This window comes from Equus asinus, chromosome 3 (genome assembly GCF_041296235.1).
Source record: "Equus asinus isolate D_3611 breed Donkey chromosome 3, EquAss-T2T_v2, whole genome shotgun sequence".
Classification (NCBI taxonomy): domain Eukaryota; kingdom Metazoa; phylum Chordata; class Mammalia; order Perissodactyla; family Equidae; genus Equus; species Equus asinus.
This window is the reverse complement of record NC_091792.1, coordinates 120,852,024-122,005,456: the sequence shown is the minus strand read 5'-3', so window position 1 is coordinate 122,005,456 and position 1,153,433 is coordinate 120,852,024. Positions and strand designations below refer to the sequence as shown.

Below are 1,153,433 nucleotides of genomic sequence, written 5' to 3'. Positions count from 1 at the left end.
AACACTGACCTTATGGAAGAGAGAATAAGTGACCTAAAAGACAGAAATCTAGAAATGCTTCAGGTGGAGGAGGAAAGAGAACGAAGATTTTTAAACAATGAAGAAATTCTTCGGTAAATATCAGACTCAATTAGGAAAAGCAATGTAAGGGTTATAAGTATTCCAGAGAGAGAAGGGAGGGAGAAAGGAGCAGAGAGCTTGTTCAAAGAAATAATAGCTGACAACTTCCCAAACCTGGGAAAGAACTGAACTTACAAGTATATGAAGCCAATAGAACTCTTAATTACATCAATGCAAAAAGACCTCCAGGGCATATAATATTAAAACTGGCAAAAGTCAATGGCAAAAAAAAAACTATTAAGGGTAGCGAGGAAGAAGAAAATAACCTACAAAGGAACCGCTAACAGGCTTTCAGCGTATTTCTCATCAGAAACCTTACAGGCTGGGAGAGAATGGAATGATATATTCAAAATACTGAAAGACAAAAACTTTCAGCCAAGAATAGTCTATCCAGTGAAACTATCCTTCAGATGCAATGGAGAAATAAAAGGTTTCCCAGATAAACAAAAACTGAGGGAGTTCATCACCGCTAGGCCTACCTTACCAGAAATGTTGAAAAGAGCCCTTCCACCTAAAAACTAAAAAGAAAAGGTTTACAAAATGTAGAGCAAGAAGATAAATAGCAGATAGGATCAGAAAATTGCAGCTCTATATCAGAATATGTTACTAAACAATAACATAAAAGATAAAGGAAAGGAAAGCATGAAAAATAATCATAAATACTTCAATTTAGTCACAAACTCAAAACACAAAAAGAATAATTTGTGACAACAATATCTCAGAAGGGTAAGAGGAAAGGGATGAAAGCTGCTTTTGGTAATGGAGATAATATGCTATCAGAAAATGGACTATTTCATCAATAAGATCTTTTCTACAAACCTCATGGTAACCACTAAACAAAACCTCAGAGCAGATCCACAAATCATAAATAAAGAGAAACCTGAGAAAACCATCACAGAAAACCACCAAACTGAAATGGCAGTAGAAATAAAAGGGAAAGGAAACTATGGAAATGTAGAACAACTGGAAAACAAGAGACAAAATAGCAGTATTAAGCCCTCATACATCAACAATCACTCTAAATGTAAGTGGATTGAATTTTCCAATCAAAAGACAAAGGAGTGGCTGGATGAATTAAGAAACGAGACTCCATGGGGCTAGCCTGGTGGCACAGTGGTTGAGTATGCGAGCTCCACCTTGGTGGCCCAGAGTTTGTGGGTTCAGATCCTGGGCACAGACTTACACACTTCTCATTGGGCTATACTGTGGCGGGATCCCACATACTAAAAATAGAGGAAGATTGGCACAGATGTTAGCTCAGCAACAATCTTCCTCAAGCAAAAAGAAGAGGATTGGCAATGGATTTTAGCTCAGGGCCAATCTTCCTTACCAAAAAAAAAAAAAAAACCCTCAAACTCAAGACCCAACAATATGTTGCCTCCCGGAAATACATCTCAGCTCTAAAGGTAAACACAGGCTCAGAGTGAAGGGATGGAAGACAATACTCTAAGCAAATGGCAAGCCAAAGAAAGCTGGTGTTGCCATACTTATATCAGACAAAGCAGACTTCAAGATAAAAAAGACAATGAGTGACAAAGTGAGACAATATATAATGATAAAAGGGGCATTTCACCAAGAGGATATAACACTTATGAATTTATATGCACCTACCACCGGAGCACCAAAGTATGTAAAGCAACTATTAACAGACCTAAAGGGAGAAATTGACAACAACACAATAACTGTAGGGGAGGGACCTCAACACCCCACTCACATGAATGGACAGAGAAGCCAGACAAAAAGTCAACAAGGAAACAGCGACCTTAAATGAAATACTAGAACAGTTGGACTTAATAGACATATATAGAACATTCCATCCAAAAACAGCAGAATACACATTCTTCTCAAGTGCACATGGAGCATTCTCAAAGACAGACCATATGTTGGGAAACAAGGCAAACCTCAATAAATTTAAGAAGATTGAAATCATATCCAGCATCTTTTCCAACCACAATGCTATGAAACTAGAAACCAACTACAAAAAAAAAGGCCGGGAAAGTCACAAATATGTGGAGACTAAACAACATGCCACTGAACAACCATTGGATCAATGAAGAAATCAAAAGAAGAGACAGAAAATACCTGGAGACAAATGAAAATGAAAGAACAACATATCAATTCATAAGGGATGCAGCAAAAGTGGTACCAAGAGAGAAATTTATAGCATTACAGGCTTATCTCAACAAACAAGAAAAATCTCAAATAAGTAATCTTAAGCTACACCTAACAGAGCTAGAAAATGAACAACAAACAAAGGCCAAAGTAAGCAGAAGGAGGGAAAAAAATAAAATTAGAGCCAAAATAAATGAAATAGAGACTAAAAAACAAAATAGAAAGGATGAATGAAACAAAAGCTGGTTCTTTGAGAAGATAAATAAAATCGACAAACTCTTTGATAGACTCACTAAGAAGAGAAGAGAGAAGCCTCAAATAAATAAACTTAAAAATTAAAGAGGAGAAATTACAACAGATACCACAGAAATACAAAGGATTATAAGAGAATACCATGAAAAACTATACGCCAACAAACTGGATAACCTAGAGGAAATGGATAAATTCTTAGACTCATACGACCTCTCCAAACTGAATCAAGAAGAAATAGAGAATCTGAAAGAACAGTCACAAGTAAGGAAATTGAAACAGTAACCAAAAACCTCCAAAAAACAAAAGTCCAGGACCAGATGTCTTCTCTGGGGAATTCTACCAAACGTTCAAAGAAGAGTTAATACCAATCCTTCTCAAAGTATTTCAAAAAATTGAAGAAGATGAAATGCTTCCTAACTCATTCGATGAGGCCAACATTACCCTAAAACCAAAACCAGACAAGAGCAACATAAAGAAGGAAAACTCAAAAACAATATCTCTGATGAACATAGATGCAAAAATCCTCAACAAAATATTGGCAAATCAAATACAGCAATACATTAAAAGGATCACGCACCATGAGCAACAGGATTTATACCAGGGATGCAGAGGTGGTTCAACAACTGCAAATCAATAAATGTGATGCAACACATTAACAAAATGAGGAATAAAAATCACGTGATCATCTGAATAGGTGCAGAGAAAACATCTGACAAAATCCAACATCCATTTATGGTAAAAGCTCTCAATAAAATGGGAATAGAAGGAAAGTACCCCAACATAATAAAGACCATCTATGACAAAGCCACAGCCAACATTGTAATCAATGTGAAAAACTGAACGCCATCCCTTTGAGAACAGGAACAAGGTAAGGGTGCCCACTCTCACCAGTCCTATTCAATGTAGTACTGGAGGTTTTGGCCAGAGCAATTAGGCAAGAAAAAGAAATAAAAGGAATCCAAATTGTAAAAGAAGAAGTGAAACTCTTGCTGCTTGCAGATGACATGATTATATATGTAGAAAACCCTAAAGAATCCACAGGAAAGGAGTAGAAATAATCAACAACTACAGCAAAGTTGCTGCGTACAAAATCAACTTAGAAAAATCAGTTGCATTTCTATATGCTAATAATGAACAGCAGGAAGAGAACTCAAGAATACAATCCCATTTATAATTGCAACAAAAAGAATAAAATATCTAAGAATAAACTTAACTGAGGAGGTGATAGACTTATAAACTGAAAATTATAAGATATTATTGAAAGAGATCGAAGAAGCATAAATTAACAGAAAGATATTGCGTGCTCATAGACTGGAAGAATAAACATAGTTAAAATGTTCATACTACTAAAAGCAACCCACAGATTCAATGCAACCCAATCAGATTCCAAATGACATTCTTCACGGAAATAGAACAAAGAATTCTAAAATTTATATGGAACAACAAAAGAGCCTGAAGAGTCAAAGCAATCCTGAGAAAAAAGAACAAAGCTGCAGGCATCACAATCCCTGACTTCAAAATATACCACAAAGCTATAGTAATCAAAACAGCATGGTACTGGAATAAAACCACACATCTACAGACAGCTAATCTTTGACAAAAAAGCTGAGGACATACAGTGGAGAAAGGCAAGTCTCTTCAGTAAATGGTGTTGGGAAAACTGGACAGCCACATGCAAAAGAATGAAAGTAGACCATTATCTTTCGACATATACAAAAATTGACTCAAAATGGATAAAAGACTTGAAGGTGGGGCTGGCCCAGTGGCACAGCGATTGTTTGCACATTCTGCTTCGGCAGCCTGGGGTTCACCAGTTTGGATCCTGGATGCAGACATGGCACTGCTTGGCATGCCATGCTGTGGTAGGCATCCCACATATAAAGTAGAGGAAGATGGGCATGGATGTTAACTCAGGGCCAGTCTTCCTCAGTGAAAAGAGGAGGATTGGCAGCAGTTAGCTCAGGGCTAATCTTCCTCAAAAAAAATGAATACTTTAAGGTAAGACGTGAAACCATAAAACTCCTAGAAGAAAATACAAGCAATACACTCTTTGACATCTGTCTTAGAAGGATCTTTCCGAGTACCATGTCTCCTTGGGCAAAAGAAACAAAAGATAAAACAAACAAGTGGGACTTCATCAGACTAAAGTACTTCTGCAAGGCAAAGGAAACCAGGATCAAAACAAAAAGACAAACCACCAACTGGAAAAGAAAAATATTTGCAAATCATATATCCAGCAAGGGGTTAATCTCCAAAATATATAAAGAACACATACAACTCACCAACAAAAAACAAACAATGGGCAGAGGATATGAACAGACGTTTTCCAAAGAAGATATACAGATGGCCAACAGGCACATGAAAAGATGTCCAACATCACTAATCATCAGGGAAATGCAAATCAAAACTACAATGAGATATCACCTTACACAAGTCAGAATGGTTATAATTAAGAAGACAAAAAACAACAAATGTGGGAGAGGAGGTGGAGAAAAGAGAACCCTCACACACTGCTGGTGGGAATGCAAACTGGTGCAGCCACTATGGAAAACAGTGTGGCGATTTCTCACAATATTAAAACTAGTAATACCATACAACCCAGCTATCCCACTACTGTGTATTTGTCCAAAGAACTTGAAATCAACAATTTAAAAAGATTTATGCACCCTTATGTTCATTGCAGCATTACTCATAATAGACAAGATGTGGAAGCAACCCAAGTACCCACTTACTGATGAATGGATAAAGAAGATGTGGTTTATATATACAATGGAATACTACTCAGCCGTAAAAAGGACAAAATCCTGCCATTTGCAACAACATGGATGGACCTTGAAGGTATGATGTTAAGCAAAATAAGCCAGACAGAGAAAGACAAACACTGTATGACCTCACTCATTTGTGGAAGATAAACAAACACATGGATAAAGAGAAAAGATTAGTGGTTACCAGAAGGGAAGGGGTTGAGGAGAAGGCGAAAAGGGTAAAGGGGCACATATGTAAGGTGACGAGTAAAAACTAGACTATTGTGGTGAGTACGATGCAGTCTATACAGAAACTGATAAATGTACCCCTGAAATTATACAATGTTATAAACCAATATAACCTTAGTAAAATAATTTTTAAAAATATGTGGTGATAGAAATTACTGCATAGAGAAAAATTTCTTGTGTCCCAGGGTGAGTATGGATTCCAAACAACTTTATCCCTCCTATCAAGTTTAGAATGAATCCATTAAAAAAAAGAAAAAGTCTAAAATATCTATTTCATTATGTTTATTCAATCAAACTGTGTTTATTTCATTTTGAAAGGTTGAACTAAAAATAAAATAAGGGAGGGATGATTAGCAAATAGAACACTTAAACAGAGACTTGAACTATAGCAACTACCTAATGTGTGCATGCACGCACACATCCACACACATGCACAGACTCTCATGTGCACAGACACAATTCTACAAGGTGAACATAGTTTGGCCCTATCGGCACTCCTGCGTCTAAGGGACGGAAAGAAATTGGTGGTCGACCAGGAGCGACCTTGTATGAGATACCACATTGCTTGGCACAAAATCATACAGTCCTGGGTGAGGAAAGGTTATCCTGTGACCTTTTCTGCATAACAGAAGACTAGACTTGCTCTCATTGCCAGCTTCTGCCACTTAGCAGCAGTGAAATGAGAACAGCAATTTTGATCCCGTAGTAACAAGTGCCATCCATAAACAGTTTTATTGTTGTTCATTTTATTATTTCCATTATCATCATCATGGCAGTGGCCACCTGGAGGACTTTTAAATCCTATCCCCCTCTTGCAACTTGCAAGCACGGAGAAGAATTTCCTCATCAAACTTGTTTTTCTGTCTAATCTTGAAAAGGGAGCCTTCAAGAAAGCCTGAAAGAGAGAAGTTGGATAAATTGTCACCCCAGTGCCCCCTCCCCAACCTCCAAAATAAAGTCAAGCATGTGGATTTCAGGAAATCATATAAGAAATTGAGTTGGTTTAAGAATCTCATGTCTGTTCTCTATGATATGCTCCTATTTGCTATTTTTAAGATAACGTGGTGATTAGCAGCCAATACCTTTCCAGGAAGGTCCTATCAAGGGACTAGAGGAACAGAAGGGAGGGGCTTATACCACTTCTTGTTCAGTGGAAGCCCTTACAGGAGGTCGTAGTAGCTTGAAAGGAAAAGAGCAGAATGCCAGGGGTCTCAGGGGTAATGGTTAATAATCACAACCAACATTAACTAAGCACTTAATTAATGCAAATTAAGCATTTATTTTGAGGCCCTGGGATGAGAGCTCTACCTCCTTTGATCCAGGTACAATCACAAGCCCCATGTTACAGATGGAAACTGAGGCACGGAGAGGTTATATAAAGATGGTCTGTCTCCCAGCTGGTAAATGTCTAGATTTGAACCTGAGTTTGCCACTCTTCACCAGCCAGAGTGAGAGGTGACTGCCCACTCTGTCATGATTAATACCTCTGGAGCCCTGCTCACCTCTGGTACAAAGACACCATTATGTGTATCGCCTACCCATCATGCGACAACTATCGGCTTAGTTTGGGGTGACTACAATGGTGGATCAGGTTGGCACAGACCCATCATCAAGTGGGCATACAGAAAAAAAATTGCCATAGGACATGATCCATGTCACCCTGGGGAGTGACACACTCAGCTGAGCTGAGACCTGGAGTTACCACTGGCCAAGAAGTGCAAAGAGAATGCCAAGCAGATAGAAGAGCCTAGATGAATGTCTGGAGGCCAGAAGACATGGCCCTTTAGCAAGAGGTAAGAGTTCAGTGTGGCTGGAATGCAGGTCAAGGCCCACATCAGCTGTCTTAAGGGCCTTTGACTTCACCCTGACACCTGAAGAATCATGATGGATCTTAAGCATGAAAGGGTCTTGATCGGATTTGAGCTGTAGAAAAATTGTTCTGACCGCAGCATAGAAAACGTATTGGTTTTGGGGTCGTTGCTGACCAGAGGCAGAGGGGCTGTCAACACATATTTATCGAGTGCTTCTGATGTGTCCATCACCATTCGAGCACAGGGTTCTGTGGTAAGCAAGACAGCACAACCCTGCTCTCCTGGGACTCACATTCTAGTGGGAGAAGGAGAAAGTGGAAGTCCCTATACACAGAGAGGCCATGGTCACCTCCCTTCAGGCAAGAGGCAGATGATGTCTTCTCCTCTGCGCTTCTTAAATTCTCTGTAGGGAAAGATTGGACTTTTTTTCCAGTTCATCTCAGACCAATATGTGATCCTAACGGGCAGGATTAGTGCACCCTCACCCACATGCGACCCACCACTTGAGTGTGACAACACCCAAACCAGCCTCTGCTCCATTCCAGGAGACGAGTCCAATGGTTTTGCATGTAGATGTTACAGCAACGCCAAATTGCCACCAAGTTTTTAAAGCCTTACTCTCAATTACTCACAACTAGGGGGACATTGGGAGATAGAAGCAGCTCTGGAAGAAGGTTCCACATTAGAGATATTGATTTTAGGGGTAGCTGGTGGAATACAAGAGATGTCTGGACAAATGAGTATGAATTTTAACCCACAGACTCAGGCAGGAAGAACAGTACGTGTTGTCATTTCCATTAGTTCCTTCACATCAACTTAAATTTGATTCTGATTCACTGTCCCAGCATCTTCGATCAACTAATTTAGATGACAAAGCTCATTTCAACTGACTTACAGTGAAAAAGAAACAAATAATATTGCTAACTGAATTATTTTGGCACCCACTGAGTAAGAACATGATGGGGAAGGGAAATGGGGTGGAACAGACCTAGAAGCAGCATGATTCTTAGTATACACAGCATGGTGAACTGGGCCCTGCTGGGAGGAGACTGCATTTTCCCCAGAGGGCTTGACTCTCTGGGATAAGGTTGTGGTCTGAAATCTGAGCAGAATCCTGGTTTGTCTGCAGCAGGAAGCAGAGGTAGGCCATGGCTTTCTCACGTCGGGCAGCCAGCAGTGGGGAAGCTGTCTTAGTGGCCTTTCTTCTGCTCTTGCAGCCAAGTTCTGGCATCGGGGCTTGGCTCCAGGCTCTTCTGATGGCCTCCAGCTCTGGGGCAGTGCCTGGGGGTAACTGGCCGTCCTAGAGAAGCTCTAAACAGGCACTTCAGAGGCCTTTCTACCCTCAAGAGAACTTTTCTAACAAAGATGGCGACCAGTGGAAGAGGGAACACAACCTTCCACCTTGGCTTGTGGGGGTGCTGGGAAGACTGATCAGGGACTCTGCACTCCCTGCCTCCCCCTCCCCTTCCTCCTACCCCCTCACTACAGAATCTAGGAGAGCCAGTCTCCTCAGCGCTGTCACTGGGAGGTTGGGAAGGCCACAGGCCTTACCTCACTGTGGAAACGGGCCTCCCGTTATCCCAAATGCAGTGTGGGATGCAGTCACAGAGCAAGATGTACTAAGAGATTGAAAGAAGACCCCTACATCCTATTACTAGGCCAAACCACCAGTGGTGTACTTTCAGTTGATACTTTTACAAATCTAATTATCTTGTGGGAGCATAGTTACGACATACTGTATTTGTGTGTGTTTAAAAATAGCAATCTGCTAAATATAAACATGTTTTAAATATCACAGTTTCCATTTCTTTATTTTTTTTTTTTAACAAACTGAGAACCTCAAATAATAGAAGTTGTCTGACTCTGTCTCTCCTTCTAAGGCACTTTGCTCCTCCCTCACCCATCCACACCTAGGAACCTGGCTGTTCATTTCCTTATTTAAAAAAGAAGCAGCAATGATTTGCCCAGCAGGGGGCAGCAAGAAACAAAGAATGGGATACTCCATTTAGCTTCCCCAGCCCCAGACTTCGTCAGAAATCCTGGATTAGAAGGCTTTCAATTGGGAAGAGGGCAGTGGGGGAGCAGGGATGGAATCCAAACCACAGAACCCAAATTCATAAAGTTAAGTGAATGCAGACCTTGCTGGAACATGACCGAGGACAATAGCTAGACTGCCATTTTTTCGGAGCTCTATGAAAGAAGGTGGTTCAGTCAAAGAATTTTTAAAGAGAATCTGGCTCTCTGTGGTGACATCCACAAACTTGGTTAATGTGAATGTAGGAGCTATCCCATAGAAAAGACTAAAGAGTGTGGTTCCTTTTGAATAAAATCCTACAACCTATATTCACACCATTATGATTTGGAAACATGGGTCTCACAGGCTGGGAGTACCTGGGTGGCTGGCGTGTGTGGTACCCAGCACTGGGCCTCTTAGGTAGGACTCGCCTGATCAGGTGAGAAGAAATGTGAGATGCGGGAAAGAGGTTGGGGGCCAGTAGGTGTTGTGATCCAGGATTGAATCTCTCACTGGCCCTTGAAGTGTGTAAAAATGTGAACCATGATACAAAAAATGCTGGACCTGAAGGAAGAGTGTAAGGGGAAACAGAAAAGGAAATCACTGTGGTGGTTCTGCTTGGGAAATGTTTATTTGGAGGCCTAGGCTTTAAATGGTATAATTAAAAGTTCTGGGAGCAATAGTAAAGAACACATAGGTTTGAGTCCATTTCAGGGAATTTGTATTAGTTTCCTAGAGCTGCCATAACAAAGTACCACCAATGGAGTGGCTTATAACAACAGAAATTTATTCTCTCACAGTTCTGGAGGCTACAGGTCCTAAATAAAGTGTTGGCAGGGTCATGTTCCCTCTGAAGTCTCTGGGGAAGAATCCTTGCTTGTCTCTTCTGAGCTTCTGGTGGCTCCCAGCAATCCTTGGAGTTCCTTGGTTGCCAGTTGCATCACTCCAGTCTCTGCCTCCATCTTCAAACGGCCTTCTTCCCTGTGTATGTGTCTGTGTGTCTGAATCTCCGTCTCCTTTCACCCATAAAATAGACACCAGTCTTTGGATTTAGGGCCCACCCTAATTCAGCACAACCTCATTTTGATTAACTGATTACATCTGCAAAGACCCTATTTCCAAATAAGGTCACATTCTGAGGTTCTGGGTGGACAGGAGCTTTGGGGCGATATGATTCAACCCATCACAGACCCCAAATAGTAGTCATGTTGTGGCAAGAAAGCTGGACATGCTGTTCTCAAATCCTAGCTCGGCCTCCTCCTGTCCCTTAGTCTCCTAAACCTTGGCTTTCTCATTGGAAAAATGGTGTCAATGGTCTCCAATGGGATCATGAGATGGGTCAGAGATAATGTGTTCAATATAGTTGGTGCACAATAGTCTGGGAGGTGGCAGAGCTGCTGTGGATCTCCTCTCTCCCATTTACAGGCAGCCCCAAGGCACTTAGCCAGACCTTCCAGAGAGTTCCAGGCGTGCCCCCAACTGCTTTGCCCTAGACTTAACTCTCAGGAGCTTGGCTTACCCAATTTCAGCTTGTAATCTGATGTATTCATCTTTATTTATGAGCTGGTGTGTGTCTCCAATCAGGCGAGAAACATTTAAAGGGAATATCTCCTACTTAGATCCTGCTTCAGCTTCAGGCATCTCTGAGGCTGTTACAGACCAATGAGAGAAAAGGGGACATCCTCCTCTGGCATGCAGTGGTGACCACCTAACCTTGCTACTGGCGGGAACAGCTCTGGCTGTAGCAGGGCTTTGTTTTGGGAATCTGGAACAACTGACAGCCACAAATTCTGGGGAAAAAAGACAGCAGAGTTGTGCTTCAGGATTTTTATAGGAGTATTGCTTGTTTTATAGGAATATGGTTCTTACTTTGGGGCTGGTCCAGGCCTGGTGTTTGGCATAGCCCAGAGGCATGGTTTCTGCATCCAGCATGCACACCAGACTCACTGAGATAGCTAACTGCAAAGGTCATTTGATATTTGTATTCACTCATTTACTAGCCTAAAGTCTTTCTTGTTCTCTGTTGGATGGATTTGTTGATTCAAAAGGGGATTTTTCTTGGGCTGATAACCATGTTTTTTGTTTAATCAAGGAAAGATTTTTTTACATGCCCAAGATTTTTATAAGCCTGAGTTTTCTTGAGTGAGTCAGTGACAGCTCAGTGGAAATGCCTACCTTCCGCAGCCAGGTTGGCAGATCCCAACCAGATGGAAATAAACATTTTAGGGAAGTTCCTCTCCATGTCCCACTGCTTCAATACAGTTGCAAGAACATCTAACTCTCTGATCCTTAGAGCCTTCCAAGAACGGAACTTCATTGCAATGTGCTTTGATCTAGAAGTGTTCGATCAGATGGATTGACTTTGTCAAGGGTGTCCTACAGTTTCTTTCTTCAGAAGGATTGGCATCAGACCATATAACCTCATTTATCTGGTTATTCATTCACTCAACAAATACCCAGGCATCATGTGGTAGACAGCTTCTAAAATGTCTCCCTACCGTCTCCACCTCCTGGTACTGTGCACTTAAATATTCCCCTACACTCGAGTGTGGGCTGGGCCTAAGGACTTGCTGCTAACAAAAAGAACGCAGTAAAAGTGATGGAATATCCTACAAGATTGGATTACAAAAGACTGTAAGTTTTGTTCTTGTTCTCTGTCTCTGTCTCTTTGTCTCTATCTTTCTCAGGCCTCTTCTTCTTTGCTTTCTCTCATGAAATAAGTGGCCAGGTTGTAAGCGGCCTTATAGAGAGGGTCATGAGGCAAGAAACTGAATTCTGTGAACTATGTGAGTGAGCCCGGATGTGTGTCGTACTGCCGTCTGGCCTTGCGTTAACTGCAGCCCAGGTTGACATCATTGCAGCTTGTGAGAGACCTCAATTCAGAGGCCCCCACTAAGCCATGCCCAGATTTCTGACCCACAGAAACTGTGAGACAAGAAGTGTTGTTGTTTTAAACCACCAAGTTTTAGGGTAATTTGCTACACAGAAATAGACAACTAACACATACTTTACTGGCACTGAAGATATAAATTGAAAAAGAAATACTGATCTTTTTCTCAAGATAGGCAAACAACTTCCATAGGAAGTGGTAACTACCCTCATTGCATCTCTGTTCAAAATGCAGTGGTAATGTAATGAAAGTGTGGTTTGGCTTTTTAGCCTAAATATATAGGATTCATGAAACTGACCAAACATTAAAGTGACTTGGAAGGACTTTTAATTATGTGAGATATTTCTGACCACTTGGAAATGGCTCACTATGGACTGGAAAATATGCACACATTTCACAGGGAAATGTGTCTGGAGCTTGAAATAGAAATTATTTGATGATATCTGCCTCTGTGAAACTCATCTTTATTAATGGGACTGATTTAAACAAAATTAGAAAAGGAGGTAATAAGATCATCCCATCCATTCCATTTTTCTTACTTCATTTTTAATCACTATTGTATTTTTTGCTCTAGAGTATTTGCAATACATAGACTATAAATAAAGTATACAAACAATATTTATGCCAATAAGAATAGAAAGAATTTGAAGGAAACCTAAAGGAAAGCCTCTTGATAAAATTTTGGGCCGTGATGCTCTAACTCGAGATAGTGAACTGTAGGATCTGTTAGAAATTTCCTGCATTTCTGCTCTATCCATACCTATGTTCCCAAACTTAATTCCAGAAAATTAGCTTAATACCCAAATGGAGTGAAGATAGAAGATGAATATAAGAGACTCTGAGCTCTGGAGCTCGGGAGAAGGGTCTAGACTGGATGAGATCTCCAAGGGAGTGGTAGAGATAGAGAAGAAAAGAGATCCAAGGACTGATGGCTGGTTAACTCCAATGCTAGGAGGATTAGAAGAAAATGAGGAACTCACAAAGAAAACCGAGAAGATCAAGCTTAGCCCAGTCCAAAGGAGGCTCACTGGGAGAGGGAGAATGTTCATATTGACTCATGAAGATTGTGTCTTTGGTTCTATCTCTCCTCTCTCGATGTTCTCACCCTTAGTTATCTCATTTATTTCCATGACTATTACATATTCATCCCCACGAAAATGATTCCAAAATCTATGCCTTTATTGCTACCTTCTGGACATCTCTATCTGGAAATCTATACCCAAATGTAATCTCAATGCAACATGTCTCAATCCAACTGGCTTAAGTCTCCACACAGATGCCATCTTCTCCTGAGAGGGTTTCCTAGATCACCTTACCTAAAAGGCTCCTACCCTTTCCTCCAATCACTATCTCTTTAAATTCTTTTATTTTCAGTAATAGCACTTGCCAACACTGAACATTATGAGTCTATTTCTTTGTTAATTCTCTCTCTCCCACACTAGTCTATAAACCCCATGAGCGCACGGAATTAACCTCTTTGATTTTGTGTATCCTTAGCTCCTGAAATGGTCCCTGGGCATAGTAAAGGCTCAATAAAAACTTCCTGATTCAGATTTTTTGCAGCCTCTCATTACTGAATTTTTTAAATTAAACTTATTATTTTAAGGTAATTTTAGATTTACATGTAGCTGTAGGAAATAATACAGAAGGGATCCAGTGTACCTGTTACCTGGTTTCTCTCAGTGATAACATCTTCCAAAACCATAGTGCAATATCACAACCACAATATTGACATTGATACAATTAGGGCACAGAACATTTCCAACACCACAAGGATCCCTCGTGTGGCCCTTTCCCACCGACATCCACTTCCCTCTTGCCCCCACTCCCTCCTTAACCCCTGACAACCTCTAATCTGTTAATTTCCATATTTTGACATTTCAAGAATGTTATATAAATGGAATCGTATAGTATGTAACCTTTTGGGATTTGATTTTTTTCACTTAGCATAATTCTCTGGAAATTGATCCAGGCTGTTAAATATATCAAGAGTTCCTTCCAGTTTGTTTAACCACTCAACCACTGAAGGCAATCTAGGTTGTTTCTAGTTTTGGGCAATTACAAATGAAGTTGCTGCAAATATTCCCTATAAACATAAGTCTTCATTTCTCTGGAAATCAATGTCCAAGAGTGCAGTTGCTGGGCTGGATGGTAGTTGTGTATTTAGTTTTTTAAGTAACTGTCAGACTGTTTTCCAGAGTGGCCGTACCATCTTACATTCATACCAACTATGTATGAATGACTCAGTTTCTCCTCATCCTTACTAGCATTTTACATTTTCACTCTTTCTGACTTGAGTCCTTCTGATAGGTGTGTAGTGGTATCTCGCTGTGGTTTCACTTGCATTTCCCTAAAAGCTAATGACATTGAGCATCTTTTTACGTGTTTATTTTCCATCTGTATATCCACTTGGTGAAATGTCTGTTTAGGTCTTTTGTTCATTTCTTTTTTTTTTAAAGATTGGCACCTGGGCTAACAACTGTTGCCAATCTTTTTTTTTTCTGCTTTATCTCCCCAAACCCCCCCGTACATAGTTGTATATTTTAGTTGCAGGTCCTTCTAGTCGTGGGATGTAGGACACCGCCTCAATGTGGCCTGATGAGCGTTGCCATGTCGGCGCCCAGGATCCGAACCCTGGGCTGCCGCAGCGGAGCGCGCGAACTTAACCACTCGGCCACGGAGCCGGCCCCTTGTTCGTTTCTTAATTGGATATTTTTTTTACCATTGAGTTCTCAGAGTTCTTTATATATTCTAAATGCTAGCCTCTTGTTGGATAGATGGCTCGCAAATGTTTTCTCCCAGTTTGCAGTTTGTCTTTTCTTCCTCTTAACAGAGTCTCTCACAAAGTAAAAGTTTTTAAATTCAATTATGTCAAATTTATCAATTTTCCTTTGATGGATCATGTTTTTTGTGTTACGTCTAAGAACTCTTTGCATAGCCCTAGATCCTGAGGGTTTTATCTTTTGTTTATTTTTTCTAAAAGTTTTATAGTTTTACATTTAACTGTGTTTGGTAGAATTCTCAGTGCAACCATTTGTGCCTGGAGATTTCTTTTGGAGGAATTTTGAAATTGTAAATTCAATTTCTTTAATAGTTTTAGAGCTATTCAAATTATCGATTTCATATTGGGTGAGTTATGGTAGTTTATGTTTTTTGAGGGATTGGTCCTTTTCACCTTAGTTTATCAACTTAATGTCAACACAATGTCAAATTTATCAACAAACGTCAGATTTACGTGTGTAGAGATAGTCAGACTATTCCCTTTTTATCCTTTTGGTGTCTGCAGGGTCTGCCTGATATTCTCTGCTTTATTCCTGATGTTGGTAATTTGTGTCTTCTCTCTCTTTTTCTTTGTCAGTCTTGCTAAAGGTTTGTCAATTTTATTGATCTATTCTAAGACTCGACTCTTTCTTTCATTGATTTTCTCTATTTTTTTTGGTTTCAATTTCATTGGTGTCAGCTCTTATCTTTATTATTTCCTTCCTTCAACTTGCTTCAGGTTTAGTTTGCTCTTCTTTTCCTAGGTTCTTGAAATGGTAGCTTACATTATTTATTTGAGACTTTTTTCTTTTTTAGTGTGTGTATGTAGCGCTATAAATTTCAACACTGCTTAACTGTGTCCCACAAATTTTTTTTCCAGATTTATCGAGGTGAAATCAACAAATAAAAATTGTTTATTTATCAACTTGTTTATTTATTTAAGGTCTACAACGTAATGTTTTGATATACACATATATTGTGAAATAATCACCACAATGGAGCTAATTTAAATTTAAATCAAGCTAATTTAAATGTATCTTTCTTTTGTTGATTTCTAGTGTGATTCCTTTGTGGTCTGAGAACATGGTCTGCACACTCTGTATGGTTTCATTTCTTTTCAATTTGTTGAACTGTGTTCTATAGGCTGGGATGTGGTCTATCTTGGTATATATTCTGTGGGCACTTGAAAAGAATGGATACTCTGCTGTTGTTGGATAGAGTGTCCTATAGATGTTAATTAGATCTTATTGATTGCTGGTGTTGTTGAGTTCTTCTAAACCTTTGCTAATTTTATTCTATTTGTTCTAGCAATTGTAAGAGAGGGCATCAAAGTCACCAACTATAATCGTGAATTTGTCTATTTCTCCTTTCAGTTCTATCACTTTGCTTCACATATTTTGTACTTCTGTTGAATACACATTTAGGATTGCTATATTTTCTTCTTGGATTGGCCTTTTTATCTTTATATACTGTTCCTTTCTGTCTCTGGTAATTTTCTTTGCTCTGAAGTCTACTTTATCTGATATTAAAGTAGACACTCCTGCTTTCCTTTGACTAATGATCATATGATGTAACTTTTTCCATCCTTTTGCTTTCAACTGGCCTATGTGGTTATATTTGAAGTGAATGTCTTATAGACGGCATGGAGTTGAGTACTGTTTTACAATCCACTCTGCCAATCTCTGTCTTTTAATTGGCATATTTGGACGATTTCCATTTAATGTAATTATTGATGTTAATGCATGTGTGCCATTTTAATTTTTGTTTTATTTGGTATTTCTGCTTTTCATCCTTCTGTTTTCTTTTTCTTTCCTTTGTGTGCATTACTTGAACATCTTTTGAAATTGAAATAAATCCATTTTGATTTATCTATAGTATTTTTGAGCATAACTCCATACAGATTTTTTAGTGGTTGCTGTAAGTATAACTTTATGCATACAGAACAACACACTCTGCTGGTGCTGCCATTTTACCAGTTTGAATGAAATGTAGAAAGCTTACCTTCCTTTATGTCACTTTATCTTCCCCATTGATAATGTAATAATTATAAATATTTTCTCTGCATACATTTAGAACCATAGCAGGCAATGTTATCTCTTTTGGTTCCACCATCAACTATAATTTAGAAAACTCAAGAGGAGAAGGAAAGTCTATTGTATTTATTGATATTTTTGTTGTGTTCTTTCTTCCTTCTTGATGATCCAAGGTTTGTTTCTTTATTGTTTTCTTTCTGTATAGAGAACTTTAGTTAGCCATTCTTTTAGGGTAGGTTTGCTAGTGACATATTCTTAATTCCTTCATCTGAAAATGTTTTTATTTCTCCTTCATTCCTGAAGGATGTTTTCTTTCTTTCTTTCTTTCTTTCTTTCCTTTCTTTCTTTTTCTTTTTTCTTTCTTTCTTTCTTTTTTTTTTTTTTGGTGAGGAAGATTGGCCCTGAGCTAATATCTGTTTCCAATCTTCCTCTTTTTGATTGATGAAGACTATTGCTGAGCTAATGTTTGTGCCAAGCTTCCTCTATTTTATGTGGGATGCCACCACAGCATGGCTTGACAAGTGGTGCTAGGTCCATACCTGGGATCCAAACCTGCAAACCCCAGGCCACCAAAGCGGAGCGTGTGAACTTAACCACTACACCACTGGGCTGGCCCCAAGGATATTTTCATTGAAAATAAGATTCTGGGTTGACAATTCTTTTCTTTTAGCATTTGGAAAATGTACCACTGGCCTCCATGGTTTCTGATGAGAAATCCAATGTCATTCAATTTGTTCCCCCACTTTATGTAATGTTTTGTTTCTCTCTACTTTCAAGATATTTTTCTTTGTCTTTATTTTTCAGAAGGTTGATTGTGATGTGTCTTGGTTTGAATTCCTTTTTGGGATTCACCCAGCTTCTTGCATCTGTGGATTTAAATCTTTTGCCAAATTTAGGAAGTTTTCAGCTGTTATTCAAGTGCTTTTTAAGCTTTACCCTCTTTTTCCTCTCTTTTTGGGATTCTGATGACTTGAACGTTAGATCTTTTGTTATAGTCTGACTATCTTTAGTATAAGAAATGTCATTCTGATAAATTGCAGGAATGGCGTTTACCGTTTTTCTTACAGGCACTGCCTCCAGCATGTACGCTCTAAAAGAAATCCATGCCCACTGTGAATCCATTTCTCTCAGAAGGCAGTAACCTTCTGTTAGGGCTCCTGTAATTCTTTCTTTATTAAAGACAGGTTGAGGCTTCACAGAATTTAATAGGCTCTTTATCGCTGAAAGAAAATTTTATAAAGGAGATACGGAAAAGGCAAAATGAAGCTTGGGATAACGGAAATAATTTTTAGAGAAAAAGATCAAAGTGGTAAAAAGATTAAATATAATGCTTTGTTAAAAGGCTGGCTCTGAACATAATACTCCCTCAAAGAGGCTTGAAGAGAAATAAAATGGTATCAAAATTCCTAACGCAGCCTTCACAAGTGACGGCCGCTTGATTGACAGCTGGAAAGCCCTGCTACGGAAGCAGATTGAGCCTCCCTTATTGAAGGCAGGTGCTTGCAGCTAAACTGTTTATTAGTGTTTATAGAGACAGCCAAGTCCGTCACTTCTGTCAGCTCTGCTCCCCTCATTTGTGGGCTCACGCCTTGGCTGCCCAGCCAAACTAAATCCTGCTTGATTGACAGGTGCAGAGTCCAGTGACATTAGAACATCATCATTTGTTCCTGGGACAAACCTGAGCGTGCCCCCCAACCCCCAAAGTACCTCCAACGCCCCTGAACTACCCCATTAATGCTTTTCACACTGTGCTGATGCCCCTTCTTTCTGTTTCCTCGGATAGCTCTGTGCTCTGTGAGGTCTGATGAAAATCCCATCGTTTTTACTCAGCACGTGGGGCATGTGCTGACACATGGGGGCACCAAATAAATGTTTGTCTTATAAATGTTTAAATGAGCAAGAGCTCTCCGTAGGTGTTGGAAAAGATCTACCCCCTCCAAAGTCAACATCTCATTCATTCGTTTATTCCAGAAAGGTTTTACAAATTGTCTACTATGTCTCAGGTGAGGTGCTAGATACTCTAAGTACAAGAAAAAAAATACAATGTGATTTCCTTTCTGCCCAGGAGCTCCCAAGGAAATGCCATGTCTGACGTGTGCTCCCACATGTTGGCTAGGGCTCCCACATGTGTCCCTATACCAGGGGTTGGCAAATTATGGCTGGTGGGCCAAATATGGCCACTGCCATTTTTTGTAAATAAAATTTTGTTGGAATATAAGCACACTCATTCATTTATGTATTGTTTATAGCTCTTTTCACACTACAATGACCTGCAGAAGCCTAAAATATTTACTATCTGAACCTTTACAGAAAAATGTTGCCAACCCCTGCCCTAAATCATGAATTGAGGAGTGTCTGATATCCCCTCCCCTTATTTGGAAAGTCCTGCAGTGTCAAACAGGCACGGTCATGATTCCATCCTGTAGCCAACACTTACAGTCAAGACTATGGGGGGAAAATATTTAACTATAGACAAAATGTAAATATTTGTGCCCCCAAATCCCCAGATCACATATCAGTGTCAAGCAAAGTCCCTGATTTTGGGGGGGAATGTCTTCTAACTGCATTAAAACTCACAAAATGCAGACAGCCAAGGAGGGTCTGCAGTTAGCTCTCAGGATATTTGGTTCCATCATTTAGGGATGGGGAATGCTAGATGTTTAAGCCTGTGCAATGTACAGCTCATATCCCGTTGGCCTTGAGGTCGGAGCATGCGTGGCATGTTTGAGGGACAGTGAGGGTTTCAGTGAGGCTGGAGAGGGGTGAGTGAGAGGATGTAGTGGGAGATAAGATCAGACAGCTGGGAGGGGATGAGAGCGGGCCTCAGAAAAGAGCTGGGTTTGTACTCTGAGTGAGACAGGAGCCATTAGTGGGTTTTAAGCAGAGAGGTGATCGGATCTGATTTGTGTTTTGAGAGGGTCACTCTGGTTGACATGTGCGGACTAGACTGCAGCAGAGCAAGCGTGGAAGCAGGGCCATCAGTGAGGAGGCTGTTGGATGATCCAGGTGAGACATGATGGTGGCTGAGCCCAGGGAGCCGTGGTGGAGGTCTAAGTAGTGGTCAGAGTCTGCCCTTTGGAGATGGAGCCAATAGGATTTTCTGATGGCTGGAAAATAGGAAGAACAGAAGAGTCAAGGAAAGCTCTAAGCTTTTTGACCTGAATGACTGAAAGAATAGAATTGCCATTGATGGAGACGGGAAAGACTGGGGAAATCAGGTTTTCAGATGTGATAGTAAAAGTTCAAGTCAACATATGTTTGGTGTGCCTTAATGTTCCCAAACTTCATCCTCCTCCCTGGAATTACCCTCACTGTAAAACCAGGGCCTGTACATTCTAGTTTCTAGGTCTGTTCCACTCCCTTCCCTTCATTTACCTCCCACCCAGAGACGGCAATGTAGCATAGTGGTTCCAAGTCTGGACTCTAGAGCCAGAATTCTGCATTCAAATCCAGGTCTGCCATTTCCTAGCTGTGTGACCTTGGGAAAATTACTTACGTTCTCTGAACTTCAGTTCCCTTATTTGTCAAATAGAAAAAAAATAATAATTGCCTTCCTCTCATGAAAATTAAAAGGGATAGTATAGGTGAACCTGGCAAGTAAACAGTGAGTGCTGGCTCTCTGGCTATATCCCAGGTTTCTGTCTCCACAATGTTTCCAGTTTCCGGTGCCATATCAGGCCTGGGGTGTGAGGATGAGGCTCTTGGCAGGGAGGGAGACAATATGGGGCAGGTGAGGGCGGCAGGAGCCAGGAGCCAGTACGAGGATCTCGTCCACAAGAACGCACAGGGGGTTGGGTGCAGGTAGGACTGATGGAAGAGACCTGACCAGGTAGGTGAGTGACAGCAGGACTTAGCACCCTGCTATTTTTGGGAAATAAAGCATGATGCCTTGAAGCTGTAAGAAGGGCAAATGCAGAGGAGGAAGCCAGGAGCTGACATGAGGCAGGGCTGGGAGGAGAAGGCAGGGGATTGGTGGCTGAGCAAGTAATGCCTGGTGTCCAAGGACCAGGCGAGAAGTATTAAGATGCAGGCAGTGGCCTGCAAGGGCCTCCAGGAGGAAATGGTGGGGTTGCAGCAGAGCCTGGAGCACAGTCATGGAGACCAGGCACCCTCCGGAAGGTTCTCCTATGGCTGCGGCTCCTCAGCAGAGCTTGGGCTCTCGTGGGGAGTAGGTGAGAATAACAAAGTTATCCTCCAGACCATGCCCCAGACGTCCCCACCTGAGTGCTGTGCCCTGGATCCCTGCCCCTCGTGCCCACACGCAGCCCCTGGGCCTGAGCCTCTGCCTTTGTTTCAGGAAACTCTTCCACTGCCCAGCCCTGTGGTTAGCAAGGTTTATCCACCTCACCCCATGATGAGTGGTCAACCTCTCCAGCTCTGGAGTCTAATAGGCCTGGATTGCAACACCGGTGACTGCCCTGCTATAGAACAGAGTACCTCTCTCACACTTGCAAGCCTCAGTTTCCTGCTTTATTAAATGGGCATCCTAGTAGCACCTCCTTCTCAGCATTAGTTGTGAGGATTCCATGAGACTGAGCACTGAACCTGTCACATAGAGAGCGCTCCTGGGATGGCACCTATACTTAGGATTCCTGCCCAGCCTATTTTTCTCTGCTTGGTCACCAAGTGATTCACTCGTCACTCTCGTCATACAGAAAAAGATCAAGTGAGTCTTAATTTCCTTTTGTAGCTTAAAAACTGGATATGAATGCAATTCCATAAGGGGTTCATGCTTTTAGCAATCACATAAGAGGTTTCTCTGGAAAGACCTTTGAAAGATGGCCCTTGCTTCCTGAAAGAATTCCAGGGTGTTTGTTAAGAATCAGTCTCTGATTTTATAGTCACGTCTAGATATATGAGATGCAAAGCTCAGGATGCAGAAAAGGAAAACCCTCTGTCATCATTATGAGAGTTCACAGCGCCAGAGCAAAATAGTTTTGCTTCAGAAAATTTTAATCCAGGCAGCCTTGTTGTTAATTTTTCCTACATGTGCGGCCCACATGGCTACCTCACCAAAGGCCCTTTAATTCCTCTTAAGGAGATGCTGCCTCCATCGATTGTCCAGCTTCTCACCCTAAGGAGAAGTCTGCACAGAGTTCCTTGCAAGGTCTGTTCCTCGAGCTCCCATCCTGTTCTTCAAATTAGCAGAAGCATTTCTGCAAAGCAACAGAGTATTATGTAACAGGAGCTGCAAAGATGTCAGAAATTCTATTCCTAAGAATTTATTCTAAGGAAATGTTCATCGGAAAACGAAAACTATATGCAAGAAGATGCTTCCTGCAACATTACCTGAAAGGTAGTTAAAACATAAGAAGTAAACTAATTGTACAACAATGTGGGAATAGCTTAGTAAGATGGACTGTTGTGCAGACATTGAAATTTTTAAATATGAAGCCTTTGGAAACAAAGAAAATGTTTTTGATGTAATGTTAATGTTGCGTGAAATGGCAGAATACAAAGTAGACATTGCTTTGTGGTTGAAGTGTATAAAATGCTTACGTGTGGAGGAACATGATAGATAATGGGCAAAAATGAAACATTACTTGAGGGTGCTAGAAATCAAATCTGTCCCTTCAAAATATTTGTTGATGCTGTTGCTATGACAACTTTGGAACAAAAAAATGCTTAAAATAATTAAGTAGACCAAAGGCACCAAAGATGTGGACTCCCTAAGGCTGGGCGAAACGACACACTCACATACGCTGCTTACGAGGGAAAATTCCTCATCCGTTGCTTAGGCACGGGTTATAGATCGCCTGCTGACATTTGTCTTCTCACTTGAGGCAGGAAGCTACTGCCGCCTGGTAAATCTTCAATACATGACTCACAGACATCAAAGGTCCCAAACCTGCATCGCCAGAGCTAGAAACACTTGCAGCCTCCAACTGGAATTTTCCAATGATTGATTTCCTGTCCAGAGAAACTGGGTCTAAGTAAAAGAAAAAGTTTGACTTATATGCTTTCAGGAACCATATGGTTCATGCTCTTGAATAATCAGTCCTTGAAGCCAGGCTAGGCTTGTAAACAAATTCATTTTCCCTGCCCTGTAGCAATTCATTCATTCATTCATTCATTCACCAAGCCTTTATGAAACATCTTTCATGTGTCCAACATTTGCTCGGCATGAAGAATTAAAATGCGTAAGAAATAATCTTATCAAAGAGCTGAAAATCTAATTGGAAAAGACAGACACATCTTCAATTTTATATGGTGAGCTAAAGTCTTGCTTGCGTTGTCTGTGAAGAGAAGGGAGGAATTCCTGCCTCACAAAGTTAAGAGAGGATTTAGCGAGATGACGAGTGTAAGAAGCACCCAGGAAATAGATAATACTCAGAAAATATTTGTTTCTTTCTTATTGACATTGTGCATGGGACTGCTGCGGTCATTCTAACATGGAGGAAGAAGGGAATTCATGGCGCTTTGCTGATGATAGGCAGGGAAGGCTCCTCAGAAGCTGGGACACTCCTGCTGGGCATGGGAAGACGGGTGGGGTTTCTCCAAGGGGAAGAGAAGGGACAGGACCATTCCAGACAGAAGGAACTGGGTGCACAGGCACAGAGAGGGTGGGACCATGCTGCATGCATGCCCCTCGATGAATATTGCTCTATCGCACTTGACTAGCTGAGGGTTCAAATTTAGGTTACATTACTTTCAACATTCTGTGGAAATAAACGAAGACCAATCAAATGAGAACAAGCAAACTCTATTTATTCAGAGCTTGCTGTAGCAAGGGAGTCAGCCACCATCATTTACATTTTGGCCAAGACTCAAAGGCAGGCAGAGGAGTGGGAAAGCTTTATAAAGAGTGGGAAAAAGGGAAGGCTTCAGGCCTGTCCAGATTGGAGGCTGCTGGCATGGGGAGGCTGCAGGCAGGCTAACTAGAAGTGGGGCATCCTGTGTGATTGGTTAGGAGGGCATAATTGGCTTTCTCTGGTCTCATGTGCCGGGTGTGGACCTATGCATGGCTTATCAAGCCACACTGTGGGAGGCATCTCATATATAAAATAGAGGAAGATGGGCTCAGATGTTGGCTCAGGGCCAATCTTGCTCAGCAAAAGAGAGGAGGATTGGTGGTGTATGCTGGCTCAGGGCTAACCTTCCTAAAAAAAAAAACAAAGAAAATTAGAGAAGCTATCAGTTACTAATCAAATCCCACCATTTGGGGCTGATTGTTACAGGAGTCACTGTTTGGCTTTGTGGATTGTCACTAGAGATAGCCGTGTGACTTCCTACAAGTCTGGTTTACAGTAGGCTGGCTTCATGGGCTGGTTATTCTAAATAACGGGTTGGTTTCCTGGGCATGTGGCTGCAGGTTGTAGGTCAAGTTCTGCTCTTACATATGGTCTGGCCATTGTCCATTCGTATATTCAGTCTCTCAACTGAAATTAAATGTCCAAGGTCCCCCATCCCACTTAGAGAGAAAATGTCTTTCTTTCTTCCCTAGGATTCACATGAGGGCTCGCTCGTGTCCAAAGGACTAATTCTGAAGGCATGGAAGACACCCCACCTCATTCCAGCCCCCAAGCATGCTCTGTTGCCCTGGAACAGCTTCATTCCTTTGCACACAATTGTCACCAACCTCCTGGTGGTCCGGGAAGCATGGATCTTTCCTCTGGTCATTCCTGGTCCTGGGCTTGGAACCTGCCTGTGTTCTGTCTGAAGGCACATTTTGGCTTTTCCTGCTTCTCTGCTGGAGCCAAAACTCAGTTCACTCTTAGGAAGTAAACACTGGGTTATAATTGGCAGCAACTTTGATTACAATTTTGCAAAAGACAAATTTTTCTCAAAAATGGGTATTTCTTACATTTCCCTCTACCAAAAAAAAAAAAAGGAAATCATAACTTTTTCCCACCAAAATCACTCCTGTGAAAAGCTTGAAGAATACAGCTCAGACCTGTTGTTTTTCTAATAAGCTGACTTTGTGCAGGCATCAAACTTCGAAAAGTAAGAAGAAGGGGGAGTTAACATACCACTTAGACTGTCTCTCTGAAAATCAGATGTCTCCATTGTGCTCTTGGCTAATGCTGAACTGCACTCCATCGTTGGATGAATTCTCTGACAGGTGCTCAAAGTGATGATATTCTGGGCTGTTGATTAAGGAGTGATCCATATGTCTCAGATGCCAGATGTGCAGGAAGCAAAGTCAACAGTGAGTTGAGAAAATGTAGGAACCTGACTGATATTTTTCCCAGATGGCCTGCAGGGGCGTCTGCAAGCGAGTGAAGTCTTATTTTTTTATGGGTTAGGTCATAAAGCATGAAAGAGATCATTCTGGCTTGAAAAAATAAAAAGGGCATTCAAAAATCACTTTTAATCTACTTGGATCTCAGTCAGTTTGTTTTCAAAAGGTGACTTACCCTTCCATTTAAGAAAATAAATAGAAACTGAATGCCTACTAGGCTAGCTTTCAATTTGCTGTGGGAGACAAACATTTTAAAGGTAACCATGATATAAAATAGAGGGTAACTGTTAGGTATTGGCTCCTCCTCATTAACACTACTCTGAGCCAGGGCAGGGCTGTTGGCTGATGGAATAAGACTCTGTGGCTCAAAGGAGATCTGTCCTCAAATTACACATAGACCTACTATATGCAAAACACTATACTTAATTCTATGGTAGGTGATCCAAGAAAGGTGACATCTGTCTAAAGCAGTGGTTCTCAACTGGGCTGTTCTGCTTCCCAAGGGACTGCTAGCAATGTCTAGGGAGACATTTCCAGCTGTCACAACTTGGGAGGTGCTGCTGACATCTATTGGGTGGAGGCCAGGGATGCTGCTAAACTTCATATAATGCACAGGACAGCCCCGAGCCCAGAGAATGCTCTTGGCCCAAAATGTCAGTAGTGCTGAAGTGGAGAATCCCTGGTCTCGAGGGAGCTGTAGGCTCCATTCTCTGAGAAGCTGAAATTGCTGGTGAGGGAGGTGGCTCTGGGATGTATTGTCTCAAAGGGGGAGGCAGCCTGAGACTCCAAGTTGTAGCAGGAATTGGTGACGGGCTAGCGATTTCTCCCATCCTCTAGCGATTTCTCCCATCCTCCGCCTGGGCTCATCTTCCTGGAGTGCCCCATGTATCAATTCATCACTCCCTGGGCAGCCCATGACTCGTGGCCTTTGTATGTTAATTGCTCTGCCTGCATGTCCATATCTTCCTTTCTCTCTGGCAATTTCTGATCTATCCTTCAAGACTCTATTCAAATGCTAGACACCTGCTTTGTGACACCTTCCCCAGGCCCCTCCTCCCAGCCCACCCTACCCCTCCAAGCAGAGAAAATTCTGCCCCTCCTCGGCTTCCTACTATGGCACTCATCACTTACATTGTGATTATTTTATTGCATTTTAGGGCAGACTGAGCTCCTAAAAATTAGACGTGGAGCCTTTTCCATCTCTGTGTTCCTAAGACCTGGCATCATGTCTAGAACTTAGTGGGTGAGCAATAATTTTAAGGCAAATTACCCCTTTAAAAAGATCCCCAAGTACCATGCCTTTCCCACAGGGAACCCCAATTTCATAAAGAGAGAGAAACAGCTTTTGTTGTGGCTCAGGGAGAACATGTGCTGTCTGGGTTGTCTGGAAATCACCTAGCACAATGCCTGATGCATAGATTTTGTTAAATGAGCATTGTTTTCCTTCAGTTTCCCTTCAAAGCAGCCAGGGTAGCTCAGTGAGGTGCATGGTAGAGCTTTGGAGAATATGCGGGTGTGAAGGTCTCGCATCACACTGCTATCATGAAGGCTGATGATTGTCTTGAGCAAAGTATAATTCTGCCCAGTTCTTATCATTGCCTCTTGCCTCCATTCTGGGCAAAGGAGGCCAGATGAACGACCAGATCTATCTTTCTCTTCATCACACAGAGGTGCAGCTGAGAAGAGGCTGCCTCGTTAAGGACTGCATTCTCCATCCTCCTTGAATCGAACTGTGGGCAGCGCACTAGTTCTCACCAGTAGAATGAGAGCAGATGCGATGTGTGCGCTGTTGGCCCAAAGCTTTTAAGAAGAAGGTATGCCTCCTCCACACTCTCTTTCCTCTTCTGCTGGCTAGGTGCAGATACCAGGGAGGCCCTCTGGGATGGCAAAACCACAAGATAGGTAGAGCCTGGCTCCTTGGGTCACTGTATTAAGGATGGCCACAGCCAGAAACCTTGGACTATTATGCTAGTGTGAAATGAGCTATTATACCTTATATGTTTTAGGATCAATTTGTTACCATAGTTTATCCTACCTTAATCAATACACCGTGTTTTTATAATTAAAACAAATGGAGCAGCTTTCAAGGTAACAAACTGAACATAATGTTTCTCTCTTTTTCCTCTCATGATCCCATTAAAATGCTACTAAGGAAAAACAGACAGGACAGGAGGGGGCCCATCAGAGGATGGGAGATCTTAGCAAGTTCCCAGGGGAGAGGAAGCAGATGGAAGAATATTGACTAATGAAGCAGAGTGGATAATGCAGTGTCTAGTCCAGGCAGGCCCCATCAGGAGGAAGGCTGGAGTGTCTTCAGGGTTCTGCTTACTAGAGTCCAGAGGACACACCAGCCTTGGAAACTGCGTGTGGCACAACGGAGGGCAGGAGTGAGAAGCAAGGCAGAAAATACAAGGATTATTTAATGGTCAGTCTGTGAAACACAATGCCCACCAGAGACTCCCTCCCTAATTCTGTGCTCAAGACAACCAGCAGCCAGGCATTTGGCTCCCCAACCCCCACAAATATATAGAATGTTCTTCTCTAAAGAGACCACATAAGCTGCCTAGGAATAACCAGGACAGCTGGTACAAGTATGGTATCTTAGATAAAACTGTGCATTCTGTGTGGGGGGCGCCCGGCATAGGGACAGCTCCCTTCTTACCCTAAAGGGAAACCTGTCAGCCCACAAGCTCCACTCCCACACACAGAGCTCCAAGCCATCCTGTTTACTGATTTATATCTGAATGTAAATAAGTAATGAAGGATCCCCAGAAATTTGAAAACAAACTGAAAATGGCAGGAAATATCAGAGAAAGACTAAGGTAGGCAAACTCCTGAGGAAACAGAGAAACTTCCCAACAAAGTCTCTAATGATGGCACCAAAAAACTTAAAGATATAGCATCCATGAATAGGATGCTCTGAGAAAGGGACAATCAGAGAACAAGAATGGGATTTTGGAAATTAAAAATGTGGGGAGAAGAGACAAGTTAAATTTTAAAAACTGGGGAGAAGAGACAAATCTCTCATGCAGAAGAATTCCAAATAATTTATGTAGACACTCCACTCTCAAGGAGGGGGAACATAACTCGCCACTTCTTAGGTGTGGACGGCACGTAGTGACTTCCTTCCAAAGAACAGAGCATGCAAAGGGGAGAGAGCAGGGCCACTCTGCAGTGGAGGCACGTGGCAAACACCACCTCAGTCAGCGCGAAGGCCAACACCAACCGTCACAATCCTGTTGGTGGAATGTACCCTAGATGATGACAGGATGAAAATGGCGCTCTGCCTCTGCAGTCTTCCTCCCGATAGTCCTGAGTTTTGTCATGAGAAAAACATCAAAATCAAATGAAGTCCAATAGGGGGGCAGGAATCTAAAGAGATGCAATAAATAAATGTAATGTGGTGAAAAAAAAAAAAAAGGGACCGGCCCCATGGCCTAGTGGTTAACTTCACACACTCTGCTTTGGCAGCCCAGGGTTTTGCTGGTTCCAATCCCAGGTGCGGACATGGCGCCGCTCACTGGGTCATGCTGAGGCGGCATCCCACATGCCACCACTGGAAGGACCCACAACTAAAAATACACAGCTATGTACCGGGGGGTTTTGGGAGAAAAAGGAAAAATAAAATCTTAAAGAAAAAAATGTAATGTGGTATTCTGAATGGGATCCTGGAGAATTAAAAGGACATTAGGTAAAGCTAAGGAAATCTAAATAAACTATGAACTTTAGTGAATAATAGTGTATCAATATCGGTTCCTTAATTGTAAACAGTGTATCATACTAATGTAAGATGTTAATAATAGGGGAAACTAGGTGCAGGGTATATGAAAATTCTCTGTACTGTCTTTCCAATTTTTCTGCAAATCTAAAACTGTGGAAAAAAAGTCTATTAGAAAATGTGGTTACTGGAGCTGACCTGGTGGCATAGCAGTTGAGTTTGCGTGGTTCAGCAGCCCAGGGTTTGCAGGTTCTGATCTGGGGCGCAGACTTAGCACCACTCGTCAAGCCATGCTGTGGCGGCATCCCACATAAAATAGAGGAAGATTGGCACAGATGTTGGCTCAGTGACAATCTTCCTCAAGCAAAAAAAAAAGGAAGAGTGGCAACAGATGTTAACTCAGGGCCAATCTTCCTCACACACACACACAAAAAATGTGGTTACTGAATTTGAAAAGTCAAAAGACAAGTTGAAAGAGAAAGCTGAAGGGTTTTTCTAAACTGTGAAACAAGAAAACAAGAAAATGGGAGATAGTAGTAAAAAGGTAAGAGATATAAATGATTAACTTGGGTTCTAGAAAGAGAAAATAAGGAAAAATGGAAGGGAGGAAATTATCAAAGAAAGAGAACATTTATGAAATAAGACATGAGTCTTCAAAATAATAGTATCGAACAAATGCCAAGCAGGATTAACGAACAAATGATTATTAACTGTAAAGCTCAGATGTTGTATTGTTTGAAAATACCCAATTCTGCTATAAGAGAAAAGAAAACGAATGAGATGGATGAGACTCATAATCTGTCTTAAGTACGGATAAGTAGTAAGTAGAGCATACACATGTTAAACGTAGATAGAAGAAATAGAAGAGCCAAAAGGTAACTAAAATTCATGAGGCACTAAATGTATATAAGGCACCTGGATACTAAATATTCATGATCTATTGAATACACACCAGGCACCAAATACTCAAAATTCATTGAATATACATGAGACATGAAGCACTCAGTATTCAGAGACCTAATTCAGCCAAGCATTAGTGACGCCCATTCTGCCATCATGCCAGGATGCCCATGTGTCCTCTGCTTAAGAAACAATAAAAAACCCATGGCTACTGAGCAGGCTAATTGGCTAGCTATGGCTGTGCCCAGGACTCTTGTCCTACATCTCTCCAACAGAACAAGTCTGTGCCGTCGACCCTGGCCAGCTTCCATCTGTGGGCCCCCTTGCTTAAACACCATCCAGCTGTGGTCCTACTAACCCACCAGTGGGAAAGGCTGGTGTGGCGGAGAGAGAGAGAGATGACCCATATGCATCATGTACCCCAGGATCAGTAGCGTTCTTCTACTCTGCTTGCACATTATCCTAAGGGTTCACTTACCCAATCGCACTCCCTTACCTGCTTGCTGAATGCTTTCAACTGATTTAACAAACCATGTGCTCGAACGTTTTAATCTGCTCCGCGAGTCTTTCCTGTGACTGTGGAGTGAGGTGCTGATGCCACATCTGCCAGGAAGTATATTTGGAAGCTATGTGGCATCTAGACAATTTTCCACGTGACAATATCCAGACACACCACTGTGAAATTTTGGAACACTAAGGATGAAGAGAAAATTTTAATGCTTTGAGAAAGACAGAGTCTACTTTCAAAGAAACAAGAATTAGGCAAAAGACTTCTTATTGACAACACTTGAGACCAGAAGACAAATGAGCAACGCCTCCAAAGAACTGAAATAGAATTGTTTTCAAACTATAACTCTATACACCACCAAAATATCAGTAAAATGTGGATGCCTGATAAAGTGATTATCGGGTAGGCAAGGATTCTCAAAGCTTACCTTCCTCACACCCTCTGCCAGAAGCTACCTGAGGATGTGGTCTGGCCAAATGAAGGTGTTAAAAACAATCAGGAAGACATGGATATAGGAAACTGGAAAACCAAAGATGCAGGGATGCTTCCAGATATGGGATACAATGCACGAGGCTTAAAAATGCAATAAAGAAAAAAATAAAGGATAATTAGAAACAACAGGAAAAACTAAGTCTACTACAGCTGAAAAACATAATCAAGCAAACCATTTGACCCCGCCATGAACTATCTTTACATAGTCATGACAACGTAAGCACAACTTGCCAATTGTACAGTGAGAATCAACCTATAGACATGACTTAATTATGCTCACAGAGAGGAATCTAAATGTTTCAACCATGGTGATGTAAAGGAAAAACTACAAAGAATAAATGTGGGTAATAATTTCTAAAATTGGTACGTAGTATAGTCATACACTTAGTGACATGGAGGAACCATCAGAAGAATTAAGAATAGAAACTATTAAACAAATTACAAATATTTGTCTCTGGAGAGCTGATCTTGGGAAGATGTTGGCCAGGGGACTGTTGCTTTAGGTTCTAAGTCCTTGCGTATCACTTTTATAAAACCATGTGTTCACATTGCTTTGGTAAATACTTGTATGCTCCTCCCTCTAGGCTGGCACCAGGCACCTGCTTCAGCATCTTCGCTTTGCAACCAGCCATAAGGCCAGGAGCTGAGATATTAGTTATTTTCTCTCATACTAAGCAAGCTTTGGTTAAGTTTAAAAGTACAGCACAAAATAATTTTTTAGCAATCAGGGTCATTCACAGTTACGAATTCAGCCCGTATAGCCTGCAAAACCTTGGTTCCTACTGAGGGAAAAAGCCCCAAAAAATAAAATAGGAAAAAATGATCTTGGTTCAATCTGTTCATCATGCATCACTAGTTCTTTCCTCTCCTGAAAGTCCCCCTATACCTAACTCCATCACCTCCACTATCACACACACGCAAACACACTTATACAAACTCACACACACAACCACATAATTCACGGACATGCACACTCTCACACAACCCTACACACACATGCACACAAATTCTTGCTCAATCTGTTCATCCCTCTGAGACGTTTCGCATAGTCTCCCCTCCCCTGAATAGCTTCTTCAGCCACCACCTCCGTTATCACACACACACACTTGCACACACCTTTTACCCACCTGGCCAACTCCTCGTCATCATTCAACCATTCTTATGGCACCTGGCCCATGGTAGAGCCTCAAAAGAGCCTTTATTGAGTAAATGTGTCTGGGCGCGCCCCGGGTGTGGGTGTCTGCTTCCTCACTCCGACTGATCTCCTTCCAAGCAGAGACCATGTCTTTTTTGCCGTGACTCGATAGCAGAGTGATTTAAGGATTAATAGCAATAAATGAAATTTTGAATGCATTTATTAAATTGAAAAGTAGTGAATATTAAATACGGTTATGTAAATCAAAGAGTTTTTAAATTCAACAGAAATTCCATAAATGTTAATGTTTTAATCTACCATTAAATCACACAGTTTGGCTAAGTCGCTGTGTCTTAAGTCAACCTTAATACTTTTGAACTCGAAACAGTCTTTTCAAAAGTACCTCCACCATTTTTACACGCTGGAAGAATTTTATTTTCTCCATAATTTAAGCAGGGTGTATTGTTTGTTTGATGGTATAGGCCCAAGAAAAGAAATGCGGAGTCGCTAAGAACTTGAGATCTAGAGTTAGATTAGCTGTTCAAATTCTTCTAATTCAAATTCTGGTTTTTTTTTTCCCTGCTTTTTCTCTCCAAATCCCTCCAGTACATAGTTATATATTTCAGTTGTGGGTCCTTCTAGTTGTAGCATGTGGGACGCTGCTTCAGCATGGCCTAATGAGTGGCGCCATGTCTGCTCCCAGGATCGGAACCAGTGAAACCCTGTGCCAGTGAAGCGGAGTGCGCAAACTTAACCACTCGGCCACGGGGCCAGCCCCCCTAATTCAAATTCTTATCTTTGCCACATAATAACTGAGTGTTTGAGGGCCAATTACTTGACCTCTGTGTGCCTCAGTTTCCTCATCTTTTAAATGGGAATAACAATAATAAGACCTAATATAATTAATGAACAGATTAAATGAAATAGTGTATACATTAGTCTGCTGTGGCTGCCATACAAAATACCACCGAATGGGTAGCTTAAAGAACAGAAATCTGGGGCCGGCCCCAGGGCCGAGTCGTTTAGCTTGCACGCTCCGCTTCAGCGGCCCAGGGTTTTGCCAGTTTGAATCCTGGGCATGAACATGGCACCTCTCATCAAGCCATGCTGAGAAGGCATCCCACATGCCACAACTAGAAGGACCCACAACTAAAAATACACACTATGTACCAGGAGGCTTTGGGAGAAAAAGAAAAAATAAAATCTTAAAAAAAAAAAAGAACAGAAATCTATTTTCTCACAGTTCTGGAGACTGGAAGCGCAAGATCAAGGTGCTGGCAGGGTTGGTGTCTGATGAGAACTCTCCCCTTGGCTTGCAGATGGCCGCCTTCTCACTGTGTGCTCACGTGGCTTCCCTCACTGCGTGTGCTTGGAGGGAGAGAGAGTGTGCTCAGACTCTCTGGTGTTTCTTCTCACAAGGACACTAATCCTATAGGATCCAGGTCCCACTCCAGTGACCTCATTTAACCTTAATTACTTCCTTAGCGGCCCCAAATCCAAATGTAGCCACACTAGGGGTTAGGGCTGCAACATCTGAATTCCAGGAAGACACAAACATTCAGTTCCTAACAGTGCACGTAAGGCCCTTAGCAGAATACCTGTGTACAAGGGCAGTGCTGTTTACTGTTTTTGTAAGCCACTTTCTGTTTACGAGAAGAATCCGCTGGACCTCTCAGCTTCCATCCTGCAAATCTTTATTTTATGCCTAATTGTGTTGCTGGCTTAAATTTGACTCATAATCTGGACAAAAACAGTAGAAGTTAGAGTTAGGAGGCGAGTATAAATTGGGCAAGATGTTAATGGTGAGAGAAAGCCAGGAGCCACGACGAGGTAGCTGATCAGAGCAATGCAGAGAATTTGAAGAGAGATGAGAGATGGCGGAAAAGAAAGAGATGGCAGAGAAGGGGGTAGACAGTGAGAGAGACTGACAGACAGACAGAGAGGAGGACAGGCTATCTGTTGACCCAGCAGGGCCGTAAGAGCACCTCTCTCAGTGTTTTTCCATCATTCCTGGGCTTGGTGCAGCTTTATAGACTCAGAATCTTGATTTTGTCTTTGCTTCAAGAATGGCCACCTTTGGAAAGCAACTCCTAGTAAACCAGTCTGTGAAAATAAAAATAATTAATCATATAATCCATATATTTATTTTTAATAATAGACATATCATCCCAAAGTCATGAATGCCGGACACCACTCCCTTGGTACCTAGTATTGAAGTACTTGAGAAATAAAATCAGCCATCAGAGGATTCCTCTTGATAAGCAAAGCATCAGCTCAAAGAATGGTCTAGAAGCGTAATTCACAAGGGACCCATTATAAAAGTTTAGTCCTTACTGGCTTCCAGCATATCCAGAAGGTTCATATTGGGTTTTTCCTTTATTTTCCTGCTCACTGTCTCTCAAAGAACTAAAGCTTAGAAAACTAATCTCATTGAAAGTCAGCTTCAGTCTCCTAGAGGTAGGGCCAGATAGGCATTTAGAAAAGTCAGACTCCTAGCCAGAGACTTTTAAGGAAGTGGAAGGAATGAACATGGATTTGCATACATACTGCAGATTAAGCATTCTGCTGGGTGTTTGAAAGACTTCATGGTATTTAATCCTTACAATAGCATTTTATTTATCTAATTTTTATCTAATTTTCAGATAAGGAAATGAAGCTCAGAAGCATTCTTAATGACATGAGGAAGATCACACATCTGACCAGACTCTGAAGCAGACCTAAGTATGAAACAGCATTGTTGGAGATGTCTGAAGACAAAGACATGCCCACTGCCACCGTGAGAACTCAGTGGTTGGAGAATGTGAAGATGGAAGAGAATTATCCATATTCTAACAAATACTAGTAATCAGCAAATATTTAGTGTTAGTGTAGTCTTGACGTTTCTTATATTTGAACTCTGAGATGGAATGAAAGCCTCAGTGATTCGTCCCAAGGCAAAGGCAGTTATGACTTAAAGGTTATTAATAACGGAGGCTGCGTCCCTCTGGTGCGGTGAAGAGGGTTCAGCTGAATTGAAATAGAGGTCTTCCAATTAGAAGCCAATGCAACTCTTGACAAACATGATTAGTACAAGTGACGTTCGATAGAAGGAAAGATAATCTGAGATCGTGTGATGGCGAACATCTGGATTGGAAGGAATGGATGACTGGCTGAGCTGAATTGAACGTGTTTGGACAGCTGGATTATATCACACTTAGGGCAATGTCTTCTCACCACCCTTGCCCTGGCTTCCCACCAAACAAAAATAAGTGACTTCTCCCAGGCAGTCCCGGGTCACGTTTGCAATCTCCACTGGTGCACAGAGAATTGGGGCTGGAGGCTGTCACTGCATCAGGCGATCGACCTGCAGCCTGAGGCTCCCGGGGTTAAGCGGGAAGCTGAGAGCCTTCCAGTCCTGCTCTTGGCATTTACGAGACTTTGGAAATAAATATCTCTCTTGGTTTCTGAAAGGGCAAAGTCATGTCATCTTGCTGCTGTTCTATTTCTCTTTGCTCTCTGCTTAGGAAAGGAAACGAGGTCATCAGATCCAAAAGTATTTTCTTACTTTCAACAATTCAAGGTGGCTGTGTAAGGTGACATTTTGGAATGCCTTTGTTTTCCCTGAGGCTTCACTTGGGCAGTGACTATTTGTTTACCTTCCTCCAAGGCGAGGAAGTAAGAAGGAGACAAAAGATGTGATCCAGGTTCATACACAAGAATTTTCATTGCAGCTGTGTTCTTTTTTTTTGGTGAGGAAGATTGGCCCTGAGCTAACATCTGTGCCAATCTTCCTCTATCTTGTATGTGGGATGTTGTCACAGCATGGATTGATGAGCGGTATGCAGGTCCGTCCCTGGGATCCAAACCTGCAAACCCCAGGCCACTGAAGTGGAGTGCATGAACTGAACCACTATGCCACTGGGCCGGCCCCAGCAGTGTTCATTTTAATGAAAAAGTGGAAACAGAAAAAATGTCTAACAATAAGGGGTTGGTTAAATAGATCATGGAACATCCATAACTACAGATTTTGGAACTATTAAAAATTGTGCTTTTAAAGAAACACTTAATGGCATAGAAAAATGTTCATAGTAAAACATATCAATGTGTAAAGAAAAACAGGTCATCCCCAGTTTTGTTTAAGAAATACAATTAGGTATAATAATGAAAGAATATGGGGGCTAGCCCAGCTGTGTAGTGGTTAAGTTTGCATGTTCCACTTCAGTGGCCCGGGGTTCATTGGTTCCGATTCCGGGTGTGGACGTACACACCACTTAGCAAGCCAAGCTGTGGCAGTGTCCCACATACAAAATAGAGGAAGATGGGCATGGATGTTAGCTCAGGGCCAGTCTTCCTCAGCAAAAAGAGGAGGATGGGTGGCAGATGTTACCTCAGGGCTAATCTTCCTCAAAAAAAGAAAAACTAAAAATAATACCTATTTCTGTATGTTAAAGCGATGTAAGGAATTTCTTTATGTTGATTATTTGAGTGTTAAAATATGCCATAAAGAATGATTGTTTTGGCATCTGTTCACATGCTTTGGTACGTATTAATGTAGTACTTCATTCAGTCTTAGCATATCTGAGTAATACCATTTTGCTGGTAATTTTAAAGAATGTATTTACTCCAATATGGATTTAAATTTGTCAAAAAATTGTCTGAAATCTTCTTCAAAAATGCATTTTAAGATTGGGGTAGAGAGCAAAATGGCCCCAGTTCATCTTCCCTCCCCATATCCATGCCCTTTGCCAGGTAACTCTGCCATGTCCTCCCACCCTGACTCTAGGCCCAGCCACATGACTTCCTTAGACCAATGGGATGATAACAAATGTGATACAAGCAGGGTCTTGAACAGCCATCCCCATGAGAGCACACTCAGGCTACCTGCTGGAGATGAAGGGACAGGGCAGGAGAGCGGAAGTGGTCCACGCTGAGACCAGCCCAGGGCAGTGAACGGCCAGTCAACACCCCAGCAATGAAGCGAGCCCAGGCAGAATCTGCGGAGCCCCTTGCTGATCACTGAAGAGGTGTGAACAGTAAACACTTATTGTTAAATGCAGTTGAGATTTTGTGTGGTTGTGAGTTACCCAGCATTGTTGTAGCAATAGATAATTGATAGCATAACTAATAAATTTAAAAATATTGACCCTTTCAATTAACTCTTCTCTGAGACCATAATATTTTAAATTAAGAATATTTTCTCTCTGTAGATGCTGAGGTACTTACTAGTTTTGGAGCTAATTGTGGTCAAGAGGTCAAGGAACTGAGAGAGAAAAAGAACTTGGATACCACAAGCCTCATAAAGTGCCCACATGAACAAACAAATTGTCACAGGCAGGCTCCCGGAATGCCGTCTGGAAGTGATGGTGTGAATGAGGTGTTGTCATCTGTGGAAACATAAAAGTATATCTCTTTTCTTTTTTTGTTTTTAAAGATTTTATTTTTTCCTTTTTCTCCCCAAAGCCCCTCTGGTACATAGTTGTATATTCTTCATTGTGGGTCCTTCTAGTTGTGGTATGTGGGACGCTGCCTCAGCGTGGTTTGATGAGCAGTGCCATGTCCGCGCCCAGGACTCGAACCAATGAAACACTGGGCTGCCTGCAGCGGAGCGCACGAATTTAACCACTCGGCCACAGGGCCAGCCCCAGTATATCTCTTTTCTATCTGAAAAAACCCCAGAACCTTGACATATGCCTCCCACTTTATGTAGCTGATTTTTTACACTTTTAAGAATTTAATCATGTCTTTAATAGTAAGAAACTTTTTTTTCTCTGGGAAGTTGGTGGAAAGCCTAAGATAGGCCATCTTATGGCTTCCTCAACATTCCACAGATGTTGACATGAATATTATCATTTTTATCCTCACAACAGTCGTAACAGATAGGTAATCATAGCTGCCCTCTCGTAGAGACCTCAGGTTCCTAGAGGCTAGTGAGCCTGTACTCTGAGAGTCATCCCAAGTCCACACCTTGGCCTCCATCCCCACTGCTCCCGGGTAGTGTGAAGGATCTTTGGTGATTTGTGCGTGTGTGGCTTGTCCTCTTTGATTGTGCTCATAAGGTCTTCTATTCTTTGCTTAGTGTTACCTTTAGGTGACAAAGAACAGCCCTCAACAATTTGGTTGTTATTCTGCATCCAATTATTAAGCTGCCTTAGACGCTGGTCAGCACACACACATCTCAAGTAGGAGGGCAGCAAGCAAATGCCTAGTGCTAGGCCGGAATAACATCCAGAAAACCCACTGGATTCTTGGCACTAGGGTTTTCACACTCAGTATATACTTTTCTCTAAAGTGGTTGCTACTCAGGAACCGGGAAATGTCTTCTGGTTTGATGAATAGATATTAGCATCCTCAAGTAACATTTATCAAGTGCCTACACAAGCATGTGAGAACCGCAGTATTTGGTGTGCATGCAAATTAATTAGTGGCTTCAATGTTAATAACAAGTATGTGGGAGGACCTCAAAGGAGTTGCCAAATAAGCATCTGAAGCTGACTCGAGGGGAAGTCCTGTGGTTATAGGAGGTACTGAGCTGCTTCCTGTGCTCAGGGATAATTTTTACTCTCCCACGGGCACCCTTTAAAATACTCCAGAAGAAAAAAAAAATACTCCAGAAGCAAATGTCATGTCACAGAGTGGAATGCCTTCTGTTGATCCACACACCTCTACTAGGGGAATTTTATTCCTGCCTCTGAAAGTACCACACAGCTTGAGCGTGAGTCAGTGACATGACAGTCAGTCAGTGAGTCAGTGTTTAGGGACTATCTATGTGCCCAGATCTGTTTTCACAGAGGGTCCAGATTTCCCAGTTTTACCAAATAAGTAGGTGATCATGGGAGATTATTCACGGTGGTATGTGGATGGGGATCAAGGCGACAGATTTCTATTTCTACTTTTGCTAACTTGCTAGGTCTTGGGAGATGTGTCACATTTTACCTCTGTAAAATGAGGAAATGAGTTAGACTCCCTCTAGTTCAAAATAAATAAATATTAAAATTTTAAAAAACCCAAACCTCTGGAGCTTGAACGTTGATGTAGAAAATCTCTCAAGTGCAGTGTTTCTCAGTGTGAACCACCATAGCGAAGTCGAAATGAGAAAGAGGCTTTGTGATCCATCAGATCTACTATAAGCTGGAGGTGTGTCATTCCCAAGCCATTCTCTGCACTTGGTCACTGCCTGTTCCACTGTAGGGTTCATAGAAGTAGGAAGAAGCAAGTTGCAGGTTCCTCCCTGGAACCCGGTGCCTCCAACTCCACCGTAGACTCACCTTGGCTTTATGTCATGAGCCGACCTGTGCAGTCAGTTTACAAAGGAACCCGGGGGACACAGGCTCTTTTGTAGATCTAAGCTGCCTGCTGTCCAAGCAGAGTTTGGAGACATGAAAACTTATGTTCTTGAGTCATCATATCCCAATCAGTCTTCAGAGTCTATCTCCACTGTTACACTGGACACTAAGATTTAGCGCTACCCAGGTTTCAAGTATATGAAGAAGGAAGGGTATTTGCTAGGATTCGATTTGTCTAAAAGAGACAGAAAACCCAGAGAAACGTTGCTTAAAAAACTTGAAAGTTGACTTCTCTTAAAGATAAATGTAGATCTCCCATGTGCAGAAGAATGAACGCAGAAGGCCTGCAACTGTTCTCCTTAGAGAGGCTTGCTTGCAAGGTGAGCCCTCAGCTGGCATCTGGGACTTGGCTCTCGGGGTGTCCCGAGTCAACATTAGCTGATACTGGGGAATGATAGCAATCTCTACCACAGAATGCAACAAAATGGTGCAGGACTATTTTTTAGTTGAGATCAAGGATCCTATACTGCTGAGCCCCGGGCCTAGACTATCCTTCTGCCTTCCTCCTGAGGGTTTGGAATTTTGGTACATGCTAGGTAGGCAGACGGTGCCTAACATGATCTGCTCCCAACTGGGCACTGAGTCTCTAGTGGGCTACCCTGAGCAAAAACATCGTACACATTTTGCCACATTTTCATCGCTGGGGAAAGAGTGAATTCTGTGTGACCTCTCATGGGAGACAGAGAGCACAAGAAAGTCAGTACACGGATGCTTCTTTTTTCCTTTAGGGTCTGGCTGTGTATCCTTACTTGGTTGTTAGTGCCGTTGAGTCAATTCTGACTCTCAGCGACCCTGTTTACACAGAGCAGAACCCTGCCTGGTCTTTTTTCTCCATCCTCTCACCTTCCAGCGCTGTATCAGACAATGCTCCACTGCTATTCATAGGGTTTTCATAGCCAATTTTTCTGGAAGTGGGTGGCCAGGTCCTTCTTCCTAGTATGTCTTAGTCTGGAAGCTCTGCTGAAACTTGTCCACCATGGGTGACCCTGCTAGTATTTGAAATGCTGGTGGCATAGCTTTTAGCATTATAGCAACATGAAGCTGCGGTATGACAACCAAGAGACAGGTGGTGTGGTTCCCTGACTGGGAAACGAACCCAGGCCACAGTGGTGAGAGCACCAAATCTTAATCACTAGACCACCAGTATCCTTATTCCTTGGCTGCAGTCAATCTTAGTCATAAGTCATAACTATACACTGAGTCCTGTGAGTCCTTCTAGCAAATCTCCAAATGTAGCGTTGGTCTTGAGGAGCCCCGAACAGTTCAGGGCTGGTGGGGCAGCTCCACAACGATAGGGGCTCCTGCTACATTTGGTTTGCTGTCTTCAACAACCATCTGGGCCTCAAGGTCTCCATCTAACCAGCAGGAAGGAGGAAAGGAGCAAAGAACAACAGCGCTCTTTCTCCACCACTACTTAATTACAATTCCTGTTATAAAGGCAATGACATCTCATTTGCCAGGATTTAGTCAGATGGCCACCCTCAGCTGCAAAGGGGCCTGGGAAATGTCATTTGTTCTGGGCAGTCATGTGTCCAGCCAGCATCCTGGAGTTCTCTACTGGCACAGGAGAAAATGGATATTGGGAAACAACTAATGATTTCTGCCCCAGAAGGCAAGAAAATAGTAAGTTGTTTTTTTTTTTAACTGAGATCAAGTTAAGAAATTTTATACTAATAAGCAAAGTTAAACAGTTCGAAGCGTTACATCAATTTTAGGCTGGATCTTCTAAACAATGAAAAAGAGGTAGGCTTCTTGCCTATAAAAAGATTTATTCTGGGAAAAGGACCAGCTGCTAAATCATTTACAAGCTATTAAATGATTTACATGTGGATGGAATTGAGATTTCCTGGACATTGAGTCCCTACCACTTTTCTCACTCTCCTTCTCACCTCATTTTCTAAATATTTCTAAAAATAAAGTATTTTTACTGGAAATCTTTAGACCAAATGGAAAACTCAAGCCTATGATACTTGGTTCTCTATACATCTCATAAAACACCTAATACATGAGACTGTACCAGGCCATCATATTGTAACTCTTGTCCTCAAGAAATTTCCAACTTAGTGTATGACAATATTGAATATTATGACATGCTTTTATGCAAATGTATGACTACTATTCAGCCACAGATGCATGGGTTATTAACCTGGGTATTCGTGGATGGGCTCCATGGAGTCCTACGGACAGCCCTGAAATGTGGAAAATTATGTGTGAACATGCATTTTTCTGTAGATTTCATCAGCTGATCAAAGCTGATGATGAACCTTTTCATTCATGGTCTAATTTCTAATTCTCCAGGATGATAGATATGCTGTGATCCATTCACACTAACTTCCCAGTGTCCTAGAGAGTAATGGTGAGGAGGAATTCACTAGCCAGCCAGTCAGGGCCAGAGCTGTGGTGTCAACAAGAAGCAGATCAAAGCAGCAGGCGCTAGGGTGTTAGAACTCACGCGCTCAGTCTTAATTATAGAGCAGCTCTTCCAAGCAACACCTTTTCTTAGAACAAGTCTCTCCTAAACAACGTGTCTGACTTTCATTTAGGATGGCTGGCAGTCTCCTAGATCAGCAGTTGGTGCCACTCCAGGGACCTCATTTTCCGTATAAATCCCAAGCTTCTTCCACACAGGCCTCCCGCAGCAGTCTCATATCATAAGCGTGACTTCTGCTTATCCTGGTGAAAGCTACAATGGATTAGGGCAATTAAACAAAAATTCATAAGCCCAAATTCCAACAGGTAGTAGAGCACATCTTCTTGGGTATCCTTCAATAGCCAAGGTCGATGAGATCTGATAACAAGTAGTACAGTCAGTGTGTTCAGGAATAGGGTGAGGAAATTGGGTGATGAAACACTTTTGTTTGGCAGATTTCCTTCATTTGATTAGAAGGTTATGGGGCAATGTAATGGTGATCTGAGCCATTCTGCTCAGTGATGGGGAAGCAGACTTATTCTCTTGAGATTAGCAGTTTGGTTGCAAGAGTGATTACAGTCTCCTACCATTGGATGTTAAGTGTGTGCAGCGCGTGGTCTGACATCTGAAGGCTGAAGTAGACTTTTAAAGCAAAAGGACGTCCAGGATCACACCGTTTAGAGGTTAAGTCTAGTAATACTAGAAGGCAAATAGGCCTTTGTCAAGGGGCCTGTAAGTAGCAACCCATCGCAATTTGCGCTTTTCATATATCTGGAATGGGACAGCTCTGACACCCTAGGAAATTTTGACTAGTGCTCTTGCATTATGGAAATTATAATAGTTAGGGAGTAATGTAGGAGACAAAAAAACTATTGTGGGTCAAATAAGATAGAAATTTCTCTTTTACTAGCCCCCCAGAGGTAGGTGGTTATCCAAGCTCCACTCTACCAAAATGGTCCAGGGACCCAAGTTCTTTCTAACTTGTTGCTCCATTATATCAGGGAAGACCACCAGCACCATGTCCATGCTCCAGCCTACAGAAGGCAAAAGAAAGAAAGTGGGGGGCGGGGAATCTCCCTTTAAGGATGTGATGCCTAGGTAGCTCACAGTTACCTCCACTCACACTCTATTGGGGAAAACTAAATCACAAGGTCATGCCTAGCTACAAGGCAAGCTTACAGGTGTAATCCATAGCTGGGCGGCCATGTCCTCTGCTAAACTACTGGGGAGTGGGAGGGAGTCAGTTCTATTACTAGAAGGAAGAAAAGGAGGATGGATTCTGGGGAACAATGATCTGTCTCTGCCACAGTGTGGAGTCTCTTTTAAAGACTTAGCCAGAGGCAGTAGAGTGTAGTAGAAAGATCATGGGCTCTTGAATGAAACGGTCACCTCTCAATCCTGTGTCTCTCACTTAAGATGTGTATGATCTTGAACATATTACTCTACTTCAATGAATCGCAGTCTTCTTAACTATAAAACAGGAATAATAACACCACCTAACGCACAGGTCTACAAAGATTAAGTGATTATATGTCTGTAGTGTCTGGTACACAGAAAAACTCTGTATGAACATCTATATCATGGCTATGTGCTTTTACCAGGTTATGCAAGGAAGAAGATACAGAAAAGGTAAATGATCAAGGTTGCATTGACCTTGAAAATGGAAATGAGAAATGAGGTCCCTTTCCCTTATAAGAGTTCCATTTAGTCTGTGCCCTTAACTCGAGGGCACACTCATTTCTGAGAAGGAAACGAGACAAAATACTTCCCTTGTGTTAATGAGCCAGCAGATTTTCAGTCTAAGATGCTGCTAAATAATGGATTGAGAGCACCTGAGTTGATGTTACACTTAAAACTTCAGGTTTCACCAGGAGTTTTAAGAGTTTGAACTAAATATTTCTTCCTTCTCTGTGATATGCTTTATCGTCTCTCATTTTCAGAGTCCTGCTCTTAAGGCCCAGCTTACATGCTAACCCCTCCTCCTCCAAACCTTCCTTGTTCTCTCACAGACAGAATGAATTGCTTCTTCCGCTCTAGTTCCAAAACTGTGGCTTCTGCCCCCTTTCAAGCCCTCCCGCCCCTGGGACGACTGGTGGTCGGCAGGTTGGCATCCTCCAGAAGACTTTGAGCAACTTGAAGGCAAAGACCATATTTTACATCTTATTTATCATTGTCTCCCCTCTCCCTCTCCAGCCCCTAATACAAAACTTTACACATAACATATGAAAATAATCAACAGTGACTAAATTAATAAATGAAGGAATTCCTGCTCGGCCACTCCAGGCCAGTGACTGTATATTCTGAATAAAAAATTGAGACGTCATCTGATAAAGGAACATATCAAGGATAAAGAGCATATTGTTTTCAATCTTAACCGTCGTGGAGAAGATCTGAAACATTTGGCGCTGTTCACAAGTCATGCCTCTCTCAGTGAGTTAATACAGCTCTTAGTTTTGTTTGTCTTAAGTCACTTGACCTTGATGGCTTCTCATTCCTCTTGGCCCAATGCGGGTAATAATATTTGATCTGTCCACCACACAGGGTCGCTGTATGAGGAACAAATGAAATCATGATGTGGGTGAAACCCCTGTGGGAAATTCTAAATCACTGTAAGATCTGAGGTCATAGTTACAGAAGTAGCCTCCCATATCACGGGACGTAAAAGTTAAGCTCCCAATTTTGACCTTCTGGCCACAGAGCTCCATAATCCTTCATGGCACAGGTTCGTGTTTTTTTCTTGTCTTTGGAGCAGTGACCTCTCATTTTTCATAGCTAAGAAGACCCAAGACTTGGAGGCCACTTAGTAAACAATTCTGAGTTAGTCCAGTGAATGAAAAATTTCAATGAGCTGCTGCAGCCTCTCATTTTAGCCCATAGAGACTGGACCTGCTATTTCCTTTTTCTATCAGTTATAGACTTTCACCTTCTGCCCTGGAATGTATAATAATCTACCTTCTTGAAAGGAAATTCTGCAAAAATAAAGTCTCACTGAAGTGATGGATGAAGGCTACCCTCACTGTTAAGATGTTAGGTTTCCGCAAAAGCAGAGCAGATTGTAAATTTGAACCTTAACGGGGTCCGCATCAATCTAAGATATGGTCTAGTTGCCTCAGGCTACAATCTACTAACATTACAAAGAAAGTTTGATTAAGGACGTGGTTTTATGGTTTTAGAATTATGCCAAAGAGGAGGAAAGAAAGTACAAAATCCTCCAGGAAACAGGACAACTGGAAGATCAAAGGCTCTTGTCCTCAAAGTAAGCTTTTATTATTCACACAGTCCTTTTTGAAAAACCAGAAGGGTCCAGAGGAAGCACGGTGGATAAGTGATATCCGAGCACAGGAGGCCTTCTCTTGTGTCTGAGCAACACAGAAATACAAAAGAGTAATTCAGCAGGAGGATGTAGGATCGCTGCTGGTGGGGATGCTCCAATGCTAGGTAAGCCATGGGATGTGATGCATTTTTAATATTTTACTTTTTTTAGAGAAAGGTTTCTCAGCCTCAGCACTACTGATATTTTGAGCCAGAGAATTCTTTGTCATGGGAGGCTGTCTTGTGCATTGTAGGATGTTTAATAGCCTCCCTGGCCGCTACCCACCAGATGCCAGTGGCACCCCCAGTTGCAATGACCAAAAATGTCTCCAGACATTGTCAAATGTCTTCCTGGGGACAAAATAGCTGTCTCCCGCTGATTAGGAATCATCGTCCCAGAGCCTATGAGTACTGGGGGTCAGGGCTTAGCCCCCCAGCTCACGCTTACTGTAGAGAGAAGTTCAAAGCATGGTTCAAGAATGTAAAACTGTCCTGTAATTTTACCAGACATAAATAGAGTAGGCAAAGCTAGTGCAGAAGGCATGGACTCAGGAGGAGGGAAGGGCTGTTCTGGAAGGAACTATAGGTATAGCAGGTAAGGATGGAATTCTGTGGCAGAGTGGGCTGGGTTGGGGGAAGAGGGAAGGGCCAGTGGATGATGCTGCAGGGAAGTACCTGGGAAGGGAAGATGGGTTAGGTAAAGTCAGCTCAGATAGGATGAACCTGGTCAGCACCACAGGCCAAGGCAAGCAAGATTCAAGAATCCGGAGGGTGGGAGAACCCACACTAGTAGCAGCAGCCAATGAAACCAATTTCTGGCCCAGAAGCTGCGCTAAAACTGCACCTCGTGCCTCTAAGTCTGATGCACTTTTCACTGGTTGTCCTTTATAACTGCATCTCTATTACGCACTAAACACTTTATATAATGGTGTCCCCTCAGGATGGTTTGAGCTGCAATTATAGAGAACTCAATTTAAAAAGGCTTAAACAGTTAAGGCATTTATTATTTCAGATTACAAAAAAAATCCAGAGGTAAACTGTCTTCAGGTTTGGATAATTCTGTGGCCAAACAATGTCATTGGGCATTCAGGTTCTTCTTTCCTTTCTACTCTGCCATTCTTAGTGGATTGGCTTGTCCTTAGCTAATTCCCTTCAAGGCTCCAGAATGGCTGCCACCACTCCCAACATCACAACATAGAGGCAATAGCAGAAGGAATCACTTCTTGTATACCTCTGGCAAAAGGAAAGAAATCACTTTAATTGGTCTTCCTGGACTGGAGATGGAGCTCATCTACCTTGAGCTTGAGCCTAGAGAGGTTCTGCAGATCCTCAAACAAAATTGTGATTCATAAGCAAGGAAGAAATGGAGGACTACTATGAGTAGGCATCCAACGGTATCCGCTATGCGTGGATGCTGTAATTTCATCTAAATTTCACTACAATTCTGTGAGGGAGGTTTCATTATTAACTTCATTTTACAAATAAGGAATTTTGGTAAAATTAAATGCCTTGCCAAAGGTGGGGCAAATGGTGGGGTAATATTTCAAATATGTGGTTTGACTTCAGACCTCATGTTTCTTAAGAGTCATTCTATTGTCATCCATTCTGGCGACACTGGTTTCCCCCCACATACACACCACATTGTTTGTACTGAACTGGGCTACCGCTAGCACCCCGCCCCATTAGTTCCCACTAACAGGTCATACTTTCAAGGTCCTATTGAAGAACTTGTAAGTTTTCATGAGAGGTATGTGTGTAAACACAAAAGCAAATAGGAGAGTTTTTCCTTTCTTTTCTCTTTCTTTTTTCCTCTCTCCCTGCATCTCTCTTGACTTACTCTTTCATCCTCTTTAAACACCTAAGTGAATAAACAGAGACTTTATGAGGATATCACTTCTGTTGTTTTGAATCCCCACCCAGAAATCTGTGGAAATATCTCCGGGGCCACCCAAGAAACTGCCACCATTTCTCCAGTTACGAAAAGTTTGGTCATGATGTGTTAAAAAGAGTTTAAGTAAAAGGAAAACCCAAAAAACATATTCTGCCACAAATCATAGTAATTTAAAGTTCTAATGTCCCTGATATTATTTACCTATTTTAAAAGGAACTTCAATTCCTCTATGTTTAAAAAAAAAGACCAATTCACCAATTCACTGAGTTTACTTGCTTCTTTTAAGTACTTAAACAGGATACAACCTCGTTTCTTAGTATAAGTCCACCTTCTGGCAAATTACTAAGGTCTCTGAGCCTCATCTTTCCTATCTGAACACAAGGACAACGATGGCTACCCCTCTGGGCAAGGTCATGTTGAACGATAATGGAGCCAATGTGTATTGAGCATGTAGCACAGTCTGTGCCCATGTAGAAACTCAATTCACTTTAGTTCTCTCCACTCTTCTGCTTGCTAATAAGTTTTTTTGTTTTTAGTGCCATGGAGTCAATTCTGACTCCTAGCTACCCTGTGTACCACAGAGCATAAGCCTGTCCGGTCTTTTTGCGCCATCTTCTCACTTACAGCACTGTATCAGACAGTGCTCTGTATTATTCATAGGATTTTCATAACCAAGTTTTTTGGAAATGGGTGCCAGGTCCTTCTTCCTAGTCTGTCTTAGTCTGGAAGCTCTGCTGAAACTTGTTCACAGATGGGTGGTGTGGTTCCCCGACCAGGAAACAAACCTGGGCCACAGCGGAGAGTGCTGAATCTTAACTGCCAGACCATCAGGGCTGGCTGCTAATAAGTCAACCATCAGGAATTTCTTCCCCTTCAGGTCTACCCCTCCATCCTCCCCCTGATTTACAGCACAGTTTGGGAACACCAATTTTCATACTGCCATACTTCTTGAGAGCCTACACACATGCTGCTCCTTCTGCATGAAAGCTTCCCCCACCCACTCCCAAGTCTCTTTCTCTCAGATAACTCTTACTCATCCTCCACGTCTCGGCCTAAACATCACTTCCTCAAGAAGCCTCCTCTGATTGCCTCCTAGACTAGCCATGTCCTCCTGTTGAATCCTCTCTTGACACCACGTATTTCTCCTTTATAGTTCTTAATACTCTTGTGATCAAACTATCGGCATGATGAGTTGATTAATGCCTGTCTTTACCTCCAGACTAAAAGCTCTCTGAGTAAAGTTATATCCGTCTTGTTTACAGTTGTATCCAGAGCATACAGAATGCACTCAGAGAAGGATCAATTAAATGCATGAATGAGCTCCAAGTAGCGCCCTGTCCCTACCCGCCACCACCGCTTTAAGAAGTAAGCTTCACCTGAAAACACATGGGACCTCCCATAAAACTGCCTTGGACTGGGCAAGAGGGCCCCACGCTTTAAAGCATCCTGCTCTGGCCAGTGTCTGGCTGCATCCCTGCCCACTAAGTGAGGACTCTCTGGGCCGAGAGGACATGCCCCAGGAGTCTGTGCTCCCACGAATGCACTACGCCCAGTCTGTTTGCACCCCTAGACTGGAGAAGCAACCGTGGAGTGGCTGTTTGTGGGTATGTGGCTGGAGCTTGGAGAGAAAGCCTAGGGGGTGTGGGATGGGACTAACGGTGGGAGGAGAAGAGCAGCAGGCTGCAGGCAGCGGCTGGGGATTGATCTTCCTATGCTGCCATGTTCAAGCTCAGATCTCTGAGGAGCCCAGGAATTCTGAATTCAAACCTGGCCTTCTAGGTCTTCATAAAGGTATGTTTGTCAAGGTCAGAGGATATAACATTTTATTTAACAGTTTCAGTTGATTTATAACTTCTAAATGTTTAGATGTCAGGGATACAATACCTCCCTTTGTGCCTTGCCCAGGGCGCTGCAAAGATCTGGGGCAAGCCTGTCTCGCAGGGGGTGGAAACTTTCTGGATACCCCTCCCATCCCTCCGCGTTAATTCGGATCTTCCTCCTTAGGCGCCATGCCTGCTCAGACATCAGTTGGCAATGGCCCCCAAGGCCTCCCTTTGTTGATAGCTACCTTGGAGGCAAAGAGTCCGCTTTCTCAGGTCCCTCAGAGCCGGATTGCAGCGGCCAGTCTCCATCCTCCCTGAACCAGGTCTTCATCAGTAGCTAAAACCCTCCCTATGGCAGGGGGCTAGATTCAAAAGTGGGAGGAGGGGAGACACTACTCCAGTGAACACCCGGAGGCAGGAACCACTGCTCTGACTCCTCAGCTCCAAAGAGAGCTCCTGGGGTAGCTCAGGGCCTGACAGAGTCCTGCTGTCTTGCCTGGACACAAGCCAAAACAGCAAGACCTTATTTTTATAAATCGAACACCAATCACAGAGGAAAAATTCTATGAGACCATCTTCAACAATAAACGGAGGCGGTCACGGCTCGCTGCTGAACGGAAGTCTAGGAATGAAAATTGGGTTTGTGTGAAATGTATTGAATGTTAAATCCGCAGAGAAAATTTTATGCATGCAGTTAGGTCAGAGACCAAATTAACAAAACCGACACCAAGATGAGTTGCCTCTTAGCATTCTCAAGGTTTGTTAAATATTTTCTCCTAAACGCAGGCTGGTCCTGATGTGTTTAGAATGCAGAGGCCAAATCAAGAAATTCCTTGGCACGTGGCCACTTCTCTGTTACATTTTGGGAGTGCAAAGGTTAAGAACTTTACTTTTTCTGGCACTTAGTTTTATAGAAATTTCTAAAACTAGCCTGTAGCAGTCTCTCACTTACTTGAGAGTTAATTGGCTAAGTCGTGGATTACCTGGAATGCTGAAACAATAGCCAGGTCATCTATGACCTTCTGTCTTTGCAGGTAGAAACTTCTCTTCTGTTTCTCTGCCTTTGTCAGGATTTGGCTGCATTTAACAGGGAAAGAGAGAAAGGGAGATAAAGAAAGCCTCTACAGCCATACAGGAGCTGGGCTTTGCAGAAAATCACTGTCTTGGAGGATGAACGATTTTAGAAGTCCTCTTCCTGCTGGTGAAAGCTTAAGAGTTTAGAGATTTATTTTTTACCATCATGATAAGCTGTGTCATCAATGTGTCTTTATTTTGCTGAGCTTTAGCTATAAAACACTGAAATTAAGCCAAATGTCTGAATTCTTACTTTATCATTTTTTTCCCAAGAATCCAAGAACTTTAGAGCCAGCCCTGTTGGCCTGGTGGTTAAAGTTCAGTGCTCTCACCCCGTCGGCAGCCCAGGTTTCATTCCCAGTCGTGGAACCACACCATTTGTCTGTCAGTAGCCATGCTGTGGCAGTGGCTCACATAGGAGAACTAGAAAGACTTACAACTCTGATATACAATCAAGCACTGGGGCTTTGGGGAAAATAAGAAGAAAAGAAGAGGAAGATTGGCAACATATATTAGCTCACACAATCTTTCCCTGCAAAATAAATAAATAAATCCTCTCATTTAAAAAAAAAATCAAAAAACTTTATTTTCCTCTCCAGACAATGTGATTTTTAATTCTTTTGCTATTAAAAGAGTTCCACAGCTCTAGTTAATGTTATGCATGCTGAAGTACTTGAGGAGAAGGATACTGATGTCTGCAACTTCCTTTGAAATGCCTCAAAGAATAAGAAGGATTGCTGGATGAAAAGGGGATTGCCTAGATGCATAGAAAGTGATACATTTGGTATAGTAACATGTTAATTACAGAATCTAAGTGGTGAATATGTGGAAACTTCCTGTAAAATTCTTTCACATTTTCTATATTTTTTTAAACTTTCATAACAAAATGTTAAGTAAAACAAAAAAATAAAAAAGACTTCCATAAACTCCCTGACTGTGAGTAGTCCAACCATTCCCTCAGTCAAAACATTTGGGCTGCTATCATCCTCAGTCTCCATTGTGCAAATGACAAGAAAAACTCCTAAAGAATGTGCATACTTGTGTCTAGTTTAAGAGGATAAAGAAATGACATTTTGATTAGTTTTTTAATAGAGACATTAGAACATTTTTATTTTATAAAGTCAAACTGTATGGCCTTGATAGCCTTGAATGGTATCCTCAAAATTATAGTATCACATAATATCTTAAAAGAATTACTGTAGCAGTAAGGGTTCATATTCTATAGATAGTTGTTTTGTATTAGATAACCTGTATAGATTTCCAAGATGATAGTTTCAGTATTATGAATGCAGAGAAGTTATAGCCTACATTATTTCATTAATTTCTTTTTCCAATATCTGGACTGCTTTTAATCTTTTAAAGCTTACCTAAAAATTATGATTTGTAATCCTTTACAATTTCCTTTATTGAAATTTAAGCATTACATGTCCATGAAATGAAAGATGAAAATTTTATAGACAATCAATCTAACCACTATATATTTTTTATCCTATTAGCATTATTTTATCACCTCTCAACCTTAACTGTTCATAAAAATCTCAGTTTAACTGAGAATATAAAAGAGAACCATTTTCAATTCTCTACACACTTTTCAAGTACAACATAGACACAGAAAAACTAAAGATACCATGCTCCCCAAAATGAATTTCTATTTTGTTAAATGTATAGTTACTCAATAATTTTCCCCTTAAGACAGCCTCACACTAATTTAACTTCCTATTTAAAAGTTCAGTTAAAGAAAAAAAGCAGACTCTGAACAAATATAAAAGAATATATTTTCTTTGGCTTGAGATTATCAAGGTACAATTGATGTATTTCTAAAATAGCAAAAGCCATTTCTGCCTTCATTTTTTATGTTTCTTTTATTGGTTGAAAGACATTAGATTTATATTTGGGGATTTTGTCTGTTGGAGAGGAAATTACACCTAATTAAATATCTAATTAAGTTAGCCAAGAAGATTTACTTAAGATCAACTAAAACAATATGCTTATGTTCACAGTAGCTAGATCTTCATTAAGTGAGCAGCTGTATAGTATTCAGGAGTTTAAGAACTACTTCATATGAGGGTGGAAGCAAATCCAACATATATGTACATACACAATCACATGTGTATCCTGGGGTTCCCACGTGCATCTTGAGAAAGGGAGGAGTATGGTGCACTCAAGTTATGACACTAATAACATTTGTATACTGTGCAGATAAAATCTTTGATTACACAAAAAAATGATATAGCAAGAAAAGAGACATTGTATACCGCTCGTTCCATTTTTACAGCATGAAAGCAGTTCCATCAATTGTTTATTTTGCAGTAATTCTTATCAGTGATTTAGAATTTGTATGAGATCCATAAAAATGGCCTGCATTTGTTCTCATCGTTTAATTGGTTCTAACATATACTCGGCATGAAGTTCAGTTCCTCTGTCTGACATTCACTACTCAATGCAGATCTCTCTTGCTTTTTACATTGCCTTATGCATTCCAAGGAAATTTTACCGGAAAAGAATAGATGAAGCTAAAAGCACGAAGTGAGCTAACATGAGGACCACCAGGAACACAGCTGCTCTTCTGTACGTGATTAGAAGCACATCTTCAAACGGAAGGAGCACTTGGAGAGCGAATGATCTGTGAGTGTTATGCTGCCCAAGATGAGACCAGGGTAGTTTTTGTTTCTCCAAGTAAAAGGCCAAGGACTGTTGACCTCATGGGTTCAGGCACTGTGCATGTGGCCATTCAGGATCAGGTGAGGCTAAAACCACCCCAGTAACTTCTCTGAAGCCTCGAGGAGGCACACCACATTTATCCTTAAATGTGCAGAATCTTCGCCACAACATTTAGCATCACATCTCCAATAAAGTGGATGCTGCTGCAGGACTGGGCTGCAGCAGGAAGCTGTTGCTTATCTCTACAGCGGCTGAAATGGTGTTCCTGCTGGTCAGAGACATTCTGTTTGTGAGAAATTTCAAAGAGTTCAGCTGCTGGGGCAGAGCAATTCCTGCAGCCATTGCCTTTCAGGGCAGTGCTGTTTGCCGTTGCAAAATTTATCCCTTTACAAGGAAACAGCTTTTCAGAGTTGAAAACGTTCTCAAGTCATCTTACTTTGTGTATGTCTTCATCCAACAGTGGAAGTCTTATTTTTTTATTTAATTTTTAATTGAAGTTCTATAGGTTTATAACATCATAGAAATTTTAGGTGCATGTCATTATGTTTTGACTCCTGTGTAGGGTAGAGTGTGCTTAATCCATCACAGCCACTCAAACTTGATTTTCTCTATATGCCATCTTCATTTTACTCACTGACTTGAGAATCTTGTTTGTTTTTTAAAGATTGTCACCTGAGCTAACATCTGTTGCCAATCTTTTGTTTGTTTGTTTTCTTCTTCCCAAAGCCCCCCAGTACATAGTTGTGTATTCTAGTTGTAGGTCCTTCTGGCTCTGCTATGTGGGATGCCGCCTCAGCATGGCTTGATGAGCGGTCCCATGTCTGTGCCCAGGATCCAAACTGGTGAAACCGAGCTGCAGAATTGGAGCGTGCGAACTTAATCACTCCGCCAAGGGGCCAGCACCCTGACTTGAGAATCTCAACCCTGATTAAGATACAATCCCACTCCTTTCTGTTTTCTAACTCTCTCATCATGGCAGCTTTTTTCAGATTTGCTGCTTGTCATTTTTTATGTGAAAGCACTTAAAGCTGCAAAGGGACTCACAAATAATAAGAACCTGTGTCATTGGGAGATCACGTTGTTTGGTATCAGAAGAACTTGGATCAAGTCCAGTTCTGCCCTTTACCAACTGTGAGGTCTTGGGCAAGTTACTGAACCTCTCTGAACTGCAGCTTCTTCATCTGTAAAATAAGGATCCTTATATAAACCTCATATGATTGTTGTGAGGATTAAATCAGACATTACGTGTGTAGGGCCTGCCAGTACTAGGAACTCGAGAAACGGTAACTATTTTTATTGTTAGGGACAGTTTGCATTGTTGATGGTTCTTTAACCAATTCTGGTCAAAAGATACTCTCCTTTGCTTTGTGGTCTGGTTTCAGTGCTCACTGTAACAGTAATCATCAGACTTCAGTCAAGATAATTACAAACTGTGAATGAAAGCAGTCAGAAGCGTCTTGAAAATGAAGATCCATAAGGAATCTGTTTGCTTGTGTATTTTTGAGGATATGATTATGGCAGAAGGCAGTGACCCAAAGACCAGCAAAAAACATCTACCAGAGGGCTGACAATCCAGAATGAGAGAAATAAAATAGTTGTGGAAGCACAAAGGAGGGTATAAGAGGACAGTGACATATTCTAGCTTTGGCAGAAATTTTTTGAGTCCAGTTCCTCTTTTTTGATTGTATCTTGGACTCATTTATTTCTTTGTCCTCTGAAAAATCCTGATACCAATTCTTTTCTATTCATCAATCCTCATTGTAAGTTTAAAAGCTTGTCACTGCTTAGAATTTCTTTGTTGAAACTGAAGGAGCATTTTTAATAATTCAGGCTTCTTCAGAGCCTCTAATTATCTTTTTCCATTTACTAATCAATGGTCCTAACTGTTCTTTTTTTCTCATTTGCTATTGCCTTTCTCTCATCTGGCAGGTTATAACTTGCTTCAGCCTTTGCTTCTTGATTTTTGCTCCTTGCTAGCTGTCTTGTTTAGGAGCTTATAAAGCTTGCCTGGGACTTTTTAATTGCATTCTATTTGAACACAAATGGCTTCTGAACTTTTTATTCTTCACATTTCTGCAACGATAATAACTAATAGAGTCAAATTTAACTAAAGAAGAAGAATATCAAAAGTTCTCTCAAGCAGAACACAGAATAATGCAGCATTTCATTAGTTTTCAACACCCACACCAGAAATCTCACTTGCTGATAATTCTTTTCCATTCGTTGCTATTGCTCCTGCATTCACAATGTCTGCCATTATTTGAAAAGTGCCAAAATAAAGCAGTGATTCCTTCCACAGGGAAATGGAGGGCTGAAAATGAGCTGACAGCTAATAAAGGAAAAATACCAGCTGTACGGAATATTAGAATGCCACATCTCAAGTGTCTATGGCCTATATGAGTGCCTACTGTATACCTAGCAATGTACAAAAATGAAAATGAAATATGTCAAAAGCTCCTCCCTTCTCTATATCATCTCCTGCTTCCTTTCATTCTAAGCAACCAATTTTTATCCCAAATATTCTTTTTTGAAAAACATGAACCTTAAAAGCTCCCCAGGTTTGACTCTCCAGCCCACCAGAATATGTAGGTACAAAGAATCCTGATGGTCCAAGGGAGAGGACTGCCAGAGCCCCACCACGGCAAATGTAACACCACTCTGGTTTGTGAGGGTCCTTGCTGAAACAGCCCAGGAGCAGGACTGGATGGCGAAGGAAGATATGATGGAGCGCTTCTGTTTTGGCTGAGGAGTCTGGAAATCTGCTATAGAACTTGCTTATATGATTAATTACTTTTTTTTAAGGCTATTATCATGATAGTAGGCTGAGGAGTGGGCATTTGAAGACCTACATTAGCAAAGTGTTCTGAGCCACCATCTGAGTTTATTGCTGGCTTTTGTATTTCTAAGACTTTTAAGCTTTTGTAGTCAGCTAAGGAAAAATATATCTTAAAATGATAATGCTGTATCATAAATAAATTCCCAATAAAGATAATGAAAATAAATGTCTATGTAACTGACTGTCGAAAGCCAAACTAAGAGATTTTTTTTCTTCCCTACACGATAGAGTAATTCTTCTTGAACCAATCCTCCTGTTGAAAACAACTACAAAATTGAAAACGACACAGGAAACAACTCATTTCTTTGACTGTAGGAAGTGCAGAACCGTAATCCCTGGGTGAAGGGAAGCAAACGAGCGGAGCCCACAACTGGCCCAGCGCTTTCTGGACTGTGGCACAGGAGGTGGGACACTGATGGAGACTGGCCACCCAGAGAGCTGAGGGATGGGGACCAGACTTCAGAGGCTGAGCTGGCTGATGGGGCCCACCTGAGGTGCAGAGTACTGCCCGGTCCAGTCATGGCCTTCTAGAAGCAGCTTGCAAGGCAAGGTGTAAAGGCTAGACCTGAAACTCTAATGAGCAAAACTGGCTCCCCAGCGCCCTGCCTGCCAGGTTAGCCAGGGCTGGTCCAGCCTTCACCGCAGGTCAGCTTCTACTTTTACCCAGTACTCCTTCCTCTCCTGATGGAAGTGTTGATCACTGACGGACGTCTTTCATCCTCAGACTCCATCTCAGCATTTGCTTACGGAGACCCCAACCAGCCACACTGCTGAATTCTAACGTTTAAGGAGGAAATAATAGCAATCTTGTACAAACTCAAAAAATGGAGGAGGAGAGAACACTCCTAATCCATATAAGGTGGCCAGCAGACCCTGATACCGAAGTCTGACCGGGATGTTAGAACATCAATATCCTCAAAAACATAGATGTAAAATTCTTTTAAAAAATATAAAACAAACCCAACAATTTATAAAAAGGAGACTATGTCATGATAAACGGAGTTTATACGAGAAATGCAAGATACAATTAACATGTGAAAATCAATATATGTAAATTACCATATTAACAAAATAAAAGAGTTAAGTCGTATGATCATCTCAATAGATGCAGAAAAACCTTTTGACAAATTTCGGCATGCCTTCATGATTAAAAACTCTAAGCAAAATAGAAAGGAATGTCTTTAATCTGATAAAGAGCATCTATGAAAAAAATCTACAGATAAGATACTATTTAATAGTGAAGGAATAAATTCTTTCCTCCTAAGATCAGGAATAAAGCAAGGATGACTAATCTCATCACCTCTATTCAACATCATACTGGAAAGTCTAGCCAGTGCAATAAGGTAACAAAAAGAAATAACAGGCAGAATGTCTGGAAAGAAAGAGTTACAGCAATCTTTATTCACAGACCACATGATTATGTATAAAATCCTAATAAATGTATAGAAAATGTTAAAACTAGTGAATTTAATAAGGTTGTAAGATACAAGGTCAATATACTAAAATCAAATGTATTTATTCATACCAGCAACAAAAAAACTGGAAAATACATTTTAAAATAATGCCATTTATAATAAGAAAAAATACCAAAATATTTAAGGATAAATGTAATGAAAAAACACATTTCTCTGTATTGAAAACTGAGAAATTAAAGACTGAGATAACTAGAGAGTAATTCTATGTTCATAGATTGGGAGATTTGATTTTATGAAGATCTCATATTTTCCCAAATTGATCTACATATGGACTGAAAGGAATCCCAATCAGAATTCCAAAAAGCTTTTTTGTAATAATTAATAAGCTGATTATAAAATTTATTTAGAAATGCTAAGACCTAGAATAGCCAGAACAATCTTGCAAAGAAGATCAAAGTTTGGGGGCTTACTCTACTTGATTCCATGACTTAGCATAAAGCTATAGAAACCAAGACAATATGGTGTTCGTGAAAGGCTAGACAGATAGAGCAACGCAGTCAATCAGTATAGAGTCCAGAAATAGTCATATACGGCCAACTGATTTTGACTAAGTTGTCAAGGACATTCAGTGGAGAAATGATAACAGGTGGTGTTGGAATAACTAGCTATAGCACATGAAGGGGAAAAAATCTCAATATTTAACTCATACCATATAGAAAATTAATGTTAAGTGCATTATAGACCTAGGCATAGAAGCTAAAATCCTAAAACTTCTGAAAGAAAACATGTTAAGGAAATTTTCACAACCTTGGAATAGGAAAAAATTTCATATACAGGACACCAAAAACACAAACCATAACAGAAAAAAATTGATAAATTAGACTTGCATCAAAATTAAAACTTTCTTCTCTTTGAAAGACAACATTAAGGAAATAAAAAAGCAAGATGCACACTGGGAGAAAATAATTGCAAGATATATTCCTGACAAAAAACTTATTTAAAGAACTCAGTACTAAAAAAGGCAGACTGAAATTTCTTAAAGGGTAAAATATTTGAACAGGTACTTCAAAAGGAGATGGAAAATGGCCAGGCAGCAAAAGAAAAAATTCTCAACATGATTCAATCATTTGGAAAATGCAATCATGAGATACAAGTTCACATGCACTAAGATGGCTATAATTAAAAAGACAGCTAAAACAAGTGTGAATGAGGATGTGGAAAACTTGGAACCCTCATTGATAGTGGGAATGTAAAATGGCATAGCCACTGTGGAAAACAATTCAGTAGTTTCCCAAAATGTTAAACATAGAGTAACTCTCTGACCCAGTAATTATACTACTAGGTATATACCAAAGAGAACTAAAAACATATGTCTACACAAAAACTTGTACGAACATTCATAGCAGCATTATTCATAATAGCCAAATAATGGAAACAACTCAAATGTCTGTCAACTGATGAATGGATAAGTCAAATGTGATATATCCATACAATGAAATTCTGATACATGCTACAATGTGATGAACCTTGAAAGTATTATGCTAAGTGAAAGAAACCAGTCACAAAAAGACCACATATTGTAAGATTTCCATTTCTATGAAATGTCCAGAATAAGCAAATCCATATAGACAGAAAGCGGATTGGTGGTTGCCAGGGGTCAGGGATCAGGGGAAATTGGGAGTCACTGCTAATAGGTAAGAGACTTCCTTTTAGGGTGATGAAGATGTTGGTCTCAAATTATAGTGGTGATGGTTACACAACATTGTGAATATACTAACACCCACAGAATTGTACACTCAAAATGATCTTTATGTTGTGTGAATTATATCTCAAAAAAAGCTGGGGTTTTCAATAGCATAGAAATATAATTATTGGCACAAATCCCCCGAACACCTCAGTCATTATCAAACTACAGTTTCCATTAACTCTTTCCTAAAAACCATTGATTGACATAATTTTGGGTACAGAAAATACTGTCATTGTATGCACAGAAATGGTGATTCTTCTCAGGGTCTGTTCCACAGAGGCTAATAGTTTGCTCCTTCCACCCACACACAAGGGAGAATGGGGCATGGTGTTACTTACATAAACTCTGGCGCAGCAAGAGGTTAATTTATTTTTTAGCTTTGACAAATCAAATCCGGATTCTATTCTGCTTACTGCAGAGTGCTTACAGCATTTCTCTGTTCTAACACTTGTGTTTTTACTTGGTGATGTTGGCATTTGCTTGTGGAATTCAATCACCAATCCAGCTCCCAGACAGATTTTAAAGGATGTTCTGTTCCAGGGCTGACCATTAAAATAGCAAAATAAGTTTGTTTTCCACATCTTCCCATCATTTCAACCTAGGAAAAAATTTCATATAAAAAGTGAATTTTTATTTTACAGTTTCTATGGAGATTGCTCAAATAATAGGAGGCCTAAGGTCAACTGTACTTGAGAAGCAGTACATGACTATGCCCCTTAGTAAAATACAATGTATTTTCATCTGTAACGTGATCTGAAAGACAACGAAACACTCTGTGGAGAGAACATGAGATCGACTGTTAGAAGACTAGATCTAGTCCCCCATTTGTGGCTACCTAATTTGTGGGGGCCACAATGGTTCTGGAACATCTCCCATCTGTTACATTTAGGGACTAAATCAGTGGCTTTCAGTTCTTTTTTTAAACTGGTGTATTAGGATTCTCCAGAGAAACAGAACCAAAAGGATATATATATGTGTGTGTATATATATTTTTATCTACCTATCTATCTATCGATCTACCTATCCATCTATCTATCTATCAAGAGAGCTTTATTAAAAGGAATTGGACTCATCTGATTATGGAGGCTGAGAAGTCCCAAGATCTTCAGCCAGTGGGTGGAGACACAGGAGAGCCAATGGCGTATGGTCCAGTCTGAAAGCTGGGAGACTCCAGACCCAAGAAAAGCCAATGTTTCATTTGAGTTTGAAAGCAGAAGAAGACCAATGTCCCAGCTCAAAGCAGTCAATCAAGAAGAGTTCTGTCTTATTTGTCGGTAGATCAGCCTTTTTGCTTTATTCGGACCTTCAACTGCTTGGATGAGGCCCACCCACATTAGAGAGGGCAATTTGCTTTATTCAGTCAACCAATTAAAATGTTTATTTCATCCAAAAACACCTCCACAGACACATTCAGAATAATGTTTGACCAAATATCTGGGCACCCTGTAGTTCAGCCAAGTTGATACATAAAATTAATTGTCACAACTAGGTAAACATTTCTTCAAATAGTATCTGATGCAGGAGTCAACTATGTTAAATAAGTGAAGGAGATGCTGTACCTGTTGGAAGGTTTGTTGCAGGGTCACTCCCCTTCATCCTGTGATGATCCCAAGGGTGGATGCAGAGTAAGAGTTAGGCCAGCCACTTGCCCAAGTGCCAATCTCCTAAATTAAGTTCCTGCAGAAATAACTCCTTTGTGCCACAGAATTCTGAGAGGCCCTTCATGGAGAAAGATGGAAACATCTTTGTAAATAACGATGGCTTCTTTGACTGTGCTTTTTAAAACTTCTGTGATCTTGTAAAAGAAAATTTGCCTATGATAGGAGAGCTAGGAAAATTGTCTCAGAACATTTTTGTAGACAATATATTCATACCTGCCTCCACTAATACACTCATGAGTCTGTGAATCTGTAGCCAATCAAATGGAAGACATAAAGTCTTTCAGGAGCACCTGTATCCATGTCTAGAGGCTGGCCAGCTTGTGACTATTCTAATGCAGATGGACAGCCACAATAAAATGGATTTCAAGAATAAATATATCATTGAGTGAGACATTCTCTTCTGTAGTGAAAAAAGAGAATTTTCGGATAATTGAAACTACCTCAACTCAATGCAACTTAAGAAACACTTCCTGAGAAGCCACTATATAATATGTGCCGTGAAAGAGGAGGGGACAAAGAAGAATATCTGTGTCTTGGTCCCCAACTAGGTTAGCAATGCAGTAGTCTAGACTAGTCTAGGCTAGCCTGGCTAAAATACAAAGTACATTTCTTTTCAATTGTCCTTCACTTCTCATTATCTTAGATGGGGAATAGAGTCTTTCTGCAATTTGGTGAGGTTTTGCTACGTTTCAAAACAAGCCTAAATGAAGTGCATCCTTTTTCACATTGGCAGAATATATTGCAATAGCTCTTCTGGAGTTATAATAGTCTGTTATCCTCTTTTGCTTGCTCTGTGCAACCATGCTGTACTTTCATTGGGGACATGCAGGAAAACCTACAGAAATTCAGCAGCACTGATCTAATGTGGCTGTCGACTTCAATAGAGTTTGTTGTCTTAGTCACAGTAATTACGAAACAATAGCTTTTAACAATCCCAGTCGAGGCGGTCTCTTGCTTTGACCTTCTTGTTTCTGCCTGTTTCTTCATTGATAAGAAAGATAAATTAGGTTTACAGTTAAGCCAGAGCTCTGCTTCATTTAGAAAAGTCACATATCCCAGTCAAACCAAGAGCCTGATGTTTAATTGCAGAACTAAGAAGCCAAAGGGCTTACCATTCTAGGTTGCACCTCTGTAGTTTCCAGCTAACATTCATGCTGTGCCAAGGCGAGTCTAACTCTAGAAACATGGTTCCGGTGGAGATAGATTCCTTTGTGCTGCAGAATTCTGAGAGGTCCTCCGTGGAAAAGAAGAAAGTCTACATAGAAATATATTTTCTCTTGTTGGGACATTAACACCATGCATCTTCATATTCTCCATTAAGGTAAATAGTCCAAGTGTGGTCAAAACACAACTATGTAGTAAATTGGGTTATTTTGGTGGGTCAGTGATTCAGTCAATGAAATTAAATTTTCTTTCCAGAAGTGGCTTAGTTTATGATCTCATTGATCCCAACTCCTTCCTTTTCTCTCACCCTGCTGCCACTCCTCCACCTCCAACAATAAATCAAGTCATCAAAACCCTGAAAACTTACCCTCTCCCTAAAATTGATCAGCTCACACAAACAAGCACAGGCTTTCTCTTTATAATTTTACAATTTCTTATAAACATCCCATACACAAATGCTCTGATGTTTGTTCATCTAACTGAGAAAATCTTCAATATTTATTCCTAATAAATAAAGACCAAAAGAGAAGGAGGAGGAAAAGAGAGAGGGAGAAGAAAGAGGAAAGGAAGAAAATGAGGAGAAATGGGAGGGGAAGGAGGAAGAAGAGCAAAAGACGAGCAAGTCAGGTCTGAGAGGCCAGGCAGACTAGTGAAAATAACCTGCTGTTAATTCCTGTTTCTTCCGGGCTTCACAAGTTCACCCTTCACCATCTCTCAGCTCCCAGTGTAATCGTTCCTTTCACAGGGAACCTTTTCCTGACCTCCCAGCCGAGTCAAACCTCCTTCACAGGTTCCCACGTCACTATATACCTCTCTTTCCTATTCTCTAGGAGAGACTAGATGTTAGGTCACAAAACAAGTCTCAATAAACCTGGAAAGACTGATCTCATACAAAGGATCTTCTCCAATCACAATGGAATGAAATTCGAAATCAATAATGGAAGGACATATGGACTACCCCCTAATACGTGGAAATTAAACAACACATCCTTAAACAAAGGAGAAAACACAAGGGAAATTAGAAAATACTTCAAGATGAATGAAAAGCAAAACACAATATACCAGAACGTATGGGATGTGGTAAAAACAGTGTTTAGAGTGAAATTGATAACTGTAAACATGTATGTTAAAAAGAAGAGAAATATCTCAAATCTCTAACATAACTTTCTACCTTAAAGAACTAGAAAAAGAGGCGCAAACTAAACCCAGAGCAAGAAGAAGGAAGCCAGCAATAGAGATTAAAACTGAGATAAGCGAAATAGAAAAACAATAGGGAAGATTCATGAAATCCACAGCTGCTTTTTTGAAAATATCAACAAAATTTATAAACTTTTAGCTAGATTGATTAAGAAAATCCCAAGAGAACATTCAAATTACCAAAATCAGGAATAAAAGTGGGGATATTACTAATGACCTTACAGAAATAAAAAGGATTATAAGAGAATACTCTAAACAATTATACACCAAAAAATTAGATGACCTATGTGAAATAGACAAATTCTTAGAAACACACAAGCTACCCAAACGGACTCAAATAGAAATAGAAATCTGAATGGACCAATAACTAGTAAGAAGATTGAATCAGTCAGTAAAAAACTTCCATAAAGGAAAATTCAGGACCAGATGTCTTCGCTGGTGAATTTTATCAAAGATTTAAAGAAGAATTAACACAAATCCTTCTTAAAATCCTCAGAAAAATAGAGGAGGAGGAGGAAATACTTCCTAACTCATTTTATGAGGCCAGTATTACCTTGATACCAAACTAGACAAATATGTCACAAGGAAAAAAACCTACGGACCAATGTCTTTAAAAAACACCAATGATGGAGCTGGCCTGGTGGCATAGTGGATAAGTTCATGCACTCTGCTTTGGCAGCCTGAGGTTTGCAGGTTCAGATCCCAGGCAAGGTCTTACACACCACTCATCAAGCCATGCTGTGGCAGCACTCCTAAATAAAATAGAGGCAAATTGGCACAGATGTTAGCTCAGGGCAAATCTTCCTCAGCAAAAAAAAAAAAGAAAAGAAAAGAAAAAGAAAAAGAAAAAATCCTCACCAAAATATTAGCAAACCAAATCAAGGAGCAGCATATAAAAAGAATAACACACCATGACCAAGTAAGATTTATCACAAGAATGTATAGGTGATTTAACATATGAAAATAAATTAATGTAACACAACATTAGTAAAATGAAGGAAAATAACCACACGATCATCTCAAGTGATGTAGAAAAGGCATTTGACACAGTCCAATCTCCTATCATGATAAAAAACACTCAACAAAATAAGTACAGAGGGAATTCACCAATATGATTTAGGGGATCTATGAAGACCCATAGCTAGCATCATACTCAAAGGTGAAAGACTGAAAGTTTCCCCAATAAGATCAGGAACAAGACAAGGATACCCATTTTTGCCTTCTCTATTCAACATTCTACTGGAATTCTAGTCAGAGAAATTAGAGAAGATAAAGAAGTAATAAGCATGTAAACTCAAAGGGAGAAGTAAAATTCTCTCTCTCTGCAGATGACTTGACCTTGTATATAGAAAATCCTAAAAACAAAATCAACAAAAAAACTATTAGAGCTAATAAATGAATTCATCAAAGTTGCAGAACACAAGATTAGCATACAAAAATAAGCTGTATTTCTACATAATAGTGTGGGGAACTGGAATTGGCCACCCCAAGATATGTCTCTTTGGCATGAGGATTATTTGGGGCTGGTTACGTTTAAAAAACTGCAGACAGGAAAGAAATTCTGAAAAGTAGAGTTTACTTACCCCTGGTTAAGAGACATTTACACTGTAAAGGAAATCTCTGTCTGTAAAGGTGTCTCCCTCTCTGTACCAGGAAGGACGGATGACCTTATCTCTAGAAACTCTTATCAATGCAGAAGGCAAGGACTCAAGTCTGCATAAGAACATGACCCTTGTTTACTGTACTTGTCTGGTAAACTCCCATGATTGACACCCCCTCCACACCCAACATCCTCCTTTGCCTTTAGCTGAAGATGATATTTAAGGTGGTGGCTTCAGCCATTTTGGTGAGTTGCTTAGTTTGCCTGAGCCTCTCCCATGTATACATGTTATAAAGCTTTGTTTAATTTTCTCCTGTTATTCTGTCTCATGTGAATTTAATTCATCCTCCAGCCAGAAGAACCCAGAGTGGGTAGAGGAAGTGTCTTCCTCCCCTGCAATAGCAAAGAACAATCTGAAAATGAAATGAAGAAAACATTTCCATTTATAATAGCATCAAAAAGAATAAAATACTTAGAACTTGAATGTAAGACCTGAAACCATGAAACTTCTAAAAGAAAACATAGGCAGTATGCTGTTTGACACCAGTCTTAGCAGCATATTTTCAAATACCATGTCTGACCAGGCAAGGAAAACAAAAGAAAAAATGAACAAATGGGACTACATCAAACTAAAAAGCTTCTGCACAGCAAAGGAAACCATCAACAAAATGAAAAGACAACCTAACAATTGAGAGAAGATATTTGCAAACCATATACCAGATAAGAGGTTAGTATCCAAAATATACAAAGAACTCATAAGTCTCACCAAAAAAACACCCAATAAAAAATGGGCAAAAGATCTGAACAGAGATTTCTCCAAAGAAGATACGCAGATGGCCAACAGGCAAGTGAAAACAGGTTCAACATCATTAACTATCAGGGAAACGCAAATCAAAACTACAATGAGATATCACCTCACTCCAATCAGAATTACTATAATTAACAAGACAGGAAACAACAAGTGTTGGAGAGGATATGGAGAGAAGGGAACCCCCATATACTGCTGGTGGGAGTGCAAACTGGTGCAGCCACTATGGAAAACAGTATGGAGTATCCTCATAAAATTAACAATAGATCTACCATATGCTCCAGCTATTCCACTGCTGGGTGTTTAAACAAAGAACTTGGAAATACAAATGCATAAAGATACAAGCATCCCTATGTTCATTGCAGCATTATTCACAATAGCCAAGACCTGGAAGCAACCTAGGTACCCATCAAGGGATGAATGGATAAAGAAGATGTGGTATTTATACACAATGGAGTACTACTCAGCTATAAGAAATGATGAAATCCGACCATTTTGTGCCAACATGGATGGACCTTGAGGGTATTATGCGAAGCGAAATAAGTCAGAGGGAGAAAGTCAAATACCATATGATCTCACTCATAAGTAGAAGATAAAAATAAAGACAAACAAACACATGGCAACAGAGATTGGATTGGTGGTTACCAGAGGGGAAGGACGGAGGGAGGAGGGTGAAAGAGGTGATTAGGCTCACATGTGTGGTGATCGATTATAATTAGTTTTTGGGTGGTGAATATGATGTAATCTACACAGAATTTGCAATATATTATGATGTACATCTGAAAGTTATACAATGTTATAATCCAATGTCACTGCAATAAAAATAAAAATTAAAAAAAAAATACTTAGGACTAAATTTAACAAAGGAGGTGAAATCCTTGTACACTATAAACTCCAAAACACTGTTGAAAGAAATTAAAGAAAATCTAAATCAATGGAAAAACATAGGGGTAAATATTCATGACCTTGGATTTGGCAATGGATTCCTAGAAACAACACTAAAAGCATGAGGAACAAAAAGGAAATATGGATAAATTGGACTTCATCAAAATTTTAAACTTTCATGCATCAAGGGATACCATCAATAAAGTGGAAAGATAATCTACAGAATGGTAGAAAATACTTGCAAATCGTATATCTGGTGAGGGTCTAGGATTCAGAATATATAAAGAACACTTGCAACTCAAAAACAAAAGATAAACAGCCAACCATGGAAAATAGTTTGGCGGTTCCTCGAAGGGTTAAACATAGAGTTTGTATGACACAGTAGTTCCACTCCTGGGTGTATACCAAAGTGAATTTAAAACTTATGTCTAGGGAAGACTCGTACACTAATGTCCATAGCAGCGTTATTCACAATAGCCAAAAGGTGGAAACAACTCAAATTTTCACCAGTTAATGAATGGATAAAGGAAATGTCGTATATTTATGCAATGTTGTATTATTTGGTCACAAAAAGAAATGAATTTGTAATACATGCTACAACATAGATGAGCCTTGAAAACATTATGATAAGTAAAAGAAATCGTACACAAAAGGTCAAATATTGTGTGGTTCCATTTATATGAAATGTCAAGAATAGGCAAACTTATAATGACAGAAAGTAGATTAATAGTTGCCAGAGACTGGAGGAAGGGAGAAATGGGGATTGACTGTTTATTGGTAAAAGGTTTCTTTTGGGGGTGATGGAAATATTCAAGAAAATAGACAGTCGTAATGGTTGTACAACATTGTGAATATCCCAAAAACAACTGAATTGTATACTTTATTATTTTTTAATTAATTAATTCTTCTTTTGAGGAAGACTGGCCCTTAGCTAACATCCATGCCCACCTTCCTCTACTTTATATGTGGGACGCCTGCCACAGCATGACTTGACAAGCCATGTGTAGGTCTCCACCTGGGATCCAAACCAGTGAACCCTGGGCTGCTGAAGCAGAACATGTGAACTTAACTGCTGCACCACCAGGCTGGCCCCGAATTGTATACTTTAAAATGTTGGGGGATAAAGGTGATTATTGGCATGTTTCATGCTTAAATAAAATACTATCAAGCTGTAATAAAAATCAGTGAACTAGAAAACAGCAAAACAACAAATAAAATGAAAACAAAAAACTGATTTTTGAGAGGATCAAAAAAATCAACAAACCTTTAAGCCAGACTTAAGGAAAAAAGAGAGAAGACACAAATTATCAGGATCAAGAATGAGAAGGATGACATCATTATTAGTATTCTGTGTGAGAGAATATTGTGAACAACTTTATGCCAGTAAGTTCAACAAGTAAGATGAAATGGACTAATTCCTTAAGAGACACAAACTACTAAAGCTCACTTAAGAAGAAATAGGCAACCTAAATAGCCCTGTTTCTATTAAATAAATTGATTTCATAGTTGAACTTTCCCACAGGGAAAACTCCAGCCCAGATAGCCTTCTTGGGTAATTTTATCAAACAGTTAAGTAAGAAATAATACAAATTAAACAAACACTTTCAGAAAATTCATTCTTTGAGGCTAGTATTGCTCAGATACCGAAACCAGACAAAGACCTTACAAGAAAGAAAACTACAGAATAATTTCACTCCTAAACTTAGATGCAAAAATTCTTCAAAAAATTTTAGCAAGTCAAAGCTAACAATATATAAAAGAGTAATCTATAACCAAATAGAGCTTTTCCTAGTTATGTAAGGTTGTTTTAACATTTGAAAATTAATCAACGTAATTCGCTATATTAAGAGATTTGTGTGTGTATGTGTGTGTGTGAGAGAGAGAGAGAGATCATCTCAATAAATACAGAAAAAACATCTGATGGTATCAAACATTTATTCCTGGTAATGCCTCACAGTAACTTAGAGTAGAAGAAAATTTCCTCAACCTAAAAAGGAGCATCTGTAAAAGCTCTACAGCGAACAATATACTTAACGGTGAAAGACTGAATGCTTTGCCCCGAGATAGGGAACAAAGTAAGGATTGCATTCTTGATGCTTCTATTCAACATTGTATTGGGGTTTTAGCCAGTTCAATCAGGCAAGAAACATTAACTGAAGGCTTAAAATGGAGAAAGGAAGAAGTAAACCTATCTTTATTCACAGACGACCTGATGATCTACCTAGAAAATCCTATGGAATCAACAAAAAACTACTAAAGTGATACGAATAAGTGACCGTATGAAGACTGTAGGTTGTGAGACCAACATACGAAAACCAAGCATATTTCTTCACACTAGAAATAATCAAAATTGATATTTAAAAAAACAATGCTATTTCAACTTCTGTATAGACCACATTATGTTCACCACTAAAAGTCTAGTTGCCATCTGTCACCATACAAATGTGTACAGTGGAAACATAATGATGTACACAGGAAATTTATATAGTGTTATAAACCAATGTTACCTCAATTTACAAAAAAATACTATTTAAAATAATGTAAAAAAAGTGAAACATTTTGGGATAAACCTGAGAAAATATTTGCAAGGCATATAGACTGAAAACTCCAAACAGTGCTAAGAAAAATTAAATACCCAGACAAACAGAGGAATATACTATGTTCTTGGATCAGAAGACTCAATGTTGTTAAGATATCAATTCTCTGCAAATCAAGCTATAGATTCAACACAACTCCAATCAAAATCTCAGGAAGTTTTCTGTAGAAATTGACAAGCTAATTGAAAAATTCATGTGGAAATGCAAAAGACTTGGAATAGCCAAAACAGCTTTGAAACAGGAGAAGAAAGTTAAGGACTTAGACTACCTGATCTTAAGCCTTGTCATAAAGCTAAATGACTGAGACAGTGTGATATTGGCATGAAGACAGGAGAATAGATCAATAGAACAGAATAAAGAGTCCAGAAATAGACCTACTCATATGTGGTCAATTTATTGTCAACAAAGTTCTAAGGGCAAGTCAGTGGAGAAAAGATAGACTTTTCAACAAATGGTGCTGCAATGATTGTATGTCCATACACAAAACAATGAATTTCATAGCATACCTTACTTAAAAATTAACTCAAAATGGATCATAGACCTAAATATAAAATCTTGAACTGAAAAACTTCTAGAATAAAATATGAGAAAATTTTTGTAACTTTGAGTTACTCAGATATTTCTTATATATTACTCTAAAGCATGATACTAAGGAAAAAAATTGGATAAATTGGTCTTCTTCAAAATTAAGACTTCTTTTCTCTGAAAGGTATACTGTTAAGAAAATAAAAGACAAGCCACAGACTGGGAGAAAATATTTGCAAATGACATACCTGATTAAGGAGTTTTATCCAGAATTTTTTTTTAAACTCTCAAAACTCAAAATGAGAAAAACATCCCAATTAAAAATGGGCAAAATATTTGAACAGACACTTCAGCAAAGAAGATATATAAATGGAAAATAAAAATATGTTCAACATTATTAGTCATTCAATTAAACGACAATGAGATAACACATACCTGTTAGAATGGTCAAAATTGAACAGCCATTCAAAGCTGAGGATGTGGAGGAACTTGAACTCTCATACACTGCTGGTGGGACTGTAAAATGGTACAACTTTGTAAACCTCTTTGGCAGTTTCTTAAAATGTTATACATCCTGCATATGACCCAGACATTTCTCTCCCAGGTATTTATCAAAGAGAAATGAAAGAATGTGCCCATACAAAGACATATATACAAATGTTCATGACAGCTTTATTTGTAACAGCCAAAACCTGAAAACAATCCAAATGCGCATCAACAAGTGTCTTAGTCCATTCTTGCTGCTGTAACAAAATACCACAGGCTAAGTAGCTTATAAACTATCAAAATTGATTTCTCACAGCTCTGGAAGCTGAAGTCCAAGATCAGGGTGCCAGCATGCCTAGGTGAGGACCGTCTTATGGGTTGCAGACTTCTCATTGTATTCTTACACGTTGGAGGGCAAGCAAGCTCCCTGAGGCCTCTTTTATAATGGCACTAATCTCATTCATGTGGGCTCTAACCTCATGACCTAATTATTTCCCGAAGACCTCACCTCCCAATACCGTCAACTTGGGCCTTAGGTTTTCAACTTATGAATCTGCAGAGGACACAAACATTCAGACCATAGCAATAGATGAGTGGAGAAACAAATTATGCTATATTCATTCAATGGAAGGATACTCAACAATGAAAATGAATGAGCTTTTGATAGGTGCAAAATCACAGGTGAATCTTAAAATAATAGTGCTGTGAAAAAAGCCAGACAAAAAAGTGTACATACTCTATGATTCCATTTATAGAGAATACAAACTAAAATAGAGATCAGTGGTTGCCTAGAAATGAAGGAAGCAGGAAAGGGAGGGAGGAAGGGATTAAAAAGGAGCACAGGCGAACTTTTGGGAGCAATGGACATATTCATTAACTTGATTGGGATGATGGTTTCATAGATGCATTCATATGTCAAAATTTATCAAATTGTACACTTTAAACATGAGAGTTTATTGTATTTCAATTATAGCTTAATAAAGCCATTTAAAGAAATAACTACATATTCCAAAACAAATTAGTGAGAAAAGTGTCATTGCTTGACATTTTTGCACATCTGTTTTATGTCACACTTAATAAAAGACAGCTGGATTCTCATATTTGCTTGCTGCATTCAGTATGTCGCACTATGTTGTCTTAGTTCAAGTATATAAAGAAAATCCATCTCCACACAAATATATATTGTTGGAAAAGGGAGAAATATTTTAATAGCCTTTTCAGATAATTGTGGATACTCTTCCTTGATAGATCAAAATTTGACATGTGGTAGTTTCTTAAAGGTTAGTTGCAGTGTGGAATCTGAAACCAGATTAATAAATTTTTTGTACTGTAATATTAAAATCCTTTGGTCCATTTTAATACTTTGAATAGATGCTTTTCCGAGCATAGCTTTATAACAGCATGCATTGGTCATTTGGAAAATATTCGTTCACTGAGTCATGCAGAACTTTCAAATGTTGACGCATTTCATTATACATATATATATATTTCAATATTATACCACTAATCTTATCAAAAGCCTTTAAGTATTGGAAAGTATGGTCAAATTCACTGTGGTGGATACAAGTTTTCCAAAATCCTAATTTTCTCCTCAAAACTCAAAGTTTATAATTGGCAACAGATGCTATTGGCTGTTTTACTTGAAACGACAGCCTCATTTCATTTGTTTTCTAGGAAACGTCTGCCAAATATTCAACTTTAAACAATTGTAATTTCTATGTCAGTCATTTTTTAAAAAATGGTTTTCTCTAAGAAAAATAGCTAGTTCAGCTTGTAGCTCAGTCTCATAAGGGCTTTTCCTTGAACTAACCATTATATGTTGCTATGCAGCAAAAGTGTTTTATGCGTACTTCTCATTTCATCACGCCAAATATTAAAAAGTCATTTACTCAATGGTTGAGATTTAATATAGTTAGTTTTTACATCAAGAACATTCTTAAGTGAAACAGCGTCTGTTGCCAATTATAAATAATAATTCTTTTTCTATGAGTGCGCAGCGGTGAATGAGGCATTGGGTGCAATGCTACTACTGTGCAGTTTGGTGCCACTGCTTTAATTTGTGCTACATCAGCAGCAGCTTTACACACCATTGTTTTTGAACTATCACTCCAAACGTTAACGCAGTGAAAAAGGGTCTCTCAGACCCCCACGGGTCCAGAAAGCACACTTTAAGAACTGCTGCCCTAGCCTGAAAGTACAACTCTGTGCTTGACCCATATCACACTGCCTAGAAATCAGCGTGCCCTTAGCAAGATGAGCCCAGCTTGGAGAGTTCCACCTCATCCATCGCACAAGTATTTACTGAGTGCTTACTCTGGGCCACGTCCAAATCTAGCTGAGAATGGAGTGAATGAAACACAACCCTCGCTCCCTTAGATCTTATGTCCTAGAAGGGGGAGACAGACAACAAACAAACAAAAAGTAAATATTTAGGATGCCTGATGATGACGACAAGTGTTAGGGAGACAGGCAAACCCCGTTAGGAGATAGGGGGTGCCAGTGTAGGGGCTTTTTTCAATAGGGCTTTGGGAATAGGGGAAAGCCACATTGATAAGATATTTGAGTTAAAACATAAAAGAAATGAAAGAGTTAACTGTGCAGTAAATTCTTACAAAATAGAAGCATACACGTGGACATTGCAGTAAAGAATCAGGGAGTTATTATAATTCTCCAAAGAAGAAGGACCCATTCTGAAAACTGATGCAACCTTGCAAAGCAAATATCCACAAGCTTAAAATGAAAATTTAAAGATTGTCGCATTTGATGGAAAGAGCACTATTTTCATATGAAGCAATTATTAATGAGGAAGGCAGTTTTTAAAATTAATTTTTCCCTGTATTAAAGGTACAGCAATGAAGAGCATAAACAGGCACCTGCAGTTTCCTGTACTCCCTCTACAGGTTACAAGAACTGTCAGAGGAAACATACAAATGTTATTGCATAATTCATACTTAAAATTAAATTCAGACTGACAAGAAGCAGATTTGTATGAAGAGTTAAGTCTTTTTAGAAAAACTGTTCTGTGAGAATCAGCAGCTCTAAATGTACTAAGATTTATATTTTGAAATAATTTATCAAAATGTATCCCAGTGCTGTTACAAACTGTAAAATAATCTTCATAACTCCAGAAACAGTTGTGTCAGCAGAAAGAGCCTTCTCAAAATTAAAAATGATCAAAAATTATGTGCAATCTTGTATTTGCCGAGAGGAACTGAATCTCTCAATTATATCAATTAAAAATAAAATTGCTAAAATTATGTTTTAATGAACCAATAAATGAATTTGCAGAGAAGTGAGCCAGAAAAATTTGATGATCAAGATATCACATTAATAAAGTATTATGTTTCATATTGTGTAAAAATACGACAAAATTTTTTTCAATTTGCAAGTTTTTGTTGTTACTCATGTACTATTCTTACCCCTATTACATCTTATAAGTAATAAAATGTTTTCCATGGAAAAAGCTTTCTATTTTAGTCACTTCCACAGCACTTTCCCCCCACTTTTTTAAACAAAGGGCACATATCCGACAAGAAAGCCTGACAAAGCTTTCTCTGGGTCTCTAATCAGAAGTGCACTTCAGACTCTCCACATCGTCCACAAACCACAGGGCAGTCACTGGATCAGGACTCTAACTTCAGGTTTTTAAAATACGGATAAATTTTTTAAAAATACAGATATTGATTTGAGTATGGAGACTAAAAGAAACAAACCAGTTATCACACATAGTTTATTTAACTATGACCAAATTCATCTCAGAGTATGCATATCTTTTCTATGCAAAAGTAGTTTTACTCAAGACCAATATAAATGTCATTGACTGAGGTCGAAGTGTAATGAGGAAACATTCATAAGACCCATAGGTTCCAGCTGGAGTCTAAATGAGAGCCAGATATGTGTGGGCACATTTGGCAGATTGGTGGGGTGGGTCTGCCAAATGTTGACTGGCGGGAAGACTAAAGGCGTCTCAGGAGAACTCATCCTGGGAGAAGAAGATGCTGGATAAAACCAACTGTGCTCAATAAAACATCTATAGTGACTAGGGAGGAGAGTGGCTGGTTAGACCATGCTGATTGTACTTGGCTCCCTCTCCGATCCAGCCCCATAGCTGGGTAAACAGGGTTAAAGAGAGGAAAGTGAAAACTGTAATAGCTACTTGGCTAAAGTGTGTAATTGGAGGACAAGCAGGACTAGTCCAGGGCAGCTTTAACAGTGTGTGGCACCATGGAAGTACAGACACCCACACAGTGAGAGACAGTGGAGGGACATGCGTCTCCACGCACTCTCACCTTCCTTCAGTCCGATCTCCAACCAGCAGCCGGAGGAATCTTTAGAAAACAATCAAAGCAACAAGTTCTGCCTAAAACCTTTCGGATTGCTCCAAGGACATAAGATCTTGGGATGGAGAACAAGCTTAAGTCACAAACATATCCACTAAACTGCTATGCAGAAGACTGTGAGGGAAATTATTTTTACTCTTAGAAAAGATCAAGGAGAAGAGTGAAGAAGCAGGTGTCCAATCGCAAATTATCAGTAGAGTGCCCAACACCCACGGATGTTTGGTGTGAGGGCACGACCAAGGCAGGATGGGCGGCATCTGGTGTCCAGGATACAGGAGAGGCCGGAAGAACCTGAGTTTCCCTGGTATTTGATGGAAATCCCTAAGAGACCTTTGGACTTTCACATACCACAGAATGGGGGTGTTTAAAGAAATCTCTTCTAGATCTCAAGGAATAGGGAGTTCCTGGTTGACATCTGAGATAAGGTTGAATGAATGTGGGAATGAATGAGAGAGTTGAAGTTGTCAGTTACTGAAAAACTAGAGTGGAGGATTTCAGCATTCTATATACATCAGTACTCATAGAGTAGTCTAGAGAGTGATGTGTGATATCTGATACTCCAAAGTCTATCCATTTGACTAGAAATACTTCCTGATAATACTTTCATTCACTTGAGCACTAGATTTCTAGTTAGCACGAGCCTAAAACGTTGAGGTCAACCTTGTCTCCTCTCTTCCTCTCATACTCCACAACCAAGCTGTTAGTAAATCCCAATGAGTCTATCTTCAAAATGTATCTTGGACCCAACCTCTTCTCACCAATCCACTGCCTGCACTCGGTCCAAGCCACCATTGTCTCCTGCTGGATTACGGCAGTTGCCTCTTCACTGGTCTCCCACCTTCCACATTTGCCTCTCTTGGAATTGATCTCAACCCTTTTAAAAGTTGTTAGGTTGTGCCCCTCCTGCCCAAAACCCTCACCAGTGGTTTACACCTTGGCTGTTGTGAATAATGCTGCAATGAACATGGGAGTGCAGGTATCTCTTCCAGATAGTGATTTTGTTTCCTTTGAATATATATCTGGAAGTGGGATTGCTGGATCATATGGCAGTTCTATTTTTAATTTCTTGAGGAATCTCCATACTGTTTTCCACAGTGGCTGCACCAGTTGACATTGATAGATGTGTTAACTAACTCGATGGGGGAAATCCTTTCACAATGTATACGTATACCAAATCATCACATTGTGAGCTTTAAATGTCTTATAATTTTGTCTGTCAATTATACCTCAATAAAGCTAGAGGAAAAAACCTCACACACTTCTTATTTCTCTCAAAGTAAAAGTTACAGTCCTTACAATGGACTGCAAAACCCTACATGATCTGCCTGCCTGCCCCCGCCTGATCACCGTATCTCCTACTGTCGTCCCACTGCCCTCCTCTCCAGCCACCCTAGCTTCCTTGCTTTTCTTGTATGCACCTCAGGGCATTGCACCAGCCATTCCCTCTGCCTGGAACATTCTCCCCCCAAATAGCTGTGTGGCTTGCTCCCTCGCTTTCTTCAAGGCTCTGTTCAAATATCACTCTCTCAGTCAGCCTTCTCTGGCCACCCTTTACAACTGCGAAGCTGCCCCCTCCCGGAACACTTCCTCTTCCCCTCCCCTGCCTTATTTGTTTCCAACTGTAAATCACCATCTGGCATAAAAGGTATTTCACTTAATGGTTTCATTTGTTGTCTCTCTCTGCCCAATAGAGTGAAAGCTTCATGGGGGCGGGGATTTTTGTCTATTTTATCAGAAATGTATCCCAAGCCCCACTAAACAGTTCCTGACCCTGTAGTAGGTACTCAATAAATAGATGAGTAAATACATTGGTCATTCTAACTCTGATCTGAGGCCATGGCTACTTGCAAACGTCAATTTATTTACAACTCTCTTAACACCAACTCGATCCTGGCAGCTGACAGTGACAGGTGAAGTACATCACGCCTGGAAAAACACAGTCCATCGTCAGAAGCCCTAGAGGCATTGCTGGGGCAACAGAGATTCTGTTTTAGCTAGTTTGGACTCAACTGTTTCCTCTTATCATTCATAAATCTGGAGCAGAGACTGGCAGAGAACAAGTTGGCTCAGGCTGCGCAGCGGTTAAAAGGGGACCTTTAATAGGCCCCCCGAGAAGTCCAATGACCCTGTCCGAGAACCAGCTGGACTCTGGCAAAATCCCCAGAATTCTGGGAAGCCAGGCCTCAGCACAGGAAGCAATAATTCTCCTCTTCTGGGGCTGCTCACTGGCCTTTCCCCACAGAAAAGTTCTCCATGAACAGCAACAACCACTACGCCAAGACCAGACCAATGCCCCTGCATTGCTTGGGATATTGATGTTCATCGTCTCTTGGTTTTGAGATTAAAACCATGATATCTTACACTGGCTGTGCCTCTGTCCGTGAAACACAATAATTATAAGTCGTCTTTTCATGCTGCTTTCTGTGAGAATGGTCTCTGTAGGGGGACGTTCTACCATGGGTGAGGTGACCTTGCCTGCCCCGTCCAGGTGAGCCAATCCAATGCCCAGCCACTCTACTTTACTCTTACTCACCAAAGCAACAGAAAGAATCGTCCAGATAGAAACAAGATAGATTTCACCACCTGTTATGAGCTGAATTGTAACCCCTCAAAATTCATATGTTGAAGTCCCAAACCCAGTAACTCAGAACGTAACTGTATTTGGAGATAGGGTCTTTAAAGAGGTGACTGAGTTAAAAGGAGGCAATTAGGGTGAGGCAGTAATCCAACATGACTGACGTCCCTACAAGAAGAGGAAGGGTTAGGGCACGGAGGAATGACCATGTGAGGACAGAGCGAGCAGGCAGCCGTCTGCAAACCAAGGAGGGAGGTCTCGGAGGAAGCCTGCTGGCACCTCGATCTTGGACTTCCAGCCTTTAGAACTGTGAGAAAATAAATTTTTGATGTATAAGACCCCTAGTCTGTGGTATTTTATTATGAGAGCCCTAGCGAACGAATACACAAAATTACTTCTCACACTCTATCTCTGTTCCCCTCTGCCCTATCAACAAACCATGAAATGCTGGAAATTCTGAAGACGTGTGTGCCTTCCAATGCAAATGCAGTTCTGAACTGCCTGCTGCAAAGTTCTTGTAAATGCCTTTATAAATTACAGCCCACAAGGCAATTCCTATGGCAACGGTGAGACGGTTTTTAAAATAAGCTTCCATGGTATAACTTAGAGACAACCACAAAGTTGACTTGCAGGAAAAAGCAGACCAGAATCTTGCTCTTAATCTTGTGAGTATGCCAGAGTGGGTCAAAAACAAGAATACTGACTTTTGCCATTCAAGCTCATTGAAATATATAAACCAAATCCCAAATGTAATTACTTTACAGTGAGTTATCTTTTTCTGGTGGCTAAAGTACTGCTATTCCTCTCCGAGGCACTGCCTTCCCACTCACAAAATAGAGTCATGTGCCACGTAATGACGTTTCAACCACTACAGACCACATATATGATGGTAATCCCATAAGATTAGTACCATAGAGCCTAGGTGAGTAGCACGCTGCACCATCTAGGTTTGTGTGAGTACACTCTGTGATGTTCACACAACGAAGAAATTGCCTAACGAGACATTTCTCGGAATGTAAGCCCACCATTAAGGGCATGGCTGTACTATGGAAGACATATTGGCGACTTGGGATTGTGGAATCAGATCAAAGGAAGGTGGTGGATGCTTAGAGAGATGTTCTTCCAGGTCGTGGTCCCTGAGCCACCGGAGGCTCCTCCCAAGGCACGAGAAAACTGGTACCCTCCAGATTAGCATCTCTCTCCCCTGGGCAGGGTCAGGAACACACCGCCAACTTTGCGGGGTCCAAACTGGCTCTGCCCTTTTCTGTCCACCTAGTCTTTATCCAAAAAGGACGCAATTCAATTGATCAAACTTTTTCTAATGACAAATCACGTTCGGGTTGGAGTGTTAGCTGTTCCAAATTCTCTGAGCCCTCATTTACACAGCTTCTTGCTTCATTCTTGGAGACAGCAATCATTACTATCGTATGTGGATTTTATTAGATAAACACTGAGGGCAGCCATTTCTCCAGGTTTTAGGGAGCACATTACTGTGATCTCCTGAATGGACAATAATACCTGATTTTCAGTAGGAAAAAAATATATTCTCGGCACTCTTGTTTATTTTATCACCCTTCGGCAATTCCTGTGGCAGCAGCAGTCCTAGCAGAAGCTGCCCGTGGCTGCTCTTCAACTGTTTCATGCCCTCTCCTGTTTGTGTTCAGCTTTTGTGGCAAGTTCCTGTTATGGCACCTAACATCCCTCTTCAGTACATAGAGCAATAGAAGTAACAGAAACTCCAAGTGAGCTCATCAGAATTTGTTTGGTTGCAAGAAATACCCAAAGTCGCTTGAATAGAAATAGAACTTCTGGGGCCGGCCCGGTGGTGCAGCGGCTAAGTTCACATGTTTTGCTTCGTGACCCAGGGTTCATTGGTTCAGATCTCGGGTGTGCACATATGCACCGCTTGGCAAGCCATGCTGTGGCATGTGTCCCACATATAAAGTAGAGGAAGATGGGCAGAGATGTTAGCTCAGGGCCAGTCTTCCTCAGCAAAAAGAGGAGGATTGGTGGCAGACGTTAGCTCAGGGCTGATCTTCCTCAGGACAAAAAAAAAAAATAGAACTTCTTACAAAGATACACAACCTATGGGAAACTGAAGGGATTAGGCCCAAACCTCACCCAGGCAAAGCAGCTCCAATTTGCTGCAGCGTGCAGGGCGGGAGGAAGGGAGGGTTGTAAGAAGAACAGGAACTTTCCTAATACTGCGGCTGATTGAACACAGCCTCTGTGAGATCTTGTATAAAATGAACTTCAGAGTTACTTGGACATCTAAGGAGAAAAGAAAATTGTTAAAATATATCTTCATGGGACTACTTTTAAACTATAAAAAGCACTCTGTGTTGCCTCTGGGTGAGAGAGTTTTTGATAGCACAGATGCCCTCTGTTCATCTTCCCTGCTCTTTCTCAAAGGACGGTTGGAAGCTTGGTTACGTAGAGTCTCTTGCAGAGCTCTTTCAAGCAGACCTTCTCCCTCTCATCTGGAGTCTCATCCCCATTCCTCTTTGCGCCTCTCCTGCATTCTTTTCCCTCGCACGGTCTCTCGGTCAGCTACCTTTCTCAACCTACACCTGCTTTCTCAAGCTTAACTTGGTACGTGGCTTTGCAGTCCTTTATTTAGCCACAATACTTATCCTATATGATCTTTCAGTGCAAATTAGCAGGCTCTGTAAATCTCAGGTCAAAATACCAAGAAGGAGACCCTGACCAGTCGCAGGCCATCCAGCAGCTTCGTAGGTCTGGGCCAGGCGTCCACCCGCCGTGTAATCAGCAGTGACTAAAGATGGAAGGTGGCCACTTGCTAGCTGTATAGGATGAGGCACAAGAAGCCAGGAGGGGTTGGACGGGGCGCAGACAGATCCATGTGTCCTCTACTCCCAAGTGTCGTAGCTTTCCGTGAAAAACCAGCCGTGGCAGCCAGGGCTTCTGGTGCCAGTGCCAATTCTGATGCCACACGCCCTTGAATATTTACAGTGACTATGCTAAAAACAGAGTTTCTCCATCCAGAAATAGACCCATATATATGCTGTCACTCGATTAACCACAAAAGTGCCACTGTACTACAGTAAACAAGGATAGCCTTTTCAATAAATGTGCTGAAGCCATTGGATAATCATAGGGAGTGAGGGGTGTAAATAAACCTTGACCCCCACCTCATATCACTCTCAAAAATTCATTTGAGGTGTATCATAGTTAAAATGTGACGGGTAAGATGATAAATATTCTAGAAGATAAATAGGAGAATATTTTCTTGCCTTTGCATAGGCAAAGATTTCTTCAATGGCACACAAAAAAGCACCAACTATAAGAATAAAAAATTTTTTTTATAAATCTGGTCTCAATAAAATTAAGAACTTCCGTTTTTCACTATCAAGAAAGAAAACAGACAAGCCATAGAACGGAGGAAAATATTCGTAATAATACTGCAACAAAGGACTCATATCAAGAATATATAACGAATTCCTACAAATCAATAAGAAAAAGACAATTGGCTCAAAATAAAAATAGGCAAAAGAAACTCATTTCACATTTAAAAAAAAAAGTGGCCTATAAGCATATGAGAAGTTGGTCAACACTATTACTCACCAGGGAAATGCAAATTAAAACCACGAGTTACCACCACACACCCACCAGAATAGCTAAAATTAAAAAGACTGGGATACCAAACACTGGTGAGGGTATTGAATGACTAGAACTCTTATATATTGTTGACAAGAGCTCAGCCATCAGAACAGTGTTTGGCAATAACCACTAAAGTTAAACATACACCCACTCTATGAGCCAGCAATTCCACTCCTGGGTATATACCAAAGAAAAATGAGCGCTTGTGCCCACTAAAAGACATACGCCTGTGTGTTTCCAGCAGCTTTATTTATAATGACCCAATATTGAAAACAACCCAGATGTCCATCAACTGGAGAATGGATCAATTCTGATGTAGTCATATAATGGAACGCTACCCCCAATTTAAAAAAGAAAAATCTACCGATGCAAGCAACAACATGAATGAATCTCACAGACATACGGAGCAAAAGAAACTGACACAAAGGAGAAACACTGTGTGAGTCCATTGACATGAAGTCCATGAGGAGGCAAAATGAATGGATTGTGATAAAAATCAACATACAGTGGTGGTAAACTCTAGTGGGGGGCCAGGCATGGACAGAAAGGGGCATGAGGGAACTTTCTGAGGTGCTGTAGACTTTTACTTCCTGATCTGAGTGGTAGTTACATGAGAGTATACATGTGTAAAAACGTACTGAGCACTACACTTGTAATTGTGCATTTCGGGTTTTTAAATATGCACTTCCATTTTGCACCTCAGTAGAAAAGTAAATATATAAATCCTATGTAAAATGCTAAATGGTGGAAGCAACGATTCTCTGCATTTTTTCATCTTTTCTAGACTATGTTTGAAGTCATATGAAATAAGGGATTAGAAATTAATAGCATTGATACAGCAATGAATCCTGAATAGTCTCTAAAATAACCATAGCATCACAATATTTGAGATTTTTGAATCATTTTTCAAGAAATCCCTATATCCTCTCAAATGGAAATGGACAACGCTGTACCATTTTCAAGGTTCTGAGGGTCCTGAGTTTTCTCACAATCTAAGGTTTAGCTCTGACAATTCAACACACAGCACACTCTCTACCCTTCCATCATTCTGGAAATCAGTGAAGTTAGGAAAAGCAAAGCAAGGAAACAGTTCTTATCTTCTCCAATGAGAAAGAGGAAGACTGAATGGATTTCTATAAATAAGGAATAGAATGGAATTGTTGACACTATTTGCCGTGTAGGCAATGGCTTCTCTGGTGGGCAATGCAGCTGTCACACAAGTACTTCTCACCCTGGGCCTCTTGTTTGTTAGAAACAAGATGTTCCACTGGGAAGATAAATCTCAAGCAGTCCTCTGCTCCAGACAAAAGAGGCAAGAGAAGCAGCCACCCCTTCTAGACGGAAGGGGAGCAAAGGCAGTGTGTAGACATTGAGATGCACTCCAGGAAGCACGAGGTCTTATCAGAAGCAATGTGCGGAAAAGTAGAAATAAACTTGAGCAGATGGAAACACTTGGGTCTGAATGACAGCTTGCCCTCATCCTTAGTGCCCTCGTGCTGACCTCCCAGAAAATTAGACATGCACCTGAGGGAAAAGTCTGTATACGTTTCCCTAGCCATAATTTTTTATTTTAAAAAATACTATTAGACAAGAAAATAATAAAAGTAGCAGCATGATGGGATAGGAAGAACTTTCCAAATATTTCTTGAAGACCTGGTTCTGCCACGAATGGGTTATATGGCCGTGTGGGAGTCCCCCAACTTTTCTGAGCCTCAGGTTCCTCGTTTGCAAAATGGAGGGATTGAGCTGGACCATTTCTATGAGCCTTCCCCGCCCTAACATTAAATTGTGTTCCGTATTCTCTATTTAAACAACTTGGAAAATGTGTGATAAAGTTTTAGAAAGATTTTCATCAAATGTGGTTTAAAAAGAAAATTTGGGGGCCGACCCTGAGGCATACTGGTTAAGTTTGGCATACTCCACTTCAGTGGCCCAGGTTTGTGGGTTCAGATTCCAGGCGTGGACCTCAATGACTTGTCAGCCATGCTGTGGCAGGAACTCACATATAAAGTAGAGGAGGATTGGCACAGACGTTAGCTCAGGGCTAATTTTCCTCAAGCAAAAAAAGAGGAAGATTGGCAACAGATATTAGCTTAGGGCTAATCTTCCTCAGGAAAAAAAAAAGAAAATTTTGTCTTTAAAGGGGTGAGCTTCCAGGGTATGACATTTTACTCATCTGAGCATCTCCTCTGAGCTGGTTTCATTTTGGTACTTTTTTTCTCTGCATAAGGTTCTTCTAAATGCCACTTCCTCGATTATCATCAGCCTCAACTCAGAGTACCAATCAAATGTTTTATTTCTTTTTCCTGCATGGTCTCAGGAGCCCCAGATAGAATGCCACTGGAAGAATAATTGTTTTTATCTGTTCACGTAGACTGAGAAGGGGCCATAATGACAGCCCCAGCTACCTCCTTTTGGGTCCTGGAACATGAAAATATACCAGCAACATGGCGGGTGGGAGGGCTCTAAGATCAGCATCCCTACCAGAATTTCTCCCCTGGGCCTCCAAAGCAGACCCTGCAAAATCTGAAGACAGATATAAACATCACACCACACACAAAGGAGGCGGTGGATTTTTTTCTTCTTCATTTACAGTATGCTGGATCCTGAGTCTTTGCTACCCTAAAGTTTAGATCAAATCTGTAAAATGTCTCTGAAACAGAAACAACTTACAGTTCATAAATTCGATACAGAATGTGTTTAACTCTGGACCAACAAATTTCTGACACGAGGTGCATTTTTTTGAAAATGGAATTGCCTTTTCTGCTAAAAAGCGTGGCTGAAGATGGTATCACCAGCTGTACTTTCTCATTCAGGTGGCCAGGAAGACATTTGACACAAGTCCGCTAGGCTGAGTGAGTTAAAAATCCTCTCTTCATTGTAAAACTTTTTCTTTTATTTGGGAGCCAGCAGGAAGCATAAGGTAAAATGCTTTGAACACAGTTAACCTCGAAGATGGTGGTTTGGTCTCAGAGGCGAATGATCATAATCTTGAGCACAGCTCGTCAATACAAAGAAAGCATGGCAGCATCAGACACCACACCCTCTTCTTTCCTGACTTTTGTGCATGAGATACCCCGCTCTCACCTTTTTAACCTTTTCTTGCTTCTGGAATTTGTATCTAAAATCACCAACCACAGACACAAAAATAGCATTTTAAAAAATGTGATTCCCAAAACATGACCCATGGACAACAAGCATCAAAATACACTGGAGGGAATAGGGATGGGGGTAGGACATGCGGTCTTGGTTAAAACGCAGATTCCTGGGCCCAACCCCAGAGGGAGTAAGTCAAAATCTGTGGAAATGAGTCCTGACAATCACGCTTTTAAAAAATGTCCTGAGTGATTCTAAAATACAGTGAATTTGAGAACCACTTATAAAGCTTCACTGGCCTGAACGAAATTGAGGTTTCACTGTTCAATTTTAATAGCAGCTAAAAAAAAAAAAAAAAAAACCACAGAAAAGAGCCTTTAGAAAAGAAATTTAAATGACCATAGCTTTGATCCTATAATCCAGAGCATAATTTTTTTAAGTGCTTTTCAAGTGTACAAGACTCTCCTGGGGATCTTGTTAAAATGCAGATCCTGATTCAGTGGGTCTAGGGTGAGTCCCAATCTTCTGCAGTTCTGATAAGCTGGTGCTGCTGATCCATAGCCCACAGTTTGAGCAGGAAAAGTGTAGAGCTTTGAGAGCCACTCTGGCGTTCTGCATCTGTCTCATAAATAAGGGATCTGGTCTCTAGCATCCTGTTAACCAGGATATCCTCTTACTGACACGCCTGCATCTGAAACATTACGGTAATTCATTTGGGAACAACCCTTCAGGTGCTGGTAGTATTCTAGAAACAGTGATTAGAGTTTGGGAGCTATAAGTTTTGGCTTCGTGTCCCACTTTCACTACCTATTTCCTGTGTATGGCATTAGGAAGAATATTTAATAACCTGTGCCTCAGTTTCTTCATCTATGAAGTGGGTACACTACTAATGCCTAACCCTCTGAGTTGTTGGGAGAATCAGGTGAGGAGACAAAAAGTGAAAACACTCTGAACTGCTGAGGACAGTATCGACACGGGTGATCGAGAACGCAGGCTCTGAAGTTCGACAGAGACATCGCTTTCCAGCTGTGGGACTTTGGATGCATCCCACCATCTCTCTGGGCTTCAGTTTCCTCATTTGTGCAATAGACCTGTCTCTAGGAGTCGTTAAGAGAATTAAATCAGAGAATGTGCAACGCAAGTCACAAAATTGATATTTGTTAAATGTTAGTTAAGATAGTGTACATTACTTCTTGTTTCACTGCTACAAGTATTTTATTGCACTCCGATTTTTTATAGAAATATGGGCTACACTCATTAATCAGATCCATAAATCCTTGCTCCTAATGTGACAACCTTCCCTGGGTTTACCTAACAACTAAACCCAGTTAAAAGATGAATTTCCTGAAAAGGACCATTAAGAGGGATCAATGGTGGGTATTTGGGTAGCGAGGGGTATTATGGGCTGAATTGTGTTCCCTCAAAATTCATGTGTTGAAGTCCCAACCCTCAGTACCCGAGAATGTAATATATTTGGAGATGAGGTCTTTAAAGGAGGTGATTAAGTTAAAATGAGGCCATTAGGGTGGGGCCCTAATCCAATATGATCGGTGTCCTTATAAGAAGAGGAAGAGACACCAGAGGTGTATGCACAGAGGAAAGATGTGTGAAGACACAGCAAGAAGGCAGCCATCTGCAAGCCAAGGAGAGAGGCCTCAGGAGAAACCAATCCTGCTGACACCTTGATCTTGGACTTCCAGCCTCCGGAACTGTGAGAAAATAAATTGTGTTATTTAAGCCCCCACATCTGTAGTATTTTGTTACAGCAGCCCTCACAAACTGATGAGGGGTGGGGGAGGAAACCTTGGGGTAAAAGGAGCTTCTTTCACGCACAAACCACACTCCACAAACATGCTGCCATTTCCTAGGAGTGCCCCAAGTCCATATAACTTTGATTATAGACAATAAAAATACTTAATGAACAGCTAAAATGTGTCATTTTCATATTTTCACATGAGTAACTTTTCCTATGAACCACTTTATGAATCTGGAGGGAGAAGCTTTTGTCAGACTGCTGTGTGAATTTCCATTCATACTCTGGTCTCCTTCCCTCTAGTGCACGTGGGGCTCATGCATAGCAGCCACCCATGGGGATCGCCCTGTTATCCGCAGGCCTGGGGAACTGAGCAGCTTGATGAGTGGTGGGCAGAATAACGGCCCCTCAAAGGTGTCCACATCCTGATCCCTGGGACCTGTGAATATGGTAAAGGGCCCTTGCAAGTGGGATTAAATGAAGGATCCTGAGGTAGGGAGAGTATCCTGGATCAGCCAGGTGAGCCCAGTGTAACCACAGGCATCCTTATAAGAGGGAGGCAGTGGGTCAGAGTGAGGAGGAGGAGATGCAGGCGGCTTCTACAAGTTGATGAAGGCAAGGAAACAGATTCTTCCCCGAAGCCTCCGGAAGGAACACAACCCTGCCAGCACCTCAATTTTAGACTTCTTACCTCTGTATCTGTAAGAGAATAAATTTCTGTTGTTTTAAGCCACTAAGTCCATGGTTATTTGTTACGGCGGCTATAGGAAACAAGGAATTATCACTCTGGTTTGCAGAGGTGATGGTTCCCAAGAAGCAGGCTGTCTCTCCCCTGAGGGACAGTGAGTGAGCAGGGCTAAGAGACTCAGTGGGGAGCAGAGGGAGGGATGCAGCCTGGAGGAGTGGTGTTGGCCACCCCTGCCTGCTCACAACTGTCTCCCACAGAGCTGCGCAGTGCCAATCTTCTGCAGCTATCTGGGCGCCTCCCCTACCTGGGGCAAGTCTCAGCACCCCAGCCTTTCCTGCCCTGCTCAGGGCACAAGCAATCAGAACCATTCATGTAGGAACTGGAGCAAGGTCTTGGAGGCTCCAGACTGTAGGGGTCCTTCCCTTTTTGTTGCTGGATCCTGGGGGTCCTGCAGGAGGGGTCTGGGCAGCTGGGGGCAGCAGGAGGCAGCAGAAGGACACTGAGGGGGCCGGGGTAGTGACTATGGAAATATTTCAATGTTTTAGCATCTTTGACAGCCTCACTTATGCAACCTGCTGCTGATGCAGCCTGGCCACACTCCTCCTGAGGTTTTGTCCTTAGTCTCTCCCAGAGATGCAGGCCCAGCAGGTGGGCTATAGGGACAAGGCAGTTAGGGTGTCCAGCACAATGACACTCAAACTGGCAGCACACCAAGGCCTGGCAGCAAATTACAGCCCAGCCATGGGTCCAGAGTCAGACTCCAGTGTCTGAGAGGAGGAAATGGCAAGAGACAATTTAGTGGGGCCAGAATAGGAGACAGGGGAGCCAGAGAGGCCACAATCACTGAAAGAACTTCAGCATCACCAACCAGTTGGTAGCAGATCTGAAACCCACAGCTTCTCACACGGTGTGGTCCTGCTCCTCTAGGATGCCTGATTGCTCTTAGAAACAACAGTGATCAAGAACCACAAGCAAGAGATCCATGGTCCCTGGCCCAGAAACAAGGACGAAGAACCAGCACGGACAGCATCTGCCCACGCGCTGGCTATCTGTCTGTCTGCAGCTATCTGTCTGCAGCTGCACTTCCTGGCTAGAATGGAGACGATCCTTCTGCCTTCAGACCCTGGAGACGACATGCTGGAGAAGGTGTCCAGGGAATGCTGTGGGAGCAGGAGTGCTTTTAGCCTATGCAGCATTTAAGAACTCAGATCCCCACCTGTGTTTCCCCCAAAAAACCGTTTTTGGACTCTTTGAAAATAATTCATTAGTCTGATAAATGTCATCGGGGAAATTGTATTTAATGTGAGATAAACGCAGGACTAGAGGTATCCAGCAGCTTGAAGACTTACCACCCTGCTCTCGCCATCTCTGTCTTTCTTCTTGCTCTGTGCTCTCTCTCTGCATCTGTGTGTGTGTGTGTGTCTGTGTCTGTGTGTGTGTGTCCTTCCCCCTGCTCTCTGTTGCTGTCTCATTGTTTCTTTCACCGTCTTTGTCTGTCTGTCCGTCTTACTGGTTAACCATCTCTGTCAGTCTGTCTCTCTGTCTGTATGTCTCTCTGTGTCTCTATCTGCCTGTCTTTCTCTTTCTGCTTCTCACTCATTCTCTCTTTCTCATACTTGCTTTGAGTCATGCAAATCTAGAGAGCCCTGCTATTTGTAAAATATTCAGAACGATAATGCTTTTTCAATAGGAACAGACATTCAAAATGTCCAGCATCCATCTTTAATTTCTGTTTCCATTCATCCATACAATACACACACATATATGCACACGTATATCACCTTGACCCCTCTGTGATGCTCAGGGCCACATCGCCTCTGTGCCTTTGGGACTGGAGCTCTGCAGCTGTCTGCCAGGTCAGGAAGGCATCAGCCTTCTGAAAGGGGATGTACTGATAGCTGGCGAAGCTTCAATCCTTATGTCAGCTGCCTGTCTGTGGGCAACACCATTTTATTCATATCATGAAATGAACTATGAAGATTATTTGGATATTTGTGATTATTTCCAGATGGTCTCAGAACCTGCCTGGACAGATCAGCTGCACTCCCGCCACCCAAGGGAGCTTGCTTTTTGCCTTAAACTTGGAGGCCCCCAGAGAAATGTGCATTCTCCTAAATACGTATGGAGCACTTACGCTGGCGTCTTGGGGGTCATACCCTCTTCCCTCCTGCTCCGGAGTTTGGAGCTGTGGGACACGAGACGAGAGCTGGAGACCAGAATGCAGCCCCAGCACTGACGAAGTGCCTGGAGAACGAGGCTTTAGACTGTGCACAAGTGAGTGTGTCACGTCTGATCCCTGAGTTGGGCTGGGTCACCAATTACTGACAGTGCTCCCCAACCACAGACCCTGAGCCCAGAGCTTGTCCCCCTTAGCTTACCACATGCAGAGACAGACCAGAACACACCCCTCTGTGGCCTGGCTTGTTTCAAATGAGAGTCACTGAGGTGTTGAGCTCCTTTCTTCTCCCAGATTCCACCTCAAAGAACTCACTTCTCCTCCTGGGGAGGAGGGAGTGAGAACTGGGGAGAGAAGTGTTGCCCTAAATAAAGTCCCTCCACCTGGAAACACAAAGAGTGGAGAATACAGGTTCCCCCAACCTTTCTCAGCTTGGAACCTGCGCTAACCGTTTCTTTAGCAAGCATTAGCTCATATAATCCCTAAAGTAACCTTGTAAAGTAAGCCACATTTTATGAATGTGGAAACTGTAGCTCAGAGAGGTTAAGTAACTTGCCCAAGATCACACAGCCAATGAGTGGTAGCATTAGGAATTGAACCCAGGCAATCTGATGCCGGAGCAGACATGCTTAAACCACCCCATTGGACTGCCTCAGTCTATCAGTTTTCCTAACATCCCTGAAGAAAGAAAAACACAAAGATTATAGACTGAAAAGCAGAGTTGCACCCAGCTATTTCATCCTTAGAGAAACTCATGCACTGTGCACCAGGAGCTAGGTACCAGAAGGTTGAAAGCACCACTGTGAGTGAGAGCAAGACCTGGAAGCAGCCCAGATGTCCACTGATAGGGGAATGGATAGAGAAACAATGGTCTCGCCCAACAGTGGCATTATACAGTAGCAAAAGGGAAGGAGCCACAGTACACGAAAAGACGTGAATAAATCTCAAGAACACAATGGTGAGAAAAGCAAGTGAGAATAGACCTAAGTTTAAAAACATGGAGCCTAAGTCTAAAAACACGGAAAACTAAAATATCCACTATTTAGGGATAAAATCATAGGTGATAAGGCTATAAAGAAAAGCAAAGGCTTAATTAACACAGAATTCAGGAGAGTGGTCACTTCAGGGGGAATGGAGGGGATGCAATCGGGAGGACCACTCAGGAAGCTCTGGGCTTTGGGAATGAACTATTTCCCGGCCTGGGGTGTATATCCTTGTGTTGTGTTATCCTTAACATTGTACAGATATGTTTTATGCACTCTTGCATGTACAGTATGTTCCACAATAACTTTAAAAATTAAATCTTAAGAACTTTAATATTCAAAGAAGTCTGTGAATTAGCTCAAGTCCACAGTTCATGAAAGAACTAAGAACAAAACTCAATGTTCTGATGTATTTAGATTACAACTGTTACGGCAAATTCTCCCCTAGGTATGCCCAGATCAACATTAGCGCATGCAGTGGGAAACAGGAGCGGGTTCCTGGGCCTTGCAGAACACCAGCTGCAAATAGCCTCCGTCCTGGGGAGGCAGCGTTAAGCGTGCAGGCTCTAGAGACTGGCTTCGCTTGTAAAATGGGCCTAAAAATCACACATCGTTTAGGATTGGTATTTCTTAATGGTAGTACATATACAGCACTTGAACTAGTTTCTGTTACAAAGCAAAGACTCAATAGCTAACAACAATTATTACTGGCCTAGAGATGAAAAATCAGAAAACTCAACTTTCAGGGCATTAACAGAGTAGATGTTTTACACCTTTGAGGACTTTTGTGCTGAGAGTGGGATATGTTCTATGGTCTTTCTGAATTATGAAATTAGTGCACAGAGAAATCTGCATCCGCAGTCATTGAAAGACTTGGCTGCGGTTATGACACATTCAAGGAGTAGGATCTGGAAACCATGAGGTCTCGAGTTTTCACCTGTCAGAGGCTCTAGTTTAACTCGACTTCCACCCGCCTCCAGTCTCTTTTGCACCTGAATTTTCAGGGATTGAACTACTCTCATGTTCCCTCCCAAACTGAGGAGTCTCATAGGATCTTCTCACACTGGGGTCTTTATCCTTTTACCTAACTGGCCTGAGCCAGGGGCCTGCATAGGCTTGTTGATATTGTTGATAAGACAGAATTGGACAAGCAGATCTGTTCCCTCTCCAGGGCCCTTAACACACATCCCCCTATTCCTTAAACTCTGTCTTCACTTGGTTTCCAAGATGCCAGGACAGCAAGCTAGAGTTGGGTGAGAACAAAGGCTCTGAAGAAAGAGAAATCTCGGTCCAAATCCTAGGTCTGCCTCAGGCTAACAGTATGACTTTTGGCAAGTTCCTGACTCTATCTAAGCCTCTATTTCCACATGTGTAAAATGGGCATAATATCAATTTCGTAACAGTTTTGTTGTTATGAGAATCAAATCATATAACGCATAGAAATTATTTAGCATAGTATCAGACATATGGCAAGCATTCAGTAAAATGTTAAGTATTCTTACACTCCTCTCAGTTTTATCAGACTCTGAAACCACCCTGTAGGTTTCATTGCTTGGTTCCCCCTTCTCTGCCTGCACCCTAAATTTTGGGGTTCATTTTCTCCCCGCATTTTGCCCACTTCTCTGTGGAATCTCACCCAGTTCCATGACTTTCACTGCCACCTACCTTGCATGACACAGATGTTGATGCTGCTCAGAGCTCTCTGTCCAACCCTGATCACTTGTCCAATTTCTTGATTTATATTTCCAACTATTTACCATGTCACCTTAGATGTTCCAACCAGAACCCGCCATCATCCTCCTCTAATCCATTTCACCTCCAGTCTTCTCAAGCATGCTTAATGAGGTCAATCTCCCAAGGTAGAAGCCATGAAGACATCCACACCCCCTCCTACTCCCTCACCAAGCTCTGGGATTCAAAAATGTCTCCCAGCCCCAGCCTGTTGGTTCTGGTCCTCCTACCGCACCTAGATGAAGGAAACAGCCTTCCAGTCGATGCCTGTTTGCCCTCACACACTGACTCCCATATCCAGTCATCCTCTAGTCCTCATTCAATTTATCTTCCTCAAAAATGAACCAGGATTACAAAGACACTCTCAGAATGTGCGAGAAAGGGAACATCTTAACAAATATTTAACAGTAAAATATTGGAGGTATAAATATTAAATTCCAGACGTAAAAAAGATACCTAAGAATATTATTTAACATGGTTCTGCTTTTTATTATTTAACAAGGTTAAATCACCACTCCAGATAGAATGAGTTGCTCAATTATAGTTGCTCTGTCCTCCAGGCTCCAGGGAGACCTTGAAAGCCGCATGTTGAAGATGTCAGAGCCACAAGATGAAAAATCTCAAATTTCTGCTTGAATGAGACATCCACTCACCAGGAATGCCCACTGTGAACCTTATGTGAGGGAGTAATAACTTCTTTCATGTTTGAACCATTACACAGTCTTGAGTTTGTTTGTTACATGTTCTAGAATCGCCTTAACAAATATGTCCATCTTGATCATCATGAACCTATGGTTCCTATAGCAGGGCCTGGTGAGTAGCAGGAATTTACGCCCTCAGAACCCTTCATTTTACCAGAAAACAGAGCCTTGCATTTAAACAGCAGAGTAAGGGTCATGATTAACATGCAGGAGACAGACTCTGGCACCTTGCTGCGGGGTGTAGTTGTCACATTTCTGAAACACGAGAACACTACGAGGAGAAAGAAAATGTAAGGTATTTTTTCCCAATTCCAGTTCTCCTCAGATTTCACAAATCAGATCATCCAGATCCAGAATTACCTGAAGTTATTTCATTCAGAGGCAATAGATACCGGGGCACTTAGACACACCGAGAAGATTCCTCTTTACACAATCAGCGACAGCTATTTAAAGAGAATGAACATTGAGACTGCGTAGGTAGGGGTCAAAGCCTTAGGTTGGTGCTAAAGGACTAAATAAAAAGGCTGACTGAGTCGTGTGGCCCCAGAGTTGGCACTGTCCCAGCAGACAGTTGGGGGACCAGAAGCAGTAATGGGAAAAGGACAGTTGCCTGAGGTTACTTTCCAAATGCCTCCCACCCCACCCCACCTCTCCTCATTCCCGAAAAAGTTCTTCTTAAGGGCAGAGGCCCAGCACGCGGCATTTGCCACTGATGGTGCACAAGATGTGTGTGTTGTTATATATCGCCGTGACATACTTCTTTCTTTCTCAAGGTCTTTTGTGATTAAAGAAGCAAAATTATACCAGCTCTCCCCTACCCCATCTTTAACTCTCAACTAAAAAGAAAAGTAAGACTGGTCCTCTGTCCAAGTAGGGCAGGGGGTAACCTACCAAATGTGATCTGGGGCCAAGAGGATGAACAATAGGCAGGAAAACGTTGCTGGAGGTGGGAGTTGGAGGAAGTATGCAGACGTGTACGGGATAGGAGGAACTCACCACTCCCATCAACCCCTCATAAATGGTCATACTCAGGGTTATCCACTTCACTAAGCTTCTGGTCCATGAGCATAAATGACTACGTTCTGTGCCAGGTGACCCCACCCCCAGAGCCACAGCCAACTGAATTGGGGATGGATATCCAACCTAAGGGCAGCCAATTTAGGGTGGATCAGCAGCCTATGAGATAGCCTGGTGAGAAATCTCTGCCCTACAGAGATGATGATGATGAAGGCATCATATTCTTTTCCTCAAAAACATGAAATGGAGATAGGGAGAGAGTCAGTCCTTGGGAGCAAGAGAGGAAGATAGAAAAAACACAGAGAAAAGACAGGCAGGATTAGAAAAAACATTGAAGGGTCAAGATAAAGCAGAAATTATGAAAATGGAGTAAGCAGGAGCCAAGAGGAGGCAGAAGTCAAAATATATACCTAGTAGGGGGCTGGCCCCGTGGCCGAGTGGTTAAGTTCGCGCTCTCCGCTGCAGGCGGCCCAGTGTTTCATTGGTTCGAATCCTGGGCGCAGACATGGCACTGCTCATCAGACCACGCTGAGGCGGCGTCCCACATGCCACAACTGGAAGGACCCACAACGAAGAAGATACAACTATGTACTGGGGAGCTTTGGGGAGAAAAAGGAAAAAATAAAATCTTAAAAAAAAATATATATATATATATATACCTAGTAGAGAATGAAGTAGTTGTTTAGAGCATGTTAGAGACAAAGACAGAAAGGAGATGTGCCCCATAATGGTTGACCACTTGAAGATCAACACAACCCAGCCTCTGGGAGTTGGAGAAGACAGGATATGGGCAAGCAACAAGATAACTGGTCTCCAGGACAGCGTGGAAACTAACTGACATTCTGCATGCCATAGTTCATTCCGGACTCTGGGATGCTCTGCTGCCTTGCGGTTCTTATTCTTCTCTGGAGGTTGTGTGACTTTCCCTCGATTCTGAAGAGGCCTGGCAGCAAGCTTGAGATTCCTGTTTTCCTTGTTTCCGTGTATACACTAGCCATATCCACCTTACTTGAAGTAACACAGGTAAGTGTGTTCCTCTGTATTCTTTGCTACCAAGGAATGGAGCGTGTGTGTGTGTGTTTGTATAGTGTGTTGTGTGTTGGGAAGATGAGGTGAGAAGTCAAAAGATATAGAAGGCAGTGCAGCAGTGAGAGTTTGGGAGGACAGGGAGGTGACAGAGTAGAAGAGTCCTGTCACGGGAGAAACAGAAATGGACAAACTCACTTGGGCTTCCTCACACTTTTGTCTGGCACCAGGGCTGTGGCTTCCTGTGTCTCTCTGATTCCCTTTCTCTTAAATATACCACACACAGAGGGAATAGGGTACGTATCCCCTTTGTTTACATTGCTGATCCATTGATGTATTTACTCAGAAAGTTGGCTCATCTTCTTCTCAAGAAATGCTTTATGGACTGTATTGGTCAGGACTCCTGGTCGACAGGGGCAGAAGGCCAATTTGGGCTAACCTCTAAAGTCTGCTTCTCCTGGCTTCTCAGGCCCCTTCTCGAAGGCCTGCTGACTCTTTAAGGTTGGAGTCTTGAAGGAGCAGCTTCTACATTCACATCCTTGCAGCTTCACCCACCCAGACGACAGAGACCCTCAAAGCCAGTGCTGTGACCAGAAGGGTTCCCTCAGCTCCTGTCTGCATCGAATGGTAGACCCTTGGCAAGGGAGCGGGGCAGACCGGGCAGGCCCACTACAGGAGTTGTTGGGATCCCCCCACACCCCCTGGGTCTGCCACCTGAGCCACTGGCCTCCCTCACACCTATGACCAGCGCAGCAGCTGCCACTGCACAGGGCCACCCCACTGTAGACTCGCTCCCCCCTCTGCCCACTAGGAGGCAGCATCGCCCCCCCTTGCCCGCTAGGCCTCTCCACAGGCTCCGATTCCAGGCTTCCGACTCAGCAGGAACAGAGTCAGAAAAAAGATTTTATCTTCAGAAAACTCTATCATGCCTCACATGCCAAGAATCTCTAGGATTACCCTAGATTTCCCTCCTCCTTATAAGGCCTCAAATTTTAAAACAGAATCATAAAATCCTAAAGCCAGAGGAGGCTTTGGGATTACACCACAGCCAGCACTGTGGTTTACAGTAGAAGAAAGAGACCCACAGAGGCAAAGAGACTCAAATATATATTTCAATATTGGGTAACAAATGACGAAATCATCTAAACCATACATAAAAAGCAAACAAGGAGAGAGAAAATATCTGGATGAGGTATTGGTTATTAATTTCTGGAAGGCAAGACGAAACTTTTAATAGGAAAACAATTTATAAAAAATACCCAAGTAATCTTTAAAAAGAAACTCGTGTTCAAATGATTTGGACAAGCACTGCGCAATAGGAATATAATGTAAGCCACAAGCGTTAAGTCATAGATGTAATTTTAAAGTGGGCACTAGAAAATTTTTGAAAGGTAGAAAGAAACAGGTGAAATTAATTTTAATAATGCTTTAATGTTTAGCTCCTCTATCAAAGATATTGTCAATTCACGGTGTAATCAATAAAAAGTTATGAATGAGATCTTTCATTCTTTTTCTGTATGAAGTCTTTGAAATCTGAGGTGTATTCTAGCTTAGAGCATATCCCAGTTCCTACTGGCCACGCGTCCAGCGCTCGGTAGCCACGCCCAGCTAGCGGTTACTGTATCAGAATGTGCAGAAGTGAACAACCGGTTCATTCCAGACCTTGCAAAATCTTCAGGACGTGCTGCCCGGACATCAGTGCTCACCTAGAGCCCTCTGGGGAAATGTTTTATCCAAATAGAATATAATGGGCTGATAAAATTTGATCAAAAAGAGCTTCCTGTTTCAAAAGAACTTACTTTTAATGCCACCTCCCCTCCTCAGATAAACTCCAGAAGGAAGCATGATAATCGCATCATTATTCTTCTTACACAATGAGTGGAAGGGCACGCGCCGTCAGGTCAATGCCAAAGGGAGTGTGATGGAAGAGGCTGTCCAGCTCTCTCCCAGGGAGACCTCGCATGCCAGGACCCAGGAGGGTTTCATAAGATATCAGCAAGCCTGCTGAGAGCAAACGGATATTTTTTTCCCCAGTGCTGCAAACACCAAGAGACAATTTTCACGTATCCGCCCTTCTTTTCTGTAGGGGACGGTGGGAGAGGCAGGCTGTCATCACAGCGGTTAACTGAGGACACATGGAGCACACCGGGCAGACTGTTCCTTCTTGACAACAGCCAAAAAAGCGAAACAGCTTCCGGGATTTCAAGTCACTTTTAAGCACTCAGGAAAAGACAGCAGTTTCAAACTCAGCACCAAAATGGAGGACAGTCAAGGGCAACCTAGACAGCAGCAAGGAGGGGTGAAGAGCACCCCCAAGCCCTCCTTCCCAGGAAAGACGCAGGCGCGGGCCAGTGTCCATTTTAGGGAGTGGGTGTTTTGCACTCTGCTCTCCGCAGCAGCCTTTGAGATTTGTTCTGTTGTTGCCTGGCAAGTAGTTACAGGGCCAGCGTTCGAGCCCGGGGCTGCTGCTCTTCTGTCTTCCTTGTAGCCCCACAGGCTTGGCAGGGACCTCTGAGGTTGAGGGTTTCTCACTAAACAGTGAGCAGAGCTGCAAGCAGACCTTGACTTGGCTTCATCCTAACTGCATTAATAAAGTCAGCAACCACCCTAAAAGGAGACCAAGTCTTCCCTTTATGGTGGACTCCTCCTTCTGTGGAAGAATCTACGATGAGCGTTTTTGTCATTCTGAGCCTCTGAGGCTATCGTGCTAATAATAATGATTGACATTCACTGACCACTTACTGTATTCCCCACTGGTTCCCTGTAGTAACTCATCTGCTGTGCTTTCTAATGATAGTAATCCCAACCCTGCTCTAAGTGCTTCACCTGCTGTATGAGTGTGCGAGGGCTGCTTTGACAAGGCACCACAGACTGAGCAGATTAAACAACAGAAGTTTATTTTCTCACGGTTCTGGAGTATGGAAGTCCAAGATCAAGGGGTTGGCAGGCTTGGTTCCTCCTGAGGGTTTTGAGAGAGACTGGGTTCCATGCCTCTCCCCCAGCTTCTGGCGGTTTGCTGGCAGTCTTTGGCTTGCTGTAGCTTGTAGATGCATCACCTCGATCTCTGCCTTCGTCTTCACACGGCCTTTCACTGTGTGTGTCTGTGTCCAAACTCCCCCTTTTATAAGGACACCAGTCAGACTAGATTAGGGCCCACCCTAATGACTTCCTCTCAACTAGTTACATCTGCAATGACCCTTTTCCAATAAGGTCACCTTCTGAGGTACTGGGGGTTAGGACTTCAACATATCTTATTTGGCGTATATAATCCAACTCATAACATATACATTAACTCATTTAGTCTTCCCCAAAACCCTCTGAGGGTTTGATAACTTATCCCCAGTTTGCAGAGGAGGGCACCTGAAGCACAGAGAGAGGAAATGACTTGCCAAGGGCACGTGGTTGGCAAGTGGTGGAGCCGCCCCAGACCTGTCCAGCTGCAGCATCTGAAGAGCAGGTCAGCCGTACGACCCAGTGAGACCCGTATGGTTATTACCATCTCAGACTTATGCTTGAGGAAGCAAAAGTACACAGGGGTCACGAAACCCACCCAGGATTACACAGCTAGTCATTGGCAGGGCTGGAATTCGAACCCATTGCTATTTGGCTCCAGTATCTGAGCTGTTAACCACTGAGCTGTTAACCACTAAGCTATATGACTTCTCTAAAATAAAATAGTCTTCCCAGAATTCAGGAAAGCCTAGTTTGCCATTCTGCCCTCTCCAAGCCCTGCACAATGTTTTGGTGGTGTTGGTTATATATCATATTAGCCCTTGGGAGAGAGCGGTGCTGGTAATTTATACCAGTCGAACCAGGTGAGTATCAGGAAGTGGCAAAAGGACCAAAGAGGTTTGCAAGTGCTTGAGCCCCCTGGCCCAGCGCTGCCCTTAACCACCTCAGGCTCTGCATGGAAGCAGGAGGAGGATGGACAGGTAGAAGGGCCATTCTGGGCTGTTTTGGTTAAAATAAGAGCAGGGTGGGGAGTGAAAGGATTCAGGCTGTTAAAAGAAGGAGTCCAACAGATCCCACCTTATGCCTTCTTCATGACTGGAAGAAAGGGGGTCGCACCTTACTCTTTCATGAGGAAAAGGGGGAACCCGGCTCATGAGCCATCAGGCCAGTCTTGCTTTGAGCCATAGTGTAATGATTTTTCTCTCTGAAAAACGTAAATGAAGAGACACAGAAACTGGGAGTCGAGAGCTGAGTCTCATTAATGTCACAGCTGGGGTCCACTCGGTCCTCAGGACTGGCTGTTCAACTCCTCCTTGAATCTGAGAGAAATCGATTGAATTGCCTTCTCCCAACCCTGTTACTTGTTGTTATTGTTGATTAAGAGAGCTTAAGGTTTTTAATCAATACACTTAGTTTGAGCCCTGTATACTCATACAAGTAGTATCACTACCTTTTATTTCATTGATTCTAAAAGATCTCCCCCTGTTTGCCCAATTTAAAGAAGTTTCCTTTATTTCGTTCTTACAAACTAAGCACCATACTCCAAATAGCTGTGCCTAAAAGAAATCAATGTTATTTACAGCAATAGTGTAAAAGCTTCCTGAGGGTATCGATTTCATCTGTTTTGTTTACTTCTGTGTCCTGAGCATCTAGCAAAATGCCTATTACATTGTAGTAGTAATAATGAACAAATATTTTCTCCCATTTTATACAGGTGGTAACTTGCTATACATACTGTTCCGCATGTATTTTTTTAAACTTATATATTGGAGATTGTCAACAGTTACAGGGGCAGGAGACAGGACTCTTGTTTACTGGAAGAGTTTCAAGCAGAGAAAGCAACTGTCCATCCATGCCTTCACGTACTAATCCCAGCAAGCAGCCGTCACCCAGCATGAATGACACCTGCTGTGCAGGGCATGCCTGGTATGTGACAGAGCCCTCTGTGTGTTCTGTTTTTAAGTGAGATGACCCACACAATAGCCACCGTTTCCTAGTGCACAACATTCAAGATCCAGCTAAATTTTTATTTTATTTTATTTTATTTTATTTGAGGAAGATTAGCCCTGAGATAACATCCATGCCCATCTTCCTCTACCTTATATGTGGGACGCCTACCACAGCACAGCTTTTTGCCAAGCAGTGCCATATCTGCACCCAGGATCCAAACCGGCGAACCCCGGGCTGCCGAGAAGCAGACCGTGTGAACTTAACCACTGCGCCACAGGGCCAGCCCCTAAATTTTTATTTTTTTTAATGCTTTTTTTGTGGTGAGGAAGATTGGCCCCGCACTAATACCTATTGCCAATCTTCCTCTTTTTTTTTCCTCCCCAAAGCCCCAGCACATGGTTGCATATCCTAGTTGTAGGTCATTCTAGTTCTTCTAAGTGGGATGCCTCCACAGCATGGCTTGATGAGCAGTACATAGGTCCATGCCCAGGATCCGAACTGGCAAAACCCTGGCCGCCGAAACAGTGCACGTGAATTTAACCACTCAGCCATGGGGCCAGCCCCCAGCTAAATTTTTAAATGTCTGTTTTACCCTGTGGAATGTTTTTATCTTCCTATCAAGCTAAACACAAGTGACTTACACATTATAGGCACTCAAACATATAGGAGTGAACAAAAAGTTAAGGTGTGCTAAAAAATAAATAAATTTTTTTAAAGTGAATGTGATTAAACAACAATGAGATACTACTACACGCATATTAGAATGGCTGAAATCCAGAACACTGACAAGGCCAAATGCTGGTGAGGATGTGGAGCAACGGGAAATCTCATTATTTGCTGATAGGAATGCAAATGGTACAGGCACTGTGGGAGAGATCTTGGCAGTTTCTTAGAAAACTAAACATACTCTTACAATATAATCCAGTAATCATGCTCCTTAGTGTTTACCCAAAGGAGCTGAAAACTAATGTCCACACAAAAATCTGCACACGGATGTTTACAGCAGCTTTATTCATAATTGCTAAAACTTGGAAGCAAGCTAGATGTCCTTCAGTAGGTGAGTGGATAAGCAAACTGTGGTACCTCCAGACAATGGGATATTATTCATCACTAAAAAGAAATGAGCTATCATGCCATGAAAACACATGGAGGAAACTTAAATGCATATGACTAAATGAAAGAAGCCGATCTAAAAAGGCTACATAATGTATGATTCCACACGTATGACAGTCTGGAAAAGGCAACACTTTGGAGACCGTAGAAAGATCAGTGGTTGCCGGGGGGTTGTGGGGAGAGGGGTGGGTGGGAGGATGAATAGGCAGAACACAGAGGATTTTTAGGGCAGTAAACTCCTCTGTAGGATACTATAATGGTGAATATGTGTCATTATAAATGTGTCCAAACCTACAGAATTTATAACTATGAACTTTGGGTGACTATGATGTGTCCATGTAGGTTCATCAATTATAACAAATGAACCACTCTGGTGGGGGATGTTGATAATGGGGGAGGCTATGCATGTGTGGGGGCGGAGGGTATATGGGAAATCTCTGTACTTTCCATTCACTTTTTCTGTGAACCTAAAGCTGCCGTAAAAAAAATAAGGTCCTTTCAAAAAATTCAATACATTTTAATTTTTTAAATGAGGTAGCCTTTGGAATAGCCTTGAGGTTTGACGCAATAGGCTACTTGTAAAATCATTTAGGTGACTTGTCCCTAGTGTCTACCCATTTATCTACCTCATGACCTATGGCCAAACTTTTCTATCTGCATTTGGGTGTGTATCACTTCTATAAGAATCAGGTAATTCAAGAGTTCCATTCCCAGACTGCAGTGTCAAAAGTCTCACTTATGGCCAAGGCCATCTTGGTTACTTCCAAGTTTTGGCAATTATGGCTTTGTAGGATAAAAGTGGGATATAGACAGAAGTCTTGGAATCTAGAAGTTGTAACACTGTGAGATGAATGGGTCATCGCAGATCAAAGGGGTCCAGCCTCTTATCAGGGTTACTCTTATAAAGTAGACTTTAATTTCTTCAGAGCACTTACTCCACCTCCTGAAATTATCGTGTCCATTACTTTGTTCATTGATTCTCCATCTCCTCCTGCAGGAATGTATGCTCCACGAGAGCAGGGCCTGTATCTGTCTTGTTCACAGCGGTACCTCCACTGCCTAAAATAGTTCCTGGCATGTGGCAGATGCTCAATAGTTATTTGTTAAATACATGAATAAAAAAAGAGAAAGATGAAGGTGTCCTCGTGTTTAGGAGTCATTCGTTTTAGAAATGTTTCTGGAAATTATCTAAGAATGCTTTTTCCATACAAACAAGGGGTCACTGAGAAAGGAGCAGCCATCTGGGGCTCAGTGAAAAGTTACTCTTAAACTGTAAAGTTACAGGGGCCAGCTCTGTGGCCTAGTGGTTAAGTTTGGCATGCTCCAATTCAGCAGCCTAGGTTCATGGGTTTGAGTCCCAGGCACGGACCTACATCACTTCTCAGGCATGCTGTGGCAGCAGCTCACATATAAAGTAGAGAAAGCTTGGCACAGATGTTAGCTTGGGGCTAATTTTCCTCAGCAAAAAAAAAAAAAAAATATATATATATATATATATATATATATAAAGTTACAACCAAGTGTCAGTGGAGCTGGACTTCAGGTGTTTCCAATATTCTTTAGGCCTTCAATAACACTGTTCTCAAAGTCCTTCTGTCCACTACCCCATTTCAAAATCACATCCATATTTTCAGGATTTTATTATGCAGCACCCCTCTTCCAGGTACCAACATCTGGATTAGTTCTTAATTACCAAGTAAAATTTGACCTCAGAGTTTAGTTTGGCTTAAAACAATTGTGGTATATTGGGAAATATATATTTGGTCTTTGTCTCCAGTTCCTGGCATGTAGCTCCTAAAACCCTTGGAATCTCCAGAGTGTTAAGAGTGTCTTTTACATGCTAATGAGATGACTGGAGGCTGGGCATCCCTAGGTAGCTTCAGGATGGGGACTGGTCACTGGAAAGCCCAAGCCATGTTTAGAAGGTTGGGAATTTCAGATTCCCCCATTCCCACTCCCCTATTCACTCCCCAACCTCTACCCTGGCCTCTGGGGAGGGGAGAGGGGCTGGAGGTTGAGTTCAATCGCTAATGGCAAATGATTCAATCGATCATACCTGTGTAATGGAACCTTCACTAAAAGCCCTAAATAATGAGTTCAGAAAGCTTCTGGGCTGGTGAACACATCAAGGTGCTAGGAGCGGGGTGCTCCCAAAAACGAGACAGAAGCTTCACACACCACCGTCAGCCCCATACCTTGCCCTGTGCCCCTCTTTCATTTGGCTGTTCCTGAGTCGTAGTCTTTAAAATAAACTGGCAAACATAAGTAAAGCGTTTCCTGAGTTCTGTGAGCCACTCTAGCAAGTTATCAAACCTGAGAGGGTGTCGTAGGAATCTCTGACTTATAGCCAACTGGTCAGAAGCACAGGGGGCCCAGAACTTGTGACTGGCATCTGAAATGGGGGTAGTCTTCTGGGACTGAGTTCTTAACCTGTGGGGTCTTTGCTAACTCCAGGTAGTTAGTGTCAGAATTGAATTGAATTGTTGATCACCCAATTAGTATCCAGAGAATCAGAAAATTGGTTGTTGCTGTGGAAAACCCCCATACATTTGGTGTCAGAAGTGTCATGAGTAAAAACAGGTCAACGATAAACATATTAACTCATAGTTTCTGTGAGTAAAGAAATTGGGAACACCTTACCTGGATGGTTCTGGACTGGAGTCTTTCTGTGCGGTCACAATCAAGATGCCAGTCCAGACTGCCATCGTCTGAAGACTTGACTGGGCCTGGAAGATTCGCTTCCAAAATGGCTCATTCACATGGCTGCCAAATTGTTGCTGGTTCTTGGCAAGAGATCTCTGTAGAGATCTCTGTTCCTCACCACTTGAGCCTCTCCAGGGGACTGCTCGGGACATGATGGTTCCCTCCACAGCAAGTGCCCCAAGAAAGCAAGATGAAAGCTCTAATGTGTTTTATGTCCCAGCCTCATAAGTCACACCCCGTTATTTCCACAACGTCCTGTTGGTTACCCAGATTGGCCCCAGCGATGGCAGAAGGGAATTACAATACAAGAACATAAATAACATGGACAAGGATCTTTGGCAGCCATCTAGGAGGCTCAAACACAGTGTTCAAATGTATTTTTCAAATAAATGAATGAATTACTTAACTCCAAATCCTCTAAACACAGTCCATTCAGATCTAGCATTTGGCATGAGAGCTTAGGCTTCTGGCAGCATCAAACTTTTTATTGGCTTTCCTGTTTTCACTCTGGAGGAGCTCAAACAAACGATCTGCTTTCATTGTGCCTCAAGTCTTAAAATGGGAGTCGTAAAATCACCATGAAATTAAGTAACTTTAGAGCCATGAAGAATGTTCATTATTAAAACTCTCCCACAGGGCCAGTCCCAGGCAAAATTGTGAAGCTAGAGAAACTTGGCTTTTCTACCCCAATTCTGCAAATCTTCACCACCCTCCCCCCACCACTGTTGCTGAACATATGCAATATTCAGTTCAATAAACAAACATAAATTCTGCAAGTTGCTGTTACATACCTTGAGAAAGCATCAGTTGGAAATAGTAATACTGTATAAATGCACATTTCAGTAAATTCAATAAGGCCGCTTTTCCTTGACTGTGAAACACATCACTAAATCTCAGTTGACTATCTGTTGTTCATTTACAATTAGGAGTTGAGGTGTATGAAAATCCTTACCAACGGGAACGTTTGTTGTGGAAAGATAATCGCATTCTAGATCTCAACAAAGGGCAGGAAATTCCCGCACACCATCTCAAGCTCACCTGCAGAACACATTAACTGAGTGAAAGGATAGACAGAGTTTGCTTATTTATTCATTTAACAAATATTTTCTGAGCCAGGCATTGTTCTAGGTGCCAATCTACCCTCACTTCCGGTCTTTGCTCAAACATCATTTCAACGGAGCCTAGCCTGACCACTAGATTTAAAATCGCAATTTAAATTGCAGCCTTCCCATATCCCTTACTTGCTCTACACTTTCTTGCTTCATGACACATGTTATTTACTAACATACTATAATCTACATCTTTATTGCCTTTTATTTGTGTTTTTCTCTATCACTCTGACTCCATGTCAGAATTTCAGCTCCACCATGGCAAGAATCTTAGTCTGTTTGTTCACTGATACAGCGCCTGGCTCATAATAGGTTTTGAATAGTTGGTGAATTCACTGAATGAGTGCTTGGGGTACAAGAGTGAATAAAACAGACAAAATTCTCTGTCTTCTGCAAATCTCTCTCTCTCTCTCTCACTCTCTGTCTGTCTCTCTCTCTCTCCCCTCCTCGCCATCCATGCATAAGGTTGCTACTCACTGGGCTAAATCCCACTACGAGGCTGCACACCGTCCTGACCTTCCCATGTTTCCTGCACATGCCCCAGGCCATGTGTGCTCTCTCCTTTCCCGAGCAGCCTAAGTGCCTTCGCTGCAAAACCTAGATCCCCAGGCAGCTCCAGATTCCAAACTCACACTAGTGTTTATGAAAATAAAGTTTGCCCTCCAAATGTCAGCGTCCCAGAGCCCCAGTCATGGTTCCTGAACTTTCCACCTGACAGTAGCTCTAGGCTTATGGAAGAAAACCTATTTGTTCTTACTCTCAAATTGGTCAAAACAGGGTCACAGAGTTACACACTTTTGTCAATAAGGTTAAGATTACCACCCGCCCTTTTCCAAACTATGAAAAAGACAGTGCTCGTCACTCTCCAAAAGCCACATTAAAAGAAAGAACATGGCAATGACAGTTTAATAAAAAACAGGACATACCCAAAGGAAACATGCAGAGAATGACAACTGGAATTAAACAAGAGGGATGGACAGGCCAGATTAAAGATTCTTAGTGAACATCGTCAACAGCAAGAATGTTTAAACACAGGTTTAATTAAAGTGCATGCGAGCGGTAACCGGCTTAAGTAATATCAACAACCTTCCGACGTAAATGATTACGTTCGTGTACATGATACAGCTTAGACAGGACGAAGCACTCACATTTTAGTCAGAGGAACAGATGCGAAAGATACTAACTGTATCAAGATGGTAAATATTATAACAGAGGTGTATATAAGGCGCTGCAGCAAATTGGATTTTCCAGAAATGACCATGGCGATATTTTCAGTTCCACATGCTTTTCCAGAACCCCCATCAAGAGTTGGAGTCTATTTCCTCTTCAACCTGGGTGGGCTCATGACTGCTCTGACTAATACAGTATGGCAGAAGTCATGCTATGTGACTTCTCAGCTAGATAGTCTAGAGAATACAGCTTCCTCCTAGTTTTCTCTCTCTCTTTGGAGCCCTGAGCCATCTTGTATAAAGCCCAGCTACCTTGAAGTTACAATGCTGGAGATGCCCAAGGAGCCCCTGCTGTTCCTGCCCCCAGAAGTTTGGCCCTGCCCGTCAACCACCAGCCAAGTGCGTGACGAGCTATCAGGTGATCCCGGCCCAGCCTTCAGGTCTTCCAGCTGAGGCAGAGCCCAGCCGCCCCTGCTGCGCTGTGTTCAATTTCCAGACCCACAGAATTCGAGAACATAATAAATGGCTATTTTCACCACTGAGTTTGGGGTAGATTGTTACACGGACACAGTAACTAAAACAGCCTCTCTGGGAGCATAAATTCTTCACTCTACTTAGGGAAGTCAAATAAGATTGTCAAGAGCTGCAGATATTTGAGCTCAGTCCCAAAGGATGATGCATTGGAGTTCTCCAGACGAACAAATTCTTCCAGACACAGAATAGAATGTGCAAAATGCAGAAGCCCGAGAGCAAGGCCCAACCTGGGAACTGCCAGCAGTCAGGTACAGCTGGAGCACAGGTAGGTGTGGCAGAGGTAAGAGTTTCATTCATTCATTCTCTTATTCATTCATCCAATAAATATATATTGAGCCCTAATGTGCCTGGAACATGGCTTGTGTATGACTTAGGATTGCTTTTGGCTGCAAATCCCCTCCTCCAAAAAGAGTGGCTTAATCATTAAGGGCCTATTGTTTACTTACTGAGAAATTCAGAGGTGGACAGTCTCAGTAACGGTTTGCTGTCTCCAGCCAATCTCTTGCCACCTTTCTATTTCACCAATTCAAATGCTGACTTTTTATCTTGATGCCTCGTGGTCACAAGATGGCTGTAACAGCCGCGAGCATCACACCCACAGGTAGTCCTTTCATACCACACCCAAAGGCGTGGGGCAGAAGAACACCAGGGGTCTCCTCTTGTGTGTGCCCTCCTTTTATTAAAGAGGAAATTGACCAGGAGTGCAGGGTGGGAGATGGTTTCGATGGGACTAGGGCGGAGTCATGAAGGCTAGACTTTTCCAAAAAAATCCACCTTAGTTTCAAAACAGACATTGAAAGCTAAGTTTGAAGACCCTACTTCCTTATTATAGGATCTACAGAAAGATAAAAATTACTTTCTCCAGAATTCCTTTAAATTTAAATGTTTTATATAATCAGAGAAATAGAGTAAAGGCAGAGCGGCAGAAATAAATCTCTTGCGATTCAAAGAACTTTCCAGTGCGTTAAAAAAAGAACAAAGGAACTTTGTAACACAAAGGATCGTCGCACAGAGAATGCCGCCCCCCCTCCCGCACCAACAGCACAACTTTCCCCAGTTCTGGGGAGGAAAACGCGACTAATTTTTCACTGAACTGTCAAACCGCATTTTGTGTTCTCCAATGTAGTCCTGAGCTTGATAGATAGGAGGTGTTCAAACAAGAAATGGCTCTAGGACATTCTAAAATAATAATTAAGCCGCATACAAAATTGCTCTAGCTGAAAGGCTCTCTCAGCATTTTTCGGTGGATAAGAAATAGACATGATTACCCGAAGGCTTCTGAGCGTCAATATTCAACAGGCGCACTGAGAGTGTGACTCAACTAGAAGGGGAGACGAAACATAAAACTGAACTGGGCTATTCTACTAGGAAAAGTTGTCTTTTTGTGCAAAAATGAATCCAACTATTAGGTCTTGCTTTTCTCCCAAATGAATGTTCAATGAGATTTGAAGCATCTACAGGGATGAAAGGAAAATATGTAAGTGATCTGTGTATGGACTTTGGGAGGCTTTTGGCTATAGCTCATTTTTTGAGGTGGAAAGGGAGGTAGAGGATTCTAAGACACTGAATTCTCCCTTTGGTCTTCTCTGCGTCACTGAGCGGCCCCAGCCACGTGCGACCCCGGATGAAGTGAGAAATCCTCTAGGTGCAGCGACAGTGGGGCCTGAGCAAGACGAGAAAATACACATTTACCCAGCTGCCCTCTTGGTGCCCTGACTGAGCCACACTCTGCCGGTCCTCCGAACTCCGCAGCCGTTCCCTGGGTTCAAGCCACGCCCCTCGGAGCCACTGCCCAGTCCTGGTAGGTACATGTGAGAGAGTGACAAGCCTGGTTGGGAAATAAGACAGGGGGAGAGGGGAGTGACAGTGAAACTGCACCTCCCCTTCCTCCGCCACAGTCTATTCCTCCTTGCCCTCTCTCACACATACACACTAGGATGATGAATTTTATGTGCCAACTTGGCTAGACCACACTGCCCAAATATTTAGTCAAACATTGTTCCAGACCTTTCTGTGAAGGTATTTTTCAGATGAGATTAACATTTAAATCAGTAGGCTTTGAGTAAAAGGGATCACCCACCATAATGTGGGTGGGCCTCATTCAATCAGTTGAAGGCCTTAGTAGAACACAGATTGATCTCCCTTGAGGAAGAGGGAAGCTGCCAGCAGACTGTCTGTGGATTCAAGCTGCAACTCTTTCCTGGGTCTCCAGCCTGCCAGCCACCTTGCAGATTTTGGACTTGCCAGCCTCCACTGTTATATGAACCAATTCCTTAAAATCTTTCTCTCTCTCACCTGGCATGCTGGGGGAAGCAAGCAGCTATGCTGTGAGCAGTCCTGTGGAGAGGCCCATGAGGCAAAGAACTGATATCTCTAATTAACATCCAGCAAAGGTCTGAGACCTGACAAAGTCTGAGCCATGTGGATTAGCTTAGAAATGAGCATTCTGCAGCCTGCCATCAGTGACCTGCATAAGCCTAGAAGGAGACCCGATGCCAGTGAAGCCTTCATCAGCCCCAGCTGACAGCTTGACTGCACCATCGTGAGAGATCCTGGGTGAGAGGCCCTCAGCTGAGTAACACCCAAGTTCCTGACCCATAGAAACTATGAAACAAAGGATATTTGTTTTTTTAAGCTGCAAAGTTTTGGGGCGATTTGTTATACAGCAGTAGATAACTAATACATGGTTGATGAAAACACAACCATGCGGAGAGCAAAGGTAACAGCTAATAGGACTGAAGATAAGTATACCTTCAAACAGAAATTCTAATTTGGGGTATTGCAGTGAACATTTATTATACTTTTTAGCCACCAAATACCCTTTGAAAACTGTCCTCCATTTGAGGAATTTCCCACCTCTAGCTCCACCTCCCCTGGCAAAAGCCAGCCTCCTCTTTCCCAGCCTCCCTTTGCCGCTAAGCACAGGGATATGACCCAGACTTCATATTTATTTGCACCCATATGAACCTATGATTCGAAAGAGAGTAGCGTGGAACTGATTCTGGCAAGGGGGACTACGTGCCCTCGGCCTTTCCCAGGCAGGAGACAGAGTTCCCAGCACTAACATCACACCCGGCATCATGGTGAGAACTGCGCTGTCTCTGCTGGAGGCATCGGCGGCAGGTCTCCAGCGGGGCAATCTGACAGTGTCCATGGGCATTTTCCCCGCTATGAGTTTCCAAATCTTCTCTGCTCCTTCTGGAGATTCCGTTTGATTCAGAACCCTCTAACAGATCCCTTTCACGCATGCCTGCACCAGCCAGAGCAGAGTCTATTTTTTGCTACTAAGAACCTGAAGGAAGTCCAAGGCACTGTTAAGTTGGAGGCCTCAGTTCCTCACTGGCTGGTGATCAGAGTCTTCTCTGAGAGTCTCAGTCTATTTGAGTTTCTATAACAAAGTATCATAGACTGGGGGTTTAAATGACAAACATTAATTTCTCACAGCCCTGGAGGCTGGGAAGTCCAAGATCAAGCTCCCAACAGATGCAGCGTCTGGTGAGAGCCTGCTTCCCGGTTTAGAGAGGGCCGCCTTCTTGTTGTATTCTCACATGGCGGAGAGAACGGAAGAGAGAGAAATGGTATCTTGCGCTTCTTATAAGGGCACTAATCCATCATGGGGACACCTCATGACCTCATCTAAACCTAATCACCTTCCAAAGGCCCCACTTCCAAATAACATCCCCCTGGGGGTTAAGACTTCAACATGTGAACGCCGGGGTGGCGGGGGGGGGGGGGGGGGGGGGGGGGGGTTGGGGAGTGCGGAACTGGCACAAACATTCAGTCCCTAGCACAAAGGAAAGTTTTGTGCTTTTGTGAACAAAAAGACATATACTACTACAATGTTCACTGCAACCAGAGACTGGAAGAATAAACTGTGGCATGTTTACCAAATGGAACTATATACTGAGGTTTAAAGGAACGAAATATATGTGTATCAGCATAGATAAATCTGAAAAATATTATGGTGAATAAAAAATCGCAAGCCCTCTTGTCCCATTAAAAAACGTTTCAAATGTATGACGCAAAACTATTTTTGTTTATGGATACATACATAACAGCAACAATCTTAATATATGTGCTTTAAAGATACATACCAAGTCCAGGCAAACAGCCACCTCTGGGGAGAGAAGAGGGAGAATGGGATTAGGAAAGGGTCTCAGGGGAACCTCCATCTGTATATGTGGTGCTTTATTTCTTTCTTCCCCAGCTTTGTTGAGATATAATTGACATATAACATTGTGTAAGTTAAGGTGTACAACGCGATGATCTGATGCACATATTGTGCAGAATGATGAACACAGTAGGGTTGGTTAACACCTCCATTACTTCACATTATTACCGTTTCTTTTTTGTAGTGAGAACTTTAAGGTCTACTCTCTTAGCACCTTTCAAGTATATAATACAGTATTGTTAACTGTAGTCACCATGCTGGACATTAGATCCCCAGAACTTATTCACCTTATAACTGAAAGTTTGTACCCTTTGCCCAACATGTCCCCATTTCCCCCACCTCCCAGGCCTTGGCAACCACCGTTTTACTCTGTGCTTCTATGAGTCCAGATTTTTTAGATTCCACATATAAAGGATATCATACAGTATTTGTCTTTCTCTGTTTGACTTATTTCACTTGGCATAATGCCCTCAAGATTCATCCACATCATTGCAAATGGCAAGATTTCCTTCTTTCTTATGGATGAATAAAATTCATATACATATATATATATATATGTATATAAATCACATCTTCTTTATCCATTTATCCATTGACAGACACTTACGTTGTTTCCATATCTTGGCTATTGTGACTAAGGCTGCAACAAACATGGGAATACAGATATTCACAATCCTGATTTCATTTCCTTTGGATATATATCCAGAAATGGGATTGCTGAATCATATGGTAGTTCTGTTTTTAATTTTCTGAGGTACCTCCATACTCTTTCCACAGTGGCCGCACCAATTTACATTCCCACCAACAGTGCACAAGGGTTCCCTTTTCTCCACATCCTCTCCAGCACTTACCTCTTGTCTTTTTGATAATAGCCATCCTAACAGGTGTGAGGTGATATCTCATTGTAGTTTTGATTTGCACTTCTCTGATGATTAGTGATGTTGAGCATCTTTTCACGTACCTGTTGGTCATTTGTATGTCTTCTTTGGAAAAATGTCTATTCAGTTCCTCCACTCATTTTTAAATTGGACCGGTCAGTTTTTTTGTAATTGAGTTGTATGAGTTCCTTATATATTTTGGATAGTAACGCCATATCAGATTGTTTGCAAATGTTTTCTCCCATTTGGTAGGTTACCTTTTCATTTTCTTGGTTCTTTTACTGTGCAGAAGCTTTTTAGCTTGATGTAGTCCCACTTATTTATTTTTGCTTTTGTTGCTTGTGCTTTTGGTGTCATATACAAAAAAAATCATTGCCAAGACCAACGTCAAGGGCCTTTTTCCCCTGTTTTCTTCTAGGAGTTTTACCATTTCATGCCTTCTGTTTGTCTTCAATCTACTTTGAGTTAATTTTTGTGAATAGTGTGAGATAGGAGTCCAATTTCATTCTTATACCTGTGAATATCCAGTTTCCCCAGCACCATTTATTGAAAAGAATATCCTTTCCTCATTGAGTATTCTTGGATCCCTTGTCAAATATTAGTTGACCATATATGTGAGGGTTTATTTCTAGACTCTCTATTCTGTTCCATTGGTCTATGTGTATTTTTACCCTAGTACCAAAGTGTTTTGATTATGATAGCTTTGTAATTTAGTTTGAAATCAGGAAGCATGATGCCCCCAGCTTTGTTCTTTCTCAGGATTGTTTGGGCTATTCAGGGTATTTTGTCATTCCATATGAATTTTAGGATTGTTTTTTCTATATCTGTGAAAAATGCCATAGGAATCTTTATAGGAATGGCATTGAATCTATAGATGGCTTTGAACAGTAGGGACATTCTAACAATATTAATTTTTCTAATTGATGAACACAGAATACCTTTCCATTTGTTTGTGCTGTCTTCACTTTCTTTCATCAAAGTCTTATTGTTTTTAGGTTACAGATCTTTTGCCCCTCTGCTTAAATTTATTCTAAAGTATTTTTTTGTTTTTGATGCTATTGTGAATGGGATTATTTCCTTTATTTATTTTTCAGATGTTTTGTTGTTAGTCTACAGAAATGCAACTGATTTCTGTATGTTGATTTCGTATCCAGCAGCTTGACTGAATTCATTGATTAGTTCCAACGGTTTTTTGGTGGAGTCTTTAGGATTTTCTAGTTATAATACCATGTCATCTGTAGATGGAGACAGTTTTACTTCTTCCTTTCTGATTTGGATGCCTTTTATTTCCTTTTCTTGCTTAATTTCTCTTGCTAGGACTTCCATAGTATGTTGAATAGGAGTGGTGAGAGCGGGCACCCTTGTCTTGCTCCTGATCTTGGAGGAAAGGTTTTCAACCTGTCATCATTGAGTATATTAGCTGTGGGCTTGTCATATATGGTCTTTATTACGTTGAGGAACATTCTTCTATGCCCAATTTGTTGAGAGTTTTTACCATAAAAGTATGTTGTATTTTACCAAATATTTTTCTGCTTCTATTGAGATGATCATATGCTTTTTATCTTTAATTCTATTAACATTGTATATATCATTTATTCATTTGAATATGTTGAACCATCCTTGCATCCCAGGGGTAAATCCCACTTGATCATATATGATCCTTTTAATGTGCTGTTAAATTTGGTTTGCTAATATTTTGCTGAGAATTTTCACATCTACATACATCAAGGATATTGACCTGTAGTTTTCTATTCTTATAGTGTCCTTATCTGGCTTTAGTATTTATGTATCTTCCTCAAATGCTTCCAAGAAAAACACACACTATCCTACTGCCTTCACAGTAAATCTGCTCCAGGATATTGGTTATAAACTCAATTCTTGCTCTCTTGGCACCTTTTAAATGCACTTTACAATATCTGACATCAGCTTACACTGAGATTTGAAGTCTAGGGGAAGGAATAGCCAAGAATTTCTGAAAGAGGATCTGTTTGATTAAAAAACATCAAGTGTTGTGAACTGGAACCAGAAAAGGATTATTGTTGACATGGTGGCACAGTACATAAGCCTCGAGCTGAGGGTCTCGGAACAAGGAGGTCCGACCACTGTCCCTGGGTGTGTGCGAGTCTGAATACCTGCAGCGTTGCATTTAGACTCTAAATAGGCTCTGCATTTGCTCCATTCCAAGCATGAAAGCTTTATTTTCACTTTTTGTTGGTAATTGCATGCTAATCCACAGAGGTTGGTCAAAAATCAACCCCAGTGTACTTGAGTGGTCTCCTAATATTGATCGCTCCTCTTTACTTCGCTATCATCATCATCATCATCATCTTTCTCATTAGTAATAGTCACCATTGATTTTTTACTATGTGCCAGGTATGGGGCTAAAATATTTGTTTATCGTGTCATCCTTTTCTTCAAAACAACATAATGAGTTAGTTATTATTTTACCTCCACATTTTAAATTTTAAAACTGTGGCCCAGAATGATTAAAGAGCTAAAGTTATGCAGCCGGCAAATAGCACACCAAGACTCAGAGCCAGGTGAGATTCCTAAGCCCGAGCTTTTCACCATGACTCTCCCCAGGCTTGGCTCAGTCTCACCTCTGAGTGTTGGTCTGTGTCATCCTCTCACTTGGAATGGCCTTCTCCTCTGGACCTCTCATCCTTCAATATTTAAATCTCCCTTTCTCACTGAAGTCTTGTCTAATAGAGAACACATTAATCTCCCCCTTTGCTGAATTCCTTCTGGCACTTTCCATCTATGCCTTTCAACTTGGCACTCACCCATACACCAGGTGCCTTGATGTGGACACTGAGTGGGCTACACTCAACTGGTCCTCAGTCAGTGCTTCATTGGTTGTTTGATTGGTGGGTTGTCATGTCTATAATCGCCAGGCCTGGGCACTCTCTGTCATTTGGTCCCTACAGTGTCTGAGCCTATTGAGCATAAGTAGATCCTTAATTACAGCAGAATAAAGGCCAAGCAGTCACTATCAACTCTCTATTGGAGAAGACAAAATTTCACCGCCTTAAAACTGGACACTGCAGAGAAGGTGTAAGTCAGCACTGGACACCTCTCACAGCTCCCCTCCGGTCACCCATGCCACCAGCCCTGCCACTCCCACCCAAGGGTTCAGGGAAGAGGAGAGGTTTGTGGGAGCAGACAGTGTTGGCAATAGCAGTGTAACTGGGTGGCAGGGAGAGTGAAAGGGCACATCTAACCCTCTGTGAGTTTCTAATTCCCATTGTGGTTACTGGGCCACATGATCAGGCTACTCACAATTTTTAAAGGATGCCTAATAAACATGGTCTTATTTATTACTTGCTTTGGTAAAAAGGGAAGCATAGATTTTTTTTTTTTCTTTTTTTGGCCAATACATTTACATGGACTATTAGACTTAGAAGAAATCTCCCACACTCCCCCTTTTTCGCTGCCACTACCTTGGCCTGGCCATATTCTTGTCCTTTGGATCTCGGCTGAGAAGTAACTTCCTCTGTGAAGCCTTCCATAATCCCCTCCAGCATGTTAATTTTACTGCCGTGAATCATATTGTATGTACTTGTCTGTACACCCGTCTCTTTCCTTGAGGGCAAGATCTATGGCCTCCTCATTGTTCAATGCCTCGATCCCGACAGAATGCTGAGCACACGGTAGATCATTGTTGGATGAATGAGTCTGGCCCAGTCATTTATAATGCCCGAATATCATTTTATCATGTTTGCTTTACTTGGTGGGAACAAGGCACTCACAGCTCCCAAAGACAGCTTATTCAAGGTTTAGAGAGTTTTAGATGTGAGAAAAATAAGCCTTCCTTGAAATGGCTCACATCTGCCTTCGTGTAATTTCCGCCTGTTGGCCCCAGCCCTGCCTTCCTAAGCTTCACAGAATAAGCCCAATGACTCTTCATCAATGACTCCTTGAGTGTTTGGAGTCACATCCTCCCTTCCCAGACTGGGCAAATCATTTCCTCTTTGATCTTTAGATCAAGCGTCTGGATACTTATCAACACACATGAAGTATGTATTTTCCTGGTGAATGCCGTTTATAGGAAACCAAATAGATTTCAGACGTGAAAGAAGTAAGACTTTTCTCGAGGCCAGAATTGCACATTATTTTTCTTTATATCCACTGCCCAGCACTCAATAGACATTTGAATTAAACTGTTTTGGCTATTCTGTTGCTTTTATTACATAGAAGTGAAAAGATAAGCATGGCTTCACAAAGTCCTCCCTAACATCCTCCTGCCTCATCCCCATCCCAGACCTGTGGGAAAGAACTCATTGATCCTTCAGGTACTTCCACAGCTTTGTACAAACCTATTTAAAATACTGATCACAATGTATCGAGCGAAGTTTCTGTATGTGTCTATTTCCCCACTAGACAATGACCCCTTGAGGAGGGCAGGGTCTTCTTGTATCACAACACGTAGTTCAGCCCCAGGCACGTAATAGATATCTAATATATGTTGCAAGCAAGTGCAATATAATAGCTAAACTAAAAATACATTATTTGTACACAGGATTCCTTATCTTATCCATATTTAATAAAGGGATAAGTTTCTGTTTTGCTGGGACATTTTGGGGCAAGAAAAGATGACTGTACCCATATTGTACTGTTCAGAAGTTTTGGGAATATCTGAAGGGTATCCTTGCAGGCTTTCAGAAGAAAAGGTATGCTTTATGCTTCCACATAGTAAATTTGCAGAGCACATGATATGCCCTGACTTGACTTTGATCGCATGATTGCTTCATTGAGGGCACTCTGAAGTTCCAAAACATGATGCCTAGAGGGTGAAAATAACCCTTGCTCCTTCACGGCAACCACCGTGGAGAAACAGACATCTAAGCCAGTACTCCCCCACCGGGTGTCAAAGCCTTAGAGTCAACCCTTACGATGAAATATTTTTCTTTCTTGTTTTTAAATTAATCTCCATCGTCATGTTAATCTTCTTTAGGAACCTAATGGATTGGTGGGTTAGAAGCCAATACCCTTGACAGAATTATCCCAAGAGGTATCTTCATTAGCTCTTATGAAGTCGGAAATGTGTGTGCTGGGCATGGGAGCGACAGACACATCAGGGCGACTTCAGTTCAAACAGAACCAGAAGTTACTGGAATTTTGTTGAGATGCTCCCAAAGACAGACACTAAATCTACAAAACTGGAGTACAGATGAAGATTCCATGGCAATCGTCACTAGGAGTATAGTAAGAGAGAAGAGAGTTGGGAGCAACTGGTTGGCTTTATCTTGTGGATATTGCAAAGCATATAGCTTTTCCCTTTTGGAGTTGGCCATTGAAAGAATGAGGCAAATTAGTGGCCCACTCTTAGCAAGTGCGAGTTTACATTTTGTGCACAGCCTCTTTGCTGACGCGATTTTACGTCTCCACCTTATCTTTATGAGTCCTCATAAATTAGTTTGAGAACAGAGTGAGAAATAATGGAAACCCTGTGTGCCTGGGCTTGTGGACTGGTGGGCTTCTCTGGTGGGATATCACTAATTCTTTATGTGATTGGACTAGATACCACTAATTCTTTGCTCTTGGGCCAATTGGTTTTACCAGAGAGAAATCCTCTGATTTCCTGCTTAGGATAGAGAGGGATCTAAAGCCTCTTTTCCCTGTGTGAATGTGTTCTCAGAACCCACTGGGTAAAGGGAACCAGGAAGGAGCACATTCACTGCTCGGTTGGTGTCCTCCAGTGCTTTTGCCCTTAGTTGTCCCTTTACTAGATGTCGGTGATGGGGGTGGGGTGGTGGACTGAGGTAAACACGTCTTTTCAACGTACTTGATTAATCGCAAGTCCTCCCAGTGATGTCAGTGAGGGGTGGGCCCCCTGTAACTGATTGCATGAGCGGGAACGTCAAGTGGCCGTATGACCTGGAGAATACTCAGCTGAACTTTCTCTATTGGAAACAAAGCTGCTATTCTGAAGCTTACCTACAGTTCCTTGGACCCTATTAACCTAGTATTTTCTAGGGGACTTAAAGGATCTGTCATTCAGAGTTCCAGAACAGGACCGTACGCTGCATCTACCATTTAGGTTCTAAGCACTCCCAATTGCTTGGGAGTCCACAGTCTTTGGAATCACTGTTAGAGAGGTATGGGTACACGCCGGGACAGTCCTGGTCCATTTCCTCAAAATGGCCGCTCCAGATAAGATTATAGGCTGGGGTCCTGCTAGTGGTGTCTACTCTCCTTCTCTGTGATTATCATCTCTAGAGAGTCTTTCCAGTGTCCTCAGAGAGTGACAGCCTTCCAGGTGACCTCCAAGTAGATTCAAACCCAGAAAGGTTTGGGAGGCTTAGAGGATTTGTGGAGGTTTCCAGTTTTGTGGTGGGCACTGTTCTACATACCAGAGATACAGCAAAGAAGAAAATAGAAAAAAATTCCTGCCTTCATGGAGCTTACATTCTAGTGGGAATGAAATAGAGCTTAAATTTAAAGGCTGAAAGACCAATTTTAGGAAAAGCTTACCCACTCAATCTAACTTGGTAAGAAAAAGAAACACAAGTGATGTACTTAGGCTTCCAAATCTTAAGAAAACACAATGTCTTTATAAGCTCAAAAAGAGTGAAGGCAATGGCCACACGGGAGCAGAATGGCAGGTTACTGGGTCAGCAAGGAGTCAGCCATGTTCTCCGAGCCACAGTGAGGTCCCTGCCACATCCAGGGCAGAGCTGGTGATCTAACATTCTAATTTTTAATGTCTGCATTTTCTCTATTAGACACAGAATCACCTGTAAAGTGCTGAGGACAATGCTCAGAGGATAAATACTGACATTATAGCTTCTATAATGAGCAGTCCTCCTTTCTACCCTTTGTTGTTCAAGGCTGACAGTGTACCCATACATTCCCAGAAACACCCCTTTCTAAAACTTTGTGCCCCCCCCAAAACACTCGGATTTACGCTCTAGATAACATTTCTTATGTAACCCTCAGCAAAAATGTTGGGAAAATTGAGGTCTCCTTTTACTATTTAGGGTATTGAAGACTTCTTTTGTTATCTGAATGTAGAGCACGGGTTCAGGCAGGACCGGTGATATACATTTGCGGGTTTGGGGTCATCCAGTATCGATGCAATCTACTTCCATTAACAGGCCCTGTTCTCATTTTCTTTTGGGAATCCATCCTCCCCTATTCTTGTACCACTTAGTTCAGATGCACACCACTCCTAACCTTCCCCGACTCCATCACTGCCCAAAGCACCAGGGAGGGAACACCCCACCTCAGCCAAGCAGCCTTTCAAGCTCCTCTCCCACAGTGATTGGTCCGAGGTATCAACACATGTTTTAATCAGAGCTGGGAAACACAGTGAGACCTGTTATGGAAACAATAGGATAGAAGCAAGTGCTCTTTCCCAATGAGCTTGAACTTCAGACACTGGAAGATCCAGAACTACAGCCATCTTTGAACCAGGTGGGCACTGAGAAGAGAGCTGAAGTTGAGGGAATAGAGCTGAAAGGGTAAGAGAGAAAAGGAGAGACCAAGATATAAGGAAAGAGGGGAGAGAGGTTGGATGCCGGTGACATTCTTTGAACCCTAGATCCAGCTGTGCTAGGGCTCTATCCAGAGCTCTATCTCCATAGGCTTTTCAATGATGTGCAGCAATGTTCTGTCTTTTCTACTTAAGCCAATTGGCATTACATTTATCACACTTGCAAAGAAAGAAGCCTAGTTGATAAGCTGGTGCAGCTATCAGCACAGAGTAGGGGAGAAGGGGCACCTGGCCGACGTGACTTGGAGGAAAACAGGCCCAGCACGAGCAGACTTGATGGGAGAGACACGCAAGCAACAGAACTTCCTGGTCTTCTTCTGGGCACTGGGGCTGCTGAGAGCTTGGAAAGACTATAGAGCTGTTTGTGTCAAGTACCTCTGTGCCATATGTTTATAAATTTGGAGAGGACTTCCGATTTGAGTGATCGCAATTAGGAGAATAACAAACTGCCTAATAGGGTAGATTTCCTAGGTTCTCAGATTCCAGAAAAGGAATGATTCCCATAGGGTTCTAACATATGGATCCGTCAAAGGATCACCAGGTCAAGGGAAAGAACCCCGCTCCTGCATTCTAAACCAAGAAACTCTTTTTAAAGTGAAATACGAAGTAAACCACAGTCTTAATGAGTCAGGCTGCTACAGCAAAACACCACAGACTGCGGGGCTTAAACATCAGACATCTACGTCTCACAGTTCTGGAGGCTGGGAAGTCCCAGATCAGGGTGGGTGCATGGCTGCGTTGTGGTGAGGGCCCTCTTGCTGGCTTGCAGACGGCTGCCTTCTTGCTGTGTCCTCACTTGATGGAGAGAGAGGAGGCTCTGGCCCCTAACCTCTTCTTATAGGACACTAATCCCATGATGGGGGCTCACCCTCATGACCTCATCTGAACCTAATCACCTCCCAAAGGCCCCATCTCCTGACACCATCATGCTGGGGGTTAGGGCTTCCATATATGAATTTGGGGGGGACGCAAACATTCAGCCATTACAATCACCAAAATGCTGCAGATCTTCAGAGGACTCCTGACACATGGCAGCTACTGAAATTTCATGCTGCTACAAACCCCTTCTGGTTTTGCAGAGGCTGCTGCAGCGATTTTGACAGCTGGAGCTCCTGATGCTCTGTTTTGGCCTTTTGTGCCCAAAACCAATACATACACCCCTATTCTCCTGGAGTGAGCAGCTTTCCTCTTGTACTCTCCTTTAACTCCAAGCTTGGGCCCATTTTCTAAAATGGATATTCGGGGGCTGGCCCGGTGGCGCAGCAGTTAAGTTCGCACGTTACGCTTCGGCGGCCTGGGGTTTGCTGGTTCAGATCCCGGGTGTGGACATGGCACCGCTTGGCAAGCCATGCTGTGGCAGGCATCCCACATATAAAGTAGAGGAAGATGGGCATGGATGTTAGTTCAGGGCCAGTCTTCCTCAGCAAAAAGAGGAGGATTGGCAACAGATGTTAGCTCAGGGCTAATCTTCCTCGACATAAATAAATAAATTAAATTAAATGGATATGCCGTCCTTGGCTGCTGATCACAGTGACCTTTCAAGGGGGCTCAGCCAAGAGAGTAATCCTCTTTCATATGAAAGACCCCTGCTGTGAAAGCTTGACTTAAACCATATTCCACAAATCACACCCCCCCAGGAGAAACCTCCATTCTGAGGAGATGATTGCATTTTTTGTCTTTCAAGTAGAGCTCAAGCTCTTGTAAATTTTGTCAGGGATTCTCCATGGGATAATGAGATTTGGGAATAGGATTAATACCAGCATATGTATCCCCAAAGTTTCAAAGAACTGCAATTCTTTAAATCCTGTTTTTCATTTTGTTAGAAAATGAAGTTAAAGGGACAGCAAATTATTTGTTGGCTTGTTTGTTAATGAAAACAATATGGAACAAAAATTCCATCTTTGGTTAACTTGAACAAAGTATTCTTTACCCAACTCACATACCCTTAAATTCCAGGGTGTGATTTCTATGTGGTCTGAGCAAAAAAGTAAAATAAAATAAAAGGGAAGACAGTGAGGCAGCTCTCGTCATCTTCTCCATTACGATACACTTGCTATTGTAACAAATAACACTAATCTTAGTGACTTAACGTGAGACAATTTTATTTCTTGCTTATGCAAAGCTCAATTGGCTGTTGAGCAGACAGTCTGGGGGGCCACTGTCTTCTGGCTGAGCCTTGGGGTTGCCACTAGACGCTCTGCATCTGGCCAGCAGACGAGGGAAGGAGGCGGAACCAAGAGGAGCACACAGGAGGCTTTAGGGGTAGGCTGGAAGCGGTGAACAGCACTCACACTCCTCTGGCCAGACTCAGTCCCTACCAGCTGCAAAGGAGTCTGAGAAATGCAGTCCCACTCTGTCCCCAGGAAGAGGAGGGCACAGGTGTGGTGAGCCTCCAGCGGGTCTCTGCCACATCTGTTATGCCCATCACTCTAAGTCAGCACACTGGTTCTCTTCTCTCTGCCTTCTATGTAATACTTATCAAAACTACAGCCTTTGTATAATATTTTGCAGTTTCTAAAGCCCTTGCCTGTGCATTATTTCATTTAATCCTCCCAACTACTCTTAGAGAGAGCATTCATTAAGCTCCACTTTAAAGATGAGAAAATTGAGGCGAGAGTATATGAACAGCAGAGCTGGGTCTTGAACGCTGGTCTTGTGGCTTCAGTGGCTCTTCTTCCCCAGGGAGGCAGTGTGGTGAGATAGTCTATGGGACCTGGCTCTGGCACCAGACCGCCTGGCTGAAATCTGCCCTCAGCCACTAGTTGACCACACCATCCTGGGCACGTTGTTGGCCTCTCCCAGAGCCAGTCTACAACATGCGGAAGTTGTAAAATACCTCCCACATAGGACTGTCACGGGAAAGTTGGGTGGTGTGGTCCAAGGTGCCAGCAAAGCACCGTCCACCCACCACCAGCAAAACATCCTCAGTGATTCTCTAATGGCAGCCATGGGAAGAAGGCTAAGCAAAGCATCCAGACTCTTGAGGGGCCCCTGCTGAGAACTCCAGGGTTCTCCATTGGAGAATATTTTCACGAATTTCATTTTAATGTAGAGAAAAAGCGTTTCTGGCTGCATTCTCATTTTTCACCACCACAGAGGGCTGCCCTCTCGTCCTGTCACTTAGTGCAGGACCCATGGGGTCAGGATCCTCTCTCCGAGACCTTCATCAATTGCCAGGATGTGCTCAACCCAGAGAGGGAAGCTACAAAACTGAAACTGCTTCTGAGGGTCCGATGACGTGGACACATTCCCAGGGCCCCAGCCCAAGGCGGCCTTTGAGCTTGGGACCCACACACACTTTGACTGTTTCATTTCAACACCATGGGTAATTTCTAATTATACCGATACCACGCCAAGTTTCTTCAGACTCTGTAATTTACCAAGACATTTCTCATTTGATCCTTGCCCTACATTTCCCCCACGAGGGAGACATGAAAGATATCATTATTCTCCATTTCTAGGCTAGAAAACTGAACCTCACTTTAATGACTTTCCCAATGTTCTATGGTTATTAAAAAGGAAGGTCAGTACTAGAACCCTGCCAGGGTATAAAATGTCACTGCCTTTCTTACAGAGTCCCTCAGGAGCAGACCCTGAGACATGGATTTGAAGACAAGTAGTCAATTTTAGAGGCAATCCCAGGAAGTGGAGTGTAGGGCCTGGGCTTTGCTTGCGCAGCGGAAACCCCCAGGCCCACTGCAACCACGTGTCCTGCTGGCTCCTTTGTGGGAAGGCAGCCCAGCTACCAGGATTTCTAACGATCTGGGCCTGGCCAGCCCGGACCTCCCTTATCCCACATGAAGAACATTGCGTCTTACAGGGACACATAGATCCTTCATGTGAGCTACTCTTCCTGGGAACGTTGGTCATACCAAGGACAGCCCTTTGGCAAGCACGCAGCCTTTGTTCCTCTGCCTACTTAAGCACGCTTCTCTTGGGGGTTGGTTGGTCTCTTGGCACGATATCCCGCCATCCTAGCCCAGCTGGGCTTGTGGCGGAACATAGAGAAATGAGAGAAGAAAGGGAAGGAAGCCCACAAATTGTTATCCCTGTGGGCATCCTAGGCTCACCCTGCTGAGGAGCTCTGGGAGATAGTGTGAAACACGCCACCTGAGGGATAGTTACCCTCTACCCCCATCTGTCACTGGCTGAGGGACCCTCTCTGGGGCATTAAGTCCCTGGCCTATTCAGTTCACCTCATACCCAGGCTGAGAGCAAGCCTTCGTGTGGATAATGCCCGGGGCCTGCAGTAGGACACTTCTGACACGCGCCTGGATGGTGAAGATGAAGGGGATAAAGATGGGTCACCAACAGCATCTGCCATATGGGACCAGAGGCCTCCTACCAGTGTCCCCTCCTGCTGCCAACCTATTCCCACTGCCTCCTCTGCAGCAGGGCCCTGAGTGGAGATTATGACTCTCCCAAGGGCTGCACATGCTTCCTGAGAGGGAAGGGATTAGAAATAGCCTATGAGAGGGATGTGGACTAAAGATTGAATCCCGCTCTGCCGTTTCCTTGGGTAAATCCCCCTAACCTACTAGAGCCGATTTCCACACCCATAAAATAGGGACAATATACATTGCAGTGGACTGTTGCAGGGTTAAAAATGTAGAAACTAAAGCGCAAGCCCCATGACAGCAGGGACCATGCATGTCTTAATCACCAATATATTCCCAGCATTTAAGACAATGATTGGGAATGAATGAATGAATAAGTGGACAGAAGGAAGGAGAGAGAGAGAATGAAAGAGAGAGAGAGAGAAAGAGAGAGAGGGAGGAAGGAAGGAAAGAAAGGACAGACTGACAAACAAATGAAAATGTGAAACTGCCTAGCACAGTACCTGGTCCACTGAAGGCTCCCAAAAGTGTTAGTTCTTACCCTGCCTTCCGGTTTCCTGGCCCGGTGATATCCTACAACATCATAATAGCTGAATCAGGGAGAAAATGAAACCTTTAAGCACTGCTAAGTTTTGTTTCGTTTCTCAGGGGAACCAGGAAGGATAGAGTTAGAGAAGCGTTTCCCCAAAAAGAGGCTCCATGACTCTCTAGCCTGTGGTCTGTCAAGCATGGCGTGGACTCGCCTGCCCTCCTCCCACGGGCTCCATCCTGTCGTTCCTCCTCCTACTGCGACTGGCAGTTTGTCTGCCCAGGACCGCCAGGTGCGAAGGGCAGGGATGGAGCAAAAGCTGTACTTTGCTTGCTGCTTTCTGCACCTCTCCCCTTACATCCTGCCTGCTATGCACCATCTCTGCCTCCCCCTCCTCTCCCACCTCCCACCACACCCCAGCAATGTGCCCACGGGAGAGCTCGAATCCGATAGAATCTTCTACCCATGTTGGATCCCAGTGAACATTACTGTGAATGCTCATATATCATGAACCCGAAAGCCAGAAATATGCTGTGCACGTTGACGGTCATAACAACCGTGCTGAGACACCACAGGGCAATTCATTCATTCCACAACCTTTACTGAGCAACTGTTATGTACCAGGCCCTGTGCCTGGCTCAGGGGATAGAGTGGTGAACAAGGTCCAGTCAGTCCCTCTTCTCACGGAACTTGAAGCCTAGTGGGGGAGGCAGATGGTGAACAAGTAATCACCTAATAAACACATAGTTACAGAGTCACATGCGAGGTCAAGGAAATGTATAAAGTCCTATGAGAGCCTAGACTAGGGAGATGTCGCCTCACTGGGAAGTCTCACTGAGGAAGCGGCATTTGGTGTGTAGATGCTAACAAAGAGAAGAGGGACGAGAAGGAGAAAGGAACTGCCTGGAAAAACCCTTGAGGAAGGAAGAAACTCATCACATGCAGCAAAGACCGGAGGGCCCAGTGTGGCTGAGGCACAGTGAACGAGGAGGGGCAGGACCTTGGATGAAGCCTGAGAATTTCAATGGTTTTTCCCGAAGTCACACAGCCAGGACATTTGGGGACTAGACTGGATCCTCAGCTAGATGATGCAGGGAGTGTAGGTTCATGTCATTCATTCCATGGATGTGCATTGAGCACCTACTGTGTGCCATGCACCATTTTAGGCATTGAAATAAGGAGAGAAGAAAACAAAGTCTCTTCTTTCAAGGAATTTGATCTCTGTCCAAAGAGCCCTGGAGGCCCCATGGAAGCCTTCTGGGCAGGAGACAACATAATCAGACTGACGTGGTTACAAGACTGGGCTGCCCCAGCAGTCAAGGTGACAGCGAATGGTGGCCTGGACCGGAGAGTGACAGAGGGGATAGAAAGAAGAGGATAAACTCAAGAGATATTTAAGAGGCAACATTTATAGCACTGGGTGACTAACTGGACATAAGGGTGAGGGTGACGGGAACATCACGGGTAACGTCCGGGTCTCTGAGGATGCCTTCAGAGTCATCTAAGAATGAGTAGTTTATGTGCAATGTAGTTTGAATGTCTGGGTTCCTTAAAACCGTGGACACTGGTGTGGGACACAGTAGTCAACCAGAACTTGCCCTTTCCCCACGTACGTTTCATTTAGAATAAATAAAAGTTGTGTGTGTGAGGAGGAGGTGTTCTTTGTACTGGCCGAAGTAGAATGTCTAGGTCTACTTCTAATTTCTTCAGTTTCTGATAAAAAACCTTCAGAATGTCCTTTCTGATCATGAGGGTTACATTAGTTTCCCAGGGCTGCCATGACAAATTACCACAAACGCAGCAGGTTCAAACCACAGAACTGTGTTCTCTCACAGTTCCAGAGGCCAGAGTCAAGACGTTGGCAGGGTTGGCTCTTTCTTGAGGCTCTGAGAGAGAATCCATCCCACGGGCCCTTCTCCTGGTTTCTGGAGGTTGCTGGCAATCCTTGGTGCTCCCTGCCTTGCAGACACATCACTCCAGTCTCTACCTCAGACTTCACTGGCTTTCCCCTGTGTCTGTCTCTCCTTTTCTGTTTCTTATAGGGACTCGTCATTGGATTTAAGGCTCACCTTACATCCAGGATGATCTCATCTTAAGATGCTTAACCTGCTAAGACCCTGTTTCTAAATAAGTTCCCATTCACAGATACCAGAGGTTTAGGACGTGGACAAGTCTTTTGGGAGATACAGTTCAACACACTACAAGGGAGTGACCACCTAGATTAGAAAATACGATGGCAGGAAATAGATGTAGACAGATTTCTGGGTGTTAAGGATGTGCATAGAAATACACTAGTTTTCTCTTTGTTGCTAAACATTAATTACTATAGTCTTTTTGTTCTTCCCAAAATGCCGTGGAAGAGAGCAGAGGTTTCAGTAGACACATCCCACAGTTTATGTCTAAACAGAGGAAACAAGGATTTGTTTCATTGTGCGTGGTCTTGGAGATATACACAAATTCCTTCAAGCTAGGATTAATTCTTTAGTTTAAAGGTTGATAATCTATTTGCCAAAGAGTCAGAAAATAGCCAGAGATTAACAAACAGCTGTGGATGAATTAATTTTATTCCTGATCACGTGAATGAGAGCTGGAAATGTACCAGCAGGAAAAGCAAATAGATGAGTGGAAAATTCTGGCCATGTGCATCACACTTAAGTTGATCATTTTCAACTGATCCATTCCCCATGGCAAAGAATAATAATAACAGCCTAAAATATTGAGCGTTTACTTTGTGCTGCCAACCACTCTTCAAAGCACGCTACATGTATTATCTCACGTGATCCTCACAACAACCCTATGACAATTATCACACCCATGTTGCAGAAGGGAATATTGAGGCAACAAGCAGCTAACTATCTGCTCAAGGTCACAGTCAGTAAGAAGTAGAGAGACCAGGATTTGAACTCAGGCAGACATCAGAGCACTACTCCTAATCGGCATGCAATTTTTAAAGTCTTCTTTATTTTACAACTATATATGTAATAGTGGTTATTTTTTCCGCTAAAGACAAAAATGTTGGGTAAAAGCCTGCCAGTCTCTCCCAAGCACCCATACTTGTATTCGGCCTTCATCTTCCTGCCTTTCAAAATGATCATTTGACTGTATTTAATGTCTTTCTTTAGAAAATGATAGGTGTAAAAATGTTTCTTAGGGCTGGCAGTCCCTATTTGCATATCTAGCCAGAATATAAGGGACTCCAGGCATTGGGGCAAGGTCACATAAAGGACACCCTCCAAAATTAAAACCGAGAAAACCCAGATTGTGGATTTTGTTGGAAAAATTAAGAGTAGGAGAATAAATGTGTAGATTAAAAGAGACTTAAAAGACATACCAATTTTTGTCTTTTTTTTTTTTTTTTGGAGGAAGATTAGCCCTAAGCTAACATCTGCTGCCAATTTTCCTCTTTTTTGCTGAGGAAGACTGGCCCTGAGCTAACATCCATGCCCATCTTCCTCTACTTTATATGTGGGACACCTGCCACAGCATGGCTCAATAAGCAGTGTGGGTCCCGTGCCTGAGAACCGACATACCTGGGCCACTGAAGCGGAGCACGCAAACTTAACCACTGCACCACTGGGCTGGCCCCTGTGGGGTTTTGTGTGTGTGTGTGTGTGTGTGTGTGTGTGTGTGTGAGGAAGGTTAGCCCTGAACTAACATCTGTGCCCATCTTCCTCTATTTTACGTGGGACCCACCTCAGCATGGCTTGAGAAGCAGTGCTAGGTCTGTGCCCAGAATCTGACCCTGCGAACCCCAGGCTGCTGACGCAGGAGCACAGGAACTTAACCACTACGCAACCTGGCCAGCGCTGACATAACACTTCTTTTAATGATCAAGACTGAACAAAGCATAGTGTCCAAGGATGCACCCCGGGTAATAAACTATTTTTAAAAACACAAGAAAGTGATGGCAATAAAAATCAGCAGAGTAGTTACCTCTGGGAGGGAGGGGTGGTGATTAGGCCGGGGCACATGGAGGGGCTTCGGGGGGGTCGGTCTCGAAAAGTCCTATTTCTCATCTTGGATGGTTCGGCTTATAATACCCTATTAACCTAGTCATTGGCTTTGTGTGGTGCTGTATCTGTGTTTTATTTTACCTTAAACACATTTTTTTTAATTTGAGTAATTTAAGCATATTATTTACAAACACAGAGGTAAACACCAGGAGAAACGGCTAGAACAGTTGAGGGTGGTTACTTCTGGGGTTACTGGATTATGGGTAATGAACTCCTATATTTCACTGTAAATCTTTTGGTGATATTTGAGTTTCTTGATTAAAAATAAATTAATTTTTAAGATATAATTAACTTGGCATAGTAATCACTTATTTGCAGGACTGTCAAAAGGATTTAATGACAAATATAGAGCATCCAGCCCTGTGTCCAGCTCATAGTAGGTACTCAGTAAGTGGTTGCAACGATTACATTTATTCTTCCACGCCAAACCGTGGGATGGAGAAATGTGTCCATGAATCCCTAGCACTGCCTGGCACATAATATGTCCTCAATAAATAGCTACTTATTAAATGTGTAAGTGAATATAGGGGTTTATTTATAAAAATCAAAATATTTTCAACATACACCTCCTAGCAAATCCTTGCTAGTTCTAGCTATGAACCAGCAAGGAAATGCCATGTCGTATTAAGGCATCTGCAATTAGTATTACAGAGGTATTGAAGCAGGATCTGATTCAGAATATAGCCCCTCTGCCCCCAGAAGTGAGTGAATAGAAAAACAATATTAAACTCTAAATCACAAAACCACTAAGTGTACTAAAAGTTTCAAAGCTGCCTCCCCCTCCCCCACCCCCAAGTGTGGCTGGAATCGGAGACTTGTTTGCAAAGAGTGGAATTTGGAATGGGAAAAATAGTAAGTTTACAGTGGCGGAGGCTGCAGACACCCCTTAACCAAGGGACCGAGGTTAGTGGCGACACGGATAAGTCGTATTGATAGCACTCACCCGCCGACTGGGCGACTAGGAAGGCACCTCACCTCTTTCCCAAGATTCACAACCCCAATCTAATCACGAGGAAAGCATCAGGCAAACTGCAGCTGAAAGCCGTTCTGTAAAATATCTGATCAGTCCCCCTCAAAACCGTCAAGATCATGAAAAACATGGTAGTAATGATGCAGTAATCAATTCACGATGTGACGTATATTACATCATCACATGCACATCTTAAAAAAATAAAAATAAAAGTTTGTTGAATGAAAAACAAGGAAAAAATGTAAAACTGTCCCAGACCAGAGTAGACTAAGGAGACATCACAACCAAATGTGATGGAGTGTCCAGGATTGGATCCTGGGACAGGAAGACAACAGTAATGGAAAAACTGGGGAAATCTGAATAGAGTCTGGAGTTTAGTTAATAATAATGTACCAATCTTGGTTTCTTCGTTCTGACCCACGTACCAAAGTAACGTAAAATGTTCACATTAGGGCAAAAGGGATAGGAGGTTATACAGGAACTCTCTGAAATACCCTTGCAACTTTTCTGTAAATCTAAATTATTCTAAAATTAAAGTTCATTTTTTTAAATGCTGCCTCTTATTGCAAAACTCTTTAAAAAATAAAACCTAAACTTATCACATGGGAGAGGGGTTGTGCTTTAGAGGGTACCAAGTACCAGGTATGGTGTATCCTGCCTTTTGAGTAATCCAGCATTAAAAGAATGAGGCAAAGAAAATGAAAAGACAGGTGGCCTTAGGGAGGTAAACATCTTTTTAACCAAAATCACCTTGCAGTGACTTCCATTTCGAGGCAGTGGCAATTCCTTACTCTGTCTGCATAGCTGAACTCCTGCAACGTGCTGACCGGCCCATCGCAAGTAGACCAGAGTGGGCAAGAGCTTTCCAGGGACAGGGGTGACCGGTTCTAGGAAGTGGAAGAAGCCCAGTGTGGCCAGAGCGCAGTGAGAGGAAGGAGAACGGTAGGAGACACGCTCGAGAGAAGTGGGAGCAGGGTGTGCCCGGCCTTGCTGCCAGGGCGTGGGAAGGTTAATTCCATGAGATCTGACTTACATGGGTGACCTCCAGCCCCTGATGTGATGCTCTGAAAAGGAACCTACTAAAAATGAATCACCTGCCTTTACATGTAAGAAGAGCTCACATAAACCCAAATGCAGGAGTGTTCTATCAATGACTAGCCTGCACTGCAAAAATCCTAATGTTATGAAAGGCAAAGAAAGTCTGAGATGCAAAGAAGAGCTAAAGACGTGACACTCCCAAATGTCTGTTGGGAATTGGATCCTGGAAAACAAAAATTTTATAAAGGACATTCTGGTGACAATTGGCGACATTTAAATATGGACCATATATTAAATAATAGATTGCGTCATTGTCAGATTTCCTGAATTTGACATTGTCCTGTAGCTATTATGAAAGAGAATGCCCTTGTTCTTAGAGGATACAGACTGAAGGGCCCTGATGTCGCCAGCATACTCTCAAGTGGATCAGCAAAAACAACAATAAAAACAGTAACAGTAATAACAAGATATACATATGTAAAGAGATAAAGCAGATATGGCAAAATAGTACAGTCAGTAAATCCAGGTAAAGGGGATACAGGGGCTTATTATTCTATTCTTGCAAGTTTTCTGTAGTTTCAATTTTTCAAAATAAAAAGGTAAAAGAAATCCGTCAGGCTGCTGTGCCATGAATGGATTCTAAGTCTTACCCTTCAACTTCCAGATTTCTAAATTTTATCTCAAGAATAGCAGAATAAGAATACATTTTGCGGCATTCACAATTAAAATCATGTGCCTTTGGCAACAGTTACAAAACAGCCCCAAATCAAGGAAAAACATTTCAGCCAGAAGATAAGTTTCCGAATTGGACCAGTTAGAAATTCTAGACCTTGGTGAAAGCATAACAAGGGAAAAACACACATTATCAATGTTCAAGCCTCTTTTGGCTCTAGGATACTTGAAAGCGTTCCCAGCACCAGATGAGGAGAGACATCAAGGCCATTACACCATCTTCCAGCAATCATAAAATTATGTCTCCAATTATTGTCATTGGATGATGGTTCCAGTGTCTGCATATGTTAAACAAACATGAAACGGAAAAATCTCTTTTGGCATTCCTAGAAGCAAGCAGTTCTCAAGTTCAGTGTCAGCTCTTGTCCAAAGGACTTAATGAGTCCCTCTAATTTCCCCAAGTAGTTTCCTTGGACTAATGCAACATTTGCACGTGGCCACAGCTAACCCTTCTGAGGCTCCTAGTGTGAATCCTTCCTGCCCTAGGGGAAAAGTTTTCAGTTTAAAATGCTGCTTGCACAAAGGTATGTTGACAAAGATAGTCGCTGCAAGACTGCTTTTAATAGCAAAAAAAGAACCTAAAAGTTCTTTAAATAAGTTAGAGTACATCCATATTATGGAAATATTTGCAATGATTTTTTTAAAAATGAAGTAGCTCTGCTGTAGAAAAATCTTCAAGACTATTAAGTTGGAAAAAGAAAGCAAGTTGCAGAATAACATTTAATAACATTTATGTTTAAAAAAATCAGGGGCCAGCCCGGTGGCACAGCGGTTAAGTATGCACATTCCACTTTGGCGGCCTGGGGTTCGCCAGTTTGGATCCCGGGTACAGATATGGCACCGCTTGGCAAGCCATGCTGTGGTAGGCGTACCATATATAAAGTAGAAGAAGATGGGCACAGATGTTAGCTCAGGGCCAGTCTTCCTCAGCAAAAAAAGGAGGATTGGCAGCAGTTAGCTCAGGGCTAATCTTCCTCAAAAAAAAACAAAAAACTAAATACACAAGTACATGTTCATATATCTATGTGTATGTCTATGTGTGTTAATGCAAGAAAATGTCTGGAAGTCCTCTAGAAACTTCCATTAGTAGTTACCTCTGGGGAAGGAAATGGAGTTGGAGAAAAGCAAAGGAGAGCTCTCAGTTTTCACTCTATTTAACCAAATATTTTTGAGTTTTTAATTATAGTCACAATTAGCGTGTCACTAATTTTCAAAAAATATGTATGTATGTCAAACATACAAAAAATAAGTGGCAAAAACACTGTGAAGATTTTTCTTTTTCTACTATGTTTTCCAAATTGTGAACAATGAGCATTTAATAATTTTATTCAAAAATATACAAAGTGAGCTCTTTTGCTTTTTTTAATTAACTGCAACATTCCAGGGCTTAAACATTGTGATTCTTTAAGGTTTTACCCAGTCTAGAGTCACCTTTTTTTTTTTTTAATGCTTTTTGGTGAGGAAGATTGGCCCTGAGCTAACATCTGTCGCCAATCTTCCTCTCTCTCTCTTTTTTTTCCCTCCCCAAAGCCCCAGTATACAGCCATATATCCTAGTTGTAAGTCCTTCTAGTTCTTGTATGTGGGATGCCACCACAGCATGGCTTGATGAGCGGTGTGTAGGTCTACGTTCAGGATCCAAACCGGCAAACTCTGGGCTGCCTAAGTGGGGTACATGAACTTAACCACTACAGCACCAGCTGCCTCCCTACAAAGTGTTTTTAAAAAGAAAAAATGAACATGTTGTCTGACTCGAGCTAGGGAAAGCAAGGGTGTTTCTGAATAAAAGAGCCAGTAGGAGATCCCTAAATGGCTCAGGAATTGCCACATTGCTACCAATGGGGACCAGTTGGTTTGCTGGGATAATCTTCAGCGGATGGACAGGAAGTGAGAAGCCTTCACCGAGGGCCCTACTGACCGTCCGTTTAGGCCCAAGAGAGACTGCAGTGTCTGAGAGTCTGGGCCACTGCAAGCACAAGACTGCCCCTCACTGAGCCCCAGGGTTTATGCGCTCCAGGAAGGCCTGCAACCAGCAAGCCCTCTGTCCTTTAGCAAGTGCAGAAACAGCACTTGTGGAGAAAACGCTGACTTGATTAGACACCAGCAGCCTGAATGGCTCCCAGGGGGCAAAATTCTCCCAAAGCCACTTACAGGAGAAGTTTGTTCAAAGTGCAAGAAGGATGACTTGATGATCTCAGCTCTTCCTGCTCTCTGTCACTGGCTGGCCAAAACAGCACCCACCCGTGCCCGAGACTTCATCTATGGACTGTGTTGCCCTAAAGTAAACAAGATATTAAACAGCCAACTTTAGAACCAGGCCACAGTAGAGCCTGAACATGAGCCAGTGTCTCTCAGAGAGATGATCCTAACATTCAAAGAATAAAAGAATTAAGCTGAATGGTGTCGGCATACTCTCACTTCTTTTCTTACATTAATCCAGGCAATTTCTCTTATTCCCGTTTTAAATATGTGCTTCAGGGGAAGATTTGACTGTTACAAAATTATAGCTAATACTTTCTAAACACTTACGTTCCGGCATCGAATGTATTGAACGCACTGAACACAGTGGCAAGTGCTGTGTTATGTGCCTGACATACTTCATCTTATTGAACCCTCCCAACAGCTCTTAGATGTGGGTACTGTTATTACCATGCCCATTTCACAGGTAAGGAAACTGAGACTGACCAAGAACATGGCAGAGCCTATATTCTAATTTATGTTAATTTGGTTTCAAAGCCTGTGTGCTCTTAACTGCTGTGCTATTTGGTGCAAGATCTATTCTTCAGATGAACAAAAGCTTGGTTCTAAACCACCTCATGTTTTGTACCTGGAATCCGAACCAGGTACCAGAACAAAGAGCTCCAAAGACTCTCAACAAGCTTCAGGAGCCCCAGACCCAGTTTTCTCATCTCTAGTTAAGAATGATAATACAAGACTTAGCTCACCGAGTCGTTGTGAGAACCCAAGGAGGTAACTCGTGTAAAATGCTCAGCTCAGTCTCTCGCACATACGAACTGCTCAATGTGACAAAATGTGATAAAAATAGGTAATACTCGCAAAAGAGGACCAGAAAACATATCAGCTGGATTCGTTTACCAGTATAGACAGCAAACACCTCGCAGAAAGCAGGGTCAAAGTCATGGGATACTCAATGGGGAAGTCTTGATGGAAGGACTGAAGAAGACATGAGAATTAAGTCCACCTACTTGATGATTTTACTTGGGAGTGAACTCACCCTCCTTACGTCAGGGGAGGGAGCAGAGAGGAAGGAAGGGAGATGGGACCTAGGGGCCCAGGCAGACCAGGCTGTCTACCTTACCCTCCTTTCCCTTCCCTCTGAGTTAAAACTAGCTCAACGCTATTTGAAAGTTGCTTAGAGAGTAAATCTTAAAAATTCTCACCACAAAAAACCCAAAACATTGTAACTATGTGAGGTGACGGATGTGTTAACTAACCTTATTGTGATAATCATTTCACCATATATGCATATATCAAATTATTATGTTCTATATCCTAAACATGCCCAATGTCATATGTCTATTATATCTCACTAGAGCTGGAGAAAAATCAGCTCAATGCCATCTCTAAAGGAGGAAAAAGCCATGAATGGGCAGCATTAAAGGCTGAAAGATGTTTGGGTGAGGAAATAAAGGAAGCCTTACCTTTTTAACACCCGACTGGTGGTTTTCAAACTGTGTTCCACAGAACCCTGCTTCAGGGGTTCCACAGATGTTTTCATTAGGATTTCACTTTTTAAATATAACTTGGTTGAATAATCAACACACATTCTCAAGTGTGTTATAAATCAAATTTAAACTCATTGGAGACCCCCAACTAAGATAACTTGAGAGGTTAACTTATTTTTTTGAAGATTTCAAAAATAAAAGTTCCCCACTATCTTTCTTTATTGAAAAGAATACTGGATATTGCAAGACAGCTGTTTAAAAACAACCATAGACACAAAACAAATAAAACAGTATTTGCAACCATATGTCTGTGTGAATTTGGATTTTCTTAGTCCTAAGGGAGCAAAACAAAATTCAGATATAAACTGGCTCCTGGGACCAATAAAAGACTGAAACTTTCAAAATTTCATGTTGATCAAGTAGACTCATTGTTCCCATTAACTTATAAAAGTAACTAATAAAAGGAATGGATACCAATAAAGTGTCATATAAAATACTATATGCAAACATGGAGTAGTTCTACATAAGATTTTATTTTTCAAAGAGGCTGTTCTACTAAATGAAAAGTTTGAAAACCTCAGCCCTAGATCATTTGGACAATGAGGTACGGAGAGCGAGGTTCTATTCATAAGAGCCTCCGGGTTCTGTGGCACCCCTGATTGCTAAGACCGCCTCTTTCTCTTTCTCTGCCCAGACCCCTAAGCTGTGGACTCCTGACTGCAGGCACCAGGTGAAGAGGGAGATTCAGGGAGCCAAAATGGAGCTTGCATGGCTCTCCTGCTGCAAGGGTCCACCACATAGAATAGAGACCCTGCTTCACCACCGGGGCCACCTCCGCCAGTCCCTCCCTCCTAACTCTAGCTAATACCAACTTGGAAAGCAATGCAGGCGAGTCTTGCTAAGATCAGGGCTTCCAGTTCCTTATCTCAACTTTGGAAAGCTTGCCCTTTTGTCCAGGAACTTCCACCTGTCTCTGTCATTCTTTGATTTAATCATCCATTAGTGAAATCTGCTAATGACATGCTATAAGGAAAAATACCAACAGGAAAGAGTAGAAACAAATGGAAACATTGAGTCTGGCCCCACTTCTTTGGGAAAATTCCCGAAGTAAGGAGTAGATGGAAAGGTGAAAACCTAGAAGAGAAAGCATGTGAGACAGCTGTGAGCCATAGAATGTTTGACATTTGCATAAATATACATAAGACCATATTCTATATTAGTTAAAATATGCAATTATTTTCATATAATTTTCCAAATGTGATCACCCTCAAACACTGGAGCTTCAGTTTCCTTGTATTTCACATTATTTCACCATTAAACAAGTTAAGCCTACTTCAACCACAAAATCTATATCACAAAAATGTCTCCACATTTATGCAGAAATTTCAAGTTAGAGGAGTGACAGAATAAGTGGATAATCCCCTAGATTTGATTCATACTAACAACTCATATATTTATCCTTTATGCGTTTAGAGATTCCGAAGAGTTAGAGACTTGTTAGTTTGGTAACTTTCCAGGTCCATCTACAAATCCTACCAGTTGGAAACAAGATTGGCCAGAGTTAACTGTTGAAGCTGAGTCGTGGGTTCATGGAAGTTCAGTATTCTATCCTCTATTCTACCTTTGTACATGTTTAAAATTTCCCATGATAAAGTTTTTAAAAATAAAATCTATCTGCCTTCCCTGAAATCTATTTCAAAATAGATTCTATCAGTCCACTTCATCTAAGTCTTAGTGCAGCAGAAGTCACACGCTAACCAGCCAGGCTGAAGAATAACGCGTTCTTTCTCTCTGTTCCCTTCAGCTCCACTTTGCAAATTGTCTTTATTGAATTCTCACATTCCTATCATTCACTTATTCAGAGTTCCTGTTCTCAGATGTCACTATAGACTTTCTGTCCAAGACTTCATGTCTAATATCCATATATCAAAGTGGAGAAGAGAAAAATCCTGAGCCTAAAGTTCTATTATATATCCTATAGTTTGGGGTCAGCAGACATGATTACAAATAAATGCCTTGAGCAAAAATAATGTAGGACTGCTCCAAAATGCAAAAGAATTTTCTAAAACAATAGATGAAATTCTAGATTAGAAATTCTAAAACAATAAATGAGTGCTTACCCCATACCACTCTTGGGGAGGTCTTACAGTCTGTGCACAGAAGTCTATAGCTTGCAAAGAATTTTAGCCAAAAGATAAATAGCTGAAATCAAACAGTTTATTTGCCCTCGGGGAAGAGTGTAAGGATTAAAATGATGCTTTATCTCCTTAGCTGGCTTGCTGGGGGGTGCTCTCCCTCTCACTCCCAAAATAAGAAGGTGGCTCTTAGATCTTTGATTTAAACCCTTACATCAGTTTCTCAAAGATACCATTTTTCTTTCCTCCCTTCTTATTCTTTCTTTTCTTCCTCCTTTGTAATATTAACAAGCTAAACAGGAACAGCAGTCAACAGTCCTCGGCTCTCCTGTCTTAGGCTCCTCCACTCCACCCCTTGCCTGAGAATACGCATTGGTTTTCACTCAACCACCTCTTCTAGACACAAAGCTTCAGAGGTGAACAGGATTCTCTCTGTCTTCAAGGTCATTTTCCTTTCCTTTGACCCTGACAATCCCTCGTTCCATTGCCCCATCTTGCAGAAAGGTGAGGACCCGTTTAAATTAAGCCTTGGTTTGGATTCAAGATAACTGTTGTCAGGTTTGGGGTTTGTTTAACAAAAACCCGTGGACAAAAAAAAAAATGTATATAAAATAAAGGCAAGACGGATACAACAGTTTCTTTGAGAAAAATCGGGGTATTTTCAGGCCACTCCCAGTAGAGGGCGCTAGACTCTGCACTATGTCCTCTAACATCTCCGTGGACACCCGCCTTCCTGCCTCACTGCCCCTGACCCCAACCCAACCCTACCATTCGAAAAAGCTCTCTGGCATACATAACAAGACCCAGGCAGAACTGGGACCTTCTCTGTTGGATAAAATTGGGATTCCTGAGATAGATTTTGTACCCTCCCTGCAGATGGAGCTCAGGCCCCATCTTGCTGGTTTGAGACTGCCTCAAATCGGGGTTCTGACACTTAACTCAGGGCTCTAGAGACAGATGCACCTGAGGCTGAGAGACTCTAAGGGTAGGTGTGGAGGTGCCAGGAGTCTATAAATAATGAACAAATCCTGCTCATAATCACCTTATATGCCTATCATGTTTTCCAGAAGTTTCTACACATAATTGTGCTCTGACATCATTTTATAGGTTAGGAAAACCCGAGGTCTAGATTTATGCAAAGTTACTTGTGAGAAGCCTCCCTTGGCATCCAGCCCAACACCACCATCCCCTCTGGGCAGGAGTTCCTGCAGATCAATTAGACATCGGGACACTACCGACAACCTTGAATGTGTGTGGCTCTTTTTCCTTCTAGCCATGAGAACAGCAGATAAAGGTTGAGCCCAGGAAGTGGCTTATCTCGCAGTCTAGCACACTCTGCTGCCCATGCTCTCCAGCCAGACCACCAGGAACACAAGTGTGGTTGAACAAACTGTGATTAATGCTCACAGCAGCGAGAGACCACACGCCTTGGGGAAGCGTGGGCTTCTCAGGAAGAAGGTGTCAGAAAGAACTTACAGGATTGGAGCTTTGCTTTGGTAATTTGGAGGGAGGTTTAAGGAACAGGGTTTCCTTCTGGATGGGGTGCTGTCAGTAAGTGGGGATACTTCTTTAACTGTGTACCTTAATTAATCTCATCTAGGACAGATGAGAGCAAAGCTAACACTGTCACTGGTCAAGCAGCAGCAGTGAGATTTGGTGGGAGAGAGGGATGTTTGGTGTTTTGTGGTTTGCAACGACCTTGTTCTTGTCTGTGCTTAGATAAAATTATGAAGTTGTCTTGTTTATTGTCTCACTTGAACATGGTCACAGCATGACCTCGTCTGAGGTTGGTGTTCTGTGAGATGGTTTATGTCCAACCCAAAAATACCATGGCCCAGCTGTGAGCGCCAGGACAGCTGTCCTAGCTGTCTCAGGCTAGTTCCTGGCTGTGAGGGACCACTTTTCTTTTTCTCATCTCTCTTAGTCTTGTCTCTTATGCCTAGAAGATGTTGTGGGGATTAGATAAAACAAAACAGCATAACATAGTACCCCAGAACTTCTTAATTATTTAAGTAACTAGCTAGTCTGTGCTTTCCATTGTTTTGGCAATTGTGTCTTTATCTCCCTTGAGGACCTGTACAGAAGGGCCCCTTTGCCAAATACCAGTCAGCATCCTAACCTCAACATTATGTCCACCATCCGATTCAGGTGACAGACCTCTAACATCCTAGAACCACAGTCACAGTCGGGACTTGAACTCAGATCTTAGGCCTCCTGGTCCTTTGCTTTCCCCACGTGCTATGATGATGACACCAGCTAGACTGGCCTGCACTAGAACCTGGACTTGAGCCCAAGTCCAGCAGGGCTTTTTCACACTACTATTGAGTCTAAAATTCTCCTATCAGAGATCAAGGCCAGGGCAACAACAGAAAGGGCATCGAATCTGTAGGTTGTACATCAATCAGCGAAAGGCTGGGGGGATTGTGGGGTTCACTGGGGTCCCATCTAACCCTGCAGGGCACATGCACGGATGGGGCAGATGCTGCAACAAGACCCAAGGCTGGAGGCTAAGCAGTGATGTCAGAAGGGTCTTAACTTCTTCCAGCTCCAAGTTATACCCCTTATCCTTCTACATTCTGTAAAAATTCCCATCTGAGGGCAGATTCTGCAGTGAGCTTGTTCTTCATAAACCTTCACAGGCTCAGACGACATAGTTTAAAACACCAGGTCAATCAATGAACATCTAGCAACAGGGCTCCTCTCCATTCTACAGCTTTCACCTCTACTTCTGCTGAAGCCTCAAACACCCAAGTTGGCAACTACAACACACCTAGGCAATTTATACTTAGGTTTTGTTCTCTGGGCTTTGGGGTGCAGAGATAGGAAAATATGCAGAAGCAACTTCTTTTCAAAGAGGTTTCAAACACTCATTCTGGGAGTGGGAATGTGGGGGAGGCCAATAGAATGAGTCTCTTCTTCACACAGGTTTCATAATCCATTAAAAAATATTTTCTGGGGCCAGCTCAGTGGCGTAGTGGTTAAGCTTGTGCACTCTGCTTTGGCAGCCTGGAGTTTGCTGGTTCAGATCCTGGGCGCAGACCTACGCACCACTCATTAAGCCATGCTGTGGTGGCATCCCACATAGAACTAGAATGACTCACAACTAGGACATACAGCTGTGCCCCGGGCTTGGGGGAGGAGAAAGAAGGGGGAGGATTGGCACAGATGTTAGCTCAGTGCCAATCTTCCTCATCAAAAAAAAAAATCTATCCTACAGCATGGGAAACAGGCAATTCTCAACCTGGAGAAAAGCTCTTGAGTAAAGAGACTCAGCTGCTGCACGAGGTATGAGGGCTCACTCTTAAAATTTTTCTGGTGTTTATTTTCAGTTGTCTCAGCACAGAATGTTCTCTCAGGCAAGGTCAACTAGGAGAGACTCCAAAATACAAATACAGTTGAGTGGGACCACAGGAGGAGGACTTAAATATATAGAAATGGTGGCTCCAACTACCAAATTATTTTGTTTCCAGCCAAGTCAACTCGAAGTCTCAGTTTTCTTCTGAAAACCCCCTATGACTAAGAGGAGGTAAGAACAAAGTAGCATTTCAACCCACAGCTCAAGTGTCCAACCTTCCCAAGAGGAGTTTCTGTGGAATCCCACACACCTAAGACCACCCGTATAAAAACGCATCCACGTAACTTACAACAGGAAGATGACGCCTCCAAGATTGTTAATAAATACTTTATTATGAATCATCATGTGGGAAACGAGCACAAAATTAGGAATCGTTTTTACAAAATCTAATGTTGTTTCTGACTCTGGTGTCTCATAACCAAAACGAAGTAATTATTCATTTGTTTGTAAGCTACTAACGTGCTTTGTTCAAAGCACTATTAAAACATAAGGGAACACAAAAAAGGGAACACAGGTTGCTAAGCCAATAAAATTATCAGTCACATAGCTTAAGAGCTCTCATGCCCTGATTGATTTTGGTAAGTTTGGATAGTCTCTGATTATTGGATAATAATGTAAAGAGATTGTTTAGATATTTGATTCATAAAATCCACAGTTAAGACTTTCAATATTCTGGCTCTTTTGACATGAGAATTAAGAGGCAAATGCTCGAGTCCATTGCTGCAACGTAATGGATTTACACTTCATTTAAAAAATTTCTGTCCTCCCTACAAGGAGCTAAAAGGCAGGCTACGGCAACACGGAAGAGCGGGCGGGCAGGAAAGAGGGCTTCAAGAAGTGGATCCAAGACAAAAAGGAAGCGGCCTGCTTTATCTCACAGTGCCCACTGGAAGCAGAGCCATCTGCTCGGTAAGACCCAGGCCGAACATCAAACTCTGTGATGGTGATGAATTCCCTCCACACACGTTCTTCCCACAATCCAACAAATTTCTTTTCCACAGACTATTCTTCTGAGGCAAGAAACTAGCAGAGGGACCCTCTCTGCTTCACCTGTTTATCCCTAACCACTACCACAATCCCTAGCATATAACAGGTGCCAAATCTCTCCACCTGCGGCATCTCTAGGACAAGTCTCAGTGGTCTGTCTTTAGCACCATCCCCACAATCAAAATCCTCCCTCAGGAAAAAAAAAATGACTTAGCAAATATTTTTATCTTCCTATAAATACGAGGTAATGGAAATGGAAGGCTTCCTTCTCTGTTGAAGGTGTTAAGTATCAATGAACAGAGAGGGACGGACATTTGGAGAAATGGAGAACATTTCTCATTCCAGAAATTGTGTGCTGCTGGTGGTGACAGACCTCTCCTATAAACTCCACTTGACAGATGGACAAAATGAGGTCTAGAAAAGAAACCGTTTCCTGAGGTCTTCCCCTCCTACAGCCTTCAGGGGGGATATAAGCGACTTTCCCAAGGAGCCTCTGTTCCAGCTAAGTCAGGGTCAACAGAAGTGCCCCCAGAGAAGATGGAGGGAAACGGGGAGACCTAAAGGCACACTGCCTGACTCTTGGGCTGTGGGATTTTATTCCCATAATTGGGCCCAGACAAAAGTATTCAGATGACAATCTTGTGCCCACACACGGACCCCCCCGAAGTGACTGGGTGGGGAAAAAAAAACCCTTAGGCATGTTAACAGCAAGTTGAGTGTCAGCCCTGGGAGGCCACAATCTGAGACCACAGGACATGCACCTGCACCTGGCCCCCTGTTGGGAGTCCTCACAGCTCAGAAACCACTCAGCAGCCTGGGGATGGCTGTCCGTACCCCAGGGCCAGGACCGTACTCCTACTCCTACTTAGAAACCAGACGCCGACGGGATCGCAGCACTGGAAGCCACTTCCTCATTTTGGAAATGGATCTTCTATTTCATAACTGGTAGAAGAGATTTTATATGCCAAGGCCCAGCTAAGCAACTCATTGTGATGCCTAAGTTACCCACCCCTAATTTTTTTTTTTCACTGATACTCTCAATTTGCTATTCCCCAGATACAGGTTTCTGGATTAATCCTGTTGATCTTTTTCACTCAAAAAGTGGCAAGTTACCTCCAGAACACTGACTTTGTCAACCTTGACAGTAGTACTGTCTTTGCATGTTAACAATGACCAGAATGTTCCTTACATTCCACCGCTTCAAAACTAAGTATGGAACGATTACCTGGACATGAGACTTGCCAATGACTCCCATTTTATAAAAAGGATTTTAAGTCCATGTGTGTAACATTACTCGGATATAATTCCCTAGGAAGAGAATTCCTATTTTATTTATTTACTTTTTTGCAAACAATTTTAGAGGCAGGGTGTTAAACTGATTGAAATTTCACAAGATTGACATTATTGCTTAAAGTGCTTGAATTGGTTACATTAAAAAAATTAAGGTACAAATTATTTCAAATAAAAACTAAATTTTCTTTTTAGCAACACAGTCAAATGAATGCCACACAAATACAGTAACTATTTTGCTTATACAAAAATGGAAGCCAAAAATAAATTAATGTAATACTGGAAAACAGAAATTTAATAGGCAGAAAAGTAGGAAATAATTTTCCCCGACCCATGCCATTTACATGAGTTAATCACAATAGTGCTGATAAATGCCTTGACCATATAATAGCAAACGAGGGCAAAACATTTAGTGCACAACATTTCAATACATATGAATATACAAAGTTGATCAGAATGCAATGTTTAAAGATAAAACCCATCTGTAATAAAGCTACACTCCAATATCTAAAATAAGCCCTAAGCTCCAGTTAGAACACAGTTCATTGTTAGGCATGCCCATGAAATTAAGGGTACCCATGAAAATAAACACATAGGGACCATTTCTGTCATTTTTTTCCCCCATTTCATCTGAAATCCAAAATATATGAAGCCATAAAACCAAACATGACTGGCTTCCTATTCAAGCCAACACCTTTTCGTTTGTTCCTTGGCTCTCTTCAAACCAGTCCACTTTGTGGTGCCTCAGAAAGGAAAAGGCATCAACACAACAGGACTGATATCAGCATTTTACCGAAATTTACTTTTAAACAAATGACTTTTTAGCATACTGTACCATAATCAAGATGCTAAACTAGTAAGTAACCAATAAAGCAAACATTTCTTCTCTTTTTTAAGTGTAAAACACTTAACTTATTTTAAAACACCCAGCAGTTAAAAGAAATACAGCAGGCCTACTCACTCCTGCCAGAAAACGACACGCAAAAACCCTGGCCGTTTGAGGGAATATTGCTGCGCTCTTGTGCTATCACTGACCTCAGAAGGGTCTCACACATCCCAGCCATTCTCTGCTTTACACGATGAAGGAGGGATGAAAAATTAAAAAGTGTTTGCTACTGTCTTTACATAAAGTGAAATGATTGGCGGGGGGGGGGGGGGAAATGTAGCTGCCTAGTGTTTGTTTCATTTATTGAAGAGGAAGAGGGAAGAAACGACCAGATAACTCTGAAGTTTAAAAAACTGATGGAGGGTTGGTGGGTGAGTATGTTTTGGTCTTTTCCCCATCTTTTTTTCCTGCATGACACTTTAATGTCTTTGCATTATCTTTCATACTTATTTTTTTATTCCAAAAATCTATCCATGAATACTGAATTTTAACTGACCCTTTCTATTAAAAAGAATTATTTCAGTTAAGTCAGTGGGAAAAACTCTTTCTTTGTGCATCCAAAGGAAAAAGAAAATGTCCTGAATTTATGATTTAGCATTTAGATATTAATTCTACAGGCTTCCAATTGAAACTTTTTTTCCTAATAAATTAGCTTCAAGAGTCACTTCAAAGATAATTTTAATAGTTTTTTTAATTTCCAAATATATTAGAGATCAACCATCATTTTTTTAAACTTTGCAACCTGCAGTTAAATATATGGGTTATATATAGTACAAACAGTTCCCTATATCAATCACCCTCAGTTGGAAAGTGTCTCTCCTTAAACAGAATAAAAACTCACTTTCCAGGTAAGTGATTACTGCATATGTTTCATGGAGGAAAAAAAGACAAAGTATTTATAAATATGAATTCGCCTCTAAACAAGGCAAGGTATATTTTCGTCACTTGTATAAAACAATAACGTGAAGATCACCCTGTTTTTGTCTTCTCCAGTGAAAAGTAAAACATTTCACTTCAAGCATGAACGAATGAGCGTTGGCATGCTTATTTAAGTTCTGAGCAATAAACAGTTCAAGATATTTCAAAGATAAGAAATCCAGTTTTCATCTAGATAAAGTGCTATGCTCTTAATTGTTGCAAAATGGCCACTAACGTTTTCAATTTCAGTTTTAGTTCACATTATGCCAAATGTTTGCATGTTCATTCGCTGATTTACTAGGTAACAAAATAACATGTTCACAGTATATTATAGTGTATGGAAATCAACTGACCTCCCAAAGGAAGCCAAGAGCTAGACTCATAGTATTTGTAGGAAACCAAAAACCAGCTCAATGGCAAAACACCAAATTGACCCTTTTAATAAAAGGTACCAATATTCAATGATCTAATAAATACATATATAACAAAAGTGAAAAAAGTAAAAGTAACTATGGTGAGATGAGGTTCTTCCAAAAAACTCCATCTTGTCAAGCATCCTAGGAGTCTGAGCCAAAGAAACGCCGCCATTTTGTTCATTCCTCCACCTGCCCACTGACACTTCCTTTGACCCACCTTCACACCCAGCTAACTCCAGTATTCCTTCCAGGAAAGGTTCCATATTCGTCCTGGGACTTGCCAGTGCCTCAGTAAACAGGCTGAAATGTTAAAAAGTGAACAGTTGTACAACGTGGCTGATGGTAGTAAAGGTACAGTGCCTTTGTTCTTCCTGAAAAACAATGCTGCTGGTACTGACTGGCTAAGGAGAGCTGTGCTGCAGGCGTCACCGTGGTGTTTCAGTCCTGGGACCACAGACTGCGAAACACCAGCAGGATTGCAAAGATACCCTGGAAAGCTTAGCAGTGCCAGATAAAGGATAGATACAACTCACACAACCTGACAGAAAAAAAGTATCACTAAAAACAAACAGCATAGAGTTATTTTCCTGAAACTTGGTTTTGGTAGAAAGGTAAGAAAGGTAACTTTTCACTGTCCACAAAAGCCTCCTCCTCTTGGCTTTGCCTGCCCTGAGCTCCACACCTTCTGAGCCCCTGGAATTCTAACAGTGACGCGAGCACAGCCCCCGGGCAGATGCTGGCCACCACGAACAGCTTTTCTTCACCCTGTTCCACTGGGAGGATGATTTTAGCATCGAGGTTGCTCACGTTTAAACATTTTCACTTGCACAAACTTAAAGCTATAATTGCAGCCCTAAATGGGGAAGATCTATCCAATTTTTCTGTCCTTCGGTCAGAAGAGAGGCAGAGAAGCTAAAAATGGGTCGCAACGTTTCCAGGGGCAACTTAAAGGAATGCATTGAAAGGAGACCCCGGGAGCCATTTAGGAAGTTTAGCAAAGACCCCAAATAGACCGTAGACATTCGGAGGAAATGTCATTCTAATTCAGCCAGTGGCACAGCATTTACCCAATCCTAAAATTAGCAACTGTTGTTAATATAAATCTTACTACAATCTGATTGCAGTTAACTCTACTCAGACTAAAATAAGACCACAAGTAGTGCTGTATGTAAAAAAACAAGGGGAGAGTGTCTAACACAGCCAGACCACTGAGACTCAGGGTAATACCACTGGCGGGCTGCTGGGGAAGAAGAAAGTCTGCAGAGAAACCAGAGAATAGTGCTTTGAATATTTTCCCCCACTTGAGTTAGTCCCACGGTTCTTTAAGTTATTCTCTTGACTGATAGAATAAAATATATCCAGATTCTGAATTTTTTGATATATCTGATGTCAGGCCATAGAATTCTTCAATAGCTTGGGCATCTATTTTCTGCAATAAAAGAGAAATAAAACAATACAATTGTTCAACATGATTACTGGGAGAAGGAAAGAAAAACTAATGTAATGCACGAGAAAATGTAAGACACACTGTTATAAAATCACAACTGGGAATTTCAACAGCAAACAGATAATTCCACAGACTTGAAAGAGGGAGATGACTACATGAATTCCACATCGCTGGGGAAGAAAGCCACCCTCTAATTTATCAGCAACCATACGTGGGCACTCTTTGAAGAAGCCAGGACTTCTGTCTTCCAAACGGTAAACGGTCTTGGGAATAACCTTAATTCTCTCAGGCCATCAGAGTTCACTCCCTTCAGTGTTACCCTAGTGGGCTAAAATAGACCGTGTCTTTGTGTGTGCAATTCTCTCCAGCTAGCGTTCCTTTACAACAAAATCAACATATGGAAGACTTTAATGTAATATAAAGATTTCCAGGTCCAAGAGACTGGAAAAAAACATTTTTAAATAATAATCAATACAAGAAGAATTTGGTATAATGAAATAATTTTGATAGAACTTCAAAGTTTATTATTTGGTCTGTATCAGAGAGGGCTTTCGTCACAGTAGGAAACAGGAGTTACATATAATTTATGGTGGCATAGAGATCCCACGTGTGTGGCTGGTCAGTTAACGAGAACACAGCATTAGTAAGTCCATGCTCACATCCCTTTTCCTTTCCTATTGAGAATGGGGAGCGGCAGGGTTTAGTTCTGAAAGAAATCTAAGTTGTTTCCAAGTCAGATTATGGGAAAACAGGCCTAGTTTAGAAAATGTCCACACATACACATCCCCCCAAATTCTGTCTCTGCCCTACCACTAGTATAGGATCATCTGCATACCCACCTCTACAATGTCATCATCAAACAGAAGCCAGAAGCCATGACTTTTCACAATAGTAATATAATGCCCACGATTTGGACCACTGGAAAAGAGCAGACAAAAGCAAGTTACCACGTGAACACTTACTTCTTTTTTTGCCCCTCAAAACCCCAGTGCATGGTTGTGTATCCTAGCGGTAAGCTCTTCCAGTGCTTTTTTGTGAGCTGCCGCCACAGCGTGGCAACCAACAGGCAGGTGGTATGGTCCCGAGATGGGGAAACGAACCCAGGTGGCCGAAGCGGTGAGAGTGTGGAACTTTACCCACTAGGCCATCAGGGCTGGCTCCACACTTATTTCTTTACAAAACTCTAGGTAACTCTTTCTAAGCAGTGATTTCCCAGAAAAAACTCTATGATCAGGACAGAGAACTTGCTATAGGTCATGTCTGCGTCCACAATTGTTTGCCCACAATTTATGGAGGACAGCCAGGTGCCAGCTGTGCTGGGCACAACGGAATGCAACGATGAATAAAACATCTGTCTTCTAAGGACTCACAACCTAGGAGGGAAAACAGACGTTCAAATTCAACTAACATTAACAAGTAATTACTGTATACCTGTGATGTGTCAGACCCTATTCTGACTGGTCAGGCAAAAAAGCAGTGAACCAAACAAAGGCCCCACTTCCTTGGGGTGAGGGTTTGATAGGCAATAAACAAACTAAAATATAAGTATAATCCAAGTGGTGGTAAGGGCCATGAAGAAGAATAAAGCAGAGTAAGGGGATAGTGAGTGACACAGGGAAGGTACTATTTGACACGAAGGGGTGAAAGACGACCTCTCTGATAACATGAGATTTGAGCAGAAGGAAATTTCCCTGAAAGAAGGGAGGGTGGGAGGGGGGCCTGATAAGCCATGTGACTATGATGGGAGTTTCAGGAATAGGTAGTAGCAAGCACAAAGGTCTTAGGGGAGGGGGGTAGCTCTTGGTATGTCCATGGAACAGCAAGGAAGCCAGAGCCCAGTCAGCCAGGGGGCAGGGGGAGGGGGGTGCCAGACTGGCGGGGAATGGCATATTATCATGGTTAAGATTTTGGACTTTGCTATGCATGAGCCAGCCAGACCCTGAGGGATTGTGAGGAGTGACATGATCTGATTTCGTTTCAGAAAGATGTTAAACCATAACGTATAATAACAAGTAGAAAAATAAAAAGGTATATATTACACAGTATGGAAAAAAGGAGAAAGAGCAACTGAACCGCTGTTACCATGTAGTTATATTTGCACAAGTGAGGAGATTTTAATCCTAGATCTCGAGTTTTGTTTTGGTTTTTTTTCAATGCACCATTAAAGCTGAAAAGCCAAATTTCCCCTTTTTTGTTTGCTTTAAACGCGAGATGACCCACATGATGTGTCCTTGCCTTTCTCCAACCCCAGCCAACCCCTCTTTCCCCTCCCTCTGAGCTCCAGCCCATAGGTCTCCTTTTTTCACACACTCCACCCCTTCGCGTCTGGGGCCTCCACACTTGCCATGACTCCGCCTGAAACAATCCTCCCCTACTCTTCACATGTGTGGCCCATTTTACCCCTTAGGCCTCAGCTCAAGTATCACCTGGGCAGATAAGTCTTTGCCCATCACCTTCCCTGAAGACGTACCTCCCATTGCTCTCTCATCGCCCATTCCTTCCTCATAGCACTAATCAAAACCATAAATTATTTTGCAGTGGTTGGTTTGTTGCTGGCGGTGGCAGGCTGGTGTGTTTACTTGTTAATTATCTTTCCCACTAGATCCTAGGTTCACGGGGGGCAGGGCTCCTGTGTCTCGTTCACTGCCGTACTTTCAGATCCTGCCACAGAACCCAGGAAACAAGGGTTCAAAAAATACTTGCAGGAGAAATCAACGAAGGAGGCTGTGCATCCTCAGCAAATGTGGGCCAGGCCATGGAGGGGATGGGCTCGGCTTCCCGACCTCAGAGCTTCCCAGTGCCCACAGCCGAAGATACCTTATCCCAGCCCGTAGGCCAGCCCAGCCCCACTCTGTGTATGAGAACAATCCAGTCTCTAGTGGGAGGAATTTAAGGAATGCTAGTTAGTAACACGCGTGACCCAGCACCAACTCGCCCTCACTGACTGGGCTGCTCTGACCCCGTGCCCCTATTACAGAAACTGACGAATCCAGAACCCAACCCCCTACTCGTCCCCCAGCTCCCCTAAACGGGTCTCCGCCTTGCCTCACAGTGCTCCCAGGGATTAGAGATCCATACTGAAACCTGAGCACACCCTACACATCTGAGCACTTCTGCTTCCCCATCACCTGTCTACAACCCCTCCCACCCACCTCGGCCACGATGCCCTCCAGGTGCCAGGCTCTGCCTGCCCCCACACCTCCTCCTGACCCCTGCCGTGGGCTCCCACCCAGTGTTCACGGCTAGTTTCCAGATTGCTGGACCCCTGTGTCCTTTAAAAGAATAACTGATAGACTATCCTTCAGGGAAAAAACACAAAGCTGGCTTATACTGGCCGATAAATATAACTTCCTGAGAATGTAAGAAAACAGCTGGTGACAAAGTTAATATGCACAGGACAAAACACAGGTGGCTTCCGAGGTGAAGTTACAGTTTCTGACACCATCCACCCCAGGACAGGGCAAAAAATGAATGAGTCCTTTCCTCCACGTGGAACCACGCGTCCTCCTGGTAATGGTCTGTTCACCACAAGCGGGTCCAGGCAGAGGGAGAGGAAGACGCCTGCTCTGCGACAGGCCCCAACCCAGTACCCACGAGGGCAGGGGAAGCTGTGCTGTCTCAGGGACAGGACATACCCCATCCCACTCGAGCAGAGGATAACGAACAGGAATTTCCAATAGACTTTTCCATGCAGAGACCAAATAATGGAATAGAAAATATTTGCTCAAAGGACTGTCAGCAAAATGCTTTGCTTCTCCACGTCTGAGGGACTTCTTTCTCTTACCCTCTGTCTTCTGATTACGTACTTATTACAGAATGTTGGGGAAAGACTGAAAACTGCATAAAGAATATTTTTTAAGAGTACATATTTAATCAGTGAAGATGCCAAAAAATTATTAAATTTGACCTACTGCTTCCAGCCTTTATTCCTACATCTTAAAATACTTTTGAGATCATACTATACATGTCACCTGGCTTTGTGAAAATTACAATCATACATAAATATTTATTTCTCCATCTTATTTCAAACTCTTCCTAAGCACCACTTATATCCAACACAGATTTATTATTTTAATAAATAATTAAAATAAATGATTTTATTTTATTTTCTATGTGTACGTAGGGGTGTTTGGAATAATTTTGAGATGATAAATAAACAAGAGCTTGGAAGATTCCCCAAAGTACCATTATTACGGAGTCTCACAGCCCAGGAAGGGAGCCACTCGGCCTATTCAGCACAGGGAAAACCTCACACTTGTCATGGGCACCCGCTTCGCCGCCTGCCCTTACCTGCCGCAGTGAACCACCACCGCGACCAGGTCGTACATGCGGTCCAGGTTCACCGCATCGCTGGAGGTGTTGAAGAGCCGGAGTTCCAGGGGGAAGACCACTCGGTAGGACAGCTTGGTGTACCTGTGCAGCTGCTCCATGTACTTGAACCGCTTTAGGTGCAGGGCCAAAATCATGGGCAGCTTTTTGACTCTCATCCTAAGAAACCACGAAATAGAAATCAGTTGTACCCAGCACGTGTTAGGGAAATGGAATACACTGCTGCCTACACAAATAAAGAGCAGGAGGGGGCTAACAAGCTTCAAATCAGCAAATAACCAAACTACTTGCAAGAATAAAAGCATGCTTGCTTACGTAGCACTGACTTTCATCCTACATTCTTGGCTAACTGGGGCATAGGTAGCGAGAGAAGAGCATGACAGCTAGTTTCTGTTTGGTCAAAGGAGACATTCCAGAATTTTGTACCAATAAAAATATAATGTGTGATTGCTCTCTGTCACTGCCCTCTGCCTCCCAGGAAGGAACAATATTTGAACAATCACCCCGCCCACCCCTCACCCAGAGATAATGGAGACGAGGGGTAATAGCTTTTGAGAAAAGGAGGTTGGGGAGAGGACAAGCAGAAGGGCATGGGCTGGACTTGCAGGTTCTGAGGACTGGTACGGATGGGCAGACGCTGCACACCACCGGCCACCAGGAAGCCAAGCATGCTGGGCCCCTCTCACTCCTTGCTCTTGTGCTCTTGAGCAAGTCACTTCCCTTTTCCAGCTCTCAGTTTCCTCATTTACAAAACACAGGGGCTGGCTTAGGGCTACACTTCCCAAGCTGGGCTATTACAGCACTGGAGATGTTAATAGGTGGGGCGTTTCCATGGCCAAGTTTGGACATGGCTACTTTCTATTCTCAAGCTCCTCCCTGCTCTTTCACATGTGGAAGGTTCTGAGAAATCCCAGAGTAAAAGAACTGTTCTCTTTTGTTTGATGCAGCACTTCCCAAACTTACATAGACACAGAAAGCTTTTTTCACTAGATGACCATTAATACTCCTCAGTCAAAAGTCACAAAGACAACAGTTTATGTAGATAATTCTGCCAGAACAGAGGATCTTCCGGTTGCCCTCCAGGACCCCCGTTCTGTGAATGCCCTGAATTAGTGTAAATGCTGTTCAGTGTGCACCTATTTTAAATGCATGTTATTTGAAAGGGACAAATTTTAAGACAATATTTTGCAGGAATCTATTGAGGTAAAACCCTGTTCGTAAAAATAAGCAAAATAACCACATCAGCAGGAAGATAAGATTTATAGGGAACCGTGTATTTTACAGGAACATGCGCCATTTTAAGGTCTAAAACCTCCAGGGGGAAAAAAAATCCCAAAAAACAAAACCTCCAGCCTAGAACAGAAAACACCTCATGTCACACAGGAAGACCTGGGCCCCACCTTAGGCAGATTCAGAGTATGCGATGGGAGCAGAGGCGAGTGAGCTCCCCTGACCACTAACGAAAGGTAACTGCGTCCCAGCTCCATCCCGTCTGCCACACGACTAACCTTTCATAAGTTTGGATGCAGCAAGGAAAAACATGCATGTCTGGGGGCAAAGGGCTGGGACGCTGGGCAGAGAAATGATTTCAGCCTCGGCTCTAGACCCGAGGGTTTTAGACAGCAGTAATGAGAACCGTGAGTTACCCTGACCATGCCACAGCCGTGCGCCGGGCAAAGCCAACCCACAGGAAGGCTGCACAGGATAATCAAAATGTCAACTTTCTTGGCTTCTGGGGATAGATAACAGGGAATCACTGCTTCTCTCAGACTGTCCAAGAGTTGAAAGTGGCTCGTGCTGGTAAAAAGATGGGTAACCTTGGGTCCTAGTTCAATTCAGAGTGTGATAATTTCCTTATTGCCTCTCCACATAACTGATATTTAATTGATTTCCTTATGATTCCTTACTAAATGATTAATTTTTTTAACCTCTATGTCTTCTAAATAATAAGTTCCAATGCTTAAGCAATACTATCAATCTTATTGAGTGACCACTATGCATTACATACTATGCTAAGTTCTTTTTATAACTTGCCCTTATTCCCAAGAGGACAGAGATTATACTGATCACCACTTGTTTACCCAGCAGAGTACCTGGCACATACATAGTAGCACTTGATAAATATTCGTTGAATGAATGAATGAACGAACAGATAAACAAATGAGCAAACGATCAGATGAGTGCACAGCCTCTGAGGATGGCGTCCCTATCCCAGTTTTTCCAGTGAGGAAGGTGACTGACTCCCCAAGGCTACCCGGCTAGGAGCCCGTGGAACTGGGATTGAAAATCAGATCTGTCAGACGCCACAGTCTGGTTCCTTCTCAAGGCCCACGGCCGCCCTCCCGCACGACCCTTCACATACCTCTTCTGGGCCTCCTGTTTGCTGCAGCACGTTTCACAATAATACTTCTGTTCACTACACAGTGTCTCCGTGTTGCTGAAGTCTCTGCAGAGGAAAATATTTTCAACTTAAAAACAAGTCCAAAAGGCACTTGGTATACCACGTTCTAAGTCCTCGATTACCTGTAGGGTAATTTGTTTTTTTTTAAAGATTTTATTTTTTTCCTTTTTCTCCCCAAAGCCCCCTGGAACATAGTTGTATATTCTTCGTTGTGGGTCCCTCTAGTTGTGGCATGTGGGACACCGCCTCAGCGTGGTTCAACGAGCAGCGCCATGTCCGCGCCCAGGATTCGAACCGACGAAACACTGGGCCGCCTGCAGCAGAGCGCGCGAACCTAACCACTCGGCCACGGGGCCAGCCCCACCTGTAGGGTAATTTTTAAGCAAATGTGCAGAAAGAAGTAACGGCAAAAGAGCTTTCTTACGAGCCGGTGCTCCGATGCCATCAGCGCACATCCACAGGACCGGGTGACGAGCCCACCATGAGAGATTTTCAAGCACAGCTTTACTTAATGGACACAGCTAGATCTGAACTAGGGTTTGCAACCGAGCCAGGAAAAAGTCAGAGTTTAACAGAGAACAGCTGTACACTGGAGATTAAAAATTATCATAGAAAAATAGTAACTATAGTAAAAGCCCATCATTACACTATAAGTTGAGTCCAAAAAAATCAAAAAAAACGCGACGTGACATTATTGTCAGTTAATGAAAAATAGCGTGAATCAGGTGGTCTCCATTTTCAAAGAGCATAAATGTTAAGAAAGTGAAATTTAAACCACACACAACTGCCCTTATCTTGAACTAAGGAAGTCCCAAATTATCAGGAGACGACCACTTCCTACCAACCACCGGCGCTGCCCCGCTCCCCACCTCCCCGCACCCTGGAAGGTAAGAACTTGAGCCTGCTCCTTTTGAGAACAAATGCCACTGTGATGTTCTATCTGCATTCGCCTTGGGTGAGGTGTTACTGTACTACTTAGGGTTTTCATTTTTTAAATGTCATGGCTTTCCTTCTTTTCCAGTCACTGAGATTCCACTTAGCATTCCTGTCATACTGCTTCAAAGGCTGAAAGGAACATCCAGAATATAAGAATACCCTGGAGTCTCGAAAAGGTCTGTGACATTTCCTTATTCATAGGGAATGTCCCAGCATCGGAATGATCAGATTTTATTAAATAGAAAATGTTATTTTGACAGTGTTAATGACTCTACCACTTAAACAGAGCTTATCAAAATAAAATATAAATTGTCCTTTCATTAAATCTCAAACAATTACTGAGAGTACTCTGGGCTCCGTGCTGTGGATTCGCAGAGTACCTGCCCTCACACAGCTCACAGTCTAACAGACACATGCAAATGAGCCACTGACAACGTTTAGTGTTCAGTGCAGGTTAAACGTAAATCATTTCACACAATTGAGTCCCCTGCCTAAAAGCCACCAACGGTTCCTCAGTGCACTTTGGAATAAAATCCAAATTCACTGCCATGGCCGATAGGCCGTCCACCCCCATACCCCTGAATTCTCTTCTGACCCCATCTCCTTCACTCTGCTCTAGCCACACCAGCCAGGTTTCTCCTGTAGCCCCAGAGAGCTAGGCTCTCCCTGCCCCAGGGCATTTGCAGGTACTGTTTTCTCTGCCCTGATAGCTCCTTTCCAGATGCTTCCATGGCTGATTCCGCTGATTGTTCAGAGCTCAGCCTAAATGTTCCCTCTTTGGAGAGGACTTCCCTGGCCACTCTCCAACCTACTCTGCCCCATCCCGTTGCTGTCTTGTTTTCTTCTGAGCACTTAGCACTATCTAAAACCATCCTCCTAGTCATTCGACAACTTGCCTCCCCTCTCTGTGGGCAGTGACCCTGTCTCTCTCACTGCTAAAGCTCAGCACTGAGAACAGGCCCAACACATCATGGCATTTCACAGTGTGTGTTGGGTGACCAAACGAAGACAGAAGCAGGTGTACAAAGGCCAGGGGAAAGCACAGAGGAAGAAGAAATGAAGTTGAACTGGGGTAATTCAGGACATTTCCCCAAGGGATGATGTCCAAGTCAGGTTCTCAAGAGGGAAAGTGTAGCAGGTGGAGGGAATGCCACAGCACAGACGCATGGAGGCAAGGGACGGAGCACGCTTCTCAGAAGCTGGCGTGCACCATGTGGCTGAGCAGTCTCACTAACCAGACGCAACAAGGAAGAGACATAATCAGACAGTGCTTTTAAGAAACGCCACTTCTGGTAGCATTGGAGAGGAAGGACAGGAGGGGGTCGAAAGGCAAGGAAACAATTTAGAAGGCAATAATCCTCATGCCTCAGATTTCAAGTGCTTGGTGCATTATATAGACTCAAACTTCGCTGAATGAATACTGGCCAACTCTTCAATGGATAACTGATGTGAAATCTTTTCTTGGCCTGCACAGGATTTATTGGGGTGGAATGGAGGAATCACGGAGAAGGGGAGGTGCGTATGGGCCATGGTAGAGATTTACATCCTTGGAATGTCTACCACAGACAAACCTCTTTATCAACTAAAGAAGCAGAATAACTAAGGCAGACACAGCAACGAATAAGGAATTAAACACTTTCTACTCACTCTCATTTTTCAAAAAAAGTTTTTTGAAGTATTTGCAGACCCAGGTAGGTAGAAACACAGCAGAACTTAGTACCTAATTTAGACTTGATTTACAAACAGCCACCATCCTGCTCAGCACCAGCTGGCTCGAGCTCGCGCCGTGAGAGATAGGCTAATGCATTTAGGGCACCTGTGAGTTGAGAATTGGAAAATGAGGCTAGGAAAAGGGGACAACCCTGGCAGGAAACTCTGAGGCAGAGCAGGTCTGTCAGCTGATGCTGCACAGTTGTTGGAACAAAAGCAGACAACAAAGGTGGAAACCTTCCAAGGAGAAAGTCAAAGAGGAGAGAGACAGTAGAGAGATCTTTCCGACACTCGGGATAAATTACCAAAGCACGGGGGAGGCTGGTGGGAAGCACAAACGCTTTGTATTTCTTTAAAGAGAGTCATAGTGACAATAAAACACTGTTTAGAAATACACTTTGAGGGCCGGCCCAGTGGTGTACTGGTTAAGTTTGCACACTCCACTTCAGCAGCCCAGGGTTTATGGGTTTGGATCCTGGGCATGGACCTACACACTGCTCATCAAGCCATGCTGTGGCAGTGTCCCACGTACAAAATAGAGGAAGACTGGCACAGATGTTAGCTCAGGGCCAATCTTCCCCACACACACACACACACACACACAAATACACTTTGGGAACAAATCTAATATGAAATAAACGCCTCTTTAAGGAAAGAAAACTATAAAACCTCATGGAAATGTATATGAGAAAACTTGAAAAAAATGGAGAAAAACTATGTTCCTGGATGTATTGTAAAGACAGCTATCATGTCCAAGTTAATCTCTATATTTGATACATTTTTAATTAAAATCTTAACTTTTCCACTCAACACAAGAGTTCAAAAATTGATTTAAAAAAAAATTCTCAAGCAATGCTTCTTGATAATTTTCATGTCATGACCCACAGACAAAATGATCCCATAGAGAAGGGAGCTGGGGTAAACCAATGAGGCTGCTCCTATGGCTGGCCATGGGGCTCTGGCAGCTCCAGGCTCTGCCCAGCCTCCCAGGAGCCGAGGGATCAATAGACACCTGTACCCCATTTTCCAGGGCACACCAATTGGGAGGCTTTTTTGCAGAATCCACAGCAGTGGTTCACCTGGCTGCTCGTTAGAATCACCTGGGGAGCCTTAAAAACATTCTCAATGGCCCCCAGCCCTATAAATTACATGAGAATCTCTCCAGGTAGAACACAGGCATTACTGTTCTTACAGCTTCTCAGGTGGTTCCAATGTGCTGCCAGGGCTGTGCACCCAATGCTTTGCAAATATTAGCATGCATGTGAATCACGAGATCCCACCAACATTCAGATTCTGATTCATTCATTCATTCTTGGGGGAGACCTGAGATGCTGCTGTACTAATGAGACCACAGGTGACGTCAACGGTGCTACTCCATGGAACCCTGTTTGAGTAGCAAAGGCTTAGAGCAGCTGTTCTCAAATTCTGGTGGTATCAAAACCACCTGGAAAATTAAAACCTGAGGCCCAGGCTCACAGAAGTTGAAAGTGACCTGAACCTCGATTTTTACCAACTTCCCCAGGTGATTCTGATACACACCAAAGTTTAAGAACCGCTGACTAGAGTATTAAAGAAGACTGAAAAAAGAAATCTACAAGAAAAACTTATGTGTCAGACATTAGAAAATACCTATTATCAATAACCAAATCCGAAACACAGGTCAGAGAAGCAGAAGAGAGATAAGCATGTGGCAACAGACAGGGATGGATATGAACTTAGTACATAAAAGAAGTTTCTCAAAATAAGTAGAAAATGAAAGTTTTTAAAAAGAAGAGTAATTTTGGGGCTGGCCCTATGGTATAGTGGTTAAATTTGGTGTGCCATGGTGTAGTGGTTAAATTTGGTGCGCTCTGCTTCAGCGGCCCTGGTTCACAGGTGCAGATCCCAGGTGTGGACCTACACCACTCATCAGCCATGCTGTGGTGGCAACTCACATACAAAATAGAGGAAGACTGGCAGAGATGTCAGCTCAGGGCTAACCTTCCCCAAGCAAAAAAAGAGGAAGACTTGCAACAGATGTTAGCTCAGGGCAAATCTTCCTCAGCAGAAAAAAAAAGTAATTTTAAAAATAGAGCTTTGGAAGAATTAAAAGGCACTTTCCTCCTGTTGTCTAGCTAACCTCCCCAGCACTAGGAGGATGGGAATTTTTAATGAGAGGAAGGCAGAGGAAGAGGAAAGTGGGTTCAGAACATGGAGCACTTGAGAAGAAAGGTAAGTTTCTGTGAAGGAGCCACAACAAGAGACTAAGGCACTGAAATGGAAGACAAAACATACCAAAAAGGCCATGGAAGGATAATTAAGATAAACTACAGGTATTTTAAGGTTTTGCCTGAGGCCATCCCTGAACTTTACAAAAGAAAAACAATTCTCTAAGTATCCTCCTGTGATACAGCTGGCTCATCTTGCCTCAGACACAGCACTGAGATTTGAAATATTAGAATTATAGCTCAGCGACAACATGGACTTCATGGCTTCTCTAGACTCACATCCTGGATTTAACCACTATTCGTATTATCATTTCTCGGGGACAAAAGGTCAGTGAAAACACACTGTAATCGATCACATAAGCCCTTCTGGAAGGAGGCGGCAGAGATCTGGCATTTAAATCCCACGGTCTTCGCTTGATTTTTAACGTTTTTCATTATCAAAATAAAAGAAGGATAAAAATATCACATCAGAAGAGACAGGCAGACAGTGATGCTGAAGAAGAAAACTCAATTCTAATTTTAAAAATAAAACTTCAAGACTACAAATCAAATTAAACCATGAAATGGGCCAATAAAGATCATTCCTTTGATCATTCCTTCTCTTTTGTCTCAGACAGAAAAAGCTAATGGATCAGCTGGCTCATTTATTCCCTGGGCCTTTCTCCTGCACATGTTTCTTTTGCAATGTATTGGAAAGCTGCCACTCCCATCACAGACACCTGAATGGCAACCCTTGCCAGGCTTCTCTTTATTCATGCTGGGGAGGTGAGAGCTTAGGCATACATGAGGCCAGGTATCGGTAAGTCAGTTAAAGTCTAGTTTAAGGATGATGTAAAAAGGGGGTGGGGCGGGCACTTCAGGATTATCAGCCTGGACAGTCCAATCAGATGAAAATCCAATGTTACTTAAAAGGCATTCCAGGGTTACTTCATCACTCGCCCATCCCAGCTTTAACACCTCCAAATGCATCTAGCCTGCCTTCATCAGGTATGCATGACCAATAAACACATTTCTCCAGAAAAACAAATGGAAACCCAACTCTGGGTTACATTTCTTTATAATGAAGTTTCCCAAAGGTGGAAATTATAACTAGCCAGTTCGCCCTTTATCTGGTTGGTCTCAAAGCTCCGGCCACTGCGATCTGACCTTTTGAACAGCCCAGGAATTTCTCAGAAGGCAGGGGAAGCAGACAACTTCCCTACCTCCAAATTCTCCCCAACTCCCCTTCTCAAAAAAGAGGGATGAGCAAGTAATATCCTTCCTCTCATTCATTCTCTGTGATCACAAAACCTTGGGGAAATCAAAAACGGCTTCTTTTCACAGGAATATGAGGAACCCATGCCATAAACAACCATTCCGAAGAAAAAGAGGCCATCCTGGCCTAGAAAACACTTTGCAAACAAAGAGATAACAAGCTTGTCTTAGACACCTGGACCTAAGGCATTTGGAGACAAGACTGAAATGCCAAACCAACAGGACGTGCTGAGGTAACCAGGTTACTATCAGGGCAGAAGGCGGAGGGGACCTCGGACTCCTGGGAACTGGGAAAGCAACCAGCGCCCCCTACACGCACACACACAATCTGTCACACCCCGACGAACCCCGAAGCTCTTCCACGATGAAGTTTGGTGCCTTTGCCCTGAAAGATGACAGCCATCCATCACAGGAAGTCCCTTCAATCTAGTCTTCTAAAACTGATAAAAATCAACAGCGCCTTGTCCTAGCACTATAAAACGTCCCTGAGCTATGGCATCCTAAGAATGGGGAGGCCTGCCCTGAACACTTGGTCTACACTGGCATCCACACTACCAGGCACTCTCTAGGCCTGTTTAACTCCCTTCAAAGCACTGATCACTGTCTGTGGATGCCCACTAGGACATAAATGGTGCGAGAGCAGGGACCCTGTCTGATACTCACTCCTCTATCCCCAGTGTCCAGACAGGGCTGGGATAATTACAAGCACTCACAACCTCTTGTTGAAAGGAGGACGGGGAAGGGTGCGAGGAGGGGAAAGGGAATCATGTCTCTATATCAACTTCAGGCACATCATCAATGTGCAAGTCAATACACAAATATCAAGTAATCCTGGGCAGGTGTTGCTCTTACACTCTGGGCTCCTTGCCTTCTCTCAGCCCTAATGAGGGGGAATTTCTTTCCATAAATAATCTCCATAGAATGCCGAAAGATGGAGGAAGAGGCAACTCCCTCGTTGGGTCTCAGCTCAAAAGTGCATAGTTTTGAAAATAATAGATTAGCTTAGAAAAGGAAAGTAATGGTAGGCATCTGCAGCATTTATTAACTTAACCGTGTGATTGTGCGTACACACGTGATGGAGAAAGAGAGAGAGTTATGAAAGCCAAATGCGCACATCTGTATTAAAGATTAAAAACTTCTTTTTAAACGTAATGACTAATGACTTCCACTTGATCCTCTCTCTTCTCAGCAGGACTCGTCTCTAGATCACATATACTTATTTTTAATCTCTCTTGGGGAAGAAGAAATACAAAATAATAGGATTACATTGGTTTACCAGAAATGAAGATTATCTACTGAAGAAATACAGGATTTCCCCCCCCACTTATTTACTAGCCTGGTCAAAAGCTCAGGCACAATCAGAATTCATGAGGTTACCTTAGACAGTGGGTAATAGATGTATTCTGCTCCACATCCACAGAAAGGTCAAGAAAATCTTCATCTTTGCTACTAACCTGAAGCAAGAAAAGAAAAAAACATATTAGGCACAAAACACACAATAGACAGAGTAGACAGAACTTTGAACACCAGGGTAACCAAAAAACCATAACGCCAGAGTCGTATGTGGCTTTGTAAACAGTCATTCCTCAGTATCCACAGGGGACTGGTTCCGGGACCCCCATGGATACCCAAATCCACAGATGCTGAAGTGTATTGTATAGAATGATGTCGTATTTGCATATAACCTATGCACATCCTCCCCTATACTTTAAATCATCTCTAGGTTACTTACAATATCTAATACAATGTAATTGCTATGTAAATAGTTGTTATACTGTATCATTTAGGGAATAATGACAAGAAAAAAAAGTCTGTATATGTTCAGTACAGACTTTTCTATCTGCGGTTGGTTGACCCTGCTTAAGGGGAACCAGCAGATAAGGAGGACTGACTGTACTCACTGGCAACCAGAGTTACCTCAAAAACAACCCAATCTAGAGAAAATCCCAAATTCTCTATTGAACCTTCTCCCTGTGTCAGCTTTGACAAAGAGCTTTTGATAATTCAAACTCAACCACATTTCTCTCCCTTCTCCATTCACTTCCTCCATCGTTTCAAAGTAGAAAGTATCAGACAAACATCATATAGCCCAGAGCGGCAGAATGACAGAAATGGCAAATGGGCAAGAGACTTAGAAAACCTACTCATCAGATGACCACTCCTTCATTAAGTTGTTTGTACCTTCTACCAGGTCCTTGAAATCACTCCCTTTCTCTGGTGCCTCATCATCCAAACTGTCTGTGGAGCCAAGAAGCCTAATGGGTGATGAACTGGAGAGTCCCGCTGACCACACATAGAGCTGTCCTCCAGCCCAGGAGGTGGTCATCATTTGCAGAGGCCTGTGCTGTCTGCAATAACAATTGGACCTGTAGCTGGCCTGGAGCCTGGGCTCACACGGGCCCGCCATACTGGGGACGGCTCTCAGCAGGCCTGGGTCACTGGCCCCAGCAGTTTCTCAGCCCTCCACAGTTCACACCACACCAGTTTTGGGTCTTGTACTTACTGAAGCCACACAGAGGAAGTGCTTACATTCCAGCAGTGCACTGGCAAGCCTGGCATTTCACTGTCTTGGAGTGGGAGGGACAAACTAGCCCAGCAACTTCTCTGAGGTGCTCAATTAGCAGAAAAATGAAAATAATGCTTCTTTAAGTGTTAGAACTACCCCATGATTCAATACTCCACTGCTAGGAAATTATCTAAAGAAATACTCAGAGATGTAGACACGATCTGTTATAAGTACACATAAGAATGTGTGTTGAGACAGGCTGCCCAGCTCCACATCCTCTCTCTGTCACTTACAAAGTGGATGACTTTAGGTCAGTTACTTAGCCTCTCTGTACCTCAGTGTCTGCATCTGCAGAGTGGGGACAGTAAGAGTATCTATTTCAGAAGGTTGCTGTAAGGATGAAATGAGATGATACACATAAGGTGCTTTAAGAAGTATGGTGACAGACGGTAATTGGTCTTTCAGTGGTGAACATGATGCAGTCTATAGAGAAATCGAAATATAATGATGTACATCTGAAATTTATATATAATGTTATAAACCAATGTTACCTCAATTTAAAAAGAGAAGTAACCACTCAACAAATCGAAGAGGGGTAAACATTTTTAAATGGCCTAAAATGGTCAAAAAGTTGAGAATGTTTTACTGCACTGTGGGTACCACAGTAAATGAAAAGGTAGGCTATACAATTATATATAAGTTAATTCCAACTTTGCATGAAAAAGGCATGTATACATTTAAACACACACATGCCCTACTTCTATCACCTTGCTGTAAGTTTTTTATGGCACTTATTACTGCTGTGTAGAATGCATGAATGGCCCCAAATCTTCATCATTGCCTATACTGGCTTCTTTGCTGTATGACTTTTACAGATCCTCTCATCAAGAGGCATACATCCCAACCCCTGATTCTGAGTTAAGCCATGTAACTTGCTTTAGCCAATGGGAAGTTTGAAGACATGTTATAAGCAGAGGCTTGAACAAGCCCTGGTGAAATTGCTCTCTTGTACTTCTGTCATCACCATGAGAAGGAGAAGCCCAGGCTAGCCCACTGTTCCCAGGAAGAAGACAGGAGACCCATAGAGGAGAGCTGTTCTCACTAAGGTGCCCAGCCAAGCCCACTCAAGAACGCAATGCCCCTGTGACCTGCAGACACACAAGTGAGTCAGTGGAAATACAAATACACAAGTTCAGCCAAGTCCAGCCTAGATCAGACAGCCTTCAGCCAACCCAAAGTTGCATGAATTATAATAATAAGTAATAGCTGATTTAGTCTCAGAGTTTTGGGGTGGTTGGTTACAAAGCAATAGATAATTGATACAATTATTTAACATTATAATGTTTTATTTTTATTTGTTTATTGTCTACCTCTTCCTTACTAAAATGAAAGTTCAAAAGACTGGCTTCAGTAATGACTAAGACACTGGCATTTCAACACTCCTCCAGAAAACTATAAATTCAGGTAACTTCAAGAAATATCCAACTCAATTAGGAAAAGCAACCTAAGGATTATAGGTTTTCCAGAGGGAGAAAGGAGTAGAGAGCTTGCTCAAAGAAATAATAGCTGAGAACTTCCCAAACCTGGGGAAAGAAGTGGACTTAGAAATACATGAAGCCAATAAAACCCCTAATTACATCAATGCAAAAAGACCTTCTTCAAGGCATATAATAGTAAAATTGGCAAAATTCAATGACAAAGAAAAAATATTAAGGGCAGCAAGGAAGAAGAAAATAACCTACAAAGGAACTCCTATCAGGCTTTCAGCAAATTTCTCAGGAGAAACCTTACAGGATAAGAGAGAATAGAACGATACATCCAAAACATTGTAAGAGAAAAACTCTCAGCCAAGAATACTCTATCCAGCAAAACGACCCTTCAGATATGATGGAGAAATAAAAGCTTTCCCAGATAAACAAAGCTGACAGAGTTCACTGCCACTAGACCTCCCTTACAAGAAATGATGAAGGAAGCCCTTGGGCCTGAAACAAAAAGGCAAAGGACTACAAAGCTTTGAGCAAAGAGATAAGTAGATAGACAAAATCAGAAAATTGCAGCTCTCTATCAGAACAGGTTAGCAAACAATTATAACATAAAAGATAAAGGGAAGGAAAGCATTAAAAATAATTGTAAAAACTTTAATTTACTCACAAACTCATAACAAAAAAAAGAATAATTTTGTCACAGCAATAACCCAGAAGGGGATGAGGAAAGGGATGGAACTTGCTTAGGCTAATGTAAAAATGAGGCTATCAGAAAATGGATTATCTCATCTATGAGATCTTTTTTCAATTTTTATCTTTTGCTGAGGAAGATTTGCCCCAAGCTAACATCTGTGCCAGTCTTGCTCTATTCTGTATGTGGGTCACCACCACAGCACAGCCACTGCTGAGTGGTGTACATCTGCACCTGGGAACTGAACCCAGGCCGCTGAAGCACAGCACACTCAACTTAACCACTAGGCCACAGGGCTGGCCCCTTATCTATGCGACCCTTTATACAAACCTTGTGGTAACCAATAAACAAAAAATCAGGCTGAGCCACAAACTATAAATAAAGAGAAAACCATCACAGAAAACCACCAAACTGAAATGGCAGTCAGAAATACAAGGGAAAAGAAACAATGGACAGATAGAACAACGGGAAAACAAGAGATAAAATGGCAGTATTAAGTCCTCATATATCAATAATCACTCTAAATACAAATGTATTGAATTATCCAATCAAAAGACACAGAGCAGGTAGATGGATTAAAAAACAAGACCCAACAATATGCTACCTCCAGAAAACATACCTCAGGTCTAAAGACAAACAGGCTCAGAGTGAAGGGATGGAAGACAATACTCCAAGCAAAGAGCAAACAAAAGAAAGCAGGTGTTGCCATAAGACAAAGAAGACTTCAAGATAAAAAAGACAATGAGATAAAACAAGACAAAAAAGATAAAAAAAGACAATGAGCAACAAGGAGGGGTAGTATACAATGATAAAAGGGACATTCCACCAAGAGGACATAACACTTCTGCATGTATATGCACCTACCATGGAGTGCCAAAGTATATACATCAACTATTAACAGACCTAAAGGGAAACCGACAACAACACAATAATATTAGGAGACCTCAACACCTCACTTCCTTCAATGGGTCAATCATCCAGACAGAAAGTCAACAAGGAAACAGTGGCCTTAAACGAAACATTAGACCAGATGACCTTAACAGATTATATAGAGAGAGTATTCTATCCAAAAACAGAATACACGTTCTTCTCAAGTGCACATAGAACATTCTCAAAGATAGACCATATGTTGGGAAACAAGGCAAGCCTCAATAAATTTAAGAAGACTGAAATCATATCAAGTGTCTTTTCCAACCACAATGCTATGAAACTAGAAATCACCTAAAAGAAAAAAGCGGGGAAAGGCACAAATATGTGGAGATTAAACAACATGCTACTGAACAATCATTGGATCAATGAAGAAATCAAAGGAGAAATCAAAAAATACCTGGAGACAATGAAAAAGAAAACACAACATACCAACTCACATGAGATGTAGCAAAAGCGGTACTAAGAGGGAAACTTACAGCAATACAGGACTACCCCAACAAACAAGAAAAGTCTCAAATAAACAATCTTAAACTACACCTAACAGAATTATAAAAAGAAGAACAAACAAAGCCGAAAGTCAGCAGAAGGAGGTAAATAATTAAAATCAGAGCAAAAATAAATAAGAGATTTTAAAAAAAACAGGATCAATGAAACTAAGAGCTGGTTCTTTGAGAAGTTAAACAAAAATGACAAACCCTTAGACTGACTCACTAAGAAAAGAAGAGAGAAGGTGCAAATAAATAAAATTAAAAATGATAGAGGAGCAATTACAACGGATATCACAGAAATACAAAGGATTATAAGAGAAAACTATGAAAAACTATATGCCAACAAATTGGATAACCTAGAAGAAATGGATACCTTCTTAGGTTCATACAACCTCCAAAAACTGAATCAAGAAGAAACAGGGAATCTGAACAGACCAATCACAAGCAAAGAGACAGAAAGTCCAGGACCAGATGGCTTCTCTGGAGAATTCTACCAAACATTCAAAGAAGAGTTAATAACTTATCCTTCTCAAACTATTCCAAAAAACTCAATAAGATAGAATGCTTCCTAATTCATTCTATGAGGCCAACATCGCTCTGATCCCAAAGCCAGACAAGGATAAACCAAAGAAGGAAAATTACAGGCCAATATTGCTAATGAACATAGATACAAAAATCCTCAACAAAATATTGCCAAATCGAATACAGCAATACATTAAAAGGATCATACATTATGATCAAGTGGGATTTATACGAGGGATGCAGGGGTGGTTCAACATTTGCAAATCAATCAATGTGATACACCACATTAACAAAATGAGGAATAAAAATCACATGATCCTCTCAATAGAGGCACAGAAAGCATTTGACAAGATCCAACATGTATTTATGATAAAAACCCTCAATAAAATGGGAATAGAAGGAAAGTACCTCAACATAATACAGACCATATATGACAAACTCACAGCCAACATCATACTTAACAGAAAGCCATCCCTCTGAGAACAGGAACAACACAGTGGTGCCCAATCTGACCTTTCCTATCCAACATAGTACTGGAGGTTTTGGTCAGAGCAATTAGGCAAGAAAAAGAAATAGAAGGCATCCAAACTGAAAAGGAAGAAGTAAAACTCTCGCTGTTTGAAAATGACATGATTCTATATACAGAAAACCCTAAATCCACCAGAAAATTATTAGAAATAATCGATACCTATAGCAAAGTTTCAGGGTACAAAATCAACCTACAAAAGTCAATTGCTTGGGGCCGGCCCAGTGGCACAGTGGTTGAGTCTGCATGCTCTGCTTCAGCAGCCCAGAGTTCAGAGGTTCGGATCCTGGGCACACACCTACACACCGCTCATCAAGCCATGCTGTGGCAGCAGCCCACAAACAAATTAGAGGAAGATTGGCACAGATGTTAGCTCAGGGCAAATCTTCCTCAAGCAAAAAGAGGAAACTTGGCAATGGATGTTAGCTCAGGGCAAATCTTCCTCACCAAAAAAAAAATGAGTTGCTTTTCTATACACTAATAATGAACTAGCAGAAAGAGAAGTCAAGAATACAATCCTGGGCAGGCCCTGTGGCTGAGTGGTTAAGTTCACATGCTCCACTTCAGCAGCCCAGGGTTTCACCAGTTCGGATCCTGGGTGCGGACCTAGCACCAGTCATCAAGCCATGCTGAGGTGGCATCGCACATGGCAGACCCAGAAGGACCTACAACTAGAATATACAACTCTGTACCGGGGGGCTTTGGGGAGAAGAAATAAAAAAAAAAAAAAAAAAAGACTGAAAACAGATGTTAGCTCAGGGCCAATCTTCAAAAAACAAAAAAATCCCATTTACAATTACAACAAAAAAATAAAATATCCAGGAATAAATTTAACCAAGGAGGTGAAAGACCTACACAACAAAAACTATACAACATTTTTGAAAGAAATCGAAGAAGACATAAAAAAATGGAAAGATATTCTATGCTCATGGATTGCAAGAATAAACATAATTAAAACGTCCATATTACCTAAAGCAATCTACAGATTCAATGCAATCCCAATCAGAATCCCAATGACATTCTTCACAGAAACAGAAGAATCCTAAAATTTATCAACAAAAGACCCTAAATAGCTAAAGCAATCCTGAGAAAAAACAGTGAAACTGGAGGCATCACAATCCCTGACTTCAAAATATACTACAAAGCTACAGTAATCACAACAGCATGGTACTGGCACAAAAACCGTGTTCTGTGGACACACACATCCACGGAACAGAATTGAAAGCCCAGAAATAAAACCACACATCTACAGACAACTAATCTTCAACAAAGGAGCCAAGAACATACAATGGAGAAAAGAAAGTCTCTTCAATAAATGGTGTTGGGAAAACTGGACAGCCACATGCAAAAGAATGAACGTAGACTGTTATCTTACACCATACACAAAAATTAACTCAAAATGAATTAATGACTCGAATGTAAGACCTGAAACCATAAAACTCCTAGAAGAAACTATAGGCAGTACATTCTTTGACACTGGTCTTAGCAGCATCTTTCCAAATACCATGTCTACTCAAGGAAGGGAAAGAAAGGAAAAAATTAACAAATGGGACTGTATCAGACTAAAATGGTTCTGCAAGGCAAAGGAAACCACGAACAATATGAAAAGACAACCCACCAACTGAGAGTAAACATTTGCAAATCACATATCTGACAAGGGGTTAATTTCCAAAATATATAAAGAATACATATAACTCAACAACAAAAAAACAAAAAAGCCAATCAAAAAATGGGCAAAGGATATGGACATTTTTCCAAAGAAGATATACAGATAGCCAACAGACACATGAAAAATGTTCAACATCACTAATTATTAGGGAAATGCAAATCAAAACTACAATGAGATATCATCTTACACCTGTCAGAATGGCTATAAAGAACAAGACAAAAAAATAACAAATGTGGGAGAGGATGTGGAGAAATACACTGCTGGCAGGAATGCAAACTGGTGCAGCCACTATGAAAAAGAGTACAGAGATTTCTCAAAAAATTAAAAATAGAAATACCATATGATCTTGCTATCCCACTAGTGGGTATTTATCTGAAGAACATGAAATCAAAAATACAAAGAGATTTATGCAGCCCTATGTTCACTGCAGCATTATTCACAATAGCCAAGATGTAGAAGCAACCCAAGTGCCCATCAACTGATGATTGGATAAAGATGATGTGGTATATACATACAATGGAATACTACTCAGCTATAGAAAAAGACAAAATCGTCCCATTTGCAACAACATGGATGGACTCTGAGGGTATGATGTTAAGTGAAATAAGCCCAACAGAGAAAACTACCATATGATTTCACTCATATGTGGAAGACAGATAAACACATGGATAGAGAGGACAGATTAGTGGTTACCAGAGGGAAGAGGGTGGTGGGGTGGGCAAAAGGGGTAAAGGGGCGCATACGTATGGCAATGGATGAAACCTAGACTACTGGTGATGAGCATGATGTAGTCTATACAGAAACTGATATACAATAATGTAAACCCGAAATTACAAAATGTTATAAACCATTATGACCTCAATAAAATAATTTTTTTTAAAAGCCATAGGTAAAAATCAGATCCTAATTTATAGAGAAAAATGACACATTCAATACAACAGAATGATTCAGTTGGAAGCTGACCTGTCTTCAAAAACTAGGAAGGCCAGAAGACAGTGGAACACCTTTAATGTGCTAAAAGAAAAAAAGTATCAACATGGAATTCTTATATGCCATAAATTTATCTTTCGGGAAGGAAGGCAAAATAAAGACAATTCATTATTAACGGACTGGCACTGCAAGAAAGGTTAAAGGAAGTTCTTCAAGCCAAAGGGAGATGATACCTGATGGAAATGGAGATCTTCAAGAAAGAATGAAGAGCATCAAGAATGGTAATCATGACACTGTCCTGTGGGGTGTATAATATACATAAATGTAATACATATAACAACTATAGCTTAAAGGACAAAGTAAGGTGGGGGGGGGGAGGAACAGTCACCTAAGCAGGTATAAGCTTCCTCTATGTAATGTGAAATAGTGCCATCATTAACTGTAAGTAGACTGTGAAAGTAAAGAATGCATATTGTAATCTCTAGAGCAACCATGAAAAAACAACAGACACACAAAGATACACTAAGAGGAAAATTGAAATGGAATTGTAAATTAATAAATATATATATATACATACACACACACAATCCAAACAAAAAGCAGAAAAGCAGGAACAGAGGAACAAAAAACTGAAAAGGGAATAAACAGAAAACAAAATGAGAGCCCCAAACCTAACCATATCAATAAGTACATTAAACATTAATGGAATAAATACTTCAAATAAGACAAATTGCAGAATGAATTTTTAAAAAAGCAAGACCAGCTATATGCTGTCCACAATAGCTAAACTTTAAATATAAAGACACAGATATGTTGAAAGCAAATGGATGGAAAAAGATATACCATGCAAGGAGTTAACGTAAGTATGTAGTGAGCTATATTAATATCAGATAAAATAGATTTTAAGATGGAATTATGAGACATAAAAAGTGTATTTCCTAATAATTGGGTCAATGTACCAGAAAAACATAACAATAAAAAATATGGAAGGCCATCATAACAGAGCCCCCAAAATAGATGAAGCTAGAACACTATTCACCAATAAAAAAGAATGAACTACTGATACATACTACAACACAAACGAACACCAAAAACAGTATGTAAGTGAAAGAAATCAGACACAAAAGACCACATGTTCCATGATCCGATTTATATGAAATGTCCAGAAAAGGCAAATATCTAAAGACAGAAAGTAGATTAAGAGTGGCCCAGGGCTTCTACCAGGGATTAACTGCTGGATCCAAGGTATCCTACTAGTGTGATAGAAATGTCTTAAAACTAGGTTATGATGATAGTTGCACAACTCAGCAAATTACAAAAAAAAAAAATCACTGAATGGATGAATTTCATGGTATATAAATTATACCTCTCCAAAGCTAGTTTTTAAAAGTGAAAAACTCACAGAGCAAAAACTGACAGAATTAGAGGGAAATAAGACAATTCTACACAGTTGGATATTTTAACATCCCTTTCTTGGCAACTGATTAAAAAACAATGGAAAAAAATCAAAGACACAGAAGATCTGACTAACTATATCAACCACCATGACCTTCTGACAATTACAGAATACTGCACCAACAACTGCAAAATATACCTTCTTTTCAACTCAGAGGTTCTCAGCAAGGGAAATTTTGCCTTCCAAGGACATCTGGCAATGTCTGGTGACATTTTTCTTTCTCACATCTTGGGGTATGCTACTGGCATCTAACAGGTAGAAGTCAAGGATGCCACTAAACATCCTATACTGCAGAGAGTAGCACCCAGCAACAAAGAATTATCTGATCCTAAATGTTAACAGTTCCAAGGTTGAGAGACCCTGTTTTCAAATACATTTACCAGGTTAGACCATGTATGTGTTAGGACACAAAACATGTCACAATAAATTCAAAAAGATGGAAATCATACAGAATACATCCCCTAATCACAACAAAATTCAAAGTCAGTAATATTAAGATATCTACTTGGAAAATCCCAAATATTTGAAAATTAAACAGCATACTTCTAAGTAACATATGGAACAAAGGAAAAAAATTACAAGAAAAATTAGAAAATACTTTGAACTAATGAAAAAGAAAACATATCATAATTTGTGGAATGCAGCTAAAACAGTGCTTAAAGGGAAATTTATAGCTTTAAATGTATATATTAGTAAATAAAAGGGCAGGGACTATCTTTTCTGTTTTGTTGGGTTTTTTTTAAAGATTGGCACCTGAGTTAACAACTCTTGCCAAACCTTTTTTTTTCTTCTTCTTCTTCTCCTCCCCAAAGCCCCCCAGTACATAGTTGTATATTCTAGCTGTAGGCCCATCTGGTTGTGCTATATGGGATGCTGCCTCAGCATGGTTTGATGAGCAGTGCTAGGTCCGGCCCAGGATCTGAACGTGCAAAACCCTGGGCTGCCAAAGTGGAGCACGCAAACTTAACCACTCAGCCATGGGGGAGTCCCTATCTTTTCTGTTTTAACTGCTATGTTCCTAGTACCTAAAATAATGTCCAGCATTGAGTAGGTATCCAATAAATATTTACTAAATGAATGAATAAATAACTGAAGAGAAGACTAAACAAATGGAAAGACGGCTAAATGCCAATAGTGGCATCTGGGTGTCAGAATTTATGAATGATTTTCTTTTTATACATTCCTGTGTCTGATTTTTTAAAAAACAATCCACAGGTATTATATTTTTTAATTAGTAAAATGTGTGGTTTTTTTTTTTTTTTTTTTTTTTTTGGTGAGGAAGATTGGCCCTGAGCTAACATCCGTGCCAATCTTCCTCTATTTTGTATGTGGGATGCTGCCACAGCACAGCTTGATGAGTACTGTGTAGGTCCACTCTAGGATCCAAACCTGTGAACCCCGGGCCACTAAAGCGAAGCAGGTGAATTTCCTACTAACCACTGGGCTGGCCCCAGCAAAACTTTTTTTATATACTTAAACACCCCTTCTCTGGGAGAAAACAAAAGGATTATAGTCAACTGAAAAGATGCATAATTTAGATAGCTAGGATTGGGTTCTACCCAAGCTCTTATACTTGAAGGGGCAAAAACAAAGAAACATTGTGTCCTGTTGGATGCAAATCTTCTTTTCTACTTAATTGTTTCAGAGAAACAATTAGTTGATCTAATTAACTAACTGAAGAAAGCTACTGTAGCTTTCTCAATTCCCAACACACATTGCTTCCAGAATTAAGAGTGTGAGAAAGCACTGCTGGGGTGCATCCACCCTGCCGGGGATATCAAAACACACATCAGACCCTTCCATGTGGATTTTTCTCTCCCCCTGCCTCAGACTGACACAGTCAAAAGCAATGAATGATCAAGCAATTTTTTTTTCTTCTTTTCTTTCTCTCTTCCCAGAAAGCTGCCAGAAAATAAAACCATTTTCTTCCCCCACACAGGACCTCATTCTGTTCTAAGTGAAAATACAGCTTGTCTCCAAGGAAACGTATATATCACTAAGACTCCCAATACTCTCAGCAAGAACAGGCTACATCTTCTCCTCTCTTCTCCCCCAGTTCTGGCCATGGAGTCTCCCGAAAACCCCAGTTTAAAAAGGTAGAAGAGATTCTACTTGCTCTTCTTTTTAAAGCAATTAATTAAAAATCTATTAATAGAACATTGATATATGGGGCATACAGATAAATCATGAGCTTTGCTAAGTCTTCAGTAATTAAAATCCTATTCAAACATGCTTCTAAATCCCCACACTTCTTTCCCAGGCTTAGTAGAAACAGTGACCAGGTGGTAGCTCCACACTGCTCAGCCAGGAACTGAAAATGCGCTGACTTAGAGCAGTGCCAAAATGCGGGGCTGAGCAGAGTGGCAACTGCAGCCCACCTGAATGCCCGGGACTCAGAGCCTCCCCCTGCTGAGCGGGTGATCCCAACTGGTCACACCCCCCCATCCCAACTCCTCTCCTGTGAAGGGCTCAGAAGCTCTGCTGAACCAATTTTAACCTCTGCAGACAAAGCAAGGAGCCATACAACTGACACTTAACAAATCAATTCTGTAGACAATCAAACAGAGACAAAGGTGTCTTAGAGCCCTTGAGAAGCACTGAAAACCACAGGTTTGCAGAGTAAAAACTCAGTTTAGACGGAAAGGGGGAAAACCAACAACAACAACAAAATTAAGCTCCAAATGGCCTAGCAAATCTTATGAACTAAGCAAAGAACAAGCAAGGAGCGCTGAGGCTAGACTGGAAAATCTTCACGCCTCAATTCTAAAGTGCCTTGATGAAGGTTATCTGGGAAAGTCAGCCCTGAATTACCCTTAAAATAGTCTCTCCACGTCTGTTGCAGAATGAAACTGTTTGTCTCCATAAATCCCTCAGTTGACATTTGCGCTGCGATCACAAACAATACTTACAAAGGCTGAGAACCAGAAAAAAAATCATTGTTTTCTGAAAGCATGAAGGCTGCCACAAAGAGTTTTGCACAATTGGAGGAAGTGGCAGCTGAGGTGTCTACAATGGCAAGGCTCCCCCAGGGGCTAATTTGCCGCTCAGGATCTAGTGCAGTTTAACCCCACTGTGAGATCTCATAAAGGTAAGTCTTGGCAATTCCGAGGGAAGCACTATCTAAAGGCTTCTTGCCCTGGGCAGAGGACGTTACTCAAAGGGGGCCCCATATTTCTCATCCTGTAAAAAAAACCTTTAACATGAGGTCTTTGTTTACACTAAGCCCCCAATATTTTACTGTAACAAAAAAAAGGCTGCAGGCTATTTATTTTCTTAGAAAGTAGAGGGCTTTCTAACAATTAGAGCTTTCTAAAAATGGAATGCATCGCCTCGGGAGATTGAGTTCCCCATCTCTGGACGGGGTCCAGCAGATGCTGGTGACCAGCTGGCTAGGACATCACAGAAGGGACTTGGGCACTGTAGGGAAAGGATTAGATGACTCCTAGGACCCTGTCCAGCTAAAGGATCTAAGGAAATGGAGGTGATTATCCAAGTAACTCCAGAGAAAAACATTCCTGCCTCAGAGGATTAAAAAAAGTAGGTTTTTCAGACTGCACCATTCTCCATAAAGACACATCCACACGCTCTCATTCACTTCCACACACCAAGTATAAACAGTTGGAATCCCACTATAACAAACTCTATTGTATCATCCAGCAGCTTTGCAGGAATCTTTAGGCACAGGCTTCCCACCCATGGTAACCCTCCAGGAAATAACAGACTAGCGAACAGCTTCTGCAATACAAATACCTGAGGATGCAATACCGGCATTTGTTAGGATCCACTTACTTCTTCACAGACAAAAAAGGAACTACAAATGTGACTGAGCCTATCCTCTGAGCCCTCCTGAAAACCCACACAGAGTACCGCAAGATAGACTGGGTAAGCGTGTTAATTTCAAGGATAACCAAAAGGATTAGACCAGCTGTACCGTCTAGTGCAAATTTCTCGGCTAAATGTCAAAATGGGATGCCCCACTGTTCTGGTTCGGGTATCATAAGCTCACAGAGTACTCTGTACTTCTCCTTCCCAGGATTTTGCTGTCATAATTACAAAACTATTCATTTTGTTACTAATATCTGTCTTCCATGTAGAAAGGCAAGGCTCTCACTGTGTATATCTTTACGTAGTGAATGTGGGGGAAAAAAACCCATATTTATTGAATAAAATACTCATCCATACAGCCACTGTATTACCTGAAGTGAAGACATCTGAGAACAGTGGGTATAGACAAGAACGTGGAGACATGAGAATGTTCATACAGTGGGTGTGTAAAATGGTACAATCACTTTGGGAATTTGATATTTTCCAATGAAGTTAATGATAGCATACCATATGGCCTAACAAACCTACTTGTACGTATATATCCTACAGAAACCAGATTTATGTACACTAGATTATACGTATTAAAATGTTCACAGCAGCATTGTTCATAGTTGCCCAAAACTGGAAACAATCAAATATCCACCAACAGTACAACGGATTAGTGATTTGTGGTATATTCATGCAATGGAATACTATACGGCAATGAAAACGAACAAAGTAAAGCATCAAGCACTTGTTACACAAGTGACTCTCACAAGGGATCTTTAGCAAAAGAGAACATAAAAGAATACCTACTGTATGATTCCATTATACAAAGACCAAAAACATGCCAAAATGAACCATATATTTTAGGGATACAAAGATAGGTGGCAAGTTGTACCAAACATTCAAAGAATAGATAGATCAAAACTTATACAATCTCTTCCAAAGAAAAGAAAGAAATTGGAGGCTACTACCATACTTTTTAGCAAGAGAGTAACATGGAGGAGGGCAAGAGGAAAAGAAGACAATCCAGAAGGAACTTCTTGCAATAGCGTAGGTGAGACTGTCAATCAAGAGCTGACAGGCGACCTGAGCTGGGGTGGGAGCAGCGGGGACCTAGACAGGTAAATGGATTAAAGAGAGAGACAACAGACAGGACTTGGTGATGGAACAGATGCAAGAGAAAAGGTGAGGAGGGTATCACAGAATATTCTCTTATTAAAAGAGAGAAAGGGGGGTCCGGTCTGGTGGCATAGTGGTTAAGTTTACACGCTCCGCTTCAGTGCCCCAGGAGTCACAGGTTTGGATCACCAGTGCAGACCTACACACCGATCACCAAGTCATGCTGTGGCAGCATCCCACATACAAAAAAGAGAAAGATTGGCACAGATGTTAGCTCAGCAACAATCTTCCTCAAGCCAAAAGAGGAAGATTGGCAACAGATGTTAGCTCAGCGACAATCTTCCTCACAAAAGAAAAAAAAAGGAAGAAATTAATTAATTAAAAAAGAGAGAGAAAAAGAAAGACCGCAAATCTGCAAATTATAATATTTACAATATAGTCCTAATTTTGATGTTTGAAAGTACACAGTTATTCTAAAAATAAATGCAGTATCAAAAAGAATTAAAAAACTGCAATGGGTTAAAACACGTAAAATTTTAAAACTCACATGAGTTCATCAGAAAACACTAACACAAAAGAAGGAACCGAAGAGAGAGTGTCCTACAGGTTCTGGCATTGTCAGGAAAGTGGTAAAAAATGAATTAAGTCAAGGATGCCCATTGTAGTCTCTAGAGCAACCTCTGAAAGGATTAGAAAGTAACAGTATAAAGGTACAAAAAAAAAAGAAAAGAAAGATTTTGTTGATACAAAAGAAGGCAAGAGTGAAAAAGGAATATAAAATAGGTGGGTTAGAGAAAAACAAAGAGTAGGATGTAGGATGGTAGAAACACACTGCCGTTTACTATACGCGGTAACCACGAGAGGATGTTTCCAGAAATGTGGGAAATTCTACAAGACAAACAACCTAATTTCTTCAACAACTAAATTGCAAGGAAAAAACGAGACAGATGGTAGCCTGTAGATGAAGGCACAGACTGACCAAATGCAATGTACGGACCATGTTTGGATCCCAGTTTGAATTAACTAACTGCTAAAAAATATATGACATAATCAGAGAAACCTGAACACAAAGTGAATAATGATTCAAAGGAATTATTTTTAGGTGTGATAATGGTATTGTATTTATGTTTTTATTTACCAATGGTATTGTACTTATGTTTTCAAAAAAAACATGTCTTACCACTTACAGATATATAACAAGGTACTGAAAAAACAACAAATGAAATGATGTTATCTGGGGTTTGCTTAAAAATAGACCAGTTTGGTGAGGTGAGGAGAGGGCATGGAATCAGAAATGATCAAGATGGGCCAATGTGTTAACAGTCATTGATCCCAAGTAATACACATATGGGATTTATTATACTATTCTCTCTACTTCTGCATTCACTTGAATTTTCCTGGAATGTAAAATATAAAGGGAGGGGCCAGCCCTGTGGTCAAGTGGTTAAGTTCATAGGCTCCACTTCAGCGACCCAGGGTTTCTCTGGTTCAGATCCTGGACGTGGACCTAGCATCGCTCATCAAGCCATGCTGAGGCAGCATCCCACACAGCACAACCAGAAGGATCACAACTAGAATATATAACTATGTACTGGGGGGCTTTGGGGAGAAGAAGAAGGAGGACGAAAAAAAAAGAAGATTGGTAAAAGATGTTAGCTCAGGTGCCAATCTTCTAAAAAAAAAAAATATATATATATATATATATATATATATATATATATATAAAGGGACAGAAGGAGAAAGGGAGGGAGGAGAGATCTCTAGATAGATAAGTATGCGTAGAAAACGTTTGGGCAGGATATGTTTCAAAATGTTCAAGTGGTTATCGCTGAGCCAACATAATCACAAGTTTTAGAAAATGTTACAAATTTATCATCTCTGGGTAGGGAGATTATTGGTAACTTTTAGTCTCTTTTAGCTTAGTTATGTTCTCTAATTGTTTCTACAACGAAAGAAACGAGAATTTTGATCCAAAAATTGTTTAAAAGGACAAAGACTGCCAAAAAAACAAAAACCTCCCACTTAAATCCACATTTCTTAACCATTTCTGGGTCCCCCTCCCTTTGCAGAACCTGATGAAAGCTACCGTCTCTCTCCCCAGAAAAATGCACAACCCCAACAAAATTTTTCACACACTGTCAAGAAACTCAGAGACCCCTGATGAACCCATAGACCTTCTATGTTGTTAGCAGTTATAATAAATAATAAGAGGTGACAGTTATTGCTTACTCGCTGTGTGCCAAGTATGGTTCCAAGTGCTTTCCAGGTGTTAACTCATTTAATCCTCCTAGGACGCTATGAGAGAGGCGCTCTGATCATCACCAATTTACAGATGAGGAGCATGAGGACAGAGAGGCTGGATAATCTGCACAAGGTCCCACAGCTCCTGACTGAGTGAGTCAGCACACAAACCCAGCAGCCTGGGTAAAGAACAGGGCTTTTAAGCACCATTTTATGAGGCCCCTCATAGAGTTAAATCAAACATACCAAGCACATGTGATGTCCTGAATCGTGCTCTGGAGAACATGCCTTCAAAGTAAACCAACATGTCTACCTTCACTTGCTGAACTCATCCAAACACACAGGCTTGCCCAAGCCTCACAACAGCGCTGTAAGGGACTCGCCCAAACACCCAGCTAACTGCTGTAGCATCAGACATCAAACCTGTCTCCTGACTTCAAGTTCACCCTACCACAGCTGATTCCCTTGAAGTTGGGGTGATGGTCTGTTCTAAGTTGCACGTGATCTCCTTGTGACCAAAATCTTTTCAAGATGACTGGTGGAGGTCCAGCTCAACGGTCTACTTGTGGACTCTACTTGTGCCCATGGTGCAAAGCACTCCAGCTTTTGAGATTTGCCCTCATCACTCTACTTTAGCCAGCTGAGACATCTTGGATGTAAACATGCTTCTGAAAGTTTAAATGAAAGGTTCGTATACACAAATAGAATTGTCTGCAGATATGGACAACTGCTAGGTGCTGTAACACCACAGCGCACTCCCTCACAACACAGCCTGTACAAACATGCACAAGCACATTCCATGAACGCCCTCCGAATGCTTACAGTTTCACAGTTCAAGCACCGAGTTTCATTGGTGAGCGTTCCCTGAAATATCTCATGGACCCAGGTGAGTTCTGGCTTATTATTCTCCGCAGTTTCGTTCATGTTGCCATTTTTTAATTTTCCGTTTTGTTTTTCCTGTTTCTTCTCTTCCTGCAGGATGTCCGCAATAGTGTTTAGCAAATAATTTAAAAATTCGTGAGCATCCTGCTGCATGTAGTTATCAAAGAGATCTGGAAAGGAGAAGGTCATTATTTCAATCTCTGATTCCTGAAAAGCAAATGAAAATGCTTAATTTTACATGCCACACTTCAATTTTTATATTGAAAGAGTGGGCAGGTATGGAAAATATTCATCTTCAGTAGGTAAGTTTTAAAAGAATTTTTGTTCATTTCTATTTCCTACCACCCACCAAGGACTAAATTTGCCATATCTCCCTAAAGTCATCATGGCTAATAAAAAGCTACCAAAATTTTTTATTTGTTCCACAAAAAAAAAGAGAAAAATAACAGAAATTACTTGATAAGTTCCCTGATAAAATATCAATATTTAATAGTGACCACCGATGATCAATTATTCATTTTGTAATTTATCCAGAGTAACTGGGTCTCTTCCCAAAGATCATATGAAACCCTGGACCAGCCTCAAAACAGCTGGAACGGAACACATAAAGGAGATGGGAGATCTACGTGAGAACGTATCTATCTGATAGTGTTCTGAAACCAAATACACGTGATTCCAGAGCCTGTTGCTGTTCCCTGCCATGAGGACAGACAGTCAAGACACGAATGCAACAGTGAAACTTCATTATTAATCACGTTCACAACGAGACTTGGGAGTGCTCTGCGTTCTTCTCAGAGGGTTTTTATTCTGGTATGTATAAACTACAACCACGTTAAAAGACAGCAATCAAATTAAACGAGACTTTATAAAACAAACATCTGATTAACTGCAAGTCTGCAATCCAGGGGAACACAAGGTGCCATATCAAATATTTCTGTAGTCATAAAAATTACCAATGCAGAACTTCTGGAATAACCTAGTCTCTACCATCACTTCCCCCAAAAAGATCAAAACACCAGAAAAAAATCAGGTGACAGCAGGACATTTTTAACATATGAAGATATCAATTTAATATCCTTCAATTGTCTTAGGCAAATAAAAATCAGAGGTATTATTTTTAAAACAGCAGATGCTCTGATTAGATAACATGCATTTACTTTAATCACTTATGACCTGTTTATAAGATAGCACTATTTTATTCAATTATTGCATCAACCTAGTTATTCCTATCAGTGTCCTGCTCAGAAGGCTGTCTTGGGCAATTTTCCTCTTACAATGATCCCACCCAGAAAAATACTCCTCCTAATGTGGAGCAAACAAAAAGATCATTCCAAAATGGTATGATAAATCTGAATTTTTAAGCATATTTGTAATCCAGTTTTGTTTTATGCACACTGGGTGGAAAAAGAGAAATATCTTTTCTTTAAAAAAAAATGTTATTTCAGTAGTTGGCCATACTATTTTCCTTTCAAAAAAAAAAAGATTCATTTTGAGGATACACAGAACTCTCAATTCTCCTTATTTCAGACCCTTATACACATTCTCTCCACCCTACTCACCATTCTCTTTCCTCAGCCTCGAAATGAACTTCTTTGGTGGGATCACGCCAACCTTCTTCTTCTGCGTGGCAATGCTGTGGAAAAGGTCTGCCAGGCACGTCAACAAGTTTTCCTTCTTTTTTTGCTGGGCTTTATATGCCAACACATTCTCCCGGAACGGCCGGCAGAAGTACAAGGCCTGAAGCACGGAGTTACAGTAGCAAGTGTTTCCGAACTGCCAAAGGACAACAGGGATGGTTCAAATCACGGTCCGGGGACACGCCACCTCTGGAACAGGTGGGGAGAGGGAGAAGGCCATTCTCCAGGAACCGGCCCCAATTCCACTCTATCAATCAGAAACTAGCACACGTCAGAAAACTAGCACACCACTCTAAACACCAGTGACTATCGATCAACAGGGAAATGAAGACAAGTTTACCTGAGCTGGGGGCCCCTCTAGCCCATAAAGTCTCTAAAATGATAATACGCACTCTGCCTTGACAAAAAAAAACCTATTGAGGCCTTCCGGTGCTTAAAAAAGAGAGAGAAGAAAGAAATTGACATAATATGGAGGCCCAGAAAATCAGCTGGCGAAATAAAAGACACCACATTGCAACACATCAGAACTCCTAGGACAGGAAAAATAAAAATCCAAATCAGAAAGAAATCCAGGAACTAGGAACCCCATGCTCAGCAGAAACAGCCATAACTGAATGGGGCCTTCTTCTCATTTTTCTCTTTCAGGATTCTAGTGCCCCTGCCCACTGGCTTCAGACCACATCTCCTCGCTTACTCCAGAGCAATGGAGGCAAGAGGCACCGCCTAAGGTCATCCCACCAGCCTCCTAACTCCTAAATTACCCTCAATCTTGTTTCTGCCAGCGTGGCAATTGTCCCAACACAAGACCACGCAGTTCCTGGTCTCCTACAATCAGATCAGGGCCCAACAGTAATATTTCGTACCTCTCAGAAACCATGGGTACTCAGAGTTGAGTAAAGAGGGCAAACATCATTGTCTCGCTGGTTTTCAACTGACTATAAAACCTACTCCGTGGAAAAACACAGCTGAGACTATCACTTTAGAATTTTTCTTACACAGTAAAAGGAAAAGGAAAAGAATCTAAGGAAATAACAAGATTAACAGCAAAGATTACAAAACGCCATGTAGGATTAAAATAGAACATGTACATCCTCTCAGGATTGGCTGTTGGCTGGTGTGTCCTGCATCCAAGAGCGAGACAGATGCTCTGCCATCCTTAACATGACATTTCCACGTATGCTAAGATAGAACATTTCCTATTTTTACATATTTTCATCTACTTTGACACAATTATGTAATAGGAGACAAACCTTTTACAGAGAAGCTGGAACTTTCATGAATTATCATTCAAAGTAAACATAAATGAAGCTATTAATAAATTTACATCTCATAATCCTTCTACAAACTAGGAAATGGCCTAATTCTTTTCCTCCATGGTCTGCATTTGTATTTTTCCTAGCCAGGGCAGAATTTCCATGACTTGAATAACTGTCTTCATCAAGCTTAAGCAGAGGCCTGTGCACAATGGCTAAAAAAACTGTATTAAAATTAGAAGTCAGAATGTCATCAACACAATGCTCCATATTCCAGTACTCTGGCCTTCCTTCTTCCATTCTTTTCTCTTTTACTCAACGTCTCACTTTACCCAGACACCCTTCATTAACACTTGGCCCTGATCCAGTGGGCAATTCCTGGGAAAGAAAAGTAACTGACATTCACTGAGTGTCCACCATGTACCTCAGCCTCGTACCAGGGTCTTCAAATAGGAGCTCTCACTGATTCTTCACTATAACCCAAGAGAAAGAAACCCTTATGATCTCCATTTTACAGAGGAGGAAATGGAGGCTCAGAGAGGTCAGGAGGTCACACAGCTAGTGAACAGCACAGGCAGAACTCAGACTTAGGTCTGATTACTTGGAATCCAGTGTTCTTTCCAATATCACAGATGGCATTCACTCACAGAGAATTTTTCCAGCTTCTCCAGTGGAAATTACCACCTATCATACCTCGGCACTGACGGACTATACTCAGGGTAGTTGTTCCAGAAAACCAGGTGCTTGTGAGTTAACATTTGATGTCACTTAAAACCTCCACTCCAGAGGCCACCGGGTGGCACAGTGGTTAGGTTTGCATGCTCCGCTTCAGCAGTCCAGGATTCATGGGTTGGGATCCCAGGTGTGGACCTACACATCGCTCATCAAGCCACACTGTGGCAGCATCCCAATATAAACTCAAGGAAGACCAGCACAGGTGTTAGGTCAGGGACAATCTTCTTCAAGCAAAAAGAGGAAGAGTGACAACAGATGTTAGTTTAGGACCAATCTTCCTGACCAAAAAAACAAAAGACAAAAACAACCTCCAGCCCAGAGAGAGAGGATCAGGTAAGGAAGGAAAGCTCAGGAGGCCGGTGAGGAACACTGCCTTACTCCTTGCTCATATCAACTTATCCAGGATGCAGAGCCCTAAGTCTGGCCGTATACAAGCGAGCCATTGCTAAGCACAAGTGAAATGAGGCCAAGGAACTCTGAGATAAACTGGTCTCAGTATTTCCCCGACACCCTGCTCCTGCTTCAGGTCCCAGCACCGAGTTATACCGTTAAACAGGTCCTGGTGATGAGTTGGTAACACTTTCAGAACTCCGGGTGCACTGATGCATACTGAAACAAAGACTGCCTGAGGAGCTCAGCGAGATGACCAAGGGAGAACTTACAAAAGCAGATCTGGCCGCAAAGGCTAATACAATCACTGAAAGTTCTGTGTGCAAAGGAAATCCCTTAAAGCACAGGGGGTAAAAAATGGGAGTCTGACCCAATAATGCAGTCATTGTATCCTTTTATCTGGGACAACCCAGACTTTCAGAAACTGGCCTACACTTGCCCCTCCCCAACATCTGCCACTTCCATTAACTCAGGAGCGTGAACAATTCTTTAAAAATTGGAAATGATGAAAATGGCAGCGGAGGTGCTTCAAGCATTCTAACACATTGGATAAAAGTAATACATTTTGAAATACTTACGTTGACCAATCCGAAGTAGTGTTCATTGATCGGAAACTGCTCTGGACCAATGTCTTTTTCCAGAGCAGAGGCATTGGTGCCCTAAAAGAGAAAAAAAAAACACACACAAATTTTGTTGCGTGTAACAGAGACAAGAAAGTGGAATGATAACTTGACAAAGTCCACTATAGAGACAAGCAACTCCCCTGGTCGCCAAGGTGTTTGGTGATGGTTGTGCTGGACGAGCAGGCGTCAGAACCAAACCAGCAGATGAGTGAACAGTGTCAGCCTTATTCCTCTCCTCAGCCAACTTACTCATCCCCTCAAACCTGTTCTACCTGGGTTCAATCACCTCCCCTCAGGAAAGGAGGTTTGAGATAGGCAAACGAGCAAACCAACACCAAGAACTCCTGAATAAAACATTTTAAGCTCAGACAGTCGTGGCGGCGTTTAGCACACTTGGTGGCGTACAGAATCAGATCACCACTTTCCAAGTCACTTTCTTAATTCTGATAAAGATTTATTGTGTGCCCACTATGTGCCAGGCACTGTTCTAGGCTCTGACAATAGAACAGTAGACAAAACAGACGTGAATCCCTGCTCTTGCAGAGTTCACACGTCAGTGGACGAAGACAGCCTGAAAGAAACAGCAAGGACAGAAGGTGACAAGTGTGGTGGAGAAAAACAGAGTAGGAAATGAGAGTGAGGACTCTAGCGAGTAGGGGCTGGAGGAGAGGCATGGGGGAGGGGCAGAGGGTAGACAGTCACAGCTTTACTGAGAAAATGCAATGTCCAAGGGATACTGTGAATAACAAAGAAATACAATCTAAAACCTAACAATTCTCAAATGCATCAAATGAGTAAGCCACACGAACCCAAGTTTAACACTCCAATGTGGTAATAATAGTAACAGTTACTGGGTACTCCTACTATGTGCCAGGGACCATGCTATTTATTCTCACAGCTGTCCTATAAGGTAAGTACTGTTATAATCCCCATTTAACAGACAGGAGTTGAAGGCTCAGAAGGGTTAAGAATCTGCCCAAGGACCACAGTCAGTAAGTGGCAGAGCTGGGACTCGGACCCAGGAGTCAGACTCAGGAGCCCAAGGTCTTAACCAAATGCTCTGCGGAGCAGTCAGTCAAACAAAACCATTTACTGAGCCCCGCTAAGGGGGCCAAGTGCTCACAGGCAACAGCACACTGATTACCATTCCTCCCCAAGGCCTGGCCGAGTCTGCTAGGATTAGGAAAAGTGCCCAAAGTTTAGTCCGACAAGGTAAGCAGTTTTGGGGTGGGTAGGATCCAGCCCCACGTGTACCCGCGGCTCCACCATCATTCTACAACCATCTCGTGTTCTCAGGCCATCGTGGAAGACTCACAGCTCACGGAATCTCAAAGATTTGGGAGACAGGTATTTTAAAAAGAAAAAGAACCCGTTACGTTTTATAAAAAATAAATCTGCTGCTGCTACTTATTCTGGACTCCTATAATTAGCATTTGTCTCAGGAAGAAATGGCCAAAAAGTGGGCTGAGAACCAGTCAAAATGGTCTTGTGTCAACGAGCAAACATTAAATGCAAAATAACCCAATTCTAAGCAAACAGAACCACAGGAGAAACAACACGTTCCATCCCCTTATCACAATATAATATAATCCATTACACTGTTCCACCAATCGAAATTCCTTTACCCATCACCTGGGACTGAGTTCATTGGTCGTCTGTGTGCACAACAGTTTCATTATCTTTGGGGGGGGGGGTCGGGGAGGGGTTCATTGCCTTCACAATAATGCGACCCTTGTGTACAAGGCTGAATTTTTAAAATAATACTTATATTATAGCAGTATTTTAAGATATAGACAAAAATCACTAAAATTTTTCAATAAAGCTACATCTTAATCATAAATCAACATAAATAATGTGTATTAAATATACTCATAGCCATTTCTGAAGCAACATTAGAATATATGGCTTAGTGCCCAGGAGGAATGTCAGATATAAAAGTATAGCACATGGAGACAGATCTCATTAAATCTTTCTTTATGAGGTAGCCATATATGCAAGTTAATCCATGATTTTTGCTATTTGGGTATTCTTGCATTGAGTCTGCTTTTTTCTACCCGTCTTAATATTTTCCCATTGGAGGGGGAGTTGGCGGGGATAGGGCGGGGGGATTCATACTAAGGACAGCGACCCAGGCAGCAGTGATTAAGAGAATCACCCTGGACACAGGGACCCTGGAGGCAGTATGAGGGGAGCACCGATAATGCAGCATGGAGAAAGAAGAAAGTGAGCTAGCAGTATCTTCTGTGAGTTCTGGCTTCCTTGAGATCAACGCTTCCTCGCCAGCCTTCATTCTCTTGCATAACACCTGCATACACAAGGTCTGTCAGGGTCAGGAGAGGAGGTCAGCCGGGCCCTGGTCCTCAGTGCTGCTTCCAGACCACCACCCCTTCACCCTCTTGTCAAAACACCTGCCGTTCTGAGCCCGTGCCTCCTAGCGCTGAACATACCCCTTCCTTTCTCCTCGTCTTGGCTGACCCCCTCATTCACAGAAGGGCTACCTTTATACTCCATCTCCTGCCATCATCCTGGGTGGTTTCAATACCCATGTGGAGGAGCCTTCTCCCACCCTGCCCTCTCAGCAACTCGATGTCCTCTTTTCCAACTGTTTTTTATTCCACTCCACTTTGTTATATTCCACCCCACTTCAGCTATTCACTCCCAAAGATATATGCTGGATCTGGTCACCACCCTACAATCCACCCAGGCTCGGCTCTGCCTGCTGCTTCTTAAGCATCACAGCTACACTTAAACCTCGCCGGAACCTCTCACTCCTCTACCTTCTTATTCAGTTTAGAGTCTATGGATCATGACTCCAATTGCTCTTATAAACACCCTTTACCCTGTCCTTTGGTCATGCCGCATGGCAAAAAACTAACCCAGTAGGAACCAAATTATTCACCTTCTCTGAACATACATCCAGACAGATGTGAAATGCTGGTGGGAAAAAAGTCACAACCAAGCTGACTGGATTCACTAGAATTCACCAACTTCAAGTGGCCTTCAACACGTTCCACATTCCAACAATAATTCTGTACTGCATTCATTCTCCATGCCACAGTGACAATTTCCAACTTTCCCCAAGCTCCTCAAAATTTCAACATCTTTGCCCCTCTTGCTTTTCCCACTCAACAGAGGAAAGAAAAATTAAACTAGCAGAGAGGGACTCCCTTAATTTTGCACTCCCAAACCTTCAAACCTATGTGCCTCCCTCTGCTAAAGATGGAGATCTCTCTCTGGTCCAAGGCCAGTGTCCCCTCCACTGCTATATCCTTCCCATTAGAATTTAACGTGCTTAAGTGTCTCTCATATTAAAAATACATACATAGGGGCTGGCCCCGTGGCCGAGTGGTTAAGTTCGCGCGCTCCGCTGCAGGCAGCCCAGTGTTTCGTTAGTTCCAATCCTGGGCGCGGACATGGCACTGCTCATCAAACCACGCTGAGGCAGCGTCCCCACATGCCACAACTAGAAGAACCCACAATGAAGAATACACAACTATGTACCTGGGGGCTTTGTGGAGAAAAAATTAAAAAATAAAAAATCTTAAAAAAAAAAACACATACATACACACTCTGCCACACGTCTCCCCAGTTATCAGCCTGTTTATCATCTTCTCTTCACAGCTAAGCTTCTTTAAACAACTGCCTATTCTGAAATACTTACAAATGAATCTGATAATTTCTAAGATTTGTTTCAAATAATCTAGAGGGGAGAAGTGGGGGCTGGGGACAAAATTGTGTAGTTGAAGCTGAATGAGGGGTATGTGGGGCTCATTATACTATTCTGTTTATGTGTCGCTTAATGATGGGGATATGGTCTGAGAAATGCACTGTTAGGCAATTTCATTGCTGTGTGATCACAGAGTGTACTTATACAAACCTAGAGGATGCAGCCTACTACACACCTAGACTCTATGGTACCAATCTTATGAGACCACCATTGTATATGCGGTCCATCATTGACCGAAACGTTGTTACATGGTACATGACTATATGTGTAATGTATAGGAAGAATAACAGTCTCCCAAAGATGTCCAGGTCCTTAATCCCAGAACTTGTGACTGTATCACCTTACATGGCAAAGGAAAACTCAGGTTGTATATAGACTGAATTTGCTAATCAGCTGACCGTAAAATAGGGGGGTTGCCTTGGATTATCCAGTTGGGCCCAATGTAATCACCAGCATCCTTAAGAGCGGGAGACAGAAGCAGAACCACAGATCAGAGTGATGCAATGCGGGAAGGACTCAACTCGCCTTTGCTAACTTTGAAGATGGAGGAAGGGGCCAGGAGCCAACGAACACGGGCAGCCTGTAGAAACTTAAAAGGCAAGAAAACAGACTCTCCGCTAGAGCCTCCAGGGAGAACGCAGCCCTGCGCCGCCTTCATTTCAGCCCAGGGAGACCCATTTCTGATTTCTGACCTCCAGAACTGTAAGATAATAAATTTGTATTGTTTAAGCCACTAAATTAATGGTCATTTATTACAGCAGCAATAGGAAACTAATACGATATGTTTGAAGTTTTCCACAATATCCTTTAAGATTTGTCTCGACTTCCTCACCTCCAATCTCTCCCCAAAACAGACCCTTCTGGATTCTACTCCACTTCATTCCTGATGAGCCCCAACACCGCCAACTCCAGGGGGTGCTTCTAGCTGTTGGCTTTCTCTGGGCACTCCTCCCTCTCTGTTGGCTCCAGGCAATAACCATTCACATGGCTTCAATCAGCAGCTATGTGCCAACCATTGCCAACTCTTTACCTTCATCCCAGAAACCTCACTTCTGAGCTCACTCAGCCTGGATGAGGGCCCACATTCCCACCTGCTTGTCTCATAGGCCCTCAAAATCAATCTGCTCAAAACTAGACTTTCCCTTCCCCTCAAATCCAATCTTTTCCTAATGTTTCCCTCCTCTCGTCTCACGCCCAACATCCCCCTCTGCGCTCCACACCCATCCATCACAGCATCCTATGGATCCAGTCTCCATAAATCTCTCAAGTCCATTTGCTTCTCTTTCATCTCCTACCACCAGCATCTCACATCTGAAATACAACAGCCTCCTAAGTGGCCTCCAACATCCACCTACCCCACCTCTAACCTCACTGTCAACACAGCAGCAAAAGTGTTCTTTCTAAATATGAATTTGCTTTAAATCCTCCAGTGGTTTCCAGTACTGTCTCCAACATCACCCCTGGCCACTCACTCCCTCCTACACTTGACCTTCACAACGGCCTCTGTTCTAGTCCCCAAATACCTCAAGTTCCCTCCCACCCATCACCTGAACGCTCCTCCCCCACTGCTTCCCCTGGCTGTACCCTAGAGGCCTTCTCCAGGAACTCATCACTGACCACCCCTACACTCAGGTAGTCCTTGTGACAGACGGGGCCCCTCAAAGATGTCCACACCCTAATTCCTGAAACTTATGAGTATGTCACCTTACGTGGTGAAAGGGACTTTACAGGTATGATTAACTTAAGGATCTTGACTTGGAAAGATTATCCTGTAATATCTGGGTGGGCCCAGTGTCATCACACGGGTCCTTATGAGAGGGAGGCAAGAGTATCAGAGTCAGTGAGGAGATGGGACGACAGAAGCAGAGTTCAGAGAGATCTGAAGATGCTACACTGCTGGCTTTGAATGAAAGAAGGGGCCGTGAGCCAAGGAATACAGGCAGCTGCTAGAAACTGGAAAAGGCAAGGAAACACATTCTCTCCCCGAGCCCCTGGAAAGCTGCGCAGCCCTGCTGACACCTGGATTTTAGGACTACTGACACTCCAGGGCTCAAAAAGAATAAATGTGCATCATTTTAAGCCACTAAGCTTGTGGCAATTTTTTACAGCAGCAACAGGAAATTGATACACCCACAGAACACATAACCTCTACTCCCCACTCACGGCATCTCTATGGCCTCTATACCTAGCTGCAAAGAAGCTTGGTAAATGTGGTATTTACCTGAGCAGCCAGCATCAGCTAAAACTAGAAATGGAAGGATATGAGGGAACATCCAGCAGTCAATGTCTCAGATGGTCCTCACAACAAAGTTTGTAACAGAAAAAAGCAGAAATAACTTGAACTGGTTAAATAATTACAGGAATCCATATGATGGAATACCATGTAGCTATTTAAAAAAGTAAAGTTGCTCTATAGCTACTGCTATGAACACTTGTCCAAGATACAGTGAGAAGGAAACACATGTTAGAGAGTACCAATGTGCAGGACAATACTGGAACCGTCATTCATTCAACCAACAGCCACTGAGCCCTGCTTTGTGCCCAGCACTACTTGCATCTGAGGGACACAAGGTGAACAGAGCAGACCAGGCCTGCATTCAATGCCTACATTTTAACAGAGACCCCTTTAAGAATGAGAAATTATTGACACTAGTCACCAATGTCCAGGAGTAGGGCTGGAAGATAAGGAGGTCACTGAGGGGCTTTTCATTTTCTCTTCTCAACTGTTAGAATTTTTTACTATGAGTATATATTATTTTTGTCATTAAAAGTTTAATAAAAAGTTAGCAAACTAACATCCTGTAGACCAGTTATCAAAGGCCCACAGTACACACCTCAGCGCTGTATCGGCCATTTTTTTTCCCCCCAGTATGACCTCCCTTTGATTCTGGTCCCTTCCTCTCTCCTGGCCTTAGTTTCCTGGCTGAGAGGTGGGGTTGCCGACATCCAGCCTGCCTATCGCTCAGGGTGGCAAAGAATCAAGCAAAACAGGGAACAGGACCTGCACACTGTCAACTGCAAGGTGCATTACAATCCCGAGAGCCTGCGCTTCGACTGCTAGGCCCAGCACAGTGACACAAAGGGCAAAAGGGAGGGACTGAAAATAATCGTTCCATGACCAGATGCTGAACAAAAGTTACCTATGGCGGCAAATCACAGGGTCTGGAGGTATAGGAAACATAGAGTTCTTACTGCCATCAGTAAAAAATTTGGTAACCTTTGAAAAACAATGCACCACTTTATTAAAAGTAGAATCTGGGCTGGGACAAGTTCCAACAAGAAGACTGTAATGTTAGCTCTCCAAAGCACTTTCGAGAGCAATTCTGTGACTGCCGAGGGGTGCTACAAAAACACAAAACAAACAACAACAAGTCGGCAAGGATGCATCATAAATGCATAAGATGGGAATAGAAAGGCATTTCTCTTTAAAGCAATTTTAAAAGCAATTTATAAGGAAAACATGTTAGAATTTCTTCCTTTGAAGAGTGAGAAGGAGACAGATCTTGGCTCAGGGGGATGATATAATCAGAACGATGGCATTGCAACGTCTATAAAAACCAATGAGAACATTACAATAATATGGGGGAGCCTAAACAAAAAACCCAGAGACCAGGAAGGGTCCTTGGAGATCAGCTGGACCATTTCACAGATGAAAACACCAAGGCGCGGAGAAGTACACTTACCTGCCCAAGATCACCCCAAGGCGGCCCATTTTTCTGCATCCTAGGACAGGCAGCCTCTCTTTCAAGTTTATACAAAGTAGAGAAGGGACACAGGAAAGGCCAAAAATAACATGTAAGGATTTCTAAGTACCCAGACAATCAGTCATTAATTATAAACCAGGAATTAAAATATATGACAGCAGAGGTGAATGTTGTTACTAAAACCACATTTTTAGGTCTGTGTTCAAAAGGCTGTCTTACTTATCAAGTGTTTTCAAAGTACAAAAGGACATAAAGGGCTAGTTTTCAAAAAGACTAGTATTGCTAGACTTCTGATGACAAACGGTCATCCCTACAGCCTTACAGAGAGAGTGAAGCAAAATGAAGAGATGCAGCCCAAGATCTCAGGATGAGTCAGGAGCTGCTTGCCAGAACTCAAGGATGGTTAAGGAGGAATTAAGGCCAGTGGTTCCCCAGACATCATTGGTAGTAATCATAATAATAGATAACACATAAATAGCACTTACTGTGTCCAGTCCCTGCTCTAATACTTGATGTGTATTTTACTCATTTTCACCCTCATAATAACCCCACGAGGTGGATACCATTATTGTCCCCATTTTAAAGATGAGACAACTGAGACACAGAGAAGGTAAATAACTTTATCCAAGTTGACACAGCTACTAAGTAGTGGAACTGGGTTTGAACTCACATGATCTGGCTCTAGAGTGTGTGCTCCCAGCCACTACACAATAGTGACTCTCAAGGATGCAGAGTCCCCTCAGAATCTCAGAATTCCAGGAATTCAAGAACTGAAGAGACTGAAGGAGTCACAGAGTTGTACAGGTGAACAAATACCTGTGAGGGACCCCTCAAATATTCTAGAATGAGGAACACACATACCCTTTTCTGTAAAATCTCCACAGAATGCTGCAACCTACTTAAAGAAAATGTAAAATTGAAGTTGGAAGTCAGGAGAAACTTGAGATGTAGTCATGAGGAAAAGAGATTTTCTCCAAAATGGTTTCAAGGGTTGTGAATCTTTACTTAGCCAAACAGGAAAAGAAAATAATATTGTTTACAAAGGCAGAAAAACAGCATTGAAAAGCAAAAATGAGTTTTAAGGAGTAAACCATTTTACCCCTAATAAGGGAATAACGTATAATCTTACTCCCTTGACTTCTAAAGTTTTGGATACTGACAATAATATAACAAAAACAAGGGAACAGAGAAAGAGCCCACCAGAAGTATGCAAAACGATATGTGTTAATATATTAACACAGCTCATCTCTCAGTGCTGCGATTACGGCAGGGGAAGGGACACAGGCGAATGGTCATAAATTATACATCAGGAAAAAAATTACCAATACTTTTCATCCAAAGACAGCTGCAAAATCTCTCTTACACCTCCAAAAGACAGAAATGCAGATTGCAATTCTGAGCCTCCTGACTCAGAACTAGTGTAGCCAGTTCTCTGTTCCTCTTCCCCCTCGGCTCCTCTGGTTCCCGCCTCCTCACCGTCTGGCTTCAACGTCACTTCTTCAAAGCTACCTTTCCTGACCCTTCCCTCCCACAGAATCCTGTATGCAGCTTTATAAAATCTATCACAATTTGCAATAACACACTTATTTGTGATTATTAAACATGTTTTCTGAACACTGAACTACAGGTTGGCGAATGACAGTCTATGGGCCAAATCCGGCCCACCAACTATTTTCGTAAATAAAGTTTTATTGCAATACAGCCACAATCATTCACTTATTGTAGCTACTTTCACAAGACAATACCAGCATGGAGTACTTGTCACAGTCCACAAAGCCTAAAATATTTACAATCTAGCCCTTTACTTAAAAAGTTTGCCAATGCCTCCCCTAGACCATGAACTCTATAAAGACAGGGATTACATCTGATTGGTTTGCCAGGACCTAGCAGAGCATCTGGCATATAAAAGGCACTTAAATTTGCTGACTGACTAACTTGGGAAGCACGGGCAGGGTACGCGGTGTGTGCCACTTGTTGTTCAGAGAACTTTACGTCTATATACTCATTTAATCTTGTCCACTAATCCAAGGCAGATTATACTCATTATCCCCATTCTCCTTATGAAGACATGGAGGGAAGCTGCCCAAACTCACTCAGCCAGTAAAGGCAGAGCCACAACTCAAACCCAGGCCGTTCTGTTCCAGAGTCTGAGCTCCTGACCACAAGTCAGAGGAGATGAGCTTTTCATTCATACTTTTAGAAATTCCTTCGCTGTAGACATAGGGACTGGGCAGGGAGCCAGGACTGTTTCTGAGCATGCCTTCGTTGGCTGCTGGCTGTCACAAGTTACCCAACCACTGGGCACACAATACTCAGAGTGGTTGTGGATGCCAGCGCTGCTTAGACAGCAGACAGGTCACCCAGGCCCAGAGAGCAACGATGAGCAAAACTCTCCCTCCAGGGTAAATCACTAACGGGGACTTTCTACCCCCATTTTATAGGTGAGAGAAATGAGGTGAACGGAGATTAGGAAACTTGCCAAGGTCAAGGGTTCTATGAGGCAGAGGTCAGCCGTGAACTCACGATTTTAATACTATTACACTACAACCCCAACTGCCGGTCCAAGAGTGCTCACCCACCTCCCAGGCCTCTCCAGGCTTCCACAGTGCCAGCCACCCAAGGAAGGCAGTTGAAGGGCACTTGCATTCTGCACCATGAGAGCATGTCATTTCCATGCCTGGTATGATATTGGGTAGGAAGAAATAACTGGAAAAAACCTCAACAGGACTTCATTTAATGATCATAACATAGAAGTAACAATGTCTGCTACTGAAGAAAGACGACCCTGGGATACCTAATGGGCGTAAAGAACAGTGAGAGACTGTGGCTCGTAAAACAACTCTCCCCACGTCTAGAGACAGTTTAACAAAGTCCTCACACGAAGATAAAATTTCAACTCAAAAGCAGAACAAAGAATACTGGGCCTGTGTCTGTCTTCTGGCTGACAGTGGAGAAGGAGGAAATATTCACCCATAGTCAGTAAACTCAGTGAGCTAGAGGAACATCATTCCCAATCCAATGTTTTGCAAAGCCACCAAATGCCTCCTCCATTATGAGATCTCTTAAGCTCCTACTTTGCCCAAAAGTACCCCTCCCATCACTTCTCTGAAAAGCAGCACGGGGAGCACGGGATCCTGGCAAAGCCTCAGGTCAAAAAGACCAACTCTGCAAATTTGACTAATAGGGCGATTTCAAGCATTCCCCTCATCCCCTCTCTCTAGTTCAAGCTCGAGGTCGTCTTCCTCAGTAGAAATCCAGGACACCAGTATCCCCTCCTCACAGCGTGGGAGAACTGCCTGCGTGGGTTTGTGTGGCATCCCTGCCCTTGGGAACCAAGCCTTTCAGAATCAGTACAGTTGTGCGCCGCTTAACAACAGAGGTCCGTTTTGAGAAATGTGTCCATAGGTAATTTCATCACTGTGCAAACATCTTAAGAGTGTACTTACACAAACCTGAACGGTATAGCCTACTACACGCCTAGGCTCTATGGTACTAATCTTATGGGACCCCCATGGTACACACGGCCCGTCGTTGACCGAAACATCATGCAGCATGTGACTGTATCACACCACCAGAGATATTTTATTCTAATGTAACGAAAACATCCTGTAATATACTGATTGTAATGTATAAAGTATAAAAGTCTGTGCTGTCTTCTCCCATCCCCAAACTGGATGGCAATGGGAGAAGAGAGATGGAGCAAGGAGGTCTTTAGAACAATATTACTCAAAGTGTTAACACTGCCACGAGCTTGGTTCAGAAACCGTAAACGTGCATAACGAATGGATAGAGTAATTTTCTGTCATTTGGTAATAAAAAATTGGAGTTTGCATTTTATGTATCTTTGGGGTTTTTATTCCATTTTGCTAATAATTCTTTTTTATTGATTTTACAAAAATATCTGTCTGCAACAGATTGAAAATAAAAATAAAACTGGTTCTTCCCTACAGACTTTGAACATAAGTGCCAACAGCAAAACAGTTAAATGAAATTGAGCTTGTTTTCTTAAATGTGTGAATAGCTGCTCCAGCTCACTCCTAATAAGAGAAATGCAAACTAAAAATATACTAAGACACCATTTTTCCCCTGACTGGCAAAGATCAAAAGGTTTTTGGATAGCATACTGCTTTGGCAAGGCTGTGGGCAACAAGAGTTGCATATATTGCGGGTGGAGGGCAATTAGGCAAAACCCATTAAAGTTACAAATGCAAATCCATTTCTAGGAAGTCAGTGGACAGATATACTCCCACACATGCAAAATGACGTATGGACAAAATTGTTTCCTGCAGCCTTGTTTGTAAAAACCAAGGACTGAAAAACTACCTTCACACCCAACAGTGGGGGCCTGGTTAAGCGAATTCAATACATTCAAGCAACTGAATACTCTGCAGCCATAAAAAAATAAGGAGGATGCTCTTCAGATACTAGCACAGACCAACCTCCAAGAGACAAAAAGCAAGGGGCAGATCAGGACAGATTAGTATATGTACTATTTGTGTTTTTAAAAACTAGGGGAGAAATATAAACATGTTCGCTCGTATATGCAAAGATACCTCTGAATGGGAGCAAAAGAAACTGCAAATATTGACAAGAATTGGATGGTGGGTATATTTTCAACATACATCCTTTTGTACTATTTGAAATTTCTACCATGTGAACTCACATTACCTTTTCAAAAACTTTACTTAAAAATTTTTTTAAAAAAAAGAAAGGAAACTGAACTTAGCTACTTGGTGTATTTCTCAGTTAGGAATACCTAACTGTGTAAACCAATAAAACAAAAGGGTATGTTGCATGCTTATTAGATGACTAAAATTCTTTTACCACATGAGGCGCCCTCATTATCAGGAAAAGGAAAATCGCTGTATTGCGACTGATGATTTTGAAAGCACAGCCTAGCATCATCAGCACTGCGTCTTTCAATGTCATCTCGGTGGGAAATCACAGCTTCTTTCTCCTTTTGTCCGCTCCATGCATGTCACCTCCCTGGTCCTGGCTCTAATTGGAAGCCACAGCTAGATTACAACGTGCTTGCTCATCTCCTGAGCACTCACCACAGGAATGGTTCTTAACAATTAGACACCCAGAGAGGCCGAAGTCACCTGCCCAATGTCACGAGAGCTACAAAGTGGCAGGGTCAGGACTGGAACCCGGGACCTCGGATCCCTAGCTCAGGGCTCTTTCCACTACATCATTTGGACTCCTTTGCTACTGGGAAAAACAGGCACACTAGAAGAAAACAGTAATGGCCAGGCACTGGGCTAAGCATTACAAATAAAATGATCCCAGGGAAGCCACACACGGCCTCGGGAAGGTAAGTTCTCTTGTCACCCACGTTATGGATGAGAAGCAGAGTCTCTGAGAAGGTCGATAATGGCAAGCTCTCACACCCAACCAACAGCAGAGTGGACACTCCAACCAGATCACATCCACAGGCTACCCACCTCCCAGGGAAGCTCACCAACCCGTAATCTGCAAACCAGTAGCCAGTTATTTGAACCACCATAAGGAATCTCATCTGAGACCACGTCTCCCAAACTATGTGCTGTGAATCCTGGAAGGAGGCGCAATAATCTTAGGCAGCACAAGGATGAACATTTTTAACGTTAGCTACTATGTTTTTGAAATATATTAGAAAAGCACAGAGCCAGCCCTGGTGGTCTAGTGGTTAAGATTTGGTGCTCTCACCTCCATGGCCTGGGTTTGCTTCCCAGTCAGGGAACCACACCACCCATCTGTCAGCTGTCATACTGTGGTGGGTTGCATGTTGCCGTGATGCTGAAAGCTCTGCTCCAGTATTTCCAATACCAGAAGGGTCACCCATGGGAGACAGGTTTCAGTGCAGCCTGCAGACTAGACTGACTAGGAAGGGAGAGGGACCTGGCCACCCACCTCCAGAAAAAAATGGCATGAAAATCGCCCGAATAGCAGCAGAGCATTGTCTGATACAGCCCAGAAGGGGAGAGGATGGCGCAGAAAGACGGGGCAGGGTTCCGCTCTGCTGTACACAGGGTCACCAGGAGTCGGAACTCACTCAACAGCACTCACAACAAAGAAAAGCATATAACTAGCTCATCAAACCCATTACTTCACAGACATCTTAGCACGGAATGAGGCCAAGTTAAAAGAAGGTGAACAGATCTTAAAAAAGCTACTAAATAAATAAGTTCAGGTGGTTCACAGATATAATGAAAATCATAAAGGACAACAAACTGATATTTGAGATCACTGGTCTAAGGAACTGGATCCATTCCATGGTTTTTCTCTAGAGGAAGAAAAGCTTGGGAAAAACAGATATCCACCCCCCCCCACCCCCCAGCATACAATACACACTCGTTTTGAATGTCACTTTATTTTTACTTATTTTATTTTTATCTGCCCTCCCCTCTTCACACCACACTGCCTCTCTCAGAGAATGAGGCAGGACCCCAGTTACTAAAGCATCCTGAAACCTTGCATTTAAATGGCAGCCTCCTGTGCTGGCTTAACCTTCAGTTGACTACAAGCCCAGTTTACACTGAAAAGCTCCAACTGCACCTATAGTGGATCAATTAATGCTGAATAATTATTTTGAGAATCCCCCTCTCACTTTAAGAAGTGTCTGACTTGGGAAATAAATTGGAGGCTCCCCACTAACCTGCCACCAGCTCTAATGCAAAGCTGATTGGGAGTGAGTTGTGGGCCTCTCTCTAGCCCTGTTCCTCCCCACACGACAGAAACAGTGAGAAGGGACCCCCCACTTCCCCAGCACCTGCAGTCAGAACCACAGCATGAAGGGAATTCTGCCTCACTCTTGCCCAACCTCCTTCCCCAATCCCACTCCTCCCAAGACGCCCACGAAATGCAGAGAGCAGGTCAAAATGAAAGCAGAATTCCACTGCATCTTGTAATACCAACAGCTCTGTGCTTTGAGCAAACTGAAGGAAAATATTAATTCACTAAAAGTGTGAGAATAACTATGAAAAGTAACATGCGTGAGAGCATCACAGCTCACAAAATGCTTCCCGTAGGCAGGATGTCCTTTGATTCTCCCAAAAAAAGCTGTGAGGAAGGTATTTCGTCGTCTGCCTTCCTGTGTTGCAAAGAGATGAGGAACCAGGCTGAGATTTACCAAGCAGGATTCCAAATCCCAAACCCCACTGCTTTCGAGCTGTATGGAAGAAAGAAATTGTTTTCCTTTTTCCCCTAGGGCCTTGCTCCTCTAAGTGTGCTCCCCAAACCAGGAGCATCTGGTCACCTAAGAGGTTGCTAAAAATGCAAAATCTCAGCCCCACTCCAGACCTATGGGAATCAGAATCTGCCAGATCCCCAGATAATTCCTGTGGACATGAAAATGTGAGGGGCACTGCTTTCCTGCAAGGCAATTCTTCCATTCTACCGAGCTACATCTCTTCATTCATTTATCTCATAATCATCTACTGAGCATCCAGCAAATGTGTGCCAGGCACTGTGCTGAATGCTGGGAAATCAACAGAGGATGAGGTAACTATAGCACCTGCCCTCACCGAGTTGCCAGTCTAACACGGTGGTTTCTCAACCTTGGATGCTCATCGGAATCAGCTGCAGGAATTAAAAAAAAAAAAATTGCAGGTGCACCAAACCCACTCCAGACCTACCTATACCCACCCCGCCGCACAGTCAGAAACTCTGAGACTGGGGCCCTAGAAGCTGCATATCAAAAAAGCTCCAATTCATGCAACCACTTTGGAGAGCAATCTGACAATACCTAGTAAAGCTGCAAACAGGCACAGCCTAAGATCAGCACTTCAGGTTCCAGGAGTAGCTCCCGGAGAAATGGAGGCACGTGTACAAAGACAACAGGAACAAGAGCATTCACTGCAACACAATTTCCCAACTGGAAACTACCTAATTGTCCCTAAATAAGGGAATGAATAGGTAAACAATGGTTAAGTCAAAAAATTCTGTTCAAGAACAGTTAGAATAAGTCAACTAGGTCTCTATGTGTCAAGATATTCTCAGGTATAATTGTTGAGTAAAAAAAGATAGTTGCAAAAGGCTACATATTTGTACACACACAGAAAGAGTGATATACTACTTATGGATATAAATATGCACGTGAACACCATACCAACTTCAGGAAAATGGCTGATTCTGGGAGGAGGGGAGAGGAAAAAGACAGGGGTGGTTAGTGGTTTTTTAAGGTATTATGTCTAAAAAAAGATCTTAACCAAATATGACTAAATTTTAATTATCTGTTAAATCTGAAGGGTAAACATTTGGGTACATAGCATATACTAAATTACATTCTTCCTTCCAAACTTTTTTGGATATTAATGTTTTATTATTTATTTAATTTTTTTTTTGAGGAAGATCAGCCCTGAGCTAACATCTGCTGCCAATCCTCCTCTTTTTGCTGAGGAAGACTGGCCCTGAGCTAACATCCATGCCCATCTTTCTGCACTTTATATGTGGGACGCCTACCACAGCATGGCATGCCAAGTGGTGCCATGTCCGTACCCGAGATCCGAACCAGCAAACCCGGGGCTGCCAAAGAGGAATGTGCGCATTTAACCACTGAGCCACTGGGCCAGCCCCCAGATTTAATTATTTTTTTAAATTTCTTTTAAAAGCTTCACAGGTGATATGATATATAGCCAGGGTTGGCAATCCCTGTTCTGGGAGAATAAAGTAATAAAAAACTAGCTACTTAACATCAAGAAACCCATCTACAGAATGGCAATGATCTATAGCTCTTGAAGTTAAATTACTACCTTAAATAATTTTACATAGATTTTAAAAAACTTTCGTAGGGCAGATAATTTCTGTAAGCAATATTTTTTTAGGAGGCCAAGGTTATTACCCAAGGAAAGCAATATTTCTCAAAGTGTGGTCCTCAGGTCACCTGTAACACAATGAGGAGGGAGTGGGAAGGAGGAAGGAGTACTTATTAAAATGCAGATTCCAGGGCCCCACCTTAAACCTACTTAATCAAAATTTCTGGGGGCAGAACCTCAGAATCTGAATTTTTAATAAGAGAATGCACATGTGGGCACAATTCTTTGGTACACTGAAAAACCACTAAAGTATAACATATTTTTTAAGTTACATTTTTAAAACCATACATGTCTGTGTTCAATAAGGTGACATTCGTCCTACTCTGAAAATTAAAGTGCTGGGAATGTTTTCTAAATATTTGAGATAGAAATTCTACAAGTACATTCAAGCAGATCCTGACAAAAACTGGTTTCCTGCATACTGTATCTAACCCGAAGGACAAAGGAATGTATTTTAGGAAGAACAACATAATTTCACATTGCCTTTCTACAAGAACTTCAAAAAGCAACTGGGTAAACAGGAAAACTCCACAAGTCCAGCCTTGTTGCTGTTCTCACCGGAAGAGGCCCCAGACATGATTTTCACCAAAGCCAAGTTCAATTAAGCAAAGCTGGAACAATGCAAGTTGCCTGCCTAGCACAGTAACACATCCTAAATTTACTCTCAACACTCAAGATATCTTCCCGATTCCAGTCTATAATCTTTTTGCCCCAAGTCTTGATTTGTTTCACCTTATCATTTCTTCATCCTATATCTTCCATTCCATCCTCATCTTTCTTGACTTTTTCTTTGGTCTCCCTGATTTTCCCCTTCATTGTCCTTTTCTCTATTTCCAGACAAAACCACTGCAATCCTGACTTTCAAGCCCTGGAAAACGGCTCCAGAGCCCCTGAATAAAAGCCCAGCACAATAAACACATGAAAAGATGTTCAGGAGCCAGCCCTGATGGCCTAGATAAAGTTCAGCACACTCTGCTTTGGCGGCCCAGGTTCAGTTCCTGGGCACAAAACCACCTCACTCGCTTGTCAGTAGCCATGTTGCAGTGGCGGCTCACACAGAAGAACCAGAAAAACTTACAACTATATGCAACTATGTACTGGGGCTTTGCGGGGGGGGGGGGGGGGGGGGGGGAGGTGCGTGGGGGGGGGAGATATTGGCAACAGATGTTAGCTTAGGGTGACTCTTCCCCTGCAAAAAAAAAAAAAGAAGATGTTCATCCTCACTAGTAAATAAGAAAGTGCAAATTTTAAACCACAAAGATACCATTTCACACCCATCTGATTGGTAAAACATCAAGTCTAACAATATCAGGCGTCTGTGAGCATGTGGAGCAACTAGAACTCCAGACGCTGCTGGCTGGAATGCAAACTGGCACAGCTGTTTTGGAGAGCAATCTGGCAATATATTAGACGGGCAGGAGGAAGCCTGGCCCTACAAGCAGAAGAGTGAAGCTTCCCAAACCAACAGGGTTTCCCACACCCACCCTCTTAAAACCACCCATAGCAAATAGTCATTCTCAGAATTGTGGTAAAATTCCACGTAGAGGATTTACGACATCCCTAAAATTCTAACCAACAATCCCGGAACTGAAACATTCCCAAAAAGCCTTTAGTGCCAGGCTTGATTGCTGATCCAGAATTGATTTGTCTCAAGACAGTGTTCGTCGGTTCACGTTCCGGCAGTCTTTTTCTCTCAAAAGATCAGTAAGACCTTTCAAACCCTTAGACTAGCATTTGGTTTCACCACAATTGAGAGTTTATTATAAGAAGTTGCTTAAAAATATTTAGGCCAGAAGAGTTAACTAGACTAAAAGACATCATCTTTTACAACTCTTCCAGTCAGTTTACTTTGGGCTGGCTCCACGGGTAGGCCAGAGATAAAAGTGCCAAGAGATATCTTTCTGATGATATTGCAGAACTCAATACCATCATAAAACCTCAACCCATTCAAATTAACCAGACAGACCAAGCTGGAGAAAAGAGACATGTGAACCAGAGAAATTTCTCTTAATTGCTACGAGAATCAAAACTGAAAATCGCTTTCCATTACAACCCAAACATATCAAAACTCCACATTAGCAAAAAATAAATAAATACGTTTTATTGTATGGGTGAACCGGAACACATAAAGTTGCTATCCAGAAAATGGTATTACAATCTTTAATTCTAACTACATTTTAGCATTCAACTTTGTGTTCCCCTAGGATTCCAAGAAAAACAGAGAAGAATCTGCAGACCTAATTGTCAGGTCCTGACCCCAAACAAACTCCTACATATTAGACCTGACAGGCCCAAAGAACAGAATTTTCCTTTAAACATTAACCCACCACCGCACCTCAGGCTGCAATTTCTGAAATCGGACAATGATCAGGGCAGACCCTCACATGTGACTGTAACTTCTCCTAGCTGATACGCTAAACTAAACGGACAGGCTCCAATTATTTGTGAAGGAGAAGCATGAGTAACAGTGATAGAGGAGAGGTAAATTATCGCTCCCTCGAAATTATGAGATGTGCATATTGTCTAATAATTTTTTAAAAAATCTTCCAATTATTCTCAAAATACTTGCCTCAGGTAAGTAAGTGACTTACCAAGATAAAATGATCCATATGAAAATCCTCCAGCTTTGTTTCAAATGTTTACTAACTTTTCTTCCCTTCATATCAAGGTGACCTCATTTATTGAAAAGGATTCAAAGCCAGCACTCACAATGCTGTCTGGTGATACCTGGGGTTGTTCAGTGGATACTAAAATGTACGTTCGGCACAGTTGGAAATAAGATAGGTACTCAAATCCTTGCTACCCAATTAACAGGTATAGATTTTTATAAATACTCTAAGAAATACTACTAAGAAGCTTTCTACGACCAAAAAATATATATCAGTTTTACAAGTTGAGAAAAACTAAGGTCCCAAGAAATACAACAATTTATCAAAAAGGTACCATTAGACTCATGCTTAACTGGAGAGACGCCCAATGGTACAGATTCCAGTTCTAAGTTACACTGACTATAATCATAGTCTCATATAAAATAAAAAATAGCCACCCTTCGGTCAAACACAAATTATATTAATGTCCTGCTGCGTTCATCCATCTTCCCACTGTACCTGCAATTCTGTTCAACCTGTTTCCGTGTAGACAGCACACTGCGCACTATATTGAAATTGTTTCATCTTTACCAATGTTATGCCCACAAGATAAGAAACCACTGAGCTCCTTGGGGATATGGACCCACCTCATTCATTTATGAAGCACCTGCACATAGAATGTGCCAACACTAACATAACAGGTCCTCAACAGATGGCCATTTATGGGAACTAAAATGTAATCTATTTGACACACGGCATTTCCTCTGTGGTACATCTTACAGCACTATTAACAAATGAACTTAAGATTAGATAATTTAGAACAATTTGCATTGCTACAAGTCACATTTCTAGAGGGTACACTTGGTTTCTCCTAACAGATGCTTCCTCTTTAGAAAATTCCTCAAGCTCTTTAAACAGAAAACTTACCCAAAAAGAACCCTTCCATTTGTAGGGCCATAAAAATATGCAGGAAGTTTAATCCATTGTTCTGGACAAAAATCAGAAGATTATCAACAAGGTACATTTCCTCGTGCTTGGTAGCAAGTGCATTTTAAAAATTACAACACACCAGCCAAACAAGCTTTACTATCTCTGAACTAGACATGATGTATGGCTAAGGTGACATGCCCTGGGCGAGGTGATCAAGATTCACTATGGCAGGAATTTACATGGAAGTAAAATTAAAACAAATGGGAACTAGCATTAAACTTTCAATGGGCGATAAAACTTCAGTGGGGAAGGAGACAAGTGAGGGGATTGAGTATTTATTTTCCAAGACCCTCTATATGTAAAACCAGCACAAGAAGTGTGAAGGAAAGAGAAAGTGTTTAGCCCTCAATCACATAAAGGATTTGCTACAAGTTTCGTTTCTGCTCTGTTGGGTCCTTTCTTGTCTGGTAGATGAAACAAATCCACTTTTCAATGCTAGGTCTTGGTTTGTTCAAGTCTTACCTAGAAGAACGATATCTTGTAAGACCCTTTCTGGACACACATCAGCCTGTTTAAAATATGCCAGTTGACCTGCTTAAAAAAACATGCAATCACCACTTGCTCTTACAACTACTCAAACCAGTTGGGATCAAATGGAGTTAGGAGTGGGAAGGATCAATCAGAGCCTCAGAGAGATGCTAAACAGTAAGGAGAGACCTGCAGAAGACCTACCTGGAAACAATTCATCATCGAGCGAAGAGTCTAAAGAGACGTCCAATGAAAACTTACGTATGATCAGGTGAAAAGACTGCCGTCTTCTCATTACCAAGCCTTTTCACTTGGGAAGTGAGACTGGGAGGGACAGGGATGACCTGAGCTGCTTTTAAAAGGGGCGGGGTTAAGACTTCCCATCCCACCCTTGTATACTGCCCTTGGGCTTGGTTTGCATAATGGAACATGTGGGTTGTTTATATCAGTGGCTGCTTCCGTCAGATCCAAGAAGGTATAATCTCCATTGTCCTTTAAACAACTGAAAGTGACATAATAATGAGAAAGATGATGTTGATAACAGCTAACACTCACTGAGTACTTGCTAAGTACTAGGCTCAATAACTCATTTAATATAGCAGTCCTAGGAGGTGGGAACTATTATCATCTCCCTTTCATAGATAAGGGAAGAGAGAAACCTGTTCAAGGACAAAAAGCTAGTATATGCTAGAACCAGGACTTGAACCCAGGAAGTCTGACTTTAGAGCCCAAACCCTTGATCACTTGCTCAAGACACAGTGGTCCCAATAGCAACACAAAACTCTCTACTTACGAATGACTAGTTCCTCATCTCACCCGGGTGATGATCCTAAATTTGGTACCTTTTTAGAGATTCCAAATGAGGAGTCAACTCTCCAGACACAGTACTGGCCTGCTCTTCTCACATGCTCCCTGCAGCCTGCCTCCCTGGCTGAGTTTTACTGGAAACAGGTTGTGACATTCTGCCAGGTGTACCAAGAAGCCCCAGCTGCACTGAGGGCAGGGGAAAAAAACCTGGAGGCTGACTTCCTCCTGGGACACACTGGCTCTCAGGTTTCCAGCCTGCTTCAATCCAGAGAGGTGTCACCACACACAAGGAGGACAGGAATGACACCAAGGGCTGGCACCAAGGGCTGGAACCATGCTTCACAGCCCTGTAAGCCTGAGGCCACCCCAGCAGGCAAGAAAGAATGAGAGCTGCTGTGGTTTCACAGTTCCCCTCAGGAGTTGGTCACACCAGAGAGAGAAACCGAGAGGAAAGGCATCCCCTTTTCACTGCACCCAGCAACATTAATGCCACTCGACAGGCAGGGGCAGGAGACGCCACTCTGCCTAGAGAAGGAAGGAAAAGAGAGGAAATGGAAACGCTCAGGAGCTACCCACCACATCTAAGTGATCCTGTGCCAATATCTTTGCAGCTATCACTACTCTGGGAAAACCCCCACAGCAGTGGCCACATCTCACAGTGCTGAAAACTGAAGCCAGCACCGGTGGGCTTCTCTCCCACCCCTGAGCTAACACATGGCTCCTTAAGGCTCCTTTGCCATGTGTTAATCTTGCAACAGAATGTGGGAAAGATTTAAAAAGCTGTCTGGTGGGGGAAGGGCACCCAGAAGATCACCTGACCCCCAGGCTTGTCAATCAGGCCTCCTCAGATTCCCTGGAGGGGCCTGTATTATTAGCTTCAAGGGAGGTTCCCCGAAACTGGCATTAAAGAGCACAGCACATACTCCAGCTGGGAGGAGGGGAGCTATAGAGGGGGTGACCCTGGAGAGCTAAGGCAAAGCACATTTGCTCTCACCCTGCACAGGAGGGCAGTGCCTTACTCCAGGAGGTAAGCTGTGCTCCCCAAGGCTCTGATAAGTGTGGGTGCCAGCAGGGTGCACCCTGGGGACCCAAGGGCTGGAGGCTGTTCCTGCAGAAACTAAAAAGGAAGAGAATGCAATGGGAGAAACCCAAGTGACCACCACGTCATGACCCAGTCCCCCATCAGAGCCCAGCGATGTCCCCTTGCTGTGTCCACGCCCACCAGCCTCAGCCGGGTCTACAATGGACCAGGCAGGATAACCCTGGAAGCCTCCTCCACGCCCACAGCCAGCCTGCCCTTCGGGTCTCCAAATGTGACTGCCATATAACCTTGTGCCTCTTTCACAGATGGGGAAACTGAGGCATCGAAAACAAATTACCCTGCTTTCCCAAACCTGGTAGAAGTTCACTTCTGTAACCACGATTTTGCACTTTTTTAGAGCTTTAGTACATTTCAAATTTCTCCAGATACACCGATTGGCTTTGCAAAGTGAATTTTAAAGACAGTTTAAGGAGTGAACTCAAAATGAGATGAGGGCGGTCAGAGCGTCCGGCAGGGCTTTATCTCCCGCAAGCACAGGATGGGTGCTCCCCGCGCCAGCTTATCTCCCAGCCCCCTCCCCCGGGACGTCCGGGTTCGGCCTCCACCTCCCCCCAAAACGCTCCCACCGCCACCCGAGGGCGGAGCAGAGCTGTGCGGCCCGGGGTCCGGGGCTGAGCGGGGGCGGGGGGCGGGGGTCACGGGGCCCCTCCCCCGGCTGCTGGGGCTGCGGCCGGCCCGCCCAGCCGGGGGCCGGGAACTTCTGGCCGCCCGCACGGCCAGCCGCCCCCTCGCCCGCGCCCCCGCCCCGCGCCGGGAGTGTGTGCGGCTCGGGTTTCCCTTTCTTCGCCTCGCCCGCCTCGGGCGCGACCCCTGCAGCGGCGGCGGCCACTCACCATATTACAGATGGAGGCGATGTTTCGGACAGTCATTAGTCTAAAGGTTGCAGCGATCCCGCACCGCCATCTTTATAAGGTGAAAACAGGACTGTCCATGGTGGAGCGCTCGCGCGGAGGCCAGGCGGCGGCGGCGGCGGCGGCGGCGGGGAGGCGGCCTGGGGTCCGGCTGGCAGTTTGGCCGAGAGAGGGAGGCCGGGAGGGAGGAGGCGGAGGCGGGAGGGCGGGGACGCGGGGAGGGCGGGCGGGAGAGCGGAGGGCGGGGAGTGGCGGAGCGAGGGAGCCTGGGCCGCGGCCGGCGGCGTCGGGAGGAGGGGCGGCCCGAGCGCGCCGCGTGCAGCCCGCTCCCCTCGCCCCGCGCCCCGAGCGCTCTGCTGCGCGCCCGCCCCCGGCCCCGGCCCCGGCCGCAGCCTGGGCGGCCCCTCCACCCTCGCCTGCCCGCCCGCGCCGCCGGCTCGGCCCTTTCCTTTCCGTTGTCTTTCCTGCTGCTCTCTGCTGGGCCGGCATGCGGGGCCAGGCCTTCGCTCGCGCGGCTGCCGCAGCCGCCCCGCCGCCCCCCGCGCAGACCCCAAGCGCCGGCGACCGCCTGGGGGCCCGGGGCGCCTCCGGGGAGCCCGCGGCCGCTCCCGGCGTGCAGCGCCCACCGGCGGCAGAGCGCGGCCTGGGGAGGCGGGCGCCGGGGCCGCTCTCGGTCTTCACTTTCTCTTCCTTCTTGCCGCCTGTCTCCCGCGCCCCGGGGGTTTCTTTTTTGGCGAGGAGAGAAGGCAAGGGATAGAGGTGACTACGTCCGACTTTTCGTTTCTCCCCGGGGTTCCAGCCAGATGGCACCGGCGGGGACCCGAGAAGTAAATGAGGTCAGGACAGGGAGCGTCAGGAGGCCGCCGCCTGGGGAAGGGCGCCGGCAGGGGGAGGAATCTGGGTCTGGGCGGGGGCCGGGAGCGGCGCGCTCGGGCAGTTGGTGGCATTAGCAGGTACAGAGGAGAAGTCTCGGTTCTGGGCGAGGACCAGGGACTGTCCAAGGAGCGATTTGAATCTGGAAAGAACGAGAACCAAACTTCTCCGCATTCTCAGGAAAAACATACCTCTCTCAGGAGCACCCAGCCTCTCCACGTTTTTCAGAGGGTGTTGTATCGGCGCACACACATTTCCTGCGTAAAAGGTGGCTTCTGGCTCAGAACGCGAATGTACACCACTTTGCAGATGTGTTCGTGTGAAACAATTCTACCTACAAGGTCGCAGTTCACTGCTTTCAACAGAAAAGTTGAACAAGTGAAACGCGTGATAATTCTTAAAACCAATCTATTTGATGATAAATTGAATTAGAAAAGAAATTAATGTAATTGACGATAGCTTTGATCTAACCAAGGGTAACATACTGGGGAAAATCACGCTTCCGCTCCTTCATTATCTGTGTAGGGTGATGCATGTAAGATTTGGCAAACGGTGATTGCTAATCTCCCTGGGACCTGGGTAGAAATGAAAGAAGACCAACAACTGACTAAACTTTAGTGGGGTCATGTTGGCCCTGTGTACTTCAGTGGATTTAAGAAGTAAGTTCTTGCTTGTGCTAAGCCATTCTACACGTTATTTCAAATAGACCCTGATGATGATGGTAGCCAACTTCGATTTCTTCCCATTGTCAGTCATAACGTTCTTTACATTCATAATCTTCAGTCACCACCGTAACTATCAGGTGATAGAGGCTATTATCATCACCTTTTGCAGATCAGTAAAATAAGGCTTAGAGGATCAATTATCTTACTTCGATCCTGTTACTCACATTCTGTAAGTGAAGCTGGTGTGCTCACCTGGCTGAGCACCCTGGGAGAGGAGGAGAAGACAGCAGAACATCCAAACTATGACCAGTTGGGCAACTGAGGCCTAGAAAGGTTGAAAGACTGCAGGAAGGTCACAAAACAAATTCAAGAACAACCTCAAGGCCAAAACTCAGGCCTCGGGACTCAGTTTCACAGACATTCCACTATAAAGGCATTAATCCAAAGCCTTCAATGATAGGGAAATTTTATGCCATAATAGAGTTCAGTATTTCCGCTAACATTGGCACAGTGGATTACCAAATCCCCCGGATTAAAAACGTCACTGACATAACGAAAATTGAACGTCATCTGATTACTGAGCGCTATATCTGCAAGTTAAAAGGATTTTTGCATGCCTTTTAACGGCCTATAGGCTAAAACTGAAGTGTTCAATAGAGACAGACATCCAGATTGAAACTCAGGCAGCGAGTTACATACAGAACAAATCAATTGAACACAGCGGATCTTGTCAGACTCGTGAATAATTAAGTATTTTTACACTATCACAAGGTTGGTATTCACAGGTCTAAATTGGAACAGGCATCAACTGAAGCAGAATAATCCCAACCCCAGCTTCACTCAAGGAGGAAACGTTATTTGGAGGTGATAAGAGGTAAAATCAAGAAAATGTCGAGAGAACTGAGGAAAAGTGTTTCACATACAGGAGCAGGCTGGTTTAAAGGTACAGAGTTAGAACTGGGAAAAGTAGGCAAATGGAAGGATGGGATATAGGCTAGCACTAAAGAGCCTAAATGAATTTGGGGAAGGCTGTCAGTCCAGGTAGAATGCCCCTTGCTGCACAAAGTGTGGTCCATGAACCAGCAGCATCAGCGTCACCTGGGAGCCTGTGAGAAGTACAGATTCTCAGGTCCCTTCCCAGAACTTCGTAAATGAGACTGCATAAAGGAGGAGCACCGCCCCCGCCAGCCACTTGTGGTAGCATTGTCTGTGTTTGCCTGCCCAGCATATATTCCCCTTCCTGCAATAACAGCTCCCAGATTCTGCTTTGGGGAGCTTTCCCTCTCCTGTTCTAAGGCTCAGTTGTGGCTGACCCCTGGCTCAGAGGAGGGTACATAATCCAGGCTGGCCAATGAGAGCGCCTCATGGCCCAGCCACAGTGTTTGGTTCAGCCAGGAGGCTGTAATATAAGCTGAGCCAATGAGAGTCAGCCCTAGGTCTTTGAGGAAAGAAATACAGTAGTCCCCTCTTATTTCCCCCTTAGCCCATTTCCAGTTTCCAAGGTTTCAGTTATCCGCTGTCAACCACAGCCTGAAAATATCAAATGGAAATTCCAGAAATATGTTTAAAACTCAGAAGTTTTAAATTGCACGCCTTCTCAGGAGTGTGATGAAACGTGCTGTCCCGCTCCATGCCACCTGGGATGTGAGTCATCCCTTTTTCCAGGGTATCCACTACTATAAGGCTACCCGCCCATTAGTCACTTAGCCATTTTGGTTATGAGATGTGTGTCGAGGTATCACAGTGCTTGTGTTCAAGTAACCCTTATTTTACTTAATAATGGTCCCAAAGTGCAAGAACATTGATGCTGGCAATTTGAATATGCCAAAGAGAAGTTATTGTTGTTAATCTCTTACTGTGCCTAATTTATAAATGAAACTTTATCGTAGGTCTGTGTATAGGAAAAAAGATAGTATACGTAGGGTTCGGTACTATCCCCATTCACAATATTTCAGGCATCTGCTGGGGGTCGTGGAATGTATTCCCTGCTGAGAAGAGGGGACTGCTGTACTCCCTGAGTTTGCTGAGCTGATGGGTTAAAATCTAGAGCTGACATCTTTTCACTGCTTGAGAATAAAGCCAACACAGAAAAATGGAGCTGAGGAAGTGAAGAGAGAGCCTAACAACATCCTTTATACACTTGCAACCAGATCTATATCCCAGACTTTTTGGCAACTCAAGTCAGTGAAGTCTTTGTTTTCTTTGGCCAGTTCAAATTGCAGGTCTGCTACTCACAGCTGAAAGAATCCTAATAACCAGTGTCTCCCTGTCCCCAAAATTCATTAGGTTCCTTCTGAATTCATAACGTTTCCTTTTCCTGTCTTCTCTACTCATTAAACCCATCTTTCGAGGTCTGCCTCCTCCATGAGGTCTTCCCAGATTGCTTCCCTCCCCCCCCCATCAATGAACTTCTATATCCAGGTGGTTTCATGCTCTCCCTTCTGTTGTTACTAGTTTTGTGTCTGTCCCCCTCCTGCTTCCCCTCTTTGCTTAGTTAACACTGCTCAGCCTTCAGTTGACCTGAGCCGACATGAGATGTTCTTGTTACTTTTTTTTTTTTTGAGGAAGATTAGCCCTGAGCTAACTACTGCCAGTCCTTCTCTTTTTGCTGAGGAAGACTGGCCCTGAGCTAACATCCATGCTCATCTTCCTCTACTTCATATGTGGGACGCCAACCACAGCATGGCATGCCAAGCGGTACCATATCTGCACCGGGATCCAAACTGGTGAACCCCAGGCCACCGTGAAGCGGAACATGTGAACTTAACTGCGGCGCCACCAGGCCAGCCCCACGTGTTCTTATAGCACCATCCATCTTCCTTCATTGGCCTTATATTTGTAAATGTGTTTAGGCCATGCAGCACGCAGTGTGGAGGCAGTAGAGTGGGTGGTTAAAAAATGAACCCTGGGGGTCCTGCCCAGCAGTGTAGTGGTTAAGTTTCCACGCTCTGCTTCAGTGACGCAGGGTTCGCAGGTTCAGATCCCAGGCGCAGACATAGCACTGCTCGTCAGGCCACATTGTGGCAGCATCCCACATAAAATAGAGGAAGATTGGCACAAAGGTTAGCTCAGGGACAATCTTCCTCACACACACACACAAAGTATAAAAGAAAAAAATGAACCCTGGATGCAGACTGCCTGGACTTGCTGTGTGACCTTAGGCAAGTTTCTTAACCTCTCTGTGCTGCATTTTCTGTTATCTATAAAATGCAGATAATGAGAGTACCCCTCAGAGAGTGATTGTGTTTATGTAAGGTACTAAAAATATGTGTGGCACATACTAATCAGATAAGTGATCACTGCTATTATTATCATGCATGTCATTATTTGATTAATGAGTGCTTCCCAACCCTCATCAGACGTGAAGAGACAGGTCTGTTTTTACTCACCATTTTACACTTAAAGAAAGACAATACCTTGTCCATAGGAGGAGCCAAGAGATCAAATATTATTTGGACAATTGCCTCTCTCCAAGTGGCCAGGAAGGTCCTGGAGGGAGGGGGCCTTGTCTTGTGCATTTTAAAAATCTCATCCGGTCCCAGGCACGGTGCCTGGCACATTCCTTCCTTTCCTATTTTCCTCAGTGCCAAATAGGTTATTACAACTCTTTTGATATGCAAATGCTGGTAAAGGTTTAGCTGTCTGGGGGGAAACATTTTGCTGGCCATAGACTTGAGTTTGAAACCAAACTAGTTTCTGTGGATTGTATTTCAATTCTGTGAGGAACTTGATGACAGCCTTTTTCCTTTTTCATCATGTATCGAACAAATATTTATTAAAAACATCCTTTGTGCCGGGTGCTACTGGTGATGCTAGGATGAGAGAAGACGGTCACCATGCTGGCACTGCTCCATGCCTCTTGCAGTGTTCACTGGCATTGTTTACGAATGTCTTTGCTACTTTTTGCATGCAATTAGTACAAAACAAGGATAAGCTAACTTGGGAGTGAGCATCAAATTAGAGTTCCTCCACCAGGAAACTGCATCTAAGACCATGAGTGTGTTTATAGGTGATTCCCTAAGCCTTTGGAACAATTGGCTTAGTTTTTGTTGTTTGTTAAAGATTGGCCCTAAGCTAACATCTGTTGTCAATCTCTTTTCTTCTTCTTCTCCCCAAAGCCCCCCAGTACATAGTTGTATATTTTAGTTGCAGATCCTTCTAGTTCTGCTATGTGGGACACCACCTCAGCATGGCATGATGAGCAGTGCTAGGTCCGTGCCCAGGATCCAAACTGGCGAAACCCTGGGCTGCTGAAGAGGAGCCTGCGAACTTAACCACTCGGCCACGGGGCCAGCCCCACAATTGGTTTGTTTTGAAGTGCCGGCTGAACTGGCACTGAAGCCTTTTTAAGTTAGGTTAGAACCTGATTAGCTTCTTATTTGCTGATTTGTTTTGATTAACTGAGAGAAGTGATTGCTCTAGCTGGCTACCGAATGGGGAGAGAGGGTTGAAGGAGAGCAGAAGAGCTCTAGGTGAGGCCGGTGAGAAATCTGCGGTGACTGTCCCTGCGTTGTCGGTAGCCAGGTTAGGGAAGGAGTAGCAATGGAAAAAGAGAGAAGTGGACAGATTGAAGACTTTTTTTTGAAGGTAGTCAAGTGAATTTGGTGATTGACCGGGATGAGGGACAAGAATGAGTCAAAGATAAGTCCCTAGTTTCTGATGAGAATGAAAAGGAATGTCATTTTTGACAACAGGGAATGTTGAAGGAGAAGGTTCAGCTGGAGGTGGTTGGGAAGAAGCGAGTTTGGTTTCAGAGGTGTTGAGTTTGAGAGAAGCGTGCAACACTGACTAGTTATATCAAGTACAAGTCTGGGGCTCAGAAGAAATGTCTCGACTGGAGATGAATCTAAGAGTAGTTGATAGATGGAAGATCACGGAGGACATGCAGTTATGGATGAAATTGCCTGGGGAGAGTGTATAGAGTGAAAATAGACAAGGGGAGAGTCGAGAAGAGCTCCCCCATGCCAGGATCAGATGGAGGAAGAGGAGCCAAAGAAAACTAACAGAGCTTCTCAAGTGGTAGAAGAAAAGCAAACAAACAAACAAACGTGTAGCATCGCAAAAGCCAGAGCATTTCAGGATGGGGGGAGTAGTCAAATGTATCAAATACAGGGGAGATCAAGAAGATACGTAATAATAACAATATTCAATTCTTTTTTTTTTTTAAAGATTGGCACCTGAACTAACAACTGTTGCCAATCTTCTTTTTTTTTTCTTTCTCACCGGAGTCCCCCAGTACATAGTTGTACATTCTAGTTGTAGGCCCTTCTGGTTGTGCTATGTGGGATGCCACCTCAGCATGGCCTGATGAGTGGTGCCATGTCCGGGCCCGGGATCCAAACTGGGTAAACCCTGAGTCGCTGAAGCGGAGCATGCGAACCTAACCACTCGGCCACGGGGCCGGCCTGACAACATTCAATTCCTGAGCAAGACTTTAAGATGCATTTAATCCTTCTGACAACCCTGTGAGGAAGGCAATATTGTAATCCCCATTTTAGAGAAGAGAAAACTGAGACTCAGAGAGTTTACGGAATTTGCCAGATTCATGTAAGCGTTACCTCACCAGAGCCTGTTACTCAAGAGTCCTTTGAGTTCTGTTGAGGGCAATTTGCATGGACCGGTTAGGATAGAATAGATACTACAATGGGTGGATAAGGGGAAGGGAGGTGGGAAGACAGACTAAAGGTGTTCAGCTTTGAAGGGAAGGGGAGAGAGTAGTAGACAATTGAGGAGCTTAACAATCCCTGCCATGACTGGCTCTCTGCCTGGCTTGCAAGGACCTCCTAGCCTGGCTCTGCCTCACCTCTTCCAACTTTTAAAGCAAACATATCACTCTCACTTCATGCTTCCGGGCCTGCGGGCTCACAACTCTCCCCACCCTCAGCCCATTATTCTTCCGTCTATTTCAAGTCCACTCATTCCTCAAAACTCAGTTCAGACCTTATTTCCAGAGGAAGTCTTCTCAGTCTCATCTTCCTTGGTAAGTTTTTATCAAAGGTCACTTTTCCTATTTCTTTAGAAACCTGAAATGCCTGGCACGATGCTGAGTTCACACTCTCAGATACCTAGCAGGTAATTATTTTACCTGACACGCTTGGCTCACTTGATCAGAACCATTTTACTCACCTTCCTGGTTTCCTGGTAGTTTTCTCTTTCCTCCAAGTTCTGATCTGAATTATACAGAACTGACAGTCCTTGTGGGAATAGGGAGGGTGGGGTTTAGGACGTAAGTGCATGATAAGGAAGTTGAAGCAAAGAGGCTTCCCTAGAAATGAGATTTTCTAGAGAGATTTGGTCATCAAATAAGGAGAGATCTGCAGCCAAAGGGAGGCAAGGGAATCAATGAAAGGGTCTGATCATTTTATTTGTCCCTTTGACCATGATTATTAGTGTGGGGAGACCCTGAGTATGTCTGTCATCAAAAGGTGAGGGGCCAGTGAACCTAGCAGTGAGGCCTGGGGGTAGTTATTAGAAGGGTAGGGGGATAGGTCAAGGGCACAGGAGCATTGGAAAGGAGGAAGTTCATCCATTAGACTGAGGAAATTAACATGAAATAGCCTCCATCTTCTCAGTAAAGTAGGCAGGACTGTAAGCTCCGTCACTCCCAAGGGGTTTTGACTGCTTTGTTCACTGCCATATCCCTCAGAATAGTGAGACACATAGTAACTGCTCAATAAATATTGTTTAAGTGGGGGTATGATTGAAAATAAGTGATTGAGGTGCCGGACTGGTGGCACAGCGGTTAAGTTTGCGCGCTCCGCTTTGTCAGCCTGGGGGTCTGGCAGTTTGGATCCCCAGTGCGGACATGGTGCCTCTTGTCAAGCCATGCTGTGGTAGGCGTCCCACATATAAAGTAGAGGAAGATGGTCACGGATGTCAGCTCAGGGCCAGTCTTCCTCAACAAAAAGAGGAGGATTAGTAGCAGATGTTAGCTCAGGGCTAATCTTCCTCAAAAAAAAAGAAAAGAAAAGTGATTGAAAGAGGATAAGACGGGAAGAACTCTGTAAGTGTAGAGTCTAGGATCTCTAGGGTAAGGTGAATAGTTCTATAGCCTGATCAGATTTAGGACAGGCTTTCTTTGGGGGTATTTACATTCCTTCCCTGTCCATAAACACTATTTAAAATAAAGGAAAATTATGTCTTTTCACCAGATTATACCCTCGCATCCTCCCAGCCCATGTGTGATCACTTCCATAGCTTTAACAACCCCAACACCACCGCCACCTGGTGGGAGGGCAAGGATTCACAAGTGGCACCTTGGAATGACATTTCCCTCGGGAGGCTGCACCTATTATGCTCCTCTTTGGGCCTGCCCTTCTAGAAAGCTGGCAACTGTGTGATCCATCGGAAAGAAGGTAAGACTGTCCTGAACTCTGGCTGTACAGCTTTGACCCCAGTCAGTGGTTAGGGTTCTACTCTTCCATTTCTTCACGGAAAATAGAGTCAGACGGCCAGAGCAAGGGTGACATTGACAGAACCACATAAGCATCCTCCTCCTAGTGGTAGCCGTGACGTTATGTGCTTGTAAAGCACTATACACATACGAGTCATTACTTACTGTCACCAGTGGCCAAAAAGAGGTAGGCTTCAGGAACTGACTGGCTTAGAATAATCAGTTCAATAATCATTCAATAAGCCTTTCAAGACCTACATGAACTAGGTAAATGGATCCAAAGGCTTCAGGAGTACTAATTGATTCCAGTTATTACAAATGGTTTATGCTGTTTTTGATGGCATTCTGGTTCATTTGGAACCCTTGTATCAATGATACTATAGATGTTTCCATGTTAGGCACACTATACTCATTGCTATCTGGACTTTTTTAAAAAATAAAAAGGGCAGGGCCTGGCCCTGTGGCATAGTGGTTAAGTTTGGTGTGCTCCACTTCACCGGCCCGGGTTCGTGGGTTCAGATCCTGGACATGGACCCACACCACTCGTCAGCCACGCTGTGGTGGCAACCACATATAAAGTGGAGGAAGATTGGCACAGATGTTAGCTCAGGGCTAATCTTCCTTAAGCAAAAAGAGAGGAAGATTGTCAACAGATGTTAGCTCAGAGTGAATCTTCCTCAGCAAAAAAATTAAAAAGAGGGCAATTCAAGATAGCTTATATATCTTTTTTGAGGGGGATGATGGTAATTATGAGCCATTTGGTCCAAGTCAGTGTTATAAAATAACGAGTTTCAGCAACTGCGATTACTGATTCCTATAGGTTATTACAACTTTTTAAAGAGCTGCTGTTATTATGACTAAGCACAAAGCACAGATTTTTTCTATGTTTTTTAATATTTTTAATTGAAACATACATTCAGGAAAGTGCATAAATCTTAAGTGAATTGTCACAACACAGAAACACTGTGCAGCCATCACCCAGGAGGAATAGAACATTAACAGCATCCCTGAAGCCCTCATGCTCCTGCCCATCACTGACCTCTCTTCCCCAAAGGCAACCCCTATCCCAGTGTTAGTTATAGAGTTCTGACACTGTAGTTCAGTTGTGCCTGGTTTTTTTGTTTGTGTGTGTTTGTATAAATAAAGTCATGCAGTGTGTAACTCTTTTTTTGCCTGGCTTCTTTTGCTCGATATTATGTTTTGTTTTTTTTTAAAGATTGGCACCTAGGCTAACAACTATTGCCAATCTTCTTTTTTTTTTTTCTTAAGGATTGGCACCTGGGCTAACAACTGTTGCCAATCTTTTTTTTTTTTTTCCTGCTTTATTTCCCAAACCCCCCCATACATAGTTGTATATCTTAGTTGCAGGTCCTTCTAGTTGTGGGATGTGGGACGCCGCTTCAACGTGGCCCAACGAGCAGTGCCATGTCCGTGCCCAGGATCTGAACCCTGGGCCACCGCAGCAGAGCGCTCCAACTTAACCACTCGGCCACGGAGCCGGCCCCTCGATATTATGTTTTTGAGATCCAGCCATGTTGCTCAGAAAACTGTAGTTCATTGGTTTTCATTGCTGTATAGTATTCCATTGTATGAAGATGTCACAATCTATTTACAAATTCAACCCTGACAGATATTTGGGTTGTTTCTAGCTTGAAGCTATTACCAAAAATGCTTCTATGAATGTTCTTGAATGTGTCCTTTGGTGTACGTATGCACACATTTGTGCTGGGCATATACTTAGGCATAAGTTGCTGGGTCGTAGGGTATGCATATGTTCAACTTGGGGAGATAATGCCAAACAGATTTTTAAAGTGGTCATGCTAACTTATACTCCGACTAGCAGAGAGTCAGAGTTCCAGTTGCTCCACATTCTCCCTATCTCTCCATACTTAGTATTATCAGGCTTTTTAACTTTAGCCATTTTGATGAGTATGTATAGAGACAGTTCTATTTCATCGTGGTATTAAAGTACTGTATTTTAATAAACAACTAATTATGTTTCCTTTTATAGTAGAACAAAGAGAACCATATATGACTTCATAATGCTCATTAAAATATTTTTAGTAATCCATATCATCCTATTTCCTTTTAGGCCCATTTTGATGATCAGTCTATGTCCCAACTAATACAAAAACAATAACATACATATGTGACAAGTCCATCTGAACCATCTAGCAAACAGAAGTATTCATCTAATGGCTCCTCAAAACAAAACAAGATAAATGAATAGTCAACGACTATAAGCAATAACAGAAAAACAACCAGCTTTTAAAAAATGAAATGTAAACTGTAGTATAATTGAATTTATAGTTAGATTCATCTAATTCAACCAACTTGGAGCCAAGAGAGGTTAAATGATTAAGATCCTTACCAGTTGCAGACAGAGCCAGAACTAGAATTCTAGTCCATACACCCTTAGCCTTTTATAGGATACCCAGAATTATATTCAGCATACTTTCTTAAGTCTAAAATTTCTCTTTAAACCTAATTTAGTTTCCAAAGTTCAGATTAATTTTGTAACTGCACTTAGTTAACCATGAAAGATCACTGTGTCCATATGTTGTAATTATATAGCCATGCTTCCTCTCTCTAATTAGAAGACAACTTGACACTGAAATCCAGTCCAACAGAACATGCTATCTCTCTATCACTCTTCAGAAAGACAAAAGCTGTCTGTCTACATTCTCACTACCTTCTTTTCCAGCAAGCCAAGGCTTAGAGTTTTATAAAGCGATCCATGTAAATACTCAGCTCTGTTTTCCTCTGAGGACTCAAGAAGGGGCTAGCTCTGTAATGCGATAGCTTTCTTGTGGGAAGATGTCACCACTGGCCCGTAATCAATAGAGCATGAGCTTTGAGTTATGGCTCTGCACTGATCCATGTACATTCATCCAGAGCTGCGAGGTGACAAATGGCACACAACTGCAAGCGTCTAGCCTCTAGCCACTGACCAAAATATAACTAATTTATTCCTATAAGGTTTCTGGTTTGAGTCTCTGCTAACAGCATCAGCAAACCAGCTATAGACTCTCACTTCCACTCATCTTGATCTGGGAAATACAAGTTCTCTTCTAATTCATGTGGTATTAATTTAAGGTACTGTATCCCCTAAATCAAAAGCCCCAAAACAGTGGCCTGCAGATGTATTTAGTTTAATAATCACTGTGTTTAAAATCTATTTGAATTAATGCCAACATTTGAAATCTAATCAGTTCACATAAAAATTCAGATTATCAGCTCCTCTTGAAACATCAAAAGCTGTAGTCGTTCAGGGTCCACATTCCTGGTGACGGCCAAGAGAAGCCGAATAGAGTGGCCTCCTTCAGTGGGGACGTGTCTCCCTAACTCACCATGCTCCTCTCCAGACCTCTTCACTCTTAGGCTGCTTTCCTGGCCCCCACAGGCACTTGAGTTTATGACTCCTGTCCTAAGCAAATCGTCTGAAGGCTAGGTTTCTGCCTGGAGGCAACAATGCCAGGACACTGGCAGCAACTTGAAGAATCTCAAAACAGGCTGCATATAATTCTGGTCCCCTGCAGGGCCCTGCTGGATTGCCCAATCCTGTCCTTTGCCATGCCTTTTATATGGGCTGGATACTGGCATCCAGAGAGCTCCATTGGCATACAGTCGGGAGCTGCATTAATCCAGGGAGATCTGGGACTTCCTTTATGCCCCAGGAACCTGACTCCCATTCCCTCTTCCCAAGTACACGGGCAGAAAATCACGGAGAAACGTAGTTCAGCTTTCTCTAATCTGCAAAAAAATTCAATTGAAGAGATCTGCAAGTTTGGCTCTTCTTTTAAGCGTATGTATTTTTTTCCCTGTGAGTCAGTGCATTCAACAATGCTATTTAAAATTGGATAAATAAAGGCAAATGAAATTATAAAAATGGATCATCACTTTTATGGAAAGCCAACTAAACCAATGTTTTGCTCAACATGTCAAGCATTAGGGGACTTTAATGAAATATTGAAAGTGAGTTCCCCAGAGGAGATGAGCAATTCAAAAATAGAATGTATGAGAACAGTGCTAATTGATACTTCAAATACGAATGGCACTCCGTATCCTTATGGATGAGGAAGCGTGTTATCTGATGAGATGACACAAATCACGCAATGGGAGTCTCTGGGGCCCAGTGGACAGCAGCTGTGCAGGATCTGAGGCTGTGGATGTTAACAACACTGCTCCCTGGGAATCCACAGGAGAGATTCGTTCCCTGCCATGTAGAACCATGTTGTACAGGATTTACTGTTGTGAAAGTTTCCCAGAGTTCTGATAACAATGGGTAGTCAGAACCTAGATTATCTGAACCGAGATAGAACACTGCACGGAATGCAGCACTGCACAGCACTGCTCTTGTCTGTTGGGCCCTCCATGAAGGAGCTAATTTATCCACCCTCCCTTCTGTTGAACCATCAGTGGGTAATCTCATGAGCTTATTTTGGAATAACTGCTCAGGTGTGTATCCACTTGGTGGCTTGTCCCCAGGCTCTGATAAGGTCGTCTCTTAAGGCTGCCCACTCCCTAGCTATTTTAGAATCCCTCGTGGAGTTTGTAAGAAATGCAGATTCCAGGGCTTACTCCCAAAGACTCTGACCCAGAAGGTCCTGGTGGGGACCAGGAATTTACGTATTACCCAAGGCTCCAGGGGATTCTGATGTATATGGTCTGTGGCCATCCTTTGAGCAATGCTATCTCAGAAGGCTGATGCCAACATTTCCTGATTCCGTCTCCAGCATCAATTTTAAAGACGTACTTTTGATGAAATGTAAAACATAAAAATCCTGAATTCATAAGAATATGAGACCTCTCTGGCATTATCGGAGGTTGCGTAACTCTGGAATTTGCAACAAAAAGGCAAATAAAAAGAATTTATTGTACCTTTCCTGTATGAACCGTCTTTCAAGGTAACCAAATAGTATTTGAGGAAAAGTTGTTCTTTATAGAAATATAGCTAATAAATGCAGAAGGAATGGTTTTTTTAAATTTCTAATTACTATTTTACAGCTACTAATGGAATAAAGAGTATAATGAATGAACATAAGTGGACACTAAAGCCTGTTAGTGAAAGGGTGTGGCTAACTTTATGATGGAGGCATCCAACTGACACCACCTGAATTCACTGATGAAGCCTAGAGAAATGGGACAGCTGTGCCAGCACGTGCCTTGTGATGTGATGCACCAGGAAGTATGAAGTTTTCTTGCCCCAAAAAATTCAACCTGAATCTCATCAAGCCACTTTATGGGACATACAGGGGATCAAGAAACAAGTAAAATGACACTGAGGGGGAGGCAATAAGACAAATCCAGAATGTGGGTCATTTTACAGGACAAATTACCCAATTTCTACAGCAAATCAGTAGTCAGGGAAGGGAGGAAGATGGTATAAAAGAGAAGAGACTTACGGACATAGCCAAATGCTGTGTGGGGCTCTTGTTTGGATTCTGATTATAAGAAACCACCTGTAAAAAGACGGCTTTGAGACCATCAGGGAAGTCCGAACATGGACCTGGTGTTAGATGATAATTTAAAATTATTGTTAGGTATGAATAATAGCATTTAGTTATTTTTAAAACATTTTTGTCAATTAGAAATGCATACTAAAATTTTTACAGGTGATATGACACAATGTCTGGAATTTTCTGGAAAATGCTTGAGCAAAAAGAAAGGTAGGTGGACAGATGAAATGAGATTGGCAGGGCTGGCCCGATGGTGCAGCGGTTAAGTGCACATGTTCCGCTTCTCTGCGGCCTGGGGTTCGCTGGTTCGGATCCTGGGTGCGGACGTGGCACTGCTTGGCAAAAAGCTATGCTGTGGTAGACGTCCCACATATAAAGTGGAGGAAGATGGGCACGGATGTTAGCTCAGGACCAGTCTTCCTCAGCAAAAAGAGGAGGATTGGCAATAGTTAGCTCAGGGCTAATCTTCCTCAAAAAAAAAAAGAAAAGAAATGAGATTGGTAACATATTGCTAATTGCTGAAGCCTGATGCTGGGCGTGCAGAGCTTTACAATATTCTCCTTATTTGGGGGTATGCTTGAAATTTTCCAGAATAAGAAGTCTTTTAAAATATACTTTTGCTGTAGACACTCACCCCTTACAAGTCAGGCTAATGAGTTCCAGAAGTTGAAGTTTTTATTACTCAAGAAGCAGGAAGTCGAGGTTCTTATACTCAGGAAGTAAACATTCTCTTCCCCTGATAAGGCCCCTATAAACACCCCTGGAAGGGCATTGAAAGTCAAAACTCAGTTTTCATTATTCTGAAATCCATTTTTTCTCTCATAGCCTGAAAAAAGCACCGGTGGTTTTTTCCTCAGCCACGTTACTCTCTTCTATAAGAGCTTAATAAGACACACGGAGAAAATGGATCTCCATTTGCAGATTTTGCTGCTTGAGAACCATTAAAAGACCCTTAAGAGCATCACTCATCTATTAAGTGAAAGGGAACTCTTAACATTAAATTAGGGGAAAACAACTCTTTCATACTAGGAGGTTTTGCTGTTTAAAATACACTATTTAGATAATGAAAAAGATAATGAAAAAATATTGAAGCAAAAATGGTTGTACTTTGTTGTAGCATATTTCTAGAGGAACAGGAGAGCTCTCTTAGAAAATCTACACCTTACTTTGTTCTTCATCACCTAAAAGAAATGGCTTCAGATTAAAATTTCCTGAATCAAAAAGTACTTTTATTAATCTGAGAGCATTTATAAATTGTGAGGTCAGTACTGTAAAAGTCTGTGCAATGATTTAATTCTTAGAGGCTATTTGGCTTTCATTACCTTTAAAGCTGAAGTTGGCTATTTCACTCACTCCAGGATGGCTAATTAACATCCACAACACAATTCTCTTGGCCGTCATTCCTTCAAATGTCTATCTCCAACCCAGAAGACATCAGCCAGGATATTAGCTTAGGCCCTTTTTAGTAATTCTATAAATAATATTTCAACTTTATGTTTAAAAAATAAGTCAGTAACCTACCAGTTGCTTTTGTGGCTTTCCTGGGAAATGTCAAGTGCCATTAAAATCAAGATTTAAGGGGCCGGCCTGGTGGTGCAGTGGTTAAGTGCACATGTTCTGCTTCTCGGTGGCCCAGAGTTCACCAGTTTGGATCCCGGGTGCAGACATGGCACCGCTTGGCAAAAGCCATGCTGTGGTAGGTGTCCCACATATAAAGTAGAGGAAGATGGGCACGGATGTGAGCTCAGGGCCAGTCTTCCTCAGCAAAAAGAGAAGGATTGGCAGTAGTTAGCTCAGGACTAAACTTCCTCAAAAAAAAAAAAAAATCAAGAGTTAAGGATACCTAGCAGAGTTTCTCAAAGTGTATTTTGGGAATACAGTCATGCATCACTTAAAGGGGATACTTCCTGAGAAATGTGTCATTAGGTGATTTCGTCATTGTGAGAACATCATAGAATGCACAGAAGGGGAACAAAATGTGCCACCCCAAAATGTGTCTCTTTAACTTGAGGATTATTTTAGGCTATTTTTAAGAAACAAAAGACTCAAAGTTTTTCTTGTTACTGTTACCTCCCCCTTAACTGCCTAAAACAATGCATATAAAAAACCTGTCTCAGGAAGGGAGCTATCACCTTAGCATAACATGAACTAGGTGGTAGACAGGGAGGAACCTAGAGACACCTGTGTGTTGGGCTGCCTTCTATGTTGTTCTGTTTCCGTGTGGCCAAACACTTGTTTTCCAAACGTTTGCTCCTTTTCACATACCTGTGAATTGCCTTCCTTCCCTTTGAAGTCCCTGACCCTCCCTGCCCAGAGCAGCTTTTGTCTTTAGCTGAGGATGGTATTTAATGCTGAGGGCTTCCATCATTTTGGTGAGTTACTCAGTGTTCCTGCGTTTCTCCCGTGTATGCATGTTATTAAACTTTTGTTTGTTTTTTCTCCTGTTAATCTGTCTCATGCCAATCTGATTCATAGACCAGCCAGAAGAACCTAGAAGGGTAGAGGAAAATTCCTCCCCTACAGGACTTGCACAAACCTAGATGGTATAGCCTACTACACACCCAGGCTGTATGGTACTAAGCTTATGGGACCACCATCATACATGCAGTCTGTCATTGACTGAAAGGTCATTACGTGGCACATGACTGTTTCTGCATCAGAATCAACTGGTGCATTAAAAATGCAGGTTCCTGGTCCCCCCTCAAGTCTACTAAATCAGACTCTGTATTGATGGGGCCTAGAATTCTACACCTTTTGCAAGCATGCCAGCTAGTTCTTCCTCACACTAAAGTTTGACCACCAAGTTTTCAAGAATGTGAAGTTTCTCTCAAGTCTATGAGAAAAAGAGAGGATACAGAAAAGGGTTGAAAAGCATCAGGAGGAAGCAATCAGTCAGCATGTGGAACACCCTACAGGACAGCTGACCTGTTTTCTTCAAAAAGTCAAAGGCATGCCCACCAGCTGATAGTTAAGCACAATTCAGTATATCCAATCGATGAAATATTATTCAGCCATAAAAGGAAGTCCAGCATTGCATAGCACTACTCTTGTTTGTTGGACCTTGAAAACGTTATGCTAAGTAAAAAAAAGCCAGACACAAAAGACCACATCTTGTGTAATTCCATTTACATGAAATGTCTAGAATAGGCAAATCCATAGAGATAGAAAGTAAATTAGTGGTTGCCAGGAGGATGTGGGGAGGAGGATGGGAGAGTGACTGTTAATGGGTCAGAGTTTCTCTTTGACGTGATGAAAATGTCCTGGAACTAAATAATGGCAATGATTGTACAACTCTATGAATATACTAAAACCCACTGAATTGCACAATTTAAAAGAGTGAATTTTATGGTATCTGAATTATATCTCAAAAATTGTTATTTAAAAAGTTAACAGCATTGGGGAAAAAGAGGAGGGCATTTTGTTGGAGACTAAAAAAGGCTTAAAAGAAATTTAGAGATAACTGAATAGAATGAGTAAACTTCATTTGCATCTTGATTCAAGCAAACTGTAAAATAGACGTTTTTAGACAATGGGGAAGTTGAATATGGATTTGGAATTATTGTTTCTTTTCTTAGCAATCATCCTGGCATTGTTGTCAGGTACGATTATATCTTTTGAGATGAATACTGAAATATTTAGGGGTGAGATAACATGATATCTGGGGTTTTCTTTAAAATACTTTGACAAAAGGAGATAGATGGAACAAATATGCAAAATAAATGTTTTTGGTTGATGGTTTGACTGGAAGATAAATATGCAGGGACTTGTTGAATTCTGTCTGTGCAGATTTGGAAATTTTCATGATAAAAAGTTAAGAATAAAGGAACTCAGAGTTTCTAGATTATCTTAATTTGTTTCGATTCCAAAAATTTCAGTTGTACCTCAAGAGTTAGGGTGAGATTGAAGGGCAAATGCTAGAGGCAGGTCCTTACTTTTTAACTTCTCAGCAGGAAAAGTTCAGAGGGAGAATTTAGAACACATCCATTAACTCCGAGAAATTAATGGACAGATTCGAAAGGCATTGGGCTCAAAGTTTCTTGATCATTTTAAAAAAAAGAGAAAAACTATTCAAATGCTTTCCTCAAAAGCCACTTTAAGTTCTAAGAGGATGAAATTACTAACTAAATATTCAGTTGGTACTTCTAATTACACATCAAAATAAGTTTGTTCTTTGATGTGTTGTGTTAGACTTAGCATTTTATCGTGGAGGGCTTCCGATCTGATATATTGCTTCAGAACCTAATTTTACTCTTAGAATCTTGTTAAGAGAGATTTAGTTGCCTTAAAAATCTACTACTGTACACACACACACACACACACACACATATATATATTTATTATTAGGACTTTCCCACATTGGAAAACAAAAAAAGTGGATTAAAAGAAAGTCTCAGGGGCCGGCCCCATGGCTGAGTGGTTAAGTTTGCGCGCTCCACTTGGGCAGCCCAGGTTTTTCCCAATTCGGATCCTGGGTGCGGACAAGGCATCGCTCATCAAGCCATGCTGAAGCATTGTCCCACATGCCACAACTAGAAGGACCCACTACTAAAAATACACAACTATGTACCCAGGGCTTTGGGGAGAAAAAGGAATAATAAAATAAATAAATAAATCTTTAAAAGAAAGTCTGAGGAAGATATTGGGATTCATGTGTTTCTGTGCAAGACAGTAAAAAAGAAGAGGAACGTATGATGTATATTCCATCCCAAAGAGAGTGGAGAAAAGCAAGTTGCACTGTTCTCAGATCACTTCCCGCAGCCTTTTTTTTTTTTTCTGCGTTTTCTCCCCAAATCCCCCCAGTATGTAGTTGTATATTTTAGTTGTAGGTCCTTCTAGTTGTGGCACATGGGACGCTGCCTCAGCATGGCTTGATGAGCAGTGCCATGTCCACGCCCAGGATCCTAACTGGCGAAACCCTGGACCAACGAAGCAGAGCACACGAACTTAACCCCTTGGCCATGGGGCCAGCCCCACGTCCAGCAGCCTTTTTGTCCAAAGGGCTTGGTGGCCCCAGAGAGTGCAGGCAATCAGTCGTTTTTATGTTTGAGTCTGTGGATCTTGGGGAACCCTTCTGCAGGTTGACCCATCATTTCTGAGTATCTAAAGCAATCATTTCACATAGGGGAGATGTCTGGGCCTCAGAACCAAGCTACCCCACCACCCATCCCCCAAATTGGGCTCAGACCATCTGCCCACTTTTGGTAACTGGATCAATCTCCTAGTGACCTATCAGGTCACTTATAATCCTGTCTGCTCTTACCAAGCTCTTCCTACAGCCAAGCTCATGTTGTTGGATCCCAGGCCCTGCTCTCTGCTCCTGGTCCTAGAGTCAGGCAGAAAGAACACTGCATCAAGAATTCAAACGCTGGAGACCAATTCGCCCCTCTAGCTGGGTTTCAGCACTCTGTTGGTACATCTTCTTGGGCAAGTTATTTAACTTCTCTGGGTCTTAGTTTCCACATCTATAAACGAAGATCATATTACATATTTCTCAGTGACAGTATGAGGAGTGATGTTACTATCAGGACTGAATGAGACAACATATCTCAGAAACAGTGCCTGGCACATAATAATGGGTGTGCAATAAAAGCTGGCCGTTATCCTGATGATTCAAGAAGAAGGCCTTGTGTTACAAACATGGGGTTTCCTCCTTAGCTATGCCGTACTAGGGATGTTACTAAAGGAGAGCCAAAGCTTTCCCATTCTAAAGCATCCGAGCAGCAGAAGTGGATTTATCAAGAAGCTACTGAAAAGTAAAGTTTAGCTTTCACACTCTTTATCTGCTTGGGCCCCATCCAGGGCCTGGGAGCGGCTCTAGCAATGTGCTCACATGATTGTATATTTTTGTAAAGTGCATAAAAGGTGATTGTGCAATCTTTTTCTTAAGAAGGACCACCCAAATTGTCTAAGCTTTGGGCCTCACCAAGTCTGGCTCCCCCTGATATCCAAGTCATTACATCTCTGGAGCCACCATTACATGGAGAAATGGGGGCTGACAGTAGACAGATTGATCAATGGATATAGACTTATCAATATGATCATATACATCAAAAAGGCTGATTTAAAACACTAGGTTTGGGGGCTGGCCCCTTGGCTGAGTGGTTAAGTTCCCGCGCTCTGCTTCGGTGGCCTGGGGTTTCGAATCCTGGGCACGGACATGGCGCCAATGGTCAGGCCATGCTGAGGCAGCGTTCCACATGCCACAACCGGAAGGGCCCACAACTAAAAATACACAACTATGTACCGGGGGGCTTTGGGAGAAAAAGGAAAAATAAAAAAAAAAAAATCTTAAAAAAAACCCACTAGGTTTTTCATTCACTTAGATGAGCCACCTTTGGTCTAAAATAAAGAATATAAATTTTCTTCTGATCTGTCTTTGGAGTTGTATTAATGCTTGCATACTACCCTTAAAATGGAGCTGTCTCACCAAAAAATGCTTCCTTCATGTTGCTGTTTAATCAAATTTCACAATATCCTGTTATTTTTGCAGATCAGTTGTTGTGCTGGATGTTTTGGCCCCAGGCTATGTTGCCTCCTCTGTTCATGCTGGTGGCTTTTTGTGGCCTTGCCCTGTAGCTGGAGCCCACTGGCTTCCACCGCTGAGCCCACTAAGCTCTGCAGAAATTGCATCCCACAGCTCAGCAAAACCCATTTCACTATGAATTTAAAATAACCTTGGGGGCCAGGCCCGTGGCTGAGTGGTTGAGTTCGCACGCTCTGCTTCAGTGGCCCAGGGTTTCGCTGGTTTGGATCCTGGGCACATACATGGCACCGCTCATCAAGCCATGCTGTGGCGGCATCCCGCATGCCACAGCTGGAAGGACCCACAAGTAAAAAATACACAACTAGGTACCAGGGGCCTTTGGGAGAAAAAGGAAAAAAAATAAAATCTTTAAAAAAGTAAAAAATAAAATAACCTCTATAGGTGGTTGTCACATTTTTTTCAGTGAGGAAAAAAATGCCAAAACAGAAAAGAATGAAATGCAACAGCCAATTTACAAAAACATTGGTTCCTAATTGAGCATTTGGTAGAACAAGTCATTGCTGCTTAGAGCCAAATAAGATGCCACCCCAGTCACCAAGGTGCCCAAATGCCTCTGCAGATGCCTCAGTGATTCTAAGTGACCCTCTCAGTACACCTAACACCCGCCTCAGTCTCCAGCCATCGAGAGGAACCCAGGCTGGGGGTGGAGAGCAGGCTACCATCACTGTGTTCGGATCACACCTACTGGGGCCTGAGGGCAGACACAGGAGAGAACAGAGACGGCATCACAAGGGAGATCATTCTGGTTTCTTCTGCTGGCTTCAGGTCAGGTGTTACCAATGCCCAGGCCACTGCCAGCCCATAATAACGGGGCATACAGACAAGACTGCGTCTCCAACTGAGGGAGGTGTCAGCTCTCCTTTCTGAAAAGTGCTGTACTTTATTCTGACACCATGTTCTTGCAACTATTTATAGAAGGGTAAAATAGCCTTTCCTTTGTTTTCTGTAATGAAAATGATTATTTTATTTTCTGATTAAAAATAATATATGCTCATTTTGAAGGATTTGAATGATACCTCAAAAACATATATTCAATAAAAAGAAAAAAAGACACACGAAGTCCCACCACCTTGAGAGAACCACCACTAACATTTTAGTAACCATCTTTCCATGTACACACACACACTAGATACATAGATACATGTACAGACATATATAGATAGACAGATATAGATATACATGGATACTTGGGAGTACAAGTTACATGTGGTTTTATCACAGACATTTTCTCTCTCCCTCTCACTCCTCCCCACCCACCCCCTTCATCCTCTGCCCTCCAGATAACCATATTAAGAATATGTTGTGATTGTAGATACTGAGTCTTAACGGATAAATAGGAGTTCGGGAGCAAAGGAGGGGAGGTGACAGGCAGTCCAGACAAGGACAACAGCACATGCAAAGGCAATGAAGCAAGAGCACTGTGTGCAGTGCATACAAATCACCTGGGGATCTGGTTGAAATGCAGATTCTGAATCAGCAGATCCAGGATGATGCCTGAGATTCTGCATTTCTCACAAGCTTTCAGGTGATGTCCATGCAGCTGGACCACACTTTGTGGTCTAAACTGCTGTGCTGTCAATAAGTATCTACCAGCTGTGTAGGACTATTTAAATTTAACTTAGGTAAAAGTAAATACAATTTAAAAATCAGTTCCTCTGTTGTCCTAGTCACATTTCAAGTAGCCAGTAGTCACATGCGGCTACCATATTCCATCATTGCAGAGAGCTGTGTTGAACAGTGCTGGACAGAGCATTCATGGCACTGCAAATAGTTCAGCATGGCTGGATCATAATAGGGATGTGAGGGGGCAGGGGGAAGGCAACAAGATAGGGGATCTGTCTTGTTCCTGGTGGCAGTGAAGAGCCATTTAAGGATTTCCAATGGAGATGACAACCGTGTGGAGGATATATTAGGGGACGGAAGACTGGAGGCGGGGGCTAAGTAGAGGCTGCTGCAGTGGACCAGAAAGTAGATGATGTGAGCCAGAACTGAAGTACAGACGGGGTGGAAAGAAGAGGGAGGATTCACAGGATGGTCAATAGGAAGAACCAACTGAATAAAAGGAGGTGAGGAAACAGAAGGCTGAGAATGGGAAGTGGAGGCAGAGAGAGGACATCATTTGGGCTGAGTCTTGGACAACTGGGCTCAGGAACTGTTATTCATCAAGGCAGAGGACACAAAAAAGTGTGGAGTTGGAAGAAGGGAATGGACTCTGTTTGGGACAAGCTGATTTTGCCATGTCTCTGGGTCATCCAGATGAGGACAAGCCTGTAGCTATATGGTACCTGAAGCCTGGGAGAGTGGTCTAGGCTGAAGGATCATCTGCATGGGAGGCGGGGTCGGGTGGAGGAAAGCAGACAGGCTGGGAGTCCAGGATTGGAATCCTAGCCCTGCCGTGAGTGGTATAGTTTGGGAAAGTCACTCAGCCTTTCTTGGTCTGTTTATAATCTTTAAAGTGATGATAATGTTATTTTTATGTAAAGAACTAAATACTATGACTGGTTGATAAGTGCTCATTCAATGTTACTAATAATATTCTCATTATCTCCCCTGCAGAACTGTTTTATGAATTAGAGATAATGTGTGAAGTTTTCCGATACTGAAGTTGGTCAGCAAGAGTGTTCAGAGTAAAAAGGGAAGAGAGTTGAGAAAGAATTGTTGCCAGAACTAACTTGAAGGGTAGGACAGAGAGTAAGAAGGAAGGGCCACAGATGGAGGAGGAAAACCAGGGAGGAGTGGAGATTCAGAAACCAGAGGGAAGGAGGAATCAAGGAGGGAGTGGTCAGTTCTGTCAAATGTCACAGAGAGGCTGGGTAAGATAAGGACCATGGATATGGTCACAAGGAAGTCACTGGTGACCTTGGAGGGCACAGTATCAGGGAAATAGGGCACCTATGCTGAGCTGAGGGGTGAACAGAGCAGAGGCAATGGAGACCTGTATACACATAGTATTTTCTGAAGGTTTGTTAGTAAGGGGGAGAGTGTGGTATCTGGGGACTAGGGGACATTTGATGGAAGGAAGGCTTACTCAGGTTGAGAGAAAGAGAGAGTATATACACACAGAGAAGCTAAAAGCCAGAGGGAGGAAGTGAGGGAAGAGATAGACAGAAAAAATATATAAACGAAAAGCTTGGGAGCTCTCCTGCCCAACAGGACTGTGAACAGGTCTCCTGTGCCTTCCTACCTGGATCCCTGTTCCTCTACGTCAAAGTGAATTCTCTCAAATTGGACAGACTAATTTCTCTCGAACAATCAGGCCCGGTAATAAAGCCAATTGATTCCATTTCCTTTAAACTGAATTACAAGCATTTTTAATACCAAATAGAAATTATCTTGAACTTAACTCAAAAGCAGTTATACAGTGAGTTTATTTTGCTCCATCACCTCTGTATTTAATTTTAATATATATATATATATATATATATATGTTTAAAGTTGAGAAGACATTTCTCCTCTAAGCCAAAGGAATGGTTTTACCATTTCAAATGAACGGCAGTTGCCATCTTCATTGAATTGAGATATTTGGCCAGAGGTGTGAAGCCCCCAGATTGAGCTGGATTTCTCCTGAGTTGAAGTTAAACACTATTATAATTCTTTCATAACCTCTTTCCATTTTTATCACCTGATTTGGGAGGAAGAGATGCTGCACACTGTTCTCAACCCACAGTAGGTTTCCACTTAATCCTAAGATATACTTCTCTCTTCTGAGAGTCTTCCCATGTAACTTGTCCATGTTCATTGACATAGTTAACGGAAAAGTAATACTCTCAGCTATCAAAAGGGGCTATAAAAGAAATGGATTTAAAGCTAGAGATACGTTTGGAAGACTCTGAATCAGACTGGTGAACGGACAGCAAACTGGTGCTCCCTCTGTCACTTTAACCCATTTTACCATCATCTTATGAATATCTGTAAAGCAGCAGGTGACTGCTAGGTTTTATTGATAACTTTTATTCCATTTCTTCTCATCACCAAAACCATCTTAATCACATCCTAAACCATGCCCTACATAAGATCCTACGATTCCCCTGTTAAAACGGCTGGAACAGCTTTCCGTCCTTCTTAGCATTAAATACAAACTCCACCAGGGCCTCCTTCACTGATGGTATGGCCCAGAGCGCCCCTCATCTCAGGCTGCTCTGCTCCTACCTTCCTAAGTTCCATTTACACTTTTGGGTCCTTAAACAAGTCAAGCGCTTTCGTGTTCCACCTCTGGGCTCTACCGCAAGCTGTTCTTTGTGCTGTGGACCCCCAACCGCACCCGAGATGCCTGTCTTGATCAGCTAGTGAAATGGAGGCTGTTTGTCCGTCTCCCTTCCCTCCCTCACCGGGGTAGAGGCAGCGTAGGACGTATAGTGTTTTGAGGGAACGCTGGGTTGAAATCCCGGATCCACCACTTGCTAGCTGCCCTGTGACCTGGAAAAGTTACTCAACGTGTCTGTTTCCCTACTTACAACATCGGGATGATAAAAGATATTTTGAGGATTAAATTTGTTAACAGATGGTAAACTCTTAGAACAGTAATATAAGTTCTCGTTTTAGCATATACTCCCATTTTATTCCACTTACTTGTTTGCCAAGTTTGAGCAGTCACCTAGGGAAGGATTGTGCCCCCCACCCCCGGGCTGATTACGGTCTCCTTATTGAACACGTTAAAAGAATGAAGAGAGCACGAGGAAGAGGCTGGTCCTCCTGATTTAGGAGGGGCCGTGGGTGAGCTTTTTGAAAGACACATGGTCCTGGCTTTTTCTTACCCTTAGGTTTAGCAGGACAGGCTCTAAACAGATAACGGACTAGCATAGTGGTAAAAAAGGGAGTCTCTGTGTCGTGGCCTGGCCCTGGGGTAACGGCCGGGGCCTCCCCAGGAGAGTCCCGGGGAAGGCACATTGTCCTCACAGAACCAGATCAACGGGGATCTAGGCCTGGGAGGGGCCAGGACTCCCGGAGGTTCCAGGAAGGATGCTCCGCGCAGGTTTGAGTGTCTTCCCGCCACGGAAAGAGCCAAAAGCACCGGGGCAGGCGAGGACCGCGGGCACCAATAGCCGGCCGTCCCGCCCCCGTCCGTCCCTCCCCGGGGATTGGCTGCCCCGCCCGCGCCGCCTCCCCTGTCTCCGCGCCGCGCGCCCGGCGCCGGCCTCTTAGTCTCGCTGACCAGGGCGGTGAGTGGCTCGGGGTTCCGGCTCCTCGTGGCGGGTGGGTACCCGGCCGGCCCGGGTGTGGCTGGGCTCGTCCCGCGTCCCCTCGAGCTTTGCCCGCCCGGAGCTCCGCTGCTCCCGGCGGCCAGGACGGAGGGGTAGAGCAGCCCTCGGCGGCCCGGGGGGCGGGCGGCCGTGCCCGTCCAGAGGCCGCGCGAGGCACAGACGCCGCGGGGCGCCGTCCGGAGGAGGCTTCCCGGTGGGCAGCCCCGGCCGCGGTAACAGCTTTGCGCTTTGCTTCCCCAGGGCGCAGCCGCGGCTACTTGGTAGCGGGTTCGGGGCCCGGCCGCGCCTGCGGCGGCGAGAGCCATTCTGGACCGACCTCGGGCCTGCGGAGGTTGTGTGCGGCGTCTGCGGGGTGCAGCGGCCTCAGTTCTGAGCGCAGGTAGGTCCCTGTCCTTGAGCGAAGTGAAGTGGCCCAGGCCCCGAGCACGTGGCCAGTGGCGACCGGAGGGTGCCCGGGCGCGTGATTGCGGCAGGGGCCTGAATCCGGCTCTGCCTTAACGTGGAGGAAATTTACGTTCACGGGCTCCACCCGCACAACAGCTGCTTCTAGTGGGTTGTCAGAATTGTTAAAGAAACTGCTGAGATCCATGGGATACTGACGAAGCAGGAGCGCAGGAAACCGTGGGGAACCCTGTAAAAACCCACATGGCCCTTTCCTGTGCCCTTTTAAGGTTGACGCAGTGCCTTAAGAGGCTAACACAGAAGGGCAAAGTAAGTCTCCATAAAACCCTGAGAGGAGATTGTCAGACTCCTCTTTGGATCCTGTCTGGAGTCACAGCTGAACCACAAGAAAATTCCTTCCAGTTTAAGCACCTTTGTGATATTTTTATACAGTTAATAGCAAAGTGATCGATTTAAACTTAACCTTAGCTTCGATGGTACATTCAAGCACGCTTTTTAAACTCCTATGGGGATACCGTATGGTGTTTTCAAATAGAGAAGGGAATTTGGATACTTTGTCTTTTTTCTATCTGCTTAAAAGTTACTTAAAACTTTTCTTTCTTTTTATAGGTTGAAAACTACAGGTACGGCCATTGAAGCTGGAATGCTCTGGTACTGGTATTTTCACTGACTTAGATCAACTATTGCTGTACAGTTTACAATACACAGGGGTCTCTGAAATTGTCAGATATTCTTACATAACTTGTAGCAGCCATGTGTCCATGTAGTCACTGGGGTTAGAGCAGTAGGACAATGCTGGTGGTGAGAGGGCCGTGTAGCAGAAGCTTTATTTTGTTCTTTTAATTCTCACAACTCTATGAAGTTGATACTATTTTCTCATTTTACAGATGAAGCAACAGGTCAGATAGTGACTCAAGGTCCTATCACATATGCATAGCTCTGAACAAGGAGCCTCATAGGTAACTGTCTGGCTGTATGACCTCTGAAAAATCACTTATCTTTCTTGGGATTTAGTGTCCTTGGGATTAGACCAGTTTTGGAGGGAAACACCACAGTAGAGCTATTAAGAATATAAGCTTTTCATAATATTTAGTTCTGTTACACCTCCAGAAGTTACCCAAAATTTGGCATAAAGGGAGCATCTGTCAGCATGTTAGGTGTTTTTGATGAATGTAGCATAATGAGCTGTAAAAGGATTTAAAGAACACAATGGTGCTAGGTTAGAATGTGAAGGTTTTGGAGGTGATGGGGAAAGTTTCCATGTGGGAAGAAATGTGATAGTGTAGCGAGATGAACAACCCAGTATGTGCTAGAAGGAGTTCTTCCTGTTGACCAGCTCTGAATGTCTGCAAATACCTCATTTTCCAGAAGTCTTAAATAAAGATATTTAATATTCACCTTGGAGTCATAATGCTTATTTCATAATATTTTTCTAGCTAAACTTCATTTCCTTTTCTTTCTATTTTTCTAATTATTTTTCTATTTTTTATTTTTCTATTCTATGTTTGTTGAGGAAGATTTGCCCTGAGCTAACATCTGTGCCAGTCGTCCTCTATTTTTTTATGTGGGTCACCACCACAGCATGACTGATGAGTGATGTAGGGCCATACCCAGGATCCAAACCCATGAACCTGGGCTGCTGAAGCAGAGTGCACCAAACTTAACCACTTTGCCACACGGCCAGCCCCTAAACTTCATTTCTTTTATATTCCATATTGTACTGTAAAATCCAGCCTCATAACTTTAGGTAATTTAATTAATATGTTAGAAGGCCATAATTGTGAGGGGTGGGGGAAAGGATGGGAAACAGGAAGTAGTGCATGTATGTGGACTTAGAATTTCAGATAGGACTGGCCAGGGAAGGACTGAGCACAGAAGACATGAAGGAGATGCCATGGTTACATAGATGGGTGAAGAGCGTTTCAGGCAGAGGGAGAGCAAGTGCTAATGCCCTGAGGAGGGATGTGTTTAAAGGTTTAGGGAAAGGCTAAGTGAAACCTTAGAGTGAGCATTTCATGACAGCTTGTATGCAGGGCTAAGGTGGATGTTCAGACCGTTCTAAAATGTCAAGTTGCCTTCTGGCCTCTCAGACTGCTGAATGCTCTAATTTTACCTCGAATGCTCCCTACCACCCATATGCTTCCCACTCCTACCCAACTTTCCTGTGACCTTATGGCCCCCCGCCATAAGTGCTCCTGTCCTGGATTTCTATGGCACCCTGTGATGGCCTTATACTTAGAAGTACATGTGCAGTTGCTTGTATACTTGTCTGACTGCCCCTGCCCCTACATTCTGCAACCTCTGGACTGTTACAGGTAGAGTCCATCTTGGTTCCCACCATATTCCTAGGGTCTAGTTGAGTGCCTGGCATGTTATAGGTCCTCAAATACTTAACTTAGCCCCAAACCCATCATGACTATAGTATAAGGAGCAGTATCATTTATAATTAAGCTTAATATCAATAACTGGTAGTGAGTTGAATTATATTTGACATTCAGGTGAGTGGCTTACAGCTACCTGTTCTTAGCAGCATAGTATTAAAAGCCTAGGTTAAATCCCCTCCCTTCTTTATCTGTAAACTGGTATTCATAGTTATTAAAGTTGAGTTTATACATGGTACATCTAACTACCTGGTGAGTAGTAAGCACTCAGTAAATGTCATTCATTGGTAGTACCATAGGATCATTTTTATAATATTGTATAATCATTGTAATATTATAACAAAATGACAATACTGGTATTTAGTGTTTATATACTAGCAAAATGCTGGCTTTAGTGTCCATCCAATAAGCAATAGAGCACCTCCTATGGGCCAGGTACTATTCTAGGTATTGTGAACACCTCAGTGAACACAGCAGACAAAAATCAGTGGATATGGTTGCAGTCGGTCCATTGATCAAGGCCTCCCGTGTAAGGGCCCCAGAGTCCTCCTTAGCAGAGTGCTGTGACTAGTCGGCAATGGGGCGGGGAGGGGTAATGAGGGGGCAAAAGGCCTATATGAGCTGCCGTCCAATGCTGAGTAGGTGAAGGGGAAGAAAAATGGAGAGGAAATAGGCCTAACGCCTTAACAGCCTATAGTAAGTGTCCTGGCAGAACAAGGAGTGCATAAGATGCCACATCAACAGTGCTCCTGTGCAACTGAAAACAGGCCATGAGAATGACAATGTTTTCTAGTTACTGTCAAGATGAAAGATGTGAAACTACAAGTGTGAAAGTCTGGCTGAAGACACTAGCAAATAGTTTCCAGGAGTAACCACTGGTTTCACAGGTAGCTCCATTCCACTGAGTCCTAGAGGAGGTTCTTTGCCCCTTGAAGCGTCTGCCACAGATCCTCCTCCCGCTACCGACTTCAGGACTTGAAGTGCAGCCTGTTTACACCTTGGTTTTCCAGATAATTTTTTTTGGTAAAAAGGATTTTGGCTAAAAAGTTTGAAGTCCACTAGACTAAATGATAGATGAAAGATGTGAGCAGTTTTATACACAGAGGGTGGGAAAAACAAGGATTTTTTTTTTTTTAAAGATGCTTCAGAATACAGTATTTAGAACTACAGAGATACCAGAACCACATTGTCTAATATGACACATGGGGCTATTTAAATTTAAATCAAAACTAAATAAAATTAAAATTTCAGCTCCTCAGTTGCATCAGCCACGTTTCAAGTGCTCAATAGCCACGTGGGGCTGGGGGCTACTCTACACATTTCCATTACTGCTGAGAGTTTTTATTGGCAGTACTGTTCTAGAGATTATTTGGTACAACCACCTTGTTTTACAGAAGAAAAACCTGTCAAAACCTAGAGAGATGGTGTAGCAGGCTGAATAATGGCCCCCAAGAATATCAGGTCCTAATCTTGAACCTGTCAACGTTACCTCATTGGAAAAAGACAGGGTTAGGCTAAGGATCTTGAGATGGAGCGATTATCCTGGATAGCCTCTGTGGGCCCTCAGCCCAATCACAGGCGCCTTTATAAGAGGGAGGCAGAAGGTGATTCCATGCACAAAGGAGGAGGCCACAAGAGGACGAAGCAGAGAGATCTGGTGTTGGCCTTGAAGGCTGGAATGACACGACCTCAAGCTGAGGAATGCTGGCAGCCACCAGAAGCTGGAAGAGGCGAGGAACAGATCCCAGCCTCCTAGGAAGAATATACTAGAATGACCCAGTGGAACTGATTTCTGACTTCTTGCCTCCACAATTGTGAGAGAATACATTTCTGTTGTTTAAGCCACCAAGTTTTCAGTAATTGGTTACGGAAGCCTCAGGTAACTAACACAGATGGAAAGCTTAAGATCACAATACAGCTGGAGTCAGCACTCACCACACCAACTCCACAGTTTTTATAAGTGCCTTATGGGTAGATCTTATCTATTCGTTAGTCAATTTAAAACATTTCAGAGGTATAGCAATGAAGCTAAAATTTATTTAGATTGAAATCATGAGAGACATGAGCATGTGGCTAAAATTTGGAGGATTAGCAAATACCTCATAATAAAACACAGATTATCAAAACTAGTAAGAAATCAATTTATGGTTTACTGGAATGTCATGTACATATACTTGTAATAAATTTCATTACACAGTACAAAACACCATCCAAAGTTCACATAAAAATTCAGTCATGGAAATAAGACAATAGGAAAAACAGTCTAATTATCATAATTTTTGCCTTGTGGGCCATACAGCTTTGGCCAGCAGTGTCCCAGAGGTACAGACCATTAAAATGAGATGATTTTTCCATAAACAACCTCAATTAGTTTTGGCTCATGTTCCATGAAATGTAAACTTGAATTTCTGGGAGGCTTTAAAAAAGAAAAAGTAATGGTATAACTAATGAAACCAGTCTTCTCAGGGTCACTGCCACAGGGCTCTGACTTCAGTCCCGCGTGCTGTAGTTGTGGTGTATCTAGCTTGCAACAATACCAATACTGAGCGATTGTAGCTTCATCCTAGGGATTGGGAAGGAAACAAGGGCAAAGAACCTGAGTTTCTGAATGAGAAGTTCATACTCGTTGAACTCAAAATTTATTCTTTTGGGAAGGAACAGCACACGACTCGACTGGTTCCTTAACTAAAACGCTCATGTTAATGGACAAAATAGTCAGAAATTCTTTTCTGTGCATTATTTTCTAGGTTTATCAAAATTTCTTTCGTGTGAAACCATTTTTCACCTATTACTTCTGCAGAAGAATGCCATATCTATATCACTCTGACATGAATTACCAATGCTTTTTTATTAATGTCTCAGCAAAACTACCAATTGACTTGACCATAATGTACTTGAAGCTATTTGTGGCCTCATGAATATTCAAGGTCATGCCTTCCCTTTGATGAATGCTTATTAGAGCTGATGCTTAGAATATGACCAATATGCTCAGTCAGTAGTACAACACGGAAAATGTGAAGGTCAAAACTCAGTGGTTGCCGCCCAAAAAAAAGATTGGCAAGGGGGCAGGCCCTGTCGCCCAGTGGTTAAGTTTGCGCGCTCTGCTTCGGCGGCCCAGGATTTTACAGGTTCTGATACTGGGCATGGACATGGCACCGTTCATCAGGCCATGCTGAGGCAGCATCCCACATGCCACAACTAGAAGGACCCACAACTAAGAATACACAACTATGTACTGGGGGGGCTTTGGAGAGAAGAAGAAGAAGGAAAAAAGAAAGAAGACTGGCAACAGATGTTAGCTCAGGTGCCAATCTTTGAAAAAAAAAAAACTCAGTCCGTTCTTGTTGAGAAGATTGTGTGTTGTTGTTTACTTGTTGCTATTTGCAGGAATGCCTTTCGAAACTCTGCTCAGCCTATGGAATGTCATTCTCCTGATGAAAGAACTTAAGATCAAAACTAAGCCCTATTTGTCTACCCTTCATCCCAAATTCCAGACCTGAACAGTTTACATACAAAAATCTGTTTAAAATTGAAATTTAGATTACATAAAGAATAGAAGGCTTTGTGAGCTTCTGACCAAAATCAGGTCCTGATTTTTTGAGGGGGGGGGGGGAGTAGAAGGGGAGAGTGTACTTTTCCATAAACCATTCCTTACAACTTCATCTATTTCTTTCTCGCTGACAGCCTTGAATATCTGTTTCCAACAACTGAACAATCTCCATCAACAAAAAGAAGTTTCATTATTACAAGTGACTATTTCTGCCTAAAAGTGGCCACTCTCTCATTCTTTTTTGAGATGTTTCCATATAGAATAACATTGATCTCTAGCTCCCTGTTTAGGGTTTCACTCCTAGCCTGCCGCTAACCTACTGATTGTTCAAACGAGCTCACCGTGAAGAAATAAAGTAGAAATGCTTCCATGTTGAGTCTCTCCTTCTGAGGTAACAGTTTGCTAGATTCCTCCTAATAAACTTCCAGCTCCATGCTCTCTCCTTTGTCACACTCAGCTCTGCAGCTTCCACTCTGCTTAAATCACGTACCTACAAAGCTGAAGGAAAATGGTTGAAGAAGCCCAGCTCATTTTAGATTCAGCCTGAAGTTTCTCCAAGACCAATGAAACAAAACTGTTGGATTGTGCCTTGGATATGCACCCCAGAGGCAGGTTCCTGCGCAGCTCTCTTTTGGTTTAACCTCTACAGGATCATCAACCACAATAGTAGGAGACATATTCTCGCCAGAAACTTTCCGCAAGTTTTCTTTCAGAATGAGTCTGTTTCTTCGTCTAAATTTAACTTTTCAGCCATTTTTCTTACCATTATGCGGCTATCTGAGCAAACCAAATTTCTGACCCTCTCAATGTTTTCATGTGTGCCGTGGGTGACTGGCCGGCCACTTCGAGCATCATCGTGGATATCATTTCCACCTTCTTTAAACCTTCTATGCCAGTCAAAAACTCTTGCTCTTGACATTATTTCTTCACCATAAGCTACTTTTAACTTTTCAAGTGTCTCACTTGCAGATTTACTTAACTCTACACAAAGTTTAATATGAATTCTTTGCTCTCAATAATGGTCACTCATTTTTATGATGAAAAAAGAAATAATTCTGTTCTCATCTACTCACAAATTTAGCTGGCAGCCTTGAAGCATGGTTGTGGCTAGCTGAAACATGTTATAACATATCCTGGCAACAATCACTCCTCTGATTTCACAAACCACACATGAAAAATTAGTCAAAATTACAATGGAAGATTGCAAACGATCTTTGAAGAAGTTGATCAAGCCTTCAGCGTCATACCATCTCAGCCTGAATACCTTCTATTTTCCCATCTACAGAAGGGGAGAAAATAAATCAGCATCTTCTCACTTGTCAAATGGATAGGAAATTGACACTTAAAATACATTAACTGGGGGCCAACCCAGTTGTGCAGAGGTTAAGTTGACACACTCTGCTCCAGTGGCCCAGGGTTCACTGGTTCAGATCCCTGGCATGGAGCTACACACTGCATATCAAGCCACGCTGTGGCAGGTGTCCCATATATAAAGTAGAGGAAGACGGCCACGGATGTTAACTCAGGGCTAATCTTCCTTAAAGGAAAAAAATGCATTAACTGTCTGCAGAGAGCATTTACCTCCCAAAAAGAACCCAAGATAAAAATTCAACCTAATAACATTATATAAGCTGCCACTTGTCTTGGCTGTTTATTTAGAATATTTAGAATGAGCTAGTTTGAAATTATGGTTTTTCTGATGTTGATTGATAGGCAGGCTCAAATGTAAAATACCAAAATAGTTTATTTCCAACTATATAGCAATATATATGCTGACATCTCCAGTCTGTACAATATGTGTTGTCAGGTCCCTAGGAATTCTAACACATAAGTATTATTACCCATATTCATCCTGCAAATACTACCGAGTATAGTCAGAGTTTAAAACAAACATACATACATTGAAAAACAGAATCTTGTAAGCTTCGAACACAAATTTCTCTCAGTTCTCAGATCAAAGTTTGAAAAGGTTTTCACAAATTACAGTTGTACAATGCAGATACTAGAATTAAAATGAGGTTTTCCAATGATTGGTTGTGACTTTATTGATGAGTTTTGGTTTTTGCTTTTAATTGTGGTGAAATATGCATAAAATTTATCCTTTTAACCATTTTTAAGTGTACAATTTAGTGGCATTCATTACATTCAAATGTTGTGCAACCATCACATTTCCAGAACTTTTCCATCATCCCAAACAGAGATTCTGTACCCATTAAACTGGAATTCTTCGTTCTTCCCTCTCTCTAGTCCCTGGTAACCTCTACTCTTCTTTTCTGTCTCTATGAATTTGACTACACTAATTATCTCATGTAAGTGGAATCATACAGTATTTGTCCTTGTGTCTGGCTTATTCCACTTATAATGTTTTTAAGGTTCACCTATGTTGTAGCAGGTAGTATTCATTCCTTTTAAAAGCTAACTAATATCCCACTGTGTATATATACACCACATTCTGTTTATACATTCATCTTTAGATGGACATTTGGGTTGTTTCCACATTTTGGCTATTGGGAATAATGTTGCTATGAACCTTGGTGTACAAGTGACTTGAGTCCCTGCTTTCAATTCTTCTGGGTATACATGATAAGTGGAATTGCTGGATCATATGGTAACTTTATGTTTAACTTTCTGAAGAGCTACCAAACTCTTTGCCAAAGTGGTTACACTATTTTACATTCCCACCAGCAATGCACAAGGGTTTCAATTTCTCCATATCCTCATCAATACTTGTTATTCTCCACAAAACTTTACAACGGTACCTGAAGATTCAGACATCTGCTGGGTTAAATATTCTCTTCTCAATCCCCATTGACTTTTTTTTTTTTTGGAAAGCAGTGCTTTCCCTTCAGTGACAACATAGACTCAGGCTGAGAACTTTTAGCATTAAGTATAAAGTACCTTAAGATAATTTTGTGTTGTTTGACAAGCGCAAGAACTCAATACATATTGACATGCTCCTTTACTGGTGGAATCTGCATTACCCTTTTGGGAGGTGAATAGAGTTGCTTTAAGTGTCTGCATTAGAAACGAACTTCAAAATATAAAGGCGACCCTAACCCTACTTGAACTATCTGTAAATTAGCAGAAAAAGAACGAGCCAGAAACAGGCTGGGGCAACAGGAACCGACCATTTGGGTAAGGCGGTTAATCCCTATGAGCACTCTATCATACTGTACTGCATGCACCAAAAATGTTTTAACGACAGAATCACAAGTTCACCCACTATTTTTAATTCAAATATCCCATTCAAGGCTGCAAACCCTTCAACAGAGTGTTAGCACCTGCCAGGGCCTAATCGGGCGCGCTTTACTACCCGGGTTTCTCCTGCCAAGCGGCGGCCTGGGCGCTCGGACGGCCCTCTCCGCACCTGCGGATGAGCCGGAGGGGAGCGCGCTGGGGGCCCGAGCTCGGGCCGCGCCTCATCTCGGCCTCGGCACGGCGGGCCCGGGCTCTAGGAAAGGCAGCTCCCTGCCTGCGGCTCGTCAATGCCCCCGCCGCGTCCACCGCCCCTCGGCACCCCGCGACAACCCCGGGCTCAAGGTCGGGAGGCGGCGAGGGCGCCACAAGTCCGAGGCCGCCACAAGTCCGAGGCCACGGAGGCGGGGAGACAACCCCTTAGCAGCGGGACCAAAGACCGCAGGACGACCACACCCTCGCGAGAGTTCTGACCCGCGCCCACAGGCCGGCAGAACCCTGGGAGACGCGTGTGCCAATCACCGGATGGGGCGGTCTTGGGCAAAACCAATTGGTTGAACACGAGAAAACTCGCGTCCCATTGGCTTCTTTTCCGGCCCCAACTGAATCCTGGCCCCCTTCAGTGTCCCGCCTCTCAGCTGAGAGGATGTGGAGGAAGAGGGGAAACGCCTGTCCCTGCCTTTAGTTCCTGGTTCTGGAGCTTGGGCCGCCTGAGTAGAGTCCTAACTTTTCACCCGTGGCATGTTAGGACCATGTCACACTCAGATCCTGTCATGTTCTGCCTCAATCCTAACCTCGGGCTTCTCCCCTGTGTCCCACACTGACCCAGTCCCAGGCAGGGAGGTGATTTTACCGGTGCTTGGGAGAAGGCAGGCTTCCATGGACCTTGCCAAATTAAGATATTTCTCTTAAAGCTTTCTAATCTTAATACCTTGTATCTTGCTCTGCATAGTGTGCAATGAGCATTGATTTTTTTTTTGTAACAATACTAAACCCACTGTGCCTTCTCATTAAATCATCAAAATAGCCCCAGTGAAGTATATGTTGTTATTCCAATTTTTCAAGTGAAGAAACGAAGGCACAGAGGGATTTAGTGACTTGCCCAAGTTCTGTCTGCTTGCCCTCTAAACATCAACTATACTCTGTCCTTTTCATCCCTATTGCCCTACTTTAATTCAGGCTTTCATAGATGCTTGCCTAAATTCCTTCCACAAACAGTCCTTTAGCTCCTCTCCTTGCTATCCTCTACAAAGCCGAGGATTAATCTTCCTAATGCAAATCTGATCATATCCCTCAAATCCTTCTCAAGTCTCTCAAACGTAAAATCCTCTGTCGTCCATTATTGCCCATAGGTTCTGGCAGAGGCTGCTTTTTATTGGAATATTACATACTTACAGATAAGTACACAAATCATGAATACACAACCTGCTGAAATTCATGAATGGATCGCACCAGCAACCAGCTCAAGAAACAGAACATAACCAGCATCCCAGAAGTGTTTTCTTCTAGTCACTAACCACTCCCCTCCAACCAAGAGTTACCCACTATCCTTAGAATAGTAAGTAATAAGTAGAGTAGTATCATTGTGTTTGTACATTGTATAAATGGAACCATTGCAGCATGTTCCCTTTTGTGTCTGGTTTCTTTAACTGACTATTGTGTTTATTAGTTCATCCGTATGTTGATTTTAGTTATAGTTTATTCATGAGAATGCTGTGTTGCATTCCATTGTGTGAATATACCACAATTTTTTTGTTAATAGGCATTGGAATAGTCTACATTTTGGAACTATTAAAAATATTGCTGCCATGATCATTCTAATACATGTCTTTTGATGAACATGAGGAATGATGAATGAATTTTGTTGGGTATATACCTAGAAATGGAATTGTTGGGTCATGGGTTGTACCATGTTCAAATTTAGTAGATATTTTAAAACAGTTTTTCAAGGTGTCTGCACCAATTTACACTCCTGTCAGCAAAATATGACTGTTAAGTTGTTTCACATTCTCATCAACGCTTGGTATTTTCCATCTTTTTTCATTTTGGATGTTTTGGTGGGTGATAATTGGGTCTCATGATTTTAATTTGCATTTTCCTGATGATTAATGAAGTTGAGCACCTTTTCAAATGTTTATTGGTTATTTAGAAATAACTTTATGAGATGTCTGTTAAAATTTTTGCCCATTTTTCTGAGTTGTTTATTTGTATTTTTTCTAATGTTTGATTATAAAGTTTCAAATATTTAGCAAAGTTTAAAGAATTTTACAGTAAACAAACATAAACCTACCACATAGATTCTACCTTTAACATTTTATAAAACTTGCTTTATTACATTTCCATCCTTTCCTTTATCCATCTTAATGTTGTTGCATTTCAAAGTAAATTGCAGATAGAAATATACGTCCTTTAAATACTTTGGGATGTATATCACTAACTAGAATTCAATATTTAAGGTTTCTTTTGATGTAAAACTTACATGAAATGAAATACACACACGTTCAGTGTACATTTGCTGAGTTTTGAGCAAGTGAGTTTTGAGTTCTAGGCCCCCTCTCAGACAGTCTTCATTTCTGCTTTTTCCCACTCTAGATTAGCTTCGTCTGTTTCAAAATTTCATATAACTAGAATCATACAGTATGTACTCTTTCATGTAAGACTGCTTTCACTCAGCGTACTGTATTTCTAATTCATCCGTGTTGTTTCATGTGTGAGCAATCATTTCTTTTTATTTCTGAGTAGTATTCCATTGGATAAGTATACCAGTTTATCCATTATGAGAGGATTTTTTTGGTATGCATCCTTTGTCAGCTGTATGTGTTGCAAATATCTTCTCCCATCCTGGATTTCTTTTCATTCTTTCAATGGTGTCTTTTGAGGAAAAAATTTCTTAATTTTAATATTCCAATTTATCAATTTTTATGGTGTTTTCTGGTTTTATTTAAGAAATTTCTGCCTACTCCAGGTTATTACAATTCCTCCCATCTTCCTCTAACAGCTTTACTGTTTTAGTTTGCCTATTTAGAACTGCAATCCATTTGGAGTTGACTCTTGTAAATGGTGAGATATAGAGGTGGGTCCAGATACCATTCTTTCCACATGGATAGTGAATTAATGCCACATATTAATTTAAAAGATCACTTTCCTCCATTTGCAGTTGTCATAAAGCAGGTGACCATATATATGTGGACCTATTTCCCAACTCTATTCTGTTCAATAGCTTGGTTTTGTTCATCTTTGCACCAGTATCACCTGGTCTTCATTACTATAGCTTTACAATTACCCTTGATAGAGTATCAGTGAACTTAATTTTTAATTTAATTAAATTTGAATATAGATAGCCATGTGGCTAGTGACGACCAAATTGGACAGCACAGACGTAGAACATTTGCGTCCTCACAGGAAGTTCTGTTGACAGCACTGCTTTACAAGCCATCTGGAGGCCAATACCAGATACTTCATTTCACAGCTACAGGCCATCTTGAGTTTATTGCTGGGCTGCTCTTCAAAAATCTCTCTGTAAATACTCTTTTTAGAAATTCAAAACACATCTTCCCATCAATAGATAAGACACCCAGTTCTTTTGACCTTGCACTTTTAGCAATGAAAATATTATTTCAGGTGTGGGAGACATTTCCTCTGATCAGATACCATAAAATATGTATCCCCAAGTCATAGGAAAAGATTCCTATTGTAGTAGCATTACCTGTAGTTGATTATCTGCTCTGGTCCAAGGTCACACATAACAGTTCTCTTTCAGGGGGCTTTCCTGGGCTGTCACTGCCTGTGTTTGAGAGAGTTGCCCTCAAGCCTGCGATCAGAGATCTGAGGCACACATGGCTCCTGTGCATAAGGCATTCCTCAAACTGCATTGTCCTGTTTATTCCATCAGGGACATTGAAGTCTTGTGACTGTAAAATGATACATGTGCATTTATTATGTTCTTCGGGTGTTACTTTAAATTCGATGTATTTATTTCTCCCCACAATACTTGCATTTAATAATTATTTCTTTTCCAATGTCTTGTGTATTATAATACCGTGATGGCTATTTTAATTTATCATCAATTTTCGGACTTGAGTATAGCCCAGGGCTTTATTTATCTAAATTTTGCATTGAGGCAAGGAGTATTTATTTAAAGATTTTTATTTTTCCTTTTCCTCCCCAAAGCCCCCTGGTACATAGTTGTATATATTTTTTTTAGTTGTGGGTCCTTCTAGTTGTGGCATGTGGGACGCCTCCTCAGCATGGCTTGATGAGCAGTGCCATGTCTGCGCCCAGGATTCGAACCGACAAAACCCTAGGGCACCTCAGCGGAGCATGTGAACTTAACCACTCGGCCACGGGGCCAGCCTTCTCAATAAGTATTTATTGAGCACTTTCTCTGTGAGATGCCCTGGGCTAGGCCCTGGAGAAAGACTATGACAAATGACAGATAAGAGTTACCACGGACCATCTACTGTAGCCCAAGCACGGCAACTGTTATTTTTAATGATCATAACAACAGTGCAAGGTAGATATTGTCACTTCACTTTTCAGATGATAAAACTTCAGTTTAGAGGGCCAAATTCCTGTAGCTAATAAGTGCTGGAGCTGAGATTTAAGCTATAAATCTCCTCTCCCCCCCACCCCATGAGACTTAGACTTAAAAGGGGCTTTGTTTCCTCTCAAGGAACATTTCATCTAGTAGAGGAGGAAAAAACATACAACCACCACAACCCCCGGCAGAACAGACATCCCAAAACGCAGAGGGAAAGCAAGTACACAACAAATGAAAGCGGCAATGAATCCTGCCTCCAGGTCTGTAGGATGTAACATTTGAAGCCAATTTGTGGGAAGTAAGGCAGATTGCCCTAGTAACTTGGTCTTGTAAACATCTCCTGAAATCCCTTCTCCTCCATGAAGTTCCTTCTGGAATGATCTGAGGAGAAGCAACAACTTTCCCTCTCCTCAATCCTTAGCCAGGCTTTTCTCTGACCCTACTTCTAAGAGGAGGCATTGCTAAAGAGTGGTCAGTGTCCTCTTCAGGAGTACAACTCTCCAATGAGCACCTCGGAGCCAGAATCTGTTCCTATTTGGCTGCGTTGAGACACCCTCCAGAGTAAACATCCGCGTTAATGTGAAAGAAGCACCTGCAAGGGTGGGCCCTTTAAGAAGACCCTGAATGTGAATGAGATGGCCGGATCTCTAGCTGCTGTCTTGGACCATAAGGATAAGGACCATATCCTAGGTGTTATGGGTTGAATTTTGTCCCCCTCCCCAAATTCTATGTTGAAATTCTCACCCCATTACCTCAGAATGTGAGCTTATTTGGAATGTGATGTTATAGGGTCATTGCAGATGTAACTAGTTAAGATGAGGTCACACTGAAGTACAGCGAGCCCCTAATCCAGTATGACTGGTGTCCTTATAAAAAGGGGACATTTGGACACAGAGACACACACAGGGAGATCACTGCAATATAAATAGGAAGATGAAGGCAGAGATGCTTCTACAAGCCAGGAACACCCAAGATGGCCGGGAAACCACCAGAAACTAGGGGAGAAGCCTGGAAGAGAGCCATCCTTACAGGCCTCAGAAAGAACCAAACTTGTCGACTCCTTCATCTCAGACTTCTAGCCTCCAGAACTGTAAGACAATAAATTTCGATTTAAGCCACACCAGTGTGTGGTACTTTGTTACGGCACCCCTAGCAAATGACAATACTAAGGATGACAGAGAAATGAGGCAGAAGGAATCGGAGCCCCTCAGAACTTTCTGGAGGCACAACTTCCTCATCAGCCTTGGTCCTGATAAAGATAAAAATCTGCCCTGTTTAAGGCCCTGTGATATTGTGATTTATAATAGGAAATATATATTTGATCTTCATCCTGTTTCTGGCACGGAGCTCCTAAAACCATTGAAATTTCTTAAATGATGAGAGCAATATAGGTGTCTCTTGTTATGTTAATGAGGTGACTTTTGGAAGCACCTAAGGATAGGGGCTGGTTGCCAGAGGACCCAACCATGAGATTAAAGGGTTGGAACTTTTTTAGTTCTTTCCCCATCTGGGGAGGAGAGAGGGGCTGGAGGTTGAATCAATCACCAATGGCCAATGATTTAATCAATCACACCTATGTAATGAAGCCTCCAAAACAACCCAAAAGAATGTTGTTCGGTGAGCTTCCAGACTGGTGAATGTGTGGAGACATGGGGAGAATGATGCCCTCAGAATGTGCATGGAAGCTCCACACCCCTACTTCATACCTTGCCCTATGCATCTCTTCCATCTGGCTGTTCTTGAGTTATATCCTTTAATAATAAACCAGTAATCTAGTAAGTAAAATGTTTCTCTGAGGTTTGTGAGCTGCTCTACCAAATTAATCAAACTCAAGGAGGGGGTCGTAGGAACCTCTGATTTATAGCCAGTTGGTCAGAAGCACAGGTGACAACCTGGAATTGTGACTGGCATCTGAAGTGGGGGGTGGGGAGTGGGGGGTGGGTAGTCTTGTGGGACTGAGTCCTTAACCTGTGGGATCTGATGCTATTTCCAGGTAGAAAGTGTCAGAATTGCACTGAATCATAGGACAGCCAGCTGGTGCCCAGGAATTGCTTGAATGTGTGTGGGAAACCCCTACATGTCTTAATGGGTGATCAGAACCCTAGGCACTATTACTGGGCCTCTGTTAGTTGCATTCAAACCAATCCTGACACTAAGGAAAAAGGCCAGACTCCTTATCATGGTGTACTAGGCCCATCGAGATTTGGCCCCTGCCTTTTTTCTGCCTTCCCCCTTTTGACCCCACAGAGTCAGTCATATAGCACTGCTTTAGTCCCAAAGTCCTCCCTTAACCTCTTTCTTCTGTCCATGCTTCTCCTTCTGCCAACAATATCTTTCTTACCCTTTTCTCTCTGCCTGTGTTCTTTCTCACCCTTCTTTGCCTGGCCACCTCTTACCTTAGGAATTCCTCCAGAATTCCTTCCCTGACCTCACCAGGATCATCTTCTGATCTCATGCTCCCAGTGCTTACCGCTATCACAATGTTTATTAACTACATTGTAGATTGTGAACTACTTTTGGAGTTCAGTGCCTGGTCCATCATAAATACTCATTAAATCTTTGCTCAACAGTGAAAGATGACTAGGGGTTTTCCTCAGCCCATCTATGAGAAAATGTGTTCTGAATTTCTATAAAAAGATCTACATAGTTTCTTTTTGAAGAGCAGCCCAACAATAAATTCAAGATGGCCTGTAGCTATGAAATGAGGCATTGGAATTGGCTTCTCGATGTCTTCTAAAGCGATGCTGTCTATAGAACTTCCTGTGAGGATGGAAAGGTTCTATATCTGTACTGCCCAATATGGTAACCACTAGCCACATGTCCATTTAAATTTAATTAAATTAAAAATTCAGTTCCTCAGTATGATAGGTTGAATAATGGTCTCCAAAGAGATCCACATCCTAATTTCCAGAATTTGTGAATTTTACCTTATATGGCAAAAGGGACTTTGCATATGTGATTAAACTAAGGATAATGAGATGGAGAAATTGTCCTGGATTTTTGAGTGGGCCTTAAATGTAATTACAGATGTTCCTATAAGGAAACAGACAGAGAACAGGACAGAACAGAAGAAGAAGACAATGTGACAACTGAGGCAAGATGCTATGCTGCTGGCTTTGAAAATGGAGGGAGGGGGCCTCCAGCCAAGGAATGCATGGAATGAAGCTCTAGAAGCTGGGAAAAGCAAAGAAACAGCCTGTTCCTCAGAGCTCCCAGAGCAAGTGTAGTCCTGAGGACACCTCGGTGTTGGCCCAGTCAAACTGATTGCAAAGTCTGACTTCCAGAACTGAAAGACAATAAATGCATGTGGTTTTAAGCCACCAAGTCTGTGTAACTTGTTACAGCAGCCATAGGAAATTAATACATTCAGTGCCACTAGCCACATTTCAAGAGCACACTTCTTGACAGTGCAATTCTAGAATCCTCTGCTAGGTGAAGAAGCATTTGTAGTAGATCTCGTAGACTCCACACCTTTCAGAATTTCAAAATTCTGAATATTAATAACTTGCTACTTGCATCCAATATGAATTTATGATACAATTATTTTGCATAGAAAAACCAAGCCAAGAAAGCGCATCTATCTTCTGCTATCGCAGACCATCAGGGACCACAGTAAATCCAAGCCTTTCTTTGACATCATGATCCATTTCTTTCAAACAGTCAAGACAGTTTATAAATGGTCTCATTTTTCTCATGAAAATTGATACCAAAGAGAGATGTTTCAGTTCAATTCATCTTTCTCTTTGGAACACTAGAAACATTATCAAGTCAGATACAAATTATACTGCTCTTGATAAATGTTGCACGTAATAGAAGTAGTGATTCCGATGTCTCAGTTTTGTTTGGGGCGGGTGTGCAGTCCAGGCAGGAGCATAGCAAAGGTGTGAGTATGACAGAGACCCACATCTGATCTTTGCTTCAAAAGGTTCCACACACAACAGTCTTCACAGCAGTGCCCTGCAGATTCTAGTTTCATGCCTCTAGCTGTCTGCACACGCGGGAAGGTTTCATAACAGCCAAAGATAGTTAGGAAAGTAAAAGAGCTACCTTCTTTGAAAACAGTATGGGGAAAAAACAATCACTAAACGAGCTCTATTAAGGCAATTACTAAACTACCCTGTATTATATTCCTTATCATCAACACTCTCAAACTAGTTGGAGAATGTGGCTCATTGCCTACGACTGGCAACTTTTTTGTGTGACTTTTTTAATTGTTCTAAAATATACAAAATACAAAATTTACTATTTTAACCATTTTTAGGTGCATAATTCACTGGCATTAAGAACATTCACAATGTTGTGCAACCATCACCACTATTCGGAAGTTTTCATTTTCAGAAATTTTTCATCACCCCAAACTGAAACTCTGTACCCATCAAACAATAACTCCCCATTCCCTCTCCTCTCGGCCCTGGTAACCTCTATTTGACTTTCTGTCTCTATGAATTTGACTATTCTAGGAACCTCATATGAGTAGGATCATGCACTATTTGTCCTTTTGTGTATGGCTTATTTCACTCAGCATATTTTCAGGGTCCATGCCGCATTGTAGCATCTACCAGAATTTCATTCATTTTTAAGGTTGAATAATATTCCATTAGCCACCCATGGTGGTCTAGTGGTTAAGATTTGGCGCTCCAACTGCCGTGGCCCAGGTTCATTTCCCAATCAGGGAACCACACTACCCATATGTCAGTTGCCGTACTGTGGCAGCTGTGTGTTGCCGCGATGCTGAAAGCTATGCCACAGGTATTTCAAACACCACCAGGGTCATCCATGGTGGGCAGGTTTTAGCGGAGCCTCCAGAGTAGGAAGGAAGACGTAGCCATCCACTTTCAAAAAAATTGGCCAGGAAACCCCTGAAGATAGTAGCAGAGCACTGTGTGATATAGCCCAGGAGGTGGGACGATGGTGCAAAAAGACCAGGCAGGGTTCAGCTCACTGTACTTAGGGTTGCTAGGAGTCCAAATCAACTTGGCCTTTACAACAAAATTTTCCATTGTATGCATATACCACATTTTGTTTATCCACTCACATGCATCAGTGGACACTGAGTTGTTTCCATCTTTTGGCTATTGTGAATAATGCTGCTATGAACATCGGTATACACAGTGGCATATTTTACTAGTAGGCTATATAAACCTATTAACAAGAATTTGCACAGTATAAGAAACAGGTCTTCCCTAAATTACTGTTTATAAAAATTGACCATACATTAGGAATACCTGGGGTGTTTAAAAAAATTCCCCGTGCCCATGCTGCACCCCAGACCAATTACATCAGATTACCTGGGAGTGGGGCCCCAGCACTTTAATTTTTGACTCCTATAATCTTTCCAACTCTATGAGGTAGGCACTGTTATTATCTCCATTTTACAAATGGATAAACTAAGGCACAGAAAGGTTAAATAACTTCCCAAGTTCTCACAGCTACTAAGGGTGGAAGCCAGGATTAGCACCATCAGCCTGCTCTACAGGCCATTCTCTGAAGCACTAACCAATATGTTTTATAACTAAACGAATAAGTATCTTTTATTATTTTAAGTATTTTATATTTTTGCAGCTGCTTTAAATTGAATCTCTTATTTTTCAGCTGGTTATCACTGCTTATACAAGCATCCTATTGACTTTTTTTTTTTTTTTTTTTATTAATGTTATGATGGATTACAAGCTTGTGAAATTTCAGTTGTACATTTTTGTTAGTCATGTTGTGGGTACACCACTTCCCCCTCCGTGCCCTCCCCCCACCCCCCCTTTTCCCTGGTAACCACCGATCAGATCTCCTTCTCAATATACTAATTTCCACCTATGAGTGGAGTCATATAGAGTTCGTCTTTCTCTGACTGACTTATTTCGCTTAACATAATGCCCTCGAGGTCCATCCACATTGTTGTGAATGGGCCAATTTCGTCTTTTTTTATGGCTGAGTAGTATTCCATTGTGTATATATACCACATCTTCTTTATCCAGTCATCAGTTTCTGGGCATGTAGGCTGGTTCCACGTCTTGGCTATTGTAAATAATGCTGCGATGAACATAGGGGTGCAACGGACTCTTGAGATATCTGATATCAGGTTCTTAGGATAGATACCCAGTAATGGGATGGCTGGGTCATAGGGTATTTCTATTTTTAACTTTTTGAGAAATCTCCATACTGTTTTCCATAGTGGCTGTACCAGTTTGCATTCCCACCAACAGTGTATGAGGGTTCCTCTTTCTCCACAACCTCTCCAACATTTGTCGTTCTTGGTTTTGGATGTTTTTGCCAATCTAACGGGGGTAAGGTGATATCTTAGTGTAGTTTTGATTTGCATTTCCCTGATGATTAGCGATGATGAACATCTTTTCATGTGTCTATTGGCCATATTCATATCTTCTTTTGAGAAATGTCTGTTCATGTCCTCTGCCCATTTTTTGATCGGGTTGTTTGTTTTTTTGTTGTTAAGCAGTGTGAGTTCTTTGTATATTATGGAGATTAACCCTTTGTCGGATAAGTGGCTTGTAAATATTTTTTCCCAATTAGTGAGCTGTTTTTTTGTTTCAATTCTGTTTTCCCTTGCCTTGAAGAAGCTCTTTAGTCTGATGAAGTCCCATTTGTTTATTCTTTCTATTGTTTCCCTCAACTGAGGAGTTACAGTGTCCGAAAAGATTCTTTTGAAACTGATGTCAAAGAGTGTACTGCCTATGTTCTCTTCCAAAAGACTTATTGTCTCAGGCCTAATCTTTAGGTCTTTGATCCATTTTGAGTTTATTTTGGTGTGTGGTGAAAAAGAATGGTCGATTTTCAATCTTTTGCATGTGGCTGTCCAGTTTTCCCAGCACCATTTGTTGAAGAGACTTTCTTTTCTCCATTGTAGGCCCTCTGCTCCTTTGTCGAAGATTAGCTGTCCATAGATGTGTGGTTTTATCTCTGGGCTTTCAATTCTGTTCCATTGATCTGTGCACCTGTTTTTGTACCAGTACCATGCTGTTTTGATCACTGTAGCTTTGTAGTATGTTTTGAAATCAGGGATTGTGATTCCGCCGGCTTTGTTTTTCTTGCTCAAGATTGCTTTAGCAATTCGTGGTCTTTTGTTCCCCCATATGAATTTTAGGATTGTTTGTTGAATTTCTGTGAAGAATGTTCTTGGGATTCTGATTGGGATAGCATTGAATCTGTATATTGCTTTGGGTAGTATGGACATTTTAACTATGTTTATTCTTCCAATCCATGTGCAAGGAATGTCTTTCCATCTCTTTATGTCATCATCAATTTCTTTCAAGAAAGTCTTGTAGTTTTCATTGTATAGATCCTTCACTTCCTTGGTTAAGTTTATCCCAAGGTATTTTATTCTTTTCGTTGCGATTGTGAATGGGATAGAGTTCTTGAGTTCTTTTTCTGTTAGTTTATTGTTAGTGTATAGAAATGCTACTGATTTATGCACGTTAATTTTATACCCTGCTACTTTGCTGTAGTTGTTGATTATTTCTAATAGTTTTTCTGTGGATTCTTTGGGGTTTTCTATGTATAAGATCATGTCGTCTGCAAACAACGCGAGTTTTACTTCTTCGTTACCTATTTGGATTCCTTTTATTTTTTTTTCCTGCCGAATTGCTCTGGCCAGCACCTCCAGTACTATGTTGAATAGGAGTGGTGAAAGTGGGCACCCTTGTCTTGTTCCTGTCCTCAGAGGGATGGCTTTCAGCTTTTGTCCATTGAGTATGATGTTGGCTGTGGGTCTATCATATATGGCCTTTATTATGTTGAGGTACTTTCCTTCTATACCCATTTTACTGAGGGTTTTTATCATAAATGGGTGTTGGATCTTGTCGAATGCTTTCTCTGCGTCTATTTTATCTTTTTCCATTAACCTATTTTTACATCTCCAGGAATTTTTTTTACCTGAGTCCTTTGGATTTTCTAGGAATATCAACTGCATTACCTGCAAGTAATGGTGCTTTTCTCTTTTCATGTATAACTACATTAGCATGAAATTTCCAAAGCAATATTAAATAATTGTGTTAGTGGGAGTTAATTTTTAGACCTGAAATTAAAGAAAATGTGTCTAGAGTTTCATTATTACATCTAATTGCATGAAAGTTTATTTTTATATATTTAAATATATTCTTCTTGTCTCTGATAGGAGCAAGGCCGGGCCAGCCCAGAGCCAGAGCAGTTAAGTTCGCACGTTCAGCTTCGACAGCCCGGGGTTTGCTGGTTCGGATCCCAGATGTGGACATGGCACCGCTTGGCAAGCCACGCTGTGGCAGGCATCCCACATATAAAGTAGAGGAAGATGGGCACAGATGTGAGCTCAGGGCCAGTCTTCCTCAACAAAAAGGGGAGGATTGCCAGCAGATGTTAGCTCAGGGCTAATCTTCCTCAAAAAAAAAAAAAATTAAAGTGCTGAGATCAGTTCCTGCCTCTTCGTAAGTCCCATTTCAGTGCTAGCTTTTAACTTTATTACTGGGAGTCTTTTGAAAAAGGAATTGTATAAATGGAGAGCTATAGCATACTCTTCTCTTTTTGTTTGTTTCAGGGGTATTTTCATTTTTTTATTGTGGTAACTGGTTTATAACATTATATAAATTTCAGGTGTACATCATTATATTTTGATTCCTGTGTAGATTACATCATGTTCACCACCCAAAGACTAATTACAATCCATCACCACACACATGACCCCTATCATCCCTTTTACCCTCCTCTCTCCCCACTTCCCCGCTGGTAACCGCCAATCCAAATCAACTCTCTGTCTCTGTGTGATTGATTGTTGTAGTTTTAACCTTCTATTTATGAATGACTTTCTCCCTCTGACTTATTTCACTTAGCAGAATACCCTCAAGGTCCATCCCTGTTGTCACCAATGGCCAGATTTCATCAATTTTTTATGGCTGAGCAGTATTCCATTGTATATATATACCACATCTAGCATATTCTTTTGTTTTTTTAAGATTGGCTCTGAGCTAATAACTGTTGCCCCTCTTCTTTTTTCTTCTTCTTCTCCCCAAAGCCCCCTAGTACATTAGTCATTGAACTGCCCCATGCTGGATCCCACCTACGCCTTTGTACCAGCTGTGTCCTCTGCCCAGAATGCTCTTCACGAGGCTGGGTCCTTCTTGTCCTTTAGATCTCACCTGAAATGTTTTTTCCTCCAAGAAACCTTATCTGAGTCCCCACTTTAAAGTAATAATAAAAACTAACACTTATTAAGTGTTTTTCTGTATGTTGGGCACTTTCTGACACTTTACACGCAAATCTCATATGATCTCATAAGAACCCAATGAGATAAATTCTTTTATCCCCTTTTATAGTAAGGAAACTGAATCCCAGCAAAGGTATGTAAAAATCCCAATATACTGTCAGAAAGTAGCTTATCCAAGACTTCACTTAATTGCTCTGCTGCCTATACGGTACCCTGCTGGCTACTCACAATCACATCACTCTTTTTTTTTTTTTGAGGAAGATTAGCCCTGAGCTAACATCTGCTGGCAATCCTCCTCTTTTTGCTGAGGAAGACTGGCCCTGAGCTCACACCTGTGCCCATCTTCCTCTACTTTATATGTGGGACGCCTACCACAGCATGACTTTTCAAGCAGTGCCATGTCGGCACCGAGGATCCCAACTAGTGAACCCTGGGCCACCAAAGCGGAACGTGTGCACTTAACCGCTGGGCCACCCGGCCGGCGCCTCACATCACTCTTTTTATTTCACTATAGCATTTTTCAAAGTGTGATTTTTTGGTTTGTGTAGTGTCTTCTTCTCTTGATAGAATGCAAACCTTACATCTGTCTGGTTCACTGGTGTGTGTCCAGAACCGAGAATGTTGGCTAGCACATGGAAAGTACTCAACTAATGTTTGTTGCATGAGTGGATGAGTAAATAAGTGAATAATTAAGAAATCAACTTGATAAAAACGAGCAGGATTACAAAAGAACAAAAGGATCACTTTCATTCTCATTCCAGGGTTCCTACTCCCTTTAACGCCCGCGCTCTCTGATGGCTCCAGCTCTCACTATCCCTCATTCGTTCTAGTGGAAAGGGGAACACTGGGTAGCGAATGTGCCAGAAGTGCTTCTTCAGATCGGGAGCTCAGATAAGGGAAGCCTCTTAAGACAATATCTGAACTGAGACCTCAGCGACAAGAACTCGAGCTACTGACGCTGGGGACAGGGTGAGCACTGCAGGCTGAGGGAGCAACTGGAGCAAAGGTCCCAAGACAAGATTAGAGCATCTCATCACATGGGGCCTCACAGGCCAGGGGAAGAGTGTAGATTTTATTCTTATTGGGGTTGAAGCCCTGGAGTCGTTTCAGCGAGGGATAATGTGAAATATATCTATGCCTCCTGTGCCTAAAGCACAAAGGATGAACTTTAGGGGGACAGTTTAGACGCAGCACAGTTAAGAGGGCAGTGCAGCAGGCCCAGTGCAGCAGGCCAGGCTAGAGCAAACAGTGGTTTGAACTAGACTGATGCTGACAGGCGTTTGGATTACATCATGGCAACTGAGCTGAAAGAACCTGCTGATGGGCTGATGGATTGCACGTGTTGGGCAGAAGGAACGGGAAAGAAAGGAACAGTGGAAGGCCATCTGACTTTTGGCACGAGCACTGGCTGGGTAGTGTCATTATTTACTAAGGAAGGAAAACAGAAGGCTGAGCAGGTTTGGGCAGAGAACTGAGCATTAAGCTTTGGCCATGCTGAAGTCGACATGCCTATGAAACATGCAAGTGGCGATGACAAATAAGTACGAATACATGAGTTTAGGGTTGAGTGGAGAAATCGCAGTTGGAGATACAGATGTGGGAATCATCAGCACATAGATACTATTTAAATCCACAGGGCCTGGATTAGGACACTGGTGGGGTTATTATGCAGACAGAGAGTAGCAGGGGGCCTAGAACCAGCCCCAGAACATGCCAACATTGAGAGATGAAACAGAGGAGAACCTGGCCAAGGAGTACCTAGTAGAGGAGGAAAAAAACCAGGAGTGTGTATTAGTCAGGGTTCTCCAGAGAAATGGAACCAATAGGAGATTTTATACTTATATATTTTTATATATGTATTTAAAATATATTTTAATAATGTATATAAAATATGTATTTTAATATACATATACCTAATACATATCTATATATTAATACATAATATTGACAATTTATATCAATATTAATCTAATATATATATCTTTATACACACACAGAGATTTTATTATAAGGAACTGGCACACATGATTAAAGAGACTGGCAAGCCCCAAGATCTGCATGGTGAGTTGGCAAACAGGAGACCCAAGAGAGCGAAAGGAGTAGTTCCCATCTGAAGACCAGCAGACTCAAGACCAAGGAAGAGCTGGTGTTTAAGTTCAAGTCTTAAGGTGGGGAAAGAAGTGAATGTCCCAGTTTGAAGGCAGTTGGGCAGGAGGCATTCTCTTATTCGTGGGAGAGTCAGTCTTTTTGTTCTATTTAGGCCTTCGACTGATTGTGAGGCCCACCCACATTAGGGAGCAAAATCTGCTTTAGTCAGTCTATTGGTTTAAGTGTTAATCTTATTACCCAAAACAGAAACATCCAGAATAATGTTTGACCAAATGTCTGGGCAACCCAAGGCCCAGTCAAGTTGACACACAAAATTAACCATCACAGCCTGATTGAAGAAGGTCTTTGGAAAGAGGGAGTGGCCAACTATTAAGCATGGCACTGAGAAATCTGTCAAGAACCCGGAAGGACCATTAATTTGGCAGGATGGAGGTCATCAGTGTCCTTGAGGAGAACAGTCTCACTGGTGAACAGAAGCTTCAATGGAGAGGGGTGAAGGAAGAATGTGAGGTGTAGACATTGATAGATTCAAGGTCACTTCATTGAAACTGAGGGATGGCAGAGTGTAGGTACCAACAGGGGTAGATTGGTGAGAAGATAACAGACTGCCTGTCTAATCGCTTCTACTTCTCAATGTAGTATGAGGCGAGGTCATCAGATGAGATTGGATGTGTGTGAGGGGGGAGTATAAGACTATTCTGAGGAAAAAGGAGAAGTATGACAGTCATTTAGGAGAGTAGAAACTATAGAATTATCAGGCAATGTATGGTGCCAATCTTGGATTTGTGACCGTAAACCCAACGTGAGACCTGGCAGCACATTTAGGTATTACATTTCAGCAATGCTCTAGTGCAGGTGCAAGCCGGGAGTAGGTGGGCAGCGGGAGTTCAACTAGAGTGGGCACCTGGCCACGTGAGTAAAGCCGAGGGGAAAAAAGGTAAGAGATAAAAGAATGTTAGCAATATTGAATTTTATTATAAGCTAAGATTCTTTGAATATCTTTGTAGAAATTCTTTATTAGAAAGACAGAAGGTATGAAAAAGGTAATTTCCTTAAGATACACTCCCAGTGAAATTACTCAGCCAAAGAGAATGAAGTTTTAAATGTCCCATTATACATGGCCCAATTGCTTCAGTCTTTCTGAAGGACAGTTTAATGTGACCACAATACAGAAGAAACCCATTTTTTTCTTTTTTCTTTTTTTTTAAAGACTGGCACCTGAGCTAACAACTGTGATCAATCTTTTTTTTTTTTTCCTACTGTTTCTCCCCAAATCCCCCCAGTATATAGTTGTATATTTTAGTTGTGAGTGCCTCTGGTTCTGCTATGTGGGACGTCACCTCAGCATGGCCTGAAGAGCGGTGCCAGTTCCACGCCCAGGATCTGAACCAGCGAAACCCTGGGCCACCGAAGTGCAGCACGGGAACTTAACCACTCGGCCACGGGGCCGGCCCCAGAAGAAACCCATTTTTAAAAAACTAGGTTTGATCATACACATATATGTATGTTTCTCTGAGGCTTTAACATGTTTTAAAACCTTTTTATTCTGAATTATAGATTCACAGGAAGTTGCAAAGATAATACAGAGAGATTCCACGTACTCCTCACCTGGAGTCCCCAGTGGAGGTAACTATGGAACAATACTAAAAGCAGAAAGTTGACATTGCTGTGTGTGTGCCAGGGTTCCATAGATTCTATGTGTCATCATGTGCAGACTCATGTAACCACCATCACAATCAATATAAAGAATTATTGGGGCCAGCCCTGGGGCCGAGTTAGCACATAGCACAACCAGAAGGGCCTACTAGAATATACAACTATGTACTGGGGACCTTTGGGAAGAAGAAGAAGAAAAAGATTGGCAGCAGTTGTTAGCTCAGGTGCCAATCTTCAAAAAAAAAAGAATTTCTATGTCACCACAAAGATCTCCCTCAGAAATGAATGATTAAATCCTAAGGTATGGAGTTTAGAAAATTGAGAAAATCCACAATTTCCCGTAACAATTTTTATTATACACATTTCCCCCAGTTGTAATTTACTATACATCATGATTTTCTATTGAATGGGCATTTTCTTTTCTTACCCTTTGGTTTTGCAGATCTCTAGATTTGAAAGTCATATGCTGCAGAACTGTTCTAAGGTAATCATGCAATTGCTCCTCCTGAAATATTCCTTTGCAGTAGTACTGACTGCTGGTTGATTGCTACACTTACATACTCTATTTTCTTTAAAGTCACAGTGTAATGATCAGAAGAATAAAAACTATCTGTTCTCCAGTAGTCCATCTATGTAACGTGAAAGTTGAGTGAGGAACTTATCCCATTTCCTTTCAGTGATTTTGATACCAGCTCAATACAAAGTTGACATAAGGGAAGCCATATTGTAGAAAAGAAACCATATTGCAACTTTAAATGACCTCTAACTAGCCCAAACAGCTCTGTAGATTTTGTGGCTCCTCCCAGCTGCTTTAAGATGATAACTTTGTTCTTTTGAGTTCCTTGGGAATGTGATGACACCCCGGGCACAGAGCCTATACTGATAGCCATCATCAATGACAACTGAAAGATTAGGGTATGTGGTTGCTCCCATTCTGATGCATATCCAGTAAAACAAAGGACTATCAGGAACTGGGACCAGATGTCGGCCCCACCCAGAAACCAGCCACCTCCCCCACATGGAGACCAGCCGGATATATAACTGGCCTGTAGTCTGTTCTGGGAGATGGTTCTTTTGAACACGAGTCAGCCATCTTCCCTCTTGCTAGCAAGCTGTAATAAAGTCCCTTCTCTCCTACCACCTTGCCTCCTGACCATTGGCATATCTTGCAGTGAGCAGACGAGCCCCCTTTCGGTAACAATTTAAGTGGTTTTTTTGCTCACTTCCATTTTGTACCAGATTATCTAGATTCCAATGATGGATAAACTCTTAAATAGGTTTATATATACATAGATATATATAAAATATATTTCATTGTTTCAGAAAAACATAAAAATTTTAAATATCAATTCTTGCAGGATATTTTCCTGACAAGGTATAAATTGTCTTTTTATAAAAGTAAAACTAGGAGCAGATCTAACTTTTGAATACATTGTTTTGCTTTGATACTGTAAAGCTAAAGACAAAAATGCAAACACCGTATTCTAGTTGGTTAATTTGTTTCTCATAGGAGTACAGGTTAGCAATTCTGTAACAACTTTACGTGACTAGTTTACACATAGAGTTTAGCAAATAAGTAATTTCTAGATAACAGGAGACAGGTTTCTCATTGTCAGAGAAAGAAGTTACAAACAAGCAAGGGCGGAGGTGAGGTTAGAATGAACCCTGTGGTGCCAAGCGGGAGATGTGAGTATGAACTCATTTATTGTAATATGTCTAGATATATATGGATTAATATACAGATATATTTCCTAGCTTTGTCCACCAAGGGAGCCTAGCAGTGATAGTAGCAGTAGCAATGAGGACATCTGATGCCCAGATCTTGGTTTCCAAATAATATTATCAGTACAAGGAACCATGGTTCCTTGGAAAAATGACTGGTTCTAGGGCTAGACAGGAAAAATACAAGATGAGGCTGGAGCATCTTGAAGTACCAGAAAGGAAGGAATTGTTAAAAACAAAACAAAGGATGGGAGTAAGTCAAAAGGACGCAGGAGCCAACTTCAAAGAGCTCTCAGAGGCCAAAGCTGGGAGAATTTGAGGAACAGTATAAATGACGGTATTAGATAACCACCAAAGATCAATGAATAAACACCCATGAGTTCATACTGATAGAAATGACTGAAATAACAAATCTTCCTTACAGTAGAATTCCAATTAATAAACGTAGAAGCAGGAAATCACCATGAAAACATGACAATAATAATTACAACAGGCAAGATCCACTGGTGAATACTAAAATTTTGTGAGTTAAACTTTAATACAAGATATTTTGCATAACAATACTTCAGTTTTGATGTTTTTAATTCATTAAGCCAAAACTTCTAAAATGGCATCAATTTGCAAACAAAAACACTTAAAAACAATGTCTTTTGGAGAGGTATTTTAATTCTATTTGTAGGTTCAGGTGTTCAACTCATTCATCACTATAACAAACATCATTCAAAGGCTCACTCTTAATTCTAACAGAATTGATTACAATGGCCCTTCTCTTGTGGCATCTTTCATTGAGTCTTGGTAAATGTTGATAAATAATTCAATGAATTGCTAAAACGTCTGATAAGCCTTCTGAGCTGGCTAATAAACTCTTTTGGCAACCAATGTATCTTGTGCTCCATTCGTTGCACAATGATGAAAAGAGGATTTTTTTCCTTCAAAATAATTTAATTTTCAAATAATAAATGCCTGTGTGTCCATCATTAGTAATTTTGCTATTTTCTATGACTTTTCATCCTACAAACCTTACATATGGAAGCAGGAAAGCTTCATATCCTTTAACCCAATATTGTGTGGCTTAACACATCTTGAAATCACTCGTGCCAGTTGACAAAATAAGACTCTACCTTCCAATAGACATTTTCTAACATTCCAATGACTGTACTCTCATTTCACAACTGTTCCCCTTAACTTTGTTAGCACTTGACATCGTGAAATAAGGGCTAAATAAGTACATTTGCATATATGTATGAGGTTTATAATGTACTTGAACACTTGAAAAGGGAAACAAAGTAAGCCATGATAAGAACTCCAAGTGGTATAATCAACTTTACTCAAGTGTTTTTTAAAATTTACACCTAACAGCCAATGCCAAGGTTCAAAATAGCCAGATACTCTTCTTGGCTATAAGTGAACTCATTCTTACACTAAGTTAAGCAACACCCAAGGTCAGCTGTGAGGGCTTTACGTGCATTAATTAATCCTCACTGCACCCTCTTCATTGTGATTCAATACGCCTGTCCTTGTGGCACTTACATTCTAGCAGGGAACAGACAATAGGTACACAAGTGAACAAATAATCTAGTTTGTCTCAAACCCCTTTAACGGTGACCTTTGAACACGGAATCCACGGGCCAGCAGCTATCAACATTCTCCTGAAATTCATTCATTCATAAACTCTTAATCATTATTACAGTCAAAAAGGCCACTGAGTAAGCAGTCCTGGCCCTACCCACCCTTTACTGTCTATCTCCATTTTACAGAAAATGGAGATTGTGTCAAGAATCTAGATCCCTTTCCCCAAGTGCTTATAACACTTCTGCCACTCTAATACAGTACCCTGAATGCCTCCTCTACCTCATGACCCACACACCACAAACACATAGCACTGAAAGATGCATGCTTATCTTTTAATGGCTTCTCTTGTTTCAAGGCAAGAGTTTAGCTACACTTTGCTTAACAGGCACAGGAAAGGAACAGATGTAGGACTTCTCAGGAGCCTTCTTATTACGTGCTGTACCACTGGAATAGTTTTTTCTTATCTTTGACAACATTATGAACAATAAACCCACCTCTAAAGACGTACCCAGAATACTGTGTGTGTGTGTAACCTGAAATAATTATTTCCTCCATGTGAATAAGTTGTCCACTTGCTATAATGTTCACCAGTTTGATTATATTCAACTTTTAAAGGTGGGGGGGGAGTCTCATTGCCCACCTTCCTTATATGTAATCACTTTCATTAGCTTCTGGCTTATGCTTCCTGAATTGCCTATTTGCAAAATTGATTAAATATGTGTATGATACATACATATTTTCTTATTTTCTCTGCTTTATGAAAGGTAGCACACTAGACACCCTTGTCTGCATCTTGCTCTTGTTTTCGGGAATGGTAAAATCTTTAACAAGGTACCTACCCTTTGAGTTTATGCATCTGTAAAATGGGGAGAACACTGTGTGAGGATTAAACAGAAAAACATAAGGAACTCACCACAGGACCAGGCAGTGACATGTCCAATACAATAAATGCTACCTCTCCGCTGTTGCTACACTGTTCCTGCTGCCGCCCATGGTGGTTAAGAAGGCTACAACTCACTACAAAGCCCCTTTAGACCGCAGATTACACGCCCAGAGGAAATCAGGAGAGCACAGCCCATCATCCCAGCTTAGATGGCTTATAGCTCTCTCCCTAAGGCAAATAAAGTTTTCAGTCACTTATTAAACACACAGGGTGACTACCCAAAGTTTATTGTTTGAGACAAATTTAAAAGGATTCCCAGAAAGCCCGTGTACATGTACAGTAGATTCTTCCAACTTCAAACAAAGTCAAGGTTTCCAAACTTCGTTATGTGTTTGAACACTCTAGTGTATCCGGAGAAGTCTAGAAAGTGTCATTGGGAGGAAAACTTTGCCTCTACCAACTTAGGTTCAAGTGGTTGAGGGCCTGCGTGCTAACAGACATATTAATAGGAGAAAAGTTTATTATATATGTATGCAGGAGCACGCTATAAGGAGTAGCTCTCTGAAGTGCAGAGATAAGATTTTATACAACAGCTTAATGGGATGGGTGAGGAGGGTGTTAAGGCTGCAGTGGGAAAGTATGGAAGGTTCTGATAGGATGTATTTACACAATTCCCTGGGAGGTCCTGATGCAAAGTCAGGCTCCACCCTTACAGAGGTCCCCTTGGAGAGGGTTATGGCAGCTGAATTCTCAGAAAGGCCTGCTTTACTCATCAAAGGGAATGCAGGAAGGCTTTTTTCTGCAGCTGCTGTTTGTTCACCTATTGTCAGTTTAAAATAGTCTTTATGCCATCCTGGGTGTTAGTCCCTTCATTTCCCTGTTTGAAACGAAGTTTCACAGGTAAAAAACTGGGTCGATTGCTGTGGACAGATTTGGGTTAGAAGTCGGGAGGTAAGAGATCTGCAAAAGGAAACAACGACACAGATTCGAACAAGGATGAGAAAGCAGAAAAGAACAAATCCAAACACACAGCCCCATATCCCAATGAACGAGTCTCCCACTCCCGAGAACGGACCAGTCCAATTAAAGGACTGTGCTTCGTTCATTTGACACAGAATGTTGACATGTTCTTTTACATGGTTCACAAGAGACATTACATCTCCTGTCTTATTTACACAGAAGCGGCATTGTTTGCCAATGAGTGCACACGGTCTTCCTTGTTGGGCAGCCGGGGTACGCAGGAGATGAGGGTTTTGGAGTACAGTGGCTCATCTGGTAAATCCTGATTGGCGTGCTTCCAAGGTCTGCCCAGTGGCAGCGAATCCTTGCTCCATTACCTAATATGGAGATGTTTGAAATTGCTTCTTCTAGATCTGAAGTTCCTAAACTTGGAAAAAGGGTCCTTATTGAATTGGTCTTGAGATGCATGAGTGGATGGTCTCTGATGTCTCATTGGGTGCGTCTAATTGGTGCTTGAAGAAGCCCAGGTCTGGAATCTGGCTAGCATTTCAAGGGGTGAGAGAAGGTGCCAGGTATCCAGGTCCACAACGTCTGACCCTTTAGGTGGGAACCCTTTATATACTTTATTGCCACATAAAGAGACCAGCATTGTTCACAGACAAGGTCAGAGTGGAAGAAGTGATCCACCAGGTTGGGGTCCGGTGTCCATTGTGACCTTTGTCATTCGTCGTAGTGGCATCTGCACATCTTCATTCCCCACGAGCCTCTGTCAGGTTGTGAAATACCTTTGATTTGACTTTGGCAGTTATAGAGGCAGGTGTCATTACCTGACCAAGTCACTCCAGAATTTTGGTCTACCTACTTGTAGTCCTGGGTATTGGGCAGACCAACCAGGGGAATAGCTGAGCTGTTCCAGCTGCCATTTATGCTGCCTGTGAGCCAGGAATACTGTCCAGTGACTAGGCAACATTTGCATCATAATAATCCATATAAATGGACTCATTTATAACATCTACAGAGGGTTTGAAGGTGCCATTTGTGGAATCAAACCATAGTGTTGATGACAGTATTGTTCTGGTATGTTACCTAGGAAGGGTCCAGTGCCATTTTTATTTTCAACGCAAAGAGAAAAATTTCTCTCCAATAGCCTCACCTGAGTAAAGGATAGACCTTGAGCTTCCACAGGGGTTTCCCAATGCAAATCACTCTAGCATAGGAGGAATGAGAGTGATTTTGTCCTCCTGCTTGTGGATACCATTCCCTTTCACACATCCATTGTCCAGAACGGGTTCACCAGGTACTTGCAATGTCAGGAACAAAAACTAGTTCAGGTCTTTGTGTGTTATCTAGATCTTGACATAACCAGCAATCAGATTGATTAGTTAAGGTGGCCAGGGTTTGAAAGACCAGTGTGAGTGGGTGTGGGGGTTCTGCTAGAATTGTTGAAAAAACAGCAAGTGTTAGTTGAAGCAAGACACAGTCAGAAAGGGAGTCCATAGTGGAGGAACATGGGGAGAATAGGTTAATACAAACAATCTCTAGCCAATCTTTCTGTAAATAAAAGAGGAAGAGTTTTGTTTAAATTTCTAGGTCAGAGAATTTTCCAGGTCAGGGAGAGTAGAGGTACCAAGGGAAGATAAATGGAGACAAAATTCTTGATCCAAGATCTTGGGTAAAGCTGTCTACTTAATGGTGTTGTCTGGTTCTGGAGTTTGAGTGGTTCTGGTAAGCCTCAGTTTGAGGTCACTCATAGGGATGGCCTTCTAATTGCCACGGAGTGACAATCTGGATGTAGCTTGGTGTGTTTCGCATGAATCCAAGAGGACTTTTGATGACAGTATAGATGATTAGCTGTACTTTCTAAGACCTCTCCCAGGGAGGTGACAATGCATGTTTCCTTCTAAAAACTTTGATCTACCATCTCCTGGTGGAAAGGGATGGCAAGGTTTGTCAGTCAGTGAAGACCATGCTTTCTTCACCTGTTGACAATACGCTCCAAGTATAATAGTTCTTTTCTATAACTAGTCATAGTATTGAATTGTTCACTCAAGTGCCCATAATGCTCATCCAGTCCAGGAATGGAAGGTTTACAGATGCCAACAGACACATGGTGACCAAAAACTATTTCAAAAGGGGTCATTTTGGAGTATTCTGCATCTGTAGAAGGACCAAGGATAATGCTTTTGACCACTTAAGTCTAGTTTCCCAAAAGATTTTTTCCTAGGGTTCTTTTTATTTCTAGATTTTTACATTTCACTTGCCCTGAGGATTGGGGATGGTAGAGGGTGTAAAATTTTAATGAATCTCCCAGAATCTTTGCAAGCGACTTATTTCTGCTATAAAGTGAGCTCTTTGGTCTGACTAAATTCATAAAGGGATGCCAAAAGAAGGAATAATCTAAGTTATTAGTTTATTTACAACTGCTGTGGCATCAGCATGTCTAGTTGGATAGCACAGTCCATCCACTAAATATGCAGACAATAACCCAACAGTGAGAATCACCCAAGACTGGAGGTAAACCTATGAAGTCCATGGGGAGTGCCATAAATGGCAGTGTGGGTCTTGAAGCACTCCTTGAGGTACACTGGTTACCTCCAGAAACTCAGTGAGATTGACAGGTAGTGCACTGGAAAACAATTTGGTCAGAAATGCTGTGGATGCCAGGGGAGAACCAAATGTCTTTTCCCTGCTTGATCATTCCGCTTGCACATGTTCCATTTGATGGGAGACTAGTACCAGCCAAAAGGTCAAAGGAAAAGGGGCTAAAGGAAGTCCATTTGGTCCAATGTATAATCCATCTGATAAATGCTTGGCACCCTTTTGTAGCTATTTCTTTTTCAGGTTGTGGGGCACTTGCCTGATGGCTAGTAATACACAGTCAGGGATAAGGGGAGGCACGCAAGCTGGGTGGGGAAAGGATGGGATGGGGACCCACTCTCAGCTGCCCTTTAGCAGCTTTGTTAGCCTTATCATTTCCTATAGATATTGTGCCATGTTTCCTCGGTATGTGTTGGGCAGTGAACTCTACCAATTTCAGTACGAAGACAACCATCCTGTAACAGGGAAGCAATGATATGCCCATTGGTGACAGAAGCACCTGCAGAGGTCAAGAATCTGTGGAACTTCCAAAGAGTGCCAACAGCATGAGAGCCAAAGGCAGATCTAGTCAGTGCAAACATTGGTAGTTTTCTCTTTTGCCAATGTATAAGCTTTAGTAAGAGCGATGAGTTTGGCAACTTGGGCTGATTTTATAGTGGACAAAAGTGTGCTGCAAGTGTTTCATGTGGAGAAACTACAGCCAAGTCAGTTTCCCTGACTGGCTCATTAACAAGAGCCATCACAGACTAGAGCAAGTCTGAATGGCTAAAGGAAGCATCTAAGAGGTCTTTTTGTGGTTTAGAAAGCATCTCTATGGTTGTAAGGCAACTACAGAGAATAGAGTAGGGTTGTTTATCATCGGAATGGGTAATAGCGTAGCTGTGTTTGGAGTTTTAGGAGTACAAGATGACGGAGGGGTTGGTTGACAGGGCCTGTTCATAGGTGGTGTGTCTTTCAGCAGAGAGGTGCCATTGTATAGACTTGTAAGAGAGCTGACACAGCATGCAGAATACAAAGGTGAAAGGGGAAACTTGTGTAAGGGCACTGGTTTGTTAATCGAGGTGGCAGCTGAGGCACAGCACATAGGCATTGAGGCAGGCTTGAAGTCACAGGGTCCAACTGATGAGAAATATTCTACGGGATGCTTCTGAAAGGAAAAGACTTGCCCTAGAATCCCTGCAGCTATCCCAGTATTTTCACGGCAATATAGGTTACAAGGTTTGTCAAAACTGGGTAATCTGAGGGCTGGGGGGAGCACGGGTGGACAACGCTAGTTTCAATGCTTCAGAGGAGGCCCATGCCTCAGCAGAGGGTTCTGTGGTTGTATTTGGGAGGGCACATAAAAGTTTGGCAAGGGCAGCAAAATGGGAATCCATTGGTGGCAGTAGCCAGCTACTCACAAAGATCTGTATAATCATTCATCTTTGGGAGAGGGAGGGACAAAATTGATTCAAGGCGTTTTGGGGGAGGTTTTGAGTACCTGGAAATAGTTGATGGTCTGAGTCGGAAACTGCTATTTCTGCCCAGTGAAGTTGGGCTCTGGAAGCTTCACGACCTCTGTCAGCCAGTGCCTTCAGACGTTCTCAACTTACAGTCTTTAAGTCATTCTAGTGGGTTGTTCCTGCCCTCAGTGACAAATACCAACACCTTACCTCAATGTACCACCAATGCTAAGGTTAAGTTTGAATTCATCACTTGTGCTGAGCTGTGTAGAAAATATCACAAAGATGCTTAAACTGGAAGGAATTTTCTTGTGGTTCAGCTGTGACTCCAGACAGGATCCAATGAGGAGTCTGACAATCTCCTCTCAGGGTTTTATGGAGACTTGCTTTGCCCGTCTGTTTTAGCCTCTTAAGGCACTGCGTCAACCTTAAAAGGGCACAGGAAAGGGCCATGTGGGTTTTTACAGAGTTCCCCACGGTTTCCTGCGCGCCTGCTTCGTCAATATCCCATGGATCTCAGCAGTTTCTTTAACAATTCTGACAACCCACTAGAAGCAGCTGTTGTGCTGGTGGAGCCCGTGAACGTAAATTTTCCCCACGTTAAGGCAGAGCCGGATTTAGGCCCCTGCCGCAATCACGCGCCGGGGAAACCCTCCGGTCGCCACTGGCCACGCGCTCAGGGCCTGGGCCGTGTCATTTCGCTCAAGGACCGAGACCTACCTGCGCTCAGAACTGAGGCCGCTGCACCCCGCAGACGCCGCACACAACCTCCGCAGGCCCGAGGTCGGTCCAGGATGGCTCTCGCCGCCGCAGGCGCGGCCGGGCCCCGAACCCGCTACCAAGTAGCCGCGGCTGCGCCCTGGGGAAGCAAAGCGCAAAGCTGTTACCGCGGCCGGGGCTGCCCACCGGGAAGCCTCCTCCGGACGGCGCCCCGCGGCGTCTGTGCCTCGCGCGGCCTCTGGACGGGCACGGCCGCCCGCCCCCCGGGCCGCCGAGGGCTGCTCTACCCCTCCGTCCTGGCCGCCGGGAGCAGCGGAGCTCCGGGCGGGCAAAGCTCGAGGGGACGCGGGGCGAGCCCAGCCACACCCGGGCCGGCCGGGCGCCCCCCTGGCGTGAGGAGCCGGAGCTCCGAGCCACACTCACCACCCACCTCCGCGGGAGAGAAGGGTCCACAGCCCATGGAAACATAGCAGACTAGGCTAGGCAGGAGGCGGGCCGCGGGGCGGGCTGCCAGTCCCCGGGACGGCAGGGGCGGGGGCGGGGCGGGAGGAGGGCCGCAGGGCGGACAACCAATCACAGGGAAGGCTGGGGCGGTGCGGGGTGGGAGGAGGGCCGCCGGGAGGGCTGTCAATCCCCGGGGGGCGGGGCCAAAGGAGGGCTGCTGGGTAGGCAACCAATCACCGGGAAGACTGGGGCGGGGACGGGGCGGAGAGGGGCGGGCCCGGCCATAGGCGCCCAAGGGCTTACAGCTCGGGTTTTTCTGGTTAATTGCTGCAGCAAGAGGACTAGCCGGCCGTGTGCAGAGCGTCCTTTTTTGACCCTCAGGGAGCCCGGGCGGGAAAAGAGCGTCCCTCAGGAGGGCCTTGGCCCTCGTGGATCTGGTTCTCTCAGGCCAGCGTTCCTTCGACGGGGACTCTCCTGGCGGGTTCCTAGCCGTTACCCTTTCCTCAGCTCGGCTCCTGGACCATGGCTCTGGGTCACACAGCCTCCTGGGCAGCTCTTTCGTATGCCACATTTTTATTCACTTTTGAGAGCCTATGCGCCATGCACCCTTCTAATCCCTGAATGGACGAAACAAAGCCCTTAGATTGACATTCTAGTGGAGAACAGAAATCAAGATGTAAGTATAAAATATGTCTTAGGGTGATAAATGCTAAGGAGAAAAACAGAAGTATTTATTACAACTTGAAAAACTAAAGGTAGCAAATAGTCATTCCTGTGAAGAAATGCCCCTTCTAACGCTAAGAAACAAAGAAACAACTCATCATGACTGGGGTTACTGTGCTGCTTTGGAAAATATATTTCACTGCAGAAATGACTAAATATGATAAAAGGCTCTTTACCAGGAGTGATGGCTGGTTGGCTCTCTGCACACCAGAGTAGTGTCCTATCTTGGTCTGTATTTGATAATGCAGAGGAGACCAAGATGGACAAGGGCCATCACTCTGGGGTACAGGACACATGTCCTGGTGGCAGTCACATGTGAGAGGATACACATCAAGAAGACTAATGGTCGTGGGGATGGGATAGTGGTCTTCACGCCCTTCAGCTTCCTAGGCCTGTGGCCTATTTTATCCTTCCCACTGTTTCGTCAGCTGGAGCGGACACCCCTACCCAGCAGTGCCACTCCCACCCCTCCCGTCTGGGCTCCAGTCCCACTGAACTCCTCAGCCCTCCCCAGGCTATTCTTTATTTTTTGTATCCTGCTTCTTTACTGACTTCCTCTCTCTGTCTTTTGCTCTTCTGTCTGGCTCAAGATATGGGTTTAACCACCATTCATAATACCCTTTGCTAATTTGACCCACTACCCAATCTCTAACTATGTTTATTTCATTGATTTCTCTTTTCCTCCCTCTCCCTTTTAAATTAAATTTACATTTTTTCCCCAAACTATTTTTACCTAGTAAAATATGTATGTTCCACAGTACAGTTGAGTACGGCCAGGGGTGAGGGGAACAGAGATTGTGAAATAAAGTAGAAAGAGAGAAATGGTCAATCCTTGGGAGCCATAGCCTCATGTTGGTGTGTGTATATTCATTTATAGAACCCATATGTATTGAGAACCTACCATATGCCAAGCACTGGGGTAGACCTGGAGGTAAATAGATAATGAGGAAGAAACCCAAAACGTGGACTTTGCCCTTGTGGAATCTTTAGTCTAGTGCGTAAAACAGACATTAATACGAGACTCATATGAAAAATGTAAAAGTTTCACTTAATAAGAGACTGAAAGACTCAGCTGGAGGTTGAGGATGAGTTTGTGAGGCAAAGAGGAGCTTGGGGTATCACTCAGGTAGAGGGAAGAGTGTGTGCAGAAGTGTGCTCCAGGAAGGAGCTCAGCGTATTCATGGAAATGCAGGAAGCCTGCTGTGACTTCTGCACAAAAAGCCAAGGGTGGGGATAGAGACAGATGCAGGATATGGCATGATAGAAACTGGGCTGCAGGGAGAGATGTGATGGGGGATGCTGGTGGCTGCCAGACCATGCCAGACCTTGTAGACCATGTTAAAATGTCCATAAATGATGCTCATTAATAATGTGTTGTATAAAGGCATGTCAACAAAAAGTTGATGTTTGCGACGCTGGCATATGTTCAGGTCAGCATGTTAACTATAATAAGAGCTAACCTTTGTTGCACGCTTCCTCCATGCTCTGTGCACTTTTAACTGCTCTACATAGATTTTCTCATTTAATCCTTTCAGCTACCTACTGAATACAGTAGGCACATTGAATTTTGTCATTTTGCTCTCTTGGATCCCTGAATTGCAAATATTTTGTGAGAGCTACTCTGTTCCAGTCTGATAGTATAAATGGCTAGTGAACATATCAGTAATTCTAAGCACATCCAAATAGTGTAGCAGCTAGTGACTCAAGTCTGTCCTTCCTTACCACCTCCCCACCCCCAACACACACTTATACACAAATGTACAAACTTAGGAAAAGAAACTGAAATCAGAGCTGCAATGGCCACATGGTGGACACAGGATGGCAGCACGGAATTCTCAATTTCTGTAACTTTGAAGGTGCTTTTCCTTAAAAGTCGTTGTGGGATTTAATTGAGAACCCTTTAAAACCCAGAATTATGTTAAGGTAGCCATATTAGAAGTTGCATGTTGACTGGCTGAACCCAAACACTGGTGCTTGCTGTCCTATAATGTTTGATTATATTGGATTTTAAATATTGGTTTTTCTTAAAAAACGTTCTTTAAAATGATTACATGTTATCTATTATGCTTAGCATCCAGTGTATTCCATGAAATTACTATATAAATTATATTTGGTTGGTTAGTTAAACTAATTAGCATAAGGTATCCAATTGAAAGTGCAGCCAAAACAATTTAATTCTATTAGGGAAAATTGAGTGAAGAGATGGACCTGCTGCTTCTGTAGCGCAATTTAAATGAGACTGCTTGAGCTGAGTCCTGTTCTACATCAAAAAAAGAACACAAATCCCTTCAGGTTCTATTTCTGGCTTTACCACAGCTTTGCTATTATACCCAGAGCCAGATGGAACCTGTTACTTTTTTTCCATCTGCAAAATGTAGGCAATGCTTTTAGCCTTTTTCACAGGAGTGGCAGGATTAATGTGTGCCACAAATGACCTTGACCTGTTTTGTAACTGCAAATGCATTTTTATTGCCATATTTTCATGAAAAGTGAAAATCTGCTAGTTTTTTTGTGATGAGTTAATATTAGGCTAAAATGCTAAAGTCTGGAATATGTACTTTATCAGCTGCTCTTTAAAATTCCAGTTTCCAAATTTAAACAAAGGGAGAACAAGGTAAATTTTTCAAGTGATAATCAAAACAGTAGGAAGGAAGTGAAAGGGTTGCCTTATAAATTGAGATCTATTTGGTTTTTCAAAACTGCACTCTTTATTTTCAATAAGATTAGTAAGAGTATCTGAAATACATCATTAAAGGCTATGTTGAATGAGGCTGACTTGCTGGAAAAAACAATGTCAAAAGTGTCAGGATGTGGTCTCCCTGGGAGTTTACATGTCAGGCCAGTTGAGAAGTTTGTGACAATGTGCTTTAGAGCAATTGTTGATCACTCTGAGATCTTTCCGTCAATCCCAGTACTGATGCCGTGGGCCTGGGACTGATGGTGCAAGATGTAAGAAAACACTCTTAAATGTAGTGATTTTTCAGGACTCCAGCTAGTTGGAAGATTCTCTTATCCATCCTGAGTGACTGTGCTTATCTCCATCACGGTGGGAGAGTTCAGTCCTAATTTCAGCAATTAGCTCAGACACACATTGGGATTTACTTGCTTTTGAAAGAGAGAATCCAGGTCAGAATCACAGGCATGAAATCAATTACTTCAAAATATTGAGCTCGTTCGTGAGAAATGTTCAGTTCCCCACTCATATAGATGCCAAGTAGAGGTATTTCCGGTAGGATAACGTTGCTGGTGTCGCTGCTCACTTCCCCACTGTTTCCCAGGGAAGGAGGAGCTTCTTTGGGGAGTTAGAAGAAAGAACTGAGCAGGAAGGTGCAGTCTCTTCCTACTTCCAGGCTTTTGATGCCTGCTAACCTGCCAGTGCTTATGTGAATACTGTTTTCTGCAACTGAGTCTGTCTAACATACTTGCCTCGTGCCTCTGGCCATGCTGATATTAATGTTTGTTATCTGGACTCTGGGGTGAATTTTACTTAAAGAATGGAGGCAATTCCTATTCATGAAATTCTCCCAAATCAACTCTCACCTCATTTCAGTAACTCAGAGGGGAAATCACCCCTTTGCTATGTGCCGGAATTCACATAAAATTGGAAATAACGAATGTTCTATTTTCTGCTCTTGCTCACATTCTCTGTACTCTTCATGGCAGTGGCTGTAGAAGTGCAGAGTGAATGCAAAAAGTGTAACCTTTTTACATTTGACTGTTTCTGCGGTTGGTTTAACTAAGACTGTGAGCTCCGTGAAGCCGTATCCTAGATCCAGCACAGTAGCTGACATGTATTTGAGAGTCAACACATATTTGTTGACTGAATGAGTTATTAAATTTAGAGTATTTTAATTGAAGATGTTTAAAAACCATTTTGAGGTATTTCATAATGCCCTTAATCAAATTCTAGTAGCATAGTAAGTTTACTTATAGGTGATCTAATCCATCCTGGGGGTCTTACCACACGCATTTTGGGACAGACTCATCATGGAGGCCGTGGGTGTGCAGAACTGAGGAAGCTTTTAAGCAATTATCACACACATGAGGGCACCACCACATCAGCCTGGACTTCACGTAAACACATGATACATAAATACAGAATCCCAGCCAAACTCTTCCAGATGGGAAGAGTTAGAAGGATAGAGTCCGTCCTGGACGCTGATTACAAGGAAAGTGATCGCAGCTCTCTGGGGCCTGAAGCTCCAGCCTGGGTCCTGTAACAGCTGTCATATTATTGTCTGCCTCACCTTTAGCCTGTACCTAATGAGCCCCTTTCTACTACGTGTACTTCCTCTGTACTTCCACAGCGCATACTCCAACTGCGCATCCTTGCTCCAGTTGACCTAAGCCCAAGCGTCCTCCCTCTCCTTTCCTAGACGCCTGGGACTCTCATTTTCAGCCACATGTGTGAAAGGTGGTCTGCACTTCCATTTATCACTTGATTCGACACCAGGCACTAAGTAAGCACCCACTGTGTATTGGGCATTGGGCTATGTGCCTGGGAGACAAAGATGATCCAAACATGGTCCTGGCTCCCTAAGAGCTCATGGATGATGACCACACAGTAAGTGCTGTGGTCGAGGTAGCACTGAGCACTGTGGGAGACAGAAGCGAAGGCGTCAAACCAGCCTGGGAAGCGTGCCAGGGGCAAGGCCTCCATCTTCAGGTCGCCGTGTCCCAGACGAGATGGAAGTGGAGGTGGCATTGAGAATTTCCAACAAGCCCCAGACTCGCAAGGCTTTGTGAAGCTGAGCATGTGCTCAGGAGAAGAGGGTTAGTTAGACGTGGACTCTGGAGAGGAAGGAAAGGGAAGTTCTGCAGACATTACAGAAAATGTCAGGTGTTTAGATTTTTGGGCTTAGAGGACTTGCCCCTCTTTGTGATGGAACCTTGTCGGCACCCTTTTAAAATCGGTGTTAGAGAATCAAAGCTAAGAGATAAAAAAGGGTCCATTTACTAAAATTCTCTTATAATACATTAGGAAAAAATTGTGTACGTGTGCTGTAGGTGTTTTTACTACCATTTTAGAGGAGGTTTATGGTTTCCTAACGAGCTTCACTCAGTATAGGAGACATACTTGTGTAGACAAGCTGAGGAAAAAGCCTGATTGACATTGATCTCAAAGGTGTTGCTGGGAAGGTTTTTTTGTTTGGTTGTCTTTGAAGTGAAGATCAGAGGTGATTCCTTGTCACCCACAAAACTTTGATGTTTTCCTGCACTACCGCTCACAGCCAGGATAGGATGTAAACACCAACATCCACAGGCAACGTCCACAATACTTTTATGACTAGGAGAGAAATTTGTTAAGGAAAATATAATTTGTTACTGCTCAGTGTGACTTTGAAATGTTCCTGGGCATCCTGGAGGGAAGCCAAGTTCTAGAACAGAAGCATTAACATTCATTGACAAACAAAGTCTATGTAAAAACCAGTTTAACTGACTGCAAATGAATGTATCAAAGTGGCAGAGAAAGGACTTGCTTTAGGGTAGTTGGAGTGGGAGGGAGTTAGGCTGTGAGTCTGGCTGCTGGGTATACTGGCCTAGGACTGAGGTTTTGGAGCTGGACAGGCTCAGCTTTGGATCCTGGCTCTGTTATTTACTAGCTGTGTGCCCTTGAGCAAATTACATCCTCTCAGCTTCCTCATAAACAAAAAGGGGGTAATAATATTGTTGTTAGTATTATGTGCAATTACATAGTTAAGGCGCCTAATATATAAGTACATGCTCAAAATGGTAGATATATTGATCTTGAGCAAAATAATCATTTCACAACATTTTAACTCTGAAGTCTTAAAGAATATAGCCTTAAATATATAGTCTTAAAGAACATAAATAAAAAGAATTTTATTTCTTTCTTTCTTTATTTATTTATTGCTGAGGAAGAGTCACCCTGAGCTAACATCCATGCCAATCTTCCTCTGTTTTTCAGTATGTGGGCTGCCAGCACAGCATGGCCACTAACAGAGCTGTGTAGGTCTGTGCCCCAGCTCTTCCTGGTATGATATTGGCTTATGTCTTTCAATCATTGTCATAGAAGGCTGAAGATGCCAGGCATGACTCATCAAAGGATATGGATGAGACCCGGTAGAGAACCTGAGGACCAATTATTCCCACATACACAACTAAGATTATTCCATATATTGCATTAACAAAGGCATCGGTGATTTCTGGTTATTTCTGGCTTACAAATATTATTCTTTCCTTAATTATAACCTGGTATATGTATATATGGGAAGTGAAAGTAGTGCTTATACTTTAATCAACAGAATGGTCCTCCAATCTCTGAGAATGTCCTACTATGCCTTAAAGCTTCAGGGGAAAAGAATAGGGGATTCAAAAAGGAAGAAACGCCCTGTCTGGCCCACTGGAACAACCACATCCATCTACACATCCATCCGTCCATGCATCCATGCATCCATCCATGCATCCATGCATCCATCCATCCATCCATCCATCCACTACTATGTTTTAAGCACTAGGGACACAGTGTTAAGAAGATGACTGCCCTCATAGAGTCTGCAGTCTATGGATCACTAGGGTCGCTGATTTGCCAGCCACTTTGTCCTCACATCAGAGCAAAAGAAGAACATTCTATCCCCAAAGAAGTTCATTCTAGAAAATTTGGAAAATATACAAATAAATTAAGAAAATGATAATCATCTTTAATCTGTTTCCTAGAGCTAATCACCATTAACATTTTGGTGTATTTCTTTAAGGTCTTCTGTGTTTCTGTGTGTGTCTAACAAGAGTGAAGTCATGAAGTACATAATTTTATGTCTTGTTTTATGACTCACTTAACATTACATCATGAGCAGTTTCCTATTCTATTAAGAATTTTTAAAAATATGACTTTTAGTCTTGGTTGGTGTTCCAGCCTATGGGTCTATTAAATTAATTGTTACTGAACATTTAGACTGTTCTTTTTTTCCCTTATTTTTTACTATTATAATTATACTAAAATAACATCTCCAAACAGAAAGTTTTGCCCAAATCTCCTTGGGGTTTTTCCTTAGATTTCTGGAAGTGTAATTTATGGATCAATGGATATGAAATATCAATGCAAATAATCCATACTCTATAAATAAAATTTGGGGTGAGTTTATTATGAGCTAGGTCTGAGGACTATAGGCTGGGGGGACTTCCTTCCCCAAGGAAGGAAGCACACCCAACAAGTGGGATGTACAGAGTGGCTATATACCTTCTTGAAACAAGGAGCATACATCACATATGACGGGAATATCCATTTTACAACAATCACCAGATTGCTTTGCGAGCACAGCAGGTCAGTGGTCACAAGGTGAGCACAGCAGGTCAATATTTAATCCTTAGTTTCCAGGAAGAGATGCTTATCCTTAAGGAAATTTTGATATGGGAGGAAGCTACATCCCCATCTTTAAGGGCGCATTCCTTGTCTTTGGGACATAGTAACTGTTTAAAGCAGATGTACAACGCATGCTCAACAGGCCACATCAGGCTCTTTTGGAGAAACAAGGTCAGGCCAAATTAGTTTTAAACCAAATGGCCTCCTCATATCCTCCAGTATCTCCTATCACTTTACATTTATTTATCAGAAAGTTTTGTAGCTTTTGCCAAATCACTTTCCAGAATAGAAAAGATTCCATCCTAGAACATCTGGAAAATTAAAAAAATAGTTCAGCTCAGTGTTTGCTATCATGGATGTCAATCACAATGCCATATTTGGCTGAACAATTTTATCTCTTTATAGGTCAATGTTGGGACACAACTTTTTAAATTATAGGTTTGAGAGGGTGACTTTGAGTGAGCCGTACTGAAAACAGAGGACATTTTTGGTATTTTTCTCTTTTTTCCCCTTGTCTTTCAGCTCACTTTCTTTTTTTTTTTTTTTTGAGGAAGACTAGCCCTGAGCTAACATCTACTGCCAATCCTCCTCTTTTTTTTGCTGAGGAAGACTGGCCCTGAGCTAACATCCATGCCCATGTTCCTTTTCCTTATATGTGGGATGCCTACCACAACATGGCTTGCCAAGTAGTGCCATGTCTGCACCCGGGATCTGAACTTTGCATTCCAGTGTTTGAATACATTGAACCCCTGGGCTGCTGAAGTGGACAGTGTGAACCCAACTGCTGTGCCACCGGGCCGGCCCCTCAGCTCACTTTCTTTATTCTCTCTCCTACGCTTTTAATTCACAGCCTTTCAACCTCCCCACCTGCCCTGCCCCCAATACCTCCACCTATGCTGTTAATCTGTGGTAACAGCCTGGTATGGATCTCTCCAAGTTTTTCCTCATGCTCATGTAATCAGATACACATTTATGTGCACACACATGTAAACAGACACACACAATCTTATTATTTTACAGAAATGATATCTCATTATACTTACTTCCACATAAAAGAAAGAAAAAAGAAAGTTGTGCTCTTGGTGGTGAGTTCAGCAGTGGTCGTTGCTGGAAGTTGAGCGCAGAGATACTGCTCCAGCCTTTCAATAATAGGTGCTTTTTAAGCACGTAACAGCTGGTATTAAATACCTTTCTAATTAAAACAGCTAGAGTAATAGCTCTTTCCTTCACCTGAATTCTGACCTTATTCAAGTGCCCTCCCTCCAAATTTCATCATTAATGTACGTCATTGCTCTTAAAACTTCTTGCAAGTCTGATGGATATAAAGTGATATCTTGGTATTGTTTAATTTTTTATATGAGTCTAAGCATATTTTCTTTTTTTTTTATCTTTGCTGTTTGTGTGAATTGCTTATTCATTTCCTTTGCCATTTTCCTTTTGGGTTGTTTACCTTTATCTTATCCATCTTAAGAGCTCTTAATGTATTTTAAATTGTCTTTGTCTATCATTCATAATTCCAACCTTCAACCCCCAAATGTATTGTTTTTTAATAGTAAATAATTCCTAACCCCTTCTAAGTACTTTCCTGATTACAGGGGCAGGAAAGAGAAAAACCATATTTCTCAGACTCTCTTGCAGCTAGGAATCAGATGTGAATTAGCTTGTACATTGGTATGCACTCATGCAAGATCTGGAAGCCAGAAGTGAGATGGAAGCCATTTTCTTTGGCTATTTTGCTGGAAAGGAAGTTTGGAGAAACATGAATATTTGTGACCTGACTTTGCATTCCAGTGTTTGATCACCAGCTTCCTGATTGTGAGAGCTGGGGAGGCAGTAATGGTAGCAGCAATAATTTTCTGATGTCTAGATTGCAATTTTGTTGACGTACCCTTGAAATTGGTCATATAGTGGCAGCCACCTGACTTCTGGTCCTCTGGCCCTCTTAATACTTTTTGTAAACACCTAATTCCCTGTATTAAATCCTTCTCTTCTTAAATACCTAGGGCGGTTCATGTTTCCTGCACTGTATCCTGACTGATAGACTTTATTTAAGATATCTTTGATAGTTTAAAATTTTTATATAGCAATATGTGTACCATTTTTATTTTATAGCTTATGAGACTGTTGACTTGGTTAAGAAACATCCATGACCCTAGATTATACACAGAGTCTCCTAGATTGTCTTTTAAGGTATTCATGATTTAATTTTCTATGTTTAAGTTTTTTACCATATAAGTTTCAGATCAAATTTTACTTTTTTAGATGGTGTTATGAATTGTGTCCACCCCAAATTCGTATATTGAAGCCCTAATCCCCAATGTGACTGTATTTGGAAATAGGGCCTTTAAAGAGGTAATTAAGGTTAAGTGAAGTCACAAGTGTGGGTCCCAAACCAACATGACTTGCATCTTTGTGAGAAGAGGAAGAAATTCCTGGGATCTGTGTGCACAGAGAAAAGGCCGTGTTGAGGACACCTGCAGGCCAGGGAGAGAAGCCTCTGGAGAAATCAACCCCGCTGACAGCTTGGTCTTGGACTTCCAGCCTGCAGAACTGGGAGAAAACACATTTCTGTTGTTTAAGCCACCTGGTCTGTGATATTCTGTTGTGGCAGCCCTAGCAAAATGATACAGGTGGACAGGTGATTGTATCAGTATTATTTATTACTTAATCACTTTTCTTTCATTGAATTGAAATGCCACTTTATCATGTATAAATGTCTATATGTATAGGGACCAATTTATGGATTCTCTGGTTTATTTTTCTGTTTGTTTATTGCTGTGTCTATACCACACTGCTTAGATTATATTGGTTTTATGGTAAGTTTTGCTATTGGGTAAGACTAATCCCCCCTCTCTGTTCTTCTTTCTTCCCCCACTCCCATGGGTTACTCCTTGAAAAGGGTAATTTTCTCAGAGTGACACACGTACACAGCTTGACAAACCAAATAGTACGATAAAGTTTGTAACTAAAAAAGGAGCCCCCATTCTACTCTCAGTGGGATGCTGGGAAAGGTTTAACAACTGGCTCTCTGATTTGTAGAGTTTTCTGTTTCAATGGTGTAACTACTCCCAGCATAACTGATTTCAAGGGCCCGTTGTGATGTCGCTGAACAGGGAATTGGGAAGTAATGTGCCCAACTGGCTTTTCAACCTAGAACAAGTCAGCTCTAGCACACCACTGTCCATTCCTGAGTTCTTCTTCTGGGATACTTTTTAGCTGTTTTTCTGGTACTTACATCCATATCTTTAAAGATTTTATTTTTCCTTTTTCTCCCACAGCCCCCCGGTACATAGTTGTGTATTTTTAGTTGTGGGTCCTTCTAGTTGTGGGATGTGGGATGCCGCCTCAGTGTGGCTTGATGAGCGGTGCCATGTCTGCACCCAGGATCCGAACTGGTGAAACCCTGGGCCGCCGAAGCAGAGCGCGTGAGCTTAACCACTCGGCCACGGGGCCAGCCCCAACATCCATATCTTTAAGTAGTATGCTTACCTGTCTGTTTCCTGGTGTGTAAAGTTTAGGCATTATCTGTTGATATCCTATGATGGAGGATAGGATGTCATCAAATACATTTTCTATCCCCATGCTCTCACTTCCTCTCCCAGTAAAGTTCTATCACAATTTTTATTTAAATGAATATTCAGTGTTTATTTTATTATAATTACCTATATACCCAATTACATACCTAATTATAATGTGATTATTATGATTATATCCTACTTGATGAGCTAAGTAATTTACCATGATAAAATTTCCCTTATTATACATTTTTCTAAACTTTTTTCTGATGGCTAAGTTTTCTAATTCTCTATCCTGTTTCTCCCAAATTCTCCAAGAGTAAAACCTGTGGTAAAGCTGGGACCCCTTAAAGGATGAAATTCAGTGAAAATGTAGACTAATCTGCTTGAGGCTGGCATTTGAGGCTATGAGGAAAACTATTTGTTTCTATCACTATTCTGGGTAGAAAAAATAAAAAATTATTTCACATGAAAATTTACATAGCCCCCCAACACGTGGATGTAAATTTGTATTACCAGTGCAGTCAGGGAAAACCAGAAGCACAGAACTTATATTATGCTGGTCACAATTTGCAAATGCCTCCTGGCATGTGGCCAAGACAATTGCAAAGCCACTCTAGAGGAAAGCATGGGACCATCCAATTCCGGCCACTCAGGGTTCCCTGAAGATCAAGTGCAAACAAATGGAGGCTCACAATGAAACATTATCCAGCACGAGAAATGACTCATCATGAATGAAAGTCAGCAAAAATGCTCGCAAAACATTAGGTCCCTCAGGATGAAAGATATTGGAATTATTATCAACAGAAAATAAACTATGCATAAATGTTTAAAGAAATAAAAGATTTGAGTAAAAAATTGAGAAAGGAACAGAAAACTTAAAAAATTAAAATTAAAAATGTATGTATATGTTCTAAGGAAAGAATTTGCAATGAAGGTTTAGGGAAATCTTTGTGGTGGAGGTGATTTTTGAACTGGGAATTATAGAAAATGTGTCCACTTTCCTTATTACTTTTAATTCCCCTTAATTACCAAATGCTTCCTGAAATCTTTTCTCTCGCACTGTCAGGAAGGCTTCCTACGGTGATGAGGAGAAAAGAGCCTCCCTATGGTATTCGGAGTCCTGTACGGGCATGGCTGTCTTTGGGAGTTTCTTCTTTGCCTGTTGAGGTTTTCATTCAGTACTCTACTGTTTTAACCATTATAGGTTCATGGTCCATCTTCACATCTCGAAGAGTGATTCTCTCATCTATCCCAGAGTTGTCTTGGCTCTTCTTAAACATTTATTCTTTCATATTAGTATTAGAATCAGCTTGTCAAATTCCCTAGAAAATCTTGTTAGGAATTGGGTTGGGATGGCACTGAATGTATATGAGGAGAACTGAAATCCGTGGAACAATTTTATAACTGATGATTTGATAAAAGTTGCCTATGAAAACCATTTGAGCATGGTGCCTTTTGGGAGGAGGGAGAAGTTTAAAAAATTTCTTTTTTATTAGTTCTGGTAGATTAAAAAAAATTCTTTTTTGCTGTCTAGGATGTGAGCTACATTCTTGTTTGGGGAATTCCCTATTGTATCAGTCTTGGCCAAAGGCAGGACCTGTCTTCCATTATAACATTTGAAATGATCAAACATACACTTTCTTCTGCCCTCTAGCATCTAGAATATGGGAATATGCTGTAGGCTCAGCTAATGGGAACTACCTGCCTAGGATCTTAAGTCTGGAGCAAATCAGCAAAGAATCAAGGACATTATAGAGAGTTTTTTTTTTCTTTTTCTTTTTTTTAAAGATTGGCACCTGAGCTAACAACTGTTGCCAATCTGTTTTTTTTTGTGCTTTTTCTCCCCAAATCCCCCCAGTACATAGTTGTATATTTTTAGTTGTGGGTCCTGGTTGTGGCATGTGGGATGCCGCCTCAGCGTGGCCTGATGAGTGGTGCCATGTCCTCGCCCAGGATCGGAACTCATGAAACCCTGGGCTGCGGCAGCAGAGCATGAGAACTTAAGCACTCGGCCATGGGGCCAGCCCCATACAGATAGTTTTTGCATGTGGCAATGGTATGAGAAATAGCATCAAATGTCTAGGAACAACATTGTCTAGTGGTATCATGGAGTCCTTTCCAATTACAGCATGCTTTTGACTTTGGATCTTTTGGTTTCAATTCATTGCTGTATTGATTGAGCTAATATTTTATTTTGGCTATTGCAGGTATGTTCATAAGTGAGATTGACTAGCAAAACTTTTCTTGTACTATCTTTTTTTCAGTTTTTGTAATAAACCAAGATCATTTTCTGTTGCTTGAACATAGGAACCATGGTTAACACAGTGTTCTCTTCAGATCTTCTTTTTCATATTGAATACATTTTAGTATTTCGTATTTTCCTAGAAAATTATCCCGTTTCATACAAGTTTTCAATTTTATTGGCATGGAATATTCTTTGTCATAGAATACTCTGTTTCCTTCTCTAGTGCATCTGCAGTTATGATTTTCTTTTCTGCCCTAATATTTCTTATTTATGCTTTTTAAAAATCAGTGTGGCCAGAGGTCCATTTCTTTTATTGGTCTTTTCAAAGAACAAGCTTTGGGTTTTGCTGATCCTCTCCCCTGTTTGTCTTCTATTTTGTAAATTTCTTGGCCTGGACTGGACGCCTCGCTTCTTGCTGTAACCGTACAATAGCTCCCAAAGCTTTCCTGGTATCTGTTGATAGACAAAGGGTTTAGTAGATTTCTGGCTCCTAGATTCAGGCAGGGAGCCCAGTTCCAGCTTTCTGCCAAGTGTAGGGTCCATTGATCTGATGCTCAGCCCATTAATGGCATTAAAATCTCGACTCCTAAACCACTAATCCAGTCTCTGCCTTTCTGCTGGCTGCATGAATATAGTCCCTGCTTATCTCTGTGGCCATGAGTTGCTTCTTCATTTTTATCTCTTGGAGATACTCTTTTCTTATTTTTGAGCACGAATTTGTGTTTTAATTTTTTTTCCCCCAAAACAGTTCATCTTTTCTACTTTTTAAAAGTAGATCAAGATTCTGGTTTCTTCTGTCATCTTGACTAGAAGTCACCCATTTGTGTGTGTGTGTGTTGCTAAAACTTCAAATTTTCACCTTTGCTCTCGTTTTTCAGAATTAGCTTGATAAAAAATTTATTCCTTAGTCCTGAAGAGAAAATAGATATTAACTGTGGTTAGCATCGTCTTAGCAACCCCCAGCTGCCCCACAATTACCCCCCAGACAGAGGTCCTTCTATCAGAGATGAGGGAATGCCTCTGACCAGTGTCTCCATTGACTCTGAGAGAGGACGGCTGACATCTGCTCTGGGGGAAGTGTGAGGGTTTCCCGGTAAAGGAATGTCCTTGATGACCATCTGACTCAAAAGTGGTTGTCACAAAGAGGATTAATGCAGTGAGAGTGTCCCCACTCTCCTTGTTCCCTTCTCCTGCCCTTGTCTTGCCTTTGTCAGCTCAACTTCTCTCCTCCCTCGCTTCAAGAAGGGTCCTATCTTGGCTTGCTGACTTCCAGGCCTTTGAGAATTAACATGGAGAGCATGGGTACAAGTGACAGGGCAGGAGAGGAGGGAGGAAAGAGAAAAGAAAATAAGGCTTCCAAGGGAGACATCAAGATTCCAAAGCAGTGTCAGAATGTGAGCAAATAGGAGCCCTGAGATGATAAGGAAGAGTTGCTGTAGGATATAAATCAGCTTCTTTTATTGATCTTTGAAAATACAGTTAATGACTACGATTACTTTTAAGTACTTTCTGGTTTCCAGACTCTTTTCTTCAAATGTGCTTAATGTTCAGTTTATCAATATGAGCCCCAACTGACATCCAGGTTACGCTTCGATAACCAACTCCTTTGTTTGCTTGGGTCATAGACCCTTATCTGTGACTGGTTGAGTTTATTCTCCTTCTCACCCAGGGGGAACTTCCCAGGATTTTCTCTGGGGGGGAGAGGGAAACACCTTTAAGGAGCTGAGAGTAGACTGACTTCTCTTTACTTGGGTAACACTTTTCATTCTTAACTTGAGCTGGATTTTCCAGGGCTCAAGAATTCTAAATACTATAGTTGAGTATTGTTGAGTAATTCTTGAAATATAGTTTATCAGTGTCATGAGACTATTCAGAATTTATATTTCATTGTTTCTTTATTTATGTATATGTGACATTGATTCCTAATTATCCCCAATATCATTGTCTTCTTTTTCCTTAATAATAAAGTTTCCAGTGTTTTAGCTGCGCACACAGTCCAGAATAAAGACCACATTTCCAAGCCTCCTTTGCAGCTTGGTGTGTCCCTGTGACAAAGGAATTTAAGTGGAAGTTGTATGTTGTCCTTCTAAAAAAAAAGTCTTTAAAAGGAGAGCACATCTTTCTTTAGGTCTTCCTATCTTTCTGCTGGTTGATGTGTAGACACAAAGATTGGAGCCTAGCAGACAACATGGACCCTGGAGGACATAGCCTCATGTTGAGGATGGTGGATAAATGGGATAGAAGTCTGGATCCTTAATGATTGTAGAGTCACACTATTATCCTGGCCTGCTTCCCACTGACATCTTGCATATGTAAGAAGAGAAATACACTTCTGTCTTTTAAGCCACTGTTATTTGGGTCTTCTGTCTCATACAGCCAAAGCTAGTCCAAAATGATATACGTACCAGGCAGGCAACCATATATTGTTTGACAAGCCAAAAAAATCACACTTTAATTTTGTTTATTATGTACATTCTTGAGTCGTTGAAAACCCCAAAGAACATGGCATCATAGTTGTAGATTATGTAGACTATAATTTATGGTCCATAATTGTAGACTATAATTGGATAACTACTTAAGAGTATAAGCTGCAAAGAAGCCAAGGTCATTATTGCCAAAACAACAAGAGAGTCCATTCTCCTAATAGAAACTTGATTTTGTTCAGGTATCTACCTTCCCCTTTCCGACACAGCCCAGGGGACGCTGGCCCCACCCCAGCTCTAGGGAAGGCCTCGTGATCTAAGTGTTATCCCATATTTCTCATCAGAATTTGGTTCAGGAATGGCTCTACGACCCATGTTGGGCTTCTCAGACACTAGAAGCAGTTCAAGAGCTTCTGGGGGAAGTTCTTTCTCATTCGCTTGGAGACCTTCTGAAAGCTCCTCTTTCCCACTTGCCCTGGCGGTTGCTGTTCACATCCAAGGCTGGCACTGCTGTAGCCATCTGGCTATCAGCTTGAAGAGGAAGCCAACGCAGAGGAAGGCACAGCCAGTTACATCACAAGCACATGGAATCACAGCCATTGGATTCAGATGATCCTGAAGTGGGTTCAACCTCTGGACTTCCAGTGAAGTGAGCCAGTCAATCTCCCTGTTTTTTAAGGAAGATTGAATTGGATTTTCTATGACTTGCAATTAAAAGCATTTTGAGCCGATATAGACACATGGCGGAAATAAGCCCTCAACTAGGAGCAGAATACTTGGTTCTCCCTCCAGCCCACCACCAATTGGCTGTGTGACCTTAAGCAAGTCACTTCACTTCTCTGGAACTTACCTTCCTCATCTGAAAAAGTGAACCTTTTGGACAAGATCAGTGGTCCTCAGCCATGGGTGGTTCTGCTCCCGTATGAGATGTTTGGAAAAATGTGGGATGTTTCTCATTACCACAATAACTGTGGAGACACTACTGACATTTACCAGGCAGAGGACAGGGATGCAAACTGTCTACAATGCTTGGGATGATCCCATGCAATGAAAACTTGTCTCACCCCAAATCACTAGATATTCCTCTTATCTCTAACTGCTCTTACGACTCTTGGGTCACTTATTCAACTTATCCTAATTTCTGCTTTCTCACTCTTTACAATCTGCTGGCCTCCATTCGGCTGCCTAGATAGAGCCTTTATATCAGTGATTCTCAGTTTTGTTCCCAAGGACAATATGCACCAGGATCACCTTAGGGAATTGCTAAAAATTCAGATTCATGGGTCCCACCTGAGACCTGAGTCAGCATCAAGATCCCCAGGTGACACGCTGCAGTCTGTAATGTGCTTTACCTGTTTGTGCATCTTCCTAGGCCATAAAATACCAACAGTATAAAAGTTTTCTTATAAAACTTTTATAAATCGTAGATACAGGGAACAGATTGGTGTTGTCAGCAGCAGGGGGTGGCAGGGTGGGCGAAATGGGTGAAAGTGATCAAAAGGTATAAACTTCCGGTTATAAGATGAATAAGTCCTGGGGATATAATATACAGCACGGTGATTATATATTTGAAAGTTGTTAAAAGAGTAGATCTTAAAAGTTCTCATCACAAGAAAAAGAATTGTAGCTATGTGGTGTTGGATGTTAACTAGACTTATTGTGGTGATCATTTCATAATATATACATACATCGAATTACTATGTTGTGTACCTGAAACTAATACAATGTTATATGTCAATTATATCTCAATAAAAAAACCTTATAAGTCTTATAAAATAATTTATAAGATTTTAAAAATGAGGTCATCACCCATTTGGGTATTTGAGTTCTTTACATAAATTATTTCTCTAACCCTCACAGAAACCTATAAAATAAGTAACTATCTTCATTTATAGATTAAAAAAATTGAAGTTCCTATCCCCATTTTACAGGTTAAGGAAAGAGCTGCCTTATCTTTATAAGCTAGCAAATGTAGGGGTGGGAGTTGAGCCCAGATTTGCTTCACCCCAAAACCTGAACCCACTCCATCATACTACACAGTCTCATGCTGTTCTCTGTCTTTGTGATATTGGCTCCAAGTAAACACACCAGAAAACTCCCCTGGCTGCTACTTGCAACTGTTCACACAAATGATGTACATCTAAAATACATGTGGCAGATGTGTGATTCAATATACTATTAATGAAAAAAAACCCAGGTTATAAAACAGTATGTACAAAATGATTGCAGGGAGGCATTACAGAATATATATATATATAGTTGCCAATCTTCCTCCTTCCCCCGCCCCCAAATCCCCAGTACATAGTTGCATATTCTAGCTGTAAGTTCTTCTAGTTCTTCTGTGAGAGCCATGGCCACAGCATGGCTACTGACAGAAGAGTGGTGTGGTTCTGTGCCCAGATCCAAACCAGGGCTGCCGAAGCAGAGCACGCTGAACTTTAACAGCTAGGCCATCAGGGCTGACTCAGAATATATTTTTCAAAGTAACTACATTGCACAAGTGTGGCAGAGATGGCTGCTAACACTCATGTTTCCCCTTCCTTAGAGTTTTCACTTAGACACAGCTGCCCAATGAGGAACTACCTTTCCCAGCCTCCTTTGTATCCAGATCAGGACACACGGCTAATTCTCACCAGTGGGATGTGGACAGAAGTGATGTGTCATTTCTGGCTTTGGGCTTTTAAGAAATGGGGTGTGCCTTTTTAATACTCCCCTCTACCATCCGTTAGCCAGGTGCAGAAGACTCCAAGGAAAGAGAGGCTATTGGACCCACACCTTGGAAGGAGCCCGGGTCCCTGAATGATCATGAGGAGGGACGGCCCTGGCTGAGCAAGACACCTACACTGAACTATTACACGAGCAGGAAATAAACTTCTGTTGTGCTATGGCATGGAAATTTGGGTTTTATTTGTTATAGCATCCTGCCTAATTCAAGAAATAGTGTTACTGTATCTAATACAAGTTACACAAACCAATAAATAATTATAATTTTTATTTTCTTCTTTTTATACATGTGTGATTTTAAAAAAACATGACATTTGGTGGGATTCAAAGTTCTAGTTATAGCAACGAGCATCCTCACTGCTTTTGACCTCTCAAAACTCGTATCATATAAAGGATATTGTAGAATCCGTGGAGGAAGGAGTAAAAAGCTGGTAGATTGACTAGCTACCTCTGAACATTTCCTTTCATATGGAATCTGATCATATATAGAAAGTCATCCAAACAGCCTTGAATTAGTAGTACACCAGAAGGACAAAGAGGTATCAAAGATTCGGGAACCACCTACCGAAAAGTTTGCTTTTCCTTGAGTTGAGTGGCATTTTATACATAATAAGTATGAATAAACACGGGACAACAGGTTGCAAAGTGCTTTTAAGGGCATAAAAAAGAATGGACAAGAGATTTGCCTTTCTCTTATCATGATACCTTGAATAAATAAAGGAGGCTGAATTTAATAGCTAGCTGACTAGAAGAATCACAGGTTTTTTGAAAAGCTGAGTGGTGCCTTGTGTTTAATTTCCAGTCAGTTATGCTGCAGTGTCTTAGCCAATGACTCATAATGAGTTGCAGTAACATAATCCAAAGGTAATAAAAAGCAAAACTGATTTAACCATGAGGCTTGATAAGAACCCTGCAGAGTACATGTCAGCCACAATGTGGAAGGGTTTTAATAGGTTTAAGATTTCATCAGACATCAAAAAGAAGATGAGAGAAAGGTTTATAATTGCTTGAGGTAACAGAAGAAATCAAAATAGTTAATTGCTGACAATGAGAATTAAATCCCCAAATGAAAATTGGGTGATAGAGTTTAGCTCTAAATATAAGGGAATATTTATTTTCATGGACAATATCGAGGTAAAATGGCAATGGCATTTTGCTTCTCAGGGTTCCATGATTACCGTATTCTTTCCTTTAGCGAGGGTTTCCATGAAGATGGAAAGAGACCTTTGTGGACAGAGGCTTGATTTCAAATAGATTATTCACACTGCCTGGCTATGTCTCCACGAAACCAAAAGATCTAGATAAGGAGTATAAAGCTTTAAAAATGCCAAATGATGCCAAGGTTTCTGATGTTTCCAAATTATCCAAGTGTTTGTACAGATGCTGCCAAATATGTTGATGTAGATGTTGGCTGTTTAGTTGACAAAACTCAGATAAGTACTGGGACTTTTTATTTTTAGGACAACTATTTTTAGCATGAGTTTCTATTAATGTTTAATGATGGATGATAGAGTAACTGCTTCAAATTCCTGCCCCCAGGAGGAGCCCACATATTCAGGGAAGCCTTTGGAAAGATGCTTCTCACTTCCAGCTTCTTCTGTTACCCGTGTCACTTGAAATCCAATAAGTCCTCTAAAAATTCCTGAGTTATTCCAAAGAGGAAGACATATCAAAGATATGGAGAACCTGATAAAATGACTTCATGGGCAGCCTAGTGTTCAATAAGTACATGAGAAAATGTGGCAATTGGAAGAGAATGTTCACAGACCCATTTTACCAGGTCTGCCGCCTACCAACACCCGAAGCCACATCTTCATATTGGTGAATTTCCTATGCTCTTGTCTAAAACCAACTCTTCTGCTTTGCACTAGAGCCCATCCACTCTTGCCTACTCAAGATGTTCCAACAGTTCTCTCTCCTACATCAGAAGGTTTTCTCTCTCTCTTCAGGACCCTTCCCATAAGCATAAACACATGCCATTGTTTCTCCCATTATTTACCACACACACACACACTGCATGTTCTTTTGACTATACATCCTTAGCTAGCTACTGCCACATTAATTTTAGAGCAAAAATCCTCAAAGATTTGTCGGTACTCACTGTCTCCAAGTGTTCTCCCATTTTTTCTTAAACCTGCTCTGATGAGGCATGTGTTCTGCCCAGTCCCTCAAATCTGCTCTCATCAGGCGAGGCTGCTGAGTCTATATAAATCCATCAGTTCTCAGGCCTCTTCTCAACCTGACTTCTTAGCTGCATTTGGCACGTTGGCTCACTCCCTCATCCTTGATCCTCTTTCTTCTTCACTCGGCTTCTAGGACGTCAGCCTCGCCTAGTTTTCTGCCTATCTCGGTGCTTGCCTCTTCTCAGTCTTCTTTGCTATTTCTTCCTCTTCCTCCAATCTTTTCAAGTTGGAATACCCACAGGTTCAGTCACTGACCTCTTTCTGTAAATGCATTTTCTTGGAGATTTTATTTAATCTCGTAGCTTTGAAAAAATACCGTGCTCATTCCAATGACTACTGAATTTACATCTTCATTCTCGTCCTCTCTCCTGAATTCCAGAAGTTCATCCATCCAACTGGCTTCTCAATATCTCCACTTGGATGTCTCATAGACTCCTCAAACTTGCCACTTTCCAAACTCAACCATCTCAGTTAAAGGCAACTCCCTCCTTTCAGGCGCTCACGTCAAAAGCCAAGGAATAAATCCTTGACTGTTATTCCTCTCATACCCCACATCTGATTCACAACCCACAGGAAATACTCCTGGTGCTACCTTCAAAACATGACCAGAATCTGACCATTTTGGGCCCCCTTCACTGCTTCCACCCTGGTCAGAGTCACCATTGCCTCTCACTGCAGAGGCCCCTTACCACGCTCCCTATTTCTACTCTTGACCCTTATGGTCTATTCTCAACACGGCAGCCAGAGTGATTTTTACAAAATGTAAGCCACATCTGTTCCTCCCCTGCTCAGAACCCTGCCATAGCTCCTCACGCCATGCCCCACACAATCTGCTCCCTGGCCCTCTGCAAGGCCCACGAGATCTGCACCTGTCACCTCTCTGATGTCACCCCCGCTCTCCCCTCATGCCCTTGGCTCCAGCCATGCTGCCCTGCTGCTTCCTCTGAGGCTCCAGGCCCGCTCCTGCTTACAGCCATTATCTGCTTGCTAACTCTCTCACCACCTCAAGTCTTTGCTCAGCTGGCACCTTCTCACTGGCGCCTATTCTGATTACCCTTCTTAAAATTCCAAACTGAGCATCTCGAATTCCTGAAAATCCTTACTCTGCTCTGCCTTTTCTTTTTCCGTAGCACACTCATCACCTTCTAATATACTGGACAACTACTTGTATTTCATATCTATTATTTTTTGTCTGTCTCCTCCCTCCCCCCACTATAATGTGAGGTCCATGGGGACAAGATCTTCATCTGTTTGTTCACTGGTGCACCCCAAGTGCCAAGAACAGAGCCTGGCACACGGAGGGCTCTCAATAAATATTTGTAGAGCAGCTTGAATGAATGAGTAGAAGAATCTGGTTGTAGGAGTCTCCTGATGGTGATGTGCTGTTAGCAGCCCTAAGCACTTTATCTCACTTAATCCTCAAAACAGCCACATGACAGACAGACTTTTATTCCCCCCATTTTTCAGATGAGAAGTCGGAGCCACAGAACATTTCTGTAATTTGCCCAAGATCACCTGACTGGAGGGTGGCAGAGCCAAGATTTGAATCCAGAGTCTGAATGTTCAACTTCCCCACTATTCTTATACATTCCTGGAGTGAGTATTCTTTGGTATAGCTGTTCTAAGGGGAATTCAGCCTCCTATATGAACAGCTTTACAAATGTTCATACCCTTTATTTCAGAGAACTAATCATGGATGTGCACAAAGGCCTATCTATACCATTGTTAGTAATAACAAACAAGCAAACAAGAAAACCAGGAAAGAACCCAAGTGACGTAGAGTAGGGAACTGATTTTTTAAAAATCTGGCACATTATACAATGGAAAACTATATAGCCAATGATAATGACTGTATCAGAAACACATAAGGATGTGGAAAAACCTTCCCACCATATGTTAGGTAGAAACACAAAGACAAGAAAGCAGGATACAAAATTGTATACACATCATGGTTCTCTAATTTCTAAAAATTACATTATTTATTTATTTATTTGTCTATTTTTTGGTGAGGAAGATTCACCCTGAGCTAACATCCGTTGCCAGTCTTCCTCTGTTTTGTATGTGGGATGCCTCCACAGCATGACTGTGGAGTGGAGTAGGTCCACGCCTGGGATCTGAACCCATGAACCCGGGTTGCCAAAGTGGAGCACGTGGAACTCTAACCATTCAGCCACAGGGCCAGCCCCTAAAAATTACATTTTTTATGCACAAAAAAAGACTGGAATGATAATACCAAAATGTTAATAATCGTTCTCCCTAATGGTGTGATTATGGCTGATTTTTATTTTCTCTGTAAATTTCTGTGTAACTTTTTATAATAAGAAAAAGTTATTTTTAAAAGGAATCTCTGTCTCAACATTAAAATATGCTTTTCTATTTACATGATACATTAATAAATTTATGACAAAGTCAAACCTATCGGAATAGCTGAAATGAAAGACTGGATCCCTGTGACATACCCACTAGGTTCTAAGAAGTTAGAATGTTACAACTGTGTTTCACATACGCAAGACTAAAACAGTTTCATTGTACTGCACTCTCCTTATCTAGATAAACCATACTGAACGTTTCATTTAAGCACACTGGATTTTCAGCGTTTTAATAAGGTTTAGTTTTTCTTTTCCTTTCTTTTGGTGATATCCCCCAAATAGACATTACATTCTATCTCTTTGGAGCACTTGGATCTCTTAATTGAAGAGAAGTATCTCATTCCAGAGCACAAAGCACCTCGATAAGTTGTTTCAAGAACATTGCAAATAAAACATATTTAGACTGCGTCATCACATTAAGAAATCACTGTATTAAAACACATTCCTCAGCAATTACTTACATATAAACTTTCTCTTTTAACTGCGTTCCTGGAGAATTATCTTCTTTAAAGCTCTTTTTGGAAAACTTCACTCTTTTTTTTCTGATTACAACCTGTTTTAAGAGCTCTCAGAAACTTATATAGTGCAGGGAAGTACCGTCGGGTTTCTTGACATGAAAAATAAGAACAATGCCAGATTGATTAGTTAACTCACTAAACAGTGAAGGAAAAGGACACTTTTAGGTTTGCTCATGCAACTACTTGAAAGATTCAAAAAGGTTAATGTTCCTAGATTAGTGGTTATGCAATTTCAAGTGACTTTTTAAATATATAATTCTTGAAGCTCAGATAGAATTCTAGCATTCTTGTGGGTTTAAAGATGAAATGTTTAAAAGGATTGGGAATGAATTTATTAAAAGAGTGGCTGCAGAAGAGCTGACAGAAGGTGCCACACTGGAGGAGAACACACACACACACATGCATGTGCGCACACACACCCAAGTATTCACCCGGCCCCGACAGCAAACTAAGCTCAGTTCTGAGAATTTGACTCTGAGCCAATGCCTGCCCCAGGGAGTGAGTTTAGCACAGGTCGACACAGTCTGAGAGGGGAGCAGCCATTGAAGCAAGAACATAAGAGCCAGCAACCTCGAAACTGGAGACGATGGCTTCAGACCTGAATTCCATGTCGGGAATATAGGATCTAAATGGATGGAGAGGTGCGTTGTTTTCTAGAGTATCACAGGGATAAGAGGAGAAAAGTAACTAATACGTGAAAAATCTAATGGACAAGCGATTATCAGCAAAATGCCTGGCTGGAGCTGGAAGCCTGGGGGCCACCTACCACAGCTGTTTTCACTCACACACTCTTAGCACAGTCTTGCCTTGTCCTGCACTGTCCTTGTCACCTCAGGCTCACCCTCCTCCAACCCTCCTGCAGCACAGAAATGCCTTCCTTGAAGATGGCTCTCACCTGGTGACAGGAGTGGGCAGTGGGGCCAGCCCATCTGGTTTCCTAATCCCACAAAGGAAGGAAAGGCCCACCAGTGTCCCCTCAGAGCCCACTGCCCACAACCCACACTGTCGGGTATTTTTGCCTTTGACTCTGGTATCATCACATCCATTTTTCTCCCAGGGAGAGAGTCTTATCTTAGGTCTCTCGGCTAAGAAGTAGCAGCAGCACGATTTAACATCAGTTCTGCTTTTCTCCAAAACTCAGGTGCTTTTAATCACACCATAAAGCCCATCAGAGTGCTAGTCCTAAACGTAAAGGTTCAAAACTTTTTCACGAAATGTAGGTTTTAGACCCTTAACAAGTGGGGGCAAGAATTTCTGACAGAAGCTGGTTTTGAAACTCTGGTGCTTAGGCTTCCTTTTCTTTCTCCCTCTGTGTTCATTCACTCGTTCCCCTCTCTGGTCTTTCTCCCTTTAGCTTTTCCTTCTTCTAATCTTAAGGGCAGGCGTTAGCCCCACCTGATATCCTGCCTTCCCTCTCTGGCGTAGACAACTGACGTTTTCTCCACCGCATGTTGCGCACAGCTTCAAAGCAAGTCCCCTCGCCACACTCTTTCTATCCAGGCTGGTGCACCAATCCCATGCTTCATAGATGCATGGATGTGCCAGGTCCATGTTCTTGTGCATCTATTAAATACCGTCTGAATATCCAGAACACCGTGCCTCTCAGGAAGCCAGGCCAGGAGCCCCGGCTGCCCCCACCATTCCTGCAGTGCCCTTTCTGGATCTTACTTTCCTCCAATGGGTTGGAATCCCAGGCTTTTCATTTTCTCTACCCCTGTGTGAAGAAAAGAGAAAGAATGTTCAGCAGCTAGGTGGATGCAGGACAGGGACCCTTCCATGTAAAGCCCCCGAAGAACAACTGAAAATTGAACACATGCCTTAATTGTCTTCAGTTTCAAGCCTTGTGTTTTCCAATAAGAAAATGTTCTCCATGGAAACAATTGTTCTGGGGATAAAAGACGAGGTCATATGAAGGTTATATATGGTCCTATAAAAAGTCATATAAAAGACGAGGTTATGAAGGTCATAGCAGGCCCGTGGTGAGGAAGTGTGAGCGGAAGAATGACTGGCCTGGTTCACACCAGGGGCCCCGGCTCTCCAGATGGGGGTAGGGACAGGGGCAGGTATGAGCGTGGCCTCTGTCCTCCTCTGGACGCTTATGTGAGGCTGCCTTTTGCTCCAAAATCTGCTGTAACCTGAAATGAAACACCTGAGCCATAAAACAGATGGGCTGAGATTCAGGAAGGCCCACTCAGACGTCCTTACCAATGGTGAGCAGAGGTCTGTTTGTAAATAGATTAGGAGGATCAGACTGGTGGATCAAAGGTGGGTAGTTATAAAGCAGTAATATTTGCGTGTGTGTGTGTGTGTGTGAGAGAGAGAGAGAGAGAGAGAAGCTTGTATACTATTTCAGACACATTCAAGTGTATTTGAATAAGAGACATCAGGCTCAGCTCAGGTGTTGCCTCCTCCAGGAAGCCTTCCCTGACTGCTTCTGGCATGGCCTGCAGGGTGGGTTAGGCCTTCCTCCCACATATGCGGTAACCACTCAGCATACCCAGCAGTACCTTCACTCAGTATACTCCCGAGCTTGTGAACTCCTTGAGGACCAGGACTGTGTCTTTTTTGTCTCTACAACACCCACACTCAGTCGAGGGCCTGGCACATAGTAGGCCTTCAAGCCCTGTGCATGGCATTGGAAGTGAGACTTCTTAAGATTTAGGCAGTTGGAGGCAGGGTAATTAGCAGTTTACCTTCAAGGGCTATGGAGCCAGACTTCCTGAGACAGAGCCTACCATCAGCCGGTAGTAACTGTGGGCTCTTGGGCCTCGATTTTCTCATCTGTGAAATGGAGGTGTGACTGGCACCTGCCTCTTTGGACTGGTGTGTGTTGAACAAGATAATCTTACTCTATTATTAGGTAGAGGGAGCTTTCCAGAATAGGAACAAATGAACTCTAGTCCTGCCCCGACTTTTCCTCTAACCCGGGTCTTAGAGACCAACTCATCCTAAACCCTGCCTCCCTCAGTGTGACGTGTGAACGCAGCCGGCTCTCCTGGAAACGGCATCTGGTCATGTCTCTCAAGAGTCTGGGCTCTGTGACCAGGGGCCCATGACTGCTGTCTGCTCAGGGAGCAGGTCACTTTAACTTTGGCATTTCCCAGGAAGCCGATGACATCAGCCTGGTTCTGTCCACTTACGGGCAGTGGACATCAGCCCCCTTCTACGCACTTAAGCACTTCTCGCTGGTTGCCGTCTTACAGGATGACCATCGGAAATTTGGAGTGGTGTTTATTTCCTTGGTGCTTCCAAAGCTCTAGATAGTTCACAGATTGCGTATTTCTTGGAATTAACATCCTCCCTAAAAGGATTGCTCACTCCTACCCGCTGCTAAGCCCTTTTATTATTATTACCCTACTAGCTCCCATAATGCTGTTATTAGATGGGCGGGATAGCCTCCTTTTTGTGGATCAGGAATCCAAGACCCAAACGGGAGTCTCAAGGTCACGCAGAGAGCAGCGGTGTGTGCTGGAGGGTACGGTAGGACTCAGGATCCTTCACGAGGAAAACTGTGTCCAGTTTTACAACACGTTTTGGCAGTGTAAGAAATACTCCCTTCCTTAAAACCTTTCAGGACTGTAGCACAGAGTACTGTTTATCCATTCTCCCCTCCTTCCTCAGTAATAAGGCATCTGTGTTTTAACTAGGCACATGAGCACCTGGAATAAAGACTGCATTCTCCAGCCTCCCTAGCAGGTGGTGTGGCTACATGATTCAGTTCTGGCCAGTGAGGGTAAGTGAAAATGACACGGACTCTGATAGGGAGAAAAACGTATCCTCTTTCCTCCTTTTTGTTGACTGCCATGTGGATGTGTTGGCTGGAGCTCAAGCAGCCATCCTGAACCATGAGGGAGGGGTAAACTGTATTCTGAAGATGGAATATGGAAGGTGCTGGTCCCTGATACTAGAGACAAGCATCCTACCCTCTGATGGATTATGTAAAACGTAGCTCATGTGAGGGAGAGAGATATTTCTGCCTTGTTTAATCCATTATTATTTTAGGTTCCTGTCACCTACAGCTGAATCTAACCTAAACAAAACAAGTGGTTTTCTATTGCATTGAGAAAAAAAAATCCTAGATACTCAATGAGGACTGCCAGGCCCTACATGACCCAGGCCTGGCTTATTTCCTCAACCTCTTTTTGCACCCATCTTCCTCTTTCTCCCTATATTTTAACCCCACTCTCCTTCTTTCTCACATGCTGCTCCTTCTGCTTGGAATGCTATTCAGTTGGATAACTCCTGCTCACCACTGGGATCTCAGTCTATGTGTGCCATTTTCCGAGAGGCATTCCTTGACCAAGCTCCATTTATTCTTTTCCTTTCCCATTGTTCTTTTCCATCACAGTGCCTAGCTTTTCACTGTGGAAATATATATTTTACTGCATGGTTATTTGTGTAATGTCTGTCTTGCCTGCTAGATGTTAGCTCTGAGGACTGAGGGGCCCTCAACACTGTATACCCTGCCCGTACACAGTGCCTACTTGCGGCAGGCCAGAGTTTCCAAGGATGGCGGCAACAGTATTTCCTGTCCCACATGCCCTTCTGCCGGGTGACTTGATACTCTCCCATCAAGAGGTAGAGTCTGTTTCTCCACCTCCCTGAATCTGGATAGGCACTGTGACAGCTTTCACTCCTAGAATGTGACAGAAATGACGCTATACGTGTCCTTGGTGTGGCCCTTAACAGGCCTGGCAGCTTCTGCTTTCTACCTTTGGAAGGCAGTTGCCATGTAAGAAGGGGTAGTAGCCTGAAGCCAACATACTGTGCGAAGCCCAATCCCGGTGGAGAAGGCCTGGAGGATGTAACCCCACGTGAAGAGGCAGGGGCCATCCTCAGAGCATCGAGGCTCCTGCTGCGGGAGGGAGCCATCTTGGTCATCCAGCCCGGACGAGCCTTCGGATGACTGCAGGCCCAGCCACCAGCTGATTGCCACCTGTGAGACTCAGAGCAAGACCTCCCCGCTGAGCCCAGCCCAAGAACAAATTTATAAGAAGTAATAATAAATAGTTGTTAAAAGCCGTTCTGTTTTGGGCGGTTTGTTATGCAGCATAGAAAATGTGAACACTGGCACAGAGCAAGTGGTTGGTAAATATTTGTTGAACGAATGATGGATAGATTCTATTCTTTTCTTTCTTTGCTGGAACATGGAGGTCCACAGTAATTCTGAGACAGACCTAGAACCAGAACATCTTCCAGGGTGGAGCTCTGGCTCTGGGCCGTGCTTCCTGGAGGCCTGTGATTAAATCCTTGCAAGACAAATGCAATATGACGGCTTCTCCTGCAGGCGTGGATCCAGGAGTTGAGGATACAACATGGGAGAAGAGACTGGGGGAGTCAGCAGGTAGTCCTTGGCCTCTTTGCTCTGTGGCATGCGCCATCGTTAAACCACCATGCACACAGCTAAAACAGCTGAACAAAGAGTGAGATGGGCAGGAAGTGAGGACGTTCTTGAGATGCAAAACGATGGAGGTGAGATACAATGTCGATCACAGCCACGGCTATCTCTGGGCAGTGGCGTTACAGGTTAATTAAAAATATTTTCTTCCTTTTCCTCATCTGCATTTTCTAAACACCTTTCAAAGCATGTCTTACTGTTTTACTAAAAATAAGAAATAGGGCCAGCCCCATGGCCCAGTGGTGAAGTTCATGCTCTCTGCTTCAGCGGCTCAGCGTTTCATGGGTTTGGATCTGGGCGTGGACCTAGCACTGCTCATCAAGCCAAGCTGAGGTGGCGTCCCACAGAACAGAACTAGAAGGACCCACAACTAGGATATACATCTATCTACTGGGGAGCTTTAGGGAGAAGAAGGAAAAAAAAGAAAAAAAAAAAAGAAACATTTTTATTTAAAGACTTTAGTTGTGCTGTGAACTTTGCAGAAGGCAAAAACAACCCAACCAAACTGAAATAGACAAAACAACCAAACGAAAACCCGGGCTCCAAAATTGCATTCTCAGCAGCCAGTCACTTTTTTCTTTTTTTCTTTTTTTTTTGGTCTCAAAGGCCATTATTTCAGGAAATATAGAAATAAGCATATCGCAAAGTATCTTATAAATGATAAATGAGAGTGAGCATCAGAATGGGGTGACAAGTGGGTGGCAGCATCTGGAAACCAGGTGCAGAGCTTGCCCCCATCTTTATTTTTCTGTGGAATATTCGGCTTGGGCCATCGATGCCCAATCCAGCAGCATCCTAGACTCATCAAACCCTCTGATTTATAATTATCCAGGATTAGCTTGCCCTTTGGAACCTATTTTTGGTCATTATGCTCATTTGTGTGATTAATTATACCTTATCAAGAGACCAAGATATATTCTCTGAAAGCAAAACCTTTCCAGATTTGGGGGGAGTAATTTCCAGCTCTTCCAGCTCCAGAACCGTTTAACACTGAGTCACCAGCAGAGAATCACTGCTCCCAATGTGGGCAGCTCAGGATTTGGAAATCTGCTGAGGAAAAAGAAATTAAAACTAGAAAAAGGAGCTTGGGAATAACTCTGCCTTTTCAGTTGGTGTCTCCCAGAGTTCTCCTAAGGGCGCGTTCCTGACTGTTTCATCTCGTTTCATTCCTCAGGCATTTATTGACTCCTGCTTGAATGTCAGGAGCTGTTTGGGCCACTGGCTCCCCATGACACGTGTCATTCATTCACTCATCAATTCATTCAGTACGAATTTAGTGAGCACTTGATATGCACCAAGCATCGCTCTAGTCTACATTCCTGTGTTATATCAATGAACAAAACAGACATAAATCCCTGTCCTGGTCAAAAATTACAATAAAAGTTACACACAAGAAAATGATATTGTGTGTTAGAAGGTGGCAAGAACTATGGAAAATAAGAAAACAGAAACAGAGTAAGGGGAATCAGGAGGATGGTGGTGGTGTGTGTGTGTGAGTGCAATTTTGCAGTTGTTAAATAGAGTAATGTAGTGGGTTGAATAATGGCCCCCAAAAAGATATATCTGAATTCTAACCTCTGGAACCTATGAAGGTAACCATATTTGGAAAAAGGGTCTTCACAGATGCAATTCAGTTAATGGTCCTGTATTAGCCAGGATTCTCCAGAGAAACAGAACCAATAGGATATATCTATATCTATAACTCTATCTATCTAGATATATACAAGAGGAGACATATTGTAGGAATTGACTTATGCAGTCTTGGAGGCCAAGAAGTTCCACAATCTGCTGTCTGGAAGCTGGAGAACCAGGAAAGCTGGTGGTATAATTCAGTCGGAGTCTGAAGGCCTGAGAATCTGGGGGCTGATGGAGTAAGTCCTGATCTGAGTCCAAAAGCCCAAGAACCAGGAGCGCCGATGTTCAAGGGCAGGAGAAGACAGACATGTCTCTGCTGAAGCAGAGAGAAAGCAAATTCACCTGCCTCTACCCTTTTGTTCTATTTGGGATCTCAATGGATGGGACGATGCCCACCTGTAATGTGGAGGGCCATCTGCTTTACCCAGTCTACCAATTCAAATGCGAATCTCTTCCGGAAACACCCTCACAGACACACTCAGAAACGATGTTTTACCGGCTATCTGGACATCCCTCAGTCCAGTCAAGTTGACACAAAAAATTAACCATCACAGGTCTTGAGATGAGATCATCCTAGATTATCCAGGTGGGCCCTAAATCCGATGACGGGTGTACTTAGAAGAGAAAAGGCAGAGGAAGGTTTGAGACACAGGCACAGGTAAAAAGTCGATGACAGAGACTGGCAAGTCAAGGAATACTTGCAGCCACCAGAAGCTGGAAGAAGAAAGGACGGCTTCCCCCCTAGAGACTGTGGAGTATGGCTGTGTCATCACCTTGACTTCGGGCTTCTGGCCCCCACGCTGTTAGAAAATAAATGTCTCTTGTGTTTTAAGCCACCAGTTTGTGGTAATTTGTGTTTGTAGTCCTAGGAGCAAACACAAACGGTCAGAGTAGGTTTCATGGAAAAGTGACATTTGAGTGAAGTCTTAAGGAGATGGGGAGATGAGATGTGTGAGTATCTAGGGGGAGAGCTGTTTGTGTATAGGGAATGGCCCACTCTCAGGGCAGTGTGCCTGGTGTGTGTGGAATGACACAGCCTCCGCCTGTGTGGCTGAAGCAGGAGGGGTGAAAGGGAGGGGAGTAAGAGAAGACAAGGACAGGGAAGTAACAGAGGGACCAAAGGAGGCTGACAGAACATGCAGGGCCTCTGAGGGTGTTTTAAAACCTTTGGAATAATGGTGCATGTGGAATTAACCATCAAAACACCACTACTGAGCATCTGTTACATGACTAGTACTGTGGCGGGTTCTTCATGTACTTGATCTCAGCTATTCCTCACAAAGACTTCATGAGGAAGGTTGCATTCCCTTAACTTCATGTATGGGAAGTTCTGCATTATCTACACACAGTTGCATAATTAGAGAGTAGTGGAGCTGAACCCCAGAGCCAGTCTCCTCTGCCCCAAAGCCCACACTCTTCCTACCCATCACACAGTCTTGCAAGCACATGCACCATAAGGGATGAGAAGGGAACTTCCTCAATCTAATAAAGGACATCTACAAAAAAGCTACAGCTGGCATGGTACTTAATGACGAAACACTGAATACTTTCCCCTCAGGATTAAGAACAAGGCAAGGTTTTCCAGATTCTGTATTCTTGTTCAACATCATATTGAAAGTCCTAGCCAGTGCAATAAGGCAAGAAAGAGAAATGAAGGCAAACAGATTGGAAAGGAAGAAATAAAGCTGTCCCTGGTTGTAAATTACATGAAAATCCAAGGAATCTGTTTTTTTTTTTTTGAGGAAGATTAGCCCTGAGCTAACTGCTGCCAATCCTCCTCTTTTTGCTGAGGAAGACTGGCCCTGAGCTAACATCCGTCCTCATCTTCCTCTACTTTATATGTGAGATGCCTACCACAGCATGGCATGCCAAGTGGTGCCATGGCTGCACCCGGGATCCGAACCGGCAAACCCTGGGCTGCCGAGAAGTGGAACGTGTGCACTTAACTGCTGCGCCACCAGGCCAGCCCCCAAGGAATCTGATTTTTAAAAAAATTTCAAGAACTAATAAGTGAGTTTGGTAAGGTTGTAGGATGCAAAGTCAGCACACAAAATTCAATTGTATTTCTACATGCTAGCAATGAACAACTGGACACCAAAACTTTTTAAAAAAATATCACTTATAATGGTTACCCGAAAAATTAAATACTTAGGTATAAATCTAACAAGACATATATAAGGTCTGTATGAACACTAATGGATGAAAAAAAATCAAAGAAGACCTAAGTAAATGGATTGGAAGACTCAACACAGTAAAAATGTCAGTTTTTCTCAGATCGATTTAATGCTGTTCCAATCAGAATCCTAACAGAATTTTCAAAAAATATATAGATAAGCTGACTTTAAACTTTATATGGAAAATCAAAGAACTAGAACAGTCAAAACAATTTTGAAAAAAAATAAATTTGGAGGAATTATACTATACAATTTAAAGACTTATTCTAAAGTCTATAATCATCAAAGCAGTGAAGCAATTAGCAATGGGTCTATTAATAAAGTGATAGACACATAAATTAATAGGACAGAATAGAAAGTCTAGAAATAGATGCACACAAATATGGCCAATTGATTTTTTGCAAAGGTAATTCAATGGAGAAAGGATAGTCTTTCAACAAATGGGGTTTGGACAATAGGACATATATATGCAAAAGAAAAAGACAGAGAAAACAGAAAAAGCAGAATAAAACGAAATTCACCCTAACTCTCACAGCTTATACAAAAATTAACTCAAAATGGTTCATAAATGTTAAGGTAAAACATAAAGTTAGACTTCAGTGGAGTGGAGTCATAGAACAAACTGGAAATTGGGTCCTTTCACGTCACTACATTAAAAAAAAGAAAAGAAAATTTACCCCCTTTAATTTGGAAGAACAAAAGGAAGTGAAAGAAAGGAAAAAATGCCAGGAAAGAAACTGGTGAATGACATGGAGGAATGTGGTCTGGGGATCTGCTAGGGAACACGAACTCTGCAGAATAGCAGTGTACTGACAGACAGACAGACAGCCTTTGAACCCAGGCTCATTCACTCGTTTGTTCATTTGTTCAGACATTGATCGAGCCCCTCTTGTATCTGAGATGCTAAGTATACAACAGTGAACAAACTAGACACCATCTTCTTCTGTACCTCATGAAGATTACGCTGAAGCACGGGAAACAGGCTTGAAACTAATAACCTAAAACACTAATAATTATGTAACAACAACTAGTGACGAGTGTTATGAAAGAAAACAGGGCATCCTGCTATGAAAGAGAAGAAAAAAGACCTACTTTAGGCTGGGTGGGGGTCAAGGCAGGTCTTTCTGAGAAGGAGTCAGAGAAGGATGAGTAGGAAGAAGCCAGGACAAGATGGATGGGGATGGGGCTGCACGTAGCAAGAGCCTTCATAGAGGGCTCAGGTGGAAGGAACCAGTTGAACATGAGGGACAGGAAGGAGGCCCTGGTGGATGGTGGAGGGGGAAGGGAGGGTGCGGCATGAGATACGACTGGAGAGGATATTGACGGGCTTTTATCCAAGGGAGTGACGTGATTCAACACACAATTCAAAAGATGATCCTGGCTACGTATGAAAAGTGGTCTGCTGGTAGAGAGGAAGGCAGGGGAAATAGCTGGAAAGTCTTTACAGTGGTCCATAGTGGCCTTATTGGTGGGATGTCAGTGGAGATGGAGAAAAGTGAACAGGTCTGAGAGATATTTTGGAAGTAGTAGTGTGAACTATATGAAATTTTCAATATTTGCCTAATTTTTACTTGCAAAAGTGGCACTTTCCTATGATGTGGCCTAATAGAATTGGCAGGACTTGGTAATGGACTGGATTTGGAGGATGAAGAAACGGAAGACGTCAAGAATGACCTCCATGTTTCTGGCTTTAGTGACAGAGTATGTGGAAGCGCCCTTTATTGAGATGGGGAGGAGGGACGGGGGTGGAGTTATGGGCTCGGGTGGAAGAAGTTCAGTTTACAGACGTGAGGGTGGAGACACCTGTGTGATCTCCGGAGAGAGACACCAGTGTGGCAGTTGGATCTATGATTTGGGAGCTCAGGAGAATTCCAGCTAAGGTACGTATGTAGGGTTCAGCATATTAGATGATAACTAAAAACATGGAAGTAGATAAGCTCTAGGAGAAAGTTCAGAATGGGAAGAGCAGAGGGCCCAGGAGCTCCAACCTTTAGAGGTTGGGTATAGGAGGAGCAGCAAGAAAAGGAAGGAGTCAGAGACACAGGAGGAAAACCAGGAGAGTGTGGTGTCAGGGAGGCCAAGAGAGGAGCAGTGTGAACCCGGGAGAGAGTGGTCGATTGTGTTGAATGCTATTGAGGGGTCTCACGAGATGAGATAATGATCATGTATAGTTTAAAATCCAAGCTGAGAAAATATGTCAGCTACTTTTTCCAGTGAGCAATTTCAAAAACAGATTTCACTGTACATAAAAAATAGAATCAGTAACACCACAGACAGGAAGCATTACAATTGGTGTTGACGGGTCTAATAACACGAACACTTACCTCATATTTGTTCTGTGCCAGGCACTGTTCTAAGTATTTATATATTCACTCATGTAAGCCTCACAACCACCTCGGAGATGGGCAGGCTTACCCCTGTTTACGAATGGGGCAAGGGTAAATAACGCCCCAATCACAGGGCTAGTGTGAGGGGCCTGGGGCTGGATCCGGGCATTCTGGCCCTGAGCTTAGTGCTCATAAGTATAACACTCTCATTAAGGCTTGGCAGATTCCTCAACAAACGTGAAAGCTGTTTGAAAAGAATTACAGTGTCACAGTCGGAAGAGCCAAGATGGCGCCGTGAGTAGTCCTCTTTGTCTCTCGCCCTTCGAGTCTACAATTATTTGGACACTTATCGCTTGACAAAGGATATCCAGACAGCATCTCAGGACGTCTGAGACACCCACGCGACTATACATCGGAAGGCGGATGGACTTTCCTCCGGGAGGATGTGGAAATAGGTGAAAACTCTCCGACCCCGACGGGAAGCCTAGTACCCGCAAGCGGCTTTCTTCCAACGGACGCCCCCAGAGGATCCACACACATCTAGGGCAGGAGCGAGAACACAACAGAGGAGCGACGGTGGAAACAGGTGACCAGAACCCTACCTAAACCCCCTGCAATTACTCCTAAACGCAGAGGGAAACTTTGGAGTTGCACACCTGAGCCCGCGGGGAGAGTCTCTCCCCGCCATTGGCGGGGAGACCCAGCCTGGTGCTCGGGGCGCCCGGAGGGTCCCAGAGAGAGACACGGAGGGCACGGAGATCTCCCAGCTGCCGTTGCCCGCCCCGTGGGACTAGGGATTGCCGGAGATCTCGGAGAGGACCGGGGCCGGGGGAACTTTCAAAGGCCGGTTCTGCGACCCGGAGGGGAAGCGCCGGAGCTCCGCCCGGGCAGCAGACAAGGCTCTCTGTCTGCCGTTAGCAGAGGGGCCACGCTGAGCATTCACGGCTCCGGGAGAGGCCCGGAGAGAATCCCAGAGGGCGGGGCGACCCCCAGCTGCCGTTGCCCGCCCCGTGGGGCTAGGGATTGCCAGAGATCTCAGAGAGGACCGGGGCCGGGGGAACTTTCAAAGGCCGGTCCTGCGACCCGGAGGGGAAGCGCCGGAGCTCCGCCAGGCAGCAGACAAAACTCTCTGTCTGCCATTAGCAGAGGGGCCACGCCCAGCATTCAGGGCTCCCGGCAGAGGCCCGGAGAGAAGCCCTGAGGGCGGGGCGACCCCCAGCTGCTGTTGCCCGCCCCGTGGGACTAGGGATTGCCGGAGATCTCGGAGAGGACCGGGGCCGGGGGAACTTTCAAAGGCCGGTTCTGCGACCCTGAGGGGAAGCGCCGGAGCTCCGCCCGGGCAGCAGACAAAACTCTCTGTCTGCCGTTAGCAGAGGGGCCACGCTGAACATTCACGGCTCCGGGAGAGGCCCGGAGAGAATCCCAGAGGGCGGGGCGACCCCCAGCTGCCGTTGCCCACCCCGTGAGGCTAGGGATTGCCGGAGATCTCAGAGAGGACTGGGGCTGGAGAGAGTTCCAGAGACCCAGCTTAGTAGCCTAGGGGGAAACCCTACAGGCTCACAGCAGCCTTAGGGAAAGCCTCTGCACAGCACCAGTAGAAGACACCCAGCCGCCAGCCACAAGGCTGGAAGACCCCAGGGCAAAAGCAGCATAGCTAGGTGTACTAACCACAGACTGTAGAAGATACCAATAGCTCTCCTGCAACCCATAGAGGACAAGTGAGATTTGGTGGGTGCCGACAGCAACGGAGCGACAAATATAAGTGATCCCAACCCTGGCCGCTGGAAAAGCCCATAACACCGTTGCAGACCCCAAGGAGAGAGCACATCTAGGTGGGCTGCAACAGTAGGCACCTGCAGCCTGAAGCCCCCCTGTGACGGCCCCCACGGCAGAGGAGGGAATCCAAAGGGCCACTGTGGCTACGAAGAGGGGCCCAGGCCCAGTTAGCAACTACGGACAGGGTTCCTGGTTGGTGAAGTATAAACAGCTGCTCCCCCCACCGCAGCAGCTGAAACAAGTGAAAGGAGCAACTAAACTCTATCTCCATGCGGAGGCACAAATCAACAACATCAAGCAATATGAAAAAATACATTAAATCTCCAGAACAGAAAGAAAGCAACAAATACACAGAAAACAATCCCAAAGAAAATGAGATATATAACCTAAATGACGATGACTTCAAAACAGCCATCATTAAGATTCTCAATGAGTTAAGAGAGAATTCTGACCGACAACTCAACGAGTTCAGGAGCTATGTCACAAAAGAGTTTGATATGATAAAGAAGAACCAAACAGAAATATTGGAAATGAAGAACACAATAGAGGAGATTAAGAAAAATCTAGATGCTCTGAACAGTAGGGCCGATAATATGGAGGAAAGAATTAGCAATTTGGAAGATGGCAATATAGAATTGTTGCAGGCAGAGGAGGAGAGAGAAGCAAGACTTAAAAGAAATGAAGAAACTCTCCGAGAATTATCAGACACAATTAGGAGATGCAACGTAAGGATTATAGGTATACCAGAGGGAGAAGAGAAGGAGAAAGGGGCAGAAAACCTATTCAAAGAAATAATGGCTGAGAACTTCCCAAATCTGATGAGGGAGATGGATCTTCATGTGACAGAAGCCAATAGATCTCCAAAGTTTATCAATGCAAGAAGACCAACTCCACGGCATATAGTAGTGAAGCTAGCAAAAGTCAACGACAAGGAGAAAATATTAAGGACAGCCAGGCAAAAGAAACTAACCTACAAAGGAAACCCCATCAGGCTATCAGCAGATTTCTCAGCAGAAACTTTACAGGCTAGAAGAGAGTGGAATGATATATTCAAAAATCTGAAGGACAAAAATCTACAGCCGAGAATTCTCTACCCAGCGAAAATATCCTTCAAATACGATGGAGAAATAAAAACTTTCCCAGATAAACAAAAATTAAGGGAGTTCATTGCCACAAAACCTCCTCTTCAGGAAATCCTCAGGAAAACCCTCATTCCTGAAAAATCCAAAAAAGGAAAGGGGCTACAAAACCAAGAGCAGAGGAGATAAGTAGAAGGACAACAACAGAGAGTAGCAGCTCTACATCAGAACAGATTAAACCATGGGACGAGAAACAAAGGAAACTGAAGAAAACCGGAAAACAAGACACAAAATGGGAGTGGTAGGCCCCCACGTCTCAATAATCACTCTAAATGTAAATGGACTGAACTCCCCAATCAAAAGACACAGAGTGGCAGGATGGATCAAAGAACAAGATCCAACAATATGCTGCCTCCAGGAAACACACCTCAGCCCCAAAGACAAACACAGACTCAGAGTGAAGGGATGGAGAACAATACTCCAAGCTAATAATGAACAAAAGAAAGCAGGTGTCGCTATACTAATATCAGACAAGGTAGATTTCAAAGCAAAACAGATAAAGAAAGATAAAGAGGGACAGTATATAATGATAAAAGGGACTCTCCACCAAGAAGACATAACACTTATAAATATATACGCACCCAACACAGGAGCACCAAAATTTGTAAAGCAACTCTTAATAGAACTAAAAGAAGACATCAACAACAATACAATAATAGTAGGGGACCTCAACACACCATTAACACCAATGGACAGAACATCCAGACAGAAAATCAACAAGGAAATAATAGAATTAAATGAAAAATTAGACCAGATGGACTTAATAGATATATATAGAACACTTCATCCAAAAACAGCAGGTTACACATTCTTCTCAAGTGCACATGGAACATTCTCAAGGATTGACCATATTTTGGGAACCAAAGCAAACATCAATAAATACAAGAGAGTTGAAATAATATCAAGCATCTTTTCTGATCATAACGCTATTAAACTAGAAATCAACTACAAGAAAAAAGCAGAGAAAGGTGCAAAAATGTGGAGACTAAACAACACGCTTCTCAACAAACAATGGATCATTGAAGAAATTAAAGAAGAAATCAAATATTATCTGGAGACAAATGAAAATGAGAACACGACATACCAAATCATTTGGGATGCAGCAAAAGCAGTCCTAAGAGGGAAATTCATCGCAATACAGGCTCACCTCACTAAACAAGAAAAAGGTCACGTAAGCAACCTCAAACGACACCTAACGGAACTAGAAAAAGAAGAACAAACAAAGCCCAGAGTCAGTAGAAGGAGGGAAATAATAAAAATAAGAGCAGAAATAAATGATATTGAAACAAAAAAGACAATAGAAAGGATCAATGAAACAAAGAGTTGGTTCTTCGAAAGAATTAACAAAATTGACAAACCCCTAGCCAGACTCACCAAGAAAAGAAGAGAGAAAGCGCAAATTAATAAAATCAGGAATGACAGAGGAGAAATCACAACAGATACCAATGAAATACAAGAGATCATAAGAGAATACTATGAAAAACTATATGCCAACAAATTGAACAACTTGGAAGAAATGGACAAATTCCTAGACTCCTACAATCTCCCCAAACTGAATCAGGAAGAAATGGAGAATCTGAATAGACCAATCACAAGTAAGGAAATAGAAACGGTAATCAAAAACCTCCCCAAAAACAAGAGTCCAGGACCAGACGGCTTCTCTGGAGAATTCTACCAAACATTCAAAGAAGACTTAATACCTATTCTCCTCAAACTGTTCCAGAAAATTGAGAAAGATGGAGAACTCCCTAACACATTCTATGAAGCCAACATCACTCTGTTCCCCAAACCTGACAAGGACAACACAAAGAAGGAGAACTACAGGCCGATATCACTGATGAACATAGATGCAAAAATCCTCAACAAAATTTTGGCAAACCGATTACAGCAATACATCAAAAAGATTATACACCAGGATCAAGTGGGATTTATACCAGGGACACAGGGATGGTTCAACATCCGCAAGTCAATCAACGTGATACACTACATCAACAAAATGAAAAACAAAAACCACATGATCATCTCAATAGACGCAGAGAAAGCATTCGACAAGATCCAACACCCATTTATGATAAAAACCCTCAGTAAAATGGGTATAGAAGGAAAGTACCTCAACATAATAAAGGCCATATATGATAGACCCACAGCCAACATCATACTCAATGGACAAAAGCTGAAAGCCATCCCTCTGAGGACAGGAACAAGACAAGGGTGCCCACTTTCACCACTCCTATTCAACATAGTACTGGAGGTGCTGGCCAGAGCAATTCGGCAGGAAAAAAAAATAAAAGGAATCCAAATAGGTAACGAAGAAGTAAAACTCGCGTTGTTTGCAGACGACATGATCTTATACATAGAAAACCCCAAAGAATCCACAGAAAAACTATTAGAAATAATCAACAACTACAGCAAAGTAGCAGGGTATAAAATTAACGTGCATAAATCAGTAGCATTTCTATACACTAACAATAAACTAACAGAAAAAGAACTCAAGAACTCTATCCCATTCACAATCGCAACGAAAAGAATAAAATACCTTGGGATAAACTTAACCAAGGAAGTGAAGGATGTATACAATGAAAACTACAAGACTTTCTTGAAAGAAATAGGCGATGACATAAAGAGATGGAAAAACATTCCTTGCACATGGATTGGAAGAATAAACATAGTTAAAATGTCCATACTACCTAAAGCAATATACAGATTCAATGCTATCCCAATCAGAATCCCAAGAACATTCTTCACAGAAATTGAACAAACAATCCTAAAATTCATATGGGGGAACAAAAGACCACGAATTGCTAAAGCAATCCTGAGCAAGAAAAACAAAGCCGGCGGAATCACAATCCCCGATTTCAAAACATACTACAAAGCTACAGTGATCAAAACAGCATGGTACTGGTACAAAAACAGGTCCACAGATCAATGGAACAGAATTGAAAGCCCAGAGATAAAACCACACATCTATGGACAGCTAATCTTCGACAAAGGAGCAGAGGGCCTACAATGGAGAAAAGAAAGTCTCTTCAACAAATGGTGCTGGGAAAACTGGACAGCCACATGCAAAAGATTGAAAATTGACCATTCTTTTTCACCACACACCAAAATAAACTCAAAATGGATCAAAGACCTAAAGATTAGGCCTGAGACAATAAGTCTTTTGGAAGAGAATATAGGCAGTACACTCTTTGACATCAGTTTCAAAAGAATCTTTTCGGACACTGTAACTCCTCAGTTGAGGGAAACAATAGAAAGAATAAACAAATGGGACTTCATCAGACTAAAGAGCTTCTTCAAGGCAAGGGAAAACAGAATTGAAACAAAAAAACAGCTCACTAATTGGGAAAAAATATTTACAAGCCACTTATCCGACAAAGGGTTAATCTCCATAATATACAAAGAACTCACACTGCTTAACAACAAAAAAACAAACAACCCGATCAAAAAATGGGCAGAGGACATGAACAGACATTTCTCAAAAGAAGATATGAATATGGCCAATAGACACATGAAAAGATGTTCATCATCGCTAATCATCAGGGAAATGCAAATCAAAACTACACTAAGATATCACCTTACACCCGTTAGATTGGCAAAAACATCCAAAACCAAGAACGACAAATGTTGGAGAGGTTGTGGAGAAAGAGGAACCCTCATGCACTGTTGGTGGGAATGCAAACTGGTACAGCCACTATGGAAAACAGTATGGAGATTTCTCAAAAAGTTAAAAATAGAAATACCCTATGACCCAGCCATCCCATTACTGGGTATCTATCCTAAGAACCTGATATCAGATATCTCAAGAGTCCGTTGCACCCCTATGTTCATCGCAGCATTATTTACAATAGCCAAGACATGGAACCAGCCTACATGCCCAGAAACTGATGATTGGATAAAGAAGATGTGGTATATATACACAATGGAATACTACTCAGCCATAAAAAAAGACGAAATTGGCCCATTCACAACAATGTGGATGGACCTCGAGGGCATTATGTTAAGTGAAATAAGTCAGTCAGAGAAAGACGAACTCTATATGACTCCACTCATAGGTGGAAATTAGTATATTGAGAAGGAGATCTGATCGGTGGTTACCAGGGAAAAGGAGGGGTGGGGGGAGGGTACGGAGGGGGAAGTGGTGTACCCACAACATGACTAACAAAAATGTACAACTGAAATTTCACAAGCTTGTAATCCATCATAACATTAATAAAAAAAAAAAAAAAAGAACAATTCTCTTCAACAGGATCAAAGACAGAAAGAGCATTTTAGGCTGAAAACTGTTCTATCATTCTCACTAATAAAAGTTATTTTAGAAATTCAAAAAAAAAAAAAAAAGAATTACAGTGTCACAGTTGATGCATACAGACAGCTGCCAAAGGTGAATTCATTTTCAGTTTTAAGTTTTAGTGCATTTCCGTGTGTGTGTGTGATGTAACTTCTCTAATCCTGAGCAGATCTGTTGCCACACGTGGCAGATTGTTTCCAAGATGGTTAGAAAAATATCTCCCATCCAGTGTGCCTTTGCTTCTCCTCCGTCAAGAGTGGAGTCTAGGGCCGGCCCGGTGGTGCAGCGGTTAAGTGTGCATGTTCTGCTTCTTGGCAGCCTGGGGTTCGCTGGTTGGGATCCCGGGTGAGGACATGGCACCGCTTGGCAAACCATGCTGTGGTAGGCGTCCCACATATAAAGTGGAGGAAGATGGGCACGGATGTTAGCTCAGGGCCAGTCTTCCTCAGCAAAAGGAGGAGGATTGACAGCAGATGTTAGCTCAGGGCTAATCTTCCTAAAAAAAAAAAAAAGGAAGAGTCTATTTCCCTCCCCTTGGATCTGGGCCCTCCTCTGTGACTTGCTCCAGCCAGTTAGACTATGGTGGAAATGATGTTCTGGAACTTCCAAGCCCAGGCCGTCAGATGCTTTTTGCTTCTGCTTTCACTGGGGGGAAGCAGCCTCCACATAGAGAAGTGAGGCTATTCTGCTGGAGGGACAGGACGCCTGGAGAGAGAGGCCCTGGAGGACAAGACAGAATGAATCCAGGGAGGCCACAGGGGAAGTCCGAGCTCGTAGGTAGTAGCGAGGCCCCAGACAGAGGGGTGAGGCTGTCCTGGATCTGACAGCCCTGCTGAACTCTTAGGGAAATGCAGCCGCAGGAGTGAACCAGCCAACACCATGTGAAGTAGAGTCTTCACTGAGCCCTGCCCGAATTCCTGACCCACGGAGTCAAGAGCAATAATAAATGGTGGTTCTTTTAAGCCACTGAGTGCTGGGTGATCTGTTATGCAGCAACACCTAACCGGTCAAGTCCATCTGCATCCTCGCTCTCTGTTCCTGGGGAATACCTGAGGTCCAGGTAGAGCCATTTACTTTGAGTCACAAATTTACAGAAGTCCTGGAAGGCCTGGGCTAGACCCTCTCTCTGTCTCCATTTGGCTTCATGGACCCAATAAAGGAGATCCAGCTCTGTTAACAGCTACTTCTCTGACATGAAAATATCAGTGGATTTCTTTGGATGGTGTAGTTATAGGTAATTTCCTGCATTTCTCAATTTTTCCGGAATTAGCAAAAATTGCTTCAATAATGTAGAAAGAGATGCTATGGCTCTCTTCCACACTATGGCAACTACTATTGGTAGGCTGCAGAGCGGCCATCCCCAATCCTTTTCTTCTTTCCCATTGGGCCTTAAAGAGCCAGGTCCTCATTTTTCTAGTCTCCCTTGCAGGTAGAGATGATCTTGTGACCAAATACGATCCAATAAGATACAAAGGTAAGTCTGAGGGGCTTCTGGGCAAGAATTTTCCTTTCCAGACCAAAAAAAAAAAGAAGAGCTACACAGGAGACCTCTTTCTTGCTCTCCTCCCTCTGCTCCCTAACTTTGGATGTGGTCACCTAACTTGGTGATGTCTGGAGCTCCTGCAGCCATCTTGTAACCATAAGGCAATAAATCCACAGTTGGAAAAAAGTCTGCTCCAAAAAAAAAAAAATGGAACAGAAGGATGGAAAGCACCTGGCTTCTTGATAGCATGATTAGTTGCTGAACCAATTGGGAGACTTCCTATCTGTTCACTATTTGTTATCTAATTGACAAATATAATTATGGCTTAAACCACTGTTAGTTTTTTTTTTTTTTACTTACAGCTGAAAGCATTCCTAGCTGATGCAATAACCCTGTGGGTATTTAACACTCCCTTACTAGTACTCAGTTTTCCCATGTGGCTAAATGCAATTTCTCCCTTTGTAAATTAATCCTTTTCTCTCTTGCTTTGTCTCAGTGGAAACAAAGACTTGCTGGTAACCAATCTTTGCCTAATTAAACCTTTTAGATATGTAATAGCTCTTGTTAAGAGTTAATCTTTAGTTACCCCACAATCCAGTTTGTGGGACCCATTTGCCTACCTTTAGCTGTGATGGTGGTAATGTCACTACCTGGTGGCTTTGGCAGTAGTGGATAGGTGGCATGTGTCCTGCTGCTTTCCTTCTTAGCCTCACTGAGCAGCACAGCATCATGCCCTCACCAGCCACTACACCCCCCACACAGGAAGGCACCCTCAGGAAGGGCGAGGTCTGCCCAAGTCTGCCAGAAGCAAAGATAAAGGAAAACTCAGGTCAATCTCAGCCACAACGACCTAAACTAGTTTTCTGTTTTTATTTTAACTTTGTATTATGGCAATTTGAAACATATACAAAAATAGACTATACAAACATACACATACACAAAGATAAATGTATACAAAAAATAGAACAGTGTTACAAACCTCTGTGTACCTAGCACTCAGCTTCAACAATTAATAATTTGTGACTTTCTTTTTTATGCTGTCCTCCTGCCCACTTAACTACCTCTCATATTATTTTGAAGCAAATCCCAGACATTGTATCATTTTATCTATATGCATTTCAGTATGCATCTCTAAAAGCTAACAATTCTTTTAAAAGTATAACCACAATATTAATAGCACACAAAAATAATTCGTTAATATCATCATTATTCAATGTTCAAATTTCCACTAATTATCTTTTAAAAATTGGTTGTATATAATTTTTTTTAAAGATTTTATTTTTCCTTTTTCTCCCAAAGCCCCCCGGTATGTAGTTGTGCATTTTTAGTTGTGGCTCCTTCCAGTTGTGGCATGTGGGACGCCACCTCAGCATGGCTTGACGAATGGTGCCATGTGCGTGCCCAGGATTCGAACTGGTGAAACCCTGTGCCACTAAAGCGGCACACACGAACTTAACCACTTGGCCATAGTGCCGGCCCCTCATTTTTTTAGTTGACAGAAAAGTAGCACATACTCAATGAAGAACTTTTGCAAAATATAAAAAAACACATAGAAGAAAATTTCTACTCACTCATCATCCCCAGAGCTGACTCCAGTCTATATGGTGCCATGTATGATTAGAAAAAGATGGACCTTCCCAGCAGACACAGCCCAGTGCCAGGATGGCAGCCACTGCTTGTTCTCTGGGGCAGACGCCCTGGAGCCTTGCACGTACTGGGCTGTTGCATGTTCACAGCACTGAGTGTTTCATCAATGTTTACATTTTGGAGTACAGCCTTCCAGATTTTCTATGGATATACACACAATTTTTACGTAATTCTTTTCATACTGTACATTCTGTTTTCTAAGCAGTTTTTTTAACTTAACAGCAGACCATAAACATTTTCCCATGTCATTGAATTTGCTTCCAAAGCATGACTTTCTGTGGCTGCCTTGGGGGGCATTGCACGGCTGTGCCACCACTCGTTTAAGCAGCGGCCAATTGTTTAGACCTATGGTCCTTAGAGTCCGGTGCCTGTCTTTGGGAGGTAAAACACAGGCAAAAACATCGTGTCCTTCTTGGGAGGAACATTAGAACATGCATGGGAGTTTCTGCACACGCATTGCATGATCATGAGGTTTCATTTGGTTCCACCCATGAGTTTGGGAAGAAAGCAAAGGTATGGTTCCACTTAACTCAACTCACGCCTTGTGGGGCAGGGTGAACTATCCGTTGGCATGTTTAGATTCCCAGAGCGGTTCCACAGTAAACAAGAGACTTCAGTGAAGAGCAGTGAGGCAAGGAAATAGAACATATCTATTAGGACAGTCACTCTCAAAGTTACACAACCAGGAAATTTGGGCTTGGGCAACCAGCCGCAGCCAATGTGTGAGGTTGACAGAAGGCAGCGGGCATGAGGGTTCTCTCAGACCAGTGTTGCTGGGTGTTAGAAACCCAGCCATAACTGATTTCAAGCCACCAACTAATGCCTTGTAAGAGGCATCATTACAGACTGAAGGCATGGGGCAATGGATTCTTGGAGAAATCAGCAGCTCATAATCTCCATCTCTTGAGAATTAAGATAAACATTAAGGTTAATTGCAAAGCATCCATTTGTCCAAACCCAAGGCCCACAGTCAGCCCTAAGCCACAGTATTTTCTTTTCTTTTCTTTGAGGAAGATTAGCCCTGAGCTAACCACTGCCAGTCCTCCTCTTTCTGCTGAGGAAGCCTGGCCCTGAGCTAACATCCGTGCCCATCTTCCTGTACTTTATATGTGGGAATACTTCCACAGCATAGGGTACCAAGTGGTGCCATGTCCACACCTGGGATCTGAACCGGCGAGCCCCGGGCCACCGAGTGGAACCTGCGCGCTTAACCACTGCGCCACTGGGCCATCCCCATAAGCCACAGTATTTTCTACACCAGCTCTTATCTTCCTTATGGAATCCACTGAATCAAATGACTCAGTTTAACGGAGTCATTGCGACAGGGTGAGGTCAGAGGGCAGATGTAAACCAGGAATTCCTAACCCCAGAGGCCACTCCCATGGGTCATAGAGTTTGGTAAGTACTTCAAAATCCCTGAGATGGGAAGGCCACTTAAATGGAAATGATCAGAATTACGTAGGTCAGCCTAAAGAAGGATTAAGAGGAAAAGTCCCTCTGATTTTACATCGACTCATAAATTCAAGTTTAAAAATTGATAAGGAGTCCATATCATTGAGCCTTGGTAAAGGGCATTTCTCAGGAAAAGAGGAGGCGCAGAGCGTCGGGCCTTCCTCAAAGATGAATTGCACACTGCAATGACCTGGTAGGTATTCTGAAATCCCAAACCCACAATTAGCCCTCTCTCATTGCTTCCAAGGAACTGCATTTTCATGCAGAATTTCACCCGGTTCTTGCATCAGAAGCTCTTTTAGGGGTACGTTGGCTTCCTGGGGCTGCGGTAACAAAGCACCATTAAGTGGATGACTGAAGACAGCAGAAACTTACTCTCTCACAGCTCTGGATCCCGGAAGTCTGAAATCAAGATGTTGGCAGGGCCGTGCTCCTTCCGAAGCCTCAAGGGGAGGACTCTTCCTTGCCTCTTGCAGGGTCGGGTGGCTTCATCCAGGTGTTCCTTGGTTTGTGACTGTGATTAGAATTAGAATTCTAATCTTTGCCTCATCTTCACACGGCTATCTTTCCTCTGTGTGTCTGTCTGTGTCCACATTTCCCCCCCTTCATAGGAAGCCAGTCATACTGGATTAGGGTCCGCCCTAATGACTTCATCTCAGCTCGATTGCGTCTATTTCCAAATAAGCTCGCATTCGTAGGCACGAGGGGTTGGGACTTCAACATATCTTTCTGGGGACACGATTCAAGCTACAACAGATGAAATGTCAAAGGTCTGGGATTATAGATCCAGCTTCATCGTCAACTGCTGTGAGATCCTGAGCAAATCATTTACCATTCCTGGGCTCCAGGTGTCCTCAACTGTCCCCACAGGTACCCTTGTGGCCTGCAGATTCAGTGCAGTTTGAACAAGAGCCTAATTTATTTCACATTAGCCAAAGAGAATAGACTCACGTGGTAAGGCTCTGCCAGGGTGGGAGCAGCCTCACAGCTCTGGGAGGCAATGCCAGGACCTGGCTGGAGGGGCTGTGTTCCTACCATGGCAGATCCAGGACAGTGGATGGGAATGAAGGGCACAGGAGCCCTCCAGCAGTCCCTGGCAAGGCATCTTGTGGTGCCAGCTGCCAGGCCCTTAAGTAAAGAGCAGCAGCCAAGTTGCCATGCTCCTTTGCCCAGGTGCCACAGGCTGCCAGCCCCTGGGATAGCAGTCACGTCATCAGCCCTGGAGCCCAAGGAGCACAGTCAATGGATCTTGGCTTCCAAAGCTTCCCATAAAACCAGCACCAACAGGTGAGACCCGCCCAGCTCAGACAAGCCAGTGCGATGAATTCCAACTACATGTGCCTCCCCTTAGCCCAGCTTAAATATTTAGACAGCCACGGTGCGTGTGTGCTCCATATGCGAGGCTGTGAGTGGGTGAGAGGGTTTTAGCTGGAGGTGAGGCTGAAGGAAGCTGACATGTTATTGAATGGAGGGCTGCAGAGGCGAAGCCGGGCAGCTACACATTCCAGGAATGCGGATGTAGTGCTCTCAGTGTGTATCTGAGGCTGACAGGGTTTGACAGTCTCCATCTGGGAACAATAACCCGCCAGCAGCAGGCCAGGCTGTGCAGAGGGCTGCTCTGACCCCCCACTCTGCCCTTCTTCTTTCCCTCCGTGCCCTGGGCTCCGAGTGAGATGGGGAGCTGTGGGAAGGGGACCGTCCCTCCTTACTCTGCCGGCCCTGGGCTGCAGGCAGGAGTCCTGGAGCAGCCAGGCCTGGGGGGCCAGCTCACCGAATGCTTGCAATTCCAGGAGCAGCGGGCTGAGGACAGAATCCATTTTCCCCCACTCTGGGAGACCTGGATGGAATGCTCTGGGGGGAGGCAATTTGGGATGCCAACTGATCACCCAGCCGGCTGCACGGCTGCATGGGGCGGCAGCGAGGCCTGGGGGCGGCCATGGGTTTACGTCACATTTAATACCTTGGCCTTTCTTTGTGTGAATGGGGGAGGGGGCTTTCCTCTGTGAAGTTCAAAGCACCGTTCACAAACTTCCTCTGCTAATCCTCACTCTGATCTGAATTTTGTTGTGTAACTAAACTGATTACAAGAATTTGGTGAACAGACTTCCTCATGCTTTGCCCCCGCGGGTTCACCAGCCTGGGGGCGAGACAGGGAAGTGGGAGAAGGTAGGTTAGGGCATAGACAATGTTGGAGTGAGAAGGAGACTAGGGGCCACATCACACAGCCCAGCATAGTCCTGGTTATTTTTTTGGTAAGGAAGAGTGGCCCTGAGCTAACATCTGTTGCCAATGTTCCTCTTTTCGCTTGAGGAAGATTGGTGCTGAGCTGACATTCATGTCAATCTTCCTCACCTTTATGTGGGATGCCGCCTCAGCATGGCTTGACCAGTGGTGCTAGGTCTATGCCAGGGATCCGGGCCTGCAAACCCTGGGCCACTGAGGCGGAGCATGCCAGCAGGCCGGCCCCCATAGTCCCAGTTTAAACATGTAAGGCTGAGGGGAGCGGACATGGGAAGATGTGTAGGACTTCAAGATCTCTTTCCTGGTCCCAGAAGGACATTTGTGACTACCTCCCGGGTATCTCCAGAGGCCGTTCGGACACAATGTGCCCAGAACTGAACTCAGTGTCGCCCTTCACCCTACTCTCTCCCTGCAGTACTGCCCTCAGACCTGCTGTCCCAGGCCCTCTGCCCTGGGGGCACTTGGAACCTCCTCTCTTGCTGCTTTTGGCTCTGCTCCTTCTCACAGGACATGGCCACCCCGAGCTCTCGCCATCCCTCAACAATACTTACGTTCCAAGACTCCAGAATTCCCCGCCCAGGCAGCTCGGAGCTTCTTCCAGGGTCTGGCCATCCTCTGGGGGGCACACTCCACTGCAGGCACAGGGGCAGCTGTTTGTCGGGAGGGCGGCGTGCGGGGAGCTGGGCTGTGCAGACCAGAGTGTCCACAAGCCTGACTCCTCATGGTGCAGGTGGAGGGGCAGGCTTTGGCTGCAGGTCCTGGCCTGTCCCTCTGTGTTATCCAGCCCCAGGACATACCACCATCCAGAGTTTCTGAAGCCAGAAACCTACCAGTGTGTTTGAATCCCTTCTCCCATCCCAAACAGATCCTCCTCATCAACCAGCTTCTCTCGATGCCACCTCCAGGATGGCTCTTGCATGCGTCCCTTTCTCTCCATCCAAATGGCCTCTGCCTCTCTTCTGTTCTCCTGGTTGAAGCAACAGCCTCATCGCTGGTTTCCCTGCTCCACACCTGCCCCTCTCCTGTTCATTCTCTGCCCTGTGGCCAGAGGGGTCTTTCATCCTCTGATCTTGTGAATTTCTGTTATTCACAATTTAAATAACCTCCGCTTGAACTTCAGCTCCCAACTTGGAGCTCATCCCTGTGGAAGCCTTCTGTGACACTCCTGGATAGGGTCAAGGACCCTGCTGACGAACTGCCAGGGGGCCTCATACTTGGCCCCCAGCACCTCCGCACCATGCATTATAAGTGCCTGTGAATTTTCTACAAGCCCCACGAGACTGCGAGTGCCATGAAGATAGTGACATCACACGTGTTGGTTCTTGGGTTTAAACAATGCCTTGGGCAGCGTAGATATTTAACAAATATTTGTGGAAATTTGAAAATATTTGTTGAATGAATAAAAGATCCAGGCAGATGGCGTCATTGCCAAGACTAAGACCTAGGTCTTCTAGTCAGAACCAGACTTACGAGTGTACCTGCTGGGTAACTTCTCAGACCACCAGTTTTTGAAGAGAGTTTCAACATTGCTGTTAAGCTAAAGTATCCTTGGAAACATACCGACATGGAGCAAACTCTGTGTACTGGAATTCCTCTGTGGGAGAGTATAGTTAGAACATGGTTGGAAGAAATCTTTTGACATTCCCTGAGGAATATTCGAGTAACAAGTAAATACAGTGTTCTATGAAGCTTTTGTGCTAAGTGTCTGTGCAAATTTGGGGCCAGAGCAGAATTGTTCAGGACAGTAAAACAGAGGCTGTGCCACTACTAGCAGTCCTCATTCTCTGCTTTTTCTCAAACAACTCTCAGTGTCTCCATATGTAACAGAACCTCCCCTCTGCAGTGAGGAGCGGCTGTGTGGCTGAGCTCTGGCTATTGAGATATAAGCAGAATTGTTGTATGGGACTTCTGGGAAGGTTCTGTGAAAGGTAGAGTGTGTGCACGCTCTTTTTACCCTTCCTTGGTTCCTCCTTCTCGTTGCCTGGACTGTGAATGTAATGACTGGAGCCTCAGCAGCCATCTTGGATCATGAGGCAAACATGAAGGATAAAAGCAATGAACTAGGATAGTGAAGCAGAAAGCTACAAGGAGCCTGGGTCCCTGATGAGTTTGTGGAGCCATCGTAGAAGCCCTCCAGACTTCTTTTACGTGCGAGAGAAGTAAACCTCTTGTTGAAGGTACTACGGTTAGGTCTCTGATGCTAGCAACTAAATAATGTTTTTAGTTGAGTCAGGGGCCAGATGACTAGCTTGCCTGGTATGCTCTATGCCTCAGTTGGGTATGCTCCTGGCCCTTAGCCCATAACTCTCCTCACTCTTCCTTCCTCTTCCCGTGTTGGCACAGCTTCAGGCACCCAATGATTCCTGTGGGCTGCCCATGAGCAATTCCGTCCCAACTTGGCAAGTTACACCCAGTCTCAGGGAATGCATTTGATGTGGCAGGAGATGGAATGCCAACAGTTATCAGTAGGGGAAATTCAAACATGAGCAAGACCCTACAAATTCTGTAAATGGATAGACTTTCTCAGAAGTTTGGGCCTTTCCCTTTGTTATGGAACCTGTTTCCTGGAATAAATTGACGAAATGTGATTGTTTTCTTGAAATCGTAGGCACATAGGATAGGATGTTCAGAGCACTTTGCACAGCTCTTCCTGGGATCCAGGGTGCAAGAGAGAAGGGGAGGGGCTGGAGAAATTATTCTTCCGGTGGGAAAGGGAGACAGGGAGGAGGTACGATGGTGGACTTGCCCGCTCCAGGCTCCCTCACCACCCAGGTGGACCACCTCTCCTACCACTGCTGACAGTGCCCTCGTATCCCTGTAAACGCTCCTCATCAGTTGCTGTGCCTCTTGAATGTGCAGTTGTGGCATTTTTCTGGATCTCAGAACCTGGAACAGAGTGCTATTCACCGACTGCTGTGGGATGTGTGCGAGCTCCTAAGAGGGCAGGAGCCCAAGGGCTTTGAGAAGTGCACTGACTTGCCCAAAATCACAAAGCTGATTGCCACAGAGTCAATTCAATAACAACAATGACAACAACAGTAATAATAGCAACTAAGAAATATATTATTAGTATAACATAACTTATTTGTGACATTCTTCTTTGTACTTGACCCATTTCAACTCCTTTAATCCTCAGAACAACCTCATGGGGCATTCAGGTCCCCATTTCATAGATGAGGGGACTGAGGCATGAGCAGGTGAGACATATTCCCAAAGGCACACTGCTGGTTCACGGCAGGGCCCCTCAATCCCACGTTCTTTCTACCACAGCACAAGGGCCTTAATAAGGGTCTCCAAACTAGTTTTCGAAAAGGCACTGCTTTTCCTTGTGTCTTCCTGTGATGGTGTGCCTCCATCTGCAATGTGACCAGAAGAGAGAGGCTTTCAGGACAGACTGGAGTCACACACAGTGTCGGGGGACAGGGCACCAGCGGCAGAGAAAGCTTTGCTGCCTCCCCTCCTCCCTGCTCTGTGCTGGTCTTCTTCTGGGGCAGGGAGGGCCTTGATGGACAGCTCGGCAAGTGACATTCCCAAGGGATGGTATGAGCAGATGACCTTTGAGCAGCTACACCTATGGACGGGTGAACCTGTAAACACCAGATGCACTGATAAAAAGCTGGGGCCTTATTTTCACAGTCAGGATCCTGTCTGAAATGTGCAGCAGGGCTTGTGTGTGAAGCTTGACCGACAGCAGGTCTGTGCAGACTCATTTACAAAACCTAATTTCAGCTATCGACCGCCTACTTTCTCTCTCTTGAAATTGTAGGTTTTTGATGTAAGTATTGTTACAATCTGAATATCTCTTTATTTATGATTCTGAAACATAATCTGATGCTCCAAGGATGTGGGCTTCTGGGGATTGGGGACACTTCCTGTGACATTTCCACAGGTGAGTATTCTGGGACATGAAAGTAGGCTGGCCTAGGCCATTAGGGAGACACTCCTATGTCCGGCAGGGGCGGGGGGGGGCCCAAGCTCAGCTGTGCGTCATTTCACAAACATAATTGGACCCCTCTCTTTTTTATCTCTACTCACTCCCTGTATGACCTCACAGCTTTGAGTGACATCTCTTCACCTACGATTCCCACATTTATATCCAACTGTCTGCTCCACTTGGATGTTCAATGGACATCACAGACTTTTCATGTCCAAATTGAACTTCCAATCACCCCCTTGGAAAAAAAAGCCTCACCCACAGCTTCTTCATCTCAGTTAATGGAAACCATCTTTCAAGATTTCAGGCCAAAAGCCTTGGAGCCATCTTTGACTTCTCTCTCTCTTTCATACCCAACATTCAGACTCTCAGAAAATCCTACTGGTTTGACTTTTGAAATATTTCCAGAATTTGACCACTCTTACCATCCTCCTTGCCATGGCCTTTGTCCAAGTCACCCTCTCTTCTCACTTGGATTATTGCATTCACCTCCTAATTGGCCTCCCAGCTTCCACTCGTGGCTTCTTCCCTCTACACTCAACGTGGCAGCCATGTTGAATGAATTTGTTAAAACAAAAGTGAGATCGTGTCAATCCTCTGCTCAGAATCTTCCAGTGGCTTCTTAACCCACAGAAGAAAGCCACAGTCCTTGCTAGGATCCCCAAGCGCCCTATGATTTGCCCCGCTCCCTCCCTGTTACATGGCAGACCTCATCCTCTGTTCCCATCCCCAACGCTGTCCACTCCAGCTCCTTACCTCTCCTAGAGCGCCAGGACCACCACCACATCAGAGCCCTCACAGTGACATCCCCCTTCCTGAAACTCTGCCCCACACACCCTCCCCGCCTTGGCCACACAACCAGCTCCCTCACTTGCTTTAGGTCCTTTCTCAGTGAGGGCTTCCTGCCCATCCTCTCTAGAACATTACCTTCCACCAGCACTTCATCTCCCCTTCTCCCTGAGGTAGGCACTTGTCGCTCCTCCCAGCTTCTTCTCCTGACCAAGGCACCCACCCAAGCTGCTGTGAATGTCGGCTGCCAATGGTTCCTCCATGTCCTGCTTCTCTGGAGAATGGCCCTCAACCCAAAGGCGCTGGCTTGGCTGGGAGGTTGCGGCCTCTCCCTCACCCACCCCAGGGCAGCCCACATCCAGGAAATGCCCTCACGGAAAGCAGTAGTAAGCCTTTGCTATTATTGAAACTGAAGAACATATATGGACCAGAAACCTAGCCCAGGTTGGTAACTAGCTCACTGACTAGTCAACAATGGAGAACCTCCAAGATCTGTGCCCTATCTGAATTGTCTGGTTCCGCTTCTCCAGCCCTTTAGTCACTCCTGGCTGATAGCAGTGAGGCTTTGCTAGAACATGACCCTAAGACACCTCCCTGGAAATTGTTCTAGAATTAACTTTTTGAATGAGTTAGGCAATGGCTCTCAGCTTGCTTTGACATGGTTACAACCCAGAAAAAAAACCTTTTCCCTTTGCCTGGGGCCATTTCTATCTCTATCACACATTCTGATCACTCACCCCAACAAGGAAGAAAGCCTCACCTGAATACCTTCCACCTCTTACCTTTCCTCACGGACCTAGTTTTCAAGTCCTACCTGGATGCAGATGAATAGATTTCTCGTGCTTACCTTATCATCTGACAGAGAGCGGACCAGGCAGACTGCAGGATGCAGCTAGTCACATGAGGACCTGACAGATGCCTTAGGACAAACAAGAGAGTGATTTGGGTTCCTGGGAAATCACCCGAGATAGGGGAGAGCAGACCACTGGGATCAGAAGGCACCTTTCATGGGCTGGAGTAAAGAATGAGAAAGTGGGCATCGTTTGTGGGCAAGAGAGTGAGCAGTTCAAGACTCCCGGCCTGATCAACGTGCTCGGGATTCATGCAAGTCCTGGCACCCACAGAGGTCTGAGGACTCACGCATTTATTCTCTCCACACATTCACTGAGCGCCTACTGTATAGCAGGCACTGTTCTAGCTACTGAGGATGCAGCCATGGACAAAGCAGACTGGCTGCCCTCCTGGGTGGACATCTTAGTGTGAGAGATGGACAAAGTTAAATATATGGTATGTTAGGTGAACACTAAGAAGAAAAAACAACAGAAAAGTCTTCGGTTGTGTTCCTTAGAAGCAGGTGTGTGAGACTGTGGGATTCGGTGCAGGCTATATTTTGGTTTTCGGGGAGAGCTCTCACATGACAGGGAGTGAAGGGGAAAAGGTCAAACAAGAGTGTGGTCTTAGGTCTAATCCACAAGAGACTCTGGAGAATTCAGATAACACTGCAGAATTGTCCCCACCTGGAGGCATGGGAGCTAGCCTTCTGTGTCCCCATATCTTTCAATCATTGGCTGTGGGCTGCCCTGGGGTGGGTGAGGGAGAGGCCGCAACCTCCCAGCGAAGCCAGCACCTTTGGGTTGAAGGCCATTCTCCAGAGAAGCAGGACATGGAGGAACCATTGGCAGCCGACATTCACAGCAGCTTGGGTGGGTGCCTTGGTCAGGAGAAGAAGCTGGGAGGAGCGACAAGTGCCTACCTCAGGGAGAAGGGGAGATGAAGTGCTGGTGGAAGGTAATGTTCTAGAGAGGATGGGCAGGAAGCCCTCACTGAGAAAGGACCTAAAGCAAGTGAGGGAGCTGGTTGTGTGGCCAAGGCGGGGAGGGTGTGTGGGGCAGAGTTTCAGGAAGGGGGATGTCACTGTGAGGGCTCTGATGTGGTGGTGGTCCTGGCGCTCTAGGAGAGGTAAGGAGCTGGAGTGGACAGCGTTGGGGATGGGAACAGAGGATGAGGTCTGCCATGTAACAGGGAGGGAGCGGGGCAAATCATAGGGTGCTTGGGGATCCTAGCAAGGACTATGGCTTTCTTCTGGGGGTTAAGACGCCATTAGGGCCTGGTTCTCCTGGCTTTTTATCAATGTTATGAGCAATAACATCCTTCAATAAATTTTCTTGAGTTAAGCACAAACTCTGGAGTGACACATCTGGATCCAAATCCCAGTTCCACCGCTGGCTAGTTCTGCCATCTTGGGCAAGCTGCTTAAGGTCTCTGTACCTCTACTTCCTCCTCTGGGAGAATGTGTATAGTAATAGGACCTACCAGTACCGACCTTATAGGACTGTTGGCAGTTAATACATATCAAGTTGATATGTATCAAGCACACACAACAGGTCAGCCTGATTCAACTTGAGTGGGGACTGTGAAGGGTGGGAATACCAGAAGGCGAGCCTCATTGGGACCATCTTGGAAACCAGTTAGCACGTTCCTCACAAGAGAACCGGTGTGTGGTTAGGAAGGGGGAATAGATGCCACAGAGCCCCATATCCACGTTTCCTACGAGTAAAATGGGCCAAGTCTAGTATTGACCTCACAGGGTTGTCCGGAGAATGAATGCTGAGCTGGATCCTTGGCCCCTGTGAGCAATACACAGACGTTAGCTGCTGTTGTATTTGTTTTCTATAGTTATCGAATTGCTCGTCACTTTCTGGCCTAAAAAAATGTACCCAGTCAGGTTTCTCCCCTGCTTTTGCCCTAATTGGCATTTGCGTTGTTCACTCCTCATTGACTCCTGATCACTCTGCTCTTAGCACCGCCCGTGGCCAGCCGTGGTCGCTGTTCTCTCCCGCTGTTTCCCATCAACCCCCGCCCCCGCCTCACCTCCTCTTTCCTAAGACTGTGGGAGCTACTCCCTGCTGCCTTGTGTTTTCTCTCTTTCAATCTTTCCCTCTATTCAATTTCTCATCTTCCCCTTTATTATTTCTCCCCAGGACTAACTGGTTTAACTGTCACCTGGAATTTCTATCTGTACCGGTTGTTAACAGCTCTTGGAAAGGAGGAAGGCTCAAAGTCTTCCCTGCCACTCTCAGTAGATGCAGAAGGTGGGCTGACTCGTGAAAAGCGTAATAATCGTTACTATCATCTCTAACAGGAATACATTGTTTGATGATTTACAAAATAATTTCATATTTATCAAGAGGCAAAATCCTGTCCTGGGAATGGGGTAAAATCTGTTAAATTCTCAACTCCTGCGGAAGCTGCCTGAAGCTGAGCTCTCGGAAGTCCAACCCTAGGGGCTAGGTCATCTCCTAGACCTGACGGAGCCTGCAGTGAGTACAGGGCTTCTGGGCCTGGATCTGAAATCCTGAATGCTCTCCTCAGACAATCCATTGCTTGCAAGACGGGCAGTGCACCATGATTCATTCATTCAATTATTTTTAACATATTTTAAAGAATCTACTATGAATCACTTCCTCTGCTGGGTGCTGGGGATACAATAAGGAATGAGGCCAACTCTATCCCGCCCTCCTGGAGCTCAGAGTTTGCAGGGCTGGGGGTGTGGTGGGGGGAAGTGAAAGAGATATTAAACTAATTATTACACAAATATTTCCTTCTGTGGTTTCATTCTGGTTGTTGCAGAAGGAAGAGCACAGAATGCGAGGGGAACGTCGTACAGAATATCTGACCGTGTCACTCTGCCCCGAGTTGCCCTCCCCTGTTTTGCTCTCTGTGCCAGGCCTGACGCCTGCAGGCTGCATGCCAGGAGGAGGCTGGAGGGCGGGGTGAAGGGAGAAAATTTAAGATGTTTCTGTTCCCTTTCCCTCCCTGTCTGGGTGGTATCTTCTCCGTGGTTCCTCTGAGGCTCCTGCTCCCACCAGACAGGCCTGCTCTGGTGATGGCTCCTGCCTGGGGCCTCCTGCCTCGGCTCTGGTTCTTACCATCTCCTTGCTTTGTTTCTCCAGCCTTCTGGTGGTAGCAGCTTCCTGCTTTGCCAATTTCCGGATTGTCCCACCATCCCCGCTTCTCAGCTCTAGCATCACTTGTGCAACAAATTCCTTGGAAAACATGCCCTGTTTAAAATCCAGAGTGGTTTTGTTTGCCTCACTGGATGCGGACTGATGTAATTACTCTTTGTATTTTCAACCCCAACTATGGCATGTGCTGTAGTCCTGCTCGTGACATGGAGCTGGGCTGTGACTTTCGCGTAAATGGTGCCTGGCTGTGTCCTGTCTTAGGTCACTGTAAAAATATGCAGCCCGGGGCTGTAGGCAGGAATGGTCGACAGCCCTGAACAGAAAGCACTCAACTGGGCTGGGGACAGGGAGAGCAACGTTGATTTCCTCACTTTTGAGATGAGGAACCTATCCTAGAACCTCAGGTTTCCTGACTCCGAGTCCATTTCCTTTTAGAACCCTCCTGTCTCCTCCAGAGTGCCACCCACTGCCCAAGCCGATGCAGTCATTCCACACACACCCCAGGATCACCTGGCTTCATCACTACTCAAGCCAGAATTACTTGTCTGCACCCCTATAATCCATAACTTCCACCCCAGAAGTGCCGTGGTTTTCATGGTGTCCTGGGGTGAGGGGACAAAAGGTGGACTGTTACTTAGAACAGAAGTCCCAAGTCCATGGGATCTGCTAGCAGCATGGTCAGAAAGTGAGTCAGGACTGAGGATCCGGAAGGAAGGGCGTGAAGTTCCCAGGTGTGATTCTCTTGTCTCAGAGCCCCAGACCCTCCCAGTCAAGTGCCCCACTCCCCGAGGCAGCAGCAGGTTTAAAATCTACCAATACATTCTCTTGTCCTGAAGTGGCTGCTGGAGCCCAAAGGAGGATGAGGACCAGTCAGCATTTCCCTCCAGAAACAAATGTTTCTCTCATCCAGCTCTTTGCACAGAAAGCCTGACCTCCTCAGAAATGGCAGCCAGAAAAATCTGCACTCCTCGTAATCCTACAAGTTCCCACTAATCAGATGTCTAGACAAGAATGGTCCCGGCCCCCTTTCCTGTTTGCAAATCTGCCTTGACAAGTCGTATCCTCCTGACAACGCCATTAAAATGTTCTTTATTTGCTCTGTGGGCCTTCTGAGACTTGGTTGCTGGAAACACTATCAGTTTCTGGATCAGCTCGCTTCTCTTGAAATCAGGCTCTGATATTCCTCTGCTTAAATTTCGTTCTCTTGAGAGGAGCTCTATTAACAGGCAATTAGTACTGCTTTGAGTATAAGTAGAGGACTGTGGGGTTTGTGGCCAGATGGCCTGCGAGCCGAACTTGACTCGGGGTTACTGTGACTTTGGAGAGAATGCCTTCTCACTGTGGCCCAGACTGGTTTAGACAACACAATGTGTTCCTTTAATGCAGTGAGGAAAACCATGGAGAAAGGGGTTTCAATTTCCATCCATCCCTTTGAGACCCGGAGAGGGCCTCATTTAATTTCTCCCCCTTGGGATGCTAATGCCATGGAGGCTTAAAGCAAGATCTGATTTATATATTTTAAAATCAGCAATAGAATAACGGGATCCAAAGGTTGCCAGAGAACAGATCCCCAGCTTCTCATGTGAACTTAACCTGGACACCAGGTTCATGGTCTTCACCATCCCATCTCCCTCTAAACCCCACCCAACTCTCCCCTTACTCACTGAGAGCTGGACCTGGCAATCCTGGGCCCAGGGATGGTGTCACCCTCACGGTCACAGATGGCTGCAACAACTTCCCTTGTCTTTTTAAAAAATAGTGTCTTTAATAGTCTTGAAAAGCAGTACAGGCTTATGGCATTTGGAGCCTCTCTGCTCGGGGTCTGATGCCAGCTCTACCCTCACTGGAGGGGTCACCTCTCTGTCCCTCAGTTTCCTCATCTGTAAAATGGTCATAATAAGAGTTCCTACCTTGCAGGGTGTGGTGGAGATTAAAAGAGTTTAAACACAGGAAGTGCGTCCAACAGAATCTGGTCTGCAAGACGTGTCAAATCAGTGTTAGCAACAGTAAAAATAATTTTTAAAAAGTTTTAAAAGTCAAACATGGTAAATGGGTATATAGTGAAAAGCAAATTTTCTTTTGACCTCTGATCTGCAGACTCCTGGTTTCCTCCTCCAGAAACAACCACCATGAACGGTTTATTGGTTGCCAAACAAGAGAGATTCACAGCATATTGACGTGTAGATATAGATATTTATATAGATGCACAGTGGAGAGAGAGAAAGCTATAGATACAGATGACTCTCAGTTAAAAAATAAACAGTAGATATTAAACACTGGTCTGTATTTTTTTTTAAAAGTGTACAATAAAAAGATCTGTTGTCAATCAAGAAACAATCAAAAGATTGTTCCTGATCAATTCCTGTAGATCCGGCTCATTCTTAACAGCTCTATGGGCGCCTCTGTCTGGAGGCGTGGGGATCCATTCGACCAGGCTCCCGCGGGAGGTGGGGCGTGGGGGTGCATTTGGGTTGTTTCATCCCATTTGCTTGATTGCTTTGGCTTCTCCCTGTGGCTCTTTCCTTCCCTCCTCCCAGCTAAAGGGGAGCACCCTTCCTGAGCCTCTTCATGAGGAAGTTGAAGCAGACCCTCCCCTCTCCTCAAATGATCAGGGCTCCAGTTAACCCCAGAAGTGACCCAGGCAGCTTCTGGCAGCAGCTCCGTCTCCAGGTTGCCGCCCTAAAGTCCACGAGAAAGGAACTCGAACACCTGGGTCTTGTCGGACTCCAAAAAGTTGGTTGACTTTTACAATGGATTGTTTTCAAGAAAGCAGCCCAGGAAGATATGCTTTGGATGTATAAAGAGTTGTCGATTATAGACAGCTTATAGCCTGCACATGTATTTGCACATCAAACTTGTTTTTCTGGTTTTTGGGAACCTGAAGTACAAGCCATTAAACTTGCACAGCCATTTATCTCACTTTCTGGTTTAGTTGTTTTGGTTTTTTTTTCAGTTGTTCTAAAAGAACGTTTAATTTTAGCATCGCAATAATGACAGCTCTGGGAAATAGTCTCCCTCCCACCCCAACAGGCTTTGAAATGCAGTAACTTCAGGTATAAATAGCCATTGGCATGTCAGAGTATTGTCCAAAGATTAAATAATAAGGCCAGAAGGAAAAATTATGTCTCCATTTCTCTCTAGAATGGGAAACATCTTTTTCTGAAAGTGAAGCCTTGAGGCAAAATTTTGGTTGTTGGTAAATTTGTTGGAAATAACCAAAAGGTCATCTGGGAGGCAGCTCTGTAATAAGCGAAGGTCAAGGTTTGCAGTGAGGTGGGCCTGCATTTGAACTTAGTAGCTGTGTCCTTTGGTGATTTGACCTCCGTGAACCTCAGAGACCTCGACTTTGACACTGCAATGAGGTAAAAGAAGGATCAAGTGGGAGAGATGAGAAGCACTGGAAATGAGCCTGGCAGGCAGCCGGCGCTCAGTAAATATTCATCACTTAAAGTGCCTGACGTCACTCTGTTTCTAAGCCCTGGGAGGCACGGGGATGATAGAAAAGACTGGCAGCCTTCCTGGTTTCTCTTTCCTTTTTCATTGTGTTTCCGTGGGATGGGAGCGAGGGAGGCAGGGCCCCCGCCCTCACAAAGGGCCAGTGTCTGTGGGCTCTGGGACATCTGGGAGGCCCATTAGGCCGAAATGGGGCCCCGCCAAGTTTTCATACGGTTTTCATATCACCAGGCTTGTTTTGACTTACATGAGCTTTCTCCCCACAATCCCTCTGTGACTCGGGAGAAAGGAAGTACGGGATGCACACAGAGAGGCAGCCGAGGGCACAAGGAAGGAAACCGCCTCCTGGGCCTGTGCAGTGACCATCTCCTCACTCTCCTTTCCAGCCTTCCAGCCTCTGGCCTGTGTTGGCTTCCCAAGGACTCAGTCATGTCTGCTGTTTCCTCCCAGAGGAGGACGAGTGGGGAAATTTGGCAGGCTAACAAAAGCCTTTAGCAGTGTCTGGTCTGGCCGAGGTGGCGGTTCTTGGGCTCTGAGGGGCCCACATGGGCTGGCCCCTCCATCAGCTGCCCTTTGGCAATTGCTCCCCAGGTCAGTTCCAACTCAGTCAATTGATTGTCCAGAAATACAGGTGGGTCCAGCAAACCAGGCCTTTTCCTAGGTGCTGTGTAAATGTCATGGGTTCTGGATATAGCTTATGAGTGCTGTGTGGTAACAATAAGAATGATAATAATTAATTCAACAAATATTTATTGAGCTCCAACTATGTACCTGGCATTGTACTAGTTCTGAACAAAACAAATAACAGCTCAGTTTTATTGTGTCAGCACCGGTACAAAGCACTTCTCATATCTTATCTTAATTAGCCTGCTCATTAGCCTCATAAAGTAGATATTGTTATTAGTCTCATTCTTCAGATGAAGAAACCAAGCCTCAGAAAGATAAAGCAAGTCGCCTAAAATAAAATCACTAGAATGGAAGCCACAGGTAGGGTGGTGGGCAAAACAAACTAAGGCCAGGACCCTGACAATTGTGGGGTGATCATGACTGCCTACCGTGGATGGCCTGAAATGTCCACCCCAAGACTTCGGTTATGTGCTGCCATATCTGCTCTTAACCAATGCTTGATAAAGTCCCTTCCAGCTCTGAAATCCCGATTATAAACATAGTGTCCTGCTTGACCCCCAGCTCTTCACTGTCTAACCCATACGGCCAGGCCCAGCTTGACCCCATTCCTCTGCTTTCACCTCCACCTCAAACTGGAGGCTTTCCCCAGGTTAAGCGAGGGAGAGGGACTCTCAGCCCTGGGCAACACCCCCTCGGCCCGGGGGAGCCTGGCGTCACCTCATCTTGCAACCACTTCTAATTCCTGAGCCCTCACCTTGTTTGGAGATGAAGCCTCCATTTCCGCCATGACCACCCCTTCCCTCCACGGTCCTCCTCCTCTAAGGCCCTGTCCTGCTGCTCTGTCTGGGGCTGGGGTTCCTCCTGAACCAGGCTCCTGCTGGCAGTTTGCTAATAGGGATCGGGAAGAAAGGAGGGAGGTTTTGAAGCTCTGCTATGTGGAGAAAAGCTTCCCATTAATGATCCAATTGGGTCAGTTTGGCGGGAAATGGAAGGATCACACCCGTAGGAGTTCAGGCCTGAGGTCTGGATATCGAAATGTTGAAGTCAGAGCTGCAGAGGCTCCTCGCTGGAGCTTTGAAGTTGGAGGTGACCAATGGGAGCCTGGGGAGCTGTTGTGAACAATGGGGAATGTTCGCCAACTGTGAGCTATTGGAAGAGGCAAACATGAAGCACTCCAGGGACATTGTGTTTGTCACGATGCTACTGTGCGAGAAGTAGAAGGAGCCACATGTGCAAGGCCACAGAAGGTGGATGGAAACCCTCTGGGAGAGCCAAGGAGGCCTGTCTCAAGAGAAGACTCTCAGAGGCCTGCTGACCTGCACAGAAGGTCTTTGGTTAAGGAAGACACTGAAGAACCCCTCTCGGGAGGTTCTGTTGAGCAGTATGAAAAGATCAAAGTAATTAAAGTCGTGAGAGAGAGACGTAATTTTGGTAACCTTCAGTGACTGTGATTCTGTGGATCCAATGATTGTTCAGAAATACCACGCTGTGAATTGCCACGGAAGTACCATGGCTGTGAAGTGAGGGGAGTGTTGTCTGATGGAGAGTAGGCCAATGCTTCATCTAGCCCAAGGTGGACTCTTTGGTGGTGCCCGAGATTTGGTTTTGATGGAATCCACTTTATTGACAGTCAAACCTTCAGTGGTTTTGGTGGCAGACGTGGCGGAGATGGGATATGGTGGTGATGGAGAAGGTTGAATGGATGTCGGAATTATGGAGGTGGCAGAGGCCACAACGCCTTTGGCAATTACAATTCATCTTTAAATTTTGTTTCAGGACAGGACCAAAATGTTGGAGGCAGAAACCATAGCTTTTATAGTCGTGAAGGTCATTCTTCTGGCAAACCACAAGACCAAGGTGGCTCTGGTGGCTTCAGGCCACGGTGGTAGCTAGCGTGGGGGCAGGAGATTTTAATCAGCCCTGGCAGGAAGTCAATGCTGGGAAACAAAGCTTGGTGAGGATAGCAGGAGAAGTGACAGCGAGGCTGTGCTTCAGTCAGTGCTGATGGCCATCCGACATGCACTGTGGGGCAGCCAGGGTCCCTTCTGATGAGCTACTCTGATTGCTCAGATTTTGTGCCATAAGACTGATAAATATTGCCAATATCACTCCTAGTTAAAACAGATCTGTGAGCTCAACCAAGCAGTACTGGGCCTCCTCAGCCAAATTTTACAGTGTGCCCCTTCGGGTCCAGGCCTCTGAAAGCAACCCTAAGGACTCCTCTGGCAGGGCCTTTCCTCCTGTTGGACCCCAAGTCCTACAGGGTCCCCAAACAGCCTGGGTTCAGAAGTCACAGGATCAGGGGACACTGGAGTCATGAGGAGACCTTAGAAACGCTCTAATCCGACAGTCGTATTTTACAGAAGGGAAAAGTGCAGTATACAGAGGGGGAGGGACCCGTCCAAGGTTACCACGCTAGTCAGTGGAACCAGAATCGATGTCTCCACACTCTGATCTCTATCATCCCAGTTTATCTCTGTGTTGTTTTATTGGTTATTACTTCACTCCTCATTGAAACCAGAGGCTGGACCAGTTGGGATCGTACTCAGCAGCAGTCACTTAAAATGAGAGAACATTTGTTACTATTTACCTAAAGAAAGTCTGGAAGGAGATGCTTTCATTCTTTTTTCATAGACTCAAAGCTATCCACAAAGAACCAGCCTTCTGCATTACCACCAAGTTGGCTTTTCATCCTTGTGCTTGCTGTCTTACGATCACAAGATGGTTGCCACAGCTCCAGGAATTTTGTCTTCATACCAATGTCCCAAACAGAAAAGAATGGGGTGGGGGGACAAAACTATATTTCTTTTCAGCTACCTAGAAGGTGATTCCCAAAAGCTCCCTTAGAAGACTTGCCCTTATAGCTCATTGGCCACTTCTTGTGGCAAGAGAGCCTGGGGAAATAAATATCTAGCTGGGGAAAATGGGATGGTTATAGTTGGCTTAGATCAATCAGGATGTATGCTTTGGAGCTGGGCACATTTCCACCCAGAACAAAATAGGATCTTGTTGGTTAGGAAGAAAGGAGAGTGGGAAGAAAGGACGGTGGGAAGAAAGGATGGTGGGGCAAGGGGCTGGCTTCCCGAGGCAAGCTACAGAGTCTGCCACAGGGGCCATTCAGCATGGTGGAGGGAATGTAGACTTTGGGTTCAAATCCTGGCTCTACTGTTTACCAGCTGGGTGACTGTGGCTAAGTTCCTTAGCTCCTTTAGGACTCATTTTTATAACTTTAAAATGCAAGTAATGTAAATAATGTATTATTGTCTGACACAGTAGGGGCTCAGTAAATTGTGGCTATTACTATTACTGCTAATAATCCATCAAGTACTTTCTCATAAATTCAAGTATTCACATCCTCGCCAGTCTTTGAGGCAGGCAGTATACAGTGACTCCTTACACGAACCTGTCTGATCTCAGGGGGAGCAGGTGGTAGAGGTGGAACTTAGATCTGGAGATATGAACATCTCCACCCCCCTTGCCGCCCCACAGCGTATTGATTGTCCAGTGCCTGTGGGCCAGCCATCGGTGATGAAAGCCCTTTCAGAAATCCCATCTAAATTCTATTTTTCCGTCTTCCAGAGAGACACTAAATGCAAGCAAGAGAAGCAGAAAACTCCCTGAGGCCCCCTGGGCAGCATACCCCGGCCCAGGCAGGCCCCGTTCTATTTCAGTATCCTGAGCCTGGACCCACATGAGTCAAGATCCCAGAAGAGATTGTTCATTTATACACGGTGGGGAACATGAGTTGGAGATCTGCTCTTCTACTCACCTGGCATTCATTTCCCATTTAGAACCAACCTGTTCTCACTCCTGATCCAACCAATGAGGGGCTGACCTCATCTGCTCTGCTCCAGGGCTGGGCCCGTGATCTGGACCTGACCAATCAGCATTTTCTATCCTCTTGGCCAAGATGATTGACTTTGGGTTGAGCATGTAACCCAAGCCAGGCCAATGAGACTCAATTTTGGAACTTTTGCAGGAGTTAGTGGGAAGGAGGTCTTCTCTCCTGAGAGTTGCTAGCTGTACGGCTGGTGGAAGCCTGGAGCTTCCAGGGACAACCACCTGGCCAGAGCCTGCCTGGGAAGGAAGACAGGCAAAAAAGGAGAAACAGGTCTGAGACCTACGGCCCTACAGATATTGTTGGAACCTACAAACCCAGCGGTGCCCGAACCCACCAAATCTACCTTTGGATTTTCCAATTACACAAGCCCAGAGATTCCATTTTGATCCTTAAGCCAGTTTGAATTGAGTTTCTGTCATTTTTTCTGCAGTGTCCAGACTAATTTGAGAAGGGAGATTCTTTTCCTGTCCTCCCTGGATACGATGAAAACCACTCCAGCCAGCCTTGCCGTTCCTCTGCTCCTTACTGAGACCAGTCCTGCTCTCTTAGCTAAAGGCATGGTGGATTGTTCTTCAGCAGTAAAGGGTGACACCATGATTGACCCCATCTCCAACAATGACCCAAGAATTGAGGGATTTCAGTTTGAGTAGGAGACAGCCGTGAGCAGAGGCTCTCTAGGGAAAGACTCGGAGTCTTTATTGCTTCGCTGACTCGGGCTTTCTAGGGAAATTGCTTTTCATACTTTTAAGCAGTTAGACATCTGCTGTGACATTATATAAGTAAGATGGCTTACTGCTATACACGCCATCAACATGACATTAATGTCGACTTCCTCAAAGCATCCCTGTGCTCACTGGGTACCAGGCTTGTGACTATTGGCTCATGTTCAGCAAATCACGCAGCTGATGAGAAGGAAAAGTAGAAGTTTTGCAGAAATTAGGACAATTTTTACTGACTTCACCTTTCTCACTCAAGTGTTTAATGAGGTAGAGAGAAAGGTGCCATCACAGGTTTGAAATTATTCTCCGCCACCAGCCTTCCAGGGGGAGTAAAGCCCTTTATCTATTCCACAGCACAGGCTTGAGAATCAAGCCATTCAGGTGTCTGACTGGTTTGTCTCCAGAGGGGCTGGTCCTGTTTGTACTCATTCTGATCTTTCACTGTAGAAGGAAGCAACCCACCTGGGGACTTTGTAGAGGATACTTGATGATCTGGCATCTGTCTGTAAATGCGCTTTCATTCTCACCTCTCTCTCTTCGGGACCTCTCTGCATTCAGCTTTCTTCATGTCTATTCTAAATGGGAGGACAAGAAAGTGGGCACAGATGAGCACTGGTCCAGTCCCTGGGGTCCAGCAGGCTTGGCTTTGGGGCCCTGTGCATGCATATCTTGCCCTTTTGTCTTTCTATGCTCTTCCAACCTCCAACCTTGGCTGGCTGGCTGTTCCTATTCTTGGACTCACCCCTGACCCTATATTCATCCACACCTACAACAGTGCCTGACATACAGTAGGCATGCAATCCAGTCCACCCTGATGCACAGCTCCAAAGGCATGGTTCATATTTACTCTACATGGTGCTCCAGGGGTGCTGTTTATATAGCAAACAATGTGAATGGGACCCCCTGGAACTGCGCAACTCAGTGACTGCACTCCATATATTTTGTTGATGAATAGATGAATGAATGAATGAAATCGTTGCTGGTCATGCTTTGGCTTCTCTCTTTGGACACACAGGGTTCTCCCTCTTACTAGTTTGCCTTTAAATTCTGTTCATAAATACTGACTGGATTATAGCCTCTGGATTAATTCTGTTCCCATGTCTAACTGCTTTCCATTTAGGCCATTTGACTGCTTACTCTAACTTCTGGACAAGTTCTGCTCAAGCCATAAATCACTTAGTTTTCTGGCCCTCATCATCCTCCTTCTCCAGTTGTGTGGCCACCCTTTATCCCACCTGCCCTTTCTCTCTTTACTCCTGCTTGATCCTGCATGTGGACTTCTGCTCCTGGAACTGAGTCAAGGCACCAGGATCAGCGGTGTTAGCTTCTATGTTTTTTTGTGGGAAAACAAATGTCAGAAGTAGACCATAATTCAAAGCAATCATTAGATCGTGGTCCATTTCTGACATTAGCCATGGTCACAATGTTTCTTCTCCCTTTGGTCCCTCAAATCCTTTGGTTTGAACAGATTCTGGAGAGCACCTCTCTTGCCAACGGGCTCCATCCAGAAGGGGATGCTGGCTACTGCGAGAGCGCCTCGTGCATGTTGGAACCATGGGGTTCCCCACTGAGTTTGAGCACTAACAAGTACCAAGACTCAAGTCTAAGTGCCTTGCCTTCCAGCTTCCAAATGCTTCCCCAATCTGGTAACATCTGACTCATCCCATACGAGATCTCACTCCATCATAACACAATTCCTTCTGTCAGTGCAGCCCCTCCCCCCCAGCTACATGATGCCACATTCTTTCCTCCTTCAAACGCACCCTCTCATGCAAATCTCACTCCTCCTTCAAGGTCTAGCTCAACTTCCAGCTCCTCCAAGAAGCCTCCTACGACCACTCCAGCCCTATTGGTTTTCCTCTTTCTCCTTAAGTACAATTTGATGCGATCTTTATGCATCATAATTTATCATGCATTTTTTCCTCTGTAGATCCTGCCTTCCTAACTAGACTATGCATTCCTTGGGGGCAGGGATCATGTCAGATTATTTCAGTGACCTTCACATGGCCTCACACACACATAGTGATTTAAACAAATAAACTTGACCAACCCTACTTCATAGCTGAATACCCAGTATTTCTGGAGTATCTTATTCTTTTTTTTTCTTTGACATTTGGAAAAGCACTAACTTTTTCAACTTTTCAGCATCACGTTGATGAGGACAATTGAAGGTAAGCATGTTTGCCAGGGAAGTAGAACGAACTTTATGTCCAAGACTGAAATAGAATCTTCTGCTGCAAACCCCTGCCAGAGCCTGTTACGTATACACGATCATCACATGGGCAGAACACACAAAGCAGTTGAAGGTTCTGTGGACGATTAAATGCTTAAGTGGAGCTGTGGCATTTGTCAACAGCCACCAGTGTTCAACAAATGTGCTGCTGGTCATGAGTGCTGGGCCTATTGTGAAGCATTATTCCTACTCTGAATGGGGCTGGCGTTATGTAATAGAAGGACAGAAGGTGGAAAAGGCAAAACACCGAGAAATAGATGAATGCCACTTTTCCTTATTTTAAGCACCTTGCAGAATACCTTGCTTATGATTGGAGTTAAATTGAATTCTACTCCACAGACTCCATTCTGAGTGGTTTCTTTTTCAGGCCTTGAGACTTCTGGGCAAAATGAAGAGGTGGTTAAACTGAATGCTTAAGTTAAATTCAAGGAATGGTATTTTTTCTTCCTCCCCCTCTGGGAATAGGCTGAAAGTCTTGGTTTTGGCATTGCTTTTCCAGGTAACCAGTCCTTAACCTTCTATGCTCTGGCCATAAATCAACACATGTAACATCCTGGTCAAATCACAGTCCTGTAGCTGTGACCCACACAGCTCCCGGGGGGACATGCTCTTGCCCTGGTGGGTTAGATGAGAAGTCATTTTTAACACCTGCAACCTCTACCACACACACACACTCACACACACACACACACACACACACACACACAGCTCGGGACTCCAGTCTCCTTCCCAACCTGCTGCCCTCTTCATCCTTGCATTTCATACATTCCATTCCAAGTACAAACCTCCTCCACCTGCAAGTTGCATAAAAGTTGAAAAGGGGAGATAAAGGCTGAGCATAACGGAGAGTTGGCCTGGGTAGCTGGCTGAGAAGCATGTTGTGAGTTGTGGGGCTCTGGAGCCTGGGTTCAACTTTCCCACCTGTGTCATCTTGAGCAAACTGCCTAACTTTTCTGGGCCTGGATTCCAGATCTGTAAACAGGGATGGCAACAGTATTAGCCTTGTCTTGTGGGTTTGTGGTGACAATTAAATGAGTCAATATGTATGGAGCACTTGGAACAGTGCCTGGGACAGGATATGTGCTTAATCAGTGTGAATTATCCTCATAAGGGAAGGCACATAAGCCCCCTAAGGGCCAGGATAATACCCACATGAGATAGCAAACAACAGAAAGCTGTATCTGCTGGAAAAGAAAGCTGGAATCTGCTCTGTTCATTTATTTTATTCAGCAACTGTTTATTGAGACCTAGTATGTGCCAGGCACCTGCTAGACACAGAGAATACAAAGGTGGAAAATATTGTGCAGTCCTTGCCCTTGTGAGATTCAGTCCATCTATAGACTGTCTTAGCGTGAGCTGCCCAGCCACTGGACGCCAGGTGTGCAGCACAGCGGTTGGCCCACAGGCAGGCTCTGGGAATTATTCACATTACTCTCCTTCAGGTTGACTCCTCATGGACATCCTTGATTCACTTCTCACTTAGATTCTAGAATCAGCTACTCATTAAAATCCTAGATCAACTCACCCTCTTGGCTCTCTGAGGTGCCACCCTCCTTTCTCTGCTTCTGCTTGCCTAGATAGAATGTCGCTGCCTGAACCACACACTGCTCTCTGTCAGCTGGTCCTTCAATTCTCTGAGGTATTTTTAGTGGATGTAACCTGCCCGTTCTGTTCTCTTCAAGCCTTCCCGACCACCACCCTGCCATTTCCTAGTCCTATCCCCCATTCTGGGCCGTTGACCTTAATTCTACTTCCCTGAGACCCAAGCTGGCCATCAGCACCACTCTCCATCTTCCTCACCTCACAATCACCCCAGATTGCAAACCCACCCTCTTCGTCCGTCTACTGGCATCAGTGGAGAGTGAGCTAAGACTGAGCCAGAGACTGGAGCAGCCCCAGAGCCTGTCTCACCCCCAAAGCCAATCTCCACCTGTATTCTCATCCCCCGACCCCCACCTCCAGTCCTGACTCCCCAGTCATCCATTTCCACAGTTCTAGCTTCCTCAGGCTCTCTCCACTGCCTCCTTTCTCAGTGCATTTAAAATGCACAGATTCATTCATTTTTTCACAAATGCCTATAATGGCTAATATGTGCTAAGCACTCTTCTAGGTTTTGGAGACAGAGCAGTGAAGAAAATGAAGTCTGCTCTTCATGGAGCTTACTCTAGTGTGGAGAGGTGGACAATAGACAAACAAATAATGTGGCATGTCAAACGGTGAAGAATACAACAAGCTTGAAGCGAACATCCAAGGAGCGCTGGGCGTGGAGGTGACTGGGGAGGAAGGATGGAGGGAACAAGGGAGGCAGGCCATGCCTTGGAAGGGGCCTCCTGTGGGTCAGGCTGTTTCATAATGGTGAGGGAGAAGTTGCCAAGGGTCTTGATCAATTTGTTGAGAAACTCCGTGAGCCTGCTGCTGCCTGGTACAACCGTCTGGATATTGTTCCCCACCATGTTCTTGGGGGTGTGCTGTAACTGCAGGGAGCCGGCCTGCATTCTGCCCCCAAATCACTGTGGGTCTGGTTGATAATGCAGCGCAATAACTTGTCCAAAGACTTGATTCCATCTCTTGCCTGCGGATAGGGAGCAGAGGAATGCCTTAGCTCTCTCCTCTACTGTGTGTTTTGGCAAATAAACACAAGAGAGGTTTCGGCGTGGTCTTTGCAGCCTATCTCCTCATCTGGGCCCAGGTAAGGAAGAATTTGGGGAAGGAGCTGACTGAGGTATAAATACATTACTTCCCAACAACTGATTCAAGGACAACCCAGGCTGGAAAAATAACTGTTTCATTCTCATAATGCACATTAAACTTTTATAATTTACAGGGCATTAAACTTTTATAACTTACAGGGCACTTTCATATGCCTAATCTCATTGGATATTCAGCATACCATGTGGCACAAAATCTGTTGTAATTTATTTATCATTGAGCTAAATATATTTTCCAGTTACACATTCCTTGCAAAAAAATTAAGGTATTTTTTTGTTGTTGTTTGCTTTTACAGCCAGTTAAGAATTGTCTTAAACTACTGGAGTTTTCTACTCTTGAAAAACTTAAGGTTCTCTAGTGGATAACGTTACATTTCAAGAGAATTAATAACGGGCTTCACACAACATTCCCAGCAGAGATGCTCCGGCACGCCAACCTTCATGTTCCTCGTGCTTGGAATGCGTGATTCCTCTAGAGCTTCCTTGGGCTGTGTGCAACTTCTATTTTGGGGCTAAGTTGTTTCTTTATATAGAAACCTTGTCAAATCAAGTGAGTACATGAGTCATCGGTGCATTTCCTAAAAATCATCGCATCAAATTTTTCTCATCTGTTATCCATTTTCTTTCTTAATCAGAAGGAAAATGCATTAACAGTGCAAATATTTGGTGAAAATCCTAAACTTTCATAGACTACTGTTAGAATGAAAATGTTTTTTGGTGGTGACTGAATTTCCTACTTGTTTAAGAAACAATCACATCGCCATTTGCATTTTCACCAACTAAGTAACTTGGGGCTCCACTTCTCTAATTCATTCTATGACCTGTGGTATTTTAGACACTACTGAATGGCCTGAGACAGCGGTGCTAATTAGGGCTTAGAAAGTATGTGATGGTTACTGTAATTTTGAGAGCCAGATAAAGCAATGAGAATCAGTGGCTTTGGCTCCAAGCAGGACTTAATTCCTCTTAATTCCACTGTCCATGTGATTTGGAGAATTAGGAAAGTGAAGCTTGTTTCTTCCTCATAACATACGCGGATATTTATGAAGAGTTCAGGTTTCCTTTGAGCTTCGTTCATCATGCCAAGGAGCTGAGGCTGTGGGGAGAGGCTTTGCCTTCTGTGCAAAGACAAACAAGGATGCCTAAAGTTTCCTTAGGTGACCTTTCAGGCACCCCTAGGGGAAGTTAGAGGGCAAATATTAGGTGTGTCCAATCTGCTTAGGAATTTGAAACCAAAGGTTCTGTTAAACAATTGGTCAATTGTCTGAATCTTTCTGAACCTTTTCTGCTTATGCATGTCCCCTGCTCACAATATCTTGTCAAGTATCCCAAGAGCACTCACTCATGGGAAATCAAGGCTGATACTTATTTTTCTCTACTCCTTTGTCTTCTGTACAGACAATGGGGTGGAGAGAGAAGAGGCAGATGGCCATGCTTGTAAGATTCTTCCACCTGAGAAAAGACAGAGAAAATGATCTGAAAGAACATTAGCATTGTCTAGTTGCAATATTGTTAGACCTTTCACCTAACTAAGGGAACTCCTAACAATGGCGTTATTAATGCAGTATGTCAGTTCTAATGTTCCATGTTCTAAAAGGCTTTAGGAAAACGGGCCCTGTGAGTTTTCCTACTCTCCATGAAAACACACTAGTTGTTCCAAGTGATGTTTAAAACTTGAATTTATTCTGAGTTATTGTCATCAGATTGCTGATCCAAAATGTGTTCTATGTTCCCAGAAAAATGACTTGGGCTATTAAGAGTCAAATCACTGAGAGGAGAAGGAAATCTCAGATTTTGCCCTCAGTGAAAAAAGAGATATGTTTCCACCCTTTCTTTCACCTTCAGTTTGTAAATTACATTGAGATAGAGAAAGAGGATGGAGGAAACCTTCCAGAATAAGACAGATAAAATCTGATAGAGTAGCAAGGGAATATAATTGTAGAACACTAGTCCTTCTTTCTCTGAGTGTGGAAAGGGGGAATTGTGGGCCATTTGCTACCATAGAGACCAGCCAAGGTATGTGGGAGGGGGAGGGAAGGCCCGTTGGAGGAACTGAAGGATCTTACTTTTTTCAAAGTTAAAGTGTCCTAGTCAATAGGTGAGCTTTCTGATGGCAACAGGTGTGTGTGCGTGTGTATATCCTTTTCATCTAATTGAGTTCCAATCTGTTGTCTCTCCTATTTTGCTTTTTGAACCTGGAGAGTCTGTCTTTCAGTCCAGCCTCAACTAAAAGGAAGATTGACAATTAAAAAAAAACAAACCACCGAGCGCCCACTGTGTAGCAGTCACAGTTCTCTTCAGTGGGATGCATGGAACTGCCAGGCATCTAACGCATGTGGCAGGGCCACTGGATGAAAACCCTCTATTATGCTTAGCTATATCTGCCCCTATTTCCGTACCCAGATCTCTTAGGAAATGAGCAGCTCTCAATGAATTCTCTCCCCTCTTTAATCTAAAGGCTGTTTCTGAGCCACAGTTCTCTTTAATTTTTAAAATGAAATGTTAAAAATGCTATTACAAGTTGTCCTCGACACAGACGCAGGAGATACACCTCCTGGTTTGCTGTTCCTTTACAATTCCATGTCACAGGCAACCGCCTGTCCTTTCCACTTGTCAGTCCTCTCTCTAGTCCTTTCCAAACGACCATGGAAGGCAAAGGAGCAATGGACCATGTGTTTGGAAAGCTGGTGAGTATGCCAACATCTGTGTTTCTAGAAGGAGGCCATAGGAGAAAAGATCCGCTCAGTGTGAATGTGCTGCTGCGCATGGTGGGGAGTTCCCATCCCTGGAGGGATTCTAGATTAGGTTGGACAATCTCTTAGCAGGGGTGTTGTAAGACGGAGCTGGACTAGATGCCCTATAATACATGTATATTTTTAATAGACCATTTTTTTTAGGGCAGTTTTAGAGTCACAGCAAAATTGAGCAGAAGGTACAGATTTCTCATATAGCCCCTGCCCTCACATACGCCCAGCTTCCCCCACTATCAACATCCCCCACAAGAGTGGTATATTTGTTACAATTGACAAACCTACATTGACACACATCACTATCACCCAAATCCCGTCGTTCACATGAGGGCTCACTCTTGGTGTTGTACATTCTGTGGGTTTGGACAAAAGCATAATGACATGTATCGACTAGAATAGTATCATACAGAGTAGTTTCACTGCCCTAAAAATCCTCTGTACTTTATCTGTTCATCCTTCCATCCCTCCTCCCACTGGACCACTGACCTTTTGACTGTCTTCTTAGTCTTGCCTTTTCCAGAATGTCATATCGTTGGAATTATACAGTTTGTAGTCTTTTCAGATTGGCTTCTTTCACTTGGTAATTTTCACGTAAGTTTCCTCCATGTCTTTTTGTGGCTTGATAGTCCATTTCTTTTTAGTGCTGAATCTTTCGCTGTCTGGATGTACTAATATCCTTTTCCATCATGTGGGTGTTTTTTAGAGATTGCAGGCTAGCACTGATAGGGTGCCCACCAAGGTGAAATAAAAGGAAGGGACAGCCTGACAGCTGTGATTTCCAGTGAAGGAACAATGGCTGAGCTTCAGAGCTCTGAACGGGGGATGTTGCTGATGCCTGGGGTCGGTCTCAGGGTGGCTTGTGCAGAGGCCATGACTCCACACAAACAGGATGCAAGAGGGCTTGTTCAGTACAACTGAAACATCCAACTCAAACCGGCTTAATCTCAAAAGCGACCGTGTTGACTCCCACAAGTGGGGATTTCAAGTGCTAAGTCTGGATTTTGAGGCATGGCTGAATTCAGGGCTGGAAAAGGTGCCTCAGGGTCCTGGTCCTGTCTGCCTCTTGACTTTGCTTTCTTCTGGGTTGGTTTCATTCTGAGGCAGATGCCCTCACGAGGTGGCCAGGGTGGCCACCTGGAGCTCCAGGCTCACCTTCTACCAGCTGATTAACACCAGTGCAAATGAAGCATCTCTATTCCTGGCAAATGAACTCTCGTGAGGTATTTCACTGGTCCAGCCTAAATGAATCCCTGTGGCTTATTGGTACCCACCCCTGGACTTAGGGATTGGTATCACCCCATTACTATCACCCAAGTAATATGAGAGCGGGGCAGGGGAAGTTTCCAAAGGAAAACTGGGGCACTCTTACTAAAGAATGGGAAAGGATTCTGAGCAAGTGAAATCAATAGATGTTGCCTGTGGCAGACTATAGGACAACAGTTCAAAAAAACAGAGGGATGTTGATACATATTACACAAAAGCAACAAAAATAATAGTAGAACAGTGGTCTCAAAGCAATCAATGAAAAAGAACCTGATTATACTTTTCTTTTTTTTTTTAAAGATTTTATTTTTTTCCTTTTTCTCACCAAAGCCCCCCAGTACATAGTTGTATATTCTTCATTGTGGGTCCTTCTAGTTGTGGCACGTGGGAGGGCCGCCTCAGCGTGGTTTGATGAGCAGTGCCATGTCCGCGCCCAGGATTCGAACCAACGAAACACTGGGCCGCCTGCAGCGGAGTGCGCGAACTTAACCACTCGGCCACAGGGCCAGCCCCAGTGATTATACTGTTTTATAATTGAAAATTAAATGTCTGGTGGGGCCCAATCTCTCCTTTTCTGGGCCTTTATGTTCTCTGGGATGCTGGAGAAGTGTGGAGGAAATGGTCGGTTCACCTTCAACTTGCTTTCCGTTTCTAGTGCGTCTTCGTTATGTCAAGACTAGAAACTAAACATGCTTCTCAGACTCCCTTGCAGCTAGGGTAAAAGGATACAAATTCATTTCATTAACTGGACACACTCAGATAAGATTTGCAAGGCAGAAACAGAAAGGATGCCATCTTTCTGTGGCTTCGTTGCCTTCTGCTGCCAGGCTCCATTGTGGAGACACTTGGCTTTTCTGCCACATCCGGTCTCTAATTTTGTGGGTTTCAAGAGACCATAGCAATGGCAGCAGTGGAGGCCTCCTGAGTCCCTGTCTTCTTGATTCTGGAAGAGGTAGCAGCTCCCTGGATGTGCCAGTTCTACAGCTCTGGGAGTCATTTCCACAAGCCTAGCCCAGAGCCCACCACTCCAGCACTTCTGACAATGTTGGATTCAGGTTAATTCCTGCATTAAATAATTTTCTGCTTAAAATAGCTAAAGAAGTGTCTGTTTTCTGGATCTACACAGGCAGAGTTGACAAAAGTCTCAAAAAAGAAAAAAAGTCTGGTTCTTGCCTAAGGCTGGGATAGTCAGAGGGGGTGATTTGGGAGCAACCGCTGGTGGCGTGGGGAGAGAAGCTCATGGAGCTTCTATGGGGCATGGTCCCATGGAGGAAGGGAGGACTACCCAACATCTGGGGCTTATTTTGTTGATACATGTGCCCCTCCTTAGAAATCACTGGAGGTCTTCTGTTCCTTGAATTCATTCTCTCAAGATGAGACCTTTGCTTTCATTCACTCAATCTTTCATTCACAGTCCACAAATATTTACTGACCACCTACTGTTTACCAGCAAATGCTATTTCCTCTGGAAACGAAGTCACCTCAGTCCACCCTCCCCACCTCTGAGGCCCCTGCCTCATACTTGCACATACATGTGCATGCATGCACATGCAAACACATATGCACACACTCATGCCTGTACACAACACACAAGCTTTTCAACCACTTTTTCACATTCTTCTTTGACTCCCACAATCCGGGTTATTAGTTTTACCATATAATCCTATAGCTCCTGAATTTCCCCTATCAAAGCATTTTCTCACAGTGTGTTGAAATCACTCATTCATTTCTCTGTCTTCCATACTAAATGTAACTTCAGTGATGGCAAAGACTGCGTCTGTCTTGTTTACCAGTGGTAGATTCAGGACCCATCATAGTGCCTGGTATACCCAGGGCCCAGACATTCAATAAATATTTATTGATGTATTCTGGTATCCTAAAGGCTTCCAGAAACTGGATTGTCTCTGGAAACCCTCAGATCAAAGATCAGCTCTAAAGATCAAAGGATGTGATAGAAACTCTGGGTGCTGAGGCAAAATTGGAACTTGGCAAAACATTTCTCTCTTTCCTCCCTGAGTTTCTCATATTTTAGCCTCCCACCCTTGTCTCTTTTAGCTCCACCAAAGAAAAAAATAAGGAGAGAGAGAGCATTTCACGTTGTAGCATTGCATTATAAGAGACATCTCATTGTGAACATCCTGGCTATTTTCTGTTATGCATCCTTTTCAGATTTTGGCTCCATTCCTTACAGGACGTGTGACCTTGGAGGAATTTTCAACCTGAGACTTTGTTTCATATTCCTAAGTGGAAGCATGGTGAATTATAGATGGCCACAAATTCTTTGACACTCTTCCTATCTAAAGGTGGAATCTATGTCTCTGCCACTTGCCCTTTAACCTGGGTGGGCTCTGTGACTGACCAATGGAATATAGCAGAAGGGATGTTGTGCCAATTTCCATGCATGGGTCTTAAGAGATTGGCAGCTTCCACTTCCTGTCTTAGAATACTCACTCCAAGGGAAGCCACCTGCCATGCTGTGAGGGAGCCTGAGCTAACCAAATGGAGAGGCCAGATAGAGAGAGATGCTAGCTAGTCTCAGGCTCCCAGCCATTCCAGCTGAAATGTAGACACGTGTGTGAAGAAGTCATCTTGGATGTCTAGCCAGATGGGGTGTCAGATGATTCTAGCCCCAGCTGTCATCTGACTGCAACAACATGAGAGAGCCCAAGCAAGAGCCACTCAGCTGAGCACAGTCAACCCACAGAACTGTGAGCCACTAAGGTTTGTAGTGGTTTACTAAGCAGTGAGAGAAAACTGCAACAAGAAGCAATGATAATATCTACCTCCTGGCCTGTTATGAGGGTAAAATGAGATTTTTGTATGCTAAATCCCTAGTCCACAGCCTGGAATAAACAATTCTTCAGTATATATCAATTCTCCTGCCCCTTCTTTTTCCTTTTTGTTAATTCTGTGACTTCCCAAGAAGGGGTAATTCTCAGTGTCATCATCTAAGGTGGAGTGGGGTGGAGATGGGCTGTTTGCTAGATGTTTGGAACTGGAAGAGCTCCCCTTTATTTCCTCCAATGTTCTCCGGTTTCTCTCTTTTCTGTCTTCTTTAAAGGACAGCCAGATCATTTAGACCCAAAATAAAAATACCAAATTCAGCCTTTGTGTTTCAGACACAAAAATCATAGGCTTGGTGCAGGCTCACAGGAATGAAAAATCGAGCCTGAGAAGCTAAAATGATTCAAAGCAAAATTCTGCCTGACAACTTTTCTCACATCTGGGTGTGAGTGTGTGTGTATTTGTGTGTGTGTAAAAGGCAGTTAAAGAAAAGACTTTAGACTATGTAATTATTTTACCATGTAAGCATGATAGAATTACAGGCTTTTTTGGGGGGGGGGTGTTAAAAGTACATGGTTACCTGTAATTACAGTCTTGCTAAGTTCGATTTCATAGTAGACAGAAATTCAAGTTTGACTTAAACCACGCAGAAAGACATGGTGCATATTGGAAATGCTCTTTTTCCTTCTTACTCAAATGGCTGAATTAATTTTGTTCTAGTGGTCTCCCTTGAAGTCAACCTTTTACCATGTTTACTGCTAAGGTTGTGTGTCTTGCTAATTATGTTGCTCATTCAAGAAGATTTGCTACCACGGCAGTTTGAGATGATCTTTCTATTTCCGCCTTGAATTCCTGCCAACACCTAAATGGTGATAAGCAAGAGGGTTCACCTCAGAGTCTGAGCGGGTCAGCATCATAAATTCTGTCAAATACCTGTCAATTAGATGGAGGATGGAAGGTGCCGTTAAACTGGATGCCTGACACATGTAGATAAGGGAATTAGTTTATTTTATTTTTACATTTCAACCTTTAATATGAGTGTGGACACAAAGCCACAGTGTTTGTTGTCCTATGACCACAGGATAAAAGCCTCTGGAACATTTGGGGGCCCCCAAGGTTCGAAGGGTGAGGAGAGTAGGGAGTGGGGTAGGGGGATGGGGAGAGGTCAGCCTGAGTGTCTGCTGACATTGTGCAGTTTCAGCTACAGAATGTCGCCTGGATGAGGAACCGAGCCTACCGTGGAAGTCGCCTTTCCCTGATGAGATGTAACTTAGGGCCGGAGCTTGGATTTTATGGGAGCAAGCACACATCTTCCTTGGCATCAAGTCACTTAACCAACCTTGCCCTTCCTTATGATTAGAGACTAAGCGCGGACTCTGGTTTCTGCCTCCCAATCCAGTGGGTATCCGGAGACAGAGAGGTAACTGTTACTTTCCATTCCACAGCTCTTGGAGGAGGTGTGACTGTGTGAGGCGCTAGAAAGCTTGTTCTATAATTACTTCTTGATTTGCCTCTGGGTGTGCTGCATCTGCACCCGACCGTCTGTGCGTTCACGTGAGCTTGTCAGAGGAGGAGCGATCCATCGCGCCGCCGCCAAGAGTCAGAGAACGTGGGTCTAAAACAAGACGGGTGACACTATTTTGCCCCAAAGTCAAATGTCCCGTTTCCGGTGGGTGAGTATGGGGTCTTCGTTACTGATTACCATTGTAGCCAAATCTATAATCCAAGATGCCACCCCGGATGCACCCAAGTTAGTGCAATCACGCCCCAAATTAAAGAGACAGGCTCCAAGCAGGACGGGCGACCCCGAGCACTCACACCCGGAGGCCCTGGCCTCCCGGGGCAGGTTCCCTGAGGGTGGGCAGGGACCCGGCCGCAGGTCAGTCGGCCGCAGGGAGTGGGCGGGGACAGATGCCCGGGAACTGCTCTCGGGCGCCCGGGCTGCGCGCACCGGGGCGGGGTGGCAGGGGACGGGCCTCCCCCACGCCCGCCCCCAGGCCCAGCCCCGCTTTTTGGAACCCGAGGCGGCCCCAACTCCGCAGCCACAGCATCTGCCTCGTGCCCGCGCGGCGGGATCCCGGCCGACTGCTCTGCCCGGCCGCCGGCTCCTGCCCACCCGTGGCCCCACTCGAGCCCGCTGCCCCATTTTCCCCGCAGCTCACAGGGGACCGCACTGGCTCCGGCGCCCACAGGGGCGCGGCGCGCGCAGAGTGGCGCCGGAGGCGGGGCCTCGCGCAGGGCGCCTGGGGATTGGCTGCAGGAGGCAGGGGGCGGGGCCGGCACCGGAGAAAACGGCGCGCGCGCAGCCGGGTGCCGTCCCAACCCCGAGCCTGAGCCCGCCGGAGCCTGCGCCGCGCCCGCCCGCCGCTGCGCCTTTCACCGCGGAGCCCCGGCCCGGTCCTCCCGCCCGCTCCTGCGCAGCGCGAGCCTCTTCCCGCCCCCCAGCTCCCGTCCCGCGCGGTGCAGCCCCGGCTGGAGCGGCGATGCGCCTTATTCAGAACATGTGTACCATCGCTGAGTACCCCACTCCGGGCAGCGCCGCCGCCGCCGATTGCTGCTTGGGGGCGGCGGGCCGCCGTCTGGTCAAGATCGCCGTGGTTGGGGCCAGCGGCGTGGGCAAGACCGGTGAGTCCTCGCGCGCGGGGCAGAAGCCGCTTATCTCCGGGGCTGGACGTGGGCGGCCCCCGCTGGGAGTTGAGGATAAAGGAGCCGCTGGGGGGCGGGGAGACGAGCTGCAGCTGGACCGCTCACCCTCTCCGGTTGATCCGCTGCCCCTCGGGAGGGACCTCAGCCATCATCGCTTCCTACCCTCTCCCTCATCAGATGAGGGAAACTGGGATCCTGAACGGCCGGGGACCCTCCCGGCACCACCGGCCCAACTGGGATTAGAATTTGGGGGTTCTGGAGCCTCTGGCAGTGCCTCACATCGAAAGGAGAGTTAGTGAACGTAGCCCCTCCTGGAGATCTTTAAGGTTAGGAAAGACATTTGTCTGCGGGAAGGCTTAGGTGTGGCTCAGCCCGCCTCACAGGAGCAGGGTGGGCCAAATGACCTTTCCAGCTGGACACAGCCATAATTCACAGTGCCTTCCATGCCTTCTAGCCCCCTCTCCGTTGTGTCTGGAAGAAGGGTCAAGGAGCTGCGGGGTAGGAATTTTACTTGGTGGCCGGCTGGCTTTCTCTGGGAGAGTTGTTTTCCAGGCTGGGGGTGGGGTGGAGACCCATGAAACTTCTTGTGCCAGGGTTCACCCTCTTTGCTTTATCTTTTCGACCTGCAGCTCTGGTGGTCCGGTTCCTTACCAAACGATTCATTGGTGACTACGAACGAAATGCAGGTGAGGAAATGGCATTTGAGGAAAATACTGTCAGCTTGCACAAGGACCGCTGTTCCCATTTTTCAGTCTCCCAGGCTCCAGAGTGACAGTCTGAGCATCAGGACCCTGCCACTTCCAACTTTGCTCACCCCCTCCGGTGCTCTCTCCTTCCCATAACTGCCATCTGGCCTCATTCCATTCCAAGCCCATTCATCATTTTATCAAGTGCCTGAAAGTATTCCCCTTGGTATGTTTTAACTATAGGGACCCCAGTTGGAAGCACCCTTTGTACTCAAGAGCCTCTCCCTTGAAAACACTCCTGCAAAAGTCATAAAAAAAAAAAAAGAAGATGGCCAGCTCCTCCCCCAATGTGTTGCCCTCTCTGCTGGCTGCCTTTCAGAGGTGACCTTTTAAAGCAAAGGCCAAAGGAGAGCAGTTGTAAACCTAAAGTTCTCTTTTCTTAACAAACAAAAATAACGAGATGGTAGAATTTTAGGAAGAGAGTTCCTGAATAAATGAGGATACTATTTCAATCCCTATGATTAAGAATAGCCAGTGAGAAGGCTTAAGGGCTTTCTACCTATGCTCTGTTAGCTAATTGCTTAATTCCTTAGACCATATGAAGTTACCTACAGGGGATTCTTTGAAATGCGCTGTATAAACCATCCCAAGATAAGGCATGGCAGCCTTCTGCTGTGATATAGAGCTGGCTCTCATTATGTCATATTTTTATTTCAATGCTAATGTCATCTATGCATTTACTAACAGTATTTGCCTATCAGGCCATTATATCTAATAGCTAAAATATAAATTTATGTCAAAGAGCAATAAAGTGCTAAAATAAAATAGACAGAAATCCCACGCATGCTGACCCAGAAAATTTGCTTCAAGGAAATCCTCTAAATAGGGAAGTTTAAAATTAGACAAATCAGTTTCCAAAAACTTTCAAACTTTGCCCTGGTTTTAATAAATCCATGAACACGAGGTTAAATATACAGTTGTTTAAAAAGAAATCTGAAATAAGCCCGTGAACTAGGATAAACTAGAGCTTATTTTTGTGCATCGGTTCAGGTTATATTTTCTAAGTTAAAAAAAAAATCCCACAGTGTTTTAAAAGTTGTACGAGAAGGATGAACATAATCTTTTTTTCCCCCCCTTGATAGGTAATCTTTATACCAGACAAGTCCAAATAGAAGGTGAAACCCTGGCTATTCAGGTTCAAGACACTCCAGGTGTTCAGGTGAGAAGCTCTGAGGTGTGGGACTCCGTCAGTGGGGACCTGCATGGCGGTGGAATTGTTCAGTTCTTCTCAAAGGACCTCATGCTGAAGGAGGAGAGAGATCGGGGGAGTCAGATCTAGGCTTTTAGGTGTTGTTTGACCCTTCGCTTGTATCTGGCTGTTGGTCAGTCTTAGCCTGGCTTAATTTGGGAGATTTGGCTAAGAGGCAGAAATTTTCTGTTAGGAGGATTCCACCCAGCAGGAAGGACCAAACCAAACACACTTGGAATTGGCAGACTTCCCTGGCTGTGGTTAAAAAGGTCAGGTTTTACATTTGTGTTCGCGGCATTAAAAATCAAACATCTAGGGACAGTCTCCAAATACTTGGAGTCACTTTTATGTTGCAGAAAGTTTCTCTGCAGACAAAAGAGCCATGCTGGTGTGTGCGTGTGGTTTTTTCCCCTCTTGGACTGGGCAGTTATCCAGGTTTAAATGCTTCCAGCTCCTATCTTTACTTCCCCAGACTTACTGTCTAGCCAGTTAATTTCCCATTTTGTGCAACTACAAAGTCTCTCAGCGTGGAGTTCTCTGCAGGTCAATTTTCCACTTGAGTGTGGTGAGCTGCACTGTTATTTATTCCAACTCCGTGCAGCTGGATCAACATATTGTCAAGAAAGCTGAAGTGTGTGGGGATATAACTTGTTTATGGCCCGCAACCTGGCGTTACTGTGAAGGGCTCTTTTGAATTCTCTATCCAGCGAAGCCAGGGCTCTTTTTGGTACTCACCCTTCCCCTTGACGTCACCCCTGTCTTCCAGGTCCACGAGAACGGCTTGAGCTGCAACGAGCAGCTGAATAGGTGCATTCGCTGGGCTGACGCCGTGGTGATCGTTTTCTCCATCACTGACCACAAGAGCTATGAACTCATCGGCCAGCTCCACCAGCACATCCAGCAGCTACACCTGGGCACCCGGCTGCCTGTGGTGGTCGTGGCCAACAAGGCTGACCTGTTGCACATCAAGCAGGTGGACCCTCAGCTCGGACTGCAGCTGGCCAGCATGCTGGGCTGCTCCTTCTATGAAGTGTCGGTCAGTGAAAATTACAACGACGTCTACAACGCTTTCCACGTCCTGTGCAAAGAAGTGAGTCACAAACAGCAGCCCAGCAGCACGCCAGAGAAGCGAAGAACCTCCCTCATCCCCAGGCCCAAGTCGCCCAACATGCAGGACCTGAAGAGGAGGTTCAAGCAAGCGCTCTCGGCCAAAGTGAGGACTGTCACCTCCGTGTGAAGCAGGGGTGCTCAAGGGGGTTGGCCTTCCTGGAAAGAGGGCCTGAGGTTCTTCCGGGGCGGGAATGTTGAATGCTGCCAGTGATTCATGGTTCCAGAAGGGGCTGGAGCAGAGGGGCCAGGAGGGCCTACGGGACTGCTGCAGAAAAGGAAGCGTTGTTCTGAGCAGGGGGACAGAATTGATGAGGCTTGAAGGAGCCCACCGAGCCACACTCTGCATATGTGAAATAGACTCTTTTTCTCTGCAGTGGGGAGCGGGCATAATCGCGGTGGATTTGGTTCTTAAGTACCTTGTAAATGATGGTCGGTTGTAGTTTTGCCAAATATATTGATGTGATTTACAATGGGAATGAAAGAACAGATTCAGCTCTCACAGGCTTTCCTTTTTTTTTTTTTTTTCCACTTCTTTCTTTTTTTATCCCCCCAAGAGGAAGAATTGCTTTTCTCTTACAAGTATGATTTGCATCTCTGGAACACTATTCCTTACAGAATGCCTTCCTAACTTGAAGGATACCCAGTTTTTTTTTAAAGAACAAAGAGGAAAATACTAGCCCTCCCCCCACCCCCCCAAAAAAAGGTGGAGTTCATGGGCTGAGTGCTGTGTCGATGGAGCTCTGCAAGGGTCCCTGGCCTCGGGAGGGTGCCCCTACCTCCTGACGCAGGATGAGTCGGCTTCATTGGGCCTGTGTTGGGTGGTTGAGAACTCAACTCTTCAGCCCCAGACTTTGAGTAATTGCGAGACTGTATAATTTTTTTTAAACTCTTGCATCAGGTACAGAAAAAAAAGTGTCCAATGATTTTGGTGTGATTTTTGTAAACGGCTCACACAATGACGTCGGGTTGCGTCCTAGGCCCGGCCGAGTGGTGGCTGTGAGTGGCTAAAACGAGAGAACACTCTCTTGCAGCAAGTGAACAGATGCAGGGGCCGCCGCCAATTCCCCTACATGGATGCACTTTAAAAGCCACTCGTGCTTTGACTTAAACTGTAATTAATTTATTTTATGTACAATAAATCTCATTTTAAAAGAGCAGGTGTCTGACTTGGTCGTTCTTGAAATGTTGGCCTTCTGTCCCTCAGACAAAGTGTTACTCAGCATTTCATTTCTCGGGCATGTTGAGTCAGGCGTTGTGTCTGCCCAGGGTTATCTCTTAAGTCTCGCAGCAAACCAGTGAGGAGCATTCTGTTATTGTCCCCGTTTTACAGATGAGGAAACAGGCTTACAAGCAAGTTAAATATCTCGTTAGAGGCTGCATCCTGTGAGTATTGTAATTTGCTGCTTTATATGCAAAGTAGCATATCTGCTGTTTATTTCCTTCGTGATCCTCCAGGTAAACCTAAGACCAATGTCTGGCTCTAAGCTTTGTGCTGTTAAGAGATTTCTCAGCCAAGCCTTACAGATCATGCTTCTGCACAAGGTGACTCCTTCTCCATGCATGCTGTATTTGGCAAACCTCTTCTTTGGGTGTGCTGCTTTCAAAAAGTGCCCTTTATCCTCATCGTAGAAGCTCTTAGCCGTTGATCTGGGGCTGTTCAGGAGTCCCTGCCATGTAGCTCCTGCCACAAGGGTATGTGTGAAAACCGCCAGGCTCCCCGTCCACTTCCATCTGGGCCTGGGAGATCTTTCATGCAAGCTAAGTGAGTCACCAACTTTACCGGCAGATAATCACACCTTCTAGTTGACTGGTGCTTTCAAACATCTGATCTTCAGTCCGAAGGCTAACCCTGTGAGGAGGGTGGGAGAGGTAATCCTACCATTTCACAGGGGAGAAAAACGCTCTGAGCTGTGAGTGACGTCCTTCAGGTCACAGAAAGGACCTGAATCAATGTCTTCTACGTTCAACGTTCTTATTCCTTTATAATATTTCATATAGAAGATCCTGCGGTATATGTGGGGCTGCAGGACCAAGGGAAGCAGCCAAAATGTGTAGCTAGTAAGGGCCTCCTGTGTGGCGCTAGACTTACAAATCTGTTTTCCCAGAGCAAATTTCCTGCCTGCTCTTGACAGGGCTTCTGGTGACGTCCCAAATGCTGCATCTATGCAGGGCACTGTTCTACACTTCAAGCCTAACCCAACCTCTGAGACGCGGGTGTGTGTTGGGGACAGGGAGGGAAATGGTGCTAATATGACTTTCTAAAAACATCTCAATTCAAAGGCAGTGACAGGTATCTGACTAGATTCTGCTCACTTTTATTTAATTATTTTTTCGGTGAGGAAGGTTGGCCCTGAGCTAACATCCATGCCCATCTTCCTCTATTTTGTATGTGGGATGCCACCAGAGCATGGCTTGATGAGCAGTGTATGGTCCGCACCCGGGATCCGAACCTGCGAACCCCAGACCACTGAAGCAGAGTGCACAAACCTAACCACTATGCACTGGGCCAGCCCTGCTCGCTTTTATTTTTCATTCTTTGTGGTTGTATGAACAATGTCCAGTGAGTGAGAGGTTAATCTTTATATACTTAACAGTGGTCTCCTACCCATGTTCTGGAATTGAAGATAAAGGTGCCGAGCAGGGCGTCCGTGTGTTCCGGGCCTACTGCGGCCTTCCCTGCTCCTTGCCGCCTGCTCAAGGGCCTGCAGGCCTCTCCTGCTCCCTTGTGAGCCGTACCTCCGACCACCTGGCCCCTCATGGTTGCCCCACATTTCCCCTGGGCTGGACTCAGTTTCTCTTACTTCACCTTAGAAGTTGGGGCCGGGAGGAATCTCAGAGCTCTAGTCCATCCTGGGGGATAAAGTGATTTCTTCTAGGCTGCTCTGGGAGAGAGCGAGTCCCGGCTGGAGACCACCCAAGTCCCAGTGCTGTGCTGTCTCAGGCTGACTTATTTATAGTTTTAGAAGACACCGTGTTTTCTTCTATTCTCATGAATTTAGCTTCATGTTTCATTACTTTCACGAATCTCTTTCATCATTAGTGTCTCTTAATCCCTGTTTGCTTTTAAATTTCTGAACCACAACCATATGGCCCTGAGGCACAGCCCTCTCCCACCTAGGGAGGGGACACTCCTCTGCCACCTGGGTAAGGGGAAGGAGGGACGTGGGGGAGATGGCAGGGGAGCGGAGAAAGGAGAGGAATTACAATTTATTGAGCATTTAGTGTGCCCGATTATAAATGTTCTCCTTTAATCTTTCGAAGAATCCTGGGAGGAAGGTAGTACGCCATTTCCATTCTAAAGATGAGAAAACTGAAGCTCAGACAGATTCAATTACCCGCTTAGGGCCACATAGGTAGTAATAATTGCTGTTTCTGTTGATAGGAAACCCATGTGCTGGGCACTGTGTGAGATGCTTGAAGTAATTTGTGTTCTCCACACCAACCCCACAATCCATCTTTAGTGCCTTCTACAGATCGGAGAAGGGAGGCTCAGCAGAATTAAGTAGCTGGTCCAGCTTCTAAGAGGCAATTTAGGACTCCACCCCAAGTCAGTCTGATGCCACAGCCTAAACCCCGGGCAGCCGGCCCACCACTTCCCAGCACTGACTCCTCAAGCAAAGCCCCCCCTTGGAGCTCTCCTCTTGTCTTTTGGCCCTCCCTGCCCTGGCCCATGTTCCCTGTCCTGCTTTCCTCAGGCTCCCTGTTGCTGCAGTGGGTTTGTGGCTCCTCCCTGGCCCCAGGCCCTCCTGGCTGCCAGGGCCACATCTGCTGTTGCCATCAGCTGGCTGTTCACTGGCCTCCAGTCCCAGCTCAGTAATAAAGACATCCAGGCAGGGGCGGGGGCCCAGCACAGCTCCAGCCCGTCTGCCTCAGAACCGGATCCTTGTCTGTAGTGATGTCTGGCTTTCGAGTTTCCTCTCTGGCACAAATCAAAACCATTCGGAACACTCTGTAGCCTCCTGGCACTGTGTGCTATGTGCCCAGATGGCTAAACCATCCGGGCCCCTGGGCTCCTCGCCCCGCGGGCGTTCACACGGCGCCCCATCAGCGCATCGCCTGCCCAGCCAGCGCCGAGCCCCAGGTTTAGGAGCTATGGGCGTGTTTATAGTGAGCCCCTCGGTCTGGTGAACTGGGATTTCAACGTTCATCCTGCACCCCAAGAGAGAGAAAGCAAATGTGTTTTCTGGACAAACGAACAAGCTTGTGGGCAAATCCCTCCCAATGGGTAGCTGGGTAACTCCTGGTTCTGCCTCTGCTCTTTTGGGGAAAGGGGGGCTGCTGTAAGTCAGGACAGGGCCCTTGGGGAGTGGCCAGAAGGAATTAGAGGGCTTTATTTATCATATGAAGTAACCCAGGAAAACTGGTGTTTTCTTCACTCCTTTAGAATCTATAAAAAGAAGTTTTCAGAAAGTTCTTCTTGTCCTCATTACTCTCCTATTTTGGTGAAAAGAGAACAAGATTAGGGTTGTTACTGATTGTGGCAAGATTCCAGCCACCAACCCTCATGCTCCCTTCTCAAATACCCTCCATCATCTGTTTTTGTCTTTTTAAAATCCTTTTAAAATAGAGATGGAGTTTCTTAATGTTTCTTGGGAAGGGCCTGCAGACAACATTTGTAATACTGGATTATTTGTTGTTGAGATTCCGCTTCTGGTAACCAGGGTAACATAAATAATAGTGGTGTTGGGGGGATCTTGATGGAATTCTTTGTTATTGGGATAACATTGAAATGGAGGGGGTCGTGGTATAAACAGAGCCATTTCCATAGGCCCTGGTCCTCTGGGGACAACGGCTGGCTGACGCAGCTCCCCAGCACTTCCAAACACTTAGCTTTGCCCGCTATGTTTGCTGGGAAGTGAATTCCAGAAAGAGGGTTTACAAAGGCAGAAGTCAATTGCTATGAAGTATTTACACCTCCATCGATTGTGTTTATGAAGAGTGGCCTGTGCGGTCGTTGGCAGAAGGTTTGCATTTGTATGTGCTTGTTTTGGCTCGGGCCAGCCAATTTAGGCAGTAAACACTCAGACCCAGGCCCGAAAGAGGAGAAACCAGCACCGCCACTCAGTTCAGCCTTCGTGTGGCTGACATCCGGGAGGGAGAAAGTCCCCTTAGAATTAGTACATTTGGATGAAGTCCAAATGGTAAATTAGGGAGTCAGTCTCAGAATCCACACAACTACTTGGTGGTAACATTAATGATGGAGAAGGTTCTATGAGAGACAGAGGGCCCTGCATGCACAATCATCAGACATTCGCTACCAAGAATGGTGATTCTTACATGTACTTAGCCTCTCACCATGTGCCATGTTTTAAGTGCTTTACACATATTAATTCTTTTAATTCTCACAACTCAATGCAGCAGGTCCTACCATTGTCCAATCTCATATCAACTGAGACTTGGAAAAATGAACTACTCTGTGGAAGAGGTGGGACTGGAACCCAAGCCATCCGATTGGGTTCCAGGCCCCACTCCTGGCTTCTGTCTTGGAAATATGTGGGACCATGGTGTCATTCCTCCCCTGTTCTCTCATCTCCTTGTGGACCCCAGGAAGGCCTCCATATTTTCTCTTCATTTGACATTATTCTTCTGTTGATACTTTATGGTTTTGTGAGGTGACTTCCTTGGTGTCCTCAAGCAGTAAAAACTCACCTTCCTTGGTGTCCGGTGCTGGCTGCTGTGTTTGGGATGGCTTCCCTCCATAGCTACCCTCTCCTGAGGCGGGCACCATCCCTTACTGTCTCTGTTCACAGGTGGAGGCAGGGCTTGGAGAGAGCCACACGGCTGGGAGCGACAGAGTGGAGACGTAAACCCAGGGAAGCCTGTGGCGCTCTGTCCTACCCGCTGCCCCTTCACAGGGGGCAGAAGCGTGATCTGATCCTCAGCCATCCCCTCCCACCCCTGGGCAATGAGCACAGGGAGCTGGCGATCCCGGAGAGGTCTCAGGATGCTCTGCCAAGGGGCCAGTGTGCCACTTCCCGGACCCCCTTTCTCCCTGTCTGGTGAGGGCCCTTGTGGGATTTATACCAGGTGTCCTTTATGCTCCTGCTTTTCATTCAAGGGACAGTGTTCTGTCCTGTGGCTCCTACCTTCTTATTCAAACCAACTCGGGTCCCCACAAACTTCTTCCGGCTTGCCTTTTCTGCAAAGCCTTCTACTACCCGATTGCCTGCTTAGCTCAGTTCCTCCAACCAGGGACCAGAGAGATGGGAAAAGACGATTGTAAACCAAACTTTTGACACTTCCTGCCACCACTCAGAGACTGCCTTTGGCCACATTTAAATACTACGGTCATACGTCACTTAACGACGGGGATACGTTCTGAGAAATGCATTGTTAGGCGATTTCGTTGCTGTGCGAACATCACAGTGTACTTGTACAAATCTAGAAAGTAGCCATATACTAATGTGGTATATTAGTACCATATAGCCTACACACCTAGGCTACATGGTACTAATCCTATGGGGCCACTGTTGTACATGTGGTCTGTCATTGACCGAAATGTCGTATGTGGCACATGACTGTGTTGAGAACATCTTCGGGACATAGGAACTGCTCCCTGGTAACATTTGCAATCAGGAACTTCCTTTATCATTTCAGTTTAGAAGCTTTTGAATATTCTTTTTTAAAATAAAAAAATAAACTTGTAAAAATACGTTAAATCCACAAAAATAATACACAAATCCATGTTAGCTGTGAAATAAATTCAAACAACACAGAAGTACATCAAGGGTGAGACTTCCCCTTTCCTTCCATTCTACACTCCTTCCCAGAGGGAACCACTTGTTAGCAGTTTGGTTTTTACATTTCCAGAAAGTTTCCTTTGCATGTGAACATATGGTTTAAAACTTAACCTTGAGCGGATGCTCACACAGGGCCCAAGCGTCAGAGAAGCCCCAGGTGCTCCTCGGGGGGAGCCGTGGAGTCAGGGATGCATCTGGCTTGCTCCTACGGTGGCCTGGAATGTGCGCTCAATATTTGGAATGAATGAATGATTGAATGAAGGAATGAATGCAGATTTGAGACACATAACTGGGTACTTTATTTTATTTTAGAAAATAGTGATGCCTGTTTTTGTTATCATTCCTTTTGGACTATTGTCATTTTCTTCCTTCCTCAGATTGAAACTTCTAGATGAGAGGAATGAAAGAAGCATCTGATGTCTCCAGTATTTCAGCACCGTGCAAGAGCTGGTGTTAGGTGGAAAACACACTTGGACAAAAAAAGAGAACATTGGTGTCTATAAAATCTGCTTTGACTATGTCTCAGAATGATTTCCAACTTCACAGTTTTTCATAAAATGACAATGTTTCATAAAATGACTAAAATCAGAGACCTGTGAGTCTTTTGGCTTACATTTTATTTCCTCTACCTGTTTAATCCACACTAGAAACTGTTTTTCAGCTTTATCTCTTTATTACAAACATCTTTTAGAGATGCTAGAGATTTCCATCAATCACACACCTACAAATGTTCCAAGCGGTTACTTTTGCCAGCGTTCTTATATAATTTTACTAGGTGAATCTAGGTTTTTCTGCTATGGCCAGAAGGAAAAGTTAGATTTACAGAAAGAAAGCTTTATATTTCAATAGAAATGCTAAATTAAAAAAGTCACAGGCTTTGGGGTTCCGATCTACACTCCCTGGGACCAGATATCTTTACTGGGGCCTTTCTTCAGGAAGGGAGGAAGACTCTTATGGGCAGAGACAGCCTCCAATCAACCTCTCTCCCACTGCCATTCCAAGTAGGCTGGCGGCCCGGGCCGTGGAACAAGCTAGAACAATGCAGCCTTTGTTGTGGCTGCCGATTTACAGCGCAGGCAGACGGCCGGCCCAGCTCAGCCACCACCCCTCCCTGCCTCACTTTCCAGAAATGTCTCAGATAAAGACAGAAACAAAGCCTCCGATCCTATTTGTAATGTTGCCTCCTCAGTTATATAATCTTAAGAAAAACCAAACTTTTCCTCACACTCATAATTCTAAAGCATGTCTAGTTTCTTCTTGAGCAACTGCAGATCAAAAGGCTTGTAATCTACCAACACTTACCAGCAGGCTTGATTTAGAATTAATGAACCTGAAGGTGGAATCAGGAAGATCACAAACAGAGGGTTAAGGATAAATGGGAATTATCACGAATTAGGCCAGCTGAAAGGCAGTTTGAGGCCTTTAGGAAAATGAAATTAAGAACTGCAGCAATCCAAGCAAAGAACTTTGCTGCAGGGTTATCAAACCCGTAGGGCAGAAATCAGTCATATCCACACTGGTAACAAGGATGCTGGCTTTGGAGGCACATCTTGAATGGCGACAGGCAGCGGTATTGGTATTTCCAGCTCAGGTAGGTCTCATCTTCTTAGCGGACGCTCAGAAGCCAAGGTCCGGATGCAGCCGGTCAGTTGCAAATAACAGCTCAGGAATGTTAAGTGGCTTCAGGAGTCGTGTGGACAGCACAATTACCTAACAACAGGAGGGGGCAAACACACAGCAGACAATTAGGGGAGCCAATTTCAGATTATTAGATGAGGAGAAAGAAACTGCAACAATTTCTTTGTGGGGAGGCACGGAATGGGGCACTGTGCAGACAAAGGCAGAAGGCGGCAGCTTGACTGTCATCGGATGCTAGTGTTCTGGGTGGGGGGGTGCACAGTCTGGGGTGGCCTGTGGGACAGCGGGGCTGTGTCTACTGAATCTTTAACCAGTGGGCACTGAGAATGGCCAAGCCCAGCCACCACGCTGCTGCTAAATTGAATTTGATCATACCATCGCTTTGCGATCCAGTAATGTGACCTCAATATCAAGGTTTCCTCCTCCGGTAGGGAGCACACGAAGGCACACTCAAGAGGTAGATGTTGTTGTGGGTGATGATGATGATGACTGTATTAATTTCCTAGATCCAAAAACTGGGTGGCTTAAATAACAGAAATTTCTTGTCTCATAGTTCTGGAGGCCAGACGTCTAAGATCAGGTGCTGGCTCCTTCTAAGGGCTGTGAGGGAGAATCTGTTCCATGCTTCCCTCTTAGCTTCCGTGTGTCTCCACATCGTCTTCCCTCTATGTGTCCAAATTCCCCCTTTTTATACTGGATTAGAGCTCACTCTATTGACCTCATCTTAATTTGATCATCTGAAAGACCCCGAGGTCACATTCACAGGTACTAGGGGTTCGAATTTCAACATCTTTTGGGGAAGGGGTCACAATTCAGCCCATAACAAACATGACAATAATGATGATATCAGCTAAGATTTGTTAGTTCTCATGATGTGTCAGGCCCTGAGGATGATCTCATTTAATATCCATTTAATCTTCATAACAACCTTATAAAATAGGTATATATATATCACACTTATTTCACAGATAAGGAAAATAAAGTACAAAAGGTGAAGTAACTTGTCCAGGACACACAGGAAACAGTTGAGTCAGGAGTGCAACCCAGGCAGGCTGGCTCCAGCATCCCAGCGCCTGTCTGGTCACTTCTCTATCATCAAGGGCTCCAGGCAAGGCTGCCTTACTCCCCCAGTCCACATGGACCTTTGGGCCACTCCGGCCTGGCCTTCTGGGGACCTTCCTGCTTCCCTCAGTCTAGACCTTTCCTCTGGGGCAGACTGGTCTCTGCGGGACTCGGAGAGCTTGTTTCCCAGGGCCGGGCTGGGGCTGTGGGTGCTTTGTAAGAGCTGGTAAGGTTCTGCACAGGCAGGTACCGTACACCCGCTAGATGAGGGGTGCCTATGGGAATGGGGAAGGAGGTCCTAGAGTCAGAACCCCAGCCCAGCACCTGAGCGAAGGGGATTGCACGGCCGGCAGCAGGCCTGGCTGTGCCTCCTGGGAGCGTGCGGGTTGGCACTGCACACTTCACTATCTCCCCTTCCCGCCCCCACAGTTGTCCCAGGTGTAACCAAGCCACTGAAGTCACCAATTCCCACTTCCTAGCTTACTGGTCAAAAACAGAGTCTACTCTAATGTGGAGGAAAAGCAGATGGGGCCGAAGTCAAGGAAGGGGGGGGGGGGGAAGAAAGCATTTTATAATTTTTTTGTGTTTTTTGTTAAAGAAATGAGGGTTATTAAAAAACTTTCTGTTTAAAACAAAACTTAGTCTTTGCAAGCAGATATTTTACTTTTTCTTGAAAGAGAATTGTCTTAAAAAATATATGGTTAATGTCAGCCAAATCATATTTTTGGCAGACAAAAATACACTGAAATCTGTGCTCACATTTTTCCTTGAAAGCCATGTGATGAGAGTCTGAGGGCAGTGAGTGACTATTAGCATCGCCTGAGCACCCACACACGGTGTAGACACCACTTGACTATGTGGCTCTGAGGAGGGTCTCTGCTCACTGCTCAGGGCCTTCCACGCCAAGCCCAACAGGCGGTTAAGAATGGCGGCTCCTAGGCTAGCTCACTCATCAGACCCCCACAGAGCCCAGCGCCACCTCTGATGGGCTATGTGTCCTGGGGAAAGTCACCTCCCTTGGAGCCTCACTCTATCTGTCCCAGAAGGAAAACAGCAGCCCGGAGCTCGGAGGGTTGTGGCAAGGATGCCATAAGGTCGCGTGCGTAGAGCGCGGGAGGTACCCAGCAAGTGTGAACTGCTATTTTATTGTGGTTTTGTGATTGGGTCATAGGCCTCCCTTGGAGTCTTATGACAGCTAAGAACTCCCTAGAAAAATATACATATGTTTGTACACACAAGATTTTGAATGCAGTTTTAGGTGAGGTTTGTGGACAACTAGGATTCCTAGACCACAAGTTAAGAAACCCTTATTCAGATACTTTAAAAAGCGCACGCATAAAGACACAAATCCTTTGCACACTCTCTGGCAGCAGACTCTTATGCGGTGGTAGAGGTCAGTGTAGCCACGGTGCCAAAGGCTCCCCTCCTGCCCTCGTGACCTGCCAGTCCCCACCACCACTGCCTGCCCCTGTGGAACTTAGTTCCAACGCCAAGACGGCAGATGCCTCTCTGGCTGAGGTGAGGGCAAGTGCAAGGGCTAGAGCGAGTCTCTCGGGATGCTTGTCTTGTTGGCAGCATTAAGGAACTTGGAGAGAAAGGCTCTAGGCTCAGTTGATGTCGAAACGTCTAGAGCAGCGGTAACCGAGCCTAAAGAATCCATCACTCTCGGGCTGTGTGTTGGCCTTCCAGCCACTGCTGACAGAGACTGTGGGTTCGGTCACCTCCACTGAGCTGGAACCAAAGACCGGGCCCCTCACAGCTAGCCAAGCAGGTGTTTAGACAGCATGAGGGCTGCACCAGAGGGTGTCTGGGGCCTACTGTGTGGGGGGTTGAAAAGAAACAGATGGAAAGCAAAGGCAGCATGTGAAGTCACGTAGGGGGTCTTTGAGGAGAGAAGAAAGCGGAGACCAGGGACTCTTGCCGGACAGTATAGTGGTTAAGAGCAGAGGTTCAGGAGTGTCCAATGTGAGTTGGATCCCAGCTGGGCCACTTGCCCAACAGGTGAGCCTGGAGACATTGCTTAATCACCCTGAGCCTCAGTTTCCTCATCTGTAAAGTGGGGATAGTGATGCCCACCTCACATGATTATTGTGAAGATCAAATGTGAACATATATGAACATATCTAGCACAGTGGCAGGCTCTAGAGGGGCTTAAAATGGGACCCGCCATTGTCATCTTCCTCATCATCACCATCCTCACTATCCTCATCCTCCGCTGCACTCCCTCTATTCAGCACGTGGCAGTCCCTGGGGCCAAAGCAGCCGAGGCAGAGCTGCCAGAGCCACCTTCCCCAAGTGTAACTCTGACGGTCTTACACATGGGCTTAAACCCCGACCGCCTCCTCTCCGCTCTTTGAGAGCCCAGCCCTCTTAGAGAGCATTCCAGGACTTGAGAATCTGATGGCTGCTCAGCACTCCACACCCCACCTCCTTCACCATCAGTTCCACATTCCAGCCACCCTAAACTATTTGCAGATTCACAATCGGAACTTTAAGGATGCTTCTTTATCTGGAACAGAGTGAGTTCCCCCACTCTGCCTGAAGACCTCTCAGTTGTCATCCTTAACAATCTGCCCATGTATCACCACCTCCAGGAAGCCTTCCCAGACCATCCCTCCCTGAAGCCTGAGTGTGTTCCCGTGGCTATTGGTATCACACTGTATTGATTCCTTAACTGAGTCCTCTAATTATTTCCTAACACAGTGCCTGATATATTAGCATGTCCTTGATACAGTGAGTTCATGAATGATTCAGTGAATGAACAAAACAGTAAGACAATGAAGGAGGCAGTGAGTTTAGCAATGGTCAGCAGGAAGTTTTTCACATTGAAGACTCTAGTAAAAGCTTAAATAGCTCTGGATAAATTTGTTTCAAATGAATTCAACTAAAAATCTATTTATTTAAAATTCCTATTCTGAAGAACCAGCCGGATTGCCCTACGAACATTTCGTTTACAGTGTCACAGTTGCTGCTCCTTGAGCATTTTCACACCTTAGGCATCGTTTGGGTGTCAGTCTGCTTTGGAGCATTTTCAGACTTCTTTAGTCCATTCAACTAAGGGCACTTCTGAATTATTTGTCTAAAACAGGGCTTAAAATTCTAAAAAATTAGCGAAATAGGGGAAAAAAGGTACTCAAAGATGAAACAGAAAATGCTTAAAAGACTCTGAAATTGGCCTGTGAGACCTGAAATTTAAATTTTATCAATAGTCATCAAACGTGCGATATTAGGCAAACTGAGCATTAGAGAATTTCCTTTGGAGAACTGGCTTTTCCCCAAGCAACTGAAGTCCCTGATGAAGATTTCTATCTGTGAGACAGGGACAGAGCACACCAGAGTCCCCAAGAGCCTCTGATCCAGGCCCCTAATGCAGCCTTCGGGGCTCCACCCTGGCATGTACCGCGGCTGGCAGAGCGACGCTTAGTGTGTCCTCAGCCCGCGCGGGGCTCCTACAGGAGCCGTCCAGCCTGAGCGACCCCACCCTCCCGCTTCCTTTCCATTCTCCAGGCCGTTGCTATGATTTGTAGGTGCCAGCATCTTCCTGCCCTATTTCTGCTGAGCCCAGAGGAAGCAGGGCAGTCCAGGATTTACATTCCACAGCCCTCTGATCTCTAACATTGTGGATGGAAAGGAGCAGGAGATAAAAACGGGTTTTCTCCCTTTTTCTTTTAAACTTGGAGATTCTTCCCAGTAAAAATAACTCACATATGCACAGGCGCCAACCTGCGTATTCATCCATTTGATGAATGGGTTTTTGAGCACATAACATATTCCAGGCACTGCCCCGCCTCCACTTGCACAGGTGCTGCATGCACACACACACATTCACACACCTGTGGTAAACAGAAAAGGTTGTATTGTTAAACCAGTGGGACAGTGGACTAATTAAATGGACATGATCGAGCTTTCTGGAAAACTCACTGTCAACTGTTTGACCTGCTGTCCAATACTGTGATCTGTACTTTTTCTAAAGTTTCAATTTCAAATTATAAGTCTCTGAGCTAACTCAGGTAAAAAGAAAAATTTAAAACCCCATCCACATCTTCCTTAGAGGAAGAAAGTTCAGAATAAAATAAGTCTAGACCCAAAAAAAAAAAAACCAACTTGACTTCTCTCCTTGGGGCTTCTCACCAATTTTAGAATAACCTGGAGCCAAGTTTTAGAGCCAAGATTTAGGTATCCTTGAACCCCTAAAGTTGTGAAAAATTGTGTGCATATTTCTGGGTCTTTTCTTCCTATTACACTCTTACTAAATATTCAGCTCCAGAAATGCAGAACCACATGAAAGTGGGAGCAGGCAACGTGCATGTGCCAATGAAGAGCAGTGCATGGCAGGGTCAGCTCGCCCACTTGGTCTTCCTCTGTTTCCTGAGCTGGCCTTTCCCTGTTTTTTCTGGGAGGGTCCCTCCCTGTTATTTTCCTCCCACAATCCCAGGCTTCTGCTGTCTCCTGGCAGAATTCAGCTGCCACCACCCAGCTACAGAATTCAGCCTGCAGAGAGCTGTCTGGGCATGGAGCCCCACCAGGCAGCAAGCGAGTGAGACAGAGGCAGGGGCCAGGAACATGCGCTCCAGAGCAAGGGGAAGGCTGCACAGCCTCGTGGTTGTGGCTGTTTGGGGTGGGGTGGGGAGAGCTGCCTCTCTGACCCCTTTTTTGTAGTCAGGAAAGGGGCCTTCTCCAACTGCCCACTTTCTCTCATGAGCACGTCTACCAACAACCATGGGCAGAGAGCAGAGAAAAGACACCCATTTGAGAGTATGACAACAGTCCTGTGGGAAGCAGGAGTGAATGTGGTTTCTGGATTCCACTGTTTCATGCTATCCTTGTCACTTTTTATGAAAGAGAATTCCTTTCTAGATGTGCCTTAAATAGATTCTATTAGTTTCCTGTGAAGAGCTGACCTCTGAATGCCTTTCACGTCTCTGCCCACAAGACTTCTCCAGGAGGAGCCTGTGCCATCTGAAGGAACCTCTCCCTCCACTTATTCCCACCACAGCACCTGTGCAGGTTCCTGGGACACTTATCTCTGGCTGGAGTTCTTGTGTTTAATGTCAGTTCCATGAAAGCAGGAATGTGCCTGGCTTGGTCACCACTCTATCCTCGGCACAAAGAACAGGGCTTGGCACAGAGTAGACGCTCAGGGAATGTTCACTGAATAATCAGCTCATCCAAGGTAATAGCCATGGTTGTAAGTTCCTGTCTTTGGGTCCCAAAAGCACCCACATAGATAGACTCAAGACAATATGGGTTAATAGCAACTGACACAAGAGACAAAGTGGTTTCAGTTGTCCACAATCTCAGAATGAATCAACAGGTTGGTGTAGTCTCCAGAAAAGCTACTTTAATCTTATGCTGCAATAATAAAAGTAAAGTTTCTAGTGTTCAATATCTGACATTCAATGAATAATCATGATACCCAGCACCAAACCCTGTTTGAGGTTCTGAGAATAACATAGTAAAAAAGCACAAAGTCCTGCAGCTGGAGGGGAGTAAGCAAGCAGAAGAGTGGTGGGAAAAGGCCAGGTGAGGTCGTGTGGGGCCTTGTAGGCCTGGTGGGGATGACAAGAAGGTGGCCCCAATGTCTCTGCACTGATCGGTCCACACCAAGGGATGGCTCTCAGTTCCAAATGATTCCCACTGTCGCTACGTACTATCCAGCGAACCCACAGCCAAGGGAGCGGGTTTGGCAGAATCAGCGGAGAAAGAAGACCCTGTTGAGCTTGACTCTGTTCTGGCACGGTGAAGAGACATGAGAGGTGTAGGACGAGTGGGGGAAGGAGAAACAAGCCGGGGCTGAGGAGAGCCACCATGATAGGGCCCTCGCGTTCATGTCAAGGTGGAGGGCAGCTGTAGGAGCTGAGGAGACTCAGTTTGGAGAACAGCAGACCTGGGAAGGACATGTGGAAGAGGGATGAGCCTGATCTGCTTGGAAACTCTGTGTGGCCCAAGAGCTAGAACCAGCACGGATGGGCGAGAGCTCCCAGAAGGCGGATTTGGACTCGTCTAGAGGAGACTGCCACACCAGTGAAGCCCTCCAAGACTCAAGCAGTGGGAGGGCAAATCCCCATCACTGGAGACGTGCGAGTGTAGACCGGATAGTAAAGACAGAATATATATATCAGGTATGCGTATTATCACTGTTTAGTTTGACGATCAAGTCAGAGTTACTCTCTTGGTTGCCAGCACGTCTTTGAGGGTCTGTTGGTGCATAGAACCCACCCCTTCAATTAGTTCACCCGAGTCTTCCAGTGGAAGTCTGAGTCTAAGCAGATAATGGAACTCGCATGCACGCCATTTCCTGTGTAGCCAGAGCAGCAAGGCCTACCTTCCACCGCACACAGCAGGAAGCTGGGCCTGTCTCAGATCTGGGCAGTCAGCTGCAGGCCAGGGCAGCTGCGAGGCTGCTGAGGTCTGAGGAAGGAGCCCCGCCTCAGCAGGTGTCACTCCAGCAAACACCCAGGTAATCCACCTCCTTTCAAAACCGTGGAGATGAAGGGCACTCTGATAAATCACTCCTCTTCTGAATCCTCCGAGGGCCTGTTAACTCTTCAGGGGGACTTTTTGCACAAAGGACAAGTAGCAGTCAAGGCTGCTCCTTAAGCCCGAAATTCTTTGCGAAGTTCTCTCTGCAGATGACTGAGCACAGGGTCAGATTGCATCAAAGCCACTGCAGATTCCAGGGCTCTGTTGTCAAACTCAGGTCACACGACTTTGAAAATGTCTGCATTTTATCCTTTTAGAGTGAGGATTAACATGTCTGTCAGGCTGTTACAACCATCACTGTTCTGAAGAGCTAAGAATGTTAGGGGCAGTGAGAAGTGTGCCCTCCAATAAAAATTAAAAAAAATGTCTTGCTCAAAAAGGCAATCACTCACTAAACAGATTCTTAACACTGCTGACAGAGAGGGTGTTCAATAAGGCAGAACTCACCACTTTATTAGAAATTTCACCAGCTATGACCATGACAGGTGATGGTAACAGTAGAAATGGTCACGGCCAATGACTGGTCACTTCCCTGCTCAAGAACCTCCTGTAGCTCCCTAGATACTGGGCCCCATTCCTCAGGAGGGTGTCTGGAGACCAACAGGGCCCAGGCCTCTCTGCTTCACCAGGTGGCCCAGCCACTCCACCACCAAGCCAGCTCTCCTGCAGTCAGCGGTCAGACTGCTCCTGCCATGTGCTAGGCCTGGGAAGCCCCGGCCTTTGTCCTCAAGGAATTCATGTTTGCGTGAGGATACTATGCCAGCAAACAGGAAGCAGTCAGAGTTCAGATTTGGGATGCCAGCAGAGATGCAGGAAGGGCCTGACACAGCAGGCAGGACTTGACAGAAGGCCAGAATGGGGGCTCCCTTGGCTGGCTGAGTGGACATATCCAGTAGTAGGTGGAGGCGGGAGACAAAGGCCCCAGCAGCCCCGCAGCCAGGCCTGGGCTGGAATACCACCCGGGCTCTGTGCAGCTGTGTGGACAGCGCCCTGCATGGGCCAGCGTCCTACCTGAAGCACTGCACTTGTGTCTGTTTTGCTTCCTCCAAACCATAGGAAGTTCTCAGCTGCAAGCAGAGGCGGCAAAAGCTGAAGATAAGGCCCCAGGGGCAAGTCTTGACGGAAGGGTGATGAGGTGAGAGGCAATGGGAAGATGTCCCAGGCTCCCTGTCCTCTGGCGGGACAATTCTGAGGCATGTAATACTTGGCTCCTCGGGGCCCCCAGAAGACAGAGCCTCAGTCACCCAAGTGGTAACCAGCCCAACGATGCCCTCTTCTCTGGCTTTTCTCCCTCCACCGCCTCTCTTTTCTGATTCCCTCACCTCTGCTCCTTGGGATCACCTCCCAGGTAAACTACCTGCTCTCACATCCCTGTCTCAGGGCCTGTTTTGGGGAACCCACGAAGGCGAGGATTTTCAGCCATCCTGAGTTACAGGCCCTGCTTCGCCCGCCAGGCGAGAGCTTCCAGAAGCAGGCAGCTCCTCCTCCTGAGGTCTCTCTCCTGGTCTCCTCCGCCTCATGCCAGGAGCCACAGCCCCTCCTGCAGAGCAGGGTGGTGACTGCTCAGAAACGGTCACTAATAACCATAGCCACCAATTACTGAGGGCTGTGTGCCAGGCGCTGTGTTGAGAAGCACATTCTCTCCCCTGATCTAAGACTCAGCCACCCCAGCCCCAGTTCCTAAGCAAGAAAACTGAGATCTCACATTTCCTCTCGCAGATCACCTGGCTAGTAACAAGCAGGGGTAAGAGTTGAACCAGGCCTGTAACATCAAGGGGTCTGTGTTCTTAACCATTGGTCCACTTATTCCGAGAGCGAGATGAGACCTGGTGGGTCTATAGAGGAGAAAGATTCTTCACTTGTCATTGTCTTGACAATGCCCCTCCCAAACTCCTCCAGCTCTGTCCTCTAACTGTCACAGTGGGGTGGTGGTCCCCGGGAGTCACCCTCAATTATCTGGAGCCTGGAAAGCAGTGAAAACTCTTGAGTAATTAAGTGCTGATGGGACACCAGAGAATATATGCCTTTCAGGAATAGGGACAATAGGATCTTAGCCCTTGAAGCCCAGAGGCAGGAGAGGACTGTAAAAGGGGAGCTCTTCTCCCTCCACCCCCCCAGGAGGAGGGCAGACAGATGGAGAATGTGACATGGGCAGGACCAGGTGGGGGAGGAGGGAGGCAGGGTGGAGATGAGGAGGCAGGATGGAGATGGGGAGCACTGAGAAGCCCATGAAGGGCCCTCGCCCGCCCTTCCCACTCTTGCCTCAGGATTCTTATTCACCGAGGACTCAGTACCTGGGTTCCTGGCTTCAGCGACGGCACAAGGTCTTTGATCATTTTGGCTTCAGAGACTGTGACCCCACCCACTACGAAGAAGATCAGGAGAGGGTGGTCGCTGGGATGAGGCCGGCTCACCTGCAAAACAGACACCCGCCATTGTCAGACAGATGGCATCATGCAGGGCACTGTGCAGCTGGGCACCATCTCCACTGCACCTCCACGGGGACCCCAGGGCTGCTATCCCCATAATGCAGGTGAGATACATAACCTTTACAGAGACCAGGATTTGTTAGGGATAAGATGTGGTAGCGGTTTATGGATCCATTGACGAGGAAAATGCATAACATGTCACCTTATTACATCCCTTTAAATAAATATTCTATTGAAAGAAAAGTTAAAGGAGTAGGGGCTATTAAATCAGAAGAGAAGGCTAAGGGGCAACTATATCTTCCTTACCAGCCTTCAGGTCTCAGCAGAAACGTGCCCCTTCTTTGTTACATAGCTCCGTTTATTTCCCTCAAAGCACTTGCCACAGCCTGTGCTTATCATATTTGTTTGTTTGTTTGCTTCCTTGTTGGCTGTCTCCCCTACTAGAACATAAGCTCGATGAGGCGGGGATCTCATCTGCCTGGTTCGCTGCTGAATTCCCAGCTCACCTAGTGTGGTTTCTGGCACATAGTAGGTACTCAAGAAATGTCTGTGGACTGGATAAATAGTCAAAGTCCTAGGGAAGAGGAGGGAGTAAAAAAGATGCAAGAGACTAGGCCTACCCTCGAGGAGCTTACAGTCTTGCCCAGACTTCATGCCTTCACCTTCTGCACACCAGCCTTAGCTGAGGGCCTACTGTGTGTGGAGTGTTCTACTAGAGGCTGTGGAGAATTCCTCCTGATACTTTATGATTGCACCAATGAAGCAAAGAATACTGTAAACTAAAATGAGAATGACTCACAGTACCCCTCAGGAAATGCAAAATGAACAAATGTTGACTTACTGGCTAACTAAAGGGGACAGGAGGGGGTTCCTGAAGACACTGTGTTTTGAGCTCTAGCTGGAAGCCAGAGTTGGTTTGGTGAGGAGAGGGCAGGCAAAGTGGTGTGAGCTACGTTCTGGAGGCAAGCAGTCACCGGCTGGGTGGAGGAGGCTGGAGGCCCCGCCAGGACAGAGCAAGCATGGAGTCACTACAGGAAGGATGTTGGCAACTGCACCCATGGCCACTGGAGCCAGAGGTGGGAGAAACAGGCTTGACTCCAGCAACACGAGGGTAGGTGAGTGTATGCACTCATTCACACTAATGCACAAACCACCTTCTGGCCGTGGACAGTTCCCAGGAACAGTGGGGTGGGGCAGCAGGCCGAGAAGAAGCCCTTTCTCTTACCTCTGCTCCAACTCCTTTCGCAACTGTGTTCTTTTGGCTTCCTTGCCTGAATATACCCACTTTTCAACATCTTATTTTAAAAACATTTAAAAAGGTAATACATTAAGTGTTTCCAGTTACATAAATTACTCCTTGGCTACTAGAGAGGAAACTCAGAGTGGAAAGGAAGGAAGGAAGGGGGAGCAGGGAGACAGGGAGAGAGGAGGAGAGAGAGAGACAGAGAGAGAGAGAGAAAGAAAGAAAGAAAAAGAGAGAAAGATCTAAACTTTTTCAAAATGGGTGGTGGTGAATAATGGAAAAAGTTACAAAACTTCTTTTTTTAATAAGATTTTATTTTTTTTTCCTTTTACTCCCCAAAGACCCCCGTACATAGCTGTATATTTTACGTATGGGTCCTTCTAGTTGTGGCACGTGGGACGCTGCCTCAGCGTGGTTTAATGAGCAGTGCCATGTGCGCGCCCAGGATTTGAACTGACAAAACACTGGGCCGCCTGCAGTGGAGTACGTGAACTTAACCACTCGGCCACGGGGCCAGCCCCCAAATTTTTGATCTTCAGCAAAAGAGCCTTGACTCCTCGCCCTCCTCTAGCTTCCTGCCCTGTAACTCTCCTACCCTTGACTGCATTTGTTGACTGCTTGCTTCCACTCCACGTACCATACAGCCATGACAATCTTGCTTTGGTCTCACTATCCCCCTGGATTTTGTCTCACTGAAGTCAACAATGGCCAGGACACTTCTTTGTCTCCATTTCACTGGTCATTTCTAGGGCATTTGTCACCATTGATGACACCCTTCTTGGCTACCACAATAACTTTTTTGTTGTTCCTTCTATCTTCCTGATGGTTTTTTCTCAAATTTCTTTATAGGTTCCCTTCTTGGTCTGCCCCTTTAAGAGTTGATGCTACTGAGGGCTCCATTTGGCCCCTTGCTCTTCTCGCTTGACACATCATCTCTGAAGGACCTCATATCCCTTCATCTACTCACCTACTCACATGCCTTCAAGAATCTTTTATATACTTCCCAAATCTATGTCTTTAGCTCAAACATCTCTATTGAGTTCCTGTGGACATCTGTACCCGGATGCCTCTCAGGATCCTTAAACCCAACAGGTTTCAAATTTGATGCATGATCTTCTCCTCAAGTCTATTCCTTCTCTTGACTTTCTAAGAGCATCACCACCTTCACAGTCACCTGAGAGTCATCTTAGACTTTGCTGTCTCTTTCCTCTCTCAGACCAAGTCCTGTTAATTCTGTCCCTTCATATTTTATTGATCTCTCCTTTATTCCCACTGTCCCTGTTCTGGTCAGGCTCTCATTTCTTCTTCAGCAGGTTACTGCCACTGCCTTCTACTTTGTGTCTGTGTCCCTGGTCTGGCCATCCCCCATCCATTCTCCTCATTCCTGCCTGAGTAAGCTCTCTAAAATGCAAGTATTTATTATTGAGCAGTATACTAAATATTTTTGTGCACCATCTTATTCAATTCTTGAAAATCCTTAGGAGGAAAACACAATCATTGATGTATTTTGCAGATGAAGAAATTGAAGTTTACACATGGTAACTAAATCACCCAGGGACCAAACTCCAGAGGCTACACTCTTAAACAGCCCTCCACTCCATCACATGCTCACTTTCTCCCTGGAGAGTCTCCTAGCTCTGAGGATAAAGCTCAGATTCCTTAAGTGAGTATATAAGGCTCTCCTACTGTGGCTCTGCTGTATGCCTCTATTTTCACCTCCTCTACACACACTGTTTGCTGGAGCCATTCATAATGACTTGAGCCAGGCCTTAATGCATGGTATTTGTTTTTCTGGAATGTTTTGCTCACCATATGACATTTTATTGAATATACACACTGAAAAGTACATTTATCACAAGTGTTCAGCTCAATTTATTTTCACAAAGTAAACAAACCTGTGTGACCAGCACCCAGGACAGAAAGAAGCAGAAAGCCAGTACCCTGGAGTCCTTCTCATGCCCTGCTCCTGTCACTACATGGCCAACTGTGACTACCATCTTGACTGCAAAGACTCGACATTATACTTTGCTTCTTTCACTCAAATATATGCCTTGGAGACTTTCCATATTAGTAGGAAAGATCTGCAGCCTGCAGGAATTTGTTGGGACCATACCAGTGGGTTTTGGCACCTGTCTATGTCCACGACATTGCAGTTGGAGTATTGTCTGCATCATGTTGTTTTATGTAGCATACATAGTTTCCTGTGCATAAAGTACTTTTGCTTCCCCTTCTTTACCTCCTTCCCTCTTACTGGCTTTAAAAAGCATCCTCTTCTCTAAAAGGTTCTCCTTGATCATCTTTCAACTCCTGCGCCATGACCCAAATCTGATAGATGCTCTGCCCTGGCCTTGTCAAACGGGACTGCTACCTTGATATACCTGCCTGTCTCTTCTCCTAGAGAGCAAGCTACTGGAGGTAGGGACTGACCATCTTTATCTTGGTATTTTTGGCTCTGATCTTAGACCTAGTTTACGGTAAACTTTCAGCAAGTGTTGCATGAATAAAATGAATGAATGAATGAATGAATGAGATCCACAGGGTAAATGGAAATGCCCTTCTTTTCTTTGAGATCTTTTAGAAACTCTCTCTGCTTTATGTCTGGTTCTTCCCGGCTGAGTAAGTACCAGCCCTACAAACTATTGTTTCTCACGTAATCCTGGGACAGAAATACAACTGGCTCCAGAATTTAAGCGGTACAGTATGTTCCCAAAGACATATGCTTTCCATAAGAGAGTCTGGACTCTGAAGTACATTGCGAGAATCTTGGAAGGATGTATTGAAAGATGAAAAGGAAAAACGTCATGAACAGCAACAACAAAGAACAATACCCTGCAGCTAAGGAGCTGAGGGAATGTTGGTTTTGGTACAAATAAACGGGTCCTGTTAATGCATGTTGCTGTTTGCTATTTTGGTTTCTGTTTAGATTTAAGTTTTGATACCAGACTTTCCTTTTAGATCCTGTCAGGTCGGCAGGCTATTGGGAAATGGAGTCTTTTCAGTCTCTTCCATCAGAATAACACATTCCTTATAATCAGCCACACACGGCTGAGTCCCGTTTGTATGCGAGCTCAGGGTGTAAGGTTCTTTAAAGATGAGATGTAAGAATCATTGCTGCCATCGCAAATGCACAGATTAATACAGCACATCAGACTCACTCTCTTTCTTCACTTTCCAAACCTTCGCAGGCTGTGATTTTAAGACAGCAGTTCTGGTCAGAGAAGACAGTTTCTCTCCACCACCCATCCCAGCCTTTGAAGCAGAGGCTGCCAAAACCTCCGTAGCTGTGGGCCCTGAGAGCGCTCTTTGATGTCCTGATTGGTTTCCATGAGAAGGGTTTCAGCTGCTTCCGGTTTCTCTGGAGGTCTCTAGGAGTTCTGGGAATCCTGCTGCTGATTCTCCTCCACCCAGTTTCTCTTTCTGTGTGACTCACTTGTCCCCAGCACGGGCAAGGGTCAGGTCCCCATTTTCCGATGACGGGCAGGAAAGGTCAGGTCCCCAGTCTCCAACAATGGGCAGCAAAGTGCAACAGGAGCTTTGGCCTGAAGGGCAGGAGGCCCTGAGAACAGCCATGCTGCCTTGGAAGATGACTTGGTAATGGCTTTTCTCCCAGCAGGAATTAGTAAGAGCACTGCCACTGCCACGGGACACTTCAGGTCTAGCACTGTGCTTTTCACTCATCCATTCAGCCATTCAACAATTATTTATTGAGCAACTACTGTGGGCCAGACACTGCTCCAGGCATCAGGGATTCAGCGGTGAATGGACCAGAGAGGAATCCCTGCTGTCATAGCACTTATATTTCAGTCGGGGAGAAGGACACAATAAAGAAGCGAATGGCAAGGGGGGAAGGTGGTAAGTGCTATGGAGGAAAATAAAGTGGGGGGTAGGGCAAGCATTGCTTCCTGCATCCTTAGAAGCCACGCCCTAGGCGGAGGCTCCACTTTACAGACAGAGACCGTGAGGCTGAAGGGGTGACGAAGCTTGTCCAAAGTCTGCCAATCAGTGAGCTGCAGGGTTGAGATTAAAGCCTGTCTCTCTCACTGCAGGGTGAGATGCATTCCACACCCCCATTTATAAACAGATCCCTCCAACTGAAAGCACTTTTACTAGCTTTCATCTCCTAAAACTCTGTACTTTTAGTTCTTTAGCAACATCAGCCAATTACCAGCATCCTCATGGGACTCACTCATTTAATCACATTACAAAAGGTTTCCATGCTGCCAGAGGTTTCTGCTGTTTGGCTTGACCTCCTTGCCACATTTGCTCCAGTGGATGGCTTCCTCTTCTGGAAACTTCCCCCCATGCCCTCCACTTTCTAAGCCCTCTCAGTTTCTCTCCTTCCTCCCTGGACTCTTAGCGGGCTCCTCTTGCTCCATCTGCTCCATTACACGCTGCCTTCTTGACTGCTTGGGCCTCTGACCCCTGCTCTTGTCCCAATCCGCTTTCCTGGGTGACCCCATCCCCGTCCACGGTTCATGCCTCATACATGGCAGTAGCCGTAGATTGCTACTGTCGGCCCAGGCTCTGTTGAGCTACAAAGCTAAATCCTAAAATGCAAGTTTTCTTCTTCTCCGTTCCTGTTTCCCAGCCAGAGAGAATGTTAACAGCGTCCATCCAGTCATCTGAGTCCAGGCAAATGACCCTAGACAACATCCTCTCATTCATTTCCTCATACAGTCAGTACCCAGTCCTGCCCTCCTCTCGTCCTACCTGAGCTCGCACTCTCATCTTCTCACCTTCCCTCTCCAACCTGATGCCCGTCCAGCCTCATATTCCCCTCTTTCACTGCTGCCAGGGCGATCTTCACAAATTATAAACTGGTTATATATCCCTAAAAAACATTCAATGGCACCTCTTTCTTTTTGGTCAAATTTCAATCCTCTAGCCCTTTGTGATAAGCTTCTGCTTATCTCTCTGTCTTCATTTTGCTTCACCCGCTACATGCTACTCTTAGCTCCAGCCATTTGGAACTGCCTGTAATTCCTTCGATGTACCATGGCATTTCGTCACTTTGTTCCTAACTCCTACTGCTCTGACAACGTTCAAGTCCTCTGGGAAGCTTTCTCTGACTCTCTGATTGAGCTCCTCCTTCTCTGTGCCCTCATATCCCATCTGGCACACCATTTATCTCTCCTCCCTGCAATCCTCAATTTTCTTGTCTGTCTCCCTAATAAACTGTAAGCTGCACAACGTAAGCTAGCCAAGGCAGGTAGGGTATCTTGTTTGTCTCTATAGTTTCCTTACCTACAACAGGGAGGAGCACACGAAAGAAGCTCTCAATAATTGCTCACAGGCAGACAAAGTCCATAGACTGCCAAAACCAAGTTTTTGTTTAATAATTCCTACCAAAGTCCATCTCACTAGAACTTATGGATCATATTTAGCTAATCTTAGACAAAAATCAAACCCTACCTCATCGTATGGGGCATAATTAAGAAGAGAATATAAACAATGATTATAAATAGTGCTGCAAATAGAAATTCCGGAACGTGTCCTGATTTAATCAACAAAAGCAAATGCCAAGAGGTTTTCCTCTCGTCAGAAATGCCATTAAGTATAAGGGACCTAAGCCAACAGTTCATCTCTCTGAGTCTCGCTTTTCTTATGTAAACAATGAGGAGCCGGACTAGATGCCTCTGCAGGTGTCTGTCCAGCCCACATGTGAACAGTCTCCCCTACGCCTGTGGTCATGGGTGGGCTCCTGGCACCGTGTAGTTACAGTGTGATTCTGCTCGGCAACCACGGTTGTATGGTCCAAGAATGGATCCCTGACCCAGGCTGGGCCAACTCAGGACCCTTCCCTGGGAATTAAGACTCCATCTAGGACAGACGAGGCTCAATCGAAGCTGAGCGTTCAAGAAGAACCAAAGGCTGTGGCAGAGCTCCCCAGCCCTTCACTCAGCTCGTCTGTATTGAGTGCCTACACTATGCTGCCCACTGTTCTTGGCATCCTCTGCAGGCCAGAGGGAGCCTCAAAGAACTGTCTGGTTTCCTGACTGCTTCCATTTCTCAGGCCCAATCCTTCCTGAGGCCGACCACATTGCTGCCCTTGGGCTTCCTGAGACACCCGTTGGCCCTCACAATTAATAATCCTTTCTTTGATTAAATTAGCACAATTTGTTGGCATCTTAATTGCAACTGAAAGAGTTTCAGCTATCATCGCCTCCGATGATACCACCACCGGCGGTTCAGGGCCTGCCCAAGCAGTTGTTCATCTCTCCTTGTGCAACTTTTTCTCCGGCTCCCTAAGGCAATGGCGCTCTCACGTCAACTCAAATAGAGGGCCTAGAGGCAAGCATTCCATCTCTTGGAGTCTTTTTCATAAATCTTTTATATTTTTTCCAATTAAGCATGGCCATATAAGAAATGGAACAAAAAAACTTCTCAGAAAATACACATAAAAGGAGTTAAAAGGGCCTCACGCAATTTCGTTAGATAAAACCCACCCTTCTCATGCCAATTCCAGCAGAGAAAGCATCTTGACAAATCATGTCCTTTAGTCAAAACAAGTTGGGGTCCAAACACATGGAGCAGATATAAAATACATTATTTTCAGGAGACTGAAATCCAAACCACAAATTCCAGAAACGCATTTTAAAAGTGCTGCCTATTAGACATGCTAGTTTTAAATTAAATTAACGTTATAGGGAGAGGGGTAAGGTATGTTTCGATTTATTTATTAGATCACTATCCATCTTTCCTCTAAGGACATCAAGGTGCTCCATGCACAAGCATCTGGAGAGAAGACTTGGCTGTTTGAAGAATGTCAGCTTCTGCCAAAGCTGCTTATCCCCAGTTTGATACCCCTCCCCCCACCCCAGGGCACTGCCCTTGGAAGCTGACAGCTTTATGTGGCTAAACACAAAATCTATCCTCTGGTTGAGGAGTGCACTGAGCTGATTGGAAACACTTTCTCAGAACCGCAGGAAGAATGATCTCGTGGGCACGCTCGCTCTTCTCCCCAGCTTGTCTGCTTTACCTTACAGGGCTGGAGGGAGCGAACTTGAGAGAGCAAAGTCCTGCGGCTCCGCTTCTTGTCACTCAGGAAGTGTTTTTGCTTTTTTTTTGAGATCATATTATTAAAAAAGATGGTGGGCAAATAGAAGGCAGGCCTTTCATTACCAAAGCCTTTCATGGCTCACTTATTTTGAATCTAGGTCAGATGCATAAGTGAATTTTCTGTCCTTTAGATTGGAAGGAAAACTCTTAGAATCGGCCCAACACTGTCCGTGATGGGCTAGACAGCCAAACGGATATTTAGGTGGAGGGCAGACTGTATTTTCCAAAAGTGGCCACAACAATATTTTCTGCTCCTCGTGCTCTTGCTCCTTGTTCAAGAGGAGGAAAGTATGTCCCCTCCCCTTGAACTTGAGCGGGCATTTGTGACCGCCTCAACAAATAAAGCACCCTGGGAGGGATGCTGTGTGACTTTTAAGGCTTCCACCTGGCTCTCTCTCTGACTGAAGATCTTATCTCTCTGATGCTTCCCCTTGGAACCAGCCACCATGCCGTGAGGAAGCCCTGGCCACATGGAGAGGCCTGTGTGGAAAGGAACTGAGTCCTTCGGCTCCCAGGCCGAGCTGAGCTAGCAGCTGACGGTCGGCATCAACTTGCTGATCACGCGAGTGCGCATTCTTGGCGGTGAACCCCTCCCTGTTGAGTTCGGCTCAGAGTACAGACTCATGAACAAAGTAAATGACCAATATTATTTTAAGCCAGTGTTTTGGGACAGCTTCGTATGCGGTAATAGATAATCAGAACGGGCTGGGGGGATGAAAGCCCTCTCTGGACGGTCTGAGTCATACAGGAAAGCATGCTACAGCAATGTAAAGAAAGTGATTTTAACAAGCTGCAGGATGATGCGCGTGAGGTTCTGACTCGAGTAAGGGCAAAATCCAGCTGCTTTGACTTCCCTCTCACCAAGGATTTGCTTGATGATGAAAATCTTAGACACACAGGTATGTTTCCTAACTTTCACCGTCTGCGGACATTCACGTAAATAAGATTGATTCTGTGATCCACTTCCAAGTGTCTGGGGCGGAGGCCTCCGTTCCCTACAGCTCCGAGGCTGAGAGGGGCAGCAGCCGCCATGAGCACTTGCTCTCTCCCAGCACATGGAGACCGTGCTTCTGGAGTGTTCCTGGCAGAGCCAGGGCGGGGTTGTTTTGGGCTTCTGCCTCTGTGTCCTGGGTGGCCAGAATCTAGTCCTGCTGGCTTCTATTCCCTTGAACCATCTTGTCGTGGCACAAATACAGAATTTCACCAGCTCCCTACAGCTTGCCCTAGGAGGGGCAGTCTACAGCCCCCAAGACTGAGGAGATCAACACGTTGGACTCAGGGTGGAGAAGAAAAAGGTCTAGAAAAACACATCGCAGCCTTATAAGGATGGCTTGCCATAGGCACAACAAAAAGAACACTCAGAACTCCATGTGTCTCTGGCAAGAGCAAATCAGTAGTGAAATATGAAATGCTTAGGTGTCTATCCTCCTCTAGGGGATTCACCTGTTCACTCAGCAGTTAGTCTGAATGTACCAAAAACCCAATCAGTGGCTATGGACAGGGATACAAAGATACTCAGGGGGGTTCTTTTCTCGAGAGTCAGTCTGGTTGGGATCACAAACTCATAAAAATAAGAACAGCAAATACTTATGTAGCACTTACTGTAGGCCAGGCACTGTTCTGGGTGCTCTGTATTGTTGAAAAGAAAGAACAGGCCCCAAATGGAGTCACTTGCGCTAAGCCCCACATCAGCAAACCAAGACTTAACTCCTAACCTAAGTGCAGTTCCCACCTTCCCCAGGAATGAGATCTTAACCGGTCAGTCTGGAGTTTCCTGGTCCGTGCTAGTGAAGTCATGCACCTGACAGCCCCCTTTCATCCTCCAAAGGAAGGTGACCTTGTCTGAAATAATCCTTTGTTCTCTTTAGGACTTCCTTGTCCCACCTACTCTCTGCCTGTAAAAACCTGCCCCTTTCTGTAGCTCTTTGGAGCTCCTTTCTGCCTGCTAGAAGGGATGCTGCCCAACTCATCACGTGCTGAATAAAGCCAATTAGAGCTTCAGATTTACTCAGGTGAATTTTCTTTTGTAACGGCATATATTGAGTCCTTTAATTCTCATAACAACCCTATAAGTGGATACTATTATTATCCCCATTTCACAGATGAGGAAACTTAGGCAAAACTTAGGCACAGAGAGCTTAAATGATGTGCCCAAGGTCACACAGCTAGGGAGTGGTAGAGCTCAAGTCCTAACCCAGACAGTCTGACTCTGCATGTGTTAGCACTACTCTCTGTTGCCCCTTGTAAGTAAACATTCTAAGCAGTAGAATGAAGTGACTGCTGTTAGACAGCATAAACTAGGTGGACTTCTATTATTTACAAAACCAAACAAAAAATTAGAGATGTTAAGCAGAAAAGCGATCCTCAAGTCTGCCCTGGTAACACTCGTCTTGCTATCTAACCAATCTGGTAAGACATTTCTCCTCTTGACTCCTTTGAGTTCTCACACTACAAAATCAGCCCCTCTGCTTCTGTTCTGTTCTCCAGAGAGACAAAGTTGGAAGAGACAGATTCCACGCTGTCTGTTTGGACAGAAGACATCGCCAGGCTTCTTTGACAGAGGCGGCAGCCGGCCGGCGTCCGTCTCCCCCCCACATCAAGGCTGGGCGGCGAGTGGGAGTGGCTGGGCTGCTGCCTCTTCGGGGTTACATAACGACAAAACAATGACCAGCCTCATGTAGCTTAGTGGCCACTGGAAAGGAGGGTCAAGGACTCCTTTGAGGGTCACTGGAGCTGACTGATGGAGCTGCTATCTTCTGTCCCTTATGAAGTTGCTGAAACGTAGCTTTTGGTTTAAGGGCAATTAAGTTAGACAAACCAATGACTTGAAGCCATGCTGCTTTCTGAATGAGCGTTCTAACAGGTCCACTGTGACCACCCTCTCAACCTTTAATGAGTGTCTACGGTCTGTAAGGCCTACAGCGGTGCCAAGCGCTGAGGATGCAGAAAAGAGTAAGAACTAGATCAGCTCTCATTTTCAAAGCCAGAGTGTTCACATTCTTTGCTTTTTTTTTTTTTTTTTGAGGAAGATTAGCCCTGAGCTAACATCTACTGCCAATCCTCCTCTTTTTACTGAGGAAGACTGGCCCTGAGCTAATAACATCCGTGCCCATCTTCTTCTACTTTATATGTGGGACGCCTACCACAGCATGGCTTGCCAAGTGGTGCCATGTCTGCACCCAGGATCCAAACTGGCGAACCCTGGGCTGCTGAAGTGGAACGTGTGCACTTAACTGCTGCACCACTGGGCCGGCCCCTCACATTCTTTTGACTGTGACCCATAGCAAGAAATACATTGAAATCACACAGGTGTATATGTGTGTAACTGGGTTGTTTCATTCCACCTTGGTAGATGCAGTTTCACCTTGCTAGGCTGTTCTATTCTTTTTCATTAAAAATTGCTGATTATAATCTATTGAATTGATATCCTGATCCACTAACGTGCAGATCAAATTGTGCAGTTAGTATCTTTTTCCATACTAGTGTTTCTAACACGTATAATTACAAAACAACGTATAAGTGCAGCCACAGAAGCGTGTGCGAAAGGTATAGGGCCCTGAGGAAGACACGTGGGGCCTCGAGAATCCCTTCCTATGTTCTTTCTATTACCTGCTGTGGGGTATCCACATCACATCCTGTGGGAAGGTCTGCTGGCTCTATTTCCAGACACATCTCTCGCTGGCTTCCCAATCCACCTTCCTCCCCTGCAAAGTCTACAGATACTGCTTCTGGGTGACTTAAGCCAACGTCGTCTGTGGTACCATCTGTGAGTCCAAAGACAGGGCAGGGACAGACTAGCAGCTCAGCTCCCCTTCCAGCTCTCAAACTCTCCCATTTGTACGACAGTACCCTAAGCACAGGAAGGATGTCTTTATTTCATCAGGCTCTGTCTTTTTGTTTCTTTGGGGCTCAGCACCAGTGGGTCTTGAGTGAGAAGTGGGGGAAGCAGATCCCAGAGGCAAAGACCAGGGCAGTAAGTGGCAAGAAAGCAATGACTGTTGGTTGCTCATACAGAATGAAGATGCAATGCGTAGAGGCAACTCAATGCCAGTGCACCAATTTCTTCTCCTGGGTGGGGTGGTGCACTGCCGACGAGTCCTGGGGTGAAGTCCCAGAAAAACAGGCAGGGTACCAGCAGATGAGCCCTGAGAGAGCTCCCTCACGTTGGCTGTCCTGACGACCAGTCCAGGGTGGATTTTATTCATGAGCTGTGTAGATGCTCGAAAGGGAAAGCATCTGTGCTAATGAGTAATCATGAAGAAAAGAATTAATGACATATGACTATTTAACTTCCAAGAAAATGCCTGGTAGCACCTGGAGCTAAGAAATGTGGCGAAGAGCATGGGCTTTGGAATAAGACTGACCTGGGGACAAATCCTGGTGTCCCACTTCCTGCATGCTCTTTGCAAACACCTGAGAATAGAGGAAAGGATGACCCAATCCCAGCCTTCCGGAAGTTCACATCTACTGCTTGACCTTTCTGGGCCTCGATTTCCTCACGGGTAAAGCAGGGGTAATGGTAGACCCATCTCCTAGGGTTGTTGTGAGGTTTAATATGAGAATGGCTGACTCCATGGCACACACTGACCTCAGGTGAGCTGAATAACTTGGGTAGTGAGAAGCAATGGAAAACAGCACCAGGGAGACCAGTAATGGCCACGGCCATGTGAGACTCCCCCGTGCACCTTGCATCCTCCTCTCTCCATCGGCTTTAATGCAGACTGGCACACTCTCCTGATGGCTTCACCCCCATCTCGAAGACGTAGTTCTTTAGGAAATCACAGTTCCTAAAAGCCCTACTGGCCCTTTCTCTTTATGTTTATTTCCAATTTTGTTCAAACCCTGAACACATGGCCCAGAGCTGACATTCCTTGCTGAGTTCTATGGAATGGTAGGAAGAGCTAGCCACTGAGGCCCCTGTAGAAACAGAACAAAAGGGCTCTCCTTCAGGGTGCTGGGGAGGGGGAGGGCTCTGCGGCCAGCCCCCAAAGACTCTCCTCACCCCCTGCAGTCAGATGAGATGCCCCTGGCAACTGAGAGCAGAGGCCTCGCAGCTGGGCACTAAGGAATGGATTCCTACAGCTGACGGGAGAGACAAATTCCTCTTTCTTAAACCCATTACTTGGAAACCTCCCTTTGAGATCAGTCTCAAGGGGCCAGAGCATTTCTTCACCAGCCCAAACTCTGTGGGGTTGAATGGAGAGAAACATGGCAGTCTGGGCTGCTCCAGGACAGTGCCAGACTTCTTCCTAGGCAAAGTCCACTCTCGGACAGTCATGCTTCTGACCATGGGAGGAACTGCAGAAAACACTCTGCATAGTTTAAAAGGGTCATTTTAAAGTCTGATGTGTCATGATTCGTGAAACAGTGTTGGACAATGCAAGTGGATAGTCCTCTCACAACAGAGGCCTTGACAGTCGCCCAGTCTGTTAGCATGTTGAAGGCACTGTGAAGTCTGGCAGCAAAGAAGCAATTTAACTTGCTGTTTAATCCAGTGTTTCTCAAACATATTTGGTCACAGGACCCTTTTGATAAGAAACAGTTCTTTCTATGGAACATGACAAAGAGTGAGTCAGGGCCTCCTCTCGCCTACACCACAGCTCTCCGCAAATTAGAAACACGTGCAGTGAGCAGAGACACGCGAGTCCGAGCTTCCACTCACACCCTTGGCCAGACCACGAATGCAGCAGCCGGACCGGGAAAGCACACACGGCCTGTGGGGTCATCCTCAGACCTCAGTGATCAGGGCCTGAAATCCAGGCTTGTTATTTCAGTCTTTCTTTAGGGCTAAGTCCAAGCTTGTGAATGAAGGAAAAGGGTGCTCAAGTGGAGAAGGAGGGAGACCACATCCAGCCTAGAAGTTTCTATACAAACTAGCCATCAGGAAGGGCTGGACAACCCTGGGCTTACATTCAACACAGGAGCCCCTGAACACTTAGGAGAAATTGATCTGTGCTACGTTATTAAAAAAAAAAAAAAGAGGGGAAAAATACAGCAGCCACGTGTTGCAACAGAAGTTGATGATAAGTGGGTCCATCAGGAAGAAGACCAGCATGTCCACTCCGGCCAGTTTACTGCTTAGTTTAGAGTCTAATTGTCTGGCTTCTATCCTCTGGCTTTTGGAATGGACTGGTTTTCCTGGAATATACATTTACTGAACTTTGAAAGGCCAGATCTTCTGTGTAGATTAATTCCTGATTTCAAAGATGCTTTGAAGCTGGCAAAACATTCTGTTATTTCCAAGAGTTATTACAACTGCAATCCTGGCAGAGGCTGAGAAGTCAGCCTGTAATCTTGTTTATATCCTTTTAAATTTAGAAACTTTACAGTGGGTTAAAAATAGACCATATTTGCATACTTTTCCTCCTTTCATCTTGCAAAGGCTGTTCAACAATTTTCACCTACCCTAAATATTAGCCAGAGAAATTCCAGAACTTATCACCTGGGAGTCTGCTGGGCCAAAACAAAAGTCATTTTCAAATGGGCTTTGGGGTGATGCTAGTCATATTACTGAGCGGAGTTACTTATTGCCCTACATAATAAGCTCTAGAATTAAGAGCAAAGGACTATCACTAAGATCTATGAATAGTACATGGATTCATGTTAGGTGAAAATGTGGGCCACGAGGGGAAGTTTTCAATGGTGCTATCCCGGAGGGCTTGTGTCCTTACATACTGACCAGGAAAAATCATAGTGCTTAGGTCAAAAGAAACTGTATGAGGCTGGAAGGCCACGCTGCTTATACCCGAAAAGTCAATAAAGATTGCACCTGATTTCAGAAGAGCCAAAATACCGGAGGTTGTCTTCCATGGTACTTGCCAGGGTTAATGGGGTGCCATCATTTTCATGCCCAGCAAAGAGAGCATTACACTCAGGATGCCCTTTTCACAGTTACTTTACCTTCATGAACATGCTAAATCCAGTTTTAAGGAGATCAGTGAGGCCTGAAGACATGTGTTCAATATCAACTGGATCTGGCTTCTCAGGATGAAATATTTCCTCCACAACCTGCTTCAGCAATGGCTTATAGGAGGCCTGCAAAGACAAAATATTGTGCTGTAAGTAAAAGGGTTTGTTTGGTTGGTCTGGAGAGAGGATAGCTTTGTCTGCACCAAATGAAGCAAAACAAGTTTATTTTGATACTAAGCAATGGCTATGATTTTGTGTGTGTGAAATGACAATTATAACAACATTGGTTTTTTGGGTAAATTTTCACCCCAATACTCTCGCACAATTTTTTGTTTCTCATACTTCCTTCTACAAGCAAATGTCTCTTACTGGAGCTATAACCATAGTACGACTAGTTTTTCAATCTAAACTTAAAGAGACAATTTTATGTATGAAGTATACTGAAAAGCAAAGTATTATCATTTGATATAGACATAAAGATGGTCTCCAGTTTTTCCTAAACATTCTTAGAATTATGCTCCCCTCTGCTAGGAACTTGAATATTTTCTTACAATGTTGCTATCCAAGCCCAAAGCAATCCCTCCTTCGTCTACGGAGGTCAACTCCAAGCATGACTTGGCCAGAATCAGAGGCCAAGATGCCGAAAAGGAATCTGACCAAAGTCAGGGCTTAGAGAAAGCAGGGCACATGGTACTATAAGAATTTCAAAAGAATTAAGCTGATATCAAATTGCAAGAACTACAGTTTGTAAATGGTGCTATCCATATTTAGGCAATATTTGGAGGCCGCTGCCTCTGACAAGTTTCTGAGCATATTCCCCCACCTCTCTCCTTGGTTCTCCTTACAACCAAGCTCTTCCTCTCTTCTTCCCTTCCCATCAGTTGGACTACCTTCCTCTGCCAGCCCTGCTGCTGCCTCTGCTGCTCACGTTCCACACGGTACCCGAGTCAGGAGCGTGAAGGGTGAAGGAAGAAGGAATGTCTTTCTCAACACACTCTCCATTACCCCAATATATCTGTTTAATCTCTATCATAGGCTCAGAACAGCTAGGTTCTGACCGAGCTCAGTTGAGATGTCTTGAACTCTGCTTCTCTCTTTGCATTGGCCAAATCTGGGACCTGCCTCTAGAAAGTATTGAGGATATTTGGTGTCCTGACTTCATCTTGTTTTTCTTACAGTCATTTTTTACTCTTATTTTCCCTTTATTCTAATTTTCTTACTTAAAATATCTTAGAAATAAAGCAGGGTATAAACCATCAAAATCATAAACAATCATTTAGCTAGAATGTAACTGGTGCATTTATCAGGGATAAAAAGCAGGGAGAGATAGCAGCTGTTCAGCTGAGGGTGCAGCCCTCTGATGTTTATTAGTCAAACAGACCACTGCAGGCCCAGAGGTCTCACAGGTGAACGCTCATGAAACGGAAGGCCTGGTGAGGAACACCGATAAGACAGAAATTAAAAAAAAAAAAGGAAAAATTATGAGTGAATCTTCCTCATAATAAAGCTATACCAAGATAGATTTTTAAAATTTATCATACAGGAAAAAACCCAAAGATTTGAAAACACACTCTTTTGATGAGGCCATGGGGAGACAGACACTCTCATATATTGCTGGTGGGAGCATAAATTGTTACAATCAATGTGGAGAGCAATTTGGCAATACCCATCAAAATTACAAATGCATTTGACCTAGCAATTCCATTTCTAGGAATTTATCCTTTAAATATGCTAATATATGCAAATGAGACCCATAAAAGGCTGTTTATTGTTTGTAATAGCAAAAGATTGGAAACAATTCAAGTGCCCATCAATAGGGAGCTATTTAATAAATAGGATACATCCACAGGAGGCAATGATATGAGAGTCAAGAGGGAAACTGTGTTGATACAGCAAAACAAGGTGTAGAATAAAGTATGTGAAAAAAGCAAGGAATAGTGGGTATGATGGGCTGGCATTTGTGTAGAATGTGTCAAAGGGGATATGGAAGTTTATATTTGCTGAAATATGCAAAAAAATAAACTCTGATGTGATATACAGGGACTGCCATAAGCAGTGATCATGGAGTGGGGGACCAGACAATGGACAAAGGTGAGAGGAACACCTTTCAATGTACTGTTTTTTATTTATTTATTTATTTATTTTTTAAAAGATTTTATTTTTCCTTTTTCTCCCAAAGCCCCCCAGGACGTAGTTGTGTATTTTCAGTTGTGGGTCCTTCTAGTTGTGGCATGTGGGATGCTGCCTCAGCATGGCTTGATCAGTAGTGCCATGTTCGTGCCCAGGATTCGAACGTGCAAAACCCTGGACCACTGAAGTGGAGCGCTTGAACTTAACCACTCAGCCACGGGGCCAGCCCCAGTGTGCTGCTTTTTGAAAAAATATAGTTAAAACACCACTACAAACAGCAAGATTTTTTTTTTTTTTTGGTGCAGAAGATTGGCCCTGAGCTTACATCTGTTGCCAATCTTTTTCTTTTTGCTTGAGGAAGACTGTCCCTGACCCAACATCTATGCCAGTCTTCCTCTATTTTACACATGGGACGCCAGCTCAGCATGGCCTAATGAGTGGTGCGTAGGTCCACGCCCAGGATGAGAACCTGCAAACCCTGGGCTGCTGAAGCGGAGCACGCACACTTAACCACTATGCTACCAGGCTGGCCCCTGATCTTTTTTTTTACTTGTTAAAAATTAATAAATTATCTATGCACGAAAGAGATTGGAGTAAAGCATACCAAAATGTTAACTAGGATTATCTCTAGGTTCTGGGAGTAGAGGACATTATTTTTTCTTTTTTCAAATTTTCCAAAATTAACAGGTATACTTCTGGAAACATAAAATAATCCAATAAATATTTTCGATGATAAAAAAAAAGGTGATGGAATGTGGAATGGCCTCTGAATTCTACAAAACCTCTTCCCTGAATAAATTGTCTGGAGGGCCCTCCTATCATGTCAGCCTTTCTGAACATTTAATCTCTTAAACAAACTTTAAACTGCTCCTCAAGGAGAAGTCCTTTGACCAACACTATGCATTATCATCAAATATTCATCTACTTCTTCCTTAGTAACAGAATCCAATCTTTACTCAGGCACATCGGCTAAAAGACTCCATCCTTCGGTGTTCCTTGCAGCTGGGCACGACCACGTAACTAAGTTCTGGACAATGAGATGTAAGTAGAAGGGGAGTGGGACTTTTTTTTTAAAGCCTCCTTTTTTAAAAGGGAAGGGTATGCTTTCCTCCCCTTTCTCTGTTTTGCTGCCTGGAACATAGAGGTGATGCCTGGAGCTCCAGCAGCCACTGTGGAAGACAGGGCCATTCTTTAGAGCTGCTGGAGCAGAGGGCTGGAAGAAACCTTGGCAGGCAATGACTGGTGGGACCACCATAACCATAACAGGGACAGACTAAATCAGGACCCACTTTACATGACAATACAAAACCTTGTATGTTTAAGCCATTATTTTTCAGATCTCTGCTACTTGCAACTGAATGAATGAAATTCTAACTGATACAAAGCACGAAGGGAATATAAAGAAATAAAAGGCCATTCCTTCCTTCCAGCTTACAGTTGTTTTATTAGCCTATATACAGTTATATAGAATAACTTGAAGCAGACCACAGAGAAATACACATAGGTTTTCATGTTTAAGAGAGGAGAGAGTATGCCCCCCAACCTACAAAAGACAAAAACAGTTGTTGCTCTCCACAGGGTGCACCTTCTGCAAGAAAAGCAAGAGTAGTGATTCTGACAAGAGCTCAGACACAGGAACAAGGTGGTTCTGGAATCCAGCTAAAACCCACACTCAGTGCCTCCCCTGTGCAAGGCACAGTGTACCAGTGGTCATAGGATTGTTCTCAGGGTTCCAGCAGCCCCAGTGTAGACTGAGGAGACAGGGAAAAGAGGAAGTGTGGAGGGGTTAGGGATCTCGCTCTCCCCCTTGCCCCACTTTCAGCTAAGCTCTGGGGAATGAAGCGCCCAAGAGGAAATGCCCACTGAGCAGGGGTTCCCCTTGGGCGGTGCGCAGAGATTTGCAAGTGCTATTCCCTTAACACCTTCATTCTTTTTTTTTTTAAGGATTGGCACCTGAGCAAACATCTGTTGCCCATCTTCTTTTTTCCTTCTTCTCCCCACAGCCCCCCAGTACAAAGTTGTATATTCTAGTTGTGAATGCCTCTAGTTGTGGCATGTGGGATGCGGCCTCAGCACGGCCTGATGAGTGGTGTCATGTCCATGCCCAGGATCCGAACTGGCGAAACCCTGGGTCACCGAAGCGGAGCGCTAGAACCCAACCACTCGGCCACGGGGCCAGCCCCCAACACCTTCATTCTTGGGACTTTATGATCATTGCACATTATTGAGGAAGGTTGTACATCCTTTTGATTTTATTTTACTTTTAAGGTATTTAGGTAATATTTAGAATGAGAAAAGAAACCACAATTTAAATACAGAAAAGTAACAGATAACAAACACATCACATAATCCAGAAAAATAACGTAAATGCTTTTATTAATTAACTGCCTGACACACCTCTGTAATACTCATTTCTTGGCTACATTCTCTCTGATTTTGTTTTCATATGACAGCAATTTTGAAATATCATTTTCTATAGAGAGATGTGATAACTATTAAGCTATTGTCTCTCAACTCCAAACCCTGCCTTCTGTACTCAGTTCTGTGATGCTGGCCTGGGTCTCTGCAAACCATTGGTGCTCTGCCATCTGGGTCTGATAGAGTCTGCCAATAGCAGGTCCTAAAGGGAGAGGGGAAGGCAGGAACAGCAAGCAGGAACCGGCCGCTCCCTGTTGATTTGCTGTCCCTGCCAGCATCCCCCCAGCAATGCCCCTGACCACTTGAACCTATCCCTTCTCTGGACTTTTAAGTCATAGGATCCAATAAATTACCTGTCTTGTTTTAGCCAGTTTGGGTTTTTTCTATTTTCGCTTGTAGCCAAAAGTACATTAAATGATATAAGGATTATTTTTAATTTAGAGATAGGTTTTCCCACTTAAATATTATATAGAAAAGACCTCTAAATTCTTTATTAAACTAGCTCAGCACAGAACAACCAAATAACACTGTCTCTTTAAAGAGCACGATTTGGGAAAAGACATCCTCAGGTCCAAAGCAGTACTGGTCTCGTGACTCCTCAGCAAACACATTTCTTAGTTTTTCCATTTAGGGTTTTAATAACGGGAACCTTTGGCTCCTTCCTCTCAGCCACTTACTTGGATTGCTTTGTCCCCCAGATCATGTCACTGAAGTCTGATTGGAATGAACTGCTTTGGCAGTGGCTTCTTGGATGACAAACCTCTGACAGTCACGGAATTCTCTCTTCAGCCAGAAGCTGCCCACTTCTCAGAAAGGACCATGAAGAAGGTGGTGACAGGGGAGACAGATGTCTTCCCCAAGTGCCCTGCTCAGAATTTTCTCATACTTTGAGGAAGGGTCAGAGGGGAGATTAGTCGTGTAGTCTGCCTCAATATTAAGAGGGCTAGCCACAGCAATTTAACTTTCCTAATCAAACATTCTCTGCCAGTTCCCCTTTTAGGGGGTAAAGGAGAGGAACTAAAAACAGACAAATTCATTCATTTATTTCTCGCTTATGTCACATCCTATGTATGTTGGCAGAAGGGGGTCTGTGCCCTAGACAACCATTCAGACACCCAGTTCCTGCCACTGAGTGGCTCCCGCACTCCCTAGGGCACTGGAATCCCACATTGAGGCCTGTACATCTCATCCGCAGATGATGAAAGAGAGAGTATGAAGGATTTCCAGAGAGATTTTAGAGGCTCAGCCTGAAAGTGATCTGTATCACTTCCACCCATAGTTCATTGCTCAGAATTAGTCACAAACCTATATTTACCTGCAAGGGAATCTGGAAAATGTGATTAACTATGCCCAGCAGGAAAAGGAAATGGAGTTTGGGGAACATATAGCATTTTGCTTCTGCCACAGACACACTATAAAGTCTGAATTGAAACATTAATATAATTATTTCCTTAACAACTGGTAAGTTGCATGTCGTAGGCAGAGGATTATTAAGCCCTTTTCCCTTCTGCATAAGAATTTGACCCTTAGTTAACTTTCTAGCTCTGTTTCCCTGGAAACCTGATAAGGGAAGAATGTCAAACTCTAGCCAGGCAAGATTGCTTATGATAAAAAGAACCCCTGCTTAGTAAATTGCATTAGACTGGGCCAACTATAAAACACTGAATAGAAAGCCGGAGCCTTGGGCTCCTCTGAGTATGATGACTCTTGCGTCAATGGGCACGTCCCTCGGAGGGACACTGGAACTATACCTGTGGTGTTGTTCCAGAGAAACTGGCTCTTATAGGACATGAGGTTTTCAAGCCAGGGGATTCCTGCTCTCCTCCTCCCACCATGTGAGTCTAGTTCCCTCACTCCTGAGCTGTCACCTCAGGGCAAAACTCAGTAGCTCCTGGATAGCTATGTGGACTGCTTCATGGAGAGTCACAAAGACTACTCCAGAGAAGAAAAATGCCTGCTGCTCGCCGATGATGAGCTATGTTCCTGTCCTGGGCAAACTGGTGCCAAGTGGGGGCTATGACCACAGAGCCAACTTATCCATTAGGTACAGACACACAGCGCCTAGGGCCAACAAGACTCTTAGGGACTCGTGAAAATGTATTAATTTCTTCTAAAATCAAAAGGAAAAAATGAACTTTCAGGTCAAAGATAATGTTTTGATCTGTAATATTAATATATTTGTCTCCACACCAATTCACTTGTACAATATAATTTTTAACATTTTTATTTTTAGAGAAGAAAGGGCCCATGAAACCAAAAGTATGTAGAGCCATGAACATCATAACGTGGCTTCTATGACAGTGTCATGAGCTAGCCTGAAGGTTTGGCAGAGCCTAACAAGACCCCTGATGGGTGTTACACATGAAACAGCTGAAGTTTCAAAAACATCGATCTTATACCAGAAACTCTTCTTTTTTTTTTTTTCTTTATATTGTCAGTATCTCTTCCAGAAAAAACTTGGCCTTTAAAAATACCATATTTTCTATCATAATCTTAATTAAAAAAAAGAAAAATACCATATTTAATCAAAAAATGAAAAATAAAATATTTGCATCTATGTCTCTGGTTACTCTTTTGTGGTGGAGATAATGTGTGATCAAGTCTAGAAGACTCTTTAATTGACCTGATTCTAGCTCTTGAAGAAAGGTATTGCGTATAGCAGCAGTTTCTGACATTACACATAAGTCAGAGACAATTTTGAGAAGCTAGTCTAACTCCAACATCTTCTTGAACTTGGTGCACCTTCAAAGATGGCCTAAGACGTCAGTGTCCAAGGAAACCTGAGTTGTTGCCACAACCACATCCCCGTCAATTGGCACTGCAGACCTTGGCTTTGCTGGTTGGTGTTGGTACAGCCAGGGACTCTCTCTGTCTTGCTGCTGAGGATGCCTCTCCCTTTATTGAAAAATTGACTGTAAACAACCAACTTCCCAGGAAAACTAGACTTGTGGAGAGGGTATTCATTTTATTTCAATCCACGACTGTATAGAAAAACATCTGTTCAAAACTGCTCGTGGCTTTGATTATTTCATGGCTTATTTATTTTTTGCTATTCTGTCTGATTTTTCTCTCCTTTCATCTTCTTAAAAGAAATGATTTGTTCTGCAGATTAAAAAGTGGTTCATTTGTTTGTCTTTTCATCCATCTATCCATCCATCTATCCATCCATCCATCCAACCATCCTTTAAACCAGAAGCAGATGACTTTTTAAAATTTTGAGTGTAGTCCCTTCAACTTCAACATGAGGAGAACAAAGCCCAAAGCTATTAACTAATCCACCTGCATTCACACAGGCAGTCACAAATAGACTACAGGACAGACCAAGTTTCCTGGCCCTCAGTTTAGTCCTATCTCACGTTGGTTATTTCAGGAAGAAGCCTACTAGATCTGGGGTTGGGTAGATAGAATCAGGAGGGAGAGCAGAGCTCAGCACTTGGAAAAGAACAGCTGGTGGCCAGGACTTGGGATTGTTGACAAAGAGACTGGACCTACAGACTGTTCAGAGAGCCATATTTCACCAGGCACAAGATGAATCAAGCCTCCTTGGGCAATGCTGGTTCTAAATGCTCTTGTTCATCATGCCAGAGGCACAGAAGACAGTCAGCATCTGTGGGAAGTTTTCTCCAGCTCAGCACAGCACTTTGAGACTTCTGCCAAAGCAAGTCATGCAAGAGCCATACCATATTTTGTCTGAAAGTGCTCATAAGCTTCTTCTGCTGAGACATCTGCCTAATATCCTCCCGATGCTTCAGCTGAAGAACAGCAGCACATCAAACACTGTGGCATTTAGGAAGGAGGTTAAGCCTTCCATTAACTGGAACTGTTCTTACTTGAACATTTACAGTAAGAAACGAAAGCATAAGAAGACTAACTGCACAGGCAAAACTGGGGGCTTAGGTTTCCAGTCAACAGAGTTACGAACAAACACAACCTTTCCAAACAAATGGGAGTCAGCAATAAACTCTTGCCGTACACAGCAGCTAACAGGACAATCAGCCTAAGAATGACTCCCTTTCTGTGTAGCCCATCTCCTAGCAAAGGAAAAGACAAAATGCCACAAAAGAGGGCAGAGAGAAGGCTTATTTTGTCCTTTATTATGACTGTTATAGCAAATGCTTACACAGTGCATCTGTGTGTCAGCTCCTGTCCTAAGGGCTTTATATGTGTTAACTCATCTAATCATTAAAGCATTTTTATGAGGGAGCTACTATTATTAGCTTCTTACAGAGGAGAAACTAGGCACGGAAAGGTGAAGTGACTTGCCTAAGTTCACACAGTTAGTAGGTGACAGAGTTCAGCTATGAACCCAAATGCTGCTCTTAACCCCCTCTCACTAAGAAATGCCCTTCTGGATTAGACCTACAGTTCAGGATCCATCCATCCATCCATCCATCCACCTGCCCACCCACCCACTGACCCACTAGGTGGCAAGCATTGAGCTAGGCTCTGCAGGTACCATGGTGAGCAAACACAGGTGCTGTCTCCAGCTTTGATGGTATGTTCTTGAAGATAAGAGCTTTAGTGGCAGCCTCATGGTCCCCATCGTGCCCACTCTCCTGACTGTGGCAGACGTACTGGTTCCCTTGGAGGGTCAGGAGTGTGTGGCGATGTTCTGGGCTCATTTCCAGAGATCCAGTCTAGATCCCACTCCTCCAGCTTTTCCAGAGATTTTATAAGTACTTAACTCCTTGTATGAAATCATGTTCTTCTTAAAATGACAAGAGTGGTGTCTGCTTTCTGCTTGTGAGCTGTGACTGACACATTTTCCTAAAGGGCTAAAGGATGAAGGTTAAATAAGAGGTGACTCTAGTGCTAGCAGGGGAAACATGTGTGGATCTGAAAGCCAACTCTTATGCATTGGAGCAGGAGAGAAGTGCACTGGGAGAGAAGCTGGGGCTGGCAGGGGCCTCAAGATCCAGGGGAGATAGCCCAGATACACAGCACTGGTCAGAGCTGGAACAAGAACCCAGGGCCAGACCAGGCCTAGTGCTTTCCTGGGGACCCCAGGACATCTCAACTAGATTCTGCGTAGAAACAGCATGGAGCTAGATAGAAAGCACAAATTTTTTCCTGGGGCCACAGGGCTAAGGAACAAACTGGGAGATGGGCAGAAAGTTGCCTAGCCAAGACCCATCTTCAGAACTAGACACAGCTGGACTCTGATTCTAGCCTGGACATCTGTCCTTTCCTAATTACACACATTTTGTGTCCCAACAAATCCTCTGATATATGAAAAAGATATATGCATTCAATATATGCATGCAATATGTGTATTGCATTCAAGATGCACCCAACAAATATTTATTAAGCATCCACTGTGTGCAAGATACCACTCTAGGCACCGAGGATATGGTAGTGAGCAAACCAGATCAAAATCCTGTCCTCACAGGGCTTACATCTGTGAATAAAAACTTCTTTAAAGTAAAAAAATATTGAAAAGCCCAAACAGGTAAAAATTACCCACAATCCCATAAAAACTCTTTATATAGAGAGCAAGAAGTCAGAGGTCCTCCTGTCCATCCAACCTACCCTGTCCTCGAAAAGGTAGCTATTATAAATTTTTCCTATATTTTTAAAGACTTATTAAATATACATACCCATATACTTTTCATTTTATTTTTAACAAAAATAGAATAACGCTTTACAAAATGATCTAAACAGGTAGGTGAAAACCTAATAGATTGTGAACCTCTGTTTCAGTCTGAGTTTTCCAAGAAGCAGAGCCTGAGACAAGGATTCAAATATAGTCCCTGCTAAGCACATTTAGGTCTGCCCCATCCATTTTAATGGTTGCATGGCATGTCACTGTGTGTATCATTATTTATTTAATCCCCTGATGATACACACATCTTCCTTGCCTTGACCCCACTTCCCACTCATTGACATTTAGGATTTTTGGTGAATGTGTTGATATTATTGACTCACTGTAAGGGGAGTATACACAACAGGGAAAGTTGATTTTCCAAAGGCCATGGCTGCACGACAGGGTTCTGAGGTCTGGAGAAATGACAGTGTTGGCAGTAGGGAGATAAAATTTAGGAAACTTATCATTGTCCTTATCATGCCCAAGATTTATAGCTAGTACATGTTTATGTGAAGTTGGCCAAGTTAGTCACCATTATGATCATAAAACTGAAAAGACCTCATTACTTTAGTGGTTTATTTTCCCTTTGCCAACTTTGGGAGTCACTTGCTTCTTGACATTCTTTGGTCTAAATTTCATCATATATTACCAGGTCTATCATGTCTTACTAGAACTTGTCCATTCTGCCATATTTAAGATTGGTGATCTTATTAGTAACAGAACTACATACGGTTGATTATCTGAGTGATTTCATCCGTATTTTGTGGTAGCGGTGTTCTCAGATCATTGAACAAAGAAGGATGGGAATTTATGTCACTAGGTTGAGTGCCAGTTTCTAAGATTTTTCATATCTTGGTCGCTGATTTCAGATGGCTATCGGCACCATCAATGAATATTTCTAGAGCCTCCATGAGAACAGGGTATAGTGGGAAAGGAGGTTTTGTGTTGGCAGCAAAGACCTGGCATCTGGCCCTGGCCACCTGTGTGCCTGTGGCAAGTCGCTGTGGCCTTCCTGGATCTGGGGATAATAATACGTCTCTGGCTTACTTGTTGTGAGGATCAAAGGAAAAACCAGATGTAGGCGTTCTCTTTGAGGATCAGCTACTTTATGAGTATATGGGAGGAAGAACCTGGATTTTGCTAGGCTGCAGTGGGTAACCTTAGCTCTTGGCTACACTCCCACCTGAAAGAGTCAGCACCCTGAAGTTCAACCCCTCACTATATCATAGACCCCACTCATGGCACATTCAACCCTCCAAAGAGCCTTAGCAAATTGAATGTATTTTACCCAAGATTTCATGGGGAGACGGAGAAGATTTCTTCATGCACTCCACAGCAAAACCTAATGAGCTTTTCCATCAGAAACATCTGTCCTTCCTTGAAAGCTCATCTTTGGCCACCAGCAGCATGAGTTCTGTCACCATCCTTGTCCAAGAGAGACTGTCCAGCCTTGATGGCTCCAGCCTTTCTTCACTCCTGAAGCTTTCCTTTGGGTCTTTCTATGGCTCCTCCCCTGCTGAGTTTTTGCAGAGCAATTACCTCTGTAATCTTAGATTCTTATACCATCTTCCTACTCAGTGGTCAAAATATCCTCACAAAATTTCCCTAGTCTCCTTAGAAACTGGCAGGGGAATTTTAAATAAAAAATGTTTTTTTCTGTCACAGACTCCTTTTTTCCTGCCCATAATATTATTAGGTAATTTTAGTATTCTAACTGTTCCAAATGTTCATGGACTGCTTAGATCCAGAAACTTGGGCATTATCTAAGGCCAGCCCCTCACCTGACACCTGTAGTAACGGGGGCCCAAAGAAGTGAAGGGACTTGCCTAGGGTTACAGAATAGGTCTGTGACAGTTATAAAGCAGTGGCCAAACCCCAGTCCAGCGCTCATCTCACTGCATCAGACCTGTGGTGCAAATGAATCAAGAAGCTTTCGGATTCAGGGGAACCCATAACTCTGAACTGGAAGGGGACTGGCGTTCATTTAGAACAAATCCCTCAGTTTAGAGGTTAAAATGGAAACTCTTCTTGTAGTCTCTGAACCCTAAAAATACAACACAGATTAGATGGTTACTTTAAAACGTGAGTACTTGCCTGGTGGGTATGATTTCCAGGAACATACACAGACTTAAATTGCTTCATGAGATTCCGAGCTCCAGCAACATCCCGAAGCGAAGTAAAGAGTTCGTCCACGGCAATTTTGGATTTGTGAAACGTCAGGTTAATTGAAGAGTCACAGCCTGAAACAATCCAGAGAGATTTTCTCTGGTGAACAAATCTTTAAATTCAGTTTTAATCATGACAGCTTGAGCTCGATGTAACGCAGTTGGGGTTTTTTAACCCTACTTTTTCCTGGCTGCTCACCAACTGGGCTGTTTCAACCATCCTTGAGGGGCAATGAAACACACTGAGTATGAATGCCTCTGACAGAAGTAGAACTCAGAATTGCCTGGGATCCAGCCACTGGCTTCAAGCCCTAGACTGCAGAAGTTTCACAGAAAGAAAGCTCCCCAGGGTCTCCTACCCTCAGAACACAACTTTAGGAAAATACGAGGAGACACAAGGAAAAATACAGGAGGGTGCTGCGATGAATCTCTCTCGCTTGAATCCCACCAACAGGTTCCATAAAAAAGAACAGCGAGAACGAGAGAGATTATAGACTTTCTCCAGTAACAGAACTGGCTGGGATGGGCATCTGTCTAATGTGCTAACAAAGCATATGGTCTATTTCAAAAGGCAGCCGTTCAAAGCCGAAAAAACACAAAGGGGGCCCCATAAGAAGACTGTTCTCGGCAATGATTCTATTTCTTTTTGAAACTTATAATAGATGGATTTATTCTCTATCTTGTTAAAAGCTCATTCAACAGAGAAATGATCATGGATGTCAGGAGCTAAACAAAAACGAGAAAGATTCAAGATGAGTATATTTGACTGTCTTAAATATTGCAGAGACATTAGCTCATTACTCCTCACATCACCCTTAGAGAGAGGAGCTATTCTTTCCTCCATTTTAAGGATGAGGGAACCAAGGCGCAGAGAGGTTAAGGAACACTCCTGCCAGCAGACCCTGTCAGTGCTCTGCCCTATCTGCTCAGTCACCCTGGACATCACCTGTAGGTTTGGGGAACAGTTCCTGCGTACTCTGACTCCTACCTCAAGTACCTGCATGTCTCTCTATCTCTCTGTTTCTCCATCTCTGTCTCCCTCTCTTCCTGTCTCAGGGCTCTCTGGTTGTACAAACATGCCTGGCCTTTTGTGGGGCAGGCTGGAAGTGCTGGGAAGTCAGCACTCGTGGGAACAACACAGCTTTCACATCCCTTAGGGGATAATTCTGAATTGTGGCCTTCATAGCCTTTCTGAGGGGCCCCAGCAGGACTGAGCCCCAGCTGCCCACCGCAGTTACTCACTCGTTAATGCCCCCTTTCTTGGCTTTCCTTCCTTCTCTGTCTCACTTCCCCCCTTCCTGACTGTGCTTCCTGGGACAGCTTTCCAAATACAGCATTTGCACCCACATCCTTGTCTCAGGACACCAGAGCTTCCACAGTGATTTGAACACAGGCAGCCTGGATCCAGAGCCTGCATTCCTTTTTTTTTGGAAGAGTGTTATTGAGATAGAATTCATATACCATACAATTAACTAAATTAAAGTGTACAATTCAATAGCTTTTACTGTGTTCATGTAATTACACAACCATCATCACCACAATCAATTTCAGAAGACTTTTATCACCTCAACAAGAAACTCCATACTCATTAACTGTCACTCTCCTTTCCCCCTACCCTCAGTCCCAGGCACCACTGATCTACTTTCTGTCTCTATGGATTTACCTATCCTGGACATTTCATGTAAATCAGAATCATAGAATATATGATTTTTTGTGACCAGCTTCTTTCACTTAGCATAATGTTTTCAGGATTCATCCAAGTTGTAGCATGTGTCAGTACTTCACTCGTCTTTATTGCTGACTAATACTCACTGTATGGATGTACCACATTTTGTATATCCATTCATCAGTTGATGGACATTTGGCTGGTTTCTGCATTTTGGCTATTATGACTAATGCTGCTAGTTACGCATGTAGAGTAGTCCCCCTTATCTGTGGAGGATATGTTCTAAGACCCCCAGTGGATGCCTGAAACTGGGATAGTACTGAGCCCTAAATATACTATAGTTTTTCCTGTACATACATACCTGTGATAAAGTTTAATTTATAAATTAGGCACAGTAAGAGATTAGCAACAATCACTAATAATAAAATAGAACAATTATAACAATATACTGTAATAAAAGTTATGTGAATGTGGTCTCTCTCTCTTTCATTTAATATTTTCAGACCACAGTTGTTTGTGGGTAACTAAAACTGTGGAAAGTGAAATCGCAGATAAGCGAGGACTACTGTACACATTCTTGTGTGGACATACAGTTTTGTTTCTCTTGGCTATATATCTAGGAGTAGAATTGCTGGGTATTATGGCAACTCTGGGTTTAACCTTTTGCGGAGCCACCAGGCTGTTTTCCAAAGTGAGTGTACCATTTCACACTTCCACCAGCAGTGTAAGAGGGTTGCGATTTCTCCCCATCCTAATAATGCTTATTATCTATCTCCTTGATTGTAGCTATCCTAGCGGGTGTGAAGTGAGAAGACACTGTTGATTTTAATAAAGAGAGAAAATGTTTTTAGGGAGTAGAGGTAGACCAAACAAGCCTAACCTAAATGGACTGTATCTATAGTACACAGGGACAACCAAAGGGACAGTGCAGCAGACACGGTGGGGTGGCATGTGAGTAGATGAGCGCATACCCTTAATTACTGAGGGACATTGTACAGAACAACTCTTAAGGGGAGGGCAAAAATTCTGAACTGTTTATACTCACAACACTTCTGACACCAAATATGTGGGATTTTTCCCCACCTCAACCAATTCTCTAACTCTCCAGACACCAACTGAATGTCCTCCAATTCACTTCAATTCTGACACTGACTACACAGAGTTAGTGCAGACTCCATAGTTTAAGGGGTCAATTTCACAAGACTGCTCCAACTTCAGACACCAGTAAGCCTGCTCCCACTTCAGATGCCACTTGCAAATCCCAGGTTGCCACCTGCACTCCTGACCAACCAGCCATAAATCAAGGGTTCCCTTGACCCCTTCCTAAGGTTCAATAACTTGCTAGAATGACTCACACAACTCATAAAGCACTTTACTTACTATTACCAGTGTAATACAAGAGATGGGACTCAGGATCAGTCAAATGGCAGACATGCAGAGGGCAAGGTATGGGGGAAGGAGCAGCGAGCTTCCATGCTCTCTTCAGGGGCTCCACCTTCCTGGTACCTTGATGTGTTCACCACCCAGAAGCTCTTTGAACCCTATTGTCTAGGAGTGTTTATAGAAGTTTCATTCCATAGGCATGATTGATTAAATTATTGGCCACTGGTGATTAACTCAACTTCCAGCCCCTCTCTCCTCTTTGGAGGTTGGAAGGTGGGGCTGAAAGTTCCAACCCTCTAAACATGCCTTGGTTTTTCTGGTGACCAGCCCCGATGTGAAGCTATCTGGGGGCCTCCAGCCACCACTCATTCTATTAGCACACAAGACACTCTCATCACTCTGGAAATTTCAAGGGTTTTAAGAGCTGTATGTGTTCAGGAACTGGGGACAAAGACCAATATATATATATTTCTTACTGTATCATAAAAATTCTCTGCCCAGTCTTTGTCTCCTGGTTTCTAGAAATGCCCAATTCATTGCCAAGCTTTGTGGAAGGGAGAAAAGGTGTTGTTTTCTGAGGAGGATGTCCGTAACTTCCTCCTGATTCTTAAAGAGCTTCATAACCAGCAAAAGTTGAGATCAACACGTACAAAGCATCTACTGATGCCACACCATGCTCAGTCCCCACACTGCAGCTCTAGCTGACCCACATCAGCCCGTGCTTTAGTCAATCATCAACCAGAAGAAACCCTGGAAGGCTATAGCCTCTTACTCATTCACGTGGCTTCTTTCCTTAAACTCTCAGGCTGAGCCATTTACAATAGAGGAAATTATATCAATTATATGTGAATATATATATTACGTAATATTCTTTCAAATAAAAAAAGGCATGGAAATATTATTAGTTCTAATACCATGCATGGTATTTCGATTCCTCTAATTCAGTTAATAGGCTAAAATTTTTTACTTAAGTAATTCATTTTCTATAGAACAGAAAGACTCATACAAATTTTCATATTAGTTCTATTTCAATTTTTTGGTAAGTGAGGAATATGACATTCATCCATTAGGCTGAGTGGAACAGAACTGTCTACGGCATTATAGATTGCCGAAAATTATAGATTATACATGGAAATTGTGGATTATACATTGGAATTAATTAAGCAAAGGCTGTGTAATTGCAAAGAGTTAGAACAACTGTGAAGCAGATTATTTGACAGAAGTGTTTACAGATTACTGGTAAATTGAACTCAAACAAACCCAACAGAAAATAAGACTGTCAAAGAAATTGTTGGAAGGAAAATAACAAAATCCTAAATTCACAAATAAAGTAAAACTTTTCTGAAAAATAGTCAGTTATCTCTATTGTTCAAACGAACTGGCCAAGGGCAACTTCTGTCCAAACCATCAGCTCTTTCCAACGTGGCTGTCATCCTCAGAGCAAGTGTCCTCAAGGTACATGTTTCTAGGACACCAGACCCAAGGGGCTCATTTTTATCAGTCTCTGAGCATTTTTTAAAATTACATGAAACTTCACCAAAAGCAGGATTTACATTCATTCACCCAAACCCTATAATGAAAGTTACACACACACACACTTTAGAAATGTGACCCAGAGACGATAAACGACTTGTGCAAGATCACATCGCCATCCCTGGCAAAGTCAGGGTTCAAAACGTCCCTCTGTCACAGATCTGAGTCCTCCGTGTACACTGCCTCCTGCCATTTGGAATCTCCTCTGTGAATGCAGTTCATTCTGAATTCTGCAATTAGTAGCTAAAGGAGAAGCGGGTGCAAAAGCTATGACATGGGACGAATTCTTTTCTGTGATAATAGTAATAGCTATAATCACTGAATGCTCTCTTATAGAACCACTTATGCCAGGCAATATTCTAAGAAGTTTATACATATTAGCTCATTGAATCTCCACAGAAAGCCAATGAGGTATGTACCATTACCATTGCCACTTCGCATATGGGGAAACCGAGCCACAGAGAAGGTAAGTAATATGAGGTCCCTCAACTAGTAAATACTCAGGCTAAGATTCAAACCCTTGCAGTCTAACTCCAAAGACGGTCCTATTCGCCACTCCACTCTGCTGTCTTTCACATGTGCTAAGACCACATACGTAAAAGATCAAAATACACAATTCACCCTTAACATTGAAGAAATGCTTTTAAAATGGAGTGAGTGGCAAGTGCCTTTCTTCTTGGGAAGACCTGGGCCTGTCTCTGGGGGGAGGCCCTAATGGTGTGGTTTGCAGCTAGACCCCGGGCCCATCTCTTGTGGCCACACAAAGTGTGGGGTCTCACAGGCCTGGCTGCACACTCTGCTTTGGATCTCTGCTGGGTGAGGCACTGTATTCAGTTACTTCTAATAAGCCTCTGACAGCCTGTTCCATTAAGTTGGCTTCTGAGATAACAGCGTTTTGTAAGGCAACTCTAAGTGTACAATTCCAGTCAATTCTCATTTAATCCACTTAGTTAAATAGATAATAAGCCAGAAGCTGATCCTAGCCTTTAGCCAAGCCCAATCTGTACACTTCAGTTGCTTACTTCTTGATAAGGGAGGCCCCCTGTCCCCCAGGGCACTCCTGTGTTCTTCTAAAAAGGGGGATGACTCATGCCCCTGCAATTTCTTTCTCTGGGGGGCTTGGGGAATTCTTGGGCAAGGGTCCAGTTACTCCTTTAGGCAACAAAACAGGGCTCCTGTGTCCATGCTACCCTCCCTCCATTCCTTCTCACCCGTCTCCACTTACTGAAGTCCCTTTACTGCCACAGAGTGAGAACAGTGCTTTCCATGGCTCTGTACACAGCAGGGACCCACACTTCCAGTAACAACAAAGTTAAAATGGAGAGAAGGCTGACTAGCTTGACGAGCCTCCTGGGACGGCTGAAATGAAGCTGTACTCCCTACTCCAGTCTGCCTAGTTCTGCCGTTCTGCTTGGTTCTCTCCGGGAGCAGGCTTGAATCTTTCTGGTGCTTGGGGAACCTTTTCAAAAGAACCTGGTCTCCAGAAAATGGACTATATTATACACAAGATTCTAAATACAAATTTCAGGGTAGCCACTAAACTAAAAAACAGAACAGAGACACAAAACATAAATAAGGAAAAATCTAAGAAACCCAGCATAAGAAATTGCAGAAGTCAATGGGTAGGCTAAAACACACAGGACGAGAAACAAAGGTAATGCAGGAAAACCGGATAATGAGTGACAGAATGACAGCATTAAGCCCTCATGCATCAACAATCACCCTCAATGTAACCAGATTGAACTCTCCAATAAAAAGACACAGAGTGGCAAAATGGATTAAAGAACAAGATCCAACAATTTGTTGCCTCCAAGAAACACACCTCAGCTCCAAGGACACAGGCTCAGAGTGAAGGGGTGGAAGACAATACTTCAAGCTAGTAGCAAACAAAAGAAAGCAGGTGTCTCAATACTTATATCAGACAAAACGGATTTCAAAATAAGGCAGGTAAAGAGAGACATAGAGGGACAATATATAATGATCAAAGGGACACTTCATCAAGAAGAAATAACGCTTATAAATATCTAGGCACCCAACACAGGAGCACTAAAGTTCATAAAGCAACTATTAACAGACCTAAAGGAAGATGTTAAAAACAACACAATAATAGTAGGGGACCTCAACACCCCACTCACATCAATGGACAGATCATCCAGACAGAAAATCAACAAGGAAATAGTGGAGCTAAACGAAAAACTAAAACAATTGGACTTAATAGATATATATAGATCACTTCATCCAAAAACAGCAGAATACACATTCTTCTCAAGTGCGCATGGAACATTCTCAAGGATAGACCATACGTTGGGAAACAAGGCAAGCCTCTACAAATTTAAAAAAATTGAAATAATAACAAGCATCTTCTCCAATCATAATGCTACAAGGCTAGAAATTAATCACAAGAAAAAAGCTGAGAAAGGCACAAGGATGTGGAGACTAAACAATATGCTATTGAACAAGCAATGGATCACTGAAGAAATTAAAGAAGAAATCAAAAAATACCTGGAGACAAATAAAAATGATAGCATGCCATACCAACTCATATGGGATACAGCAAAAGCTGTATTAAGAGGGAAATTCATCACAATACAGACATATCTTAACAAACAAGAAAAATCCCAAATAAGCAATCTTAAACTACACCAAACCGAATTAGAGAAAGAAGAACAAACAAAGCCCCAAGTCAGCAGAAGGAAAGAAATAATAAAAATCAGAGCAGAAATAAATGCTATTGAAACAAAGAAGGCAGTAGAAAGGATCAATGAAACAAAGAGCTGGTTCTTTAAGAAGATAAATAAAATTGACAAACCCCTAGCCAGACTTACAAAGAAAAAAAGGGAGAAAGCTCAAATAAACAAAATCAGTAATGAAAGAGGAGAAATAACAACAGACTATGCAGAAATACAACGGATTATAAGAGAATACTATGAAAAACTATATGCCAACAAAATGGATAACCTAGAGGAAATGGATAAATTCTTGGACTCCTACAATCTCCCAAAGCTCACTCAAGAAAAAGCAGACAATATGAACAGACCAATCACAAGGAAAGAGATTGAAATGGCAATCAAAAGCATCCCAAAGCATAAAACCCCAGGACCAGATGGCATTCCTGGGGAATTCTACCAAACTTTCAGAGAAGATTTAATACCTATCCTTTTCAAGCTATTCCAAAAAATTAGGGAAGATGGAACACTTCCTAACACATTCTACGTGGCCAACATCACACTGATACCAAAGCCTGACAAGCACAGTACAAAAAAAGAGAACTACAGGCCAATATCGCTGATGAACATAGATGCAAAAATTCTAAACAAAATTTTGGCAACCAGAATTCAGCAATTCATCAAAAGGATCATACGTCATGATCAAGTGGGATTCATACCAGGGACACAGGCATGGTTCAACATCCACAAATCAAACAACGTGATACACCACATCAACAAACTGAGGAATAAAAACCACATGATCATCTCAATAGATGCAGAGAAAGCATTTGACAAGATCCAACAGCCATTTATGATAAAAACTCTGAACAAAATGGGCATAGAAGGGAACTACCTCAACATAATAAAGGCCATATATGACAAACCCACAGCCAACATCATACTCAATGGGCAAAAACTGAGCGCCGTCCCCCTGAAAACAGGAACGAGACAAGGATGCCCTCTATCACCACTCTTATTTAACATAGTACTGGAGGTCCTGGCCAGAGCAATCAGGCAAGAAAAAGGAATAAAAGGAATCCAAATAGGGAGGGAAGAAGTGAAACTCTTGCTGTTTGCAGACGACATGATCTTATATATAGAAAACCCCAAAGAATCCATTGGAAAACTTTTAGAAGTAATCAACAACTACAGCAAAGTTGCAGGGTATAAAATCAATTTGCATAAATCAGTAGCATTTCTATGCTCTAATAATGAACTAACAGAAAAAGAACTCAAGAACACAATACCATTCACAATCACTACAAAAAGAATAAAATACCTCGGAGTGAATTTAACTAAGGAAGTGAAAGACCTATACCATGAAAATTACAAGGCCTTTCTGAAAGAAATGGACGACGACATAAAGAGATGGAAAGACATTCCATGTACATGGATTGGAAAAATAAACATAGTTAAAATGTCTATTCTACCTAAAGCAATCTACAGATTCAACGCTATCCCAATCAGAATCCCAATGACATCCTTTACAGAATTAGAACAAAGAATCCTAAAATTCATATGGGGCAACAAACGACCCCGAATTGCTAAAGCAATCCTGAGAAAAAAGAACAAAACGGGAGGCATCACAATCCCCAACTTCAAAACATACTAGAAAGCTGCAGTAATCAAAACAGCATGGTACTGGTACAAAAACAGGTGAACAGATCAATGGAACGGAATTGAAAGTCCAGAAATAAAACCACACATCTATGGACAGCTTATCTTCGACAAAGGAGCTGAGGGCATACAATGGAGAAAAGAAAGTTTTTTCAACAAATGGTGCTAGGAAAACTGGAAAGCCACATGTAAAAGAATAAAAATTGACCATTCTTTCTCACCATTCACCAAAATAAACTCAAAATGGATCAAAGACCTAAAGGTGAGACCTGAAACCATAAGCCTTCTAGAAGAAAATGTAGGCAGTACACTCTTTGACATCAGTATTAAAAGGATCTTTTCAGACACCATGTCTTCTCAGAAAAGGGAAACAATAGAAAGAATAAACAAATGGGACTTCATCAGACTAAAGAGCTTCTTCAAGGCAAATGAAAACAGGATTGAAACAAAAAAACAACCCAATAACTGGGAAAAAATATTTACAAATCTTACATCTGACAAAGGCTTAATATCTATAATATATAAAGAACTCACACAACTCAACAACAAAAAAATCAAACAACCCGATCAAAAAATGGGCAGGAGACATGAAAAGACATTTCTCCAAAGAAGATATACGGATGGCCAATAGGCACATGAAAAGATGTTTCTCATCGCTGATCATCAGGGGAATGCAAATCAAAACTACACTAAGATATCACCTTACACCCATTAGAATGACAAAAATATCTAAAACTAGCAGTAACAAATGTTGGAGAGGTTGTGGAGAAAAAGGAACCCTCATACACTGCTGGTGGGAATGCAAACTGGTGCAGCCACTATGGAAAACAGTATGGAGATTCCTCAAAAAATTAAAAATAGAACTACCATACGACCCAGGTATCCCACTACTGGGTATCTATCCAAAGAGCTTGAAGGTCAGCAATTCCAAAAGTCCTATGCATCCCAATGTTTATTGCAGCATTATTTATAATAGCCAAGACATGGAAGCAACCTAAGTGCCCATCAACAGATGATTGGCTAAAGAAGATGTGGTATATATATACAATGGAATACTACTCAGCCATAAAACAGAACAAAAGTGTCCCACTTGCAACAACATGGATGGACCTTGAGGGAATTATGTTAAGTGAAATAAGCCAGATAGAGAAGGACAATCTCTGTATGACTCCACTCATATGAGGAATTTAAAAATGTAGACAGAGAGAACAAATTAGTGGCTACCAGGGGAAGGGGGGGTGTGGGGTGGGCACAAAGGATGAAGGGGTGCACCTACAACACGACTGACAAACAATAATGTACAACTGAAATTTCACAAGATTGTAACCTATCATTAACATAAGAAAAATTTTTAAAAAAAGAACAAAGGACAAGAAATGTTGTCAAGGATGTAGAGAAAAGGGAACCCTGTACACTGTTAATGAGAATGTAAATTGAGAAAAAAAAAAAAAGAACCTGGTCTCCAGAAGTTTGGTTTTATTCCTTAGGTATTTGGGAAAATGAAGTATCCTGTATCAGGAGGCTGCAGTGTTCAAGGCCTCAGTCTGAATCAGAGCTGAAGTACCTCTCACCTAAGGCCTTCCAAATACACACACACACGCATGCACACACACTTAAGCAGGTCAAACAGAAAGCATGTCAGCTGTATGACTGGTTAAGCTAGGGGGCAGGAGGAGGGCATGGCTAGAATAGGATTTGAAATGTATCCCTATTTAGTGATATTGTTCTCCTCACAGTTCTAAATGCCCCTCACATCTGCTTGGGAAGAGCTAGGGTCAAAAACGTCATTTGAACCTGGTCAAGAGGCCCTTTTCTCATCTGGACCCAGGGTATCCAAGGCTGGCCTCCTCTTCCTTTTATTGGCCCAGAGGTTGAGAAGCTCAGGCCCACTCTCCAGTCTGCATCTCTGCTCTCCTGCCTCTTGGCACACCCCTGGCGGCAGGGGGCCCACCTCTACGGGCTCCTGGGGCAGTTAGAGAAAAGGTCGGCCCGGGAGTGTGACTCGGCCAGAGCACTGGAGTCGTGACCTCCCTTATCCATCCAGCAGCCTGACAATGCCTTTTCTCTCTTTTCAAACTGTGGTTTTAATAATGGAGTCTTTTCTCATGGCTCTCAATGAATGTTTGGCAAATAGAAACAAAGCCAAACAAAATAAAAAACCACATAAACCTTAGCAAGTGGCGTCACATCTGAAGCCTTTTAGTGAGGCTGATGCATAAGACTACTTGTGAGCAGGGCAGTCCTGCAGGTATATGAGTGACACCGCAGAAGCCTCCTTTCCCAAATGCGCTTGGGACCGGCAGGTGAAGGGAAGTCATTCAAAGAGGGGGAGCATGAAAAATTCCTCTCTTTCTCACACGTATACATATGTGTGTGTGTGTGCATATAAATATAATTTTGTTTAAAATTAAAACAAATGTCTGTTTATTCACTAATTTTTTGAAGAAAGGCCAAGGTCTTTTCTCTGAGTATTGTCTGCTGATTAGAGTTCTTTTTTTTAAAAAGAATGTTATGTGCTCTGTAGAATTTCCAATTTTAGTCCATTTAAAGCAGAACAAGAAGTTACAGACACCTGTAGCACAATGTGAGAGTAGAATTCTTTTAGATTTTAATGCTTTTTTTCCTTCAATCTTTTACAAGGGCCTTGTTCACATCTAATTCAAAAGCACTTTTAAAATGACTCATCTTTATTGAGTCTTTCAAAAGCGTTCAATTTGGTTTCCACTGAAACAATTTTCTTTTTGAATTCATATTCCATCAGTATGTGAGAACATTTAATTAAAGTTTGCAACTTAATAACAAATACAACCGGCAGAAGCAGGTTTGGGAACAAACATAACTGACCCTTGGGAACCACACAGCTCCAGCAGGCAGAGCAGATGTGCGGGCACATGGAGACGCCTCAGAGCTGGGAGCAGTCAGCGTTTCAAATGGGTCATGCTATTTATAGCGGGATTGCAGAACGTCAGTTATTCTGGTGAAGGGGTCATATGGAGGCTGTTGAGAACACATGAATTATACATACATATAATTTATATTCATTATATTATATAGCATATATAAATGAAAAAATATATACATGTTTCTGTGGTTCTATATTTATACTACTCAGGCAATTGTATTTGTGTCATAAATCTAATGTTTAACAACCGAGTGTGACTTTTAAGTTCCTGTCATGTAAAAAAGTCATAATCTGGGTTGTCAGACTTCAGGTCTTATCGGGCTGATTTCCCCTTTCATTGTAGAGTCCTTGCCTTCCACCACATGGCAGGGGCCCCTCAGCAGGTGTGGAGATAATGACAGAAATATGCTTGCATAAGTGTGTTAGTGAGGCTGGCCTAACAAAGAAAATGAGAGCTAGAAATATCCAGGTGAGGCCACAAAGGGCCCACAACAGAGCCCACAGAGGCTGGCCACTTCCCGAAGTCCCTCCATCAGTGTCCTCTCGGGCTCCCAGCCCACACTGACTCCAAGGGCCCTTGGTTCACTGTATGCTTCTCAGTGTCCTGTGGCCCACAGTTATCCCTCAAACGACAAAGAGGGAAAGGAGAGGAGGGGCAGCAACAAGCTCCAGTGGGAGTCGCACTCTCCTTGGTTCACCAATGATCTCTAGCACAGTAGGGCGTGCCCACTAAATATTTCTTAAATAAATGAATGGGGAAAATAGACGTAAGAGGAAAGAGAGTTGAATCAGACCAAATATGCTGTAAAGCAACAGCACAGATTTTCCTGAGCAGCTGATAAATGATCTCTGCAGGAGGTTTCAAACAAAGAGCTCCCAGGTGGTTCTGAGTTATTGCAGCCACATGTGTGAGCGGATCAACTCCCAAAAAGCCTGCTTGAGAAGAGCAGCCTCACTTGGCTGCATGAACTCTGTTTGTCTGTTTAATAAGCAAAACTAAACTCTACACGGTTTAGTTTTTACATCCCTATGAGATAAAACTGTTTTAAAAAGAAAGAATTCTAAATACTAACTTTCAAGAAGTGGTTACGTCTGGCAGGGGGAAAGCAAAGGGACAGGACAGGTCATGGTGTTTATTATATAATTATGCTTTATAACATATGCATCATATAATCTTTTAAATGTATCAGCTATCATCTTAAAAAATAAAACGAAAACCAACCCCACTACTTTTTAAGCCTCCAGCAAATTCAGCTTTTTAAAACAGGTGAAAAAAGGAATAAATGACAGCTGAAATCTATTATTATTAGGCAGGTTCGGGATGTGCGGTGGACATGGAAGGACTTGTACAGTCACGAGAGAATGTGACTGCTCAGAATTCTAGGCCCCGTTCTGAGGCTTTTTGTGAGAAAACACGCAGTGGGGAAGCCTGAAGGAAGGAAAATCATCAGGAATATGCTTTGGGACCGGCACTTTTAAGGGCAGGCTGCAAGGTCAAGTTGCCAATAAGGCCTAGAAGGCAGGATGCAGGTAGTGGGATGAGTAGCCCCTTGTTTCTGAACGTCCAGGCTGCTTCAGGAAGGCCCAAGGAGACAGGAAAACAGATAATCCTGGATCATTGCAGAAACAAGGAAACAGCCCCAACTATTTCACAGCATTTCCTCTAAGATTCCTCTGAAAAATCTCTCTAAAGCAGCTTTTCTGACTGCCTTAACTATTCTAACACAGTTTCTTTATCTTAAGCTTTTATGTGGTTAAATAAGTGAGGCACTGAGGACTTTATAAACACTGTCAGACTACCGTATCGTATTAAATTACACAATTTCGTATGTTGGTTGTTATGTGATGCTATTAAATCACTCTAAATCACCTTAGACAAAGAGATCCTGAAGTTCGGCAGAGTAACTGAAATACCATGTTTAAGGCTATTTAAGAAGGTAGGCATCGCTTTTTGATTGGTTACCTAATTTCCTATTATCACCATGGGAAAATCTGATCTCTCTCATATCATTTGGACTTTGGGCCCCTTTTCTAGGAATGCAACCTGCCGCTAGTGGGAGGGATGGCCACATAGCCACTGACGCCAGAGCTCACGGTCACAAACCTTCCCATGCCCATGGAGGGCAGCACAAGGCTCCTGAGGGTACCACAGACGTGTTCTCGAACCCGGCATATCTCACTACTGGTGCTTCCAACAAGGTGGTTGTTTTCACTCTGTTAAATTGATTCTAGTGAATTACGAACTTGCCATTGATACTATAAGAAGTCCCCTTTCAAAGCATGTTGATGTTTCTGGTGGTTCTGAATAGCGCAAAAATCTTTGCTGGACTCCCGGAGCTGATTTGAGAGATTATATGCATCTGCTTGCTTTCAAAAGCCGTCAGGTGGCAGAGCACCTGGGAGCCACGCTGCACCTTACAGACACCGTGACAGGTGACTACAGCTGACCTCATCAACCGAACGAGGAGAAAACAAGGCTACATCGCATGCAGGGAAAGGCGTCGCCACAACGTGCCCACAATTTGAGCACAGTTGGCAGTTTTTACGTTATTTGCTTGCTTCTTGTTTGTTCTTTTTGGGGTGCTATGAAAGCTGAAGCAGCAACAAAGATAAGAAAACAGCATGGATGTACACTTATGGTGGGGAAAATTGGACCTGCTACTTTGATTTCTTTTGAGTTGAGAAAAGACCGTCATCAGTGGCCTTGAGCAGGGAGGAGAATTCCCCCAGTGCACAGCTTCAGAACCAGTGAGCCCGTCCCGCATTCGGAGAGAGGGACCTGGAAGCCCAGAGGATCCTTCCACGGATAAGCCTTCCCAGTCCTGCTAGAGGCTGATCCCGTCCACCCTCCAGGAAGCGTGCCTGGTGTGCCACCACCTGCATCCACCCCCGTACCTTGCTATCCTCCACACTCTGTGCCTCCCTATACTCCAGGGTCGAGATGTGCATTTGTGTTGTGGGTGGGGAGGATCTCCCTGATGCAGCGGCAGCGAAGGCCCAGAGCTCCCCCAAGAAGACCACCTGGAAGGCTTCCTGGAGGTGCAGGTCAAGAAGAAAGCTGTGAAGGACCATATCAAGGTGCACTATTTCTGCTCCCTCCAAATCTTAGCCCAGATCTATAGTCTTGTTGCTGGTTTTAAAAATAGTACCAAAGGTTCATTTCCCATGAAAGGTTTTTAAGAGAGAAGGTTGTACTTTGTTTTAGAAACGCCAATAAAATCGAGAGTGTGGGAATAATATGGTGTCATTTCTGGCTGTGATGTGTCACTGGGAAATACTTTCTCATCCAAGTTACATTGAATAACATCAGTCAGGGTTTGGGTTGCTGCTAATTACAGAAATCTGTGCTATAGCTAATTGTCCATTTGTAGAAAAGGATGAAATCAGAATTCAAATCACGGCACATTTAAAAGCCTTTCAAATTACTGTCTGGCCTTCCCCTGCCTCTTGTTCTCACTGTCAGTGAGGAGTTTTTAAAAATCTAACAGTCTTTTCTTTTCCAGCATGTTTCTTAAACTCCAGCCTCTCTGAGCCTGTTATCAGGAGATTTGTAAGTATCAAGAAACAATAGTGTCTTTTTATTTATATTTTTGGGGATGGCTAGGTGGTTAACAAAATGAGATCATTTTCTGATCTATTTGAGAAAAAGGAGAGAATAAAAGGGAAGCTTATTGGCCTAAAGTTTCTTTCATTCCTTTTGTTTCTTAAAAGAATAGAAGAGCAAAGAGTTTATTTTTCTTCCAGTAGCAGACAGATCAAATGAGAGCCCCCTCTTCCCTCCCCTGACACACACAAAAATCACTCTCTGCCTCATTCTAAGGTTCCACTGCACCTGTTGTTGTAAATCTCCATTGAACCCAGCCAGCATCGTACGCTTGAAATTTAAGCCCCAGCTAAATGAGGCCTCTTATCTATCATTTCTCTGTATTTTCTTTTGCAGGCAGCGTGGATCGGTGTGTAGGTTAGCCATGCCTGATTCAGAGATGGGATGAAGTCCAGAGAGGGTTGCCAAGGGGCCCATGGCATGGAGGACAAAGGTGAAAATACCACCATTCTCCTTATCTCTTTTTGAGGCAAAGAAGAGCCTTGAGCGTGGACCCCAGAAACAAATGCAGGGATCTCAGGAAGGCCTGTAGCAGACGCCTGCCTCCTGCAACTCAGGACTCAAGTCACATTTGAGTCAGAGGTGGAGTCTGGAAGGGGCAGGAGAGAAGGCAGTTGCTCTCGCTGCTTCCCTGGCCCTGAGGATGGAGCCAGGCTTCCTACTGGGGTGGAGAGGGCCACTCTCTGCAGCCTTCTGGGCTGTCCCAAGGCCAGTGCAGTCTTGGGTCCTGCAGAGTCTCTCCCTCATCCCCTTCGGCCTCTGATGGAGATAGCACAGATGAATCACATGTCCACAGGGGGACTTAAACTCTGTTGACAAAAATGAATTATCACCAAGTCTTAAGGTCTCTAGGCTTTCATCTGCTTCTGGGGAGGGACATTCTTAAGCCCACAGCTGTTTCCACAGTCACTCTATGTCCACCACGTGTCCTGGAGGGTGAGCAAGGGGACCCTGGGCTCAGAGCCGGAACTCTCTCCCCCTGAAGGATGGGCATGGGGAGGGTTAGAACCGTGAGCTACAGCCAGCTCTGTGATCTGAAGGCAGAATACACACTTAACAGTGGAGCAAGGTCTTAGCTTCTTGTTTTTCTGAAAGGGCAAGGGAGTTGAAAGTGAGTTTAGAAATAAAAACCCCAAAACAATTTCTTTTGGGCCTCCAACCAGGGAAAGAAAAAACCTCCCACGCAGATCATCCAGGTTGGTAACACCTGAATTCTCTCTTCACATGCCAGCCTACAGCTGCCTTCACTTCTGCACCAAGTGCTCGCCTCCCTCTAGGTGAAAAAAATGGTGCTCAGGACCAGGTTTCACAAACAGTTAAGTTGCCACGAAGGTATAATTGTGAGCTCATAAAATGACCAGTTCTCAGAACTGCAACGGGTTTGGCGCCTCATGCGGGGCCGGGCATCCAGGAGGTGGTCGGTAAATGGCACGTGTGGCTAGATCCAAAACGTGTAATTCTTCTGAAAAAACAAACAAACGAGCTCTATGGAGAACTGTTGCTGTGGCTTCAGGCCTTCATATTTCCAGAGGCAGCCGTGGCAGTCCGGTTTGTTGGATGTAAAAAGTCTCAGGGCTGGGTCCAGGCAGGAGACCTCTGGAAGCAGCAACTCCTTGAAACGGCCACTCCAGGGACTTCTACAAAGCCACGCCGAGGCACACCAGCAAGCGCTGAGCTCCCGCTCGCTGTGTGCTGAGCACGTTACATGTCCTGACTCGGTCCACTCTGCAGAATTTACGTTAAGAAAGGGTTGGAGAAATGTACAAGGATATAAGTTCTAAGGATGGTCACAGTCACATTGTTTATAATAATGAAAAATTGGAACAAAACACCCATCAATAGGATAAAGATTGATGTGTTTGATCTATTATTTAGTGATAAAAGAAGATAGCCATGGTAGATTAAGTGACAAGAGTAGGTTGCTGAACACTAGGTATAGTATGTATGCTATAGAGTATATATACTATCATGTCTATCTACATGTGTACACTCACACACTCACACAAAGTATATAAATGTATATGTGTACACATACACACGTCTAGGTATTTTCATATACACAAATAACACAAACTTAATAGTCATTATTCATTTAAAACACCACTGTACAATAGAACTTTCTGCAATGATGGAAATGTTCTATATCTGTGTTGTCCAATATGGTAGCACTAGCTACATATGGCTACTGAGCACTTGAGTGTGGCTGGTGTGTCTGGGGAATCTCAATTTTAAATTGCATTTACTTTTAATTAATAGCCATAAGTAGCTAGCGTCTACTATATTGGACAGCACAGCTTTAGAATGTAAGCCCAATGAGGACAAAGATCTTTGTCTTAATTATTGATGTACCGGAACCTCCTAAAGTTGTGTTTGTGCCCGGCACATGGTGGGTGTGCAATCAATAGTTGTTGAATGAAACAATTACCTGTTAAGGGTTTTTACCTGTGGAATTATGGGAGCCTTCTACTTTCTACTTTATGTACTTCTGTATCGTTTTGATTTTTTAAATTAGCATGTAATTTAAGTTTTAAATTAGAACAATAAAGATATTCCAATTTTGAAAAGCAATACACATCAATCTCATCCTTTTCTTCTTCTTGGCTGCCCAAACTACTGCTCCACTTGGCTGGTGGGGAGGAAGGCTGGCCCCCGGGCGGCCGTGTAATTTACTCCTGGCTCCCTGGACCGACTTTCCCCAAATGAACATGACCGGGTGCCGCGGTTCCAACACTTGACCTCACCCCACCCCGGTCCTTGATTCATGGCAGAAATCGTACGTTCAGTTTCATTTTTCACCCTTCCATGTGGTCTTCAGGGCTTCCAAATTTCTGAACAAGGTCAACAGCAGAGTCTATATTTCTAGTGGGGAACAAAACCTGACAGAAAAGACTGACTCTGCCATTAAATTTGGGGTCAGGCACATTCTTTGTTATTTACAGGGCTGGCCACAGCTCTGATTTACACAACCTTTCTAAGTCAGTGAGCATCTTAGAATAAGACCCTAAGGTACCTCTTCTCTCTCCCTGGGCACTGTCAAGTCCTCCTGCTTTCCTGAGCCCCACCAACACCCACTCAGTTCTCTCCACAAGCCTTGGTGAATGCCACTGCCTGTCTTCCGAAGTCAGGCTGGCCCCTAAGCTCACGTCCCATCTGTTCTTCAAAGTCTCACTCTAGAAGCTGATTCCAGACCACTCCACTCCTCCACCTCCTTCAGGTCACACACGCTGTCTGCTAGATCCGTGCTTCCCAAACTTCAGCTGTTTATCTCCACTTCTGCCACTTCCACGTACCCCCTGTTAAATTATTAACTTAGTCTTTTCTCGTAAGTTAACTGTAAGTCAAGTCATTTATTTATTAGTTCTATTAAGCTGATCTGATGTGCTAATATTTACTTATTTTAACACGCATCAGAAAAACCCTAACTGAAGATAGGTAATGCTCATTGGCGCACCCTGCACTCCTGTCGCAGCCTGACAGTGGAGCGCACGTGCCCTTCATGCGGGCGTGCTCTCGTGGGGGGCTGTGGATGCTCTTCTGATGCAATGTCAGCAGCATGGGGCTTTTCACAAGAAGCTCACATGCCACTCAGAGGCAGCGCCCTCTCTCCCTTCTGTTCCTCACCACAGCACCTGTGCCCAGCACCGCCCAGGGACAATTTAGAGTCAGCCAACTGCAATGAGGGGGCTCTTAGGTGCTGGCAACTGTGCTGATGACAAGTCTGCGGAGTAGGTGCTGTTATACTCATTTTCCAGATGACAACGTGGAAGCTGCGATGGCTTGAAGAAGGCTGGCTTAACGAATAACTAACTCCTTTAAGGGAAACAGCATCCTAACCCCAGGAGTCCACGGAGGCAGGTGCCTCCCTTGCAATACAATTCTGGTTTCCCAGGTCGTCTTCATGAGCACACAACCCTGAAATGCACCTTTATTCAGACTGCTTTGCTCTGGACCAGCCTCATGGAGCCTGTGACCTTGTTACGGGGCTGTGATCAGGCCCCTGCCTCCCCCTTGCCCATGGGGTTCCAGCCACTCTGGCCTTCTCTCGTTCCTAGAAGGCCCCAAGCTCAGAGCCTTTGCCCGTTTTCTTCCCTCTATCTGTTCTAGTCTTTACAATATATTAGGTCTCAGCTTAAATGCCACCTCCTCAGAGAGGCCTTTTGTGATCACCCCATCTAAATTAGGTTGCCTTTCAGTCTCTCTTAAAGCACTCTATCAACATTTGTAAATACATGTAAATTTATTTCCTTTTTTGTTTTCCCTCCCTTCTGTCCTTCCCATCAATACATACTTATTGAATGCTAGCTACTTGCGAGGCACTGAGCATACAATGTTTGCTCTCATGGAGCCTACCTTTCAGTGGGAGAAAATAAATATATACGTAAATATGCAAGTGAACAAGTCATAATGTGTCATTAGAGATAAACGCTCAGAAGAAGATAGAGATAGGAGCTATTTTAGAAATGGTTGAGAAGGGCTTCTTGGAGGAAGTGGCATTTTAGCACAGACCTTTCTGAAGTGACTAGGCAAGCACTGCAGATACCTAGGAAAGTGCTTTCTAGGCATAGGGGCAGCAAGTACAAAGGCCCTGAGGCAGGAATGTGCCTAGGGGCTTTCGGGAGAGCAAGGAGACTGAGTGGCTGAAGTGGAGTATGGAGGAGAAAAGGGGAGCAGGGGAAGTTAGAGAAAGGAAAGGTCAGAAAGGTAGGCAGAGGCAGATCGTGTGGGGCCTTGTACAGAGTCCACGGCAGGAGGCGGAAGAGGGAGCCCATGCAGATGAAGGAGATTGGGAAGGAAGACACAGCCACCAGCCCAGATAGCTTCCTGTGCTGATGAGTGGGTATTTGTGTAATGTGTGGGCCGGGGAGAGAAGCAGGCCATCTGGAAGGGGCTGCTGGCTGGGGGAGAGAGCACACAAGCTTTGAGTGGCATGTGCCCAAACATTTTCAATGTTACCCCCTGCCTTCCTGACAGTAAGAGCACAGTGAAACTGAGTGGGGCAGACAGCCACAGTAAATAGCACGACAGCCATCCACACTGCCGTAGGAGGAAGCTGGCACGTTGGCACGGCTTCATCGTCACCAGCCTTGCTGTAAGAGGCTCGATGTGGCACAGCCAGAGTCACCAGCTGAGGGTGTGAAGGGTAGTTGGTGAAGCCTGAGATCAGCATCACTGCCAGAGCGTGTGTGAGAGAGTTGGCAGGCGGGGTTGGGTAGGAATGAAAACCCTCAGTCAGTGAGGCCGGGGACTGGCTCTGACCTGAAAATTCAAGGCTGGTCAAGGTAGACTTAGGAGGAGGAAGTTCTCTTATTATTCCAAGAAAGGAATCAAGGATTAGGCTGGCTTTCACATTTCACAAGGGTAGAGCCCATTCACTGATTCACTCAGCAAATATTTACTGAGTGCCCGACATAAGGCACTGTTCTAAGCATGGGATACCATAGCAAACAAACAAAAATTTCTGCCCGGTCAAACTTTCTTTGCATTTCGGCACTGTATCTAAAAATGATGATAATAGTTCACATTTATTGAGCACTTACAATGTGCCAAGTACTACTGCAAGTACTTTATATGTATTAGTTCATTTACTCAGAACTATCCTGTGCGGTAGCTGCTGTCATCATCCCATTTCACAGATGAGAAAAATGAGGCACAGAGAGGTTGATTAACTTGCCCAAGGCCACACAGCCAACTAACGGCAGAACCATAATTTGAACCCAGGCAGTCAGGACCCAGAGCCCAGACTCTTCAATGTTACATTTTTACCACAGCAGGAAATCAATAAACAAATGAGTGATTAGGATAAAAAGTATAGCAGAAACACAGTAAAATAGTGCAAATTTAAGTAAATAGCTATGAGAAGGGTCAGTTTAAATTATGCCAAGGTTAACTTCTAGGTTATCTGGAAAGAAACACACTTTTATTACTGCAGGTGTATGCTGATACGAGGGCCAATCCAGTCGTCGGCAGACTCCTAAAAGGCAGGGCCTTGGCAGCCTGTGGTGATGAATATTTAAGACTGGACTGCACCTCCAGCGCCCCACAGCTAATAATTACAGTTAATATCCTTAAATAACTTGTGCTCTCGAGAGGGCCGTACACTCACCATTACAGTCTCTCTGATCTTACTCGTGGGCTCAACAGGGCTCCTTCTCAATCTAGGTCGAAGTAACTTAGGATTTCATTGTAGCTTAAGGTCCCCTCATCTTAAACACCGCTGAGGTCATCACTGGTGTCCAGCAACACCGCAGTTCTCTTTCTGGTGTGTGGTGGGATTGCACGCCTCCCTGAGTGAGGGGGGACCATGGGCTTTACTTCGGGCAGTAAAAAATGAGTGGCAGTGACATGTGCCACTTCTGAGTGGAAGCCTTGAAAAGCCAGGATGCAACTTACCCCCGTCCTTCCAGCTATCTCGGTGATAACAGAAGGCTACACGGAGAGGAAGCCTGTGGCTGGCTGGCGGGGTCCCCACGGACCCAAGGTGGATACACGGCACAGACAAGAAACTAACCATTGTTGTTTTAAGCCACTGGGATTCTGGGGTTGTTTGTTTTTAGCCTATCCTAACTGATACAAACACCAACCCTCCAAATTCTGGGTGAAAAAGAGGAAAATGAATAAAGAATTGATACAGCCAATTAGAAGGGAAATGAAAACAAGCACTGACCATTACTATATTTTAGATATCTACAAGTTATCACCTAATCTTCTTGGCAACACCGAGAAATGTATTACCTCCATTTTACAGACGTGGAAACTGAAGTTCAGAGATGGAAAGGGACTTAGCCAAGGTTTTATAGGTAGTAAGTGACAGAGATGAGTTTCAAATTCAAGTCTGTCTAAATCTTGTGATCCTGCTATGCTGTCTACAAAAAGCACACACAACTAGATTACTCTAAGAGCCAAACCTAGGAACTCTAGGTGGGAAAGGCATTTGGTCATTCAGTCATTCACCAAACACGAGCAGCATGTGTGCTGGGTGTGTGTCAGGCACTGCAATAGGATCCTCCGAGTGACTAAGATAGTTATGGCCCCTGCCCCTGAGGAGCTGACACTCTAGTGTCGGTCACAGACAGGTGAGTGGCAGTTTCAGTGCGGTGGAATAAGAGTTATTTGGCTCGGGGAAGGCTCTGGGGGACTTGGGAGTACACTCAAAGCCGTGGAAGGAAAAAGACAGCAGAGAAGGGAAAGCTGGAAAAGCAAACGGGATATAATGGCAAAATAAAGACGTGTCATTAACGTAATTCTCATTCTGCTCAGATCTGCACACATTTGGTAAGAATATGCCATACACCTCACCCTGGCACATAGCATGATGGTGGCATGCTGCCACTGGCTGATGACAACAAGGGCACCCATGAATGTCAGGAGGGGTGCCTCCGCCCTGCTGGTAACAGCAGCCCCCAGCCCAGCTGGCTCAGGAATTCAAACCAGGGCAGGGAGCACACATTCCTGGGGCAGCTGGCACCCCACCTACAGAGGACTGGGGGCAATTTGCTCACAGGGAAGCCTGCTCAGCTGTGACTCTTTGTCATACTCACCAGACCTTGTACAGTGCCTGTATGCAACAGTCACTCAACCAACGTTGATGGTCACCTGAAGGAGGATGAACAGCAGCAGTGGAGGTGGAAAGGCTTCTAAGGAAGCCTGGAGGCCTGTGAGCACCAACACATCTGAGACCCTTGACGACCAGTAATGGACCTCGGAATGGCCCAGGCTGCTTCTGATTACACTTAGCATGCAGGTCTGAAGTCTGAGCTTTAGGAGACCCCTCCCATTTGGAAATGAAGAAATAAATGGCTCTCCTGGGTGGAAAGGTCTCTGGGTAGGGGTCACTAGGCCACATCCAGGCCCATGGGGTCTGGGGAGAGAATCGAGTCCTCTGTTGGAAGTTCATGGTATAGTTTGTGTCTCTGAGCAGTTTAACAATCCAGCCTCACAAGGGTTAACGCCTCAAGGAGGAGATTAGAAGATGATCGGACAGGACTCTTGCAACCTGGAGATTCTAAGTGCAGCTAGAAAGGGGCACATGGCTGCCATAGTGAGAAACATGAATCACTGCTCCTATGGGTTTAAATTTCAGAAGGGATCCTTGCTGTCCCTAAGCCATGTAATCTCTGAGGGCTCACACAGGGGCCAGTCTGTCCTGAGGCAATGGGCAAGGGGCTTCTTGTTTTAGGACCAAGGGTTAATGAGGGGAAGATACAAACTGATAGGAAGTTGGGAGGGAAGGGCGTTTCCAGTGGTGGAAAGATATGCTGCCCTAAGGGAGTAGGAACAAGCATTGGTCTATTGGGGATGGGGTGTGGGGGTGTGGTCAAGACCTTCAGGCACACTCTTCCCTCTGGTAGAAAGGTCCTTCCGGACCCTGTGCCTGGTGAAGTCTCCTTTTCCTTGCTGTACTGGCTCAGAGGTCACCTTTCCCCTGCTATCTCGCTTGATGCTCCCTGGCCCTAGAGAGCAGCTTTGCAGCTGAGGTGCTGAAACCCTCTCTCCAAGCCCAGGAGTGACATTGCTAAATGCTGGCCCTTTTTCCTGCATACGCGGGAAGCGCCTTCCATCCCTTCTTAGCACAGCTCCAGAAAGCCACTTCCAGCTGACTGAATTAAATCAATACATATTTATGGAGTATCGACTATGCAGTAGGCATGGTTTCAAGGAGACGCACCTACGAAAAGCAACAGCGTTCCTGCTTCACAGATCTTACATTCTAGTCGAGGAGACGGACAGTAATCAAATAGACATACAGGCAAAAGTTAGAATATAATCAGTGCTATGAATTAAACAAAGCAGCGCCTGGCAGATGGGGGGCCTGCTTTTCTGACATCTCTTTCAGCTTCCTTTGGTGGGTCTTTCTGCACAGCAGAGGTTGGAAAACTAAACACCCCACTCCTTGGACTTCTTGCCCAGGAGCTTAGATGCTCTGGCACAGCGGTCTCAAAGATCCCAGAAATACTGTATTAGACCACCATCCCACTGTGTCGACCCTACCATTTCCATCACTGGACAAGGAGCTTCTGGAAGTCAGGCACTCACATTGGGTTACTTATTTGACACATAGAAGGCACACACAAATGCTCGTGAATAAATGGCTCCATCTGACACAGACCACCCAGCTTAAACAGAAGGCCTGCCCTGTGGGAAGTTCAGAAAGTTAAGTCATGAGAACAAATTACCCACTGGATGGTGAATGCTAGGAGCCATGTTAACACTATATATTAAAGAGAAGCTACTGCTGGTTCTTCAGCAGGGGTGAGAGCTTGATGAAAACGGTATGTGAGAGGGAACAGTTTTCTAGTGTCTCTGTGGGAAAGGACTAGAGTGCGCAGAAAGTGGAGGTGAAGGGTTAAAATATTGACTCTAGATGGTAGAAAGGAGATAGCCAAAGAAAAAGGAAAGTCAAGGGCAAAAGCTGCTATCTCACTAAGGGACAGGACGTGATGGGCCAGGGGGCATGATGGAGAAGCTGGCAAGAGTAGGTTAGTCTGAAAGAAGTTGAGTTCTGATTCCAGTGCTGATATTATCTGAGAGGAGCTGGGAGTTGATCTGGAGATCAGATCAATTTAGTTACCACACAATATAATGAAATGAGAGCCTAAACATAAAAGCTCCAGGATGGCAAAATGTCACTGGTGACCATCTTGGCTAGAGAACCTGACTTAGGAAAGGTGGAATCATGTGGCTGTTAGGAGAATGGGCTCCCAGACCAGGGAGACTGGTGTGATTCCTAGTTTTGCCAAGAACTAGCTGTGTGGGCCTGGACAAGTTACCTGACTTCTCTGGGCTTCATCAGTTAAATATGGATGATAATAGTACCTCCTTCAGAGGGTTGTTGGGGGGAGTAAATGAGTTAGTATATTGAAAGTTCTTGAAACAGTGCCTGGCATGTGGTGAAAGGTAGCTATTATTAACGTTATCTTTTGGTGGTACTCTCACTGAGCAGCATCTCAGGGTGAGGATATGGAAGGCAGAGGGGCTAAAGTCCAAAGAGAAAGCATTTGCTCTAATGAACACTGCTTAAACAAGTGGGCCAGTGGCCTGGCCTTGGAAATATTTTAGCTATCCTGAGAATTTTGATATGAGAATATTCCTCATCAAAATGGGATTTGCCTACATAACATGGTCTATGGATAGCTAAACATATGACCTATATAAATAAAATAAATAAAAGGGAAAAGCCGAAAAATAAAAAAAGCATTAAGCAGAAGGGCATTTGGCATTATTTGAATTTGATGTTACTCTGCTGCTATTAAAGAAAATCTTCTAAAACGGTAAAAAGTAATTAAAACAAAACAAAGGTGTGGGAGTAGCCCAATGATCAGGATGGCGTGCCTAATACAAGAAGGCAAGCTGCAGCCCCCAGCTTTGCTGGCGTTAGCGACCAACAGCATGTCTTATGGAATGTGCTGAATTCTAAATGTCTCATATTAAAGTGACCGTGTCAGTCACTCACAGTTTTCAAAATCCCTGTTGAAGATAGGCATTGGGCTTACCCGTTATGTAAACCCAAACCTGGCATAAGAGGGCTGACACGAAGAGAAAACCTGAGCTCACCTTGCAACGGCTCTGTATGATCCATCTCGGCTTCCTTCTTCTTTCCCAACCCTTCAGTGAGCTGAAAATAGAACCCCTAGGGAGGGGTCAATTCAGACACATGGTACATCTTTATTTTTAGCCCACTGAGAACATTTTATTTACCAAACAATATAATGAAATGAGAGCTTAAACATAAAAGCTCCAGAATGTCAAAATGTCAACGGTACAGACAATTACTCAGCAGATAAACGCTTAGAAATTGACAAGGATGAGATGTACTAAAAATATTCTCAATGGACTTTATTGAGTGATATAGAACACTTGTAATTTTAAACACATTCTGTCTCTTTTAGTTGTGTCTGGATAATAGAATTAAGTATAAGACCTCTCAATACTTATTTATGTCAATTAAGACCAAGACTGAGAATTCTTTTATTTTTTAAAAGACATATTACCACTTATCTCATTTTTAAAAAGATTTCCATACTGGAACAATGTTATTGAATTCAACACCCAGAAGGTCACTGGTTGCAGGAGAGGACATTGAAAATGATAATTGCTTTAAAACAACCATGTCTTGGAAACTTTAAGCTCCCTCTCATGCCCCGAGTAGCTGGGATCTAAGAGTAGAACCTTGACAAACAGGGCTAAATACTAAAGGAAGAGACCGTAAGGCAAAAAAGAATAATACCAAATTATACTCTCTCACTCCTTCAGAGTTCACGCCAGAGAACCCTGCGACACTGTAAACAAAGAGATGTTATGACTCTTCCATAAAAGAGAATCTAATTGCCTACACTGTTGTTCTAATGACACATTTATCATCTAAACTTGCTCTCGATGACATCATTGGCTGGCCTCTCTTCTCATGCGTCTTAACTGACATCACAGATGGGCTATTTCAACTTTCGAATCTGGTTTTAAATACATTTCAGTTGATTGGTTAGGCACCGTTGCCTAATGCTTGAACACACACATCCCTCTGAGCAGAGCTGTAGGTGGGTGAGGTGACCTCCGGGTCAACTGCTGGACAGGGAAAGCTGTCCTCCTGCTCATGGCCCTTCCTGCAGTTACTCAAGGTCTTTGAGCTACTTCAAGGTAATCAAACCTTGCGTCTACCCTAAGTGCAGATATTTCTTGACCACCTCCTCCCTCCTGAGCCCCATTCCCTCGAGGCCTGTTTACTCCTGTCAACTAGCTAACCTCACAGAAGAATCATAGAACATTAGAGCTGACAGGGTCCATGGAGGCCACCCAGTGCTCTCATGGTACAGACTAACTCCTTTCTGTTAGTGTAGGTCTCTTTGCAAAGGGTCAGTGCTTAACCCGCAGGGACTTGTTTTCCTAAAGAAGTTTCCAGTCATCAATTTATACCAGTAGGAAAAATATTTTCCAGAAGCCACTGTCTCCTCGCCTCTCATCATGTAATGGTCACCACTTTTTCCCCAGCATGTAGCACAAAGCTGGTTGCCATAGTAGCCACTTGTTCTGCCTTCAAATTGGGCTCTGGAGGCATTACTGACTTGAGGCATATTTACAGTGGACCTAAACATGAGCATATAAGCAGATAAAGGGTTCCTCTGTGTGTGTGTATGTGTATGAATTTATTAATATGACAATTCTTTTTTTTTTTTTGAGGAAGATTGGCCCTGAGCTAACAGCTGTTGCCAATCTCTCTCTCTCTTTTTTTTAATCCCCAAAGCCCCAGGACATAGTTGTTTACTCTAATTGTAGGTCATTCTAATTCTTCTATGTGGGATGCCTCCACAGCATGGCCTGATGAGTGGTGCATAGGTCCACACCCAGGATCCGAACCGGCAAACCCTGGGCCGCCAAAGTGGAGTACGTGAACTTAACCACTCGGCCACAGGGTTGGCCCCTCTGATAATTCTTAAAAGGCATTAAATATTAAATCTCATTAAATCAAAATACATTATAGTTTTTTTCCTTCACTATTACTTGCAAACATTTTCAAGCTTGATAATGTCAAGTATTGGTGGTAATGCACAGGGTTGGTGGAAATGTAGATTAGTATAGTAATTTTTAAGGGGAATATAGTGGTATCTAACTAAAATTACAAATATGCAGGCCCTTTGACCCAGTGACTCTACTTTTAGGAATCTACCCTAGAAATAATCTTACTTAGGTACAAAAAGTATACAGAATGGTGGTCATTATGCATAAGACTGTTATTGAGAATAATTAGAAACAATTATTTAATACTTGTATCTATGGATAATGATTAAATTAATAACATGGAATAACATGCAGCTATTAAAAATAGAACAAGGTAGATCTCTATGTCGAGCCCTGGAAAAAACTCTAAGATCTATTAAGTGGAAAAAGCAAGTTGTAGAACAATTTGCAGACTATAATATGATATATGCTTTAGAAAGCCCTGTATACTTCTAGGTAGACCTGGGTACATACATCTGTATGTGAGCCCTTAGAAAACAGTGTGGAAGATTACAGTCATGTGCCACATAATGATGTTTTGATCAACAATGGACCACATATACAACGGTGGTCCCATAAGATTAGTCCCACATAGCCTAGGTGTGTAGTAGGCTATACCGCCTAGGTGTGTGTAAGAATGCTCTGTGATGTTCACGTGATGACACAATCTCCTAATGATGTGCTTCTTAGAACGTATCCCTGTCATTACGTGATGCATGACTGTATATCCAACCTGAGGATGAGGGTTACTTACGGAAAGAGGAGTGGAGTTAGAAAAGGGAGACATCAAGAGGAATTTGTGCTTTTATCTGTAGTGTTTAAATTTTGTTCAGTGAGACTATATTCATATAATACGAGTGTTATGAATTTTATTTAATTATACATTTAACTTCCCTTCTTTTAGAGAACTAAAAGCCTCGCCCAGAAAAATCTAGTTGCCTCCTATGTCTATAGCCCGAGCCCCTACTTAAGATTTTCTTCCCCAAACCCTCTTCCCTCGCAACACATACACGTGGAATTTAGCCCTAATCATCCCGGATCCTTGTCATGGAAATAATTATGAGGCTGTAACACTGACCTTTTCATTAATGTTTCTTTTTTCATCAACTCTTAGTGTTAATCCATGGGAAACAAGTTGTGCTTCTGCTAGAGCCAAGGGCAAAAAACACAAATCCAACAAACACCACTACCAACAAACCAAACCAAGGGGACAGAATTCCTTATCAATAAAAGTTACAGCTCCCACTAGAACATGGCCTTCTCACAGGCTTCAGGAATAAGATATTCCTGGGCATACTTCCCAAGAAATGTAAAACAACACAAGTTTCGAATGGAATGATTCTTTTACTGACTTTAAATTTAACTCTCTTTTTTTCTCCAATGTTCCTCTTATAGAAAAACTCATGAAAATTGTAATATTCTTTCCTTTTTGTTCAAGAAGAAATAATGACTTAGGGATTTATGCATCAAACATTTTTTTTGTCTTATTCCTCTCTCACTCTTAAATTAACTGGATTTTAAAAGTAAATGCTGCATCCTTTTATTTTATTTTAACAGTATGCATTTATTTTTTTGATGAGGAAGATTGGCCCTGAGCTAACATCTGTTGCCAATCTTCCTCTTTTTTTCTCCTCAAAGCCCCAGTACCTACTTGTAAGTCCTTCTAGTTCTTCTATATGGGATGCTGCCACAGCATGGCTTTATGAGCAGTGTGTAGGTCTGTGCCCAGGATCCCAACTGGTGAACCCTGGGCTGCCGAAGCCGAGCACGTGAACTTAACCACTTGGCCACGGGGCCGGCCTCCTGCTGCATCCTTTTAAATCATCTTCTAGATCTTATAGTTTAAGGAGAAAATAAAAGCCTATGAGTTTGGAATGATTAAATAGTGGAAAAGTGAAATAGGGTAATTTTAAGAAGTTGAGAGAATAGACGCTTGCTTCGAAAGCACAGAAAATTGTCATAGATGGCTAATACAGAATCTTTTGGAGTGGCTCCAGGTGATCTATACTTTTAGTGCCACAGTTGGTTCTGATGGTCAGTCAGGTATGTTTTCCTTCTTGGTATAAAATGCATCTTTTAAAACAGTCACTATCACCCATGGGTACCATAGGTCTATCTCAGAACGATTGCAAAAATATCCTTAAAATTTCATAGCAAAATATTTAAAAATTTTCCATTTAAAAAATAAATATATTCTGGGTCCAGCCTGGTGACATAGTGGTTAAGTTTGCACACTCCGCTTCAGCGGCCCGGGGTTCATGGGTTCAGATCCCAGGCATGGATTACACACTACTCATCAAGCCAAGCTGTGGTGCCATCCCACATACGAAACAGAGGAAGACTGCCACAGATGGTAGCTCAGGGCTAATCTTCCTCACACACACACACACACACACACACACACAAAATAAACAGATAAATAAATAAATATATTCCAGTGAGTACTTTTAGGATAGGGAATGCCATGTTTCAAAATTACCAGAGGCTAGAGTATTCCAACTCTAAAAAGCTTGGGAATATCTGCCCCCTTTACTTCTCCTAAAAATCACGTTTGACATATAAATCTCAAATTCATTATTCCTTCTTGAACAAAGAGAAAGGAGTATGACGATTCTCATGATAATTGGAACTAAAGATGATTTACCATGACGGTGACTATGATTAAAGTCATGAGCAATCCCCACAGTTTTTATCCTCCCACTCAAAAATATTATATATGCTTCTGTACTTTAACATAATACAGCTACTTATTTTATTTTCTTGAACATCTTAAGAGTTAAAAGAAATAGGCACTCCTCCTTTAAAGATCCCTACTTCACAGTATCAAAGCCTTCCAGAATGAAGGATTAGCGTTATTACTCTTCAGAATTCAGAGATTATTTTTCTTTGCATCTTAGGTACTTATGGTAGGAAAGCTGGGAGGAACAGGAAAGTACTTATCAGAGAAGGGTAATAATCTTTGGAATGAAATTGGCTGGGATGTGTCAAACTCAGCAGGCTTGAGGACACTATTCTTGCTTTCCCATTATTCTATTTTGAATCTCTTGTCTCGCTGGCAGAGTTTCCAGCCTGTGAGACTGCCCACTGCACCCCCGTGTATGTGAGCGCTGTCACGCAGCCCACCCAGGAACCCAGCTAAAGAGCGGAGTGGGCCCTTGCACTGTTCTTACATGTTCTCTTCTCCCTGATTACATATATTTGATCACTGAGCTAGAAAAACATCTTGGTGAATTGCACTGCAATAATCATTTCCCACCTGGCTCACCATCGAGGAAAAGATCTCTTGTAGCGCACCCAAAGTTCAGTCAAGGATGGCCATTTGGAAATTGCTCTCCATTCACAGGGAAACTGCCAGACAGAAGCCAGGCATCGTTTTATTATTCAGAGTGAGCGCTGGCCTTTATACCACTTGTGGCAGATCAAACTCAAGTTCCATTAGGGGTTAAGATTGTAAAAATGTAAATTCTCTCCAAATTAATCTGTTAATTCAGTACACTTACAATGAAAATCACAAAAGTGAGGGAGATGTATGCGTGTGTGAAATTTAACAATTTGATTCTAAAACTTCTATAGGAGAACAAAGGGTTAAGAATAACCAAGGCAAATTTGAAGACGAATAAGGGTCATTATACATGTATAGTAATTAAGACAGTGTGGTCTTGGCACAGGAATAGAGAGAGGAATGAAACAGAGAGCCTGTAAAAAGTTCCACGCATGTACAGAAACTTGATATACGATCAAGATGATGCCGAAATTCAGTGGGGAAAGGATGAACTACTCAAGTGGTGTTTGGACATAATCAGTATAAAATTTGATCCTTATATCAGAATTTATATGGAAAAATAATTCTGGGGTATTAAAGACCAAAAGTTTTAGAAAAATTGAAAGATACCATAAAAAAGTGAAAACACAAAACTTACGCTAATATATTTGTAACACATAAATCCAACAAAGTTTATGTAGACAAATGAAGAAATCAGTAGAAAAAAGACAATCAAGTAGAAAAAGAGACAAAGAATATGAACAGGCAAATCACAGAAGAAATCAGGAGAACTGTGGAAAATATGCACATATATGCAACTTTACACATAATCAGGGAAATGAGAGGGACACAGATTTAAAAGTCTGATACCCCCCAGGTCCGTCAGGGATACGGCGGAGGCCGGGAGCCTGAGGTGAGAGAGTGTAGTTGGGAAATGAGACCCAAATGAAAGGCCACCAAGGGCCTGGAACACAGCAAGTCTCCGTGGATGTGCTTTCTTTCCTCTTCCATCTCACTGGAGCATGGTTCTTAAGGAGCACAGCCACAGCTTCCCCAGCACCCTCAAAGGGTCCGTCGCCCCTAAAACCCTGAGGAGTCACCACGGGGCAGCTGCAGCACCGCACAACAAACGAGGGCTTTGGAATCAGGGGACCTGGACCTACTGTGGACCTCTGGACAGCTTCTTCAACTCTGAGTCTCAGTTTCCTCTTTTGTAAAGAGAGAGAACTAAACCTTAACGTGATCTTGAAGATGTGCAAGGGCTGTGAAAGTGCAACGTAAGCTGTGCTGAACTACACAGATGCCAGTCAGTGCTGACAGCCCACCGCCCGTGGCGCTGCGCCAAGTCTCTTCACTGTGTTACTGTGTACTTCACAGATGGAAATATCCTCATCCTTCCCAACTCCTACTTCTATGTACAAAGCTATGACCCTAGAGGATGCAGCCACCAGCATAAGTAACCAACAGGAGAAAATGCTGGATCCATTCTTTTTCCTGCCAGTGTGTAACCTTCATGGGGGTGGACAGGCTAGATTTAAAACAATGGGCGGGTGGATTCTTTCTGTGTCTATTTCCAGGGTTGTAATGTATATTCTCGTTCTCCCACATCCTGCCTTCTCTTTTCTTCTCTCTACACAGGCATTTTTAATACTAATTTATTAAAAGCAGACATTTTAAGACATAGCTTAAAAAGACTCTCTTGCATCACACAGGCTGAGTTAAAATCCTGCGCATAAAGGCTTCTGGAGGAGAAACACAGGACAAACAGCCGGATTTGACTTTGATAGATGTTGCTGAGCCAACAACTCTCTGTGGGACCTGAGGCAAAGCCACACGACCTCTTTGGGACTCCGTGTTCTCATCGTAAGTTCTTATAGCATACTAAAATACCCTCAGAACACTAGTTTACTATATATACACATGTTTATTTTTTATATTTAATACTTATATTTATATGTTTATATTTTAACAGTGGGATCTTTTCCAATATGTACATCACGAAAATTTGGTTCAGGGTTCAGAGCCGAGGAACCCCGGGCCTGCCCAGGGCTCTTTATGGATGCACTGCATTCATCTCCAACAACCATTTGTGGCTTCAGCTGTTGCCAAAAAGCAGCCACTTTCCCTTTTGATGTCTGAGACCCATTACTTTCATTTTTTACTTAACCAACAGGTGTTTCCAGACTCTTTTCTTTATGGGCTGTCTTCCCTCAGGGTTCTGGGCAGACAGAGTTTCTCCTACAAGATGACGGAGAGGCACAGAGAAATAAATTTCCCCTGGTCCACTAACTCTACTGTTGGAACTACAGTCTGTTGTGACCACCCTGAAGCCTTGACCTTTCCTGCTTCTTGGAAGATATGGGATATGTGGGTGAACCACAAGGGCCGGGCCTGAATGTTCCAAGGAAACAATGACAGTGCAGATCTTTCATCCTTTGATTTAGGGCCTAAATATACCAGGCCTGGACCACCAAAATGTCAGGGTGGGCAAGATGTCTTTGAACCTTGGTGCAGAATCCAGGAGAGCGGAGGGCAGTCCAGCTTCTGGGGAGAGAGTGTCATGCCAGGCAGGCGAGGCCTGGCATTGCAGCAGGCCTCTCAAATGCGCTCAGTAGAGCTGACTGTGCGTCTGCGCTGGGCAGAAGTGGTGGACCGATAGCCTCAACAATACATCAGGACACCCAACAGCACAGTAGACACTAGTGGACGGGGTATCGGACAAAATGAAGAAGCCCCTAAACTAAATCTGGGGACAAAATAAGAAGTAGGTTACCCTGAGAGTGGCACTAGTGTGGCAAGATAATATTTTTAAATATTAATGGATTTCACATACATGTATAAAATCACATTTCTTTTGACCCTACAACCCATCTCCTCTCAGTCAGTCAGACGTTGAGTTCTGAACGTTAGGTCCTGAGGATACTCAAGGGATTGAAAGAGGCAGAGGGAGGCTTCGTGCTCCCCAAACTAGAGAAAGGTCCCTGGGTCAGAGGTGGGGTGGTGGTGTGTAGGGGTGGAGCGGAAGGAGAGTAGAGCTGATGGGGAAGCAAAGAATAAACGAATGTTATAGATTCCTAAGAAAAGGGTGAGCCACTCTCTATCCATCTCTGCAACAAAGCCTTGGGGGCAAGTGAGAGAACCCTCAGACATGTTTGTAGGCTTATAGAACAAAGGACATCTATGCTTCACCTCTTGAATGAGCCCAGGAAAGCAGAAGACCCAGAGCAGAAATGGCTGTGTCACATGTCAGATGAGGTCACAGAGTTTTCCATGGCCCAGAGTGGCATGGCTGTAGAGGAAGCCTCGAACAGACTCTCAGAGTTCCCTGGGCCCTTGCTCAAGGGCAGCAGAAAGCTTCTTTTGGCCTAATAGAGCTCAAAGAGACTTGGAGAGCGAATGTGAGCTGGGCTCAAAGAGAACTTCCAAACAACCACCCACCAGGGCTTTGTGGACTGACAGTGCCGATCCAGTGGGATGAAGGATGTCACTGGGATATCCTCAGGGATAGATATCACCTGTGGAACAGGCACCAACTCCTCATAGCCTGGGCCCCCGGAACTTAGACATAACTCTGGAAAAGGGGGATGAGGGACAAGGAGTTGCCAGACAGTGAGTTTCCACCACCCTGGGGAATAGGAGCACAATGTATAAATTAAGAGAGAGGAATAAATTTTTAAGTTGCGTCTGTTATATACCTAAATGTTTATCCTGAGATTAGTTCCCACTACACTGGTAAAAATCAACTCATAATAGGTGAGTCTAACTTATTACTAACCCACCTAGGGGGTGCTTTTGTTTAATTAATTCATTCATGCCTCCCCACCCTCCTTCCCTCTCTCCCTCCCTGACTTATCAAACAGCCAGGTATTCTCTAAGCACCAGCAATGTTGTTGTTGTTTTTTTCCCCCCAAATCCCATATACCTGTTTTCTACCCTCAAGATTTAGTAATTTAGCTGGGAGGGGGAGAGGAAAGGAAGGGCAGAAACAGAGACACTGACACCTAACTCTAACACACTATGGTAGGGTCTATCGTGGTGGTGCATACTAAGTGGTCTAGGAATACAGAGGAGAGCTTGCTCATCTGAGACTGGGAGGTCTTTGAAAACTAGCAACTCCTATCTAGCCAGTCAGTACCCTTAGGAAAACTAGCTTATGATCATAAATTTGTAATCTACTTAGTTATATGGACAATGTTGGGGGATGGATTATGGAAGAGACATCATCTACATATTGAATATCCATGTGATCCATCTCACTTTCCAGCCCCATAGGCAGTTAGGAGAAGCCATGACTAGTTCTTGCCAATAGGCTGTAAGAAGGGATACCTACCCCAGGAGCTTGCACGACTCTCCAGCTCAGCTCTGCTCTTTCCCTACCATTGCGTGGGCAGAGACCTCTGATTCCAGGTGGTGTAACGTCAAGATGTCTGAGCCTCCATCAGTCTGGGTCTTCAAGGAAATGTGTGAAACAGAGAACCCACTGAGCCACACTGATGTATAATATGAGCAACAAATAAGTTCTTAACTGAATTAAGTCCTTGAACTTTTGGGCTTATTTTGTTACTGCAGCATAATGTAGAAGATCCTGACTAATGGGGATAATGATAATGGATTAAAAGCAGGAGGTGGATTATTAAAATGCACTTCAACACTGTTCAGAGGAGAAGGTGCTCTGCCCCCAGGTGACTTGTACTTTGAGAACAACCTCCTGAAAGAGATGGTGGAGCAACAGGTAGTAGTGTGGTATCTGTGTGTAGGAACAGTACCTAGTGATGGGTTCAGATACCGGGTTGGGAAAAAGAAGCCTGAAATGGGGGCAGAAGAGAGGAGGAAAGCAGAAAAGCCACACTTCTGCTTTCTGTCTGTCTGTCTGTCTGTCTGTCTAGTAGAGGCCAAAAGCCACTCCCTACCAACATCCTTTTCCACCCCCTACCCTAGACGGTCCCATGTGGGGCCCAGACAGTAACACATCACAGTCAGGGATCTCTCTAGGGGGCAATCTAAAGGTAGCTGCTCTCCTCTCTGCAGCCCCCTCAAGTCTACCGCAAGGGAGTAAATACCTTTGAAAGGTAACAACTCCTATAAGAGAAACAAAGCAAATCAGCTAAACAAAGCCAGTTTCACTTCACTCTGGAATAAAGCTTATCCCCGCACCCCCCACATCAAACATAGACTTTAAAATGTTTCCATTATTACTGCAACAATTTTAAAATATCATTTGAAATAAGTAGTAACCACAGATGAGCAGCACCTAGGTGAACTGAGCATCAGGGAGCAGCTGTTCAGACTGCTGGAAGCATTTTTCATTCCTGATACGTACCTCAAGATTCAGTGTGGGACAAGAAGGTTGATAGGTTTACAATCTGTTAGTGATAAGGAGACGCATGTTGGAAACAGGTCCCCTAGAAAAACGATAATCGTTTCATTCCCTGAAACATTACTTAAATTCTCCCCTGCTTTCCCCCAGATAAAAATAGAAATCTTTATGTGACCTAAGTATTCCCTGGGAAAGTCACCGAATAGCAGGGAACTGATGACAAAATGACAACTGGCATCTTGAAATCTAGTAAATGTATTTTTTTAGTAGCTGTAGAATAGCAGAAAAGTGTTTACAACTTTACTGTGTCCCATAGGACTAGCAACTCACTCTGCTGGTTAGGTCGGATATAAAGGCCTGTTGGAAAAGGAACAACACGACAAACATCGGCAACAACAACTACAACAACAGCTGCGTTATCTGAGCACTTGTAAAGCGCCAGGCCCTGGGCTCCACCCCTCACCTCCTCAATCCTCACAAGGACCCCTTGAGGGAGTTATTGTTATAACTGTCCCCATCTGGCAAATGAAAACCTCTAAAAGCAGTCATTTCACTACAATAGTTTCAACGATAGAGTAGTAAAGAATGTGCACCCAGCTTAGTTTGTTTTACACCCTGTAGACCTGGCGTCAGTTTATACCAATGACTGTGAGTTGGAGTCACAGGACAGCCAGCCTGGAGTAGAAGAGAAAGGAAGGAAGGACCCTCTAGCATGTCTGCCACGTAAGGAAGTTCTCAGGCTGCACTGGACACCCATCCTGCTAGGTATAAGTACCTCCCATCTAAAAATAAAGAAACAGAAGCTCCAGGAGTTTAGGTCACCTCACCAAAGTCACACAGCCCTAAGCAGTGGAGCAGGGGCTGGGGGGCAGGGGCGGGGGGTTCAAGCACGGCTTCAACATGCCTTGTGAGTTGTGGGGAGAGCCTCATATGGAATCCTGGCCACTGCTTGTCTGTAGATGGGCATCACATTTGTGACCTGGCAAAGTCCTTTCCACTATCAGAGCATCAGTTTCCTCCTCCAGGAGATAGGGATTGTGAGGGAGGAATGAGAAGATGAATACCAACAGGCTTTGTAAGCTCTCAGGAGCTGTGCAGTGTGAGGACATGAGTGGAAGAGTAGGAGGGTGGCAGTAAAACACCAAATAAAGATAAAATCCTCAAGTAGGTAATTACTAATGGATTTATATTAGAGTTTACCCAGAAAAACAACTTCCTCCAAGCCAACAACAATACCAGGATATCCAAAAGCTGAAAAGGCTGGGCAGGAATATCTGATGAATAATAACAGTGACAGACTACAGTGATGGACACATGAGCACTGTTGACTACTTGAGGGTTTGGCAAAACATTTTGTAGTGTAGTGGTTAAGGCCACTGATTCCCATGCTAGGCTGTCTGGGTTCAAATCCCAGTTCTGCCACCTACTGGCTGTGTGACCATGGGCGAGCTCCCTTACCTCTGTGCTTTTGGTCCCTCATCGCAGATGCGGACACTCCAAGTACCTATGCAGTGGGCTTGGTGTGAGGACTATAAGCATGAACACCTGAGGAGAGCCTGGCATAGCACACTGCTGTCTCAGTGCCTCCACCCTCCCTCTTCCCCCATGCCTTCTACTCCTGTCCATTCTCCTCCATTCTCGATGGTTAACCAGCTTTCTGCCACCATCAGCTACACTTCAGTGGCAGGTGTCCAGGGCAGCTGGCTATGGTCCTGCTCCTCTGGAAACTTAAAGTTATCACCTAAACTTGAAAAATTTAGTTGAACCAAATGAAACTGCTGTTATGGTAGGTCAGATATGGGCGAAAATCAGCAATTTCATATATTTCAACCTAATATGCATGGGCAAAGCAGATCCAAGGCTCAGAAAAGCAGCAAAAAAAAAAAAAAAAAAAAAAAAGGAACAAGCAGTCTAGCAAAAATCATAAAAGGAGAGTCTGAAAAAAATGTAAATAAAATAACCATGGCTTACACAGCTGCATCAGTATCAAAGAAATGCATAAATTAAGTCCAGGATCTAATCATGTCCTTTAAGCACAAACATTAGCTCAAGAGGCAGGCAGGTTTGCACATGTACATATCTGACTAAGAAGTGGGAAGAGGAGGTAATTTTTTAGGGCCATAATAGAGACACGGAGGGGCTCTCTCCTCTCCCAAAGAGCCAGCTCCTATCCGCATGGCCGCACGCTCCTTTTTCATCTGCTGCTTCTCTTCCCTGCTCCTTTGGACCCACTAAAGAGAACCTCAACCCTCCTTCTTCCCCCACCCCTTCTACTCCTGACGTCAAAGGCTTCTCCCACGCTGTACCCTTGTCTCCAGACTTCCTCACTCCATCTATTGGCTACTTTCCTCCCACCCTCAAGGGTCACCTTCCATCCCCTCTCTCCCACAAAGGCAGCCCTGTTTAGGAGGAAGAGGAGGGCAGATCCATGGCCAGGCTTTCCACAGCAGGCAGCTGGTGTTCAAGGATTTTCCCTTTGTACTTGTGTTGGACAGGAGGGCCGAGGGCGGTGGGTTTTAGCACAAGCAAGAGGTCTTGCCAGCACCTTTCTCTTCCTGCACACTGCTGGTCTTCTTTCTGCCAGTTTTGCCAAGGCCATCTCCCAGAAGCAAAATATATGACGATAATATAAGACACCAGATCCCACAGGCTCCATGTGAAACAACTATCATTATTATAGCTAATATTTATTACGTGATTACTAATGTGAACCTATGCTAAGCCATTTATGTCTTTTAGAACATTTACTCCTCACAACAGCCCTATAAAACAAGTGCTATTATTATCCCTATTTTTCATATGTGGGAACTGAGCCACAGAAGGGTTGTGATTTGATTAAGGGGCCACCATTGGTAGGTGACAGAACTGGGAGTCCAACCAGGCAGCTGGATTCCAGAGCCCCTGCTCTTAGCCTTACTCTAAATACCACCGAGAATCAGTCTCATTTTGCCATAACCTTGCAGGACGTTCATAAAAAGACTCTGGCAGCAGATTCTACCTCAGGATTTGGAACAGAAAACATTACATACTTACATACACAGAAATAGAAAAACATGCTTTTCCATGATGGTACTCTGGGACAAAGTCAGTTGTCAACCATAATTATTTGGGGCTGAGAAAAATATTCTTTATACTGCCTGAAATAGAATGCTGTATTCAAGGGAAAGGCAGCTATTTGGCTATGGGCACACTTCCTCAGGACAGAAGATAGTCAATTATATTAACCTGGTGTCCACAATAGGTTGAGGTACCTATTGCTGTGGTCAGCTACACTATGGGAACTTCCGATTTGTTGGTAAAGTGAAGGCTATAGCAGGTCCCAATCTTCCTCCTGGCCTCAAGGTCTCTGAAATGTCAAATAAATTGGAATAAATTTCTCCACAGCCAGAGCTCTAAGTCTGGAAGAAGCCCAAGATCGCCTTTATGAGCTCAAAGAACTGTCATCCCTGGAAACAGTGGCTGTCTCCCCAGCAGCATGTCAGAATCACCTGTCACACTTGGAAGGAAAGTCTCCTTCCCCTTGGAGATTGGAAGAGAAGAGGCCGCTGAGGGGTCAGCAAAGAGGGCAATGACTTCATAACAGAGGTCAAAGGGACTACATTAGATAGGACTCTTGATCACAAATGACAGAAATCCAACTTAAATTATCTAAAGGCAAAGAGGGGAATTTATTGGCTCAAGTAACCAAGCTGAAGGAAGGGCAGGTGGCCAGCTGGGTCCTGGGACAGTGAAACCCACCAGGACAGTGGAACACACCCACCATGCCCTTTCTGTGTCTTGTCTCTTCTTCTCTCTGATGAGCAGCTTAATTCTTCTGCAGACTGATGTCTTCCATGAAGCATGAAAATGTGGTTGCCAGCAGCTGTCATGAGTACATCTTCCTAGCTTCATGGCTAAGGAGGTAGGCTCTTCCTTTCATTTCAATTGGTAAAGTCCTAGACAAGAAATCCACTGGCCCAGTTGTGTGGCCAACAAGGTGAGGAACTGTGATAGAAAGCCCTCACTAAACTCAAATGGAAGAAGAGGAAGAGGAGTTCCTCATGAAGGAGCCTCAAAAGGAGGACAGGTGTGAGGCAGGCAAAACCACAGATGTCCACCAAAGGATCTTGCTGTCATGGGCCCTCGGGCCTCTGCAGTACTGCAGGGAGCAGCCCCAGGGGGAGCAGCCAGAAGGGTGGCCAAGGGAGAAGTGATAAAGGGGACAGAGTTGCTGAAATTGTGGCAAAATTGTACTGGAGTCAGAATGAAACATTTCTTCACACGCTAGGTCCTTGATGTTTCAGGGGACTCATGCAGCCTGGGAGACTAAAATCCCATTAAGGAGGAGGGCAAGTGGATCAGAGACACCCCACAATTCCAGAAACCATCCTGGGCTTCAAATGCAAGTATTGCCATTCCAGAGGAGTGGGATGCAACCATAATATGCCAGGAGGGTTGGAAAAAGTAAGAGACCCATCTGGGCTCAGCACCTCCACCTGTGCAGTGCAGAGGCCACTCTGACAGCCAGCCTGGGAAGCATACCACCTGGGGCTGCATGCGCTGGGTGTGCCATTCTATTGACAGAAATAACTCTGGCACACCGCATAAACATCAGATGAACATGAAAGCCGCAACATCTGGAGAACTGTCACCATCTGCCACTCTAAGAGGAACACTGAAAGAATCAGCAGGATAGGAGCAGTATGGGGTCTGAGTTAAAAAAAAAAAAGCGTCGGCAGCTGCTGCCAGCTCTCAGTTGCTGAGAACAGCAGCGGTTCTTCCTGACGTGGTGGTTTATGGGCTCTCACAAATCCCAGCTGACCCCTCACAAAGGCTGAGGCCCACATACCAAGCGGCTCCAATGGCGTCGCTCACCCAGCACGTTTACGAGGCTTTGCTCCTCTCTCTGCCGCAGCCTCACAATGGCAAGCGCACACCAGGTCCCACAGCCAGAAAAAGGAGGAAGGAGCGATGGAGGCCACTCCTGGATATCTCAGCAAAAGTATTCTCCTTGTGCCTGGCTTCTTTGACTCAATCCTCATTTGATTGAGACTTCAACAGAGACAAGAGACGAGACTTCAAGACGCAGCTTTAAGGGCTGGGCCAGGTGCTCCAGGTTTAGACAAAAACCCAAATCCGGTAGACATATGTGCTTACATCACCAAAGTTATACTCATATTTTCACTTGTTAATATAAATCTAACTTAACTGGCCCAAGCAGGACTTAGGCAGGGCTGTTTTTTATTAACTGGGTGCTTGTTGCTGTTTTTACAAGGACACCATGAAACCTGACAGACGGCTTCCTTGTGTGGTTGAACAGTAAACGTGATTGTTAGGATCCCAGTTGCCATCTCCAGGCACTCCTTGGAACACAAGTTCTTTGTCCATGAGAAATAAAGTCAGACACAAAGGAAAAAAGGGTCATTCTCTCCTATTGCATCAAATTTGTTCCTTTAAACTAAAAAGGGCTATTTTCGCTCCCCAAGGTGGGGAGGAAAAACAATGACACTCTTGGGTGCAATTAGAAAATATGCCCATGCATAAACATTTGATCCTGGTCTTTATTACAAGGTTATGAACCTGTGCTTACATGTTGAACTCTGACTGGGCTGTGAGGCCCTTTTGTTAATATCATAAGGCAGGTACTACCTGTTTATTTCTGGTCAGGAAAGGAATTAACTAAGCTCTTATCCCAGCTCTGTCTCCAATCAGGTACTTTTCTCACTTAGTAATTGAGGAGGGGAGGGTGCTGGACAGATGTTTGCTGAGGTTCCTTTCAACACTAACTTTCTACAGCACGGCAACGTTTTCTATGTGCTCCAGAAGGTCACATTACTGACTTTTCATTAGTGTTTCATCCTCTACCCCCAACAACTGCTTTTGTCTGCTACCATCTGATCCATCATCTCCGTGACAGACTACCTCCCTCACAGCCACCCAGAGCAAAAGAAAGCTCCCAGATGGGCGGCCTAACTTGGGGACAGTGGAGTCCTCGGTCAGTCACCCACTGACAGAACTGCAGGAGGAAACAAGCAGCTAGAGCTGAGGAAAGCTGTACAGCTCTGGAGAACCTCTCTTGTTTCCCAGAGACCCCTTGCCAGTCCATCCTAAATGGCCCTTATACCTTCTGGCAAGCTCTGCAGATAAATACAGTTTAGTCAGGGAAATAATTTACCATAAATAATAACAATAAGCTGAAAATAATACTTGAGCATTAACCTGAACTTATTATGTATTAGGCATTATGCAAAGTGCTTTTTACATGTATTATCATACATAATCCTCCCAATGACCCTTGGAAATAGATGACACTATGACTCCTGCTTTACAAGTAAGGAACTAAGGCTTAGAGAGGTAAAGTCTATAATGGCAGTGTGATGCCCAGCAGGTCATGTCACAACTACTGGCTGAAGTTTCTTCATGCCTAAAAGCAGAAAGATGGCCTGGGTCAGTATTTCCCATAGTGTGGCGTACAGACCACACTCACCAATCACCTGGGGTGCTTGTTAAAATGCAAATTCCTGGTGTCACCCCAAATCTACAACATCAGAATCCCTGTGGGGGTAAGGCCCAGGAATTTGTTTAACAAGAACCCCAGGTGATTCTTTTTTTTTAGGTATGCTTTTTTTGGTGAGGAAGATTGGCCCTGAGCTAACATCTGTGCCAATCTTCCTCTTTTTTTTTTCTGCCCAAAGCCCCAGTACATAGTTGTGTATCCTAGTTGTAAGTCCTTCTAGTTCTTCCATGTGGGACGCTGCCATAACACAGCTTGATGAGCGTGAACTGGCGAACCCCGGGCCACCAACGTGAAGGACCGGAACTTAACTGCTATGCCACCAGGCCGGCCCCACATGACTCTTAAGCATATTAAAGTCTGAGAACTCCAGGGATATGACTCCCAAATCCCACTCAGCTCTATTATAATGGCCTGTGCTTTCCTTTTGTTAGCAATTCTTCAAGAATGCAAGCTTTCCTCTTTCATTGGACCCAAAGTTAACCCCAAAATGCCATGAACATCTTCTTTAGATCAGCTTTATACAACACAAGATCTTATTACATATACGACACAGGCAAATTCTTCATTCTCTAAAATGTTTAAACCAGACCAAACAAATTCCTCCCATTTAGAAGGAATGCAAAAACAAGATGACATGATCTTAGCTAAAAGAATTTTCTTAAAGTTATTTTACAAATAGAAGTCAATAAACATATGGAACTAGTTACTGAGAAAATGGTCACTGGATCAGAGAACATTGACAGTACATGAGAGAGAGAGAGAGGGAGGGAGGGGGGAGACGGAGAGGAACGGAGGGGTAGACAGGGAGAGAGAGGAGCGAGGGGAGAGAGGTGTTTCTACATTGAAATAACACACACACATGCATATTAGATCATACACATAGAAGAAAACAGGTAAAATTAGGCTGTAAGTGAAGTGTGAGGGCAAATAGGCCTTATTTTCACTGAGAACAAGTAGGTCTTGTCACCTTAGGCCATGGGCTTGACTTTTTCTCCTAATTCATGTCCTTATTTCCCTGAAAAATGCCCCTCTTACCCCTTTGTCTTCATTCTTTCCTCTAATTTGCCTTTTGGTCTATTTATTTTTGTCCTTTCCTGCTGAAACTAAGGTCAGAGCGCCAAAATAGCCTGCACTTGGTGCACCTTGTAATTTCATCATCTCTCTGCTCAGCATGTAATGATGCAAATCCCCTTAGCTGAGGCCTCAACCCTGGCCACCAAGATGGCCAAATGCCTGCGTCAATCATGCGGCCACCAGGCCCAGGGGCTGCCTGCTGATACGGTTCCTGGACACACACATCTGCTTTTCCCATGCACCTTATCCCTCTTTCTGACACACACACGCACACTAATATTAGCAAAAGCCACCACCACAACAAAAGTTTATTAAGTATCAATTGTGCGAAGCATAGCCCTAGATGCAATGAGGAAAACCAAGATGGAAAGATGCATGAGATGTGGTCTCTGCCTTTGAAGACCTTAGCACCTAGTTATAGAGACTTGGAACACTCCAGAAAGAAAGTAGTTCAGGGGTCACAGTGAGTAGACTGGTTATAAAATGGTCTCCTGGGGGACATAGGACCTGAGCTGGGCCTTGGGAGAGAAGCTGAGGCGAGTTGGCAGAGCATTACCAGTTCATTCTTTTTGGTTTTTTAAAAAATTTTTTGAGGAAGATTAGCCCTGAGCTAACTACTGCCAATCCTCCTCTTTTTGCTGAGGAAGATTGTCCCTGAGTTAACATCAATCCCCATCTTACTCTACTTTATATGTGGGATGCCTGCCACAGCATGGCTTGATAAGCAGTGCGTAGGTCCATGCCCCGGATCCAAACAGGAGAATCCTGGGCTGCTGAAGTGGAATGTGTGAACTTAACCACTGCACCACCAGGCTGGCCCCAATTCCTGCTTCTTTTGATCACAGTACCCTAATTTTCCTTAAATTTGCCCTTAGCTCTTCTGATTCAGGTGGGGCTGAACTTGACCTTGCTAACCAAAGCACCCTATCCACCTGGCCACTGCAAGGGTTCAGAATGGGTACATGATCCAGATCAGTCCAACAAGACTTGATCCTGAGACTTCTGCAGGAACCATGGGTAAACAGAAGCTCTACTTTCTCCATGGTTATTTGCTCAGAGGATATAATCCTGGAGCTATGTGGCCAATTTACTACCGTGTGGAGGGGGTGACATGAGATTGAAACCGACAGAGGAGAGGAGAACCAAGAAGACAGACTCCTGAGGATGGACATCGAGGAAACCAGCTCTGTCCCTGGACTGTTTACTTAACATGAGCTAGTTTAGTTTTTGTTTTTTAAAGCTAGTTTTGTTGATTAGCAGTCATTTGTAACTTGGAGGTAGAAATGTGCAGGAGTGTTCATGGAATATTGGGAAAACCAGCCTCACTAGTTGATGTTGGTGAAAGACCAGCTGGAAGGGTAAATCAGGGCCAGAGTTTGCAGGAAACAGGAGGGGCAGATGAATGCAAAGCTAGGGAACAGGAACTTTCTATTCTATGGGGAAGAGAAGCCACTGATGACTTAGGAGAAGGGAATACTGATGCAAGAGGAAATGTTTTAGTAAGGGGTCACGCATGAAATAGGAGGGAGAACAAGACGAATTCCCTGGTTTCTTCCAACCTTGAGATGGTGTGTAGATGGCAGTAGCTGGTGATAGTCTGCAGCATGGCTTAGACGGGGGAGACTGGAAACATGTTCACAAGGCAGTGTCGCCTCCAGTGTGATGATGGGAATGAGGAAGGGAGGCTTGGAGGGACACGGTAAAAGAACTAGTCACTTTGGTGACTAGCTGTGGAAGGCAAAGGAAAGAGAAGGCAGACAATATTGAGTGTCTGCACCTCTGAGTTGGGAGGATGGTGGTTCCACTAATGGAAAGTAGAGGTGAAGCTGGTTTGAAAGGGGGATGAATTCTTCTCGCTGAGGCTTAAGAGGGCAGCATTTGAAGAAGTGGGACTGGAGTTCAAAAAGGGCCATGGTACTCCCTCAACCTCTCTGTATAGGGCTGGTTAAGATGGCCTCCGAGGTCATGGCCAATTCCACAGCTCCCTGATTCCAGGAGGGAGGTCACGGTTGCAAATGCAGATTTGGGAGTGAAGGAAACTCACAGTTCTTAGTGACCTCACAGGGCCCCTAGCACAAGCTCCAACCCAACCAGGAATCTCTTTTCCAGAAATTCTGACAGATGGCCATTCAACTAGAATAGTTTTCACTCCTGGCACCTTACAAACTCTTCAGGCCATCAACTTTGTCGCCAGGTAACTTTAATATAAAATGGTTCCTTTTATTAAGCTGAAATAGACTTCCCTATAAATTCAATCCATAGGTTGTAATGTTCCCCTCTAAAGGTGACGCAGTTAAGAAGAGCATACTCGGCTGAAGAGTGGGATGGCAGAGGTAATTTCCCTTGGTCACACTCTCAATAAGTGCCTGTCCTCCCATCTACTTTTTCTTTTTTAAGTAATATGTTAAAATGGCAGTTGTGTTACGACTGTGATGAAAACAGTGTAGGGGAAACAGCCCGACCACGAGATAGAGAAAGAAAGCAGTCAAAAGTCGAACATTCTTGCCTCTTCCTCCTCCATCTCCTTTAATCAGTGGGAGGAAACTTGCCTCATCCCAGGCTGGCTTCCCAGATGATGGAATTTGGCTGTCTCTGAAACAAAGTATAATCTCTTTTACCCAGAACAGCCTACCCAATATTTCATTATCATGGTCGTTGTGAATCTTTCTTTCCCAAATTAATTATCTCCACGGATGACATAGCTGAAGTTCTAAGCTTGGATGAGATCCCAAAAGGAGAGAGAACAGAAAGAAGGGCCAAGGCCTGAAATTCACATAAAAGTGACTTGTTTATATACAAGCTCATTGATTTCCTTCTTTCTCCTCCCCCAGCACAACACACACATACTGGCTTTGTTTAAATCAAGAAGTTACTAAACAAACATGGGTTTGAGCAAGTTTAAATCTCCAAAATGCTCTGTTGGTTACTAAAGCATTTTAATTACCCTGTATTAAAAAGAACAAATGTATTTTCCTAAGTTTGCAACTTATTATCAGAAATGCCCTGGTCACTAATCAAGAAAAAATTTACAAGTGAGGTTACTATTGGCATCATATGAGATCATCTGCTTTCTGATTGAAAAAAGACAATATTTCTCTCCATCATTATTTTTGCTGCTGTTTTCTTCTGATGCAAACAAGGTCAGAGAAGCAACAGAAATATTTGGGGTCACTCACCCTACTGCTTTAAAAATATTTACATATACTTAATTCTTTTGCATTGAGAATTTGTGGTAAAGTCCTTGAACTGCCTTCTCTTCCCCATTTCTTGGAGCCAGGTTCTAAACGCACTCTGTCTTTCTGAGAATACCCATGACCTTGACTTTGCATTTTGTTTTCATGATTTCCCCCACCTACAATGATTGTTATCCTAAATCAAACTACTTCAGATAAAAGTATCTAAGATACAGTTACAAAGTCAACTGTGTTCAAAAGTCTCTCCATCAAATGAACTAAATTCTCTCTCTTCTAACCTTGATTATCTATTTGGTTTTCTCAGGAACAGGGGAAAAGAATTTCTCTGAGATAGGTATCTCTTCTGTAAACTCAATGAGCAGCCGACTGTTTCTCTCTCAGCCTCAGTTCTGCCCTCCACAAGATATGGTATTGATAAGAACAGAAGGAGTGGGCAGAGAAAATTTTGCTTTCTGATTCTTAAGTTAGATAAGACAAGAAGTAATAACTATGGAACTTTAAAGTTCCATGCTGTGTAGTTAACTGAATGGTTAATCAAATATATGGAAATCAAAAGATGCATAAGAAAAACATGGGAGTGAAGGATTAGTCACACATTTGTCCTTCCCAAATTATGTTATTCTCTTGTGATTAATTGGGAGAAAGACTAACACAAAGATTTATTGAATTATTTCCATTGAAAAGCTCAACAATGGGTTAATTAAAAGCAACACATCTTTCCCTAAAGCAAACCACTTAGCAATGTTCTGGGCACCAATTTTAGAAATGGAAAGCTTCCAACCTGTTATGTTCCAAGACTTTTCAGTTAATTAGTGCAGAGAAATTATTTTTATCTACGCATCATGTAAAGATTCAAAACCTAGGTCAGGAATTTTTCTGCCTATTGTTAGTTGTTTAAGTTCTGGACTGGCTGAAGGCAGAGGAGTTCAGTAGAAGGGTGAAGATGTCTGCATCACCAGATCAGATCCCATACAGTGTTCAGCCATTAGTAGTGACCACTAATTGTTTTAGCCAACAGGTCCAAATGTTTCAAGATACTAAAGAGAGACACTTTGCTATACTAGGAGGAGCCTCACACTTTCCTAAAACAAATGCCTCTTCCAGTGGCTCCTGGAACATCCTGGTTATCTCCATCCATGTTTCCAGACACATTCTGTGAGAGTTGCAACTGAGTGGCTTGAGTTTTCATTTCACTGAGTGAATAATTCAGGCCGAACAATATCGGTTTGCAATGTGAAGACAATATACTCAAGTACTACAATCCACCTTATATTGCAAAGAAAATATTGATCTGGGAGGATTTAGGGGAAAAAACGGACTCAGAGTCAGAAGGGATCCTTGAATCTTTTAATCCCATCGAATGTAGTTGGTTGCCTGACCTTTACTGCAGTGCCTCTAATGATGGGCCAGCACAAAACAGGATAGTCTGAGAAAAGCATTTTAAATAAAATAACAACCATGTTAATGTAGTCTGTAACTTAGAAAACTGTATCAGTTTAGATCCCATCCCACAACGGAAGAAGCCTCACAGAAGCTGTGGATAGTTACAAAGACTACATTAATTACATGATTCCTGACCTCAAAGGCAGAATATATGGTAGTAAGTAGATGCGTTAAAAAAAAAAAAAACTCACATAGTAACCAAAGCTGCACAAAGATACACACACACATGAGTGTTGATGCCATTTATTCCATGTTGTGACCATTCACTCAAAAAGCGTTTATTGAACACCTATATGTGCCATAACCATCATGACTGGTGGAGGCTGAGATGGAGAATATTAGAGTCTCATATGAACCATTCTCACATCCTGGTGCATGTCTGCCTTTTTTTGGGTGACATATTGAAAGTACCCCAATAAATGAAGTGGACTATGAAAGCTCAAAAATATGAGGGGGTCTAATATTGACATTTTTCATAGCATATTACTGATTTTGAAGATTTCTTCACTTATGGCATAAATGTTATTTCCTGATTTTCTGCCTCAGCCCAGGGCCCTTGGTCCTTCTGGCAGCCCCATCCTGATGCCCACTTTCCTCCAGCTGCTGAGTGCATGTTCCCTTTATTCTGTCCCCGTCACACTAGGCCTACATCATTTCCCCATCATTCTGCCCACACAGTGACATGTGTTCCTGCGTCCCCCGCAGCTTCCACACCCTCTTCCTATGTTGTTTGGTCAGAATCTGTGCATGCCCAATTTTTATAGCACTGTGCAGATATTTAAAATGATGCCAATACTGCTGACAATTTGGCACCCAGAGCGGGTAGAGCAGGGCACACGTTCTGGAAAAAGGACTGTTCTGTGCCCACTTCTACTCTTCCATGCCTCCTCTAGCATTTCCTTCTGTAGCCAGGGTGTCTGGCTGGGTCAGGCCTTGAGGCAAACACCTCACCACTGTATATGATTTGATTTCATTTGGTTTAACAGTTGTTATAGAAGGAGCTTAGTTATAGTTATGGTAAGAAGATCATAGTTTGACTCCTTCCTCTATCACTTATTACTCAAATGATTTGATTCTAGTTTCTTCATATAATACTCCATGGTAGTAATACTACGAGTTATTAAGAGGATTAAAACAACATGGGTAGACACGCCAAACACAGAACTTCATGGGTGCTAAAAATGTGTTGAACTTAGATCTGATTCATAAAATCTTTCTAGGAACTTTTAGGGACGAGAATTTAAAATAGTAAATCTTATTAAAAAATGACATCTGATTTACAATATCAGCTTGACAGTTCAGTCCTGACATGCTACTTAGACCGCCAGACCACCAGGATGCTGGGGCCAATGCTTCATGCCCTATACCATTCTGTCCGTTCCTAATTGCTTGCTTTTTGTTTTGCTTTAAGTAAACGTCTAAGGATTCAGATTTAGTAATCTTCCCTCTTTGGAATTTAAAACACCCTCAATTGATTATATGTGTGTTTTCATGTTTTTCTCCTACATGTGTGGGATCAGTGTGAGCATGGGTCCACCTGATGACCTGAACCGTTTCCCAGAAGTGTCAACGGTCATCTGCTCAGCTGCTGCTGTGATCAAGCTTCTGATCCCTTAAGTCCTTTCCTCCTTCCTACGTTACCCTCCAAACCACATTTACAATCTCTGCTTTCAGACGCATAATGGTCTCTCCAGCAATCTCAACTACCCCTTAATCTAGCCAGAGCAGCTCACTATCTGGTTCTTCCCGTCTTCTACAGCTATTTTTAAAAAACAAACTTTATTTTGTAGAATAGTTTTAGATTTACAAAAAAATTGTGAAGGTAATACAGAGATTTCTCATATACCCTTGAACCTAGCTTCCCTATTATTTACATCTTCCATTAGTATGACGCATTTGTTACTATTATTGAACCAAAATTGATACATTTTATAATTGAAGTCCATATTTTATACAGACTTCCTTAGTTTTTTAAAAATTGTGGCATAATATACATAACATAAAATTTACCATTTTAACCATTTTTAAGTGTACAGCTGAATGGCATTAAGTACATTCATATTGTTGTGCAACCAGAACTCTTTTCATCTTGCAAAACTGAAACTTTGTGCCCATTAAACAATAACTCTCCATTCTTCCCTCCCCTCAGCCCTTGGCAACAACCACTCCACTTTCTCTCTCTATGAATTTGACTATGCTACGTATGTCATAGAAGTGCAATTATACGGTATTTGTTCTTTTGTGACAGCTTTATTTCACTCAGCATAATGTCTTCAAGGTTCATCCATGCTGTCCATCTTCTGCATCTTCAACCAACTTCAAAAAGGTATGTTCCTACACACTCCAGATCTTTCCACCATGGCTTCACTCTACTTTCTGATTCTCCACTATGGAGTTGGCCCTCTTCTACAGGGAACCCCAGCTTGGCTTTATTTCTGGAATCTTGTCCTAAATCCCATTTAGCATCTGGGACCTAGAACCCCTCCTAGAACTAACATTTTTAAAGCACTTACTACAAGGCAGTCTTTGTTTTAAGCCATATACACATATTATATAATATGTATAATATATACATATACATATACAATATGTATCATAGCAAAATACATAAACCGTCTTGTTTAATCTTCACACCACCCTCGTAAGGTAGGTACTATCATCAATCCCATTTTACAGATCAGGAAACTCAAGCATAGGGAGATTAACTAATGTGCCAAAGGAATACAGTTGACAAATGGCAGTCCCAGAACTAGAAGCCAGGCAACCTCCACGTCCTGTCATGTCTTTTAGTTCCTACAGGTCCTGGCTTTCCTTCCATGGGGGAAGCAGTTCAGCTCTCTGGACTCCTAAGATGTCCACAAATGGACTCATTTCCTCATAAACCTGTAGCTGCTGCTGATTCCTGTCAGAACCTCTCTCCATTACCTTGTTTGCCAGTTGGGTCCTGGTGGTAGCGGTGTTTTCCTGAGCAAAGCGGAGCTTCTGAGGCCCTCTGGCCCTGGGGACCACCCGACTCTGGAGCCTATGCCTCGTGCCCTGCTCTGTCGATTCTGTCCCCTCCCCTTCGCTATCTCACTCCCATCGGCGCTGAGTTGCTTCCCACTTCCAATATAACTTCAGCCAGATCCTCTCAGCCATTAATTTTTCAGTTAAACATAATTATTTGACTACAGGCCAGGTGGCTCTAGTCTCTCACTGACATTTTACTTTATAATCTGGAAGATTGGCAATACACAATGATTCAATTCAAAAGCCACAGTGGTGCTTTGACCTGGATTAACAGAGGAAATTTTATAATTGGCAAATGCCATTGCCTTCACAGGAGCAGCACAACCTTCAGTGTACTCTCATTTCATGTCTAAAGTCATCTCTGTTCTCACCTGGACACAACTACTGTGTGCTGGGCACTGGGTGAGGGCTGACAGTACAGGTTACTGTCATTCAGGTGTGCAGAGAGGGCTGTTGCTGGACATTTTAAATGCTGGGCACAAAAGGCACTCTTAGAAAAAGGCACACAGTCAGGCTGCAGCAGGAAGGGGACGAGGTACTTATGACAACAACCTGAGTTTAAATGGCAGCAAATCAGAGCATGCAGGCACGTTTGGTTGTATTGCTGAGCTGGGCTGTGTTAGTGTCTGATTTTCCAATCTGTGGCCACAGGGCAAACAGGTGCTCAGTAGTGTCAGTACGTGCATGCGTGTGTGTTCAGCATTTGTGCATCTGGCTGGCATGGAAGATAGATACTATCATAAATTCTTTACCACAAAAGAGGAAGACTGCACAGAGGTGGTCAGGAACCTAGCTACAGGAAAGTGGGTGTGACAAGACCTCTGATTTACTTCCATTACTGCAAGACAGAATTGGAACATGGTGGGGAGGAAACTGCTGGTGTAGGGCTTGGTAGCAGACTGTGCGTGTGTGTGTGTGTGTGTGTGTGTGAGTGTGTGAGTGCAAGAGGCAGCCAAAGGCTACTTGGGGATGGTTCAATAGAGCACATTCAGATATAGATTCTAAACTCACATATGAACGCATCGCTTCTGGCTAAATATGTAACAGCAGGAAAACAGTTTAGTAAATTACAGTTCACGGTAGAATAAAATACAGTTACAGAAGTCATAAGGGGTGTTCTCGAATATTCCATTTCTTGTCCTTCCAGGCACATGGTAGATGCACAACTTCATCTCCTAAGTTGGCTTGACTATGTCACTCGCCTCGGCCCCTGGAAAGTTGCTGAGGTACTGGGTGTTACTTCCAGGCAGAGTTTTAAGGGCCTGTCTGTAATATGCTATTTCCCCTTCTGCCTCAGTGATTATGAAAGTGTGTGTCATGATGGGGCTGGATCCCTCGGGTCTGAGCCTGAGTGACTATGAAAAGCAGAGCCCTCTGCTGACCTGAGTTAGAGATGCACAGTGAGTGAGATGGGAACCTGAGTTGTATTAAGGCCCTGGGTTCGGGGGACTGTGTTACTGGACTTACTCTACTGACCAATAAGAGCTGCAAGCATATTATGGGAAACATACACAGGTTGAGCCTGGAATGGAAGACAACATGCAAAAATGAAAATCATTGTTAGTTTTTCTAAAAGGGGCAGTTTCCTTTAATACGGGTTACATTTTTTTCACTATAAAAATGTTCAAAAAGGATAGAAAGCTCAAGGAATATGAAAGAAAACAATTAGCTGTTTCTAACATTCTGTTCTTACACAAATTTGGATTTATAGCAGAAGGCTTTATAAAAGAAAGCACAGGGAATAAACTTCAGCTATTCTGCCGAAGGGTGGTACTGTATTTAAATTAAGCAACCTGTACCTAGCAGGTTTTTTTTTTTTCCTTTTTCTCCCCAAAGCCCCCCGGTACATAGTTGTATATTCTTCATTGTGGGTCCTTCTAGCCATGGCACGTGGGACGCCACCCCAGCGTGGTCCGATGAGCAGTGCCATGTCTGCGCCCAGGACTCGAACCAACGAAACACTGGACTGCCTGCAGCGGAGCGCAAGAACTTAACCACTCGGCCACGGGGCCAGCCCCTGTACCTAGCAGTTTTAATAAATCGAATTTGTTAGAGGAGCCATTTCTCTTGTCCAGAGTCAAGTAGAAAATTAGTTCCTCCTTTGAAGTCATAGGAAATTTTGTTGTCCCCTCACCCCCAGCTTTCTCTTTAAGCAGAAGTATCATCTCCAAACTCAGATCTCTCTCTCCTAGGGCTTCACCTGCTCCTGAAATACTGAGAAGTCTGGTAGAGGGAAGAGGGGCTGCAGCACAAACCAGAAATACTGTCGACACAAATAATCTATAATCAATCTATAAATCAAAATTGGGGTGAGTTTATTATGAGCCGGGTCTGAGGACTATAGCCCAGGGCCTTTCTTCCCCAAGGAAGGAAGGGCATCAAAGAAGTGAGGTGTACAGAGTGGTGATATACCATCTTGAAACAAAGAGTATACATCACATATGCCAGGACTATCTCCTTTACTACCGTCATGAGATGCTTAGCTGGCACAGCAGGTCAGTGGTCACAAGGTGAGCACAGCAGGTCGGTAATTGATTCTTAGTTTCCAGGAAGAGATGATCATCCTTAAAGAAATGCCAATATGGAGGGAAGTTACATCCCCATCTTTAAGGGCATCATTCTTGGCTTTGGGACATAGTAACTGTTTAAAGCAGATGTACAATGCATGCTCAACAGGCCACGTGAGGCCCTTTTGGAAAATAAGTCAGGCCAAATTAGTTTTAAACCAGATGCCTTCCTTATATACTCCAATATCCTATTGCTTTTCATTTATTTATCAGTACAAAGCCTGATGAGCTATGCAGAAAGTAGGCTCAGTGAAGTCAGATTGCCAAGAGAGCCCTGGCCTTGAAGGAGCTCACATTACTAGTGAGCCAAACACCTACAATGTGTGACAATCTGCCACTTTACTGACGTGTGGATATGAATACCTTGGGCAGATGGCAGGTGTGGGAGCTCCACTCATAGGAAGTGAGCCCAGCCAGCTGCCTGCATCTACACCTCATCCCAGCCTTACTGTTTGCTCATGCTGAGAGGGATTACAGAGCTGAGATTCTGGCACAGAGTCTGGGAACAGGCAGCCTGGATGTGAATCCTCCTTCTACCACTTCCTAGCTGGGTAATCTTGGGTGAGTTATTTAACCTCTCTGTGCTTTAGTTTTCTCATCTTAAAAATGGAGGTAATAATAGCACCTATCTCAAAGGTTGTTGGAGGATTAAGAGAGTCATATATGTAAAGCTTTCAGGATGGAGCCTCACACGGTGAGCACTGTGTCAGTTATTATCTCATTGCTGTTATTACTCTTACGGAAGTCATTGGAACTCCCTTGAGATGGCAACTTTTACTTCGAACAACTGGCCCACTGGAGAGTTAACTCCTCATACTGCCTCTGGCAGTGAAGAAAAGCATAAGGAGTTGTGCATAACTGACAATTCTTGGTAGAAATTACAGTATCTTTGTGTAATATTCATAGCATCATTAAAGTTCTGAAAGGGCCACGTATACTCGACTGCACTTTACGAGAGAAAGTACGTACTACTATATCATCATTTATGAACCTGAACATTGGCTAATGCTTAGGACATAGTTCTGAAGAATAGTAAGGGTCTACCATATTCTACCCAAAAATAGAGAGGGTCGGCAGTCACACTCCTTCACAAGGTTGAGGAGGTGAGAACTTGGGGGAAGAGTGACAATCGTTACTAGCAGAGCATAGCTACAGCAGCAGAGGGTGCATTTGGATCTCCTGAGATCTCCGGGCCAGACCATGGGCCAGAAAAAAGATACAGGCATCTGGCAAGGAAGGACTGAACAAGAGGGCATCACGTTTCCTTCTACATGACTCCATTCAGTTAAAGATGGAAAGCTCTGGGGACTTGCCTGGTGTTGTAGTAGTAAGTTCGCACGTTCTGCTTTGGTGGCCTGGGGTTCGCTGGTTCAAATCCTGGGTGCAGACCTACGCACCATGTGTCAAGCCATGCTGTGGCAGGCGTCCCACATAAAATAGAGGAAGATGGGCACAAATGTTGGCTCAGGGCCAGTCTTCCTCAGCAAAAAGAGGAGGATTGGTGGCAGATGTTATCAGGGCTAATATTCCTCAAAAAAAAAAAAAGAAAGAAAAAGATGGAAAGCTTCTGAGGCAGATACCGTTCAGGAATAAAGACTGGACTGGTTGGTTTCTCTTGTGTTGTAGCTCCTGGGAGGCTGAACATACAATAACAAGGAAAACTGATAAGAGTTTAGTAGAAGAGTTAGTAGACTGACACAGCCTCACTCATTGTTCAGGATGTAAGTAAGGAATTCTGAAGCCAGGGCTATCCTGTCAACGAATTCTGACAGCCTAAGGAGGAGGAACAGACTACGGCAGATGAGAAAAACCCTGCAAGGCTTTTAAAATTTTTTTAAATTCATCTTAATTTGTTTTTATTCCTAAGATGTGCTTTTTTAGTAAGGAAGATTGGCCCTGAGCTAACATCTGTTGCCAATCTTCCTGGTTTTTTTCTCCCAAAGCCCCAGTCCATAGTTGTATATCCTAGTTGTAGGTCCTTCTAGTTCTTCTATGTGGGACGCAGCCTCAGTATGGCTTGATGAGCGATGTGTAGGTCCACACCCAGGATCGGAAATGGCGAACCCTGGGCCGCTGAAGAGGAGCATACAAACTTAACCACTACGCCACCGGGCCGGCCGGTGAAAGGTTTTTGATGTGTTGTTGGTCAGAAGCCTGGAGTCATGCATAGCACTGAAAGGGGTTTGATTTCAAAGTAAGATTCAGGGTGATTTCTTTACTTGCTTATTTTCTGTCTGTGCCCAATAGATTTGTGCTCCAAGAACAGAGACCTACACAAAAGAGTCAGTTTTGTTCACTGCTGTGTCTCCGGTTCTTAGAGCAGTGCTTGGCACATAGAGAGTGCTCAGTCATTACTTGTAGAAAGGAGAAGGAAGGAATGAAAGGAGCATTGTGGAGAGGGCAGCAGGGTAAAGCAAATGGTCATCATAACTGAGGAAGAGCTGAATCAGGAGCCTCAAGGCCAATGGGCCCAACATAGAAGTTTGTTCCAGAAGTTGCAAAGGGTCAAGCCTGAGACAACACTGGAAGTCACCCCCAGAGCAAGAGAGTGTGCTCATGGCCCAGACAGAATTCCTCTGGATGCCTGGCCACTGCTCTCCCTGGTGCTGTTCCTATTCTCACGGCCGACAGGCACTTCTAACACACATTCCAACCAGTCCCTGGGAGTAAGGTTCAAGTTATGTATTAGTCTAAGCCCAGCTTTCTCACGTGTAAAGCAGAAGTAATATATCTTTCATGGCGGTTGTGAGGATTAAGTACAATAATGTACATAAAGTACATAGCACAGCACTTATATATGACTAGGACTCAACAAATGGTAGCTATTATTATCATTATTATTATTATAGGAGTATCAAATCATATAGATGGCTTGTCTCTTTAATGTTTGTTTTTAGATTTTTTCCCTAATTATTGGATGCTTTTTATGATTAGTTGTTTTGAAAAATAAAAGGGTATATTTTACTTTAAAACAAACAAAAATGAAAAAAGGAAGGGGCCGTGGATAAAGGATAAGCAGAGTGACATCAACCTCAGGTAAAATGTGTGCTTTATAGAGTGGACCCTCAATAACTCTTTGGTTCTGGCCCCCTAGGAATAAAGCTGCACTTAAAGTGCGGCAGAGTTGAAAGGTACCACGCTAAGGTAAAGCAGGGGCAAAATAACCCCACCCCCAAAATGTGTTGCAGCTACTGTGAGCTATTAAACAAGAACTCTGTTTTTCTTTGAAAGTAGTTAATAGTCAGGTAAAATATAAAAAGATACTTTGGGACTCAAAAGGGGCTAAGGAAGTCACCCTGCAGCCCTGCACCTGCCTGCTCCCGGGGGATGCAGACTTCTCCCAAACTGATGGGTGTGAACAATATACCAGGTGCGCAGGCTTGCCAGGCGCTGAGGCAGTGACACAACCCATACTCTTTTCTATCTCTACTATTTGCAGGCTGTTCTGAGGTTGTCTTTACAAAAGGATACACATGCATATTTTTTTCCTTCTGTGTCATTACGGCTCCACACTCACATGTCCCATGATGAGGTGCTTTAAACATACACGAACCAAATGAGGAACTTTCCTATGACCACTAGGAGACTTCATCTGTACATACCACATCTCACTTACAAGATGCCTTGGGTGATTGAAATCATTAATTCAGAAATAACAGGGTCAGTTTTGCCAGACAGAAGACTGCTATAAAAGAAAATTGGAACAGGATTCTGACATTCGTCCTGGCAATGAACCTCACTGCGGTATGTTGTTGAGAACATAGTTAATCCCAATTATTTACATTCATAAAAGGAAGAGACACACTTAGAAAAAAATCGCTAATGTAAAATCAAGGTCATTTTCCCTTTGGAAAGAAGTTAGAGACACATATTCAGAAACACACAATAATCTGAGTTGATTCCCATACGGCACGTCTCCCCTCAGCACATCTTCTCAGGCCAGAAACCTGGCAGTTGATCAAGACTGCTCCCACTCCCTTATGGTCCTTACCATTCAATCGCTAATTCCTAAATCTACATCACAGCCCTCTCTTATCTGCTTCCCTCATTTAGGTTTTCATCATTTCTGGATCGATTCTCATCTTGTTTTTGTTTTTGTTTTTGAGGAAGATTAGCCCTGAGCTAACATCTGCTGCCAATCCTCCTCTTTTTTGCTGAGGAAGCCTGGCTCTGAGCTAACATCCGTGCCCATCTTCCTCTACTTTATACATGGGACACCTACCACAGTATGACGTGCCAAGCGGTGCCATGTCCACACCTGGGATCCAAACCGGTGAAGCCCGGGCCACCGAGAAGCAGAACTTGCGAACTTAACCGCTGCGCCACTGGGCCGGCCCCTGGATTACTTCTCATCTTATTCTGTTCAGAGCTGTGGCCTAGCACAGGTCCCAGTGGCACATTTATATTGACTACAAAGCAATGGTGTCCCCTGCAGTTGGCAATATGGCAGTCCTGCCCTCTTAGTCACCTTTTAAAATGTAAATATGGTTATATTGTTCCATTTCTTAAAATCTTAAAAATTAATGATAATGATGTTGAAGATGATAACAGCAGGTACATGCCATGTGCTAAGCTAACTAAATATTTTGCGTGTCTTAATTTGTTTAGTTTTCATGACAACCCAATTAGTCCCATTTTAAAGATTATTCCCATTTTACAGATGATGAAAGGAGGTGCAGAGGTGTTGGGTAACTTGCCCAAGGTTACAGAGCTTTAATGTCTCCTTTTCACTTGGAGGTAGAATAATATAGTGATTCATAGAAGGGATGAAGAGATGGCAGACCCGGGGTGGAATCTTAATTGCATCGGATTACATGAGTTATTTACATTATATTACATGAGTGGCATTGTGAGGTCTCAATAAGTTAGCTAGTATCATTGTTCTTATAAGTATTTCAGGATACAGTTCAAACTTTATGGAATATATGCAGGTCATACCAGGCCCTTCATGACATGGTGCCTGCCTCTTTCCCCAGCTTTATCTCTGGCCAAAGACATTCTAGAACCCTGGCTGTTCCCCAAAGGACACTGGCAATGCATGTTTGTCTGAATATCTTACTTCCCTTCTTCAAATACTGCCTTCTTCATTGGCAGGAAAATACTATTTATCCATCACACTTTGTCTGATCCCTCCATGCTGAGACAAGCGCTTTGTTGCCCCAGAACCCACCTTCTTATATTATTTTAGCAGATCTCTACCACAACTTGTTTGCATCTGGGTCTGCATGCTGGGCTGTGAGCCCCTTGAGAGCTGGGCCCAGGATCCACTTACTGTAGTCTGGTATGTGGCAGGTGGCTGGCATCTAGTAGATACTCAACAAAGTTTGCAGAACTGGATTGAATTGGTGTGGGGTTGGCTCAGTTTATAAATAAACGTATTTCAAGAATTCATCTTCACTTTCTGTAGTATACTGGTTTAGGAACATATTATAATTTATTATCTGCTATAGGCAATGGAACAAAGGAAATTTGGCCCAGAATTCTGATTTGGGTGCCTGACAATAGGAAATTGGAAACCTGACAATACTGTCCTGTTGATGAGAATAGTATAAACCTTGAAAATGCATTTTTAATAAAAGATGGTTAGAATGCCAATTTAGATACGTACCTGCATATAACTGGTGCATTCAAATAGAACCTGGTGAGAGAGAAGTAAATTTCCTTTCTAAGGATTAAGTCTCCTGCCCTGCTGTAATTTTAGGCTTTAAGGGTTCTCATATGGTATAAACATCCCTCTATTAATTGAAAACATTGCTGGTTAACATATACATCTCAATTTCAAAGCATTTTATATTCCTGTACTATACTTGGAAAATATTTTCCAAAGGGCATGTGGCTAACCTCTCATATTATTTCAGGATCAGTGCTTGGTAGAGGGTTATTAAAAGATAAATTCAAGAGGACTTCTGTCTTTTCAAAGGAAACGGGAAGGTCACTGCTGCACAAGGATCCAGCTTCTTCTTTTACAGAAGAGAAAACTCAGACCCAGAATTTGAGTGACTTCCTCAAATCACACGGCCTTCAGGCAGAGGCAGCGTCATGTGGGAAGGTCCTGAGTCAGAAAGAACTGGGAATGGGTGCAGGGTAAGGCAGGGGATGGGCAGGGCTTGGTGGGCCACCATAAGGGGTTTGGATGGCATTCCAAGTTCAGTGAGCAGCAGTTGAAGGGTTTCATGCTGAAGAATGTTAGGATCTGATCCGTGTTTTCAAACATAAAGACCACACTGCTGCTGGGAGGAGAAAGACCAGCTGAAGGCCCTTGAAGCCATGCAGATGTGAGATGGTGGGGGCCTAGGTGAGGGTGTGACAGTGCTGTTGGAAAGAAGGGAATGGGTGGAGATATATTCTAGAATTGGAATCAAGAAGACTCGTGGGAGGTAAGGAAGAAGGAGGGATCAGGGACGACTCTTAGGGTGGATAGGGGTACTATTTACGGGAAGAAATAAGGGCTAGGAACCAAGAATTCAGCTCTGGACATGTAGTAAAGGGAGGCTTGAAGTGGAAACAGTGCAATAGATGTGAATCAATTCGTGTCTGGCACAGAGTAAGTGTGGTGGCAGTGACGTTGTTTTTATTACTGCCATTTTCACCACCACCCCAGTGGGGTTACTAAGGCCAAGAGGGAAATAGATCAGAATTACGATGTAGTTTGTACAAGGGCTGGTTTGACTACAAGGTGAGTGACAAACACATTTATTGGTAAATTGATGCAAATGTCTTGAATGTTCAGTATAAATTGGCATGCACGGAAATGACATTGATTTTGAGGACTCTCCTGTTTGACTAGTCTGAGGCTTGGTTTGGATTATAGCCATTAATGATGACGAAGCTTGTACAAAATTTGTTACTGAATTTTCCCACTCCTCCAAAGTAAACAGCTTTAATTTATAATAAATAGTTTATCAGTATAAATCCTGCATTCCCGTTTGATAACTTATTGGAGGTTATTTATCCATTCTCTAAAAATGGATACATTTACAATATAGTTCAAAAGTGTCTTTCACTGTCAGCAGAAACTGAACATCAACTTAGGAGAATATACCTTTATTTTGTTTTGCAGCATCATGATTTTTAGCGAGCTATGTGCTCTGACACTCCTCTACTGCTCTCTACTGTTCAAAATTATTCAGCAGCCAGCTCAGCTTGCACACACAGTAATCCACCAGGGAAGAGTAGCAACCTTTACTTTCTCTATACTTCATCCCAATTTATTTTAGGGAGATTTACATGGCAGAAATATTCAAAATAATAATCCATGTGGGGCAACAAATTTTTTTTAGAAAAATCCATTTTCAAGGATTTCCATGGGGCACTATTTATGATCATTATTCCCTATTCTCTTTTAGACAAGGTATTTTTATTGAGTTCCAGTGTGAACTACTTTACTATAAAGGCTTTTGACAATGTTATGGTTCAACCTACACAAGGTATGCTTCAAAGTCTTTAACATAAGACCTGGATGCTTGTCAGACAAGAGTCTACAAAAGTTCACAAGTATAGGGACAAAAGGGCATGATAACTCTGCTCAGCCATTTAAGGGCACCTGATCCTACAAAACCACATTCAGATGTTGAATATTTACATTTGTCATTTTCAATGGCTACAGAACTGGCTTTAAAGGCAGATACAACTAAAACCACTGTACAGCAGAGATTTGCAATAAGCAATATTTATGACTCTTTCTGTGTTACATGTCCTAAAGGGGGAAAAAGCTGTATTTTAAAGCAGCCAAAATAACTTTAAAACCACAGACGTATGTGTGTATGTGCGCATGCAAACGTTCAAAGGGGATGTATTCACTTCAGCTTCGTGCAGACTTATCTCAAATACCAAGATCTAATTTAAACGGCCTGAACAACCTCCATTTTCCAGACAATTGCTATTTATCTTTATCCACAGAATAAAGTGGCCTGTAGAGGGTCTGTCCTCAGTTCCAGGAATTGAGGGCTCAGTTTCCATGGCTCTTTCAATTTGTCAATTCTAATTTACAGCACTCATCCACATCATGAAAATGGTGACCTCTGCTGGGAAAAGTCAAGAGGAACTGGAGTCACCAGTCCTCTCCTTGTCTCTGATTTTGTTCTAGGACCCAAAAGATGGAAAAAGAAATATTCATATTTGCTTCAGGAGTAAATCTGGTACCTAGCTGTCAGTAAACAGGCCCTCATTCAGACTGATGCTCTGATCTTGTCCATCCTGAGAATTTAGACTGTTTTGTTGGACATCCGTTTCCCTGAGAGAAAGCCTCACTCCAAATATTGACTCCACAAAGCTTTTTGACTGAATAAATAGGGTTATCGGTTTACTACTTCTCTGCAAAGCAGCTGGAGTGACCAGTGTGCATGAAGGAGAGTGTAGGGGAAGCGTGCACCTTTCAAAAGACACGTCTCAGACCCACTCATTGTTGCTTCTGCCACCTTCCCAAACAGGAAGCCGGTGAAATAGGTTGTAAATATGACCCTAGTTGGTGAGTTACGCCAAAGGTATTTCTGGTGAAACTCTAACTTTGGGAGAGGCAGAGGCTGTGTTGGATATACTTGTATTGAAACAAAAGGGAGGAACACATATAACATAAAAATCATTGACCTAGCAAGGTGAAGAATTTGAGCATTGGTTTGTCTCTAAGAGCCCCTCTAAGTGCTGGTCTATAACATGATGACGTCAACACACGTCACAAAGCCACTGTTGTCAATGGTGTCCTGCAAACATTGCTATGAGGATCCAATGTGCTGTTAATTCTTTATCAGGGAAACAAAAGAGCCACAAAGTGATTGACACTGGAATAAAACTCTTTACAATGGGACTAGACTCATTAAAGAGCTTACAAAGGTTTAAGTTGCTGTGAAACTATGGTCTCTTGGGGGCACATATGACGTAAGAGTGAGCATTATATAACAGAATGAAAGGAAAATTGCTTGTCAACTGTGAATCCTAAACAGATCTAAGTACTTCTTCTTGTTGAATCATCAATGACAAACCCTTAGGTCAGCAGAGGACTAAAACTCTTTTATCATCCTGATATAGAGGGAGGGGGCACCCAGAGCCACATGTAATGTGTAACCTCAGGTTCTCAATACTTAATGTTGAGTCCTCCTTCCCCATCGGCTGTCCTGGACTTTCCAAATTGCTTTAAAGAAATGCAGCTGGATTTTGTACCCTTCCTAATCGTGTAGCAGACAGGAAAAATGATTTTGCTCACTTGCCTACACCTTTTATAAGCTAAAGTGTGAAGGAACTATCAAAACCTTCTGAAACCTATTAAGCTGAATTCTGTCGCCAGTAACACATTTATAGCTTTTTAAAAAAGCTATGGGGAATTTTCAGCAGGACATGTGTATTTAAAAACACAACTCACTCATTTAATTGGAAGCCATACAGCCAAGCCTCAGACAATTTAGTTTTAAAATTTCTCTTGGGGTTTTGAGGGTATTGATCATAAAATACTTATTTAATATTGTTCGACTGTGTGCCTGCTCCCTGGCATTAGGGGTAATCCTCACCCTGCTCTGACTCTGGAGAGCTGAACATAATATTCAGCATGTGTTTGTGAAAACAAATGAACATATTCAGCATTTTCAGAGCACAGTTTAGGACATTTCTACTGCAGCAAAGTCATTTTAGTTATGTCCAATAAATATTTATTTCATTTGGCATGGTACTTAGCTCCATATTTTATTAATTAGTCTTATGTTTCATCCTAAATACTAAAATAGAAGTCTTTCAAGTTACTGAGGATCCCAAATGCATTTATAATGGAATGCTAATATCGTCCTTGTGACTGTGGGGATTTCGGTGTTGATAAATTCGAGGGTGTTTTGGAGTAATGTCTAGTGCCTTATAGCAGTATTTTACAAAACCATGGCAGTTTTATTCTATTAAGAAATCACACCCCCAAAGGCGTCTGGAAAACTTCCTTCAGAAGATTTCAAAATGCCAGATGCAAATATTTTTGCATTTAAAAAAAAACTTCAGGAACACAAACATCAAGTGTTTGTGATTTTAGAAGACCCAAATATCTGTCTGGAATTCTGGGTCAGAGTTAGCAGGTTAGTGTCGAGTTAGGTTTTAAAAAGTTTCTCCAAATATGTAACAGACGACACTCTGCAATTCCAGCTATGTTCACCCATTCTAGAACAAAGCCCTAAACACACTCGGGAATTTCCAATCAGGTCAGAAAAACACCAGAGAGAGTGAGTTGGGGCTGGGATTTTTAAAAACGCTGAAGACATCGCCAAGAAACCATTTGTCATTAGACACCGAGTGGGCAGAAGTGCATACAACTCCTCCCACTGCTCTGCCTTTGCTCGTGTCCCTGCCTGACATCAGGCGCGGTGCACAGGCGAGCCAGCCTGCTCTGGCCGCCTCCCTGGGATGTGGTAGGTATCTCAGGCTGGAAGCTGAACCTCATTTCCTCCCTCCAGAGCTGACCCTCTGTGCACCCTGGAGGAGATCCCACCTTGCCCTCTCCCTCTCCCTTCCCTGGGCAATTTAGAGAGGAAAAATGAAAAAGTTTTCTTACAGCTGCTGATCGTATGAAAGGTTTTTAAACTTCTTGTGCCTTCCACTTTGTGTATCCAGGGAAAGCTTGATGATGTGAATCCACTTCTGCAATTTTGTGGCTAATAATGATGGCTCAAGTTCAAGCATGACTCTGAGTGTGCGGTATGAGTTAACAAGTATTCTCTCAGCAACGACTGCATGCTGGGTAGTGCAGGGAATGCCAAGAGAAGTCAGTCACCATTCCTCATCTCAAGAAGCTTGGGCTCTAGTTGTGGGATTATAAAAATACCTAATTCAAATTTTAAAATTTCTAAACTGCAAGGCAGAATTCAGTATTAGTGATGAGAGGTTAAAAAAAAAAACCCATGTGAAACTGCCAACATTTGAACATTTTTTAATCTATAAAATCGGAATTTCATATGGCTCAACCTAATACTTTTTGATAATTTGGAGCTTGATACATGATATTTTGAAACTTAGTTGCAAACAACAATGGTTTGAAAGGATTTTAAAAAGAATGATTATGTATCACTTCTTCTCTCCCTTCATTTTATTACATTTGTATTTCTAAAATAAAGAAAAGCAAACTCTCATTTTCAAACGGCCATCCCTATGTTCACAAATCTTTCTCTTTAAGACAATATTTTTCCACATCTTGCTCTTCCTCTCAAAATCTCCAGAGCACAGATTTCTACAGTTTCTCTTTAAACAGAGCTCATGGCAAGGTGAGCCATCTCACCTGAGGAGGGAACCGATCAGAATGGAGGACCCGCAAACTGCCGGCATCACCGGTGCCCCTTGTAAACTGGAATAATTGATAAGTTCTTCACCAAGCCAGCTCCAAGCAAAAGTGTTTCTGCTCAGATTCACTTATTCCTATCTTTTCATTTGCTTGAGTTATTCTTTGTGCTTTCTACACCGTTAACTGAGAAGGTGGTGGCACACACAACTACCCGCCCTCCATAACAAGAAAACAGCAAAACACCAGGATGCAATTCCCTCTCATCAAGCTGACCAACTGCAAGAGCTGGAATAGCACTTCTCCGCATCGAAGGAACTGCAAGTGAGAGACCGCCAGCGATGGGGCCATCTCCAAAGACCTGAGCAGAGTGCACACGTAAGACAAAGAGCCACGTTGAGGCATCTGCCAAGGCCGGAGAGCATGATGCCAGCTCATTGCAGCGTCAGAAAGGTAAGACTTTCCTGCCCCTCTCTCCTGTCCCATCTCTCCAAACTCCAGCCTCGCAGGGGTAGGAAATGGCAGCTTATCAGCCTCAGGAGGAGGAGGAGGAGAAACCCTGCCTGAGGGAAGAGAGAGGCAGCCGGTCACACCTCCCTCCTTCAACTGAGCAGGCAGAAGCTGGGAGAGAGAACATGCCTCAAAATGAGTCAAGTTCGAAGTTTTGACTATGACATGGGGTTGGACATACAGATTATTAAATTGAGACTGTTTGCGACTCATCAAGGAGACCAGAAAAAGTTATGGACTTGCCCAAATATTCGTCCAGGGATAGGAGAAGAACTAGGCCCCACTGAATCATCTAAAGCCACACTAAGAAACAAAGTGAGCTTGCTTTATGATCTGACATCGTGAGCCATGCTGATCCAATGTACTAGTTACATAATTTAGAAGGCCTGTCTGTCTGTCCTGGGGCTCTAGAAAGGATTGAAGTCCACATGATCAAGTCTAGGAGGGAAGGGCGGCTGCTGATTCTCAGGTTGTTCAACATAAAAAAATCAGGCTTCAACTTATGTAACATTTGTTTTATAGTTTGGTTTCCACTTATCTCACTACCTTAACCTTAAGGTAGAGATTGACATCTTCTGAGGGATGCCAAACCTCCATTCTCATAGCATTTCCTGAAGGCTGTGGCTGAATCTACTCCATTTCTGCATTTATTTCCATTTAGGTAAACTGACCTGGAGGCAATAAAGGAATACATTTCCCTTTACTATGTAATAAATCCACTCCAGCATGCTTTTCATGTGTTTATTTTCCTTCTCTTCCTTGACGTAATCTTGCCGCCCTAAACCCCCACTTTTTTGCTAATGCAATGAGACTTTTTCTTGACTATAAAGATGTGTATTACTATTTTCTGTTGCGTGAAAATAATAGCTAAAATTTATTGACCCTCTACCGGTTCCAAATGCTTTATATATTTTCTCTCTAACCATTACGATAATCCTGGGGAAAAGATAGCAGCATCCCTGACAGACAGAAGGAGGAAATGGAGCCTCAGAGAGGCCAAGTTGGTTGCCCCAGTTTATAAAGTTAAACATCAGGGAGCTGGGACTCTCCCCCGAATGTGTCCAGTCCCTAGGTCCATTTGCTTCCGGAGGATGAACAAAGTGGGCAATCATTGTAAGAATGGAACGGGAAACGTGGCTGATGTTCCGAGTTCTGAGAAGGGCTGGTGGACTATTTGGTTAGTCTTTTCATCTCTTTTGGTGGAATAAAAACCAGGCTACATCCATCTGCTTATCTTAAAGGGATATTATGAGGCAGATATGCCGCTATTGATAAAGCACACTAAGGCGAGGTGATATGAATAGTACTATTAACAGTATAACTTCAGTTATGTTTTTATCTACACTATAATTTCCTTTATAGCATTATATTGTATCATATCATATATTATTTCAGCATTTGAAATGCTATAACTTAAGAGTTCAACTTACAATAAAGACACTCTATAATTCTTAGTGTGTTCATTTTAAATATAATGCAAAAAAAAAAGGATAAAACTGCCATGGAATGCTTACAGTAGTGACTTCAGAGGAGCTCATTAATTTCTATCAGGCAAAACTTGTGCTTTGTTTATATAACATAGATGTGATCTAATGTATGTTTTCCATTTCTGCATTGAATTATATTCATCCTGAGTTCCTTCTTCCATTTCTTGTATTCTACTTTCTTCCCAAACTGCCTGATGCCTCTTGTTTGTTCAAAATTCAGCCCTTTCTGTTGGCTGACTGATGACTCCTCTTTCCTGTACCTTCCCTCCCCCCACCCTCGCGATGCCCACTTCCTGCCCTCTCTGCATGTTCGTCCAGCTGTTTGCCTCCCTTTATGTTTTCCTTCTCTGACCCCCCTCCTCTGTCTTCACTGTGAACATTCTGGCATCATCTCCCTCCTTCCCTCTCTCCCCCTCATCCTTCATGTCTCCTTCAACTTTTCCTCATTATTGCTGCATTTATAAATAGCCTCCAAGTAATCTATCATTTATCCAAACTCTCTCAGATAATCTCTTGACTCATCTCACAGACAGTAGTTAACTACAGCAGGAAAATTTACCATGCTCATTTATTATCCTCTTAGAAGGAGTGCTGAAAAGAGACATCGTACCTGATTCAGAGGCTCCTGAAGGAGGAATTGGTGATAGTTAATAAGACAGCTGTCTTCTTATGTCTGAGGATAACTGTAAATATGTTTCTAAAGGGACAAAGCTGCTGCAAAACTATATAAGGCTCTGAATGATAGTAATCCCTGTATGCCCAATGTGTGTCACTAGTCTTGTTTCATCATTACAATTAATAATGACTTCTTATTGTGCACCTACCATGTGCCAGCCCTGTTGTAACCATTTAAAGTGAATTATCTAATTCAGGGCTCTTCACACAGTTGTGCAGTTTGTGTGCTGCATTGAGGAGTCCAGTAGAAGGGAGAGCTGAGGCTGCTTGTCAAATCATAGGCAGAGGCTATCATTACTTCATTTTTCAGATGAAGAAACTGAGGCACAGATAGGTCGAGTAACTTGCCCAAGTGGAAGAACCACATAAATTACAATGTTAATTTTGACAAATGTATAACCTGTCATCCTGTATACTGTTCCCTTGCTAGACCATAAACAAATTGATCCTGTCCTCACTATGTAGGCACTATGTCTACCTCGTTCATTCTTATAGCTACTATATTTGGAATGAATGAAAAAATGAATGAAAAAATAAAGGGTAAATGTCATGAAACACTGAAAGGGTTGGTTTTTCCAACAAAAGAGACTTACAGTGATCTTGAAGAAAATGTCCACTGTTTTAAGCAGCAGTCTAATGCTAAGTTAAGCATTAGTTTAGGTCTTAAGCATCAGTTCCACCTTCACTTCCATCAGAACAGGGCTGAGGTGGTAGGGGAGGGTGTGGGAGAGCCTAGACAAAGCCACCTGAAGACTTGGCTGCAGGGAACAATATAAGGCAGGCCCCTCCTGTGCAGAATCAGGTCATCATGCTGATTAGAGGTAGAGAGTGGGCTGGAGGAGGGAGAGAGGTCCAGTAAGGGGTATTGGAGGACATCCTGGGGGGCTGAGTAGATCTGGCCTGCAGGAAACCTTGTTAACAGGCAATATACGGAGATACAGGGAAGAGACGGTTGGTGTCCAGTGTGCTTGGGGAGAAGCAAGTTTCATAACAATGGCAACCATGCATTAACGAATGACTCAGGCCCTGTGTGTTGTAGGTATTATTTCATCTTCACCAAAACCTGTGGGACTGGAATTATGGAAATTCTTCCCATTTCAAGATAAGGAAATTGAAGTTAAGTAAGTTGTCCAGGTTTTAAAGACAGTAAAGGCAGACTCTGGATTCATTCTCAGATCTGCTGATTTCAAAGTCCACACTCTTGCTCTTCTACCTTAGGAGGAGAGAGTGGGGTTCAGAAGGAGACCTTGTAGGATCAGGGTTCGAGAGGAGAGCCCCTACCACCAAGAGGACGAGAAAGGTTGGAAGAGGATGGAAGGTTCCTGAGCCCAGAGGATTAGGAAAATTACACAGGTTTTTGAGGACGAACTCAGCCTAGGGGAAGAAGATTGGCACCCAGAGACAAAACTTTGGTTAAGGTCAGGGGAGAGGAGTTGATCACCAGAGACTGATTAGGAGCCTGGTTACTACTGTCACAGCACATATCTGAGCAGAACCAGCCTCAAGGTCACTTGGCGTGGCTCCACCCAACTGCCAAGTGAGGGAAATGCCTTTAATTCTCTCTGGTTCTGGAACCTGGGGTGGAGTTGTAGCTCTGGAAAAGGGGTCCTGTGCAGGCAGGAAGTCATTCTAGCATTAAAATGTTGAGTTCAGATTATTCTATGTGCCAATATTTGTCCCGAAGCTATCTCAAATCCTTTTGGAATGAAGTGGGGTATAAATTTAAAAAACGTATGTCTGTACAGTGGATACATTTCCCCAAGCAACCTTAAAAAGTGTGTGTGTTTTTCTTAAGTATGTTTCTTTTCTTTAATTGGATCTTTTATTTATGTGCTGCAACTAAATCATCAAAATTCTTTTGGTGGCTCACGAGGATGCATGTCTAAAAGCAGCTCTGTGTTTTGGCCTCAAGTGTGTTTATAGGCTCCACGTAATCTTTTACATATGTTGTTTCTCTCCTCAAAATGACTGCTTCTAGAAAACTGCAGAAAGAAAGACAGTGGAAAAGGGCTGGCACACGTGGGTCGTTTGGTGAAAACAGCATGCCATGCCACACGACCTGGGGAAAAGTCAGCAATATTGCTGGATTCCACCCCAAGTTTCTAAACTGCAATGATCAAAATGGCCATAAAATTAATTGAAATCACTTTTACTCTCCAGGACAGGTACTATTCTTTTGATACTGAAATTATTCACAGACTGCTTTGTACCTGACAACAAATACCCTCAGAAAACGAGCTGGAGACAGAAGAAAGTATGGGAGATAATGGGTGTTGTCAAAAAGATGACTGGTGGCCCAAACTGCAGGTCTGCTGGCAGTGCCACGGGGAGGGGCTGAGAGCACAGGTGTGCCTTGCCTGGCCCCTTTATCCGTCCTCCCTGTCCCGAGGCTGGCCCGACTTTGGACAACTGGGTTTGGAGGGGGCAGGACTGGAGGCCACTCCAGTCTAAAGGGGCACCCTCAGACTGAATGGTTGAGGGAGAGATGACAAATATCCTGAGGACTGTGGATCACAGTGGGGTATACCTGAGGGAGCCCAGGTATTCTGGACAAGTTTTGGATAGACTATGACCAAACTTAGAGGATCCCTATTTTTTCTGCAGATTGCTTTGTTACTTTACTTTTCCGCAAAGTCCTAATATTTCACTAACATCTTACACAGCCTCTGACCACCCTGAAATTATGAGGGGAAGTAGAAAGAACAGGGGACTTGGAGCCAGAGAACTGGATTCTACTTCTGGCTCTGCTAGTACTGACGTTCAGCGAGTTAATTAAACTCTCTGGCACCAGCGTCCTTATCTGTCAAGGGCGGAGGATGGACTGCAAGACCCAGTGTTCAGTGAGGAACTTGGAGATCATCTGGCCCATTCGACAAAGGGACCCCTCTTGAGAGATGAGTAAACTGAAGCATCAAACGGCCACGTGCTCCCCTGGAATCTCAGGGGGTGGGGCCTGCTCTCCAGTTCCAGAGCTCTCCCCCTTCCTCCACCCCACTCTACATGGACACCACACTGTCGCCAAGTGAAGTCCTGTCTGCCTGGGAGATCCCACAGAGCGACGAAGACTGACATCGTTTCTGCTCTCGCTCTTGACAGTGAAAAGGCACTCACTCATTAACACTAGGAAAGAATGAGAGTATCTGCATAACATAAAGTACATTTATCATCATCATCATCAATGTTATAAGAAAAAAACCTACAAATACTTATTGTGTTAATGATACCACTAACATCTGTTGCTGGAGAAGAAGTGACGTACCTCTAAATAATATCTACTATAAGAAAAGAAGCAAATTGATGCCACAGAATAACTATTGTGTTTACTTCTGTCTCCCCTTCTAGATTCAGTTTCTTAAGAGCGAGAACTGAGTCATTTCTGTTTGAGAAGCACTCAGCATCATGCCTGGGCCTGGTGAAACAATGAGAAAGTTAATCGATCCTTGCGTTCTGTGCATTCCACTGCTGTGTGGTCTCTCACACACTCCGTCAGAGGCTGCCCCCTTGCCTCTGCTCCAGAACCCAGTGAGGCAGGAGAGTCGGTAGCTAACTGTGAGGCCCTGGTGGTGGCAGACAAAGACTGGTCCTGCTGATGGCAGGAAAGACACTGAGTTGGGGTTTCTCTCCACCCCACACATAACCAAAGTGGCACTCTGATCCCTTTTGACCACTGCTCTGTGCCTCAACAATATTAAACAGATGACTGAAGTACTGGTACTGCCTTTTGAATCACTTTCTTCCCCAATCTCTGGTTAAAGGAGAATAAGTCCCAAATAAAAGGTCACTTCGGATTGCAGAAGCACTTATTCACACATTTACAACTCTGAGTCAGACAGGGACCAGGCTTATTATTTGAATTTTTAAATGCTGAAGCAGACAGAGGAGCCCACAAGGTCATGCTGACATTCCAAACCTCTCTTCGCTATTAGGACCCACTGTCTCCCGGGGCTGGAGCAAAAAGATCTTGGGGATCTGATGCACAGACGATAACAGAGCAATGATAAAAGTCCTCCAGCTGGAGCTGACTGCCCTGAGCGTCACTGGAGCCTCCATCCCATTTCCTGTGCCGCCCATACTGGAAACACATTGGAGTTATTCTCCCTTTTAAAAACGCTGTTTTATGTTTCAGCTTTCAAGATGTCCTAGTTTCTGCATCACAGCATCTTCACAAACTAACTCGATGTGTTTCATGTTCGTCTGGAAAAAGCCCTCCCCTCCTGCCCTCCTAAGGAACGAGGGAAGACGCTGGCTTAGGGGATAAGGAGCTATAGGGGTGTATGGGGTTTGGGGTGAGAACAGGGAGAACAAAATGAAATTCTGACTAATTTGGCCCATCTCATCTCAGAAAACCAGAACCCTATGAATTATTTATGATTCTCCTGACCCCCACTGCAATGCAGATTGTGGTTCTTGCCAAGAACAAATTAGGCTGTCTGCATCTGTTACTCTTCCCAATCAAGCAACCTCCTTGAGTGAGGAAAGAGAAAGGTCAGCAGCCAGGACAAAGAATCAGCCCAAGAGAAGGAGAAGATAAGGCTGCATTCCAGGGCTTCTATTGGAAAAGCTGCTCTTTGGAAGCACAGGCAAATCTCCTTTCAAAACCTAGAATGAGCAATTGGTTGCATTTGTGTGTCTAAAAAACTGAGAATAGCAGTGTCATAGGGCACACGTCAAATGTTTAACTTTTATTTTGCTTCAGGGGCATGCATGACTTCCCGCCAGCTATTGATTAGGTTTGGCTCAGGGGACCATGACCTTCTTCCCCCAAACCAAGGGCTTCTCCATGCTGTACTGCTGGAGATATTCAGGCTGGACCCCTCTAAGCCCACTCGGGAACTTTCCCTATGCCCTTGCCTGAGTACAGCACGTTGCTATTGTTGGCTCCATATGGAGCTTTTGAAGGGAGCTCCAGGCTCCCCTCCTCCCACTCAACCCCCAAAAGAGGGGCTCTCTGGAGAGAAATCAAGGCATAAAAGAGCTTCGGGAAAACACAGGTGGGCCCTGACAGTAGGGGCAACTGGAACTTTCCATTATAGGAATAAAAAGGCGAAAATCCTTTTGTGGTGCGTTCTCTCGTCCTTCCCAGGAGCAGGAGCAGAGAGAGAAGCCTTATGCCTATGTGGGGCTCACCTGCAGTAGAACCGGGCAAGGAGGTTGAGGGGACCATGCAGGCAAGTGCTGATCTCACCTTCAGAGGAAAGCTGAGATGGCCTTTTCATCCCCCCCACCTGCTGGGCGTATGGCTCCGGGAAAAGAGGCTCCTTCACCTCCCTGGGAAATAGGCCATAAGCAAAAACAGACACAGAGATTCCTGCATGGGGTAACTGACTCCCCAGTGTAGACGGTCCGATAGGAATTGCAGCCAAGCCCAACTATTTTGGAGGAGAATGCCTTTGCCCAGAGGGTCTTCTATGAGATTTGGGATTCCGAAATTTGGGATGCTGGTAAATTCTCTTTTCAAGAGAGACACAATTAAGAGTTAAGACGTTGTCTTGATGTGACCATTAATCAAAAGTAGTAATAAAGTTATTTTTCTTATATTCTTCCTTGTTGGATGATCTAATTCTTTCAAACACCTGGTAGAATATTGGTATAAATCCAAGGGACTTTTGAGTTGATGAAACTCAACCCCTTTATTTTACAGATGAGCAAATTAGGATCCAGAGAGATTATCTAGCCAGATCACATTGCTAGTTAGTAGTGAAACTGGGACCAGTGCACAAAGAAAGCTACAGTTATTAGCAAGGGCTGGGATCATCAAAAAACATTTAACACTGAAGAGGGAAAGTCTTAGCAATCATTCATCAGCTATTTAGCAAGGCCCTCTCTGTGCCAGGCGCTGTGGGGTGCACTGTGGAGTAAGACAGATACAGCCTCTGATCTCGCAGATGTAAAGTATTGTAATGTTTCCGAATGATGGGAAAATGGAAGCAAGGCTAGTTTTATTTTAAGAAAGAATTATCTGGGGTGTTCCTTTGATCACTTCATGTCATGAGAAAGTTGTAGTTATCATGGCAAAATCACACTCAGCTCCCAGAGTCTCTCAGCCATAAGTGATTATCACTCTCTCCTTCATTCTCAAAGGCATATTTCCATATTCAAAATGAAAGAGAATATTAATTTCAAAAGACCTATCTCAACTTTCCTAGTGCCTACCCCTTTACCTTCAGCCAAAGAAATAACCGTAGGTGGGGAATTCCTTTCTAGCTGGATCCCACAAAAGGGAGACAGATATTCACTGATTGCTGACATGAGCAAAAGAGTCACAAATGTGCCATGAATTTATTTTTGATTATGCAATAAATGAAAATCTAGAGTGATGTTTCAAAATACTATTTGAAACGTCTTCCAGTAATAATAATATTGACATGGGAAGCTATTAAATACTGTTTAACCTAAACTCATTCTGGGCACTGTAACCCATCCCAACAGTCCCTGAGTCATAGGACTGGAGAAAACATGTTATGAAGACATTCTCATCTGAAGCAAAAAGCACCTTATCCTCTTCTGTAAATCCAACCATATATGCGCTTTCTACAATTTCCCTCTGAAATTTAATTTGAGGGCAGCTTGAGTAAGCAATAAAGGGATGATCATGGAATCAATTTTTTTTTTTTAAAGATTTTATTTTTTTCCTTTTTTCTCCCCAAAGCCCCTCTGGTACATAGTTGTATATTCTTCGTTGTGGGTCCTTCTAGTTGTGGTATGTGGGACGCTGCCTCAGCGTGGTTTGATGAGCAGTGCCATGTCCGCGCCCAGGATTCGAACCAACGAAACACTGGGCCGCCTGCAGCGGAGCGCGCGAACTTAACCACTCGGCCACGGGGCCGGCCCCTCATGGAATCAATTTTTAAAGAATCGAATGATTACTACTTTCAAAAACATAAGATGGCCATTCAAAGTTGACAAGAGTGTCGGCAAGTAAAATCCATGAGGACCTACTGAATTGACAGGGACTACACATAACCATCATCTCAAGCGCTTGTGCCCTAAAACCTTGCTTACACTAATTGTTTTGAATCCCTCATTTCAAAGAACAAAGAAAAATTCAGCCCATCACTAGCATGAATTAGCACAATTCAAAAATTAATAGAGTGTGAATTAACTCACTTGTATTCCATTTAATAACTCGCATCACATTGCAGGATGCTTCTATTCCTCCTGTCCAGAGGCAGAGCACTCCTAAAATGTCTGGGCGGAGGGAGGCAACACCAATCTGAAGGAATTGTGGGAGATCTATTCACCAGATAAGGCCATTATTTTTCTTTGCTTTGGTTTCTACCTTGACAAAATATTTGTGAAAACAAACTAAGACTCATATTCTGTATTCAACACAGCTGACTTTATACATAGACATGTGTCTGACAGTCAGAAAACATCTTTCCCTCTGGACCCTGGGAGCAGGGGGAACATCATGCTGTATGTCGAAGAGGTCAGGTTTCTCCTGCTAACCCCTACCACATACTGTAACACTGCGCTCTGGTCTGTCTCAAAGGGAACGTGGGAAGCCTCAGGGTGAACCCTGGTGGCCTCACTGAAGCCCTTCATGCTCTGCCCTTTGCATACCCACTCAGCTTTACCTCCCACTACTCTCTAATTTCCATTCATAACTGTGGCCAGTTCTCAACTTTCTCCCCTCAGAGGGCCTTTGCGTATGCCATTCCCCCTACCCAGAACATTCTTTTCTCTATCCTCTTCATTCGGCTAACTCCTACTTATCTGTTGAGTTCAGTTTAGATGTCACTTCTTCCTGGAAAGCCTTCCATGGACTTCTGGTCTTATTAAATTTTGAACACAGCTGAATCCACTGAAAAGATCTGAACCAGAGTTTGCAGCAACTGGTCCCACAGACATTGCGCTAAACAACTACATTGTTAATAGTGTGCCACCTAGACCACCAGTCACTGATTTTGACTCACTCTGGGGAAGCCCAAGAGGCGCCAGGGCTGTGCGGGAAACCATGCACCATTCTTTCTCCCACGAGGGGAACTGATATTTTGCAGTGCATGCAAACCAACAGACTAGAAAGGGGTTTTATTTCTTAAAGTTTGGCATACTCAGATGTCAGGAAAATTAAAAAGCCTCTTTTCTCTCTGCAAGGTAAGTCATACTTCGTGTAACATTCTGGCTGAGAACAGCTGGGTTATGTTTCCAATTGTCCCCCTCGCCATTTGTTAGGCCCGTTTCCCCTCATCTGTTATATCTGGCTTTCACCTGTGGGAATCAAAGACCGCCTACGCCAAAGACGCCAGTAGAAATTTTACGATGAACCTGGCATTTGGACAATAATAAGGGGGAGCACTAAGGGAATACCGCAGTCATTTTTGCCTCTAAGTCCCTTACACGTTGAGCAAAAGAGAAATTAATTTCACCTAAGGCATCAGAAATACAGATAAATTGTCTTGACTGATTTTATTGTCCTCTACAACTGGCAGAGTCTCCCTTTCATATCCTCACTCCTTTGACCTTCTGCCTTATACTTCATGTCCACGTCTATAATGTCATTCTTCTTTTAAAGATTGGCACCTGAGCTAACATCTGTTGCCAATCTTCCTTTTTTTCATTCTTCTCCCTGAAGCCCCCCAGTACATAGTTGTATATTCTAGTTGTAGGTCCTTCTGGTTGTGCTATGTGGGATGCCACCTCAGCATGGCTTACTGAACGGTGCCATGTCCACACCTGGGATCTGAACTGGTAGAACCCCGAGTGGCTGAAGCGGAATGTGTGCACTTAACCACTCAGCCACGGGGCTGGCCCCTATAATGTCATTCTTGGGTTAACTATGACATTCCTGAAATCACCTGAAGAAGACGACGCATCTGCTGTGTCATGATCAACGTGACTCTGAGTCAGCTCACTGTGGAGAGTGTAAAAAGGTGTCAAAGGTGAATTCTTTGGTGTTCTCTCTGGTCCCTCCTGGACTGTTCCTGGTAGTGAGGGAGTGTCAGCCTCAGAGATTCTTGGACACTCTGTACCCTCCTCTAGGCAGCATGTCACAAATGGTCTCTTTACCTGTGTGCTCCACACAAGCAGAGAGTACTTCAGGGCTCCATTTTTCAAATCTTTACAGTCTCCTTCAGCATCAGGCTCCCAGCACAGTGCTCAGGGCACAGCAGAGGCTCCCTAAATGTTGGGAATGTTGGGGGAGACGGGACCTGTGACTTCACATGCTTTCACAGGGTGTTCCCTTTGGTACCAGTCAGAGGAGAGCACAGGATGGGAAAGGCTGGAAGAAATGCCTGGAAGACCTATTAGGCAGACAGGTGATAAATACTTGAGTTCTGTCAGAGGTCACAAACATTTTGCCTCCAATATCTAAAAACTCAAAAGATTTCATATACAAATAGGCATTTCCATCTTCTCTTGAAAAATTCAATCTTACAACTGGCCTCACCCTAACTCGGCAGCAATCGGCTGGAGCAGAACAGCAGCTCTCCCTTTAGACGGGACACGGTCCCCGACCGTCCACCTTTTGAGTTCATAACTACCTGTGGCTCCTGAAGCATTTGTGTGTACCCTGTTCTCCTGGAGGACAGATTAGAGGCCCAGCCAGATTGTGCACGGGGGCGGGGGCAAGGGGAACCAGAAGCTGAATCCTGAGTCCTGAAGTTCCCAGGACAGAGCACTGAGCATCACAACATCCAGAATCCTGGCCTGTCCTCCAGGCCAGCCTGCTGCCCCCATCCTGGCTGTCTGCATCCTTTGGGCAGCATCAGTAGATTCGTCCAGCAGAGAGAAGGAAGGGTCCTTGGATGGGAAGGGCAACTGGTTGTTGCAGGACTGTTACACTAACATAGTAACCACTCAGCACAGGTTTGTTGAATGATATCTATCTCCTCATTTACTAAAACAGACCCAGATATGTACATTGAATCATATTCTCATTGGCTTTCTTTACATTTAATTTCTTTACATTGGCTTTCTTTACATTACATTACATTACATTCTTTACTGTTCTACACTGGGACAATACCTGTAAGATTTAATAAAATCACACACAGAGTGAAAGAGAATTCTAGATCCTATCCCTGAAGACATATTTCTCCATGAGTTGCATGGTTGAAGGTGTTAAAAGTCAAAGTGCATAAATGCTAAACAGGAAAAGTTCCACTGGTAACTAGGTCCCAAGAATCTAATCAGGCCAATCCTCTAGTTCGAAACTTCAGCAGCTCCACGCTGCTTCCAGAATAAAGCCATTGCTTTGACATATAAAGCCTTTTTTGACAGTCACACACACAGACACACACGCTCTGAGCACACCGCTACTCAACAACTTGGAGTGCCCTGAATGCCATGTCCTCCAACACCTCATGCCATGTCTGCCTGGAAAACTGTACTCAATCATCAAGACCCCCTCCTCTGGGAGACTACCCCTGACTTCAAGGGCAGACGTAGGTGGTGCTGGGCCCCACGGTGCTTTGTTGATCTGCTTTGGCCTTGGAGCCCTTTGAGGACAGGGCTGTGTTCTCATCTTCTTAAACTCCCAGGGCTTGGCATCCTGCTTAGCCCATAGTGAGAACTTAATACATATTTATTTTATGAACAAACTTTGCAATGTCTTTAAGGTTCCAAGAACAATGGAAAATGGAAAAATGAAAATAATTCTCCCTCCCTTTATTTCTTATGCCTGTGAACTGACTGTAACTCTGAAACTGCATTTCAACTCCAACACTGAAAGTGTCCAATAATCTACATTGTATCAGTTACAAATACTGTAAAAAAGGATCTTCAGGTTATTTATACTAATTTTCCCATGTAGTAAACGAATACCATAACTGCAAATGTTCACATATTTAGTACCTATAGTCTAGTATCACAGACATTCATAATATGAGAGATTACACAGTAGAACAACCACACTCCCTGCCTCCTTTGTTGACAGATGAGGAAACTGAAGCCTCAACAACATGTCCAAGGTCATGCCTCTAGTTGATGGCAGAAGTGAGACTAGAGTCAAGCCCATTGAGTATTGATCTAGAAGGATCTAGAATTCTCCTAGCATCACAGTCATTAATTAAGAACAATACATTAAGTGTTACAGTAAATGCTATGACGTTGGCTGCTTTCTTTGCGAAAAATACTAGCATTTTTGATACTCCTCAAATACAGTCTTGCAATATAGTAATCAAAGCTAACTGCAGTTGTGTAGTACGGTGCATCTTCCTTCTTAAAGACTAAGTTTGCTGAAGGGTTGTTTAGCGTTCATGCCTTTTGGGAGGAAGGAGCACGCGGCAGCCATGGAGCAGTAGAGATCTCCCTCAAAGGGCTGTTCTACAGGGATCACTCGTGTCTGTAAACTGTTGCCCTTTCTACCAGGACAGTCAAGAGAGTGCACAGTGGAACGGGGATTAACCCTAATTACCCTGAAGAGTTGACACCAAAGGCACCCTACTTCCTGTCTTTTACTGAATTGTTTTTCCATTATTTTATTACTCTTCCTCTATTTATTTGGCTTAACTAGATGGTTTGCTTGATTTGCAATGGAGAAAAAAGATGAAAATTTGACTTTTATTTACTAGTATAGGAGTTTCTGCTGTTGCACTAAGACCTTGCTTATCTTTATTACAATAATTAAATCAGTTTTCCAGATAAAGGGTAAACTAGTTAAATTATTATTTTAGTAATTTAACCTTTTAATAGTGAAACAGGTATGAAGGACAATACAAAATGGTGAAGTGTAATTCAAACTTAAATAACTTACTTAAATACCCCCATTGACTTTAAATTCATATATATTTATGTGTGCAGGCATGTGTACGCGTAGGCATATTCACAGAGGGGAGGGAGCCTGCATTTATTGAGCACCAAGCACTGTGCTAGATACTTTACAAACAACATTTCACTTAATCTTCCTAGCAAATTTTGAGAAATGAATTATTATGCTATTTTACAGATGAGGAAACTGAGGGTCTAAGAGTTTTGTAACTGGCCCAGGTTCACATAAGTAATAAGCTGTAAAGCTTAGATTTGAATCTAAGGAATCTAACTCTGAAGCCAATGTTCTTTCCACTGTATGCTATTGAGTGGTCTTGCAGTTAATGAGACCATGGAATAATCTGACAGCTCAGTTGGGCTGTCAAGAAGGGGAGGAGGGGAAGAGGGAGCCCAGGATTACATGGTACAACAAAGGCAGCATCCAAGCAGGGGCAGGCACCAAGAGAGGCCATTTGTGAGAAGTCCACGGTTAAGGGGAGGATGCGGGGAGAACCTTGTGGGCAGAATAACAAAGAATTATTACTCTCCCCCTTTCTCTCCATAAAGGCTTTAAGTGGTACTAGCTGGATTTCCAAGTCAAGCAGGGAGCCAAAGGTGAGGACATGTCAGAGAACGCAGATTTGCCTGCTGGGCTTAGAAGGCAGGGAGGGGATGTAACAACCAGACAGCACCAACGCTGCTTGTCTGACAGAGCACCGGGCAGTGTAACTTTCCCTCCTGTTAACAGCAACAACTACGACTATGGTTACTATCACCACCATCGCCAATCTTGTGTTTATTCAACATCTGATTCAATCCAACTTATATTTCTTGGTACCTCCTTTGGCCCTGATATGGTTCTAGACAATGGGTCTAAGGGTGCAGGCAAAGAAAAGACAATCCCTGCCTTCTGGAGCTCCAGATCTGTAAACAATTGTATAAACAACAGGTCCCTACTATATCTTAAGGTCTACAAGAACAGAGATCTTGTCTCTCTCCCACTCCCCTCCCTTCCTTTTTTCCTTCATACCACATGCCAGGCACTGTTCTTGGTACTGGGAATACAGCAATAAACAAGAGAGAGATCTCTGTCCTTATGAGCATATGTTCTAGAGCTGTGCTGTTCAATACAGTAGTCACTAGCCTCATGTAACTCTTTAAATGTAAATTTAAATTAATAAAATTACACATTTAGTTCTTTGGTTGCACTAGCCACATCTCAAGTGCTCAACAGTCACATGTGGCTAGTGTCTACCAGTGGACAGTGCAGATATAGAACATTTCCATCATCACTGAAAGTTCTATTAGACAGCACTGTTTTGGAGTCTTATTTTGGTTACAGCTTTAGAGTCTAGTACTATGCCTGGCACATAGTAGGTGCTATTAAATAGTCATTAAATGTTAAAGTAGTGTGATAAGTACAACTGTAAACATACATCCCAGAACAGAAATAGCACAGAAGAGGAAATATTTTACATAGTAGGATGGGGTCAAGGAATACCTCCCAGAGGAGCGAGGAATTGGTGATAGGACTTGAAATATATTAAACGTTTTGATATACATTTGGTCAACAAAGGCAGCTTGCTACAATTCTAAGGGAAGAATGGAAGCGGATTCCTTCCAAAGTTAAATGACAACTTTAATGACAGCACTGGTCAGCTGCTTCTTGGATGGGAGAGGCTGAAACGTGGGGGAAGAGGAAAAGGGCACAATAACAGCTTTCAAACTCCTGAGGAATTCTCATTAGGAGGAAGTAAACAAAAAGCATGCCCTCCCTATTTTAGGAAATAAACAGTTTGCAATAAATGCCTGAAATAGTCCTGGTTCTTCAGTATTACTATGCTCTTCAAAATGAATGCTCTGGGAGGCCTCCCTTTTAATCTGCAAATATGCCGGTCAGAGCCTTCTATAAAAAGAAGCAGTACTTAGGTGTCCATTCCTTAGCCACAAAAGGACACTGAATAACAACATACACACGGTATGTGGTCAGTGATGGAGACCTCTGGGGTCTGATTCAGAAGCGCTCTGGTCAGGAGCTGTCCGATCCAGTGGGCATCTCAGCTACAGGAGAACCAGAAGATTGGAGAGTGTGGAGAGGAGACGTAAACAAGCACCCTGTGGAGGCCTGTCAGGCCGACTTCAATTACCAATGTCTGTCTGCTTACCAGAGAAGCAGAGAGGCAATCTGGTTATATCTTGCATGAAGGTGACCTGGTGGCTGGCCAGACACCCACTGTCATTGTCATCAGAATAATTCCCATAACTAACACTTAAGATAGCTCTTACTCAATGCCAGACATTGTTTAATTCATTTCATTCCTATAATAACCCTACCAGATGGATATTATTATGATTCCTTTTGACAAATGGAGGAAATAAGGCACAGGGAGGTTAAGTAACTTACCCAAGGTCACACAACTAACTAATAAGTGGTACAGCTGGAATTTGAAAGCATTGATCATGTGTCAAGTGTGGTTGGAGGGGCCAAAGAGGGGCAGGGTGGTGGGAGAGTCAACACTTGCTTATACTGTTGCTAGAAGCTTTCCGAGGTGAAGCCCCTTCCTGACACCCTAGTGTACCACTGGAAGTGAGGAGGGTAGAGAGTCAGGGAAACTGCTCACTGTTGACAGTATTTTCAGCGCTGAAGTATCCACCACTCCCCTCCCCCCCTTTTTTTTCCCTGAAAGCTCAGTGCTCTTGGGAGAGACGGGGATTTCTACTCTTGACTTTGGTCATGACTCCCTTCCCTAAATCCATGGAGGCCAAGGTAAGAGATGTTGAATAGATCTGCAAATACTGTATTTTTCCACGAAGTCCCAAGGGGAGTGAACAAGAGTGACCCACTACAGCTTAGCTCTGCTGATGGGAAAGCCCCTGGCTTGCTGCTGGAGGTCAGGCATCTGACCCTGCTTAGCAAGGACCAAGAGCACCAATCATGGCCACCTCTGTGCCCCACCTACTTACAGTTTTTCCTACTCACAAGGAAGAGTGTGTGAGGTCCCCCTCTCCTTGTACATAAACTGAAGCGACAGCTGCCAGCATCATCAGCTCTTCAGGTTCCTTTATCGGCAGGTATGCCCATTACACCTTTACAAATACAGCAGCCCCCATCTTAGGAAAGGTGATCCATTTTCTTAAATTGGTGTCTATTTCTTGAAGTCCTTTGGTGCCATAAAGAAGAGTCAAACTATAATAAGATGAAATAATAAACTTGCAATCAAAGAGACCCAAATTGTACCCCATTGAAAAAATAAGGCTTATGTGCTCTTAACATGACTGGACCAAGCTTCTTGGCCGTGCTTTACAGTAACACTCAGATTCTACTGAAACCTTCCAAATTTTGTATGCCTTCACAAATGTAAAAGGCATCATCCCCAACATGGCATTCTGCTGTGTACTCCACAGTGACACTCGCCTTTGAATAAGCACCAATGCGTGTCATGCACTCCACCCCACACTCCGGGAGAAAAGAGGGGGCCAGAGCTCTGTGTGCTCCTGGCAAAACCTTCCTCTTCCCCCATCCCTGCCTCTCCATTAACACACACAGTCTCACCGCCACAGTCTGCCTGGGAGACCATCGGGACTAACCTTAACCTGTCCTGCACCCCTTTTTACTTCTCTCACCCAAGGCTCCCAGTCATTCCTCGTCACTCCTGCTCCCAATATGGCTCAGCACGTCACTCCTCTGCCTCCATTCCCTGCTGCCCAACTTTCAAATCTCTGTGCCTTCTGGAACTCATGCCCATTAGCAGCAAGATCCTCTGTATTCCCAACTTCTTGAAACTTCCCTTCACCTTCTTGCTCCTCCCCAAAGCAGGCTGTCCGCTGGCCCACAGCCCTCTCAAGCAGTGGTGGTTTTCTCTCCCACAAACTTCATGCCACTGGGTCTAGGGGTGAAGTAGATATTTTTCTTTAGTTGGCAGCAGTAACTATATTGCCATCAGCAGCCATGTTTTAGGAATATGTATAGATTTTACTTGTTAGGCTTCACAGGCAAATTGTTTTAAGGGATTAACCCAGTCCAAGTGCAAGAAGGCCTCCCAAGTCCTTGCTGAGTTACTCAAGTTGCCTTACTTAGTTAACTTAGCGAACTTGAGCAAAGTGGATTCTTTAAATCCACTTATCAAGTACAACCTATACTGAGCTAGGTGTTAAAAGAAGTTTAAAATATAGACTCTACCCTCCTCAAACCTTATCTAGCTGGGGAAACAGGAGTTCATGTGGGAAATGACTCAGGGCACGTGAGTGGTTTCCAAAAGGTCATACGTAAAAATCAACTTCATGCAGGGGTCCCAGGCTCAGTGCTCCAAAAGTTGGGAAGGAGCATGAGTGCAGGACCAGGCTGGGCAGAGACCCTGGCCAGCTGGAGAGCACACCCCAACCTGAACAGGGCAGCTCCTACTTACCTCTGGCTAACTGCTGCCATGGCCTGTGGGTTCTGATAGTCAGATAGTCCATTTTTTTTTTTTTTTTTTCCTTTTTCTCCCCAAAGCCCTCCGGTACATAGTTGTGTATTCTTCATTGTGGGTTCCTCTAGTTGTGGCATGTGGGACGCTGCCTCAGCGTGGTCTGACGAGCAGTGCCATGTCCGCGCCCAGGATTCGAACCGACGAAACACTGGGCCGCCTGCAGCGGAGCGCGCGAACTTAACCACTCGGCCACGGGGCCAGCCCCAGATAGTCCATTTTTTAAAGAGGCACTAGAAATGCAGATTTAAAAGTGAAATCTGAGTTTTAAATGATAACTGGTAACTCAAAAATTTAAAAACACTGATAGAGGTAGCTTAGTGTAGTGTTAAGAGCATGGATTCTGGAGCTATACTGCCTAGGTTCAAATCCTAGCTCCAGAATTTACTATTGGTGTATCCCCGGGCAAGCTACCTAACTTCTCTGTGTCAGCATCCATATTTGTAAAATGGAGATAATGATAGTACCCACTTCCTAACTCTATAACTAGCTTAATAGTGCCTGGAAGAACTCCATGGAAGTTTGATAACTGGCCAACAGTAGCCAATCAGGTTGCCAATGGGAAGCTTCTACTCCTTAGTCATCCTTCCTGCACACCCACGAAACATCAGCTCTAAGTATGAAGAGCCTCAGTCTTAGGGAACTTAAGTCAGTGTACAAGAGAGCATTTTTAGGTGCTTATGAGTGGGAGATGGTGTAAGAGCTAGGAGATCTCAAGAAGAGATTCATGTGGAATGAAGAAGCTTCTTGAAGGAGAACCCGAGCTGGGCTCTACTCTACAGCGCTATTGGTTAGACAGCAAAAAAGAGAAGGTTACAGGAAGGTGGGTATTTCAGTCAGAGCCTCTGCAGGAAACAGATGACAATGACACACTGAAACTAGGTAATTTGAGGAGAGTTTACTAAAAGGGCTATTTACAAAGAAGTGGGCAGGGCTTAAGAAAACTAACAAGCAGAGATACAGTACTCCAGGGCTAGTAACAACAGAGGCCGCGCCCAGGCCTGAAGAGGCCAGGAAAGGAGGCAGTGTCCTGAACACAAGAAAGGAGCCCTATGGAGGGGGTGGCCTGACAAGAGGTGGGGGGATAAATACCCAAATCTCATTCTCCTCCTAAAATCTACAGCAGATGCCTCTCCATTAACTGAGCCCAAGCAGAAGCCATAGGAAAGGGAACTCATTGGTATAGTCTATACACCATGACCACCCCCGCCCCCATTCCCCTTCTCCCTCCCCATCCCTGCACAAAACAGAGTGGAGAAGAGAGGGGAGTGGAAAATGTCCAGCACAACGGGGAAGATGAAGCAAAAGGAACAGAGGCTAAAATGTCCTGGAGAGCAAGAAAGCTATTCTAAGCCTTTGTTTTTCAACCTAACATATTCATTTACTCTCCCTAAAGTCCAATAAATAACAGGAAAACATTCTGCAATGTTGGAAGGACACTGTGGCTATACATACATGCTCAGCGAGGTGGGGAAGTGAGAGAAAGGAGGAAGAGTCAGCCAGTGGCTCAGAGGATGGAAAGGTGAATGTATAGAACACGTTTCAAAGTAGTGAAAGGTTTCTAGGGAAAAATCATGCACACAAGTCTACAAAACTGTTGAATCTGAATGGTTAGCCAGGTTTTTGGAGACAAGCTATAGAAAGCAGCTGATACTGTCTTAATGGACATGAAGTCAAACTTTAAATAATGGAATGTGACTGGCCAAAAAGTCCAAGAGAAGTGTTTTCCAACTGTCACTATCCTGCAGAACTATGGGCTTGATTCAGCCAAAACTTAAATGAGTTGCCTCCTTGTACTTTCTCTTTTGATGGTGTGTCTTATGTCCTGATAGAACAATCTAGGCCCTGACATGGAGTCTTGGTCTCAACAGCAGCTTCCTAAAGCACTGTGTGGACTACAATGGCTTTCCTTTGGATTGGGAGCCTCACCTCCCAATTACCTTTGATAAACCTGCCATGGTCTATAAGTAGCTATAAACTCCTACTCCTTGCAAACTATGCTTTTCTTCCTCTATTGGCTCTCAAAGTAACAAATTTCACATTGTCAGGGAGCACTTCCTGTCTTTGGGACTAACTTCCTTCCGGAGACCTTAAAGATCTTGGATTGCAGTCTCCCCAGTAGCATTTTGAAAAGTCCTCATAGGTACTAAGTGAACAAAGGATTTGATGGTCAAATGAGTTTGGGAAATACTGGTTGAGATGCACAAAAGTTAAAAAGGCTTCCCTTAAGGATGAACTTCTGAGAGCTTTTAATTTCAAATGCAAATGATTGAATAGTGAATCTACTGGAAGATACGGAATGCAGAGATTTTCAAATTGACTTGGCTAAATAATACTTTCTTTCAGCAAGCAGCTTGCAGGACAGGTGTGCTGCTGAACACACTTTGGAATGTGGATTAGAAAAAATGAAACGATCCAAAGAAGGGAAATGTCTTACTCAAGGCTTTCCAAGTGATTATGGCTCTCTCCTGCTTCTATTAGTACTGAGATTTAGTGTTGACCTCATACGTAACCTTCTTTTCATAGACATAACTAGTCTGAACCTCCATTTCTGCAGGCTGAAGAATCTCAACCTTTTTGTTTTTTCCTAATATGGCATGAGTCCTCTCTCACCATCACCCCTTGCTCCTCTTTATCATTTTAATTGCATTTCTCTGAACCTTTGCCCAATTCTAAACTATCTTTCTTGAGGAACAAGGCCAGGAACAGCATACACATTCCAGGTAGGAACACAGGATGGCTCTGTACATGTTTTCAGTCTGGTTTCTTGTAACTTTCCCAAGGACCCAACATTGCATTGGCCCTCTGGCCCACGGGAGCTCAGTGTGCTTTCTGGGGCTGCACTGACAGCTTGGAGCACATCATCTTCTAAGTCAAGGGCTTATGTTTCATTTCCTGCCCTAGATTAGGCTCCAGACCATCTATCCCACCTCATATCTCCCACAGCGTCCAGCCTCCCACATGATTACTGAATCCCAAAGAGTCTTGCATTTGCTTTGCCGAGTTGATATTTTAGAATTTTCTTCCTTAATTATTATCCTCCTCTTGCTCCAAAGAAATCACATTCACTACATTTCCATAGCTTTGCAGGATCTTCTTGATGTTTAGCCCCAACATTTAACTTTAGAACTATGCCAAATTTACAGTTATTTTCTCTAAGCGACTTAAAAAGATTTTCTATAGACTGTTTCTTAGGGCCTCATACCGCTTCTTCTAGATACAACAGAGATTTATATCCAGTTAGAAGATTGCCTTTAAAACAAACGATGGCTTTTACACAATAGGAAAGATGCTGGCAATTAAAAGAACAAGAGCCAAGCAAACAGGTTTGTGTTTTAGATGCAGACACACTGAGTTCTGCCGAACATCAAGCCTGGACTGGGGAAACCAGCTGCTTCTTACGCTACAGCAATGAGGACAGAACATTCCTGGCAGGAAGCCCTGTCCTTGGGGGCAAGTTGCCTTTAAATTATACCTCCCAGTACCCGGCATAGTTCTGGGCTCAGAGTAGATGCTCAGTAAACATTTTTTAAAGGAATAAATGATTGAATAAAGGAATGAACAAGTGAACAAAGGAACATTCTGGAAAAGGAACATCTTAGGGGTGGTATTGGTCTCAGCTCCCAAGCGGAAGTTTTCAGTTCTCTGTTCCTTTTCCCATTCCTTGGGATCCAGTCCCTCCAACACATCCTCTGTACTCGGAGGACATTCTTCAGATGCTCAAACAGTGGGAGGTAGTCTAGTCAGTCCTGCCTTAAGATAATGAAAATTTAAAATTCCCCCACTTCTTTTGTTCTAAGAAGAATTAAGGCTGTAAAAGCATTAACAGCAAACTCTTAAAAATTCCTTTAGGAAATAAAGGTGACATTTGTTTCTACAGAGTACCTTGAAAAAGCATTCAGTTCAAATACTGTTCTAAAGAACTAAATATGTCTAATTTCATATTTTACATTTGGACTCTATTTTTCTCCTCTAAAAAAGGAAAAAAGACAGCAGAATATTGTGGTGGTTAGTTCATGGAACAATTGTTACTATACTGTATCTATTTCCATGAGGATTTTGTTATGGGGCTGTGCTCACAACAGACCCTTCTTTCTAAATCTCTGTGCACTTTATGAATTTCACTCCATTTTAGCTTTTTTTCCCCCAAAGAAGTCACTCAGGCTCCTTTAATAATACCAGTAAACAGCTCCAGCCTTCCACAGCTGCAGCGCTTTACCGTCCTGGGAGATTTCAACATTACAATTCATGCTTCCAATCAAAACAGGGACAGAGCTGACATGATTTACCGAGGAGAAGGACTTGATTAGGGACCAGCACACTACCAAGCAAATATTAAACAACTACAGGGAATTTTTAATATGCAATGCTCCCTCTGTTCACAACAAAAATAAGCCAGAAATGATTTCCTGTGCTACAGCTAAGTGAAATGGAAGCTTGTTTTCAAGGTTCCCTGTGTGTTGAGCACATTTCAGCAAAGCAGCCTTCACCTATGAGAGGCACCGGCTCCTTAAACAACTCCATCCTTCTCATTTCAAATGGAAACCAGCTGTACTTCTAAACTGTAACAAGAACACCTATGCAGAAGGTCAAAACTGGGCTGCAGGACACCTCACTGCGAAATGCATCATGCCTCTTTATCCGGATTACAGTTTGTCTGTGGTGAATTGTCAGTGACAACCTGTGGCTCGGAATTCAATTCCTTGATGCTTTCAGAGCATTATTATTTCTTCCTCTCTGGAAGTATAAATAAGCACATAATATACTATGAATTGGGGGCTAAAATAGACATTGATTTGGAGGAAGAGGATTCTGGAAGGACAAATCTGGGGATTTTCCATTGAGAATAAGTAATTTTGAAAAATAAATTTTTTTCTTTAATGGCTTAACTCCTTCTCTGGGATGATTTAGAGAACACCTCATTTGCCTCCATTCTCTGCCCCTAGATTTCCAAAACAACGGCAGAAAAGATCCTGGCAGAAGTCAAAGGGTCAATGGCTCCTAAATAGCTTCCAGGCTTAAGCATGCACCTTCAACAAGGAGAAGAGTCCAGCCTTGCTGTAATGAGCCACCCCTCGACAAGAGATTTCCATCCGTAAAATTGAACAACTGCACGTTTAGCGCTATGAACTGCATGACTTACAAATCTCAAGGGGGTAAGTCTGAAAATGGGAAGGGCTGGGATATCTTATTAGCATAAAATCACACCCCTAGCAAAGGCAGCAGGGGTGGACGCAGAGACAGCCCTCTGATCCTGCTCCTGTGGACTGTCTTCCGTGATGTGCTCCTTAATTCCAGAAGAACCCAGGCCTATTTGTCTGGCCTGGGGGCAACCCTGATGGACTTTTTGATACAGTTCTTAAAATTAAAAAAAGAACATTCTCTCAATCTCTCTCTTTCTCTTTGTTTCTTTGTTCATGTAGGATAAAGTTCGTGCCCTTCCAGCCCTCCTTCATTTTCGTAGCTTTTCAGAAGAGAGCAACGACGACCTCTGGTTTGCTCACAAGCTCGTTCCAGCCAGTGGGCAAAAAACCCATCTGCATTTATGGAGTTAATTGACATCTATTAATTTTGCTCAGATTCTCTGTCCTCCTTCCACCTCCCTGTCCGCTGCTTTTTCTTTTTTTTTTTGAGAGAAAGCTAATGAAAACCATGTTTATGTGCTCAAAGGCACAGAGGAAATTCATTACTCTGAGGAATAGCGCACTCCACAAGTGAAATGAAAGTAATCTTATTTATGACAGGAAGGGGCCCTAGCTAGACTGAACTCCACCACATTCAGACTGTTCCACAAAAGAAGCTGCAGAGCGCCCGCACCAATTCCAAATGGCGGCCTCGCTGACAACACATACATTTGCAGTTCTGTGTTTGAAAACTGTGAAGCCCCAGGAAAACAACCATCTAATAGAGACAAGGCAAAAAACCTGCTTAGAAGGGACCATTCTTCCTTCACACCTTCCAGTACCTTCCTGGGACTCCTTGTTACTAAATCTAAAAAAGACACTTCATCAAATCATTTGTCCATGACATTTATCAAGTACTGGCCTGTAAATACAGCTACAATACAACACTAGTTTCATGGCCCAATTCTCTTATTATAAGGGCTTTTCACTGTAGATTCATGAACCATTTACCATGTAAATAAATAATGAAACTGTTTCAATAACATGTTTTCACAATAAATGTCCACTTGTGCCCTTGTAGACAATTCTCCTTTTCCTTTTGGAAATTCCATCAACGGAAAGTATATTTCTCATTTAACTATTGGTTTTTTTTCACCCACATATTTTTTTCTCATTCATTTAGTTAGTACCAAAGATCATTTAGGTTTATGTACTGGGGGTTGTTGGGGAGACGGTCTCTTCACTTTTTCTTCTAAACTATTCATGAGTACTCTACAAAATGTTAATAAACATTATGTGGAGTTTTGGCAGTAATAAGAAGGTTTTATAGTATTTACCATGTGGCTTCCTAGAACAACTTTTGTTGGAAAGTCCTCTGAGATCAGGCCCACCCCCTCATACACAGATGAGGAAACAGGCTCAAGGGCAGATCCTAGACTGTATATCTTCCTTTTTATTTTAAAAATATACTTTCCTATACTCCAAGAAACTTCCCGCGTTAACCACTGAAGGAAAGGATATCGCTTGGATTCTATGTAGTGAGAGGTTTTATAACCCACTCATCTATAGGAGAAGGGCTTGTCTCTTCTTCCAGTGCAAAATGACAAGTGTCAACGAAAAAATACATTATCTTCTGAAGGCACACACAGAGACGCAACACCAGAGAGCCACTGGGAATTAATTAACTAATTTGATCAACACATCTTTATTAAGTCTTGAGGTGCCAAGCAAGTGCTAGGCTCTGGAGAAAAATAGACACGCGTTCTTTACCTCGTAGCTCACAGGTGTGTAGGGGAGACAGGCAGGTAAACAGGTGAATCTGTTCACATGATGGTAGGCGCTATGGTGGGGAAACACGCAGCACTGTGAGAGAGAGGAGGCTCCTCCGGGATGAAGGGAGGGGTTGGTCTGGAGACAAGTGGCAGTGACTGTTCCAGGCAGAAGGAATAACTGGAGAAGAAAGTTTCAGAGTTTTTGGAAAGTCAAAGTCAGTGGTCCGCACTGGAGGGGAGGTAAGAAAGGGATTATGGTCAGAGGCTACAATTTTTATTGGCCACACTTAAAATCCAAGCATTCCTTCCTTGTCTTGCCCAAATTAAAGGTTTTTAAGGGTGGTATGTAACATTATTTGCCTAGCTATTTTCCCCTGTAATCCAAGACACTGTTCTTAGTTTGGCTTTGCAATACACAAAGGTGTTTCCACTGACCTTAGAAAGGCCTTGAATTCAATTCATCCAGCACTTACCAAGCACCTCACAGGCACTACTCTCTCCACTGAGCTGCCTCAGCCCCTTGTGTGTATAAACCTCGATTGGAGCGCAGATGACACCGCATGAGGGCTCCCCCAGCCTCCCCCTGAGGTCCAGAGAGGACTGTCTTATCGACTTCTGTAGTCTGAGCACAACGCCAAACACACAGTAGGAGACCAATACGTGTGCTGAATGATACATGTGTTTGGTGGGATATAGTTCAATTCTCAAAACACAGTTAAAACGCACCTTTTTTTTTTTTAAAGTGCTTTCTACATAGCATGTTTCAGTGCAGATGGTAAGTGGACAATCAAAAAATGCTTAGGGGTCCCTATTCTCTGAATACTACCATAACTCAGCATTCCCTGCTATTAGGGTACATGGGACTATTTTTGCAAAGAGCTTAAAGTATGCACTAGAAGATTTTCCTGGGTGTAGTACCAGGTGGCAGATGTTTTGAATAAAAAGTAGACATTACAAGCTAATGATTTAGCAAAACAAACCAAAAGCCAGCAAGTCAGGAGGGAGAAGAGGAACTATGTCAAAATGTCCAGCTTTATTACAGGGTCTACTGTTTGCTACCTCAGTTTCTCATTAAGCAAAGCTCACTATATTTAAGGCAATTTTCAAAGAGTAAGTAGAGAAAAACATGGCAATGAAGACTAACCATATACTCGGAGGGTCAGGACACAGGCTGAGATTGTGACTTTATGCCTCTGACCTACCACTGTTGATCCTGAAACACCTATCATTCACCCAGAATGAGGACCTACTAAGGGCCAGGCAGCATGCTGTGCATTGGGAATACAGAGGTGAGGAACACCACAGCTCTGCCTTGAAGGAATTTATAACCTCGTAAGGGATACAGAAAAGTAAGTTTAAACAAAAGAACTACAACTAACCCAACCTTTGGAGGAAGCAGCATGAGAGTCAGGCAGCCTTCCCAGGAGAAGTGAAATCTCTCAGTGGATGTTGTCAATCATTGGGTGGTTCAGATAAGATTTGGAAAACTGATCAGCACGTGTCTTCCATCTCTACTAGAAGAACACCTCAAGTAGAGTGCCAGCTAGCACTGGCTTATCTTCCAAGATGGTAACACAGCTCTGTGAGCTCTCAGAAGCTTTGTATTCATCCTATGCTGCTAAATAATATAATTTATGAAAATATATTTTGCCTTTAAAAACTTATTAAGGGGGGATGGAAAGCAAACTGGTAAAGAGTTTGTATACTTTCATTTTCCTTCTGTAGTAACTTGTTCATGCCACAAAGAGGCGCTGTGGGTTAAAGAATGATGGGCTTCTCTCTCCCACTCTGTAGTCTTTCTATTCTCTAGGAGGGGCTTTCAGAGAGCAAAGTGAGTTTATCTAACATCAGGAAGGCTAGCAGCTCTTGCAGGGAGGCAGATATTTGTCCAGCACAAAGTACAGATGTGTTTCACTGAAGTTCCAAAATAAATCTTATTTATGCAGAAAGAATTACATGAAGGCGGAGACTCCTTCTTAAAAGGGGGCTTCTATTACTAAAAGTAACCATTTTCCCCCTGATCCCCTCCGGGGGTGTCGGGGGATAAATAAATAAAACAAACAAAATGAAAACATTAAACAATAACAACAAAAACCAACAGAAACCCTCACAAAATAAAACAAAGCTCTCAGAATAATGAGAACATTTTTGAAAAGGACACACTGCTGGAAGCAGCTCTGATAATATTCCCCTTGGCGTTGGTTTTGGATGATCCTGTTCAAATAGGAATCTGTCTTAACCTTCATCCTGAACTCGTCAATAATCCAATGTTTGTAACATTACAGTTAGTTGCCATGGAAAGAAATCTGATGTCACAAATTTAGCTTTTTAGTTACCATCCTGGATCATATAGGAGCAGAGAGCGTGAAAATCCTATCTGTCCTGCAGTAACATTTTCATTTTTTAGGAGGTCAAGTAGATTAAGAAATACTAGACAAACTGTATACTGTTACAATATGAATCTTTACAAAGTCTTCAAAATCTTTATGTAGATTTTCAAAAATACAGTACTTCACTGTGCAAAATTTTTATCTAGCTAACTCTTGAGCTCTTTAGCCATGAGTGAGTATTCGAAATCTTCTTTGCACCAGACAAAATAAACGAATCGTGTTAGAGATGAGTAAGAGGTTCTAATTAGAAGATAGGTGAAAGAAAATGTATACTTACCACTTTCTGGAACATTTAGTTTTAAGTTGGGTTTGTACGGATTTTTTTTTAAGTCTCTTAGGGAACCTGAAAAACCATGAATCTTTCCCAAGGTGGTATTTCAGGACATTCAAAAATGCTCAAAATCTATGCTCCCTCCTGCTTCCATCCCCATTCCCTTCCCTAAAGGAGAGAAGAAGCAAAAGTGCTTGCATAATAGGCATGTTTGGGTGGGCACCATTGACTAATTATAACACAATAGGCTATTTTCTGCTTCCTAAAAATAAGGAGGGCAATTATCCAGGGGGAGGGGTGGTTATGCAATGGTACCACATGGACCACACTTCACCCACTGGAAACAAACATGGAAAACACTTCAATCACATATACAAACACAAGGAGAGAGAGGAGGACTAAAAACTAGTTAAATAAAAACATGCTGTGTGAAACAGTGAAGGAACTCATCCAAATTTCTGATGATGATGAAGATGATGCTGTTTTATAACCATAGTATTTAACATGAAAGATGAAATAGTAAGTATTATATGGGTTTTACAAACCTCAATAAAATTATTAAAAACTATTTGCCCAAACTTTCTTTTAAAGTTAACTACCAGTTAGATTTCATTAGAAAACAGACTTAAAAATATCCAACGTTAATAAGATTAAGTTCCTTTACAATTAATTTTTGGAAAGAATAAAGAGCAATTTGTTGTAGTATAAAGAGCCCTGGTTTGGGACTCAGGAGACAGAATGTGAGGTCAGCTCTATAACCCATTATTCTGTGTCCGGGGCAGGTCACTCTGCCTCACTGGTGGGTTTTATTTGTAAATGAAGGAGTTGGACCACAAGACTTCTGAGGCCTTTTCCAGCTCTATCAGTCCAGGATTTTAATTCTTATAACCAAACTCTTAGAGTTGTAATGAGTCAAGATTGGCAAAGAAAATCAGCCAAGGTCTATAGGTTGAAGACTGAAGAGGTAGCTGGCTAAAGGGAGATTTCAAAAATAAATTTTATACATTGGTGCTTTTCTCAAGTTACTGATAAATCATGGCCCACGTGGCCATATCAATTCTTATTCCTCCTACCTTTCTTTATTCAGTCTCCCACCCTCCCAGACCATTACTTCAAACCCTCTCCACTTCTCAACCCACCAATGCTTTCTCCCCCAACCTCACTGCTGGCTGGCGGCCTGGCTTCCTACTTCACCAAGAAGCAGAAGCCATCAAATGAGGCCTTCCAAGCATTCCCACCTCCCATCTTCCATGCTCTGCACCTGTGCCAGCGGTACTCTGACTTTCCTCCTGATTCAGTGGATAAACCGCCTGTGCTGCCAATGAAAACTGAAGTCAAATCATGGCCTTTCTCTGCTTAAGACCCTCCATGACCCCCTTCTCATGCAGAGCCAAAGCCAAAGTCTCTACCAAGGCCCACTAGGTCCTACCTGCTCTGCTCTCTGCCACCTCTCCTCCCACCCCGACTCGTTCATTCCACCTTCCTGGTTGTTTTTCTTGGAATAGACCAAGCAAGCCATTGCTTCAAGACCTGCTATTCCCTCTACCTATTATGTCATTCCCCCAAATATGGAAAAGGCTGACAGCCTTGCTCGCTTCAGGTCAGTTCAAATATCTCCCTTTCAGGGAGGCCTCTCCTGACATCCCATACAAAACACCGCACCCAAATCCCAATTTGTACTCTCCCTGCCCCCTTTCCCTGCTCTATTTTTCTCCCAAGCTATTATCAGCATGTGATATACTACATATTTATTTATTGTCTTCCCACACCAGAATGTAAGTTCCACGATGGCATAGATTCGCTGGATTTATTCACAGTTCTAATCCCAGGGCATGTAATATGGCCAGACACTCACATTTATTGAATGATTTAATTGATTTCTGTGACACTGTTAAGTGTTTAAGAAAAAGCTGGTGAAATTTGGATACTGTTACAGAATAAACCAAGCATTATAAACTAAAATAAACTGTTATAAATCTATTGTTCGTAGATTACTAAAATGGAAAGGGAAATAAGTAGAACGCGTACACCCAGAGAAAGGTAAATCTAAATCTTACAGCGCTCCAATATTGCTCCAAATAACATGAGATCCGAAATAAGGCAAAAATGCAATGCTCCTGACAAGCATTGCTCCTGACGGCAATAATCCAATATTCTCACACTTCAGAGGCCAATTTCCTTCTGGTGATTTCTCCCCGATTCCTCCTGAGTGGACAGAATCACTCAAGTCAGAGTGATTTATATTCAGTCAATCAATTCTCTGTTAGCAGGAAAACTCCACTGGGCCCATGATGTGCAGTTTTCACGCTTGGAGTTGCCTTTATTGCTAGACACACACTTCTGGGGAAGAGACCCAGCATATCGACTCTGGAGACCAAACAGAACCCTCCCAAAGGATGCTTAGGACGTATAAATATAACAAAACTCATACCAGCCTGACTTTGCTCATTAAAAACTATGTAATGCATGCACTCATGCTGAACACATCTTAGATTGTGTCCCTTCTTATTAGCCTTTAGACTAAGGGCAGCCATAAAAAGGTTTTTGTCATAGCCTCTTACACAGTATGTACTCAAGATGGCCAATTATTAAGCATAGCAGCCAATAAAGCTGAAGAAGTAATAACTCCACTGAATGTTCCAATTCGCACTTGATGAGTAGAGAAGGATACTCGATGAGGAAATGATTTTGGTCAGACAGGCTCTCTCATAACCAGATGATAGGAATAAACTGCAGCAAATTTCCTGGGGTACAATGTCACTCACAGTCATCAGGAGACTTAAAAAGGATTGTAGCCTTTGACCCAGTAATTCCATTTCTATGACTTTATCCTAAGGAAGTAATCAAAGATAAGGACAAAGATTTATGCACAAGCATGTTCAAAATCCGGAAACAACTGAAATGTCCCAAAATAGGACATGCTTAAATAAATAATAGTAGATCTTAGAATATAATGCAACTGTTAAAGGTATGTTTTTGAAAATAACTTGGGAAGTACTCCTGATATAAAGGTTAATTTGTATTTAAGCCTTAATTATATAAGTATTTGTATATTTATATATACAAATGCTTATGAGTTGAAAGAAATTACCGAAATATTTACAGTGATTATCTCTAGGTGAGGGGATTAAAGTTGATCTAAAATTTTTAGCTTCAGAATTTTCCACCATAAACAGATATTACTTAATTTTGATAAATACCATTGGTCTGATTATAAAATGACATTTATTATTTCATCATCAGGAGAAGAAATAAGGAGTAAGAGTCCCACTTGGATTTAAGGGATTGGAGAATCTTGACACTTGATAAATATGTATCATATTAATGTTGCTGAAATTCTCTCATTCTATCAGACATATCATTCTTATAAAAACTCACATCCAAACAGACAATATACAAAGTTATCAGCTGTGCTACTCGGCTCCCCGACCCCATCTTCCCAGCGGGTTCTCTGGTGGTCACTCATTGATTTAATTTAGATTAATATGGTAGGTCTTAGGTGGTTACTCTGCTTTGGATCCCAAGCAATGCTAATTATTATCATAAAGGACAAGCGACTCAGGAGGTTTAAAGTTCATGCACAGAGACCTCCGTCTCCATTTCTGCTATTGGCTCACCAAATTACAAGAGTCTGGTGAGCTAATATGCAAGATTCCAAACACAAAGGTCAACGCTGGGCTACTGACCTGCCTGACCCCATCTTGGAGCCAAGAACTGCAATGCAATTTTTCCTCCCACGCCAAAACCATTAGCAACCAGCTCATCTTGGTTGATTCTTTTCATTTACAACTATTTTTGAATAGATAATAGTTCTTCCAGTGCCCACACACTAAATTAGCATGTCATTTTGTGACTTTTCTTCACAGCAAAGGCCTTTAATGTGTTTGTAACACTACTATATTTGCTAATGTTAATTCACATTAATTAGATGGCATTCTCTTTCATATGGTCTAGAGTGGATCTGAAAAGCCAGTTTATACACGTCTTGTGAGTTAATGGGTCACTGTTTCAGAACAACCTTGTGATAGACAAACTAGTCAGCGCCTTGTCCAGTTGATTTTTAGAAATAATTTCCAGAGAACCTAGAAAGGGCAGACACAGGGAGAGGTTAGGAAACCGTCAGTTCTATTCTTGTTTTTCTACTTCCCTGTCCAGTCAGTCACCAAATCCAGATAATTCCCATCCAAATAGCTCTGGTGTTTGTATCCTCCAGTCCACTCCCTCTACTCTATGCCTAGAACCAGGTTTCCTAAGAGATGAGTTCAGATCTCCGAGACTGGATAGCTGTTCCCCAGAACGCTTTCCTCTTCTTCCTGGGCACACAGCTACCCTGTTTCCCAGCCTCCATTGTAGGTAGGAAGGGCCAAGTGACTGCCTGTGGGTACAAGTGACATGTGCCACTGCCATGCCTGGCCCATAAAGACCTCCCAGATGTGGTCCTAGTAAGCAGGCATTGAAGAAGATGGAGCCTGGGTGTCTAGGTTACTGCTCAGGTGAGAGCTAGGCATGAATACCTGTCTCTGCCCTTTGATGAAAAGTTGAGGTGGAGGGTCTTAATGCCAGGGTAGATGGTTTGGCTTTTGCCTGAATCAAAATTTTGTCCCAGACATCTCTCCCTCCAGAATTGTTCCTGTAGCCACCTCATCATCTCTCCTTAAACTGTCCAAGCCGACATCGACGTGATACACTAAAAAAACTCTTACATTCTTTTAGAAATAATTTCTACCACCACTAGCAAATACATCACTTAGATGATGAAATACCAATAATGTGAAATTTTCAATTAAAGCAGAACCCCATTTTAGAATCACAAGCATGAACTTATTGGGCCATTCAGTTGATGACAGAACTGTCCGATGTGTGAGGTCAATTTTAAATGATATTGAATGATTTCAAATATCCTGTTGGTTTTCAACAATAAAAAAATCTCAGCTGTTTTTAAAAATTGTCTTTAAAAGGATATCCTAAAATCCCAATACTGAACCTCCTATTCCTAACTTTTTAAAAAAGTGAAAACGGTAATTAACTAATTCTTTTTTTATAATGGCAACTTTCAACATATATTATTCCTGTAGATTTTGTTTAAAATTAACAGAGATTACTAACTTTTTCTAAACTCACAAATCACTCCCTGAATGGAAATATGCTGTATGGTATGAACTTTAAAAGACACGGTCCCATTCTCCTTTGAAGAGTTTACTGTCTGGTGGGAGAGAGAGAAATGCAAATAAATAATGGTGATACAATGCAGTATAAAATAAGTTCTCCAGGGGCACATAGAAGGTGAGAGTGTTGGGAAAAGCTCCTTAGAGAAGGTGACATTTGAGATCTGTCAGAATTTGAAGATGCTGGGGGAGAGGAAAGGAAGCAAGATGATGGGGAAAAACATTTTAGACCTTTTTGACTAGACTTTTCTTTTCCAGTAAATTTCTTTTACATACTTAAGCAAAATCTTGTTTTGTTCACATAAAGTAAACAGTGCTGACAGATGAACAAGGTAGTTGTTCCTCTGTAGTGCCTCTAGCCTTGGCCCTAGAGACCATAAGACAGAACCCAGGTGACACTCTATGATGACTGGTGCCAAGCCAGCAGATGGAAAACATTACTGGGCCAATTCTACTCCAATGACTGGATGCCAGCATCCCAGTGTGAAAAATGAAGAGGGGCCACAGGTCCATGTATCATAGAGCATGATGGTTAATGCCACTGGGGATGTTCTCAAGTGATTTGTGGTGGTGTCGAAAACCCTTCTCCTACTATAGTTTCTTCTTCTTTAAGCTTTGGGGCTAGGAAAAATATTATCTCTAGTAGGGTGGGGAAGGAAGTTGGACAGCAAAAGGATGTCAAATGCAAGTTAACTACTGAGAGATGCATATAAAAAGGAATAAATATTGAAAAATGTTATTTTCTCTTCCTGGGGGCCTGAATTCTTTAAATTGATAGTGGCAAGGAATAAGAGCATAGTATCTGCCTATCTTCTCTACCCATAAGTTAGCCCTGAATGCATGCCTGAGCCAACATGACCAGGACCTCTGAGGCCATTGGAGGCTGGTTATAATCAGTGTTCTGAGTATTCTTCCCAATTTGTTTGGTTTTCTGGGAAATTTGTATGTCTGTATCTATAGTGTCACAAAGAGCTACTTATCTTTTTCCATCTAGCAAGTTGGAGGTCAGAAAATACCTAATTTGGGGAATGGTATAAATAGAGAAAGGTTAAGAGACCTGGTTTTGAATCCCAGATCTGTGTGACCTTGGCAAGTTTAAACTTTTTCCTGATCTCTAAAGAGGGGATTAATTCCTGCCAAACTACCTCACAGGGTAATTTAGAGATCAAAATAGAAAACAGATAGCACTTTAGATGCTGACTGGTCAGCCAAAAAAAAATGCAAGAAGAGCTAAATTTTTCTTCTTAATGTTACGTAACAACCGCAAAATAATAATTATAAACTGTATGTGTGTAAAGATTTGGACATTTTTATTCACTGCCTTAGCACCAGTGCCTGGCACAAAGCTGGAGTGGGAGAATTATTTATTGTATAAATGAAAGACAGGGGCCAGGTAAAGAGACAGATTAAGCAGTATTTCTACACGCCTTCTGAAAACTACCCAAAAGGCGAAAGAAAGACACAGTAAACCTCTTTAGTACATCACAGACAATTGGTTTAATTTACGGTGCACGTGGGTAGTTGTGTTTTCTTGAGACCTTTGTGCAGAGGAGAGCCCCATAAATATTTAGACTCATGGGTACAGGGGTCTGAAGGTAGAATTAGACTCCAGGGAGGAAGAAATCCTTCCCTGTGATACCACATCTAATTTTAAACTCCTAGTTCCCTTCTCTCCTCCTCCATCCTTCCTTCTGATCTGAATTTGTTCCCCCAAAGATGAGTTTTGCTGAGATAAGGAGTTGAAATCTGCAGCTGTGACTCCAATTCAATGAATTCTTGACTCTAACACTGCACTTGGGAAAATTAGGACACTAGCTCCCCAAGACATACTTTGGGAAAAGGAATTACAGACCCATGTGAACCTGGCCCTAAAAATACTGGTGTGGCTACAGGAGGTTCCAGAAATGCTGGAGACTTAGCCTCTGCTTAGAAGGTGGAGTCTGGGTGGGCAGAATGCTCTGACATCATTCCCCTTCCCCAGATTCTAACTAAATTCACTCTTTTCTTTGGTTGCTAGGAAGCTCTATGCCAAATCTAGACCAATCTCAACTATATAGGACTCTAAGGCTTTTGTTTTATATTTTATAATTACATCAGTGATTTTCTTTATCTTACCTTTAGCTTCATTTTATTTTCTATTCTTATTTTCTCTTTGTCCTGTCATTACCACTATTTTTATAGTATGCTTCTCTGGAAGCCACTTTGAATCTCTTTCGGCATAACATTAACAAATGCAACTCCACGTGCCCGTCCAGGAGGTTTCCAGAGTGAAAGCTGTTGTGTGTGAGCTCTGTCGCCACTGGCTGTGGCATATTCTTACCACGTGAAGTTAATCACTCAAGGGAAGACTTCGTCCCCAACATTGAAAACACCTCTCTGTTTTGGGGGGAGACTGCGGGTGGTAGGGGGAAGCTCTGCTGATGACAGGTCAGAGTTCTAGAGACGCTGTTGTTCAAGTGAATCTGAGGCTGACTTGGAACGTAAACTCCACAGTCAGCAGCAGCTCTGCTCTTGGGCATCTGGAAACAACCAACCAATGGAAACCTCCTGTTTTCAAGATGTCTGCTTTCATTAAATACTATGGCTGTGTTTCTAAAACCTAATGGCAAAGTCCTAGCCATCAAAAGGAAACCTGAAGACTTCAAGTTTCACTTACGTCCCCAATATGAAGGATTCTGGGCTAAATTTTGGCTCCAGAAAAGTTCTCTAAAGAGGTGATGGATGGCTCAATTCTTTTCTTATTCAACTCAAACATGCTAACAAACTCTGAAAACCAAAGGCTTTATCTAGCTTGTTGCAAGTAATTTGGTTAACAGGATTTAAAACCTTGTTTAAAAAATGCCATGATTGAATTGGAGGAATATATTGAAGAAAAAGATGGGGAATGGGAAGAAGTTGGAGGAAAAGTCACATAAAGTAGCTAATTAATAAATATGTGATGAGTAAATGGCTGAATGAGTAAGTGGTAGGCTAAGACACCACCAGTTCTTTATAAACTCTTGGTTTGGGCTGTTTTGAAGACTGGCTAGCCAATGCCAAATTGGGACCATTACTTTCTGCCAAAATTTTAAAAAATAAAATATTCCATTTTTTCCCTAGCATTCATTGATAACATTTTTATTAAAAGGTTCTTTTTAATGCCTATAGCCATATCCTTTTCCTTCAGCTACTCCAAGTAAGGTTCTTAGCTGACCCATGAAATGATGTTACTGCAAAAGGGCTCCAGTATCCCTTTGCCTCTGTCCTGTAACCATTTCAGTAACCATACATTAGCCCAGATTATCCTAGGCTCAAGCAGTTTGAAGAAGGCAGTCCTTGGTAACCCAAGGCATTAATACGGCTTTTAAAATTGTGAGGGTTTCTTCCCCCCCCGCCTCGGAATATCAGCTGAGGCTCTGTGAGTATCCAGTACATTTGGCCCACTGGTTACACTGCACATTATCTATTCACAGCCGAACAGGGCACGTGTGATTGATCCAACCTGTGAGCATCTCCACAGCCCTGCTGCAAGCTTCTATTATTACAGTTAGGAGTAAAAGGAATGGAATGAAAAGAAGAAGGAGGGTGGAATAGAGGGGCAGGTGGCGTGGCCCTTCTGGGTGGCCACCTCTTAAACAGAAATCTACACTTGCTCATTTAAATACCACACTAAGTTTTTCAAATTCTCAAATCACATTTATACACTTAAAAAGATCTTTATTTCCAAGTTGTCCTGCATGAAGCACAGATGGGATATCCATTTTGCAACAAAATTAGAAAATGAGCACTAAAGCAAACATTTCTGTTAATCCACAAAAACATTTTTTAGTTTAATTGATGCCAAACAGCACTGATATTTCCAAACCAAGAAATGTATCAAAGAGAACTGAACATTCTCTGCGTTGCTAACGGAGAATGCCTAGTAAGTACAATTAGCGATGACCCAACAGGAGGAAGACAGCTCCTTCCCAATTCCCAACATTTTAGTCAAAGCACAAGCTTTCACTTCTAAAACCTTCTCAGCACATTCTATTGTGTATCATGCCTCCTACCCCGCTCCCCAATTATCCAAGGTCATTGTATTTCCATTATACTTGCTGAAGTCTTGAGTTTAAAAAAAAGGAATTAAAAAACCTAATGAATTCGTGGAGGATAAACTACCACACTGTGAGCTTCCTGAAGACAAGGACCATGTCTCTTTAGTCACCTCTGATGGCCCACGTGGCCTGCTGCTGTGCCCCACAGGAGTTAGGAAATTTAGTAACCGGAGTCCTCTCATTTAGTTCATGGTTTAATTTTTAAATAAAAGTTTGTCCAAAATCTAACCTTCGTTAAATACATGTGTGAAACTTACTTGCTTTGCACAAGGACAATTTTGTATATTAAAAGTTTCAAGAAATCTTTTTACTTAGACTGACTTATGCTCTTAAAACCTACTTGAATTAACATAGATGGTATAAACAATTAAAATTTTTCATTTTCTTCTTTCCCCTTCTCAACAAAATTCCATAAATTTTTTTTTAAAGTAAACTATCATTACCCAAACAAAACAAAACAAAACCCTCCAAATTCTTTGTGTTGAATTGTTGTTACACTAGGAGTTTTTTTCCATACTGCTTAAGTTGCTCCTCAGTTCCCCTCAGAGATGCTGGGAACGCTCTGCCTTCAGAAATAGAATATTCCAGTTGTAAAGAACCTTTTGAGAAAATCTAGTCCAGGTCCTTCATTTGCAGAAAAGGAAAACTTGCCCAGACCCTACTGATAATTAGACACATAACAAAGCCCCACAGGGGCAGGAACTAACATTGAGTTTCCAATGTCTAGCATAGTGCCTGATACACAGTAGATATTCAATAGATATTTGTTGGATAAACAGATGACCTCGCAGGAGCTAAAAATGCCATCTCTGAGTTCCCTGTCCAGTCCTTCTACACCACTATGGACAAGCCATAAGACCAGTTTTGCACTGATACACTAAATGGGAAATAAGGACATCTGGACCCATGTTGGACTTGGGCATCTCTAGGGCTGAATTAGTCTCTTGCCAACGGGGAGACCAGGAAAAAGTTACAGTGAGAATCCTACAAATCCGTCCTGGCTTACCATCATATTGCTATTTCCTAACCTCTAATTTTTAGGCAATCACTCCAGGAGCCAGGTCCTTCTGGATGTCTGAACCACTCCATAACTTCTACGCAACCAGAGTAGTAGCAACTGCTTCTTCAAGGTCACTAGAATAGGACGTGGTCCAGGGCACTAGAAGAAACTTCTTAATGAAATGCAAACTTTCCAATTTAAACCATTTTAAAAAAAAAGGAAAAAGTAAGGAATGGAGAAAGTGGTTACTAAACTTTTCCAGATTTTTCCTACTAGTAAAAGTGTAAAGTTATAACTTCTCTAACCAAATGAGATGTTACTCTTTTGAAACAGCAATGTATTAACTGTCACTCTAACGACCTGACAGAAGTAATACACACCAAAATAACAGATCCTTTTAAGTTCCTATTGACTATAGTAGCAGCCAAGAGGACCCGTCTCTGAGCCAGCCTCATCCAGAACCACGCGCTTGTTTGCCTGGAGCGTTTCTAAGCTCGACAGCTCTGCAATCACATCCCCTTAGCCTTGCCCAATTCTCCCATCCTTCCAGGCCGTGTTTGTCTGCCTCCTTCCCGGGCCTGCTCAGTCCCTCAGACTACATTCTCCAAGAGTGTCTGAGGCACTGTTTATGCAGCTATCTATAGGAAAGAACTGCTCCAGCTCTGCACTGTCTCGGGCAGTGACCTTGGGAAAACGGGCCAGCCTGCATAGCGCTGGTTTCCTGATGGGCCTGGAGAAGGCGATTAGAAAGGTCCCTCCCAGCCTCCAGTGTCTATAATTCCACACACTCTTTGCATTTGTCACTTTGGCAGTTCTTTAAATTCTTCATCTGGAAATCTCGGGATGATTTCCAGAAGAGTATAAACAATTAATACACATATATTTAATGAAAAATATGTACATTTTTGGCTAATTCAGATGCTATTATTTTTTCTTTGTAGGATAGACTAGTGGTAGTAAGTATTAAAGTTTAAAAAAAATGAGAGAAAATGCTTAAAATTGCATATATTAACTTCTTTTTCAGGGAGCCAATTAGACAAAAGACTGCCACTATTTTATTTTATTGGTAAAAAAATACGAGTGCACCTTGGTAAAACTTGGTTTTGTAGAATTTTTTGTGAATGGTACTATATGTTCTTACAAAAGTTCTGCAGATATGTATTCTCTGTCCAACTAAATTATCAGGGAGGGACTGTGTCACATTCCTTCATAACATGGCTCATCACTACCTATTTGATATGGATGGAAGGAAAGAAGGATTGGAAGAAAGGAAAAAAGAAGTAGAAGAAAGAAAGATCTTCCCCAGGGTTCTAAGTTTTACCTGGTCAAGCATTTTACGGGTTAAATATAAGGGGGAGCGCCTGCCTGGCTCTTTTCAAGTTTGCAGAACTAATTTTTTTCCTGAATTCTTCTACCACACAGTTGATTCACTTACTTGATGAAATGTCCTCAGGGCTTCTGAGGGTTAGGTAGGCCGGTGTATAGTAAGGTAGTGAACTGGAGATGAGAGACAGGTAGGAGGGGGGTTATTCTCTGAACCATTTCATTGATAAATGCATATTACACATATTTTATATCTTGCTTTGGGATCCTGTTGGTTGAAAGCAAAAAAATGGCAGTCTCTAATACTCTGTTTCAATACAAGAAGACAGTCAAGCTTTTAGTAATAAAAAGATTCTATTATTTTGGGCTTAAACAAATATCAAATGTTTTTGAGTTATAAAATTTCCCTTCAGATGGGGGGTGTGTGTGTGCACATACACACATGCGTTTGAGTGTAAAGGACAATCATTCTGTAATGTCACACTTTCCCTATTAGGAAGAATCTGGAAAAGTTTAACACCAATTTTCAGCTCTGAAAAAAACCTACCAAAAATATATAAACCAAAGGATGCATACATTGTTTTTTCATTAACTTGGTTCTTCACTTTGTCCAACTCTGCCTTAAACAATGCAAGTTTTTATGACCGGAGTTTAACCATAAAATACACTCACTTTGACTTCATTAAGCTATAAACAAGTGCATGGTCTAATTGGGATTTGGTAACTTCATTTCTTGGGATAAATTTAGCAGCAATATGGTAGACCTTTACAATTCATAACTCTAGAGCAGAATAAAGTATCTAAAAATACATCCACACAATATGATTAATTAATTTTGATAAGTGTGCAAAGGCAGTACAATGGACAATAGATAAACTTTTCAATGAATGGTACTGAAACTATTGGACATTCATAAGAAAAAAATGAACATCAACCAATACCTTGCATCTTATATGAAAACTAACTCTAAATGAATCATAGATCTGAAGGTAAGAACTAAAACCATAAAACTTCTAGAAGAAAACATGGGAGAAAATCATTGAGGTCTTAGGTTAGGCAAAGATTTAGATATGACACCAAAATCATAATCCATTTAAAAGTCATAAATTGGACATCATCAAAATTTAAAGCTTCTGATCTGTAAAAGACACAGTTTGAAAAGACAAACACGATCTTGGAGAAACATTTGCAAAACAACATATGATAAAGAACTTGTATCCAGAAAATACAATCAATTCTCAAAACTCATTAATAAGAAAAGAATCCAATGAAAAAATGGGAAAAGATTTGAAAAGACACTTTACCTAAGAAGACATATGAATGGCAAATAAGCACATGAAAAGATATCCAATATCCTTAGTCACTAGGGAAATGCAAATTAAAACCACAATAAGACACCACTGCATACCTATCAGAATGGTTCAAAAAACAAAAACTGAAGATAGCAAGTGCTGGTGACAGTACACAAAAGTGGAACCCTCACACATTGCCGGTGGGAGTGCAAAATGGTACAGGCACTTTAGAAACAATCTGGTAGTTTCTTATAAAGCTAAACATATTCTTATCATGTGACCCCGTGATCTCATTCCTGGGCATTTACCCAAATGAAATTAAAGCTTACATTTACACAATAACCTATACATGAATATTTATAATGCCTTTACTCATAATTTCAAAAACTGGAAACAACTCAAATGTCCTTCAGCTGGCAAATTGATAAACAAACTGGCATGCCCACACAATGGAAGACTACTCAACAATAAAAATAAATGATGTGCTGATATATACAACTGTGATGGATCTCACACACGTTATAAGTGGAAGAAGCCATATGCAAAAGGCTACCTCCTGTATGACTCCATTTTTATGACATTCTGGAAAGAGCAAGATTCTAGGAACAGAGAACAGATCAGTAATTGCCAAGGGCTGGTGGTGAAGAAACGGGTTGACTACCAAGGGAGAGTACGGGAAAACTTTAGAGTGATGGAACAGTTCTCTATCTTAATTGTGATGGTGGTTACATGACTATTCATTCATCAAAACTCACAGAACTTTACACCAAAAATAGTGAATTTTTCATTTGTAAATTGAAAAGTGAATAAACAATTAAGATCCCATGTAAATGTCCATCAATAGAGGACGGTCCAAATAAATTAAGGGCCACTTCACAAAGGAATAAAATATTCATGTAAAAAAAGAATGAGGTAGGTTTGTACATAATAGCAAGAAAAGACATCTAGGAGAGAAAAGCAAGTTATAGAAGTGCAGACATACGGTGATTCCATTTTAATGAATACATGCATATGTTAGCATGTATGTTAGTGTATGTATGTGTATGTTAGCAACTCTACAGAAAAAAAACTATGGAGAAATATTCCCCCAAATAGCAAAAGAGATATCTTTTGGAAATTGGATGATAAAGGATTTTCATTTTCTATAATATCCATATTATAATAATGCATGGAGTTTTTAAACATTTTTTTCATAATACAAAATTATAAAGATATAAAATCTTATGTCTTGGCTAAAGACGTGCATGTATTTTCCCATAAAAGTACAGAATCTAAGTGATTTCCTGCCAGGCACTTAAAAAATAGGTTTTAGCAATAATTTGAAATGGAAGATTGATTCTGAGTTTGGAGTCAGATTTGAAGGTAAGATTGGCAGTTTCCCCTTGAGCCAGCATTTGTGTTGCCAATCAGAAACTTCCTGCCAGGGCTGAAAGAAGGTTTCATGTAATGAAGAAGGCAAACCAATATAAGACACATCCTATAAGCAGGGGTGCATGTAAAAGCAAAGCTTTTTACAGCTTCTAAACTTTAAGTCTTTTTAAACACTTGTGTTTTCTTGGATCTGAAGTTGTCTTTTCACAGAAAAATGCCTAATCACTTTAAAAGCACATATATCTGTTCCAGGCCAGAAAACTTATCTTGGCCACGCAAGGCAATAAAATCTATGATAAACATGAAATGAATATAATGTCACAGTTCAACCAAACTCTGGGAAATATAGATCTTGGATACTTTCATGGAACGTTCCAATTCTACGTAAGCCAGAATATGGAAGTTTTTCTTAAGATTTCATTCAGCGAAAATAAAATGGCAGTATTATGGATTTTTTTTTTAATGTTGGCCAATGTTAGGCTTTAAGTGTAACATTTTTTGAAAATTAATTGGAAACACAAATTTACTCTTCAAGAGTCACATGGTTCCAAGAATTTTCCTTAATAAAAACAGCACGTTGAAGAGATACTTCTGAAAAGAAAAATGAATACAAGTCTAGAAAAATACCTGTTTTCTGCTTTACTGAGCTATTTACTGGCATTCACTGGAATCCAATAAGAGAACTGTGTAGGTGTAGCCGTGGCTGCTCCACGCCCAGCCCTGGGGTTGGCACATCATTTGATGAGTCTGAAGAGGATCCCACAGCCCGAGGAGTCTGCCAAAACGAAGCCACCTTTCCTTGGCCCGTCCTCAACTGTAAAGGAAACTGAATTTTTTTGGACACGGCTTTTTCAGATTGATAGTTGGGCTCCTGGATATTTCCTTACAGATGTTCATATGTTCACAGAAGAGCTTGTTTTAAACAGCTTTCATTTGAAAACAGTCTGGTTTTAATGAGAGTGGGTTTGAATAGAAAGTTTTACGTAGCAATCATGCCTTACATCTGAAGCCTCTGTATCTTCTCCATTAGGAGTTTCATTCTAAGTACAAAAGGAGAAGGAGAAAGAACATAGAAAATAAAACACCAAGTTGTTGGAAAATATATATATTTATAGCATTTTAATGCTGACAAAAATACTCCTTCCAACAGAATTTGTATTCTGAGATTTCCTTCTATGTTACCAGAGATTTTCTCTCATTGCACCCTCAGTGGTAGTTTGGTTGCTCTAGTCTCCTCCTTCAGAATTCTGAAAAGCTCTTCCATACTTTCACTTTCCATTTCATTAAAGAGGAAGAGTGACTGATTCTTCCTTAGTGGGGAGCCCATTTGAAATCAGAGATTGGCTCTAAGGCCATGATGTAAAACATATACTACAGGTGTTTGGGGCTGGCCCCGTGGCCGAGTGGTTAAGTTCGCGCGCTCCGCTGCAGGTGGCCCAGTGTTTCGTTGGTTCGAATCCTGGGCGCGGACATGGCACTGCTCATCAAACCACGCTGAGGCGGCGTCCCACATGCCACAACTAGAAGGACCCACAACGAAGAATATACAACTATGTACCGGGGGGCTTTGGGGAGAAAAATGAAAAATAAACTCTTAAAAAAAAAAGCAAAACATATACTATAGGTGCTCAATAAATGTTCATTCTCCCTTTCTTTCTCACCCTTTGCTCTTCACTCTCTCATTTCCAATCCAGGTTGCCTATCTGATTATCAGATTATCAAAATAAGAGCTTTAAAACACCAATTTAATCAGGTAACTTCCTTGCTCAAAATTTTCCAGTGGCTCCCAACTGCCCACAAAATGTAATTTAAACTTCTCTTCCTGGCATTCAAGGCTCTCAATAATATAACTCCAATATACTTTAAAATTCTCTAGCACATTTTTAAGTCAAATTTCTAGTGGACCAGTCTTCTCACTGATTCCTGTCTTGAAATGGCAGGCCCTAAGCAAATCCTTCATGATCCTCAAGTTCAAGCATATCTTTTGCAGGAGGACTGGCTGCCCTACTCTTGCTTCTGCTAGATCACAAGAGCCATAGTAATAGCTGCCACGTAATTGGTGCCTCCTTCACATCATGCACTTCCTATATGTTATCTCACTTCATGATCATAACAACTTATAAAGGAGGCATTTTGATCCCTATTTTACAGAAGAGGAAACTGGAGCTCAGTGACATTGACTTAAGACCATGTTGCTGTTACAGAATGGTGAAAACAGGATTCTCTCCTAAGACTATCTGACCCTAGAACCACTGCTCTTTCCCTGTCTCTGTGCTGCCTTCATCTCTCTTCTTCTCTGAACCTTGACCAGATTTATCTTTGGCATCACTTATTTGACACTTAATCTCATTCTGTCTTGAATGGCTAATTACATGGTTCACTTGTGCTTATCTTCCCAGTGTAGCTGTTAGAGGGCAATGATTTCACACTCCTAACAAACCACCTCCACCAGCATCTAGCACAGTGCTCTGGACACAGCAACGATGCAGTGGGTGAGTATGGTCTGAAAACCTACACGTAAATTCTACATACATATCCCTTTCTGAACTGGATTCTCCCTGCTTCCTATTTCTGTTAATAGCACTGCTACTCTTTGCTGAGTTAATGTTATCAAATGAAGAATATATCTTTACATCTTTAGCCCATGTAACTACTAAAGAGTATGACTCATAAAGGATATGAAAAGGGAGGTGAGCTTGACTCTAACATCATTTGTCTAGCATTAATGAAAAAATAGAGTTAAGTAAATTATCTGAAGAAGGATCTTTATTTATAAACAATCCACATTGGAATTTGATATTTTTTCTCTAATCACACCTCAATTTCATAAGATGGGGTTCATTCAAACCAAAATTTAATTTCCTACAATGTAAGAAAGATGAAACAATTTGAGATTCTATAACGTTTCATTATGGAAGCTAGCTAGTGTGAAAAATAGAAATCATGTAGCTGTGTTTAACATAGATACTTTGCCCTGACTACTTTGGCTGAAAATTTCCTTAAAATGCTCTAAATTGTGCAATGATAAATGTTTCGATCCCTTGGGTTTCCTATCTTTTCTGCAAACCAGAGCCACATTAAGTTCTTACAATGCACACTTCTTACTCATTGCCTCCTAGTAGCAGGTTCATTATGGAAGTTTCGGCACTGCCAACAAGCATTGTGCTTTTCTAACGGATCATATCTTACTGATGAATTTTGTAAGGAATCTTTTACCAAGAGTGAAAATGATAACTAATTTTCAAAATGAAAGCTGAAAGATTTTAAACTTTTTGATATTTTTTTTGTGAATGAGATAAACCCTTGCTGAACCTAAATAATTGCTCAGGTTTTAGATGTTTATTCATTTCCCTTATTTGGTGAAAAAAAAAAACAAAACAAAAAGAGAAAACCACAGGGACTATTCAGTCTATAAATCTGCTACTAGACATATGCTGTGAGTATTTTCATAAGGACTTTTATTATGTGGTCTTTAAGCATCGTATCCACGCCAGCTTGGTGGACTGGAATATAAAACACATCTTTTAGAAAAAGCTATTATTGAGTCAATAACATGCTAATTAAAAGGGCCTGTGCAACCATCTGTGGGATCCCCAATAGCAGACGCTTGTTTCCAGAACCCTCAGTGCTGCTGTATCTTATGTTGTCTCTAACAGCTTTATGGATGCCTGAAACGTTCTCACTGATGATGATGGGAACAAAGGTGTTGGTGACCCTGGTGGATTCATAAAGTATGTTTTACACTTAACAGGGATTCACAATTGTTGCACATAACTTGGTAGACTTAAAGAGTTTCTACGGAGTCAAGTTGTTCCAATGACAATTCTATGCAGCATAAATCAACACCACGTTACATTTACCTATTTACAACACTCGTACACAGAAAAACAGCATTGAAATCAGGAGATGAGATGTTCTGTATGAGTAGCTAAGTGAATAACTTGTGCACCCCAGTTTAGTCCTTTGGGAGGTGTAAGAATTTAGTTTTGCAAGATACATATTGGGTGAAGATGAGAGGAACACAGAGAATGAGCCACATTGCCTCTGGCTTTGAAAATGAAAGATATCATTTTGTACATGTGGTTTTGGGGTGGTTTGATGTAGCTCTTAAGAAATGCACAAATTATTGCTTTAAAAACTGTGCTTTACTATTTCACTGGTAATAAATTACTTGGAACTGGTGGTGCCAAAATACTTGAGTTTTGTTCTTGTCAAGTATTCTGTAGCACAGCTCTATTCCATAGGCCTTACTCAGCTCTTCATTTCCATCATCTGCTGTCCTCAGGAGTTTCCTTGTTTCTTTATTTGTCCTCTTTTCAGTACAATAGCATGGAGCACAAAACAGTCCACTTTGTTAAGATAAGCTGAGAGATCAATAGGCTATGCCAAAATATAAAATGTCTCAAATATACTTAGAGCCAAGACCTGGTCTCATGGGTCTAATCAAGGCAGAGCTGGACAGTGCTTCCATGACTTCCAGGCCATTTGGTAATTGATAATCCTGATGTGATTTACAAAGCTGGTCTTGGTTGGACTGTTACATGATTTTCTTCATTCTGTACATACCATGGCAGTGGAATTGCCACCAGTTCCCCAACCCAAATCTGGAAGTATATGAAATCATTGCTCTGGTTTCAACACCCTGATATTACAGACATTTTTTTCTACGCAGAAAGTATACACAGAAATAAATGTATAAGGCTTCTCCTAAAGACAAACAAACTCAACTGAGATCTGAGAACACTGGGCTCTGATTCCCATATGGCCACAATCAGCTAGAGCTAAGCAAGTGTGCCCAGACCCTATCGTATAACTCAGGTCCCCTTTCACATTTCCATCACCTGTCTGGTCCCTGTGAGCATCTGAGTTTGCAATCTATGTAGAATTTGAGTAAGATATGTTGTACAAGGTCTTTAATACTCTTATGCTTTCCATATTTGTATAAATCAAACCCAACCTGGCTTTTACCAAGGTATATGCCTAATTTTAGCATGCCGTTGAATGCATAAATGTGTTTGAGAGTTGATGGGGATAGAGCAGAGGAAAAGTGCTAAGATTAGTAGAAGAATCAAGCTCTTGTCTTCGTTCCTTTAGGCTCCTTTCCAGGCCTCAGTTTCCAAAGAGTCTGTAAGTGTCTGATTTATGTCATTAAAAAAATAATGAGGTCCAGAAAAACCAAAATGCATATTTATATGTGTTACATATCAACTGGAGTTCACCAAAGCAACAAAACGTGCCACTTAGATAACAGAGTTAGTGCTAATATTTAGTTGAAGAGTATTCTCATTTTCAAGGCAAGTCACTTAAAAAAATAATAATAATAACCATTTGTTTACCTATGTGTATCAGTGTTTTGGCAATATTTTGCAATTTGAGCAGAAATTGCTGCTGCTCAACAATACTGACGTGCTCCTTTCTATTTCCCAGTCCTGCTTAAGTTTGGTTGGCCACCTGACTAATTCTGACCAATAGGAGTAAATAATTTGTGTAATCTCCAGGCTAGTATGCTTAAGTGTGCTTCTCCCTTCTTCACTCTCTCCCTTCCTCCCCGCTCGCTTTACCCCATTTTCCTGCCTCAAGGATAAGTCAGCAGAGCCTCAAGGTGAAAGTGCTTTGGTCCCTAAGCCACTAATTAGAGGGGAGTTGCCTGACCCATGTCAGATTTTGATGTGAGGGAGAAATAAACTTCTGTTATATTACACTGCAATTTCAGGATCTATTTGCAATGTCAGTGTAACTTAGCTTGTAACATAACAACCAACATAGGATAGACAAACAAATTGGATGCCAAAGCTCATATAAGACTGCAAGTGTCATCCATAACCCATAATTTCAAATTTTTTTATTTATCAAAATGGCTTAATTCATTATAAGCATCATATTAAGCTTATATTAAACTTAGGAATTTTTAAAGGCCTCATTGCTGTTACCATTTTTGTAATACTTTTACATATTTTAACTTATAAAATATATTTATACTAATAAAACACTAATATATTCTGTTTCAGATATTAAAGCTCAATGCAAAATTTATGTGGAATAAAAAGGATCTCACTTCTAAAAGTGTTGGAAAATCACTAGTCTAGATGATAGCAAAGGTTCCATAAAATAATAAGACTCAACAATAAGTTCAGTACTTATCTCTGCACAACAAAAGCAAAACCACTGCCTCAAAACAACAAAGAAGTAGAAACCATATCTATGAAAGTCATGCTATTTCATTGATTTCACATTCTGCCAGATGTAACAGATAGTAAGAATTACCAGGAGCTGTAGGAAATCTCAAGAGAATGGATTAATTCTGTTATTCTTTTACTTAGTTTTTAGAAAAGGAACATGAGGCTATTAGTAATAGAAGTCACAATATGGACCTAAAACACATGGACCTAAAACATGTGGCCACAGTTCCATGTCTCAATGCCACACATCGGGATTGTGATACTGTCTGTATTAATCTATTTCTGAGTAATAAATTACCTTAAAAATTAGAGGCTTAAACAATAATAAATATTCATTATCTCACAATTTCTGTGGATCAGGAATTCAAGAGTGGCTTAGCCGGGGGGTTCTGGTGCTGCAGGCTCTGCTTCCAAGATAGCCCATTCACATTGCTGGCAAGTTGGTGCTGAGTGTGGCAGGAGGCTTCACATGGAGAGGAGGACCTCCCCATGTGGCCCTCTCTCATGACTGAGTGTCCTCACAGTGTGATGGCTGGCTTCCTCAAGAGAGAGTGATCCAAGAGAGAACAAGGTGGAAACCACAGTATCTTTTATGACTTAGCCTTGGAAGACACTCTGTCATTTCTGCAATATCCTATTGGTTATGCAGGTCTGCCCTTTTCAGTGTGGGAGGAAACTACACAAGGGTGTGAATATCAGGAAGTGAGAACCACTGGGCACCATCCTCAAGGCTGGCTACCACACAGTTCTCTCCAAAGCAGAAAGTCTTATCCAGAATTAAACACGTAAAGCAGACAACTGTTCAAACTGTTTATCTTTTGGGAGTGAAATGTCTCTCCAAATACGTTCACCTTAATCATGCTTTTCAAAAAAACGTCATATTTGGGGGAAAACACTGTAGAATTTTAAGGAAAACTTGCATATTCACAAAGGGACAGGTTGGCCTCTGAATAATAGACTTTCCACTGGAAAATGTGCAGTTAAAAGGAACCAGAAAAATCTGTTAACATAGTAAGTCTGTTATTAATCTTCTTATGTACTCATATCCAATTAAAACAAAGAAACTTTTCAGCTTGGCTCAACATATCATGTACTTTGCCTTTCTCAATCCATTAGCAAAAAAGGAAGTATGTATTGGACTTTCTGGAAATTGGAACTTTAAGGCAGGATCTAAATATCACGATAAATAAATAAAATAATGTGTTCAGGAAAACATATATGGAAAAATTCTAGTACAAGACAAAATATTCTCTGGGAAAACGACCCTACTTATTAAACTACTTTCCTCTCTGTTTTTTCCCCAACCAATTTTTTTTCCAGCTGAACATGACCATTTTATCCTAATTTCCTCGATTTATGCAAATATCAGATTTCCAAATGTAGCAACCTAATGGAGCCCCCAAATCACTCTGAGCTGACTGCCTTTCTTGGAGCAGCCTCTTGCAGCCTCTTCCTGGGACTAGGGGATCGCCATCCAAATGTTATTTCTTGGAGCAAGGTTGGGCTGAATCTTCACAACTTGAAGTACAAGGACTTATTCTGTCTTTGGGACAGAGAAACCAGAAAGCACCTGGATTTTATATGTTAGAACAATAATAGAGCCATGGGCACTATTTCAAAAAATAAATACCACCTCACCATTCCTAACCATGGCAGTGGGCTTAGCTATCAACAGAAAAATCAATTTTTATTATAAATTAATCAACTTCCTATTAAAGAAAACAGGGGTGAGAGGGAAGGAGGCTAGGAAAACATCTCTGTAGAGCTCTGCTTCAAAATGCTAAAGGCAAGTGCAGGTCAGATGGAACCAGGAAAAGCACTGTGCGGAATCAGATGAAGGCCGCATCAGTGCAGAATGAAGGAAAAGTGAGGCTTCGAGCCAAAAAGAGGCTGGAAACAGATGGCAGCAAAATTAAAGCATCTGATTAGTCTGGAGATCTTAGGTGGCTGTCAAGTAACAAATATAAATGAATTAGGGAGACTTGACACATAAGAAGCCGTGTTGAAAAAAGAAACCAGTCATACTTAAATAAATAATTGTTGGCTATGTTGCTGTGAAATTTCATGCATTTGTAAAGAAAGATGAATTAAACTGAAGAAATAGAAAATGAAAAAATAATAATTATCTGGGAGAAAATTTTTAGGTAATTATAACAAAACACTAGGGTTAGAGGGGGGAAGATGTTAAAGTGTGCTAGAGGTGTTATCTTGTTGAATAAAAAAAGCAATTTGCAAAATTGTATTACTTTTAATACAGTGTTACTTTTAATATTGTTCCATTTTTGTGTATACAAAATATATAAATATATACTGCATAGAAAAAGCTTTGTTAGCACACACAGCAGAGTTTTGAAGTGGTAACATTGGGAACATCTGTGTACTTCCGTATTACTTAAATTTTTCAAAATGAGCTCTTTTCAAAAAATATCCCTTTTTTGTTTTTTTTCTGAGGAAGATTTGCCCTAAGCTAACATCTGCTGCAAATCTTCCTCTAGCTTGTATGTGGGCCACCACCACAGCATGGCCACTGACCAGCGGTGTAGGTCTGCACCCAGGAACTGAACCTGGGCTGCTGAAGTGGACTGTGCCAAATTTAACCACTAGGCCACTGGGGCTGGCAGGAAAACATACCCTTTTTTAAATAAAAACTTTAAACAATAGTAAATTTCTCAAAATACGGAATCTCTTATTTTTTGACAATATGCTGACCATATGCTTCCTGCATCTTGTACGTAAAACATTCACAGTTAATGTTAGGCTTGTGGCAGCCCTAGAGCTCACTGTGACCTCCCTTTAAGAACTGGCCTTTGAGCTGCAAGGAGTGCAGTTAGTGGACAGCCTTCAGTTGTTTCCCATTGGCATCCTCCTGGCGTCTGAGCCAAGGCCAAGGCCACACTCCACTAGGCAGTATCAGCCAATGACTGAGGACGCTGAAGGCATGGTCACCTAGGGCCTGGTCAGTTCCTCCTAGAAATCTCCTCTGACAATCTTTGCTTCCAAATTCCTCCTGGGTGGGTCACGCCTTTGTCAGACCTGCGTCCTGGTCTGAGGCTCTTCCTTCCTTAGTCTTGCCTCTGCCTCCTTTCCTTTCACAGTTGTCAGATCTACATATTAACCAAAAGCTTTCTCTGCTCAGTCCTGCTTTCTCCCTGTGTTATCTTTCAAACCCACTACCCCACAAAGCTCTGGCACTTCTAACTCTTTCTCAGCACCTGCTTCTTGGAGGACCCAACCAACACAGATATCTTTGGGGATTTTATACACTTTTCAAGCCCTCTTCTTTTTTCTGAGAACTTCTCTCTCTACTTCCACTCCATAATCCCTTGCCAAGCCTTGTTTTTATTATATGGCTTCATCCTGACATTATTGGCTGTGTCGGGAGCAGACACATGAACCAAGCTACACCAACCGTTATTGTAACCTGTAATGAATTCTTCCCAGTCTCCCTTTGTCTTGTGCGTGCTAGCTCAAGGAGATTTCTGTTACTTGTAACCACAATTCTTAATGAATACAGTCAATGACTGTGTCTCTCACTTCCCATATACTTGTGCATTAGGCTTTATCTTACCGAGGTTCCTGAGAGCAAGCCAAAAAGAAAACACTACTTTCCCAGTGATTTCCATCATAAAATGACAAGTTTATACCTTTAAAAGGTTTGATTCCAAGAAATGAGGACAGCATGATGTTACACTGATAAGCACTGATTTTGAGTCTGGAGACCCAGTTACAAATTCCAGCTTTGCCACTAACTGGTTATGTGTCGCTGCGCAAGCCACTTTACTTTTCTGGGGCTTGGTTTTGTGCTTTACAAAGCGTGGGGACTGTAGACTAATTTATTTCTAAAGTCCCTTCCAACTCAGTAATTCAATAATGTGCCTAGTACTGTTTCTCCAGAGACTATGACAGTATCTGGCCCATAATACATGCTCAATAAATATTTTCTGAATTGAATAAATTAATAAGTAATTATGAATTTTAAGGATATTTTTGCAACTTTAGAAGCAGGTAAATAAAACATTTAATCTTGTGGGCAAAAGGAATACGACTTTTCTGTCTTCCAAATTTTCTGTAGTTTCTGGAATTTTGTTTTCTCCCCTCTCCAGCTCAGGCCTCTCATCCAATATTTTAGCTCCTCTTGCAAGCACCCTTGTCCCTGTCACAAACTTCTCCTGCTGGATCTGGACTCGAGTTAAGCCTCTTCTCCTATCCTCCTGTCCTACCTCAGGTTTGCTGAGCAAGTGACATGAAAAGCACCATGCCATAATAATGTGGATTGCACTCATTTGTTTATTGTCGTCTCTCCCAGCTGGAATGTAGCTCCATGAGGACATGGATCTTTGTCTGTTTTGTCCACTGCTGTATCTTCAGTGCTTAGGACAGTGTACTGCACTTGGTAGGTACCTAATAAATATCCGTTGATTGAATGAATGAGTGAATGAATGAATAGTAATTCCAAACATGGGTTTCTTCTTCAGAAAAGCTATTTGGGCTGGAGATTTAAATGTGAGAATTTTGAAAAGGGCATTGGGAGTGCCAGGAGAGGGGAGGGGGCATTTGTAATTTTAAATAGGGTAGGAGACATTCCAGCAAAGACCCGTAACAGATGAGGGAAGGAGCCATTCTTTCACTCACTAGGGTCCTGGGTCCCCTGTTTTGGCTTGAACACAGTCCAAAACAACAGCAGTAACAACAACCCCTACCTGAGGCAGACCCAACAGCAAGTGCAAAGGCCCTGAGGCAGAAGCAGTGTTGGCCTGTTTGAGGACACTATGGAGGCCTGTGTAGCTAAAGTAGAGTGAGCAAGGTAAGAATAGCAGGAGGTGAGGTCAGAGGAAACACAGCAGTTGGGGCTCATAGGCCACTGGGGAGACTTTGGCTTTTAGTGTGGTGAGGAGCCACTGAAGGATCTTCTAAGAAGAACGACATGGTCGGAATTACGTTTTTCATGGACAATTGTGGCTGCTGTGATAAGAAGAGATTGCAGCAGAGCAGAAGCAGGGGCAGGGGGACCAGTTTGGAGATAACATAATTAGGCCTGTTAGACAAACGTCCCACGGTCCTTCCAAAGCTATTTATTAGCCCATGTCGAACCCTCGGTGTCCTTCCCAGGCTCGTTACTTTCACCTTGCCGTCCAATCTTCAAAAGTAGTAATGATTGGCCCCTAGTTGCCCAATCTAGAAAGCTTCTTCTTTTACAACTCGCCCAGATCCTGCTGACTCTCCCGCTTAAGCACCTTTGGAAGCTGTCACCTCCTCTCATCCCACCTCAATGGCTCAGCTATCCCTGGCCTGAACCATGACTGTACCCTCCTAACAGGCGTCCTTGTTTCCAGTTTTGCCTCTCAGAAGAGTAATTTTTTCAAGATCCAAATGTGATCACATTACTTCTCAGCTTCTATGATTCCTCGCTGCTTAAAGAATAAAACTATCCTGCTTTGCAGGATATACAAGGCCGCTCACGAAGTAGCTTTTGCCTAGCCGTTCAGGTTCGGCACTCACTAGCTGCTCTCGTGTATCCCGTCATCTAACCTGAGTAGAAAAGTGGTTCAAAATACTCTAACCACAGAAACTGGGATTTAGTGGGTCTCGGATTTCATTTCCCCTGCTCCCTCTTCACCTCCTTCTTTTTAGCTTTACAAAGCTCCCTCGGTGATTCAATGCAGTCAAGATGAGAGTGACTAGTTGCCACATTATATGCTTACAGTTCTGTCCCCATCCTAGACAGAGTTCATTAGGAGGCAAGAATATTTCTTATTGTCATTTTTTCCCCATCCTATGCCAGCACATAAGTTGTATCCACCTAACTCCCCACCCCAACTCCTACCCCGATTCCTCCCAAAAGAAAACCTGCCTTGGGTCTGGAGTGACCTGCATTAACTCATAGTCGTCTTAGTACAAAACTATGCTACTAAAAATAAGCAAAGCTACTGCAATAGAAAATTCAACTGACGAGTCTGCCTTTGTAGTCAGTGGACAACAGCAGGAGAAGAGCGATGCTATTCCCAGTGCCAAAGTGTGTGCCCCAGTATATCACGGAAAAGAGGTGAGTTTCACAAACACTCAGGTTACCTGGAGAAGAATTCAGGCACAGTTATGGCATTTTACTTTTTCCTTTGTAATAGATTTTACTAAAATTGTTGCTTTGACTGCATGTACTCTACTGGGATTTATATGTGTTTTATAGTATGGCTTTTTAGTTATTAACATTCAGTGACATATAGTAGTGGTATCTGCTTTTCTAACCCCATAAGTACGGTACGGGCATCTCATTTATCAGTGCAATTTGGGTTTTGTTGCCTGCCAACACATTTCCTGTTAGATAAGTAATCTAGCTTTAAAAGTGTAATTTTGAGGGTTAGTAACATATTACCAGATATCTAGAACTTGAGATTTCATACACTATACAAATATATCATATATATGAATGTCTTTTCTCACTCTTTGTATAATAAAACATACTTAAAATTTTATTTTGCACAAAGTTTCTTTATAAAATTAGATTGCAGCTTATATATCTACATTTCTTACATTCTGCCAAATAAGCAGAATGTAGCTAAGCTTTGTGGGCTTAGCGCACACTCCTGGCATCTATACAGCAGGTACACTTACTGAGTGAAAAACGCTCATGGAATGACTGAATGAATTAATCTATCCCCTAATTAGTCACATATTTTGGAAAATAAAAAAGTCTATGGCTATCTCAACATAAGTCCCTATCAACTAAGAAAATCTATAATATGCCTTGAAATGCTCATCATAGGTTAATTCTCTCATAGTTATAATCTAACTTCTTAAGATATAAAAGTTCACTGACTGTCCATAAAACAAAAAAATCATAGCTTGGGTCAGGCCCTGCGGCGTAGTGGTTAAGTTCACGCGCTCCGCTTCAGCGGCCCAGAGTTCGGTGGTTCAGGTCCCAGGTGCAGACATACTTGCCACTCACCAAGCCATGCTGTGGCAGCATCCCACATAAAGTAGAGGAAGACTGGCACAGATGTTAGCTCAGCAACGACCTCCCTCAAGCAAAAAAGAGGAAGATTGGCAACAGATGTTAGCTCAGGGCCAATCTTCCTCACCAAAACAAAACAAAAAAACCCCCATAGCTTTGTAGGGCTGGAAAGTCTCCCAGAGATCATTTAACCGACTATCCCATTTTAAAGATGAGGAAACCAAAAGATCAGAGAGGTCACTTAACTATCCAAGTTCACACAGCTACTAAGGGGCAAAAGTGGGAAAAGAATCAGCTCTCTATATTTTCAATTTAATTTTTATTTCTATTGTATTACGAGGTGGACAAATCTATACTGAAAACTCCTTTCAAAACAAATCTTCAGTACCTATAATAGTAGAGTCAGCAATGGCATGGATGATTTTAAATTATATATCATTTTTTAAAGAGCATATAAATATACTCTTGTGATATCCAGAAGATCATAAAATAACAAGTCCTGGAAAACAATATTTCAAAATGAGCTGGAAAGTTCTGATTTTAATGGTACCTGGCCCTCCCACTTTAACAATGCTATGTGTTCTTGCAATGATGTGTATGGTAATTATTTCCCCAAGTTTTGATTTCATTTTTCATATTCGACAAATGTTTATTGAATGTCTACTAAATTTCAAGAATTGTTCTAAGACTTGAGGAGAGCAGATTAAAAAAAAAGACAAATTTCTTCCTCCCATGGAGCTTACTGTCTAGTGCTTTTTGCAAAGTAAGAGCCACCCAATATGAATGTATCATTACACCTCTCCTCTGTTATTCTCAAAAGAGAAAACACAGTACTCTTTCAAGCATCTTCTTTATAGGTTATGTTTCCTCTTGACCCTTAACTATCTGCTCCCCACTATATGCTTTCCCCTGTACACATTCATACACACTCACAGGCATACGCACGCACACGCTCCTGCCAGGGGACTGATAGGTTACACCTTCTCACAATTTTAAAAATCAGAATGACTAAAATCTTCTCCTATATTAGGCTTTGTGGTTCTACTTTAGGTTGTTTACATCCAAAGAAAGCTATGAAAGACACTCCTTTCTTTCAAGAGCCCCACAGAATGTTTTACTATTTTGTCTCCTTAGAGAAATGAGGTTGAAACCTCTGAAATGGGTACCCAAGACAGGTAACCCCCTAGATTTAAACTGATAACATTTTGAAGAGGTGTCTAATTCTTCTGGACATGTGACAGCTCCCAGCCCAGACTGGCCTCCTGCTCTGAATGGCTGAATTCAAAGTAGTGTGGCACTGGCTGGCGATCACTGAATGTGGCCCAGGCATTCAGCCAGTGCGTAAGATCCAGTGGCTTCTGGGGCAAGGTGGCTTAAAATTCCTTGAATTAAGTACTCTAATTAAAACATAGTGGCTCACTTTAATCTTTGTGGTATTATCTTAACCTAAAAAAATAAAAAGAAACCATCATAACATTAATCTTGGGGACTACTTTTAGCTTGCAGAGTGAACCAGATGAGCAGTTGACTGAGAATTAATATCCCAAAGATATATGAGAATATATGAGAACATATCCCAAAGAACGAGACCAAAGAGTAGAGTAACTGCTTTTAACCCAGTTTGGTTTATTTATCCCAAGAGACTTCACATGTTTATTTCCATGTGGAAAGGGACTTTATTGCTAGAAACAGATTTCAACCTTTGTGAGTCTGGAATTTACCAGCGAGGGCAAGAGCACATCTATGATACCAAGAACGTCTGTCCAGCATTGCCATTAGAGCTCTTGTGCTATGGAACTCTATCCGGCGTACTCATAATCTTAATGGAGGTGGATGCTGATGAGGAATGCACAGTGACCTGGATGCAGATTATTGGTAGCGACAGTAACAACAGCAATAACAACACTTGCATAGTGCATACCATATGTCACGCATGTGCTATGCATTTTTCATAGCCTGTATTAACTTATTCAATCCTCGGGACAGACCAAAGTGGTAGGTTACAGAGGTTCAGTAACTTGTGCAAGCTCACACAGAGGAACTGGGATTCAAATACAGGCAGTCTGACTTCCTGGTGCTTTAAACCACTATGTGTCACTGCCATTAGCCACCCCCCTTACCAAGTGATAGGATGACGTATAAGAGTAAGAAGAGAGGCAGCAGGGCATGGTGGCTGGAAGGAATGTGTCAGTTAGAATTGTGGGATCTCGCCAGGCCCTTCCCTTGCGCCCAGCCATCTAATCTGAGTCTGCGTTGATCTTCCTATAAAACTTCTAATAATGGTATCTGCTCTTACTACCTCATGTCAGAAAATTATACAAAATACTTTAGGAAAAAGGCCATAAAAATGTTTCTTTAGAAAAGTAGAATATAAAAATTGTCTATTAAAAGTATATAAAAATACAGAGGCAAAATCTGTTTTTCAGTGGAAGGATTATGGGTTCTTTCTTTGGTTGCTAATTTTATTTTAGGTCATGTTAATTTTCTTCTTTTGGCTTTTCAGCATTTAAAAATTTCTTCAATTAACATGTATTCATTCATATGTTCATTGACTCAGCCAACAAATATTTATTTACTCTTGCTATAGGCCAGACACTCTATTGAGGTTAAAAAGAAAAAAGAAAAAGTAATGGAAGATACTTTGATATATGTACGCAAGTCCACAAACACTCTAACTGAAGTGCAAAGGTAAAAATTGTTGTATAATGAAGGGAAGGAATTTTTTTCCTTTAAAACTCTAGCTTTCATATTGTTTCTATGTCTACTTTTTAAATCAGAAAATTAAAAAAGTCTTAAAAAGACCTCTGAGTACTTAAGAGAAACAAGATCTTATGGGGGATAGCTTATCCCCCAATAATGCTGGACAAATGAGGTGTTGATTAGACATTTTCAAAATGGCAGACGGGGCCATCAAGGGCACTGCTTTCTACCAGCTCCAGATTAAGTGGCGGCAAACCTTGCCAGCAACAGTCTGGCTAAATAGCTAACGTGATTAACTGAATCAAGACAGACAGTAGAGGCCATGAGGAATATTTCAAGATGACAAAGACCTCAGAATTGGAGCATGTTATTCTGCTTCAATAATACAGATAACATCTCAATGTCTGGAACTGAAAAGTACAGCCCTTCCCTTGGAGCCTGATAGTTTTACATATAGTGGTAGGAGGCTATGAAGGAAGAACAGAAACCAGGAAAAAGCCACTCAGATAATGCACCTGATTGCCGACACCATCTCTGACCTCGCTCCAATCCATTCTCCACACTGAGGGCAGCGTTTCATAAAACACAGATACGATCATGATACTCCTAGGCTGAAAATCCTTCAATGGCTTCCCACTGCTTTATTTCCCCAAATCTTCTATTTGGAGGGCTCACCAGGCCCTGGATCATCTGGCTCCTGTCTCCTCATTCTCTGTGGGCTTCAGCCATGCTTCCTTGAGTTCCTTGAAATCCAGTGTCCCTTCTTGCTCCCTCTGAAACCTGCTCATTTCTTCCGTCTATCCACTTCCTGCCTTCTGTCTGGTGGCAGTGTAACTGTCTCTGCCCTGGAGACGCCCTCCCTGAGCGCCTCTTGATGAGGTCAGGTCTCTCTTGGTAGCTAGTCTCTCATAACATCATGCTATTTTCCTACATAGTGCTTATTACAATGTTATAAGTAAATACCCATTTGTGTGATTGTTTTATTTCTCTGCCTGTCTTGGCTAAACTGCAAGCTCCATGAGGCAGAGACCACATCTGTCTCCTCCCCACTGTGTCCCCAGTGCCTGGCACAATGCAGTACTTATGACACTTAGCGGATAAAAGAACGAATAAAAGCGACAGAAGTTCTAACACATTTTCTATCATTGCAGCAGACTGGCTAGATGCCGGCTCCTTACGTCTTTTCTTCCTGGTACTCAGGAGAACATTGATCCGCCTACCTTCCTTCCAGCCGGGTTCTAGGGCATATGACTCTGCTCTGGCCAATGAAATGTGTGCAGAAGTTATTTTTGCCCCTTCCAGGACTAGCAACAGAATGCTGCACACAATCTTATAGACCACTCTTTCCCCCAGCAGTGTGGCTGGAAGCTAAAGACTCAGAGACAGTGGGAGCACCCAGGGGAAGGAGCCCAGGTCCCTGAGATGCCTCTTAGAGGAAGACCACCTCAACTATTCTGGGCTTGGTTTGAGTGAGAAAATAAAACTTTACTAAGTGAAGCCACTTTGATTTCTTTTTTTTAATTACAATGGCTAGGGTTAATTACTCTGATTAATATAATTGCTTATGTCATTAACTTGTTTCTCAGCCTGAATACAGAGTAAAGCTAATGACATTGAAGTAGACTAGTGATGTATCAAAGTGTTAATTCCTGCGAAGTTAAAATCCTGAGGTTTAATAACATTAAAAGAAGACTTCAATTAAAGAAGAAAGTAAGAATTTTAAAATTAGTTCTGCTGAGTACTTCCCCCCATATCCTATTCAAGGGAAGGAAGTTCAGAAAGTTTAGGATGCAAGGAAAACATGCAGACCTGAACATGTTAAAAATGAGATGAGGCCATCAAAGAATAATGACTAGTCCCTCAATTACAGCTAATTTTCCTATAGGGCCCAAATCTGTGGGTCAGATATTCAGCATTAGGCTCCCTTTCTTTCCAAAAAAATGCAGCAGGGAATCTAATTGTTTTAAAAATGCAAAACAGATCACATCACGCCCCTTCTTAAATTATTTCAAAGGCCTGACATTGCTTTCATAATAAAATACAAAATCCTGGGGCCGGCCTGGTGGCATAGTGGTTAAGTTTGCATGCTCCATTTTGCTAGCCCAGGGTTCACAGGTTCAGATCCTGGGCATGGACCTAGCACCACTCATCAAGCCACAGTGTGGTGGCATCCCACATAAAGAAGAGGAATATTGGCACAGATCTTAGCTCAGCGACAATCTTCCTCAAGCAAAAAGAGGAAGATTGGCAACAGATGTTAGTTCAGGGCCAATCTTCTTCACACAAAAAAAGATAAAAATATAAAATCCTTAAAAGGCAACAAGCCCTCACATGATTGAATCACTGTCCACATTTCCAGCTCCAGCTCTGCCACTCTCCCCGATTCCCTCTTCATTACAGATACACCAACTTTCTTTTAGTTTCTGGAACTTTGAGGATTTCCTCCCACCTTAAGGCCTTTAGTTATGCTGTTCCCCCCTCCTTTCTCCTGCTAACTCCTGCTCATCCTTCAGTACTCAGACCAACTGTCACTTTAAGGAAGCATTCCTCAACCCTCCAGATTAGGGCAGAATCTTGATTGATGGCTCATTACAAACTTCTTGTCACATGTCCCAATGTCTGGTACCTTGTAAGTTCTCAATAATCATTTGTTAATTGATGAGGTGAAGGGTCACAGGAGGCAGTGAAGTGTAAAAAGGACATAAAGACTTTAAACCCTTGAGCTAATCTTCACTTAAGATATTTGGGATCTTAAATGTCCCAGCTACTGACAGATCCTTGGTCCTTCAGGTGGGACAGTGGGACGGCCTCAACTTAAAGCCAAAATGGTAATCGAGACTTATACAATGAGCGTTTTGTTAAGAGGGCAGAAATGAAAGTGGAAAAGGAGTCCATTCTTGGTGTACTTTCAGGTAATTTTAGGTCAACAATTGAAAAATAGTAGTCACAAGTGATTGCAGAGGTATTTTCATACAATGCAATACTACAGAGCATTCAAAAAGGAACAGGTGACTGCTACAGGCAACAACATGATCTCACAGGCAAGATGTTGAATAAAAGAAGCTAGACACAAAACAGCACATACTACATGAATCCAGTTATACAAAGCTCAAAACTGGCAAAATTAATATATGGTGATAGAGATCAGAATGGTGGTTACCTCTGGGGGCACTGATGGCAGGACATACGTGGGAGCTGCTGGAAATATTATAGATACATGTAGGTGCACACGTAGGAAAAATTCATTAGGCCGTGGACTTGGGATTTGTGCACTTTACTGTATGTACGTGGTACTTTAATGAAAAAGAAAACAGGAACTTCGTTGGTGAAAACCTTGCAATGGCTCTATCACAGTCTCTAGGATAAAGTGTACATTCCTCAGACAGACAAAGATGTTTGCAATCTAGCCTTTGCAGACGCTCTCGTCTCAACTCCCAATGCTCCACACTTGCACAATATACTCCAGTCACATGCTTCTCCCTGAAATTCTCTAAACATGGCACTCCATTGCTCACCTCCATGCTTTTGCATCTGCTGTTCTCTCTGCTAGAGAGGAATCGGCTCACTGTCCGCCTGACCCCCTCATAGGCATCAGGGAATAGCTCCACCCTGCCCCCTTGGTAAAGACTCCCTAGCTCCCCGGGGCCGAGTCAGGAGCATCTTCTCCTTGGTCCCCCATGTATTTTTCATCTCTCCTATAATTTATGACAATTATCACTCTGTATTTTAGTTGACTTTTTACATGTCTGCTTCCCTCACGAAATTTAAGGCTCCTCGAGGGCAAGAATCATGTATTAATCAGCTCTGTATCCTTACTTCCTGCGTGGTGGCTATCACATAGAATATGGTGCCTGATAACTATTTGCTGAAATTGAATTGAAAAATACACAGTAAGACATATATCAGGTAGCAAAGAACAAGAGGACATTTTAACTAATGTTATTTTAAAGAAACTAAAACCCTTTAGACTATAAGGAGCCAGAGATGAGTGAAATAAAGAATCAAAATGAATAGTTTAGTCATCAAAAAAGAGGTCTTTTTTTTAGAAGTCCAACTTTAAAAAGTTAAACTTAACAGATTGAGGGGAGAGAAGTGGCAATGATGATAATTTAGGGGTTTGTGTTTGTGGGTGTAGGGCATGACTTAGGTCAGGATATTCAGAGTAATAGCAGTAATAATACCTAATTGCAGTATCTAACATTCATTGAATGCTTACTATCTACTAGGCAATTTGTATTCATTATCTATTTTATCTTCAAAGCAACCCCTTGAAGGTTTGTTATTAATCTCCATTTTACATATTAGGAAACTGATGATCCAAGAGGGTAAGTAGCTTGCTGGAGGTCACACAGACAGGATGTGGCAGAGTTCAGATTCTAACCCAGGACTATGAGGCTCCAGAGCCTGTGGCAGTGGGATTGTGATCAATGACACTCTCAAAAGTGCATCTCAGAAGCCCACATCACAGCAGGGTGATAGGCAGAAAAGTGACACGGCCTCTCTCCCCTGTATCCACTTGTAGCATTTAAACATCCACAGCTGGAGACCTACCCTTGGGAAAGAAAGTCTGGGAGTCCCAGAGGTATGGAAAGTAACCTAAAAATAGGCCCCATTACAAAACCACATATGAAACTGTGTGGCAATTTCCTGTAAGGTATTCATCCCAGTACCTACTAGGATAAAACAGAACCACCCTAGAGGAACCCACAAGAAGACATAGCTGAAGAAATGGTTACTGGTGTCCACGTGCCAAAAAGGAAAAAAAGGAGAGAGAGAAAAGGAAATACTAGGACTCACCAGAATCTTAGGACGGACACATGGCTCCTGCAATAACCCACAACAAACATTATACTAAATGCCCTGACAAGCCAAATGCCATTTGGTTTATTTTGGGCAAATCTTGGGCACAGTATATTTAGTGTGGCTTCCTAGGGTTCTGGGTATTGGAGTATGTGCCCATTTACTTGGCCTTTCTGCCAACTGGCTGCAATGAAAATGACCTTTCTGGCCACAGCAGACCACCATCAGAATAACCACCAGCCTCTTAGAGACTCTTAATGTGGTTCATTCCTTGTCCCGGTACTTAATTGCAAAGGAAGGGTAATAAAATGCCCCCAAACGGACATGTGGATCCCTGGCACCTTTAGCAAATTATGTTGCCAGAGTTTTTTTAATATGTTATTCCTCAAGGTACCTTCCAAAACCAACATTTCCAGGGTGTCCTGCTATTCTACAATATAGCTAAAAAAAATTTCTTTTCAGGTCATAGGGGAAGGCAAACAGACACATTCTTTACATTGATAGGCCTAGAAAAATAACAATGCACTGTCTGTATTACACAATGGGGCCTTGTATTTTTACAGCTAAGCTGCATTAAAGTACAGCCAGTGGACCTAGACTAAATCAATTTAATGACCTCAGGTGAGGACCCAGGGGATGTCCATTCTTAGGGCAAATCCCAACCATTCAGCCTCAGCTAGAGTTTAGCATTGGGCCCCATCAATGTCTCTAAAATGTTAATGTGAAATGTATGTTTTGGCCCTCAAAGAAATGACAGCTCCTGGACTTAAGGAAAGGAAAAATAGTAGATTTCATAGGAAAGTGCTGCTTCTGTTTTATCCACAACAAAGGGACTTACATTTAATATTTTTTCTAAATATTATTTAATTACATTGCAGAATCATATGTGAAATACAATTTGAACAATAACAAGTAGGGTGAACTATCAGGACCCCTTCCTAGAGACAGGATTTTCCATCATATATTGTGTGTTTCTTTCTAATTATTCAGCTTCTCTAGTAAAGAATTATTATTAGTCACTAATAATTTACATTTCTATACTTTCCTCCACCTCCTCCAGTTTTAGATTCTTGTGGTATGCTAAAACACAGTGATGAAAGGAAGAGAAGAGTAGCGGTAGTAATAGAGGAATAGGGGAGACCAAGGGATGGAGAAGGAAGAGAAAGAATGAGGATGTGGAAGGAGATACTGGGAAAAGGAGGAAAGTTGAGTACAGCTGATAAAGACAAAAGTATCAGGGACTGGGAGCTTGCTCATTAAAGCAGAGAGAAGGTACGTGCCATTCAAGGCTGGGAGGGAGGGTAACTAGAGACCCCCACATTAGTTTTTCAATGTGGTCAAGCATAAAAATAGAGTCATCTATACCTTGTGCTGTTAGCAGCCAAAAAGTAAAGTTATCAACACTAATGTTGAGCAGCTAAAAGGCAATGCAGAGACTTTCAGGAACTTGACCCCAGCTTACAGGGTGGAGACAGTTTAGAGGGCAGAAAAGTACTTGGCACTCTCAGGACAAGCCATCTCCCGAATTCAGGCAAAGGGAATCTCTCCCTCATCCTCAGCACCTGATTTCCCCGTGTAACTAACACTATCAGAGAATCTGGCCCTTCAACAGGCAGTCAAAGTTATTACTAACTTAGTTAATTACAGATATGATTAACAGTCTACTTTAAATAACAATGTGAAGACAGAGATGGTGCTATTAAATAGATTATTGAAATAATAAGAGTTCTATTTCATTTATAAGTAGTCCTTTACTAGTATGTTTTGATGTACTTGTGGGGGGCAGAGCAGGAGATTAATTTATTTTAAGAAAAGATCTGAATTAATGTTGTATTTAGTAAAACAAAAATAATACTTGATTTAAATATACAAGGTAGTCAGACAGGCCAGTTGACTGTGTCTTCAGTTCAAATACATATAATATCCCAGGGAAAATGGTTATTTTAAAGACACACAGAATTTCAGGAACAAAGTCCATATAGCAGTGGATGGGCTGCACATTGGAGTCACCCAGAGAGCTTTAAAAATTGTTATTCCCAGGCCACACCCCAGGCCAATGACATCAGAATCTCTGGAGGTAGGATCAGGCACCAATAGTTTTAAAACTCATCAGGTGATTCTAATTTGCAAAGTTCAAAACTACTGTCAAAAAGAAAAGCAAGATCAGGCCTGCCCAGTGGTGTAGTGGTTAATTTTGCACGCTCCGCTTCAGTGGCCTGGGGTTTGCAGGATCCAATCCCAGGCACGGACCTACACACCGCTCATCAAGCCATGCTGTGGTGGCATCCCACATACAAAACAGATGAAGACTGGCACAGATGTTAGCTCAGGGACAATCTTCTTTAAGCAAAAAGAGGAAGACTGGCAACAGATGCTAGCTCAGGGCCAATCTTCCTCACCAAAAGAAAAAATAAAATAAAATAAAAAAGAAAAGCAAGATCACCCCTAACATACTGCCCTTAACTGAATCTTTTGCTTGGATCTTTGAGTTTTTATCCTTTATCAACTGCTTAAGAAACAACAGTTGAGAGTTTATATCCTCTTGTCCACCAAGCCTCCAAAACTGGCAATAAGGCAGTGAACAAGGTACTAACCCATAATGACAAGAAAACAGGACAGGAGATGACCTTGACGCAAGACGAAAAGAAACTTTTGGAAGAGGGAAAGCACATGGTGAGAAAACCATTGAGTAGCATGCCACTCAGCCATGGCACCTCAGAAACAGGAATTGGGGTACCAGGAACCGCTGTAGGCCAGGTGTACAGTGGAGGCAGGTGGTAGAAGAGGTTGAACATTTGTACCAGGAGAAGTTTAGACCGTCAGATTTCTTCCCCAGATCAACCCCAGCTATTTGACTGATCTCTCCCTTGCCTCCAAGGAAACAGGAAGTTAATCTTGGATAAAATGAATTAGAGAGAGATTCCCCAAACCAGGAACACCAGAAACAGCAAAGAGTGAGGCTAAGGCAAGGAAAACAGGGAGATTCTGTGAAATACTAGAAAGTGATACTTACCTGGCCCGTCTTTCCCCAAGCAGCTCCCTGAATGCTGGCAGTGAGGCTTAAACCTGCAGGAGGCGACTGAAAGGGAGTTCTTGACCTTTCTTATTGTGCCACAGGCACCTCTGGCAGTCTGGTGAAACCCACAGAACCATTACCAGAATGATATTTTTGAATTTATAAAATAGAATACATAAGATTGCTAAGTTAAATATACTAAAATACAATTCCCAAAATAGAAGAAAATTGTTATATTAATATATGTTTCTTTATTGCCATATAAAATAATAAGATCTAGTGTTGGGTCCAAAACTGTTGTATTTCAAATTATTGATGAGCATAAATAATCCCTAAGGATATCTGCAACCATAATAATGTGATAAGAAAATATCTTTTTTTTTTTTGAGGAAGATTAGTCCTGAGCTAACATCTGTTGCCGATCCTCCTCTTTTTGCTGAGGAAGACTGGCCCTCAGCTAACATCGTGCCCATCTTCCTCTACTTTCTATGTAATACGCCTACCACAGCATGGCGTGCCAAGCAGTGCCATGTCCGCAACTGGGATCTGAACTGGCAAACCCCAGGCCGCCAAAGCGGAATGTGAGCAATTAAATGCTGTGCCATTGGGCCGGCCCCAGAAAATATCTTGATTGTTGTTGGTAAAAAAGTTATAAATACTGTTAATACTATTGTGACTTGTGGGCTACATTCATAATTGAAATAACGGCTAATTTCAGCTAGAGGTTACCTTAGAAAAAAATGTAAATTTCTTTTCCCATCCAAGGTTATGAGAGACTGCAGACCTAAGAATTTAGACTGTAGATCTCAGACTTTAGACCTAAGAAGCCCTGGGCTGGAAGACTTCTCCCTAGAAAACTGGACCAACCTGAGGGAAAAGGCCACAGATAATGCTTTTTAGGGGCAGGGGCCTGCAGGCTAGCCCTCCAGTTAGTGAGGCCCCCCAGGCTCAAACAGCATTCCTACCATGTACAGAACATCCAGTGGCCCCTCCAGTGCCCTACTCTTAAATATGAATAGGGTCACCAGACGTCTAAGAGAAGCTCCAACATGAAAGACAGAGATCAAAACAAATAGAATAAAGAAATTCAGACGATATACAAATAATGCCGGGAATTACCAAAATTATAAGCAACGCCTGTAGAGAGAAGAGAAGATATGACATCAATGAAGCAAGAACAGGATGCCTTAAAAGGAAACACTCAGGGAGCAAGAAAGAGTTCTCATAAATTCAAACTGATAGAAGAAATCATTTGAAAAAACCAAGAGAAGGGATGAAAGAGAAAGTTGAAGAAATCTTATAGCAAGAACAAAAAGAAAAATGAGGTGGAAAATAGGAGAGAAAGAAAAAAGAAAACTCAAAGAATCATTCCAGAAAGTCCAATATATGAACAATAGTATAGAAAAAAGGAGAAAAGTACCAAAGAAAGAATATAAGAACATTTCTCAGAATGAAGGACATGAGTTTCCAGATTGTTGCCAAAGGATAATACAGCTTATTGGATAAAAACAGAATTCCCTAAACAATACTAAGAAAGATGTTTTTCACTCAATTGAATTGACTGGTCTTTTTTATTCATTTGTGTTAATATTTCCAGAATAGAGTGAAAGCATACACAGCTTTGGCAAAATGTCTAAAGTCACAGTCAATGCCGCCAGATGTCATTCACCTACTATTTAGTAAATTATTCAAATAGTTAGCAACAATTGCAAAATATTTGCCACTATTAAAGAATTCCTAGGCTATCTTGTCCAGCATTCACTTGCTGAGCAGATGGAGCAAAATGAAAACCTGGGGTACTTCTGGAGGTGGGTGGGAGGTGAGTGGAGGAGTGGGGAGCAGATAGTGTCTAGTAGACAGTAGCAGACAGAAAACGGGTGGAAACAAGGGAAAATAAAAACGTTGCCTTTGCTCAAGAAAGCCAGTCAATATCCGATCAGCCTTAATTCCTCCTTGCAGGGAGATGCAGCTGAGCATCGACAGGTAAATGGAGGACACTGCCCGGCTTTGAGACCACTAGATCACTCTGGGACCTATAGCTCCACCTTCTTTTAGCCCACATCTGGGATCTTACCCACCACCTGTTTGGGGATTTATCTCCTCAAACAAATATACAAGCAAACAAAGCTGTGAATAAAGTATCTTTTGTTTGGTCACAACGGTATAATAGATGTTTTAGAATACTTGTGTAAATGAAAGTAATAATAATTATTATTATCAATTGAACTCTTACTATATGCTAGGCCTTGTGCTGGTTAAATCCTCCCACAGCTGCGAAAGGGAGGTGTCATTAGCCCCATTTTGCAGATGAAGAAACCGAGAAAAGGACAGAGCGACCATTTAGAACTACCATGGGACTGGCATGATAACATCATGTCTCATTTAATCGCCAAAGCAACCATATGAGATAGACATTTTTACCCACCTGAGAAATGAGGAGACTGAGGTTCAGAGACATGAAATATCCGAGGCCCCGTAAGGACAAACTGGTAGAGTCGGGTATGGAGTCTCCTTCTGTCTGACTTCAGAGCCCGATCACTTAGCACCAACTTAAACAAATACTTACAACAGAATCCAGTTTAAGATTAGTAATAAACTCTATTTTGCAAATGCTTTCGGGTAAAATTTTCTTCCTCCCCTTTTTCTTGAGTAAGGTTAGCCCTGAGCTAACACCCATGTCCATCTTCCTCTACTTTATATGTGGAACACCTGCCACAGCATGGCTTGACAAGTGATGTGGAGGTGAGTGCTTGGGATACGAACTGGCGAACCCTGGGCCACCGAAGTGGAACATGCGAACTTAACAGCTATGCCACCAGGCTGGCCGCACTTTTCTCTCCTTTTTTCCTGGCTGTGGCTCAGAAAAGGTAATCTGCAGGCCCTTTTTTCTATATAGACAAGTTTCAAAAACTGATTCATTGCAGTGTAGCTCAATTCAAGACTCCTTGACATGGCAGGAGGTTGACTGAGATGACTTCAGTAACTCTCAGAACAAATTTACTACTCCTTGTGATTTTGCAATCGGAAATTTTATGCAATAAGAAATCCTCAGATCTACAGTAACTAGATTTATAAAGCAAATTCTTCCTTCTTTTTAATTGATAATCTTTCCATTTTAAGTGGGAAGAACAGAATCTCACAACAAAAGGGTTCTTGGGCTCACTTTGTCTAATTTTCTCTTTTGTTTACAAATAGGGCCACTGAAGTCCAGAAAAATGATTCCTTCAAATAAGCCAAAACATTTTTTTTTCCTACTTAAACCAAGACAATATGCCGTGCTCATTGGATGTGGAATTAATGAAGAACAGAAAAAGATAAAAAAAAAAAAATTAAAAGATGTAGAATTAGGTCAGAGTGCCAAGGAACCAGAGGCCAGTTAAGTCCACTTCCTCTCTGAAAAAGACATTGTGCTTTGTATTATTCCATAGTTATCACAGGGCTACCGGGGAGGGCCACTGGGCCCAGCCTCTGATCCACGAAGGACCTCAAAATGTGGATGTGTGGCATGATATGTTATTGACCTTTTTCATTCTCATTCTCTCATGAGTGCACAGTGGCTACCTGACTTATGATGCAAAAGGAGATGGGAGAATCCACCTGTCTTCTATGGAGGAAGACATCCAAGAAATTTGCAAAAATTTAAAACAATGGCACTCATTACATATATGTATTTTTTGTTTTTGAAAGTATAGTTATTTTTTTATAGATATGTCACCATGTTAACATGTAATAGATTTATTATTACCAGGTTTAATTTCTAATAGATAAAACTTATATAAACAAAAGCTCTTTGGGATTTCTCAATTATTTATGAGTGTAAATAAGTCCTGAAGACCATAAAGTTCAAAACCGCTGCTTTACTGGGTCACAAGCCACAGAGTGAACTGTGAATTCAGAATTTATCCTGTAACTATTTCGTGAGTAGCAAAAATACACTCATTATATTTTTGGTTAAAAGCATTAATCAGTGCTTTTATATAAATAGCATATAATAGAAATATCCAGTGGAGAAATATAAATATTTGAAACATGCCATAACTTTTATAAGCCTGTTTTGACATTTCTCTATTTGAAATGTGCCAAGAGCTTAACAAACATCAAACCTTTCACAAGTTCTAAAGAAACTCTGGTTCTGAAACTTGAGTTCTGAAGAAACTCATTAGTGAAGAAAACACAAAACTGAACTCTTACGTTCTGGCATTGCCAATACTAATGGCTAATACTTATTGAGCTCTTACTCTGTGCCAGGCCCATCTCTAAGTGCTTTCCACTTATTCTCTCACTGAGTCCTCACAACAATACTAGAGGATGCTTGTCCAAGGTCGGACTTCTGGTAAGAGGGAGAGCCAGGTGGTCTGTCTCCAGGGTCCTTGCTCCAAACTGCTGAGTGACCACTATGACTTCTCCAGGCCACTCCTGTCCTAGGAACCTTCCTCTCCCACTTGCCAGAATAGAAGGCATTTGGAATGCAAATGAGGAGACAGGGTATACAAATCAAAAAGGCTTTTAAGAGTGTGATGGGATGTGGAGGAGAGTCCATGATTCTGCCTTCTGTTGCCTTTACATTGTGGGTTCCTTTAGGGCAGAGTTCTGCTTACTGCAGTTATGTTATTCATTCATTTGGAAAATAATACCCTATGTGTGAGGTGCTTCAGGGCTGGGAGATCAGACGGTAGTTTTTAAGGACTTTTTCCCTGGGGAGGTGTGTCACAGGAAATTCTCATAAAGGCAATATGTCCCCTATTTCCATTATGCAAATCTGATTGCCTCACTCAGTCCTCCTTCAGCACTTTAACAGGAAACGTGATACTAGTAGACAAGTTGGTACAAGAGAAACAATAAGTCACTTTTCGTAAAACCACAGTTGGACAGAGGAGTGAGACAGCCAGCTGGCCTGATATTATTATATCCAGATGTGGTGCAAATCTTCAGTCCAGGGAGGTAGCAAGATGCCGTTAGGTGATTTAAAAATATATATTATTATTATTATTGTAATTATAAAATATAATACATAATAATCATAGTAGTAGTAGTAGTCCCTCATGGAAGAGTTATCTTTGCTTCCATCAGCCCTTTCTGTGTAGACAACAGCTGAGTTGGAAATCTTCCTCTGCATTTCTGCTCAAACTCAAATCTTAGTTAGAGAACCAAACAAAGAATTATAGGTATTTTTGCTTAAGTATCACAACATGCATACCTAGTAGCAAAAATATTATTTCCAGTCAGTTGGGGAACTCAGGAATGGGAAGAATGGCATTCTCACTGATAACCAAAATCAGGAACTCTTCCTACCTGTGTTTTTAGAAATTTACTCAAATATTACGACCTTTATCCCTCCATGATATGCGTGTAAAATTATGACTCAGTGGCGACACACAGAAAAAGAAAGTGTTTTCACTTCAAGTGCGAGGAGATGAACTATCCCGGGAACATTTGCTTCTGAGTCCCCTCCAGGGATCGAGTCTCTTGAGTAACAAGACTGGTATCATTACATGGAACCCCTATGATTTAATAGATGTGCAGTGCTATGAAAACACTATTACAAATGCGAAATGTCCTTGCCTACCAGAAAGAAGAATCATTATCTATTAATTTCCTGAGTTCTTTTCACATTGAGATGACAAAATGGAAGCTTCATTTACAAAAATATATGTTCATACTTAAAATATGTAAGATAAAGTCCTGCATATAATAATAGGAGCTTAAAATATGCTTATTAATAACATGGTAAGGATTAATTTAGCAATTTCATCTTCTTCACAAGTGGAAATAGCATTTGGAATAATGTTTTTCTTAGACTTTATTCATAATTTATTTATGAACACTAATTTTATGACTTTCAGTTTTAAATGGTTAAAACTGTATAATCTATCTCTATTTTACAAGTTCTAATACAAACAACCCAGAGTAATTATTCTCTATGCAATTTAACCCCCAATGTAACAATTCTCCAAATCTAATAAGAGAAGCATAGTTCCTTAGAGAAAAGATACCATAAATACATTTAAAACAATAATTCCCATTTTATAAAGAGATAAAAAGGGAAGGAAGGAGAGGGGTCTGATTTCACTTTCATAAATTCATTTAATGATCCTAAGGAACAAATACTACTTTCCCCTTTAAGAGAGAAGGAAAGTAGAGCTCAGAGAGGTGAAGTTAGTTGCCCAAAGTCTCAAACCCAACAAACAGGGAAGTTAGGATTCAAACCCAAATCTGTCTGACTCTAGGACAATACTGCTTATCTCTCACTAAACGAGAAAAATGAAACACCATTCTATAACTTGAATAAGATTCACTGTTATTTAATGAAAGTGCCCAGAATTTACTCAAGAGCTTTTCATCTTAAACAACTTTCTTAATCACTAAAATTAGATTTAATTGATTAAATTAACCCTCTAGGACCACCCCAGATGAATATAACCAGCTCTTGGAAAAGGCTGCCTCTGGCAAATTCTATGCTTATCAGAATTTTATTTAGCTAAACTCAAGGCATCAGTTTTCTAGTCTGGATTTTCTGTCATTTGTGGCTAATTTTGAGGCAAATTGCAGTCTCAAACTCCATTTTCCTTCTTCCCTTAAGAAGTTTGTTCTTTATTTAAATCATCAGTGTTATCTCCAGTTTACCTTCATTCTTTTGGCAATAGCTCCCAACGCATCCATTTTTCATCACACATCTGAATGCAGCAGGAAAGCTGCTATTAAAGAATCTTCTAACAATATCCTGGTGATGCAAATGATCTTGCTGAAATTGTAAATCGATAGAGGGGTTTATTATTTGGGCAAAAGTCCTGAAGACATAATATGACAATAAGACATAAGACATTTATGTCTTATTTTCAAAACTACAAGCAACATTATTTACTTTCTAAACCAATCTTGGGAAACTCTGATGACAATCCAGGAGAAAGTTCTAGATCATTGAAGGTCTTTGAAAGCAGACGTGAGACAGTAAGGCACAATGGTTGAAAGTGAAGGCTTTGTTGCTGAATAAGCTCACTTTCAGAAGATACCCTAATGCAATGAACTGTGACATTATCTACACGGAAAAATAAACAATCACAGTCTTAAAATATGCTCCTACGACGTTTCAATTCTAGCCCCACTACTATTTATGACACCTTGGGTAAGTTTCTTAACTTACTTGGGCTTCAATTTCCTCATTTGAAACATAGACATAAAAAAGGCACTGATTTCCTAGGGTTCAATGTGATAATCCAGGTAAAGTAGTTCGTTTAGTGCTTGGCACATAGAAAGTGCTCAGTAAATTATAATTTATAATTAAAAATATTATAAATATTTTCTTTTGGGCCATCTATAATTTTCCATTAGGATAAGTGCTTCTAGAAGCTTACTATGTAAGTATGCTCCTTTTAGAAAATAGCCAATTAGATTTTCCAATAGTTACAGAAGGCAAAAAAGGGGGAAAATGCAATCAGAAAAATATAGAGAAAGGGAGGGGAGAGAACTCTAGTCATGGCAGCAAATACCTTGAGAGTAGCAGGGACATTTTCAACAGAAGATCATCTCAGTAGAATAATTATTACACAAATGACAAGCATGTAACTAGCAGTGGGCATAGATTGCTTATACCAGTTAGCACAATAAATTCAATATGGCTCTTTAAGAAGATTTATATCATATATAAATTAATTTAGGGATATGGGCCAGGGAAGCAACCTGGTGAAAAGGATAACAGACACAAACTTTGGTCTAAAAATGAAAGGGAAATCTGGAAAGAAAATGAATACCTCTACTGTAAGAACACCTATAATATAAATAATGTCAGCTGTCAGATGAGGAGAAAGCATGGAAAAATCTCTTCAATCCTGCTGAGAAACCATCCTAGCAAACCATCAATAATACTCTGGTTCATCCAATAGATGTTATTATTTTTCTTAAACTAGGCTTCATCATATTAAAAGACATTAACTGTTATTCTGCTTTTATATTAATAATATCACATTTCAAAATACGTTATAGTATCTTTTAGATCGACATTATTCAAAAACATTACCATCTATTCCAAATTTTTTTGGCTTAAAAAATAATTTTATAATAATTTTCTCTCTTTCCATTTAATTTCTGATACCATATCTTACTGAAAGAGAGTTTTGTTTCTTTCTAACTTAAAAAAATTAAATACACATAATGCTTCCTGTTGCTATTCCACTATCATACTATACATTTTGTCATTTTTCAACAGTTTTTAACACAAGCACAGTACAATCCTATGCATTGGAGAAATGAATAAATTCGCTGACTGAAGGTTAAAAAAGAAAATGATCTACTGAGCCCTCGAATAACACCATATGTTTTTCATCCATTTTCTTGCTACTGTATTCACTGAACAGCTCTTACAAGAATAAAACCTTAAGGAACATGAACTTATGGCAAGACCAGACAGAATATTCTGGAACCATGCTTTGAAGTAAAATCATTCCCTTAACATCAGGAGATTTAATACTACCATTTCACCATGAAAATAATCACAGATGAATGTTCTGACCAGGACTAATTGTCTTTGAAGTTCTCTAAATTCGAGCATTAAAAACAGTGCTTGACAAAACTCTTTACCTTATCAAAAAATTGCAAAGAAAACAACTTGAGGGCAAGACTCAATCTAATTTGGCTTGTATCTAAAATCAAAGCTGCAACGTTAAGCAAAATTAAAAAGTGTATGAGAATCATATGATTAAGACAACCTAAATTTGAGAGCCTGACCTTTGGTGCTTATTTTACAGTTATCACGGTGATGAAATAACTGTTGGCTGACAGCAGCCATTTAGCAAACAAAATCAGAATAATCAATACGTGTGCTCTTTCCTTGTGATCGTTGTGTGACATGTGTTCAAATTCTGTACCAGAAAGTGCAGCTGTAAAAACAAATTTTATAGCTGAAGCAAAGCACAAAAAATGAATATCATAGGTTCAGAAGAAAATTCACTTGCACCTGGATGAGTCCTTTGGGGTGTTCAGGAGTCGGAACATTAAAAACTGAAGGCTTTTCTCAGTGCTCTAGTAGCCCCCATCCAAACAACAAAATTAGACAGAGCTTCAGCACACCCTGTTCCTTTTGTCTGGAAAACCCTTCCCTCTCCCTGCCTTGTTCATTCAACTCACCCTTCAGATCTCAGCTGAAGTGTTACTTCCTTGAGGATGTCTTTCCCAACTTCCCCGATTCGCCCTCCTATAATAAGTGTAACTTTCTTCCATATCACTTGTCACAGCTGCAAATTTACATTTCTATGTGTGGTTATTTGGTCATTTCTCTCCCATTAGACTGTAAGCCTCACGAGGCAAAGAGGTCATGAATGCTTGTTCTCATCATTATAGCCCCAGAACATAGCATAGAGCTGGGCACAGAGTAGATATCTAAAGCATGTTTATGGAGTGATGAAAGGGAAGGGAAGACCTAATTATAGGTAGCTACTACTGGTTGGTTAGGTAATGATGACTAGAATTCTACCCCAAGCCAAGCACAGGATAGTGGTATTCCCCTCACCAATCTTACTTGGTTCTCTTCTACCTTCTTCTCTCTTCTTTCTCCCATAGCCTCATGCTACAGGGAACATGGAGGCTGACATACAGGACTGGGATGGAGATCTCAATCCTACATATCTTGGTCTTCTAGCTCCTGTACTCATCTCAAACATGCTTTACTCATCCTGGACCTCACACCTTGCTTTTTGGTCAATATGGTCAGTATTCATACTTCCATTTCAATAAGGGGTTTCTAGAGGCAAGATCTTAACCAAAAGAGTAGTTTTAATGGCACTGTAGCAACCTTTTGGAACGATGTGTGTGTTGAACTGATTTCTCAATGAAGCCACTGATGATAGGACCTTGAGGACGGGGATCATCACTAACTCTTACAGGAATCCATGGGGTAAATAACATGTATCGGCCTATGACTAGGAGTGGGAGGGAGCTGATAGAGTTTGGAGTTCAAGAGGCCAAGAGGGGTCGACCAGAGAGAGAAATCCACAAGGTCAGGTCCTAACAGTCTTCAGAGTACTCAGTGAGCCCTTACTGCTTTCTAGACTACAGCCAGAAACATCCTGCTCATAAACACTGCCCTATAGCTTGTGAAAACTGAAGTATTAATGAAAAACGTGCTTTACGACATAACACGTGATGGTGAGAAAAAAGATGGCCAAGCAGCGCAAGTGTAAAGGGGCTTTTTAAATTTTAATTAATAGATTTTATTTTTAGAGAAGTTTTAAGTTTAGAGGAAAATCGAGTGGAAAATACAGAGTTCTTGTATTACCCCTGCCCTCCCTCCACAGTTTCTAAAGTGTCTTTTTTAAAATATAAATTTAACTGCCAAAAATAAAATGCTTTAAAATCTGCCCCCTTTGTTTCATGTTAATTGGTAAATTTACTAATTAACTTATTTTAAACGACTTTTCAGTTTAGTTCAGAAGTAGAAAAGTTAACAAATATTGATGAAAGAAAGAAAAGGAGAAAAAAGAAGAAAGAAAAACTTAAACATAATCCTCTCACTCAAAGATACAAAAAGCATATTGGTGTATACCTTTCTACACATTTTCCTGTGTATGTATTTTTAATTTTTTTAAAAAAACTGGGATAACATTCCACATATTATTTTGGTTAAAGAGATGATAGTTATCCATACAATGGGATATCCTGGCCATCTTCGCACTTTATTATATATTCTTCAACATTATTTTTAATGGTAGCATAATATTCCGTTTTATGGATAATCATTTCTCTATTTAACCAATGCCTCCTAGCTTTGGACATTCAATATTTATTTGTGAAATTAGAAGCATCTATTTTCCCAAATTCACTCTTTTATACATCTTTAAAGAACGGCAATTTGTTGGGTGGGAAAACCAATGCAGTGAAACACTAGACAATTTATTTTCATCTTTATACAAGATACTAGTGTTGGCAAGGCAGGAGAGAAGAAAAGCTCTTCCTATGACCCTTGTTTAAGTTTAGACGGATGTGCGCGGTCCAAGGCCAGCAAAGTGATAAATAGGTTTTGGCAGCTCATTCTCCCTACCTTGACTAGTATTACAGTGTGTCATTGCAGTGGATCATTTAGAACAGGAAGCCAAAGACACTGTGTGGTGTTCTCCCAGGGCAAATTCACAGATATCTCATAGAAGGCTTTGGCAAGATTCTCAGTACGCACAGAGAAGCATAGAAAGTGGCTTTATTTTTAAGGCTCAGATTCAGCTGAAGGATCCGCTAGAGAATCCAGAGAAGGGAATGCCTGGGCTTGAGTTAAAATAGCTGGTTTATTCTCGCTTTCACAGTGCACAAAAGCTTTACTGATTTGCCCAGCAGTCATCTGCTAATCTCACACCTTGAGATAAGCAAAACACACACACATCCTCATTAACATTGAGTCAGCGACTCTGAAGGAAGGATATCCAGGAGACTGAATTTCTACTTCACATTGAGCTACTATATTTTCATATCTCATTGCAATTCAGTGTAGCTATCAGCCCAAGAAAGGCAAGGCAAAGAAGCTTCTTCAACAAAAGCTGCAATATATCAAATTTACTGTGAAATTTCCTAAATGCTAGGCTTCAAAATCGCAGTAGTCAGTCATGGCTATAAAAATTTACCTTCTAAGTGAATGTTTTATTTTTAAAAATAGAGCTCTGTGGTGAAAAAAAAGCTACTTTTGTTTATCCATTTTATTATGACTAACTTTTCTCCAAAATGAGAGAAGCTTACTAGTCTTTTTTTCCTAGTAATAAAAGTAATGCAGCACAATACTACAAAAATACATACAATCTAGAAAGGAATACTTCAGAAAGTAAAGATCACCTTTAATCCCATCATCCAAAGACAGAGGCTATTAAATAGTTGGCTGAGGCTTAAATATTTTTAAAAACATACATTAGACATACTTGCTTTGTATTCTTCCTTCCCACTTTAACAACAGAAATATATATATTTCTGTGTCACTGAATTTTACTTTTTACAGCTACATAATTAACAATTTTTAGTACTTAAAAAAATCCTGACATATTTTTACTTTGACAATTAAATTAGTAAGACTTTTTTTGATCATGTGTTTAATGTTGACATCTGACTTGTTTCTAAAGAAAGAAACTTCTAAGTAGACATTAATTAAAATAACTAACCCATCCATTTACAGCTACAAATTTCTGCATAAGCAAAGACTATGCACAATAAAAACAGAAATAAAACCATTAAAATGTCTAAAACTTGTTTGCTTTCTTAGAGTTGGTTTTATCAGTTGTTTACTTTTGAAACGGATTAAATTAGAATTTTTGACATTTTATGTGTTGCTCAACATGTGTTACTTAAAATGAGTTAAAAAAATCAGATGATTTGTACAAAGCAAAAGTATTAAAAGCAAAAACTTTAATAAGAAAGATGTTCACTAGGCTTTATTAATTTGAAATTAAATTATGGAAAGCAAAAGTCGATTAATTCTCAAAAAGAATCTTAATTAGTATTAAAAGTGATGAAAGAAGAAAAGGGTATAAATAAAATTTTAAATTGCTTAAGAATCTTTTAAGTAATACATCATAGGCAGAATGCATGAAAAAGAAGTCACTGACCTATGTAAAGTGACTGATTTATGAGGGTAAATTAAAATAATAAGCCATCATTATCAAATGGCATCTATGCTGTGTATGCAAAGCACCAAGTCTACGTTTATTGATTGACTATTTCCTACTCTCCTGCTCGCAGAACAAATAGAAGCTGATGTAGAAAGATATCCTTAATCTATAGGTTCATATAATAAAATGGCTGATTGCACTTTGGAACAGTGTTTTTTTTTAATGTTTATAAATTATAATGCATCTCTTTAAGATTCTGATGAACGCTATCTATTCTCTCCCCATATGAAATATATATCCATATGATTGTAGACATACATGATTCTCCCATTAGACACTCTTACTTCTTGCTTAGTAACGGAACTGCCAGAATAAAGACTACATTTCTTAGTTGCTCTTTTAGCTAGGTGTGACCAAGTGACTGAGTTCTGGTCAATAAGATATAAGCATAAGCATCATGTCAACTTCCAGGAAGTATTCTTAAAGGCAGGGATCATGAACTTCTTCCACTCCCTCTTCCCTTTCATCTTTATTGCTGGCTTGAATGCTTAAGCTGTCATTTTGGACTATGAGTGTAGCCACAGGACCAGGAACAGAATTTGCCAACCCCAAATATGCCTCTTTGGTATAAGAATTATTTTAGGCTGATTATTTTTAACAAAGAGCAGACACGGGGAAAGCTCTGAAAACCAAGCAGAAGTTGCCTATTAGTAAGGGAAATTTACATTTATAAGAGAAATCTCCATTTGTAAGAGTACCTTTCCCTCTGAGCCAGGAAGGAGATCCCTATAAACTCTTCTCAATAGAGAAGGCAATGACTTCAATCTACACAACTTTACCCTTGTTTACTGTGCTGACCTCATCTTAACGACAGAATGTTAAAATTATTCCTCAGGGGATGGGAGCCAGCCAGGAGCATGAGCAGAAGAGAAACTTTTGATGTGCCAATTGAAACTCATCCTGCTGATGCTTCTGCATACCAGCCTGCCCTCCCTGATCCCTTAAACCCTACCCCATACTCGGGATCAGTGAGACAGAGTTCAGAGCTTTTCCTTCTGTCTCCTTACCAGTCAACTGTGTAATAAACTGCTTCTTTCCTCAAAGACTGGTGTATCATGGTATTGGCTTCTGCGTGCATCAGCTGTTAGGGAGCCCTTGCTCGGTAACATGAGGAGAAAACCAGAGGCTTAGTAAAGCAAACAGCAAGAGGGAAGGAGCCTGGGTGCTGATGATTATGGATCTGCCATACTTGTGCTGGATGTCTTATCTCTGGAGTTTGTATAGTTTGAGAGGGAAATGAACTCATATTTTGTTGAGCCACAGTTACTTGGTGTTCTGTCACTCACAACTGAACCTAATATTAACCGATACAGGTATAAACACAAGTTTGCAGATAATTTCGGGGGAGAGGGGTCCATGGAACCCAAATTAAGAATATCACTTTAGAAATATATATATAATACAATGATAACCATTTAATATTCGTACACTGTAGTTATCAGATTTTTTCCACATCCATTATCTTTCTTGATCTTCACAATCTGCCTCTGAAGTAAATATTGTTTTTAATACTGTCAGTTTATAGACTAAAAAACAAAGAAAGAAAGAAACCCCACAAAACTGACTTAAAAGCAAAAACAAACACAAAACTGAGGCTCGGTATATCTTTTGCTCAAAGTTAATAATAGAATGAAAACTATAACCAAGGGTAATGATTCCAAACCCCACGCCCTTATCACTGTTCCAATGACTGTAGTACATGTACAGGCATCTCCTACTTTTGTGAAAAATCATTCTTAAAAACATATTAAAGGGCTGGCCCAGTGGCACAGTGGTTAAGTTCACATGTTCTACTTTGGCAGCCCAGGGTTCACCAGTTTGGATCCTGGGTGTAGACCTACACACCACTTATCAAGCCATGCTGTGGCAGCATCCCACATATAAAGTAGAGGAAGATGGGCACGGATGTTAGCTCAGGACCAGTCTTCCTCAGCAAAAAAGAGGAGGATTGGCAGCAGATGTTAGCCCAGGGCTAAGCTTCCTCAAAAAGGAAATTAAGGACCCACAACTAAAATATACAACTATATACTGGGGGGATTTGGGGAGAAAAAGCAGACCAAAAAAATGTACAAATTTAAATATAGAAAACCATAAAGAAATAATCAAAAACTACAGCAAAGTTGCAAGTTACAAAATCAATTTACAAAAATTAGTTGTATTTCTATACACTAACAACAAACTAGCAGAAAGAGAAATCAAGAATACAATTCCATTTGCAATTACAAAAAAAGAACAAAATATCCAGGAATGAACTTAACCAAAGAGGTAAAAGACTTATACACTGAAAACTCTAAGATATTATGGAAAGAAATTGAAGAAGACATAGAGAAATGGAAAGACAGTCCATGCTCATGGGTCAGAAGAATAAACATAGTCAAAATATCCATACTACCTAAAGCAATCTACAGATTCAATGCAATCCCAATCAGAATCCCAATGACATTCTTCACAGAAATAGAACAAAGAATCCTATAGTTTATATGGAACAACAAAAGACCCTGAATAGCCAAAGCAATCCCAAGAAAAAGAACAAAGTTGGAGATACCATAATCCCTCACATCAAAATATACCACAAAGCTATAGTAATCAAAACAGCATGACCCAAACAGACACACAGATCAATGGAACAGAATGGAAAGCCCAGAAATAAAACCACGCATCTATGGACAGCTAATCTTTGACAAAGGAGCCAGGAACAAACAATAGAGAAAGGAAAGTCTCTTCAATGAATGCTGTTGGGAAAACTAGACAGCCATATGCAAAAGAATGAAAGTAGACCATTATCTTGCACCATACACAAAAATTAACTCAAAATGGATTAAAGACTTGAATGTAAGACCTGAAACCGTAAAACTCTCAGAAGAAAATATAGGCAGTATACTATTTGAAATTAGTCTTAGCAGCATCTTTTCAAATACCATGTCTGCTTGGGCAAGAGAAACAAAAGAAAAAGTTAACAAATGGGACTACATCAAACTAAAAAGCTTCTGCAAAGCAAAGGAAACCATGAACAAAATGAAAAGACAACCCACCAACTGAGAGAAAATATTTGCAAATCATTTATCTGACAAGGGGTTGATCTCTAAAATATATAAAGAACTCATACAACTCAACAACAAAAAAACAAACAACCCGATCAATAAATGGGCAGAGGATACAAGCAGACATTTTTCTAAAGAAGATATACAGACGGCCAATAGGCACATGAAACGATGTTCAACATCACTAATTATTAGGGAAATGCAAATCAAAACTACAATGAGATATCACCTTATATCAGCTAGAATGGCTATAATTGCCAAGACAAAAAAACAACAAATGTTGGAGAGGATGTGGTGAAAAAGGAACCCTCATACACTGCTGGTGGAAGTACAAACTGGTGCAGCTACTATGGAAAACAGTATGGAGATTTCTCAAAAAATTAAACATAGAAATACCATATGATCCTGCTCTCCTACTACTGGATATTTATCCAAAAAACTTGAAATCAATGATCCAAAGAGATTTATGCACCCCTATGTTCATTGCAGTATTATTCACAATAGCCAAGATGTGGAAGCAACCCAAGTACCCTTCTGCAGATGAATGGATAAAGAAGATGTGGTGTACATATACACAAGGGAATACTACTCAGCCATAAAAAAGACAAAACTGTCCCATTTGCGACAACATAGATGGAGTTTGAGGGTATGATGTTAAGTGAAATAAGCCAGGCAGAGAATGATAAATATTTCATGATTTCACTCATATGTGGAAGATAAAATACACACGGATAAAGACAACTGATTAGTAGTTACCAGAGGGGAAGGGGATTGCGGGGTAGGCAAAAGGGGTTAAGGGGCACAAATGTACAGTGATGGACAAAAATTAGACTACTAGCAGTGAGCACAATAAGTCTATTCAGAAGTTGATAAATAATACTGTACACTTGAAATTACACAATGTTGTAAACCATTATGATCTCAATAAAATTACCGGAAAAAAAAATAAAACTGTTCAACTTTGTAATGAAAAAAAAAAGTTAAATATATATGACTTAAGAGTAAGGGTTATGTTTTAAAAGGAAGATTCTATTTCCATGTAACTAAACAAAATTTTAGACATTATAAAGTTCTTAATTATATTAAAATCATTTCTACTTTTTTTAGCACCAGATAGTAATACAATTTGCATATGATTATTTAAAATATAAAAAGCAAAAGAAAAATGTCCTTATTTAATGTGCAATACTTCACTAACACCATTGCCCCCCTTTCTTTGGGTGACAGATCTTTTCTCAGTGGTATATAACCCAAGGCAGGCCAACCCAGGTGTTCCCAGAACAACATTATAAATGGAGCTGGTGGGACAACATTTCTTCTCTAGTGGGTGAATTGTTAGGACACAGATACTTAAAGAAAAACTTCACATGCAATAGAAGATCATCATCCACATTTAAGAAGAGGCTGAGACAAGAGACAAGAGACAAGAGATAAGCGATAGAGAGGGAGAAAATCCTGCCAGCAATCCAGACCCTGGTTTTAGTCCCTGAGATGTCCAGGCTGCCCTGACTTCTATAGTCTTTTACTGGACTGAATCTCCTCCTAACAAAACCATCTTCTTTGTGAGGTTGGCCTGAGTTGAGTTTCTCTTACTTGCCACCTAAAGAATACTGACTAATAAAAACATTAAACATAAGATTGTAGATTAAATTCCTAAGTGTTCATACCTGCACTCATTCAACATTTATTAGACACCTACTATATTCCAGGCACTGGGCTAGGAGCTGGGGATATGGTGGCAAACCAAACAGACATGGTGCCTGACCTTATGGAGACGAAGAGTTTTAAGGATGAAATAGGCACAAACTAACTGACTGATAAAAGAGTGATTTTAATAATGAGAATTGGGACTTGCTGATGGGAATTTTGTGGTGCTAGCTCTGTGATCTTAACCTTCTCTAAAATTTTGTCACGAACATGTTGAGCCTTCTTTTCGTGGCAAAGGATTCTATAGCCGGCCACATCCCTATCAACATGCCATGATTCTGTGAACTTCTTCAGCATTTGAAACACTAGAGTGATAGTTTCAATCCATATTTTTAGAGCCCTCCCTCACTATATCACTACATCTTCAATGGCATTTTTCCAGCATTTTGTATCTTATTTTTTTTTTTTCTTTAACACGTGAACATGCAGGTGATCAGCTTACGGATAATGCCTAATTGAGCCTATACATTTACTATTTTTAGTGCTCCCAATCATTTCCAATTTGCCTCAATAAAAATTCATTCATTCATTTTTTTCATTTATTCAACAAACGTATTGAGAGCCTATTATGTGTCATAGTCTTTTAGGTGCCAAGAATAAAGCAGGGAACAAAAGAGAGAAAATCCCCAGTTCTCAAAGATTTTATAGTCTATTAAATTCTAGTAGCAATCTCACTAACAGCAAAACTTTCATTTTCCCATTGCTCATTAATTTTTATAAATATGAATAAAATAGAATAAAATATTCAAATAATTGTCAAAACATGGCTGAACAAATATGACGACATTGTCAAAACAGGATTCCTCAGTATGAGACACACCATCAAGAGTTAGAGATCTTTATCAACTAAAATACGAATCCAATTACAAAATTTTCTTTAAGGATTTGAGTTCATATTGTACAAAAATGCAGATTTACGGCAATTCCACTTTGAGGATCTATCCTAGAAATAGTGCAAGTACATTGAATATATGTACAAGAATGTTAATATAGCATTGTTAGTAATGGCAAAAAAACCCCCCGGAAATCTCTTGAGTTTCTGTCAATAAGGAAGGCTGTGGCCATGTGACTAAATTCTGGGACATGGGAAAACAAAGGTAATGTTTGTAACTTCTGGCTGTGGCCATTAAAGGGAAGGGCCATGCCTTCCCCTGCCCTGTGTCCTTTCTAACTGGCTAGAATGTGATGTGCTAAGCCATCCTGCACCATAAGAATGAAAGCAACACCCCAGGAATGCCAGAGAAATGAACTGGAAGGAGCCTGGGTCCCTAACATGCTGGAGCTGCCATCCAACCCTGACTGCTCTTGCCTGAACTTGAAAGAGAAGTTTCTGTGATAGTTTAAGCCACTATTAGAGAAATCAAACCTATATTCCCATTAATACATAGAGAACAGAATATTTCGCAGCAATTTTTAAGAATGAGTTAGATCCATGTCTATTTATTGGAGGATGTCCTTGACATATTAGGAAATTAAGTGATAAATAATGAACCCAACTTTTGTAAAGAAAATAAGATAAAAACACTAAAGCCTATATATGAGTATAAATGTTCATATGACCATAGAAAAAAGTGTGGAAAGATACCCTGATTAATGCAGGAGCAGTAGGAATTTGAGAGAGGGGGTGGTAGAGGCCAATATTACTTCTAATTATCTCACATTACTTTTGTAATGAAAAAAAATACAGGTGTATAAAACTCAAAGACCAATTATATAAGCTAAATATTCAGACTAAACTGTGGCTGAGACTTACATTGTTCCAAATAGCAGAATAAAAACCATTAGAGTTGGAAAGACTTCTGTGATCTCATTTCAATAAGCTTCTTTTTTTACTTTTTATTATGGGAAATTTCAAACCTATATAAAACTAGAAAGAATAGTATAATAAAATCCCTGACACAGCTTCAACAATTATAACTCATGGTCCATCTATTTCATCCCCAGCCACCCCCTTTCAAATTATTTTTAAGTTAAATCCCTGATATCATACGAGTTCATCTACAAATATTTCAGTACATATCCTTAAAAGATAAGGACTTATAAAAACACAACCAAAATACCATTATCATACCTAAGAAAACGAAAAATAATTTCTTATAAGCTGATTAAGTAGAAACCAATGAAGGTTAGAGACTTAGTTGCTGGCCAAAACCACAATAAAGCTCTATAGGGCTTTAATCCAGAAAGGCTTCAATCATTCATATCACTTTGATTACAAGTTAATGTTAATGAAGCCCTTATTAATGAAGGCCAGATTCTGTGAAATATACTGTATGGTCAAACATTATCTCATTTGATCCCCTCAAGAGCCACATGAGGTACACATTATTTTTGCAGGACTGAGATGCTGCAGATAGAATGCTTGAGAATTACATGAGACATTATATAGAGCGGGTTTAGCCCAGGACCTGGCACAGAGAAACCACTCAACACATAGTAATTTTTTGTATTAGGTGGATCCGAGGCCAACTAATTGATGACTGGGCTGAGTTAGATTCTTTCTTAGGAATTAGAAATTGAAATGCAAAGATTGAGTTAGTTAGCTTTGGGGAAGTGAAGTATAAGATTGTGTGGAATATAGCCAAAGAGTTCTACATGGCACATCAAAGTTCTGTGTTGACTAAGCTGATGGAAAAGTAGAAACCAAGGGAAGAGCAGAAGATGCTGGTCTGCTGGGAAGAGGACAGACAGGTGTGCACAGAGAAGTAAGACAAGAGATTGTCAGAGCAAGACTGTCTGAATAAAATTGAATATTCGAAGATGTTTTAGCTCTTCTTAAGGTTGGCTGTACTTCCTGCAACTAGATTCCATAACATTTCCCATTTTTCCTTATAATCAGTCCCCTTTTAACTTAGTCTAGTTTGGATGGGTTTCTGCTTCTTGCTACAAATTCTTTCTTCTCTTATTAATAGTAATGTTACTACAACTGCTCTCTATCACTGTTTTGTATCTTAGTACATGTAGCACAGTATCTACAACACAGGACACGCACAATGAATGCCTATTCAGGACTTAGGCTTCTCATTGCTTCTGCTAAATATTCAGACACAAGAGCAATGAAAATTCACCTCTGAGGTGACTACCATTGCCTTCCTTAATGGTGTTATGGTCAGATCTGTACCAGGGGGTCCCTTTCAGGCAAATCAGTCAGGCATAGAAGATCGGGCTGCATTTTCTGGTGATCATCAGAGCACCACTGTAGAGAGGGACATTTGCTTCAAAAATTACATGTGAATCATATTGTAATTAATGGGGTTATATTTTCCCTTAAAATCTCCGAGAGACTTTTGCTGACAAAAACCAAAATAACACCAGTTATTTCCTTCTGATCGTGTTGTACATTCTTACTGTATGGTGCAGTCATTTCTTAAACATTTGTAAATGGAATTATCTCTATTGACTCTTTAACACTTTGCCACTTATTCTCATAGTCAAGTGATAATAGTCTGAATGTAAGTGTGGGAGAGTATATAATCACCCCCTACTTTATATGCTTTTAATGTTTCTGCTTTTACCTATTAGAGTTCCTTAAAGTAGGGCACACTTGTGTTTCTACAACAGACATGACTGAAATATACGTGTTTTTTTTCCCTCTGGAAATGTACAAAGCTCTGACTTATTCACTTTCTACTGTTTAGATAAAGCTAATTTTATGGGTCTAATAAGGTTGATGGGGTCCCTATAATTTACCTGAGCCATGATTAGCCCCCAGCAGTAAATACCATCAGAATGAGGCTAGCATACCAAGCATTCCAAACCCTCACCCTCTGAACATTACGTTTGGATTGTCCCTCTGAAAATGAGATCAAGATGCTGAAAATAAAGATAGAAAACATTATTTTCCCTGCCAAAAGACTTGTAGACATGAGCAGGCAAAATGACATAAATGTGCAGGCATCGTTTACAAAAAACAATAAGGGAAAGAGGTTTTTTTTTAAAGATTTTTTTTTTCCTTTTTCTCCCCAAAGCCCCCCAGTACATAGTTGTATATTCTTCGTTGTGGGTCCTTCTAGTTGTGGCATATGGGACGCTGCCTCAGCGTGGTCTGATGAGCAGTGCCATGTCCGTGCCCAGGATTCGAACCAATGAAACGATGGGCCGCCTGCAACGGAGTGTGCGAACTTAACCACTCGGCCACGGGGCCAGCCCCCGGTAAGAGATTTTATAGCAAAAGGTATAATTTCTTACTGGCATTTAATGAAATCTGAGACTAGAAATGGTTGTTCTCTTCAGTCTTAATTTTCATGCAATAGAAGAAAAAGTTTCTATCATAGTTAAAACTTTTCACTTGAACATGTGGGCTGGTTACTCCACCCCTTTTTAATCTTTTTCAAATAAATCTTTTATACACAAAAACAGTCAGTTATTTTCTTTTGGCTAAAAAAAAAAAATCCAATCTTATATAGTAGGTGTTCTCTACAGCATCAAGGTTGATGAAAACCATACCCTTGAACAGGAAGTTCAAAAGACAGCATGGCAGGCCAGAGCCGACCCATCTGCTATGGAAACACGTTACCGTCCTTCAAGGGCCAAAACCACTGACAAGAACACACCATTATTTATGAAAAGCCTCTGCTCCCTGGCTCTGGTCAGACTCCTTCCTAAGCCGCTGCTGGGCTGAGTGAGTCTGCTGATATATGGCTGGCGTTGAGTCCTCATAACTGTCAGGAGCAGAGGTGCTAGTGAAATATTAAGAGGAAAATGAGGTGGCCAGACCAATCAGTGGCAAAAGAAGTAACTTAAAAAGCTGTGAGGAAAAAAGGACCTGCCAACTCTAAGCATTTACATATAATTCTCCATCAAATTTGATGAAGCTTTAAGCGGTGACAATGCTGCTCCTCAGCAGCATTTCTTCTCTATGTTGGCCCAGAGCAGGCTGCCAGAACACTTGGGTTAATCCAATGGGGCTTCTTTCCCCTATTCGCCTTTTTTTGATTCTTCATTCAGCAGCAGTGTAGAACCTAAAGACAATAGGCTTGGTAGTTACCCTAGTTTAAATGCACCAGAAGATATTTCACATATTGCTCAAATCTTGCCAAGGAAAGCTCTAAGAGTACACTTCAGCTATAACACTGATATTGTTCTAGCATCCAGTGGCATCATCATGGAGCATGCACTGTATTTTCTTCCTACAAGGAAGAACTTTCCTTTGTTCTTCTGAGGAAACCTATCTTTGGGGTATACATATGTAGGTAATCAGCCCAAGTGTGACCACATTTAATTTCCACACAATTTTAAGATCTCACATTATGACAGTAAAAATAGCAACATAAAAATAGAAGTTTTTCACAAGTAGTTATTTCAATAGGAATCAGATGAGTGCTTTCAAAACTTTATTAATATGATTCCTTTCAGTGCTTGACTGTGTTTAACAGGTCATATTTCAGTTTTAAGATCTAATTTTCACTCCTCCTTTTCTCACATCCACAGGTTTTCTGAACAAATCTCAGCAAACTCCAGTAATATTTATATCCCAGTTTGACAAATGCTCAATCGTCTCCATGATATTAAATGCTTATTCTAACTTTCCTGGACTCATGAACATTTATTTCTCAAAAGTCATCTAGTCCAATTATCCCATGTCAAGAATGAGGCATGGAAGAATTAAGTAACCCGCACAAGGTCACATAATCAGCTGTTGTTATCAGTTGACTGGATTTTAGATCTGAAACATATACCAGTTTTCTATGTGATATATTTTAAGTCTCCATTTTCAGGCCAAAATTCTACATGAAAGCTTGCATTGGTCAGGTTCAGCCAAGTACACTGTGATCATTGTTAAACTCCAGCATGTCTAGGAGCATCATAAGATCAAGATCATCACCACTGGAACCATCATAAGACTTTGCTGATTTTTCTAAATCCTTTGCATGGTCAATAGGAACTAGCTATTGGTTAAATTATGGGAGCCTTTTTTGAGCACTTTCGTCTTGTACTATGATAGACCAATTGCCTTATTAGTTTTATTTTACAAACAAGGAACTGAGACTCGAGAAGTTAGGTACTTGCTTGGGATCACAAAGCAGTAAGTGGTGGAATGGAATTCTACAACCAGGTCTTTATATCCCCTAAGCTCATATTCTTTCTACTACACTAAATTGCCTGTAGTTTCAATTTACCTTTTTTTAGTAGCAAATAATTCAAATTACTAAAGCAATCATAGGTCAGAATTCTATTTTAGTTCTAGAAATGGAAAGAGAACAGCTATAATTAATTAATTTGAGCAATTTGTGGCAAAGCCTGATTTTAAAGATTCCATTTTAACAAAGAGACAATCAACAATTTAAAAACTTATTTAAACTTTTTTTTATTTGGGTGAGAAAATATTCCCAAGGTTTCAATTTTTACTCTGTGCATTGTGTACTTCTCTAAACAATAGGGTCTAAATTGGAAGTCCTACTTTCTATAGCAAATCAAGAAGCATTTCCTTGGCACTTACTCTATGTGCTGGTAATGTTCTAAGCAGTTTTCATACATAATTTCACTTAATTATGATGATGCTGCACCTGCTATTGTTAGCCCCACATTACAGATAAGAATCCTAAGGTCCAGAGAGGTTAAATAACTTGCCCCAAATCACGAGCTAGTATGCAGTGGAATCAGAATACGAACTCATGTGGTCTGAGTCCAGCATCCACGGTCTTATTCACAATGCTGTATTGCCTAATATAATAAAACAATCAGGGGCTGGCCCAGTGGCATAGCAGTTAAGTTCGCACATTCCGCTTTGGTGGCCCGGGGTTTGCCGGTTCGGATCCCACGTGCGGACATGGCACTGCTTGGCAAGCCATGCTGTGGTAGGTGCCCCACATAGAAAGTAGAGGAAGATGGGCATGGATGCTAGCTCAGGGCCAGTCTTCCTCAGCAAAAAGAGGAGGATTGGCAGTGGATGTTAGCTCAGGGCTAATCTTCCTCAAAAAACAAAATAAAATAAAATAAAACAATCTATCTAATGGCTATAACCCATTCTTTTACTTGTGCTTACTGAGTTAATATGGAAAACAGAATGAGGTATAAATTAAGGACAAACACTGCATTATCTTGGGTCTGAAATGAGTTTTTCATGGGACATCTTGCAATTAGGCCACGTGGTACCATCACTGGCTATAATGCCTCTGCAAAGGTAGCTAGGCAGATACAGCACTGAGAATTTATTGACTTCTCGTGGCTGTCCTTGCTCTCTAAAAGCTATTCCCCTTTCACCAGGAGGGGTCTGAACAGCACTGGAAAGAAAGTGGGAGAGCAGAGATTGTCCAGTGCCTGTACTCATCCAAATACTCCAAGGATTTTTAACAACAAGAAACTGAAAAGAGTAGTCTAAGTACCCAATAATTACAGTTATATGGTTCCTGGCACAGCGATTATTAGGCTCTTACTACATGCTTCCTCTCCACTCACATTGTGCTTTACAACCTGGACTTACTATCCAGTTTCAGATCCTCAACCAACAGCATGAGAAAGTCACTCTCTCCATTACAAATCACCACTGAGCTAAGACCCTAGGGGGTGTTTAATGACTAGATGGCATATACAGATACATATCTGTGCTATATAGAAAACATATATAAGAAGATTTATATACACAAATATACATTTTAATACATCCATGAAGAAATTCCTTTTTTCACTCTGGGAATAGTTAGGTATTCCTGTTGTATAAAACATAAAGACAGATGGTTAGTATTAATGTATTTGTTTAAAGGTAATGCCAGTAAAGCTTTGCCCTTGTAAAGGGAAACCATCACACAGAACCCAGTGTTCTAATAATGAAAACACCCCCTGCCTCTCTACTGCCCTTGACAACTGCTTCTTAGCCTAAGTATGTTCTGAGTCTTCGTTTCATGTTTATATTTTTAAGAAGTATAGCCATTTGTAATTACCAGGTTCACTCTGTGTTTAGGGGTAAAACAAACATTTCGTAAACGGTGGATTAACAATATCCTCCCAATCTCCACTCAGGAATCCAAGACCTTCTGGTTCCAAAGCCTTAGAGTAGATACTTGGGCAAAAGTTTACCTCTGTTGTATTATAGGATTCTATAGTATAATTAGAGTACGTTATAGCAGTTTTTAAAAAATATATTAAAGTATGGTCTATAACAGAAACATTGAAGACTTTATACTCAAAGTTTGAAATCAAAATATCATATGTAGAAACAGGAATTTTTAAATGCCTGACTTTTAAGTTTCCACCTACTCCTTCAAATGGCCCAACGTGACAGAAGGGGATAGGAAGAAGGTAGGACAACTGAGAGGCCTTTCTCCCTCTCATCCATAAAAAAAGGAGGGAAATCACTCTTAGTACTCATAATATAAAAAGGCAGGGAGGGGGTGTGGGAAGCCTTCATTTAACCTCTGAGAACTATTTTTTATGCAATTAGGAGATATGTCAACAACCGGGTTTCAAAGCCTCAAAATAAACATACTGCTGGGGTTGCACTGGCAATGACACGTTAATATAAATAGCCCTTTAGGGAATAGCCAAGTTAATCTTGCACGGCTAACCACTCTAGAAAGGCATTAAAAACAAACATACATCATACAAAACTGCCATATTTCATCAAATCCAAGGCACTATCAATTGTAAGATACATCCCAAAGATGTTAAAATGTGACAGAAAAATGGGCGTCTTAGAGTAGATGAAATACGTTAAGTATCTGATAGTTCCAGCTTCAGAGGTTATCCACTACATTATTTCAATTAGTTGTTGCAAACTGCAATCTACCTCCTAATGCCCCATAAATGCAACACATGGTTAAATCTATACTTGACCACACTTGAAGCAGAATTTCAGGCAATTATCTCAGTCTGTGGGTTAACAAAGTTTAGGTGATTCCTGTATAATCTATGCTCCATATCCTGGGAGGGATGTTTGCTGTCATAAACAACTTTTATGTCTTACGACTTCTTCATAAGACCTCAAGGGGAAAATCACAACTCTGGATGATTATTATATTTCCATATCAAGATGATTCTTAAGCTGTTAATTGATTTTTTATAGGGTTTTTTTTTGCTGATTTTTAAAAGTTGAGACATAGTTCACATACCATAAAATTCACCATTTTGAAGCATGCAACTGAGTGGATTTTAGTATGGTCACGAGGTTGTGCAACCGTCACCGCTATCTGATTCCAGAACATTTTCATCACCCCATAAAGAAACCCAGACCCATTAGCAGCCATTCCCTATCCTCTTCTCTCCTCCCTCTTCCCCACTCCACCAGCCTCTGGCAACCAGTAATCTACTTTCCGTCTCTACAGATTTGCCTATCCTGGATATTTCGTATAAATGGAATCATACAATATGTGGTCTTTTGTGTCTGCCTTCTTTCATTTAGCATAGGGTTTTCAAGGTTTGTCCAGGTTGTAGCATGTGTCAGTGCTTCATCTATTTTTATTACTAAATAATATTCCATTGTATGGATATTTCATTAAACCATTCATCAGCTGATGGGTTCATAATACTTTGGGCTATTATGAGTAATATTACTATGAACATTCATGTACAAGTTTTTGTGTGAATATATGTCCTCAATTCTCTTGGGTATAGGAGTGGAATTGCTGGGTCCACTCCTATTCTCCAATTCTGTGGTTTGTATTTTCACTTTCTTGATAGGATCCTTTGAATCAAAAAGATTTTTAATTTTGATAAAGTCCAATTGTACTAATTTATACAATTAGGAGATATGCCAACAATTAGGTTTCTGGTTTGACTTATTTCTCTGTTTAATTCTATAGTTGCAAAACAGACAATATCTATAAAGAGGATAAACAAAGATTTCATAGTCAGAAGACACCAAATTCATTTTGCCATGAGACATTTATAATAAAATAATTGTTTTTCCATACAAGTTAGGGCAAAATTACTTGACAAGACATTAAAATAAATCTGAGCCATTCCTTTGACAATGAATAGATGTTAGGACCATCTCTAGGTGGTCTCTCTGCTTGTAGAATTTCCATATTTTTTAAATGTTTTGGAACCTATATCTGGACTAACTCCTAATATTATTAATTCACAGGACATCTTTGCTTGCCATAATTTCTAAAGATGTGGAATTACACAAACATATTTCCCCTGTGACATTTCAAAACATGCTCAACCATTAAAACAGAATTAATTTTAAAGACATCTGTGCCAAGATGGATGATATATTTGCTTCTTCTACAGAGAGCCACAATGGCCAGAACTTCACTTTGGTAATAATAAAATATGCTATGGTGACTTCCAAGCACTGTATAGTTTTGCAATGAAAAACAAGCTGGAGAAGGTTTGAAGGTTTGTCAGAAACTGCAACGTCTGGGTGGCAAGTGGGATTTCACCAGGCCCAAAGGACATTGCGAAACCCTCTTCCCAGCCATCTGTTGCTTTGTATCTGCAGTTCTACTGGAAGCCAGTCAAAAAGAGGATAACAAGTGAAAACTATTTTGGCAACAAAACAAAAAATAAGAAACCCAAAACAAACATATCCCCACAAACAGAGTTTGTGTTGAATTCTAATCATACATGGCAACAATTTTCGAAAATGCACATGCTAAACTCACTGAAAATTCCAGAAGAGATAGAATGAAGAATGAAAGGAAACCAGGAGGGGACACCTCTCAGGAAGCAACTTGTCTGATTGGTTGTGTTTCCTTATAAACCAGAAGCTCCTTGAGGGCAGAAACGAAGTTTTCTTCACTCTGTATTCCTAGAACCTCAGTGATGGCTGAGAGAGATAATATGTTAAGAGAGAGTGTAGGAAAGGGTCAGAAGATTCAGATAGGAAAGAAAAGAGCTTGAATGAAACTATCTACAGTGTGTGATTTGGGATGAGGAAAGAATACCAACCACAGAAGAGGTATTCTAGAGTGAGGTCTTTAATAACCATTCATTCACTTATTTAGCAAATATTTGCAGAAAACCTACTATGGGTACTATCTTAGGTGCTGCGTATACAGCTATACACAAAATGGACCAAATCCTGGCCCTGATGGAGCTTACCATTCAAAGCTAATATTTATGGAGCACTGACATGGGCCAAGCATTGTATCCAGAGCTTTGTATCTCCTTTGATCTTCACAGCAATCCTATGGGATAAGCTGTTACTGTTATTCTCAGCTTACAGATAAGATAATTGAGGTTTAGATTAAGGGACTTCCCTAGGTCCAGGATACAGTGACTCAAACACAGATCTGTGTAACACTGAACCTCTAACCTTCACTGCTGCACAATCATCACAGATTTGTCATGTGACTCAAAGACCACAATCTTATAACTGCTACGTCATGCTGTTTAATTTTAGATGGCAATTATACAAAAGAGTGTTATACCATCTTATCCTACATTATACCCTTATAGTCATTCACAGATGTGAGAGAAAGCCTCAAGATTTGTTTAAATCCATGGACTGTGTCTCTGATGATTATTGAAAAGAGAGAGGAGTGAGTTAGGAGATACAAAGGTAAAAGAGATGTTCATAATGGGAAAGAATAATACTACGAATTTTTCTGAGATGGAAGAGAGCTATCTCCCATTAGGGACAAAGAACTGACTCTCAGCATCTAGGGAAAAGAGGAAAATAGGCAAATGAGATATTTGGCAAACTGTGCTAGGGAGGTGTGTAAGTTTCAAAGTTATTATTACCAAAAGATTGAGAATGTAAAAAACTGAAAAAAACCATTTGAGTATAGGCAGGCATACCTCAGAGATATTACAATTCAGTCCCAGACCACCACAATAAAGCAAATATCTCAATAAAGTGAGCCACATGAATTTTGTGGTTTCCCAGTGCATATAAAAATTATGTTTATACTATACTGTAGTCTACTAAATTTGCAATAGCATTATGACTAAAAAACAATGTACATACCTTAATTAAAAAATACTTTATTATTGAGTGACGTCAGCATCACGGCAGAGTGAGCCCTTCCCTTAGACTTTTCTCCCAAGATTCAACTTAAAGGACATTCATAAACCAACAGAGGACATTCACACAACACAAAAGACATCTGAGAGACCCACACAGCCATACATCAGAAGGTGGAGGTGCTGGAGGCCCCAGAGGAAGTGGAAGGAAGGAAGGAAGGGGATCTCCTTCCCTCCCAATAGCAGTGACTTAGCACACAGGACTGCATGCAGCTCTGAGAAAAGAGGAAGGAGGGGTGGCTCTCTGTGGGAACACCTTTGCTCTCCGAGTTCCCTCACAGCCTGTGGGAAAGCCCCACACAGAGGTGGCTAAGCTATTGCAGGGGTGTCTTCATCAAGCGAGCAGATAACCAGGGCAGAGTGTGAATGCCCCCAGAATCACGCAGTTGAAAGAAAGTGTCCCTCCCTCTGCCCAGCACTCCAGCTTAGCCGGTCAGCCAGAGCACCCATGAATAGGTTATAAAAGCAGCAGCTGTGAGCAAGTGAACTGGCAAGTGCAGATGGGACCTGTTAACATAGATTACAAAGGACAGGAACAGACGTCTGGAGTTGAAGCAGGCTCAGAATACACAGCTCCTGAGCCCTCCTCAGTGGTGGCAGGTGGAATATGAGACCAGGTATTATCACTATGTGAAGGCACAAATCCACACCATCAAATACTATGAAGAAATATATTAATACTTCAGACCAGAATGAAAATGACAAACACCCAGAAATCAATCCTGAAGACACAGAAAGTTATAATCTAAATGACAGAAAATTCAAAATAGCTATCATAAAAAAAACTCAACAAGTTACAAGAAAATACATACAGACAGTTGAATGAAGTCAGGAACAAAATTAATGAACAGAGGGAATTCTTCACGAAAGAGAATGAAACTGTAAAGAAAAACCAATCAGAAATGTTGGAGAGGAAAAACACAATGGATGAGATAAAGAAAAATCTGGACTCCCTGAAAAACAGAGCTGATATTATGTAGGATAGAATTAGCAGTCTGGAGGACAGACATATAGAAATGCCTCAGTGGAGGAGAAGAGAGAAATAAGACTAAAAAGAAATGAAGAAATTCTCTGAGAAATTTCCAACTCAATTAGGAAATGCAACATAAGGATTATAGGTTTTCAAGAGGGAGAAGAGGAGAATGTAGCAAAAAGTTTGTGCAAAGAAATAGCTGAGAACTTCCCAAACCTGGGAAAGGAGCTAGAAATACAAGTTAAAAAAGCTAATGAAACTCCTAATTATATCAATGTAAAGAAACCTTCTCTAAGGCATATAGTAGTAAAGCTGGCAAAAGCCAATGACAAAGGAAAAATACTAAGAGCAGCAAGGCAGAAGAAAATAACTTCCAAAGGAACCCTCATCAGATTTTCAGTTGATTTCTCAGCAGAAACCTTCTAGGCTAGGAGAGGGTGGAATGTTATATTCAAAATTCTGAAAGACAAAAACTGTCAGCTAAGAATATTCTATCCAGTGAAAATACCCTTCAGATACAATGCAGAAATAAAAACTTTCCCTGATAAACAAAAGCTAAGGGAGTTCATTGCCACAAGACCCCCATTATGAGAAATGCTCAAGAAGTCCCTCATACCTGAAAAAAAAGAGAAAGGGTTTACAAAGCCTTGAGCAAGGAGATAAACAGGCAGAAAATAATCAGAAAATTGCAGCTCTCTATGAGAACAGGTTAGCAAACAATTATAACATTAAAGAGAAGGAAAACATCAAAAATAAATATAATCTTATCATTTTAACCACAAACTCACAACACAAGATGGAATAGGTTGTGACAAGAATAACTTAGAAGGGGAAGGGGAATGGGATGGAATCAGCTTAGTTTAAGGAAATAAGAAGTTATCAGAAAATGGACTATCTCATCTATAAGATTTTTAATACAAACTTCATGGTAAATACTAAACAAATAATCAGAACAGAGACACAACTGATAAATTAAGGGAAAAATGAGAAAACTATCATAGAGAACTACCAAACTGAATTGGTAGTCTGAAATACACAGGATGAGAAACAAGGGAAATACAGAGCAACTGGAAAACAAGTGATAAAATGGCAGCATTAAGCCCTCATATATCAATAATCACTGTAACTGTAAATGGATTGAATTCTTCAATCAAAAGACACAGAGTGGATGGATGATTTAAAAAACAAGACCCAACAATATGTTACCTCCAGGAAACACATCTCAGCTCTAAAGACAAACACAGGCTCAGAGTGAAGGGATGGAAGATGATACTCCAAGCTAATGGCAAACAAAAGAAAGCAGGTGTTGCCATAGTTCTATCAGACAAAGTAGACTTCAAGATAAAACAGGCAATGAGAGGCAAAGAGGGGCAGTAAATAATGATAAAAGGTACACTCCACCAAGAGGACATAACACTTGCATCCAACACAGGAGCACCAAAGTACATAAAGCAACTATTAACAAACCTAAAAGGAGATATTAACAACAACACCATAACAGCAGGGGACCTTAGCACCCCACTTACATCAATGGATAGATCATCTAGACAGAAAGTCAACAAAGAAATAGTGGATTTAAATGAAAAACTAGACCAGATGGACTTAATAGATATATAGAGAACATTTCATTCCAAAACAGCAGAATACACATTCTTCTCAAGTGCACACGGAACATTCTCAAGACTAGACCATATGTTGGGAAACAAGGCAAGCCTCAATAAATTTAAGAAGATTGAAATCATATCAAGCATCTTTTCTGACCATAATGCTATGAAACTAGAAATCAACTACAAGAAAAAAACTGGGGGGCTGGCCTCGTGGAATAGTGGTTAAGCTCGTGTCCTCCACTTTGGTGGCCCAGGGTTCACAGGTTTGGATCCTGGGCTCAGACCTAGCCACTGCTTGTCAAGCCATGCTGTGGCAGCATCCCACATAAAATAAAGACTGATGCAGATGTTAGGTCAGCAACAATCTTCCTCAAGCAAAAAGAGGAAGATTGGCAGCAGGTGGTAGCTCAGGGCCAATCTTCCTCACAAAAAAATAAACAAAGAAAGAAAAAAGAAAAAAGCTGGGAAAGTGACAAATATGTGGAGATTAAGCAACACACTACTGAACAATGAACGGATCATTGAAAAAAATTAAAGGAGAAATAAAAAAAATCTGGAGACAAATGAAAATTAAAATACACCATGCTGACTCATATGGGATGCAGTAAAAGTGGTCCTAAGAGGGAAACTCAACAATACAGGCCCACCTCAACAAACAAGAAAAATCTCTAATAAGCAATCTTAAACTACACCTAACAGAATTAGATAATAAGAACAAACAAAGCCCAAAGTCAGCAGAAGGAGAGAAATAATAAAAATTACAGCAGAAATAAATGAAATTGAAACAAAAAAAAAACAGTAGAAAGGATCAGTGAAACAAAGAGCTGGTTCTTTGAGAAGATAAACAAAATTGACAAACCCTTAGCCAGACTCACTAAGGAAAAAAGAGAAGGCTCAAATAAATAAAATTAGAAACAAAAAAGGAGAAATTACTTGTTGCTTTTCCCTTAAAAATCATTCTTTTAGTTTATATTCTACTGGGATATAAAAACTCTACCCATAGACTCTATCATTTTCTACCACACCCTACCAGTTATTTATTTATTATTTTTGTTATTTATTGTCTGTCTCCTCCAGTTGAATTGTCTGCTCTATGGGGGAAAAGGATCGTTGTCTGCTTTGTTCACTGATGTATCCCAAGCGTTCAAAAACCATCTACGTGAATGAATACAAGTAGCAGTACTATTGCTCCTGTCACTTCTACCACCACCATTAAGGTCAGAAATATAAAAGTAGGAAACAATTACAAGTCTTCACCATTTTCCCAAATCACTAAAGTCAGTCACAGGACTGTTTCAGCAATGTCTTCTTTCCACATGGGATCACAAAACTTCTCAAAACTGAGGGTTGAAATCGAACTCAGAGTTGAAGAAGAGTCAGTTATCGTTACGTTCCTCTTATCTGGTGCCCACTGAACACACAATCATTAGCCATTTCCCTCATTAAATGTCCCCTACCTGGTGTTATCTATTGAGGGTTTTTGTTCCTTAACAAGAAAAAGTATCTATGGGTAAGAGCTCTGTAAATGTTTATTAAGCACTGGACAAGACACTGAATTGGGGGCTGGCCTGGTGGTGTAGTGGTTAAGTTCGCATGCTCTGCTTTGGCGGCTCAGGGTTTGCAGGTTCAGATTCTGGGAGCAGATCTACGCACCACTCCTCAAGCCATGCTGAGATGGCATCCCACATACAAAATAAAGGAAGATTGGCACAGATGTTAGTGCAGCAACAGTCTTCCTCAAGCTAAAAGAGGAAGATTGGCAACAGATGTTAGCTCAGGGCAAATCTTACACCAAAAAAAGGACACTGAATTGAACCTTATTCCAGTTCAGTAGACATGGAAAGTATAAAGGAAAAACTAGTTTAGAAGTACCACAAATACCAATAAATGATGGTACAAACAAATTAAAAAGGAAATCAAAATGGGTATCAGGGAGCTGGTGGAGAAAATGATAATAACAGTCCTCTTCCATCTGTCATGTCGGTAACCAGAACTCTTAGCCTTCACTTCTGCTAAGTGGTTACTTCTGTGGTGGTTAAGAGCCCAGGAATTAAACTACCAATACTAACTACCTGGATGAGCTTGGACAAGTTATTTAACTTGCCTCAGTTTCCTCATTTGTTCAATGCAGGATAATAATAGCAAGCCCTTAAGAGGGCTCCTGTGAAGAATAAATACATTGTTTGGAACAGAGCCTGCACAGAAATATACAATAAATATTACATATTATCATTATTTGTTACATTCTCAAAGTACTAGCATTCCCAGTGATGGCCCTGAGTTATTAACAATCAGAAATACTATCACAGTTGTGAAAGACTAAGTAAATTATACAAATAAATTAGTAAATGTGTGCATATGCATGCACATTTACGTGGAAAGAGAAATAGTTTCCTTTTTGAATATTTAATTGGTTATAATAACCATTTTTTACTCATGCTAGACAGCAAAATTTAATTGCCTTCATTAAATCAGGTGTTGAAAGGTCATTAGAACTACATTACAAATTCCTATTGTTAAAAAGATGCTTTACTAGGCATTCTGACAAAGCGTCCTGTGAGAATAAGATTTGGATGAGGGATGAATAGATGAGGTTGAATGAACAAACACACAAGGTTCCCTGTGGAATGGTATATGACCTCAGCCCAAACCCCGCAAGTATCAAGAGATTATAGAAACTGAACTTCTGGTTTTATTTCAGCATTATTCTGGGTCCTGCAAATTTTTCTTTTTCAGTATTTTCTAGTATCTATCTTTTCTAGTGAGTGTAAAGTATACCAATGTTGAAAGAAATTTGTAAAAAGTGGTTTGTAAGTTCTATTAACATCTCATGACTATGCAAATATTCAGAAGTTAGCATAAATAATCACCACCACCCTCAAACTGTGTTGCAGAATGAATCACGCACAACCACAGCTGTGAGATTAAGTATAGAAAAGACAGATGTCCACTTCTGCTCAACTTCAAATGCCTCAGTGGAGACAGAGAAATGTCAAACACAAAGTTTACACTGAAGGACTGCAGCTCCCATGGACTGGGGGAAACTACCAATATGTGCTGTATGGTAAAATACTTAACACACTTCACCCCTCATGCACTATAAAAAGGACTGGCTTGCCGAAACTCAGGACTAGGGGCTTTATGGGGCTGCACTAGTCATGCCTGTGTTGTACAGACACCCAGCCTAACAGCTGCACTTCCAAATGCTGGCGTTCCAACAAGACCTGGTGCGGATCTCTGGGTCTGTTCTTTTCGTTGACAGTGGTTACAGTATTCCTATTGCACTGATCCAAAGAACAACTCACAGAGCTTCGAGGATGATATTCCCCCCTTGATAATGGTCGGTCTTCTCAATTCTGGACGGTGAGGGTTCCCATGGATCCTGGTCTACAGTACATGTGTAAAGTTTTAAAATTATCTGCTGACATAGAGGAAGTTACTCATGGAAGAGTTATCTTTGACGTGTAGCACACAGTCTAGCTGTGCTGAGAGAGCTGTTTGAAGGGAAAAAAATGTGTTAAGCAGTGCTTTTAAACAGAAATTTAAAAACACTGGTTGAAGTCGAAAAGATATAATGGTAGAGAAAACTCCATTTACGATAACAATGAAAGAGATAAAATACTTAGAAATAAACTTAACAAGAAAAGTTTAAAACTAAGATGAAAAACACTGTTGTAAAACACTCCTGTGAAACACAACTGTAAACTTGAACAAATGGAAAGATATCCCTGATTCTTGGTGAGGATATCTCAAAATATCCAAAAGATGCCTGTGCTCTCTAAGTCAATTTACAAATTTTGTGAAATCCCCCCAAAAATACCAATAAGCCTTTTTTTCTTAAAATAAACAAGTGGACCTTACTAAATACTAAAGTTCATATGGAAAAATAACCACACAAGATTATCTAAGAAAAACAATAAAACAGAAGAGCTCTGGGGGAGGAATAGCCAAATGAAATATTAAAACCTACTACAAAGTCTCTATAACTAAAATGATGTGATCTTGGAGCATGGACAGACCAACGAAACAACAGCAAGTCCAGAAAGACAGCTGACCACAGATGGAAATTAGTATTTGATACAGGTACATCTCAGAAAGAGGGGCAAAAGTGCACTATTTAATCAATGGTGTTGGAACAATTGGATAACCGTTTGAAAAATGACAAAATTTGATCCATTCCTTATGCCATCCATAAGCACAAACTCCAGACTGATAAGATAATTAAAAAATAAAACTATACTAATTTTCTAAATGGATGACTTCCTCTATAACCCAAGGGTAAAAAAGGCTTTCTAACTATCACTCAAAATCCAGATGGAATAAAAGATTGATACATTTGACTATCAAAAAAAAATTGCATGGCAAAAAACACTGTACACAAAGTCAAAAGGCAACAAATTAGAAGAAAATATTTGCAAAGGTACCCTAGATAAAGAAGTAATGGCCCTGATTTATAAACAATTTTTAAAACTTGATTAAAAAAAGAGAGAAAAGATACTATAGAAAAAATGTACAAAAGACATGAATAAAAAATTCCCATAAAAGATATAAATGACATTAATATGACAAGATGTTCAACTTCACTTGAAAGAGAAATGCATATTGAAATACCCTTTCTCACCCATCAGATTGCCAAAAAATCGAAAGCTTGACAATACAGTCAGCTGTGAGGCTGAAGGAAAACAGGCCCTCTCCTACATGGCTGGTGGGAAGGCAAGAGGGTACGACCCTGTTGAAGGGAATCTGGCAATGTCTAACAAAACTGCGCATTTATCAGCAATACCATGACTTCAATGACACAGCTAGGAATTTACCTCAATCATATATCTCCAACACATATGCACAGGGTTATTCATTGCATTATTATTTGTAATCACGAAACATTGAAAACCATCTAAACTTCCTAACTAGGATATAATTGAATAAAGTATGGCATATTTACACAATGAAGTAGTAGGCAAATGTAATAAAAAACAAGAAAGCTCTCTATGAACTGATACAAAATAATTTCCAAGATTCATTGTTAAGTAAAAAAAGAACAGTACAAAAGAGTATATATAGTATGCTGCCTTTTGTACAAAAAAAAGAGGAAAATAAAAAACCACAAATTTCCCTGCTTGTTTTAGCAAAAGGAGACATAGGAAAAATAAATCAAAAACCAATGAAATTGGTTACCTACAAAGGGCTAAATGAGGTGGGAGGGGCACACATGGGATGGGATGGAGGAGGGAGTAACATTTCTGAATATACCTTTTGTATAGTTTTAAATTTGAAAGAATGTTAATATTGCATATATTTAAAAATACAACTAAATTAATAAGCATAGGAGAGAACCCTAAAGTTGAATGCAAACAGAAATAAATAAATGATCCCAACTGAATAACAGAACCACATGGGGGTGGGGAGGAGAGGGGCAGGCTAGTGAAGAACTGATCCAAGGAACTTTAGAACACAATGCTTTGATAAAAACCCTCAGTCTAGGAAAAAAAAACTGCAAGTAAATCTTGAATTATTGTTAGTAGGCTTCTTTTTAGCAGTAGTATGAGTACAGCAAGTCTGAAACTACTCTTCCATTTTGTTTGTGTACTATAGGATTAGGTGAGTGGAGTAAATGTGTGGACACTCCTGGGAGCCAGGGCTCTCAGGGTGAAAAAGTGAATTACAGTATGGAACAGGCAAAGGCAAGGAGAACCCTGAGAGGTTAGTGTAGAAGGGCAGGTATGATTCCATATGTATATATTTTTTCTAGTAAATAAATGATTCTAATACATGCATGCATTTGTATGTACATGTGTTTTTATATATACATACATATAAAATTTACTTATCTTCTAAAATTGTCTAGAAGCAATGACATCCCAGTAACAAGGAGTATCCCTAGTGCCTAGATCTTGGTTTCTATATATACCACTCTCCAGTGAAAGGAGCCAGGAAAGTTTGAAAAAATGGTGGATAACAGGGATGAGGCAAAAAAGCCGTAAGATGAGCCTAGAACATCTTGTTGTGCCAGAAAGTAAGGAAGTACCCCCAAATAATGGGGCATGTTAAACGCATACGGGAGTCAGCTTGAAGAGGCAACTACTTGCCAAACTACTTTGCCAACTACTGCCAAAACAGTAGGTGAAGTATGCAACTACTGTACCAAATTTTGGTACAACTGGGTACCAAAATTAATGAATTATAACACATCGAATAGGAATCCATGAGTCCATACTGATAACAAGTAGATAAATATACACAGCAGATAGCTGGGGAGAAGGGAGAGCTTTTCCTTCTAGTAGGATGGCAGCTGATAAGTGGAGACAGTGGTGGAGTGGAAAATTACCCTTTTGCAACCATCACTGTAAGATCTGTTTGGGCAAAAATCAATGGGTGAAAGTCTGGTAAGGAGCAGGATATCTATGGTCTCAAAGCAAATGATAAATTGCTTATTAGTTGCAAGAGAAAAGATAGTAATTATATTATAGGAAGAAATCAGACAATACCTTTACTAGGAGATCAAAATTAACATCACAAGGGCTGGTCTGGTGGCATACTGGTTAAGTTCACGCACTGGGCTTTGATGGCTTGGGTTCATGACTTCAGATCCTGGGTGCAGACCTACACCACCAATCATCAAGCCATGCTGTGGCAGTGTCCCACATATAAAACAGAGGAATGTTGGCTCAGGGACAATCTTCCTCACCAAAAAAAAAAAAAAAAAAAAAATTAACATCACAATTAAAGAGGAATGGATCGGAATATGCTGTGTGCCTGAGAAGTCTACAAATTCACTTACGTAGTATTCTGGTGTGGGGAGGGTTGTGTAAACTGAATCAAAACAACTAAATAAACAGATGGAGGATGGTGGGAGCCAGTTTTCTAACTGCTGGTGTGGAAGTGTACAGATAAATAAGGGGATGAGAGTAGAACGACCCATGTGGCAGTGGATTAGAGATGGAGACATCAGTATAAATTCATGTTTAGCTTAATCTGAATACAGATGGTTTCATATGGAAATATTTATAAATATGTATTATGTATTTACATGGGTGTGTATACATACATATATTTCCTTGCTCTGTCAGCTGAGAGGCTGGAGAAGAGCAATGACATCCCAGGAGCAAAAAGTTTATCTAGCACCAGATCTTGGTTTCTAATACCATTCTCCAGTGAAAGGAACCAGGGTTCCTGGAAGAAAAGCTGATTCTAGTGCTAGGGCAGGAAATACATAAGGTGAGTGTGGATCATTTTATAGTGCCAGAAAGTCAAAAAAGTGCTCAAAAAAACCAAACAAAAATCTCATAAGGCTGGGGAATATATCAAGGGGACACAGGAGCCAACTGAAAGAGCTCCAAATGGGCCAAACTGGAACAATTTGAGCAACCAAAAAATGAAGTAGTACTGGATTATAATCCAAAGTATAAAACAAATACCCATTGGTCTATACTGATATAAATCTAAATAAAGAAAGAAATGGAAGAGAAGAGAAAATTTCTTGTGAAGAATTCCAAATAATTTATGTAGATACTTTGCCCTCAAGGAAGTAGAGCAAAATTCCCCACTCCTACACATAGGACTTCCTTGCAAAGAGTGGGAAAGGGTGGGAAAAAAATAACAGTGGAGAAACCTAACAAATCCTACCTCAGCCAGGTGGTCAAGGTCAACATCACGTTGATAGTATGTATCCTGGATGTTCTGTGATGAAACAGCATTTTACCTTTGTGGTCTTCCTCCTCAAAGCCCATAATGCCAGTCCAATCATGAGAAAAACTTCAGAAATTCCCAATTAAGGGACATCTTGCAAAATACCTGAACAGTTCTCCTTAAGACTATTAAGGTCATCAAAAATATGGAAAGTCTGAGAAACTGTCACTGCCAAGAGAAACCTAAGGAGACACGATGACTAAATGTAATATGGTATCCTGGATGGGATCCTGGAACAGAAAAAGCAAATTGCAACAGTGCTAATTTTAATTTTTAAATTAAATTTAAATTTTTCCATATTTATAAAACTAAAATTTTTCACATTTAAAATTTTTCATATTCAAATACATTAATTTGAGTTTCTGATTTGTGTTATCTGAAATCTTATCACTGGTTTTACTTCAAGACCACTCTGTTTCACAGCTTATCATGTTCAAAAATCAATGCTGTGGCAGTTACCAGAGGGGAAGCAGGTGGGAGGAGGGTGATGGGGGTAAAAGGGCACATATGTATGGTGATGGATGGAAACTAGACTTTTGGTGGTGAACACAATGCATTCTATACAGAAGTTGAAATATAATGATATGCACTTGAAATTTATATATTGTTATAAACCAATGTGACCTCAATAAAATAAACTAAAAAAATTAAATTAAATTAAAAAAGAAAACAGAAATCAATGTCATATAAAGATTTAGATAAAACATCATTTGTTCTTCTATTCTTGAATGTGTTAGGAACTAATTGTGTACTTAGCACCATGATGAGTACATCTGGGAAAGTGAAAGCAGCATGAAGAATGAGCTTCTCATTGTCAAAGAGAAGGGACTACAGAGATCCGCAGGGGGTTAGTCTAAGATAAATTGTACCTGAAATGACCACAACAAGTGAAAGTCATTCAGAACTGGTTGACAGAGGCTGAGAGGGCCTCACAGACTGGTGGATACTCAGCTAGGCCTGAAATTCTGATGTCAGTAGAAAGTATGGAAAGGAGTTTTATGGAAGGCTTTGAGAGTCTACATTATGAATCACTTTGTTATATTGCCCTGCAATAAATGTCACTCAAAAAATGACTGATGACCAAGTGAATGGAAGAAAGAAAAAGGGAACATAGAATGAAAGAAAGGAGGGAAGGGGGAAGAAAGGAATCAGTATGTACCAAAATCTCTAAGGTACTTTAACCAACCCTAAAATATCAAGCCTCTAGCCTTAATATAAAAATTAATTTAAATGGAAGCATTTACATAAGATTCTCAACTTTGGCTTTAATATCACATCGGTATAAACTGGCCTGGGATTTTCTGTGCTCTGGTAGGGCTCAGGATCCCAAGCCTATAAGGTGGGTAGATAACAATAAAGTCCTGGCATCTGCCATCAAAGGGTCTGCAAGCTCCATCTGGGTCAAGTAGGAGCCCTGAAAATTTGCACTGTAGGCTCTCTAGCCCTTTCTCCATTACAGAGACATAAAAGGTTCTCAATACCTTCTATTGCGGTGATGTGACATGGTACGTAAGGGTACAAGTTTTGGAATCAAGTCAGGTTTGAATCCCTGGTGTGCCACTCATTAGCAAAGCTTTGGTATTTCTCCAAGCTTTTGTTTTCTCACAGAGAAAATGGAGATGATAGCAGATTCCTTGGGGGATCTTGGAGGATTATCAATCTATCCAAGCCCTGCTTCTCCCACCCACCCACCCACCTCTGTCCATTGTTACTGCCTAAATCAAGCTCTAGCCTGTACTACGACAATAGCTTCCTCACTGGCCTATCCTTATTCATTCTCCATCTCCCTCCCATCCCAACCATTCTCCACATCAGCCACAAGACCCCATCTAAAGTACAAATCTGATTATTAGCTCCACCCCAAACCTCTGGTTGGCTTCCCATAGCTCTTAGGATAAACCCCAAATCCTTAAACTAGCTTACAAGGCCTTGTATAATTCTGCTTACTCTCATTACTTCAGTCACATTTGCCATCCCATCCACTTCCCAACTCCAATCCCTTCGTCTTTGCTTCAGAATTCAACGCAAACATCATCTCCTAAGAAAACCTTCCCTGACCTCAAAATCTGCCTGGTAGATCTCAGTGTTGCTCCCCAAATATTTCTGGGTTTCCTTCTTCTAGGCACACAATAGGTCTGCACTTTTCCTAGCCCCTGTAAGTTAGGAAATAGAATCCAGGCCATGCTGGCTCCTCTTGAGTCCATGTGTCCTGGCCTGAGGAAAGCAGAACACAAGAGCACAGTTCAACTTAGCACTTCCTGTGATGTATCTCACCAGCCCCAGAGCAGCTTTGAGGAAGAGAGTCTAGACTCCTGCATGACTCACCCAAGAATGCCAATCAGGTAGAGAAGGCTTGTCCTCATAGATGCCTTTGGGTAGGCAAGCCTGGGCTCAAGATCTGCCTCTGCTGCCTCCCAACTCGGTGTCCTTGGGAATTTCTTAACCTCTGATCCTCAGGTTCCTCATCCGCATGGTGCATGATGGGAGGGTGTGGTGTGCATAGCATCTACCTCAGAGGTGTGAGGTGATTAAAAAAGAGTAAAGCATTCTATACAAGGCCAAGCACCTAAGAGGCCTTTCCTTGCTACGTTCTTCCCACGCCACCGCCTGCTGTCTTTCTTCTTTATTTGCAGGTATAGAAGGGGAGGCTGCTGGTGTGCAGGCAGACTAGGAGTTTTGTGTACATTGGAGAAAGAACTCTTGTCAAGCTTTACAAAGTCTGGTAACGTTCAACAGCAAGTCCGCCAACCTTGGTTTGTATTTCTGTTAAAGCTCCTTTTACACATTTCTTTACACGTACAAAGACCACAGGTAACTTTATATAAATGGGATCATAGCAAAGGGTTTCTTCAAACAGCAAGAACACAGTCATCAGGTCTAGTTTTCCATCCAACTGGACTGACAGAGACAGTTAATAAATAAAACATAAAGACAAGGTGGCCCTTTCAAGGAAAAATCTTAGATTATTCTTTTTCTTAGAGAAAAATTTCCAGAAAGAAGACATCGGACTTCCATTTCAGTCAGTTGCACTCAATTCACCAAACAACTCCAGATTTATTGTGTATTTACTGTATACCAGGTACTTTGCAGCATGAGTGTGACATAAACATGAGTAATAAGTAATACTGCCACTAAAATAAAGCTCTTTCAGGGGAGGGGCTTTCTTTTGTTCATCTCTGTGTCCCCAGAAGCCACTCCTGCCTGGCACATAGTAGGCACTCAGTAAGCAGGTGATGACTGATGAAGTGACCAGCTTGAGCAGCTCACGGTCTACCAGGAGTTAAAGTAAACAGTCATTTCGGTAACTGCATTTCTCCATCTATGAGGAGTTAGTGATTAGATCAAGAGGTTTCAAGTAAAATCTGAAATAAGATATGATCACAAAGAGAGAGCTAATTCAAATATTTCTATCAGAAAAAAGTATTTAGAAAATGCTTTGATGACATAGGATCTTATAATTTGAATGAGTAGAATTTTCTTCCAGGTTCAGTCTGGAGTCAGGCATGATAACAGTGACAGCAATAATGGGAGTACACTATTTCCTGAGTGCTTACTACGGGCAGGCCAAGCATTAATCCTCCACGCACTATGTAAGGATAGTAGAGTTGGCCCTCCATATCCTTGGTTCTATGTCCACAGATTCAACCAACTGTGGATGGAAGGGCCCATGATGGTTGTGTCTGTACTGAACCTGTACAGACTTTTTTTTTGCCTATTCCCTAAATGATACAATATAACAACTATTTACATAGCAATTACATTGTATTATGTATTATAAGTAATCTAGAGATAATTTAAAGTATACGGGATGTGTGTAGGTTATATGAAAATACTGCACCACTTATATAAGGGACTTGAGCATCCAGGGATTTTAGTATTCACTGCGGTCCTGGAACCAATCTCCCGGAATACCGAGGGACGATTATACTTGCAATACTCAGCTTCACAGGGGAAGAAGTGGACAGATAAGAACTAGCCAAGGTCACAGGCCTAACGGGCCAGGACTCTTTCAATTCTGATTCTCAAAGACTTCCTTTCATACATGCCCCCCGCTTTTTTAACCACCACCCTACATTTATTTCCTCTTACAATCTGCAAGGTATCCACATTTTTGTCTCTCATGGAAGGCTTTTGTTTCAGTGCTATTCGTATCACATGGGGTTCAAAAGTCACTTTGGAAACCAACTATAACTGATAGAATTCACTTCTCTTGGTATAGACCTGAAAGGAATCTTCAAGTAACTAAAAAGAAAAGGCCCGACAGGAACATTTACTTTATAACACTGCCTCCTGAAATAGAGTTTCTGTCCCAAGTAAGTATGAGGGTGGACCAGAGGCAGGGAGGGTAATAAAGTCAGTTTAAAAATCCTGTGGTTTGATGGCTAAGAGAAAAACAGCTCCTTAAGGTTAACATCCACTGTTAACCTTGTGAGGACTGCCAGTGTTTGGGACAGGCACGTCTTACCCCTGAAATATGCTTTCATTTCAGAACTTTCCAAACCCCTAAAGAGTGCTGTAATCCCCTGTGGAAAACAGATAAATTGAGGTATTCCAACCACACAGATGGAATCCAGACCGCCAGGGCCAATCAGCAGTGACATCATACCACATTCCAAAGCTGGCCTTCACCGTAAGGGGCTCACCCCGAAACCAGAGCCTTATTTCCTTCAGTAATCAGGGTGAGAGAGTGTTGGGTTTTATGGATTTACTGTGAGAAGATAATTACCTTCCCTCACACAGACCTCATCTGCCTTTCATAACCAGGAAAGCAATGGGCCCCTTGCATGTGTAGCTAAAAGGTTCTTGTTTTATCAAATCAAACTTGATCACTCATTAAAGGGAAAAATAAAAAGTATCCAATACTTTAACAGTCTGGTGACAAAAGGACTTTTTAATTCTCAAAGTACTAAATGCATTTAAGACAAAACTAAATCACAAGAGTTCTTAGTGGCTACATTCTTATAATTTAAGATAGAAATTACTGTGGCTGTCACCACCACCAAAACAGCAGCTATTTACTGGGCACTCACAATATGCCAGGCACTGTTCTAACAATACTATGATGTAGATGCTACTGGGATACCCACTTTGCAGACGAGGAAATTAAGACACAGAAACAATACATAACTTGCAGGTTCACATGAATAAGCAGCAGAACCAGGATTCCAACTCAGGCAATCTGTGGGACCCTTGTCCCAAACCGCCGTGAAAGTGGCGTTGATAATTTCTATTTGGCCTGGTAGGGCAGACCCCGGGTATTACTAACAAAACAAGGGCTCATGGCTCACACCAAAGGTCTCTGAGACCCAGAGGTGACAGAGAAATGGTGTAGAGTCCCTGTTTCATCACCCACACTGGGAGAATAGATGGTATCAGGTGAGAGAGACTATCAGACCCAACTGAACCCAAGAGGACTTTTTGCTTGGATGAGAAGAAAGAAAATTTATTGAAATTTTATAAGGTCACTAAAGTTTAATGTCCCCAAAAGAGGTTCCGTGTAAAGGGGCCAAATTATCCCATCACAAAATAAAAATAAAGTCCTATATTCCATGGAAACTGAAAAATTGCTGGCTGTCATCTAAGCTCTGTGTGTATTTAAAGAGAGCCATTAATAGTCCCAAACTGCCCACCAATGTCTCTTCTTCCAGCCAAACAAATGACCAGAGTCACAAGCCCCCAGGACTGCTAGTCGCAGATTCAGTCATTCAGCGAATGTTTGCCAAGTGGCTACCACGTGCCACAGCCTGTGCTTGCTACATTTCTGGGCCTCCAAGAACACTCATAAATGTGTGGATGTCGAGTTCCTATTTACAAAAAAGTGATGCCATGATAAGCAAACCATTTCCCAATTGATCAGAACTGCTGCTCGTTCAGCTCTTTCACTCCACTAACACGACAGTGACGGTAAAGCAGAGGCCACAGTGCTCTGCGTCCAGGGCCTGAAGGTCATACAAGAGAATGAAGCAAAGGATACAGACTAGGGCCAGCTGGAGACCACAGGCCCCTTCTAAGGGGCAGCCAGGACTCAGCTTCAACCCATTCCTGCCATTCTTTACATTTTACAAAGAGAAATATCTACCGCCCCCCAAAAAATCCAGCTGTTTATGTGAAGTCTCTCTATTGTTCTACTTTGCCTTCCAGTTGAAAGTTTTCACAAACACTGAGTAGGGCAAACAAAACAGAGCCACAGAACAGCTAAGCCTTGCTGGTTATGAGTCTGCAATCTAGTTTGCCCCTGAAGAATAGAAGGAAAGAGGCAGCCTGACTCGGGAGAGTGTGTGATGGGCAGTTCCTTCAGGTCCCTTCCAAGTCCACAAAAGAACCGACTCTGTGAGTTACTGGCAGAGCTTGACCTGGTCACCATCAGACTGGGGTCCTAAAAAGACAAGGTACGGAGAGCAGCAGCAAGGTATGTAATCTTGACTCCCTTCACGGAAGAAAGTGACGCCCCAGCCAGCCCTGCCTGCGTATTGTTTAACGTTACATAAACACAACTAATTGGTTATGACTGGTACAGTGATTAGAGATGCATTAGCAATCTGATTTTTTTAAAAGCAGACATTAATCAAGAATACTAATATAAGCAGCTACCAAGATGGCTCTCATTTTTCTTGTCTTCTTTTCCAAAATGTGTTGTTGTTTTTAATATTTCAGCTGCCGTCATGACATCATATTATCCATTTAAACCAGGTTCTGACCTAATGAGATCACCTCAGGAATAACTTCCCAAGACTCACTTACTTTGGTGCCAAACAAAAAAAAAAATCTAAAGGGAAAAAAAATCCTGGACTCTGACTTCTGACCCTGACATGCTGACAAGCTCCAGCTCACTCACCACGGAAGCGGAGGAAGAGTCCCAGCACAAACCCTGACCTGGCAGGAACCTCAGCTGCTAAATGGAACAGGAATAGTGTCACAATAAACAATGAGAAGTAAACAGAATAAACAGGTGGGAAGGAGTGGCTGGAGACACTCAGTCCGGAATTAGTAGGTAACATGGCACAGAGAGAAGAACTCTGGCTTTGGCCCCAGATGGACCTAGGTTGGAATTCCAGCACCTTCACTTAATAGCTGTGTGATGGGCACTGACAGACATGGCCAGCAAGCTGACAAGTGAGTGCCTGTAAGAAGTGATGTTCATTAACATCTGAGACTCTGCCAACTGACCCACCCCAAGTGGACAACGCCCACCCCATCTGATGACCCAGGACCTTGTTTAAGTGCTCCAGTAGAGAGGAAAAGTTGGTAGATAGCTCCAGTGAGGTGACGTCTCAAAGAAAGCCCCTTCCCATGCCTGATCCAGGGGGCTCCAGAAAAAACGCACTGCTCCGGTTCTGTACATCCTAGAACTGACCCCTCAGCTGTCTGACTCAGTAGGGCTGGAGTAGGACCTGCAAAGCTATGTGTTGAACAACTCTCTCAAGTGATTCTGCCACAGCTGGTTTGCAGAACAGTGCTTGGAAAACACTCTAGAGAAGAAATCAAATGGATCTTCACAGGCACATCTGCAGTAATAGCAGTCTAAGAATTCCTATCCAGGGGAGCAGGAGACCAAAGGCTCTGTGTGCCCCAGTGACGAGCCTATTGGAATAGAATACTGCTAGGTAGGACTTTGTCCTATTAAAAGGCCCAACATCTTAATGTACCATTTGCACATGAGCCCAGTGAGATAGAGCATTCCACAAGATGGTTTTAGTGCTATGTCTAGACATTTTTGGTGTAGAATAAACGTGAATACGTATTAGTGCTGGTTGGAGTGCTAGGAACATGGGACAAAGTATTTGAGAAGGAGAGAGACCAACTCTTCGTCTCAGATAGGCAAATGCACTGGTGTCTGATAATCCAACTTCACATGGTTGGACCAATGAAAGCTGAGGGTCAGGTGATTACAACCCAACCTACAACATTTTCTTCAGAGAAACGAAGTACAAGAAAGTAAGTTCTTCTTGACTATGCATGGGTTAAATGTTCTTTTCTTACAAAGTTCAAAGAAAATATTTCAGTTCCAAATATGCATGTGTGAAAGAAAAATGAGAGAGTCAATTCCTAGATGAACAAAATGGCTTTGGAGAAGAATATCTAGATTTACTACCAAGAAGATGATATATTGTTTACACTATTTGGCTTATCAGGAATAGAAGAAAAAGTTTTCTCCAATACAGCAAAAAGAGTTTTATAAAGCAAGAAGATTTTACAGAAAATAGTAATCATTATCAAATACTTTTCTCGCCACCTAAACATCTCAGAACCAGCTTTAGACCCCAAAGGGGGAGCTGTCATTCTAGCCTCCATCCAGTTTGAACCAAGTCTAGAAAGAGAGAGAAGTAAAAAGCACATCATGAAAATGTCCGAACCAGTATTTATCCCTTTCTTCATTCAGCACCACAATTTTAGAATGGGAGCTAGGAATGCAAAGGTGAGTAATGTATGGTCACTGCCCTCAAGGAGCTTAACGTAATAGAAGACATAACAACCAACAACGTAGCTAAATACAGCTGAGTTCTATATGCAGCAACTCCATGAGATGGGTGCTATTATTTCCCCATTTTAAAGATGGAGTAGTGGAGATAGAGATTAAGTAACTTGTCCAAGCTCACCAAGTAGGAAGAACACACATGTACAAATATCAACTAGATGAGGCAACACAAATACAAGTGCCCTAGAATTGTCACAAGTCAGTACTGAGGCACAGGCATCACTTGGGCTGGGATGGCTAGAGAAGGAATAAGAAAGGCAATGACATTTGAGCTGCATCTTAAAGAATAGGTGGGAGTTTTACAGGTAAGAATGGGGGGCAGAGGATGTATTTCAGGCATAGGAAATGGTATTAAAATATAGCACAGTTGGAAAATTATTGTAGAGATGGAAAGAAAATTATTTAAACCCTAAGGAAATAAAACAGAAAGGTTCTTAAATATATAATTTACCTGGATCTAAAGCCTTTCTCACTCTCAATCTTCTTCACTAGCATTTTGTGATTTTCCCATTCATGGTGGGCAAAAAAAAGTTATCACATATTTGCCAGTATGTATGAAAAAAGCAAAAGCTGCGCAGGCTAGTCAACTCCTGCTGTTGAGAAGCTACACTTAAAAGCCAGGATGCACGCTCATGTTTCTATCAATGGGCTCACGTGCCTGATGAGGGGGTTCCAGGTTACATAAAAGCAGACAGATACACCAGGCTGGGAGCAAACACCCTCCTCCACTTTATATTAAGCATTATATACTCTAAGCATTTTCCTTATCAATGAGTACCTAATATAATGCTGTAAATTTAGGAATGCTAATTTCATGATTGACTCCCTTGGATTGACTCCTGATTACTAGACCGGGGGTGGAAGAGGGAGCGGGCAGCAGATGTGGTGCAAGAAGAAGCTGTTTTAGAAAACATTTCAGGGGCCAGCCTGTGGCTGAGTGGTTAAGTTCGTGCGCCCGCTTTGGTGGCACAGGGTTTCACTGGTTTGGATTCTGGGCGGGGACATAGCGCGGCTCCTCAGGCCATGTTGAGTGGCATCCCACACAGCACAACCAGAAGGACCCACAACTAAAATATACAACCAGGTATTGGGTGGCTTCGGGGAGAAGAAGAAGAAGAAAAAAAAGATTGGCAACAGATGTTAGCTCAGGTGTTGATCTTAAAAAAAAAAAGAATATTTCTGGAGAAATGGTTCTGTCCAGGTTGGGAGGGTTTGGGAGAGCAGCCAGAAAGAACTACAGAAGCTGGCTGAGGAGAGAGGTGCTAAAAAACATTAGCTAAGAGGCCACAGCTGGATAGTCCTGACAGGTATTCTTACTGTCAATGCTAAAGGGAAGGGAAACGTGCTGAGGAGGTTTGAGGGAAAACTGGAGAGATTAAGTTAAAACTAAGGGATATCTTAGCATCGAAAAGAGACACTCTCCCCTTAAAAGTAAACCCCATGAGGGCTGGCTTGGTGGCGCAGTGGTTAAGTGTGCATGTTCCCCTTCAGCAGCCCAGGGTTCACCAGTTTGGATCCCGGGTGTGGACACGGCACCTCTTGGCAAGCCATGCTGTGGTAGGCGCCCCACATGTAAAGCGGAGGAAGACGGGCATGAATGTTAGCTCAGGGCCAGTCTTCCTCAGGAAAAAGAGGAGGATTGGCAGCAGATGTTAGCTCAGGGCTAATCTTCCTCAAAAAAAAAAAAAAGTAAACCCCATGACAACACACACCTTGCCCACCCTATCTACTACTGCACTTCTGGTTCTCCGCACCACCTTAGATGCACAGTTGTTCCTCCATAATTAAAGGGGGAATGAAGAAAGGAAAGAAGAGAGAAGGGAAAGAGGGGAAAGAACAGGCAATTTAAAAAGCCAGATTGTATTAGGTTATGTCACACTGGTTTTCAAATCATGGTATATACACAGGATTTATTTTCCTTCATAAAACTGGTGCTTTGAAGCCTCCATACACTGGGACAAGTGATGTGCCCATCTAAAGACAGAGTATGGTCTGTGTGGATGAGAAAGCAGGATTCCCAAGAACCACCATTTTGAGAGGAGACCTCCTGCTCCCCGGGGTTCCTTCCACAGGCCAGAGAACTTCCACAGAAGTTCTTTCCACAGCATTTGTTTAGCCTGTTTCATCCTTGTTACATTCAGGTTGTAGAAGAATTGTCAGAGGACCGGAGGTTTAAAAGTTAGGGTAAAAAATATTTTGCGTCCCAGGTGTGGCTGAATGGCATGCTTAGTACCTGGCCAGGAAAACAAGAGGAGAGGATGAAAGTGAAGGAGGGCAAAGCAAAAAAAGGTGAAAAAAATAAAGAGATATGGGGAAAGAAACAGCTAATTTAACCAAAAACCTCCAGAAGTTAAAATCTGGTAGCATAAAAATATTGAAACACAAAACGACAGTTCCATTAATGGCTGATATAATTTGTTTTCACTGCATGAAATATTTTCTTTACTATATCTCAAACAATGGGATTTCAAAACTCTCATTTATAGGTCGTGGTTTCCTTTGCTGTTCTGTTCTCTTCTTCAGCCAATCTTTCTATTCTCCAAAGCTGAGGTCCTCTGGTAAAGCGGTAACATATTTGCCATGTTGCAGAGTGTCAGATGAAATACTGGAGCTGAGTAAGCGCTTCTTTCTTATTGCTTCATTCATTCAATAAATACTTACTAAGAGCCTTCCATGTGCCCCCAAGCACAATGAATGCTTGAGATACAATGGTGAGCAAAACTGATGGAGTTTATTGTCTGGGAGGGAAAGGAGACATTGATCAAGTTATCACACAAATATATAATAAACTGTTCACTTTAGACACATAATGTGAGGGCGGCCACTGAGCTAGTACGGAGACTCAGAGGAGGTTGACCCCAGGAATCTGTTCTGAAGTGAGCTCTGAAGATGTTAACTGGGCTGGGGTGGGGAGTTAGCTGGAGGGAACTGCTTGTGCAAGGACCTCAAGTCTGGAGGGAGTGTGATAGAGTCAAGGAACTGAAAATCCTGTGACTGGAATGAAGGGTAGGAAAGAATAAAACAAACTCCAGAGTGAGAAGGTGATCATACAAAAATGACAGTCCACTGCTCGAACAGTCCAGTGCACAGGGTGTGTCATTTTGGTCCAGACACAGGGGACGTTGTGGGTGTAGCACACTTGTTGGTAACGGTTTCCAGCTCCTCCCTCCCCCTAGAGAGTGATGACCCAGATTTTTTTTCAGCCTGATCATGTCCATTTTTGCTATTATATTATTTTAAGCAAAATACTGATTTTTTTCACTGCCAAATTATAAAACAAGAGCCATGTCCTTAAAAAAAGCCAATCGCAAAGCCAATACATGTGTGTTCCCAGAATTTCTCCCCTGATTCTTCACATGTTGCATCTGAATTTAAAATACATATAGGCATAAATTGGCTCAAGAGAGAACTGCAAAGATAATAACAATAAGGAAGTAATTAGAGGTTTGATATTTTGCTGTTTATTTGCATATACCCTACCCAAAGTTTCCAACAAATATACCCCGGTGGCTTTTGTTTTATTCTAAACTCTGTGTATAGCTGCCCTGATTTATAACAGCTTCAACACTTCCATTCTAATATCTGGAAGGGCTGCTGCTCTGAAATGCTATAATCATTCCAAAGTCAAAAGCCATTAACTCCCCATTTCTAAAATAAAAGGCTGTACTCATCTCAGATGATGTCATTTTGTCTGGGCTTCCACGTTCTCAAGGAGAACAACTTGAAATAATCAAGAATATAGTGTGCAAACCCCCAAGGTGACTAGTTTTTGATTTCTCCAATAGAAGTGTGAGATTAGGAGGGAGGAAGGAAGAAGGGGGATGATAAACAAGAGATTAAAGTTTAATAATAAAGATAGAATTACAGAATAAATTGCTACCTTGAAATCTGTTTCTGGCAAAAATTTTAAGTATTCTAAGTTTTTTAATAAATTAAAACATGTGCTTCACTTCTTGGACATCAAAGAAATGTCCAAAATACCAAGAACTCTAACGAAATTGTTATTCTTTACTTGCTGCATGGTTTCTGTACACTGACAGAAAGGGTGTGCATTCCCAGTTAGGAAGTATCCAACCACATTTTAACTATGAAGAAACCCTTCTTGGCCAAAGAACAAATTCTTTGCAAGTTGGTGATCTGTATAGAAAAGAAATTCCAAATCCTGTATCACTGTATGAAAAGAAGAGATCAGATTTAACTGTTTTTTCTTCACCACCATGAGAAAAATAAGGAAGTAAAGAGTCCAATTATTTTAGAGTATAGTTTGGACAAAACCACAGCTTCTAAAATTAAACCCCTAAACCATTTGCATGTTGGAAAATGTAAATTGTTAATGAACACTGCACCATATCGGTTTCCTGTTCCAGATGGCTCTCTGTCAGGTTGGCAACAACTCAAGAGCCTGACGAAGGGGTGCAGGCATATGTCTTGTGTTTAAAATGAAAGAAAAAAAAGGAGAAGGGGCTTCATTTTATAAACACTTCAGTGAAAATTACCATTCCGTTTGGGACCAATTCAGTCCAGGTGCTAAAGACAGAATAAACAGACACCACATGAAGGCAGAAAAAGTCAGGCTTCTATGGGAATTACATTCTTGGTTACATTTAAGACTAAATTTCAAAATACAAATCAATATCACCATGGTTATACACATATGTTCTCCTTCTTGTTTTTTAAATATTAATCTGCTATTCTTACATAATAAACTAATATAAGTCAAAGCCTAGAGCCTGTTGTGTCTCTTTAACTCGCTTCTGCTGCAATTTTAGGCTGAACTGCTTGTACTTGAATGTTTTTCCTCCTCCCTAAGGTCCTAAAGATCCTCCTTTGGGGCTTAGGGAATCCTCCGTTATATTTTGATTAAGGGTAGTATTACTTTTGAGGGATAATGTCTCCTAGAACTTGGGACACAGATTCAGCACAACTTTCTTTCCAATGTTAGTTTTAAAAACCTTATGTTGACAATTTACCCGTGCCTTCTTTATTCTAGGTACCATGACCTTAATAGATAAACTGCAAAACACATTTAAAACAAAATCCTACCTGATACCTTCACTTGGGAAGTATATATGGAATCTGAATTTCTACTTATCAATAGATCATCAAATACACATCAAAATGCTAACAGTAGTTTTCTCTGGTAGTGGGTTTATAGGTAATTTTTAATTTTATTCTGTGTTTGTTGAGCAAAAGATCTTTCAAGTATTCTACAATGAGCGACTGTGGTTTCTGCAATCAGGAAAAAAATCCAATTATAAATATATTAAGGAACATATAACATGAATGGAGCTTTACAGTTCATCCAAATGACAATCTCTACCCTTTTAAAGCTTATAGTCAAAGAACCATACAGAACTACACGGCTCTGCATGACAGGCACAGCTGCTGCTACCTGAGTGTTGACGGGTCATCACATGTGAAAGCCGTTTTAGTTCTCAGAATTACTGTAGTTGATAGTTGCTCTCATGCTGTTTTCTAAGACAGTAGTGAAAATTCCAGACAATTCTTTTTAGGTATGCAAATACTTACTCTTGAAGCAATTATTCAGGTGTCAAGGACATCTTCATCCATTTACAGATAAATACAGAGGGAAGACAAGATAGCTGCATTTTTTAAATACAAAGATATAAAACTGATTTATTATGAATGTTCTCAAGATGCACATGTCTAGCTTTTGTACATCAGTACTCCTTTATTCGTGACATCACTCGAACCTCTGTTCTAAGTGGCACTGATGGACTGTCAGTCCCAGCTCACTGTCCATTTCTGCAAATGCCTGCCCCTCCCTCCAGGCCCCCAACACAGTTACGGCCACATGATTCTCCTTGGCCAAAGGGGACCCAATTCCCCTGGCAACAGTGACTGAAAGTCAGTTAGCTTTGAATCCCAGGATTGATCTACAACCCTTGGAAGAAAAAAGGTCTTTTTTCCCTGGGTTGCTACTCTGAAATGACATAAGCCAGGAATGGCTAGGACAGATGAGAGACCACACAGAGGCAGTTGTAACAGGAAAGAATAAGTCCAATATTTAGAAGGAAGATAAGCTTAAAAAGTGGAGGGGCCAGCCTCTGGCCTGGTGGTTAAGTTCAGTGAACTCCGCATCAGTGGCCCAAGTTCAGTTCCTGGGCACAGACTACACCACTCATTGGCAACCATGTTGTGGCGGTGACCCATGTAGAAAATAGAGGAAGACTGGCACAGATGTTAGCTCAGGGCAAATCTTCCTCAGCGAAAAATAAATAAATAAAAGTAAAGGGTGCAGAGAGTTCTGATCACACTGTTGGAGCCACTGCCCCAACTCTACTAAACACAGCTCAGTCTCTGGACTTCCTATGTGAGCAAATACGAAAGGCAAAGACCAACTAGGAAAACATAGTAGCAAAATATATGACTAGGTATTAATAATCTTAATAATGTAAGTGCTCCAATTTTAAGTCATTAAGAACAAAATGAACAATTTAGTAGAGAAAAAGGAAAAGATAATAAGCAGGAAATTCACAAAAGATGAAATACAAATGGCAAATATCTGTTTTTCATCAGTACTCAATAAAATGAAATTTATATCTGGTCTCCACCATGTTCTTTACATCTCCAAATTTTCTACACTGAGAAAGTATGACCATAATAGTGGAGGAAAAATCTGAAAGTACCGATATTAAAATAAAAAATTAAATATAAGAATGTTAGCCTGGCATCAGTAGGCAGGATGTGGGTAGGTGTGGAGTCAGTGATGTGAGAGAAGGCCATGAGTGAACACGTTCCTGGGAGTGAGGGAGCATCTTTGGTGAGATGTAAACAGCATCTCAGAGGAAATAGAGATGGGCTGCAGGGACTGGCCAACTGCTGCAGGGGGTGAAGCTGAGTCAATGACTCCATTGCTTCCCTCCTGAGATGATAGAAGCATCCTGAAAAAGACAAAATGGAATGGAGGAGGAGCTGAATTAGAAGTAGAGAAGGGAATATACTGATTCAGATAAAAGTAAAAGCATATGAAGCTAGAACCATAGAATGATAAAGAAAGAAGAGACCTTAGATTTGCCTAATGACTCTCTCTCTCATTTTTTTTTTTTTTTTTTTTGTTGAGGAAGATGGGCCCTGAGCTAACTTCTGTGCCAATCTTCTATTTCATATGTTGGATGCTGCCACAACATGGCTTGTTGAGTGGTGTGTAGGTCTGCGCCTGGGATCCGCACCCACAAACCCCAGGCTGCTGCAGCAGAGTGCACAAACTTAACAACTATATCACCAGGCTGGCCCCCATAAGACTCTCATTTTATGATGAGAATCCTCAGTCAAAAGCAAGCTAAGTGACCTACTTTCAGGTTACACATCTACATGTATATTTAGGAGTGAAAATTAGGCCCCCCTGCGCTGTGCTCTTTTGACCACACCACCCCTTCTCTTCTCTGATTGATGTGTTCAAGAAAACTACTATTGTATTCCATGCATTCCATGTCTTCTTTCTTCATGATTGAGAAATTTATACCACATCCAATGTGCAGTTAATAAGAATCAGCAATAATTAATCTCTTTCTGTCACATACTATTATCATTACATACACATATTATTACTACTGGCATCATGGGCAGACAGAAAAATTAGTGATATAGACAGTATGTCTCATGCATTTGTGCACATATAAATATCAACACAAGAACATCCATTCCAGTGTCTTGGTTAAGAATGATCATTTTTACGATGCGGCACGGAAAAATTAAGTACTTGACAAAGCAATTTGTAGTGATTACTCGATATGTTAGCAAAATTACTTAACTAGTTAGCTACCTTAATAGGCAGCTCTAAATATCTTCCTACACAGCTTGTGGTATATTTTAAATATGAACTAAACATTTTAAACTTCACTTGATATAGCTGTTTTGTAATATGTGCTGTGGTTAACTATTTTAATATGTTGGACAGTAAAACTAAATGTAACAGTTCCAACATTTCTCATGGGAGTGATTTAGGGCAGACATATGTTCTTCATCAGAGTTTCCAGCAGAAATCTTAGAAACCAAGAGGAAAAAGAGATCCTAGTATACCAAATAGTGTTGCAAACCATTATGGAAAACAAGAGTCTTTAAAGCTACTTTTTGTTTTGTTTTATTTTGGCAGCCCTGAAACAAGAAATCTGAAACACTAGAAATGAAGGTGTATTCCTTAATGAAAAGTCTAATATTGGAATGCCACAATCACTGAGAATCCATAAATTAGAACCCAGAGATGAGGCAGAATCCTTTCTGAGACAAATTTTCCCCTACATCTAGAAGTCCTCCTTCAGCCAAGTGGGTGGATTCTACAGTCGTGGTTTTGTACACTGTCACCTACTATAATGAGCTTAAGTTTTCATTCAAGTGTGGGGAGCATGAAGGCTGGCGATGAAATTTTAGGATCACCCTTCCAGTTACCACAGCAACATTCTTGTCATTGCCAAGCCAGGAGGGATGCTCAAGGTCTAAGGAAGAAATTCTCAAGGGAAAGATTTTTGAAATCTTGAAAACTGTTCTTCAATTGGAGTAGCGCCCTTAGGGGCAGAAATCTGCAGAAATGCATATTCTGAAGTTGGATGAATTACTGAGGGAAAGCTGTGAGATGAGGAAAGAATGCAGAGGTGAGAGAGCAAAGGAAGCGTAAGAGGAGAAATTCTTATTAGGTCCTCATCTTTTACAATTCTCTGTTTGGAAGTACTTCATATTTTACTAGGAAGACTAACTTTCTACAAGGCTGGAAAAAGTACTTGGCCAACTATGAAAAATGCATTGTTTGAAAGACATACCTCTCCTAACATAATAAACAAGATGTCTATGCCTAGTGCTAATGGAGATGAAAGTTTTCATAATAAAGTGGCAGCCATGAATAGCGATAATAATTTTATATGGTCTATGTTTACCTGAACTTTTCAAAAGAGGAAAGCTGTCATAAACAAATCATTGCAAATAGATTTTTACTGCTGGTTGTAGAACGTGGCTTTGTTTCGCTACAGATAAGGGCACATATAAGTTTTCCATTGGAAAGTAGACCTGAAAGTACTATGAGCTGCCTTCCACAACCCACTGAAAAACAAATTCTCAACTCCTCTCTCATTCGAAGTTGATGAGACTCTCCTCTGCTAGACTGACATCAGGGAATGCAAGTGAACCCCAGTTGAGAGCTCATCAGACTACGCTTACCTTCCCTGTGTCCTTAAGAACAGTGCTTTCCAAACTGGACCTGCCTCTTCCTCATTTGTTTTATGCAATTGATCTTAAACAGAGCAACGGACAAGTGAGAAAGAATAAAGAAGAAAAAACTTAGGACAAGATCCCTTAAAATCAAAACTTTAAAAAAGTTGAAGATGATTTAAAAAATCACAGTCCATCATGAAGATAATTTATCCAAATCAATGTGAAGTTCTGATTATTCCAGTCAGAGTGACAGGAAGCCTGCCATTATTTTATGCCAAAGTTTTGGGAATTACATAGCAAAGGAAGCAAAACCCAGATCTAGCTAGAAAAATACCATCTTCACAGAATTTGAGGAGAACTTATATACCATCCCTTCCACAAAACTTACTCTTCACATTTTAATATTGTAAAGTCCTAAAATGTCTTAGAACTCAATTAGTACAATTCCTACCAACGCCTAAGTCCCAGGGTCAGTTCCCTGAGTTGGGAACCTCATTTCATGGGGATGAGTCAGACTTTCTGGCTGGCTTTGTTTTCCCGAGATGTCTTCCTTATATTAAACCCAAAACTACTCCTCAGCATTTTCCGTCCAATAGGCAGAGTTCTGTGAGAAGTCTACTTCCACTTAGATGGTATCTTTACAGAAGCTATTTGAAAGGAAAACCTAAGCTACCTCAATGGTAAACTTATGCCAGAATAAAATGTAAACAAATGTGATTTTTTTTTCTTTTAGTTTAAAGAAGTTGAAAAAGGAGTTTCCTCGGTCCCTTCCTTTGCTCTCTGACAGAACTATAGTGTATCGTTTCATCCACCTGCAGATCTTTCAGATTTCTCGGAAGTTCTAGAGTTAGAGATTCAAAAGCTTTCCTCTGTAATCAAGACCTGAGGCAGTATGACGTGTAAAGACTGCAACCTGGAAGCCCACAGGCTGAATTCCGCCCTTCAATAAGATTTCTTTGACCCATACAGTGTTTTAGAAAATGAGCCAATTTCTTAAACTTGGATAATTTCAAATTAAAAAAAAAATCAGATTTCTGATTTCTTGAGAGATTGGCAATATCAGACTCATGCTCTCCTGGCAACAATTAGAGGATCTCCAGTTAGATAGAGTCCCATCACTCCCTATTGCCCCCTTTATTAAGACTGGATATCCTTTGCTAATCACCATTGCATTTTCACTGTCATTTTTCCAAAACCTAAACTACTTTACTTAATTATATTATTTGCTGGTCCCTGAAGCATTTGAATTTGACACTCCTATTGTAACCCATGGTTTCAAACTTTTTTAAAGTATGAGGTTAAAACACAATTATGCTTTGGTATCTGTTAATTGAAAGATACAAAGGAAAAAATTCTATAACTTCAGTAATATCTTTAAATGAATTCATGTTTTATAAATCACAGGAGCATCTATAAATATTTGTATATTTATATGTGAAGAGTAATAGTGTATGGATGACAAATAAAGCACACATGGAGCAGTGAATCTTTTGCTCTAAGCCCTACACTTTCCCAGGGATCCATGACACAAAGGTTGGGAATCACTAGTCTAGTAAAAAGAATTCTGGACTGGGCATCAGGAGACACAGTCTCTAGTCCCATCCTTGCATTGAACAGGCTATTGGTTGATGATTTGAGGCAAGTCAGTCAACCTTTTGGGACCTTGATTTTCCCATGTGCAAAGTGAATAGATTAGATAATTGTTGAGAATATTTCCATCTTTAAAACATAACAATATATACCTTATGAGTCCCTATACCTATCATAAAAACCCAGGCAACTATAGAACCTCCCCAAAGTGTACCCAGATCTTACTTAAAGACAAAAGGTTTATCAGGAAGGGAATTGCAGTGGAAAAAAAATGGAAACACAGACTCTACTATTTCAACATTTAGATACAATTTTGTATTCTCCCTCCCAAAACATGTTTGAAAAATTAGCAGTATATTTGTGAATAAATTATCTCAAAGAGAACACAACATTACAGATATATTTCATTCCAGCTCAGATATTTGGGGTATATTTTTTAAACATGTAAGTTTATGGGCTCAAACTTTTCCAATCAAAGGACATTTTGTGTATGAAAGTGCTTTAAACACCATAGCATTATCTAGGATTACTGGATACTATAATGCTGCTATTTCCTGGTATTTCCCCAATCCTTGTCTATAGAGGATTCTATTTGGTCAGACCCAATACAGTAACTTGAAATTCTTTGTTCACAGATGTCATTTAACACAGAGTTATCATAGCACACAAATTCACACATTTTGGGTGCGTAATTATATTTGGTACAATATTATGTTGTTTGTAGTGTTTTCTATGTTTGGTCTCTAAAATGACTGTAAGCTCTTTGAGGAGAGATGTTGCCTGATGATGATAAGAGTGATGACAACAATAACAATAATGATAAAAATAATGATGATGACATAGATAACATATACTGATAACACATTGTGACTCGGATCTGTGCCAAGCATTTCAACTATTTTTTTCTCATGAGTTTGGTACTATTACAATCCCCATTTTACTTACGAGAAAACTGAGAATCATTGAAGTTAAATGACTTACTGAAGACCACACAACTACTGAGATCCAGAGTCAGAACCAGAACCCAGATTCACCTGACTCCAAATCCTGTGCTCAGAGCCTTTACACTCTACTCCACTGTCCCCAAGGTTTCTATGCTTAGAGAGCTTAAGATAATGTTAGGTATGTAGACATGTTCAATAAACATTGACAAGTTGAAAATATCTGGATACTAGCACACAATAGTGCATTATTTCAGTATATGCTATAAAAGAAAGTTCAATATTATAACTGTAAAATTAAAGCACCCAAGGCATCACTCCACCTCATAGTATATTATCTTGCCTTAGAATAGCCTCTGTCAGGGAAGCCTATAATGATAATTGCAGCAAATACAAGTTTCTTACCTAATGTCCATTCTCACCTTCTTTCTTCTCACAGAACCCTGACCTTGTTCATAACAAATACATACCCAGTTAAAAATACTCATCTGATTCTCTGGTATCCAGAGGTGGTCATGAAACCCAGTACTAGCCAACGATACAAGACTTCTGGGTACGACTTACAGAAAAGCTATTGTTTTCCTAATATAAAAAATGGCAGACTTTGCTGGTATATCCTTTTACTTTCATCCTTCCTCCCTTCTTCCCTGAAACATGGACACAACACATAAAGGAGGAGCGCCACCCCATAACCACAAGGACAAAACCACACCTTCAGGAAGAGGGGAAGAAAGAAGCCAGAAAGAGCATGAGTTCTGCTGCTTGTTTCTGAGCTGTCTGTTGAGAAACATAAATCCCTATTTATTAATATAATCTGGTAAATTTTCCATTACATATATCCAGGTGCAATTCTAGTGCAATTTTACAGTAATTGATAATTCTAAATTATCAACATTAAGTAAAATAAGAGTCTAATTAATGTAAATTACAGTGTCTATGGTATTATCACGGCTCTATCTTGAACCATTGAATTTTTAGATACTTTGAATCATTCATTCCCTAGCTTTGCACTAAACTCTATTGACCTTTTCTTTAAAGATACTATAAAAATTCAGGGAAATAAATCGATGAGTAATATAACAATTATTTATCAAAGAGAAATTTTTCCAAAATAGGTATGGGTGTCAAAAATCACATGCAAGTTTTATTTTTCTTTGTTTCCTGATTCTAGAGCCTTTTGACCAACAAACCTTAGTCCACTGATTTGCCCCTAATAGGTTACAGGTGTGCCAAGCTGCTTCCCCACTTCAGTTCACAGGTCAACCGCGTAGTGTCTGGAGCAGCCAGAGCTCCCAGGGCTGGTTGCCTCTGACCACAGCGGTCCTGTCCACTTACCTCAGTATACTATGCAAACACTCTCACTGTCTATGCGTAGCACAATGTGAAAAAGGTTGGGAAGCACTACCCTATGTGACAACTAGATGCTATCAAAATAATAACAGCAATGCAAAAAAAATTACCTGTTTACAATACTGTATGGACGAAAAGTTAGCTCACACATACAATATCATTTTATTCTCAGCAAATCATGAGTGTTCAATATGGCACACTCATGTTTATTATCACGGTTCAAAGACGGGTGATTTTCCCACTAACACACACTGCTAAGAAATGGCAAAACCAGGTCTTTTGAATCAAGGATTTCTGCTTTTAAGCCCTATGCTTTTGCTGAATACACCTCCCAGTACGACGACATTCCAAGTTTGCACAGATCTTTAAAATTAGCGTTTTGATTTCATTCTCTAAAGAAAGTTCAAATGGTTTTACTTTGTATTCTCTTGTGACTGCCATGCAAACACTAACATATATGGAAACTGATACTCTCTTTGAACTTAGCAAGACTGAGAAAGCACAACACGAATCGACATATTTAGGCCGTACCAATTTTCTTTTTACAGCTCCCATCCCCGACACTCAGAGAGCCAACCCTTGTTATTTTGTGTGAGCAGAAGAGAGGTTTTGCCCATCACTCTCTCCAGAAGTATCTATTAAAAAGAAAATAGTATGCTGCCATTTGCCATGCTTAAGAGTTATTTTGTTTTGCCAATCACAATTTCTCATTGTCCTTTCCATAAAAGGGAAAAATAGGGAGAGAAATGAAAGAAATTGTCAAAAGTAAATTACATACTTAGCATATAAAAGGAAATATGAATTTTAAACACAGGGCAATTATTGTCAAGAGATATTATTGAAATTTTAAAAATTTAAGTTTGCTACTCCTGTTTTAGAAAGATAGAAAACCAAAAGATTTCAATGGCTGGAAATTATATTTTAATTTCTTTATAGCAATGCAGAAACAAAGAGGACACATGCTAAAAAAATAGTGAGGTGTAGGAAAACATCTGCAAGTAGCTATTATAGACAGATTAAAAAGAATAGGCAATATCTAAAATAGTAACCAAATATTAATTTTCTCTTCAGAAAATAAGAACATGATTGAATGGTTGAGCACGCATCGCATAAAATACGTGTAAGCAAGCATAAGTTTACAGAATATAATTAACGCAATGGTTATGGAAATGTGCTTGTGGCCAGTTTAGAATCTCATGCTTAAAGACATGGGATCCAGATCCAGAACACCTGGGTTCAAATCCTGGCTCTATCATTTAGCATTTGGGTGATGAGAACATGCTTAAGTTTTCAGTACAGAAAAACTGTTGCTCTCTTGATCCTATCAACAGTTAAGATGGTAAAACTACAGCATTATATAAAAAGGAGAATTCTAATATTGATTAATTTCTTGTTTTACTTTTTAACCAAATTTTCATCAACCACAAAATTTGCACAAGGCATAAAATAAATTCTGCCACTGAGTAACAAGTAAGCCAAGACTATGAATTGGAATAACATAAGTGAAACACCGTGGGCAAGTTCATGGTAACAGTTGGACTAACCTACTTCCACCACAGGCTAAGGACATTTGGAAAGTAATTAAATTCTTCCAATACATACTGGGATATCCCATGCTATTCCACAAGATGGAGTTACCACTGCCCAACACTGTCCAATTACTTTTTATCCCAAGATGCAAATTAAACATTCTCCTCAGTGGCTAACTGTAAACATAAACCCTACTTCCCAGGACATTTGACTTTAAAACATACTTAATAAAGGGAATGTCCATACTGGCCAAGTGAGTCTATCTTCAGAAATAAAGTCTTTTTGGTGTCCACACAGGTTGATCAATGCATGTGTGTTCAGGGTAAGTTCACTTATGTCAGATTTAAGCAGCACATCTTCTCCACCATGTTTAAACTGTACATCCAAAGTTAATCTAGGTAGGAATGCACACTTATTATTACAAAATAAAATGTGATTAAAATTTTAAAATTTCCACAAATTTTTAACTTTCAACTGCTAAACTTACAAATTTTCCTAATATAAATATGAATGTACAGAAGTGTTTTTAAATGTGAAGTCACATTTTAATAGCAAGAAAAAGCAATATCCTGAGCAATCATAAACAGAGAAACTAATAAAGACTGAAATGCTAGGTCAATAAACACCTTGACTAAATATTAAATGAATACTCTAACGGCATGACTTCAATTCCCAAAATAATATAGTAACATACTAATGTTACAGAAAAGCTATCCAAATAACCTCAGCTAAACACACTGTCTTTGTTGTCTGTTTCTGAAAGTATGCATTGGAAGAATAACTTTCAATTAAATTCTCCTAGTGTTCAAATTTACTTCTAAGCACTGTAGAAACCGTGGTAAACCTAAGTCAATATTCATTTATAGCCAAACAGACACATTGATCACACATAGTACTGTTCCTAAATGAAATGGGAACAAATTCTACAAGTTTTCCTTAAGTAGATTTTAAGTTGGCAAACAGGTTCTATACTAAGCAAGGAAATGTTTCATTTCTATGGAAACTTCATTCTGTTTCCACTTCATCAGGGTTTCACTTTCTACAACCAAACATAGGAAAGGTCAGCGGGGGCACAAAGGAGGTACACGTGCATGGGACACTCAGGTTGACAGCCACACAGCCTGCTTCTGAGCCATCTGGATATTGTCCCCAGAGAGGCACAATAGGCGACAGGAGGGAAAGCTGGAAGATGTAGAGTCTGTCTCGGTTAAGCCTTCCTGAACGGAGAGGTCTACACGTGCCCATTCATGAATGAAGGGAAACTTGGTAGGTTTTTAAAGTACTTAAGTTTTATGCGTAAGTCTTAATAACTTCTCCCTCTCAAAGTGACCCAGACTCAGTCCATACTAATGGAAATAAGCTTTAAACAACATGTGCATGACAATATTGAATTTGATGCAGAATAACACAAATGACTATCTCTATGAGTCATATCACAGTTCTGACTAGAAGTGAAAACAGCTAGATTTTATGAGATTTCATTATATATTTCCGCCAAAATAGCATAGCCTACTTTACTGGGATATTTGGATATTATTTTGGATACTACCAATTAATTCAGAATCAAAGTGAAATATGGGAAGTCAAAATAGAAAACTACTCTTGAAAGTGGCAATTTTCAATCCTATAACATTATGTAACATCTTAGGGAACCTTTTTAAAGTTTGGAATGACAGTCTCAGAGGGAATATGTCAACAGAACCCATTTGAATAGGAGGCACTACTCTTTATTTTTCCTTAAAGATATTATGCCTTATGAGTATTTTGCTATTTTACAAGGCTTATACTCTAAGGAATATGAATTCTGACATGCAACTAGAATGCCACTTCACTACCACAACTGGAAAAAAAGAATACCGCCATGAAAACCTCCAATCCCAAAGGCTGACTAGCATTCATCAGGCCTCATGAAATTCCAAACAGCTCCAGTGAAGATGGTTGCCTCCTCCTCCTGAAATAGCCTTTACTTTTAAACCTGTTTTCCGTATCAGTGACGTTTATCTTTGTTAAACACTCACCTGTGATTTTTTGCAGCAAAGGTGACAGTTCAGACTCCTCACAAAATACCTGAGCCAATGTTTTCTTCACGTTTTCTTCAGCTTCACCCAGGTTTTTGTCCGCTGTGAACTCTCCACTGACAGAATAAATATATATCAGCAGGATCAACAGCTCTTCAGGGCGGTAGTCATCCTTGGTCCTCTGGTGTGAAGGCTTAATCATGGGTAGCAGCTGACTCAACACAACAGACATTGTCGACTCCCCAACGCTCTGAAAGAAAAGGCGGGAATATGAAAATATGTCGATCTTGTGCAAAGACATAATTTATGCACTACGTCAGTCCAAAGATAGCTTGCAAACAAGTCTGTGATGTTCACTGACTAGATCACTTGTTATTTGTTTCTTGTCCTAGAGAGAACACTGCCAGAGGTTGAGCATTAGAGTATTTTTTTGAAAGATCTAATTTATGAAACTGCTAGTCAAGTTGTAGACCCTTTTTTATTATCTTACATGTTGCTTAAACAAATAAGACAACTCTACTTTTAAAAATAAAAATATAAGTACTTCACACACTACAAATTTTAAATAAAAATTATATATTTGTAAAGTAATATGATTAAAAATAAAAACATGCCAGCATCTATACATCCAAATGAATGCTGACACTCCTTCAGAGAAATTACCTTGAATTTTATAGCATATTCTTTTTAATATTCTCTTTATTGGCAAACATTAGTCAAAATAAGTTTTCTTTATAACAACAAAAAATTTTCTGCTACTCTGGTAACTAGAATAGGGGATCAAACTGGTAATGTCACTTAGGGTTCAAGATATCTTTGGGTGAGCCTAAAGGTAATTCACCTTAAAATTTTCAAAACTTTTTGCTTTTAGGTCTTCCACCAATTTCTCGAGCGACATTTAGCAGAGATTTCAAAATGCCTTGCATGCGATAACAGTATTGCATTACTGGAGTAACTGCATGACTTCCAAGGAACTAAACACATTTCTAGTACAAGTTCTGAGATTTTTGGTGAGTAGATAAATCCCCATTTTAAATAATGTGATTTAATTTCATCTATAATATAAAATAATCCTATAAAATAAAACTCAACTATCTGCATTAAAATCAGGAGCCAAATGATCACAACTTGCAACTTTCACATCGTTCATTCAGAAGTGCTCATTGAGCATCTACCATGTTCTGGGTACCATTCTGGGTCTGGGGATACAGCAGTGAACAAAATACATCCCTGCTCTCAGAGACCTTATGCACTAGTTTGGGGAAATAGACAATTAAAAAGCTAAAGAAGTAAAATACATAGTATATTAGATGGTGGTAAGTCCTATGGAGAAAAACAAAGCAGGAAAGGAAGACAGGGCTTTAGGGTGTGCATGTGTGTGGATATGCACAATTTTAAAGAGAAAAAGCCATTTTAAGAAGGGAGTACTGGAATAAAGAAAGACCTATAGAAACTATTCTTCTGAAAGAAGTTGATAGCAAGCAGCTGAATGTGATTCTATATTGGGAGGACTATCCAAAACGAGCTTTTCTAGTCAAGTCATTTCTACACCTGGAAAAATTTGGATATATCATCTCAAGGTTAAAGTTCACAGTTACATTATTTGGTACACAAAAAACAGCTGTTACCATTTATTTCCACTAAAGATCTTGGATGTTCACAATGTACCACGCAAAATAAAATGGTAAGTCTTTGGAAAAAATAAGGTACAAATGGAAAAGAACAGAACAGAGATTTTGCTGTTACACAGTGACAAGACGTGATTTACCCAGTATAAACACACCCACTTCTCAAAGGAAATGGCTGAAAGGTTTGAAGGCATCCTAGAACTGTCCTATAGCTTCAGGAGTCTCTTGAGAGGAACCTTCAAGTGTTCTTTCTTTGCTTTACAGGCTGCCAAGAGCAATTTAAAAGAAAGGAGCTGTGTGGTTGGCCTGTTAAAGGAGGGACCGTGGGGGCTGCAGCTTTCATTTTTACTCTTTACCCTATTGCCAACTCCTTGGATGACATTAAGCAGACTCTTTCATTGCTCTATATCCCATTTCTAAAATGCAAGTGTACACATCAAGTGTCTATCTTATAGGAGCCCTATGATTCTCTCCCCAGAGCAAAAGGATTGTTTTAAAAGATAGTTATAAAAAATAAAACAGGGTCGGATAATATCATCATAATCATTTGAAAAGATTCACTCCCAAACGTCTGGTCATCAAAGCATCATTTTTTGAGTTGTCAATCTAAGATATGTGGCTAGAGAGCAAAATCCCTCATTAGTGACAGTAGCAGACTTCTGCTAGTTAGGTAATACATGTGCATATCAATTTCTAAAATTACATTCTAATCTGCTTAAACCATCCCAAGAAGTAAATACTTTAGTTGAATTCAAAGTCAAGAATATTGATCAGTCTTAAAGAGGCATGAGAGCTCAGTGGAAACAAAGAGACTCCATTTTAAAAAGCCAGATTCCAAACCTGATTGTTCCACTGACTAGTGCCTTAATCTCTTAGAATATCAGTAAACTTCTTAGGATCTCTTCATCTCTAAAATGACACGATATGACTACTAGAAGATGACTGAGTTCTTAAGTCATATTTATGCCAAGGTCTCCATTTTCACTTTCTTCTCCCTTTCCCTTTTTTTTATGTCACCATTGATGGTAGAAGTCCGCAAATTACATTCTCATTGTTGGCTACACAAAATATAAATGATCAAAATAGAAAAGCTTTACTGTAGAAACAAATGTAGATATGGAAATATTGTAGATACTGTACAAAAGGGCTGATATACATACACATATTTCATAACTCTGACCACTGAGAGCATCTAGAAGCAGTGACACCCCAGTAGCAATGAGCACACCCAGTGGTCAGATCTTAGTTTCTAACATCATTCTCAAATATAAGGAACCAGGGATCCTTGGAGAAATGGCTGATTCTAGGGATGGGCCAGGGAAAATACAAGAGGAATCTGGAAGATCTTGTAATGCCAGAAAGTAAGGAAGTCCTTAAAAAAACAAAAGGATGGGGGCATGTCAAAAGGATACAAGAGAAAATTGGAAGACCTCCTAGTGGCCAAAGCTGGAACATCTGAGCAACAAAATAAATAAAGTAGCAATGGATTATAACCCAAAGTACTAAATAAATGCGTATCACTCCATACTGATATAAATAAGTGATTGCATTAAAAAAATAAATAAATGTAGGAGAAGAAACAAATCTTCCTTACATAAGAATTCCAAATAACTTATGTTGATACTCCCCCCTCCAGGAGATGGAGGTTAATCACTCCACTTCCTGAGTGTGGACTGCATGTAGTGACTTGCTTCTAAAATATTGTGTGTGGAAAGGGGAGGGAGGAGTGACTTTACCTTAGCCAGAAGATCAAGGTTAACAACATCAGCCCATCAATGGCAAAGGGAGGCAGAGGGATCGTCTGGCAAGGATGAAGCAGAGGGAATCCCATGCCACCTTAGTTTAGAAGGTGAACTAGACCTTTCTAGTGCTATACATAAAAGCATGACCCCAGACTGGATGTATATCCATTTTCTGTTCTTCTCTGCTCTTAGAATGAAATTTCAACAAGAAGGAAGGAAAATATCAGTGCCACTCTAGATTGAAACCTTTTTAAAGGCAAAAGAAAGAATCTGAGGAGGATTAATAATGAAGATATGAGAGTAAGACTACAGACCTGAGTACTGGTTATACCACTTACTAACTGTGTGACCTTGGGCAAGTTATCTAACCACTCCAAGTCTCAGTTTCCTCATCTGTAAAATGGAAATAATGCCACAAATACCTGAATATTAAGAAATTCCATAGGCACTCATTTTTATAATATTGGGACACTGCTTAAACTACCTTGTGATTTAAAATAGAACAATCCCCACAATGGGACAGTCTTTGTAAAGACTCAAACATAACAGGATGCCCTCTTTCCTGAGGGCTAATTTTGGAGAAAACACTTTAATTAGAGGATGTACAACAATAGATTTTGCTTCATAAGGTTGTTTTAAAGATTTAATAATAGAAGTAAATCACAGGAATAAATTTAACCAAAGAGGTGAAAGACCTGTACACTGAAAACTATAAAACATTGTTGAAAGAAATAGAAGACACAAAGAAATGGAAAGATATTCTATGCTCATGGATTGGAAGAATTAACATAGTTAAAATGTCCATACTTCCCAAAGCAATCTATAGATTCAATGCAATCTTTATCAAAGTCCCAATGACATTTTTCACAGAAACAGAACAAAGAATCCCAAAATTTATAGGGAATAACAAAAGACTCCAAATAGCCAAAGCAATCTTGAGAAAAAAGAAAAAAGCTGAAGGTATCACACTCCCTGATTTCAAAATATACTACAAAGCCATAGCAATCAAAACAGCATGGTACTGGCACAAAAACAGAAACACAGATCAATGGAACAGAATTAAGAGTCCAGAAATAAACCCACACATCGATGGACAGCTAAATTTCAACACGGGAGCCAAGAACATACAATGGAGAAAGGAAAGTCTCTTCAATAAACAGTGCTGGGAAAACTGGGCAGCCACATGCAAAAGAATGAAAGTAAGGCCATTATCTTACACCATACACAAAAATTAACTCAAAATGGATTAAAGGCTTGAATTTAAGACATTAAACCATAAAACTTCTAGAAGAAAACATAGGCGGTATGCTCTTTGACGTTGGTCTTAGCAGCAACTTTTTAAATACCATGTCTCACCAGGCAAGGGAAACAAAAGAAAAAATAAACAAATGGGACTACATCAAACTAAAAAGCTCCTGCAAAGCAAAGGAAACCATCAATGAAATGAAAAGATATTTGCAAACCATATATCTGACAAGGGATTAATATCCAAAATATATAAAGAACTCATACAACTAAACAATGAAGAAACTAACAACCCAACTAAAAAGTGGGCAAAGGATCTGAACAGACATTTTTCCAAAGAAGATAAACAGATGGCCAATAGGCACATGAAAAGTGTTCAACATCGCTAATTATTAGGGAAATGCAAATCAAAAGTACAATGAGATATCACCTCACACCCATCAGAATGGTTATAATTAACAAGACAAAAAGTAACAAGTGTTGGAGAAGATGTGGAGAAAAGGGAACCCTCATACACTGCTGGTGGGAGTGCAAACTGGTGGAGCCACTATGGACAACAGTATGGAGATTCCTCAAAAGATTAAGACTAGATCTACCACATGATCCAGCTATTCCGCTTCTGGGTATTTATCCAAAGAACGCTAAAAAACGAATGTGTAAAGATATGTGCACCCCTATGTTCATTACAGCATTATTCACAATAACCAAGACTTGGAAACAACCTAAGTGCCTATCAAGGGATGAATGGATAAAGAAGATGTGGTATATATACACAATGGAATACTACTTAGCCATAAAAAAGATAAAATCTTGCCATTTGTGACAACATGGATGGAGCTTGTGGGTATATGCTAAGCAAAATAAGCTAGAGGGAGAAAGTCAAATACCACAGGATCTCAGTCATAAGTAGAAGATTAAAAACAACAACAACAACAAACAAACACATAGATACAGAGAGTAGATTGGTGGTTGCCAGAGGGGAAAGGTGGGGAGGGAGGAGGGCAAAAGAGGTGTCAGGGCACATGTGTGGTGATGGATGGTAATTACTCTTTGGGTAGTAAACATGATGTAGTCTATACAGAAACTGAAATATAATCATGTACACCTGAAATTTATATAATGTTATAAACCAATGTTACCTCAATTAAAAAAAATGTTAAAGGCCAAAAAAAAAAAAAAAGAAAAAAAGAAGTAAATCACACACAGTGCCTGGCACATAGCCTCTCCATGGACTCCTTTCTTACCCAGCAGAAGTGATTAAGATGACAGGTAAGGGAATGAAATACCTTCTAGGAATAGGAAGTGAGCAGTCTCAGAGGAGGGAGGGGCAGCCTACAAATGCTGGATGGGAAACCACACCTTGGAACTTAACTGCAAAGTTCGTCAAAGGGTAAAGGCAATATAAACGTTATTAAACACTGCCGTTGAAAAGCACACACAGAGCAAACCACAACCAAAGGGAAAAAAATGGCTTCTTTATAAAGTACCAGGGATTGAATTTCTCATTCATTTTGATATAAATGGGCCTACTAGTAGGAGGTGGAAGACTGGAGCTGTGTCTGGAGTGACAAAACCTTTTTTTTTATTCCACAGTCTGGGACTCCTGTTATGTTTGAATGAGTCCCCAGTAACTCCATACAAAAGCCCCTCTGTAAAATGTATGTTGTCTTTAGAAAAGCCAACTTTTGGGCTGACTTAAAGCACCTCTGCAAAGACAGAGTCAGTTTCTGTGCTGGCTACCTTTGCAGGCATAAGGAGCAAACAGGTCATCTTCCGTGGGGTGCAGTGCAGGCTGGGCTGGCTTCATACCTGCTACTCTGTGGTGCAGAGCCCGCAGACACTCAGTGCCACTCTAAGACACTCTATGGCGTTGCTGGAGAACCCATCTCTGCGATTCCTTCAAGCTTCAGCAAAGTCAGGCTCACGGGATGCTGCCAGTGGAGGCCTGAGGCAGTGCCTAAGGCCCTTCTGCCCCAAAACATCACCTGCCATCCTTGCATTAATACTTGCCTCGGGCTGGCCCGGTGGTGCAGTGGTTAAGTACGCACGTTCCGCTTCAGTGGCCCGGGGTTCGCCAGTTCAGATCCCAGGTGCAGACATGGCACCGTATGGCACGCCATGCTGTGGTAGGCGTCCCACATATAAGGTAGAGGAAGATGGGCATGGACATTAGCTCAGGGCCAGTCTTCCTCAGAAAAAAGAGGAGGACAGGCAGATGTTAGTTCAGAGCTAATCTTCCTCGGAAAAAAAACCCAGAAAACTTGCCTCAAGGCCTTAAATTCCCATCATCAAAGCACTTTGCTTCTTTCGGGAATGGGCTTCTTCTTATGTCCCAGGCAAAATGCAAAAATGTAACTTGGTCTGTGTAAGGATAATTCATTGATGCACTTATGCATTTATCACCACATATTTATTGTGTACATACGATATGCCTGGCACTTTGCTATACTCTGAGCATACAAACAAAAAAGCAAGACACGAGATTCAAGGAGCTTACAGGTGAGTGGGGGTAGGAGTAAACAGTCATGACAACGCAGTAAGTACGTGCTTTAGTGAGGTATTCACTTTGGAAACACAGCAGAGAAACACCTAAATCCTGGAAGAGGTGGTACTTCAATTGAGTCAATCAATCAACATCTATTTTCAGGGAAGAGTATGCTCATCTCAGAAATGAGCAAGGGAATAGGATCTTTCCTTCAATCCTCCAACAAATATTTAATGCACACTTACTAAGAGTGTATGGTACGCAGAATAACGGCCCCTAAAAAAGATCCACACTCTCCTCCCTAGAACTGTAAATATGCTACCTTCGAGGGCAAACGAGACTTTGCAGATGCGTTAAGTTACAGATCTTGAGATGGGGAGATCACCCTGCATTATCTGGGAGGGCCCAGTCTAATCACATAAGTTCTTAAAGAAGAGGACCTTTCCTGGCTCTAGTCAGAGAGAGATGAAATGATGAAGGGTCAGAGAGAAGCAGTGCTGCTGGGTTGGAAGATGGAGGAAGGGAGCCACAAGCCAAGGAATGCAGGGGGCCTCTGGACTGGAAAAGGCAGGGAGACAGATGTTCCCCTAGAGCCTCCAAGAAGGAATGCAGTGCTGATGCCAACACCTTGATTTTAGTCCAGTGAGACCAGGGTCGGACTTCTGATCTACACAATTGTAAGATAGTAAATTTATGTTGTTTTAAGCCACTAAGTTTGTGGCGATTTGCTACAGCAGCAACAGAAATTAATACAAGTGGTTTGTGTGAGGTCGGACATGAGAAACCGCATCAGGGCCCACAATCCAGGCAGAGAACCTGGTACATTGTAGGGCTCTGTAAATACTTGCCAAATGACTAAATGAATGAGCAAAAGCAAAGATGAATAGGTTCTTCCGTGGGCCTGTTCCATCTGTACCACTAAGGAGCCAGTGAGCGTCTTCAGGGATATCACAGAAAGGGAAGGCATGGAGACATACTGAATTTAAAATTTGCTACTCAATATTTTCGCTTAGAACTAGTCAGTCCCAAACCATGCAATCTCATATAAGCCAATATTCATTGAGTCCAGAATAACCATATAAGACAGGTTTTTCAAAGTGTAGTCCATAGATCTGAGATTCCAGAGACCTTTTCAAGAGGTCAAAATTATTTTTATAATAATACATTCTTTTATTCTCAAAGAATAGGACATTCTTTGCCTTTTTCACTGTGTTGCCATTGTACTAATAGTGCAAAAATAATGGTGAGTAAGATTGCTGGTACCTTAACAGATCAAGGAGAGTGGCTCCAAACTGTGCTAACAGTGATCACATTCTTTACCACTATGCTATGAACTCACAGTTGGATTTTTTTCTTTTTGGTGATGAAGATTGGCCGTGAGCTAACACCTGTTGCCAATCTTCCTCTTTTTGCTTGAGGGAGATTGTTGCTGAGCTAACATCTATGCCAATCTTCCTCTGTTTTGTATGTGAGACACCACCACAGCTTGATGAGCTGTGTGCAGGTCCACACCAGGGATGCAAATCTGCAAGCCCCAGGCTGCCAAAGCAGAGTGTGCAAACTTTACTACTCCACCGGGCCGGCCCCAGGAATTTTTAAAAAGTCAGTTTTACTTAAGAATGCCTTTGATGAAGCAGTAAAAATTATTAATCTTACAAAATCTCAACTCTTAAATAAATGTCTCTCTAATATTTTGTGTAATAAAATAGGAACTATGCACAAAGCTCTCAGCTGTATACTAAAGTACAACGGTTATCTTGAGGAAAAACATATGTGCAGTTATTTGAGTTGTGAGCTGAACTAATTGTTTCTCTCACGTAAAACCATTGTTACTTGAAAGAAGGACAGAGAATTTCTGATTATTAAGACTTGGATATTTGGCAAACATTTCCTCAAAAATGAACAAAGTGATCCTGTTCCTTCAAGGAAATCAATTGACATGTTTATTACCAATGATAAAATTCTGGCTTTTAAGCAAAAATTCCAATTTTGGAAAACTTGTATCTGCCACTGCCAGATTCTCTGTACATAAAGATTTTTCTAATGACATTAAAATGTGATTATTTTGGATTGCATAATGAACTGTGTCAACATTTGGAAGATCTACATAACTCAGTGAGCCAATATTTTCAAATGACCGACGGATGATGTAAGAAAATCAGGCATAGGCAAAAGATCCATTCAAAATAGAAGAAAGACGAGTGGATTTTAACGTAAAAGAGTACAAAAAGCTTATTGGAATGGTTTCCAATTCAATATTACAACTTTCCTTTAAGAAATCAGTACCTGCAGAGTCTAGGTATGGGATCAAGAAAGAATATCTGCAAACATCTGAAAACGCTATCAAAATATTCCTCCCTTTTCCAACTATGTATCTTCACGAGGCTGGATTTTCTTCACTACTTCAACCAAAACAACATATGGCAGCATACTGAATGAGCAGGCAAATACGGGAATCCAGCTGTTTTCTATTCAGTAAGACATCAAAGAGATTTGCAAAAATATAAACCAATGCCATGCTCACTTATTTTTTTGCTTTGGAAAGAGAGTTATTTTTCATAACATGTTACTTATGTTAGCTTGTAACAGGTTTGTTAATATTTTCCAAGAAATTGATAAATGAATATTTTCCATTTTTCTCAGTTTTAATTTCTAATACAGTAAATACCAATATTTATCGATTTAAGAATGTCACATCCTAGCAAGAAAACTCATTATTTTCTACCCTCTTTTCCCCTTCTCACGGCTAAAATGCAGATAAAATGGTGGTAGGATAGCTTCAACTGTATTCTTTGAGAGGAAGGTAATGCAACATGGTTTCCCTAAATCAGAGCCTCTCAAAATTTAATGCGCGTGTGGATTACCTGGGGCTCTTGTTAAATGCAGGTGTTGATTCATTAGGTTTGGGACAGGGCCTGAAGATTCTGCAGGTCTAACAAGTTCTCAGGTGATACCAATGCTGCCGGTCCATGGACCATGTTTTGAGTGGCATCTGGACTGAAGCACCCAACAATTTCTAGACTGCAGTATGTATGGGAAATACACTGTCCTGTTTGAGTCACTGTATTTGTGGATTGCTTTGGTATCTCACCTTAATCTGAATACTAACTAATATAGCTCATACATCTCTATCTCCAGCCAAATTTCTCTCCTTTGCTCCCTACCCACACAGTGAACTGCCTATTGGACTTTGTGTATCTCATCTGCAAATTTAACTCAACATGTCTAAAACTGAAATCAAGATTTTTACCCCCAAATCTGCTCTTTAGTCCATAAACCTTCTACTATTTTGTGGTACCATTATTCTCCCAGTTGACCAAGACAGAAACTTGGACTCTACCACAGCTTTCCCTTGTCCCTGCCACATCAAATCAGCCACCAAGTCCTGAGGATTTTATATCTCCATCTCCTCTTCTCTACTCCTTCCTCTACCACCGAAGTTGCAACTACCGTTATCTCTAGCCATGATTTATCTCATTCTAAACCAAAACTTTGATCTCTTTAAAATTATTTCATGGTTTCTACTGCCTTCAAGATAAAGGCTTTACGTGACATATGCATTTCTTTACCTTCATAGCCCCAATTAACTGTTCAGCCTCATCCATCATGAATCCTCTCCCTACAGGCTACATTTCAGCTTTGTTGAACTACTTGCATTTGCCTTTGTGCTTTTGTGCATGCTTATCTCTCTGCCTGGAATGTTTTTTTCTCTCTTTTCCACCTGGTCTCACAATTCAACTCAAGCATTATCTCCTCTGACTCTCCCCAGATGTGTTAAATGTGTCTACTTTGTGATTCCTGAGAAGCCTGTATTTTTCACTACCATGGCTCTTATCACCCTGAATTTAATTGTTTATTCATGTCTAGCTTCCTTCTAAGACTGAAAAATCCTTGATCTTATTCCTAATGGTATTTTCAGCCCCCAGCTCGTCCTTTGAACAGAGTATCAAAAGTATATTTATCTCTATAATGAAGGAGTTGACCTCAGAAAAAGAAAAGAGAAATGGACATTTACAGATATATAATTATATATTATCCCATTTAATCCTCATGATTACCCTGTAACATAGGTATTATTATTTCAGAGGAATAAACTGAGGTTGAGAAAGGCAACTTGTCAAGGACATCAGCTGGTGAATGGTTGAGCTAGGATCAAACTCAAGACGGTCTTTCTCCAAAATCTACATCTGATCCACTACACATTTCCTCTCCAGGGCTTCCCAGTCAGAGGCAACCAGAGTTTGCGGGAAAGGGGAATCCAGCCCCTTGAGACGGTATGATACCATGATTCTGACTAGGACAAATCATCAAGGGAACCCAGCAGATGAGCTAAATCAGATAAAAGCAAGAGCAGCTATAGGCCAACTTAACATATCAGAGGAGATCTACTAACTTACAGCTCTTTAGAGTCCCCTGGTGTGGTAGATGACTAGCCCCAAAACCTCATTCAAGGTTAAAAACCTCTGGTGGAGGGATATATAGAATTATGGCAGAACTTCCCATCCAGGATGTCATCATGCCATGTTTACACTCCTACCCCAAGCCCAAGTGACAGCCAGATGGGGCCTAGAGCAGTCAGTGCCACTGGTCCGGTTCTACGTAGCTAGCAACCCAGTATGTCCTGTAAAAACAGCATAGTTTTCCATTGTAGCTATAACCACGCGAAAAAAAGATGGGATGTGCTGAAGAGATATGCACAAAAAAGAATCAGATACTGAAGTCATCAAAGAGGGTGGAAATGGTCTCCTGGAGCTGCTGATTTAAAGACAGTAGATTGGCACTATGGCATGCACTTCAGATGAGAAGAAGCAGGAAGAGGATGGTAGATCAACGATGTGGAAGTCATATAGACAGGCTCAGCTCCCTTTGCACAGGAAGTGGGAAGGTGGTAAGACACAAGGCAGAGAAGGGTAGAGATCATTCAGGGCCACATAGCCCATTGTTAGAACCTTTGCCTTTCTTCCAGGATGAAAGGAGTTTTGAGCAGAGGAATGATATAATTGGATTTATGTTTTAAAAGGCTATCACTCAGGCTGCGGTGAAGAGAACAGACTACGGAGGAGCAAGAGAAGAAGCAGGGAGACAAGCAATTTCACTAATCCAAGCGAGAAACAATGGGGCTTGACTGAAGCAGGCACATCGGAGGTAGTGTGAACTGGTGGAATTTGGAAATATTTTGAAGCTAAAGCCAGCACAGTTTGCTGATGGATTGGATGCAGAGTGTGAGAGAAAGAAAACAGTCTCGAATTATTCCAAGGTTTTTGGATGGAGGCTCAAAGCAGGAGGTGGTGGTTCAAAGATCATGGAGATGGCAGAATTGGAGAGCAATGTAAGAATGGGATGCATGTAAATATTTCAGGAAGGGGGATGTCTAAGCTCAGAACAGTGAGAAAGGGGACCAGAATGAATGGAAAGATTCTGGAGAGAGCAAAACAATGGTTAGATAGTTAGAAGAATGTATCAACAAGATTTAATAGTGAGAGCAAGCAGATGTGAAGTAACACAGAGGGACTCATCTCAAAGTATGAATGTGTTTCCTAAAATTCATCCTTCTAAGGGGCACTTGGAACTCACTGGCCTTCTGCATCTGTGGGCAAATGATTCCCTGGCACTGAGAAATGGTGAAGTCCTCAGTGGAAGTGAACACAGATTCTACAAACTTTCTCTCCTGCTAAAAGTGCCATTAGAGAAAAACTGTGATATAGTCACACGATGGAATACTACAGTACAACTAAAAAGAATAATCTATAATTTCACAAAATAACGATACGGATGAACCTCACAAATATAATGTTGAATGAAAGGAGACATAGAAAAAGAACATATATGATTCCATTTATATAAAATACAAAAATCAGGGAAAATTAATCTATGTTTTTAGAAGTCCCTACCGCTTAGAAGGAGGGCGTAGGAGGGAGGCGGCAGAAAGTAGGTTTCCAGGGTAGCTGGTAATAGTTTGTCTCTTGACCTGGGTGCTGATTACAAAGATGTCTTCAGTTATTAAAAATTCATTGAGCTGTACTTTTCCTTATTATATTTTACTTCAATGAAAAACTTTTCAAAATGCCATTGTACCAGGCCACATTTCCTGTGTCCTGGGAACAACAGAGCTATCTACTTAGAGTTCTTATTACAGATTAGCATGAACAGGAAAATAGAAGAAGCTTACAGAATCTATCAAATAATCTAATTTTTTATTTGGCTACACTTAGCTTCAGCTATAGGTAAAGACTAGGGCCTTGATTTCAGAGAAAGAAAAAACAACTTTCAATGGCTGTCCAATTTAAAACACACACGTTTTAGAGGGAATAGAAACTTTTTTTGTAATGTTTTTTCCTCCTCTCTCGGGAAATGATGTTACTCCGTGCTTCAAACAGAACTGCCAAGTTTAAGAGGCTGTTTTCTGTAAACAGGCCAGCTGGGCCATAAGTTGCATGAAATGAGGGACAAGCTACTTCAGAGCAGAACAGAACGCCACGGGGAGTTGGGAAGTGTGCATCCAAAAAAATCTCCAGCCATTTGTCTTTATCTGGCCACCTTTAATGATTTAAGAGCTCTTTTTGCCATGTTATCATCAATCAATTACTACGATTGAGCAGACTCTAAAAACTGGAGTTTTTAAAACGCAACTATCCGTGACCTAGATTTCCTGCTGGTTCTGTTGGCCCCAGGTTAGGCCAGTTTGTCTATCATCAAGGGAGCCAATAAAAATAATAAAAACAGGTCAACGCTGGGCTTTCCAAAGCCCGTATAAAAATATTCACACTCCTCCCATCAGCGCCAACTCAACGTGCCCACTCTTTGAGATCTCAGTAAATTCTACTCTAATAACAAAATATTCCATAGAATGTATACATTATCTAAAAACCCACCTTTTTCCCCCCTTCCTTCTGTGCTTGCCTGCTTTCCTTTTAATCTAGCTAAGCAACAATTTCACAACTCTTAGCAGGCAACTCAAATGATGTCATTTTGCTGAGTTCAGCAAAGGAACTACATTTTGGCAAACCAGGGGATATATGAGAAGATGAAATGTAAATTTTAGCTATCTTAATGGAGAATGTGATACTGCACTTCCAAGCCTGTGATAGAATTTGACTTCCAGGATCCACAGAGCAAAGACTACTGAATGGGGAGGAGAAGATAAAGGTGGTAGAGGCACCAGCAAAGCAGGCCAGCTTAACGGTTGTCTGTGAAAACCAGACTAGTTTTCTTAAGTCTTATTTCAACACTTTTCGTATCACTTGACAGGAAATAAGAAGGAGAAGGGCGCTGCAGCGTCCAAGGCCTCAAGCTCCCTTATGAGAGTGGCCAGCAATGCAGAAATTCTATTCAGTAACAAAGCACCGTTCCTTGCACCCATGACCTGCCTGCAAAAACCTGTGAGCCCAGTGGAGCCGGGACAAGGCCCCAGGGCCCTCTCTCCTAGAAGGATCCCAGCCAGAATCTCAGCATGCTGGGCCATCTTATTTGGAAGCAATTCTGCAACACTCTCTGTTCCAGATGGGAAGTTTGAACAAACTCTAGAAAAGGCCTGGGTGCCAGACTGGGGACCCAAAGGCATAATCATGAAGGCAGCGATTCGCCTTTAGTGGTCTCCACTTTCCTTTCTCTGACTTTGCCCCTCCTTTGACCCCACCAAGTACTCAGAACTCACTGGCTTCTTCCTAGCACCAGTACAGGGGCCATTCCTTCTCTAAGAAATGAATGGATGGGTGGCTGAACTCTTCTAAGAGAAGTCCACATTGTAAAAGAGGAGAAGGGGGGCAGAATCTAAGATCTTAATGAGTGACTGGGACTAGAAATGGGATAGAAGGCATGCTACTTTAGGCAGCAGGGAAGAGCTCTAAGATGTGGACAGTTGAGTTGAAACCTGAATCATGGGCCAGAACCCTCTCATCAGCTCAATGAATTTCCACCATGGAAAGACCTACAAAAGAGCCTTCCAAACAGACGGAACAGCAAGTGCAAAGGCCCTAATATGGGAACAGCATGGAGTAAGATGACCTGAAGTGGTCATGAAGTGAGATGACCTTTTAATGGTTAAATTTCTGGTTCAGTGGTAGTTGGGCAGTAATCTGGCATAGAAAGCCTTTCTGGGGCTTCCCTCCCTTCCTGCAGTTTGCTCCAGCCACAATGGTCACCATTCAGTTCCTCAGTTACTCCATGCTGTTCCCATATTAGGGCCTTTGCACTTGCTGTTCCGTCTGTTTGGAGGGCTCTTTTGTAGGTCTTTCCATGGTGGAAATTCATTGAGCTGATGAGAGGGTTCTGGCCCATGATTCAGGTTTCAACTCAACTGTCCACATCTTAGAGCTCTTCCCTGCTGCCTAAAGTAGCATGCCTTCTATCCCATTTCTAGTCCCAGTCACTCATTAAGCCATTATATGATCTTCATAGCCTTTATCACTGTCTGAAATTATCTTAAGTACACATATAGTTGCAAAGGTGGTCAATAAGTATTTGTTAGCTAAATGAATAAACTCCCTCAGCTTGACCTTTCAAGAGTCAGATCTATCTGTAAACATTTTGAATGAAAGAATCAGTGTTGGACAAGTGCTGTGAAGTACTTTTTACTTAGGAAATGAGAGTGATTGTTCTAGGCCTGCACTGTCCAACATGGCAGCTACTAACCACATGTAGCTGGTAAGTACTTGAAATATGGCTAGTTCAAATTGAGCTGTATTGTAAGTGAAAAAATATACTAGATTTTGAAGATTTACTGGGGAAAAAAAGTAATGTATCTCATAATTTCTTGTTTCTTATTGAAATAATATTTTGTATATATTTTATTAAACATATTGTTAACATTAATTTCACCCATATTTTTTAATGTAGCTATTTAAAGATTTAAATTATGTGGCTTACATTGTGGCTCATATTTTATTTCTATTGGACAGTGCTGCTCTAGAGTCTAGCACTTTCACTGAACCTCCAAGTTCAAAACTAGCACCAGCTATTGAACATTTATCGAGTTGGATATAATATATATATATATATATAAACATTTAATTTTAATCCCTAAAAGTGAGATATTATTTTCCTTATTTTACTGATAAGGAAACCAAAGTTTGGAGATGGACTAAATTGTCCAGAATAGAAAATCAAGCATGCAGACCATCCAGACGACAGAACAACGAGCCCTCAAAGATGTCCAGGTCCTAATCCCCAGAACCTACAACCACGTTACCTTATATAGCAAAAGGATGTTGAGATGGGGAGATTATCTTGGATTATTCATATGGGGCCAATGTAACCATGAGGGTTCTTAGAAGAGGGAAGCAAGTGAGTCAAAGTTAGAGCAAAGATATGTGACAAGAGAGGCAGAGGTTGGAGTGACACACTTTGAAGATGGAGAAAGAGGCCACAAGCCAAGGAATGCAGGCAGCCTCTAGAAGGTGGAAAAGGCAGGGTACTGTTTTCCTTCCTGGAGACTTCAGAAAAAATGCAGCTCTGCCAACACCTTGATTTTAGCTCTGCAAGTGCCATTTCAACTTCCGACCTCTAGAACTGTAAGATAATAAATTTGTGTTATTTTAAGCCACTGACTTTGTGCTAATTTGCTACAGCAGCAATAGGAAACCAATACAGAAAACAATTACCATTGTAGAGTCAGGGAATTTGGAAGCTAGGAAGCATTCTGGATTGCAGCCATGGTCCAGGACTAATAGTCAGGAAATAACAATAATGATCATAATTATGATTTTAGATTACAAATTCATCCTCACTTCAAAAAAAACTTACCTAATGAGTCCATTTTAGCAATAAAAAATACAGCATGTTTATGTGATATTTTAAAAAAGACTTTATCTTTTAAGAGCAGTTTTAGGTTTACAACTAAATTGATAGGAAGGTACAGATATTTCCCATGTGCTCCCTGCCACCACACATGCATGGCCTTCCCATTATCAACATCACTTACCAGACTGGTACTTTTTTGTTTTTAACCAAGGATGAACCTACATTGACACATCATAATTACCCAAAGTCCACAGTTTACCTTAGGATTCACTCTTGGTGGTGTACATTCTGTGGGTTCGGACAAAAGTATAACGACATGTATCCATCATTGTAATATCATATAGAGTATTTTCACTGCCCTAAAAATGCTCTCTGCTCTGCCTAGTCATTTATTGCCAAACTCCTTATCCCTGGCAACCACTGATCTTTTTTTTTAAAGATTGGCACCTGAGCTGACATCTGTTGCCAATCTTTTTTTTTTTTCTTTTCTTCTTCTTCTTCCTCTCCCCAAAGCCCCCCAGTACATAGCTGTATATTCTAGTTGTGAGTGCCTCTGGTTGTGCTATGTGGGATGCCGCCTCAGCATGGCTTGATGAGCAGTGCCATGTCCGCGCCCAGGATCCAAACCAGCAAAACCCTGGGCTGCCGAAGTGGAGCGTTTGAACTTAACCACTCAGCCACGGGGCGGGCCCCCGATCTTTTTATTGTCTCTCTAGGTTTGCCTTTCACACAATGTCATATAATTGGAATCACACAGTATGCAGCCTTTTCATCTGGCTTGAAGATGCTAGCTGGACCACAGATTATATTCTGAGGATCAGAAGATAATGTAATATCAAAGATGCCCACAAAGGAAGAATCTCCACATACTGGATTCTTTATAATCTAGGTCCACATAACAAGATGAAGAATTTAGTGGCATTTGGGAAAAGGGGGCTGGGGGACGAAGAGGAGGAATAGAAGAGCTGTGATTTCGTAAAACACTAAGCCAATGCTTTTACCCCATGTAAGAAGATGAGTATATTCTACTACTAACCATCTCTTCCTCTGAAAAACCGTCCTAACCTGCTCTAATAACAAGCCCTTTGCTTAGAATTCCTCATTCTCCCTCTTCTCTACCTGGTAATTCCCCCTTATTCTTTAATAACCAATTTACACATCCCCTCCTCTGTGAAGTCTTCCCAGACTGATCAGATCCTCAGCATCACAGGCATAGATGCTCCCCCCTACACATCCCCATAATTTCTATCTTCTTCTACACTAGCGCTTAGCCCACTGCACTGTAATTATTTTTGTACATGATTTTCCCATTTGGCTACCATGTCCAGGGCACGTGTTTCATTCATTTGTCGGTTACCATCTCATGGTAACTGATCCAGCTGAACTTGAACAATAATGGGGAAACAAAGCTAACTTATGGATAACCAACCAAATTTTGAGCAGGAACACTGACATGAACAAAGTATAAATAACTAGTCAAAAAATTCCAGCCCTAAAACACAGTCACATTTCAATATATCCAGCTGGTCAGTTGCTCCTAGGCATTTCCAGATGCTACTTAATAAACGGGTCCATATCTGTAATCTGGTAAGCGAACCAAAACACTTGACTTGGGTTTCAATTTTATTTAAAAACCGTGTAAAAATACCTGGTAATCTAGGATAAAGACAGTGCTAAATGTTAAGTTTTGCATTGATTATACTGGCCACCAAAACCAGGAAGAGAGAGCAACAGTTCTTTCCTCATATGGGACTAATCTCTGTAACTTACAGTGTTTTCCCCACGAAAGCATGTCATTCAAAATTCTCAAAATTATTATGCCACATGTTTTGTTTTCTTAACAACAGAGATTATTGAGGGGCTATAATTAAAAGTGGACTGCAGCGTCTTGGAGTAATACTAGGCTATACACTATAATAAGGCCTCTTGCTACAATAATACACAGTGACGTTACAATCAGATATGTGATAATAACCTTACTTTTTAGTTCATTGTTGGCTTGTAAGAAAGTAAGAAAAATCTGTACAGGCAAAAAAACTAAAACACAGACCGAACCATGAGCTGAAACCAGTCTTTGGATAATAAACCAACAGAAAGCTGGGGCTGCCTTGGGGAAACTACTGACTTCTGCATTGGTATCCAGAAATTTGGCCTTGGGTCCCCTTCAAGGAGGGCGAGTTGAACCTGAGACTCCTATGTTAATTCAGAACACTGAAGTGGGCTAATGCTGTCGCAGATTGATAGTGTCCCTAGTGACCCCTAGCTCCAAAGGAGGAGCCTGGCCAAATCATCTCTGAAGGAACGTACCCCTGATTTAGGTCTGTAGAATTACCAAAGATTATTCTACCAGATTTGAGCTCATAACCAAAAACTACAAACCACACAAGGAAGCAAGCCATCAATGAGTCAGCAGACGCACCATACAGCAGATTCAGATCCCAGTGACTTCAAGAGTAGAATTATCAATTTAAAAATATCAACTGATTAAAATATATATATATATATATAAACTGATTATATATGAAATGTTCAAAGAAATAAAAGATGAAAATAACTAACATGGGAATAATAGACTATTAAAAATAACCTGAAGTTTGAAACCAGGAACAAAATGAAAACACAACCTGCTAACCGGGAGAGAATATTTGCAAATTATATATCTGACAAGGGGTTAATCCCCAAAATATATAAAGAACTCACACAACTCAACAACAAAACAAACAACCCAATCAAAAAATAGGCAGAGGATATGAACAGACATTTTTCCAAAGAAGATATACAAATGGCCAATGGGCACATGAAAAGATGTTCAACATCACTAATCATCAGGGAAATGTAAATCAAAACTACACTACGATATAACCTCACACCCATTAGAATGGCTATAATTATCAACACAAAAAATAACAAACGTTGGAGAGGATGTAGAGAAAAGGGAACCCTCACAAACTGCTGGTGGAAATGCAAACTGGTGCAGCCACTATGGAAAATAGTATGGAGATTTCTCAAAAAATTACAAATAGAAATATCACACAGTTAGGCTATCCCACTCCTGGGTATTTATCGAAAGAACTTGAAATAAACAATTCAAAGAGACTTAGGCATTCCTATGTTCATTACAGCATTATTCACAATAGCCAAGAAGTGGAAGCAACCCAAGTGCCCAATGACTGATAATTAGATAAAGAAGATGTGGTATGTATATACAATGGAATACTACTCAGCCATAAAAAAGAAAAAATTGTCCCATTTGCAACAACATGGATGGACCTTGATGGTATTATGTTAAGTGAAATTAGCCAGACAGAGAAAGACAGACTGCATGATTTCACACACATGTGGAAGATAAACTACCACATGGACAAAGAGAACAGATTAGTGATTGCTAGGGTAAGGGAGGTTGGGGGGTGCACATAAGGGGTGAAGGGGCACATATATACGGTGACTGATAAATAATAACATACAACCAAAATTTCACAATGTTATAAACTATTATGATCTCAATAAAACAATTAAAAAATAACCTGATATTTATTTTTTTAATAATAAAACAGCTGTTTTTTGTTTTTCAGTTTTTTAACTTTTTTATTATTAATTTTTATTGAGGTAGCATTGGTTTATCACATTATATAAATTTCAGGTGTACATCATTATATTTTGATTTCTGCGTAGATCACATCACTCTCACCACCCAAAGACTAATTACAATCCATCACCATACACATGTGCCTAATCACCCCTTTCGCTCCCTTCCTTCCCCACTTCTCCTTTGGTAACCACCAATCCAATCTCTGTCTCAAGGAGAAGCCTTCCGTGCTTCTCCTTTGGTAACCACCAATCCAATCTCCATCTCTATGTGTTTGTTTGTTGCTGTTTTTATCTTCTATTTATGAGTGAGCTCAAATGGTATTTGACTTTCTCCCTCTGACTTATTTCGCCTAGCATAACACCTCAAATTCCATCCATGTTGTCACCAATGGCCAGATTTCATCCTTTTTTATGGCTGAGGTGTATTCCATTGTGTATATACACCACATCTTCTTTCTTCATTCATCCTTTGATGGACTCCTTGGTGCTTCCAAGTCTTGGCTATTGTGAATAATGCTGCAGTGAATACAGGGGTGCATACATCTTTACACATTCGTGTTTTCATGTTCTTTGGATAAATACCCAGGAGTGGAACAGCTGGATCGTATGGTAGTTCTGTTCTTAATTTCTTAGGGAATCTCCATACTGTTTTCCATAGTGGCTGCACCAGTTTACACTCCTGCTAGCAGAGTATGAGTGTTCCCTTTTCTCCACGTCCTCTCCAAGACTTGTTATTTTTACTCTTCTTAAATATAGCCATTCTGATGGGCGTGAGGTGATATCTCATTGTAGTTTTGATTTGCATTTCCCTGATAATTAGTGACAATGAACATCTTTCCATGTGCCTGTCAGCCATCTGACATATACCTTCTTCGGAGAAATGTCTGTTCCAATCTTTTGCCCATTTTTTAATTGGATTGTTAATTTTCTTGTTGTTGAGATGTATGAGTTCTTATCAGATGTATGGTTTGCAAATATCTTCTCCCAGGTGTTAGGCTGTCTTTTCGTTTTGTTGATGGTTTCCTTTGCTATGCAGAAGCTTTTTAGTTTAATGTAGCCCCATTTGTCCATTTTTTCTTTTGTTTCCTTTGCCCAGTCAGATATGGTATTTGAAAATATGCTGCTAAGATCCATGTCAAAGAGCATACTGCCTATGTTTTCTTTTAAAAGTTTTATGGTTTCATGTCATACATTCAAGTCTTTAATCCACTTTGAGCTAATGTTTGTGTATGGTGTAAGATAATGGTCTACTTTCATTCTTTTTATTTTTTTTGAGGAAGATTAGCCCTGAGCTAACTACTGCCAATCCTCCTCTTTTTGCTGAGGAAGACTGGCCCTGAGCTAACATCCATGCCCATCTTCCTCTACTTTATACGTGGGACACCTACCACAGCATGGCTTTTGCTAAGCGGTGCCATGTCTGCACTCAGGATCCGAACCAGTGTACCTCAAGCTGCTGAGAAGCAGAACATGTGAACTTAACTGCTGTGCCACCGGGCCAGCCCCTACTTTCATTCTTTTGCATGTGGCTGTCCAGTTTTACCAACATCATTTATTGAAGAGACTTTCCTTTCTCCATTGTATGTTCTTGGCTCCCTTGTTGAAATTTAGCTGCCCATAGATGTGTGGGTTTATTTCTGGGTTCTCGATTCTGTTCCATCGATCTGTGTGTCTTTTTTGGAGCCAGTACCATGCTGTTTTGATTACTATAGCTTTGAGGTATATTTTGAAATCAGGGAGTGTAGTACCTCCAGCTTTTTTCTTCTTTCTCAGGATTTCTTAGGCTATTTGGGGTCTTTTGTTGTTACATATAAATTTTAGGATTCTTTGTTCTATTTCTGTGAAAAATGTTGTTGGAACTTTGATAGGGATTGTACTGAATCTGTAGATTGCTTTAGGAAGTATGTATATTTTAACTATGTTAATTCTTCCAGTCCAAGAGCACAGAATATCTTTCCATTTCTTTGTGTCTTCCTTGATTTCTTTCAACAATGTTTCATAGTTTTCAGTGTACAGGTCTTTTACCTCCTTGGTTAAGTTTATTCCTAGGTATTTTATTCTTTATGTTGCAACTGTAAATGGGATTGCATTAGCAATTTCTCTTTCTGCTGCTTCGTTGTTAGTGTATAGAAAAACAACTGATTTTTGTATGTTGATTTTGCATCATGCAACTTTACCATATTCATTTATTATTTCTAAAAGTTTTTGGTGGATTCTTTAGGGTTTTCTATATAAAATCATGTCATTGTCAAATAGGGACAGTTTCACTTCTTCCTTTCCAATTTGGATCCTTTTTATTTCTTTTTCTTGCCTGATCGCTCTGGCCAGGACTTCCAATACTATGTTAAATAAGAGTGGTGACAGTGGGCATCCTTGTCTGGTTCCTGTTCTTAGAGGGATAGCTTTCAGTTTTTCTCCTTTGAGAATGATATTAGCTGTGGGTTTGTCATATATGGCCTTTATTATGTTGAGATAATTTCCTTCTACACTCATTTGATTCAGAGTTTTTATCACAAATGGATGCTGTATCTTGCCCAATGCTTTCTCTGCATCTACTGTGATTATCATGTGATTTTTTATTCTTCATTTTGTTAATGTGGTGTATCATGTTCCTTGCTTTGTGGATGTTGAACCATCCCTGCATCCCTGGAATAAATCCCACTTGATCATGGTGTATGATCTTTTTAGTGTATTGTTGTATTTGACTTGCTAGTATTTTGTTGAGGATTTTTGCATCGATGTTCATCAGTGATATTGGCCTGTAATTTTCTTTTTTTGTGTTGTCCTTGCCTGGTTCTGGTATCAGGGTAATGTTGGCTTTGTAGAATGAGTTAGGAAGTTTACCCTCTTCTTCAATTTTTTGGAAGAGTTTGAGAAAGATAGGTATTAAGTCTTCTTTGAATGTTTGGTAGAATTCACCAGGGAAGCCATCTGGTCCTGATTTTAATTTGGGGGAGGTTTTTTTTTATTACTGTTCTAGTCTCCTTACTGGTGATTGGTCTAGTCAAATACTCTGTTTCTTCTTGATTCAGTTTTGCAAGTTGTATGATTCTAAGAATTTATCTGTTTCTGTTAGATTATTCAATTTGTTGGTGTATAGCTTTTTGTAGTATTATCTTATAATCTTTTGTATTTCTGAGGTGTCCATTGTAATTTCTCCTCTTTTATTGCTGATTTTATTTATTTGAGCCTTCTCTCCTTTTTTCTTGGTGAGTCTAGCTAAAAGTTTGTCCATTTTGTTTATCTTTTCAAAAAACCAGCTCTTAGTTTCATTGATTTTTTAAAGATTTTATTTTCTTTCTTTTTCTCCCCAAAGCTCCCTGGTACATAGCTGTGTATATTTAGTTATGGGTCCTTCCAGTTGTGGCATGTGGGATGCCACCTCAGCACGGCTTGATGAGTGGTGCCATGTCCACGCCCAGGATTCAAACAACTGAAACCCTGGGCTGCTGAAGCAGAGCACACGAACTTAACCACTTGGCCACAGGGCCAGCCTCATCATTGATTTTTTTTCTATTGTTTTTTCAGTCTCTATTTCATTTACTTCTGCTCTGATTTTTATTACTTCCTTCCTTTTACTAACTTTGGGCTTTGTTTGTTCTTCTTTTTCCAGTTCCTTTAGGTGCACTGTTAGATTGTTTATTTGAGATTTTTCTTGTTTGTTGAGGTAGGCTTGTATTGCTATAAACTTCCCTCTTAGAACCGCTTTTGCTGAATGTCATAAATTTTGGCATGTCATATTTTCATTTGTCTCCAGGTATTTTTTTTATTTCTCCTTTGATCTCCTCATTGACCCAAGCATTGTTCAGTAGCATTTTGTTTAATCTTGACATATTTGTGGCTTTTCTGATTTTCTTCCTGAAGTTGATTTCTAGTTTCATACTGTTGTGGTCAGAAAAGATGCTTGGTATTAGTTCAATCTTCTTAAACTTATTGAGACTTGTTTTGTGGCCTAATACGTGATCTATCTTGGAGAATGTTCCACGTGCATTTGGAAAGAATATGTATTCTGCAGTTTGGGGATGGAATGTTCTGTGTATATCTACTAAGTCCATCTGGTCTAATGTGTCATTTAAGGCCAATATTTCCTTATTGATCTTCTGTTTGGATGATCTATACATTGGTGTAAGGGGAGTGTTACAGTCCCCTACTATTATCGTTTTGCTAAAACACAGTTTTTAAAGCAAAAAAACGTAATATTTGAAATTCAAAACTCAAATGGTGGCTTCAAATACTGAAGAGAAAAATATCATATAGAGGATAAATCTGGAGATATTACCAAAACTATGGCAAAGAAAGAAAAGAAAAAAAATATGAAAAGAGGGTTGCATTAGAAGATCTACAACATGTTTAATTGGAGTCCCAGAATGAAAAAAATAGAGTAGACATAATACTAGAAGAGATAATATATGAGAACTTTCCAGAACTGAAGAAAAACATAAATCCACAAAGGAAATACAACGTATATCAAACAGGGAAAATGGAAAGAAATCCAGAATTAGACATTGTAACATTATAACAAAATTAGAAAGAATACAAACAGAGACACATATACATAAATTTGAAAAGCAGCCAAAGAAAAATGGATCACATTCAAAGGAATTGACATTACAGTGACTGCAGATGTCTCAATAGCAACAATAAAAGCTGGATAGAGTAGAATAAATAATAACATCAAAGTCCTGAGTACTCGTCATCTTTGTGCACTTAGCTCCTATTATATTGCCAAGCATATCCTAAAGAGTTCAGAAAACGCTGGTTGAATAAATCAACTCTATTCTCCATTCTCACTCCAATTAAATGATTAAATTAGTCACTAGGAAGAATAAAATGAGACTCACAGTACTGAAATCTGAAATTGGCTTATTTCCTCATTTTGTTAGAGTCTTCAGGTGGAGGAATACAACAATAAATTCACCACAAAGTGAAAAACATCTGTTAATATGAAACAGTGAGTCCCACACCCCCACCTCTCACCGTTGTTCTCAGTCAAGAGAAATGCCTTTTATTCAGTACAGTTGGCATGGAATGTTTTTGTTTATAGTAAAGATTCATATCATCCAGGCAAATGTTGCTGCCTATGCAGTACAGCATAGACGACTGCTTTGGATGTTTTCGTGACAGATCATTGCACCATATTGACTAGAGAAAGTCTTACTCAGCTCCAATTTCAGTTTACTTTGGGGTTGCATATTCTGCTGACTGCAGATAAAACTTTCTTTCCAACAATGGCTGCATATTTTAGCTATCCCCATAGAATGCCACAGGAATTTGAATTGAAATTTAGGAACTCATAAGGTACCTAACAAATAGCAAACACTTCAAATTGCTTTTGGAGCTAATAACTTTCCACTTAAGTAAAAACCAAATATTATTAGTACAGAAATAAATTTTCTTTCATAAAACAAAGCCATGTAATGTGACATATTTTAGCTTAGTTTGAATTTCCTGTTTTTAGAGACTAGGATATTGGATGTGCAAATTCACTTGAGACAAAATCGTAATATTTTCCAAACTATTCAAATATAAACCAAAAAAATCCTACTAAATTTAAAATTTCATTTGCACATGGAGTGAGGCTAAATAATTGTTTTAATCTGCAAGTAATTCAGTGAGTTTATACAATAACTATGTTCTTATGAAATCTCTCCATTTTCTTCAGCATTCATTGTAGACTGAAATTAACTCCTAAGTTAATTGAAATACTACCATGAATCAGATTTATATTTGCTATTAGTTTACTTATGCCTTGTTTCTTTTTTTTTCTGAAAAAAGATTTAAAATGAAAAAAGAGCACTGACTGACTTAGAACACTTTGGCATCTTTCAATTTGCCTCCATAGAATATTTTATCAGACTACAGGCCATGATAGTTTTAGACATTGAGGAGCACTTAACTAGCAAGTAAGACAATTGCCACTTTCAGCGACTTTGGATATGTCAGTTAGTCTCTCCTCATCTATAAAATGGAAGCTCTACACAAGACAACTTCAAAGGTTCCTGGTTTCAGCTTTACAATCCCATAATACATGTGGCATCTTTACATATTCCAAGCCCCTGGCTTCCTTACCTATTCATTATGAATTTATCACCAAGGCTGTGAATTTATAACCACAGTGATGGTATTTTGCCCATCTCATTTTTAATATCTCTCTACCCTCCACATAATAGTCCACTTTCAATTATTTCTACCTATTCAAATGATATTTTTCTACTTTATTTTACAGAGCAGGCACATTCAATTGGGAAAGAGCTCTCAATGTTGAAGTTAATGATGGAATGCACCATAATAAAAATGTATCATTGAATACTTACATTTAAATTACATAACGATGTCTACCTATAAAAAACTTCTTCCAAAAGTCTGCAACTTAAAGCATAAATAGAATATACTTCATCAAGTCCAAAAATATGACAAAGATTTTTAAATTAGTAGTGCTTAAAAATACAGATAACACCCAATGGAAATTTATTTTTGTGAACTGGTAGAATATAATACATAGTTGAAATATGTTACTCAAACACTCTGTAAGCCTCTTGGAGCTCTCTGGGAGTGAACTGATGAGACACCTTAGGGAGGAAATGGGACTGTTACCTTGGCCAGCAGACCAGTGAGCCAACCCAGAAATGCTCTCCCTCCCACCACACCCCATCTTGCCTCTGCTTCGTACCATAAGCTTAGAGGGGGGACCTGAATAGGGGGAAAGTAACAATTACCATGCTAAGCAAATGGGTGTCCAAGGGACAAAGGCTTCTAGACCACTGTCCTGACTGCTCCATGAGGAGGCGTCCAGCTGAGTGGATCAGACAGAAACAGTTTTCAAACATATTGGCATAAATGAAATCAAATGTACTTCCTCCTCTTCCATTTCTTCTTCTCTTTTTTGTTAGCTTTCCCTCCCTCCTCTTCTTTTTCTTCATCTACTCATTCTGACATTTATCTAACAAATGTGTGTCCAGGCACTGTGCGCTAGATAGAAGGGATATGTCAGCACATGAACAACAAGATCCATCTCCTTACATAGCTCAGAGTCCAATGGGGCATAGTAACATATGAACAGACAATTACAATACAGAGGGTTTGTCTGAAGACAGCAAATAGCATTCCTGGTGTTATGGTAGAATATATTTGGGGCACCCAATCCAGAATTGGAGATCAGGTAAAGTTTCCCAGAGAAAGTAAAGACCATGAAAAATCTGAAGGAAAGACAAAGAGTGGACTAGGAGAGGGGAAAGGGGATTAAGAATTCTTTTTGGAAGTCAAAGTAAATTGAGGGAAAAAAACCCTTAAGAAATGAAAATGAACATTTTAACAGGATTATAACAAGAACATGCCCAAACTTTGGGATTCTTATGGAATCTTCCATCTCCCTCACATCTTGGCTATTAGGATGATGGAGACTACTTAGGGTATAAGACGACACCTTTAAGAACAAATTTGAACTAGTTTCCATTTCTACATCCACAGGTGGACTGAGAGTACAAAAGGCTGCCTGCTTTTGGCTTCATATCTGCATGCACTGACACACAGAACAGTTAATCCAAGCAAGTGTAGCAGTTAATCCAAGGAAGGACAATGATGTAGCCAATTCCATCAGCATTACCTGATGTAACAAATGCCATTGAAAAATTATAAAATGAGCTAAGAAAAGTAATTTACGCCAGAGAAACGTCCCATCGGAATATGTAATTGATTTCACTGACTTTCAGTACTGCAACTAGTAATAAGAACCATCTTAGCAGAGCTTGTTTCTTGTGCCCCAATATTCAATTCCCTTACTTCATTTAGGAATACGACCACCCCTTTTAACTTGGTACATGGCCACCCAGAAAAAAGACTACATTTTCCAGCCTCCCTTGCCATGTAACTAAGTAACATGCCATGAAACATTGCGAGATATGGCCATGTAACCAAGGTCTGACCAATGAAATGGTGAGCTCTGCAGATAGGTACAATTTCTGGGTCATGATCTTAAAGGGAACATGTTGCATGCACCACTTCCTCTCTGTCCCTATTTTTGATTTGTGGAATAAGAAAATGCCTGCAAGAGTTAGAGATGCTATTTGGGACCACAAAATGGAAATATGTACAGCAAAACAACCAAATTGAGGATGCCTGGGCCCCCAGCACAAGAAGCTGTCTTACTAGCCCTAGACCATTGATGGATATTTTTACATGAGAGAGAATGAAATTTCTATCCTGCTTAGGTCTACTACATTTTAGAGTCTTTTTATTTTAGCAGCCTAAGATGTATCCTAACTAACTGAATCATATTTGCCCTGTGTATCCAAAGGGCTTTCCAGATGGCTGGTGTGCTACCCCTAAGCAAACCTTTGGCAACAGGGTACTCAACTCATCAATACCTCACTTTTGTACATATTATTTACCTCATGCCAAATGGCAATAGTGCTAAGCAGAAATTACAACCTTTGTTTGTTATCGTGAGTCCTTGCAGATGCTTGGGAGCTTATTACTTGCTCTCATATATCCTAGACACCTGTGAAACAATCTTTATAGCAGCTATAGGAGATTAACTTTCCTGATGAGCAAGTATTCTCTCTGTAGATGGATTTATTGTGATGAATTTGACTCACCTCTTGCTAGGAAAAAGAGCATTTAAAACAAATCGAATGAAATATAAAAAGGCCGTACAAACAGGAGGCAGTGAACATTACCAATAGCTAATTGACTCTCATACACTATAGAATGGTAAGAGAGAAAAATATTCTTCACTTACTTCAGGCCACAGGGGCTGACTCAGCAGAACACACAACCCAAAGGAATAATGGACAGTAAGGAAATTCTCCAGAAATGATAATCTTTTGCAATATTAAGTTGAAAACAAGTAATCTATATAGGAACCATACCTCAAAACATCTTATCTTACACTCTTAAGTAGTAGAGAACCACAGCAATTTTGATCTAGAATAATATTTTACATTAGCAAACCAACAGCCCAGCATCCTTGAAAATCCTGGTCTGAGCAGGACACAAACACTTTAGATATACTACAGAAGCAGTTGCCAACTACTTTGAATTATAATACATTTTATCTCTATTTGTTTGATTTCAAGTGGTACTTCATTATGCAAAATGCTTTCACAAATTAAAATAAGTTTTTGAGATTTTAAGATTTCAGTTGACCTGGTAGAGAAAGGGGGAAAAACTTCCCTGGAAGATGCAGGGACTCTGTTAGGCTCTATGGATACCAGGAAGACAACATTATCCCCGACCTCTAATAGTTCAAAGTCTAACGAGGAAACAGAGAGACAGATCCTCAAACCCAACCACAATGCAGTGCGGTACTTGCCCTAACAGGTGTCGTATAAAGTGCTATGTGGGAACACAGAGGAGGGATCAATTCTGACTAGAGAAGACTGGAAATACTCACAGAGGAGGAGACACGGAGGATGAGCCTTTTTACAGAGCATCTTTAAGAATGAATGATTCGTACTGTGAGGCCAAGGAGGTTCTCAACCTGAATGATACTGTCCCTCTCGGGGGCATCTGGAAATGGGAGTAGGGTGTTTTGGGTTGACACAATAACTGAGGAGCACCAATTTAGTGTGGGTGGTGGAAATATCCTTCAGTGCCCAAGGCAGTCCTATGCAACAAAGAACTGTGCGGGCCAAAATGTCAATTGCATCTCTACTGGAGGAGAGGGTAAGTGAAAGCATGTAGTGGGATAAAAGACTACAAGGGTGAAAGTGTCTTCAGAAAGGCTTTTATAATTTTCCCTCCCTTTTCTCCCAATATGCAGCTTTTACTTCAGGGCAGTACCATATGGCTGTATATTGTACATCTAAGGGGATACAATTAAAATCATAGACATCGTAGATTTGTATATTGATTATGACAATTTTCCAGCAGAAGCAGTGGAGGGTCTTGAGGAAGGAGAACCTTTTCTTATTCCTATAGAGGTACCATATGGGCTGGTGGTAGTCCTGTGTTTTTTCTCTCCAACTCTGCACACGTACAAGGATGGTTGGTTCTAGTGGGGAAGGAAGTGATGGTTCTGATAGGTATGGATAGAAAGAAGAGAAGAATAAGGGAGATGGTCTGGTTTCTCATTGTGTCCCACTCAAGTGTTCCATAAACATTAAAGATCATTAAGAGCTGCAACTAGCCTTTGGTCCATCTACACGGATCTTCTGACAGTGGCCTGCCCTCAAAGTCCTGAGGGCTGGCTTCTGTTCTCAAGGTAAAATGGAGAAGGGCTTAGCAGTCACCGTCCATTTGACCTGGTCCTGATGCTTAGCAGTCACTGTCCATTTGACCTAGTCCTGATGCCAGGTTTCAGACTGCTGTACAGTTCTGCTCCCAAGATTCCATTCTGGGTTTCAAGCTTCCTGCTTCCTAATCTCTGATGCTGACGATTATTCCCTCACTGGGGCCCACCTCCAGTTGGGAGAGTCCTCCAAGTACCCAAGCCACTTCACCCAAGAGCACACATATTAAAGTTTTTTTTTTAAATTCTATTCATTGTCTGAATTAGTGAATTACTCCCAATACATTATTTTAAGCTACTGTTTTAGTTATTAAGAGTAATATAAAGTGCACACACACACACACACACACACAACTGTTTGAAGACATTTAGATTTAACTGTGATTACAATCTATGAGTGATATCATCAGACTCATAGTTAAACAGATGTCTAAGGTTAATTTGTAAAAGATAAACAATTTTCAAAATAAAAGCATGATATATAAAAGTTAATAAAACTGGTTCCAAGTTAATTAAATTTCTTTTCCTTCAGAAATAGCCTGCTTTCCTCCAAATGCAACATGAATAGCTTTGTGAAAGTCAGGTAGAAAATCATGAAACATATAAACCAGCAGCTACTGACACACACAAAAAAAAATCAAGAAGGATACTCTAAGATATAAACAAAAATCTACAAGGTAGGACTTATTCTACAATCAGCATTTTTTAAGATTTTGCTCAGTCTTCATGATTGATCATGAAGACAATGCTTAACAATGACTCCGCTCTTAACTGCATGCCCGGCACTGTTCCACACACTTCCCGTGAACTAACTCACTTCATCTTTACAACAGCCCTGCGACGGTTCTGTTCTCATCCCCATCTTATAGCAGAGTCTTTCCTTGATTTAAATTTTACTTCCTCACAAGTCCTTCCCTAATTACTTCTGCCTCCCTCACCAATTCAAATTATGTATTTTCTACCTCTCGCTTTCCCACTATTTTATGTGTCTCTCTTTCATAGGACTTACTATAATTCACCTCAAAGTTCTTTATGTACGTTTCTCCATTACCTCACAAGTTTCTGGAGAGGTAGACTTGGCTTATTCATTTTTTATGCCTACAGTGATTAACGGAGATTCTTGCTCAAAGGACATGTCCAGCAAATATTTGTTGAACTAACACCAGCATTAATAGGAGAAAAAAGAAGAAACGAATTTAGCAGCAGCTTTAAAAACAAAGAAAGAATCATGAATAAAAAGCAACAAACAATTATTCTCTATGTCTACATGAAAGAAGCAAAGAGATCCAGAGATTATCGAATAAAAAAATTTAATTAAATAATCGGTAAACAATAAACCATAATTATACTTAAAGAAAATACAGATGAATGTTACCTAACCTTGAGAGGTGGAAGGTATTTCTAAATATGACACCAAAAACAAAATCAAACAAGAGAGGAATTAAATAAATGGTCAAGAGAGCCAGCTCTGAGTCAGGCTGCCTGGACTTAGTTCCCAAGTCGCCATTTGTGGAGTCAATTTCTTCACTGTAAAATGGGGTGATGATAACACCTGTCTCATAGAGTTCATGGGGTGCAATAAATGAGACAATGCCTGTAAACTCCTTACCACAATGCCTGACAAAATGTCTTCCATAAAAGGTTAAAAACAAACCAAAGAAAGAAAGGACAGACAGGTTTCACTGCATAAAAATAGCCTTTGTATCTAAAAAAATACCCATAAATAAATATCAAACCACAAACCAGAAGAAAAAAGATGGATATCCTAAGTATATGAAGAGCTTTTACAAATTAACAAGAAGATGAAAATCCCAACAGGAAAAAAATAGAAAAGCAGAATTGAGCATTTCACAAAATATGAACAAATACAATGAAATGACCAAACATGAAAAAACAAGCACCTTAATTAATCAATTAGAAGGTGTTAGTTAAAATGAGACGTGTAAATTTGCTTATTAAATCAGCAATATTGATAATGATATGAAGCAATGGGCATGCTTATAGAGCTTTATGGAGAGTTTAAATTGACATATTCTAGAGGGCATTTTGCCAATTAGCATCAAAAGCCTTCAAATGTGCATCTCTTTTGATCTAGAAAATCCAGGTATTTACACCAAGGACATAATCACTGATATGCAGAAATATATAAATTGCAGCCTTGCTTATAAGAGTGAAAAATTGGACATGACCTAGTGATTCAACAACAAGAATAGTTGGTAAATTACAATGCCTTTGCAACACAGTGAATACTGTGATCTCATGGAAGATATTTAATGCCACAAATAAAAAAACAAAAGGTAGAACAGCATTATCACATGATTCCATTTCCGTTAGAAAGCAACAATAACAGAATGTGCATGTGTGTGTGTGTGTGTCTACACATAACAAAGATACAAAAGGAAATATACCAAAATGCTAACCTTGATTATCTCTAGACAATGAAATTATAGGCGACTCTGGAAAGCTATTATATGGTCTACATTTTTATGATAAATAAATTTTTATAATTAAGAAAAGAATAAAAATTATCTTGTCCAAAAGAAAAAGATAAACATTAGGAGACAGTCCTGCCCCATCAGTCAGATACCCCGATATTGGAACACATCTTCAGTGGTAGCTGCACTGTGCTCCTCAGAAGAGGTATACAATAATGAGCATCAGCCACAGGTGCTATGGTATATAGGCAGTTCAAGTGGTTCAATCAAAAAGTTCAATTAAATACCAAAACAAGGGAACATCATATGCTTAATGGTTAAGTGGCATTAGGAAAAACAAAATCTAAGCAGTACTGGATAAAGCTAAGACCTTAATCTCGTGCTTACTCAGCAGCAAAAATAAAAAACCATAACAAATATTAATTACGGAAGATTTAGTGATCTGTATGGTTCTAGTTCTAGAAACAGTTTCAGAGTATGTTTATCTATGGTGTAACTCATTGCTTTCTGCAAATTTAAAGGGACCACTTAGCTGACAGTTAAATGCTCCGTCAGAGCTAAGGGGAAAAAATGCTGTTCAACCACTTTGGATATAGGCAAAAGGAGAAAATCCTCATGTTTCAAAAATGGTGTGTGTTTGGGTGTGTGTGTGTGTTTAGTGGCTTCCCAACTTCATAATGAAGCCAGTCTGAATACAAATACACTGAGCTCCATCCTCCCCACAAGGCATGGAGGGAGCAGCCACAGCACTGTATCACTAGAACTAGATTGTATGTTGATTCGTTCTTACAACTATTACTGAACAAAGATCCCAAGAGTTAAGAGTAGAGCCAAGGTATTATAGTGTTGAGAGCAGCCTATTGACTTGTGCCTTTTTTTTTAAAAAAAGATTTTATTTTTCCTTTTTCTACCCAAAGAGCCCCTGGTACCTAGTTGTATATTTTTAGTTGTGGGTCCTTCTAGTTGTGGCATGTGGGACACCGCCTCAGCATGGCTTGATGAATGGTGGTGCCATGTCTGTGCCCATGATCCGAACCGGCGAAACCCTGGGCCACCGAAGCGGAGTGCCCAAAATTAACCACTCAGCCACGGGGCTGGGCCTGACTTGTGCCTTTTGTGTGTGTGTGTGTGTGTGTGTGTGTGAGGAAGATTGGCCCTGAGCTAACATTGGTTGCCAATCTTCCTCTTTTTGCTTGAGGAAGACGAATGTCTCCGAGCTAACATCTGTGCCAATTCTCCCCTATTTTGTGTGTGGGACACCATCACAGCATGGCTTAATGAGTGATATATAGGTCTGTGCCCGGAATCTGAACCCACAAACCCCAGCCGCTGAAGCGGAGCATGTGAACTTAACCACTATGCCACCAGGTAAGCCCCAACTCAGGCCTTTTTAAAACTAATGAGAGAATAGATCCAATAGAAGATTCTTAATTACATCTAGTAAAATAAATCTTGAATACAAAATACTAAAAAAGAAAAGAGGACTAACTAAATAATTGCTTAAATTGCTATCCATTTTCTACCTTAGGTGTGGTGGTCACTTGTTTTTTCCCGCCCAGCATCTACTGCTTCTCTGGTTAACGGTACCCAGTTTTCCTTTGGGGAACTACCTCTCACATTTTGGCTCATATGGTGGAATTGAGCTCATTTCCTAACTTCAGGAATTGAAGAGTAACCCAGGAGTGGTTATGCAATATATTCATTCCCCTGGACAGAGTGAACATTCAGCAGCCACATGCCCCAAGCCAGGCCCATTGGGGGTTGGAGGGTGGGGGAGGGAAGCACAAACATTCAGTCCATAACATGACCTAAATTGCTTTTAGATACACACACAAAACAAACAGACTGGAGGAGGGTATTCTATGTTACCTCCAAACACATCTGTGTAACTGTCATTGTCCTAGAATCCATCACTAGAATGTTGGCTATATCCTTAAGTGCATATCACAGCTTACCCCAAAGCCTCATCCAGTGCTTGGCACATAATGTCATTCCATAAATATTTGCTGAAAAATAATACACAAATTAACTAATCCTTCAAGCACTTATTTTCAATACAAACGAAGCAAGATGAATGCTACAATAAAGGTAGTATTGTACAGCTGTTGTATTAGAAACACGACATGAAAATACAGAGCAGGGGTCTAATTCTGTATGGGAAACTAGAGAGTCTGGAGTCACATTCTAACACTTAATTAATCTGAACCCTTCCTGATAGAGTCAACCTATTTCCTCATCTTCTCTTTAGCTCTACCTTCAACAGGCACAAAATACTTTAATAATGAAAAATAATCTCTGATCACTGGCCTCTTCTATTTAACTAACTGGAGAAATAGCTCTGAAATTTTAGTGGAGACAGATGGTTGTTGGGGGGGGGGGCATTGAGTATGTGTCCTTGTCACAGCCTGCAAGGCCTACAAGACCCGTATGACCTCATTTCCTCCCCTGCCTGCTTTGCTCCAGCACATGGGCCTCCTTGCTTTTCTTTGAAAACATCTGGCCCCTCTCCCCTCAGTGTCTTTGCTTTTGCTGGAACCTCTGCAAAAGGTTGGATGATCTACATGGCTCACCCCCTTATCTCTCTTCAGGTCTTTGCTTAAATATCACCTTCTTGGTGAGGGCTTCTTGACAATTCTGCCTACAATTATAAACTTCTGCATCACCATAGCGTTCATCACCTTTTAATACACTACACGATTTACTTAGTTATTTTCTTTATCATCTCTCTCTCCACACTAGAAAATAAACTCCATGAAAGCGGAGATTTCCATATGTTGTTTTGTTCTCTGTGGAACGCCCAAAGCCAGGGAAATAATCGATGCTGAATAAATGAATGAAAGAATACGAAACAATAAAACCACAACTGAATTATTAAGTGCCCTAATTCAAATTAAATTAAATATAAATATTTTCCAATCCAATAAACTATAGCAGGTTATATCTATGAACTCTTCCAGAAGTTTAAACCAGAGACTTGCTATAAATATTTTTTAAACCAGAGTTTCTATAAAAAGGTCCCTGACATTATAGAAATTAAGACATATAAAATTATGTTATAACGAAATACGTTATCATAGAAAAACTATACTAATAACCAAAAAGTTTAAGGTATGCATTTACTTTGCTTTAGATCTAGAACAACATTACATATAAAAGGTAAGCAATATTTGCTAGCAGAAAAATCAAGTTTTGAAAATATTCATAAATTTGTTTTTCTTAGATACGTCAAACATCACCATGGCCATGTGGCCTCTGAACAGAAATAAATAAGGCACTATCATAGAAAACAACAGAGATACACTTTGTAACTCCAAAAAGGGATTTCGATAGGAAAATCAGAAAATACCAATTAGAAAAGAGTTTCTTGGATGCAACAAGGTCCCATGTCTACTGCCTATAATCTCCTGTGTCCCCTTCATGGTCTCCTTTCCAGTCGAGACATCCCTGGCAGACGGAAAAGTAAGCTCAGCCCCTGGGTGGCCTCAGTCCTGGCTGCCTCTAAATGCCTAAACAGGGGAACAGTAATATTTATGTCCTAAGCTGCAGGTCCTGGAAGTCAAATGTTTCATTTAGCAAGATGGCTATTTGAAAATTAGGAAATTTCCCACTAAAAAATTGAAAGTTCCAACTTTTCTTAAAAATCTGCAAATTCAGGGGCCAGCCCCGTAACCAAGCGGTTAAAGTTCCATGCACTTTGCTTCAGTGGTCCCGGTTTGCAGGTTTGGATCCCCAGTGTGGACCTACTCCACTCATCAGCGATGCTGTGGAGGCATCCCACAAAGTAGAGGAAGATTGGCACAGATGTTAGCTCAGGGACAATCTTCCTCAAGGAAAAAAAGAGGAGGATTACCCAGGGATGTTAGCTTAGGGTGAATCTTGCTCACCAAAAAAAAAAAAAAAAAAAAACCTCTGCAAGTTCATGCAACACTGAGGCTGAACTGCCAAATAAATAGGATCTAAAGAGTCATGGCCCCCTTGAGACTGGGGACCTGCTCTCAGGGTCACTACTGTCCCTACAACTCCCTATTGTCTTCCACCTCGTTTATATTACCTGCCCAGCCCCTGACGAGTTTGAAAGCCTGCTCTACATGGTCCGTCACAGTTCTTTCTTGCTTTTACACATAAACCTGATTTAAACCCTGCTGCAGAGTAAAGTGAACTCAAGGTCAGAGCAGTGAACTGCAGTCCTTCTACCACTAACTGTGTGACCCTGTGCAAGTCACTCTTCTCGCTCCTCCTTGTCTATGAAATGGGGATAATGACTTCCCCCATCTTTCTCATAGAGTTGCTGTGATGACCAAATGGGATAAGGATGTAGAAGTGCTCTACAGAGAAGAAGCGTCACCATATAGTAAACGTTAATCTTGGCATTCTTGTTGTTAGTGCCATGGAGTTGATTCCGATCCTAGCGACACTGTGTACAGAAGAGTAAAACCCTGCCCAGTCTTTAGGTGACATCCTCTCACCTTCCAGTGCTGTATCAGACAACGCTCCAGCTGCTATTCACAGGGTTTTCATGGCCAATTTTTTCAGAAGTGGGTGGCCAGGTCCTTCTTCCTAGTCTGTCAGTCTGGAAGCTCCACTGAAACCTGTATACCATGGGTGACACTGCTGGTACTTGAAATACCGGTGGCATAGCTTTCAGTATCGCCACAACACCGTACGACACGGCCACCAGAATATGACAACTGACAGATGAGTGGTGTGGTTCCCTGAGCAGGAAATGGACGCAGGTCACAGCGGTGAGAGCATCAAATCTTAACCACTAGACCACCAGGGCTGGCTAATCTTTGGATAGGATAGCACATTTTTAAAATATTATAAAACAACATCATATATGAATCTTTAAGGGTGGTACACTACAAGAGCTTGATTTTCTATTCACAGTTAATGGTACAAAAGAAATTATTAAGCCTAAGACTATACATGCAAATATATATATATTGAAAACCATCTCCTTAGAACTTATAAGCATAAATAAAATCTAACTTGTCAGATTGCTAAACTGGGAAATGACTAAATTTCCTGAGAACTAAAGATAAGTTTAAGGTCAAATAAGTTTAGCCAAGTATGGTTTTCAGGAACAATATATATGACCAAAAGAGTCTATCTAGGAATGACAATGTAAGAAATGAGCAAAAATACTCTGCAATGGTAACTAAGGCAAATGCTGATAAAAAGTATGTAATGAGCTAGGATTATCAACCACCTCCAAAAAGAACATAACAGGATCTCATAAGTGGTTAACCAGCTTTAAGATTCCAGACAGTCAAGGTTGCTGTGATTATCTGTTACAGAGAAACAGACCTACAGAGTACAAGTATATTCTGGTAACGGTAACAAAAAGGCGAAGATAATCTAAGAAGTCCTTGAGGCATCATGTCACTACATCCATCACTTAAATCTATGGACTTCAGTAATTTAGGATTGAAAATTAATCAAAATGGTACACAGGTCATTGGTCAGGTTTATTTAGTCATCGAAAAAGCTGGCCTAATTAACCAGATTATAAAAAATGTCTTCTCTGGAAACCTTCACCTTACCAACAAAAGGAAGTTTTGAGACTAAACAAAATCAAGAGCAGTTACTTATATGCTGTAATTCTACTTAATTTTTCAGCTCCTTGCATAAGGGGAAAAAGGTAAGTACAATGGAGTACATAAAGGGATGTTTTTTTCTTCTCTCTCTTTTTTTTAAAAAGTAGAACCTTGAGTGTTCTTTTGTTTCTATTACTGTTGTTTTTTAAAAAATTTATTCTTATGAACACGGTTCACAAGAATCAATTCACGCAGTACAGAATGGTTTATAGTGGAAAAAACCCGCCTGCCTCACCCCTTCCAAGCCTGATCCTACTTCTCACAGAAAACCACTTCTAGTTGATTTTTGGTTTTGATTTCTCTGGGGATCACCATCAAGTCATCAAATAATGTATTATAATTACACCACTTTTTTTGTAAATCACTTTTTACACGTTATCTATTGACTTCCCACTATGAAAGTGTAAAATTAAGCTCACTTGTATCCCTACCCTACATCCCCAGAATAGACACCATCCATTTATATCACACAGTGATTTCTCTATTGATTACCTTCTCCATTTTAAATACCATAAATACAATAATTACACCTTTGTTTCTTCTTCCATCAACTATAGACCGTAGCTCTTATCTCACAAGGAAACATACTAATGAGTAGGGTTCTCTCTTGTCCCTCCTCTAACTTCTACCATTATGTTAGTTTATCCCTTCAGGATTTTCCTTCTTTTGGTCAACTCTTACTCCAATTATGTAAAGTAAGAAGAAATTCACTATTACCTATCACAACCTCTTTAGAACTTAAAACTTAAATTATTTCTAGTGATGTATTTGTGCCTTACTTTTCTTGAAGACTAACTGCTATGCATTTTGAAAATCCATTCTAATAACTCACACATTATGTTTTTCATATTACAGGTGAACATTAAGTCAAATTTCTCAAAAAACTAAATTTTACTCAACCAAAGAGGTAGTAGTTGTAAGCAATTAAGCCTTCAGCTTTAGGTCAATTTATCTTTGAAACTAGAGGCCTTCCAAGTAGAATTCTAATGACCATTAGAAAATATTACAGATTTAGGAAACTTAATTGATTAGAAGGGTAGATCACAGACTAGCTGCAGGTTAACACGATCATCCTTTATCTTATTCCTTCTGCACAGAGTCCCAGACTCCCTTGACCAAAGAGTTCTTTTCATCACTACCTTTCATCCTCTGGCACAAGTCCCCTGTGTCCCTTCTGCCTCCATGCGAGTCCACAACACAAATGAGTTTATTATCATGTTCAGGGCCACTCATCCGAGCATTATGGCTATAGGTATAGATATAGCTGCTGACACAAAGTCCATGGATCTAAACTGGACAGGCTTTGGCATTAATAGGATTACAAGTTTGATATGTGATATGCAAACTCCAAGTGTCTTTAAAAACAAGAAAAATCAATGTGTATCATGTAGTGGTTCAGCAGGCTAAGAGCACAGCTCTAGAGTCAGAATGCGTGGTATCAATGACCAGCTCTGCCACCACCAGTGGTGTGACCCTAGCATATGACCCAAGCCTCTGTATCCTGGGTTCCTCATTTAAGAAATCGAGTTGTTGCAAAGATGAAAAATAATGATACATGTAAAGCCTTTAGCATGGTGCATGGCATATGATAAGAGCTTAACAAATGAGACCCACTAAAGTCATCATTTCATTACTACTACTATTGTTATTATATTATTGGCCAGAGAGCCTTGACTTTACCATTTTTTTTTATGTTGGATCTAATCACATCTTACATTTTTGAACACCTGGTGAAGTCAAATGAACACTCTTCCTTTTCAGAAATCTGCCTGTATCTCTAACTGCAGTCATGACTAATAGGCCTGGTGGGCAAATAGCCCAAGGTGGCCCTCCTGGGCTGAGCCCCCTGAGATGTTAACCCCTGCACTCCTGCAGGTCTGGTTTCATGTTATGTCCTTCAAATGCTTTCACCATGTCACTTCTTACAGTCAGTTCTGATTTTTAAAGTGCATTTAAATAACCTTACATTTGGAATCAGCTATAAATGCTAAAAACAGATGTGCTACCTTCCAGGCAGACTGAAGAAAAACTGATTCAGTACTACCTGGATTGTGACTAAAGCCCATCACATAGTAGCTACTATTAACAAGCCTAAAGAGGGGCCAGCCCACCTGTGGCCTAGTGGTTAAGTTCAGCATGCTCCACTTTGGCAGCCTGGGTTTGGTTCCCGGTCAGGGACCTACGCCACTCAGACCTACACCAGTCCTCGGTGGCCATGCTGAGGCAGCAACCCACATATAAAGTAGAGAAAGACTGGCACAGATGTTAGCTCTGGGCGAGTCTTCCTCAGCAAAACAAAAGCCTAAAGAAAAAAGAAAATGTGGTCTCAGTGCCCTGTTAGACATATTTGAGGCAAAGGAAAGTACGTTTCTATGGCAATTTCCAAGATATGAAAAATGAGATAAAAACAAGTGAGACGAAAACAGAAATTTAGCTCATGGAGCTCAAATCACCATATGTGAAATATCAAATAAATAGCTACTCTAATCTCAAATGGTAATCTTTCCTTGCAGCCTTTCTCATTTTATTGGACCAAATATTCCAAGCCTCATCTGTGTTCTATTACAAGCTTAAAGACAACATGATATCTACGATAGTGTTTACATATAAAAATCATTTTAAATCAGGAAGTGATATAAATTGACTTCCAGATTCCCCTACCCCAAGACTTTATATAATTATATTGTCTTTTTAAAAATCCTGAAACGACAATTTTCTTCTTTGGCACAGAGTTTCTTGGCTCCACTTTTGATGCCAACATAGTCTCATCATGAAAATAAATTAAAAGTAGGTGGTCTGGTTTGTCTTCACAATGCTACGTTTTAATCAGGCAAAGCAGTGAAAATGATGATTGTCGAATTGCTGGCGTGTCTTCAAACAACAGTGCAAGCTGTCCATTTTATTCACAGTGAAAAAGCTCTTCAAGAGATTTCGATAAAGGTTTCCCTCCTACTTGCAGTGCACATTTGTAATGTTTATATAAGTGGGGGATATAAATCTTTCTCCAATGAACCCCACGGTTTTTCAAGCAGACTTCTTGTTATAAACTGCCTGTTTCCGTTTTGCCTGCCTAAGCAAGCCAGGCGAAGCCCGTCTGCGAGAGACTGGAGCTAATTTAACGTGCTGTAGGGTTTAAGCCCCCAGCCTCTGCGCCTTTACAGGGAGAGTCTACACAGTGGATTACTGCTGACTTTCACAGTGATTCATACGATAAGTGGCTTTTGATTTGTTTTTTAATGTCAGAAAATAGGCACTGGCAAAAGAAATGTCATCAAAAATCATTTTGTTAAAGCAATACCCATTAAAAAGAAAAAAAATCCCTCAACTTTTCAAAAGAATAAAAAAATAAAAGGCAGTCTAAATCTTATGCATGCCAAAGGCTTGTTCACAGGAATTTGCAGATTTACTCAATGCAAAAGAACACAAAGTTGTTTACAGAGAGTTAGATTTAAGCCTGGCTGAACTCCAGATATGATTGGTTGAATTGATATACTTTACCGCAAGACTCGTTCCTATTATTACAAATACCAAAGCCACACTGAAGATAGACAAAAGCATCATTCTTTATCCAGCCTCAAAGATACCCTGTGTGCTTTTCTCAAAGATGCAAAATTCCTTGAAACCAACACTAATTAAAACAAAAACACATGCACAAAACCCAGAGTAAGATCCATCATCCCAAAGTCTGTCAGGGGAGGAAAGTTTCCTCTGTTTAACTCAAAGGCACAGAGCAGCAAAGATATTAATTCAAAAGAAAACAAACTGAGAAACAAAAGTATATATTGTACTATTATTCTAGATTTCTGCATTTAAGGGGCTGAACCATTTATCAGAACACGCTTTTAAAACGCCAAATGTAATAAGATAGACTCGTCCCAGTCATCTGATAGTTTCTCTTTTTCCTTCATGCTCCTTTGAAAGGGCTAAGCAAACTCTGACAGTAGGGGGCAGTATTGTAACATCATGCTCAAACTTGAAAGACTCAAGGCCCGACCAAAGGAAGAAAAAGGACCATTATTCTCCGTTAAGATTTGACCATGTTGGCATAATTATCCTAATTTACTACAAAATTTTAGATTTCTTTTTCCCTGACATCTAAGTTGCTTTTTAACCACCTACCTAGAATATTAAGATGCTTTAAATGACACAAAAGCAAATGCTTTTTATAAAAAGCCTACCCAAATATCTGAGACATGGTGATTGCTATTTAGCAGTGGAAGAAGAACCTTTTATTGAATGTCATATTTCAATAGCATAAAGACTTCTCCAATTGCAAATATCCAGATGTTCTTTATTGTAAATATAATATCACATTGGAAGATGGTAAAAAAAAAAATCAATGACTTTCATCTTGGTCTAAAATGAAATGCAGAGCTGGTTTATAAACACAAGTCAACATGACCCATGTTAATTGATGTTAATTTCAAAAATATGGGGTAAGAAAATATTTATAAGCACAAAAATGTATTCATATTTTCCAGAAATAAACTTTCTTTCCATTTGCTTAGGATGGCTCTTGGCTGGCCTGCTAGGAAATATGGAAACTGAAACTGTTTGTACTGAATGTTTGGCTTCCAATGACTTACACTGTTTTGGGAGTTTGCAGAAGGAAAAAGTAAATTCTTTACTAGGTCCCAAAGAATAAAACCTATAGCTTACAGAATGAGAATTTTTGCTTTTTTTAATGATGTTATGGTAATACATATGGCTTTCTCTAAATTCTGAAAATTTCAGTGATTGAAACTTTTATTTAATACGCAAAAGCCTTAAAGTCACTAAACAAAACAATAACTATTATTTGACTTTAAAAGAATCAAGCCTCATACAATCTTAACAAGTGTTTACATTTACTTTCGTGTTTAAAACTCAAAGGTTTGTTTGCTTGCTTGTTTTGAGAATAGGGTGTTATAGATGCAAACAAGGATGTTTTTTCTACTCTAAGAATTCTACTGAAAAATTAAATACTGAAACTATTCCTGGGGCCGGCGCCGTGGCTGAGCGGTTAAGTTCGCGCGCTCCGCTTCGGTGACCCAGGGTTTCGCCAGTTCGAATCCTGGCGCAGACAGGGCACCGCTCATCAAGCCATGCTGAGGTGGTGTCCCACATGCCACAACTAGAAGAACCCACAACTAAAAATACACAACTATGTACCAGGGGGCTTTGGGAGAAAAAGGAAAAAAAATATATATTCCTTTATAGACATATAAGCTAACATTTTAAAATTTACAAAAAGAGATCCTATAAAAACAAAAACATTGGTGAGACATAGTAAGAAGCCAGCAAGAATTCATGCAATCATGTTTAAATGCTATAAATTTTAAATTTCAGTACTTCAAGTTATGTTATAGTTTATTCCTGACTCTTTCTCTACTCTTCTGTTTCCACATAAGTTGTTTTGGAGTTGGAGCTGTTTTGGTTTTATGTTGTGAGTGTGTGAGTGTGTGAGTGTGTGCGCGCATTTACATGACCCTACAAGACTCTACTATGTATGCTTCTTGGAGAATGGTCTGCCCCATGCCTTTTCATCAAGGTTTTCTCAATTGTTATGAGTCTCTTTTTTCAAGACTTAACAGAAAAACCAGGCCTATAATTACCACCAAATTTTCCTCAAATTGAACTAAAAAGTGTACACTTGAGTTGCCAGTTGGGACATAATTCTTCATAATTATTGTATAAAAGAGCCTGTGACAGTTGCAACAAAGTAATTGGCTGATGGAAGAGCACCAGGTATGCATTTCCCTGAAACATCTGTTTGAACCTCTGGGTCATCTGAAGAGTTTGTAAAATGGTCCATCTTCTAATTAGTTTCTCACTAGCCAAAATATCACTGCCAAAGTTACTTTAAATAGTATGCAGGGGCCAAGGTTCTTCTGTAGCAAAGCTGACGTAACCACTCAGTTCCTCCAAAGGCAAGCACTATTTCATCTCCAAAGGCTGGCATTTGTGACTGAGAAGGGGGCAGCATTTTTCTTCTAATAATAATGTATATTCCTTATTATTTAAGACATTTCTCTGTTACCTAAAGTCAAAAAGCATCCTGACATACCATACAAATGTTTACTTACTTTCTTGCCTCCCTTCCTTCTTTACATACCTATTGAATGAGTGAGGAGCTGACCCAGAAACAACAGGGAATAAGCTTTGTGTTGTTTGGTATAACAAGAAATACATTTGCTCTGTCTCAGGTTCCTGGCACAGAGCTCCAAAACCCTTGGAATTTCCGGAGTGACAAGAGTGTCTTTTGTTATTCATAACAAGCCCCTTTTGATGATCACACCTGAGTTTATACTAATGAGGTGACTTAGGGTGGCGCCCCTAGATAGCCTCAGGATGGCAGTAGTTGAAACTTTCTGCCCTGCCCACAGTCCTATAGGGAGGGGAGGGGGGCTGGAGATTGAGCTCTCGAAAAACTCCAGAACAAGATTTGATGGGCTTCTGGATTGGTGAACACATTAACTTGCTAGGAGGGTGGTCCTTCGGAGAGGGTATGGAAGCTTCATGTGCCCCTAGCCCCCATACTTTGCCCTATTCATCTCTTCCACTTGGCTGTTCTTGTGTTGAATCCTTTGTAATAAACCAGTAAATGTAAATAAAGTGTTTTCATGAGTTCTACAAACCATTCTAGCAAATTACTGAACCTGAGAAGGGGGTCATGGGAATCTCTGATTTATAGCTAGTCGTCAGAAGTATGGGTGGCCCAGAACTTGCAACTGGCCTGTGAAGTAGGGGTAGTCTGTGGTGACAAATAAAAATGCCAAGTAATAGGATATATTGGAGAATATGAGGAAGCCATTTGGTGTAAACCTAATTCGGCCTGACCTTGTCTTTCCAAAAGGGCCTGACCGAGGCCATTGAGCATGCATTGTATATCTGCTTTAGATATTCCCTATGGCAAGAACAAAGGCCCTTGAGATAAAGGTGCAACTTCCCTCCCCCTCCCAACATTGGCATTTCTTTAAGGATTAAGCATCTTTCCTTAGGCTAGAAACTGATTGCTGTGCTCACCTGTGACCACCCAGCTCAAGACAATACACTTGCCTCCTGCTACAACCTCCGAGATAGCAGACCCACTACCTGCTGTGTCCATCAAGCGCTGTGCTGACAGGGCAATCTTGTGACTATTGTGCGAGGGACATTTCAATCATATGTGAAACGTCCTGTATGGGGATATATAACCACTCTGTATACCTCACTTCCTTGGTGCCCTTTCTTCCTTAGATTGGTTATGGATTATTTTCATGGACAGTGGGACTGAGTCCCTTAACTTGGGAGGTCTGATACTAACTCCAGGTAGATAGTGTCAGACCTGAATTGAGTTATTGGACACTCAGCTGGTGTGTGGAGAATTGCAGAATTGGTTGGTGTGAGAAAACATGCTCAGTTATATTTCCAAAGCCCAGATGGGTTGAAGAACAAACTTTCTCCCTCACGACCACTGACAGAATATATTCTGAGCATACTATCAGCTTGGACTACCATAATAAAATGCCATATACTGGATTACTTAAACAATGGAAATTTTAGGGGCTGGCCCGATAGCATAGCGGTTAAGTTCTCACGTTCTGCGTCGGTGGCCTGGGGTTCGCCAGTTTGGATCCCAGGTGCAGACATGGCACCGTATGGCACGCCATGCTGTGGTAGGCGTCCCACATATAAAGTAGAGGAAGATGGGCATGGATGTTAGCTCAGGGCCAGTCTTCCTCAGCAAAAAGAGGAGGATTGGCAGCAGATGTTAGCTCAGGGCTGATCTTCCTCAAAAAAAAAAAAAAAAGGAGAAAAACAATGGAAATTTATTTTCTCACAGTTCTGAAGGTTGGAAGTCCAAGATCAGAGTGCCATGATGGTTGGATTTTGGTGAGGGCTTTCTTTCTGACTTGCAGGCATCTGCCTTCTCACTATGCCCTTAAATGGCAGAGAGAAAGAGAGCAAGCTCTCTGGTGTCTCTTCTTATAAGGGCCCTAATCCCATTCTGAGGGCCCCACCCTCATGACCTCACCTAAACCTGATTATCTGTCACAGGCCCCACCTCCAAATATCATCACATTGGGGGTTAGAGGGCTCAACATATGAATTTTGGGAAGACACAATTCAGTTCATAGTACTGAGATTGTTGGACAAAATCAGAAATATAGCTTGTAGTCACATAATAATATTTCTGTCCATGGGTGGCTGACTATTCTGCACCTGAACCCTTCGAACTAGAATATAAGAAACTGAGTCAACCCTAGAGTCATTTTAATAGAGGTTCATCTTAATTTCTACCTGGCAACTCTTCCTGCTCCTCTTCTTACCCCTCCACCTCTAAACCCATCCTCAACAAAAAACTCATTGTACAACATAAAAAGTATTATGAATATGAATCTCTGAAAACTTTGAGCTGTTAAAGTGGATTACAAATTTAAAAAAGTACTACAGCATCCTGATATAATCAGATTTGAAAGCAAAATGTAAGCACTGTTTCTGTGACTAATAACAGAGTATTTTCTCTACTTAAGGTGAAAGCAATAATCTATTTCTGGAAAGAAGATTGAAGCTTCCTGTTTGGAGAGTCAGGAAATAGGATAAGCACTCTGTTAATAAATGAAAGGAGTTTTTCTTCATGAAGTAGTGAGTCTCTGGTTTTGGCAAAATGTGTTCAGATCAAATCCTGACTATATATTTACCGTTGAAGGATATACGTGGATAAAAGTACATTCTGTTTTAAGGGCATAAATTTAATCCATACTATGACCTGTGTAGCTTCTAACAGACTCAATTTCATAATACACACTCAATGAATTCACTTCAGTCATTTCATCTCTGAGCACATTTAAATTTTCTCTTATAATTCATCAGAGACATATAAATCCATTCTCAAAATCAAAAGTTGAAAATTTTAGTAAAATTGGAGTATTTGCTGGAAAATATAGTTGCTATTAACATTTATAAATAATAGGAACACAGATCTTAAAAAAAGGAAGTATGAGGGCCAGCCCTGTGGCATAGTGGTTAAAGTTCCACACTCCACTTCAGTGGCCTGGGTTCATGGGTTTGGATCTCAGGTGCAGGCCTACACCACTCACCAGCCATGCTGTGGTGGGGACCCACATATAAAATGGAGGAAGACTGTCACAGATGTTAGCTCAGGGCTAATCTTCCTCAAGCAAAAAAAAAAGAAGAAGGTTGGCAACAGATGGTAGTTCAGGGATAATCTTACTCAGCAAAAAAAAAAAGATGGAATTATGGTCAAATATTCCCTTTAGTTTGTATTTGACTCTAGTGAGATCAGGGAAGTGTAACTGAAGATTTATAAGATTTTCAATTTTAGAAAGAACAAACGAATTCAGGGTTAAGATGGCAGATTAACATCTAAATATGCTACCTCCCAAAACCGTACTAAAATTATCAAAAAAAGAAAGGAAAAAAATGTTTTTGTTTTTTGTTTTTTAATAAACAAACTCCATAAATACAAAGAACACTGGAGAGAAAATAACAGCAACAAAAATTTAGAAGCTTGAACAGCAACGCGTAAGTGTTAAAGGATTTAGGAGAACAAAGAAAGCCAAATCCTAACTGGTGGAAAACTGAGAAGCAAACCCGTTTATACTACAGAATCCATCAAAGTCTCTGGAAATGGCAGTAAGAGGCTCCTCTGAAGCTGAGGAGGAACTGGGGTACCTTAATAAAAAGTACGAAGAAATTGTTTGAGAAGTTGCTGGATCTCTAAGTCCTCTCCTACACCCAACATCCCCTGGTAACTGCCTCTCCCTCACCTTGGCAGCAGACAGGAGGTTTATTCTTTGAAAAGAGTAAAACAGAGGATTTGGGTCTAGGGATTGACTGCAAAGATGTGGGAATTAATTGAATGTACACCAAAGGCTAGATGATGACACTAGCCACCTGCTATGGGCTGAATGTTTGTGTCCCCCACAAAATTCATTTGTTGAAATCCTAACTTCAAAACATAATGGTATTAGGAGGTGGGACTGTTGGGAGGTGCTTAAATCATGAGAGCGGAGCCCTTATGAATGGGCTTAGTACTCCAGAGAGAGCCCTAGCCCCTTTCTCCTTGTGAGGACACAGTGAGAAGGCACTGGCTATGAACCAGGAAGAGGGCATTCACCAAAACATAACCATTCTGGCACCTTGATCTTGGATTTCCCAGCCTCCATAACTGAGAGAAACAAATTTCTGTTGTTTATAAGCTACCCAGTCTGTGTCATGTTCTTTTTTTTTTTAAAAGATTGGCACCTGAACTAACATCTGTTGCCAATCTTATTTTTTCTTCTTCTTCTTCTCCCCAAAGACCCCCACCCCAGCACATAGTTGTATACTCTAGTTGTAGGTCCTTCTGGTTCTTCTACGTGGGATGCCACCTCAGCATGGTGATGAGTAGTGCTAGGTCCACACCCAGGATCCAAACTGGTGAAACCCTGGGCTGTTGAGGTGGAGCATACAAGCATAACCACTTGGCCATGGGGCTGGCCCCTGTGGCATTTTCTTATAGCAGTCCAAATGGACTAAGACACCACCTTGTCTTCTACACGTCTTTCAGAAGATACATCTAGACTTTTTCCATTCCATGTAGGAAATCAGAAGGGCACTCTTTGGGGTAATATTTCTAGCTCAGGAGAAAAGACCTAACACTGATTCTGATGGTTTATCGGAAACAACTCACCTGAACCCCTATAGTAAACCTCAAATCCACAAGCCTACCACAGGTTCAGCATGTCCAATGAGCTTTTTAGACATCTACTCTTAATCCTTATAACCAGGAATTATTCAACATGTAAGGAAAGCTTCTAACTAGAAGATGGAGGAAAAAAAATACTCAAAAAAAAGGCAATGTGGACAAACCACACAGGCAGAAGATATTGTATCCATAAAACAAGAACAAAACGCTATTTAAAAAATAATAATAATATACAGAGTACACATATATGCACAAACAAACACACTCACAAAGAACTCTTCAAATTAAAAATACAACAGCAAAAATGAAAAACATGACAAAAAGATTGGAAGATAAAGTTGAGGATCCTCCCAGCAGAAGACTGAAAAAGGAAACAAATAAAAGAGTAAAAAAAAAAGATTAAAAAATAGAAGACCAGTTAAAGCCTTCTAGGAGGATCAATATCCAAATAATAGGAATCCCAGAAAGAGAAAATGGAGAAAGGGAATCACCAAAAAAACAGAAACAAAAAGAAAACAAGAAAATTTCCCAGAGCTGAGGAATATGCAGTTCCATACCTAAAGAATACCCAGCAAAATTGATCCATGGCATGGCACATGATTGTGAAATTTCAGAATACTGGTAATAAGGATAAAATCCTATACACTGCCATAGAGGGAAAAAAATTGTTACACAGTATCAGGAATCAGAACAGGTTCAGAAATCTCAAAAGGAACACTAGAAGCAAGAAAACAATAAAGCAATGTCTTCAAAATTCCAAAAGAAAATTACTTCTAAGCTGGAACTATATACTTAGTCAAAATATCAATACAATAGGAGTGTAGCAGACAGGCATTTTCAGCTCTTCAAGTCTCAAAAGATATATCCCCTATGTCCTCTTTCTCAGGAAATTACTAGACAATGTCCTCTACAAAAACAGGGAAAAAATTAAAAGAGAAGGCATGGGATTGAGACAAACAGGAGATTCAACACAGGGAAGAAGAAGAGGGTATCTGTCAATGGTGAAGAAAGAACTCAGGATCACAACTGTACATCAGGCATATAAGATAAGCAGTCCACACCAGACTAGTATGACTCAGGAGGCAGGCATGTTGAAGGCTATCATCACCATGTACTTTGCCTGACAAAAATACGGGAGGATGTGCTCCACCAATCAAGGGAGTAAACCAAGAAAGATAAAGAAACGAGATCCAAGAAAAATCGACTCCATCCCAGAAGAAAAGGAAATGAACATAAAATGATGACAGCGAACAATGATGATGCTCAGGATGAGAACCGGGCATATTCAGATAGAAAGAGAATGGAAGCTTAAAAACAAAAAACAAAAACAGAACTGCTTGAAATCCTAACTCTGATGTAATTAATCCTGAGGAAAATTATAGAACCAAAAGAAAAGGCTATTGAAAGATGTACAAAAAATTAGTAATAGGTACAAATCAAACTTAACAAATGAAAAAAATCAAGTAGTTATTTATTAACTCTAGAAAAACAAAAAACAAAAAAGTAAACATAATCACAGTATATGACAAGGCTCATCTGTAAACAACATTTGCCTAGGCATTATTAACACTAATTATTAACACCAGCTCCCAAAACGCAGCTCAAATTTCAGTTACCTTGATACATTAACTGTGAACAACTGTATAAAGTACAAACTTCACTGTTAGCTCTTCAGTCCACAGATCACTACGTAAATAACAGATGTGCATTATAATCAGTGACCAGTGATATTACTTCTTTCAAAGTCTGTCAGTGATTGGCCACTGCACATCTGTTATTCGGTTCACACACGGACAGCAAAGTGTGTAGCTGTGTTGCTTCCTTGTCCCAGGGATGAACTCATATGGTATTTTACAAAAATTATAACTGAAAGTGAAATTTGCCCAAAAAGATGAAAGTGCGGCAAATAAAAAGTGATAACCCTAGAAGTGAAATTGAAATAGAGTGCAAATATAATTATAGAAGAAATAACTGACGGTAAGAACGTTGGCATTGCTGCCATTCAACAGATTCTACATACGCAGCCAGAGGACCTTAATGAAGGCGAACTTCTCCACATAAATGGGGAAAGTGGTCATGACAAGAAGGATGGAGACGTTTCAGAGGAAGTGATACAGGCAAAAAACTTCACATTAAAGGAACTCTCAGAGATATTCATGACATTGAAATTGCAAAGGACAAAATGTTGGAAGTGGATCCAAACTTAGAAAGGAATATGACAGTTCACCACTGCACAGGAAAGATGCTTGCTCCACGTTGTAAGTGACACAAGGCAAGCAATGTTCCAACTACTTTTGATAAATTTTTCACCAAAAAAAGAAAAACTCACTTTAATTCTCAATGTTTCTAATGTTTTAAATTACAATGTGCTAAATAAATATTAATTTCCCTTTACATAACCAAAAGTAAACAAGTTTTTAATGTTCTGACAAAAAATTTTTGAAGGTCATGGGACAATCAAAACTTTTCCCATTGATTATTAAACTTGCTTTACACAGCTTTGATCACTTTTTACAGTTATTTTTACTGTCCCATACTACTGTGCAAAGTGAGGACTGTTTGTATTTGAATTTTTTTTTTTTAGGAAGATTAGCCCTGAGCTAACATCTGCCACCAATCCTCCTCTTTTTGCCGAGGAAGATTGGCCCTGAGCTAACATCCATGCCCATCTTCCTCCATTTTATATGTAAGACACCCACCACAGCATGGCTTAATAAGTGGTGCGTAGGTCTGTGCCTGGGATTCGAATTGGTGAAGCCTGGGCCACGGAAGCAGAGCATGCAAACTTAACAACTATGCCACCAGGCCGGCCCCTATATTTAATTTTTTTTTTTTTTTTTTAAAGATTTTATTTTTTCCTTTTTCTCCCCAAAGCCCCCCCCCCCCCCCCCCGGTACATAGTTGTATATTCTTCGCTGTGGGTCCCTCCAGCTGTGGTATGTGGGACGCCACCTCAGCGTGGCTTGATGAGCAGTGTCATGTCCGCGCCCAGGATTCGAACCAACGAAACACTGGGCCACCTGCAGCGGAGTGCGCGAACCTAACCACTCGGCCACGGGGCCAGCCCCTATATTTAATATTTTTAAAAAATTATATGCATATATTACTTTGCTAAAAGTTAATTAACAAAGAAATGATAACTATACCTGTTCCTTGAATAAAGGTGGAAGATCAGTTAAGAAACAGATTCAGGAACCAAAGAACAGTCCTTGGTTCATGGTAAATGTGTGACAGTATTATATTCAAATAAAGTGCTATTGTATACATTACCTTATTTTTTCTCCAAACAACTGTGTGAGACATGTGCAATTATTTTCTTTCTGCAAATTAAAAAACAGCCTCAGAGAAGTTAAAGTAACTTGCCCAGAATCACACAGCTAGCAAGTGGTGAAAGGCATGTGAAGCCAGGTTCTGGGATTCCAAAAGACTTGCTCTTTCCACATCATTTCCTTTCTACAACTTTAATTCATTGGTTCTTTTTTTTTTTTAATGACTTTATTTTTCCTTTTTCTCCCCCAAGCCCCCCAGTACGCAGCTGTATATTTTTAGTTGTGGGTCCTTCCGGTTGTGCTATGTGGGACGCTGCCTCAGCACGGCCTGACGAGTGGTGCCATGTCCACGCCCAGGATCTGAACCAGCGAAATCCTGGGCCGCCAAAGCAGAGCACGCAAACTTAACTACTTGGCCATGGGGCCGGCCCTATTCATTGGTTCTTAATCATCTTTCTTTGCAACCCTTAAAGTTTTTGAAACTAGCTAGAAGTATCCAGAAAATTTCTAATAGATAAAATAAAAGATATAAGGGGCCGGCCTTGTACATGTACACCTAGTGCCTAGCACTGAACCTGGCAAAGCTTGAGACTTCATACATTTTTTGCTAAAAAAAGAACTATGAAGGGAGGAGCAAACGATAAAAAAAAGAGTGTTTATATTTCACATTTTTCAAATCGTTGTTTGGACAAAACCAACAATCCTTAATGTGCAGAAAACGTCAAACAAATAACAGAAGTATCTGGATCATGGACCAACAAAAACGTGGCTGAGTAGTCTGAAAAGGCAACACTAGAAAATGTTAAGTAATTATATCAAGAAATGATCACTTCTTACATATATTATGTGCTAAAATTAAAACTTAACATGGGAAACAATAAACTAGTTTATCAGTGAAGTAATAACTAGGTACTGCAGATATATCCACAATGGTTCTACAAACATTTATTGAATAATTCAGTATACATTACACACATTCCTGCAAGTGATTTCTCTTAATAATCAGAACAATCCTGTGACATTGCTATTATAATCGCCCCACTTCCCCCTTTTCCTTACAGAAAAGGAAAGCATGGCTCAGCAAAACTAGGTCACCTATCCAAGGTCCCCAAAGCTGGGTTTGTGGCAGAGCCAGTGTGCACACCCAGTTTCTGACTCCTAGCATGTTCCACGCTGCACCAAGGCTGCCAGGGCTGTAGGAGCAACCTCACTTGTCAATCAAAGCCATATCCAAGGGCCAGCCCGGTGGCACAGTGGTTAAGTTCACACATTCTGCTTCGGTGGCCTGGGGTTCACCAGTTGGGATCCTGGGTGTGGACATGGAAACACTTGTCGAGCCATGCTGTGGCAGGCATCCCACATATAAAGTAGAGGAAGATGGGCATGGATGTTAGCTCAGGGCCAGTCTTCCTCAGGAAAAAGAGGAGGATTGGTAGCAGATGTTAGCTCAGGGCTGATCTTCCTCCAAAAAAAAAAAAAAACAAAAGCTATATCCACCTGACACAATCTCAAAGAAATGGAGGGATATACATTTTTAGAATGAAGCACAGGAACAACTGGAAAAATCTTACAAATTAAGTATCTTATCAAAAACACATCGCAAGTTAAATGATGAATTGAGTGGGTAACGTTCCTGTGATCTTTGCCAAAAAAAGATTCCAGTGGAATAGACTAGCTCCCAGAAGCTTGGCCCTTTGCGAGTCTGCTTGCCTTAAGCAATTAAAGGACTCTCAGAAAGAGGTTATTAAAATGTGTTCTACTGAGGCAATTCAAATTGGCAACGGTAATGGATCCAATATTTGAATTTCCAACAAACTTTTAATATGAATTCCCTGCTCCTATGCACAGATTTAGGGTGGAGGTTAGCATGACCAACCCTCTCAGTTTTCTGGGCCTGAGGGAGATCTCAAGACTCAGTATGTTCAGAGCTAAAACCGGGAAAGTCCTTGGCACACTGGTGTGAGTTGGTCATCCTATGGAGCCTGCATGACAACAGGGGATGCACACCCAAAAATACATTGCCTTCCTGCTCTCACTCTCCAAGGCCAAAGTCTATATAGATACGAACATAGTATCAAGAATCCAAAAGCTTAATGCTTGATGCATCCTACCATGTCCTTGACCAAGTTAGATAAGAAAATATTCTAGATGAGGGGGTGACAGCCAGCACCTTCAAATAACTTCAGACTTTGGTTAATATCTGTACCCAGTGCACCCTTTGAGAACCAGAAGCTGAGGTGGGAAATTGTGGTGACTCTCTTCAAAGACGCACTGGAGGCACAAAACTAATGGTCACTTCCTCTCAGAATATAAGAATGTCCATTTAATTGTTCCTCCCTCTATTGCTAATAGTGGAGTCAGAAATATTTTATAATGAACAAAATTTCACCACATGGCCTCTGCTCCTTTCACTCCTGGATGCCGGCCCTCACTATGCGTTCAACTAATAAGCTTCCAGGGAATATCTACTATTGTCAGACACTGACTGTGTTGAAACTAGGAAAAAGATGACATGACACAGTCTCTGTCCTCAAGAAACTACACTACAAAGAAGCGACAGATTAGTGTTCATAGATCCCTTATATTTTTTTGCAAGTGACTTTAAGATCTTACTCCATGTTTTAAAAATACAAAATTGGAAATAGTAGATGATTCATTTTGAGTAGAGTTTAAGTAAAAAAAGAGGATGAAGAACTCCAATCAGCAAACACTTCCTAAAAAGGAAAGACCTGGCACTACACCAAATGTTGGTGAATGAATGGATATACTTTATATATTGTAAGTTAAAAAATGCTGACTTGTGTATGCATCTTTTTTGATTCTCTCTTTTAAACTGTTTTTTTTTAACTAATCAATCGTCTTCTGGCCCTGATCACCATGGATAAGACTTCAGTTATAGTTTTAATTTCAGAAAGTGGATTTGCTCGTTCTCAATTAACTCTTTTGTTATTTTCATAATATCTTGAGTTGAACTTTTCCAGGATTGACATCTGTACTAGGTAGACTTTATTTGACTCTAATGCTTAAGATTCTAGTCTCTAAACTGTGGGCAGCTAGGAGAATGGCGGGGTGGGGCTGGGGAGACGAACAGGCTGAAGTCTTGATACTAAGAGGCTACACAGGGCTTGACACAAGAGTGTGACTGGAAAGATTTGTTTAGGCCAATAGTTCTCAAACTGTGGTCAGGGGACCCTAGGGAACCTTTTCAGGGGGGCCACAAGGTCAAAATTATTTTCATAATAATAGTAAGACATTATTTGCCTTTTTTCACTCTCATTCTCTCAGGAGCCTTCAGTGAAGTTTTCCAGAAGCTATATAATGTATGATATGACAACAGATTGAATGCAGAAGCAGATACAAGAATCCAGCTGTCTTCTATTAAGCCAGACATTTTAAAGAGATTTGCAAAATGTAAAACAATGACACTCTTCTCACTAAATGTTTCTGTTTTGAAAAATATAGCTATTTTTCATAAAAAGTGTATTATTTATATTAATATGCAATGGGTTTATTATTGTTATTTTTAATGAGTTAAGTTTTTTTTTTAATTTCTCAGTTTTACTGTCTAAGATGGTTAATATCAATCCAAACAAAAACTCTTTGGGGTCGATAATAATGTTCAAGAATGTAAAGGGCTTCTATGACCAAAAAGTTTGAGATCCACGGGTTTAAACCACATACTGAAAAGTCAAAAATGCCAATGAAAGAGTTTGAATTTTAGGCTTAATGAGGCTATTTTCTATTTTACAACTTCATCTTCACTTTTCCTTCCCTTCTTCAGTTGCCTTGTAATATTGGATGGATGGTATACTCCCAAGCTAATTTCCTCCAGCTGAATTTTAAATTACTCAGGCCTGGCACCTCTGTTCCTTCTGCTGGGAAAAACATTCCAGAACTTACTAGAATTCATTGCTGGAAAACATTCTCCTCCCTTCAAAATCAAATGCTCCTTTCCTTCCCCTAAGTTGGTAAAGCTAACCACATATCATGGCTTAAAAAGCACCAGGACTTGCAAGAGTCAAAATAATATGAAATGCGGGAAGTAATGTTTAGGTTGGTGTGTTCAGTGCACCCAAGTTGAGACAACCATGATGAGGAGCAATTACCTTGTCAGGAGGTATTTGCCCAGCTTACTTCCCAAATCAACAACACAGTCCAGGACAGGCTGGAGAGACTATCCAAATCAAAAGAAAGCAAAAAACTATTCGTACATGAACAGAGGATAAAACACAATAAAGTAAGGATATGGTGAGAGAGAGAGTGTGTGTGTGCATATATGTATGCGTGTGTATATGCATTGGGGGAGGAGGAGGGGAAGGAGATGAGGAATTATGGACAAATGACTAATATTAATTAAGGTACAGGAGAACTGTTCATACTACACATGGAGTTTTATAGTAGTTTTTTTTTTTTTTTTTCCTTTTTCTCCCCAAAGCCCCCCAGTACATAGTTGTGTATTCTTCGTTGTGGGTTCTTCTAGTTGTGGCATGTGGGACGCTGCCTCAGCGTGGTCTGATGAGCAGTGCCATGTCCGCGCCCAGGATTCGAACTAACGAAACACTGGGCCGCCTGCAGCAGAGCGCGCGAACTTAACCACTCGGCCACGGGGCCAGCCCCTATAGTAGTTATTTTTATACAATTGCTACATGGGATCATTTGTTCTCTTGAAATGAAGGCAGTTTTTCAAAGGAATCCAATTGAACCATTCAAATTCTGCTTCACAAGTGAACCTTAACTCATTTGCAAGGATTACATCAATAATTTTTTTAACCAGAACATTCTACTTTTTCTATCTTGTTAGCACATACAGCTGATTTTAAAAAAATTCTCTACTAGGTACAGGTGGACAGTGGGTCAAGGAAAAGATTCAGCCTATATGTATCAGTATGGCTGTTCCAGTCGTAAAAATATTGAAACACTTACCTAGTAATGATAAATGAAGTGTGTGTAAACACATATGGTACACATAAATACTGTCTAGCAATGAGGATTATACTAGTATTATTCAGTAGGCTTAGTGTAAAAAGCACTACCTTTTTACAAAGTTTACTATCTAAAGACAACCCAATTGCATATAAGATTTTAGATCTAAATATGTCTAGCATAAACATAAAGAGATGATGAGTAAAGATAGAACTCAAGTTCACTATCCTTTTATGTTTTATTGCTGCAGGTGTATAGGAAAAAAATTCCTCGTGGAGATGCACAGTGCCAAAACAAAAACTTCAAAACTTTCTTTGGAATAGAATAAGAAAAAAAACCACCTCTGACTTCATTCATTTCTCTTCAGGGACCTGACTTCTGATACAAAGAGGAGGCCAAAATTAAAACCAGAGTGAGTGGGACCCCCAAAGGCTTTGGTTTTAATTTCACTCAGGCCCTGTAAAAAAAAAGTTCTTTTGTTACGACTCTTAAGAGTTCATAACAAAAACTTCAAGCCAATTCAAGCTAAAAGAAAATTCAAGAATTAAGATGTATAAGCAAATAACAAAGCATATAAGAGAATCAGTGGAATTCTGATTCAAAGAGTTCTTAAAATTTTTCCATTGATCCAACTAATAATGCTGTATTTATTTTTCAATGCTTAACAGTATTTTAAGACATGCTAAGATCAAAATACCAAATGATAATAATAATGGTTACTACCACCACCACTACTACCAGAGCCTACAAGCCCTCAAAATCTGCCCCCACCCTCCTCACCGCACCTCTCTGAGCTCATCCCCTCACTCTCTGACACTCACACCCCAGCAGTGGTCTTCAATCTGCCTCAGGGTTTTTGCCCTTCCTGCTGCCTCTGCCTAGAACGCTCTCTCCCTACATGGCCTCATGGCTAACTCTCTCTCTTCATTCAGGTCTCCACTCAAATGTCACTTCTTCAGAAATGTCCAACCCTGACTACATGCTATATGATGGCTTCTTCCACCCCCACTGCTTATTAATCCCCATGACCAAGATGTATTTTTCATCATAGCACTTATCACCAATAGTGATACTCAAATTATTTAAGAGCTAATACAGCAAGGGCATCGATCACTGGAGCAGATGCTGTCGACAACCTGATCAGTTTATCAGCTTATTATCATACATGCTTTATGCATTTGCTTATATATTTGTTTGTTTATTGTCTGTTTCCTTAACTAGAATGTAAGTTCTATGAGGGAAGGGACTCTGTAATAGTCACGGCTCTAGTCCTTCCACATGGAAGATGATTATTAGTCATATAGTAGGCACTCAATAGTCATTTGTTGAAATAAGTAATTGAATACTTTGTATCTGTGTGTTATCTGGGTATCTATGTGTTAATATATTCTAACAATTTATCAGAAATGCAAAGAATTTTCTTATATGATATATGGTCAGGTATTGAGTTATTCAAAGACCACATGCATAATTTTACAGCATTAGATATAATAAAGCAGTTAATCATAACACCTTACTAACCATAATTTAAGATCTTTGATGATTCAGAGGTCAGTTACAAGGCTTCACATATATAACAAGAGTCCCAAAGACTCCACCCAGTTCTGACTGATGCTACTGTTGAGAGTCTAGGGAAGGGGAGATCTCTCTAAGAAAATAAATATGCCCTACTCAAATAAAAAACTTGAAACTCTAATTTAAAGTACATACAGGAGTATCTGAAATGTTATCTCCTCTTTCCTTTTACTAAAGCAAAACAGAATTTCCCATGCAGGAAGTGGTAGAAATGAATCTCAGCTGTATCCTGATGCTTATTTTAATCATAATCATGATACTTATTTTAATTGATAAAATACTGGCAAATAAGGAGGTAATGGTAGTACCAGTAACAGCAGGAGAGTGGTAGCAGGAGTAACAGTAGTAACCGCAATGGTCAAATCTATCTTTTGAGTACCCATGACCTAGCAGGCATTGTGCCTAACGCAGTGTATGCATTATTTCTAATGCCAGAACCACCCAATAACCACCCCAGTAACACAAATGAGGAAAAAGAGGTTTAGAAAGATCAAGAAACTCTCCTTGGAGACTTGAGAGTAAGGTGATATTGATCATTACAGAATCTCCTCAAGGAAGGGGCCAGCCCAGTGGCGCAGCGGTTAAATTCGCATGTTCCGCTTTGCAGCCCATGGTTCGCCGATTTGGATCCCGGGTGCAGACACGGCACCACTCATCAAGCCACGCTGTGGCAGGCGTCCCATATATAAAGTAGAGGAAGATGGGACAGATGTTAGCTCAGGGCCAGTCTTCCTCAGCAAAAAGAGGAAGATTGGCAGCAGATGTTGGTTCAGGGCTGATCTTCCTCAAAAAAAAGAGAATCTCCTCAAGAAAAAGAGAGAAGAAAATGACTGATGAAGAAACTAAGAAGCAAAAGATTTAAAGATTGAAAATCAGGTCTCTTGACTCCCATTCACCAGAGTCTTTGTCTATTGAGACTGAATTACCCCGTGCTTTCTTAATTTCACCAAGATCTTGCCTCATGATAAAAATTGTAAAATTAAATTAAAACCCTACTCAATCCAAATCTTATGAGTTAAAAAGCCCTTGCTAGAAACTATCTGTTCTTGACAATACTACCACAGTTTGGAATGTTTATGCCTCTGCAGCTCTAACGCCTTTTCCAACAGTGATTTATGATATGAATTCCCATCTAACGGACACTGTCCAGATTTTGGATACAATTTTTAGAATATGATCGCATTGATCACTTGCTTGGTTTCTAACTTATTAGTCATATGAACGTCAAATCAAGACTATTGTGCCAGAAAAGAAAAATTAAGTTAAGATTAAAATGGTATCAGCAGGAGACAAATTAGAGGAAAGCAGAGCAGAATTAATATTGCTGGAAGACGGTGATGAGGACCTGAGAAATAGGGAAAACCCAGCAGCTCTACTGGGGCTGGCAACATTTTCAGTCCTTGAACACCATCAGCACCACGGGAGGCTACAAGAAGAGGCAGCAGAGGAACAAAACAAAAAAACTATGTTTAGGAACACATGGGACTGATTCTGTTCGTTATGTCCCTTTGTTCCTGGTACCTGACATTACTTGCAAAGAGTCAAATTTCAGGATCACCGAGTTTCCTGACCACATTGTTTTCCCATTAGGCTTATTACTAAAACTGCTTTTCACAACATCAGTTAACACTTTGGAAATCTGTTCCTATACAACAAGCTTAACTGGATTATGTCTTTCCCTTTTTCTCCACTTTTTTTCTTTAATACAGGAAAAACTACAAATTTGAATCATGTTCTAAAACGGTGAATGACTCAATGAGTTAAGAAGAGGATAAAAAGCTTGGTGTTGAAACACAGAATCCTGACTTGTGTCACCAACACAATATTGCACATGTATGTGCTCCAAGATTCTTCTCGAAGCTTTGATGGAAGAAATTATTTTTAAATGATTGTAAAGCATACCAATATGAGTGGTTGCCAAAAAGCTTAACTTCATTTTTATCCATGGGACAGTGGATTATCTATGATAAATTTAAAAAATATTAAGTGATAAACATTTGCTAATACTATCTTGAACTTACTTTTTTATTTGACGTTTTTATTTGGTTTAATAACTTACTGATATAACTACTTCAATGACAGCTCTGGAGAAAAAAAGACTTGGATGTTCAACACAAATTAAATTTATTAAAATTAGAAGAGCTTTTTCCAAATAGCATTTTCCCCCTATAATATTGATTCCGAATGACTTGCCCAGTACAATAAGTCACTACTAGTTCTGGTTACCATATTTAATCATGATTTCAGAGATATGCCAAAATATCAAAGGGATATCCTTCCAAGTAATATGCTGGAAGAAAAGAACTGGTGCCAAAAAGTTTAAAGCCCTGATTTGTATTGTGTCTTATTTAATTACTGTTATCTTTGAAACGTAATATAATTTCAGCTTTATGCATTTAACTTGGGACCCAGATATTTGTAGACTGAGCAGTAGCAGATTCTACAGAAATGTATTTATGCAGTACCTCAAAGGAAATTTTGTTTTTCCCCCCCAAAAGAGCATGGACTGGTCACCAGATGTGGAGGCCATATGGCACATGAACATGAGAGCCCTGGGACAATAAGAATGAAGCTAATAAGCCCAATAGGCAGGAACAACCACTCTGAGATGATGCACAAATGTTTGGTTCTGTTGACTTTCTGAAAAAAAAGACATATATATATATATAATTTTATTTTTAAACCTAGAAATACAGCTTGGCCAGTCATTTTCTCCAACTCTTTATTTTTTTGGTTTGAAAGGAAATTTATCCATGCATAGTTTATCACTTGGTCTGAATTCTGTCCTTTTCATATGCAATTCATGTTGAAGTTCAAGAAAACTGAATCAGGAACAGATAGTAAGATTGCTTTAACTCATGAACAGATAAATCTTGTTTGCTATAACTCTCAAGGAACTGTTACAGCTAATCAGTCACTTAGACCTATATATTCTGTTTCTGGATTATCTCTTGAATTTAATCCTTCCTCCCAATGCCTCAGCCCTTTCTCCACAAACGTGCATCTTCTATTTGAATGCTGCCACGTAACAGATCCTGCAGAATGCCGTGCACTATCAGAACTCTGCGTCTTTGAACACACGGCTCCCGCTATGTGAGGGCCTTTCCCACCCTTCCCTAACTGTAAATTCCCATCATACTTCAAAACATAGTTTAAGTATCAACTGCTCATGAAATCTTTTGGCTTGCCCAAGCAAAATCATATCTTTTTTTAATGCCCTTTTTAATGAGCCATTGCAGATAAACCCACCAATAATATAGTTCTGTTCTTATGAGAAAGAAAGATAACACTGAGGGCAGCTGACATTTATAGAGGACTCTATTTATGCCAGACACTGTGTTAAGTACTTTATGCGAATTATCTCATTCAAGGTTATTAACTTAATATATAAAGAGCTCTTACAAATGTACAAAAAGTAATACATTTGCATTATAGAGTTGGCAGAAACACAGAAAATAAAAATCACCCAATCCGATTGAGGTAGACTAAAAAGGTCACAAATTCTTTGCTTCTCCTCCCCTTAACAAGTGGAGTCTAAATTTTTCCCCCTGATTCTGGGCTGCTCAATAGAAGTGATGTCCTAGGACTTCCAAAGCTAGGTCATAAGAATAAAAAGTTTTGCAGCTTCCACCAGTTCCCCTGGAACACTTTCTCTGGGAGACCTACGCCCCACGTCAGAAGTCTGACTACCCTGAGACTGCCATGCTGGAGAGGCCATGTGTAGGCACCGCAACTGAGCTCATCCTTCCAGGTGGTTCCTCCAAGGCCCAGACATGTAACTGAAGGAATCTTGGATCCTCTAGATCAGCCCCTCTACCAGCTGCACACCACAAAGTCACCTCACTAGCTGCCATGTGGAGCTGAAGAATTGCCCAGCTCTGCTTGAATTCCTGCCACACAAAATTGTGAGCTATAATAAAATGCTTGCTTTAAGCCACTAAGTTTTGTGGTAATTTGCTGTGCAGCAATAATAGATAACTGGAAAATCTGCTACTACAGAAAATTGTGATAAAAATTTTGGTGTATTTTTCCATCATTTTTTCTAATTTTTGTCTACATACCTAACATCCCTCTACTTTCTTCATCTTTTTTTAGTGTTAACAGAGTTGGATTCATACGATATATGCAATTTATTTATCATATCCTCACAAATAAACTCTTTTTCCATGAACATTACATGATTAATATTTCCTCACCCCATTAAAAATATTCTTCAGTAACTTGATTTTCAATGACTACATACTGCATTCCATCATTCTCCTATCATGGAACATTTAGGTTACTCCTAATTTTTCATTATTATAAATAAAACTTTAATGAACATCTTTCAAAGTAAATCATATCAGCATTTCTGATTATGTTCTTAATAGTAATTACCAGAAGTAAAGTTACCAGGAAGGGTATAAACCTTTTTAAGGATCTCATCGTAAATTGCAAAAGTGCTTTGACAAAATTCACTCTCCCTATCATAATGTGCCTTAATGAGCACGTCATTTAGCTCTACCCAACACTAAATTATCATTTGCTAATCTTTGCTAATTTGAAGTGGTAAATTGCTTCTCAGTGTAGTTTGAGTTTGTATTTTTTTATTACTAGGAAAACTGAACATTTTTTCTTACGCTTATTAGCTACTATTATTTATTCATCAGTGAAATGGCAGGCCACATTTTATTTTACGATTTTTTTCTGTTGAATAATTATGGTTTTTTTATCCATATGAATGGATTCTTTACATGTCATGTATATCAATCTTTGTCTTTATAGCAATACTTTTCCTATTTTGTTTGCCTTTTATAGAGGTTTTGACTTCTTAACACCTTATGTAAAATTTTTAAAGGTAATAATAATAATGGCTAACATTTATTGTGTTTTCTATGTGAGTGGCAAAAGGCCGTTACTTTACATACATTTTTGTATTCACAAATTTTTGTATTCTAACGACTTAGTGAGTTTGCTATTATTATTCTCTCTTCCAATTTATAGATGAGGAAGCTGAGGCTTAATGAGGTCAACAATTTCCCACAAGATCACTTAGGAAGTGTCAGGGACAAAATCCAGATCCAGGACCGTCTGATTTTAAAGTCCTTTCTCTTAACCGCTAAGCTATACTGTGACCATACCTGTGACTGTCCCCCTTTGTGATTAATCCTATGGCTTCTATGTTTAGAATGTTCTTCTCTATTCCACAATAAACATATGCTTACCAATATTTTTTAGTAGCTTTCTTTGATTTTTAATTTACCCTTTAAATTTAACCATCTCCCTATTGTTGTTGTCCATTTACTAAATATTCTTCCTTTTCCCACTGGTGTATGGTACTGCCTTTACTAAATATACTACATTTATTAAATGTATTAAATTACTAAAATATTCCTGCATGTTTCTGACTATTTTGCAGCAGTACTACATTATTAATAATTATTGTTGATGGCAGGTATAGTGGTTATTACTGAATTAAAAAGGTAAATAGAAAAAAACCTACTGTAAAACATAGATAAGCATTGTTGATGTATAATTGATATATATATTGATATTGTATATTGATAAGTATCATAATGTGGGTTAATTAGACTAGTCTTTCACTCAACATTATTATTTTCCAGTTTTTAACTGGCCACTTTTTAGAATAACTTAAATTCTTAAAAGAAATCATTCACTGGAATTCTGATTGACATTGCATTAAACTCATAACTTGAGAGGAAATTTTTACTGAACACCTACTATGTGCCAGGTGGAAAAACAGCAGTAAACAAGACAGATGAGGCCCTTATCTTCAGAGAAATGATGAGATACAAAAAAACTAGGTAATAAAAAGAGAGGGCAATTAGTGCAAGATAATGAGAAACACCCAGGAAAGGCAGCTAATTTGGACTTGAAGGATGAGAGAAGGCATGCTGAATAGGGGGAGAAAGTGATCCACTGAAAGAAAACAGCATGTGCAAAGACATCGAGGACAACGAAATAATCAGATTTGCATATTAAGATCACTGTGGCTAAGTGTCTCATTACAACAGTCACCTCTATCACCAGAAACCAACCAACCTACGAAAACCTCTTTATCACTAACTAAATTATTTTATCATTCCTTGTACAGTTGTCAGGTGATTACATTTTTCTGTGGGTTATTAACCCCCAGTTGAAAAAGGAAGCCCCCATGGAGGTACGTTTTAGGGATCTCCTAGCTATTAAGAATGACCTGGATCTTCCCGTGTCCTTTTACCATTTCGTCTCCTGAGGAAGAATATGGAGCATGAGGCTGCCAGAATGGAAGGACAGCTGGTATGGGTGACCTCTGCGAACACCTCTTCAGTCCTTTGTGTTGAGCATTCCTTGTCCTTCAATAATAAAATTGTTTCTTATCACCACTCAATAATTTTGTATAAAAGAGCACCAATTGTAATTTCAGCCATGGAAAGATGACAAAATTAAGGGCAGTTTGAGAAAACAGCATTGTATATGAGGGACAACAATATAATTTTTAAATAAAGAGGTTCAAAAAAAACCAAATCGTCTATTGCCTTGATTATGTTTCCCCTCAAAGCAAACAATAAAATTTGTCTGTGTGCATGATGTTTAGAAAGAAATCTAGGTCTTAAACAGACCCAAACAAGCTGTCTGTAGAGAGGATTTGCCATAGTGGGGAACTTACAATGAAGACTGCTGAAGTACTTCCCAACAGTGAGAATCTATGCTTCGTACATACAAACATGGCTGAGATTTCTAAAGTAAATGCAAACAATACAAAGTCTTTGCCAGAACTCAAAAACTGTGTTTGTTGTTTGGCTCAAACTTAATTGCACTAGAACATCCAGCCTTTGGAGCGTGCACTGAGAAGCCTAAGTCCTCTATTCCTATATGCATTACTCATCATTTGCAATATATGGCTGAAAAGCAGCAAATAAAATAAATTAGACGTACTGGAGGGGCTTGCTCCTTAAAAAAAATGCCATGGTGTATTATTTATTCATAAAGGAAAAACAAAGAATCATTTCTGTAAATCACCAGGCTGACTTTACTTATATTTTCTGGTAAATTGATGTACAGATGACTTTCTTATAAATAGGCAGAGTGGCACTTCTTATATCAGACCCGTAGTTTGACAAAGACATGTATTTAGCCTGTACTTTCAAATGAGCCTTTCAAGGCAGTGTAGCATAATTTTTGAGAGCACATTTTGAGGTCAGGTGGAGCCAGGATCGAATCCAGGCTCTGCCAGTTATATGTAACCTTAGGCAGATACTTAACTTCTTCAAGCTTCTGTTTCCTCGTCTGTAAAACAGTTTCTAGAATTGTAAGCTTTGAATAAGACAATACATGCAAAGCACTTAAGCCTGGTCTCTGGCACTCAGCAAGAGCCCAGTGGTGGTGAATGAGGTGGTAGTGAGGATCAATTATCTTATAATCTCAGTAAAAACATCTTGTATAAACTTCAGAATGATTTCCCAGAGTGAAAGGTGAAAAGGAGAGTGGTTTGGAAAAGAAAGATGATAAGAGGTTTTGACAAGATTCGTAGATTTGACAAGATTAAACCAAGTTATAGACATGATCAGCTGCCCCCTTCTCCTCTATGACTTTTCACAACAAAATTACCTCTCTTATACAGGTTTGATGAAGATCAATTTGAGATTAAATCAGATGAAATTGTCTCACTAATTGTGAAAAGGACTACACATTCACTGAACCAATACGTACTGTGTGCTTCTTATATGCCAGGCATATCCCAAGTGAAAGGAAAGCACGGATAAATAACTTATAAGATGCTAGTCGGTATTAGTGTAGCTGTGGCAGAGGGAGATGGACACAAATAACTGTAAGCCATGCTTTAACTGGTACATATTATTATGGGTGCATGCACAAAGGGCCATAGCATACTAAAAAAGAAACCATTCATGTGCTAAGACATATATTCTTTATCACTTGAAAACTAGTTTTTAAAAAACAACTCTTAACATCTAATAGAGTGCTTTACACCCAACAGATGCTCAAAATTTGTGCTAACTGCAGTCCTTATTTACCTGTTTATTTTGTCTCTATATTCTACATAATGTAAGCTCCACAATAGAAGACACCTTATTTTTCCAGTTTACTGATGCAGCCTCAGTGCCAAAGAACAGTGTCTGTTGTCTAATAGTGCTCAATAAATATTTGCTGGTTGGATGGATGGACTTTATGTGCTGGCCACATAAGAAATCAACTCCATTTGGAGGTCATTTCATTAGCACTGCTAGAAAAGCAAAATGCCTTCGCTTCTAAACTTTGGTCTATATTTTCCTTTATCTTTTTTTACTCTATTCTCTTGTCATGCTAAGGAGAAACACACTGAATTAGTCCTTTTCCCAATCAGTACACAAATTATTCGCAAGGAGAATTTAAATCAGGTGAGTGCCATCAGGAACTATTCTGGTCAGTAGAGAAAAGTGCTGATGCCATATGTCTTGTTTAGTGTATTTATCATATTTAAATAGGCAGCTCTCCTTTAAAGAGTTATATTTATGGGATTACTGCTAATATACCTTTTTCTTTTCTCTTTCTCATTCAGACTATGATATTAAAAAGAAATATCTACAGAGGCAAAAGAAAACAAATCCATGTGAGGGGATGGACTATAATTAGTTTTCGGGTGGTGAACATGACGTATTCTACACAGAATTCGAACTACATTATGATGTACATCCGAAAATAAATAAGTGAAAAAAAATTATAGAAAACAAATCCATCAAACAAAAGTTACCTAAAAAATCAATTAACTAACAATATTACATATATGAAAGTTTCACGTAATCTTCTTCCTATTCACAAAACACCTTGATGTACTCTGCATGTATAAATTTTTTATTGTTTTCACATTTTACAATGTTTTTCTACCAAAACTAAAGTTAAAGAATACAAAGTTTAAAAGTATGGGTATCAGTAAGTGTTAATAACCAGGAATGCCAAACTCAAATTTTTCCAATTTCATTTCCTCATTTTTTCTATTTAAAAATCATGAATTCAAAATGTTGCAAGGAAAACAAACTTCAAACACTTACTAATACATCAAACAAAACAGCAATACTAAACAAAACAACTCACCAAAAAAGAGACCATTCCAACTCTACATGGACAAAGTACAAAAAGGAATCTTTTGTACTTTTCTGTCAAACCACAATAAAGATTTTTTTTTTTAATCACATGAGTGGATAATAACTGAATTAGCTCCATGTGGCAGGGTGGTAATCTATCAATTTTTAACATATATTTTCCTCTTCAATAGGCTTTTTGGCAATTCTGTTTTGCTCATTTGCTACTTTTTTAAGAGGTCAAAATTTAGGAGGTTAAAAAAAATTAGTTCCTGCATACTGTGTGAGAAAAAACTCCTGTTAAAAACATACGGTACAACCAAAACGTAAGTGCCCAGCTGTGGATTTTTTTTCTGCATAAATATGAAATGACATAAATCACTCTAGAAGAAGTGTTTCCATAATATTTGCAAAATGACACTGCAACACTATCACGCAAGTTACAAGCTAGAACTTCCCTACTGGAAAACACTGAAGAAAGAGAGTACTGAGGAAGGCCACAGACACTGCTCCTCCCAAAAAATGTCTCTCTTTAGGAAATTTGGATCATTTTATGTTCATCACTTCAAGCATCTACACATTCTGGAGAAAAAGAGACAGACAGGCTGATCAGCTTCCATTCAGCACTATTCCACTCTGCACTGAGTCCCTTAACTCAGAAGTAAAGACCAAGGGTGACCAAGGGGGATACCAAGGCACAGACACGCAGTCAAGATGCTCAGGTAAACCAGGCTGGGCCAAATACTCATGGTGTCCCTCGCCAGAAAGAAAGTTGAGATCCTGAACAAATATTTCTCCTACTTTTTAGGATTAGAGGCCTCTGGCCAAAAAAGAAAAAACTCCTAACAAATAATTCATCCTACCTAGGCCTTTGAGACTGGTAAAAAATAGAAAATGAAGGCGAAATACACACCCAGGCCCAAGCCTGCCATATAGTCTCCGGTACCCACTAACGTCAAGCTAACCTCTAGCACCCTCGGAATCCTTAAGTCAGAAGTGAAGTGGTGAGGTCTTCTAGATATTCACTCGGCCTAGGCATAGGCTTCCTTTAAAAAGACCTGCTATGAGCCGACCCGGTGGCGCAGCGGTTAAGTTTGCACGTTTCGCTTTAGCGGCCCAGGGTTTGCTGGTTCAGATCCCGGCGTGGACGTCGCACTGCTTGGCAAGCCATGCTGTGGTAGGCGCCCTACATATAAAGTAGAGGAAGATGGGCACAGATGTCAGCTCAGGGCCAGTCTTCCTCAGCAAAAAGAGGAGGATTGGCAGCAGATATTAGCTCAGGGGTACTTTTCCTCAAAGAAAAAAAGAAAGACCTGCCATTAAGTTCTACACAAGATTCCTGTAAATGGGCATAAGCAAGACTTGATTTCTTCAAGGCTGGCTAACATTAAAAAAAATAAAACATCAATTAGACAGCATTATTTCCTTCTATTCTTAGGGACTCAGATGTTTAAAAAAGAAAAAAATAATCCCAGCAACCATGGGGGAGGCCAGCGTACTACACACAACTAGAGGGAGTGGCTCAGGACAGAAGATTCAGTCATTGCAGGGAAGTACAAACCATTATTATTTCCCTTTTGGTCAAGCAAACCAGAATGGTTGTATTCTTCTTGTTTTTCACAAAATCAAGATCTACCCAGATGTGCCTTCGGCTACTGGCATAGAGTCTGTATTTGAAACTTTTTTGGTAGACCCACAAAACACTAGAACCAAAATTGTTAGCCTTGAACTTACTTTGCCTGATTACTAACTCTGGCTTCCAGCTGGAATAACATATGATATCACGGCTTCCAAGGCAAGCCCAGTTTAAAAGCAATAGTTTACTTAGCATATATATTCGACTCTCACTTTCCAATCAGATGCTTGGCACAAATTCACATAACTCCAAAACCTGGCAATGTGCCCTCCCTGGGCAAAGACCAAGAAGTTCATGGGTGTTTTTTTCTATTTTTCATTCGTGTCTCTCTTTTATTATTCAATAACAATAATAATGTGATAGTGAAGAAGAATAACAATAAAATAAAATATTCTGCAGAAGAAAAGTGAAATTGAGATAACTATCCTTAGGAAGAAAAGTGTAAGTCTCATAAGGTTTCAATAAAAGGCTTGTTGAGGAGTAAAACTCAAGACGAAAATCTAACCTGGATGCCAAATTTATAGATATATCAAGGAAAAACAAATTAGTAGGAAATGTTGCATTTTCATGATCTCAGTACTCAGAGATGAGGTTATCAAATTAATGCATTTAAATTGAACACTTAAACAACGGGTTATATAGACCCTATTGTATTTAGAAAGCTTTTTTATCCTAATGCCTGAATAAGCATGAGTGGAATATAAGAAGAAAGCGGCCAACAGTCATTTTGATGCCTTGCCCCAGGACAAATATTCCGGCAATAAATAGTAGAGAAGGGCTTGGCCTCATTATCAGACAGATCTGGTTTTAACCTGGCTCTAACACTTACTAGCAGTAGAACCATAGTCAAATTCATAACTTGCCCCACCTCTGCTACAGACTTGAAGGCTCTCAAGTCTGAATCAGCAGTTGAAGAAATTTTTTATAAATGTATTTATAAATTGGATGAGAATCTAGGACTTATTTTTCTCACAGAGGCAATACTATAAATTGCAGTACCTAGGTATTCGACCAGCCTAGAAAATCCTACTTCATCTGTATCCTTGAAAGTGCCACAGATGGTACTAATGTACTGATATCTAATCCACATTACAAAATAAACTGTTTGTACATCCAAGAAACATTTATGTGTTTTGGTTTTACAACTTCACCTTCTAGCAGGCAGTATGTGCTCAATAGATCGTTCTTACACAGATTGGAATAGAATACTTTCTTTTGGAAAAGGCTCTTCAGCTTTTTCCCTCCATCTGGAAGTGACACCGCTCTTGGCAAATAACTAAAGGGCAGAGGCTTCCCTGGAGAAGAGAGAAAGTAATGAATAGATAATTTATATTTCTGAGAACTAGTAAAGCTTATTCTATCTATAGATGAGATGGTATCTCCCCAGGTGTTCTGAATTGGGGGAAAAAAAGGAGTGGAGGTCTTTTGAATTAATAAAAGACTCTAATCACATGAGACTCGAAGGACTAATATGTTAGGCTACTCAGGGCTCTTTGTTCCAAATGTCCTTAATCTGGGACTTTTTTCCATAAATTTCCCTGGAAAAATTTAAAACTCTAATAATGTAGTGTTGCATTGAAATAAGTTAAATCTCATATAGTATTTCCAAATATCCCATAATCTAGTGATTAAGAACATAAGTATCAAGACAATTCATCATTTTGATTACTTTCCCATGAGATCATAAATGATCAGAATTACAAGGCTTAGAGCAGAAACTTCTGTGATGAAAACTGAAGTAAAAGATGATCACATTAATTACAATGTTTGGCTGCTATCACAAAGACTCAAAATTATAGTGGCTTAAACAAGATAGGAATGTATTTCTCCCTCACATGAAGAACCAGGTGGTCCAGGGCTGGTATGTGTTTACGCCATCTTCAGCAAACTGACTATGTTCTTCCATCTTTTTGTTCAGACATCTTGAACACACAGCTTTCTCTCATAATTCAAGTCAGCCACGCCCATTTTTGCCATCCTGGCTGCATTTCAGCACACAGAAAGGGGAAAAGGAAAGGTACCTACCTACCCATTTAGTGCACAGCCTGAAAGTGGCCCACATCACTTCTACTGGTGTCTCATTTGCCAGAACCTGGCCACATCTAGCTGCAAGGGTAACTGGGAAGCGTAGTCATTATTTTGCGTGGCCATGTGCTATGTAAAAAGATGAGACTAGCTGGTGAAAACATTAAGAAGCCTCTTCCCTAAAGGCCATAACAAGATGTCCCTTTTGACTGTGATAAATCACTCAAATATTTATCCATTTATTGCAGGCACCAATCTGTGGAAAGCAAACTCCATATTTACAATAAACTTCTCAAATTCCCCTGGGCAGGCAGTTAAACCTGCTATTGCAACTGTGAAAATGAAGGTTCTGCTTCTGGGACATACTCACGAGTAAGGTCAACAATGTCCCCAGGCTCACTTATCTTACCTAGCAGAGGGAGACAATAACTATGTAAACAAAATAATGTCAGAAAATGAGAAGCAAATATAAAATAAAACGACACCAAAAACTGCTCAGGGAAGGCTTCCTTAAGGAAACGGCATTTTAAGTTTTGATCTGCACCAGCCATGAGAAGCGTTCAGAAAAGAACAGTCTAGATAATCAGAAAGACTAGCAATTGCTAGAGCCCCAAGGTTCTCTGTTTGTCAGAATCAAAGGTGCTTCAGCTCTAGCCTTCTTTATGTAGGCCTGCTGTGCAGAAGAAGAGCAGTGTGTGCGAGTGTGTGCATGCACACACGTGTGTGCACAGGTGCGCTCAGGAAGGGGAGATCTATAACACTAACACGGAAGTAAAACATAACAGCCAAGAATAATGTGGAATACTCCAAAACCAAGAGAAAAAGGGCCTGGAGCAGTCTATAGAGAAAGAAGGAGAAACAAAGCAAATGGTTAAAGAAGGTGAGGGACAGCACAGCTTTTGTATTAAAAAATTATTTGTCTTCACTTGCTCTAAATAGTGCTTCTTGGTGTATATGTTTCTCAAATAAAGTTAACTTACTACAGGTACATTTTTCTAACTAAATTTCAGTTCAGAATGAGCAATCGACAGCTACGAATAAAATGTCTTACATGTTTTTAATCAAAATGAGTTATATATAAAACAGGTAAAAAAAATAAGCAAATTTAATCATTAACCATTAACTATTTGTACATTAGTATTGCTTTAAAACACTAATGATGAGTTTATTTTAATTAGGATAATCTGTCATGATGTTTAACAATTTAACGGCACTGTTTTTACATTTAAAATATTTCGCAATTCATATTTCACTAGGGACCCAACTGAGTCAACACATTCTTGAGCTACCCAGGAATCCACTCATAAAAATCTTAACCTAAGACCTCATGGTGCCAGCCTAAGAGGTCATCCCCAAAGCATCTATCCTTTGGTCCTAGAGCAGACTGGGAGAAAGCCGAGAATCACTAAAGTAATCATGATATATTCACAGCATACTCCACTAGTCACAAACTTCCTGAAAAAAAGATCACCGCCTTAACTTATGAAAGGTGCTACAGTGAGCTGAATACCCCAAGTAACAAACCTTTTGTCATACTTATGGCTGGTGATGGCAAGGGGTCACTCAAATGCCACTTATTTGTCCAAATGGCTTTGCCAACACAGCAAAGTCAGGAAGACATCAAGTCAGACCCAAAGTTTGGGGGAATTTTCACCCACTTTCCACTTTCAAAACCCCATTTCCTTGACTCTAAGACACAAGCAAGAAAAAAAAAATACGGCAATTAAACTAAAAAATGCCATTGATTTCAGGATGCATCCCAATTTCTGAAGTGTTAAAATGTGAAAAAATGGGCATCTTAGAATCAATGAGAAATGGTAGTATTCTTCTAGCCAAATCTGTCCCTTTTGTTTTCAGGATGGAAAATGACTATTTTCAGCTCAATCATCAAAAAAGAAAGTTTGCCTCTGTATTTTGTCATCATCTCCCTGATTCCAACCTCTTTTTGTATACAACTGCTTAATACAAAAGTCTAAAGAGGTAACTGATAAATCTCCATCTAACCCTTCTCCAAAAATATTTAAGACATTTCAATCAAAACAACTGCTGATTACTGTAGGGCTCTCCAAGGACACTACCAAAAAATAGCACCCCTCTTCCCAGGCATGGTTCTGAACAAGCTGAGAAATAAAGCAGAGTTAATAAAGACATAGTCCAAATATCACTTTTATTAATGATAAAGGTCAGACTGGGTGGTGGAATGTTAAATCTGTTAGCCAAGTTGGCTTGCTCATATGGAAATCCAGAATCAGGCAGCCCTCTCCTCCAGGTCACAGGGAAGCCCTGACCAAGGCAGGCCTCCCATAGAGAAGCAAGGCAGAACGCCTGCTGCCAGCTTGCGCTAAAGAACAGGAAAAGTGGAGAAAGAAGAGGAGGCTGCCACTCAATAAGGGCTGATCCTGATTCTGAAAGAGCTGAGCATCACCATACTCTGAGCAGGCAGGGTCCCTCCCAAAAGGAGCAGAGGCAGAGTCGAACCCATTCAATCACCCCAAATTTGTCAACCAGATAAAACACCCCTCTCCCTACGAGAAGGAGTAAACTGTCAGAGAGATTAAGAATGTGCCTAGGAAAACCCCTCCTCATGGGAATCAGGAGTGGGAGAAGTGGTTCTTATCTAATACTTGCCTTTGTAGTTATTTTGAGGCAATATTGTGAAAAACACTGTGATATAATAAGAAATATATATTTGATCTCTGCCCCAGTTCCTAGCACATAGCTCCTAAAATCCTTGTAATTTCCTGAGCAACAGAGGTACTAGGAGCACCTTTTATTTTAATATTTGTTCTTTGAGCCCAGTTCCTGGTACACACAACTCCTAAATCCCTTAGAATTTCCTGGGTGATGGCAGCATCTTTTGTTCTATTGAGGTGACTCTTGGTGGGCTTCCAGAAAGCTCCTGGATGGGGGCTGGTCACCAGAAAGACCAAGCCAGGAGTAAAAGCTTGGAAATTTCAGCCTCACCCCCAATCCTCCAAGGAAGGAGAGAGGGGCTAGAGATTGACTTAATAATTGCTCATACCTAGAAGATGAAGCTTCCATAAAAATCCCCAAAGTAGAGAGTTCAGAAAGTTCTTGGGTTGGTAAACACATCTACAGGTTGGGAGGGTGATGCACCCAACTCCACGGGGACAGAAATTCCTGCATTAGGGAGCCTTCTGGACCTCACTCTACGTACCTCTCAATCTGGCTGTCCATCTGTATCCTTTGTAATATCCTTTACAATAAACTGGCAAACAAATGTTTCCCTGAGTTTTGTGAGCCATTATAGTAAATTATCAAACCTGAGGAATGAGGTCATGGGAGCCCCGATTTATAGTTGGTTGATCAGAAGTATGAGAGGCCCAGACTTGCAACTGGTTTCTAAAGTGGGGGGCAGTCTTGTGGGACTGAGCCCATAACCTGTGGTGTCTGTGCTAACTCCATGTGGTTAGTGTCATAATTGAATTGCAGGACATCCAGTTGGTGTTTAGAAAGTTGGAGAATTGGCTGGTGTGGGAAAAACCCCTACACATTTCGTGTTAGAAGTTTTGTGAGTAGAGTGAAAAAGAAACAAGAGGTTTTCTTTTAAACATGCTCCACAATTTTCCTTCTCAGGACAAATCCTATGAAAAATCTCATTAATCTGTAAACAACACTCAGGTCTGACTTGGAGGATCACCTTTTTCCACCTCTTCCTTACTCTTTATCCAAAAGATATCACCAGCACTTTTGCAAGTGACAAATCATTATAAAACAGGACCTCCCAAATGCTGGTGAAATTAGGAATGGAGCTAAAATGAGCCATTATATTTCTAAGCCTAGCCATATGGCTTGGGACCTAATAGAAGCACCAGAGGAGTGAGAAGATAAAACCCACCAATTTGTTATAAGGCAAGCAGACATACTATTATTTAGTTTAGGTAAACTTGATATGTTATAGCTGAGAGATTCTGAAATTTAGTATATCATAAAAAAACTAATCCTGCCTATTAAAAACTACTTTGACAACTAAAAAAATAGTATGTCTACTTTTCATTGCAAAGATAGATAAAATTTAAAACTAAAGCAACATTTACCTGGGTTATCTTAAGCGGCTTTATGACTCATTTATATTTTATTTCAAAATCATTTTCCAAGTTGGATTTTTTAAATTAGAAATGTAGATTCTGCCTAAAGAAATAACTGGAGATAGATATTACATATATATTTATAAGTACGTTTTTTAGGAAGTATAAACACAGCTGCTTCCTCTACTACATAGCTTGCTATTGTTTTATAACCACAATAAATTACGGTCAATAAAAGTTTTTCTTTGTGAATTAGCATAAAAACATCAGATATACATTGCAGAAACAATGGGATTTAAATCTAGTTTTAAAGAAAAATACTATCAAACATTATCAAACGTAAGATAAAAAGACAGTAACATTTTTCTAAGCAAAAGTCTCATCTTTCCTTAGTAAAATTTAATTTAGAAAAACAAAAGCTTGGTGAAAATATATTAAAGGCACTACTTGGATAAAATAAATTGGCATTTGTAATATTTTTGGCTTAGCAAAAAGAATAAATAATAATAACTACCATTTATTGAGCACCTACTATATGTTGACCATTATACTTAGTGACATACATACATAATCTCATTCAATCCTGACAACAACATTTAGACGAGGAAACTGAATCAAACTTTCTTACTAGACTACAAAAAAAGAACTCTTCAGAGGCAACTACCAAATTAAGTGAATCTGTACACTGATTAAAAAAAGCTGGCCAGTGCCATAGCAGTTAAGTTAGTGTGCTGCGCTTCGGCGGCCCGGGGTTCACGAGTTCGGATCCTGGGCACAGACCTATGTACCACTTACCAAGCCATGCTGTAGCAGGTGTCCCACATATAAAATAGAGGAAGATGCCCATGGATGCTAGCTCAGGGCCAACCTTCCTCAACAAAAGGAAGAGGATTGGCGGCAGATGTTAGCTCAGGGCTAACCATTCCGCCCCCACCCCCCAAAAAAGCAAAGCTACTTTTACAAGTGAATGCATTCCTTAATAGAATCATAACTGTATCCACATTCAGGTTAAACTTGTTCTTTTCTACATTTTAAACTTGAGACAGAAACAGAATTATTTGCTAATTAGCACACATGTACTGAATACCTAAAACACAGACTGTGATATTGGACCTTGGAGATGAGGGAGAGAAAAAGGAGTTGAGAAGATGCTTTATCTCCCTTGGTTTTTAAAAACATATTCACTGTTAATAAACGTTAGGTTTTTCTGAACAATACTCAAAAAAGTTTTGTTTTAAGCACATAGCATTCTCTTTCTGTTATTTTCCAGAGCCTGAGTCAAACACAAGTCTTAGGAATAGTACTCAGATCTGTTGCTGACTAGTCATAAAATCGCCAAAACCATTGAGCCAAGAGATGGCAGTAAGTAGAAGAAATGCAGTAACCTATGTTTAATTATAGGTTTCCAAGATCAATTTCCTTTTCTCAACCAAGGTTGTCTACAATGCTACTTAGGCCATAAAGTCAACATTGAGGTTACAGTGATGGAGGCCTGGTAAAGGGTGGTGGAAATGAGTCTCCAAAGAAATAAACAACTCTCCATGCAGGCTGAGATTTGTATCTAGGTGGCTCTCAAGCCCTTTGGAAAAAGCTAGAAGTTGCCCTCATGCTCAAAATAAACTCAGATGGTCTACTTTCAAACCAAAGTCTGTAAAAGGGATAGCTACAGTATATTATGACTTGTTACACTAATGGCTGAGTGTATACTATATAAAATAAGCATGTTCATAAACAAAGAGCAATTATGATGGCCAGTTTATAAGTTTGCTTCTGCTAAACTCTGACTTCTAAGGACCCAGAAATGGCTAAGAACACAGTGCTAGCCAGGGTATGTGCAATTATGATAAAAATAGGGTTTTAGTATTATAAATGCTTACCTTTTTTTTGCTCTAAAATATTACTTTATTTTTTATTGAAGGATAACTGACATACAATATTATATTAGTTTCAAGTGTACAACACAACGATTTGATATTTTTACATATTACGAAATGATCACCATGCTAAGTCTAGTTACCATCTATCGCCATACAGTGCTCTTACAATATTACTGACTCTATCTCCTAAGCTGTACATTAGATCTCCGTGACTTATTTCTTTCTTTTCCCCAGGCTTTTTAATCCTTTTCTACTTGCTGAAAGAACCACACCATTAATGTGGTCACATCTGTGTCAATCTAATATGAAACAAGATTCCAAAAATTAATTATAAATGTAAGACGGTTTAGAATTAACACTGTGTCAAGATTCTTCAGAAAACTCTAGTGAGTTGAAGGATTATCATTCTTGGGGAAAAAACTGCTGTGCCTTGTTTTGAAGCACTTTTATTAGATTTTGGAGCCAGGGGCTCACTTTAGAGGACATCGGTGTTGGGCAGCAGAGGTTGAGGAGGTGGTCCACGCAGTAGGGCAGATGGGAAGGAAGGCGGTTGTAGCAGGGACCTAGAGCAAGTTATCAGAACCCAAAGGAGTGAAAAGAGTATCTATGGTGAGAGGCAATGGCAGCCAGTGCAGGGTGTCAGAGCCAAAAGAGAGGGAGGAGGGCACCTTCGCATAGTGGGTGGTAGAGCCTAGCACGGGTTGTTGGAACCCAAGGGGGCAGAGAGGACATCCACATGGATGCAGGAGGGAGTGAGAGTCCATTGTAGGGTTTCAGAGTCTGAGCAAGGTGAGGGGGTGTCCAAACGGCTATCAAGGCTCCTGTGGGGGGCCGGGGGTACAGCATCTATGTAAGGTGGGGAGGGGTGGAGGGAGGGAAGAGGGGAATGAAGCAGCAACCCTACATGGGTGGTCAGAACCAAAGGAGGCGAGAAGGGGAGCCATGTGAAAGTTGGGGCAGCAATATCCCAAGACAGAGTGTCAGAGCCTGAGCAGGGAGGTGAGAGCATTCAAACAGGCAAGTGGCAATGGCAGTACTCTGATAAGGGATGTCAGAGCCTGCAGAGTGAAGAGGGCACCTGTGCCATGGGAGCAGCAATGGAAGTTGGCATGGGGTGGCTGGAGCCTGAGAGGGGTGAGGAAAGCACGAAAGAGGCGGAGGCAGAGGCAGCAAGGTGCAAGATGTCAGAGCTCAAGCAAGGTGAGAAGGGCATCTGCATGGAGAGGTTTCAACAGGGGCGTCTTTGTGTGACGTGAAAGAAAACATCTATGTGGGCGTGGGCGTGGGCTTGGCCATGGCCCGGAGCATGAAGACAGAGCCCAGGTGAGGCGAGGAAGGCATCCTGAGAGAAGCAGCAGCTCTCATGGAAGATTGGTCACGTACAAATGGCTTTATGAAGTCATTAAATACGTGGAGGGTAATGGGAGACAGGTTCCTCACTGTCAGAGAAGGGAGTTAGAAATAAGGAAAAGGAGAAAACTAGAATGGACCCTGTGGTATTAGATTAGAATTATGACAATAGTATCAACTCATGATTTTTAATAAAGAGATATTGGTATAGGTATAGGTGATACAGATAGATATAGATACAGAAAAAATATAAGGAATAATTGATAAATCCACAATCGTGGTAAGAAATTTTAAAAATTCTACCAGAAGCTAATAAGTGAGATAAAGAATTAAGGAAATTATAGCTTTGAATCATCCAATTATTAATAATTATTTATATTATAATAATATATATTTTATTATATATAATATGTAAGTATTATATATAATTATTATAAGCTAAGAGACATTTATGGAACCCTAGAGACAACAATTAGAGAATAAACATTCTTTCTGAGCACATATGGAACATTTATAAAAATGAATCACATATAAAGGAAGTCTCATAAATAAGGAAATTATATCACTCAAAACACATTCTCTAACCACAATCTAATAATCAATTCAAAATAAAAGTTTTTTAAAAGACCTCATACATTTATAAACTTAAAAAATATTGTGCAGTCTAAGTAATAAACCAAATGAAAAATCATAATAGGAATTGTGAAATATTTGAATTGAATAACAAGAAAAACAATCAAAACTTTTCATCTAAGCTACAGCAGTATTTAGAGGGAAATTCACAATCTTAAATACATTATTTGAAAATACGAATTTAGAAAAAAGAACAGAATAAAACCAAAAAATATAAAAGGAAGGAAATAATAAAGATAGGAACAAAAATTAATGAAGTACAAAACAAAGAGCACAAATGAGTATTTCAAAACAAGAAAAATAAAACATTCTTTGGAATGACCAAAATCAATACAAGAGTGAATGCAATAAAAATACTAGGCATTAAAAAAAGGGAACATAACTATATATTCAAATGAGATTTAAAAATTTTAAGAGATTTCTATGAATAAATTTATGCCAATTTGAAAATATAGATGAGGGTCTGGCCCCGTGGCCGAGTGGTTAAGTTCGCACGCTCCGCTGCAGGCGGCCCAGTGTTTCATTGGTTCAAATCCTGGGCGCGGACATGGCACTGCTCATCAAACCACGCTGAGGCAGCGTCCCACATGCCACAACTAGAAGGACCCACAGTGAAGAATATACAACTAGGTACTGGGGGGCTTTGGGGAGAAAAAGGAAAAAAAAAAATCTTTTAAAAAAAAAAGAAAATATAGATGAATGGATAATTTAAGGTAATATAAACTACCAAAATAACCTCAAGAAGAAATAGAAGAATTAGATAGATCTATAAACATTAAGTAATTAAATTGGAAGTAAAAATCTAAATCTAACTACAGCAAAGCAACAGGTCCAAATAATTCTTCAGGCATATTTTACTTTATTTTTCAAAGATTGACACCTGAGCTAACATCTGTTGCCAATCTTCTTTTCTTTTTTTCTTCTTCTCCTCAAAGCCCCCCAGTACTCAGTCATATTTCTAGTTGTGAGTCCCTCTGGTTGTGCTATGTGGCACGCTGTCTCAGCATGGCCTGATGAGCAGTGACGTGTCAGCGCCCAGAATCCGAACCAGCAAAACCCCGGCCGGCCAAGCGGAGCGTGCGAATTTAACCACTCGGCCATGGGCCCGCCCCAGGCATATTTTACTTTTAAGCAGCTGATAATTCCTCTCTTATACAAACAGCTCCAGAGAATACAAAAACAAACACTCTAACTGATTTTATCAAACTACTATAACCTTAGTTTTAAAACCAGACAATGGCAGCACAATAAAGAAAAATTATATGCTAATCTCACCTATGAGCATAAATGCAAACAGCTAAATAAAATATTAGCAAACTAAATCTAGCAATGTGTGTATGTGTGTGTGTGTAGGATCAAGTTGAACTTATCCCGGGTATGCAGTAATGACTATTTACCATTAAAAAAATTATAAATAAAATTCACCACGTTAACAATTAAGGCAGAATAAAAACTACATAGTCATCCAAAAACTTCAGAATCTGCATTAAATAAAGTTCAATACTCATGAATTATAAAAGCACTAACTCAGCAAACCAGGATTAGGAAGGAACTTCCCTAGCCTGATTAAAAACAAAACAAAACCTCAGCAAACATAATAGTTAACAGTAAAATTTTAGAACATTTTCTTTAAAGTCAGGAATAAAATGAAGATGCCTATTTTTATTGCCTCTTTTGAACAGTGTCCTAGTACGCCTGGTCAGCACACTAAAAAAGAAAGTGCTATCAAGTGTGGAAAGGAAGAAACAAATATAAATACAAATGCAAGGTTGTTGGACATGTGACCACTATTCAAAAGTCAAGAGTATTCCTATATGCCAGCAATAAATAATTAGAAAATTGAATTTTCAAAAATTCAATTCACAATGGCATTAAAATCTTTAAAGTACCCACAAATAAACCTAATAAGTCTCTTTTATGATAAATGCATAAAACTAGACATATTTATTTTTAAAACACTGTGGCATTAATTCTGTGATAGATAAAGTGACCAGTGGAACAGACTAGAAACTGAGAAATAAACCCACTTTTATATGGGATCTTAGTATATTACATATCAGTAGGAAAAGGATAAATTTCTTTTGGCTCCAAATAACAGAAAACCAACTAAAATAATTTAAACAACGGGAAGAATTATCATCTCACAAAACAGGATATTTCAGGCAAGGTTCAAAGTCATCAAGTTCATCACCCAGTTCTGTCTGTCTTCCTCCGGATCTCAGTGAGCCCCCTTCCTTATCACAAAATGCTCAAGGTGTCAAACATACAAAAAGAGGCAGAAAAAGGAGACTGTATCTTCATTATGTATCTTCTTTCAGGGCAAAAGAAAATCTTTCCTAGAAACACGTCCAGCAAACCTTCCTTTGCCTGTCTTTGGCAGGAACTGCTAAACCAATCATTCGGTGGAAAAACAAGAATACCAATATAGTCTGACACCAGTCAGGATTTGCCTGAATCACGTGAGAAAAGAACAGACACTGGAACAAAACTGGTGTCATGTCAACATGAGAAAGAGGGAAATGACTGCTGGATAAGTAAGCTACAGTTCAATGGAGTAGTTCACAAATGGTGTGGGGAGACTAGACTATCCATATGGAAGAAAAGAAAATTAGATCCTAATAATATCATAAACAAAAACAAATTCCAGGTGGATTGAAAATTCAAATGTCAAAAGTAAAAGTTAATTTTTAGTAGAAAAAATAAAACAGTATATTTAGAAATTAGGGGTAGAAAAGGATTTCCAGTATAAAATATAAATAAGCACACATAATAAAGGACAATATTAATTAACTAGACTCCATTAAAATTTAAAACTTTTATACAATAAAATATACAGGAATTAAAGTTAAAAGACAAACCACAGCCTGGGAGAAGTACTTGCATGATATAAGACAGTTTCTTCTGTTACCCAATAGATATAAATGGGCAAAGTATAAGAATGAGCAATGGACAGAAGAGAAAAATTGAATAGCCAGCAAATACTATAAAAGATGCTCAGCCTCATCAGTAGAAAGAGAATTACAAATTTATACAAAGAGCTAGCAATGACTCACTATAAAAAAATGTTTGATACTAGTGAGTGCTGGACAACATGCTGGGAAACAGTCATCGATTCCTAGCAGAAAGGTCAACTAGTTCAACTTCTTTGGTGATCACTTTGGTGATATTTAGCAAAGTCAACAATATGCATGGTCAACAATCTAACAATCCTCTCCAAGGTATATATCCTAGAGAAACTCTTTCACGTGTGTACCAGAAAACATGTTCCAGAATACACACACACTCATACACACAAATATGGAACAGTCTAATTATACATCAATATGGATTGGATAAATAAATTGTATATTCACACAGTCAAATAGTACAGTCTAGTTTAAATGAATGAACTAGATCCATATACGTCAAAGCATCTCAGAATGTTGAAAGAAAAAGCAGGTTGTTTAGGGATATTTATGATGTTATATCACTTACATTAAAAGTAAATCCATAGGACAATACTCTGTATTATTTTTGGAAAAGTAAATATTTAATAAAATATAGAAAAAAGGAATAGAGCTTGTGATTACTCCTGGGAAAGGAAAAAGGAGAAAAGGGGAAGCATGAAAATGTCCCACCCCACATACAAATCTCTTCATAAAAACTACAAATGGAGTTTGCCTCCCTTCATCTTTTACTGAGCATCATTTTAAGTCATATGCTATATGTTGTTTAAGGATTAGAGACTAGTTAGTGTCAGAAGAAATGTAAATAGCAGTTATATTCTACAGGAAAAGTAGCAAGGATTGAATAAAGATGCTAGGAAGATCAAGAAAGATCCAAATGGCATAAAATTGAAAAGAGGTTTTCAAAGTTTAGTCAAATGCTCAAAAAACAGTATTGAGTGAGAAGCCAAAGATGTCACTGTCAAAAAATAAGTAAATAAGGTATGGAAAAAGTTTCTACTTGAATTTGAATTTGGGGGCAGGTAGAGAATATACTATAGGGCATATGTCAACAACATCATTTATTACTAAGACTACAATAAATATCAAAGTTTTTCCCTGGAAGTGAAAATTTTAGTTATTAATATCCCAAGAAGCTCCCAGAGCAACATACCTGGAGAAGGAGCCTTTCAAAAGCCAGAAAGTTGTCCCACTTGGCAGTGTGCGGGTGTTTCAGAGTTTGAACTGTGGCCAGCCCAAGCTGGAGGAGACCACAGTGATTCACTAGAGCTTTGAGGTTGTTCTTGAAGAGCTGAATATAGGTCGTGAGCTGCCCCGGAGTGACTCTCCCTGGAGAAACAAATAATGTATCAATATACCCTCTTCTGGGAGTGGTAAAAATAATGACAAGAATGCTATTAAAAATACTACTGCCTTGGGGCCGGCCCAATGGTGTAGTGATTAAGTTCACTTGCATGCTCCGTTTTGGATCCCGGGCACAGACCTACACACCGCCTGTCAAGCCATGCTGTGGTGGCCTCCCACATACAAAATAGAGGCAGATTGGCACAGATGTTAGCTCAGAGCCAATCTCCCTCACCAAAAAATAAAAAGTACTACTCCTTTATATTGGCACAGACCTTCCGAGCTGACTGCAAGCTTTCCTAAGCTACTGTGATTCTTACAACAACATGGTGACAACAGCAAAGTTGAAACTATTGCCTGCATTTTGCAAGTAAAGAAACAGGTGTTAAGTGATCTGGCCAAGGCCTTATTGCTAGGAGAATTCATTTTATAATTCTGCAATACCCCACAAATAAGTTCTCAAATAAATTCACACAAGTAAATATTTGTTGAGCTCGACATGGAAGCTCTCCAAAACACATGATACAGCAATCTAGGAAGCAAAAAGACAAGATTTCTAATTGTGTGCATATGTATTTAAAGCAAAAGGAGAGGGGGCCAGCCCCAGGGGCCGAGTGGTGAAGCTCGTGTGCTCCGCTTCAGTGGCCCAGGGTTTTGCTGGTTCGGATCCTGGGTGCAGACATGGCACCACTCATCAAGCTATGCTGAGGCAGCATCTCACATAGCACAACCAGAGGGACCTACAACTAGAATATACAACTATGTACTGGGGGGCTTTGAGGAGAAGAAGAAGGAAAAAAAAAAAAAGAAGATTGGCAACAGATGTTAGATTAGGTGCCAATCTTTAACAACGAAAAAAAGATAAAATAAAGTAAAAGGAGAAACCTGTCAAGACTATAGCTGAAACTTTATCACTGACATCAGTGGGTTCATGACAATACTCATGAGGATAAAAGCTGGCTGTTACGTGGAACAAAATTGTATGGAGAACTGGAGTGGCAAAAACACTAGAAGATGAGATATCAGAAGGAAGGGTTTAGTATGAGTGACTCAGCACATTCACTACAATTGTCCTCTAGATCTAGAACAAGAGACCCCACCTCATAAAAGACTAGAGATTGTACCCAAAAACATCCCACAAACAAAAAAACACCTGTTGAAGATTCACTCCTTCCCAGCCTCTAAGTCCAACTTTTGCCTAGAGCAGTCCTTCAGTTTAGTCAATTCCCACTCTCCAGGCTGGCAAATTTCATTCCTGCCATTCATCAGTGCTATAAACAAAACTCCTAAACACCACAGATTCTCCCCATTGAGTGAGAAGGCAATGCGGCCAAATAAGTCGTGTAAATCTTTCCTACACATCTTATCCACACTGTGTTTGTGGGTTGCCTGAAATTCAAGTTTGTACATATATACCTAAATGCACAGTCATGTGCCTAGGTCCTGCCTCACAGAGAAATCCAAGTTTGTCAATATTTGGCAAGTAAACCACCTGTATTTATTTAGCACTTTACAGTTTACACAGTGCAGACATGCCCTCTTCTGATTCTCATAGCAGCTCCATGGGACAGCAAACAAGGCCTGTGCTGCATCGATTAGACCCACCTGAGGCACTGAGAGTTCAGTGTATTACATGGTGCTAAATGGTAGAGATCACTTAATAAATGATTTTTGCTACAGATCGTAATACACAAAATAAAGACCTTGCCACAGAAATTTATGAGCCTGCAACATATTCTATCTATCTTTTCATTACATTTTTCGAAGAGATCAAGAATTTTGAAGTTCCTTATAGCCAGTTTATCAGGGTGACCATCTAAAAAGAATAAGAATAGTGGGAATGACAAGTAGGTAGGTGAGTCCCTTGGTAAAACTTGGTTCATTCCTGATTCTCAAAGCAGCAAGCTAACGATTTGCTTACTTAAGTATTCATAGAGAAGAGCCTCATTAACTCTTTGTTTGCTTTTGAATCAGGGTTATCCAGGTATAATTTACATACAGTAAAATTCACCCTTTTCAGGCGTACAGTTCTATGAATTCTGACAAATGCATATGGGTGGGTAAGCACTATCACAATCAAAATATAGAACATTTCTATCATTCCAAAAAGGTCCCCTTCTTTGTAGTCAACTCTCTTTGCCCAAGCCCTGTCACCGTGAACACTTATGTTTACTGGATTTCTGTCCCACAGTTTTGCCTTTCCACAATGTTCTATAAATGGAATCATACAGTATGGAGCGTTTTGAGTGGGGCTTCTTTCAATTTGGCATAATGTACTTGATATTCATCCATGTTATTGCCTGTATTAATAGTTTGCTCCCTCTTCTTGCTGAGTAATGTTCTGTTGTATGAGTGTGCCATAGTTTATTTAGCCATTTATTTAGCCATTCACCAGTTAATGATCATGTATGTTTAACTTTAAGAAACTAGCAAACTGATTTCCAAAGTGAGCTGTTCCATCTGCAACATATGAGAGTTCTATTGCCTCACATTCTCATCAGCACTTGGCGTTGCCAATTATTTTTATTTGATCCATTCTAATAGGTGCATAGCAATTGCATTGTAGTTTTAATTTGTATTTTTCTTATGACTAATGATGTTGATCATTTTTTCTTGTGCTTATTTGCCATTCTATATATTTTTTGGTGAAGTGTCTGTTCAAATTGCTTGCCCATTTTTTATTAGATTGTTTATTTCCTGATTATCAAATTGTGAGCATCAACTTTCATTAATTCATTTATTCAACATATATTTCTGTGCCAGGCACTGTTCTTGTTGCTAGGAATAAACCCATGAACAAATCAGACAAAAATCTCTGTCCTCACAGCCAATAAATAGACAAATGACTCCATGATGTTCTAATTAATTCAGTCATTTCTCTCTTAGGGGATGGGGACCTTTTGTGCAAATGGTTAACATTTTTACTCAATGACATCTTCTGACACCTATTAAATATCAATATTAAGTAAGTGAAAACAAAATTTCATACAAAACGGTTTCAAATCTGAGACTGCCATGAGCTTCATTTATTTGCTTACACATTGTACTGCTGGTGATCGGCAAAGTGGTTCCTCACACAGAGCGTAGTCTATCAAGAGAGATATTCATTAAACACCTATACAAATAATTACTTAATCATGATTGTCATAATACTGCTAAAGAAAAATACAAAATGTCCGGAAAATGTGAAAGGCTCTATATGATGCAAAACTGCCTACCTCTCTAGCTCTGTCTCCTCAACTCAAGGAGGAGAAGTAAACAGGCTCAAAATACATACAATCCATTTGTAATATAACTGCCTTTTAGAGAAACCACAAGAAATGGAAATCATCAGAAAGTTGATTTAGATTTCTCTTGTAATAACCATAGATCAATTTAAAAGTGTATCTTCAATTCAAAAACATAGTTGAACTTTTTAATCAGTTAGTATTTCCTAGCTCAATCTCATACTTAGTTACCATATTTACATACTGCCACCTTCCCACAAAAGGCACTTGATCCAAAGGAACAAACGGGTGTATTTTATAACAGGAAATGCCAACAAAACACTACACTTGTGAATTTAGCAATTTTTCACCCTTGCTGCTCCATTCTGTTCCCTCTGTACATCTTTTTTCTTACACAGACATGCCAGTAACACTTCACTAGATACATCTCGAGAGCAGATTTTTTTAATCCATAACATGCTAATTGGAATTAATAAAAGAGTACTTCACACAGACGCTTCAAAATATAGACTAGCAACATTTAAAAAATTTTAAACTTAATCAAACCCTACATAAAATAAGTCAAAATCACTGACTATCAAAAATGCTACAGTGAGACTAATGACTTAAGAAAGCTTCTCAGTTCATATCAACTAAAACAGCAAGCAACTAGAACGAGGGGTAGAAAAAGTAATAGATGAAACATTTATTCATATCTTACATTACAAAAAAAAAAAAAACTTGTCAGGCAGATTTACATGGTGATTTAAAAATGTCAACCCAGAAGGCTTTGCAACACATTCTTTAAAGCCGTAAAAACAAGGGTTACTTTATATGAAGACTGCATAAGATATAGCAACTTTTTGAAAAGTGACAATTTTGAAATTTGAAAAATGGTTTTCAAGTAAGAAAAGCTATTAGGCTTTCTTTTTCCTTTTTGTATGTCTTAACAAAGAAACAGCCTTCTGATTTTAACTTAGCTAAGAGAAAAACACAAAACTTTATCAACCATCAATTCTCTCTATACTTTAAAACATTAAAATAGAATTGTCTCTTGGGGGCAAGGGTACCAGATTTGGAAAGCAAAATGATTTAGTATTTTAATATTATCTGTGATCCTTACAAGAGTAATTCAATTGTATTATGGAATCTATTTGTCCATTTGCTACATATCTATTTGATAAGTAACTTTCTCAATCTGTTTCATGGCTTGTTAAAATATATTTAAAATATCTACACATATATGACTTTTGTTGATATTCTTAAAATAAAGAGGACTCTGCCAGTGCTATGTTTGATTTAATCCCAAAATTGTGTCTTAATGGTAGAAAGCAACCACCATCAGAAATTTTGTCTAAAACATCATATTTAGCTACTAAATATCTTTAAAAAAAAAACATAATATAAGAAATAATAACTGTCATTGCATGCTTTTTATTCATCATTTTCCTGAAAACCGAGTGTGTGAAATTTGAATAACCAAACATGTGTTTTAGGATTTGACTCCCAGAAATCAAATGTCAGCATTTCATTTGTCTCCTTTTCAATCATTTCTCTAAGATAATAAAGGCAAAGTATATTAAAATATTTAAATATAATATGTTCTGCTAAAACTCTGGTTTATTAGCTCACACACAATTGACAAACAGGAATAATTTCAATATTACACAAAAATCACATCTGTTTGTTATTTTTCCTCATTATTTTAATATTTTGTGCCACCAAATAACAGGAGCTGAACACAAAGTAAACAAACACAGCCGAACACCACAAGCCACAAGAGGAAGTGAGCACTGTATGTAGCACCCACACAGCCCTGGTTCTTCCTCTTGGCTCTGCTCCGCCACGTGTCCTGTCTAGGAAGTGCTTCCTGTTGAGTCTCCCTGATGTTCAGTGCATTTTGCCTTTGCCTCCATAACTAAACGGACTCAACTCCTCTTCACATCCTCTTCCAGTGAGCTACCTTCAACTCTTTTCTTCACATAAAGTCCTACATATGCTGTAACATTTCTTTATTTATAGGAATTTACCATCTTCTTTTTACCTTCTTCAATAATTTTATTTTTAATTTTTTACTAATTAATTTTAGATTTGCAGAAAAGTTGCAAAAATGTTAGCATTCTCCTTATACCCTTCACTTAGGATTGCTTTGGCTTTTTGGGATCTTTTGTAGTTCCACACAAATTTTAGGATGTTCTATTTTTGTGGAAAATGCCATTGGAATCTCGATAGGGATTGCATTGAATCTATAGATGGTTTTGGGAAGTATGGACATTTTAACATTATCAAGTCTTCCAATCCATCTTTCCATTTGTTTGTGTCTTCTTCCATTTCTTTCATCAAAGTCTTGTAATTTTCAGTGTACAGATCTTTCACATTGGTTAAACTTATTCCTAAGTATTTTATTGTTTTTGATGCTATTGTGAATGAAATTGTTTTATTTGTTTTAAAGATATTTTGTTGTTAGTGGATAAAAACACAACTTATTTCTGTATGTTGATTTTGTATCCTGCAACTTTACTGAATTTGTTGATTAGTTCTAACAGTTTTTTGGTGGAGTCTTTAGGATTGTCTATATACAAGATCACGTCATCTGCAAATAAAGACAATTTTACTTCTCCCTTTCTGATTTGGATGCCTTTTCTTTATTTTTCTTGCCTAATTGTTCTGGTTAGAACTTCCAGTGCTGTGTTTAATAGGAGTGGTTGGAGTGGGCACCCTTGTCTTGTTCCTGATTTTAGAAGACAAGCTTTCAACCTTTCACCATTGAGTATGATGTTAGCTGTGGGCTTGTCATAAATGACCTTTGTTATGTTGAGGTATATTCTTTTTTTTTTTTTTGGAAGATTGGCCCTGAGCTAACATCTGTTGCCAATCTTCCTCCATATCTTTTTAAGTGTGCTAATATTTTTATCCAGATTCTCTTTTTTGTTAGTGTTCTGATTATAAATTTGCATAGATTTTTGAATGGACTTCTGCTAATGATGTTTTTGTATGATGAGCCCTGATGCCTAGTATGTGATTTTGCAAAACAAGTTTTCCAGGAATGCATATATGTGATAATAAAAACACCCATGGCAATATACAGACAAAGGTCGTGGCTCTACTAAAATTAAACTATTGGTTGGTAGGCAGCACCATCACGGAAAATTTCAAATGTTAATTCAACAGCTGACAGAGAACAGCCAGAATCTTGTGTATGAAAGATAGTTTAGGAGGTTTGTAAATTATGTACAAAAGGCTCACAGGGTGGACTGAGCACACAGGTTTACACCCTCTCCTCATTCCGTCAGAATGACAGAAAGGAAGAAAAAGGGATAGGAATACACAGCAACAAAGGGATCGTGAGATAGTCCATAAGCTGATAAAGGAATCCAAGCACTTTCGCCTCTATCTGTTGGTTATCTTTGTAACTTACATTATATAGTTAAACTTTCTTTTTGTTGTCAACTTCAGATGGTACCCTATGGCTTCTCATGTGTTAAGAAGAAGATATTAGCCCCCCCTACACTCCCCTTCACTTATTTCCCCTTTCATCTTTCAAATCATCTGGATTTTTATTTTCACCTGGTCAAGATAGATAGTGTTTATATTTTGTTCTATAACCATGATTTGATCTTATGTACTTTTTCTATAGTTTGATTTGAAAAGTTCAAAATCAATCAATACTGTTTGTGTCATTAGGAACTATACAACTATTAATGACAGAGCGAAACTGTGTGCTAAGATTACATTGCCTTATGTATAATATGCTCCTGGAATCCTCAATGGCCTTTTTTCTTTTGGCATTACCTGCCTTAATCAAAGCTTTAAAGTCTTCTAGTCTCAAATACACTGTTTCATCTTCGGAGTTTTTTTTTTTCTTCTCTGAATGCTTTACTACCAAACCCCTTCATTCTCCAGTTCCATCACAGGTGGATTGTTCTCTAGGCCTTTCTGCATAGCCAGTAGCCTGGAACTCCTTTTATTGCTTTCTACTCTTGGAAGACTGGTTTGTTAAACCCCTGATTTTTCTTTCTTGCTATACTGCCTTGTTTTGCTGGACATCCTCAAGTAACTTCCTCAGAAGAGGTGTGCAGAAAGCAAAGGTTTTTTTTTAATGTCTGAAAAGGCTTTCTCTTGACCTCAAAGTTGCATAATAGTTTATCTGGGTCTAGAATTCTATGTTGAAAAGAATGCCTTGCTTCATTATCTCCTGGCTCAGGGTTGGTGATGAGGATTGACTGCTATGCTTATCCTTGCTCCTTAGTAGGTGAGCTTCTTTTTCCTTTCATTCTCTTGTATTCTTAAGGATTCATAGTGATTATATCTAGTTTAGAGGTTTTCTATTCTTCCAACTTGCTTCTCAGGAAGGCCATTCAATTTAACCATGCCTTTCTTCCTATCCTCTGCCTTTTCTCTCTTTCTGAAACCTCCAATAGTTCCAAGACCTCCTAGATTGTTTCTCTATATCATTTATCTTTTCTGTCATCTTTTTAATGCCCTGTTCTTTCTATATGTTAGATTTCCTTGATTTATCTTTAAACTTTGGCTGAATTTTATTTTCACAATAATATCCTTATTTCCAAGACACCTTTTTTTAAATAACAGCTTTATTAAGATAAAGCCATAAAATTCACCAAGTGTACAATTCAAGTGGGTTTTAGTATATTCACAGAATTGTGCAGTCATCATCACTATATAATTTCAGAATATTTTCATCACCCAAAGGAAAAAGCCCATACACAAATTTCCTCATTATAAAAAGATACACAGCTATAAATGCACACATATTAGAATATATGCTGAATGAAATTTTCAGTTGGAGACATAACTGTACTTAGTTATCCCAGGATACTGGGAAACAACAGAAAGGAGAACTTTGTGTATATGTGTGTGTGTGTGAGGAAGATTTGCCCTGAGCTAACATCTGTGCCAACTTCCTCTACTTTATATGTGAGATGCCTCCACAGCATGGCTGATGAGTGGAGCAGGTCTGCACTCGGGATCTGAAGATATAAACTGGTGCTGCCAAAGCGGAGTGCACAGAACTTTAACCACTTGGCCATGGGGCCAGCCTCCGAACTCTGACTTTTTCATATAATAATACCATAATCATTTTTTATCATAGTTTTTAAAGAAACTTTAATTGAAGTATAAATTCCTGGAAGGTAAAAGAGGAATGGAAGAGTACTAAATGATGGAGCAACACAAACCATAAAAATAAACCTCTTACTTATCCTCAGCTGCCCAAAAAGGCTTTGCCTAGAATATGTGAAAGGGCACTGCAGCAAAGAGGGAGCTACCTGCCTAGAAGGTATGAGCAATTCTAGACTCAGAAGCCTCAGGTATAAGGGAGGTGAAAAGTGAGGAGCACAACATAAAGTAAAGCATACAAATCTCAAGGGTACAGTTTAATTAATTCTTACATATGCATCTATCCATGTAACCACCACCCAGATCGAGGTATAGAATATGTCCAGCACTCTGGAAGACTCCCTCCCATACTTACCTGGTAAATAATCCCCCAAAGGTAAACCATCACTTTTATCTCTATCACCACAGATCATTTTTTTCCTGCTTTTGAACTTCATACAAATGGAATTATACATATGTACTCTTTTGTGTCTAGCTTCTTTTGTTCAACATTACCTAAAATCTCAATTTCTTTTACTGCGTTTTATTGTTCTATACGACTACATCAGTTTCTTTAACCACTCTGCTTTGAGGGCTATTTAGGTTGTAAAGTTTGGGGCCATTATAAATAATGATGCTATGAATACTCTAATAGCCTTTGGTGGATGTAAGCACTCATTTCCACTGGATATGTGCCCAGCTGTGAAACTGCCGGGTGGATGTATACTCAGCTTTTAGTCAATACTGTCCAACAGTTTTCCATCTCTGTATCACTCTCCAAACATTTTAAATTAAATTTGATTGAATTTAACATAATGTAAAAACTATTATGTAATGTTTAAAATGAGGCACAATTGTATGATTAAGTTTCCTTCATGGTATTTTATGCTAGGTAGCCAAAATCCTAACGAGAGCGAGAGAAAAAATCACAATGGAAACCATATTGCCATTCTATCAGTATGCACCTTATTCTTATTTCTGTCATTATTTGGTTACCTGTTTATTTACTTACTTTCTTACCTAGTTACATAGAAAAAGGCTTGGAAGGCAAGATACTAATTTAGGAACAAAGGTTATGTTGAAGAGCAAGATGGTGAGGAGAGGGGATGTACATCCACTTTTTATTTTAGATACATTATGATGTGAATTTTCTAGAAGCATGTGCTAGTATTACTTTTTAAATAGTGTCTTGGTTCTGAAATAAAATCATGTCTGTCTCCTGTAGAATGAACAGACATGTATTTTTCTCTGGGAAATGTGAGTTTATGACTACCACTCACTTGTACAAGGGACAAAGCATTGCCTTTCAACAGATACAGAAATAGAAGAGTAATAATAACTGCCTGCTTCCCACCTCTACTGAGGTCAAAGGTCAAAGAAATATGGTTAACATGCAGGTGGAGAGACGTAAGTCAGACATGAGAAAAAAATTTCACGATCATGATGAGTATTAGACATTGAAACAAGTTATTAAAAGGGGAATAGGGAAGACATTGTAAATCTTTGCCCGTGGGGATCTGAAGGGCAGTATATACAGACATCTGTATAGTGAAACTTGGATAAAACCCAGCTGGGAATTGATGTCCATTTTTATAACACCATAAATACTGACAAAGGTTTTCTGGGATATCCTTTAAATAGTGTATGTTTCTTGTTACATAGATTTTTGAGCTCTATAACATTACAAAGACAGAATAAGAAACTAATGTGAAAAGAGCATTTTAATTATATGAATCAATTCAATCAAATGGGTCCAACATTCAGAAATTTATTGCAAGGTATGTTTTCAGGAAAGTATAGAATAAGGTATAACTGCTGAAGGCCCAGGGGTCACAAATAGAAAATAAACAGCTCTCTCTGAAAGTTATACAAAACAATGAAGGATGAAACCACCAGAAATGTTTATGGTTTGGTTTTCTTTGGAAAGGCAGATTTCCTGAGGCTAACTGCATCAACGATTATAAACTCAGCAGAGAGCATGGAAGGGAACAGATAGACTACCCCTGTTATCCAGGGGCCAGATTACCAGGCTGCCAGGGAAGGAGTATTTCCTTGGTGGGTCCACTCTCCTTGGAAAGGAATTTCTGCTCTTAGGGGAGCTTCTAAGTAAAGAGACTCCCATCCTGCAGCCATAGGCCTTCTCGCATCATTCTCGCCGGGTTTTTAACTCCTAGCCCATATTCTCATGTTGAAGATCGCTTATGTTGAGAAAACATAAAGATTAATGAGAGGAAGAGAAGGAAAAAGAGGAAGAAGAGATGGAGAGAAAAAGAAGAAAAAGAAGATGCATCAATTTAAGTTAAAGATATAGAGCCAGAGCATAGATGCTTGAAGAAGGGACATTAGAAATTCAGATGCCCATTTTTTAGATGAGGAAATAGAGAAACAGAGGCAACTCAAGTTCTGTTTTAGGTGATGGAGTGTAAGAGGGAAGCATTATGGCTTTCAGGCATTATTAATTATTAATTCAATGAAAACTCCTCCTGTCACTTTTTCTAGAGTCTCTATCTTCTTCATACTTCTAAATGAATATATTCCTTAGGGCTCTGCCTTCAAACCTCTTCTCATTCATTCTACCTTCTCCCTCTGGATGATCAACTTATATTATATTTCCTTTAGAAATTCATTACTTAAATCAACATAATCACTAGGTAACTAAATCCTCGATCTCTACTTTCACTTCTGGAAACCATTACTTTAGTCACAAGATGATCAGGGAACAAATCCTACAGACAGAGTAATCCCACCCCTAGATCTGGAAGAGTACTCTTCGTATGCAGTTGCACGACCATTGGTCACTATGTTTATAACGTATTTTATCTGTCCAGGAGACAATTGCACCATGCTATACCCTCCTTTTAGAGAACAGCTTGAATTTCACAAACACAATGTTTCAAATAGATCACCTCATCTAATTGTCAAATTAGCAGGTAGTAGAATCCTCATTTTGCAGATAAACAGATTCAGAAAAGTTAAATGATTTGTTCATCTGAAGACAAGATAATATTTTATATGTTTCCTATCCCCTACAAGGAACTAATACATAGTATGTACACATAATAAATATCTTTTAAATGTATAAACAATTGTCTATTACCTCTAGATCAGGAAAATGTCTAGAAAAAATTTCAGTGAGCTTTCCCTCCTTCTATTTTGGTACTCAACTATGATTCCAGCAATCTCTAAGAAATTGTGCCAACCTTGTACCCCACAGAATATAGCATTCTTTTAAAGAATGGTTCTTAAAGATGTTCCACAGACCCTTGGGTCCCTGAGACACTTTTAGGTAGTCAAAAATCTTAAAACTATTATGATAATAATTCTAGATATTACTTGATTTTGTTACTGTGTTGTATTCACCCATGATACAAAACCAATGGTGGGTGAAAGTGTTGTTGCCTTAGTACCAATACAGGCTGTGGACCAAATTATACAAGTAGTCAGTTTCACTTCAGAATAGCCACGATGAAACTGTAAATCTTATTAATTTTTATCAAATCTCAACCCTTAAGAAATTCTGTGTAGGGGCCGTCCCCGTGGCCGAGTGGTTAAGTTCGCGTGCTCTGCTTCGGCGGCCCAGGGTTTTGCAAGTTCGAATTCTGGGCGCAGACATGGCACCGCTCATCAAGCCACACTGAGGCGGCGTCCCACATGCCACAACTAGGAGGACCCACAACTAAAAATGCACAACTATGTACCGGAGGGCTTTGGGGAGAAAAAGGAAAAATAAAAATAATAATAATACTAAAAAATCTTTTAAAAAAAGGAAACTCTGTGTAAAGAAACTAGATATCCTGGGTAAAGAAATGGGAAATATACAAAAACACCTGTGGTGCATACTGAAGTACAATGATTGTCTTAAGGAAAAGTACTGGTATGATTATTTGTGTTGTGAACTGAACTAGCCACTGTTTTCATGGCACACAATTTTTACTGGAAGAGACAACTATAAAACTAGGTTCTTTATACATTTTTCCAGGCTATCACTTCAAGAAAACAACTGACAGTTTGTACAGTCAATGACAAAAGTCAAGTTTTCATGTGAAAATTATAATTTTGGAGAACTTGTACTGCCCCTATATCTTTACATTCCCAATAATTAAAAATTTTCTAATGATACCAGTAGGGATATCAACAAATGTGGTTTTGTTATATTGTATTATATGTGTTAACATTTGGAAGATCTGCATAATTTAGTGAACCAATATTTTCCAAGTTAGTAATGCACAATGGTATAAAATAATGTGTGAGTAAAAGATCCATTCAAAGTGCAAGAGAGACCCCTGGGTTTTAATGTTAACAGAGTAAGGAAAATTCAATGATATGGTTTCATACTCCAAATTGTAATTAAACTATAAGAAATTACCTCTTGTAAAATTGGTGTAGTATCACTGAAGACTACCTACAATTTTCTGAAAAGGTATTAAAATACTCCTCTATTTTCCAACTACGTATCTTTGTAAGGCCAGTTTATCCTTATATGCTTCATCCAAAATACTATATCACAACAGACTGAATGAAGAAGCAGATGTGAGAATACAACTGTCTTCTATTAAACCAGAGACATGCAAAAATATAAACGGGTGCCACTCTACATTATTTTGTTTTAGAAAATATAGTTATTTTTCATAAAAATATGTTACTCATGTTTACCTGTAATAGGTCTGTCATATTTTATATTACTTAATAAATAATTATTTTAAAGTGTTTCCCTGCTTTAATTTCTAACATAATATTTTCTATCTATCTATCAATAGATATAATCCACATAAACAAAAGCTTGTGGGGTCATCAACAATTTTTAAGAATGTAAAGAGGTTCTGAGACCAAAAAGTTCGAGAACTAATGATCCAAAGCAATGTCACTTTGGATTCCATAGGAGAGTGATAGAAAAAAACATTCATTAAATAAATATATAACAAATCACAACTGATAGTATTAGTTCAAGAACTTATTTATTCATTTTATAAACATTTATTGCATATAGAATAAGTTCAAGGTCCTATGTTAGGTTTGGAGGATACGAAGAAGCATAGATAAAAGTTCTCAGCCCCAACTGCTCAGGGTCTGCTGTAATACCAGTATGAACAAAAAACAGTGCTGATAGGAATATAAGATGTCATCTATTAGAGAGGATAGTAGGGGATGAAAGATATGTTGGAAAAAATGTTGAAAGAGAATTTTAAAAGCCAGGAGACTGAACAATAGGAAATGAGCATTCTACTTTTGGAGCAGGGAATAGAAGTAGCATGAGGCTTCAAGCAATCATTAACTGAATACTTATGTGCAAGGTTAACACAAATAACAAAAATATCTACAGTCTTCTAGGAAACTAGAAGTAAGGAAGAGAAGGTATAAAACAATTATCAGAAAGAGAAAGATAATCAGAAGATCAGAGTGACATGAAGACCAAGGGAAAAGAACCCAAGAAAGAAGACGTGATCAGATGCTATAGAGATGTCAAGAGGAATAAGAAAAATCAGAAAGGAAATGTGTAAATAGAAATATTAATGCATATAACTAAAAGTAGAAACACTCATTATCCCTCTATTACTCATCCACACTCATCAGGCAATCCATAAATTCAACCATGTACAAAGCCACCCACTATGTACCAAGTCAAGCAGCCAATGAAGAACATGACATAGACAATATCTAACAAGGTTTTGGACCCACATACATTAACTATATTGCACTGTGGTAAGTGTTAAGAAAGCAACAAGAAACAGAGCTGTGGGTCCTTAGAAGCAAGAGCAATCAATTCAGCCTGCTGAGGAGGGGGTAGGAAGAAAAGAACAAGGGAATTAGATGTGGTTCCACAGAGAAAGTGACATCTGTATTAGATCATGAAAAATAAGATGGGTTTTGACAGGAAAGGTGTGTGTGCGCGTGCACAAGTGCGTGCGTTGGAAAGTGAGTGGTTATATTAGTCAAGGTCCCGGCAAGAAAGAGATTGCACACTCAAACAGGGAAAATAAAGTGGGCTTAATGAGCGGACTCTTTTACAAGAGTGTAGGCTAAGGGAAATCATGAGTGTTAAAGAAAACCAACAAGGAAAGCGTAGAGGGATTGGGTCCTGATAGGGAAGAAGCCAGGCCAACAATACCCTAACCATACTCTCCTCTCACCCTCTAAATCCCTGCCCATGCCTCCCATTGGCCACACCCAACTGAGAGGCCAAGGACAGGAAAGTCTCTTGAGGCAGCCCATAATGGTTAGGCTCCAGAAGCAGAGGTAGAGAAGGGGGAAATGGATCTGGAGGGACAATCAAATGAGAATACTTCAGGCAAAGACAACAAAGACCCGGATCTGCAGAAGTTCATGCTGAGGAAGGGGGAGTAGGGAGGGAAAGCAACAGGATTAGATGGATGAAGCATGAGGCTAGAAGGCAGAAAGACTTTTATAAATAGCATGCTAAGAAATTTGGATACTATCATGAGGCAATGGGGAAGCATCAAAGGGTTTTAAGCAGAGGAATGGCACAATCATATCTGTGTTTACAGCTCTGTAACTCTGCTACCCTCCCACCCCAGTTAGTTTGGCTCCTCTATCTAGAAAGAGGCCTGATACAGCAGTCAGACAGACCCAGGTTTGTATCCCGGCTTACTTGCTGTAAGACTGTACCAGCCAGGGCCCAGGCAGAAGGCAGAAAATAGACCAGTTATTTGAACAGAGAAAATTTAACATACGGAATTAACTGGGTAACTGAAAGGTTAAAAAGAGCCCTCCAAGGTATTATGTACATAGCCACCGCTGGAAGCAGCTACCACCAGTAGGCTGGAGGAAACAAAGCGAAGAGGTCGGAATTATCAAAACTTCGAAACTTAGGGACTTGTGAACTGAAACTCAGACTTCTGAGAATAGAGCACTATTCAGCTGGGCTGGTACCTCTGAGGAGGGGGTACCATGGAGCTGGTTCTGCAAGTGTTGGAAAAACTACAAACTGGATTCAGCTGCTACCAGAAGAAGGACCTGCCACTGCTGGGGTGAAGTATTGTCAGCCTGACACTCACAGGCAGAAGGAAAGTCCACAGGAAGCAGACAGGAAGGGACAAGTTGCCTCATCCCCTTCCAGCCTTGCATTCTCCCTCTAGCACCCCTCATTAGCATAGTCTAACAGGGAGCCAGCTGGAAGAGCAGAAATGCAGCCTGCAGACTCCCAGCCCTAGCATTACAGAGCAGAAGGGGAGATTTAGATCTGAGAGACAATAACTTAACAGCACAGCGATCCTGGAAAAGAAACGTAACCTTTTCGGGTCTCGGTTTTCCAGGTTTGTGAAACAAGAATAAAAACAGAATACCAAATTCACAAGATTATTGGGAGTATTACATGAAACAGACTATGTAAAACTTCTGTTATGGTACCTGAAACAAAGTAGCTATTCAATAAAAGTCAATTCCCTTCCCCATTCCCCAAATTGTGGTAATATTACAACGATATATGAGAGTTAATAATCAGTGTATGTGCCCTATGAAGCATCCAGATTTTTGTCATCTTTCATAAATTACTGTATATCACATTGTATGTTGGTCCTATTAGGTTTTAAAGTATCCTTTTTGCAAAGTTTGACAATCTCCCTACCCATTTCCCTCTCTCTTTCTCTGTCTCTCTCTCTCTCTCACACACAAATACACACACACATTCCCCTTAATCCCAGACAAAATTCTCCATAATGAAGGCAAAAGATATAAATGTGATAAAAACATAGCTGTTATCCAGCCAGAATTGAATGAACTCAGGTACCCTCAATGATGTTAAAAAAAGTATATATCAAATGATTTTTTAGAGTGTTTTGATTAATTCCTGTCTTTCAAAGCCAGTATTGCTAAGTAGTAAAAGCAGGAAATGATATTAGTGGCATTGGTGGGAAGCAGAAGTCACTCATCTTGTCTGGGGCTTCATTAAGAGAAGTATAGTGTCCAAAAAGAGGTGAAGAACAAGAGACCTTTGTTCGGCTCTGGACATTTTAGGAGGGATATTAACAAACTGGAGCTTTGCCAGTGGCTCAGAACTAGAGGCAACTGTGATGACAAAATGTAGGAATGGCTTGTCTTTTCATAAAATTTTGTAAGAACTCATCACATTTACTTTGGAGAAGAGAAAATGGTGGTGAGGATATGGGGCTGAGACTACGGTGCCCCAGAACTAGGAGAGTAAGTTAAGAAGTTTCTCAATGTAATGGATCAGAGCATCTGGAAATGTAGCACAAGAGATTTTTCTACAAAAGTATGAGCACAGAGATTTGGTAATAGCAAATACAGTCAAGGTGATTTGAGGGGTGAACCGAGTCAGGGGAGAGGTAATAGAATGTAATCATAACTAGGCTGAAAATGAAAAACTATTCTGAATTCTACGTAAAGAAAGATGTGTTATCAAAAGGGTTAGAAAAGGACAAGAGAAATGGAGAGAATGGATCAGTCCATTTCCCAGAAAGAAAGGGGAACATTAGCTAACTTGATTTGTTTGCTTTGATTTCACTCTCATTAAACAACCTTCTCAGAATTTGGTTTCCCACAAAGACTTTCCCACAGACAGAATACAACCGCAGCACACCAACTCCAGTTTGCTTAATAGTCATAATCTTCACTCTTCTCAGAGCTTTCTTTCTCCTTCAAAATTCCAGGAAATAGACATTTTTCCCATCTTGTATGGATGAAGAAATTGAAGTCTGGCTAATCAGTGACGGAACTGTGATTCACCTCCAGATATAATTGAGTTTGCATTCCATCACGGGGGACCCCAAAGTCACAGGAAACACAGAGAGATGTACGAGAAAGCGGCAATAGTCTAGAAGTAAATGCTGCAAAGAAGTCAAGAAGAATGAGGACTGAGGAGAAGGCCCTTATGTTTAGTGGTCTAGGGGACTTTTCAGTAAAAAGTGTCAGAAGCCAGACTGTATCAATTAATAAGAAAGAAAATAATAAAGACACAGAGGCATCAAGCACCAAATACTCTTTCAAGAAATCTGGCTGCAAAAGGAAGGACAGTGTCATAAAGACATCTGTTTCACTTCAACTGTAATGGTATCTCTCTGCCACCCATTAAATACTGGGGACATGTCCCTTCTGCAGAGAGCTCTAGGATGAGCCGGGAAGATCCGCCACCACAGTGGCACTCCAGAGAAACAGTTCTCCGTAAAATGTAGAAACTGAGATGGGCATTTTCTATTCATTTCCTCTGTAAGTGGACATTTGGGATCCAAAAAGTAAGTTTCTTGGAGTCTATTTACTTTTTACTTTCAGAATACATTTTTCATTATGAAAGCCAGTGGGAAAAATACAATCCAGTTTACAATGTTTTAAAAATCACTTTTCTGGAACACATCTATTTCATTAACTGACAATTTAATAACAAGCTCTAGGAAAGATGGCATATGTTGATGTGAAATGATAAAATGAATTTTTTCTTTGTTTTAGCAATTAAACTTTTTCCTTTAAGAGAATGATATATATTTCTCGTGAAGCTCTAATGTTTTAATAGGAACTTACCTTGTGCTGAGTTTAAGATCTGAGGTTTCAATGATGGGAGCCCTCTCAGTGAATTTAAATATAAGAGAGTCCTAAATCCAGAATTAACATTTCAGTTTAATGTCTCAAAAGTACTAGAAGCCTCTATCACAGTCAGAAAAATTTATACTTAATAGAATTTACAGCAGGGGTTGGGAAAACAGTGCATAGTTTAAAGTATATTTCATAGTTTTAAATGCTGCTAGAAAAAGCATTCCAGCCATCTAGGATTCCAGAGCATGATTTTTTTTTTTTAATGATAAGCTATATGATAAGGAGTTTTCAAATACCAATGTTTTACTATGTTTAAGTTCCAGATCTTTTCTTTACTTTCATGGTTATGTATCTGTTGGTAAATGGAAATGAGACACATGAGAAATTCTGACTAGTGATATGAAGCAGAAGTGGGTAGCTGCACCGTTATCTTTTACTCAATTGTAGTTGGCACATGGATAGAGTGTGACTTGGGCCAACCATTTTCGTCCTTCTTACAACAAAAGTCTGCTAACAATTGTCTGTTTCTTTCCTTCTTTTTTCTCTCCTCACTCTCCCCTACATCTAGAGTTTTGAGATAAAGCAAACCATTTTATCTAAGTTTTTTTTTGGTTGACGGAAAACTCAAACATTTAAATTTGAATTCTTTATGAAGTTACCCGTCTTTTTTTAAAATTTATTTCTGGCTCTGATTATTTTTAAAAGATACAGCTCCTTAGAAAAGTAAAGTATGTTGATCTTTCAAGAGTTCTGCATTGAGCAATAAAAACTGATTTATGCTCTGTGATAGCATCATAAAGTTATATCACTGAAACGCAATATAAATTAACCTTATCACCAAGACCCTTGGTGCCTTCCTACTTTTCTTGACTCACAATATGAATTAGTTCTTGTTACAACATAATTATGGATGAGGAACTCTGTAAAGTAAATATATTTGTTCTTAATGTGTATCTAGAACTGTGGAAAGAATAAAGAAAGAAAAAGAGAGAGAAAAGGAAGGGTGGGAGGAAGGAAAGAAAGATGGAAGGAAGGAAGGTAGGGAGGGAGGGAGGGAGAAAGAAAGGAAATTAGAAACTAGAATTAACAGTCAAATACCGGTATGGTCTCATAGTAGCAACTTTATTTCTACTCCAAAACAATACACAGGACTCCTGGCATTGGTTGTTAGAATTAGGATGATTTTATAAATACAGAGCATATGCTCTCACATCAGAATGTCTGGATTTGAATTCCAGTCCTACCGCTTATCAGATGTATGGCCTTGAGCAACTTAATTTTTCTCCATTCCAGTTTCCTTATCTGAAAACTGAGAACTAATGGTACCTATCGCTCAGAATTACTGTGAGGATTAAATAAGATAACACATGTAAAGAGTTAGAAGAAAATCTGGCACATTATAAGTACTTAATAAATGTAAGCTACGTTCACTTTTCTTGTCATCATTTTGTTCCTTAAAACCCTCATATATAATCACCTAATACACTGAAAGTCATGATTTTTTTTCATATTATGACCCTGTAAGTTTTTCTCTTCTAGGTTCATCTACGTGCTTTTACTTCCAAAATTCTGTTCTTCTATTTCAACTTGATAGTTTGATTTTCATACTCATAAGTAATCAAGAACTTGGGCTAGGAATCTCAGCAAGGAAAAATTTTCCCATCCAGTATAATGTATTAATATTTCTTGGATACTTAAGAGCAGACATAAGGGAAAAAACTTATTTTTAAAATAGAGAAATAAACTTTTGCAAGTTTCCAGAAATAAATTCTACCTATTAACCAGATTCAATATCAATATTTAAATATTTCTGTATTAAAAATAGAAATACTATATGATCCATCTATCCCACTACTGGGTATTTATCCAAAGAATACAAAATCAACAATTCAAAGAGATTTATGCACACCTATGTTCATTGCAGCATTATTCACAATAGCCAAGACGTGGAACCAACCAAAGTGCCCATCAATGGATGAATAAAGAAGATGTGGTATATATATGCAATGGAATGCTACTCAGCCATTAAAAAAGACAAAATTGCCCTGTTTGTGACAACATGGATGGACCTTGAGGGTATTATGCTAAGCAAAATAAGCCAGACAGAGAAAGACAAACAGTGTATGATCTCACTCATGTGGAAGATAAACACATGGATAAGGAGAACAGATTGGTGGTTACCAGAGGGAAGGGAGGTGGCGGGAGGACAGCAGGGGTAAAGGGGCATATATGTATGGTGATAGATAAAAACTAGACTATTGGTGGTGAACACGATGCAGTCTATACAGAAACCAATATATAATAATGTATACCTGAAATTTACACAATGTTATTAGCCAATATGACCTCAATAAAATAATTAAAAACAAAATAAATATTTCTATATTAATAAAATTACTTAATTAAAAAAAACAAAAAAGTAAAACACCAGATTCCTTTTCTAAAATCAAAACATTAAATCTCTGACTTTTTAATCAAAATAAAAAAGCCATTTAAAACTTAAATTCTATTGCAGCCAGATTCTTCTAATACTGAAGACAAAGCTAAATGTGAAAAAAAACAAGAAATGAGAAAAATGAAATACGTGATATCCTGGTGAAGAAGGGATAACACTTATGTGACTGGACAACTAGCAGACCACTCTAAGGCTAAGGGGCCAGGCCAGAACATGTCCAACTGTTAAATTGTTTTGTCAGTACAGTAGTTCATTCATTAATTCAAAACCAATAAGACATCTTTCATCCACAGTAAAGGGGGGAGGGGGAAGAAAGGGCAGAGGTAGAACAGAATGAAGGGGAGGTGGTCCAGATAATTTTCATAGTTCTGGATAAAATAAAGAAACTGAAAGAATTACTCTTTGTAAGCAAGGACTCTCCTAGAGTTCCCAAAGTTGAGTCTAAGAAAAAGGGTCATTGTTGAGCCCTGAGGGCAGTGTGTACATATTCCTTCCATATTCTTTCCACAATTTACAAAAGTCTTCAATACTTCTATCTAGATGCCATGATGGCTAGGTTGGCCCACAGTTCAGAGCAGGCTCAAATAAACTTCCTCAGGGCCTACGGTCACTCTCGGTCCCAGGCGAAGTGAATAAACTTACCCATACTCATCTTGATTGGCAGGTTTTCTCTGCTTGCTGCTTCCACTAGATGTCTCCGGACTTCCATCACTGCTTCCTTGTGCTTGGTGTTCAGTAACGCTTCCCACAGGGCTTTGCCTGCCATGTCACTGCAATAAAACCACCAAAAGAGCTTTAGAATAAATTTCTACTGGCTAATGGAAAGAGTGGAAAGCAAAATAATTTCTTAAATATCTTCTTTTGAGCACTAATGTAGTCTCCTACTGACAGACTCTAAGTATTTAAGTAAAGAATATCTAATCCATTTTAATCAGCACAAAATATTGAGAAATTAAGGAGACAATGAAATTAAGTCCCCCCAACCCCGGCAAAAAAAGAGAAGAAAAGCTATGAGAAGTGTAGGGAAACTGTATGATAATTTTTTTTGAGATTTTTGCATTTAAAAGTATTTCAGAGTATAATTCAACATTGCTAGAGTAAAATATAAATGGTATATAAGCCAAAATTAAATACATGTCTAAAGGTGATTTATCAGTGATTATAAGCATATCAATTTGAGATAATATACTTGTGCGGGAAACACAAAGCAATCAGCAATGAGAATCCTGTTCAAAAATTACTCAATAGAAATCCTAATGAGTAGCTTTCCTAATGAATGAAAATCAAGAATTAGGCTAAGTAACCGTGGCCTTAAGTAGCCCACTTTGGGCCTTAGGTTGTAAGGATGGCACTTACTGAAGGCTTTACAATTAACTATTGATAACGGCATGAAGCACTGCATTATGCAGGGTCTCATCTGGGCTCACTTCTCCAACAGACCTCTGTCTCACCAAACATGCCATGTCCAAATTATAAATGAGTACAGTGTTCTTTCCGGAAGATCTCTGCATGTAGCCAAGTATACACATTTGTGGTAACATTTTAAAAACTGAGTATAAAGGGACAATGATGACTTCTGTCCCTTTCTAAGGACATTTTCCCTCTACTTACAGCCCCCTAACACCTCCTCCTATCCAGTTAGCAATAGTTTGAAAATGAATGTAGTTTTTAAAATTTAGTGTTAAAAGTTGTATCTAATAAGATACTAAGTTAGCTTTAAAAGTTATACCTAATAAGGTATATCTTTCAAGTTTGAATTTGATTTGGAATAATGGAATGATGTATTTCAGAACTGAGTCTAATATCTGGCATATAATAATCTTTTATTAAATAGTAGTGTTTTTATTATCATCTATTTTTTTCTAAGTGAACTAACACCACTGCTCAACATATTCTACTGGTTTTGATCTCATCAAACTGTCATCATTATAACTCAGCATCTAATACTCTAAGTTTAATTTAAGCGAGCAGGTAAACTACATGCCAAGCCCTACCCCTGGGGGTTGGGATATAGATCAAAACAAGGCACAAGCTTTCAACGACTTACAGTCCAGAAGAAGAGGCAGACAAGTAAGCAAAGAAAGTATCCAAAAAAGTGTGATAAGAGGCAGATGAAAGTTTGCATCGATTTCTCTGGTAGCACAGAGCAGGGGCTCTAATCCTGGCTGGGGGGACAGGGACTTAGAATGATTTCTACTGGAAATGACAAGCAAGTACACAGATATGTAAGCTCCACAAGCAGCCAAAAGAAGTTATAACTCAATCTGGAAAGGAGAATGGTATAGAAAATCTTCAAGGAAGATATAAAATCTTCATCACAAAACAAGAAGAAGGACGTTTCAGAATGTGCAAAGTGCCAGGTACATGATACTAAGGAGTTCTCTTGTGCTCCATGCTGAGGTGCAACGGGAGGGGCAGTAGCCATAAGGGCAAAAGAAGGCGAGTGACTCTACAGGGCCCTGCATTCCTTGCCAAGGCTTGTCGACTTCAGTCTGTAGGTGACGGACCCCAAGGAGCATGTGATTGATTTCACATTCTGAGAAGAGCAGCACAGCTTAGCAGTTATGAACAGCGCCTTTATTATCATTCAAAACTAGGTCTATTTGCACTGGGGCTTTGGGAAAGTTACTTAATTTCTCTAAAGCTCTGAAAGCAATGGAGAACCAATGAAGAATTCTGAACAGGGAAGTCACACTCCCAGTTTCCCAAATGTATGGTCCACAATAGTTCCCTACTTATATTCTCCAAAGCACCTCTCCCCAAACCACAGGGTTTCTCACATACTCTCAGCTCTACACAGCTTACTGCCCTCCTCTTTTCCGTGAGAATAATACAGTGTCACCAAGATCACAGTAGGTTAGGTAATGCTGTGGTTGCCCCATCAGATTAGTGTGGTAGTTAAAATGTGGGCTCTGGGGTCAAATAAATCTGGGTTCAAACTCTGACCATTCACTCTTCACCCACAGCAGCTCCACAGCCTCTGATCTTCCTCAGGTACTCCAAGCACAGGAAGCTCTTCTCCTCCTCTGCCAGGAATGCTGTTCCTACAAATACCCCTCTCTTCAGATGTCTGCTGCAATGTCACCTTATCAAGAGGTCCCCTTACTACTCTGTATAAAAGAGTGACGATAGCCCATCCCAGAACCCTATCCCGGCACTCCCTTTCCCCCTTACTGGGCTTTACTGTTTACATAATCCTTATTACCATCTGACTTCCATGTTTCCATGTTTATCTGTCGTCTATCCCCCTCATAAAAGGTAAGGTCCTTTGAAAGCAGGGATTTTGTTTAACTCATTGCTAACCCCCACTACCTAGAACAGTGCTAGGCTCATGGTAGGTCTACTCAATAAATATTGAATAAATGAATGAATGATGCTTGCTAGTTGTGTAACCTTGTGCGCGTAACTAATCCCCTCTTTTCCTCTGTTTCCTCGTCTGAGAGATGGAGATAATAATAGCGACGACCTCACAGGGCTGTTGTAATGGTTAAATAAGATAAGGCACACACAGTACTTTCCTGATTCACAATAAACGTGGGTAGTTGTATGGTCATTGTAGTGGTTGTTACTACTATTATTATTGCTATGAATGATATTGTCTCAAAATTCAATGTGTTCGAGGGTAATATATTAGACAAATTCACTTACTTAATTACATTGACTATTTTTTTCATACAATCCTGATTTGCTCACATATACTAAAGTCACTTGGGGCTTGTACTCTCTGGCACTGTTTTCTATTAAAACATTTTAGAAGAAATACAGAGTTTTCATGATCTCTAACATTAATGCAGAGTCAGGTAGTGTTTGCTTGAAAATTGTTCTGTTGATATAAACAATTCTAATTGTCTAGATACATGTGACAGTTTCTAATGTCTACTTCCTGTCCAAAACAGTTTCCTAAACACACCATACTAAACCCCACATCATACATGGTCATTTTAAGCTTACCAAGTTAACATTCATGAACTAATTATGGTTCCCTGAATTGGCACTAAAGAAGATCAAGAAGATGGAAATCATACTCACTGGCAGCTCTGCTGTGCTGCACCCCATCTTCACCAAGTCACTCTGCTACTGCTGTGTGGTGGCTTACATCTGTAAACCTGTGTACACTGCCTTTCTCTAATATGCTCGTAAAAGTTGATCCAACAGACATTTCACACTATTGAAGTTTCACATGAAATCAATTCCTGACGTCAAATTTTATGAATCGAGAAAAGTGAATTGAAATCCACACTATAATCATAATAGTGTATTTTTTTGTAATTCTTTATCCTCTCCAACTGTACTAATTCTCTATTTTCTCATGAGGGAATTAGCAATACACAGAGGCTATCACAACAGGGCCAGTCCAATAGTTTAGTGGTAGGCAGTACTAAAGACTAGGAGAATCATGGATTCTGGTACCAAACTACCAAGGGTTCTGGTTCTGCCTTGCTAGCTCTATGTCACTAGGAGAGTTACTGAACCTCTCTGTACATATTTCTCCTCTGTTCACTGGGGATGGTAACAGCACATATTCAGTAGGTTATTATGACAACCAAATGTGCTAATATATCTGAAGCACCTAGAACAATACCTGGCACATCGTAAGTGCTCAATGAACATAGCAGCAGCAGTAGTAGTAGTAATAACAAATCAAAGCCCAGAATTTTCTCATAGGATATAGAAGGAAGCCCGTTCTAGAAGTACATTATAGTCTTTTCCCTCTACTTGCACAGACATATGGATAACCAGTGCCAGTAGCTTCATTTTCTAATAGGAAAAGGTCAACAATACATTATGCAGAATTCACAATGATACACTTTGGAACACTCTGAAAACTCCAACTCAAGCAAACTCCCCAAATATGACAAGTTGAAGTAAATAATTTTGACTTTCAGGAATAAAATAAGAAACTTTTCTATATATTACTTAGAGATTTACACCTATAGGAAGTAAGGGTTTTCCTTATAAAGGTTTTTAAGCAATGACTTCTGTGCTAGCTTCTTACCTGATTAATTTAATTATATTGAAATTCTATAGACTGCACACAATAGGACATTTTAAAACTAAAATTCTTATTTTTATGAGGAGTTCAGATTCCATAAATATTTCCAGACTGACTTGCAAAGTGGATATGCAACTTTGGGGGTAGAAGTGAACATTAGAAAGAATATTAAATTAACCATCTTCACATCTTCAGCAGGACGCTGCCTAATCCAACATAAACAGATGAAAATCTCTTTTTAGTTTTTGAAGCCACCTAAAGAAAATTTTGCAATATGCCTGAGAAAAACACTATAGCTTCAAACAAATCAAACTGCTATTAGATCATATTTATACCTAATCTAAACCCTTTGTGCTCTACTGTAAATCTACTTCATCTTGCTTAGTCTTCTCTCTCAAATTCAGGAACAGCTGGATAATATCTTTTTAATAATCAGGTCCACTGAAAAACGGTTTATTTCTTTTTCTTCATGGCCAACTTAGGAAAGATTTTTGAAAGGTAAATAAAATATAATATTCAAAAATGCTTTAAAATACCACCACTACTTTCTATTTTAGAAGCATTTCAGAACTTAAAAAACAACTTCTTACATGAGCCATTATCACTGTCCCAATTTAAAGAGCCTCAGAGCAGTCAAATGACTGACTAAAGTACAGTCAACCTATAAATGACAGAAACAGGACTCAGACCCAGGGAACTGGCTTCAGAGCCCAGGAATCTTTCTACTATACCATGCCATGCTTGTATTATGCAAACCATCAAAGAGAACCAATTATTCAGGATGTCAATTATTTTAAACTCCTCACGTTAGTTTTCTTATCCTTAATAGGTTCTCTATTCTCCCTTTAAGTTCAGTTCACATATGGGCCCACAAAGGATAGAATGAAATAAAGTAAAAAGTGAAGTCGATCCACGTTAGCTCACGAAGCAGGTAAAGTTTGCTCTCAGGATTTTTCACTTTTTGTTTTAAACAATATCATACTATTCCCTTTGTAGGTCACCATTAGCCATTGACAGTCACTTTACTACACAATGCCAATCATTTCCCACTTGTATTCAACCTTCTTCTTTAAATGTTTCCCTCTAAGAAGACTTTGCTGAATTTTAAATCATGCTACATATATATCATTTATACAACTGAAAAGTCAAAAAACTAAAGTCTAAATTGCCCTGAGGTATAATTCCCAATTTAGCTCTTATTTGATGTTCATTATATCCTTGGGAAAGAGAGAGAGAGAAATAGCCTCCAGCTATTTTATCACTTACAAAACTGAGACAAAATGAAGCCACTTGCCTACCATATCATTAATAATAAAGGAGGCAAGGTTTAGAGCTCAGGGCCACCACTGAAAGTGCCGTGGTCTGCTTCTTCAACCTTGGGCAATTCAGTTAGTCTTTCTGATGCTTTACATCCCCTTAAAGTATGATTAATGTTATTATTTTAATTTATTGAGAACTCAATATGTCATAGGCAATATGACTATATTATCTCATTGAATAACAACCCTCCAGCTTAAGTATCATTGCTCTATTTCAAAAGTGAGAAAGCTGATTCTTAAAGAGAGAAAATAATTTGTCCTAATCACATAGCCAATAAATGAGAATTTGAACCCAGGTCTCTGTGAACTCCAAAATCCATCTACCAACCATGATTCTATGGTACTCTGTAAAATAAAAGGCTCAAACTAGAAGGCTAACTTCTGAGATTCCTTGGATCCTTAACAAGCTATATTTTATTTGCTTTCCATTATGCCCTGGTGCTCCAAGTTCACATGTACAAATTTGATTAACTTTGCAACACTCCGTAAAAGATGGGGGAATATCCCATGTTGTTATCTTTTTTATTAAAGCCATTTTTTTTACAAGTCCAGTGATAGTAATAAAAAGAGTTAACAAAAGAGTATTCCTAACAGATTGTAGAATATATTAAATAATGTTCTACCCCTTTCTCTGTTTTTAAAGTGAAGTTTTCCAATGACATAAACTTTATTCCACTGTAGCTACTAAAACACAATTTTATTTCAGTAGATTCTTTGAAATATACGATATAAAACTCCTAGAATATTTGCCCTATGAAAAGATCCATTCTATTACTATGAAATGTAGTTTCGATATTGTCAGTAACTGCATAAAATGTCAAATATGCACAAAATTTAGGCCCTTTTTAAATAAACTGATTATCTTGTATCCTTAAAAATCACACTATTATGACAAATTGTCATGTTTAAAGAAAACTAAAGGCTAACAATATACACATAATAATGGCTTACTAGAATATACACATAATAATAATCTGCTAGAATCTTTTTTAAGTCTCAGGAGATTCCGTACATGAAGACGTGGTCCTTTCAGTTAATTCCTTGCTCTTTATTCACCAGAATTACTCAACTGTAAATGAAATCTTAGAAGCTGCCTTGGTTTGGCATGTATGAAATGTCAAATGCAGTCTGCTAGAAACTAACAGGAAATATTCATCACCAAATAAAATATAAAGAAGACAGCATTAATTTTTAAAAGGTGGCTGAATGTTGAATCATGGTGCTACTTCAATCAAGTGGAAGCATGCAATTAAGAGACTGAGGGTGAAATGTGACTGCTCACCATTATCTTGTAACTAAACTCAGAGAAAATGGTTTCTTCATGGCGTGCACGGGAAGTTAAGCTTACTCACAGGATTTGCAATAACAGTCATAGTGTTCCAACAGAAATACAATGACAACAAATAAAACCAAACAAACATTTTCAACTAATTTTAAAAAGAGAGCAATCTGAGTCATAGTTTAGCACAGCAGGGAATAATGGCTTCCATCAGCGGCGAGCTTAATGAGCTCAGAAGGTAGGTTTGTTAATTAAATTATTCACAGAGGTTTCAAGAGTCATCTTTCCTCTTGACTACTTTTTAGAACAATTACTTCATCTTTAACAAAATTATCCACTAACCTTCATCTCAATAGAAGAGAAAGCAGCTAAACACAGAAGGATGTTGAAGTAGACCCTTGGCACCATAAAGCAGTCCTTCCTTCCTTCTTTCTTTCAGAATATAGGCACTTCCTGCGGGCTGGGCACTCAGCGAGGTGCTGCAGCCACAGCTGTGAGCAGCCTCCCTGCCCTCATGGAGTTAGCAATCTGGCAGGGAAGCTAGAACTGAGCATGCTCCTGCGGAGGTGACAAAAGCAGAGAATGGGAGCTCTGGGAGAGTGTAACACCTAACCTGGTCTGGGTGTGAGGGTGGAGGTCAGAGGGTGGCTGAGGATATGACAGTGGAACCTGAAAAATGAGTAGGACTTAGCCAGTTGAAGAACAGAGTAAGGGTAATCTAAGCAGGAATCGCATCATGGGCAGGGTCCTGAGAAGAGAACTTGAGAGCTTTCCCAGGAAATGAAAAGAAGTATGAATGGCGCATAAAGATCTAGTTTGACACTGTCCTCAGCTTATGTCAAATCATCCAAGGCCTGGTAACCCACATTAAGGATTGTAGACTTTTTTCCAAGGGTAACAGAAGGGTCTTCAGCAACAGACTGACCCAATCAGATTTGCATTATTAAAAGATGGCTCTGGAGGCCAGCCAAGGGGTGCAGCGGGTAAGTTTGCATGTTCTGCTTCAGCGGCCCGGGATTCACTCGTTCGGATCCCAGTGCAGACCTAGGCACTGCTTGACAAGCCATGCTGTGGCAGGCGTCACACATATAAAGTAGAGGAAGATGGGCACGGATGTTAGTTCAGGGCCAGTCTTCCTAAGCAAAAAGAGGAGGATTGGCAGCAGATGTTAGCTCAGGGCTAATCTCCTTCAAAAAACAAAAGAAAGAAAGATCACTCTGGCCTCTCTGTAGAGAACGGATTCAAGTTTAAGGACTGAGTGTGAGGCTACTGCACAGTCCAAGCAAGAATTGATGATGGCTTGGACTAGAGTGACTTCCTAAAGCTATCACATCATATCATTCCCTGCTCAAACCCCTTTCACGCTTCCTACTACCATTACACTGAAATCTAAGTTCCCTATTTTGGGCAACAGGCTTATATAAACTTTAGTGCGTTCCTATATCTACAACTTCATCTCTCAATCTCTCAGCTTCATCCATTTGGCCTCAGCCACACTGGCCTGATTTCAGCCCCTTGAGTGGGTCAAGTGTGTTCCCAACTCAGGGCTTTGCATTTGCTATTCCCTTTGCCTGGAACCGTCTTTCTCCAGATGTTCTTTGATTAGGTCTCATCCATTCAACAAATATTTATTGAGCACCTACCAAATGCCAGTTCTGTTCTAGGTACCATTCAAGGCTTCCTTCCTTGACCACTCTAGCTATTCCAAATCCCACTTAGCCTATTTTATTTTATTTATATTTGTCACTAACTCAAATTATGTATTATTAAATAGAATTTATTTCAGTAAATTGGGAAGGAAGTGGTCACAGAGCATTAAGGACAAAAGTATTTTGGCTTTATCAGAATGTCAGCATCCTGGGCCCATGGGTGCATTGCACTCAGGCCACCAACACCCCATGGGCCATGAACTGTGCTAGGCACCAAAGGTGCAATAGTGTACAAGGGTGAACAAGTCAGGCACAGACCTTCTCTCAGGAAGCTTCCAAAGTCTAGTTGGAGAGAAAAGACACTAAACAACTAATTTTAAGATAATGTACTATGAGCTGTTATATGACATAAAATGTATGATCTATAGAAGCAAATATAAAAGTGGAGGTGGAGAGAAGGAAAGAGCAACATGTAAGATGGCCCGAAGGTCGGAGAGCAAGACATGAGGACCTGAAAGAAGTTTAGCGTAGCTGCAACCAAGAGTAAGAGCACACTGGAGGGAAGAGAAGGAGGGAGCAGGAAAAGATGAAGGCTGAAAAAATAAGCAGGGAGTAGATCTAGGAAGGCTTTCTAAAATAAGTTAAAAGTTTTAGTCTTTACCCAAATGACAATGGAGAGCCACTAAAGGATTTTACCAGGGGAGGGTTAGAATCAGATTTACTATTACTTGCACAGCTGAATAAATGTATGTACGAATAACCAGTTTTACAAAAATAACCCCCCAAAATGGACTTTAAAACATACAATTTAAAAGATACAATTTAACTTTTAAATATTATGCAACTATGTGAATATAATCCATTCATTTCTTCCTATTGAAGGCTCTTATGTTGGGTTTTGTTCCTGTATTCAAAAAACATGAGTGCCCACTACACATCAGCCCCTCTTCTTGGGGCTGGGGATACAGCAGTGAACAAAACAGAATAAAACCACTGCCCTATGTGATTCATGTTCTGCAGTTTATTTTCTGAACATAGCACATGGAAATCATAAAGTAGGAAGAATTAGAACCGAAGGTTCCTTAGAAATTATCTAGTGTACTTCTCTTTTACAGAAAAGAAAACTGTGACTATGAGAAATTAAGTACCTTGTTCAAGGTCATAAAGTTTCGGTGGAAAAGCCACTGTACTACCAAATGACTAGGAAACAAAAACTGCACAGAAGTTGCTCAAGGACACTAAAAAAAAAAAACCCACATCAACAGAAACAGTCTCTGACCGTTCAATAACTGAAAGAAGATTGTTTTAATGAGTTTTTGTATCCACTGTCACGTTTGTTAAAGAATGTTCCCATAACAATCAATACATTCTTGAAAAAGATAAGATCACTTCAAAGATGTTAAACTCAAATATCACATTGGCATACATTTCAGGGAAGAAGCAGAGGAGCATTGGAAAAAATATGAACCCTGATGCAGCTCCTTCCTTGAGCAAGTCACTTGTATCTACCCCTCAAGTCTCATTGATACTATCTCTCAAACTATGGGAAAGTGATTGTTATTAATTTGCTCAACAAGAAGAAAGCACCATACAAATTTAATTTGTATTGTTCTATCTGAGGAAAAGCTGTCATTTTAAAACCATGAATAAATGCATTGTCTGTTACAAACTTTTAATTAGCATAACAATCTTGTTGGGAATTATATACTCTTGGATTGATATTCAAAAACCAAAAATGTCCTAAAAAATGCATGCTCTTTTTGTATCAACGTGTATAGCTAATAGAAAATCTATCTGTGTGGTTGGTTCCAGATTAAAAATGTACTAGAATGTCTTTAACAATGCAGAAATAACAACCATGTGTTAAGGGAAACTAAATAAAATCCAGGATAAAAAACTGTTTAATTTCAGGATAAACAATTGCACGCAAGCTTTATAATGTTCAGAATAAAAAAAGAACAACCTCCATCTGATACGTAATCAAAGTTTCATCTCCTTCCAAGGAATACTCTAGTTCATCATGTCTTCCTTCGAGATGATGGCTTCGTTCAGCACTGTAACAGGCTGGTGAAACCTCTTAAAAAATGGACCAGAACATAACATACAAACTGTGTAACCATCATATAAAATAATTGGGGTAACTGAACTTCATCCCAGTACAGATAAACACTTTTTATTCCTACTGTCCACCAGCTCATTAATGATAATATCAACACAATTAATTATCAACACAAATTTATTCATAATTTCTTCCTAGCAAACAATAAAACATAGGAGAGACTGTTTTTCATATGGATTCCCAATGTACAAACAGATTAACACAATATGAGGATTTTAAATCACTAACACAATTAGATTACTTAAAAACCAAACACACATCCCCTCTATGCACATTTTTCTGATTCTGAACGATTACTTTGAGTTCCTGTAGATTGCTTCCACGACCCATTCCAAAGGCCAGCCCTTGCTCCACTGGGGAACTCTACTCTAGGCTGGATTACATCTGTGTGTTTTGGCTTGAATTCAAGACTTGGAAAGTTAAGGATTAGTTCATGTGTCAAACTCTAAGATAAAGAGTTAGTGACAGTTTTATAGAGGCTCTTAGAAGCAAACTCATCTGTTTGCTTTATCCCTTCTGTCACTCTACTCCATGAAGAACAGTCCTTTCAAAATCAGCATAGCCTATTGTTCTATTATTATACAGTGATTCCAGAATCTATTACTCTATTCACCATGAGTGACACCATTGTATCTATACACACATAAGTGTGAAGTCAAAGACACTAAATTGGGAAAACTTGATTTGTTAAAATTATTATCGTATTGTTTTATTCTTCAGTGGTTTTCATTTTGGTTCAGGTGGAATATGGATTTATGTTGCTCCTATTATTTACCATCTTAACTCCCATATATTTTGTTAAGGGGTTTTGTACTATATCCCTCAGCACCTTAAAAATACAGAACAGTGTTTAAGTGTTAATAGGGACACAACTCTGAGAAGGGAAGAATATACAATAGTTCTTTCTATAAGAGGGGTTTAGGGGCTGTATTCTGTTTATGGGTAGAAAACAGAACTTGTCTCAAAGTTGCATTTGCACAGCAAACACTATTTTTACTTATAAGGATGAGGTAGAGTTTCTCATAAAACTGAGTTATTCATTTAAAGTGTTTTCAATACTGTAAGATAAAGAATCTTCTGTGTGTGTGTTGTGTGGCAACACTACAGGACCTCACTTGACTAATAAAGAGTAGGGAGCTCTATGTTGTTGTTTAATTTTTCTGCTCCATGAAATCCAAAAATCTGGGAACCACTTCTCAAAGCTCCATACCTAAGGAACAAAGTAAAAAGGAATCTTCAGGTTTTCCTCTAGATTTTTGAAGCCAAAATTTACCTGTTAATAAAGGAAACAGGAATTCAGAGTAAAAATCTAAAGTACACACATTGCGAATGTCCCCCATAAGGAACAGGATAGTACAGAAGGTGTTGAACAACTAGCACTCACATACATTCAACCTTCTGACCTGGAAGCACACCGTGCCCTGATAAATGTCTTCAATACTGTTTTAAGGTGTTCTTAGGATTTGTTTTAATCATGTATGGTAAGACATGCAGACATGGAAATGACTGCCACAGAGAATGCCGGTTTTATATTCACAGATTCCTAGAAACAAGAGGCATGGCACACCAGATAGGGCAACACAGTGGTCGGTCAGGAGGCAGAGGGAGTGAGGGGAAAATGTGGGCCCAAGTCTTTATTGTGCTTCTCATGGGAAAGCAGGGAAAGCAGGCTAAGCAGGCTTAGGATTGGCTAGTTTGAATAATTTCAGTGTTCTGAAGGCACTATGCAAGGCAACTGACTTATTTTTATCTCCTTTGATTCTTACCACGCTAAGTGGCCAGGATTATTATAACATCACTTCCAGATGAGAAGGCTGAGGTTCAGGGAACATAAGCAACAGTAACACTTCACTTCAAAAATATTTGTCAACAGTCTTTTTGTTTAAATCAGTTTGCCCAGTTCCTTTCAGGTTACTGAAAGTGCATGACTGCTAATTCTCCCCCAAAATCAATCCTGGAGGAACAGAAGAAGGAAAATACCAAGATATCAAAAAGCCTATGAGAAAATAGCAAACCGTGACAAAGCTGAGTTTATGCCAAGAATGCCAGAATGATTCAGTATGTGACTACCTATCAGTGCAATCTGCCACACTAAAATGAAAAGAGCAAAACCACATGATCTTCTTAATAGATTCAGGAAAGATATTTCACAGATTTCAACACTCATTCATGATCTTAAAAAAATTCTTAATAAATTAGGAAAAGAAATAAACTTCATTAACCTGACAAAGATATCTACAAAAAGCCTACAGCAAATATCATTCTAGATGAGGAAATATTAGAAATATTCCCTTTGAAATCAGAAATAAGACAAAGATGGCCACAATCATCACTCCTATTTAATACCATATGCAACAAGACAAAAAAGAGAAGTTATCCTCTCATTCCTAGAAGATATATAGTCTTGCTATCAGTTGTCAAAAACCAAGATCCAATTTCGTAAAAAATCGAAACAACTTAAAATGTCATGAAATGCATGAAATGAATATCCTAAAACACAGTTTCCTAAAGATGCAGTTTACAAGATTTTCACAGGTCTACAGATGATCACCTCTAGTTTTCATTAATCTGTATTTATTTTAATATAAATCAGAAAAATTAGCTAGTATATCAAACCCATGACTATACAACTACCCAGATATTCTTTCTTTTTTTTTTTTTTTTGTGAGGAAGATTGTCCCTGAGCTAACATCCGTACCCATCTTCCTCTATTTTGTATCTGGGATGCCACCACAGCATGGCTTGATGAGCAGTGGGTAGGTGCCCAGAATCCGAACTGGTGAACCCTGGCAGCAGAAGCAGAACATAAGAACTTAACCACTACGCTATCAGGCTGGCCCCAAATATTATTTCTTAAAATAAGGCTAAAAGCAGGTACTACTTATTTAGGTTTAAAGAACAACCAAACAAAACCTTCCTTCCCTCAAAATTTAGTTCAAATAACAAGAAAAAAAGTCCTTTCTTCCTTCATAATTTAGTCCAAACAGCACTAGGTGGTGCCTAAAAAGGGAGGTGTCCTGATGGAGCAGCAGAGTCCAAGTGATGAGCAGACAGACAGCATCCTAGCCTGGAGTGCCAGAGCCTGAGACAAGTGAGCAGGTACCTTCATGAGAGGGTTGGAAGACAGATGTAGGGTACAGCTATCTAAGCACAAAGAGGCATCTGTGTGAAAGGCTCAAGGGGGCCTCGTGGGAATGTCAGAGCACAAACCAGTGTGAGGAGGACTTCCTGGTAGTATGGGGGGATATGGGAGGTGGCAGCAGTCTGACCAAGGAAGGCAGTGCCCAAGTAGGAAGAGAAAGGTATCCATGTAGGAATGGGTAGCAGCAACCTTGCTTAGGGTGTCAAAGGCTGAGTGGAGTGAGCAGGCACCCACATCACGAGCGTGGTGCACAGTGGCATTAGCAGCGCAAAGCAGGTGTCCAAACTGAGTGTGGTGAGGAGGGGTGTCATGCAAGGATGGACCAACCCAGAGTATCAGAGGTTGAATGGTATAAAGGAGTCTCCATGCAGAGGGTAGGGCCAGGGCACTATGGGTTTTGGAGACCAGGAGGGATGAAGACAGCATCCACATGGAGGAGGAGGAAGGAGCAGCAATGGTGATAGGAGATTGGCTAAATAGAAGGAATTGAGCAAGAAAGTAAATATATTGAGGGATAATAGGAGCCAGGTTACTCGCTGTTCAAGAAGGGAGCTACAAATATGGAAAGGGAAAAACCAAGAATGAATTCTTCTAATGCTGGCTTGGAACTGGAAGTATTAGTGTGAACTTATGGTTTTCAATATACAGAGAGAGCAGCATAAAAATAAAGATCAATGTGAATATGTGTGTATAGTTCCTTAGCTGTGTCCACTGAGAGAATCTGGGACCAGTGACACCCCAAATGCAGCAAGCACACTGAGAGCCCAGATCTGGGTTTCTAAATATCATTCTCCACTAAAAGGCACTAGAACTCCTTAGAGAAATGACTGATTTTAGGTCCATGTAGGAAAAATACCAAGATAAACCTGAAATACCTTGTACTAGAAAGTAAGGAAGTGCTCAAAGAATAACGGTGATATATCAGAAAGTCACAGAAGCCAGGGGCTCTCACTAGCCAAATATGGGACAATTTTAACATCAAAATAAATAGTGAAAAAAAATGAATTATAATCCATTGAATAAAATATGAATCCATGAGGTCATGCTGATATACATAAAGAAAGAAATGTGAAGGAGACAAAGCTATATCTTGCCATAAAATACCAATTAATAAATGTGGAAATGATGGAATTAGAAAAATCACAACTTTCAGCAATCACAGTAACAGATCAGCCAAGAAATATGAAGAGGTGCTAAAGCAGTGGATTCAAGTTTGACAAGGAAAGGATATTACATAATCTCAAAATCTCTCCTTTAACCAAGGATCAAAATTACCATTGTAAGTGGAAAAACTTAAATTGTGTGCCACCTGATAGGATGCAATCGAAAGAACACAGTATCACTTGTGTGATATTCTTGTCAATAATGCATAACCTGAATCTAACCTTGAGGAAATATGAGACAAACCTAAATTGAGAGACATTTTGCAAAATAACTGGCCTGTACTTTTCAAAAGTGTCAAGGTCAAGAATGTCAAGGAAAGACTGAGGAACCATCAAAGATTAAAGTAGACTAAAGGGACATGACAAATGCAGGCAATGTGTCATTCTGACCAATATCCTTTTGCTTTCACAAAGGATACTATTGAGATAAGTGGCAAAACTTGTGGAATAGACGGTAGTAGTATATTAGTCTTAATTTTGTGATTGTGATTATGTTGGAGAACATCCCTTTGAGAGAAATACACGCTAAAGTATTTAGCAGTCATGGGCATAGGCATATTATCCTCAAAGTGTTCAAGGACGAGAAAAAAATTCTTGTCCTATTCTTGTAACTTTTTTGTATGTTTGTAATCACTTGAAAAAAAATTTTTTTTATTAATGTTATGATAGATTACAACCTTGTGAGATTTCAGTTGTACATTTTTGTTAGTCATGTTGTGGGTACACCACTTCCCGCTTTGTGCCCTCCCCCCACCCCCCCTTTTCCCTGGTAACCACTGATCAGATCTCCTTATCAATATACTAACTTCCACCTATGAGTGGACTCATATAGAGTTCGTCTTTCTCTGACTGGCTTATTTCTCTTAACATAATACCCTCGAGGTCCATGCACGTTGTTGTGAACGGGCCAATTTTGTCTTTTTTTATGGCTGAGTAGTATTCCATTGTGTATATATACCACATCTTCTTTATCCAATCATCAGTTTCTGGGCATGTAGGTTGGTTCCACGTCTTGGCTATTGTAAATAATGCTGCGATGAACATAGGGGTGCAACGGACTCTTGAGATTTCTGATTTCAGGTTCTTAGGATAGATACCCAGTAATGGGATGGCTGGGTCATAGGGTATTTCTATTTTTAACTTTTTGAGAAATCTCCATACTGTTTTCCATAGTGGCTGTACCAGTTTGCATTCCCACCAACAGTGTATGAGGGTTCCTTTTTCTCCACAACCTCTCCAACATTTGTCGCTCTTGGTTTTGGATGTTTTTGCCAATCTAACGGGGGTAAGGTGATATCTTAGTGTAGTTTTGATTTGCATTTCCCTGATGATTAGCGATGATGAACATCTTTTCATGTGTCTCTTGGCCATATTCATATCTTCTTTTGAGAAATGTCTGTTCATACCTCTGCCCATTTTTTGATCGGGTTGTTTGTTTTTTTGTTGTTAAGCAGTGTGAGTTCTTTGTATATTATGGAGATTAACCCTTTGTCAGATAAGTGGCTTGTAAATATTTTTTCCCAATTAGTGAGCTGTTTTTTTGTTTCCATCCTGTTTTCCCTTGCCTTGAAGAAGCTCTTTAGTCTGATGAAGTCCCATTTGTTTATTCTTTCTATTGTTTCCCTCAACTGAGGAGTTATAGTGTCCGAAAAGATTCTTTTGAAACTGATGTCAAAGAGTGTACTGCCTATATTCTCTTCCAAAAGACTTATTGTCTCAGGCCTAATCTTTAGGTCTTTGATCCATTTTGAGTTTATTTTGGTGTGTGGTGAAAAAGAATGGTCAATTTTCAATCTTTTGCATGTGGCTGTCCAGTTTTCCCAGCACCATTTGTTGAAGAGACTTTCTTTTCTCCATTATAGGCCCTCTGCTCCTTTGTCGAAGATTAGCTGTCCATAGATGTGTGGTTTTATCTCTGGGCTTTCAATTCTGTTCCATTGATCTGTGGACCTGTTTTTGTACCAGTACCATGCTGTTTTGATCACTGTAGCTTTGTAGTATGTTTTGAAATCGGGGATTGTGATTCCACCGGCTTTGTTTTTCTTGCTCAGGATTGCTTTAGCAATTCGCGGTCTTTTGTTGCCCCATATGAATTTTAGGATTGTTTGATCAATTTCTGTGAAGAATGTTCTTGGGATTCTGATTGGGATAGCATTGAATCTGTAGATTGCTTTAGGTAGTATGGACATTTTAACTATGTTTATTCTTCCAATCCATGTGCATGGAATGTCTTTCCATCTCTTTATGTCATCGTCAATATCTTTCAAGAAAGTCTTGTAGTTTTCATTGTATAGATCCTTCACTTCCTTGGTTAAGTTTATCCCAAGGTATTTTATTCTTTTCGTTGCGATTGTGAATGGGATTGAGTTCTTGAGTTCTTTTTCTGTTAGTTCATTGTTAGTGTATAGAAATGCTACTGATTTATGCACGTTAATTTTATACCCTGCTACTTTGCTGTAGTTGATTATTTCTAATAGTTTTTCTGTGGATTCTTTGGGGTTTTCTATATATAAGATCATGTCATCTGCAAACAGCGAGAGTTTTACTTCTTCGTTACCTATTTGGATTCCTTTTATTTCTTTTTCCTGCTGAATTGCTCTGGCCAGCACCTCCAGTACTATGTTGAATAGGAGTGGTGAAAGTGGGCACCCTTGTCTTGTTCCTGTCCTCAGAGGGATGGCTTTCAGTTTTTGTCCATTGAGTATGATGTTGGCTGTGGGTCTGTCATATATGGCCTTTATTATGTTGAGGTACTTTCCTTCTATACCCATTTTATTGAGGGTTTTTATCATAAATGGGTGTTGGATCTTGTCGAATGCTTTCTCTGCATCTATTGAGATGATCATGTGGTTTTTGTTTTTCATTTTGTTGATGTAGTGTATCACGTTGATTGACTTGCGGATGTTGAACCATCCCTGTGTCCCTGGTATAAATCCCACTTGATCATGGTGTATAATCTTTTTGATGTATTGCTGTATTCGGTTTGCCAAAATTTTGTTGAGGATTTTTGCATCTATGTTCATCAGTGATATCGGCCTGTAGTTCTCCTTCTTTGTGTTGTCCTTGTCAGGTTTGGGGATCAGAGTGATGTTGGCTTCATAGAATGTGTTAGGGAGTTCTCCATCTTTCTCAATTTTCTGGAACAGTTTGAGGAGAATAGGTATTAAGTCTTCTTTGAATGTTTGGTAGAATTCTCCAGAGAAGCCGTCTGATCCTGGACTCTTATTTTTGGTGAGGTTTTTGATTACCGTTTCTATTTCCTTACTTGTGATTGGCCTATTCAGATTCTCCATTTCTTCCTGATTCAGTTTGGGGAGATTGTAGGAGTCTAGGAATTTGTCCATTTCTTCCAGGTTGTTCAATTTGTTGGCATATAGTTTTTCATAGTATTCTCTTATGATCTCTTGTATTTCATTGGTATCTGTTGTGATTTCTCCTCTCTCATTCCTAATTTTATTTATTTGCGATTTCTCTCTTCTTTTCTTGGTGAGTCTGGCTAAGGGTTTGTCAATTTTGTTAATTCTTTCGAAGAACCAACTCTTTGTTTCATTGATCCTTTCTATTGTCTTTTTTGTTTCAATATCATTTATTTCTGCTCTTATTTTTATTATTTCCCTCCTTCTACTGACTCTGGGCTTTGTTTGTTATTCTTTTTCTAGTTCTGTTAGGTGTCGTTTGAGGTTGCTTATGTGAGCTTTTTCTTGTTTAGTGAGGTGAGCCTGTATTGCGATGAATTTCCCTCTTAGGACTGCTTTTGCTGCATCCGAAATGGTTTGGTATGTCGTGTTCTCATTTTCATTTGTCTCCAGATAATATTTGATTTCTTCTTTAATTTCTTCAATGATCCATTGTTTGTTCAGAAGCGTGTTGTTTAGTCTCCACATTTTTGCACCTTTCTCTGCTTTTTTCTTGTAGTTGATTTCTAGTTTAATAGCATTATGATCAGAAAAGATGCTTGATATTATTTCAACTCTCTTGTATTTATTGATGTTTGCTTTGGTTCCCAAAATATGGTCAATCCTTGAGAATGTTCCATGTGCACTTGAGAAGAATGTGTAACCTGCTGTTTTTGGATGAAGTGTTCTATATATATCTATTAAGTCCACCTGGTCTAATTTTTCATTTAATTCTATTATTTCCTTGTTGATTTTCTGTCTGGATGTTCTGTCCATTGGTGTTAATGGTGTGTTGAGGTCCCCTACTATTATTGTATTGTTGTTGATGTCTTCTGTTAGTTCTATTAAGAGTTGCTTTACAAATTTTGGTGCTGCTGTGTTGGGTGCATATATATCTATAAGTGTTATGTCTTCTTGGTGGAGAGTCCCTTTTATCATTATATACTGTCCCTCTTTGTCTTTCTTTATCTGTTTTGCTTTGAAATCTACCTTGTCTGATATTAGTATAGCGACACCTGCTTTCTTTTGTTCATTATTAGCTTGGAGTATTGTTCTCCATCCCTTCACTCTGAGTCTGTGTTTGTCTTTGGGGCTGAGGTGTGTTTCCTGGAGGCAGCATATTGTTGGGTCTTGTTCTTTGATCCATCCTGCCACTCTGTGTCTTCTGATTGGGGAGTTCAATCCATTTACATTTAGAGTGATTATTGAGATGTGGGGGCCTACCACTACCATTTTGTGTCTTGTTTTCCGGTTTTCTTCAATTTCCTTTGTTTCTCGTCCCATGGTTTAATCTGTTCTGATGAAGAGCTGCTACTCTCTGTTGTTGTCCTTCTACTTATCTCCTCTGCTCTTGGTTTTGTAGCCTCTTTCCTTTTTTGGATTTTTCAGGAATGAGGGTTTTCCTGAGGATTTCCTGAAGAGGAGGTTTTGTGGCAATGAACTCCCTTAATTTTTGTTTATCTGGGAAAGTTTTTATTTCTCCATTGTATTTGAAGGATATTTTCGCTGGGTAGAGAATTCTCGGCTGTAGATTTTTGTCCTTCAGATTTTTGAATATATCATGCCACTCTCTTCTAGCCTGTGAAGTTTCTGCTGAGAAATCTGCTGATAGCCTGACAGGGTTCCTTTGTAGGTTAGTTTCTTTTGCCTGGCTGTTCTTAGTATTTTCTCCTTGTCGTTGACTTTTGCTAGCTTCACTACTATATGCCGTGGAGTTGGTCTTCTTGCATTGATAAAGTTTGGAGATCTATTGGCTTCTGTCACCTGAAGATCCATCTCTCTCACCAGATTTGGGAAGTTCTCAGCCATTATTTCTTGGAATAGGCTTTCTGCCCCTTTCTCCTTCTCTTCTCCCTCTGGTATACCTATAATCCTTACGTTGCATCTCCTAATTGTGTCTGATAATTCTCGGAGAGTTTCTTCATTTCTTTTTAGTCTTGCTTCTCTCTCCTCCTCTGCCTGCAGCAATTCTATATTGCCATCTTCCAAATTGCTAATTCTTTCCTCCATATTATTGGCCCTACTGTTCAGAGCATCTAGATTTTTCTTAATCTCCTATATTGTGTTCTTCATTTCCAATATTTCTGTTTGGTTCTTCTTTATCGTATCAAACTCTTTTGTGACATAGCTCCTGAACTCGTTGAGTTGTCGGTCAGAATTCTCTCTTAACTCATTGAGTATTTTAATGATCGCTGTTTTGAAGTCATCATCATTTAGGTTATATATCTCATTTTCTTTGGGATTGTTTTCTGTGTATTTGTTATTTTCTTTCTGTTCTGGAGATTTAATGTATTTTTTCATATTGCTTGATGTTTTTGATTTGTGCCTCTGCATAGAGATAGAGTTTAGTTGCTCCTTTCACTTGTTTCAGCTGCTGCGGTGGGGGAGCCGCTGTTTATACTGCACCAACCAGGAACCCTGTCCGCAGTTGCTAGCTGGGCCTGGGCCCCTCCTCGTAGTCACAGTGGTCCTTTGGATTCCCTCCTCTGCCGTGGGGGCCGTCACAGGGGGGCTTCAGGCTGCTGGTGCCTACTGTTGCAGCCCACCTAGACGTGCTCCCTCCTTGGGGTCTGCAACGGTGTCATGGGCTTTTCCAGCGGCCAGGGGTGGGATCACTTATATTTGTTGCTCCGTCGCTGTCGGCACCCACAAAATCTCACTTGTCCACTGTGGGTCGCAGGAGAGCTATTGGCATCTTCTACAGTCTGTGGTTAGTTCACCTAGCTATGCTACTTTTGTCCCGGGGTCTTCCAGCCTTGTGGCTGCCGGATGGGTGCTTTCTACTAGTGCTGTGCAGAGGCTTTCCCTGAGGCTGCTGTGAGCCTGTAGGGTTTCCCCCTAGGCTACGGAGCTGGGTCACTGGAACTCCCCCCAGCCCCAGTCCTGTTCCCCAGGAACTTGGGGAGCCCTTTGCCCTGTCTTGGGGGATAGCCGAAGATCCTGATTTCAGTGGTAGCTGGTCAGCTGCTGCCCTGCCTGATATTCTCCTCTCCGGGACCCTCCTGGTATTGTGGATGCTGGGCGTAGCCCCTCCGCTAATAGCAGACAGAGAGTTTTGTCTGCTGCCCGGGCAGAACTCTGGAGCTTCCACTCTGGGGCACGGAGCGGGCCTCTGGAGCTTCACCCTGTCCCAGTCCTCTCCAAGATCTCCGGTAATCCCTAGCCCCACGGGGCAGGCAACAGCAGCTGGAGGTCACTTCGCCCTCTGGGATTCTCTCCGGGACTTTCCCAGAGTTGAATGCTGGGCGTGGCCCCTCTGCTAATGGCAGACAGAGAGTTTTCTCTGCTGCCTGGGCAGAACTCTGGACCTTCCCCTCCGGGGCGCAGAGCCGGCCTCTGGAGCTTCCCCCAGCCCCAGTCTGCTCGGAGATCTCTGGCAATCCCTAGCCCCACCGTGCAGGCAGTGGCAGCCGGGGTACCTCCGTACCCTCAGCGACTCTCTCTGGGACCCTCCAGGCGCCGCGAACACCAGGCGGGATCTCCCCGCCAATGGCAGGGAGAGACTCTCCCCACGGGCCCAGGTGTGCAACTCCAAAGTTTCCCTCTGCGTTTAGGAGTAATTGCGGGGGGTTTAGGTAGGGTTCTGGTCACCTGTTTCCACCGTCGCTCCTCTGTTGTGTGCTCGCTCCTGCCCTAGATGTGTGTTGATCTTCTGGGGGCGTCCATTGGAAGAAAGCTGCTTGCGGGTACTAGGCTGTTCGGTCAGGGTCGGAGAGTTTTCATCTATTTCCATATCCTCCCGGAGGAAAGTCTGTCCGCCTTCCGATGTATAGTCGCGTGGGTCTCTCAGACGTCCTGAGATGCTGTCTGGATATCCTTTGTTAAGCGATAAGTGTCCAAATAATTGTAGACTCGAAGGGGGAGAGACAAAGAGGACTACTCACGGCGCCATCTTGGATCCCCCCCTCTCATCACTTGAAAATTTTTTAAAAACTGGTATCAATCAGTTCAAAGAAAAATATCAAGTAGCTAAAAGCTAAAAGTCCAGTATATGAATAAGATGTTCTACAGTTAACAAAGTTTGAAAACACTGTTCTAAGTAAATGCAAGAAGAAAACTCAGTAATACCAATCACCTAAATGTTCACCACCCTTCTCCTAAGTTAAAAATTATGTTGGGTGCTGCTGAAACAATTTAATTCAAAATGCTCACAGTAATCTCTTTGTATAAAATATAGGCTCTGAGGACCTGTGGCTCCTTCCTTGGGGAGCCTGACATTTTTTAAAGGACGGGGATCTTTGAAACAAAGGAAATCCTAAATTATAAGTAAAGCCAAACTGTACAATACGTAAAGCCCTCAGAAACTCTTACACTGTGCACCTCACAGAAAAGGAGAAATACAGTCACAGACTAGTGTTGGGCAATAACAGATTTTGGCTGTATTCTGAAAATCTCTTTACTCATTCCATCATTAATATGGTCCATAAAGCAATTATCAAAATTGAATTCTAACATTGGAAAAGCCATAATTAAAATACTTATGCAATGTAGTACTTAGTGATAAAATCCCAGGGGAAAAAAAGGTAAGGATAATCCTGGCAGAAAAAGAAAGTGATATTATTTCACATATAAAGTGTGGCCTTCTACAAATAAAATATAAATATAGAGGCAACTTTCAGTGTAAAAGAAAAAAGAGGAGTTCTGTAATCAGAACCTGAGCTCAAAATCCAGGGCAATCTCTTTGCTAGTTCCACAACCTTTAACAAGTTAACTAATTTCTAAGAGCTCCAGTTTTTCGCTTTCTGCAATAAAAATAATGATACTCACTTCAAGGATTGTTTGGGTGATTAAATTAAGAACATAAGTAATCCCTGATGCATTTTAAGCCCTTATGAAGTACTCTTTTCTCTCCCACACAAGAAGATAAAAATCTCAGGTTATGAAAAAATATATAGAGATCTAAATTCTTGGGTCAATGCTTTTGCCAAAGAGTATAATTTAGTAGTCAGTTACGAAAATGGGCAAAATGTTAGTTAAGAGAAAGGTCTTGCACAAGATATATCCCTAGAAAATACTAGATAAACTGAGTCATTAAGTAGACACTGAATATTCTAAATTGATATTACTGTGGGAAAAATAATTTGGAATTATAAATGGAGATAATCATAATTTCTTAAAAACTCAGAAACAGTGAGGGTAATGCATTCAATCCATTAATGTTCCTGCCCTCTATGAGTTTATAGTTTATCAGTAAGAACAATCATTAACAACTTATGGAAGATTACTAGAAAAAACATTGCTTTCAATTATTTTTCAACTTTTTAAATATTTTTCCACAATAAAAATAATTTTGGTGAGGAAGATTGACCCTGAGCTAACATCTCTAGCTAATCTTCCTCTTTTTTGTTTTTTCTCCCCAAAGCCCCAGTCCATAGTTGTGTATCCTAGTTGTAAGTCCTTCTAGTTCCTCTATGTGGGATGTCGTCACAGCACGGCTCAATGAGCTGTGTGTAGGTCCGCACCCAGGATTCAAACCAGCGAACCCTGGGCCGCTGAAGCGGAGGGTGCGCACTTAACCACTTGGCCACAGGGCTGGCCCCGAAAATAATTTTATTATTTTTTTCTGAATATGTAAATAATATATGCTATTTTTGAAGAATTCAGAAAATACATAAAAATAAAGGGAAATAAAAGTCACCTGAAATTCAACCATCTTGAGATTTTATTACCTGATGTATCAATCAGAATAGAGTAGGTTAAAGTGGGGTAATAAATAACTCCAAAAATCTCAGTAGCTTATAACAACAAAAGTGTATTTCCTACTTGTATCTTAGATTTACTAAGAATTGGTTGGGTTCTGCTCCGCCTCATATTCATTCCAGAATCCAGGCTGAACATGGCTAGTTGTTGAGGTTAAGAGAGAAGAGATGTGTCAACCACACGTTGTCTCTTAAAGCATGGCTTCAGCCTATATATATTGGCCTGAGCGTGCAATACTGCCAGGCCTTGGTTGCAGGTTGGGGATGTCTTCCCCAGAAGGAAAGGAGGGAAGCTGAAATATTTGGAAAAGAAGTTTATACTCTACCAAACTTGACTTTGTATTAAAGAACTGAATGTGAGGTTATTTAAGGATATCTCACAGCCACTTACATCATTCAATTATTTTTTCAATGACATAAAATATATGTAACAGAAAATTAACCATTTTGAAGTGTACAATTCAGTGGCATTTATTACACTCACACTGTTCTACGATTACCTCTATCTTGTTCCAAACATCTTTATCACCCCAAATGGAAACTTCATACTCATTTAGCAGTCTTTCCCTCTGCCTGCCTCCACCCACTCTGACAACCACTATTTTGCTTCCTGTCTCAACAGACTTATCTATTCTGGATATTTCACATGAATGGAATCATGCAATATGTGACCTTTTGTGTCTGGCTTCTTTCACTCAGCAAAACGTTTTTGAGGTTCCTCTACATTGTAGTATCTATCAGTACTTCATTCCTTTTTATAGCTGAATAATATTTTATTGTATGGATATATACAAATTTTGTTTATCTGTTTATCTTGTGATGAACATTTGTTGTTCCACCTTTTGGCTATTGGGAATAATGCTGCTACAAATATTCAAGTAAAAGTTTTTGTTTGAATGCCTGTTTTCAATTCTTTTGTGAATATACCTAGGAATGTTACTGCTGGATCATACATTAATTCTACAGGTTAAGTTTTGAGGAACTCCCAAACTGTTTTTCACAGCTGCTGCACCATTTTATATTCCTACCAGCAATGTATGAGGACTACAATTTTTCCATAATAAGTACATGAAAAAGTGGTTAGTATCATTAATCATCGTGGAAATGCAAATTCAAACCCCAATGAGGTATCACTTCACAACCCCCAAGAATGACTAAAATCAAAACAAGGGATGTATTAGTCTGCTGGGGCTGTTGTAACAGAATACCACAGACTAGGTGGCCTACACAACACAAACTTATATATTCATTTTTTTATTTTTTTATTTTTTTAAAGATTGGCACCTGAGCTAACAACTGTGGCCAATCTTTTTTTTCTTTTTTTCCTGCTTTATCTCCCCAAACTCCCCTTGGTACACAGTTGTATATCTTAGTTGCAGGTCCTTCTAGTTGTGGCATGTGGGACGCTGCCTCAGCGTGGCCTGATGAGCGGTGCCATGTCCACGCCCAGGATCCAAACCAGCAAAACCCTAGGCCGCCACAGTGGAGCGTGCGAACTTAACCACTTGGCCACGGGGCTGGCCCCAGATATTTATTTTCTCACAGTTCTGGAGGCTAGAAGTCCAAGATCAACATGTCAGCAAGTCTGGTTTATTCTGAGGCCTCTCTCCCTGGCTTGCAGATGCACACCTTGCTGTGCCTTCACAAGGCCTTTTCTCTGTGTCTGGTGTCTTTCTGTATGTCGTAATCTTCTCCTCTTATAAGAACACCAATCACATTGGATTAAAGCCCATCCTAAGGAACTCATTTTAACTTAATTAGCTCTTTAAAGGCCTTATCTCCAAATATAGTCACATTCTGAGGCACTGGGGATCAGAGCTTCAACATATGAATATTGTGGAGGACACAATTCAGTCCATAACAATGGACAATATCAAACATTGGCAAGAATGTGGATCAACCAGAACTCACATGCATTGTTGGTGAGAGAGCAAAATAGTACAATCACTTTAGAAAAACATCTGGCAGTTTCTTTTAAAACTAAACAGAAACAATCCTTTGACATAGCAATTCCACTAAAATGAAACTATAACCCAGCAATTTCACTGAAAGGAAAGAGAAATGACAGTACATCTCCCCAAAAACACTTGTTCAAGAATGTTCACAATCATTTTATTCATAATAGTAAAAAACTGGAAACAGACTAGGTTTCTATAAACAGCAAAATAGCTAGGCAAACTGTGCTATATTCGTGTAATGGAATAGCACAATTCAGTATTAAAAAGGGATAAAAACAATACGGTGAATCTCAAAATATTATGATTAGTAAAAGAAGCCTGATGCAAAAGAGTACATACTATATGATTCCATTTGTGCATTTCACAGTTTTATAAACTTTGCTCCAATAATAAAATCCATCCAGATGGGCCCAACATAATCATAACAGTCCTTACAAGAGGGACACAAGGGGAGTCAGAGTCAGAGGAAAAGGCAATGTGAAATATAAGTTCAGATTAGAATGATGTGGCTACATGCCAAGGAATGACAGGGCAGCCTCTAGAATCCAGAAGAAGCAAGGAATAGAACTTACCCTGTAGTTGCCAGAAGTAACCAGCCCTGCTAACAGTCTGACTTTAGGTCTATAAGACTTATTCTAGACTCCTGACCTCCAGAACACTAAGAGAACACATTTATATTGTTTCAAGCCTCTAAGTTTGTGGTAGTTTGCTACAGCAGCAATAGGAAACTCATCTCTATCATTGGCATCCCAGAAGAAGAGAAGAAAGTGGGTAGGGATAAAAATTACTGGAAGAAATAATGGCTGAAAACTTCCCAAATTTGCATAAGACATACACCTATAGATACAATAAGCTGAGTAAATCCCAAACAGAGTAAACCCAAAGAAATCCACAACAAGATACATCATAGTTGAACTTCTGAAAACTGAAGACAAAGAAAAATCTTGAAAGCAACAACAGATAAATGATACCCTATGTATAGAGGAAAAATAATTCAAATGACAGTGGATTTCTCATCAGAAATCATGGAGGCCAAAAGAAAATGGCACAACACATTTCAAGTGTTGAAAGAAGAAAATGGTTAACCCAAATACTATATCCAGTGCAAATATCATTTAAATATGAGGGGAAATAAAAATATTCTCAGATGAAAGAAAGCTATGAGATTTTGTCACCAGCAAACCTATTCTAAAAGAATGACTAAACAAAATTCTCTAAAAAGAAAACAAATAAAAAAAGAAATCTTGAAACGGAAGGAAGGAAGGGAGAAAGAAAGAAGGAAACAACACGGTAAGCAAAACTATAGGTAAATACAATCAACATTCCTTCTTCTCTTGAGTTTTTTAAACCATGTTTGATGGTGGGAGCAAAAATTATAACACTGTCTAATGTGTTTCTAATTGTATGTAGAGGAAATATTTAAGATGATTATATTAAGTGTGGGAAGGTAAAGGGAAATAATGGGAGGTAAGCTTTCTGCATTTCACTTAATTAGGTAAAATGACACCACCAGTAGATTGTGATGAGCTATGTATATATAAAATGTAGTAACTAGTGCAACCACTGAAAAAGTTATACAAAGAGTTATACTCAAAAACGCTGTAAATTGAATACACAAACCAAATGGAATTCTAAAAAAATGTTCAAGTGACTGCCAGGAAGACTAGTTAAAAAAGAAACAGAGAAATGAAAAACAAACAAACAGAAAATAAAAGCTAAAATGGCAGACTCAAGCCCTAACAGATTAATAATTCCATTAAATGTAAATAGTCTAAAGACACAAATTAAAGACAGAGATTGGCAGATTGGATTAAAAAACACGACTCAAACATGTGCTTTCCATAACAATTCACATCAAATATAATGATATTGCAGGTTGGAAGTGAAAAAATGTATCATGGGGCTGTCCCTGTGGCTTAGGAGTTAAGTTTGGAAGGCTCTTCTTTGGTGGCCCAGGTTCGTGGGTTCAGATCCTGGGCATGGACATATACCACTCATCAACCATGCTGTGGTGGCAATACACATATAAATTAGAGGAAGACTGGCACAGATGTTAGCTCAGGGCTAATCTTCCTCAAGCAACAACAAGAAGATTGGCAACAGATTTTAGCTCAAGGCTAATCTTCCTCAGCAAAAAAAAAAATTATATATATATATATATATATATATATACACACACACACATATATATATATCATGCAAAAATTAAGCAAAGGAAAGCAGGATTGGCTGTATTAATATCAGATAAAGTATACTTCAAAGCAAAGAAAATTACCAAAAATAGTGAGGGACACTATATAATGAAAAAAACATCAATGTATCAAGAAGACCGAGCAGTCTGAAAGGGTATGCACCAAATAACAAAGCTAAAAAATCTGAGAAACAAAAACTGATAGAACTGAAAGAAAAACTAGACTAATTCACAATTATAGTTGGAGATTTCATCGCCCCCCTCAACAATAGATATAAAAACTAGACAAAATCAGCAAGCATATATAAGAACTCAACAATACCATAAACCAAAAGAACATAATCAACAATTATAGAACACTCCAACCAATGATAGCATTATACACATTCTTTTCAACTGTTCACGGAACACATATAAAGATAGATCATATCCTGGGCCATAAGGCAAACCTCAACAAATTTAAAATAGTTGAAATCATGCAGAGTGTGTTCTCCAACCACAATGGAAACAAACTCAAAATTAATAACAGAAATATAACATGAAAAATCTCCAAACATATGGAAACTAAACCACACACTTCTAAATAATCCATCAGCCAAAGAGAAAATCTCAAGAGATATCATAAAATAGATTAAACATAATAAAAATAATCCATCAATGTAATCCACCACATTAACAGGTTAAAGAAGAAAAATCACATGATTATATCAATCGATGCAGAAAAACCTTTGACAAAATTCAACACCTATTCATGAAAAAAACTCTCAGAGAAACAGAAATGAAGGGACACCTCCTCAGTAAATAAAGAGTATCTTCAAAAAAATCCCTACAGAGAGCATTATTCTTAATGGTGAAATACTGAATGCTTTCCCCCTAAGATTTGGAACAAGGCTAAGATGTCTCTTATCATTCTTATTCAACATAATGCTGGAAATACTAGTCAGAGCAATAAGACTTAAAAGGAAATAAAAGACACACAGGTCATATAGAAATAACTAAAACTGTCCCTATTTACAGATGACATGATTATCCACACATAAAATTCCAAGGAATCTAACAGAAAAACTCCTAGAACTAATAAGTAAATTAGCAAGGTTGAAGACTACAGATTAATATACAAAAATCAATTGTATTTCCACATACTATCAATAAACATGTGGACACAGATATTAAAGTTACAGTAACATTTATAATTGCTCAAAAAATGAAATACTTAATGTGTAAATCCAACAAAATGCATAGAGGACTTGTATGCTGAAAAGTATAAAACATTGATAAAAAAAACCAAAGATAATCTAAATAAATGAAGACATACACGAAGTTTATGGGTGCAAGATTCAACATAGGAAAGAAGTCAATTCTCCCCAAATTGATACATGTTTAATGCAATTTCGATCAAAATCCCAGCAATATTTTTTTGTAGATACAGATAAGATTATTGTAAATTTTATATAGAAAGGCAAAGGAACTAAAACAGCAAAAACAATTTTGAAAAAGAAGTTAAAATAAGAAGAATCAGTCCACGTGACTTTGAGACATTGTATAGCTATAGTAATCAAGACTGTGTGGTATTGGTAGAAGGATAGACATACATATTGATGGAACAAAATAGAGAACCCAGAAATAGGTCCAAGCAAATATGATCAACTGATTTTTTTCAAAGGTATTAAAGCAATTCAATAAAGGGAAAATAAAAGGTCCTGGAGCAATTGGACATGCATAGGCAAGGGCAAAAAAAAGAATTTGGACCTGTCTTACATCTTGTAAAAAAATTAACTCAAAATTAATCACAGATTTAAATGCAAAATATAAAACTATAAGACTTTTAGACAAAAATCATAGAAAATCAGAATCTAGGGTTAGGTAGAATTGTTAAATTTGATGCCAAAAGCACAACCCATAAAAGGAAAAAGCAATAATTTCACCAAAATTAAAAACCTTTTGTTTTGTGAAAAGGCCCTGTTAAGAGCATGAAAGACAAATTACAGACTAGGAGAAACATCTGCAAATCACTTATCTGACAAAGGCTTATATAAACCCAACAATCAAAATTCCAATTAGAAAATAGGCAAAAGATGTGAAGAGACATATATCTAAAGGAATACACAGATGGAAAATAAATACAGGAAAAGATGTTCAACATCATTAGCCATTAGGGAAACACAAACTAACACCACAATGAGTTAGTTATCTTTGAACAACTAGTCCTTTCCCTAGGCTGGAATGTTCTAGCCCCAGGTACCCACGAGGCTTGCAATTTGCTTCACTGAAGTCTCTGCTTGAAAGACCATTTCCTCAGAAAGGCCTTTTCTCTCTCCTCTATACTCCTCACCATCCCAAATTCCTAATCACTCTTGATTCCCTTACCCAGCTTTAGTTACTTCAGAGCATCTATCCCCAGCTAACATTGTATATTCACTTGTTTTTCTGTTTGCTGTCTGTCTCTCCCATTAAAATAAGTTCCATGAGGGCAGAGATTTTGTCTTCCACAAGCACCTGGCACACAGTAGTCAATTAATAAAGATTTTGGATAAATAAATTACAATACATATGTACATTGTTGGAGGGTTCACTTCTATATTTCCACCCATGTTTTACCCAAATAGACTTTCTGGATTTCAGACCTCACCTGTCTCGAGCCACAAAAAAGCTTTTTTTCACTGTTAAAACCATCTCCTCATTCTGTTTTTAATTTCTTCTCCTTCAAGCTTTGCTAGAAGGACACCTACACCCTGTTGATCCCAGCCACTCCCCCACCAGTCATTATCCCAGGGTGTCATTATTATTAGAAGGCAGAGGTAAAAGAAAAGCAAGGAAAAAGGCCCTCGGGCAAGAATACCAGCAGACATTAGAGGAGAAAAGCTGAAACCAGAGCTGTGGGACAATCCTGGCATGCTCTTGAATACACTCTGGTCTATACAACATAAGCTTGAGAAGCACCCCAATAAAGGTTGTGGTTGATTAACTCCCCAGGAGTTAGATTTTTGGACTTGTTGACTTTTACTTGGCAGTAAATATCAACATAATTAGGAACTTGTCATTTAAATGTAATGAGTCTTTCCATCCATCCTTTTCCATTTTAGCTAACTTCAGAGTTCCTGGCTTTGTTTAAAGGAGCCATAGTTTGCATTTAAATTATGGATCCCACAGCCACAATGACCCAGAGTTCAGTCTTCTCACAACACAGAGACCACAAAACCATTTTAAATTTTTCAATATGAAAAAGATTTTGGGGATTGCCTGCGCGTTCCTTAACTAATACATACCATGCCAGAGTTGTAATATGTGAGCAATTACAGAACAATTATTTCTACCTTCAAGCCTTCTCTTCCTAATATGCATTTTAAAAAGGAGAATTCTGAAAAATATAACTATTAAACATAATTCTTCATCAAGAAATAGAACTTAAATGTCTCTGGCATACTAAATTATTTAATTTTTAGCGGACACTTTTATCCCTTCACTTTCAGAAAAGGACCCTAATTTATTTCACCCCACTATCCACAAATTCTTAATTATCTTTTCTAAACCCATAACTGAGACCAGATGATCTTTAGAATTCTTTTAGAAAGTTAAATATAGCAAGCTGTATGCTGAGAAGTAAGCCTTTCTTCTCCTCAATTTGCAATGTTTACATGAAAAGTAAAAAAAATGCCATTTTGCAGGGAGGTCCAAGCAGGGAAGAGGAGATGCCCACAGCGTGTACTGTGCTGGCTCTCCACCTCTAAGTCAACACTAAATATATAGTTACTTAATGTTTCCATCCAAGTTTAATAATTCTATCTGTAGGTAAATTTAAAATCAAAGTAGCACCTTTGATTTTGCTCTAAGAAAAATTACCTTTCTTCCCTCTAAAAATGTTATTGTCTCTTTAATAGTGATATTTAATTGGTATTTGGAAACAAAGGAAAGAAGGAACAAATTTATCACTATTTAGCGGTGATTTAACAATTTTTGACTTTGAGATTCCAGTTAGTGACTTAACATACATCATTACCAGGTTACTTAACAGTGTGAAAGTTAACAAAAAATTGGCTCATTGGTATTTAGGTTGAAACCACTGTTGCATTTGTCTCTTATCTATAAGATCTACTCTATTCCATTGCTCTATAGTTTAGGAAGAAAACATTCCATCTCCAATGTAAAAACTAACAAGAAATCTGGACTTAAAATATTGCTTTTTATAAACCAAAGTACCGTAATTTCTGAATTCCTTGGTTTATTTATACATCCATTCAACTAAGCATGTGTTGAGTTGGTATGGTATAGTAGAAAAGAAATGTGCTTTCAAATTAAAAAATAATTTTTCTTAAACCAAGCTCATAGATACAGAGAATAGATTGGTGGCTGCCAGAGGTGGGGGTGGGCGAAATGTACTAAGGTAGTGAAAAGATACAAATTTCCAGTTATAAAATAAATAAGTCATGGGGATGCAATGTACAGCATGGTGCCTGTAGTTAGTAATACTGTATTGCATACTTGGAAAGTGCTAAGAGAGTAGATCTTAAAAGTTCTCATTTGAATTTTTTTAACTATGTGTGGTGACAGATGTTAACTAGACTTATTGTGGTGATAATTCACAATGTATACAAATATCAAATCATCATGTTGTACACCGAAACTACTGTAATGTTATATGTAAATTATACCTCAATAATACAGAAGGAAAGAAAACATCTATTTTTAAGGACCTGATTCAATCACTTAGGGCAAGTCACTTAAGTCTCTTTCTCTCAACTTCTATAAAAACAGAAAAAGAACAATAGAGACCTTGTAGAGTTGCTTTTAGAATTAAGTGAAATAAGGCATTTTAAACCATCTAGCCCAATGCCTGACAAAATTCAGGCACTCAATGCTACCTGCCTTCCTTCTCACTGACCTAGGCAATAGGTGCATTTGGGGAAAAGTATTTAGAAAATTCCTATTAGTCTGCAGGAACTTAATGGAATAAATTTTATATATATATATATAAATATAATAAAACCAATCGACAAGACTAGACAGTGACTTAAGTGCTAAAATGAAGTAGATAAGGTTTTTCATGGATTTATGTCGTCATTTTTATACTTGGTCTCAAATCTACTAAGATTTATGTCATTTGTTCATTTTACTATTCAACTTACTAGCACTTCCTAAGAGTGCCAAGCATAGTTACTATCTTTAAGGAATTTACAGTCTAGTAGGGATGACAGACATGTAACAAGTAATTACAGGGTAGTTTTTTCACGTTTTGATAGAAGTTTTAGAGTAAAGAATGGTTCACTGGGGAAGGAAGACGATGTGGGGGGAGAAGCTTCGTAGAGGTTCCAAAGTAAGAGACAGCAACTTTCCTTCATAGGAGCACAGAATCCTATCTTAAACTAGCTTAAGGAAGTAAAGTTTTTATTTAAATCTAATTTCTATTTATTTTTAATAGGAAATACATTCACATGATTGAAAATTCCAAACACACAAATTGATATATGTAGTAAGACATCTCCCTCTTTCTTCACCTTCATTCATCTCACCAACGTCTCAGTATATGTCCAGCCACCCAGCACCCCTTTACAGAGGCTGCCAACGTCATAAGTTCTGTACACGTTTTTCCAGATATATGTAATGCATGACAAGCAAATGTGAATACATATTTCACAAACACCTTGCTTTTTTCAGTTGAAGTATGTAATTGAGCTCATTGTCTATCAGTATATAAACAACTTCTTCATTCTTCATTCTATTTTAATAGCTGAATATTATTCCATTGTATGAGTGTACCACAATTTACTGAACTGATAGACATTGAAGCTATTTCTAGTCCTGTTATTACAAATCCTGTAGTGATTAATGAATGTATATATCATTCTACACGTGTGCAAATTACATCCATGAAATAAAGTCCTAAAAGTAGAATTGCTGGGTCAATTTTGCTAACGCAATGAGAATGTTTCAAATATTCAATAGAGTCTAGACATCCCCAAAATAACCTCTCCTACACTCTGATTTGGCTTCACCCTCTCTATCTTAGTCCAGCACGCCACTCCACTAATGGATCCTGCCCTGGCAGCATCCATTGCCATGTACTCCCTCAACAAATATCTCTGGAGTGCCAGGCACTGTTCTAGGCACTGGGGACATAGCAGCGAATAAAAGAGACAAATATCCCTCCTCTCCTGGAACTCTTTACTGGGGAGTTTTCTCCACGGCTCTCTGGAAGAGGGAGAGACAAGAATACAACATAAACAATTATATTAGAAAGAGGTAGGTGCTAAGGAGAAAAACAATAAAGTCAGGAAAGGAAATATGAAGTGCTGAGTGGACAGAAAAGGCCTAACTAAGAAGGAAGAAAGACCCAGAGGAAGAAAGGAAATGCAAGGCAAGCGTATATCTACAGGAAGAACAATCTAGGCAGGAGGAACTTCAAGAGCTAAAGCCCTGTGGCAGGACAATGAGAGCCCTACTGGAGGAACAGAAAAGAGGTTAATGTGGCTGGAAAGGAATGAGTAAGGAGGAAAGAATAAGAGATGAGGTCACAGAGAAACCAGGAAGCCAGCTGGTACATGGTCCCATAGGTTATTGTAAGGCCTTTGGCTTTCACTGTGAGGCATATGGGGAGCAATGAGAGAAGTGGGTCCTGGACCAAGCAGAACCTGCAGCACTATGGGTGCTGGGTTAGATCAGAGCCAGAGGCACCAAGCACAGACGTAGTAAATGCAGGTAGGGGGGCATCAGGTGAAAGGTGCTCAAGGAACTAAAAGAGTAATAGATTAGGGAGAGTGGAACTGAGGCAGAGAATAAAAACCCGCTTCAACAGAAGGAAAACATAAGAACTGAAAAGATTCTGCCTCCTTCCTGTATAAAATATTCCACATAATCCAGGGACCAATGGATAGGCACTAGAAAGTCATGTTATAATGCATTTAAGTTATCGATTTCTTATTTGCATTGGCAGTAACTTCAATTGCCATCATTGCAAACAGCCTTTTAGAAAAATTATAATAGCAATCAATTTTGATTGTCAAGGCTTATTAAAGACTTGCTTTTTAAAAGATTATTCCATTGCATGCACATTATTTATTGCCAAGCAACCATCTGTTTTGCATTTTAGTACTAACTTTTTTATCCTCATATGCATTTCACTGAGAAGTTTCTGGGGAGTGGTTTTGGAGGTAGTAGTGGTTGTTTTTATTTTGATGGAAGGACAGTATATGCTAGGAAAGCTGTAATTTATTTCCACTCCTCTTTTGGAGAGAAATTAATCAGTACAATTCTCTTAGTCTTCCAAGCAATTGTAAAGAAACACCATTTTTCTCTGAATTATTGCTTTTGACCTTTATTTGCTTATAATTTTCTCACCACCTATCTCTTCATCGTCTGCAACCTGACTTCCAGTCTTGCTATTTCACCAAACCTGCTCTCATCAAAGCTTTCTTCTTTATTCAGATCCTTCTAGAACTCATCACTGCCTTTGACATATATGACCACACTCTCATACTCAGATGGCACTCAAAGCTCATATCCCATAACAATACTTGTAGTGAGAGGAAAAGGCCTCACTGAAAACGAAGACCGGGAGGGGGCAATATATATAAATGAACTCAGCCATAAGTGCCCAGAGGCAGAGCTGAGTCACAGCAGGAGCTCAGTTAGGAAGAATTTTTATCTAAACCCAAGAGACTTAGAAGTCATTTAGGCCAATGACCTCATTTTATAGATGAAATAATGAAGTACAGAAAATGTGTCAGTTAGGACGGCTTTGGTTGCAAGTAATAGAAAACAGCAACTCAATTTGGCTTCAACAATAAGGAACTATCCTCGCCTACATCATATAAGGTCCAGACACAGGATCCCATAGCTGCTTTTCCATGGCCCCTTGACCACGTCACCTGCATGTGTTAGCTCCATGTGAGCAAAAATGGCTGCAGTAGTTTTAGTACTTATATCAGAGCCCTGGGAGCTAGGGGAGGAGAGTAGGAGGAAGGGGAAAGTGTGTCTCTTTCTTGACTCTCCTCTCAGAAGCAAAAAGACCTGCTCAAGAAGCCCTAAGAAGACTTTCTCTCCTGCCACCTCCCCATTTCTGAAACAATCACTGGCAAGGGAAATGGGATTCCAAGACTGGTTTGATTCAAGCCTTGGACTAAGCTTGGGGTAGAATAAGTGCTTAAGGAGTCAAGGTTAAATAAATTGGCCATAATCAAAATAGTACTCGTAAATCTAAGAGACATCTTGATTCCTACACTTGTCTGACTACACTTCTCAGAATTCGCTTTTCCTGCTCATTAATGATGAATTCAATTCTTCTCTCTTTTTGCAGACTTCTCTGGGGAGCACACTTGTTCTCTTTGTAATTATCTTAGGCTTCTGTGGAAGCGGCATAGAGTAATGGTAAGCACTGACTTTAAAGCCAGACTCTCTGGGTTCAAATACAGACCCCACCACTTCTAGCTGTGTGTCACCTTAGGTGTGTTATCTAACCTCCTTCCTCATCTATAAAAGCGGATGAGAATAGAACCCACCTCAGAGAGATGTTGTGAGAATTAAATAAGTTACTGTATATAACGTGATCAGAACCATGCCTATTACACAATAAGCCCTCATAAGTGTGTGCTGTTATTATTAAGAGGCATCTACTGTTATTGCCTGTACAGCATCCCTTCCTTCTTCTTTTGATAAATGTTTCAGTTTTCCTTTAAAGAACTACCCCTCCCCAATGCTATATGATCTTGGCACAATTCTTAGTCAGTATGAACTGCCCCCAACCCCCACTGGGCAAAGGGTGGGCATAAGGCCCAAATTAGGCCAATCTTACCTTTTCCCCCGCAATCTGAATCTTAAACTGAATGACTCAGGAAGAAAACAATTAAAATGCAGTCTCTCGGATGTCAAGGCCTTGAAGAGGCTTTTCCCGAGTTCGTGCCCCCTAGACCCCTGGAACTGGTTGTCCTTTCCAAAATCTGATTAACAGTTCTTCCTTGATCCTGTTAGCTTTCCAATCCCCTTTAACAAATTCCTTTTTCACTGAAATTAACCAAAATTGACTTCTGTTGTTTGTGTAACCACTATGTTAAACAAATAGAACTCCCCAAATTAAACCAAGAAGTAACTTTATTTTTGTCTCTCATTGTCTCTTTAAACCTATTCATGAGCCTAGCTTTTCTCAGGCCCCTGCGTAGATGATATGGAAGTTAAGATAGGAACTCTGAAGTCAAATATTCTGGGCTCAAATTCTAGTTCCACCTCCTGCTAACTACATTACTTAATGTCTCTTTGCCTCAGTTTCCCTAACTGTAAAATGGGGGAATAACAACGCCTACTTCGTTAGGTTGTTTAAAATTTAAATGACTTCCCAAAGGTAAAATGCCTGGAAATGTGTGGGGCACAGAATAAGTCCTGAAAAATGTTAATAGAGCTGATGGCAGTAGTGGTCCCATGAGGTTGTCTTTCTTCCTCACAACGCATCATATCACGCCCTGACCATTCTTGTTTCCATATCTATGCTCATGCTAGCCCTTTCTCCTTTCCGAAATCCTTCAAGACACAATTAATTCAAGCACCAAGACTTCCATAAGGCCCACATTGATCTACAAAGACCACACTGACCTGATACTTTATTTGTAAAATTCATAATCTGTAGCACACACGAGTCTCGACTTCATATAATTTCCATTGTTTTTTAATTGTACTTGTGTGTAAATCATGACTACTCTAACAAGAAATTATTCCTTGAAGGCAAGAATGATGTTTTATATTCTTTTATGTCCCTCATATTACTTAGTTCAGAGTAAGAATCACAGTGAATCCTTAATAATAACTTTTTTTTTTTTTCGAGGAAGACTGGCCCTGAGTTAACATCCGTGCCCATCTTCCTCTAGTTTATACGTGGGACGCCTACCACAGCATGGTTTGCCAAGCAGTACCATGTCCGCACCCGGGATCCGAACTGACGAACCCTGGGCCGCCGAAGCAGAACGTGTGAACTTAACTGCTGTGCCACCAGGCCGGCCCTTTAATAATAACTTTTGAATAGACTTTGAACAGTTAAAAGCATTTCCAATCACAATTACTTCTGAGTTTGTATAGCTGCAAGCCCTCAGGCCTTTTTTTAGTATATATGTTGCCAAAGTGAGCACATGGCCTACATTTTTGTTGCGTGTATGAGCATACAAAAAAGACAGGGTACAGAACTTTCTGTTCCCTTCCCACACTGGCCCATACATAATGGCATTCAATAAATGTTATTAACTATCTATAAAAAAGCTGAAAACTTCAGGAGCTGAAAATTAATTCCAAATATGATAAGAAACTGTTACTGTTTAGATTTGAAACTATAATGCCAAAAGGTCCTGTTTTGTTTAAAAATAGAACACATGCAGATAAGGGAAAGAGATACTCTTAGACACTTTTCCCCTTCTAACACATGATTTTTCTCATAAGAATTGTTGATGAAGTATAAAGCAGAGAAGACAACTCTTGTATCCTTTTATTGTCGTGTCTCTGGAGAAATGTTCTTTTATTTTTGAAATAACATAAAGTACACCATCTTCTTTCTCTGTTTTCTCCAAGCATGTGAAAACATATACATAGAAATAAGAACTTCTCCCATTGAGGACCAAGAGCATATCATGTACGTAGAAAAAGATGTGCTATTTCATAGCTTCGTGGGCTGTTATTTAACCATGGGAAAAAGTCCACTGGGAAAAAGAAACTGAGTAAGCCTGGACTCAATTCCATGTGAAACAGTCTGTGAAACAGAGATGCATAAATTGAGTCTCTTAACTGATCCAGAGAACAAGCTTAGATTATATCTAAATGACACCTCTATGAAATTTCATACTTTTTGACTTATTGTTGTTTAATGGATATGGTTATTTCAAAGCTAAGAAAAAAACGCTTTTTTCTAAATGCTATCCACTGTGAATTTTTTCAACCAGACCAACTCTTTATTGTTTCCTTTCTACAGGAACACTCAATCTAGGAGAGAGAGAAAAGGGAGGAGGGAGAGGAATGAGTGGACAAAAACACTACATATCTTACCTGGATTGCGCGAGACAGCCTGGTGCTACCGCATTCCAATTCTCCTCCTCGGTGTGGAGTGCAGTGAGCTCTACCATGTTAACCATCACATCGTTGGTGTGGCCTGGAAGCTGAGGAAGCACTGAGAGCATCTTCTCTACCAAGTTGTCTCCATGATGTCCAACCGCTCCTGTTTAAGCAGACAAGAAAATATAAACTCACAAAACAGGAGGCAAAAGAAGCTGGACTAATGTTTTATAATGGCCCTTCTATCAAGAATAACATACATTTTTAGTTTCTTTTACACAAATCAATAACAGAAACCTAGTATTTTGCCCTGTGTATCACTAATCAAACTCACCAGTGCCTAGCCAGTGTGTGCCTTGTGTGTTGGACTTAATGCTCCTTGACGGCAGGCACTGTGTCTGCTCTGGTTACTACTAATTCCCAGCACCTGGCACAGTGGCTACGTATGGTTGGATCAATAAATATTTAATGAATAAATAAATAAATTATCAGCATATAGTCAGCCATGGAAATAGTGTCATAGGATGATACTATCCTGAAATTTTAGAGCCAAATTTTATTTTACTGATGAAGATATAAGACCCAGAAGGGCTTAGAAACCTGACCAGGAATAGCAGATCTCCCCTCTGTTAGAACCTTATCTTCATAATGGCAACTGCCTATCTAGACCTCCCTTGACCCACCATATCTAGCAGGTCACTTGGCAGGTAGTAAGCTCTCACTAAATATTTGCTAGATGAAGGAAAGAATAAATGAATGAATGGTAACAGTTTGCAGTGATAGAAGCATTTATAGAATGCTTTCTGTGTACCAGGCACTGTTCTAGGCGCTTCACATGTACTAAATCTTTTAATAACAAATGAATTCATGATCTCAAATTGAAATTCAAGACCAACAACACAATTTAACACTTTTTCCATGAAATCAAGTTACCTTTCCAAAAGCCATCATTGCTTGGAAGACCTCATTCCAACAACGAGCGGGGACTTGGCACATCTACTTGTTTTGATCCCACTCATGTCAAATCAATTAACATTTTGCTTCCTAATGTCTCCCTATTTCTACCTCTCTTTGTTTTTTGCCATGTCAAATTAATTGGACAGAAGAACTGGGTAGAAAAGACCAAACCAGGAATCCAAGGAATCATCATCATCACTATCATCACCTTCATCACAATAGCTAATATTTATTGAGAGCTTATGATGTCCCAGGTATTAAGTTCCATACTGCCCATTTATTATCCACTTAATTCTTACAACAGCTCTAATAGGTAGGAATCATTACGGTCACTTATGGAGTAGAAGATTCAGTTAGGTAAGTTGCTCAAGATTACATAACTTATAAATTATAGAGCAAGAATTCAAACTTGGGGAAGACAAGTCCAAAAACCACACTGTTTATTAAAAAAAAAAATCAGGCCCATAAAAGTGACTTAAGACAGAGCCAGCATGAGTGCTTCTAAGGTGACTTCTGATGTTAAAGAAAAGAATTTTTGTTCTACCAGTAGAATATTCATTTATTAGGCCTAGAGAGAACCACATCTTATTTATGTTGTCTATGGTTTATGATTCTCTTTCCAGCAGTCAGATTACGAGCTGCTCCTTCAATACTTGCTGAATGAATGCCTAGTGACTATAAGTGGCCCTCACATCCAGGGGGGGTCACAAGTCTCTAAGTGAATTATACCTTTAAATTAAGCCCCAGGGGCCGGTCTGGTGGTGCAGTGGTTAAGTTCGCACGTTTGGCTTCTCGGTGGCCTGGGGTTTGCTGGTTCGGATCCCGGGTGCGGACATGGCACCGCTTGGCACACCATGCTGTGGTAGGCGTCCCACATATAAAGTAGAGGAAGACGGGCATGATGTTAGCTCAGGGCCAGGCTTCCCCAGCAAAAAGAGGAGGACTGGCAGTAGTTAGCTCAGGGCTAATCTTCCTCAAAAAAAGTTTTTAGTAAGTAAGGAGGGAACTAGTGGAGAGAGAGAAATTCATGATGCCATGAGGTAATCCTAGTATCTCCATTTGGGGCTCCCATCACTACAATCTCCACCCATCACTACAATCACTCTTCTTTGAACTTGGTGCCCAAATTCTGAGCCCTGCACCAGGTTATTCTTATTTTCGACTGCCATTCACAGACACAAACCAGAAACGTGGTCCGTGTGTGCTGCCTTCCTTTCCTAACTTCTTTAGCCCCTACAATATGGCTGCTGCTCATTCCTCCCTATGCCACACTCAGGGGTCTTGGGCAAGTCTCAGTTCATTAAACCCTCTGCAAATTGAAACGGTTGGCTAATCCAGTCCTCTTGAAACTCTCTGAATATGAGAAGTCAAGATATAACATACTTATTTTTTCTTAAAGTTTAATAACTAATAGCTATTTTTACAGAACCAAAGTACCATGTATATGCCTAAAATATTATATACTAACCTCCTAAATGTTCAAAAGGAGAGGAATAGTTTTTTTTTAAATTATGGTAAATTTATTGAAGCAATTTTCAAATTGTGATTTTTGTTTTCTTCTATTTATTTACAGATTCTAAACTTTCTATGGTGAACATATATTCCTGCATAATAAGAATAAAAAATATATTATAAACACACACACACACATACAAATATCCCAAAATTTTTTTTCTTTTTATAAAGATTTTATTTTTTTCCCTTTTCCTCCCCAAAGCCCCCGGGTACATAGTTGTATATTCTTAGTTGTGGGTCCTTCTAGTTGTGGCATCGTTGTGGGTCCTTCTAGTTGTGGCATGTGGGACGCTGCCTCAGCGTGGTTTGATGAGCAGTGCCATGTCCACAGCCAGGATTCGAACCAACGAAACACTGGGCTGCCTGCAGCGGAGCTGCGAACTTAACCACTCAGCCACGGGGCCAGCCCCCAAATATCCAGAAATTTTAACAAGGGTTATCTTTGGATGGTAGGCTTTTCGTTGATATAAATTCTACCTAAACTTCATTTTTTCCCAGTGTTTTCTACAGGGATCACACGGAACTTACCTAATTAGAAAAATAATTTACATCCAATCAGAAAATATTTAAAATATTACATCAGAGAATTAACAAAAGGCCAAATTTACATGACCAGGATTACTCAGCTTCTTAGATTTAGTCAAAAGGATGTGTATGTCTAACATGCTTGATAACGAAGGATAAAGCACGGGCTTTCAACCAATTGTCCTGCTCTTCTGTGAATACAGTTTCTCACATGCCTGGCTTTAGAGGGTTCAATATTCATCTTTAAAATTTAATTAGTGCTATTTACATGACTCAAACACAGACTAAGCATTTGGGGCCTCTCAGTGTCACAATAACTTCAGATTCTTCTTTTATAAAATGAATAAAATACCAAGATTTGTATCACACAAATTTTCAGAGAGCTTAATTTTTCCTTTATTACAGAAATTTAAAAATATTATTTAAGAAGCTCAGGAGTGGAAGTCAACCAGAACCCAGTTACTTCTTCCCTGTCCAACTGTTAATGTGGCCAACAGCAATGTGGTCTAGTCTGGCCAGAGAATGGTTTATTTCCCAGTGCCATCTTTTCCAAGTGGGGTGTCAGAAAAAGAAATTGGAGACGTGGGCTCTAGTGGTCCTAACCTCTGCCAGTTCCTTGTGTAACCTGAGGCAGCTTCCATAAATGTGGTGCTATTTTACTAAGCTAAAAACTTAGAGCTGGTCCAACTGACACCTAAATATCTTTGAACCTCAGGATTTGAGATCTTAAGTTAAGCCAATTGCTTCAAGGGCTAAACTTTTTTAGTTAACAGCACCAGAAAAATACCATTCCTGTATGATCCTGTAGATTAGATGTGATGTACATGCCAGTATCATCATCATAAGGCAAGAAACATCTATACTTGCCTCTACTAAACGAAATAGAGTGAGAAGCAAGAATTGAGGCACCTTCACAAGAGCTCAGTCACACTGGAGTAGGGCTCAAAAGATAAAAATGCAGCAGCAGCCTTCTCTACATTTCACAAACAGGCTATTTTTGGGCCGTACGTATTGTCCCTTTGTGTTGAGATAGGGCTACCGGACTCAGAATTCACATATGCAAAAACTCACGTCCTTTCTGATTCGCCATCATTCATTCCCAAGAATCTGTGACTGCCTTTCATTATTTTGAAATGTTCCAGTATTTGATCACATTTCTGTCTTATAAGAACGGAATATTTCTTTATTACTCCTGATGTTTCCTTCCATGTAGAGGGACAACAGTTAGCATAACACTCGTGAACATGCTTTACCTCCTTCCATCAATCGCTTTTCCCCGGGCTGTCAGGTTCTACTCTACTCTTCCTAGGATAGGTTCTGCCCTCCAGAAAAGGGAAAAAGACTTGCTCTGGTCCAAGCCTGCTGCTGAGTGGGTAAACTTTTGAACTCTGGGATTTGGTTTAGGAAGCTCACTTGTCCATACATACAAGCCACATTCTTTAATGCTCATAATGTTTATTATTTATCCATAATAAAACTAGTATTTTGGCCTCCGCCTGCCAACTCTTTATCTCATATTCAATTGATTCAGATTGTGGATGAGGAAAGGACTGTTAGTTATTAGATCCTCTCTAATACTACCATTTCTAACACTACCTATTGTTGCCTCACATCAGTCAAATCTAGCATAAAGGAGATGTATTACAGTGGATACTGCATACCAGTCAAAAGCCTACTTAAGTTTGCCATATACCAGGTAGGACTTTGGGTTATGGGGGTAGGAGAATTACAACACAGCACATACACAAGTTTATTCAATAAGCAAATTTCCCCACACAGTAATTTTAGATAAGAGAATCACATGATATTCATTATATTGCCCCTAACTTGAATCTTCTCCTACATTCCATATATCAGGGAATGGATTCTGAAATTGCCCAAGCTAGAAAACTTGGCATGTCTTCAAATCTTTCCCGTAATACTCTACCATTCTATCAGTCACCACTCTATGAATTCTCTCACTTAAATATCAACTACTCTTCTCTTCATCCTTCCTATTATTGACTCAATATAAATTCACACAATTTCTCACCTAGATATTATAACAACCCCCTGATCAATCCCCTAGCCTCCAATATGTCTTGCCTTTATCTCAGGGAGCCCATGGCTCCTAGGCTGGGCTCTTCCATGGATGGATGGGAGGGTTAAATTTGATAAGAAATACTGTAAGCTTATGCTTTTTTCTAGACAATCCATAACTTTTAACAATTGCTCAAAAAAGTTTCTTAATTTCAAAACAGTTAAGAATCACTGCACACCCCACAGTAGGAATTAGAGTCGAGTCAACAGATATCAACGTTATTCCTTTCTATACCCTTTACGGACACAGCCTGACCAGTGCGCAAATTAACAAACTGTGCTACATCTATACACCTGAATATTACTCATAAATAAAAAGGAATGAACAACTGATAGAAGCAACAACATGGATAAATCTCAACTGTATTACACTAAGTGAAAGAGGGCACTCAAAAGGCTATATACACAGATGATTGCATTTATGACATTTTTTTTTTTTTTGAGGAAGATTAGCCCTGAGCTAACATCTGCTGCCAATCCTCCTCTTTTTGCTGAGGAAGACTGGCCCTGAGCTGACATCCATGCCCATCTTCCTCTACTTTATAAGTGGGACGCCTGCCACAGCATGGCTTGCCTAGTGATGCCATGTCCACACCCGGGATCTGAACCGGCAAACCCCGGGCCACCGAAGCAGAACATGGGAACTTAACCGCTGCATCGCCCTATGTTACATTCTTGAAAAGGCAAAACTCGACGGACAGGAAATGGATTCATGATTGCCAGGAACTGAGGGTGAGATTGCAAGAGGCACAAAGAAACTTTTTGAAGTGTTGGAATTGTTCCTATATCTTGACTGTGGTGGTGGTTACATGACTATATGTTGCTGGACAAAACTACACACTTTATTATAAAAATGAATATTACTATATGTAAGTTATACTTTAATAAACTTGACTAGAAAAAAAAGCAAGCAAAACAACAACGACAACAACAACAACAAAATCCACCCCATTAGAGCCTGACTCACACCGTGGTTTCCGCTTCGGAATCAACAGATCCATCTATCACACTGTCCACCAGAGAACTCTTTCAACAGGAAATCTGCACATGCATTTTGTCTGCCTAAAAACTTGCTATGGCTCCTCACTGAGCATGAAATTTAAGGCCTTTTGCCTCAACCACCTTCCTCATCATCGTCATCATCCTTCCTTCCTATCTCTTACCATTCGCTCAGTCCTTCATTCCAACCCCCATGTACCTTACGTTCCAATAAAAAATTATCTAAAAAGAACTCCCAGAACAACCTATGTTCCTTCTTACATCTTTGCACCCATGGGGAGCTTTTAAAAGGATACTGATTCTAGCCTCTGCCCAGACCCCTTTTTAAAAATCAGAAAAAGGAAAAAAAAAATCTTTAAAAATCAGACTTTCTGGGGGCCAGCCCGGTGGCGCAGCAGTTAAGTTTGCACGTTCTGCTTCGGTGGCCCGGGGTTCACCAGCCCGGATCCTGGGTGGGGACATGGCACTGCTTGGCAAGCCATGCTGTGGTAGGCATCCCACATATAAAGTAGAGGAAGATGGGCATGGATGTTAGCTCAGGGCCAGTCTTCCTCAGCAAAAAGAGGAGGATTGGCGACAGATGTTAGCTCAGGGCTAATCTTCCTTAAAAAAAAAGACTTTCTGGGGTGGTTCAAATGTGAAACCAAGTTGAGAACCACTGGCCTAGGAATGGCTACCCCTTAAATGAGTATTTTGTACCTAAACCCTATGAAGGCACATATCATTCATACTCCAATTAGCTGAGCTTTCTGCTTCTTCATTAGACTGTGAGTTCCTCATAAACCAGAGCTTTGACTGTTTGATCTTTGTATCAGCACTTCTCAAACTTTACTGCATATTCAAATCACCTGGGGATCTTGTTAAAACACAGATTCTGATTCACAAATTTGGGGTTAGGCCTGAGATTGTGCGTTTTTAATTCACTTCCAGTTGAGCTTGAAGCTATCAGTCCCCAGGAGTCACTGAGTAGGGAGGTTTTATGTCACTATCACCTAGCACAGAGGCTGCACACAAAAGTTGCTCAAAAAATATTTATGAAATGAATAGAGATCACCCAAACCATTCTTTATACTCTCCTAAGTAACTAAAATTGTAGTGATCTTGCAGGATCATACAGGAGGAATCTTTCACTTCATTTTTTTTTCTCTAGGTATGACAGAATATAGTTCCTGACAAATAGTTAATTCTAACCAACTCTCATTTCCTTTAATGGTGGGTACGAGGTCAAGTAATAGAATTCTTCTGGGTTATATGTGTGGCAAATTATTCTTGCATTTATGATTTTAGTCTTATACCTGGGGGGAAAATTACCTTTAAAAGAATAAAACATTAAACCATTTTAAATGCATATCATTAATTAATAAAAAAATAATAAACATTTTTCCAGTGCTGACTATGTAGCAGGCATTGTTCTGGAAACTAGATGTGTTAACTTAATTTACCCTCTCAACCACTCTTTGAGTGGGTACTCTTATTATCCTCATTTTACAGATCAGGAAACTGAGACCCTTCAGTTAGGCAACTGGCCCAAGGACTCATCACTAGGAAGGGGCAGAGATAAGACTACTGTAACTAACCACTCATGCCTACTACACAACCTAGATAGTAGCAGCAGCTACCACATATTGAGGCTCTACCTCCATTCCTCACTCCTCACATACACGATTCTGTGTAACATAAATCTGATCATGTCACATCACAGCTCACAACCCTCCAACTTTCCCATCAGACTTTGGCTTTTACTTGAAGTCCTTACTTTACTCTACAATGCATTTCCTCTGCTTGTCTCTTCAACTTCACCTCCTATCACTGGCCCTCATTGTTTGGAGGGCAAGCTGAAGGGAGCCACACTGGCCTCCTACTGTTCCTCAAACATGTCAAACATATTCCCACCTGAGATCCTTTGCACTTGTCATTCCCTAGGTCTTATACGTTCCTTTTTTTTTTTTTTTTTTTTTTTTAGGAAGTTAGCCCTGAGCTAACATCTGCTGTTGCTGAGGAAGACTGACCCTGAGCTAACATCCATGCCCATCTTTCTCTACTTTATATGTGGGACACCTGCCACAGCATGGCTTGACAAGCAGTGTGTAGGTCCACACCTGGGATCCAAACCTGTGAACCCCGGGCCACTGAAGTGGAACGTGAGAACTTCACCGCTACACCACTGGGCTGGCCCCTAGGTCTTATATGTTCTGCTTCTTTTTCTTTCAGTCTCCACTCAAATGTCACATCCTCAGAGAGGCCTTCCCTAGCTAGGCTATCTAAAATGGAAATCCTCACTTTTTAATCTCTTACCCACCATATTAATTACATATTGAACGAACGAATGGATGGATGATTTTATATCTTCCCAACAGCCCTTTAAGGTTGCTATTTTCCCCTGTTTACAAATAAGAAAGCCCTCAAAAGGTTCAATGAGGATCAAACAGCAAGTAAGTCACAAAGCTAGGACTTGAAGTTATTATACTGCTCCAGATCTAAGACCAGTAATCTAGTCGGAGCCTTATATGGCTTCTCAATTATGTCTCATACCTATGTTTACTTTAAACAGTATCCTCTGAACTCTAAAATGAAGATATTAGTTGGTACTTCGCTTTTTGTGGAAAATCAGATAGGGGTAGAAAGGATAAATCACTTTTCTGAACACTAAGGCAGCACCAGAGTCCAACAACTATGCTTAGACTCTGAAGCTGCTCGCTTCTGGACACAACATCAGCACTACCTCTACTATCCAGGACAAGGGTTCTCAAACTTTTTTCCATAGCCGCACATATGAGAGAGGTTATGAGCACAGGCTCTGGAGCAAACTGCCAAGGTTCAAACCCTGACTGTGCCACTTACCAGCTGTGTGATCTTGGATGAGTTACTTAACTCTCCAAGCCTCAGTCTCCTCATCTGCAAAATGAGAATAATTATAATACTTACCTCAAAAAAGTACTGTGAAAATTAAAGGAGTTTATATATGTAGAGTGCTGAGAAAAGTAGTGTGCTCTCAAATTTTAGCCATTATTAATAGTTTCACATTTCAATACTTTAACAAATAATGTGGGGGCCAGCCCCGTGGCCAAGTGGTTAAGTTCGTGCACTCTGCTTCAGCGGTCCAGGGTTTCACCGGTTTGGATCCTGGGCACAGAAGTGGCACGGCTCATCAGGCCACGCCGAGGTAGTATCCCACATGCCACAACTAGGAGGACCCACAACTAAAATATACAACTATGTACTGGGGCGATTTGAGGAGAAAAAGCAGGAAAAAAAAAAGATTGGCAACAGTTGTTAGGCAGGTGCCAATCTTTAAAAAAAAAAATAATAATAATAATATGTAACCACATTTTAAAGCAAATATAAATGCAACAGTGTATCATAATCCCAGAATTAAGAACCATCCATTGGATTGGAAGTTAATCTTTAATTGAATGGATTTAATTTAAAAGTTTACATGAAACTAAAATTCAGAAGAATTGAACCAAGAGAGGAAATTTAATTCCCAGAGTTACTGCCATCTCCTATCTTTCAATTTTGAGCTTGAATACCACTAGCAAAGTATACTAGTTGATCTTAAGAGCCAGAAAAGAATGGAAGGGAAACAAGATTCAAACCTTTTAGAGAATCATAAATCATGTCTACCTTTTTGTTTTTAAAGATTGGCACCTGAACTAACATCTGCTGCCAACCTTTTTTTTTTTCTCCCCAAAGCCCCCCAGTACACAGTTGCACACCCCAATTGTAGGTCCTTCTGGTTGTGCCATATCTATCTTTTTAAGTGTCCCTCAAAACAAATCAGAAGGCAGAACAATCCATAGAACGTTGTACTTAAATTTCCTATGCAAATGTGCCTGAAGCACTCTGCAGGGGCCCAAGCTTCTGGGCGGTCTAGACATGGTGAAAGTAAGTTGAAATCACAGCACACACATCAGTGGTCATTTGCTTCTCAAACAACTACAACAAACTTCTATATTTTTAAGTCCTGAGGGCTTATCAACTGCTTCAGGAGAGGAAAGAACTTGTCTGTCTTGTTCACCACTGTTTCCCTCACTGGGACAATGCTCGGCACACAGTAGGTACTCAATAAATGTTTACCGAAAAAACAAACCAACTGTTAGACAAAGTGATAGTACTTTCAGCAAAGACGATAACAAAAAGATGAGAAAGAAACTTGTCTATATCCTAAGCACAATGTTACTGTCGAATATTTATGAAATATTGGAAGTTATTTTTGGTAGTGCCAATTTTACCTCGAAGAAGAGATGAAGTATATAAATCTTCCAATGGTAAATCACCAAGAATGGTATCCAAAATATTTAACAACATACATTAAGGTATATGTATACAAAGTAAAATCTAAATCAAAAACTAAAAAATGTGTTTCCTTTTGGTCTCTATATTAAAACTGCTGTCAAGTAATTTAAATTGAAATTCAAATCATTCAAGTCATTCCATTCATTTCCAAATCACCTTTGATTTTTAGAAATTATTGGTGTAATCTTTTGTATGCTGCACATATCAACTGGCTCAACAATGCCCCAATCTAAGCCACAATTTGATGTAAGAAACCACACCAAACCCTTGTAACAACTACTCCATTAACTTTATAGTCATGAGCTCCCCAGCTCCTTATGCTTGTTGCATCCAGGACAGATCTGCAAAAAACTTTGAGCATGGTGATCAGGTATGCTCCTAGATGCCAGAGCCTGGACCAAGGACAGAGAGCACTCACGCCAACAATAATGCCACCAACACCACCTACCCTACCACCCCATTCAATTTTGTTTGGGCCACGCTGGAGCAGAAGACAAATGCTGTATCTCCACAACTATCAGTACCGCCATGAACTTCCACCACTGCCTCAGTACACTCAGCACCTCCAGGCCCTATCACTGACCTCCACTGGGCAACAGCATTAGGCGGCTTGTGGTTTCAATAAGTATAAGATTTCTCTTTACTCACTAGTATAGAAGGATTTTAATGTGTAAAAAACTGGTTTGACAATACAGCTATGTACCAACTGAAAATCAACCCTGAATATCACTAATACGGCATCATAACACTATGTTGAAACATCTTTGACACAAATGAACTATTAAGCTGATCATTGGAAGATAGTTTGGATGATTACCCAAAAGATAGCCATTAAAAAGACTTAAATTTCTAAGTTATTAGGACCACAGTAACAAACTAGTCCCAGTTAGAATCTATCCTCCAAAATCTACCCTCTATCGGCCAGCAATAATTTTGATCCCTTCTGAAGGAGAATATGTCATAATTTTAAAATGGAAAGTAGGTCATAGACCATTTCTTGGGTACATGATGCCAGAGGTGATTGGGTTCAGAGGGGACCACAAATCAAACTTGGCTCTATGCACCAGCAGATAGGTAAATATGTTGGGTCCCAGAGATACTCCCTTATCCCACCCACTCTGCCTTCTCTTTTTTGTGTGTGTGTGTGTTTTTTTTTTTTTGAGGAAGATTAGCCCTGAGCTAACTACTGCCAACCCTCCTCTTTTTGCTGAGGAAGACTGGCCCTGAGCTAACATCCGTGCCCATCTTCTACAGCATGGCTTACCAAGCAGTGCCATGTCCCCACCTGGTATCCGGGCTGGTGAACCCTGGGCCACCGAAGCGGAACGTGCAAACTTAACTGCTGCACCACCGGGCTGGCCCCCATTAGGTACTTTTTAATCCCCTAAGAGTTCTGGGATGTTACAATCATTACTCATATTTAAATCACAGTGACAGACTGGAAACCTGGTTTTTCCAATTACATAATTAAGCTTACATTTCAGCATTACCATTTAGCTTACTTTCTATTTTATGAACTGAAAATTAATCTTATAAGGCCAAAAACACAAATACACTTTACTGTGGTTTTTATAATTTCATTCAGCTTTTTTTCTGACCTAGTAAAAAGAACTCTTACCAATGTCAGTTTCCTGATTATTCTCCCTGAACTTGGGTGTGGCCAGCCTTTACTACTAGCAGCATTATATCTACCTAATTAGAGAACAACAAAGTTGACTTTTGAAAATAAATGCACACATCAAGTACCAGAAAGTGTTTTTCCTTCACTTATTTTAAGAGTTACATTTGTTCCTTATGTGTATAAATAAATATATTACTATAATTTGATATTATCTACCCAGTCTTCAACAGAATGAGAGCTAAGAATCAATCAACAAACATTTGCAATTATTTTCTACAATTCTATTTAATCTCATTTTCTGGTGGTGTTTAAGTTCAGCCTCATTTATTAATGCTCATTTAAAGAAATCTAAAACTCAACTAAGTGTTGTACAGTTTCCTTACACTAGGTCATCTGTTAACACCTCTCCAATATATTAGAACCCTCTTACGAAGGGTTGTTGTGAATATTGGCATCTGCACATTTCTAAAAGGTTCCCAGGTGGACAGTTCTCCTGGATGTCAACATAATTCCATTTTTCCAGTCTCTTGGGCTAGATGCAGTTGTATAAGAAGGCAGTGCATGTTGAAGATGTATTTACCCATTACAGCATTTAACAAATTGATTGTAATTGCTAATTTGCTATTGCTAATGACTAATTTACCTCTAGACTATGAACTCTGTGAAATCAGGGACTGTGTCCATCTAGTGCATCTTTGTGTCCTCAACCTGACACACAGTGAGAGGTCAATAAAATATGCTGAATCAATGAAAGTCCCACCTTGGAGAATGATTATGAAGATCTCCACAGCAATCCCACTTACCGGTGAGATCCAGAGTTCTGTCCACAAAGACCACCGATGCCCTGCCTGCGGCAGTCTTCCTCCTGTTCTTGGCAGGGGCATAATTGGCCAGATCTGCGGCGATGATCCGACTGAGGGAACCTACAGCAAAACACTCCTCCCGTACCCCTAAATGCTCGCACAGAGAACTGAGGCCTGACACCAGGCACCTGATCTGCAGTAGCAGCTCAGGGGGCAGGGCAGTGGCATCCACCTCACCCAGGCTTCCCAGCCTCCTCTTGTCCGGCCGGGCACTGTTAAGGAGATGCACATCCCGGGGTAGCAGTGGAAAAAGGGAAGCAAAGGCTGGAGTCAAGGCAAGGTGGGGAGCAGCAGGGGCGAGCAACAACGGGACGTGCAGCACCTCAGCGGTGTAGTTCATGTTGCCCATCCACTCACACAGCTTCTCCTCCAGTTGCTCGAAGACCGGCTGCTGCCCCTCTAGCTCGGCCGCTGCCGCCGCCGGCACGTGATTAGCCGTGAGATGGACAGCGTGGTTCACGGCGGTGACCACCACACAATACTGGAAGTGACTGCGGCAGATGATGTCCCGTAGCGTCTCCACGGTACGGCCTTTCAGCAGGCAGCTCAGCACAAACACCGCCTTGGGCTGCTCGGCTCCGCCACCAACTGCGGTGGGCTCGAACTCCCGCAGGTGACACGCAGGACCCCCCACCGCCTCCAAGAGCCGCGTGGATCCGCAGCCCCAGTGCAGGCTCTCGGCGCAGGCAGCGTCCAGGTAGACCAGGGCCCGTTTCACTTTGGCCAGCACCTGCTCCCAGCCTTGGTGGGTAAAGGACAACACACCCGGGTCGCTCATAGTTGGGAATTCGCAAGCGCGGGCACTCAATTGCAGGAACTTCTTTCAGAACTCACAGCTTCCGGGAATTGGGCTCCCTGAGACTTTGACAGTCAACACAGTACACGTGGTGCCGCCTCCGACTCATCTATTGACCGCGCACGGTGATGACGTCAACGAGCGTGATTGGCTAGCGAGAAGACCGGGCTCCTGGAAGGATGCTGAAGACTGGGAAGCAGAAGTGGGCAGGGCTCCCTGGCTCTGGGGTACCTTGAAAGTTCGGGGAGTTGAGAAGGAGCTGCCTAGGAAATAGCCGAACTGCGTTCTTTTCCCCTCCCAGTCTTCTGAGATTACCTTTCCCTGCCCCTGTGAATCCGAAGTTTTATATCTTCCTTGGATATGAACACATCTCTTTAAAAATACAGCCACTTACCCCATCTAAACGTAGAGTAGCCAGAGAAGATAAAACAACCAACTGTAATGTTTTGTAGTTTATAGATTGCCGTCACATACGTTATTGCACACAGGCCTCATAACAAACCTACTGGTTTCATTTTCACTTTCTCCACCTTCCCTCATTTGTCTCATTGTCACCAAATCTTTTTTTTTTTTTTTGAGGAAGGTTAGCCCTGAGCTAACTACTGTCAATCCTCCTCTCTTTGCTGAGGAAGACTGGACCTGAGCTAACATCCATGTCCATCTTCCTCAACTTTATATGTGAGACGCCTACCACAGCATGGCTTTTGCCAAGCAGTGTCATGTCCGCACCTGGGATCTGAACAGGCGAACCCAGGGCCACCAAGAAGCCGAACACGCAAACTTAACCGCTGTGCCACCAGGCCGGCCCCCTCATTGTCACCAAATCTTGATCTGCTTCAAAAATCCTGGAATCCAGCCCCATCTCCTCATCCTTGCTGTCACAGCCTTAACCCACCATCATCAATCACCTGGACAATTGCAATGATCTCCCATCATTTCCCAGTTTTCCATCTCTTCCCTCTCCAGTTCAGTTTTCTTCCTAATAAACTAAGCTGGTCCTACTATTTTCCTGATTCAAAGCCTGTCCTGGCCCAATTGACTAGAGGACACAGCCAGATTCCTTCAATTGCCACCAAAACCGTTCATAATTTCTCAATTTTCTCCAGCTACTTCCAGCCTGGAACATTATATACCTACACAATGAAGTCAACAGATTGAGCCCTGAATGTTTCATGGGTTCCATTCATTCAACCATGATTTATTAAGCATTTACTAAGTATACACTGTGCTAGGCTCCAAAGATACAATGATTAATAAAATAAATTTCCTGATCTACAAAGAATTTACACCTGGTAAACTCCTACCAAAAATAATCATTCTAATGATACCTTCCATGTGAGAGTTTTCCTAACTCACTATCACCAGTACCATCACTCTCTCCTCTCCCTCATCCCCTCAACACACAACAGTTGATACCTCTGCTAAGTACTTGCCATATCATGGGGTAAGTCTTAACATACCTGTTTTCCTTAAGATACCTGTTCTGCTAGATTGTGCACTACAGGTCTGGTATCCCCAACACTAGAAAATAATACATATTTAATAAATGTTCATTGAATAAATGTTCAATTCATATCCATATAATAAATAATATAGTCAACCAACTCTTAATGGAAATGTACAATATTCAAGACACTGTTGGACATTGAGGAGATAAAGAGAAATAAGCAACAGCCCTGCCTTCAAAAGAATCTGAAATAAAAGTACTGCCACATGTACAGCAAGCAACTGCAACAAAATGTAGCAAAAGCAGTGACTTTTTTTAATGTATAAGAATTACAAAGGAAGAAAAATAAATTCTGACTTGGTGAGGGGAAAAGGGAAGTGGTCAAAAGAAGTTTCATATAGGACATGAGTTTTGAGTTGCCTTGAAAGAAAGTCAGGTGTTCACCAGGTGGACAGGATGGGGAGGAGCATTCCTGGCAGTCCTGGCAGAGAGTGCAGCACGAACAAAGCCATAGACGCATGAAACCGTACAATGTGTTCTCTAGAATTACAGTTTAGTATAGCTGGAGTGCACTGCATGAAGAGAGACCCAAGAAGAAATAGGAGCTAGGAACTAGAAAAGAAGGGAGTAGATCAGGATGAATCTTATTTTCGATTCTAAACAGTAGAAGCCAATGGGGAACTATTAAAGTATTTTGAGGAGTAGAAAAAATTTGTCCACATCTGGAGTTGATAAAAGAAAAGATCCTAGTAAGACATAGGGCAGGGAGAGCGGTTAGGAAACAGTGACAGCAACCACTAGGGCCAGATTAGATAAGGATACCAATAAAGGGGATGGGCAGTGAGGGGTGTCTAAGGAGATGTCATGAAGATAGAGCCAAAAAATCTAATGAAGGGATTGACAGAGAGTGAGGCAGAGAGAGTAGTTCAGGTTAATGCCCAGTTTTCTGCCTGAGTGACTGGTAAATGGCAGTCACTGAGATTTGGAAAACCAAAAGAGAAGCGGACTGGGGGGAAAATATACTGAGTTCAGTTGGAACATGTATTTATTTGTTTGTCTGTTTTTCTAATTGTGACAAAAGACAGATATAAAATTTACCATCTTAACCATTTTTAAGTGTACATTCAGTAGCATTAAGTATTTTCACAATGTCCTGCAACGGATCTCCAGAACTTTTTCATCTTGCAAAACTGAAACTCTATATCCATTAGACAACAACAATTCCCCTCCCCCTGGCAACCATCATTCTACTTTCTGTTTCCATGAGTTGACTATTCTAGATATCACATATAATTGAACTCATACAATATTTGTCTTTTTGTAACTGGTTTATTTCACTTAGCATAATATTCTCAAGGTTCATCCATGTTACATGCGTCAGAATTTTCTTCCTTCCATTTCTTGCCCTTAGATATTATGGCAGAGTCAAATGAATTCCTGCCAAAATTACATGCTTAAGATCACCAGATTTACCTTATTTAAATGTAATTTTTACTTCTCTGCTCAAAACAGCCAGCGGTTATTTCCCATTCTTCGTAAAATCAAGCATATCTCCCTTCGCTTTATTTCAAAGTCCTCCATATGCATGATCAACACTTAACTTAAGGATTTACTAAGCACATTCCGTGTGCTTGACATTGTAAGAGAGGATCTGGTGAATAGTGATATAAATAAATTTTGTTCTCACCCTTAAAGAGTGTACGGTCTATATAACAGTATAGATGTGAACAGGAGATGATAAAATTTTCCAGAAATAACTAGTAATATAAAATTTAGTGTTAAAATATGTCAGAGTACAGAGGAAGATGGATACTTGGGGCTTAATTCCTCATGGAAGTCTCTAGAGAGGAAGAAAAGCTATACACACATGCAGTTATTCAGATTGTTCACAGAACGAAAGGTCTAAACCATAACACACCACCCACTTGCCTCTCACTTGTCAAATGATTTGACATTTGAAACCTCATTTTAGCTCTGTTATCCTCCCAAGAAGTGGGTATGAAATGTTATTTTAATATATCAATTTACTGGTGAGGAAACTGAGGAACATTGAGATTTAAGGGACGTGTTTAAAGTTGGCAGCAAATAGCACAGTTGAGCCTAAATGCCCTATCTGTTCAAAACACATTTATGAATACTTGCGACTTCGTATCTACTAGATACTGAGGGAGGCACTCTTATTTGATCTTTACGTCTTTGTCATTATTTTAATCGTCATCTACCAAGCATTCCCTTTCAGTACTTCTCAGAGATAGATATATTAAAACTGATGCTTTGTTGTTTTTTCACCGAGAACCAACAGATCACAAAAAATCCCCACTCTTTAAATATTTGAACATAATACAAATATAATCAAAATATATGAAGTATTGTAATTTGATAAGGTCATAACTTTATTAAATATCTTCGAACTACCTGTCTTTGAAGTCTCTTCTGGTGAGGAGAGAGATGAAGACTCCTTTAACTAAGGACGCTTATCCACACAAGGAACTCAGTTGGAAGCAAGAAGGAAGAGGCATTTTAAAAGTGGTTATTAGTGATTTATGGGCTTCTCTGCTTGCGGAAATCTTCATTTTCAAAGCTTAGCTCAAATGCTACCTCCATAATGAAGGCAATTCTGATGCATCAATTATTATTCATCAGTTCTTCAGTTAAGTAATGCCTTGAAAGAAGCTCATTTCAGGCACCTGAAAGGAGAAAGAGGCTGCTCAGCAATAGGCAAGTGGTTCTCCCATGAAACCACCAAAGTTCATTATAGACTCATGGAATGACAAACAGAAAGATAAATAGAACTATAAGTGATTACCTTATGATACTTCCAAGTAGAATGTAAAATCTTCATTCCATTAGTGTCAGTAAAGGCCAAGAAGATCTAATAAGTAGTCAGCACCATACAGGGAACGAGAGTGACATATGAAAAAATGCCGTGTTTGAGGGAGGACTCGGTCTAATGACGAATCTTAGGAAAACAGATACGTAGTCAAATAATTACTATATGATATGATAGGTACGTGTCACAGAAGCAGCACAGGGTCTAGAAGAGAGTGATTAGGTCTGCCCTAGTCACCCCCAATAACTCTGACCTCATCTATATCCTCTTTCTCCCTCACTCCACTCCAGCTATCTTTTGGGTTCCTTGAACACACTAAGTATGCTTCTGCCTCAGGACCTTTGCATTTCCTGTTCCCTCAGTCTGATTGGACTTCACCTAGAAATCCACAGGGCTTCATTTTTCTCTTCATTCATGTCTTTACTCTTATATCACCTTATGAGAGTAGCTTTCCCTGACCACATGATACAAAATTGCGCCCTCTCCCTCTTCACCACTCTGCTCTGAGTTCTCCCATCCTGCTTACTCTTCTTTGCAATCTTTACCACCACTTGACATATTAGACATTTATGTTTATTGGCTATCTTCCTCATTAGAATGAAAGCTTCATGAGAGGAGGACTTTGTTTTTGTTTTACTCACTGCCAAATCTACATAGCCTAGAACAGTTCCTGACACTGGTGGACACTCCAGAAATAAAATTTGAATTTATTTATTGAATAAATAAAGGGAGGAGATGAAGAAGAATTTAGGAAAGATTTCACACAGCTGATTACAACTCAACAGAGTTCAGAAGGATGCAAGATGGGGCTGGCCCAGCGGCATAGTGGTTATGTTCCCTGGGCTCTGCTTCCACGGCCCAGGGTTTGCAGGTTCTGATCCTGGGTGTGGACCTAGCACCACTCCTCAGGCCACCTTGTGGCAGCATCCCAAATAAAGTAGAAGAAGATTGGCACAGATGTTAGCTCAGGGTCAATCTTCCTGACACACACAAAAAAAGGAAAGATGCAAAGGATTATCCTAAACACATAAGGGAGACTGGGAATAACAGGTACAGGAGTGTTCAAAGGTAAGGGGGATTAAAACCATATGATTTGTTTAAATAACATGAAATGCAAAAAAAAAAAAAGAAAGAACATGAGATTCTGTGGTATTGTTGGGATGAAAACACTTTGATTTTGCTCCTCTTATAGCATATCCACCTTTTCTCTTGCAGAAGAATTAATTGTTTACCACTCTTCTGTCTTTCTAAATAAATTGAGAGCTCCTTAACGGCAGGAACTGTTTTCCTCATATCTTTATTTTCCAAGTTCTTCAACAGCAGATATTCAGTAGTTGTCAAATAAATGAAAGAACAATATTTTATTAGAAAGCAAGTAACCCCACTGATTAATTTTTAAAACTAAAATGCCTTTCTTTCTGTTTAAAAGGGAGTGTCCTGTTTCAAAACGTTAGTACTGAAAGGGACGTCAGAGATCATTTGATTCAGCTTTCCTATTTTATAGATGAGAAAACTGAAACATAGGGAGGTTGATTACCTGAGGTCATGCGACTAGGTAGTTATAGTTACGAACCAGTTTTGACTCATCATACGTCATCTTCTTCAAAGATGTGTTCTCAAAAGTGGCCAGAAAATTTGGCATTATCTACTAAAATAAAACTGCCCCTACTTCTATGATCTATCTTGGAGAAACACTTGTATAATTCTGCAAGAAGTCATTTATAAGGATCTTCATTGCAGTTTTTGTGTGTGTGTTAAAGTTAAAAGTTAAAAGCAATCTAAATGTACGTCAATAGGGAAACAGCCATAATCGCTTTATGAGAACCACGCTATGGATATTATGAAGCACTTAAAAATGGACATCGTTTGATATATACCAACATGGAAAGGATCTCGAAGACACTGTTGAGTTAAAAAAAAAATTGCTGAATGATATACACAGTACTGTACCCTTTAACACTCGTTAACCTCAGGTTTTCCCAATCAACACAAAACTCACCTGAAGTAAATGTATAGAAAATTGCAGAATAATGCACACCAAACAAGTAACGAGAGCTACCTCTGGAAAGCGGAGTAGTGGATAACGTGGTCTCTGACCTTAACTGTAATGCTTTGTTTTGCTTTTAAAAATTAATTTTTCAAGAAAGTGGCCATGAATTGATTTCCTCCCTACTTAATGAGAAACAGGGAACTGAATGGTAACGATTCTGTATCACGGCTGATACAACATGTAAAGAATGAAATAAGGCCTTTCGGACGATTCAAAAACAGAAAAAAAGGTTAACAAGAGACAACAAGGATAGAACGGAACAATGAAGTACTCGCCGGCAAAGGCAATACGCGTTATTAGCGGGAAGGTTGGGGGAGGGGAACCCTAGCTAACGCAGAACGCCGGGGAAGAAAGCCACGCTGAACAAGCAAACCAGGCTTCCATAGGGGCGGGGCCAACTACGGTGCGCATGCGCAACTAGGTTCAGGTGGCCGCCGCCGCGGAAGGAAAACCACCTAGAGACGCCGCGCCGCTTGGGTGCCTCTGCGCGTGCGCAGGCAGACCGGGCCTGGAGTCTTCTCCTTTGCCGCCACTGCCGCCGCGGCCGACTCCCCTGGATTTGAGTCTCGCGCTTTCCTCGTTCGCTTGCCGGCGGGTTTGCGCCTCTCTCGCGCCTCCGGGCAGCGAGGCTGGGGACGGGGTAGGAGAGGGCTATTGAACGCCGCCTTTAAGTGGTGCTCGGGGCGGCCATGTCGGCCGGCGAGGTCGAGCGCCTAGTGTCGGAGCTGAGCGGCGGGACCGGAGGGGATGAGGAGGAAGAGTGGCTCTATGGCGGTACGGAACTTCCTGTCCCTTCTCTCTCTCCCGGGTTCTCTCAGGCCTTCCCTGCCGGCCTGCAAACGGCTGGCGTCCCTGGCCCCTCACGCCGCGGCCTGGGGCCTCTCGTCGGGCGCCGGATCCGGCCTGACCTAGGCCGAGCACGGCGTGCGCGTCCCCCGCCCCTCGGGCTCCTCGCGCGGCCCCCGCCCCCGACGCGCACCCACCCGCGGCGGCTGGCCGGGCCCCAGCCCCCCGCCTCCCCGCCTCCCGGGCGGGCGGCTCGGCCTCGCCTCCGCCCATCCCTCGTGTTTCCTATATCGATTCTGAGCTGTGTTGGTTTGTCTGTTGCCCCTTGGCTGTAGGATGCCCTTCCTGTCCCTTTTTTCCCCGAAACAGTCATTCTGTAATAATAGCTAAATAAAGTTGATGCTGTAAAACTAACGTCTTGTTTCTTGATGGTCAGTTTGTGTGGAATGCACCTGCAAGGGTACCTCCTTGTCTGAAAGTCGTTCTTTAAAAATAATTAATTGAGAGAGAGAGAGAGAAAGAGATGGAATACATTATGGCCCATAAAGAAAACCCCGAATGTCTCCTGTATTAAGGTGAAATTTTTCTTTTTTAAGAGACTGCTCTTTAACCCACATCGTCGAAGTACCTCATGTCCCTTAGACTAAGGGTTTTCATCTTGTGTATTTCTTTTTCTCAAAATAAACGTAGTGCATTTTGTACTTCCCTTTTGAAAGGGACTTGTTTGACATCTGGTTTTAACTTCAGGTCACAGTCCCTTCTTGTCACTGATACTAGACTTGAAAATTAATGTTTGTGCCTTGCTTAAAATATATATTCGTGATGTCTTTAGAATAGTATAGTAAAAGTACGCATTTGGGCACCATGCAGCTCCTTGATGATGTGACTTTGACAAACTTTAGTTTTGATAAACTTGTAAAATAAGTTCGTTTTCTTTGGTGGCAAGATTTAGCGTTACTAATACTCTCTGAAATGTAAATGTGTAGGATATCTTTTGCAAAGATCTAGAAATCTTTAATACCTCTTAAAGTAAGCTTATTTTTATAGAAGTAAAGTCTGATTTTTTTTTTTTTTCATAAAAGACATCTTGTTAAGTCATTTATAAGGTGATCTAACTTTGGATGTGCTTATAGGCCCATGGGACGTGCATGTGCACAGTGATTTGGCAAAGGACCTAGGTTAGTGCTTGTGATGATCACTTCAGATTTTCATAATACTGGTTTCTTTAAGAATGGTTTGTTTGTAATTTTATTTATTTATTTATGTGTTTTTTTTTGGTAGATGAAAATGAAGTTGAAAGGCCAGAAGAAGAAAATGCCAGGTTAGTGAAATTTCTTGTTGGTGCTTATTGTGTGATACATTGGTTCCTATTAAATTGTCAGAATTATTTCTTTATAATCATTGGCTTGATTACAACATTTTGACTGAAGATTGGAAGACGTTGGATCCTTTAGAGTTTATTTCTATTTCAGGACCTAATCTTATGTTAATTCTGGTTTATTTGCTAGTAGCTTAGGGGACAAAGTTTTTGAAGCAAGGATTTGAATATTTTTCACTGTTAAGTGACTTTTTACACTTAAGTGGGCTCACTAGTATACAGTACAACCATTAGACTACTTAGAAAAAGTTTTAACTTAAAAGAAATTTTGTTTCAATAATAATCCTTTAACTGCTTTTACAATGAATATTTTTGATGGTGCAGTGCACTTTAGTTATAATTTCAATGTTTGTATTTATTTAAATTCCAAGTGGAATTAATAAATTTGTTGTAAGATTGATTCTCTGTTAGATTACTAGAAAGGTATGAATATCATTTACAGAACATATACAAGGAGCCAGAAACTTATTCTAAATTTTTTTTTCTTTAAATTGGCACCTGAGCTAACAACTGTTGCCAATCTTTTTTTGCTTTTTCTCCCCAACCCCCCCCCCCCCCCAGTACATAGTTGTGTATTTTAGTTGTAGGTCCTTCTGGTTGTGCTATGTGGGACGCCGCCTCAGCATGGATTACTGAACGGTGCCATGTCTGTGCCCAGGATCTGAACCGGCAAAATCCTGGGCTGCCAAAGCGGAGTGTGCGAACTTAACCACTCCCGCCACGGGGCTGGCCCCCTGCCAATCTTTCTTTTTTTTTAATTCTAAATTTTTGAACAACTTATGCATACAAGTACATGGATATGCTGACCAGGTGCCTTAGTGTAGTATAAGTGGGGAGGAGTAGTTAAAAAAAGAGCTTTTAAAGAATATTGTGTTTAAAAAGTGGAGGAAATACCACCTCACACCTTCTAGGATGGCTGTAATAAAAAAAAAACTGATAGTAACAGGTGTTGGTAAGGATGTGGAGAAATTGGAACCCTCATACACTGATGATAGGAATGTAAAATGGTGCAGCTACTTTGGAAAGCAGTCTGGCAGTTCCTCAGAAGGTTAAACAGAGCACACGACGCAGGAATTCTAGATATATACCTTAGAGAAATAAAAATACATCTGCCCAAAAACTTGTACATGAATGTTCATAGCAGCATTATTTGTAATAGCTAAAAAATGGAAATAACCCAAGTGTCCATCAAATAATGAATAGAGAGAGAAAATGTGGTATATCCATACAATAGAATACTATTTGACAGTATAACAAAGTACTGATGTGAGTTATAAAATGGATGAATCTTGAAAACATGCTAACTGAAGCCAATCGCAAAAGACTATAGTATGATTCTATTTTTATTAAATGTACAGAATAGGTAAATCCATAGAGACAGAAAGTAGTGGTTGCCAGGACTGAGGACAGAGGAAAATGGGGAGTGACTACTAATATATAAAGTTTCCTTTATATATTAGTGATGAAATAGGGGTGATGAAAATGTTCTGAAATTAAATAGTTGTGATGGTTTCACTATTCTGTAAACATACTAAAAACCAGTTACACACTTCAAATGAGTGGATTGTGTGGTATGTGAATTATATCTCAAAACTGTTCTTTAAAAAATTGAATGGAGGGAAGAAGTGAGAAGTGGACATAGGAATAGCTTAGAGGATACTGAAATTAGAGTATTCTTCCTCACTTAAAAATATCCCCTATATTGGAAGACATTTTTTTGTTTCACTCATTATTATATCATCTGAAAATTTTTTTTAAATTTTTATTGAGGTTATGATAGTTTACAGCCTTGTGAAATTTCACTTGTACATTATTGTTTGTCAGTCGTGTTGTAGGTGCACTACTTCACCCTTTGTGCCCACCCCCCAACCCCCCTTTCCCCTGGTAACCACAAATCTGTTCTCTTTGTCTACATGTTTAACTTGCACATCTGAGTGGAGTCATACAGAGATTGTCTTTCTCTATCTGGCTTATTTCACTTAACATAATTCCCTCAAGGTCCATCCATGGTGTTGTGAATGGGACGATTTTATCCTTTTTTATGGCTGAGTAGTATTCCATTTGTGTGTGTGTGTGTGTGTGTGTGTGTGTGTGTGTGTGTGTGTGTGTGTGTGTGTGTATACACCATATCTTCTTTATCTGATCATCAGTTGATGGACACTTTGTTGCTTCCACATCTTGGCTATTGTAAATAGTGCTGCAATGAACATAGGGGTGCATGGGTCTCTTTGAATTGCTGATTTCAAGTTCTTTGGATAGATACCCAGTAGTGGGATGGCTGGGTCTTATGTTATTTCCATTTGTAATTTTTTCAGAAATCTCCATACTGTTTTCCATAGTGGCTGCACCAGTTTGCATTCCCACCAGCAGTGTATGGGGGTTCCTTTTTCTCCACAACCTCGCCAACATTTGTTACTTTTTGTTTTGGTTATTTTTGTCATTCTAACGGGTGTAAGGTGATATCTTATTGTAATTTTGGTTTGCATTTCTCTGATGATCAGTGATGATGAACATCTTTTCATGTGCCTATTAGCCGTCTGTATATCTTTGGAGAAATGTCTGTTCATATCTCCTGCCCATTTTTTGATTGGGTTGTTTGATTTTTTTGTTGTTGAGTTGTATGAGTTCTTTATATATTATGGAGATTAATCCTTTGTCAGATGAATGACTTGCAAATATTTTTTCCCAATTAGTGGGTGGTCTTTTTGTTTCAATCCTGTTTTCCCTTGCCTTGAAGCAGCTCTTTAGTCTGATGAAGTCCCATTTGTTTATCCTGTCTATTGTTTCCCTTGTCTGAGAAGACATGGTATCCGAAAAGATTCTTTTAATACTGATGTCAAAGAGTGTACTGCCTATATTTTCTTCTAGAAGACTTATGGTTTTAGGTCTTAACTTTAGGTCTTTGATCCATTTTGAGTTTATTTTGGTGAATGGTGAGAAAGAATGGTCGATTTTCATTCTTTTACATATGGCTTTCCGGTTTTCCCAGCACCATTTGTTGAAAAGACTTTCTTTTCTCCATTGTATGCCCTCAACTCTTTTGTCAAAGATTAGCTGTCCATAGATGTGTGGTTTTATTTCTGGGCTTTCAATTCTGTTCCATTGATCTGTGCACCTGTTTTTGTACCAGTACCATGCTGTTTTGATTGCTGTAGCTTTGTAGTATGTTTTGAAGTCAGGGATTGTGATGCCTCCAGCTTTGTTCTTTTTTCTCAGGATTGCTTTAGCAATTCGGGGTCTTTTGTTGCTCCATATGAATTTTAGGATTCTTTGTTCTGTTTCTGTAAAGAATGTCCTTGGGATTCTGATTGGGATTGTGTTGAATCTGTAGATTGCTTTAGGTAGTATGGACATTTTAACTGTTTATTCTTCCAATCCATGTACATGGAATGTCTTTCCATCTCTTTATGTCACCATCCATTTCTTTTGGGAAAGTCTTGTAGTTTTCATTGTATAGGTCTTTCACTTCCTTAGTTAAATTCACCCCAAGGTATTTTATTCTTTTTGTTGGAATTGTGAATGGTATTGTGTTCTTGAGTTCTTTTTCTGTTAATTTGTTATTAGAGTATAGAAATGCTACTGCTTTCTGAAAGTTGATTTTATACTCTGCCACTTTGCTGTAGTTGTTGATTACTTCTAAAAGTTTTCCAATGGATTCTTTAGGGTTTTCTATATATAAGATCATGTCGTCTGCAAACAGCAAGTTTCACTTCTTCCCTCCCTATTTGGATTCCTTTTATTCCTTTTTCTTGCCTAATTGCTCTGGCCAAAACCTCCAGTACTACACTGAATAAGAGTGGGGACAGAGGGCATCCTTGTCTCATTCCTGTTTTCAGGGGGATGGCGCTCAGCTTTTGCCCATTGAGTATGATGTTGGCAGTGGGTTTGTCATATGTGGCCATTATTATGTTGAGGTAATTTCCTTCTGTCCCCATTTTGTTCAGAGTTTTTATCATAAATGGCTGTTGGATCTTGTCAGATGTTTTCTCTGCATCTGTTGAGATGATCATATGGTTTTTATTCCTCAGTTTGTTGATGTGGTGTATCACGTTGATTGATTTGCGGATGTCGAACCATCCCTCTGTCCCTGGTATGAATCCCACTTGATCATGATGTATGATCCTTTTGATGTATTGCTGAATTCGGGTTGCCAAAATTTTGTTGAGAATTTTTGCATTTATGTCATCTGAAATTTTATCATTTAGTTTTGAAATTTATATATCCAACCTAGTTTCTAACCCTAATCTCAGTTAACCACAGAGTTGGGATGTGTAGTTTATAATTATGAAAGTAATTATTTCTTTATACTGCATTTTTCAGTTGGTCAAGAAATTAATTGATAACGGTACAGATTCACAATCAAATACACGTTGTTTACGAGCTAATCTTTATTCCATTAATTTCTGTTTGTATCAGTAGTTGGCTACAATTCTCGAAACTTATTTTCTGATTGAGCATTCTTTGATTTTAATTCCTCAATACACAGCTTGGTTAAATTTATTGAAGAGAAGCCTTCTGCTTTCCTTGAGCATCACTGACAAAATATCTTTATATTCCTTATTAAAACTTTACTTGGAGAGCTAATAAGTTTATTTTGTCCTATGGTAAAGATCTATCCTTAAAATTTTATTTTTCTAGAAGTCTATAAGTTTATCATGTTTTCTAACATTTTAATGGTGATAGAGAATTAAAAATCTATTGGGGAAGAGTCCTCTGCGAAACCTGTGTTATAGTATCCAGCTTGGTACATCCTTGCATTGCCCTAACTGAGCTGAGTCTTTACTATTAGAGTTTTCCCCAGCTTCTTTGTGACTGGGTTAATTGTTAAAATCTCTTCTTTTTTTAACCATTGCATTAAACTGTCTCCAGTTTGTCATGTTTTGTCTATGCAAATTTTGGCTAAACATATGCTTTGTGACGTAAAAAGCTAGCTGAACTTGTTTCTAGCTACCTAGAAGCTTATTTAAGCAGGAGGTAAATATACTGAAGAATTATAGTTGTGTATTTATCATCTTGGGTCAAACAGTAGAACACTGAAAATGTAACAGATACATTTTTGGGTTTTGTCCTTCATTTTGCTTTATTTGGGGATTGTATTATAAAGTACCACTGTAGAGATTGAACTGACTTATACAGAAACTGCTTGATAGAAAGGGAAGTTTAGAAGAAATTAGCAAAAATCTAATAAAAAGAGCTTTGAACTATATCAACATCTGGACATTTTTCTTTGAAATGCTGCTAAATAATTGTGAGTTAGTTGCTTTATACTTCAATTTCCTTATCTATAAAATGAGGTTAAAGGTTAATTCCCACCATTGAAATTATAATTATTAAAAATATAAGGGGGCCGGCCCGGTGGCACAGCCATTAAGTTCACACATTCTGCTTCGGCAGCCTGGAGTTCTCTGGTTTGGATCCCCGCTGTGGATCTACACACCATTTGTCAAGCCATGCTGTGGCAGGCATCCCACATATAAAGTAGAAGAAGATGGGCACAGATGTTAGTTCAGGGCCAATCTTCCTTAGAGGGGGAAAAAATATATAAGACACCAATTACACTGTAGTACTAAAAGTTTTATTTGATGGTTAATGGCCATATGCTTGAGTCTCATGTGAGAATAAAAATATTTTATTGTTATATATCAATTTTGTTGTAACAGGGCAAATTCAGTTATTAACTGGCCTTAAAAAAGTAGTTTTTTAATGCATCAAAATTAGGTCTGGAGCTCCTTATTGGTATCAAATTGGAAGGCAGTCTTACATTAAGATAAGTTTTAAATCTTCTTTTAGTATTTCTTATACAACAAAGAACATTCCACAAGAAACAGAAAACCAGGAAGAAGCATGCATGTTAACTGAATATAGAAAGACAATGTGATCATACCACAAATCTGAGTTCCTTGGAAACTGTGTGTTACATCATCCTTGGCAGTTACAGTAGTACCTGGCACATAGTGGATGTTCCATGAAGATTTAGGATAAGTAAAATTAATTAAGTGTGATGCATGTTTTAAAAATGTAAAAGAACTCAAATTATATACTACTGTCAAATTTCAAATTTGATATTAATAAATTGTGGAGGCAATTCCATTCTACTTGCAATGTTGAGTATGTGTTTTTATGCAAGGCATTATGAATAGTGGAATAAGACAGGCAGTTTTTATCATTTTCTACCAGGCAGTGGAGACAACACTTTTAGGAAACTATCAGGCATAGCTTAAAAATACTAGTATACTCTATCTGTACTTCTGAAAAGTAATACCAGACATGTGCGCTTATTTTTGTTTGTAGTGCTAATCCTCCATCTGGAATTGAGGATGAAACTGCTGAAAACGGCGTACCTAAACCGGTAACATAAGGCTTTGAAATCCAGTTACTTCCCTGTTTCAAATCTTTCCCATTCGCTTAGGAGGAAAACCAAAAGTTAACATGACTTTCAGTCTTTCATGATCTGGCCCTGTCTTCTATCTTCTACCTTATCTGGTGCCATCAAAATCATAGCGATAAGGAGAAGAAATCGTGGGAAGAGACTTCAGATGAAATAGACCATGTGCACAGGCTTGATGTTCATTGCTTTCAAGGAAATGAATGGTGGCAGATCAACCAAATAGTGAGCCTGATTTTCAAAGCAAATATTGACTCCCACAACCCAAGTTTGATTGTCATAGATTTTTAGCACATTTTTTAAACGTAAGTGACATCTGACCTCATGCTTGTTAAAAGTGGTGTTTTGGGGAGTTGAACATGTAATTGGTCCTATGTTTATTTTAATATTCTAATCCTGCAAAAAGGGAATTGTTATTTTGTGAGCTTGAACTTCTGTACAGAAAAGTATTTTTGCCTAGATAATCTACTTTTTTTATTTGCTATTATGTGACTAAGCACAAAATAGCCTTTTAGAGCCAAAATAAAACCTTCATAAATGGCCCTACTTTTACTCATAGAAACGAACTATTCCCTCAACTGTTTGCATGCAGGGCATCTTCTGGGTATAAATGAAGGCCAGGAATAAGTGAGCTGCTCCTTTACTATTTGCTGGTTTTTAACCATAACGCCACGATTCTTGCAATTAATTGTTTTCCTCTTAACCGTTGTATTCTTTTTGCCAAGAACTCCTCAAATACTTATTTTTCATAATTTTGTCCTCTGGATATCTTATCTTAGTCCATTGCTTTAGATGCTTTTTGCAAGAGGAGCAGTTATAAATAATAGGAAAAATGTACCTGAGGTGTGGGGCTGGCCTGGTGGCATAGTGGTTAAGTTCACACACTCTGCTTAGGCAGCCTGAGCTTCACGGGTTTGGATCCTGGGCGCAGACCTACGCACTGCTTGTCAAGCCTTGCTGTGGCAGGTGTCTAAAATAGAGGAAGATGAGCACAGATGTTAGCTCAGGGCCAATCGTCCTCAGCAAAAGGAGGAGGATTGGAGGCCAATGTTAGCTCAGGGCTAATCTTCCTCAAAATTAAAAAAAAAAATAACCTGAGACGTTATTTACAAAAAGATAATCCTGATAAAAGGTGTTATTTCACATTCTTACCCCTTTTTATCATGTAAAACATCAAAGTTGTAAATGAGTTGAAATAGGTAGCAATACTATGAGCTTGTAACTCTTTTCTCTAAAACTAGCTAAAAAAACACAAAATGGTTACTTTTTTAGTTATTTGTATGAGATATTGAAATGGATTATTGAATATATTTTATAATTGTTTATGTTGGTTTAGAAAGTGACCGAGACTGAAGATGATAGTGATAGTGACAGTGATGATGATGAGGATGATGTTCATGTCACTATAGGAGACATTAAAACGGGAGCACCACAGTATGGGTAAGTTATTTTTAACTAATGATTATGTGCCTAAATCAAAGGTACTGTGCTTATATCAAACCATTAGTAGTTTATTCTATTGTCTTTACATTTTTCTATCTTACCGTGATATGAAAGAACGCTTTTAAAATTTCACCATGAGTTTCTAAGAGAGTGGATCTTTAAAAGTTCTCATCACAAGAAAAAAAAGTTCATAACTATGTGGTGATGGGTGTTAATTCTTGTAATCATTTTTCAATTTATACATACATCAAATCATTATGTTGTACCCCTAAAATTAATACAATGTTATATGTCAGTTATATCTCATGATAAAAAGGGATGTGACCTTGGAAATATTTCTTTCCTAAAGATAATTAGGTAAAGTTACATGAAAGCAGCAGTTTTTGATTTCTAAAGTTAACGTGTTTTTATAAATGAATTGAGTACTACAAATTCTTTACTTAGAAAACTGTAGATTGCAGTTTTCATCTGTATTGTCCTTCCATTTTATTGCTTATCCAAACCTGAGGTTAGATTTTTAATTTTTTGTCCAGTAAAAATAATATCAAAAGTATTTCCTATTGCTCCTCATAGTGTATTTTTCAAGTTGTTAATTATCCTGTAGGCTTTTTAGACCAATATGTTATCTGAAGTTTTGTAGTCCATAAAACTGATCAAGTGAATGGACTGTCATTGACTCACTGAGCACATAAAGAATCTTACAGAAAGTTTGGAAGGGAATGTATTAAGGTACAAATTGTGATTTTGTTATGGTGGTAGAATAAGAGTCAATATTTTTTCCATGTTTTTCAGATTGGATATATAATGTGGTAGTTGTGCATTGGGAACATAAACTTTTCATTAATTGTGCTATAGTTCATTAAGTTGCCTTATCTGGAATCAACCAATATTTACATAAATACTTTTGAATATTTTATTTTTTCAGTAGAGCCATTTTTTCAAAAGTTATTTATTTCAGGAAGCTTAAAGGTAATCAGTATTTGTTGTAGTCAGTTTTGCATTATAATAATGACTGCCTATGTAATTTTAAAACCCCAGCAACTTTTCAGGGAGCAGGGTTGAAAAAAGACTAAATTATTCATGTAAAGGTACATAACTCTTCATGTTCTCCTCATCCTCACTTAAGTAATTAGTATTGGGCTTATAATACAACACTAGTAGGCCTTTATGCTAATAGGCCTTTACCATCTACATTATGCAAAAGAAACACTTTAATGTAACGCTGTAATAATCATTGCATGTATAATAAATGCTGTTACATAAAGTTATTTACAAATATAGAACAGTTAAGGCAAATAGTGACTTTTTTAATTATTAATACAACCAGTTTTTGGTGGGAATTGCATGCAAATATTACATGCACAGACTCCCATAGTACTTTATCTGAAGTTTATTTCTTATAGCAATTTCTAGTTTGATGAATTGTAGTTATGTTTGGATGAGTTTATCGCCTTTAGACTTAAGAGTAGAAAGCATAGTTTATGAATTTTCTTATTCCTCACATTGCCTTACATGTAGTAAGTATTCAGTAAATGTTTATTGACTAAACAGACTGCATGTTAAAAACCCAATCATCTTTGAACGGTTTTCCTCAATATTTGACTAGGAAAATTTTCAAATATTCAGAAAAGTTAAAGGAATTGATATGCGAACACCCATTTATCTGTCACCGAGAATATACAATTTACATTTTGCTATGTTTGCTTTATCACATATATATAAATACCATCTATCCATGCCTTTATTTATCAATCCGTGTATTTTTTATGTGTTTTTTAATGCATTTCAAAGTAAGTTACAGATCTTTCTAAAGGGTATAAAGCTTATTTAACCTTGATATCTCAAAATGTATCCTTTGAAAACTGAAAGAAAGCCAGTGAGAAAATAAAATTTGATGAATGTTTACTTTGTGCACAGCATTTTCAGAAGTAAATTTAAAGAGCAAGTTGTGTTCAGGGAACAATAGTGAATTGGTTTATTGTAAGCTGTTAGGAAGTACGAAATAGCATTTTTTTAGGTAACATACTTTTGTCAGAAAATTCATCTTATCTATAAGTAAGCTATGAAGAAAAGCAAATCTTAGAGTAGGAATAATTTGTATAGAGAGGTGGTTTCTTAGCTGTATCTTTGAGATTTATTTATCCATCCACTCAGTAAATACTTTTTAAAGACTGTTTGTCTGGAACTGTATTAATTGATGATGGGAATATGAAAAATAATAAAACAGTCCTTATTTACCAGAAGTAAGAGGAAAACAGACGTGAGGAAATACTTTGAGTGTAGTATAAGTGCTAGAATGGAAACATGTACAAAGCGATTTGAAAGCTTTAAGAGAGTTGCTAGAAGTTGACAGGTGTCGAAGAGAACATCCCAGAGGAGGTAAGATTGAACTTCTTTGGATAATTCTTAAGATAGAAGGAAGAGGACTGATGATTCAGGCAGAGGGCGCTACTTAGATGTAGTGGAAGCATGGCTAGGAGGAACCACATGACTGGAGGATAAGGTAGATGAGAAAGGATGATTGAAACCACTTAAGGAGGGAGTTAAGACTTTTTACAATGTCATCACAGAACCTTCGAAGATTTAGGCAGGTCAGATTATTTGAAAAGGTAACTAACAGCAGTAGTTGAGATGCACTAGATAGAAATTAGTAGATTTAAAGTAATTGTCCACATGAGATGGTAATCCAACCTAAGCCAGCAGCAGTAGAGGGATGGAGGGGAAAATAAGATATATTTGAGTGAATAATAACTAGAAATAACATGGGTAACTGGTTGGTTGCAGATGGAGAGGGAGATAAAGGACTCAATGACTTAAAGGTTTCTAGAGCAGTTTATTGAGTACGTAAGTATGTTACTATGCATGGATAATGTGGAAGGAGCAAGTTAGAATAAATTTTTTTGATGCATATATTTTGAAGTTCCATTAGACACCCAAGTATGTAAGATCTAGCACCTAGAGAAGTCTGAGACCTTGTGGGGGTCTATTGGACAGTATCAGATTTGCTTAAGTACAATTTTCCAGATAGGTAACCTTCTCTACAGACAATGCAAAGGCTTGGTGGCTTTAAAAAGGAAATGTGATGTTTAAAAGGCAGAATGAGGAAGGGAGAGTGGCTAAGTGGGAAACAAAGAAGTTCATTTATTGAACTCATGGCTAAGCCTTTCATAAATACTGTTTTATCCTTTAGCAGTCCTGTAAGACCGTTTAGAGAAATTCCTTGATTTTTGTACAGTTGATTTTCAAACGGCTAGAACTTTTGTATATCATGTATAGATACCCCAAAAATGCCTTTGCTGTGATGTATTTAGATTGTTCAAGGGTAAGCATCATGGGACAGGAACCATATTTGTCTAGCTCCTCATTCTCTCTCGTTAGCCTAGAACTCTGTCTCATGTGTTTTTGGTGCTGAAGCAGTTATTAAATGAATTAATTAGTCAGTGAGATGATTAAACATTTCAAGTTGGTAATGATAGTGCTGCTTGACAGTAACCGTTCAATTTGTGCTGTTTCATACTTTTACAGTTATAGCAATGGCCCATTATACAATTATTTGAATATTTTATTACATTTATCCTTTTTTTAAGCAGAAAACAGAAAAATGATAGGTCTAATGTAAGTGAATAACCTAAGTCTCATAAATTTAGTACATTGGCGACAAAAGATGGAAGTCATTAGGCAGATCAAAAACAATGAATCTTTACAAGTCCAGTTGATGAAACTTGTGAGGGTAAGGAACCAAATGAAATAACAACGTAAGGTGAGAAATATATCACTGAAAACGTTGTCCATAACTTGAGGTCTTGCTAATATCTTTTTGCTCTGTGAGAATCAAGCCTTCTTCCTTACCCACTCCCCTGTATCTCCTTCTCCCTAATCTCTGTGATAATGTTTAAGTCTATTTTGGTTAGTATATTTGATGTTCTTACTCATATACGAGATTGCATTCTGTAGAAAAGTAAGGAACTGTCTATAAATGCATATTACAGAAAATTTGTACAAGGTCCATGGAGCCTTAAATAACTTGGCCAAGGTTACATAACTAATAATAGAGAAAAATTGTATTTGAAACTCGGTCTCTCTGACTCCAGATTTTGTTTTTTTTCTCTACCACATGTGTATTACGCTACATTAAAAAAAAATATAGCTCACTTTTTTCAAATGTGTACATTCATGTAAACACAACCCACATCAAGATAGGGAACATTACTACCATTTTAGAAACTTCCGTCTTGTTTCCTCTCAGTCATTAACCACCAACCGCCACCAAACACTGTTCTGCCTTCACCCTGTATTTATTTTTGAATTTCATGTAAATGAATTCATGTTATGGACACAAGTACTCCATGGGTATTTGAAAGAGGATTTATCAACCATATCAAATGGAGGAAGTACTAAAAGGAGATCACTGGATTTGGGAACAAGGTAGAGAAATTTCATTCTTGCAGGATTTTTGTATGTTGAATAACTAGGAGACAAGGAAATGAAGACAAGACATTAATTATTCTTCCCTTCCCAGCCAAATTTCTTGTAAAGTTTGTTACAATGGGATATTGAGTTAGTGGCAGGTAGGGTTTTGAGATGGAAAACAGGTCAGACTTCTGAAAACTACTTGTTTTTATCTTTTATTGAGCAAGTGACAGATCTTTAGAATTAGTTTAAAACATTTTCTAAAATGTGTGAGCCAGTGTCAGTCTATCCACTTACTATGTGGGTATAATTTATTTGTACACATTGAATATATTGCTGTTGTTAAGTTTCTCAGGATAATTTTTATTATTTTGCGTTTAGGAGTTATGGTACAGCACCTGTAAATCTTAACATCAAGACAGGAGGAAGAGTTTATGGAACTACAGGTAAAATTTGTATTAGCTGTTACAGCTCAACCAAAAAGAGCAATTTTTGACCATATATCAGGGAGATGGGCGAACTTTTTCTGGGCTACATCATAAGTATTTTAGGCTGTGTAGGCCACATAGGGTTCCTGTCACTTGATTTGTTTGGGGTTTTTTTTTTTACTTGTTTGTTTTGTAACCTTTTTTTTTTTTTTTTTTAAAGATTTTATTTTTTTTATTTTTTTTTCCTTTTTCTCCCCAAAGCCCCCCGGTACACAGTTGTATACTCTTCGTTGTGGGTCCCTCTAGTTGTGGCATGTGGGACGCTGCCTCAGCGTGGTCTGATGAGCAGTGCCATGTCCGCGCCCAGGATTCGAACCAACGAAACACTGGGCCGCCTGCAGCAGAGCGCGCGAACTTAACCACTCGGCCACGGGGCCAGCCCCTGTTTTGTAACCTTTTAAAAGGTAAAAACCTGTCTTAGCTGACAGGCTGGACAAAAACAGTGATTTAAAATATGAAAGTTAGCAACTTTTTATTGGTGCAGAAATCCCTTATTCTAAGTAACATTAGTATCCCTAATCTCTCTATCCAGTTTGTCTTACAGCTACACCATAAAGTTTGACCTCACCTTTTATTTATGGTAAACATTAATGATTTGTTTGGAACCATTGCCATATTTAGTGCTAGCAATAGTAAAAAGGTGTCAGTGTTTTCTGTTTGTCTATGGTATCTCTCAGCTTTTTGTTGCTGTAGCTCCTTCACCATTTTGCAATTTTATAAAATAGGAACAAAAGTCAAAGGGGTAGACCTTGATGCACCCGGAAGCATTAATGGAGTTCCACTCTTGGAGGTGGATTTGGATTCTTTTGAAGATAAACCATGGCGTAAACCTGGTAAGATTATCGTGGATTATATCAATTTCGAAAGATTTTTAATATAAACAGTCATTAGAAAAGTATTTTTCAGCATCAATTTAGAATATTATTTTTTTAATGTTATTTTTGTTGTCTTAAACACATGATGAGTAATAATGACCTGTATTATTAAATCTTACTGGTGGCCTAGCATTATATAAAAGTAGATTTGCATATTGTTTTATTATGATGTCATTTCTAAAGGAAATAATTTGGTCAAAGATTTTTATAGTCCCGTTTTATGATGGTAATTGGGAGAGCTGGTAAGATTAGAAGGACTGATAAGACTAACAGAACTCTAAATTTATATTTTTATAGTTTGTTATATTTTATATGCTGCATGAAAATAGAATTGAAATACTTGTACACTAAAAATGTGTTTTGTCTTTAGGTGCTGATCTTTCTGATTATTTTAATTATGGGTTTAATGAAGATACCTGGAAAGCTTACTGTGAAAAACAAAAGAGGATACGGATGGGACTTGAAGTTATACCAGTTACCTCTACTACAAATAAAATTACGGTAATTAGTAAACATTCCAAAATATCCCAGCCTGTTCTACTGTCCCAATTTTACTCCCCAAATAAATCACTTTTTCCCTATAAAGGTGGTTAAATGCTATATGATAGTTTAAAAATTCCATTCTTTTTACTATGTTTGTTTTTTCCCTTCCTTCCCTTTCAGAGTTTCATATTAATGATTATCTGATGTTCTTAGTTTCAAGTCACAGACTAGCTCCAGCTAGTTTGTCTTTATATGGCCTATCAATTAAAAATTATGTGGTATCTTAATGGGGAATATGTTATTTAACTTAGGCCGAAGACTGTACTATGGAAGTTACACCAGGTGCAGAGATCCAAGATGGCAGATTCAATCTTTTTAAGGTGAATTTTAGTAAATTATCCTTGGTTGCTCTCATTTTTTGTTCTTGAGTCTGCTCCCATACCACTACTCAAGGGATGAAATTAAAGTGGAAATAGCTATCTTTTTTCCAAACCTTCAGCTTCCTGGTGACTTACAAATTTGCTGATTGTTGTATCTTCACTTTTGCAAGCATGTGGATTTATACTCTATTTTACTAACAAATGCTGAGTAAAACTGTTCTTGCTTTGTGTCGTGATTTTATTTTGAGTCATAGTATGTGTTTGTTTGTAGGGTATAAAAGTTCGTACCAACAGACTAAACTCTATTGTGGATCATGCTGTAATCTTTATCAGAATTGGAGACTTATTTTTCCTAGTTTTCTTTTAAATGATAAGGAAGATGGCATACTGCTTATTATCTGTGTGACACAACACATTGGTGTAATGTCTCTTGTGGTTTAAGGTATCTGAAGAATCTTAGGCAGTCTTTGAGGGTCTCTAAGAAAGACTCAGCAGAACAGGATAAAGCCAATGGTTTTTTAAATGAATACTTAAAAGGAGTAGGTTTAGTGAGGGACTTGCAGATTGACACTACCACTTGGGTATCAAGTCTTTCTTCTGGCTTCTCCATTCCATATGATCACACACCTGGTCCAAAGAACAGTATTATATTTTTACATAGCAGCCTACAAACTTGTCTCAAAACCTGATTTGTACTCTTCTTCGTTTCCCTTAATTCTTGTGTTGAGTGACACTGGGATGAAGACTGGGAGTGGCTTTTGGATTGGGTTGTATACTCAGGGAACTTTTGTGGGCAGGAGCTTTTCTGTGCCCCTTTTGGGACTGCAGCCCTGTCCACCAAAATACTGCCTTATGCAATGCATGTGCTATATCCGCAGATGTAGCCGCTCTGCTGGACACAGTTCTGTATAGAGAACTTAATTTTAATTTACATCCTTCTTTGGGTAAGTATTTGGTTCTTGTTCTGCTGTAAATATTTTGAAAGTGTGTGATGATGTCTATCCTATTTTAAATCGTCCTCAGGTTCTTTTTGGTGATATCTGTGTAGTTAGGCATTGAATATATTGTATACATGATTATAATGAATAGATAGAAAAGTTTTCTTGATGATGAAATAGTTAGTTTGCAGGGTTGCTTTTTATTTTATTCTAACGGGAATGAGAACTCCTTTTGTAAACTACCACCTCCTGTATACTTCATCTGTTTGCAGTAGACTTCTAAAACTAAAGAATAAAAAAACTGCTAGGGGCTGGTCTCTTATTAAAGGTAGCCATCATGAATGAGTTTTTTATCAAAAAATTGTTTTGAGCTTTCTTGTGGTTATATGAGAAGTCATTGTTCTCTTCTGCTTATTTGATTCTGAATGAATACGGACTTGAATTTGACAAATGTAGTTCAATGGTTTTTCTTGCCTTGATAACATGCTTAAATATTACTCATCCAGTTAGGAATACTGATTTGGGAACAGGGTATTTTAATAATGTGTGTGGCTCACATGTTTTCTTTATGGATATTGTGGTCTGAGGATATATTTTATTGGTAATGTTCAAAATCTGCAACCAGGGGTGTGTAGGAGCATTTGACTGTTTCAGGCTCAGTTTGATTTATATTGAATTTTGGAAAAGTTTCTGTTACCTTAAATAAATTTAAGAAATATGCTTGTTTGGATTTCTGTGGGATTATCTTTCTTTGAAAAAGTATTAGTTGTCTGTTACTATCTATTCTGCAACTCTGGCAAATACAAAACAATTCTAAAGATGTAATTGGTATCCAAAATAAGCAGAGGTAAATTTCTTAGATATTAAGTGCCGAAATGTATATTTTAGACAAAATGCTATAGAAAGGGTAAAAATGAGAGAGTTGATTAGAAATTACTTTGGGATTAGAAAGTACATTGGGTGCTATATATAGGTCCTTTCTATTTCTGTTTTTAATTTTGATTTCATTTTATTTTAATTTTTGGTGGGGGGAAGAGATGATTAGCCCTAAGCTAACATCCGCCACCAATCCTCCTCTTATTTTTTTGCTGAGGACGATTGGCCCTGAGCTAACATCCATGCCCATCTTCCTCTACTTTGTATGTGAGACACCTGCCACAGCATGGCTTGATAAGCCGTGCAGAGGTCCACATCTGGGATCCGAATTAGTGAACCCTGGGCTGTCGAAGCCGAGTGTGTGAACTTAACCACCGTGCCACTGGGCTGGCCCTGGTCCTTCCTATTTCTGTGTCTTTAAACAAAAAAGCCTAAAATGGGATGCAGTAGTAGAGAAGCGTATGCTATTTTAATCAAAGCCTTGAGAGTGTGGAGAAGAGAAGAAAAAGTGTTACAGATTTAGGAAATGGCTTGGGCAAAGAAACTCATGTTTTAACTGAGTAAAAGTGGATGAGCATATTATTTAAAAAATTAGCCTTATTGGATCAGAGTTCTTTTTGGAAAGGAGTAGGAGATGGCTATGGAGTGTGTGGTTCAATTCTAGAAAGCGTAGAAACACGGAAGATGAGTTGGAGGAGTTGTTGCCTATTTGTGAGCAGGAAAGTGACTTAGAGGTAACAGTGTTCTGGCAGCAGTGTATGGTGTGGTTGGAAAAAGAAAGTCCAAGCTCTTACCCATTTATCTACCACTTGAACTAGAATTATTAGGATTGGTGACAAACAGATAGAATGAAAAAACTTCCCCAATTTTTTGATATAGCTGAGCACCTCCAGTGTGCCCAGCACTGTGCTAGATGCTGTAGTAAGATAGAATCTCTTTATTCAAGAGTGACGTGTATGTATGAACTAACCACAACATAAGGTTATGTTGGTGGTACTGACAAAGTGCAGTAGGGAGTTCAGAGGAGATAGTTGATTACCCTACATTGTGGGGTCTAGAAGGATTCAAATGGAAGGTGATAATTGAAATATGAGCTCGTATTCATTAGTAGGAGAGAGGGGAGTAAAGGACATTGTAGGCAGAGAGAGCAGTCTGAGCAAAACCAGATAGCATGAAAGGAGAGCTGGGGTGGATAAGAGATGTTAGAGGAGAGAAGCCTGAAAATGGTAGAAATGGGGCCGCGATGAGAAAGACCTTAATTGTAAACTAGCCTGCAGATATTTGTGTAGGCAATAGGAAGCCATTTGAAAGTTCTTGAACAGGAGAATAGCATTAACAAATCTGGTTTTTAGAGAAAAAAACTGGCACTAGAGTAAGCTATATATTGTAAGGAGGAGAAAAGGGACTCAGAGGCCAGATGGGAGTTATTGCTCTGCTGTAGAAATGAGATGAATGAGGACCCAAACTTGTACTAGTGAATGAAAAAAGGAACAGATTTAAGAATCATAATTCAAGTTCTTTTCATATCTATGGCAAAGATTTTTTTTCATCCTTAGTCAAGTGAGAGACAAGCAACTTGTCCGCCTCTTTAAAATTACTTCTTACTTTTCATGAAGTAAATTTTCAAACATACTAACAAGTAAATAGAATAGTACAAATGAACCCCTGTGTGTTTATTATAGTACCTCAATGATTATTAACATTTTGACATTCTTAAGTCTTTTATATACTTCAATATGAATAAAGTTTTTTTGTTTCATTTTTTGGGTTTTTTTGTTTTAACAAAATGAAAAGAGATGAGTGAAGTTCGACAGGTAGAAAAATAAAGTCACTCAATTGAGTGCAAAAAACAATGTGTAATTGTATAATTTGAGGTGAGTGGCAAGAGAGGAGTGACTATAGTAGGAATGCGTAAGATGCATGTGTAAGAAAAATTTGACCATAACTTTCTCTTAAAATATTTTTGTTTATACATGCACACACATGTGTGCACACATGCATAGATGATTTTATTTTCCTCTCTGAAAGTATGTATGAGCTTTTGTCACCAGCGTTCTGAAATTGCATGATTATGTGTCTTTGTCTGTCATGATCCATTGTACCAGGTATTCATTTGTACCCTCTTAATCTGGAAGCACGGATCCTTCACTTGTGTGACCTTTTTTCCTATTTTTTTTTTTTTTTTTACTACTTCTCTGCTGCTTCTGTCTTCTGGACCTCCTATTCAAATATTGGATTTCTTATTTGGTCCTTTAATTTTCTTATCTTCTCTCTCTTATTTTTCATCTCTTTGTCTTCCATTATCTGAGTGATTTCTTCACCCTTAGAACCTTTCTATTCATTTTTTCATTTCTGTTATATTTTTAATATCCAAGAAGATTTTTCTTCTGTGTTTACCTGTAGTATTCTATTCGTGTTCATGCATGCAGTAATAGAATATTTTTTCTCCTGTATCTCTCAAAAGATATTCATATTAATGGTAGCTTGTTTGTTTCTTTTCCTGCATAGTCTATTTTCTTTAAGTTGATTTTTAAGTTTGTTGTTTTTGCCTTCTGACTTGGGCTTTTCTCAAATGTTTGTCAATCCTTGGCCATTCACTCATGAGAGAGGGGGCCACCAAAGAGTGATTGGAAGGTCTGTGCATGTGAATGAAATTTGCTGACTAGGTCTTACTGTAGGACTAAGCTTTTTTCACAGTCCCTGATGTTAGTATGTTTAGGTTGTTTTGCTTTTTGTTTTTTCTTTTTGTGGTAATCTGATTTTTCAGAGAAGACATTCTGGTATCCTGCCTAGATGGTTTATACTTGGCTGATTCAAATGTTCTGGGAGAAAGTTGTCAGTTAGAACCTTTGGGGTCCTGTTCTGAAAATCACTAAGTTTTTGCTTTGGCGTTGCTGACTTAGGATTCAGGTCTCTTTGGTCTGGTCAGTCAGTTACTATTTTTTCACGTGCTTTCAAAGTCTTAAATTTTGCTACTTTCCCAGTCTTTTTTTTCTTGTGGGTTGAAAGAAAATTGTGATAATTTATGTGGTTTTCTACTTTTTCTTTTTCACCATAACATTTGGTAAATGATTTCCTAGGTTATTAAAGTTTTTTGATAAATAACTCTTTAGGGGCCATCCTCGTGGCCGAGTGGTTAAGTTCGCCCGCTCCGCTGCAGGTGGCCCAGTGTTTCGTCAGTTCCAATCCTGGGCACAGACATGGCACCGCTCATCGAGCCACCCTGAGGTGGTGTCCCACATGCCACAACTAGAAGGACCCACAACTAAGAATATACAACTGTACCAGGGGGCTTTGGGCAGAAAAAAGGAAAAAAATAAAAAAAAAATCTTAAAAAAAAATAAATAACACTTTAAATAGTTCCATTATCTATTATTTGAGTGTACTACAATTTACTTAACAAATTTCTTTTTAGATATTGTTTTGTTTGTAATACTAATCTTTCATAAATAATGCTGTAAGGGGCAGCTGAAAGAAATTGCGCAAAATTAAGTTTGGTACAATGGTAGCATAATTTGGGTAAATATTTAGCTTCTCAAGTTACAGACTTCAGTCAACTTTCATTTGGTTATGTAAGATCTGACATGAATTTGTTTTTAAAAATCAGTCATGGTGTCTTATAGTTATTTCTTAAAATATTATGTGAAAATATAGTCTGATTATGCCCTGGTTAAATAAATTTTGAGTCTCTATAATCCTGAGTGCAACATCTAAAGACAAGTGGATAATGATAATGCAGAGTGATTAGGAGGGTTGCAGAAAATGGTGAAATGCATTTTGTGAATTCTGTGATATAATGAGTATATTATGAAGAAATTAAAGAGAAAAGAAAACTAAGTTAGGAAACACAATCACTTTTTATATGTTTGTCTTCCTGTGATGTACTTCCTGACAGTACTTTATATATACTGTCTTCCTGATACCTTTTCGTACTTTCCCCCGTTGTAAATACTCTCATCTATGCTCTATTCCCTCTTTCTTTTTCCCCCCCTTCCACTTCTCTTCTCCAACTCTCCGTTCCTCTTTTCTTTTCTTTCTTTCTTTCTTTTTTTTTTTTTTTTTGGTGAGGAAGATTGGCCCTGAGCTAATATCTTTTGCCAGTCTTCCTCTATTTTGTATGTGGAACAATGCCACAGCATGGCTTGATGAGTGGTGTGTAGGTCCACGTCCAGGGTATGAACCTGTGAACCCCAGGCTGCTGTAGTGGAGTGTGCAGATTTAACCACTGTGCCACCAGGCTGGCCCCTTCCCTCTTCCAGTTTTTAATTGAGCATTGACTATGCTGGGAAATATTTCAGGTTTGGGTGGGAGGGGAGGTCAGCATTATAGACAGAGACTCTGTGTTCTTAGAGTTTATCTGACTTAATGGGAAAGATAAGTATTAATTAGATAATCATGTCAAAAATTACGTAGTTATTAACTCCATGTCCTATGAAAGACTTTGAAGATGTGACATTTAAGCTGAGTGCCAAAGTCAATCAAATAACAGATATATATTGAGCACTTATTGCGTGCCAAGCACTGTTTGTGGGTACTTGGGATACAGTTTGAACTACATAATCCATGTTTTCAAAGATCCTATGTTATAGTGGCAGAGAGACAATAAACATACAGCAAAATAAGATAACTTCAGATAATGATACTAGTGAGAAATTCTATGAAGAAAATACAAAATGATAATGTGATAGATTGTTTGGGAGTGGTCAGGGAGGGCCACTCCAAGGAGATATCTGAACAATACTTGAATGATTAGGAGGAAGTAGCCATGAGAAGATCTCGGGAGAGAATATTCCAAGAAGAAGGAACATCTAGTGCAAAAGACCTCATGAAGGAGGAACTTATATGTTAAAAAGAACAAGAAAGAAGGCCATCGTGACTGGGCTTAGTAAAGATGAGTTGGGGAGGAGTAGAGGAAAACAAAGGCGGAGAGGTAGGCAGGGCTCATACCATGTAAATCCTTGTAGGCCATGATAAGAAGTTTAGTTTTTTTTTCTTTTTGCATTGAGAAGCTATTAGAGAATTTTGAACAGGGGAGAGACATGAGTTGATTTGCACTTTTAATAAGATTGCTTTGGTTGTGTACAGAGAATAGATTTTTCAGAGCTAAGACCAAAGCAGAGAGACAAGTTAATTTAGCAGTTGAGATGTGGTAGTGGGTTTGACCTGGGTTTTAGGAGTGAACATAATAGTAAGTAATTGAATTTAGTATATATTGTAAAGGTAAAGTTGACAATTGGATGCTCATATGTATTGCATACTTCTAGGATTTTTTTTTCTTGAACAACTGGGTAGATGATGGTGCCATTTACTTATATGGGAAAGACTTGGAGAGGATCAGATCGGGGGATAGTGGGAAATCAGTAGCTTTGTTTTGGCCATGGTAAGTTTAAGATGCTTATTAGACATATAAGAAGTTGGATATATGGGGCGGCCCTGTGGCTGAGTGGTTAAGCTCACCCGCTCCACTGCGGCCGCCCAGAGTTTTGCCGGTTCGAATCCTGGGTGTGCACATGGCATCGCTCATCAAGCCATGCTGAGATGGTGTCCCACATGCCACAGCTAGAAGGACCCACAACTAAGAATATACAACTATGTGCCAGGGGGTTTTGAGGAGAAGGAAAAAAATAAAATCTTGAATAATCCCTCATTAAAGAAAAAAAATGTTGGATACAAGTTACTGGGGCTCAGGGGAACAGTCGAGAATGTAGTGTCAACTTGGAGTATTCCTGACATCCCCAGGATGAGTAATACATTTATTTTTCTCTGTTCTCATAGCATCTTTTATCCCATAGATTTTTTCCTAGCTTTTATTGTTTTGCTCTGTTAGTTGTGTGACTGTCTTTTCCCACAGTCTGGAATTTTGTTGTATTTCTCTCTGTAATCTCAGCTTCTGGTACATCATAGATATTTAATAAATGTTTGATGAATGAATCATTTTTATTTCCCCTCTCATTACATTCTGTTAGTTTTACCTGTGAAGTGTCTATCAAATACGTTTCTTTCTGTCCTCATTGTCTTAGTGCTCATCCTCATCATTCCTCATTAGGATCAGTGCTTTTTAAATGGATTTTTTTTAAGCACTGGAACTCATTTTCAAGTAAAATGCCAATGTTAAACCGTAATTACATGAACGCACCAATTAGAGATTGGGTTCAGCAGTGTAAATAAGAGAGCTGACTATAGTGGTTCAAATATATAAATAAGGGTTTCTTTTTCTCACATAATGATTATTTGAGAGGTAGGTGGTTTCTGGAATTGACTAAGTGGTTTGAATATATCAGAGTCAAGGTGTCTGAGATTTTCTTGGCCTTTGTCTCAAGAGGAAGGAGAGTATTGCTAAATTTAGACTGACCAGGGCAGTAGAATTTAAATAGAGCATACAGTATGGTGTGATATATTATTCAAGGGTAGGGTAACTTGAACTTAGTTTGTTTAAATTTTGTAAATTAAGATGATTTTATGGTAAGAAGGTGAGTATAAAAGCAAAAGAGCATAAAGAAGATATTTCACCAGTCTGAAGTTGTATAACTGGATCACACTCAAAGGATCTGATAGGAGCAGAAAGGATGGGCAAATGTGGGAGAAATTATGTAGTAAGGAGATAACTGGTTTAAAAGTGAATATAAAAAAGAGAGAAGAGGTATTAAGGAGACAGATGACTGACTTCAAGTTTCTAGGTGTACTGAACTGGCAGGAGGGTGGTACTGTTGATGATGATGGGAAAATGGGAGAAATGGTATGGAAGTGCAGGAGCGGATTATTGACATTGCATTAATAGCAAATCATAGTCTGAATAGAAAATGGTCGGAATGGCTAAAATGGCCACTGGTGGTTTTCTTAGATAAGGGTGGTAAACATAAAGGGAAAATCTTCAAGGCCTTCCTTGAACTCTGAAACACGGAGTCATTCCCAAGTAGCTTGGACTTATTTGTGGTGATCTGAGAGAATTTATGAAAGTTGTATAGAGTTACAGTTTATTGAGCTTTTAAGTGACGTTAATATGAACTTTTTTTTAATAGTTGGGAACATTTTGATCCCATAATCCATCTTTGGTGCCTTTCACCTAATGATAATCTGAAATAGGTTAATTTTACTAAATAATCAGCAATGAAACATTCTTCATATTTAATTTCAAATCAAATGTTACAAATTTATTTTAACGTCTTCAGTGTATTATGTTTGACTGTCCTATTAAACAAGCTAATAACCTTTTTTTTTTAAGGTACAGCAGGGAAGAACTGGAAATTCAGAGAAGGAAACAGCACTTCCATCTACAAAAGCTGAATTTACTTCTCCTCCTTCTTTGTTCAAGACTGGGCTCCCACCAAGCAGGTTAGTTAGAGAATTATAACTCAATTTACTGCAGGCACTGGCATCTTCACCTTGTAGTAGTACTATATGAATATAAAAGCTCTCAATGTTCTACCAGAAAACTGGAACATTCTACTTTGTTTTAGTACAAAAATGAATTCTTTGTGAAAAACTCTTCTGTGTGCTGTTCCATCTAAAAAAACTCTAAACAAGCAAGAATGAGGCATGATACATAGTTACATATACAATGGAGATGATAATCTTACGTTCATAAGAAGTGGTGGCAACAGTGAACTTGCTATTTTCTGTACTTATTATTCTCACATAAAGAATTACTGAACTTCCTAAGTCGAGATTTATTGGCCTAAAAGTGTTGCCGATTTTAGTAGAAGAGATGGTGGAAATTTTAGCCTGGAAAGGCTTTCAAATTAAAATGATTTTCTTTTCTTTCTTAGATTCGTTGTGATAATTCCTAACTTTGAGTTTCACAAGGTACCAATTGTAAGAGGCAAATATGCTGGCAATGTCCTTTTAACTTAAATATGACAGATGGTTAACCTGTTACCAGGAAAACGGTAAAGGATAAGCTAAGACTAGGGAAATTTGATGTCAGCAGTTTAATCTTGGGTTAGATAAAGATGTCTTAAATCAGTTATTTCTCTGGGCCTGAAACAAGTCTGATCCAGCTAATGTTAGTTCTCAGCCCCATCAGTTACCTGTGTGTTACTTGTTTAAATTTATTTTATATACTTTTCTGGTTTTGTTATTCTGCAATTTTGAATTGTTGTAAGAGATTATATTTCATAATATACAAATGCAGGAAGAGACCTTATGTGAGCATGTAGTTTAACCCTAAGATAAGGTTTTTGAAACTTTCAGCCAGAATTAAATGTTACAAAGCCATCTTGGATTTTGACTCTCTCTCCTCCTTTTGACAATTACTAGTCATGGACATTTCCAAATATTAAACTAAATGCAATCTCATAAAATGTTTGTTTAAGAAGTTATGATAGCTCAGGAATATTGATCCTTTTAATATGTAGTATTCTTTTGGTTTTTTCATGTTTTAAAAGAGGTCAACTTTCATTCATTGAGTTAATGGTCTACTACAGTATGGAGTGATGTTAAGAGCTTGGACTATAGAGCCAGACTTCTGGGGTTCAGATTCTGGCTTTGCTACTTACTAGCTGTGTGTCCTTGGGCAAATTCTCTGATCTTGTTATTTTTTCATTTCCTTATCTGTAAAATATGGTAGTAATACTTTCCTTATAGGGTAGTTGTATATATTAAATGGATTAATTTTTGTAAAGTGTTTTAGAACAGTAGTACATACATAGTAAATACTCTATAGAAGTTTGCTATTATCATAATTCAGCCAATTAAACTATTTAAAAATCAGTAGTTTTTCTGTACTTTGCCTTGCCCCCCCCTTTCTATTTTTGGAACCTGGGCTAGATTATGTGGGGCATGGTGTCATTATTAGGGATTTGGCTTTTCCCATAAGTGAAATAAATGAGGAGTCACTGTCAGATGTTGAGCAAAGGAATGAAATTATCTGCTTTAGATTTTTAAAGTCTCAATTTCACTCTTTTATTAAGATCAGACTACAGAGGGGTTAAGGAAAGAAATGGTAAGCCAGCTAGGAAGTTGTAGCAATTATCTAGGCAAGAGATAATGGTAACTGACCAGGGTGGTAGTGGTGCTGATGTGAGAAGTAGTCAGATACTGGATACATTTCAAAAGATGTAAAAGATCTTTTACATTTTTTATATCTGAAATGAGAAAGAGACTACAGGAGGAGTGATTTTTGAAGGGAGAAGACCAAGAGTTTAGGACATAATGAGATTGAGATGCCTTTTAGACATACAAGTAGAAAATTTGTATAGGAGGTAGATATATAGATCTGTAGTAAAGGGGAAAGGTATGGACTGGAGATGTAAATGTGGGAGTGCTCAGTGTTTAAATAGTATTTAAATGAACTTATGAAACTGAATTCAATTGTAAAAGAGAGAAGTGTTGATAGAGAAGTGGTGAGAGGCCAGAGCCCTGGGGCAGTCCCTTGCAGGTCAGAAAAATAAAGATGAACCAGTAAGAGACCAGTAGAGAAGAATGACTAGTGAGATAGGAGGAAAACCCAGTGTGTATTTTCAAAAGGATGATTTCAAAGAAGGAGGAATGATTAACTATCAAATAATACAGATTCATTCGCCCAGAAGAAGAGAAATGACCTTTTGATCTTAAAATACAAAGGTCCTTGGTGATCCTGACCAATTCATTTTCAGTGGTATAAGGTGAAGATGAAAAAAAACCTTTCTGGAGCCAGCCCTGATGGTCTAGTCGTTAAAGTTAATGCTCTCACTGTGTTGGTGGCCCCGATTCGTTTCCGGATCGCGGAGCCACACCACCTGTCTGTCAGTTGCCATGCTGTGGCAGCGGCTCACATAGAAGAACTAGAAGGACTTACAACTAGGATACACAAACATGTGCTGGGGCTTTGGGGAGAAAAAACAAAAGAGGAAGATTGGCAACAGATGTTAGCTTAGGACAAATCTTTTCCCTGCAAAAAAAAGAGAGACTTTTTGGAATGGATTCAAGAGAGAATGGGAGGAGAGGAATTAGAATGAGAAAATATGGACAATTTTTTGGAGGATTTTTTTTCTTTTGACGGGGCGGAGAAATGGGACAGTATCTGGAGGCATATGTGGGGTCAGGAGAAGGTCTTTTCAAAATGAAAGAAATTACAGCATGTTTATATACTTATCAGAATGAGTTACTGGAGGGGAAAACTGATGATGCAAAAAGTGGGAAGGGACAGTTGTTAGAGCAATGTCCTTAAGTCAGAGGGGATGGGACGTAATATGCAAGTGGAGGAGTTAGCCTTGAAGGAGCATGGACAATTCACTCATAGTAGTAGGAGGGAAGGCAGGACATGGTAAGGGTTGATGGGTGGGTAGGTAGTGGTGGGGGGAACAACCAAAATTTCTTTTCTGATTGCTTTAATTTTTCCCAGCAGCATAGGATGCAGGCTTATTTGGTGAAATTGAGGATAGTGGAAGGGGGTGTTAAATGTTTGAGAAGAGAGGAGAAGGTCTGATAGAGTCATTTAGGGGTGTGTGGATAAACTAGGGGAAAGAAGTAGGATTGCTAGGCAGTACCTGGAGGGAAATGTGGAGTCAAGAAAGGGCTTTCTTTCGACATGGGAAAAATTACAGCATTTTTATATGCTGATAGGAATGAGTTAATAGAGTGAAAAATTGATGACATGGGAAGAGAGAGTGTACATTTCCAACTTTTCTTGAGGTTAATGGCTGTTGGTTTAAAGTGAGACAAATCAGCTTGATTGGGTCTGTTTCTCTTGCTCTTATTCATGTCATCTTGTGTTCGTGAAGAGTATCTGGAATTGGATTTAACAGGTTGAGGTTACATGAGACAAATATGACAGGGATTGAGGGGCAAGGAAGATGAAAATGTACTTGAGGAAGTGATTATAATGATGGACCATGGATTTAAGGAGAGATCGGAGGATAGTGGTGGGTAAGGGACAGTACAAAGGAGGTAAAGAAATGATAGAAAAATTAGCAGATCCATCACTACTACTAAAAAAAGAGTGGGTAATTACCACCACAACCTGTAGAAACATACGCAGCATGCCAGTACTGTTGCTTTTGGATATAAAGAACTGTACCCATTGCTCATTAGGAAAGTAAGTTTGTTTTCTGGATTCATCTTTGCTTTATCCAAAGGATTCTTTTCAGTCATTGTGAAATATTTCCTTAAATAAATACTTGTGTTTTTTCTCTTTTATTCTTTGTTTTTATGAAGATTGGAGAGACATCTTTGAAAGTAAATTTCATTGACTTTAGGGAGAAGACAGTAATGCCATTTAAGAAATAAGAGAGACTGAACCCGAAATATTTAGCAGTAATAAGCTGTACTACTGACCTAACCACTGTATTTCCATTGTTTAAAATCTTTGATTGCCTTATTAGGATATAGATGGCTCTTGATATCTTTGCACAGAACCTTTTTTTAGTGATTTTTTTGTTGTTTATTAGTGGAAGTTCTGGGTTTCTAACTTTCTGTACTGCCCAGCAAATTGACATACTCAAGTAAATTGTTAATATTTAATATATCATAATGTTTTGATCTTTAAAAGTTTTTATATTATGTCATGAATGTACAACTCAAAGAATTTTCACAAACTGAGCACAACCATGTAACTAGTACATAGATCAATAAACAGAACATTACCATTACTCCTAGAAACCCCTGTTGTGCCCCCTTTATTTGTTGTTTTAATTTTAATTTTTTATTTTGATAAAAATTCAAACTTATATAGAGTTGCAAGAAAAGTGTAAGGAGTGTCTAAATACTCTTCACCTGGATTCACCAGTTAATAACATTTTGCTATATTTGCTTTATAATTTCTCAAAAGTATTTTTTTTCTGAAACATTTGAATGTTAATTGTAGACATGTCCCTTTACCTCTAAATACTTCAGCATGTATTTCCTAAGAACAAGGTCATTCTGTTACATAATCTTAGGACACAATTATCAAGGTTAGAAAATCTAATGATGAATCAGTAGTTTAATATACAAGCCATAAATTTTGCCAGTTATTTCAATAATATCTTTTATGGTAGTTCTTTTCTTTCCTCCTTGATTTAGGATTCAGTCCAGATCATTTATAACGATTAACTCTCTTATCTCTTTGTTCTTCTTTAATCTGGGACAGCTTCTTAGACATTATTTGTATTTGTTGACATTGAATTTTGAAGAGTACAAAATTTATTTTGTAAATCTGTTTGTTTTGTAAATCATCCCTCAGTCTAAGTTTGCCTGATGTTCCCTGGTTATTAGATTCAGGTTTTGCTTCTTGGGCAGAATACTGTGTAACTGATGTTATGTCCTTCTCAGTTCATCGCCTGGAGGTACATGATGTCAGTTTATTCTGTAATTAGTGATAACTTTAATCACTTAGTTGTGGTGGTGTTCTTTGGGTTTCTGCACTGCAAAGTTACTGTTTTTCTCCTTTGTATTTAATAAGTAATCTCTGAGGAGACTGTGTAAATATCTTTTTTCCCTTTGAACTTTCCAAGAATTTTAGTATCGATTGATGATTGTTGCTTTAAACAGTTATTACTATAATAGCTGCAAAATAGTGATTATCTGACTGTTATTCCTCTTAGATTTATTAGTTGGCATTCTACTTTAAAAATGAGCTTTCTCACCTCCCCCACTTACTTATTTATTATCAGCTACGCTCATTAAATTTTATTTTTTGTGGGAAAGAGAGAGTGTGTGTGTGTGGCTTATAAGTAATGGCTTATTTGTATATATGGTATATAAACTACATGTATATGATTTATATATACTGTAATTCATATGGATGCTCAAATTGTTCCAGATTTGGTCTGTGGGAGCCTCTTCAGACTGGCTCTTCTGATCTTTTGATATGTCCTCATCACTTTTTTTGAGGATCTCTTTACTTTCTGGCATTACCGGATGTTCCAGGCTTATCTTGTGCTTTCCCTGCCCCTTCCCTAGAAGCAGCCATTTCTTTAAGGCACCTTGATTCCTTTTGGTGGGAAATGATAGTTAGAAACCAAGATCTCAGCACTAGTTATGCTCATTGCTATTGGGGTGTTACTGTTTCTGGGCCTTTTCAGCACCCAGAGCTAGGAAAAACAAGCTATTTCAATATGAAATAACCATATGTATGTTCCTTATAAAATTTTAACCATGCAGTCATCCATCATGTTTCTTTTACTTCCAATTTGACATTCCCGGGTTCTACTTCCCTTTCCCTATTCCATATTACATCTCCCTTTTTCCAGCAGTGAGAATCAGTTCCCAACAATTTCATATATTCATGAGTATATTTACTCATTTGCTTAATCCTAAAATACACACAAAATAGATTAGAACTTCTGCACCCATCATTACAAAAAATAAACCTGTTAAATAGAGTTCATTTCTTCTTTCTTACATACTGAAGGTATATAGTGAGAATATTGTGTTCAACAGTTTCCTTCAGAGTGGTAATATTAATCATTTAAAATATAATTTGATTCATTATTTCCGTGTGTATTCAGTATTAATGTTTCTTTTCCTCCATGCTTATTGACTTAATTATTTTGTGCATATATAAAACATTTAACATAGTTCCAAAGGTAAGACTAGTCAAAAGTATACTCAGATTTGTCACTCTTTCCCATATTTCTTACTCCTGTCGGTAACCAATTTCATTTCATCTAGTTTCTGGTTTATTCTTCCTGTGTTTCTTTTACATAAATAAGCAGATACATAAACATATTTTTTCTGTTGCTTTGAAAGAGGGTCGTCTTAGGCCCGTAAAGTATTAGCAAGAGTATAAGTAATTGAACTTTTTATGGAGTATGTATGTCACCAGGGGTAAAATAACTTTCTTTAGAATTTTATTTTGAAAGAGTTAAATTATTTTGAAATGGAATTTTTGTAATATATATAAATATAATGAAATACATATGTAGTGTAGGTTTTTATGAAGCACATCAGAGTGTTACTGTTAACTGGTTACACTAACAATACTTATGCCTGTTATTGAGGAATATAGGGAAAGAAATGCCAAAATTTCAAATAAGATTTGGTGAAACTGCACAAATTAATGTTATTAATTCATAAAAGCACAGAAATTTATTTCTTGATAATATAACTTAAAGTAAACCCTTGGTTCTTTTCTCATTTCTACATTTTGACATCATACTGTCTATGTTGAGAAATATTTCTAAAAATAAAGTTAAGAAAATCTTAACTTAACCACCTATATTTCAATACCACTAGCAGTCTTAGTACCACAGCAAACAGTTTATGTGACTTGAAAAGATTGATCCTGTAGGAACATGCTAAAGGACTTTAGAAAAAGCATGTCAGGGAAAAAAAAAAACAGAACAAGGGGGGTCAGAGACAACAATATGTAAGAAAAAACATAGAAAATTTATCTCACCAGAAACAGCACCTCTTCTCAGTCTCAGACAAGTACTGCCTCCAGAAAAGCCAGTTCAAGCGTTGGGAAGTGGCAGGATCGATATGGGAGGGCCGAATCACCCGATCTAAGGTAAGGCTATTTTTAAACATTGGATACTCCCTGATGTTTAGATCATCAGTGTTGTTTGATCTCATTAGTAAGATAATACATTTTGATTAGACTGTACCATATTTTTACCCCCTAAATTATGCTTTTTCAATATGGAATTGAGGGTTTTTAATTTACCTTATGAATCAGGCCTTATCACTTCATGTCTTGCCTCTCTCTGGCTTTTTTATATGTTATATTATAAATTGCATGGAACCATGCTGAGTGTTCACTAAGTGTTTTTCCCCCCTTGCTGCAGGTTTAATTTTTCTTTCTCATATCACACCTTATTCAAAAATCCCTGAGTGCTTTTCACTATTTGTTGAATAAAGTTTAGCCTTCCGAGCCAGTATTTGGGACCTGTAAAATCATACTCCACTGAATCTTTCCAGTCTTTATATCCAGCTAGTGTTTAAACCTGCCATTCCATCAGGTGGGTCTGTCAGCTTCCTAGGAAGTACTATTCCCCTTATTGTTGCTATGCTTTTACTCATGATCTACTCTCCATAGACTTTTGGTTTGTGTTCTGAATCTTAGATTTACAAAGCATACGACCTTGGATGGGTATTGTAAACTCTCTGAGCCTATGAAGTGGGAATAACAATTTCTACCCTAAGAGATGTGATGAGAAGCAAACGTTAGATCATGAAAGTACATTGCCAACAGAAATCAATCTGAGCAATTAATTATGCTTTGCTTGACTTAGAAATATAGACTAAAGTACTTTCCTAATTTACAATTTGGATTTTTAAACAATGATGGTGTATTGGGGGTGGGGTATATTTTATTTATTTTTGTTGTTACAGAATTTTAAGCTTTTTTTCTTGGGCAGCTTGATACTATATTGCTGTGCTTTTCATTATTTTCATTTACAAACTTTTATATATATAAATTATCAGATATCTTTGATCATAACAACTGAAAGAAAAAGGAAGGAAAAACTATCAAAATGTTATTTTCTTAGATTTTCGTTTCTTTGGGGTCTTCATTATAATTCCCCATGAGTAGTAAGAATTTCTAGTCAACTTGTTTTAATAGGATTTCTTGTTAGGAGCAAATAAACTTAGTCGTTCTGAAAAGAGTGTGTTTATCTCGAAGTGAACAATATTTTCACTTTTTAAAGAATATCCAAACTGTAAGTATAGTCACTGATGCAGATAGAAATATATTTTCTTTATTATCTACATTCTTAGAAGAACATCAGTTGCATGTGTTGCTTTTTAACAAGTTTATAGAATGAAAATTTGTATACCTTCTATTATTTTAAAAGTACTCATTGGCATTTTTTCACATGTATTATATGATTGATTGATCTTAGTTTTTAAAACTAAAATTCTCCTTGAAGAACCAATGGAAATTTTGAAAGTGTTATTTTAAATAAAGAAAAGTTAGATCTGACAAGTGTGGAGTCTCTGAATCTTTTTATGTTTAATATTTTAGTGGAACCCAAAAGTTTAATAGCCATGCTAATAATAATTCTGTATAGTGATTAGCTTGGTTATCATAGCACTTAGGGCATAGAGAAACACTTGGATTTATATTTAACCTGGCCAGCAATGTGGACAGCCTATTTACTGATCCCAAAAGAGCAAGACAATAAGAGCTTTCATTTTCACCCTGCTACTATTGATAGTGAATCAGTAGCCTCTTTTTTTTTTTTTTTAAAGATTTTATTTTTCCTTTTTGTCCCAAAGCCCCCCGGTCCATAGTTACTTTTAGTTGTGGGTCCTTCTAGTTGTGGAAGTGGGATGCCGCCCCAGCATGGCTCGATGAGCAGTGCCATGTCCATGCCCAGCATTCGAACTGGCGAAACCCTGGGCTGCCAAAGCAGAGCACACGAATTGAACCACTCTGCCATGGGGCCAGCCCCAGTAGCCATTTTTGTATATAAAGAATACCTACTTTCCTAAATTTAGAGCAGTTTCATGGCATAAGTACTGGATTTAGATATTAGGTTTGGTTTTGTGTCTGTGTGACTGTAGGATAGTTCCCTAAAATCTCTAGGCCTCTCTTTCCACATTTGTAAAATGACAGGGCTTGACCTTGTTACCTGGAAGGCTTTTTTAATCCTGATTATTTTCTGGCTAGTGCCTGGTTTACATGGAAAAGGAGAGATCCAAGAAATTAGGGAATTTGCCCAAATTTATGGCTAATCAAGAAGTAAAGCCATGGCCAGAATCCCTGGTTTTCTGCCTTTTAATACCTGCAGTTCAGGACAATTGACTTTCATAAGCAAAGGCATCGAAATACTTAAAATCGGTTATTTTTAATGTAATTTTAAGCTTTATATTTGTTTCTTTAGTTACTATTTTAACATCTGAAATTCCTTTTTTAATCAATCATTTGATTTAGAATTTTTACTTAAAATAGTTATGCTTTTGATGTAATAGTTTGTTTCTTGAAATAAGATGGCTAGTTTATAGGCAAAATAGTAGTTCTCATATCTGAAAATGATACATCTCAGTTCTTGAACTATATAATTCGCCCCACCCCCCTCCCGCTCCCACAAACAATGCTTTGGAAACACAGAAAACTCTCCATTCTGACTTTGTGATTAGTCTCAGGGCATATAGATATTAGGAAATTTCACACTGTATTTTCAGTATTTTGTGCTTTTCAAAATTAAAAGAAAAACCCTCTAGATAAAAGCTACTTTTATCTTTTTAAATGATGTATGTGTGTATATGTACACATACATACACATGCTTTCTTATAAGATAGAAAATGAGATTCCAGCTCTTGTAATTAATGTAACTGAGAAATGTGGAGTTTTTGAAACATTGCTTAAGTGTCTTTGTAAAGAGCACTTAAACAATGGTTGAGATCCTTTTCATAAGTTAGTATATTTGGAGACTCAGACTTTTTATCTCACACTTGTTCCTCTTAATTAATGTGTTTTTCAAATTTTCTTTAATACTACTCTTTAAGCTAACTATATGTATATAATAATGGCATTTTATTGGTGTAAGTTTGTTTTATAAATTCAAATTTCTAACTCTTGTAAACCCAATTAAGAATAATGAAGCAGTTTTAATGAACACATAAAATTGAAATTGGCAACAGTATGATTATTATAATCTTATCCTAGTGTCCAGTTTATTTCTGTGTTTTGTTTTCATTTTATAATATCAAATTCTGCTTCTCTTAGGTAATTAGTTCCAAATTCTAGGTGGTTTTATTAAGCTTGTTTTCCAATATGAGAATGGTTTGTAACTGATTCAGACTCTTGAAACACAGGTAGAATAGTAAAATTGCTTTTCAATACAGAATCACTAAAATATTAAAATCTACTTGCATTTATTATAACAGACAAACATAAAACTTACAGTAAAACTGGATGGTAAATGAACATTAAATCTAAAATTGACCTCTTTTTCTCACTCTACTTACTATTATGTCTCGATGAAGTAATGTACTGAAAAGATGCCACCTGTGCTTTCATGGCGTTTGAACACTCTTGAATGTGTGTTGTATTGTGTAGCTTGTAAGATTTTATGCGATTAGACATACTGAAGGCCTTTATTTTTAAAAAATTCCCTGTAGAATGGTATCTCTTCCTATCAATGATAGATTTCAAAAATGAAATTAAACGTAAATATGGCAGGTAAAGCTTTATTCCAAGCTCTACACAAAAGTGAGTAAACTTGGCTGCCCTAATGGACATATTATGTCCTCCAGTGAGTCAGATTTTAACGTATTTCATCTTTAAGCATTCAGGGTTTTTTGTTTGTTTTTAATATTGCTTAAAAGGTAACGACAGTTTTAAAATTCAGGCCCCCAAAAATTTAGCATGGGAAACACTCTTATAAAAGAACAGGGGAGGGTCTTGGAGTTGATCATAACGGAGCCTGAATTCTGGTGCTGGCGCTTTACTTCACAAAAGAGCCTCTTTCCACATCGATGAAAATGAAACTAATTGGTACCTTCCTTGCAACGTACTTGTGGCTTAAGTAATTTCTAAATTTGTGAAAGCACCTATTGCAGGGCATCCAGTAAGTGTTAGTTCCCTTTAAATCTTTGCTTCCATCGTAGGCTTTATCAGTCTCTTTAAATGTAGTACTGAAAGAAAATAAATTACATGTCCTGAAGACAGTTTTAAATACTGTGGTTTTTATTTTGGACATATATTACTTTTCTAGACAGGATTATAAACTATGTATACACTGTAGAGAAAATTATTCTTGTGCTTGTGAAGCTAAAACAAGTATAGAAGCAGTACTGTGTGAGTCCACAAAACTCAAAAGATAATATAAAAATCTGTATGTAATGAATGACATCCTTACCTTAATTATCAGACCTTGATAGATATGACTTTATATTTATTGAGTACTAAGGAGTTAAATATTAATTTTTATCAACTACTTTAAATTCTTTCTAGAGGAGACCAAAATGTGAGTCTTTTCCTTAGGCATGCCATTAGTTGTAGTCCTCACCTTTGGCTTTGTATTGGAATATGTGGGGAGCTTCAAAAAATTATTAACGCTAAGGCCCAGGAGACTGATTTAAATGGTCTGGTGTGCACTCTGAGCATTGGGATTCTTGAAAGCTTCCCACATGGTTCTGATGTTCAGGCAAAGTTGAGAACCACTGATTTTAGAGACTTGGATTCTGGCTTGGCATAAAGATTAAAATCAAATGTTAACTGAGCACCTTGGAATTTGAAGTAAAATGATAGATTTGGCTGTAATGAGAACTGACATTTGCTTAGTATTTCACACCTCACAGAGTCCTTCCATATGTGTGATTGTCATTTAGTTTATATTCTCCTCTTCTTTGAAAATCTTTTTGTTGGTAATCACTGTCAAAGGTGGATCATGCTTTTTCTGTTGGCAGACTGGTAGATAGTATATTTGCCAAATTGGAATCCTGCACATAATATTTTCCCCACATCCTTTCTCTGCTCATGTTCTTCCCTCCATCTAAAACGTCCTCTCTTCCCATCCTCTGTGGCTAAATCATTCCCCGTGTCTTTCAAGGCTCACCTCTTTCCTAAAGTCGCTTAAAAGATGTTGCCCCAGTTTCCGTACAGAATTGTTACAGCTGTCTATTGAGCATCTATTGAGCATGTATTGACCCGAGTTAGACAGTCCTACCAAGTGCTTCTGTCTTTATCTTGGGAATATGAAATAGCCATATTCTGGGTGGCTGTTTCTTAAAGAATATACCCTTGAACCATCTGCTATCCAATTCTTACTAAGAAGCTCTGTTGTGAGGCAATAACATTCATAGCAAGGGTATGTGAGTCATTCATTCTTTTAGAATAATGGTTCTGAACTTTCTTTGAAGCAGTAACCCCTTTGAAAATTTGCTGCATCCTGTAGACTCTTGCTTGAATGATCCATGTATATACATAACGTATATTTAGGTTCAGGGACCTCCTGATCCCTCTTGTTTCCCATGTTAAGAATGCTTGCTGAAAAGCACAGTTAAATCCTTAGGTTAAGCCTGACCACTGAGAGAGCTGTATGCTCAGACCACATTGTTTGGCTTCCCCTGATTAAACTACTTTTACTGAGTTAATTGTTGTTATGCTTCACCTGGTATTGAGGAACATTTTGAGAAACAGCTCTATGAAGTTCACCTTTGTTTTCACTGTGGTAATACTGGAAACTTTGTCCCTATTTCAGTGTTTTTCAAAGCATGAGATTGCAGTACAATTAGTAGAGTATGATTTCAGTTTGGTGGTCTCCACTACCGAATATTTCTTGGTTTTGTCCTGTTTATTTTTTTCCTGTGTTATGGTTAAATATTAGTAAAATCAGATTTGATTTCAATGTTACTCTTTCTCCTTTATGGTAAGTGTAAGTAAATATTGTTTCATGAAACTTTCCTTTCAGTTTTTTATATAATGTGTGTATACTGGATTGCTGTGCAAATGTGTTTCTTCAAGAACTTTGTTTTGTGGTCAGAAAAATTTAAGAACTGTTGTACTCTATCATACTTCCTATGAAGATGGAGTCAAATGAGAACTTTTTTCTCTTTATTCTCATCTGTAAAATGGAAATAATAATAGTTGCTACTTCCTAGGGTTATTATGAGAGTAAATATGTAGAGTGCTTAGAACAGTGCTTTCCTAGCACATGGTAGGTGCTCAAGAAATGCTAGCTATTATTATTACCAGAAAAAGCAGTCTTCAGAGCTAATGCTTTGTTTTTATCTTATGTACATTAAAGACTTTTGTTATTAATAATATCCATTATTTTGGCTGTTAAAAAATAAGAAGCTCAGAGATAAATTTGTGTCTAAAGATTACTAACTAACCTTTAGTCTCTCTTCCCTTGGCTGATTTTGTCACTTTTAAAATTTCTGTTGTATCTCTGTAAACTGCCCTCATACCCTTTCTGGAACATCAGAAGCATCAAAATATGACATTTTAATTTTAATTTACTTCCCTTATAATTTCAGAGATGTTTTCATATTTATCTGTGCCAGGAAGAAAGGTAGAAGCTCCTGTGAACATTCACTGCCTATGCTAAAATGTGGATTAATGACACTGTAGACATACGCTGTGGTTAGTTTCTGTCTTTTTCAGCTTTTTAGTAAGTGGTTGAGTCTAATGTAGAGAAGAGTCTCGATAGCTGCAATAGCTGTCTGCCTTACTGAACAAATTTGTGAGTCCAGTTAAAACCGTGCTCTGGAAATCCAAGTACTGTGTGTGGTGTATGTACAGTAGATCCTCACAGTGAAGCCCTCTGCTCAATCTTCTTATGCATTGAAATAAAAAGTGGTACATCACAAACTTTCAGAATAATACGATTCAATATTGTTTTCCATAATGTGGTAAGAATAGTATTGGATTGTTTAATTATTCATCTGTGATAAATATGTGCTCTTTTGTTACTTTGGTACGTATTTATGTATCTGTCATAAAAATATTTCTGAACAGAATGGTAAGCTTCACATTTCTGATTAAGGCAAATCAATTTGGTAAAGATACCTGGGCAAGGAGGTGTTACTATTATGGAAATGTAAGGAATTGCAATTTTCTGGACTCCCTCTAGCATATATGTTTGTTAAGGCTAATTTTTCATTTGTATGTTTTTAGAAGCATAGTATTTCCCATTTTGAATCTTTAGTGATTAAATAATCCATTTAAAGCTGGAAAAAAGTAGACTTTTCTGACCATATTTAAGATAAACTTTAGGAAGTGTGTCCCAGAATTTTTGAAAGCAGACGTTCTTAGAAATCCATGGTTAACGGTTGTAGAAATCTTTCCTCTCAGCACAAAAATTATATATCTAGATTTAATATATGGTAGCTTTAACAGTTTGGAGAATTTGCAATCCAAATTGCAAATCCAAATAAATTTGTGAGAATCTGTTCTTGATGGGAATAAATTTAAAAAGATGGAGGGGGAGAATCCAGTGATAGGGAATAGAAAAGAGTGGAAAAGGAAATAGTTGAGTAGAAATAAAGATTTTTACAATGAAGTCTAGGTAACGATAAATAGTGAGGGAAATCCTGGTCTCAGAATATACACCTTTATCTGTTAGCATGTTGGAATCTGAGATGTGTGTATATATCAGAAGGCTGACGGCATGTACTTTAATATGAAATTATAGTGGCCATAGCTTTGTAATTATTTTAAGTTTTAGGGAAGAAATTGGAGTAATATTTGTTTTGTGTCAGAGGTATTTGGCTTTTTCTAATGAGTGAATGTAGGGATAATTTCCCAGCTGTATTGAAGGGTACAAGTTAAGTAAAATCACTCTTGGTCTTTGGGATCATGAGGGAAACTAGGAAATCAGTGTCTCAGATACCAAATCAGAAATGCTTGAACCTTTTTTTTGTATTAAAATTAAAGAGAACAGAAATCTTAAGTGGGCTAGATGGTAAGTAGGAATTGACTATGTAGTTGAAGACATTTCAGATGCCATTATATACTTTTTATAGGGCAGTCTTTGTTTTGTTTTTATGAGCATAAAATTATTTATGGGGCTTTTCAAGGTTCATTTGAGACAAACTTGCACCAATTCTTCATTTCTAGAAGTCTTAAATTTCTCAAAGACCAATTATCTTGCTAGAAGGCAGCATGGCTCAAGGGAAGGGTCTGTGGGCTTTGGAATCAGAGACTTAGATCTAAAAGTTTTGGCATTTAATTTTTACTGAGATCCGTGACATCACTCTGGGCCCTAGCTTTATCATCTTTAATGAGTATACGTAATTGTTTAAGTTGAGGGTTATCATAAGGGTTAGTTATAATATGTAGGCATTCAACAGATGGAAGCTGCTGTTATTAGTCATTTTAGGAACCTAACTGTGTTGACTGTGGAAGGCTCTATGGTATTTAGATTGTTTTACTTTTATAAAGTTTTAATAAAGGCAGAGTTGTTGAGAACTGAGATATAAAGGAAGGGAAATTCATCTAATTTGCCTCCATTTTTCATTGCCTATTCTGACAAGTGACCTCTGTGTCTTGTTAAGTATATAAACTTTTATGAAGTCCTTAACTACACTAAATGGTTTTAACATTATTTTGATTTTGATTTTTCTGTGAAGTTTGAAGCATTATTTTGTGGTAGACTATTTTCTATCTACTCATATACTTAAATTTTAATGGATTGATTGTAAGTACAGTTAGAGGTGGGACAGACATTTAAATATTTGAGATTTCCAACTAAAGGCAAGTTATCAGAAATGGAAAACTGGTTCTCTTTTTGTGCTTTCTAAATAGCTCAGAATAAATCACTAAGGACAACATCCTGTGTGAATCAAAATGAGCCTTGTTTCTTTTCAAGCCTTTTTGGGGAATTTTAAAAGTTTCGTAATAGAACTGTGATAGGTGTTACAATTATAGTGGCCAAAAAATTTTATTTTCATTTGTTTAACAGCATTTGCTATCTGATTCAATTTCACAAAGATAAATTCAGTCTTACAAAATAGTAAATTGTAGAAGATAACCTATAAAAATACTTAAGATTTAACATTATGGTCATTGTTGAGTGTGTTGGTTCCATCTTATTAGTAAAACTGAGTGTTTATTACAGTGCAAAGTAACAAGATCTGACTAACTCTGAAGTTTTTTCAATGTGTGTTGTGATCCGATTTTATTTTAAAGTACATTGCAAAGGGTTTAAGATTTTATTTCTCATCTAATATTTTTTATTATTTTTCAAACATCTAATTAGATGAAACTAAATTGATTCCATTTTTATGTTGCAGGAGATTACCTGGGGCAATTGATGTTATTGGTCAGACTATAACTATCAGCCGAGTAGAAGGAAGGCGACGGGCAAATGAAAACAGCAACATACAGGTTTAGTATTTTAAAAATTATTTTTTTAACTGAAGGATTATATTCATGTTCTAATTTAATTTATTCAGTACATATTCATAGTGCTATGCTATGTGTTAGGTGCTTTAGGTGCTACAAAGATTAAAAATGTGGAATTGATCACCCTTTTATTGCAAAAGCTGTTCCATTTAGAATTTATGACCTTTGGATCTTTTTTAGTAAGATTTCTTTTTCCTTGCTATCAACATATAATATATAGGTTCATTGGACAAAAAAAGAAAATATGGGAAAAGTTCAAAAAAGAAAATAAAACTGCCTATAATTCTGCCATAGAAAGATAGCCACTCTTAACATTCTGGTACATCTCTTCCTTGTCACTAAGCAATATTGGGATACTACTATTACTTTTTTTTTTTTTTTTTAAGATTTTATTTTTTCCTTTTTCTCCCCAAAGCCCCCCGGTACATAGTTGTGTATTCTTCGTTGTGGGTTTTTCTAGTTGTGGCATGTGGGACGCCGCCTCAGCGTGGTCTGATGAGCAGTGCCATGTCCGCGCCCAGGATTCGAACCAACGAAACACTGGGCCGCCTGCAGCGGAGCGTGCGAACTTAACCACTCGGCCACGGGGCCAGCCCCACTACTATTACTATTTTTATGTGTATCCTTTTTTTAATTTAAAATCATCATTTGCATTTTCCCATATTCATAAAAATATGATTTAAAATCTTATGGTAGGTTCACTGTATAGATATACCATAATTTATTTAATGTGACATTTCAGGGGGAAATATGTTTCCTTTGTTTTCAAGTGAAAAAATGAAAGGAGAGGAATTATTAATAACTTGAATAATTCAAGTTAGAACTATAGTAACTGTGACTTTCAGCCAATAGCTTGACCACACTTTTTTTCATTATTTCCTTTTTCTGAGTACTTTAAAAAATATCCTAAGTGTTTAGTTTCTTATTACCTTTAATAAATTAATCATATAAAATGTTCTTTTCAGCATCATGAAAGGTAAATCATTTTTAAAATGGAAGATAGTCCTTTCTTTCCCTCCACCATTGAAATGCCATGATTTCTTAAAATAATTCTGTTCCCTACTTTAAAAGTAGCTTATCACCATAAGCCTTAGAACATTACTATACTTAAATGTAGGAAAAGTTAACAAAAGGAGGGATTATATGTTTAAATGATATGCTTTAGCCAGCAAGGATTTGAGAAGTATAAATTAAATATACAACATTATGTTGCCTATTTCTATGTTTCCCAAATCTGTTTGCACATCAGAATCCCTCAGGGAGCTTGTCAAAAATCCAGATTTCTAGGTGCCTCTCTTCTGTGGGTTTGGTGCCTGTCCCTTAGCTGTTCATACAAATCAGTATTTTGTAAGCACTTTTACTTTTCAAGTATAAACCCCTTTCTTAAAGTTACAAGGCTCACGTGAAAAAGTTATTTATATATCAGCTGCCTGTTATTTGTACCCTGTTGATGAATGCCTTACAGGCTCTTACTTTGCAACCTGGTGACAGGCCCTGGTACAAGGACTATCTGGCTCCGTTGCCGTGTTAATTTCTTAATGCTGGTATCTATGACTAATGATTACATTGCCTTAATTTTAATAGTTTAACTTTGGTTGGATAGCAAAGATAATACTCATTACATTATATATATATAAAGTATATAACTGTCTCTTGTTTAGAATGTTTTTATCACTTAATTATTTCTTACTAAGAATTTTTTCGTAATGATTCAGTTATTTTTTCTAGCCTTTGAATATGAACATTTTAAAAAATGTGAGTGTATACTCATATCTGTATATATACACACATATCACACACATAGAAAAATTATTCCCACCTCCCCAAAGTATGTATATGTGAATAAACCTTGTTACTTCGTTTTTTAGATTAAGTGAAATTAATTTACTGAGTTTAATCTTAGATAAGAACATTATTCATCTTTTTAATTAACTGTACTCTGATTTTAGGTCCTTTCTGAAAGATCTGCTACTGAAGTAGACAACAATTTTAGCAAACCGCCTCCATTTTTCCCTCCAGGAGCTCCTCCCACCCACCTTCCACCTCCTCCGTTTCTTCCACCTCCTCCAACTGTCAGCACTGCTCCACCTCTGATTCCACCACCAGGTAAATAGTAAATAAGACATTTGATTTTGAAAGGAAAATAACCTGTGAGTGTTTCTTTTATTTTGAATTTAACAATTAAAATATATATTTGAAAATAACATCTTCATTGATTGCATTGAATTAAGAGTAATAGATAGGAAATTTATTATGTCTTAGTAGATTCACACTGAAACATAAATACATGTCTTGCTTGTTTAGCATAGCAGAATCAATATACCAAAATAGAGAAGAATATACAGATACTGAAATTGTGATCCAAACATATCTTAGTGATCCCCAAACTAAAGTTGCTAATTGTATATGTATAAATCCATACTAAATTGTAAACCATGTTAACTTGTTTTGCAAAAAATTTGAAAGATACTTTTAGAATTGGAGTAGGTCAGAAAAATTGTAGTTTGTGAAGAAATTGAAATGAAAATCTCAGTCTTGTCATCTTGTTTCTTTGTATACTGATTTCCTTTTAGGAGACTGCTTCTGGGTGCCAGGTACCTGGTATTTACCTCTTTTAAACAAGACAGAAAACTAATGTAAATTTTTATCAGATTTTTAGCCACTTTTGATCATTTATTGAAAACTAGATAAGTGGCAGTAGAAAAAAATTCACAAATAATCCCCAAATTTTATACTTTATACATTTTATCCAGTAGTCTTTGTTATTTTATTCCCAGTGAACTTTCAATATTTATCCCTTTAACCAATATTTAATGAAACTAAGAAGATTGACTGAGATAGTAATTACTTTCTTCCTAGGAAGAATGCCAGTAATAAATGATAAAAATTAGCTGCTGGTCCTAATCAGAGCTACATATGTGACATATGTTAAGATTTGCTTTCTATTAATAAAATCAGTTTATACTAAAGAGGCATGTCTACTCATTGACTTTGCATTTGCAAGAGTGCTGTCTTTATTTTAAGGTACCAGTTGTGCTGAGAGTACAGAGGCAAATAAAGGGGCAAATATATGAATAGTCCTTCCCTATAGTAATCGTCCTTGGGCTCTAAATGTCAGCTGTTGCTTCGGCCCTACAGCCACAACTCCCTTGATTCCCTTGCCTTGCTACCTCTACCTTCAAAAAGAATAAGAAATTTATTATGAAAAATGACTGGCTTTAAAGAATCTGTTGTCTCAAAAATAGAGGAATGAGAAGACTGGATAGATTGGAGGTGCTTACTCCAGATAACATTATTTTTAAAGTTCAGTGCGTTTCTTGTTCCAACAATAACTTTCTTGTTCTGAAGCACAAACTATTCAGAAGTTGTGATTGGATCCAGGGTTCTTGGGTCTTTAATATGACGAGAATTAACTAAATGAAAAGGGAAAGTAGTGAGGACTTAGTGATGCATCGGGTCCTCTGAAAAAGATAAAAATGTAGAAATAGTTAATATTGAACATAGTTGATTTAATGAGATTAAAAGATTATCAGTGTATGTGATAATAGGCCTTATGCTAGATTGCTTTGTATTCGTAAACTTTAGTAGGTACTAAAGGTGATTTAAAAGAATTTTCATATTTACTAGCAAATATAGTATATCCTCAGATGGCTAACATTTTTTATAGTTGCTATCTGTTTACCATACTATCTGTTTATTAAAGTAAGTGAGAGAGAAGTGGAATGAAGTAATGATGGAAAAGTAAATACCTCACTGGTATAAGAATATATTTAGAAGTTCTATAGGATATTGCTGATAGGCAGTGTCATTATCTGGAAGTATGCTTTTTTCCAAAATGATACAGTTACTCCATGTCTTTGCCATATAACCTCTGTTTATAAGGAGAACAGATCTTTTAATAATGCTTAGATTATCTATGGTATTATATTGTGGAGTACCACTGATTATTTTTCTGTGGCTTAAGCTGTTTATTTAATGTTAGTTTTCAGCTACGTGTTTTCTGTATTTTAAATACCTGTCTAGATTTCCTTTGATGCTTATTCTTAGATTACATTTCCATGCCGACCTGTCAGCATTTAAGGAATACAAATTCAGATGAATTCTAATTCTGGTTTAAGCAGTAGCCAACTGTCGTATATTTGCTGTTGGGGCGGGGAGAGATACCAATTCATATTAAAACCAAATATTTATAAGTTGAGACTATCCGAGTTACTTCTTATTTTGACTAGATTGTGGGCTGTTGGAGAGAGCATGGGCTGTGTATTTCCATCTGTGTTTCCCCACAGTGCTAATCACAATGTCTTGTGTATACTTGACATTCCCTAAATATGTTAACAGCATATTTATGCATCCATAACACCAGAAGGATTTTCAGATTGACAGTTGGTACAGTCACACAGGCACTTATCAATCAGAATGGGCGCTGGCTTTAAACAACAGCGCGGCTGCATAGGTGTATATCAGTTGAATGTAGGCCTTGATTAAAGCCACATTTTCAGTTACCGTTTACCACAGAACCACATAATTATGATATGTTCTGTAGGTTTCTGTAATTTAGATCAGCTTAAGAATCATAAGCAGGTAACAAAAGAGAACTAGCTAAGGAGTCTTAGTATCACCTTAAAAAGTACTCCATTTTTCTTAGGGAAACCTTGGGTTTTCTTTTTGCTTTCTTGAGAAATACTAAAAGGAAAAGGAAAAAAATCTTTTGAGAATTACTTTAAACATATTTTAATGTTGCCTTTGTTAACATTAGCTTTCAAATGCATAAGTTTTTAAGACTATAGTCCTGTATATGGCAGGACAAATACAGTAATGATACATTATGCCCATATTTTGGGGTGCTACCAGTTTTTTCATAAATAGGGTAACCATACATCCAACTGTTTGCCTGGAACAGTCCTACTTTTTATAGGACTTTTTGTCCCAGCTTGATCATTATTATTCTCTCTCAGAAATGCCCTGGTTTGGAGGATAAAATTTATAGTCACCTCTTAGAGGGTTACAGACATGGCTCCTTGCATAAATAGATAGCTACTCTATAGCAATAGGGAGGTGATGGAGACAGCTTTCATTCAGGGGACTTTTATTGTCAGATAGTTCACAGGAGAAGTGTATTGCCTCCTCTCCTCGAGCACACGTCTACAAACATACGTGAAACCTTGTTAGTAACAGAGGACAAAGTACTCTGGCCACAATTGATTTGTATGAAGAGTAGAGATTGTGTATTGGAGACTACAACAAACGTGTAAGGGACCTCTGGTCCTAACTGTCGTGACTTTTGGAGTAGCTTTTTAAAATGGATAAGTATTTAATGTGGTTCCTTGCCACTGTACTTACAGTAGCTTGAAAACAGCAGTTATTCAAGATCCTCCTTAATTTTCAGAAAATCTGGTCTGTTAATTTCATTTTCTAGTGAACTAGAGAATAGCTTCTATTGTATTAAATTTTTTCAGAAATATATTAATATGGTTTCATGCTTTCATTGAGTAATAGAAATAATAGCTAATAATACTTAATATTTATTGAATGCCTATTCTTGAAGGCACTGTTCTGAGCACATTTCTTGTATTAACTCAGTTTGATTCTTGACAATATCTGAAATAGATATTCCAATTTTACAGATGAGGAAACTGGGGCTTAAGGAGTTTAAGTAATAGCTAAAAAGTAGCAGAACCAGAATCCTAACTGCAGGCAGTTTTGCTTAAAAGCCTATTTTATTAACTATGTTGAAGCAAGAAAGCTCTATTATTGGATTATGTAAGTTTACCCTGATAACATGTCTTAAAGTTTTTGTTTGTTCATTTGTTTGTTTTTTTAAGTATTTCCCTGGTGTTGAGGTGCATGCATATATATTTGTGGATAGGAAAGTTAGGGAGGTTGTAAAGAGCAGGAATCAGATTAAAAGAAAAAAAAAAAATCCGGTTAACAGAGGTTTTACTATTTGCCTGATTTGTGTTAAGAAGTCTGTGTTTACTGAATAAACCAGTTAAGAAATACTTGTTTATTGGAAGAAAAATTGTAGAAGTGGAAGGATTGATGTTATAGAGTAGTGGATTTTGTGTGTTTTTTTTATTGTGGTCAAATATAATATTTATCATTTTAATCATTTGTAAGTATGCAATTCAGTGGCATTAAATACATTCATAATGTTGTGTAACCATCACTATGATCTATACCTGAAACTTTTTCATCATCCATAACAAAAACTATGTACTCATTAAATAATAACCCCTTCTGCCCTACTCCAGCCCCTGGTACCCTCTATGATTTCTTTCTCTATGAATTTACCTATTCTAGTACCTTATATAAGTGGAATTCTTCAATATTTGTCCTTCTGTGTCTGGCTTATTTTGTTTTTTCAAAGAAAAGTAATTTAATTAATGATTATAAACAAACTTAAAACTTTGTTCAAAGTATATTACGTTTTATGGTAGACTTTTAATTTAGGCTTTAAATGTTAATTTAGTGTCATTATATTTTATCTCCATATTTTATGATGGACTTTATTGAAAGAGAAGGCAGATTCAGTTTAGCGCATTTCTTGTTACATTAATCAGTATTAAGGCTCATATGATTGTGGTTCTGTTAAGTCTTGGGAACAGTAGAAATCTAGCTCAGGAGTAGAATTCCACTAAGTTGAAGAAGGCTCTTTGCTTTACTGAGATGTAGAACCACAGAGAAGTCATCCCCGCTTAAAGTAGGGTATATGGGTTGGCTGTTTATCTCGATTTGAAAATGTGTAACATTCTGCATTTTAGAAGGAAGTAGATTCCTTCCTAAAAGACTACTGTCAAGTACATTAGTGTCTTACTAGTTGTCTAGTACTATGAATTGTATGAACTTAAGAATCTTATTCATTCCTTAAATATTTTGATTTTGGGTTAACGGTCATACATGAGGTTAGGGAGAAAAGCAGCTCACATCTGGACTCTTTCTGCATTTCCTCTGAGGCCTGCATTGTCTGAATTATTTTTCTGGTGGCAGTCTGATTCCAGCACAGTGACTGTCAAACTGTTTGGTCATGGACTCCTTTATACTCTTAAAAATTGCAGCAGACCCCAAAGAGCTTTTCTTTATGTGTGCGCTATTTATTTTTTTGTATTTGAAATTAAAATATTTATTATATTTAAAATATGTATTATTTTGAAAATGCTCACATAAACCCCATTACATAGTAACGTTAAGATAACATTTTTACAAAAAATAACTATTTTTACAGAACAACATTTAGTACAAACAGTGGCCTTCTTTTACAGTTTTGGAAATCTCTTTACTGTGTGGCTTAATAGAAAAAAACTGGATTCTTTTATTTGTTTCTGCATTAAATCTATTGTGATTTCACATGTCATGAAGCTTCTGAAAACTTCCTTGTACACTTGTAAGAGAATAAGCGTGAAATGGCAAATAACTTAGTGTTTTTATGAAAGTAGTTTTGACCTTGCAGATTCCTAGAAGGGTCTTAGGGACCCCCAGGAATCTCTACATAACACTTTGAGAACTGCTGCTTCGGGAGAAACTTGGCCTGTATTGGATGAATATCATTACCACCCTTCAGGAACTACAATTTTGTCCCTTTAATTGAGAAGCTACTTTATGAATATAACATTAAGCTAATTTTATAGTCCCATGAAGATTTTTGGTCTTATACAGCAAAGCTGCATATTAACTGATGCTGTTTGCCAAAAATGTAAGCATTTCCAAAAACATATTTTTCAGAACTACCTTTGAAAAAGAATTTCTTGAAGTTTTTGCAAACTGCTCATTTGCTATTTTGTTGTCTTTTTTGTTTTTTCCTGAGAAGGATTCATTCTGAGCTAATATCTGTTGCAAATCTGACTTTTTTTTTTTTGCTTGAGGAAGATTAGCAATGAGCTACCATCTGTGCCAGTCTTCCTCTATTTTCTATGTGGGTCACTGCCACAGCATGGCCAGCGACTGGTGTATGGCCATGCCTGGGATCCAAACCCTTGAACCTGGGCTGCCAAAGCAGAGCGCACAAACTTAACCACTACCCCACGGGGCTAGCCCCATTGTTGTGATTTCTGTATTAAAAGAACCCAGCAAGTGGGGCCAGCCCCGTGGGGTACTGGTTAAGTTCACGCACTCTGCTTTGGCGGCCTGGGGTTCACCAGCTTGGATCCCAGGTGTGGACCTGCACAGCGCTTATCAAGCCATGCTGTGGCAGGCATCCCACATGTAAAGTAGAGGAAGATGGGCACAGATGTTAGTTCAGGGCCAGTCTTCCTCAGCAAAAAGAGGACGATTGGTGGCAGATGTTAGCTCAGGACTAATCTTCCTCATAAAACAACCCAACAGTCTATCGGTGTTTTCAGTAAACTCAAAATAGGGAATAATGCTAATTAATCTATAATAAATAGTATTTTCTGGCACAATTAAAATTAGTTTAAACGTAGGTTTAATAAAATTAAAAGTTTATTTAGAATATTGAGTTTTGAATATCTTTTTTTCCCCATAGATGCCCCCTTTATAATAGTTATATTTTTAATATACCATAGATGCTCTATTTTGTAGAATTTAATTATGGCTTAATATTTACCTTTTGTTTCTACTACTCTTTCAATCATTTCGTGATTATATGTGAACTTATTGAGAACAATTCATTTACGAGTTCTTTGTAAGAATACTGACATTTCTATCAGATGTTTTTGTCTAATAGAATTTTTGTTTTCTGTAAACTTTTGATTATAAATTAGAGGATTAAGAGATCCTAATGAGTAAAATAGTTCATCCGTTTTATAGTTAACACATAATATTATCTTTTTTACCTTTTAGGTATGGAGTATGCTGGTAACTTTTTTGTTGCTTTAAGTTTTGTGATCATAACATCATTTAACACATTTTTTCTTTAAAATTACTTCCATTCGTTTTTGCACCTTGTAATTAGTTGTTTTACTTTAATTATTAAGAAATCGTTTTACATTATTCTACATCCTGTGTTTCTTTTTTGTTTTTTTTTAAGGGTAGATTGTAGATGATACATGTGTATGTATATATAATTTAAAACATAGTGATACATAGAAAAGCATATGGTAAAAGGTGATATTTAAAGATTTTTATAAACCTTGACTTTCTGTTCTCAGATTCTTGGTGCACGACTTACTTATGAGCTTGGTGACTTTGAAGTAGAAATTAGTGAAACTTAAGGAAAGTGATCAGGCTTATCTATTTGTAACATAATAGTGCTCATGAAATTTGGAAGTTACTAGTGACAAAAAGGAAGCATAGTTCACATAATTCTGCCATGCTTTTTTCTTTTATTTGCACTTAATAGAGAAATGATAGGTAGTTGTTATATGTATTGGTTAACTATTGCTACACAGCAAATTATTCCAGAATGTGCAGTGGCTTAGAACAACATACACTTATTGTAGTACAGTTTTTGTGGGTTAGGAATGTACGGACAGCTTAGCTGGGTCCTCTGCTTCAAGGTCCCTCACAGACTTTGAGATGGTCATCTGAGAGGCTTGACTGAGAGAGGATTCATCTTCAAACTCACTCACCTCTTGGTTAAAAAGATTCACTTCCTTTCCAGCGTGGCAGCTTGCTTCATCAAAGCATGAATACCAAGAAGACATAGAGGATACCAGCAAAATAGAAGTTGGTGTCTTTTGTAACCTAGTCACGGAAGTGACATCCCATCATTTTTGCTGTATTTCATTTGTTAGAAATAAGTCATTATATCCAGCCCACACTCAAGGAGAGGCTATGAATATCGGAAGTGTAGAACAGCGTGTAAATACCAGGAGGCGGGGATCATTGGGAGCCACGTCAGAGGCTGCCTACCACCTCTTTTTTGCCTTAGTTTTACAGAGTAATGATTGGATACATGGAGAATGAGTTCATAGACAGTTTTTATTCAGTTTTTTTTGTTGAGTGCAGAGCCTCTCTTAATTTTGTGAGAATTTAAAAAATATACTTAAATTCCTTTTAAGATGATATTTCACAGGATTGCTTCCTTTCTATTTCTATGCCTCAATTCTTCAGTCCCCAAATAGGATTTCAGGTCTCCCCACCCACATGCTTTACATTTAAGAGTATGCATTACATACTAGAAAAATTAAAGTTTGTTCTCTTTCCTTTGAGGATGCCAGGTGGTATAGGCTGTTATACAGCTGTACTCTTACTTCCAAGTGTCACATGCTTTGTTTCATAAAATTTTGAGATGGAGTTTATTTTATCTGTGTTGAATATTGAGGTCCTCAGCAGTGCAATTAATAGAGAAGTTTAGAATCTAACTCACTGATTCTCAGCGTATGGTCTCTGGTCAGCAACATCATCATCTCCTTGTTAGGAATGCAAGTTCTCTGGTCCCACTCCAAACCTACTGAATCAGAAATTCGAGTAGTGGCAGGGGCCTAGCAGTGTGTTGAAGCAAATTCTCCGGGTGATTTTGATGGTCACAAATGTTTCAAAACCACTATCTATTCAGTTCTGTTAGAACTTGAATAGTACCTTCCCAAAAGCTTTTAACTAGTATTAGAAATCTTACTAGTGTTATGAAAGGCTTTTAAAGAAAATAAACATTTTTTTCCTACTCATTTTACCGATAAAGAATACAGAAGAGAAACAGAATACTTGCCTTGTTTATTTTAAGTCTGTTGGCTAAGCAGCACATGTGTTGGCCAGGAAGGTAGGAGTGTTGAGGGAGAGGACTGAGATTTTTGAGATGAATTTTCTCTTTCCTTACACTGTTTCTCTTTTGTTAACAAAAGTCAAATACTACATACTGATTTTTAGATGAGAATTATGTTGGCCTAACATTATATCACATATTAAACTTTCTTAGTTGCATTTTGAAAATACATTTGATAATTGTCAAAGAATTGATTATATAGTGTTTTATCACCTTATAGTTTTTTTTTTTTTAGATTGGCACCTGAGCTAACATCTGTTGTCACTCTTTTTTTTCTTCTTTTCCCCAAAGCCACCCAGTACATAATTGTATATTCCAGTTGTAAGTCCTTATAGCTCTGCTCTGTGGGACGCCACCTCAGCGTGGCCTGATGAGCAGTGCCATGTCTGCGCCCAGGATCCAAACCAGCAAAACCCTGGGCCACTAAAGCGGAGCATGCAAATGTAACCACTTGGCCACGGGGTGGGCCCCTATAGTTCTCTTTCATTTTAGCAATTTACCATTAAAGATTTATCAAATATTTACCAATAAAGATTTGTATTGAAAAAGTGGTCACAAGAAGGGCTCTTTCTAGTTCTCATGCCAGCTTTCTGATGTTTAAATTAGAAAGGCATCTATATATAGATCTATCTCATGATTTTTCTTTGTATTCTTCATTCCTTCCAGTTGATTTTTTAAAAATCTGTCCTGTGATACTACTATAGTAAGTTTAAAATTAAAAGCAGACTATAATTTTAACTACCTTCCTGCCATACTTAATAATTTGGTTATCTGTCTTGTCTTTATGTTTTGTGAAAATTTGACAACTTAAATGTTTTTGACGACTAAATTTTGAGAGTATTGACTAGTAACTTCTTAGTTATTTTGCATGAATTCACATTTTAGTAAACTATAGTAGTCATTAGCTGAAGTAATGTATGTTATTCATGTATTCATTTAGGTAAAATTATTAGGATTACAGAGTGGGTTGCTGAATTTGGTGTATTCCTTATCATATACACCTAAGAAGATAATCATGCATTTAAATGTGAAAACTAGGTCACGTAGTGAAATTCAATAGTGCTCTAAAAAAATCTATACCTAAAGAAAATTAGGTAGTAGTGGATATTAAGAACATGTAATATGCTCTGCCTTCGTTACTTTCCCCATTTCGTTTGGTGTCTGGGACTGCTAGCTTGTATTGTTTGCTGGATTCTTTTAGCTTAGTAATTTAAGAAGCATAAAGGTGACCTCAGGATGGACGAGAATTGCCATTAAGTGTAGATCAGTTTAGTTAGTAGACTTGTGGAGGCCTAATTTTCTAAACATGATGATGCCTGCTTTACATATCTTTTTCAGTCTTGCTAGTTTTGTAAGTTTAGCATATCTTTTTATTGCATGGGTGGTTAAATCAGTTCTTCATTCTCCATTTTAAGGCCACCTGCTGCCTTAAGATCTTTTTTTTTTTTTTATTTTTTATTTAAAGATTTTATTTTTCCTTTTTCTCCCCAAAGCCCCCCAGTACCTAGTTGTATATTCTTCGTTGTGGGTCCTTCTAGTTGTGGCATGTGGGACGCTGCCTCAGCGTGGTTTGATGAGCAGTGCCATGTCCGCGCCCAGGATTCGAACCAACGAAACACTGGGCCGCCTGCAGCGGAGCGTGCGAACTTAACCACTCGGCCACGGGACCAGCCCTGCCTTAAGATCTTTTTATATAAACTTCTTATACTGATAAAACATGCACAGAAAAATTTTAAATGTTCCTATTGACAAGAAAACATTTCAAAGCGATTCTGTTTTCATTATTTTTTTCCCCATGCATTTAGTCAATAAATTAGATTATTTTTGCCTCTTTTGGACTAAAATTGACGCACTTTTAAGATAGGATTTAGTAAACCATTCTGATTGTGTTGAAGTTATTTATGGTATAAAATTTTCTGTGAAAAAGTTTAATTTTTTTCTATTTTCCTACTTAGAAATATCATTTTTCTTCAAACAGAAAGTAGTTACAATTTGCATGCCACATAAGTTTTATATTAGGATTTAAGGGCACCTTTGACTAATGTAAATTGAGATGTTTATTTATACAATTTATTTCTTAAAGTTTATAATATGTTCAAATGAGTGAGTCATTCAAATTAGTATTTACTGACTCCTATAGAAGTAAATCATCCACATATATCTTAATGTGCCCTGGGGGCGTGTATATATATTGGCTATACCTCCTTTCTCCTACACATAAAGGGAAGCAATAACCTTTTCCCACTCCTGTCAACAACAGTAAAACAATCCAAATCAATATGTGAACATCCCACAAAGCTTTATTAAAGTGTTTATCGTCTTCTGAGTTATCTTGCACTGTCTGCAGTATGAAAGAGCCCATTGATCAGTTTTCCTATTAAAATGTTAAAATAGCAAGACTAGAAGTTGATTCTCAAACTTAGCGTTAATTTTATGGAGTTTGATATTTCTCTATGCGCAAGTGTGCTTTTTTAACTGGTGTCTAACTTCGTTTGTGATTACAAGTAGTGGGGGGAACCTTGTTATCAAGTTGTTAGACTGGGTTTTCATCAGGAAGCTGGATGTTATACTTGAATTGTTGGTCCTCTGCAAGAAAACAGAATGCTTCTCTTGAGTGCATAAGCCAGGAAAATGAGGCGAGAGGTTTTATTTCAAAGGTTTTTTTGGTGATGGCATAAATACATATCAGGTTATGAAATCCAATTACTATATTAAATTTCATCACTTGTTTTTTAGGTATTCCAATAACTGTACCACCTCCAGGTAAAACCTTTTTCATGTTTTCTCCATCATTGTTAATAAACATGAAATTTCAAGCTTATAGTTACAGTAGGGACAGTGTTGATGTGGTTAGAATATGGATTAGGCATTTGGGATTTCAAGGTCCTATTTTCAGCTCTGCCTTTGCTTCATTCCGGTTTTGATTAAGATATTTAGTTTTCTTATACCTGTCTTACCCATTTCTGTAGAAATAGAGATTCTGAGAAATTCTCACCATATCAATTTGTTGAAGAAAACAGAGTATAGGATAAAAAATAAAAGTTTTATTAAAACATGATTTTTCAGACCAATGAATTTTTTATATTATGAAGTAACTGCAAGAGAAGAGAACGATCATTTATCTTGACTTTATCATGGTTTCTGATTCTTTTTAACCCTCCTGGCATAACTCAAATGTTTCTACAAAATATGTTCTCAACATGCAATTAGATAGATTGACAACTGGTCAGATGGCTGTTCTTACAGTGGTGATTAAATTGTTCATTGTTGTAATGGTATGATCAGTAGTAGTTTACATGTGGCCTAGTGGGTTTTTTGGGTTTTTTTTACATTTTTTCAGTTTTTTTTTTTTGTAGTGCGATTCAAATGTGATAGCAAGTTTGTATTTACAGTAGAGTTCGGTATTAAAATAAGCCAAGGAGTATAAAGAGAATGAGAGGTGACAGTGCTTGGAAGGGTGGGTCTAAATTCAAAATAACATTGATAAACAGAAATAGTGGAGTTTAGATAGCGTAGGTTAGTATACATATTTAGACATGGGATAGAGAGTCACTGAGAGTCACTGATTGTATCAGTGACTTATTGGGAAAAGTCATAAAGGAATCATTGGTGTGTCTTAGTGTAGCAAGAAATGTGGTTGTAAGGCTGTATAAAATAGGATTGTGGACTCTAGAACTAATGAGGTAATTGCTAAACTTTACACTTCTAAGATGTCTAATAGAGGAATTATAGATCCTATGGATACAGTGTAGATGGGCAAGGTGAATTTGAAACAACTTGAAGCAGGACCAAAAATCGATTTAAATGGGCTTTTGAGAAAGGTTAAGAGAACTGTGATTCGTTTTTACATAGACTACTAAAGAGGAGGCTTAGTGGAAGTCTTTTCAAATATGTAGAGCGTGGTAGAGCATATGACCATGGGTTGCTTCTTGTCTTTATTCAGGGCAGCATACGAATTGTAGTATAAGATTTAATTATGTAATTTAATGCATTTCCTAATAGTGAGGGTTGTTAAAACTTGACAGGAATTGGTATTATAAGCAGTTGGCATCATAAGTTGTGGAATCTTAAAGTCTTTTGTTGGGGTGCTCTGTTGCCTATCTGAATTTGAAAGTGTAGAGTAGATTAACTGCTAAGGTCTTGTTTAGCCATATTCTGTGGTATTTCATGTAGATATTGTGAATTATTGAGAATGCAGACCTCATGATATAAAGGTGCAAATTATTTTCTTTCCAAACTAATCCAAAAACTACATTTTATGCCTTTCTTTGTAAAATAGTTCTGTAGGGTTGTGCTATTCAAAATGTATTTAGTGATGATGTTCTCAGCCTTAAGCATTTATATATTTACTGGTAAGATTTTATTTATAAATTATACATTTTAAGGAAATTTCTATACATCTAAAACTCTCAAAATATTTTTGAAAGAGGTAAATGCTATTTTATTTGCTTTTCTTCTAAAATAGTTCAAGTATAACATATCTGGTGGCAACACTACTACTGTTTTATATATGGAAAAGGTAAGGCATTGAGATTAACTTTCTCATACTCACAAAATGGGCTGTGTGTGGTGCTGAAAATAAGACCGGGTGTCCTGACTCTCAGTTTGTGCTCTGTGTATTAGACGAGACTGTTCATTTAAAGTTTTGTTGCTCCAAAAATCTGTTTATAAGTTTAAGCTCCATTTTTTCTGTCCATTATAGCATAGAGAAGCACATTATGTCCCCAGAGAAATTTAGTGATGCGCAGCAACTTTGTTTCACTCTTGACATTAAATGTACATTCTCTTAACTTTTTTGGTCTTATGATTGAATGTTTCAGGTTTTCCTCCTCCACCAGGCGCTCCACCTCCATCTCTTATACCAACAATAGAAAGGTAAATCACTATGGATACTGGAAATTTTTGACCATTGATAGGCTTTTGACAGAACAATCATACACATATCTTGGTAATATTTTCAAAGATTTAATTATATAAACAGTAGTACCTGCCTTTTAATTCGTAAGTCTAGATCTATGTTAGTTACTTTTATATAAGATGTTGGACCTATAGCCTGATGATAAAACAGGACAAAGAAAACTAAATGATAGTATCTTCAAACATCTTGCTTTATGACACGCTGATTAAAGAAACCCTTAGATTGGTAATAACTTGACTGTAGTCAGTTTTGTGGGAAATACAATTGGATGACTGCTGATCATGAATAATGCATGACTGTTTTAGCATTAAGTAAGGACAACTATTGTTAGGGATCGTAGTAAAGAAAAGCTGCCTTATTCCTTGCTGTTTAGCTGCAACTCAGCTTCCACAAAGGAGGAGTAGCTCCATTCTGTATGGCAATAACCTTATTTTTTATACTCTACATTCATGGCTTATGTTAGTTGGAATGCTATACTAAAGACTATTTGCCTCACGGGTGGCAATAAGATATTTAACAACAGAGATTTTGGAATCACACAGACCTGGTTCAAATTTTGGCTTCAAAATTTCCCGCCTTCGTGTTGCTAGGTGAGGTTCATAACTACTCTTTGAGACTCACTTTTCTCTTTTACCAAATGGGGTTGATAGAATTTTGAAGATTAAAACAGCTAGTGAATACAAAGCATACCAGGACAATTTTTAGCAGATAGAAATCACTAATTAATGGTAGCTATTATTAGTTCCTCTTAAGTGGCAAATAAAGTCTATAAAAATAGTGTATTTCTGAAAAAGTGATTCAAATTATATAAAAAGGTGGAAAAATTGTGAGAACTTTACATCAATAGCATCAAACTATGCATATGATTTTCAAAGGCATCAAACCGTGAATATGATAAATGATTAAACTTAGCGAAGTGTGAATTGTGAGAACATATGGATTTAACTTTGTTAAGTCCTTCTTAAATATATAGTTGTTTTCTCAAACAAAATGTTCAAAAGTATTACTTAGTGGTCGTCTCAGTAGGGCTGAATTTCTGATTTATAACCATTAAAACCAGTTTTTTTAAGACTAAATTTTACGTCTCAAATATTCTGTTAGCCTCAGAGTTTCTCTATCTTATGAGTCAAGCTGAATTGGATTATATATTGTTACATTTAGTACTAGCATGCTATATTTTTCTTTACAAGTGGGTGTTAGGTTTAATATTTTTTGAGGTTGAAAAGCCTGTGTTTTTAAAAAATAAAATTACAGAATTAAAGCTTATCATTATATGGTAATTAAATAAAAGTCATAATTCTGCCCTTGATGTTTTGCATTTGTGCTAAACTATTAAAATTCAGAACTTACTTGTAGCATATAAAAATGCATTTTTCTTCAACAGTGGACATTCCTCTGGTTATGATAGTCGTTCTGCACGTGCTTTTCCTTATGGGAATGGTAAGTATTATTTTTATTTGCCCAGATTCAATTTGAATCAGTAAAGTACTTAAATATTTTTAACGCAATAAAAGCATACTTAAATGGTTTAAAATACTATTTTACAGAGCAGTTAAAAAATATTAACTAAAGGAATAACTAGGTCTTATGTTTATTCCAGGTTACTTAACAGAATAATTTTGATTTCTTTATCAACTATACTTGTAAAAATTAATAAGAAGTGACACAACAGAGATATTTGTACCTTACCTTTTCCTAAAAGGATTTAGGATTTGTTAGCCAATTGTCTCAGTCTTCATTGTCCATAATCTTTCCATGTCTTGGCTCATAGCATTCAGCTAACCTTGTTCTCATCTTTCCCTCTCACCGTTTGTCTTTTCTTCTAGATCATTTGGCTGGATCCTCTTTCATGTTCACTCTTGACAACTTTATCCATTCTAGGGCTTTCGGCTACCACTTTCTGCTTACATCTCTTGATCATTCATTCATTTATTTTGAAAGTGCTGTGCATTGTATTAGGTTTTAGGGATATAATAAACTAGATGTCGGTTTGCCCTCATCAAATTTATAGTCTAGTGAGGAATCAGCCGGGTGACAAAAGAGGTTATCATGGGAGCATAGTGAGGGGTCTCTTACTCCAGAGAGATGGAATGGTAGGTGAAGTGACTTGGAGTTCAAACCATGTTCAGAGACATGGGGGTGAGAGAATCGTGGTAGTCTGTATGAACTGAAAGAAGTGTGGTGTGGCTGGAGTGTAGAGAATGAGTGATAAATGTCTAGAGACTAAATGAGAGATGTGCAGGATGTTATAGCCACGCTGTAGAGTTTTGACATTCAGAGGGCCCTGAGGAGCCATTTAGTTTTATGTAGTTGATAGTGAGGGTCATTTTGGCTACTTACTATGAGGAAATTGTAGATCTGTAGTGTAGGTAGAAAGGTGGGAATAGCAGAGATGCATGCTTGACTGAGAGAACCAGAAGCCATTGGAGTAACCCAGGGGAAGAAATTATGATGTCTTGTATTCAGGTGGTGCCATTGGGGATGGAAAAAATTGAATGGTTCCAAAGGCATTTATACAGTAGAATTTATAAGTCTTAGTGATAGATCAGCTGTAAGTATCAGTCATATACTTCCAGTTACCTTCTAGGTATCTTTATCAGGGTGTTGTACTGTCCTTGTTCAAACCCACCTTGTTCAAAGCCACATAGGTCATTCATTCATGTCAAAAGGTAGTCTTTCTGTTGACTGACTTGTTTCAAGGATTATACCACCTTTTTTTTTTTTTTGCTGGGCTCCCAGGAAGTCATACTCCTCCAGTTGGAATCTTGCTTCTTCCTCTCATTATTTATGTGACTTTTATAGTCTTCAACCATTGAATAGAGAGCATAATTCTTCCTCTTAAGGTGAATTTCAATGAGAATATATTGAAGCACCGTAGTCCCGCCATTTGATAAACACTCAAATATTAGCCAATGGAATATGCCAGCAAATATGGAAAACAAAAAGTGGCCTACAGAGGAAACATTCAGTATATATCCCAATCCCCAAGAAAGGAAATACCAAGGAGTGCAGTAACTGTAGGACCACTGCTCTAATTTCCCATGCAAGTAAAGCAACGCTCAAAGTGCTGCACTGAAGGCTTTTACCTTACGTGGAGCAAGGAAGGCCTGATGTCCAAACTGGATTCTGTTTTACCTTTGTTTATTTATTTTAGAATTTTCTAATACATCCTCAAACACTACTAAGTAATTGTATATGGAAATACTAATTTTTCTTAATGTGCATGTTAAGACTGGACTTACAAGACTAGTTAAAAAGTAATTGCATAAATATTAAAGAACCACAGGGACAAACATTTTTAGTGATTTTTAGTCCTTCTGATGGTCTGCATGGCATCGCTACATAGGCTTACCACCCTTGTCCTTGGTTTATATAACTTTAGATACCATCTGTAATCTTCCTACTGTGATAGATGTGTATTTTCCTCACTTCCCATCACTACTCCTCTCCTTTTCCCCACCAATGAAATTATATCACTATTTTTGTTCCTCTTTTTATCTATATACCTGCCCCTCTGTTTCATGTACCATCAATCTCTACTACTGTGCATCTTTCCAAGCCTTCCACTTTTTTCCTCCTCTGCCTCCCAGCTTTGGTGAGCTATATTTCTACTTATAACATTTATATTCTGTTCTGTAACCCAAATTACCTTTGCCCTGACATGTTTTTTTATTCTAAAAGGTAAACAGTAAACTGCATTTATATTATTATGACTGTGTAAATTCTGTGTACTATGGAGATAATTATAATACTCAAGCTGCCCAAAGGAGAAAGTTCCTATGGCAAGTAAATTAAAATTACCTTTTTTCCCCTAATTTCATCAGCTGTGTAAAGTCATACTACATTTTAATTGGGTTTATATTTGGACCATGACTTTCTCCACTGCAAGTGTATAAAGATATTTTTCCATACATCCCCCCCTCCCCCCCAGATTTTCAAATTTTGTTTATCATATGTAAGTCCTTAAGCCATCTGGAATTAATTTTTGCCTGTTATAAAGATATAGTTGTCCCAGGGTCATTTGTTGAATAGTCTCTCCTTCTTGAGGGATCTACAATATCATCTCCATTCGTGTATCAGATTTCCATACATGCATGAGTCTGTTTCTTGGCTTTCTAGACTATTCATTTGGTTAATTTATTCTGTGATAATAATGCCACACTATCTTAATTATGAGTTTTATGGTAAATCTGATATCTGGTTCAGCAAAATCTATCTACCTTATTCTGCTTCAGAAGTATTCTTGAGCCATCACTCTTACATATCCATTTTAGAATCAACTTTGCAAGTTCCATGAAAAACTGTTGAGATTTTGATTAGTAACTAACATGCTTACTATATGACAAACACTTAATTCATATTATATCCTGACAGCCCTATAAGTAGGCATACTGTTGTTATTCCCATCTTATGGATGAGGAAATTGCAGAACAGCCAGATTAAGTAATTTCCCCAATATCACACAGTAAGTGGCCGAGTCCGGACTGGAAACCACGCCGCCTCGCTCCAGAGTCCTTACTCTTACTATACTACATTGGACTTACATTGATGCTCTAGATCAGTTTGTCTGGAATTCATACCTGACAACATTGAATCCGTTTATGAGTTTCCTACTTATTTGATTTCTAAAAGTCTTTATTATCTCCCTTCTATTGGATTATTGTGTTCTTTTCTAAGTTCTTAAGTTGGAAGCTTAGCTCATTAATTTTCCATCTTTTCTAATATAGTGTTTAACATTAAATTTCCCTCCAGAACAGTTTGCATCTCTAGACTTTGGATATGTCATGTTTTTGTTTATGTTCAGTTTCTAAATGATTTGAAATTTATTATTTTTTGACTCTTGAGTTATCACAAGTCAAGTTTTTAATTTGAAATATGTTAATATTTCCCATAACTTAAATTTTACTTGTAATTTAAATTGCACAGTGATCAGAGAACATGGTGTCTATTATACTTATCCTTTCAAAGTGTGTAGTATATTTTTATAAATGTCTCGTGTATGCTTGAGAAGAATGAGCAGCATTTTGTGTTATGTTCATTAAATCAAGCTTGTTAGCAGTGCTTTGGTCAAATCTTATATATCTGTAGCAATTTTTTGTCTGCTTAAAAGTATCAGTAATTGAGAGACGTATATTAATCTCTCATGGTCATGGTGGATTTTTCTATTTCTACCTGTATCCTTGTTAGTTTTTACTCTAAAAATTAAGGATTTATTGTTAGATACCTGGAAGTTTAATTTGCTCTATCTTCTTGGTGAGTTGGATCTTCCAATTTCATGTAGCCATCCTTTCTTTCCTGGATAATTGTTTTTGTATTAGTCTGCTTTGTCATTAATATAGCTCATACAGACATTGGGGATGTTAGTATTTTTTCTTTTTATTTTTGGTGAGGAAGATTGGCCCTGAGCTAACATCTGTTGCCAGTCTTCCTCTTTTTGCTTGAGGAAGGTTGTCTCTGAGCTAACATCTGTGGCACTCTTCCTCTATTTTGTATGTGGGATGCCACCACAGCATGGCTCAATAAGTAGTATGTAGGTCTGTGCCTGGGATCTGAACCTTTGAATCCCATGCTGCCAAAGCAGAGCATGCAAACTTAACCACCATGCCACTGGGCCAGCCCCAGTATTTTCCTTTTTTCTTCCGTCCTTTTACTTTCACCCATTTTGTGTGTTTTTATGTCTCCTGTAGTTAGAATTTTTAAAAGTACAAATTAACAATCTCTATCATTCAACTGATGAATTCAGTCCTTTTTGTATTGTTGTGGTTGTTGAGCTATTCATACTTCCCTCTACCCTCACCCTTTCCAAGTCTTTGTTTTTTTTTTTTTTTAAAGATTGGCACCTGAGCTAACATCTGTTGCCAATCTTCCCCCCCCCACCAGCCCCCATTATCTTCTCCCCAAAGCCCTCCCGTACGTAGTTATATATTCTAGTTGTAGGTCCTTCTGGTTGTGCTATGTGGGAAGGTGCCTCAGCGTGGCCTGATGAGTGGTGCCATGACTGTGCCCAGGATCCGAACTGGCAAAACCCCGGGCCACGGAAGCACATGTGTGAACTTAACCACTCGGCCATGGGGCCAGCCCTCCCAAGTCTTTCTTGAATTGATTTTTTCAGATGATTTTGAAAAATTTTGTTTTTCCCTGTATTGTTTTGAAATTATACATTTTATTTCTATTTTTTTTACTGATTGCTCTTGAGATGTGTTATGCATATATCTGATAATTCTTTTAAGTCTGTTGGTTATAACTTTTGCTTATTTTTGTTATCTTTGAATGCCTTTGTTTTATTCTTACTCTTGAAATACCATGTTGTTGAATACACATTTTTAGGTTGACCATTACTTTCAACACTTTGAAGATGTCCTAATGTATTCTGGTTTACATTTTTGATATTGAGAAGTTTGTGGTGTATCTAATTCTAGTTCATGTTTACCTTGCAAAAAGAAGAATCTTTGTGTGTTAGATCTTTAAGGTTTGTTTCTGGATAGCCCCCCAAACTGTGGGTTTCACCATGTGTTATTTCTCCTTTCTATTTATAAAATAAGTTTCCATTATAATCTAATGAAATTAGTGGGAGTTTTGTCTTATGTTTCAGTACTTTTTTTGTCTTTTTCTTTTGTTTTTTAAGTATCATAACTTTTGTTTTTAATTATTTACTTTCTTTCTTTAGTTGCCTTTCCCCACCTTCCTGGTTCTGCTCCTTCATGGCCTAGTCTTGTGGACACCAGCAAGCAATGGGACTATTATGCAAGAAGAGAGAAAGACCGAGATAGAGATAGAGACAGAGACCGAGAGCGAGACCGTGATCGGGACAGAGAAAGAGAACGTACCAGAGAGAGGGAGAGGGAGCGTGATCATAGCCCTACGCCAAGTGTTTTCAACAGGTTTGTTGAGTGTGCAGGAATTTGTACACATTTGTTTCACATGCACTTTAGAATTTACATCTGGTGCAAGGATGGAAAATCCAGTTCAGTTGGGAAAGGATTGCTTGAAGAGTAGTTAAGATAGCCATTTTAAAAGTGGCAAGGCTGTTTGGTTCGTGGGGGCTTCTCGTTACCTAAAGCAATAGTCTTCAAATTTGTTGTTCACTTTTCCCTTAAAAGAATTTTGAAAACTTTGTACCACCTCACATATTTTTATCTTGCCGTCTAAAATTTTTCATCTTAAGTTTAAATAGTTGGCAATATAATTTCCAGTGTATTATAAATGTTAAAATTTTAAAGTAAAGTTATCATCACTCTTTTAAATATATCCAGTGAGTTAAGAACATTATACTGATTTGCTAAACATCATCTTTTTTTTTTTTTTAAAAAAGATTTTATTTTTCCTTTTTCTCCCCAAAGCCCCCTGGTACATAGTTGTATATTTTTAGTTGTGAGTCCTTCTAGTTGTGGTATGTGGGATGCCGCCTCAGCATGGCTTGGTGAGCAGTGCCACGTCCGCACCACACCCAGGATTTGAACCAGTGAAACCCTGGGCCGCCAAAGCGGAGCGCACGAACTTAACCACTTGGCCACGGGGCTGGCCCCCACATCATCCGTTTTTTGAAAATACATGAACAGGTTCTCTTTAACAGTTTGAAATTTTACATTTCTTTCTGTGCTTGAATTCTTATTTCTGATCTACTTCCCTCAAGAAATTTTATTCTAATATAAAATGTTTTTATTCTTGAAAGTTTTTACTGATCATCCTATCAACTTTTCCTGCAACATATCTATATATGTAACTTAAAATGTCTAAAAAAAAATTAGGACCATACGATTCTTAAGGATTTTAAAAACTTTTTTCTAATTTTAGATATCATTAATTTGTTTTTATATATAAATACATGCAAATTCTGAAAATAATTTAAAGGAACTACATCCCTTAGTGTGATGGAGGAGCTTCTGCCCATCCCTAATTAATATCCATGAATGAATATTACTATTGTTAGGAAAAAACAGCCTTTGGCATTAATTTTATATATATATATATTTATATTTCTTTTTTCTTAAATATGTAGATGTGAGTATTGAGAAACCCGTTCACATAAACTGTATAAATGACAATGGATGCAATTTTGTGTGGTTCTGTTACTCAATTATTTGAGCCCCTTTAGATTTAATGATAAGCCAAAATTACATAGTTAACCTATCATCAAAAGTTATTTTTAAGGGTCAGTTAATGACTCAATTTTCTTGAAAGCAGAGAATTGGAAACCACCTGATTTGTAAAAGTCTTTGGTACTTAGCGTTATTGTTTCCTAGGGGTGCCATAACAGAGCACCACAGACTGGGAACCTAGAACAATGGAAATTTCCTCTCACAGTTCTGGAGGCCAGAAGTCTGATATCAAGGTGTCAGCAGGGTTAGGTGTTTTTGGCTTCGAGGGAGACTTTGTTCCATGCCTCTCTCATAGCTTCTGGTGGTTGCTAGCAATTCTTGGTGTTCCTTGGTTGGTAGATGCATCACTCCAGTCTGTGTCCCTGTCTTCACATGACATTCTTCTCTCTGTGTCTGTGTCCAAATATCCCTCTTCTTAGAAGAATATCAGTCATTGAATTAGGGCACAGCCAAATCCGCTATGACCTCATTTTCACTCAATTATATCTGCAAAGACCCTGTTTCCAAATAAGGTTACATTCACAGGTACAGAGGTTAGGGCTTGAACATATCTTTTTGGGAGACACAGTTCACCCAGGACATTTAGTCATTAGTCTTTAGTTTTAAAAGTCTGACCTCATTTTTCTATTCAGTTAAATGAATTAATCCATATTCCCTATCTAAGTCTAAGATAAACAAAATAGTCACAGAGCTCAAAATAAGGTGCTGCCTCCCAGCACTTTGTTTTGCTTTCCTTCAGAAAGAGTTTTTGTTTTTGTTTTGAATTGTTCAGGGAAAATTGTTATGACTCCCACCACACTACTCTACAGTATATCTGAAGTTAGGACATCCCAGGACACAGGCCCGAATACTCCGTTTCTTACTCTATACTTTGTCCTTAACAGAAGGATCTATAAGACAGGAAGACCTAAAGCCCTACAGAAGCTTTATGGTTCCTTGAATAAAATAGGTCTCACTGACACTAGTATTTTACATTAGATCTTTTTGATGCCATGATGATTTTTACACCCTGAGACATAGTAAAACTGGTGAAAGGAAAGCCTTTGTTTTGTTTTCTTTTTTTGTAAAGGACAGGGAGGGTGATTGTGAAAGGAGAGGTTAGCTGGAGAAGTAGCACGATGTTTTTCCCTGCAGGTGTATCATGAGACAGTTGAGATTTAGGAGAGAATAAAAAAGAAAGTTGAGGATTTGGAAATTGATTCCCTAAAACTTTCGGTGCCATTGGAAAGAATTCATACATTCATGTGGTACTGGCATGTACTGCTGGCTTAAAGAATAAATTCAAAATTCTTCTTATGATCCACAATACATAAGTCAGTGTGTCTTTCTACATTTTAACCCCGGTTCTCTCCCACGCCAGTATACCACATGTTCTAGCTACACTGAATGGTTGTTTTTCTGGTAATCTCTCATAGTTTTGTACATCTTTGTTCATGTTGTTCTCCTCTCTACCTCACAAACTGCTATTCATTCTTCAAGGTCCAGCTCACATCTGTCTTCTGTGAGTGCCTCTGAACCTGAAAGGAAAAATTATTTCTTCCACATGTTCCCTAATAAGCACTTTAAGTATTTTCTTTAAAGCATACCTTTCTTAGTAGCCTCTTTAAGGGCATTGGCCACCATTTTTCATTTCTTTTCATTTCTGCAGCACTTTGTACAGTAATGCTTGGCACATAATCAGTGTGTCAGTGAATAAAATGATTTACACATTTCGGGAGGAACGTGAATACAATAGAGAAAAACACTTTTGAAAACTCAGTGAAACTGTTAACTAGACAAGTTTTGAAATGAATAAAAATCAACCTTTATCACTATCAAGGAGTTAATTTGGGCATCTTTCTTATTAACATATCGGTCTAGGTAACATCACATTGTGGCATGAAATAAGTTAAAGATAACTTTTTTTCATCCCAGCTGTTTTTATGGATGAGATAAATAAACCTAAAGTACATAGTTCTCTGATTTTGCTGGATGAGGTGAAGCAGTATATCAATTCAGGATGTGAGCATATGCTTGATTCAGGCAGCATTTGTTTTGTTGGATGTGGTCTTATGATCATAGACTTCTTAATCCAAAAAGGTCCTTAGGAATTATCTGGTCTGAATTTTGACTTGTCAGATGAGGAAATGGAAGCATAGAGAAATTAAGGCAATGGTGCAAGCCATACTGTCTACTGGAAACGTAGTTGAGATATTACTTAAAATCCTTTCTAGTTTTGAAATTAAGTAGTTTAAAAATCCTGTTACTTTTCATTTTCCATATTACTCTATGCACTTGATTTTTTTTCTTCTTTTTGGCAGGGGAACGAAATTTATACTTTCATTCATGTAACTGACATTTTCTGAGTCCCTGTTATGTGCCAGGCACAAAGCTGTGTGCTGAGGATACAGAGTTATTCATATGGTATCCTTACAGATTAACCATATTAATATTATCAAGGTGACTAAGACTGGTTAGTAGTTTAAAACTTTACCTAAAAAAAAAGGGCAAGGAGAAACTGAATAGAATTTATTAATCTTTTTCCTCCCTGTAGCTCCTAATAATATCACTTATACATTGTAGGCACCTGGTAACATTTTATTGACTAAATAAGTAAAGATACGATACATACATAGGTGTTTGTGTATATTCGTGAGTGTGTTTCTCTTTATGTGGTGGGACATGTGCTGTTAACTTTACCCACATAAGTGCATGATTCTGTTAAGCTCAAAGGCATTACTTCCCGGAAGGTTGAATTGTTGCTAATGTAGTTAAAATGAACATATTTGAGATAGCATTGCTATCTCCAGAATGTATGTGTTCACAAGTTAAGGAGCTCAGTGCAAAACTTGATAGGAAAGAAGATTAAAAGAAATTCTTTGCTAGAGTTCGTAAATTTTCTTTGCATAAATAATACAATGCTTATGGAATACTTGAGGCTAAGTTCTCTAACTCTTCAATTTCAAACACACATGCACAAATGCTACTTAATTTTTATTGAAACTGAAAGTAAATGGTTAAAAAGTAATGGTTAAAAGTAAGTGGTTAAACCACAATTGATTTTTAGGTTGCTAAGCTGTAGGACATCAGGAGTCAGTGTTTACCTAAATTTAACTAAAAATTCAAGGTCAGAGAGGCATTCTGAATTAGCCCAGGAATAAAGTGTTCTCTGGAAAATCCAAGTAAAGCCCATTATTTTCTGAAGACTGACATTTTAGCAATATGGCATGTAGTATGTGTTGTGTTACAAATTACAGTTATTGTTTTGAAAATTACAGACCAGTTTCAACGTCTCTTTTTTAGGCCACTTAATTATGGGCCAGAAAGAAGGCTGGTCATTCTAGGGTACTTGAAATGAACTCTAATGATTTCCAGGGCCAGAGAAACCCTTCAGCTGCAGCTGCTTATCAGCGAAGGGGATGGAAGAAGGGGTCTTTATATTTTGTGTATGACACCAAATTGTCTACCATCTGTAGTAAGGTTCCCATCATCTGGCTGCCTTCAGAATCTTAAAAGCCTCAAAGCTAATAACAGTTGGTATTAGGGTGAGAGGGAAAAGAGAGGGTTACAAATGACAATTTATGCGATATAATTGACCTTAGTTATTTTTATATAAATCCAGTTGGAATCATTACAGAGAGCCTCATTTTTTAAAAGGATAATTAATGACAACATTCATTTGTCATGGTTGGTGCTAGTTTATTCTACTTCAGACACATTATTGCAGGGTCTGTCATCTTTACAAAAATGGTTCTGCTTCTGAAAAATTTAGTATTAAATTTAATGAAGATGGTAAGCCTGCATGTTAGCTGCCGTTCATTGAGGGCCTACTCTTGTACCAAGCACTTCATAAATGTTATTGCCAGTTCTACAACAACCCTGAAAAAGATCATTGCCAAGGTTACAAATGAGCGAACTGAGGTTTAGAGAGGTTAAGTAACTTAATTTGGGTCACAGTTAGTAAGTAGCGGAATCACGATGTGATCCTGGGCCTACTCTGCCGGTACTCTTCCCACTGCTCTACACTGCCTGTCACGGCACATGCCTTTCAGCTGACGTCCTTCCACCTCCTAAATACAACGTACATATTTATGGTTAGAAAAAAATTGTGTTTGTATACACACACATGGATATACAAACATAGAGGTATGTGTGTATACATATGTATATGTTAAAACATTTTCTTTTTTTAGTAAAACATTTAAAAAATGTATCAGGCAATAATAACTTGATCAACAATATGACTTGGCATTAGGCATAGCAGTACTGAATCATTACTTTTGCTAGGAGACCACAGTTAGGTTGATTTGTTCTTTTATATGGCTTATACTTTTACCTGATTCTATTTCGTATTATTCTCACTCAGATTCCTTAACATCTTGATGCTTCATACAAATTACTAATTTAATAATTTGTATTAAACATATTTCTAGAAACCAAAGCTCTTCAGCACACAGTGCTCTAAAAAGATATTTTTATTCATCCTTAGTGAGAGAGTTGACTGATATTAGCTTGTAGAAAGCATTGACTTCTATGCTGAACAAAAAAGAAAAAAAATAAACTTGAAGGATTAAGAGAAATATGGAGGGGCTGGCCCAGTGGCATAGTGGTTAAGTTTGCGCACTCTGCTTCGGCAGCCTGGGGCTTGTGGCTTCAGATCCCAGGCACAGACTTATGCACTGTTCATCAAGCCATGCTGTGGTGGTGTCCTACATACAGAATAGAGGAAGATTGGCACAAGTGTTAGCTCAGGGACAGTATTCCTCAAGCAAAAAGAGGAAGATTGACAACAGATGTTAGCTCAGGGCCAGTCATCCTCACTGCAAAAAGAAAGGAGAGAGAAGAATGTCAGTGAAGGGACATGAAAAGAGAAACAGGTCTATGGAGGTAGAGAAAAACTATTCTTTAACTAGCCACCCGTCCCAGTTTCACTAGTCTGTTCTATCCAAAATCAGAAAATGGAAGTGCAGCTTAAGTTTATGCATTTGAAGTTATTAGCCATGTGAATCCCCTCCCCACCCTCTCTCCCCTCACCCCCAACAACACACACACACACACACATACACATCGATAGTATTAAGTAATTGGGATGTCAGAATGCAAGTATGTCCACAGGCAATATTCTGCCTGCATTTTGTTGAATATTGTAGAAGTTGCTTTGATGTTCCTCTTTTCGTGTTTATACCTCTTCATTAGATAAGTGTACTCTTTATGTGATTGAAAAACTTAAGAACCTTCACCTACTTTCCACTGTGTAGCCATTGTGAGCCAAATATTTTTAATATATGTTTAGAATCTTAACTATGTGTGCAGGATTTTACAAATAATATAAGAATTTTGGTTGGAAATCTGGGATATACAAACATGCTTTTAATTCTAAAAGGAGTAAAAGAAAATGCAGCTGCTGATTAAAATTTAAATCAGTTACAGCTCCCAATTTTGAAGAAAAACAGCATTGTTATATAAAATTTCTACCCTATAGTAACTGTGAAAAGCATAGAACAAAATTGATCCTTTAACATGATGTGTAATTAGATATTTTCTATCTTGTTTTAGATCTGGTACTAATTTGGGAATAGTATTATTTTCCTCTCCATTCAACAAATGTTTATTTCGTATCTATTTTGTGTAAGATCCTAACATGGGGGCTTCTGGTTTGGGCTCAGATCACAACTCTTGTTTTATAGTTTGAAGTCATTCACAATTAACAGTCTAGTTGTCATAAAAAGTTGTTTCTATTCCCATTCAGTGATGAAGAACGATACAGATATAGGGAGTATGCAGAAAGAGGCTATGAGCGTCACAGAGCAAGTCGAGAGAAAGAAGAACGACACAGAGAAAGACGACACAGAGAGAAAGAGGAGACGAGACACAAGTCATCTCGAAGGTTTGCTCTTTAATACTTTGAAGCTAAGAGAGAAATGACTTGACATCAGGAAGTAAAAGCAAACATTTCCAAATAACCAGTAGAGCATGTGTGTTCCTAATCAGAAGATTAAGAATAATCTGTTGAAATGGTTCCTTATATGCCTCAACAAAGATTTTTAAATCTAACAAAACTACATTTAATACTCATAAACCAAAATTAAAACATGGAATAAAAAGTAATATGAGAGAATTAGACTTATAACATTATCTTGTTGAGAGACGGGGTATTTGGCATATGAACCAGTCTTTAATAGTAAATATTATTAAACAAAGCAGTGTTCAGTGTAATCAAAGAAAATTCAGGGCCTTGTAGTCTAAAAAAAAAAGTATTAAATTTTAATGCCTAATGTTTGCCTAAAATCAACCCTAGAGAGGATTTTCTGTTTTGATTTAGTGCTTCAGTTTATAATTTGTAATTAGTCTTTCAGAATAAAGTTTATGGGCCCTGGGAATCTAGGGTAATAGCAGTGAATGTGAGCCTATAATGTAAGTACAGTCTTGGTATAAAAGTCACATTGAAAAACTGATTACTCTCCAAAATGTGTTTGAGAAGAAGTATGGATTATTTAAAACCCAGTGTTCTAGTGAGAATTTACTTAGAGTGAGTTGTTTTTTGTCACTACCTGTGAACTTAAGAATACACTTTTCTCTTTCTTCAGTAATAGTAGGCGTCGCCATGAAAGTGAAGAGGGAGACAGTCACAGGAGACACAAGCACAAAAAATCTAAAAGAAGCAAAGAAGGAAAAGAAGCTGGCAGTGAGCCTGCCCCTGAACAGGAGAGCACCGAAGCTACACCTGCAGAATAGGCATGGTTATGGCCTTTTGTGTATATTAGTGCCAGAAATAGATACTATAAATCTTGTTATTTTTCTGGATAATGTCTAAGAAATTTACCTTTAATCTTGTTCTGTTAGTATGACAAGTTAACTTTTTTTTCAAAATAAAAGTGAATTTTTCATGTTAAGTTAAAAATCTGTTTTTGTAATATTTAAAAAAATAAAAGACGGCAATGACTTTATATCTGAGAACGTAATGTGAATGAATCACTCAGCAGGGAATTTAAAGAGCTTTGTTTAGCTGTGTACATACATGGTATCTGATAAAGGTCAAGGTTCCACCTTGGCCATAGTTTTCTTGAGTTAATCAAGTACTAGTCTCTTAAGAGGTTGCACTGCAAAAGGCACCTCTGAGTCTTGAGATTAAAACTAGTTTTTTATTACTGCTGTGGCACTGTTGCTTAGCATATTAAAGAACTTGTATACGGTTTTTGATATCACAACTTTGATAGGTTTTCGGTGTTCTAAATTTGGGTTCATCGTGAAACTAAATGGGGAACTTTTATATCCAAATTACTAAAATCTAAAGGCATTTGGGTGGCCTCTGTGAAATAACTTTCCCTAAGTGTAGTTTCCAGCAGGCACACAAACACTTGTCACTGTGACAGATTTGAATTGCCTCATGGCCATCTGTGAGCCAGGGTCAAGCTGGTTTGGCCTTTCTTGATACTTTTTCCAAGGCTTATTGGTTGAGCAGCAGGTGAAGTTTTTATACAGTTACTGGCTGTATTGTGAATAAAAATAAATGACAAAAGCTTTAGAATAGTCATTTCCTATTAAATCCAAGAAAATACAAGTTTAAAATTCTCTGAGCGTTTTTAGGGATAACCCTTAAGAGGTATTTGTCAGCAATGGTAACAATGTGGTTTTGAAAGAATGGATTACTAGGATCTTTTAAATAGTGATAATAGAAATGAACTTAGTATCACATACTAAAAGACGACTATAATTTTTCAAAAATATTTATTTCTCATTTGATGAAACGAACATTTTCCAGCAATGTACATTTAAAATCCTCTGGTTGTATAGTGTACCCTTTGCAGACCTCAGCATATACCAAATGTTTAATTTAATTGTAGGATTTAAAGCCAGTGGGGGGCATACAAACCATTTCAGCAATTTAAGAGCTTTTTACTGAATAAAAAAATATAAACTTAAAGTTGTGGAGTAATGAGAAATCCTCCACACTAAATAAACACTATTAGTAATGTTTATGTTTTGAGAGTTATATTTTCTGAGGTGTCATTGGCTTTCTTTAGATCATACTTTTCCTGACAATTAAAGTTTACATTTTTTACAGTGTATCCTTTAAATACAAAAATTGACAAGATAAATACGTTGTTTCAACTTAGCTTATTTGTGATTTCTCGTTTTTCTATGACCCATCATTGATTCTACAAAAAAGTGCCAGGCCAAGAAACAATTGTGAGAGTAATTTTTCCTTTAAGTTCTTTCAGCATCTTTGCCAAGCAAGCATGTATCATGCCTGATGTACTTCTGCCATTGACAGCAAGAAGAATATCACCACATCTGAAAAAAATAAAACAAGGTATATTAACATTTTGATCCATAGCTAAAGTTAATGTAGGTTTATATGGTGGTCCTAATTTTTGCCACATCTGTCAATTTTAATTATATTACTTCTAATTAAGGTATTTTTCCCCCTACTCAAATTCTGCAAACTCTTTCCATTCAACTTGTGTTAGAAGGGATGCTAAATGTATAGGAAGTTGCTGTATAGGACCTAGAGTAACTAATTCATTTTGGATTTCTTAGAAATTGGATGCTACATGACTGTTTTTAATTTCTTACCAATAAAAAAAGTATAATAAATACATGCCTTATTTCAGATGGGGCCAAGCTTTTGCATGTATAAAACAAAATATTTGAATATAAGTTTTGTTAGTAGTCATTATTATTACCTAATTCTTCCATCATTGTATGCTGGTGTTCCTTCAACAACGGATTTGATAAAGAAAGGTTTGTTCCCATTATATTCTTCGTAACCTCCTACAATGCAGAAGCCCAGACTTCCAGCTGTATTTCTTCGTAATATAACATCTTTACAGTTATACAGGTACCTGAAATAGAGTGTAATGAAGGTATATGCACTAAGTTTAACTCTTAGTGAATAATTACTGTGATTCATCTCCCATTTCCTTTATTGGCTTTATTTTTTTTAGGCCAAATAGCACTGGATGGGTCTCACTCAAAGTTGTGTCATAGCCCGGTCACCTTTGTGCTCTTTGCTGGCCTTTTCTAATTTAACTTCTGTTTTCCATCTCTCAACACTGTCAAAAAAATAACACCATCTATTATGTTCTGTTTATGTCTGCTGGGAAGATAATCATTTTTGGCTTAAAGATGATGTAATGCCTCAGTTGATATTAAAAAGTTGGATATGCCTAAATTGTTATTAATGAACCACAGTGAAGCATACTTATGGATGTCACATTTTTATTTACTTAGATATAATTTTTAATAAAAACCCTTTGAATAAATGATTAATCTTAGAGAAAAAAATTTAAACCTAACCCTAATTGACGCATTTGCTAAGTTTTGACTTTTGGAAAATATCAGGTTATAGAGAAATATGCAGGCATAAAGTGAATGGAGATTGAGGTCCATTTAAAGATTATAAGAATGATTCATATTGGAGGAGGAAAAACTGGCAGTAAACTGAATAGCAAGTGACAGAAGGCATGGGAGAAGGAGAGACTACAGGCCATCTGTAAATGAGTAGAATCCTCAGCTAAAATAGAAAGTTAGGGGCCAGCCCCAGTGGCCTAGTGGTTAAATTCAGCACACTCCACTTTGGCAGCATGGGTTCAGTTCCCAGGCACAGATCTACACCACTTGTCAGGGGCCATGCTGTGGCAGCAGCTCACATATGAAAAGAGGAAGATTGGTAGCAGATGTTAGCTCAGGGCAAGTTTGCCTCAGCAAAAGGAAAAAAAAAAGATTCTGAAGAAACTATTTCTTTTATTAGTCAGTGGCAGTTGCATCGCAGGTACAGGCTAAGTGCAAACTGTGTGATGGTTATGACAGAGGTTGTGTGTCAGCTAGATTTGACCCTAAAATCCCCCAGTCCAGGAAGTGGTTTGAAAGAAAATTAGCATTTTCCTATTGGTAGAAAAGTCAAGCAATGGGGGCTGACCCAGTGGTGCAGTGGTTAAGTTCACACCTTCTGCTTCGGCAGCCCAGGGTTCACCAGTTCAGATCCCGGATGTTGATATGGCACCACTTGGCAAGCCATACTGTGGCAGGTGTCCCATATATAAAGTAGAGGAAGATGGGCACTGATGTTAGCTCAGGGCTAATCTTCCTCAAAAAAAAAAAATCAAGCTATGACTGTTTTGTTTATAAACTGTACCTTCAAATATTAACTACTTTTTGAAAAACCAATTAGAAGTCTTGTGAAATGTTCTAAGTGTTGAGGGTGGTCTTTATGTTTGTTACCGACCTTGCTAATCAATGTAACATGACTTTTTTCATGACATTGCTGACTCCCGCTTGAAATAAAATAAGCTTTGGGTTTGTTTGGTGGATACCTTTAAAATGTAGTGCTAAAATTCAACTCTACTCAATTTTGTTTTGTATCCGTTGTCATACATAAACATCATTTACAATAATCAATTTCTTTCACTGACATAGCTGAAATGAAACAGCATAACTAGGTTTTTATTGTAAAATATTCATCTGCTGTATTTCACAGTAAGGCGGTGTCAGTAGTAAATTCATCCTTTTGGAGCTGTGATGTGTTAGACCCCACATTTACGTAATGGTTCACTGACTGCTCATGTACAAAGCAAGTAATTAGCTGTTCCCCAAACACCAGAGCATTACATTCTCACCTGTGCCCAATATTTGAGGGAAAGCAGGTGAACAAATGGGTGACTATTACCCAAGGTCATGATCAAATATCTGTTTTCATGTTTTCTAGTCATGATTCATTAAAACATCTAAATGGGTACATAGAGCAAATACTTGAAACTAAGTATTTCTTCTTTTGACCATTGAGTTTTTTCATTAAGTATTACCTTGGACCTTACATTGACTCTTAACTAATTTTATTTCATGAGGAGAAGCTGTAAACATAACTATCTAAAACTTAGATATTCCAATATAAAATTTGCAACATGACATTAAGTTACAAGTATGTCTGTGTTCCTAGACTCTTGTTTTGATAGTGGTGAGAAAATCTGCTTGGGTCATCTTTCAGCAGATGTTTACTGATGTTCATGTTACTGTTGTAGGCACGTGGGCTTTGTCAGTGAACGAGACAGAACCCCTGCCCTCCGTAGCATACGTTCAAGTGGATATCAGTGTTACTAATTTTATTTCATTAAGTGCTTTGCTTCAGTTGAGTATCTTAATGTCATTGTAGCAGCAAGAACTCATTATCGTAAATGCTTTCAAAATCAGACCTTGGTTAGTTGGGACTGATGAGTATTGGGGCATTTTTTTCTTAAGTTGAGTTACTTTACTTGCCATTGGGAAATGTGGCAGCTGTCTTTGCTCAGTGATATTGAGGATTTACCTTTGAGCTATTAAGTGACTAAACTCTAAATTTAAATGTGAGTTTTTTTGTTTTTTTTTTTTTACCTATTCTGAATTCTCTAAATTTAGGCCTAATTGAAGATTTGGCATAGTATAAAGAATAGCAAGGAGTTTGGTAATTCTTCCCAATGAGAAAATTATGTTAACTCAAAAATAATTTAAACTCCATTGAAAGGAGTTAATGAGTTAAGATGAACTCTTGGGTTGCCCAAGAAGCCATATGTTTTTCTGTTCTTTCACTGGCTGTTCCTTCTCAGTCTCCTTCATGTGCTCCCTTTTTCTCAGCCCCCTTCTCAGTGGACCTCAATATTTCACTGAGCTCCTACACTATCAAAGTGTGGTTGTCAAAGTATGTGCCTTTCAGGGAGTCTGGAAGTCAAAAAAGCATTCTTATCATAATAGTAAGGTGTTATTTGCCTTTTTCACTCATTTTCTTACAAGCATTCAGTGGCATTTTCCAGAGGATCCATGATCGGTTATCTGACAAGAGACTGAATGCAGAAGTAGATTTGGGAGTCCACTTCTTCTATTAAGCCAAACATTAATGAGGTTTGCAAAAAATTTACAACAATGCCATTCCGCTCACTAGTTTTTTAAAATACTGTTTGTTTTTCTCATAAAAGATGTTACTTATGTTAACATATAATGGGTTTGTTATTCTAAATTAGTAAATTTAAAAATTCAGATTTATAATAAATATCATTAAACATAAGCTCTTTGGGATCATCAATACTCTGTAAATGTGTATAGTGGTCTTGAGGGCAACTTTGAGAATTTCTGCTCTAGTCATGTTTATCAAATTTGGATGCCCCATTGGTATCTCAAATTCAGCATGTCCAAAACAACTGATAACTCCTCATTCTTCCTTACTACGGCAAAATAATTGCATTCATGTCCCGTAGTCGTCACCCTTCCCTGGTATCCATGCACTTTATTGCATACCTTTGTGGTGCCCTCCTACTCTGATTCTAGACTCAGCCATAAGATCATCAGTGGGATGTTTGCCACAGCCAGCCAAATGCTAGACGTGTGAGCATGGCCAGCCAAGATCAACAGAGCCACCCAAAGGACCCAGAGAGGACTGTAAATGCATGCGTGAGCCAGTCAAGATCAAGCCTAGCCCAGATCAGCTGAACCTCACAAACTTATGAGCTAAAGTTATTGCTGCCTGCTACTGAGGTTTTGCACCTGGTGGTTATGCAGCATGATTGTGAAAATAAATAATTGATATTCCTACTCTATTTTGGTTGTATCCTCCAGCCAGATGATGAAATGTACCATCATTCACTCCAGTGTCTTTTCTAGTTTCCCAAAGCACCCTGTGCCTATATAAATTTCATAATGTTTAAATTATAACTTCTGTAATTCATAATTTTTAATAAGTTACTATGTTATGAAGGCCACGAGGGTTATCCCTATACATACTACATTCATTATTTCATTCAATGCCTGCTAAGCAGAGCCAGTTAAAGACCTTCACAGACGCTAGCTGTTTTCTTTTGGAGGCTCCACCCATTATTATAGCAAGCATACTAAAATGCATTTATATCCCACTTTAAATATAGGTGACTTTGGGGTACGTGTGAAAGACACTTTTTAAAAAATAATTTTGCTCTTGAAATGACTTGGCCATGAATAACTCATTTGCTTTTCCATTGACTGTGGCTTATCAGCAATCATCATACAGTGAAAGTGATGAGGGGAAGTGGCAAGAAATTTGAGGCCTAAGAAGTAAGCAATGAAGAAAGCTATGCACACCATGCTGGTGGCTACATGTAACAGCTGCTAAATGACAGAAATCTGAGCCAAATGCCTCCTGCAGAACTTGCTTTATGGTAGATAGAAAAAATAACTCAAATTATAAAAGCTAAATATAGGCTTCATGTCCTCTTAAGGATGCTCACCAAACTTACTGCATAGTGGTTAAGATCATGGACTCCAAAACCCAGCAGCCTGGTTCAAATTTCAGCTCTGCTTATTAACTGGCCACGTAACCTTGGGCAAGTTACTTAATCACTCTGTGCTTCAGTTTCCCATCTTTAAAAAGTGGGGAAAATATTAGTACTTAGATCATAGAATTGATGTGAGTTTTAAATGACTGGAAAATGCAAAGAATGTGTAAAGCTCTTGGCAGAGTGCCCAGCACAGAGGGTTACATAAGTATTAGCTACTGTTGTGGTTATTATTACAGTCATGCACCGCATGACGATGTTTCAGTCAACAGACCACATATATGACGGTGGTCCTGTAAGATTAGTACCATAGAGCCTGGGTGTGTAGTAGGCTATACCATCTAGCGTTGTGGAAGTACACTCTATGATGTTTGCCAAATGACCATACCGCCTAACAACATGTTTCTCAGAACGTATCCTCATTGTTAAGCGATGCACAACTGTACTCCAGGCTTGGATGTACCTGATGGTGTCCTTGTCTTGTAGTTAAAACGTGAATGTGTTTTGACTTAAAAAAAAAATCTCATGATATCTGCTTCCCTGCTCCTTGACAGTCCTGATCAGAATACCTTAAGAGTTTCAGGAAAGTGAAAAGTTAAGTACTTAGGCAAGAGGAGAAATGAGTTAATGTGTATTAGTATACTAGTCCATATGAGAGAGCATGTTTTGAAAGACTTCCAGATGTGGAGGGTGGGCCCTGAGAGCCAACAGAGAATAAAGCAGAGGGTCGTCAGTGTTTTTTAAATCCCCTCCAGTTGGATGGCATCTGATAATCTGTGTAGCTTAGAGACAAGGCACCATTGATAAGGGTGAGATGTACTTGCATTGTCCTTTATAACCCATTTCTACTCTCTCTGCCACTGCTTTTATCTGACACCCACTGGTTCAGCATACTAATGCTACCCTCTTCATGTGTGTTCATTCTGTGTTGGACTGCACCTGAGGACTTGATTACAATGTCCTAGAAAAGATTTCCTGTTTCTAGATCTGCTGATGTATCATTTTTCTTCATTGGTAGAGAATCTTAGATAACCAGCTGGATCATAGTTTAGGCCAAATACTTTTCCTCGAAATCTGTTAAGCAAAAACGGAAAATGTTTGCCTGAGTAAATGTATAATTTAGAGGGAAATGTCTTCTTTATGTGAATTTTTAAAAAAATCTACTCGTAGCCTTAATCTCTAGCAGTTCAGGCAAATAACTTTTGCTGAGATATGATGAATGGCCTGAAATTCTTAGGATATCACACATGCCAAATGAGTAGAGACATTTAAACCAATGGTTTTGCATCAACCAGGGAGAAACTGGTCTTTTGGGGCTCTGTGCAGTCAAGATCAGAGACGTGACTGGATCCCCCCCCCTCAAGAAAACAGAAGCAGTGTTATGACTGAGGACCCACATCCTGAGACTATCTGGGGGCCTAATATAGACCATGACTGAGTCATTAAGGACTTCTTAAAAATGCCAGGGTGGACATACTTTTAGTTCCAAGATGTTAGAGTGAAGACTGTATCCCTTCTTCTGCTTTTAAAAATTACTATAAAAGCAACTAGGATACTTGGAAACAAATGCCAACTCCATCTTAAACAAAGCTGAGCCACTATATATGAGGAGAACTTCCAAAGGCGGTAAAAGTCAAGAGGGAAGACAGAAGAGAGGATGCCCACAGCTGGAGAGTGCACGCCAAGCTGGTAGAGCCCTGGGGTCCACAGTGAGTGACCCACTCTGATGGACAAAATGCCCATTCCACAAAGGAACACCATAAATAGGCGAGTGGCTGCTAGCAGAGCTTCCCTGGGCCCAGTTTGTCAGAGAAGAAGGGCATGAGTGTGAACCCAAACAGATAATCTGTTTGTATGAGAAGTAGCCTGTAAGTGTGGTAGGGTTGGGGAGAGGGACATGCACTGGGAGTGGCCCTGCAAGACTGATCTTGGTTTGGGAAAAGTAAACACACAACCCTGTGTCATAAAGAGAAGTTTCTGCCACCTGGAAAATGGCTCTGGTTCCTTCCCCTAATTAAGGACCTCCAGCAAATAGCTGCTCCAGGAAAAATTTACCTACCTTAAAGACTAAAAGAGAACCAGCAGAGACACACTACAAAAGAAAAGGGGGGAAGTAACAGTAAAAACAGTAGCAGACAAAAACCACTCACCAGAAATATTCTGCTACAGAAATATGTCTGCCATAGAAAATGAAATTTATAACCAACTATGCTACTGTGAATTTAAAATATTTCTCAAACAATTACTCTGTAAACAAGAGGTCAATACAGAGATACAAGATTTCAATGAAGATACGAGACAAGAGGAGAAGAACTAACAGAACAGAAGAAAAGTGGAAGAGAAAAATGGAAACACCACAAAAACAAAAATGGCTACAAAGGAAAAATACTACAGAGAGACAGTAAGGAATTTGAAGGACAGATCAAAATAAACAGAATGGAAATAGAGTTGAAAAGGATTCAAGAGAAAATTAAAGATATGAAACATAAAAGATATCAAATAAATACATATCTGGGATCTCTGAAAAGAAGAGCCCAAGTCATGGAAGTTTTATTTTGAACATTAGGTGAAAAGACCAAGCCACCATAGAGAGGGAAGGAAATGAGGTGGGCCTCACACTTCTCCACACCGTCATTCAATGTTAGTTAACAGTGATGCGATGCCTACAAAGTCCAAAAGAATGTTGATCCAGTAATTTTATACCAGGCAACCTGTCACGTGGTTGTACAGAGGTACCATAATTTCTTTCACCAGTTCCTATTGGTAGTGGACACTACAATACAGCAGTGTCTTATCACTGCACATTTCTATGAATTCTTACTGCACCATTGTTTGTGAAAGCAAAGATGGAAAACAACCTAAGTGTCCCCTGCCAGTAGGAACTGGTTCAATAAATTATGGTATGTGTATACAATAGAACACTATTCAGCCATAGAAGAGAATGAGGCAGCTTGATATGTACTAATATGAAATGATACTCAAGGTAGAGTCTTAGTTTTTTTTTTAAATCATGGTACATAATAGTGTGTATGCTACGTGTGTGTGTGTGTGTACATATATACATAGACCAGGGGTCAGCAAACTACAGCCCAGCCCACCACATGTATTTATAAATAAACAGCCATGCCCATTCACTTACATGTTGTCTATGGCTGCTTGCATGGTACAACAGCAGAAGTGAATAGTTGTGACAGTCAATACAACCTTCAAAGCCTAAAGCCTCTGGCCCTTTTCAGAAAAAGTTTGCCAATCCCTGACATAGACTCCCCCTGGAAAAATGCACAAGGAATTGCTAATAGTGGTTACCTCTGCCAAGCAGATCTGAGGGGACGGGTGGGAGACTCACCTTTCTCTCTCTCTATACCCTTTGGTGCCCTCTGAATTTTTGCTGTGCCTATTATTACTGCGAGGAGAGGAGAGTGTGAAGGAAACCAAGAATTGCCAAGGTGACTGAAAACCAGTGTTGTCCATGCTGGCGTTATTTCACACTTCCTTTCTACTCTTCTTTAAAGGAAATGAGCAAAATCCAGACTATACTATTGGCATGAGCAGAGACATCTGTACCCAAGGCCAAGTGACAAAATGCAGAGGGAGAGAAAGCCATGCACTTGGTATTTGGAATAACAGGCATCTCACATTTGTCCCATCTTAAGCGAATGAATAGCAAGGAACTTCGATTCTATGACAAATAGCTTTCAAGCACAAACAATTTTAAAAGACCTATTTTAATAGATTCCAGTTTCAGAAAGATTTTTTGAAATAAAATTGTAGTTAAAAGGACACACTCATCTTCCACCTTGGCTCAGTTCTAAAATGTTTGCAGGTTTTTAAACTGCCTCAATGCTCAGTTTTCAACTGTTTAAAAATGTACTCATTTAAATAATTTATCAACTAGTGAGGGCTCAAAAAGGAATCTAGGTCAGTTTGTATTTGAGGCAGGGATGTTTTTTGAAACCTCAATTAAAAAAAAAGAGATCAACCTATTTCCACCCTCCAGAAAAATGTACTAACACCAAACATCCTGCTTTCATTCATTAAATCCCATGTCAGCACATCATTTTCAGTGAGTCTGATATTTAACACTTAAATCACGCATTTGGAATTAGTAAGGCGATCCTTTGAAGGCCGAGAGTTTATGCTCTGATGCAAGTGAGCAAACCCCAGTTTCTCTGTCCTTTGAAAGTTTAATTTCTATGTGTAACTATCTTTCCTGAAGTGTCTGCATGAGACAGTTCAATGGCTTCGAGTTACATCTCACTAAAATGACAACACAGCTGCTTCCTGAAGCTTTATGCAAGAACTTTACAGGAGTGGGAACGTGGGCCAGATGATCTGCGACATATCCTCAGTCAACATGCTTCAACATCTGGGTGCAGGCAAAGTGTTCTGCTGCACTGCTTTATGTTTAGCCAGGGCCACCCGAAAGCTAAAGAGGTAGAATCACAGACGGGGGTCATCCTCCGTGCAAGCTCCTAGGGCTGCCACTAGCAAGTTAGGAAAAGCAAACCTTCCCCTGTTCCAGGGCGTGTGAAAACAGGCTAGATTTCTGCCTTCTCTCCCTATCAGCAGAGCTCCTTGCTGCATGAACCACTGACACAACTGTACATAGCAGCCCTTCAAGTTCCTCAGTGTGAATGCCTGTTTCCACATCCAGGCTTTCATCCCTGCCCTAGGATTTCTGCATGTATTTCAGTTACAAAAGGAAGACAGAATTATTTCAAATAGTCCTACAAGCAAGCCTGGGTCTCATTAAGATGCTAGTGCCATGAATCAGCCAGAGAGAGTGAAAGAGTGGTCTAAGAAATGTGTTTCCTCCCACACCTCCCAAAGGATGTCACACTGGAACTCACCGTGGTAATTCCAGCCACATGACCCAGGAAGGGGACCAGTCGCCAGGTGGGGCTGTGTTGTGGTTGGAGTAGTCCAGGGCTGCTGGGCTGCTGCAGTCTTCCTGGCCCTCATGTTCTTTGACTTCCAAAGCTTTAAGTACCACCGAGGAGGATGTGCTCTTCAATAATGCAACTGCCTCACTCCGGCTGACCTCTGTTAGCTCAATCCCATTCACATTCAACAAAATGTCACCTAACGGCCAGAGAAGCAGAAACCATCCTTGTAGTGAGAGTGCAAACAGGAACTTCTGCTAAAAGTGCAAAGGGACAGGCATTGACTGAGATGCAAAGATGTGGGGAAGTGGTGAGGGTGAGGGGCATGTCATCAGCCTCTTATGTTGACATGAGTCTGGGTTCTCATATAGCAAATGGGGAACAGCGTACAGATTCCAAGAAGCTGGTAAGTCATGTTTTGAGGTTTCTAAAGCATACCTATTGGTGTTTGGCTCTTGCCTTAAAAAAAAAAAAAAAAAAGGAAAGAAGGCAGGTAAATTATCCACCTTTACTATTTACTCAAAGAAAACCTTCTTTTTCATACTTTTTTCTCATTTTCAGCACAAAGGGAGAGCACAAAAGCTCCCAGCACCTGCACAGAGCCTGGTGTGTGGCAGGCACTCAGTAAATACGGATTGAATGAATGAATAAGAAACTACCCATGAGAGTGTCTAGCAGAAGAGTCTATAGCAGCTAAGAAAAATGGGCCTAGACCTGTATTTTTAAAGAGGCAGAAGGGTTAACATTTCTATTCATTGCAAAAGTGATAATAGCTACCACTGGTTAAGCACCTACTATGTGTGGGACCATTTCCATACATCATACAGTACAACCCTCTGCTTGTGTTCTCTAGCTAACAAGTCACTTCTTGGTTGACTTCATTGTTCTCCACCCAAGGTGCTTGGGTGAAAAAGAAAAGCAAGAGAAACTAAAATATACACCTCTCCTACCTCCATTTTCTACTTTTTTATCTCTTGATTTTCTGCCTCCTTTGAATGTCATCTTTTTCACACAGAATAACCACAGCAAGAATAAAATGATAGGAAGAAAAAGATGGGAAAGGCCTTGAGTCCATCCTGACCCCCACAGAAGCACTGTTAGGTTAGCCAGCTGCATCCCTTAACATGCCATCCCCATGACGACTCAGGCTGGGCAACCGTACTTCAGAAACTTCATTTTCTCTCTTGAATCTGAACCCTGGAATAGTATAATTGCTCAACCATTTGAGCTACCCCTTCACGTGAATTGACAATATTATTAAGGATACAAATTGGACATCTTCCTTCACTCAAAGTAGCCAAGGACATATAAGATTAAAGTAGTAGCACACTTTTCACCAATGGGAAAGTACCTAGCTTGGTAGTTAGTAAATATTCACTGAATCAAAATTTATCAAATTATGTCTCCTATCCAACCCATGAAATGGGACAATTTATGAATAGCTTCATCACCAGATCAGTTCAGCAAAGAATCACTTAGAATGGCTAGAACCAAATTATGCCATTTAATCGAGGCATCTTGCTCATAACCATAGCATTTCCCTATTAATTCTTGACATAGTTCATGGGTATTTGATTTACTAGCAAGCAAGGTGGCACACATCAACCACATGCACTAAGGTGAAACCCAGTCCAGCAACTATACTCAAACCAATCATGGTCAATGGGTAACAGACGTCCTAGCCAGATCACCCTTGCATTCTCTTGTTATTTCTGGAAACAGTTACCTAACCCAGCAAGCTGCTAATTCCTCTTAACACTCTGCCACCCCACTACCATAAGTCTCTTTACTTTTTACCTGTTTTTATTCTTCCATCTCTGCTTATGACTCCTCCGGGCTCAACACTGATGACATAGATGGGCAAATCCCACTCCCTATGTGACGCTCCCCCTGCAACGGTCATGCCGAGAGATTCGCTGGGGTCTTTTTGGACACTTACCACCTTCTCATGACAAGTGACCGCTGGATGGAGGAGCTGAAGGCACAGACAGAAAAATAGACATGGCACATTTGTTCACAAGTGGGTTTGCATTTCCTATACATACAAAAACTATGAAAACTGCATAAATATGTGATGGTGGTCCTTGGTCTCCCAGAGAGAGAGACACACAGAGAATCCTCGCTTTGTCCCACAACCATCAAGAGAGTTACCTTATCCTAAATTCTATAGGCTGACTCAGAGAAAGTTTACTTTTCAAATGGGACCAATAAAAATGAAGGAGGAACAGGTTAGAGACCACCGGAGAAATATTAAGCATACAAAGTGAACTTTACCCAAAGTTTTTCAAGTGACTCATTTATTCCTGATAGTAGTGAGTCAACATTTCATAAAATCCTTGTCATTCGTGAATATCATGAATTTCTTCTAAGTTAAAAAACAGTAACCATATTTTAATTAGTCTCAGTTTAATGTGTGCAGGTAATCAGTTATAGAAATCCTCAGAGAAAAATAATGGATTTCAGATATTAAATTGTAAAAATTCACCAATATCTAGGTTCCCGCATTAGTATCCTTACTTTGACTTTAGCAGTTCTGAATCATACTCAGTCAGTTATGCTCTTTAATCTTATTACATAAAAATATAGTATACACCTTGTATAGTAAACACTGCAGACTGACTTTTGAAAAGCAAATTAATTAAGAGAATTGGTACTTTGATTCAACAACAGTAGACTAAACACATTCAAAGCTACGTGGAGCATTATCTTGAAGCAATAAGTAGGTCACGGGTACTGTTTATCAGTGAATATATATCAATATATATTTTTCTAAAAAATTATTCTCCTCTCAGTTTGTGCGGTGACCTAGGGGACTAGACAGTGGGCATGTGCACTGCAAATAAACATTTGTAACACTTGATTAAACCTCAAAGAAGTCTATGGCTCAAAACACAGCTTACAGTTGTATCTAAATAAAAAACACATCTCATAAAAATCAAAGTACACAACAAACTGTAAGCATACTAGTTTTGTTTAAACAAGGGGAGGGAAATGAGAATTTGCATTAGTATTTACATTTTCATAAGCAAACTCTAAAGAGAAAGTGGTTTCATGGGTGTGGACGTGGAACCCACAGATCAGAGAAGGGTGGAGACTTCTTAATATATACTTTTCATTTTTTGAACCCTGTCAATATATTATCTATTCAAGAAGTGAATCATAATTAAACAAACTTCTGTAAATGTGATGGTTGACATCATGTAGAACTATTACCGGCACGTACAAGGTCAATTTTTAATGATTCGTTATGAGGCAAGGTAAGTGCAGGCTTTTGGTGCATTTATTATCTCATGATTTCCTATGGTTTTAAACTTCCCACGTCTGTTTTAATGGTCTTATTGTATACGGTAATGGCCTGTTACTGTATCCCCAGTGCTGAAAATAGCATGTAGCACACTCAAGATGGTAAGTCCATGTTTGTCGAATAAATGGATGGGTAAATTGCAAATTGCCACAAATTGTTTTTTGGTAATAACAGAACAATAAATCAGAAACTACAGATAATTATGGCAAGGTACATGTTACAAGTAGTACTTGTAAGGTCTGGGTTAGGTTTATCTAAATCCCAGAACTTTGAAGAGGCTTTAAGAGACTAGCTATCAGATGTAAAACAAAACTAGCTATCAGTTGTAAAACTGAAATGGGACTTTCTTCATAGAAAATAAGACAAATAAGTAACAGTATGAACAGTATGAACACAGTAGTTCTAGCACTCCAGCTGAGGCCAAGGAGTAGACTTGCAGGGGCCCTCAAGATCCCTTCTCAGTACATGACTTTTCCCTGCTAAAAGGCAATTAGATGCAGGACATCTTTTCCTTTGATCACAAACATCTCTCAAAAGACCCCTGCTTGGAGATGCAGGCAGTTCTGAAATGCCCCCAACTCAGGGCAAAGTTCTAAACCCAGAGACTCCTAGTGGCTGCCTGTTGCTCCAGCTCATTCCTTGGGATATTGATAAAGCATTTACTCCTGATCCTCACAAAGAAGGGCTTAACTCCATTCTTTCCAGGTGGGGGCCAGGGGTAGTTGACCAATGTCTCAAGATGATGTCTAAAACAGTATGGAAGGCTCTGGAAAACAAGAACATCTATTTCATGTTAAAATATATATATTATCTATCATATATATATACACACACATGCATACATATATATACATATATGCTCTATCTCTTCTTGAACAGCTGCCTAGTACTTCATGGTGTAGATATGTCACATTCACCACGGATGACCATTTGGGTTGTTTACAGTCTTTCACAAAATTAAACAGTGATACTGTGAACATCCTTAGACATATATATCTTGTGCACTTCCATAAACATTTCTTTAGGCTAATGTCCTAGAAATACAATTACTAAATCAAACAGCCTGAGCATTTTTCAGTTAGATAGATGTTGATAAATTACCTTTGAAACAGCTCTATCATTTATAATCTCACCAATACTTTGTGAAAATGCTGATTTCTCACAATTCTGCCAATAATGGGTTTTATCACTATTTGCCCAGATGAAAAAGATTCCAGTTATTTAATTGCCTTTCTAGTAGTAAAATGAACATCTTTTATGGCTATTTGGGTTTCTCCTAGTAATAAGCATATGAGATTTTGTAATACTGTCATCACCCGAGTTCCCTCTGACTTCATCTATGAAATGGTAAGAATGCCCACGCACAGCAAACCTGTGGCTAAAAGAAATGATGGGAGATATGGCTTTTATCTGAGAACACTTTGGTTGAAAAAATGGGTTACTAAATTCACTTGTAAATAGCAAAACTACATATCATATGAAATATTCCAGAAGTTACACTGACTTTTCTCCTACCACTCCCGTTAATAGGAATTAGTGAGGCTTTAATTTTATTTTTCTGTGAATAACTATTGCTTGAATAGTGTACAGATTAGCCAGATACTCTTTTAAGAAAAGTAAAGAATACTTATTTGTTGTTTACTTAAATGTGCCAGGCGAGGCAACCGGAGGCTCAATGTTTAAAAAAATCTGATCAATGAAACACAACTGGCAGGAAAAAAAATTGAGTACTGAAAGCTAGGATGTCTGACTCGAAATCCATACTCTCCCTACTATACCACTTTGCTTTTAGAAGTAATATTTAAACATCATATAAATTAATCAATTTTCAGGTAACTATCAGAAAAACACATGAAAGAATAATTACTCAATTTTTCCAGAAAGAGTTTCTCATTGACTAGAGAACTCAACTCAAATCCAATTCTGTCCAGTAAAATAGACGACTTAGGATTTGAATGCTGAAATCTATGTGTTCCCGGTGGCAAAAATGTGTCATTTATGCTTTTAGATACAAGTTCCTGGAAGGCAGTCTTCTTTCACACTTGTCCAGTGCTTCCCAAACAGCCTTGCTGCACTGAGCACCTACAGGCTCAACACAAATGACTGGACTACCCCGAATAAGAACGTGTCCATGTGTCTCGTGTCTCCAATAGCCATTTGCCTTCCTACCAGAGAGACCCACGTTAGGAATGGAAAAACCAAAGTCTCCCCACAAAACCTTCACACTCAGAGTTGCCTAACTTTCTCTGGGGAGAAGGAGAGTTAAACATGACAGATGTTCTTCTTCTCCATCTGTATTTTCTCTCCACTCTCCCTTCCCTACTGTGAAGACCTCAGGATGTTCCCTAATGTTTGAAAATATAATTTATTATGAAATAGTTCAGGCTGATTAAAAAGTATCATGGGTACCTGTGTACTTATCATTCAGCTATAAAAAATACATTATGGAATATTTGCTTTGGATTTTTAAAATAAAACATTTCAGACATATAAAAAAAAGTGTAAACATTAACATAACGACCTACCCTTGGACCTTGCGACCCCGTATCAGAAATACACGTTCCCCGTACAGCTGAAGTTCCCCTATGACGTCCCTCTGACCGCACTCCCTATCCTCTCCCACCGACGTAACCACGCTCCTAAATTTGATGGTTATTATTCTTTAACTTTTCAATTGGCTAAAAACTTTTCTGTCTCACAAATCTTGGTTTGCCTTCTTTGGTATTTATTTGAATCATTTAAGGTCCTACTTTCAAAAAGTCATGTTGTTTCCTAAATAAAACAAAACTTTAGTAAGATCATAAAAAACTGAGTCATCAAAGGGCCATATAGGTCTTAGTTTTATTTTAAATATGCCACTTTGTGTGTGTGTGTGTGAGAGTGAGAGAGAGAGAGCGAGAGCGAGAGCGAGAGCGAGAGAGAGAGAGAGAGAGAGAGAGCGCGCATTTCAGAAGGCAGACAGAACTATAAATTAAAATGAAAATAATTAAAATTTCCCACTAGGCCAGTTTGTTATGTATGTTTTCCAGGAATTGAACCCATGACAGAGGGTTGTGGCAAAAATTTGATCAGATCATCTGGCTCTTTCCATGATTCATGATGGTTAGGTGGAAGGGATTATAAAGCCACAGTGCTGGTGGAAGCCTCAATCTTAGTGGTTTAATGAACTAAAATATTATACAGCTTAGTTAATTCAACTATAATTAGTTAATTAAGCTAATGAACTAGTTTTCCATTAATAAGTACCATTAGTTTAATTTAAACATGCTAATGGGATTTACTAGCAAAAAGACACCAGAGAGTCCTTATCCATAAAATGTTTTAACAGGAGGTACTTGGTCTGTCCAGATTGCTTATTGTGAAAAAACCTGGAATTCACAGATTTATGGGTCATGGCTGGCTGGAGAGAGAGAGGTTGTAGCCTTATAGGCTGTGTAATTAATGGTGTATAAAGCAGATATGTTCCCAAAATCAAAATTTTGAGTATCGTTTCTGCATACATTGCTCAAAAACTCAACTCAGGAGTTATTCCAAACCAAAATGTAGCCTGATGTGGAATATAGGCATTCCTTAATCTCTGTTGCACGAAGAATGGGCTCCTTATAAGATTTCTTTAGTTACAAGTGGCATAATGAAACAAGATGCCAGGAGAAATGTCTGCTAGAAGCTTGTTGCCATCACAATAGGATGCCAAGCCAAGGCTACAGGACTCTGAATTTGGACTAAGTAAGGTTTACGTTGCTTAGACACCCATCCAAATGGAGAGGTTATGGCATTGCCTCTAACAGAAGCCACAGACAGAAGTACCAATTGGGCTAAATCACCTTATTCAAAGAGGCTGCAAATTGCTGGCCTGAAGAATGTATTCTGCCTACAGATGCATTTTGCTTCACCAGCAGTATCTTAAAATGTTTCTGGATTTGAATGCCATAGGATAGGACATGTGCACCCTGGTTTGCCCCAATCCCCACCACTCCCTAAGGTATATGAGCTTCAAATATTCAAATTATCTTCCTGGGCCCTTCTGCAAAAAACAAACATACTAAAATTAGCAGAGAAATTATTATTTTAATTTTCAGGCAGACTTGGAACTTCAAAAACCAGAAACCAAGCAAACCTCTTGTTTCATTTCAAAGTGAATGGAAAACAGTCCTTAAACAAAATGACTGTTGGGAAAACATGACATCTATTTGGCTTAGAGTAGAAATTAGGTCCCCATATGAGGTCTGCAAGATCGGGTTTCAGAATTCTCTTGCACCTTCCTCTCTCCTGCTTGGATGGGAGACACCTGTTATCTCACCAAGTCTCGAAGATGGGACTTCGGGCTTTTGGTTTTACAAGACAAGTCAAATAGTGTTTCTTTAAGTGATGAAGTCCAGAGATCACACTTAGAAATGTTCAAGTGTGCAGCCTTCCCAAAATATAGCTCCTTTCAGGAGCAGCGGACATACCCTGGCTGGGCCTCACCTTGGGAGTGTTGCTCCTGTCCCCTGGCCCTGGGGACTGGCTGCCGTTGCTGTTCCAGCTACCTTCCTGAAAGATGTCAGGACTCTGCTGACGAACCTGGCGGGACACGACGAGGTGGACACGCCTTTCACTGGCCTGGGTGATAAGAGACAGGTGTTAGCCACTCTCAGAGCTTCCATCCAAACCATCCAGCACCAGGGGCTTACCAAGATGAGAGTCTGGTTTTATCTTTTTTATGGAAAAAAATGCTTTCTAGTATTTTTCATGGCAGTGCCCATTTTGTAATTTGGCATGAACATGAGAGTTATTTCCTTTATCCTTAAACCAGGTAATACACATTGCTTCAAAGAAAAAAAATAGGGAAGGTTTGACTCATTCAACAGTCTTTGAAAAGACATTGTCAGACACTGCTAGTTTATTTTTAATGAGTGACTCCATTACACAAGCTGCGTCTGAAGGACTTTCCAGATAGAACAGGGTGTACAGTGTAAAGTAGCAGCCCAGTCCAAACTCCAAACCAAAGGTCTAAGACCAAAGGTAAACAGCGAAGAGCAAGAAATAGAGCTATTGGCAGCAACGCTACCACTGTAGGAGGAGAAATCCCGCGTCTGACAGTCTCAAACACTTGGGCATGGGAAAGGACAAGCACTTTAGAAATACAGGGATGACCTAATAGGTTTGAACACAGCCTGATTGCAGGCCTTTGCCATGATCCTTTATTTTTTTATGCAACGACCACTAATTCTGACTACTAGTCCTCTCTGCTACGTACGTTAATACTAGGACAGAGCGTTCCAAAAAGCAAACTTATTGCTTACTGGGCACGTTCCATTCCACACCATAAATTTACAAATTGGCTTTCTGCCACAGATGAGTTTCATGTGTGTCTGACAGTATGGGTCATTATTCCAGAACTACTGACTACTGAGATCCTACATCTGCAGGCCAGATAGACTGGACCTTGGAACTGTGAAACATACGTAAACAAGGCTCCCTAATGGCCCAGGCTCAAGTAGCCAGCTGACCTCACCCATCACTTTAATTAAAAGCTGATAGTGATGAGAACTCTTAGGATGTACTCTCTTAACAACTTTCTTATATATCATACAGCAGTGTTAGCTATAGTCATCATGTTGTACATTACAGCCCTAGTACTTATTTATAACTGAAGGTTGTACCTTTTGTCCTACGAGTTCTTATCACAAGAAGTTTTTTTCTTTTTATTGTGTGTATATGAGATGATGGATGTTAACTAAGCCTATTATGGTTTATGGTATCATTTCACAATATATGTAAATCAAACCATCATGCTGTATACCTTAAACTTATACAGAGAGGTATGTTAATTATTTCTCAAAATGGGAAAAAATATCCCCCCAAAACAAACAAAAAAAACCTGATAGTGGCTGAGGCATGGCTAAATTTGAATAGAAACCAGGAAAAGACTAAGTGTGGGGCCAAGGAAGGTGGAGGAGAGAGGAGTAAGGGGTTCGTCTTCTCATCCCATCCACTGACCACTCACCCCCACAGCACAGATGGACATTGGCCTGCCTGCCTTCTTCCCTCACAGGCATGGCTATCAGACCGTGGAAAAGCAAGGCCATGAATAGACCACGATCTTCTCCACGAGCTCAGACAATGGAATTGAGATATTTGCTTCCTGCTTCTCTGCATCTTGCTTCTCAGAGCACGTAACTCACTCCCACTCTCAGGAACTAGGACCTTGTTTTAAAACCTTAAGCAATAAGAACCCCACCAATGAAATCAGATCCTCACAGTTATCCAACACTGACCAGCCCAAACCTTCATGACTTTGCATTCTTATATTAACAAACATCTCTTCTCAGAGGTCTCTTGAAACTTAGGAGTCATCAACTGAGTGGCTGTAAATTAGATAAACTTTTTAAAATAACTGCTAAAGTGCAATGTCTATTGTAAATATCACAGTGGATGGTGGGCCAGTCGAGTTGATTCATTTCACATAAATATAAGAAATCCTGACAAACAGGGACCCAAAAAGAAAGTTTAAGTCCTTCACTCACTTTCCTTCACATAATGCCCAGTCATCACTTCTGCTGGTCCCCCAGTCATCGCTGAAATGCCCTTCCTCTCTTCCTTTGCCTATCTTGAATTCCCTGGTGTTTCTCATCACATATAAAGCCTGTGTCAGAACAGGACCAAAAAAAAACAAGCCCAGGAAACAATTACAAAGCAAGCTGACATGAAGATCTATGGTATCAGCCAACTAAATTCAATTCTTGGAAGAGCATCTTGTAATAACTGAGTCTTTCTTTATACTGTAAGCCTTACTCATCCCAATGAGGTTATCTCTGGGAACTTTCTGAAGCAAAAAAATTACAGAATGATAACAAGTGGCAAACATTCAAGTCAAAACTTCAACTGCTGAGCCCAAATTCACTCCTTATCTTCAGGGAAACTCTGATGTTTTGAAGGATCTCAGGAGCGGGTTTGTCTCTAGGCCTGCACATTGCATCGTGTTCGTTTTGGAGGAGCAGCAGCTGCATGACCTAAGCACCTCATAAGAATTGAGAAAATTCAAGCCGTGCATGTTGAATCAACTGGCCAGGCAAAATCCAAAATGCCAAGGAGCAGCCTGCAAGAACTATTTAATTCACATTTTCAAGCACTGGGTTTTCTCACTGGATTTTCAAATACCGACTTTGGTATTAACTTGTTGGCAAGAATAACACTCCAATAAATAACCCCGGTATCAATTTACTTGGAAATAAATTCCCTGCAAGGCTGGATGCATGGGTCTTACCAGCCACCTTATAAATTGCTCTCAAGGAGATTTTATTTGATGTACTTTCTTTCCTAGAGTTTGAAGTTGAACGTGGAAAACGGGCTAATGTGTTTGTCCTGGCTCTAACTCTCAGGAGCAGCTGGATTCAGTGTCGAGAAACAGCCCTTAGCACCAGATAGTCTTTCTTTCCACTGCTGTAAATATGGGATGAATGTGGAGTGAGTGTGAGAAGGGGAGTGAGGGGGAGACACAGCAAGACCGAATGAAGGCGAGAATGGCAGAAACTTGTTTATTTCATACCCACAGAGTATGTGCCAGGAAAATGGATACAGCAGACCTGTTATGTAAATAGCTAATGCTCAAAGGAAGAGCATGCTACATGACAGAGGTAGGATAGCCTTTCTCTTGGATCTCCTGGGATGTTACAACTTGGGTGAAAGGGCTATTTCACAATTATGGCTATCTCGAGTAGTAGACAAGGCTAGAAGTAGATTCTTTTTACTTGACGTTTCTTCTCCTCTCTCCCTTAAACATCCTAAATTTTGATCCAGACAAATTCTGAGCATAGTGGTTACAAGTTGATAGCTTGAGTGTTGTACCATATTCTCCTTTCTCTTCCAAGAACCCAATCATTAAACTCCCTCTTCTTTCTATGGGTTAAGGGGAAGGGATTCTCATGGCCTCTACATTCTCCCCTGGGGAACTTAGCTTGTTGGCAGCCATTCTGTCTCCATGGCTGAATGTATCTGCTCTGGGCCAGGCACTTCACAAGAGTCTTGGGGCACATGGCCTCTGCCCTCATGGAGCTTGTCCTACCTTAGGGACAGTCAGAAGCACACACAAGAAAGAGGTATGGGTAACACACATAAAAGTCTCCAGAGGTGGGACAAATTACTTCTAGCTGAAGACACAGGAAAAATCTAATATTCAGGGAAAACCACAGGGTTAAAATTAAGCAGCATTTCTCATGGAGAGGCTTGTTATTTTGTTTAATGACTATTTTTCTCTGCTCTTTTGAGATTTGACTTAAAATTGCCAATAATATTTATATGAGGGGACTAAGCAGATGCCACAGAAGAGAGCCCTAGTCTGCCAGCCTTATTTATACTTAGTCCACTTAAAAATAATAAAATCCCATCTCTTATAGTTGGGAGGAGGAGTCTAGAAGCACTACACTGTGACACCCCACAGGGCAAGCATCTTCTTCCATTATGTTCAGCCTAGAAATGGCTTTTCTCCCTACAAAATCCACTATGGCTGATAAGAACTGCTCACATTGTCAGGATGCAGCATAGACCAGAGACTTTAGAGCAGACAGATGGAAATCAAAGATGCCACTGTATAAGGAGCCAGGAGAGGCATTTTGCAGGGCTGTACATTAGAGCATAGATGGTCTTTCTACTGTCCTAGCACTACATGGGTCTATGCGGTGGCTAAGAGGGCCAGTGATGACTAGGGCAGAGCAAGAGTTGATAGAGTACCTGCACATCAAGGTGTGAACTACCCACCTGGCCAAAGTTTCCACCTATTCATTTGTAAACGAGGATTGGAGTTAAACCAAATGCACTGTAGCATTTGGTGCTTTTAAAATATATATATGCATATGCTTAAATAAAATGTTCAATAAAGTGTATGTGATTCACGTGGGTTCGGTCATTGTGTTTCTTGTATTTGCTTTATAAAATTTCAAGTTAAGAGTCCCACACTCATGCCCCCCCAATTCCCCACAGTATTGTTCTATACAAACACCTAAAACAGGATTCCAAACTGATTGTTGGGTAGCAACTGTATTGCTCAGAGCAGGTAGACCATATACACAGTACCCTTTATGACATAGAATAGGCCCACAAGAGGCCCCTGCTTGACTAGGTGGCCCTCTTGTTACAGAGACAAGTAAGAGCTGCAGTTGAATTTCTAATATAAAGCTGTTTACAGAGCTTGTCTCTACTAAGCGTTCCATCCACTAACATCAGAGGTTTTAATGAGCATTTCTTTAAAAAAAATTCATCCTGCATCTGAGTTTAACTTTGGTTTCTTTTCCAAGGTTCTTGGAATAAGACAGTCTAGCTTTAACTGATTTTCAATAGATACCGGTGGGGATGGTTCTTTCTATGCTGTTTGGGGTTGCCCCATTTTAGCTTCCCTTCCTGCAACTGCTCAAGGATCATTCTCAGTTCATCCATCTTGTGCTTACAAAGCCCTGGGGAATTGTAGAGCACTGCTTCCATAAAGTTAGAAATTCACAGATATGGAAGAGATGTCAGATATCATCTGATCCAACATTTTCTCTGAAGCCTTTGTTTCAATTCCCCTACAAAATCCTAACCATGTTGTCACCCAGCTCATGCTTCAATGCCTCCAATGACAGTGAACTCACTGTGTCCCAAGGCAGCACAAGCCAGTTTTAGAGAGCACTAATTAGAAAGTTTGTCCTTAGGTTGAGCTTAAATTTGCCATTCTCTTGCTCGTCCATTGGTCCTAGTCATGTACTCTGGGGCAACCCAAATCAATTTCCATGTGACAACCCTATTTGAAGATAACTCTAATTGCTCTTCTCCTTTCCAGGTCAAATATTCCTAGTTTCTTTACTATTTAATATGTTTTCAAGTTATCTCAAAAACTTGGTGAACTCTGACTCAGAGTTGGGTTGGGTATGTGTATAAGAATTGGACCTAGATGATGAGTTCTGGTCTGACCAGCAAAGAGGAGGGTCTTTTTGCTGATGGACCAGCTGCACCCAAGACCTCACTGATGGAGTTCCCATTTTGCCATTTCGTACGTGCATAGGAGACTGTCTCCGTGTTCTGCGGAGCCAAGAACTCCACAGATGTCTGTGTTCATCATTACTGATTAATTGAAAGATGGCAGGGAGCTGCCCAAGACCCTGCTATGGAATACATTACAGCAGCACAGCCTAGCTCTGACATCATGTATGACGCACAGACCCTACATGGCAACACAGACAACAGGAGGCATCGGAACAGGGTTTCCAATTGATATGCTAGAAAAACACCAAAGTCGTCAGTCATTCCTGTTGATGTGGAAACACAATGAGGTACAGAAACAGTCTTTGCCATAACCATCCTTCCAGTCTGCAAGAGAAGTTCTGAGAAACAAAAATACCTCTCATTGAGCAAAAAGTTGGGGACTCCAGAAGTACAACTCCAGAATGAGCTAATGCACTGATTTTGTACGTTGCCCTGTAAGTTGATATTTCCTATAAAAAGAGCTTAGTGAAAGCAGACATGGTGTGTGTCGATTTGTTCCCCACTGAAACTTTAGCACCTACCCTAGTGCCTGGCACATTTTAAAAAGAATTCATGAGTATCTTCCGCTGGATAGGCAGCTACTTTAGTGAGTTAAGAGCAACCAGAGTCTGGACAAGGAAGAAGGAAATTAAAGAGGCCTTGAGGAAACATGGTGAATAGGATCTTAAGATTTGACCAAGGTAGAAAAAGAGATTTGAGACAGCAATTTGATCCATTTTCCCCACTAAACTATAGCTCTGTGTTCATCCTGATGTTCCCAGAAGCACATCTTTTAAGTGCTAAGAAATTAACAATGATAGTCTGACTTGTACAGGGTCATTCAGATGTCAGTGACGAGGTCAAGATAAGAATTTAGTTCCCAGTTCTTGAATCCGTTGATTGCTGAGTCAGCAGAATGACCCAAGTGCATTGCTTCAAATACCGTTGTTTCTTTTATAGTAACTTGATGTTACTCTGATTAATTCTGTTCCACGGTAAGAACAAAAACAAAACAAAACATGCATGCGGGGGATGTGAGTTGGAGGAAGAGCAGTGAAATTTCAAGATCCTGAACATTTGCAGTGTGTAGCTGTGTAGGAGACTCACACATGAAATTCTGAGTTGAAAGCTCTCCAGTTTATCAAGTCAAGCTTTACCATGAATGCATGAAATTTGGAGGCCTATATAAAAGTCATTTGGACTTTATGAATTTAGCTCAGGAACAATGTTTTAAAATCTATGTATCGTTTTGTTTAGTCTTAAGTGCATTAAATTTACCATAATACCATGTTAAAAAAAGTTGTTCAAATGGGCATTTTATTCTCTATTAGCTGTGATAATCTATAAAAAAACACATGGATGTATCATGTCTTATTTCATTAGGAATTCCTACTGCTCCCAGGGACAAAAGTTCTGCCTTTTTTCGAGCTATGCAGAACTCATGAGCTGGAATCATATATTTAGGACAAACGTAGGTAATGTGAGCAGTCCGTTATTTGCTTTCTGGCTCTATCTAAAGGTCTATCACATTCTTTTTAAAAGTTTGAAGAGCCTGGTTGTCAGTTGTTCTTTGATGAAATAACTTCCCATTTAAATATTAATGCATGTGAGAAAAAAATCACACGTCTGTTTTAATGAAAATCCATCTTATCACAACCTCTATAAATAGCTCTGAATTTATTCAACTTCTGCATGAAGTCTAGGAAGTTGCCTAGGAAAAAAAGGCACAAGAGGGATCCTCAAATTTGAAATCCATTGCCACTTTCTTTGTTTATTAACTGGTTATATTTGAACTCCTAAATAAATATGAATTCATTTATCCAGAATTGCAGATAGATGAGAGCGTCTCAAAATAGATGTAACTCCCAGCATAAATCATTCTCAGATTGAATATTGGGTAGATATATGCTGAACCTCCAAGAGACGCTGAGATGTCTTTTTTCCCCCTACAGTCTTAAATCTTTGGTCCATATTTCTTTGTTCCATTATTTCATGGGTGACACCAGACAGTTCCACACAGCTGTCTCTTTCATACAGTTATTCTACTCATGGTGCTCAAAAGACTTAAATTGACAATGGAGAAAAATAAAGTTGTATTAAGTTGCTAAATAAGTGAACTGCCCCGTATTTGAAGTTTCTGTCTCCTCAGGGTTTCTCCTCTTAGAGCAGCCCGACTCTTAATCTAACTCTGGGGCCTGGCAAGCAGGGCTGCTGCTGAGTAAGCTGAGGTTAGGGCTCCACATATGTAAAGTTGGTCAAATTTAAAACAGTTGTGGTTTCTCTGTAATAACTTTTCCCTGAAATAATGTAGAAAAAGGCAGAATGTGTGGTACTGTGGGAGAAAACATGACCAAAAGGACATGTTGTCTGGGAATTTCTTTGTAAGGCAAATATGATTCACGGAGTAGACGCACAAGGCCAATGCAGCCAAGGATTGGTTGGAAATTTGAGTCTCAACCTTTGAAGGGCATTTAGTTTAATCCCCCCAGCCTGGTGTGTGTTACAGTATCACATAAATAAAATCCACTTTTGAGATTGCTTAACCAAGTTTTCCCAGCATTCTATTTTTCCCATTTCTTTTCCAACTAGCTTTGCCCAAGGTTTTTTTTCCCCTCCTTCCCCTGCTCATAAAGCACATTTGGTTTGTTTAGTAAGCAGAAGAATCTTTTAGGAAATCCCACTGTTAGGCAAGATTTTATTTCATAAATTAACTTTCTCAGGAAAAAAACTTTTTTCCTCTTCTGTTATTAATCTACAAAAGCAGAATGCCATATGCAATCAAAATTTTTCCAAATGACATGAGTAAGGGAGTTTCTCTTTTGCCTGATGCAAAGTAGAGCTGGCAGATTCTCTCTAGAATGTGAGTTACGCTGATTGACCTGCAGAGGGAGTTAACAAGTGTAACACAGAAAAGCATTGATGATCACCTAAAAGTCTGGTTTTTAAAGAGGAAAAAAATCATGTTTAGAGTGCAATTTCTTCATGAAGAAAAAACCAAGACTCGTACTTTTCCATGGGTTAATGTTTTAGTAAACATTGTCTATTTTCTGTTCTCACCCATTGGCACATACAGGCTAGAACCACCTAATTAATGCTGACTTGATTGTATTTGAGATCAGAGATAAGAATATATTCCAAGCTCTACAAGGCCAGGAACCGTGTCAGTCTTGGTCACCATTGTATCACACATCTCTTGGTACATAGAATGTGCTCAACCAATAATAACTGAACAAATTTGAGGGGATAAAAAGTAGAGACTCTACCTTGGGGACAAATAACATAAAGTAAATTTGCTGCTTGTTCGTTAGTAAGTGATTTGACAAAAAAATCCCTATGTGATGGAACTAATGTGTAAATTATATTTTATGTGTATTTACATTTTTATGTATATTTTATATGTATGTGTATTTTTATGTATATTTTATAATTTGACTCAATGTATTCATTCAAAAAATATTTATTGAGTGCCTGTTACTGCCAGGCATTTCTCTAAGTACTTGGGATACAATGCTCTACTGTACTAGACTAGACTAGATTGGCAGGTAATAGTAAAATAATGAGTTGGTAGAAAAAGAGGATATAGAGTTAGGGGTGAGATGGGCTATTGTAAGTGGGACTGTCAGTGAAGGCCTCTGAGGAGATGACATTTGAGGAGAGACCTGAATGAAGTGTGGGAGTGAGTTATGCGGATATTTGGAAGATCCTTCCAGTCAGAGGGGCAGCAAGAGGTATAGCAAGAACATTAGCCCTGAGGCGAAAAAATCCTTGAAATGTTTGAGGAGTAGGAAGAAGACGGTGTGACTGAGCCTGGTTAAGCAAGGGAGAGAATCCAAAAAATTCTCCCTTTTGCTTAAGAAATGAAGTTGGAGAGAGAATTAAAGGGCAGATTATGTCTGGCTCTGCAAGCCATTGATAGCATTTGGAATTTTTAATCTAAGTGTCTCGGGAAGCATCAGAGGCCTGAGAGCAAGAGCGTGACATGCTGGGATTAACTTTGTAAAGTGGTCATTCCAACTGCCATGTGGAGAGCAGAGGCAGAAGATTGAGTGTGGAAGCAAGGAGACCAGTTATGAGGTTCGTGCTGTGGCCCAGACCAAAGTTGATAGTGGCCTGGCTGACGGAAACCATGGAGGTGGTGAGACATGGATTGTGGGGAGAAAGGTGTTGAAGAGAATGAAGATTCTTTTTGGCCCAAGTAACTGAGTAAATGGTGGTGCCATTTCTAGAGACTGGAGAAGAGCAGGTTTGCTAAGAGGTAGAGTGGAGAGAAGTCAAGGGCTCAGTTTTGAATATTAAGTTTGAGATGCCTTTTAGACATTCACATGGAGAAACCAAGTGGGCAGTCGGATATAGAAGTGTGGTGTTCAGAGGAGAAGTTGGGGCTGGATATATGAATTTAGGAATAAATGGCATGAACGCCAGAAGAGAAGTGCCTCTTGTAACTCTGCTTTTGTTCTCCACCTGCATGACCTCATGCTCTATTGGAAAGATCCATCAGGCTGAGAATCACTTTGGAATTGGGACATCACCAAGAGCCACAGTTCAGAGGCTGAGGCACCATATGTGCTTCCTATCCTGGTGGATAGAGGGAGCAGGGTAAGTTCCTTTGCATCCTCTGCCTCAGGCTGTCCATGTCTAAAATGACAATATCATCATCTGCCATTTGGTCCTCCTCAAAGAAGAGGGATAAGACACACATGATAGTGAAAAGAGTTGCCAATACCTGGAAGAACTCCATGACTGCAACCCAAGGGTAGGAAGATTTCTTTGTACTAGATAATCAAGTCCTTGAGAGAAGGCTCTGTTTTCTGTCATCCTCCATGGAAACTGGCGCAAGATTCAGACAACTACTGACACTGACTCACTGTCTATTCTTGAAGTCACTTCAGTTGCTAAGTGGAAACTGATGTGACGTGCCGGATAATTACAAATGCTTCTTAAGACAAGGCCTCTAATCTTGCCCCTCTCCTGTCAACTCTCCATTGCCCTAGAAAGAGCTTTCTAGAAAATAATGTCACTTCTTTTCTTAAACTCTTCCAATGACACCCCATGGCCTAGGGGATAAAGTCTGAGCTTCTTAGCGTGGCTCATAAAACTCCACATGATCTGGCCCTTGCCTACCACTCTGGCCTTATCTGTTGCTGCCTTTTAAATGTACGCCATGCCCCAGGTATTAACTATTTCCCCAACCAGCTTTTAGGGAAATGTTCTTTTGTGCTGTATCTCCTTAGAGTGACCCTCTCTGACTTGTCCACTTAGAAAACTTATGCTGATCCCTCAAAGTCCCAGTTCAAGATCTTCCTCCTCTGTGAATAACTCCTAAGCCCAACCAAGCAAATCTGTCTCCTTCATCCGCACCAGCACAGTACTTAATGCCTTCATTACAGCATGTTTAGAAAAAGTCCATCTCCCCTACGAGATTGTGGGCTCCTTTGGGAGCCTAAGAGTCATCATCTCACTGTTCTCTGTACCTAACCAGGGCCAGGCAAGGAGCAGAAATTTAATAAATATTGACTAAATGAAGTGAATGAGTTAGAATACAGGAACCCAGAACAAAGCCTGTCCCTCTAAGAATAAAGCTGGCAGACCAGTGAACATTCGAAAAACTTATGGTGACCCAGCCAAAGTCAACAAGATGCATGCTGGGGCTTGATGATATCACATGGGTCAGGAAAGTGAATTAGTCTGAAACAAAGTCAGGTTCTTGGGAACTCTATTTGCCTGAGTGATCAATAATTTACATGCCTCTCTTATTGGAGGGCTTCTTCTCAGGTTCATGCTTGAGTTCCCAGTGGCTTTCCAAGGGGCCTGGACACAGCCATGGAGATGGGACTTAGCCTTAGCCAATCCTACAGTGGTGTCCGGCCACAGGATCCCTAGAGGGCATATGGCACAGCTTCTTACGGGAGTTAATACAACTGGATGTCTTGGATGTGTCCAGAATGTATCTGAATGATCCCTGGGTCTGTGACTGTACTGGGTACAGGGATGACACAACCCTGCTGACCTTGAGTGATCTCAGTTGCAACACACGGCCCAATATGTTTACCTACAGTCACACTGGATAGCTGGCAACACCCAAAGAATGTCCATGACCCTGAGACACATCATTTGCTTGAGTAATGTTCTTACCTGGCTCTTCCATCTTGACTCCTTGAAAGGGAGGCAGTGTATGTCACATGTGGTAGTAGCAGGGTGGGTGGGTCAGGGTGATGAGCATTCCTGCTCATGCTGGGAGTTTCTGACCAGGACCTTGGAATGACCTGTGACCCACCTGAATCAGATGAGCTGCACTTTCTGGGCTGCCGTATCGAAGGTCATGTCCATTGATGGCTAACACACGATCGTTCTCCTCCAGCTGACCATGTCGGTCCGCCATACCACCATCCAACACGTTGAAAATGAACACCCCAGGTTCATCCACCTTGCGCACTAGTTTTATTCCAAGCTGTTCCTCAGGGTTGCTCTTGTTGAGAATCACATGGAAACTGTCATCCCGAGGTCCATAGGTGTCCAGTGCCTGTCCATTGTTCCTGCTTCGGAACTTCTGCTCCCGCAGCACTGTCAGCCGCAGCACTTGGCAGGGCTGCCGCAGAAGGCGCAGGGCGTAGCTGTGAGGTACATTGCTGATGTCCATCCCGTTGACCTGGGGGAGGGGACCTCGACATTAACTCCACCTGCCACAACCCTTCCTAAAAGGCCCAGCCCACAGAATCACCAAGACCTTTCCTCAAAGGCCTCTCTGCTCTGCCACCTTATCCTCTGTCCAAGTATCCAAATATCCCCAATCTCCCGACATTGCTTCCATCCCTGCTTTCTCTGAGTGTCCCCTGTACCACTTTCTCAGGTCTCTCTCTCAGACACCATCGTTCTTCAACCTTGTTGTCACACAGGCTCCCAAATGTATTCACACAATCCTAACCCTAATTTCTGTAGCTTGCCAAACTTATTCTGCAGCTGGTGGGGGGGGGGGGGGGGGGTTGAAAAAGGAAGAAAAAGTAGGAAAAGGCAAAAGAAGAAAAGAAGTTTTCCATCGGGCTGGAACGATTACATTAAATTGCTGTTCAATTTCAACTGAGTTGACGTTTTCTTTCTAAAAGTCTCCAAATGAATTTTTCTCCCTGGGTCACCCATGCTGGGACTTCCAGGCCCCAGTACCATGCAGTGGGAGAGAGAGAGAGAAAGAGAGAGAGGGAGGAGGTATGTGTGTGTGGCAGTGTGTGCACGAATGTGCTTGTGTGTTGGCAAGTGTGCGAATATGTGAAAGTGTGTGTATGCGTGTGAATGAGGGAGAGAGCGTCAGGTCTCAAAGCGGTCATGTTCTCAACAAAAAAAAAATCTCTGCACGGTTTCAATAAACTGATGTGAATGGAAGTTTCCAGGCTCTTTTACTGAAAGGCTGGATTACTTTACGATGCTACTTAAATGTCCTCGAGCTCGGCCCTCTCCTTTGTGCCTCATGAATAATCTGCAGGGCTGATGCTGCGTGGGGCTTTCTTGTTTTAATCAGTCCAGCTCAGCAGGCTCAGCCCGGAGGCTATAGCCTCTAGTGGTCGTGCCTGCTCCGGAAGAAAACAATTTCACAGCAGCACTGCCCTCTGTGCTTAAGGAGAGAGGCCCCATGGAAGAGAAATAACTTTCTTGAATTTCTACGGCTTAGTCAGATTTCTTGTACTCACAGCCAATTGTCAGAGGCGCCTCGGAGTGAGATTTTAAAGGGGCTTCCGGCAGCACACGATCCCTGGTCCTCTGCTGCATCTCCGGGGAGGCACGGCGGTGCCCTCGTGCACAGACAAGGCTCACCACCTTGGTCCAAGCACAGCTGAGCTTAAAGATCTCGCTCTGCTCTGTCCCCTGCTCCTCTGTCTGGTTTCCCCCATCAGACCCAGGCCAAGAGAAGGTCAGGGTCGCCTGCTAAGCAGTCCTGGCAGCGCTTTTGCCTGCAAGTGCCAGTTGAAAGCCGTAAAAATCAAAATGTTTTATTATGCAACCCTCCCAGGCAGCATAGTTTCCACTAGAACGGGGAGGAAGTCATGCAGAGTCGCTGATTGCACCACTGACTGTCCCTTAAGGTTGACAGGCTCTGCCTTGTACTCCACCTGTGGGAGTTTCAGTGCTTCTACGATAACTCCTCTAAATTCTTTCTCCTCTTATTCCAAAGAATAAGGATTTCTTTGCCAAAGAAACAGCTCATGATGTATCAGGAGCTGGCCCCTCAGCAACCTAGAAGGGATGGGATGAAACTGTCATCTGAATATCAGACAGGAAATATATGACCAGGGAGGGATTTCTTGTCACTTTTGGCACATGTTTGACTTCTGTCTGATAAACAACTCTTCCTTTATCCTTTCTCTTTTGAAAAGTTCTCCTTAACGTCCTTCCCCTTAACCAAGCCTCAGAGGACAGTAATGCCCAAGGCATCCTGTTCTACCACCTGTCTCCCCCAGAATGTCTGCGGGTTGGCAAGAATAGCTTAGAGATGAGTTTTTTTTTCCTGAAGGGCCATTAAGCTACAGGAAATTCACTTTAGAGGGGTATGCGAATGTGAGTGATCAGATAAAATACAAAATCTTCCATTAATCTGCTCTAAAAACAACTTAAGAAGGTATATGCTCCAGTTTTATATTATTTTAGGTTCTTGTTAAAGAAGGAGGAAGGGGTAGAAAGAACGAGAGAGAGGAGGAGGAAGAGAAAGGAGAAGATAGAGGTAGAGAAAGGGGAGAGAAGAGGCCTGGAGAAGCTAGAGGGGAAAAGGAAGAAGAAGGAGGGAAAGACGGAAACCAAATGACACAGAGACAGAGAGAAAGATTTATAGACAATGAGAAAGGAGGAGAGAGTGCAAGAACGGGAAAGAGGGATGGACAAAGACCTCTCAATGAAATTACAATCTCATATGACAAGTCATATCAAAGTCATAACTATGGAAAGTGAGTGATCCACATTTATTTTAGTATTTCTGCCATCCATCTATCCGTGCATCCATCTATCCATCCATCCAATTATTTGCTCTAAAGTGACTTTTATTAAGCTCCTTTTCATGGCCCCACAGCCACAGTCTCTACCTTTAGTATGATGTCTCCTGGCAGTAGTCGGCCGTCTCTGGCAATTGCCCCATCACGATAAATATGTTGAATAATGATATGGACCAGTGGGGTTTCTCTGCCTCCCACAAGCCTAATGGAGAGGTTTTCATTGGGATCCACTCGATTGATCTTGATGCTGGTAATTTCACCATCTGGAATCAGGTGATACAACCTTGGAAAGACTAAAATGGACAAAGACAGCATTTATTTAAGACACCAACCCAACGGACATTTCCAACCACTCTTCTTCTTGCCAAACTTTGGTTTCAGCCAAACTAAACTATTCACTGTTCCTCGTACATGTTTTCCATTTTCCTGCCTCTGTGCCAGCATAAGTTTCTTTGCCTGGAATGTTTTTCATTCTATGCCTAAACCAAATTTTTCCTTCAAGGCGTGCATGAAATGATCCCTTCCAATTAAACTCTACCCTGATCCCTCTTTCCCTGCCTTCTCTAAGCATCCTATTTCCCATGAAGCTTTCTATTTCTCATGACACTCAACCTTCTATTGCTATTATTCATGCCCATTTCTTATACCCCTCCATTAGACTCTAAGATCCTTGAGGACATAATTTCTGGCTGTTCCATAGTTCTGTGCACAAATCTCTGCACACAGGAGACTTCAGCTGATGTTTATTAAGTGAGTAGGTATGAATGCATGACCAGTCTTTACAGGATGGATTACAGTTTTATCACTTAGTTATCAAGACAAAACAGGACAAACATGCTCTTCTACCCTCTCATATCATTTTAAAGATTTCTTTCTGGAAGCCCCTGCTTCTCAGGCTTAGGGAATCATCAGCCCTCTCTACAGACACTGTTGTCAATAAAGGGAAGTCAAACGGCCTGATTCACGGCCAGGTTTGTTCCTGATCTGCCTGAATCGCTGAATTCAGAGCTAAAAGGAAACTCAGATCATCTAGGCTGGCATTTTCAAACTTTCTTTTAACTGAGGGCTCTTCTTTCCCCATAAAATCCTTCCCAGCTCTGCCTACCCCTACCTCACTGTGCCCACGCGTGGAAGACCTGCTCTAGTGGTTGTGCAGCTTGATAGCAACAGTCAAACCTTTATTTTACAATGAGGATACTTGAGCTCAGAGAGGGGAAGTGACGTGACTGGCGGGAGGTCGCAAAGTTAGGTGGCCTTCAGAGCCAGGTCAGAACCCGGGGCTCCTGCTGACCTGCCCTCCTGTCACCTCCCACAAGTTTCTCTGGAGCCAAGGGTTCCCAGCCAGGCAACAGTCCCACAGGACACTTGCCCTATAGACTTGTAAGCCAGCAGCACTGACTGGTCCTGTTCTCCAACTCAGTTTGAACAGAAGTGTGCTGAAGGGATGCCATTAAATGCTGGCCGAGCTACACGTCGTCTGGTGGAAGCAGTGGTTCCTCCCGAATTGGTGAGTCTTGAGTTTAGATGTCGAGGGCAGAGATGCTTCCATCTCCTGGAGCTGCTGACAGCTGACTTTGCCCTAAGATTCTCCCTTAATTATGTCATCTGGAAAGATCAAAACTGCAGGCCTGGTTCTGCATAGTGCACTCTTTGTGACTGTTTTCAAAACCCATGACCTTAGTCCATTTTCCCTAATGAACTATGAGTTCATTAATGAGTACTCAACTCTCTAGAAACAAAACAGAATTAAAATTATTTCTAAGTACTGTAGAACATGATAAAGTAATTCAGTGGCCAGAGAAAGCCTGAGACACAGTAAATGTGGGTCCTTAACCTCCACTGAGATTTAAAGTAAGTGATTGGCTTTGCTGTAAGGCTGTGGGCAGGCACCGTAATCTGTCAGTTCCTGGTGCTAACAGTACTTGGGTCATTGAGTTCAATTAATGTTTAAATCGCTTTGATTACATTAAGTAGGCTGTACCACAAGCTTTTGTTGGAACAGGTCCGGCGAAAGGGGAATGGAAATTTAAAAAAAATCATTTTGAGCAAAGAAAGATTTGGAAATAATCATCAAGTCATTGATTTTCTCTTTCTCCTCCCCCTCTTTCTACCTTCCCTCCCAATAGATTCACAAAAACCATACTCCCAAACCTGAACCACTCAAGGATGTTTGATTTGATGGTCCAAAAGGACACACCCAGTCACACTTATAAGCGATGTTAATTAGAGCCACACACACGAGACGCTAGAGACCTTAAAGAGTTAAATTTTAAACTATGAAACTTGCATTGGTCTGGAAAGACACAGAGTTGTTCAATATTGTGTCCTCACCTAAGGACTAAGGGATATAACATTATTTACCAAGTGTTTGTTATATGCTAGGCATTGGGCTAAGCAATTTGCATGCATTTTTCTTTTTGTTTAATCCTCACAACAACCCTATGAAGTAGATTATCATTATCCATGTTTTTCTGATGATGAAATGACAAAGGTTAGAGAAGTTAAGTAACCCAGCCGGGTCACACAGCTGATAAGTAGTGGAGACAGTCTCTTTACCTATATAAAAAGCATGGGTAAACCATGCCCTGAGCGTTCACCAGACTAACCACATGTGTCTGAAGCAATGAGACTCGAAGGCCATTTTTGAAAGCTTTGTTGCCTCACAAATCCTATAAAGACATCACTACCAGCCTCACTGAGTCTTAATACTTCACCCCATTCTGGGTAACAGCTTTCTGGAACGTCTGAGGAAATCCAATCTCTCCCATTCTAAGCCCCCAGCACATGGAGCAAGGCCGCCATCTTCATCTTGCTGAAACACAGCTCTGATTCTGCAGCAACTCTACAGAAGCCTCTCAGGTGTGCTCACTGTGCCAAACCAAGACTCCTCAATGACCTCCAGGACCCTTCTCATCGGGCCATAACTGCATCTCCCACTACTTTCCAACACACGGTCAAGATCCAATGCCCCGACGTCCAGGTCATAAACCACTCCTTAAACACGATTCCCCTGCCTTCGGGGCAGCAACGCTCCTCGCCCTACAGCCGCCTTGTCACTGACTTAGATCTCACTCTTCATGGTATTTTCCTTTCTTTCAGTCTTGAATGAACCCCTTGAATACAGTGAATTTTATAATCTTTATATAAAATTACAGAGCTTGGGCCAGTCCCTTGCACATAGAAATCTCTTATTAAAAACGTTCCTGTAATGAACATGCAGATAAATCTTATTCAGGCAGGAGAAAACTTCATATGGAGTAGAATTAAGGACCCTTTAATAACAGGGGGAGAGCGGCAGGAAGGGAGTTATAACCCTTTTATTCATTGCACAAACACTCAGCCAACACTACTATGTGCCAGATATTGTGCTTGGCCTTGAGAATACAAAGGCTCAGAAAAAGAACCCCTGCCCTTATAGGTACGGGGCAATGAAGGGTGACATTGCTATAATAGAGTTATAGGTGCTTTGAGCACACAAAGGAAAGGGGACTGAGCGAGTCAGGGAGGGCTTCCAGGAGGAGGCAAAGCTTATGCTGAGCCTGGAAGGAGGAATTAGAATGCAGCTGAAGGGGTGAGGGAGTGAAGGTCAGACAATAACATGGAAGTGAGAGAAAGAGACACAGTATTTACAGGACCGTGACAAGGTCAGAGTAGAAGCGCACGTAGTGTGTGTGTGTGCAGGGTAAAAGGTGATAAGCAAGCAAGAAAGGCTCTTCTACGACTGCTCACAAGTTCTCCGAGGGCATGATGAAGACAGTGGTGTGGGATTTACCTCCCAACCCCCAGGAGTGGAGGGCACTTAGCCCAGTGGTTAAGGGAGTGGGCTCTGGGGCTAGAGGACCGGAGTTAAAATCCTAGTTCTGCCGTTTTCTAGCTGGGTGACTTTGGGCTAGTTTCCTGACCTCTCTGGGTCTCAGTTTCTTCATCTGCAAAATGAGAACCACAATTACTATCCCTTAGCATTATGACATCTAAATGGCGTAGAACACTACCTGGCACACAGGAAAGTTCAATTTTTATTACTTTTCTTTTTCTTAGCTATTATTATTATTGCTCTAAAGTTCTAATATAAAGTGAAAAGAAAGGAATGGGAGGATATTTCCTCAGCTCCATTTAGATTGGGGAAAACACACAGGATCAAAGATCCAATAATTTCCTTTGCATGGATTCTAGAGCCACATTACCTGGATTCAACACTTAGCAAGGTAATTTGGGGTAAGCTAAGTAACCCCCATGTGCCTCAGTTTCCTCATCTGCGAAACAGGGATAATAATAGTAGCTACTTCATGGGGTTGTTGTGAGGATCAGATGAGTTAACGCATGAAAAACATTCAGACCCACACATCATACACACTCGTAATAAGAATACTCACACACTATTTCCTATGTGCCAGGCACAGTTCTAAATGCTTTTCACTTAACTACAATTATCCTTCTTTAAACGCATTAAGCTAGCACCTGAAGGTAAGGCTTCTAAAACCGCTTCTCTCAATCTACGTAAAAAGAGAATAGTTTTGCCTTTGGTTACTTATGCGAGAAGTAGGCTAATCAAGATAAAAAATATTTTATGCCCTTGGGAAGAGAGGTGTTATCAAAAGTGAGTGGTGGTCATGTGCTCATCACCCCTGAAGTCATTCTGGAAGCCCAGCCACATCCAGCCTTGCAGGGGAGTTCGTTTACCTTCAGGGGCAGTGGTGTTTTCAGAATTTTCTCTGCCCTGGTCAGCTTGGTTGGCAACTGCACTTCCACTCTTCGTCCTTCGAAGGACGCTCAAAGCTCGATTTATTTTTTTAAAAGATCTGCTTCTGATAGTGGATCGCTCAAAGGGCCGTGCTGAGGAGAAAAGAGAAGGGACAGTAGCTGTGCGATCATAGAAATCCTCTTTCGTGTACACTTCTGGTGAGATATAGACTACAACACGAGCAGTGATTACTTCTAGGTGCTAGGATGCTAGAATTTGCTTATCTGTATTTTCTCAATTTTCTACAATGAAATATGTATGGCTTATTTAAAAATCTGCTTTTCTTTTTTTTTCTGGGCTGCACTGAATATAATAGTACTTTTCTTGAGCAGCACGGATGGGAAGGTACTGACACTACGGGAGTGATGAATCATGAGGTCTAACTTCAACCCCTTTCACCAAGTCAGATTACACGCATTTTTAATGATCTGAGGTACTCATGGTTTCCTTTCACTTTGGAGAATTGGGTATTGGGTTGCTGCCAAAACTGCCAGAACAATTTCCCCTTAAAAAAACATTTCTAGAACTTTCCACGATGAATATTCCACAGAGGGCAATCCCAAGGCAAGGAGCCCATTCCCGGACAACCACCCATTTGACTCACTCCTAGTTCGGTTGCTCCGGCCAGAGTCCAATGGGCTGTTTGCTGGCTGACCATCCTCTGCTGTGGACACGTAGGCAGGGTTGTCTAGGCCAGGCTCATCCGTCATTAAGGCGATGGTGGCAGCTGCAGAAATCTCTGGGGAGAGTGCTGTTGCTGTGAGGCTCGCACAGCCGTCTGGACAGCCATCTTGAGAACGCCTCTTCCTGTCTTTGGTCAGCCCATAGTGGGAGGCGCCTTTACAGCTGTAACAAAACCAGCAGGAGGTCACAAAAGCTTTCAGCTTTGCTCATTGTTCAACCAGGCCTCTTCAAGTACACAGGCTTGCCACGCTTGAACTGGATTTGCTCACCTCTATGTCCCCCTCCCTTTTCACATGTAGATACTCAATATATACCCACCAACCAAATAAATTAGTGATCTGAGAAAACAATTTTTAAAAGATGCTTATTACGTTCTCTTAACACATTCTCTACAACGGCCCCTAGAATGCAAATTTATGAAAGTTGCCACGGTATCTACAAGACTAGGGCTTGACGCTGGTAGTCTTTAACTAGTTGGACTTGATAATTTCTTCTTGCTGGTGTTTATTTTGACCACAAAAGCCCTTAGCCACACTCTCAGTTCTTTCCTTTGGGTTAAGTTCCCAAAGCACTGAATATAAATACAAAGCTCCTCCCAGATTCCATATTTAACTGTCCATGGAAACAGAATCACCATCACCACAAAGCCACAGGAGTTGACTTAGCATTGCTACTCTTTAGAGGCAGGCTTGCTGGCTTCTGTTCTCTACCACTGGGCTGGTTTCAGAGTGGCCAGGACTAGGGTTTGGGGGCTCCTGTGGACTGAAAAATTTTATCCATTGTAGCATCTTCTAACATTGGGGGAGTAAAACAAGATTCATGGTCTTAAACAAAACAAAAAACCCAAAACCCAGTAACTGTCTGTATCTATTCATCATCTGTGTTAAAGAACAAACCCAAGGGCCAGGAGACCAAGGTTCGAGCTCATCTAGGTCCATATTTTGCTATGAATGCACTTCCATGTGCCATTGGGCAAGACGTTTCAGCTCTTCAGTAGGGTTTTAGTTAGAAAAATTTAACTCTCTCATTGCACCGTGGTGAGGAAGTGGCTGCAGATAGCCATACCAGCTTCCACAGTCATCGTGAAGGCAGCTATCATATGGGTGAGCCCCTTTAAGAAGCGGCCATTTGCATATAATGCATGTGCTATTATAACTTATTTTTATCCATTCATTACAGAAAACCTTACATGGTTGAGCTATTTTAAAGACCCTTTTGAGAGCCTATTTGGAGTGATGCTTTATGTTCTTGAAAATAAATGGAATCAAATGGCAGCCTGCAGTTGATGGGCACACACAGTTTGTATAGCCTGTAGAACCACAGAGCTGGAGATAGCAAAGCTATTGTCCAGATCAGGATCCTTGCTCTGAAATTCACCTAGCTGTGTGATCTGGGACAATTTTGTTAACCTGGTTCAACTTCCTAATCTGCCCATACATCTTGGGTTGCTGTGAGGCCTGGCTGACATTAAGTCTTGTCAAGAGTTTAGTACCTTCCCAGATACATATTAAGTTCTCAATAGATTGCAGCTACTTCCATAACTAATCCATTCTAAGATGCTCATTTTTCACACACTGACATCTCCAAGATTGGGATGCATGGGTGACTCATGGGGTTATACAGCTTCTGTTGCCAAGCTGCAGTCATGATGCAGATGCCATATTGTCTGAGCAGGGCAAACATGGTCACAGGTGTCCATCTTGTCACTTCCATTGATTTGTGTCCACTCTTGTTTCTACGCCATTGAGTTTAATTGCCATTAAGTGTCTTAAAAAAGATTATATTATGATTTCGTGTTGACATGAAAAGTTACTGTACACATAAGAAAGTCTCGAAAACAGAGCAGTCGTGTGTAAATTTGATATCGATGAAGCAAATCTCATTAGAATGAGAATGGTAATTCCATATTTTCTTGCAAAGAGACAAGCAAATGCTTTATTTGCTTGGAAAGAAAGACACCCTCAAGGAGATGATAAGTGGTACATTTTGTGAGATCATTCAAAAGGATTGGCCTATTTTATGCCAAACAACACAACTAGAGGGCAGGAGAGGTCACTAAACTTATCTGAATGGATTTCAAAGCCACAAGAGTCTGATGTGACCAATCCAGGCATCACAGGGATATCTTTAAAGGTGTTTTGGGATAATTTAACAAGTGGCAGTTTTTAAAATTCTTTTCTTGTTGGTGCATAAAATATGATGTTTATTATAATCAACAGCATCTTAGATATGATGAAATGTGGTTTTAATATCAGTAGAAAAGGACTTTGATTATACAACCCTACATCTTATGGAAGCTGAAACAGGCCTCCAGCTTCTCAGGCTGGTCTTTCCCTCACTGAAAGAGTTCAAGCTCCCTGCCTGAATTGGTGAGGTTTTACTGTTCTGATTAGCTGCTTTGGCTTGGAATTGCTCTGCTTAAAAATAGCAAAATGGTTGATATGGGAAACTGAAAAATTGGAAGAAACACTGTGTGATGGAAAAAATAAAAGCCAGGGTGCATTTGAGCAGCTCCAAAGTCATAAATACACGAGTGGAACACTTCCATGCAAGCCAGCAATATTTTGTTAGCAATGCATGGGAAGGAAGTTCCTAGACTATTTGTTTGGACTGGAAACAGTCTTTCTTTTCTTGGGGCAGCATTGCCCTTGACTATGTACCCTGCCAGAGCAGGAAATGAATTTTCCAATTGGACAAATGGCTGGCAAAGACACAAGCCATGACTTTCTAGGGGCACATATAGCATACCCCAGTGGGAAAAGGTGGCATCTTATTCTGCTGCCACATCCGTGAAGAGGGTTGAGGTATTTAAAAATATCTGAATCCCAAGACTAGACCATTAAGAAACCATTGCTGTTTCGAATCCTTGGGGTTCCAGAGACACATTTGAGTCCAGGAAAGGAAAATCTTATAAAATGAGTAAGCAGCCTTCCCTTTGGCCTCACATCATAGCTATCCTTACAACAGCTGGGGAGGGTACAGAATCTAGATTTACATGTTCAGACTCATGAGCCTTGTGTAAAAAAGGTTCTGCTACAGAGACCCATATTGTGTAATGTTGCTTGCTCTAGCTTCCTGGCTTAGCTTGAACTGAGGCACAGAGTGATCTATGAAGGTAGCAGCTTGTACTTACTAATTATCTCTTTTGTGGTGACTAATTCTGGGGCCTCTTGATTTACAAGCAGAAAAGAGAAGAGAAGAAGGGAAGAGCTGATTAGCATTGGCCAGTACAGGAACATACGGTGAACCCTGGGTTGTGTTCAAAGCAAGCAGGATTTATTCTTTTAGTTATCCTGAGCACTAAGTACTCTCAGGTGGTGATAGGCGATGGCCATGAACTTGAAGGATGAGCACAAGGAACATGGAAAACCACTTTCCAACCAAACCATGCACTTTGGATATGTTGTCTGTTCAACAAAGCAACTCTGAAAATCAGGTTTTTTTGTAATAATGGAGTTGGGATTCTGAGCTCCCATATCAAAGTTTGCAGAGGCAAATTATTCTTAATATAAGAAAGCTGACACAGGGTGTGCCATGGACTTTTTGTCTTTTTTACAAAGAGGGGATGGAGCAAGAAAAGAAAATGAAACCCTTTCTTGCAAAAATTCCTGAGTCCGTGAGTTCACTACTACAAACGGGAGTTGAGCTGAAGCAGGAGGGACCCTGGGCATAATTCAGAGAGGCTCTGACGGGGTGTCCTCGGCTGAGTTCAGCCAACCAGGAGCCACAAGCCGGTTTGCAGGGGAGGACTCCCTTCTGATGGTGAACTTACCCACTTATGATAGAAGAATAAAAGTCCACAGGAAAGCGAACCACAATACCCTCACCGTAACAGTCTGGCTAACGACACAACCCCTCTTTGATCTAACTCCCCTCACAATCTTTCTCTCTCAGTTCACTTCTGAACTAGGTAAACGTAGAGTCTGCTCCTCACACTGAGGTCATTAATTGCCCAGTCTGATCCTACTTTAAACCACAGCTTGCAGACTCATGTGCTAGTCAGGTGAGGGAATGAGGGAGGTCAGGCCGGTGGGGATCGTGGTGAGCAGCCCTGTACCGTTTGAAGGATGCAGCAGCTTCTACAGACCTTTGCTGATCGTTGTCTCAAGAAGACCAGCCCAGGAGCAGTTTGGCAAGAAGAAGAAATAAAAGGCATTCAAATGGGAAAGGAGGAAGTAAACTGTCACTATCTGCAGATGACATGATATTAGACATAGAAAACCCTAAAGACTCCACCAAAAAACTGTTACAACTAACCAAGGAATTCATTAAAGTTGCAGGATACAAAATTAACACACAAAAGTCTGTTGTGTTTCTATGTTAGCTCAGGACGAATCTTCCTCAGAAAAAAAAATAAGTTGCGTTTCTATACACAAACAGCAAACTATCAAAAAGAGAAATTAAGAAAACAACCCCATTTACAATTGTATCAAAAAGAATAAAGTACCTAGGAATAAATGTAACCAAGGAGGTGAAAGACCTGTACACCAAAACCTATAAGACATTGATTAAAGAAATTAAAGAAGACACAAATAAATGGAAAGATATTCCAAGCTTATAGATTAGAAGAATATTGTTAAAATGTTCATACCACCCAAAGCAATCTACAGATTCAATGCAATCCCAATCAAAATTCTAATGGCATTTTTCACAGAAATAGAGCAAACAATCCTAAAATTTGTACGGAACTACAACAGACTCTGAATAGCTAAAGCAATCTTGAGAAAGAAGAAAGCTGGAGGCATCACATTCCTTGATTTCAAACTATATTACAAAGTCATAGCAATCAAAACAGCATGGTATTGGCATAAAAAAACAGACACATAGATCAATGGAACAGGAAGAGAGCCTGAAGTGAACCCATGGATATACAGTCAATTAATTTATGACAAAGGAGTCAAGAATATACAATGGGGAAAGGACAGTCTCTTCAACAAATAGTGTCAGGAAAACTGGACAGCCACATGCAAAAGAATGAAACTGAACGACTATCTTACGCCATACACAAAAATTAACTCAAAATGGATTAAAGACTTGAACATAAGACCTGAAACCGTAGACTCCTAGAAGAAAACATTGGTGGTAAGCTCCTTGACATTGGTCTTGGTGATAATTTTTTTGGATCTGACCCAAAAGTAAAGGTAACAAAAGCAAAAATAAACAAGACTCCATCAAACTAAAAAGGTTTGGCACAGCAAAGGAAACCATCAACAAATGAAAATGCAACCTACTGAATGGAAGAAAATATTTGCAAATCACATATGTGATGAGGGGTTAATATTCAAAATATATAAAGAACTCATTCACCTTAATAGCAAAAAACCAAACAATCAGATTAAAAAACGGGCAATCTGAACAGACATTCTTCTAAAGAAGACATACAGATGGCCAACAGGTGCATGAAAGGATACTCAACATCACTAATCATCAGGGAAATACAAATCAAAACCACACAATGAGATACCACCTCACACCTGTTAGAATGGCCGTTATCAAAAAGACAAGAAGTGTTGGCAAGGATGAGGGGAAAAAACATCCCCTGTGCATTGTTGATGGGAATGCAAATTGGTGCAGCCACTCTGGAAAACAGCATGGAGATTCCTCAAAAAATTAAAAATAGAACTAACATATGATCCAGTAATTTCACTTCTGGGTATCCATCTGAAGACAATGAAAATACTAACTTGAAAAGATACATGCACCTCCCTGTTCACTACAGCATTATTCACAATAGCCAAGATATGGAAACAAGCTAAGTTTCCACTGATGGATGAATAGACAAAATGTGGTATATACACAATGGAATATTATTCAGCCATAGAAAAGAAGGAAGTCTTACCATTTGGGATGATATAGATGGACCTTGAGGGCCTTATGCTAAGTGAAATAAATGAGACAGAGAAAGGCAAAAACCATTTGATCTCACTTATATGTGAAATCTAAAAAGGGAAAACAACAACAACAAAAAAACAAGCTCATAGAAACAGAGAACAGATGTGTGGTTGCCAGAGGCAAAGATGAGGGTGGGAGAAACGGGTGAAGGGGCTCAAAAGATGCAAACTTTCAGTTATAAATATGACCTGGGGAGGTAATACACAGAATGGTGACTATAGTTAATAACACGGTATTGCATATTTGAAAGTTACTAAGAAAGCAAATCTTAAAAAGTTCTCATCCCTAAAATAAAAATTGGTAACTATGTATGCTGATGATGTTGACTAGACTTATTATGGTGATAATTTCTTGATATATGCAAATATCAAATCATTATGTTGTACACCTGAAATGAATAATATTATATGTCAATTCTACCTAAAAAAAAAAAAAAAGACGACCAACCCATTGTTGCTCGAGTGAGCAATTTGAAAGCTGAAATCCAGTTTTTAAAGTGAAACCTCTTGATTTTTAAAAGTTGGCAACAAATTCAAAATTTTTAAAACCATCGTGTGGGCCAAACAAAACATATCTGTAGGCCAGATCTATCTTAACGGATGACAAATTCCAGCCTCTGGGAATAAAAAAAAACTGCTCATGTGGGTAGGTTAGACCCATTTCTCTTTTCAGTCCTCCAGGAAGCAACGCTCCCCTCCTTTTTCTCTTGCCCCAAGCTCCTTCCCTTGTGTGCAGGTGTGTATGTGTGTAAGCTCTGCACTTGTGTGCAGGTGTGTATGTGTGCATGCATAGGAGGGATGGCCCCAGAAAGGGCTTCTCTTTCATTGTTTGCCCAAGCCCCATTCTGATCCCAGTTGGAGAATGAGACTGAATTCTCAACTGTTTGTCTTTCAGCCATGGGAGAGCTAATCACTTGCTCAAAGCTATTATATAATGGGAAAGGGAGCCATTCAACCCTAATGGACATGTTCATTCTTTCAGGCAAAGAGAATCAAGATGAGGGGGCTCTGGAGGGAAGTGAGTTTCCCTGCCAACAGCTGGGTCTTAGGTTTCAGCTGCTCCACTGAACAGGATGAGTGACTCTCAAACCTTGCTCAAAGTGGGCACCCAGGGCCAGGCTGGGAGACTCCTGCAGGAGAGGAGACAGTCGCTGTGAGATAGTGACAGACTCTCCTTTGTGTCCTTGGTCAAGGCAACTGGGAGACAGGCCACTGGGAGCCTCAGGAACCGGCAGTGCTCTGGCTCAGAGACAGTCTTTGTCAGGGTGCTGGTGACCCTGCAGACTGAGGGTGGGCTTCAGTCAAGTGTGCTTGGCTCTCAACTCTATCTCCAGACCCACCACCCTGGTCCTCCTGACACCATACCACACACCTTAGCCCGTCTCCCTGCTCCCAGTCTTCCTCTGCATTTCCCCATCAAATCTATGCTAACCACATCAACACAATTTCTTGTTACCCAAAACCTTCCCATGCAAATATTTCCCACTGCTTACAGGATCGAGTCCCAACTCCTCATGCCGACATTCCAGGCCTTCCCTGAGCCATATCAATCATGGCCTCACTATAGGGTCTGGTACCCCAGAAGGGGGTTGGGAAGAAGCCAGCTAATATCTATTGATCTGTTATGTGCTGTGTGTTATGCTTAACATACATGGTCTTCTTTAAGCCTCCCAACGGTCCTGTCCTGTAATGTTAGTTGAACCACCTCCACTGCAAAGATGAGGCTATGGAAGCTGGAAGGAAAGAAAGCCATGTCCAAGTACACAGAGCAGAGCTGGGATTTGAATCCAGGCTGTGGGGTTCCATGCTTTCTCTCCTCCCATGGCCTGGCCTCCAGCCCAGACCTTCCCCTGCTCTCTAGACTCATCTATCAAACTGCTTACTCCACGTCTTCACTTACAAGTCTAATAGGCATCTCAACTTAACATATCCAAATGCCCTAAGCTTCCCTACCAAACCAGCTCTTCCCACATCTTCCCTTTTATTAAAAAGCACCTTACATCCTTCCTGTTGTTCAGGCCAAAAACCTCAGTCATCCCTGATTCTTTTCTTTCTCTCAACACTCCAAATACAATCAAGCAAGATCTAACCCGAATCCAACCACTTCTCTTCACTTCCACTGCCACCACCCAGGTCCGAGCCACCATCTTCAACACCAGGATTATTGCAACGGCCCCCTGAGACGCGTTCCTGCTTCTATGCCTGCTCCTCTTCCCCACCTATTCTCAACAGAGCAGCCAAAGGACCCTTTAAAAATGGTTCTGCATCTTACTAAAATAGAAGGTCTTTTTCGTTTTTTCCTTTTTTGAATAAACTTTTTAAATTTTATTTTTAAATTATTTTATTGAGGTCAACTGGGCTAACAAGTTTGTGTGAACTGCAGGTATATATCACCGTATTTCAGTTTCCGTATAGACTGTATCATGTTAGTCCTTGCAATGGCCTGCAAACCCTGTGTCCTCTGTCCCCTGTTACTTCTGCCCTCGCCTCCATCCTTCACTCATTCAGCCCCCTGCTGGTCCTCAAACTGCCCTGCGTGTTCCCGCTTCAGGGGCTTTCGTTCCACGGTTGTCCCGTCTGGAACACGCTATCCCCAGCTGCCCTCCTGGTCTGCTCCCTCCTCTCCTTCAGGTCTCTGATTAAAATCTGTCTTCCCTGACCACCCTATTTCAAACGGCAGCTGCTTTTCTGGCACCTCTATCCGTACCTCCTCTTCCCTTTATTTTTCTCTATGGAACGCAAGCTCCAAAGGAGTCGGGGGGGGGGGGGGGGGCGGCGGCGCTAGTCTAGTTCCATAATTAAGCCACTAGAACCCAACTTTGAAAACTGTATCCCTGTAGGATCAAGACGGTGTCCTCATATTGGTGCTGGGGGAAGGGTTGGCTCACAGATTCGCACGTCACTCCAGGCCAACGGTCAAGGCACAGCAACTCTGCCTCGGCTGACGGGGTAGCTCTGGGCACGTCTTGCTCCACAGGGCTATACGGGACTGGAGGAAAGGGGTAAAGTCTTGCGTACCTGGGGACCTTTCCGAGGGTCCGCACGCCATCTGCATTTCCTAGGGCAGGCACTCACCGAATGTGTGTCGAATTGAACTGCACTGAGCAGCAGTCACCCTTCTGTTTTCTGTTTATGGAAATTACCACCCTGGGAGATGACAGATTCACCCTCATGGCCCTGATGACACATAGTTCTCCCTTTTCCCTCAGCAAGCCCATCATTTTCCTTTTCATTTCCCTACACTCCAACTCAAGATGAGAAAAATGAGAGGAAAGAGGGAAAGGAAGACTGTTTTCAATTTCTCTTTCTTTTTTCCCACATACTTCTCTAATAACTTTAATGGGATTTTATTTGGTCTGGGTCTTAAATCTATTACGCATATAGTAGGACTAAGAGTAACAATTATCATATACCTTCTTTTGATGGATTATGCTGGGACAGTGGGGTGAGTGATTTTGAAATACATTTTTTTTTCATTCAATGAACACTTATGGAGGGCCTCCTGAGAAAGATGGCACAGTGCAGTCAAAAAAGCTCAGGCTTTCAAGTTTAAAACATCTAGGTGTGAATCCTAGGTCTGAGACTTTGGAAAAGTTTCCTAATTCCTCTGGGTCTCATTTCCCAGATGTAAAATGGGCACAAGAATGTTATTTACTGTGAGATTTAAAGACTCATGCAGAGTGCCTAACAGTAGCAGCAACCCAATAAGCAGTAATTAGCACAATTTTTATACATCAGGCATAATGTGAGACACTGTGGATGCAAAGAAAAATACTACACAGTGGATGCATTTGAAAAGACTGACATGAAAACAGAAAAACCACCATGCCACATTATCAGAGAGAGATGGAGGTATGAACCAAGTGTTGGGAGAGCTCAGAGGAAGGGGCCACTCACTCTGCCTGGGGTAATCAGGGAAGGCTTCTCAGAAGAGGTGACATCTGAGCTGAGTCTAGGAAAATGAGTGACATTGGTCTAGCAGACTAGGTATGAATGCCACATTCAAAAGTCCCAAGGATGCAAGTGCAGGGCAGGAGCCAGGAATGTTGGATTCAGTGCAGACTTTGTCCCAGGTGGCATAGATAGGGAAAGAACAGAGCTGAAATGAGACCAAAGAGGAGGAGAAATGCTGGAGGTGGCGCTGGGGATAAAACCTGGGACATTTGGCCATTAGTTCATTTTCCAATTTCTGGGGTTCAGCAGAGCTAAGCCATGCTGACAGGGGCAGAAGATAAGTGGGCACTGAGAAGTCTGATGCCAACACAGGGGAAGGAGGAGGGAGCAGGAAGATGAAGTTGACAGTGGAAGGCCCAAAGTCACCTCCTCACAGAGACTCTGTCTAAAGTGGACATCAGTCTAAAGGCGACCACCTTCTATGCTGCCAGTCACCCGCTTTTACTTCCTAGCACTTACACAAAATAAGTTTCCAAAGATGTTTTTGCTTCCCTTTAAATGACTGTCTCCCCTGATAGAATATAGCTTCCATGAGAGCAAAGTCCTGCTTGTCTTGCTCAACGCTGAATCCCCAACACTGTGCACACAGAGCTCGCGGACACGGAGTCCACCACGTGTGGCAGAGCAGCCTGAGAGATCCTGGGAGCAGCTAGTTTTTCTCTCTCCTTTTAGCAGATGCTTTCTGTTGAGGCTTTAATTGTTCTGGCCCAGATATGTTTTCATCACTGCAGGCTACTTTGATTCTTTTTTTGGAAGAAGGCAGGCTATACATTTCAAATACAGGATAACTAATACTTCAAGACCCTCTTAACGCAAGGCACTAGAAAGCTTTGTGTTTAAGATAAAAATAAATGCATCAGTCATCATCTTCCAAAACAGTCCCATTTGAGCTCACTGAGCCCACCCTGGAGCAGGACCCGCCCTTGCTAATTAAGTCCTGATCATGTTACTTGGAAAAGATGCAAGGAACAGCAATGCAACTTCTATTCATACGATTTCTCCGGTTTGCAGGCAGCCTGGTCCTGAGCACAGGACCCATTTCAGGAACTTTCTGAGTTCAGATGGGGTAATTATTTTCTACATTTCACTCGCTATACCTGCAGCTTCGTAAATCTCTCTTTGGTCTAAGAACCTTCGGGAAAGTCATTCTTCCTTGTTTGGATCACTTTTTCTCCCCCTCTGAGTTAAAATCCATGTTCCCTGGGATCGAATTACATGGCCACTCACGTAGCTACCAGAAACCATACGTGAAAAAAGTCATTAGCACTTTTGTGTAGTCATGGGTGAAGTAAACATCAGTTAATAAGTAAAAGAGGTCACCAGGTGGGCAAGCCCACCTCTGGGAGTCAGCTTAGACCTTGAGCATGAACTCCAGCCTGAGAGGCCCTCACCCTGGAGAACCTATGGGCGTCTTACATCAGCACCAGCCACACACTCCTTCATCTCATTAGCCCCTTTCTTCTGCCTCCAAACCGCTGGGGAAAATGTCCCTAGCAATTCCAACCACTCCTGCCTCACGTGATAATGAATACCAGGAAGACGAAATCAAAAACAAATTGGCAAGCGAGGTGAAAACGCAGGCCAAGCTTTGGGCAGTCAGAACCCCAGTCCCTTGACTTGGGCAGGATGAGGTGGGGAGAGTTGCTCTTAAGATAGAATCAGCTCAGGAAATCATCCGATGACAACCTAAGCAAGCACGCTTGACTCAGTTTACCCCAGATGCTGACAGGTTCTTATGGGACAGATCGCCTGGTGCTGTGCAGGCGTGAGAAACAGCTGGTCAGTCTCTGCACAGTCTCAGTTCTTATTTTGGGGGCAGGCAGGGAAGCAGTAGACATTCTCTTACCTAATGTTAATGGCTCTCCTTTTCTGTCTACGTTTTCTGTTAGTTTACAGAGTTGGGTCTGTAAGACAGTCTGTGGCTACCTCTTTTTACCCTTCAAATTTCAACTGACAAGTAAATAATATAGTAACTTATCATTGCAGCCAACATTTACAGCATGCTTACTGTGGTCCAGCCACTATTCCATGTGCTTTAAACGTATTAACCCATTCAGTCCTCGCATCAGCCCCATGACGAAGATCCCCGTCACCATTTACTAATGAGAAATTAAGGCACAGAGAGATTAAGTAACTTGCCCAAGGAGACACAGCTGGTAAGTGGAGGGGCTGAGATTTGAACCCAAGGCAGACGGCCTTTTAACTGAGGTGTGCATCTTAGGACTAAGATGCCACACACCCTGGTGGCTGATGATTCAGAGGTGAATGCAACGTAGGAGGCAGGGAAAAAGAGATTATTAGAAGCAGGTTATTTATAACCTTATACCCCTTACTACAGATCTTGTTCACTGCCAGCTCCTGCGTGGCTGCGCTGAGGCATGTGTACTGCGAGGGCTGGCAAGGGCGGCCTGTTCTAATCGAGCTGGCGTCTTCAGGCCTGCAGCTGACAAGCATGAGCCGTGAGCTTCGTGCTGCCTGTGCCTCCACTCCCGCCCTGTCCACAGGGCCACCTGTGAGTGGAGCACACTCGAAGGCTCGGGGGTGGGAGGAGGCAACTGCAGGGGTCCCCACATGCCCTCAGGCTTGGTCTCCCTGCCACTCTTCTTCTCCAAAAATAACCTAATTATCTCAAGAATAGGTGTGGCCCAAGCATCCTACGAGGCAGAGGCTTAAAAGGATCCTGTCTGGGTAGGTGGGCACCTGCAGACGATTTACTTATCCCTCCTCTAGAGGGAGCCCCTCGGCCCAGGCATTCAGATATGTATTCAAAGGCACAGTACAAATACAGAGCATTCGTGGAGGAAAACAGGATTTGTCGGGAGAACAGCAGCAGACCTATCAATCCCATGCTGGCTAGGAGTTCACCTTGTTCTTACCTGAGCTGTCATTGTTCTGTGCCTGGTCTTTATCACCGGCATGGTGGCGGGGCTTAGCCTGTCAAACACTGCCCCAGCTAGTGGGACATTTTACAGATGGGGAAAATGAGGCTCAGACAGGTTAAGTCATTTATCCAAGGTGACACAGCATGAAAACAAAGGAGCTGAAAGTCAAATATACCTCTGTCTGAGATTTTGTTGATCTAAACCCTGTACATAACTGTCAAGCTATCCTATAATAATATTAATAACTAGCGCACGTAGTCCTTAACATGGGTCAGGCCATTCTCGGCACTTTACCTCGTATTCATTTAATCCTCACAACAACCTAACGAGGTGGATGGGATTCGTATCCCCATTTTGCAGATGTGTAAACTTCAAAGAAAGGTTCACTTGTCCAAGGTCACAGGTAGTATCCAGGGTGACCAGCTGTCCCAGTTTGCTCAGGACTGACTGGGGTCTTGGGACATGGGATTTTCGGTTTTAAAACTGGGTCAGTCCCAGGCAAACCAGGCCGAGCTGGTCACCCTCTAAGTGGCAGGGACAGAGTTTAAAGTCAGAGTCGCAACTCCAAATAAGCTGCTCTCCGCCATGGTACTCTATTGCATCTTGTTCTTTTCATACGTTTTGCCCAAAGATTTAAGAGAAACAGAAGTGAGCTGGGTGGGGGCTTTTGTGGTTTCAGGTGTCTCCCAGTGTGTGTGCTCACATGCTGCCCCCTTAGAGGGCATCCATGGGGCCACCCAAAAATGCTGCTTCAGCACAGCCCCTCGCAGCTGTCCCTGCACACCCAAACTGTATGACATTCCAGGACTTCCCAGCAACTCAAAGAATCGACTCCACTGTTTAGTGAGGAAGAGCCCAGCAGAGAGCCAGGAGTGCCTGATAAATGCCAGTGCTGCTCCCCGGGGCGACACCTAAGAATTCCAAAGCCAGAACCAGATGTGGGGTTGACAGTGGTTCACGAGGGATGGCTGAGGGCTCGGGCACAGTCCACACGCCAGGTCAATTCTTCACGGAGACGTCAGAACAGTTTACCCATTCTGTGAGTCTCCAGCATCTATGGGATCATGGAGCTGTTTTCTGGACAATTTGGGGGAGGAAGAACAGACAATTCCCATGCCACAGATGATTTGAGTTTTCCGTCAACTGTCCGTGGATTGGGGGGGTGTGTGGTGGCAGTGGGGAGGTCACCTTCTTCTTGGCTAACATTTGGTCCTTGCAATTCTTGGCTCCATTCAGAATTATCTTTACTTTTAAAACACTTAGAAATGACCAAAGTCTAGCTTCTCATTTTCGGGAAGCCGGGCTATGGAGGGACCGTGCTGTCTATTTCAGGATGGACTGGGAAATACTTTGAGGGTAACTGGGAAAGGGTGGATTTCACGATGGTCAGTGTTTCTAAACATTGGAGCTGACCGCCCACTGAGGTTTTCTGACCAGCTCTGAAAGCAGCCTAGTTTTCCAGCCACTTGGGACGAGTCTCTCTGCAGTGCCTTGAGTTTTTGTGAAGTCTGCCCAACCCCAGGGGCTGTCCAGAGGTGACAGCTTGGCATGGAGATGTGAGTGGGAGAAGGTGGTATGACATTTGAGTGGAAATCATTCCCAGACCACATTTAAAGCATTTCCTTTGTTCCTCAAAGTGCATTCCATTGCAGCTCTTAGGATAACTGAAACGCCCGAGTTTCCCCGAGCCCTTTCTGGGCTCCTGGAGGCACTACTCGACGTTCAGATTTTGGAAAAGTGTGTTCTTTCGCACTCTGTTTGAGCACATGTCATGTGAAGATATTTGGCTCTTTTGTGTCCAATCTTTTTGCATGAAACAAAAATCCCATTTTTCCATCCCGTTTCTATTTGCTAAATGAGCTTCCTCTTCCTTTTCAATATATTGAAAAGAAATAACCTTACTTCTTCCATGAATCATACTTCATTTCCCCAAAATTGTGTTAGGCAAATAGGGGAGGAAGCAGATGCTCCTATTTGCAGGAAACGCTGACTCTATTATTTACTCGTTGGGTAATTGAAAACCTCTTTTTTCTTCCTCTCTCTTGCCAGGCTGACTTTTGGCTATTGCCCTGCTCGATTTCTTGGGTTTGGCCCAGTCGCTGCTCTAGACAAGGCTTCTGTAGTTGAGGACATCTACAGACAGTCTCTCCTCACATCAAACACTCGCCTGCACCACAGGTTTTGTCCAAGCTGGCCTCTCCCTGGAGTGGCCGCTACTCAAACAAACCTGACTCATTTTATCTGAGGCCTGCCTCAAATCCCACTTTCTCCACTGAAGCTTCAGAGTAATCTCCTTATCTCAGAGCTCATTCATTCATTCCACAAATGTTTGAGTGTCTCACCAAATGTAAGGCACAAGGCTACCAAAGGTAAGACATAAGACAAGGTGCCCTCTAGCAGTTAGCAGTCTAGCATAGAAATCAGACAGGCAGACAAATGAGCACAGTATGAACTAAACTTGCTTAACCCCAGGACTCAGTGTTTTTATTACATATTGACACGAAGGGCTGACGGACATGAGTTGTGTCTCTTAGACTGGATCTCAAGCTCCCTGAGACCATGTCTTTTGTATCCTCCACCATGCGTACATGATTGAGGACATGATGGATATTCATGAAATCCTTCTTAGTTCTATCAGAAAAAATCAATATAGTCCCTTTTTTAAATTTCGAAAGCAACAGGGGTTCAGGGAAGAAATTTTCGAAAATATATTTAAAAAAAGAAAACCCATAACTCTAGCCCCAGAGAAAACTCTGCTAATCCAGCAGTGTTTATTCTTCCAAACTTTCTCAACGTATAGAAACACATATATGTACATGTTTATGTTTTTGTGCATAAGTGTGAAATGCACATTTTTAAAGCTTTTGAGATATATTACTAAATAACTCTACTATTAGTGTATCAGCACACTTATTCTTCTATCCAGTGGTTCTTATTTTTTTTTTGAGGAAGATTAGCCCTGAGCTAACTGCTGCCAATCCTCTTCTTTTTAAAAAAAAATTTTTTTTTATTTTTCCTTTTGTCTCCCAAAGCCCCCTCGGGTACATAGTTGCGTATTTTTAGTTGTGGGTCCTTCTAGTTGTGGCATGTGGGATGCCGCCTCAGCATGGCTTGATGAGCGGTGCCATGTCCACGCCCAGGATTCCAACTGGCGAAGTCCCGGCCACCGAAGCGGAATGTGCAAACTTAACTGCTGCACCACCGGGCCGGCCCCTGCAGTGGTTCTTAATCGTGGCTGAACAAGAGAATCACCTAGGAATATTTTTAAAATCCAGCTTATCAGGTACTTCAGACCAATTAAATCAGAACATCTGGGGTGGGCCTACTCAACATCGGTGTTTTTGTAAAGTTCCCCAGGTGATCCCAATGTGTAGCTAGGGTTGAGAACCACCACCCCAATCCTTTCCATCTCACTGATTATTTGAATTGATTGAGGTACACAATCTGCTTAGAACTGACTGCCCAACAACCAATCATTGCTGTGTGCATTCCTGAAAGCCTTCACTTCATTGCTGATGTCTGAGTGACCAGGTGTGCTTGCTTCCAGGGTACTACTGAGTTATCCCCCTCATCCGTCCCTGAAGGCTGTGCTGGGGACCATCTGTGGATAAAGTCAGGGGTAGCGGGACCTAGTTGTGCTGGTCCCTCGGGGAAAGAGGTGGGATACGGTTTCTTTCTCTGTTACAGAATCATTTGGACTTGGAAAAGTGGAGAATTAAGGTTCACTGTCATCTCCTCCACTGGAGAGTGTCCACTTACCCTGATCTTCCACACTGTGCGTGTGTGTGTATTATAATGTGCTGCACACATCAGTGTTTCATCTAAAATGCTAGGTGTTGAAGGCTTACACTTTTATTTGCATGATATAGTTAAGATATAGGCAGGTAAACAATCCATCAAGGGATGGCCAACGTGATCACAAAATACTCCCCAAACTTATATATAGCTCAAGGGGTAAGTTGAAAGGCCACTTCCAACACAGTGATGGATGCCTGTGGCTTACAATTAGCCACATTAAAGTTTTTGCCATAATCTTAAATGTCTAAAGTCTTTAAATAGAACCTATTGGATTCTCTTTCAGCTCTAACTATAAACCTAAAGTAATAAATCCCTATTGGGAGCTGAGTGCTTGATATATATGGTGGGCTCTCAATGAACACTTGCTGAATGATGATGCAGGAACATTTCAATAATTAGATTCTTGATTCCAACTACCTATGTGAAAAGGTCACCCTACTTCTGGTTCAATACCCTCACAGAAGAATTGAAATAATTTTACCACCACCCCCTACTTTTTCATCATCCCATTTATTTCCCACACACACTTCTGTCTCTCTCTCACAAACACACACACACACACATCATATACACTAAGGTTATAAAATCCTCGAGGTGGGTAAATATCTTAATGTACTTCTTACCCACCATGTGTTTTTTTTTATTATTATTATTTTTGAGGAAGATTAGCCCTGAGCTAACTACTACCAATCCTCCTCTTTTCGCTGAGGAAGACTGCCCCTGAGCTAACATCCATGCCCGTCTTCCTCTACTTTATATGTGGGACGCCTACCACAGCATGGCTTGGCCACGTCTGCACCCGGGATCCAAACCAGTGAACCCCAGGTCGCCGAAGCAGAACATGCACACTTAACTGCTGCACCACCGGGCCGGCCCCCTACCATGTGTTCTTAATGAATGATTTTCAATAAACAGAGTTTAGGGTTTGCACACGTGTTAAAGGGTCTGGCTTGATTGCTGATACTTCAACACTTCAGTGTTTAGTTTTGACTCCTGTTACCTTGACTGAATCCTAAGCGTGGCCCTAGTTTCTACTTTCTGTCACTTGTAGGCTCTGAGGTTGACTTTTAGGTTTCAATCCATTTAATTCTTTTCCCTTCTACTTCTCCAGGAATCTAACAACGCCTAGGGAAGAGACAGCAAAGAAGGGGAATAGAAAAAAACATAAGTCAAGCCTGAACTTTGGCCACTTGCCAACCATCCAATTTATCACTCAACCTGTCCATGACTCAAATCTATCACCAGAGAACTGCACTGAAATCAATCAGGTCAAGCATTTTAATCTGTCCAATTGTGCCACAGGGAGTAAACAGAATCCTCGGATTTATTAGCACAACACGGACTTCCAAGTTGTTCAAATCAAGCTTTTACCCCCCTGCCAACAATGGAACCAGGAGATTGGGAAGTGAAGCTGCAGGGTATTATCACAAACAGCAAGGACTTACATCTCCATATGATGGAATTTGGGGCTGGCAGTCTTTGGATCTAAACTCTTAGATGTTTTAAATTTTTATTAAAACGTTAGGCATTTCATCTATTATGAGTTGTTTATCATAATATAAATACAGATGAATAATTGCACAGACCTCCAGCTAGATTAAAGAACAGGACCCTCTAGAAATCTTCCAAGGAAACACTAACCTAGGCATGAGTTTCTGTTCCTGACAAAGAATAAGTAAAGGATTGTTATTGAGAAAGAGTGTTGTATTTTGAACTTTGAAAATTACTAGCTCAAGCTGCATGAATTTCCAACTACAAATATCCACATCTCGCATGAAATCAGAGGTCTACTAGAAGGGAACCATGGATTTTTTGCTTCATAAGTGAACTTGGAAGTTTAGTTTTGGCCTCTTCAAATGAGGACAGACCCAGATACACTGCAGAAATCACTCTGGATTAGGGTAGTCTCAGACACTTGAAAAATTAGCAGCTCTCTTTACTTTGCCAATTGTCGTAATACTCTCTAAAGGCTCCCCTCACACTGTTCCCCGTCCTCCTGCTTGCCTCTCAGTGAGCGAGGACTTGGTTAATTATAGTAGAGGATTTCCTTAATTATGATACTGAGAACTGATTTTCAGAAGACAGCTTTTTCTATTAACTTAATTGTAATCTGGATGCTCAGCCTATTCTTAAATTGACCATCAATTGGATTACATAAAACTGACATCTCAGATAAGGGTCTTTGTTCCCCCAGAAAATCAGGACTAATCATTGGCTCACTAATGTCTGCTCTCTTAATGTTAATAGTATTGATGTGTTTGGGAAGATACGGTTTGATAAGAAACAGTCCAACGGTTTAAACCAAAGCAGTTTCCCGCTCCCCCCCCCCCCCCCCCCCCGTTTTAAAATTGCAGTCAAAAAGGCTTTCACTGAAGCTTGCTAGTGCTGTGGTCATTGCGTCATAGAAATTGTGGTGATTTGAAGAGCTAGTGATGGAGAGTGGAGGTTTCCTGTCCCGGGAACAATCAAAGAGCCAGGTTTGGAGGTGGCAGAGGAAGTGACACTCAGGGAACATTTTTGAGCCCTGTACTACCCCTTTCATACATGCTATCTTTCCCATTTAGTAGTCACACCCAATCCGGGGACAAATGTGGTGGTGTTCTCCATTTTACAGATAAGGAAACAGATCCAGAAATGCTAGGTCACACAAGAAGGCCAAGATGATTTTCCTAGAAGTCATTCAATTCTAATACAACCAATAAATGGCAGAAGAAGAAATGACAAATGCGTCAGTATAACTTCAAGACACTATCTTTCTACCAGTAAATGTTACCTCCTGGATTAATCCAATTCCTGGACAGTTCATTGCATTTCAGAGACTTCAAGTAAGGTTTAAGGGAAGTAAACACAGCTGGGCAGTTTGGGTCCTGCAGAAGGTGCCCAGCTGAGGGCTTGAGGGCGTCGACACCATGCTTTGCAAGCCAAGTGCCAGTAGAGGACCCAACTGCCGAGAGGAAGGGCTCCTTTCTTTGCAAAAAAGCCTCTGTCCACTTGCCAAGGGGGTGCTTTCTTCTAATTTACACATGATCTGAAGGAGGTCCCATGTGGAGGGAATCTTAGAGTGTACAGGTGGGAAATTGTGCTTAATTTGGAAGACGCTAGAAAGCTCGCATGTGTTACACAAACAGTCTACATTTTATAGCCCTTTGCAGCCACAGGGCCTTCACACCCTCACTCTTCTCTTCCAATCTCATTTAGAACTCCCAAAGCCACTCAGTGTGGGTGCTTCTCCCTTGTTACAGATTTAAAATAAACTAATTGAAAAGCTCTGCCACTTGCCTAAAGTCACACAGCTGGTATACCAAGAGGATTCAAACGTCAGTCTTTCCCACCTCCTTACGTTTCTTTTGGCAGGTCTGTGCCCTCAGTCTAACCTAGCTTGTCTAGCTAACCACACACAAAGATGCTTGGCTTCCTGTCTGTAATTCCAGCTCTATTTTGACCTCAGCAAAGCCCAGAAATATTTCTGTTCCCCAGTCAACAAATCTCACTGGCCATCACCATCATGCGGAGAGAACGGTCAGTCAGACTGGAGAATGGAAATAGCGCAAGTGCTCAAAACTTCCTAAAGGTAGACTGAGTCATGAAAGGTTCTTAGATCAAAAACATGGCAGGCAATACTCTTATCCTGTGGCTGAAACAGCTCCTCCTTTCAGGGAGAGTACTTTGAAGGCCAGGAAAGGGATGTGTCTGGGGAAAGCACTGGCAAGCTGGGCTGATGGTGAAAATAATGAAGTGCTTTGTTAGCTCAGTCACATTTTTAGGAAATACCACCTGATCAGGGCTAGCATGTACCCTGTCATTTAATAAAATGGGCAAAGGGGTAATTTGCAAATTGGACTTTGCAAATTGCCAATATCTACCTAGTTATTGTTTAATCAAAATAATCGCTTGGTTATTGGCACTCAAGTTTTCAAAATAAAGGCCATTGTTTAGAAGCTGTCTAAAGGAAAAGCATTATAGCATATTTTGGAACTTCTTCGAATAGAAAAAATTTAATAAAGATTCCAGGATAATTTGAGTCACATTCAACAAGAAACCTCTTCTAATTAATGGTGATATGAACAAACACAAAAACCCAATCACTGGACACATTCCTGAGCGTCCATCCCCATGTTTATATCAGAAATTCAATTTGGGGGATTTATAAATGTTGATGTAAATGGTGAGTACCGGGTACTATGTAAGTGAGACACAGCAGCAACTTCTGAACTATTTCCATAACCCTGAATTCTTGTGTCTGAATTACCGGCTGATCAATCAAGTGGGGAAATCAACAAGTTCAACTTCATATTAGAATGACAACTTTTGGAAGAAATCTTAAAGCCCAGTGAAAACTGTTGGCCAGGCAGCTGGTAAAGATAAAGCCAGAACTAATCCACAGCCTTTCACAGTCACCGTGATGAGATGCTCCACCCTCCACCCCCACCAGCCTGCCCTCCTCTGGACAAGAATTGTCACCATCTCAGTGCCTGTCCATCTGCTCTAGTCTGTGCTCACAGTGCCCTTTCCCCTTCTTTGCCCAACAAAAACCCTACTCCACCTTCAAGATCCACCTTCAAGGTCATCTCTTAAAAGCCTTTCTTAAGCCTCAGGGTAGAATTCTCTTTTCTTTTGAACCTTTGTAACCTCTAGTTATCAGTTGTGAACTGTCAGTCTCTCCAGTTAAATTATGAGCATCTTAATGGTACAGTGTCTTAAAATTATATCTCCAGCATCTGGCTCCAGAGAAGGCTCACAGTATTTGTAAAATGAATTAAAATACAGAGCAAATTCTTCGTAAGGTATACACATCATTCTAAAGTAATAGAAAATGAAACCTAAATGAGGGGCAGGGAATGCAGGCATTAGAGACCAAGTACCTGCTGGGTCACATAAGGTTTCAGACTCTATCCCCAGGCCACCTCCAAAAATAAACAACAAAAACAAAAAAATCAACCCAAATTTGTGTTTATAAACATTAGTTGCAACTGAAATATGTCACTGGGAATTTAAAAATTCAATTCTATATTCTCAGCACCAAGGTCAACTTCATTTTATCTTTATAATTTGAGATAGAATCTCAGTGAATGGATATTGTTTTATTTCTACATGTTTAATGAACCAGCTAATTATCAGCTTCACCATACAAATAAGCTATTTTTCTAAGTCAAGGGTTATTTAATTATCCATTGTAACTAACTTTTTTTGGTAGCAATTTATTCACTTAAATGTGTTTTCCCAACTTGGTTTGGTCCTCACTATCTGCTGGCTTCAAGGTCCTTTTAAGAAGGGGTCTGCATGAATTCCCCACATACAGAATCAATTTCCACAGGTCTGGTGCTGGCTCTATTATTATAAGGGTCCTTAGCCCCAGGGCATTCCTTGGCTCCATCTTATAGGCATGCTCTAGTCCCATTTCAAACACCTCATTCAGCACAGGAAATGCTTTGACTCCTCTGCACATTTCCTTTGTCTTTACATTCTTCAGCACCATCCCCTTCACTCAGCCAGGCCTGAGTTCTGGGTCCTCACTGGATCAGTGGTAATGCCCATGCCCACAGATTCATTGTAGAGAGTGCAACAAGGAGTTTCAACAGGGAAAGGCGGCACCCCAGGGCTGTCAGCTACTGGACTGTGAAGACAAAGACCTTGGGAAAGCTCCCCACCACCGACAGTATCTTCCCCAATAACCAAGGGAGGAAACAGAGGGATTCTAGTCCCACTACGTGGGCAAAATGCCACCAGCAATTAGGTGACATTATGGTCTAATATAGTTTACTTTTTCCTTTCATTCATTCATTTGCCCAAGAAATAATAATTTTGAGTCTACTGTGTGCCAGGTCCTGGGAACAAAGTTTTATAAATAAAGTTTCTAAGTTTATCTAAACTTAGTACCCATGTTCAATTGTCTTTCCCATCTATCTCCTAAAACTTACAACACAAAAGTTGTTGCCTACCCCATCATGGTTATGTCTGCTCAGCATGTCAATCACTCACTCACACGGGCTCACTCCAAAATATTTAACAAGCAAGTACAGTTTACACAGCAACCAGTGAAAACAGGTAATTGGCCAATGTGAAGCACACCTGGACTAAAGGGACTGGCTGCCTCTACCTACCCCGGCACCATCTCCTGAGGAGGAGGGAAGGGTGAAGCAAATGATCTAACCTAGCCAATCAGGACATCCATAGCCAAAGGGATCGATTCCAAGATGGACATGTGACCCACATCACATCAGAGTTGGGACTATGCATGACTGGTTCGTGGGAAGAGGCTGCCTGTGTAAGAAGCAATCACAGAGGAAAACAGAGCTGTGAGATGGTGAGAGACAGACAGACAGACAGACACATATTGATGGAAGCCCAAGATCCAGTGATGCCTGGTAATTTCAGTTCATGAGTTGCTCTGTTTTTGCTGGTTTATTGACATCTGCAGCTAAAGAGTCCTGAGCAATACACACACACGCGCACAGGAAAACACAGGTAAACACAACACAATAGGTTTTGGTGGGGAGGGGAGTGTGGAAATAAGAAAACTTAAAATACCAAAACCTGGACAGGAGACAGCGCCACTGGAGCTGGATTGAGAAACCCACAGCTACCTTGTCTCCAGCACTGACTCGTGAAACAGAACAGCATCTAAAGAATGTGCCCAGGGGGCAGGGAGATACTTCTTCCATACCTCTGTCTGCTCCCTTGTCCAGAGACCAGGAGCAGTTATTCCAGCTGAAAGATAGAGTAATGTAGGTGGTGACTTTCAAAGCAAACAAGTTGCTGTTGTCATGTTCACTTATTTCTATATCCGTATAGAGATTACAACTCCCAGGAAACAAGAGAACAAAGGTCTAGGGAGAAGGGATGACAGGCACACTGTGTCCTGGGAGGGACAGTCCACCCAGTAAGATGTGAAGCTCTGGGCAGGGCAGATGCAAGGAGACCCTGGAGGCAGGACAAGCATGGCATTTAACAGGTCCATCTCCATCACGGGCTCCCAGAGTGAGAGAGCACCAGGAGGTGGTGGCTGTCCAAGCTACAACCATAGCATGGCAGAGCCTTGCTGGAGAGACCTCATTATGCAGTGGGGATGGTGCTGGGCCTAACTTGCTTGGCATCGGTAATTTAGAGAAAGAATCTGCCTGGTTGTTAAGTGCATGGCGACCAGCAGCAAGGGAAATGGACACACACCATCCAGGGCGAACAGACTCTGAGAAATCTTCCCTCAGTCGGGGATGGGTAAGAGAAAGAAGTTAATACAGGGCCTGTGAAAAATGCTGCAAAGACTAGAAGAAAATGTACTGAATGTTTTTCAGACCTCAATGTGGAGAAGAACTTTCTATACTACAAAGAAATGGAAGGGGTAAAGTTTGATATGTTTAATCAAGTAAAAATTAAACACCTCTCCATCAAAAGTTCCAAGCTGATTACAATTATGTAAAAATGTTTGCCTTCATACACAAACCCAGAAAACAACAATAGTTGTATTAGAGCAATGTGCTTATAGATAACATTTGTGTTATTTTCCAAATGATATTTATGATTATCTTTAAATGTTTAAAAATATATGAAAAGAGTAAGTAAAATCAAAGACTAGTGGAACAATTGCAACAGATGTAATCAAAGAATTACTCTTTAATGTATAAAAAGTACATTAAAATCACGAAAAAAACCACCAAAAATGGCTAAGAAATATTGAAGAAACGTACGCAGCAAATGACACATACGAAAGGATTGTTCAACTTCACTTGTAATTAAAGAGGTGCAACATTATAATTAAAGAAACAGTGAGATAGTATTTTCATATATCAAATTGGCATTGATGATATCTGGTGCTGGAGAAAGTGTTTAAAATGAAGCACCTTGATAAAAGCTGATAGTAGGAGTGTAAATTTTTAGAAAGCATTTTTGGCATATGTATCAAATATTTAAAAAGTTTCCTTCTACTCTGAGTAAGCAATTCTACTTCTAAGACTTGAACCTAAAAAAATTAGAGATTTATATTAAAGGATGTTCATCAGTGATTACTTAGGATAGTGACAATTTGAAAACTTAAAGATATGTCTAAGTAAATGTCCCCATGTCTAGAGAATAGTCGAATCCATCATGAGATGCCGAAAGAGAGAATACTAGTATGCAGCTAGTGAAAAACACTTTGTTGAGGTATCTCTGGGTAAAATTACATAATGTCTGGAATTTGTTTTGAAATATTCCAGAAAAAAAGTATGGGGGGGGTATAGGATGAAACAAAATTGTAAAATGTTGATAACTGTTAAAACTGGGAGATGTATATATGGAAGTTCCTTATGCAATTCTCTCTACTTTTGTGTACTTTTCTTTTTCTTTTTTTTAAAAGCTTTTCCTTTTCCTTTTTCTCTCCAAAGCCCCCTGGTACATAGTTGTATATTTTTACTTGTGGGTCCTTCTAGTTGTGGCATGTGGGATGCCGCCTCAGCATGGCTTGATGAGCGGTGCCATGTCCGCGCCCAGGATCCAAACTGGCAAAACCCTGGGCTGCCAAAGTGCAGCACGTGCACCAACCACTAGGCCACGGGGCCGGCCCCCTTTTGTGTACTTTTGAAAAATTCTACCTTATAAAGTTTAAATCATTTGTAAAGAATGATTTTTTTTTTAAGATTTTATTTTTTCCTTTTTCTCCCCAAAGCCCCCTGGTACATAGTTGTATATTCTTCGTTGTGGGTTCTTCTAGCTGTGGCATGTGGGACGCTGCCTCAGCGTGGTTTGATGAGCAGTGCCATGTCCGCACCCAGGATTCGAACCAACGAAACACTGGGCCGCCTGCAGCGGAGCACGCGAACTTAACCACTCGGCCACGGGGCCAGCCCCATGTAAAGAATGATTTTAAAATGGAAATATGAATATTAAATAAGAACGCAAGGTAGAAAATTGCATACATACATCCCTCTGTATACACCCACATAGTCATATAGTTTCTAACCTTTCAAAGGAGTATAAGTCTAACTCCATTCAATCCTTTTTTTTTTGATGCGTGATTTAGAGCATAGAGCTGTCCAATAGAAATTTAATGAAAGCCACCTAGGTAATTTGAATTTTTCTGGTAGCCATATTATATAAAGTAAAATCTAACAAACAGGTAAAATTAATTTTAGTAATACACTTTATTTAACCCAGTGTTTAAAAACCATTACTATTTCAACATCTAATCAATAAAAAAGTTATTAATGAGACATTTTACGTTCTTTCTTCATAATAAGTCCTTGAAATCTATGTGTGTTTTACATCCGCAGCACATCTCAATCTGGAAGCACCACATTTCAAGGGCTCAGTAGCCATGTGAGGCTAGTGGCCACCAAAACAGACATTACAAAGCTAGCCCTTTCAAACCCCTCTCCCTACATGCTGGACTCCTGGGTAGTCTTGTTGCAAACCAAACAAACTAGCCAGAACAACGATGCTCTAGTCCCTAGCCAGCTCTCTTGGAAGGCTGACAGCACCAAGCTCAAGTCTAGCAGGCCCTGTTAGACAATGACATGAAGCCCTAAGGTCCGGGCATTTGGCCAGGTAGAAGCCCAGCTTCTCTTCCTTTCTTATCTCCTCTTCTCTTTATCAACATCCTGCCAAGGTCCTGCCATGAAATGAGTATGCCTCCCTGACAGCCTCCGAGGGTCCTCTTGTTCATGGTCATAATTTTCTCCCCCTCTTTCTCTCTGTCGCTCTCTCTCGTTCTCTCGCTTTTGCACAAAAACGTGCATGTACATACACTGTCTAAACTGAATTGTGTCCCCCCAAATTTATGTTAAGTCCTAGCCCCCAGTAACTCAGAATATGACTCTATTTGGAGATAGGACCTTTAAAGAGGTAAAGTTAAGTGAGGTCACTAGGGTGGCCCTAATCCAGTATGACTGGAGTCCTTATAAGAAGAGAAAATTAGAGGCTGGCCCCGTGGCTGAGTGGTTAAGTTCGTGTGCTCCGCTGCAGCGGCCCAGGGTTCCACCGGTTCGGATCCTGGGTGCAGACATGGCACCACTCATTAGGCCATGCTGAGGCTGCATCCCACATGCCACAACTAGAAGGACCCACTAACTAAAATACACAACTATGTACCGGGGGGATTTGGGGGAAAAAAGCAGGGGGAAAAAAAAAAAGATTGGCAACAGTTGTTAGCTCAGGTGCCAATCTTAAAAAAAAAAAAAAGAAGAGGAAATTAGACACACACAGGTCGAGAGGGAAGATCATGTGAAGGAGGTCACAGGAGGGAGACAGCATCTACAAGCCTAGAAGAGAGGTCTAGAGCAGATCCGACCCCCGCGGCTCTCAGAAGGAACCAATACTGCTCGCACCTTGATCATGGACTTCTAGCCTCCAGAACTACGAGGAAATAAATTCCTGTGATTTAAGCCCCTCAGTCTTTGGTACTTTGTTACGGCAGGCCTAGCAGACCAAACCATGCACACACATTGCATCCGCCTTCTTACTTAACTCTTTCTTCCAGTAAGTTAGTGTCCACAGGCGTTGGCTGAGAATTTTCCTCTCCTTTTGCCCAGCAAGCAAGTGCTGTGGACATGAGGTAGGGAAAGAACACTTTATGGGCAACAGAATACTGTGATTTGCAGAAAATGGGTCAGAAATTAAGAAGATATGCCACCTGTCCTTTTTCTGCACCAGCTCGTTGCGTTCTCTTAAGGAAACCACTTAATTTTTCAGGGCGTCTTCTCCTCTGTGAAGTGAGAGGCTTGAATGGCCAATCTCTAGCAATCTTAAAATTCTATGGCTCAGACATGGGGTCCGTCGCATATTCTACACCCACAGTTCCCTGGATGAGGCGCACGGAAACAGATAGTGGTTAGGACAATATTTAGTTTTCAAAATGTTTCTCAGTATAAATTATTTTAGCTTGAAGCTAGTTGTTTGGTTTTGCCTGCCCTGATGCTTCCCCGCCATGTAAACATATAAGCTTGGGGAGAATGTAAAGGGAGGTGAATGAACTATAATCATTGTGTAAACTGTGAACCAGGATTCAACGTGAGGCTGGAATGCCCCACATTTGTGATACGTTTGAAGCAAGCTGCTGGTAAGCCACAATTTCTGCACTTCATTTGTCTTGACACTGGACCATAATTAATGCTCAGAGTTCTAAGAGGGATCTTAGGACAAGTCCTTCCAGACACGGGTGTTGTTGCTCTTTGTTCTATCACAACAACATCCTGGTGATGTATTTATTTCTGCCTCTTCAGGAATGTTTAGGAGACAGACACAGGATGGCCTCTTTAAGGACTGGAACCCACGTTTTTGCCTCAGTTGATCTTTTTGCTGGAAAGGAGTTAAGAGCTCTGGTGCTCTTGTAAGAAATATGTGCCACAAGCTGACACCCATTTCAGTCTTCCAATGAAAAACAAGGGCAACGTTCTTTCCAAATATAACTGTAATGGCTTCAGTTCTTAAGAAAGGGCTGGACCAAGGACACAAATACCATCAATATATTCAGTGTCCTCTTCAGGAAAGCATCTGTTGACACAAGGCCACCAGCTACAACAGCTGAAGACCTCAAGGGAACCCGAGACTGGAAGCCCATGAACTGCCAGATTGCAACCAGGCTTATTTTAAACAAAATGTTTGCTTTCTGTAAAGATCCCCGCAGAAGGCCTTTCCCTCTTGAATGGACCAGCTCTTCCAGAGCACACAGCACTTAGACAGTCCCCATAGGAAATTCTCCTCATGCCAGTTGGAAAATAACATCCCCAATATGACTGTTTGGAGAGGAAGTTCCAACCACAGGAGACAGACTAAACAGCGGAATTCCTGAAAGCATCCAAATCATTCACGTTAGCACAAAGGCGTCGGATTCGGCTTTGCTAGCGCCCAGCTCGTGTTGGACTGCAGGCTGTTGGGTCTCGCCGAGGCCGCCTCACCTGTGGGCAAATTCAGGTCCAGCCTTCCCTTGGGGAAAGCTCCAGGCTGCCCCAAAAGTTGCTGCCAGGCCTCATCTGCTCCAAATATTTTCCCCTCTGGGAGCCAGCTCTCTTCTCTCTTTTAGGTCCAAAGATCCCATCAGGGGAGGTTATTTATTGTTTTCCTGGGTCATACAACCATAGCAGGGACAGTCCCTCCAAAAGGACTCCATTGTTAAGCACATGTGCTCCCGACACGCAGAGAGTGCCACTTATGAGCACAGAGCACGATTTTGTTTAGTTAGTTAATTGCCCCTGGCCAGCAGAGTTGAGCAGGCCTGGGAAAGGAAGGACTGAGCCTCACCTTTCAAAATTGCTGTAATCCTCTAGGCGGCCGTGGAAGCAGGGGCTGAAGGGCGGGGTGGGAGGGAGTTGAAAGGGAAGAAGCCCAGTAGGGCACACATTGAACTAGATTTGCATGGGGAGCCTGATAAAAATATAATCCTGGGCCCCACTCCCCCCTTAGGAATTAGGTCCCTAAGATAGTAGTTCTTAGCCAGGGGCAATTTTGCTCCCCAAGAGATATTTCACAATGTCTAAAGACATTTTTGGTTGTCACAACTGGGGAGGGTACTACCGGCATCTAGTGGGTAGAGGCCAGCCATGCTGCTAAACATCCTACAATGCACAGGACAGCCCCCCACAGCAAAGAATGATCTGGTCCAAAACATCAATAGAGCTGAGGCTGAGAAAGCCTGCTCTATGGGTTAGGAGGGTGCCAAGTACCTGTGTATTTAACAAAGTCTCCAGGTGATTCTAATGCACACTGAGGTTTGAGAACCTCTGTCATGTGTCGACAGCCAGCTGACGACATCAGGTTGCCAGGGCAGCAAGGGTGGATTCAGATGGACATGGGAGTACACGGAATACACCCAAATCAGTAGCTCTAAAGACAGTCCTGGTCTACTTTGTAAGTTCATTCCAAGTAAGACCCATGGAAGACTTGCATAACAGGACTTAGAGTGGGACTGTGGGTGTGAGTAAGCACAGGGTTCAGGTACCCCAAGCAGAAAGGCAAGGGTCTGTTGAGCAGCTACATCTCTGAAATACCAACCTCACTGCTAGCTTTCCTATCATTACCTTTATGGCTTTGTTGGTTCTTCCAGAGTGTTTGCAAGTCCTCTTTGCAGGTGCACAATGCTTTTGGGGTAGGGCCCTATCGTCAATGCTAAGTGTCATAAGGTGATGACGGGGAGAAGAGGAGTTAATTCCAGGCCCTGCATTTGGTCACGTGGTGCGCAGCCAAAGACTTACGAGAACCTGTCTTTGGGGAAAGATGTGAAAAAGTTCAGGAGAAACATCTCAACGATCTTCTAGTTCTCGAGAGAGTACCATAGCAAGAGTCAAACGATTTGTGCTCTACTTTCTGTCACTCTACTCAGCAGCCAGGCTGCTTTGGCCAGGCTACTATCTCTGGGGGGGCTTTGGTGCCCTTGTCTATGATAATGCTTCACCTGTCTAACTCACTGCATTGCCACGAGGATCACCAAGAGAATGTCTGAGAAAGGACCTTTTAAAAAATGACACGGATTACTCAGGCAAGGGAAACGAAAAATAAACAAACGGGACTTCATCAGATTAAAGAGCTTTTGCAAGACAAAGGAAACCAGGAACAAAATGAAAAGACAACCCACCAACTGGGAGAAAATATTTGCAAATCATATATCCAACAAGAGGTTAATCTCCAAAATATATAAAGAACTCATGCAACGCCACACAAAAAAACAAACAATCTGATCAAAAAATGGTCAGAGGACATGAACAGACATTTTTCCAAAAAAGATATATAGATGGCCAACAGACACAGGAAAAGATGTTCAACATCACTAATCACCAGGGAAATGCAAATCAAAACTACAATGAGATATCACCTTATACCTGTTAGAATGCCTACAATCATCAAGACAAAAAATAAATGTGGGAGAAGATGTGGAGAAAAGAGAACCCTCATACACTGCTGGTGGGAATGCAAACTGGTGCAGCCACTATGGAAAATAGAATGGAGATTTCTCAAAAAACTAGAAATAAAAATACCATATGACCCAGCTATCCCGCTACTGGGTATTTATCCAAAGAAATTGAAATCAACAATTCAAAGAGACTTATGCACCTCTGTGTTCACTGCAGCATTATTCACAATAGCCAAGACGTGGAAGCAACCTGAGAGCCCATCAACTGGTGACTGGATAAAGAAGATGTGGTATATATATATATACACACACACACACACACACACACACACACACACACACAATGGAATACTACTCAGCCATAAATAAAGACAAAATCATCCCATTTGCCACAACATGGATGGATCTTGAGGATATTATGTCAAGCAAAATAAGCCAGAGAAAGACAAACACTGTATGATTTCACTCATATGTGGAAGATAAACAAACACATGGACAAAGAGAACAGATTAGTGGTTACCAGAGGGGAAGGGGGTTGGGTGGTGGGCATAAGGGGTAAAGGGAAACATATATATCATATACAAGTGAAATTTCACAATGTTATAAACTATTATAACCTCAACTAAAAAAACTTGCAGGGGGCCGGCCCCATGGCCGAGTGGTTAAGTTAGCGCACTCTGCTGTGGCAGCCCAGGGTTTTGCCAGTTCTGATCCTGGGTGCGGACATGGCACCACTCATCAGGCCATGCTGAGGTGGCATCCCACATCCCACAACCAGACGCACTCACAACTAGAATCTACAACTATGTCCTAGGGGGCTTTGGGGAGAAGAAGAAGAGAGAAGAAAGGGAGAAGAAGATTGCCAACAGATGTTAGCTCAGATGCCAATCTTTAAAAAGAAAAAAAAAAAACCGTGCAAAGAGAAAAAAGAACCAACACGGAAAGAAATGATTGTGTGTTTGTAGGTAGAAGGAGAAAAACTAGTAGCATTAACCTGTCATAAATGGAAATGTTTTTCTATTAAGTCACGGAGTTGGGGAAGGTATTTGTCATTTTTTTGGAATAATTATGAATCCTCATGGCTGCAAAGAATCAGAAGAGAAATAGAAGCAGACTTTCCTTTGTGCATTATAATTTAAAGGTTTAGACCTTTCTTTTCTTTTAAGGGACATGAGGGATATAATCAAAGTCATATGAGACCCACCAATATTGCTGTTTCCATTACAAACTAAGTCTGTTTAATTAGGTTATGCAGACCCCATAAACAACCAAGACCAGGCTTTGTTGTTTTGGTTGCTTAAGGCATGACTCTTTTTGTCCTTTTTGCAAATTCTACAGCAATCATTGTCTTTCTCCTGAAATGTTATTATTTCCATGACATAAAACTTGCATCTTGACATGACCACAAATGAAATATCTCCCCTCCATCCAGAACAGCAAACTTCAGTTACTCTGCTTACCTACAACAGCACATGGGAAATGAGTCCAGTAAAACAAATTGGCTCATTGTGTTGTAATGAAACTGAACTTTTTATGATTAGTTTTACCATTCTAGTCTATTAATGAATATTTTAAATACAATGTTAATATTCTCAGAGGCAAACATTATCAAATATAAAAAACATGGCAACCCCTTGATATAGATTAAAATGAGATGTGCGGAGATGAAAGCCAGGGAAATATGAGTTGGCTCAATGGTCAGTCCCAGATCCCAGAATTGGCTCCCCATCACCAGTGCTGTATGTATGCCAGGTACTTTCAAGTCAATCCGCTTTCATACCACATCTCTCTTTCATTTCCTCTATTATTTCTCATTCATCTATTGGCTCGGTTCATGAGCACATGAGTCTGGGACTATCTTTACTTCTACTTTTGTAAAGCATGTGAGAATGTTGACAAAGACCCCCTTATCCCCATTTTACAGATGAGGAAGCTCCAAAGTATTAGACATAGTCAAGGTCAGTACTGCTGACTGGTTTTCAGGGACTGCACCAGTGTGAGCCTCTTGGGTCAATCATTGGCCTTGACTAAGTCTTTCTTAGGTCTACCTTACCTTAGGTTTCTACCTTTTTTTTTCTTAAAGATTTTATTTTTTATTTTTCCTTCTTCTCCCCAAAGCCCTCCCAGTACATAGTTGCATATTCTAGTTGCAGGTCCTTCTGGTTGTGCTATGTGGGACGCTGCCTCAGCGTGGCCCTAGAGCGGCACCAGGTCTGTGCCCAGGATCCGAACTGGCAAAACCCTGAGCTGCTGAAGCGGAGCGCGAACTTAACCACTTGGCCATGGGGCCAGCCCCTCCAACCTGTTTTTAATAAGCATTTTACAACATCCTGTAACTTTCTTACCATTGTCTCATTAGCTATTCCACATCACATGGTTTTCCTTACTTAACCATAAGGAAATAGGTGGAGAATAACTAAGGCCATTTCTACATCCATGCAACGACCTCTGTCTGAATGCACCTCCTATATTCTCAAGTTCAAGTCAAACAAACTCTCATGGGAATCTCGTGGGAAATGCCCAATGGGATTTCCTCTGGGACCCGAAGGCACCCATCACCCAGTGAAGATGAAGAGATTCTCACTGCATTCCTCCTTCGGAAGATGATCCTAACACAAAGGGTACAGCCACGGAAGGTGTCCCCTGAGAAGGCTTACTTTGGACAAGCACAAAAACGGCCACAGGAAAGTATCTAGAAATGTGATTGAATGGAATGGCGCATCCACCACAAGCGACTCCTGACCTAAAAAGGATTCCCCTTTCTCCTTCACCTTTGTCCTAGTGCACAGTGTGTGCCACAAACGTGCTTTATGAAAGTTTGTTCAGAGTCCTGATTTACCAGTGCTGGAGTAGATCTCAGTGTCACCACATTCCTAGTCTGGTGCTTCCATTCCCATATCACTTCTTTACAAAGAGATTTACAGATACCCACGTGACACAGTTTCCTTGAATGAATGCTCCAAATGCCTCTCGAGAGCCTTTGATTACACTGAGGAAGCACAAAATGTTCATGAGAAATCCCTCCTTTGTTTTTCTATAATTAGCTGCTTCTCTTCCTCTTCTCGGTTCTACACCTAATGACGCATTGACTCGATTAAATAACAACAACACAAAAGATGTGGTAGGTTTCGTTTATGACACCATGAGATAAATATCAGTGTGGAATTTCTGCTCCAACCCCAGGATTGTTATTTTCTCTGTTGGTAGCAAAATCTAAATATCTCTAGCAAGGTTTTAGCAGTGATCATTTCTTAATTACTGAGGAAAATCTACCTTTCTGCTTATTGCTTTATTTATAGCTTGAGCCAGTCATTCTCCTGGCATGCCATTTGGTGAAAAGAGTCACCTCTAGGTCTGTTTTACTTGCATTTTAGTGTGGTAGTGGGGAAAGTAGTGATTTTTCCTGTCAAAAGTGGTTTGCCTTAAAAAATGTGAAAAAGGTACATATGTGTGTGTATATATATATACACATATATATTTTTTATTTTATTTTTTGCTGAGGAAGACTGGCCCAGAGTTAACATCTGTGCCAATATTCCTCTATTTTGTATGTGGGACACTGTCACAGCATGGCTTGATGAGCAGTGTGTAGGTCTGTGCCCCGGATCTGAACTCACAAACCCCAGACTGCCCAAGTGGAGCAGGCGAACCTAAACACTATGCCACGGGGCCTGCCCCTGTATAATTTTTTTTTTAAAGGCAGCCAACTTACATGAACACTTGGCACTTTTTACAGCACCATAGAAGTCCTACGTGTACAATAGCCTGAGGTCCACCCTTTCTTAATTGATGACTCTTTTGTCTGGGGACTAAGTTCCAATCCTCCCTGTGTCTAGCCTTGGTCCTGGAGAAGAGGGGTAGGCTCTAGTGTTTCCATTAGCAGGTAGCCAGATGCTGGTTCTTTGTAAAGCAATGATTAGTTTTACCCTTTTTATAGGCACACACACACACACACACACACACACGGTGAGGAGTTACAAAGGACTGGGTTATGGCCGCATTTGAGGCTCCTTCAGCATTCCCTCGCCCTCTCCATGTCCCCGTTTACTCTAGCCCAACTTTGTGCCAAACACTGGGCTTGCCATCAGACTCACAGGGACTCAGTGCTGCTTGAGCCCCACACAGTTGGGCAGCCCTGGGCGCCTTCCTCTGCGCTAGCTCCCCATCCGACAGGAGTCTAGCCAACCTGCGCCTATCACACAGCCAAAGAAGAGAACATCTCTCTCTGTCACTGAAAACAAAAGGAAGAGCTTTCAACGGGCAGCCTTCCTTCTTCCTCATAAAATACACAATCTGGTCCATCCAGTTCTTTCTTTTCAGGTGACGGCGTGGGGAAGTCAGTGATGCGAGTGAGCTGGGACAGAGCATCCTAAGACTGGGTGGGGTTTGGATACTGTCGGAATGGCTTCTCTAATTGTTCTCATTTGGAACGTGACATATTAGGGGACATAATGTATGTAAAGAAATTCGCATAGCAATTGGTTTCAATCAGCCACTGGCTAAATATAAATGTCTCATTAAAAAAACCCAAAAAACAAAAACCCAACAATCACAAAAACCCAGTCCCAAGCCTGGCACCCAGAACACAGAAAAAGAGAACACGTGTGACACACAGTGCCTGAAGGGTGGGTGTCAGGGTGGTTCCTGAGGATGGGACACCACGGTGTCTGGGTGTTATCTGCACCCCTTTCCACTAGACTAACCAAAAAGCACTCTGTTGAGTGGGACCTTGTCATCAAGCCCTAGGGTCAGCTGTGACAGAAAAACATCTCTGGCAGCACTGTCTTGCTATGATTCTGCTGCGTGTGGGGCTCCTACTAACTCAGGTGAAACGCAGGGAGGAGGCAGACACGTAGCTGGAGGTGGGGTATGAGATCAGAACCTCTGTACTTTTCTGAATAGGTTAGGGTTCATCTCTGCAAAACCACTAAATTGCAATTCAGGTCCAATTTATCTGCATAAGTCTTACATTTTAGAAAAGGCAGTCAATCGCTTGCTCTGCCAGATGGCTTAAGCCTAGCATCCTGGTGTTTGGTTAAAAGCTCTTCCCCAAGTAGCCTGAGTCTTGCTTGATTCATCTTTGATTCAAAAGCTGTGATTGAAAGAGCTTTCAGACTCACAGGTGTGCAGCTCACTGGGGACACTGCACGAAAATTCAAGATGCAGCAGTCATTACTGTCCAGTCTCATTACTGTCAGGGCCAGGAAAGGCTGAACACGAACACACTGGAACAAGGACCCTTTCGGGGTAGAAAGAAAAAGAAAAAAAAGGAAAGTAACTGAAGACGCTCAATAGGGCCATATTCTACAACTTCTGGAAGTAATCAGACAGAGCAAGCCAAATAGCTGATCAACATTCGTGCACAGTTTTACCTGGCCAAGTCCAGGAGAGCCGACTTGTTGAAGGAGATCCAGAAAGAGAACCAAATCAACTCAATCCCACTGGAAGTGGAGTCAGTTCCACGGGCTTAATTTGTTTCAAGTTTTGGTTTATTTATTTATTTTTAAACATTTAAAATAAGGTAGATTTCCTGACTAAAATCGGAACAGCATGTAACCATCCTGCTACATCACAGGTGCTCTCAGTGCCTTACAGCCACCACACGGGTCAAGGGCTCCCTCTGGCACAAACAGGGCCATGAGGTGAGCTGCCGGATTCCCGAGGCCAGAGTCTGGACCAGAAATGTCTCCTTCCCAGAAGGTCCCCAGCAATATTTCCTACCCCTGTGGTCCTCTAGTCACACAGAACCTCAAGAAGTGGGGAAAGCATTTTAACCTCTGTCTACAAAAAGGAGTATACAGATATTTTCCTACTGTGTTATGTCTGGGCTGATAAGATGCTCACAGGTTCCCTAATTCCTCCTTTTCTAATAACTCATTTTAAGCACAAGACTTTAGAACTTTGATCAGTAATATTTTAGGACTTTGAAATATCTTGTCTAGTAGCATGAGCGTACGATTCAAATGAACATTTTTTCATTTGCATAAAATGATTCAGTTCCAACTGGTTTGGTTTAACCTCTGCTCTGATCTCTTTAGAGTGTCTGTATACATAAGTCTCCAAATACCAGGACTTCTGTTACCTAAAACCAGCGCCATCAAAGACATTGCTTACTGTATGTTTAAGATTAAAAGTGCACTTTCAGGGGACAGTGACAACAGCTTCTTGTAAGCTGCAGGGGGAGGCCACCCCAGGCTGCTCCCTCTTTGCAACTACCAGCAATTAGTATTTAAATTCTGCTGTCCATGCATGAGTCATTCATGACAAAGGTTGACTCGGCCACTGGTTAAAATCGGAAATTTAGTATTTTCAGTTGCTCTAGTTATTTTTGTGCAGGCTACTAATCAATACCAAATCTAATGCCATCTGAAAATAAAATGACACATCAACTACACTGTTCTTGCTAACGGCTCCAGATGACAATGGGGCTTCACTTGAATGTGCTCCAACGCCAACCTCAAGGTCAAGTGCCACGCCAGCTTGTAAAGCTTGTGAAGAAGAAGGGGTATTGCATTCTAAACAGAGCTTTCTGTTGGAGTAGTCACTGGCACAGAGTGGTTACAGATTTAAGTGTCCTCGCTTACAGAGGTCAAACATTTGTCTTTAGTAAAATAAGGGCGTTGGATGAGATTCTAAAAATAAATGGCAGGAATGCATTCTATGACTTCAGGATTCTCCAGTGGGTGGGTGGAGGCATCGACTGAATTAGGATACAGATAGCAACTAAATAAACTTCAGCAAAATACTCTCTAAAATCATGTTGACTTGGCAAGGTCATGTTAAAAAAAGAGGCTGGGTTGAATAACATGATTTCTCTGAGGAAAAGAGTGAATAATTATTGCCAAACTATTCACATAGTGGAAAGTTCTACATTTCAGGAAAATGAGAGACTTGGTGGTTTCTAAGAAGCTGATCAGCATATTCTACTGCTATTTATTTTTCTGAAAGAAATTTATAGTTCATAATTCTTTTATCCTAGTCTCTATTTATATCAACTAGAAAAAGCAGACACCTATTCAGTCGTGCGTCACCAACTCTTAGGATCACCGAACAGTTCTGAATGCTTCAGATAAGAATAAGATGCCCCAGCGGTCGGCCCAGTAGCGCAGCGGTTACGTTCTGCTTCTCAGCGGCCTGGGGTTCACCAGTTCGGATCCCAGGTGTGGACATGGCACCGCTTGGCAAAAACCATGCTGTGGTAGGTGTCCCATGTATAAAGTAGAGGAAGATGGGCACGGATGTTAGCTCAGGGCCAGTCTTCCTCGGCAAAAAGAGGAGGATTGGTAGTAGTTAGCTTAGAGCTAATCTTCATCAAAATAAAAAAAAAAAAAAATAAGATGACCCAGGGCCAGCCTGGTGGCACAGTGGTTGTCTACATGTTCCGCTTCAGTGGCCTGGGGTTCGTGGGTTTGGATCCCAGGTGCAGACCTTAGCACCACTTGTCAAGCCATGGCTGTGGCAGGCATCCCACATAGAAAGTAGAGGAAGATGGGCACAGATGTTAGCTCAGGGACCATCTTCCTCAGCAAAAAAAGAGGAGAATTGGTGGCAGATGTTAGCTCAGGGCTAATCTTCCTCAAAAAAAAAAAAAAATCAAAAACCATCAGAATTGTTTTTTTAAAAAAAAGAGAATAAGATGCCCAGACAACGGACTGCATCAGTTAAGCTCAGCAGAGAAAAATATACATGAGTCGAAACAGAAGGATTTAACAAATGCAATAGCTTTAAAATCTGTAAGCTCACCCTGAGTCATAAAAAATAGGCCAAGAAGCTTGAAAGAACACAGATCCACTAAGTTTTTAAAAGAGGCAAACACTGAAATAAAAATGTTAAAACATGAAATGCTGAGCTCCTTTAAAAATATCTTTATAAGTATAAATAAGTGAAATTTGGAGAATTATAAACTCACACGGATAAGTTTGGACAAAAAGATATGTAAGGGAATATTTGGCAAACACAAACACACATAAATCAGCTGCTCCAGATGACACATGTCCTCGGGGAATAAAAGAATTTGACTAATGTGCTTACTGAACAATGGTGTAGTAAAGATGAATAATTATTTCTGAAAAATTACCTTGCACACAGGGGGATGTCAGAAGGTTGGAAAAAGACCAACAACATGTGATAGTGATGGAGAAAAAAAGCAGATGGAAAGGGTAGTGAAAAATTAGTGTATGATGTATGCAATTGCTGGCTTAATAAATTGTGGAGTAAATGTTAGGAAAGCAAAATTTAAAAGGTTCAGAAGACCAGTGATGAATAAACAAAGAACCATCTGCATTTAAGTTCCTGCAGACGAGTTTATGAGATTATCTTGAAGACTTTAATACTGTCCTTGTTGTAGTAAAGAATGTAAAGGAACGTGGAGGGGGGCAGTGAGCTGAACACACAGTGTCTTGGGAAAGATTTTATTTTCACTATTAGTCCAAAGATTCAAAAGGGGGGCTCAAAACAGAAGAAATCACAAGCAAACATGATATTAAGTCCAGTTGTGGGGAGGTGTTTCAGAGGGTGTCTCAACAATCCGCCATCACATTGATCTGAATCAATACCCTGATGGACAACCTGGGACAGGGTGTCACGAAATTTATGGATGACATTCAGGTGGGGAATGCCACAGACGATGCAGGACAGGAGGAAGAAAGAAAAATAAACCAGGTTAGACACAGACATCTGCAATTAGAGAGAAACCACTGAAAACATAGATATGAACAGGCTGGAGAAATTTAGTAAGCAACACAATTTAGGGATGAGAAAATTAAACATGAGTTCACTCTGCGCAAGAAGGGGGGTGTGTGTGGAGAGGGCGGCCGTTGGTATTTGAGAGTCCATTTAAAACTATATTCAGAGTGTGCGACCCAGAGTGAGGTTTAACCAGGTAAAAATTCCTCCCCCATACTCTCCTTCAGAAATAATCCAGCCAAGGCAAAAGGAGAAGTCGCAGAAACTAACATTCACCCAGCCCGCGTGGGTGCCGGCTCCTCTTCCATGGGTCTCACTGACGACTCACAGGGCTGCTGGGCTGTAGGAACCGTCATTCACACTTTACAGATGAGACAGCTGAGGCCTAGAGAGGTTAAAGCCAAGGGATGAGACAGAGAGCTAGAAAGCGTCAGATCTAGGGTTTGCCAATAGGACAGCCACTCCAAAGTCCATGCTCGTCCTGCAATCTGACGCCCTCACAGCTCCCTCCCTCACTTCCTTCTGGTTTCTGCTCAAATGCCCTTTCTCAGGGAGGCCTTCTTATGTAAATAAACCAGGGTGAGGACACGCTGTTTTATTTCATACCACTTATTTCCATCTGATATACTACATTTTTGCTTGTTTACTGCCCTCTCTCTGGAATACATGTTTACGGCAGAATCCTCAGGGCCTGGAACCCGCCTAATATTTCATAGGTACTCCGAAAACATTTGTTGTTATTAAATGATACACCTCCCAGGAATGAGTGCTTTCTTTTTACTACGTAAGTGTAAACTTAATTCATCTACCAGTGGGTTGCCTAGTTTGGAAAAGCACACTTAGAAAACAAAACATTGAATGGAGGATAGGAACTTCTAAGAAGTGGGAAACGTCTTGCTGGATTTTTTCAGAACATGAGTTTACTTCTACAGGACGAAGCAGTCCATCTGTTTCCGTAAAGCACCATTTTTATGTATAGAAAATCCCCTGCCTTTGTTAAATGTTAAACAAATAAAGAATCTGAAGGAGAACCAAATCACTGGACTCCTTTGGGGTCCACACGCCTCAATCCAACTGCATCAACCACACCAACATAAGAGGCGACGGACGTGTGTGCACAGCAGCCAACTGAGAAGTGAAAGGTCCATCTATTCATCTCCCTGATGCTTCCTCTAGTGATACTAAGCCACTGAATGGAGGATTTAACAAAAACCAAAGTGTCTATGTTTCCCACAGAATAACCTAAACCGGCCATCTTGTATTTGAAGAAACAATGCCCGAGTTACAGAGAACCCCTTGTTTTTCTTAGTCTCCTTCACCCTTCCACCCTATATTTGAGCCCTACAACCATTCCTGTCTAGCTGCCATTTGGACTTTTTAAGTTCTCCGGAGACTATAAGTGTTTGGGGGGTGTTAATGGAGAATCAGCACCTCTCACGTGTTTAATCCTTTTTTTGTCATGTTAAAAGGAATTATAATTCCCTGATGAAGTTGGGCTGCTGTCCTGAGGAGAATCCAAAGAGGCAAAAGAGGGCAGCCTCAGGGAAGAGCCTCCAGTAATCAGACGCCAACACCTTTGCCCAATACCACATGGGTATCTTCTCTAAAGAGAAAAAATATGCAGCAAGCAAAGAAAGGAAGTTGGCTTGTAGAGCAGCAAAGACAGAGATTAAAATAGCTAACATTGGTCAACAATGCCTGTGTGCCGGGCGTGGTCCTGGCTTGTACATGCATGATCTCAACTAGTCCTCACTACGCCCAAGGAAGTTAGGCAGCTGCCCGAAGACATGCACCAAGTAAGTGACAGAGCCAGGGGTCTGTCTGCCTCTGGAGTCCACGCTTGTGATCATAATGCTCCATGACCTGCAAATCCTTAACGACATCTCAGACTTTCACAGGGTTGGTGTCAAGGAAGGCGAGGGGGGGGCCCCTACTTTTGATGGCGCTCAGATGTTTTCCTATAAAAACTGCAGCATCTTGGAGGGAAGGGCTGTTCCACACGCATTTGCAACAGAATTCCTTTGATCCTCTTTAATCTATCATCAATTAGCTCATCAGACCAAGACTGTTTTTTGGCTGACCACTTTAAAGAATGTCTTTGGGACCACTTGTAGTCTGCCCTCTTATGCCTACTTCAGTGGAAAAAATAATTGTACATGCTAGAAAGCTCTGTTTTCAGCATGATTTTAACTGGCCAAAAATTCCGCCCAGAAAAGTTTCGTCTCTAAAGCAATTCACTTTTCTGGTTCAGAACCCATCTCAGTCTCCCAACCTGGCCCCAGTGAATTGTAAAGACCTGGAACAACCTGACACACACTCCAGCCATGCTATCTCCAAGGCAACAAAGGGAGACACAATGAAAAAAAAGGCCTGGTCCCAGAATTAGGATGCCTGCATCCCAGGCTGGCTGGATCATCTAGGGGAGCTTCCTCAACCTCAGTGAATCTTAGTTTCCCCATCAATACGATGGAGATTCAATGCATTTGAATTGAGGTTCAAATGAGCTCATTTATCTATTATCATCATGGCTAATATTTATAGAGTACTTAATGATGTTCCAGGCATTAAGTGCTTCATGTGTATTGTATTTAATTCTTACCCCATGAGGTAGGCATCAAGAGCTCTGATTTAAGGATGAGAAACTTGAGGCCCAGCTGAGATTAATTCATCTATCCAAGGTTACACAGCTGGTAAGTGATGTGGCAGCATTTGAACTCACATCGGAGTGACTTCAGAGGCCACATTTTAATCACTACAAGCTGAAGCTTGTAACTGCTTCCTGATCAGGCTCTGCCTTGCTTCTCTGCTGCCATCCTTTGTATATAAAACCCTTCGAATTATATGAAGATCCTTGGGATGTCATATTCAAATGTAAAGCTTTATTACTGTCAAATGGCCCCAAGTTGACTTTGTACAAAATGGTCAAGGAAGCCCCAGGACAGCTCTGAGCACACTCAGTTCCTAAGAGGTGATGTGTGTAGTCACATCCATGCCACGGCTTTGCCCAAAGCGGTTAGTTTAAAACTTTAACAACTGGCTCCAGTTTTATTGTTTCCTGAGGACACATTAAAACAACAAATGTATTATCATTGTTTCCCCAAAAATGTCATGACTTGTTCAAGGTCACGTAGCTTGTTACTGGCAGGGCTGAGTCATTTGGCTACTGAGTACTGTGCCTCAGTTTCTTCACCTATAAAATGGGAAGATTGGGCCTCCTTCAACTCTAAAAAAGAACTATGCTTCTGGGCCACAGACTCTACCCAGGCATGTACCATGCTGGATCTAGCCTTCCTCTTCAGATTGGGGGAGGGGGATGATGAGTAGGAAAGAGGAAGGAAGCAGGAGCTGCAGTGTCAAGGTAACAAGGAGCTAGGTGGCTGAGGAATGACTCCAGGGAAGAAGACTGCGGACAGAGTCAAGAGAGATGGAGGGTGTGGTAAAGAAGGATCCACTGGTGGAAGTGGAGCTGCGTGGGAGGCGTGGCCCTCGTCCACTGATAAATAGTTCAGGACTCTCCCCAGACTTCACCCTGAGATGCCGGTCACCTCTTTCTGAGCCCAAGAAAGTCACTTACCTGCCTCTTCAGTGAAGGAGGAATGAAGGGACTGTGTAGTTTCAGCAACTCCATTTTCTTGATCTCAGCCTCTCCATGCTGTCCATGGATGAAGCTTAGTTATTATCAAATTTCATCACATTGAAAACTTTCTATTGTAGTATGCACCATTATTTTACAGATTACTAAGAAAGAAAACACTGCTCATTATCTTTGTACGGTGCCATCAATTCTAAGACACAGCCTGCTATCAGAGATATTAAAAAACATCTTAGAACTGATGAAATATGTTCTTATAATTACTCTATTACTAGTAATAGAATCCATAATTTAGGATTTGCTACATAGCAGGAATTATATTGAGTGCTTTACATAATCTCATTTAATACAACAACCTGTGAGGTAGGTGTTATCCCCATTTATAGATGAGAAAAGCTCAGAGAGAAAAGCTCAACTTGCCCAAGGTGGACCAGATGGCAGAGACTGAATAGTAACCTGAGTCTGACTGACTCCAGAGTTTGTGCCTTTAATCATCAAGTTATCTACCTCCCAACTTCCAGCGGCAGGCCACTTTACAGTCCTCAAGATGACAAAGGGACTTACTCATTTGCCTCTCCCTATCTTACTCTTCTGGGTAGAGCTGCTGATGAAGGAAGAGGGTGGGGAAGGGACCCCAGTTACTTCCTTGGCTCATGGGGCATCAGGAAGACTGTTCTAGCTCTGGCTATGCAAGAGTTAAACACTGGAGAAGCGGGCTCTGAGGAGCACCAGAAATCTCAGAGCTGATTCTGTGGGGAGGACAGAGAGACATGGAGGTTAAGTGCTCACCCAGGAGGGGGTTACTGTCAGATTGATGACTGTACCTCAAGGCATGCATGGGCCCTTCCAAGAACCTGATTGGGGACCTAGCAAGTGTGGATTTATTTAGTGTCTTCTTTTTTTTAAAAAAAAAGAACTCCTAAAATTCTAAACACTTTGGGTTTCACAAACCTGGACCCTTCCCTGCCTCACTCTTGGAATTTATGAAAGCAGGTGTGGCTGAGGATGGAGGTGGCTGGAAGAGAGTGGGGTCCACATGGGCCACGCAAGGAAGGAGTGACGGTCAAAAAAAGGAAAAGTGACTAAGAGGAAAGGAGGTCTGGTTCTTTGGCCTGAAAGTTTTTGTTGGCCTGAAGACATGGGCCATTTCCTGCCCATTTCCTTCCAAGATCAACCCCACAGACTGGCAGTGGGAAATATCCTCTCTTTACTTTGCAGGGGTTGTGTTCAACCGCCAAGGAGTCTTGAGAGCCTCTTCCTCTGAGGTAGTCTCCAAGACGGAGACAACCCATGAGGAATGTGGGGAGACTATCACAGAATCCTTATGTAGAATTTTTTTCTTATCCTTTAAAAATATTTGTGTGTTTTATAATGGATATAATATACCGATACAGAAATATGTGTACAATTTATAGTTAACTATACATACGACAGGCACGTGGATTAACTTTATTGATAGAGGTCTGTGATCAAAAAACGTTGGGAGATGATAGCCCTAGGAAGAAGGTACTTCCCCATCCTCTTTAAGTTCCCCTTTTAAAGCTTCTGGGTGACAAGGTCATCAAAAACACTCATCTTGGTTAAATTCATAAGATTGTTCAAAGTTCTGGATCTTTCCTTCTTTACATTTCCCTCAACTTGATAGTAATTTAAAATGATTGCTTTATTTTTCTCTTTTCCAGCTACTAGCCTAGTATTTGGTGTTTGCCAAAGCTATAATCCTTAAAATTTACCTCAAGAACTCTCTTGCATCAATGGAATGTGGCGGGGTAGGGGCAGGAGAGGGAGAGGTCTGCGGAGCCATGGCGACCAACTGCAATGTATAGACCTTATTTAGCTCACGATTCGAACAAACTAAAAAGGAAAGTTATGAGACAACAGGGAAAATCTGGATTCACTGGATATTTGATATTAAGGAGTAATGGTTCATTGTTTTTGGTGCGACATTATTATTATGGTTGCATTTCTTAAGAAAACTTATCCTTTAACAAAATTGAAAGCCCAGAAATAAAACCACACATCTATGGACAGCTTATCTTTGACAAAGGAGCTGAGGGCATACAATGGAGAAAAGAAAGTCTTTTCAACAAATGGTGCTGGGAAAACTGGAAAGCCACATGTAAAAGAATGAAAATTGACCATTCTTTTTCACCATTCACCAAAATAAACTCAAAATGGATTAAAGACCTAAAGGTGAGACCTGAAACCATAAGGCTTCTGGAAGAAAACGTAGGCAGTACACTCTTTGACATCAGTATTAAAAGGATCTTTTTGGACACCATGCCTTCTCAGAGAAGGGAAACAATAGAAAGAATAAACAAATGGGACTTCATCAGATTAAAGAGCTTTTTCAAGGCAAATGAAAACAGGATTAAAACAAAAAAACAACCCACTAACTGGGAAAAAATATTTGCAAGTCATACATCTGACAAAGGCTTAATATCTTTAATATATAAAGAACTCTCGCAACTCAATCACAAAACATCAAACAACCCAATCAAAAAATGGGCTGGAGACATGAACAGATATTTCTCCAAAGAAGATATACTGATGGCCAATAGGCACATGAAAAGATGCTCATCATCGCTGATCATCAGGGAAATGCAAATCAAAACTACACTAAGATATCACCTTACACCCGTTAGAATGACAAAAATATCTAAAACTAATAGCAACAAATGTTGGAGAGGTTGCAGAGAAAAAGGAACCCTCATACACTGCTGGTGGGAATGCAAACTGGTGCAGCCACTATGGAAAACAGTATGGAGATTCCTCAAAAAACTAAAAATAGAACTACCATACGATCCAGCCATCCCACTACTGGGTATTTATCCAAAGAGCCTGAAGTCAGCAATCCCAAAAGTCCTGTGTACCCCAATGTTTATTGCAGCACTGTTTACAATAGCCAAGACGTGGAAGCAACCTAAGTGCCCATCAACAGACAAATGGATAAAGAAGATGTGGTACATATATACAATGGAATACTACTCAGCTGCAAAACAGAACAAAATCATTCCATTTGCAATAACATGGATGGACCTTGAGAGAATTATGTTAAGTGAAATAAGCCAGCGAGAGAAAGATAATCTGTGTATGACTCCACTCATATGAGGAATTTAAAACTATGGACCAAGAACAGTTTAGTGGATACCAGGGGAAAGGTGGGGTGGGGGGTGGGCACAAAGGGTGAAGTGGTGCACCTACAACATGACTGACAAACATTAATGTACAATTGAAATTTCACAAGATTGTAACCTATCAATAACTCAATAAAAAAAAACAGAAAACTTATCCTTTAGAGATAAATACTAAAACATTTGCAGGTGAACTATGATATTTGAGATTTGGTTCAAAACAATTCAAGGAGGGTATAGATGAAACAAGATATCCATGAATTGATAATTGTTGAAGATGGGTAGTAGGGTGCGTGGGGGTTCATTATACTCTTCTCTCTACTTTTACATTGTTTGAGATTTCTATTAAAGCTAAAATGAAGAAAAATGGACCAAATATGAAACGATCAGTGAGGCTTCTGATATCCTGTTAAAGAAATCCCTACTTTGCCTTTCTCCCACCTGACATAGTCATGTGATCCAAAGAAAGGCAAACACAATTTGCCAAGCACCAGAGTTGTATTTTGAAACTCCTGGCTTCTGCATTTTAGACCAGAAAGCCAAACAGTTTGTACTGGAGTTGCTTTCCTGCTGGCAAAAGAGAATTCACTGATTCTTAAGGAGAAAACAATAAGACCATTAAACAGGGTCACTATGCTCTTTGGGCATCAAAGAATCATTACAAAGCAACATTTTGATGAGTTAAGTGTAAATGAATCAGGAACATGCGGCTTCAATTTCCTTCCAGATACACAAGTTTAAAGACGTAAGGAAAAATGCCTTATTAAATGTGCTGCACTGCCACGCTTCAAAAGACATTGAGAGAGTCACTGACCCCAAATGAGTCCTGGCTTTGCTCCTCCAGACTGGACCTTGTTCCTCTCTGTTGGAATACAATTTCTCCACCTCACTCCATTTCCTCTAAACTCTGCCTCCTTCCTTCCAGGTCCTAATCCAAACTCAGCTTCAGATTCTCAAAACATATGGCAAAAAAAAAAAAATCCAGATCAGTGGCATTTTTTTTTCTTTTCAGTTTTGATGAAGAAGAAAAATTCTTTGAAACTCAACTTGGAAAACGTTTACTGGCAAAACCATAGAGCTCACTCTGTTGGTTTAAACTTGGAAAGTGTTGGGAGTAGTTAACACAGTGAAAATGAAGTGAGGAGGAAGTGGATGCTGAGGTAATCCCGCTGTGCTCATCCCCCTCCCTCCTCATTCACCCAAGAAAGAATCCAACTGTGACTATCTAGACGTGCCTCACGTGGATCTCCATTTACGGCAAAGCTTTTAAAAAAGATGCTCCCCCAGGGTTATGTAGTTCATAGCCCAACACCTGGCCCAAGTCTGCTGACGTCAGCAGGGAGAAAAAGGAGTTACTAAGATGAGTGCTTCTGCATGGCCTTGACCTAGAGAAGGGGCAATTGAGAAGCCGACCAGGTTCTAACAAGAGCGACATACAAAACTAAGGCAAGCAATCGTCTCACTTGAAAGCCTGGGATGCCCAGCTGGGGGTGACTGAAGGCTCTCTTTGGCCTCTGGGCCCCAAAGTGAATGTTCTCGCTGCAGGAAGACAGTGCCATTTGTCAGGCGTGTTTTGTACGTTGGTTTGAGAAACTTCTGCTGGGGAGGTGGTGGGTGGCTGGTGTCCTTGGGCCTAAGACACTTGGTGGGTGTTCTGCATCTCTGACGTCTGGGCTTCCCAGGAAGGACACACACAGGGCTGCCTCATACCTCCTGCTGATCTTGGCAGTTTCTCCAGAAGACCTCATCCTTCCATAGCCCTAAATGACTCAAGTTGCAAAATCGGAGTCACTCATTTTCATTTCCTGAGCACAAAACTCCAGTGAGAATAAGCTTTCCTCACTTAGACCTGCTATCTCTACGGGGGCCAGGGGGTAAAGTGTAATTTCTCTCTGCAGATACTGGCATGAATATTGTTCATAGTGATGCCACTTACAAACCAAAACCCTTTGTTTGAGCATAAGCTAGAAAGAGAGCCAACATTTCCTGACTTCCTGAGAAGTCACACAGCTATGGCAGTAGCACTAGCTTTAGGGACCTGTCATCCTCCAGTGACCATGCCTGCCTGTCTTATTGATAACTGTGTCTCTAAAACAAACGGTAGGTATCTACTTTGAAAAGTAGGCCGTCAACTTACTGCACATACTCAAAACTCAGACTCGGAATGCCACGGGCGTGAACACAGCATCCACCAGAATAGCATACAAAAGTGAGAAGTATTTTCAGTGGTTCTAGGAGCTAGAAATTTTTTTTTTCCTCCTTTTTCTTCCCAAAGCCCCCCAGTACATAGTTGTATATTCTTTGTTGTGGGTCCTTCTAGTTGTGGCATGTGGGACGCTGCCTCAGCATGGCCTGACGAGCAGTGCCATGTCCGCGCCCAGGATTCGAACCAACGAAACACTGGGCCAGCTGCAGCGGAGCACGTGAACTTAACCACTCGGCCACGGGGCCAGCCCCGCAGCTAGAAATTTTAATGGTGGAGGAAAGATGACAAAACTTTTTGATTTTCTGTAAATGACTTTTAAGACTTGGGTGTGTACCATAAAATACTTCTTACCACCCCACTAAAATCTAAGGATTTTCCCTGAGATCCTGGCTAAATAAAATACTGAAAGAAATGTTACAAAAGCCACAGGAGTTCACTGACCAGGGCAGTGGCCATCTCAGTTATTCAAGCATGGGGCTGCTTCCTGCAACACCTGGGATGAGGCTAGCTGGCATCATTATGAGCGGGATCAATACTGCTTTCCATGGAAACCAAACCAGAGACTTCTTTATCACAGCTCACAATGTGTAGGAACTGGCCAAGATATGAGGCACATTCATTTTATTCAGTTCAACTCAAGTCTGAACTGTGCAGAAGCTAGGCATACAGGGAATAGCATCTCTCAAGCTCTCCAAGGACTCATCAGGCAGAGACAGACCCCAAAGCTGCCAAGGATGCCCAGCACAGAGGAGATGCAGGGAACAGAGTGATGACTATCCACAGGGGAAGTCAGGGCAAGCTGACATCCGAGCTGGATCCAAGGGTTCTTAAATGGTAGTGCCCATAAGAATCACCTGGGGGAACCTTAAGAATTGAATTGGATGCCCCCCACCAGAGCTTTTTAATAGGTTTTATTTAGAGCCCAAGAATCTGCATTTTAAAAAACAAACCCAGCCCCCAATTCTGGTGAGGCAGTCCTCAGAATCCATGCTGCTCTGAGGCCTTTACCTACAAGTCTCCTCGTGTGTGGGGCTGTAAATAGGCCCAGAAAGATGGGAAGGCTGTATCCATGCTCATGCCCATGAGACTGAAAGTCTATTTCCTAAATTCCCTTTGGGGTCTAGGAAATTCAGCGAGTTCATGCGAGTCTAGGGGTGAGGGCTCATGGAGGAAGAAAGCATTGTCCTTTTGGCATGCTGTTTGCAGACCCGGGAGCAATCCTGGACTCCCTACCCCTAACCTGTGGATTGGGACCCCACACCAAATCCTCTGGTTTTAGGCTTCTCCTGTGGAATTCACTCTCCTCCAGGTCAAGGCTCCAGGAGACATTGGACATGTTTAAAGGAGCTGCCCAGGGTCATAAACTATTGGTCCTCAGGGCCAAACGAGGCAGGCAGGAGTGATCTGCCGGATTGGACAAAGTGTTTTTATTTTACTTTATGTTAAATTCAATTTGAATGCCTTTAGACATTATATATACATAAATCCTAACCAGGAAAATATATAAACATATATTCTCCACAGCTGAGCGAGTTGATCACTTCTTTTTGTCTTATACTTGAACGATTCTCATGCCTAAGTAACTCCTGCCTGGTTCCTGTGGGCCTGAGTTTGAGGCCCCTGGGCCACATGCTCAATTCGACTCTGTTTACTGGATTAGTTCTGGTTTTCTAGCTGGGCCCTGAGGGAACAGGACGCAGCCTAAGAGAACCTTGGTGTTACAGAGGAAAAGGAAGCACAGGGGACACAGGGCAAGCTTCCTCCAAGACCAGGATGTCAGAGCTCAGACTAGGGTAGCAGGAGGACGCCCGGCTTCTCAGCCCTTCCCACTGAGTCCACGCAGCTCTGCCCGCCTCGCGATCCCAGCTGCCTACGGTAGTGAGAGGAGGGTCTCTTTATCCAGGGACATCCAGCCACCACCCCACTGCCCTTGCTCCCAAGAATGCTTGATGGACCCCACAGTCCCATTTACTGCTCTCAATTGCTATTTTTCAAAGCTTTAGTGACAAGCACAGCCACCTCCCATCCTTTCTGCCCGTGCTATTTACACTGCCTGAAATGCTCTTTCTTTCCATCTCTGATTCTGCCTAGTTCCTCCCTAATGACTTCAAAATCCAGCTCAAACCCTCAACTTCTCTAGCTTTCCCTCACCAAATTCACTGAAGTGGACAATCTTCACTTCCTCTCAACTTATTACCTACCCTACTTTTTAAAGACTTACCCCCTTATGCCTTGGATCTTTGTTTATATTTCTTATTGGTATAAATTTCATCTTCTCAATTAGATTCCCAACTCCTTGAGAGCGGGTACTGTGCCTGATTTCTTACTACCTGTATTCCTTAGGGCACAGGCCACAGTACTGAACTGTGATATGAATTCACTGACTCGTTCCATTATCACTAGTAGCGTCAGGTAAGAGCTGCACAGACTTCTCTCATAAAGCATCCTCAGCAACTAGAAGCTTCCCAGAAAGTTCTGTCAAATTAGTTTGGGAAGACTGTACTGGCAATTTCCTGGCATCATGCTTCTTGGATTGCTTTACATTTTGGAAAGAATGGCCTCCTTGCATCCACTCAGTTATTCAACAAGAAAGTTCCCTTTGATTCACATGGTCATAGAAAAGGAAACAGTAAGCCATTATGAAGAGCCTTCCTTCAATTACGCTATAAAATTGACAGTAACTCAATGGAAAGCATCCTCAATAGCATCTGTAGTGGGTTGAACGGTGGCCCCCAAAAGATATGTCCACCCAGAACACGTGAATGTGACCTTATTTGAAAAACAGAGTCTTACAGATGCAGTTAAGCTAAGGCTCTCAAAATGAGATCATCCTGGATTATCTGGGTGGGCCCTAAATCCAATGACGTGTCATTGTAAGAAGAGGAGGAGACAAAGATGGAATTAGAGAGGACACACAGTGGAAGGCCAGGTGAAGATGGAGGGAGAGATTGGAGATATGCAGCCACAAGCTGAGGAAAGCCTGCAGTCACCAGAAATTGGAAGCAGCAAGGAAAGATTCTCCCCGCGAGCCTTCCCAGCGAGTGTGGCCCTGTCGACATCTTGATTTCAAGCTTCTGGGCTCCAGAACTGACTGAGAATAAATTTCTGTTGTTCTAAGCCACCAAATGCGTGGTAATTTGTTACAGCAGCCCTCGGAAACGACCATAGCAACCAATGAGGATAGCAGATGGGGGTGACGAGGATGGGGGTGGCGAGGGTGGGGGGAGGAATGCTTTGCACTAGATTTCAGAGATACCAACTTCAGCATCCATCTGGAGAGAGGAAGAGGACTTTTCACAATGCCAATGAGTTCTGCCATCATCTATTGTTCCAGAAAATCTTCCACAACGTCATTATTACCCTAGAGATGCTCACTATTCTGGCTTAAGCCAGATATTTTCTCTTTCAACCTTCTTATCTAAGGTAGACTGGGGTTCCATTCCAATAAGGTAGGATAAGGATAAGATAATCCTGAAATGTAGAGTCCTCAAAATGAATGACCTGCCTCCAAGGATCTAGGTCATTTGTTCCTGCCTCTACTTACCAAGCATTTATAGAGCATCTATTGTGCTGGACAAATTGCTTAGTCCAGCTAATTATAAAAGAGGCCCTCATTATCACCACATATTCCTGCGGGTATACGACCAGCTGAGCTTTTCTAGTCTGGGCTCTATGAACTCTAGAGGCCCTCTTTCCATTTGCCCATTGACTGTAATTTGCACACAAGCTAACTCTTGCTATTTTTACCTGTCCGCTTAGTAAGGAGGCATACATTTCTGTAAATGCTCCAAACACTGAGGCACACCCAGCAGCACTTTTTATATGATTGCTAGAAGCTCTTCACATCAAGCTACAATCCTCTTTCAAAGCTTAATAACAAAAGGAGCCAGAAAAATATCACTGTAGAGGTGGGAGATGTGAGTCATTTCCTGTTATAAAATGGACAGAGGGCATGTAGGAAAATGCCTTTCTTTTTTAGAGATGCAGAGTGAAATATTTAGGGGAGAACTGTCATGATGACTACAATTTACTTCAAACTACTTCAGTGAAAAATAAATGAGGCAAATGTGACAAAATGTTAATCATTAAATCTAGGTGATAGGAATACAGGTGCTCATTGCACAGTTCTTTCTGCTTTCCCATGTTTAAAAATCAAAAATAAAATGGACATATATTTTTTACACATAGGGTTATCTTTCCCCTATACTGAAACTATATGTGTTTTCAGGTATGGAGACCGACCCTTTCAATAAAGGGAGATGTCTGCTTGCAGTGAGAAATGCCTGACAGAGGCTGCAGATCTGTGCACGCAGGCTCTGTTCTTAACTATTCTTTGGTTCTATTTATGGAAGGAAGAGAAGACACATCTCCTGAGAAAAAGCAGAGTACAAAAAGAAATTTAAAAAGCAGTGTTGGCATAGACATAGGAAAAGAATGCCTTGCTGGTAAAACACCCCATCAGTAAGATGGTGTTTTTTTGCTAAGTCACAGCAGCTAAGCACGCTGCTTTAAGCTGCTGGCAAAGTGTTTGGTCCAAGGGCATCTCGTGTATGTGGAATTTATTCCTCTAAACAGACATACCGGCCAGGGAACTGACTCCGGTTCCACCCCCACCAGACCCGACACGCGAACCCAGGCAGGCACAGTCAGAGGCGACTCACAGTTCTGAGTACAGGAAGTGGAGGTTGCCCACATTGTCAATGTAATTGGCAGGGCTGAGCCAGGGGAGGACCAGCAGCAGAAGCGCCTTCATTTTCCAAGCAGGGTGCTGCTTTCTTCCCAGCCACTTTCTCTCTGTCAGCCGCAGGGGCCCAGCCTAGCCAAGCCCCTTTAAACAGACCTTGCCATGTTCCCACAATCAGCAGATCATAAGGAATCTGACTTAGAGCCCTCAGAGGGAGCCACGCTGATAAATCACGGGCCTGTAAGAGGATTGCACTCTTTGATTCTCAGACGGGGAGATATGAGAAGGCAGGGACCCACCATGGTTGGCGGGAGGGCTTAGGCAGAGAGCAGACAGGCTGATGCCGGGGAAAAGGACCTGCCCCCTCCTGCAGGATGCCGACTGGTTCTTGGGAAGCAGCTGGTACATTTACATCACTGGCCAGGAGCAGATGGGCTGGAAGCTGAACTGCGTTAGAAGAGGGCATGAGCATGGCACAATCAGAGCCCGTAGGGTGAATAAGCAAATAATCAAAAGCTGTCCGACAGCTTGCTGGAGGAAGACACTGTAAGCAATTAGCATCTTTGGAACACAGCCTGGAGATTGGAGCTCAAAGAAAGCCTTCAGACATTGCGACACGGAGTGTTAAATATGAACCAACTCCACCTTTAATGTGTATTTAGAATATGCATTTAAGATATTTTACCCATCATGGTCCTGACTACACCGACAGATGTAAGAGAAATGATAGTCTCCTTGCTAACTTTGAAAATAGTCCCTGTATAAGAATAGGCTGTGTCATTTTCTTTGAGAATAACAAAGAGCCTTGATAGACAGACATAAAGTTTGTCCAAACCATGTATAGGCTCCAGTTTTGTGAGGAAGAGTCACTCCCTTCCTCCTTCTCCCCTGAGTAATTGAATTAAGCTCTGGCACTGGCTGTAGGACCCTGGGCATTTCAGCTAAGCTCCCGAGCCTCTGTCATCTCATCTTTGAAATGGAGCGAAGAACGCCTTATCTGCCTGGTCCAGGAGAGGCTGAACCACATCATCGCTTCTGGTTCTAAGATCTGTGGTTCCAGACTGTACATCTGTCTTAACATTAGGACTTCTTTACACGTCTAAGCTCTGGAAAGCCACAGAAGCCCCTGGGACACCTCCCCTCCTCCCCATATTTAAGAAGATTAAAATCCATTTTGCCAGCTCAAAGCCTAAATCTGAATAGAAATGGCTCAAAGGGATAGTTACATTAATGACAACCAAGCAATTACAGCAAACTACACTTGACAGGAAAAGATCAGAGAAAAATCGACAGGATGAGACCCACTGCGATGAGCCCTGCAGTAAGTGGGAATTTGGCAGCAGAGATCTGCATTTACCTGAGGCAGAGCTAAAAAAGTTTAAACACAGTAGATCCTTACGATGCACAGATATAAATTTTCCAGCTTGGATCCAAGATAAGATACCTTGATAAAGCATGACATGTATTAACTTATAATTTTGTTGAGACCCTAATTTGAACTCCACTCCCTTAGGTCTGGTGTGCAAGAGTAAGTCAGAGCTAGCGAAGAGCCATAAAAAGGAAGTTAGGTTTGATATTTAGATGCTGGAGTCAAACAGGCTTGAGGACGAACCCTAGCTCTGCTCCATACTAGCTGCATGACACTGGGCATGTTGCTTAACCTCTCTGAACTTCCATATCCTCCTCTGTAAAAGAAAGACAATAACAATAGTGCTTAACTTATAGTGTTGTTATGCAGGTGGAATGAGATAATGCCTATAAATGAGTGTTATAAATGAGTGTTAGCTATTGTTGTAAATACAGTTATTAATAACTTCTAATAATAGTGAATGAGCCTAGCTGGCAGCTTAGCATCTATCTCCAAAAACCTTTGTTATTCTCATCTTGTCCTTTCTTTCCTCCTGCATTATTAGGGACAAGACATGTTACAGACTTTTCCTGAATATGGAGCTTCCAAGGCCTGGAACAGGCCCTTTCTCCAATGCCCAGGATCTACTGGAGAGCTCATAACTCATGAGCAGCACGGCGTAGAACAGAGGCTGCAGGATGCCTAGGATGCTGGACTGTATTTCTGATAATCTTGGACACATCACATTGCTTCTCAAGTCTCTATGGAAAAAGAAGGATGTCTGCCCTTTCACCTTCTTGCATTTCAAGAGGATAAAATTCATTAACGGATATGAATGCAATATAAAAACAAAGGTATTGTTTTTTGTTGTAGCTTATGTAACTATTGCAAAAACTGCTGGCTGCCTATTCAACATCTAATCTCCTCTTCTTCCTTTGCACACAACCCAGGTTTTGTCCATGGTGGTCATGCACGTAGCCACTCTTGCAGACAGATGGCCACGTGACATTACACTCACCACTGAGGTCTAAGCAGTAATTACTGGATGAGGCATCCCAGAAAGCTCTTTAAGGCGGGAGTCTCAGTTTGCACATTGTATTTTGCGCCTGCTGCCTGGTTCTTCCTACCTGGTTCTTTCTACCTGGAACTTGGACATGATGCTGGAGTTTGAGGAGCCATCTTGAGACCAAGAGGTGACAAACTTGAGGATGAAAGCTAATCTGAAAAGCAGAAAGAGCCTGGATTCCTGATGGCATCATGGCAGCATCATACTAGATGTGGACTTCTTATCCCCAGACTTTGTGTTAAATGAGAAAAAGAAAACTTTTACATAGTTAAACCAATGTAACTTGAATTTTCTATTACCTGCCATTAGATGTGATACTAACTAATACAATCCCTTAGGAATAAAATCCCACCTTTAAATGCTTGTGGATTGCTCTGTAGCTTCCTTGTCAGTAAACAGCACTAACCCTAATCCTTGCCCTCGGGCTTTGCCTGTGTAAGTCCTATTTATCCTTGATGTCATCTCAGACATCATCTATCACCTCCTGTTTTCTCTCTCTTTTCTCGCCACTAAACAGGGAACTCCTTGAAAGCAGACATTCTACTGGTCCTGTTCTCTATCGCATCCTCATCAAGTGCCTAGAACACAGGAGATTCTCCATAAATATTTATTGAATGAAAGAGAATTCAACTCAGTTAAAGAGTCAACTTTTTGGACCAATCTTTCTCTATCAGAGGCATACTAGCAAAATAGGACTTCACATTTTACAAGAGCCATGGCAGGGGCTGAACACTTACACAGATGAATAATAAATGTCCAGGAAGAAAGGAAACAGGTAAGAAAGATTTCTGGGAATGAGTGCCTAGGAGAATGTTCTTTCTTTAAAGAATTGCTTGGAGCATAATCTGATAGAAACTCAATGGTTTTCTCAAAAAGTGATGCAGAAAAATTGCCTCATTTCTTCCATGCCCAGGAGAGGTACAAAGAGGCTCTTGGCCAGGGAGGGGCTGGGAAAAAGTTGGGTTCAGGGTTGGAAAGTCACATGAAGGATGTCTGTCAAAGCACAGTTATAGTGGGGCTGTTGAGCCAGGCTGAAATGACCAACATGACTTGTAACCTACCCACCTTTCCAGAAGGTAATACTCGCCTAGACCTGTGCTCTGGCAGTAAAACCTTCTAAGCACGGTAGACAGCTGGCTGAGCCTGTGCTGTCCTGAATATACTACAGAAAAAGGCCCCCGATAGAAGTAAAGGTCAAGAGAGGCTCCAGCATAGGTCTTTTGAGAAGAAACTCCCAGGACACTGGATGCAAAGTTAATCAAGAAAATAACCCCAGACAGCCTTCCGTCAGGTGTGCCAATTACAACACATTTTCGCCTGGGGCTGTTTTCAAAACATTGAACAATGATCTCTTTCTTAATGCTAGTCAATACTTAAGAAGGAGCAGCTTTATTATCTCCCATGTTTATTATCTTCCATAAGAGAGAAACTAAAGGGCAAAGTCACTGGTCCTATGAAATAACTCAATGTGCGTGTGATTTCAGCCTCTCTCGTTTACCTTTAGAAGGTCATTTCCTCAGAGGCAGAAATCACGGCTGGTATAGATTTTTCTTTCACTCAGGGCTTGGCCTATTGTGGATCCACAATAAATATTATATATGCAGATGATGATATTACATAATGAAGATGTAATCCTGAGCCTAAGATAACTCCCACTCAGGATCAAGGAAGCGAAAGCTTTGCCTCCCCACACCCTCTCAGCGATGGTCAACAGAGATGCGTGGATTGGCCCTCTGTAGCACCTGGCTATGTCTTCTCATAATGTCTCTTGGTTAGGAAGGCTGCCATTCGACCCGACAAGCCCCTCACTCCTGTGAGGATTCTTTCTAGTACACCAAGGTGATGGAAGTCTGCAAGTATTTAAGAGGGCAGAAGTCAACAGAATTAGCCAGAAGATTCCAAACATTAGTTACATGCTCAGATTTACTCCCATAGAAGAGCTTTCTAGTCTGAAGTCAGAAACAGTTGTCCAAGTACTTGCTGGTCCAGCCAGTCATGCCTACCCACAGTTGGTCCTAAACATTTTGCTTAAGGATTTACATTCAGCTCAGGGTCTGGAGTAGTAAGATAACAATGTTTACAAATGACCTGAATTCTGGAGAAAACAGCAGCATCCCTGACTCAGGTCTACTGTTATTATTAGCATGACCCTATGGACAGGCTATGAACAGAGACCTTGGCTGAGGGGCAAAATATTTCTCTAACACACGTTCTTTTCTAAATGGATAATGGAAACATTCTAAATGTGCTTCTGCTAGAGCTTTGCATCCAAGGAGTCACCTGAAATAAATTCCCATTTTACAGGTGGAGAAACCTTAGTGTGGAGTTACCCATGAAGCACAGGACTGTTAGCTCTCTAGGACCCACTGGAAGGGAGTGTGTGGATCCATGTCAGTCGCATGGCAGTTTTCAACCAGAATTATGGTTACATTTTCTATACCAGGTAGACTCTCAGCTTGCCCAGATTATATTCATTAAAGTGCCATCAGCCAAAGAATTTTTTTAACTCATTACATTTTTAAATGCTGAAGCTGAGATGTGAAATGTATAAACAAAGCTATCTTCTAGTACAAACGTATGACAACACTCCCATACAAGCAGCCACCAACCCGGAGGCCTCATCTAGAAATGTAAGGAAAACACTCGCCTCCTGGGAACCTCTTAGTTTTCCCAGTTCAAGGGACTCCAGAGGTAGTACCTTTTTAATCTTCATATCCCTTCTGAGGGGAGCAAGAGGTGGTCTAGTGGCCCAGGCACAAGGCCCAAGAGGGCTCTGGAGTCAGGCTCTGGACAGCTCCAAATTCTTAATCCTTGCCAATAAAATGCCCAGGGGTGGGGAGGAGAGGAAGTGTATATTAAGCATTGGATGATTAACATATACAACATATTTTTGGAAATGTTGGTTTCAACCTACTTAGGAAGCTGAAGTGTGGAGAGGCTCAAGATCAAGTCCAATACCTCCTTTATGTGGGAGCTTTCCCCCTCACAGAGAGCTGCTGATGGGTGCCTGTGAAGGACTCTCAGGCCACAGCTCAGAGAGGTGATTTCAATTCATTTTGGGTTCTTTCCTCACTGTTGTTTTTCAAATGTGCACATCATCATCAGCAGAGTCTGCTTCAAGGCTTTATCCCCGGCTTCCTTGAGGTGTGTGGGTCACACAGCCTGCATGGACCGGTGAATGAAATTCCCGTGGCGTGCAGGTGAGGTGCGCTGTGTCATCTCTCTCCTGGAGACCCCATAGTCCCCAAGGGCCTCTTCCCAGCCCTTCCCCTGCCCTACTTCTGTTCTGGCCTCACCCTCAGATCCGTGTGCCATCCTATCCCTCTATTTAGGGGATATTCGTGGCTCCAAATGAGTTCTTCATGAGAGGATGAGGAGGAACTGCTGCTTTCACTTTCTTTCCAGAAAACATCTCCACTTCTTTCCTTCTCTCTCTCCTGTCTTACCTCTCCCCTGTGAAACTCCCGTGGTGGGCAGAATAATTACCCCTCCCACAAAGATGTCCACCTCAGAACCTAAGAACCTTACCTGGCAAAAGGGATTTGCAGACGTGACTAAGTTACGGATCTTGAGATGAGAAAATAATCCTGGGTTATCCAGGTGGATCCACTAAGTGGATCCAAGGTAATCACAAGCATCTTACAAGAGGGAGGCAGGAGGATCAGAAGCACAGAAGGAGACAATGGAAGCAGAGGCGGGGGAGGGGGAAGATACTAGCAGATTATACGCTGCTCGCTGTGAAGATGGAGAAATGGGCCACAAGCCCTCCCAACACCTTGATGTTAGTCTTGTGAGACCTATAGTGGACTTTTAACCCTCAGAACTGTAAGATAATGCATTTGCATAGTTTTAAGCCAGTAAGTTTGTGGTCATTTGTTACAGCAGCAATAGGAAACTAATACATCTCCCAAACACAAATGAATAGATTGCAACATGGCAGGAACATGAGGATGTGGTGTGTGGAGGGAGCTCTACCACAGCCATTTCTGCTCCTCATGCTCCTCACCTCCCCTACCCAGTGTGGCCCAGTCTTGGTCCTGGCTCTGCACCAGCCCCTGTCAGCATCTATCTCACCTTTGACTTTGACCCTCAGTGACTTTCCTCCAGACCACGCCTCTCCTACCTGGGTAAAAGCTTCAGCAAAGGTCACAAATAGACTCCCTTACCCCGTTCTCCTCTGGCCACCCTGCCTTCCAGGCAATCGGAGAAGAGGGGCATCCTAAATACCAACAACAACAGAGGGTCAGAGACAACCCACAAACCCGAGTTAGATGCATTTGGCTCAACATCTTGGAGAGAAAAATGAGTTCACAGACATAATCAGTATGGAAAACGTGCTAAGCATTACACCTAGCCCGTTGCTTTGGATGCAACCTTCCATGTTAGAGAATCTGCATGTCCCCAAAGACAAAGACTCAGATTCACAACCTGAGGTAGGTGACCTTTAGAAAGAACACCTGCACCTGCCTCTTGTCCTTGTCATGATGGAAACCAAGATAAACACCAGCTTTCAAATTTCCTCTTACGACATAATTGTGGTATTACTGCTCACCCTTTGTTAAGCACCTTAAATGTTCCAAGAGAGTACCTCATGTGGAACAAGACGCAGGACCGCCCCTGAGGCCATCCACATAGGAATGCCCAAGCACATGACAATGTAAGTGGACAAAATAAGAGTCGGACAGGTGAACAAGCGATGTTGGCCACCAGCAGACACGGTCACACCTTCCTTCCACTGCCAAAGTACGTACCTTGACCGAAAACTTAGTATAATAAGTCATTTGAAGGATAAAAGTTTTCTAAATTTCTCCTTTTAAAATCTAGTTTAAAATACCCCTCATCTCCTCAAAGAATAGGAGGAGGACGAATTTCTCAATTCCCATACAGAGGAAATTCTAATAATCATGGGTCAAATTGGGAGATATTTTTTTCATAGGTGAAAAGACAAGCAATGCCCGCCAGGAAATATTTTTGGGGACCATGGGCCTCAGAGAAGCTGCTCATCAGATCTTTCCAGTATCTTTCACGTTTTAAATGCGCACATATGAAATAAGCCAGTCACAAAAGCGCAAAGAGTGAATGACTTCTCTTATACGAGGTTCCTAGAGCAGTCAAACTCATAGAGACAGAAGGTACAATGGTGGGTGTCAGGGGCTAGGGGTGGGGGAAATGGGGAGTAACTGTTGAACGGGTACAGAGTTTCAGTTCTAGAAGATGAAAAAAGTTCTGGTGATGGTTTCACAACAATGTGAATGTACTTAATGCCACTGAAAGATACACTTAAAAATGGCTAAAATGATAAATTTTATGTTATGTATATTTTACCACCATAAAAAAAACCCTGTAAACACACACATACACAATACAACTCTACCACGTGCTCTTTCCTCACACAGAACCACGGCCATCAATACCTAAAACATTTCGTACTTTGATTGAATCCTTTCATTAGTTGCAGAGAAGAAGATAGAGGAAAAGGTATTTTGTGGAACACCCAGGGCACCGGGGACAGCCCGCCCTTGGGAAACAGGTGAGTTCCAGCTGCCCCTGTGAGGGCGGGGCTCCTCAGGGTTGGCCAAGGAGGAGGCCCTACCTGGTCTCAAAGTGATGTTCAAGGTCACAGCGCTGCACCACCTCAGTGCAGTGCTCCACGAACGGGCAGGTCACCAGCAGCTTGTTGAGGAGCTTGTGGACCAGGATGTTGGACCTCCTGCAGTGCTGCAGAACTAGAGGCTTTCGATCCACGGGGCAGAAGTCCTTTTCCACCAGGAAGTTGGTGAGGCAGAGTGTGCAGTAGGTATGTCCACAGGGAGTGTCCAGAGGGTCGAGCAAAGCTTGCAGGCAGATGTGGCATATGAGGTCATCGTCCACATCTTTCGTGTAGGTGTAGAAGTGGTTTTCCTCAGGGGAGTGGGCTTGGCCGCACACCACACACAGGGCTGCAGGGCTGGGCTCCGCGTCATCGGCAGGGTCTGGCTGGTTCATGGTTGACCAGGGGGCACAGTTTGACAGGAAACAAACCCAGTAAAATAATATTCCTTTGGGAGCAAATCAAGATCTTCTAGGAGCCACCCACAAACCTAAAAGAGAACAAGACGGTTCATCTTTGTTTTCACAGGAAGCTAAGACTCCACTTGTTAGGGCCGTGAGGCAGTGCTGCCAGTGGACATGAACCGAGCTGTGATTCAGAAGGCCAGGGGTGAATGCCCTCTGGTGACTAACACAACCTTGGCCAAGCAACTTCGCCTCATCATTCCTCAGTTTAACCATCTATCCCAGGGGCAATAATGTTTCCCTTTAACCTCCTCATGTAGGTGTGGTAAAAATCCCCTGGGGAAACTCTGGGACATGCCCAGAGTAACTTAAGAGAAATATGCCCTAGGAACTGTAACTTGTTAATAAAATAAATGTGATTTATAAAATTCTCTGTCAGATCAGGACAAAAAGAAAAACAGTTAGTGCTCTGATGGCTTTCTCTTATCTACCTTCCCCACTTTTTCCAAAATTCAGAAAACGTAGGACCATCAGTCTTCACCTAAGTCACCTGAGAAGAAATAAGAGCTGTTGAGGAAACAATGGTGAAAGCATTGTTTCCTTCTGCATGCATTTCATCCACTCAGCCAGTCATTTAGTGGTTAAGCGGGCTCTGGAGCCACACTGCCTGGGTTCAAATCCTACCACCACTGTGGACCAATGATTTGAGCCTCTGTTTCTATATCTGTAAAATGGGGGTAATGGTAAGTCTACTAATTAGGACTGTGGTGAGGACTAAATGAGATATGAGACAGGAAGCTCTTAGATTTGCACCTGGCATATAGTAAGAGCTCAATAAATATTACCTACTATTTTTACAAGTATGTGTGACTGAATTCATTTTGTCTCCAGTCTGACCTGGAAACTGAAAGCTATAGTCCATATAAGGAATCTTTCAACTTTGTTCTCATCGCCCTTTTTTATTCAACTATATATCTATATATTTTAAGCCAGTAGAATACTATCACACTGTGTATTTTCCTTTGGTATAGGAGTCCAAAATAAGGTCATTTTCAACAGGCCTGACTAACATCTCAGAAGTCTCTTGGATAATGAGTCAATAAATATTTTTCAAGCACCCACTCTGAGTTGGATAGTGAGTTGGGTGTGGAGACCTTTGAGAGAACATTGAAGGACACACACCTGCTCCCACAGAGTGTCCAGTCCAAGGAAGGTGGACATGAACACAAGCATTAGGAGCCCGGGAGAGCACTGCAGGCAGAGGAATGTGCCAGGAGACTGAGTCAACTCTCGTGATGATTAAGAATCCCGCATCCCCCAACCCCCAACTCAACTTTCTTCTTTTCTGAAAGTAAACAGAAAGACTTAAGCTTTCCACAAGAACATAAGGACGTGTGAATAGCCCAACAGGAAACTAGCCACATTTGGAAATAGCACAGCCGTCAAAACCATGTTACATCTTTTTTCTATTCCAAATAAAGTCTGAGGTTGTTTGGACAAACATAGTCTTATCTCAAAAAGAAAATATATTGACTTCAAACTTTCATTGGATCAGCTTCATGTTTACATTTCTATACTGAGCTAATATGCCTAAAAGAACACTCTGGTCAAGAGGTTGAAGTAAAATGCCCCAAATGTGAAAACATTTAGAAATCATAGCATTTTATTTGGCATCAGAAGAGACTACAGAAGGCTAAGGTGGAGGGTAGAGAGGGGGTGAAGTTGTTTCTAGTCCAACTTCATGGAAACCTACACAGCTGCTATTTGTCCTCAAGGCTGATAGAAGGTAGTGGAACAGGAAATGCTTTCAGTGGCATGAAAAACAGTTCAAAAATAGACATGAAAATGGAAAGGGGCCACTCAAAAGATTACCATCTGCCATAGGAAAAAGAAAGTTCACATATTTTGAACTAAAGCTCTAGATCTTTTAAAGTTTCTCTGTAAGAGTTTTCTCAAATACTCCCACGTGTTTTGGTCCTGTCAATTCTTTCTCATGTGCTGTGCTGGAAACTGGTAGGAAGGCAGGTGGTAGGTCTGGTCTTACCACTAAAACACAACTTCACATTTCTGGGCCATTCCCTTACTGGTAGAATGGTGGAGTTGGACTTGATTTTTGGATTTCAAACTCTGCTCTGGAAGCTGTGGATGCCTCAGGGTCTTCTAGGAAAGGAAGGAGGGACGGGTGGAGATTTGCCTGGCTCTAGTTTTTTTTCTTTGACACATCAGGTTCCTTATAATATTCTGTTCAAAGAACCCTGGCTTAAGGTAAAAAAAAAAAAAAAAAAAAAAAAAAAGCAAACCACTAGACTAGATACCATAAAGCCCCTTTCAGAAACAGAATTCTAGGATTCTGTGCTAATAAAGCGGAGGTATTTTATTCTGGGTGACTGGCTGTTTGGAAAAATCCTTTTTTTCTTTGCTAACAGCTTTTTTTTAAGATTTTATTTTTTTCCTTTTTCTCCCCAAAGTCCCCCAGTACATAGTTGTGTATTCTTCATTGTGGGTCCTTCTAGTTGTGGCATGGGGAGGGCCACCTCAGCATGGCTTGATGAGCAGTGCCATGTCCGCACCCAGGATTCGAACCAACGAAACACCGGGCTGCCTGCAGTGAAGCGCATGAACTTAACCACTCGGCCACAGAGCCAGCACCCCTGCTAACAGCTTTTGAGCATTTACCATGTGCCAGGCACAGCGCTAGGGCCTTGTACATATTATGCTATTTAATTCTCACAAATCCCCAGGTTTTTTTGTTTTGTTCGCTTAAGAAGAGGAAATTGAAGTGTGGCACGCCAGTCACATCAAAAAAGAAACAAACCTGCAAGGCGCTGCCACTCCAGTTTCTGCTCCTATGTTGCTCCTTTGTCTCAGCATCTCTCTTGATTATGAGTAGTCAGAATCCCAATAATGTAACTAAATACAAAAGTCCTAGGAAATTAGAAGGTTTAAAATCTCCTTAGGCCCCATTGCAAGGAGGTTTTTCCAAGATCTCTGAGTAAAAAGATTCTTTGACTTTCCTGACTGCTGAAACGGCTGGGATAGGATGGATGAATGGGCAAGCAAAAACGGCAGCTTTTAGATCCAGCTCCAATTCTTTTTTCTTTTCTTTCTTCTTTTTTTTTTTTTTCTGAGAGCGATTTGAATTCCCTGGCACTTCCCTATGTGAGTAAACCAGACTCTTAAGACATATTAATATAAACACTGCTGTATATATTTTCTCACATTGCTTTAGACTAAATAAAGCCTACATGAATAGACACAGATTAGGAGAGAGTTGACTGAGCAAGCAGTCTGGGTTCTGAAGAAAGAACTAGGTAGACTTCAAAAAATATGATAAATATCATTTACCTGACATTTCTTATTTCCAGTTTGCATCTAATAAACATGTCTGATGTATCCTGACTTTGCACATATAAGTGCCTTGCTGTGAACTGAGAAGAAATTACCAAAAATCATTGTCTTAGAAGGTCAACTATTTTCTCCCGCAAAAGTGAGCGAGAGGGGCTGTCAGCTTTGAGTCCCTTTAGGTTTACTCAAAGTGTCAGCTGTCAGCACTTCCAACCGTGGCTGAGCTAAGGAAAGAGAGCTGCTTTGTGGCTTTTTTGCAGTTTGGAGAGAAAAAGAGCAGGGAAGTGATTTCCTCCTTGGGTGTGTGTATCAGGACAGGGATGGAAATCTTACCCTTCCTTGATACAACTGACCCTATTGTGGCTTAGGAACCCTCCTTTCTCCCTCTGCTCTGATTGAGGGTAGAATAGAAGCCTGAGGTGACTTTTAGAGATATGTGTAGTCCACACAATGTAGTGCTGAGAAGTGTCAGGAAGAATAAAAATCGCCATCTCTCTCCTTAATCCCTGCTTCCTTTCCCGCCAGGTTATGGTCTCACCCGAAACCTGACCAGAAGCTCCTCCGTGTAACTTTCAAATTCTGAACTTCCACAGCTGACAACAAAGAGGGTCAGTAGAGGTCATATGGATACCGTCACCTGCGCTGAACAATCCAAGAGCTTTTATTCAGGGGGGTGGGTGGGATGCAGCCTGTTTGGAAGTAGAAAAATTTCTGCGTGAAATAACCCACCAGAACAATGGGGTCCCTGGTGGGCTATTGTCCCACTAATTCTCCTTTAAATGCACACTGGCTTTAGAGAAAATGGCTATCTGATGAAGTCACTAGAATAAACCATATACTACACTGGAAAGGTGATGGATAAACATATCATTTGGCTGCTGCACCAACAATTTCACATCTTCCTTCTACTGAAAGGACAAGACTTGACTCTAAAGCGTCTCTTGAATAGTTGCGTGAGTCACGGTTTTGCAACAATAGTAATGGGACTTCATATCATCAACAAGAGTCCACCCTTAGAGTCAAATGGCAGCGTGTCCTGTGTTGGTACTCTAACCTAGACAAAGATGAAACTTTGTTGCCATAGACTGTTTGGGTTGCAAGGGAGCCTTAAGTGAAACAGGCCTTTATTTCTTTATAAAATAGATCATTCTGCCTTTGGATAGCTGTAACTATTAGGGAGGAAACGTCCATATATTGAGCAAAAATTTGGCTCTCTACAACTCACTCATCCCCTCCATAGGTGCCAGTATTATTCTAGGAACTATTTAGAGCATGTCTAATTTATGTTCTTTAATTATTTGAAGATAGACCCCACGTCCTCCCCCAGGTTCAGCTGCCTCAGGTTCACCGGGCCTTCCTTCAGGTTTCCAGACTCTATGAGCCCGACTACTGTCCTCCGCCAGCTCCCCAGTTTATCAGTGTCCCTCCTACAACGTATGGGTAGAAGGAACCCCTAAACCTCCAGAACAGAGTGAAGTGGGAGTAACCGCTCCCAGAGCCAGAGGCTGCATCAGCTTTCTTGGTAGCAATAGCTGCCACTGCTGTTATGGCAGTCCTGCTGGGGGGGCACGGCAGGGCGGGAGTGGGGGTGGGCTGGGGAGTGGGGTGGGAGGGGAGGGGGGTTGCCAGGAGACACTGCCCTGAGGCCTGGAGGAAGCTATAAGCAATTCTTGGCCAAAGAGGAAGAAAAAAATCAAGGGTGATAAAGTAGAAAAGTAGGGGCTTTTAAAAACAAAAACAGGGGCTATGAACACGGTTTAGGAAATGCTAAGATATTTAGTGGCATTAGGTGGATTTCTATAAACAGAAGGAAGTCCTCAATGACTAAACAGCTCTGTGTTAGAATCCGCAGTGTATAATCCAACCCCGAGAATGAATGGTATTTGGGGAATTTTGGGCTCTCCCATTTGTTGGTAAGCATTCCTATATTGTGATAAATCTTGCTGTTCTAAAACGTACTAACGAAATAAATAGCACAAGAAAAGAGCAACGGAAACCATTTAGACAAATGGCAAGTCAGAGATAATTTTTCCCACCTGGAGCACAAACACTGATTAACTTCCACTGAAACTCACTAATAAGTGAAAAAGTTAAAATAGTGACAGACCAAGGGCGGCTGATGAGGGGGCAGTGGGATGAATTGGAAGTCCTGCAGTTCCAGATGCTCCTTACCCCTTCCTGCCCACCCACTCAAAAAAAAGAGGAACAGTGTCCAAGAAGGAAAGTGTCCAAGGAGATGCACTAGTCACCTTGGACCCCTAGGGTTCTCCGCTTATGGGGGTGGGGGGCCTCTGCTCGAAAGCCTTGTTTATGGAAAATTCCTATGTAGCCTATGAGAAACATATTCAGAAAAATCCACTGAAAACATTCGTAAATAACAGAGACATTTATCCCACTAATGCTGTGCCGAGCCGTGTTGCAGCCTTGAGGAGAAAGGAAAATGTGTGTTCCAAAATACATGTTTTTGTGTATTTTATAACGGTTAATTTTTTTGCAGCTCATTAAGGTAGTTGAAAAAATGTGGGAAACATGAAAGTAGGTATATTAAAACCTACAATATCATTTTAAGTTTAAATATTTTATTTATACTAAAAACAATTTTCTAGTTTTACTTTCCCAGCTGTAAAGGAAGCAAGTTCATTAACACAATTTTCAAAATTTACCACTTCATTTATCTTGTTTTAAATTGAGAAAATTGCCATGTTTGACAATTTCTTTTGACTACGTGATAATCTTAAATAATTTTGACATAACTTTAGCTACTGATCCTCTTTATTTAAATACATTTCAACCTTTTGTTCATCATGGATTTTTTTTGCATTAATTTTGATTTTTTAAAATAATGCATTAAACTATTACTCACCATGATTACTGAGTTTTTTGGCGCCCTCTTAAATTTTGCACCCAAAGGTGAGTGCCTCCTTTGCCACACCTTAATCATGGCCGTGTCACTGTTATTTTCAGAAACCCAAGAAGAGAGAGTAAGGTGTCAGGACTGCGGTTTGGACCCAGCTCTGCTACCAACCACCTCTGAGGGTCTCGATCGTTTCCTTGCAGCTGACCTGGTTCCCTGCCAGGTGAAATGGCGAAACCAGGAAATTACAAACTCTTCACAGGTGTGCCACTAAATTTTAACTAAGGTCTAAATTCCCTGTTGCTCCAGCTGGTTATTATACTTGATGGAGATGCCAGGTGAGCAGTTTGCTGAAGGGGTTATGAGGCAAGAGGAAGAATTTGCTTCAAATGAGAGGAAAGAATCTAAATCTAATCTAATCTAAAGCGAGGTCCCCAAGAATGATCACCAAATGACTGGCTCCTGAAAGAGCTTTGTTTTGTGAGTATGTCAGAGCCCAGCCAAGTGATAGAAACAGTTCTCTCCAGCAAGGACGCTGTGTGGACTGCGCCTATATAAACAGCGGGAGGCTCTGCCCTACTGTGGCCGTGTTTGTGTCATAATTTTTGCTGACTTATTTAATGTTGTTCAAAATCTTTTAATCCCTTCAACCAACCCTAATGTTTTACAGTGTGTCTCAAATATATAAAGACTAACAGCCCCTATACCAGATGATTTCTGAGGTAACTTTTAGCTTCAAGAAACTGAGCTTGAGGGTTCTTGTTGTTGATGACGCTTGAAAACTTGGATGAAGCTACGCAGGGCAGAATGGTTGCAGAGCTGGTTTCAAACTAGTCATTGAGATAAATGATGTGAGACTTGGAGATATTAATAAAGTGTCATCAGTTCTTTAATATATAAGAGGATGAACACATGCTCTGTGGACTAATCCTCAGTGTACGGATACATAGGTAATAGGAAGGAATTAGGTGACTTAGTGACCTGAATAAAAAGTCACACATGGGATAAAAACTGTCTTTGAACAAAGAGCCTGGGTTGGAAGTGGGGGCTGGGGGGGCAGGGGCGCCATGTACATTGCAGAGGAGGAGCAGAGGGAGCAGAAGAGGGCAGGACTTACAGGCTGCTGCAATGGTCGGGGTGAGCTCTACTGCTGCTTAATATCTACATCAATGATCTCCAGAGGGAGGAGGCAATTCCTTAACAAAACCTGTGAACGACACTAGCCTGCAGAGTGTTGCCAACACCAGAAATGACAGAAAAAAAAAATATATAAATGGTCTTTAAAGAGGTTGAAATTTCGTCAGGAAATTAAAGGAGAATTGAACTAAGAGGAGACAATGTAATACATCTGGAGTCAACAACTGAGAACATAGATATTCAGAAAGTGGGAAAAACAAGGGAAGCGATTAAGTGAAAAAAGTCCCAAGTGGCTAGCTAATTAGATAGACGTTTTAGAAGCCAAGGACAGTCTTTCACAAGCCCATTAGAGAGGAGCTTTGCCTCTCTTGACAGAAGATTTTACTGCCTTTCCCCTGGGGTACCATGGTATTTTTTTCATACCTGGGTTTGTTTGTAAGAACTCTGTCTCAGAAAAGATGTCCTTCCATGTTCTTGATCTATCAACATGCTGAAATGGAGCAGACCCTCTGCCAACAACAAAAATGAAGGCAGAGTATTTTGCATTGACCAAGGGTTCTGTTCATGCAAATAGTTGCCATAGGATCCTGGGAAGGGCTGATGTCAGAGGAGAAGCATGGAAAAGAAGCTGGCACTTTTCCACCCAAGGCTGAAAAACATATTCTGGAAATGCTGATGGTTTTTAAACAGGTAACCAAGTTTTATGGAGGAAAGGACAAGATGAAGGAAGATTTTTTAATTCTCACCATTTTTCTACTGTCTTTCAATTCTACGGGTATTCATTGATCACCTATTACATGCCTGGCATTTGTCTTGAATTCTGTGGGAGTTTCCATAGGGAATTCAATTTCTTCTTCAATGAGTTTAAGTCTAATTAGGCAAATGGAGCTTACACATAGAAAAAAATGTTAAAACACTGCAAGAGAATACACAAGAGTATGACAATGAGTATGGTCCTCCAAAATAGGGGCCAGGAAAAAACGTTGGAGGAAAAGGGACAAGAGAGCAGTTTAGCATGGCCCAAAACAGTCAAGTAAAGTTCATGGAATAGACGGTCCTCAGGGAGGATCGTGAAAGATAAATGGGATTTGGACAAGTGGGAAGAAATCCAGGTGAGAGGAAGAACCTCAGCAAACTCCTCAATCAAGGAAGAGGAATACACACACTGGCACTGGGTGTTCCCACATAATGATCTGTATTTGAGATTTTAAAATTACTTATTTAGAAGTTGCAGGATTTTGAGTTGGAAAAGGATCTTAGATTCTCACCAAGTGTGGGAATCCTCTTTATAACATCCCTGAAGGATGACTTACCAGCTTCTGTTTGAAACACCTCCAATGATGTGTTTCTCATCAGTTTTCTAGCAGCTGAATGCTTCCCTCTCGTTATTGTGACCTTCGGCCCTTGTTCTGCCTTTCAGTGTAACATAGATCACATTCACGCCCTCAAAACATGACAGCCCCCCAAATTAAAGACAGTGTTGGTGATTTCTCCCTTGTCTTTTCTTTTTGTTTCTGGTTCTTCCAGTTGTCTTCCTAGGTAGTCCAGGTGGTGGTAAAGAGTCCACCCAGGATGCCCTCTAGTTTGTTAAAGTCGCTTTGAAAACACGGCACCTGGAAGTGAATTCTTACCCAGTTGTGATTTGATGGGCTCAGGTTTCAGTGAAGTGATCCCTTCTTTAACCAGGATATTACTTGTCTACTATTGTGACCTAAGATGGCCTTTACTGATGTGTTTTGTAAATAATCACACTATGGAGTGAAAGAACATAAAGAGTCTTTAGAATATAAAACACTATTGTGCCTTGAACATAGAAATAAACAATGGTAGTGGTGATAGTTGCCAATTCTAACTCTCCTTGCCTGTATTTTGCCCAATATTTCAGTGCCCAAGTGGACAAGGAATCTCTCCATAAGCAGTGGGAGGGTCCTGTGTGTTTAAATGTCAGTTGGGGGGTTTAGTGGGTAGAATGATGCCCCCCCCCAAAAGATATGTCCACATCCTAAACCCCAAGAACCTGTGAATGTGATCTTATTTGAAAAATAGTCTTTGAAGATGTAATTAAGTTAAGGATCTTGAGATGAGATCAGCCTGGATTATCTGGGTGGGCCCTAAATCCAATGACATCTTTATAGTATCTTTATAAGATACAGAAGAGGATAAGACACAGCCACAGATGAGAAGGCATACAAGATAGCAGAGATTGGAGCTATGCAGCCACAAGCCAAGGAGTGCCCGGGGGCACCAGAAGCTAGAAGAGGCAAGGGAGGAGCCTCTCCTAGAGCCTTCAGAGGAAGTGAGGCCCTGCCAACACCTTGATTTCAAACTTCTGGTCTCCAGAACTGTGAGGGAATAAACTTGTGTTGTTTGAAGACACTAAGTTTATGGTAATTCATTATAGCAGCCCCAGGAAACTAACAGGGGGCTATGTATTTCCAGAAGTATTCCCCTCAGGAATAGGGTGAACATTCCCAATGATCCAACACTTCTCTACATGGCTTAGGGATATGGAAAATACGTTGGGGTGGCAGCCACTTAGACTACTACATACTTAGGGACAGCAGTTCTGCCCTGGTATAAAAATGTAATAATTTCATTTAACCCATTACTAAGTTAGAATACAGATGCCTCTAGAGATGACTGTTACACCAAATTTGCAAGGGCCCCAAGGGGAAAAGGGGCACAGACAGAATGGCTGAGGGTGTGTGTGTTGTAGAAGACGTAACACAAGTATAACAATAATACTTAATGAGGAGTTTGAAAACACTAGGTGATTCATGCATTAACGTGAGTATGCGGGAGCCTAAGCATGCAGTGTTCTAGTCAAAAAAGGCCACGTGACTGACAAAAGCAGTCATCAGCAAGTTATGCAAATCATCTCAACAGATAGCAATGACATATTTAGGCCTCACCATCACGCGTGTGCTGTTGCCACGCACTGTGCCAAGAAGCTATTAAAGAAAATTCTTGGAGAGTTTCCACTCTGCTGTTGGTAAGGTCTTTTGTGTCCCTGTGTGACAAATGCATCAAACACAAAAAGCAAATAAGAGTCACCGGAAAATAATGGTGGAATTTAAGCCCACACATTCCAAGGCACAAATTAATGATGTAAACAAAAATGCCTCTGTTAATTGGGATGGACAGAACCTACTGACACTGTTAGAAGTGTACTCGTTAATTCACCATGTCAAGAAGTGTGGCTCCCTAGAGCAGGGAGGAGGAGTTCTTTTAGGAAGGCAGAGGAAGAAGGGCAGGGGTGAAGAGAGTAGGAATTAAGAGTATCATAAAGACCGCAAATCGCAAATCTGGAGGCCATCTTCTCTATCCTCTATCTGAAGGAGGACTCCCTTCTCTCCCTTCCTTTCTAGAACATAATATAAAGTAAAACATAGTAATTATTACTACTTAATGAGCAGTTCACTAGGTGCAAGAAACTGTGCTGGGTACTTCACATACATTTTCTCATTTAATCCTTAAAATGATCTCTGAGATCAGTGACATAATCTTCCTTTTACAGAAGAGCGGATGTGCTGCTAAAGAAACAGAAATCCTCTTTGGCATTCATTCATTCATTCAGCAAACACGTACCAGGCACTGAATATACCAAAAACAATCACCTTTAGCGACAGGGAACTCAGTACTCCAAAGGCAACGTACTAGATTTTTCCAGTAGGCTCTAATTCTTAGAAAGTTCCTCCTTATATTGATCTGAATTGTGTCTCTGGTTAACTAAGCAATAGGTCACGGTAGTATCCTTGTGTCACTTAGAACAAAATGAGACAAGAGGAAATGGTGAATGTAAGATTTACAGGAAACAGCCAACATTTGTTTCTGATTTCAGTTCAGTCCAAGTTTTTGTGCTTAGCAACTTGTATAGTTTTCATGTTAACCCTTATTTTGGGGGGATAGTAGATGGTTAAATTCCATTAGCCCAAGAAGAGTGATATAGTCTTCCTTCCAAATGGTTTTGAAAAGCCCTTGATGCTTTGGAGGCACTGTCAGAGGACAACACATTTGCCACCCACATCAAAGTGAGTCCAAGTAATGCCAGCACAGAAATATCAGGAATAGTTACACTGCCAGGAGGTCCATGAATACCGAGGCAATGAGGAACACACATCTTAGAGCTTCCCTCATCTGTCCTTTCTTGGCAGCATCTTAGATAACGGCCTTTTAAGCAGTCAGAATCCTAGCAGACCCTCTGTTCTCCACTTTAAGTGAGGAATTCAAATCTAAAAAGGAGACACTGGAAGCCAGGAAGCCAGGAATCATGACTCCGGGAAAATCCACTGTTTATTTACATCGCAGAACCCTACTGCCCACAGTTCTGCAAAGGACCAGGCATTTCAACTGGCAGCTGCCTTGCCCTGGAACTCCAAGATAAACAAGATAATCTTTGTTAACTGGTTTTCCTTCTAAGCCTTTGGGGGCCTTTCGGGAAATCTGTTTTGCTCAGAGACTTTGGTCCTCAACTTACTACTGTTTCCATCATTATTATATCCAAACTGCAGCCCGACCTAAGATGTCGAACCAGCATAATAATTGTTTTCTATAATAATATAACAAGAGTTAACATTTATCGAGCACTTTCTACAAACTAGGCACTTCACATGAAACCATTTCAATTATTCTTCAAAACAGCACTGAGTTTTCCATTTTCTAGATGATGAAACTGAGACAAGGAGACATGAAGTAACTTATGTAGTCTAGTAATTCATGGCAGAACTGGGTCTCAAACCCAGATCTGTCTGATTCCACCCACTATGCCTTCATTTCAAGAAAATAATATTAGTAATACCAACATTATGCCAGGTACGATTCCCAGCACTTTACACATTTCAACTCACTTCATCTTCACAATAAGCCTACTTTACAGCTGAGGTCAAGTGAGGTTGAATAACCCATCTCAGGTCACATAGTTAGTATAAGGTAGAGCTGGGTTTTGAACCCAGGGAGTCTGACACCAGAGAGCAGACCACTACTGTAAAGCAGTGGCACTGTTCCACCTAGAACTGAATAAATTGGACTAGTCTTTCCTAGTGAGGCATTGCCCACTCCCCTGCAGTCAGTCTGACCTACTCACTAGGTATGCAGCCCACCTAGCGTCAGTTACGGGACCCGGGGGTGGGTGTGAAATACACTATTGTAGCATCCCATTTTTGGGAAAAGGTAAACAAGGAAACTGACGGACTGGAAGGTTGAGGTTCTTCCCCAGGATCCCCTAAGCAAGCTAGTTGTGGGTTCAAAGTTATGAACCCATCCTCAATCTACTAGGCTGTTACCTTGCTCTTGAACGACGAAAACCTGTCTTATCATTTCAGGACAAGGTGAGACCTGTAGTAGGTCCCAGGGGCCAGAGAACACTCTTGCTCTTATGCAATGACTCAAGGTCATCAAAGGGCACAGGATATTCCAGTACGGGGGCAATCATAGCCAAAGGATCCACAAAGCCCCCTTCCACAGTATACTGCAGGCTCCAAATCAGCTGCCTCCTGCTCCTGGCGTCTTGGCACGGCAGCTTGCCAGGCTGTGGCGAAGGCTGTTTATCTGCCAGATTAGAGGAGACCAAGCTCAGTCTGCCCTGGAGATAGCACAATTGAAAGCAGAAAGGGCTGCCTGCCAAGTCAGATGATAGCAAATGACAACAGGACATTTCCCCTGAAGGCCTGTGAAGGACCACATTATGTGGGTCTGTTGTGGGGAAAGGCAGGAGTGACAGAAGTGGCCAGCAGCTCCTAAACACGGCCTGGGAGGCTGGCAGAGACCAATCTGTCCAGCCTGTTTAATGACATAGTTTAAGCATTCTCCTGCCTCCTGCCTGTTTTCTTTCTCTGAACTGTTAACACTGGAGTTAATTACTTACAATTAATAACCATAACAAGAACTATGAGGGTTCCTAACAATTGCAACCACATAAGATGGTTTATCTCAGTAGGGTCAGATTACCTCCTCTAAGCAACCCAGGAAAATGCTTTCAAGAAGCATGGACCCGGCCTTTTCTAGGCACCCACCTAGCACCAAACATTGGTGGCTTGATGCTCCATATATGTTACTTCATTTACTTCTCATGACCACTTTGTATGGTAAGGGATTATTACCTCCTGTTTCACTGATGAAGAAACCGAAGGTCAGAGAAATTAAGTAACTTGCTCAAGGATGTAAATGGAACAGACTGTACATTTTCAATCAGGCCTCATTGCCACTTGAACCAAGGGATGGAGTTACTATAGGAAGAGAACCACTGTGGGTCTTTTAACTCGTTTGGACAATACTCACGTGCAACTTATCCAACAGACCAACTGCATTCTAGATAATCTGACTCTGAATTCCGGGATCTGTAATTATTTTCTTTTCTTATACCTGGGGGTATGGTATCCACAGCTTTGTTCCTTTAATAGCCAGGGATGCTGGCATATAGTGACCAAGTGATTTGTTTAATCATAAATTAACTGTACAAAGAATGAGGGAACCACGGTAAACCAGAAAGAAGGCAATCATGTGGAGAGATTTGTGACTTTGAAGACACATTTTTATCTGAAAGATTCAGGATCTGAGAGATCTTTTCGTCTCCTCTGCTGACAAAACTCTGAACCGAGTGAGAACACTAGCATGGGACATGAAGTAGCCGCCACCCCAACACATGCTCAGGAGAAAAGAAGAGACATAAAGGTCAGTTAAAGAACAATGCAGGGTTGGCCCCATGGCTGAGCTGTTGAGTTCACGCGCTCAACTTCAGCGGCCCAGGGTTTCGCTGGTTCAGATCCTGGGCGTGCACATGGCACCACTCATCAGGCCACTCTGAGGCGGCATCCCACATGCCACAACTAGAAGGACCCACAACTAGAGTATACAACTATGTACTGGGGGGCTTTGGGGAGAAAAAGAAAAAGAAGAAAAAAAGAAGACTGGCAATAGCTGTTAGCTCAGGTGCCAATCTTAAGAACAATACAATTCTCCAAGGAGTAAGAAGAAATTGGCAGCCGGTGCGGGGCAGATTCTCAGTGGCGAGAAACAACTGAGACAAAAAAACTTCTCAGCTTGTTTCAATTTACGCTTTTGGAGAATTGACATGCACTTTGAATTTCTGGAAGGATGAATAGGAGCATAATTCCTAACAGGTTATTCCCTTGCAAATAGAATTTACTAACTGAAATCTCAGAAAAATCGCCGAGGAAGGAATCTAGAATGAAATGCCTCCTTCACAGGTCGATTTCTTTCCCCAAGTTTTCCAGCTCATCCCAGCCGAGACCTAGATTCGGATATAGTTTCTTTCCTTTTCACCAACAACAGCACTGAGTATAGAGTGTGGCTACTGGGCTGATGAGAACAGAAGTACAGGCTGTGTGAACAGGATGAGGAAAACAAAAATGGATCCTAGAGGTAAAATTACTCAAAAAAAAAAAGTCAGGTCCTGGCAGAACAATCTCCTTGGTATAGCTGCCATCAAAAGAAAAAGAGAGAGAAAAAGTGGAAGAGTTCAAAAAAATTAAAAATCAGATCTGAACCTACATTCTTCTAAGCCCTGAGGAAATAATCTTTAACTGAAGGTCAGCATGCAGCCAGTCCAGGTCTGAATGTCAACAATTCTAGTCCAGGCTGCAAACTGGTTTTAAAAAGAGTGTTCCACCAAGAACAAAGAAAACAGCAGACTTCTTTTTAGAGAATAAAGAGGAAGGCAAACTGGAGTGGAGGGCTTCTGGGCAGGGCAACAGATGTTACCTGTTCCTCAGACAAGGACGTCCGAGGAAATTTAGGGATGTCTCACAGGTTTAGACTAAAATTGCCTCTGGTAAGACGAATGCAGAAAGTAAGGCAAATAAGGCAACTCTGAATTCAGTCGGCGCTGGCCTCCCAACCCGCGTTAAACGGGCTGAACAGGTCTGTACCTTTGAGTCAAGTTTCAAAAAAGTCTCCACTCCAGGGTTTAAAAAAAAAAAATCAGATCAACTTCCCAGACAAGCAGAGGCCGGATTAATGATTAGGAGAAACAAAAAGGATTAAATATCTGGCCTTGGAGAACTTTCCTGGGCAACCAAAATGTCAAAGGCATCCCTCTCCTCGGTCCTTCCTCAAAAGGGCTTTTCCTTTTGGGACAAACACCCAGAGCTGAGCCCTTCAGTTTGTGTTTTTCATTCAGATTCCTCGTTCAGATCCCTCAGGGGCCGGTGGTCTAAATGCCCGGAGAGGAAAAGAGAGGTTTCAGCTCACCTTGTCAGGCGTCCGTCTGGGGCTCTCAGAGCGGCAGCCCCTCAGCTCTCCTGCCCTGCGGATGAATCCCGCAGCTCCTTGCGCTGCCTGAGCAGTGCCCAGCCTCAACCTCCGCGCACAGGTGCCTAAGGAAGGAGGAGGGCACTGGTCGATCGGGACCAGGAAATGGGTGACATCACGGAAGCCTGGACAGATAAAACATTGCTGGGACCTTAGCTATTGAAACAGTCAGTAGGTCCCGCCCCCCTGTCATTTACCTGAATACCTGCGAGCAAGTAGGTGGCGTCTCTGCGTGGACAAATGAATCAGTTAGAGCAATTTGCCAGATGGAATTTACTTTCTTTTCAGAGCACGTGTCCAGCCCCGTGGACAGAGCTGAATTTATAGGCCTGGTTGCTTCCCCGGGGCCCTGCCTCCCACCAGCTGCTTACAAAAGAGTTAAAAAGGAAGTTTAAACACCGAAACGAGACGGTAATTTAGTGGGCATGAAAAGGAAGTGTGTGAAGATTGAGTGTTCGGAAAATATGAGATTTACCCCCAAACACCTTTTTGAATGGCATCCATTTGAATTCCAAGTGCTTCTCTGTTCCAACACGATCACAAATTGGAGGTGACATTTCAAATTCATTTAAAAAAAAATCTAAATATGGTACTTGTCAGCAGTTTTAAAGTCTGGTTTTCAAACACTTTTTCCCTACGCCCACCCCCTCCCAGCATCCTAATTCCGCGTTCAGGAGTCTGTAAAATTTCTGTCCTTCCCACCTCACTTGCCTGGCACTTCGAGTCACGCGGAGGTTACAGTTCTCGGTTGGCTTGCAATTAGGAGCCATTTAAATGATTCAGATTCGAATGATAGCACAGTAATAAGGTGGCGTTGACTGCCGGTGAGAGCCAGGAAGGAGGAATCAGAATTATTTCTGTCCCAAGCTTGGTGTGTGACCCTGGGCAAGCCACAGCGTTGCTTCAGCTTTCCCAGCAGGCAGAGACCTACAGCTCAGCCAGACCCACAGCGCAGCTCTGAGCGATGGGCCCGCCTCTTCAACCCTTTGGTATCTTTCGGAGGATCGTAAACAACTCCCATCCTTGTATTAAACGTTGTGTCTATCTGTGGCCCCCTCCCAGCATCTCTGGACAATTTATTCACTCTCTGGAATGTGCTACCTGGGGAAATTGCGGGCTCTCCCTCCCAGGAGGATGGCCTGTTTGCCCAGAAAGATATTTTTTTCTCTTGAAGGAAAAAAAAACTGTTGAAATTCCTATTTTCCTCTTATTCTGTCTCCTTCTTCCCCTCCGTTCCCTCCTCCTGATATTGGAAATACTTTGGTTCTGTACTTTCTAAGGCTGTACTACTTTAGAGGTTTTTTGATCGTCTGGTGGGTTGGTGTTTTGGCTGAGGGGAGGGGGAAGGAAGAAGAATAAATGGGAGGGGGAGGGGCGAGGGGGAGGGAAGGAAGGAAGGTAGGTCTTGATGCAGGTCTCTTGGCCTGGACACTGACTGGATGCAGTCAGTCATTCAATACCTTGTAAAACGACCAGGGAGGGAAGGAGGAGAAATTCTAGTCAAGGACATGGGGTGTGGGGTGAGCTGTCCTCTCCAGTGGTCACAGACTGCTCTAAACTACCTTCCCCATCTGGGAACTTGGGGACTTTGAAGAGAGTTGTACACACACACACACACACACACACACACAAATCCCCCATTCACATTTTTATTCAATAGAAACTAAAGTAGGTGTGGCTACCCCTGTCTTATTAACCACACAGCAAAAAGATAAAGGCTGCCTAGCTCTCACATGCAGGTCTTTCAGGAAGAAGTACCAGTCCACCAGTGTGACACTCGACTGGGAAGCTTCAGCAAAACAAAGGCTTCTCCTTCCCTCTGACAGGGTGTCCCCTGGGAGAGGAGGAGGGGCAGGGTGAGCCTGGCCACCTAATGAATCACCTGGAAGGCCTGCCTCCAGCATTCTTCTTCGAGGCAGCCTGCCTACCCTGTGTGTCAGTCATGCCTCACCTTTTTCCAAGGGCACCAGGTCTGACTTGGGAGGCGGGAATCACTGATAGGTTCCTGGAGTCAGGGGAGGGGGTGCAGGGGAAAAGAATTTGCAGGAAGTAACAGTGCATAAAGCTTTATCCAAAGGCCTCAAGGCTATGGGGCCGCACTTGCTGTATTCATATACACGCAGCTGTCTGCATATATAGTCTGATGAATAAAAATGAGAACAAGAGTTGAGCCAGGAGTGGAGTTCACTCCCAGGTATGGTGTATAAAAGAAGAGTAAAAACTAGACGTATTTCACACAATCGGCCATCCCAAGTGATGCATCTGGATACTCCTGGATTTAGAATAATCTTTAAAGGTTTAAAAAATCAATATACGCCTCATTATTCCATTAGAGCTGTTGCACTATTATGGAAATGGTATCTCTAAAGTATTGGTGAAAAGATATAAACAATAATTATAAAAAAACTAGCATCAAATAAGTGCTTAGTAGGTGCTACTTACTGTTCTAAGCACTTTTTACAACCACCCTATAAGTTAGGTACTATTTCTGTTTACAGCTGGAAAAACCAAGGCATAGAGAGACTGAGAACTTGCTTAAGGATGGTACAGCCAGCAAGTGGAAGGGCCGGAGTAGTTTTAACCACTAGAAAGAAAGCAGGGAAGGCTCTGATTTCTTGCTCACTGGACAACTCCCTGGACACTAATCAAATTTCTTAACTATCCTCTATTCAGAAGAAAGTGTGTTCTGGAAGTAGCCCTGGGAAGTATAGTTTCTGGGAAGGAATGTCTCCAATTGCAAATGCATGAGTAATCTGGTTTATACCTTGAGTATATATATCTATAGAACGTATGTACATATGGATACATTTATACATATATTTATGAGAAAACACACTTGGAAATCCATCACCCCCGGGTGCATACTTGAAATCATCTTCTGGGGGCCTATCAAACCAACCTCAAGAAGGGAAGGGCCCCAACTTGAGGACCCCCTCCAGAATGCTCAGTTGTGACTTTCTATGACATCTTCTATGGTCATTTTCTCTCTATAACTTCAACAGTCTATCCATTTAAAATCTGAAAATCTTATCAGAATGACCATAAAAACATAGAACAACATACAGTTGGATAAAATGTGATGATGTAAAATTAAGCCCCAATACAAACCACTGCCAAGTTAGGTCATTAGACCAGGGTTGGCAAATGCTAGACACACACTGCTCCATGCCCTCCTCCCATACCATTCTCACTGTCATTGCTAAAAGGCCATGGCACCCTTGAGCTCAGAGGTAACCTCGGAATCTTTAAGGTATAAGTCCAAGCACAGTAGCAATTTCTATCCCTGGTTGACAGTAAGTGGGAGGGATAGTCAGGAAAGGAAATGGTTGCTGTTGGCTGGTGCCAGTGAGGCAGATTTCATGGAGAATGGAACATGAAGAGGACCTCGAAGGATGTGGAGAGATGGTGAGACGGGCAGCCAGTTACAGGCAGGGCAGCAGCACAGGTGGAGGCAGGGATGGTCCTAGCCTGTGTGTGTTGAGGAGGGAGTTGGGCGGTGGGGGAGGAGGGAAAAAATGATGAAATATTCACCCCGCTGGGGTGAAGGGGATCCCTCACGTGCTAAACTTGGATGGGTGAGGTGGGACCCAATTATAAAGCGCCTCAAGGGCCGACTGCATCAGGTCCCCACATTACTCCCAGTTACTTTGCTCATGATGATTAAACAGCTTAAGAAAGAAAAAGAAAAGAAAAGAAAGAAAGAAATTCAGTATCTTGGGCACGGGGTAATTTGTTAAGAGTGACAGTGTTTTCAGTGTTGAACTAAACTTCCATGGGATGCCATTTCGGCTACCATATGTCCATCTCTCTCTTTAGAAGCAAGCCTCCTTTGCAGTCAATATGTCCTGTAAACTTTGTTCTTTGGGGAGGCAGGTGGAATGCATTAGAAAGCTCTCTGAACTCAAGGTTGGGCCTGTCCTCGTTAACCAGCCAGCTGACTTGGGCTTTTTGATTAGTTTGAATTCTTTTATGTCTCTTGACAGGGAAATCTAAAGGGGGGAAAGGAGGCCTCTGTTCAAAGCTCTTTTCTTCCAGATCACCACAATGAAAGCTGGCATTCTCGAGGATTACTCCTGGCCATGAACCTATTGTTAAGGCCATACCTTGCGATTCATCTGAATTACTTTGCTCTTGTTTGCTTCCTTTCTTCTTTTTTCATGGTATATTTGTAGAGTTGTCTGAGATGACCGAATGCCACCACCAAAGAGAACAGATTCCATCTGATTTTAATAAAAGGGATCTCTAGAAAAAGCCTCTTTGGATGAAAGTGTTTAGCATGATGAGATGGAATTGCTGTAAACATTCCATCATATTGGCCTCAGTTTTTTTAAAAAAAAACTAGCTTAGCTCCAAATCTTTCATTGGCTACTTACAAGTACTTAGCATGATGCAAATAAGCAGATCCCAGGAGGGCAATTATGGAAAATAATAGTAATAATCACAAATATCAGCTGATGTGATGGATGCCATCTGGTTCTGTGTATGTGGAAGAGATTGCATCTCTCTCACAAACTCACAGCCCGTGTGTTGCCTGGTTTGCAGGGGAGCCTCAAGAATACTCTGTGGATCTTCAGTTTAGGAGCAGACACTTCTCTGGTTTGGGTGCTTTTTAGGGGAGAGGGAGTGCATCAGTTTCTGAAGATGTCACACGTTCTACGAAGAGATGTCACACATGCTATGAAGGTTTACTACTCATATTTGTGGCCAGCACATGCTTCTTTAGTAGAAAAAAAAGGACTTCATTGTTGGCCTCTGTAATTGTCACAGGGCCTATATTCCACAGCTGTAAATGTCTTTATGTTTATATGACTCCATCCTTGCATAAACCAGGGAGCTTATTCAATTTTTTGGTGATGGTTGTTACTGTTTTGAAGGTTGCCATATCTTTGTATCTTTCTTGGTTCCTTTATGGAATAACTTCTATAGTTGACCCATCACCATATATCAAAGATGTAAAATGTCTGTTCTCCTTATTAACTTTGGCCTCATCCTGATAGCTTCTGTGTCCTTGCGGATGACCCTTCCAGCATCCTTGACCTCATCAACTATAAGGACATTTACCTTTATTCCTCTTAAGCTGTCCATTCTCTGGGCCACCCCTTGGATCTCCTTATCATCCCCAAATCTTCCATTTCAAACAAACCTGAGAATGCTACTCTCTTCTGTAGTCTCTTTTTTTTTGACGAAGATTAGCCCTGAGCTAACATCTGCCGCCAATCCTCTTTTTGCTGAGGAAGACTAGCCTGAGCTAACATCCTTGCCCATCTTCCTCTAGTTTATATGTGGGACGCCTACCACAGCATGGCTTGCCAAGCGGTGCCATGTCCACACCTGAGATCTGAACCAGCGAACCCCAGGCTGCCAAAGTGGAACGTGCGAACTTAACTCCTACACCGTCAGGCTGGCCCCTCTTCTGTATTCTCTTAAGTATTCAGATTTTTCACTCCCTTACTCAAACTTTGCTTTCTTCTCTGAATTGATTGTGATCCCTGGTTCCTGGACTCCTGGAGGCTGCCCAAGAATATTCTTTCCCTACTTTTTCCACTTCAAGCCTATCTGGCCCAGATCCTACTTCCCTCCCAGCATCTTCAACTTCCTCATGGCCTGGTGGAACCACGGCACTAGCCTTCTCTCTTCTACAAGCATGAAGATTGGTGCCACTGTATATGTATGCTCTGGAATGCTGGCTGCCCTGCTCGCTCTCCTTGGCACGACTGGTGAGTGCCTCTTCCTTTTCTCTCAGTGGTCATCCCACCTTCAGTTCATTTGCCTTCCCTGGCATGCAAAGTTTTTCATGGTCTGGCCCCTGCCTGGCTATCAAGCCTCATCACATCTCCTTGTCCTTTCCATCCACAGAATACCAACCATCCCCAGCCCCCATGCCCTAGTAACACTGTGTTAGAAGGGAGCACTCCCCTACACCCCCATTTCCACAGGAAAGTGGTTTCCAAAGCAAACTCTGACCGTGCTCCCTCCACGTTTTACTCACTCTGCCCCTGAGAGTCTCTGACCTGAAACATGGAAAGGAACAACTGGGCAAGCTCCGTTTTGTGCCCCCCACCCCCATCTTGGGAGTACGCCGATTTTCCTCTGCTGCTCCATGCTGAGTCTTTCCTGGACAGGCTTCTGTTTGAGAAGCTGTCATACCCAGATCTGCCCAATCTGGGTGACTTCAAGCTCTGTTTTCCCTTGTTCCAGGCCTTGTTCTCCAATTTAGCAATTGCCATTTAAAAGGTGATATTTTGGCCTCCATAATTACTCTTTTAAATTTTCTCAAATTATGCCAGACCCAGGTGGGAAAGAGAGGCACTGTTTATTGGGATCCCCCTTGAGTCCCCCCCAAAAAACTGATGGGTTCCCATAACAACCAGAGTCTCTCACTTCTAGGCTCTTACCCACACAGCACCATCCTAACATTTGTCCTTCATCTACCGTTGCCTGGATTGATGTTATACGCTTTTACGCGTTCTCTTATGGAATCCTGGCAGAAATCCCACGAGCCAATGCTGGTAAACAGATAAAGAAACCGAGTCTCTGAGACGTAAACTTGTCTAACATGCCCAGCTGGTTACAGGCAGACCTGAGACTCAGGCATTACTCCTCCCTTGGCTTGGGAAGCTCCTACGCCACCTTCAGGGCTCAGCTCAAATGCCTCCTCCTTTACAGAACCTTCCCTCACTTCCCCAAGCAGATAGCCCTGCCTGCTCTGGACTCTCAACATGCTCTACTTCAGCAGTTATTTTCCTGATCGTAATTTTTTAAAGACTGCCTCCTGTCTAGACTGCCAGGTAGGAAACATGACTTTTCATAGATCCTCAGGACTCAGCCAGTGCCCAGAAGGAACACAGCCCATTGCCTTTGATAAATATCAGTTAAAAGAACTGAAGATGACTGTAAGACAAGGGGAGGAGTGAGGGAAGGGAGGGGATTATTGTTAGGTTAGATCTTGAGGTATCCCTTCTTTTTCCCAGGAGTCTAGGCCTGTAATCTTTGGGAAGGAAAGTAACTTCATTACATTTTTTTTTTTTTTTTTTGGTAAGGAAGACTGGCTCTGAGCTAACATCTGTGCCAATCTTCCTCTATTTTGTATGTGGGACACCGCCACAGCATGTCATGCAAACCCCAGGCTGCCAAAGTGGAGCATGCCCACTTAACCACTATGCCACCAGGCTGGCCCCTTATGTTTAATTTTCATAATTATGCTACAATCTAGACATTCATTATTCTTTCATTCATTCATTTATTTATCTATTCAACAAATGTATTAAACACTGTTAATATGCCAATCAGTGTCAAGGATGAGATGAATCTCTGTTTTCAGGAACTTACAGTCAATGGAGAAGCAGAGTTATAGCCCAATGATTAAAGCCCAAGGTGGAAGTGGAGGAGTGGTACAGCTGCAGTTGTGTGAAAGAGGAAGATCAGCTTGGTTCTTCTCATTTAAAGAATCCAAGTTGTTAAAAAGTACTTGCCCAAGTTCACCCAGAAAGTAAGTGATGGGGCCAACACTGGAGGGTGGGTCCTCTTGACTTTATAGCCTGTAAACTGCCCAGGCCCCACACAGCCTCACCTTGGCCCTTAGCTTTGTAGGGCTGGGCAGAGAGGGAGGCCAATGGGAACAGGGACCTAATGTGTTTCTGGATTCTGTGTGTGTCACCCTAGAGAACCAGAGACCTCTTACACCTTTACAATTTTCACAAATGTGGAGGCGGGTTCTCTGAGTGGATTGAGAGACTAACTTCTTCTCAAATGTGGTCTTAGAGTTATGTGTCCACAGTCAGGATTGGCTGGCACTGTGGGAAGAACTTGAAAAGATCTGTGCTCTGTAGGTGACCGTAACATCTGTAGATATTTAGATGAATTGAAATTCCTTTAAGGTGGAGTTGGCAACTTCAGTAAACTTTTTTTTTCCTGAGGAAGATTTGCCCTGAACTAACATTGGTTGTCAACCTTCCTCTTTTTTTTGCTTGAGGAAGGTTATCCCTGAGCTAACATCTGTGCCAATTTTCCTCTATTGTATATGTGGGATGCCCCCACAGCATAGCTGATGAGTAGTATAGATCTGCCCCTGGGATCTGAACCCGTGAACTCTGGGCCATCAAGTGGAGCCTGCCCAACTCAACCACTATACCACAGGGCTGGCCCCCAGTAAACCTGTTTTAAAGATCCCCACCTCAAACCTCATAAGCTTTTTAAGTGTTGTGTAATTTAAATCCCATTTAATTTTACTTTTAGTATCTTCAGTCCTCAGAGAAGAAGAACAAATTACCATCTTCCTCACAGCAACTCTCCATACACTTGCTGTCTCTTATGCTGTCTAATAGAGTGCTCTGTCCAGGCCTCAGAGCCCAACTTCTTCAAACCTTTTCCTGAGGGAGTTGAAAATTCATAAGAACTAGTAACGTAAAGTGACTCCCAAAAAAATGTCCCCATAAGGGATGGAGTGGAAAAAGCAAAAGCAAGAGAGGAATCATGTTGCTGGCTTCCCCGGGTGTCACAAGCACAAAAGAAGCCAACTTTCTAGGTGGGGAAGTGTTTTCCTTCCCAGTGAACTTTCGCTTCTATCCAAGAAAGGGCAGGTCCTCAGAACGAGGATCATTGCCAAGAAGCCTGTCCTTTAATTCTCCTAAGTCAAAGAATACAAGAAAGAGAATATGATGAAAACCACTCACCATTGATGGCAAGATGGCTCTTGGTCAGATTTTGACTAACAGAGTCTCAGCAGAGGAAAGTTCCTTTGGCTTTTCTCATATCATGAGCAGGTGAAGATGCCCCTTTTCAACTTGATGTTGAACCTGGATGAGTGTCTTCTCTTTTCAGCTCTTCTTAGATCTGACTTCCCATGGGTAGCTGTCATTAATCCATGGTGAGGTGCCTGGAGTAAACAAGGATAGACTTCCTGGTGGTCATGAAGCAAGTGAGGTGGGGCAGTGAACACGGGTTCAGGCAATGTGAGGGAGCTCTGGTAACTGGCCCCAGGAGCAACCATCTCCTCCCAAGGTCAGCATGGAAGTTGTACTTCCAGTCCAATATTTAGTTTATCACGGAGTAATTGATACGTTCCCCTCCTATTATCCTTTGCCAATTATGAGAATGTTGGGTTGTTATCATCATGGACCTTTCCTGGAATCCCTCATCTTTGAGTAGCTCAACTAATCCTGAATTGGAAATGTTGACTTCAACTGCAACCAAGGGGCCAAAGGACAGAGAAGACACCAGGAACTCATTCTTCCTGGGATATGAGAAAGTTTGAAAAGATGCCTGCATTTTGTCTTTAAATCCATTCAGCTCAGTTCAGTGAACGTTTAGGGAGAGTTAAGAGCTAGGAGCAGTGTTATTAACCGGTCTGTTAATAACCAGTTAACAGTTCTCCAAGTTCCCTGTTTGTACTGTTTTAATTTGAAGCTTTGTCAATATCAGTGCCAGCCATCAGCCCAGGGTGGCCAGGCTGGTCCTTCCAGTTCAGGCAGTCCCCCTAACTTGAGCCATGGTTTATTTGGCAAGAGGAGAGGCTGCCCTTCCAGTCGTCTCTCACTTTCTCTGAGTTGCCCCGGGAGGTGGACTAAAGTGCAGCTTTGACAAGTCCTGCACAGATGTCCTCACACTCCCACGCTGGGTGACTCTCACTAATGTGTCTCTCCAGGGTGGCCAGTCCTTCTGGGTGATTCGGCTGCTCCTGGATCAACACTGTTCACCCACCTATAAACTTGCAGCTGTGACTACAGTGTCAGTGTGGCAGTAAGCCAAGTGAACAGAAGAGTGCCTATTCGTCAATGTTATTTAACCGTGGGGTTTTGGCAGAGGGGACAGTAGTTGTGCTAGGTATGTCCCTTCCTCATCTTGACCCTTAGGGACTGCTGTACACACTTTTGAACTTGAAGTTGGGAGATCTGTGAGGTTCCTGGGCCATGCTCAATCCATCTCAAGGTAGCATCTTCTCCAGGATAAAGGAACCAGGAACCATAGCCAGGGGTCATGAACAGGTCAGTCCCAAGTGCCAATCATTTCAAAGCCAAACTCTCCAAACTGGTTACTATCATTTCTCACTGTCCCCATCCCCTCTTCTACAAATGTCCCCATTCTATACAATCTGTATACCACCTACTCTCTTTACCCCCACGTAAATGGCTGTCTTCTGTTAGCACTATTGTCCTACCCTGGAAATGATCACATGAGATTTCATAAGAAAGCAAAAGTGGATCCTCATCAGGAAGCCTTAGGATTCCACTGGTATGCTGGCAAGAGGGACAGAGTGAGAAACAGAAATCAGAGTCTGTCAATGAACATGCCCAAAGTAACGGAAATGAAGTTATCCTCTGCGGTGATAGGGGGATGGACCCAAATGTAACAAGCGAGTTCTGCTGTCCATGATCTTGACAACACCATTAGGGGTTAGTGTGGGTCCTGTGAGAAACAGATGCAAAGATGAAATTAAACATGCAAGGACTTTATTAGGGAAAATCCATGTGTCAGCAACAATGGGACAGGAGCTGGGAAAGGTTGGGAGAGTGCACGGACAAGCTTAATAATGGCTTTGTTGAATGAACACACAAATGAACAAAGTACAGTTTGGAAAGGGAAAGAGACATTTGGGTACAAAATGATGGGAATTAGCAGAGTTGCTACTGGGTTATAGGCAGTGTAGATATTCACCTGGCATCTACCATGGGGATGTACCAGGTGTTTATTCCTGACATCTGTTCTCATTGGTCACATCTGTTCTGAGTGGTTGATGCCTGTGTTGTACTGATTGTTAAATATTTTGAGAATCACCCCCAGTGATGTGGACTATCATATTGCCTGGAATATCTGGCCATGGTTTCACAAATGGAAAGCCATTTTTTTCTGATGGCCATTCACTGAAACATATTAACAGGGTCTTATAGGTAGATGGTAGTGGTGGTGCAGAAACAAGGAGAGCTGCCAAAATCCAAAAGCCATAGAACATAGTTGTCCTATGACTCTGATGGAGGGTGATTTATCACATTGATGGTACATCCATTGCAAGCTGCTGATGAGCTGTAGATTTTTGTCCTATTCTTCCTAAGAAAGAATGTGTATTACTCTTTTCCCTTTGCCCTGCTAAAAATACACTAGCAACTAAAGCTGGTGCACTCCCTATGTGTTCTCTTATCACAAGTACAGTACGTCCTCCTTAAGCTAGAAAATGTTAGAAGAAAAAATGAATTGAAACTAAATGAAAAGTGACCTGTCATTAAAATTTTTATGTTCACGAAATGCTGAGGTAGTGAGGACATGGGGAAAACGGATGAATTGCCTGGACTTAAAAGCCAGGGGGACAAGAAGCAGAACTAGCAGAACTCATGCCAATGTGGGAGTGTGGAGGCAGGGAGAAGCAAGGGAAAGTAACCCAGGAACTCACAGAGATTGTACTGAGGACTCTGAATTCCCATGGGTGGTGGTGTTGGGCTAAGTTTAACTAGATCTCTAAGAGGTTTGCAAAGGGGCACAGCTGATACCTGGAATATACTTAGGCTAGCTGAATTTGTTTGTTTCTTGCAACCTAAAGTGAATTATGAATCAGTCCAAAGTCAGAGACAGACAAATTTGTCTTTCATATAATGAACCAGAAGGCAAATTTCCCAAGACTAAGGGTTTCTGTTCATGTCTCGGATAGGGTTGAACCTCTTGGGTGAGGAGGGCAGGTCATAGGTTACCTCTTCCAAGAAAAAAGGGAGGCAGGATCAGGAAACTGGAAAAAATGGTGCTATGGATGTATAGGACTCCCAGAGAAAGACATGCTATCTTATGTGCATTTAAACTCTCCTTCCAGATTAACGGAGTGGTTAATTTTCCGACATAGGTTGCAAGCTCTCTTTCTCTCCTGTGTAGTAATGGCTCCACCCATCCCACTGAAACACACACTCTTACTAGCACCAAGTGCTGCCCTGTCCCTCTGTTCACCTTTGGACATGTCCCCTATAGTAAGCTCTTTCAACGACCTGATTTGACAATGGCACCTGTTTCCTGCCCAGACTGACACAGTGGCACAAAGGTACACATAGCTCTGTCTTCTCTGTGCCCAGGGCCTGCAGGAAAGAATACCTAAAAATTCCTGTCTCTTCTTATGCCAGGCAGACAGAAATGAAATTAGGTCTGGACAGCAGAAAACTCAAGGAATTCAGACCGAAGATATCCCAACTCGAGAATGATCAAACTTGTCAAAATTAGGAAAAAGAAAAAGTGTAAAACATAAAACCAAACAAATAATAAACTTAGAGAGGAGAAATAAAATTAAGTATATCCCCACCATCACACTAAATGAAGAACATGGCATTGCCCTGCCACTCCATCAAAACTGTGCACGCTTGGCCAAGTTGCCAGTGACGTCCCTACTGCCTAATCCACAGTGATTCTCAGGTCTAATCTACTACTCTTCCCTCCTCACCCTATTCCAGCCACACTGGTTTCCTTGCCTTTCCTTGCACACACCAGGCACACCTCCACCTTACAGTCTGGGATTGGCTGTTATTTCTGCCTGGAATACTCTTCCTCCAGAGATCCACATGGCCAGCTCCCTCCTTCCTTTAATCTTGACTCAAATGTCACCTTCTCAGTAGGGCCTGTCACAACCATTTTATTCTTAATTGCAACCTCCCCCGCTTGCACTCCCAATCCTATATACCATGCTCTACTTTTATTTTTTCCCCCAGCATTTAGCACTTTTCACATGCTATGTTAATTGCTTATTTATTATGTGCATTGTTTATGGTCTGTCTCCTCCCATCAAATTTCTTGAGGTCAGGAATCTTTGTTTTATACGCCAATGTCTAGAACAGAGTCTAAGACAGAGTAGGTGCTCAATAAATATTTGCTGAATATGTAAATAGCACAAAATTCATCTAAATGTCATTAATGTGATGAAACAAGGGAGTGAAAAGAGGCAAATGCAAAGATAAAAATATCTGAAGTAAAATATTAACATCAGCAAAGGTGGAATTTAAGTTTCGTATCATTAAACAGGATAGAAAAGGACATCTGTTGTGATAAAAGACAGTTTTTATAAAGAAGATGTAAGTCACAAGCCTGCTTGCATCAAACGTTAAACATCAAACTGTACAAAACAAACACTGTTAGAAATATAACAACTTGAGTTTTTAAAAATACAGTTCTGGTGAGTAACCTCAGGATGTCATTAGAATGGGCTTGGAACCGTGATGACAAAATCAGACAAGACAGGGGCTGACCCCGTGGCCGAGTGGTTAAGTTCACACACTCTGCCTCGGCAGCCTGGGGTTCTCTGGCTAGGATCTTGGTTGTGGGCCTAGCACCACTCATCAAGCCATGCTGTGGCAGCATCCCACATAGAACCAGAAAGGCTTGCAACTAGGATACTCCACTTTGTACTGGGGCTTTGGTGAGGAAAAAAAAAGAGAAAGATTGGCAACAGATGTTAGTTCAGGGCCAATAAAAAAAAAATCAGACAAAACAGAAGAGAAATGCAAAACTAATGGGAGGTAATTTAATGATCTATAACACTTGTTCAAAAAATATGAAACTATTTCAGAATAGAATCAAGTAACGAAAAAGATGAATTGACTCCAAACAAGTATTAAAGCAACTTCTTCCTCCTTACAACCCCTGGTTGGTTTGCATACTCGTCAGAGAGTTAAGGCAGATTCCAGGGAACCTGGATTACAAGATCACAGCAAGACTTGGAGTCCCCATCAGCCTAGTGACGTGGAAGCTGGTAGGCCAGGTAAGGGCTATGCCGAGAATTGGCATAGCATAACATCTCCCATATTCCAGTGGTAGAAGGAGTCCCAAGACCCACCCAGATTCAAAAGGATGGAAAAACAGAATCTACCTCTTGATGGAGAGGGGCAAGCTCACATTGGTGAGCATATGGCATGGGAACTGTTGTGATGTGGTTACCCTTTTGGAAAATACAATCTACTGCAATGGATCCTTGGGACATTTAAAAAGAGATTTTAATATATTACCTTTATGCCACATATTTACAGTGCAGTTGAACACATTAAAGAATTTAATTATGGAACAAGAAAAGACCCCGAATAGCCAAAGGAGTTCTGAGAAAAAAGAACAAAGCTGGAGATATCACACTCCCTGATTTCAAAATATACTACAAAGCCGTAGTAACCAAAACAGCATGGTACTGGCACAAAAACAGACACACAGATCAATGGAACAGAATCAAGAGCCCAGAAGTAAACCCACACATTTATGGACAGCTAACATTCGACAAGGGAGCCAAGAGCATACGATGGAGAAAGGAGAGTCTCTTCAATAAATGGTGCTGGGAAAACTGGACAGCCACATGCAAAAGAATGAAAGTAGACCATTATCTTACACCAGACACAAAGATCAACTCAAAATGGATTAAAGACTTGAATGTAAGACTCGAAACCATGAAACTTCTAGAAGAAAACATAGGCAGTACGCTCTTTGACATCGGTCTTAGCAGCATATTTTCAAGTACCATGTCTGACCAGGCAAGGAAAACAAAAGAGAAAATGAACAAATGGGACCACATCAAACTAAAAAACTTCTGCACAGCAAAGGAAACCATCAACAAAACAAAAAGACAATCTAACAATTGGGAGAAGATATTTGCAAACCATATATCAGATAAGGGGTTAATATCCAAAATATACAAAGAACTCATACATCTCAACAACAAAAAAACCAACAACTCAATTAAAAAATGGGCAAAAGATCTGAACAGAGATTTCTCCAAAGAAGATATACGGATGGCCAACAGGCATATGAAAAGATGCTCAACATCACTAGCTATTAGGGAAATGCAAACCAAAACTGCAATGAGATATCACCTCACTCTGGTCAGAATGGCTATAATTAACAAGACAGGAAACAACAAATGTTGGAGAAGATGTGGAGAGAAGGGAACCCTCATACACTGCTGGTGGGAGTGCAAACTGGTGCAGCCACTATGGAAAGTGGTAAGGAGTATCCTCAGAAAATTAAGAATAGATCTACCATATGATCCAGCTATTCCACTGCTGGGTATTTATCCAAAGAATTTGAAAACACAAATGTATAAAGATACATACACCCCTGTGTTCATTGAAGCATTATTCACAATAGCCAAGACTTGGAAGCAACCTAGGTGCCCATCAAGCGATAAATGGATAAAGAAGATGTGGTATATATACATGATGGAATACTACTCAGCCATAAGAAATGATGAAATCCGGCTATTTGTGACAACAGGGATGGAACTTGAGGGTATTATGCTAAGTGAAATAAGTCAGAGGGAGAAAGTCAAATACCATATGATCTTGCTCATAAGTACAATATAAAAACAACGACAAACAAACAGATAGCAATAGAGATGGGATTGGTGGTTACCATAAGGGAAGGGGGGAAAGGGGGAGGGCAAAAGGGGTGATTAGGCTCACATGTGTGGTGATGGACTATAATTAGTTTTTGGGTGGTGAACATGATGTAATCTACACAGAATTCAAAATATATTATGATGTACATCTGAAAGCTATATAATGTTATAATCCAATGTTACTGCAATAAAAAAAAAGAAATTTAATAAATGAAGTTATAAAAGATAAAAGTACCCTGAGAAGGGATTGTATGTTTTTTGCTGTATTTATAAATTAAATAATAATGTTTATAAATTAAACTTAAAATCTAAGTAAGCGGCTTCCTCTTAGGATATAGAAAGCTTGAAAGTGCATCATTCACACCCTAAGAATAAGAAAAAGCAGAATAATCTACAAAATCATAACTTCTCTGGGGTCTGTTAGAGAGGTGAGGTTGTAGGGCAACCAACTAGCCTGAAATCTAAGGAAAAGTAGGCACCTCCGAGGAAAAATATGAGTACCAGCTAATCTGAAGCAGAGCATGGGAGGAAGACAGATTTGCCATAAAAGAAGGTATGAAAAATTCAGCTAAAATTTGTAATGAATTTCTAAGGTCAAGTTTGGGCTATCATGAGAGTTTAGAAATCCTGGGAACCACAGATACAAGGGGGATTCACACCCACTCACAGGCTGTTCTCCAGATCTACACAAGGTAAGACTGGAGCAGGGTAGAAGACAGAAGAAGTCTCCCTCATGGTTCAGGCCTGTGGAAGGAAAAAGCTGCTACTGCAGGAAACAGAAAGCCCTACAAAGATCCTTTTCCCTCTGGAACAAAGGCCTTAGGACGCTAAGTGAAGAACAACGAATCCTGTTGCCTCCAGGGCATGGCGAGAAGATCTGTTGTGACTAGGGGAAGAGAACAACAACAACAAACACCTTTCTACTCCTTAGGAGGCACTGGACATCATCCTAGGCCCAGACCATTAGAAATATCCTGCCTCTGGGGGGAGGTAGATCACTGGGAAAGTTCAACCCTTGAGGCCCAGGGCAAGGACAGAGGCTGACGTAGGCAACAGAGAATTGCACTCCCCTCCCTACTGCCACCTTGACCAAGCTACAAGCATCAAGTAACAAGTTAGCAGTCTACAATGGAGGAGGGACAAGAGACATTCTCTCTGAGGTAGAAGGTCACAAGGAAAGGCTAAAGCTGAGGGTGAAACAGGAACATTAAGAAAAAACCCTCTGGTAACACAGCCCCCGAACTAAGCATAAAGTAAACACAAAGGGAGTTTGAAGACTGTAGTACAGCAGGGGTAACCATAGCAACAAAAAAATCCAAATGCAACAGAACTCTTGACAAGATTCATGCAACATCCTACACTACAGGCCTCACAGAAGAGACAAGCCCATTTCTAGGCATAAATATAGTTTATCTGTCTATGATGTCCAGCTTTCAATCCAGAATTATGAGACACACAAGAAAGCAAGAAAAATCAAACTACTATTAAGAGACAAAGTAATTCACAGAACCAAATTCAGATATGACATAGTCATTGAACTATCAGATAAGAAATTTAGAATAATTATGACTAATAGATCAAAGACTCTAATGGAAAAAGTGAGCAATATGCATGAACAAATGAGGAGTTTCAGCAGAGAGATGGAAAATAAAATGAGTCAAATGTAAACACTGAAAATGAAAAACACAGTAACAGAGATAAGGAATGCTTTTGATAGACTTAGCAATCTACTCAACATATTCAAGGGAACCATCAGTGAACTGGGAGATAGGTCAATAGAAATTTCCCATTATGAAACACAAGGAGAAGAGTGAAAACAAAAGAATATAAGAGCTGTGGGACAATATCGAACAGTCTAGCATACATGTAATTGGAATCCCAAAAGAAGAATAGAGAGAAAAAAGAGAAAAGAAAATCTGAGAAGTAATGGTGGAGAACGTTCCCAAATTAATAAAGGGCATCAATCCATTCTTGGTTCTCTGACCTTCTGCTGAGAAAACACCAGGCAGGGTAAATCCCCAGCTCTCCACCACACAAAAAAATATATACTCTTAGACACATATTTAAACTCTTGTAAACCAAAAGGGAAGAGGAAATCATGAAGGAAGTCAGAGGAAAAAAAAGACATTATTATCAGAGGAGCAAAGAGGATAAATACAGCAGATGTCTCATCAGAAACTATGAAAGCCAAAAGGCTCTGGAGAAACATCTTAAAAGTGCTGAAATGGGGGAAAACTGTCAACTCAAATTCTATACCCAGTGAAAAAGTCTTTCAAATATGAAGGGAAATTAAGATTTTCTCAGCTACACAAAGACTGAAAGAATTTATTACCAACAGACCTGAACTAGGAGAAATCTTAAAGGAATTCTTAAGGCAAAAAAAAAAATATGAACTGAGACAGAAACTTAGATCTACACAAAAAAATGAAGAGCACTGGAAATGGCAAAAATGAATGGACCATGGAACTCTATACATTTCCCACTGTTTTGGGAGCATGCCTCTGCTCCAAACTGAATATACAGGCTGCCCTATGTTCCCTGAGCTGCTCCAAAGGGAATCTAGCATTCTAAAGTATATCAAGAATGGTTATTTATGTACTACTTTGGGGAAAAGGCAACTTAGTTAAAGGAAGAATAGGTTGGGGCCTCATTTATTAAAGGGCAAAGAACTTCTAATTTAAGTGTGGTCAAGTGTAAAAAAAATAAGTAATGAAGATAGGAAAATTCAAGGAAGTAAAATGAGCATTGAAAATCTAAAGAAAAAAGCTAAGAAAATACTGCATTTTAAAATTTATCATATTAATAGTTTAAAATTTAATTTTAAAAAGTACCAGAATAATGTTTTAACCCACAAGTCATCTTCAAAAACACCTAAAAACTTATATTAACCCAATGTATCTCTTTGGACTGTATTGGACAATTCTATAGAACGAATGAAATAAGGACACAGAGGAACTGACTAATTCTTTTTATTTATATAACAATTATATAGCATTTTCTATATGCTAATTTCTAGTCTAAATATTTTATGAATATTAAATAACTTCATCCTCACAAGAACCTTATGAGGCAGATATTATTATTCACATTTTACAGATGTGCTCAAGGTCGTGTGGTAAAGTCAAGACTTGAAAGTAGACGTATTTTCTCTGAAGTCTTTGCTTTTAACCTCTGTGCCATGCTGCTTCCCCACACAATAACAGAACAAAACCCTCCATTCCGGATACACACAATTGTCATTACTTTTCATATGTCTGCAGAACGTCTATAAGGACTGATCATGTACCTGGCTACAATGAAAATGCAGCAAATTCAAAGGGTAAAGATTTTATAGGTTATATTATCTGATCCTAATTCAACAAATAAGAAAAAAATTATTAAAAGATGAACAAAACATTGACTACTTGAAAATTAAGAAATGCTTAGAAAACATTTGGTTCAAAGAAGAAATCAAAAGGGAAATTACTGACCACCTTGAAAGCTATTAAAAGGAGAACTTTATAATATACTCTAAGATCCTGTGAAAATTGTATCAGAAAAATTTTATAGCCAAAACGTCTTTCTTGTGAAACAATGAAGATAAGAAATAAAGAAACTAATCCACATTCTAAGAAATTAGACAAAGAGCAATAAAGAGTGATTATTAAAGGTAAAATCTTAAATTAATAAATTAGAAAGAAAAAAGTAGTAGAATATATAAATAAATTTAAAATCTTGTTTTATTAAAAATCCAGACATTTGAGAAATAAGCTTGATTTTTAAAAAGGAGAAAAAGCAAAATTATAAAAGATCAGGAAGTAGAAAGAACAGACATTAAAATGACTAAAAGCGTTAAAAGAGAACTTAATATGAAACTTTATGGCAACAAATTTGAAAACTGGAGAAAACATTGGAAAGAAGACGAAAAATGACCTATTTTTGCAGATGATATGATTGTAAACCTAGAAAACCCAAAGGAATCTAGTAAAAATCTCCTAGAATTAAGAAGAAAATTGGTGAAATAGATGGATCCAAAAATATGCAAAAAAAAAGTCATTAACTTTTCTCTACGCTAGCAGTAAGAATAGGAAGGGAAAAAATTCACTTAAAATAATGAAATAGAAATCCCTATGAAATACTTAGAAATAGATATAACAAAAAAAGGAAATAAACAGCAAAGTCATACTAAAATATGTAAAAGGAGAAATGAAGAGATGGAAAGACACTGTATTCTTGGATGAGAAGACTCAATGCCATAAAAATATTAAATTTCTCCAAATTGTTTGTATATTTCACTAAAGCTCACGACAAGGTGCGTATTTTTGGTTTGGTTGTTTTTGGCAATTGCATAAAGTGATCTTAAAGTTTCCAGAGAAAAATAAATACCAAAAAAAAAAGACAAGTAATTTTGGAAAAATAGAGATGGGGCAGGGGGCTTTTTTTTACCAGTTATTAGAACTCTCTATAAAGCCATTGTATTTAAATTAGTATCCTATTTGGATCCCAATTTTATTAGGTATAGTACAAATATATGAGTGAAAAATATAAAAGATAAAGTAAAAGCAAAACTCTTATAAGAAAATCTAGTAGATTATATGTACTAAACAGAGCAGGAAAAGTTTTCCTGATCAAAACTGAGAAGTGAAAAGCTATGAGAAAAAACATAGACATATTTAGTTACAGAAATTATAACGTTAAGGCAAAGATATCGTAAAAATACAAAATGGAAGATTTGCAGAACTGTTCATAATGCAGATAACATTTAATTTTTATACAAAGATTTATTACAATTTGACAAGAGAAACAAGAACAAACCAATGGAAAATGGGCAAAGGATATGAATGGGCAATACACAGAAAAGCAAATCTAAAGGGCCAAGAAACATGGAAAAATCTTCCAATTCACCAAAAGTGAGGGGAATGAAAATGAAACTAAATGAGATATCGTTTTATACCTACCAGATTGTCTAAAATTTAAAAGACCTGTAACACTTGTTGTTGGCAGGGTTGTAGGAAAGCGAGCACTTTCATGCAGCATGGACGGGATGAGCAATGCTACAGCCTCTTAGGGAAGCAGTCTAATGACAGCTGTTAAAATTTAAAATGCATATACTCTTCAGGCCAGCTATCCTTTCCTTGAGAATCTCTTCAATAGAAATAAAGTCACCAGAACATACAGATTCATATACAAGGTGTTTTTTGGTGGGGGAGGGAGTTGTTTTGGTTTTTCTGCAAATTGTCCGTGAAAGCTACAATGTGTTTCCAGCAATAGGGGAATGGCTGAGTGAACTACGGCATATCCACATGATGGGACAGTACAGCCGTTAAGAAGAATGAATTAGAGTTGTGCTCGTTGACAGGAGGAATTTCAGAAGGTATTGTTGACTGAGTAAAGCACAATGCAGGGAAACAAATGTGTAACATTGTTCTCTTTTTGTAAAACAGTGATCAGAAAGCACCCACGTGTGCATGTGCGTGTGTGTGCATCTGTATATGTTTATATCGCCTTGGGTAAAAATAAGAAAGATACATACTAGATTATTAATATGGGTTATCTGGGTAGGTGGGTGGGTTGGGAATTGATATGTGCGGAAGAGAAAGGGAGGTGCTAAGCCAAAAAAGGAAAACAAACAAAAAGACCACCCACACATGACCACACACATGTATCTATGCTTGAATTGAAGCACATACATGCATTTATCCCTCCTTGTCCATACTTTCTGTCTTGAAATGATTTCCAGGTTAACCTTTCTAAGTAAAGCAAATCACACCATTTGGAGCAGATTCTCCAGGGGTGTCAGGCCATGGTCCTTCTCTCTCCACAACGCAGAAGCCAGAAGGTGAAGAGTTCCACCATGGGTACCTGGGAAAATGACCAACTGCTCTTTGGGTCATAGGACTTAGAACTTTAGAGTTGTACAAATTCTGAACTTCCTCAGGATCAAATATGAAGTAAAATATAAGAAGCCAAGAAAACTAGTTTGAGATACTTTTAGTCAGCCCACGCTGTTTACTGCTCAGAAGTCCATCACTCCTTGATGTTTACAGAATGTTTACTAGTTCTGCATTCCATGCTCACATCTGTCTGCCTCCCTCAGCCTCCTTGTGGTAGAGCAATTTCCTTCACTTCAAAGGCAGCTCCAGGTGCGGGGAAGACTCCAGGGGTGTGGCCAGCCTCAGAATCTGGCTCCTTTTCTTTACTAAAACATGTACTCGCTTCATCTTATCCCAAGTTGACTTTTGGAGCCATTCCTAAATTCATTCATCTGCTTTTGAACTCTGAGAGTGAGAGAGAATGTAGTTTTCCTTTCTCCTCCAATCATTGGCCCTAGTTTTGTCGGGACACTTCAAATTGATTAACTGCAGAAAGAAACAGGCGGGATAATTACACATGCCACTAAAGGGAAAATGCCACAATTTAAAGGGTGGTGAGTAGGCTGTGAGAGAGTAGAATAATGATGGTCTCCAATGAACTATAAAATAAAATTAAAAATCGTTGTTTAAAGCCACTAACTTTTAGGGTGGTTTGTTATGTAGCAGTTATCTGATGCTGTGTCCAACGCCTTCGCAATGTGGTGTGCGGCTCCCAACAAGAGGTAGGAACTATTTCTCCACCCCCATGAATCCGCCTGGGCTGGCCTTGGGTTGTTGTGGGAGTTCCAGAGCCTGGGCATTGACAAGCCTTGCAGCTTTCCCTCTTGCCCTCTTGGAACTTTCAGGTGGCTGTGCTGAAAAGAAGCTCAGGCTAGCCTACTGTTGAATGAGAGGCTTTGGGAAGAGAACCGAGGTGGTCGCCAACACACAGCACCAACGCCCAGACATGGGAGTGAGGCCACCTTGGACCTTCCAGCTGAAGGCAGCCTCACAAGTGATCCCAGGCAAAACCCACAGAGGACTAGTTCAGTCAACCCCCAGAATTGTGAGAAATAATAAGTGATTGTTGTTTTAGCCACTGGGTTTTGAAGTGGTATATCATACAGCAATAGCTGATTAATACAGAGGCTTGGACATTTTAATTCAATATCTACTTTTTCTTTTTGTTTTCTGTTTTTAATGAGGCTCCTTTTATTTTTTTTTCTCTAGAAACCTAGGGAAACTCACATGGATACAAATAACTCCTATATACTATACTCTTAAAAGTTCGTAGGAGACAGAAGACTGCAAAGGCAGATGCTAGATCTTATGTCTACTCTTCAGTATCGTGCATCCAGGGCAGCATCATATACCAGTCGGAGGTCAGCATATGTTGACCAAATTAAGTAGCTAATGGGACACCTATTGCCACTCTCACTCATTTTCTTAGTACTTGTATGTGTCACAAAACGAATGGCCTAGTTGATCTGGTTTACCTGGCGAGCTCTGCAGATGTCCTCATGTTGCCTTGCTTTTCCACACAGATAACTCTCAAAGATCCCAGGCTGCAAGAAGAGAGTATCTCTCCAGTTGATGGAGGATGAGCCCATTGGTCACAAGTCCATTGGTTGTAGTAACATTAGTGGCGGCAGCAGGAGCAGAAGCTAATGTTTATTGACACCTTATCCATAATGCCATTCACTTTACATGAGTTAACTAATTTAGTTACTTAGCTGTTTATCATTTCCATAAGGAAACTGAGGCCCTGATGGGCTAATTGACCTGCCCAAGCTAACACAGTTAAATGGCAGAGCTTTAGCTCTTAGCAAACACTCTGGCTGTAAATGCAGCTAATTGTGTAATTACACTGGAAGGTTTAAACTAAGAGTATAAACATAGTCATTTATAAAACTTGCCTAACAAGAAATCACCTATAAGTTACAATCTCCAAAATTTTAAGATATCACTTGTACTTCTCACTAGTCAAGAAATAATTATTACTAAGAGCATAAGAAGTCTGCGCTTGTGCACAGAAAGTTATAAAACATATAAATTAATACAAAAAGTAACATCATATAAGAATCTTGGCTGTAGAGGTGCTTACACTATTTTGAAGAGACCAGACTTATACAACGCAATGACCAAAGAGTAAGACAAGATATAATAACACAAAACAGAGCAAAGGAGTTCTGAGACCTCACCTCTTACAGGGAAGAATCTGAGTCATCTTTCAAACCGCTCTTTCTCCTCGAAGCAAAACCACTGCTTTCATTTTTGGATGTCACAGCACTAAAAGATGGTTCAATAGGCCAGACTAACCTGTGTGAGCAACTAGAATAATCTCCAGAAAAGAAAATTTACTTTGGGATTTAAGATGATCAAAACTGATTACTTCTCAAGAGGCTTAGAAACCCAAAGCTGTAAACACAGCTGGGGAAACACTTGAATGTGGGTCCATAAAAACTCCAGTGAATAATCTATCCTTCTGCCTCATGACGTGGACTCTACACCACATACATGAACCTATAGGAAAGCAGTAAATATTTTTATACAACCTTGTTGGTGAAGGGAAAAGGACAATGTATAGAGACATGCCCACCCACATCTTCTATGTGTGTAATGTAAATCTATCCCTTGTTTTATGGAAGGAAAGGCAAAAGGATTACATTCAGCCCAGCCACTGAATTGTAACACAGGGATGTTTTTTAACCAAACCTATAAGAATTGAATTTATCATCTCAAAATTTAGAGCAGCAATATAATTATTTTTGATTGGATGAAAAATAAATGTTCTACTATTTGTTGACCAATAGACACAGATAGAATTTGGGCCAATTTTCTCTCTATAGAATAGTTTTGACTTATCATGAGCTTTTTTCCCTGGAAGGATAGACATCTGTATATTAACAATGACTATCTCTGGTAGTACGATTAGGAGTGTTGATTACTTACTTCTCTTTGCTTTTTTGGTGTTTTTTGAAATTTTTCAAAATAACCTATATTGTTTTTTAATAAAAAGATATTTAATAAAAAAGATACAATTTTTTAAAAAGCAATCAACCTGCTTAACTTCCTCACTGATGGGCCGTCCTACACTATTTAAATAAATTGCCCTTAACTGCCAAATAAATCCTTGTCTTCAACTCATTTAAAAACAATTTTCCCTTCCAGGATAATTCTCATGATCAGTTTTCACAGATATCTAGAAATACATGTCATGGCTAAGAGTATTTTGACATGGGACTTGAGCCTTGGAAAAAGTTACTCTGAGGAGGAAAGAAGCCTTAAAAATTTCTTTTTCAGATGACTTGCTGTGTAGTTCATTAGCAGGAGACACAAAAAGTACTTTCTAAAATAATAATGGCCCAGAACCTTGCTCTTTGAGATAACAAGGCTCTGTTTTTGCAGGTGGCCTTCTACTCAAAGAACAGAAACTGGAAACATCCATTGAATTGCCCTGTTTACAGGCGTTGAGTCATGCTAATGGAACAGAGCTGATCAAGCCCTGGATACAAAGCGCTTTATGTAAAGGAAAAGGACCAGCCTCAGATTCACTAACCCCAGATGCAAACACTGGCATGTGTCTCTACAAAGACATGAACCTATTGGGGAGAACCTCGGAGGCAGAGCTGGCCAATAGAGAGATAATAGGAGCCACGTGCAGAATTTTAAATTTTCTAGTAATCATATTTTAAAAAGTAAAAATAAACGGGTAAGTTAATTTTAACATTATATTTTATTTAACCAAATATATCCAAAATAGTATCATTTCAATATTAAAAATGTATTTAGATAATGTACATTTTCTTTAACTAAGTCTTTGAATTCCGGTGTATATTTTACACTTACAGCACAGTTCACTGTGGACTCGTCACATTTCAAGAGCTCAAGAGCCACATGTGGCTAGTGGCTACCTTATTGGACAGTGCAACTCTAAGATGAAAATGTAATCCTCACCACGTAGGATTACGGGGTCTTAAAAATTTTTTTTCCATTGAGATATAATTCACATACTATGAAATTCACCCTGTTAGGTGTACAATTCAATGGTTTTTAGTGTATTCACAAGACTGTGCAAACATCGCCACCAATTCCAGAACGTTTTCATCATCCCTCCCCAAAATCCCATGCCTTTGTCAGCCTTCTTCACTCCCTTGTTTCCACAGCCCTGGCAACCACTAGTCTGCTTTCTGTCTCTATGGATTTGCCTATTTTGGATATTATATGTAAATAGAGTCATACAATACATGGCCTTTTGTATCAGACTTCTTTCACTTAACATAATGTTTTCAAGTTTCATCCTTGTTGTAGCATGTGTCAGTACTTCGTTCTTTGTGGTTAAATGCTATTCCATTGTATGGATATATACCATATTTTGTTTAGCTATTCATCAATGATGGGCCTTTGGGTTCTTTCCACATTTTGGCTACCATGAACAATCCTGCTATGAACATCCATGTAAAAGTTTTTGTGAGAACATATGTTCTCAATTCTATTGGGTATATACCTAGGAGTGGAATTGCTGGGTCGTACGGTAACTCTACGTTTAACTTTTTGAGGAACTTCCAAACTGTTTTCCAAATCAGTTGCATCATTTTACAGTCCCAGGAGCAATGTTTGAAGGTTCCAATTTCTCCAACATTTGTTATTGTCTGTCTTTTTTATGAAAGCCATCCCAATGGGTATGAAGTATAAATATTTTTAACAAACCCAGGAGTCAGCTCCTGTTTTCACCAATAAAGAAAATATAAAAACTGTGGTTACAAAAACACAACAGGGGCTATAATATTCGTACAGATTTAAAAGATTAGGGACTGAGCTCACATTTGCCAAGTTTACTTGTAAAGAAACACATTGCAGCTTTGTTAGAAAGCTGTTTTTTTCTCTCTCTGTGCCATCAGCAAGTGAGGTGAGTTCCTTCAGCAATAACAAATCATACTTATTTGCAGTTCCTGAGTGTTTTAAATATATTAGCTCATTGAATCGTCACATTGGCCCTAGGGGGTAGATGCTATAATTATCACCTTCATTTTATGGATGAGCACTCTGAGGCCTGGAGAAGTGAACTAATTTGCCCAGATTCCACGGCTTGGAGTCCATGCTTTTAGCTATTAGCTTACTTCATCTCATTTGTTAACACTTAGTTGGTAGGAAGTAATCAATGGTCTCCTGTAGACCAGTGGTTCTCAAAGCGCAGTCCCCAGACCAGCTGCATCTGCATCACCTCTGATATTGCAAGTTAGAAATGCCAACGCTCAGGTTCCACCCCAGATTTACTGAATCACAAACTCTGGGAGTGGGATCCAGCAAGCTCTATCTTAACAAGCCTTCCACATGATTTTGATGCATGCTAACATTTGAAAACTACTGATCTAGAGCAAACATATTGTATGACCAAAGTTTATGGAAAAATTCCTATGGGTCAGATACAGCAGTAGGTGTTGGGTGCATTCACTTTGAGGATTCAATGCTGAAAAAGACATAAGTGTCCCTCCAGTGCTTAGAGTAGAGTGAATTTGATAGATGGTGAACCAGTGTTACTTTACCGTGCGACAGGCTCTAAATTGAGATGTGCACATGATGCTCCATTTGGAAGCATGAGAAAGCTTCCTCGTGAAAATGACTTTTGAGCTTCCAAAAAACTTAGAAAGCCCACATCAGTTTCAAGTCATTTAAGTATGTTTGTTACTCCTGTTACTTTTAAGAAAGAATCCAAGTTCTGTAGCATGACCTTCAAAACACTTCATTGACTGGCTCCTGCTTGTGTCCCCACCTTCATCTCCCCTGTAGCTCCTTGCTCCTCAAAGTGGGGGCCACAGAGCGTGCTGACATCACCTGGGAGCTCGTTAGCAATGGAGAAATTTCAGAGCTTCATACCTACAGAATCAGAATCTGCAGTTTACCAAGAACCCCAGGTGATTTGTGTGCATATTAAAGCTTCAGAAGCACAGCTCTAGCTACTGTGAAGGACCTAGCAATTCTCTAAAACTGCCAAATTATATTCTCTGTGTCCACCCTCTGCCCGGAATGCCCTTGCCTCCTTTGACCCCTGGAGAAGTTGGACGCCCCTTCATGACAGCACGCTGACTGGGTTGTTTATTTACCTGTTTGTCTTCAGTACTAGATGGTGAGCTTCTCAAGAGCAGAGAGACTTTTATTTTTCTCTGTAATTTGTGGGGATTCAGGACCTACTTGCTGTCTTGTATGTAATGGATGCTCAATGTTCATTTGGTGAAACTCTGTGTAGATGAATGAGACATACCAACACGCATGTAGATACCACATCTTCAGTGAATTTTACCTAAGGACTTACATTCCACTCTGTCAGTCACATAATTCTGGTTGATTGTCTGGTTCATCGGCATCAGAGAGAATCAGAAAGTTAGGGCAAGAGGAGACTGGGCAGTGGCTAGGGGTTAAAAGGAAAATCTAGTGTCTGCTTTTGAAGAGTTTACGTTATGATTTCTCATTATGTTTTGATTTACCAGATCCTACCTCAAAAGACAGAGACAGTGACGTGAAATGAAATGAGCACTGGATTGAGAGCTGGGTTCTAAATACGGTGCCGATCAGCGATGAATTGCTTCAGGCCTTTCATTTCACTTCTGTGGGCTCTGTCTCCTGATAAATCAGTGAGGACATTGAACCAAGCAATCCCATAAGTCTTCCCCACACCCCACCATAGATCTTTCTAAGCACTAAAATTCGAATACTTAGTATGTAGGCAACTTTTGGAAAATAAGGTTTTATTTGAACAGGCCTCTGGAGGATAAAAATCAGTGTTCAAAATCTCTTTTATAGGCAAGTTGTACTAAGTTATATGTGTCCACTATTTCCCTAGATATTTTGAAAAACATTGTGGTATATTTAGTTTTCATGAGAAGGAAACTGTTGAATGGAATCTGCTTCAGAAAGATGTAGGTATGTCGTAAGCCAGGAAGAGCGGATTTTGATCAAGAATGGCATTTGCAATAAATCCAACTTTGTTCTGAGTGATTAAGTTCTTTAGAAAACCTATTGATGTTTCAGAGAGTGCGTAGATTAGAAAATACTGACAATTTCAAGAACACTAGCTTTGCATTTTAATGCCCCGGTGTCGTTGGTGAACAGTAAACTACTGTTGGCGCACACTGGGCCACTCTCACACGCGAAGTGTGTCAACCTGACGGGCTTGTGGGGACTACAGCTCTCCTTGTTTCCCTTCACTCCCCTACCCACGGGCTAGCAATGGGCTATTATCTCTCATTCTGACATCTGAAGGGAGAATCTGAAAGCCAGGAAGGAAGTTTTCCAAATCGGTATAAAAACAAAATCCTCTTATTACAACAGGATACAGTAAAGAAAACAAAGAAGGAAGCTCATGAGAGGGAAAAGGTTTAAAAGCGTAAACGAAAAATATTCTGAGAAAAACAAGATACTCCTAATGCAGTGCAGTTACTTAGATTTACTGGGAAAAAACAACATTGCTGCAGAGACTGGAGTATGGGAGTGGGGCTGACACGCATTACTGAAAAGATTGCTCACATTTTCGAAGTCACAGGATTTTAAAATCTAACATGTAACTGGAAGTCAATAGCATTTTGTTTCACAATTTCATTTTTCTTAGAAGTAAAATATTGTTCTTTGGAAGGGGAGTTTAATGAGTTTTGCCCAGAGTGAATACGGTTGCACAAGAAAGATGGAAGCAGCTTGTCCTTTCATTATCCAGAGATTAAGGGAAAATGGTGTATGGAGATATTAAGTCATAAAGAGCTTTAATAACTTATCCTAGCTCAGGGCTGGCAGAGATTTCAAAATGGTGTGCTGACGTCATCACTCAGGGTTCATCACCCTATCCTGAGCACGTGGTGCTGTATACATTGTATGGCTGGAATATCTCCAAGTCAGCCAAAGTGAATGGTTTGACTAAAACGCGGGCTAAGTTCGTCTCAGTTATACCAGAGGATGGGAGGAGGAAGAGATTTGACTCCATTTAACATGAATGAAGATGAGTCAAGGGCAATTCTTACACAAACCATATGTGTTTCTCAGATATTTGTCAAGAGTATTGTGACTAAGTGGTCGGAAGAGGGTTATGATGGAATAAAATATAATTTCAATCAATTGAATTCTCAGTTGAAGTAATAGGGATGTGTTTTAATTTTGTTAGAGCTACTGAGAATTTATATCTATCAGGAGATTTATATGTAGTTCTCATATAATCCTCACACAAACAACTTGATGAGGTAGGTCTATCATGGTTCCTATTTTTTTTATTACAGTAACTTTGGTTTATAACATTATGTAAATTTCAGGTGTACATTATTATATTTCAGTTTCTGTGTAGATTACATCACATTCACCACCCAAAGACTAATTACAATCCATCACCATACACATGTGCTTAATCACCCCTTTTGCCCTTTTCCTTCCCCCTTCCCATCTGGTAACCACCAATCCAATCTTTGTCTCTGTGTGATTGTTTGTTGTTGTTTTTATCTTCTATTTATGAATGAGATCATATGGTATTTGACTTTCTCCCTCTGACTGATTCTGCTTAGCATAATACCTTGAAGGTCCATCCATGTTGTTGCAAATGGCAAGATTTCATTGTTTTTTTTGGCTGAGTAGTATTCCATTGTGTATATTTGCCACATCTTCATTATCCATTCATCCCTTGATGGGCACCTAGGTTGCTTCCAAGCCTTGGCTATTGTGAGTAACACTGGAATGAACATAAGGGTGCATGTATCTTTACGCATTCGTGTTTTCATGTTCTTTGCATAAATACTCAGCAGTGAAATAGCTGGATTATATGGTAGTTGTATTCTTAATTTTTTGAGAAATCTCCATACTGTTTTCCATAGTGGCTGTACCAGTTTGAACTCCCACCAGCAGTGTATGAGAGTTCCATTTTCTCCACATCCTCTCCAACACTTGTTATTTGCTGTCTAATTAATTATAGCTATTCTGACGGGAGTGAGATGATATCTCATTGTAGTTTTGATTTGCATTTCCCTGATAATTAGGCTGTTGAACATCTTTTCACGTGCCAGTTGGCCATCTGTGTATCTTCTTCGGCGAAATGTCTGTTCAGATCTTTTACCCATTTTTTAATTGGGTTGTTAGGTTTTTTGTTGTTGAAATGTATGAGTTCTTTATATATTTTGGATACTACTCGGTTATCAGATACATGGTTTGCAAATATCTTCTCCCAATTGTTAGATTGTCTTTTTGTTTTGTTGATGGTTTCCTTTGCTATGCAGAAGGTTTTTAGTTTGATGGAGTCCGATTTGTCTATTTTTTCTGTTTCCCCTGCACCGTCAGACATGGTACTTGAAAATATGCTGCTAAGACCAATGTCAAAGAGTGTACTGCCTATGTGTTCTTCTAGAAGTTTCATGCTTTCAGCTTTTACATTCAAGTCTTTAATCCATTTTGACTTAATCTTTGTGTATGGTGTAAGACAATGGTCTACCTTCATTCTTTTGCATGTGGCTGCCCAGTTTTTAGGAACATATGGTTCCTATCTTGTAGAAGAGGGAAATGAAGCCTAGAAGAATTGGATATCTTCCCAAGGTTGCACAGCTAATGAGAAGCAAAGCCAGAATTTAAACCCAGGTCCGCCTGCAACTGGAACTCAAGTTCTAGGCTTTGAACTTCTTTTAGTTTAAATTACTACCTTGCATTGAAAGATCTATACTTAGGTTGTTACTCCCTAAAGGAATATAGGTTTTTATGTTTTCCAATTACTTGTGTAACCTGTGATCATTAATGCTGTCTTTTCTGCTTGCCCTTGAGAACAGGACTCTCAAGTCCTCCTTTTCTTGAGCTCCTCCAGGCTTTCCCTCTTACCAGCTATCTCTTCTCAGCGCACACATGCTGAGGTTTTTCTTATATTGAATAATTCTTTACTCGACTCTTTTAGTAATTATCCTATTTCTCTCCACAACAGTCTGTTCAGCTGCGACTTCATAGCCCTTACTGCCCACTCCTCCACTCTGCTGAGGTTGTGCTCTCACAGGGCACTCGTGATCTCTAAACCCAAACCCAAAGGCCTTCCCTGGGTTGTCCTTCGCCTTGACCTTTCTGCAGCAAGTAGCCCTACTGACCTTCCACTTCTTGGAGAGCATGTGCACATCAGACACAAAAAATGTATTTGTGTGATTGGTTAAATGAAATGTGCAAACATTTTCTCAACTCTTAAATGCAATGTATTTATGGCTAAAGACCAGATTTTTTTTTTACATATAAACATCCTTGTATATTTTTAAAGAAATCATAAGAAAATGATTCTAGTTAAGGAAACTAGCTAACATTGTGGCAACAGCTCTCTTTTGCAGAGCAAGGAGTAAATTCAATTGTTTTCAAAAAGACTGATCTACTTTTAGGTTAATGTTTTAAAAAGTTGTAGGCATACTATATACAAAAATTAACTCAAAATGGATCATTGGCATGGTGACTATAGTTAATATTGTTTTGTATATTTGAAAGTTGTTAAGAGAGTAAATCTTAAAAGTTCTCATCACAAGAAAATAAATTTTGTAACTATGTGTGGTGATGGATGTTAAAACTTATTCTGGTAACCATTTTGCAATATAGGTATATCTAATTATTATGTTGTACACCTAAAACTAATACAATGTCATATGTTAATTGTATCTCAATTAAAAAAAGGATCATTGGCCTAAATACCAGAGCAAAAACTATAAAACTCTTAGAAGAAAACATGAAAGTCATTCTTCATAACCTTGCATTAGGCAATGATTTCTTAAATATGACACCAAAAGCAAAAGCAACAAAAGAAAAAACAAATTGGCCTTCATCAAGATTAAAAACTGCGGTGCTTCAAAGGATACCATCAAGAAAATGAAAAGGCAACCTATGGAATGTGAGGAAATATTTGCAAATCATATTTCAGATAAGGGGCTTGTATTCAGAATACATAAAGAACTCTTACAACTCGACAATAAGAAGACAAGCCAATTAAAAATTGGGCAAATGATTCGAATAGACATTTCTCCAAAGGAGATATACAAATGATCAATAACTACATGAAAAGATGCTCAGCATCAATAATTATTAGAAAAATACAAATTGACACCATGATACACCACTTCATACACACTAGGATAGCTAAAATCAAAAAGACAGACAATACAAATGCTGGTCCACAATGAGATATCACTTCACACTCATTAGGATGGTTATTATTACAAAAACAGAAAATAACAAAAGTATTGGCCAGATGAGGAGAAATTAGAACTTTGGGCACTTTTTAAAAAAATTTTCTCCCCAAAGCCCCCCAGTACATAGTTGTAGATTCTAGTTGTGAGTGCCTCCGGTTGTGCTATGTGGGATGCCGCCTCAGCATGGCCTGATGAGCAGTGCCATGTCCGTGCCCAGCATCTGAACTGGCAAAACCCTGGGCTGCTGAAGCGGAGCATGTGAACTTAACCCCTAGGCCACAGGGCCAGCCCCCTTTGTGCACTTCTGTTGTGGAAAACGGTATGACAGTCCTCAAAAAAAAAAAAAAAAAATTGGATTACCATATGATCCAGAAATTCCCCTTCTGGGTGTATATCCAAAAGAATTGAAAGCAGGGACTCAAGCAGATATTTTCACACCCACGTTTATAGCAGCATTGTTCACAATAGCCAAAAGGTAGAAGCAACCCAAGTGTCTATGGACAGATGAATGGATAAATGAAATGTGGTATATCCACACAATGGAATTATCCAGCCTTAAAAAGGATGGACATTCTGACACATGCTGCAACGTGGATAAGCCTTGAAGACACTATGCTAAGTGAAATAAGCCAGTTACAAAAGGACAAACAGTGTATGATTCCGCTTATATAAAGTCCCTAGAGTAGTGAAATTCATGGAGACAGAAAGTAGAATGGTGGTTGCTGGGGGCTGAGGGAGGAAGGAATAGGAAGTCACTTTTTAATGCTAAGGAATTTCAGTTTGGGGAGATAAAAAAGTTCAGAAGACGGATGGGGGTGAAGTATATGCAACAAGGGACTCTGCTTAATGCCACTGAACTGTACACTTAAAAATGGCAAAAACTAAACAACAAAGCCAATCAAGCAAACAAAAACAAATGTTGGCAAGGATATGGGGAAATTGGAAGCCTCGTACACTGCTGAGTTTGTAAAATGTTGCAACCACTTTTGAGTTTGGTAGTTCCTCAAAGTGTTAGAGTTTCCATATGACCTGGTAATTCCAATCCTAGGTATAAATATATATATATCCCCAAAGAATTAAAAATATATGTCTATGCAAAACTTGTACCCAAATGTTCATAGCAGCATTCTTATAATAATAGCCGAAAAATGAAAACAGCCCAATTTCCATGAACTGAAGAATGGATAAACAAAGCATGGTGTATCCAAATAATGGAATATTATTTGCCAATAAAAAAAATGAAGTACCAATACACACTACAATATGGATGAACCTTGAAAACATTATGCTAAGTGAAAGAAGCCTGACACAAAAGGCCACATATCCTATGATTCCATTTAAAAGAAATGTCCAGAATAGGCAAATCCCTAGAGATAAAAAATAGATTAGTCATGTTCAGGGGCTGAACAGAGAAAGGAAGGGAGGGCTGTGACTGGGTCTGGGGTTTCAATTTAGGCTGATGGAAATATTCTGAAATTTGATAGTGGTGATGGTTGCACAACCTTGTAAATATACTAAAAGCCACTGAATTGTATAACTTGAAAGGGGGAATTTTATGGTATGTGAATTATAACCCAATGAATCTTTTTAAAAAGAAAAAAAGAGTAGTGATCAGCCACCCATAAACTAGTACATATTTTCCTTGACTTATGATAGGATTATGTCCTGATAAACCCATCACAAACTGAAAATATGGTAAGTCAAAACGCATTTAATACACCCAACCTACGGAACATCATACCTTAGCCTAGCCTACCTTAAACATGCTCATAACACTTATATTAGCCGACAGGCAAAGTCATCTGAGCCTATTTGATAACAAAGTGTTGAATAGCTCATGTGATTTATTAAATACTGTACTGAAAATGAAAAACAGCATGGTTGTAAGGGTACAGAATGATTATAAGCTTGTTGGTTGTCTCATGATTGTGTGGCTGACTGGGCATTGCTGCTGCTGCCCAGCATCATGAGAGAGTATCGTACCACGTATCGCTAGCCCCAGAAAATATTAAAATTGAAAATTCGAAGTACGGTTTCTACTGAATGCGTATTGCTATTGCACCATCTTAAAATTGAAAAATCCTAGGTCAAACCATCGTTAAGTTGGGGACCATCTGTTTTCATTTCTTTCTTCACTAATTTGCCAAATCTTTGTGGAACCTGCTTTGAGTGAGGGGCTATTAGGTGCTGGGCATAACAACATTTTGAAAAGATGGCCCGACTTTAGCACAGAGACCAGATTGGAAAGGGAACAGAAGCCGTATGGACAGTTGACACAATTGGGAATTAGCCAATACAGAGACTCATTTCTCTTCTCAGTCAAAAGTAATTTCTTTACATCCTTTTCACATATTAAGAAAACAGAAAATAACAAGTATTGGCCAGGATGTGGAGAAATTAGAACCCTTGTGCACTGCTGATGGGAATGTAAAACAGGCAAACTAAAGAAGGGAAACGAGCTCTTCTTCAGCTCTTTTATGGTCTGAAGAAAGCTCTGAAGTTTCTTAGGGGCTTCAGAAAAAAGCTTTAAAATCATAGAAACCAAAGACTTGAGTATTAAGTTCATTTTTGAAACATGGCAAAAAAATACCATATACCCATCTTTGCCAAGAGTCTGAAATGGAAAGTGAAACTAGGAGCACAGCAAGTAGTCTGGAGACTGACCCTTCCCTCATCACACATCTTTGACAAAAAGCGCTACATATTGAAAGACTGGCCAAGGATCAGAGGCCAATGAGGTTGGATAGGAGTGGCATGTGGGAGCATCACATGCTCCAACAGCCGCTCTTCTAGTCCCTTTCAGCTACATTTGCCCCAGGTACACTTTCTGGGTTTTAACAGGGCTGTGGCATGGGACACCAAGCTTTGTACCCAGCCTGTGTCTCATAGATTAGTGGTGTCTTCAGAAAGGAAGAAAGCTTAGCTAGTGTAACAAGAATCCCCAAGGTGGTGTGAAGGGGACCAGATTTAGAATTTTTGACTACCTACAGCCTTCTCCATCCTCTGAACTCTCTTATGGTTCTTGAAGGTACAGAGTGATTCTCAGGCTATATTTATCATTCTTTCCAATGTGAACTCATTAATGTTGATAAGAAAAGCCAAACTAAAAATGTTATTAAACTGATTCTAAAAGTTAAGCAATCTTGCTGAAAGTTTAATTCCCTTCCAAATAACTTGGGTTGATTCTCTCATATTTGCATGAGAATTCCTACGAATGGTGAGCTCTTATGCTGAAAGTAACTCAACCACAGATCAACAAAACAAGATCTTCTGTTTTGAATTGATGCCCTCAACTCCAGTAAAATGAAATCATCCCAAACTGAATTCTCTCCACCTAAAGAAAAGAAAACTCAAACCTGAAAAAAATCAAATAGTTGTTGAATGAATGCATGGAAGTGAATAATATACTTCTCTTCATCAAGTGTGCTTATGGACAGGTCAGTCTTGAGTTAGCACATCTCTGAGAGGGATGCCATAATCCATTTAGATGTAATGCTCTGAGCTGAACCAGAACCTGCTAAGCCTCCACTGCCATTGCTGCTCATCTGAAGGGCCTGAAAATGCTTTGTGTAGGAGCCCTGCACCTGCTGATCAGCCAGTTCTCCTTCCATACTTCCCGTGGGAGGATTCCAGGATGGCTGTTCAATGGGCATGCTCAGCGCCAGGTCGAGTGGACCTAGGATTTACATAATTCTGACTTTACAAGTCTCTGAGGAAAACAACCAAAAGAGAAGATCATGGGTATCAGTTTATAACATCCCAACTTGAAGGCTTTTTTCTTTAGTGCCTCTTCAAGTTTCCAAGTGAGAGTGAAAATTAAATTAACTAAAAACAGAATCGTCTCCAGGATTTCTATTAGGCAAAGCATGGAGGCGGCCATTCTGTCAGAAGGACGGGGGCAAGGAGAAGACTTTTGTTGAAGCTGTGTCCACACGGCAAGCACACGGGTCTAGAAGGTTTGTGTGGGCTGACTGGGGGGCTTCTTGAGATGGGGGGGGGTGGCTAAAACCCCCTCCTCCCTGTCTCCAGCCATCCCTCAGTGTGCTCACAAACTGGAAGCAGCACTGGAAGCTGTCCTTAGCAGAAGCTAGAATAATGGTTGCAAGGTCTTCATCACCAAGAGACAGACCAAGTTCACATGGACTCTAGCAAAGAGCACTGAAAGCTAAGAGCTCACTCTGGCTCTTTCTGCCCTTGCCTTGGCCCATTCTTTCAAAAACATCCCAGGCAGAGCCAAAGCATGGCTTTACTCCAAGACCTGGAAAGAAAGCATCTTGTAAAAGATGAGATCTGCCTTCCAAATGGCTCATCTGCACACAGGCCACAGCCCTGCCCAAGGCTGCTCTGAACGAGCAGCAAAGTCTTTTGCCCATGGATGCAGCAACAGAGCTGGACCAGAGGCGAGGGGCAGGCTCAGACCTGGGACGTGGGAAAAAGGACAGCCACTCTCCATGTTTGCTCAATCTTTGTGGTGACCAGGGTGGTAGTGGTTAGTCTGCACCTCTTTCCAGCAGGTCTCATGTGGACAACAGTGAAGCCAACACTCCTGGCTCAGAGAGAGCCCTCTGTTTTGTTTACATTACAGGCACACCTTGGTTTGATTTTTAAAATGGATAATACTATATCAAAAAAAGAAAAAAAAGATCCTCTCTGTGTATCCACAATTAAAGACCACAAAGAAGCCTATTTTTCTCATTCCTCCCAGCTACCATTCCACTGAAAAGTCAAAATCTACACAAAGTACCTGTAGTAAATTTTTCTATTATTTTTTATTGTTCCAGAAAAAAATTCAATCATCTTTGGAAATACCAGTATTTTCCCATAAGAACAGTTTTTTGGTTTTTTTTAAAAAAAGAAGGGTACGAGTTTTCTCTTTGCCTGAGCTGTGCTGTATTTCAGGAGCTTTTGCTTGAAACAGATGCTCTTAAAGTAATAGCAAGGCATTAAAACAACTTGTCACTCAGAAGCGAATGCTTATGCAGTTGATCCTCATTATTTTGTGGATTCCATAGTTGTGCTAAATTTATTTGTAACCCCCAAATCAATACTCACGGCACTTTCACAATCATTCGTGCACACGGTCAGATACATCTGCCTTCTTTTTTCAGCTCTCATACTGTAAACAAGGGTCTTTTTCATGGTCTATTTAGGGCCACATTTTTCTTGTATTTTTGTGCTTTTTGGGGGGGTGACTTAACTGCTTAGAACGGCCCTGAAGCATTGTGCTGAAGTGCTATCTAGTGTTCCCAAGTACAAAAGATTGTGATGTGCCTTACAGACAACTTAAGTGTGTCAGAGAAACTTTGTCCAGGCATGTTCAGTGCTGTTGGCTGTGAGTTCAATGTTAATGAATCAAAAATGTATATTAAATAAGATGTCTGTAAACAGAAACACACATGAAACAAGATTTTATATTGATTGGCTGCTGATGATGTGTCCAGAAGCTTGCAGGAAGCAAACTCTGTATTTCCCCCAGGAGCAATGGTTCAGTATTCACTAATTCAAAGTTTGCAGTGACTTTATAGAACATAAGTACGAGGAACACCAAGAGTCGACTTACCCGTTTTTAGAACTTGGAATGAGGAGTCAGGACAGGGTACAAGAATCATCTATCAGGGTGGGTCAGGGCCCACCTGGCTGCAGAGGCCAGTCTGGGCAAGCAGGGGAGTCAACAAGGGGAATTGCAAGAACTTTGCAGGAAAGCCCACTGGGCTAGAAGTGCAGTCCTATGGATTGGGTCAACATGGAGAGGTGTGTGTGTGTGTGTGTGTGTGAGATGGGTGGGGAAGGAAGGCAGAGACTCATGAATATGAGGAATGCAGCTACTTGGAAACAATTTCAGAACCCAGTGGCTGGTCTTCATGAGGCCTGTGCACCCGATAGGGGTGAAGGATGAGGAGCGGGTGGGATAATGCCTGAACTGTCTTGACTAGGTCAATTAATTCTGGGTTTAAACTCAGGTAGAATAATCTCCTTTTCCACGCACCATTTTTGGGAGGAGCCTCCTTATGGGCCTCCAAGAGAGATCTGCTAAGGAAGAACCTGAAGAAACAAAAAGATACCTGAAAAATTTAGTTCTACTTTACGAATGATAGGAAATGCAATCAAACTGGCTGTTCATTGTCAAATTAATAGTGAGAGTCTCTTTTTTCACCTCTGCTGCTACTGTCCACAGAGGCCTCTTTTCCTCTCACGAGGACTTTGATCCCAGCACGGTTCTGAATCTTCCTATCCTGACATGCTTCCCCATGGCACAATGTTAAAAATCCCCAAGCCAGGCATTCTCCACCTTGGCTGCACATTAAAAGCATCAGGGGAGCTTTAAAAAACTCTGATGTCAGACCCCCACTTAAGACCAATCAAATCAGAATTTCTGACAAAGGGGACCTGAGCATGGATACTTTTTAAAATGCTCTAGGCGATTCTAAGGTATAGGCCCAAAGTGACTGAGGAATGACTGGCATGGTGATTCTCAATCCTGGATGCAAATAGAATCACCCAAGAACTTAAAAAAAATCCCAGGTTAATCAATTCAGGATCTCCCTGGAGACGGAGATCGCCTGGGCATTGGTGTGTTTTTTTTCTTTTTTTAATGAAGTCCTGGAGAATCTTTGCCTTAGTGAGATTCCATAGTTACCACATGTTTGAAATTTTGAAATAAAGTCTGCTGGGAAAAGTGAAAAAGAGAGACCGGAGAAAGAGTTGGTGATAAATATATGAATGTGGTGAAGTTGAAGATCCTGGGTCATCTGACTCTTCTAATCCATTTAATATTGACTTAGATGGGAGGCAGGTGGGCCACTGAGGGGAGCAGTGTGGTTTGGGGGCAGAGCTAGGCCCACATTATCACAGGAACTGCCCCAGCGTGAGGCCTGCTACCTGCAGATTGGCTGCTGCCGTGGCCAGGCCTTTGGAACTGACATCAGCACTCAGAGTGGGGTCTTCAGTGACCACTGCTGGAGCTGTTCCTTCTCTTCTGGGTTCCCCTTCTCCCTTCCCTTGCACAGTAAGAGACTGGTAGTAGAGTGCAGAGAAGATGCTGCTGCCTGGCACAGATCGCCTTTCCTGGGCTGGTACATCTATCCTCTAACTGCTGTGAGCATGGCTGCTAATGACTTTCATGTGCCTCCTTCTCCAGAGACCCACCTTCTGCTAAACAGCCACTCCCCTGAGATGTTACACCCCCCACACATCCTTCTCCACCCTGGCTAAGAGAGATGGCCCACAAACCGTGACTGACTGGCAGGGGTGCCAAAATCTGACTCCCTTGCCTCAAAACGAGATGAGTTCTGAAGGGCAATTCATGTTCTCTGTTGATCAGGCTAAAGCTAGAGTAATTGAAGCTATATCCTTGTTGAGAATTTTCCCCTGCCCTCTCCTGCTTCCCCCAGTCCTCTTCTGAGAACACTTCCTCAAGAAATCCTTGTCTCATGCTCTGCTTCTAGGTAGGCTGTCCCAAGACAAGTAGTGATTAGATAGCATGTGGGTGATAACGAGGGTGGGGCAGAAAGAATATGAACTTGGGAGTCAGCTATGTCTGGGATCAGCCCCAACTTCATTACTTCTTAGCTGCATGAGTCCATCAAGCTCCCTGGACTCTATGATCTTCTCTGTACAATATTTCCTTCTCTATACAATGTGGGATGGCCATACATCCCTTACAAGGATGTCATGATGATGGCATTAAATGCAACAAGAAAATGGATGTGAAAGTCAATGGCACATAGTAGGGACTCAGTAATGTCAGCTTCCCTTGCCTCCTGGAACTTTCACACCACCTCTCTCCAAACTTGGTTTTCCTCTGTTCTCTTGGGTCCCTCATACCCTACGATTTTCTTAGTCTCCCCATTCTCTTTCTTTTCTTCTGTATTTTCTTCTTACCATCCCCTTTTCTCAGGGTTTCTGCACCTCATTTTTTTGGTAGTGCTTTCCATTTCCCCCGGCCATGATAAACTAAGAGAGATACACGGCAATACCCAGAAATACAGACCTTGTTCTCGGGGCCACGGCCAGGAAAGTTGGAGTGAGGTTATCAGCTTTTGCCAGCTCAGCAGAGTTAGGTTGGGTTCATTTTTATAAACAGGGCCCAGGGGGCTGGTTTGTGGCTTTTCCTGAAATAGTGTTTAGCCAGGGCAGGATATGCTATTTTCCTTGTAAGATGAAAATAAAGGCCATTAAAAACCAATCACACTAGTGCTTGACATAAGAACCCTCATCAACATCAATCTTCTGCATCTGGGCCAAATGGTGGAGCAGAAGGGAGCTGAGCCCCATACTCGGGACATGAGACAAGAATTTACTGGCCCGGCCACAAACTGGTTGCGGGACTTTGGGGAGATTGCATAACCTCCTTAGGGCCCAGTTTCTCCACCACCAGAAAGGCTTTACAGCAAAATATGTGCCAACTACCTCACAAGGGACATCCTAAAATTTATAAAATATTATTTGGGAAGCACTGGAACTCTGTGCAGAAACTGACTGAGAACAACGTATTTTGTTACTTATTCTTGTTAATAACACTATGAAACCACTGCACATCAACTCACTAGGGCATGTAAACCATGTCTGTCATGATAAGATCCCATATCGAAGATGGTGGGAAATCTGAAAGTCACACATTAGCCTTGAGCACCAGATACCAGCTGCTCGACCGGATTTTTATAACAATTATTATTATCATAAGCCCAGTGCAACCGTCTGAGCTAATTAACACTTTCTTGTCTGCCCAGCCCATCTTTCTGTCTTTCTTCTGCATTGGTACTCCTTTTACCCTGGGAGCTTCTTCTCTACTCCCTGGTCCTAGTGGGGCTGCAATCATGGGTGTCATTGGGCAATCAACTCACTCACATGACCCAGCCTCTGCTGACCACAGTCCACTTCTCTCTGGTCACAGGGATTGGTCCAATGGGTGGCAGATTCATCAAGTCAATCAGATCCTTCCCCAGCACTTTGGAGCAGGAGGGAGAAGAGTAGCACCCTCTGCCTTTTTGAAAACAAGTAGCTGGGATGAGGCCTGTCCTCCATCTTTCCTGTCACATGGGTAGAGGCAGAGAGAATGCTACCAATACTCTATGAAGCAGGAAAGTGCAGAGGCCAGATGCAGAGAGAGAAAGAGAACCCTGATATTATTTGAGCTGGATCCCTTCTTTGGATTTCCTAATTATGAGAGCCAGCAAAATCTCCCTTTTTCTTTACTTAGTATGAATTGGGGTTATGTCACATAATTCACCACAACATTTAAAAGACTAATTTAAAAAATATAAATTTCCATTTAGATAGATGCTTTCCTTCCTCAAGTATCTTATATTAAAGAATATGTGTGATTAGAATAGAATGAGTTCATTCAGTGTTAATATATTACAATTATTTCAATATTATTCTGAAGGAAACTAGAACTAATATCTTGGTGTGAGTTATATATGATTTAAGGTAAAACACATCTTTTGGAAAATAGGGGCATGATTTGATCAAATTCTATCCAACGCATTAAAAACAAGCCATCTTACGACGGACTTTTACTACTTTTTCTGACATAGGATGTTTGAAAGCATCGTGAGCTTGGGAGAGGTGCCACACAGTGGACATCTTCCTCATCCTTTCTCATCAGTGCCCTTCCGAGAGGCCACAGACTTTAGGTCTTTTAGTCAAGGGTTGTACTCTCGGCTCAGAACGTTGAAGAACAACCAAGAGGTTGAAAAGGACAAAATAGGAGTCTTCAATCTTGGGTCTCCCAGGTTTTAGTCTAGTACTTTTACCATCAGGAGTATTGTGTTCATTTAATTTGAGTTTATGTTTCTCACATCTGTTTTACATGCACATATATATAAAGTACTTCTTGTCCTAACTGTGGCTGGGAAGATATTTAAAGCCATAAATATTTACTAAGTGTGCATAAAACAGCAGTCTGGGCTAATAAGGCCAATGAAGGGGAATTAAGAGCACTGGGCTCCACTCAGGCTCCACTGCTAATTCCTGTGTGACCTCGGGCAGGTCAATTAAAATCTCTGTGTTCTAGTGCTACACATACGAAAAGGAGATACTGATCTTTATTGACCAGCACTCCCAAAGTATTAACCACTGAGGACAATACCTGCTATTCAGAACAGAAATCCAAGAAGAATCTCATTGAGATTGCACATCTATTACTTTTTCTTTCTTTCCTTTTCTTTTTTTTTTTTTTGTAAGGGGAGGAGGAGTGGTGGAGCGAAAGGGGTGTATCCTTGCCTGGCTTGAGGGAAAACAAAACTTAATTGTCTCAAAAAAATTAGCAAGCACCTGCTTATGCATGTCACTGTGGTAAGAAGACAACAATGTGAATAAAATAGCCAGGTTTGAAATTCCGCTCAGAGAAGATCATAGGACAAGTGGAAGGCAGAGCGATTGTAACAGCACCTACAGGACCCTGGTTAGTTCTTGCCCCTTAGAGTAGAAAGATCAGGGCTTTCAGACAGGACTTGGGTGTTAAGGCCATTCTGTTCCTTTCTCCTGTGACATTAAACAAATCATTTCACCTTTGAGTGTCAGGTTTTGATAATAGCAAAATGGAGATGATAATGCCCATATTTAGGTGTATTAAACCAGCTATGCACAAGCACTTAACAAAATGGCACATAGAAGCAGCCTGATGAATCCTGATTTTCTACGCCCCACCATTTATTCACTTACTTTGATGGTAATTTGGCAATAGGACAGCAGATAAAGCAACCTCCAGGTTTTGCTACCAGGGAGCAAAGCCTCAGCAGGCATTCAGCCCTACACACCCAATTAGCTGATCCCATCATATGTCCATATTTATTTATTTATTTATTTATTTATTTTTGGTGAGGAAGATTGGCCCTGAGCTAACATCTGTTGCCAATCTTCCTCTTTTTGCTTGAAGAGGACTATGGCTGAGCTAACATCTATGCCAATCTTCCTCTATTTTATTGGGATGCTGTCACAGCATGGCTTGACAAGCGGTGCTAGGTCTGCACCCAGGATCCAAACCTGCCACCCCCAGACCGCTGAAGTGGAGCGCATGAACTTAACCACTATGCCACTGGGCTGGCCCTCTCATATTTAGACTGCAGAGAAATTTCCTGAATTTATATTGTCTCTTCACATGAAGGAACAAACCACTACACAGACAAGGAAACATGGTCAAGGTCTGTAGTTTAAAACATTTGTTTGGAGTGAAGGTGTTATAAGCTTTCTCTTGTATGTAGAGTCGAGGTAACCTCCCTCCAAGCAAAAAAGGGCAATCGAGGGGAGGATCTGGATGACCTGGACAGAAGGATCCTGGATTATATTGATAATTTGGGACTGAATTATTGCCTCAACTGTTTCACTTTCCTTTTACTACTGAGAGGACAGAACAGATGCAAAAACAGTTTTATGAGAAGAAACCCAATTTGCACTGGCAAAGAATCCCATAATACAAATAAGAGAATCCCAATAATCGATCATGCAACCTCACGGTTGCAATATCATGAGCTTGGAGAAAGCTCTGCTCTGGCCCCCAAGAAACTTGTGCTTTGCTTTCCTCAAAGCAGTAGTTCTGAAACTCTTTTTAGACTCTAGTTCCAATGACAGAAAAATTTATGACCCACTAGACTAATCTGTTGTACCAACGATGGCATAAAAAAATATAATCAGTCGTAGGGGGTCATGGCGCAACTTTTATGAAATTTCCCGAGGAACTTCAAAAGTAAAAGATTGATCTATTCCAGGAACAAGAAACTACTCATGGTAATAATAATAATTTCTTAACTTGCAAGTTCTTTGCACTCTCCATATCTTTTCACATGGTGTTTCCTTTTTTACTACAACTCTGTGAGGTTGTAGTATTGATTGATCCTCACAGAACCACAAGCAGGGGTATCATTTTTACTGTATTTCATTGCTTCTAAGATGCCAAAAGGGTGGAATATCTATCCCTATTTTATGTGCCATCCAGAAAGATAATAGAATGCTGAGAGTTAAACCATGACACATCATCAGTTATAAAACAAACCAACAACAAAAACCCCCACAGTTTCAGATATGTTAAAATGTGAAACAATGAGTGTCTAAGGATTGACGAACTATGGACTTCCCCTTCTGCAGATGAGGCAATGTATGCCTTGTTCAAGGTCAGGCTGCTAATAGAGACTGAAGCCTGAAACACCACTCAAATTCAGACCTTCTGACTTCAACTCAAATGGACTCCACTCAAACAGACCTATGACTCTGAAGATGATCTTGGAAGCAAGATAGAAGCCTCCCACCAGCTATTCCTGAAACCACCACCTTAGAAGGAAGTGGTTTATCATGATAGGTAGCAGTCATCTTGGCAGCATTTTTAGCGAGAAACAACAAATTATTTTCAAAGGGAAATATGGATGGAGACCCATCTCTGGTCTTCTCAATATACTGCATTCATACAATATAGGTACAGTTGATCCTCATTATTCATGGATCTCATATTTTCAAATTTGCCTCATCGCTAAAATTTATTTGTAACCCCCAAATCAATACTCATGGCACTTTCATGGTCATTTGCAGACATGTGCAGAGCAGCAAGAAATTTGAGTTGCCTCATGCATGACTTCCCAGCTGAGGTCAAACAAGGCGAATGCCTTCTCATTTCAGGTCTCATACTGTAAACAAGCGTCCTTTTCGTGGTCTATCTAGTGCCACATATTTTTTTGCATCTTTGTGCTTTTGTTGATGATTTCAGTTTAAAATGGCCCCAAACGTAGTTCTGATGTGCTGTCTAGTGTTCCTATGTGCAAGAAGGCTGTGATGTGCCTTACAGAGAAATAGGCGTGTTAGATAAGCTTTATTCAGGCGCAAGTCATAGTGCTGCTGACCACGAATTCATCGTTAATGAGTAAATGAGATCTGCTAAATAAGGTGTCTGTGCAGAACACACATAAAACGAGGTTGTGTGTTGATCGATGGATGAAACCGTTGTTTCATCAGAGGCTCACAGGACCCTAACTCTGTATTTCCTCTAGGAACAGTTAGTATTCACTAAGAAGAATTGACTGTTTGGGGATGTTAAAGTGTCAAAAGGACTGTTTTTTCTGTGACTAACTTACCAGCCATTCATATCTTGTGACTGCAAACCCAGTGGACACGTCAGAAGAATAATCAGGAGTTATACACACGTGCACACACACACATATTGAGCAGACAAAAAAGTATGTCCAATGACAAGATCTGGAGGGAAACAGAACAACAGTATGACAGTGGTGGTGGGAATATAGGTTTTTAACATTCTTTTGTTAACCTTTCTAATTGTTGGCACTTGTTTGGAGATTTAGATATTAAAAACAAGAAAGACTGTCAGGAAGGGGAGGAAGCAGCTCCTAACTGAGGGGGGTGGTGGCCCAGCAGCCCTGAGAGCCCATCAGGAGGTGACTTGTCTGCAGAGAAATCCGTCTTCCCCTGAAGCACTTCTGTGGAGCAAGCTGGCTTGATTGTAGAGGAAACTTAAAGCTCTGTATCAGCTTCTCCACCTTTCTAGCCTTCTCTTTAAGAAGTCAATGAAAGAAACATGAGGGGAGAGAGGAGTAGGAGGAGGGGAGAAAATGAGTCTATAGTGTTTTTCTGCTGAAGACAGAGCATTGGCAAGCACGTCAAACACATTCTTTGCTAAAAATAAAGGCCACAAGTGATTTTTTTAAGCCTTGATGTGATATTAATGATAAAGAAGCACCAGTTTACAGAGAGACCACCTGCATCTGTAACCCTGAAAAACACAGTTTAGGGGGAACTGTTGGCAGTGGAGGAAACAACCAACGAGACTGTGCCATTGCAGAAATGCTGTGTCTCGCTGGTTTGTACAAGAAAACGCCCCTCCGCCCCCCATAACTTAGGGAAGAAGCAGAGGGTCTGAGAAAGCAGTTTGTTTCCTTGTCGCCAGTGACTGATTTTCCACAAAATTGTGCAGTGGCTGATTCTCACAAGAGGTTTTGACAACAAAGCTAGGGTTTCAGGTTCGACTCACAGGATCTGCTTTTATTTGGACGGTCTTTGTTTTCCCTGGGCTGGTCGGCAGTCCTTCCGGGGTTTTCCTCAGTCCCTGGCGGGGGCTGAGTCCCAGCCGTTGTTCCGGATGAAAAGGTATTGGAAGCCGGCTGCTCTAATTGGAGCTTGCACCTGCAGACCCGGCCTCGGAGGCGGGTCGCCTGGGTGCTGCTGTGTGTGCGCATTTGGTTTCCTCAATGAACACTGGGACACTGCACCGTTTTTTGGCCTGAATATGCTGGAGGAGATCCAAGCTGCTCGGCCACTTTCTCGGTTCTGGGGGGAGGCACTCTCTTTACTCTCTAAGAAGGAGGGAATTTTAGCTGTGTAAGTATATCCAATGTATTTTGGTCTAATCTCTTCTGGCTCCAAGAGGACTTACCCAGATGAAAGGTGCCCTTCAGGGAGTGTGAGAGGGTGCCACAGCAGGCTTTCACCCACCCATAAGCTGCTGCATTTTTTATGAGTTCCTCACACTTCACTCTAGTAACACTATCCAGGCAGTACTGAAGAGCGATGGCTACAACTTCTGTGTTGAGCCCCAGAAGAGGGAAATGGAGAAATCACCCAAGTGCATTTGATTAAGGACGGTGCCTCTTCACAGCACAGCTGTGTCTCCTTCACAGCACCCTTAGCTCCAGAGCTCCGTCATAATGCACAAATTTAATGTGTACCATCTGATCGATTTGGGCATCCCAATCTGCCCAGGAAATCGTCACCACAATCGAGATAATGAACGTATATATCACGCCCCAAAATTTTCTTAGCCCCTTTGTAATCTCTCCGTCTGGCTCCTCCCTTCACCACTACATCCTCAGGCAACCATTGATCTACTTTCTATATCTGTAGTTACATTTTCTAGAATTCTATGTAAATGGAATCAGATACTATGTATTCTTTTCTGTCTGGTTTTTTCCACACAGAATAATTTTGAGATGCATTCATATTGTGTGCATCAGTAGTTCATTCCTTTTTACGGCTGAGTAGTATTCCATTGTATAGATGTATCATAGTCTGTCTAGTCATTCACCTGTTAATGGGCATTTGGGTAGTTTCTAGTTTGGGACTATTAAATAAGGCTCCTATGAATATATGTATTCAAGTCTTTGCATGGATATAAGCTTTCTTTTCTCTTGGGAAAATACTTAGGAGCGCAATGGTTGGATCATGTAGCAGGTGTACATTTAACTTTTTAAAAAACTGCCAAACTGTTTTCCAAAGTGGTTGTGCCATTTTATTTTCCCACCAGCAGTTCTGGTTCCTCCATATCCTCACCAACATTTGATGTGGTCGGTCTTTTTAGGTTTAGACATTCCAATCAGGATGTAGTGGTATCTCATTCTGATTTTAATTGGCTTTTCCCTCATGACTAATGATGTAGAGCATCTTTTCCATGGGTTTGCTTGTTATCTGTGTATCTTCTTTTGGCAAAGTGACTGTTCAGATCTTCTGCCATTTCTTAAATTGGCTTGTCTGTTTTCTCGGGATTGAGTCTTGAGAGGTTATTATACATTCTCCGGGGGATATTTTTTATTTAAAGAATTATCCTGGAATGTAAGACATTGCATAGAAAGTTTCTGTGGAATTTTCAGCACTAATCTGAGTGTGTGGGAAACAATTCGCGGGCCCAGGACCTTGAGCCCCTGGAGATCACACTCCATATGTGCCTTATTCTACCTCATAATGATGAAAGCAGGCCATGCCAGAGTTAAGGCAGGCCTAGGCCACTTCCACTTTTTGAGGCTCTTGGGATATTAAAAATGGAAGAAATTCCAAAATAAGCATATGAAAAGTGTGATATATTTTAAATGTATATACTGAACAAATTAGTGCTTTTGAACGTATGCAAAATTTCAGCATGTATCTAACTTTGGAGATGATGTCAAGATCTTAAACTTGAGACCCAATGTGGGGCCTGGACCAAAGGGCTCTCCTGGCCATTGGCCATCTTATGATAGGCCATGAGAGGCCAGCACCAGCTTGGGGCACATCTCACATACCCCATTTACCCCTAAAGTCGTATCTAGCATGGTTACTTTTTAACCATTTATGCTCGGGGTCAAATGAAAGCTATAGAAATGGCTATGGAAGAAAAAACAATTTCCCAGATAAATGCAAATTTCCTGCCAGAGTGGTGACACTGGGAAGGCCAATCATAGCCCTTAGGGCCTTTTAAAGGGATCGCTTGCTCCACCCACCTGCAAGCCCCTGGGGCCTGAGGCTTCCTTTGGGCTGGTTAGAGCCTTGGCCTTTTCCGCTTAGTTTGAGGTCAGGATGATACTGTGCTGTGAGAGGGGCCGCTGCACTTGAAGAATTCCCGGCGACCTCCCAGCCATGCCCACAGAAGCTCCCACTCTCTGGGGACTTTTACCATTACCTCTGTGGAACCTTAATCTCCCTTCGCTTCTGGCTGTATCTAGTGCAGTGGTTCTCCACATGGGGTGGTTTTGCCCTCCAGGGGACATTTGGCATTGTCTGGATACGTTTTTGATTGTCACAACTTGGGAGTTTGTTCATGGCATCCACTGGGTAGAGGCCAGGGATGCTGCTAAATATCCCACAAGGTATAAGACAGCTCCCACAACCAAGAATTATCCAGCCCCAAATGCCAGTGTCAGTGAAGTTGAGAAAACTTGATCATGATTTAATCAGGTGTCAACCTGAATGGATGGGGAATATGACCAATGGAGATTTGAAAAAAGTGGTTCTTTGTTCATTAAGCAGACAAGCACCACAGTATGGATGCAGAGTTGGTCAGCAAGCTTGAGGGGATGTGAAGAACAGGCTACCCAAGACCGCTCATCCCCTCACTTTACCTTTCTCTCCCCTCCCTCCTCCCTCCTGTGAAGAGCTTTGGAGTGTAACAGACCTGGTTTCCCACCCAGTCCTGCTGCTTGGTGACTTTGGGTAAGTTACTTAATCTCTTTAAACCTAAATTTCTCCACCTGAAACATGGAACTAACCATGGTACTTTTCAGAATTATGAGACTTAAACAAGATAAGCCAAGCCATGTAAAAAGTTTGACAGTGTCTGGCTCATGAGAAGAACTTACTAAGTGACTGTGATTGTTCTTATTCCATGAACTGAGCACCTGCTGAAACAAAACACCTGGCCAGGTGTGTTTCCTAGCCACTCAGTGCCCATTGGTGACAAATTTTTATTAGTCTACAAAAACATTTACTTGAAAAGTCTTAGTGATAACCCTCGCCCTTCAGTAACAAAAACTGATGGGTATGTTGAATTCGCTGTGTTTTGTACTTCACTTTAGTGATAAAAGAAATGAATGAAAAGTGATTTTAAGTTAAAACAATGTATTATATATTGAGATATTTATGCACATGCGTCGATATGTGCTTATATGTTGGCTTATGGTCCATGGAAAGAAATTTGCACAATGAAGTTTGTCAGGAAACTCAGCACAGCTTGGACTTTCCTGGCAAATCCTCGGGAACTCTTGGGCTGTTCCATTCCAGGATGAAGGGGGATTCCCCGTCAAGTGCCTTGGATAACATCTCAAGCAGGGTAGCTTGCTTCGGCACTGTAAGGGCCTTGTTGGCAGGTGCTAAGCAGAGACTGTGAAGCTCATGCCAGAGTGAGCTCAGTGTGTTTCTAGAAGGTCATTGTTGCAAACCCAGAGAACCAGTTCTGTGAGGTTGGCTCAAAGGGGATATTTAGTCAGAGTAACCAAGAGGTGTGGTAATGGAGTGGAGGAAGTCTCGGGAAGGATTACAACAAGCACAGTCAAAATACTCTTCTCGGTTTTCAAAAAAGTGAGGAGAAGCAATGCTTTGGCCCTGACCCTCAGACAACGTCTTGATTCTTGCCAATGGCAGTAGAGTGAGCCCATAAAATTGCCAGTGAGCCAAGAGATAATCCAGGTGATAAGGACTCAGCCAGGCGGTATCTGGGCCAAAAAGTAAGAATAGAAAATCGGGCTAAACTTCCATTTCTGCCTGTGTGTTTTCTGGTGGGGCAGGAGGCACATTTAAAAGCATAGATATGCTCTGCACTCGGAGATACACAATGGAGCTAACACAAATTAAGAATCTTTTGGGCTCCTTGGCAAGTGACCTCTTATGAGGCTTTGGACACTGGAGCCATGGAAGAACTCCCTAAGAACATTCTAGAAGACAGGCTAGATTTCCCAGCCTTTGGAAGCCAGTCCAGGAGTGTGGCAGAGTCTTCTGGCGCAGGGGGTGAATGAATAGACTCAGGAATTAACTTCCTTCAGGTGGGCTGTTCTCAGCATTAAGAAGTCAGTGTGCACAACCGTTGGTGTTTGCCCACTGGGCTCTTTCCAGAAGGAGGAGGAGGAGATTCATCTATTTAAATCAATAGGTTCAAGGGCCACAGAAATTGCCTTTTAATAATAAGAGTGGCTGTCACTGAGGAATGTCACAAAGAACTGTTAATTCTACTCTTTACTTTCTGTTTCACCAGCTGAGAGATGATAGCTTCATAGAAAGAAGATAGTTTGAGGGACAGGCATTCTGTCCATCGTCTGAATACTCTGAATTGAAACCAGCAGGAACAAGGAGTCTGCATGGCATTATCTTGACCTCTAATATGACACCGTTCACCAAGTTTAGTTTAGATGAGATGCGCCCTCATCTCTTATCTATGGACACTAGAAAAAAAAGAAGACAGTGGGCATGTTTTCATCTTGAGTGCTTATGCTAGTCTCTCAAGAAAAGTCTTCTGAATGGTCATGAAGGCTCTTGCAGAGTCCATACTTGGTTCTTATTCTCTCTAATCTTGTCATCCTATTCTTATTTGTATTTCCCCTGTTCCTAATTTAAATTTTTGATTATATTTCCCATCAATTTATCACACAGCTCAACATCAGATGCCTCCAAATGCCAAGCAGGCAGCAGTAAATGACTGAAGTGAGTGGGGTGATAGAGTGTGGTGTGGACTGTGGCAAACAGAGAGATCTTCCCTGGCTACTCTACTAAAATAGCATTGCCCCCTTACCCCCTTGTCAATCTCCATCCCCTAACTGTCTTATTCATTCATAGCATTTATCATTTTCTGTAATTATTTGTCTGTTTATTTGATTATAGTCTGTCACAGTGTCTAACACAGAACTCTCACCCAATTCACATTGGCTGAGTGAATGTGTGGCCATATTTTCTGATATTTTAACAAAATTTGAAATTTGGATTTTTATAGGAAATCTGATTTTCAGATGTTGGTGGCTAACGTAAAAAATTAAAAACACTTTGCTTGCCAGAAATGGGCCATGCTAGTGTGTGACCACTGTTCTATTTTCTAATCTCCAGTCACAGCCACCAGAGTTTCTTTGTGGAATGAAGTAGTATACAAATACATAAAAACACACGTCTGTTTTATGGTTTATAAAGCACCATCACCCACTAGTATTTCATTACTGTTCCAAATTTACATAGGAGTAAATTAAGGCCCCCACGAAGGTGAAGTGAACCTGCGAGTTTGGAAGTGGAGGAAGCTATGAAAGGCAGGCCCCGCGCCAGCAGTGAGAACTGACTTCCTGGTCAGGTACTCAGGAAGGAGGGAGGAAAAGCCCTTTTTGCTCCCTTTCCTCTCTTGCTGACCCAGAACCAGCAGTCAGGCAGATGCTTCCCCTGACACAGGCTGTGACCTCGAATTCGGATTCATCCTCACGCTGTCCCGTTTCTCCAGCTTTCGGTGCAGAAGGAGACTATCAGTGTGATGTCTCTTAAAATTCTCTCACATACCACTTTTGGCTCACCAGCTGCCAGTCAAGAACTATAAGCTTAAAATATTTTAGTAGCATACACACACAACTGAACGGCCAAACATATCACAGTGTCCCTTTCATTTTCGTATCTTCAATATGATGGTGATCGTATTTGTTTTAGGAGGCAACCTTCTTGTATCATTGGTACAGCTGTAGGTTCCTTGTGATTTGGCAAGGAATATCTCAGCCAGTCTTTGAGAGCTTGGCCAAGTCTGACCAAGACTTGCTTTCCTATGTATTTATTTTCCCAGAGAAGAGCTTTAAAGTAAAATTTAAGTATTGAAATTTATGTCTCTAACATTTCTAGGAAACTCCGAGATGTGGAAAATTTATAGGGTTTTCTATCAATTATAGGATCTTTTTTCTTCTATGGTACTCCTAACCATTTTCCCCAGAGTCAGTGGTCCACCTTGTTAAGGAAAGAAATAAGCCAGTCACTATAGGACAAATACTGTAAGATTCCACTTAGCATAATACACTAAATGTCCATCCATGTTGTTGCAAATGGCAAGATTTTATCTTTTTTTAAATAGCTGATTAGTATTCCCTTGTATATATACACCACACATTTTCTTCATCCATTCATCCATTGATGGGCACTTAGGTTGTTTCCAAGTCTTGGCTATTGTGAATAATGCTGCAATGAACATAGGGGTGCAGATGTCTTTTAGCATTAGCGTTTTCAGGTTCTTTGGATAAATACCCAGCAGTGGAATAGCTGGATCATATGGTAGATCTATTCCTAATTTATGGAGGACTCTCCATAGTGTTTTCCATAGTGGCTGCACCAGTTTACATTCCCACCAGCGGTGTGTGAGGGTTCCCTTTTCTCCATATCCTCTCAAACACTTGTTATTACTTGTCTTGTTAGTTATATCTGTTCTGACGGGCATGAGGTGATATCTCATTGTAGTTTTGATTTGCATTTCCCTAATATTAGTGATGTTGAACATCTTTCCATGTGCCTGTTGGCCATCTGTATATATTCTTTGGAAAAATGTCTGTTCAGATCCTCTGCTCATTTTTTTCCCCTTTTTCTCCCCAAAGCCCCCCGGTACATATTGTATATTCTTAGTTGTGGGTCCTTCTAGTTGTGGCATGTGGGACGCTGCCTCAGCGTGGCTGGGTGAGCAGTGCCATGTCCGCGCCCAGGATTCGAACCGACAAAACACTGGGCCGCCTGCAGCGGAACACGTGAACTTAACCACTCAGCCACGGGGCCGGCCCCCCCTGCTCATTTTTTAATTAGGTTGGTTGTTTTTTTGTTGTTGTTGAATTGTATGAGTTCTTTATATATTTTGGAAATTAACCCCTTATCAGATATATAATTTACAAATATCTTCTCCCAATTGTTAGATTGTCTTTCTGTTGATGGTTTGCTTTGCTGTGTAGAAGCTTTTTAGTTTGATGCAGTCCCATTTGTTTATTTTTTCTTTTGTTTCTCTTGCTTGGTGAGACATGGTATTCAAAAGATACTGCTAAGACTGACGTCAAAGAGCATCCTGTCTATATTTTCTTCTAGAAGTTTTACGGTTTGGGGGGCTGGCCCCATGGCTGAGTGGTTAAGTTCGTGTGCTCCGCTTTGGCAGCCCAGGGTTTCACCGGTTCGGATCCTGGGCATGGACCTAGCACTGCTCATCAGGCCATGCTGAGGCAGCGTCCCACACAGCAGAACTAGAAAGATCTACAACTAGAATATACAACTATGTACTGGAGGATTTTAGGGAGAAGGAGGGGGAAAAAATGATTGGAAACAGATGTTAGCTCAGGGCCAATCTAAAAAAAAAAGTTTTATGGTTTTAGGTCTTACATTCAAGTCTTTAATCCATTTTGAGTTAAGTTTTGTGTATGGTGTAAGATAATGGTCTACTTTCATTCTTTTACATGTGGCTGTCCACTTTTCCCAACACCATTTATTGAAGAGACTTTCCTTTCTCCTTTGTATGTTCTTGGCTCCCGTGTTGAAAATTAGCTGTCTGTAGATGTGTGGGTTTATTTCTGGGCTCTTAATTCTGTTCTATTCATCTGTGTGTCTGTTTTTGTGCCAGTACTATGCTGTTTTGATGACTATGGCTTTGTAGTAGATTTTCAAACCAGGGAGTGTGATACCTCCAGCTTTGTTCTTTTTACTCAGGATTCCTTTGGCTATTCATGGTCTTTTGTTGTTCCACATAGATTTTAGGATTCTTTGTTCTATTTCCATGAAAAATGTCATTGGGACTTTGATAGGGATTGCACTGAATCCATAGATTGCTTGAGGAAGTATGGACATTTTAGCTGTGTTAATTTTTCCAATCCATGAGCATGGAATATCTTTCCATTTCTTTGTGTCTTCAATCTTTTGAACAGTTTTATAGTTTTCAGTGTACAATTTTCTTTGGTTAAATTTACTCCTAGGTATTTTATTCATTTGGTTGTGATTGTAAATGGGATTGTATTCTTAATTTCTCTTTCTGCTATTTCATTGTTAGTGTATAGAAATCCAACGGCATCTGCCAGCATCCATATCAGCATGACAGCTCTAGGTCACAATAATGGCTGTCACCAATGTCTCAGTCCCTGAGGAGGTAGGCCCAGCTGCCTTCTGCCTCTCTGAGATGCACTCAGAGCTTGGCAAGTGATTCTCTTTTACCAATAGACTACGTACCTTCTTTCTAGTGTTTTTGTGTTGGTTTCCAGAATGAGTGGATCTATGCATGGACCCTTTAAGAGCAGGCTTTTCTGTCTCTGAAGTTCAGTAGTTTTTCTGCAGGTATTCCCCCTTGGTTTTCCAAGCCAGCAAAGGGAAGTATTATGGGATCTTGTCAACGCTGTGCTGAATCTAAAGGCTGGGATGCTTCCTGTGGCATGGATCTCCCACTCAGGACGCCCCTGCTCCTCAGGGAAAAGCTTCCTACTTTGAAGATTGCTCCCGGCCGTGAAGCACCACTGCTAGGATGTGGTTTTTCCCTCAGCAGAGGTGTATTTCTGCCTTCCACCCCTGTCAGTCTTGTCCCTTCTTGTGGGGGTTCTTTTTTCCAGTTTCCAGATCTCTCAGAGGTAATTGTTCCACAGGTAGTTGTAGATTTGTTGTGTCTGTGGGAGGAGGTAAGTTCAGAGTCTTCCTATGCTGCCGTCTTCCCAGGATCCTCCAGAAGTTTTTAATTTTGGTGCACCATCGGCATTTCTGAGCCTCCCTTTTTGGTTTCCCTACCTCTCAGGGGATGTGGACTATAGGGAAAGGAGGAGGCCTCACAGCTCCAATGACAGAGGGCTAGGAGGCCATTGCTGAAAGGCTGCCAACTCCTATTGCAAACAGACTTTTAGGATGGTTTCAAGAATGCCTCCACTCTCCACTCTTCCACCCCCCACTTCCATAGTCAGGGTGCAGAATTGCTTTAGTGATAATTGAATTTCAGAATGTTCCATTTCAGCTTTGGGGTAGCCTTGGTTGGTGCTGGGTTTGTTAGAACAATCATGGCTATTACTATTGGCCGGGAACTCAATGAGTGTGTACCACGCCCACTTGTAACAGATCTCAGTGAATGGGAAACCAGTAGAAGAGAGGAGGTTTCTGTAGCATGGTCTTTTCTGGAACATTGGGACCTTTAGAGGCCAAAATGAAGAAAAGAAAGATTATGGTGGTCTCCGATTCCCCAAAATACGTCAAAAGAAAAGCAACGGTAAGCCATAAAATAAGCTTACGGAAGGGCCACAACGTTCTGATTTTTCTCAAGATAATGACATTAGAGTTTCTGTTGAAATGCCCAAATCTATTCGTTTAAATTTCTCTCTCTTTCAGTTAATGATGTTCTTTGGTGTCTCTGCTTTGCCAGTGCCCTAATCCCTTTTTGATCCACCTATTAGGAAATAGTAATACTACCTAATATTTGTGATATGCTTTCTATATGTTATGCGTTTTTCTGTGCACTATGCAAAAGAACAAATTTAATTATTTTATCAATCTTATGAGGTAAGTACTGTCATAATCTCCAGTTTTACAGCCAAGGAAATGTAGGGACAGAGCAGTAACTTGCCTAAGATCACACAGCTGCTAAGTGGCAAAGCCAGGATTTGAACCCAGAAAGTCTGGCTCCAGAGCCTCTTGTCCTAAAGTCTAAAATCCAGCCATATAGGCCTGGCATGCATGGCCTGCCTCCACCAGCCTGCACTTGCCCCTCAGCCCCCACCCGCCTTGCCTCTGGCCCTTCCCACACACCAATCCCTTTGCCCCCTTTCCAGCCCTTCCTTATCCTGTTACTCCCTGCCCATTCAGGACCCCCTCAGGCATCTCCTCTCTGCCTGCCCTGTCTGGGTTAGGTGCCCTCCCATGGGAGGCTGTTGAGATGGCTAACACTGCACTTTGCTATACGAAATTGAAACTGTCTGACTCTTGTCAGTTTCCCACAGGGGACTGAGAGTCCCTTGAGGCTGGAGACCAAGGTTTTAAATCTCTGTGTCTCAACCTAGCCAAGTACCTGGTACATAGTAAGTGCTTAGTATCTGGTTTTGAGTAAATAAATGAGGGAGAGCCTAGACTAGGATTTAGAGTAGAAAAGGGAGCAGTGATTGCCCAAAGAGTAGTTTTTGGAAATGTTGTTAGCACCCTGAGCAGACAGTATGCAGCCCATGTCCATATAGATTAGGGCAGTATTGAACGGAATAGAATCAATGGTGTGAACCTCAGTCCCTTGGGCCTGGTGCTGGGGACACGTGCCCTATATGTATGGAGGAGACTGCTCTGCTCCCCACAAATCAAAGAGTGACAACACACATACGTGCACAAATGCATATCATGGGTCACGGAGTAACTTCTGAGTTTCTCAAAAATGTCACAATTGAATGAATGTCTTCTTTCCCTTCCCTTCTCTTCCTAAATAGTTCAGTCTTTAGAGCCATTGTGTGGAGCCAAGTAAGGTAGTCACTCATGTGGCAGGTGGAGACAACATGGTGGTCCAGATAGGGTGAGGGGGTTAGCCACATCGAAGGGCTGCCCAGTGCAGGTGCCACAGTCTGGGTGGGCAGAGGAAGGTATCCCCGTGGAGCAGCAGCCTGTCATGGAGCATCAGATGTGATGTGTATACCGGTGTGAATATGGTTTTCAATACATACAGATCAATATAGAAATGAATATAGATGGATACACACACTCACATACACAGGTCCTAGCTCTGTCCACTGAGAGACTCTGAGAACAATGACACTCCGATTAGCAATACAGACGCCTAGCAGTCAGATTTGGACTCTAAATAATTCTCCACTAAAAGGAATTAGAGCTCCTTGGAGAAATAGCTGACTTTAAGGCTGGAGTATCTTGTTGGGATCACGTGAAAAGGGAACATTGAAAGTTTGATTAGGAATGAGATATTTACATAACTTCAAAATATGGCTCTACAGAACACTTATTAATTAAAAACGGAAAAAGAGTAACTTTCCAGAGGAGAACCCTGGCAGCCATGACTTTAGTCAAGTGATCTCAGTGAAATTTAGAATTGTCTGCCACCTGATAGGATGTAATGAGAAGAACATAGCATCATTTCTGTGATATTCTTGCCGAAGTTGTATAACTTGAATCTAAGCATGAGGAAACACAGACAAACCCAAATTGAGGAATGTTCTACAGAATAATTAACCAGTATTTTTAAAAAGTGTCAAGGTCATGAAAGTGAAGGAAATACTGAGCAATGGTTCCAAAGTGGAGCAGACTAAGGAGATGTGACAAATAAATGCAATGCTTGATTCTGAAATATTCTTTTACTATAAAGGATATTGCTGAGACAGCTGGCAAAAACTTGAATTGGTTTGAGGTTTAAATGACAATTGATGAAGACTTTCTGGGTCTGAGGATTAGATAATGGTCATGTACAACATTAATTTCCTGATTTTGTGGTTCTATGGGAGAATGTCCTTGTTTACAGAAAATGTGCATTAAAGTATTTGGAGAAGATGAGGCATTGTTTTGGCGGCATACTCTCAAAGGGTTCAGGAAAAGTGCAGTGCAAAATTCTCCACACTATGCTGTATCTGCAACTTTTCTGTAAGTTTGAGATTTTTCAAAATAATATGTCTATCTACATCTAGATCTGTGTGTAATGAATATCTAACGTTGGAATTATAATGTTTTCCAGACTTGCCAGGGCACAGGTGCCCAGAGGCTGCTTTCGGTGGACAAAACTTGGAGTGGCTGCCCCAGGAGCAGAGTCAGTGTGTACCTGCTGCACGTTGGTTCTCTGCTGAGATGTAGGAGCTGGGTATTCTCATCCCACTCATTTAGTGAAGAATGGACAGATGCCTGAATAACTAGAAAGAGGTAACTGATGGTACCTGTAGGGCTGATCATGCCAGACATTTGACTTATCCGACGATGGGCTCATCTGTCAGAACCCAAAAGTAGAAACACTGGGGGCTCCTTTGTCCTTTGCAGAAGTCCGTGGGATAACTGAGGTCCAGTTCTCTGTGTTTATCTGGAATGTGGATTGTTCAGGGGACTCCATGCTCATTTGAGGCTTGGCCCAAATGCTAATAATAACAACCACAGCCTGTCAGGCCCCTTCCTGTGGGCCAGAAACTGGGATAGGGGTTTTATGTGTTCTTTTTATAATTATCACAATGGTTGTTCTTGGTAGGTATTGTCCCCCATGTTATAGATGAGGGAACCGAGGTTCAAAGAGGTTTAGTAACTTGGTCATTGTTATGGGTCGAATTGTGTTCCCCCCAAATTCATATGTTGAAGGCCTGACCTCCAGTATCTCAGAATGGGACCAGATTTGGAGATAGAGTCTTTAAAGTGGTTATTAAGTTAAAGTGAGGCCATTGTGGTGCAGCCTAATCCAATCTGACAGATGACCTCATAAGAAGAAGAAATTTGGACACGGAGAGATACCAGGGGTGGGCACACATGGAGGAATGACCACGTGAGGACACAGCAAGAAGGCGGCCATCTGCAAGCCAAGGGGAGTGGCCTGGAAGAATCCAAGCCTGCCCACACCTCCATCTTGGACTTCCAGCTGCCAGAACCGTGAGAAAATAAATTTCTGTTGTTTAAGCCACGTAGGCTGTGGTACTTTGTTATGGCACCCCCTAGCAGACTAGGACATCTGGTAGAGGATAAGGCCGGGATTCAAAATCAAATCTGTGCAGCTCTTTTCACCGTCCTATACCACCTCCCTCCACACAGGGCCTCTGCTTGAAACCTCTTCCCACCTCCGCCAATGGGCTGCCCAGAATTCCCACCCCAAATCTCACAGACTTAGCAGATCCTTCCTCCGTGATCCTGAGCACTTACTACACTGAATATAATTAGTTACATACAACTAACTCACAATGTTCTGAACAAAGTGAGGGTAGGGCTTCTCTTATCTGTATTCCCAATATCTCCCGTGGAGCCAAGCACATGGTTATTATAACAGTCAGTATTTGTTGAGTACTTATGATGTACCAGCAGAGCCTTTACATATATTATCTCATTTAAAGCTTAAGACAACTCCATGAGGTAGGTATTACCATGATTCCCATTATACATATCAGAAAACTGAGGTCCCAGGAGTTCACTGAATGACCCAGGACACGGAGCTAGTAGGTAGTGGAACCAGGATTCAAGCACAGATGGTCTAATTCCCAGAATGTGCTCTTCACTCCTTGCTCTGTTGCCGCAGTCTGCTATAAACGTTCACGGAGTGAATTCCCGGGTGGGGAGTTGTGCTGATCTGAAACACTCTCCCTCAATCCAAGTGCCCTCTTTCGGCTAAGCCCGAGAGCGAAGCTCACCTCCTGTGGAGAGTCTGCTCACATCCAACCTCCGCCCTCCAGCCCACTCTGCCCTCCTGGGGCATGTAGTTTGTACTACACCCTAACGTATGACCCACTGTTGGGCATAATGTTATCAACATTTGTTGAACTCGATTCAATGTCCAGGGATGGAAGTGAAAAAGGATAAATAACAAGCTGGCATATTGTCCTGGATACCATGACTATCTGTTTCTAGATTTTCCAGGAGGGTTCCAATTACTAAAATCCCATCCTCTCATCAGATCACTGGCGAGAGTATGTGGCTGAGAATGGAGTCTGGTATTTGGTTTAGAAAGGTTCACCATTCTACTGAAAAGAAGCAGAATTGGAGACAAGACGTGTTGTCTGTCACTCACCTACCTACCCACACGCTGTTGGGCGAGTCACCATTTCTCAGGACCTGTCTCTCTGTGGGTAAAATTGCAATGGCAATGCCTATTCCTACTGTAGAAATGAAGCAAAACGTGTGACTGAGTTTTGAATACTGAGGAAGAAGAATGTCACCATTAGTGGGATTGCTTCCATTTTTACTGACCTGTTTGGCCAGTAAAAAATAAAATTAAAAATGTTTTATTTTTGAGAGTAAAAGAAGGTTTCCATGCAGAAAAATTGGACATAAAGACAGCAAACGTCCTGAGGCCTTTCTGGAGTGTTTTGAAAAAGACATAATTAAACATTTTTATCTTCTAGGTTCTCCTCAACAACTTGGGTGTGTGTGTGTGTGTGTGTGTGTGTGTGTGTATTAGGGTTGGGGGTGGGAGGCTGGGCTGGGGTAGTCGGAGCAAAGTTTTCTCAAATTGCATGAGATGCTACCTGGTGGAGGAACCAGGCTTCTTACCTTGGCTGTATTGTGGATCCGTTCCCAGCTGTGTGAGGCCTCAGGGGACAGTCTGTTTGGGAGCTGAGCTTTTCTGACTCAGTAGAAGCTGAGGAAAATTTTCTCGCTCTTTCCTGTGTCCCGTCTTCCAGATATACATGAAAACCCCTCGGCCGTGGAGTTCATCAGCTCACCCCCTGCCCCTTCTGGAAGGCTTTGCATTGAGCTGACCTGAAAACCTGAGAGCAGCCGCTGTGGAGCTTCCAGGGAGCGCCACCCCCCAGAGCAGCCACTCATTAGCGTCAGTGACAAATCTGTTCTGGTTGGGATGGGGCTGAGGCTCGCTGAACTTCCTTCAGCTCTCGCCAAAGCCAGGATCCTTTTGTTCACCTTTCAGGCTGCCAAGTCAGGCCTACCGCGCCCCTGGATGTTGTTTTCCTGCAGGCAATGGGAAAATGAGCTTGGAGCCAGGGAAGGAAAATCAACAAGGAAATAAACACAAGGTCACTGCTCCTTCAGGTCATCACTAGGCCTGAGACATCATTATATTAGGACCAGTTCCTAAACAGGCAGGGGCTACTGCCTGGATGGGCCTTGGAATCCTGGGCATTTTTTTTATTTTTAAATATGCAAAGAAGCATGCGCTGAAATCTATATCAGAGAAATCAAGCCATCCTGACTCGTTCCAATGCCTTGCCAAAACCTTCAAAGATTTTCCATAGGCAGTGTCTCTCACGACCGAACATTAGCTAACGTTTGTAGACAAAAAGAATGAGCAAGTTTATGGCCAACACTAGTCAAGACTTCTAACTCTAAAGATACAGGATTGTTGTTAAATTAAGGATTTCTTCTACTTAGTCTTCAACATCACCATCAGTAGCTGCAGGATCCTTGCTAACAAGTATTGAGTGCTTACTGCCTGACAGGTCCTGTGCTCGTTACCTGACCTGCATTATTTCATTTATTCTCAGCATAATACTGTAATTATCATTCCCACTTTGCAGATGAAGAAAGTGGAAGTGTGCTTTTCCCACCAGTCAGCTTAAGCACGTCTGTGGATTGGCAGCTCTGCTGATGACCGAAGAGCTTGCCTAAACAAACTCTCCGCTCTGGGAATAGAATTCTAAACAGAAACACAGATCATCGACTCGTTAAGCCATCTCTCCCCGGAGTTGTGAGCCGGTGTTATCTTTATGTAACTTGTACGTGGGACACACATGGCCCCAGTGCCCTCTCTTCTCTATGATCCCAGGTGGTGCGGCTGGCTGCTGTCACCTGGCTCTTCACTGTGATTCTGATTTACCAATAAGGAAGTGCCCTGTGTGTGCTTTGGGTCATGGCCTGATTGCGAGTTTGTCCTTTTGACTTTAAGAGCCTGACAGTTACAAGCTTCTTTTAATCAATAAGCCATGGGATGAATGACACCAAGTTCCCAGCCTGGCAACTTCTCCTTGGTGAGAAGAAATCAGCACATGTGCTTTCAGTCCTCAGGTCATCCTGCAACTTGTTTTGGTTTTATTGGCCTCGTCTTTACTTCCAATTGTTAATGTTTAGCTCTCCTGTGCCATGGCGGTTACCCAGGGCAGCTGGCCACCGGTCAAAGGAAAGTAAAACCGTTAATTAGGAGACAAGGAGATGCCTCCCAGCGGGGCCCAGTTTGTCCATTTTTGTAAATATAGGAGTTGCGACAACAGGGCTCTTGTTACCCTTGGATTTGGTTTGGTGGAGTTTTGGGATATTTTGCTCTGGGGCCACATAAGCCTTTAAACTTGAGGTTGGCCAGCTTTTTGTTCTCAACAGAGACTAAAGACCTATTTCCTGCAGTTATGGCAATAAAGTGGAAGATTGGAAAGGGGCTGGGTGTTTAGATATCATTTCATTTTTCTTTCCTAGTGGTTTACAATGAAACGCAGTGTCCATATATGTTTATAGACTCTGGTCTTGGAGTCCTTTGATGAGGAAAGGCAGTTTACAACAGCCAAATGGGCCTTTTCAACCTTATCATGTGAAATGAAAAACCAAAATGTTGGAAAGGAGCTGATGTAATGGGGGTTTTTATATCCTCACTGTTCTGCCCCCAGGGAATAAAGATAGCGGATTTGGGGACTGCTGGAAACTTTAGGGTTTCCATTCAGAAAGGTAAGATGGATGGATTTTATTTCTCCTTTCTCTCCTGTGAACATCCGGATCAGTATTGATTGAATGGGTTTCAAGAGTTGCGTCCATCCTGGGATTGACGATAAATAAGCGTGCCTCCACAAATTTTTTTTGCATGGTCATGTAACCAAGGCAGCTGGCTGTTTGAAACTGGAAACAGAGAGAAGTCACGGATGAAAAACAGGACGTATTAATTTAGCTTTACAAATGTGCCCTTTCCGAAGCCAGAATTACTCACTCCCTGGCAGCTCATGGTGGAGAGCCCTGGGTCTGTTCAAACTCCATGGCTTTAGAGTGTCCTTTCCATTCGGTGTGGGATGTTCCAGGTGAGTGACAGGCTCCAACTTGGCAGAAATGTCCAGAGGCAGCTAAAATCCTAATCATTATGGGAAAGCAAACATCTCTTCACCACGCAAGGAAAAATGGCCCAATTTTAGAGTGTCCCAGAAAAGTAACATGCCCAGTTACACGTAGAGAAAATATCCTCATGGTTGGTCCATTTTGAGGGAGGAATATTAAATCTGAGAAATGTAAAATTATAGAGGAGCTATTTCAGTATTCTGTGACAAAGAAATCAGAACCTGAGCTAGCTCTCTCTCAGGCCTATTTTTGCTCTTACAAGATGCTCAGGGTGAACATGGATGTATCATAATAGGAGGTGGAAAATGGATTCTTTGAACCATTGTGGACTGATTGCTCTCCTTTCCCCCATCTAAGTGCAGAACTGACAGTTTGCCCACCCGTGTCTACACGGCAGAGGCAGTGAGGAGTCTAAAGCACCACCCCAGGCTTTAAATACCATTTCTGTGCCAACAACTCTCATATTTGGATCTCTGGCTTAGACTTCTCTTCTGAGTGACCAACCGTGTTCTCAGTGTCTCACAGCATCTCAAACTTCACGCATCTCTTCTTACCCTTCCTCCTGTTTCCGTCTCAGCAAAAGGCCTTTTCATCCACCCAATTCTCTAGCTTGGGAGTCTGCCTTACTCAGCCTCTCCCTCCAGTCCCACATCCGGTCCATGAGTAGGTTCTGTCACTTCTACCTCCAAAATTTGGACCAACTGCAACCACTGCCTTCGATTTCCACTACCACAATCGCCGACCCCCATCGGCTCTCGCCCGGATTTCTGCAGTAGTCTTTTAGCTGGTCCCCCTGCTTCCTTCTGGCCCCCAGTCTCTCTACCAAATCCATACTCCACATTCCAGCCAGACTAGACTTTTTAAGAAGTGATTCAGATGATGCCGTTAGCCTAAAAGCCTCAAGGCTTTCCAGTGCACTAAGGAGGAAACACAAAACTCCTAACTTGGCCCACTAGGTTTGGCAATAATTTGATCAATTCTGGTCTGCTCACCTCTCCAATGTTACCTCGGTGACACTCCCTTCCTTCAGCACACTCCAGCCACACTAGCTTGCTGTCAGTTTCTTGAACATTCCAAGCTTTTCTCCTTCTCACAGCTTTGCTGTCCCTGGACTGGCTTGTGCTGACCTTCATCCCTCCCCCCACCCACCAAAAACACAAACTCACTCTCTCTCTTCCTGCTTAACTGGTTCTCATCTTTCAGGTCTCAGCTCAAATGTCATTTCCTAGAGACAGCCCTGCCCCATTTCCTTCGCAGTACGTGATATGATTTGTGAGCATATTATTCATTTGCCTATCCGCTATAACTTCCATAGCTGACCCTCCTCAACCCACCGCTCACCTGCAACTGGGTTTCTTTCCTTGAAAGCAGGAACTCTGTCTGTTTTGTTCACACTGACATGTCCAGGGCCTGGTAAATAATAGCTTCCAAGTTTTAAAAAAAAGTTGAATGAAGGAATGAGTAATTGAATGAGAAAATATTTTTCTCTCAATTCAGATCACTTAAGGAAGAGGTTCTTAAATAGCTCTTGAGAGGTACTTGTTCTTATTCGGTTGCAGATGCAATTTTCCCAGTAGATGTAGAGAATTAGCAGGTAACTGTGGTCTTAGAGAATCTCGCTAGTCCTCCTGTCTGAGGATCCACTTTCTATTGCTTCTGGGAGTGCCGTTCTGCAGCCCAGGGAAACGGGTTGGGGGAGAAGTAACGGATGGACTGGTGTGGACCCAGGACCAACATGTTTCTGGCTTTTCATATTAGATTTTTTTAATTCGTTCTCCATCAAGACAAAAGGGCAGAGTGGAAACTCCACTCTTATAAAATCTTTTGGGGGCCAGCTTTGGGAAACCAAACACTCTTTAGATTTACAACATCAGTTATGGGGGAAAATGTGTTCCAAATTCTAACAAACAACATACCGCAAAAACCCCCAAATCAAAAAAACTTTTAAAACAAAAACTGTTTCTAAGAGGGAGTTGCCTGTTTTGTGTTTTACATGAATTTTCAAATATATGGTGACTCATCACCAGCCCCACCCTCCGTGACCTCTCATCTTAATTTGCATCCTAGTGAGCATGCATTGGACGCATTGGGAACACCTATGAGATAATTTGTTCACACAGAAGTTGTATTTATTTGTGTTGAGGCAGAGCCAGGAAACATTTATTCTTCTGTCCGTATTTTCGAAGGAACCACCAATTCATTCCCTAGGAAGGAGCAATATGGAACCACACTTCCAGCCACCTCCCCAACTCCCGTTTTGCTCCTCTCTGTAGGAGGAGTAATGACCAACCTGATTGGTGAGACAGGGAGAGCATGTCCTTCCCTGGGCTCCCTCACTCGCCTGCTACATTGAAAAGCAAGGGCCACTTTCCCTTTGCCTCTTCACTTTTGTCTGGTCAGACTTGGATGAAGGCAGGGGGTGTCTGTGCAGCCTCTGGTCTCCCTGTTTTAGGCAGGTCATTTGAGGACGCCAGGCCAGCTGACACAGGTCTCTGCTTGCTTGCTTCCCTTTTCTTCCCTCTCAGTGGTTGGAAGAGTCAGACTCTTGTGGGTCTCATAGTTCAGGGCATGCGGCGTGAAGCTCTGCATCGTTGTCAGTCCAGATCCTCAGAATGCAAATGCCCTTTTGGCTCTGTATTTCTATCCTCAACTAGAAGGAGACACCCTCTTCCCTCCAACTTCAGTAACTTGCGTTATATCTTAATTTGTCTCTTTCATAAACAACTTTTCTATACCTACGTGTAACATGCATGCGACGGTAAATCTTGCGCTGGAATTAGAAAGTGTGTAAATCAGCTATTTGCTTTGTCTCCAAAACCAGTGTTAAAATGAAATCTTTCTATATCCCAGATTTTTCAACAAAACCTAGGCAAACTCCCTAAGGACTTTTATATTAAGCCGTTTTGCCCTTGAGTCAACTCAGTCAAATGCACACCCATGCATCCTGTGTTCAGAGCTAGGATTTCTGTTCTACACGTTTGTCATCCACATAATGCTTTTACAATGCTTTGCTCACAAATAAGTATTGTGTTATTGAAAGGAACAGGCCTAGAAGGGTGTAGCAAGGATGACCTGCTCCAACTCGCAGTGGGTCTTAGAGCTGGGCATGCGAATCAGATAGCCAGCTCTCAAACCTGCAGGCTATAAATCCCACATTACTTGGTAGTGGCTGCAGTTCCACTCCCTGGTTCCCAGGAAAACTCAGTTTGCAATCTCTGGGGAAATGCTGTCTTCTTCATATTTATATACCTTAGGTGCCCCAGATTACTGTCTTGAAGGGGATGTTTGGGCAGAGGCTGGACTAAAAGCTGTAAGGTAAGTAAAATGAGTTGTTACATCAAGAAAAATCAAATTTTATTTGTAATGTCTCTAATTTTTAATCAGAGTAGGAAGAACACATAGATTTGAACACTTCCACTAAGTCACAAATATTAGAAATTCTGAGCAGTCTGCTTATGATCCCCAGGCTTAGGAAGATCCTTGTTTCATGCCGTTTTTAAAAGTTGGGAATATTTCCCTTTTAGGTGAAACTACCTCTCGCAGTGCTCTGTGAAACACCACAAGTTGAAATATTGTACATTTTGGGAAAGTCATGGAGAGGAGGACCAAATTGTCATCTTTTAGGCAAAGACCATGTCTCCTCTAGGATTTCGTTTCCAGCCCTGAGGATACTGTCAACACTTGCTAAATAAATAAAAATAGCAATAGTAAATATCATGAATGGAAATAACACGTGAGGGGCACTCAGATGTTGTACAATCCAGGAAGAAATCCCAAGATTCTATGACACTTACCTCTATTTTTAGGGGACAAAAGCCTTTAGATTCCTTATTTTGAAAAGGTCTGGTTAATTTCTCTGATTGATTCGGTCAGTTGATTTTTAAAACCACATTGCAATGAAAAAGTGATTGGAAAACATATAGGAGCATTTTGTTTTTAAATGCGGAGTTCTCTCAACTGGTACAGACAGCTGGACCCCATTTTGTGTTTGTTTTTTCAAACAGATTCTTCGTGTTCTAAACTAGATCCAGCTGTATGAACTAATTGCATTTCAGTGACTAGATTGGATGTTGTCTTTTTCGGAAAATCTCATCTAAAAGGAAAATGGATGCTTAAATCTCACTGTAGTTGCCTTATTCCTGTAGTCTCAACTCTACACTTGAAGGGAAGGCAGTCATCCGGGCACACCAAACCTGTGCTGATGTTCTGGGGGCGTGTTGTACAGCCACTACAACTTCAACATCCAGAGCAATCATGCCAGATGGCCTCTAAAGACTCCCCATGGATTTGGAGCTCCTTCCCCACCCTAGTTGTTCACATACGTGTGCATAGGCAAATGCTTTGAAGTATCAAGAGAAATTATTTTTTGTTTAAAAAATTATAAAAGTAAAACATTCTTAGTGAAAAAACTCAAACAAGTATGAAGAAAAAAGGGCCTCAAGTAAAAAGTACAAGTCCACCTGCCCCATAGTGCACAACATCATCAACAACAACAATACATACACACACATACACACATACCGTCTTATTCCCAGACTCTAGGGATAATCATTATATATAGAGATATATATACTCTATCCGTATGTGTATACACACACAGAGGTCACAAGTTGTTTGCATCTTTTATTCATTACCTAATGTTGCATAACAAATCATGCTTAAGTTCAGCGGCTTAAAATAACTCTAGTCATTTACTCTCTCTCAGAGCTTCTGTGGATCAGGAATTAGGGAGTGGCTTGACTGAGTGGTTCTAGGTTCTAGGGGGTTTGGGGGCTCTCATAAGGCTGTAGTCAGATGTTGGCTTGGGCTCCAGTCGTTTGAAGATTCGACTGGGGCTGGAGGATTTGATCCCAAGGTGGCTCACTCCCATGGCTGACATTGGTGCCAGCTGTAGGCAGGAGGACTCAGTTTCCCTTCATGTGGGCCTCTCCACAGGCTGCTTGAATTTCCTCATGGAATGGCACCTGACCTGCCCCATGGGGAGAGGTCCAAGAGAGCAAGGTGGGAGGTGCAATGCGTGTTACGTTCTAGTCCCAGAAGTCAGGCACCATCCCACCCTCAGAAGTTCTAGTGGTCACACAGCTCAGCCCAAATTCAATATGGGAGAGGACTACACAAACACATGAATCCCAGGATGTGAAGATGACTGGGGGGCATTTTGGAGGATGGCTATGAGACAGCAACTCCCATTAAGAGATGGAGTCTATGTCCCTGCTCCTTGATTCTGGTCTAGCCTTGCAACTTGCTTTGACCAAGAGAAATTAGGAGAAATGACACTGTGGGGACCCTGAGCCAAGGCTGCAAGTTTTGCTTTTTCTGCTCTCGCCTTCTTGGAATACTGCTGCTGTGTAGACAGCCTGGACTAGCCTCCTTGAGGATGAGCAAACAGGTAGAGAGAGAGGCCAGGTGGAGAGACCTGTCCCAGTGACCCCTGCCTCGGGCCTCAGATACATGAGTGAGTCCAGCCAACAACATGTACGGCAAAAACAAGCCGTCCTAGCTGAGCCCAACCCAAATTGCCAAACCATAGACTCATGAATAGATAAATGATTGCTGTTTTCAGGCAATAAGATTTTGGGATATGCAGCAATAGACAACTGATACAAATGATAAACAATGGTCTCTATTTTGTTGTTTTTAAACTCAACAATGCATTGTCATCATCCTTTCATTTCAGTATGTACAGATCTTCCTCATGTTTTAAAAGGTCTTCCAATATGGAAATTTCATAACGTGAAAATGCCATTAACTATTTAACATATTTACTATCAATGGACATTTAGGTTGTTAACAAAATCTTTACTAATGCAATCAATGCTTTATGAAAATTATTGCTTACATTCATAGAAGTGGAATTGCTGGATCAACAGAATTATGCATGTAAATATTTGGTGTGTCAAATTGTACTTCAGAATGGTTGTGCCAATTTCCATCCCACTAACAGTGTATCAAATTTTAAAGGAAAATTCTAATGGCTAGTTTATGCACTCCTCCTGAATTTGCCTTAGTTCAAAGGCAGGGGATGGGGAAACAGAGCTGAGATGAGGTATAAAACTGTGTGGACCTAGTACTTTCTCTTGAGCTATAGTGAAAACAGACCAAGGGAGGCAGTGTGAAAATACCAAGGGCGACTATGTGAGAGGAGTAGACGGAATCTTGGGGGAGGTTCCTCCCACAGGACCCAAAGACACTTTTTCTGTCTCTGAGAGGTGTTTTGGAAAAAAGTTTAGTAGACAAGGCTGCCAACTAAAAGCTTTTTTTTTTAAAAAAAATATTACAATAAAAAGCATTAAATCTAAAGTATTAAAGATAACAATAGTGGTTAGGGTCCTCTAAAAATTTAATATTAAGGCAGCTTAAAACGAACTTGTCAAATTTTTAGCCAGAGCATTTGGATGAGCCCAGGCCCCAGGAGAGCCTCTGTGATTCTAGGTGTGCAAATAATAATGATGCCTACCATGCAGCATGTGGCAGATGCTATTAAAAGGGCTTTACATATATTGTGACATTTAACTCTCACAGCAAAGAAACTAAGGCACTGGGTAACTAAGTAACTTGCTCAAGTTTGCCCTGGTAATAAGTAGAGAAGCCAGCATTCTAATCAGTTTGATCTCAGAGGCTCTGATCACATAGACTTCTGTGTGGTAGACCTGTTGGCTGCCTGCTCCCACCACTGTTCCTTCCTGGGAGAAGCTGGAGATGCATTCCCTTCCCAGCCTCCTTTGCAGCTAGAATATGTGACCCACTATTGGCCAATGGGACCTTAGGAGAAGTCAGCTGGGGGATTTCTGGAGAGCACTTTCCCTCCTAATAGAAGAAGATGCCTGGAAATAAACCTCTCTGTCTCTCTCTCTCTTTCGGATATTATGAAGTCCAAATGTGTTGTCTGGAATGTGGCAGCCTTTTTGCACCTATGCTGCCAATGTGGAAGACGGCAGAGTGGAGGGATGAAAAGGGCCTCCATCCTTAACGATGCTGCTGATCTGCTGATCCAACCCCAGCCTTGCCTGCCTACATCTGAATTCTTGTTTTCTGAGATTATTAACTTCCTTTTTTTTGCGTAAAACCACCTTTAATGGAGGTATCCTGTTACTTGTAGCCAAAAGAAACCTCACTAAAACATTACTGTGTGATGCTGTCTCCTAGAAATTTTAATTGATTGTAATCTGGATATTTTGAAATTGTATTTTAAACAGAACTAAGAAGTCTTAATAGAATCCAGAGCACAAGGTCCACAGATAATCATCAGACTCCCGCTTGATTCTACTCTTTTAGCTACAAACACAGGAAAGGTTATTAATGACAAGTTTCATCATTTTAAAATGACTCATTAAAAGAAAAATACAAAGGGAAAAGCTAAGTCATTTTTTAAGTGATAGGAATCCTGGTTTTAAAAAGTGCTCTCCAACTGAACTGGCCGTGCAAAGGCCTAGTACTAATTGTTGACATAAGGGAGAATCAGAAATATGAATTGGAAGTGCCCCCAACTACGGACCAGGAAACTTACATTCTGCCCTGTCCTTTTACTTGTTTTCAAAATTTTGTATAATTATTCATGAAGAAATGATCTTCTATACTTTGAAAGTTTAAAGATTCAAAATGGCTCCAATTTCTGTCTATCTCCACTGGAGCAGGGTCCTCATTCTGTGACATTCCAAGAAAGGATATAGTTTAGGGGAATGACATCTTGACAGCAGTTTTGGTGGAGACAAAAAAGGTTTTGCTTCATATTATCGTGCCCTAAATAGTAACCTCACTGAGGGTAAATTAGTATGGGCAAATTTCACACCTTCAGGTGAGCTGCCAATGCCTGTCAAGGGGGTTGTTTCGGGGGGGGGGGGGTTTAGAATGGACAGTGGTGGAGGGAGAGGATGAGTACCTGTTGCTAAGCTGAGACTCATTGCAGCCACGTGGGCTGTAGTTTGTCTTGCGAACTCTCCTCTTCTTATTCCCCTCAGGAAGAAAGGCCAGTGGGAAATGTGGAAGAGCTGTTCCCTGAGCCAGCATGAAGTGGAGCTCTGTGGTGTAAGGGGTGGACTGTGGTGGCCATGGAGGTACATGGTATGGGTTGCATTGTGTCCCTCCCAAAATTCGTATATTGAAGTCCTAATCCTTGGTACCTCAGAATACGACCATATTTGGAGATAGGATTTTTGCAGAAGTAAAATGAGGTCATTATCCAATATAGGCCCTACTCCAATAAGACAAGTGTCCTTAATAAAAGGGGAAATGTGGGCACAGACACGTACAGAAGGAAGATGCTGTGAGGACACAGGGAGAAGACGGCCATTATAAGCCAAGGAGGAAACCAACACTGCTAACACCTTGAGCTTGGACTTCTAGCCTCTAGAACTGGGAGAAAATAAATTTCTGCTGTGTAAGCCAGCCAGGTGTGGTATTTGTTATAGCAGCCCTAGTAGACTAATATAATGTACCACTCAGCTCTCCCTCAAGAGAACCTGCCATGGGGAGCATCATTGACTGACAGCTTCCTGCTGGCCCACCATGGCACCTGCTACAGCATTTGCATCGAGGCCATGCTTCCCCAGGCTGCTCCCTGCTGATAACTGAGCACAGTGGGAGGACTAGAGCTGGGCCATTTCTGCTCTGTGTGGGCTCCTTGAATGGGCTGCCTTTGTCCAAGACTCCCCGTCGGCCTGGCAGAGACTTTCTCAAAGCTGCAGTGCAGGCTGAAGCTCTTCCTCCCCAATCCTCCTTCCATGTAGCTCTTCTTTCACAGGTTTTACACTTAATTGTGCTATCTTAGGCTCTTTCCACTTTCTTCAGCAACCTCACCCTTTATTCTTCACAGGCTATATATATATATATGGTGTATATATAAACATATATATATATACACACAGACATGTTTTGTGTATATATATAATATGTACATCTGTCATATATCATAATAGGTATAATATACATTATAATATACCTTTTATTATATACATGATATATATCATATAGATATATTCTAACTATCTACCTATTCTCCACCATCAAAGTCTTCTTACTGGTAAATAAGTTTAAAAGTTTCGAAGCTAGTGTGTATGGATCATTATAATTCATCAAAAGCCAAATGCAAGTGGAAGTTGACACACAGTTGAGAAAACATTTTCAGAGTATCATATCATGTAATGACTCCATGGATTTCCTTTAAGTAAGAAAAGAAAAGAAAATTGACAACTTGACCAGAGGAATGATAAAACTTACTGACATATTGCTAGAAGTCAGTGGTAAGTACTCGTAGGCAACAGAAGGGGCCAGCTAAAATTTACAGGGTAGAACATTTCAATTTCTGTTTGACTATATTGATAAAGAACCAACTCAGCATCTCAGTGAATCTGACCCCTAAGTAAGACAAAGAGTTAGTCCTTGAATGCAAGGACGGTCACCAGGCAAAGCAAAGAACTCAACTCCCCACCCCTCCAGGGTTGAGGGTGGAGGAGGGGCAAGTTCCCAGTGAGAACACTTGTGCTAATTTTGGAACTGAAGAGCCCAGCACATGAAGCCAACCAAAGTCACGCCAACATTGTGCGTAAACAATGCCATGCCAGCTGCTTTGAATGGGGTCAAACATATGGCAGGTGAAAGATTTCCTCCCGAACATTTGTTTATTATTTACCATCTTTGTTCTTAGAGATGAAAAAGGAGATTGGCTAGGATTTTGGATCCATGTGTTTCTTTGCTTGCTTATTTGTCTCATCATTAGTTTTCTCACATTAAAAATTAAAGCACCCTCACTGAAGAAAAAAATGTCAACAACCTGGAAGTGGATAAAAGAACAGTGAAAGTCCCTCTGCCTCTCCTCTCGCCTCTTCATTCTCTTTCTGCTCTGTGGTCCTCCTGTCCCGCGTGTGGAGGGATAGCTCCACTCTTAGTCTCATTGTTAGTCACTTGGTGTGTATCCTTCTAAACTGTTTTCTGCATGCATGAAAAGAAAATGGACTTTTTAAAAGAAAAATTTTATTGCCACGTGTTCTTGAGGTGATCAATACTTTTTGTTACCATTTTTGAACATCTCAGAAAGATGACAGGGAAGAGACGGCCCTGTGCTCAAGACTCCCAATTTGTGTCCATGTATTCTCCTGAGACTTCCATACCTAACTAAATTAAATTAAATTAAATTTACATAGCCACACACGTGGCTGGGGGCTACCGTATGAGACAGCACAGGTCTAGAGAAAGTAATCTTCCTCCAAAGAAGACTCAGTTCTCCAAAATGGAAGGAATTTGACCCACGTCCCTGGTCCCTCTACTTGGGTCTCCTTTTCAGTGATCCAGCCCTGATCCACTGTATAACTTGGACTCTGAAAACTACGACCTTTAGATATAGGTGATGAATTTTAGAAACACTGCACTCGTTGAAAGTCAGGATAGAGAGGGAGAGTTGGGGTGGTCACCAGTGGCTCTTTTCCTCATGGAATAAAGTAGAATCTGAACTCTGTAACCATAGACTGGGAAATTGATGGAGTCTATTTCTTTGCCTTTATGAAGACAATCACACAAACAAATCCTGTTACATGTTCACATGTTTATTGCTAAGAGGCCTCCAAAAAAAGACATCCCAAGCCTGCCTCAGTACCCCAGGCCAACATTTGATTGGCTTCATTCTAAAATGCTCAGGGGGCATTTTGATTCTCGTCTTCTTTCATTCCTGTTCACCTCCTGGTACTCACTGTAGAGTGGTCACCATCTTTCCTCTTGGATTCTGATTTAGAAAAACCTCACTCAGTTTCCCTTTTTGTTTTGCGAGCTTCTTGTACTAGGTCCTGGGTAATCATAAATAGCTCTAAACAGCTCCCTTTGCCCTAAGAGCTAGTGAGCAAATAGCTGGAAGGGTTGAAGGTGATGCTCATGGAGATGTGAAATATTAGACGGCCTGTTCTTGGAACCAGAAGGGGTGTGATCTGTGACCGGTATAACACAGATGTGCTCTCAGATCCAAAACTGGGTATGCATCTTGTTTTCTTCTATTTCTTCTCAAATTGTTTGTGCGGCCAGAGGATACTATTTACAGACACTGTGATTTTGAAACTTCCAAGCATCCTTGAGGCAACGAACATATTTGGAGCTAATGGATACATGTTGTGGTTTCTTTGTTTCCCAAATGACAATGAAAAATGAAAACAAAGTCTCATTTTTTTCTGACTAAAAAGTAATTCTAGGTCATTATTTTAAAAAATACATAAAGTGGCAAAAAAAGAAAGTAAAAATCATCAAACTCTTCCACTCAAAGATCACAACTAATAAGATTTTTTGTGAGTATTATTTCAGATGCTTTTCTCTACGTATATACACAGGCATACAACTCCATTCTTAGGCCTGTAACGTGGAAGATTATGAAGGAAAAACCCATTTCCGTAAAGAAAGCAATCATATAGGTCCAGAAGATGGTACAAAATGTTGCTTTTGCCCTGAAATCCCATTTCAGGCCAAACAGAGGTATCTCAGGCGGGCGCCTGGCCCAGAGCACCTTCTCTGGTCTTTCTCCTCTCCTGGTCTCCACATAATCTCCATGGTCTTTTCCAGCCCCTGCTCCCTCCCCAGAGGGCCCGGCTCCCCTCTGGAGGTTCAGAGCCTTATCCTGCCTCATCTTGAAAGAGCTCCTCTTGCTGTGCAGAAAGGAGCACAGGTCATAGCGCTGCACAGAGAGGTCAGCGGGGAAGGCCAGCACTCACCGTCAAGCTCATCTTGAGCACCAAACCCCTGTTCACTAAGTGCCTCTGCCCACACACTTGCAGCATTCTGCGCCGGGAAGCTGTACAAGGAAGAGGGGAACGTGACTTATTGTAGAACTGTGAGGACAGGAAGCAGCATCCGTACAACTTGAATTCCACCACAGTCTTTTGGCAATCGGGCCAGACTCCCACCCAACGCGTTCCCTTTATGCCTGGATGTTTTCATCTGTAAAATGGGGACAGTGATATCGACTTCACAGGGTTGTTGGGAAGATAAAATGAGATCCATGTAGCAGTTTAAATAAGACCAAGAGTAAGACAGACCCCAAGATGTCTGGCGGACTGCTCTCCAAGACTCCCCACAAATATCAGCACTCTGTTGTTCCAGAATCTGGTCCTTAGCTTTGTAAAGATGCCCAGAATTTGGATTAAGAGTTCACCCAATAGGCCCTTGAGGTGGGAGGGGCTGTTGTGTGTAATTTAATGAATTAATTTAGTTAGTTTTTAGTTAAATAATCACAGAGTAATCTTACTAAGTTCTTTACATCACATACTGGAAACACGATGCGTGGCTCAGAGAAGGAGCTGTATTCTCCCAGACGCTTTCTTTCATCTTGCCAATCAACGCGTAAATCCTCATGAGAACAGGAAATGAGAAACTCAGCAGGTTATTCTTCCAAACAGCCTCATGACCCTGGGGCAAGTTGTTTTTTCTCTGGACCTCAGTTTCCTCATTTGGAAAATGAGTGGTTATCTCTAAGGTGCTTCCCAGACTCAGAGTCTTTCATGTCTATATTCTAAGGGATCTATGATGGCCTTGGAGCAGTGACGGCACTCCATAAATACTTGTTGATTGAAATGGGGCCAAGGTAACACGATGCACTTTTGAAAAGCTGTTCCTTGTGCGCCAGAACAAAGTGTTCCCACAAAGGCGAGGAAGAGTCAAAGGCTATTGGAAGGCTTGGGGGAGCCGTTAAGGCAACAGGGGAGCCTCCCTCAAAGCAGAACTTGGCTAGGTTGCCGTAGGAGAAACAGCAGGAAATTGCACAATTTTGTAGGAACCAGATTAAAAATGCTAACAGAAGGAGGCATTCCATTTTCAAGAGACGTGAAGCAGGAGTCAAGAGCCAGTTGTTGCTCAGAGTGAAATAATAGAGGAAGTCAACTGGCTCTAAATGTCCTCCCTCCCCTCCAAAGGTCTGTTCTTGTCGGAGATACTTAAAAATAGGACAAAGTGTTATCACTCCCGCCAGCAGACAAAGTGCTCTAATGTTCCATCATGGTTCTCTTCCTTGACCCTACATTCTCCTCTAACGACCCTCGCATGGCTAGTTGCATCATCCCCTCCCATATTTTACCTCCTCGTCCGCAAAGGGAAAGGGGTCTTCTGGTATAATAGGCGTCCAGGTCTCCTGTGGATGCCGTAAAGAAGCCTTCAGTTGCAAGGATGCACCATGTCCCTCCCAGGTGCCACTGAGTGGAACCAACACTCTGAAGAGGAAACAGAGGGGCATGAAAGGGAAGCAGAAAGAGAAGGGACAAAGTGGAGATAGCACTATGATGATACCAGACAAGAGAACATTTCCAACTGCGGCTGAGACAGCTGAGCATCTCCTAACATCTATTCTTTCTGTCTGAATAGAAATTTAAGCCAGCCACATGGAAGTTCCACTAAAGAACCTATTTCCAAACCTGCTTTGCAGTTAGGTGTGGCCATATGACTAAGATCTGGTCAGTGGAATGTGAGTGGAAGTGATGTGTGTAAATTTGTCCTTATGCCTTTAACGGGACGTATTGTGTCCTCTCCTTTTTCCTTCCCCACTTTCTGGCTGGAATGTGGATACTATGGTGGGAACTAGAGCAGCTATGTTGGGCCATGTTATGGACTTAATTGCATTCTCTCCAAACTCGTATATTGAAGCCCTAAGTCCCAAGGTGACTGTATTTGGAGATGGGGTCTTAAGGAGGTAATTAAGGTTAAATGAGGTGATAAGGTGGGACCCTATTCCAGTAGGGCTGGGGTCCTTATAAGAAGAGGAAGAGACCCCAGAGGCACACACAGAACAAGGTGGATGTGAAGACACAGTGAGGAAGCGGTTACTACAAGTCAGGAAGAGAGGCCTCCCCAGAAAGCTACCCTGTGGCCCCTTGATCTTAGACTTCCAACCCTCAGACCTGCGAGAAAATACATTTCTGCTGTGTAAGGCACCCCGTCTGTGGCATTCTGTTATGGCAGCCTGAGCAGACTAATATAGGCTGTGAGATGAAAGTCATAGGTTGAGGATGACAGGACAACAAGATCAGAAGGAGCCTGGGTTCACAGTGGTCGTGAAGTTGCCAGACCAGCCCTGGATCACCACCCTGGCCTCCTGCACGAGACAGCACAAACTTCTATGAAATCGCTGTTTTCAGGGATCTTTATTAAAGCCTCAAATCTTGTAGCCAAACTAATATAGCAATCCTCCTAGGTATAGTCCAAGTGGAACATTCCTGCGTTGTATGTTTGTAATTAGTTATAGTATTTCACTTTACCATATGGTAGAGTCAGTTAATAATTCATCCATAGTGAAGAAAATCATTTTCAAACGTATCCTTTTTGTCCATCAACCTGATTAAGATCCTTAATGGGATATGGATTGAAAACACTTATTTGAATCAAGATGATTTCCGCTAAATGTACGTTTTCCACGCTGCTGTCCCTACAGGGACATCCTGATACTTCTTTGTAGCTGTCCTGCTCCTCCATTTTCCATTAGATAGAAAAGGAGGTGGCGCTGGGATCCAGAATGTCTACCTGGAAAAGGGACAGGTACCCACTGTGTCTGTGACACTTCTGACTTGGGGGCTCATGCATCCTCAAGAAATTAAGCAGAGAGATGGAAATCGTGATCTACAACTGTTCTCTTCATAAACGTCAGAAGAAGAATTTAGTATTATGGAAAGGATTTTGCGGTAAGCTTAAATTCATTTTACTGGTTGGTTATCATTAAAATTGCTTTGTTATCTTTAAAAGTTATCATCAACGTAAACTTTGAGTTAAAGAACTCAGAGTTTAAATCAGGTCCTCTCTTTGCTTAGACCGTGTTGACACAGTTTCTAAAAGTTATCCCTTAAAATTTCTTAAAAGCAACAAAGTTAATATTCTCGAAACAACTTTGCCAAGTTGACAGAAGGGATATGTTGAGACAATTTGTTTTGGTGTATAGAAACCTCTCCTATATCACGATTCTGAAGAATGGCTTGGCAGCCTGTGAAATATTTATGCTGCACACATGTGTGTATACACAGTCCTCGTACAGACTCCGGGCGCTATTTGTCTTCCACCTCTCAAAGGCCTCTTCAGGATGGAGGCACCTCTGCCTCTGCTTATTTCCTGTGACATTTGCTATTTCTCTGCATCTGGCCCAGTTTCTTTCCTCTCAGTTTACAATAACCATCCCACTCGTTAAGGATATATGAACAGCCTCCCCCACTCCAACTGTTAATACTGCTCTGAAAATGGATGGCACTGTCTTTGCTGAGTATTTTAATGATTCACAAAATGAAGTATAAACTTTCAATTTGTTGGGCTTGTAGTGTGAGAACCTGACCTCCCATCCTTCCATTTTAAAGATGTTGCCTTTCTTCAGCTTTTTTAAAACATACAGTTATTGAGCATCTATTGTGTGCCAGAGGTCATACTAGCTTCTTTTGCATACACTGTCTCAATGAATACTCGCAGAGTGGACGCTATTGATATTGTCTATCCAATATCACATACTCCCTTCTTCCTTACTAACAGAACCTGGATTTCGTTTGCAAAGGAAATGGTCCCAGATAAATACTTGTTTTCTCACTTCCCTTGCTCTTAGAGGTGACTGTCTGACCAGGTGGCCAATAAATGTAAATAGAAGTATACTGATGGAGAGGGGTGGTTCTAGAACTGCATTTGCTTTCCTGATAAAGGGGACAGAGACAGCTGGCATTACCCCACCTTCTTCTGTCTTCTTCCCATCTGAAACTCAGATGTGATGGCTGGATCTGTGGCAACCATAATGCAATGATGAAGAAGTCAGCTTTAACATCATTGAGCTACTGGACCTATATTAGCAACTGTCAACTTCCAGACTTCATGTTATTTGAGAAAAAAGCAAACAACTCCTTGTTTAAGCCACTGTGGTCATGTTTTCAGTTATTCGCAGTAATATAATCCTAATTGATATAGCTCGCAATGATACTGAAGTTGGTTTTAATTCTGCATGGTCTATCTTTTTTCCTTCTTTTCTTCTCCTTTACTGCGTTCTCAGTCCGTTTCTTTCTCCCCTCAGTTCTGTTTATCCTTATCTCTTTCCCCTCCAGTGTTTCTGCTTAATTTCACTTTCTTTTTGCAATTTTTCCTCCACCTCTGTTTCTTCCTGGAGTCTATTAAGGCCTGTTCATCTATTACATGATGAGGTCTGACACAGTCCAGGGACAACGGAGATGTGACTTTGGTGGCATTGTGGTCATCCCTTCTTACACTGCCCTAGACTTCACACACACACACACACACACACACACACACACACCCCTAGAAGGTTGTGGGAAGATAAGAACATAGAGTTTGCCTTAGATCTTGGAAAAGTGTCCTGTGAAGAGCAGTGATTTCCATGCCCTAAGAGTGCCCTTGCAGTGTTTTCTCCTTCATAATGATTTTCTTATTTCTTGCTAGCAGAGTCTTGATATTTGTCAGTTTACAGGCAGGGCTCTTTATGCTTGTAAAACGAAGGTCCCCAAGCTCCCCCCACCCCACTGGCTGCAAGGAATGACCTGTAACTGTTCAAAGGATTCTCCTAGTCCTGATCCTCCTTTCCTCTGAACGGTCAGTTCCCCATCTGCTCATGCATGCAAATTTTCCACTCGTTCCTTTAATATATTAATCACAGTTATTTTAAAGACACTTTGTGATAATTCCAGCATCTCTGAGCTAGTTCCATGATTGCTTTATTTCTTAACAACGGGTCTTATAGAAACAGAGAACAGATTGGTAGTTGCCAGAGGCCAGGGGGCGAGGGTAGGGGGGTGGGGTGGAATGAGAGAAGGGGGAGGATGGTCAAAAGGTACAAACTTCCAGTTCTAAGACTGATAAATTCTGGGGACATAATGTCCAGCATGGTGTCTGTAGTTAATAATACTGTACGGTCACGCACCTCATAATGACATTTCAGTCAATGACAGCCCGCATATACGACGCTGGTCCCATAAGATCAGTACCATACAGCCCAGGTGTGTAGTAGGCTACACCATCTAGGTGTGTGTAAGTACACGCCATGATGTTCACGTAACGACCAAATCGCCTAATGACGCATTTCTTAGAATGTGTCTGCGTTGTAAAGCGATGCATGACTGTATTGTATGTTTGAAAGTTGCTAACAGAGTAGATCTTAAAGTTCTCATCACAGGAAAAAAAGGTCTGAGAGGTGATGGATGTTAACTAAACATATTGTGGTAGTCATTTCATAGCATATACTTGTATCAAATCATTGTGTTGTACCCCTTAAACTTATGCAACCTCACATGTCAATTATATCTCGATAAAACTGGGGAAAACAAAAACAAAACAGTGGGTCTTTTTTTTCCTTGCTGTTTGGTATCTCACCGTTTTTCGTTGACCGCCAGGCATCGTGTTTGAAGAACAGTAGAGATGAGGTAAACGATGTTGACTTCTGGAAATGGGTGTGCCTCTTCTGTCAGGCCATTCGTGTGGGGGAACTGATTCGATCTCCTCGGTAGCCAAGCTAAGTTTGGGTTTTATTGTTGCTGTCATGAGCTGCAGCGCACCACAGGCTTCAAATTGCTCTGGTGGTGCGCTGTCTTCGCCTGTAGCTTAGTCAGAGGCCTTGGGTCCTGGAGTAGTTTTTCCGTATTTCTGCTCCACCGTCAGATTTCAGCAGTCCCTGCAAGCTGGCACCACAGAGGGGGTCTTTTTGCTGTTATTTCCCCTCTTCCATGGTAGACCACCGGTGCTTGCTACTTGGTGCTAGGCTCCTGGGGAGCAGGAGCAGATTCTCAATTCTCCTGGTCCAGCCTCGGTCTTAGGCAAGGACTGTGCACTTGGCCTTGCAGGCAGGATCTCTCAGCATTCCTGCTCCTCCTTTCTCCTCCTCTTCCCCTTCCTCCTCCTGCCCCGCAGGGCAGTAAACTCTGTCTCCCATTGGTGTGAACTGCTGGCAGGAGCCATTTTCCCATCCCTTCCCATCAGTAGCACACCTCTGCTTTGTGCTGGTGCAAGATCCTGGGCCAAGAGATTTTCTTGCCCCTCCTCTAAGGCGCACAGCTTCTGTTTCTATCCTTCCCCAGAAGCAGTGGGTCTTTACCTGGTTCCTAGGGGCCAGGAAGGAAGCTTTTATACCCTCACCCAAGGCAGATGGGTTTTCCATCTACCCCTCCCCGATTAGCTCTGGAGGCGTCATGTTTTTGCTGCATTTGCCCCAGTGGCGTAACACTTTCGCTTTGTATCACAGAAAGGTTGGGGGAAGCACGCAATCATTTTTTTCCCTGTTCTCCAGTGTCATCTAATCATTTCCTACACACCTGGGCTACTGAGGGACGCTCTCTCTGGTCTCCTGCCCTGCCCTCAGTCTTTGTGAACACCTGTTAAAGGCCGGTGGAGAAGAGCTGGAGCGTGAGAACTCCCCGGGCGTCTACAAGGGGAGTTACACCACACTGGTACACCAGCCCACGCTAAGTCTTTAGGAATTTGCTAAAATGTCAGCTTGTTTCTTGTTCCTTCTATGGCAGCCATCTCTTCTTCCTGTGTCTTGCCAAAAGTCAAACAGTCTGTGTATCTCATTTCGCATTTCTGTGGCTAGGAGAATGTTGTTACTTTCTTGAATTCCATTTCTTTGGTTGCCTTGAGACGTCAGTTCTCTGATGGACTTAAGAAAAATGATGATTTTATAGATTATCCAGATTTTTCTCATTGTTAGTATGGGAGCAATGTATTCTTGTGGTTTTTTGCATCCTAAGTAGAAGCGGAACTTTGAGAAATTTTATCAGTTTTAAATTTAAAATTTGTCCCAAATCTGACCATCTCTCACCATCTTTACCACTTCCGTTCTAGCCTCATCTATCATCGTCTGTTGCTCTTTTATCACAAAAGCTTTCTAACCAGAATCCCTGCTTTTAATCTTGCCTTTCACGCAGTCTTTTCCCAACGTGTCAGCCAGTGATCCTTTTAAAACACAAATCAGATCATGACACCCTTTGCTTAATTCTCTCCAAAGTTTCCCCACGTAAAATAAGAACCAAAGTCCTCTAAACGCCCTCCGAGGCCTTACATGATCTTCCCTCTCCCTGGCTTGCTCTGCTCCAGTCGCTTTGGCTGCTGGCTGTACCCTGAACATGTCAGGCATGTTCTATCCTAAGGCTTTGCAATGGCTGTTCCCTCTCCCCCATCTCTTTTCCCTCAGGTATCTGCGTGGTTATCACCTCATCTCCTTCCAGCCTATGCTCAAATAACTATCCTAACTATTCAAACTGCTGCCCACCCCCTCCCCACAAAGCCAATTCTGCTTACTCTGATCTATTTGTTCTTTTTCCACATTATATTTATCACTTTCTAATAGACTATGTAATTTACTAATTTATTGTCTTTTAGTTTATCTTCTCCGTCTGTTGGATTATAATCTCCAAAAGTAGAGGAATTCTTACCTGTTTTGTTTTCGGATACATCCTAAGCACCTAGAACCACACCTAGAACATAGCAGTTGCTCATATAAATATTTGTTAAATAAATGAATTCACGGCAGTGTATTCGTGGATCGGATTGTTGAAGGCGATCTGCATATCCATCAGTGAAACAGTGGATGACTAAATGTGGAGTCTGCGTATCATAAGATCTATAACACAATACAGTATGCAAAAAATAGGATGCATATGCGCAAGAGCACATTATTCACGTTGTAAGCACACAAAAATACATATTAAACACATTAGAACGGATGGTGGTGTGAAGGAGAGATAAAAGGTAAGAAGTAAGGAAGAAAGAAAAATGGAAGGGAAAAAAGGAATGGAAGAGCCTTCCCAAGGACAAATTAGAATAATGTGTCGTGAAATGAGGAGAGTGAATTAATTCAACACTGGGGATGTGAGGTTAAAAAAAAATCATGCAACTTCAGCACTTTACCAGCTCAAATTGTTCTTCCCCTCCACAAACCAGAACAGAGAGAGTTCACTGTGGTTTCACTCCTCAAGCGGGGAACCTGGGGGTCAGGTTGAGTAAATGATACAGGAGTTAAGACCGAGGAGACCTAAACCTGCCTTCTCCGTGCCTCCTCAAGTGCGTGATGTCCCTTGTCTGTAAATGACTGACAGCCCAGCGAGGATGCAGCTGAATCAGCCAGCTTTGCAATGTGCTTCTTTGCATTCTTTAGCTTGTCTCGAGACAGATAGATTTTCTGTCCCTGGCATTAACTGCTTCTCTCCCTCTTACATCTTCTACCAATAAAATGTTTTCAATCCGTGGACACAACTCTCATTTAACTTTCTTTTTGCTGCTTATGAACAATGGTGGGATTTTTTGAGAGTTTATGAAGTTACCCACCTACATAAAACAATGAGGGGTTGAATAAAACAAATCTCAAAGTGAAGAGGCCTGTTCTAAGAGTCAGTGAACGGAAGGGGCTCAGTCCCATGTGGTTCGTATATTCTGGAGTTTTGCTGGAATAGAGCTTCACGTTTCTCTGAACAGGAGACACATAACAATTTGTTATGAAACGCTCCTCTTCTGACATGCACGGGACAAACACTTTGTTTCTAATAACACCGAGCAAGTCCTTACCTTGTCCAGCTCTTTAGGCATCTGTGTAATGCACGATTTTTTTTTATACTTCAAACTCGAAAAGGAATTATTTACCACCTTTCATTAAGAGATGCATGGAGGAGAAGTGGCTAGAGAAGCAAAGCAAATCTCTACTCTTTAGGCAAGGACAGGACGCCTTGGGCTGGGTCTGGATACGCTGTGTGTGAGCTTCACTCAAGGCGTGTCTGAGGGTCAGGAGACCATGTGAGCTCAGAAAAAGGAACAACCAAAAAGGTCGCTGGTGAGCTCTGATGGGAGATGGGGAGACAGGTTAGGACTGACTCAAGGACTTTTCCAGTGAGGCTGGCAAAAGGGAATGTAACTCTTTGGAAGAGAACGGGTTGAAAGCTCTCCAGCATTTCTTCCCCTCACGTGGTGCTTACAAAGCAAATCTCCCCGAGGCTGTCAGGATAAATGGGCCAGAAACATATGGATTATATTTTCCCTGAGACTCAGACGTCTTCTACAACGAGGTGGAAAACTGCTCTGAAAATATACACCAGAGGTTACTCTAGGTCCTCAAGCCTTCCAAACATATTTTAAGCTATTTTGCTGATTTTAAATACTAAGTAAATTTATAGACGTGAATATGTTCTTAGCTCTAATAACAAATAATAATACATGGTAGGTTTTCAACCCTCCTAGGTGAATTTCCTTGGACTGAGCAGGCCTGGCTAAGGCCAGGGCAGCCACAGCCTGAGGAGAATTTCTAGGAACTGTAGGTTATTGCTGGCCGCGTCTTCTTCCTCCCTTGTCTTCCAGTGAGGGTGCAATATGTGCAGCTTATGACTGAGGGAGAATTCCTGAAGAGAGCGGAGATGACAGGTCATTCATTCCTTCAAAACTGTTCGAGGCATTCATTGGTTCATCCAACAAATATTTATTGACCATTTCACGTGTGCCAGGCAATTTCTGAAGTGTTGGTCCTTTGATCTTCTGTGTGAGGTGGACTGGCTCCGTCTGCTAGGGCTGCTGTAACAAAGGACCACGGCCTGGGGGGCTTCAACAACAGAAATGCATTGTCTCATAGTTCTGGAGGCTGGAGAGCCAAGATCAAGGTGTCGGCCGGGCCGGCTCCTTCTGAGGGCCGTGAGAGAGAATCTAGTCTGTGCCTCGTACCTAGGTTCTGACCTTTTTTCGGTCTTCCATGGCTTATAAACATTACCCTGGTCTCCACCTTCATCCTCACATGACCTTTTCCCTGTGTGTGTGTCTGTCTCCAAATTTCCCCTTTGTATAAGGACCCTCGTTGTACTGGATTAAGGTCCACTGTGATGGCTTCATTTAACTTGATGACTCCTGTAAAGACCTTATATCCAACTAAGGTCACATTCTGAGGTACTGGCACTTAGGGCTCCATAACATGGGCTAAACAACATCAGACTGGCTGCTTGTATCCCTTTTAGCTACAGAGATGTGGCTCCTTTGCACAACCCTGCTCTCCCGAACCTGGGATCCAAGAGTCCCCAGTAATGCTCCAGGGAGTAGAAAATCTGTCCAGGAGGTGCGTCTGGACCTAGGGATCCCTTTAGTAGCTTCCTCAAAAGACCACGATCCCTACATCCCAATCTGATTCAGAAAAGTAATGGGTTGCATGGCGTCCCCATGCCTCTTCTTAGACAGGAGCCAGAGGCACATAGCTGGGCAGCTGTCTCGCCTCAACGTCCCAGGCCATCATCATTTTCTTGCATTAAGTAAAATATGATTTGAATATAATTCTCTTTTTCTCCAATCAAAACATCATTATAATTTGGTCTGGGAGAATGAAGGTGAATTTAACAGTATTCCTGTTACTTAATGGAAATAAAAGTACGCTAAAATATTATTTTCAGATTTCTTCAGCTGGTGTTAAATGTTTGTATTATACTCATAGAATCAGGACATTCTAGAGCTGAAAATGTCTTTAGAAATCGACTCACTGAAGCTTTACATTTAACTAAAGAGACTTTATATCTAACTAATTACTTTAACTTTTACATTACATTAACCTTTAAAGTAACTAATTTTTCAACAGCAAGTTAACACTCGCCATGTGCCCAGCACGTGCTAAGGACTCTCCATGGATTATCAGTTTTTCCGCATGGCTGGTAAGCAGTGAGACTGCCATGTGAATGCAGGGACTGTGGCTCCAAAGCCAGGTTCTCAACCACTACGCAATAGTTGGTTACTGGTAGAGCTGTGGTTTGCAGCCAGGCCTCCTGAACCCAGTCCAGTATTTTTCCACTATCCCCTCCTGCTTTCCATCTTGCCTTCCTCCATCCACACTGTGCAGACAACTGCTAGAGCAGTCTGTGAAAAGTACAACCCTGCCCATAACATCTTTTCTGCTTACACACCTGGAATCCGTTGCCTACCAAGAGGCTGTGCGAATTCCTCACCTGATGTATTGAAGGCCCATAACAATTTTTAGTCTTGTTTCTTAGAGCTCCCTTGTGTGTGCTCCTAAACTCTTCAGCCAAACTTGGCTACCCGCTCTTCTCCAAAGACGCCTGTCTCTTCTGCCCCTGCCCAGGCTGTTTCCCATAACTGGAATGCCCTCCTTCCCTTTAGAATAGTCTGAATCCTTCCTCTGTGCATTTTTCTTGTTCTTCTAACAGATGTAATTGTCTGTGCCACAGGCTGCTGTTGCCTAGCAGTATCCATGCCCCCTTTCTCCTTTTAGAGATAGAGTCTCTGAGTTTTAGCTGGGCACATAGCTCCCAGGAAGGAAGACATTTTCCAGTTTCCCTCGTGACTTGGTGTGGCCATGTGATTAGTTCTGGCCAAGGGTCTGTGAGCAGACACAAAGTGTGCTATGATGGATCACACCAAAAGGACCCAGGGACTCCCTTCTCCTTCTCTCTCTTCCTGCTGCATGAAATTCAGACCCAGTGGACACGGTAGAGAGTGACGCAATTTTCAACCATGCAGATAAAGGCAACACCATAGGTGAGGGCACTGCCAAGGATTAGAAGGAGCCTGGACACCAACACAACGGAGCTGTCACATCAGTCCTGAATGGCCTATCCTCAGACCATTATGTGAGAGAGAAATATTTCCATTTTGTTTAAACCACTGTTTGGTTTTGGTAATTCTTGGTTCTCTTTGCTACAGCAGCCCACATAAATCCTTAGGAATGTATTCTTGCTTCTTTGACTACCTGCAGCCCTTTGTGTTTTTCCTAAGGCACTTCTACAATTTACCACAAAGCAGAGAAAACATGAGATTTTGAGTTAGATAGCCTTGGCTTTGAATTCCAGCTCCACCACTTATCAGCTGGGTGACTCTGGGCTAGTTACTTAGCCTCTCTGAGCTTCAGTTTTGTCATCTGTAAACACTGGAGACCATGATACATGGAGTAAATTTCCACTATTCTGAGCTGCCTCTCCAGGGTGATTTTCACCAGGCTGTGGGGACCTTGTGAGTCACTCTTCTCCAAGATAGGAAAATACCAACCACAGAAACCAAAATGTTCACATCTGCTCCTCAGGCCCCCTCTCCCACGAAGTGAACAGGAAATGCTGACACATTCTCCAGCGCTCCCTTTGCTACAGTTGGGGCAGACCATCGCCCCCTCTGTTTGTAGATGCAAGGCCATGACTCACCCTTCCTCTGTCCAACTACTTGCATAAAGAGATGATTATAACTCCAAGTTCAGAGCTCATTCTTCATACACCCGTTGATGCTTAAAGTTACAAGGCACTTGGGGGTCACATGGTTCAATCTTCTTCACCAGATCAGTAGAGTCCTACAAGGACCACACTCCTTTACAGCCTGTCTCACCAACGGCCATCTTGCCTCTGGCAAAAGGTTTCCCCCTTGTTACATGGCAGCTTGTTCTGTTTTTCAACAGCACAGTCTTGATAAAGTTCTTGATTTTTTTATTCTGTCCCATTTCTGGAAGGCTCATCACTTAGGAATTTTAATTCCCAACGCAGGATGGGATAATTCATGGGCTGTGCCCTGTGGAAAGCTAATCTAATTCCTATATACATCCTCAACAGTGTCAGGTTTGGGGGAACTTAACTGCAATCCGTCTTCCTTGGCTATCTCACGTGTGGCTAGTGGTTTCCAAAAGTTTTGCGTCAAGCATCTTTGTCAGTAAATAATTTTTGAGCATGCATCTCCCAACTTATACATATTTATTATGTAATAATATATGTACTACTGTATTAACATATTATAAAATTAAGAAGACCCACATAAAGATAGATATTAAAGGAGATAAGAAATGTATAAGTGGAAGTTCAAATATTTTCGACCCGCACACCCAGGGTCCATCTCACACATCTCTGGGCAGCACATCTCTTTCTTTGGAGGCCTCTGAACTACACATGATGATTTTTCCTCACTAGCATGCAAGTTCTGTATGAAGGCAGAAATTCTGTCTTTTCTTTCCTGCTACACCCCAGGGTTTAGACCAGTGTCTGGCACACAAGACATACTCAGTAAACGTTTGTTGAATCAGTGAGTAATTCTCAGACTTTTATTTATAGCGTAGACTCCTCATTTGCAACTGTCTACTAGACAGCTTTACCTGCATCTCTTTAAATATTTCAAACCCAACACATGCCAAGCTAGACTCTCCATCTTCCTACCCCACAGCGTCTCCCTCCACCAAAGCATCGTCATTTGTTTTTATCTGCCTACTTCACATCTGCCCCCATGTGGCTAAACTAGCTGGAGTTAACACACAACCAGACTGACCAACCTCACTTGAAATCAAGGACCATATTATTCAGCCCTGAGAAAGAAGGAAATCCTGACATAGGCAACAACATGGGTGGACCTTGAGGGCATTATGCTAAGCGAAGTAAGTTAGACAGAGAAATACAAATACTGTATGATGTCATTTATATGTGGATTCTAAAGAAGCCAAACTCAGAGACAGAGAGTAGAGCTTTGAAGAGCCCATGACAGCAAGAATATTGAAATTTGTGAATATCTTATGGCTCCAAATTTTGCACATTCAGCAATTTGTGGAAGATGATCAGAAAGGGAAAAAGAATGAGAAGATACACAGGGCTACCTGAGTATGGAATAACTTTTTTTTTTAAGGAAACCAGAATGTATCCATTTTAAGCTGCCTTTCCTCATAGTGGCCTTGTTGCATTATCCACTTAATTTATTGGTTTTCTTTTAAGGATTATAAATCTATACTTTATTAAGATAACGACTGACAGTGTGGTATGAAGTTTACATTTTAACAAAGTTTTCACAGAAACTTAACACATGCCTAAAAAGATTTTACAATGGAGTTCTTAACGCGGATCTAGGTGACGTCAAGAACTGATGGATCTCATGATTCAAAACAGCATTTTGGGTGTTAGTCAATTCTAATGATTAAAAATTTTGTTTTGTTTTGTTTTGTTTTTTCTTGTGTTTTAAAGTGAACACTGCCCTGGTATGCAAGTCTAATCTTCTTCTGAGACCATAGTGTTTGAAATCATTCAGCTTTTGAATGGATTCAATGAACTGTTGCTGTCAGTGACGGAACCCTGTCACCAATGGTTTCAGATCTCAAAGTTCAAAAAGTAGAGAGGCTCCAAGAATTTTCCACGCTAATAGCATGGGCCCTTGTCTTCCCCTACTCTCCCACCTCCTATACCGCCCTCTTCCCTTCCTCAAATACCTCAGCCAGTGGCTTGGATGGACGAGCTGATATTTACAGCTTTATAACTGGAAAGAAAGCGTCTTCTCGTCAATTTCAAGAATCAGCCCCTCTAAGACCACGATCTGCCTGTGTATAGGCTCCAATAAAAGACTTGCTCTCCTCAACCAGTTTCCATCCCCCAAACGGCAGCTTTAATACGTTATTAACTGGCTTAGTCCTTTGTTGGGAACAGTATTAACTCAGGCAGCCAACACCTAGGCTTCTAAGTTTCACGCATCCACAGCTTTTAAACAGCCCATCACAGTCCTTGTTTAGGTTGACCAATGACACTTTTTGAAAAGATAAAATATCCTGGACACAGAACCAAATCATCATTAGTTGTTTGTTCTTTCCATTGTTTCACCATTTTCCCCCAATCAGCCCCCAAATTTTAAGAAAAATGATCCTACTCATTTCCCTTCCTCCCCACCCCATCCCTCCCACCCCGAAACATACACCAGTAGTAGACACAAACTACACGCATGCTACGCTGTAAAAACGCAGAGTTAACGCTATTGGGAAGAATGCAGTGGGTCGTGGAGATGCTCTTTGAAGATCTACGGTTTCTTCCTGCTCTCCCACACACCCGCTCTGCAAGTTCTGTCCTTCATTGGGGGGGGGGGGACCTCTGCTTTTCTTAGCAAATTGCAGAATGGCTGCCTAGAAACACTTCTCCTCCCCCTCCTGGGATGGGTGTACAAACCAAACAGCATGGAACGGCTCTAAAGCACTTGGGCTGCTGTAGGGCACAGAAAATATACTGGCTCTTCAAAGGACATCTTCTCAAGCCACCTCTATGATGTTAAGACAAGTAGAACTCCTCTCCTCCCCCCCTTGAAACCTGTAGTCAGATGCAACAGGGGCTGGAGCTCAGGAGAGTTCTCTCTTGTCATCTTCTATGTCCTCCTCCTCCGATGGGTGGGAAGGCCACGTCAGCCTTTCCTCATAGAGGGATATGACCTGTGGGCACTTGACATTGGCTTCCTTGGCAGGGAGCATGTCAGCCTCATCAGTTTTTCCATTTTGTCAGGAACATGAGTTCCCCACTGGAGTCTGTGGCTCCAACAATCCACTCCAGCTCCGACTCCAAACCCCAGGCAAAGCTTCGTGGCCTTTCTGACTCTCCCACCTTCTTTGGCGTGCTCTCCTGTCCCTTATCTTCAGAATCGGAGTCAGCCTTGTGCTGGCCTCCCTCTGAGTTATCTGCCTCACGTGCTGTTTCCTGTGATTGTAGAAACTCCGCACTGAGGTCGGGACAACCTAGGTTCTCTTCTGGCTCCCACATGTTGTCCTGACCTAGAACCCCTTCTGCTCTAGGAGGTACTCCACTTTGCCCTTTACCACTCTACGGTCGAGAATTTTTTCCACCACGTGTTCCTCTTCCTCTTCTTCTGGCACCTCCTCCACTTTTTTCTTGCTTTGTTTTTTCCTCATTGTGCAGCCCAGCTTTCTGGTATAAAGGATGACACTGCTCAGAGCAGCGCCCAAGAGCCCAAGAGGAGTCGGTGCCATGCTACCGGTGTGTTGCATCCGGCTGGCCAGGGGAGTTGTGCCCAGAAAGGCAAGAAGCCCTGTGGCCATGGGCGAGCCCCTCACTGAAGGGGCACACCAGAGGCCCTGGCTAATGGCCTCCCCTCTGCCAAACAAGAGGGCCTGCAGTCTAGCTGCCCGCCGCCCGCACCATGCCCACTTCATTTACTGTTGATGCTGACAATAATTGTTTTTGGAAGTAGTTTGGAGCTGCCAGTTTGTAAGTCAGATGATAAAATCTTTCATGTAAATAAAAACGAGAGTACAATGCTGGTTGCCAGTGGCTGGGGGTGGGGGACATGAGATGTCAGTCAAAGGGTACAAACTCCCAGTTATAAGATGAAGCAGCTCTGGTGACCTAATATACAGCATGATGATTGTAGTTAACAACTCTGTATCATCTACTGGAAGGTTGCTGAGAGAGCAGCTCTTGAACGCTCTCACCACAAAAAAGAAGTGGTAATTATGTGACATGATGGAGGTGTCAACTAATGCTACTGTGGTCATCATTTCACCATATATAAGTGTATAAAATCATCAGGTTGTACACCTTAAACTTACACAATGTTATATGTCAGTTATAGCTCAATAAAACTGGAAAAAAGATTAAGGACCGTATATCCTAGATGAGCACTCACCATTGCTTGGCAATCCTAACACGTCTGCTATCCAGCTTGCTCTCCTGATCTTGCCACTACTCTTTATACCTTCTTCCCTGCTTCTCAAAATCCCAACATCCCTTCTACCTCCTCACTCTCAGCTGAATATGTTCCTACGAAAGAGAAAACAACTGGAGAGGACTCCTCCCGGTAGGACCAAGCCCCTTTGCCCCCACATTCTGCCATCTTTCCTCTTAGCAAGTGGGATGGTACCTGTTCCTAAGACCAGCCCCCTGACTCGTGTCCTGTATCCCATCCTCCTGCTAATTGAAGGCTTTCACTCCTACAATTCACCCCTCTTCCTCCAGTATCACTAGTTTTCCCCTCTCTACTGAATAATTTCCATCTGCACACAAATATGCCATAAAAACAAAACAAAATAAAATCCCCTTGACCCCTTATCCCTGTGCGGCTCTCACTTCAGCTCTCTGCATGCTTTTAAAGCAAGGATTTTGAAAGAGTCACCTATAGTCCTTATCTTCACTTTCTCACCTTCCAGTTTCCTTGTGTTTGTCACCACCCCTTGGCCAAAACAGCTCTTGTCGAGGTTGCCAATGATCTCCATCTTGCCGTGTCCAATGGTCAGTTCTCAGGTCTCATTTACTAGACCTGTCAGCAGCATTTGGCATGGAAGATTGCTCCTTCCTTCTTGAAACAGTTTCTTCACTTGGCATTTGGGACACCAGACTCTCAAATTTCTCTCACCAGCATCTCCTTCTCAGTCTCCTTCGCTGGCTGCTGCTCCTCCTCCACTCAACTAGTATATCTTGAGTGACCGAGGATCAGTCCTGGACCACTTTCTCTTTCTTATCTATATTCAGCTTCCTGTTGATCTCGTTTAATCTCACCACATCAAATATCTTCAAATTTTTATGTCAACCCAAACATTTCCTATGAACTCCAGACCTGTGTATCTAGCTGACTTCCCATATATCCTCTTGGTGTTTAATAGGCTTTCTAAGTGGAATATGTCTGAACCAAAGCCTTTGATTCCCTCCTCCACCTCCCTAAAACCTGTTCGACCCCAACACTTTTGAACCTCAGTAAAGAACACCAACCTTCACCTATTTTCTCAGGTGAAGAAGCTAGGAGTGATTCTTGGTTCCTGTTTTCCCCTATATCCAATCCATCAGCAAGTTCTGATTTTTTCACCCTCGAAAAGATAAAAAGACTATCCACTCCTCAACACCTTCACTGCTACAACCCAAGGCTCAGCCCCCATTTTCTTTTGCCTGGACTGCTGCTTTCATTCTTGCATCTCTGAAATTTGTTCTATACTCCACAACCAGAATGACATTGGGACACCATCTAATGACTTAAAAACAACAACAATAACAAAAACATAATTCAAATTATGTTTCTCCCTTGCTCAAACCCATCCAACGGCTTCCCGTTGTACTTTGAATGAAATCCACACTCGTTGTCATGATGGACAAAGCTGTAAGAATCCAGCCCCTGCCCACCCTCCTTTATCCTGCTACCTGACTTACTGAGCTTCAGCCACACTGACCTTCTCATTGTTTGTCGCATGAGACTCCCTTATCTCAGTCACCGGTTCTTTATGCCCCCTTCCCTCTGCCTGTATGTCTTTCCCTCCAGATTTTTACATGGTTTTCCTGAGCTTTAACATCACCTCCTCAGAGAATCATTTCCTGACTCCTGCATAAAATAAACACTGTGCTCCACCTTTTTTACCATACTTTATTTCTCATCGTAAGGCTTATCACAATCTGAAATTATACTATCTCTTCATTTATTTATTTACTGTTAGTCTCTTCCACTTGGACTTTTTCTATCTTGTTCACATCCATATTCCCAGTGCATAGATTAATGCCTGGTAGATAGTAGGTTCTCAAAAATATTTGTTGGGTGAATTTATATATTTACCTCAATTACTCAAAAGACACTTAGGGGAGTCATTCTAGTCTTTTCCTGCTCAAGTCAGTCCCCTCTCCCCACCACCATGAGTCGTCAAGTCCTTTAGAATCAGCTACCCCAATATCTCTTAAATCCCTTCTTTTTGTCACACCCACAGCCCCTACTGAAGGTCTTTGTCATCTTTGATCATTCTACTGAAGCAACCAGTGAATCTGGTCTTCCCAGCTTCCCCGACAATTCTTTCCCTGTAGGACTTCCAGAGAGATCTTCTCAAAACATAAATCCAATTATGTCTCTCTTCTGCTACACGGCCTTCAATAGCTCCCCATCACCTGAAGAAAGAAGTCAAAATTCCTTAGCTGGACACAGCTGGAGTTGGTCACGTTTCCAGCCCTGTTTCCTGCCACTGCCCTTCCACGTATGTCCTATGCTCCTGTTGTAGCCAAGCTACCTGCAGTTCCCAAACAGGCACGTTCTTTCGCTCACACTCTCCCCTCTACTTGAGGACTTTTCCCTTTCTCTCGCCTGGCCAAGTGCTCCTTATCCTCTGAGATTAAGTGCAAAGTCACCTCTTTGAGTCAGCCTTCCTGATTTCGGTGAGCATTTGGGATTTCTCCTCTGTGCTCTCAAAACCCATACCTGTATGGCATATATTTGTTTTACATGAATGTCTCATTGTCACTTATTTATTAAAAACACAAATAAATTCTTATTGAGCAACTCCTACATGCTAGGCACTGTTCTAGGCACTAGGGATACAGTTGGGTACAAAACAGACAAAATATTTGCTTCCAAGCAGCAAATGGGAGACAAACGTTGAAAGTAAATGAGTAAAATACACAATATGGTTAGGTGATGGTACATGCAGTGGAATGAAATGATTCTGGGAAGGGGCATATGGAGGCTTGGAGTGGGAGCTGAATATTGAATAGGGCAATCAGGGAAGGTATCACTGAAATGACATTTGAGTAAAGGCCTGGAGAAGGGGAGGAGAAAGCCACATGGACATCTGGTAGACGAGCATTTCCTGTCTATGGAATAGCAAGCAGAGGGGCATGAACATGGGAGTGGGCTGGGCTTGCTTCAGAGAAAGCAAGAAGACCAATGTGCTTGAAGCACAGTCAGCAAGGGGAAGAGAAGCAGGAGCAGGTCAGAAAGTGACAGAGTGCCAGCAGAAGGGCATGATCTGACACACGTTTGAACAGGATCCCTCATCTATTGCTTAGAGAATGAAGGACAAGGGTGGATGCTCGGAGAGCAGTTACGAGGCCTCTGCAACAGTCCAGGAGAAGGGCTGTGGTGGCTTGGGCCAGGATGGCTGTCCCCATTAGACTGGAAGTGACTTGAGAGCTGGGACTAAATCCCACTTGTGCTTTAATCCCCAGCTGCTAGCACAGTGCCCAGCACATCACACAGCAGGCCCTCAACAGCACTGAATAACAAATGAACCAAGTTGTCTCATGAAGAAACTAGAGCTCCTGAAGTCAGCACTGTTTGTTTCTCCAGCGCCAGCCTTTACAGGATTTTGTTTCCAGTGGGCAAGCTTTGTTTTCTGTTTTTCCTAATTGAATGGCTCGTAGGCCCTTCTGAGGATATTCTGAGGACAGCGTGGGTGTTTGCTTGGGGGCCAACACCACCAAAATCTGATTGTGAAATTGTTTTTTAAATTACCTTTGGACATTTGAAACATGTTTTTTTTAAAAAAATAAGTAAAAACTATACATTTCTCCAAGGCAGGCTGCCTTAGGTAATCAAGCACCCGCAGACCCTTAGAACACAGTCCAGACTTGTTTGGAAGCTAAGTCAGACCTAGGACTGTTGAAACTTATCTGTCTGGTTCTAATGTAAAGATCAAAGAGGAAAAGGCATTTGAAAAAAGATTCCAAAATGATATTTGAATAAGCTAATTGAGAATTAATTTTTTTTTAGAAAAGGAAATACACAAGGAGATTTTGGGGGGCTGGGGTGTAAGTAATTCCTTACATTCGCTGTAAAATTGGGCCATTCTATGGCCTCTCAGAGTTGTAAGCCTTCAGTAAGATAATGTACCTATAATGCCCAGCACTAGGCTTACCATAGACTGGCACTCAAGAAATGCCAGTCGTGTCATCGTCCTCCCCACCCGCCCACCTTTTTCCCTTATAAATTCCCCCGGCTGTTTGCTGCAGCCCAGAATGTTCTTCATCCTCCAGACCTCTCCCAGATGACAAGGTCATTTTTCTAATCTGATAAAAAGCAGGGCCGTGATATGACTTTCATGGGCCCCTTCCTCATAATAATATCAAAATTAACAATTATTTTTGACATAACTTGCAATACTTCAATATTTTATTTTGCAATATTTTATTTCTTATCTTAGGCAAAATGTCACCAATTTTCAAAGATCCTAAAATTTTCATTTTTTTTCTGCTGAGACAAAAATAAATACATTTTTTAAACCCTGGAAGTATATTTTTTTTCTTCTGATTTTAAAAGAAATGAAAACAATTTTGTCCTTAAAAGTATTGTGGGCCCCAGGCACTGTGCCTAATGAATGTGGGGTGGAAAGAGAAAGAAAAGGTGAAGCAACTGGAAGCTGCTTGAGAAAGGGGTCTCGAGTCTATGGGAAGTTGTACTCGTCCACCAAATGGGTTTTCTTAACTCCTTGACCCCTCAGTCCCTTCTAGAAGGTTGGCGAGGGGAGGGACAATATAAGATTTGTCCCTTGAAACTAAAGGAAAACAAAGAAGCCGTCTGTGACAGGGTCAGTAAAAGTGAGCTAATGTGAACCAGAGCAAAGTCTCCATCTAACTAGGAAATTAACTGTTCCCAGGGACGCACGCCCAGGCCTGGTGTAGGTCCTGCCCCCGGGCCAGCAGTAATGAATGCCGAGCAGCCCCTCACAATGGTCCAGGAAACCACCCACCCCCAGCCCAACCTCAGGGGCCTCCAGGTCACTGCTCACGAGGGCCAGCGCAATCATGGGCAAACAAAACCGAAAGGCAGCCTGCTTTGGGGGACAGGTGATTCCTGGACCAGTGGGGAGTGTTGGTAAGAGACTAATTGATCACCAGGTAGGATCCTCTGCCACTTTTTCTCCAGGACTGGGCCACCTTCAGCATCTCTAGGGAACGTCATGAACTGGTGCTTCAGTGGAGGGACAGCATGGACTGAAGCTTCTAGAACTGAGCTAACCGTAGTAATCTTCTTTTCAACCTTCCCAAAGGGTTCTGGAGGTCTCTTCTTACCCTGGAGGATGGCCCTGATGACTCACCAGCATTCCTCTTAACTAGGCTCTTTTCCCAGTGTCGGGGATAGAGCAGCAAGGAGACAATGAAAATAGGTTGCTGTACTCATAACTCATCATTCTTTTAATTTCATCTTGGTTTTATTATCAGTTCATTAACAGCGGGCACGACTTCTATTCCTTTCTTCATTCATTGAACAAATGTTTATTGAGGGCCTATTAGGTACCAAGCACTGTCCTAGGCACTTGGAATCCAGCAATAAACAAAATAAAGACCCCCACCCTGTGGAGCTGACATCACAGAGGGGAAAATAGACCAGAAACGACAATGTGACACCATAGTTTATCGTCCCTAGGATGGCAATGCTAAAAGATGCACTGTTATTCTACGTGCCACTAAAGAAACAAAGAAAAAAAGAAAGGAGACTACTAATTAATTGCAGTCAGTTATAAAACACATCCTGAGCTCATGTATGTTAAAGTGTGAGAAAAAACCACACAACTTAGAATTGATTAGATTTGGTAAATAAATTACATAGTATATTAGAAGGTGATCGTGAGAAAAAAAGTAGAGCAGGCAAAGGAGGTTTGGAAGGCGAGTGGTGACACTGAAGAGACTTGAAGGACATGAGGCCATTAAATTAGTGGCAACTATTGTTTTTTTCAAGACAATTTTCTTTAGAACAGTTTTAGGTTTATAATCAAAATTGAGAGGAAGGTACAGAAATTTCCCATGTACCCTCTGCCCCGACACACGCATAGCCTCCCGCATCATCAACATCGCTTACCAGCTGGTACATTTGTTACCAAGGGTGAACCTGCATTGACACATCATTATCATCCAAAGTCCAGAGTTCACATTAGGGTTCACTCTTGCTGTGGTCCATTCCATGGGTTTGGACAAATGTATAATGACATGTATCCATTATTATAATAGCATACAGTGTATTTTTACTGCCCTAAAAATCCTTTGCATGCTACTTAGTCATCCCTTCTCCCCATTCCGCCACTGGCAAGCACTGATCTTTTTACCGTCTCCATAGTGTGGCCTTTTCCAGAATGTCATATAGTTGGAATCACATGGTATGTAGCCTTTTCAGATTGGCTTCTTTCACTTAGCAGTATTCATTTAAGTTTCCTCCAGGTCTGTTCATGGCTTGATAGCTTATTTCTTTTTCAGTGCTGAATAATATTCCATCAGCTAATTTTTTAAAAACATAAAAAAGAAAAATAATACCTTATTGAGATACAATTTACATACCATAAAATTCAGTGAATTTTAGTAAATTTAAATTTGCAGAGTTAGGCAAACATTACCATAATCCAGAGTTAGAGTGTTTTCTCTTTTTTTTGTCATTTTTTATTGTGGTGGGAAAGAAACACTTAACATGCGATCTACCCCCTTAAGAAATTTTTTAATAGATTTACAGTATTGATAACTGTAGGTGCTATGTTGTATAGCAGATCTCTAGAACTTATTTATCTTTTATAACTGAAAGTTTACACTCATTGAATAACGAGTCCCCACTTCCACCTCTCCCCAGCCCCTGGAAACAACCTTTCTACTTTCTGCTTCTATGAGTTTGACTACTTTGATACTTTATATAAGTGGTATCACACAGCATTTGTCCTTCTGTGACTGGCTTATTTCACTTAGAATAATGTCCTCAAGGTTCACCCATGTTGTTGCATATTGCAGAATTGCCTTTTTTTTAAGGTTGAATAATATTCCACTGTATGTATATACCACATTTTCTTTATCCATTCATCCCTCAATGGACATTTAGGTTGTTTCCACATTTTGGCTGTTGTCAGTACATTAGTCCCTCCTGACTCGTGGTTTCAGTTACCTGTGGTCAACTGCGATCCACAAATATTAAATGAAAAATTCCAGAAATAAACAATTCATAAGTTTAAATTGTACCCCATTCTGAGTAGTGTGATAAAATCTTGGGCCATCCCGCTCTGTCTAGCTGGGGACATGAATCCTCCCTTTGTCCTGTGTATCCACGCTGTAAATGCCACCCACCCTTTAGTCACTTGGTAGCTGTCTAGGTTGTCAGGTCAGCTGCAGTGGTATCGCAGCACTTGTGTTCAAGTAATCCTTATTTTACTTAATAGTGGCCCAAAGGTCAACTTCATTATTATTGTTGTTAATCTCTTACTGTGCCTAGTTTATAAATCAAACTTTATCATGGGTATGTTTGAATAGGAAAAAATATAGCATATTTAGAGTTTGGTACCATCCATGGTTTCAGGTATCCACTGGGGGTCGTGGAACATATCCTCCACAGATAAGGGGGGACTATTGTAATGCTTCAATGAACATGGGAGTTAAAACATCTCTTCGAGATTCTGATTTCCATTCTTTTGGATAAATACCCAGAAGTGATATTGCTGGATCATATGATAGTTCTATTCTTAATGTTTTGAGGAAATTCCATACTGTTTTCCATAGTGACTGCACCATTTTTCATTCCCACCAACAGTGAACAAGAGTTCCAACTGCTCCATGCTCTCACCAACACTTACCTTTTGTTTTTTTTGATAAAAGCCCTACTAACAGGTGTGAGGTGATATCTCATTATGGTTTTGATTTGCACTTCCCCAGTGATCAGTGATGCTGAGCATCTTTTCATGTACAGGTTGAAACAGCGACTATTTACTGAACAACTGTGTGCTCCATGCGGACAGAAATCACGTGTCCATCACTCTGTCCCCACTGTTAAAGTGTCTGACACAGGGTAGGTACTTAAAAAATGTTTTTTGAGTGAATAAGCTACTGTATATCAGGCACTCCACAGATATTATTTCCAAATTCTTATCAAATGCTTGAAGGTAGGAATTATCATCCCCATTTTGCGGATTATGAAACTGAGACTTGGAAAAGTTAAATAACTTGCTGGAGGTCACATAGCAAGATGGAGAGAACATAGGACTCAAACCCAGATCTCTCTGACGTTAGCACGGAAAGCCTTTCTCTACACTTCACTGGCTTCTCTGCTTCTGGCCATTTTAATGTCCTTCTAGTGCAAAACACCAAAGGCAAATTGGGACATCAGGCAAGCAAGGCTTCTGGATAAAAACCAGACTCATAGAAACCAGAATGAAACCTCCGGGAATAGAAAACCCTGTTGACTGCCGGGAAAGGCTATGTTTTGCAGACTTGCGAGCAGTTTTGCTTGTTATCGCAGATCTCAAGTTCTAGCTGCCTTCACTTTAAAATCTATTATTTGAGGGAATTAAAACTCCCTGCTTCAAAAGAGATAACTTTTATAAAAACCCTTTCTCCTATTAAACAGTTTAACCCAAACTGGCAGCACAACTGTTGAAAACAAACTTCCTCTGATATTTGACAGAGCATAAGGCCAAATAACCGTGGGTGTGGGAATCTACCATGATCTTTCCAGGACTTACTAAGACATCCTATGTATAGAAATATATCTTGGGTAAACCTGTTAAGCCAATATTGGCTTAACTCAAAATTAAACCTAATTTGAAACAACTGTTTTTTCCTTAGCCAACTGGCCAGCATATTGTTCTTCAATTAAAACAATAGAAAATCCAAAGTCAAAGTCAACTTAACCCCAAGAAAGCTGTTTCATATTAACTAGGCTCTTCCGGAAACCACTCACGCTACGAGCTGGTGTCTCCATCACTACCCCAGAATAGGAGGATATCAGTGGTCAGGCAAGGTCCTGAAAGACTTCAAATTTTGCTTCCAAACATGAGGGGATGATTAAGCTCAGTATGAATGAACCAACCTTTGGGGCAGTCTAGGCAGAGATCAGAATTTACAGGTTCCAAAGACCTTTATTGCTTTGCTTCATTTGTAACCTGCTCAGGGGAATACCCAGAGTGGATCCTATGTACCAGGAACCCACTCTTTTTTTGTTGCAGGAGAGTATTCCATTGTATGAATGTACCAAAATTTACTTACCCACTTTTGTGTTGATGTATGTTTGGGTTGCTTCCAGTTTTGAGGTATTACAAGAGAGGTGCTAGTACCAACAGGGCTGGGGGGGAGGAGGGAGTGGTGGTAGTGCTGTGGACTGAATTGTGTTCCCCCAAAATTCATATGTTAAAGCTCTAACATCCAGTCTGACTTCATTTGGACAGAGGGCCTTTGCAGAAGTAATTTAGGTTAAATGAATTCATAAGGCCCCAATCTGATAGGATTAGTGTTCTTATAGGAAGAGACACCAGAGAGCTCTCTCTCCAGGTGCACAAAGAAGAGATCAGGTGAATGCACAGCAAGAAGGCAGCTGTCTATAAGCCAGAAAAAGAGCTCTCACCAGAACCCAATCTTGATGGCACCCTGACCTCAGACTTCCAGCCTCCAGAACTGTGAGAAATCAATTTCTGGGGTATTGTGTTGTGGCAATCCTCGCTGACTAAGACAGGCAGATTGGGTGTGAGCGAGTTATTGATGAGAAAGGGACACAAAGGGACTTTTCACGCAAGGGTGGTGGAAATATTCCAAATCTTGACCTGGGTAGTAGTTACATGGGTACATGTAGATACATAGGTAAACAGATTTATCAAAATGTCCACCTAAGATTTGTATGTTTTTGTGTATATAAACTTTACTTAAACTTAGAAAAGGCATTCTGACTCCTACCCTTCCCAATTGTCTTAGTCCATTCGGGCTGCTATAATAAAATGCCATAGACCAGGGGGCTGATAAACAACAGAAATTGACTTCTCACAGTTCTGGAGGCTGGAAGTCTGAGATCAGGGTATCAGCATGGCTGGGTGAGGGACATTTTCCAGGTTGCAGACTTCTCGCAGCATCTTCACATGTTGAAAGGGGCTAGAAATCTCTCTGGAGCCTGTTTTATAAGGGCACCAATCCCATTCATGAGGGCTCCACCCTCATGATTTAAACACCTCCCAAAGGCCCCACCTCCTAGTACCATCACTTTTGGGGATTAGGATTTCAAACATGAATTTTGGAGGGACACAAACATTCAGACCATAGCACCAAGAAAATCTGTATTTCAACAAGATAACCACATAGTCTGAATGCCTTTGCACAGGCCTGGTAGGAGAGAAAGTCACATGTATTATTTCTGTCTCAATGTATTTCTATGCGTTCTTGCGTGTAATAAGTAACTCAGGGGGTTATGTAATTTGCCTAAGATCAAGCAAATGGCAAATGGCAGATCTGGATTCATACTCATGCCCGACTGACCTCAGGCCATGCCCCTTTCCCTAACCACACTAGATCTGATAGTGAACCTGCTCAGCTGAGGGAATGTGCCAGAAGGACACCCTGAAGCTTCCGGAGGCTGCAGGGTGGCTGAGGAGTCTGAGACAGGGGCACCTCTCTGGGGCACCAGAGCCTGAGTCACCACTCGAGGAGCAAGCCTGCCCTCGCTGCCCTGTCGGAAGGGAGTTGAAGAGCCTGGAAAGAGCAGGCGGCACGGAAGCCGACGGCTCCAAGAGAGGAGCCAAACAAACAGCTGGGCGGCCGGGCCAAGAACAACAGGAAGCTCCCAGCCGCACCCCTGCTCGCCCTGGCCTGCAGACCCGGGGTTATTTTCTCCAAAGGGCCTGCTGCAGATGTTACATAAACAAAACCTCCATTGACTCCAGTTCTGGGCCTGGCCTAAAATAGCCCATGGGCTTTCCCCCGACTCTGAAATTTCTCTGCCATCCTTAAAGGTCCCCAGTGTGGATGAGCTGCTTCCCTCCGAGACCACAGGTGCAGACATCACTCTACAGCATCCTTGAGAGGTCTCCCTAGGCTCGTTTCCTTTCTCAGCAGGTCAGACGCAAGGTGTCCTTCTAAGACTGTTGATGGCTCCTGGGCCATTGAACAGTCCTATGTGTCCTCTCACCAGTGAGGCAGGAGGCAGGTTCTGAGGGACAGCTGGGCTGGCCAGCAGCAGGCATGAGGGGCTGGCTCTCTCTATCTCTCTCTCTGACTCTCTTTCTCCTACGCTTCGTAGGGTGAAGTTTGAGTGAGAGCCGAGCAAGCTCTCCAGGTAAGAGCGTGAGGATTCCTTGCCAGGTTTCTTTTTGATCTTGATTTAGTGACTGAATGCTCTGCTCCTTGCTCTTTCTCTGAGTTTCTGTAAGTTTCCTTGACCCCATTTACACTTCATCTTTGTTTTGCAGAAAACCGTTCCATTTGTGAACATCTGGAGATTCACAGATCTGTGACACAGCATGGGGTCACCCTGGGCTTGACCACTTCCACACAGGTCCCTGAAAACCTATTATAATCTTTTCCCTGACCGCCTGCACTGCCCTAGAAGCTTAACTCATAAACATAACAAAATAACATCTGCAATTTAAAAAAAAGTTTGCATTAAATACTTACTATATGCCTGATACCATGCTAAGCATTTTCTGTGTTTTATTTTATTTTATTCCCATTGAACAGTCCTATGAGATAGATACAATTATTATGTCCAGATTACAGACAAGAAAACTGCAGCCTAGTGGAGGGAGGATGGGAAGCAGTGGGAGCGTATGGAGAGACCTCCCAGGATCCACAGGAAAGGTCCGCACTCTGGCCGAGGGGCCGGAGCCAGGCAGTGGAGATGGTGGGAGGGGGCGCTGAGGGAGCCTGGAGAACCCTGGCCTTCTGTGGACTTTAGTTCAGATCCAGTTCTCTTCTCTCTGGTGGCCTCTGTGAGGCTGGCTGGTTCTAGCGTTGCTCTAGGATAACTCCCAGGCCTGAGGCAGCTTTGCCTTTAGACAGAGTCAAAGCCTTAGTTTGTCTCTAGAAAGAAGCCTTGCCTCTCTGGGTTCCCACAATTTTATTCTTTATCCATTTGTTTTACCCATCCACCCACCCATCTATCCCAGAAACATTTCCTGAGCATCTACTATGTGCTGATACTAGGCATAGGGTTACAGAGATGCATTTTAAAAGTAATGCAATGCAGTCTTGCCTTCCAGGAGTTCAAGCTCTAATGTAGGAGGCAGAAAAGAAAAACAGCATGAAAAACAACAGAAGGATAAAGGCAGCAACAGATGCTATCACAGGCTGGGAAAGCCCAGGGTGGAGGTAGGGGGCCTGACTCAGTCTTTATGGGAGGTACCGGTGGTGTATGTGAGTGTGCCCAAGTGTGTCCCACAGAGCAAAGGAGGGTAATGACACAGAGAGGCTTCCAGAGGAGATTCTTGGGGGACACGTATTTCTTTCTCTTGGTGTTTCCTTCCATGTGGAGACCTCCACTAGAGGACCACTCCTGGCCTCTTGCCACTCCTTTATTCATCTCCCCAGGGGAGGAGGAGTGACTTATCTGATGGGGGAGTTCAGGAGAGGGAATCGGGACGGTGTGACTCAGTCGTTCCCTCGTGAGGACCCTTCCCTTTGGCTCCTCCATGCCGTAAACTTCCAGGCTTTTGCCAGGAAGGTGCTGCTTGTAACTGGGTGAGTAAGTTCAGCACAGGAAGAGAGATTGAAAAGCCCATTAATATATTTAAACCACATTCTCCAACCCAGCTTTCATGAGTATTGATCTCCATTTGCCCGACTCCTGGGACAGGTAAGAAAGGTACTATTTATCGCACTCCCTCAAACCCCAACAACATTGCTTACCTTAAGTCTGGGTGGACACGCAGAAGTGGGCAACCGGGTGGGCTCACCGCTCTGGCTCTGCTGGGAGTACTCTTCACTGCAGGTGCTGAGCTGAGACCAGGATGATCCTGATCTCTGCAGAGAGAGGAGGCACATTTTCAGGGACGTCCATGGCCTCATCCCCTGCTTTAGAGCTTCCTGTTGACCCAGCTCTGCAGCAAGAGAGGAAAAAGGCATACAGGATGAAAAAGCAAATTTGGACTGTCCTTTTTTAAGAGTCTGAAGCAATTCTACAAAGGTCGTGAACTGCCTTTGGTCCAAGTCTGGAGTTCCCGCTGATGTTCCAGATAAGAATCTTGGAATAGCCGCCTGCTTTCCTTTCAGTCTGTCTTTATTTTGGAAGGGCTCTTTTGTAAATGTGTTTGGCTTGCCTTTCTGGAACACCTTTGCCCTGTTGTTTCTCATGCTTGTCGACTTCCTGTGGAGCTGAACTTGGGACCATGTTTGTCCCTAGAAGAAAATGTTGTAACCATATTATTTTGTACATTATGGGAGGCCGGTCAGGACTACTGCCCCTTTTTTCTCAGATGACACGTTACTGAGGTGCAAAGAGGGACCTAAGGTGGTGGACCACCAAAATTGGATTGGCAAAAACTCAGAGAGTCCCACTTAGACACCCGTTGGTGTTCTCACATCAGGCAATGCCAATTCCTCATTGACTCTATCAGCTGGTTCCTCAACTGGTGACTGGGTTGGTTCTTTTCTCCTACGTTATGACACCAAAAGCTTCAGAGTGACTAATAGGACAGTAGAAGGAGCTGTTAGACAAGTTCCCCAAACTGAACAGTAAAATACTAGCAATTAGCCAAGCAGGGTGGCCCTGTGTATACTTCGGAAGCTTCATCTTGCAATGGGGTGGTTGCCTATTCAAAATCTCTGAGCCAGAGAGAAGCTTTGGCAAGGTGGTATCTTGGGTTTTGTGGGCTGCCCAGGATTTTGGATCTTGCTTCCATCAGCAGAGCTTGGTCAATTGGGGTCAACATGACAGTTGCCACAATTAGACAGGCTTGTAGATTCCATGGGCAGGTCCTGGCTCCAGCAAGGTGAGGGAGATGGGCAGTTCCACTGGCCTTGCACTCACACACAGGGAGGGTTGCTCATGGTCTCTGGATAGATAGATCCCATGTCAGAGAAACCTATAATGCAGGGGATTTAGTGGTGACAGGCTTTGAGGGCAGTGGCTGGGAAGGAGATGCATAATAGGAGAATCTTGCAAAAATATTTGGAGCTTGTGTTCACCTAAGCCACCTAACTCCCCATGGAGCCTTGGACTTCAATTCAAATCCTGGCCAGCCCTCGGTGAAGGCTGTTATTGAATACACTTCTGTGACTAGGACAATTACAGAATGTGGAAAATATCAAGCAAAAGCAATATATATGTATTTGGAGTCACATGAGAACAGGAATTACCAAAATTGATTGCAGATCATAAAAGATCCCTATTATGGCAGAGACAAGAAAGCTGGCAAAACTAGCATCTTTGAGGACTCACAGTCGCTCACAGGTTAAAAGGACAAGCAAATCTGTTGAGAAATAAGAAGGAAACAAGATGGTACATGAGGAGACTTTACCACATGTGATAATTTGTTAGTGTAAGTGAGCATAAGTGAGGCCATCTTGTTATGCTAAATGGCTAAATGTCACTACTCGTTGCTCTGCATGGACTCTAAAAAATTCACATGCTCTCCTGATTTATGGCCTCCACTTACATATGTACTCCCCGATAACTTGATAGATTAAAACTTTGTTCTGTGAGTTTCTCTCCAGGAATAGGCTGACTGCAGGCAGGAAACACACCTACAAGGTATCCATCACAGCTGACAGAAGAATGGAACAATAAAAAAACATGGAGTCCATCATGACTGAAGGAAACCCCCTCCTTACTGCCAATTTTCCCTATACAACTACCTCAAGATTCTGTAATTTTTGAAGATGGTTTTTTTGAGACGTTAGTCTGCCATCTTCCTGACTGTTTCAGCTAATTGAATTAAAACTTCCTTTCTCCATCACCATCTTGTTGTGATTAATTGGCTCAGATCACTGTGAGCAGAACGAGCCCACTGCTTGGTAACACTAGGCCTGCCGTAACACAATACCATAGCCTGGGTGGTTTAAAACACAGAAATTTCTTGTCTCACAGTTCTGGAGGCTGGAAGTCCAAGATCAAGGTCCTGGCAGGTTTGGTTTCCTCTCTCCTCGGCTTGCAGAAGACAGCCCTCTGGCTGCCTCTTCACACGGTTGTCCCTTTGTGCACTAGCACCCCTGGTGTATTTCTCTTCTTAGAAGGACACCAGTCATGTTGGATTAGGGCCTACCCTAACTGCCTCATTTTAACCTCATTAATCAGCTCTTTAAAGATCTTATCTCCATATGTCTATGATGAAATTGTCCTAATTACTGTAAGCAATGCTAGTTGTTATAATAGATAAATCCTAAAGTCTCAGGGTTTAACACAATAAAAAAATTATTTCTCACTCACATCAAAGTCTATTTCAATCAGCCAGAGGCTGTGGGATGGCTGGGCAAAGCAGAGTCATTTGGGGACCTGCCTGCCGTCTTCAACACATGCTGTGGCTAAGGACACTTTGGAGTGAGAGGTTAGGAGGAAAGTGTGGAAAAGACACACAGCTCTTAGTGGTCCTACCCAGAAGTGACACATCCCTTCCACTTACATTATGTCAACAAGAGCTAATCTTACACTCTCACCTAGATGAAAGGGGCCTGAGAAATGTAGTTTGTATCTAAGCACAGCAGGCGACGTGGGTTTGGTGAATATCTAGTTAGCCTCTGCCACAGGAATGAAGCAAGATTGGCCAGTCTCAAGTCTAAAGATGGGCCAATTCTTCTGGGGATTGGTTACCAGGTACTAGAGAGTCAAGCAAACACGCCTGAGGATAAAGGCATCAAGGGACACTTCGAGGTTCCCAAAGCCATGATGAACCTTTGTCTTAAGTGATGCTCCCCAACCTTTTTTGTGTCATGGCACACATAGAACATAATAATTCTTGTCCTGTGTATTAGACTCTGGATGAGGCTGTTCAAGGCCAGAGGGGATAGTTCAGGAGGCTTCATCCACTCCACAAGGCCACTTGGCTTCCGTGATGACTGAGGCTTGTATACTGGTAACCCGTTTGTAGCATAGTAGTGTGCTGTGCCTTACAGGGGAGGAAGTTGTGGTCTAGAGAACAAAGCAGGTGACCTGTAGATCAGATGTGTGTTCCGTGGAGACCCAAACCTACTGCTGCCATCATAGGATAAAACCAGAGAGGGAAACCAGGAGCTGTAAAAGCCAGGGGAAGCGGTATTATCCTGAAGAACTCTACAAGATGATAAAGACCACAGACTTTCTCTTCAGCTGGAATCCATATTCAGAGTGGGAGGATCCCTCCTGGTGAGCAGATCTGGTGAGTTGGACTATCAATTATATTTGTAGCAACTTTTCCTTCTCACTCCTGCAGTAGTGAACTGGGGGAGAATTACGAAAGAAATCCAGACATGGACGTTAATACCCATCAGAAAATACAATGAAGGACAATGGAACAGAATAGAGAGCCCAGAAATAAACCCATGCAAATACGGTCAATTAATTAATTTATGACAAAGGAGCCAAGAATATACAGTGGGGAAAGAAAAGTCTTTTCACTAAGTGGTGTTGGGAAAACTGGACAGCCACATGCAAAAGAATGATACTGGACCCCGATCTTATACCATACACAAAAATCAACTCAAAATAGATTAAAGGCTTGAATGTAAGACCTGAAATGATAGAACTCCTATACGAAAACATAAGAGGTCCGGACCTTGACATCAGTCTTGGAAGCGATTTTTTGAATTTGACTCCAAAAGCAACGAAAACAAAAGCAAAAATAAACAAGTGGGACATCAAACTAAAAAGCTTTTGCACAGCAAAGGAAACTATCCACAAAATGAAAAGGCAATGGGAGAAAATATTTGCAAATCGCATATCTGATAAGGAGTTAGTATCCAAAAAATATAAAAATCTCATACAACTCAACAGCAAAAAAAACAAACAATCCAATTAAAAAATGGGCAGAGGAATGGAATGGACATTTTACCAAAGAAGACATACAGATGGTTAACAGGTACATGAAAAGGTGCTCGACATCACTAATGAGCAGGGTAATGCAAACCAAAACCACAATGAGTTATCACCTCACACCTGTTAGAAAGGCTATCATCAAAAAGTCAACAGATAACAAACGTTGGTGAAGATGTAGAGAAAAGGAAACCCTTGTACACTGTTGGTGGGAATGTAAAATTGTGCAGCCACTATGAAAAACAGTATGCAGCCTCCACAAAAAATTAAAAATAGAACTACCATATGATCCAGCAATTCCACTCTGGGTATATATCTGAAGGAAATGAAAACAGCATATTGAAGAGATATCCACATTCCCATGTTGACTGCAGCATTATTCACAACAGCCAAGATATAGAAACAACTTGTGTCCATTGACAGATGAATGAAATAGAAAAATGGATGAATAAAGAAAAGAAATGGAATATTATTCTGCCATGGGAAAGAAGGAAATTCTGCCATTTGCGCAACATGGATGGACCTTGAGAGCATTATGCTAAGTGAAATAAGTCAGACAGAGAAAGACAAATGCTGCATGGTATCACTTATATGTGGAATCTAAACAAACGTTGAGCTCACAGAAACAGAGAGTAGAAAAGTGGTTGCCAGGGGCTGAGGGGTGGGGTGGGGGAAATAGTGAGAGGCTGGTAAAAGGGTACAAACTTTCAGCTACAAGATGAACAAGCACTGAGGATCTAATATAAACCATGGTGAGTATAGTTGATAACACTGTATTGTAGAATTGAAATTTGCCAAGAGAGTAGAACTTAAATGTTTTCACATACACACAAAAAGATGACTGCGAGGTGATGGGTATGTTAGTTAACTAGATGGGGGAATGCTCACAATGTATATCAAATCATCACAATGTACACTTAAACATCTTACAATTTTATTTGTCAATTATACCTCAATAAAACCAAAAATTTTTTTAAAAAGGAAAAATAACAAAGGAGAAGAAAACAGAATGTACCTTCCTGAACATTGAACATAGGCTCAATGTTAAAAAAATTTACACACGCTCTCTTTGGTTTGGTTTAAATCATCTCCACTTTCAACTAACAAATATTTAGCTTCATCTATAAAAAACCTCGGTTGATGCTTACAAGCCATGGGAAAACGTTGTTAAATTACAACATTGCAGAGAGGCTGGAGGACAATTAAAAACTCATATACTTTTGACAGACACCCCTCTGATGGAAATCAATTTGCATCCTGTGATAATTGCACCATCACAGAATCTTTGCAACATTCTCAGCCCTGGACATCTTGAATTACAAATGCCAGGTAGCACTTAAAACTGACTGACTCGGAGATTAAATGGGGTTTTGCCTGAAAATCAGCTCTTTCACAGAAATCATTCTTGCTTTCCACAGTTATGAAAAATAAATTGGAGAAATCTTTTATTAAGATTTTTAAAGCAAATAAGTAGCTTTCAGGCTAATATCCAAATCCTTTGTCATTTCCTTTCTCCACTTTCATCAAACATGTGAACGCTTAACCACACAGGAAGAAGTTGGTGGACTTGGAAAATTGCTGAATTCTCTTATTTGAATCAATCCACATTAAACACAAGCTCTTGCTTCATTAGCAAGTGAAGGATAAACATAACTTATGCTGGGTGGACTATGGAAGTGAAGTCCCTCTTCGCCCAGTGATCCTGGAAAAAATGAATGATTCCGACAGAAATCCGAGGAGAGAAGGATTTCCTGAGACTGGTTTGGACCAAACCATCCACATATCAAATCTCTGATTCCCACACAATCCAGCCTCAAAGGATCACTGACTCTAGAGGCCTGTGCACCACTGGGGGAGCGTGAGACAATTTTTGGTGGTAGAAAGATGAAAAAAATAATTTTCTTTTGCTGAGAAAGATTAGCCCTGAGCTAACATCTGTTGCCAATCCTCCTCTTTTTTTGCTTGAGGAAGATTAGACCTGAGCTAATGTCTGTGCCAATCTTCCTCTACTTTATATGTGGGTCGCTGCCACAGCATGGCTGACCAGTGGAATAGGTCCATGCCAGGGATCCAAACCCACCAACCCAGGCCACTGAAGCAGAGCATGCTGAACTTAACCACTAGGCCATGGGGCCAGCCCCTGAAAAAATTAATTTTAACAGCAGTGTATTTAAATTAATGTATGTTAGAAAAGATATATCCAGCACAAGTAAACCATGACTTCATCGATAACATTACCTAGAATGAAAGTAAATACTTCAATTATAAGAAGGGAGGCTATTAAAAAATATTAAACACAGCTGATCTTCATTATTTAGGGATTCTGAATTTGTGAATTTGCTTACTTGCTAAAATTTATTCATAAGCCCAAAGTCAATAGTCACAGTGCTTTGAAGGTCATTCGCAGGCACGCACGGAGTGGCAAAAAATTTAGCTTGTGACTCCCACATTCCTGGCTGGGGTTGAACAAGGGGATGCTCTCCCTTCTTTTTTCAGGTTTCATACTGTAAACAAGTGTCCTTTTTGTGGTCTATTTAGTGCCACATTTTTTTGTGTTTTTGTCAGTGTTGTTGCTGTTTAAAATGGCCTCCAGGCGTAGTTCTGAAGTCCTGTCTGCTGTTCCTAAGCACTAGAAAGCTGTGAGGAGCCTATGGAGAGAACACGTGCATTAGATCAGCTTTGTTCAGGCCTGAATTGTAATGCTGCTGGCCGTGAGTTCAATGTTAACGAATCAACAATATATGTTTTAAAAGGTATCTTTAAAAAGAAACATACATAAAACAAGATTATGAATTGATCTGTTGATGAAGATGTTGTGACCAGAAGCTCGCAGGAACCTAACCCTGTGTTTCCCCAAAGAGCCATGTTTCAGTATTTGCTAATTCAGTGTGAATTCCTGTGAACGGTAGTAGAGGTGGTTGTGGGAGATGCTGCAATGTACCCCCCAGATCACCCTTTAAGGAATGCTTTGACTGCCCGTAAGCAGGGAGTGTGGTCAACAGACAGCCTTCAGCTGGCAGCTCCTTCAGGATCGGCTCAGCTGCAGATAGCCGGCCTGCTGCCTGAGATCATGCCCTTCCCTGGTCAGCTCGAGTTTAGTGGGGTATAGAGCCCCCACCTTCTCGGACGCTCTGCTCCAGATCCTCACCCCTACACTCCTACCCCCGACGTTGGCTGAGGCTTTGTCGAGCCTGCACTGTACTTGAGTTTCTCCTTCTGCCTGCTCCTGCCTCCTCCCACTTGCTTTCACACATGCTGATCCCTAATAAACATCTTATAGGCAACATTCATTTCAGCTTTACTTTCTGAAGAACCCAACCTGCTATGGTGGTGCAAAAAATGGCTAAGTATAGAGAAACACCTTGCTGAGATCCTGCCTTCTTCCTCTCCCGCCCTCCACAGGTCTCAGCCTACTTGCTCTTATCTACCTGGTTCTGGACTCTTGGTTCACATGCAGACTCAGACACCCACTCCCAGCCCAAAGCCACTGCTTCAGGCTGTGAAGTCTGGGTCCCGCTCAAGGACCCATTTGAAAAGATGAGTGGGTAAGGGCGGGTGACTGAAATCCAGTGTGTGCTCCACTCCCCAAACCATGGGTCCTGGCCAGGGCATGTGTTGTGTGAGAGGAGGGGCACCCATTCCTCACTGGCTCCCAGGAGTATATGGCTAGCAATAGCGCCGAGGCTGTCTCCCCATCTTACCCCCATGGCCTAGATCCCCCCTCGCCCCATTCCCACTCTCTGAAGTGAGGCCTTCACCTATTGCCTTAGCATCTTCCGTTGTATGGGCTCCTTACTTGGACCCAACCTCTAATCCCTTTCTTCTCCAAGATGAGAAGATCTAATGAGCCAAAGACAAAAACACTTCCATTTCTAAGCCTTCTGAAAGCCTTCCCTTTCGGATAGATACAGTGCTCATACCAGAAAGCATCTATTAGAGCTAGCTCACATTTTTATTCCCTCCCAGCCTCCCTAAATCATACATATGTTCTGCAGGCTCAAATAAAGACAGTGTAACATCTCACTGGGATGTACTTCCAAATATCTGAGAGAAATTTATAAAAACAATAGCCAATGTTTACTGGGACTTACTATATGTCAAACATTCTGCTGAGTGCTTTACATATTTTATCTTATTTAATCCTTCTAACACCCCTAAGAGGTTGGTAGTAATATTCCCATTTAACAAGTGAGGAAACACAGGCTTAGAGAGGTTAAGTAACTTGCCTCGCACCTAGAAATTGGCAGAGCCAGGGTTCAGACACACTTTTGTCTGACTACAGAACTAGAGTAAGCTCTCTCAGGTGTCGTGTCAAAGACTAGGCTCACACCGAGGCAAAGGCTCCTGCTGCCAGAAACAGCAGAAAGACAGCAAGAGCCAGGCAGACAGACTACCCTCCCCTTTGGAGTAAGGAGAGAACGATGCTCTCTTCTCTCCTTTAAAGAATTCAACTCAAGCCTACAATTGAACCAGGATGAAGATCTGAGCATTTGAGTTTAGTTGGCTTCATTTTAACCATGTGCCTAATCATTTATCATCATTTAAAGACCACTGCCTCTGCTCCTGCATCCAAAAGGCATCTGGGGTCCAGTATTTTACAGCAAAATTATTCAGACCTTCTATTTTGCTTCTTCTCAACCCATGTAGCCCACTTTTGAACCAGGTCACAGTTTGTGGATATCAAGGTCTCGAGGGGTTGGGAGGGTGGAAATGAGGAGAAGTCATGCTGATGACTCCTGACCATTTGGCTTCTTGAAATTTCAGGGTTGGAGGTGAAACAAATAGCTGAAATGAGCTTAAAGATTGAACTGTTGATTTCAGTTATAATTTGTCATTTCTTCTGGAAGAAACATGAAAATCGACAGTCTTCAATGAATTTCTGTCTGGATGTTTTGTCACTCTTTGGAGAGTCTCTAGAAATAAACTGAATCTCAGCCCCAGATTCTTAGGGTCAACCCTTGCTATGGAGACATAGCGATGGGCAAGATGACTCTTCTTTTATGTTTCTCCAAGATTCATCAAGAAGACCAGTTTCTGCCGGTGAATAATCTGATTCATTAGCCCACCAATTAGAGACCGAAATAAGGATGTGAGTGGCATTTCAACCTTCAAGCAGATATCCCAAGCTATTTGCCTGTCTATTATGCTGGAAGCTCTGGGGTCGTTCTCCTTGAAGATCCTGGGATTCCTGGGGCTTTACATTTCCAGCCACTGCTCACTTATATTCAGCTCACTGATTGGCTATGCTGCATTTCACAGACCCATCCCACACAAGTCTGGCCCCTACGGAGCTGCCTTAACTTTCAAGCATCTTTGCAATATACTTTCTTTCCTGTTTAAAAGATACTGGAAAGGGTAGCAAAATCAGAACTCACCTCTAAGCATTCTGGTAGTATAGCCTGGAGGTTAAGGTCACCAGCCTAAATGGATCCAGATTGAAATCCTGCTCTATTACTTATTAGCTGCCTGACCTTGAACAAGTTACTTGATTTCTCTATAAGCCCCAATTCCTCACCTGTAAAATGGATATAATTGTATGTACCTCATTCCACTGTTGTGAGGATGAAGGGAGATTATGCATGTAAAGCACTTCCACACAGAGAGGCACTCACTATTAGAAGACTGTTAGAAGAGAAATTCAACCTGTTATCAAAAACTCTCATCTAGAATCTTAAAAACATTGGTAAGTGAAAGGAGCCAGACATAAAAGGCCATATGCCGCATTATGCCATTTACATGAAATGTCAAGAATAGGCAAATCTATAGAGACAGAAGGTAAATTAATGATTGTCTAGGACTGGAGGGTTGGAGGAATGGGGTTGACTGCTACAGGTATGGCGTTTCTTTTTGGGGTAATAAAAATGTTCTGGAAATAATAGTGATGGTGGTAAAAATTTGTGAATATACTAAAACCCACTGAATTGTACATTTTGAAAGGATACATTTTATGTATATAAATTATATCTCAAAAAATAGTTAAACTGAAAAACGAACCGTCTATTATGAGCTAAAACCACAGATTTTGAAGCTGATTTGTTTCACGGACTCTCTCTACCTCTTCAGCGTAGGAAGTAAAGTTAACTGTCATCTCATTGGAAGACTGTGTCCCTTTCCAGGTAAATCATTTGTTCTATGATGACTGCACAATAAATGTCAACCCATTGCAATGTTGGCATTTTTGGGGATCAGTAACACACAGTTCTCTTGGCACTTAATGAGAGACTGCTAAGCAGCCTCAATTTATGGCCATGAAGAGCCAACCTACTACCTTAGATTGGGAGGTTCTCTGCATCTTGGCTTATCTGGAAGATGTTCCAGTGGTAAATGAGATGTTTTCCTCCCATCTGGGTTGGAAACACAGAGGCAGGAAACAGAAATGAAAGTCTATTGGATTAACTATGAATATTTTGATGTATCATGACCATTGGTTCTAACCAAAGATTTGTGCATGTGTGTGAGTATGTGTTGAGGGATGGGGAAGGAGGAAGACTTTGCCAAAAGGAAAGAGGGGAGGAGTGTTGGATGAGCCAGTGCCCATTGCAAAACTGGAGTGGATTAATTCTGGAATTTCATTGAGGACATTCAATGCTTCCAAAGCATAATTTAAGAAATACACAGTGTTTTCAGATTCATGTCTCAGACAGGGTTGTCAGCAGTGCTTAGGGAAAATTTCTTTCAGCATGAGTAAGGTTACAAGATTTTGATAAAAATTATTTCTTCACTGTTTAGAATGTCTGAATAGATTTGTGGTCTTTCATTTTGCTTAAAAACATGATTAAGTATGCTTTAAAAAATCAAAGACTTCTGTCTGTTTTTTTAATCTTTTCCAGATTTATAGCTGGGTAATATTACATATGTGATGCTGATTTTTTTTTTTTGGTTCAATAATGTCAACTGAGATTCTTTCAAAGAAAAAAAATTTTTATAAAACAGAAGGAATCATTTATACACTACATTAAGACATCAAAAAATTTACCAAAATCTTTATCAGGAACATTTAATTTTTAAAACTCTTTGCTGGAACTTCTCGGTGGGGTCTACAGCCAATGGGAGAAGCTGAGAGAGATCTCAGGGCAGGAACAGAATCTAAGTGAGGGTTAAACCTGAATAGGGTCTCCTGGACTAGCGTGGACTGGCATGGACACACTGGGCTCTTTTCTTCCCTCTGTTTTTATTGAGAATGTACTGTCTACTGAGATTCAGTTGAGACTGAAGGTCCCATGTGCTGTGCTATGTACTAAGAACCTTTAAGAGACTAAGCAGGGTGTCTCATTCAGCTAGGGCTGCTATAACAAAATACCGTAGACCAGGGGGCTTAAACAACAGAATTTTATTTCTTACAGTCCTAGAGGATGAGAAATCCAAGTTCAAAGTGCCAGCCAGTTAGGTTCCTGGTGAGAGCCCTCATCCTGGTTTGCAGACAGCAGTCTTCACATTGTATCCTCACAAGGCGGAGAGAAAGAGTGCCCTTCTTATAAGGGCATTAATCCCATCATGAGGGCTCCACCCTCATGATGTCATCAAAACCTAATTACCTCCTGAGGCCCCACCACCAACTACCATCACTTTGGGGATTAAAGCTTCAACATGTGAATTTTGGGGGGACATGAACATGGAGTCCACAGCACAGGGAGAGGGAAAATACTCCCACCTGGACGACTTGAATATTTAACAAGCAGCAAATAACAACAGCTACCACGTATTGACCATTTACTATGTCCAGGCACTCTACTGGGAATATCATTTATTCTTCACAAAAGCCAGTGAGGTCTTTGTGGCTGTGTCCATTTTATAGATGAGAAAACTGAAAGTCTAGGAGGTTAAATAAATGGGTTCAAGGTCAAGCAACATGGGCATGGTTTGTCCAAAATTTGAACTAGATCTGTTTGGTTCATGCTTTTGACTCTGCCAAAAAACCTGACACGTGGACTTGCAATCTTGGAAGTGGGTTAATGCCCTATTTCCAGAATCCACGACTGCTTAGTTTCTATATCCTTAGAGATGGTCTCCCTTTTGCAACCTGGTAAACCGCTCCTTCTAATGTCTTCTACTCATGAGTGATGCAGTTGCCCAAGTGAGGAATCTAGAAATTAGTAAAGGTGCTCCCTTCTCCTCTGCCAGCATATTGGTAAATTGACCTCTAGAGGTTCTACCCCTTCATTTCCTTGCAACCCATCTCCTCTAACTCTACATCTGTTACTGCAGTTCAAAAGTTCGCCATTTCATGGCGTTACTTATAACGGCCTCCTAACTGCCCTCTTTGACTCCAGTCTTGCCCCATCCAATCCATATTTCAAAAGGATGTTTTCACTCCCAAGAGTAATTTTTCAAACAATGTGAATCTAACCTTGTTCATCTGCTACTAAGAAACATTCGCTCTCTTTTCGTTGCTTAGGATGAAGTTCAAGTTTCTTAATATTCTTACAACGACTTTACTCTTTTGGCTTTCTCTTTCCAGCTTCATTTACCATATAATATTCCCTGGATCAGGATTAGATTTAGTTGCAAGTGACTGAAAATTAAAGATAACAGTGGTATAAACTATAAAAAGCTGATTTTTTTCCCCTTCTCATATGGCAGGTATGTTTTTCCAATTATCCAAAACCCAAGTTCTTTCTTAATTATGGTTCCACTTTCTTTACCGTGTAGCCTCCACATCATTGGCCATGATGGCTGCTTGAGATCCAGTGTTCAGATCCACATTTTAGCCCACAGGAAGGAAGAAAGACCAAAGGAAGTCTTGCCCTTCCCTTGATGGTCCCTTCCAAGAAGTTCAACTTAGGAACTGCCATTTTGGTCCCATGTAACTTTGTCACACAGCCACATTTGCTGCAAAAGAGATTGGGAAATGTAGTCATTGTTTTTGGTGGTCGTATGTCCAGTAAAAAACTGGGGACAGCTAGAAGACTCCGATATTTTTGTTCTCAACGATTTGCAGCAGCCTCTGCAGAAGCTGGTCCTTTTGCCCCTGCTGGGCATCTCACCCTTGCACCTCCCTAAGAGCACCTACAATACACTTGCATTTTCTTGTGTGCCTCTCCATTCATCAGAGAGTTTCTTGAGAGTTGGACGAGTGTCTGGCACACAAGTTCCGGGTTTTTTGGTTTTTTTTTTCGTTTGAGTAGACCATTCTATTTAGCTTAAATGTAGAAACATAACTGTAGATGTCTGAGAATGTGGACACAGATTATAATTTGCCAAGAAACATGTGTTGCAAGAGTATGCCAACTACTAATACAGAGGCCTCTTAGGGAGGTGATATTTGAGCTTAGACCAGAATCAGGAGAAGGAGTTAGTCATGCAACAGTCAAAAGCAAGAGCCTTTGAGGCAGAAAGTTCAGCTAGGATAAAGGCCTAGAGGCAGGAAGGGACTTGGCATTTTCAAGGACAAAAGGAAGTAGTGCAGCTGGAGAGCAGCAAGAAGAGGGAGCATGAGAGGAACTGTTGTGAGAGTCATGGTAGGGGCAGGCCACGTGCCAGGGGAAGGCGGCACAGGGTAGAGGTTATAAGTATGGGCTCTTGGACAACCTATAGTTCTATCATTTACTAGCTGGTAGACCTCGAGTAAGTTTCTTAGTCTCTCTGTGCCTTAGTTTTCCCATCTGTAAAATGGTTATAGAAGAGTATCTTTATAGAGTCATTGTTAGATTTCAATGAGTTAACATGTAGAAAGTGCTTAGAACAGCGCCTGAAACATTGCAAGCACTCATTAGGTCCTTTACATCCATATACCTGCTCCTTCCAATGTGTATCTAATTTCTCATCACTCCTGTCTTTCCAACACGTCATACCCAAACCTAGTCTCTTGTCACACCCCTGCTCTCTACATTCAGCTAGTTGCTTTCTCACTTAGGATTAGGTTCAACTGCATACATTAGAAAACTCAAAATATAGCAGGTAAACATAGGAAACATTTTTCTTTCATGTGGAAACCCTGTGGCAGGCAAGGCTGAGCTGAGATGGTGGCTCTGTGGATGTTAGAGATTCTGGTCCTTCCATCTTTCTTCTCCATTGTCTTTGACTCTGGCTTCAGCTAGTGACTGGAGTTTCAGCCATGACGTCCACATCTCAGAAAGATGAAAGATGGAAGTGAGAAAGAACCAAAAGACATACTCCATTTTGAAACTTTTCCTGACGGCCTCTCTAACAACCTGCAGTAGTCACATTGGCCAGAATTATTCACATGGCCACACCTAGCTGGAAGAGAGGCTGGCAAATGTAATCTTTTTCCAGCCTGGCACATTGCACATGGTTCAATTACTAAGAAAAAATCCTATTGGGATAGGCCCATCTTCTTTCTCATTACCTAAAATCTAATTTAGACTCTCATTCTTTGTCTCTGAGGCCACTTCTCATGGGTTCTCTACCGAAGGGTTCCCATTTTCAATCCACGTTACACATAAGCATTCTTCAGTGGCTCCCATTTGCATCAAGCAGAGCCCACAAACTAGTGTCTCACAAGTTGAATCCAGCCTAGAGTCAAGTTTTGATTGACTTTCATGGTACTGTGAAAAATAAATAAATTGAATTACTTATCAAAATTTAACAAGTCAAAAATCTCTCTAAATTCCTGCATTTCCTTCTTTTGATAGCAAAGACTCTGGGCCACGTTCACGAATGGCAATAATTAGCTGTGGCTGAGTCACCACTCACTGCTTTGGATAGGGTTTGGGATTTCCAGTTTGCCTCAATCCCTACTTTTCCTCTTGCCTCACTGAAGACCACTGCCCTCATTTACCGTTTCTGACTATCCCCTGGAAGCATTTGAGTTTATGAGTCTTGAACAAAAGACTAAAATCTAAAACTCCTTGTCTTCTGTTCAAGGTCTTCCATGATCTGGCCTTAGCTAGCTCTTCCAGTGCAACCTCCCAATATGCCCTTCACGTGCTCAGTGCTCCAAACACTCCCCACACTGCTCCCCTTGACTGTAAGCTCCATGAGACCAGAGCTTAGCCTAGTCTATTTTAACGTGCTCAGGACACTTAGATTAGCCTATAGTTGGGCAAAATCATCTAACACAGAGCCTATTTTATAACAAAATAGCTCGTGTAATGTATTGAAAACTGTACTGAAAGTGAACAACGGAATGGTTGTATGGGTACAGAACGGTTGTAAGTGTATCGGTTGTTTTCCCTTGTGATCACGTGGCTGACCGGGAGCTGTGCTTGCTTGCTGCCCAGCACCATGAAGGAGTATGTTTCAAAGCACAGTTTCTACTGAATGCATATCACTTTTGCATCATCATCAAGTCAAAAACTAAGTCCAGCCATCGTAAGTCAGGGACTGCCTGTACTTGTGTCTTGCCATCTCCCTGTTTATGCTCATATTCCCACTCATTAAAATGACCTTCTCTTGTATCCACATGACAGTAGCTTACCCATCCTTCAGAGTCAAACCTCCTTTCTCTGTGAAGCCTGCCCTGACCCACTTGCTGGAAGTAACTTTCTCCTTCTCTGATATTCTACAAAATCGTAGTGCTCTTAGGAATCATGGAGCTCCCAGGCCATATCCCAAAATTCCCAGGGCTTCCACACTCTGGAAGGAAACCAGACTGGGGAAGATTCAACAGGCCTGAGAAGTTATGTACCAGATTACTCTAGTGGCTATGTCTGGAGAGGAGTGAGAGAAAAAGAAGATAGGAGGCTACTGAAGCAGTTCAAGCAAGAAATGATGGTAACTTTGGTTCAAGGGTTTGCAGGGAGGATGGAAAGAACTGAATGCATCTGAGAGATTAGTAGCACATAAGAGTGTTGGGACTTGATGTAATGGAAAATATAGAAAACGTGAAGGAAAGAGAGGGTTTCAAAAGTGACTATTTGGTTGCTGGCTGACATAAGAAATGAATAGTACTATCCTTCTCTGAAAGATAAAACACTTAGGGAAAACCAGGCTTTGGGGTATAGTTTTGGCCTTCTTGATTTTGAAGATCTTTGAGACATTCAACTTAAGATGTCAAGTAAGAGGTTAGGTATGGGTTTGAAGCTCAGAAAAGAATTCTGGGCTGAGGATATAAGCTTGAAAATTATCAGAATTATCAGTTGTTGAAACTCTGAATGTGGTCATGGTTGCTGAATGCCACAGGAGATAGTATAGAATAGAAGAGAAGAATGGGGCTTGTGGTCAAGTCTTGGGAAGCTGATACACAATAGCCAGGAAGGAGAAGTTGAGCCTGCAAAGGAGATAGAAATGGAGTTTTCAAAGACCTAGGAGTAAACCAGATAAGAATTGTATTGGTAAACCAAGGAAGAGTCTCTCAAGATGGAAGGAGTGATATGTTGGTGAGAAGCTAAGAAAGATGAGGAAGCCTACTGGAGAGTGTTGGTTGGGAGATGAGGAAATGGAGACAGCAAGCATAGTTATGGTACCCAAGACCAATGCTAGGTTAAGTGACATGGACATTAAGGATATCCCTGTGATATAACTGAAAATGTCTATTGGATTTAGAAATATGGAGGTCATGGGTGCCCTTGGGGAGAGGCAGCCATTGTGGGGGAGTATTTGGGTTGAAAGACAGGTTAGGGGAATTGAGGACTGGAAGAGAAGGAAATGGAGACTGTGAAAATGATGTGGCCTCATAATGAAACCTGACTTCACTCTCCTTTGTCTCTCTGCCTTTATCTGCATAAATGCTTAACGGAAGCCTCATTTGCCTCTCTGCCTCCCCCAGCAAATGGATCGACAGATGGTAGCAAGGAAGAGGAGATACAGTGTATGAAGAAATGCTTCAGCCTTTTTCTGTATTCCAAAGACAGCTAGTGCATTGGATTTTTTTGACAGTGACCACACCTCCTGTATTGGGTTTCCTCATTTGTGTATGTGTTTGAATGATTTTAATGTCAAACCCGAGATCTGATTTAAAGTTCAAAAGAATCTCTTCTGTAGTCCAGGGACATCCCTGTGTGGTTTCTAAAAAGGATGAAAAGTTCAAGAAGTGAAGGCACTGTCACTCATAAAGAGAAAACAAATTCACTGTGCAATCCAGGAGGGATAAAGAGTGGAGCGTGCAGCTGGGCTTCAGGATTCTGTCCATCAGAAGTGAGTTAGAGAGACAGCTCTTGAATCTTTACACTTGGTCGTAACATTAGAGGACCAGGTAGTCAGCCTATACAGATGGTGGTGAAAATGCAAAAAAAGTAAATGTTGACAACTAGATTTTTTTCCATCAAAATCATTTAACCTAGTCTCCAATGACTAAGTACCTAACCCTACTTTCAAAATCCATTGACTTTTAAGCAACTAGAACTTTATAGAAAAACGTGAAAAAGTTGAAGTATTTAATTGACCACATGGGCTTCAGAGAGGACTTGAAATTTAATTCCTTCCTTCCTCTGTACCAGTAACTGTTCAATAGAAACATAAGGTGAGCCACAAATGTAATTTTAAATTTTCCAGTAACCATGTTAAAAAAATTAAAAGGAAACAGGTGATATTATTTTAAGAACATATTGTATTTATGCTAATATATCCAAAATATTATCATTTAAACATATAATCCGTATACAAGTGTATGAAAGGGATATTTTACATTCTTTAGTTCGTGCTGAGTCTTGGAAACTGTGTATATTTACACTTACAGCACATCCCAATTCCGACCAGTCACATTTCAAGTGCTCCATAGCCACATGTGGCTGATGGCTACCCTATTGGACAAGCCAACTCTAGACAATCATCAAAGAAGCATGTACAAAGAGAATCCGTCTACCTGGAAAATAAGGAACTCATATTTATTATTTATTATGTGACAGCCAGCGGGTTGACAATTTTACATATGTCACATCGTTTACTCCTCATCATAATTCTGCCTTGTAGATATCATTATTCCTTTTTTATGGAGCGAGAAACTGAGGCTCAGAGCAGTTAAATAAATTCAGATTCACTAAACAGTGTCAGGGTCATGTTTTAAACTCAAGTCTGTGCTTTTCTTAACACACAATCATTAGCAATATAAATAATCAATCAAAATCCCCAAATCCTTGATATATGTCATGACATTCACTCAACACACTTGTTCACAATAAGAACAGCTGGAAGGTCACCAAATATTAAACACTTCAGAGCACAAGAAAGAAAAGGGACACTCCATCATTTTCCAATTCTTATTAAATAATTGATGTTAACCCATCTGACAGCAGATTTTATTGAGCACCTTCCTTGTAAGCGTTAAGCATTATATAATTAAAGCTTAAGGCATAAGCGTTATGGAGGAGAAAAGCACACCAAATTACCTGGCCCTCGCCTGCCTCTGCTGCTCTTCCTGCCTCATGTTCTCTCACAGGAAATTTCCTGTTTCCTTACATGCCCTTTCCTGACTCGCATTTCCACCTCCTGTTCCCTCTGGCTGGAAGATTCTCTGCTACGCTCTCTGAGTAATTAACTTCTTCTCATCTTTCAAGGTCTGGCTCAAATGACACTTCCTACAAAAACCCTCCCTCATACCCCAGGCAGAGTGAATCATTTTGTTCTTCATGCCTTCACAGTATCTTTCTGGCAAAGCACATATTGCATATTTGTTCCAAAGTCTGTTTCCCACAGAGTGTGAGCTCCCACAAGCAAGAAGAATGTTTTATTCAATACTTGCTAAGTGTCTAACTCAGCTATCAGTGATGGTCTCCTGGTCCTTAAACTCTAGATAAGATTGATTCAAGTCTTGGTTCCATAGATTAGGGAATCTTGAGGCACTTTGCAAGGGTTCTCCAAATTCGGGGAAAAGTTCTTATAGTCTTAAGGTTAATTCTGTCCTCAGGTCATGACTTTGTCAAAATTTTCTCTGCTCTATGTCTTGTAGTTATTTCTTCAATTCTGCTCTGGCATCAGCCCCTATATAGCATACAGCTTCTTCTCATTGACTCTCTCCCCATCCCAAAAATAACCATGAAAACAAGGCATTTTACTGAAGACCAAGTGCTCATAGGCAGGAGTGACCTTGCATACAACAGAGCAAAAAATTCAAAATCATGTATTAGATCTTTCTGCAGCCCTGCTGCCCGCCCCCTCGTCCAATATCACATTCCCACTCTCATAAACTTCCCAGCTCCTCTCTCTCCAATCCTTTTTCTCCCACCCACTGTTTTCCCCCTCCATCTTTTTTCAGGAGCCAAAACCCAACACTCCTCTCATTTTCTCATACTGAATGGTGCATCTTTCCCCTTCTGCTTGGGCTCCTCCAAATACCTATGTGTTGAGGATTCTTAAACCCAAACACTTAACAAGTTGTTTTCCCAAGTAAAAATAGTTTCCCTCTTAAGAAAAATCTCAGCCAGTAGTTAAGGTAGTAATAACTTCGTCTTCTGTCTAGAGCAGGAACCAGCAAACTTTTCTTATAGAGGTCCAGGTGACAAACAATTTTGGCTTTGAAGGCTGTAGGATCTCTGCCACAGCTACTCAATTCTGCCATTGTAGCACTAAAGCAGCCGATATATAAACGAATGAGTGTGGCTGTGTTCCAATTAAACTTTGCTTATAAAAACAAGAGTGGGGGGAGGAAGGATTGGTCCCTAGACCACAGTTTGCCCATGGGCAGGATTTGACTTATGGCTGATAGTTACCGACCCCTGATCTAGAGAATGAATGGACGAACAACCACTGCCTGAAAGAGCTTCCAATCAAGTCAGGGGAAACAGGGCAGAGACATGAAATGATCACTCATTTTTAAGAGATAGAAGATGATAAGTTCCTGATGAATGGTTCAGGTCATGCAAGTTGTCATTTCAATGAAAATTCCTTAATGCCATAGTGGATGAAGAACTAGCAACTTTTTGGTTATGCCCATGAGAGCTACAGATTTATGGCTTAGTATTTGGGGGGAAGAGCTCTTTTCAGATAGCTAAGCTCATTTTCTATGAGGACAACAGTCATCTAGGACAGGTGTCAACAATCTACAGCCCACAGGCCCAAACCTGCCCACCGCTTGTTTTTGTAAATAAAGTTTTATTGGAACACAGCCATGCCTTTTCGTTGGCATATTGTCTAGAGCTGCTTTCGCTCTGCATGGCAGAGTTGAATTGTTTCAACAGACTGTATGTAGCCCACAAAGCCGAAAATATTTACAATCTGGCCTTTACAGAAAGAGTTTGCTGACCCCTGATCCTGACCTCGGACATTTTGCAATGTGGGTTGTAGAAGAGCAGAGATTTTGAAGCCAAATAGTTCTAGATCCAAGCAGTGGGCCTGTCAATTTCTGTGTTGCCTTGGACTAGTTGCTTCACTTCTGAGGCTAGTTTTCTCACCTAGAAAATGGGGTTAATGTATATTTCACCAAACCATTGTGACTATTCAGGGAGACAACATGTAAAATGCTCGATATAGTGCCAGACACACGTGAAAATACTATTTGCCTCTCTTTTTCTCTTCACATAGCAACTGATTGTAAAATAACATTGCATTCATTTGGTTTTAAGTATTTCCTGAACAAAGGCGATTGCAGTTTAGATCATTTTAAGGCAGGTGGATTGTCACACACAAAGGATTTAGGGATTGTTTTAAAGTGAGTTTCAAGTGCATTGCTAAATTTGCATGCTGCTCTTTTGTTTATAAGTGGCACAAAACCAAGGCAAAGTGGCTTTTTAAAAAAGAATACTTATTGGTTCACATAACTAAGAATTGCTGGGTTGAATCTTTGTACATGGTGGGTCCAGACACTCAAGCCGTGTTCTTGGGAATCTGTGTCCTTTTTATCTTCTTCCTGGCAAAGCCTTCCCTTGAGGGTTTCATTCTCAGGCAGACTCTCCATTCGGTGGAAAATGCCCATGAAAGCTACAGACTTATGGCTTAGCACAGGGGTCCACAAGCAAGAGCCCCTGGGCCAAATCTCACCCGAGGCCTGGCTTTGTACAGCCTGTGAGCAGAGGAAAAGTTTTACACTTTTAAAGTGTTGTAAAAAATACACAGAAGACTACGCGCAGAGACATATGGCTGGCCAAGCCGAAAATAATTATTATCTGGCCCTTTCCAGAAACCATTTGCCAACTGAGCAGCTCCAGAGCAAAGAGAGCTATTCTCCTCCATTGTTTCCAGTAAAAGACCCAAGATTGCCTTCCTGGGACCATCTTGTTTCCCTGACTTCCTTCTGGAAAATGTTCTCGTTTTGATCTGTCTCAGATGGCAGAGAGAGTTGGATCAAGGGCTTCACTGATTCTCTTGTCAGCTGCCCTTGAGTTTGTAACCTTGCTCTTTTCAAAATTCTATTTAGCACAATTGACTTAGTCTTTTTGATCACTTCTTTTCTCTCATTAGTTCTTTCTTACCTTTAGTCACTTTAAATGGTCTTATTTTATAGTCCCTCTCTCGTATCTGAGTTTGGGAAAGATTTACACTTCTATTGATATGCCTGCTGGCATTGGCTCATGCTGTTGGAGTTTTTTAAAATCTCAGGCTGTGAATGCATCTTACATGGTGTTTGACCCACAGGGGTCCTGGGGCTCCAGGTTTGTGGGTGTCTCTCCAGTGAGTCTTCACCTCTGCTTTACATGGAAATTTGGGAGCATCTAAGAACGTCTCTATGCTAATCTAACATCCAGAGATCTCCGGCACCATAGAGTGGGTACACCTTTGAACCACAAAGCTAGTGAGCACAGACCCGGGGTTTCAAATTTTTCCCCCACTCGGAGCTCGTGCCAAGGAACGCAAACTTACCTGTCGTTTCCCTCAGTCCTTTGGGGGCCTTTTTTCTCCTTACCCTTTCACTAAGGGTAGCAGCTTTATGTGGAAACATTTCCATTTTTCCTTCTGTCCCGGAGTAACCATTATATCCCAGGCTCCTTGGTTTCTGAGATCATCAAATACCCGCAGGCAGCTCTGGCTTCAGTTTGCAGATTGTACTCTGGTTTTTTAGTTTCCATTTCATTTTTGGTCCCTGGGATTTCCTTTTCTTTCTTTTGAGCCCAGTTGGACATTTAAAGGGATGCTAGCTCTATTTTATACTGCATTTCCAGGTGTTTCATAGCAGGAGGGTTTTATGTAATGCAATCCATCACATTGCCGGAAACAGAACACAGGCCTGTGAGCCCCTGTGTAAGACTATGCCAGCATCATGTGCCACCTACAGCTATCTTCCTTGGCCACCTTTATCACCTAGATTAGCTCCTCATGAGGTGCTCACAAAGTTGATACTGGAGATGATCAGTTGAGTGTGTTTCCAGGAGAGCACAGCGAGCCTGCTGATAGTGGTTTTATGTAGGTACCCACACCCTCACATGCTCATGGTGTGTAACAGCACCGGAGGGGAGCAGCCTTGTGAGGGTACAGGCTCTAGACTTAGACTGACTGGATTCAAATTCAAGTCCTTCCAGTTCCTAGATGGGTAACCTTGAGCAGGTCATTTGACCTCTCTGCACCTTCATTTCCAAGTATGTGAAGTAGGAATAAGATAGAACCCAGCTGAGAGGACTAGATGAGGTGACATACGCAAAGGGCCCAGCACACAGTATCTTCTCGATCAAAGTGAGCCTGTGTTCGCTTAAGGGGCAGGCTCTGCCCTGGAGAAGACAGGGGTCTTTTCTACACTCTCACACACAAGATCAGGGATGGAGGGACACAAGCTCATCAGGATAGACCTGCCCCTTCCCAGAAGTAAAAGATGGAAGGAGCACGAGGAAGAAGCCTGCGGTCATCACCTTTGTCAATGAAGGGAGTTTTGACTCAATCCTTAGGGAGAAAGGAAAAAAATTAAGATTTTTAAGAAAGGCTCTTTGAAAATGTGGAATTGGGTGAGAATTACCTAGTTTGTTTGCATTGACCTAGAGATGAAACTGCCCAGAAGGGTCTCAAGGGCTTCTCCAGGCCCAGAGATGTCACCCTTTCTTACGGAGACTGTGGGAAAAAGGAGCCAAGCACAACGAACGGCTTTCAACACAGGCCAAGGTGGGACTAGAGGGGGTCAGCGGTCTCTTAACCCCCACCTCTTGGGGTCTCCACACCCCCTTGTGCCACCATCTGCCTCTTATCTAATTCCTAAGTGTCAGTACTGAAGTGCCACACAAATTCCTTGGGAACATTTACCCTCAAAAGGAGAACAAAAGCCCATCAGAGGCTCTCAGCATTTTTCGAGGGATAGTTGAGCTGATGCAAAATGCAAAAAATCTGTAAAATATAAATGAATTTCTGTTACAGACTAGAATCAGCATTGTTGAAAAGATTTTTTTTTAAGTATTTTTAAACTTGTGGCTATAAGGACATTATTTATCCAAACACTATTTCCAAATGGGTCATTTGGTACTGCCGAGCGGGAGAGTGAAGATTAGGAAGTGGTTCTCTGGCTGTTTCCTCCCGAGAAGTGGTCTGAACCCTGGGAAATGTGTTTGTCACTCATCAAGTGCTCATCCAGCAGCCTGAGAGGCAGGGAGGCGATAATGGCCAGATATCAGCAACACTCCTTTTAATTTTTTCTAAAGGTTGCCAACATTTGTAGGAGCAACTATCTATGAGCCTTGAAGAAGACTTCCGTAGGATTCAGTTAAATTCAGATAAAAACTTGCTGGCATTTTTACAGTTAAAATCATTTTCTCTGCAATATGTTTTCGAGCATAAGTAGAAAACAGTTCACACAAATTATTGTGTTGTTCCTACACAAGCACATAAATGTTTTAGTTAATTTTTTTCTTTTCAGTATGCCAACGTCTCGACATTGTGATTACTTCAAATGCTGCTCATTTTCCCCTTGCTAAGCGGAGCAGAATGAGAATCGATAGGCTGCAGTTCAGGGAAGCACATTTTGCCCTAACAGATGGAGGTTAGTCCCGATTCTGAGAGCTGCCCCTGCCCTGGAGGATGGGCTTCGCCAAGGAATGGGTTCCCATCACAGAAGCCATCATCAGGAGCGCTGTCAGAGGATCTCTGAGCTGGGATTGGGATTAAAGCACAAGATCGTAGGTCTATTCCAAGCTTGAGATTCTATGATTTCATCTTTTACAAATAATTTTTGCATAGTACTTCAAAGTTTTTAATTAACCTCACAAAATGTCATTGATTTTTTTAAAAAATGGAGATCACTTTTTTCTGACTTTATAGTAAGTGTAAATAAATATAAACAATATAGACTTCTGAAGAAAGATGGCAGAATGAAGGTAAAATGGAGACGCTCCTCCCTCAATATCTATAGTATGAACAAAAATAATGAAAATCAGAAGGAAAGGAAGATCAGCAGTCACAAGCAAACAAAGGAATGGGTACGACCTGATGTCGTATGTCACACAGAGGGGCACAAGGAAAGAAAGGGGGTGTTTCAGAGGAGTGCAGCTTCATACCCTGTGCTCACCCTGCATTATCAAAAACCTAGAGAATTTTCATCAAAAGCTCCAAATCAGGTAAGAAGCAAACCAGCTGGGTATTTTGGGTGATAGAAGAGGTTAATAAGAACATGACTCCAAGAATATGACTGGGGCCCAAAGAGAAAATGGTGAAACGAGCATGGCTGAAAAAGGGGGAGATTTCAGTTCTAGATATTCAAAAATCAAAACAACGTTATTATGGAACTAATATATGAATTAAAAGAGCAAAAAACTGAATAGGCACGGCTCAAATTAAAATTACAGACACAGAGAAAACGCTTGAGATAAACATAGTGAATGTATGTGAAAAGCACAAAGCAATATGAGCCTACTTTTTCTTCTGAAAGTAGAGAACCTACAAAGAGAATAGACTAAATATTCAAAGACATAAAACAAGAAAATTGTTCTGACAGATGAAGAAATGAATCTGCAGGTTGAAAGAGCACACCAAGAACCCAGGAAAACAAATACTAAATGATTAACACGGAGACGTAGCCTCTTTAACTTACTGAACGTTGAGGACTTAAAGAAAAAGTCCTTAGACATACTGACATAAAAAATAAGGGAAGTGGGGCTGGCCCCGTGGCCGAGTGGTTAGGTTCGTGTGCTCTGCTTCAGTGGCCCAGGCTTTTGCCGATTTGCATCCTGGGTGCAGACATGGCACCACTCATCAGGCCATGATGAGGCAGTGTCCCACATGCCACATCTAGAAGGACTCACAACTAAAATATACAACCATGTACTGGGGGGATTTGGGGAGAAAAAGCAGGGAAAAAAAAAGAAGATTGGCAAAAGTTGTTAGCTCAGGTGCCAATCTTTAAAAAGGAAATAAGGGAAGTCAATTATGTTGGACTCCAGCTTCGATAACCAGTATTCATGCTCGAATATAATGAAGAATCTATAATTTCCAAGGGAAGGTGACTCAAGAGTATTTCACCCTTCCAAGATGAGTTCCAGTATAAAAGTCACAGACAAATATCCTGACACATGTAGGAACTCAGGAATACACACTCATCGGTCTTTCTTGAAATTATCCAGTCATAAAACCCAGTCAATTTAGAGATGAATCAAAAAAAATTATTTGGGAATGAGCAGGCTGGGGTTAAAAGGACTTATCATGAACATATAATTCATTTGAACATGGAACTGATGACATTCAACAATTATAGGAGTAATGTTTCCATAGCAGAATGTGAGTGTTACAAACTATGATATTGTAAAAACAGTAACAGAGCCAACATGGGGAGGTGAGGGGTAGGAGATGAGAGGAAGTACAAGTCTAAAGATTTACTCATCTTTCACAACCATGAGTCATTCAATACTGTCTAAAATTGAAACCTGTTGTTAAAAAAATAATGACTTCAACTTCTTAACATTTTTCATAATTCCATTTCTTAACCTTATTTCCCCAAGAGGGAATTTTAAGGAAACAATATCTTTTGTGGTGAATGTGCATTTAACTGAAGAGCAGAAATTCCTTCAGTTTTACTTTTCTAATGTTAAATTCAAGTAATATTAAATCAATTATTTTATTTAAAAATAGCATGTATGCGGGCCAGCCCGGTGGCATAGTGGTTAAATTCACACACTCTACTTCGACAGCCTAGGGTTCGCCAGTTCAGATCCTGGGTGCAGACCTACACATCACTCACTAAGCCTTGTGGCATCCCACATACAGCATAGAGGAAGATTGGCACAGACGTTAGCTCAGCAACAATCTTCCTTACCAAAAAAAAAAAAAAAATATATATATATATATATATATAGCATGTATAATATGCTCAGATTTCTGTAAAAATATTTCTTCCTATCTATGTCTGTTTCTCTTTCAATCTTCCTTTAGCATATATTTCCCTTTCCTCTCTTCTCATTCCAAATAGTACCCTGATTTTCACTCAGATATCCATCTCTCTAAGAGACAACCTACGCACTTCAGGGGACTCTGAACCCAGCTCCAGATCTGGGGTAGTGCGGTTGATCCCAGGATAATCTCATTTCTCCTTAGCCCAGGGGACTCGGGGCAAAGCTAACTGTAGTGTAGCATATTCCAGCCACCGAACTGGAATGGGTTTGTGACCCAGCTAAAGTCAACAAAACTTGAGGGGAGGTCTGCTGGGGCCTTCTGGGATAGGAGGCTTCCTAGCTTCTAAGAGACGCTCACCACAGGAGACTCCTCTCTCCCTCTGGACTTGGTGGTGGGGAGGCGGAAAGCCTCAAGCCGCTATAGCCATTTTTACAAGTGAAGAGGGTGGAGTCACTGAGAAATCAAGCTGGATCAGAGCACTGCGAGTCTGGATGTCTATTATAGGAATCAACACATTTCCATATGTGTTAAACCAATTCGAGTGAGATTTTATAGTACATTGTTTGGCCCCGAAAATATTGTAATTGATAAATTTACTTAGAAAGATGTGAAATATCATTCACTTAATGATAATCATTTGGAGTTCTTATCAAAAATGTACATTTTTCCATTGCTTAAATACTTTATAATGAGCATGTCTTGTTTTACAAACACAAAAAAGTCATTCTTCTTGAATATTAAATCATTAAACATAAAAGCAATATATACTCAGTGTAAAAAAGAAAAAAAATCCAGACACTTTCTCTACCATGTGCCCCAAATAGAATACTAAGCAGTTTACATGCATTCTCTCATTTTCACGACACATCCATGAAGCAGGTAATATTACTGTCTCCATTCTACAGAGGAACATCTTTTTCTTCTTTCTGTATTTGCTTGAAAATCTTTTGAGAAGAGACAAAGTCTTTAACAGCATAATCAAAGATCAAAGGTTTATAACACACCCATAATGGAGAAAGTGAATATGTGCACATGAATAATGTTACTTGAAATGTAAACAGGGGTAACAGACCTTTTCCTGGTTTGGTAGGCATGGGGATCAGAAGATTGGAAGTCCTTGGGCTTTTGAAAGTTGGATGGGCTTCCTCAATCTTATAAAGAAGAAGTCCCAGATCTCACTCTGAGGGCTGCCACTACCTAGAATTGGACCTCTGATATTTCTAATAATCTACCCAAAAGTAGAAGCTCCATGAAGGTGAGAACTGAGTCTGTCTTGTTCAATGTTGTGTCCTCAGAACTCAACACAGTACCTGGTTCAGAGTGGGTGCTCCATTAATGCAGACAGAAAGAGAGGAGAAGAGAAGAGAACAGAAGAAAAGAGAAGAGAAGGAGAGAGAGAGAATGAGAGAAAGAAAGAGAGGGAGGGATGAAGGAAGAAAGGAGGGAGGGAGGGATTATTTTCCCCTTTCCTTCTGATCCACCCACCCATACTTTTCTCCAAGCTGATGGCGCCTTTAAAGGGATGTGTCTTCGTCTTCCTCCTTTTCTCTTCCTACTGGTGGGAAGACACAGGACAGCAGAGGCTTGAACAGCTGTCTTGGACCATGAGAGCATGAAAGGGGAGCTACATTTCGAGGATGACAAAGTAACAAGATAGAATCCTAGTTAAGTCACAATTACGGCCCTGACTGCCTCCCAGACTTCTGCAGGGGGAAAAAAGTCTGTGTTGTCTGAGTTGCTGCATTTGGGGTTCTCTTAGAAACACCAGCCTGATTCTTGCCTAATATTAGTCAAGTACAGACACATTCTAATAGAAATCATAGTTATCAGGATGGTAAGATCATTGACATTTCCTTAATTCAGTTCTTTATTTTATGTATCTTTTTAATATTAGATTTCTAGAAAGTCAACCAGCTTAAGGGAATTTATTAGGTCATATGATTAAAAACCCCAGGGGATTTGGGGCCCCAGGTATGGTTAGATCCAAGGGTTAAACAATGTCTGTGGAACCCAGTCTCTCTCTGCATCTCTGGCCTCTGCTTTTCTCTGTATTGGGTTGACTCCCAGGCAGGACGTCTTCTTGAGGTGAACCCTGAAAACTCCTGGCTTACAGTATCCTTAGAGATAACAAATACAGTGGGGAAAAAACTCCTTATCCCCAGAGTTCCCATAAAAGCCTCAAGATGGACTCTCATTGGATCATGTACCCATCACTGAACCGATCACTGTGGTCTCCGGTTCAGGCCTGGCATCCACCCCTGGAGGTGGGGATAGTTCAGCCCTACCTGAGCCAGGCGCACTGAGAGCGGTAAAGGTGAGGTTCCCCCCAAAATCCCCAGCTGCTCTTACCAGAAAGAAAGGAATGATGCAGGCAGGCAACAACTGCAGATGCCCACTATAATTTATTTACTCCTTGATTCAATCAATATTTATTGAAGCACCAAGAATGAGCCTGGCCTTGTCTTAGGCGATGGGGACGCAGAATGAAGAAAACAGACAAAATTCCCTGTCCTCCCAGAATGGTCCTGTGCATTTAATAACAAAGAAGCAGTTGCTCATGTCCTCTAAAAAAGCCTATGTGGACCTTCTTCTGGAATATTACCAAACTCACTAGGGGCTCTAGGATAATCTTTAGGTCCACAAAGAAGCGATCTGGGGCTTTTACATTATTAAGGAGGGTGCAAAGGCTGAGGGGAGTTCTCCTTGTGAGATAAGAGGGACTAAGAGAGGAGCCAAGAAAATTAAAGGTAATATCCAGCCAGTTTATAGGTGGAGTCTGGGCATTTTCAGGTGAAGTCATCTCATTCCAAGGAGCACTCAATTATTCTTTTTTCCCCCCAACCTAATCTTGCAGCAGACTTTAAAGGACTGGAAGAAATATTAGTCTGACATAATGGCACCAATTAGGCTTTTATAGGTCCAGGAAATAAAATACTAACTTCCATGGTTGTTCCTAGTGAAAATTGCAAAGTAATTTGTCTCCCAGAGAAGTATGGAAGTACTTGCAGTGGTTTCCTGTTTTGCACGCGGTCTCCCACCATGCCAGCTTGTTGTCTGGACAAATTTATTTTCAATAGCTGTAGGACATCTGCTTATAATTTTAGGAATGGAGGCACTTGAGATAAGGTGGAACTTGTCACTGGAAAACAAGCTCCAGTGGAGTGGTTTCCTAGCCTCATATTTCAAGACATGTTGGTTACCCTCCAAAAAATGCCCGAATCAACAAAATTGATTTAGAGCTTCGGGCAAACTTCTGACTCAGGCACAGACCATATTTTAAACGACACGTAAGCCTTTGCTTTGTACCCCAACTCCTCAGTGCTGGCACTCCTCTCCCCACCCAGCCGCCACAGCTTGGCAAATACTGCTAACCGTAAGGTTTTTATTTATTTAAACAAATATCTGGTGAAGAAAGAACATGGAAATAATCAAATTTTCATGGTGGTTGAGGGGGTCAGGAGGGAAGAACTGAGAAAAGATCAGCAATGAATTTCAGCCTCCTCCAATATTCAGCAGAGTGTTTTGGGTGACCTGTTGTGTCCTTGCCAAAAGCACGACAAAGGAGCAGCCTTGGTATAGGTGAAGAAAGTTTTTGTATATACCCTTTGATTCAACTTCTTAAAAAAACTGGTCTCCTTTATATTGGTGGTTACCAGAGAGGAAGGGGGAGGACGGAGGGAGAAAGGGGTATGAGGGCACCTGTGTACAGTGATGGATGGTAACTAGTCTTCGTCTCTGGGTGGTGAATGTAGGGGAGGAAGACATTTCCTCTACCCACTCTGGGTCCTTCTGGCTGGACAATGAGTTAAATTCACATGAGACAGAATAACAAGAGAAAATTAAACAAAGCTTTATAACATGTATACATGGGAGAGACCCAGAAAAACTGAGCAACTCGCCAAAATGGCAGAAGCTCTCACATTAAATACCATCCTCAGCTAAAGACAAAGGAGGATGTTGAGGGTCCAGGGAGTCAGTTATGGGAGATTACCAGAAAAGCACAGTAAACAAGGGTAAGGTTATTATGTAGATTTAAGTCCTTGCCTTCTGCATTGATTAAGAGTTTCTAGAGATAAGGTCACCCCCTCTTCTTCCTGGTACAGAAAGGGAGACACCTTTACAGATGGGGATTACCTTTACAAATGTAAACATCTCTTTACAAAGGGTTAAATTCTACTTTTCAGAGTTTCTCTTATGTCTGCAGTTTTTAAAAGTAACAGCCCCAAATAATCTTCATGCCAGAGACATATCTTGGGGTGGTCAATTCCAGTCCCCCACATGATGTAGTCTACACAGAAATCAAAATGTAATAATGTATGCCCGAGATTTACATAATACTATAAACCAATGTTACTTCAATAAAATAAATAAATAAATAAATAAATAAATAAATAAATAAATAAAAACTGGTCTCTTATAAAAGTGTTTCCAAGTTACCTTCTCTTTCTGAGTCTCATTTTTCCTCATCTGTGAAACGGGGTTAGTAACACGCAGCTCTTAGAGTGCTTAGGGAATTAGGCACGTCCTATGTAAAGTACCAGGCAGGCTGGCAGGCACAGAGGGAGTCTCTGGGAAAGGAGGTCACACACACACACACACACACACACACACACACACGTGCATGCCTTGTCATGTTTATGTCACGTTTAGAAAGTTGGCAATCAGGCCTGGGACTACAGTCCTTCCACATGCAGGTGGCCCAACCTGCTATGTCTCTAGACTCAAAGCAGGAGCCACCCAGCCATTTGAGTGACAGGATTATTCAGAGAAACCCACTTCCAACCTAGACAGAGACAGCTCTCCTTGATGTCTCAAGCCTCTGTTTTCCAGCCCCCAAAAGGCCATTTAGATAACAAAAGCAAGCCTGAGATGAGAAATGGCTGATAGCAGCCCCAAAATAGAGCAGGCCTGAGGTGGAATAAAAGCCCTCTGTTGCCCGTCAGTGTCAGCGGCACCTACGTGTGAAAGGTGGGCGCTGTGGAGTCCGAGTGCTGGGAGCTTCCCATATAAGGCAGGAGATGGATCTCCAGGAGACACGGGAGGGGGTTTGGAAAGCTGCTGACCTGGAGAAGGTCATTGCTCAGGCCATCAACATGATGTAGACGAAATCTGCCCCACAGCCTCATTTCACAAACGAAGAAACCGAGGCTCAGAGAGTTAAGCGGTAAGTTATCCAAGATCATACCGTTAGATGGAGACAAAACTAAGAACTCGGGTCTCCTGCCTGTCAGCCCAGTCAGGGCCTTCTCCCGTGTCTCCTGGGGTCATGCTTGGAGCTCGAGAGTGATTATTCTGGGCAATAACCAAAGTGGAGGAGAAGAAAGCCTCCGTGAAGCAGGGAAGAGACGAAGATGAAAGAGAAAAGAAGATTCTTTTGTGTGTGTGTGTATGAGGAAGATTGGCCCTGAGCGACCATCTGTGCCAGTCTTCCTCTGTCTTATGTGGGATGCTGCCACAGGATGGCGGGGCTAGGTCCCTGCCAGGGGTCTGAACCAGCAAACCCCAGGCCCCCGAAGTGGAGTGCACAAACTTGACCACTACACCATCGGGCCGGCCCCAAGATTCTTTTTTTTAAAAGGAGGAGAAGGAGAAGAGAAGGAAATGTGCTTTTACATATAAAATTGATATGTGCTCACTGAAAAGAGAACTGTGTAAAATAAAATGTGAAAATCTCCTGCTACTTGTCAAACACAGCTTCCTCCATCCCACTCCCCAGAGGTAGAAACTATGAACAATTTTTAGTGTGTCTTCTAGACTTTTCCTGTACATGTACAAGTATATCCTTTTTTGGTTCAACACAGATGAGATTATGCAATACGTTAATGTTTGGCGATTTGCTTTTTTTACTTAATAATATACTACGCATCCTTCCATGTCAGGGCTTACAGATCCACCTCATTGTTTCAAGTGACCCTACAGTGTTTTATCACGTGGGTGGAACATTGCAGAATCAGTTCTGTAATGATGGGCGTTCCAATTGTTTCCATCAGTTTTCTCACAAATACAAACAAGCCAGCAATAAGCATCTTGTTCAAATAGCCCTATGCACCTGTGTGAGCATATCTTTCATAAATATTTTAGAGTTTGGTCAAAGAGCATACACACTTTAAATTTTGATAGATTTGACTGAGTACACTTTCAAAGACTGAATCAATATATATTTCCACCAAGAGTGCAGGCTGGTTCCCCTTTGTCACACCCTCACCAACACTGGGTATCATCAATCTTCACACCGTTTTCCTTGTGTTGTTTTCGTGTATATGCTTGAATGCTGAGTAGAGTTGAGCATTTGTATGGTGAATAGTTATTTGTTTTTGTCATACTGTGAGCTCTTTGTTTTTTATCTTTTTTCTGTTTGGTTTTCACCTTTTTTCATATTGAATTACAGCAGTTCTTTGTATATTAAATAAATAAATCTTTGCCTGCAATATAGGTGGCAGTTATATTTCTCAGTTTGATGTTTGTCTCTTGACTTTGTGTGTTTGTTTGCTATTCAAAATTTTTGCGTGGTCAAGTTTATAAATCTATTTTTTACATCTCCTGGGTCTCATGTCACGCTCTGAAAGATCTTCACCATCCCAAGAAGAGAGAATTTTAGCTTTATTCTGAAGCTTTTATGGATTTTCGATGTCACAAATAATGGGCCAAAATGAAATTTATTTTAGGTAAGGAAAGATGTAGGAACTTGGCTTCCTCTTTCTTCCTTTCTCTCTCTCTCTTTCTTTCTCCTCTCTGCCTTTCTTTTTGTCTCCAGATGACTAGCCTATTGTCACAACACTATTTATTGATTGATTTGTCCTTTGACCACTTATATGGAATGCCACCATTTTCATAAATTAAATTGCTATTCATAGTTAGGTGTTTCTCTGGACTCTACTTTATTCCACTTATCACTCTGTTTTTTCAAATACTGTAGCTTTATAATACATTTTTTATTTCTATGAAGGCTAATCTCCCCATAACTGTTCGATAAAATGAAATTTGTTTTTTTTTCCAAAGAGGACCTTTTTTATTCCCCAAAGAGAGGACTTAGTATTATGTTTTACAAAATCCACTCCCACACATATTCTTCAGGTTTCTGCCAAAATATATCAGTAAAATCTTGCGATGTGTGTAAGTTACTTCTTCCTAGGTCATCACGTGTTCCTGACCCCAGGGGCAGGTTGAAATTTGACCCTAGTTATTGATCTAGTGGCAACAGGGGTCGCTGTGGTGGGTCTTGAGGAGAATGAGCATCCCCTTGCAAGCCTGCTGCCCCCAGGTGAGGTCACCACAGGGTTTTCAATCAAAGGAAGGTTAGTCTCCTCGACACAGGAGGACAAGCTACTTCGACTAGCAAGGGAGGCTCAGAGTGACTTGAGAGTGTTAGAATGTCAGTTCCCACCTAACGTCCCCCCTCCAGGTTTCAGTGGCTCATTCCTTCTCAGTCATTTCCCTAACTTTTACAGCAGAAACCTGGTAAAGCTGTGAACTCAACTGACATTGCAATTCTGCAACACTCCCAATTAAATTTTGTGTTGGATTATCAGCCACAGGAGCCTACAATAAATAAAAGCTTCTTTTAGGGTTGACACGGAAACTTTCTGGTTCTCTGATCATGACTTAAACTTATTATTAATTCATTTAATTAATTATTTACTAATTAAAAGAACTTAGCTTGCATTTGCTTTCTGTAAGTTGCTCCAGTGAATTCAGGAGAATCCATCCAACACCATAGTCCTTGCTTCAGTTGGTACTTCATAATTGCCACGGCTTGATTAATTGTGAAGCCACTGAATGCCACGATTATTGGTATCTCTTTTCCATTGGGAAAGAGATCATCACTACACTCAAGGCTCATGTAGATACATGCAGAGAGAAAGAGAGAGAGAGAGAGGGATTGTTTATGAGGAATTGGCTTATGAAATTACGGAGGCTGAGAAGTCCCATGATTGTCTGCAAGCTGGAGACCCAGGAAGGCTGGTGGTTTACTTCAGTCCAAGGCCAAGGGCCAGAGAAGATGAGATGAGATGTCCCAGCTCAAGCAGTGAGGCAGGAAAACAAATGGGCAAATTTGTCCTTCTTCTGCCTCTTGTTCTATTCAGGCCCACAAAGGACTGGATGATGCCCACCCACCTTAGGGAGGGCAATCTACTTTGCTGAATCCCCCAATTCAAATGCTAATCTCATCTGGAAATGCCATCACAGACACAGCCAGAAATAATTTTTACTCTGGGCACCCCACAGCCCAGTCACGTTGACACATAAAATTACCCATCACATCCCTTCACCAGCCTGGTGCTTGACTGTCTCGTGTGTACATATGGGTGTTTGAAATCTACAATGCCAGCCTCTGCAGTGCTCAGATTCATGATTCTTTTGCAGGAAAAGCTCCTGAAATAAATGGCCTCTTTGTGAAAGAGGACAAACACTAATAAAATAATATAAATCTAAACAAGGAGATGAGCATAACCAGAATATGGGATGTGAGAGTCTGTTTCCTCGAGCACTAGCTTGAAACCACTAGCTTGTAAGGAAGACTTTGAGCTGAAGTCACAATGTCCCCTGGAACACTGTGAGTGGGATGATGAACATAAAATGTTCCCCTCTATTCCTTTGATGAGGAATAGGTCTCTTAGTTAAGAGTTTTTAGCAAAATTCAAGATATCGATGAAAGGATTATGTCTATCCTGGGATAAATCAGTGCCTAGCACTAATACAGTGGGTCTCAAAATATGACCCATGACCAACAGTGTCAACATCACCTGGAAACTTACTAGAAATGCAAATTCTCAGACTGCCCACCAGATCTAGTGAATCAGAGACTCTGGGGGTGGGGCCCAGCAATCTATGTTTAACGAGCCCACCAGGTGATTTGACTAATGTCTGAGAATCCCAGGCTTAGACAGACCTGAATTCAAGTCCTGGCTTCTCCACGTAAAATCGGTGTGACTTTTGGCAAGACATTTACTCTAAACCTCAGTGACCTCATCTGTGTCAGCTGGACCTTTGTGGTAGCCACCTTATAGGCTGGTTGTGGAGATTAAATAGTAAAATGGGTGTACAGAGCTTAGAGAAGAGCAGGCCACAGAGCACTCAAAAACTGTGAGGTTTCTTTGAACCGTCTCTTAGTGCTGTAATGAAGATGAAAGGGACAGGTGTTTTGAGAGTCTAGTATAGTCAATACCAGGCACATAATAAATAGTATGTGCTCAATAATGCTGGCTGGTGGTAGTGTCAGTGGAAGTTGGAGTAATATAACACGTAACGTCTTTACTGCTCTTGCTTTGCGCTCGGCATGCTGTGAGCCCTCTACATGTTGCATTTGAATGGCTAACAATGCTATGAGAGAGGTGTAGTGTAAGTATCACCACTTTTGAGATGAGGAAATCGAGGTATAGAAGGGTTAAGTTTCTTCCCCAAGATTATGCAGCTATTAAGTGATGGAACAAGGATCCAAAACCAGGTTGTCTAGCTCCAGAGTCTGTGTGTTTAAGCATTAATCTGCACAGATACGGTAGAAATGCTGAGAACGGGGGAGGGGGAGAGAGGGGAAGAGAGGGAAGAGGAGGGGATGGGGAGGGAAGGGAAGGGAGAGGAGGGGAGAGAGAAGATGCCTTTTTATATTTATTCCATTTGCTAAAAATGGAATCCATCTTCTTGCACAATTTGCAGCCAAAGAAATGATGAATAGCGTTATCTCCAGCCTGAGGTTCCCAAGAAGGGAAGAAAGATGTTCAGCAGGAGCCCCCAGGGGCTGGGGGTTGGCCAGGTCTGGGTTTACATCTTTTTCACTGGTAATGATCTGCGAAACAGAAAACCATTACCTGTCAGTATCACTGGAGCTGGTGCTATTGGGACAGTTTCCAGCAGGACATACAAAAGAATCTAATAGAGAGAATTTAGAAATCCTGGCAAACTGGGGCCAAGACATCTGTAGAAAAATAGTCCCAAGTGGACTTGGGGGAGGAGGCAAGGGAGAATCAGGGGAATGCACAAGGTCCTTTTAGTCCACTGTCATGCTATGGACAGAAACACCGATGCTCTCCCACAGAGCCACGGCCACAGAAGGCAGAAATCAGAGAGGCAGTGCCAGAAGGGGGAGAAAAGGGCAAGGCCCCTCTCCTCCCCTCGCAGCCTCCAGGGACACACCAGAGGACAGCCTTTTCCAGGTGCAGGGAGACTTCAAAGATAACTCCAGTTTCTAAAGATACTGGGGCAAGAGCAACCACAAGAGATTGAGGAACAGAAGAAAGGAATTCTTACGTGTGAGAAACATGGAGGCTGGAAACGCCCAGCGTGCAGTGGGACCCATTTGCTAGTGTATGAAAAGGTGAGCAGGAGAGTTTCAAGTCAGTTGACCTGGTATTTATTATATGCCTACTAGGTGTCAGTTATTCTCTAGGTTCTGGTGAAGTAGAGATAAATGAAACACAGTCCTGTCCTGAGAATTTCCCAGTCTAATACAGGGAGAATTGTAAACTGATAATTACATGCAGCATAAAAAGGACCATTAAGGGCTGGTCCGGTGGTGCAGCAGTTAAGTTCACACGTTCCGCTTCGGTGGCCCAGGGTTCGCTGGTTTGGATCCTGGGTGCGGACGTGGCACTACTTGGCAAGCTATGCTGTGGCAGGCATCCCACATATAAAGGAGAGGAAGATGGGCATGGATGTTAGCTCAGGGCCAGTCTTCCTCAGCAAAAAGAGGAGGATTGGCAGAAGTTAGCTCAGGGCTAATCTTCCTCCAAAAAAAAATTTTTAAAAAAAGAACCATTAAGAGGATGTCCTGAGAACACAGAGCAGGGACATATATATTCCCTTCTGGGCCCATCTCCCATATCAAGGGAGACTTCCTGGAGGAGGTGAAGCTAGAGTTAAGTCTTAAAAGATAAGGAATATCTCAGACAGGATGCCTTGGCTGCATGTAAAAAAAAGTCTAAACTCAACTGCCTCACATTAGGACCTTCTTATATCACATAATACAGAGTCTAGAGACAGTCCAGTTAGTTAATTCAATGGGTGGACAATGTTATCAAGGACCCAGTTTCTTTTCATGTCTCTGTTTTGCCCTCCTCAATGTGTTAGCTGTGTTCCCAGATCATCATCCCTCACACTCACCAAGACGGCTGCAGGAACTCCAAATATCACATCTGGACATACCAATGTTGAGATGAAGAAAAGAGTTCTTTTCTTTCTGTTCAATCTTTCTTTGATGGAAGTAAATCCTTCACGGACTTTGCCTCATATCTCATTGTCCAGAATTTCTTACAGTAATAAACACCCTGTCCCTGAATACCAATGGCACACAGCTTTTCTTCACCCAGGGTAGGACGTAAATGTAGGGCTTGAGAGATTCTGACTTCAGCACTTACATGCTTAGCCAGTACTGAACACTGCCTCCCACTTACTGGCTGGGGGATGTAGACCAAGTCACGTCAACAAGTAAAGCCTCAGTATCCTTAGTTGGAGGATGGGCTCATAACACAAGACCTGTAATATTAGGAGGCAGCCAGGATACAGTGGGTGCAGAACATCTGTGGTCCCCAGCCTCCTTCCTCCCCTCTTCCTGGCCCACATTGTCTAATTCACTGAGTTACAATGCCCTTTCACTCCATTATGAAGATGCAGGGGGAGGGCTAGGGATGGAGGAGGAGATAAGAATGAGAGAGGAACCTGGGGAGGCTGCTCCCAACGGCTCCACACTTGAACGGGCAGCTGGACCAGCCTCAGACTCAGCAGCCACTGATAAGTGTGTCCCATTTGTCCCCAGCTTCAGAGTTCAGCCAAACACCCTCATGGGCCTCGGAATCCCTGTGATTGCTCCTCTCCGGGACTTCCAAACTGGGCCTGGAAGAAGCAGGGCAAGTGTGGTTTTGGTCCTCCCAGAGCCTCTGGTCCACTCTCTCCTCCCCCCACTCCCCAAAACTTCTCTGCAGGTCTCTCCCCAAAGAAGAGCCAGATTATAAGAATTAAGGAGAGACACCCAGGGCTGATGCTGTTAAGAGCGGGAAGAATGCATCTTGAATGGCGGAAGTTCAGGAATTGTGAGGACACCGTATGAGCTAACTTGGTACCATTATGGGTAGATCTTATCAGTTTCTGACTTCTTTCTTTAAGAAAAACCTATATAGCCCTTGCCATGTGCCAGGCATGTGCTAAGCATTTTATATATATTACCTCATTTAAACCCCAAAACAACCCCATGAGTAACCAGGGCACAGAAATGTTAAGAGTCTGTGATGAGCACAGATCAACCTCAGGCCATGAGCAGCTGTGAGAAAGTGATAGCTGGCTGGGGCCCCAGATCAGAAGGTGATTTTATTTCTCTTTGGTGTTGAATGCAAGTCTATGTGGGGAAAACAGGCAGACTCAACAAGTGAAACTCAAGTTCCTCCAGGTCTTGTCTGGGTTGGTGACAGACTCTCAGCATCCTTGCTGACCCAGCTACCAGCCTCAGGGCAAGGCTGGAGGGAGTCTGACTCACAGAGGATGCTCCCGGGTGAGGAGGCAGTGGGGTCGAGCCAGGGGCTGGCCCTGCCCATGAGCCCGCTGCCCTGCAGACTCCTGGGAGGCAGCGCAGATCCACAGCCTGGCCCCCACTTCCCCACTGGAAGTGGTCAGCAGACCCATGCAGCATAATCAGCCCCCTGACCTAGCAGACTCTGACCTGCTTTCCTTTCCATAGCAGTAGCTCACAGACTTCTGGGCCATCCATGAATACTTGGTATGTTGGTCCAGACCACTGAGGCTTTTGTTGGAGACCCTCTGCAACACCCATCACCCCAGCACACCACACAGTCCCCCATCCCTGCCCAATTCTGTGTGGGTCAAGAGAAACAGTCTTCTTTCTAATCTAAACAGAATTAGCTCTGGGATCTGAGACTGATTTGTTAAATTTCTTACAGTAATAAGTGAGGGCTGTCACGGTGGATGTCATTCCTAATTGTTCTACCTCCCAAAGGCTGTCTGAGACATTTTGCCTGCACGGGCCTTTACAAATTATCATCTGCCTCCTAGGCAAGCCATCTTTATTAGCTCATGATCTGAGGCATCATTAATTTATTAGTTCACTTTGTGTAGTGACTTGTCTTAAAAAGGCCAGCAATTAATCGTGTCTCCCTACTCCAAGAATCTTGATTTAACTTCCTTTTATGTTTTTGCACTTATGCATGAGTTTGAAACAGTGAAATGACTATAAAGCACATACGAAACCTCAAATTGGTTTTTTACATGTTCAGAAAGTGCAGCAAAATCAATGTAAGAGGAAATAGCTTCATCTAATTGGAAAATATGATGGCCCAAGCTTTCTTTATTTGGATGTAGTCTTTCCTCGGCAGGGCTGGAAGTTTGCCCTCCAGTAAGGTGCGTTAACCAGCCAGACAAACTAAACCAGCAAATAGGCTGATCCAGTTTTCCAGTTCCAGCTGACTGATAAAAACAAACTAAACAAAATACAAAAGCTAAAGAGCCAATTGGAAACTGAATATTCTTTTGCTTTAAGATTTTCTGCTATTGTTGACTAACTTGGGGAAGGGAAATCACTGAAAAGCCCACTCATATTTCTATCTTAAATGACTTTTTAAACGCTCTGCTCTTCAAACTGGCTCTAGATAGATCAACAATCAATGATCGATCTTGGGATCATTCAAATTTCCTAAAACAGAAACCATGCAGATTGATTAGCTGCTACTGCCTTGTAATTGGTTCTAAGGCTCTCGTGGTTGGGCCACACCATGCCCTTTCACTCTTGCCACCCTTGTCTCAGATTCACGCAGTGACCAGCTCCAGTGTTTGAGCTTCATTTCTCATTGAAATCCTGGTTGCCCAGTGTGATGGGCTGAACTATGTTTTCCTAAAATTCTTATGTCAAAGCCCTAACCCCCAGTACCTCAGAACATGAGGAGATAGGATCTTTAAAGAGGTAATTAAGTTAAAATGAAGTCATTAGAGTGGGCCCTAATCCAATATGCCCGGTGTCTTTATTAGAAGAGGAAATTTGCCCACAGATGCAGAGGGAAGACCATGTGAAGGCACAGTAAGATGAGGGCCACCTATTACCCAAAGAGAGAGGCCTCAGAAGAAAATAACCCTGCCAACACCTTGATCTTGGACTTCCAGCCTCCAGAACTCTGAGAAAATGTGTTTCTGTTGGTTAAGCTACTCAGTATTTGGTATTCTGTTGTGGTAATGCTAGGAAACTAATATACTCAGCTTTCTTTCACGTCTCAAATTTACTAATTAAGCTAAAAAATACCATATTTGGCCATGGAAAGTTCTATATGCTTGCTGTGAGTGGAAATAATCTGAGAGTTAAGAGCAAGACAAATTATGCATGAGCCAGAAAGGCTTGTCTGAATTCTTACCCAGGGGAACTGAGGTCACATCATGAGCATGGGCTCCTGGTAGAAGAAATGTGGTTTGATGGTTTTAATGAAAGTACATATGTATTTCAATCACTATGTATATTAGGATAACTAAGGTGAGCTACCAAATAGACAATCCTTAAAACTTCAGTGCCTTTATATGAAAAAGTTTGATGTGTCTTTACAACAAAATTTGATGTGGCTCAGCAGGAGTTCTCCTCCAAGTGATGACTCAGGGGTCCAGGATGCCTCCATCTTGTGATGCCACCATCTCAACATGAGCTTTCAAGGTCGCTTTTGCAGGGGGAGAGAGAGAAGATACAAACCAGCTTTTAACTACCTCAGCCCAATGTGACAGATATGCTCACGGTCCGTTGGTTCCAACTAACATTAAAGAAAGTTGAGAAATGTAGGAGAATAGAAAATATTTGGTGAGCTCACATGGTCTCTTGTCACATTTTTTGAACTTTCATTATGCACAAGCTAGAGCACTAAGAACTTAAAATATATTGTCTTGCTTCACCCCTTCTTTACACGTATGGAAACTGAGACTTAGAGAAGGTAAGTTGCCCAAGGTCATATAAATGTAAGCAGTAGAACCCACGTGGGGGTTTGGATAGTCTATTTCCAGAAGTCCACAGCCACTAGGCTACACTAATGGGAAATTTTTTGTTGAAAATCTCAAAGCCCTTGTCTTTATTTTTACTTGTCTTCTGAATCACTCTGAAAACTGATGGAGAAATGAGAGGTCAAAATTCTGAAATATTTGAAATGATTGTCTACACTGTCCAAATTATCTGGGTGACTTGAAGATATGGACACTTGGGTTTAAGACTGATGATAGTCTCACTGATCTTCTAAGTATATCAAGCACAGCATTTTATTTTTAATATTAAAAGTTTCACCAAGGTAGTATTTCCTCACAGTGTGCTTCGTTTTGTTTAAAAAGGAAGATGTTAACACGTTTCACACACTTTTGACAGATTGTCCCCGAAATGTCAAAGAAACAAATAATGAAGTAAGATGATGGCACACAGCTTACACGGTTCAATTTTCATATACACCCCCAGAAAAGGAGACCTTGCCCTCAAGATAACCTGTGACTCATAAACTAAGAACTGTGTAATGTCGAATGGTCAAAAAAGGTCTGAAAAAATACCAGAGCAAGGAAAGGTCATTGGCCCCAAACAAATCAGACCCACCCAAACATTGATCAGAGCCATGCCTTCCTCATGGCTGAAGTGAATTCTCTTTGCCCATTTGCACTGTGATGGATTATTGTTTTAAAATCATTGGTCATCTTTAAAATACGTTCTGGTTTTGGCACAAGACCCACTCACCCATTTGGTTTGAACACTCAACAACTTCAGTAATGCAGTGATTTTATTTTTTAAAAATAATTTAGAGACACTTCCATATGGCTCAAAACAAAATACTCTGACCTGTGAGACTTGCCCTTAATTTGACCTTGTCTCCAAGAACCTTACTGGAGACAATTGGGAAACCTCAAATATTCAGACTAATTGTGTGGTGGGGGAGGATAGAAACCAGATGAAGTTAGTGGAAAGTCTGAGTTAAAAGATTATAAGAAATACCATCCTATTTTTCTTCCAAGCTGTATTCAAAATCAAAGTGTTGCTAATTCAAAGCCATTGGTTAGATGCTCCCAAACGTTAGTTCTTACACTGTTGCCAATCAGCGTCTCGGGCCCTGTTTTCACTGATTTAAAGCAAAATGAGAAAAGCAAGACCCATGCCGTGATTTGTTCATGGGGTTAAATTTATTCAGCTTTTAAATTCTGAGATTATTTCATTCTTAATTTTTTGATTTTTGAGTTATTCTTTTTTTAATGAAGTGATGGTGAAAAAGGCTATAAAAACAAACTTGTTTATTTAACAAAACCAAAACTTGACACCCCTTTGTGAGACTCCCAAATACTTAAAAAATTTTACTCATCTGTCAGATCTAGCAGTGTTGGGCTCACTGTCCTTAGAGACCTACGTTTCTGAACAAATGAGTCACAGATTGGTAACTATTTGGGTCTCACCATCTTCTGCCTCGGAGGCAGAAGAGAGGCCTGTTTAAGAGCACAGGCATTGTGCTCAGCCAGACTTCAGTTCCAACCTGGGTTGTACCACTTACAGTGGGGAGACCTTGGGCAAGTCCTGGGACATCTCTGGATCTCTGCTTCCTCATCTGTAAAATGTGGATAATAACTGCACAGTATCTATTTCTTAATGTGAGAAGTGAATGTGAAGCAATTAGCACAAAGTAAATGCTCAATGAATGTTAACTACTATTATTACTATTAACATTATTAATAAATAGATAACTGCTTGAAACATGTACTCTAGCAATTTGGATGGCACTCTTCTTTGTATCATGAATTTGCCAGGCAGACCCTGTCTTCTGGGATGTTTCCGAAATGAATTGATGAGGCCCCTGTGAAATGAGCCAGCTTTCAGATTGCAGCCTATAAAGTGTGGAGACTTTTTTGCCTGCCTCTCTTCCCTCCAAGAACTGAAGGAAGAAAGTCCTCTCTCCTCTCCACACACCACCTCAGACTCCCAGGTACCAAATGCCTTCACCGCCATGCTGGCTGACACATGCCCCTTACGTCTCTCAGGTTCTGCAGAGACACCAGGAACACCACAGACAGACAGTGACGGCAGCCCTCTGGGCCCCATCATAGCCACACACAGACCCTCAGGAGAGCTCAGAGACAACCACGTTTATCTGACCTTCTCATTTTATCCATGAGGCAACCAAAGTCGGGGTTGTTGAAGTAACGTAGCAGTAAGTCAGCGAGGAAAAGAGTCAGGGCAGAGTGCATGCTCAAAGTCATTATTTCTTCCCCTCTAAATAAGAAGCATGCTGCAGGACCACGAGAACTTCCCTCACGGGGCTAAAGCAGTTTGCACATGTATGTACTTGTCCATCACCAAACATCAAGGGAGAGTTAACTTGGGGATCTAGCTGAGTATTGTTGAGCCTTCAACACCACCTACCATGTTGAGCCGCCTCCCTGCCTCTCTTTTAGCATCTCTTTCTCCCCGTTCCCAAACACCCAGTGCCCTCAGGTCATCCTATTCCAGCCTCCTTTTGTCTATGCTCATTGTATCTTGCTCTTCTCTTTCCCAGATCTTATCACAGTTCAAATTTTACTTCTCTTCTAGACTGTAAACTCTCAGATGGGCTTGGTCTGTTTTTGCTCAACATTGTATCCCAGCTTTTGGCACGATGCCTAGAACATCATAGGCCTTCAATAAATATCTGTTAAACAGATGGATAAATGGATGGATGAATGGATAGATAGACGGATGGATGGGGTACCCAGACTACTATCATCCCATGGAATTCTAGGATTAGGATCTCTCACTACATCTTGCCCCATCAAAATGCATTGTCCTATTTTCCATGTTTTTATCACCCTGCTCTCTGAGTCTTTTAAATTTATTAAACACATCTGACTAAATGCTCTCCAAAGCAAGGCATGTGCATTTTCACAGGAGACTTTGTCAAAACAAAATCCTGAGGAGTAACTGTAATGGTGACACTCCAGGCCTTGTGAACCTGGGGAAACTAAGAGGTTGAATCAGAAAGTCCCTTGGTAAGCTCTCAGTTAAGCAATTTCCAGGTCACTCAAATAAATCAGGGAGCCAGCATAGTGAATGGTTAAGAGTGAGGCTTCCAGAATTGGACGGCAGGGAGCTGGACTCCAGCTCCACTCAGTAGCTATGGAGCACTGGGCACATTACTTAACTTCTCTGTACCTCAGTTTCCTACTCTGTAAAACTGAGATGATACTATCCAACCCATGGGGTTATTGTGGGAATTAAATGAGATCGCCATCCAGGACACCTAGAATAGTCTCTGGCCTGCCTCAATACACATCAGCTATTATTTTATACAAATTCGTGCCTGGTTTTTCCACCCCAAATCACATAACTGGGTGGACCGAAAGGTTCATTTATCAAATTTCAGCATCTGTCTCAAAATCCAAGCCAAAGCTTGACTTGCCACCATTGAGAATGCTCACCAGACTTTGTCTTTGCTTATAGGCCTGTTCAAAGCAGCATTCCAGGGTGGCCCTGGTGGACAAGATGATGTCCCCATGGCATGGCGACTTTGAGGAGGTCAACCACCATTTGGAAATGTAAATTCTGGAATGTGAGCTTTTACAAAAGTCCGTACAAAGGAGGTGGGCTTTGCTTAGCTGGGAGCATATCTAGGGAGCCCAGATACACCAGACAAGGACAAAGACCCTGTGTTCTTTCTAGGTTTTGGGTGCAGAGACTTGTTCCTGAGGCAGCATTGACATTGCACCTCTATCTTTTGGCCCTGGGATCCCTGACCATCTGTACCTTTGGCCTCTCCCCCTGCTGATAAGCCTCTCTCAGGGCCTCTTCGCAATGTTCCCATTTCGGAGTATGTTTACCTTTACGACAAATGCACGTCTCATTATTAATGGAGGCTCAGAAAGGACGAGCAGCTGTTGTTTCTCACTTTGCTTTAGAGACTTCAGAAGCTGCCATTAAACTCCTTGGACAAAAGTATCCAGGGGGCCACAGCTCACACATCACTCACCCCATCCCTCCAGAGGCCTTGTTTATGCAGAAAATAGAGGAAAACGGAGAGCAGCCCAAAAAGGTGAAATTCGAGGAACCAGACACTGCTGCTTTGGTTAGAAGCCATAAGAAACACAGAGTGGCAATTTCCGCTCTTTTACTGAAGGCTGGCTGCCACTGAAACCAAAAAGAGAACTTGTCATAAACTGGTGGGTCTGGAAATAAAAAAAGAATGTGCCAAATCCCAAATTTCCAGGGACAATTATCCTAGGCATTTTCAAAAAAATCCCTGTGTGAAATAAGCCAGTCACAAAAAAGACAGAGACTGTGTGATTCCACTTATATGCGGTCTGTAGAGTAGTCAAAATCATCGAGACAGAGTGGAACGGTGGTTGCCAGGGGCTGGGGACAGGGAGAATGGGGAGTTAGTGTTTAATGGGCTCAGAGTTTCAGTTTTACAAGGCAAGAAGAGTTCTGGAGATGGATGGTGGTAATGGCAGCACATTATGAATGTACTTAATACCACTGAACCATATACTTAAAAATGATTCAGATGGTAAATTTTATGTTGTGTGTCTTTTGCTACAATTAAAAAAAATATATAAATTCTGCTCCCTAGAGAGCAACCTGCATTAATTCAGAGCCATGAACATGATGTGTGGAAATGGCTTCTTTTCCAAGCTGTTTAGAAATATGTGCCCAGCTTGACTTCGACTGGGATTGGCTTGAAGAACAGATTACATTAAAGCAAGGTCTGGGCTGGCCACACTGAGAAAGGTTCAGGAAAATTTTGTGGAGTTAGCCTGTTGCAAAATATGAATAAAATGAGGTTGGTCTTTCCCTCAGCTCCCATTTCTTACATTTTATCTGGCTTTCATGCTCTCCTCCGAATTTTTTCCATCACAGAGCAGGATTGACCACCTGCTGGAAGATAAAACTGTGTTTTGGTCCTTGCACCTGGTAGACACTTGGTAAATATTAGTTGAATGAACAAACTATTTTCCCGATAGTACTGATTTATTTGTAAAATCCATTTACTCTCTCCAAGCCTCTTTCATTTCCGTTACCTCATTTCATCCTCAAAACACCCGTCTCTGGTTTGCCACCACTGGGCACTTGGCAGGAGGGGCATTAGGATTGCCACATATCAGGCGAAGAAGAGCGAGGGCACTGGTCAAGCTCACTCAGACAGTATTTGGAGAAGCAGACTTCGCCTCGGGGCTCCTGGCTAGTTTCTCAATGCTCTTTGCACACAGCCAGGATGCTCACTCTCAGGATCATAGCTGACACTTATTGAATACACACTATGTGCCAGGCACATGCTAGGAGCCTTACTTGCGTTATCTTCTTTAATCCCACAACAACCCTCCCACACAGATATTCATATTATTACCCCCATCTTCAGAGGAGGGAAATAAAGTACAAAAAGAGAGGGGTAAAGGCTCACAGGTATAAATGGTACAGCCAGGATTTGGCCCCAAACTGTCTGGCTCAAATCCATGCACTTAACCACTATAAAATGACTGTCTTAAGATGAAAGTGATATAATATTACTTGGAAAAGAAGTTTTTTGTCAAGGAAAGCTAGAGAAAGAGGAAAGGTTTAATCCAGAAGGAGGCTCTCGAAAGGAGGACACTCAGGTATTTGGGGACCAAAGGAAGCATATGGGGGCAAATAGGACTTTATGGAAACTTCTCTGCCCCAGAGCCCCCAGTCTTGGGAATATATTCAATTGGAATAGATTTTGTAGGAAAATACTCAAATGCATTCCAGTTTAAAGGAAAATTCTACAGTCTTGTCCCAATTTTTACAAATCCTAGTTAATCTTTTGTGTTGTCCAACAGAGCCATCTTTGATAAGGAGCCTGTCCTTATTCTCAAGTCTAGTGGATTTCACCAGTTGTATCTGAGTCATGTCTCCGCTCCTTTGGTTCTGTTTTGATTACAGTAAGGAGGATAATATTGATCTTTTAATTCCTTTTTTCCTCTCTAATGATACTACATTCTGTAGAAGGACTTACCTAAAAATAAACAGAACAATATTCTCACCACGAGTATTTGAAGAACCACAGTTACTTTTCCTCAGAATATTATAGGTTTAACATTTATTATTATTAAAAGTAAATTTAGAGTGGATATAATTTTAATATTTTAAGAAAAAGGAAAGACATCTCCTGTATGTGTCAGTACTTTCAAGGTCCCTAATGAAAGAAACTCAAATAAAACCACCTTAAATAACGAAGGACATTTATTGGTTCATATAACTAAGAAATTCAGAGGTCAAGAGGGCCCGAGAAACTTCTAAGACTCAAATGCCACCATTTGCCCTCGCTTTCTCCCTCTGTCCTTCTCCGTTCCTGTCTCCAGTCTCTGCTTCTCTTGGTATTTGGGCTTCAGTGTCTCCCATTTTGGTTGAATCTCCACCATGGGCAGGGGGAGGGTGAAGAGGAATACGGCCTCAAACAGCTTCCAGCATAATCACTCCTAATGACAATACAGGGGAAACAGGGAGGTTTTCTCTCTGAGCATATAAATATGCCATCCCAAGGAAGGATCCTAATTGGTTCTTGTTTGGTCAAATGTTTGATTCTAGGCCCATCCCTGTGGCCATTGGAGAGGTTTTAGATTGGCCAGGCATAGAATCCATGCTCACTTCTGCGGTCAAGGGGTGATCACTGTGATTCACAGCCCTTCTGGAACTCCCGGGAGTGGGAGTAGGCGTAGTTCCCCAAAGGGAGTTGGAAGCTATAAGAGGAAACTGGCTAGTGTCAGATGGGGCATTTCTGTGGTCCTGGCAGAGCATAAACCTTGGTCAGGGCCAACTCCAATCTAACCTTGACCATTTGAACTACATAGGGGATTTGGGTTAGAAACAGAATAAATGACTTTAGTATATTGCCAGACCTACTGTCCCAATGATACATGGAAAAACCCTACATACACATGTACACAAACACTCACTGGGGGCCCACAATATACTAGAAAGACAATGTTGTTTTTAATGAAGCACAGACTCTACCACTGATCAAATGTGTTACTTTAGACAAGTTACTGTCCCTTTTATTACTTCAGTTTCCTTGTCTCTAGTGGGAATAATGGTAATCTATACCTCATAGCGTTTTGGGGTGGGTAATGTGTTGATAAATGTAAAGTAATTAGTATAGTCCCTGGCTCACAGTAAACGCTCTATAGGTGTTTGTTGTTTTCAGTATCAGTGGTAGTATTAGTATCATGTGACCCTGGGCAGCTTGCTTCACATCTCTGTGCTCAGATTCCTCGTCTATAAAATGGGAATGATACACCTGTTTCAAAGTATGAGCGCCAAGTGTATCGCAAACAAGCCTGGCTGTCATCGTGTGGGAAATGGACTTACTTTCCAGTTCCTGGCCCCATTCACGGGCCCTTGACATGGAGAGAGAGAACCAAGACCTGGTGGGAGAGCAGATCCCTGCTGTTGATTCCTTTCCCGGCGAATGTAAAGTGAGAGTAATCCAGTGTTACTCGTGAAAATTCAGTCACTACAAGTGCCCTGTTGGTCTGTGCCTCCTTGGTCTGATCCACATCTACAAACAGTTTAAGCATTTGATCTAAGTAAACGAGTAAAATTAGCGTAGTGTCGATGGTGAAAGAGAAAAGGTAATTTGTCACCATCTAAATAATAGTTGACTCTTCTCTTCTCTTGCTTCATGCTTCCTGTTCCAATCTGTAGAGTCTTGCTTGAAATTTTAGCCTTACAAATGACTAATAAACACCGCCTAAATCGCAGGCTGCGAGAACTGGCGAGAAGTTAGCCATCTGATAACAATTAAGATGGTGCGTGAGCTACGGCTAAAAATGGTAAAGGTTGTTTAAGAGTGGATTCCCAGCTGTCTCCTGTATACAGCTTTGTCTTCAATAATTTCTGGTAGAACTTTATCACTGTACCTTCTTTCTGATGGCAGGTTACCCTTAAATCTTTTTTCCCAGAAACAGAATCTTGCTTTAAGTTCTCTTAGATTCTGAAAGCAGGCAAAACACCTGGATAAAATGAGACACTGGGCCACTTTAGAAAGTTTTGCCTGAGTCAATATTGTTTCCATATGGAGTTTTTTGTTTTTAACTTAAACATTTATTTGTTAGTAACAAAGGCAATATAGCAGACTCTTGTCACTGGAAGTAGGGAATGTTGGATATAGGATTTTATTTTGTTTTAACAGCTTTATTGAGGTACAACTGACATAGAATAAACTGTATACATTTAAAGTGTCAACTTAGATAAGTTTTGACATATGTACATCCTGGGAAACCATCGCCACAATCAAGAAAAATAATATATAAGTCACCCCTACAAATTCCCTGTGGAGTTTGGATGTCTCTTTTCCCTACTCCTAAAACGTGTCCAATTTTTTCAAAGGTAAAGAAAAATACTATTTATCATTAGAAGCAAAGATTTTAATACATATGGGGAACCTAGACAGAAGCTGGGAGTAGGGTGACAACTCCATTTCAAAACTGACTTTTAGAACTGGGAGAGGAACTAATTACCCCATTCTGTAGGATACCTGCTTTCCTAGCTGCAGGTCTGCTAACTATGAAAAGACTTTTGGGAGAATGAATGTCCTTCAGAGATTTCTAAGCTCTCCAGAAACTAGGCTCATCCACCTGGTGGGGTTCTCTGAGGTCTTATTATAAACAGATGGGGAAGAAAGTATGCTGACTCTCTGTCACCTTTCTAGAGTCACTGAGGAAGTCACTAGTGAAGTGGATGGCCATAAAGATGTAGTCCCCTGATTTCTGAAGCAGAATTCAGCCCACAAGACCTAACATTCCCAGATAAAGCTCAAGACATGTACTTAGAAACTAAAAGAAAAAAAAATGCTAAGACCAAAGGAAACATCCATCCTCTTCTGAGTCACTGCAGCTTCTGAGCTGGATCCTCTTATGAAGGACTGAAGAATTATGAAACATTTTGGCTCAGCGGGAGGAAGGAGTGTTCACCAGATTGTCTTGCAACGTGCATGCAGGAAATTATCCATCAGATGGGGGAGGGTAACACTGCAATTCCATCCAGATGAGACGCAATCAGAACAATGAAGGGTCTACGTTGAAAAATGAAACAAAAACCAAATGAGATGAGATGAGTTTAGACTGAGGGGTTGGAAAGAACAGGAGCATTTGAAAATATGTCAGTTCCTTATACTCCTGGACTTTAGAAATATTTTTTTCCTACCATTCCATCCCGGAGCTCTGACCCACAGCTCTTCAATTCCCTGGACGTCCAGGAGTGGGCCTGAGGGGCAGAGGAAAGGGCAGCATCAATTGTTCAGGGGGCACTGGGGTGAGGGGTAATATGTAATTGTTGAAACACATTCAATATGACTGAATCTAAATAAGCATACAGTTTTATCAGTTAGAGATGAAAGGGTCTGACCAGCTCTGGGCCTCTTTCCCTGAAAAGCATAGAGATACCAAAAGGGAATCTTATCAAGGGGTTTTAGAATCCAGAAGGAGATATGAAGTAGCAGACTGAAAACATACACAAGATAGGATCTGGAGACAAATGGAGCTGACTGAATTCTCCTTGTTTTTCCTTTCATTTTTCTTCTTTCGTAAAAGCTGATAAACATCTGTGTGCAAACACAGTGGAGAATTCGAGAAACATTATTTTTCTCAAATAAAAGGAAAACTCACCCAAGTATATGTGAAAAGGCCCTTATCCCTCTTCACATTGGCATGGTGAGCAAGCTATAGCGAAGCCTTGGAATCGCTTGACTAGGCATAAAGATCAAAGCCTCCTCTGTTGGCCAAGCTTGCTTATCATTGCTTTGGGGCCTCTAAAACCCAGAGGGAGCCAGGCGCAGACACTCACCGTGAAATCAGAAGTCTCTATGAGCAGGCAAAGAGGCGTTTCAGCTCTGTCCTCCTGAGGGATTTGTAGGGATGCTCCAGCAAGGAGGCAGAAGTATTTCTCTCTCCCAGCAACGAGGGGGATGCCTAACGAAAGGTCCCTGTTAAACCAGGCAGTTTAACATTTTTCAGTCTTTTCTTTCTTTTTTAATGTTAAATTTTCTTTTGTGTTCTTTTAAGATAAATTAGAAAGTACAAATGGGCAAAAAAGAAGAAAACCACTGTTAACATTTTCTTAAATATTCTTCAAAACCTTTATGTATAAAACCAAACGGGAGATAACACTAACTTCTCTTTTTGTAATTTACTTTTTTCTCCCACTTAACAATACATACAATGAACATGTCATAATCTATTTACCTAATGCTCCTGTACTGGATAGCTTAGTTGTTCCCGGTGTTTTATTATCATAAAGAACCTGTGTGCAAATTCCTAACTTATTTCCTTGGGATAAATTCCTAGAGGAGTTGAGTCAAAGCTGTGTGTGTCTTATGGCTTCTTAGAATGAATGGTTGTTGCCAAATTGCTACCTTACCAACCCCTACCCGCCACTCCAAACTTTCTCAATCTTCACTCCCATCTATATACCCATGGCTAACTCTGGGTAGCGTCAATCTCTTCTTCTGCCAGTGTAAAAGGGGTGTCTCGTTGTTTTGCCTTGCATTTCTTCAATTACTAGTAAGATTAATTATTTTCCATATGTGTATTGTCCATTTATTTTTCTTTTATTAACTTGCTCTTCATGCCCTTAGCCCATTTTGCTATTGCAGTATTCATCTTTTTCTTCATAAGAACCCTTTATATGTAAAAGATATTCTTTATCGGCTTTTAATACAAATTATATATTTCTTTGAAATTTGTCATTTGGCTCCTAACTTTTTAATAGTATTTTGTCATGTACTTAAAAAATTTTTTTCAGATTAAAAAAAGGGTTTCTGCCTTGGAATCGTGCAGATGAAGTTCTCCATTTATCTCTGCTCTCTAAGGGGAGATCGTGGCTGTTAGGCAATGTTTCACTAAACCTCCATGTCTATTCCTTATGCATTGCTGAAGAAAAAGAACAGAGGCAGTGAGCAGAAGCAGCGAGATTTAAATTACAGTGAAAGAAAATCCATATAATTTTGCTTACCAGGGTTGGCTACCTTTAGCCAGTTTGTCAAAGAGCATAAAAATGCCGGTAAAGCTCCTAAATACACGATGATGCCCAAAGGCCTGCTGTTTCTTCATTTGAATGCTCAGATCCATTTGGAACCCTTTTTCTTTGCGGGGAGTTCTGGGCAGACACACTCACCTTACCTCAAGTGCTTTCCTCACCGCTGAGCACCTTACCTGTGAAATGCTCAATTTATTAAACTAGTTGGAGCGACAGCCTCTAAAGCAGAGCCGATGCCAGAGCCTCTGTGTTAAGGGAGTGTTTCCCAGAGAATTGCTCAACATGCAGAAGTGATCAATCCATAGGGGGAGGGACGGCGAGGGGTGGTGGAGTCCTCTACTCAGGATCACCGTCTTTCTAGAGGTTCAAAGCCACAGAAACAATTGGCTTCTCTAATTCCACAGTGGGGACGTGTGCTTTGCACGTGAGAAATTTGTTTTGCCTAAAGGGGATTATTTCCCACAACAGGGTAATAGCCAACAGGAAAACCTCACCAATATTATCTAGAAATTCACTCTATTTGATGTAAGTCTTAGCATCTAGAGTATACCTCAGTTTTGTTCCTGCCCAGCACCCATTGTCTCTTCTCGGGTTGATGGAGCTTTGATTCTCCTTTGAGGAATCTTACCACCCTCACTCTCCAAATAGATAACTTGACAGTGAAGGTGCTGAGCCCACCCCCTGACACTATATAGACATAGGAGTCAGACTTAGCCAATCAGAACAGGCCATTCCCCTGGGCTACAGTGATTGGTTCAAGGACAGTCACACGACAAAGGATAGACCAATAAAATTCAATTCCTGCCACTTTCCTTGATATTATTGGGAAAGAGCGACATCCTTTTCATGAGGGATACTGAACAGACAGGTTATGAGCCTGGACTTTGGCCACCTTGTCTCATCATGGGAGGAGCCTGTATGAATGAAATCTGCTCAGAGGAAAGTGGATTCAAGAAACAGAAAGTAGTTGAGTCCTGACTACTACTGTGAGCACCTAGACTGACTCATGTCTGAAATTAGAGTCTGTCCTAAACTGTTTCCTGAGCCACCTTTTCTGTTTAAGTTGGTGTGAGATGAGATTTTTGTCACCTGGTCAGTATTTCTGAAAGTGGCAGCTTCTTATTAGCTCTAGACACCTTGGCAATGAAGCTAAACGAAAGAGTACTGGTCTGGGAGTCTGGGCTGTAGCTCTATTTCCACTAACTACTTTCAAATTCTTGGACTAGTTGCTCTATCTGCGTGGGCTCACTTTTCTCATCTGTAAAAGAGGTTGCTGGAAGAGAGGAATTCTAAATGTCTCTTCTAGGGCCATAAGTCTTGGCTGTGTGATAACTTTGTGTCAACACTTCAAGTTAATCTGAGGCTCTGTCTCCAACTGCCACCTCCACACCCAATGACAAATGACACTGACTTATTTTAAAAGTCCCAAACCAAGTCAGAAGGACCACATATGCTTTAAAGGACCAGCAGATAGAGCAGACGATTTCTAAAACATTGCTAGAATATAGAGTCCTCCGGAAGTATGTTAATGAGGTGAGTAATATATTAATACATTAGCTATTATAACTATTGTATAAATTAGTAATAAATATTTTGCTTTAGAAAAGGTCTACTGCTCCAGTTTTGCTAAGCTAAAGTAAACAAAGATCCTAGTATGTCAACAGATGACACAAGTGTTCAAAAGTAATGTCGAGGAACAGAGAAGGCAGGAAGAGGAGCTGATCACACTCTTAAGTCTCCTTAGTCATATCTCCGTTACTTGCTTTGATGAATTAGCAATGCTCAGAACTTCAAACACAGTCACAGACTGATCTTTCAGAAATACAAATTGAATTATGTAAGTCTTCCCCTTCCAATCTTTCATTGATTCCCTGCTGCCTTCAAGACGAAATCCAAAACCCTTGGTGTGGTAGATATGCTCTTTGTGATGCGAACTTTGCTTTTAATTCCATATCGCAGTATCATTTCCTGTCGTTCCTCAATATGTACCCAATCTACACTAAGTAAATAGGTTAATGCATATAAAACGCTTAGCATACTTCGTGGCATACAGTAAATGTTTATAAATGTTAGCTACCATTATTGCACATAAGTGATATTCACAGTTCCCCAAAGATTCACTACTGGTCCTAGGCCTGTTTGCCCTGAATACAGCTTCACCCTTCCCCTGCTCTGTTTTTATCCACCATAGCTGACCCTTGCAGGCTACATTATTTCAGATGTCCAGCTGGTTGGGGTAGGCCAATGGGAGGCACTGGCAAAATAATGGAGAATAGGAAGAAGGGAGAAGCCAGGGTATTTCTCTCCTTGCCACCTTGGTGGCTTCTGCATCAGTAATAATGTCTCTTCTGTAGTTCCAGCTCTTGCCAAACAGGCTCATTGTGGTTTCAGCTTCTGGTGCCTTCTTTTTCCCACTAGCAGAGGCGATAGTGGTTTCCTGCTGATGCCAATTTCTGCATTGCCTCATCATCCCATGTTTAACTCACAGCATCTCTTTCTACCGTATATCCCATCCCCTGTTTTAATCTCCCTCGGTTGTAAATACTTGAAGAGGTATCTGTTTTCCTGAAGAGACCCTGACTGATTCACATGACCTGCTCTGGTGTCGCAGGCCTTTGCTTATGCTCTATCTCAGCCTCCTCATCCTCAAGGCCAACTGTTAGTCATCCTTTCAGACTTTGTTCTACCATCACCTCCTCTTTGAAGCTGGCCCAGTTCTTCCACCCACTTCTTCCTGAAGAGTGAATTGGGTACCCCTCTTCTGCATAGCTCTCTCATAACAAGTGGTTTATTCTTGGAAACCACTACAGATTTCATTTTCTTAAGAGCAAAGACACTGTCATATTCAACATGGTATCACAAATCTATCATATGGAAGATGTGTTTATTGAATGAATGACTAAATTCACAACTACAAAAACACTTTTCAAATCCAGATAAAAATAATTGTAAACTGTCCTTGGGGAAGACATTATAAGTTATCCACTCCATAGTCACATCTGCTTTTTTCTTGCTAACAGAACCCTAGTTCTGTTTGGAGCAGCGGTGTTCCCAGCCCTGGGAGGTACTTGTTTTTCCAGCTTCCCGTGTAGCTCAAGGTGGCCATGTGACAGCTCTATCCAACGAAAAAAGAGGAAGACTGCTGGGAAGGTTTCTGGGAAAGTTTTGCTTTCCTAACAAAATGGAAAAAGCACAGCCTGTACTGATGAGGATTTTTAGGCTGCTTAATTTTAAAATGGTTTGTGATGAGGATTTTTAGGCTGGTTACTTTTAAAAGTGCAGATGAGAAGCAGGCTCCGAGGACTGGAATTTTGCTTGCCCTTTAGAGAGACATTTGCGTTTGTGAAGGAAGGGGGGATGACCTTGTAGGGACCTGAAATTAGCCACCCCAGGATGTGTCTCTTTGGCATCGGGACTGTTTGGGGCTGATTGCTTTTGCTAACAGGGACAGGGAAGGAGGCTCTGAGGAGTGGAACTTGCCCTTGTTGGGACACATTTACATTTGTAAGGTAAATCTCTATCTGTAAAAGAAAGAAATCCCTCTCTGTACCAGGAAGAAGAAGAGAGACGACCTTATCCCTAGAAACTCTTAATGGGGAAGGCAAGAACTTAAGTTGGTTGCTGTCTGGCAATCTCATGTAACTGATTTAGGGTGGTGGCTTCTAACCTTTCTAACCTTTACTTAATCCGATTTGATTCTTATCTAAAAGTCATGGGATCACCCAATGACCAGACCCCACCTGCACTGATACCATTTTAACTTTTTTTTCATGTTCTTTCCTTTGTCTTGTGAAGAGATGACTCACGTACCCATGCCTTATAAAATTAGCCCTAACCCTCAACTCAGTGCAGCAGCAGGAGCTCTGACTGCCTGTGGGTCTTGTCCCCACGCACCAGCTCTGCCTGCCCATGGGTCCTGTCCCCATGCCAGCAGGGGCAGCAGAAGCTCTGACTGCCCATGGGTCCTGTCCCCATGCTATTCTATAGTATTCTCTAAATAAAAGAGCACTACTGCCAGATCTTAAGAGTCTAAGAAATCTTTCTTTCGACTCCTTGGCTCACCGACCCTGCGTCATGTACCACTCTTCCCACCCTGGTTTTTCTGTGCCTTGAATGTTCATGTGATATCTGGATCTGCTGCAGCTAACATGAGGCCATGAGCATGAGGGGAACCGTAAGCACAAGGGAAAAAAACCAACACTATTAAGATAGCAAAGTAAAGGAAAGAAGGAATATGAGTCATCGCATCACTGGATTTCTTGATATGGGAGAAAAGCTTTTTGTTTTAAGCTATTGTTCCTTCAATTTCACATTACTTGAAGTCAAATGACTTTCTAATAGATGCAATCTGCCATTGGAGATAATCTATTGTTATTCCCTTTTATCACCCCAAATAAAGGATGGCACAGTCACAATTAGATTATCAAGTACCTGTGGATAATTTGGGAAGTCCAAAGAAAAACACTGGGAGGATGGATGTGATAGTTAATTTTATGTGTTCAACTTGGCTAGGCCATGGTACCCCAGCTAGTTGATCAAACACCAGTCTAGATGTTGCTTTGATGGGATTTAACATTTAAATCAGTAGACTTTGAACAGGGCAGATTACCCTTCATAATGTAGATGGGCCTCATCCAGTCGGTTGAAGCCCTTAAGAGCGAATGACTAAAGTTCTCCAAAGAAGAGAGAATTCTGCCTGAAGACTGCCTTTGGACTTGAGCTGAAAACGTGAATTCTTCCCTGGGTTTCTAGCCTGTGGCCTGCATTACAGATTTCGACTTGACAGCCTCCACAATCGTGTGAATTGATTCCTTAAAACAAATTTATCTTTATTTATTTATAAATAAATTAAATATATCTACATATATCTTACTGGTTCTGTTTCTCTGGAGAACCATGGCTAATAACGTTAGAACAAACTTTTAGCAGAATACAAAGACCCCTTGAGATATATACCTTAGTGGAAACCATTAAGAATTATCATTCCAATTTTGTTGAGCATGTTTATAATTCTTTTCTTTTTGCAGTTTTGGGTAAAGAAAAACTTGATCTGTCATCATTTTCTCTTTTGATCAAAGAGGAGCCTACATTCCTTCCAGGCTCAAGTTAATCAGTCTAAAGTGTTCTTCTCTTCTCTGTGAAGTCATATCCGTTAGAACCTGGCCCAGTGGGCGGTGTCTTCAGAAGCCAGCTTTCCCCCAAATGCAGATGAAGCGTCCAGGCCCTGGGGTTCGCATTCATTATCTCATTCTGTCATCCAGGGGGGTTCTTTGTTGTTGCCAGAGTTAAAACTGTAGCCCTGTCTTCTGCTGCTTGGCATGAAAGGTTGTGGGATGAGAAGAACCTATCAACAGGAGTAAATTATTTATGAAATCAGATTTTAGCATTTGAACTTCTGAGCGTCTTACTGGGTTGGATTGCTGAAAAATGACAGCCTTTCAGAGTGGTGGGATGAAAGCTATCCTGAAGCACAGATGTTAATCTGGTTATCACCTGTTCTTCACTACTGGCTGTGAGACAGACTGGCCTCAGGCAGAATCAGGCCTTGGATCAATCTGACTCAGTCTTCCAGGTCTACCTTATGTCCTATGGCCAGTTAATCCCTTCAGTGGGTCCTTTCCCTCTGTGGCCGCCATTGCCATCTCCTCCTTTCCTGACAAAGAGGGAGAAAGAAGACAGAAAACCCCTTTCTCTCTCAAGGCCTCCTTTATGCAGATGGGCAATCTAATCAGAAAGATTCTGGGTCTCTTCAAACCTTCTTGTAGCAGGGGTTGGCAAACCACAGCCCTTGGGCAAATCCAGCCTACATAGTCTTCTCAAGTTACAAAATAAAAAAAGAAGAATATGTGACAGAGGACACATGTAACCTACAAAGCCTAGAATGTTTGCTCTCTGGCCCTTAACAGAGAATTTGCTGACCCCTCTGGATTCTAGAAGAGTAAAGCCCTTAGCAGTGGAATTGTAGGCATGAGTAAAGGAATTGAGGAATGTTGTGGTGTGAGACTTGGGCCAGTTCTATTTAAAAACAAAAAAAAAGATACAAAGAGAAGTCCTTGAAAGTTTGAGATTAAATAATTTGTCCACAGGAAATGGATGCATTGTTGATAGACTTCTGTGACTGGGAAAAGCCTACTGCCTTTATTATTATGGATTCTGTTGAAATTAAAGACTCACTGTTTGTATTTCTGTTAATAATATATACTTACCTGGTGCCAGGTGCTGCCCGAAGCATTTTTCATGCATTTATCCCACTTAATCCCCACAACAACTCTAAGAGGTAGGTGTAGATATTAGCCTTATTTTCTGAATAAGTAAAATAAATCTTACAGACTGATTTGGTCCAGGATAGCTGGTTAGAGGAAGAACCTGGACTCAAATTCACGACTGACACCAACATGTAACCACCCCCTATGTTGCTTGCCAGTTCTGACAAAGGCAGTGTGACAAGTTTTCTTTCCACGGCCCATTGGAAGGCTTTTGATTCTTGAGCATGCTTCACCCATACTTCTCTGGCCTTCTGTTTCCCATCCTTCGGCCCCAGTCTTCTCCAGCCTACTTCCTCTCCTAACATTGGTCCCGGCGTGGGGGAGGAGGGAGGAGCCAGCAGTGCAGTCACTTAGCTGTATTATGCAACCATATAATATATACCAGTCCTTCAGGAAGTTTGACAAACTGGAATATGTGTTTAGATTTCTAAACTCAGAGACATTTCAGAGCAAAGAGGATCTGGCTGTGTTTTCCAGAAGGTTACAAATGGTTTTACTCTCCTGCGTATGGTAGGGTTGCAGCTGCCACTGGAACACAGCTGTTTACAGAGTCTGTGAAGTAGAATATGCAGGGAATGTCAATGTCATAGGCCTGCTTCTTTCTCCCCTAGGAAGAGAGAGCAGCCTGGCCTGCAAGTTTCTAATGTGAGAACATGCCCATTTGGTTCAAGAAGAATTTACTGAAGAATTGCAAAGGGTGCAAGGCCCCAACCCCACACAATGCCAGCCTGGGAAGCAGTGCACCAATGACATGTATTAGTTTCCTGTGGCTGCTATAACAAATCACCACAAACTGGTTGGTTTAAAACAACAGAAATGTATTCTCTCACAGTTCTGGAGAGAAAAACAGACCCCAAATCAAGGTGTCATCAGGGTCACACTCCCTCTGGAGGCTCTAGGAAACAACCTGTTCTTTTCTTCTTCCAGCTTGTGGTGGCTATTGGCTTTCCTTGACTCGTGGCTGCATCACTGCAGTCTCTGCCTCTGGGGTCACATCCCCTCTTCCTCTTCTGTCTGTCTTCTCCTCTGTGCGTCTCTTATAAGGACATTTGTTACTGGGCTTAGGACCCATCCAGATAATCCAGGATGATCTCTTCATCTTAAGATCCTTAACTTAATTACATCTGCAAAGACCTCTTTTTCCACATAAGGTAACATTCATAGATTCTGGAGGTTAGGACATGGACATCTTTTTTGGGTCCACCATTCAGCCTACAGCAGGTGTGCACTTGTATGAGAGAGAGAAAAAGAGAGAGGCCAGGTCATGGAAGGAACCAGTCACCTACCCAGGGATTCTGGCATCAATCTAGCCAGCTACAGCTCCTAATCACATTTTTTGGTCAATGGGAAATGCACCATTTGCAATTAGTGGTGAGTAACATAGATACAGTGACTTAAACAGTGGAGGGTTTATGTCTATCATATAATAAGACGTTAAGATAGTCTTATCTTATCCAATAGTCTTAAGCTTATTGTGCTGCTCCATCATCATCAGGGAGCCAGGCACCACCTATCCTTCTGCTCCTTGTCTCTCCATCCAGCCTTAGTTCAAGGCTTCCATCCTTAAGATCACCACGTGGTTCAACCAGGCTGCTGAAGTTTCAGCCATCACATCTATATTTCGGGCAGGAAGAAAGAGGAAGAGTAGGAAGGGCAAAGTAGTGTGTGCTTTGAGTCAGCTCACTTAAAGAGCTTCATAGAGGGTACACCCAGTGCTTACATCTCATTGGCCAGAACATGATAAACTGTAGCTTCAATGGAAGCTAAGAAAAATAGGGTGTGTATGTGTGTATGTGTATTTAATCTAGGCACCCTGCTATATTGAATAAAATGAAGGGTCAATTAATAAGGAAGAGAAGGAGGATGGATATTGGGTGGGCAACCAGGGCTGTCTACCACGGGGGCCTTGTGAGTCATGCACTCCTGTGTGTATATATGTATATGACACTTGAGTTATTCTTGACTGATTGCTGACTGACATGTGGCATGGCAAGTGGACTCTCCCAGTCATAGCTAACTCTCAGCGCATGAAACTCTCACCTTTGTACTACCAGTCCTTTTTCTGGAATGCTTCTCCTTCTTTCTGCTGATCCTAAATGTAAGCTGCTGCCTCTAAGACCCAGATCAAGCGTTCTTTCACCATGACCCTTCCTTCTCAGATTGCCCTTGTAGACAGTTCTTCCCCTCTCTTCTCCTCTCCCCTCTCTTCCACTCCCCTGTCCGTTTCTTCCTCCCTAGTCAATTCTCTTTTCTGTACCACTCTTGCTTGGTCTTGAGTTGTCTCATGGCTTTGTCTTTTGGGTCCACATCAGGCTATACACATTTTAGGCTGTACATGTCTTGAGGACCAGGAATGCACCTCATGCTTTCTATGTCCCCGGAGTCCCCCAACACCCCCACCCTTTCATGGCCACCTCTCTCCCAGCCCGAAACACAGTCACAGTGCCTTACAGCACTGGTTCAGCGAGTTATGGACTCCTGAAGAGCTCCCACACACATGCGTGTTTTGCATGCACATGTTCAGGCTACCCTCCTGTTTATTTAGCCAAGATACAGAGCGTAAGGGAAGGGAAGTGGTCACATCAAGCAGGAGCAGGTGCAATGGATCTTGATGGAGCTTCTCCTTTGCTCCTGGTTCCCTTACAGTGCACAGCTGCCGGCAGCACTCTGTGCAGATGGGGCTCTGACAGACTGGAGAAAACAGCCCAGGCTTGCTCGGCCACTGTCCTTTTAGCCTCAGGCTTACCCAACCCTGGGAAGAATTTACATGGACATTCCATGTATTTGCATTTGTGGGACTGTTTACAAACATCAAGCTCTCTTGCATGTAACCTGGACTCAGCACCAGTGAGACCACACCCTCATTTCAGGGGAGAAGAAAAGGTCAGTGCCCTCTGGACCCTGGACAACATTCCTGCCTCCAGGTCTCCAGCATGCCTGAGAGCCCATTTTCCTGAACTGGCCCAGGTGGCCAACATTTCTGCATCTTATTATCACCTGTGGAAAAGACACCATCCAAGAGGAACTCGAGGTGTTTTAGGATGGACATCATGCCCACAGAAGAGCATGGCCAAGCACACAGCCCTTCTGATGCTGCTGGGGAAGGGCAAAGCTTCATGCCCATGGCGGGCTGCCACTTCTCCCTGCCTTTGCTTTTTGCCCTGGGCTTTTGAATTGGCTTCACCAATCAGTACCCAGAGGAACAAGCCCTTTGTTGTATGTGCTTTGTGAACCCATGGAATAGGCCCCCTTAATTCACAATGGCATCAGTTTCATTGTGAGAGACTATATCTAACAGATTTTGAGCAATGCCCTAAATACCACCCCATTTAGTCTTCTTAAGGATAAGACAGAGAGCTGCTGTTAAACTAAAGTATTCCCCGAGATATTTCTTTATACTCTGAATGTGCATGGCAACTTCGTAAGAACCAGCAACTAAGTAAAAGTTTATACTGGCACAGGGTTGAACCCTATGAATTAGATGTGTATTCGTGTTCCATAAATGGGATAAGACCCTAGTATGTGAGTCAATGACTGTCTACTGGACACTACAGTGTCTCAGGCCCGCATCTAGGTTCCGGTCCTCAGGAGCATCTTAGAACGTCTCCTCTTCTTCGAACATCCCCCAAGCCCCATACTCAGTTACCAGGTCTTGTAGCTTATTGCTTTGAAGAACCCATCCCTGTCTTCACCACCACTCCAGGTGAGGCATTTATCTGCTCGCACCTGGATGGATGAAGGAGTCAAAGGCAGCTCTGCAATTTGTCTTCACTCTCTATGTACTTACACCTTCCCCCTCTCCTCTCATCTTCATCTCGTCCACCTCCTTGCTCTGCCCAATTTCTCCATTCTCTCTCTCTCTCTATTGAGGAATAAATTACGTAAAGTGCACAAATCTTACATGTAGACCACAGTAAATTTTTACATAGATATATGCCATACTATCATGGCCGAGTCAAGATATGGACCATTTCCAGCCCCCCAGCGGGCTCCTTTCCGGCCCCTCCCAGCTAGTACCCTCCTCAAGGATAAGCACTATTCAGCCCTCTATCACCATAGATTAGTTACGCCTATTTTTGAACTCCATATAAATGTAATCACACAATAGGAACTCTTTTCGTGTCTGTACTATTTCAATTTATTTCATTTTTTCTTTGCTGTGTAGCCTTCCATCGTAGGAATGAATACACTACAATTTATTTAACCATTCCCCTGTTGATGGGCATTTGAGTTTCCAGTTTGGCGCTGTTACAAATAAAGCTGCCATGAACCTTCTCCTCCAAGTCTCGGCCTGTTCTGCGCACCATTCCCTATCACTTCTCCAGTCTAGTTCTCAGTCCCTTCCTTTCCCCTTGCTTCTTCCCCTCAGCCTACACACGTAGCCAGAACTCTTCCAACTTAGAAAAGAAAGAAACAATTTTAAAAATCCTTCTTCCAACCAGAGTTCACCTATGTACGACTCTTCTCATCTCCTTTCTTTGTTCACCAAATTTCCTCCTGGGAGTGCAGCAGCTCCCTGCCATCTCCATCTCTGCAGTGCCCACTCAAGTCATAACCCCCTGTGGGGCTAGTCCTGACTTTCCTCCTCTCTCTCAGACCCCTCTCCTGGCCCCTTCCGCTCACACTCACAAATGCAGACATGTCTCCTCCACTGGAGCTAGTGATAAAATGACCCCTAGGATGCTCTTTGTCCTCCCCACCTCTCTGTCTGCAGACCCAATCCCACCCTCCCAAACTGACTTCTAATAATACCAATATTACCTCCTCCATTCCCTCTGCTGGAAGTAATCCCCACTCCTCCAAGCCCCTGCTGTTTGTCATTCGAGCATTTTTCATGGCATTTACCACAGTCTGCCTCACATTATTACTTGGGAATACATCCCAGTACAGGCCTGGGCCTGGAGTCTCTGGATATATGATCTGTGTCTGTGTCACCTCTGATTTGTCCCAACACCTAGCACCATGGCTGGCACTGATAAAGCTTATTATTAAATGCATAATATTATTCATCTATTATTTATTAGTAGTAAATTATTAAATGATTTGTTAAGTCACTTCCTAACTCTAGCTATATTATGAGGATTCTACCTCTGAAACATATCTGAAAGTGTAAAGCCTTTAAACTTCAAAGAACGTAATGAGGAAACCTATTCTCTGTATGTGTTGATTATCAGAATTTTCCAGTTAGCGTGGCCTTGAGTCAGCAAGCACAACCGTCCCTGAGCGTGCAGGGGCTGTTTGGGGCCACTCGGGCCATGGGACAGCAGGCTATTCTCAAGCTTTCAGGTTGTTTCAAAGATCCTTTAGGCCTGAGTTGACTTTACTGGGGATCAAAATACTTAGAAGAGAGCAGAAGAGAGAAGTGCCGGCATTTAACAGACCTGAATGGCTGACTGCAGCTAACTCAACCTTGCAGAACTTCCTTGTGATGCCTCATGGTCTATTTTTTATCCCAATATTTTCCCTACTTGATGACAGCTGGGTTTTCTATTTGATTTCTGTGTGTGTGCACCAGAGTGACATCAAAAGGAATCAACTTTATCCTCCAATTTTCCTCTTAGTCTTGAAATGCAACCAATCTAACCAAACCCATGATTTACCAAAAGTTAGGTGGGCATGACATCACTTTTGGATGCCGAACACTTAAGTTTTGTCATTGTAGAACAAGCCTGTAGGACTATGTCTACCAGCCAGGGAAACGATGTCCTGTAGGGAAACACAGCCTTCTTTGTAATAGGTAGGCCCAGGCATTTTCATTCCCTCTGTGGGATGTCCTTTCGAGTTGGCTGGGAAATTACCCTCTCTTTTCCAATGAACACTACCAAAAGGGCAGCATTCTCACTTGTCCAGAACTAACATTTCACATGAAATGCTGGTTCAATGACTTCTTAGTTTCAAATTTGAATATAGAAATATTATTTACCTAATGGTCTAAATATCAACCTTGGTTTTTATCCTCAAGGGGGAAAGGAAAAGATGGCAAAAATCTGCTTGAGAGAAAGTTTCCAAGATGAGGCTTGTAATTATGAAGCACTGACATTTCTGGGAGGAAAAGAAAAAAGATGGTTAGTTTTTAAAAAATATATAGACTTTATTTTTGAGAGCAGCTTTAAGCTCGTAGCAAAATTGAGTGGGGCTCCACATTCGCCTCCATTGTCAACATGCCCCACCAGAGTGGTACTTCAGGTATAATTAGTGAACCAACATGACATACTGTAATTTACCAAAGCCCATTGTTTACATTAGGGCTCACTCTTGGTGTTGTGTGTTCTGGGGGTTTGGACAAATGTATCCACCATTATAGTAGTTTTACTGCCCTAAAAATTCTCTACACCCTACCTATTCATCCCTCTTTCCCCCAACCCCTGGAAAACACTGATCTTTTCACTGTCTCCATGGTTCTTCCCTTTCCAGAATGTCATACAGTTGGCATCATAGAGTATATAGCCTCTTCAGATTGGCTTCTTTCACTTCGTAATATACATTTAAGGTTCTTCCATGTCTTTTTGTGGTTTGATAGCACATTTCATTTTAGAGCTGAATAACATCCCGTTGTCTGGGTGTAGCACAGTTTGCTTATCCATTCACCTACTAAAGGACATCTTGGTTGCTTCCAAGTATTGGCAATTAAGAATAAAGCTGCTATAAGGTTTATTATATTTATACTTATATATATAAGGTTTATATATTATATTATATTACATAAGGTTTATTATATTATAAAGGTTTTCATGTGGACATAAATTTTCAACTCAATTGGATAAATAAAGATGATTGTTTTTTGAAACAACTTGACAGACACCCACAACATAAACAAAGCTTTGCCACAATTTGAGGGATTGTGTCCCCTGTAGAGGATTGTTCTAGGTGCTACAGGGAAAGATACAGAGAAGAATAAGGAGTTTCTTCCCTGATTTCATGGTATGTAGAAGAAGGTCAACATGAAAACTCACCAGAAACATGACAGCATGTAAAATGTGCTAAAAGACAAACTCTAAAATGGATAAGTGGCAGTTAAAAAGCCAGAAGTAATCAAGCACACCCAAACAATAGAGAAATAGAGAATAAGAAAAAGTGGAATCTACTCTGAAAGTTAATGCCAATTTCCCTAATATTTGGATTTATACTGTGGAGCAAGTGCAGTTGTCTTTGCATCCTCCTGCCCCTTTTAGTGTCTCTTCCTTCCCCCTCAGCCTCCTCAGTCCAGTGGGGACACACTGTCAGTCCCCAAGCAGCGCCAGCAACCAGTGGAAATGGCCTGATGTACCAATTCATACGGAGGAGTTAATGAACCTGTGTCTGAATGAATGTATTGCCTTTTGCACTGGGTTGAATGATGGCCCCCAAAAGATATGTCTATGTCCTACTCCCTGGAATCTATGCATGTTACCTGACCTTGCAGATATAATTAAGTTAAGGATCTTGAGATGAAGAGATCATCCTGGATTATCTGGATGAGTCCTAAATCCAACGACAAGTGTCCTTATAAGAGACACACAGAGGAGAAGACAGACAGAAGAGGAAGAGGGGATGTGACCCCAGAGGCAGAGACTGGAGTGATGCAGCCAGGAGTCAAGGAAAGCCAATAGCCACCAGAAGCTGGAAGAAGAAAAGAACAGGTTGTTTTCAAGAGCCTCCAGAGGGAGCATGGCCCTGCTGACACCTTGATTTGAGGCTTCTGGTCCCCCAGAACTGTGAGAGAATAAATTTTCTGTTGTTTTAAGCCACTCAGTTTGAGGTAATTTGTTACAGCAACCACAGGAAGCTAACATGTCCTCCTAAGGACGTTTTAACTTTAACAAACGCAGTATATTGAGTGATAATAATTGCATTGGACATTGTCAGTCTGGATCCAGCATCTGAATCCCTTCCCTGCCTTTAGGAATGCATCAGATACATCATGTATGATTTAGTTTCACTCTTGTATAATTATTCAGTCTGTAAAGTCCTAGCCTTTCACATTTGGTTGAAGACCTGGGTGAGCTCTGGAAGTTATACTCACTCTATCCTCTTCTATCTGCACTGTCTCCTCCCATTAACTGAAAGCTCCTTGAAGACAGGAACCCATTCCCCATAATGTTTAGGAGCACACAAATACTAGCTGTGCATTTAGTACTCTCTGACCATAAAACAGAAAGCCTAAATGGCTTCCATGAATAAAGAAGACCAACAATACTCTTAGAGAGTTAAATTCGTAATGAATCTCCCTGTTTCCAGCCTCTCCCATCTATACTCCATCTGTAGCCAGACTGACTTTTCTAATATGTAAATGTAATGATTCTCAAGTATTTTCATTGGCTCTCTATTGTGCAAAGTCCAGAGGTAAAAACCACTTGGAAGGGACAAAACATGGAAGGGACTTCACAATCTGGCTTCAAACTTCCTTTCAAACTAATCTATCATCTTTCCATTCTCAACCCCTATCTCTTACCAGACTCCTCCCACACCACAGCCACCCTCAATTTTGCATGTCTCGAGGGCACCATGTTCTTTCAGGCTTCAACTTGAATCAGACTGGGATACTCAATAACCCCCACCATGCTGGTCTCTTCACCTTCAACACACCATTTCTGCTCCCTCTACCCTATAACTCTTTGAGGCAGAGATGGCACTTTGTGTATACCAAACTATTTCGATTTCCTCCTGGACACACTGGAAGATTACATTTTCCAGTCCCACTGTATCTAGGTGGGGTCATATGTCTAGTTCTGACCAATGGTATCTGGGTGGATATCATGTCACTTTCTGACCCAGCTGCTAAAATGCCTGTGGGATTCTCCAGCTCTGTCTCTCCCCTCATCATTTGATGGCTGGATGTGGAAGACTTCAAGGTCCCAGAGGACTGTGGAGTCATAAGATGAAAGGATCCTGGGTTCCAGAATCATCATATGAAAGACCACACACTCAATACTCAATTAGAAGTGAGAAAGAAGTGTTATTGTGTTAAGCACCGAGATGGGCTTGTTTGTTATGGCATTATCCTACCCTGACTAATACATTCATCCTTGAACAGCTTCTGAGTATTAATTTCTGTGAGTTGCCCTCAATCCTCCTGGAAGGAGTGAATCACTCCTTTCTTGGTACTTTCATAGCACCTAGTGGTTGTTCTTTTTCTTAACAAAAACTTCAAAATTATGTTTAATGATAGAATTAATAGAATGATATCACAGATTGCTTGGAAAACTGTTTTTAAAAATCACTCATAGGCTTATCACTTTAACAATGACTTTTATAATTTTTGCATAATTCCTTTTTCTCTTTAATATGCACATGTTTTTCACAGCATATTTTTTTAATGTGCTCTTTATTTCTGTGTCATTCCAAAAATTATTTTAAGGCAGGGATATGAATAATTTTGCATCTCACTTTTTCTCTTCATATAACGGCATAAGTGCTTTTCCTCATTGATTCTTCATAACCATCATCCTTAATGAGTGTACAACTTTGCATTAAATAGATTGGCTGTAATTTATTTAATTATTCCTCTGTGTTGAGGCATTTGACCATGGTCATTCTTATTATAGATAATAATATGGTGGATATCTCCACAAATACAGCTTTTCATATTTTTTACCTAGGATAGATTCTCAGAAATGGGTTTACTGGTGTGAATATTTTCATTGGCCTTATAGTTATTTCCAAAGTGCTTTCTAGAAAGAGTTGTACTAACTTACAGTGCCAAGAGCAAAGTTTAAGAATGCTTATATTACTGCATCCTCTCCTTAATCATTTATACTATCTTTAACTTAATTTTTAAAAGATTGAACTTTATATTTTAATTTACTTTGGCTTGATTACTAATTAAGTTACAGCTTTCTCCATGTGATTATTTACTTACATTTTCAATTTGGTTAATTATCTGTTTGAGTCTTTATATAGTTGTCTATTTTTAACTATTTGTCTGTTTGTTGCCTATATTTACAATGTACTTAATAAAGATATCAACCTTTGTGATATCATCCACAGCCATTCAAATTTATTCATTCAACAAATACTTATTGAGCGCCACTTTGTGTCAGGTACAGTGTAGGTACCATGGACACATCAGTGAACAAGTCTGAAAAAAATATTCCTGTCCTTGTGTTTCATGTCTCTCATTAGACAGTAATTATGGGTTTACTTGTATTACCTCTGTCCAAGTGTACTGTGAGTAACTAGAGGTCAAGAATGAGATTGTAGCTTATTAATTTGATTTCTTCATAACCTGTCATCACATGTGTGGCATGTAGAAGATGCTCAATGCTCAGTTGTGCAGAGAGAGACAGGCCTATAGTGCAAAATGTTCAAAATTATGTTTCCAGGTCCCTAACCTCTGGGGGCATTTTAGCTTAATGCTTTGCATCCACTATAATAAAAACTGGTTTCTCTACTGCCACCAACCCAAGAAGGGTACGAACTCCATGGTTATTAACCATGGCTGCCCATCAGACTCATACAGAACGTTAAGAAAACAAACCCATCTTGTTCCCAGAACCCATTCCCAGACCAACTAAATCATAGTCTCCAGTATTTTTAAAGCTCCCCATCAATTTTAGTGTGCATCCAGGATTGAAAACCACAAGAGAGGCTGAAATGTTTGAAGGAGCATCAGGTGAGAGGAACTGGAAGGCATTTCTTCTAGCTGGTAGAAAACAGAGCTGAATGAGTTCTTTGCTTCTCTTTGACTTTCTTCCTGTATGTAAACAGCACCCATTCATCCAGGCCCATTCCTTATGGAGAGTGACAGTGATGTAGAAAAAGTCCAGAGCCAATATTTGATGGAAGGGGTTATTCACTTTAGACCATCAGTGTAACCCTGAGAGCTACACTCAGATGGAAGCTCTGTGAGGGCAAGGACTTTGTTCTGTTTACTTTGTGTCCCCAGAGCCTAGTGCCATGTCTGGGGATGCTTGTTAAAGCACCTAGCCCATCCTGACTAATCCACCCCTTAAATCCCCTGTGAAGACTTTCCCTCTTCCCCCAGGAATAAATGAAACCCATCAAGAAAGTACTATTCTCATCCACCATTCCAGAGACAGAAGGAAATGTTGTGACCCAAACGGCCCTCACTACCTAGGACTTCTCTTCCTAGAGCTATTTTCAGCAGTCTGATATTAGCAGGTGGCATTGCATTGACAGGCGAGTTCCTACATGCTGGCAGCAGAAGCAAGCACAGCAGCCCTGCCACTCCTAAGAGGCTGATGTCACACCAGCTACTATCAGAGAGGAAATGAGGGCTTTCTGTACAGCCCACTTAATGCAAAATGGTTTAGAATGGGGCCTATTTTAAAAGGACCATCTGGTATAAATTCACATACTAAAAAGGGATACATACCAAATCATCTCCCATCCTCCTCAGAACATCAAAGTTATCTTCGCAGTCTTTTCTTCCACCCCTAGATAATGCAAAGACCAAAGAAAAGTTCTTTTGTTTTCTTCCCTCAGGAATGTTCAGACCAGGCCTCATTATGTAAGTCTGGAAAAAAAGCAGTTTTTACTTGATACCTTGAAATACTATTTTTATAAGTCAATCACTCTTTTTTCTTATAAATTGGGACCACTTGCTTAATTAATACTCACTGGAAATTAAACCTGATAACATAACCGTCATATGCAAATGAAAAATTGGGGGATTCTCTGGTATTTGTGCCGAGGATGAGTTTCCTACAGCCTGTTTCTCCACCATGTAGTAAACAGGAAATACCTCTTAAAGTTTTTGAAAAACTCGACCATGGAAGAAAACAGTACAGGGGTACACTGGGCAATCAAGAGGTTTTGTTGTTTGACCTTCATAAAGAGATGTTTGCCACTGTTGGTGTCTTTCCCCTTGGGGATTTATCTCTTGAAATCGAGAAGAGACTCAGCTCTTGAGAAGAGCCAGAGAGATGTCAGATGGCATCTTGTTCTATTTCATAAAGACCAGAATTCTTTCCAGTTCTCACAACAGCTTTGATTGCTCAAACAACTTGGGTTACCATCTGGGTTTCTCCAGGGAAAATAGTGCCCTGGCGAGCCACCATCCTTTCGACTTTTGTTTCAAGCGTTTTCTATAATCCCTATAATGTGGAAGGTCGAACAAGGAGAGCATGCTTTATTTCCTGGTCAGACAGAATGAGATGTATTCCCCAAATGTTCATGTTCTGCTTCATAAGGTTTAGAGGTAAAAGAAGCTTTAGAGGCAGAAGAAGTTCCTCTTCCTCCAGCCTGAAAGTGTCTTGCAGAACTTCGGGCCATTAGGAAATATAAGAATTCCTCCATTACAACCCAGAATCAGTTGATGTCTTCCAATACATCTCAAGTAAATGTCAAGCTTTTCCAACTGAACTGAGAGACATTTAAAAGGGGTATTTAGGTGGAGCATGGTAGGAAGCCGTAAATAGCTTTAGGGAAGAGGCAGGGTTATCTTGGATTTGTAGGTCTTGCAAATATTTATGCAAGGTGCTAAAAAGTAGCATCTCTCCTTCTTAAAATTATTGGCCAAAGTGGGCTTATGCCTTTCCTGTGTAAGTAAATATTGCTGCAGCATTCTAAACAGATTTATTAGGCCTGTCACCAGCAGCCAAATATTTATATAAGCTCCATGGGTTGAAAAGGTAGTTTAAGGAGACTGTTTTAACCACAGCTTTGTAAATGTTTAAGGTAACATCCTGTCTCTTTGAAACCGTCCTACCTAGCCATATCATCACATTTATAATAAAAAGACAACATGTTCAAAGTGATGCATTATTTCCTGCTATCCAAAGTTAGGCTTCTGTCCTTTTATCATAGCCAAAGTGAAAAAAAGAAATGATTCTAGAGCGATCCTTCTATGCAATACCTGGGAAGAAGCCACTGAAAATACTAGTGGGAGTTGGGAGACAGAAAATGTGACTGTTGTGGCAGATGTAAATAAGATGGAATAATTTTAAATAAGGAAATTAGGCCTTGCTTAGAACACACAGGTAGATTTAATAGCTGTATTCATTTTCCAATCAATCTATTCTGCTTCACAATTGCCTCAAGAACTACTAATGAAGTTTGGTCCCCAAGTCTGGTCTGGTTACCAGAATAAACGTGTGTGTGTGTGACCAGCTGAGTGAATTCTGAGCTTTGTTAAGCTCTGCTCGGTCTCATTTGCTTGTGGTCTTATTGGTTTCAATAGCAGACTATGTTGCGTCAGTCAGGACTCTTTCAGTGGCAAGTGAAAGAAATCAAACTCAAAGTAGCTTAAACAACACAGGACATGCATTGGCTTACATAGTGGGAAGGTCCAGGAGATACAGCTCCAGGCGCAGTTGGATTCAGGTGCTCAGAGTTGTTGCCAAAATTCCTCTGCTTTCCTTGGTATTGACTTCACTCTCAGGCAGGCTGTAGCTACTGTGGTGGCCAAGATGAGCACCAGCAACTCCAGACTTTTTTCCTACCAGCTTAGCAAACTACAGACAGAGACCTGGTCCAGATTGGGATACAAGGGCTCTTCACAATAATCATTGTGACTTCATATGCCTCCCCTTGGAACCAGGGGTAGCCTATGGGTGTTGGGATCAGCTGTGATGTAAGCCCATTGATTGAAAGAAGGGGAGGTATAATTACTGGAAAAAAATCTGAGTAAAGTAGCAAAAGAAGGAGTTTGCTGAATGAGCAAAAGTGATCGATACCTTTTATAGTTATGCACAATCACAAGAAGCTCATTTTCAGACTCTAAAGATGACATTAAGATATACTCACTGAGCAAGTATCTAGAGACGGGAAGCTACTGGCAAAACTGGTAGTGAGTGACATGGCCAAGACTTCACTTCATGCGGAAATTTAGAGGATGAGGGAGATGAGAAAAATAATTCATTTGTGTAGAAATTTACTAAATATTCATCACTAAGAATTTCAACAGATCCGCCCAAATTTGCTAGCATTTTAGTATCATTAACCTAATGGCATAGCTAAGGACTAAGACAGTTTATCTCAAACATAGGCCCTGTTTCACCTGAGGGGCTTATACAATGTAGATTCCTGGAGCCCAGACCTCCTTGTCATGCTGTCTTGGAATAGGACATCTGCGTTTTCATACATTCTCTAGGAAATTTTTAATGAACTGGCTTACATGATAAAATCTGAGAATTTTAGACAATGGGGTGTATGTTTCCATTTAATTCCATTTGATGTTTGCTCAGCACGTGGTTGGCTGACATCTTGTTGATGCTACATGCACAAGAAACAATGGCCCCATCTTATGACTAGATTACAGAAAGAGTGTGTTAGACAACAGAGTTAGTACAGTAAATTGAATTATCAAGCCCAGTTCTTCATCTCCAGAGTCACATCCTTGCCTTAACCTCAAATTGGCAGAGGCTACTTCCCTGCCTCTTGACTTTGAGTTTGGCCATGTATCTTGCTTTGGCCAATGGAGTGTGGACAGATGTAACAGTATACAGTTCTCAGGCTAGGCCTTAGGCCTTCAGTATCTCCACTTGTCCTCTTGCAGTTTTGCTAAAGCTCTGGGAGGAGATTCCCCTGAGTAGTGCTGCCTTTTATTCTGGGCCCAAAGTGAACACGTTTGGAATGGAGCTCCACAGGTAAGTCCAGCTGGACCTACAGCTTGAAGCAGAGCCTCCCAGACAAGCCAAACCTAGATCAGACAAGCTCACTGATAGATTCATGAGAAAAAGCAATTGTTGTTTTAAGTCCCTGAGTTTGGGGGTGGTTTGTTGCACAGCATTGTGGTAGTAACAGCAGCTAACCAATACAGTTAGGGGCAGTAAGTATCTTTGGGGGATTGGTTTGGTTTGTTTGGGGTTGACTGCCTGCCTGTGTTGAGGAAGGCAATTTGGAGAGTAAGCAGTTGCAATTTCACCAGGAGGGGTCTCTCTGGGTGATAGGTGGCCCTAGCTTTGTGGGTACCCAGAGGACATAAAGATGAAACCTGCATTCATTGTCAGTTCTGTCATTGTCAACAACAAATATTGAGGGCACCTATCTTATGCCAAGTGCTGGGTGGGGATTGCAAGAGGTTAAGGTAGGGCCAGCACTCTAGAAAAGCTGTGATCTCACTGACCATACCTGGGCCTCGTTAGAAATTCCGTCTGAATGTATAGACTCAGACTGGCCTGTTGGCTTTCAGGACATGCTTGTTGAGAAATGACATCCTCAAAGGGAAAAAATTCTCCCTCATTCTACCCACTATCCTAATCTTTACACCTAACAAGACTTCATCAAAGAAGTTTCCAAGAAGCCAGGAGTTGAGTGGATTGACTTGTAGCTGGTGAATTTCAGCCATCCTTCCTCCCTGGCAGTTCCCAGGGTTTCAGGAGACAAAGCTGATAGCTCACTTGACATAGGAGCTATAGCCAAAATCCCTTTCCTCCCTGATGCCTCTAGTCTTACTCTCTGGTTGAGACCGCCACCCATGACCAGCTACAGAATTTGCGGAGCTCAGCGCAAAATGAAAATTCGGGGCCCATTCAGACATTACTCAGAATTTCAAGACAGTGACCACAGAACATTAAACCAGGTGTGAACCCTTCTGAGCATAGGACCTGTTGTGACTACACAGGTCTCACACCCAGGAAGCCAGTCCTACTGCCTGAGACTGCCCATCCATCAGAATGGTTAACTCGACTGAGGGCCAACCCCACAAAGAAATCAGCTGCGTCCTCACCTCTAGCCCGCTCCAGGGGCTGAATAACAAGAGTGGGTACAGCAGAGACTGGGAACCATTTTGCAATCCCAGCACCCCTCCAGCTGGGCCTTTCCCCGAAATCATTCCAAAAATATTTGCGAGCCCCCCCAAAGTGCTTCAAATGCAATTCACACTTGCCTGTGGGTTTGAGTGATCGCAGCTGTATTGCAAAGGTTGCATAACAAGAGCACAGTGTCTATTCTACTGCTGCACATGGGGTCCTGCCCAGGACTCAGGACAGCATAGAAACGTGAGTGCCAGACTGCCGAGGTAAGACAATTGTCCTGGTGCCATAGCAGCCCCAGGGGCTCCTGACACACTGAGACTGCTCAGCACGTGCAGACATTTGGCAAACAGACCTTCCTTTGAAGTCTAGGCAAAACTGGGCAAACTTTCCTGCCTGGGAACATGTGGCTGTCAGTGGCAGGAAGGGTAGAGTGCAGGCCCCATCTCTCCTTCCCCACAGTTTAAGAGCTAGCACTTCTTTTTCCACAGTGTCACAGAGCTCTAAGGCCTCATCTACTCCTTTATCATTTTTGCAAAACTCAGCACAACGCCTAAGACTGAGGTGAAATTGTCCACTCTGTGTGCTCCTCATTTCCCTTGAAAGAAATGAGAAAGAGGATGATTTGGCTAAGGGTGGACATCATCCAAATCAGTGATTCTCAAAGTGTGGTTCTCAGACTAGTGGCATCAGTAACCTGGCAACCTGTTAGAAATGCAAATCCCAGGCCCCACCCCCAAGCTCCTAAATCAGGAAAGCCTAGGGCAGGGACCAGCTGTCTTTCAACAAGACCTCCAGGTGATTCTGATGCACCAGGAGTCTAAAAAACGGACCTCATTGCCTGAAAACATCACACCAATGATTTTCCACAGTGGGCATTTTAAGGACTGTCACAACCGCAATCACCAAGGTGAATCTATTTGCCAGGTACTGTACTAAGTGCTTTTACAGCATGATTATCTTTATAAGTCACCTGGGTTTTGGTATTTCGCTATAGCAGCCTGAGCTAAGACAATTGGGAATCCCTAAAATGATGCTGCCAGGCCTTTATGGGACACAAGTGGGAGGTAGTGTGTTCACAGTCAGCATCAGTATCGGTTTAGTATGTACCATACACAGCAGCTATCCTGGGCTCTTGGCATCTTCCACGAACAAAGCGAGACAGTGTGACACAATGGAAAACAGGGCGTAACTGAAGTATGCAACCAATTCCTACTTTATAATTACAGCTGACACTTATTGAGAACTTGCTATGTGCCAGGCCTTGTTATGAACACTTTATAGATTATTATCCTAGCTGAACAGTAGAGGAAATGGGAACGCATATAGGTTAATGCATATGTTGTTTGTTCCAGGTTATGCAGCTAGTGACTGACGGTACCAGAACTCAGACTCGGGCAGTCTGGCTCCAGAGCCTGGGCCCTCAGCCACAACTCTACCTCCTCGCAAATGCAGCCTGAAATAGAGATTGGCCGCAGAGAGAAAGGTGCCCTGAGCCCTCCTTGCCTCAGCCACCAACAGAAACCAGCTCTGAAAGGAGCCACAGAGGTTCACTTGGTTTGGCCCTCAGCCACAACCCAGAGAAGGTGTTATTATCAATGGATGAAATAATCAAGGGTCTTAGGTTAAAAAAAACTTGCTCAAGTTTATTCAACCAATAAGTGGTGGCTGAATCCACGAGCATTTATTACATGTGTGTTTAGTTTGGTGAGAGTCTGGTGGAGTGTAAATAAGGAGAAGTCCTGGTGCCTTAATGGAGTCTCCTCCCTGAGCTCTTTGCACCAGCTAGGGCTGGAGCCAGAGTTCTGTGTGAGCCTGGCTCTTCCCGCAGAACTCCCAGGGTCTGGCACGCGGCTTGTTTGCTGGTGGTTGTGCTAACATGCTGGTCTGGTCCAGCAGGTAGCTGGGAGGCCTCTCCTTACAAACATCCAAGCCCTGCCCATGGCTCCGTGCCACTGGGCACAAGACTGCTGCTAACATCTTATCTGACAACCTGTCACCAGAAAGAAGGGCTTTAGGGAAATGGCCCTTGTGGACCTGCCTGGGTTATGGCGACTCCTGCAGTGAGGAGCAAGGTCAGAGATTAACCAGAGGGCCAGCTCTCAGCGGGACTTTGTAGGGACAGCATCTGAGACAGGTTCTCCTCTTGGTTGGCATGAAGTGAAGAGGCTGATGAGGACTCTATTGTGGGGTGCTTAAAGCAACCCACTGGGGAAATTGACCCATGTTCCCTGGGATTTGGAGAGACCGATATTCCTGCCTAAAATGTCTAAAAGCAAGTGTGGAGTGGAGGAGCAGCTTGCCTGAGAAAGGTTCGTGCTTGCTGAGTTTGGGATGGGGAGGGCAAGGATGTATGTGTGTTTCCCAAGCCGAATGTGGACCCCCTAAGGAAGGGACATGGTGGTGGGTCATCTCCAAAAGAATCTTGCACAAGGGGGCCTCCTGGAGGGGCGGGGTGACCCAAACAGAGAATCAACCAGAAGCCAGAGACTGGGCAGAGGGCAATTGCAGCCAGTCAAAGGAGACATCACGTCAAAGGAACCTCAGATGTGAAATCCTCAGGGCCCTAAGGATCCCAGAGAAAGAGTAACCTTTGAGCACACAAGACACAGAGGGCCCTAATGTCAAACTGCAATGACAACTTTGCACTTGTCCCCTAATTCACCCAACCTCCGCATGCCACTCCATCCTGACCCTTGAGAGTAAAACAGCACCTAGAAGAAGAAGAGGAGGTAGAGTGAGGAAGGGAGAAGAGAATGACTGCATCCTCTTCCACTGCAGGCCCCTTGCCTGGGGCAGTTCAGAGCTGGAGGAGGAGAGAAAGTTCTCATCGGATGAGAGTTCAGAGTTTTAATATTAGACCCGACTGGACTTTTAACATCTGAAAATGACCAGAAAAACTATGGGATCTGCCTGAGATTTCACCCAATGGGCAGTGAAAAACAATTCAAGTCCGCAGAGTGTCTGATGGGAAATGGTGAGAAAGGGAAAAGTTGCTTTCTAGTTAAAATTTTGATGTTCAATTCATTCAGATATACATGTTCATAAACTACACACACACACACACACACACACACACACACACACACACCTCTCTTTGCATATATGTTCAAAGTATAAGGTTGTCCAAAAAAAGGCAGATTGGCGCTACATGGTTCAAAGATGATGCAGTATTATGACAGTTTTAGAAAAAAGTCATGTCTACAAAGGATGAAGCAAATGCCAAGGATACTTCTTGGATCTTTGGAGAGAGCATGGCCATACATCAAGAATTTGTCATAAAAAGTCAACACATGACAAATACACAGGAAACGGTGAGAAGTGTTCAGGAATGGGTCCTCAGGGTGAAAACTCAGTAGGCTCAATGCAGGGCCAAGTGTCCACTTTGTAACAGATGATCAATTATTTCATTTCTTTTAGTGGACATTTTGTGGGTGCTCACAGTGTCCTTGGAACCATCAGGATGTATGGATGTTCTTTTCAAATGATAAGCATTTCCATCACCTAAGTGGAATTTCTTATACTCTTAACTCAAAATATAATTAGGTTGCCTTCTTTTAAAAGACCTATCTTTCACAGGATATTGTGTGTAGTCACAGAACCCTAATTTTCTAATAGAATCTCTATTTTTGACGAAGTGGAAAGGTATGTGTAATGAAGCAAAATCAATGTCATTCTCTATGGAGGAGAAGCAGAATGGCAGATCTGTTGGGGTGGTGGCTGTCTTTCACTCTATTTGGGGAAATAGAGTGGAGACTTTCGAACTTGGAGAAAATTTAGCAGCCAACGCTTAAAATACTTTATACATTTTAGATTAAGCATTTTTTAATCATGCACACAGTCTTTGAAGAAAGGAAAGCTATTGATCAAACAATGTCTCAAGCTTAGTAACTAAACAAAGCCTCATGTATTATTTAAGGTACAAACTAAGAGATACCAAGCACGAAACCTTCAGTAAGATGCAAGTTTCTTTCTCTCTTACGTAACAGTCCAAAGCAAAGCAAGTGCTCTTGGGTGCAGATGGTTCAAATCCGTGAGCTCATCCATGCACCTGGGCTTGGAATCGCTACCCTCCTCAGTGTGGCTTCCATTTCCGGTCTAACGATGCTGCTCCAAACACCACTGCCGCCGTTTCCCAGTGGTCGGGCACGCCCTGCATGTTGCATGCATCACTTCCTCTAACTTCCCATTGGCCCAAATGTGGTCACGAGGCCACAAGTAAGGCTGGATCATATGGTCTGTTGCTGGGCACCCATGTGCCCAGTGCCAACCCAGGCCTCTGTTACTAAATGAAAGATAAGAGGATGGATACAGGGAGTGGCAGGGGGTGACAGAAGTCTCCTCCATGCCTCAGGAATTACTAGGAAGAAATTAAGCCTGTAATTTCATTTATCAAACATTTATTGGATGCTTCCTGTGTGCTGTTTTCTATTTTACTATGGACATAGTCTTCCAAGAAAAAAGGTTTCATTAGCGTGATGCCTTTAAAAGGAAAATTCCAACATATTTTAACTAAATTCACAGAACCATCCCTTACATACTCATTTCTTTGAGGCAAACCCTTTTTCTTCTCACCTGGCATCAACTGAATGTTTTGAACACCCACAGATGACATGGCACTGGATGAGCTCATAGTGACATAAAGAGCTGGCATAATAGTCACTAGGTGCTAGAAACCAAACCGTTTTGGTCTGGCAGGAAAAATAATTCCCGGATTGCAAGTGATTGTCATGAGTCCTTTTGCCATGTGTCATTCTCTCCTCATTTTCATACTGCACATTCAGTTCTACCCAAAATAAATACTTTAAAGTTGGCCTTTAGGAGCAGAGGGAACTATGAGAGGCAGAAGCCCTGGGGTTGATACTGGCTCTCCTGCTAAATAGCTGTGACCCTGAATAAATAACAGACGGAGCTTAGGTTTCTGGTTCATGAATTCCTCCAGCAAACATGCATTTGTCACCTGCCATGCAGGCTCTGGGCTAGATCCATGGAGGTAGCTTCCAGCTCTCACCTGCTTGGGTTCTTCACGATGCTGTAGGTATCCCAGCCTCTGTGGACCATAGAGATGTGGCTATAACCTCATCACACACAAAGCAAGCAAATATTTGTGGCATTGGTATTTGTGGCAGAGACTGCTAATTATCCCCCAGTATTCATTCTCCTGTTCTTCCATTGTAATAAAATCCCTGATTTTCACTTTAGCACAAGGCTACCCCTTCCATCCTCCTTGGTAGCTAAGGACTGCCACACAACTAAGTTCTGACCAATGGAATGTGAGTGGAAGCAATCTGCACAACTTCTGAATTATGCCCTGAAAAATAAGAGGTGTGCTCTTGCACTCCTTTATCCCCCTTCCTGCTGGCTGGAACGTGAGCATGGTGGGGAGTCATCTTGGACCATGTCAATGAGGATGACACCCAAGGATGACAGAGAAACAAGATGGAAGAAACCTGGTCCCCTTATTAGTTTTCTATTTCTCTATAATAATCCATCCCAAAATGTAGTGGCTTAAATAACAAACATTTATGATTTCATAGTTTCTCTGGGTCAGGAATATGGGCATGGGTTTGCTGCGTCTCTCACAAGACTGCAATCAAAGTGTCAGCCAGGACTTCCATATCTCAGAGTTCAACTGAGGTAGGATCCACATCCAAGCTCACTCATGTGGCTGTTGGCAGCCGTCAGGTCCCAGGTGGCTGTTGACCTGAGACATGAGTTTCTAGTTATGTGGGCCTCTCCATAGGGTGGCTCACAGCATGGCAGTTGGCTGCCCCCAGAGTAAGCAAGAAAGTGAGAAAAAGCCAGCAAAATGGAAGACAGGCCTTTTGTATCTCAATCTCAGAAGTGACATCCCATCACTTCTGCCATGTACTGTTTGTGAGAAGGGAGTCACTGGGTCTAGCCCACACTCAAGGGGAAGTGATTACACAAGCCATACAAACCAGGAGGAGAGGATCATTGGGACCCATGCCTCCCATAGATCCTGACACCATGGAGTGCCCTCTCTTCACTGGTCTGTTTGTGCTACAGCCATCATGGGAAAGTGAAATAAATGCCTGTCTTCTTTAAAGCAGGGTCTGCGTTAGAGTGCCACACTTGTATTCTAATCGATAGTGTTGGATTTGTTTCATTCTATGAAACATTTCCCCAATGAGTGACAACCTTACAGTAGACATTTTCTGGAATAACTGCCCAGCTAAACCTCTTTCTCAGAAAATATCCCCCTTCCTCTGCCTCTGCCCCATCTCTCCTTTCTGGGAACTTCCGTGGGTGTTTTTGTAACAAATAACTCTAGTCCTCCAGGCTCCATCTAATTAAAGAAAAGATAAACAATTGACCTAAGGTGGGCCAAATCTGTCCCACAGGCATTTAGAACTAGGATCCAGAGACCCTGGTCCAGAGACTCTTGAGAGCAGGACATCAGGCAAAGCTAGGACTGGGTCTGCGAGTACATGGGAAATGAGAAAGCCAGTCGCAGAGAGAGAAGGAAGAGGCAGATGTGCAGAAAGAGGCCTTTGGAGTGGACTCAGCTCGTGGCTTCCTGTTCCAGGCCCTGCTGAAGCCTGGCTCTCGCCCCACCCCGGGTGTGTGAAATGCTTTATACCATTCCAAAGATACCTTCCCCCCTCCCTTTTTTTTTCATTTAAACCAGGTTGAGTAGTCTTCTGGTCTTTGAAATTAAACAATATCTGACTCCGAAAGGCCCTTAGTTTTTCGAGAGCTTTCAACACCTAACCGTAACATTGTCTCAACCAGCTGGTGACATCCTCTCCTGTACCTCCTCCGCTGAAGAAATAATGAAGTCTTGCTGGAAAACGCAGAAAAGGGGTTAACAGGGCCCACTGGGAAAGAACTGTGAGAGGGAGGACACTGTACTGACATGTCCGTGATTTGATTTATTACTTCGTTGGAGGTCAGGAGAAGGAGATGTTTTAATGCGTGGAGTGATACACCAATGGGGTGACACACCCACTGGGTGACAAAGGATTAAATAACCTTTAATCTTGCCTTAACCCCCTGTACATTCACATGCTGCTTATTTGGACCCAAAACAGGTGACGCTGCATCCTTCTTACCTAGTTGTTAGAAAGAGCCCCCACTCTGTGGGTTCACCCCAACCCCCTTTCCTGGAGGGGCTTTGCTCTGGTTCCCTAATGGCCCTCTGAATGGCAGAGTCTGCTCTGAGACCATGTCTCTCTCCACACATCCCTGCAATGTGCTACTCTCTGTCCAACTTGTTTACTGTGGACTCCAGGCCCGGGTGCTGGGGATGGGCTGTATTTCTTTAGTGGAATTCTGCACTCCCCTTCCTGAGTCACACTCTGCATTCCTTTGCTGCCTCCTCTGAGTTGGACGGTCATTTTGCAGCAAAGCTATTAACTGCACAGCCCATAGAGGGCTTGTACCCAACCTTGTCCCAGCAGCTGACCCTCTTGTGTGGAAGGAGGCAAAGTGGGATGTAGTAAACAGGAAGACAGCAAGTCCCGCTTGGCCTGGAGAACAGGAAGCATTGGCGACCACGCTCAGCCCTGTTCCCGGATCACAACCTTCTGAGCTTGCAGCGCCTCCCAGGCTGGTCGGAAGATTGTTCCAGCAGCTTGGGATTGTCAGCGCAGCAGGAAGAATTTGTCCTAAGACGCCACCTCAAGAATTTCATGGTTTCTGAGTCTGGTGTGACAGATGGATAAATAGATGGATTAAAGGAGAAGGGAGAGTTAGAGGGAGCGTCGAGTGATGGGCCTGCCCCTGAGCACCTTATTTCAAACTGCTACCTTACTCCACCCTACCCCATGCATCACCATATCCTTCCTCACCAGGCTTTTTTCTCTATTTCTATAACTTCTGACGTAGTGTACTGACTCTTAGCATCTGTCTCCCCATGCTAGCATGCTCCATGAGGGCAGAGATATTTGTTTGCACCTGGACAGATCCTATGATCATGCACAGTGCCTGATACAGTGAGTGTTCAGCAAATATTTGTTGAATGAATGAATTTCCCTGGGGATGCTTTTAATGATTTTCTTATTAAATTTCTTTTACTGTTTTTCTCCTGTTCTCCAAACTGGGGCTGCCCTCTCCCAACTCCACCAATCATCATCCCATTCATCTTCCAAAGGCCAGCTCCAGCACCATTTCTGCTGTATGGCATTGTGGTTAAGAGCCAAGCTTCCGGAGTTCCCATCCCTACTCTACTGCTTGCTCACGGTGTAAACTTGATTTAGTTACTTCATATTCTCTGAGCCTCAGTTTCCTGACCTAATGGGGTTACTGGGAAGATGAGGTAACATACTATCCCAGATGTGCTTAATTAACACATCTCCGCTGCTGTTCCCCAGTTGGGTACTTTGTCTCCCTCCTTTGAGCACCCATGTTAGGTTGAGTCTCCCTTAAGAACTCTTCACATTTTCTCTTAGAGTCTAGTTATTCTTGCACATCTAGTATTTTCCTTGACAATAGGGTCCTTCTGACATGGTACTTTGCAAATATATATGCTCTGAAACACCCACCTTGAGTTGTGCAGCACCTGAACGAGCAGAGGAGTGAACATTGCCTGGAGGAAGCAGTGGGGACAAGATTAGTATTCAGAGGACGGATGATGCGTTGTCTGGAAGGGCCTGGAGGATGAGATACGGTGATGCAGAAACACACAATCAAAAACTCACTCACCCAACACGGGCATTTCACGTCACGAGCTGCAACATCATACAAGTTTTTGCACTAGAGCCCATGAGTAGGAATAAGCCATCCCCTGCGAATCGGAAGCCCCCAGTTCAAAGGGAGCTGGTGAAGACACAAGAGTCAGGCCCCGATTTGAGGTGGCAAAGCCTTGGCTTCTGCAGAAAAGGACCTGCCTCATTCAGTTACAGGGATCCCCTGGAAAGTCACTCGTGATAAACACTGGTGTGTTTCTGCAATCTGGCTTTCATCCCTTCAAAGGTTCCTGAACTGGGGGCAATTAAGAGAGCTGGGGAAGCCAAGAAAATGCACTGTGAGTATAAACAGCTTGACAGGACATTTATACAGCAGCAATCGGAGCAGAGCCCTCCTTCCCCGGTGTGGCTGAGGCTGGGAGGGGAGATCTCCAGGAGGGGAGATTTTGAGAGCAAGATGCCTGTCTGTTTTCTTCTTTCTGAGATGGGCTTTTCCCGCCAATCATGAAGGATCCTGACTGAGTTCCAGGAAAGGATGAGTGACTAGGTGGGATTGCAGGGATAGAGGCAGACAGAGGAGATTTCACCCCATTCCCACTCAAGACCACCAAAGCTCTTTTATGGGAAGCAGAAGGGAAGAAGTCACAGTCCTTTTTCCCCAGCTTTATTGAAGTATAATTGACAATTCCCAGCCCCTAGTAACCACCATTCTACTCTCTGCTTCTATGAGTTTGACTATTTTAGATTCCACATACGAGTGAGATCATGCAGTATTTCTCTTTCTCTGTCTGGCTTATTTCACTTAGCATAAGGTCCTCCAGGTTCACCTATGTTGTTGCAAATGACAGGATTTCCTTTTTTTTTAGCTTAGTAATATTCCATTATATATATATATTTTTACATATATATACACACATATATACACATATATATATACGTATATATATACATATATATATAAACATTTTCTTTATCCACTCATCCATTGACAGACATTTAGGTCGTTTCCATGTTTCCTTATCTTGGCTATTGTGAATAACCCTGAAATGAACATGAGAGTTCCCAGTAATCATCAGGGAAATGCAAATCAAAACCACGGTGAGATATCATCTCACATCTGTTAGAGTGGCTGTTATCAGAAAGACAAAAGATGACAAGTGTTGGTGAGGATGTGGAGAAAAGAGAACGCTTGCGCACTCTCGGAGGGAATGTAACTTGATACTGTCTAAATATTGAAAGCTGAATGAACCAACCTGAGTTCGCTCTATTATCCATGGTCAGGATTCAATGACTATTCAACTACTAGACTCAATCCTCAGTGTCCTCCCTCCCAGTGTGCCAGGCTGGCAGGATCTTTTGTCCTGGAAGAGGTTTATAAAGGTCTCCGAGTACATACATGTGAGTGTTTGCCTGAGAGGCAGCCAATCCTGACATCTGATAGCAGCTCTGCCATTTCCGGTCAGATCTGGGCAAGACGCGGCCCTCCCAGAAGGTCTGCTTTCTCTGCCTCGGAAATGGGAATAAAGTTAGCACCAACATCACTGGGATCATCTTTAGGAATAATAAAGAAAGAGGCACAATGCCAGGCTGCCAAGTGCCCTCAACGAAGAGTGACTCTTTTGATTACTATTAAAACATGAAACCCATGTTCTGTGGTGGGAGAGGAAGGGGTGCTCATGCAGAGAAGAGAGAATAATTGGCTTTTAGAATCTGAATAGAATGAGTGTCTTGAAGGCACATGTCTGGATGTCCTATTCAAAAAGAAGATTACAACTTTCTAGATATGTTCACTATGTTGATTGTGGAGTTGTATACATATATCAAAACTTATCAAATAACATACTTTCAATGTGTGCGGTTTATTGCACTTTAGTTGTACCTCAATAAAAAAATAATAATTAACTTTTAGAACAACAACAAAAAGAAGACCATAATAATAATGATTTTCAGGCAGGTGATTATCAGTGGACAGGACTGTGGGTAAATGAAAACTCCAATATGAAACAACACTGTTCACACGGGAACATTGCAGTTTTCTTAAAACCCCTCCTGTCTCTTCCCCTTTGTCTATCCAGATCCTTCACCCTGTAAACCCCAGCTCCAGGCCCATCTCTGCTCAGAAGCCTTCACAGACCACTGCACCTCACTGCAATTGAACCTGCCTATGAACATCTGAACCCATATACACTCTAATTTCTCAGATTGTGCCTTGTGACTTCTCATGTGGTCTTGTTCTGGTATTTATATCATTATTTAACTTCCTATGTGCTTGTGGTGAGGTTAAGTTTTTGGAGAGTGGGAAACACATCTTTCGTGTCTTTGAACACATGATGCCTGATAAATATTTCCTTATTGAATAATAAAGCCTAAAGTCCTGCCTCCTAAGCTGGACTCTCATCACCACGAACTCCAAGGAATGATCCCTAGTCTTCTATTGGACAGGAATTTTATGGTATCAAATATTGCTTGACTGAATAGGCCATCAGCTGGGCCTTGACTGTTGATCATTTGTTTTTATATGAGGAATGTCTTAACTGTATTGTATTCATCCATAATGGCTGTTCGTACAGAACTAAAGGCTCTCAGACTTGAGAATCCAAAAACAACCTTAGTCTGATTGTGCCAGAGTTTCAAATACTTGTTCCAGCCCCTTCCACATGTGAGCAGCCTAGTTCTAAATCCCAGTCAAGCTTGGATCGCGGAATGCAGGGTGCATGGGAGCGGCTCCCCAACAACACTGAAGTGGCAGCCCTGATCCTACTCCATTATCCTAAGCCCTTTCATTTTCTGTTTGTTTGTTTTTAGCTCCCCTGGAAGTCTAATGGAGTCAGATACTGCATCTCCCATAAGAGGAATGACATTTATAACCCCCTCTGCTCCTGCAAATGGAGGGCTTATCTTGGGATGCCCCCACCAGCGCTTCTTGGTATCTCAGGCAGCTTTCCAGGCTGGATCCCATGGAGTCAGCTCCAAGGCTGGTGATTTCGGCAACTGGGGAGCCTCTGACCTGAGCATCGGCCCACGGCTGAGAGTTAGCAGGACAGCTCTAAGTATCCTCTTCCTGTTTCAGAGGGCTGCTGGCAGGTTTCTGAAAACCTGCAGCTTATTTGCGTGTTTAACGCTGGGCTCCTTGCCACTGCTCATTTCAGGACTAGCTGGAGCTCTGTTTAATATTAGGCCAATCCCCCCACCCCCACCATCATCCGAATGAGAAAAGACGAACTGCATCGCGTTTAGTGCCTGCCAAGGAAACTAGGTCACTGGGGATGGTCCCAGGGATGTGCCCTCAGGAAGCAGCAAGGAGGGTTTTGTTTCTTGGGCGTCTAGTGGGAGATGGAGAGCAGCTTTTGGGGCAGAAACTCAAAATACAGGAATATTTAGGAGGAAATGCTCTTTCCCCAAATCAGTCTTTGTGGTTTTTGTTTGTCCTTTAAATATAATTCATTGCAGAATGAATTGTTGACATCAGCATTACCTAAACTGGGTTGCATGTTGGTGTCAATAGATATGTCTTTAAAAAAAAAATGTAGGCAGAGAGTTCCATGATCAAAAAAGTTTGGATAATGAAGATCTGGAGAATAAAGGCTGTAGGACCAACCACAGGCACCGGTGAGAAAGGTTACAGTGGTCGTGCAAGAGGCGGTATCCAAGCCAGGCCTGATTTAGACCAGGCAGAGAGGCGTGCTCCAGACGAAAGGGATCAACAAACAAGAAAATGAAAACGCTCAGGGAGAAAAGAGAGACCTCAGGCTTGGAGAGTTCTGCGCAGACTCTTTTTACTAGTGTAATTCCAGGAAACTTTTCTCCCTTCACCTTGCTTTCAGGAAATATATTGCCAGCTGCCTGCTAGGAGCTGACCCTGCTGTCTGCCTCTTCTAGAACTCACGTTTGCACAGGGATACGTGTGCACGCACACACACGCACACACTTCCTTGCTCATAGAGCCTTGACTTTGTCTAGGTGCCCCCTGCCCCCAAGTGGTCAGGGAAAGGAACCCCTCATCCTGGTCCCAGAAGATGAATATCAGTTAGTTTAAGGGACTCATAGCAATTTCTTCCCCCTGGCCATGGATTAGTTTGAGCACAAACCTGTAACCCAAGTCTGATGAATGAAACCTAGAGGCGGTCCTTTCAGGGCTTCCAGAAAGGTTTTTCTCCATAATAAGAAGAGAAAGACACATGGGAGGAAACACCTCTCTTCTTTGCTAGGTGTGTATTTTCTGCATGACGTGTCAGGAACCACTGCAACCATCATGCAATTTGGCAGTGGAGGCAAGGGTGAGGATGGGGGGAGCTATAGACTTCTGAGAATGGGAGAACAGTGGGATGTAAAATACCTGGGTGCTTGATGACATAGTTAAATGGCCGAATTAACCCTGGAACCACTCTGTCTCTGGACTTGGCATTAAGTGAGATAGCAGAGCCTATTCAGCTTAGGCCACTTTGAGTTGAGTCTTCAGCTCCTGGCAGCCAGACGTTTCATGGTAAAGGATTTTCCCTTTGACGGAACACATCTAACAACTTGATCCATTACACCACCCACCTAATTCGTTGGCCAAACTCTTCCCTTAGCCCCATCAGAGTGTAAAGTTTGGCCTTCCAGGCTGCCCTAGTCAATGCCATCCTCCACTAGCTTCACTTCTTCTCCTTTGGGGTTCCCCTGGCCCCCGCCCCCACCAACTCTGATCACCATGGTTTACCTAGTATCGATTGATGGTTTAGAGTACAGGTTTTAAATCAGACAGACCTGTATTTTAACACTGGCTCTATCACCTGCTCATCGTAGTCTTCATAAAAGTAATTGAACTTCTCTGAACCTTAGTTTCCGCACATACAAGACAGAAAAATATCTCACCTCATCCATCTGTTTTAGGAAATAAGATGATAATGAAAAGAGTAACAGTGCCTGACAAGCAGTAAGTGGTCTATAAATCGTAGTCTTAATAATAATAATTATTATTATTTTTAATTAAAATTGATCATTGCTTTGGGTTGACAGGCTGCCTGATTTAGACCGGGTCATTCAAATAGAGGCAGGCTGCTGCTATTGTTAACTAACGCAGCATAGCAGCAAGAAAAGGCAAAAATAACTAACATTGGTATGCTGCCTCACAATCTGATATTGTACTAACCATATTTAAATGTTTGTTTATTCCCAGAAAGAATCTCTTAAATGTCAGTATCATTCCCATCTTAGTGAAGCAACTGAAGTTGAGAGCCTAAGTGTATGCCTTGGCTCACATAGCTGGGGATTGAAATCCCAATCTTAACAAACTCCGAAATACATGTTCTCTTCACCACATCGCCTCTCGCATCCACATCCATACAGCCACTGCAGCCGATTGCTCTCAGCTTCTAGAGGTTTGTGACTGTCCTAGGACTTCTTAGGTTGGTTGATTTCTTTTTGTTTAGTAATTTGCATGTTAATATCCCTTGAAAATGTCCTGTGGTTCTGAGAGTGTTTCTCTGTTGCATGAGAGTGGAGAGGCACAGGGCAGGGGAGAGAAGAAGAGCCAAGAGCCCAGTGTTCTAGCATCCTCTATGGAAGACTGGGTTTACTGTGCATTTTGTATAAACAACTCCTATTTTGTGAATACACTGCTTCTTAGCCTTTCTCTGTTTAGCCAGGGGGTGAGACTCTGTGATAAAGAGTCTCTAATGAGGTTTATGTGACTAGGAGCGGACATGTGCTGTTAAAACTGTTTGCCATCTACTGAGTATCAACAGGGTCCACTGGGTAGCTGTCAAGAGATGCTCATTCAAACAAAGAATGAGAGAGAAAGAAAAAGAGGACGGAAAATTTCTATTCAGGGAAAATAGGGATAGGTTAGAAACTAGAAAAGAAAACGTTTCAGAAATTCATTGCCAAAGAAATAGCTCAGTTTAATGCTTGGCTTAATGGCTTGGGAATGCTTATCAAAGTCAGTTTTTACTGGTATTCTTATAGATGACAGTCTAAATTGTTCTCTTCTAATAACCATTAGTGCTTTTAGGACCTCTTTTGTTATCTTCCTCCTTTTCTAGAGTCTACCACAGTCAACCCAAGGTAGGCACTTAAACATGAAGGGCTGACTTTCTTTGAGTAGTCTGTTGTGTTTTGCAATATTTGAACAGGGACTTGAGGTGATCACTGGCCAGGGGTCTTTAGAATGAGAGGCTCTAGTTCTGAGTGGGAGGTTGAACTCAATTACCGTTTGAACCCTTTCCAGCTCCAAGATTTCACTGTGTGAGCATTGGTTGGCTGTTGAGTTATTCTAATGTTTTGTGTGCCTGGGGTAGCAGTCTCCTTGTCTATCTCTTAAGTTCATTCTACTTTTGTAAAGTTCAGAGTAAGAGTATGTCCTCTCTGAGATTTATTATTCTTTAGGAAGTATCTTGTTCTGGGTTTCACCAGAGGCAAAAACCTGAGCGTAAGTAGTTATTTAGTGAGTGATCATGGGAAGCACCAGTAGGGAAGTGGAAAAGTAGGACAGGGAAGAGAAGGAAGCCAATGAAGCATGCATTTCTGACCCAGTCACCATGGTAGGCAGCTGGAATTCAATCCTGCTGGGAGGTTCTGCGAGACAGCATAGAACATGCCTCATGGTTATCCCAACTGAGGGACTGGGAAACTGGGGAATTTATCCACCATTAACACACATCATCTGTCATTGATTCAAGGGTGATTCCCAAGTGTATTAACTCTGGTATTTCTGGCCTCCGCTATGCACAAGCTAAGCTTCATCCTGTAATCAGGTAAAAAGTCTTCAAAAATGGAGTTGCAGATGTTTGCAGCAAGCAGCCTTGGGTGTGTGGTGGGGAATGCCACAGCAATATGGCAGAGCACCAACAATGTGTGCTAGAAAACTATTGTTTCTGTGGTTCTCAACTTTTGAAATTTCTTTCTCCTAATTATAGACCATGGTCTTTTTCATGAGCTTCAGAAGTGGGGAAGGCAGAGATAAAGGGGGAGAAATAGCTTAGCATTGCACTTCCATAGCTGTTTCCGATGCTATTGGTCTAGTCAGCTTCTTGACTTTGGAGCATACCTTGGAAGCGTATGATGAAAACACCATCTCTCATAAGGTGTTTGTGGACTGAGGGAAATTAGATTGAGAATGAGAATTACTGACATGTTAATGTGGAGTTTTGAATATGCTGTTTTAAAAGTGTTTTGCTGAAGAATTTCTGAATGGATTGTTTCTTTAACACATTAGGACAACCCTTCGTTGTCCTGGGTGTGTGTTTTTAACCCCAAGTAGAAAAGCTGTTTGAGGATGTAGTATAATGCTGAGTGTGCAATGCTGCAGAAATATTTAGCAAAAAATAAGGTATTATTATGTGCCTGATATGAAGTACATACTAGAAAGGGGGTCTGGGTTATGAAGACAATTCTTACCACTGAGGAGAGCAGGCTCAATATAGTTAAAATGAATAATACGGGGCTGAGAGAAATTTCAGGGAAAATTTCTTTCCCCTAACAGAAAGATTACAAGACTCTGTTGGGGATTTTAATTAAAGATGTTGGATTGACTGCATTGCTTAATGTCTACTCCCTGCTGAAATTCCACTAAAATAACAGTAAAAGGATGAAAAAAAAAAAGAGGCATAAACACATTAAAAACAAAAAATTCCAGAGAGGATACAATAGCAACAAAATTTTGGAAGTTTGAAAGCAGATGCATGAGTAATTACTGATTAGCATAGCCAAGAAAGAGAAATCCTAAATGAGGGAAGCGGAGTCGCAATTTATAGCGAAGAATCTATAAAAGTCTTAGGAATTGGAGGCACCAGGCACTTCTAGAAGTTGGGGGAAAGATGAGGCTAAAACAGGTGGTATCAGATGAAAGTCTGTTTAAGAAGCAGTTAGACCCTTCAGATCTTTGCTCCTATTCCATGGAGCCGGGTGACAGACTCTCCTCCATCCTAGAAGTCAGAGCGTTGGTCTTTGGAAAAGGCAACCCATAGTCTCTGAACTAGAGGATGTTAGCCACAGTTGAGGGTGAAGATGGGGTAATAAAAATAGGAGGATCAAATAAACATTTACTGAATGTTGAAACTCAGCCATGTGTCCTCTACTTGGCTCCCAAAACACCGCAAATCAGGTTTACATCCTCCATGCAAAAGAGGGGCGGAGCCTGCTCTGTGGAATCAGATCAACTCTTAGGAAAAGACCTAAAGGTCTTAGCGTTCCCCAGAAAATGGCCCATCCAGCTCACCCTACCATGGAGCTCACAGTCATAACCCACTGACTTGGAGTTTCCAATGAGCTTTTGAGTGTCACACTTTTAAATATAAGCATACAGTCAAGTAGACATATTACAGGAAAGCCTCAATTATAAAAGGTTATAGACAAAGTTAATAAACAGAGGAAAGCAATTTAGAGGAAACAGAGACTGTGAAGGCAGAGAAAAACTTAAAAACAAAAAAGCTGTTATCAATATCCTTGGGAGATGAAGTTATTGCAACCATGAAGCAGAAGCAGGAGACTAAAAAATATTCACAGCAAAGAAGAGGTCTCAGAAATTAAAAAATGAAATAGCAGAAATAAAAAACTCAAAAGAAAGGTAGAAAGAACAAAATGAAAAAGAGAAGGAAAATAGGAGAGAACAGATAAGAAGATATCAGAGAACAAATCCAGACACTCCGACATCTGAATAAAAGGAGTTCCAGAGAAGATGATGTAATCAACAAAACAATCAAAGAAAATTTCCCAGATCTGAAGTGGAGGCGTTTCCAGAGTGAAAGACAATCGTTGTGACCCCTGGGACATGTGTCTAGAAGACACTGTTGGTGCCTTGTCCAGATCCGCTGTACTGGGCCAGCTCATCCAATCGCTGTGAATGGTGGCCATCAGGGCTCACAGCCCCCTTCTCTGGGAACTGCCCTCAGTCATGTGGCAGCTGTGTCTCTTGGGAGGTCTTGCCCATCACTCCAGCTCCTGCACAGGAGAGCTCACAACCAGTGACTGACTGACTGGAAGGGTCGAAAGGTCAATAGCCTTGCCCCAGTAGAGGGGCTAACTCTGTGGTACAATTTGTGCTCCAAGAGGTGCTGGGTATCAAGCAAAGCTAGACTCCAGCCGAGACCACAGCCTTAGCTCTTTCCCCAGGCCCATCCTCCTTCCCTTTGACCTTCTCCTGAGATTAATCCCGTAATTAATCACTGCACTCAAATCTTGTCTCAATCTCTGTTTCTAGGAAACACAACCTAAGGTGATAGGAGACAAAGAGGATTCTAAAAACTTCCAGAGGGAAAAAAGCAGGCTTCATATAAAGGGTCAAGAATCAGAATGGCATCAATTTTCTCAATATTGGAAACTAGAAGACAATGGAGTAATTCCTTAAAAATTATGGAGGAAAGTGATTTCCAGCCCAGGATTTAACGTAGATTACCCAAGACAAACAAAGGGGAAGAGGAAATCAAAGACATTCCCAGAATCGAAGATTTCAGAAAACCTAGCTTCTATGCATTCTTTCTCAGAGATACTTCATCAAAACAAGAGGTAAACCAAGAAAGAGGCAGACATAGAACACAGGAAATAGGAGACCCAGTGAAAAGGAGAGCTGAAGAGACTCTCTGGAAAAGTGATGCAGGGAGAGCTGAGAGGACAGCCGTGAGCAGGCCTACAGCTCAGCCTCCAGGATAGCCCTCTTTGGAGCATATGAAATTGATAGGAAATCTAGTGGATGTGAAGATACCGAGAGACTTACACAACTGGGGGAGAGTTTATGAATATAGTAGTGACAATTGCACAGAAAACTAAGCAAATGTAAAAAGCAAAACCATTGTTAACTTTAAGGATGACAAAAATTTGTGCTGGGAAAGTAATCATACATGACTCAGGTGTAAATAGAATTTACTTAGCCATCAAGTGCTACATATGATAAGTCATAAGTGCTACATATCAATCTAACCAAAATTACCGTATCTTGGGAAGATAGGGACAAAAATGTCTATTTGTGGCAGAGTTGGGTGGGGGATGGGAAAGGGGGACAAATCCTCATCTTCCCTAGTCGGCAGTCAATAGATAATGCTTCACGCTGAAGAATTAAGTTGCAGCAGAGCCATGTTAAGGATGTGAAGGGAAAGACCACAAGAAAAGGCCAAATTGGTTGACAGAAGGGGCTTTGGAAAAGTGATCAATGGTTGGGGAGAGGCTCCAGTATTTTCTGAAAGCCTTTCAGATGTATTTGATTCTTTAAATGATGTGTAATATAATTTAATTTTTAAAACTAAATTAAAAATTTAAATGCCTCCAGAGGTGGATGCCGAGGATACTGACTGGATTGTTGGATGAAATGCCACAAGGAAAGCAATTTTGATCATGTGCTGGCTTGGAGCCCAGGTTGAGGAAAATATTTTTCTCAAGGGACCTAAGTTACTAAGAGAAAAAGCTGACTATGGATGCAGAGGGTTAGGTAGAATGATGAAGCATAAGGAGCAAAAAGCTCCCAGACCCCAGAGTCAGAGTTGGAGCCTGGTAGTTGGGAGGACATTGAGAAGAGCCCAGGACACTATGGACTTCAGCAACTTGTGAACTCACATATGGTCTCTCTAATATTAATGCCAGATTAGGAGTTGCCACTTGCTTGTGTTTAGAACAAGAGTCCTCACTCTCTTCTGAGTCCCCTCAGTTAACTGTAGGAGTCTTCAAAGGGGGTTTTCATGCAGGCTCACAAATCTGACAGCTGCAGTCAATGCGCCTAGGCTACTGTAATCTTCCTTTCTGGTCCCCTCACTGTCTTACTGAGGTTTTCTGGAATCTCATCCTGTCACTGAGTCTCACTTGGGACTAAATATGGAGGCCGTGGTCCTATGCGCTCTCACACTGGATTAGAGGTCGGTATACTCTTGACCGGATACCGAGGGTGATGCTGCTTGTCATGGCAATAGTTTTGAAGGGGGCTAAGAGCAAAGCAAGGATGCAAATCTCAGACCTGATTTTTGGAGACACTTTTTCTGTATTCCCAAGAGATGGCCAAGAAAGTTATGCCAAAGTTAATAAATGTCAGAGACCCACAGGGGGAGGCTCATGTCTAGGGGTGCATCATTCGAGAATTCCTTCAGGGGAAGAAGAGAATTGCCTAGCTGACCAACATAGTTTCTCATTTTAAATAAGGCCACTGGCTAAATATTCATATATATATTCATATATATAAATATATTCATATATATATTTAATAATCAAAAGAAAATCGATTAGATTAGCCAGAAGAATTACTAGAAGATTCACTGAAGTGGTAAATTCCCCGACTTTCTTTAGAAAATGAATGAAGTTACATAAGTGTGATGGACACGTCTATTTTCAGAGTCTGAAAAGTCCAGTAAACCAGTAACAGAGCTCACAGCTACTGCTTCCAAAGGCCAGGGTAGAACTTCACAGGGCTGTTCCTAGAGAACTGAGTTCCTCTTTTCTTTAGTGAAAACCAAGACTCGGAGAGGTTAAGCAACATGCCCACACCACAGAGCAAGTAAATAGCAAGTCTACACATTCCAAGTCTAGGTATCTTTTGGCTCGAATTATCTGCCCCTTAAAGTGAAGCAACCATCGCAAAGATGTAAAGATGAATATACTCCCACATATTCCTAAATCTATTATCATACTTCTTATGGGAGCTGATAGTCACGGATTACTCAATTCAGACATCAGATGCTAATATAAACCAGCAGCCCCAGATCCTGCCAGCCTTAGAATCTTTCTACCCAAAGTAGAAGGGAGTGGTTGGGCAGGCAAGAGCAGGAACAATAAAAAGCAATAAAAGCAGGAAAAGCAACAGGCTGCCTGGCCTCATGCACAGAGAGCAAATGAAGAGCTGTGGTCGGGGTGCTTAAACATGACCTCCATGGGCAGGGCAGCTCATCAAGATCGATGGCCAGTGGATTCCACAGCCAACATTAAATTAACAAATGACACCCAAGAGGTCCAATCTCTCTTTCCCCTCAAATAACCCCCTAGCCTCCCTGCAATCTCCTCCACCCACCCACATTTCAGTTTCTTCTCCCTGATGGCAGCCCCATCTCACTTCTCATTGCCCTAATCTGACAAGAGATGGAAGATGTCAAATACTTTCCATTCCTTTCTCCCCAGGTTACTTTTGTAGCATGCCACTTAAACACCTCTCCTGCATTCAGGCCAGCCTTGGGCGAGGAACATCGTCAGACTTCATAGAGAAGGGAATCTGCCCTTCACTTTGTCCAACCACTAAATAGGGTCTAGAAAGTTTCTTGAGCACGGGATCCAAGGTCACAGGGGCGATACCAACTGTAAGCGTGGGGTTGATAGTGAGCATTGGAACCACCCATAGGCCCTGTCTTGCAATCAGATAAGGGTTAGTCCTGAGAAAGCCCTTTCTCTATGCCCCTAGACTGATTTCTCTTATAAAGAGTAAGGAAAAATAACACATCACATGATTGAGAAAAAGAGAGGGAAATCAGTGTTTCTGGACCTATACAGAAAGGATGTATACTCATAGAGATTTGGGAGTTGTTAGGGAAACCACTCCCCTTATTAAAATAAAGCCATACCCTCCAAGATTTAGCACTGGAAGCAAAAGCCTCAGGAGCGGAAGCAGAAATGATCTAGTGGCCCCCCCGACTAGTGCCGCAAAGTACAGGGTCAAGGTAAGAACTCCTGTTCCAGAATCTGTCAGATTTAGATTCAAAGCCCAACTCCTTTACCTCAGAGCTGTGTAGGGTTATCAGGAAAATTATCTAAGTTCCCTGAGGCTCAACTTCACCATTAGTAAAAATGTGTTAACCACGCCTCCCTCAGGGAGCTGTAGCGAGGAGGTCATGAACTAGGGCGCGCGCTGAGCGTGCACACAACGTCAGCACATGGCCAGCTGGACGGCAGCTGGCACTGTAAGGACAGGATCATCTCCTCCTTAGGGTTTGAGCACTATCACTGATGCCACCTCAAATTAATTCCCAGGAGGATAGTAATTCTCCCTCCTTTAATGATTTACAGTGTTTCTTTTCCCCTTTGAGCATATATGTAAACACAGAAATATATTTACAAAGTCGCAATCATACTAATAAGTTGTTGTAGAGCAAGGATATGGACCTGTGTCTGACTCCAGAGCCATGTTGAAGACTCTTAGGAGAGTCCCAAACCACAGGGATATGAATGTGCCGAGTGCCAAATGCCAACCACACAAAGAGGAGAGGAGTTATTCATTCCCTTCTCCCCACCTCCCCACTCACTTCCTTCCCATCCTCCCTGGAAACAAAGAAGGATGTTCTACTAACATGGTTGGTGAGAGACCAAGACATCAACTAGGACACTCTGACTAGTAGGCATGGTTGGTGCACCATTTTTCACTCACTCTCTTGCTCCTGCTTTATGCATGCAAGCAGTTAAGTGGGCAGAGACCTAGAGTCTACTCCACCTCTCTCAACGTCCTTACTCCGTGGCTGTGGACAGAGGGCAGGAAGAACGTGAGTGGCTGAAGATGTAAGCTGCAACAGTGAACTTTTCTAAAGTGCCTTTCTGATTGACTGTGATCACGTTCAGAAGATCAAACAAGTCTATCGGTGGCAGGTTTGGCCTGGTTATTTCTAATACAGGCTAATGGGAAATCAGTCCAATTAGTACATGAATTTTGATAAAGCCTAAAATTTGAAATCAACATTCCAGTCCTCCTGGTTGTGCCATAAAGTCTGGGGCTACGGAGGTTATAACTCCTGATACCAACAGAAATATTTATGCTGAATTAGCCTACCTTAACTACCCATCTGTGATGGTTAATTTTATGTGTCAACTCGAGTGGGTCACAGAGTGTCCAGATATTTGGTTAAACATCATGTCTGGGTGTGTCTGTGAGGATGTTTCTGGACGAGATCAATATGTGAATCGGCACACCAAGTAAGGCAGGTTGCCCTCCCCAGAGTGGGTGGGCATCATCCGATCCTTCGAGAGCCTAAATGGAACAAAAGGTGGAGGAAGGGAGGCTTTGCTGTCTGCCTGACTCCTTGAGAAGGAACATTGATCTTCTCTTGCCCTGGGACTGGGACTTATACTTGGTTCTCAAGCCTTTGGGCTCGGACTGAAACTCCACCACCAGCTTTCCTGCAACCATTTTGCAATTGGTGGATCAAAGGACACCTCAGCCTTCATAGTTGTGTGAGCTAACTCCTCGTAGTAAATATCATATATGTATCTATACATACATACCTTCTATTCATTCTATTTCTCTGGAGAACCCTGACTAATACACCATCTGATCTTTAACTCCTCTGAAAGCTACTCAAGACTAGAAACTGCATCCTATACTAACACTATCTCTTTAAAGCCTCAGAGAATACAGTGGGCGTTAAATAATGTCTTTTGCACAGACTTCCTTCACTTACTGTTCTTTATGGACTTCTATGAGAGGATGATATTTGCAAATAGTATCAGATAGCATTAAACATTAAGGATGTTACCCCAAGAATCAAAATCAATTCCAAGTGAATAGAAATTCCACGTAAAAGTTCAAACCACCTACCCGATGGAGAAAATGTAATATTTATCGAAATTGTAAAATAGGGATAATTTCTAAACATAGAAGAAATAGAATAAATAATAAAGAAAGATTGACTGGTTTCACTGGATTTTACAATTTAGAACGAAAGTTAAAAACAATTTTAAAGACTAGGATAAACTTGTGTTGAAAATATGTTTAAGACAGAGTTAAGAAATTTCTTCATTGTGGAGCTGATAAAAATAGATAACAAAAACCCTAAGATATCAGTAAAAAAATTCTTGGACAAAAATTTCCAGGGGCCAGCCCCATGGCCGAGTGGTTAAGTTCGCGCGCTCTGCTGCGGCAGCCCAGGGTTTCGCTGGTTTGGATCCTGGGCGTGGACGTGGCACCGCTCATCAGGCCACGCTGAGGCGGTGTCCCACATGTCACAACTAGAAGGACCCACAACTAAAAATACAACTATGTACTGGGGGGATTTGGGGAGAAAAACAGAAAGAAAAAAAAGAAGATTGGCAACAGTTGTTAGCTCAAGTGCCAGTCTTTAAAAAACAAAAATTTCCAAAAGAAGGTGAGAGTCCACATAAAAACCTGTTTACAAATATTTATATCCACTTTATTCATAATTGCCCAAAGAGGAAACAACCCAAATGTCCATCAACTGGTAAATGGGTAAACAAATTGCAGCACATTCATACAATAGAATATCACTCGTATAGAGAAAGGAACAAACTACTTAACACATGCAACTACATGGCTGAGCATCAAAATCACTATGCTGAGTGACAGAAGCCAGACACAAAAGAATCATACATCCTGTACGATTCCATTCTGGAAAAAAGAAAAACTATAAGAACAGAAAACTGACTAGAGGAAGTCCGGGCTGGTGCTATGGGGATGAGATTGACCACAAAGGGACATAAGAGAACTTTTTGGGGTGAAGGAAATATTTTATATGTTAACTGAGGTGATGCTTACATGATTATAAACATTTGCCAAAACCAAATACCTAAAAATGATTCATTTTACTGTATATAAACTATACCTCAATAAACTTGGTTTTAAAGAGACAATTAGAATGTTTCATATTGCTAGGAATCAAATAAATAAAAATTAACACGACAGGGGTCATTTTTAACCCAATGAATTTACAAATGTAACTAAAATATCCAATTCTGGCCAGGTTTCAAAGAATCTGGTGTTCTCATATGGTAATGTTGGTGATGTGAATTGGAATAACTCTTTTGGAAATCATTCTTGAAATACGTATCAAGAGTCACAAAATGTTTACCCTTTGACCTAGAAATACCATTTATGGGAGTTTATGCCAAGGAAATTCTGCAAAATATCTTGAAAACAATCATGTTCATGGAATAATTTATTATAGACTATTAATCATTTTAAACAATTAGAAGAACTCAATTTCCAATAGTGGGGAAATGGTTAGCTGAATTTTTATGGAAAACTTTATGGAAATATTATGCAATAACTTAAATGGTTGTTACAAAGTCTATATAGCTAGTGGCCGGCCCCGTAGCCAAGTGGTTCAGTTTACACGCTCTGCTTCGGCGGCCCAGGGTTTTGCTGGTTCAGATCCTGGACGCGGACATAGCACCACCCATCAAATCATGCTGAGGTGTCGTCCCACATGCCACAACTAGAAGGACCCACAACTAAAAAAAAATATACAACTATGTACCGAGGGGGTTTGGGGAGAAAAAGGAAAAATAAAATCTTAAAAAGAACAAAAGTCTGTATAGCCACATACACATATGGAAATATGTATATGATGTAATGTTACTGAAGAAAGCCAAATACAGACTTATGTGTGCATTCTAGAAAGGCAGTATGTATAATGATTAGGAGCATAGATTCCAGAATCAAACTGCCTGGGTTCATATCCCAACTTTGTCACCTACTGGCTGTGATCTTGGGCAGCCTACTTAACCTCTCAGATGCTCAATTTCCCCATTTGTAGAATGGGAAAATAATAGTAGCTTCCTCATAGGTTTTATTCAAGGGTTAAATGAGGTAACATATCACATAAAACTCTTACTAAAACTATCTGCCACAAAGTAAGCACTTTATATAAATGTTTGCTATGCTGTTTCATCTCTGCAAATGCAAAAGGATTGGACAAAAATAACACAATAGTATTAATCCGGTATGTGTGGTTGTGGAATTATTATATTTGGATGGTTAAAATAGTGGGCAATTTTGTCTATTTTTTCCTTTTAAAAAAGTCATTTTGGGGGGCCAGCCCTGTGGCTGAGTGGTTAAAGTTCCATGTGCTCCATATCAGTGGCCCGGGTTCGCAGGTTTGGATCCCAGGCACAGACCTAATCTACTCATCCACCATGCTGAGGTGGTGTCCCACATACAAAATAGAGGCAGATCTGCACAGACGTTAGCTCAGGGAGAATCTTCCTCAAGCAAAAAAAAGAGGAAGATTGGCAGAGATGTTAGCTCAGGGCGAATCTTCCTTACCAAAAAAAAAGTCATTTTGATTTTTAAAGGCTTGCGTAAATCTCATTACAGATTTACATTCAGATTTCATTGAAGGGACATTTTCTCAGATCTTTCTTTCTCTTTTTTTTTTTCACCTTCTTGTTAATGGATTTCCAAGTGATGGTGTGACTAAAGAGCTAAAGGGTATGGACACCAATGGTTCATGTAAATCCTATTGAAAGAGACACTGAAAAATAGGAAACACCATAAAATGGTTTGAAGGCAACATATCCATGGAAATACTACCTACAGATTATTTATTATGTTGGACAAGTGGAAGGTGCTCAATTCCGAATAGGAGGGCAATGATGAATTAAATTGCAAGATAGCTACCAAAGGAAATACCACTAAGAATTTAAATGTTGATTGTAAAGATTATATAACCATATCACATGGAACCGTGTGGAATTCAACCTTAGGGAAGAAAGCTAAATATGTCTGCGTCTTGAAACAAAGCTTCAGATGCATGAGTGGAGGATGGATTCCTCTCTTGAGTCTGCGTGATCCCCAGTTTCTTGCTATTTTTTTATTCTTGTATTGGGGGTAGTTAGAGTCTTCCAGAGCAGCCAACACCGTGCCTCTGCTTTGTCTCTTCAGAGCTGGCTTCCACGTAAGATATATGCTGGGTGGGACACGAGTAAAGCCATTTCACACGGAAAGTCGGTCACCACCGGCGCCTTCTCCATGTGTGTTCCAGGCAGCACCGAGAGCCAAGCCGGACTCGAAACGAATCTGGGGAAATTTATGCTGACACTTAGTTCCACATCTGGAAATGCTGAGGGTCAGTTATGATTCTCAGCATTGTGGTCATTCTCTCTTTGAACAAAACTTCAACATACCTTGCAGGCGAGCACTCTTCTTTCCAGATGCCCCGGGCATTCCAGCGATTGACTTTCCGATAACTGAGCGAGTTTAAATTTTCCAGTGTTTTCAGTTGGAAAAACCCAGACCTGCGTAGACCTGCTACCTGTTAGGTTCTGGCCATAAGGAGACATATTTTAAATAATACTCCCTAGATAAATATACTGTTTGAAAATTTTTTCCCGTCAAAGACTCCACGAGTTTTTTAAGGACCGATTAAACGTGGCAGTTTAAATCCTATGCCTTCGACCTTTCTGAGGGGAAACTGTTAAAAAGAAACAAATGGAAATTTTTGTGAAGTCAGAAGACCAATGGAAAATAGAAGTAAGTTAAAGGAGGTTTTTATCATTTTCTTTTACATAAAAGAAAATGGTCAGCTAAAGGAAATAGAAGCGTCTACTTCACGATTTAAAGAGAAATGTGTCTCTATTTTTTCCTATCTTTTGCTTCATAGTTTGTGTAATTTGTCTTTCAGTGGAGGAAAAGAATTGTTTATTTATGCCTTGACCTAGATAGAGGAAAGGGAATTCACTGAGAACATTTTAACATCGTGAAGTACTTTGTCGATCAATAAACTGCCGTTTAAAAGTGCTGTGCTATGTTCTCCCCTGCCCTTATTTTTCAATGTCATAATTATTTATAGAGCCAGTTGCAGTTTCAACTCTGCTAAAACCATTTCTGGGAGGCTCTCAGCCCTTATCCCAAGCACAACACTGCTCCAGGAGGCCTCTGCACAGATGTTTGTTCATGTGGCTCCTGACTCAACTGCGTGTGTGTGTGTGTACGGGTGTGTGTGTATGTGTTAGGAGTGGCAAGGGTTACTCTTAATCTGGGTTTTTCTGGAACATCTTAGTGCATGTTATGGCCAAGCGCTAGGAATGATGGAGCAGCACAAGGCGCCCCTCTTCATTACTCTGTGTCAATAAGATGGTCCTGACACTGCAGGCGAGGCAAACCCCCCACCCACTGTCCACCAGAATAGGTAGCCGGTGGGGATCTGATTCACCATGGCCAATGAAATTAGACCACCCCTGAGAAGAGCACATGCAGGTTGTGCAAGGTCAAGAGACCCTCATCAGATAGAGACATCCAGGCCACGTATTCCTTGACATGGTAGCATTCAGGAAAGCTTTGAAAATCTCTTCTTGCCTCAAGTGCTTCTGACACGAGGCAAGTAAACACACTATAAACACGACCATCTGACCCAGCATCCAGATGTGGCATCTCCTTAGACCTCAAGTAGTCTGATCAAAGAAGCAGCCCAACAGAGAGGTTAAAAACACGGACTCTGGAGTCTGACTACCTGGATTTGGACCCTGCTCTGCCGCTTATTAGCTGGGCAACCTTGGGCAAGTTATGCAACCTCTCTGTTTATTTTTCTGTAAAAGGGAGATGCTAGTTGCACCTCATAAGGTTATTAGGAGAATCCACATTTGCAAGGTGCTTAACCCAGTGCCTGGTAAATGTTGTATCAGTGTGTGCTGAATAAAATGAGTAGATTTGCAGAAATGATTTCATTCCTAGTTCCACCTGTTTCATCTAGGGATTCTATTTGATTTAAAAAGAGAAGTTTTCTTGCTTGCCCGTGATCTTTCACCCTTGACTTTCAAATTAAATTTATTTAGGTGAGAACTATTTTGCCATTGGAAGCAGCACCATTGAACAGAGATCCAACATTTATTGCATAACGAATCTGGGTTAAAATATGGATTCAACACTCAGTAACTAGAAGGACTTGAGAAAGTTTCCTAACTTCTCTGAACTCAATTTATTCATTTCTAAATTGGGAAGAATATGAACCTCTCAGGGCTGTTATGAAATTAATAAAAGTTCTTGTGGAAAGTACTTGGCACATAGTCTGGTGGAAAAATAAGTTCTCTTCCTGATAAGATCCAGGCTTTATCTTTTTCCTTTAAACTCCCTGCATTCAACTGGTTCTCTGACAGTCTTTGTAAGCCTGGCTCAACGATTCTTGGTAGAGTTGGGGGTGGTCTTCTGATGCTAACAGTTGAAACTGTCTATTCTTTGGGTGTTGTTACTATTAAGAACTTTCTTAAATCGTGTGTTTATCTGTTCACTTAATCTGAATCACCTTTCCAATGATACTGATGAGATCTGAAGAGCTGGTGAAAATTCTATGGATTGGTAAGAATATTTCGAAAAAGCACATTTCAGGAAAATCCTCTAGACTTAGGTTGTTCCTCTTTAAATCTATCAACAAATGTGTCCTAGGAATTCTCTCACACTTTTGTTGTTTTCGAAACTCCGCACCCTCAGGCAGATGTCACCCAGAGCTGCTTGCCTCTTTCAAAAAGATTTTTTTGGGAAGATAAGCTTTTTAAGATATAATTTTCAATATCACTTTTTCAATTAAAATTAAAACGTCAAAATTATCTATGATTTTCAGCTGCCCAACATTTGCCTCACATATGTTCTTTCTTAACACAGATTTTTTTTTCTCCCCAATGTCAAGTTTAAGACCCCAAATGCTCCTTTAAAATCTATTTAAAATATGGAGCAAGTTACTCTCTGTGGGGCTCGCTGACGCAGGGGTGCCTGCGTTTGTTTTTACAAAGTAACGGCCATTTCCCTGGTTCTTGT

The 1,153,433-nt window shown here is 41.4% G+C and overlaps 6 protein-coding genes, 3 long non-coding RNA genes, 2 other non-coding genes and 1 pseudogene across 57 annotated transcripts; 4 read left to right on the top strand and 8 right to left on the bottom strand.

Annotated features, from left to right (window-relative positions):
* Nucleotides 1-138,220: 138,220 nt before the first annotated feature.
* On the bottom strand, nt 138,221-203,960 carry USP46 (ubiquitin specific peptidase 46). Of its 2 annotated transcripts, none has more exons than XM_044765959.2 (9): nt 203,597-203,960; nt 180,538-180,618; nt 177,504-177,717; nt 175,885-176,114; nt 158,068-158,144; nt 150,545-150,628; nt 148,144-148,341; nt 144,693-144,771; nt 138,221-143,835 (listed from the first exon to the last, which is right to left on the bottom strand). In XM_044765959.2, the coding sequence occupies exons 1-9, from the start codon at nt 203,630-203,632 to the stop codon at nt 143,734-143,736; spliced, it is 1,101 nt and encodes a 366-aa protein (XP_044621894.1). In that variant the 5' UTR covers nt 203,633-203,960; the 3' UTR covers nt 138,221-143,733. The 2 variants fall into 2 exon arrangements, with proteins under 2 accessions (XP_044621894.1, XP_070361989.1); XM_070505888.1 differs by lacking the exon at nt 203,597-203,960 and adding an exon at nt 201,059-201,091.
* Nucleotides 203,961-204,101: 141 nt separating this feature from the next.
* LOC106839055 (POLG alternative reading frame-like) lies at nt 204,102-231,547 on the top strand. The gene is made up of 4 exons (XM_070506548.1): nt 204,102-204,287; nt 229,548-229,707; nt 229,990-230,128; nt 230,761-231,547. The coding sequence occupies exons 1-4, from the start codon at nt 204,102-204,104 to the stop codon at nt 230,819-230,821; spliced, it is 546 nt and encodes a 181-aa protein (XP_070362649.1). The 3' UTR covers nt 230,822-231,547.
* Nucleotides 230,408-230,529, top strand: LOC123284849 (small nucleolar RNA SNORA26). The gene has a single exon (XR_006526296.1). It is a non-coding gene; the product is annotated as a small nucleolar RNA SNORA26 (small nucleolar RNA).
* A 3,115-nt stretch (nt 231,548-234,662) lies between the features above and the next one.
* On the bottom strand, nt 234,663-267,205 carry LOC123283764 (uncharacterized). Its single transcript, XR_006524430.2, has 4 exons — nt 267,094-267,205; nt 266,664-266,802; nt 236,424-236,580; nt 234,663-235,095 (listed from the first exon to the last, which is right to left on the bottom strand). It is a non-coding gene; the product is annotated as an uncharacterized lncRNA (long non-coding RNA).
* LOC123284850 (small nucleolar RNA SNORA26) lies at nt 266,262-266,383 on the bottom strand. Its single transcript, XR_006526297.2, has one exon. It is a non-coding gene; the product is annotated as a small nucleolar RNA SNORA26 (small nucleolar RNA).
* An 80,122-nt stretch (nt 267,206-347,327) lies between the features above and the next one.
* Nucleotides 347,328-352,603, top strand: RASL11B (RAS like family 11 member B). Its single transcript, XM_014853489.3, has 5 exons — nt 347,328-347,430; nt 347,915-348,382; nt 349,033-349,089; nt 350,232-350,308; nt 351,105-352,603. The coding sequence occupies exons 2-5, from the start codon at nt 348,241-348,243 to the stop codon at nt 351,573-351,575; spliced, it is 747 nt and encodes a 248-aa protein (XP_014708975.1). The 5' UTR covers nt 347,328-347,430; nt 347,915-348,240; the 3' UTR covers nt 351,576-352,603.
* Nucleotides 352,604-358,135: 5,532 nt separating this feature from the next.
* Nucleotides 358,136-751,714, bottom strand: SCFD2 (sec1 family domain containing 2). 4 transcript variants are annotated; one of them, XM_014853490.3, is made up of 9 exons: nt 750,729-751,714; nt 737,928-738,096; nt 698,653-698,780; nt 677,543-677,718; nt 593,691-593,940; nt 397,238-397,383; nt 385,003-385,137; nt 369,666-369,785; nt 358,136-359,898 (listed from the first exon to the last, which is right to left on the bottom strand). In XM_014853490.3, exons 1-9 carry the CDS (start codon nt 751,564-751,566, stop codon nt 359,806-359,808), a joined length of 2,055 nt encoding a protein of 684 aa, XP_014708976.1. In that variant the 5' UTR covers nt 751,567-751,714; the 3' UTR covers nt 358,136-359,805. The 4 variants fall into 4 exon arrangements, with proteins under 4 accessions (XP_014708976.1, XP_044621896.1, XP_044621897.1 ...); XM_044765961.2 differs by lacking the exons at nt 358,136-359,898; nt 369,666-369,785; nt 385,003-385,137; nt 397,238-397,383 and adding an exon at nt 488,430-488,764 and having other exon boundaries at nt 750,729-751,708; XM_044765962.2 differs by lacking the exons at nt 358,136-359,898; nt 369,666-369,785; nt 385,003-385,137; nt 397,238-397,383 and adding an exon at nt 488,447-488,713 and having other exon boundaries at nt 750,729-751,702.
* A 3,372-nt stretch (nt 751,715-755,086) lies between these two features.
* Nucleotides 755,087-758,821, bottom strand: LOC123283768 (uncharacterized). Its single transcript, XR_011502235.1, has 3 exons — nt 758,367-758,821; nt 755,838-755,990; nt 755,087-755,718 (listed from the first exon to the last, which is right to left on the bottom strand). It is a non-coding gene; the product is annotated as an uncharacterized lncRNA (long non-coding RNA).
* Nucleotides 758,317-833,752, top strand: FIP1L1 (factor interacting with PAPOLA and CPSF1). 39 transcript variants are annotated; one of them, XM_014853500.3, is made up of 19 exons: nt 758,375-758,685; nt 759,831-759,875; nt 759,979-760,018; nt 766,367-766,424; nt 767,797-767,900; nt 772,695-772,759; nt 773,527-773,634; nt 774,047-774,177; nt 774,471-774,539; nt 783,576-783,685; nt 790,653-790,760; nt 799,941-800,034; nt 802,002-802,158; nt 813,446-813,472; nt 815,530-815,584; nt 817,012-817,067; nt 822,295-822,508; nt 829,455-829,592; nt 830,293-833,752. In XM_014853500.3, exons 1-19 carry the CDS (start codon nt 758,601-758,603, stop codon nt 830,438-830,440), a joined length of 1,812 nt encoding a protein of 603 aa, XP_014708986.1. In that variant the 5' UTR covers nt 758,375-758,600; the 3' UTR covers nt 830,441-833,752. The 39 variants fall into 39 exon arrangements, with proteins under 39 accessions (XP_014708992.1, XP_014708989.1, XP_044621925.1 ...); XM_044765972.2 differs by having other exon boundaries at nt 758,378-758,685; nt 783,582-783,685; XM_014853503.3 differs by lacking the exon at nt 774,471-774,539 and having other exon boundaries at nt 758,331-758,685.
* LNX1 (ligand of numb-protein X 1) lies at nt 831,417-1,007,208 on the bottom strand. Of its 5 annotated transcripts, XM_070505873.1 has the most exons (13): nt 1,006,873-1,007,133; nt 954,871-955,073; nt 946,139-946,323; nt 930,194-930,680; nt 869,465-869,706; nt 868,800-868,952; nt 864,210-864,412; nt 861,422-861,793; nt 849,637-849,771; nt 843,663-843,840; nt 841,833-842,064; nt 832,393-832,551; nt 831,417-832,000 (listed from the first exon to the last, which is right to left on the bottom strand). In XM_070505873.1, the coding sequence occupies exons 4-13, from the start codon at nt 930,583-930,585 to the stop codon at nt 831,865-831,867; spliced, it is 2,202 nt and encodes a 733-aa protein (XP_070361974.1). In that variant the 5' UTR covers nt 930,586-930,680; nt 946,139-946,323; nt 954,871-955,073; nt 1,006,873-1,007,133; the 3' UTR covers nt 831,417-831,864. The 5 variants fall into 5 exon arrangements, with proteins under 5 accessions (XP_070361974.1, XP_070361975.1, XP_070361976.1 ...); XM_070505874.1 differs by lacking the exon at nt 946,139-946,323 and having other exon boundaries at nt 1,006,873-1,007,172; XM_070505875.1 differs by lacking the exon at nt 1,006,873-1,007,133 and having other exon boundaries at nt 946,139-946,263.
* Nucleotides 1,007,209-1,036,247: 29,039 nt separating this feature from the next.
* On the bottom strand, nt 1,036,248-1,037,328 carry LOC106839056 (chromobox protein homolog 1 pseudogene; annotated as a pseudogene).
* Nucleotides 1,037,329-1,042,917: 5,589 nt separating this feature from the next.
* On the bottom strand, nt 1,042,918-1,050,722 carry LOC139044868 (uncharacterized). Its single transcript, XR_011502234.1, has 2 exons — nt 1,050,357-1,050,722; nt 1,042,918-1,043,999 (listed from the first exon to the last, which is right to left on the bottom strand). It is a non-coding gene; the product is annotated as an uncharacterized lncRNA (long non-coding RNA).
* Between the last annotated feature and the right edge of the window lie 102,711 nt (nt 1,050,723-1,153,433).

Bases quoted from the DNA above. Each gene is read 5' to 3' on its own strand.
- USP46 (XM_044765959.2), bottom strand. From the start codon at position 203,632: ATGACTGTCCGAAACATCGCCTCCATCTGTAATATG. The intron at 177,718-180,537 runs GTAAGTATTTCA...GTCCTTTGGCAG, and splicing joins ACTACTTCGGATTGGTCAAC to TTCGGAAACACTTGCTACTG. The intron at 158,145-175,884 runs GTAAGCATTCGG...TTCTTGCTTCAG, and splicing joins GGTGCTTGAACTGTGAAACT to GTTAGTAGCAAAGATGAAGA.
- LOC106839055 (XM_070506548.1), top strand. From the start codon at position 204,102: ATGCGGGGCCAGGCCTTCGCTCGCGCGGCTGCCGCAGCCGCCCCGCCG. The intron at 204,288-229,547 runs GTCTTCACTTTC...CGCCACGGAAAG, and splicing joins GGGCGCCGGGGCCGCTCTCG to AGCCAAAAGCACCGGGGCAG. The intron at 229,708-229,989 runs GTGAGTGGCTCG...TTGCTTCCCCAG, and splicing joins TAGTCTCGCTGACCAGGGCG to GGCGCAGCCGCGGCTACTTG.
- RASL11B (XM_014853489.3), top strand. From the start codon at position 348,241: ATGCGCCTTATTCAGAACATGTGTACCATCGCTGAGTACCCCACTCCG. The intron at 348,383-349,032 runs GTGAGTCCTCGC...TTCGACCTGCAG, and splicing joins CAGCGGCGTGGGCAAGACCG to CTCTGGTGGTCCGGTTCCTT. The intron at 349,090-350,231 runs GTGAGGAAATGG...CCCCCTTGATAG, and splicing joins TGACTACGAACGAAATGCAG to GTAATCTTTATACCAGACAA.
- SCFD2 (XM_014853490.3), bottom strand. From the start codon at position 751,566: ATGAGCGACCCGGGTGTGTTGTCCTTTACCCACCAAGGCTGGGAGCAG. The intron at 698,781-737,927 runs GTAAGATATGTA...GTTTTATTGCAG, and splicing joins GGCTGTCTCGCGCAATCCAG to TGACATGGCAGGCAAAGCCC. The intron at 385,138-397,237 runs GCAAGTACTCAC...TTGTCTTTGCAG, and splicing joins CTGGAAATCATACCCACCAG to GCCTCCTATAAGCCATTGCT.
- FIP1L1 (XM_014853500.3), top strand. From the start codon at position 758,601: ATGTCGGCCGGCGAGGTCGAGCGCCTAGTGTCGGAGCTGAGCGGCGGG. The intron at 759,876-759,978 runs GTTAGTGCTTGT...TTTTTTTGGTAG, and splicing joins TGATTTGGCAAAGGACCTAG to ATGAAAATGAAGTTGAAAGG. The intron at 802,159-813,445 runs GTAAATAGTAAA...CTTGTTTTTTAG, and splicing joins ACCTCTGATTCCACCACCAG to GTATTCCAATAACTGTACCA.
- LNX1 (XM_070505876.1), bottom strand. From the start codon at position 930,585: ATGAACCAGCCAGACCCTGCCGATGACGCGGAGCCCAGCCCTGCAGCC. The intron at 842,065-843,662 runs GTAAAAAGTAAA...TCTGGCCGTTAG, and splicing joins AGATGGAAGAATAAAAACAG to GTGACATTTTGTTGAATGTG. The intron at 832,001-832,392 runs GTAATAATAATG...TATTTTTTTCAG, and splicing joins TACAATGATGGAAGAATTAG to ATGTGGTGATATTCTTCTTG.